This window comes from Anopheles maculipalpis, chromosome X, assembly GCF_943734695.1.
Source record: "Anopheles maculipalpis chromosome X, idAnoMacuDA_375_x, whole genome shotgun sequence".
In the NCBI taxonomy this organism is placed as follows: Eukaryota; Metazoa; Arthropoda; class Insecta; order Diptera; family Culicidae; genus Anopheles; species Anopheles maculipalpis.
This window is the reverse complement of record NC_064870.1, coordinates 1,486,440-2,631,847: the sequence shown is the minus strand read 5'-3', so window position 1 is coordinate 2,631,847 and position 1,145,408 is coordinate 1,486,440. Positions and strand designations below refer to the sequence as shown.

Here is a 1,145,408-nt window from a genome sequence, read left to right as displayed (position 1 = left end):
CGCGTTTCTCAAAAAAAAAAAAAAAAAACCCCTGGCAGCCCTTTGCTGTCGGATGCTGGAAAAAGGGGTTTTTCGCGTGTTTTGACGAGTCGAAAGGGTATGCATATAGGTGTGTGTGTGTGTGTGCGTGTAGGTACCGGTGTACACCGGAGGATGCGTTACTAGTCCACTCCATCACCAGCCGCAACTCCCTCCTTGCCGTGTGGTTCTCGCATGGCAAAAGAAATATTTTACAAACTAATTAACCGAAAAACTACAAACTCTGGGAAGGGTTCACCCTCTGCTGGTTTTGTATCCTTCTCGTTTGTAATATTTCCGCTTTCAGGATTAAAATATGCACGTTAACTAGACTTCAACTAGAAACCGGACAAAAAAACGCCTTGAAGGTATGCAAAACGCGTACCTTTTTGTGCCTTTTAATATGCGCTTTTGCAATTTCTAGAAGCGGAAGCAAGCAATTCCTGGATGTGTGGGTACATCTGCTCGTTCGCTTGTCTGGGCGTTGCTAGGCGAATGTTGCTGTTCTGCCGATGCATAAATTGCACTGCCGATGCAGGCGATGGTGTGCATTGTTTCTGTTTCCCCCTTGGCCCAGGAGCTGGTGGCGAATCGATTACATTGCCGATCTACCGATCCCTGTCGGCGAAAGTTTATAACGAGCGTTTGGAGAAAACGTACCAAGTTGGTGGGACTAATTGGCAATGTTGGAGCTGCACTGTATGGCCCCATCGGCACAAGCACAGGCTTTCCACAGAAATCCTTGCAGGCGTTGAACAAAGTTGCTTAGAGCGGTTAGCAACCTAGTTTTGTACCATTTAGCTTTTATTTATTTTTTGTATACACATATATCAAAAGAGTACATACTCAAAACCGTCGATATAATATCATAATTTAGAGGTAATGCGTATAATCAGATGTAGTGTGTATGTACGGAGTACGTCCCCTGTACCTACACAGTTTAGTAGAGAGTAGAGGTCATCCCCGTGCAATCTGCATCGCAAGGAGATTTTGCAATGCGAGATTCAACTCCTTCCGTGGTTAAGAAATGCTGTGTTGCGACAATTAGCGTGTGCTGGATAGCCAATAAGACATCATTTAGGTCACAAATATACATACACACAAGTACGAGAAAACAATCAAACAAAAATCACGACGACTGATGCGACTCTAAGGGATGGTTGTTGCAGTTGCTGTTGTGTTGTGTGCAAGCATTTCCGGCACGCAATGCTGCATTGCACGCAATGCTATGCACTTGAAAGCTTACGAAGCGTTGCACAGAGCGCAGCGCCATCTGTTGCGTAAGTTACGCCTGTTTTGTGTACGTTCTTTGGATTAATCGGGACGTCGCAGATGTTCCTTCACTCAGTTTTGGACCCGTTAAAGGTGTTTGACGATAAAATTCCTACCGCTAATCGTTTCCTGTTGAAGATTCATGGCATCATTCCTTTCACAATCCGGAGCGCAATCACGGACACGGTTCGGTGGCTGGTGGATTAATGGAGGACGGTTACGGGACGTTAAAACCAATGACGCAAGAACAAAAGTAAACCAACTGCATCATATAGCACATTAGAAGGCGGGATTGGGTTTACGGAGACGGTGTTTTTTGGCATTGTTTCGCGCCTTAGTCGCGCAGCGTAAAGATGGCGTCGAAGAAGAACAGCACACCGTTGGTGACCGCGAGCGAACCTTTCGAGATGGCGATCTTCTTCGTGTCGGTGTTCCAGCTGTTTTCCCACTCCTTCAGTATCAGCACACCGGACGCGATGAACATCGCGCAACCGATCAGGCTGAAGAACAGGTCCAGCTTCTTGTTGATCGGATTGCTCAGCATGTAACCTAGGCACCAACGGGGTGGGGGAAAGAATGGATTAGTGGTGTTGAGGACTAACGTTCGAGGAAGGTGGTGGGGAGGATTGCAAAACTTACCGGCAAACAGTGCGATAAGGATCACACTGTACCCGACGAATGTACCGGCCGCCAGAAGCTTGGTGATGTCATCCCGCTCGCCAAGACTTTTGTAGTGCAGGATCACACAGGTGATGGCGAGTGCCTGGTAGGGTAGCAGTAGGTCGGAAGACAAAGGTTTATTTGTGAGGAAATGCTAGCTTGCGGTGCCCCAGTGGAGATGGGTGACCCTTTAATGGCGTCCTCTAGATAACAACTGCAAGTGCCCTCTCCTTCTTTATCTCCCTTACTGGACGTAGAGTCCTGTTCGGACTTTGGAGAAAGATCTATTTACGTGCTGATGTTCTTTAGGTCGTTGAAATGATGATAGCGCATGATTTGCTTTCATACACAGACACATCTGCGTGCGCGCATACACAAAGACAAACTGTTGCTATTGTAAATTCGCAAACCGAAGCCATAAAAGAAAAAAAAAACGCTCAGCACGCTCTGACCCACACAACGGGCACGGACCGATCCGTCGGCCGACATGAACTGGGTCAAGTTGAACCGGTTGCGCTGTACGTGTGTACGATGTGATGCATGTCAGATGCGCAGGCAAGATTTTGCGGAATGCGTTCACATCGCCCTTTTACAACCACGTGTTTAAAAAACTCGATATCCGCCGTGTGGCGAACCTCCCTTTTCCATCAATGTCCGCGTCAAAGATGGACGGAAACCAGGGGGGGGGGTCGAATGTTTACTTGTGGTGTGGCGTCCGGCACGGCCAGACCTTCAACTGCCCAAAACAGGTCCGCCAACCAGCTCTTTAATCATTGTTTTAGTTTAGCAAACGCACACACAATGGTAGCGCGTGTTTACGCCAGCTCCTAAAATTGAGGCGCGAAATCATCCCAACACCGATACGGTGCGAGTGATGTAGCGGAGCACCTCGCTGCACTACGTCGCCTGCCATCTTTGTGCGGCCATTGTGAGTAAATGGTTCGTAGATTATTTTAAGCACGATCTTGCTGTTTGCGTCCGGTGATGTCATCGATCATTAAATCACCCACCATCACCGGGTGACACACAGAAGGGGGCGGTGACAGAGGGTTTAGAAGCTCTGCTTAAGACCTAATCGCCAGTGAGGTGAGGCCTTGCAGACTTCCTAACTCTATCCTCCTTCCAATACACGTTCCCATGGTTAGTTAAGGGGTTCTCTGGAGCTCTCTAATTACTATTTAATATTCCTCAACCCCTCAACCGAACTGGCCTGCGGTCGGTTTGTCCGACTGTCCGTTACTGTTTTCAAAATGGGCTGCAAAGTTTTAGGCGTAATTTGATTCTCGCTTCCGGTGCTGCGCTATGTTATACGATATCCGGACTTTGGAAATCTCTCCCTCGCGTTCAACCCTTTCAGTCGCTGATGCGGGCAGCGCCAAGACAAATAGTGTGGCCTGAAGTTCGGACGAACCCCGGGAGGACAAATATGTAAACAATGGCGCACAAATAAACTGATCGAAAAACACAACTTTACGATGGGATTGGGGTGAGTTCGGGGGGGGGGGGGGCTAGGGAGGGGTGGTCAGGAAGAGCAGAACAGGGAGAGCACCAGCAAAACACACGCTGCGGAAGTTGAAGCCGATCGGAGATAGTGGTTGATAGTTTTGCATTCACTGAGGCGTAAAACGAAATCTTTACGCCTGGTGCACAGCAGCACAACAAGACGATGTCTGTCACAAAGTCACAATGCAGTCGCCACTGCTACAAAAGAAGCGGGTTTGGCTTTTCTTTTTGCCGGGAAAACTCCGGGTACAAAATTCTTGCTTGCGTGCGTTGTTTGGGTGGGTAAGTGAGGACGTCGAATAAAATATTGCAAACTATCAATTCTTCACCAGCCTGTCACTTTCCTAGCCTGCCAGGACACCCCGGAAACTTACCAACTCCAGGAACTTCACGATGGACAATCGGCTGACGGCCATTTTGTTGGCTTTCTGTTACGCTCTTTGCTACAGGTTCGCTACGGGTTGAAGATGAAGAGTTTCTCGGCACGGTTGAGCTCGGTGCACTAGAATAGAAGCAAATTCCTTCCAGAAACAATGGGGTGGGTTTTTTTTTGCAACCAACAGAACAACAAAAGCGCTAGGCACACGCTGACACTCGCCGAAAAGTCGACCGGCTGCTTGAACGTTTCGAGTACAACTGGGGCCTGCACCGGGGGTCACCCAGACGTTTGGGCCCGCGTTGTGCGCCTGCTGATGCGTGCGATGGTAGTGCGAGAGCACCGCCGATGATGTCATCCGGCGGTATGCATGCGGCGGGACCTGATGTGTTGTTGTGTGTCTGGCCGAGTGCGCGCGTGCTACATTTACTGCTCACGAACCTTGCGTGTTTGTTTTCTGTTTTTTTTTTCCTTCACCAAGACCGTTCGTTCCAAGCGCAGAATGGATGAATGGATGGAGAATCAGCGTTGGAGTGTGTTCTGGTGGGTTTGTGGATGATGGATATATCTCGCGGGGCGCTTGCAGCGTATGGAATAGGAGCAGCAGCCATCTCATCGTTCAAATCCGAGGTCGTTATCGTCGCGTTCTTTGCAGCGTCTGTCATAATTTTTCTGCCTTTAATCGAGAGCGAAAGAGAGAGAGAGAGAGAGGGGTCCTCTAGGGCAGGATGAGTTGTTTGATACGCCTCATCAAACCAGCTGTAGGAATCCAAACCAAACGAAATCCACACAAACGTCTTAAACCTTATAATGCTCCTCGCTAGTCCTCGCTAGTCTTTCAATTCAATTTTGGAAGACAAATTTTGGTCGCATAGCAACGCAGCATCAGATCCACCGTGGTATCTGTAGAATTTTTTGCTGTTGTTGAGCAAATCAATCCCAAATAAAAAAACCAAACAACAAACCGCGAAGAACACACAAAGGCATCATCACTTGCGTTCTCTGCATGTAAAGCAGAGATGAGCTCATCAACACAAGACTGCGGCTGGCTGGAGCAGCGACAGAGCCATGGGCTCAGGTACACAAACGATGACGGCATCTTGGTCCGATTGCTTAAGGGCGGGCGGGCCATTCGCATGATCTATGTTTGTCGTGATCCTCACAACCGAATCAAGGTGATCAAGGCGTCTGGTTAAAAATAGTTCCGCAACTAGTTGCTCTCATTTTCGTGTTCTGTTTTGTAGCGGTTGTGGTGGAGTTTTGGAAATTCGAAGCGATCGATCGCTTCGGGTGGTACCACCATGGAAACTTTTGGAGAGAAGTTTGGTCACAGCATTTTGGTTTGGTGCCGTGACCAGGATACGTAGAAGAGTTGGTATCGTTTGGTCAATTTTATCCATTAAAAAGGAAATATTTATGAAATAACATTACACAATCGAGAAGTAGTGTAATTAATCATAGCACAGACCATGAAACTAACCACACAACGGTGACACGAACGACTGAAGGTGGAATAATAGGGCGGTGATTCAGTGCATAAACATTTCCGCTTGTTTATTATTGTAGTTTTGCGTAGCGCACAGCTTGTTTTGTCGAGAGGATGCGAGTGAGAGTGAGAGAGGATTTAAAATATTGAAATCAATTTAGAACAATGTTTAGTACACTAATATTATTTTTTTCAAACTAAAAATGAGACACTTACATATTTTCGAATTAAATAACAACACGAAACGTGGTAATGGTCCAAGAAATTTTATATATTTACTATAACTTAACGTTGTAGTATATACTGCTCCGGATGTCGCAAACTGTTGCTGTTCTATTTTGAAAGAAAGAAGTTAAATAGTAAACAATCGCTCCGCCACAAAATAGCGCCAAAAATCAAACCAACACTACTCGCGCCATCTATCGACGAATAAAGCTTGCAAGCGCCATTGTTGCGATTTCCACCCCCCAAGCTTTCACGTTGAAAGCTGCGCCATTTTGGTGAGTAAAGACAAAACGCAGGTTATGAAGGGAACTCACGCCATTTTGCATTGGATTACAATGATTTTTTTTTACTTTTAAAATAATGTTAAATATTATTACCTGTTTCACCGTTTCGGGTGTTTGAGATATCTGTAAGAAAAAAAGGGGCTAATTAAATTAGTTACGCCCCAATTGCTAAACTGCCTCATCAACACTGCAGTGAAAGATGTGTCAATATGTACACTGAAACATAATATTGCGAGAACTTCCAGGTACAAAAAAGCAAAAGTAAACAGTGGGACATAAAATAGGTCGATCTGGATATCGATTGGACAGGTGTACCGGGATGCGGTATGCGATCGGACGACGGACGAGCGGGGCGCGTGTGGGTCACTGATTTCAATTGCAATATTGTGCCGTCCGTTCCGCATCCGTCAAGCTAGGATAGATCGGTTTGAAGTACGCCCAAACTCGTGCTGAGGGTTGCGAAATGGGCACAAAAAGAGGTGTGTGTGTGTTGTGGTTGTTTAAATTTCATCAAAAAATGGCTGACGATTCACATCACGGAGAAACGAATCGCATAACTTAAAACTATAAAAAGAGAGAGAGAGGGAGAGAGATCTGGGTAATTTTCGAGTAATTTTTTTCGGAATTTGCACTATTTCGACAGTATGCTCCCGGCGAAAAGTAGTGAAATAAATCATCAAGTTATTTGTAACAGATGTGTAACGGGGTGCGATTCGTGTGCGTGTAGCAAGAATCTGGATCATCACGACAGCACTTGAGATAGTAGCAACATAGCGATCCGTGCGGTTAGGGCACTGATCTTGAAACGTTGCGTTCGTCCAATTGATCCATCCGGCTGGCTGCAGCCATACACCACCAGACACTGTCCAAAATTAAACCAAAACAGTTCGGCAGCACTTCAACACTCACCGCAACGCGGTTGGTGTGGCCACGTGGAAGATATTGGATGGGTTTCTGGCTGTTTGGCGATCAATTAGTACAAAACACACTGCTACGCAACGTCAAAACTCCAGCCGTCCAGGGCAGCGAGCACTTAAATCGTTGGCGCGTTACTCAACAGGCTGTTGAGCTAGATCTGGGATGTCTGCTAAGTCTGCTCGAGCAGGAAGCTCCGTGTGCGTTTTGGGGTTAGTTTTGTGAGCAGCCTAGAAGGCGGCAGTTCCGTTTCTTCCGTTGGGTGTGTCTAGTGAGCAAAATTTGGTGCGTATCTTGCGTGCGTGCTTTTGGAGGTCCCCGGCAAGTGATCCTAGCATGGCGGAAAATGTTGTAGTACCTCCGCCGAGGTTACACCCCAATGTGCTACCACCGCCAGGCTTGCATCCGACCGCACCGAGAGAATATCGACCACCGCTGTCGATCATCAAGTTTCTCGAGCTGGTATACAAACGCACGCGTCAAGCTATCCGCAAGGATCTGCCCACAATCAATACCTCAAAAATTCAACTGCAACTTCCTTTCTTCCTACTTCGTCGTGCTGCATCAATGCGGTGTGATGTAGTCGCTGGCAATTACCTGCACCACCCTGCACTACTACAGCTTCGACGATGGTGATCTGGTGACGGGATTTCTTGCCACCGGGACGTTCTGTGGGTTTATCGTGATTCTTTTCACCGTAATGGCAGGTACGGGGTCGTAGACAGTCATTTGGCTGGACCAGATGGCTCGGCTAATGTGGTTGCGTGTTTTTGCAGGCTACCTGATGAAGGCCCATCTCCATCGCCGGTTAAGCATCTTCTACAGCTTGCTCGGCTGCGCCTGCTTCCTAACGTCCGGCGTGTTCGTCATCGAGGCGTGGGAGCACGCATTCCGCACACGGACGCGTGATCTCGCCATTACCAAGGGTTCGATATCGGTCATCAATGGTGTGATCTTTCTGATGGACACGATCTTTACCTTTCGTGACCGAAAGTGAAACGCGCGCGACGGTGCATTACGACCCGTACACAATGTGTACCGATGTTTAGTGTTTAGTGCTGAAGCTCTAGTGTGTTGTAGCTCTTAACAGAATAAAGCGTCTACTAACAGGTGGGATAGTCGTGTAAAGTAGTTTCTGATGATGTTTAGTTTATTGTGTGTGCTGCTGATTGCATATTGTTAGGCGAAACGGCACTCCGTCTTAAGCTTCTTCCTGAACTATCTTCGCTGGATATTGAAATTGATGCGGCGTGAGACACATGCTAGGCTAACACACACACACACACACACACGGGAAGCGGTAGTCTTCGTCTCATACTTTTACATTAGCTTTACAAACATTTGCCATACTTTTCCCTCAAAGTGCATCGCCAATGCATCCGCAAGAATGCAACGATGGGCACACGATGGCCGTGGAATGACGTGCAGGCAAAAATGCAATCAGTGTCGAAATGCAATGCAACTCCCGGCACCGGATACCGATCGGACCGATCAGAACCAGTAGCACCAGCAGACGAGGAAGCAAAAGTAAACAATGAATAAAACAGTGAAACTATGCATAACCTTGCACCTCTTGCACCGTTTCGCCTCAGCGCTGTAGCGTTCGGTTGGGGCGCGAGGTTTGAAATACTCGCTGGTACACGAAGCACGAAGCATAATCAATGAATGGATCGTTTCAGTGCGCAAGAATGATGCTTCTTGCCGTGGATAGGTTCATCGGGATGATGACATACATAATACTCGCAGACATAAATACACACACGTGCGCACACAAAACCTATAAGCTATCTGCAGCAGCAAGTTCATTTCTGCGTGCTGCATCGTGAGGGTTGAGTAAAGCGGAATGGGTCCTTCACACTCTTTCCCCCACCCGATTCTTGCAATGGCGAAATCCGAACGATGAACAATCTGCAGTGCAATCGTTCGGATCCGAACGATTCGGCCGAAACTCTACCGATGTAATGTGCGCGTTTAGCAGGTGTGTCTGTTTTAGTACAGTCGGATGCGATTGGTACTAAAGTGTTCGGTAGGTTCATCGCAAGCGTTCATTTCCGGATCGTTTCCTGCCCAGGTGACAAACTGAGACACACACACACAAAAAAGCTTGGAGTGTTTGTATTTGACGATGGGAAAACAGTGATGGATAAAAGAATAAGACAGCTTAATTTTAGCAGTATTAGTACTTGAGGAAACGAGGATCCAAGAGAGTAGCTCTAATTCATTTTTCTTACTGTATGAATATTTCCGTACGAACTCGATTACAGGGCTATCGATCGACACTGAAAACGGCTTCCATTTTATTGCGAAAAAGCCTCACAGCAATCTCAACAACAAACTCACAAAGGGCTGACTGTCAACAAGCCAAGAATAAGCCGTTGTATAAGCCTTTGTGCGTATGAGTGGTGTGCGAGGCGTACACCCGACTGAAACGCGGCCAATAGAATTGGATTGAGCATCAATGCGACGAAGACAAAATACCTCCATGGCGGAGGCTCTGACCATGATAGAGCCCGACTCGGAAGCAGAGTATCAGTTGACGGCGACGATCTTGCGATGGTAGAGGAGTTCTGCTACTTTGGTACGATCGTAACTTCAGACAACAACGTAAGCAGCGAAATCCGAAGGCGCATTCTTCATGGGAAAACGTCGCCATTTTCGAGCGGCTGCTAATAAGAAAAATCTTTGGCGGTGTGTGTGTGCGAGCAGGGCAAAGGAGAATGAACCACGATGTAGCTGAACTGCTGTGATGAGGATGCTGGACTCATACCCCACCAGGAAGGTATTTGTCAGCGTTCTGTTCGGTACGAGGCGTAGAGGAGCGCAGGGACGCTCGTTGGCTGGATCAAGTGGAGTCTAACCTGTCTGGAGATCGGATGCAGCCGTGGATGGAGGACTGCAACCCTAGACCGAGACCTGGCCATGTGGCGATGCGACGTGCTCAATCCTGAGCAGGTCCAGAGGAAGAAGCCTTATCTTCGGCTTTCGTGCACAATTTCTATCCATAACATTGCTAAGACGATAAAAGTTGCAACGGAGAAGCAATAGTGTACACTTGATTATGTTCTTTAAAAGAAAGAATAAAGCCTCAAGCATGTCTGCTGGGTTTTGAACCAATTCCAATCGGATGCGTTACTTACCGTTACAGCACGTTACGCGATAATAGAGCGCAAAAAAGATTCCAGTTCGTGCCGATTGACCGACATCGTCGGGCATTGAAATCGCAAACCTTTCCAAATCAACAGCCCCAACCAGTATGTGTCTCAGCAGGCAGACATCTTGAGCCCGATTTTGGAGTTTTTGGCCCTTGCTAGCGGGTGTGTGCGTGTTTGAAAAACAGGATTGTAGTTGTAAAGAATTCCTGCTTTACTTTATCGCACACATAAATTAAACCTGCATTGAACCACTGTTCCCAGGAACAGGTCTGAGATGTGTATTTGGATGCAACTCATCTGAGCAGATTTGGAGCTATTCTTGCATTCTTTAAAGGCACCCTGCTTTGGCCGTGTTTCTTCGCGGTCGGCGCAGCTATTTGTCCGCAAAACGGAGGCTAATGCATTTGCTTAACTACAGCGTCACCCACTGGCACCCTGGCAGCACATCAGTGCAGGCAGACGGGCCCGGCAGAGCACAGAAATGGCCAGCAATTATTCATGAACATTCATTGCATTAATCATATTTGAGCTTCCCGTGCCGAGACGAACGATCTCGCCAGAACCAGAACCCCCTCAAGCGGGGTTCTGGTTCCCGCAAACCACCGAACTGAGACATAAAACCCTTCCCTCAGAAGCATTCCAGCATCCCGGTCGAAAGAAGATCCTCTGAACGATGTCCAAATCGTTCGGTAAATGTTGGAATATCATTTATATTCTAGCCGTACGTGTACACGCGCACACGATGCACCGACACCGAGCCAAGTACGGATGCAAGTGTAGTCTTGGCCAGTGTGTTCGTGTGACCATGTGCGTGAGTATGTCGGTGGTGTGGGTGTGTGTATGTATTTTTTGAAGCAAATATTGCAAGGACATCACTGCATACGGCACTTGTCAGGCTGGCAATTTTAATTAAACAATGCATAATCTAGTGCGCTGCCGGGTTTGATGCTTTATCGAGCAGCTTGGTAAGCGAAAGAGAGACAGAAAGAGAGAGAAAGAGAGAGAGAGAGAGAGAGAGAGCATGGAAACGAAGATGAAAAAGAAAAGCGAAGAATAAAATTCAAAATGGGAACAGAGAGTGGGCAGTTGTGCGTGTATGCCACCGTTGAAGGACGAGCGCCCAAAGTTGATCCTGGAAGATGATACAGCCATCCTTCTTTGGGTTGCTTTTTTCTATCTGATCTTGCAATTTTTTCTAGCTAGGATCACAGACACTTACGGGTGTAAATAATGATTAAAAACGGTTTCGATGAGACCACATGCAAGTAGTGCGCTGTGTGTTAAATATTTTCCATACTAAACCTTAGATGAGAAACAACAAACAAGAAAAATAGCAGGTGCAGGAACTCTTAGAAAGGCCCAAAAGCGCCTAAAATTATGCAATACGCGTATCAAAATATTCTTTACTCATCAATAGCAACTAAGAAACAGTTGACTTAAAGCTGGTTGCTTTGAAGCTGGTTATTTGAGAAAAATCTACGATATCAATTGCTTTTCCAAAATAAAAATATCCAACCTGCCCCATTCTACCACCCCAAAAACCAGATAACTGTGGTGTTCGTTGTGCTTTTTCCCCGTTGGATGTGTGCTTGCCGTGTGCACTTTTCCCGCCCCACGCGATCGTTTTGTGTGCATATGGAAATATCTATACGTGTTGAAGAATTTAATTCGTCCGTACCGCGTAATTAACACGCTCCGGAAGGTCATCAAGGACTAATGTACGGTACGGCTTGTTCCCACTCTTCTCCTGCCTTCTGCCACTTCTCCCGCACCGACACACCCGCACGGTAAGTACGGGAAAATGAGCTGTACCTTTGCCAAAATCTCGTGTGGCATCCCAAAATGGGTGTTTCATCGGTGTTTCGCGCTTCGCTCGGTGTGCCCGCGGAGAGAAAAAGATATGTGAACACACACACACACACACACACACACACACACGTTTTCGATTGGGTGTGAGGGTGGAGGCTTTTCTGTGTGGTTTGTCACGCGGGCACTGATTTTGGCGCGGTGGAACGATGTTTCAACAGTTCGAGCTATGGCAAACGGCCTGCAGACGGCAAGCTGAACGGTGGGGATCGTTTGCTTTGGCAAATGGGTTGAATTATTGTGCAAAAAAGGATTATCTGAATGCGTTACCCCTGCTTTTTCTTCTGTATGAGCATACGAGTGCGGGTGATAATTATGGAAAATTGTAGAAAACACTGGTCTTTTCATGTAACGATTTATTTAAAAATTGGAACTAGAGCTGCCATTTTATGCTTTTGTGATTATGGATAGAATATTTTTCGATCGTCATGCTAATAACCTTTTTGAAACGCCAGTCTCAGAGGACTTTTTGGGATAAAGCCCTTAAGTCATACACAGATAAAAATTTAATTTCAAATTTAAATTGATTCACGGCGTTTTTCCTACCGAGTATGTTATTAAGTATGACACATTTTTCAAATTTCTTTTTATTGATCAGGAGCAGATCTAGCAATGACACGGCCAACGGCCAATAACAGCAGTAATAAAACGGAAACCTTCCGAAAGTAAACGCACCCGAATTTTTACGACTTATTTCAGTGATGTTGAAGCATCTTTCGGTGTAGCCTTTTAAGCACTACCAATCCATTTGTGTACCTCCATTGCATGCATTGCAGTTGTATCGAGCTCATTATAAATAAAAACACAAACAAAAGCATCGGCAGCACGGAGTAAAAGAAATCCCCGAAACAATCCGGGCTTTGTTGCTGGGGGGGAGGGGAGAAAGGGGAAGGGGGGAAGGGGGGAAGGTGCTGAAGTTGCCAACAATCAAATAGGCAAACAGTGTACTTCACATCCCGGGCACCATCGCTCTAGCAGCAGCCAGCACGCCAGCCGGTTATGGATGCAGATAATGCAGCTGCAGATGTTGCCTCTCCTTACCCCGCGGGGAGGTGGAGATGGAGAGGTGCGTTGATCGATAGGGAAAGCCTTGCATGAAGGTTTTTTTTTTTGTTGTTGTTGTTTAGTTGTTTTGGTTGGTAGGAGAGAATCTGGCGACCCCGGGAGTCTGTCTGAAAGATTATCGGAAACAATAGTTTTAGCAATAGCATGCGACTGGTGCATCGAAGCAGGGGCAGGAATAGTGCTACAGCATAGGAACAGGTTGAGGAAAAGGGGAGGGAAGGGAGCTTAAGGGGTACGGGATTGCTGGTACGTGATTTGCCGCTCTGCCGAGCACAAATCCAAGTCCTGGCACGGATCCTGCCATCTACCAGCTGCAATTTCACAAAGGGATAGCGAACATCGGGCGAAAGGATGTGGGAGTAGGTGAAGGGTGATGGGGGGGGGATACGAGGTGTTGAGTTGGTACCGGGGAAGGGTTGAAGAAATATTTGTTTAGCTTATTCTTAATTCCCAATACGCTACCCTTACTGTTGGCACATCCCTGTCTACCCAACTCCCCATACGCTGTTGCCGGGAAAAGGTGGAGTAGATTGACAGGAAGGGAGAGAGGGAGACGGTTTGCAAAGGTGCAAACGGGTGCTACATTTCACAGCAGTTTGCTTAATCAGTGAGCGCAATGTTGGCAGGCAGGCAGGCAGACATCGTCGTCGACCGTCCGCCGCTTGATCTCACTCAAGCGGATAAATGTGATTCGTTAGCGTGTGCATGGGTGGTGTTTGCCTACTACTACCACTACTTCTGTCGAAACTGTTTTGAATAACTGTTCCCACTGCCTAAAAGGCCTGCAGCTGTTTGCCTTGAATCGTCAGCGATTGATGTCAAGTCGGGCGATTTTGTTTTTTTTTTTTGGTACCTCCTTTTTCAATCAAGCAATTTGAGATACAGAAAAAAGATCAACAAAAATCGTAAAATGGTAGGTTTGTTAGCAAGTAAAAACAAGCTGCTAACAAGCTGTATGACAGCGATGCGCAAATTGCATCAATTTTGGTACTTGCCTTCATAGGCATAGAAATACTTCCCCTAAATGGCTGCAATTCGCAGTGATAAAATTACCTTTTTAAAGTGCATTATCACCATTTTTTGTGACCAAAAAAAAAAAAAAAAACTCACACATCCCAACGTGTGAGCGTGAGGCTTAAGATTTGAGCCCACGAACTTAAACATTCATCAAGACAGGCTCGAAATCCGTCCCATGCCGCATTACACACGCAAGATCTCTTGGCTCTGGTGGGTATTGTTGCGATCTAGGCACAAGCAGTGTTTCCTTTGCAGGTGTCCCGAGATGTTGGTTTTGTTCTTCTTTAATTTCCCATTCGCAAACGACAGAAAAAAAAGAAGAGATTTCTCAAACCTCCCACACTCCCAGCGCAGCGTTCTGCAGCGTTTTGGTTTGGACGTAATTGGCGCCGTGCCCAGGATACAACCCGCACACGGTAGAATATCTTCAATTTCTCCCCCTCTCCAACCAAACCTCCAAAAGAAAAAAAGAAAAAAGAAAAAAACACCTTGGGAATCTGTGCATGGCATTTTGCTTTCTGGTTTCTTATGTTCTGTGGAGGTTGTGTGTGTATGTGTGTGTGTATGTTTTTTTACTTGCGCGCTACTTTACCGTTTTCTTACCGTGCCGGGATATCCCTTCTTTTCCTCTATTTGACTCACGTTTGTTGAGGCTTTGTGCCCTTTTGCATTGCGGCAAAAATGGGAAAATATGTTTCCTGTGCATTACGTGAGGCGTTGAGAGTTCGCTATTACCTTATTTTTATTTTACAGTCATTTACCGGGTTTACAGCGCATGAAGTTCTTGCGGGAAAAGGGGATTTTGTGCTGTTTGTGTTTGGTGCTCGTTTTGTGGTGAATGTGTTGCAACTGAAACGACCAGGAGGAAGGAGGGGGTGAAAGAAGGAGGGGGACAAAAGTTTGTGGGAGGGTTAGTTGCACTATTGTTGCATATTTTCTGGGTGCAGCTGTGGGGCTTCAAGCGTACTCGATATTTGATTTTTTCAGCAGCTCGCTACTGAAGCAATATTCGAAGCTTTTCGGGTGTGCTGTTTGCTCAAGCAGCTCAATTGCATCTAGACAGCAGTCGTAACGAATGCTATTGCTTTCAATCGGCACCCATTATACGTTCTCCAAGCGTCTCCGCTCGCATTACAGACTAGTAGTAGTGGCTTAAAACAACGCTCAACTTACGGCCAATAGTTGGAGATGAATTTCAAGTGTCCAGAACGATACAGTTAAAGTAGGAGACAAAGAGAGAGCGAGTGGCAGGAAGAAAGGAAAAACAAATACCTATAAAGAGTGTTTGAAAAGCGAGCAATAAAGCTAAGGAACAAAAAGAAACCTCTAAAAAGAAAGTAAAAATCACCATCATCTTTCCTATGGCCACCATCATCTTTCCACACACAAAAAAAAAAAAAAACGAATCCCATACTTTGGCCACCGTCAGTGTACGCCCGAAGCGTTTACAAACGGTTCGAAAGAGAAAAGCTAGCTCGAAATACTTTCCAAAAAAGGATCCTGCCGCAAAAGAATGTTCCAAAATATGGGGTAGGGAAGTGCTCAAGTGCTCGTGTGTCGAAAGTTTCACCACAACAGTAAGAATGGGGCCTTTTTTCGAAGATCCCTTCCCGCTCGGCTCTGGTTTCACGTTGTTGCCGGATGAAAAAATATTTCAACATTCGAATGCCTTCAATGGGAGTGTGAAAACGGAAGGCGAAGGGGAGAAAGGAAGCACCGACATCGGTCCATGCAGTGGCCAGCAAATGTCAGACATGCCAGTGGATGTGTGGATACGTGCATGCCACACCGATTTGTTTATGCTTCGCACTGTAAACCACCTTCATCGGTGCCTGATCTGTTTTCCGGGAAAAAATCTCTCCGTTTTTTTTTTTTAGCGAATGCTTCAGCTCGAAAAGCTGGCTTGCCACGTAATCGCAAGCAAAAAGGAAAAACAAACCATCTGGCAAACAAACTGTTCAGTGTTTCTGGAGTGTACCTAGCTGATCTAGGGTTTCCGGGTTTTTGTGGTTTTTCTCGGTGTGCTCTTCTTTACCGATCAAACGCAAGACCAGTCAAGTGTGAGCCGTATGCCCTGAAGGCTATACTTTCGGGTAGGTGTTGATTGATGCGGGGCGCGTTCGAGCGATACATTGTGCAACACTAATCCATAGCACCCGGAGGTTCTGCAGTTGCAAAATGTGGCCATTCCACGCTTGGAGGATGCAATTTATTCGTTTCGATGGAGACGCCTGGTGGATGGTGGGGGAGATTCGAATTGCAAAGCGGATATGGAGGCGCCTGGTGTCCGGTGAGCTTTACAACTAATCTTGTAAAAGTTTTTTTGTGTTGTTTTGAAAACATAATTTATTATTGTATTATTTATAAATATATCCCTTTCTATTCAATTTTACGAACAAAGAATCATACTCGTATTCAAGCAAATGAATGAATGAGCTGCAATGACACACAGTATCGTAATCATGGTGCATCCCAGGTGCAATTAGTACTGTACTAAATCAGTCGCACTGCTAAAACCATCGGTGCCTTCAAATGTAAGGCACGTAACGCGACACAGAGTGTTCACGAGGCACGATTTGTAGTTTCGGGTTTGGCGAATGCTTCGGGTGAATTTCGTGCAGATCGGTCACGTTGTTCTGTACGAATCAAAACCGATTCGGTCCTGCGAATGGGTACGGCGAGGGGCGCAGGATAGAGCTGTGCTTTAGGAATATTGTCTCACGTGGTACATTGCGGTTTTTCATTCGGATGCGTCGTTCCGGGATGGTGGAGAACTGTTTGTTTCTAGCCCCATGCACACCCTGTTTCACACCTCCCTGTCGCACTGTATTTACTTCATCCCTCTCGATGGTACTGACCTTTTCTCCGTCATCAATGGTGAAAGAAAATTTCAAACATGATGACAGACCAGAAAGGGAGGAAAGGATAATCAGTGAGAAGGAAGGCCAAGGGGGATTTGTGAACGTTTCATCATGATTATGATGATATTTACCGTCACTATCATCACGATGATTCATTGCTCAAAAGCTTCATCCACACGAGGCAAGCCATATTCCCAACAGTGCATAGTTGGACTGTGCAATGGGGTGAATGCATGACGCTACGCATGCATGCAGCTTCACTCACTAGCTTTGCTTTTTGCGTACGTAGAACTATGGCACTTTCTGCATTACATAATACCGATTGCCCATAGGCCTTTGCGTAGGCACGAGAATAATCGCCCTTCGGGACGAACAGCACAACCCTTTTGTGTCGGTTTCGGTCGATCTCTCTCTTTCTCTCTCTCTCTCTCTCTCGCTCTTTTTCTTACTCTCTCGCTCTGTATCTTGCTTCTATCCCGTGTGACACGTCATCATTTTGCACCATTTGGAACACAGGAAAGGAACGAAACGCAAAGGGAACGAGCGCACAAGCACTCGCCGTTTGGTGAACGGAACCACTTTTGCCGCCATTATTTAGTCTTCGTCCGTGCTGGTGGATGCACCATGACGTAGGCGTTACAACGAAAAAAAAACCTACCCGAGCGTTACGCGAAGCGTTACACGTGCCGTTGCGCAAACGTCAGTTGCTGGTGTTCACTCTGACGCGCTTTCCCGGCTTCGGGTCGGAGTGCTTCGGGTGTGTTCACGCGAACCTCCGACCGTGGTGTCTCGCTTGCACGGCCGGCATTTCTATTGTGCTGCGTGTGTGTGTACGCGCACACTGTTCCTTGCAGTGTGTGGTTTTAGCCCGCTTCCTCCACGGTTCGGTGACCGACATTCCGAAGAAGAAGTTGACTCCTTTTACACTCGGCTGAACGCAGCTTCCACGCGTACTCTTTCTCTCTCTCTCTCCCGTTCTCCCTCACTTTCTCTCTCTCTCTCTTTCTATCACTCACTAACTCTCATCTCTGGCCTCCTTCATCTCGTGAAGCTTTCTCCCTCGTCGTGTACACGCACACGCGGTTTTCTACGAGCTTTGGTGCCGATACACAGGCACCAAACGGTTTCGGTTCGGTACAGCGCGAAACCGTCGCCTGCCTTCAGTTAAACGTAGCGGCTCGATCCTACTGAACGGGTTTTTTATCTGCTGCTGGTCCGGGTGGAAGCCGACGATTGCCCCGGGTACATACACACTATTCACACTTACACTGACACACACACACGCGCGCACAGGCCCACAGGTTCCATCAACAAATAAAACGACTTCCCACGAACACGCACAAGTACATACAACAACAACAACAAAACACCCACAAAACCGGGGGAAAAAAAAACCACGTGCAAACAATTCGCGCAAAGAACAACACAAACGTGCACGTGCATTTTTCATATACAACACGGCTTGGTGGTTGGTGGTGGTTTTCCTCGTCGAAGAACAAAAGAAGACAAAAATCTGGCATCCATTTTCATCCGTGCATCACAATCAACCACAATCCAGTGTGTGTGTGTGTGTCTGTGTGTGTGTTTGGCCTATTAAATAGGCTCTGGATGGTTGAAAATCCGACCAACCAATTCTCCCAACAATTGTGCCCAGTCAGTGTGTGTTTTTACTTTCTGTGTCTAAGTGTGTGTGTGTGTGTTGAGTGATTTTTTTCTTTTTCGCATTTCGTTTCCACAGTTTGTTTTTTTTTCCATTTGGCTGCCAAAGCAAACGCCGTCAATTCTTAATAAAATGCCGGCTATTTAATAAATGCGCGCGCGGAAGTGATTCAAAGCTACTAAACACACGTGCCTGTTTCTAGATGAGCAAGCTTCGTAACACAAACTTCCCCCAATACAAGCACACGCATGTTGAAACAGAACATACAAGAAGATGACAATAAGTGATGCTTACTTTCTTGCTTTACTTCTGGCCAATTTTGCGTCACTCACTCAAACTCACTCAAAAGCGTACGGTCAGAATCTGTCACAATTTTACTTCACGTAAATACTGACTGATGTGTTTAAAGCGGTGTAATTTTTATTATTTGCGCGCGCTTGCAATCTGCCTTTAAATGCACTGCCACAACCACATTTAGCTCACGTTCAATGGACAAGCCGTTTGCCTACATTTAGGGGCAAAAAGGAATTTTAAAAGGATTGCTGCATTTGGTTGCTGTTGTTTATTTGTGAACGCACGTCTTCAGGTGTGCAGGCGTGTATGTGTTCGCACAAAACAAGGCTAAAACTATTTTTTTGGATATTTTATAATATAAATACATTATTTTGGGGTGTTGAAATGTGTGGAACAAAGGGTAGAAGCTTAAATTGAAAAGATTTTTATGGTGTTGGACAAGGTCCCAAATTGTGAGAACTTGAGTTGAAACATATGACAAGAAACACACACGTACACACACATACACACACATATATAACCTCTTTTCCCGTTTCGGAACATCGTGCCCTTGTCAAAGCATCCAAAATGGTGCGGTACGGACCACAAGGCACGCGCGCACTGACCCAGGGGAACACACACACACGTGCGAGATTGCACCCGGCAGGTTGAGTGTGCTTTGCAGCGTTTCTGCGGCACACACTGCACCGAAAGCGTGACCGAGCAACGAGGGCACACCGCCGCAACAATCAGCACACCGGGGCCGACGAATGGCTGTACGCAACTGGCACCCCACAGCCCACATAGAGACACACACACACACACACACAAAAAACGCTACTATCGCACCGCTACTATCAACCAGGTGGAAGAGATCTACTGTGCTGTGTGGGGAAGTTGTGTAAAGTGAGGCTAAGATGGTGGCCGGGGCCACTTGTTTTGGTGTTTGTCATTCGGTTTTGTTTAGTTAAATACGTCGATTTGAAACCCACCCGCGTGCGCGCGTGTGTGTTTGTGTACGTGTGGTGCAATCCCTTGACGCAAACGGATGGACTACCGGGTCATGATCGGCCATCTTGCTAATTCTCAGTGCGCAAATGCATCCTGTTTGATTGCTTTATCGGCACCAGTTCTTTGGAGATCCACGTTTTCCCAGCATCTTGGGAACACTTTTCCCACCTTCCTGCTAATCATTTTCCCCGCTACGGATTCCTCACTCCTTACACGACACCTACATCACCTACAAAGGCTCTTGTCAATAACCACTTGAGAGATCACACAAAATCCAAACACAGGCACACAAAAGAATACACCGCGTGTAACGTTTCGTTTGACTAGTTGTGCCTGAGTTGTGCTTGTTGTTGCTCATTTGTTGACGTGTTTGTTTCGCCCACAGAGAGACGATCGTGACGCGCGGCGCACGCATTAAGTAAGGTAGCATTAACGCGCAGCACCGCGTTAGCCACCTGTGACGTCCGCGTTTGCTTCTTCTCCACCACCACCACCCCCTAAAAAAAAAAAAAACAAAACCTGCAGTGTAATCGGGCAGCACATTTTCTTCGACCATTTTGTTTGGGTGCAATGGTGCAACGGTGCTAGCAAGCCACAACGCGCATGAAAAGTATGTTTGTGAGTGCGGGTGACGGTTGAAGTGTTCGATAAAACGGACCGAGAGCGATAAAAAGCCGTTGAAGTCACATATGTTTGTTGGTTAGAGTCCAGTTAGCGTGTTTTAGGTTGTTGTTTTTTTTTCTTCAGTTGCTCATACCATTGACAGGTGGTGTTAGTGTCGCACAAACAGAGTGACGCACAGTCAAAGTGAGCCAAGTGTAACACGCACCGGTCAGATATATTCTACAGTCTTTGTGTTTTGTTTTCTTCCCGTTGTTCGTGTGTCCGTATAGTCTAAGAGCGATCAAGCGCGCAACGGAAAAAATGGCAGCTGCAGCGCGTGTGCATTCTCGCGTCGGTACTAGTTCGGGTCCCGGTTACATCCCGGTGCGTGCCGGCTGCTGGGCCACCAAGGAAGTAAAGTGAATCCACAAATTCTCAATCAGTCAATAGCTGTTACTAACAACAAACAACAACAAACAACAACAAACAACCAACAAAAAAAAAAGCTCCCCGTTTTTTAAAAAACCCCCACACATTAAAAGCTCTTCACGCTAAATGGGCATTAAATATAATTAAAAATCCAGCAAAAAAAAACAAAATCCAGTAAAATAAACGACAGCTCTTGGAGAGGATAACGTTCATCCAGAGAGAGAAAGAGATAGAGAGAGAGATTCCCGAAAAGAAAACACACACACGTATAGCTCTGTTGTCTGTTAAACAAGCTTCAAACTGCGGGACAGGAACGAAGGAGGATTAAAAGGAAGATATAGAATTTAAGAAGAAAAACGGCAAGAAAATAGCCAGAAGAAACACAACCATAACAAAATCCCCCAAAAAAAAACACGTCAGAGCTAACGAAACACCAGAACAAAACAACAAAACGCAGGCGGAAGATACGAAACATGATAGAACAGCAGCATTGACAACAGTTTCCCTCTACCACCACTACTACTACTACAACTATCACCACTTCCACCACTACCACCTACCCGGAGCAGCACCGAGGCCGGTCGATCACAGAAAGCGCCTCCAAGAACAAGCCAATGCACTAATATACGCCACACATACACCCTCACACCCACGTCAGATCAAACCAAAGTTTGTCCTACGGACGGTGCACCCTCCAGGCACTCCCCGGTCTATTTGTCAGACCCACCACAACCACCACTCTAGTAGGACAGGCTGACCAGTTGCCGTCGGCGATAGGTTGCTGTGTGAAGTGTTCAGGATTCCAAAAACATTCACACAAACACACACATATATACACACGCACGCAAACATACCAAACAGTAGCTACTACAAGAGCGCAAAGCGAGAGTGACAGCGTTTCGAGCTGTCCAGACATGGACCTGTGTCTTAGCCGTAGTAGGCTGCTAATCACGCAATCAGCTTCGATCAGCCAGGCGAAGCGACGAATGGTGCACTGTACGGCCGACCATTGAATGCGTGTCGGCGTATACAGGCGAGTGAAGTTTGGAATGAAATTGGATGTACTGGACGAATTCTAGCTCGCCACACAAACCGTAACGAAGCAGGAAAAAAAACGGTGTATGCGTGTGTGTGTGTCGCTAAAAGTTTGACAAGCAAGGAAGAAGAAAAGGAAGAATAAGAGTATACGGTTTAAGCCGTTTTTTTTCTCGAGCCAGCTGTTAAGAAGGCGCAGCTTGAGAAGCCTAAGAAAAGCTCTACGCCTGACGCGAAGCCTCTGGATAGAAAGAGATCACGCGTTTGTGTGTGTGTGTGTCAGGGAAGATCTGCCCGTGTGCTCAGTATGCATGTGTCGGATGCGGCTCTAGCTCTGGATATTGCTGGATAAGTCTAAAAACAAAACTTCCCCGTTACTAAAATCGCCTAAAACTGAAACTGTAACATCTTCTCCCAAAACAAAACAAAACACCTTAAAGAAACTCTACTAAAAACGGCATAAGAGCTCTCCTAACTCCAACTCAGCTAACACCAACCAAAAACTACATCAAACACACGCGTTAAACAAAGCGCGCCAAAGCGAGCGAATGCGAAAAAGCCTCCTTCCCCTCAAAATACTAAAACCGGAATAATCGGAAGCGAAACCTTAACGCAAGAGTTAACACCCGAGGATCGGATGTGAAGCGCGCAAAGCAACACATTTAAACAAAATCAAGTAATAATCTAGTCTAACTAACTAAATAACGCACGTTCATTTCATCCTTCTTCCCACCCTTTTTTTTGTTTGTTTGCCCCAAAAACTGACCCCAAAAACTAAATCAATACCCGAGACTGAGTTATTGTAGGCGGAATGTTTATGTTTCCAAATCCTCCTTAAGTTGTGTGCAGTAAAAATGATCTACTATTACTACCCCCGCTAACTACTATCAAGACTCGTGACCCTTGGAAACTATCTTCCTGTCCAGATAAAAAGCTCCAACACCGCCTACAAGTGTTCGTTGTTTGTTGCTCACCGTCTCTCTTTCTCTCTATCTTTCTCTATCTCACTGTCTCCATCAACTCGCAAAACATTTCTCCTATATCTACGCTCACCCTTACCAACCACCAACCAACAACTAATTTCGACCTACCTTTTCGCTCACCTTGTATGTGTCTGTGTTATCTCTCAAATCCTTATTTTTGTGTGATTCTTGCAAAAAAAAAAAAAAAAAAAACTACACCAAAAAACCCACTTGCACGAACAATTGTTCTTCTCTTGGCAAACAAAAAACGTTAATAAACTTTAAACAAAACAAAAAAAAAAAACAACCAAAATCCGCGCGCCATTTTAAAAATCCCTAAATCAATTTTAACTACCACCACCAAACAACAAACAAACTGTCAAATCACAAACAACAAACCAAAACAAAAAAAACAACAACAACTATCTCCGCATCTAACTTACCTACTATACGTCAAAAAACCGACTGCCGCTCCCCGCTCCCCTGTCCCTGTCTTTCTACCAATTCCCTCACTGCTGCAGCCGCCCAAAGGCAGAACGAGCCGGCCCAGGCGCAACGGCTCACCACCATCTCCACTATCAGCCCGCCAGCGGTTTGAGGTGTGCGTGCGTGTTACGCCTCTAGCACCGCCGTCCGGCACCTTTACCACCACCAAACACCACCACGACGACTACCAGCAACAACGTCACCATCATCACCACGTTGACCACCGACACGACGAGCACGGGCGTGCAGCATGGATGTGATGTACGTAGTGACGGTGCTGGTACTGTTGCTGCTGGCAATCTCGTTCGCACTGGCAGCGACGGTAACCACACCGGCTGAAAATGCCGCCTCACCCGGCGGCCCTTACCGAACCGTCATCGTTACGCACGATCGTACCGCTGCCGCACCGTGCCGGTCGCCACTGATCGATCGGCTCTGTACGCACGTGACGGCCACCCTCGGTATCGGGCTGGTAGCGCTGCTAGTGGCGCTTCTCAGCACCGGCGGCATTAGTGAGATGCGGGCGAAACTGTCATCGGTCGCGGCAGTTCGTGCGCTAACGGTGGTGCGTCCGGGTGCCACCGCCGGCCGGACCAGCAAAACCATCGTCACCAGCTGCGGTGGAACCAGCACTGCCGCCGCGGTAGTGCTGCTGTCCGTGAGGCAGCTACTACCACTAATACTAGGAATTGCCGCCATGTTGCCTGGTAAGTAAAGCTCTCTAAACTGTACCTGATTTTAGTCTCTGGCTGTGAGTCTTTTGCTGTTAGAGAAGGGTTTTTTTTGGTCTGTTTTGCTCGTAAACATCGCTGCCGGACATTGATTGAACGACGGATTAAGAAAGCTGCAGCTCGTAGTCTCGGGATTGTAAAAATTTCGTTTTTCGTACTCGGCACGGCACTGTTGAGAATAAATCGTGTTCAAAATTTGACGAGATTTTTTTTTTGAAACTACCCCCATTTTTATAACCTTAAGCCACTTAAAAATATTGCATTTTTCATGTTCCGTATGCTGTGGTTGAAGAGACTGATTGGATACAAAATATTACGTTGTTTTAGATGCAGTGTTGTGTGCCATGAGTCGTTTAATTTTGAAAGAGGTGTATTTGATTTTTACTCCGGATATTAAAATTTATATTTACAAGCTCATTTGTGAAGTCTAGAAATGATGTTATCTAATAGTCCTAACAGTGTTTCGTAGGTTAAGTTGTTGTGGTATTTAAGAAATACCTCTTTAGTGGTGGAGGAAGATATTAGTTGGTCCGGAGATAGACCCGGTGACGCCGGCACGAATAAATCTCGTAAGCGATAAGCAGGCCAGAAAATAACCCAGCGCATTGTTGAGCCAAGAAGAAGAAGAAGAAGAAAAATAAAAAAAGAAGAAGAAGAAGAAGACGAAGAAAATCTTGAAGCTAGTCGAAATCAAATCAGATTTACAACCTTCAGTAAAGTACTGGGCGCCTCCATCCATTAATATCACATGCGAAAATTAACCACTACTTGTATGTTACTACAGCTGGTGGCTTTCAGAAGGCGTAAGGGGTTGTATAAATCCGTTTTTTAAGTTGCCTGGCTTTTTGAGCAGCCAAAAACTCATCTCATGCAGGTAAGGCGACAGCGGTGACTTTGACATCTGAAAGAGATGAACATTGATCTGCTTTCAGCAGCATTTTTGTCTCCTGATTGTGTAATTTTCCAATCAGAACACCAATCCCATGCTTTAAAGAGATGATATTGACTAACATCATTGGCTAAAAATATTGTACCCGGTAAAAATATTGTAATTGTAAATTTTAGTGAAACACTGGGCGCCTCCATCAATATTTGATAATTTTCTTTAAATTTTTAAATTGTTAAAAAAAGCTTAACAGTTATTCATGATGCTTAAAAAAATTAAGTACCGTTTAAAAATCGTCCAAGCCCGAAAATTCTAGACGCCGAGTAACCTGCTCTAGTTACGAACACTTAAATTTAATGATATTTTGGTTTTCTTTTTTTCTTTGATAATATGTTCCCCTCCTTCAGAAGGGTAATATTCTCAACCGGATTTTTTTTTGTATCTACATTCGAACAAACCCATCCAATGGTGCGATAGTATCTCCTCGTTAGGTTCTCGGAGCAGGGAGTACAAAATAGGGGCAGGATAAAATGCGATTAATTAGTAGTCGGTCCACTGGTATGACGCTTTGGATAAGCGAGCAGCAACATCGAGCGCAACAACAAGCAGCTCAAAAGCAGTTTTCTACCAGACTGATGAACTGGATTTGGCGGATAATGCTCACCAACAACAATACTTGGGCGAGGCAAGTCGTACAGTATCGCAAGAAGAAGCGACAGGCAGCAGCAATAATAATGCTAGAAACTATAGCGGGAGAAGAGCAAGAAAAAAAAATACACGCGACGGGTGGAAAAATGCGCATCACTGTTGTGATAGCGAAGGGTTGGGAGGCTATCAGGTTTCAGTAGCTTCGGTTACACAGTTTCGGTTACTAGCTGCGGGAGGTAAAGCGAAACACGCGCGCGCACTCTCGCCAAGCCAGACACTGAGGGGATTACGTTCTGATTACATTATGCTGATGATGTGCTTGTTCGGGAACCGGTCCTCTGTGAACCTAAACCCATCCCATCCCATTTCTTTGCACCGCTATTTCGCTCCACCGGACGTCCCGTTGGTACGCAGTTAGTACCCGTGGGTGGGTGGGAGAAGGTCTGATTGTGTTGTGTACTTCATAGCAAAAGAGTTAGTATGGTTGGGCTGAATACGTCACATTGGGTTTTCTTTCTCGTTTGTGTGTGTGTGTGTGTGTGCTTCGTTATTTCCATCTCCGGTTCGTTGCATATCAGCCTAGCCCTGCACAGCCTAGCGGTGCAGTACGCGATTCTTTCCACATTCTCAGGGCCATGCGCTGCACACGAAATGCATTTCGATTGATGGAGAGGCGCACACAGGAACGGAGCACCGTGCCAAAACGGGAGACATTTCCAGCATACACTCGAACCGGTACAGTGCGGCCTACCTTTGCCCTGTCTCCATTCGCCGTCGAGATGTATTACGTGAGCTGTATGTGAGTGGTATGCCTTGTGCAATATATATTTGCGAAGATTACAGCCCGAGCCCAAAAATCTATGGCCTGTGCGCTGAGGAAAGCAGAGGGGGGGGGGGGGGGGGGGATGGAGTTAATTTGTAGCCGAAATTATACCGCATTTCAGTTCCGGGTTCGGTGAAGCGTAAGCCGGCAGAAAAGTTCCTTCAAAAATACGCGAGCGCGCGCGCCCTTCGCGTGCCTGGTTTATTATTCGTTTCTAAGCCAGAATTGCATACTTTACGGCGCTTGTAGCTCGAAAAATTGCTCAAGGTAGTAGATAGACTTGTGTTAGTGCAAAATCTCAGTGCTAAAATTGACAGATGAGAAATTTCTTTCTTTCCTCGTGGAAAGTAGAAATATTCCAGCAGACTCGAGAAGGATATCCGGGTTTTGGGCTCCAGGTTCCACCGGGGGGGTTTCTAAGAGTCCTGTCAATTCCAATAATGTCCATACTGCCAGCCCTTGCAAAACAATACCAGCGAAAGAGGAAGTGAGTACGGGCGAACAAAGGCAGCGAGGCACAGAAAGCAAAAAGGCTAAAATAGGTTACACTAAGGGTCGATTGTCCAGTTGCTCCTTGCGGATGGCCACACTTCGATTGGCTCCAATCTCGACCCCACCCTCCTTCCTTTCCCATAACCTCCGGAAATCGCAGCCGAGTGTAGGGGTGGGTGAAGAAATTAATGACCAACCATATAGCTGCGCGAGCGTTCATGCTGCTTTTCTCTCTCTCTCTCTCTCTCTCTCTCTCTCTCTCTTCTTCTTCTTTTGCCGGGTTTTGTCGGCTAACTTGGTCCGATCCTCGGATTGTCACCCGCATGGGATGGGTGGCGCACTTGCTTTTGATTATTAAACTTTGTCCGCGATAAAACCGACATCGGATCGGCAGATTAAAAGGGGTAGACGCGAAGAGCGGAGGGTTGGTAGGGGAGGGGTTGGTGATAGTGAGTTTATGCTAGAACTTTTTCCTACCCTCCACACTTCTTTCCTCCCCCTTTTTACACCCTTTCCGGTTTCATTTCCTCTCTTGATCCACTGCCGTTCCCAACCCCTGATACTCACCCGCATTTCATTCGCTTCAAACGAAAAGCGGGCAAGCAAGGCAGGGGCGCCCGATGGGGCGCGATGAAATGAGCGATTCAACATTACTTTTGTCCCGTGCGCCCGTGGTTGGCCAACAAAGTCCGGACGAATGACGAATCCGACGAGGTGGCATCACGGAGACTTGCTTTTCGGCGCGGCTTATCATCGTGGGATGCGACCCCTTGATGTTGCTGCCGTCGTTGTGGGGACGGGTCCCGGAACGCACATTCTTTGCTGCTTACTTCGCTGCGGCCTACTTCTGGTTCGTCGTCAATCTTTGCTGTATCTGTAGTTGTTCTTTATCTCCATTAGCAGTGGTAACATTTTGCAACCGGCTTTTTTTCTGTCCACAATGCAGAAAACTATCACCAGCGGATAAGGCCGATGATCAAAGGGCCCTGGGCCGGCTGACAGGCCGCCAACGAAAAACTGGCCGGCGCTTTACTATGGTCGCACGCCTGTTTGGGATTGGCTGTTGGGAGACAAAATCGAAATGAGTAAAAAAAAAAAAGAAAGATACGCTCGGTACGCTTACGATACGGTGCTGTTCTTTTTTGTTCCCTTTCTTTTTGTTTTCCTTGGCCAGTTTCTTGTGCTGGCAGTGTTAGGGAACGGTTCCTGGTTTTTGCCTAGCGGAAGCAGCTGCCGGATGGAAAAGTCCGCATTGTTAGGAAGCGTAATATTCCATACGACTTCGCGTGTACGTTGGTCCATCCCCTTTTTCTACCATTCCAACTCCTACACCAACCTCCTCTTCCTCATCCTCCTCCTCAAAAAACCTTATCCATCAAGATGGGTTTGTGATGAATATTTGTGAATCATTCGGATAGTTTCCCGATTTTCCATCGCTATACCATCTCATTACCGGGGCAGCTTCACCATTCTATGGTGCTTCTATATGTATGTATGCGCGCGCGTGTGTGTGTCGATGTTACAGCACAGACTGTGAAGTCGTCCTGAAGTCCTGAAGACGACGTGAACCGAATGTGCCTTGTCATAGGAGAAATGCTTCGGAAGTTCACAATGCAGCTGGCACCACTATTGTTTGAAATTAAATAGAGAACCTATGGAGATCGCCCAAAGTTGGAATGTTCGTACGTATTTGCTCAGACACACACACACACATCTATACACAATTACTATAACGTCGACAAGTGGTGGTAAGAACAGGCCGTTTCGTTATATTTCATTACGAATTCGAACGTGAGACTCGAGTGCTTGAATATTTCAAACCCCTGTAAACTGTTACGTGGCTCAATTGGGTTGCTATTACCAAAATTGATAGCATTTTAAATGTGTTGCCACGGTGAACAAATATTCATAGCTCAAACGACCATACGAAGGCTGTTATGCATATTTTGTATCATAATTATTTGCTTTGGCACTACGATCGTGAGAGGTCTACATCCGGTTCTGCCTTGTGAAGACCTCAGCTTCTCTGTTATCACTTGGTGATGAACGTCGTCGTCGTGAACAAATTCTTTCGATCGTCCAAGATCGTCCAACCTTCAAGATTCTAGAAGAGAGTCTTCCACTGGAGAAACAGCTGGAGATATCGAAGACCTACCTTGGACAGAGGGACTCTCAACCCCCTTTTATGGGTGAAATATCTTCATTCATATCTCAAACATTACTAGTTTATCTCAGAAACCGTGTATCGTTCAGTAAACCTTAACATATCGAGGGATTCTAAAAAAATATTACAAACTACCGCATACGTCTCGTTGACATTCAAATTCAAAAATGTAAGCATGCATTGAAGCCCTTGAAAAGCTTACCTTCAGTCGCATGCTGCAACATGCACAATCTCAAGCGCTCCCGTTTTACTGCACAAACTTAACCGCATTTATGACGAAAACGGTTCCCGTGTGCCTGTTTGCCATATCCCAAACACCGTGGTAAAAGGTCGGGCCATGATTTTGGGCGTGATTTTATCTTTATTAATCACTACGGACCAATCTGCCCGGTTCAGCACACGTCTCGCGGTGGACCAGGTTTATAGTTTGCGGTGATTCTGCAGCCTGCATCCAACGTCCAGCGCCGTGCGGTTTAGTGTAGTGCGATCCGGCGCCAGCCAGATGTATTTCTAGCACTCCCCGGCCCGTTGCCGGCCGGTGAGGATGTGAAATAGAGCTGTAAAATTGTGCCCGCTAGGTCCCGAATTGGGATCTAGCCTAGTAGTGCCGGCAAGAGAGAACTGGAGCCACCAATCTTCTTGGCAAGCGTTGCTGGGACTTCTACAGCGGTAGGAAAAATGGATGCCAAAGACACAGACACTCACAACGTAGAGTGATTTAGGCTGTTAAGGGTTTTGTGTCGTTACGGGAAAGAAATGGAAGATTTTTTTTTTGTTCTTCTACACTCCCGTAACGTCGTGTGTGCGTGTGTGCACGCTTTCTCCCCTTTTGTGTGAGACGAGATGTTCTCATGGTTGATTATCTCCATTCCAGGTTAGCGGCGGGTGTCGGATTGCGGATCAATGATTGCCTTGTGGAACACGTTCTCCGTAAGCGCCATAAAAGGACAGTAGGAGGGAGGGAGAAAAGCGAGAGGGTAGACGAAGAAAAAAATTATAAAGAGCTACAAAAATCTGCTTCACCAAACCGGCACCCACAGGAAAAGGGTACGGGAAGTAAAATAGTGCCCTGAGCCCTTGATAGGCTGCCAAAAGCAGGACAACACGAGGGAAAAAATGGCACGAGCTTAAACTGCACACATGTATGTGTGCCTGTACATGTGTTTGCGCCTCCCAACGGACTGTATCGCATGTGGTGTGGCTCCGCACAAATCCGATGCGGTTAAATAATTTAAACCAGTGAGGCTGTTAAAAAGCAACAACAACGTCGAAGAAGAAGAAGAAAAAAAGCTCCGACAATATTACTCGGTCGAACGTTATTTTACAATTCCCCAGCCCCAGATTGCACCCAAGAACCGTGTGGGATCAATATTCAGGTCAAAGCGTTTACCGCCTGAATGTAGGCAAACGAACCGTTTGCCGTACGGTTCAGGTGGGCAATCTCCCCAAAACGGACGGTGGCAGAGTGGAACCCGATCCCATTCTGCATCGATTGGTGGGTTAAGAGGAGGTCAGGTGAGGTGGCAAAGGGGGGGGGGGAGGGAGGGGGGAAAGGGGGTAGAATTGTTTTCCCGGAGTGTTTTAATAATGTAATAAGCGCTTTTTTACCAGGGTGTGAGGTTGTGAACTTTATGAACGGTTGCATTTTGTTGTTGTTGTTGTTCAGCTCAATTTTTATTTTCCAAGCTCGTTTCTCACTTCACAGCACATTGCGGGCTTTATTATGGCAAACCCAATTCACCAAGCTGCTCAATTCCAATAACATTCCGACGGGATCATCCCAACGGTTGAAAGATTACGTTTTACCGTACATTAAAGCAGTTGTGTACTAATCGTTCCCAAAGCGTAGTCCCCAATATGAGGAGGAAATAAGTTACTGTCTGTCCACTTCATGACACCCAAGGGATAAATGTCAAATTTTGCCAACGATTCTACCATTACCACTAATTACTAGCGCAAAGTAACGACACACATGTGCGGAAGCTTTGTGTTTGCCGAAGCCATCGACTACGTGAGTGATAAAATTTCTCCCAGGCTAGGGAGCTAAACTCACCTCCCGAAGATGGGTTAATGGAGAATCGACCGGCAATAAAGCTTGCACAGTGTAAGGAAGCAGTACTATCACCCCAATCAAACGTATCTCTTTTGGCCTCGAAGGCAGGCGGGTGGGTTTTCTTCTGAGCGAAACTCTAACAGAATTTTCTCGCCGGTCGCCAATCCTTGTTAGTACCAGTTCCTCCCCCAGCCCCCCTCCCCCCTCCTCCCCCATAGCTAGGTATGGTAGAAAACGTCGATAATGTGATGTAATTTATGAAAATTCAATTGCATTTCATTTGCAAGCGAATTATGCCTGCCTGCCGGGTACCTCCAATGTGTACGGGCTTCCCACGACCCGGACAATAGATTCTGGGGACCATGAATCGATGAGTTGAGTGAATTATATGGACCTATGGGCAATCTGAAATGAGGATCAGATCAGGAAAAAGGGAAATGGATAGCTTTTAAGAAGCATTTTAGCATGCATTGCCCTGTTGGAGGATATACCGTATTTGTGGCATTTTTTTTTGTGACGTAACATGAAGATAAGTTGCTTAAGTTTGGTCGAAAAATCGGTTCGACTCCGTCAGTGAATAATTGAAGACTTTTGGTTGTTAAACTTTGACATTTAATTCTGTCAATTTTGACACTTTTGACAGTTGCAGCAGCACTGTCCAAAAACAAAAGAGGCACCATCTCAGCTTGAAGAATTTAATTACACCACAAAACTGTCCAAATTTCAATTCACATTCCAATCGTTTCGTGTTCAATTCAATTTACTAAAGCAGTTGGGACCATTTAAGTAATTGAAAAACAAAAACGACACGACCACCAACGCTACTGGATAAGTTCAGTGAAGCGAGGGGGGAGGGGGAGGGGGAAGTAGCTGCCCTGATACTCCAGCGCTAATGTCATCTTTCTACACCATTAGCCGAATGAATGGTTTGAAAGTAATAGTCAGTCGACGGTCTATTGAGCATCTAACAAATATTCGCCATGTTTCGGTAATCAGATTTTCGGGCCCCCGCTTCACCCCCGGTGCTGATGACACGAGGAGATTCGGTTGCCGATGGCGAGAAGTTTGCGGAAGCGTGCGCGTTGAAGTGGTGGACCCACTTGGAAAGCCCTACCTTTCCGGCGTTTATTATTCAAAGCGAAATTATGCCCCTCAGATCATGTCGTCCTACCGGGTGCCGAAGGTGACAAACGGTGGTCGGAATCGGGCGCACTCACACACACACACGGAAAGGTGATTCATTTTCCAGATAGAAATGAATTCAAAATTCATACCCCGTCCCGGTTTGTGGTTGATTAATTCGCTCGGGCCAAGAAACAAATAAACGCCCGTTGGTAGGTAGTGGTTCGGGCATGAAATAATTACCCAGGGCACGGATGCTTTCTTGGGTGGCATTCGTTTGCGTACGATTGGAATCGATTCGCCGGAAATGGGCGAACACAATATTCGGCATTCCGTGTCGCCCGGGCCCACGTGCATTCCGGTATGCTCCTTCCGGGATTAAATAATCATAAATTTTTAATCGACTCCCGGTAAAGTTTTGTCGCATCTTTGCCGCGAAACTATGGTGAAACAATTTTAAATTCGGTTCGGAAGCTGACCCGCCCGGGAAGCGTCCGGGCCGGCAGAGGAATCTAATTTATCTCGACACTCTAATTATCGGTGCGCTGTGTGTTGCGAACGATGCTAATCGGATGTCACGTCGATTGCTCGAGTACGCTTTTCACGATAACGTGCGCAGCGAGACATCGCTTCCGCTCTCTGGCCTGGTGACGATAAGACAGGCCAAACTCACGGGGAGGGGGAAAAAAAACGAAGGTACGGACAGAAGGACTTAAAAATCGATGTCTGGCCACGTCCGGCGAATCATGTCTCTTGGGCGGCCAAACTTGTCAGTAAACGAGCGTTTTTTTTTGCTGCTGCAGCTGTCCCCAAAAAAAAAAAAACGAAACTCGACTCGGATTGCAAAAATTCAAATAAATACGGAAATACGGTACGCCTCTTCACTGTTAACGCGAGCAGCTAGTTAGACCGGGTGAAGGATGTTGTTTTTTTTCTCTCTCTCTGAGCTTGCTATTGGGGAAAGGAAATAAAATATACAACCTTTTACCAGGACCAAAAATTAATCTCGCCGCTTTTTAACGGGTAAAGGAACAACCGAGAGAAAGCATTTTTGCAGAAAGAAGAAGACGGGCAAAGAACGCAACAAAAACAAAAAACACCCCAAGTATATCCGTTCGTTTTAATTAGATTTCGTCCTTCTCGTTGTCATTTCACCAACACGCACACACACACACACACATACGCAAGGAACAGAAGACTGAGAGCGATAAAGACGACGCTGTGGAAATGGCAGTTTCGTTGTTAAGCGGAGTTAAACATTATGCTCGCAGAAGAACATGACGACCGGCTGGACTTTTTATTTTACTCCACACTTTTAGTACAGCGTTTTACCGGGATGGAAAATAAACACACACATACACGCACACACACACAACAACAAAAAAAGTCCTTGCTACCAGTAGTATGCTGGTGCTGCTGTGGAAAGCCATAATAGAAACTAAAAAAAGGGGCTCTCAGGATGCTCTGTAGTTAGCCGGCGTCCAGTTCTGTTTTCCTTGCTATTGCAGGGTTTGCGAGGTATAAAAATCATGCTCTCTATTCATCACTCCTTCTCGAGGAGGCATGAACGATTCAGAAAGGAAATTTGACCTGGTCTGAATGTCCAATAGAGTCTCAGCTTCAACCGCCGTGACAGGTGTATTGAACTGAAGAAACTTCCTCGAGCTGCAGTATGATTAGTTGGCAGCTAACGTCCTTGTACGTATTTCAGAGGCTTTTTGGAGTTCTACCTGACACCCTTGCGAATATCTGTGTTTTAGGAGGGCTGCTGGTAGTCTCGCTATCATTTGGACACTCGTATAGCTTCTACTGCTTTCCAGAGTCTTCTAATACTTGAGGTAGGAACTCTGGTCCAGCGCTCTAGGCTCCAAGAGGTAGTATTTGAGACCCCTTACGTGAACAGCGTGTCCCTAGAATGAGGCAAATTGGGGTGTAATTCTTCACTCCTTGATCTGCTTGCCTTGCTTAAGGAGATCCATTTCTAGAAAGCTCATTCCAGAGCTAGGTTCCCACGGCTGCAACCAATCGCCGACAGGTCCTGCTGCTCCTTAATCTCACCAGTTAGTGCCAGTCTTTTTTGTAGTCAATTCTTCAACTACCCGACCCGACTTTACCGACTCACGCGAAGCTCAGCAACGGTGCCCACCGCTGCCACAGCGTCCAGACGCCCGCGACTGGTCGATTACTGCATGCGAACGCTTCCCTTTAAGCAGGATTAAAACTGCAACCTGCCTAATCTAGGGTGTTGAAAACCAGACCCCAATCATTTATGTAAACTCGATCACAATCCCGTACGCCTGAGTGTGCCCTGTGAGTGTGCCCTGGGTTGAAATTGTTGTTTGCGTTATTTAGCTGTTTAAAATACGCCGTGTTGTGCTTTATTTTTATTTTTCCACTTCCCCTTTGCTTCCGGGAAGCAGCGCGTGAAGCCTGCAGCTGATTGCTACATCGGTCGGTGGTCGGTTGAGGGCGGTCTGGCGGACCCTTTCCGTCGGGTTGCGCTACCAAGGCAAGCGCACATTTTACAGGAAATTTAATTAAACATAGTTGTAAGCGTTGCTTCGTCTTCGAGGGGTGAAGTGCGAAGAAATAAAGAAGAGAGGGGGATGGGGGTGGAGAAAAAAATCCCAACAACGGCAGTTAACTGTTGAAGAACCACTTACGCCAGCAGCCCGTGCTGCTTCTGATAATCTGTAAAGACACTGCAGAAACGACGCCTGCTGTCCACACACACGCCCCACAACTGTGTCCATGTGTTCCGTGCGGTACACGGAACGGAACACTAGCAAAGCGAAATATACATCCTGTGGAGAATGTGTGTTAAGGTTTTATGAGTTTTCTGCTATCTGTGCAATAGCTGCACACAGAATATAATCCTCCGAGCGGAGGTGCTGGCAGCGGTGTGGATCGCACCGTGGTAGTAACGTGCACGGGAGGGAGAAGGGGGGGGGGGGTTTGGACAAACGGTTGCTTCGCAAAACACGCACACTATTTCCGACGCTGCAGATGACAGCTAGTGAGTTTGTTTTGTTGCGAGCTGACGGGAGCGTTCCAATTCCGAGCCTGTGCAGCCGAAGGAAGCAACGATAATGTGAGGGAACGGTACTCATTTTGGCTTGCCCACGCATACACGATACGGTACAACACCATCGTCAGCAGCAGCAGTGGTCGTTGGTGTGGCCTGCTTCTTTTAACGTCCAATGGAACCCCGCCTTTCACCAAGGCGTGCGATCAGCAACAATTAGTTACCATTTCGCTATGGGGAAAGCCGGTTAGTTCGGTTAGCGAATGCTGATGTGCAAGCATTTGACAGCTACTGCACTACTAGAGGGATGCTGATGATGATGGTGGTGGTACCGTTGGGTCGGGAGTGAAGAAACGGCTCACGGGATTGCTGTCGGAAATGGGAATGTTAGCAGAATCTTCAGAAACCCGTAAATCTTTGCTCCACAAGAAATAGAGGCGTGTATGTGTGTGTGTGTGTGTGTGAGGAAAGACAGCACACTGGGAAGCCAATTGGAACGACTTGCGGCAACGCTCGATTGGTGATGCAATCGGTGACATTGTCCAGCAGCATTAGCACAAATCCGAGGGCCTGTATGTCCTGCGGAGCGATAGTCAGAGATGTGAGACGATACACCAGCACACGAGCACACTTTCATTTGCCTAAACAACAGCGTGCACTGACAGCAGGATGCTTGTCATCGTCAGGATTATATCGTTCACAGCTCTTAAGCTACCTTTTTGCTCGGGAGTTGTAGTGTGGGGACTTTTGGATTTTTTTGTTTTGCTGTTTGCTGCTGTTGCTCCTCTCCCTCTGCTAGACCCTAACCAAAGTTCCACCGGCTTAACGTTAGAGATCATCCTTTAGAGCAAGCTTGAAACAACATCAGCAAAAAAAAAATCTACCAAGTCCTTACCGAAACTCCCGTGCACCAAAAAAAAAAAGCAGAAGAACAAGTTGATGGTGACTGTGTGTGTTAACCTTTCGCAGCATTTCTGGCAATATATAAGCCAAAAGTGACAGTGCATTTTCTAGCTGTCATTCTGAATGGCAAACGGCATTCGTTACGCCTCGGTCACTGCAGCAACGAGAAACTCAAGTCTCCAGAACTCACAAAAAAAAAAAACGCAGTCAACTTCAAGTGCTTAGTGGTGAAGTGTGCGAACTGCGGACCAACTCAAGCAACAACAACAACAAAAAAGGCCCACAAACACACACAGACACACGAGCAAAAAGAACGAGTGTTTTAAAAGCGTTTTAGCATCTTCAAACTCTTTACCTTTTCGAACAAAGTAGCAAAAAAAAAAGAACAAGAAAAACAGGAATGCATTCCACTTTTCGATGCAGATGCGGTATTATACAAGGGTTGTACAACTCTCGACAACACTGCCACCATTAACCGATATCTGGAGCACAGAAAATCGCACACAGTCCGTTACTTTACAGAATATCTCTCCCCGCATCCTTTCTAAAGCCCTTTCTGTGGGGATGTACTGTGAAAAAGCGGGGGAGAGGGGGGGAGGGGGGGTTGGTGGGGTTTCAAGAATGTTTCCCTTTCGGTGTGGGCGGGTGCGCAGTGTGTTTGGATGGTTTTCAGTTTTTGAATGGAGAGCACACCCGGTCGATATTTCTTCACCGCAAGTGCAAGTCACACAGGCGCACACACACACACACTTCGATTACTGTATGCGCTGCTGAATGCATCATGACACAAGAGTTCATTCATCTTTACCAGCTAACGAGGGAAGTGCGCCCACCTCGTCGAACTCGAGCGCCAGAGCCGTCGACTTACCGACCGCTTTTGCGGTTGCAAATTTTGTCGGTCGGTCCGGTCGGTATGGAACGGGAAGGAGTGTGGGCGATTAAAGTACTCGACAGCATGAAGATGGACATGATGGGGGAAGAGGGAGGGGAGGGGGAGCAAAAGGATCGGTGTGTGCTATTTATTTGGAAGGATTTAACCAGGTAGCGCCGCGCTGGGACGGGGGACGACGTAAGACGATGGTTAGACCTATCATCTCCCGGTGTTGGTGAGGGATCGGCACCAAATTTATGGCATAATGGTCCTGGAATGCATCTCTCCACGCCACTGCACCAGATGGAGCAGCAGATAATCGGTGCGCAAGGACGACAGATTCTTTGATTGCGATTCGTGCACATCGGACACATGCTGGCGCATGGATCGCTTTAAGTCTGCACCACTGGGTCCGGTGATGTCCGGCAGTAGAAGGAAAGTTAAAATCTCTTCAGTCCACTTTATTTGGCCACACAGCAGTATCTGGCAACCAAGAAGTTTGCCGCAATGAATCCATGGAGCGCTTGGAGGAGTTTGTTTCGAAGTAATATTTGCTCACTTGCTTCACAGCCGCCATTGCCATTGAGAAATTAAACAAGCACCACTGCCAACCGCACTCTTACACGCACCATCCATCACGCGCTAGTGGCAGACATTTTATTTAGACAACAGCGCTGCCAACAACACAAAATGGGGAGAGCAAAACAAAAAAGGAAAACAATACCTTCATTGTGGCGCGTCGGCAAGTAAGGATGACAACACTGCTCTCTGCACTGCCATGTCATAACCGCTCCATTGTGTTGCAGGGAGCTGTGGAGCGCTGCAGCGCAGTAGGGTAACGTGTCTTCAACACCGCGAGCTTGTGGGCAACCTACACGGAGGATGTCCTTTTTTGTTGTTGTTGTTTTGGGTTTTGTTTGTTTGCGAGATGATGATGATGCACTCAGCAAACCAAGCAACCTAGCAAGCAAGCAAGCAAGGAGTCCTTTATATATTATGCATTATTTCGCCTGCCCATCCAAAAAAAATCTGGAGTACTCCAGTTGGCAAATCTTTCGCAAATGGAAATAGATACAGACTCAAGCACAAAAACAAAATGGAAGAAAAAGACCCAGCGTTACAACAACCCCCGTTGTGAAGTTGTTGTCTAGCTTTTCCACAAGCCCCAAACTTTCGGATAACGAGGGTACATTGGCGTAAGGTGAATCGTTTCGAATGATTTTTGGGAATGGGAACATCGAGCTGTTACTGGCACGGTACACCAACAGTATCGCTTTCATCCATCGGGAATCATCGCGGCAAATGCTCCGATTACGGGGAGGTCTATCTTGAGATGGGTTTTTTTTAGATTCCGCGAAAGCTAAACCGTACCGAGCAAAAGAAAAGCGTCTGGTACGCTGCTCCAGTTTCTGTCCTTGCTTGGTTGAATTTAGGATTCAAAAGCCCGAAATGGAGAAACCATGCTTGCTGCACGGGATTAAGTATCAGCTTCGATAAAGAGGTGTCTTTATCGTGTACCCTTGGTGCTGAGTGAGTGACAAGATGGGCTGCAGGAATCAAGTTGCTGCGCTACGTCGCACCATCACGCTGGTTTGGTTTGCATCTTCTATTTTGCTTCTACGAGACCATCTCTCGACGTTCGATGCTTGTCGTGTAAGAAGCCAGCCAGCGTATATGTCATTGACTTCCCTTCGACCGCCAACAAATAGTGTCTGACTTGATGGACTACCCTTTGGAGAGATTAGTGCGAACATGATGAATATAGCGTAACCTCCGCAGTGTTGGTGACTACGCGACTCTCGTAATCAGTATTTCTCAACCACACCAGGCCAGGAAACCTTTTTGCAGGAAATGTGTTTGTGACGGTATCTAGCAAAACGCCACCGATCCACGCCTGCCCTGCCTTGATTTCGTCTGCAGAAGGTGCGCCATTGACATCGCATCTTCTTAGTGCTTGTTTGGCAAACATTTCATTTCTTTCCTAGCGGCGCTTAACCGATGCAAGGTGCGGATGCGGTAAAAGGGCTAGGGATTAGCCGAATACGATGTGTGGTAAAGGTGGTACAGGCTTCCATCGACCCTCCCCTTCCACCAACATCCAAAACTGCACATTACTTACTGCTGCTCCAGCAAGCCAAACATAACCTCAAAACGCCTCTCAGTGCAAACATCCAGCCAAACACGGCCGTGTCTGAATGTGGGTTTTTCAAGCTTGACTAGATAGACGACCAACTCCGTGCCATAGCGAACAAGAACAACAACGACGAAAAAGAGGCAAAAATAAAGATGGCGACCAAGTCGTGGATGATGTTGCTGGTGGCGTCGCTACTCACAGATAGGTGTGCGGGATGTTGGGAGTTGTTGCTGCTGTTCCTTGGGGATGTGAGGTACAAGAAGGAATCCACCTGACTGTAATCTCATCTGAACCATCCCTCACATTACCGTCAGATATAGAATTTGTGACTGTGGGTAGGAAGTGGACGAGGAGAGGGCGTGAGGCAGAAGCAGCTTGGCTTGGGAAGCGTTCTCAATTTCCTCGCATTCAATAGACGTTGACAGGTTCTGCGACAGCTTAAAGATACACGTTCGGGCATGAAAGATCAGAGTTTTACTTGAAGGGGCATCGGGGCGTCCGGGCCAACACGAAACAGCATCCGGATTAACGCTATAAAGGGCCCATCAAAGTTGTTCCCAGGGAGCAAAAAAACAAAAAATCGGGGAAGTACCACAGCAAACGGCCAACCGTCCAAATAGAGCGTTTTAGTTTTTTGTTTCGTCTCGTTGCCCCGCTTCCTACCTCTTCCTTGCACTGCCTCTCAAACATTCGGAGCCGCTTTATTGCTTTTAATGGCAGTTCAGTTTAATCGGGGACAAACGATTAGATTAAATCGAATCCCTTTCCGCTTTGTACCGGAGCTGATGCCGAAAGATAGAGAGAGAGAGAAAGAGAGAGAGGGAGAGACTTCTTTATAGCAAAATCGTATCCTTCTTATAGTCGTTTCGGACATTCTTTGAACCTCATGCAGCATCCACCCTAGGTTGTTCGGATGTTCCTGTTTTCTTTTTGTAGCATCAAAAATCCTCCCAATGTCAGCTAGCTCCAGCTAGCACTTTATTTGCCGACTTCCTATTGGGTGGTTTCGGTTCGCCGCTAGAAAATCGTCGCGGTCTACACTACGGAATACCGTGGATGGAGGAAGGCTTTTAAAATGTTCTCCAAAATTAATATCACGCGCCACGCTTCATGCGAAGCCATCGTAGACTTTCACATGCTCATCGGTTTATCAGCGCCCCTCCCTGCTGTAGGAGTTCTACCCAAAAAACCACACAAACAAAAATTGAGAGAAAAAAAAGGCTAGATTAAGCAAATTTGTGCTGCTGATAGTCTGCTCGGATCAGAATTCTGGCAGGAGCAACAGAAGAAATAAAATATAAAAAACAAAACACACACACACCTACAACAACATTCCATGTGTTTGCTGATTATGGATTTGGGCGTAGAGAGCACCGTTCGGCCGGTGGAAGCTAATCCACAAAGGGTTTCGCCTCTCCATCCCATCTTTTCCACCGTGCCGGGTGTGCTTCGTATCAGCACATCCGGTTTTGAGGTGCGTCAAAGCGATAAAGCGAACAGACAACAAACACATCCTGCTACTACTGCTGCTTGGTTCGTGCAGGATGTTATTGTTGCGCGGGGACGCTGGTGCAAGGGCATGCAAGAACAGCATGATTTTCGCCGTCCCCCCTTGCCGTGCCGTTCCGGGAGTTTTAGAGGAGCATTTGCTCAAAAAAGCGTGTGCTTCAAGCAGCTAAACCTTGCGGTTCACACAACACAAAACATAACGACAGAGTTGGCGGTAGCAAGCGGAGATGTGTGTGTGTGTGTGTGTGGTATAGCCCACCAAGATGAGTGTTTATTAAAGGCCCCCGGGACCCAGGGATTTCGGTAAGGGTTTTGGTGGGCGAATATAGGGAAAAGTGTGGGGAGTGTGAGCGTAAATTTGTTTATTCCGTCTTTTATGCTGGATCCTGAAATTCACGCCGTCTGAAGGTAGGTAGAAGGTAGGGAAGGGCGGACCGCTGGTTTCAAGAAAAGCGAGAAGGATGTTCCGGCAGTCAAGGGATCCTTGAGCAGTGTCGGAACCCCGGTATCAGCACTTCCTGCTTAGATTGTTTGCTTTGGCATGAGAGGGTAGATTTTCCGAATCATAGCCACAGTTCGCGCGTCTTCTCTCTCTCTCTCTCTCTCTCTCTCTCTCTCTCTCTCTCCCTTTTTAGCACACACATACACACGCAGAAACTCTTTGTGTGTGGTTATGGGTGATGCTTACCGAACACACTCTAATGTGTGCCGGGGAGCAAGTGTTGTTTGATATTCCTTTCTTCTGCAACTCCTCGCCATCCTCGTCTCTCCTGCCGCATCATGACGGAGACGTTATCGGGCGGAAGTGTTGCCTACCGTCTGTTTGACTTAGGTATGTGTGGGTGGCAGTGTGCCGAAGCCGCTGAATAAAAATGTTTTTATTACAAACGAGGCGGATAATAGCGCAACACGCTACCAAAAACCAACACACCGCGGGACGCCCAAAATCCAACTCCGCCTCAACCTCAACCCCTTCACATCTCTGGGTTGATGTCCGAAAAACTGCTACCACTAGGAATGGGACACGGTAAGCTGTGGCACACCCTTCCCCCAAGCAAACGTCTACCCTTTGTTAGTGCAGGAGAATAAACCAGTGCCGGGCAAGGTTTGGAAATATATTTGAGCTACAGCACAGATTGCTGACGCGGGTCGAGAGGGAATGGCGTGAGTGGGATATTTTCGCGAGCTAGGTCAACACGGCGGACCGTACCACGCGGGTACGCAAACGCCGCGAGGCGTCCCATGACAAGGTAGACCACACGATACACGATTAATTCAATTATCAACTCAGGCACGTAGGGTAGAAGCGTAATCGCTTCACGGATAATTAAACATTTATCGAATCAAGGCCTTCATCAACCGTGGGGGCGCCAGCGCCGAATTGCCGAGAGCTACCGCCCTGGTCCTTGTCTTTGGAGTGGAGTCTATAATGAAATCACCCCGCACGATGGTAATGTCAGGTACAGGCGCGTATAAGAGTTTGTTGCCTAAAATAATCCTGACGTCGGCAAGAAGCAAACAAGTGTCTAGCGTAGTGTTGTATAGCGGGAAATTTGTCACATGTATTAGCGGGATTAATTTGTTCTTACTAAACTGACTCCGGAACAGTATCCGGCATCGTTGTTAAATGTTCCAAATGTTATTTGAAGATCCATTTCAAACCTTGATGCAGAGAGTTAACATACTTAATATATTCGAAAGATTGAAAATTAAGTTTAAATAAGCCTCAAAAGCGATTTAAAAGGAAGACTAATTCAATCCTTCTGATATCAGCAAGACTGATACAGCGAGATTCAAATATCCACAGAGCTGTCAATTGCCAGTCAATTATACTATAGTCCGAGGAAACTACCGCACTTTCAAAACCCTGGATTCAAGCGCTGGACGAAGCAGGATGCTGGACGAAGCAGCACCATGATGAACTGTGTTTGGCGGTCCAGTCTGTAAAGTCTTTTTAGGTCGTTGATAGGGACAGAGGAGCCGTGGTAAGCCTAAACTGAGATGAACTGCTGGCGTTAATATGCCAGATATTCCAGGACTTTGGACCACGTTTGGCTGCGAGATCTTACGCAAAACAAGAATATCATTTAATCAACCTATAAAACGATTCTAAGTCTCTTTTGCACCACGAAAATCAAGTATGAAACAAAGTATAAGATTTTACCTCTTTTTGTGGTGCGTATTGCATACCTTACGGCGAACGTATGATAGAGATTATGCTAACGTCACAATATTAGTACCAGTTTTGTAAAATCAAACACTATTACATCCATTAAATCTTACATCCTCAAAGCATAAAATCCAAAAACCCCATCTTCGAATGATTGGTTGTGAAAATCAAAATTTTATCCAACAGCATCCAGAGCATCCGAACCGGCTATAGTGGCGGCTGCTCAAACACCCTCCCCAACTAGCCAGTTGGCAGATTTCCCATCACGCAGCCACCACCCTTCTCTCCGATGGCTAATTTAGCTGACTCACCTTTGCAAGCAGCAAAGCAAGCCTTTGTCAAAAACCGGACCGGGCCGAGATCGACCGAAGCTGCCTATGTATACACAGACGTACAAGCATACAAGCGATTGCTGCTGTGCCAAGTGGTTTGCACCCCGGGCTTGTTAGAAAAGTTGGAAAATCGATTGGGTTTTCAGCACGGTAACAGCAGCAGGGGAAAACCTTAGAATTGCAGTGTCATTTCACCTCCGATCTCCATCCCGAACGGGACGAATCGTGCCCGAGTCGAACGGTTTTGCCTACATGCAGGCGCAAAGCGGACGCGTCAGAACCAGCAACTTCACCTTCGCTTAGCCAGAGTGTGGGAAAGTTCGGTTCGGTTAATTATTGTCAGCACGGCGAACAAACGCGTGGAAAGCATGATTGACGATTACACTCGGTGCACAGCGCGCACGGTGATGTCCAGGGTTCGGGGGAGGGGTTTGCAAATAATTACATAACGCTTGTAGGCCTGTTTTGTTTCTTCTTGCACAGCACAAAGTGAAAGATTAGAAAAAACAGAACACGCAGATTACAAAATTGGTCCAGTGAGGGCTAGTTTTCTTGGGCCTTCGGTAATGGTTGCCTGCTTTCGATGCTACTTCTTACCGGCTTTGCTACGCCATTTTCCCGATACTATGACGTATGTGCGTATACAGAGCCTTCAGGCCCGCAAACGGGAAACGGAGCCTTGGACTTTGGATAGCCTTTTTTCCAAAAGAAAAACCCCGACTATACATCAAACACCACGGTTTCCCGAATATCCATTTAACGTGGGCTGCATTTCGGTTCCGTACAGACTGGACCTTAGCTGTGAACGTGCTGGAGGTGGAAGTTTTCAGGCGAAAGCACCTATCCTATCCACCGGAAATAGGTGGACAAGAGAAGCAGGGTTGTTGTTAAAATATGAAACTCCATTCTGCTTTGTTGTTCGCTTTCGGTTTGGGCCTCGCGCCGTTTCTTCGAGCGTCGATCGGATCATCAACATCCGACCGAAGAAGGCTGTTTTTGCGACCCGGTTGTGCACAGCGCAATAATCCTCAACTGCTTTGTGCATTTCGCAAGTATCAGCGAGGTGGGCACAGATGGGAGGGGTTCAAAAAAAAGAAATCCACGCAAAGGAGAGCGCAAAAAAAAAAAACAAAACTCGTAACAAACTCGAAAAGGTGCCTCAGACACACCGGTACGCTCCACGAATTTCATTCCAAAATTTCCCTTCAAAACATAGCCCGAACTATTTAGCTGCTGCCGGGGAATGAGGTTAAACAGATGTTGCATCTGTGCGCCTCCTGCCACCTCCTATTCTTCTCGCCTGTCCCTTTTTTTTTTGCTGGCGCCGGTACAGTACAGTGCTTTGGGATTTGGAAAATCGGCTGCAAGCTCGCGTGCGCTTGTGTCCCTGTGGGCAGGATGTGGCTTGTTTCATAATTTGCTTTCCGCGTGCGCATGAATCCTTTTGCCCGGATTCCGGTACCCGGCAATCGACAAATGTCGGCGAAATCTATGGCGCTGGCCGAACGGACGACCACTGTACGAGCTGGACGTACACAAAGCGAGCAAAATTGAAAACACGCATTCACGGAACGGAAACGCAACGCTTTTGTGATGGTGGTGGCGATGAATTTTGGAGTCCTTTCGGCATTAGGGAGACTAACTGGAAAGCGCCGAACAAAATGAGGACTTCCCGCCGATCGATGTGAGAAAGAGAAGGGAAGAGCGAGTGATAGGCAGCGAGTGAGTGAGTGAGAGATAGAGAGAAGCGCGCCATAGAATATTTAACTTCCTTTTTTTCCCATGTCCTCGCAGTTCTTTTTTTTTCTATTGCGAGGATGAAACTTCCCGCGTATTTGGCATGTGTTTTGCTGTTTTTGGTCAAATCATAAACGTCTTGAACAGATACACATACACATACACATGTAAAGATATTCTATTGAAGCGCTCAATTCTACTGATTGAGCTTAGCGAATCGGCAATTTCGTTCTGCCATTTTGGCGTCACTACAGTGTGCTACACGTACGTACGTCAGATTTTCCAAGAATTCTTCAATACTCCCGAACGGTGGGTGCTGGGTAGAGGCTGCTTCTTGTGCTCGAAAGCTTGACGGCTCGGAATCGAGCCTAATTGATTTTACGACCCTCTTGGCCTGGAGGCTGATTGTGAGTCAAGAACTTGGTACCGCGTGCGGCGTCCACTTTACGGCACAGGAGTTCCCTTTAGGGGAGCGAAAAGCTGATCCCGGCTCTTACGTACCATATATCCTAAAGTCTGCCAGTATGCCGCACCGAAAGTGGTTTGATGTTGCAATATTGCTCAACTCGGTTAGATAAAAAGCAACGGGGAAAGGTGGTAGGGTGGAGTAATAAATAAAATTAACGACGTCTAAAGAAAATTGATGGGACATTTTTTTCTTTTTTTGGGAGCGGCAGCGACGAGGAGAGTTATGCCGAACGAGGTGGATAAGGTTAAAAGGGAAGGGAATTGGACATTTATTAATTTTTGGTTGTGTTGTGCCCCTTTTTTTTGTGCGGGAATCGTGCTAATACGATGAAATACTGGCTCCTCGGCGCCGTCCTCGGTTACTATTGCCTTTAAAACTTCGGCTACGTCCGGAGTGAGTGTGTTGGTGTGTATGTTAGCCATACATCAGTGCTGTAGAGACGAAAGCTACCTTTTATCTGGCGCGCCAGCGAGTGTTTGCTACAGTAGGATTCCTTAATTAAACGTTGACAGCTTTAAGCCCTGACGTGTGTACACGTGATCTCAAAGTAGAGAGTAATTGAAAGGACACAAATTAGCAAGATCCTGAACGCCTTGTTAGACGGAGACCTAAGACCATAGAGTCTACATTGGAGTCTTTCTTTTAGGATTCTGTAAGGAATGTTTTGTTAGTTTTAACTAAAATTCTCTTTACGCTTTACCGATTCCTAATTATGGATGCAAGATTCGAACTCACCCAACAACAGAGGCGTATCAAGCTCCTTGAGTGCGAGATGGAAGCTCCTACCGACCGGAGAGGTCTCCACCCAATCTGTCGTGAATCGAGAACCCATTCGGGATATCCCTAAAACTGATCCTACCCTCTGTAGGGGATACAGCAGTAATTGAATAATGCTTAAAAAGTCGTCACATCAGCGTCGATATTGGAACACAGATCTGGGAACTATTTGTCTTTTCAACAATTCCAATTATGTAAAATCTCTATCCAGGATATAGAACGTCCCGAAAATAGTAAACTGTGCTTACTACCCTTTTGCTTCAGGCAAAGTAAGAGACGAGTTTTGTCGGTAAGTCCTCTGCATGGTCATCTCTACTTGCAAAATCTTCTTATCATCCAATTTCTGCGAACGAAAGATGTCCAGAAGCTGCACAATAATAAATCCCTGAACGTGTGTGGACATTCCACCTCCACAAAGCGACTTAAAAGGCATCAAATATAGAAGTTTCTGCTCTGTTTCCCACCAACTACTATAGCTCCATCGCTCGATCCGGTACACCGGTAGCAAAAGCAAACAAAAACCCAATGCCAATAATGCTAAACGTAGCAGTAGGCAAACAGTATCAGCCAGCTAAGGTTCCGGGAGAAGGAATGGCGAACTTGGACGGAATTTTGATCTGGATTGATGACCTACTAATGGATTCCGGATTTTAGCCGGTTTCTTTCCGATTTCGCTCCCGAATCGGGCAAGGCTTTTGCAGCTTGATACTTCCTCCAGTGGTTCCGTCTTTAGCCAATTGTAAGCTATTTTTATGTTAATTCCCTAGACAGCAGACAGACTGCAGCACATGGGCTGAGGGTGTGGTAGATTATGCAAACACACACACACACAAACGCTTGTACAGCAAACGCAGAAGGAAACGGATCTATTGTAACGCTTTCTTTCCCACCTAAGCGCACCACTTCTGTTTGACTTTCTAATCCTCACGCGAGACAAAAAAAAACGCCCTCGACAAGAATAAAACAGCTGAAATGGTTGCCCGCTGACCAAATATTTGCATTCTCTCATGCAGCTATCATGAACGGATGAAGGACACTCGATAGGAAGGAAAGGGGAGCGCGAGAAAGAGAGAGAGAGAGTAGGGTTGAAATTGAATTTCAAATCAAACACCACCGCCACAAAAAAAGAAGCCTCGGCTTGTGGGCCTGATGTCTCCACTCCGGTGCTGTGTCATTATTTCGCAATCTGCATGCATCTTTCCGGGCTGCTGGTTGTAATACGGCGGTCGTGAAATTCCCAAAGAACGCTGATGCTGGACGCTCCATTCTAGAGCTGAGTTCCGTTCAAATTTGTTTTATTTTGGTAGTTCAATTTTCTGTCGAAATCTGAGGGATTTCTGAAACCGTTTCTATAGAGCATGGTGGCTTAGCATCCTATAAGTCGTCAAAGTTGGGAGTTCCTTCAAAAAATCTTCAGATTTCGGTAACTAAACTATCTGAGTGGAATCGATGGGGTGTGAAGGAGGGGGTAGACAGACATCGCAAAACTGACAAACAATATCACTCGGGTAAAGTTGGAGTGCACGCTCCAAAAAAGCCAAATCCTTCATCCTGTTAGGAAACTCGTGCAAAGCACCATATCCGATTGGATAAATCTGGTCGGTTCGCTGAAAATCTCGGCGCACTTGAAGTGCACACTTCAAATGTATGTCTGTTCGTATGCTCCTCCCCCGCTCCCTCTTCCTCTCTTTCAATGCTACAACATCGAAAAAAAAAACTAACAGAGACACACCACGCCACAACGAAACCGGCGTAAAAAAGGGAAATGAAGACCGGAAACCGACAAACCCCCAAAAGCGAAAAGTCCTCGCTTTTCCAATGCCGAAAACCGGGGAAGATGTCACTGGCAGATGTTATTATCATAAAACACACTCCTCCCTAGAACTAGATTATGTCGAAGCAGCTGTGCATGTGGGTGGGCGGGCAGTACCACACTCGAATCGGGTCTGCCCGGTTGGCTCCTGGCGTGCAGCGCAAATATATGTTCTAGTCACCCGAAAACCGAACAGCGGTAGCACCAGCAGCAGTGGTGGTCGGGTTCTGTAACCTGCCTACCTTACCCACCTACCCTTCTGGCGTCGTCTCATTTCCGTTGCATAATTCTTCCCTCACCACCGAAATCCGGCCTCTTCCTTCCTTTCCCGAACGTCTCGACAGTCTTTCTGGCCACAGTTATCGGTGTCGGTGCACCCGGCCATCTTCTTTTTTTTTTGTCTTAATTGGGTGGTTGCTCCTGACTCACCCATTCCAACGTACTGAAGCACGTTTTTCCAATCAAACCATTTGCGTTGAATTTTGCATTGAACGTGACAAATGAATGAGCGTACCGCCATAGAAACAAGTCGGCTCACGCGCACCGGGGAGAAGGATACAAATTAATTGGCAACCTCAGCGCAATGCCAATTTCTCTCTCTCTCTCTCACTCTCTCTCTCTCTCTCTCTGCCTGACACTCTTTTGTAGAGGCTGCGGGACACTGGAAAAAAAATTCCGTAAAATGCTAAATGTGGCATTTTATGGAAGCGTAAACACACACACACCGATGAACGACGAATTACATATGGTGGGAGCAAAAAATCGATGTCAAAACGAAACCGATCAACGTTCGACGCGGATTTGAATTTTCCTTTGCCCGTGTAGAATCGACGAAAAGTCGCACTCACTCCATTTCAAAAAAAAAAACCAAGAGCCCAAACGTCGTGGTAGCATCCGGCATTCCGGTGTCTCGATTTGAAAACGCTTAAAAACTTCCGCTTCCTTCCCTATCCGTGCAAATCGCTCGGGAAGCTCGAAAAAACTTACTCAATTTCGACGTTTCCTCGACTTTTTCGGACTTTTTTTTTGTGTCTGTGTGGCTATTTTGGGGAAGCGTATTTGTTTGATGTCCCACGCTTTGCCTGTTCGTTTATTTTAGTTCGGAGAAGATTATATCCCTCCAGCGCACCTTCCCCCAACGTATGATCCCAATCATCTCGCAACATGTCGCCGTCGCGTACTCAAGTCAAAAGTTACCATTCAATAGTTTGCCGTTTTCTTTGCCTTCGAGCAATCGATTCCATTCGGTCCATAAATTCACACAGCTGAGCGGTGTGAATGTTTTCCGAACTTGTCGCGTATTGCAATCCGAGACCGAGACCTGCTTGCTGCACGATTGCAGCTACTATATTTTATTTAAAAAAAAAAAAACAAAAAAAAGCACACCGCCATTCCCCGCCAAAAGCTTTCGCACTGTCTCGCGATTGGCTCGCATCCAGCGCGCGTCGTTACGACACTTACGGCAATGATTCATCGGGGATTCTTGTTCCTGAGGCAAATTGGTGGGCGCATCTCCGTTCCCGGCGCGAAACAAATGCTAAATCTCGATCGGTTCCGAAACCTGCGAGCGAAAGGAAGTATTTCACAATGCTAATGGGGGGCTTTTTTTTTTTGTACTCCGGCAGTTCAAAGCAATCCTATTATTTGCCGGTCCGCACCGGGAGGCCCACTTAATTTATCGAACCAGGAATAGATTACCATTCCGCTAGTCCTGGGGCCTCGTTTGCCCACCTCATCAGCACCCCCCCTATTTCTAGCTTAAAGCTATACCCATGCCGACCATAACGCTGTTTACGTGTGCGAGTGTGTTGTGCTTTTTTGGCACGAGCAACCGATACGATGATATTAATTTGAAGCCATAAGCGAGATATTGCGAGAAAGCTATAGCGGGTGGTGGTGGCCTGGTGGGGGAAGGGGGGAGTGGAGGGGAGGAAGGGGGGCTTCCGCTTACCCAAAGCTTCGCGCGGCCCGCGATGGAAATGGTTCGAAACGATGCAATTTTCCCTCATCGAGAAGAGTCTCGGATGCGAGAGCCTCACATCAAAACCTCCAATTTCTGGGTGTGTGTGGGTATGACAATTTTATTGGGTTTTCGACCCGTGCGAGATATGTCCGCGTCAATGTCCGTTTCGGTTTTGGTATTGCCGTTTGAAACATTTCGGGAGAAGCGCCTGTGGGCGGGAAGTAAATCATAAAACTAGGTTTATCGGTTGCTCGTTTGACAGCTGTTATGGGGCCGTTTTAACACACATCTCGTACGGTTGGTTCCGTTGCCGTGTTACACGATTGATGAGAAGGCTCCTTTGCCTCGCCGAAAGAGAGAGAGAGAGAGAGAGAGAGAGAAGGACCTTGTCTCTTTGCTGCACTCTCGATCGAGTGTCTACCAATTAACTATTTACAAGCTTGGTAGATCTTTCTGACGTATTCTGCACTGTACTACTTCATACAAATTAGAGTCATCGACGCCTCTGATCTCTGATCTGGAATGTTTCAATAGTTTTAAAGCTAGTGTTTCTTGTAGAGCAGATGCTTCTGTACACTTACGCACTCTCAACAATGATTAAATCGACCAGAAAACTAAAATAAAGCTCATTGTAAAAGCTATCCAAGTTTAATACACTTCCAACAGCGTACTTCAAACAGAAATGACAGCTGTCAAATTAAACGAAAAGACCTCTTGTTTTTTAATTATCACTTTGCGATATGTGTGTGTGTGTGATGCCTCTGCAACAGAGCACTACAAAAAAAGGCAGCTCCAATCAGCGTCGCCTTAAACGTTACTTGTTGTTAGTCATCCTTCGGGTGCACGAGATTGGTGCGCGTTGGCGCTAAATTAGCACTCGGCACACGGTGCACCACCCAGCCTATTCTACCGCAACCAGAAAGCCTTGCCTGGCTGGCGCAAGACCAGCGTAAGGGCAATTGCTTTTTCTTCCACGAGATTAATTCAAGACACGGAACATCAGCCTGCCAGCCAAATAGTGAAGCCGGTAGGCCGGATTTGTCGAGGCGATAAATGGTGTAAATGGGCGATCCGCGGCATCACAAATGATGCAAAATCGGTGTGTTTTCTTTACGCCAAAACGCCTACCTTTCCCACTCTACCGCCTTTTTTTTTTTTTTTTGTGGACCGTGCTGAAGAACACTTGACCGACGGGGTGAACTGGGCGGAAAGGTAGGGCCATAAACGATTTATGCAGCGGCAAAAAGTGTTTGAAACGTCAATTCTAACCATTGTATGTTTCGAAGGGAACAGCGAGTCCTTTTTTTACCATTCATTCTTTGCACTCAGAACGGTTTTCCGTTTGCCAGGTCCTGATCATTGACACTAGCTGGGCAATGCAGGCAAATTTCTCTACACTAATCGCAGGGTTCAGAGCTGCATAGCGTTGCTGAAGCTGATGCTTCGGACACCCCTTGCTTCGTTGTCGATTTTTGTTTTTCGATAAGTGTACACAGCGTAAGACTAAAACAAAGCTTAAAAAGGCCTCCAATTTCAACAGTGTCGCTTCCGATCACCTTTTGCTACTTTTCTCTTTCTCTCTCTCTCTATCTCTATTCTACATGTTTTATTTTCTTTTGTCCGTTTTACAGTGATTGACGCCGGATACCACGAGAAACGGTTGCTGCACCATCTGCTGGACAACTACAACGTGCTCGAGCGGCCCGTCGTCAACGAGTCGGACCCGCTGCAGCTCAGCTTTGGTTTGACTTTGATGCAAATCATTGACGTGGTAAGTAGACACACAACCTGCCCAACTTTGACGAGTGAAACAAAACAAACAAACAAAAAAAGCGAACTTTGGCGCTTCCTGACGCGATCTCTGAGCAACCAACTTCGGCGAAACAAACGACTACTCCAATAATGCAGTCTCGTGGTCTCCGATTAGTCCTCGATACGATACATCATGCTCTGATGCCTACCACATCCGGGAGGTAGGTGAGAAGAGTTCACCATTACTATGCTCCAGCTTCAGTGGAGCATTTTCCCCAAGTCCGTGCATCCCCTCACACCATCCAACAAGGGTGTAACGTTTGGGACATAAGGACCTAACTTTGCACTATCGCCTTGTCATGGTGGTGATCACACCCATACACCCATCCGGCGTCACGGCGTAATGTAATCGGATTCAGCTGGCCAGAACTTTGCCTTTCGCTTCTGTTCGCCAAACTGTTCCAAAACAGAGCGTAATGGCGGCGTTGAGTGACTTGGTCATCTCACACCAGCGTGGCCCGGAGCAGTTCGCCGGACACCGAGAATGGTGCGAAACTCCGAACAAAGTACTTACCGAGTGCTGTCGAACGTTGGCACGATACGTTTGTCAACCTTTTCATACGGAGGTCGGCCGTAGGTTCGATTCTTTAAACGAACGTCATCGAAGCACGCGGGAGGGATGGGGAGGGGGGGGGGGTTTCCTTCTTCGGGGTGAGAATTGCAATTTCCTGTGTCGTGCTGTCGAGTTCGGCGGAAGTCGTGCCGATAATTTTACATTCCCGAATCCCATAATATTGTCTGAAATATGGGACCCTTCCCCTTTCCAAGCAAATATAGAGAGGCTAACAACAGATGCGGGACGCGTACGTTGGCCACACTGCCACAGGCTTGTGGCACTCTTTTCGCTATTCTCCCGGACCAAAAAGAAAAAAAAATTGGAACAGGAAAAACACATGCGGGACGTGATTTCTTCCGCTGGTACAGCAGCAGCTGCATAGCGGATACGGTTGGAAAATAGGGAGATGATGAAACTTTTCGTCACTTTTCGCCCTTTTCGTCACACTCGCCCACTCCCGTCCGAGCGAAAGTCCGCGCCCCCTGTCGAAAGGGAAGTCGCGAAAGACCACGACCCTTCTTGTATGTGTTGCTGCCAGCTACAGCTTTCGCGGGACGAAACGATAAAACCGAGAGAGAGTAAGAGAAGAATCCTGTGTGAAAAACTTTGGCATTCAACGCACTCGGAAAGTTTTTCATTTTAACCATTATCCTACCCCAAACCTCCCCTCACCTCACACCACATTCCTCTTGCTGCCACATGTTACCGCTGAGCGGATCTTGGAGTTGGTCCGGAGAAATTGCACCCATAAACCCGGATACGCACGCCTCGCGGGCGCTGCTGCAGAAGAAGGATTGAGTGAAAGAGCACAAATTTCTTCAAAATTCACATTCCGCGCATTGCACGATTGGGGGAGGGGGTCGAAGTTGGTAGAGCCTTCCGGGGATATGCTTTTTCGCGCTGCGTAGGGCGCATATTTAAGCACCAAGACAGGAAGCAAGGGAGGAGGAGTGGAGAGAGCGGCCACCGGGTGACAACAACTGGCGATGGGCTTTTGTCAAACCCATCGCCCAGAGGAGCGATGAAGCGTCGTAAGCAAAAACAATGCACGGATCCGTACGCGCGTACGCCGACACTTGGGCGGTACGCGGCCACGCGCGAACGCTGGAATGTTCGTGGGAGATGTGATGTGTCGTAAAGACGCCCAAATTACCATCCACGACATGCAACATGGTGGGGGGGGGGGGGGGGGGTTGGTGGGCCAGAAACCCGGAACATTTCGCTCAGTGGTTTGATCTTGATTAAAAAATTGTTGACGAAAGTCACGTTCGCACGTTGCCGAACGAACGAAGTAAGGCGCGGTGAGTTTGTGGAGGGAAGGGAGAGGAGGATAGGGGGGGGGGGGGAGGGGATCGGTGGAGATGGTTGCTCAATGGTAAAGGCGTCAATAACGCATAGGGCGACCGTGTTAGGTGTTTGAAGTCTTGCGTGGCAATTGAAGTTAACGGACGTTACATTAAGTGAGGACTCTGGAAAAAACATGGTTGCAACAACTGCCTTGTAAACGACGTTTAACGCCTTGGTTCTTTAGATAACTGAACGGGAAGTTGTAGTAGCTAGAATTGAAAGTGAAGTTCGGTTGTTTTCAATAACAATATCATCCTCTATTTCTTTCCGCAGGACGAGAAAAATCAGCTCCTCATCACGAATATTTGGCTGAAATTGGTAAGTACTAGCGTTCAGATGTTGTTCATAATATTAGCAGCACAACACTCAGTTACAGGGCTATGCATCATACCTACTAAGTGCTTCATAAGCGCCCGGTTGTATGCAAAAACACTGTCCGATATTGCATACTCAGGAAATCTGCTCCAAGAGCTGTTCTTCCAACGTTATGAATGAAACCATTCCCACAGGACACGGTCGTATTTTAACTAAACTTATAGTTCTCTGAACTTGTATTGCTTTCTAGGGACTTACGCTTGTCTCTGCACACGTGAGGACTAGGCATTCTTCCTAGATCGACTTTAGAATGCTTTAAGTTGTAATGCCCTACTCTTTTTTACATCGTACATACGGCCAGTCCGTATTTCCTAACCTAGAAGCTGATTACTACAAATTTTGTAGCGCAAATTGCATACTGTTAGGCGCTTTACACGCCCTCTAGATTGACGACAAGCAATCACACTACTAAGCGTAGCTTATCCCCTTGTTAGCATCACTTGAGTAGCATTATCAACAACGATACACACTTATCGAACCGTTACATGTTGGACATTGGGTCTAATAAGAAACTAAAACCCGATACCCAGATATATTGATCCTGCTGCTTCATTCTCATTTTGATTTCCATCAGTAATTACACTCCCCCACTACAACACAACCTCCTTCCTGCCTTCCAAATCCAAACCCGGAGGGGTTGTATCATGTTTCGAATTCCATTCCCACTTGGCAACGGGGCACCGAACTTCGCACAGATCGATGTCCGTAACTGACGTTTGCATCAGATCAGCAGCCAGATCCGCTCCGCCGCTGATCACCGAAACGTGCAGCGTGCGTCAATTAAAAGTCGGATTGGTTTTGTCACCCTTCCCTTCCTCTCCCCCACGCTGCCTTCCCTTTTTTGTTACCCAAAAAGAGACAAAAGAAGAGTAAGAAACAACAGCAAAAAAAAAGTCGGTGATGTTTATCAATGTAACGAAAGCGAAAATACAACAAAAAGAAACACACACACTTACGCACAGCGACACGCGTAAGCGGGGCATCGTGCGGAGCGCGCAATCGTCCAGCAATCAAATGGACAAACAATCTCGGGATCGCCCGTTCACTAATGACAGATGCTGTTGCTGACGTGACATGGTGACATTTAATTGCTGCCAATGGTTTCCTGCACAACGCACAACCATCCTATTGACAACTTTTTTTTCTTTTTTTTTTTGGGCGGGGGGGGGGGGGGTGTAGGAAAACAAGAGAGTTGGGATGCTTCATGCTGCCAAACTTTGTGCTCCGAACTTTGCGGGGTTTTGTTGGCTCTCAGTCTCTCTTTCTCTTTCTCGTTATTCGTCCACCTTCCACGTGCCGTAACAGACGTGCGGCTGATAATGTCCAGCCCGGGGGTTGATGAATAGTAGTAATTATCTATCGATGACCCGATGGTCAGCACACGCGGGGTAAGAAATCAATCAACCTGTGCCCTGGGCGCTGGCGGAACCTGGTCGAGATTTGCAGCTGGATTAGAAATCGTAGCAGGGCAAAATGACTCGAGAGAGATAAAATATGATCCTCTCATTGACACGCCATCACTTTAAAGGCTCTTAAATTGCGTTGATCCCTTTGTGCTGCGAGCCATCCCAACTGCGTGGATGGGTTAGCGTACCCATCAGTGCTGATTGTGCCCTAAGGGGGAAACTGGAAACAATGTCCAGTTTATGATGATTACGTTGCTACCGTTAGCCCGTGATCTGGCTCTGTAGCCGTAGCAACGCTAGATGTATAGAGCAATCACACCGCCTACACACGCCATCGTTCGTCCCGTTTTATGTTGCCGTCTCGGTTTTTACGATGCCCCTTTTTCGCTTTGCGACCGGCCATTTCTCTAATGTAACGAGCGTTCGTGTCCACATCATCCGCACGGGTATCCGGTTGCCGCTAGCAGCCGGATTATGAGACACAATAATTTCGATCGTGTTTTCGGACCGATTCCAATCAAACGCAATCATTTTATCCAGCTTTCAAGCTAAAGCTACGCCTGAATGTAGACTAGACATTGTGAGTACTTTCGTTTCGTGGCAAAAGATTTTCACACTGTTTGTTGCAGACACACCCCGAGCGAGCAAAAGAGCGACAGCACGTCTTTCATCTTCATTTGATAAAAAAAAATTACCAATTAAAACTGGTCTCCCGAAGCTCAACATTAACCCTCGTTAGCCACCTATCGCCCCCCTTTTTTGCCGACTTGTTCAAGTCGTTAACGTCGGTTGTAGTGTCTGTCGAGGGGATACGGAACAGGAGAGCTTCACAAAGAATGCAAAATGCAGAATGACGGCCGCTAAAACTTGCAAATAACTTACCGAAGTACTTTCAAGAACTGCTGAAAACCCTGCACAGTGATTTGGTTTCATTTTCTTCTTCATGGACAACAAAAAATGCACGCACACACACACATACACGAGCTGGCAACGAGACGAGCAGCGAAAGTTTTCCCCCCACTTGACGTCCAGAATGAAGTGCACTTTAGCTTGGTCGGTCATTAGTTGGCAACACGGATGTCTTCGGCTTCACATTGACTGACTGGAAAAGATTAGGCGAGGGAGGGGAGGGGGAAGGATTTTTTTGTTCGGGGCTGGCGGTTTGGGCGAATATTCTTGCACGTGAGCCACCGGTACCGGTGCAGGCACACAACCATTCCCCATTCATTGCGAATGGCTTCAGTGTTCAACATCGTTTTCACTTTTGTACGACACCCCGGCCTTCCACTAAGCCACACGGACACCACACAGAGGCAACACCATCCATGATGATGAGTTACCACGATTCTACGAGACCTGTCACTTTAAGTGGACTATAAATCAGCACCATTTCTACCGTCATCCCCGAAAACTCCACCACCGGCGTGTGTTGTCGTTCAGGTTTGGGGTTGATATTTTTCCATGTTCCACCACTCGCCACCGTTAGCAGGGGTCCCGCCAGGCACTGCTACTACTATTCGCGCGTCTGACTTTGTGCGCGCTTGTCAAGCACACGATGGTTCTCGGCGTTTATGCCATCAATCACGGCGGTGGTAGGGATCACCATTGTGCAGGGAATGGGCGCGCCAGAAGCGAGCAGCGAGTGCAAAAAAAAAAGATATTTCGCCTGAATGTATGCAATGGGCCTGACAAGTGCTTCAACGAGAATGCGCGCGGCATGCATGTGAAGCCGTACGTACGGGGGATGCTTTTTTTTATTTTCATTTTATTTTGTTGCTTCTCGGTGAGATTGCGGGCTGTTTGCGATCTGAACCCGCCGATGCACTAGCATTTTGCGCTTTGCTGCCACTCTCGTTAGCTAAATGTCCGTTAGGATTTTTTGGAGTGGACCGGGACTCCTTTTTCGCTCTACTTGAGCGTGTCCAATTGAATAGGAATTACTGCAGAAGGAACCTTTTTAGTGTCGATTGTACCAGCTAAATGAGATCTCATTGAAGTTTTCAGCACTTCTTTCCCGTCCGAGATTCGCTACGCGGGAAGTTTTCAGGTATTTTTCGAAGCAAGAAAAAGAAAAAAACTACTAATGCAGCAGCTAAAGCTCAATCTTCAATCTATGCTCACCACATCCCGCATCTTCAATCGAGTGTGCAGGTTTGATTGCTCTCTTCTATCGTTTTTTTTTTTATGCGGCATTTAAAAGTCACCAGCAAAAGGAACGTTGAATTCCTGATTGACCTTGGCACAACACGCCTTCCTCAGGAGGCCTCACTGATGTCCCACTCGTCCGAAAGTCAGGATTCTTCCCTATCGCGGTGACGACATCTTTACAGTGGTTTTGGAGGAAGCATGGCGAAAAAAAAAAGGCTAATCGTGCCCTTTTACGATTGACCCGTACCGGTGGCTGGAAGAGGAGACTCCAATTGACCTTCGATTGGATTGCCTTCGGGCGCGGTACTGCCTTATCTGTTTGACGTGGTTTTCCTGTTCGTACCGTTCCAATCAAGCGACGCCCACTAAGCGACGCCCACCTTTTATGCCTGCAAGGGACGAACAACCCCCGCCCGGAAAGGGATATACCCTAATGATCGATGATCTTTGTAATAGAATTGATTTCTCGATTGATCTTTTCAGGCTCGTTTTTTTTTTCTCCTCTGCTCCATGTTGAGAGCGAGAGAGGGGAGAGGGTTGGGGAGGGGGAAAAAAAGGGAGTGCCGGCACTTTCTTTCTGTCAGACTTTGTCTGACATCCTCCTGCAGCAGCCGGGCGTAACCGATTGAGAAGAGTCGCTTGATGCTCGCTTTGAAGAAAAAAAATAAAACGTGCCGCTCTCGACCGTTGAATAACGGGCGAGAACCTCACCCAAAAACTCGATGAAAAAATCACTTAAAATATGCGAAAATATTTATACCGTTCCTGGAGAATATCGTGGCATTTGTGTAAAAAAAAAAGGTGCCGCAAAAGAGAGCGGAAAAAAGGCCACCGCCACGCTAAAATAACTCGTCAGTAAAAAAAAGAAGAAGAAGCATCAGGAAACAGACACGGAAAAGGGCACACAACACATACAGGAAAATGATTAGAAACCCTTTTTAACGCCCCTTTTTCAACAGCCTGCCACAACTATGATGACACCCAAATAAACGTCTCAACTTGTGAATGAGAGCTCACGAAAAAAAAATGGACAAGAAAAGGATATAAGAGCAGCAGCTCTTATAAAAAAAACCTATCTAAATCTAAGCATCCAAACAAATTGAACATCTCCCAGTTCAATTTTGTCCCACCCGGATTGACACTGGACACAGTGGGGTCGCTGCCTAGGGATCGGTGTCCGGAGGTAACCGAGCGGGAGAATAATGAAAAAAAAGGCACACAAACCGACACCGTTGTGTCGTCCGGCCGGTCCACATCTTTCGGATCTTTCGGTGAGGGCAATCTTAAATAAAATACCATCTCTTTGGATCCCGGTTTGCCCATCAAACCGCCCCGAGGACAGGACAGGGAGGACAGGGAGAACCAATGAACACTCTATCGGTCAGAGATGGGATGGTGCGAGATAAAGAAAGGCCCTACCATTCTGTACGGTCGATGTAACACGGCATCAAACCGTGCACAGTGGTACGCGAGTGTCAACGGGAAACAGGGTGGTACGGTGTAGAGATTTTGCTTTTCTTATACAAAATAATACAAATAGATTATTTTGCACTCAATGATAAAATGAGGTGGAAAATGGAATAAACCTCTTTTTTTTTTGTTGGTATCAATAATCCTGGCTTCGGATCGGTTTTTTTTTTAAATCACGAAATGCTAAATGTGTACCAAAAATCTTACCGATTGCGTACATTCGGGTATTACTTCGAGTAGGCGCGCCTAAAAGTATGCAATTCACAACAACAGTACACATAATTTTGCCTGCAAATTGTTCGTATTGCAATGCTACCTTTCAGCAGGTGGGTAAGCTAAACTCTTTCTTCACGTTAACACCCACACAAGGACGTTTTATACGTCTTAACATGATTCAATATGGACAACAAAAAAAACAAAAAACAAGAAGCACAGCACTAACTCCAATAATTTTTCATTTTTATTTCAAATATCCGCACACTCGCCCAGCGCACCCAACACGATGAGATCAACAAACAGCAAAACTCAGCAACAGAAAAAAAGAAAAGAAGAAAACCACCTACCTTACTTTTTTCCAACCATAAACCTCTTTCGGGAGGTTGACTGCCGCCGGCCACCACCTCCCAGAGTGGGAGGGTGGCCGGTTCATCTCTTGAATGAACCCCGAGTTTTTGGGGTGGTGAGAGTCCTTAACAGCAAAACACACACACATACACAAAAACGGCAGGTTGATGAAACTTTTCCTCCGATGCTGGTTCGGTGAAGCTGAAAAGATGCATAAATTTTCACTACGAATTAACAGTGGCAATATAACTTTGGCAGGAGAGATAAAAATGTGTTGAAACAGCAAATATAATATAAATATTTAAAAAAAAAACAAAACTCCCCAATCTGGGTCACATGGATCGAGAGCGAAAGAGAGAGAGAGAGAAAACCAGTGGAAAAGTGAACTGTCGATTGTGTAATCTACACTACACCACTTGGTATACTGCTCCGAACCCTAGGCAAAAAGAAAATTCTCCAAACTTGCAACATTGTAACCACATTGCAGCAGCACAGACTCGATTGGACGCTTTAAAGATGGGCATAAGAATAAAAACGACAAAAAATCGCTGACTGCAGGAAATCGTTTCGATGCAGGGTTTTTATCCATATAATTGAGGTGTTCAGTTATTTAGGATAATATTTCAAATATTAAGGCAATGGCAGGGAGACAAGGGGACGGACTCTCCAGTCTACTGTTCAATATAGCCTTGGTCATGCAAAGCCCGGAGACCGAGTGGGAAGCAGCGTGTTAATCGACGGCAACAACCTCGAGGTGGCAGAAGAGTTCTGCTATCTTGGGACTGTCGTGACTTCGGATAACGATGTCAGCAGCGCATTGTGCAGGGGAATCGTGCCTATTACGGCCTTCACCGTCTGCTGAGATCTAGAAGACTTTGAGACCGCACGAAATGTGAGATATATCGCACACTGATTCGCCCGATGGTCCTGTATGGCCACGACTCTTGGACCATCCGAGCGGAGGATGCAAACGCTCTTGGCGTGTTTGAGCGACGCATCCTCCAGACCATCTTTTGAACATGAAGCGGGGTCTCTCGGAGATCGGGCACCTCAATGGATGGTAAGGCTGTAGCCAGGGATCGAGCATCTTGGATATCTATTGTTGACCGGGCCATGTCACGACGATGTGGTCTTTAAAAGAGCAGGCCACCATGGGGGCATGATTTCCAAGCAGTGAATTTTCTGCCAAACCCTTGAAGACAACTGCGATATCCGATTACGGGGCCCTTGTTGGTCCGTTTGAAGACCTTATATACCATTACTTATAATGCACAATGAGTTGGAAAAGTAATTTTAATTCCCTTTCGTGTAAACCTTAGCTTTTCTCATAGTTCCATAGTGATTGTTGCATATGACCCTTCGATGAATATATAATTCTATTGAACAATTTCCAATATTCCACTGTGCAGGTCAAATGTTGTCCTGAAAGATTCAAAAGCCAAAAAACCCTGTAAATCTTTCGTAGCCACCGAATTTGCCGAGAAAAGTACCCACCGCTTCATCTTCGTCGGCAAGCAAGAAAGTCTCAACGCCACACGTCCTGCTCGATTATTGGTGGCGATGTCAGGCGTTAAGTGAAATAGAACACCGCCAGCCCGCAATCGGGTTCCGGTCAAAAAGCATGGGAACAGCAACAAAAAAATGGGAAAATTTACCTCGCTTGCCCATGCTGGGTTCTTCAAACACTCGCTCGAAATAAGCACGTTTTTCCGCTTACACAGTGTTATATGTACGCTTTTTTTTGGATGGTAGTTTCGGTCGGCTTACTCAAACATCCTCCCATTCCGTTCCCTTCCCCGGGGTTCGATCCCTTTGTGCCGGGACCACCCAAAAAAAAAAAAAGAGAATAACCGCAACACTGCATCAAACCGGACGAAAAAGTCATGGTGACCCGGTGTATATACTGGCGATGGTGGCCACATCCATAATTCAAAATTATTACCTGTCGCAAACATTATCGCCCACCGCGTCCTCACCAATCATTCTCGACCTCTCGGTCAGCTGCTGATCCGCGAGTATCCAGGCAATGATCGCGACGAGAGAAACAAAAAAAAACACGTACACACACACACACAGAAGAGTATCCCATAAAGAGGGCAAGATAGCACTTTCGCCTTGATGTATCATCAACGGGGGCCCTCCTATAGTTCCATTAAAGGTTCAACACCCCCGTCACCTCGTAGCCGCCGACGACAATGGATAGCTTTCACGGAGCGTTTCACAAGCGAGGCGAAACAAAGAAAAGCGAGAAGAAGAAGGTAAATCAACAGGAAAGCTGTAAACAAGAGAATTTTGACGTATAAATTGCCTAAATTTAGGCGCCCTTTTTTCCACTATTGCAGGATATGCGTTTTTTTTCTTCTTCTCCTTTGAAGTCTAAAGTTATGCAACTCCTCATATGTCAACTTGGCAGTGTGTGGTAGTGTGTATCTGTGTATCAACAAGCGGCCTCAATAAGCAGGACTTTCACTCACATGCGCACATCCGCCTGTCCCTAAACACCAAATCGAGTTTAAAGCTTCCTCCTTTGTAGCGGAAAGGGAAAACGTGCACAAAGAGAAGGGAAGAAACAAAAAACACAAGCGACGAGGAGAGGAAGAAGAAGGGGGGAAAAAAAGGTCGCTATAAATAATCCGATAAAATACGCATAACCTCAGCGGTTGTATGAGCTACGCGCGTGGTAAAAGCGTGCATTAGACCGTGTGGCCCCCAGGTGTTGAGCGTTACGCCAAACTGTCTCTCGCTCTCTCGCTTCCCGAAATTTTTAATTTACATTAGGCCTAGGGCCGCCGGGTTGCGACGCTTCAATGGGAGCCCGGGTGAGCGATGATGGTCTCGGTCGGTCGGTTTCCGACCGGCTAGAATATCGGTGGTATCGGTAGCGAGGAAAAACCGCCACACAAACGCATCATTACGGTGTCGGTGTATCACAACATCCGGTGACAGCACCAGTACGACAAAGTTTGGCCGTCGCCGCGCGTGCTCCATGCTGTTGTTGTATTTGCCTTGCCATCAGAATCAAATAGCCTTTGCGGTTAATTTGTCACCGAAAACCAAAATTTTCATACCACCTTACTGGGGAGCAGACAAAACAAGAAAGGATAGAAGGGAAGCAAGCGAACGTCAGTGTGGACCCAATGAAGTCGTCTATCACGAAGCCTTAAGCTTCGCGCGCGGCGAAAGTCTGCAGGTTTTCGCTGTGTGACAGCAGCCAGTGCTGTAATGTCGCTTTTCGCCAAATGAAATGTGTTTAAAACGATCGCGAAACGAATCATTCATCGCCGTGCGCACACCCCAAAGCCCTGTGGTTCGATGACCCGACGCAATCGACACTAATGAAGCGGTAGACCGGCGGTCGACATCCACAGCGCAGCCTCCTAGAAGAAGTGTGAAATAAAACTTTTATGCAAATCTGTACGGCCGCTGTGTTAATGACCCCTAGAGTAGAGTAGTAGCCCTCCGTCTGATAGTGTTTTTGGGGAGGAAATTTATCAAAGGACACTTTTATGGAACTGATTCTCATTTCCTTTTCATCTTCATTTGCTACGGGTGGTTTAGTGAGGGTTTCTTGAGCGCGCGCGCCATCTCCCTCGCTGATGTCAAACGAGAAATGAGAAACCATTTTATGCAAATGAGATACGAAGTTGATAGCTTTACGAAAAGTGATTTCGGGACAGTTTTATCGGTGCATTATTTATCTGCATCGTATTACTGTTGTTGATTTAACTATTATTGAAGAAAAGTAGCTGCTCACAGATTTTCAGATTTTTTTATGGTCGGTCGATAAAGTCGATTTAGTCAGCGATGTTCGAGCCCGAAAAGAAACGTGGTTCGAGCAGCTACTAGAATTTGTAGCAGGGTAACCAGTATGAAGTTGTTCTGCCACACAAAAGTACATCTATCAGGATCTGTTCTTGGCTTGATAGGTTGGTTTTCTCCTTCAAAGATTTGTTTACTTCTTTCTAATTAGTTAATTGAAAAAAAAGCTCCTAAAATGGCTTACTAGACTTTCCGATACCAGGAAGTTGAATAGTCAGTCTTCACTACGGAGGAACGAATCATTTCTTGGGATGCCTAATTTATGCTTGAACATTGTATAACTTTAGGCGCACATCAATAAACCCTGCCTGTCCCTGCCAATATGCAAACCGCACTACAAACCCATCTTAAGCAATGCATACCGTCTGACACGCTTATCGTTTTAACAGCTGTGTGTTGACAAATTGCTTCACAACTAACGAAACGTCTTCGGGGGAAAATAAAAGTGATTGGTGAGAGTGATTCGTGCGCACGTAGCGTAAGCGCACGCGACGCACCATCCCCATCCAAATCTCGGCCCCTACCGAAACTAAGCGATAAAATTGTTCGAAAACACGTTCATCTTTTGGCTTCATGTTTCCCGTGGGAAAATCACAAACTTTCTTTGTGGCTTCGCATGTCAAATAGTTTGCCTCGGTGCAGGCGCCGGAACCTACATCTGCCGGCACTAACACACAACGCAATCCAAAAGCAGGTGGGATAATATAATGTGGGAATTTTAATTTGCAGCAATGAACTTTGCAACATCGCCGTGTAGCGCTTGCTTGTGGTCGGGGTATCTCGTGCAGCCATCAACATCACCGCATCATTACTTAATCAATCAGCGGTAATGCGTGACGGTGCCTGCTTGTGAAGGTATCTTATTCGTACGCCTAAATAAATCCTACGGCTCGTGTAAGGATGAAGTCGTTATAGGAGCGAGAGTGTTATGTTATATATAGACAGATAGATAGTTGCTGCTATTGCTTACCGTCAAGACAGCACATTCCGGTATCGTTTTGGGTCGACCGTGACGGGGGCGTTTTATTTCGTTGCTTTGATTTATCAAAGCCAGACGCCTAGGCGCAAGAAATCTGATCCAACACAGTTTTCGCTCCACCTTCTCCCCCCCATACATCACTCGTACTACGGTACGTGTACTCCTGGCAGGAGTAGTGTGAGCTTACGGAGCGAACGCAATTATTATTGCGCTCCGGCACACCGTACCGTTGTGCCCGTAGGATGGTTGGTTGCCCTACGGCACGGTTGCCACCGGACTCGGCAAGCACGTGCACGTCCATTGTATGGCCACGTCGCAGGAACTCGAGCGTGTGCCGGGCTCGTACATTTCTCTCGTACGCCATGAGCGCATCCGAGCGCACCCGAGATCAAGACAACGTGTGGTTTTCTTGCAAGGTTTCGCCACAAACTACGCCAAAAACGGCCCAGACCTGCAGACAGCACATCGTCTCAACTCATGGTCTGAGATGCGGGCCGCCAGATCCGTATCGTGCCTCCGTATCTTCGTGCGAGAAGAAAAGTCCCAAAGTCATGGCCCATTAATAATTGGCCCAAGACAATGAGCGATGGGAGTGGTGCGGATTTTGTCATAAAGCGAAAGCACTACGCTGACAGTTAGCCGGCGAAAAGTGCCTGCTAAAAAGTGAAGCGATCGGTCGGTCGTAAGCCTTCGGCGGGGCGGAGGGTTCTTGTTTTATTGATATTGATTGTCCATAGCTGTTGATTGGAGCTGTCTTTCGGAGCTCGATTCATCACCTCGCACTTGGGGCACACACTTCCAGTCAAGCGTCTTGCGTCTGGGTACGCTGGCGGGCGGAAAACTAATTTATCAAGCAAAATTGACGAACGGATTACTTCGCCGGAAAGGCTCCGAGCAGATAGCCGAGGCTCTCAACAAATAGTGTACACAATGTTGCGGGGCATCGTTCCACCGACGGTTGGTTGTTAGTAATTACGCACGATAAATAACTGTCAGGTGTCGGGTGTGAGCGCGTACTTTCGTTTTTAATTGATGTATGTGAGCGCTCTGGAGCTTTGGAGTTTGATGGAGGGTGCTGAGGTTATCCGCCGAAAATAATGAAGTTCCGTAGTTTGCTGTCTTGCTCCACATACTACTACAACACGACGTGTTTCATCAATAAAAGTCCAACGAATCTGACATTCAGTCGAAGCCCTGCTGCTCAAAAGAATTGCTGCTTCGTGATGGTTCATTCAAGCGAAAACTTTTAACTGCTGCCCACCGCGAATATAGCAAACTGAGTACGGACAACGAAACCAAAAAAAAAAAAAATGAGCCACAATAAATTATAGCTTGGCAGCTTAGTATGGAAGTAACAGAGGCTTACACTCCATCACGAACTATCATGCTGCAGGCTGCAGCTTCCCCAACAGCGAACCGAGCGAGAGATGAAACACCATCATTGCCATCACCCGACCGGGAGGCTCAGCTGAGCAAACAGAAACCGTTCGGTCGGTCATAAATCATCATATCGCCGCAGTCGTTCGGTAGCCGTCGGGTTCCCCATCCCCCCTGCCGGATCCACGATGCGTACCGCCGGCAGTGCTGCCAGCCTGCTGCCGAATGCGTAATTGCCAATCAAGGCGTGGAATGATTGCTTTCGGCAGGCAGCGAATAAAAATGTATCATTCATCTAAATTAGACCTTCCCGCACCAGCTGGCACCGCCCCTCCCCCCCCCCCCCCCTTCGCTCATCGATTGGAAGGAAGCGCACAACACGAGACGAAACGTCCAAAACATTTCGGAAAACGACTCTCGATTCCAGAGAATTGAGCACGATAATCGTTATCCCAAAAAAACGATATCAAAAGTTGGTTGTTCTGTCAGTAAAAGTATTAAAAAACACACAAACACACGCGCACGCACGCAGTCACGAACCCTAGCTCGGTCTGTAATAATGCGTAGTGGAGTGGTTTGAGTGGAGTTTCTTAGAAGTTCCACTTCGTACGTCAGCGTGCCGGTCCGTGGCACGGCACCCCGAAACAAGGCAAGCGAATGCCGGATAAAAGAAGGGTAAAATAAATAATGCAATAAAACGATTAATTAATTTTGCACGACAACGAACATCCGGCTGACTCGACTGCGTCCCTGGATTGGGTTGCGCTACCTACACACCCGGCACTCCATCAAGGAGCGCCCGAAAGAGTGGCGTGCAGCAGTAGCAGAACGCCCGTGCCTGCTTGCGTAGTAATCACGTTCGCGGCGAACCCGACTGAAGGATTTGCTACCTTGACCAAACATCAAAAGAAGTGCTTAGATGCTTAGCATAAAGCCGCGCTAGCCGCAGGATATCCTCCGGGACGCCGGCACGGTGTAAGAGGTCTCGTAGATTTGCTTGTTTACAGAGTGCTTGCAGCACTTGTGCGCGCAAGTGGCGGAATAATTCATCAACCACTTTCCGCCGCCTTTACACAGCGAGGAAAAACAAGGGAATTGTTCGAGGACTCTCGCTGTCAAGGGTAACTCCCGGCAACTAAATAGCGATTCTCGGTAGGTTTCGATGATTCACCACAAACCCTGAACCACGCGTGTACTGAACCTTCACACCACAGGATGATTAAATGTAGCACTTCATCAATAGCCTGCACCACGTTCGGGATCACATAATTAGGGATTTTGGTACGGTGCAGCTTCACTCGACCATTCTCCTTAAGTTTTCAGCGAAAACCGGCACTACCTCAGGTGAAGTTTTCGATTATCGAAGCAAAACCTGCTCTCGGCACAATATATTAGATCGGAATGTTTCGGACACGGTATGTGTGTCTGAATATCGTGGTCCGATGTCTTTGCCCATGCCCATTGCTGATGTGGTACACACCCGGCAGTAATCCTTTAAGCTTTTTGCGAAAGAAGTTCTCCCGGGGCCCGCTTCAACGATCACTCCCGCACCCAGGACCTGCTTGCCTGGTTGCCAATTATTTGTCCGAAAATCGTAAAGAATACCTTTTGTCCGATAATACCTTTTCCGGTACAGAGGGCAGAGAGTACGTACGGATGTCGCCCGCTTCCGCCCAAGCTGGCGTCGTTCCGGGTGTGTGTGTGTGTTTTCCAAATTTTGGCAGCATTCGCCCCAGAAGGGAATATTGGACCGAACAACCGTATCGTTGATTTGTTCGAAAAGGGGTTTTTCTTTCTCTTTTGTTTGTTTGCTTTATCCGGGCCTTCCTGATCCTGATCGAGCTTGGTAGATTTTGCTCTATCGCATACTACGCTACCTGAACAATTGGCAGTCCCAGCAGCTGAGCACTTTCGCTCGGAAAGAATAGTTCCATACCCTGAGATGTCTCGTACCGGTGCCACCCGGCTTCACACGGGCATTTGGCGATGTACCGCAAAAACCGTTACTTCAAAAATTAAAATTGTGCTTCCGCCGGGACCTGCCATGCACGTTCTTCCACCATTGCCGACCCATTCAGCAACTCAAACGGAACGGCGATTTTTGTAAGCCCTCGGCGAAAAATGTCCTCCCGGCGACCGGAAACCGGCAGGTAGGCTGGAAAGTGTACGGGTATTAGTTCCGCTAGATTAACCAAACCGGTGTACTGCACAAGCAAACCCCCCGCGAGGATATCCCTACCCCCCCCCCCCCTCCCTGGCCCGCCACATCGGGTTCGTGACTTCCGCCATCTTTTTTTTTTTTGGACTTCTCTGCGGCTTCCAGTGTTGAGCGTGCCGTTGACAGTTGCCAGTATTTTTGGGTTTCCGTGCCGGTTTTCTTTGTTGTTGTTTAACTCTGTGTATTATGTCCAAGAAGCAGTCCTTGCCACAGATGAGTGCTTCTTATCGGATTGCACGATTTTTTTTTTTGTATTAGTTCCTGAGCAGCAAATGGCCACCACTAGAGCAGTGGAAGTTTGTTTTAACGTAATAAACAAGTTTTAAAGCGGAAAACATTCAACAACTAGCCAGGTGCGGATTGGCTTTGCCGTCCCAACAGCCGTCCGCGATGTATGATGCCAACACTGAGCAGCGATGAAGAAGAAAGCCCACTCTTACGTACCCAAGGTTCGTGCAGCTGCCTGACAGGTTCCATTAATGATTAAAGTTTTGTTTTCCGGGGAGCACATTTTCCATGCTTTGCACCAAGGCTATAAACTTTTGGATCGGCAGCACCGTTTGCCATCTGCCACTTTTGGTTATTATTTTTGTTGCGATGAATTAATAAAACCTTTTTACACTCGCAAAGAAACTACTCAGGTGACAATGTTTTGTTACGTGGGTTGCATACCTTCCAGGGAAGCTAAGGGTGTTATTTGCTGTCGCTCCACTACCGTAAGCGTTATGCAATTTGCACTACAAAACTACCTTGTTAGCACGATATTATCAGCCTTTTTTTGAAAAATACTGTTTGGGCTTTATTTACAGTACAACACATTTGTGACGTGAAACCAGCAGGAGCACGGTAGAAAACAATAGGCAATGTGGTACCTTTCCCTGCTCAAAACACGACCCGGTGGAAAGAAATTCAGCGAGAAAGCAAAGCAAAACGACAAATACTACGAACTGACACGCTCGCGGAACGCTTTATCTTATAGAATGTAAGGCAAGGCGACGCATTTCCTTTCTTGGCGTGTGTCAAGGAATAAAAAAACCCACACACACACTTACAGACAAAGCCGTGCGACGGCAGAGAGTATTCTCCGGTGATTCATAATTCAATTTTTACATTATTTCCCATTCCGCACCGAGTGGCGCTTCTTGGAAAAACACGTCCTTGTCCTATCCACGGTGCGCGAGTTAATATTTTGTGCTGCACGTTTTGTTTGTTTTTTTTTTTTGTTTCGTTTATGTGACTGTCATTCGTTTCGTTTCTCCATAACCACTTTGAACACTTTAGATTTATTTTTCCATCCCTTTTTTTTTTTCTTCGCAGGGTGTGAACAGAAAAGGTCCTTGGGGTTGAAAGATTTTGTTTTGTAAAGCGAAATGGTGACAATGGGAGGGCCGGGATGATGATGGTCGGGGAGAAAAAGGTCAAAACAGAATGAAATTTGTCAAAGATGACATTTGGGTAACGTTTTGGATGCGTGCGTGCTCCAAGGACCCAATCAGCAATTGTAGGATACTACTTTTACTATAACAACAGCTTTTACCAATACAGTCGTTTATTTTGATTAGTGATGAGTTTCATTCCGAGCCTCGTTGGATCGTTTCGTCCTCAATTGAGTGGTTCTATCTTCTTCTACTTCTACTTCTACTTCTACTTCTACTTCTACTTCTACTTCTACTTCTACTTCTACTTCTACTTCTACTTCTACTTCTACTTCTACTTCTACTTCTACTTCTACTTCTACTTCTACTTCTACTTCTACTTCTACTTCTACTTCTACTTCTACTTCTACTTCTACTTCTACTTCTACTTCTACTTCTACTTCTACTTCTACTTCTACTTCTACTTCTACTTTTACTTCTACTTCTTCTACTACACCCATAGCCTCCTTCTAGATTCAGTTTATGCTCTCCTTAAGCCAATTTTCATCACAAATCGCTAGTAATTAGCGTTCGTAAATGAATCGTTCAAGCGTTGCTAACGGCATTAGGACGCTCTCGCCGGTTATCTAATCCGGTTCGAATTAAGAATTAAAGCCCCAAAAATCCTTCCCCCACAAGAAAAAACGCATCACGTCTGTGTACAGCCAGAACATTTTAAAACCGTAGCTATGGTCTCATATTTTTAGTCTTTCGCCTTCTCCTGCCAGTCTGCTTTGCCAAACTCTCCCATGCGCCTCCCCCTCCTCCCCCCTCCCCCGCCCAACGTACCGTGGCAAGACAGAAACTGATGTTCTGGATGATGGTGATGAAGATATACGACCCGCTCATTCACTGGAATGATGTTCCACATTCCACACCGAAAGCAGCAAAACCAGCACACTACCATCCTTCTTGTGTCCTTGGGCGGGACATATTTATTCCGTTAACTCAAAAACGTAATTAACTCCCGCTTAAAGCTTAGTTGCCTTCCGTACACAACGACTAAACAATGGCTAACAATAGCTGTTTCTTCTCGTTACGAGACGTTGTCAAGCGCGAAGCGGAGCAGTTTTTGTTTAATGTGTGTAGATTTTAAGCTCAGCAAGGTACGCTGATGTTTGACCCGGTGCTAGAATCAATGTTTGGTAGGGGGAAAGCCCTACCCCTCTACTCTAGTTGACCTTCCGGTGACATAAAGCATCGCCATTCGGCAAACCCTCAAAGGCGGCTAGATACTGATACGCATTTTCCCATTTGACGTTAACGACCTGTCAAGTGAGAAACAGCCCCAGGAAACCAGTCAAACTCGACTGCCTACTAAAAACAACTGTTAAACCTCTCCCCGGTAAGCGTCTTACGCGTTACTGTGAGCTTACAGAGGAGTAACGCTAAGTACTCTACCCCTATTGAACTTCCTTTATTGGATACCAGAACTCCGGAGAACTTTGCGAGAACTTCTTATTGTGTGAGCAAGCCCGCGTGCCCGTGTACACGGCGCTCCTTGAATTTCGACACGAGCACAAACATGTCCGGACGTTGTAAAAGTCTTCTCCGGCCCAACCCAGTTGATTATGATCTACTACCAAAAAAAAAACCCCTTCACCCCGAGGAAAAGGCCGAAAGGTTTTCCAAAAGGGGAAACGAAGCAACTACAAAAAAAAAAGTTATCCTCACACACAGTGTACCTCAATCTTTAAAGCGCTCCCTTCACCTGCGCCCCTTGGATGCATCAGCATCGCTGAGAAAACTTGCGTCGGTAATACCAAGCGATCCCACCATGCTTTACGGTGACCTCCGCAGCAAAAGATAGGCAAAAAGGTTTTGACCTGTTTTTACTACGTTCCAATGGACCCGGAACGACCATCTCCGAAAAAGGGTGGTATAACCGAATTTCCCCACGGTGCCGCACCAACTATTACTGTTCTGGTGTTCTGGTGCCGGGCACCCGGGGACAGGGCACAGAAACACAATGCGGTGTGCGAGCAGGTTATGCGGCTGCCCAAAAACTTGTACACCGGGACGTGGCTTTCCGTAGCGGTTTGCGCCTGTGGAAACGAAAATTATCCCCCCCCCCCACTGTCCCGTTTTCCGGCACATACCCACCCCCTCCCCCCCTCTCCTCAAAAAAGTGGGAGAAGCAAGGAAAAGTGTGAACCGTTCGTGTCTAGAACGGTCGTTTATTGTTCATTTAATTTATTGAGTTACAAGTACGGTGGAAAACGCAAGTCCGCAAGCATGCACACCAAAGACCATGGCCATGGAAAACATGGTGTACAGCTATACACATGCAAGAGAGAGAGAGAGAGAGAGAGAAAGAGAGATAAAGAGAGAGAGAGAGAGAGAGAGAGAGAGAGAGAGAGAGAGTAAACAGTGACAGAACAGTGCGGAACGATCCGGTGTCGTGGGGCTGACGTGACTTTTCGGTACGGAACAAAAGACTCCGAAACCGCACCAACTCGGAAGCAAATGGAGCGCAAAGCGCTCTCTCGCAATGGTTCGCGTCGTGTGGCGCAATGGCCACTCCAGCAGGCCGGCACGGCAAAAAGAAAGCGAGGCGAGGCAGGTTGGAAGTTGCGTGCGATAGGTGAAGGGAAAATTTTATGCCAAAATATGCATAAATCATACCGTCATATCTTCCCCCATCCCCCCCCCCCCCCCCCCAACAAAAACGCCACCTTTCACGCTACCCACCGTGGTCTGCCGTCAGATTCGTGCACGGATATGCCCTGTCTCGCTTCTTTTTTTTTATCATGCTGATCTTGACTCGCGGAGCAGCACACATCACAGACGAGGTCAGCCAGGCCGGAAGGATGCGGTTGGAACTGTGGAAGGAGACGCTTGGATTTAGCATGACACTTTATACGGTACGGTACGCTATCGGATCGGCTATCAGCATCCCCCGGTGCCGTCTCTTTACACAATCTGGCTTACATATTATGCTGCTGGATGACTCTCGCCGCCCATCCATAACCTGCAAGATTCAATCTTCAATATTTACTCCGCACAGTGGGATGAGAAAGAGAGGAAGATACAGAGCCTGGAATATCCAATGCCTCACCCACAGATACTAACCACAACATACACAACAACAAAGAAATCTGACATTACAGCTAGCCCATACGATTGTGTCCTGTGCAGAAATTCCCAATCCCAATCCTAGGAATTTAGACAAATTAGTACAATAAATGAACATTACTCAATCTCTCTCTCTCTCTTTCTCTCTGACCCCTCTTTCCTTCCCGCTCTTGCTTTCCACATCAATACACTTCCCAAAGAGTGACAGCTAGTGAACAGTGGATCTGTTTTGCTTCATTGCCCATTCCACTACCATCGCCGAAACGTCATTTACCGCGTTTTTTTTTTTGACAACTCCCAGCTGTCAGTTACATGACAAATCAACGGCCTCCTGTTTGATTCTTTTTAACAAAACCAGTTTCAGTACGTACGGTAGTATAAGTGAGTCCACGCTTTGCATTTTGACAGTTTCTTCTGTAGCCATTGTTTTGCTTCATTTTTTCTTGTCAACCAGAAATGATTTTACCACGGTGTGTGATTGGGTGTAAATTAATCAAATCATTTCAATTACACGAACGAGCCATTTTGATGGCTTACTCGAACCATGGAAACAAATAAAAAAATTAAACAAAAGAAATCAAAGAAGCGTACTGTACTCCTTCGCTTTCGACGTAAAGGCGCACCAAAACTGATTCCTTCGCATCACTGTTGACAGTGAGGCTTCGCTGTTTAATACGTTTGTAACAGGATTTTATTACATCATGTTTATTTCATTCCGCTCAGCACTCATACTCATACAAAAAGTAAAAACCAGAAAAAAGCGTTGTCGTCGTCAAGTCATCGGCCCAGCCAAAAGAAACGAAATACTGCAGATTGTTGTGGATATAGTAATCATTACTAGGTTCTTGCCGTTGCTATGTTTCCTCCTTTTTTTTTTTTTTTGGTGTACATCTCAACCAAACAAATTTCACCCAACATTTTGGTGGGATCCCCAAGCGTCCATATTATTGATATCATTGCTATTGTCTGCTCGCAACCGCAACAGCTTTCCAAACGTGAGAGTACAGTGCAGATATACCTGGGGGAAAACCTCCGTAATGTTCATTCCCGTGGCTAGCCCACCAAAAACCATTGACCCGGTCAATTTTATTGAAGATGATTTTGGGGTCGAATCCGACCGCAACTTCCCACTAATGCTCGTCCGCCCGTTACCGAAACGTGTCGGCCAAGCTAGACACCCAGTCCTCGCCGGTGAACCTCATCTAATCTCTCCCCCGCTCTCTCTGTCTCTCTCTCTCCATCGAATCGTACATTGGTCAGGGCTAATTTTGCCCCTTTGTTCTAGCTGTAATAAGAATACATTTCATTTCCAATCCCTTTTTTCGATAATCGAAAACTATGGGAACGTTCGTTTACGGTGAACAAAGTTGTCGACCTGCTCGGGTGACGGTACCGGGGGGAAATAAAAAGCCAAATATAAAAGCACTCCGGAAATACGTCACCTTGCTGGTTGGTTAACTACGCGGAGTGGAGCTCGGGACACTCGGGACCGCAGCACCGCAGCAGAAGGGTTAAAGTGAATACAATTTCATCCATTTATTTGCGATGTTGCTTTGTCTCTTTATATGCTCTCTCACTCCCTCCCTCTCTCTCTCTCTCTGTATCTCGCTATCTCTGTTTGGAGAAAGTGATAGCGATCCCAAAAAACTAAAAGGATTTGTGGCTGGCGAAAGTGGAAAATAATATCAAATCCCATTCTCTCGGACTTGCTCTTTTTTTTTGTTTTGTGTCTCCCCCGGACACAACAAAATGGCGTGCTTGGCTATTGGTCGCGGACCTAGCAAATTGGTAGGCGTCTTGAAGCACAAAGGCAGGTCCCGACCATTCCGATTTGCTTTACCAGACCCTAGTAAACTTCATATGTAACGTCGCTAAGGGTACCACTTTGCAATCGTTTGTGTCTTACGAATGTTACGGAGCTCCGGTACACGGAACATGTTCAACTGTTTAACCACACCAGAAAACCGAAAAGCCATAAGGTTTCTTTCGCTTCCGCCGCTTCTTGATATCGCTCACTATCTAATTCATGTTTATTGTTGCGGCTCGGGTGGGTTTTTGCGGGGCTTCCCCCGCCAGTGAAGGCAGGCAAGCAATGTACATCAAGCCTCTCGCTCATGCTCGAGAGCATCCGGGAGGGAGGGGGGGGGGGGTGTAGGGAGAAGTAACCCCCCCCCCCCCCTCCCCCAATATCAAGACACGCGAGCAGCAACTACTTTTTGCTCGTTGGTTTCTGATTCCCGGGTATCAAATTTTATTGTGAATGGTATGACAGTAAAAGAAAACCAAAACCGCCATTTCAACCGAACGGTACCGTTGGGAGGATTTTTTTTTTTTGCTCTTCTTCCTAGCCGAGTGTCTTTTGCCGCACCCGATGCTGCCAACAGTCGAACTAATGGGCAGCATGATGCTCTTAAAGCTCACTTCAAGCAAAAAGTGAAGCAAACATTTCTTTTAATTGTACCCGGGGTTGGTGTTTATCAACCCCCCCCCCCCCCCCCTCCCTACGAGCTTACACGCAGGAGGGGAAATTGTTTTTTAATTGTTTAATAAACTTAAGGGCCTACTTTGGTGGTGTGTAGAGCGCTGTAGTGAGGATGAATGGGTTCCTGGAAAGCGAATTGATTGCTTCCGTGATTATGCACCCTGGAAGTATGCAATCGCAAAGATAAAAGGAGTTTCTTACTAGCTTACCAATCTGAACCGGCTACAGAAATGGTCCGATAAACTACGGGATGTACACAAACCCTTTAGGTAACTTTGAAGTATGCTGTTCAAAGAAAATTGCTTTAAATGTTACAAACTATATGTAGCATGTAAAGTTTAATATCTGCTGATACATCCTGCACAACTTGTGTTCCCTTGAGTGCTTACTAACGATGGCTTAGTGATTACTTGACGGAGGTACTCAGGCAATACAATTGATGGTGAATGGAGCGACGCATCCTGAAAATGCTTGACATTTGCTTGATGTTACATTAACTATCTAGCAGATCTGAAAAATTGCTTCGAAATATTTAGTCAGGCTCCTGCTTGGCTCAACGACCTACTAGGCCACGCCAGCAATTTAATAGCTTACTAGGCATATCGATATCACGTAATTAGATACTTAGCAAATGGTCTCTGGATGGTGAAGACAAACGCCGCTCTCATTTCTTGGAAGTCTTGGTCTGATATAGCTGGCTTCCTTGAAGGGGCAAGTAAACCCCTTCAAGGCCCCAAGCAGGATGAGACACAGCGTATGTCTGTGACTTCTTCTTCTTCTTGGCATTAGGACCTCTAAGGTCAAGCCGGCCTTCGGAATGGATTATACTAGACTGCCGATATCACGTAGTTGGTTAGTCAGTCCTCACTACGGGGGCACGGTCCGGATGAGATTTGAACCCCGGTCCAGCCGTTTGAAGACCGGCGCCGCTGTCGCCTATACCACCGGGCCGCCCCAAATGCCTGTGACTTAAACGACTTAATAAATTGTCAGCTCGATGCACTGGAGGTTCGATCTATTTGAGGGAAATTGCGTGTTTAATTCTTCTAGTCTGTCTATGCAGAACGTCAGTAGAGGCGACGAAAGATTTGCCAAAAAGTAACTTAAATATGCCCTAACTTTAAAACATTAAGCGATTCATTCCCCGTCGACTAAATTACACGAAGCAGCCACTTGCTTTCATGTTTCGTAGTGCGTGCGTAATCTTTATCGAAGCTGAGGCACTGTTTGGCAGAAGAAACCAATCGCGGCATCGGTATCTTCCGCCCGGCCCCCAACGAAACAAAGATCAACACCACTAACACACTATTTCGTTTACTTTTAATTGCATTTCCCCCAGGAGTGGAACGATATGAACGTCAGATGGAACTCGTCCGAGTATGGTGGGGTGCGTGATTTACGGATACCACCGCATCGTCTCTGGAAGCCGGACGTTCTGATGTACAACAGGTAGGCGAACGATACCGTCATTTCAATCCACCTAATCACCCACCCACCCCCATCCTTTCCCTACCCGGCGAGACGCACGAAATTGGAGAGCGAGAGAAAAAAAAAGGTGTAAGTGGTGAAAGAAAGAACCGATTAAAACCGAAAGCCACCCAGATATTACGCGAAGGGCGTACCAGCAAAGGTAAGCAAAAGCACAGTCAAATGTACAAACGGAAGTCCACCGTCGATGAGTGGGCACCTCGCTGGCTGGTGTTTAATTTCTGCTGGTGCAACCGTTCCGCTTCCACACCGCCGCCCGGCACCGCGCGGGATGCTCTTCTGATTGGATTTGCTGATTATAGCACCTTGTGCGCCATTTTCTTTTCACCATCATTAAACACCCACGACTGAAGGTAAACAAATACGGCAAACCGTACAGCGAAGGGTCGGTAAGGTTGGAATACGCAGGAACGTGTGCGGGACGGTCCACACGGGGGTGTTTGCTAAAGTCATCACCCCGTAACCTTCACCCTCAAACACTCCGCTTCGTGCGCTACAAGAAAACGATACACGAGCGACGAGAAGCAGCAACACGGAAGACGGTGGTGAACGTTAGCTTGTGGCACAGTTCATCTTGTGTTTTGTAATTAAATTTCCTGCGCATTTGTGCCAGGCGGGCGCGCGCGCGCGCCCGCTCTATTTGTGATGGGCACCGTGCAAACATTGGATCGGTGTATGTAACGGCCGGTGGAACATCAAAACCCAGGAAATTGCCGATTTCCGAGCCAACTATCCAATGTCCTCGTTGATTGGATATCTCCGCCACAAGATGCCTTTTTTTTTGGTTGGTCGTTTCATTTTTTTTTAACTTCTCATAACTGCCAGAAGACTGCACCAGGATGGGACGAAATAAACTTACAAGATTTCATAACACTCCACCGTACGCCGGTCTCTGTATGTTGAAGGTAAAACAATTGCTCAAACGACCAACCTCGCACTAGCTAGCCGCTTTTGCCGAAATAATCCCGGATTCAGCATACTTTGTTTCCGCTGGGAGAACCCTACAGCAGGCAACACACGACACATCAGGTTTTGCTGTTGAATTTAATTCAACGAAGTTCAACGCTCATTTCCATAATCTCCTCCAGCATCCAGGAGGACACATGACACTCGCCACGACTAAATTTCGCCCGGTGCAAAGGTATATATTGCTTTTCCGCAACGACACTAGTCATTCACTCAAGTTAACCTCCCCTTTCGTCCCGTCGCCCAGCAGCCGAAGCACATCTTCAAGCTGTACCCAACCCCACCTTATGGTGGTGACCCCGTCCACCCGTCCGTACGTATCTTACGATGTTTTTGTTTTTCCGGTACGCCAGTCAGCCAGCCAGCCAGCCAGGATCTCCAGTAGAGTTGGGCACTGTTACAGAGCTGGTCACAGTTTTTTTGTTTTTTTTTTCGTTTGAAGAATTCCATTACCGGCGAGAGAAGTTTCGCGTCCGCATCACCAACAACAGGCCCGCCGTGACAGGCGAAACAGCCATATCGACAACAAAATATCGCCCGGTCGCAATAAAACGCCATTGAGCGGGATGCCTCGCGTACCCGTGCTCGCTCCCACACGCGCAATGTGAAATGAGTTCGCTCCCTTTTGGTAACACTGCTGGCCGGAAGTCGGCATGATCTGCCGCGCGTAGTAGTATTCGGTAATGGTAATTACGTCTTAAGTGAAGCGTAAGTGAGTTTCATTTACATTTCCAGGGCAAATGGCGAAGAGAAACCGCACACACACACACACACACACAAAGTACGGTGCGTGTGTGTGTGGTGTGCACTAGGAAAACAGAAGGGCAAACATTCGAGAACATCTTAGCCAGAAGCATGAAATTGCTCGTAATTCGACCCACTGGATGTGACTGGCGTAAAGATTTGTGAAGCGTATGATTGCCACCAGTCGTTGTAGTTTTGTGTGTGTGTGTGTGTGCTATCGCTGTTATTGTCGTGGGAAATACGCTTCTTTTAGGACGTCCCGCCCCTCCTTTCCCCCCCCCCCCCACCACCACCCCTTTCCCATCTGAAGAGAAGACAATTCTGCCGCGAAAAGCTCCAAATGTGGTCGATACGAGACTGTACGGAGATGTAAGGGAAAAATAAAAAAAAAACCCGCGCTGGTCGGTTCCGCTGCTACTGGCTGCAGACGTTTTGCACCAGTTGATGAACACACATTCCAAAGCTACCGAGATTAAATCATACTCCCCAACCCGCCGGTACCTTCTTCCGTTCTTCTCTCTTCCACAGTGCGGACGAAGGATTCGATGGGACGTACCCAACCAACGTGGTCGTACGGAACAACGGTTCCTGCCTGTACGTACCGCCGGGAATTTTCAAATCTACCTGCAAAATCGACATCACCTGGTTTCCGTTCGATGATCAGCGCTGCGAGATGAAGTTCGGCTCGTGGACGTACGACGGGTTTCAGGTAGGTACCGGCATTACGCTGACTTGTCACCTGTCAAACGGTGGACTGTGGACTGCGTCTGGCGTAGGGAGTCGTTCTCCTACCTTGCGTACTGTCAGTGCTCTACAGTCATAGTAGACGGGTAGTATGCAGCGCTTTTTGACACATACAAACGAGCGAAAGGGATAGAGTAAGATATAGCGGGAGTCTGTGTTGATTGTATCTGCAATTATCGCACCATGCAGGTTCTCCGTGGTGAACTTCGCAAGGTCGTTCCGGGTTAGGGAATAATGCATGCGGTTATCCTCTCGATTGCCGCTCCAGCGTCCCAAGTGACACATACGCCTGCCGGGGGGAGGCTTCCGTACCGTAGGTGAGCGAACTGTGAAGAACTTGGACCTTCCGGCGTACTAACGTACGTTGACCAGATGGGAACTTGACACCCCATATGGATATCCAATTTCAAACTCACTCACGTACACGGACCTGGCAGCCTACATCTCCGCTTGTCGTTAGTAGCTGATGCCCTTAGGATTCTGGTGCTCCCGGTCTGCCTCACAGCCGGTGTACATCTCTGTGTTTGTGTGTGTGTGTGTGTGTGTGTGTGTGTGTGTGTGTGTGTGTGTGTGTGTGTCTCAAAGACACAGGAAGAGCGGGTTCGTGCGGTTAGGGCAAGATTATAATGTTGTTATTCAATTTAAAGTTCTAATTGATTATTTTTCCACAAAAACCACGCCACACGGCACGTACTGCTCACTTCTCGTTTTCTCGCGCAAACCTCGGATCACATCCCATTTTCATACCGATGTCAACCATTGCTGCAGACATAAAAGGATGCTTCTGGTGGTGAGCTGATGCACATTTCTGGGCGTTGATTTTAGCGTGTTTAATCTGGCAACACACACATACACAATACATTCACACTTCGAAATAGATTGCAGAGCACGCTTAGGACGATGTATGTGTGTGTGTGTGTCTCTGTGTGTATGTACCACGATACGAAATCAACCACCATGCAAGACCCGCAAGAGCCATTGTAGTTTTACCCATTAAAACCCCAGTCGGAAGAGGCAGTGTATGCATATTTTGGCCATCATCACATCTGTAGCGACGAAGCTTTGCATTACGGCGGACATATTGAACCACCAAAAGCGCCAAAGTACATAACGGGTAATGGGAGCCGTACAGTGCGGAAGGGCATTTTATACTACAGCACCGAACGTACGTGTCCGTTTCGAATGCGGAAATGATATTACAATAATTGCAGTGGAAAAGCGGAACCATAATAGAGATTTATGCTCCAAAATGGTGCCCCGCGTGTGGTGGTCGAGCAGCAGCAGCAGCAGCAGCAGCAGATTGCACATACAATTCCACCCTTCCCGCCCGGAATGGGCAATGTGTTGCGCGAACCTTTCAAATGGGATGCAGCGGAAAATTCAATACGTTCATGATGCTAATGATGATGCCGATCACCGGTGACCCCTTTAGCTGCTGGGGTCCGACCCCTACACGGTGCACGGTAAAATGTCAATTTGTTAAGCCTGCACGCGCACACAGGTGCTAGCGGGGCAGCACCGTTGACCAGCGAGCAACAACAATGGAAACGAAAACCGCAAATATACTCAAAGGCTTCCTTTTTTTTTTTTTTTTTTTGTTGCAAAAGCGTATGCTATTGTGGTATGTGTGGATTGCTTTTAACAAAATTAAACAGCAAACAAACCGCACAGTTGATAGGTTGAATCAGCTAGCGCTTTACTTATTTTCGGAGAAGAAATTTTACTTATGTTATTGATGTTTTATTGCGTAAGTTGAACACGTTTGAAACTTATTGCTGGAGTTTACAAATGCTTATTTTTCAACTTGCTTTTGATGCATTTCACTGATGGAGGCGCCTGGTAGTTCATGAAGAAACGTAGTTAACATGATTGTAAAAAAAACGTTTTACTAACGTTACCATTAACGTGGGGTTCCAGAGATGTAGGTGACAGTGGCGCTGGTCTTCACACGGCAGGACCGGGGTTCAATTCCCATCCAGACCGTTCCCCTGAAGTGAAGACTGCCTGTCCAACTACGTAGTATCCAGCTATATATAACATATAGACCATATTTCTTTGATAGGTCGTAGAATAAATAATTCAGGCAGAAATAAACACGAATAAACACAACCAATTTCATTTTCCAGAATGAAATAATATTTTAGTGATTAAAAATATTTTCCACCTAGAATGTTTCTGAACAACCAATGGAGGCGCCTGGTGTTTCACGAAATTGAGCAAATATATTATGACGTCGGTGTACAAGTAATTGAGGTACGAAGAAGCAACAAATCATGCAATAATCACTGCAAGCGAAAAGAAAAAAAACATAAATAATAATATGGTTTCGTTTTCTCTTCACAAACACTCAACATTCAGAAAGATTCTTTTTTTTTATTCAACTTGAGTCCTTTAAAAAAAATGAAAAGAAAGCAGGACGCGCTTCATGCAGCGCCGTTAAACACTCAAAAAGTGCTTTATATTAAAAGAAACCGTTGTCTAACGGCAACCTCCGGGGGCAGTCGAGCTGCTAAACAGAACAGAATGACAAAAATCAGCTTCACTCACCAGTTGACAGTCGTCAGAGTGAAATCTCGTGGTGCGATGGGACGATATTAACGTCACCTTGATGGATAGGCTCAGCCCTCCCTCTACTCGCCGTACCGGTAGTATCCGTGTGGTTAGCATTGTTGGTTGACTGTTTTCGGAAGAACTTCTCGAGACAACCACCCTCCCCTTGTCCACCGCTGAGTGCTTGGAACCAGTACAGTGAAACGATGATTGTGTAAATAATCAATTAAATTAAGTCATGGCAAATTAAATTTCTCGAGCATGTCGTCCCTGCCGTCGGTCGGATGTATTCTAGAGCAGCGGGCACCTATACGCCCAAGCGCAATGTTACATGCGCCGTCCGTTACGAGCGACAGCAACGCAATATCCACAGGGGACGGAGAGTTTGTAATTCATCTTCGCCCGGGGAAACCCGATCCCCAATCGTCAAACATCCTCATAGCAGCACTTAACCATCGTTCGTAGACTGCCAACAGTGTTGCGCAGTGGTGCCGGTGGAAGTGCGATAAGCCCGAGCCGTTAATTAATTGAAATTAACGTATTTAAACCGAACGAGTTGTTGTCATGTGGTATTTTTCTACCGAACGTCTGTCACGTGCCGTCCATTTGTCACGACACATCCGGCTCACCCGGCAATCGATCATAGACGGTGGCAGTAATTTTAGAATTCAATTTCACCAGTCAAGCGCGAAATCGATTCACAACGCTTCCCTTGCCTTCCAACGCCGGTCTTCTGGGCGGGTTTTTCCAAGAGATCAGGTTCGCCGAGCGGGTCAGCGAAAATAAAAATTGACTGAGGTTAGGTTTAGGTGAGTTTTACGAGACACAAATGTCAGATTGCGGTGTTAGTTAGCGTGCACTAGCGTCCGTGAGAAAACAGCTACGGCAGCATAGCATGCTATTTTGACTGCGTACGTACGAAATAGTCGCACGAAGAAAACTAATTAAATTTTCCACCATATCACGAAAGCAAGCGTCTGACTGTTGTCGGTGATTCCTCACATCCACGTACCGCGCAAGGTTCCGCACAATCAAATGAACCGCAATCAAAAGCTGCCTTCCCTCAAACAGCCATGGTACGTTTTATTGTCGAGCCGGTGAGTTTCTCTTTCTTCTTCCTTCTTTTTTTTTTGATCCTGCTTGATGTCCTCCAGACAAGCTGTAGTCAATCGTAGGCGCTCTAGGGAGCGGGAGGAGATAGATTCGTGGCTGACATTGGGGCCTTCAAAACTTGGCACCGTTGTACGGTGGATTGGGAAACAATCAAGTGACGCTTTAATAAGCTTTCCCGTTTATCTATTCGATACACGCACACGTATTGCGTGGTTGGTGGTGGAGGGGGGGGGGGTGAAGACCTAGCGTAAGAGTTATGGGTGGTAGGAAGACTCATTTCGTCAGTTAATGATTTTTTATCTTCACGGGAAGAGATTTATGGATGCGGTTTGTTGGAATTGGCTGTCAACTGTCAGTTGAAGTTGCGCTCCTGTAATGTGATTTTCCCTATCATTTCAGCTTGATCTACAGCTGCAGGATGAGTCCGGAGGAGATATTAGCAGCTTCATCACCAACGGCGAATGGGAGCTACTGGGTAAGTGTGCGCTACGTGCAGACCAAAGATCCCATTAGCGCCACGCAAGTAACCCACTGAAACTGCGGCTCAAATTTTAGGTGTGCCTGGGAAGCGGAATGAAATCTACTACAACTGCTGCCCGGAACCGTACATCGACATCACCTTCGCGATACTGATCCGCCGCAAAACGCTCTACTACTTCTTCAACCTGATCGTACCGTGCGTGCTGATCGCTTCGATGGCACTGCTGGGTTTCACGCTTCCACCCGATTCCGGCGAAAAGCTATCGCTCGGTAAGTAGGCACGGGTTTTGCCGGGTGCTGTCAAGGTTTCTTGCCAGCCTGGGCAGCAAACAATTTCCCTCAAGACTTTCCGCTACTGCCCAGTGCGACATGTCTTTCCATTTAGGTTTTGTCGCGTTGCACTGTAACGCGCCATGGTTCGGGAATGGGTTGGCGAAATGTGAAGACCCGGTAAGATTTTTCGCCTCGTATCGGGGCCGCATTACTCTCTGTTTCGCCCGTTTGGGAATGCATGAGAAATTTGCCGGCTTGCACAAATATTTCAATGAAAAACGAGCTATCTTTGCTATAAATTATAGCAACGCAGTGATGTGCACAACGCTCTGGCACCAATGCATACCAACCATGTCCCGCGAAACCCACCAGCTTTTACTCCTGGCCGCTGGAGAAAGAAGAAAATGAAACACCAAAAACCTGTCCCCGTGTCCCTCGGTCTGGAAATTGCATTTCCATCGATAAAATATATCGCTCCTATGGGGTTCCTGCGGACAAGTGTATGTGTATGCGTACAAGCGAAAACGTAGCCCAACTTTCCGAATTCTGCCTGCCGCTTACGGGCGACCCTGAATGCCTATTCTGCTTTTCCCTGTTGGAGTTGTGAAGCTGCGGGGAGGGAAAGGAGAAATGGAGGATTGTATGGGCATCCCAATGCTGGCAGTGTCAGAGCTCAAGATGGCAATTTGCCAACGATAACCCCAATGTCCAATGCAATTGCATACCATTCCTCTCTCTGTTCCTCCAGCTTCTAGCGGCCAGCCTTTCCGGCCGCAGTATTGGAAAATCAGTCGCATGGCGCTAGACACAACAAAAAAAAACAAACCTCCGTCCCAAAAAACTGACGCCAGCAGGCAAGGGCGAGTGGGAGCGGGTGCTACTGTGGAATGCGAAAGTAGTTGGGCTTTGCTTGCTTGTTTCATCTGCCGCAGCCCCGGGGGCCTGGATCGATGTTTTTGGGGCGCGTTGCAACACATCGCTACCCGATGCCACCGGTCCCTAATCACCCTGGCCCGGAAAACCACTCTATGCATAATGAATGCAACTAGAGTTTCTTAAAATAGGGGGCCGTTTGAAGAAGAATTCTACCATCCTTAATTAGCACTTTTTGGACCGAGAAGCATAAGGGAGATTCCTTTTCAACTAAAAAAACCGAAAATAAAACGTTAATGTACTTGCTGCATTAGCTTTGACCAGCTGAAAGAGCTGACAGTCGATAAATGTATGCAAAATACTACTGATGTTTTGTTTGTCCCATTTCAAGGATCTACGAGCCCTGTTTTAAATGCATTTCTGAGATTAGTTATGGTAAGAGATCTTGCAACAAAGACCTAGATTCTCAGAAAATATTTCGTCAAGAAGAGTAGGGAGAAAGAGGCGCTAGCTGCGCCTCGTCAGGACCCGATTGGATTGCCTAAGGAATCTTGGACCAAAGATCTAGATTCTTAAAAATTATTTCGTCAAGAAGAGTACGGAGGTAGGGGCGCCAGTTGCGCCTCGTCAGGACCCCATTGGATCATATCCCATCCGGATCGTTCCTCCTGAGCGAGGATTACCTAAGAGATCCTTTACCAAAGATCTAGATTCTCAGAAAATATTTCGTCAAGAAGAGTAGGGAGAAAGAGGCGCTAGCTGCGCCTCGTCAGGACCCGATTGGATCATATCCCATCCGGATCGTTCCTCCTGAGCGTGGATTACCTAAGGGATCCTTTACCAAAGATCTAGATTCTCAGAAAATATTTCGTCAAGAAGAGTAGGGAGAAAGAGGTGCTAGCTGTGCCTCGTCAGGACCCGATTGGGTTGCCCAAGGAATCCTGGACCAAAGATCTAGATTCTCAGAAAATATTTCGTCAAGAAGAGTACGGAAGTAGAGGCGCCAGTTGCGCCGCGTCAGGACCCGATTGGATCATATCCCGTCCGGATCGTTCCTCCTGAGTGAGGATTGCCTATCCAACTACGAGGTATCGATAAGTCGAGCAAGCCATCGTATGGACGGCGTGATTCAGTAGGTCGTAAAGCTACAAAGAGCATCTTCAACAAAACATCGATAATCCTAACCAGAATTAAAGATATCAGAGATGCTTGAATATATTAAGGAAATATTAAAAACCTCTTTCTACGCACTACTTTTGCAGGTGTCACGATTCTGCTATCACTCACAGTCTTCCTAAACATGGTCGCCGAGACGATGCCGGCTACATCAGACGCAGTGCCTCTCCTAGGTAAGTCTTGCTCGCCTGTACCCGTACGAACCAAAGACTCTAAAGCCGTTTGCATTCCACCACCATAAAGGAACCTACTTCAATTGCATCATGTTCATGGTTGCCTCATCGGTTGTGTCTACGATCTTGATCCTGAACTATCACCACCGCAACTCCGACACGCACGAAATGTCCGAATGGGTACGTATACAGCATAACACACACGCAGTTTTCTGATAATTGAAATTGCAACTTCTCTCGATCTCTCTCTCTCTCTCTCTCTCTCTGTCTCTCTCTCTCTCTCTCTCTCTCTCTCTCTGTCTAGATTCGCGTTGTGTTCCTGATCTGGTTACCGTTCATCCTGCGCATGAGTCGACCGGGTGAACCCTATCCACATCCATGCCGTCCAACAGTGGACGAAAAGAACAAGCAACTGCAGGAAGTGGAGATGCGTGAACGGTTGGTATCTTTCCCACTCCAATCCCAATTCAACCTGATACTACTGAGCGTTTCTTATACGCGCAGGTCCTCCAAGTCACTGCTGGCCAACGTTCTGGACATCGACGACGACTTCCGGTGCAATCACCGGTGCAACACGCTGCCACACAACCCCACCTACTACCGGACCGTCTACCGCCAGGGTGAGGATGGTAGTGTAGGGCCGATCGGTGCGACCGACACGATCGGCAGGGCCGCCGGCCTCGGTACGATTAGTGCCGGTGGTGGCCGCCTGCACGAAACCGTTTCCTCGCACACCTGTCTCAGCTCGTCCGCCGAGTACGAGCTGGCGCTGATACTGAAGGAACTACGCTACATCACCGATCAGGTGGTTTGTTTGCCTTTACTATATGTCTTTTGTTTGAAGTGTTGGCTGGCTGGTTGGATGGTTTGTTAGTTTGTAGAAACTTTCAGTCATTAACCTTTATGCGTCTCGTGTTTTAAATGTTTTTTTTTTAAGTTTTAAAGTGTTTTATACAGTGACGAACAATAGAGGAAGATTACTCAATTTCGTTAAAAAAAATACAGTGAATTTGTGGTGTTGATATGCCCGCAACAGATTGTCAGGATGAATTGTTGGAAAAAATAAAAATATTATTACAGGGCTTTCAAAGAAAATTTCCTCGCTGTAAAGGACAATTGCGGTGGTCTTACTCTGTTCTTCATCACTGTTAATGAATTACTTCTCTCGGTTGCTCAGTGCTGAGCTTTGCATCTGTTTCATGCGCCTGAAAGTAGACAATTTGACGTAAAGATGAAAACATCCAACCAAACATTAGCCAAGTTCCGATTGTATCATATGATTTATGCCAAAATGACGCAAAAACAAGCCCCATGCATACAAGTAGCATACTCTCAGGCGTTATGAAGCTAACATAAAATTTGAACTGAATTTTGCCATGTAGAGTAAAAGAAAAAAACCTTTGCCATAATGCTACACACTAATTTGCTATTCGAATTGCACAGTTTGAGGCTAAAAGCAGCCCAAATGTTACCGTTTTCCAACACAATACCGATCATTAACCCCTACAGTTATGCAATTCGACTAACAATTGTGGATTATTTTCGCCCCGACAATCGTGCTTGCGATTTTGGCGCAGCATTACTTAATGTCTTTTTTCCCCTTTTTCTTCTACACACGCTTTTTGCAGCTCCGTAAGGAGGACGAGAGTGGCGAAATTACGCGCGAATGGAAGTTCGCCGCCATGGTAGTCGATCGTCTGTGCCTTATCATATTCACCCTGTTCACGATCATCGCCACGCTGGCTGTCCTTTTCTCTGCGCCGCACTTTATCGTTTCATAACAACCATCAGCACGGCGGCACACCGGCACGAACGGTCACCACGAACGCATCACCTCCACTCCTGCTTCCCGCCCCACAACCGACACCGATCCTGGCACGCACCATCGTGAACAACAGGGCGACCAATACGACGATGACACCGGCAACGATAAGCGCGGCTGCACTGATGGTTTCGCGTACGAGCTGCAAAGCTGCTGCTTCCCACTGCTGCTGCTCGTTCTGCTCTGTGGCGCACTGGTCGCGTGCTGGTGGCTGGTACGCAAGCGGCACTCACTCGTCGACGGTCTCGCACAGCTGGTCACCGTTGCCGATTACCGCCTGCGACGGTACGTGTACATTTTCGTGAAAAATTTTAAGCTCATCAACGACACATAAGAAGGGGAAGAAGAAGAACAGCAAACATGGCGGCCGGTACCGACGCAACGCATATAGTCTGGGCACAGACCACAGGCTCGGGAGAATTGACATACGATGTCGGTGATGAAGATGAAAGGAGGACCCACTATACTAAGAGACGAGTGGCTGAGGGTACAGATGGACACGGCTCTTTCTCCGACAGAGGTGGAGTTCGTTTTTTTTTATATCACAGTACTCAAATACCCATAGTTCCGCTATTAAGGAAATGGAACTCCAATCCAAACCCTCCAGGCAGCAACACTACAAACGAGACAGAGAAATGCTGGAGCGGAGAAGCACACCGGGCTGCACACCGCAAACGTGGGACACGTGGGGAGGGGGGTGGGGGGTGAGAATGTAGATACGGGAGGATCAACACTTTCCCAACTCGCAAGTCCCCAAGGCACGGCCCTGTGTTACCAACCGGATAAAGATAACGCCTCAACCGATAGCCTCGACAGCGCATTTACCGAAGCGAAGCGGCGGAGAATGGAAGACTACAACCGAGTACCATAACTACCGTCAAGAAATTCTTCTAGTGCTACTATTACTACTGTTCATACAATTACTATTGCTACTGATACTACTACTACTACCACTACTACTACTACTATTACTACTAACGTCAACTACTAATAACACTATGGGAGAGCGAGAGAGAGAGAGAGAGTGTGAGTGGGAGAGCGAAACAAACACACACGCACACACACACGAGCAGCTACTAATGCTTCTACTAATTGCAACTACTATGATTAACATTTCTACCGATAACAGTGGCGCCACCTATCCTTAGGCTGTGCTAAATGATCCTAGGTGAAGAAAGGCACGCGAACAGGCGAAAAGCCGTAATGCAAACTGAGCAAGGACTGAGCTAGTACGATAATGGGGACTTTCGTGGGGTAGAAAGTGTGTGTGTGTGTGTGCAACAGTCGCATAATGTAGCTAGGGGGGGGGGGGGGGGGGGGAGATATATTTTTAATTTGCAGTGCAGTCCAGCTTCTCAGAGCCCCGAGCACGAGCGATTCCGGTGCTTCATATGGTAGTTTGTGCTGACAGTGAGCCGCTCGCGCTTCGCTCGCTAAGTTAGGCGCTAAGTTTGTTATTTTTAAGGGAAGCCTATTACTTTACCAAGAGCCGTAGAGCCGTTTGTGAGCAGCGTAGCGCTTTCATCAGTTAGCCTTGTTCGCAATTTAGTGTATCCGGTTTGAGTCGCTGTTCGTGGGTATCCGTTCCCGAACGTTGTGCGCACAGTTTACTTCGCGGAATGAGGCAGTACAATCATAACCAAACTTCAAACTGTTTGCCCACTGCACTAATCCTCTTAGCCATCCTTACGTACCGTTTGCAAGCAAAAGCAACGGATCAGTGGCAGTAGCGGCTACTTTCCCTTTGGCAGAATGAATCGAACGAACCCCTACAAAAAAGAAAAACCAGTCCACCAGTGCTGGCTGGCTGGCTAACTGTGATGCTAGCAACAACAACAAAAAACCCACAATAAAGAAAGCCATTACTTGCTGAAATAGCAACAAGGATAACGCACCCTTGTAGACAGAGGAAACACGCACTCAGAGACACACCTAATCGTGCTAAAGAGTCCGATAGCATTAGCAAATCCCGAGCGCCCGTATAGTGTGCGATTCCACCACTAGATTACGTACGTTCAACCGTGTGACAGCCGGTGTTCGGGCTCGTGGAACAGTAGTAGTGGCGAGAAAGCGAGCGCACAAAACGAAAACGATACAAACAAATATCTCAGCAAGTGAGAGAATATCCGAGACAAATCAACTAGAAGGTGAGGACGAGATGCAAATGGTAATTGATTGCTTGATGAGTTGGTGTGATCACTACCGACATTTGGCTTTCTTCGGATGACACGATGCGGATAGAGAGATATAAATACGAAGGCAGAGTGAGCATCAGCACACCGGATCGACCGGGTTTAACAGCGGCCAAATGTGGTGTGAGAATCGCTCGCCGTATTAGCGTGTGCGTGTGGCACTGATGCAGCATTGCACAAGCAGCAAACCATTACAACACACAACAGTATTTGACAGTTTTTAACAGTGCCTAGAACTACGAAATGCTTTCAATTGATACATTCTTCTGCCAAAAAAAAAAAAAAAAAGAAAAACGAAACAAGTTCTTGCATGTCGCGTTTAACTAAATCGGTTCTCTGTGTTTTCTGTTTAGCTGTTTTAAGCGTTAGGCGTTTTAGGAGTAACAACCGTTAGCATCTAGTGAGAGGATAATGGACGCTTGGAGGGTGCGTAATGCTTTTGCCCGCATCGGATGCCCGCAGTGCACGTGCAGTGTAACAGTTAGTAGCTCAATTTGTCGACAAACAAAAATAAAATAAAAAAACCGTAGCGCGATGCCGCGCAAAGTTTTTCGTCAAAATGTCCCACGTTCGCACGTTTTACGTAGTTGTTACTAATGCTAAAAATTTTGTTAATACATCGTCGCTCAGATAATAATAGTCAAGTTTGAATCACTTTTTCGCGCCTGTTGTGTGTGTGTTGCCAGCGACGGCTGTCAAACGAGTAAGTGAACACAGATGTTAGAGAGAGAGAGAGAGAGAGAGAGAGAGAGAGAGAGAGAGAGCTCAGTATAACACAAGGCAAAGGAACGGATGTTAGTATTATGACGTTAACAACAGCTCGCGTGACGTATAAGGCAGGTGCGAAGAATGGGGACATAAAGAAGAAAGAAAAAAAAGGAAAAATGCTGTGATAAACACTAACAAAAAAGAAAATAATAACAAAACAAAATAACAAAACAAAACAAAACCGAAGAAGGGATTCATTGACAGCAGGCCATTCAAGCAGACATTCAACAACAACAACAACAACAAATCTACAATCGAAACCCAACCCCCAAATTCAAAACCAAACAAAAAAATGAAACTAAAACCCGACACACAGTTCACAATAATCGAAAATCAAAATGGCTACTCGGAATAAATTTGCAATAAAACAAAACACGCAAGATGGCTTCACCTTCAAACGCTGAAACAAAGTAGAATGTAAACAGTAAACAGTTTAAAAGAACTCTAACCGCAAGGCAGCACATCGTTACAGGAAGCAAACGCAAACAAACAAAAACTCATTTTCTATTGCAAAAATATATAAAATAAGGCCAATAACTATGCGAGGTGCTGCCACAATTTACATCGTCAAACCACGTTTCAAACCAACAGGAAGCCAATTACATGCGATGGTACTAAGCAATTTACCGTTCTAAAAACACAATATAATCCCTAACCTCACTATCAAACAAACGTATTTGCCGACCAGACGAGGCAATTTTAAATGCTTACTCCGTTCCATCTAAAATGGCACCTCCAAAATGCAAAAATATTTATCCCCTGCGCTCCTGCTTCCGATCCCGCCCCAAATTCACACCCTTTCAGCAACTGTGGCACGGTGAGTCACAGGCAAGCAAAAACCCTCTTATGAATCGTCTGAACCAGGAGTCTGCAAGTTGATTCAATAAGGCCCAAGTTAAATACAAATTGGTGGGATTCATTGGGTCCTGGTCCTGGGCCTGGGCCTGGTCCTTGTCCTGGTTCTGCTTGCTTACTTGGCCTTGGTCATTCTTCCTGTGGATAATGGCTAGCTTTAACATAACAGAAAAACGCACAACACACACACACACACATACACACAGAAAAGTACTAATCCGGCGTAAAACTTTATAAATAGGGCGAAGGGCGGCACAGAAGCAAGGAAAAAAAAGGTACGAAACACTATAACCCTGCAAAGTAAGCATATTTATACAACATGTTAACGTTACACCGTACGTAAAGAAACAAAACAACAAAAAAAAACACTCGCATAATGGAACATGAATTAAGAAAACAAAAACACATATACTTAAACAAAAGCAAACAAAACAAAAAATACTCAGCAAGCAAACAAGAACAACAAACAAATAAAAAATCAACAAAAGAAAACACCGAAAAGAAGGAGTAAGCAATCAAACAAAACCAACCAAAAAAAACGAACATGATTCAACATGAAAACTTGAAATGATTTGTAATACGGATATTTAACGGCAAACTACTAACTACTAACGAAAACTCTTCCGCAATTGTTCCGCACACAACGTTTCTTATTCACCTTAACATTTCCGCCCCCCCCCCCCCCTCCTCTCCGTTCTCCCCACCGTCTTTCTCATTTCTTGCAAATTCTCTGTCGGAGCTTCAAAATCAAAGCAAACAATTATAATAAAACACGCACACCGACATCTAAATCTGGAACAATGAAATAAAATACAAACACACGCGCACACGTAAACATACGGTAATATGAAAATTTAAAAATCCTGGCGGAAACTGTTGTTACATTTTTATACATTTAAACTTACATAAATAAAATTAAAAAAACGGGGGCGTAAGAGTAGGCAACAAGTTAAAGAAAGTAAATAAAACAAAACACTCGTAGCAAAATGAACTCAAGTTATCCTTTAAGGCCGCCAATGTTTCAAAACAGAAACGGTTGAGTGAGTGCCGTTGAGTGAGACCACGAAAATGGTCGCTAAATCATTAATCGTATCGACCGACAAACGCCGTCGAAGATGGCGTCGAGGTGTTTCGAATTCGAACACGTGGCGTCAGTGCAACTCGCAAACCGCCGCAATGAGAAACCATAATAAAGCAGCAACAACAACAACAAAAAAAGGAAGGGACAACACCCACAACTGTTAAATCAAAAGTTTTAGTACGTAAGCGCATAATGTGGTATTACAATTTAATGCAAGACCGTGCAGAACCGGCAGAACTAAACATTAAGCTAAAGCTCACAAGCAAAACTAAAACACAAACACGTAAACAAGCGCATATTTGTAATCAATTCGGGGGAGCGTTTAGCGCATGGTTGAGGTACTAGTAAAATAAATCAGTAAACACTAAAGAAACAACGACCAACGCTCGGGTGAAACTTCACACAAGGACAAAAGAAACCCGAGCTTGTTGATCGTTTTCGTAGGTACTGTGAAGCCGAAGCGAGATAAAAAAGGATGTGTGCGAGACCGAGAGGTGTAGTTTATCCTTACTTACCACAAACACGCGTGGACGACATCACTTTCCAGCACCGAAGCCACCCGAACCAGCATCGAGCAACGTTGAACACTGGTTGATAGTAGATCACTTCACTACTCACACAACACTTGTAAGCATTTGCTCCATCGTTAAACCGGTGGCACGCCGAGTGAGAGAATAGAATAAGCCCGAACGGAGCCATGTTTAAGTCGCGCATCCACACACACACACACACGATCGTGTAACGAAGTAGTGATAGATGAGTACAATACTATAAGTATGCAACGACCTGTCAGTCAGTCGAATGTAAACAATCATGGCGTAACTAAAAAGACTCCGCTCCGCTCACCTTTTCACATGCGACCGTCGGTCAAACGCAACCGAACTTTATCTAACCACTACGCAACACATTCGCAAACAATGCTACAATAAAACACACGTTATACCAACCACAAAAAAAAACAAACATGGCGCATCCATGCTGTAGGTAGATTTAGATATTTCGCGACCGTAACGCCGTACACTACAAGCTACTACACTACTGCACTACACTACACCAACACTTACACTGGCACAAAGGATACAGGTTGCATTCATTTCACACGCACACGAACACACGTTCCACATCACTTCCTTAACACTAGAACGACCAACAACATACCGGCCAATTTGACTTGTTTTGTAATTTTAAAAAGTGAAATAACTTTCACAAAAAGAAATTAAAATATTAATTAAACGCGTTCTCAGGATTGAGAATAAATTATGTGTTTGATACTTCGAGCGGGTCAGGCAAAAGGACTGTGACGTGATAATTGGGCGCAATGTTGCGGTCACTTTGCTATTGAAGATGGGTGACGGTTTGTTTAAATTTACAGAAAGGAAAGGTTTTGTATTTTGTACCATGCTATCAGTCTCAAGCATTTTTAGGTTACTATTTACTATTTTTTTTAATAGGCGAAAGCAGCGCCTGTATTGACACGCTAGGACCGAGAGAAATATCTCGTCCTGACCGCCCGCCCATAAGTAGGACTGACTGGGAGAGAATAAATTAAAAAATGACAGCCAAAGGCGTCTTGCGGTTGCATTTTGACTAGATCCTGTCGAAGAGGCTCATTCGTAATCATTGGTCGTTCCAGTGTAAACCTGCCCCCGATAATCAATACCCCAACTTTCACGTTGTATATCTTTTTTGTGCACAACAGCCACGCACATATAAACTGCACACTCTTCTTACTAAATTATACACCGTATTCGATAAAGATACACTGAGCAAACTCTCGGCCACACAAGCAAGCACACACTTATCGAAAGGGTGAGAGGATGCTATCGATTGAATAAAACCGGTCTTCCAGCGAAAAATAGAAAGTGAGTATGAGAGAAAGAGAGTGCGAGAGAGAGAGAAAGTAAAACAGATAAGCGATATCAAACTATTAAAGCAAAAACAAAAACGTATTAACCACTTAATACACACTCAAAAAAACAGTACAGTACAGAACACCGCGGCAAAAACTAACGAAATTCTGCTGGATAAACCGTACGACCTTTACAAGTAGCTTAAACAAGCGCACCTTAAAACAAAAACTGATAGCCAAGCGCAAAACAAAACAAAAATGTCACCATCATGCCAAAACTAAAACAGAGCCAAGGTTACCCTACAAGGGCGAATGAATAGGAACTAAACAATAAACGATGCGCCAAACTTAAAATAATTGCTCCTTTTTCCACCTCAATCGGTTTAGTCTTTGTGAAAAAAATGGGGTTTAAATGAGAAGATAAGGGACGAACAAAACGCTGTAAGGCACGTTGATAGTTAAAATAATATTAATCTGGCTTGGCAGGAGTACACACTTGTCACTAGTCACAATTTTTTTAATTTCTTTACGATACTTTTTATTTAATTTTGTGCTAATAATTGCAAGATTAAACGAGATTAAACCCGTATGGAATTTGTGCGCGACGGCGTACATTTTTCGTTGTGACACTCGCATTGGTTTTAGCACACAAACTAACTAATCACATACACCTTTCCTCACAAAAAAACACACACACACACTCCCTACCTTTTCACACACACGGCTATTTTAATAAAAAAATTAAAAAAAGTATATATTAAAACAAAGTATATATAAATATAAATAAAAGAAATGATCGAAAAAGTAAAGCATAAATGTCTAAATCCGATAAATTAAAACACATTAACGCGTTCGAATACCCGTTCGGTGACCGTCACCCGTCGGCGTTATACGTTGCAGTGCGCGTGCTCTAGGTGTTAGTGAAGGACGTGGTAAAGTCGTGTCATGGCGATACTAGTTGGTCGTAGTAGATCCCTGGTTAGCAAATAATTCCCCGTTAGTGCAAATTACTTACACTCGTCATTGTTCTTTGTTTTCCTCTCCCGTTCACGTTTTCCCTACACGCTTCAGGTTTTTTTTTTACTCCTTCCTAGTTTCGTGAGGACACACACGCACACGCACTCACACATATCGGACACAGAGTTGAATTTGTTTGGTTTGGTTAGGTCGGGCAATCAACACACGGGAGCACTAAGTTTGTAAACCGATCGTTCATAGTACGCGACGCGCAACAGACTAAGCACGGATTGGGTTCGCACCGTTGGATATATGATAGAATCCATGAGATCGAACGTTAGTAAACGAGAGAGAGAGAGAGTGAGAGTGTGAGCCATCTATATAAGCCTCCGAAATCAGAGTTCTTAACCAAATAGCATTATCGGGCATTATACAACAAAATATAACGAAAAGTATGCAAGGCCGAAAAAAAAACATTTAACAGTACGCACGCTTCGTGTGTTTGCGTTGTAAAACCCTTTCAAACCAGTGTTAGGAGCAATACTTGTTCGCGCCCAAACAATTCTGAAACTGAATTTAATATACTTTACAAAGGAAAAATAAAAACCACAATGGGATAGCCTATATTCTGGAAGTTTTATACTCATATATAGAGAATCGGTTAGAATCGGTCTGGTTTGACAGCCCTGGGAGGGAACTACGAATAGCAGCAGAAACGTTTCTACCGCACTGTTACACACCCATTAGTTGTTAGTCAAATCGATAGTCAATTCATTTCTTTAACTAGTACGAATAAGAAAACAAATGGGTAGTGCAGTGTGCAGAGAGGCAACTAAGGCATACCTATTTGACAGACCTACTAGTCTTTAAGTGGTTGATTTACCCTAATAACACTGTAAGACGCGACGTATACTGGCAAGGAAGCGCGAAAAAAGTATATCTTAACACAAACACACAACACACACAAACTCCAAACATACACAGTAAAAAAGATTAACCAATGTTCTGCGATTTCCATTAACAAACACACGCAATTTAAAGAGTTTCTTAACACAACGCCACACAATGATAACCGATACTTCACAATTCTTTAAGTCTAACAGCAAAGTATAAAAGCTCGGAATTCCCAAGCTTCAAGGATCACGGGTTGCTTTAAGTCGAAAGGGTGTGCAAACGCCCGCACAATATGCAAAACAATTCCTGTTGTGTTTTGGGATCGTCCCAAGGATGTTGACGGATTTCCATACAGTTTTGACTTTGGTCCATGGTTTTTTGGTTATTTTCCAGCAGTTTTCAGCTGTATTTTCAGCTATATATTTTATTCGTCCATAATCCTATGGATACCCTGTATTGTGCATCATCCCTCTTCGAATTGCATACCTTCAGGCTTTTGTTAATAAATAATAATTCTGTAGTGATTGTATTAAATTACATGAAATTAAGGTATTGTTTTATTCTTCGTTAAAAAAAGATAATTTATTTAGAAAAAATTTGGAATAAAAGCACACAAATGAGTGCTTAATTTTTTTATAAATGTGTATTACAATTGCATAAAACGATTGTGTTTAATGTCCTTTGGTAGAAAGAGCAATCAGTTATGCATTAACCACAAACATGCGTAATCCCTAATGGAGGCTTCTTGCTGTACTTAAGCTCTTTTGTTAACTAGTAGTTAGTACAATAATTTTGCTTGTCTAATTTAATATCTTTTCATGTGTAAATTTTCCAAAGTCAGTTAAATTAAATTATATTATACCACTTTAACAACTAGCAAGAGGAAGGAAAAAGAGATGTGGCTTAATTGAGATTTTAAAAACGCTCTTGCCAAACCGCAATCATGCCAAACACCCTCTGGTAAGATGGCAGTCACTACTCTCAAAGAATGACTCTAAAAAAACCGCGTTAAACTTAAACTAAAAATATACACAACACACAGTCACTTAAGCACACACACCCACACACACACAAAATACAGAATCAAACACTACTAAACTCTAACCTAAACCAACCAAGTTGATAAATCAGTTCCAATTATTGTAGTTAAACTTCTGACATCGTTAGCGAATTGTTCGTGCAAAATCCAATCCAAAACTGGAGCAAAAAGTCGAATTCTGCCCCCCCCCTCCCCTCCTCCCTCGCAACTTCTGGCGCAAACACATGCAAACCTGGAATGTTACGAATGTTTGCCTACTAAAACACTTCTTACCTTACAAGGACCCGTCGGCGATACAGTAGGGTGGATCGAAACGTGATTAAACAAAAAATCCATGCAATAGTTACAACCGCATCGGGGCCGCATAATGACGTACGCTGCATATTCTTGTAAAAAAAAAAACCAAACCACCTTCCACCCAGTCCACAGGCACAGCCGTGCCGCACATTTCACTGTGTGTGACACTTCTGGCGGTGTCTGGCGCTTTATTGAACTAGAATCGGGTGCGTCAAATGGCAAACAGGTGTGCAGAACTGTGGCAAACTTATTGCAAATGAAAAGGGGGAGAAAACGCATTTAAGCAAACATTAAACATAATAAAACAACAGCAACAAGAATAAAACAAACTATAATCCGAAGGTAATTAAAAAAAAAGAGACAAGCAAAACAAATACATACACATTTTATAAAAGAGAAATATCGAGATAAAAAAAACAGCAGAAAACAAGTAGCTGTTAAACTAAACGAATACCTTCGACGTAGGGACGGCTCCCGGAGCATTAAATGATAGGGGTGGGAGGTACGAACGTGGTGAGAGATGTGTGTGAAGGCGCAGCCATTGGGCTGTAGTGAGGGGAGGAAAGTGAAACGAATGGGGGGCTGGCTACTGGTGGGCAACTTTTCATAGATTGCATAGTGTGAGAGCATAAATCAATCATTGCATTTTTTGAAAACGTTCAATAATGGTTGTAAGCGAGATTTGTTAGACAAAATGAAAACACGCGTCACACACCCACACAAAAACACGTGCACTCAAAACACACAACCACACTACCAGACACTCGTTGCAAGCGAAGCAAGACGGAAGAATGAAGAGCAAGAAAATCATAAAGAAAATTGGAAAACGGAAGGCAAACTAGTGAAGCTAAACGAAATTCGAAGTGTAAAATTGAAAGATTCCCGCTGTTTGGTTAAAAAAGGGTAAATGAATGAAAAAGCAAGCAAAAGTAAACAACTAACAAACACAGCACAAAAAACACTCACACTGACTCAAACACACACACGCGCCGGATAAAGTAAATTCAAAGTAAATGAATTAAATAATAAACAAAAGAAAACAAAAACAAAAAAAACAACAACAAAACCGAACAGCACAACGGTTGAATTATGTTCGAAATAAATTATTCAAATAATTTCCAAAACTGATGGACTTCTGCTTTGGCGAACACTCTCGCCCGCACATCCGAATAAGATGACTGGAAAGAGCTTTTTACTTGAATTCTACATTAGGCGAACACTTCTGCTTGGTCTAACGACCTTCTGATACGTGACTTACTTGATGGCCGATGGATTTGAAATGACTTACTTGACCTGCTGACACCACGCAGTTGGATAGTCCTCATTATGCGGGATGCGGTCCTGCCGTGTGAAGACTAGCCCTGTTGTCATCACCGGGGCCGGGGCTCTGAGTTTTGTTTTCTAGATAACTTCAGCATTGAGCTCCTTCCCCCCACATTACCAACAAGCTTTAGTGATGGATAACAAAACCGTATAACCGTTTTTGTTTTCTCTTTTGATTTTTAGTTACATTTTTATTGTATCATATATACTTTTCAAATGTATTTAATATTACATTATTCCGTTCCTGCTTACGTTGTGTATGCTGCTTACGTGTTTCGTTTTCTTTTATTTATTTTCCGCTTTTCATGCTTTTTTTCCATAAGTTTTCTTAATGTACCTTATCTTTCCTGTTTTTTTTGTGTGTGTTTACTGTTTGCTGTATTTTCTCTATTCGTTTTCATTTTCTTCGTATGGAAAGAAATTTCTTGTATTGAATATTCGCGTTTCATTTTCACTTCTCCTTACTGTTAAGTGTAAATCGTCCCCGCTGTTCATGTTGTAGAAATGCTTACAATCCATACTATTTCCTATACCACTGCCCAAGCACACTCAACATCACTTTGCATTGAATTTTTCCTTCTTCGCCTTGGGAAAGGGAGAGTTTTCATTTATACTGGGATCATTTTTTTTTTCGTGTCCATTTTATTATTCATTATCATTTTTGCGTGCGCCATCCAAACATGCTTCCGAGGTGTGGCTGTGCCTCGCACGCAAAAGGCGCTAATCTCTTACAGGAATGGGAGAAAACTATAATAGCATAAAACAATATTTGTATGCTTGAGATGGAATGAACATAAAATACTTTCTGAAGATACAAAAAAAACATAAACCACTTCGGTCGCTTTTTGTTGAAACACATTGCAAGGTACAAAACAAGATAAGGTTTACACACACGCACCTATTACATCATAAAACATTTAATAAAAAAATAATAATTATGCTTTGTTGCGTTGAACAAAACTGAACTGAAACGCAGGAAAGGTAAATAGATCTTTCTTGTATGACGTACTTTTTAAGTCCGTCCGCGTCCTCTTTCTAGTGTGAAATCTTTCCTCAGTTGCTGTGGAACGTGTGAAATTGAACATTTAGCTATATAAGCAGAACTATGCGTATCTTCTCCTATCCCAAGATCATCTCCTTCGTTTTTTTCAAACAGGTTTGGTTTAATATTACAGTGAACACAAAATCTAGTACAAAGTTTGGGCGAATAAATATGACAAGCCTGCGTAGCATGCTAAAGCCACCTGGCAAATGAGCTAGGGAGAAACTAAAGAAGAAAAAAAAACGGAACATCACCTCCGACCTATTATCTTATCAAAAACTGATCCCGAATGCGCACGATCCCTATTTTCCCTGTACAGTACATTGTATATAGCTGTTTTTTCTTTATCTTTCTCTCTCTCTCTTTATTGGCCTGATGGGAACATCCCCCCCCCCCCCCTTGAGTGAACCTCGTTTCTATGGAGTTGGTGTATGCTGCGGGAGGAATGTGTGTTGTGTTTATTTAAAAAAAATCGACGGAATAATTGAGTTTTGCATTTGCTTTGCTTTGTTACCATTATCTCCTGTTACTGTTTCTTTTGGGAAGGGGGTCCGTGTTAGCATTATGTGTGTTTTATCCTTCTCTCTCTCTCTCTATCCTTGTTTCGCCAAAATTTCCTTCATTCAAAACGCATTTTATTCTTCTTATTCTTGCATGTGTTTTCTCGCGAAAGGATTTTCCGTGTTTGTATATTTTTCTAACGTTCGTTCACTTCACTTAATATGTGTAATATCCTCTAAAACCTCTACTCTACTATAATATTCCCACCAATCCTGTCCTGCTATCCCCAGGTGTCGACATTACGAGTTACGAGAACCCACTGCTCAATGACGCGCGGGCAAAGTTGATTGCGTTACCATTTTTCTGCTGTCGGCTTCAATCTTTGCGTGTCGGAAGAATTATTGTTGTTTACGTTTTATCGTTTTTTGTTTTGTTTTACATTCTACATAATTTTGTTTGTCTCTTTTTCGATGAAAGGCTTCTTTTTGTTCTACTACCGCTAACGGCTTGGGTTTTTACTCTTTGTTCTATTATCGTTACATCGTGTTTCTTCTTTGCTTCAGCTTTTTCTCATTTTCCCCTTCTTTCTTCTTTTGTAAATCAACGAGATCTTGTAATTTTGAATTGGAGAGGACAACAGTACACAAACACATATACATACATACATACATACATACACAAAACCTGTAGAAGTTGCGAAAATGCTTCTGCTGCTGTTTTGCATAAAACACACACCTGACTGCGTTTACGATTTTGTTTTATCTACCACGTGTTTACAGGAATGGCATATAATATATATATATATATAAAGCAGCATTTCAGCTTGCTGTCCCTGGTTTACTATCATTATTGTTATCCTTTATCGATGAGCAGAAAGGGAAGCGACGAGGAAAGAGAGGAGATGAGGGATGCATGATTACGCTGCAGCTAATTACAAGGGAAAAGTGTTATCTTCAGCATTGTTTTGGCTCACTGTTGAGGCAGAACGTGACACTGTGCGACACGTTCCCAGCTACAACGGGTACACTTTGAATCGTGAAAGCTGAGAGATGTGCGTCAAAAGGCCTCCCGAGATTGTTGTGCGAGAAAGTGAAACGAAAGAGATAACGAAGAAAAAAAAACAGGGTTTTAAAAATTGAACTAAACTAACATTAAAACGGGGGAAAAAACAGTCTACGCGAGGGTGTTATTAACCGAAAAAAAAGGAATCTCTATGAACTTTTTAATTTTTGAACTTATCACTTTAAAATGTGGCATAAAATGTGGCGTCGATCTTCCTACTAAAAAAACGTCAAAGCTCTTTCACAGCACACACGCACAGTCAGGTTGTTGTGGTTTTGTGATGCACTGGAAGTGGGCACATGATGGCCACAGTTTTAGCATACTGTTGGTACTGTAAGAATCCTCTCTTGCCGGCAATCCTTTCCAACCGAAATGAGTTTACTTTTTATCTGTGCTTGTTGCTGCTTTCGATCCTAATAAAAACTACAGTTACTAATATATAAACCTACACCTACTACTTATTTTCCCCTCTGTGCTCAAACGACATAAAGGAATTATTCTAAACCGAACGTAGTTGCATACGGTGCTCGATCCGTGGGCAAGAAGCGAACTATTTCCGGCTTCCGTAGTTGCAACTGGGGGAAAAAATATTAAATGTTTTCTTATATCTCGCGTACATGCTCCTTCTAAAGATGTATGCTTAGGTATTCTATAAAACGAGGAAGTCGTCGGGAACTAACAATTCGAGCTGCCACTTTTAGCTGCTATAAGCTGCTTGCTTGCGTGATAAATCAAGCAAAATGAATCAACCATATTATATTATTTTCCCAATAGTCTCGGTGCAGGGTTTGCGATAGTACGCACGTAAAACTGAGCTTGACAAAATTAAATTACGCGACAGAGATGTAAACATTCCACCATGAACAACACTATAACAACTCTAACCCGGAGAAGGAAAATCACCTTTCTAGACTGGATGCGCACGTGCGCTCACAATTCTTTAAAATAAAATAGTATATAAATGAATGTTTCGATGGTCACCGGGTTTGCGATCTCTTTTCTATCCTTTCCGCCCGACAGATAGATTTTTGATTGGTTTCGATTTTTTTTCTACCACCACTGATTAGTCTCTCTTTCTCTCTGTGTTTGTGTGTGTGTGTGTTGCTTCGTTTGCACGTATTTTTGTCCTAAGTTTTGCTATCAACTTTGTAAGAACAATTGAAATCGAACTTTAATATTGCGACCAGTTTTAACACCTTTAGGTGGAGAAGTTGGAGAGCAGTAAGCCGTATGTGAACGTGTTGTTATCTTATCAATACTGCTGCTACAAATGGAAATGTGTATCAAAAAAAGCCCAGTACTATCTACCACTGATGGGAATGCTGGTTCGGTTTTACTGCCACAGATTGGCAATACTATTACTTTGTCTCTTTGCATGTGTTCCTTTCCCTGTTTCGCTCGATCTAGTTTGCTACTTGTTCTAGACCAAAACACAATGATTTTTACGCACGCAGACACACACATTTTTCTCTTATAAATTGTAGTATTACTCAATTTGAAATCACCCAAAAAAATTATATTAAAAAAACGCAAAGTGTTCGAACGCATCGTGTAGATGCTCATTCTCATCCGCATAATTAAAGTGACATTGATTGAAAATAACGTTAAAATTATGTTTAGAAATTTTTTTTTCACATACACGGAAAATGCGTGCGAAACTAAACCTAAAACCTACATTGCTACCTCATTTCCGGTTATAGTTCATTTTTCGCACAGTTAAATGTGCGCATAAAATAAATCTGGTTTTTCTAGAAAATGCTATTCTTGATCAAATTAAACAGTAAAGTGAAAGGTTTGCGTTATTAAAGGTTACTTTTCTGCTGCCTCTGGTGTCCCATTTTCTATGAAAAAAAAAAACAAGTCAGCTTACATAGAGTGACAGCTAAAAATGGATTGGTGATGGGTGGGGTGGGGGTTGGGAAAGGGAATTACGGAGGGAAGGGAGAAAGGGCACCAAGATTGTAAATCTGTTCTCTCTATCACACGTACCGGACGTTCCTGTCTCCTGCCTTTAACGCATTTATCACACACACACAAGCATCGCTGCTAAGATGAACCATCTAACAGGTGGGTAGATTAGTCGTAGACCTAACCGCGAGAAAAGGATTTTTTTTTCCACTAAATTCAATTTTAAGGGATTTCATGTGTGTATTCAAGGTTTGCCAAAACAGGCAAAAATTTCAATTCATTTTCATTTCTGTTTGTGCCGCAATCTTTAAATCAAGACTACCACCTGTCTACCCACCTGTTAAACTAAACGGACGCATCTTGCCCTCTTACTCATTATCACTGATGCCGGCACACTTTTCCTCTTCCAGCATGGCGTCGAGCTCGTCCGTTAGGTTCGCTAGCATGTTACCGATATCGTTCAGCACGTTGGTGCCGAATATGTCCTGCGAGGCTGCTGCTGCTGCTGCTGCTGGTTCGTCCGCTGTCGGAACGGATGCTGATGGAGCTGCTGCTACTGCTGTTGTCGGTGCAGGTGTCGAAGCAGGGTTGCTAGAACCACCGCCAACGATTGTCTGCACCTGTGGCTGTGTGGTCGACGGTGACAGCTGCTGTAGGCAGCCCGATGTTGCCAGCGTCGTCGTTATCGAACCTGTCAGCGACGAGGAAGAAGAGGACGAGGAGGAGGACAGCGTCGGCAACAGTAGTGGATGTTGTTGTGCGGGTGGACCACCCGGCTGATACTGGGGCTCAATCCGGTTCGACCGCTGCTTGATCGTGCCCGCATTCTCGTTCGCAAACGGTATCTGATCGATCGATTCGAGGCTCGAGTTGGATTTGTTATCATGCTGACCGCCACCGCACACCTTATGCACCTCGACCGTTGTTTGGAGTGTTTGGCCCGCATACACACCACCGTAAGCGTGTGGAAGATGTGATGATGCCGGAGAAGGATGATGCCCTAGAGTTGGGGGCGATGGAGTCGATTGGGTCGAGGATGAGGGCGTATGATGGTGGAGAAGTTGCTGCTGGGAGTGCGACTGTAACAGCATCGACTGGTGTGTGTTGTGATAGATGGGTTGCTGATGTTGCTGTTGTGTCTGCTGTTGGCCAATAGCAGATACGGCAGCATTGGGAACGGCGGTGGTACCCGGCGTACCGGATGACTCCTTCGTCACGAGCGTCAGCGTGTGATGATGCAGGTGATGGTGCTGGACGGCGTAAGGCGAGCTGGTGTAGTTGGAAAAATGCATCGCGTCCAGAGCTGCCGTAGCCATCTCGACGTTTTCTATCTGCCCTAGCAGGGGAGGCATCGGCATCGGCACCGGATAAGTGGTCGGGTCTGAACCGTCTCCCTGTTCCAGTGCACCACCACCACTAGCCACACCACCGTCCACCAGGGTAGGTGCGGGAAGCTTCAAGTTATTGGCGACTATCTTCGCAATTGGGCGAATACCGGTCGATGCCGCTGTCGGTGGACCTCCGAGCAGTGCCAATCGGACGCCATAGCAGTTGCGCTGATGTTGCCGCGGAAGTGTACCACCGCCCTGGAAGTACGGGGCGTGCGGAACTAGCTGTGGATGTTGCTGCTGATGCAGATGCTGCTGCTGTTGGACAAACTGTTGCTGATGCGTTTGTGGCATCATCCAGGCCTGCTGCGTTCCAGCGAACTGATGATGATGGTGATCCTCCGACAGTGCGATCAGCGCGGAAGACTTCTCGTTCGTCGGCGTTATGTCACTGTCATCGTACGAGCTGCGTCGGTAAATCGCTTGCGTACCGTCAAAATGTACGTGAGGGTACGTGATCATCTGGTGGTGCGTGTTGACGTGACCACTACCGGCCGCAGCCATTAGCGCCGATGGTGGTGGTGGAGGCTGAGTTGCAGATTGCTGCCGCAGAAAGGTGCTGTACGAGCCGGCCACCGCAAGATTGTGTTGGTGTTGTTTCGCCGAATCGGTGGACCGCAATCCGATGCTCAGGTCGTCGTAATGCGTCGCTCGCACGTGTCCGGCTGCAGGTGATCTTGGTGCAACCGTTGGTGACAGTCCGTACGGTCCTGTCAGGCCCATCATCTTCCCACTGATGATGTCCTTCACGCGCTTGATGGCGAGAAGAATTTTTTTCTGATGGCCCAACTTCACGATACCGATGTCTTCGAGATCTTCCCAAGTCAGCTGGGTCACGTCGTGCACGGTTTGATAGCCTTGGGCTAGCAGTGGCTGTACGTACTCTTCCAGCCGAAGCAACCGTAACCATTCGTCGATCGAGCCGGGCACGTAACCGGGCAGTGCGTCCGGCAACTTCAACGCATCGATGTGCCGCTTCAGCCGTTCGCGATGGTTCGGCTTGCGGATACCAATCGCCGTCAAATCTTCCGGTGTCATTCGCGCGATCGTTGGCAGATCGTAACCGGCCTCGAGAAATAGGTAAGTGTACTCGTGAAAGTGTATCTCCATCAGCCATTCGGAGATGACGTCGTGATCGGTACGGCTGCCGCTGGATGAGTGGTTGCTAAGCCGATGACTACACCCACCGGCTCCGGTTGGGCCACCACCACTGCCCGATCCGATCGAGCAGGAACTAACGGAGCAGCGTGGCGACGAAAGGACGCCATAACTTCCCACACCGCTCACACTACGATTGGACGAATTGGAAGCGCCAGTTAGATAGGAAGAGGCACGCCCCGAATCCAGACTAGCCGTCGAATGGCGTGACCCGGAACCGGCCGATCCGGACAACGATACCGGACTATCCCGGCCGGGCGATTGGGTCAAGTCGATTCCCTGATCGTCTAAACCGTAATCTACGATACCATCCGGACCGCAACGTAACATCAAGCTGGAAGGTGCTGTTGCTGATGCCCCTGTTCCTACCTGTCCTCCACCACCGCTGCCACCAGCACCACTACCACTCACCCCGACACTCGATCCACCAGTTTGGGATGCAACTGGTCCGGGGACTTCCATCGTCGTTGGATGATGATGTTGGTGATGCTCCAGTATAACCGTCCCAGCTACCACTGCCGTACCACCGTTCCGGCCCGCACCATCACCGGTGTCATAGATCACTGCTGTTGGTGGACCACCACCGCCGCCCCCATTACTCATCCCGATCTTCCCATACATATCGGGGACGGCCGGTGGCATCACCTTCTTTGCCTGCGGCACACTCTTCGATTGTCGTGACATACCTGCGCCCGTACTCAGGCTTAGCTTTCGCATCGTAGCAACCACACTGTACCGACCGACGACGACGACTGCTGCTGCTTCTGCTGCTGTGACTGATGTTGCTGCTGCATGTGCACTGCCGTTTTGATGTGTTCTCTTGGACTTGGACGCTAGCCTCTCTATTTGCCTCACCGCCAATAGCACTGAGATGCTTGCCTAGAGAGCGCTATTCGCGATATAAACCCTTGCACTCTACAGCATCGGAGTTTTATTGCTGATGCATTTACGACTGTGGACCATACACCCTCCCCTCTATCGGCCCACTGCCTGTTCGCTTGTGCGCCCGCGTACGTTTGCGCATTAACCTTTAGGTTGGCACTCTACGCTCGACGTTGCCGCCACCACTGGACCACATGGAGGTGTGTGTGTGTGTATCTGACTGAAATGCCGCTCCGTATAGTAGGCACCTAGCGCTATTCTCCTGTGCCGGCCGCTTTCTGTTGTTGTTTTGTGTATCGCTCTTTTCTACAACAGGTTGATAATGTACTGCGATGGCGTGGTATTCCTAAAACGCATGAACGAAAAAAAAAATTAGTTAGAATTGTTATTACACCACTAGCAAAACACAATAATAGAAATTAATAATGCGGCTGATAAGGAGACCAGAAATAATTAGTCACGCAAAACACAAAATTTTAAATAAACATATAAGCATTAACAACAAACGCATCGTGTTTCGCGTTTCTTGTTTTACCGCGATGGTAGCTAGATCTTCGAGTGATTAGAAAAGCGTCCGGATGTTAATTAGTTTTCGTGCCTGCTTATCTTCGTCATTTGGCTCAGGCCGGCTAGTTACACGAATACGAATGATTGAAAATGCATGACGAAATATACTTTAATAATAATTTAAAGTCCATATCTGCACGATTCGAAGACGATATTAGAAATCGTCACATATATCTCCTGAGAAGTATGTATGTACTCTGTCAAAAACTCTAACTTGAAACCCTTCCAGTAGCTTTCGAAAGGAAGTTTCTCTGAAAAATCTTTCTAATTTTCAGCTGATCGACCTACATTAGGTAGGATTCGAAATCCCATTTCGCTTGTCCCACCACTAGTTAAAATCCCAGCAGGACTGTTCCTTCACGTAGTGAGAACTGTCTCTCCAACTACGCGGTATCAGCAAATCTAGTAAACCATCAGATGACCGGCGTGATCTATAGAGGGTCACTAAGCCAAGAGAAAGAAAAAGTTAAATTTATACCTGAACGAAGACATCCCCGACCGCCGTGTCTACAATCGCTTCGAAATTTACAACATCTTTTCTCTTGACTAGGGCACAGATTCTGGTCACCCATCTTTATTGTGGTGTGGTGACAGCAATAATCGCGGTCGCTATTTTTTGGGAAAGCGTCTTTGGGAAATGCATCTGGCCCTTTCTTTTCCACTCACTAAGAGTTGGAGAAAAGATTCAACCATTCATTTATTTAGACCTGCTGTGTGCCCTCAATTCCCCCTGTTTGGGTGGCAATATTTTTGTTAAATACTTTATCTTTTATTCGTATTTTTAACTTCAAAGATATCCATATTTTGGTTGTCAGTCAAATCCAATCTTTTTCCATGCACTGATGTTGAAACCACGCTAGGTGATCGAGACTTTGCTTGCTAACTTTAAACTGGTATCAAATCTTATCCAAGAACTAACCTTTACTATTTCACTATCCCGCTGCGGGTAAATTAAAATTTAAGGAAGCTATGACTGTCGGACCACAACTATCTCATCTGGTGGATGCCTCTCAATCCAGTGAATTGTGATACGGGAATCCTACCTTTTTGTCCCCCAGAGCACTATGAGAAATTAAATTTTCAATTTAAGAAAAGATCCCATAAAAACTTCCTTTTAAATCCTTTTAAAAGCTTCCATAAAGCGACGACGATAGCGCATCAAATGCACTTAAACATCCAACCAAACCCAGCGCGCCACATTTATTGCGAAACATTCATTCACGAAGGCATGAAATCTAAACTCTCAAATACTAAGACCAGCGAAGTGTACGGGAAGGAAATAAACACTTTTTATAGCATTTTCCGCCAATAACCCGGGCGCATCTCGAGTTCAAAAGCTTTGCAGGCCGAGTAGATGCATCCACGATTGTAACTACGGGAAGCTTAACCTCAACGCGCGCTCGCGCTGCATTATCGCTACTTTCCGGAAGCAGAAATATTATCAGCATAATTTAGCATGACGGGCAACGGCAGAACAAAACGGAAAATCCGCTACTGGCCGCGCCATTGCATCACTTTATAGTCAGCGAGATGCAAATGTCGAACCTAGTCTAACTGACGGCCATTTATTAGGTTCGCAACTGCAGCACAACAAAAGCGGGGTGTTGAAGCGTGAAAGATAAAATTCAATCATCTAAAATACCCGCTGACACGGTGCCAAGAGTTGTTATTGCAATATTTCCTCCTTCAGTTTAATACCTTTCTTTCGTACAATCGGCGAAAGGATACAACAAAATGGAGTGGGAGCGATTTTCGAAAGGGATCGACAGAAAGTGGAGAAATGAATGCATAACGAATGCTGGGCTATTCGAAAGGATGTCTAAATGCATTGCGAATGAAATGCATTAACGTGCCCTCTCAAAACCGATCCAAATCGGATGGTCCGCACGCTTTACGGGGCCCCCGCAGTTACGACCAGTGAACTAGAACCTTTTCTAGCGCCGAGATTTTTCGTTCTGCCCTTTTCACCTCCGGCTAGGCAGATTCTAACGAAGTTACGAGTAATGATGGGCACTCCGCATTGGAATCAACTGGATCCGACGTACCGTGTTCTGGAATCGGTTCGGAATTGTTTCTAGACCCGAGTTTAGACCCTGTAGGAGCACTCCGAAATCGATTCCAACCAAAACAGCCTGTTGCCCATAACTAGTTTCGGCTGCAGCACGTGGCGTGGCACCACAGTCACACCGAGCACACGTGAGCGGCGTTCAAATCGAACGATGCCTCAACGTAACATCGTAAGATGAGCGATGTTCTATATATACGGGAAACGGGGGAACCCTCCTTCTCTCTCTTTCTCTCTCTCTGTTACCGCGTCATCATCGTCGAGCTGATCGGAAAACCATAACTTTAAAAACATGCCCCGGCACGGTACTGCGGTGCCCGGTTGTAAAAATGGGAACAAGAAAATAAAAAAAAAACGATTAAAATAATCTATCGCAGAGGCGAGCCGTTTGTTGCGAAAGCGTGTGTGTGTGTTTTTATGGGTTGCAATGTTCCGGATGATGCAGCTGCTGGGTGCCAGGTTGTAATTCGCTTCGGCGGCAAACAGCCGGCAGCAGCAGCAAGCAGCAGCAGCAGGGCCCGTAACGCGCAACCATCAAAAACCGGGTTTTGCTCTAAATCCATCAACGCTTCTCCACTATCGAAGAAGGGATCAGCCGTAATCGATTGTGTAGAATTAGTAATGGAAGTGGCGATATCGGGCATTCGGTTCTTTTTTTAATTATAGTAAATTGTGCAACTAAATGCATTTCCATTCCATAAAATTCTAAGTGCAGAAGTTGACGAGGGGCCAAGAAAAAAATAAGACGAACGAAGCCTAAAATGACTTCAAGTCGCTCGAAGCTAACCAACTAGCGGTTTGCCGCCCCGTGCAAAAAAAAAAGGTTGGCCAATAAATAAATGCGGGCAAGCTGCAATTGTTTTTGACAGGAAAGAAGCTTTACACGCCGAGCGTTACTTCAGCATGGCTCGCATAACTAATAAAAGTGAGCTCCAGCGAGAACTGGTATGCAGGTTTGGCAATTAAAGCTAATCTCTAAACTTACCCGATTTAGATTTCATCTCAGCTGGGGGATTAAAATTATTAGTTCAATTTCCTTGAACAAGTCTATATGATGGCTTAAGCTAGTTTTTTATGTGTTTTGAGCGACTCAAACGCTGCTTTTCATACATTACTGACCGGCAGTGCCGTCGTCGTAAGCACCAAAAACCTAATCAAAACGCTCAATAATATTTGTGCTTGTTGTGACAAGATTTTGCATAGATTTCAAGAGATTGCGCATAACTTGGCTGCTTGGCTCAACGATGCTGCTAGGTCATACCGGTCATCCAATAGCTTACGAAACATATTGGTAGAGCCATCCAACATATAGGTTCACGTGCATTCAATTTACTACTGAACATTCCGAACAATGCAAATGGTCGATAACTACGTGCGAATAGGTCAACACACAGGGCCAAAGTCATCGAATGATTGTGCAGGCAAGGACGCTAAAAATACTATTATTACCGCAAATTTAGCACCATAAATTTTACTATAACTGTACCGAGTTTATTCATGCGCCTGCTAGCCGGTGGTTTGCGTAACTGAAACGAACCTTCCCTTATTTCATCTTTTAAAGACTTATTTTCCAAGCAGCCCATTTCGATGGACGAATGAATTGCATTCGATTTAGCGTGCACAATCGTAAACGTCGAATTATTTTAATGCCTTTTCTATTGCCTAGTGACATCGTCCGGCGTAGTACCTGTGGTGATTTCAATTGCAGCAAGACGTGGCTATTACGAGTTATATTACACTCGCAGACGCTTTATAACACCTTTGTGGCGTCCGGTACGTTTAGTGGTATTGGCGCCAAAGGTTTCCATATGACCTAGGCTGCTATCGACACCCCGTATGATCCGGGACTGTTTCTGGGAATGATCGCTACGAACGCTGCGGATGAATAACGATCCAGGAAGTTGCAAGAGCAAACCAAGAAGCATTCTACAAGCATTCTAGAGTGGCCTCACATGCCATTTAAGCTCGTACGTTAGCGATGGTGCGATCGTAAAGTAACTGTTCGCATGGTTCTAGCTCTGTTGTAACCTTTACCTGCTGCTCCAGCTTGACCGCTTGAATGATCGGGAAATGTTCTGCGATTAAGGTTTGCCCAACTGAGGGGCAAATGTCGGGCATTTGCCAATCTAATCTGGGATCTTCTACGCCGTCCGGGTGCTGAATGTTCTGATGCGTGGGCACACAAGGTGCAATAAGTCAAGACCTCGCAAGCTTCAGATGCAGAATCTTACATTCGCCGTTATCCAGAGCAAGAAGCACGTTGTAAAGACCGAATCGGCTAGAGCCGGTGTTCAGGAAGCGACTATGGAGAGTTGAGTTGATCTTGGGGATGCAGAATTATCGGAAATAAAAAGCATTTAGATCAAAGTCTGAAGTTTACACACTGTTGTAGATAGCGATCAAATCCCATGCAGATCATTGGCATAGCAGCACCGAAGATCAATTCCCATCCGGACCGTTTCTTCGTAGCGAGGACTGACTATCCAACTACGTGGTATCAAGAAGTCTCGTAAGACCTTCTGAGGATGAGGTGCCAAAGAAGAAGAGAAAGCCAGCATAATCGCAAGGGTACTATTGAGGTTCTTACGCAGCTGATAGTAGATTTGGTTGGTCGGGTTGATTGTTGATGGACCGGTCGGGAGGATTGCAGCTGATTGTAGGTGATCGTGTGGGGTGTGTGGTGGGATGATCCGGTGGCCGAGGAGATATTGGTGAAGGTCTTGCGTGCAAAAACTCGTTATCAAATCCCTGTCCAGTATCTTCCCGTCCGCAGTGACTTTCCAGAAAAGGGTAAAAGTCTAGAAAGTCAGCAATGACAGGTCGAGATCTCTCGAGATTGTAGCGAATTAGTAAAAGTGACTACTTCTTCTTCTTGGCTTAACGACTAACTAGGTCATGACGGCCATCGAATGGCTTACTAGACTGCTTGGGTACCACGTAGTAGGACTCTGAATGTGAGTTCTAGTCCAAGCATTCAAATCTCGGATTTGGACGCATTTGCGAACAGAATTCTACATTACAGATATTGCCAGCAAGCCAGAAATGGAAGGTTCAGCGGCCTAGATCTCTCACAAAGAAGCATTGACTCTCTTCCGGCCACGTGCGCCGTGTGGAAGACAGGCTATCTGGCAAAACGAAGTCGAGGAACCCAGAACTAGCTATCCTAAGCATTAAAGATATCTACTCGATTGTGCTAATGATTACACTTTTCATTTCGTGCAATCTGTAAACTTTCCCTCTTTTTGAGGCGACTATTTTTCCATCATTTTATCAACCGGCGACAAACGCTTCCTCTGTTCTCATGTTTACGTCTGTGAATACGTACAAAAATCGCAACACAGCATTCTCGTATGTTTCATATTTCAGCGAGATTGTGAAGTCGTTCACCACCGTTGTGCAATGACATCGAATACACGACGACGCCACAGATTACTATTCGCGGGGGTCAGCCACTCAGCCTGTACTCCGGGAATAAACCTTTGGGTGGAAATGGGGAGTAGGTTTCGCTATTCTTTTCTATACCCGGCTTCCGTTTCCTGAAGCGCGACCATACTGAAACCTGAACCGTGCTCTCATCCGGTGAACTAGACGCGTTTGGCTGGAGAAGAATACAAAATATTGTAGATACACCCGGCCCGCCGGGTTCGCCGCCACCGTTAGCACAACCATCCGGTGTCGGAATGTTCCATGGGGGCTCTTTCAATGTGCGCATTTTGTTGTTTTTTTTTTTGCATAATTTGCGCCGGTCCATGCCGATCCACAGCCGCAAAACGTCCCATGTACCGAGCGAAACAATCGTTATCAGCGGTGTGTCTCTGACCGGGCGGGCAGTTAAATGGCGATGGATTGTTCTACTGTATTTTGGACAAGTGTCTCAGCGATAACCGCCTGGAACGCGTGCGTCCGCTCCTTACCAAATCACTGCCAAGGAGTGTAATGTAGAAGGATGAGCATGCTTAGACAGTAGGGCACTTACCTTCACAGTGTAGCTCTGCGTGCCGGATATCCTCCTTATGGCCGGTGTGTTTGGTCAAGTCATCGTGTCGTGTCCTGGGGTAGGGGTTTGGGTTCCAAGTCCGGTACTGAAGAGTCTGGTCAGCCACACAATGGCCACCTCCGGCCGGAATCTCAAGTGGGCAACCCGTGTGTTCTCACGAGCTTTCCACACTGCGCAACAAAAACACACGCGCGGACACTAGAGCGCGCACACACACACACACAACAAATCCGAGGAAAAACCGTCGCACTTTCTTTCGCCGCGTCCAGTGGGTAAAGAGATGAGTAACAAACAAACAAAAAAAATCAGGAACACTATTACGAAGCGCACCCCGACGTACGACGTGGAATCTGGAGCTCCGAGTTGAAATTATTGATAAACGTTTGATTGGTGATAATGGTTGTGGCCCCGCAAACTGAGGTCGCGCAACCCTGCTGCACCACACCACACAACACACACGCGCTTTTCTTTTTTCACCCCGTGTTTGCCGTGCACAGATTTCCTTCGCGTACACAAACGCACGGGCGGACGCAATCCGGTGATTGTACGCGTACGCCTGGAACTGCCAACTGCTTCTGCTCGTGTGTCCTCTCCGTGTACGATGTACGCTGATGCGTGTATCTCGGTTGATGGACGGGTGGGGGGAGGGTTGGTGGAGAGTGAGCGAGTGTGCGCTCTCTCTCTCTCTCGTTCAATATGTGTGCGTGCGCGCGCTCTCTCTCTCTCTTTTTACCACTTTCACCGTGTGGTACTGCTATCTCTTTCTCTCCTTTTCGCTGCAAGCTTCACCTGCACTCTAGACGATAGAGAGACAAACTGCAGCGCACACACAACTGAGCCGCACGAACCTACACAACACACTCACACTCTGTGTGCGAGCGAGCGAGAGGGTAATAGGAAGCGAGCAAAAAAAAAGGAGGGCAAGCGAGAGCGAGAAGGTGAGAGGAAGAAACAAAAGAAACATCAGAAAAAAAAACAGTTAGTTTGAACTGCTAAACACAACACACATACGCAGAACTGGTTCCTTTTTTTTTTGTTACAACTACACACCCACACACATACACATAATCGTCTTAAGAGTAATTCATTTGTTTAAAAAAATGCTGCAAGTGCAGGAAAAAAGAAATCATTTGTTCTTTTCTTCTTTCTCTCTCTCTCTGTCTCTCTCTCTTCCTGTTCATTCTCCCGTCTCTTGAACAGAACGCTGCGTCAGCATTGTGTGTAGACGATCATTGATATGAATCTTTCATGCGCGCGTATGTGTGTGTTTGTGTGTGTGTGTGTGCGAGGAAAAGCAAATAGTGCACCCGTCCGCATTCGCAGCTCAGTGAAGTAGGATGAATGGAAAATTAAAACCACACATACACGCACACACATACACACGCTCTACGCACGAATCTATTGTTTAAAATGCACTGTTTTTTGTTTCGTTGTTCTTGCTTTGTGATTCAACCTTTTTTTCTTGTTCAAAAACCAACACTCACAACCACCGATTCAATAGGGGGAGAGAGACGCAACAACAAAAAAAAATCCTTCTCAAGAGAACAGGTCGCTCAACCCGTGATGCGATGCGTGAGCGGTGGTTGTGTTTTCTTTGGCCACCCTTTTTCCCTCACACAAACACGGATGGACACTGGGGTACAGTCGTCTGGTCGCCCACCACCCGAACCGTCCATAAACGCGCAACCATCTGCAGCCAAGATCAGGCCAAAAGTCGTACGAGCCGAACGGTACGGGCCGGGTCTTTGGCACCATGCACTATACTTACGTTGAAATGATGGAACGGTGCACAAATCGAGGACACACGGGCACTGATAACGAGATAAGACGGTCAACTTCTGCCATACGCCTTGCAAGGGGAGTGCGTGTTGCTGCCCGTGGCCCACGGTATCTCACGTAGTACGCCTCATGCCAAGCGGGGCTTGTTTATTGAGTGTTTGTACGCTTCACAACCACCCGTAACCAGCGTTGACGTTTCCGTGCGCCTGTCGGCCGTGTGCGTGAGCGAGATGAAGCACGACGCACGGTGGGACAGCCCACGAACAAACAGGCGGACACTTCGTTTGTCTACGATATTTCTTTGAATTTTTAACGCCGCGGAACAGGGAAGATTTCAAAAGCAAAACTTCAGGTTCTCACGAGAATTTGTGAATCTTTTGAATCGCTCTTTCAGAACCTGGCGCCCGGGGTCTTGAAAGCAGACCACCGTAAGGCCTGTGGCACAGCTCCATCGTTCCGATGTTTTTGCATAGCTATGCAAAATTTTTACAGAACTAGTTTCGTGCAAATTTTGTCTGGAATTTGACAGCTGACAGAGTCCTTCCAATATCGGTTTCCAGATGCGAAAAAATTGGACCGATGGAGCTGTGCCACGGGCAGGGCCGGTTTCACTCGATGGAAACTCGACAAACTATTTTTCTGTTCAAGTTTTAAAATCAGAATATGAAATCTGATTAATGTGTTATCAAACGAGCGAATGGCATTTTTCTGTTAAAAGCTCAGTTCATTGACAGATAAAATCCAAAATCAGCGGATGGAATTTTCTTCCCCCTTAAACGAACCGAAAAATTTTTGTAGTAAAGTTTTCAGCTTTCGAGTTTTTGCTTGGAGTTCTTGGTTTATGTTCCATGGCTTTAACAATTCCATTTTTTTTCAAAAATGTCCGCCACTGTCCCAACGTTTGATATAATGTATTGGACGGTGCTGCCATCTGGTGCGATAATTGAACTGCTGATTAGCAAGGTTGATAGATGTTGCTGCGCTGCGGAAGAAATAAATATTCGTAGATTCTTTCTAAGGCAGTTTAAAGCTACGGAAATTTAGTTTTTTCTTGGGAACTCGAATGATGCATACTTAAGCTCTATTATAACAGAAAATAGGCGGAAATTAACCCTTCCGATTTTCCTATTATTACACCGTTAAAACAGGCATTCACGTCCCCGTGGATGCTCATCTCATTTGTCATCCGTTTGTTGTTGTTTTGAGTTTTGGTGTGCATTTGACAATCGTTGTAAAAGGGAGATCTCCCACTATCATCCGATGGCACCTGTGGCCAGTGAGTAATCGACCAAAGGTAAGAACGGGGAAAAGAAGTAAATAGCGTTTTCTTTTGGCTCGTCACCCCACATCTTGGAGTGTTCAATTTAGCTCCCCTCGACCCCAATGTGACGCATTTCAGTTGGCACACTTTTTTGTCTCGACGCTAACGCCACCCCATCATCACCCAGCACACAACTTCCCCGACAGCCACCGGACACAGGGAAAATGTCCGTGAAGCAGTCGCATCCGGTCGAGATGGGACCGATCGAACCGCACCAGCGGCTCCAGAAGCTCATCGCCGACAGCCAGCGAGTTTCGATCGATCCGACCATGCCCATCAACCGATACTATCGCTCCGGTAATCAGATCGTCGAAACCGCGGACCGTTCCCTGCGCGACGGCAATCTTGAGAAAGCGTTCACCTTCTATCTCCGGTTCGTGACGATTTTTGTCGAGCTGATACTGGACCATCCCGGCTACAAATCGGTACCGCCCGCGGACAAGCAGCAGACGAAGGAAAAGATCAAGAAGATACTGCCGCGGGCGGAAGAGATACGCAAAAAGCTGCTGGAAAGGTACACGGCCGAGTACAAGCTGTACCTGCAGCAGCTGAAACAACAGGCGAAACAGGAGGAGAAGGAGGACGAAGCGCGGAAGCTGGCGGTGGCGGCGGCTACAGCGGCTGCGGCAGCAACTGCAGCCGCATCCAAGGCAGCGGAACAGAAACCGACCACCTCCGGCATTGGGCCGTACGCACCGAGCGCACCGAGCCACGTGGCAGTCATCAGCGACAGTGATGCGAAGCTCATCGACCAGGTGCTCTATCCGAGCGAATTTCTTACGGACCGTAGCCAAGCTACCGGCTTGCCCGGGACGGGTTTGCTGCTGGCCGGTACCGAGAACAGGCGGTTCGATCGTTCGTTAAAGCCGGTACTGCCCCCCGCACCGGTACCGACGGTTGGCTTCCGGTCGATTATCGTACCGACCGATACGATGGCCAAGTTTCTCGAGCTGGCCGCCGCCAACACGGCGGCCAATCTGGAAACGTGCGCAATTCTGGCGGGCAGCCTAGCGCAGACCAGATTCACCATTACACATGTGATATTTCCAAAGCAGTGCGGCACATCGGACAGCTGCAATACGATGAACGAGGAGGAGATTGCGGTCATACAGGACCGGCACAATCTCATCACTCTCGGGTGGATACATGTAAGGATGGGTGGTTTTTCGTTTTTACCGGATTTATTGATGCTATTTTGCTGGATTTTTTTTCCTTTTTCTAGACACACCCCTCCCAGACGGCATTTCTTTCGTCCGTCGATTTACACACACACTGCTCGTATCAGCTAATGCTGGAGGAAGCGATCGCGATCGTCTGCTCGCCAAAGTATCGAGAGTAAGTACAGTTGGGTTCTCCGGTTCCGGCACGTGTGATTCCAGTTCCGAATCCAAGGAAATGTTTCCATCGACTCCCGCCGATTCCGAACGGTTTTGGTGGCACCTACCTACCGAAACTGGTTCCGTTGTTTTGTGGAATCGTTCGGAACCAGTTCCCTTCTATCACTAGTTCAGATGTATGCGATTCTTCCTCGGGTTGGTTGGTAAAAGAAAATTTCTCTTCCACAGAACTGGCTTTTTTAATCTCACACCGTACGGGATGGATTCGATATCTCAATGCCGACAAACGGGTTTTCATCCGCATCCTGCCGGTCAACCCTTATTCACGGTGCGTATCAACCAAGCTTTTTGTTCTTCAGAGCGCTGGGATTAATATATGTATTTGTTGCTATCTTGAAATGCTTTTAGGAAGTGCAACACATCATACTAAGCGATGCAGTTGGAGCTAGGGTGATTGACCTGCGATAAATAAGTGTACTTATTGCTTCACCTATATGCAAGAGGAACCCCCTGAGCAAAGCACAGTATGCACAACAACGGAAGGATGTGTGCCGGGATTGTCGCCCCAAAAGCACCTAGAAATTGCCTGCTACGTGTGTGCGCGCGTGTGTGTGTTGGTTTGCATGAGTGTAATGCTTATCTATTCGTATAACTGTTAATAATCGCGCCTGTTCTACCTGTCTGCACAAACTACAAAAGAAGAAGGGAATGTATGTTAAGGTTTTATGTAAGCTGGAGTCACTGCTTAGTCGTACGAATTATTTTAAATTTGGTATGGGATTTTATAGATGAACAAAATGGTTTCACGACCAAAATCTGTTTAATCTCATGCAATATTGTACGAACATAAATTGTACGACCAAGCAGTGATTGTAGCCGAACAGATTGTCGCACGGTTTGGCCCCAGCCAACTATTGTTTGCTGTCTATCCAGCTGTGAGCACGCGTGATAAATAATCAATGTTATAAATGTAAAATGATGACTGCTTTAGTCGAGGTACTAGGAATGTATTAGGGGCAGCCCGGTGGTGTTGGCACCAGCGGCGCCGATCTTCATACAGCATAACCAGGGTTCCCCCGTAGTTGAGGACTTGACTATCGAACCACGTGGTATATCATCAAGTCTGGTAATTCATTAGATGGCCGGCCTGACACCTAGTAGTAGGGCGTTAAGCCCAGAAGCAGAAGAATAGGAATGAACGCGCTCGCTTCATGTTTTTGAACAATAATCTTCTACCCGTAAGTGCTTGAAGGGAGCAGCTTTTGTGTCTATTGGCTCCATTTACCATGTTTTGTGAGTCATTTTCTACGCGCCGGGAGAGGGAATGAGTATAGCAGCCGAAAAACAAAACCGAGCATCACCATCCCAGCACGTGAGCAAGCGTTTGTTCGCAGTATTTGTCGAAAAATGATAAGACGTAATGTAAAAGCGTGCGCGCGCGTTGGGCTATAGGTAATTCAAGTTAAAAGAAAAATACATATAAATACGTGTATGTAAATGATAGTACTTCTTGCTAGCGCGAAAGAAAAACGCAAAACGAGGGGAAAAAAACAAAAACATTTAAAAGTGTAAACGACTACGGCGTTGCTGCACGCGTCTTTATCAGTTATGACCCTTTTGATAGTGCCTCATCCGCGAGTCGATGACGCCTGCTGCTACTGTCGCTGGATGACGAAACTAGGGATGGGTAAATCCTCATGTTCCCCGGAGACGGATTTATCCCGACGCCGAGATATTCCGGAGAGTGACTCCGGAACTGCTGGAAAAAAGAAAACCCTTTGCTTTGCTGACAAAGTAGGCTGGAAATGTAACCTAACAGCGGCTTGATGAATCCACTCCGGAGTTGTCCCACAAACAACGGGCTTTGTTCCTCAGGTCGCATGGCAAGTCCCGACATTCCCATGCTTCCATACCTAGAATCGGAAACAGAGCTAAAATCAAGAAACCATGCGGGAGGAATAATCTCCCAACAAATCCTTTGGGGCATAAAGAAAAACAGGATTCAGAACCGTTTGACAGTTGTCAGTGGGCGCGCACGTACTCCAGTTGACAGTTACCGCGCTGGAGAGAACAGCCGTTCGCAAATAAAAACAATTGTACGGGCGGAAACAATAGCTGCACAACTAATTCCGGCAATGGGCTGCCTTTCGGGGTTGGTGTAAAGCGACCGGTACATAGATCGGCTTCCCATACCCTGCTTCTACATCACGACTTGTACACTCCTTCACCCCGGGTCATCCCCGAACCTAAGTAAACTAATGAACGGGGTTTTAATCAGTTCGCATTGACTGTTGTTCGGCATTGACACACGGGCGGCGGCATTGCTGGCAGTTGAATTCTAGCGAGCGATTAGCACGGCCACCGGAACTGTGAGGCGTGTTGTCCAGTGCGAATCGTGCAAAATACAAACGCACACACTAATTCCCGATTAGAGGATCCCGCGCGAGAGAAAAAGAGAAGGGGGGGTTAAAAGAGGGAAAACCGGAAGGAAGCAGATCCGTGTGTTTAGGCGATTGTTTTCCCTGTTTTTCACAGCACAACGCGACATTTTCTCTGCGGATCTCAACTATCCGCGACTGTTTGTGTGTGTGTGTGCGTTAGTGATGTATTAAATCATTATTGTTGGTGCATCTGTGTGTGGCGGACGACGCGCGGACAACCGAGCAACGATCAAAAAGAAAAACAACACAACCAAGCCAACAAACACCGTTCCAGCGCCGAGTTCAGCACACCCAACCACCGGCCGCCACCCCCAAAACCCCCCTCCCCGAAGGGATAGTTGCGCGAGTGGTGGTTCACCGTCATCGTCAGATTCGTCGTCGAGGTCGTACTGATTACGGTACACTGCTGGGTTCCTGTAATAGCGGCACGGTGCCCGCGAGATCTAGACGAGTTACAGCAAGCTCTACGTGACCACTGGTGCGGTGTGTGTGCGTGCGTGCGTGTGTGTGTGTATACACAGATCCGACTCGAATCCGCACTACCGGAAAACCGGAGCAGCTGACCATTTTCTTCATCATGAAGCTGGAATCGCGACCAATCACGGAGGTAAATGTACTGGGCGGTAAAGGGAAATTGGGATTTGGAGTTGGGAAACGTTACCGAGCGTGTTACATGTGTTTGTGGTTCGTATATTGATCCTGCCGAGTCACACAAAAAAAAAGGAACAGCAAAACAACCGCTTTGACCTTCCGAGATGGTCATGTGCGTGTGTGTGAGTGTGTGTGTCTGACTGTCTAGCGCAAGGAGTAGAAGCGCCTTGGAGGATGTCTTAGAAGCAACTTAGCGTGCTGGATAGGTAAAGACACCTGTCGAGACTATCAGTAGCATTCGACAGGCAAGAGATCCCGCAATCACCAGCAGGTCCATCAGTAATGGGACAGTTGCTGACAGTCATCAATCGCCTGGGAGCAGACGATGATCGATTGGGAGGTTTTGAAGATGCAGAGTGGGATGCACGGTTCCTCTAACCCCCGGGAGTGCCTGCAGCAGTGGAGCATCGCCCTTAGCGATGCACGTTGTTGTTTTCTTCCGTTTGCCGTTGTACTCCCCTATCTCCGGTGGTGAGCGGTTACTTTAAGGTCAGATATGACGTTAGTGACGGTTGTTATTCACTCATTTTTTAAAGCAGCTGCGAGTTGTGGGGTGTTTTGTTTGTTGTTGTTGCATGCTTGTTGGCCGTTTCCCGCTTGCTTTCCGGTGGAACTCGGGAAGAGTAGGATGGTGCTCTTCCACGCGGCAGGACCGGGGTGCAAATCCCATCCGGATGCTAGGAAATCCAATTTCTAGATCCTTGAGGAAGGGATCGGACTCAAAGCTCATCCGAGGTAACAAAAGCGCAAAACTGTCTCTCTAGCTAAAATCAAGTCAACGAGGGCTGCAATAGCGATCCGGTAAATGAGACTATACTGCTGCCACTCTGCAGGAAGTGAGTGACAAATCTCATCCGTGCTGTACCCTTGTAGAGAAGACTAACTATCCAACTACGTGGTATCAGTAAGCTTGGTAAATCCATGATATGGCCGGCATGACCCAGCAGGTCCCTAAGCAAAGCGTTGTTCTTGACAAGAACCGAGCAATGCCAAAATAAGATAAAGACCAAAATCTCTTAATGTATCAAATATCTCTCTTGCAGGTCTCTGACCTTTACCCTGTATAGTTTATCCTAATCTCCATCCATCAAACACAGTTATTATGTTCTACAAAAGCTTTTCTTCCAGAGCCAGACCTCGATTACCTAACGCATTTCTGCAGCTGTCAGCAAAAGCCCGACCTTATCGTCCAGCGAAGTCTGCTGATATCAGTTTTATCGCCATCCATCCAGCCACGCTACCAAACCGCTAGAGATAGGTCAGGTCACCTTGCGTGCGCACACGGCTTGCGACTCGAACCACCACCACCCCATGCACGATTTGTTTGTGTCACTGTACCTAAAATCCGAACTCACGTTTTTCGCACACGGACGTCTTAGATCAGCCGGCAGATCAGCCGACAGATTCACTCAATTCGCTTACGCAACTGTGACTGTGGCAGGGCGCAGAATTTGCACACATCAGGAGAGTGTCCACCGTCCCAAAGATAGACCAAAAATCAGCGATATAATATCCAGCGTTTGCGACGAGGAGAGGAGGGGAAGGGGTTCACGCATCGCGACCGTGATGTCGTTCGCGCAGGCGCAGGTGCGTTTGGTGTCTGTTGCATTAGGCCGACCGTCCGATTCGCAAGAATTTGTATCTTGAGGAAAACAATTCACCCAACAGTAGGGAGTAGTAGAGAAAAAGCGAAAAATATGGGAAAAATAACAAGTCAGCAAACGCACAAGTGCGCGCGCGTTGGCACACTTGTGTGTGTGTGTGTTGTTGGGAGCGTGATGTCCCATTCCCCAACACTTGTTGTTGCTGTTGCTTTACGATTTTTGCTAAGCAGTGGGCAAAAACACTTGCGCTTTAAAGCGAACCTGGTAGTTTTTCACCAGCAGATCGGCTCAGTATGCGCTTGTTTTCCGCCCAGTATAAACCGCGTGCACACCTCTCGTAGTATCGAGTCGCTCCGTCCGTTTTCGTTCAGTCCGTACGCATCTCGTGCGCTAGTGAAAGTGGGGAAGAACGTTAGCGCTTTTCCGAAGAATAAGAAAAGCGATCAACAAGTTCGTTTGGTTTACTCTAAACGTTTGTTTGCTAATATCGTTTTGTTGGAGTTCTTGAAGAAAGTGTTAATCATTCGATTGTCCGACTATTTGTTTGTTTGTTGTGTGCTCTTGTATGTCTGGATTCGGGCGGTGTGCTGGAAATAGCAGCAAAAGAGTCCGGGAGTAATCGTTAGAGCCATTTGTGTCCTCATCAAACCCGAAACGTCTCAAGGGTCTTAAATAAATTAACTAAATTTTCCACCGTCTTTGTGTGTCTGTGTATCCTGTGTCAAACTCCAACCAACATCATGACTAATACGGCCGCAGCCAAAGAAAAGTCGACCGAGGAAAAGGATGTCAAAGTGTGTAACAACATACCTGAATGTTTGGTGGTGCTGTTGGGATATGACCCTCGGCAACCTTTACTTACATAACCTCACCATACTCTGTGTACATTGCGTAATGCAGCAATGCAAATATAGGAATTAAAAAGCAATAATTTATTGTTGTTTGTTCGTTCTGCACTTTTAATATCGTAAACTGCATCCGCCGCCATACATACGCACCCGGTGCCATGATGGAACGTAGCGTACTGTTGGACAGAGACGGTGTCGAACGAACAAAAACTATAAATTCACACCTAACAACTAACAGCAAGTGTCTAATGAAATGGTTTCTTTTCCCCTTGCTCCTCTTTTTCACACTCCGTTTCCGTTACAGAATCCGATGCATATAAAGCGTGCGTCCACGGAGAAGCTGCGTGAAATCTTCGGCAAATATGCAACCCAACAAATCAACGGTGAACCGTACATGACCAGCGAAGACTTTGTGAAGAATTTCCTTGGACAATCGTACAATGAGGTGACTGGGTTGTATCGTCGTGTCAAACTGCATCTTTTTCCCCACAAAAAAATAACACACTTTGCGCTATCAATCTTCAATCAAAATCGTGCGCACTCTTTCGCGCGGTCGCATCCATGCAATCATCCTCGGAGGGCGAAGATCCGTAAGAAACCCGTTTCGCCAATACATCACTCCAAATCTCTCTTTTTCTCTCTACTTGTAGGAATCGATAAAACTGATCGCCGGCATTGCCGATACCAGCAAGGATGGGCTGATCTCGTTCGCCGAATTTCAAGCGTTCGAGGGTCTGCTCTGCACACCGGACGCCCTGTACAAAACCGCGTTCCAGCTGTTCGACCGTAACGGTAACGGCTCGGTCACGTACAGTGAGTTTGTCGATGTTTTCAAAAAGACAGATCTGCACGCTAAAATCCCGTTCAAACTGGACGGCCCTTTCATACAGCTTTACTTCGGCAAGGACCGGCAGCGTGTGATCAATTACGTCGAGTTTAGCCAGTTTTTGCACGACTTCCACGAGGAGTGTGCGATGGAGGCGTTCCGCTTGAAGGACACCTCCGGTTCCGGGTTTATCTCGGCACTCGACTTTCAGGACATTATGGTGAACGTGAAGAAGCACCTGCTGACGAACGAGGTGCGCGATAATCTGATTGCGGTAAGTATGGAGGCATTCATCCGTTAACTACCTACGGACACAGGCACCGGCTCAATGCAATGCTCATCCTTTGCCAGGTTACCGAAGGTCACCGGGTGAGCTTTCCCTACTTTATGGCATTTAATTCGCTGCTCAACAATATGGAGCTGATCAAGCGCATTTACCTGAACGCGACCAGTGGCAACCGGGCGGAACCGATCACCAAGGACGAGCTGTTGCATTCCGCGCAAACGATGAGCCAGATAACGCCGCTAGAGATTGACATCCTATATCAGCTGACTGGCGTGATTCATCAAAGTGGGTACGTGACGTTCTGGAAATGGGAACTCAAAAAAAAAATCATATCTCACCTTGGATGTAATGTTGAATGCACCCACTTCTAACCATTTCCCCTTTCTCCTATTATCCTCATTTCGCTTAACATGTGTCCGGTTCCTTCAAGTTCTCGTTTGGATTTTCTGTTCTACTCCTCACATTACGATTTTCATCCCGTGAACGTCATCTAATACTGTGCTTATCACTGTCAACTGTGTCGTTTTGTTTTTGGTTATTAATTTTGGTTTACCCGCTGCTTACTGTTTTAATACTCTCTGTTGAGTCTGTGACAGCAGTGGCGGCATATTGGGTCTTAGAGCTTTAACAGACTTTCATGCAAATCAAGTATCGGAAGTGCAATTGTAGCGTTTGAGAAGAATTTTTGAAGAAGATAAGATACGGGAGAACAGAGTTCTTATTTGTTTATTGAATAGTATGATGGCTTGACGCCTTATTGTCCCTATGGTTTAAGAACTAAATAGTTCTACTTAGCTTATGACTGAACAACACCTCTCAAAATTATAGCAGTAAAGAAGAAGAATAAATTAATTCTTTTATATCCTTCTCCCTTCTACTTTAAAGTCAAGAATACTGTAGTTGTGACAGGACTTGTCAAGATTACCGTAAGATTATCCACTAGAATAATCCTCCAAATATCTTATTTCGCTTTATATAGTTGAGACTTGATTCTAGGCTGTATTTGGGATTTCTAATTTTGCCCAACCTTTGGGGCTGTAGTTAAAGTATCTGGCCGTTCTATTTCACCAAAAATGTTTCTTCTTTTCCCACTATTTCTGTTTACCTTCTGTTTTCCCCATCCGTCCATCGCTCTGTCTCTCTTACTATTTATTTCTATATATCTCTTCTCATGATATGTCGTTCACCCCATCGTCGTCTTACGGTCGTCGTCGTCCTCGTCAACGTGCTCGCCGTCGTGCTCTCTGCGTTATGCGTTATCCTTGGTCCATCCATCATTCACTGTTGCACATATGTTTCGCGCAATGTACTTAGACAGTCTGTCTTGCAAAAAAAAAAAAAATGCGAAAAAACCATACTGTTCTGTGTTGCCTGGCGCCTGTTTATGTTGTATGATGTTGCCGAGAAAAGCAGATGCGCATTGCGAGCGTTGGTCGTTTGAGATTTGACAATTTGCGAGGCGTTAAGTAATGCAGACACTCACACTCGTACTCACCGTTCGTACTTTATGGTAACACTGTTAAGATAGCAAAGGTATATAACATCATTTATACACATCATCTCTACTGCTACTACTATTACTACTTACCACTATTACAAACTACTACTACTCTCTGCTCTGCGAATTTAATTGTTGTTTTATGTAAATTTTTTGTTACATTAATGCGTTCTCTGTGTGTTTTTTGTTGTTATTTTTGTTTCTTTACGTATATTTCTTAATTGCCATCGTTATTTTTACACATTAAAACAAATGCAAAAACGAAAAAAAGACAAGACGTGACGACATATGAAAATATTATGAACTTGGACGTAGTGAGAATATATTATATAAAATTTCTCTTATACATATATCAATGTGTGCGTGTGTTTGTTTTGCCAAACGGTGAATGATCATACAATTTTTTCTATTGTTTCTTGTTTCTCTCTTTTTCTCTCTCCCACTCCCCGACTCCTCTCTCGCTCTGTCTCACAAACTGCCTCGAAAATCGAACCATACTCGATCATTCTAAACCATGAACTCCCTACACTGCCCTTCATACACTTACACATCATCACCACCACTACAAACTGCCATGACTGTCAACTAATCAACCGTCTCTAAAATCAACTACTAACCCGATATACTAACGACAACCACATGCAACTGTGTTTGTGTAGTACATCCATTTGGTGGCGGCATAGCAAAACGATAGACAAAAATAGGCAAGTGCAAAATACCCTCTCGAAACCTTTCTTTACCCAAAAAATAAAAAATAAAAAAAAACTCATCTGGAAATTGTTTGTCTATTCCGCATTTACTATAAGTTTTAATATATTTTTGTTCATTATTTAAAAAAAAAAACACCAAACCAAGATTTTGTGCCTTGAAATAGAATGGCTTTCTTTATTGTTTGCGCACTGTTTACAGCAAACAAAAAAGAAAAATGAGCGAGAACTACTGTAAAACAAACGAATTATGATTTCCATTCGGTTTCCTGCTTGTTGTATCGAGCTGCGTGAGGTTTGAAAGGATTTAGTGTGGGCTTGTGTTCTTGTTCTGCATATGTACGTGTGTGTGTGTTTATGTTTTGCATTTGTTTCATGTTTTTTTGTTAAATTTTTCAACTCATTAAAAATGTTCATATAAAGAGATTTATTAAAAAAATTTAATTTGTATCAAAGCTTTAGCTTAATACGTGGCGATTTTATTTAAGTATATTTGTGTAATGTATGAACAAATAATACTTTTAAATGAGTGTATGTAAGTTCTTCGAATATGCCTGAACAATTAAGCTTTATCATTAGCAAACCGCCACGAATTAAATTAAAGCTCTTACACATTTTCTCACAAACATCTCACCATTATTGCACGCTCCATTTCATTTGCGCTTGTTATGGTAGAAGCGCATTTACTTACTATTATAAAAAATGAGAATTTCTCGTTTAGAGTTTAGACTTGATAATTTATCAAAAAAGATTTTTGTTACCGTAGAGTCAACAGCAAGAATACTAATGTTGTCTCTGTTTCTACTTCTCCCTGCAAATGACAGACGAATCGTGTACAATGATCTTAGCAACATTGCGCCGGAACACTACATCAAAAACATTACCCATCGGCTGGCAGAAATCAAAGCGGTAGAATCGCCCGCGGATCGGTCCTTCCTGATCCAGATGCTCGAGAGCACGTACCGGTTTACGCTTGGTTCGGTAGCGGGAGGTATGATCTTACCCAGTCGCTGCACAACTTTCGTCTCGTAGGACGGCCCTAATAAGTGTCCTTTCTTCTTCTGTTTGCACAGCTGTCGGTGCAACGGCGGTTTATCCGATCGATTTGGTAAAGACACGGATGCAAAACCAGCGCACCGGTTCGTTTATCGGTGAGGTCGCCTACCGGAACTCGTGGGACTGCTGCAAAAAGGTAGCTCAAAAAGTAGTGTGTCGGTTTGTGCAATGGTTCCCTATAATCCACGTGTGCTTCCTGTGTTTTTTGTAGGTTATCCGGCACGAGGGCTTTCTGGGGCTGTACCGTGGTTTGGTGCCGCAGCTGATGGGTGTTGCGCCGGAGAAAGCGATCAAGCTGACGGTGAACGATTTCGTGCGGGACAAGCTAACGGACAAGCAGGGCAACATTCCGCGATGGGGCGAGGTGCTTGCTGGTGCTTGTGTGAGTCAATGCTGCTGCCATTTTATGTAACACATGTTCATAACGCTCGGCCTTCTGATTACTTTTCAAACAGGCCGGTGGATCGCAAGTAATTTTCACCAACCCGCTGGAAATAGTGAAAATTCGGCTGCAGGTGGCGGGTGAGATTGCGGGCGGTGCCAAGGTACGGGCGCTCAGCGTAGTGCGCGAGCTCGGCCTGTTCGGGCTGTACAAGGGTGCCCGCGCCTGTCTGCTCCGTGACGTACCGTTCTCGGCCATCTACTTCCCGATGTACGCACATACGAAGGCGGCGTTTGCAGACGACGAGGGTTACAATCATCCGCTGACACTGTTGGCGGCGGGTGCGATTGCCGGTATACCGGCGGCGTCGCTAGTGACGCCGGCGGACGTCATCAAGACGCGGTTACAGGTGGTGGCCCGCACCGGCCAAACGACGTACAGTGGGGTGATGGATGCGGCGCGAAAGATTATGGCCGAGGAGGGTCCGCGTGCCTTTTGGAAGGGAACAGTCGGTAGGTGTATTACCTTGCGAAACGCGTGATGGGGTTTGGATGAGAAATTTCATTCTTTTGAATTCTTTTTTTTTTCGTGTTCTTTTCTCCGTGTCTCCGACAAACTCGCAGCTCGAGTGTTCCGATCGTCGCCACAGTTTGGTGTAACGCTCGTAACGTACGAGCTGCTGCAGCGCATGCTGTACGTAGACTTTGGTGGATCGCGTCCAGCCGGTTCCGATGTGGCGAAGGCGAAGGTTGATCTGACCCGCGTCAATCCGGACCATATCGGTGGCTATCAGGCGGCCCTACCGATGCTGAACGGTATCGAAACAAAGTTTGGGCTGAGCTTGCCACGCTTTGGCAGCCCGGCACTCAAGCGTCAAGCGTCATGATAAGGCCATCGTGCCATCACGGATGGCCGGAACCGGACTGTCAACGATTGTTGGTGTGCCGATATCGAACTTCCTCAAAGTCAAGGGAACGCAGAACAGAAAACCACACAGAGACACCTACGTATACACAAACACAGTCAGAGAACGGCAACACAGATATCTTGTACGGTTATTACCACTACTACTATTACTGCTACCATCACCACAACTAATATTGCTGCTGCTAGAGTATACTATTGCTACGCACTGCTGTGACCACTGCATACCGTTTTTTAGGTGTTAACGATGCAAACGAATTTATCTCACTTCAAGCAAGCATGTGCGCTCACCTTAATCTCACGCATGGAAGCAATTCTGGAATTGAACCGTAGCTAGTATGTCCACGTACATGCGCGTGCTAGTCCCAGCCAGCGGCAACCTGCCAGCCCTTACAAGAAAAGAGGGAGCGGGAAGGGGGGGGGGGGGCGGTTTGTTAAACTATTTTCGAAAAATTGTTTTGTTTATTATGTTTCTAAAATTCGATTTTATGTTGTAAGAGAATGGATAATCGTTTGTTTCGTTGCATGTACAGTTTGACAACGGCAGAGCGTGGATGTGGAAGGTGTAGTAATAAAACTGAACTTTGTCTCCGCATTTTGCCTAATTTTGGGCCCATTTTGGTTTAGCATTTTGCATTTCTAGACACATACAACATACACCCACACGTAGACAGACACTCACGTACGCATGCACAACGGTATCATGTAACAGTTGCTGTTGTGCATGATGCGTGTCAAGTGTACGGAATAGGGCACATCAGGAGAGGGAAGAGAGGATTAGACGGGGAGAGGATGAAAGTGGGATACAAAAAAGCAAACAACAACAAAAACTACAAACGGGAAATGAAACAGAATCACCTCATCGCTAAATAGTCCGATAAGTAGACAAATAAAATTATTATAACTAATAAGAGAAAAGCTTTAATCATTGACTGTTACTTACTACTTCTACTCTGGTTCGTATCGTAGCTTCCGTGGTTTAATTTACGATGTCCATTTGCTTCTTGGGTCACAGATATAGTTGTCAACTATCAGAGAGGATTCTGGCACGGGATGTCAACTACTGACCAGGTCTTCACCATAAGGCAAAACCTGGAGAAGATGCCGTTGACGTTGAGTTCATCGAGACCGAAGTTTTATGAAGAAAATATTTTTGCAAGCTTTTTGCCAGCTTTATGATAGAGCTGTCAGCAAAAATGGGATTCGTTGTTTGGATCTGGTGAGGTGCGTTTACGCCCTTGTCCTCCGTCTGTGAATTATTTGAGACTCATTGCCCACTCCATTTTCCTCAACGCCAACTATAGAGGGCAGTAGAGGGACCACTTAAATAACTCTTAACCGGATCACGCGACCTTTGCAATTCATTGGGGCTTTGTAGTTTGTTGCACTATTTTTGATTGTAGCTCAGTATTTGATTGTGTATTCGTGTATCCTCAAACGCAAGGGAACAGTTTGAGAATTGATGTTGTGTATCAAGCCGTACAGAGAATTGTTTTGACCAGACGCCATCAACAAACAGGTTGATTTATAACTTTTCCCAACGCTTTTTTAGACAAAAACGGTTTCCAATGATTGAGTATAACGGCCATTAGTGATGGAACACAAAATTAAATGTACTTTAACCCTTACTAGAGTACGTTAAGTATTCTGAAGATGTGCACCATGAAAGATATTTCGGTTTTGAGCCAATACTAGGCAACTAAGGGTTAAGTTATGATGTCCAGCAAATCACCCAACGATGTCTACCGATTGCAAACAAGCACCGATTATTTGCTCTGACCACTTCAATGATTTCCGAATGATTCGCCAGCTGTTTGTTCACCCGTACCGCACCGACATGCCAATTAGGGCTGTCGAGAACTTGGTGCCGGTGGGAAGAAACATAAATCCGTCCGACCGGAACTATCGTTCCGGAAACGGTACGCTGCACATCGATCGAGTGCATCTACCATATAAAAAGCGATCGGTTCTAATGGCAAAGGTGGCATTTCACTGACAGACAGAGAGTAGTGGCCATTACTCCGCACATCGTAGTATCGATTACCGATGCCACCATCAACCGTACGGTCGTGTGTGCTTGTGCTGCTCACCGTCAGCCTGCTGACGGTGGTGTGCGTATCCGGTTCGCTAGTGCACGAGCTTACCTTGGAGGCAGGTGATCTGGTTCGAACCTGTCTACGTCGTGCTGCCGTATCCCGGTGGGACTGTGTCAAGAACGAAAGCCTAATCGCGGTACATCAGCTCTCGGATGCACCAAGAATTGTCCTGCTTGATGGTGTCCATCTTGTGCGTAGCACTGGCACAGAGCAAGAGAGCAGCAATAGCGAGTAAAGTTAAAGTTGGAGTAAATGTGGCATGGGGTTTGTGCTCGGGAAGAAATAGGAAACCAACAAAAGCTTTGCTCGATTCGTTCACAGTGCATCAACGTCACCACCTTCAGCGAACGATGTCGACCGGAAGCAAGATGGCGCCGCGGTGAGCACGTGGAGCGACTCCGTACTGGGCGCACTGAAACGGCTGTTAGACACTCACGTACTGGAGATTGATTTATCGCTCCCGAATGCTGGAGGCACGGAAGATGAACAGCGTAACGCCAGAACGGTGTTGGCCGTACGCTTTGGAGAGCAACATCCACCACCATTGACGGTACCGTCCGTGAGCGAAGGTACAACAATGCGGTTAAAGCGATACCGGCTGCTGATCTAATCACTAGGTTTCTTATCTTCAGGACGCCATCGACGCCGCCAGCAGATGATACCGATGATGATATTCGGTGTGACGGTGTTCGGCATGTTTATCATCCCGATCGCCTTCCAGTTCCTAACCGCACTCAGCGGCAAAGCGTTCCTGATGGCAAAGTTGGCCCTGCTGCTCGCCTCCATTAACGGCCTCAAACGGGTAAGCTAGCGCTGTAAGTAGTAGACGGTCGCATCTGCCAGAGCCGGCAGTATACACGGACTTCCTTTCTCTTCATTGCGCCACCCTCTGACTGTGCTCTTAACGAACTTCAAACTACTCAATTCTATCTCCCAACATCTTCGATTGGCACGAAAAAAAAAAAACGAACAAACTGGACTGGTATCAGGTGGCATCTGCTGGAGTGCACTATGGGCTGTACCATACCGTCGATCACTATCCCGTACCGGCGCACCATCCACCGCCACCGTTCCATCAGCATCCGCATGCCGGTCCGCTGCTGTACGATCGGGCAGAACCGCTGTACGCTGATGGGCCACGCCGCAGTGACACTACGTTGGCGCCATTTTTTAGCCGTCTAGCAAGTAGTTTACCCTTCTAACCGGACATCAGTAACGGGCTTGTTAATGCGTTTCCCTTTTTTCTGTTGCCTTTGCATTTAGAGCATAGTGGTGGGCGTGTGTGGGGTGGTTTGCTCCCCGATTGCGCCTCACTGCGCCTCCGCAAGCTGTTATAGTTTTATTTATTGAGTTCCGCTTCCGCTTTTTATAGCTCTCCGCTTGTCATTAGTGTCATTTTGTGTTTTTGTAGTGCCAAAAAAAAAAGTCGCTAATATAGATCCTTTATTGCTCCGGGACAGGGGCATTGTTCATCAGTTTGAGTGTTTATTCTTTTTATTGGTTCCGATCAGTGTTTCTACCCTCCCCTACTTCCGTCTCTCGCCATCCCAGAAACATCCCACTGAGAGGGTAATAAAAACCGAAAATATCCTTTTTCCTGCTTTTCGTCACTGGACATCACATCCCGTCCCTAAGTTCCGAACAATCGATCGTTCGATTTGTGGGAATCACACTTTTCCATCGAGTTTGTGTGTTTATGCTGGTTTCATTCTCTTTTTTTTTTTTTTTTTTGGTGCGTATGTTTGTGTACGGGAAAGTTTTCCCCTTTGACGTGGGCGACGGTCCTAAGGATCAGGGACGAAATGGCCCATTGAAGTAATCATATGCGATGGTGGGACGGTGGAATGAGGGGACAGTTGAGTAGTTGCAATTCGATAACGGGGACAAATTGGCCCAATGTCTTGCCTATCTCCTCTCCTTCTTCTACTCTCCATCCCTAGCTATGAAATCCTCACCGAGGGTCCTTGCATGTCCTTTTATTGCAGGCTCAACAAGTAACAGATCCATTAGAAAGCGCTTGAACCTAGTTCATTCCCTTTCCAAGACGCACACACACGCACACGCACTTACAGCGATATCTCCCGTTGTCTTCTCCTCTTGCCTACCTTATCCACTGTCGACAACAGCGCCATCTTTGCGTTTAATTGCAAATTCCTTCTCAAACATTTATCATTAGATCGGGCAAAGTGTTGTAATATTATCGGTCTTCAACAACCGTACCGCAGTTGCTCACTGTTGTTGTGCACGAACGTTGGCGATCCTTCCTTATCCACGCTCCACCCTTCCTTTCCTCCCCTCATCATCACACATCACATAAAACCCCTGAGGTGTGATGCGTCCATTTTGAGTGAAAGTTTTGCAAAAAGTTTCGCTCTTCTCTATCTCCCTCGCTCAGTAATCATGCTCTCTCTCTCTCTCTTTCTTACTCATTCACACGTAGATAAGAACTAGGCATAGGACATCAGAAGCAAAAAGTGCAATTTGTCCATTCCACTCCGATTTGCTTTCGTTGGAAAAGCCCTCGAAGACGGGGAAACCCTCCCGTACAACGATGCGCTCTTGGGTCGTTCCTTCGTTGATTCAATTCCAATTCGCTTCCGGTAACCGTATGGCAAACGGGATCACGTTTTCACGCTCTGTTGTTGCAAGGTGTGAGGTGACGTAAAAGGAAAGAAGCAAGAAAAAACACGTTTCAACTACACGAACGCGGTGAAGCAAAGGGGAGAGAAAAAAAAATTGTGACCGAAAAGCGAAATTCGGTATGATTTCGGGTTTCGAGCAGGGACGATAAAAAAAACGGAACGAGGCTTCTGCCGCTGGTTTGCGTGGTGCTTCTGAAGAGTTGCTTAACACTTAGATTACCATTCCGGTATTGTTGGTCTATCCACTTGTTGTAGCATTCCCATATGGGTTTGGTTATTGCAGGGGTTGTATCTTGTGGATGTAGGAGACGAGTAGGACCAAATTGATATTAGAAATTAACTGAGGAAATTCAGAATTTCAAGAATTCTTTTTAAATAGTGGAAAATTTCAAATTATAAACCTGATTATCACCGGTTCCTCCGTTTCAACCTCATAAACAGCTCGTTCGTTCAAGGGCACTCAGCTGTGTGGATGCTCATGAGGTCTCGCGTTCTAGACTCCTACTCTTTGTTTTCTAATAGACGATAAGGTCCTAACCCACTCTAAGTCACTAAGCTTTATTGCACATGCCGATGTGCATGAGCTTGTGTTTGGATGGATTTGGTTCGCCTATACGTCAACGATGTATAGAATATTGCCGGGATGGATCCCAGGATATTCCACGTTCGCCGGCTGTGCATAGTGCAACGGTTTAACGAGGCAAACACGCTTGCAATGGCTAAGACGCTTTACAAGGATTTATAATAAATGCAGAGAAAATCATTTTAAACCTCGGTATTAGAATCGAAGAGAATGCAAACCGGTCGATTGCCTATGCTTCTGGTGGTCGCCTTCACACGGTCGCCTTCACCAAATATCATCCAACTAGTGGCAAAATCAATTAAAGGAAGCCAGTTTTTTCAGGCCAAGACTTCTCGAGGTTATCCGAGGGCATCCAGGCTACAGCATTCCATAGGATTTTTACAGGGAACCAATTTTCGATGAATTAAAAAGCCGAGTTGATGGATCCCCAGCTTCTTGCAGTCTTCCTTGGCTTAGGAAACCCTGTAAAAAAGGACGCACATCGTTAGGAATCGTAAAATCACTCAGTGAGCTTTCATACTGCCTGAAAGAGCCTTTGAAAAGAACGAGAGAGATATAGAAAGAGAAAGCGAGAGAAAGACGCAAAGTTAAAGTTCAGGCACGCACATCTGGCATTGTGGCCCTCTAACAGAGAGTGCAAAATAATGCTGGTACGAGCGAGAAGGAAACAAACGACGAACAAACACAGCACAACGCCACCACATGCCGAGAGCTGCTGATGCTGCAACCGATGGAGACGCCTGGTGTTTTGTTGCGCGCGCGAAAGAGACTCACACTAAGGGGAGCCGTTGGGAAGGTGGGAGGCGGAGCAAATCTCGTACGCTTTAAAACGGGACCAACCGCCGCCGTTGGGTCGCATTCGCAGAAACTGTCCGAACCGGATGCTGCCGGAGTGGCAGTGTTACCCTTGCGCACAGTGAAGGCACCAGATAACCGCCAGTTGCGTGCCACCGGCTAGCGAAACACAACGACACACGCCGCAGCCCAGCCAGTCAGCAATCAACTTCGATCAAACTCGAACGTACCAATCTTTCCGTTGCAAAACGAGCATTTGTTTTGCGGTTGAATATTGTGTGTGTGTGTGTGTGGGATTCAATTTCTTCTGTTCCCGGAAACAGAACAGAGTGCAGTGCTTGCGCGTGTTTGTGTCTAAGGACGCACGGTTTTGAGTGTATGTGCTTGTGAAAGCACACGTGCACAGTGATCGTTGTGCAGAGTGATCAATGGATGTGATGATACACGACGGACAACAGTACGAAAGCGGATCACATTGTGGTTAAGAGAGGAGCAGGTGGTTAAGTAAAAAACTGAACAGTAGTTGCACATAAACAAGGAGTAAATTTATTCAACAATCAGTGTAAGTTGGTGGTGTTGTAGTTGAAACAGATAGGCGCAAGATTTTTTCTCGATTAATTTTCATTATATTAACAAGTTTCGTAGCGAAATATTCTAGTTAATTGATTTTATAAAACAAATTGCATAAATTTAGGCGTGCTATAATTAAGCTTGATTACCTATAAACCGATTTATATTGAATTATAGTGCAAAAACACTGAAATCTTTGTAAGATTTTCGCCTAAATTTATGCAACTAGCACAACAAAATCTTGTTTCTTTTTTGTTTAAAATTTAAATTACACAAAACTTTGAAAAACTGTAATAGTGGCCCGAGAAGATTAAATAAAAAACGAACCAGAGTACTACACAACCGTGTTATTGTACCGCACACTGTGATGGTTCAGTTGCAGAAAAAAACGATGCTTTTTATTACTTTTTTTTTGAGCTCGACTTTTTACTCGTTTCCCAACTTCATCTTTTCATCGGTAGCGAACGCGACCACAAACCAACCACCATCGCAGCCAAGTGAAGGCGCGGCTTGAGCGCGGAAAGGAAGGATGGCGATGCGGGGAGTTATGATGTTGTTTTTTCAGGTGCTGATCCTCTGCTTCCAGGCGAAGGTAGGCTAATGTCTTTCGTTTTCGTCTTTGCACGGCTCTGCTTGAAAGCACCCTATTTTACAACACAGTTGCACGCTGCACAATACGCCAATTATTCGCGTTGCATCACCTGTTGCATATAGCGTTTACATACACACACACACACATATCATCGTCATCCCTTAACGTATGTACGTGCATGGGGGGGTGGATAGCTTACATCAGTTGTGTGTTACGGCTCATATCCCTTTCATCCACGCTCCACGCTTCCGAAAAAGGGAACCACTTAACCTTCCAAACTTCTTATTGCATATTTCATGAGCGCATACATATGTGACGAGTGTATCAACATACCTCAGACGAGCGATTGTATAGGTGTATGGGTTTGTGCGTGGGATTTCTGACGTTTTTCTCCCTTTAGCCACTTACCTTTAGGAGTTTAGGGCTTTGCTTGCTTGCTGCATTTGCATCCCCAGTTCGGTCGGCCCACATACAAATGTCGGTGGCGAATGGGTGAAGGGAGACTGGGAAGCGGCAGATCGGCATGGGAAAATGGTACCTCATTTGCATTTTGTTACGGTTACCCGGCACTCGGGCACTTGAGGAAGGACTGCCACGCTCAAGTGGGATTGCTAGGATTGAGCACTTGTACAATGAGTAATTCCTTTTGAAAAATGGTTCCTCTTTACATAATTGAATTTATTTGGGCACCCGCGTAGCATTAGCCAACCGTGCCGGGTCCGATCATGCGTGCAATCTATGGTTTTGATTTATTTATAAGCGCTGTTTTTCAAATTGTGCTTATGCCATTTCCTTTTCTGATGCTGTAAGAAGGAAAAATCGATGCTTATGCTCTTTAAAAAAGGACCAATGATTATTGGTAAGCAGTACGGTAAAGATGAACATATTTATTAGAAGAATACCTTTCAAAAGAACCTCTTTGGCTTCGATTCTGTACTGATAAGTGGTACCCTTGTGAACTCTGCGGTGAGTCTTCCATCTGAGAAGAAACGGTTTCCTTTACCTATAAATTCCATAAAGCTCTATTGATTGCTCCCTTGGGACTGCCACTTTAGCGTCAACTGGAGCCTCGATTCACGATTCGCTTTACGTTTTGAGCTAACTCGGAAAACTTCTAGACTTCTTCAGGTAGGACCTCTAATATACCTTTCGTGCATGCGTTCTTTAGCTCTCGAAGTTCGCGAACGCATCGTACCTTAATGTTCGCTTCAATGTCTTACATATTGTTCCTGTGTTCTGTTGTGCGTCCCACACAAGATTGTAGCTTTAGTTCTTATCAGCTCACCACTACTTCTCCCTTCGCTGATTCCAGGGCATTCCAAGTTCCATCACGGTTGCTTTATCATTTGCTGTTTTCTTCAGGGCGCAGGATTACTTCAGGATTGCTTCCCGCGAAAGCATTACTGGAGTAAATCTCCTGAACGGAACCGTCTTGACAATTCACCAAGAACCCCTTAGGCTCAATAAGCTCTTTGCAGAGTTGATACACAATTCATTACTCTAATGTACATTATTTGCTCCTCATACAACACAGTGGTAATCGTGGATTAATAGTATCAAAGACTGCAACATACTAAACTACAGTGTAGAATATTCCAAAATTTCTGCAATATTCAATGTATCTTCCTAGTAATGGCAGCGTCCAATAGATGGCGCTCAGCTAGTCTCTTAGTAGTACTAACGCTATCTCTCTATCTAGCATTGCTTCACTCTGACTCTAACTTAAGAGTAATTGAATGGTACAACTTGCACAATTTTTCAAGACATCATTCATACCTTCTCCAAAAAAACTTGCACACTGTGCAGAAAATAATACCTTAATCTCTGAAGCGTCGCTTCACAGCTGTAAAATAATAAACCACACCACTGCCGTTAATATCTCCTACCTCGTCAGCCAAACATCCTCTGCTTTAATGTCTTGCAAATTGCAATAAAAGATGACACAGACACACACACACACTAAATTAGCCTCAAGTGCGGCTTAGGATCTTCTCGGCTGCCTGGGAAACCGCAGAAAATAGCTGAGCATTTACCCGCAATAAAGCATTCCCGTCCCGCGGATCTACTACCACCACCACCCCTCCCTCCCTCCCCATCTCCCTCTCCCTTCCTCTTGCATTCATGGGTGTAAAAGCGCCTGGAATGCAAAACCTGGCAAAGGAAATTGAATATTTGTGCACAATTTAATTATGTGTTATATTTGCGTTTCATTTTCGCGGCTTTCACAGTGTCCACCGCCGTTCGGGGCTTCAGGGCATGCGACGCTAGGTGTAACGCTTGCTCGCCCACCCATCGTTCCGTCCCGGCCGAAGCGTGGTGTGCAAGCACCATTAAACACCTTTTCCTTCGTATTTTTTTCTTTTCGGTTCAGTTCGAAAACCACAACCGGTAATGGGAGGGGCAAAGAAAAACAGGGCTGGTGCCCTTTTCGCACCAACCTGGTGCGCTGGTGCTTGCAGTTAATTTTTATCCTTTTCGCTTTTGTGCATTTTGTGAGGAAGAATAAAAATGCGCGAATTAATTACAACATAAAACGGTGCGCTTCCGGGGGTTTGTGCGGTGGTGATGGCTTTGTTTCACATTTTGTTTTCACCCCTTTCTGAAACTCACTTTCCTACCTCCCACCCTCCATTTGGTGTACGGTTCGGGAGGTCTTTCGCTAGCGAGAGCAAACGGTTTTATGACCACCGGCTTCTCGCTTCGGTTCTGGATGGATTGGAGGTCAACTTTTCTCCTGCGAAACAAAATTAGCCACCCGCCAAGGGAGGCAAAAACTCGACGAGAAAAACTAATTTAAAAGTAACAATTTGCTGTGTGCTTTGTTTTTGTTCTTCTCCTTTTTTTTGTGGCTATCAATTTTGACATTTTCGCTTTGTTGGTGACGCCGTTAGGACCATTAGAAGAAGGGGGCGAAAGATGGATATTTTTTTTTTTGTTATTGAAAGGATCATTCTTTCTTTCAACCTCGTGGGAGAGTCTATACCGGGAGCCCATTACAAAGACAAACGTCGGTCCTAAACAAAGCAAAGGGCGCTTAGGAAATAGGACTGCCCTTTACCGATGTAGCAATTTATTGGCATCTCAACGTGGCGGGGGTGTTATTCGCTGGGCTTTTATTTGCTGTTCCGGGTTTTTGCCGACTTGTAATTGAAACCCTTTCTGGTTGTGTGTCCACCACACAACAAGGGCGCTAGGAGAAGACAGCTATTTTAAGCATCTGCCCGCAACATTTGCTGCTTCGTTCCAGGCCTGGCACGCAGTACGGCGATCGTTTGAGCTCGAGCAGACGGCACCGCAGGAAAAGATACATCTCATCACGGGTAAGTAGCGAGGTAGCTTAGCCTGGCAGCTAGAGTTTCGCAGGAGATAATTGTTGCGAAAGCACTTGTCTCGATTGCACTTCAATTCCAAGCAAACCCGGGCGTGGGCGAGCGAGAGTTGGCAGGAGGACGCGTCACATGTCGATCACAGCAGTCGCGTAGTCCCAGCCCGGGTGGTTGGCTGGTGGATAAGATGAAGTTTGAAGTGTGCTCGTAGAACGCGTGTCACGCGTTACGCCTCAAGGGAGCCTCTGGAGGGCGACGTTCGAAGGAGGGCAGCTCTGGAGCATTTGCTTCTGCAGCTGACAGCGTTCCACTTGCTTTTGACTTCTTACATGCTGAATGCTAACGACAATGCCACAATTTTACGCTACAGTTGTTGTCTTTCTCCTAACTTCACCTCCCTCTCTCTCTCTCGCCTCGCCTTGCTCCAGACTGTATGCACGTCACGTCGGAGGAGGGCGAATTTTCGTTCGTCAAGCTACCACCGGTACGATCGACGTCAAAGCATGGCGCCCACTGGATGTCACCGGGTGAACTGTCGCCGGAGCTGACGGCGGACGGTGGCGCTAATCCAGCCAGCCTCGACCCAGACACCGAGCCGGACCCAGCGACCGTGTGCGGTGTGTACTTCGTAGCCGATCCGGACCAAACCATTGAAGTTACAATGAAGCAGGTGAATGTCGAGTGCCGCACCGGTGGGCTGATGGCGTTTGTCGATGGTTGGGAGCTGAACGGGCAGTACTTCCCGGGTGAACACGATCACGACAAACCGCTCGAGCTGCGGGTGCAGGAATTCTGCGCAGAGCAAACCGGTGGACCATGGCCCGCCAAAACTGGATCGGCTGCCTCCAATGCTTGGGTGTTCCGATCGAGCCAGAACGCGGCACTGGTGCAGTACCGTATCCCGGAGCGTGGCTCATTCGTACTGTCGGCCCGATTCCATCACAATCCCAAACGTAAGGGCGCGCACCTGCATATATCTGCAGCTGAACGATAGAAATCCTTGTAATCGGACGTGACTGTCCTTTGCTTTTGTTCCTTGGTTCTCCCGCAGCTTGCAACATCATGGCGGAAGGTCTGGCACCATACTACATGTTGCGTAACTATGGGCAGCGTAGAAATTGTACACTGACTGCACTGTTTCCGGCCGTCGTATCCGTTATCGCTCTGGAAGTAGGAGAAATCAACGAGAGCGTCCGTTACGTAAGTTTGTATGTGGTTATGTGGTGGCTGAAATTTAAGAAAAGCTTTACAGAGCTATCGATCATTCCGTAACCGGTCGTAGTTATTGGCAGCAACATAGGTCATTTGTAATTGTATTTTGATACCAACTTTCTTATTTCCTTGAGGTTTTTCAAGTCAAAAGATTCTACCAATAGTCCAAGATACGTTGATGAATAGTAAAGAATTGCGTCAATTTTTCTTTTCCAAGAATTTTAGTCGCTATTGACACATGATTCATAATTTAGGTTAATGTCATTAGCATCACAAGACTAGCTCTTCGGACGAGTCACCGCATATAGCACATAATGGATCTAAATCCAACATTTTGAAAGACTTCAATGCTGTGATCGTATATCTTTTTGTACGTCAACTTACCTTTGTAGGTGGCTATGCTTATTCTAGGTAGAGATGCTGTACGTCAGGATCAGGATTGACTTCAAAAAGATTCCCCTTTTTAGAATATATAGAATAATAGAAGAGAATTTTGTTTTTGCTTTTGGTGGCTCTCTTTAGCGCCTGCTAGAACAACGGACAGACAAGCCCGTCTTTGTGGTGCAAACTCTTTTTAACGATCTGTTTTTTTTTTTTGTTACACCTTACATATTACACAACATCTTCTGTTTCAGTGTGAACGTGTCCGGGTAGACGATAAGCTCGAAATTGGAGGTTCCGTTGGCCTAGACCCGTCCTATCAGCAAACGCGTGCTAGCACTATCTGTGGACGTAGCCGTGGCCGGATGGACCTGGACCAGACGATCCTGTGTGGTACCACCTCGGTCCGATTGATCTCGAGCGGACGGTACAACAACCAGGCAATGGTGACGATGCGCATGGCCGACGAATCCGACCTCCGGCTAGCGACGGTAATCTGCGAAATGTAATTCCTGGAACCAGCACAACGAACAGCAAACACACCACACGCTCTCACACACAAGCACACTCATACAAACTAAACAAAATCTTTCAAACTGCGACGGAGCTGTATGGCACACGGGTATGGAAATCGTTGGAAATCGCCGCTAACAACCAAAACGAAACAGCACAACCATTTGGAAATTTCTTGTGAAATGCATATAAATACAGAGATGTTGAAAAACCTTCCGATACAAAATAACAAACTACAACAACAAAAAAGGGGAAAAACTCCTAGAAAGAAAATAAAAACAGAAAAAAATGGCGCTTACGTGTGTTCCGGGAGCAAAAATGCCAAACGGAACCGTTAGCACCCTAACAGTTACTTCATTTGTCGTAAGCAAAAATGTTACTCAGCTAGCCGCAGACACACGCACTGATACGCACACTTTACCCCCTGTCACAACTGAAAAAGGATTTAAAAAAAAGGCAACGGAAACTCAACGCTCAAGCTCAACTAAAAAAGGTGCAATTTTCTCATACTCCTTAGAGAGGGTGGTGGGATGGGAGAGGGAAAAGGCGGGAGGGGGGAGAGAGGTGATTGTGTAAAACTATTTTTCCACTGTTAATATTTTCGGTTCGGATAACAATCGTAGTCATATAGTGTCGCAGGCGCATCACACAAACTAACAGACACGCGCCATTTTATCATAAAAGAAGACGGAATAAAATTCCAAAATCATTCAGTGTACTTTATTGATCCAGTGCAGATCTCGGGTCTACTCATTCTTCATACTTTACCTTCCTAAATTGTAGAGAACCGACAAAAAACAAAAAGAAAAACGAAAGGAAAGGAACTAAAACAATATGGTTGGTACAATAATGTGTTTCTGCTTTGTTTTTTTTCCTATTTTGAGGGCGCGTTTTTCCCGCTTAATGCACAAACCTTTTCGTTCCTGTATTATGGTTTTGTGATTTTTTTTCCATACCTTTTTTTTTATTATTTGCTTACAGATCGTTGCATCAAGCAAGATCCTTACTTTCTATAATGCTACACTATATTGACTATACTAGCATATTTATGAGCTGTTGTTGTATGCGTGCGAGTGTCCTTTTCTTGAATGTGTGCTAAGAAATATAAGGAATACGATAAGGAAAAGGTGTATAAAAAAGAATGACAATTAAATGGGCCATTAAAGGGCCATACAAAACGAAGTAAAAGAAGAGAAAAACAAAGACAATACTAGATTAAAAGTGTTGAGAAGATGGATACATTGGTTTGTTTGTTGCTGCTATTTGGTCCCTGCTATCGCGCCTGGTTCACGTTCTTTTCTTTTTCTTTTTACAATTCTTCGCTACGGGTGCAGGTTCAGCAACACACGGCGGTTGCGGAGAATTGTTGTAAATGCCTTTCGATTCCTACTATAATTACGTAAAGATACCAGGATACAATTGTAAAATAACAAAAAAAAGCACGCATTCGTGTGGGAGTGTTTGTGTTGGTGTGTGTGTGTGTGAGTCATTCGACCGAGACGTCGCGATTACGCTGCGCCGCATGTCTAGTCCTCTAGCGTGACGTTCTTGAACAGATACGACATCGATTCCTTGTTGTGTATGCGGCGGATCGCTTCCGCCAGCAGAATACTGATATCGATCGTTTTAATCTTGTGGCACTGCATCTTCTGTATTTCGTGCGGTATCGTGTTCGTCACCACCACCACATCGATCGCCGAATCCTCAATCAACCGGGGCGCATCCTGACTGAGCAAACCGTGCGTGGCCAGCACGTAGATCTTGTACGCGCCCCGATCCTTCAGCACCTCGGCCGCAGCGACAAACGACTGCACATCGTCAATCATATCGTCCACCATGATTGCGATCCGGCCGCCAACATCTCCCACCACATTGATCGGTGGTTTTTCCTTCGCCGGGTGGATCGGCACCCCACCGGACACGTCCATCGTGCGCGATTTCGGCAGCGTCGGGGGCGAATTGCGCCCATCCACCTCGTCCGCTTCTGACTCCTTCTGCTCGCCGTGTATTACGGCGATCCCGAGGCGCAACCGTTCCGCGTACGAGGTGGCCTTTTTCGCCGAGCCCGGATTGCGCGCGACGATCACCGAGTTGCGGTAGTCGGGGATGCTTTCCTGGATGTACTGGAGCAGAAACGGGGAGGCACGCAGATTATCTACCGGACAGTCGAAGAAGCCCTGGATTTCCTTCTGGTGCAGATCCATCGTGATGATGTGCGACAGGCCGGACGTGCACATCATCTTCGCCAGCAGCTTCGACACGATGCAGCCCCGTTTGCGCATTTTGCACTGCTTCGAGTACGGCAGGTACGGGATAACGCCGACGATCGATTTGGCCGACGACGTTTTGCACGCGTACGCCATGATGAGCAGCTCCATGATGTTGTTGTTCACGTCTCTGGTTCGATGGAAGCGGAAAAGCGGATTTTATTAGGTCATGTGACAACAGTATTGGTATAGGAAGAATGCTTCGAATTGTAGAATTGATTTGCTGCTGGATTTAATTGACTTAAGGGCACTTCAAAAAGGTGTTTGCAAAAAGTTCCACGCCATCACTTCATCTCAGTTTGGGCTTACCACAAACTCCACTGTCCATGTGGACCTTGGCCTAGTTTAACTGTAACCAGGGCTGTCTGGGACCCCGAGTCAATCGACACAGGAGGAACTTCCTTTAAGCGATCCTAATAAGAGGCTCGAATATCTAGAGGAATCCTGATCGCTCGTAAGAAAATTTCCACAGTAGGTACATTAAATTGGTTACAAAAAGAGAGAGCTCTCATGTGTCAGGGATTCCCAACTTCCATTTCCAACTTGGGGTCTTTCAAGAGATCCTCCATTGCCCGTAATAGTTCAGCTACACAAATCAATGACTCGATTCCAAGAGCGAAGCATTCACCTACTTCTAGCCCACACGAGAGAAATAAACTCACTTTGTTCCGGTCTGTATAATGTAGATGTCTTTACCACGCACGGAATCTCCAATCTCGACCATCGTTTCGCGATTCGTTTTGTGATAAACCGCACATCCACCATTTGCCACACCGAGCCGGCTAGAAGCAGAGTGGGTGAAGAAACAAACAGAGGTACGTTAATGTTGCTACTACCTTACCCGGTTTGGTTCTCTTTCAAGTAACCGACGACTTCGCGCGAAGGTCAAGCAGAAGGTTCCGTTTGATCGATAATGGATCCGGAGAAAATTTCGCTGGTTTTGGAGGGAAAATTCCTCAACCCCGATGTGGAGGGGCGCACATTCGCCATTCGCGGAGGTCAACAGATCATTTTGCTTTAGTTCTGTTCGGCCGTGATACATACTTTGCAATCAGGTTTGCCAGATCCGGATGAGAGTTCCCATTGATGATGACAATATCGGACGTGGCCGGTGCGTCCATGCTGTCGAGCTTGAGATGCTTCGCTGGACGTATGCTTCCGAGTCTGGGGTGGGATAGGAAGAAAAGAACAACGATTAACATTGTAGTCTAATGGTTTGAATCAAAAGAGAAAAATACAAACTGTTGCATGTTTCTTTTGTTTTTTTTTTTTTTGTGGGATCGAAAGAACGGGGTTTGTATGTATTTATGACAAAAAAAAAATGGGTAAATGTTAGTAATGGAATGGTTAGTCAGTGATATATTTGAAGGGTGGTGATGGGTTCAAATGTTTTTTTTTTTCGAAAAAAAAATGAAAAAATATAACGTTAAGAAGGAATGAAACGACAAGCTAACATTGGCATATATTTCTATGCTCGGGGTGTGATGATGGTTAGTGTTAGAAAGGGGACCACTACTTGTTTGATCGTTAAAGACGAGTTATTGTGATTGTGCTGATGTTATGATTATGGTTATTGGTCGGCAACATCAGGAAGTGCAAGGACGAGGATGTGATAAGGAGTGCATGCATGCAACTGTGTGTTAGTGTGGCACCTCTACAAATTAGATGTGTTAGTTGCTATAGATGGGAACGACCTAGTTACGAATGTGACCTACGTGACGCACAGAGTTAGAAGAAAACAATAATGTAGGGTGTGAAATTAACAAAAAAAAAAGTCGGATGAAGAAAAAAAAAACAGGGAAGAAAGGTATAAGAATTAAGAAATAAAATAAACGAAAAGTAAAATCAACAATTACTTATTTCGGCTGAGAAGCATCTCGCTCAAACTTTTTGTCTATTTGTGATTTTGGTATTGGATTTTTGTTCGGTTTTTTTCTTAACGCCCGTTTACTTCGAGCTTAAAACCACTTGTGTAGCGTACAGCACGTGTGTACCGGCAAACGTTTTACGGCGACTGAAGACGCTTTTTGTCTATAAATTGTTTTCCGTTTTTCTTTTTCGTTTGGTGTAGAAGATTTGTTTCTCTCTTTTTCTACTAGATTTTGCTCAACTAGACGAACAAAACGAAACAATTAGTTGTAGTTTTGTAACAAAAAACACGCACACACACACACAAAACTTTTTTCTTTTTTGATCTTTGGTGTTGGGTGTTGATTTTTGACTCTCACGCTCGCCCGCTATCTTCCAGTGTTCTTTTCATTTAACTGATCTGCAAATGTGATCGTACTTTAAATGAGGAAGGCTAAAATATATGTAAAAAATTCAAATAAAAATTAAAAATTGTTGTGCAAGCTGGCAAATCGGGTTAGGGCAAGCAACTCGAAAGCTCGGCAGAAATAAAAAACAAAAACCCGGAAAGCGGCGCTTGCTTTCCGGGGTTCTAATTAAAACGCTTTTTTTCAGTTTTTGTTTTCTTGCTTCTTCCAGAGATTACGATGGATAGTGTCGTGTAGTGATGGGCACTCGGAATCGGAACTACCTCGGCTCCAAGTCCGTGTTTGGAATCGATTCCAATTCCGTAATTGGATTACGTCCGGAATCGGATCGATTCTGGAAACAATTCTACAATAAGTTCTTCGGAATCAATTCCATTCAACCAATTCTGCAATTTATTCTTAAATTAAATGGACTCCGGAACCAATTCCATTTCGAGGAAACCGGCTCCGGAATCGATTTTGTCGATTCCGAACTTACTCCCGCTTTCTGGAACCAATTCCGAACCAACTATCAGGAATCGATTCCGGAAATGTTGGAAGCGCTCCGGAATCGATTCCATCCAAAGCAACTATTTGCCCATCACTAGTGTGGTGTACGAGTTGAAAAAGGGATTTTTTTCTCGAAATTGGTAAGGAAAATAGGGATTTAAAAAAAATCGAAGTGCTTCTTTTTGCATAACATCCAGCATGCTAGCAGTGGTGCACAGCACACGAACGGTTGGTGTACATGACAGGGATGAATGTAACGTGTGTATGCTCTCGTACTTTTGGAATGCATCGGGGGATGTTTTGCGGGTGTGGATGGGAGGCGCATATAGGAAACACAACGACAAAAACTTAATTCCATTTAATGAACCATGTGACGGCACGTGGAGTGGTTACGGTGTATAAGTTAATACATTCCGTTCGGTTTTTGTAAATGAAAACTAACGCAAAAATGGATGATTTGATTACACTAGCATTGTGCTACACTTAGTCAGCGTTGGGAGGAAGTCTAGCACAAATGATAATTAATAAGAAAAGAAATATGCAAAATGGCTGGATTTACTATCAAACACAGATGGTACAGAAGAAGTACGGAGATTGCAACAGAGTGTTAGAGAGAGAGAGAGCGAGTGGAAAATACAGGAAAGAACAAAAAGAGAGAATGAGACGGTTGAGACGGGGTTGGTTTGGTTTCGGTTGGTTGTTTTCTTGGTTGTTTGTTGAAATGTTTTTTGATGTTGTTTCTTGACTAATTTCTTTTTGATTCGGAGTTTTGATTAAAAAAAGTTAACACGCTCACACACACACACATACACAACACTTGAGCACAACGAACAACACATACAGTGCACACAAGACCCGGCCGTCCGCAGCCCGTACCCAGTCTTTCTTTCACCGGTTGGTGTTAAACACTTGGCAGAAAGAAACCGGAATTGACCTTCCCAACCTTCGGCCGCTGGGCGTGCGAAGAACTTCTGCTGCCCAAGCTTCTAACACCAACCGAAACCGTCCACAGTACACGGAAAAGTTATGCAGGAAAAGAAAGGTTGAACTATTGTAAGGCAAGGCAAGATAACCAAACTATCGACCCGGCAATGGCGGGTTAGGAGAAGGGGGTTGGGATGGGGAGGTGGTTTGGGATGGATCTCGAAAGGGGGTGGTGGTGGAAACGAAATGTGATAAGATCGGAAGGATGGTGCGTGTGCTAATTGAAACAAAAATTGTATGTGAAAACACGGTTTTCTTCTTTTTCTTTCTCCACACACACACACACGCACGCACGCACGCACAATGTGCGTTTTTGGTCTTAAAAACTTGAAGAACGCAAGAAACACACACACAAAAAAAGAAATAGAAGAAGAGGTGGTTGGTGAGAGGTGTGTGGGAGAGTTTGCGGTGGGGTGGATTGACGAAGGAGGAGGGAGAGGGAATGGGGTGGAAGGTGGGAAAACACCGAAAACCTTCACGCTGAGTTAAATCTTGTCGCACTTGTCGCACTAAGAGCACCACGACGGACGCGCCTGTTAGTGGCTGTATTCGCGTAATGAGCAAAATGGAGTAAAAGCGGCCCGTAAAATGCAACCAGCGGCAGCAAATTAATGCACAAACAGCAGCAGCAAAAAAAAAGACGTTGCAGCACACCAGAAAAGTGTGGAGATGGATAACAGATACACACAGACGCACGCGACCAGGCGCTGAAAAACGCCGTACACACGGCCAACAGATACGGTATCGGTACGGGTTGGATTGTTGTGACAGTTGGGGTGCACACGAGCAGCTGTCAAAGCACGGTGTGGTGACAGCTTGGTCCAAAAACGTGTGCAGAACTGGTGGTCTCATCGTAGTGAAAGAAGGTTGGCAGGAAATTTGATTGTATTAGATTCAGAAGAAGAAAAAAAAAACCTTAAAATAATGTTAATAAGTGCTCACATAAGTACACGAGAGAGAATGTAAAGTTTGTTCGACACTATGCAAAACACGCCTAACAATATGTAAAGACGCTACACATGTCGCCAGAGATGCACGATGTGATTTCAGTGTGGTAAAACGTAATTGGATAAATATGAAGAAAATATGGTAAAAAATCGAGTAATAGAACATTGTGGTGGGCGAGGCGCATATTCAAATACTAGTTTTACTTTCGGGTCTTTCAACAAAAACTATTATAAAAAGCTGAAAAGTTTCACCTACGATGTGGTTTAAGATTTTTGAAAAGTTTCACACGCATTTTTGCAATGTTTCCGAAAACATTGTTGAGTGCTTGTTTCCAAAAATCAAACTCGAACTATACTTCCTTACATTTTTAATGGAAGTTGTGGAAACAAAAATAGTAAAAGAACTCAAGTTGCCCGGTATAATGCTTTCCATGAACAGGTCCCTAGCGATAAGGGCAATATATCGGCCGAACGTGATGATACTCGTATCCTACCGTTAACTGTAATGCGCTTGAGGTGGAGAGACGGGATCATAATTCAACTTTTAGTGGCGGCGGCAGTGCATAAATTTAGAGTTTTTTCACATAACGTTTAACAAATTTCGTGCAGGGGTGGGGAGTGCATGTTCTGTGGTCTTACACCCAAATTAGTGATATCAAAAGGAACGAAGAAGCACTGAAGCAAGTAGCAGTACATCAATATTTCTCTGTGCAAGTTTGTTCTCAATCTACTGTACAAGTAAAATGGGTTGACAGCAAGGATATCGGTGAAACGTGTGGTTCAGGATGCAATTCGAGCTGAATTTTTCCAGGACAGCTGCTCGATTTTGGGACATTCCAGCACCTGCGTGTTGTGTCTTGAATTGACAGTTGAACTTGAGCGTTGTTTTCCAACAGATGTTATCGATTAGTTTTCAAGACAGTGAAGTGCTCTTCAGATTTTCGTGGAGGGTGGAAGAATCTGGCATTCAAGCTCGACGGGAAGCATTCGCATGCATCAGTCGGATGTTTTACTTGAGCTTGAAGGAGGACGATTAGTTGAAGTGAAGTATTTAAAATACATTTGTATGCTATGAAGAGTTAATGGTGTTGGTAAATATGTGTTTTATTTTATTGATAATAGGAGCTAATTCCATAGAAAATTAAACAATTTAATCTCGAGAATGTTGGAATCGTTGTAGAATGTCGTGTTGGATGCTAGGTAGTAATTGAAGTTGAATAGTTTTACGATTGAATTTGAAATTTTACTACATCAACATTGCGCTAAGTATATATGTAAGTGTATGGCACATTTATGTTTAGTCTTGATTGTCAGTTTTTCTTCAATATATTTTGTTGCTGCCAGGGTTCAAATCCCATCCGGACCATTCCCTCTTAGTGAGGACTGGGAATATTACACTACATGAAATCAGCAAGTTTTTTTTTGTTTATTTTATTGAGGCTCTGGGGCTTAGAGACTACATTCGCCTCTAAAAAAAATCAACAAGTCTAGTAAGCCATTCACTAGTCGGTGCGACCAAGAAGGTCGTTGAGTCTATTAGAAGATTTTGGTACAGAAAGTTTATTTAAAAAAAGCTCCACAATAAAGACACATTTCTCTTACCGCAGATCATATCATTAGTCAACGACAACGACATCAAACGTGATTTTAACGCCCATTTACCCGCAATCCGGAAAGCATTGCAGGATCAATGTACTTACCCAGTGTACAAAAACATGCCGACACACACACACACATACGCAAGCAGGCGGGAAGATTGAGCAAAAGTATCTAAAACTGTCTACTGGTGAAGCCTAAGGATGACTTTTGTAAGCATCCTTTCTACTGCAAAGGAAACATCAAAGGGATTTCCGCCTGAAAGCAGATCGTACGCGTACCATTATCGCACGTTTTACCAAAATTGGCGCGCAAAAGTCTCGCCTATGCAGACATCTTTTTTCCCCCTCTCTACCACACATTATCAGTGGTTTTCATTTGTACCTTACGTGTAGCTTTGTTCGGTTTCTTCCCGTTTTTTTTGGCTTTGAAGCCTGGACTGTAAGCGTGTAAGTAGCGTGCTTTTTTCTTCAAAATCTAGCTCAACAGACACAGCTTCCCATTTTGGTACCGGAATCCACGGTACTAAAGCCACGTGACCTTTAGAACGAAGACCATAATTCGATATCTAAATTTACGTTTCTCATGCTTGACAGTAGAATGGGTGTAAAACAAAGTCAAAGATACATCGCCAACTCGAAAGATGTGTGTCACGCAAAGAGGATACCGACATATCGTAGGTGTCGGTGAGTGTGTCGCACACAGCATCCTCTTTCTTTTCGTTGCACAAAGAAGTTAAACAAGAGGGAAAAAAAACCGACCAGAAAAAGAGATTGTTTGATATGAATTTCCCAGCGCTCAAACAGATAGTGAACCCTTTTGTTGTGGCTGGTGCTGGCAACAAAGAACGAAAGGCTGATTTTGATATGTTTCGTTTTTCTTTCTGCCCTGTTTGGTTCGCAGCATTGTTTGGTGTCAGTTTAAGATGCGAGCCGGGCAGAGCCTTCAGTTTACCTCCACCACTTCAATTACGCCATTCCATGCATCATTTCAACCCATCAGTCGCTTCATCTAGCAGCCAGCATACTCCATCAACGTAAATTAAACCACTTCTCTTTAGGATACTCAGCTGGGAAAGGGGGTAGAGCAAAAAAAAAGGGGGATAAAGTTTTAAAACCAACTCGCTACTGAACACCTACTTTGTAGACACTTTGGCTTGTCTCCAGAGCTGGCTATTAGTAGGACAAGAAAAAGGCGTTCGGATGACTACTGTTACCTTAGGCACCGACAGCTCCTGGGGAAGAATGCAAGAAGACTGGGAAGGAATGGGATAATGGGAAGGAGCGACCGAAGGTAGGGGAGGGCCTAGTCAAGTTGTGCCCGTGACATGCTAACCACCGTTGATTGATGGAACCGGCTGAAGGATGTGGATGTGCTTAAGAAAATGTCAACGGTAACGCTAATGCAGTGCGTGCGCGAAACCCCCCCTTCGTCAGTGACAGATCCTGAGTGAGTGTGAACCTAACCTTAAAGCTACTACTACCCCGAAAGCACCTCACGCATCCCCACATCCCGAGCCGCTTTCAATTGTGCTGGCAAGCGCAAGAAAAATGGCAAGTTAAATGATTGTACAGAATTGGAAATCAGTTTAATAAAGGTTATTTGTTGGAACATCGATCATTTGCAAAAGCGTAGGGCAAACCGTTTGCGGCCCCGGCACGCGGCGGGAACGTGCGGGTAAATTTCATTGGAAAAGTTCCGTCACGCTGCCTCCTACATGCATTAATCAACCTGGCGCCACGGTAGCTCGGAGTAGTCGCGACCGTAAGGGGTGGCGAGTGTGTCGTCCCGAAGCAGTGAGCAGGTGTTGTGCTCAGCATCGCAGGAGTACCATTTTGAGCGGGGTGGGGAATTCTTCTTCGAATGGAAAAGAGCAACCTTAGCAGATTTCAAATCACCGAATGCAATATATTAGATCTTATTGAGTAAAGGAGTCGTTACAACGGGAGGGCGATGGAGTTGGTGCGATTAGAAATGGTGAAGGTTCGGTAGGACACGGGATATTCAAGATATGCGTTCAAGTGAGCGTGCGATAGTGTGTTGGTTGTACGGATGTTCAATTCCAATGATAGACCAATCAAATTATGCAATGTTCCAATTTATCAAGCACCGTCTAAAGCCACTTCCATAATATCCGCCACAGTGTACGTCATGTACATGGGACACCGTGCCGGATGTTGGAAGTTGCTTGCTTGGATGATGGATTTGTCGATGTCAGCAGAAATGGGGGTTTCCCGTCATAAAAGGAGCAGCACATAGGGTAGGATTTATCCCGGTCCCGGTAGAATGGTGGCGGACGGTCGAGACTGGAAGCATATTGCATCCGCTACACCTGTCCACCTAGCCCAGCCACACACGCGCCTACCCAAACGCCTTCTTGCCCACGTCTGTCTGTCTGTCAAACCTGTCTGTCCCTGCACGCGAGCGTGCGCTGGTTGCCGCTGCAATAAAAGGCGTTAACGAGGTTTTTGCACTTGGTGGAGGAATTTTATGCCAAACGAGCACATCATCATTAGCATTTCAAACTCAAGAAGCGGTGCACATGAGGAGGCAATAAGCGTTTAAATCAACCTTGGCAAATGGGTGTCATACGCGGGCGATTTTCTCCGGGTGAGTAGTGGAGAATTGCTGCTATGGAGATGAGGATTTTGTTCCTCGATTAATTTTTCCCTTGTTGATGGATACACATGTCCCTTATGGTCTTGGTAGATTTAGCAACAGACGGAGACAAATTGCACGTGCTGACGTGGCTGCCTCCCGGTAGACATTTCTTTTTACTTCCTAGCATACAGTCCCGGGTCATTGGGTAGATAAAGCGTCTAAAATAGGAACTCAATACTGTGAATTGATTTCGAAAAAATCCCACTTTTAAACAGACTCGAGCTTTAAAGCTAGCTTTGCAGCGCGGACAACAGTGCAGAAGCAAAAAAGCAAAAAGATGTTACAAATGAAAGCGAATTGGTGATTGAGCAAAAGTTTTCAAAGTGCCTACGGTTGTCCAATTCCCAATGGTGCCGAATTAGTACCGGCATACTGGGCGACAAAAGGTACGGGTAACTCTCAGTCGTCGTCCCCTTCCAGCGCTCTGCATTGCCGGGCAGAACCGGGTGCAAATAAATGGATGGATGGAATTTTGCACAGGTGCTCCATATTGCTAATGCCGAGTGTAAACAGAAATTGAAAATAATCTCACGAAAAATAATCTTTCGCCTCGCTATACACGGACAATGGCCGGGGGTTGGCGCAATGGGGTGGACGATACAGGTAAGAAGTTAGGGGTGACCGGGTGGAAGATAATGGAGCAGGTTTGGCAGCGAATTAAACAGGGGGCCATGAACTTTCGCAGCCCAACGACATCCAGGCCCCGCCATACACCACAAGACTGTGTAGGACTACAAGAGATAGAGCTGCCGGAAAGCAATCGGGGAACGGTTGGAAAAGTCGTAGAGAAGCGAAAAGACAAAGCTGGAACGTTGTTTGGGGGCACAAGTAACCGGAGAATGGGTAAGCAATCGAATTGTTTAAATCCTTCGCTACACCATTATCGGTGTACTGACAGCTGACAGAAATTCTGGTCCGGACAGAAACGCCATTTGTTTCTGTTTCGCTCGTAGCGCTGACAAGCGCGAGATCACACGGTAAGGGACGAGGGTGGAAGAGTTTGAGATTTAACTTTTTTGCCTTTTTGTTGTTGTTGTTGTTGCAAGACGATTAATAAACTAATACTGGCACGCCATTGTACAGCATTCCGTTTAGTGATAGAGCTAGAACGAAATGCTCTGAAAACCTGAACTACCTCCGCCAAAATACATTCCCCAAAAACGGTCAAGTTTGTTTGCGTTGGTGCCTTTTGTTTACTAACCTCGCTTGTAGCTACGTTAGTATGCTCAAAGTTTGGGTTTTTTGCTTACGTCCCCCGAATTGGCGTAAAAAGGACGACACCCCAGCTAATGTCACAGCAGAAATCAATTCATTTAAATAATTTCATTTTGCTTCTCAGTCAACTGTCGTCGGCAGGACAGTTCGGCGTAGCCGATATGGCGTTCCGGTTTGTCATTCATTCTAAAAGTTGGCCTAAAACTTGAGCGAACTTCCGCTGACCTAGTGCACGGCTGACTGCGGCAGTCAGATGTGCCGTGTAGTAAAGCGTGAAACTCGATCAAAAACGTCAAATCGATTACTGTTTCTGGAGGGTTTTTCTTGTTACTCCAGCACACAAGCTGGAGACTGTGAAGAAAGTGAAAGAATACATTAAAAACGGACAAAGAAAGCAGAACAAAAAAAAAAAAAACAACACCAACCGAACGACGACATCGTAGTGAATCGGAAATCGATCCTGTTTCGATTGCCGGTCGAGCGTAAAACCGACCACAGCCGCAGTCGGGATGCTCGTCGGTGTCGTCGCCATTTTTCGTTAAAGTCATTAAAGCTGTAGCCGTGCCGGCTGTTTAGGCCCGGAACATCGTTCACCCACAGGCCGCCTGGACTCGCCGTTCGGCCTTGAAGCGACACCACGACCTGGGGGGCAGGGGAGAAAGCAGCATGACGGCAAACAGGCGAAAAAATCTATATATCTCCCCATGCCTATGGCGATGACTTGGTGGATGTGGGGTTTTTTTTTTTGCTTTCCTCCCGAGATCCGGCGACGCAGGGTGTGAAGCGGGAAAGGTATAACGCAAAATACGCATCAGTAAGGCAAATCTGACAAGATCGGGCAGCTTGGATCTGGGTGCTTGGGCTCCTTTTTTTTTTTTTCTGTTGTTGTTACGTCCTTTTCCCGTCAAACGTCAAACGGCGTCCCAAAGTGCTCCCATGCTACCGAGTTAGTATGCCACGTCATCTGCGATAAGTAGTGGTAGCCGATAATTTATAAACACATTAGCTACCTTCGCAAATGTGCGTTAGCGTGTGGCCGTTTGTGTTGAACCAGGGCCAGCCTTCTCTCTCGCTTTCTCTAGGCAGTGCCGTACGGTGCTGTACTACTACTGGGGGGCGCCATTCTGTCGCGCCCAAAGCACACGTTAGGACGGGGCGGTGGTGGTGGTTGTGGCCTACGGTGAATGGGCGAGTGTGCCGATGTTGGAGAATCGATAAAGGCGGAGGCTGTGTGGCAACGATGAAGGATGCGAAACGGTGTAAATAGCAAACCTTTTGTTGTTTGACTGAAAAAAAAAAAATGGAGAGAAGGAAGAAACCTACTACGAAGATCCTGGCAAACTAGGCAAAACGTCAACGCTAAGCATGGCGAAGAAATGGCCGCCTGTCTAGAGGTATTCCGATGTGGGGGGGGGGCGCCTGAAAGCCGAAAAGTAAAGGCAGAAAAAAGGCATTAAATAAAGATTCACTATTCATCGACTATTAGCGGGAAGCGAGAGCGCTTAGGAAATACGGACAGACCCGTCTGGTGTGGACTTGCGTGACGGGGCGAGAAAATAAATCGAAATTAATGACGGACGTAACGGTATCGATAGCGAGTCGACATACTCCCGTGACGGAGGGTACTTATTACCTTAGCATAACTGTGCACCAACACCGCACCGCACACTGTAGTACACAGGTTACCCCGAAGAAAAGATACCCATCTTTATCAGTGTCATTATCGTGCCAACAGACAACTGTTGTCGGTGATGCCGAGAAACCGAGGGTCTGTTTTAACTGGCGCACCAACACTCGTCAGTGAGTAAGACATCTGGTAAACACACAGGGTGTGGGGGGGGGGGAGGTTGTGTGCACTGCACGATTGAAATTAAGCGATTGGGAATCACTCCACACCGTACCGAAGTTCCGCACGCAATGTACAAGCACTTTCATCCCACGCCATCAACGGAACGCGAGTCCCGCAACGACTCCGACGAGAGGAAGTAATTCAAAAACCTAAAGGGCCCTATCATCATCGCGCTCGTAACGGCATTTTATGTGGTTTTTAAAAAGCCCACCGCCTCGTTTGCTCCTACCTATCTCCGCTAGTCTGGTTGGGCCTCGCCCTATCCCTATGGCAGGATATTATCGGGAGGCATCAGGTATAAGGCACACTGTTATAGTATTGTAATACGCGTGCGAATGGTTTGTGCTTTCGCGTGCGATGCCCAGAGATGTTTGCGGAGGGTAATCGGTTTCACACACACACACACACTGACACACATTAAAACATATAACAGCTAACCGCAAATGTAAAGTGGCGTCCCAACCACACGCCAGGGAACGTTCGGGGTAGCGCCGGCAAGACCTTTTTCCCACCGATTCACGGTCGAGGCGAGGCATGGAATCTAATTAAAATTTTAACCTGTTTTGTGTCACTGAGCACCATATGGCGGGCCCAACGCGGGAGGCCACCAAGTCTTCGGGCAGCACGGTGTACCTGCCTGTCTGCGAGTAGCAAGTACCTAAACATGGAACCCGCCGCTGGAACGTACGTGCAGCGTTAATTACGCCACCATTTACCAGGACGAAACCGGAACGGCGTTTGCAGGCGGAGGCTGGATTAATTCAATTAAGGTACAAACACCGCAGGCAAACTGACGTACCATCGTCGGTTAATCACACTTAACCGAATTAACGAATTAGTTTACTTTCGGGCACGGTGGTCACACGCCGTGGAATGTGATTATGCTAAATTACGGATGGTATTAAAGGGGGGGGAGCGCGTGAGATACTTTCACCGCACCAAAACACCAACACCTTTTGCCCCCTCCAGTTGGAGGGTGGATAAATAAAACAGATGCCATTTTTTTGTTGCTTTCTTTGGGGATACGGAGTCGTAAAAGGCATTCGGAAGGTGTTGCTTTAGAATCTTTAGAAGAATTGAAGAACATGGAAACATCCAACACGCTGTAGGAGAATGGGGAAGACTTCCTATCTCCAAGGTTGGTGAATAGTTGAGTGTCTGTAAATGTCGCACGTACCACGTATCTTCTACGGAAGTGATCAAATTATTTCGTCCTACTGCTCCTACGCGCATTACACATACCCTCTGGTACATCCGAGAATAAAAAAAAAAGTGCCAGCGGATTGGGACGATGCAAAAGAGAACGATTTCTTTCCGAGACGAAAGACTACTGCCTGAAGAACGAGTCTGGAAGGAACTCTGAGGTGAGGTGCAAAACCGGGGCCCCAAAGGGCGCCCGGAAAGTGAAAAAGTTGCTCGCTAAACTTTAAATAAGCCGGAAATTATTCTTCCCTACGCTGTGTGCATGTGTTCTCTGCTCACCGAAAATGTCATCGCTGCCACTGACACATACCTTTGCATACTGCCACCAAGGCGAGATAGAGGGAGCGGTTGAAGTTTCGCTCTGGTGAAGCACTCTACCTTTTGCCGAGAGATCCTTGAGAAATGATGGCCCGTTGATGGTGACAAGTGAAGAGACATCGGTGAAACGAGACAGCACGATGCGGGGATGTGGAAAGAATGAGAAAAAGGGACAGGGAAATCATATTCGGTTAATTTTGTGCGATGTCTTGTAATTACTTACGCAACGTTGTCAGCCTCAGGACATGCCGTCGGGCGTCTTGCTGCCATTGTTCCGTGACGATGTCTCACACCGTCACTCGCCAGCAGATTTTTTCTTCCTTCCGCTATGCTTGATGTCGTGCGGTTTTTTGTGCCTTCCTTTTAGTAACGTCGAGTCTCCACTTTTTTGTATTGGTATTCGCAACCTCTTAGTCGACCGTGACAGCGTGGTGTCGGTCTGCGTTTTCGACGTTTTAAAACACTGTTGTCACCTAGAGCAATTTACGCACCTCTGCCATGGTTTGGTCCTTACAGTTTCGTAGCAGGTTTGTTTATTTCCTGTTTGTGTAGACATTTGATCAATTACACACACACACACACACACACACACACACACACACACACACACAAACTCCGTGTACTGAATGCGAAACACTAGACGGAAAAGAAAGGGACTCACAATGCCCCAGCCGGGACGTCGAACCGAGACAGCTGTCATCAGAACCACCGGTAACTGGTGATGGTTGAGATTTGTTGCTTCACCGCGTACCGCACTCGTCGACGAATGTGTGTACTTTTAATCAATCAAACGTGTAATTTACTCCCGCACGCTGAGAGGTTTTGATCCTGCCATTGTTTTGTACGTCTTTGCGGCGGAAGAGCGGTCTCGGGTGTTTGGGTGCGGATTTACCTTAATTTGACTTCATTCATCCTTGCTTCCGTGACGGTAAGGAAACGTACGGGAAGTAGGAAAAAAAAACAACAAATAATAAACATAAAAACCACAAAACTGGCTAAGGTACGGTTGGTTGTTTTGTCGCTGACAGGTCGTAAAGGACTGACATGGCGGGCGATAAATTTAAGCAAAATATTAAGCTGTTTTGCTGTGAGGGTGCTAGAGAAAATGAGCCTCAATGCTATCGTTCAGATCACCACTTGGTCATAATGGGATGAATGTTAGCAGTATATTATTGATGATATTCTATATAGATATGTGTACATATATATTGCATAAAAATTTGGCTGAAATTTTAATTTTAATTTTATTTTGATAAAGCAGAACGGACGGACGGCGAGTCGCATCTTTCGAAGTTTGTTTGAATTCACTCTTCACGTGCTTCTCGGTTTCTAAGCACGGTGGGTGGAGTGGACGGAAGAGGTCTTGTAAAAGGAGCCTCACATTAGCAGCTTTGCAGTAGTAGCCTCGTAATAAGACCACTGCATGTATAGGGAGCCCTACATACGGGGATAAGGGCCTCGTACCATGGGCATCATCCCAACATCCAAGACTCCTAGGGTCTCCAAAAAACCTTGATGCGTCACTGCTGTAGAATCCTTCTGGGTAGTAAACAATAAGCGAGCATGGTGTGATGGCATTGATGTTCATCAGAAATCTGATAGATACAGAAAAAAATGGAAATCGTGTAACAAATCGCATAACTTTAGGCGGTTTTAAAATTAGTCATGAAGTATGTAAACCACGTTTATAAAATTTATGACGAATTGTCCAAACAAAATCATTGCAATAAAACGAATCAAATGATTCGTTCTGATGCTGGTTGTGATGGCTTGTAAAATAAAAAAAAAAATTGCAAAAAATGTTTGAGAAACTTTTTTTTCTAGCCCATACTAGTTTCCCGCTTAACTGGGCTTAACAAGCCTTTGCACACACACACGCCACTTACCTACTACACTCCCATTAAACCGTAATGATGCAGATGAACGTTGCTGTGAGTGGTGCAGTTGTGTGGATTATCGGTGGATGACACTTAAGTGACATCTAATTTCCACCTTGCGCCAGCTGGCTGGCTGGAATGTTACCGCACATCCGTCACACATTCCGTCCCACCCGGTGGGTGAACATAATCGCCGGAGGGAAATAATTCATCGCCATACCATGATGCGCTGAGCAGGGGATGTGCGCTGGACGTCCGTGAGGGTGGAAATAAAATTCGTGATAAATTATTTCTACCCCATCTCGGCTAGCTTTCTGGGCGGAGAGGATGCAGAATCCAACGAGAGGAGATTATTACGCTACAGTACGGAGACTCAAGGACCATTTGTTGAATTCCGGTGGTGAGGGTTTAATGGTTGCTTCGGGAAGGTGAGAAATCAATCCTGTTTTAATGCCAACGTTGGAAGGTGCGAACAACACATTTTTAACGCAATTTAACATCGAAGTGGCGATGACGAACAGGAGGAAGAATTCTTACTCGCCTCAAAGTATGCAAACAGGAGCACGGTGAGGCTAATAGTCATGCAAAACGCAGCGCAAATTTGTCTTATGTTCGTTGTTTGCGGTGGCATTGAAGTTTCAGTTTGTGCGAAAGTGTTGCCAGCAGTGATGCCTGGTAATAGCTTAAATCCGGCATTGAATTAACAGTAAGCGTAGCCTAAAAGGGTATTGTCTGCTTGATGTAATTGATGCTACTTTTCACTTCTGTCGACCGAACCGATCGAAGCAAAACCGATTGTCGATAGGAATGATACTTAAAATTCAATTTCGAATCATCGAGTTATTCATTGGTCCTTAAATTGCTTTCCCACCATCCTTCACACCGTGGGCACCGTACGGAATTGGAGAATATTGGAAAACTAACGGCTTCCGCCTCGCTCGCAATAGCTAGCTGTGAACGAAAAGCAAGTGTGAAGTGATTTTGGTTCGCCGTCCGTAAGCGTTTCTGTGATCTGGCACAATCGGCAAATCGGTTCTAGGCACTGTTGAAGCGGCAATGCAAGAGGACAATGAATTTTATGATCCTCATCCACCCACCCACACACACACACACACACGTATCCCGTAGGACTTTCCCGTTTCAGGCAGTGCTTTCGCAGTAGTTTGCCGTGGCATTGGGTTTACCTTCAAAGTTTTGCTTGTATTATCCGTTCATCCTGGTCCGCAACTGCAAATAGAGCAACTTCACGCGACTGGATACTGGAGTCTGGGGTTGTAAATGTGTACACATGAGCCAAACCGGGAGGCGCTCACACGCACAGTACAACAAATCTTTCAAATAGAATATGTAAAACTTTAAATTGGTTTTACCGATGAGCACCTGCGCTCGCTTCGCCACTGATTAAATCGACCGTCACTGTTAGGGTTGCGAATGTAGCTGTTTGCATGCGTCCGGTCCGGTTGCTCGGCGTTCGCGTCGATTGCGCCTACAAGGTAGGCAATGCGGCGTACAAGCGGAGATGATGGTTTGGGAATAAATGTGGTCGCACGGGCCGAGACTCAGATGGTCGTGTCAATCTTCGAACCACACCACCTGGTGCACATTTGCTGACACGGGCACACCTCCACAATACTTCCCCTTTACCTTCCGTACCTTTACGAGGAGGCTGAGAAATCACCAACGTGAGTCATATTCTTCCACTAACCGCAAGCCGAAAAATTCCAATTCTATAAACCCTCTCCCGTTCCCTGGGTGCTTTTTACCGTTGCCAAGTGTGTGTGTGTGTATATTAATGTCACATTATCTTCACATCCTTGCCTGCGTTACGGCGATCGGGTTGAGCAATAGGGTGCAATTGTTCGTTCCGTTTCGTCCCATTTTCAACCACTTGTTTCGATGCTCTCTAGACGCGTAAAACCGGGGGTTGAAAATCTAACCGAGGGTTGCCATCTTTACAACAAAAAAACTCACCATTTGTAAGAAAAATGGTTCGCCTATGAAATGTGCCTGTACACAGGATCCCTCCAGACAGGACTATCATAGCTCACCCTTTACGCCTAGGGAACGCTAAAGTTTGTGCCTCGAAGGGTTTACTGCCCAGGCACGTGAGTCAAAGTTTGGCAAACGTTCGAACTGAATCACGGCGTTGATTGAGCTCCGCACCGCGAATGGCACACACGCACACGGTTCGTTAGAAGCGTTTTTATTACCTGCTAGAAGACATGCAAATGATCCTATTTTATTTCTGGTAATTTAATTAACCTTCCACTCGTGGGCTGACGTAACCGACCACCGTTGCCATCGCGGCATCATTTCAGTTGCCGATGACATCTTACATATTCGACAGAGTTTTGATGTTTGAGCATGTGTGATAAAGGTGTTTGCAAGAAGGCCCCATTGAAGTATCTTTATTGTGCTATAAATTGAACAGAAATGATTGAAATGTTTGTTGTAGATCTACCTTCAAGGCTATGTATACTTATCTACACGCTGAAAAGTTTGTCTGTCTTGAAAAAATGGCGGCATATGATTCTATTAGGCAGCTATTAGACAGCTTGAAATCGAAGCATTCGTACATTAAAAAGCCTGAATGCAGCTGACGAGGCCCGATTGAGGGTTTACGATGTCAGAATAAGTAATTACGTTGACCGACAACGATTTTAAACGGCCAGTTTGGATGAGGTAAATGTAAATCATGTTGTCGTATAATAAAAATTATAATTGCATATGTTTAGGCGTTACTGTTGAGTGTATTTAGTAGTACTTAGTTTATAATCAAATTACATCAATACAATCCAGTAAACTCACACAACTAATGCATTTGTATACCTTGTATACCTGTAGGAAAATGAACAACCTTAAGTAAACCTTAAGACCTTCTGTAAAGCGGCATAACTTTTAAGGATAAATTATGTCCTTTTAGACTCAAATTTATAGCATGATGCGGCGGCTTTAAAAAAAAAAGTCCGGAAGAAAGTAAAGTGATTTCTTTCATCATCTGCAGCTCATCTAGTTGTGCCTTCCGTCTTTTGTTTTGGAACCCTTTTCTTGACCTTGATCGCACATATATGCTCACTTTTAATTGAAGCAAATCATTCCCACATTTTCCGTCGTTTTTATGTGCGCCGTCAGCACAGCTTGCTGTGATTAGCTGTACGAAGATATGTCAAGCGTAAAGGGACGTAGTACCACAACTCACACACACGCACGCACAGACACACATACAAAAACCCACGGAGAAAACGGTCGACATAATATATCACATCAAATCCGTTGGGGATTAATTTCAATAAACGCGCGCACAAATTGTGCTCCCCATGCGCGTCTTCCCGGACTCTTATCGAATGTCCTGCGCATACTTCCGCCCATACTGATGTGACTCCACACTGTCTAGTTGTTGTTGTTGTTGTTGTTGCTGAGGCGCTCACCCATTCCTTTCACTACTTTCACATCGTATTGCTTTTTTTCCGGCAACTCGGTCCTCCACCTTCTCAGGGAGGGTTTGCGTGAGCAAGAAAGCCGTTTTACTGATTTGATTTTAGGCTTCAACCTCCCCAAAAACTGACACACCGTTTTGCAGCGCGTAACCTACTGATCTTGGGGCTACTAAAACTCGGCACGCACTCGCGTGAATGTGTGTGTGTGTGTGTGCGTACGTTTTCTGTTCTCTGCCAGTGTTTCGTCGCACTTCCCGAGAAGTAGCATCTTTGGAGAAGGAAATTTGGAGTTAAATTTGTCCGAGATCCGTTCGCCCGACCGACCCATGTTCGTTCCAGAAACAGAGACAAAACAATAAAAAAAACAAGAGTGAAAAAAAAAACGAAAACATCCAACTCGAATCCACATCTTCGCGAACCAAGCGAGAGTTTCAAAGAGTCAGCCGGTGGGATGTATCACACACATTTGTTTCGTTTTTTTTTTTTGTTCGCTTCAATTTCGACAGATTCGTGTCGCTGTCTTCGCCGCTTGCCGTCGTCGTCGTTGTCATCGGATAACGGTGCGGGATTGAAGTTGGTCACCCAACATTCAACTTCTATTTTCCTGCGAAAAGCGTGAGCGGACAGGAGGCGGCGGAGTGCAGCGGGACGGCAAGGGGATAATGGTGTGGCATTGCCTAAAAGGATGACTGAAAATCGTTCGCTGGATTCAGGTCGTTAGACTTGATTTGATGCGAGTTTTATTACCGCAAGTGAAATTGGCAACCCCTTCTCTCGGGTTTGAAGTTGCTTTTCGGGGGGGGATTCGGGGGAATGGGTGCTGGGGAGGGTTAGATGGGAGTTTGGTTTCACTTTCACCCTACCAGCTACCAACTGGTGAGTGCTAGCGAATTGTGCACCCAGCAGACAGTCTTGTCAAGTTGAAACAGATCAAACTGTTAAGAAAATTTCGGCAAGAAAAGGAAAGTATGCACAGCAAAGAAAATTAATGTAAGTAACATATTTATTAACGAAAAGCAATTCCACTCGTCGGGTTAATGATTACCTCAGTCATTTTTTTATGTTTCCAAACCCAAACGCAGCATTTATTTTTCCAAACGCGATGCAAATTTGTGATAGTTTAAGTGATTAATTTATCATATCACTCTGTTAACCTGATTCAGTTCATCTGCTTGTGACTGCTCGACTATTTAACACAAACGGGCTGAAAATTTCATACACCGCATTGTTGTAAGGTATGTAAGGTTGAATGAACTAACAATGCCAAATATACTGAAAGAATAACCAAAACCAAAGGACTTTTTGGACATCTGTTTTGTGCATTTTTAGTTTTGTTCCAATTTAGTAGTATTATTGGTATGGAGAAGCAAGAAGAATTAAAGCCACAAAACGTTAAAGCGCACAAACAAAAAGAACTATCTCATCACGGACCCCAATTTTAGTTTTCTAACTGATGTATTCTTCGATTTCTGCACTCGAAGAGCGCCCAAATTTATGCAAATCATCTGTTTTGCTTACCTTGTTATCAGCTGATTTGTCCCTTTTTAACAAGACAGATCGAAGGGAAAGTTTTTATTCACCCGGTGAGTCTAAACCTTCTTCTCCCCCCTCCCCCCTTCCCCCTCCCCTTCCCTCTTCCAAACATTGGGTGATTGAGGAAAACATTGGTCAAAGCGTGCAACTGTGTCCCTCCCCAGATGGAGACGCCTGGTGGTTTTATCATGAAAATGTTTTCTTTTATTTTTTTACAAATTGAAATTGTTTTCAATTCGCAAACCATCGGTGTTCCGATCGAACCCTCGCCACACCGGTGTAACAGAAATAAAAACGGCAAGGCACGACATAAGGTTCCCGCACCGGGGGATGAATCGGTTTTCGTTTTTGTTTGCGTTTTACGGTTATGTTGTCGACAGTTACACTTATAGCCTTTGACAGGCTATAGCGCTGCTCGGATTATTTGCGAGCTGAGAGGGAAAATAATATTTTCCCCTTTTTTTTTCCAGGTCAAAAATCCGGCAGACTAATTTCTCGCAAGCAAATTTCTGTTCTGGCGAGCGGTAAAAGTTTGGCAATCTGCGTGTTTTTTTTCTCCACTTTGGGTTTCATTTCTACGGCCGCTAATTACGCGACTTGAGGGTGGTTGTTGCATCTTTCACTGGGTTTTTTGGTTGCTTTTGTCAATCGCGACTTCACAGTAACCACTTTTGCAACGACCCAACCCCCCCTTCCCCCCAATAAAAGGGCGACAAATTTAGTCACAACCATACTGTTCTGTTGGGTTTAAAAATTTTGCCCGGTACAAAATCCGACCTCCCGGATCGCTCACCGGAAGTAGCAGAGGATGGGGGCATCAGCACCCACTTGGATCGGTTGATGGGACTATCTCACCCGGTCGCCCAGAGGGGGCAGAGAGAAAAAAAAAATGGGATACCGCCACACGCTCGGCAAGGAAGAAAATCCGTTGCGTTTTTCGGTGATTTTCCGAGAGCGAATGTATGTTTTTATTTAACTTTTTAATTAAATAGCTACGGCGAAAGCAAACGCCAAATGAGTTGAAAGCGCTTGTACTGGGAAGATGGGTGGGGAAAGGGGAGGCGCGCAGGGGGGGGGGGGGGGTTGTTGGTGGGGCGGAAGGGGACCCGTGACTAATGCCTTTTTTCCTGTCGATGAGTGGAGCCGGTAAGCCACGGGTGTGTGCGCGCTTGTGCGTGGGTGGGCTGTGCTGCTGGAAAAAGGTAATTAAAAATTCCTTCCCATCTTTTTGATTTCTGGTACTGTGAAGCATCTCCCTCGCCCGATATCGAGCTACTATCATGCCATTTTCCCGCAAATGAACAAGATGGTGGTGGGGAATGGGTTTTTGGGGAAGGAGGAGGCGATTTCTCTGCCGAGTAAAACGAACGGAGGCAATCGAGCAATCGGCAACGTCACGCAGGCTGCCAAACTTCACAAGGATGCAGGGTTGGGGAGGAGTGGATGGGACGAGGTGGTTTGAGAAAAATAGGTGGGAGGATTTTCCGTCCTTTTAAATATGTACCACAACCCCACTACTACCACCAGCAAACTTTGATGCTCGCCCGGCGGGCAGCACTAGCGGTGATACTTTTTAATTTCCAATGCAAATTGATTAAGACGTTGAGTACACCGTTGCGTAATTTTTCGTGCAAAAGCGCTTTCGCCGCCGGTTGACGAAAAGCCATTACCCGGCAAGCCATCTTGCCGGCCGCGAAAGGAATCGGCACTGGGTGGTGGGCCGTCCACTTCCGTTGCCCCCTTTGTTGCCCAACCCACATAATGATGGAAATTGTCTTTGATTGCAGCTCGACGCGCTCGACTGGTGCTCGTGAGTTGCGCATCATTGCACGTGAGTGATTTCCCTGGCGCTGGCCAGGGTAGCAGGGGAGCAACAACACCCGGGAGGAATGGAATGGTTTTGGGCGAAAGCATCGCTTTACTTTTGCATGGTCGCGATAGCGGGAATAATAATTGGGAATTTGTCTCAACCGGAAAACCCCTCGGTGTCTTTGTGAGTGGTGAAGGTTCCGATTGCTCGAATTGGCTGCCAGTGCCCACAACAAGTAAGCCAATCTCACGGTGTGTTACGCGTGCCTTGTACGCGAAGGAATAGACAATGAATGAAGGATAATTGTTGTTGTTTCAATTTCGTTTTCTCGCGCAGACGAACGAAAGACACTAATCCTTTCTTCAGGAAGTTCTCCCCTAGCTACGCGTTCCGTCACGGCACGGTGTTGTCGGTGGTGGAGTGTTGGAAAGGTCAATTAAAACTACACTGACAAACGGTGTACGGGCACTGTTCGGCACCAGCTGGTACGTGAGCATTTGTGCGAAATTGGACAGTTTGATTGTTTGTATACAGTGCAATGGGAGCGTGCAAACAATTAACAGATAATTACATTTTTACTAAATTTAGTGGAAAGCATCGCTCAATGTGCGAGTTTGTGGATAGTTTGTCGTTCCAAAATTGCATACTTTACGGCGTATATCAGAATATTTTTTGTACTAAAATTCTTTTTGTTTTTGTGAAATTCAATTTTGTCAAAAAAACAAACAAACAGTCTTAATTTTTGTGTGTGAAATGTTTTGAAGTATGAGCTGAGTTTTGAGGGTGGAAAAAAATATTCGAGTAATTTTGAAGAATTTTTATTCTTCAGGAAATTAAAAAAGTAGTTTACGATGTGTAGCTAATAAATATAAAAAAGCAGTAGTATAGATCCCCGTTAGACCAAGTAGGCCAAACTAAAGTTCAACAAGTCATCCTACGTCATTGAAACCATTATCTAAATTCTTGTGAATGGTTGCCTGGAGCATCTTCTCCTTAGCCCGCTCAGGGTTGAGCACCTCCAGATGACATGGCCAAGTCTCCTATCCGTTTCCAGGAAACTCGGTCCAGGGCTGCATTCCTCCAGCCACGGTTGTATCCGATCTCCACTTTGTTCGACCCCGCTAAATCCAACCAGTGAGAGCTCGCTGTGCTTCTCCACGTCTCGCGCTAAACGGATCGCTGTCGAGTACCTGCCTGGCGGGGCATGAGTCCCCATGCCTTTTTTGGACGGTTCGACTTTCTACAGAATTGAGAAAATATCGCTGAAGAAAAGGTCTTCAGATCGTACGGATTGGATTCTGACCTTAATCGATGCCTTAAACTCCATCCAGACCGTCCAACTGCGTAGAATCAAAAAGTCTAGTAAGCAATCACCTGGTCGGCATGTCCTCGCAGGTTATTAAGTCAAGAAGGAAAAGATATAAAGAGATAGATAAAGAGATAGAGAGAGAAAGAAAGATTTACAGAACTACAAGTGGGTATAACCTATGGTCAGGATGTGTCCTGCTATTTCCAACTTCTTAGCTCATGGATAAAACTCATAGTAAAAAGACACTTTCAATTGCGATTCATCTAGTGAAAATGCTTTAATGTTAGTCTATTTTTGTGTACCTGGAATGTTTTAAACATTTGTTTCCTCCTTTGAAGCCCTTCAAGCTGTAGAATAACGCTACCTGAAGGCCTGCTAAAATTACATCAACAAGACCTTGCTAAAAATTTAGCTCATGTAACGCCAAGCAATGTTGTATCGCACAGCTTCGATTGTAACATACGCTTCACAAAATAATTTAAACAAATATGCTTGAGATTCAACTTACAAAGACCAATAACTGCAATATACCCATCGTTCTATAGAACTCAAATGGTTGAAAGGTTTTTTTGAGCTGATCCATCAAACGTGGCCAAAGAAAAGTGAAACTCAGCTTCCACACACACGTTTGTCAAAGGCGGGACGCGTCATCCAACCTCGTCATTCGTTCCGCTATTCATTCGATGAATAAACAAATCAGCATAATTAACCTCCTGCCGCTACTACGGTGTAAGGTACCGGGATTGCCGTCGCTACCCACTATTCCCCTATATCCGACGGAAAGAAAGCGAACAACCCGAAAGCAGGAAAAATGCTGCTATCGATCAAATCAATCCCTCCTTTTTTTTTGGTGAAGTTACTTGTGCCGTTATTAGCTGATGTCTTCATTGCTCATTTAGCTCTCGATTTTTTCTTCTGTCCCCTTTTGCAGCTTCGTACTTTACGGTGCGATGCACTCGCTAGTCGAATGTGATGTTTCAGCCGTGTAAACTTTCAGCCCGATGACGGTGTGCTACGGCAAGTGTCCATCAGCATCGTCCCAGTGTCGGAACTTCCGGATCACTAGGACTCGTCGTGCTAGCATCATCCCTGTCCGCTACGCAAAAACCGACTTTGCGCATTTCCGTTTCTGTCACCACCGGAACGGTCGGTGTGATAGTCAAGAATCAAAAGTGAATATGACATCCCGAAACAAACCGTTTGCAGCTTACTTACGCATTTCATTACATGCAAGCTTGCGAGCGCGTCAACCGCAGTCGCAGCCGAGACAAAACTCTCTGTCCGGAGTGAAAACACGGAGGGCGGAGGCGAAAACTTTCAATCTGCGTGCGTGCGATAGGCGAAACCGAAGTCATAACGTTAAAATCGTGCGACGGTGCGACGGGTGCGACGTATCCTTGACGCCAGAGCACACCCTTTTGCCATGGGTGTCCCTTCCGACAGGATCCCTTCGCTCATCTTAACCGTCCCTGTGGCGTGGTGTAGTCTTTTCGTTGTTGTAGTCGTCGTCGTCGTCGTCGCCACCGACGCCACCATCCGCCTGGCCCAGAGCAAGGCGAGAGCAAATGCGAAAAGCGAAAGGCGCTATGGCATTAGGCCATTCCATCCATCCACATTCTACTCACCACATACACACACACACACATACAAACCGATCGGTTCGCCTTTCCGTTCCCTACCACTGGTCCCAAGAACCCCAACCTCCAGCGCAACCAAAAACTAAAGTAATCTAATGCGTACCAAGTGCCCGCCAGCCTGGAGCCAAACGTCTCATCGGCAGTTTCGACGTCTTTTTTTCTTCTTCGTCATCGTCTTCGCCCCGCTGCTTCACCTCCTCACCTTTTCAGTTCGGCAAAAACCTTCCACTAGCCGAGCTCCTGCCTTCCCCTTCCCCCCCCCCCCCACAGTTCACGTCCGCTTTGTTGCCGTGATGCTGCGCTTCTGCATTAGTTTTCCGTTTTTTTTTCTTCCCCCGAGATCTTTCCCCCTTTTCGGGTTTTGCAAACTAACCGACCGAAGGTTTGGTTCGAAGCCCTCTTCAGGAGGCCATCGCGCGTACACCCCGAAGATGAATGGTGAGGTGAAGTGGTCGCATTTCGGTTGCGCTTTAGTTTTGCAGTAGTTGCTTCGGGTGTTCCGTTTTGGGCCTGGGAACGGGGAATAGGTTTGCTGTTTGGGTGTGTGTTTTCTTTCATTCTGTTTTGTTTGCTGCTGCGATGCTGTAAGATGAAATTCATTCCATGGACTGAATGGGGCCGCAAAAAAAAAGGAGAAGAGGAACCATCGCCAATGCGTTTGCTCGCTGTGCGAATGAGAGGCCGTGCGAGATGCAAAAGCAGCAAAGCGGAGGAAATGGGATTTTCGGGCGGTGGGGCTAAGATTGACTTACTTTCTCGCTTGCCGGGTGCTGGCTGGCCTGCTACGGAATGGAAATGATGTACCGGCTTCAAGAGGCAATCAACGAAAGGAAAAATATGGTTACTACAATGTAATGTAGCGCTTGTTACTTGTTTCTTAGCCAACGTGCGTGCCGTGTACGTGCCCGTGTGACGCTCGGCCGTCAGTATCATTTTGTTTGTGCAAGGCAACATTGAAAGATGATGTTTCGCATTGCTGCAGGTGTTGATGACTTCATCAAGATTCATTTTACACTGTTGTATTGGGTTCGGGAAGGTGTAGAAATATTTTCAATTTCACTCTTACGCAGTTAATAAAGCAAATACAGGTTTTAAAACATAATTTTACATACATTTAGGCGCTTTCACTTTCAATGGGTTTATGCTATGCCTATGTATCTAGCACATATTTTTTGAACTCAAATAGCGACGTAATATTGACTACCGACCTGCGCCGATTATGATAAAATTGAAGGCTCTTGAAAAAGTTCAATTCCTTGCTAAAGAGTCATCATTTAAGCTCTTAAAACAGCGTAGCAAAAAACGTCGTTCCTGCCACGCAGCGTCATTCGTGAAGTACGCCTTAAAGTTATGCAAACCACGTAACAAAATGCTTGCTGATATTGATCTCCATATTCCGCATCAAATACTATCACCTTCAAAGTGCGCAATGCTTCATCCACAAATATCACCTGCGAAACTGTAAGCGCTTTAGTTTGACCCGATGTCCTGCTGTGGTGCTCTAACCTCGCATTAAAGGGCAACCGTCCACAGGCGGTCAGGTCAAGACTGTTCGACGCTACTCTACCTCACCGGGGGTTTGCAAAAAATGTATGAGTTTTCGCCCTAGTCGCTTGAGTCGTCCAGGCTAGCAGGGAAATAGTGCCTCCTTCCAAAACTAATCTTGTCACCCATCAATAAAGACGTCAGCGGGCATGTGTTGACAGAGTGCAGACTCAAGACGGCAACTAAGGTGCGAATGATTATCGTCATAATTGTGACCATTAGCCATTCCGCAGTTGTGGCCGCGAGCACTATAACTTGATGGTCCGCTGCGTATACTAGCTTATGAGCTGTGAGCACCACTCACCAATCACTTCCCGCTGCAGCCGGTGGATAATGTGTGGAAGATTTATTTGCACCCTTCGCCCCGAACGGAGCCTCTGCTTGCGGCGTCATCACACACGTACAGTCGACGAATATTTATTGGATCACGGTTCGTGTCCCGGGGCTTGGTTGGAGCGGTTCGAGGGTGACAGGACACGGTCTTTTTCTTGCTGGAAGTCACACGAAACCCATCACAAAGGGGCAGGTGATGGATACTGTGGACACTGTCCACAGACTGTGCGTGTTGCGCGTCCAGGACGACTGACGCGTATAAAACGCTGGAAGATGGTTTTATGAGGTGGTAAAGAAAGAACAAAAAAAATGGAAGAAGGGATCCAATAAACATTCACGCAATAGAACGTTATCCTTGTCAGCGTGTGTCACGTGTGAGTCCTTTTAAGAGATATCCGTGTGTGTGTGGGTTTGTGTGTGTACATTTAAATAATTCCTCTCGAAGACGTGACGCGTTCGGTTTTGGAGTGTTTTTTTTTATCTGTTGTAGTAGCTTTGCTTCTTCTGAGGCTATCCGTTCAATTATTCTCATTATTTTGGCACCTTTTTTTGTGAGCTATCTCCTACTACTGGGCTCTTAAGGAACCGAACGTTCACGTGAGGATGATGCTTAATTTGATTCCATCTCAAGCTCTCGAGAGTCATCCGGATGCGTACCTTTTCCACTTGATACGTGCAGGATAAGGCGCAGAGAACAAAACAAGAAGACCTTGCAGGCGATGTCCAGCAATGGGAAGAAGGAATACCAAGTGAAGGAGAAAGATAGCAAGAAAAAATAAAGCATCAGAAGAACGCACAGTGGTACAGCACTGCATATTACTACCGCCACTACTGGTCCACACTAGCCAGGGGCACGGGATCGCCTCTCGAAATAATGTTTATTGCATTATCTTGTATTTTATGACAAAAAGCTTTTACTTTTGCCACGACCACTTGGTATGTTGGAATTGGGGGATGCCGGAAGGGGGCTGCTGAGGGAGTAGGGAGCAGTCTTTAATTTGGCTTCGTCGTGGCTACGGAGCGAGGGTAGTAGCGGTGCGAAATACCGTCTTGACCGTGTGGCCTCTCGAGTCTGACCTCGGCAAGGAGTTGGTCACCTTCTGGCCGGCAACTATCTGTGTGTTTTTGCACCAAGTGAAACCTCTCTCCCTGGGGAGAAGCCCAGCACGGTGCAACGTTGCGAGCGAAGAGAAATGATGAGGATGAGATGTTTGTGCTTCTTAAGGTGCTAAAAGCTGGTAAGTGGTCAAAAGGTGCCAACGAACCTTGTGTGGATAGTGTGTGTAAGTGTGGCTGCGGGCAGGCAACAAGAAAAAAAAAACGGAGCTTCCACTAACAATCCCAGCGGACAGTCGTCTCGCTGAAAGCACTATAAGCAAGAAATTTATGGGAAACTCCTCAGTACTTTCCAAACATGGGAGATAGTTTGATGGTTTTTTGTTTTCATATTGCCTAACTTTAGAAAGATTTTTGTTGAATTGCTGAACCGTATGAATTGCATACTTTCAGGCGTCGCATTATCGTAAAAAGGAAATGTGATTTTTGCTGCACAAAACTCAAAAAAAGTGATGCAATTCGCGTAAGCGTATTTCTCATCCGCTCGTTAGCATGTGTGAACCTCCGTACTGGGTAGTGTGACATGTGCCAGTGGTCGATTTGAGTTAACGCTGCGTATAAAAATATTCTTGCTAAGATTTTCCTCACTTTATGGGTTGCCATCGTGCTAAAAATCTACGGACATTATCCTTTTCCCTGCACACAGTCACGCAATGATGAAAGGGCACTTTATTCTTCGGCACGGAACAGATCCATCGATTTCGGAAAACTTTACCCATGATAGTGGTTTCTTGTTTTTCTTTGTTTTTAATGTTTCCGCCATAGCCTCGCCAATCCTCTTTCTCTCTCTTCTGCTCATCCGACTCGGTCCTCACCACAGACTTGAGGGCTCGAAATGGTAAAACTTTTTCTTAATTAAATAAATAATTCACTATTTTCGCTGAAACCTCTTCCCCATTAAAGTGAATTTCATTAATGGGACTGTATAACCGTATTTAGTGGGACACGAGAAAAGCGGTCGTCCATTTCGGTGAATGGAAGGGGAAGAAAGGTGGTGGTTGAGGCATGAGAAGTGGTAGGTGCCAAAACAGTCAACTGTCGATGCTTAAGCTTACGGCGAGGGCGACTGATACCGATGCTCAATAATGCGAGTGATGGAGGTTAAGTGGAGTGGATACCATTTTTGGGACCATTTCTGGGTGAAAGTCATCCACCTTTTGCGAGCGAGGACATCGAGGAGAGTTTGCTACCTAGGCCGAAAGTGTGAAGATGGTACGGTTAAGGGGACAAACAAAAAAACCCGGGGAGTTGCCTGTACCGTATCTCGCCTTCCTGCGAAAAAGGTTAACACCGGATGTAAATATTGCTCCATAAGTGTCGTTGCATATTTTAGTTTGTGCCGGTGTTGTGTGTAGCTCGGCAGCATGAAACCCAGGCCCTGGGAAAGGTGTTGATAGTTTTTACGACCCACTTTCACACTTCCATCCTCTCGAGCACACACACACACATATACCCACTAGAGCACCTCGAAAAATTATTCACTCTTGACCAGAAAAGCCCTCCTCCTTCCGCCCTATCGGACACTACTAGGGTTCAGGAAGGTGGAAGTCCTGTGGTGAATCGTAGTTTTCACACGAGTCCATCGACGACTAAGGGCACGGGCTCGAGCACCCGGGATTAAATGGTCTTTGGCATTAAAAGTGAGCACATACACACACACATACACACACGGTTCGGTGCTAGATACGGTGCTTGTTTTGGAAGGTATCGTTGGTGCCGTGACCAGGATCCGTCTGCAAAAAGTCCCGCCGTAACCCAATTATCTTGCCAGCGTCAGTACCCGGTATGGTTTTTTGTGTTTATTTGCCCTGGTAGTATCCGGTAGTCTCCTACTCCACCCATCCGGATCATACCCTTTTACCACCTTCTTCCCTCCCCCCCCTCGTCTATTGCGTCAGAAACCTCCGGGAATGATGATGTCCTTTTGTGTGGCTAGTCCTAGGGTAGATGAGTGGAAAGTTTGTTCTACCATCAAAAGTGAACAGTCCTCTGAGGGACGTGAGTGAAAGGGGGTTTGTTGAGTGTTCAGTAGAATTTTAATGCCTCCCACGTCACAAAAAAACCGGCGTGATGGACATCCTTGAATACACCTTCGATTAACATCAGCAGAAGTAGGACGAGCAGCAGGAGCACCATCCACAAAACATTCGCTCGGTGTGGGACGGTGTTTGATGAATTTGATTTTATTGGACGTATATGAGGCTGATTTCCTACGTTCCAGAGTTCTTTCTTCATCATTCTATCTCGCTCTCTCACCGCTCTCCCATCGCTCTACCTTGAATCTACCAGCGATAGCAGCGTAAGGGATAAGTCCTTGTAGATGTAGTGTACACTGTTGTTGTTTATGTTCGGATTAACCTAATTAAGTGAGGCTACTACAATATGCTTCCGTGTATACACCTTCCACTGGAACGATGGGGGGGGGGGGGTCCGTTGTTAAGCCGTAGCTAACCATATCTAGGATCTGGGGTGAACCCTTTTTTAAATGCGCTCGCCAACAGACCGATGGCTAGAATAATTCACTCTTAACGTACCGATAATCCTGCCGGAGAAGTTGACACCTTGCTTCAGGATCTCGGGCAGGGCGTGTGGATTGGAGTGCATTTATGGCCACCGTCCGGTGAATAGGGGGTCGATCCATCCCTTTTATTTTTTGCTATCGACCTCCCACCATCCAAAGCGGGGTTTGAGCGAAACGATCTAGCCAGAACTACCGTGCCATCGAACGTTTATGAGTTTGATATGTGTAAAACCGGTACGCAGCAAGTGATGTATGCTGTGCAAACCTAATAAATACTATTCATTCCCATACACATTCGAGGGGATCGTTTGTGAGCGTAAGTCTGCCCGTCATCGGTACCGGTAATGGTGTGACGGAAAAGTTTTAACCCGTGTACCAAAGCGGGCACTCGCCCGTCGGGTCCAGACCGAGAAGTCGAAACAGATTTGCACCCATTCTTCCATGACCGGACATATGCTTCAGCGTTTCGGTACGGTTCGGTGTTTGTATAATGTGATTTCCGCTTCTTTTTTTTTTGACACTCTCTTTTGGGGGAGCAGAAGGATTACACAAACACACCCATATACTGCTAACCGAAAGGGGAAAAGGGTGCCCCTGGCGGGGGGGGGGGGAGGGGAGTATGTTGCAAAATTTAAGCATGAAAGTAAATACCTATAAATATGAGATGAAGCAACGCCATCCGGGGAATACTCGAGCACGTTGGCTCGATGGTGTGCCGGGAAGTTTTCCGTCCGGCGCCGTCGAATGCAGCGGCGATCGGTGCTAAATCGTTTGTCCCGCAGCTGCTCGAACACAAGCTCGAAATTATCAGGCACCGGGCCACCAGGCACACCGGGACTGTTTATCTTTTCGTCGGTGCACTTTTGAACCCACCGTGACCTGAGGTGACATATGAACGGTTTTGGTGCGGAATAAGGTGAGAAAAAGGATCGTGCAGTGAGTGAATTTTGCACGGGCGGCAAGCGAATTAGAAATTGTACAAATTGGTTTGAAAAATATGTTTTAAAAGCTCGAACCATGCATGTAAATTCATAAAAAGGAAGGGAAAGAACCAATATGAAGATGTTTTTGTTCCTTCAAATAAATGTTGTAAAAAAAAAACATTTCATTCGCTGGTGCCATGACCAGGATTTGTAATCAAAATTAATTATCAAAATCAGTAACTATCAGAAATTATAAAAAAATATATTTAAACCATTAAATTTTGACTGAAAAAGAGCAAATTTTAAAGTTAAAATAAAATCTATGTTGTATGTACTATATAAAAAGTATCTTCAAAAATATGTACAATCCAGTTTTGATAAAAATAATGGAATATTGTACGAAACGCTCTCTAAAGTTAGCTTAAAAAATAATTTATCACACTGATTCCGTGACCAGCATTTGTAAAATAAATATTCAATAAAAAGTTCAAAACCCAACCTAATTTGCAAGCAAATATGACCACCGGGTTCGCTCGTAAAATACCACCGTGCTACGCTGCACAGGTAGCAGGTGCACATGGAAAAAAAAGCAAACGAAGAAGCAGGTAATCGTATCGATGTAAGTATATTGCGACACGAGACATAAAGATTAAAGTCAAAAAAGTAAAATGCGCTAGGTGTGTGTGAGATTTTATTGCTCCAGCTGCTGCTCACTTGTCGCCAGCTTTCCCACGGCCAGTACAGTCAGCGCCTCCCTTGGGCCAGCGTAAAGGATACGCCACACGGCAAAACGAGGCGAACAAAAAAAGTAACCAGGGGGGTGGGGGGGAAATACTTTCGAAAATAAATAAAATCAAACCAGTGCCTACATCGCTGGAAGGGCATCGCGACTCGCGCGAAATTCATTTGTTTTGAGAACAATAATAAAACAAAAAGACACAAAACTGAAACAAAGCACACAAACAATAACAAAAACAACGTAAAAGTTGCTCCCATCTCCTCACCATTTTTTTTTTTTTTGGTGAGTGGGAGTGCAAGGAGTAGGGGAGGGTTGGGTGGAGGGAGCGAAAGGGAAGGAGGTGTGGGAGGCTGGAATCGATCAACCCGAACGAAACTGCCCCGTGGACACCGCGTTTCAGTAGTGATTTAGAGAAATCGGTAGATAAAAACCGTCTCCCACACTCCCTATCCAACCGAGCTCCCTCCCAACCCCCCTCCCCCAACCCCTTCCAAACTACCCTAAAAATTTGCCCAATTGTCGGTAGCGTTATCGGTAGCAAAACTGTGAGGTGCATGTGTGCGTGTGTTTGCACACGGGCAAAAGTTATGGGCAATCGCGGACGAAAAACAATTTCAAGCATTCTTCCGTCGCGCCTGAATGTATGCAATTGGGGAAGTTACTTTTATTTTGAACGCTCTCGTTGTCCGTTGTTTGTGGAGATCCGATTTTATTGCTACACGGAAAGTTGTGGTGCGTTGCACGTACCAAACCGGATGCTGATTGTAGTATGTGTGTGTGTACGTGTGTATTTTTCTTGATACTCGCTTTTTTTTCTATGGCCTTCTTGCCCACCACTCTACCGTTTCTCACCAGCAGCAGCAACCGTGTCCCGTGTCGGGCGCAGTGTGTGAAACGGTTTGTAATGCGGTAAAAAGTACATCTATATTTATGGGAATAAAAATCCCAGATGTTACCTCTCTCACTCTCTTTTTGGCAACCAAAAAATTCCCCATAAGGCAAGGAGCGATGGTGGCAGGGCAGGTTTGCCCTTTTTATTTAAAAGTAGCAACTGTGGCAACCTTTCTACCCCGGCAAGCGGCCGCGAATGGTGTACGGCAACACGCCAACACCTCCGCTATTCGCTTTGACGGCTTCTTTATGATGTTTCGGTCAGAGTATTTCACCTTTTTGGGTTTGGGCAAAGCCGGTGAAGGGAAAAAGTTCTTCGTGTGGACGCGTGGGGCGCGCACGAATCCAATCTCGGTTTCGAGTGAAAATTTACACCCAAGCCCCTGTCACCGCCACGCGGAGTTTGGGGACGACCAAGGACCAGGAAACGACGCCACCTGCACACCACTGCCACATATTAAACTTACGGCTAGAGGTTGTTGGAAAAAGTTGGCGTTGAATAATCGCGAGGAAAAAAAAAACCGGGAAGGGGAGGAAATAAAATTTTGGGAAAAAAAAAATGGCGAGCAGTACGTTCCTTTCTCTTGCTCAGCTTCTTGAGCGCGGTAGGGGAAGAGAAATCGCTGCATAGCAGCACCAAATCTACGGTAAATAATCATCTTTATGTTGATTATTAAGAGCACTCCAAGTAAGCAGTATTCATTGCGAAGAGATTAGCAGCAAGTGATGCAGTTTGGTGCGTCGGGACGAATAAACGGCACCGTACTGGTGGGATCGTAAACGACTTGGGTGGGCAGAACTTTGTATTCGGTGGGCACATTCCGGTGCTTAAGTGGTCGTCAAGATTCACGGCAGGCAAGTGCACGCGTTCAAGTGCACTTAGCGAAGGTGTCAGCCTTATGGAAGATTTACGGCGTATCCAGAGCACCATAAAGGGTCTGCGCAGCGTAAAGGTAAAGGTAGAAATATAGTATGGTGCACACACAACAAAAAAAAAAGCTGTGAAAAGAAAACATGGACTCGCCTCCGGAGAGTCGAGTGGCAGGGTCGTAACTCACACCCGGTTGCAAGAAATCCGACAAGCTCGAACGTCCAGAAGCGCTGCAACCCGAACTCGAGCCGGTCGCTTGAAACAATGACAAAATGTGAAGTTTATTCCAGACATCGAAATACACTAGATCTCTGGAGGGAGACTTCACTGCCACCGTCCCAGGGGACCACTACCGCCGACGGGGCGAACGCATTCTGCTTGTCTGATACGAACACCTGCTACTTCCAAGCATATCTTTAACAGTCGATTGTCCTCACATACCACAACCTGCTGGGCTGCGAATGCAAACTACTTCATGCCCTGAAGTGTGCGGATGGATGCGCGTTGGTGGCGCAGGGAAGACCTAACAAAGTCTGTGCGACGAATACGACATGGGAAGATTGTTTGTGCTGGTGCTGTAAATACTTGTTTGCAATCGTGGGGCGGAGGCCGACAATACATCTTGCTTCCTCGGGTGATGATGAGCAATCACCGTACCCTGAATAGGGTACAAACACCGGACGCTCAGCAACTTTGCCCAAGACTGGACCGGCAAAAACAGAGACACTGTCCTGCTTCTCTGTTGCGTGTATGTGTGTGTGTGTTCCGGAAAAGCGTCCAATGTTGGATGGGGAGAAGGATTATCTCGGGTGATTCGTGAACGTTTGTGCCTTGCTTTCTGCCTGAGCGGCAAAGAGACTCCGGTGTGTGGCGGCCGGAGGATAGTGAAAATGAACTATAAACACAACCTTTTTCCAAAGTAGTCAACAACCGGTAGCAGCAGCAGCAGTAGCAGCATCAATTTCTTCAGCGAAACAAGCGAAAGATTAAAAGACGACAAGCGCACCTAAAAGAGTAAATGGCAAGGAGTCTTCGTGTCCTACCGTGCTATTGCGATCCATTTCCCTTAACGCCACACGCATACGTCAGTTAATGGCGAGGTTGTCTCGGGATCTTGCCCCATCCGAGAAACTCTAAACTATTCTCTCGTGCGAGTGGCTGTGCTGTTGTTGTTGTTTGCCGAGCGATGATGAAGGGAAAGACACATCCGTTAAAGAAATCAAGAGTATTAAGGTAATAATGCGTGCTCTCGGGTAATCTGTTTATGTTTCATGGGCGAGATCCCGGGAACCCGGCAGAAAAGGTACACAACTTTTGTCCAGAAGTCAAATTGCTTTTTCGGTTGTCATGAGCCGTTACCCGGGGTATTAGGGGAATCCGGCGGCCGGTGGTTTGGTGCCGGTTCCAAGATGACAGCCCAACAGGCCCCAAAGATTGAGCGAAAGAAGGTAAAGTCAAACAGAAACAGTCACCAGGCGCAGCGTGTGCCAACCTTAAGGATGCTCTGGATGCTATACCTACTACCCCCCCCCCCCCCCCCCAACACCGCAACACCGGTGTCCGTATCAGTTTTTGCAAGATTTCGTTTTGTGTGGCAATTTTTGGGAATAGAAAGGGCACCATAGGATACGGGGCGTGACCTCAAAATCGAGGGGGAACCACTTCTTGGGAGACACTTGATTAAAACTCAAATTTAAGGCGACCTTCATCAGGTTCTTTCACTGTTTCATCCCCACTTCAGGACTCGATTGCGTCGACAAATCCCCTATCAAGGTTGGTAGCGGCCCGTCCCCCGTGGTGCGAAGGTGGTAGGAGTAATCTTTTTCCCCGTGTTGCTCCCACCGCTCGGTCCGGAGATGTGGAAGCTGGAAGGACTGTCCATGGAGAAAATAAGATTACCTTCATTTCATCCTTCATATACTGTGTCCCCGGTGTCTCATTCTTCTTTTTCTGCCCCGGTTCATATGACGCGCACGGTGATCCTCCGAACGTCAGCTCCAGCCGGTTCACACGCTATCTGTAACGTTTCTGTAGTTACCGGCTTCAGTTCTTGGCTTGGCTTAACCACACTCATTCACCCTTCTCGCCCACCCCCCCGCCCCCCCTTCCCCCCCACACACACACACAGATGAATACACGTGCTGGCGAAGGACGTTTGATAAATGGTAACAATTCCCAAAAGCATACGTGGCGTCTTGCGTGCAGAAAGTAGGCAGCCACACTAACCGCACACCGAAGCCAGAGTTCCGAGGGCCTCCGCAGGGTTGACTTCACCTTTTAAAATATCGGATCGTTTTTCTTCGTCGCCTTCAACCGGGTGTGGACGCTTTGACGTGGAAAAAGCCGGGATTTGGTGCGTGGCGGACTTCGTTCCGGATCCGGTAGAAACACCGCACCGGTGATGACTCCTTTTATCATCGGCAAACGCAAACACCGGACCGGGTCACGGTTCGGATGCGCTGTGTGGCTTGAGGCGATTGTCCAGCTTGTGTTTCACTGCGTGTCTAGGCGGACAATCAATTTCCAAAAATCCCCAAAAATTCGTGCACCCATTTCTCCATCGACGTCCGAGATCTGTGTTGTCCAATATCTGGAGGGGTTTGGCCTTGTTAAGGTTTGCACTGTCATTTGATGGTGACGGTAGGGATGGGTTTCAGCAGGCTCCTGCCGTTCGACGAAGGGAGGGAGAAAACAATCAAGCGTCACCTTTGGCAAACGATATATAAGGACACAACAATCATGCTTAAGCGTGATGGTACCCGTCCTATCTTTGCTTTCCAGGAGCATTCCTGAGCAAAGTGGCTTCTTTTTACTTGGTTTCGTCACCCACAAACGAACCCAAGATGCCTTGGTTCTAACACGCGGCACGGGGAAACCGATCTTGGGTAAGGTTGATTGTTGTTATTGTTTCCCATCCCGGGAGTTACAGTGTAGAAGCTAGCGGAAATTGTAGGGTAGAAAACCACGAGAAAGTGCGTCAACTGCCGCAAAAGTGCGAGTGAATGAGTTGGTGTTGTTCCACTGTCTTTCACCCGTAACACATTACTGTTACACACTCGAATGAGCTCTTACACACACGCCAACCGCTTCTTCCCCTTGTCGTGGATTTTAACCGTGTGGTGTGCTGATATGGAGCTAAGGCTATCTTCGCTACTGTAGGCAATTAGCTCAAACCACCGTATTTGTAAACTTCTGTGTGCCGGAGTGGTTATGCTGCTGCTGACTCTGTACGTATAGTAGTATACTCCTTCACCATCGCATGTTTCAACTACATCCGTTTGTGAAAACGACGCCGTCGGTGTCGTTTCTCGTCTCGTTAAAAGCGAACAGGTAATTAGTGAGGTTAAGGTGTAACGAGAGGGTTATGTTTGAGGTTCAAACGATACAACACAACATGTAGCGCAACTATATAGACGGTGAGCGGAAACACAGAGCAACGAGGTTAGGAGGAGGCTACATTATTACAAGTTTTACTGGTTCGTTTGAAGTATGGAGGAGTATCGGGTGCATTCGAGAGGTCTCTCAGCACAACAATAATAGGGCTTGCGAATATAATCACAACAGTCTCTTAGATGTAAGCGCTTGTTGAGCAGTTGGATATCATAATTTAGAAGGAATAACGCGCGATAGGAGGAGTAATTTATTTAGTTTACTGACAAGGTCCAACAGAAAAAATCCCTTGACAATGCAATCCCTATTAGTAGCTGCTGGGTTCGAACTTATGCCCTTCAAATCACCATAGCGAGCGTCATCTTACCCACTCGACCACGAAGCACACTGCATGTTCGTACGCTGTAAGTCGTACCGGTTCTAGAGCAACTTACCGCACAAAAAAAAAAATCCTTACTGGCGTTCTTTATTAGCAGATCATTACATTTTCATCCCTCCTGTACCTAAAATGCCTACCTGTGCAAAAACCCGGAACGATGTAGAAGTGGAAAATTGATCAATTTTATCGTTTTTTTTTTTATTCTTCGTTCTACATCGATTCCACCAACAAGCTCATACCTCGTCAATTGATGAGTAAATTAGAACAATGGATGAAGAGCCACTTTACCGGCGGGCCCGCTCAGCCGCACAGCCCGGGCCGGTAAGTGATATCCCTTTCTGCGTTACTGCGACCTGTCTAACCGCCCGCAGGTGAAGTACCGCAATGAACACAAAAGGGGAAACTACCCTTCTGCTGGGCCAGGCTCGTTGAAAGTGTGCCACATGTCTTAATTGCACGGGAATTTTAATGACATCACCGCAGAATGTCGTGTGACGGGGGGAAGCGTTGTGTGTGTGTGTCTGTGTGTGCGATATGATGGTGATGATAATGTCGCGTAGGGTATAGTAGAGTCCTGCCTGCCTTCCCGAGACGTGGAGACAATTTTGAAAGCTATCGAAAACCATCCACTTGTCGGTTTAAATATAATTACCCTATTAAATGCGGACGACCCCCCGATGAAGACGACCTGCGCTCCGATGTGTGTGTGTGTGTGTGTGTGTGTGTGTGAGACGGTCGCGAACGATAGCGGTACTTCGTACCGACAAGCGAACGTCAACTGCTTTCTGCGTGTTTCCCTACGGAGCAGATGAATCGCTTCATTCCAACCGTAGAACATCCCCGGCGGGTTTGAAAGGCTCTGCGCGTACGAACGGAACACAGCGAGAAAGGGAAACTGGTACAGGGAGAGCTTCAGGTCGGAAGTGTGCCCTCGTTTGCCGCAAAAGAGTACTTCATTTACTTGATCAAAACCTGTGCAGGCTTGACAACGAAACCCTCCCTCCGGTGTGCTTGTGAGGCGACGCACACACACAAACACACACACATAGTCGCAGTCTTATTAGGAGCTCCGATTATTGTAGCTATTTTTACGATTACTTCAATTGCTTCCGCACACACCTCAAGAAGCTGTGCGGGGTTGGTGGAAGTCTTCGGATGCAGTGTCTTGCTGAAAGGACGGCTACTTCCAGCCCGTTGCGTCAAATCGGCACGTTGAAGAGCCTTTGGCAAAGTGGGTGAAAGAAAAAGGGGTTACTGCGTTGATAAAAAAAAAGTTGTCTTCAGGACATCGACCCACACACACACACACACGTGATGCACGACACACTATAGGAGCAGGATTAGTGTTCGCTTCGCTCGTCTATGAGGAGCGCCGAGTAATTTTAAACGGCTTTAAAACCCTCCACAACCCCTTCGCTGGACATCGCTTGGGACAATCGATTTTAGAGCATCGTTTTCACTTTAAACTCCTGCCCGGGGAAGCAGACACTTGTGCCCTGTTCGTGACGACGACAATGATGTATGGCGGTCGGCAATAATGCGTGCCGGGCCTGGTCTGGTGGTCAAGCAGGTTATAACCCACTAGTCGGAACGTCGCCGCCCTGCTCACCAGCAAACTTCCGACAAATAGGTTTCATTCCAACATTCTCTTTCTATATTGTTGACATTTATGAGGTCAGGACCGGTACGCTGGCGAATGGAAATACCTACACGACCTATGCAATATATAAAAATGTTTTTTTGTTTGTGTTTGTTTGATGTTTTTTTTTTCATTCCTTCCTAGCTTGCCTTCTCTTTTATCGTCCTCCGGTAATGCGAGCCCAAAAACCATTCCGAGTTGTTGAACTCGTCGCCGACAACTTCCACCCACGGTGCGGAGCTTGCGGAGGGTTCCAGTGAGCGCGATCGCACGCGCAATAAATTATTTTTCATTTCATTCATTGCAAAAGGCAATAAATTACTCCCCTGGATTGACTGACTGACTGACTGACTGAACTTGTGCGAAAGGATGTGTTGCCCGTGCCGAGTCACAGGAGTCACCACACGCACACACTGCGCCAAGGGGGTTTTCCGGCACAACAGCGGGACGTGGTTTCGATTTTTTGGGGCGGCAACGGACTGACAAACGCCATCGGTGGAGTATTTGCTTGGTTTGATTTTCACCCCCGACGATGCTGATGGTGTGCGCGGCTGTGGTGAGGGTTTTTATTTATACTTTGTTTGTTTCGTGCCCTTTCGCCGGTCCGGACATTACACACAGTTACGTTCGCGGTCGTGGTGTTTTGGGGAACCTTTTTTGACACACTTTATTGGCCCGGTTCACGCGGAACCGGGGACACGTGTTTGTGGAGCGCATCCATATGTATAGGGTGTGCTTTGGGATGTGAGTTCCGGTGTGCTGAGAGCGCGTGGAATGTTTGATATGATCCACAATGTTGGGGAGTGTGAAAAATGTTGGGGAGATACTTGAAATAAAAATTAATAACATTCGGGAAATAGTCTATCGCTATAAAAGTGGTCATGTTTTAATGACCTACGCCAGTCTATCATATGCTTGTAATAATGAGTAACAAGCGTAAGTTGAGGAGATTTAAAGGATTATCTCTTCTGTGTTCAGGGTCTTGAACAGAGGCGGATCTTCCTATGAGCGGACTGAGCGGACGCGTGGAGCCTCCGACTTGAAAGGGGCCAGCTGAAGCGCTGAACGATGGGGCTCCGTTCTGATGGATGGGACCAATGCCAAGAAAAACAGAAGCAACATTTAAAGCCTTGGTGTACAAGTATTATTCGATGCTTTGTAATGTTAAGATATTGCAATAAAAATATTGGATTCAATAGTACATGTTTTGAGAAAGTACGTCGTTTGTTTAGCACTATGCGAACAAATGTCGGCTTACGCCTAAATGTATGCAATGTACAGTACTTTTCGCTAAGGATGCACAGTGTGTGTTTCAATTTAGTGAAAAATTGTTTAATTAATTGTTGGGAAATATGGTAAAAATATAAATTTATATTCTCTTTGGTTGTTAGAAGGTTCTCGGGATTTTAACCGAATAAAAATCTAATTCAAGTTTGAAAGTGATTCAAATTTAGTACCCTTGTTTGGACCTTTCCTTGTTGTTCCTTGGACCTTGTTGGTCTAACTGGACTAAAAATGACTTCCCCATTTTCTGACATTTAAAACATGTCTCCGGAACTGTATGGGACTTTAAGTTGTTGATGCGCGCCATCAAAACGTCAGCGCAAAGGGTCTCGAACGGGTCGTCTATTTTCGGAGTAGCAACAGTCTAGCACACTCTGTGTGTGCGCATTAAAGCTATGCCTGTGTTCGCTCACTGTTTCCGGGCCGTTTTGTTGGTATCGAAAGTCTCGAGCACACTTGCCCACTGATGGTGCTGATCGATCGCCAACGCCGAACTGCATCACTGTCCGCAACAATGTCGGTCGAACTTCGGGTACGTGGCGTTGGTGAAAGCAAACAGCCCAATACGCGTTTAAAGCATCTTCTCGGCAGTGGATATTGTTGGTCTTCTCGCACGCCTTCTCTTGCAGTGTGGTGATAGTTGTACGGAGGATTGAGAATGCAGCAGAGTTTATTCTTTAGCTCTGTTTTTTTTTCTTCCTTGTTGCTGAGAAAATTGTTGGAGCGAAGTATATCAGACATGCATGAGGACTCGTCTTGAGGTTGAAGAGGAATGAAAAGGAGACTATGTTATTGGCAAGGGCAATGTGAGGAAACGTTTTCGTTTTCATCGGCAGGGATCTATTAGCGGTTGGATTCCGTACGCGTGTATGAGTAATCGGATCGGTAAAGCATACTAACAGCACCAACGGGTGCTAATCCACAGTGTCAGCAATAGACGACCTGGGCGCTCGTTCTACGTAGCAGCTACCACAGCATTGCCGAAGGATGCATGTCCTTCAGGAGTTCGCAAAACCACGTGGGCTGGGGCTGGGGCATTGGTCGAATGGGCGCGCAGGCGTACCATCTTCCGAGCAGACACGTGACGCCGATGCCGAGGTCGACTTTCGTTTCCAAAACCGCGAGCCGCGTGAGTGGCCCTGTCGACCTCCTTCGGTGTTCGGGAGTTCACTCGTTGAGGCACTCAGGCACAAGAAAATCCCGACACGAATAAGATCGCGAATGAACCACTACGGCCCGACTCCCCGTAAGGCAAGTAAGGTACTCCACATTCCGCCAGGAGTGGATTCCCGGACACGTTTCGGCGAACCTCATTCCGCAAAAACCTACCAGCCAACCGTCAGGGTGCGTTTATGCGGTCGGAAACCTTACCAGCTCTTTACGCTTGCTCTCATTTATGGGTTTTTTGGTCGTGCTTGGGGCGCGCGTTTTTTTTTTGTTTGTTGTGCGATAACTTTTGGAACCACTAACGTACGAAAGACATCGTTGCGTGTGAGTGAGGATGCGGCACTGGAACGAAACTACTACCGGCAGGAATGTGTGCTGCACATTCAAGCACAACCATCACTCATCGCTCCATGACCCGATCCGCACTGTACCGCAAATTGTAGCGAAAATAAAACCAAGCAAGCTTACGCGCATTACATTAAATGCTTAAAGGCAAATCAACTCGTAAAAGCATGATCGGCTATCGGGGTCCTACTACGGTCGTACAACGAATCGTTGAACTTAAAGATGGTGGTACCACAGATGGTTTTGCTTTAAGTTTGTAGAAGGGCAACGCATGCAGGGCCACCCGTTTTGGATCGTATATAAAGTATTACGAATCGATACTGGTACAATGAAGTAACAAGTAGCAAAACGATGTTATTGCTGCAATTATTTCTTTTTGCCTGACATTGTCGCTTGCTTAGGTTTCGAACTTGACAGCTGTCACACGTTTGAGATGTTTGAGCGGAAACAAAATTTCTGGGCGATTAATTTTTGCATCGCAAGGTTTACGCAAGAAGACGTACTCTTTAAAGTTATGGATGTTATGAAGGAAGGAGCTCTTGAAATTACAGTGCCCCTGGGAAACATATTGTTCAAACTATCCTTTATTTTGAAACGATTTTGCTTTGTTGTAGGTCGGTAAGGTTGGAACAGTACAATGGCGTAGTTGTTAACAACACTGTTAACACGGAGGGTTGTATAACGAAGGTTCAACAAACACGCAAGGAGTTGATTATAAGGAGTTAGTTTCTTTATAAGAAGTGCAGTGAAGATAAGGTGCTCTTCTGAAAAAGTTTGCTCGAATATAACCGGTCATTCCTATTTATTGTAGTCTAATCTATATCTACAGTATCTGACAGTATCCAATAAAAGTACTAAACAAGCACTTAAGATGCTACTATAAGTATGCCGTAGCGTAATTTGGGCTGGGCCGGGTTTCAAATCCCATTCGGACCGTTCCTCCGCACTGAAGACGGACAATCCAATTGTGCGGTATCAAAAAGTCTAGTAAGTCATTCGATAGCGGGCAAGACCAACAAGAAGAAGCGTAGTGTAGCTTTTAAACGATCGTTTAAGAGGTTATAGCATATGCAATTAAACTAACCAGTGTTTTGCATACTGTCAGGCGCTGAATAAGTAACCAACCAGTTTGAATAGCTGTAGCAAATAATCGCCTTATTGAAATGATTTCGTTACATGAAATCTATTCTACACAATAGAATTTTTGATTTTTTAAGCTTGTTTTTAAGATTGTTCTATTTCTTTATTTTTCTTTCTATGTTGTTCTCTGCGCTTTTTTCAAGCGTATTCCTCAAGTTCCTCAAGCTTCATGAGAGTTCAACAGTGTACTCTTTTGCTCTTTGCGGTCCATACTAAGAAACCATCAGCCGAAATGCGTTAAATTTACAACTTATTCGCTTATCTTAGTTAAACCATTTAAAAAAGACACGTAATACACCCCAAAACAAAAGTATCGGAGTATCCTGACTAAGCAGGAAAGTCATCTAAAACGGTACCATTTTACAATGTAAGCGTACGGCAACCATAACGATTGTATAGCACGTTTTATGATGTAAAGTTTAAGATAGTCACCTTTACTGGCGCCTGCTGTACATAGGTACATCCTGAAAAAGGATCCACCCATCCACAGTTTGATGGGGCAAAGCAGCGTGGGGAGACGGAAGACGTTGTTGCGAGCGGTAATGGATTCTTTATGCCCTCCTGTTTCGACCTCTCCGATGAGCGGACCGACGCTCCATGCTTTCGTTTCAATCGCACAAAACACGGTAAGAAAGCAACGGTCCCCCCCCAACAAAAAAAAAGGCAAGGTAACTCTGCTGCCTCTGGCTGGTCCTAGTTTTTCTTTGCTTCACGCTGATGACGTAGCAATAAGGATAACCGCGTGATAGAAGGAGAAAAATAGAGAGTAAGAAAAAGTAAGAAAGAGAGAGAGAGATTGTGAGTGAAAGTGGAGAAAATAAGAAGCAGCTGATAAGAAGAAAGAAAGAGATGTAGAAACTGTACGAGATACAAACGTTACTGTGAGACTACCGGAGGTGAGAAAGAGTGAAGTAAATATTTAAAAAATAAGGAGAAAAAACATTAAAGGGCGAGAGAGAAAGAGAAAGTGCAAGAGTGAGAGAGAGAGAGAGTGAGATTGTGCTAGTGATTCGGGAGCCACCGTGAAAAGAAGGTGCAAGATAAGACAGGATTCGAAGGACATTAAGGTGCAATTGGGGCGGTGGTACGGTGGAGTGGTTTGTAAGGATATAGCGAAGAATAATCAAACGGTGTGCGCTCGACGTCCTGCGCGCTCCCCACGAAAAGGTGGAGTCGAGATCGCGCTAACCAACGACAGCGAATCGGGCAGGTGTACTCTCTTTCTCTCTCTCACACACACACACGCACACACTCAGGTTAGCGCCAGTCCTTGGCGCCACATCGCGTGGAGATCCGTTTTGCCCATCATAAGGATACACACACAGTCTCTCTCACACCGGTCGAAGGTGTTTCGCGGTAGGGTTTTTTTAGATATTTTTTTTGTTCGACGTTCAACCCTGTGTGTCTGTGTGTCTGCTACTGCTGCTCTACACTTTACCACACGGTACGGTCCAATCGCCGTTCGTCCTGTGCGAAAGCTATCGGGCTTTCGGTGGCATTCGGTGGCACTCGGTGGTTCAACCCGGCGGGCTTTCGTTTTCATCCCGCGAGTACGAGTACCGTGTCGTCGTTTCATTGTCCTTATGGTGCCTGTAAGTGTGTGTATGTGTGTGTGTGCTTTTGCTGGTATGGGCACCTGGAGCGAGCGAGAGCCTTCTTCGGAGTTGCGCTTCGGTTCTGTTGGGCGCTGGGTGTGTTCACCTTTCCGATTGCTGAGCACCTTCTCCGGGGGAAAATAAGGCAAGGCAAGCCTCGCACACACACACACACACAAAAAGGGGTCCCGACGCTACCGTTATGCGGAAGGTGTGCCAAAGGGTCCTTGCACCTTGACACAGCAAATCGGATTCGAGGGTCCGCCATTGCTCTCACTCACGCGCGACCTTGCGCCCGTTGTCTCTCTTTCGCCCGCTCACAATCTACTAGCAGAGATCCTCGAGTCCATTGGCTTCTCGCTCACCCGTTTGCTTGACGCTTCGTAGCACGGACACGATTATCCTGTGCCGGGGATGCTACATGGTTGAGATGGATTTACGGGCAGCATTCGGGCACCACCTCGGGTGGTGCTAGCAACAGCAAAGAATGTATATATATATATAGATAGATGAAAAAAAAAACCAGAAGCAAACCTCGAACAGGATAGCGAAACGTGCCGAAAGAAAGGCAATAAGGTGCGCTGAGACTCGGCAAGGCTGCTGAAGTTTTTTTCTTTTCTTCTTCTGTTGCTGGTGCTGTTCAGAAATTCTGACAAGATAGTGAGAGGGTTTTTGTTATTGAGTGCCCACGGTTGATACGGTTGTAGAGCAGCAAAAAAAAAAAAAAAAAACGAGCAACGAATAAATCACAGAGAAATCTCACCGGGCTAGGAATATGATCGCTATGGACTCTGGACTCTCCCCAAAGGGGTCACATTATGCGGTAAAAGGTTATTTGAAGATTTGCAACATAAAACCTTTCGGCAAACACACAAAAGAGGGGAAGGCTGGAAGACGGTAGGGGGGGAGGGGGCGGGGGGAAGGGTAGAATCATTCTTTTTATATACTGTTTTATTAAAAACGTTTTGCAAAAGAATCACAAAACTAAACCGTTTGCCAAAATATGAATATTCAAAAAGGGTGCTTTAAATAAAACATTGGATTGCCTATATTTAGGCGAAAATATGGTCTGATTTGTTAGTATACCGTGATGCAGAGTTTTTAAAGCAGGTTATATTATTCAATAGTGGAACGTTTACTTACTTCTTCCCTATTCATATTCTATTGTACTCCCCTTCTCCCCTCTCTCTCTCCCGTTCCTCCTCTTCCTCGGTTCTCATCACATCCTTCTTTAATTTACAAGTGGTTGTAAATTTGATTCCATTAAGTACGATAAAAATCTACCTTTTACCATCACACATCAGCACCAAGAACTATTCGAGTGTCCACACCAATACGCTTCCCACTTCCCTGCCTCAGCCTTTCTCGGCATTTCCCCGCGCACACAGCAAAAAATCCTCCATTTCTCGATCGAAATAAGTGACGGAACACGGGATTGAAAGATTGTTATGTTTGTTTGCATTTACTTTCCTACCGACAGTCAGTGCAAACATCGCTTACTCATCCCGTTTTCGGCACACCGTAAACTCGGTGTAACCCCGCTCTTGGCAATGAGGCCCGCTGGCCAAACAAATGCCCTCGTTGCGTACACTCTCCCTTTTTCTTGTGCCAGATTTCACGGGGTTGTATTTACCGGAGTTTTTGGGCTGTGGGGTTTTGCAACCATGCAGGGGGCAACTGCACGCGATGTGATGCCTAAAGCGATGCCGCCCGGCATCGCCGAATATCATAATCCGCGTGTTTATGTGAACGTGGGCGAGACTCGGAACGAACACCGGCAGACATGTGTGGGAAAGTAGCTCGTTTTTGGTGGATGTGGGGCGTTTGGTTTGGTGGAAAAGATTGAGACAACCAACCGTTCCACCGTACTAATCCCAATCGATGGTAAAGGTCCGATCGGATTCCCATGGTGTAGGGTGAGGAAGGTAGGGGCTACGTTCTTACCTTCAAAGGGCACGGGAGCGGTGGCGTTCTGTCTGAGTCGCTCCGAGATTTATTGAGTACGGATTTTACCATTATAAGTAAACAGCATTTTCTGATAAAATATCTTATTCCTCTCATCTCATGCATTATCCTTCGGCCGTTAATAGTTCGCGTGAGTGGATGGTTCGTAAGAGGATCGCGCGAAGTAAGATCCGGAAGAGGTGAGGTAAGCAAAGAAGCAGTAAAAGTAGTTGAAGTGAGTGATTCCATATTCTCTACCCGTAGTGCCACAGCACTTCCTCATCTTGAAAGCAAACATACCTTCCTGCCAGTACCTCGCTTTGGGCGGGTATCCTTTTCGGTTCGATCAGCAACTTCTCTCGCCCTTCCGTTGCGTCCTCACCTCATCATCAAATCGGAATGTAAACACATTTGTACTCATTTTCGCCCTTTCTACTGGCGCTTTTCCTAGCCGGCGGGGGGGGGGGGGGGAGGAGGAAAACACAATCGCACCGAACGGAAATGTTCTTTCGCCTGCTGCTTTCCGCCCCACTAGCACCCTCACAAACCATCCGACCGGGTTACCGAAAACCTTTAACAGCGCAAACGAACGCAAAAACAATGGAATCGCCCTATCGTGCCTGCGGTCGGTTTTGTGAGCGGTGAAATTTCTTGTCTAAAACTATGGCAAACGGAATCTATTATTATGTGTTGGCCCGCGGCACTGGGACGATGCATGGCGGCACTGGGACGTACGCCCAGAAGTTACCGGATGGAAAATTAATTTATGAGAGGTTGTGTTACATCACACACAAACACACGTAGCCGTTCGAGAGAGTATCCAGAATAAACGGGAGATATGGTAAATGAAAATATTGACTCCGACACCGACAGGCTGAAGCCGAACCATTAGAGGGTCACCCCTCGTCGGGATGTGTTACCAATGTTCTGCCCATCTTCAATCTCGAGATGCAAAGGTATGCGAAAATTCGCCAACCATAAAACTCGTAGCACCGAAAATTCCAATCTAGGCGGAAGCGATGTTAAAGCTGGTTATTTTTTTTTTGTTTGCTGTTTGTAAACTGTTCGATAGCTTCGACGGGCAGGTGGTGGTGAGATTCCATGCTTAAGGCGACCATAAATTGATCGAAAAGATTTTGATTGATGAGAAAAAAACAGCAAAAGTATGTACACTAAAAAACTAATAAAGATTGTTATATTTTCTAGTCAGAACTTTTTGGAACTAGAAGGATTTATTATTATGTCTAGCATCGATCTTAACGTATACGCCATACGTTTGTGCGCTCACCCTACCTGATGGAGACGCCTAGTACTTTGTTAAATTAATTTTATTCAAGCGAATGTTTTTAACTAAAATTTAACGTAATTCCCTTACTAATACTTCCATCCATTAAAAACTTACTTACTCTTTCTCTTGCTCTTCCTCATCCAGTATCGTTCCCTTTCACAAGCTTGCTACGGCATCCTTTAACGAGATAATCAAAACTATCTCAATTTAATTAACATCCCGACGCACTGGTGCATCGGATATGAACGTCACAAATAATACGCTTCATTGTGTCCAGACTGACACGCTGATACTACTGTATCCCGTATCAGACACACACCCATGTTCGTAAGATTCCTTTACAAACCCTTCGCCACGCCAGTGAAATTGCGTTTTCCATTCATCGTGCGAACCTTCTCATCGATACTTATTTCTTGGGCTTTCCTTTCTTCCTTTTGCCCCTTTTTGCCACACAAAAGGGGATTTGCGAACCGAAACTAGAATAAACTGACGGTGGGATCGGCCACCGGTCCAATCCACTGGTAGCCTTTTGTTATGCAACGCCGGTGGTGATTGTCGCTGGACACACGGCGCCCGTTCCCGTGTTTGATCCGTCAAAATCGATTTGATCGACCCTCTTCGCAAAGGACAAACTGGCTTGAAGAAGCGCAAAAAAAAAAAAAAAAACGGTGGCAAACGAAACTAATGCCCAACATTAAAGTGAAGAAATGAGAGAAGCACCCCCAAAAGAAGAAAAAAAGCATAAAGCATGAAGACAAACAAAAGCTGTACAGATCAGTAGGGAATGCTTCTTATTCAGTGATTTTTTTTTTCGTGCTTCTTCCACTATTGAAACGGTCCAAACGGTGGTCGCCCATAACAATAGTAGCCGATCGTCACCTTACCACTGGCCTTCCAACCATACCCCGGGGCTGGACTTAAAGACGGGTGGAGGGGGCCAATATCTTATTTCGGAATGCTTTTCTTTGCTGACAATCACGCCTGATTTCTGAATCGGGGTAGCTGTTCCTATGGTCAGCCCCGGGCAAAGTGACTGTAATGAACCGAAATCAAAAGGGATTTTCATATTCCGAGCGGCAGGGGCTGTATGGTGTTGGAATGTTGTACGTTGTCGTAATGGAGACGATTCCATCTTGCTGGGAATGCTTGAAAAGTCGAATGTGATTCGAGTAGCGAACAATATGTATGGACGTCAATAGAATCCTTTACTTACACATTAGCTTAACCAAAAATATTCTCTTCCTTTCCAATTTGCTTAGAAGAAATAATTTATTCGATACAAAAAGATTAAAAATAGAAAAAGATCGTCACAAAAATGCATACTTTTAGGCGCTTCATATATTTGAAGATAGCGCCTGTTTTACATGCAATTGAAAAATATTTAATAAGCAAAACTTTAATCAACCCAATCCATCAGTTTTGACCACCATACCTTTGTATATTAATTTGTTGCTAATGTTATCAAGCTCCCAAGGATCAGGGTCTCACTCCTGTTCGTTCATTTTGTGGAAGCCAAATTTTTGATGTCAATTCAGCCCACCCTTTCCAACGTACTGTACCAGAAAAACAAAACGTCCGCATAAGCATAAAGGTACCCCTCTTAATAACCGAAACAAATGAGCCCGGGGTGGGTGGGTTTGATCCACCCCTTCCCCCACCTCCCCTCTGTCGAAAATAAGGTCTGTTTCCCGTGTGCGCCCCTTTCACCGTCTGTTGCCAGGGCCGGGCGTATTTGTCGTGCCTTGGGAAACGAAGGTAAATCCTGACTGACCACTGGAAATCCATTTCCGGATGTAAATTAAATTATCTCCTTTTTCGCACCCTTAAATGCGGGTTCTTCTGCCCATTTTTGCTGGCGGAACACATCGGCCAGTCGGGATGCTTGGTTGACAGCATTCCACCTAAACGCCGGACGATGGGCCGCCCAGGATAAAGAAACCTTTTTGCACCAGAAAGCAGTCGATGGTGGTGGTAACCGCCAGTGGATGCCAGTTACCCCCCGGTGAAGCATTAAGGTGGTGAGTGAAAGAAAAAGTTATTACCGGAAATGAAATTTTTCACTTTTCTCATTTCCTTAATTATCGGCTTCCCGTTTTCCTGGACGCTTGGTGCCTGGGTTGATCTCAGGCATCGTTGTGAGTTGGGTACGGGCTGGTTTATTTACGAGAAGGTAAGAAAGGATGCGTCGGGCGTACGTGTGAGCAGAATTAACTCTCCTGCATAGCTACAGCCACACGCAAAAATACGCATACACTTATCCCAACTCGGTGGGAGGAAAAAAAGACACAAGTGAATGATTACTTGAGGGACGGCCAGTATTCTTTCAACCTTAAAAAAAGGTACATCTCCCTTAAACCGATGTACGTGTAGTACGAGAGCGTGTGTATGTGTGAGAGAGATAGAAGAAGAAAAAATACAGTTAAATGCTTCCTAACCTCAACAATTCGAAACAGAGTGAGTTGGAAGGAAGAAAGAAAAAACTTCATTCATTTGCACTCACACGTGAAGGAAATTCTACAGCAAGGTAGCATCAACAACTAAATAAAAACGTTCCAGAAGACCGGAAAAAACCAAGCATGACAAGGAAAATATCACACACACACACATGTACACACGGTGCAGGAAATAGGAAGCGTCACATTTGACGAGGGAAAGCACAGCCATGGATAATGAAGTTCTTGTGAGGTGTCAGAGTATTTCGACTTCCCCCGAGATGGGCTTTTCACCTCTCGAAAGACGTGCGAAGGTAGAGGAAGGCGATAGACAGCGAGAGAGTTGATCTAGCAAGCGAACGCGTTGGTGGTGGTGGTCCGCCACCATTTACGAACCATTATGATAATTATTTCAACATGAGATAAATTAAATTCCTTTACTTCTTGCCTTCAATGTGAAGTGTGAGTCGATTTGAGAGGTTTTTTTATTGGTTACTATTTTTCTTTCGACCTTCTTATATGATTCTAGTTTTTGTTTTCCCAAATGGTGGCTTTAGTTTTACTGTTAAACAACACCGTCGAATTTTGTAGCGCGAATTGCATACTGTAAGGCACAATTTTTGCAATTGCCGAATAAAGAAGTGCCTAAATGTATGCAATTTATTCGTCAAAAATTTTATGTCGAACCCTGTAATTATTTTTTTTGTCTAAATTAAAATAAAGAGTTAGCTGCGTGCTCTGGCCTCACGATTGCTCCCGATGCTTGCATACATTAATTCAAAAATATTTTCATTTCCCAACCACAACCACGAGGAAAGAAATTAACTTTTCATCTGTTGTCAATCTCACCCCTTCCTTATGTAAAACCTCACTCATCCTTCATTCCCTGCCTGAGAGCTAATTTTTTCCCCATATTCTCTTCGGCGTTCGTGTGTGGCGCGAGTGGAAACCTGCGATGTGCAGAATAAGGTGCTTCATCGTCTAGGGAGAAAGACAAAAAAAATGAATAAACCCCATTCATTGCGTTTGTTTATTTTGTTTTACGATGGAACAAGTCGAAAAGAAATTGAGTTAAGAGTGGCTGTCACTGGTGTATTATACGAAGCAGATGAGATGGAAAGATGTTTCACCGCAAAGCGCGAGGATTCGTGGTTATTGAGTTGTGTTGGTTTTTTCTTCTTCCTGGTCTTACTTTGTCACAAAAATTAAGCCAAAACAAGGCCACCGTCTGCTACACAGCGTTTTGCTTTGTTGCTACCGACTTTCTCGGCAAAGGAAAAGCGTGTACGTAATTTTGCACCCATCTGGAAGCGCTCCGCGCACCGGCATACTGATTGCTCGGTTGCGAAAATCATTTCAATTAGTGCACTAGCAACGCATTAGAGGGATGATTGGAATCGGGCGAGAGTGGGAGGGAAGGGGTTGGCACGAAACGAGTTTTCCGTGTGAGTGTAAAACAGTGTAAGAAAAACAAACCGTCTTTGTGCTCGTGAAGCTAGCAAAAGGATAGAAATAGTGGGGGGTAAAAGATGAAAGTGAACTCTTGCCGCGTTAGGAAGATTGCATAATAAAAGGCGCACCGTTACCATTACCGCGGGCAAACCATCGATCGAGGTTCGTCATAGTCTTTCACTGCGAACTCCCTGACTATCGTTTTGTTTCTTTTTTTTTTTTCAAATCAGACGATAGAAGGAAAAGATACTAGTTGGAACGATTTACGAGATCGTCTCCGAAATTCTCGCCAACCCTGAAGAGCATTACTTATCGTTGGCGAGCCCGGTGTCTGCTAGACGGCAAACATCCGGCTTCTGGACACGAACGGATGGCACGTTCGGTTGGAGGAGAAAAAAAACCTCCGAACCAACCCCCTCACGTGTGTGTGTGTGATGCAGCGAGTGCGTTTTTCCCAGACCGAGGTTTATCACATTCGGGGAAAAGGATGTTTTAGTATGCGCCGCAAAACCTTTAGTTTTTTTTTTTTTGCCCTTCTTTCGCTCCTGCAGCCTCCCCACTAGCGACGCTTTCCGCGGTACGGTTCATTGGTTTGGCTGCCGGTAGAAGGAAAATGACCGGCAACCCTTCTTCTACCTCGGGCAGGACCCGAAGCACACGGAAACGGCATAAAAAGTGTGTCTGCGTCACGGACGCAACGGTGGTTTTTATTTTATTTCATACATTTTATTTCGCTCCAAGCTGGCGCAACTGCATCGCACGGCTAAATTGTGCTGCGCTGCAGGTGCGAGGATGAGGGAAAGGAGTTTGCCCTGGTCAAACCTGCCAACCGGTCCACGGGGTAGTACGGGTTGCAATTTTTATTCACAGCACGAAATTTATTACATATGTGTCGGTGATGTGTGGAAAAATGTAAATCCTGAAGTAACCTGCTGAGTTTGTGGCAAATGGAGCAAAAACATAAAATTTTAGTGTTTCCCTTTAAAAGGGAGATTGTTCACTATTATAAAGCAGCATAATGTAATATCTATTGTTCTGAATGCTAATAGAAAAAAATGCGTGAATTTGTTGTGGAAATTTGTATTCTTTTAACTTTGACAAGAAGAATGATTGGTACAAACACTGGTTTTCAAAATATTTACAGAGAATATCTCCATATATTTGGAAAACTTTAATTTTTCACTACAGAAACACGATTATGAAAAAGAAAACCAACATTTGCCAATAGATTTACCAATTCCCAGTAGTGCAGTGCATAGTTTTCAATGATGACCATTCGAATGCTCGTAACGAGACAATTTGTGGTCAAAGTACGAGCGATCATCGTTTAACATCACTGCTAAAGGTATAATTTTCCATATCTGTAAATGTAAATCGCTTACATTCCTGTACATCACTCAAAACCCGACGTTGAAGCAGATGGATTGCAGGTCGCTCCGAGGAACGAATGTGGAACCGTACACACCGTCGGTTGATATTCACCCTGAGTGGTCATGAATAAATTTATTTGATTGAGCAAATCTTCTGCGCTGGTCCAGCGGCAAGGCAAGCAGCTCTCTCAAGCTTGTGGCAGGTGCAGAATAAAATAAAAACGCCGATTTCGCCGATAAAAAAACCCTCAAACGGATTTGAAAAACACATATGCACTGGCTGGACAATCGTAAATTTTTACCGCACTGTAGGGAAACGGAAACAGCAATAAAATGACCACACCAAAATGTAGGAGAAGGAGGGCAAAACATCTTCCATAGCAAACAAAAAAGAGAACCTTCTGGACTTGTCACAAAAAGGATGAAAAGGTGCATCAATTTTCACTCCGCATCCTAACCTCGATTATCGTACCCGGCTACGAGGAGGTACAACAATTTACCGAAAACAAACTGAAGCACAGAGAAATAGTGCTTCCATAAATCAAGCGACAAGAAAGCGACCGAACGGCAACCCTGTTTCGTAAGGTATGATGCAATGTGACGCTCGGTGTATAAATATTTCTACACCGTACACACCATAAAGGGGAAACGGTAAAGGTGAAACGGTGACACCCATGCGGTGAAGCGAGAAGTCGCCTTAGCAGTAGCAATCACCTTCCAAAATTCTGACGAACGAAACCAAAAAAAAACAAAAAAAAAGGAAGAAAAAGTATCAAACTGTGTCCCCAAAAACCTTAAGGGACCGAGACAGGAAATGGAAAACTCGGCATTGGTCAAACGAAAATGCAACCTAAACCTTGGCAAAATAAAGAAAAATGAATCAAAATGATAAAAAAAAACAGAGCATATACCGAACCCGGTTCGAAGCATAAAGAAGTGTGAAGAAGAAGGAGAAGAAGTGTGTGTGTGTGAGAAAAACTCACAAAAACTGGACAGCAGCAAAGCATAGAGAAGAGTAGCAAAATAAAAATAATATCCCAAAATGTATTTGCATAAAAATGTGTGTACAATATGTTTCTGCCGAAGCTCCGTTTTCCGACCGACCCCACCGGATGGATGGAAGATAAACCCCGAACCCCCCCCCCCCCCCCCCCCTTGGCCGCAAGGAAAGGATGACAGGAGGGTACGGGGTGGGCTCGGAATGGGGGTGCAAGAGTTTTGTCGAGGACATCAATAAAAAGGTATAGTAAATTTATGAACACTTCTCCTGCTTACCATTTTGCGCTCGGAAAGGCTTTCGGACAACAATGCTCGCTTCCCTTGCAAGGCCTCTTACCCTCCTGCCAACCTTCGCCCAACTGGTTTGGTTGTCCATCGCCCAGGTGGTGGTCGTATGCGGCAGATAAGCATACGCTGTACGCCCTGTAAAAGTCACTAGTGTGTATGTGTTGCATAAATGTAGGCGTGACTTTTTTCAAAATCACTCGCTGCAGATTGCATATCTTGCAATGAAATGATTCTGTTAGCGAAACCGCCTGAAGGTATGCAATTGTATGATTATGTTGGAAAACTTTTAATAAGAGATAGAACGTGTTGGTCAGCGCGCACGATTAAAGGACGAACGAAGGAAATTTTCATAACCCCAAAAAAAAAAAAAAAAAAAAAAAAAAAACAAGGAAGAGCAGGAAAATCCTTTGCTTTTGTCTCCATTTTCCATTTCTTACAACGAAATGTATAACGCACATCTTGCACACCACGCGCCGAAAAACAGACGCAAACGAAGCTAAAGAAAACTAAAATTGTCCCGCAGGACAGCAAGAATGGACCACATCCTTGGGCGGTTTAGTAGGACCGGAGTCCCTTTGCTCAGGGGTTTCCGGCGTTCCTCTCTTGCTCTTTCCCGCTGCGTCATGCTCACCTTCCCCACCGCTCTAGAATTTTCCATTTCTTTTTCATAGTGACGAACAAGAAAACGAGAAGACGAGCAAAAGGGTGTATGTGGGACAGTGCTTGAGGATTTTTTTTTGTCTTCTGTACGCAGTGATGCTGTTGACCACCTCTGTACTTTATAGTGTGTGTGAGTGTGAGGGCCGAGCTGCAGGACACACCGTTGAGTGTGCTGAGGACGGGGAAAACAGCGGGAACATTATCATATCGTAGCCCGGAGGAAACCATTCGTATGGAAAAGTTTTTTTTTCTTTCTTGCAAAGGCACCAAAAAACTCCGATTTCCGTCCGCTTTTCTCGATGCTGTGCCGAAACGGATACGGGTCTTTTTGCCGGGTGAGGAATGCTGGAAAGGATCGTGTAGGTTGTACCTACACACACAGATAGGACATCCATGTAAGCGTATGGGGAGACTGAGCACCCCCCCCCCCCCTCTCTCCCACAAAAGCGAGCCACGTGCGTGCATATGAATTGTGCTGCACAGGGTGGTGTAGTAAAAAACAGAAGGGTCAGTGAATTGAATATAATTTTTAAAAGATGTTGAAACCTGCCCGCACCTTTTCCCCCCTCCCAGTACGTGTGATCATGTGCGCACAGTGAGCGAGAAAGGTTGGAGTTTTTGATGTGGAGTGTGGATATGATGGGTAGATTGACCATAGGGGCGTTATTGTGCCTGTCCTTCGTTTCCGCCGTACTGGACTGGAGGAAATCAAATCCGGATCAAACGAAAACCACACCCTAAAAGTGGATGGTACCCAGTGATAGAGGGGCTTGGGAAGGGTCGTGACCTGGGTTGGGGAAATTTTAGTACACACAACTGTCAGAAATCACACACCGGAACACTTGGAATTGGAATCGAAAATCAGACCAAGCACAACCCTTTTTTTTTGGTTTGGGTGAAATCCTCAATCAAACGCCAGATTGTTGATTGCTGGTAAAGGGAAGGGAGGGGAAGGGGAAAGAGAAGGGAGGAGGGCAGGAGTGTGGTGGTTGCCCGCAAGTGGATGGTATCGATAGGTATGGTTTTGGAAAAAGAGGTAAGACAACAAAAAATACACACGCGTACACAGGGGTCTTGAAGATACACGTTGAAGGTTTTGATGATACGGTAGGTCGAGCTCAAAGTACACACATACACTCACACACACATACACATATGGAAACACACTATTCATTTGTGTGCCCTTTTGGGGGCTACGCGTGTGGGCGATGAGACACAGGAAGGCATCATGAAAATGGAATGATTTTATCTTATGATTTGATTACCTTCAGTACCTTCCCATGTGTTCCGTGTGTATGTGCGTGTGTAGTGTGACTGTGTGGATTTTTTACGTCATTTTTTTTACCTTCTCGTTACCCTTTTATCCCTTAACTCCCTCCACCATACTCAACATTCGTTGTATTGGAATCGTGTTGCGCCTGAAGTTATGCATTAGTTTGGATATTTTTTGGTTTTTTTACGATAGGGGTGACTGAAATACATCTAAAAAAAAAACTAAAAAAAAAATGAGGGGTAAAACAGGGTGTCTTTTGCTAGCGAACGAAAATCGGGGTTTCGGAAAGTGGGTTGTGGAAGTGAATGAGTGTTTGTGGTGAAATTATGATGACCACAGCATCCCGATCGAAACAGGGATCGGATCGAAATCGAGACCAAAAAAAAAACGATATTGTCGACAACAGGGGACGCGGGCTTGATAGGTGAAGAAATGCAGTGCTGTGGTGGGAAGGCCGATAAAAGGGAACAAAAATGGTACGAAAGAAAAACCTAATCAATATGGATGTTGGTGGTCAAGATCAAATTACCTTTTTTTTTTGGGGCGGGGAGGGGTAAATGTAAGAAAACTTCTGTCTTCTGGGTGGGAGTGTGCGAGTTTCAAAACAACCGAAAACGGGTTGAATGGGCGATAAAAAATGAAACCAAATTTCCCCAATTTTCCACCTCCAAACCAGATCGATAAATGTTGATCGGCTGTTGTGGCTGTTGTCCTGCCAGCCCGGTGTGCTTTGTTTTACACATTCAATTGCAAACATTTAGGCGCGTGCTGGTACGAAGCGTCGACCTATCCAAGGAAAAACGGTCGGCAGTGTAACAGTAAGCTTTGACGTATTCGGTGAGTCGGAGAGACAAATTTATGACCCGAAATCCGATACCCTGGCAGGATTTTGATACTTGTTAGCCGAATTACTGACTCGTCCTTGCTCGCTGCTGTGAACTGGGAGTTCATTATAAATTTCCCACTTAAAGTACGACGCCCAGTCACAGTAAGCGAGCGAGAACTGGCGAGTATTGCGGGAAGTAGAGAAAGCAAGGATGATCCGGTAGAGTGTAAAGTAAAATAGAACTCCACCAAACCAACAAAAATAAGACGAGGACGAACCTGATACCGAAGCTTTTTATTCGGGATTTTTCCGCCTCGTATCGCAAAGTGTATTGATTGATTCAATAAATTTTCGATTATTCGAGCTCCGCACCATTCTGGTGTAGCTGACTCCCTCCGGGAGTCCAGTTTTCCAAGCCAACAAACTCCTAATCAACTTCGGGGTGGAACACGAGAAGATGTTGTTAAGCGGGCGGCCAATTTTTTGTTTTGTTTTCGTGCTTCTTTTGGTCTCTTCCGGAACCGAAAATGTCGGGTGGGTTGCCTACTTTAAGGCGCGCGAACGTTTAGCATGTTTCGTAAAACTAGTTCCTCGGCTTTTTTACACACAGAAAGCAATACACATACAGCTTTATAAATAGAAGAAAAAAACTGTACAAAAACGAAATTTAAAATAAATTTTCACGAAAATCGCTGAGGCTCTTCTGTTGGGCCGTGTGCAAAGGTGGCGCGAATATTATAATTGAATAAGCATGTTTCTTAACGCTATTACTTGTGTCTTAATCCAGTGCGAAGTGGTCTCTAATTTTTTTCCTACCCCTTCCCTACCCCATATCCCGTCCTTTCGTCGATTAATGTCTTCCTCCCCTGTGTCGTTTGTCTCACCCTATTAGTGCAGTGTAATATTTTCCTTTGGTTTGAAGTTTCACCTTTTTCGCAACTTCGTTCGACAGGATTTTTCGTTCACCCAAAACAACAGGAGTGAAATGTTCTTTTTTCCCGTCTTCTTTTTTTCCATTTTAATCACATTAAGCATAAAAAAGGTTCTCTTGGTGTTTTTTCCCTTTTCTGTTTTCGCCTCACTTGCTTCTTTTTTTTGCTGTTGTTAGTTCATTTCTCTGACCATGCGAGGGTGAGTTCAGGAACTTCCTGATGTCCTTTCCTTTCACCAACAGTGAAGTTCTCATCATTGCCATTATTATCAGCATGCCACTTTGGTGGCATTTAGTGTTAAATACTAGTAGGTGAATGTGTATGTGTGTGCGAGAAGGGATGTAGTAGTATTTCGGAAAGAATTTATTCGATAGGACTGGACCTCCGATAAGGAATCCTTCGGGATAATATTAACAAGCAAAATAAAAAAAAAGTCCAGTCTACATGGAAAAGAAATTAAAAAGTTTTTCCAACCTTTCCCTCGCAAACACAACTTCCGTCCGCTCCACCCTTAGCTTCCCACCCTACCTTATTTATAATCACTTTTTTAACACTTGATGCCTATGGGCGTAAGAGAATCTTAGGTCGGACCGTCGTTCCCTACCTGCCTTCGGGCGCCCCAAACGTTGCCCTTCGGCGCGAAGGTGTAGATGAATTCAACCGAGCCAACCAAGCCAAAGTGCAACGCATACAACATCTCGATCTTACTTAGGTCCGTCCGTTCGGCGTACCTATGTCAAACTTTCTTCGACAGTGCGCTCAAGAAAATAAAAAAAGAAGCCCAAAAATGTTATAAAAATGTTTCCAACTGACGATTTGAAGTTCTCAGGAACTTCAAGACTAAAGCAGTGTCCTCCCTTACCACCCTAACCTTCCTTCATGAGGAATAAAAATGGCCGTCCACTTAATCGCCCGCATGTATCTCGAGCACTGGCCCGTTCCGACATGGGCCGGCGACTGTAACATCCGGGCGGCTGGTGTCAGATTTTGTCACTGTTTCACCCAAAAAAAAAAAAAAGAATGGAAAGCAAAAGCGAGTCCTCCTTAACGTCCGATATCAACTCTCCGCTTCCGCGATTGACCCAGTTCGGTGTGTTTGTGCCCGTGGGAAAAGATCTCTCCTGAGAGTTATGGCTTGACGTATTGTAGAAATTGTGAATAATAACCTGCTCATCATCCGAGTTGGATCCGAGCGCGTAATGATATCAAATGCCTGAGGACAGTTTTGAAAACGAGCAATTATGGAATGCGCGCCTAAAGGTATGCAATACGCAAAGCGGAAATCTTCCCGCTACAACGCGTGATGCCTTTTCTGCTTGATTTCTCTTAAACCCATTCGCGAGAGAGATTTTTACATGAAACAAACAACAAAAACTCATCGAGTCGGTATCAAATTGCCTAGCCACTCGCGGATTGTGGGGTGGAGTTGCAAAATTTCATCGCTTGGCATTTCTGCTAAACTCACGCCAAAAACGTTACAAAAAAAAAAAAAACAGCCTCGATAAATCTTCAGCCTTCATGGTGTGGCCGGTGGTGGCGGTAAAATGCCGGAAAAGTCGGCGGTTAAGGATTTTTCCTGAAAGGTACTTAATTCTGCTCATTTTCAACCGTCTCGCAATTTTATAGAACCCCTGCACAAGAAACAAAAAACAACCTCGAAACGGGCACGCGAAAAGACGCGCGCTAGCGGGGTGGAGCACGCACGGGAGGGTGAGAAAATCCGTTGCTCTCATGGTCTGGGTTCGGGCGTTGAGCAAGTGTTTCAATTTACTTTACCGAGTTAATCATTTGCACACGTTTTTTTTTCTTCTTCCTGCTCCCGCTGCTCTTCCCAGTTTTTGTCTCCGTCGAGCTGCTCCTGTTTCTTAGTGTTTTCTATCTTCTGCAAACGTTTTTCGGGTGGGTTCTGCTTTGTTTTTCGCGTGGCTCGTTTTTATATCTTTCCTTTTCGATCTTTTACCTTCTTGTGGAGGCATTTTGCATTTCTTTCTGCGAGGGAAATTACATTTAGGCATTTTTTTTTACGGGGTTTTATTTCTTTCGTTCCCACTGTTGCCTGTTATTAAGCAAGGCTTTAGCTTTAACTGCCTAAAACTTACCCACCCAGCAGCCAGTCGTTCGAAACGCGACCAAACGCGGGTTGGCTCTGTTTCATTTGCTTTCGGCTGCATTTGGTGGAAGAAAAAAAAAACTTGGGTGGGCATAATGGGTGAAAGCACGACAAAAAAAATGCTTCTCTCACGGCAAACGACACTTCAATTCCTTTTACAAACACCACACACACAAACACCAAGACAAGAAAATAAGTACAGTGGAATGTCTGGCTGAAAAAGACACACACACACGTACACAAACGATTTTTTAAAAAGAACGAAAGAAAGCGTAGCGAAAAGGAAAAAAAAACTGCGTCAAAAAACAAATGGGCACAGTACCAGCAGTAAAGCGGGCGAGTTTGGCTGAGAACGATCGCTTTAAGTACCTCTGTTGATGATAAGAAAACAAATTGAAGCAATTTCGTTTAATTTAATTCAATTATCCGCGTATCGAATGCGGATCGCGTGGCAAATGAAGAAATACTCCAGGAAACAAAAAAAAACCACCCTCACCCACCCACCTTCAGTACAGTCGCATTCACCACCGCTTTCGTGCCCACTACCCTTTGCCCTTGTTGCTCATTCGAAAACCCTGTGTGCTCGTGTGAAGTTTGGCGCTGGCGAAAGAGCGAACTGGGTCCCAGCGTATACGGGGTTCAGCCTGCCTGTTGTCTGGTAGTGTGAGCTCAGGTTGAAGAAAACATGCTCCCCCCCCCCCCCCCCCTTCCTTAACCATATTTCACCAAGCTCACGGATGAATCCTGAAGCCGCCCTACGAGGCAGTAGGTTTCGATAGGTTTTTCGGATCAATTTACGCTACCTTTGCACTTCTTTGACTAAAGTAAAGAAAGTTATTTGGAAAAAAAATGGGTCGAGCATTTTCCACTCGGAAAAGCGCATGATTCGATACGGATGCGGATAAGCTTGGTCATAAGTCAAATGTTTACGCTCGATTGAAGAAAACCGTTTTGGTCGGTTTTGGGGTGGGTGTAAGTGGGTGGCGTTGGCCATGCTGAAAGTGACAAATTAAACGCATTGATTTTTAAAACGAGAAACTTGTTTAAATCGAAAAGTAAAGATTTTTTAATTTGTTTCTTAAGTGTAGATTGTTGGATGATTGTTAAGAAATCGATTCTGATTCACCTTTTGCCATTCTGTTGCATGTATTTTTATAAAATTCCTCATACAGAAGAGAAGAAGAGGAGAGACCAGAGGATCGCAGTAATGGTTTATTCCCTTAAGTACACGGCCAGCCCTGAAAAACCGCCCACAGGTAGGGGTGATCTGTGAAAGAATGTTTGGCATCTTTCCAACGCGTTTTTCAGGGGCTTTCGGCAGGACGGAGTTTCGATTCCTGCTCGGACCACCTCCCCGCACGCAGGATTGACTCTCCAGTAGTAGGTAAAACTAAATCCAGGAGAGTAAATAAAGTACTATAGTGCCAAAGAAGCATAAAACGATGTATATTGCATACTTTTAGGGGTAGATCGATTCTTAAATATTAATAAAATAATTTTTCTACACTTAAACTACCTTACCTTTCGAACAAAATTGAGGTCTTAATAGTTCCTGGCAACCTGGACTGCCCTGAAAACCCGTTATATTATACCATCTGGTCACGTGGAAACGTGAAAGAATTTATGAGATGTCGCGAAACGCTTGAATGCGCGTGATAAAGTTCTTGCTTGAGTTTGTACCAAACGGGACCAAAAAAAAAAAAAAAAGAGAAACAATTTCCCTCGAGATTTCCCTGATTTTACCGTGACGAACCATGCTCACTTGCCGTCCGGAAGGCGCGCTACGCTGATAGTGATTAAAACGAAAAAAAAAAAACAAAACCCCGAGAAAAATGGTAATATGAAGCAAATTTATCGCACACGCTTGGCGCAAGGTGGAAGCGCCTAGAGCCGGTCGAGCATCGGGCAGTTGGTATGAGGCAGCAAGGGTGAGTACGATCACGAAATTATCATGTTTCAATTTCACCACACTTAAGCGTGGTGTAGCGATGTGCATATTTTACCCGGCCACACCCACCCAGTCAGAACGCTGGCATATCCACCGCCTGTTGTCCGCCGGTGATTAACGGGCGTGCGTGGGATTGAATGAAAAATGCACCGCACTTCCCTGTTGCAAGTGTTGAAGAAGGCAACAAAAAAAGGGACAAAAAGGTAACGTAAAGGCAACGAATCGCTGGCGATAAAACCCCGTGTCGACCTGTCCCCGTGAGATGTGCCTGAGATTTTATCTTTCGCGTGCGGGCGCGAATCCAAAGCCAATAAAAAAAATCCCTGCCTTCCCCCCTCCTTCCCCCCCCTCCCTTGAAACGATCCTTAGATGTCGGGTGCACGCTTGGAGGGATTTCTGGGTCCAGGCCGAAACCGGACCGGAGGTGTAATCCGATATGACACCTTTTTTTTGTATTTTCTCGACGATTTTTTTTTTCTCAACTGTCGTTGGTTACTACCGAGTCGGTCGTTACCAAGCACGATGCTGCAACCACTTATGTTTCCAGCTTGCCCTTTTGCCAGACGTGGGTGTGTATGTGTGTGTCCAGATGGTGAGCCGACGACTAGGAGAAATGATATATGTCGCCAAGTGCTATGGTTAAAAATTAGATGGAAAAATGGAGTGCAGCATTAGTGAGGACCTGGGAAGGGCTGGAAAGGAAGGTGAGGGCAACGGGTGACAAAAACAGCACGAGAACAAAGCAGATTAACGGCCAGCCAAAACGAGCATCCATCGGTACAACAAATAAAAAAAAAAACGGTGGCTCAAAAATGTTCCCGAACCGGCCGTCCCTTGGAGCAGCACCGAACGCGCGTGCCATCTGGTTTGCATAACCATCGGGCGCAAAAGAAAATAAAGATAAAATGAAAGAAAACATTGGGATTACATGAAAATTTTGCTACAATTTACCACAATCTTGTCTGTTGGGGTAGCTTCTTTCGACGGTTGGTAGAAATAGAAGCGAGAAAACAGAGGAAAGGGCCCCCATTTGTGTGTCTGTGGGTGTGTGTTAGGTGTAACAGTCTGTGGTAGGTTAACTCACTTTCACCCACTTGTGTGTACTATGTGTGTGTGTGAGAGTTTACCCAAGAGAATACCGGGGTGACATCTTCGTTTGCTTCACCGCTCCCTCCCCCCCCCCCCCCATTCAAACCCAACAACTCACGGCAAGTCCTTCTCTATAGGAGATTTTATTGAAGGTAGTTCACTGAGTCCTGCCGAAAAAATTGGATGCAGACTTCGCGTGCAATCGCCGACTAGCATAGCAGCGAGACGAGGGCTCGAGACGCGAGTTTGGGAGAGTGATACAGCAAGAGAGTATTATCGGTTAATCTTTCACCGCATTGTCGTCGTCGTTTTCGGTGCGGTTCGCTCGCATTCGCCCTCAATCTCGTTATCGTTATCGGCCGGTACTGGAGATCTTTTTGTACGCGGTTTATAGGGGAGGAGGGGGACGCAAGTGCTTCCAAGGGCCATGGTTTTCATGCTCATTTCGAAAGGTATTAACGCTTAAGGGGATCTTTTAATTTATTTTATCTCGAAATATTATTATGCTCACGGTGCGAAGAAAAGTTTGGTTCACATCTTTGGTTCGGACCTGCTCGTCAGGGTGACGAAACGCCGAAGAACCGAACGAAGGGCGCGGAGGGGGGGGGGGAGGGAGGGGAGGGATGGGTATATTCGTTTTTGGTTGGGTTGGGATCACACCCAGCAAGGCAAGCTGAACAGGGATTGGGGAAAAATCGCGCAAAGGACACTTTAGATCCACACAGGATCATTATTATAAACCACTTTATACTCCATCAGCGGAGATTTATACTTTCCCAGATGAACTCATCGAGCTGGAAGTTATCTGTTGGATACTTTCTTCTACTTTCGTTTTTTCCATCCTTTTTTTTTTGTTTTTTGTTTGGTTTTCACGACCGACCTGAAGGGTTTTGTTATTATTATGACTACTTTTTTGCCTGCAAAACACTCCGAAAAGTACTTCGCAGTACGCCCGCTGTGCCGTGCCAGAGCTCTCCAACGGTGCCGTATGAAGCGCAGCTAATTATTGCTTTTATCCGTAGCCTTTCTTGTCCGGATACTTCAGCTACTAGGTATATTGGGTGCCCGGTGACTGCCGGACATTCGCACAGCACGCGGTATGAGTTCACAACAGACAGCTAACGACCCGTTAAGAACTCCGACCTATGTATCTCTTTCCACGGGTCAAATGGACGAGCGAGAGAGAGAGGGAGAGAGAGAGCGACTGACAGGGAAACCAACAGGAGATACTGGCCAAACAGAACTTTGAACGCGTCCGGCGCGACGGTACAACAAAAGAAAAAGTTGACTAATTATCCTGCCCGTATACCAAGGGCAAGGAAAGCGGGTCGCTCGCCGTCCGGCGGATGGTTGGTACGCCTCCGCCTCGAAGTACCTTCCGGAAGGTACAAAACTTCATGCTATGCTGTGCCGGCATGACCGGGAAGAAGCGACCCGAAGATGATTCCGGTCCGGCATCGGGGTGTCGCGACCCAGACACATCGGATGTACCACGACACGCTTCTGAGCTATCGATCTTTTGCTTCTTTAGATCTCCCTTCGCTTTCTCTCTCTCTATCTCTCTCTCTCTCTCTCTCTCTCTCTCTCTCTCTCTCTCTCTTTATGTTGTGCTCACACATAAACAATCTTAAAGCGCATTAATTGTGCACGGGACATCCGCCGCCGGTTTTGGGTGTCATAATTTATGACACCTCCCGGTTGCTAGCGTGCATTGCATAACTCTAGGCGCGCTACTGACCGCAAGTTCTCGTTTGCCGGTTTGCCAGCTCTACACCGGACCGGCGTTCGCGTGTTTTTCGTGTTTGCTAAAGAAAAGGTGTAAAGTGAAAGGTTTATGCTCAAAAAGGCTTGTACACAAAATTATTCGGAGAAAAAAACCCCTCCACGACTTCACCGCTAATGAGAAAAAATGCCTCCAGCACTTTGACACCAGTACGCAGAGTGTGGGTGGGCGTAACCCTTCCTAACTCCGTTTCTCTCCTCAAGATATGCTTTGACGACACGCCCGACACCGTCATCCTTTTCCAGGCGCGTTATATTGCGAAACTTCGTGCCCGAAAGCTGTGCCGCCGGATTTAATACACCCGTTTTTGGCCGGTTTTGATGGTCATCATAACCGGCTGGCCATAAGTAATCGGACGGATGATGATAGGTTATAATCGTTGGCAGTAAGCTGCCTGCTCGCACGGCAAAGATACACACCACGTTAGGGCTGGGGAAGGGGTGATAATTATTCGGTCCTTATTAATTTTTGGCTTGAAGCCGGAGTCCGGTAGTGTCAATTCTTGGAGGCAATTCCGTGACTAGCGATACTGTGTTTTTTTTTTATCGTTCAAGGATGTATTTTCCGAAAGCTCTTAAATTGCGTCACGCGAACGTGTTACATTCATGAGGACTCGGTAATGGTCTATTATTGGTGTGATTGTTTTGTGTGGAGTGGACGTAAGAGGGAGTGAGGTGGTGACTGTGCGGGAGTTGAAAATTAATAACCCAAAGGGCCCCGTAAGCTGTCGCCTAAATTACGCGGGCCCGTTTGAACGCGTAATGCGAAAGATTAGTGTCGTCATTCAGCTTACAGTGAATCAATTTCGTTCGTGGAAGAAACTTAAGTAATTCTTGACTCGATTTGAGATAAAATAAATTACTGAAATAGCTTAGGACTGTTCTATTTTATTCTCTGAAGAACGGCCAAGCTGTATAAATTGAGTTTAAAATTCTTTTTAATCGAAATCATTTTTAAAATGAAACTAAAGACAAACGTATTGCAAATTGCATAGTACCAGGCGTATGAACACTATTACAGATTGCATACATTCGATACTTATCGTACAAACTAGCGTATGAGTATACTCTCCGTATGACACAAAGGTTGTCACGCAACATTTTTTCGAGTTCAAAATACTTTCTTTTCTTCAATGCATTTTACATTTCAATGAACTAACTTTGCCTAACTGCCAGGAGAACAAAATAACAAGAAAGAAAAACTGTTCCGTTTTCATCAAAAGGAGTTTTTCTCTCCCGGAAGCACACATACACACAGCTATATTTCACTTTCGAGCCACACCAAAAAAAACGCTCCAATTCGTTGATTTCTTGATGTATTTTTTCTTCTTCTGTTCGCACATTTCCTCGCTCGGACTCGGACAACAGTGCACATGCCAGGAACAAAAACAGTGAAGCGAACTTGAAAGAACGCCATAATTGGCTTGCCCAAGGGGGTAGATGCAGCACGGCCTGGCCAATGTCCCGGTGAGCCCGCCAAGCATCCAGCATGCTCGGGCGTTTTCTTTTGATTCCTTTTCGCCTTCCATTTCCTGCTTTCATGCTGCCGAACGCTTTTTTTAGCGCACACGCCTCAGTGATCGTAATTTTAATAATCTATTATTGAAATTTTCCTTCCAATAATAGTAAAAATAATAATGAGTACATGCACAAATACACACGCGCGGGCGTATACGTGCGCGGAAGCCATATTAAGACGGTTACGGGCTAACGAGCTAGCCAGAAGCTGCCCGCCGGCTACGGCATTCCTTTTGTCCGTCGTGCTTTCTCTCTCTCTCTCTCTCTCTCTCTCTCTCTCTCTCTCTCTTAGTATCTTCTGCGATCTCTACCTACCCAAGAAGCTAAATATTTGATCTTCGATTTGGTCCGGTCAAACGGGAGGAAACGATCCGGACATTGTGAAGGTAGCGGCACACCAGGGGCGCAAAACCCGACTGCAAAAAAAATCCTAAGTGTATCCTTTACTTAGGATTTTTTTTTTGGTTGTTAGGAGATTTGGTAGTTTAGGATTTGTGTTTAAATATTTTCCCTCCTGAGCGTACTCAGGATACACCGCCCCTTGCGTCTTGCGGAAGGCTTCCGTCTGGTCTTGATGACCGGCCTGATGTTATTATTATTTTCACCGCACAGTTTTCACCGCTTTTCTCTTCGCCCGACCCTTAGATATCTCCCTAACTTCATAGGGCTGTTGACCAATCATAAATGTTATTAAAATTCTTCAATCTTCCATCCAGCTCGGGGCAGGCTTCCACCAGCATCGACTGTGAGGCAAATCTTGGCTGTTTAAAGGAAAGTTTTGCGTGGAGATCACACCAGAAGCGGAGAAGATTTAAATTTTACGTCCACCGTTCCGCCCTGTTCCGTGCAAACCGCCGGTACGTACGGGAGGTTTAAAATTTATTCCCGGAAAACCCGCTCAGCCGTAATGAAAGAGTTTGCTACGAGCGTAATAAAAAGGGAAAGCGATTTTCGGGTTCGATTTTTTTTTTTTGGGCTGAAGCCACAGTGTTGCGACATTCACTCAACTGGTGCCATAAATAATGTACTCCACCAAGCCCGGGGCCGGGTGAGCCGAAACAAATGACACAGCTAATCGAATTTAAATCCTTCGCAACTTCGCCCCCTTCTACTTGCACACAAACTTCAGCAAATCTTTCGTCGAGAAGATAGGAAAGCCATCATTACCGTTACAACCTTACCGCAGCGGTGCACACGCGGGTTTGCACTTTTATGGTGCACCGTTCCGGTCTCGTCGGCACACTTAAGGGCCAGCACTTTCGGTCTGAGTTATGGGCGAGCTCGTCTTTTCTTTCCGTCTGGATCCGTGCCACCTTTCGAGATCCCTTTTTATTTCTTCCCGGTGTCACTTTGGCAAGCAGTTCGGGTGACTTTTGGTTCGGATCCACCTACCGTCCTTTCGTGCAAAGGATTGCGGGCAACAAGTAGAAAAGTTTGCTGCACGCCTGCGATGTTTTTTTTTTCGTCTACTTTGTAGTGGCAAGCCAAATCCAGCATCCATCCACAATCGATTTCCGTTTCATGCATCTCGCACGCATTGTGCGCTCCGGGAATTGTAACGTTGGACCGTTGCTGGGTTGCTTTTTCGTTCGCCGTTGTTTGCCGCAAAACATCTGTTGGTCCGATTTTGCGGACCGTCTCGGTGGGACCGTTTATGCTATTGACTGTTTGTTTTATTGCTAGCGGGTTGGTTGTTAGTTAATGTATCGAATACTTTTCAAATGGACCTGTGTTTCGACTCGTTATTTAAAGGTTGATTTTTCAATGTTTCCGGTTTGCGATGAAATGTATTCTTTTTGTATTAGCGCAATTCCTGCCTGAATGCAACAAGCTTGTTTCAATTCAGGAGTATTTTGGTCGTTTTTTAATCGTTTTAAGCTTCTGCGGACCTGAATGATTGAAATCATCTACGAAAATAATTGTATAGCTTTTGACATTGCATACCTTCAGGCGTAACAGTGCTATAATGAATAAATGATAGCCATTCTGAGCTCAAGAGCACTTTAATGGAATATTATACAAGCCTATTTCGGGAAATAATAAAGAAACTTACATAGAACTGTTCGGTAATCAAACTACATAATTGAAGCAAAATATTAAAAAAAAGACTTTAGTATTGTGTCGTGCGAATTGCATACTACCAGGCAATTTTGAGAGAAAAATCGGATGAAACGAAAAATAAAGGATTTTTTATTCACCAACACAAAGCACAAAGCAATTAGAAATCCAGAAAACAAACCCAGCTCAAAAAATGTGCGAGTTTGAACCATTTTCAATGAACCTTACCTCAGCTGCATACGCACTGTTCGGTTACTCTTTGCCACTTAAAAAAATGGCATTTTGATGGCGTTCCACTAGCGACAACTGCTTCCGTATTGACGTACAGCGCGAGTTAATTGCTTCCCGTATCCATGCATGTGCGGACTAGTTCGGTGTTTTCCACGTCCACGTCTGCCATGTTGCCGAGGTAGAAAGTATTAAACCGATTGTTTGTGGATGGCAAACGCCGTCGATGCAAACTTTCGACCAAAACCTAGAAAAGGCAAAATAAAAAAATGTCTAGAGCGTATCAAGTGGGTCGCGAAATGACAAATGAAAGGTATGAAGTTGCCAGGGAGGAGAAGAATGGCCAGGAGATCTGGTGCAAGTGTGGGCGAGTGACTAGTATATTGCTTTCGTTGTTGTGACGTATTGTTTGTTACACGGGGCAAAACTGGAACCGGTTGCCGGTCACCGTTTTATCCTGGACAATTTCAGACTGTGCAAGCCACTACCAAAAAAGGGTTACGGCCTTACGTCACGGAAAGTTAAATACTTCAAATTCCAAACACTTTTTGTTGTTCAGCTTCCTCTATCCGAGAGAGAGAGAGAAAAAAAAACTCTTATCCTGCCTTCACACGCATTCACACAGCGAGTGACCGTAGCCGAGATAAAAGGGTGGCGGTTCCAGCTCAATAAATCTTCTTCAAAACTCACCTGTCAGTTCCGTTTAATGTGTTGCTCAATTTACTTTACGTCATCCAGCGCACGCAGCCATCTTGTTTTGGTGTGGCTAGATGTACGCGTAGTGGGCAGTAACCGGGACGCAGGACGAAGCTTTTCGAGGATCTGCTTTCAGCTAGAAACTGTATGCAAACGGGATAGCCCTTAAGTGGACCGTTTAGTGGAGAGCAGCAAAACAGAGGTTTGAGTAACGCTCCATTACAGGTTGATTCAGTGTCGGGAAGGATCGATGGAGTTTGAATAGCAGCGCAAAGCGCTGGATAGAATGTATAGAATTTTTAACCCAATGCCACACGCACCAATGCCCTCAACTCTCGGCGATGCATTAAGGTAAACGAATCTGGGTTTTGTTTTGTCTTCTGGCGCGCTGGTTAACGTCGCCATTATTGGCGCTGCCGGCCGAGTTTAATTTGACTAAACCTCGGCATGGTGGAGCGCTCAACTGGGACGTGGTCTCTTTTGAGTTGAGCTATATACCGTATGACAGTGAAATGCCTCACCGAATGACAGTTGTTGCGTGAGCACGGTAAGATAAGCCTCTGGTCTCGTTTGTGGAGCATTTGCTGCAGCAGCAGCAGCACCAGCAGAAGCCGTAGAGAGTTCCCTTGGGTATGACACTTGTACGGAGCACTCTTTGTGTACGTGCGAGGGTTGTGTGAACGTATATTCATTTGCGTCTTTACGAGACAGATAGCGTTTTGTGAAAGCGTCTAACGAACACTAGGTGTGTGTGTGCATCGTATTGCGTTCGCTTAAGAAGATGAAGAGTGCTGGTGCGCAAAAGGTAAGTGATTTGGATTTTAATTGCTCAGGAAGTCCCAGCGTAATTATTTTCGTTTGCATCAAACGCCCGGTCGGCAGAGCAAGCCGGTGCCAGAGGTCGGAGGCTCTCCAGTCTTATCGATGGTCTGTGCATTGGGATTTGCGGGCTTGCGGGATGGAAGCGAATGTGCCCGGGCTACTTTCGAGGCCCGAGTTGAGTTGATTTGATGCTTACCAGTTTCGTTTTTGTTTTTTGTCTGCTTTTTTTCTGATTTCGTCGCTGTTTCGTTGCGTTTCAGGAAAAAAAGGTACAGCGATGTTCTTAATTCCCACACAGTACGGTTAAAATCATTCAACCAAAAGACGTCCTGATGGCTGAAGATGCCTGAAAAGCGGACTGTGATTATACACAAATACACCATGCACAAATGCGCGGGAGATGCGGTACCGTCTTGGAGAAAGTACGTTCTGAAACAAGGTTTTACCTCAGTCCCCCAGCTCAGTTCATTTAGTGGGGCTTTATTCTATTCCAAACATTCGGATGCTGAGTGTACAATTCCCGTGCTTCTCGATTGGATTATTGTTCCTGGCCTAGGATTCGTTCGTTCCTCGGGATAACTTCAACGGAACCAACAACAACACAAAAAACGAGAAACACCTAACCAAAAATAAAGTTATCACTCTTCTACCAAAGCTGGCGGGTCGTTGCCGCAGTGTCTCCCACACTCTTGGTTTGGTCTCTGTTTCGGTCTCATTCTTATTCTCTCGATCCACAGTCATCCACCCTGGTTAGTAGGTAAATCACATTTCTCTGCTTCGGCCACCTCCCTGGGGGAAGAAAACCGGAGGCAACTAACAACTCCTCCAGTTTTTCGGCCAGCTGGTCACCTTCATCGAAGCGAAACCGTACTCCGCCCGGAAATCGTTCCACAACCTGGGAAGAAGGTTCGCCGGTGGACTCCACGTCCGTTTGCATCATCGACACGCCCCGGGAGGAAGGGATGGCTGGAACCGTTTGGACCATTTTTGGCCATTAAAATTCAAAACACAAATATCCCGAAACATGCTGCTATCGTTGGACGGGGCCGTGTTTCGGTGTTTTCGTCGAGAAATAAATAAAGTCACGGCTTCGCTCGCTTACAAGCCGCACAGGATTTATGGTGTACGAGCTAGTTTGGGCTTGGGGATAGATTTTCTGGACAAGACCGGGCGGTGCCCGGTTTTGTTCCTGGTAGCAATCGCCGTAACGCCGTTGCTCGAGATGTTTATTAATTCTAGCTTTCAAGGGTTTCGTTTACTGTGTTATCCCCATTTAACAGCTATCCCCGTCCAACAGCGACTGACAATGGCGGTGTACGAGGTTTATCGGAAAATAGCGTCCCTCTAGAAGGACGTGTTTATTTCTTGTCAAATGGGGTTCGCACACGCAGACAAAGCATTTCATCATTAATTAATTGCACAAATAAAACACTTGCTACCTGACAGTGTGCACGCACGACACTGATAGGATTCCTTAGAGCCCTCGGAAGTCTATACCATGTGGGACACATCCTGGCGTATACCTGGCGGAAATATGAACCCTAAAGAAAGCAAGCAAGAAATCCAGGCTTCAAAAGTCACCCGAAATGCACAAAAAATCACAGATGGTGATGGTGAAAATAATTTTTGAATTCATTATTTATTAACACCGAAAAAGCCCGGGAATCGGCATTCGTTTTATCACACGCTCGACTTCAATCTGCGTCAAATACGTGCCCGGAATGCGTATGCCACACACCGGTACATGTGTGTTCCAACAGGATAGTGGGTTTGTGGCTTTCGTTTCTTTTTGCCCTCCCTCTCTTCACTCATGCTGATACCTTCACAAAAAGAAAAAACAGATACCCCATGCATCATATTCCGTTTACGATTCGGGATGGTAACGTTTTGAGGTTAGGTTGTTGCGGATATCGTTTTCTCGTTTTTCTTTAGCGCTGTTAAAATGACTCCTTTACGGGGTAAAATTTATGGAAGGGTTTCTCCCTTCCCCCCGCATATACCTTCCTGTCTCCTTTTCCTACGTGCTTGCGTGTGTATGTGTTGGAATAGAGAAAGAAGGGAAAATATTGGAAATAATCACAGGGCCGAGAGGTGTCTGCAGTTTTTCCTCATTTTTTTTTTTTTGACAAACTGTAGTCTGCAGCGGAAGATAGAAATGAAACCATTGGGCCCGCCATTCATCGGTTTGACATCAAAACTGATTGTTTATCGTTTCGCCCGAACGATGATGGCGATGATGATGAGGGTGATGATTGGGTCTTGGAAAAGAAAGGAGATACACGAAAGGAATCAGCGAACGTTGGGCGCGAGAGGTTGGTGCGGATAAATAAATTCATCAACACCGGCTGCGGTCACACAAAATGTAAACAACCTGTTAGGCCTAAAAACCGAAGTAAGCAAGCGGATAGGTTGTGCAGAAAACCCCCCGCTCGGGGAACAGGTTTTGCTTTTGTTTTGTTTTCCTGTTCGGTTCGGCATGCTTTTTCGCTTCGATTCGAGCAGTTAGAGATTTTGTCAACCTACAACCTACACCCGTCCCTGTGTTCGGGAGGGCGTCGTATTTCGAGCGTGACCTGTATGGCTGTGTGAGCGCTTAAGAGTGTAAATTCGTGGGTGCGCTCCACTCCATACGTATATCCATTACATCCAATCAAGCTTCGACTCGGTATACGGTGCGCTGTGCGTGCGTTAGTCGGAGCACAATTTACGGTGAGCGATAGACTGCAGCACCACGGTGTTTTGTGTGCGAACACCTACACCAGGGGCAGACGTGATTGGATAAGGTAGTGAAGAGTGTGACAAGCCTGATGCCTTAGCTCGGTGGGCTCAGCATCCCAGCAGACGTCACTTCGAGTGTATGTCTTTTCGAGCTAAACATCGATAGATGCGCAAACACACACACTCACACAGGACACGAACGTGCGAACCATCCCACACACAAGCTTCGAGTCGAGCACTCGAGAGCGCACCGGAACAGACCTGAATTTGATATGATGGATTACAGTATCGATTAGGGTTGATTGCTTTCTAAATAGCAATGTAAACATGATACTCGTAAGCACATACAACACGCCGATACACACACTCCCATACCCGTACGGTTCGGTTGTGCAGACAATTTAGCTTCACTCGTTGACGTTCGGTGTACGTGTGTGGCAGCGTAGCGTGTACTCCTGTCGGAATGGATGGGGCAGAGCGGTGTGCGAGGATGATATTTTCGGTTCGATTCGATTGGCTCGTGGCAAGTGGAGCATTCGATTCAACGGTGCTAAACGATTAGTGTAGTCCCGTGCCGGTGGTGTGGCGAAACGGGGTGGGTGAGTGTGTGTATGTTATGGGCGATGTACAACAGGCATCGTCGACGTTGCAATTATCTCACAAGGAATCGGTCGGTGCAAACAGCTAGACAAAAACCCAGGATGCCGGTCGCGGGTGGTCGAAAAACCCTCAGGAAGAAGTGTGTTTCGCAATTAGCGCTTGTGTACCGTCGCGGTAGTGGTGGAAGTGTGTGTGTGTGTGTGTGTACGTGCGTATATGTGTAGGTGGTGTGACAGGTGAAGAAGGAAGATTTCTTTAGTCCTGCTATCCCTCTGTCTGTTCATCGTCCTGGCTGTGAGTGCTCGAGTGGACCAAACAGACAGCCGCGTTAGTGTGTGTGTGTGAGTGAGTGTTTCGATCGAGATGCGGAACGATTGACGACACACCCGGAACAGCCTATGCCGACAGCTGTACTACACCGACCGGTCGGTCAACTCATAAGCGGTTGATTTGTTTTCGGTTTCGGTACGAAAGTTCAAGTCAAGGCATGTCCCACGGGTGGAAAGAAACTTTTCCCCCTGGGCGATTGGAAGGTACGTAAACAGTGACTTAATCACACAGCCACACAGGCACAGGCTTCGAGCTCACTCGGAAAACAATTAAGATCTAATTATGTTTATCCATCACATTCGCCTTCTGGGTCTTTGGTTATTGGGACGCACGTACAGGTGTCGTTTGGGGTCGTAGGGAGTCGGGTAGGGAGGAGTTGCGTTACGATTAGAAACGTACACCGTTCGGTTGGTAGTAGCGCAGGAAGCAAAATGTGAAAAATTTTACTACAGCAGGCCAAACATATTCTGCTTGTGGAACGTAAATTGCATACATGTAGGCGTAGCGTAAGATTTTGTACAGTTTTGCATTTGGATTTATTGGGGTTTATTGTATAAAGAAATGGTTTCAAACTCATTTTATCTTTGCTTTAGATGGTTGGGACACTATCAAATGGAGTTTTATTGGATTTTATTGGGTAGGTAAAGAAATGCTGGGATGAGAAGGTATCGTCGCCGATCTTCATTCGGCAGGACTGGATATCGTATCCCATCCGGACTATCATGGTAAATCCTGTGTGAATCGTTAATCGGAGAAGCATTGACTTGTGCTACGAAGATTGCATACATGTAAGCGTAACGTATTGAGTCTTGAAAAATGGCCTATTGCCTCAAAAACTGAGTCCCACGTAGCTGTATACCGCTGTTTAGTAAACAAACTTGCTAAACGAACGAACTTAAGACTCTTCCCACTCGGCAGTGGTGCCTGTTTCTATACACGCAATCATCTCTACTCAATCATCCCTTCAAGCAGCACTAATTGCAGGAAGATACTGTATCGTTGCATCTCGCTTTCGTTTTACCATCCAATCCATCCACCGGAAGGTTTTACTCCAACGGCTAAGGTACGCCAATACAGGCCCCCGGCCATACATCCAGCGTACGATTTGTCACTCTGCGCGACGATGACGAATCCCTTCGATTGTTTCCCGTACGTTTGATTGAATGATGACGGTCAGCAAATGGACCGAAACTCGTGGCACGGTCCATGGTGCGCGCGTGCTCCTATCACTCGCAGCCTGAAAACCTGAAGCAGCAAAACGCAGCAACCCTCCCGAACCAGGGTGGAAAGCAAAAGGTAACAAAACGCACATCCTGCCGAAGATCTCTGCAATGGTAGGCAAACAACGGCACCGAGCAGGGAGTTTGTGGAAGGGAAAGCAACCTTTGGGCGGGCGGTAAAATCATCTAACAATTTATCATAACGCATCATCGTCATCTCCGGCTTCCTCTTCCGCGCCGGCACGTGCCGGGCGGCCGAGTGTCACACACGCGCGTGTGTCTGTGCGCCGCTGCCTTTTTGGCCTTTGATTATTCGGCTTTTGATTTTTGCTTTGATTTTTCGCATCCGTTTGCCACAGCCCCCAGCACGGGTTGGATGAGTCATGCCATCAGCGCTTACCTTTGTAACCGTTTGTATTGTCGGTTGTTGTGTGTCACCCTAGCGAATCGTTGTGACTGTCCCTTCTGTGTATGTGTGTGTGTGTGTGTGTGTGTGGAGTTTTTTTTCCTTCATCCTAGTCTTGTGACGTGCACGCAGGAGTTTTTGTTTGCATCGGTGAGTGCTCATTTTCATCAAATCGACCATACACCTAAGCCTAAGGGTGGCCTTCCCGCGTATCGGCGTTGGCGTTTATCCACGCTGTGACGCTGGCGTGCACGTCTACGATGCTCGTATAGTATCTTTCGGCCGGTATTGTTCTTCTGCTCTCATGCGTTTTTGCACGTGCACGCGTATGTGTGTGTGTGTGTGTTTATCTTCCTTTACACCCACCACACGCCGCATCTGGTGCTGAATTTCGCAAGGACACTTACCGTCGCTACGCTTCGCCTTATTTCGCTTTTGGTTATTCAGTAAGGTGGTGAGAGAGACTTCGAATGTATGATTTATGGCTGGCACTTTACCGGCTGGCACGGCCAGCGGAAAGACGAGCAAACACACCGGCCGTACGTGGCTGAGTGAGTCTATTTGCGTTTTCTTCCCGTTGTGATTTAATGCATTCGCTCGTTATAGGTGGAGAATATTGATTAGAATAAAGGGAAAGAGGGAGAAAAAATGGGGGCAAAGATCTAGCGGAATCTGACGGCATTACAGAAAACTAGTTTTGATGAAAATTTGGAGTTCATTTGTACCTAAGAGTGCTTCACCTGAGTTGTTTGTGCAGTGTGTGCTGGACTAATTGCCTAACTTTAGGCGCTCGCAACTAAGAACATTCTACTAAGCTCTTTAGCCAGGGGTCGGGCATTTCATGTAAAGTTGAAACCGCGAGGAAGCGAGGTAGGCGCTTCAAATCGAGATCGAGTTATCCAGCAAAATAAAACACACTTGATTTTAACATTGATTCACAGGGAAATTTTTGTGTCATCTTGGAGGCGATATTTTGTATGCTCTGAGCAAGTCTTGGCTTGCTGGTTGTGCAATAGAACCGTATTTTTACTACCAGAAGTAATACAAAAATCGGATGAAATATTTCAACGAAAAAATCGCATCCAAAGTGTGCTGATTCGTCAAAGGCTCTCGTATGAATGTGTTGCTCAGCTCGTCCAAAAACGCTACCAACAAAACGGTCCTACCTGATCCTCTGAATTTAACCCTTTTTCTTTCTTCCTCTCTCTCTCTCTCTCCCACTCTGAGTGCGTGTGTGTACTTTTCGTCCCTTTCCAACTTTCCATCAAATGCTCAAAGATGAATGTTTGTTTTTCACATGCAAATGTTTTAATTACAGTTTCGCATACTCGCCTATAATATCCGCCCGTGAGGTTGTTCTCTTTATTTGGCCTTCTTTATGGTGCTCCATCATTTTTGCAGCCGAAGCCCCATTCTTTTGTAAGTGCTGGCAGAATCTTTTTTAATATCTTGCTTAGGACTCTAATAGCGGCGAGTTGGTTGAAAAAGAAAAAAAACAAAAAAAAGCTGAGCGCCCGCAAAAGCAAATGAACATCAATGTCCTGAATGCTGGGGATACGGTTGAGCAGGACTAACACGCAACATCAGGAAAGAATGGTACCAACACGACTGACTGTGTGCCATTCTAGTATGTGTTGAGTGTATGTGGGGGAGCGGGGGGAGATTAATCCATTCAAAGCAGTTAAAAAAAAAGCCACATGTGAACCCTTCGGTGCGTCACATTCGTGTACCGGTGCTGACGTGGACCTGTTCGTGGTTGATGATTTGATGCGGTGGTTTTTGATGCTTCCCGAGGACATCAGCAAAAGCAAAAAAGGGGAAAAAAAGAAGCACAAAAAACACACACACACACACGTGAAATAGAAACAAAAATCACACTCCACCTTCTTTGTCACGCGTTGGTTATTTGATCTCGCCCTTGCCTGTTTTCTTTCTCCATCCTCTTTCAGGCCATGTTTTTTTGTTTTGTTTTTTGGTTGCTGTTGGTGGGTACCATCAAAGTAAATAACGGCTGTGGTTGTTTGACCACGAGCTATCCCTCAAAAAACGCCTAAGTGGATGACTGGCCACATGACCGCGATCACCAAACAGTATCACCAAGGGTTGTCCATTAATTGCGCAACGCCAAAAGTAGAAAAGTAGAGATATGTAAGGCGTTTTGCATACATTTAGGTGTTTGAGTTTTTTTTATAGCAACTGCTTCAAAGTAGGAGAGGCTTTGGGGATTGACAAGCACTGATACTTATAATCAATCCTTTCCGAGTGGTCTTTTATAAAGTCGTTATTAAAACTTGACGATTTATTGATCTCGAAACAGAGCCTGAGTTGGCCAAAGACTTATTCAGAGTAATTGTCACAAGGACAGCTCTGTGTTATACATCGAAGGCAGGTTTACAACGTACAGCTAGTCCAGGATAATCTGCTTAGACCTTTACCTCGACGTTTCAGTATGCTCCAAAGCATTTTCAACGGAACTTATGATAAGTTTTGCAATTTCAAACTGGTTGGAGCAATGAGAAAGTCATACCACAAGGTTCTAGGTTCTTCTAGCGTAGGATAATAAATTCAGCATAATGAAATGTACAAACTTTAACACTAATACGTATTTTATGGACGTTTCCCTACGAAGGATGAGTATGCGTTAGTAGATCAGCACAAACAAAAATGGCGGTGAAGAAATCAAACCTTTACCGAGATCACAAATAACATACAAAAAACAACAGACAACGCCATGGCACGGTAAGTCTCTCGGGAGCAAAATTAATGTGGTCAGTCGACACTGGCCCCCGGGCGCCAGCTGCCAATGTAGCAGAGAAATCAAACGGACTCCGAAATCTACAGAAATGGAAACGTTTGCTGCCCACACTCACCTCATATTCTCATGACAAACACAAATCAAAATAAAACAAAACAAAACCAAAAAGTAGAGAAAATCCAACGCATTCGGATGGGGAAAACTATATGACCACCTGGCGCACGGGCGCATTTTCTTGTATTGTTTTTGCTTTTTCCCGCCTGCCACTTCTGCTCAGCTTCCCTCTTTCTTTCTCTTGCCCCATCCATATTTATGTTTATTTTGGGTTTCGTTTTTCGGGAGTTTTTTTTATTCTTGTCCCGTTTCGGCCTTTCCACGCTACGCATCTTGCTTCAACCCCCGTGTTTGTTTGCAGTCGAGTAGCTGCTAGAATTTTCATTTATGACTTTCCGATACAAAACGGGACTAACAAAAAAAAAAAAGCAAAACAAAAATGTTGATGCCCTAAGGGAAGGTAAAGCAATGCACCTGCCCTCAACCGTACTCATTAGATTCACCCTCGTGTAGAATGGTTGGTAGAAAGTGAGGGATGAAATTGCGACGAACCCTCAAAGAAAAGGAATCTTAATTAAACGATTTTTGGCTAACCTTTTAAAACGCATACACACACACACACTTCCAGCAAAGTCGCTGAGGGCGAAGGATTACAAAAACGAACGATAAGTCTGTAAGTATATAATGCGTGCTTTTGGTGCGTGCATGTCAGTATGAGGAAGTGTTCGATGTAATATCCCGAGGACGAATATCGAGAGCCTCCAATATTCCTATAAATGCTGTAAGCGAAGCAGAAGAGGGAGGGAAAAAAAACGTCTCAATTGCACAATAAAAATTCATGTTTTCTCTCCCACCCTCGCTCGCTGGCACCAAAAACAGCCTATCATCGTTCTTTTATGTGACGCAGTAGCCGTGGGGAAAAATGGAGTAAAACATACCTAAACGTACTTCTAATCTTGTAAATCGAACCTCATAAAGCCCCTGAGTTACCTTGATCGAACAGATAAGAGAGCGAGCGATGGGAGAGTGAGAGCTGAACTGAAACGGCAGCAAAATGTGCTTCGTGGCAATGTTCTGTTGGAGCTTAGGTTTCCCTTTCCTCACTTATTACTTAGGCATTTAGCGATGTTTTTCTTAAAGATTGCATAAAACAGTGTTGTCAAACTCATGATTGGCACAAGGCTCTGGAACAGCTTGCTCGATTCTTGAGTAAACCTAAAACGAATGATGTCTGTGTCGTCAGTGTACATCAGAAGGTGGATTATGGATTTGAGGAACTGTCTCCAAAACAATCGCAACAAAGGCAGAAATTAATCGACAATATAAAAAAACTGAGAATTTTTTTCTCCGCGATCCTTGTTGGGCGGCCTGCCAGGCATGTCTGCCTTAAAATATTCTTAATGAAGTAATTGCATACTTTTAGGGGGGGGGGGGGGGGGGTGCCTTTCTCGAGCGTGCGTTGCATACCCAAATCGCCACAATACGAGAGCAAAATTAAAATCAGCTCCTACAGTTATGCAAATTGCATTACAATCTTTCCTTGTTACGATCTTGTCAATCACTTGTTTCTCACCGTTTGCCGAGCAACATGCGATCTGGGATTTTATTCAATGTTTACAACTCATTTTTTCGTGTGTATGTGTGTGTGCGTGCATGTGTGCATTTCGACTCACCCAAGCAGCTCTGTCTTTCGGGGTGGTTCTTTGAACGCATCGTTGGATTTTGATTGCATTGTCGTGCATTGTCGGGTTTGGGGGCGAAAAAGATGACAGCAAAAAGCAAGAGGAAGATGAAAAAACACACACACACATCAGGGGAAGATATAATCGGGCTACGGTTCGACCCTCATTGGAAGATTTTATGAGCGATGCAATCGCAAAAAGGCCCATCGCCACGACGGCGTGGCGGTTGCTGTTGGGCAAGCAAAATGTGCCACGCTCGGGTGGCTGTGCTCTGTTGGTATGGGACGGGATGGCATAAATTGAGCATAAGAAAACCTAGCAGATAGGGTGGGAGGGGTGGGGAGGGGGTGGACGAACGAAGAGTAAGGAAACATTTTGCGCAAACTAAATGGGGAAACAAAAGCGTGCCATGAAACCGGAGCGGAAAAAGCTAAGGTGAAAAGGTAGGCACCTTCCAACATCTTGGTGAGAAGAGTGAGTGGGAATGGAAGGGGAGGAGGGTAAGATGAAAAAGCATCAAGAAAATCGAACTAAATCGGGCCAACCATCGTAAACAGTTATGACACGACACCAGTGTACACGTGTGTGTATTTGTTTTCCACTACGCTTCGTTGGAAAAAGAACCAATTTTTGTTGTTGCTTCTTCTTCCCACACACAAATGTTGACAATGTTCTTCCGATTTTTATGTTGGCGCTTTTCCGCCACCTTTCCGAGCAAACCTATCGGTTATGGTTTGGTTTTTTTTTTTTCGGGCGGTTTTTCTCTTGTTTGTTCGTCCCGTGCCCGTAACTTCCGAAAGCAGGAGATTCTAATGATGCGTTCAGGGATCATTTGCATCCAGCTCCCCTCGAAAAGGCTCGATATCCTGGGCGCCCTATTGCGAATGGTCTGGAACGGCAATCGGTGTACGTCATGACATGAAAATCGATTGCGTGAATCGATGCACCGTGCAGTGAAACATCTATTAGGATGTCTTTTTTCTTGCGTTCTTGCGTTGTTGTCAATGTCGATCTTTATGAGGATCTGAAGGGGAGGACTAAAGGTTGGGAGGGGGTTGGGGGGGGGGGGTGCAGTTACAAGGACGAAAAAAGGAAGAAGACGCAATTCCCTCCTCAGAAAAGGTGTCATAAATACCGCCCAAAAGTGACGATGAAAAGCGAACAGATAGGCGATTATCGATCGGAACATATCGGTAGGAAAAGGGGAGGGGAAGCTGGGCAGCTGCAACGGTTGGTGGGGATGCCCCGAAATGTCAAAATGAAAAATTGAAAATCTAATTATCGGTCCCGTGGCGGGCAACACCTTGCTTTTGCGAGATGCGAAACTTTCTGCAAGCCTGTCGCCGGGCACCAGCACAAGAGCACGTACGACATACACACACACACACACAAAAACCAGCATCCCCTCCCACCCATTTCCCTCAAAGCGATGATGGATGATGCACGTGCTTGGGCGAGCAAATATCGAGAGTCCCTTGGCGGTTTCTTGATTGAACCGAGCGCGCGAGCATCACTTTCAAAAATCCATCATCGTAAAAATCACTCCAGGGATGCTGGTTTTTACCGCTAAAGCAAGCGTAAGAGCAAGGGGGGGGGGAGGGGAGTTTGAGATGGATGGTAGGGAATTAAAAGGAAGAAACACATACACACATACTGCATACGCTAGCAAGCACGCACACCTCTATATTCCCAGGTGGACCATCCATGCTGCAGGGCACTTTTGGCGCCTAAAAGTAGGCACTTCTGCTCGCATCTTGTCCACCTGCATACAATGGACAACGTGCCGGAACTGCTACTGTACAAACGTGCACACCCCAACCCCTTTTGCTCATCCTCTTCTACATCTTCTTCTCTCCCCTCCCCTCCCCTCTTCTCTTACCTTTCACTCCCTCTCCCCTCATACGTATCGATAGGGAAAAGGAAATTCGACAAAACGCTTTAATGGCCGTAAAAAGGGCGATAGTGGCAAGGGCAAAAGACAAAGAGTAGTTTCCCTCCATACTAACAAAAGCAACAGAGTTGCTGTGAGTGGGAGTGTACGGGGAAGCGAGGTAAAAGAAAGCTGGGAAAAAGAAGCAATCGCTTAAAGGAAAACGACGCTCCGAGTGGCATGCACGTACTTTTCTCTCATCACCTTTCCAAGCCATACACAAAAACACACACATACACAGATCTCCCTAGTGTCCAAATACAGTTGAGAGGGGGGAAGAGGGGGGGGGGGGAATAGGTGGTGTTGTCGTCTTTCTGGATCTCTACAAATCCTCGCTTTCGCGAACAACACGTTATGAGTAGCATTTTCCGCTTCCACTTCGTCAAACACGCACACACACACACACACATACAAGGAGGGGAGAAATTTTTCGAAAAAGATGCGGAAAATGTGGCAAGCGCCAGTTTGGTTGCGGCTTGTCAAAAGCACTAAACGTGCATGGACGGTACAGACGGCAGTTTCTTGCTGTTTGCTTATGTATGTATGTGTGTCGAAAGGGGGGGAGGGGGAGGGAAGGGGGGGGGGGTTTGATTTTTTTCTTTTGTCCAGTAACGAGCCCATTATAAGATGAAGTGCAATTGGAAGGTAGAAAATGGGTTGGGTAGAGGCTTAACGTTCCTTTGCTCCGACAAACCGACAACATTATTGAGTCCTTTTCTTAACATCGTCTGCTTCCTATTGTATTGTGTGATGGCCTTTCAATTTCCACCCAATTTTGCTGTCAAAAGGTGCAGCAAAAAATCGTTCCCTGTTTCACATCTCTCCACGCGTTTCCAAGTCACCGTTTGGTGGAGAGAGTTCAAGAATGAGACAACCTTGCGGAGTGGCATAATCACGTGCAGACGGGGTGGGGCGGCAAAGAAGGTTGATTTTACAGGTGCCGTACCGCCGTCTCGCACCGGTAATGCAGCGCTCTCGATAGTTGTTTGCCACCAGTTTTTCCTTCCACCTTAAACTCCCCAAACCGTCGCTCCGCAGATGAGTTAAGTGGTGGATTGGTTGTCATCGGTTGACCAGTTGTGAGGAAGATTTACAACACCATCCTCCTGGGCAACATGCTTCCCCTCCCTTCGCCCAATCACAAATGGTGACCCCAAAATCGTGGAACCGGATGGTCGTGATAGTCGGTGTGCGCTGCTCGGGCAAAACCGCATCGTAAACCATGGTACAATTTATTATAAAATTGTCATCCCGCATTACCCACAAATCCCGACCCGTGATGGAGGTGTAAGGGAAGGGCAGGGTGACGGTTAAGTGACAGGACGAAGTGTGCAGGGCGAGCAGTGAGCGGAGAAGGTGAAAAGCAGCAGTGGTAAAATGATTCAAATAAAAGACAGACGATGAAGGACACACGGACAGTACGGGGATGTTCCTTATTTTATTTTTATCCCATGATGTCCTTTTTTTGAGCACAGCCTCCCCCCGTGCTATGCACGCTGCGCACCGGGGCACCGGGATACACAGCCTGGAACACACTGTCGTTGATCCTTCGTTTTCGGTGAACGATAATGTGATAATCCATTTTAAATTTTATGGTTTTTATTCGCAAAACGTGACATGAATTGATGCATAATTAAGAGTGTTCCTTCATTTGTTTGGTGCCAGCATCACCACTACTGTTACTACTACTGCTGCTGCTGCTGCTGCTGCTGATGATGATGATCATGTTCTGCCCTGTGCTCACATCCCTTCGCTTCATTAAGGGATGAAGAACGGACCGGGTGCATTCTTTCCCTTGCTTGTCTTGCTTTTTTTTTTTTGGTTGGGTTTTTTTTCCTTCACTCATATCCTTCCGTTTGACAAGCGCTTCTTAAGAAGGTGATTAGTTGAAGAAGAGGAGACAACAAAAAAAATACTCGGAGCTGGATAAAAAAAAGGGATTTGGTTGGAAGGGATATCCCGCTGCTACCTTTTCGGCGTTTAACTCAATGAAGCTCTCAAGACATGCTTGATGACAGGTTTCTTACACAGTGAAGGGTACCAATAAGCAGGAAGTTCAGGCTATCAAAATTAATGGAGAGCAAAACGAGAATTTAAGGGAAGTTCCATCACCGATAAAACATGATAATTTTGTTATGCGAATTGCATAATTTTAGGCGCTTCGATTCAAACACGTGCATTTTCGCTTTCGTTGCTGCGGATGCCACACAAGCCGTCGTGCCTTAAGTAATGCATTCTGCATTAATGATATTACCTTTCGCTTAACCTTCCAGCATTAGTTTGCGAGCTGAGGGGCAAAGGAAAGAAACTAGAAAAGTAAGAAGCTTCAACTTCGCACATTGCGACGAAGAACTAACAAGAATGCTGCTGCTGTGTGAGTGGACGTTTCGCTGTGGGTAGATGCGTTTGTATATAATATCGTTGCCAACGGTAATAAATCACCTTAATTGTGCTCGATCGAACTTGATATTTTCCGCAACACACACAAATATAAACACAATAAGACTACTGCTACTAAAAAGGAAGTGCACCACAAAGAACCCACCGACAAGACAATTGAACGATTTCGCCAGGAACCAATAGAAAAGAACTGGGTCTGAGTTTCTCCACCACCTTTTTCCGGCCCTTGCAAAGGGCAGGAGGAACAAAATAGTTTATTTATATCATCCCGCAGTTTTGCTCTTTTTTTGTTTTTGCTTTTGCTTTTGCTTTTCCATTTCTTCTCCGATCCAATCGCTCGTATGCATGCTGTTAAAGGAAGGAATCGTCGGATCCCCTGTATGAAGAAGGTTGCCATTTTTTTTCCTTCTTATCGTACGTAGCCGTGGGAGAAAAGGCCAAGAAGTTGAGTCAATGTTTGAACAAGGTAAATTTATCAAACCCCGGTTCGACCCTCCTCTTCAACCGCTTTCCCATCGCGCCTCCTGTTAAGCAGCTGTTCTATTCCAGCTTGTGTATTTTGCGCTTGTGTGTGTGTGTGTGTGTGTGTGTGTGTGTGTGTGTGTGTGTGTGTGTGTGTGTGTGTGTGTGTGTGTGTGTGTGTGTGTGTGTGTGTGTGTGTGTGTGAGAGAGAGAGAACCTGGAAGGTAGTATTGGAGATTTCCTTAGTACAGTGAGCAATTGTAGGAAGACGAATCTGGCGTTAACTTAAGCTTAAGAAGTTCTAGCATTTTTTAATAAAAAGAAAACTCTACAAAACTGGGTCAATATCGCTGAATATGCTGAATATCTCTTCGTAATGGTCTTAATGGTATACCTCATTTTACAAACGTATTCCTTGTGAAGATTTCTGGCCACATAGTAAGGCAACACCGGGCTCGAATGTTATTTGCGCTACATATTTTAGGCTGTATTTTAATTAACTTTAAATCATAAAATACCAGGCGTCTCCATTATTGACCAAAACAGTTTTTAAATGCATTTAAATTACAAAAATGGCATTTTGCTAGACACTTAGCAAACCATATTCACACCGAAAATCAATTCTTATACAATCTGAAGAATCCTTTAGCCAATTTATATACATTTTGATTGAACTATGGTCCACTGTGCTAATGCTGTGGTCAACAAAGTAGAGGAGATAAAAAATGAACAATGTAAAAACAACGTGAGAGAAAGATGCAGAGAGAGAGAGAGAGAGAGAGAGAGAGAGAGAGAGAGTGGGAGAGCCGACAGAAAAAAAGTGGCAACAAAATAATGTGAGCTAAACGTGATGTGCTGTCCGATGGGTAATGCGTCGAATGCGCACCCGTGTGTGTTTCATAACGTGTGTCCCTTCAGAAGCCTTACTCCCTATCCTTTCCCATTTCCCACCCTCACTTTCCCTTCCCTTCACCTTCAAGCTGCGACAAATGGGTGGAAAATGCGTTCGAAAAGGCGGAAAATAGCCCCCCGGCAACCTGAAACGTTTATCTGGCCAGCACACTTCACAACGCAGTACCACATTTCCGGCACCAACGAAAATTGTCCTTTTGCCCCACAGCACAACCCATCGCCTCACCCGCTCCATCCACCGCCTTCCATCCTGCGCTAAGAAAAACAATCCATCAGTCTCACCTTTCGACGACCCGTGGACGAATCTTTCGCTGCCCGACGAAAAGCGGAGAAGCCGGTCCCGAAATGCGAGAGAAAATGCAAGTCTCCACCCCCCCCCCCCCCCCCTTCCCCCCACATCACCACCACTGATGTATTTCTTGCCGTTCGTCTTGCTGAAGGTGGTCTCTTCCCTCACCCTTCGCTCTTTTATCCCCTTTCCATCTGTGTTACCTCGTTTGTGGCGTGCGTTTCGTACTTTCGACGGCGCCGACGACAACGGAATGAACGTCGGAATGAATCGTTCGGTAAATATAAACATTTATCATTTTCCCCAGCTTTCTTATCGTCCATTCCTTCGAGCATCTTTTTTTTTTAACTCCTCATCCGCTTCCTCTGCTTCTTCTGCTTCTTTTGCTTTCAACCCCTCGAAGGAGAGGGAAAAACGGACTAAACAAGGATGAGTAGTCACCCTGACAGGAAACGAAGTTCATTTTACCAAGCAGTTCGTCTTGCATTTCCTTCGTGCCGTTTGTGGGGTGGAAACTTGGCGCGGTACAAGCCCAAGAGGGAAGCATTCGATGTGGAACAACACACGCCCTAAAAGGGTGCCTGTGGAAATGCTGGCAGGGAGAAACCGTTTTCACGAATGCAATATTTGTGGACTTCATTTATTTTCATCTCACATTTCCAACTGGCCAGCGGTGCCTCCCACCACCGGGCACACCGCTCGCAACAGGACAGTTTCTGTTTCCCTTCCTTTGCTTTTCTCTTCACCAGTGTTGTCTTTTCTTGGCGACTTGGAAAATGTCCTTTCGGCTTTGGGAAAGGAAGATCGACGTCTCATGCTTACCTCTTGGCCAACTGGTTAGGCTTTTTTTGGTTTTCTGCACCACCAGGAAGAACAAAATAAACGCCAGGTAACGCTAGGAAAAGTGAACTTTCCTTTCCCCGTTTTCCTCTTTTCGAATTGGTAATAGAAACAATGCGTGGTGCGGTGCTGGTTTTTCTTTCAACCACCCTCTTCCCACCCTTACTTAGATAGCATTTTCCGGTCGAACTGATTCGTTTCGTTTTTCTTCTGCCTTTTTTTTATTTAGCGGGCCCGGGGGGGGGGGGGGGGGCGGTGGCGAACTCGGGCACCAAAGTTTTTCCCAACCGTTCTTTATTGCTTTACTGATTGGACGTCAAGAGGGTGGGTGGAGGTGGTAGGTAAAGGTTTCAAAGGGGGTAACAAAATGGATAGCATTTTTCCGGTAAATTTCATTCGAGACAACTTACGGCACGCTGGCCCAAGCAGTCCCGTATCACAAAGTTGATTTTCCCAAATCGAACCTGAATTGGTGGAGTAGAAATTACCATGCTCTTGGGTGGAAAATGAGTCTTGTTTGAGGCTTTGGGAAAAAAGTCCGATAGGGGGGTTCATCACCAGTACGTTATGCATGTAACTGTACATGAGTGAAAACTCGCGTGAAATCACTTCAAACGCCGGTGTACGAAGGGAAACCCCACGCACCGTGAACGCACCTGTCACACCTGCATAAGCAGCGGTAATGGGGAGGATGTGGGAGGAGGGGGAGGGGCTTAACGGACGGATATTTGAGACGCCAGAATAGACACGCACAGGCATAGCAAAAAAAAAAAAAATGGAAACAAAACACCAAAAACAAAGTGTAAAGACGGGAAAACTGAAATAGCTATGGGTGGTTTCGCCAGTGGGAAAACAGGGAGCGGGGGGAAGGGGTTCCCGTCGACTAAAATTAAACAAACCTGACACTTTTACCCATCGGAAAACCAGTGTGGGGTGCGTGAGCTACAAAGAAGATGCGAGCGAGAGATCAAGAAAGCTAGTGAGAGAAAGAAGGAGGGCCAATAAGTAGACACCAGGATGGATGGATGGATTGAATTATGTACGGCAGGTGCACGGACGTACCTGGACATACATATTTCGGTACATACGATCGGTGCCATATTCTGCAGCAGAAGAAGGGGAGCAAAGATTGGGGCAGGGAAAAGTGGGGTAAGGCGAGCACCGAATGTCACCGGGTGGCATAACCTGTTCGACTTTCCCAACGCTCGCTTCGGCCTACCACCACCATTTCCAATTATTCAACAAACATGGGGGACTGGGGGAGGGGGTGAAACCCTCCCAACCCCGGGAGTAGAAAAGCGAAGATCGCGTTTCGATCGCGCGACCCAACCGCACAAGGTGTTACCGTCGGCCACCGCCACCACCACCACCACCACCACCAACGGTCCGACATGGTTGAGCGCGATTCCTCGTAGGTAATGGGTGGCGTTGCGTTATTATTGCCGAAGATGTTACTCGCCGCCACACGCAAAGCGCTCGCAAGAGACGCATACAGGAGAAGGGAGATGAAAATGGAGGGATGGAGAGGGGGAGAGGGGGGGGGGGGAGCGAGAGTAAATGCGTTGATGCGTTACCACCAATTGGCAACCTCACCTTACACCTAGCAGATTTGTTGGCGGCTGCCTTAACCTCACATTTCGGTCTCATTTCACACAGCGTGTGTTGAACGTGTGTCTATGGCGCACCACAGTGATGGGCACATAAATGTGCGTTTATTGCTGCAAACAAACGAGTTTAGTAGCGAGTGTTTAGATTTATTTGGTAATTTAAAGACAATTGTGGTCAAAAATAAGAAATTGGACTTGGAATTTGATAGGCTTGAAGATATTTCTGGGACAAAAAAAAAATCAAGATAAAGATCTGTCTTATCGTATCACGGTGAGATTCGAGATCTAATCCTTTACTTTTGCATGGTGTTCCATCGTTCGGTCTGATCTAAGGGTATCGTTGGCCGCCTTGAACAGCCTTCAAGGCTCTAGTCGAGGAATACAGGGGCCAGAGATGCCGGAGACCCTACATCACAGTTAAGTTGTTGGCGGTCGTTGTGCTGCTTGACAAGCCAGGAGGCCTAAACCTAGTCATATTTAGGATTTTCTGTACTTAACATACATTTAGCTCAATGCTGCGCAGCTGGGAGAACTAGAAATCTCCAAAACGAACTGTTGCAATGCGGATTGCCTGCTTGCAGGAGCCTGTTTTGATTGAAACTTTTACTACTAATTGGACAACAATTTTAACCCCTGCTTGCAACATACACTCACCGCACACACTGTACGGCGACCCGCTCCATCCCGCCCGCATGTCATCGGGGTCACGTAGAGGTGTAAATTGTTTCGCTCAGCGTTTTCCGACTGATCTTTTGCATGCCCTACCGTTTAATTGCATCTATTTAGAATCCCGCACTAGGTCCCGAGGTAGGCTGCTGTAGCAATTTGCATAACTGCAGTTGCAAACTGCAGTACGATCACACTGGCAAGGGGAGAGAGAGATAGAGAGAGGATGGGTGCGCAAAAACAAGCAAAAACAAACACCATCGAAATGACATCGCACTCGGCAAACACGCGAATGGAAATATTTGGAAGTAATGGTCGCCCTCGCGCAACTGCTCGGTTGCGTGGTTTCGTGAAAACGGTTAACAATGTTTCCGGAATGGACGGTGACAGTTGATGAGGGGTAGAGGGGGGGGGGGGGGGGGATGGTAGGAGGTAGCGTGGGAAGGAAGTCGTGGATGGGGGAGAAGCGTGGGGTGTGATTCGACAGGACATGACAGGGATGATGGACGTTCGGTGTTTTGTTTTCCTGGGCGCTTGCCGAGGATTTGTGCTTACGCGATGTTCGACGTCTCGTTTTATGGCGCTTCTTTAACATTACCTCAGCCTCCTAATCACCCCATGCCCCCAAGGATGTCCCTTGATGGTGATGGTGGTGGTGCGAACAAATGAGCTACAATTTTTTAAACCCTTTCCTTGAAGACATCAAGCGACGGGAAACGAAGAAGAAAAGAAAAAAAAGACCGAACCGAGGGAGCGAAAAGCGATCATTCTTGTCCACTCCGTGTTCTTGTGACGCTTTCCCTTGCTTCGCTGACGGCCTTTGTGAAGCAGAAGAGGCATTCCGCTTCCGCTTTTCAACACTCATTTTCCCATTTTCTTTACCCACCATCACCACCAACCACTCAACAAATCATCATATTGGTCCAGTTTTCCAACTTTTTTTTTAGTTGTTTCGTTTGCTCGAGAGCCCGCGGAAGCCGCAGAAGACAGAAAAAAAGAAGACATTGAAAATACCGAAACTAATGGGCCAGCGTAACGCGAACGGTTTGGCGGCGGTACCGCGCAAGATGAGAAATAATTGAAAGCCGCACCGCGAGAAGGATGGCGCATTCATAAGTCACAAGTCAATGTTTTGAAGCGCCAAACGGGGTTGTTTTTTTTTCCTGCGCCAGGATAAGAACCGCCAGTGCACCCGCTGTTCGCCACCAAAGACAAATGAGCCGTTTTTTTTTCTGTGAGAAAGAAAGGAAAGGGGAAAAGGAAGAAAACTCTCCCCTACTACACAGTCATAGTCTTTGTGCAAAACCATTTGGCTTACAATATTCTTTCCACTTAATTAGACAAATTCTAACAAATTGCCTTCCTGGGGTATGCCCAGTTTTGTATATTTTTTTGTTGTTCTTGTCTTGCGTTCACTTGCCAGCCGTATGTCACTAGGTTTACTTTGCCGCATTTGGCTTTTTTGCTTCCATTCTCGGTCCATCATCGGTGCTTATTGAAGTGTATGCAGGCGCTCGGATGGGCATTTTCCAGATTTGCCATCATTAGTAGCTGCCTGAAAGCTGTTTTTACTTTAAAAGCTGCTTCAGAGGAAAGAGAGGCTAGAGTGTGGTGAGAGAAAAATTTTCAGAAAGAGTTAAAAAAAAAAACGCAAATACAGTGTAACGTTCTGGTAAATTCATTGAACTGTTTCTTGAGCATCCTTAGTCCTTAGATATTTCTAATGATTCGACTGTGGAACGCTGCTTATGAACGAGTGAATTTTATTCGCCTAAATTTATGCAACTCGATGCAATTTACGAAAAAATCGCCCAAATTTATGCAACACCACATAGCAAATGAACCACATTAACCTGTGTTTAAATTTTTACCATTATTTGAAAACTAAAAAGCACAACGCTTGCCAGACTAAAACGCCTGTCTGGCAAGCAGCAGAAAACCAGAACTCAGCGTGTCCTTCAATAAGAAAACTGTTTGATCGTTTTTGCTGACGTTTGCAAAATATTTATCTTCCTGCTAGAAGGGACCGGGATTGCGGGCGATGGACGGAACGGGGTTTTTCGGAAAATCGGTACATGCTTTCCAGCCTTCCATGTTGTATGCTCTTTCCCTTCCCTCACCTCCCACGCCCTTCTTCCTTTCTCCCTTTGTCCACGCTTCACATCATGGTAAGGCTCAATACTCGATAAATGGACACCTTCCAGCAGGATCCGGGTGAGACAGATCCGTCCGGCCTTGCTTCATAATTGCTGACAATAAGGTGCCACACTCTCTTCATACTTCCCTTCTCCCCCTGCCCCTCCCTATGTACCCTTTCCGTACCATCCCTTTCTTACCCCTTGTTTTGTTAATGCACTGCAGCATCCACCCGTTCTTCGACTGCTCACTCACTCGCTCACTTTTATGAAACCAGGTGTAGCTGTGGGTTGTGGGTTGGGGGTTTCGGAGTTTTGGGTGGGTGGTTTTTGTTTGGCTTGCAGATTTACCATTTTGATGGTGCTGGTTCGGAAGGGGGCGGGGAGGGGGGGGGGGGAATCACTACACACCAAACCGTTGTTAGGTGTTAGTGGTTGAAATTGTTGTCGTTTCGTACCAAAGTGAGCCGCAATGTTCTCAAGCGTGGGGGGGGGGGGGGGCGGGTTTTGAGTGGTCGGGCAATCGGGAGGGGGTGGTGGAGGGGACAAAACAGAGAGAACCGATTCGGATGAGTTGTAGTTGCAACATGCCCCCACGTAGCTGGAAACCCCATTCTTCTACCAGCCACCAGATATCCGAGGACCCTAACCCAACGGTAGGAAGGTAGATACAAATTTGATCTATCGTGTACATCCTATCTAATCAAACTGACAGAAACAGTTGTGCTGACATAAATCAAATTGCAGGATTACCGCTACCTTCCCCCTCCCCCCCCCCTCCCCCCACACCAAACTCCTCCGCTATCCTCCCCTTTTTTTGCGCTTGGAGCTCGGAGGGATCAAGGATCATGGGCATACACGGGCACACGCATACACCAAAGTCACACCGTGTCCGTTTGGTGTTGTTATCCCATTTTGACTTCCCGCTTCCAGAATTGTGACTGTGGAATTTGTTGGATGGGAAATAGACAATGGTTGGTGTGGTTGGGGAGGAAGCTTGGAGGGATGCCGCCTTCCCACAATATGTTTCACGCTTGTCTCGTACCGTTGCCGCCCTCTCACGCACCGCCCGTCGCACAGACGAGAATTCGCGACGACTTTGACAGAACATTCCCGAGGGTGGATTAATACTCTTTGGTCGCGCGTGATCCTTCCCAGTTTCCTCCCGCTAAAGCGAGTGAGTTGAGGCGAGGAAGCAGCGCAGGAGAAGTAAGGGGGAACAGGATTAAAGACGCATCCGTAACGCGGCACACTCAGGGCACCGGATTTGCCCGATTGACTCGCAAGGGCAAGGGGCCAATTATTGCCGTGTTTCCGTGTATGCCGTGCAGTTGGAATGCGTTTTCCCGGCCCGGGCCGTGCTACTGACTGCCGAGCTGAGCGCTCTGCACCCGACAGCATGTCCGGATCATTCATTCCGGATCACGAAACATGGGCAAGGGTGCCGAGAACACATCAGGAAGAACACACAACGAAAGCACTTTTGCAGCACTGGCTTGCTGTTGAAATTCTGCTGCAACTCGGCAAAACCTCTGCCATCAAGGACACACTCCGACTTTCCGGAGGCTTTCGGATCTCTTTCGCACTGGTTTTGCGAGTGACAGTGCATCTCCCCGGTTGGGTATTTTTTATGTTTTGTTTTTGTTTTCACTCTGCCCCCACTGGCAGGCTTGAACGGTAAGCTGCAACTGGCAATGCAATTAATGCAAGCATCAGCAGAAAACAATCCCTTTTGCGGGTACGTATGTCTGAACTCCCTTCCTCTCGGGGAAAGCTCTCTCTCTCTCTCTCTCTCTCTCTCTCTCTCTCTCTCTCTCTCTCTCTCTCGCTCGAGGTGATGTAACTACCTGAAGGCGACGTTTCTGGACACGCAGAAATAAGGCCTTACTGCGACGACCGCTTTTGTTCAACGTTTCGTTCCGTTGGAAGATGCAACATGCCACCCCTCTGTATTCGGGATGTCATCGTACCGACCTTCCGATGCGTACTTGCGTACAATTTTGCTCGATAGCACGATTGATTTATTGCGAAAGTAGCAAGTGCATTCTCCGTTCCGCTCGTCCCGACCACCGGTGGAGGAAAGGATATCTGGACGTAGCTCCATCACAGCGCTGGACGATTGCGACTTTTCAAAAACTCGCATCGCTCGGAAAGTCGTTTTACTCTGACATCGGTACTTTGGGGCTGCTGGGTGGAGGGGCTTTGGAGAGGGGAAAATGCTTCAGTGAAGGTTGTAAATGAAAGCAACGATGCGTGAGGAATATGATTTGAAAATAAGGGGCAAGTTTACGGGCGATTCATTGTCGTAAAGAGTTGTTTCAAAATTGTGTTGGATTTATCGTAGTTTGAGTGTTTTTTTCTTATAATAAAGAAAAAATAAGTTAAAAGGAAAATAAAGAAAAGGAAAAACGGAAGTGTACGCCTAAAACTATGCAATTTATAGATTTTATAATCTTCGAATTTATATTTTATTATCTTTATTAGATTTTATAATCTTCGATCGAATAGGTTACTAAAGCTAGATAGGACCATAGTAAGATAGGCAGTCTTCACTGCGGGTGAACCGCTTTAAAGCCCGGATGGGATTTAAAGCACGATCCTGCCGTGTGAAGGCCGGCGCCGTTGTCACCTACACCACCGGGCGCCTAAATCTATGCAATTGATGTATTTTCATCTTCAGAAGGTGTGCATCTCACTGAGTAGAGGCAATAGAAGGAAAATAACAAAAAAATCATCAAAAACAAAGCGAAAGAAACAAAATACCAAACAACCACTAGTTAAGTGCCTTTTTTCACGGTAAGCGAATGAGCAGGAGCGACGAAGCAGAAGCAAACAAAACAGAAACGCTCGATGCCCAAGCAACCGTAAAAGCCAGAACCACAAAAAGTGTGCATCGATGTGTGTGTGTGTGTGTGTGTGTGCATGTAAGTATGTTCACTGAAGATGCAAGAAGATGCTGTACAGAACAAAGCAAACAAAGCAGTGAAAAGTCGAAAAGCAAAGAGGGAAAAATGCATAAATTCCAACGCAACGCACACAAACACACACTTGTGAAAAGCAAAAAAAGAAGAGAAAGAAATTGTAGGAAAAGAAACACTAAAAGTGTTGGCCAACCGAAGGAAGGTGCAAAGATGCACGATCGATCAACGATGGAGTGCCAGTGTTTCTGTCGGTGTGGGTGTGAGACCGCGCGTTTGTGCATTTGGGTCCGACGATCGTTGGTCCGCAATCCAGATGGAATTGATATTTAGCGGGGTGGCTGGGTGCATTTCCGAAGGGTGAGGGGTTGACGAGGGTGGGATTTTGGAAGATTACAATGATTGTTATTATTATTGTTATTGCCACATCGAATGATGAACGATCGTGAGCGTCTTATGTTTTCGTTTTCGTTCGCTGCTGCTACTGCTCTTCTACTGGGTTTTGTGCGTGTGGTTGTGTGTTATTAATTGCTGCAAAGGAGAAGAAAAAAAAAAGAAGGTGCATGGGAAACGAACCGACAGCAAACGAATGAAGTGGAAGCAAAAGATGATTCAACGCGATATGCGAGGTGCCTGTCGAGTGCAATGGCTTGACTATGTGGCGGCCATTACGGTGGCTCACACACACACATGCACGGCTATGGCGATGGTTTTGCTGGTTTCTGTTCATTCACTTTGTCTGCAAATGTTTGTTTTTTTCTTTTAAGTTCAAATAATTTCAATCTTTTTGTATAAAAATAATTTAAAACTATTCGTCGCTTAAGAAAAATAATTTTATTTCAGTTTTCATGTTGACTTTTTTTCTTCTTTGAAATCTTACATTTCTTTTCCAACCGAGCATGCCCGTGATGAATAAGTTGTTTGATCTGGTCGTCTTCTTTTCACTTCACTTAAGCTATCGCACATTTTTGAGACACAATTTAATTTTTCTTCATCTTCCTCCTACTGGCCTTACGCGCTAGCAGATCACGCTGGAACAGTCCGGATGCGATTTTTATCCCGGTCCTCTCGTGTGACGATCGGACCGTCTATTTCTCGAATCGATTAAATTTAAACACAGCGAAAAAACGCTTCAACATTTTTATCACAAGCCACGTTCTCACTGGCATAAAATAGTCGCTACTAACCTTTTCTACTGCAAAACGATCGAAACTTAAAACAAAGGACCTCAATGCGTATTTTAAAACATTAAAGCATTGTCTTCTTAAATCTCAACCTTTAAAAATAGATCATTAATCGTAATCGCGTCTCTGGTGGCACTGTTTGCTTGATTGTCTTCTGATCGATTATCCTCACAACGCTCATCTCACTGTGCCTGATACGCCCCCCCTCCTCCCCCCCCCCCCCCCCTCACTGTGATTACATAAATCGCTCAAACTGTCACCAATAGCTCGAGTTACGGCTCCGGTACACGCTTGCATGGGGTCGTACAAAACGAGCAAACGAAATTGATTTCTGTTTCTATCGAATGCAGCGAAGCCGTTTGCCTACCGTATCTTAAACAACCGTTGGGCTGGCACACACACACACGCACACACATACACCATACGGTCCAGCAACATTGACGTTAATGAAACATTAATAATAATTTAAATTTGTTAAGATGTTCAGCCTCCGGCAAAGACATTGTTGGTCACCAACGAACGCTGCACACCAAACCAGCTTAGCCAACAGCTAACAACGGGCTTAATTGTTGAGCAGGTTGCAGGCCGGGCTTTAGCATCAGTAGTTCGCCCCTTTCCCCCTCCCCCCCTCCCTCCACCCTTCCACCCACACATCATAAAAAAAAACCCCATGACGCAGCATCCGAACTATTGCCAGGAGTTTTCTTCCGCTTTCTTTACCCCTTCGTCCATCCAGGCCCCCTCCCCCCCCCACGCCATCCCACCGTGCAGCTCGTTATTGATTTTCTCAAGAACGGTCTGCACGAAAAATCTGAATCGAAAAACCACTTAAAATTGTAGCACTTTGTTGCCATTTTTAACCATCAACTGTGAAGCTGAAATGATTAAAATGTAGCTTCGGCGTGCGCGGTCCGCGCGTGTGTGTGTGGGTTGCTGTATGCATTAGCTGGCTGTCGCTGTACGTTGTTGTCACACACTAAAAAGCCATCCCTTCGCGTACCACTTCCCCCAAACTCGCAGTTTGGTTTTTGGAGGAAAATCTTTACAAAAGAAAAAAAAGCAGAAAAAACAAATCACAGTTTAAGGTGGTTTTTTCCCTTTTTTGTGCTCTTGTTTCGCTTCTCAAGCGGCCTACTTACACACACACACACACACACAAACAACACAGGAGTAAAAATGAAAATGGAAAGGGGTAGCTCAAGTGGTCTTCTGTGTAATAGGCACACACGCACACAAACACTCGCGGTTTAGTTTGAATGAGATTCTTTGTGTTTCTTTGAGGTTTGGTGAATCAAGAAACACACAACGAAACAAATTGTTTTCAATAACTATTCCATTACTTCTTCCTTGTACGCCCTTCCTCCTTCACACGCCCTCTCCAATCTCCTTCTCTTTCCAATCTTCTTCTTCATCCTTTTGTCCTGAGGGTGTCCTTCTAATTTCAAAGTTAGAGTTTACGACTATTAATTTGTTTAGCCTTCAGTTGGAAGATTATAATCTAGTAAAAAATAAATATTAATTTATTTTTTTTCTTTTCTTCTTCTTCTTCAAAATACACACACACACACACGCGCGCGCATACACAATCAATTTTTTGTGTATATGGTTTTGAAAATTTGGTTTTTCAATGAAAAACACAAATGTAAGGCGTGTACGAGCCTTACTTTAACTACTTCACCCTCTCTTCCCCTTTCTTCCCCCCCCCCCCCCCACTCGTCTACCTTTTCCCTTCCCTCTCACAACTCTTTCTCCCAAAACCGAGGAAAAATCGGGGTTGAATGATGATTGAAGTTAAATTAACAGAACAAGCGTCAACAAGCGGTACAGCAAGACACTAAGTGCCGTATGTGGATGATACGAAGTGCCTACACACACACACAAACACATGCACGCACACCCCTATACACATGTTCTAATGCCCGTATTCACCTTCCATTTTTTGCTTGTGGAAAAATGATTGATTGATGATGATGGTGGTGGCTCCAGTGCCAGTGCCAGAGCGTTCATGGGGGGGAATTTTCTTTGTCTGCAGGCGTAGAATGGGAAAATTAAAAATCATCTGATCGTCCGCGTTCGGGTGGCGTGTGCTGGCTGGCTGGGGGGAAGTAATAGAAAGGTTTTTAGAAGTTTTGTAAATCGTAAAAAATAATAAATTAATATTTTTATTTGAAAATTTTAATTTTTTGTTTGAAATTTTTATATTTCTTTCGAATATGTTGCGTTTATTAAGCGTCGCTCTATGTGCGTAAGTGTATGTTTGCATATATTTTTTTTATTAAAGATGCAAAGCATCTTACGCTACCACACCACATTAACTTTAAGCGCCACTGTAAACGGGCGATTTGGTTTGCCGTTTGAAGCAAAGTTAAATCCATAGCTGAAGGATTTGCTTGCTATAGATGCGCCTTTGTATCGTAAACCTGCGAAGATATTGCGCACACACACCCACACCCACACACACACACACTACGAGCACGAGACAAGACACAAAAGAGCGGAACAGACTGTGCTGGCCACGCACCCAACAGTGAACGCAACCCATGTATCCCTGCACACAGCGGTCACGATAAATGAGCGTTCGGCACTCGCTCGCCGAACCGGATGAACGCTTTCCAACCGCTCACACACGAGCGCTGCATCCGCTTCGGGAGGGGATGCTCGCTAGCGGGAACTCACGCACTTCTCCGCTCCGTGCATTTTTTTTTGTGTGTGACGGGACTTTAACTGTGGCCGTCGTTCGATTGGGCGGAGCTAGCGAAGCGCGTACGAAGACGATGCCTTTGTTTTGTCGTCCATTCATCCTTCAACCTCATCCAAGCTGATCCACCACCAACCCTCGTTGACCGATGGGAAAAAAAAGGAAAAAAAAATCAACCCCACCTGGATCACGCACGGAGTCGTCAGATGAGTGCATCGGGTGAACCAGTGAGCGAGAAGGGAAAAAATCACTAGTAAAGCGAGAGAGAGAGATAGAGAAAGTGGTGGGTAGAAAAGGGGAAGAAGCGAAGAAGAAAGAAGGGACTGTGTGTGGGGGAGGCGAGCGGAAAAGCGGAAAAGTGGACAATCTGCGTCGCAGCTGTGTGATGCGACGCGTTCGGCACTTGCCTTCTGTCCGGCTTTTTCGTTATCGTTTACCTCACTGTGCATGGGTGTGTGTGTGTATTTGTGTGAATGAGATGCTACTGTTCTTTGTTCTTCACCCTACACTTCTCTCCCCCCCCCCTCCCCCCTTACAACAACATCGCCCACTAACGAAAGGGAGAGAGAGAAAATAAAAAAAGAGTATGTCAAGACGTCCGGACGCAACGTACACAACGGCACTAATACTTTACTGACCACGGGTGTTCTTCTATGATCTCGTTCGTCTCGTTGATTACTTCCATTTCCGGTTGCCACGTGAGTTTCCCTTCCCATATGCACACACACACACACAAACACCTTTTTAAAAGGCCAAGAAATCATGCACTTCTCGTGGTCTCGGCCGAACCAAAACTTTTGGTTCCATTCTTTGCCTTCTTTTTTTATTTTTTTATTTTTGCCTTTTAAGCTTCCGAGAAATCCAAACGATCGTCCATACATTCCACCCACTCCCACACACGGCACGTCCCATCCATGATCTTCGGTTGATCGGGGGTGTATGGGGCGCCGACATCATTCGGCATCGCAGAGCTCGTTCCCATCTGCGGCCCAACACAACCCGGTGTGCACGTGTTTATCTCACTTTGAGGAGCGGTTGAGGGCCTTGGGGAATTTTGTATTGTGTGTGCGAGTTTAATGTGTGTGTGTGTGTGTGTTTGTTATTATTTGCCTTCCTTTCTTGATGTGCGAGCGAATTATGTTTGAGCACATGCATTATTTAATTTTTCATCTTAGGGCAACTAAAAAAATATTTAAAAAAATATTTTTTTACCCTTTCTTACTTAATAATAAATAAATAAAATATCAGCATTGAAAGCAAGCAACTTTAAGAGCCAATTTTGATAATTATACACTGCTGCACAACACAAAAAGCAATTTTTCCATACGATATTGTTAATCTCTGGACCTCAAAACTTACAGTGCTTGACAAAAAAGTAAGGTTGCCTAACTATTCGACGCTGAAACTACTGTTTTCGATACTCATAAATGGTGCACAGATTTCAAAATAAGTGAAACAACATATTCTGCACCCAGCACAATTTTTGTTGGAGTGAGAATTTTCCGAATTATTTCACTATTAAAAATGTACGGACGGCTTTTTACAACAGAACGAATTGCAGGAGTGGCGACGAAAGACATAAACAATGAAGAGAAGTTGCTTAAAATTAAACGAAATAGAATTTATTCCGCTCCCAAGCACTCTTCGTAGTTCAACACCAAATTTACTCCTGATTTACGCAAAAGTTGCCAACGGTTTTGTTTTGCATTTATTACAAAAAGCGAATCGAACCAGCAGTTGCTATTTTACTAACAAATTAGTAATGTCTTCCTGAATCCGTACTAGCTGAAGCCCCAATTTTAAAGTAAGATGCTAAGGAAATTAACCCCAAAAAGAGTAGGAAATTAATGCAACATTAATTGCAACTAAAAATCCAGTGTAGAACCCAAAGCATAGAGAGCAGTAGGAGTAAAAAAAATACGGATATGAATTTAGTCTTATTTTATTGTCCATCACTGTAAATTTAATATTGATTTTATATTCTGTGTAGTGTATAAATAATGAGATAATTTCGTCAGATGTTAACAAGGCTAAAGTAAATAAAAAAACATACAAAACACTAAAGAAATATTAAAAATCTGTAATATCGCAAATAAAACAGTAAAATTACTGTATTTGCTATTTAAAAAATCTATTATTAAACACACACACACACACACACACACACACCAAATGTACCATTTATACATTTTCTCACCACGTACTGACCTTTGTCAATGTGTAAATCTTCTCCCAGGGCCTGCGTTCGTTTTGTAATAGAATTATTATTTTGTCTATACCACCCGCCAGTACCGCAGCAGAAGCAGAATGACACGGGATCCGAGGATTACAACACGTCTCCATTAGCGCGCCGCACGATTACAAATGCCCCGCAAACATTTTGTTTTCTTCGCTTCTTTCTGTGTTTTCCTTACATTTCTTTATGTGTAAATGAGTCCCGTAAGCCCGTAGATGGCCGGTATGATCTTGTAGGTTGTTAGGTCAAGAAACAGGGAAAGGGAGAGGTATGCAGAACAGAAGGATAATGGATAACTCGCGATACAACTCGCGGGCTCTATGAGCAATGCAAAGAATTCATTCATGTGTAGCGAATTCGGTTTCGGTAGGCTAGTCATGTCATGCAAATGGCACCGGACAGCCAAGTCCTTGAATTCTGTTTAGGCCGTCCACGATGAGCAGAAGAATTTTCGTGCATTTGTGCTCTTAAAAAGTGTAGGATTTTGGATTGGCAAACGTTGGTCGGAACCTTTTTTTTTTCAAAATATTAATAATTATTTCTATGGACTTTTCAAAGGATTTGCTTACCACTCTCTTAAACATTTTTTTCTTAAACTTATTTCGCATTTCCCGTTTGTGTGATCTCATCTGCCTTTTCGATACTTTGGCGTCATTTTTCACATTTAATTTTGAAACATGAAAAACAATTGAAGAATCCATTTAAATTGAGTGTTAATTATATATCAAACTCGTTACAAAAGGAAAGCCCGGGAGCACGAACATTAAACTTATTCACTCCACGCAAACTCATTTGCGGCAATAAATAAGATCTAATGCTGCCACTTACCTACTTCATTCGGTGCCGCGTTTCACGCTCCGTTCTTTCCCAGCTTTTCTTGTTTCTTAAACGATTTTCGCCTGATTTTACTTACTCCGGCAGCAAGCAAAAAACCATTCATTTTCCGATTTTCCGATTCGTTACAATTTCACTCGACCTGCTTGCACGGACACACACACACAAAAACCAGATTAATTCGTACGATTCTGCCCAAACCATAACGGGCTAATCGGTTTTGCCGGTGGCCCCCGAGAAAATGAGGAACCGTATCAACCACCACCTGACCCCGGGGGTGGCAAATGCGGGTGTGCCAAAAAGAAAACTCTCTAGAACGAACTTTGCGGAGCCAAGGGAACGAAAGGCTTTCACAATTTTGTTGTTGTTGTTGCGTTGCGTTGCTTTGGGAAAAAAACGGGTGAGCTTTATTGGCCAGCGTTGTTTTGTATTCACCATTTGTATCAAAAAATCCCTCACTCCCCCTGACATACTACATCTCGCCACCTCAAATCAGAGCCCCGTCCGGAGCAGTTAAAGGTTAATGGTAAACGATCGTTCCCTTCCTTTTCAAGCACGGAAAAAGGAAGAAAAATGGGTGGCAAACGCAGCAAACGAAAGGAAAAACCCTGTGCTAAATGTTTTCCCGTCAGCCCCACAAAAAAAAAACACACACACACACAAACCTCCCTAACTGTCGAATCGACCGCCCGGTCGGGAGGGAAGGAACAACCCGTTTAACTTTTCCATTCCACCCGGCGCGAGCATGATTTATGTTCGATTAAGCGGCGGTTAAGGTTAATCCTTGATGAGTGAGCGAACGCGTAAGCAAACCGATTTAAAATGGCGTAAAGGTGGGTGGGAAAAACTTCTTGAAGGTGGTAAAAGTAGCCCGCTTTTTTTTTCGTACGTGCTAACTTGTGTGCGGGAGTGTACAAAATAGCCACAAAACACGACGAAAGGAATCCGCTCAACCCATTTGCTTGCCCTTTTCCGCTGTACCATCCCACCGCACGGTAGCCATTAAAAAGGGGCGACCGATGGGCATTAAAAACGCATGCCATCGGAACGAATTAAAGTAAGGTAGCACGGCTGTGGTTAATTACCAGCGCGCTACACGCGCGCGCGGTATCCACACCACCGCCAGGAGGCGGCGTCCGTCCTCCGGTTGGACTTTGAATGTGCTGAAGAAACCCCGGGGGGAGTTTAACCCATTCGGGATGCCCATGAATCATGTAGCCTTTCGAAGATGTTTGTCCTTTCGGCCTGGGGTTTAAGAAAAAAAAAACACTCCCGAGGGCCGAGATTTTTAACACATTGCTACAACGCCTGCCCTGGTGACGATTAATAACGTAAGGAGAGGGAGGACTTGAGGAGGAGGAGGAGGAGGAGGAGGAGGAGGAGGAGGAGGAGAAGGAGGAAGAGGAGTAGGGCCAAAACGGAGGAAGGTAGCCATCACCGTGGGTCACACAAATGAGCCCCAATGGAATGGAAAATATGCCATTAGGGGAGCGTATTTAGCAGCGGTGACACGAAATACGGCCAAAAGGTCAAAGTTTGGTTCACTTTTTGTCTAGTTTTTTGTGGCCCTTCCTTCAAAGGTACTATACTCCATAACTGGTTAAATAAGATCATCGCACAAGCACAGCCAAAGCGTACACTTTTCGAACAATCCCAACCCATCGCACCGTCGTGAGCCATGAATTATTCGCGTCGCCCGGTGGTAAGACACTTTCAAAAGAAGTGTCCCGACTTTGTCTTGAGTTGCACGTGCTTAAACACACACACATATATCCCTTCTTGGCCATTTTCCGATCGGATTTATGCTACCCATTTAACCTCGCCCAATCCCCAAACTGGAGCGCCGGATGCGAATGCCCGTGAACCCATAACGCCCATAACTCATCATTTATATGACAGTAAGTATTGCGATTTTCGCCGTGCGTTTAGAAACCGTGGTCTACATGGATCACGAGCGAACGGTGTAAGAAAAACCCGAGACACCGTAACCACAATGTCGTACTTTTCCCTTCCAACTGTGTGTGCGCGATGGTGTAAAGGAAAATTGCACCCCCTCCCCCTCCCCCGCGAAACCAGCAAGCTCATACATAAATAAATAAAGATTGGTGAAGTGGTAAGATGGTCCTAGCGAGGGGGAAAGGGATGGGCAGGAAGGTGTCAAAAAGCATCCTTTCGTGACCGTGTTACGGGGCGGGCAGTACCGGAAATTGGAATGTGTCTCTGTGTGGTTTCTCACTAATAATGTCGTTTTTTTTTTCGCTCCACCAAATTGGACACATTTTCGTGTACTTCCTGATTGCCGTAACACCTTGCTTTTGTTGTGCCTGTGTGAAGGTTCGAATGCGTTTTTACTGTTGTTGTTTGCATCAATAGAACAAGAAGAAAAATAGCTGAGAGCAGAAGAAAAAATCCGGCAGCTCGCTCATTCCGGCAAGGAAATAGCGCGTGTATCCTAGTCACGGCACCAAAAAACGTCATCCACCAACACGCGACGAAGTCAGAAACTTCCTTTTTTTTCCCCCACAAGTGCCACTTGGGTGGGTGAAGAAGGATAATGGTTGAAAAAGATCTCTTCAACCTCCCCTTTGTATCCTCCACTCCCCATCCCCCCCCCCCTATTCCTCCCTCACCTTCTTTCTGGTTATTGGAAAAGTTCATTACACAGCGATAATCTTCTTGCGCTTTTGTCGATAATGCTTCAAACATTGAAACCAAATCCAAACAAGAACAAATACAGAAAAACCCCCCCCCTAGCTCCAATGTAGCAGATCGAACTTTTCGTAAAGGAAGGTACGGAAGATGCGTTTGCGTTGGTTAAAATCTAAATGATAAAAGAAAATCGAATCTTCGCCAGGGCGCACCCACCGCAAAGCGCAACTGAAGAGGACCTTCACTTATAAACTGACATCCGTTTCCGGACCACCGGATTCCGGATATATCGGGTTGAGTTTTCGTTTCGATTAAGTGAAAATATGCACTGCATTGCGCTCCCCAGACACACACACATACACACACACACGCATGGAAATTGCAAATTGTACTTAGTTGCTTTTATTGCAGAAGGTACGAAGAGACGCGTCGGCGGAAAGCATCGGTGGAAACATTTCGCCACTCCCAAACCCATGGATTTCACTGTTTTGCCGTTGACACTCTGGTGCGGGAACTCTTTTTGAAATGGATCCAAAAACCACCCAAAAACTCCGAATGTATGTAAGGAATGCTCTTTTTCGGTTGCTTCTAGCGGATGGGGTGTTGTAGGAGAGTCTTCAAAAGCTGTCCAGTTGGTGCTCGGTTACTCGGTTTGCAAATCCGCAAATATTCTTTCCACACACACACACACACACACGGTTTCTTCCGTTTGCACAAAGATGCGAGTCTCTGGAACTTGTGGTGCCACACTCTCAAGGACTAACTTTTCCATTTACTTGCAAAATTATCATTACAAAGCGTGTACGACGCGAAAAGGGAACGGGAAAGCGGGGGGAAGGTTTTCCAAACGGTTGTTTCTTACCGAGCGGACTTGGACGGCGAAGTTACGGCGAGCGTTTACATTCGTCAACGGAACTTGGGAATGTCCGCAGCGTACCGCAACGCCACAGTGGAACTTGATACTTCCCGCTCGAGGTTGAGGTTAGGGTTTGGGATAAAGGTTCACATTTCGGATGCAAAACCACCATTACAGCCCTGCAGGGAGCAAGATGTGCATTCGGTTAAGCAGTTGGACAAAGCAGGTTCTAATGCGAAGCAAAACGGTTTCTTGTGCCAGTCTGATTTTGGAGCGGTTCGTTTCGGCCAGGTTTGGCTGTGACGGATGCGATGCGCTGTGGCCATTACTGGCTCGCATCAGATCTGCCTGACTTCGATCAATTTGAAGCTGGCTGGTCGTAATCAATGCGTGCTTTTAAAACCGAACGTTCGTCGAGCGTATGAACCAATCGTCCCGCAACGTATCTGTATCTGCCGGGACCGTTGTTTCACGCTCGGTTTGCAATCTTCGACTTTTCCGTGCCGGAAACTTTTGCAGGAGGAATTAAAATTTACAACATTTCACCAAGAGTTTCTTGGTGATTTCGATCCCTTTCACCGCTTGGCATCGGGCACGGGACCGTACTAGAGCTCGCACCCGAGGACGTGGCAAAATGAAATGGATTGAGTTGCGTTCAGCAGCGAAACTCCACACCACAGAGAACGCTCCGTTCTACGAGCGTCGGAGGTTTCTTAGCCGTCCGAGGGCTGATGGGAAATGAGAGCAGAAAAGAACATCACTGTGTTGCAAGGAGGGAAAGGAAGAAAAGGTCACCACACGCGTACGCACGTAACGCCGAAAACCTTGTCTTAAACCTAGGGACCAGGGACACAAACACCTCCCTTGAAAACCTCAACATGAACTCCCGATCCAGAACCACTTCACAAAACTGTACTGTCTGTGTGCGTGTGAGCGAATACCTCAGAAAACTTTCTTCAACAGTTTTCACATTCATTGCGGATGTCTTCGCTTAAGATCTTGTCACAAGCGGCGGCAGTAGTGAGTAGGGAATGTATCCTTTTTGCGAAACTGGAGCGCCAGCAGCAAAAAGGACATCCCCGTGGACGGGAGTGGACTGTCTCGGATGGTAGGAGGGATCTTCGACACTCCTGTTTTGGGTGAAATCGATTTTTGTGAGGTTGTGGGCCTAACCCCGTCCAGGCACAGTGGACGTACGGACGTAGAGAGTACTTGGCGAAATGTTTTGAGTTAAAAAAAGCACAATATAAAGCGCTCTCGCGAGAGTATTGATGCTGTGAGGAAAACAGGTGCTAAGGTTCAATAGTGATCCATTGGAGTGAGTTCGAAGGAGTCCTAGAAAAGCGTGTATGGTTATTTATCGAAGTGTTATTCAGAAAAGTGGCCCTGCAGGACTTCACAAACATACTCTTTATTTTGGGACAGGATGCATTCTTCCAGATTCCGAAAGTATAAAGCGTTATAATCATTCAGCATCATTATTGGGAATCGTATCTTCTCGTCTTTCTAATAAGCTAGGAGACCTTGGAATAAATAGTTCCTGACAACAAATCGACTTCTTCAAACTGGTTCATCCTTCAAGATGGCACCACAAAGATCGCGCGAATTTCTCCTAGAAAAATACTGGACCTCTTCTGATGGAGACATAACACATAACCTCATTTCTATGGACTTCTTGCCCTATCACGTATCACACTGCGGAATGAACATTCATTTTGTCCTAGCGTTTGTCCTTAAAATCCCAATGTGTTGTGGATTAACTATCCAACCAGGTTTCGCAACCGTACAGCCTTTTCGATACGGCTAGAGCACCGTAAGTAAGCACGTCCTGACGGTTCATGCTAATGAAAATTAACGATTCGAAAGCTAATGTTGAAATGACTTCGGAGAAGACATCTTTTTTTCTCCCCCTTCTGCTAGATGGGTGGAGTGGAGATTCGTTGGTGTGTGAGAAGCCGTTAGGTACTTCATTCCACTGGAACAGTTTTGGATTTTCTTAACCTACCCACACACACACGCACGCACATCTATTCAAATGAACGTAAACTAGCGATGAGTACTTGCACGTTTCGTTTCGAGGATACAGCTTGTCTGGCTGAAAACGCGCCTCAGTCAACGTGTCATCCCCGATATCGCTTGCTGTGCGAGAGACAGAAGTGTAGGATTGCAAATCAATTAATCATTCCACAGTTCCCTCGATCACCATCACCTCTCCTCTATCCTTCCAGTTGGATTGAAAGCGTATCGAATGCGAAGTTACATCCTATTCCTTATAGGTGCGTCCTGTTGCATCATGTACAAGAAGACGCTCCACTCAAAAAATGGCACCCTTGGTCCCAGACTCCTAAACCGTAGCCACTGCGATCAGGAACATCTTTGTCTACAAATTCTACTTCCGCTTTCGCACACGGATCAGGATGGTTTTCCTGCTGGTGTTACCATAACCCGGGGCCCTGGGTCGTTTACTGAAAATATCTTGATGTGTTTTACCGGGACCTTGCCTGAACCTGGCTGCCTGCGCGAGATCGATGTTTCCCGTAGCCAAAGAGGTAACTAAGCCCAAACCCCGTGCAACCTTTGCATCCCCTGCTTCTTCGCCTACCAATAAACCACTCTCGAAAGGACGCGTGCCGTGTGGAAAGCGAAAAACCACCGATCATTAATCATTCGTCCTTTCGGGCCGGAGGACTTTGCCGTCGGAACACGGCTACCGGGCACTCTAAAACGCTTCCCTCCGAACCGATCTCCAATGCTAATAGAGCTAGATTGATTCGAAATCTGCTTACCTCCGGGTTTCAATTGGCTGGCGTCACCACCAGCTCCCTTCCCTTGCCATCCTCCCCCCACAAACTTGCACCATTCAAAGTGCCTCGCCGTTTTTTCGCCTAAAAGCGTCCTAGCCCAGAGGTGTATCATCGGGTGCTGAGCTGCTGCCCCACTGGCCCGCTTTCTTCCAAAAGGGGTACTCCTTGTCACCCCCCCCCCCTCCTCCACTTACAGCTCTCCCCTCCTCACCAAACTTCCATCAAACTCCGCTGCGTAAAGATAGGGACGTGGGAGGGGGGACCGTAGGACTTAAAGGTTTTAATTCCCGGCAATCAATCAACCGACCAAGCCGACTGTTTTCCCTATTTTTTGGTAAGCTTGTTGTTAGTTTTTTTTTCTCACTCTTCTTATGTGTGTGTGTGTGTTATTTCCTTTTTCTGTTTTAGCTTTTCATCTCGATTCTCGTGTTTCGAGCTACCGTTTTCTGCCCGTTCACTGGACTGCTGATTAAGCAAAGCGTTCCTTTAGCCGTTTCTTCTCTTTCGCACTATGTTTTAAATTGTTTTTTTTTTGTTTTGTTGCTTGGTTTCTTTGCACCAAAAACATGACTCAAGCCAGGCCAGCAGCCGCCATTGCGTCGCCAACAGAAGACTGCGAGCTGACAGGTTTGCTAACAGTATGAAAAGCAAGGTAAAACAAATTAGAAACGGGTTCTTACGATAAAAAAAACTTTCCACATCCAAAACGCCTAAATGTATGCAATTCATCTTAGCAAATTCACTGCATATTTGCCAACATTTGAATTTCCCTGTATTTATTAAAAACAATACACGAAAAATAATAATATCCTTCTACTAATCTAGACGTGTACGTGTGAAACGCACCTAATAAAACCTTCTGGCCCACCTCCCTGGCTCGGATTATTCGGCCTGTGCGTTAGCGACCAACCGTGTCACTAATAATGATCGTCCGCGACATTAAAGCGCCTTTAATAACCGACTATAAACGCATATTTCTCTTCCGTTTTTAACGGCCCCCTCTTTATCGCTCGCTCTTCATTAGACTTTGGTTTTGGGGAGCAGGCTAAAGACTCGTGTTCCAATTTCCTAGGAGCGATCTTCCTCTTCGAATGTCCTGTGCTTAGGTATAGGTTCCGATCCTTGCAGCATTAATTAACATCTCGGTTAGGAGATGCGCAAAGGAAAATCTTATTTAATTTTCCGGGATATCGTATCCGGAGGCATCGGCCTACACTTGGTTTCGGCCAAAATCGTGTCACGATTAACGACTCTCTGCAGTAGTTTATGAGCATCCGAAGGGGTTCGATTTTTCCCGTTTTCCCGCAACTAAAAGGACTAAAAATATATTTCCAACCATTGATTAGTTTCGCGTTTCTGTCACACACACACCACCACCTTTCAACTCCTTATAAAAAAAAACACACATACACACACAGACCTGATGGGTACAGTACTGGACACTGTTAGCTTGAGCCGCTTCACGATGAATCTAATTTTGTTTAATTAATTAATTTACGGAACCTCTCGATGGCTGTCGAGAAGCCATAAATCAATAATAACGTCTTCTCGTATTCTCGTGACTTGCGTTGATTAGACGGAAAAACTTGACGTTCGTTTTCCGGGGAGCGTAGGGGGAGACGAAGGTTGCAGAACGGGTTGACAGAAGGGACGAGCTCAAAACGGATTGAAACAGTATATCCTGCGCGATGTGTCTTTCCATGATTAGAAAGAAGCCCTCTCAACTGCTAATTTCACCCTTCATCGTTACACGTCCTCTTTCGAGCAGTCTCCATCCAACAGCGGGCAGGAAAAAAAAACACACACACAAAGCAAGGAGAATCCCTTATCCTTCCCACAGCCTACTGGAAAACAGAAACAAAACAAGGACTCATCCATAAAACGCATTCCATTTCCCGGGTTTTTCTCCGCCTCGCCGAAAGGACAAAAATAATCAAAAATCAGCAAAAATTTGTTTGGTCGTTGGAAATTGGGATTTGGGAAAAGCGAAGGCTTTTGGGAGTAAAAAAAAAGGGAATGAAGAAATTAACAAACAATCAAATCCACAATCGCTTACCTTTTTTTTTTCTCTCTCTCTCTCTCTCTCTCCTTCCTTTCACATCTGTCTTCGGCCAGAACGCGACAATCCCGCAAGGTTGCGATCGCATCATCACCACCGAACTGTTAACAGTGGAACAGTTAACGGTGGAAAAATTTATTTCCTTTTCCTCACTCCACCGCCTAAAATCCACCTTAACCTAGAACGGAAAAAAACGTAGGCGACACAGTTATAACAGAGCGAGAGAGGGAGAGAAATAGAGCGCGCCCGCGCTCGAAAAAAAGAATGAAAAATGATAATCAAAACGATCCTTTCCCATCACGTGCCTGCCGAACAATTATCGTTTGAAGGGTGAGATTGTTTTAATTTTGTTATTATTTGTGGGTTTTTTCTGTTTCTTTTTTCCGGCTACATCGCTACCACTCATCATCTTCAGCTGGCCCAGTGATTTGATGGCCAGTTTTTAGTGTCGATTTTTTGTTGTTGTCTTTCTTCCCCGTGTTCTTGTCGTGTTTGCTCTCGCGGGAGCAATTATTTTTCGGCGACTAGCTCAGCCCAACTCCACCTAACAGTCATTTGCCGAGGAAGGTATGAATGGGAAAACGGGGAGGGGGTTAGATAGGGCAATAAAGTCATTACACGGTAGGCAAAAAAGGTTTCGAGAGGCTTCACTGCACGGCGAAAGGAAGATCGGTCATTCAGAGGTGGTGACGAAAATAGCTTTTTTTTTGTAATTTTATGTCTTGATTGACTGCCTTGCTTAAGGGTTATAAAAAATTACCAAATAAGCACACACAGCGTTAAACTCACGGCACAAAACGAGGAACGAGGAGCGTATTGGTTGAGTCCTGCGAGCAGTGCCACAAGTTGCTCTGTGTCCAAGAGTCGAGGTCAAGTAGCGTGCACCGTCGGTCATAGTTTGCCTGGACTCCCCAGGGATTTGTGTTCCGGTTCGATCCTAGTGAAATAGTTTTGTTCCGATTCGTTTTTTTCTAAAACATAGTTTCAGTAGGAAATTAGAAAATCCACGGCAACGCTGCTGGCGGAATTTTCCATGAGTTTTTGGGCCCCTTATAGTGTCCACTGTGGAAAACCAGCGATAACTCGCTCAGTTTTGGCCGTTGGGCGCGTCTTTGGGCCACATACCTTTTTGTAGACCACTCCAACCCAATCCCTCCACCAGTTCGTCCAGTTATTGCGGAAAACAGCAGCATTCCCTTGGAAAATCAGCGTTAACTCGCTCAGTTGCGGTCCGATCGGGGCGTGCAGCAGTTGGGCGCGTCTTTGGGCCACGCACCCTTTCGTAGAACGCTGTCGAAGGCGAATTCTATTACTCGTACTCGTACTTATTCGTACTTCCAATCTTAAGCTGCGCCAAACAGCCTCATTCACGTGCTACGTTCCAACTGATTCGAAGTTAACGCACGTAACGCACCCACGATTTGAAGCACCGTCTCTCCAACACTACACAAACTGCAAATCCCACCTCCCAGTTGCTATCCCGAAGCATCAGTGGACTAACGCAGGTTTCCCAAGACGTTCAATTTCGGCCCCTGGAAGTGTATGGATTAATTCCACCGAGATAGATCGTTATCGGATGGGCAAACCAAATTCGAAACTAATTAATTTCAATTCACCTCTAACCGGACCGACATCGCGTGCCCTTACTCGGTAGACGGGAGACGGCAGTGGCAGAGTTTAGGTGACACCAAATAACGGGGACGACCCACCCGCCAGTAAGGAGCCCAAGATGAAGGAGCCAAAGATTTACTTCACAAGCGGGTTTGCGATACGGGTTGGCAGCATATTGGGCGCAACTAAGCTACCCAATTTAATAGTACATTAACCTTCCACCGACGGGAGGTTTTGGTTTTCCAGCCACCAAAAAACGTCTTCAAGTGTGTGTGTGTGTGTGTGTATTTTCTTTTTTTTCTCTCTTCCGCTCATCTGACGCCCACTTAAAACCCGGACAAAACCTGGGGTTTTAAGATCCCGGAGGTTAATCCTTTCTCGATCTTAAGCCCTTTTCCCAGTCTGTCCCGACTACACCTCCAAGAAAAACCTCCATTTTCCTGCCCTCCCCTCTTTCTGTACTCTCTTTTCATCTATTTGCTGGGGGAGCATAGCACTCGACCCATTAATTTACACTTGATCCAGTTTCAAAAAATAAAATCAACCTTCTCATCATCGGTCCGTGTAACTGCTTCGCTTGGTGCGAATATGTGCATTGGGCATTGGGGCTGAAGAAGTGAAAGCAAAACCGACGGGATGCCCAAAGTTCAACCGATTTTCCTCCAACCTCCAACCTTTGCTTTACCGTAAATAATCCCTTTACGGTCCGCTTTGCTGCCGTGCCATGGCAGAAGGCAGGGCCTCGACCTTTCTGTCCGAATCCTCCGGACTCCTTGACCGCACGCACCCGCAAAAACCGGGTACCGCTACTACTACTGTTGCCCCGTCTACTCGTGTCGCCTGTCATCTACGATTAACGTTCAAATTAATTAAAAATGAAGCCAAGCATTTATGGTTACCGTACCCGGGGGTTAGTCTCTTTCGAGCCGACCCCGACCACGAACAGGACATGGAACAGGGCACACACATACACATGTGAAGACCGGCGTCTTAAGTCTGGGATGGTAACGGGCAGATGAGGAGTGCGGCTGCTTGGGGGGGTGGGGAGGGGAAACCCCCCGGACACAGGACAGTTTGCCGTCCAACAGCCGCTACGGAAAATGGACGTCGAAATGCTTCATTTGTACGGGTCATTAAATAATAGGAAAAGACAAATAAAGTTTTCAACCCTCGCTTTCACTGTCGCTTTCACTTGCCGCACGGTACGCGGGTCTCCCTGCCTCTCCCCCCCCGCCGCCGCCGCCGCCGCCCCTCCTTCCCCTCTGGATCTTTGTTTTTCCGAGAGCCGGTCGGATCTCAGATTCAATTTCTGGTTTCATGTTACGATGTTGTGTTTTTTTCCGTCCTTCCTTTTTCGACGTCATTTTCCCATTCTGCGCACTCGGCCACAACATTTCATCTGATTGGCTTGACTTTTGCTCCAATGAAAGTGTACACGCGTGTGTGTGTGTGTGTGGGGGGGGGGGGGAGGGGGGACGCATTAAGGATGTGTAGATTTGATTTGATAAAAATAATTTACGCCGGTTTTTGGGCCTTTTTTTTGTTGCTCTCTCCGATGTTCTGCTGGCTTATCAAGCGATTCGTTGTTGGACGATTTATCTATCGCCGTTTTGGAATTGTGGTTTTGTCGGTTTTTGGTCTCGTTTGCGTATTCATCACACGCATAAATCTACGGGCGCTGGCTGATTGCTCTTTTGAGCTGTGAGTGTGTGGGTTTTATTAGGGTTGCTTCGACTAGATCTTTTACCCAGTAAGAAACTACGTTCAAAACTAGGTAATCTGCTGGTAAAAATGAGAGATAATAACGCATAAAGGTATGCAATTCGCTCAACATTGCTACGCTAGTTTCTAACAGAGCTAGCTTAACAGAAGATTTAGTCTTCAATTTTTTGGGATCTTGTTAGTTGCCAGTCAGATGTCCTATTGCCATGAATGCAGTATTTTGAGGACTGGCACTAGCAAATCAAGCTACAACCACCTAGCGATCTCCTCGTGTGTAAGTCAAGCCTAAGTCCTAAGTAGCAGAGGCTGAGCAAAGCTCATAATCGTACATTTAAGGCCCAAAACATCACCTGCCAGGGGTCAAATGACAGCCCCGGTATCAACATAGAGCTCATACAGCATCCTACAAACACCTGTTGCGATGAAGAGGTCTTGTACTGAACAAAACAGATTTGGAACCTCAAACTAGCCGCCATTTTGAGGAAGGATCGGATCAGACTCAAAGCCTATCCGGACCGGAATGTGTTACCAAGAAGTCTAGTAAGCGAATCAATGGCCGGCGTGACCTAGTTAGTAGGTCGTTGTTGAACTATTGTTAAAATGACACTCCAGTTCTAGTAAAAACACTTTCAAACATATCGTTTCCGGTTATTGGTTGGAAATTATTACGTCTTACGAGAACATTAGATCTCAAATATTATCGTTTAAAGGTTTACAGGTTTCTAACCATCAATTTAACATTCTCTCTCTCACACACACACACACACACACACACACACACACACTCTGTTCCCCTTTCTGTAAACAATGTTACACTAAAACGAGACAAAATACATCAATGTATAGTACTTCACACCATGTCCATTAAATGCCCATTTGCAATAGATTCCTTTATCCACTGCTTTAGTCCTTCTCCGTACACCTTCCATTCTCCTCCACTTTTATTGGTGTACATGATCAAATATTAAAATGTATTAAATCGTAATTCGGACACGCACGCATAACCACCTCAAGAGGGAAACCTAACCTAACCTTCCCATTTTTTTCGTCCGCTTATAGGTGAGCGGCGAATTCACTGCAAATTGAAACGTGACCACGAATTTAAATCCAAAAATTAGCCCACCTCCCCACACACACACACACACACACAAACGCACACTCCCAGTGGTAAAAAGAAAATCGACCACATACGACCGGAGAACGGATCTGACCTTTTTCCCAGCTCTTTTTTTCCCCCATTCCTATGAGCTGGCGCTCTATAAGGGCCCGACTCCTTATGCTCGAATTATGCAGCCAATATCGACGAAGCAGACACACACGCACGCGTGCGGTATTCTTGTTGTACGTATTTTTTCGCAGGAAGATTCGGAACATACCAAAAAACAATCGAGCAAAAGTCCATCGATGGGACGATTGAAAGAAAATTTACCGTAAACAATGTATTATCGCACACACACTCACGCATCTTACCGGGGAAAAAAAAGGGGAGGTCACCCCTTTTTTTAACCATAAACCCCCGCCAACCGGGAACGTGTCGTTTTGCTTTGATTTCCCATTTGCCAACCCTTGAATTTCGTCGCTGTGTTTGCGCAAGAAGAACAAGTGTGTTGACTTTTCCACGATTTTTCACTTTAACGACGCACAGTTTCCGAAGCCTCCACTTCCAAAACACCAACCATGTAAGTAAAATGTCCCAAAGTGGAAGTTTATTACACAATCTTCTGCAGTCCGGGGTGGAAAACAAGTTTGAGCATTGGAGGCTATGATGACTTAAGGCTGGAAGCTTGAAAAATAAAGCTAAGCCAGCTTCTGTGAAATGGTAAGCATATACCGCAAAGAGGCGAATGAGATCTCAAAGACCCAACCCTATCCGCTCCCGCTCCCCTATTTTTTATCTGTAGACCATCGACCAGATCTGAGCAAACCGAGTCTCTGTCGTCAAGGACCTCGGATGGCTGGATGCTGGTCTCACCTTCACCAACCATATCGACTTCCTTGATAGCTGGGAGTCCTGGTGCGTGTTACCTGAGATTTATCTGAGGCTCCTCTGCCTTATGGTATTATTCTACTAGGTTAATGAGGTCACTGTTGGAGTACTGCTCGGCACTCCCTTGTTGCTCGGCATGCAGTCCCTGGAATCACACCGATCCTCCTCCATTGCCTCTCTACTTCTCCAGGAATTTTCTGACATTATGCTCGGTTCTACCTTTTCCTTGCTTTTACTGGCTAGTTTTGACAGTCAGTTTGTACCGAGAGGAAGCATCAGCTGAGCCTCGAAACGTCAAATCACATGTGTATTTTTTCAAAAACTGGCTCAAGTCATCGTCATAGACCCCAATCGGTTGGGAAGAGCGTAAAATCCTAAAGCGTTAGATAAAAATCAACAATCATACTGCCGGTCCTACTTCCGTCCATCCTTCCCACTCTCTACCCGCACCACTCACAATAAAACCACTCACTTACCGCACAGCACACCATCATCCAAAATCATCCTAAATCAACCCTGTGAAACACGAATTCTTGCGAAGCGACCAGTTTTGCTCCGAAAGGGAATTTTAAATGAACGCACCATCGCGCACCATCCGCAAGCCGGTAAAAGCATAAGTTAAAAAAGCGACACAAACGAACTGGCATGCTGGAACTTTTCACTTACTAATCAATTATGAACGCAACCTCTTAATTATCTGGGCCGCGCATCGGTCGGAAGCCGTGTCTTATCGTTCCGCGGCGCTCCGTTCCCACCGAGTGAGAAAGGCAGGAATGGGGATGGTGGGTGGTTTTTGTCTCCATCCATCGCAGGTGGATTGTGGCGTGTGGCTGCGCGAACGCTCGCCCGTGGAAAATGGTAATCAAACAGATTAACATAAATTTTCCAACAGCAAACGCACGCTTTGTCGGGAAACATCCTCACCGCTCCTGATCGCTTCAGTACGGAGACTCCGGTGAAAAAAAAGGGAATTGCTCTAGGATTTGTGTACTTTGTGTGCTCTGTCTGGCACGCGCCTACGCCCTGGAGTCGCTACAAGGTGAACTTGAACGGTGAAGAAAGTTACCCTGATCGGGACATTTCTCTTTCATTTTTACAAACATCTTAACACACAGAAGGTGAATGAGGAGGGAGGCGGGGGGGGGGAGAGGGAAAGGGATGGAAAGTGACGAAAGGAAACAACAACAAAAAAAAGCTTCAACCATTCGTCTTTTTGCGCTTGATCAATTATTCTCTTTTTGCGTTCGTATTTTTTAAATTTTCTTCTGTAATGCCTAAACCACACAGCACGCCCGGGCGACACACCACTCTTCGGAGGTATCAGTTTCCGTTCTCGCTTTGAAGGGCTTTGGTGGAGGGGTTGGGATAAAGAAGGAGGGGGAAAAAAGGGACCGGCAGGGAAGTTGATTTCGTATCTGTAATGAGTTGTTTATTGTCGCTGGCTCGTTTTCGCGCGGTAAAGTTAAAATTAAAAATTTAAATCGCTTGCCTTTGCCGGATTAAAAGGTGGACCAAAAAAAAAAAAGAAAAGTGGGGCGGCATAGGGTAGACGGAGGAACGGGAGAAGGCACTACGTTGAGCAAGATTGAATTGTGGGTGAAATTTTAAGATCAAGTCTAATTTTGTACATCGCGCATTTCGCTTTGATTTAACAATCTTCCGTCAATTACCTTCCGGGGCCGGGCCGGGTGGCACCGTGGTAGTTTGGAAAAGCGAGATTTTTGTGTGTTTAAAAAGGGGATTTGAGGTGGTTCGGTGGTGTGGAAATCAAAGACACGCAAACGGAAACCACTTGAGGTGCGCGGTGAGTTTTCGCCTCTTCACGTAGGGCGCGCCGTGGAAATGATAATTTTTTAAGCAGTCACTTGTGGTGGATGTTCAACCGATGAGCACCGCGGGAATGTGGATGGGAAAAAGGGCGGTAAATAACCGTAGAGCAGTGTAGAAGGGGAGTTTTTGGAAAAAGTTTTTAACAGGATCCACTGGATCAGGATCAAAAGAACCGGGAAGGAAGGAAACGATTGCTTGATGCAGTGTGCTCGCGGTGTAGTTAAGGTGGAAGCCTTCAGCCGCGAAAGAATGTTTTCTTGGTGAGTTTACAACAACAACAAAAAATCAGTCAACCCTCCACCTCACCTCTCCTAGCTGGCAAAATGTAAAACCAGCTACACTCTTCGTGACCCAGCAGTACAAATATTGAATGCTAATGGAACGGATCAACTGAACATGAACTTCAAATGGATGGATTTCGCGTGCGTGTGTGTGTGTGTGTGTGTGTGTTGTTTTTTTTTGTGCTGGCTCGCAAACTTCTTTGCTGGAAAAGTTTAAAATGCTAGCCAATCGGATCTGTCCCATCCTCATCCCTCGTCTAGGCGGCTAATTGGATGAACTAATTTAGAGAGTTAGGTCCCGGGAGCCATCGTACACCAAGGATTACCAGCCCGTTCGATACACCTTCCCGGCCGGTGGTGGTGGTGAAGATATCGTTGGGCTGATAAACTTTTCCCCTCCCGAATGCTTTCGATTAGTTAAGGTGGAAGGTTTCGAAATACCAAAGGAGAAGGAAAAAGACGGAACCAATCTCAATCAACCATTCGCTAATGAAGTTCGACAGTGGGGAAAGGATTTTTGGTAGAGCATTTTTAATGGGGATTTTTTTAGAAACTGAAAGCTTGCAAATTGTTCAGCCGGGATAGGATATAATCAAACGCTAGTTTGCAGTGATTTTGCGTTCAAAAACTGAAGCGACTTTTTTAAAATAATTTTTACAAATACAGAAGCCAGCACGGCGTTTAAAAAATTTAAGCATAATTAATAATTTCAATAAAAAGGAAGCTTCAAAAATATTGGTAAACAGATTAATCAAGAAATTCCACTAAAGAACTCAAATAACAAACTATATAAAACATACGAAAACGTAATTTATTTCGTCCTTCTCTCGCACAAAACTCCTCTCTTATCGTCTATTAAGCACTGACCCCGGTTAGGGTTTCTTTTCCTGGCAATAATATTTGCCTCGTATGCTATATGTTCTTCAGGTTCAGGTCCATTGACTAGCGCTTCTTCTTTTTCTTCTTGGGTTAACGACCTCTCTAAAGTCACGCCCGGCCATTATGGCCAATTATGGCTTACTAGACTTGCCCGATAACAGGTAAGGTAGTGGGGATAGTCAGTCCTCACCCTACTGGGGGGACGGTTTGGATGGGATTTGAACCCCGGTCCTGTCGTGTAAAGACCAGCGCCGCTGTCGCTTACACCACCGGGCCGGCTCCGCTAGCGTTATCTTATACCAGCGTTTTACTGGCATCGTCATCGGTCAGTTCTCTCCTACTGGAAGGGGAAAAAAGTCCCAAAGCTCCCGCCATTTCGGACTCGCTGGCCGCTACCAGCTCGGCTGCAGTGAAACCAGCGGAGCTTTCACTCCTCTTCACTCACTGCCCTCTCTTCGTGCCACGTGGCACCGGTTGTTGCGTGCTGCTTCCGACAATCTGTTCCGACACGGAACAATCTGTGCCCTGACAGTATCTGGCCCAACTGTTTCCAACAATTAAAGCCTCTCTGGCCGAGCAGGCGCGTGGATCCAAAGATGGGAAGCCAAGCTCCATCCCTGTTCCGTGACAAGGTGGCGGATTGGGATGAGTCCAGCGTGCAGGGTGGCCGTCTCGTACCTCACGGTAAGGCCCCCACCACCGCCCGTAGTGATTAATCCGCCACTGTACAAAGGTGCGAAAGCTCCACTCGTCAACAGAAGCATCAACTAAACAAACACGAAAATAAATAACGACACAAATTGAACCATTACCGTCCCACCCCTAGCTCTCACGCAAATGTAACGAATGGTTTCATTAACAAGAGAATTATAAACCATTTAATATGTTGCCTCGATTGCCAGCTCACACACACACACACGCCCGCCAATACCGCTTGCGGGCATGCGAAAGATGGGTGGGTGTGCCAATTGGATTGGATTATTGGCAAGGAAAAATGTAAATCACACCGTTCGAGCTGGGCATAAAATAAGCGATGAGCAAAATCTACAAATCTGTCAATTCAAAATGCAATAACATTCATTCTTTGCAAGCTGAAGCAAAAATAGGAAGAAAAAAAAACTACGCGCAGAACGTACCGTCGTAAGTGTACTTGACTATCCAATGTGTGTGTGTGTGTTTTGGACGAAAGATTCACCCTACGCATTCCAAACTTCTCCTTCTCCCAAGCAAACATCCCCCCCCGGATCGGAAGGCTTCCGTGGGCTTCGTATTTAGAGCAACGGTTTTTGCAGCCTTTTTCCGGCCGGCTTAACCGTTCGTACTCGTTCGACAATGTGCCCCATTGACGTAAGAAGAATGAAGAAGAAGAAGAATAAAAAGAAGAGTGGTTGAGGGAAGGGGGAGGGCTTTGGGTGGGTGAGTTTTGAAAAATTTATTAGACACGCTGGAATTTAATCTATCGATAAAAATAAATTCCAATAAATTAATGTTTATGGTAATCGTTCGCCCGGCCACCAGGGAAGAGATGCACGCCCTAATCGAATCGGGTGACGCCGGGTCTCACGTGGGAACTCCTGCCTTTTCCAGGCCACACACGGTGGCACGCTGCTGAGTATGTGAAAAGCTGTCCAATCAAGCATTTGCGCTGTGTCGCACCAGTTTCTGTGCGAAGGCTAAGGCAAATCCGCTAGAATTGGTGTGAATTTTTAAGCAACCATCGCGTGCAGACGTTTGATTTCGAGGTGTGTTCCTTGCTTTAGAAGCTCGCAATATTTGCTTACACAAAAAGAAAGAGCGGAAGATCATCAGAACCGGTCAATAAAGTTCGCATTGGAATTCGCCGTGTCGTTACAGCATCAACAGTTGATTGAATCCATGATGGACAGACTGTGTTTTGTTTTTATTCCGATAGAAAAGCCTGGCCGTACTGCTAATGGACAGCATATACACGCAGAGAGAAAGAAAATCGAAGTCAATGTTTGCCAAACGGCCAACTTTTCCAACCCACCACCGATTCAAACACCTACCGTGAACATCCGTCGTTGAACGGTTTTCCCTTTGCTTGCTCAAAATCTCAACACCTCCCGGGGCGTCCCCAAAAAGGGTTGTCGGTTGGCGACATGTTACAAAGCAGGAAGCAAACGCAATACACAAAAAAAACATATACGGAAAACACCACCACCTCCGATTTTCCGATGGTCGCACGAGTCGCAATTGCACCGGGAGAGGAGAGGATTGATTTTATTACTGGAAAATTTTATTACATTTTGAAACACATATCGGCACTATTTTCCTAATGCGCTTCGCTTTCTTCACACCTACCGGCATATATCCCTGAACAAAGGAAGCAACAACAGCAACAAAATACACACAGACAGCGGAAAACCAAGGAAAAGCGCCCGATATCCCCCCCCCCCCCTCCCCGAACGCCGAGTGTGAACAAAACCGTTTTCCCTACGTATGGAAACGTTTCCGGCGTTTGCACTTTTTTCACTCTTCGGGTGCGCTGAAGGTCGAAGCAGACGGGAATGGGAAAATCTCGAACGAGAAACCGGTTACACCGTCCACACCGCCCCACCCTTTTGCCGGTTCAGTATATATGGAAAATAAAAATAAATAAATAAACGTGTGTACGCGGCGCGATCGGCCGCGGCGTAGTATGGCGGGCAAATTCACAAGAAAAACTAAAACCCACCCACCCATTCACGCTCAAGTCACGCCAACTGTTGTGTGAGAGATTGTGGGGAATGTGTGTGTGTGAGGGGTCCCCCCCCCCCAAGGCCCCTTGCGTTGCTCAATAAAATGCAAAATAAAAAATACCGAAAAACGACCAGCGCACGACGACGGTTCGACGGTGAAAATCTAAATCTCCGACAAAAAAAATGCAATGAAAAAATCGATTGGGGGAGGGGGGGGGGGGGGGGTGCTTCAGAGGGGAAATTCGAGCGCTATCGAAACGCCTGCCAATAGCTTCGACTTTGCGTGATGTCCGTGTGTGTGTCTTTTTTTTGCGAAAGTTCTATTTCGTTCTTCTCATTCAATCATTCAATTGATAGTAACACCGAAAGGTAATTTTAACCCTTAAGATGCAATGATTTTTACACTCAATAGGCCCCCCCGGGTCACGGTAAATTTTAAACTCGTTGATATCGTTGTGGGACGTTGTGGAACTGTCAAAATTTTCAAGGATTTCTGTCACTTCTCCGTTGCCTCGTAGTTCAGTAATTTGTGCATCACAATTTCTTTTTTCGAAGCAGCCAACCCGTACTAATCATCTAGATGGTTTTAAAAATCTGGAAGAGGTTTCCCATCGCTGTTATTTGGTTCGAAGGACACTCCAAGCTCACTGATCAAATGAGAAGCCTTAAAGTTATGGATGGATATTCTCCAATCACTAACGGTTCGATGAATTCTCTCGTGTTACGATTTTGTTCGTCCCGTCGCGAACCATACATTCCAGCCAAAAATATAAAATTCAAAGGCTACCCTAGCTAGAACACTTTACCAATCGATGGTCACCTAAAGGGTTAATCGATTACCAAACTCTACCCCCGAAACCGTCGCGGTTCACGCCAACCCTAAAACGGCTGTCATGTATCACGAGCGACCGTATACAACCGGAAAGAGTTAAATTTGTCAAACGCGAACCGTTACTGTGCCGCTTATCACTTTACAGTCACACACGAGCGAAGAAGGGAAATCCCTCCTTTCCCGGCACCATCCTCCACATCGCTTCCCATTATCACGTTTTCAAATCGCTTGCTGATCTTTCAAGTACGGAAAAGGATTTCGAACTGTGCAGCGAACAACAATGACAAATAAAAAAGCACGGGAAGGAAGCAACAAAGAAACGACCAAAATAAAACCGAAGCTCCTGGTTAGGAAGCTGGAAGCGTTATAGGTGTGCCCCCTAGCTGAATTCCTATCATTCTTTCTATTTTATTTTTTTTTTTTTTTTGCTGTCCTCCTACAACCGTCAGTTTGATAGTTGATAGCAGGCAGGGCACAAAGAAAAAATCACACTAGAAAGGGGTAGGGGGAAAACAGCTAGCTCAGCGAAAAGTAGTATCAGCACTAGCAAACGGTCACATATATCGGTGTGGATTTGTTGTGGATTTTACACTAGCGCCGGGAGAAAGAGAGAGAACCAAAGAAAAAACGTAACTCGAAAATTCAGCAAACGATTCACAGCAAAAGCGCCCGTAAAAATTGAATATTCCAACTCGAAATGGTAATGTTAGACAGAAAGCATTGGCTGTCACTGCAAAAAGTGTCAGTTTGTTTGTTATTTTTTTTTTTTTTTTAGAAAACTAGACTAAAATAGGAACTGGGAAATGCTTTGGGTGAGCAATGTTAGTGTCGGAATAGTATCACACAGTACGCATTTGCACAATTTGTGCTGACACGAATTGATTGATTGCTTGATCGATTAAAATTTTACATACAACCATCTCAACTTTCTGTCTTATTTTTCTCCATCTCAAGATGGGCTTGCACTATCAAGACTAATTTTCATTAGTTAGTTTCATTAGTTCATAAAATATTTCATTAGTCCTTGGTCCTTAATTACCTTTCATCACCAAGGGTTAAAACGCAAACACGCATACAGTCAGTGACACTTAACCTCAAACAGACGGTGATTATCCTCACAATACGTCAAAACAGTGCTAAGCTCCAATCTGATATCGGTGATCTACTATCGATAATCTGTCGCAATAATTTATTCCTCACGCACGCCTGCAGACGGTTTGCTGCTGGTGTGAAATTTTGCGCCAACCATGCGCGCTCCTGTGGGAGAATAATTATCACACACGCACACACAGCACCAAAACAGGGGTTGAGAGCGTAAATTGAAATTAAATTACATCATAAAAAGCGGGCTAGCTGTCTCGTCGATTTCCCCCAAAAACAGGGGCATGCTGGCCAACTAGTCGGTGTCACTGTTGTCTACCGCAAACACAAAGCCGAATCTCCCCTGAATCTACTGCCCTCTTCCAACTCTGCCCAGGTCCTTATAATCTCAGTGACCCGGTTGACGGAACAGTCTAAAAGGTGGGTGGACGACACATCACCACAAATCGCTATTTTATTCATATGTTTCAGCACCTGTTGACCAGCTTGCTGGGTGAGGAAGGTGAGAGGGACTGCCAGCTCGGATTACGGATTCGATTTTGCGTCGCCTCGAAATCAAAGCCAACGCGGGACGGATGGAGATGAAGGAGAAGGTGTGCCGGTCCCATCAACTACCTCAACTACCTTCACATGCCACGTTCGATCCAATGCTGGACACCCCGGTTTCGGATGTGGTTTTAATTAATGCAATCAGTCGAAGCGGCCGGAAAAGCGCTGGGAAAATGCTTCACCATGTCTCCAATGCCTAGGGTCGCGCACTGTACTGTCGTCATCCTGCTGCTGTTCTAGCAGCAGCACCACCGATCATCATCATCATCATCGCCATCCGGATCCGCATCGTCCGCTCACACGGCTTGCTCAACCCACTCACTCAATTGATTTGAAATCACCCAATCAATTTCCTCGCTTTTTGTGCATGAATTTTTACCACCCCAGGGACGCTAGGGGTAAAGCAGGCGCACACTACTGCGGCTGATCGAAGCTCGGACGATGTAAATTGGTCATCGACAAGCTGCTCTCGAGTACGAGTACGTGCCAACACTAACTATGTTACTATACCTCACATTTGAGGATTTTTTTTTTTTGCTGTTGTTGAGGATCGTTTGTTTTGTCTTTGCTTTTTTAGCTTGTTGCCTATTTGCAGCTCAGTTCAGGAAGCGCCTTTTGTGTGGCATAGCTTCACAAAGTTATACGGATTATAAATGCATCACCTATTACGAACAGTGGGTCACGGTGATGAGATGGTCAGGTTTTTTTTTTGTAAAAAATTGTGCCAAATTTATTTCTAATGAGTGTCATAAAATCTTCACAGTAGTAGTATATTTATACGAGTCCTTTTTTACCACGTCTCTACCAGGTCAACCTCTCTGAGGACATCTTCTCCACTCAAAACACCTGTAACAGCAAATGAGGCTGTGGGGCGTCAAAAAGAAAAAAAAATCGTCCCAGTCCTCATACAGAGGCGCGTGTGGAGGATTTAGCCTGCCGAATGAAATGGAAATTAAGGCCCTCTATCATACTGAATCTAAGTTCGGTAAGTGTTCGATTTTTACTACCCATGCGAAGCCATGTTAATCAGATTTTTAACTAACATTCTCTACGCTTACTAGTTTATTGCTCACCAAACATTGATCGAAATGAGACAAAAACCTGGAGAAAAACTGGGATGAAGGGACCGTGATGCACGCCCCGATTGAACCAAAAATAATGTGAGTAATCGCCGATTTTCCTCTTATTACTTTTAAGCTCAATTTTTAGCTTATAAGCAAACATTTTTGTTAAAAATATTGAATTAAAAAATAATTATTGTGAAAATGAAATGTTTCCATAATGCCTCCAAGTAACGTGAAAAGATTACCCAACATGCAAACCATTGAATTTATTAACTTTTAACCATCAATCTAACCCATATTCGCCCAGTGTGTTTCTGTGCTCATATAGTGTTTGGTTTTAAGGCCCGAAAGCCGGGCAGCGCAGCAAAATCCTTCGACTCGGTGTCGGATTTGCACGCAACACGCTTTTACCGGTCCCCGTGCGCCGGTGGTGATACTCGGACAACCCGTTGTAAGCCACCGGAACGTTTTTGCAAATCGTCCAAATCCGTCGCTAACCGGTTCCGATGACTGACAAATGCCCTTAACGAACGGGAAAAGAGGGTTTGTTTTCTTTCTTTCTTGCCATCGATCGTATCAACCCGATGCAAAATGTACAGGATGTACCGAAAACTCTGCTTTGTTCCACCCGTTTTGTAACGTAAAATAAAACATGGGCGCAAAAAAATTAGCAAACGCACCGAATGTCGATAATTGTTTTAGCATTTTCCGAGACATTTTTCTTTATTTGGCATTGCGTTTGTTTTGGGGTTTTCTTTTTCTCTAACCACCTCCTCCCTCACCCCCCCCCCCTCCCTACTCCACCCTCTTTTTTCATTGAGCTCTTTTGCCTTCTTCGCTTCACCCACCTCCCACGCGTGCCATCCGTTAAGGGGGTTTCGTTTCTGTGGGAAATTGCTGACGCCAGCAAGTAATCACCATTCAACAACGGGCGTACGTAACAAAAAAATGCTTCCCCCGCCTCCCACACACACACACACACACGCGCGCGCTAACACACGAGGGAAGAGCTGACGTCCGATATTTCGGTTGATGGCCGAAAGCGATGCTGCACGTCACGTTACAACCGATGTATGATCGTGTTCCGGCAGATGATTGATTGAAGGGTGGATGGGATGTGTATTGTCGTGTACGCAGATTTGCCAGCAACAGGATCGGCTTGTTGCCCGCTAAGCTCCGGCTGCAACGCTAGTGACAGGTTTATTGGTGATGTCCTTTACTAGCAAGCATACACGCACACGCAGCCGGCCCAGCTAGCTTAATTGGATTGCTTTTTAGAAAATGCACATCGCCGTTAAATTTTGCGATATTGTGACAGTTTTCACCAGGCTTTCTCTCTGGCGGGAACAATCGTTACGTTCAGCTTGATTTTATTAGCATAACAGGAATGTGGATAGCGAAATGAAGCTGCGTAGGCTTAGTGCATTCGTTTAAAGCAAAGGATTTTGCTTTCAGAGATTATTTTTATTTTGAAAAACCTCTGTCGTATGAGTGTTTAGCTCGGAGTCATGATATAAGTGGTGTAGTATTTTATTATTTTTATTCCGTTCCGTAGAACGGATACAGTAATTCAATTGAAAATAAATTTAAAAAAAATGAGAGGAACTAGAACAGAATAGAACGGAGCGGTACACTTACCCATAAAGTTATTATTAAATTTTTAAATGTCTATTTTAGAAGCTTCTTCTTGGCATAACGACCTTCTAAGGTAACACCGGCCATGGAAGGGCTTCCTAGACTTGCCGATATACCACGGTAGTTGGATATTCGAGTCCTCAAACAACGAGGAGGAAGGTCCTGCCGTATAAAGACTGGTGCCGCTGTCGCCTACCCCACCAAGCCGCCCCTGTTTAGAGCCTAAACAATCTATCTTGAAGCAATCGTTTAGGGGAAAAATAAGGACGAGGAAGTGACTACAAGAAACGATAGTCAAACAGATGCTGACGCCTGGTTAATGCTGCTTACACTCTTAGGAAAGAATCGTCGAGCGACTCTATAATTTACTTAATGAGATATCAGGCAAAGAAGGATCTTTGGGGCCATTTTCTAGTGACATTGGTAGTGGTAGATCTTCCGCGTGAGGCCCCCACCTCGGAAGGAGCCACGAGCTGAGGGATGCCTCGCGGATCAGGAGGCCACATCGAGCCAGGAGGGGGGCTCTCGCCGGAGAGAGGAGCTTCAGGGGGTCTCACGGGCTAGGGAGCCTCCTGTGGAAGGGAATCATCCCTCTAAGTGGAGTGAAGCACCTCCTAACACCTTCATCCGCCACTGCTCCCCCTAAGGCCTCAAAACCTTTCCCGTTTAGGGCCTCAGCAGGGCTAAATCCACCTGTGGTAATTGGGCAGCTTGTGAACAAAACAAATCCGGTAGCTTCATCCGAAATAAATTCTAAGTGCTAGCGCAATCGCGGGTCGCAAAATTGCCCAGAATTATGTACCGAAAAACTACAAACAGATAAATGCGGCCATCAAGCTGGAGTTGTGGGAAGAAAAGCTATTTTTTCTATACAGAAATTACAACGAAAAATAAATTTTTAAAGAGAAATTTTCTTTCCAAAAAGAAATTTTAACAAAAACTCCTGAACAAGCAGGCGGTCACAAAAATATCTCAAATATGCGCCAGCACTAAGCAGTAAGTAGGCTAATCACGGCAGCTGGTGAAAATACGTTCATCCACCTATTAATGTCTAATGCCGCCCTTAAAAACCCAACCCAGACACCGGAATCGTTAAAACTCCGATGCATTTTATTGGCCAATTCGGTGCACCAAGACAAACCGCAACCATATTGCCCACTCCAACCGTAACATCCACACCAGATTATGATTGTTTTGATCACTGTGACACTGTGCCAAAAGCGCCAAAAGCGTGTGTGGCGTTGGGGGGGGGGGGGGGGGGGGGGGTTTCTCCCAACAGTCAACTGCACATATCGTAACCTGGAAAATCCCGCATACCAAAAGCACAAGGGGTGCCTCTAGGAAGGAGAGGGGGAGGGGGGGTTCCGACACCACAATGGGGCCGGAATGTCACACTCATGTTTATCCGCTTAATTTATTACACTTCATTTACTACCGTCGCCCGCCGAACAAGGCCAGTTCTGCGGTGTGTGTGTGTGTGCGTGTGGTACGGTTGTTGCTAAAAGTAAACAAATACTCAAATAAACCTATCCCCATCGACCCTAAAGTATCGCACACGCACCCACCAAGACCAACAAAAAAGAACCATCCCCCCCCCCCCCCCCCCCACCTTTCGAAAGGTACTATAAAGTGCGAAATGGGCTTTCGGCTGTACGAGCGTGGCCTGTACGCGGTTTAGGGGTTTTAATCGTTCGCCCCATCGCCGGTCGTCGCCAGCGTCAAATAATTCTTCGCGGTGCCGCATTTCGCATGCATTTCCCTTCAATGCTACTGCCTGTGCAATCAAAGTGCAGCATGCCCGCTCCAAAACTGACCCAGGGGAATGGAGGGCGGGATGGGCAGTCCAAAGCAAAAATGGCGCGCGGCTCACTATCGTAAAATTTTACTTCCCGGGTTTTTCTTCCCGGCGGAATGGGCCAAACAGAATGCAAACAAGTCGGCGAAACGACACGACTGCCGTCGGTAACAAGAAAATGAGGTTAGCGCACACACACACACACACACTCACACACACCCGGTACTTTGAGATTGAAATGCACCACATCTGCCCTTTCTGCAAACCACGGACAAAGCGAGCCGATACTCGATTGTGTTTAAAACATTCCACGCCATTTATGCATCCGCAGAGGAAGTACTCCGCGCTCCCTACAAACACTGGAGCAGAACACGTTAAGGGAACAAAAAGGGAGAACGCGAGCATCATCACACCATGCCTTTTGCTGCAAGCGTTCTATTTTTATGCTAGCCACCGGTTTCCTTTCGGTTTCCTTCGCGCAATCGACCACCACCATTCTCAGCTGCCTCGAAGCGGAAAAACGGGGGGGGGAAAGGTGATGAGCGCGGTGTGTTTCGTAAATTTTTGTGCTCCCGGAATCACGGGGTGTCCCAATTGCCAAAATCGATCGCACAAGCAAGTGCCCGGTCTGAGTGATAAAACTGTCCAAATAAATGTAAAATGATAAATTCTCGCACACGAGCATTTCCACCCACTGCCTTCCAGCCCGCACTAGTATCAGTAGCGAAAGAGACGAAAAATTGAGGAAGATGGTGGAAAACAGGTTGAAAAATTGCTCGCTGTGACTTATCTACTTTTAATTGTAGTGTCGGTGTCGGCCATGTTGCATTTTTTTTCCTCCCTCTGTTTTGTTTTCGTTTGACGTTCACTACCGATTGCGTTATTTTTGTTTTTGTACTATTATTATTTTGACGATCGAATCCAAATTGGATTTCAATAGAGGGACACACACACACACACATACACAAGCAAAATTTATCCTCGACCCACACGGGTGGCGCTTGATTTTATTTTTATTATTTACGCTTTTTTCCTCGCGAAAGGTGAAACGCGATGCACGACGCACGGTTGCCCCACGTTTGACAGCTGCTCATGATTTTTCTTCAATGACCCAAACGATTCTCGCTCCCTTTCTCCGTCACTCTCAAACGCACCCCCCCACACATGAAGCTTACCGCATCAACGCTCGCTAATTGGGGACGGTCAAATGTTATGACGCGCCAAACGTCAACCGGTCTTCGGTTCGCTTCGCTCGTCGTTCCTGTTCCACCGAAAGCACATACACACACACAAAAAAAGGTGTCGCTTTCATCGAGTTTGTAGTTAGTAGTAGACGAGAAAGGGGTGGCAGGAGAGAGAGAGAGGAGGGGGAGGGAGAAGGTGGTATTGAAAAAATGTCAAAAATTCGTCGTGAAACCGAGCCGGCGCCCAGGTAAACCTTACACACACACGGCGAAATACAAATCACCATCCACTACCATCTTCTTCTCGCTCGCGTGTGCACTACTACAGCATCCTACTAGAGTAGCAGTTGTGACAAGCAAATTAACTCGAGAAGTCAACCCAAGTAGCAGTGGCAGTAAAGCCACACCGGCGTCGGTAGCGCGGGTATGTCGGTTTAATTACCTTTATTTTTGGGGCGCTTTGCGGCGAGTGAGTTTTTTTTTGTTTTTTTGTTTTGTTTTATCGTGCTCGTGCGTAAGTATCGCCGGTATTGTGTGCACGGTGCCGCCGCCGATGAGCACCATTACCGGTGTGGTAAGAAGCCGGTGGACGCTAGCGGATAATCAGCACGATCGTGACACGATTAGCTTTGATTTTAAGGGAAGGTTTTTCTAGGGGAAGAGAAAAGAAAAGACGGGTTCGGGGTGGCAGATCTTACCTACCTAATAGCGCACCGTGATCAGCGGTGAAAGAATGAAGAAAATTTAGAGTAAGGTAAAACCGGCCAGGTTGTTTTTCGGCGTGTTTCGTGTGCGGTCAACCGAAAAAATACTTGCAGTCGGCCACAGACACACGTCTGTTTACACGCACGGTTCGAAGGTGAAGGTGTGTGATACGGGCGAGACACAGCTCACAACCTGGGCATGCTTACAGGGCGCCATCATTTGTGTGTGCCTGTGTTTGTGTGTGTTTTTACCTTCTTTTTTTTCCTTCGCTATTTATTTCGCGAGTAATGTGTTTTTCTGGCTCGGCTTTGGCTAATTAATCGGCACCGGCTTGGCGCTCGATCGCGTTGGCGACCCGCGAGTGCGTGACACGAATCGTGAACCTCGAACCTCAGCACGAACGATCGGCGCCACAGCCCAATCCCGACGGTTGTGGATCGGTTGCACATAAGGTGAGGCGATGGTGGTTCGTCGCGCGCACTACTTAGGCGTGAAATTTATTGTGACACGCCGACGAAATCTTGCCGGTTAGTGCGTGCGTCACAACGCCCCTCCCAGGCGTTTCCCGTGCGTCTCGCACCCGGTTCCCACATTTTCTTACGGATGACGAGTGGGATTAAGGGCCTGCCTTCTCGCCCTCCCTGGGCGAGAAGTTTTAGGGCCAAACGCATGACTTATGCATCCGAATGCACCGAGTCGCCAGTCAAATTCGTGATCGCACGGTGTAAGGGAAGTTAGGGGCAAGTCTGCTCGGCTATTCGCATTGACATTGATACGACGAATGCTGATGGTTGTGGGGTAATAAACGCTTCATCTTCTAGCGCTCTTAACGGGGGTTGCTCCGTTTTTTCCCCCTCTGCGCCAGTCAGCAAAAGTCAATATCACTCCGCCGCCTCAGCAACGAGACCTGCTTATCATTTCAGGAAGCACACTAATTGAGGATAAGTCTTCTTTGTCTCGGTAGCGATACAAAGAGAAGAAGGGACGTTCAAATACAGCATGCTCGTGTCTCGCAAGCGAAAATCGATTTATCTTAGCCATTTGAGCGGGAACTGTCCTCGATGGGGAGTAAAGCTACCGAAGCTACACAAGCAAAACACCAAAGTTGATCAATTGAGAAAGATTGGATGACTGTGTGTGCGTGTGTGTTGCAGAATACGTACGAAAAACATCCCGTATGAAGGTAGGTTCCATCGATAATTTTCCATTTTCCTCTTCCCTTTAATCTGCAACAAGAGTCCTGGAAGATGTCAGAGACTTCCCCGAAAAATCAGTGCACAGAAACATGGCTGGACAGCGGCATGGCACGATAAAATTGGTAACACACCGGACAGCAATACGCGCGCGTGTGTGTGTGTGTGTGTGTGTGTGTTTTTCTCCCTACCGTCCTTTCCGGATTCCCTCCCTACCGTGAAAATCGGACACTAGAGAAGAGAGTTTTTGGAGAGGGAAAAAAAAATCAAACAAACCGATCAACGAACGATGTATCGCAACGAAATCGGACGCAGTGCAATAATAAAAATTTCCCCACAAAACACACAACCAACCTACCCTAGCTTTTGGGTGTAAAAGAAACGACGAGTCAAATGCCTGAGCATGAATTATGATTATCCAAAAGGCATCGAGGCGCCCAAAACACACACATGAATGTCCACCGTACGGGACATCGGACTCGATATATTTCCTCTTCCACAGCCTAAATAGCCAAAACAGGGGGGGAAAAAAGAAAACTTCGACAAGGCAATAAAGATAACGATAAGCACATAAATTACCTTGCCGAGGGATCCCGCCAAACCCCAAACATTCGCTCCCTCTCCCTACCTGGTGTGGCAGGATGGGAAGGTAACGTAACGCGACAAAGTCCTCCGAAAACTCCCGATAAGGTAGCATCGCGTCTGTGCATCTTCCTGTGGCTTTCACCCGGTGAAAATAGGCGACGAATCAGTTCGAAACCTTCGGATTGATAACGTTTGTGGCCGTGCGTACCGTGGGACGTCCACGGTCCATCAGTTTGACAGTCGGTTTTGGGGGAAACTATTTTTACCCCAGACGCCCTGCTGTACGCGACTATCGATAGGCACCTTGCGGATGTTCTTGGAGGACGGTGGTTGGTAGTATCAGTGAGCGACAGTAAATCTCTACTCGCGATAAGCTTAGGAAGGAAGGAATTGTGAGTTGTGCGTTTGTTTCGTCAAATTCTATACAGCTTCCACTAGGGACTACTCAAGGTATGAAACCTCTTTATAAAAAGATCGAAATCTAAGCTTGAAAATGCGGCAATTTTCGGGGAAGTATCTGACATCTTCCAGGACTCTTGTTGCAGATTACCTTCATACAAACGGGATGTTTTTTCGGGATATTGAGAAGCAGAAGAAAGAAGTAAACTCAATAGTATATGATTATGATCGTTAGCTTTCCTTAAGGACTATCCATGAACCAAATATTCAGATCTCCCTGACGATGCCCAAAGACGGAAGGATACAACAGGAGGAGTCATCGAAAGGATCTTTAACATGCTGTCTGTCTCCTATTCAATCTTGCACTAGAGAGAGACCATCTGTGAAGCTGATGGTTGACACTTGAGGGACCATATAACCATAAAATGGCGAAATAAGCTTGCAATTCTAATGTGCCGAGTTTACATTAACCGATACAAATATTATCGGCCATTAACAAGCTCAACATCTTCTTCTTCTACCTGGCTTAACGACCTGCTTGGTCACACGCCGGCCATCGAATCGCTTACTAAACTTGACAATACTCTGTTGTTGGAGGAGGGCGGTCCGGATGGGATTTGAACTCCGGTCCTGCCCGTTTGAAGGCCAGCGTCGCTATCGCCTACACCACGGAGCCCACTCTACGCAGCACAGCACAAATTACCCATTTCAACCGTTCAATCAATTAGTATAAAAAAATGCTTCTGTTTGTTGCTACTCCTCTTCAAACAATCGAACCGATCAATCTGATCCTATCACCTTCGACGGTACGGTCGACCCGTGATACGGCTATTAGCGCGGCTGACAACACAAGCGGAAAAGAAAAGCGCCACCCAGCAAAACATCTGGAGGTGACGCGCGAAAACCTTCTTCTCCGGCCGGGCGGATGGTCCAAAAACAACCCCACCGACAACAGCTAGCAAAATAAATACCCACCAAATGGGGGCTGGGTCTCCGGACCGAGTGGGCAAGTAATTAATAAAGCAAAGAAACGGTACGTGATTCCCGTGACAGCCGGAGGACTTAATTGAGCGAGTGTTTGAGCATCCAGACCGTGTAACTAGTGTGTGTGTGTGTGTTGGGGGGGAGGGGGGAAGGGGAGGGGATGATTTTCCTCGGTATAGGATGCCATGAAAACCAATTAAACAGGAATCAAATGAGCATCATCACCCGCCATCATCGTCATCAGCACGGTCCGGGGTTTGGCATTCCGGTAAGTAGCGAAAAGTCGCGCAAAGTCACTGTTTTCTTACGGTCCTGCCAGTGGCTGGTGGAAGTTCGGAGATGGTGTGTGTTATTTTTACGTTTTTGCTTTTGTTTTTTTGCCAGCAAACAGGAGTACACAGACGCTCCAATAGATTCGTGACCTCGACCGGTGGAGCTTATCGGTTGATGGCAGAACCCACCGACAGAGAGGAAAAAAAAAAACACAACCGAGTAAAGAAACCGGGAGGTTGTCCTTGGGGCGGACGTGTCCTTGTGTTCGTTTCTTTTCGGTTCGTCCGGAAGTGGGGTTTTTAATTATACTCCCGCCTGTAAGTAGTCTGCACGGGGGAAACCGAACAAAGAAAATAAATAAAACTAATCGTTCTTGGTGAAAAAGCAAAGACAGGAAAAAATTAGTTAAAACACTGAATAGAAACACAATTTTCATTTCCGCTGTGATTCGATCTGGAATTGGTGTGCGTTACGAGCGTTGAAGAGAGTGAGAAAAGGTTGAAAAATTATTAATTATCACTAAAATTGAACTTGAAGTCAAATATTACGTTGCAGATGTATGGCAAAACAGAAGATACAAGGATGAAGCATAATACTAAAACATAGATAAAATGTAATAAGCCACAACTCTTATGGTCCAGGATATCCTTATGGAAAACTACCTGCCACTATGGTCATTACGAACTTAAAAATAATTTTTCGCTTATCTTCAGTTTGGCGATCCTACTGATCAATACTGATACTTAGGTCCTACGACGATATTTTGCATCATTCTATCAAATATTTTCCATCGAAGATGCGTGGCTCCAAGCCGCATCCAACGTGGTATGCTGCACGCTCCCCGATCGGATCAAAAAAGAGCAAGTTATCACCGATTTTCCACGACACTACTGCTGGCAGAATTTTGTGGGACCACATTAGCCCGTGGAAAATCGGCGATAACTCGCTCAGTATGGATCCGATTGGAGCGTTCCGCGTATCGTTGGATGCGCCTTTGAGTCGCACATCATTTTGTGGGACATTCCACCCCTCTTCATCTACAACCCGCACAGTAATTGCACGAGAAAGGGGGTTTTATGTGGAAAATCCGCAATAACTCGCTCTTTTAAAGTCCGATCGGGGCATGCTGCATACCACGTTGGATGCGGCTTTGGGGACTTTGGGGGAACGGTGTTTGAAATATCTTACCGGAACCCGCAATGGTGCTGGTGGAATTTTCCGGGAAATTTTAGGACCGCCTTGGCCCATGGAAAATCAGCGATAACTCGCTCAGTTTTGGTCTGATCAGAGCGAGCGTTGTTATAGAGCACCGTTGGATGCGTCCTTGGTAGAACAACTTATACCAATACCTTCGTCTGAATTCCACCGCATTTTTTGGCTCATTTAGATCAATGTTTGGCGATCAATAAACAATTAAGTGTAGAGAAAGTTGGTTAAAAATCCGATTAATATAGCCTCACATAGGTAGCAAAAATTGGATTCTTACCGAACTTAGATTCTGTGTGATAGAGGGCCCCAGATAGGCTAAATCAACCACTGAGTGGAACGAGGAAAAAGTGCAGATCCAAACAGCAAATTCCAAGATTGTTTTTATTTATCTCCACGAGGCTATTTACCGTATGATTGAATTTCAAGAATTATCTAATCGAAAATTCTAATCTCTGCGTCGATGGCAATAACCGTGCAAAACGCGGCGCCCGTTATTGGGACAAAACCGGGCAATAAATAAAATAGAAAAACTACCCACTCGTCATCTAGTTTTCTCCCTGCTCCATTAGCAACGCAACCGTTAATGCAATCGAGCCGGCCTGTCAAACGAGCCCGCGCATCACCACCCTAGACACAGCGTTTGACACCATGTTTTGTTGTCCCGGGTGAGGAAGATTACCTGACCTAAAGGTTCAATTGGTTTCTCGCGCAGGAATGCGAACAGTTGGGCCCGGCGGGACACGGGATATATCGCTCGCGTTACAAACGATTAAGCTCGATTGCTTTCCTTCAGAACGATGAGGGGCGAGGTGGAGGAGAGGGGTCGGGATGCAGGCAGAATGAAAAGGGAGAAAAACCCTCCCGCAGCCGGCACATTTTTCGGCTACGATTGCAATCGAACTCGATTGGGAAAAAAAATCCCTTTTGCCAACCCCCGCATCAAACTGCAGGTCATTACGGCCAACTGGCGAGAAGCAAGAAGGTCGCGCACAACAAATCCCGCACCTCATCTAACCTGTCAATTTGCTAATGAATCTATTTCGCCAAATCCATCTTCAAAAAACGAAGCGAAGGGAATAAATGGAAGGCATCCCGAAAATAAACTCCGGGCGAAAGGCTGCCCGGTAGAGCACAGGAAGGAAGAAAATCTCGGCCCAAAATCTTCCCCAGATTTGATGGGAAGAAAACTGGGCACGAAGGCGGGCGGGTTGTGATAAGGGGATGGAAGCGCAAGAAAAAGAAAGCGTGCCGACATAAGCAAACACACACACACACACACACACACACACTCATCCATTCCAAAGCAATTCCTCCCGATATGCTCACGTAGATTGTAAATTTATTACTTTCCATATTTTCTATCCGAACGCTTCTTCCCCTATCCCCCTGTATCCACCCCACCCTAGGCCCTAGAGAGTATTATGTTAACTTACAGGGTGGAGAGAGGGGTGGAGTGTGGGGGAGGGGAAGGATGAGAGGCGTGCAGCACGCGCGAACGCACGCACGATTCGCGTAAATCTTTCTCTCTCGGTCGGCTTCAGATTTTCCACCTACAAACCGCCCTCCTATCCCCACCCAACCCGCGATCGTTCTGTCAACCGTATACACACACACATACCGGGCATCCGTGGCATGCATCATTGCATACGGCGAGCGTGTGATTTTACCTCTCAAGCCTACCACTTTCCCCTCGGCTGTTCCTCGGTAGGTGTTTAGTTTTTCCTTGCCCCTTTTTTTCCCGTCCTTCAAATCGTGCCTCTGGACGATGGGGCAGAGAGCAATCGTCGTGTTTCGGTATCGGAAACCCGTCTCCTATCGAAGACGATACACGCTTTCCCGTGGTGCCAAAAAAAAAAAACTGCGAAACCAAGAAAGGACAACGATGATGCTCTCGAAAGCCGCAGGTTATGATTGTCGCCATCGTTATGATCGTTCATCGTACATGAACGAGTTTGGTTCGTTCGCTTTGACAGGCAGTGGAAGCGAAGCAAGAAGGGGGATGGAGAAAAGCGGCAACCAAAAAAAAAAAACGGCTCAGAAGAAGGATAAAGGGATGGCAATAGCCATTTTTCCAATAGCCAATTTCCGTCGTATTCGAGCCGGATAGTGGGAGGTTGGCGGGAGGAAGCCCGGAACGTTTCGATTAGAAGGAAGGGATGGAAAGGGCAAGCAGGGAGAAGAGTGATTTTGCTGGGTTTGCGAAAAAAAGGGGTTCTCTATCTGTCAACGGCCAGCAGACCCCCCCCCCCCCTCTCCCCTGCCCTCCTCGCAATGCACGGGATTATCGCAGAGTGTGAGGGATTTGGTGAAAGTTTTCGCAAAATGGCAGTGAAAACGGATCAAATTTGGCGAAATGGATTGCTGGCGCAGCGCTCGGTTTGAAACAACGTGTGCCCACGGAAAGCAACCCGATGGGTCGACGGCTTAAATTGAATTAAACGGACGCAAAAAGACGTTCCGGGTGGGTGGTGGCGGGATGCGGAGAGGTGGGCACGAGTTTTGGGAACTGCCGTAAAGTAAGTAAACAGTAGGTATAGGGCAAAACGCTCCCTCTCTCTCTCTCTCATTCGCGCTGGCAGGTTATTCATGAGTGTAACGACGTCATCAGTGTAACCAAAGTAGAAGGCGTAGTAGGACGAGGGAACAGAGAATAAACAAAAGAGGAAAGAGAGACGGAGTGGGACGCTTTATTAAGTGAATTAAATGAAATACCCGCGGGATGCGGTGTGCCTTGCGCGACAAAACATACGACCTTTCCCCGGTCCCTTGATGTGCGGAAGAGTTGATTTGAAGTTTGCGTCTTTGAGGTCGTAATCACCTGCATCAACCCCTGGCCTTGTGCTGCCGGGTGCCGGGTGCCGGGTGTGGCAATGGGAGGCAAACCGAGAATTCATTCGGAGGAGGTAATTTTGGGGATTGTTAATCCATCATCAATCAATCAGTCTAAATCTAAGTCTTGCGACTCCATTTTGTGCGAGTCAAACTTCGGAGAAAAGACGGAGATCAGATAGATGAGTGCCTTCCTTTAGCAATGGAGTCTGGTGTATTCATATTTGTATCCATAATTTTGTTGATAGTTTTTACATGCTTGCGATAGAGTATCGATCGATCAGCTTAGTCCTCGTCGTTGTGTCCTAATGGCTAAAGCTCATCTGAGGTAGGAAATTATTGCATCCTGCACACAAGAAAATTCCCTTCGTAGCACAACACATTTCCCTTCGTAGCACTACACACCGTTGCAACTTAAACGTTTCTACTTCTAGCTTGCTTTTATTACGGTTCCCCAACACCATTAAACCGTTTCCGTACTCAGGTTCCACTCCAAATCTCTCGCTCATTGCATCACGAGCGAACGATAAGTACGTGCTAAAGGGGCGTCCATAAAATACGTAACGCTCGAAGGGGCGGGTGGGGGTCCACTGTGTGTCTCCAATTCGGGACTCCCCAAAGTAAAAATATTGCTTAATTTTAGTAATCCATTTTCTGACCCTTGCTCCACTGGTCATCTTTTTTTCTATCGTATCTCTTGTTTACAGTCAAAAATGTACAACCTCTTGACGTGTAAAGATAGGCGCTGCCGCCGTTGCTTTCGCCACTGAACGGTCAATCTGTTAAAATCGATGCGAAACTGTCAAATAAAATCTCCAAATAGCGGTTTCAGCCTTTACTCCATTCCAGGTTCTTCGAAAAAGTGGTTTGAAAGCGAGAAAATTTCACAAACTCTCATGAGAACTTGAAATTTTAATTTTAAAATCCCTCGTTACTCGTGATTTTGACATTTTATCGCAAACAATTATATTTAAATTATATATTTTTAAAGGGAGGAGTGCGGAAGGGTATTTCGAAGGTACGTTTTGTTACAAAGGGTGAGGGGAGGGGGTAAAAGAATCCCGATCTTAGCGTTACGTAATTTGTGGACCGTCCCTCAAAGAAAAGCACTTTCGAACCGTGCCACAAAACACCGGGCACCTTGAGCTTGGGCACACGCATGATTTAATCATTGCCACCCATTCGGCCCACTCTCCACTCGTCCAATGTGTAGGATCCTTTATGCAAAGAAGGCTATCTTTCGGACACTGTGTGTGTGTGTGTTTTTATCTTTTCTTTTTGCCCCTGGATCGTGGTTTTCCCTTGAGATGCCCTTTTGCCTTCCTTTCGTGCGCGTACGTTGTGCGAACGTAATTAGAGTCGAGCCAGGCCGATGTGCCGATGTGCGTTAAGGAGACTGTTCTGTCTGCCTTGTTTTGCTCTTCTTGCTTTTCCTTGTCTGTTCCTGTCGGCAGCAGCAAGCCTGCCAGTGCTTCACCGTTTCCCTCCAGAAAGTGGAAAGCGGCAGGAAGGAAAATGTAATTACGATACACCTGCTTTTTTTCGTTCTCCCACTTCTCTCCTGCTTGGTGGTTGGAAAAGTGCGCGCATTCTTGGCAAGTGGGTCTGCCTGCCTGCCCGTATTCTTTCCCCCTTCTATTCCGAACCGTCTGGCAGCATTTAGCAGCAGCAAGGCTACTCATCATTCACCTTATTCTTCATTTCATTAGGACCCCTCGACATAAAACGAGAAGAAAATGAAGGACACGACGTGTAAAGCGGACATTGATGTCCTGTGAAATGGTGCCGCGCTAGGGGGAGGATTCCAGTAAGGGGTTTCGTTCTCTCAGCTTTTCATTCCCAAAACTCTCACACACCGCTTTTTTTCCGTTCGTTCGGATGAGTAGTACGGCAGCAAATTAATATTAATAGCCCCGGCACATGTCGGCCACTCCATCCCAGGGCACATGGCGGTGTCAACGGACGCCACCGCTGAGAAGGTGATAATTGAATTAATTTTCAATTTATGCTGCACTTAGTAGCAAATGTGCGAGTACAGCACCCTATCAACACTCGGAACAGAGGAGTTTGGCGATGGTGGTTCATCATGAGTCATTAAATAGCATCGAATCGAGGTAAATATGTATACGAGAACACAGTCATCGGTTTGTTTTAGTGTGCACAACGTGCTATAAAAATGAATATTCAATGGAGGCGGCTGGTCTGTGCTATAATCGATTTATAGAACCTATGGGATGCATTTTATTATGGGCAAACACTCACAGGACATCATGCTGTAGCCAAAAAAACGGATCTTTCCCTGTGGACCAGCTTCAAGAGCGTTAACGGCGAAACAGTTTCTCACCAATTATGTGGCAATAAGCATAAAAATCTCGCCTTCCGCCCCCTGCCAGCTAAACCCAAAAAGCAAAACCGGTTGGCCATCTTTCTGCCTACCGAATAGTACAAAAATTGCAATGCCACTTAATGGAAAAAAAAGATGCCAAGGAAAATGAAGTCCGGGCAAATGATCTCGGCGCTCGATTGGAAAGAGGCAAGCGCATCTGATTTATCATTCCGTACGTAACCTGGCCCAGTAAACCCCTTGCTCATAAATTATTCCCATCGAATATGCTCGTGAAGGTGAAGCGCAACGCAACGATTGAAAAGGGCGGAAAAGAAAGCGCAAGGAGAAGGTTGACTTACAACAGTCGCGGTTACAACGGTACGGCAGTTTATGTTGTTGTCATCTTTACGGTTCGATGGCGAAAACACTGAGGTCCCGTTCGGCCCGGGTTTCGGGTTGGTTGTCATTTTACTTTTTCTATCCCGGCGTTTGACAGGGCTGCAGTTCCGAACTTTCCGTACCGCTCCCAATATGCTTCCAACTCTTTTTCTTTTTTTTTGCGTGGTTGATTGTTACCACCCTCGTTGAGCAGGTGATGGGAAGATGGTTGCTGGAACTTGACAGCAGGAAACTGTCATTAGCTGGAACGTTCGTACCGGGCAATGGGCGGAAAAAATGGAATTTCATAGAAAAACGTTCGACTGTTTTCAGCACGCTCGGAACGCTTTGTATGCAGGATAAATCATTTTCCCTTTTGCAATACGGTCAGGTCGTCCTTCTTGAAATATTGAGGAAAAAATATCATTTCTCTTTAGTTGGAAATGAAGAAAATATGAGTGAAACAAGAAAAATAAATTAACAACCAATCTAGGCCGAAGTAAAAGATATTAATATTAATTCACTGAGGAACAATGCTAAGCTCACTAGGCCCGGGGCCACAGTTTGACAGTATATAACGCCTTGCTTTCGTTGTGGTGCAAAGCAATTATTTTTTGAATATAATTAACCATATTACTGCACATTTTGGTCAAAGTTTCGGTCAAACCCTGCAAGCACAGCAAAACAAAACGAAACAGTCAAAGAAGCGTTACGAAGCGTTACATTTTGATCGTTAAGTTTCGATCTACTTCCTAAGGCCTAAGATTACTTCTTTTTTAAGTACAGAAAAGTGAGGTTATGGTGTCAATAGTCAGTTTTATTTTTGTAAAACTGAATTGACGATTTTGAGAAAACAAGACTATCGTTGCGTCAGTCATCCTTTTGCTATTCTGAAGCAACCACAGCCAGAACTAGCACCGGTGTACCTTAAAGAAGTGTCCCTAGCGCCCTAGTTGTAGCCCAACAAGAAGCCCTAGTCGGTTACTCAGCTACAGCTGAGGTTTTTTTTCGAGGAGAAGATCTTCATAGAGACACCCATGGGACCATCCATTGGGTACTGCCTGATTCTTAGCGACTAAAACCTCCTCAAGCCTTTCGCCACTCATTCCCCGATTACCAACGATGGTATGACATTGAGAAGGAACTATTATAAGCAACTTGTAGATATCCTGATCACCCTTGAATTTCGTTGCTTATCGTAGTTGTCTGGAGACGACGATCGTACCAAGAAAGCACACCTTCTCTTCCGCCTCGAGATCCAGGCTGCATTACGTCAAGCGCCTCCGGCAAGCAGGAACACTGTTTTCGTCGCATTGGCCCTAAATCGAATCCATTCGGGCTCGGGGTTAATGAGTATACTGTTGAGATTCCGAATATCTCAATGTCATCCGCAAGGCCCTGAAGCGTCCGTCGACACTCTCACTTCGCACTCCACCCCGTCCATTGTGTTCAAGGGGAATTTTTACTACTGCAATGACTCATAAGTTCGGTTCAATCTTTGTTATCGTGCAATGACTTCATGAGGCATATTCTTGTTATTATGAATTTGAACAAAAACACCCAGAGGAAACTAATTTCTTCGTTTGAAACTCTCGAAACGTCACCAATAATTCTTCATACCTCTATGCCATTTATTTATATTCCATTTATAATATAATGAACACATAATTTAGTAAGAAATTGGTACAATATGACCTACATAAATGCAAAACCGTGCACAATAAAAACTCTGTCCCTATCAACGGCACCATTGACGAAGGACGACAGAACTTTCTTCACCCTGTGACACACCGTTTCCTGTGGACGTGCCGGCAACCCCGCTCCCCGGAGCATGCAATCGTTATTGATAAGCACACCACTTTATGCGCAATTACTCGGCATGTACACTGCCCGGGCCGGGTTTTGTTGCATCCGTAATCCGCACCCACACGCAAAGCCCACGCAAACGAAAACCGATGCGGTGCACAAGGGATGGGAAGCGCTTATCGGTGCGTGAATATGTTTTGATTGTCGTAACCGAGCACTATTAAACGGTATTCGGCCAATCCGTAAACATGCTGCAAACAGGGACGACGTGTAGTAATTTAATTGATACCCACACTCACACACACACTCGCGCGCGCTCGCATGCATGCTGTTGCCTTTCTCTGCAACACAGTTTCCGGATGTGCCGTGTGTATTGCCCGTCGACAGCATCGCTCGACGGGCGCTTCCTTTCTGTTACGCTTCAATGAAGGGAAATGGGCGATGCGTGCGTTGCATTCGCACAATCGGCATGCATTCGATCCGCCACTCAATCGATGGGCAGATAATGGTGGCCCTTATAAAACCTTGCGGACGGGAAACGTCGGAAGAAATCAAGATGACGAAGCGTTTCCGGGCGAAAGATGTCCGAATGGGACACGTGGCTTACGGGATTGGAGTCTCGTTTGAGAGAGAGACGCTCTCGGAAGCTAGGGAAATATACCGCACTATCAGCGATGGAGGTATTCTCTGTATAACGCGCAAATAGATTTGTCTAGATTTCTTGCGTGTCAGATTTTTGTTGCAGGTCTTCCTTAAATTCTGGATTTTTTGATGGCTTTGCATTAGAACTGCTTCTTCTAGCTCGTGTTGGTGACATTTTCCTGTTCACTGTCTAAAATATTTCGGACCCACTACACTTCCCTGTTCCCAACCTCTGCCTCTGAGCTGAGTGCAGTTTGTCATAACCTCAACAATAATAAACTCGAATAAATCCATGCTTTAAAATATGTCGCTCCCTTCAGATTGACAGCCCTGACATTGTTAAGCCGCTTATGCTTCGCACGTTGGTAATTTCTTAAAGACCACGGATGTGCACTCAAAAACTACATCACTTCATCCCCGTGCGCCGCCCCAGCCTTAGCGGAGCGCTTGGAACTGCACCCGCACCCGGAAGGTTCGGGCTCGATAGTGTAAGTTGACTCACCGCAACTTATCATGCGCTCATGCGCCGTATCTAATGAAGCAAGTACCCGCTGCCGGGAGTTTTACGGCCCTGACTAAGCCTTTCGCTCTGTGTGAATGCAGAGCAATCGCACAAAGAATAATACGTCCGATACAATCAGGCCATGTTGGATGGTGGAGAGTGAATGATGCGAGGTCTTGAGGATCTGGTAAAGTGCTGAAGACGGGCCTGGTTGTGACGGACAAGAAGAACAGTCCCCTGCGCCGGACTAGTGTGTAAATGGACGGATTGTTTGAGCTGGAAAATTGGAAGAAAATGGTATAGCCCTAGAAAAAAAAAACACCGAGGAAACGTAAAAACCAACTAGCAAACACAGAGCTGCCACACAACGGTGGGTATTATATTGCTGGTGAAGTAATTTCACCATAACCATGTGGTGGAAAATCGTCAAATTCGGTACCACTCCAGGAAACTGTTGCGCTCTAAAGCGGTACTAAATGTAAAATTATTATTGCTTAACAGCTCTCCCACTCAACGACGAAAAAAAGCAACAATCGACGCACTTCACCACAATCCGGAAAATGCATAAAAATATGATTGGACATTGGGGGGTACCAACCGATTCTTGGTACTTCCCAACCCATCGATTGTGACAGACTCCAGAACGTGGCGCAGCGACAAATAATTTAAACAATTTTAACGACAATCCCCCTCCCTCACCTTTCCCATCCTTCCTACCAACCCCGCTCCCACCCCCCGATTGGGAAAAGCTGGTCCAACATTTAAAACTCGCTGCTCGAAGCACGGCTGGGACATTAAAATATTCCGGGCGCCAAGCCGCCTGAATAAACCCACCGAAAAAAGCGCACCGAGACGCACCAGGATGGGAACAGTGCGTTGGTCGATTTTCGAACACGCAATCAAGCGCAAGAATCGAACGGGGCAGTGTCTTTGGGAATTAGAACTTTATTACAGTGAAACCACTCACCCGGACTGTGTATGAAAAAGCGAGAGGGCGCGGGAAATGAAGCACGTGGTAGGCGAGCAAATTGAAAACACGGGTTATCACGTACCGTGTATGGCGTACGACAGCAGTGTGTGGAGATTTTTAAATTATTTCGGGCTTCATAAATCAGCGCGACAACGGATCAAACAAACTACCGCATTATGACTTGTCAAAACTTTGACACGAATGCGAAAGGGAGGGAGAGCGAGAAAGAGAGAGAGAGAGGGAGGGAGGGAGGGAAGGAGGGAGAAGTAGCAAGCTACTAAAATCGTCAGCAGGGTACTAAAAACCCACTATTATTTCGAGCACAATTTTGACAGCTGGCAACAGAATGAATGGAATGTAAACAACGTTATTGATTTTCGGTCGCACAAAACGCAGCACAAAGCAGCATGCTTCAAATTCTTGCCCACTGCTACCGGTTTTTGCTACTAATCGTTAAAATGAGCAAGTAAAACAGAAAAATGAAACGAGGAAAGACAACAGAAAAATCCCCAATACGAACAGGGGCGAAAGAAAATGTCCGTACTGTCACTGTTGGTTTGTTTACATCCCACCTACGCTTACAGAGGTTTGGTTGTCTATTGGTATTTGCAGATTAATGTGCGTGTGCTTTATAGTTGACAATTTTTAGCGTTTTTTTTTGAGATTCGTTCAAACAAAAACTCGAACGAATGGGAAGCGGTAGTAGCGGCGACTTAATTCTTTATTTTGACAGTTCATACAGGCGATGCTACTGAGAGTGGTGTTTTTAATAGCGATTTTTAACCTATAAGAAATAGGTTTCTTTTTCTTTTTCATCTTTCACTCATTCCCTCTCTCTCTCTCTCTCTCTCTCTCTCTCTCTCTCAGAAAAAAAACACCAAACACCTAACTTATGAATGATCCACCCGGTGCACGAGGAACCGGCACACCGAAACGTGCAATGAAAGCAAGTTGTAAAACGTGCCTCGCAGTTGATGCAAAAGTTGTACTGTTCTTGGACGGGGCACGGTTCAAAATTAGCTCGAAAAACGCTAAAATGTAAACAGGAAATGCACCTTTTCCCATTGCGCACGGTAAGCCACGAGGGCCTCCACAGATGCATGCAGATGCTGGGTGCGAGCTGCACACCGGGACTAAAACATTGCCTCTTTCTCCTCCTTCCACGGCCTCCTCATCTCAAGGTTCAGCCATTCTGCATGTTCTTTGTAGCAGCCAAGCAATCCGACACCTTCCCCGAGGGGCATGCATCCACGCGAGATGTTCCCTTTAGGTGCAGCCATTTTTTTTTTCTTTCTTTTCAAACCACAACAATAACACCATCTACTTCTTCTCGAAACCCCTACAGATCTCGACTGCCCTGTACTGCTAGTCTGGCGGGCACGAGATTGGCATCTAATGTCAGATTCAGCTCTGCGCTCTTTGTTTGGACATTAGCAGACGTAGACGAGACCTGCCTTCCCAAAAAAAAAAAAAAAGATCGTGGATGACTTCGAGATTGGGCTTCTCGTTGCTGCGAAAAAAAAAAAGAGTGCATCAAACTCACAAATCACAACATACAAACACCGAGTCTGTTACGGTCGATTCTAGGTAGAGCAGCCTGGTGCATCGAATGCGTCATCCGAATGCTCCGTACGCGGAAATCGAACACTCGTACGTGTTCCCTTCGCACCTTTGCAGTTCCACCAACGTCAACCCCAATACCCACCCCCTACCCCGTATGTTCCACCACCAAAGGTTCCACCGTAAAGCCCTTTGCGCACGAGCGCACGTTACGTGTCTTCGGCGTTTTATTGTTTGGAGTTGGCTCCGCTACCGTTCTTAGTAAACCGCTTCACTTCGACGCTCCGCGCTCCAGAAAAAAACCACTAGCACTACAGAAAATAGATCTTTATGTGGAAGCAGAACAAAAACCCCCCATACACCTTTCCTCCCGGGGATTCGCGGTCCCGGGACGGATCGTGTCGATTGATCGTGTGCCTGAAGGGGCGCGGTACACGCGCTTGGGCAGACGTTAGCATACGGCGAGAAATACGGTGTGCAGCTGGCAGTATGCTTTTTATTCCAAGCAAAGGAAGGCAAAAGTCCAAACACTCGGTTTATGATCGCGATTTCTCGCAAAGGTACGTTCAATGCACTCCCGCACACGGGTTCCACCTTCTGGAGCGTTGGTGGATGAGATCAGTCAGATTGATTGATGAGGTAGGTAGAACGCCTGCCTGTAAATAAATGCTGGAGCCTGCCTGCCAGCTTGAGATGCTGTAATATAATGCTCTGTTTATGGGTTCCAGCATTAATAGATTTCTCGGTTGTTTTTGCCAAGGGTACGTTGACACATTGGTAAGGCTTTCGAGTGAATTGCATTAGTCGTTTTTGCAATCTCTTGCTCTCTTTCTCTCTCTCTCTCTTCCAGCTTTTGCACCGGACGGATCCAAACAACAGACCAAACTTGAAGTTACGTTTACAAACAGCTCGCAGAATCAGAAGGCTCGGTTGAAGTTTCTGACCAAAGGACATCGCGCTGGTAAGTCTTTGTGGTACCTTTATGTTACGTTGATGATTTATAAGAGAATCTGTCACAAAATGTAAGGAAGGGGCAACTGTTTCGACAGGTTTTCAAGCATGTCCAAGATTGGTGGGCGAATCTTTGCCAATGCTTGAAGCTCCAGAATATCGCACACGTGTCAGAAGCGTTTACTTTCGTCGTGTTCGATCGTCTTAAGACGATCAAAGTTGATCAGTCGCTCGATTATAAGACGTCCAGGTTTTGGTTCGGCTTCTGCGTGCTCGAAAAAATGTAGGTTAGGTTCGATCCAGATGTTTTGAGTGTTGAGGGGGTTATAGGATTATACGGTTAGTATCTTGAGACTTTCGTTAAGCATCGGGAGGATTTTTCGTCTTCATTTGGATGCTATAATAATGCTCAAATTCATCGAACCATCTGTAGCCATGACGTAATCTCGAGTTCTTTATAGCTCGTTATTATACCGATCTGCTAAGAAGAATTCTCACCAGCCCAAAACGAGTAAAGGTAAGCTACAATGACTGGGCAGACCAGTCTATGCATTAAAAAGATGCTGAAGAATCAGAGCAACATCCATTCAACATTTACGACAACGACAAACAAGGGACTTTTTTGGAGCCTTTTAATAATCACATCATAGGCAAACCTTCAAATTACCGATATCGAGTGGAATGTAGATTAGCCTATTCCCTGTCGCCTTTCCTCTTCCCTTACCACCATACCCATCATTCTATTCGATTAAATTATTCGATAATTTATTCTTACCCTTCTCAAAAGGTAGCTACTTTTGCATCCAACAAACAAAAAAATCCCCCAAACGCACAAAAGAAAAAGAGTCCCGAAAAAAACTCGCTTTTGGAATAGGAAAATTAAACTAAAAACAAAATAGAAAACCAACCGGAATTTGCTCGTGAAAGGTGAAGCGCAAATGATGCAATTATTCTAACAAATTGAAGTATTTGTCACGTCACGGCCCCTTTTCGAAACGGGGTTTTTTGTGAGCCCTTTCCTCGATGGTTTTCTTCTTGTTTTTTTGTGATTGTTTGGCTTTGAGAGCGTCTATAGTTATTTTTCATTTCTACACATTATTTTAAAGGGTTAAAAGAATGATACAAAAGAGACAGAGAAGTAAAAATTATTATCCTCAAGGTTGCTTAACAGGCTTTTTTACGTGCTATGTTTGCTCAACATTCGTCTTAAAAAATTTTCTCATCACTGTATTTAGAGTTTTTTTTTATTTTATTTCAATATTTCTACTCCACACCGTACCGAATTTTTTTAAAAACATTTTAATTGCTACACTTTCAATTACATACTTTCTCTAGTTGATTATATAAGTGCTAAAGCTTAAAAGGATACAAAACCGTCTTGCCTCTCACAAAACAGCTCAACAGCAAAAGCGGAAGCGTAATTTAATTTGCGCATCTTCAACTGCTAATTTTATTTGCTTGTCAGAGGAAAAGGTAAGCGAGAAAATAATATCCAACTTCACTCCTTTCCCTTCGTTCGAACTTTAGGCAAGACTTCGTTAGCAGAAACAAACAAATCAATTGCAAAACACTAATAAAAAAAGTATTTTTTTTTACATCCAGAAAAAAACAACTACACGACAACATGAAAACCCTTTTTCGATTGCGGCAGGGAAAAGTACAGAAAACTAGAAAGTGTCAGCCTTTGTCCGACAGTGCAAAATGAATGATAATACATCCTATTTTTCTGTTCAGCTTTTTTTCTCTCTCTCTCTCTCTCTCTCTCTCTCTCTCTTTCAATTTCTTCTGCACAGTGCCAGATAAAGAAAAAATGCTTAGCAAGGAAGAAACAGTGGGCTAAAACGAGGAATAAAACACCTTAGTAGCACCAAAATGCCCCAACAGAGGTGGAGAACAAAAAAAAAACGAAACTCACAGCACAAAACTGACGGAGCTAATTAAATTTAATGTTGCTCAACCAATTTTATTATTTAATTTTGTATCGTTGTTCCTTTTCTGTCCATTTCCTGTGATTTCTAGTTGTGCCTTTCTTGGATTGTTTCCTTCTACGTTCGACGCCTGAAACTTGCCGGAATCGTTTCCAGAACCCGATTCGTTTGATCTTACTAGCTCGTACTTACCCCCTTTTCTTGTTTGGTTTTCTTTTGGTAGTGTTTTTGTTTTGTTTCGGTGGTCGTTTTTCGCTGAATTATGATAATCATTCCCATAATATTGCCATTTTTCTTTCTGGTGGAAAGTAAAATGTTGTTTTTTTAAGTCTGATTGCAGGTTGCAGCAGCTTTCGCCAAGCTAATGCGGACGAGATCTTTCTGCTCCACCGGAAAAAGTGGGAAACTGGTTGATAAATTACGCACTGAAGAATTAATATTAAAAAAATATCTAAGAAAGCGGCGAAAAATACAAAATGACCAGCGCACAGTGGACCAGATTAGACCAATGGCCGGACATAACATTTTCACTGTAATTTAAAATGTTAATCGCTTTTATGTTTTGCTTATAATTTACTTTGTATTACCAAATATGTTATTGTTACAAAGTTAAATGCATGCAACTCCTTATAGTTGTACTATTGAGCATGAATACTCAAACTATGGTGTAGGGACCTTACCCTGGTAGAGTTAGTAGAGATGACAGTGGCGCCCGTCTTCACATGGCAGGCACCGTGGCTTTCCGAGTGTTCAGCTAGTGTTCAGCGAATCTTTTATACAATAAAAGATTCGCTGAGTCATTAAGTGTCCTTCATCTAGTTTATAGATATTATAGATTGATTTTAGGGATTTTGCCTTAATTATCAAAAATATACGTAGTTTCAAAAATTTTAATTAAAAAATATGGACCTTCTTTCTGTCAATGTGCAGCGTCCAGAATAATTTTTATCCAAAATTCGCTGCACGGAAAATGGATTGATGGCGAGAATAAAACTTAAGAGAGAGGGAGGGAGAGAAAGGGAGATGAAAAGAATTAGGCAAAAAAGCATTTTTTGCTGTATTTTCTTCTTGGAAATGATGTCTGCTGATGATATGATATGAAAGAGTGCAAAGAATTAATTTTATTCTTTTCCTTTCCCAAAAGCACGACATAAAACCACCTCTTTATGACCCCTCCATCTCCCTTCCTTCTACTACTTTCCTTACCAATCTTATCCATCTGTCAAAGGGGTTAGGCGACAAACATCAACACTTTGTGGCGTGGTCCAAAAAATTAAGATAGAAACACGCACACAAACAGAGAAACGTACCAAACGCTCGGCTTGGATTTAATTGTAGGAAATAATTCACCATTGTTTATGCGATTGCTTCACATGCGATTCCTTTCATGTTTTGCCCCCCGTAGTTTGGGCGTCAAGAGCTGTGGGGAAGCAAAGTGGGACCGAACTGTTCTGTGTCCCTTTTTTTCTTTTTGTTGCTTTGGGCTGCATCCCTACTCCGAGGAATGGTCCGAGGAATGCGTATAAGTAAAATCCGTTATCATCCAATCTTCAATTGGAACCCTTTTTCATCCTTGCTTTTTCGTCTTTTTTTTTTACTTTCGTTCGCCTACGAACGGTCACCGGAAAGTAAATTTAATTACTCCTGACCGAAGTGACGATTTTGCTACTTTTGCAGGGTAGGCAGGGGGTTTCAAGATGTATCCTTCCGTTTAGCAATGAAAATTTGTTACCATTATTACATCCCCTGAGCTAGGGTGTGGGTCGTAAGTGGGAGAGAGAGAAAGAGATCGACCGAACGGCAATTGAAATTAGATTCAACTGCTATCCCCACACCCAACACGCACCAGAGTCCAGAGGGTTGAAAGGCGAAAGGACCGGTCAGTTTGCGGTTTTTTTTCGGGGTTTTCCCTAGCCCGGAACACTGGATTCCTAATTTGGGACGGGGCTGAGAAAGGTATCATTTTCTTCGCCGAAAATTTGTGTGGACGAGGGAGGGTTTTGGTGGATTGAATGTCTTAAGAAGTGGTGCGGTGCAGAAATATTTCACTGATTGCGTTCCGGATGCTGGTAGTAATTGAAAGAAAATTAATTTTCACATTGTTTCGACTACGATAAAATTAAAATGGCTTCGGCGGCCGTGTAAAATGTGCAGCTTTTAAAATGTAAAATTTAACGACAACCATTTGCTGCAAATAATTATAAATAATTCCATTTTATGCTGGAAAGGTTCCGTCATCGATTTGCTTCGTTTATTTATAGAGGCTTTGAGTATATGAGACTACGTTCGTCACTTATACACTGCATACAAGAAGTCGTTCCTTAAATCAATCAAAAATTCAATTTTTTTTTTATTTACAGATAATTACAAAATAATGACAGGAAAAAAAGCAGAAAACTGATGAGTGAAGCTCAGAAACTCACACTGGTGTCACTAGCACGCACTAATAGGACAGCGCAGAATAAACGATTTTACCAACCAGCCCCATCATACCGGACATTACCTCACTGTTAAATAGAAAAGAATCAAATTTAGATAAAACAATTTAAATGTCCTAGCGGAAATGGCTTTAAAATTTAAATTTATTCAAATTATTTAGCAAACATAACAAATAAGCAGCACCTTTTTCTTGACTTAAAACGACCTTCTAAGGCCACGCACGCCATGCGATACCACGCAGCTGGATAGTCCTCTTCTACTGAGGGACGGTCCAGGATGGAATTTGAACTCTGGATGGGATTTGAAAGATCGGCACCGCTGTCGCCATACCACCGAGCACGTACCGTGATGCAGCAGCACTTACGTTGTTTTATTATTTTGTTTATTTATTTATATTACAATAATGCGTTGTACCGCCATATTGTCAGTTTATTTATTTCGTGTTTATTAGAAAATTTGGCGCATAGTAGCGCGTTTTTTTAAAAACATGTTAGCTTAATACTTACTTCAACGCATTAAGACAATTTATAACGCTTTCTAAAGGTGGCCTCGGGTTGGTGTTGGTGACAGCATCGCCGGTCTTCAAACGACAGGACCCGGGGTTCAAATCCCATCCAGAACCGATAACCGATTTCGTTGATATTTGGTGTTTTTTTCGACACAAAATCTTCTGTTAAGAGAAACCTAATATGGCCATACATATATACACATTCCAAACAGACTAGCGCCTTTCAAACCGGCCGCACATGTATGGGGGCGCTTTCCAATTGGAAACATTCACCGAAAGCCACCCTTTGCAGAAGGGGTGAGAGAAGGAAGGCAATAAGGAGGTGAGCTGATACATTTACAACAACAAAAAAGAAGAAAGGACAAAGCAGGCGGACCAACAACACACGGTGCAAGAGGGTCACAACTATTTGGAAATTAAAATTGCTCATCATTTGGGGCCCGTACGATAATGATGTCCCTTCTTATGCTGCGCTTGCTCCACAGTAAGACTGTTGGTCAGTTGGTAAGGAGGGGGGGTGGGGGGGGATACCAAAGCTACCCCTTTTCACACAACCACAAACCCCGGCGTTCCTCTTTAGCTTTGCCGGAAAACGAAGATTATAATTGAGAAAATCGGTCAACTTTGCCGGTTTTTGCTGGTCGGTTAAGGGCTTTCGTGTACTTCTGCTAGAAACTCCGAACGTGTCAATACAGTTTATCTTCTACGGGGGAAAAAGGGGGGTGAAATGAGTTGTAATATCCACCATAAAAACGTTTTAGTTTGTATGATTTTTTGTTGTTGGGTGAAGTCTTCATTTTACATCGTACTGTAAAGATTGTGATTAAATTGTTAAGGAATGCGTAATGTGAATGACCATCCCGAGAATGGGTTTAGCGCGTTAGGGGACGAGCGTAAAACGATATTAACAGTGAAATCTCACACACAAGTGCACACACACACACACATACTCGAAATACAATGTAACAGAATCCAGATCCGTGGTGGGCTTGCTGTTCAAGCGCGCCCGCACTCATTACCATGTGTGGACTTAATTATGACTTCTTCTTTGTTTCTTTTTGTTATTTCAGTTTTCCGTTTGGCAGGGCTTCCCCTCTCGTAAGCTGCTACGCACCCCCAACTATTTTCACCGCGTCGTTTACAGCACTGCCTGCGTAATGTTGGGAAGAGTGAATCGTAAATGACGGTTCACGGTGTCGGGTTTTGAGGACGGTCAATTAATAATAGCTATTTGCTGGGTGCGCACACACACACACACGCACATTCCCACGACCAAGCGCATAAAACATATGCCACGCAGCAGCTTCCTTCCTGCCCCTGCACGAGCACATGGCCCAACGCGGCAAGTGTGACAATGCGTGTTACGAATCGTTCGAGTACCTAATTCTCACGTTTCTGTCACTGCACGCCAAGTGCACACCAGCAGCACAGTGAAAAACGGTGAAATTCATTTCACCGAACGGTGCGTGGAACGGGAAGAAAGGCAGAGGAGCGACCTGGCATGGGTGGGAGGACATTTTTTTCCCACCATTGGTGACGCAATTTCCGAATTCCCGTTTCATTCGACGGATGCCATCGCAGGGCCATCGAAAGGGTGGAGAAAACAGAAAGAAAACTCTTTCTTTCCAATTTCCCATACGATCGTTACGCGCGCGCGCACACACACACACACAGAGAGATTTAACGAGCTTCGACGAAAGATTTCGATTTTATTTTTCCATCTGTTTTTTTCCCAGATCGCGGGACCTTACACTTGATTACGGTGACGCAGTTGACGCAGACCCCTGGGCAATACAGATGCCGCTAGAAAATATCGACACTTTACATGATTGCCGAAACGGAAATCGTTGGGGGAGAGCGGAGTGGGGGAGGGGGGTGGGCCAGCATTAAAAAAACTGAGTGCATATGCACTGCACTTGCATGCCCGCACTCACGCACGATCTCACCACGGATGAACAGTGGATGTGAAGATGAAAAAGTGATCGAGTTTGGGGGATTTTTTTAATTGTTGAAGCCGCAGAACAATCTGTGAGAAATGTGTCCCGCACTGCTACCGAACTTATTTTCACGCTGAAGTTGTGCACGGTGGTTTTATCTCGAAAAAAAAACCCCTCGAAACAACACGATCGATTGTAGTGCGGTTCAACTACCGTCACGTATGAATCACTTATCTTTTTTTGTTCACTTAAAAGCAACCAGCTCACTCCGCTCCACGCCCACCTTCTAGGGTTTGTAGATAATAATTCAATACTTTTCAAACAATTTCAAACAATTGTGGTTTTCTTCAGGGCCACGCACGCATTGCAGGGGTTTCCGAGAAGGTAGTTGTAATATTCGTGCCAAACCTAGCGTTAAAATCTTCTACACGTCAGTTCTTCAGTTTACTTCAGTAAACTTTATCTTCGAGCAGAGTCCAGAAAATTGCTTGAAATGGTTTAACATTTTTCGCCATTATGTAAGCAAGGGGTTAATCTGTAATCGTATAACAAGCCTGTTCAAATAATCCTCACAATTATGTACACCTTCGACAAACCCAGATTTCTGTGCTTCTTCTGGCTGGCTTAACGACCCTCTCTAAGGTTACGCCGGCCATCCAATGGCTTAGTTTGGATAGTCAATCCTCAACTACGTGATTTCCCAGCTCTGTGCGCTTTCTTCTTACAAAATTTAATCAATCTACAGGAATGACGTCAAAACGGATCGTCTAGCTCATCGCGCAAACCCTGTATTTACGTACCCGGTCCCGGTCCGAACAGAAACGGTGTCAGTGTTTTGTTTTCCGACTGGCAGTAGCCTGCCACCATCAACCCACAATCAAACCCATTGTGTATGTGTGTGTGTGTTTTTATTTACTTTAAATCGACAGGCGAGCACGCACTGGCACGGTTGCGACGGTATACGAAATACGTCCGTCAATCGATTTCATTTTTGCCGCCTTCTTTTCCTTCCTCTTCTTACTCATCTTTAGGTTCTGGTTATTAACGCAATGCCTCTCATTATGCCTGCCCGGTACATTGTTTTGTTTTATTTCGTTTTTTATTCCCCCGGCTAACCGGCTGACACAAACAAAACAATATGGTTATGAATCGAGCACATTGTAAAACAATGCTTACTTTTTGTTGATGTAGTTTCGATTTTCTTAGTGATATCAAATTCATTAGTTATCATTGTTGTTCCCTTATTACTGAATGTTTAGAATTCCTTGATGATTTCATTATTTTGATTTATTTTTTTTCCAATAGTTTCTACAACCCTGTAATTTTTACGTTCAGGTTAGTGTGATTGAAAATTCTAGCAATTTTATATTGCTAACGCTTTTAAAAGCCTCACTGATTTCATTCCTATTTCTACTGACTCACTTACACTCCCGGCACATCAACCGAATTTGTCTTGACAGCTTTGACCTTCTGCAGAAGTCCTCGAAAACTGGCTAGTGTCTCTGGCTGAAAGCAGGTGATCAAATCCATCACTCTGTGGTCCACTTTTCCACGGATGCCATCCCTGCTTACTGCGGGAAACACCTAATCGTTTCCCGCAACTCCGCACCCAAAGATACTGACTCCAGCCGAGATCTAAAGAGATCTACACCGCTTTCGGATGGGTCATACGAACCTCACATAATGGAGGAACAGAACCCTGTGTATTGATGATTTCTGCAGCCACGCGGATATCCAAGCATCGATGGTGTCTTTTAGCCCAGGATGAGATTTTTTTTTGAGAACAAAAGAGCCAGAATTCTTTGCTGTCTGACATCTGGATTCTGGCTTTACTAGAGTATCGTGAAAACTGATTAGAACCCGGCCAGGATTCCTAAAGTCTTGTTATGCTGTCGTATACAGTTTTAAGTTCAGTGATGATTGGCTTGTGTGTAACTGCTTTTGTTTCAAAACTCTCTCGGATATGTATGCAAACTATCCTTTCTATTACAACAAAATTTGATCTTGTACTATACGGAAAATTTTTTGAAGAAGTTATCCAACACCAAGATGCGCGCAGCAATTCTTAAACAATAAGTGGCTAGTAATAATAAACTTTTTATCGAAATAAAAACCATTCTTCACACTAAAGAAGCGAGCCTTTTTACATGCCCTGAGGACTGCATCATCCACTCATCATCAGCATTTTGTTTCCCAGAAGCATTTCCAACTCCACTCAACAGGGACGATCACCCACAGCTCTTTCGTGTGAGTGTGATGATGATAAGCGAGTAATGGGTGTGACGAGCCAGCTCATTCCGGCCCTTTATGATTCGCTAAGAAACCCAACCGATCTTATCCCGTCCATGTTGCTTTTGCGATGCTTCTTTACGGACCCTTTTTGTCCGTTTTATGCTCCTCACTGGCCTGTGGATGGATGCAATCCCATTCAAACTCACCTTCCTTGGTACAAAAAAAAAGAACCACCGGACAATCTTGGTGGGTGGAGCAAGTGAGTGCGCTCAAGCGAGTGTGAGCGAACGAGAGCCAACCGCACCGGCAAAACAAGGTATATCACGCTCACTCACACACGTGGCTCACCTTGGCAGGTGTAGCTGATTGGCTCGCGCTCCCGCGTGCGGCTTCGGGCGGATTCGCTCGTGAAGCGCTTGGTGAGCGAGAGACAGCGCACACCGTTGTGCACGCGGTTGTGTAAAAGAGTAGACAAAGTCTCGATCGTGCAGGTTTGCAGGGAAGCGTGTGTAACACTCACCCACCCAAGCAGTTCCAGCAGTGGTGGTGTTGTAATAGAGTGCATAAAAACATAAATAAATTATAGAATAAGAAAATTATTTAAATTATGTTTTCCTTTTTGCCTTTTCGTCGCTTTCTCTCTCGCTCGCTTTCACTCTCTCTTTCTCTTTCTCTCGCTGTCAATTAACTCTTTTCAAAACGGCTCCAATAAACTACCGTTCCACGCTACAAATCATTTCAACATTGGCCGCGAGCAGGAGAGGAATAAAACTGGGGGACCGTAAGCGCTGTTACCGGATGCAAGACGCACGCTATACATCATGTAAATTAGCGTCTATAGCACAAAGTAAATCAAATTTCTCAATCATCAGCCCAGACAGGGCCAGACAATATTATCTGCCTCATCCAAACGTCCAAGCGAAAGGCAGTGTGCCGTGTGAATCCTTTTTCTTGCAAACTAGCAAACTGGACAACTGTAAAGGATTTATCCGACTCAGTAAAAAAAAAAAAACAAAACAAAAGGAACAATTTATGTGCATCCTTTCATTTATGCTTTGCTGATTATGTTTCTTCTCCCCACCCGGATGGAAAAGAAAGCCCCGAAATGCGAATTAAAAACCCCTCTCGAGCGGAGACCACCTCTTCCAGCAAACGAAGCAGCCAGAAAAATCACGTCTTATAAATTCGCTCAACTGTGAAGTGTTTATGTCAAAGCCATAAAATGTGTTGTGTTGTGTCCTTGTGTCTTTTGCACAAACAAAACCCAGCCCAGCCCAGCCCAGCCCATCCCACGGTATCTGGCCCCCGTTATCTCGTGCAGTGCGGGACAGAAGGCATGCAAAATTGGACAGCAACGCCACTCCGAAGGGGGCCTAAGATGTACGGAACCTATTACTTCGCGTGACTCATACTTCCGGCCCTGATGATTCGGTTTTGTGGGGAAAGCGAGATGGGATGGGAGAAGAACAGAGGGGTGTAGGCAACTAGGAAGCGACAAAATTCTCCCTCCGCCCCTGATTTGCCGTACACACTTCGATACGGTTAATTTCGATCGTTTGCTGTATGCTGCTACAATGCCCCCGCAACACCCCTTCCCCACTCCTCCCCGCCATCCAGTAGATAGGAAAAGATCAGCCAAGACGATGGTCTACGTTGAGCAAATGAATTTCCCGCAGCGTAGCGTAACCCCGAGCTGAACAGCTTCTTCAGGCCACTCCGACATCGTCCCGTTTCGTATGCAAAAGCTAATTTCGCAATCCACAATGGAGCACACACACATGTGTGTACTGCAAGCTGGACCTTGTAGCATCAATTGTGTCCAAATGTTTTGCAAAAATTACCCGAAACAAGTACATTTTTATGCATGAAAGACATTTTGGAAGCAGCATTTCTTCTTCGGTTGTTTTATCTCTTGCTTTGAGATAATTTGTAGGGACAGTGGGGAAGGGTGGTGGGGAGGTGTGGAAGGAAGAGGCGTTGAAAAATAAGAGGCTGTAAGATTTTTTTTTTTCGCGGATAGAATTCATTTTTTGGCAGGCTAAGCAGCAGTAGCAGCTGGAATGTTCTCCTTTCCTACTTTTATGGAAGGTTTGCAGCCTTTCTTTTTATATTTTTCTATGCTCAAGTTCCTTCCAGTGTGTGTGTGTGTGTCTGTATGTGTGTGTGTGTGTGAAAATAGTGTTTCTTTTCCTTTCTTTTTCTTTCGAGCAGCGCTAGTTAAGTGTTGTTACTGTCGCCGAGCACCACTTTTGCATATGCATGCGTAATGACATTTGTTTTATTTGCTTTCTTACCCTTTACTCCCACCACCCACACACCAACACCGAGAGAGCAAACAGCAAACTATCAACTCTCTTCCCTCCCCTTCCATGACCTCCCACTATTGGGAGAAAAATGGAAGAAGGAAAAATATTGCAAACCTTAGAAAATGACGAGAAAAACTCGCCCCCCCCTCCCTTCACTCAAATCTCCCCCCCCTCCCCCCTCCCTCAACCCCCTCGGGGACACAGTGGTGACATGGGTGTCGAGGGGGGGGGGAGGAGGGTGGGATAGATTGAAGTGATTGGAAATAATTTACATAAACATACCATTTGCCCGGTTTTCCCCCGCTTCATCTGCTCGCTTCATGGCAGCACGTACCAAAATAAAGTACTTTCACTTTTCACCCTCACCCCCCCCCCTCCCCCCTCCAATTCATAACGCTTTCACCCTCCAAAACGAAGCATAGCACGGGGGGGGTTTTTTTGCAAGGGAAAATTTACTTGGGCGATCTCCAGTGAGGTACCAAAAAGTAAGTCTAGTGCTGTAATCAATGGAAGCTTCGTTGCTCCATTTAGCAAATTGAATGCCTTTTACCCCGTTTTCCCACAGCAGACGGGGAAACTGTATGGCCAAAAGAAGTAGCAGGAAAAGCAAAAAACACCACCCTCTTCTTTTGTTTTTTTTTTTTCCTTGGAATTGTTGGGACGTACGGACGAGCTGTGGGATAAATGTCCTTACAGCTTCATATGGGCGCACCAGGCGTGGTGAGGCACAAGCAAAATATGTCGCGGGCATGCCGTAAGGCATAAGACAGTCGGCTAATAAGCTCGTGTAAGCAGCGGGGCCTGTTCAGCGCACTCCGACGAAAGGGACGCGATGCAGGGAGGCCGGGAAGTGAAGAATCCCATTGTAATGAATTGTGGACAACGTTTGCCTTCTTTTACTTTTCGACCGTTTTAATGCGCTTAACTGACAGCATTCCGGATTGGAAAGCGGTGCAAAGGCAAAGGACATATGGCGATGATAAATCCCGTGACTCCAATACTTTTGGACCTGAAATTGAAATGTAGCACACAATTACCAAAGCAATCCGACGCTGTGTGTTATGATCGTAGTATAACTTAGATTCAGATGTCCGAGGGTGCAGTGTCCACATACGACAGAGCCAGAAATCGAATCCTATTCGGACCTAAAGGACTCCCCGTGCGTCAAGTACCTGAGAAAAAGGCAGGCCGAGGCCTCCTGAAGCTGTGGAGCAAAATAGGTTTTTGGAGAAGCTCCAGCAAGTTTTAAGTCAAGATCCAGAAATCTCTTGGATAATATTGGAGCTTAATATCCGACAAAGAATTTTGGTAGAACACGTCCTAGATGTGTATCGCTTCTCGGACTTTTTCGGTGTCCGAAGTCTTCGATTCTTGGCTTAAAGTCTTTCTAAGGTCAATGCCTGCCACGCTCCGGATAGGATTTAAACCCAGGTCCTGTCGTTTGAAGACACACCACCGAGCCATCCCGAAGTTCGAAGTCTATTTACTGCACCAAATACATGCCTTTTAATGTTGCAAATTGTTGCAAAAGCGATTGAACAACATTTAAACATCTAATTGAGCTCTCTGTAGGGTTTTATTAGCTCTCCATTTAAAGCACTCCCTCGCCAAAATTACGTTCGTCTAATCGCACTCGCTCACATAATCTAGCGAACCACCAATCTCATCACCGTCTCACCAGTTCGCGTATTACTTTAAAGACGATTTCAAGAATCTAAATCATCCACTCCCCTTCTACACCTTAACGTCTCATCATTCCCCGTGCCAATATTCCCCGAGCAAGGTTCCCATCATCATCGCTCATAACAGCTCTCGGCGAGTGCGGCGCGTTGCTGGTGGTTTATTTGTTTGGTTTTAATTCCACATCGCTCTCTCTCTCCTCACGGCGTGTCGCAACGTCATCGCCCCGGGAACGTATCGGCATCTCAATCGGATATTGCTACTGGTACCAGGCATTCCTTTCCCGAAACTTCCCACCACCCGCTCGAAGTGCGCTTTTAACACACACCAAACAACAAACGGGAACAGCAATGGCTTAGGGCGCAGCAGAAGACCAACAGAAGTAGCACCAACAGCACACGAAAAAAAACCCACATATCACCCAGCGAAAACCATATCGCGTTCCGTTCCAATCCAATTGAGTCCAATTGAACGTATTTAAGAAACGGTTCCACCCCTCCACCCGGTTCCTCGATACTCCTTGATGATGCCCGTGTGGCAACACATACACAGTCCCAGACACAGGAGAGGAAGCCAACCATCGTCCTGTAAAGTCGGCATTCGCCTCGTGCGTGTCCCAGGTTTCGCTGGTTCCAGCAGCGAACGCGGCCAGTGAAACATGGGAGTCTTTGGCACCCCAGGGCAGCTCGCTTCAATCGGCTTCCCAAGGCAAGAAGAAAAACACGAATCAAATGAAAAAAAAAACGCAGGGAAAAGCAGAAAAAGAAAACAGGGATCTCAATTGAGGTTCATCTCGAGGCTGAAAACTCACGGGCTGATACTGTGCTGGCTGGCTGGCTGCTGGCACTTAATTTGGTTCAATTTAATGTACCTATTGCTTTACCTCCTCCCAACCGTCCCCGTGCTGGGACGAACACACCTTCCACCCCGATTATTGCATTACCTTTCATCGTGGGCACGTTGTTCCCTAGGTTTTTGACAAAGTCACTCACCAACAAAAAAAAAAAGAATCCTCACACCATCATGCAACCCGCATGACCTTTGAAAGCCTTCCAATGGACTCGTTGCTTCACAAGAGCCTCGAGCCCGAGAATCCCGGGACACGATGCAGGGAGATGAATTAAGATCGTACTCACTCAGGTGCGGGTCTCGGTGTGGTCCCTTTTCGCTACTTCGGCTCTGACCAGCACAATTTGCGGACGGCAGCAACTGTTGGACCGTTTGTTTGCCGATGGATATACATTTTTCATCCCACCCACCTTCTGGACGCTCTCTCCCCCAGAGTGCAGAGAGTTTTTTTTGGGATGGGTATGTTATCAGAGAGGGGGGGGAGAGGAAATTTCCACCAACGTCTACCGAGGTCTGACGACAAAACGGACCCTCTCGCCGATGGGAATTCATACCATGAAGACCGGACTATTTAAATCTTCACCCCGACATCAAATATTAAAACGTATTGCAGTTTAGCAGATGAGCACGGTGATGACGATGATGTGGATGATCATTATTCAATTTAGACTCCTATCTGCACCACCACCGGAAAGGATATGAAGGTAGACTAGTGGCAAACGTGCGCAAAGATACGGGTGAGGTTAATGGAGGGATTTATGGGCCTTTTTTTTTTTAATTCTTGACAGACAATATTCTGAAGAAGAGTTAACAAAACTGTACCCAGATATAGCTGGTCAAGGGAAGCAACTTCACCACCGAATTCAAAAAACTAAGAGCAGGCAACAGCTAACATCCAGAGATTCTCTTGCTATTAGCTCAAAAGCTTCATGGCGTATGTGGTGAAGCTTGATGAAAAGTTTGGAAATCTCTGATGGCTTCCATCCTCTTTATCTAGTCAGAAATTCCATTCCATTTAAGCAGAACTCTGTTTTGATACTCTGCTTCCGAGTTGGGGACTATCACGGTCGAAGCCTTCGGCAAGGACTGTACTTTTTCATCCTCTCATTGCTCCTCAATCCAATCCTATCGGCCTCAAATGTCCGTCCAACAATGGCATCGAGTCATCCGCGAAGGAATTGCAAGAGGTCGGGTTGCAAAATCTTCTACCTTTTAGAGCTGGTTTTGTATCAATCTATTGAATTAATTACCGATTCCAATGGGAAAAGTACGGAAGAAGCTCGCAAGGCATAATAAACCACGATTAAGCTCACAGCTCACCGGAGCGGCCCGGTGGTGTAGGCAACAGCGGTGCCGTTCTTCAAACGGCAGAACCGGAGTTCAAATCCTATCCGGACCGCGTCCTCCCGTAGTGTGTGGATTGACTTGACGGACTAATCCAAGCTGCGTCGATGACAGGCGTGCGTGTGACCTTAGGAGAAGCTCACAGCAGCACGCGCGCGTCACCAAGCATCAGAAACCAAAGCAAGCTTCTCTGTATACTGTGATTTGCTGCAATCTTCCCATCGCATATGTCCCAACCAAACGGCTCTCCTCACTGGTGTCCTATCCAAATCCACAAAGCATTGATACGTCGCGGTGTCTCTCTCCCTCAGCGGCCGCTAGAAGTTTGCACACTCTTAAAGCAGTCAAAAAAAAGGATCGGTTTACTATAGAGGAGAGACGGGTTGGAAAAATAAATTAAAATCACATCGTTTCACACTCCTCTCGTGCGCGCCGCGGGTAAGTAAAAAGGTACGCCCAGATGGATATCCCAAAAATCCCCAACTCTCGATAAGAATCTGCTGAGAGGTGGGGGAGAGGAGGGGGGAGGTGGGGTGTGATGGGGCGCGTGTGTGTCGATTAGTCAATCCATTGTTTTCCCATTAATCCACCAAACCCGTGTGTTGGGGCGCGCGCGAGAGTAACACAAATTTGACTCCGCCGAGTATCGTCGGATCGGCAAATCCCGCACAAAATCCACCCTCCAACCGTATAGTATAAACCCGCCATGGGGATATTGGATTTTATTAAATCGCCCTTGTGTGTGGTGTGATGTGCGAGAGAGAGGGAGAGCAAGAGTTAGAGTTTCCCGGGGGGGAGGGGGGGGGGGGTTTGAAATGAAAATCCACCCACAAACGAATATCCTTTTCGCGCTCACGTGTGTGAGAAAAAGTGCTAGTGACAAGTACGCGATCCGCGGCTTGGCGAGAGAGGCAAAAAAAAAAAAGTTGCCATGTTGGGATTTTCCGTTTTCCCCTTTCCTTCTCGTTCAGCACTTCTTTTGTGCCTTTTTTGTTTCTTTTTCTGCTCGCTCGCCACCCCCCCCCAAATTGACGACATCTAATATTCGACGTATTAAAATCCCATTCGCTCGCGTGTTTTGTGGCTCACAGTTTCCAACTCCCCCGTCACACCCTCCCGCGTGCGCTCTTCATTTTCACCTTGACTTCAAGCTACGACCGAGTTTTTCCCGAATTCCGCACTAACCCCTTTATTTACGTGGCCAACTTGGTTGGGTTTTTTTTTTGTTTTTTCCACCCGTTACAATCCGTGCTTGGCTGACGCTGAAGAGTTTTTGCCCGAAATTTTCACGGACACGAGCGGACGGGAACCATCACCCAACGCCACGGGAAAATCACAAACCGAAACGAATCTGCTTACACTCGTCGTCCCCTTTTTTCCAATGTGTGTGTGTGCCGCACTTACTGGCTTCTGTACGTATTGATACTGTATGGCTTTTTTGTTCGCATTTTCCCTGCTCTTTATCTTCTTTTTATCCCCGTGTGTGTGTGTGTGTGAGAACGAGTCCTGTGGTTCTAATTTCGATCGCCCGCTTGCTTACCTTACCTTTTTTTTTTATTTTCGTTACAATCTTCCCATTCAACGTACGAAAAACCGCGTGCCACACAGATAAGCTCCTTTTTTTTTCACCCTCCCCGTACTGTAATTGTTCGCTCATTTCACCTCTCCCCCCCCCTCCTTCCCTTCCTAACGGTTTTTCGTCGCTTTTAAGCGTTGCAAGTATTAGCGCCGGGCTGATGTTTGTTTAATGCATCCCTTCCATCAGATTCTCCCGTGCAGCGTGTATCGGGGGACCACGGACTGCACATCTGTGCAACTTCGCGCGATACCTTTACCGATCCCGGCAGTACCGTCAGGTTCTCGCGCAGCAACAACACCCTTAAGTGCCTTCTACCTGTGCTTTCTAGCGCGCTCGTTCGCCCTCAGTCATCTGGATACGAGCGAATTTTCGAACCCTACCATTTCCATTCCATACGGCCCTTTAATTCTCAGCTCCGGTTGCGTTTTAAAGGGGTCCCTCGGTGCGATGGTGGTCCCTTTAATTTTCCCCCGCCGTGCCAGGCATGCGGGTGCGGATTTTTAACAGCAGGAAGAGAAAAGAAGCAAAAAACGGTCGAGAGAGAGAGAGAGAGAGAGAGAGAGAGGCAGAGGGAGATAGAGTGAGAGAGGAAAAACCGAAGGTGGCTTTTCCAGCATCAGTAGGGCAGGGATACGTCTGCTGCCCGCAGCTAAATAAAACAATGATACAATAAACTTTATCCCGAAGGTACTAGTAGTGGTGCGCTGACGTGAAAAGTATTTGGAATGTTGGAACTTGTAAGCCTTTTAAAGAACAGAAATTCAGTTACTTAAATGAATCAAGAAATAATGATCCACGTCCACGGTGCTTACCTTACAGGGGTTTTCGAGAATATAGCTAACTAGTTCGCCGTGATATTGACTTGTTCCGGTACATTATTGTTTCAATCCGTGAGTGCTCCCAGACAGCCCAAAAACGAGGCTGAAAAATGATGGTGTGAAAAATGACAACCGATTTAGTAGAAACAGTTCTGTGATAGTTTTAAAATTTCATTGAAATCAACAGAACTTTGCATTCTTTTCTATAGAGGCAGTTGAATAAACAGAAGTAAAATGGAAAACAACATTCAATTATTTTAGTGCTAGTAGTAATTTTTTTAGTGCTGCCAATTCCGTTCAAAATCGGTTCGCAAGATCAGCCGCGTTCTCGGGCTGTCTGGGAGCACTCACATGTGAGATTTAGAATTGCAGGACTTGCAGGAAAAATATCGAACAAGTCAATAGCTCGGCGAACTTGTTTGTTACTACATCCTTGAAAACCCTGGAGCTACATTTTATTTTTACTTTGGCTTTTTATCATCGAATATTCTGCTCTGATTTATGTGGCGTCTAATCGTACATCGTACAAACAATTGCAGTAACATTTCGAAAATTTATTGGGCAAAATGTCATGCTTTTTCTTGCTTCTTCAATCATCAAAATGGTAGTAAAAACACAATCATTCTACCACGCACTTATCAACGCACCGCAATCAATCGTGACGTGCCGCGTGGCTCCGGTGGCAACGGTAGATTTAAGGAAACACTTTTCGCCAAAGGTGTGCATCGATTGCCATTGCCGGGCCGCCCCTACCACCCCATACGCCGCTCGACCGCTTCCACGGGCCACCGATTGACGTAGGGCAGAAATAGAAGCGTACGAAACACAAAGCAGAAGGCAGAAGCACAGCAACAACAACGAAAACCTCGAAGGGATTTGTTCAATTATGAACGGCATTGTTGGACGCACGCCATGTGCGCCACGCTCTAACCTGAGCCCGGGTGAGAAAATGCACGATAAACCTGATTTTCAGCCCGCCAGCATTCAGTTCAAACCGTTTTCGATCAAAAACGGCCGGGAACGGACGGTCCCCTCGTTCGATTTTGGGAGGGAATCCGATGAGAAGCAAGTGAACCCGGGTCTGCCAAATAATACGGGATGCACACACACACATACACACGCACACACACGTATAAATAATCACATTTTTAATGTGCTGCACAACCTGAGCGCATTCTCGGCCCTCGTTGTAACCTGAGCGCGCGCGCGTCTAAAGGATAATGGTGCACATGGTGCGTTTGTTGTCTTTTTTTTTGCTTGCTTGCCTGCCTGCCTGTGTTGTTGCTGGCCAGCTTCCAAAGCGAAATAGTGGCTACGGTGAACGCGTGGTTCAACACCTGGGGATCGACGACGGATTTTTCTCCCCTGCCTGTCGCCCGAAGCGCTTTCCGGGCCGAGGTTAAGGTTTCGCGTGCATTAAATCATGTCCTCGGCGTGCGCGCACTCTCGCCTGTATTATGCTGATGAGCAGTGCCGGAAGGTCCAGACGCACCGCACCCTAGCGCACCCGTGCAAAGGTGATTCAACTTTTCCCTCAGACACACGGAAAAAGGGTCGCATGCAGGTTGGTCGCAACAATGCGGAGGAAAAAAAAAATCCCATCCTCCGGCACGGCGAGGGTACTGTTGTCGCCCCCTTAGGCGTCGTTAATGGCATCGTTCGGACAGAGCGCTAGAGCGGGTGAGCGATGTGATTTTTCCGGCTTAACTTCCGCTGCACCTTTTCACGTGCGCGCGTGCACGGTACGCGTCTCATCTTCATTCCAATTCATCCCTCTCCCCTCCCCTCCGCGCGAGCTTCCTCCCTTTTCCTAGTGCCGGTATAGATTCGGTAGATTCCCTTCAGCCTCGGTAGCCACAAAAAGTCTCAAAGTCGTGCCTGGCCACGCCACGACTATTCCCGAAAAAAAAGGAAGGGACGCCTGGCCGGAAAGTCATCGCACTTCCGCTCGAGCGTAAAGCATGGACAAAAGGGAAAGTGTTCCTTTCGCACAATCACACTCACACACACACACACAAATTCATGCAGCGAATTTAAACACCTTCCTGCTAAGTGTGGGACGGTGTACAGTTGGCGAATATGGTGTCGAGATGTAGTTGCAATTCAATAAATTACATCGAATACAAATAATCAAAGCAAGCAAACAGTGAGAGCAAGAGAAAGAGAGAGAGAAAGAGAGAGAAGGGGGGGGGGATGATTTAAATCGCTTGAAATCATTCCGGTTTGCTACTATGTAACAAGGACAAGCAAGGATGCTATCAAATGGTTGTCCAAATAATGCTGCTAGTCTACTGCACTATGCCAATCGGTATTGTAATGCAAAAAGAAAAGAAAGAAGACATGTTCGAAACAATATTTTACAAAAAAATATTATTTATTAGCTAGGACAACTGACTCTTATTCATTTTTATCAGCAGTTTATGTGTTAGCCGAAACAGTAGCAGTAACAAACGCGAGAGCTCGAGCAGCCCGAAGGTCATCGGTTCGATTCTCACCTCTTCTAATTAAGGTGGTCCAATTTTCCTACAGAACAATTCCTTTTTTCTATTAAATTTTCTACTGGATTTCTCTTTCTAGATTGCAGAAATGGCAGCAAATAATCGCAACAAGCAAACAGCAAGATTTTGATCGCAGCTTCCAGCGAGCGAGGGTTTACCAGTCAATAGGACAAGAATACAAATTACATCAGCTTGGCTACACTGTTTCAATCAGTAAAACAATCAATTTATTAGCAATAAATCGGCATCGGCATCGATTAATTTAAAATTACTCAGTATCTGAACGTTGCTCTAAAAGAATCAGAAATTGTGTTATCAAATGAAACATCGTAGCTAAACTGATGTAATGTGTGTTCAAATCGAAAAGGGTTGTGCACTTTGAGTCCTGCATTGTACCGGCTATTCAGAAGCTTTTTATGTGGGCTGCTAAACCCTGTAATGCTAAAGCGAAACGAGATTTACGGCAAAGTAAATGAAAAATATTCAATGGATGCATTTTCCACAAAACGCTGATGAGTCGAAAGATGGACCAAAAATTTGCATTTCTCAAAACACACAAACTAATGACTAATTGAGCGACCGTCTTCCGATGTGTCCACGGTGCTCAACTTTCCAAAAGGGTTACTGTTTTTCATCCCCCTCCCACTACCACGCCACTATCCGCTCTTTATTACCCAAACACACGCAATAAAAAGGCAACAAAAATAGCAGCGAATCGAAAGGATTCGTTTCGACGCTGGATCGCTTCCCTTTTCTCCCTGCGAAGGAAATACATTTGTCAATCTAATTGCATTACGCGACGCCGCGCGAAGTTAGTTAGCAGATGGGGTGCGTGTTGCCTCGGCTCGGGTGTTCAAAAAAAAAAAAAAAAGGAAGTTCATAAACTCTCACGCGCCGTTTGAGTTTATTAAGATGCTGCTTGCGCTTGTTTAAAACAAAAAAAAAGAAGGATTAAAGTGGTGGCAGGTCTCCTCGGTCTGTCTATATACGTGTGTGTGTGTGTGTGTGTGTTTGCATTATTATTTCTGTCTTGAAGATGCTTCCGGTTTTGTCTTTTCCGTTTTTTTTGCTTTCTAACAAGGAGAAAGTAATGGGTAGTTTAGTGGAGGAAGGGTGATGAGGGGGGATGAGAATGGGGGTAGAGATCTCTCCCACCGCAAGACGTTCGCGAAGGAAGTATGGTAGCATCTCCAATAATAATAATCATCATCATCAACGCCATCATCCACTCGCAAGTCGCACCATCCCTAGCGACTTTAAAGACGGGTTCTTGCGGGTAACAGCGAGCGGGCTGTACCGCCTGCCTGCCGTTTGTGTTTGTCTTTACCGCAAAAACTCCAGCTAAGAACCCCTTTCTTTTCTAGCGCACCGAAAAGGTTTCGCTGTATTTTTCTTTCATTTCCAATCTCGCGCACACACACACACACACACTTTAAAAAAGCTGGCTACCTTGGAGTCTTGACTTTTTCGCCCAAAACTTCCGACGCTTCCTGTTTTCGTCCTTGTGCGGGATCGCCGTGAGCGGCCGGGAAGCCGGGCCGGGCACAATCTAATTAGCCAGGGCCAGGGAAGTAAATTAAAGAAAAACAAAACATCTTGCAAACAGATTTATGCACCCCGCTTACTTCAATGAGCCCATTCAGCGGCGCCCGTAAGCGCTACCTGGCGCCGGTGCCTGCAGGCGCTAGCGTTGCCCTTTTGCTTGCTGTTTTAAAAATAACAACACACGCACACACATTCATACAGACCCGGAAGACCGTTTTTTTCTTCTTCTGTTTCTTTCGGTACGCACCACAGCACAGCGTCTTGACCAATTCGTTGCGAGAGGCTTCGTTTTATAGCACTTCAACTTCGATCTGACTCGCCCTGCAACAACATCCGGAGCCAAGCCCCGGATTTGACACCCTCCGGGTGACGGAGACCTTTTTTTTTTTTTTTGAAGATAATAATGACTCTGGCCTTGTCATGCGTTGCACGTGTGGAATAATTATCACACCCTGGGCCCTTTGACTTCAGGTATAACGCACTCTTTATGGTTCTTTACGTGTTTGCCATTTTTGTTTTTGCAAATTTGCAAATCTCTTCCTGGACACATCTGGTTTATTTGGGTCCTTATGTTTTCGGTCAATATCTTTGGCAAGCCCTTTTCTTTTTGGTTCTTTTCTCCTCTTGGGTATAATTTTGTTTGCCACATATGGTCTACACAATGTCTAAGACACAACCTGGTATAGAAGGATCGCTTGCAAAAATGTTCCTTACTTATCTTTGTTTGGACTTCTATCTTAACACCTCCAGTTCTGTTGTCAGTGTACGCAGCAATACCTCACTGATGTGGGTATGAATCCGACTCCTCTTGAAGGATAACATAGGCTGTCCATACTCTACTCCGACTGATTATATCCACGGCGTACCATTCTCCATGTTAGGCTCCATGGCGGCTAGTTGTCCTTCTGTCCTGGCATCCTACGGGACTCCAATCAGCAAGGATGCGTAGGCCCTCCGACGAGACAGGAGGTTGAAGGAGAAGCCTTGCAAGCCATCCTAAATATCATCGCAACGAAAAAACACCGAGACATTTCGAATCGGAGGAGTTGTGCTACCTTGGTACGATCGTAATTTCGGATCTCGAACGTAAGCAGCGAGATTCGACTCCACAAACGGACTAGACAAACTCCTGCGATCCAGAAGACTCCAACAACACACGAAACGCGCGATTTATCGCACACTGATTCGTCCGGTAGTCCTCTACGGCCACGAGTCCTGGATTATGCTGAGCTGTTGGGTTGTTGCTGATATCCTGACGGTAGTCAAAGCCGGTAGGATACGGTGACTGGGGCACGTGATGAGGATGTCGGACTCACCAGAAAGGTGCTCGCCAGCGACTCGTAAAGGAGCACAGCGAGCCAGTCGGCTGGATCAAGTGGATTCAAACCTGTCCGGAGATCGGATGCATCCGTGGACGGAGGACTGCAGCCCTAGACCGAGTTTTCTGGAAACTGATTTGCGACCTGGCGACCTAGAAGGTGTTGACTTCTCGCCCCGCCGATCTATATTTGAGCAAAAAAGTTTTATGAGCTGGAGTGAGCATCTTGTAACCTAGACAATCAATGTCAAACAGCACATCTTGAGACTACTGAAAAAGCAAACCGATAAATTGAGCATTGAGTGTCTTTGGACAGTCCAAAAATCAACACTGATATTTCGGAATCTGTCCAAGATGAGTGGCGCCATCCACAAACACGTAGAACACGCGATCAGAGTCTTCGATGACATTTCACTTTAGATAATGATTCTTTGCTCCATTTAATCAACATGTTATGTTGCATCATAATAACCAATTAGCTGCTAAGAGTCCCGCCACACAAGGTCCTCCGAAAACTTCAACATAATCATAAGAACAAAATGAAGCTCATTATTGCAAACCGACTTCATTATTTGGCGTATAAAAATTATGGATCTCAAATCGTTTGGATGCTGTCCAACACACACACACACTAACACGCATTCGTATGGCCATCCAAAACCCCCACCCCAAGCAGCAGGAAACGGTACCGAGCAGGGCGACCGAAAGCGACGGAGAAGTCAACTCTCGATCACCCTCCACCGTTGGAAAATGGCAAAAGCGCGCCATTGCATGTAAACATATGAAAATAAATCATTATTTTAATAGCCACCCACCCGAGGTGGGTGGGATGGGGAGGCCGGTCCGGAAATGTTGTTACGGCCCGTACGCCCGTCTATACGGCCGCGCAAAACTGGCCAAGATTTGCAACGAGCAAAGGGGTTTTTTTTTTTGTGGGAGACGGTGCAGCGAGAGGGACAGACGGCGTGTGGGGTGGGGGACTGAGAATTAGGGATGATTCTTGAACAGGGAGGTCGAAGAAAAACTATTACTTATAATCAACATCCGAAAAAGCGCGCCTGGGATTATTTTATTATCCGGACGCCGGGTTTGCCGCGCGGCTCCGGGAAAATAAAGCGCAGTTAGAAATAGCTCAGCTGGACGAAGAAGATCAAAAGGGAGTTGGCGGGGGGGAAGGGGGGAGATGGAGAATGCTGGTTCAAGTGGGGTTTGCTCGTTGCTCTGTAATGTTGGCTTGGGGGGGATGGGGGCGGGGGGGGGGGGGGGGGCCATGTGTCAAATGAGAAATAAAACTCGGCTGCCCTCCTTGCGACATTTTCCCGTCAGCGCACTTCGCGGCCTCGACGATAGGGTTGTGTGTGTGTGTTTTTCCTTTGGCCGCGATAAAAATCTGTTTTATGTGAGACGCGCGGTTCCGCCACAAGAAAACTAACGAACGGACTTTTCACCCACCCCACCACCAGGCTTCACAAACTGGCTTCAATCTCTCCTGTCGGATACGGATACGATTGGATAAGCCCGACGCCGAATGACGCGAGTTTTTGGCAATTTTCACTGTGCAACTAATGAAATTTATCGCCACATCAATTGCACCCGGTGGAACGGGTCTGGGGAAAAACGAGATGGGGGAAGGGGGGGAGGGTGGTGGCTGCTGCGGGTAGTGGGTAATGGTGCTCGATTGTTCCCGGGCCTTGAAGGACTCTTCCTGGGCTTTCGCAGTCGCAAGACACAATTTTTGTTCGTCTGCTCATTTATTATTGCTCATTTATCCGTCTTTTAATGTGTGGATGTGTGCCTCTGTGTGTGTGTGTGTGTGTGTGTGTGATCTGAGGGTGAAAACAAATGCAAAAAAGGAGGGGATTGGAGGGCAATAATTTGCTTGTTTTCCCTAGGGAAAAAAAGGGAATGATTTTGTCGACAAACCGCAAGTGTTTATAACACTTTCTTGAAAATTCGAATTTGACACAAAACGATCACATGTCACTGAGTAAATAGTCGTCACGAATAGGAGGAAACGAGCGTGGGGGGAGGGGAGGAGAAGGGAAATAATTGTGGATACCCATTAGTGGGATGGTTATGGGTGGTTTCGGAATGGTGCCGGCCAGAACCACTTCGTTTGTCACCGAAATGCATCTGCTGGCCGCAGCGTTGCTCATAATCGTCAGGAATAATGGTGCAACTGCAACTATTGCCCCAGGAACTAGCAAGATGGTGGTGATGAAGACCGGGTTTTTTTTGGTGGAAGTCGTAACCAATCCAACAGAGAACCATTCCTCCGGGTGAAAGCAATGTGTGCTCTTAATATTGGCTTGTGTGTGTGTGTGCTTTTGAGCCTTTTTATTGCCGGTCAAGGAAAAACTGTTTATCCAATGGATGGGAGATGGGATATGTACTACCCATTACTGGTCTTGCTATTACCAGATACTCCACGGAAACACACACACACACTCACACAGAAACAAAAAGCATAGTAGCGACCGATTGTCTCATGGGCTCATAAATAAAAACGAGAAGAAAATGAAAAACATAATTGCAAAACCCGAGATAAACGCATTTGGCTTCGCTTTATTGACTGCCATGTTGCGATACATTCGCCCGCCTGTTGTCGCTGTTGTCCGTTTCGAAACCGGATGGCTCGTTCCTGACAACATTCCCCCTCGCTCGCTGGCAACCGGAATGACATCAACCGATTGAAGCGATTGCCAAAAGGAACGGAACGCCTGACGACCTGAAAAACGGCATCTCCCGTTCCATTTAATGGCCGCTGGAACAAAGCGGCATAAGAAAAGCGGTTCTTAGCGCCGCAGAAGAAAGCAATCAAAACCGCTCGACAGCATCTTAACCGCATAAGGTGACGCGCTCTAAACTACAGGGCAGAAAATTAATAAAATCGTTTGCGTAAAAACGGTGCAAAAAGACGGTTGTTTCGGTAGTAATACAGAGAACAAAGAATGTGTAACAATGAGATGAAGAGAAGAAGCCTCTCTACCTGGTTAAGGTATAAAACAATACAAGTGTTTAAGATTTATTTTCGTTTAAGAAATTAATACATTAATTTTGTAAATACAACGCATTGTATAAAATATTCCTCCTCGAAAGGGATTCCATCAGCCACTGGAGCCCTCTACTTCGCTTAGGGCCTTCGAGGGGTAAAATACGCCACTAGAAAGAAAAAAGTTAAGGTGATTAGAGATCGGCTCAGCTCAGTACCATCAAGGAATCCTTTTTCGTCTTCTTGCCCTGCTCAGGATTGAGCACGTCACGTAGACATGGCTAGGACTCCCAATCAGTTTCCAGGAAACACGGTCTAGGGCTACAGTCCTTCATCCACGGCTGCATCCGATCTCCGGACAGGTTTGACTACGTCTCGTGCCGTCGCTGACGGGTTCCTTCTTGGCTTATTCTTCCGGCTCAAGGAACATCAAGCATATACATCGCATAAATACCGATAACAGCCATTTTAAAAACAGTGAGATACTCTAATTGTTGTGTCCGCCACTGTAAATCATATTAAATATCTAATTCTTCTACTTTTTCCGCCAGTTTACCCTCCCATACATCCAAATTCCCCTTCCGTTTTTTGCACCCAAGAAGATTGCTCATCGCCCACTGCACCTTGCCGCACGTATCCGATGTAGATGGCACTCCGGAAGCTGGACAATGCAACGGCGCGACCTACAATTTGTCCATAAATATCCAATCCAGTCCCATTTGCGCTAACACACACACACACATGGTCGGGCGTGCATTTTATTGCCAAGCCTGAAAATGCTGCACACCTGCATCCCACCATCCGCTCCGTTATCCGGATGGTGCTGAATGACCGGTACGGTACCGGTGTCCGTCCTCCTAGAGCGCCACGCACCGAACCACTGGCCAAGGTGATGAATGTGTGTCTGCAGATTAGGCGAGCAGGCTTCATTGTAAACTACAGCCACACGGCACCATTACCGAGTAAACAAGGAGCAAATGGAAACGGTGAAAAACTCGTCGGGCGCAACGTGTTTTGCCCGGTGGAAAATTGTATTGTCAAGAGTTTTTGGTTAGGCTGGATGGCTGTTACTGCACGAGGAACCCAAGTAACATTTTGTGTCCATAGGTTTAGCTTTATGAAATGACGTGCGGAGATCTCGTTGATCCTGTCCTTCGATTTCTACTCGCAGGAGAGTCTGTGTTTGCCATCGGAGTCTTCCTGCGACTGATCCAAAATCTTTTTCAGAATATTGTCCGGAAGGACCTGAAGAAGACTATCACCGAGGATTCTAACTATTTATATGTCAACGGTGGTGTAAATAAATATAAAGACCTGCTCTTCACAAAAGAGGTAAGTTTATTAATTTAAACCTTCAAAAAACTAAATAAACAATTATTTTTGTTTTTAACTTTTACGTGTTACCGTCGAAGCTAAGATGCATACAAAAAAAAAACCCCCCCGAATCCCGAAATGATGCTTCAGCTTAGGACACCCGGAAGACAATCCACACACCAATACACGCAACAGCGCATGATAATCGCTAAACGGTTCTGCTGCCCGTCCGCTAGCAACGGTGGTGCATCACACACCGTTTACTGGCGTGTGAAACACGATCGTAACAAGGTAACAAAAGGACATTATGAAAGGAAACAATTGCCAAAGGCAAGCCACGCTTCAACGGCACGAGCCACCATCATCACCAACACCACCACCACCAACACCAATGGGATGAATAGGAGACCCTTGCCCAAGGTAAGCAATACATGCACCGTTCCACTATTTCCCGCTCTACCTTTGTGTGTGTGTGTGTGTGGGTAATCGCGCGGTTGCGTAAAGTGTGCATTCTATGATTTTAACACCCCTCCTCGCGCACACATACGACTTTTACACAGGCCTCAACATCCTACGCGTCCACACAACGCCACGCCAGCCAACGGACGAACCTGATCCGCTGAACCTGAAAATCAACCCTCCTCCCGGCACAGCGACTCGATTCTCGTCATCCCGGGTATGCACATTACCGATTCCCCCTTTGCCACCAACCCATCCCCCTGCGCCCCGCTTGGTATGGCATGGTAAGTTTCGGTTCTTCAACCCCTCAGCTCGGTAAAAGATGAATGCGAGAGTGTGTACGATTTATCGTCAATTGAATGAACGATGCCGAACCGACGACGACCACCGAAACCCTCCAAATCGCAGCATTTGTTACCTTTTTACCTTCACATGCACGAAACAGAGCCATCCCAAATCTCCTACCCCTAACCAACACCACCACCACCACCACGATCCGATTAACCTTTACCTTTGCCGCTCGACCGCCATCCACCTTCCCGCACCATTCGTGATAAACGGAAACGGATGAGATTGAGATTGCGAGGTGAAAGCGTGCTTCTGTCTCTATGTGTGTATGGGTGTATGTGTGTGTGTGGATCTATAATCTTAAACCTCATGCACTTTATATTCCGATAAAAATAGGGAGATTTTGGCTTCACCGCTTATTCCCCGCGTTTGGTCCCTTTACACTGTTGGTTTTTCCTTTCCAAAGGAGAAAAATAAAGCTAGAAAAAAATCGTAGTTTTTCCCAAGTACCAAACACACACACACACGTACAAAATTATGTACGCACGTTTAGCGCGTGTATGTGTGTATGGCACTGGATGCACCCTGTTAACCGGTAACGGTAACAAAACGTGTCCTTTTTGTTAAAATTATTCACAAGGAAAGGGGTACGGGGGAGGAGGAGGAGGGAAGGTGGGCTAGGGAAAACGGCTACGGCACGGTGGGAGAACAATAGCCGTGCACCTCCGGGTGGAAAAGCAGCGCATTTTCCACTCGTGTTTTTTGGGACGGCCACGGGAATATAAATCATCGTCGATTCCCTCGCAGGGACGGACGATTGGCCGGCCTTTTCGGGCCGAGACCACACGCACGCATCTTCTCATACTGATAACCCACCCTCACTGATCTCCCTCTCCCCGCTCTCGTACTCGTACGATCCTTTTAGAGCACGTTAGGGTGCTTTACTTGGTCTGAAGGTTCGCCTTCTGTGCCAACAACGGTGGATCCTGGCAAGGTTTCGGCGCGATAAACTAGCTGCCCGTAAATTCTCGCTTCACGCACCACGAACACTGGCGCATCCCAGGTTGGGGGTGGCAAACCGATTCAGGTGGTTCAGGGACGACGGCGTCGTCTGACCGGAAGTATTTGTTATAGGCACGTTTGGACCAATTTCGACGGGATGTTGCTAGTTGCATTTGCAAACATTTTTAGCCAAACCGGTCCTGTCACACAATTTGTCCATCACGCGCGCTCGTTTGAAGCTCGACGGTTCGGCGATAAAACATTCTACCCAAAACGAAACGTACCACGCACGGTAAGCAGCCGTGCCGTGCACCGCAAAGCAGTCAACATTAACTGGGCAAGCGGAAAGAAAACAAAACCACAAACAAAAACACAAAAAAAAGAAACGTATTGGGTCATTTCGCTTACGACAGCAAGATGTGTGGCGCGAAGGCGCGAGTTCTCTCTCTGAGCGAAAGGACAGATGTTTTTTAAAACGCCTACCCGAAACCTGGGCGTAAAGCTGGTTTTATGGTAAGGTTCTGCTACAACCTCCGGTAGCAACAGCAGAAGCAACCAACGAAACAAACACACACACACACACACAATTCGTTAAAGTTTATTCTTCGATCGGTGTTGCCCACCCAACACTAGGCCGCTGGTCGATAGCTCGCGCCCCAACACAGACCCTCTGCAATGTGAGTGCGCGCACATGAGTTAGTGGTAAGCGTTTGAGTGCTTCATTCAATTTTCGCTTTTTGTGCTCCCAGACCCTTAAATCCTTCCCTAACACCAACCCCCCCCCCCCCCTCCCTTTTGTCCTCGACCACCATAAGCTGTTACTGAGTAACAACACACATGCCTGGCCTGTTTTATATTGCTGAAGAAATTAATGACCCAAAAGCCAGGAGGACCAGGGTTTGCCACCGGACATGCTGGCTGCGGTGGATATCATTTTAACTTTGGTCGCGATGTGTTTGAGGTTTCCGAATTCTTCATTTACAGTAGCTAGGACTAGAACGCGCAAAAGTAAATCGTCGGCCATTTTGTCACATTTCCTGTCGGCCGGATGCGATCGGATTCTGGCCTTTCTGGAGACGGGAAATTTTATCGAGTAGGGGGGGGGGGGGAGGGAGCTTGGGGATCTTGTCATCTGATCATTTAAAGCCCCTAAAGAACATTCAACAGAACTTCCGGCAAATACAAATGAATCCCCGACAAAGTTATGTCCTGAAGGAGTCCTCATCGTAAATATATATCTAGCAGATAGCTTTGACATTAACGATCCTGCACCAGCACGTCTTTAGTGGATACGCTGCTGTTGCTGTTGTCAAGAGCTGTTTCGGACATAGCTCTGACACCTCCGCGAACATTTTACACGGAGAAGTCTTTGTAGTGCATTTCAGAATGTTCAATTATCTCTGCAATACAACAGACGGTGCGTGAAGCAAGTCAAGCACTTGAAAACCCCTGTCTCCCGGTTTTGTCCGGAGACCAGGCCACCATGGGGTTGGGAAGATGTTGACATCATCTACCGTGTGGCGCGCCGCGAAGAAATCAACGGGCATCGCGTGCTTGGCGACGGGCGACGAGATTAACGAAAAAGAAGCCCTTTTTTCGCGGCCCACTATGGGAAATGTTGCTGACCAGCATGAGCCCACCAGGTCCAAGGAGGAGGGTTTCTGCTTCCCCCTTCCCCCCAATCGGAAACCATCCCATCTCCCTCGCTCTGTGCCTGTTTGCCGTGGCTTTACCCGAGACTGACGCAAATTAAATTCAATTAAAACTAATTTAGCGCGTTGCGATGAGATATGATGGTACGGGCGTTGACGGCACACACATCTACACACAACGGCGTCGGTAACGTGGCCAGCATCAACAGTGAGGTCACACCCGACCGTGCATTGATGTATGTGTGTGTGTGTGTGTACGACACGACACATGGCCATCGCCTGATGGTAAGGGGGAAGCATTTCGGATATCTGAGTCTGTTCGTCCACCCTCTCGCTACAGTTGCTGGACAAGGTTTTGCTCTCGGTTTTTAATGCTGCACGGCTGGACATCCTACACGGAGATATTGGCCGATGTCTTGGTTTTGCACCCGTTTACGCGCAGGTAGCGTTACTGGGCGAAGTTGGTCCTACACCCAGCCAGGAGGACTGATTGTCATACGAGCCAAACAAGAATGGTAATAAAATAAATAAAACCCTCCATCTTGCAAGATGGCGATAACAGTTTTGAATCATTGATTGTGCTCGGCAGATCGCGGTGAGTAAGCGTTTACCACCGGTTTCACAGCGTTGATGCTTTATGGGTCTGTGCTATCAGTAACTCGACAGCGAAAAAATGAGGTTTCAGCTTCCACAGCACACACACACATCACACACACACACACAATCTACCCGTAGCATTCCATCAGTTTCCAGTCGCCTTCAAGGAAATAAGAAAACATTCCACATTAAAACACGCATCAGTAACAAAAAGAAGTGCATTGGAGATAGCACAGGCGCGCAATGTTCGGAAGCGTAGAGAGAGAGAGCGAGAGAGAGAGAGAGAGAGAGAGAGAGAGAAGAAGAAAAAAAACGACAGGAGTAACCCGTGCATGGACGTCGGTCGGTCGGACGGCTTATCAGGAAGTCGGTTGGCTATGGTTGTGCGTACCCCGCTTATCACAACACATCCCAAGCCCTGTGCGAGCGATGCCTGACCATCGTCAGCCTTACCAGCGCTTAACAGGAACGGAAATGCGACACCGATAGGAGTGAGACCCTCTGCTGGGAGAAGGGGTCGAACGGCAGGAGCGAAAGAAGGTGAGCGGCGAGTGATGGGAAAAGGAGTAGGTGGAGATTGTTGGAAACAGTCCCAGTCCATTCCAAAAAGCCCGTGTACTACTGCAGGCAAGGCTTACACTTACAGCGCATACATTCGAAGCATCTCTACCTCACTAAACGCAATCAAAAGGGGGTGGGATAGTTGAGTATGAAAACCCCTTGCTACCCTACCACAACAATATAGTTCCTTAATCATTTGTACGGACACTTCTCACCACACACCACGCAGCACAAAATGAAACAAATTAACTTCATTCAAATGGCATGATGGTTGTAACATTTTATTTAAATACTCCACCGTTTGGTGCCATGACCAGGATAGCACGGTACAACAGCTTCACAGTTTTGGTTAGAATTTGCACCGAGCGGCGCCCAATGACCACACACATTGTTCGTACGGAGCTCCAACAAACCCTCCTCTACTACCCTCTGCACTTTCACCTCCCCCTTCTCCTTCTCCCCTCTTCCTCAACCCTTTTCGCACCCTGCTGTTCGCACCATTACGCTTACGGCTAACGAATAACGCGTTTTGCGCGTGTGATCGTGCGATTGCGGTTCAGAGTGCTATCCGCTTGCCTGATCGATGGGCGAATTTTTGTATGCTCAACCAAGCCAAACGCGGTGCAGAATACCAGCGCAAAAGAAAGGGAAACATAACGACCACTATCCTAGTCGGCGATGAGCGATCTCTGTGGCCCTCGGTTGCCGTTTTTTTTTTTTGCGAATCATCCGCACCTTACTGTCTTGCTGATCCTCTACCCCCAATGCAGCCGAAAACCTCCCCCCCCCAACCCGATGGAGGCGAATAAAAGAATTCTTTCCAGTTCCCTCAACCTCCCCCTCCTCCCTTTCCCCCTTCTCCGTGCACCACACACATATGTGTGCGGTGGTTGGGCCACGATACGTTGAACGCACATGAACTCCAGACGAAAGGCGAATTTCTCAAGACGAACAGAGCAACGCAGTAAGCGTTAAAACATGGAATCAAGTGTGTGTGTGTGTGTGTGTATGCAAGTGTATGTGTGGCTGGTAACAGTGGCAGTAAGGCTGCGCACACAGTCACCGACAGCGTCCAAACGGCGGCCTTGATCTGCATCCGGTATCGGTCGCCGTGTTCCACACACATGTATGCACCCAAGAACCCAGCCCCAGCAGGTCCGGATTACGCATCACTGTCGATCCCGTGTCCCGTACGGACGTCGCGACGGTTCACCGTACCGTATGTGCCGATGGTTCGAAACATTTGCTAGCCAAATGTAATGTTCTCGCTGTTCTCGCCCGTCTCTCGTGCCCCTTTTCTGTTCCTTCGAGCACCCGTTCTGTGCGTATTCTTAAGGTTTAGGTGCGAATCGGTACTTCCAATGGGTGTTTTCTTCTGGTGCCTCGTTGGAAGATCGCTTCCGTTATTGGGCTTCAAGCTGTTGGATGGTTTGGTTGCCTTGCACGGCCGTTCTTCCGTTCCCACCCACGGTATCGAGATCGAGGTTTGATGGCAGGGTCCCTCTTTGGGTTCGCGATCCTCAACTCATACGGTGTGTACATCCAGAACTTACAGCACAAAGCGCAAGAGGAAAAGACACAGGGTTTCTGAGCAGACCGAAGCGAAGAAACAGATTCTGCACGGTGATGTATGCACACCAAGAAGAATGGTACAAAAAATGGAAGAGATGTTTATACTAGCGAAGTCCAGCATATGACGTTTCGTAAGGTATATTTGTTTATGTTAACGTTATTATAAAACAACAGTAAATGTTTCGATGGTAGACTTAACGCAATAACATTGTATTGCAATCTTAGCGGTGTATATTGTCTACAAATCGCGCAAGAGAATGTCCATAGGTATTGTAAGGTTTATTTTTGTCCAAGAATTCGCAAATATTCCACGTGGTAGAGAGTCTTCTGGCCAGATTTTTATGTAGGTGCCATTCACGGCCAAATTTAATGAATCCCCAACGATTAAACAACGATTAGAATATGTTTGAGAGCTGCTCGGTGGCGTAGGCGACAGCGGCACCGGTCTTCAAACGGCAGGACCGGGGCTCAAATCGTGGTGAGGACTGACTTACCAACTACGTAGTATCGGCAGTCTAGAAAGCCATTTTCGATAGCCGACATGACCTTAGAGGTCGTTAAGCCAATAAAAAGAAGAAGAAGAACATGTTTGAGGTTAGAAATCCCGCACTGCTGTGCCATGATTCATTTGCACCGGCAAATGGGGTGAAGGGTGAAGGAAGGTAGCACAAGATGGCGATAGCCGTCCATTACAGAAGCGATAAGAAAACCTCAAGATGGAAGGCTGCCTTCGAGCGTGTTCAAAGGTTGCGTGTGGATAAGCGGTTATCGGGACGAAAAGAAAAAAAAAACCGGGTAACATCATCCGCCATCTTCTTGAGGTGAGGCGATAATGTTGCTGTTTCTAGAGAGCTGGAAGAATTTCCTGGGAACTCTTACGTCTCTAGGTGGTAAACCCGATAAGCAAGAGCGATAACAACTGAAATGAACATAACTCATGTCACACTCGTCATGATTCACGTTACGCCATCTTTGAAAGGTGTGTTTGACTACCAAGTGGCCAAGTGTTTGAAGTCCAAGTGCCAAGTGTTTGGTGCATGTTTGGAATATTAGAAACTATAAGTTTGATTTCCTCCTTCATGCTCTCTCTCTCACTCTCTCTCTCTCTCTACTCCTCTAAAGGGCACAGATGTGCAGCCATGATCAAAGCAACAGCAACGATGTAAACATAAGACATGCCAGTACTAAATAGTACATTTTGGGTGATTTATTTTACTAATCACTCTTCACTCTCTCCCTCCCTTCCCAATCAACCAATCTCATACACTTCCGCGAGCAGAAGACACTATTCACGATGCGAAATTTTGCTTCACCATAACGCAAAAATGAATAATAAACAGCAAACAGTATGGTGTCGTTTTCGGCCGCTTTCTCTCACTGCCTTCGAGCCACACTTTCGTACCTCCCATGGCCCCATACGCCGCAAAGCAAACAACGGTTCGGTCAGTTTTTGGTCCGGTTATAATAATAATCAAACTTCCGATACTGCAGGCGCAAAAACACGCACACACTCGCACACAATTAGCGCGCAGCTAACGTAATGTGCGACGGTAATAATATTTTCATTTTACCACTCGCCCAAGTGTGCTGGTGTCGTTTGTCGTGATGCAGCCTGATTTCTTTCCAAAATGACCTCATTCTGTATTCACCCGCGGCTGTTAGATGGGCACAACCGGTCCGATTTTATCCTTCTTTATGGTGGCGTCTAGAAATTCTAGCGCCGAATATGACTCCGAAAGCAAAAATGCATACTAAGTTGCCCCAAAAAACATATATATGAGGAAAAAAAAATGGCGTAAAGAAACAATTTTATCTACTTCGTATGTTTGCCCGCGATGATTCAATCATCCAAAAGAAACTCCCCGAAACCACACGCGTATCACACGCGGAAGAATTAATCGGAGTGTAAGTGTGTTGGTGTTGTGTGAAGCTTAACCGAAAATGAGGGGACAATAAAAACACACACCAGGGAAGAAGTAGCGTTGCTACTTCTTCCCTGGATCGTGGAGTCGTGGATCGCACATCGTCCAGGTTTTCCGAGTGCAACTAGTCAAATCTGTGCCATTTCTAAGCTCTGTTTGACTCAAGTTGTTTAGTTTAAGCTACCAAGCATTCATTCGGCTCTATAAACTTTGGACTCTCTGTCTGGACATCGCTCAACATGATCCACGACTAGAAACTGTACAGAATGTCCAAAACTGCCCATTTTTACCTTTAGCATATCTCACCATCATTGGAAACAGAGGTCAGAAATGAATGAAACATCACTAGATCACCTCGAACATCCTGTATTTCGTTGTAAATAACTCCAGATTTTTGGACCCTACAGAATCAGGGTACAGGGATGGATAGAAATGCACAACCCAGAGCCAGAAACCAGGATTTCGATAGTCTACTTCAATCTGCATTATTTACCCGAGCAGCGTCTGGAATTGAAATCAACAACTGCCTGTTAATTGTGCACCCTGATCTGAAGCAGACGTCTTAAATTACTTTAACATAGCTGATTCAACTCGAATATCCTGTGAGTTTGAAAAATCGAAGGAACCTGTCCAGATATTGCTCACAATTTAACATATACTAGAGCCTAGATAATCCAGATTATAGGAGTTCGAGCGTCCAAATTATCCTGGCGATGGCATAGTCCACCTGATCGGGAGCCGAGTCTAAAGATGGCTGAAACTGCGCTACTTCGTCTTGGCAACCGTGTATGTATCGTGTAGTCGTTTCTGTTTTCTTGTGCACAGTTTTTAATATCGTTCCCATGTTTTTTTCCCCCCGCGCTACATCCCTCAGGATCATTGCAATGGACACATTCGGACCCATCTACCGTTTCACCCACACCACACAAACATACACGCGTGCTCTTTCCCACACAAACACACGCACGTTCGCCTTTTGAACTTAATTTTTTCTTCATCAAGTGAGGATGCGTTCCTGTGTGTGTGTGTGTGTGTGTCCCGAGAAAAAGGAAAAAGGGGTGAGAATGGCGATGCGATGGATTCCATGCATCTTATCTTATCCCGTAGCTTATTATCGGTCACTCACACCGGTGTGCTGGCCGTTTGTAGTGCGACCCCCTCGCGTTTCGACAGGGTTAAAGAAAAGGCAGCCGCAGAAGAAAGATGCGAAAAGTGCTGCGAGATCTCGCTCATCCCGCGACTGTTGCGGATTATCGCGTCGATCGTCCCCGGCACCCCGTATCACGATCTTCCGTCGTTCTACCGCGTCTTCTTTGCACGGGTGAACTCACCCGTGTGGAACTCACGGCGAAATTCATTCGCCGAACCGCACGGAGATTCATCCGATGTTACACAAGCGCAAGGGTTCCACGCTGTCCCGCTCACACGTACAGCTTTTTGGTCTCACTCTTGCGCATCGAACCACTTCCGAAAAGGGGAAAAAACGGCACTCACGACAGGGCAAGAGAATGAGCACACATACACACACGCACGCACACACCGAGCACACCGGGTGTAGCGGGCCCATGGGCGCACCGGAGCGCGTTGCATGCAACTGCTGCTAGTCTTGCTGAAGAGTTCGTAGTGTAAACATGTGCCAGCGGTCGTCGACGCTTACCGACGACGCTTAAAAACGACACGCAAACGAAACGGTGACGACGACGGGCATTCTTTCCTTCCTTTTTGGTTCCCTTTGTGTGTGCCAGACACGGGCGCACACACACGGGCGCGCGCGGCTACAAATACAACACATTCGGTTAGTGTAACGAGAAACGGAAGCAGCGAAAACCGAAAACAAATCATAATTCCCTCGATCAAACGTAGACTCTTGATCTTGATTGTTTGGGTTCGAGGTCTCGTGCAGTGCAGATGTTTGCAGAGCCTGGCTTGGAAAGCTTGCGAACCAACCAGGAACCTTAAGAATACGGGGCCACCGTACACACGTGTGTGTGTGTGTTTTGGTGTGTGATTGGCAGCAGTGTTGCAAACGTGAATCATTCGTGGCTGGATGTCTCGCGCTTCACAACCGAAATCAAACAATCACCATCAACCATTCGGTCTGGGCTGCCGGACATGACGGGCGACTTCATCTGCGGGTGGCGTACGTTTTCGAACCTGATAAAGACTGTGAAAGGGAGCGAGCCTTGCCGCAACCAGTGTTACTAGTGAACCCGGCCAATACTTCAACATTGCTTTCTTGTCTCATTAACACTTTGCCTGCTGCAGGACTAATCCACAATCAAAAGTCACAATTTTGGAGGGCCGATGCCTCAGCGTGCTCTGACAGCAGGTAAACAAGTGTGTCGCTGTTCAAGGTGTGCCTTCTGATACGTACAAGAGGACATGTTGTCGATGAGCTGATTTTTGCTTTTTTAGATACAATTTTAACCTTCTTTAAGTCCTGTTTTTTTTTGTTGTTGTTCGTTCTCACTTCAATTCCTTCTTTCTTCATTGCGTTTTCCAACAGTGATTTTTAGTAGTGCGTAGCAGAATAGTTACAGTGATGGTGATTGCACTAGAAGTGCGCGGTTCGTAATTTAGTGTGGCGAAGCTAAACAAAACTTACAACGAGTGTCCAGAGGTGTGTGATGTCTGGTGACGACATCCGCTCGCACCAATTGTGCCGATTTTCTGCGTTAGCTTCCCGGTGCGACCGTTAAAGAAAAATCGCAAGTGTCAGACGTGTGTGTGTGTGTTTTGTTCTTCTGGCAGGCAGCGGTGACACCACCACCGCGGAATGTGCCGTACCGTGTGCGTGTGGTGCGTGGCACACCCAGCCCACCATTTGCCGCACACCCCGGCCCACCGGTGAATCGTGCGCTTCTTCTATCAAACGGGTCCGATTGGCCGGGTGAATGTAAAAACGGTGCGGGAAGGGAGTATCATCAACACCACCTACCCCCCCCCCCCCACTTCTACCATTCCCACTCCCGTACCCGGCACAACTCCGGTAAAAAGAGGGAAGAAATAGATCGGAAGAAAACCAAACAAAAAAAAGCGCATCACGAGAAACGCACACACAACAAAAAAAAACATCCACCAATCAAACCATTTGTCAGCAGAAGGAGAACCAAAAGAAGAAGGTTCGAGTGAAGTGAAAAAAAAATCGGCGCCAAATTTCGTTATTTCGTAGTGTTTGTTGGAAGTTTTTTGTTGTTTTCGTCTTTGTTCGAAATACGCATCGGTAGAGGACGCATGGTCATGCAAGTGTCATTTTATCGAAAATAATTATTAAAGTCAACAACAACAAAAAGGGTCGCAAGTGATCGAACGCTGTGTATCGTGTGCGTGCCTGCGTGTGTGTGTGTGTGTTTGCACTGTGTGGGTGGGAGTAGCGCTCTTCTATCAGGCTCGACCAGCACGGCATACGGGCGCGATATTTGCGTCACGAACGTGGCCGAAACGACCTGCGACGCCCATTTACTTCAAATCCCAATCAATGGTGTCCTGCAGCGTTGCTGTGTCGACGTACTACAACGCGGAAGGAAGTATCATGCCATCTTCGACCAAGTTTTCCCTGCAATGTAAGTGTGCCCCGGGAAATTCATATGCTTTTCTTTAGGTTTGTAAGTGTGTCTGCGTGTGTGTGTGTGTATCTCAAAAAAAGCGAGACAAAATGGAGAACAAAACACAGGATCCTCTGCTGGAGATGATCGACCCGAACTCCGAAACCACCGAATCCGATGCTTATGTACAGCTAAAGCTATCTACGGCATCACGAATTCGCGTGAAACCCGAGCGACCCGAACGAGTGCCAACACCTTCCCCGTTTTGTATATGTGTGTCTCTGTGTGTGTGTGTGTGTTTTTTTCCTTCTTGGCTCTCTTCCCTTGCTCTTGCTACCTCTTTCCCGCCCGTTGATGCCCATCGCCTTTCGAATGCCCGTATCTGCAACGAAGTCACCTTCAGCGCATCGCAGGATGCACACACCTTGCTGTATCCTTCCACGATAGGACCTTCTCGCTCTTGAGCACCGCTCGGACTCCTCCCATCTTGTATTGCTGCTGAAATGGCTTCTGTGTTACTGTGTGTGCGCACACCTTGGTCCTGTGGCCGGTCGTTTGTTGCTTCCTGCTTTCTCGAGAAGGTATTTTACCATTCCCCGATGTCCTATCGATCGCTAGAGGGACCCCTTGCAGATGGAACGCACATACGCTGCTTGAAGATGTTTTATTGAGAGACTTTTCCGACTTCCGTTGCTAGCTGGGAAAGATAGAAGAGAGTAGCTCTATAGCTTGCAGCAACCCAAGCGCCTAACAGGTAGGCACGTACCCCTGTTTGTTTCATTTCGCGTGATAACTCACCCAACATCTGCGTAATACGTGCGACAAGATTGCACAGGCAACCGGCTGTTGTTACCTATGCAATCTGTTTGTGACTCCTCATCCAGAGATCCTCGAGTGCTCTCGTGAAGTGGGCGATTATACGGAAGAACAGCTTCAAAAGTTAGTTAACCACACATCTCGGCTAACCGCTCACCAGCTACTATTTCGCAATTAATTACCCAAGGAGCCTGAGTCTAGACAAATTCCCCCCCCCCCCTCCCTTCCCAATCATCAGCATGCGGAAACATCAGCTCGGACACAGTACGAACGGCCATTATTTTTGCGACTCCAATGTCCGATGCAAACAATCAACAAAACGTGCTACAGCACCAAAACACCCCCGGGACAGTAAATGGTGGTGCGCTCGGCACGATCAGCCGTACAGCCTCAGCTACCTTTCTCGCTTCCTTTCGGTTGAGCGCGGTGGCGCGCTACTGCTGCTGCTTGCTTCAACGAAGTAACGATCACTAAACCCTCCCACACACACACACACACACGGACCATTACGGGGGTGATCCTGCTGGAAATCCCCAAACGTGGTCCTCCTATCGGTAAAGGTTATGTGCGCGCTCGGAAATTAGACTTCCGCTTGTGTTAAACCGCAATCACCGGATCGGCGGGTACATACGTACATGTGTATGTGTGTGTGTGCGGGATGCCCTGTTATCAAGTTGTGTTCCCACTGGTACGCAAAAGGCGATCGGTAGTCGGCCAAACGGATTATTACTGCAAACAACAACGAAAAAGAAGTCCTACAAACACAGCGTTGTACAGTGCTCTGCAAGATCATCGTACCGGGTCTAGTGCGATAAAGCCACAACAACCGGTACCAGTGTGCCTTACTTACGCCCAGACTCATTGCGTGTGTGTGTGTGTGTGTGGCTGTGAACCGTTCAATTATCAGCTCCCAGGAGGCATTGGTGTATTCCCCCTGGCGAAAGGGTGACCGAAAATGAAGAGGTGCCTTAGGTACGCAAGCGGAAGCACCGGAGTGGCCTTCGCCTGATGCACACACACGCCACGATGTGGAAGACTGTGTGTGTGTGTGTATGGGAGGCGGACCGCGATAATGGTGCTGGTCCCCGCATCCTGCCTCTCCGCATCCGGACCAGCAACCGGACCGGAGTTGAGTGATAATAGTGAAGTGTGGATTGCGTTCTGGCCCGCGATAGTGTGTGACGTGATTAAGAATTTATATTGACGGAAATTCTGGTGAAACCGATGTACGCTAACGCACATACATCTCGGCACGGTAGCGTGCGGACGGGGTTTCGCTGGTCGACCCGGACAGGTTGTTCCGTGTTTGATTGCTAGCCCGAACGAGCGGTGCGTGGTGTGCTTGGTGTTTGCGAGCGTGTTATCTGTTACAGGTTTGCCGAAGCCGGGGAAATGATTATTCACACAACCGGCGGCCCGTTTTCGAGGAGCAAAAAGATGGCACCTTAGGGTTCCTTAGGAACGCTGTTTGACAAGCGAAGTCTTCGCTTTGAAGTTTCGCCAAGCATCTGCACAGATTTGCAGATAAGTTTTGGAAGGCGTTTTAACACGACGCGCTCAGGGAAGCTGTGATCGATAAGCATCTTTCGAGGCAATAATCTCCGGTAGAAGTCAGCCAGTTTTGAAAGAGTGTGTCACTGATACCCTGGAGTTATTTATACTGTACTGTAGTGTTCTGCTGCAGTAATAATTCGCAAGAATTTCCAAGGTTTGAACAACTTTTTTGAACTATAGCAATGAACAGTAGTTCTTTTAACCCGCCACAGTGACTAAGCGTCTTCCGAGATGTTTCAGTTTGAAATTCGTCGCAGCAATCCTTGAGGCATCATCTGGATTTTGCAGGACATCATGTAGATTCCTTAAAGACTGTTCCTTAGAGTTTGTAGTTTGCTGTCTACCTGAAAATTGTTTGGAATATTTACGTCATCACATCGCAGAGCTCTCGAGTCGCAGAGTCGTTGAAAGTGCAACTCAAGTTACTGTCAAGAATCCTTCGAGAATCTTCATTCAGTAAAACTGTTGGAAGCCTGATCTAGCCATCTATCAACCCAATGTCCTTGGAATGTCTCGAGAACAACGATGAATCGAAAATAACATCCTCGTCGAATTCGATCTTCAACATGGCACCCTTTTCAACTCCAACACGTACTCACTGCACGCAACACTGCTGATGATTATGGTTTCCATTCGAGCGTTCACCATTGGTCGGAACGGCTGATACATGCTAAATTCATTCGGGCAGGTGCAAACAAACAACCCCTTATCACCGATCTCCCCACTCCAAATTACACAGCGGAAACATCCCCCCCCCCCCAACCCCTAAGCGACCAAAAAGGGCGGGTTCGGCCAGCAGCGTGTCTATAGCTGTGCGCGTGCCTCACCTTTTTCACGGACGTCCGGTGACGGTCACCGTAGCTGATCTAAATCGCTATATATAGAGTATAGAGGGATAAACGAGCTCGGTTCGGTCCACTGGCGCTTCGCTCCTCCTAGCAAGGTTTTGCTTTATGTTCTACCTTTTGTGTATTTTTGTGTGTGTGTGATGCGTGTGTATGTGTGCGGAGGGTTTATAGAGACAACCTTTTTCCTTCTTCCAACAAAACATCACAATCGTTCGCTAAGGTTTGTTTGTCTCTTGTCTCAATTTTTTTTTTGCAGTTCCTTCCTTGCCATCCGGATTACCGAAGGATAGTGAAAACGATGCACTAGCGGACGGTGATTGCTGCGTTCAGTGCTCCCAGTGCCACCAGACGGTTCAGGGTATCGAGGTAAGTCCAAAGATCAGTGTTTTAGTTCTTCGATCTCTGCGCATCCAGCACAGCAGCGGACCTTCGCAACGAAACAGTCAGACAGATTCGATCTGAATCTACTACTAGGGCAAGAATACATATGTACTCAGGTCTCCGGTCAGTCGCCTGTCCGGACAGTGTTCCATTCCAGTGTTTGTGTCCTTCAGACTAGCTCAGGAAAATAAAAAAACTCGCTGTCCGGCAGAGAAAATGAAATAAATACGTACTCCGGTGGGGTTCCAACGACCCAGAACATCAGCAAACCCCCCCCCCTTCCCCCCTCCCAAAAAAAAAACGCCAACCGCGCCAATGAAGCCGCGGGGTTGATCGATTGGTGCTATTTTTCGATTTTTTCGATGCTACACCCATTTTTAACTACACTCGACCTCGGGCCACTCTTGCGTTACGCACGCTCCACGAAACCGTTTGCGACCCGTTTGTAGTCGTCCAGCTCCGTCCGCCCAGTACTGAGTAGCCGTATACTAGGTGTCTGTGTGTGTGTGGTTGAAAAAATAAATTTAGTCCAGGTTGTTTTTAGTAGTTTTTTTTTTTGTGCTTCCATTTTCTTATCTTTAATGGCAGTTTTTGGGTGCACCGTGCTTCACCGTGCTCTCGGGGAAAAGCCTGGGGAAAATTCACAGATCACCAGGCACCACCACCAGCGCACACGGTACGGTGCTGTACGTCAATCCGCATCTGCCGGACTATTTTTAGCTGGAAATTTTGTATTATTGCGCCACGTATCCAGCAGCCACTGATAAAGCGGATATTTTTTTTTAAAAAACACCCAACACTAGATAAGCAACACGTTTCGAACTGCTTGTTGAGGGCCAATTAAATGGCTGTGGATTAAGGCGTGTTTTGTTGTTGGTTGTTTCTGGTTCAAAAGAACCCCCCCCCCCCCCCTCTTCTAACTAAAACTTCAATAGCAACAGCTTTAATAAGCAAGACAACGCAAGAGAACGTTTGTCTGGTAGGAAGTACAGGAATACTTGCCAGCAGAGATGCCGATATTGAGGATCAATAGTTCTGAGATATTTCCAACAATTGTGGGGCGCCATTTTTTTACATACCTTGGCAAATTGAAATCCAGATGGAACGGGCACTGGTTCAAAAAAGTTGCTCTGCACGCACACACACACACGCACAGTGTGGAAGTAAAATTAGTTCCAAAGCCCAAAGTACAGAAATAAAAACAGAACAACCTCATAACCTCCAAATAGCTAAACTCCATACAATTCCTACCGCAGTGTGTGCGAGTTCCAGTAGGAGTTTTTTTTTTTTTTTGGTTTCTTCCTTCAATTTTGCGTACACGACAGCGGTCGTGTTTATTTTGAGATTTGATTTGCCATAAAAGACCCAAACTGGGGCATCCAGATTCCTTCGAGTGTGTCTTTTTGGCAACAATAAAAAAAAAACCGGGAACTCAGTGAAGAGCGCCGTACGGGGTGGATGAGCAGCGAGCAGTAGAAAAAGAGAATAATAAAATCTAGTCTCAATAAACAATTTAAAATTGTCGTTTCGTCGGTGAACGGACGACAGGAAGGTTGCAGGGAATGGGAGGGCTGGAAGCTGGTAAAATGATTAAATGCGAGCAAGCTCACCAGACACACACTCGCGGGTAAAAGGTAGGCCGTTCGATGATAAGCGCCGAGAAAGCGGAGCATCATCATTCACGGTATCAACAACATGTCGTTTGAATGAAGGCTTGCGAAGGTTTGCCTGCCATTTTAGCGTTGCCTACACAACGGAAAATAGGTGAAGGAGAGCGAAGGTGGCGAGAGGCGGCGCGTGTGTCTGAGTGAGTAAATGATTGAGTCGGCCTAGAAAGCTTGGCAATCGAAGCATGAGCTGTGTGTGTGTGTGTGTGTATGTCTGTTACCCCGAGGCTCGGACGTGCCAGATCATGACAGGTTCGACAAGGCAGATTAAACCTAGGCCCAGGTTGACGTTTAAACCAAGTAGACAAACAAAAAACAATCAGCAATTGATAACATCCTAGCTTCTTTGCACCGCACACACCGTATGCTTATAGCAGTTCCCCGAGAACGAGCAGTTGGGGGAGTGGAGTTTCGGAGAATTGCGGGGGAAGGCCGGGAACGGGTGAAGGATGAACGTCAAGCCTTACGTCAAGGATCACGCATTCGCAAAAGAATCGCCCTAGCTCGGTATGGGCGAATTAAGTAGAGATTTGTGTGCGTGTGTAAGTGTTGTTGTTACTCTCCTCAATTCGCCTCGACCTCCATCCGTGACGTACCGTTGTTTGTCTGTGTGATACGATAGTACGATGCCGTGGTAAGGGTACAAGCGAAACGAGAGCAATTGATTGCAATTGATGACAGCACGGGACATCAACATACGGCTCCCAGTGAGGCCATTGCCGCCAGCAAAGTAAATCGAAACCGCCCGAGTTAGTAAACAGTGCAAACGAAATGAGACTGTTCCCTTGGCGGTGCGTGTGTTTGGTAGCTGCTAAGCTACGCTAAGCTAAACCTGTGCCACCATAACTGGATGACATTTTGACGTTACTGAGTAGACACGTTGGTTGGTTGGCGATCAAAAGCTCTTCTTCTAAGCTGCAAGAAGTTTTATAGCAAGCTGTCATTATGCTATAATGCACCAAATATGGTGTCAAGGTTTTCGTTTAGTTTCGTAAGTTCAAAACTCTCTAAACGTCATCTCTATTTTGACAGATGTTTCTTAGTGTTTATGACGTATTGTTTCATTGTAAAGAACAGCCCTTTCTTTGCATAATTGCTCTTGGAATTGCTGGAATAGGACTCCCTCAATTGCAATTAACTATAAAATGTCCTCAAGAAAGCAACGATAGCGTGGTATTCCTCTGTCTATGCAGTCTTGACAGCTCAAACTTCCAACAAACTCACTCGGACACATTGTTTACTTCTTTTGTAAGCAGATTATGTCACGTCTATCGATCTGTAATTCTGCTCTAACGATTGTATGGTTGCCGCTACATAAAACTGGTAGCTGCATGGGAAGCGTCATCCACGTCCGCGAAGCAGTTCCAGTGTGATTCATGGGCGATCAAATTGAAACCTATCGTGCAGGGCACGATTTTGATACAAAAAGAAACCCATGAGTCATACACAACGTCTCATGACTAATGTACTCTTCACCGACAATAACACTACCGAATCGGTGTCGCGACGAAGTGGATGCGCGAGATCACCTCCATTTTCAACAAGCGCTATTAAACGCACGTTTCCATGTTGCTTCCATGTTCCCAGGCGCTGAAAGAACACATTCAGCTTAATCACAGCAGCAGTCCGGACGGTCCGAGGGCAAAGTTCTCGCGCGATACAACCGAACCGGACGGCGACGACGACGACGACGACGACGAAGAAGCGGACGACGGTGACGACCACGCCGACAACATTATGGCGGAAGAGGACGAACATCACGTCGATCCGGACCCGGCCTCACCGCCACCAGCCACACCACCAGAGCCACCGGTGACCAGTGCGGTCGGTAGCCGTGCCAGTGGCGATCTGATCGGTAGCCGTCTGCAAGCGAAATGCGTCAGCCTGCTCCAGCTGCAGCAGCAAAAGCATCAAGCGTCGGTAAAGGCGCTGAACGATGACGAGCCGGAGGAGGAGGAGGACGACGAGCCGGAGGTACCGTCCGGTGCGATGCCGCGAGATCTACTTATGGCCGGTTTGGCACCGCAAACCGTACCGGCCAACCTGCCGTACGGTCCACGTTCCATGGTGATTAGCCCGGCCCAGGACGGCAGCAGCAATTCCAGCAGCGGTCCCAGCTTACCGACCGGCGGCACAGTAAAGGACACCGAACTAGCGGTGTACGACTGTTCCCAGTGTCCGACCACATTCACCAGCCGGGATCAGCTGGAACGGCACGAGCTGCATCACCCACCATCGGCGGATGCGGTAAGTAGCGTTATATTGATGGGTCTCTAAAATTAAACGAACCTGATAGGGGTGTTGTAGCCGGCCGACCAACCAACCACACACACACCCGTCCATTACTCTACCTGCGCTAGATGTGGATGTGCTTAAGATACGATTCAGATCTACATCTATAGCAGTCACTAGCGGACGCTAGCTATAACTTCTCATAATGCACTGAATTGGGGCAGCTTAATGGCACATATCTTCGCCGTATCGTATCCGAATGATTTTCCTTTTGTCTGTCTTCTTTCCCCTCTGACACCATCACCGTTCCCCGCCTTGTCTTGCCACCTGTGTCCGCGGAGGTGCGGCCGTACTGATGCTGTGTGGCGAGGCCCAATACTAAAAAAAAAACCCCCCTCCTGGCTTAGTAGCTGCTGCTCATCTGCTACACAAAGAATTCTCAGCACACAGGGGCGCACATATAAATTTTTTTTTTAAATTATCACGTTAGGTTTGCTTCCACGAATTCCACGGTGCGGGCAAACGGTGGCGGGGCAACGCTTGAACGCTCGAAGGTTACGGCGATCGAAGTCTCGGTTCCGCGGCAGTCTCAACGAGCACTTCACAACGCTGCCACCATCACCGTCCCACCGAACCACAAACGGGGTTTGATTTTCCACGACACATCACATCAGGTCCACTCGACTCATCGTGAGTTCGTGATTCACCGGGAGCAAACCTTCGCCAGGTCGTCCAAATAGCCCCGCACCACAACAAGCCACCGCACCGTTCCAGCCTGAGCCATTCTTCGTTCGCGCCAGCCGCAAAAACCGTGACTGCGCAACGTTGGGGTTTTCTTTGTCCTGGTCCCATTCTTGGTCCCGTACCGTACCGATACTGGCCCCCGACGCGGGGATCGGTAGTGGAAAAAGAGATGCGTTCTTAAGTATCGATTTTGCCCCAACAAAACGAAAACATCCCTTCTGCTGTGCTCTGCTCTTTCGTTGTTATTTTGCGCCCCTTTGATTTTCTTGCCAGTTGTACAGTACACGCCGGGAAACCGGGCTTGATTATCCATTTGCAGTCTGGAATTGATTGGATATGAATTTTAAAATATGGCAGAAGTGCTCCAACTCCTTCTCACCTGTGGCAAATTTTAATACCAAACAGAACTAGTGCCAGCTAATAAAGAACAAGACAAAGAAACCAGTGTCACAATGACAGATGCAACAAACAATAAACCAGCACGCATCCAAAACACCCCGAAGAAGGAAGAGACACGTCCCGGTAACTCGATCGAATTCCCGTTCCTGCAACGCGCTGACAGGGACCACCGTAAAACTCCCGGTGCAATTATACCTACACACCGGTCCTTGTACATGCGTACCTCCCGAAGCGCGTTCGACAGTGGCTCGGAACGGTTTTTATTTTTAAACCATTTTGGTTTTTTGTCGGTCGGTTGCCCGCTGTAACGGCGTATTCGCTTTACGGTCGCCTGTCGTAGCGCCCTTCAGCCACACCATCACACCGGTTTCCACAACCGTACCGTACGTATGTGTGGCCATGTGTCCTCCAAAAATGGAAAAACGTGAACATCTGCTTTCCCACCCGTCCCCCACTCGTCTGCACACACACACACACACGACCACCGTTCATCCACCGTTCTGCATTCTTATTGTTTTTCCCCCTTTTTTTTCACCCCGATCCGGTACGGTGGTGGTGGTGGTGGTGCGTTTTTCCCCGGGAGGAACCGGTGTTTTTCCTACCTTCAAGACGATCGACGGCATTACCAAGCGCACTACGGTGAGCGTCTTTTCACGACCGTGTGACGAAATTATGCTTCCCAGGCTCACACCGTTTACTAAATTTCAATTAAGCGATTGTGGCCCGTCTCTTACTTGCTCCTCTCTCTCTCTCCTCTTGTTCCTGCCGATAACACGAGCAAGTGCAGAAAGGTACATTTTTGCGATACGTTCATTTTGAAGAAAACAATTAATCTTGTGACGAGTTGGTGTGTTCGTTTTGGTCTTGTCCTTAAGCATTCTCGACTCAACTATTTTAGATTGAAAAGATTACAAAAAAAAAAAGGAAAACATACTCTGATACACTTACTGTTTTGACAGTTTATGTCCAAGCCTCTGGAACTGGCAGCAAAAATTTAGCTGTTTATGTTAAGCGACATCTTGCAATAGAATGTTAATTTAGACTTTAGATGTAGAACTTCCACAACGATAATACTTTAAGACGTCCAATTTTGTCATCATGACACTCAATTTCTCCAACAAGTCTCAAAGGACCTATTAAAACTATATTTAAGTGCTGCTACGATTGTTAACAAACGTATCTGCTTCTAAGTGCTGTATAATGAGTCAATTAATGTATTTACATGTTTCATCACTTGCCAAAAACTCAGTCGTGGCAAGTCATTTTTGCACTACCAAAAGCCTCTCAAGAGGCCTGCTATTTCTGGCATCCTGCAGTTGATTTTACCCGTAGATGGATAGTCAGGCCATCGACCATGGATAGGATCAGGAGTCCAGACGGGATTCGCTACCTTGTCTTGTCTATGGACTGAACCTTGGACATGTAAAATGGCATGAGTCGAAGACATGCTTCTTACTGGTATCAAAAGTTAGTTTTCTGCAGTAACTCCAGTACCAATAATCAATAAAATTTATAATGGCGGGCTAAGAACGCTTGTGGTACTCCAGATAACCTGCTCAGAGAACTACTTTCTCTGATTCCGTTATTGCGTTGTGATAAAGCGAACGAGAACTAGGCCTCACAGCCCTTCCCAGTTCATGCCAATCGAAGTTGGAGTTTTAGTGATACTGGAGCATACCCCCAGAAGCCAGAAACCCAAGAATTCTTAAGGTTATGCAGTCGCAAAAGAAGATGTGCCGATGTGTGTGAAGCATGTGCCAATTTTACTTTAACTGTTGTGTTTTACAATTAAATCAGATAAAAATACATCACTTTTTGACTCTGCAAAAGAAAAACAGAAGAGCATACCGACATTTTGTTCGAAAATGCCCCCGGTAATCACACACAGACACACACACAACCAGAGGTTTCATTTACGACGAACAGGGTCACCCGGTTTATTTATCATTCTCCTGTACCGCCAGAGTTCGGAGTGTGTGATGAAAAATGACACATCCCGTTGCGTGTGACACCGGCATTTAACCCGGCTTTAGCACCGTCCCTCCCTTTCTCCGCTGGCCGGGTCCTCCGTTAGTCGCGTCTGCCGTTAACCCATCCCAAACTAATCCCGAAAACAACACCAACAACGCACACGGAGTCCTCCTAAAAACAAACGAAACGTCAGACGGTGTTGTGCGATTAAAATCGCACCTACCAGTACACCAGTTTTTGGTGCTAGAATGGAAAAATGGAGGGAAAAGATGTTGCACCTTCGCTACACACTGCATTTGCTTTCGTAATGCGATGCACCAACGACGTGTACGACGCTAAAAGGCATGTCACATCAAAAAACAAAAAAAAGAACCCAAACGGAAAAGAAAACGGAGGTGCATTTTCAATTACAAACACACGCCGGAAGCGGTGAGCAAGGTTTTGTTGTTACGCTGCTATGCGCCCAGCCGGCGGATGATATTTTTACCTTGCCGTGTACAGCCTTCACCAAGAAATGGCTACAACGGATAGATTTGACTCACCTCCATTAGGCGTTCGCTTCCAACCAGTAAAACGCTTCCTGCTCTCGACGAGTGGAGACACTAATTTTGGGATCAATTCCGCTGGTTCGCTGTCGTCGATCGTCGTCGTTGTTCTGCTTTTTTTTGCGCGCGCTTGTCTGATTGCCAGCACGTTTGTTTACTGGCGCCTGGTACGACAGCGAGCTGATTTGCGATCGATTTTCGTTGCTTGAATAGACTTAACTCTTGAGCTACTGATCAGCGATTCGGTTCTGATTCCGATTCCGTTTTTGGAAACGTTTATGGTGTCCGGAATCGATTCCGTAAAATTCGGTAAGCTGACAGCAACTTAGGTAACGGGGAAGCGGGAGATGGTTCGATAATCTAGGATGTTCTATTTATGCTCCATTTTGTGTTACATTGTATTTTATCGACTAATCCGTCCGATTGCTGACGTTCATTACTCTACTACTACATTCACTTTGACAGCTAGCTACAACATCTGTCAACAATTCATCATTCGAGATCAATGCAACTGCTTTAAATACCTTTTCCTTTCCCATTTTCCACCCTTTTTTTTCTTCAAGCAGAGTTGCAAGGTGTGCCACAAACCCTTTGCCAACGTTTACCGACTCCAGCGCCACATGATCTCCCACGACGAATCGTTGCAGCGGCGCAAGTTCAAATGCAACGAATGTGATAAAGCGTTCAAATTCAAGCACCATCTGAAGGAGCACAAGCGCATCCATTCGGGCGAGAAACCGTTTGTCTGTCCGAACTGTGGCAAGCGCTTCTCGCACTCCGGCTCCTACTCGAGTCACATGACCTCGAAGAAGTGCATCAACATGGGCATTCGGCTCAACCACAACAACAACAACAATAATAACAGCAGCAGCCACAACAACAATAACAACACCAGCCACAACAATAACAGTTCCAATAATAGTGGCAGTGGCAGTGATAGCAATCACCGGTCACCACAGTATCCTTTCCACGGTGGTAACGGGCTGACGGGGCTCCCGAACGGGCATGCCATAGGCACCGGTGGGCTTGGCCGTTCGCCCATTAGCCTGCGGCCCCAGCACGGTGTCGGTGCGCTGCATCGCGAGCTCGACATTGCTAGCCGGCTCGGGCTGGTCACCTCACCGTCACCAACGTCCTCCTGCTCGTCGGCGACCAAGCACGAGCTGGACGCGATCGGACAGCCGGGTGTGGATGCACTGCTGTTCAGCAAGATACAGCACGCGTCCCTGCTCGCCTACTCGTTCGCCATGCTCGATCCGAACATGTTGCGTCTGTTTGACTTCTCAGCCGCCGCCCAGCACCAGCAGCAACAATCGTCGGCCAGCAGCGAAGCGCACGAACCGATGGACGATGGGCAGCAGCGAAGCGCTTCACCGACAGCGGATGAGGACGTGCAGCGGCAGCGGCCCGAATCGGCGAAACGACCAGCGTCCTCGTCTATCGATGTTGTTACGATGGTACCAGACACGGTCGACCCAACCCTGCAACCTAACCCGTCCGGCACAGAGCGTATGGAAGTTGATGATGAGCAGGATGAGAGCTGCGCCGTGGAGAAGGTAGAGGTAGTGATGGCATCCGATCCTGACAGCGTACAACCTCAACCTACCACCTTCCACGATGAGGGAGACGTGCGGAAAGCTGGTGATCAGATGCAGAAAGCTAGCATCGCTACTAGCAATAACCACACCAGTGAACGGAGCGAAGCATCTCAGCAGCCACCGAAAGCCGATCAACACGTGGACGATGACATCGAAAGCAAGCCATTGCTTCCGAAGCAAGAACCCGTAGAGGAAGTAGTACAGGATTCCATACGTTCCAGCGCAGTGGTAACAACGCACCACGAGTCGCCATCTGATGCCACCGCCGGCAAACCGATCGTGAAAGACGAACCGTCCGAGGAGGAGATCGGTGTCGAGCAGATGGAAATGGCCGAGCTGAAGCTAACCGAACGTGACGAGCGTGTACAGTTTTCTTCGCCCTCCGCCACGTCCTCACACTCACCGTCGGTTTCCGGATCTCCGCTGCACTGTCTCTATTGCAGCGAGGAGTTTGCGACCGAGCCCGAAATGTTGCAGCACGCGCGAATGTTCTGCAAACGCTCGCTGCTGCTCAACCCGTTCGTGCATGCGTCGGGCCCACTGTCACAGGCAACCGCGAACGGTACTACGATCGGCAGTAGCACTAGCGGCAACAGTAGCAGTAGTTGCAGCGAGGACGACACCGACTACGACACGGTCGCACTCAAGGGTGACTGTGGTGTAGGTGCGTACGGACTGCACGGCAGTGTGACCGGTGGAACTCTCGGTTTGGTAGGACCACACGGTGGTGCGGGAGGTGGTGGCAAGGTACGGGTGCGTACCTCCATCTCCGAGGAGCAGCAGAACGAGCTGAAGAAGTACTACGCACGCAACAGTAAACCGAGCCGCGACGAGTTCCAGGCCATCGCCCAACACGTCAAGATGGAGGCGCGCGTCGTACAGGTGTGGTTCCAGAACAATCGTTCGCGAGAGCGCAAGATGGGTGCGGGTGTAGTGCGCCAGTATCCCAGCCAGACGGCCCCGGTCGGTGGTCAAACGGTAGCAACGGTAGGAGCACCCATCTCGCCGCTCCACGCCGATAGTGCACCGTCGGTGGTCGTCACCGGCCAGGACACGGGCGATCAACCGCTCGACCTATCCGTAAAGAAGGGTCTGCTGACGGTAGGTGAGGCCCTGCTCAGTGCGGCCACCAATTCGCAGGCTGCTGCATCGGCACTTGCCGCCGGTACGCTGCCAGCCGTACTGCTCCAAGCAGACACCATGTCCGCCCTGAACGAGGCGATGAACCTCAGCATCAAGACGTCCTGTTCGCCGACCGCCTACTTCTACCATGACATACATCCAATCCACGGCGTGACGGCCGGCACACAGTCCCACGGAACGGGTGGCAATCCGCTGAAGCTCGGTCTGGGCACTGGTGTGCCACGGGACACACCCTCACCGCCGCAGGACGGTCGGGGTCAGCATACGGCACAGTCCGCACCAGGACCGCCTCCACCGCACACGTTCGGCAAATATCCGCCAATGCACGGTCTGCACCATCCGCACCACCACCATCCGGCCAACCTGACCAACATGGATCAGCTGCTCCGCCAGTTCTCACCGAAGCTATCGGCAGCGGCTGCCGCCACCGGCGGCGTTATGGCCGGACGGGGGAGCCTGAGTCCTGGTGCGCGTGACATGCTACCAGATGACAGTGCGTCCAAGTACTATGCCGCCTTCCCGGACAAGAAGCACCTGCTGCAATCGATGCTGAACGTGCCGAAGCGATTGGCCGGAGCTTACGGGCTCGGTGGAGGCAATGGAGGGACCGGAGTTCCGGGTGGTAAGGATGCCGGCGGTTCTCTTGCACATCCGGCCCCGGACGCCGAGGGCCAGTACGTCTGTGATCAGTGTGACAAGACGTTCAGCAAGCACAGCTCCCTGCAACGACACAAATATGAACATTCAGGTTAGTATCTCTGCATCTCAATGTCTCTTCAGAATTCCTTTTTTATCCTGTATTTGCATTGCTTATCCTCGTTCATCCTACCTCTATCTTACCGTACAGGTCAACGTCCTTACAAGTGCATGGAATGTCCGAAAGCGTTCAAGCACAAGCATCACCTAACCGAGCACAAGCGTCTGCACAGTGGTGAGAAACCGTTCCAGTGCTGCAAATGTCTGAAGCGCTTCTCGCATTCCGGCTCGTACAGCCAGCACATGAACCATCGCTACTCCTACTGCAAACCGTACAGGGAGGGCAAATAAGGCAACGGCCTGGGGCGGGATGTTCCGTCCCCCGGTGCTGGCCTTGCCCAACACGCTCCCTACGAACGCGATCCTACCCAGCCCGCTTCCCAGCATCCACGCGGACTCCGCCGGGGTCGGGGCGGTAGGCTTGCCCTCACAACCAACCATGGATACGCACGGTCCCGGCCAGCTGGTGAGCAGAAGCAACCATATCCTGGACCACCGCCCCCTCCACCCCAACCCCAGTCTGGCCCTCCGTTACCGACGGTAGTACAGACGTCACCACAACTAGATGTCGCTGATGAGCGTCACTGCGAGATGACCCAGCAGCCCATATACCACCACCAACATCATCACCAAAACCACCACCACCATCACCACCATCAACACCACCATAGCATACCAGCAGCAGGCCCACCGATATTACAATCAATCAATGCACAAGTAGTAGCACCCGACGCCATACTGCTACCTCCGCACCGGCAACACTCGCTGCTAGCCACGGTTGACAACCCGGCACCGTACCACAGCCGGAACCTGTTTGTCGATCGCTACCTGAACGTCCCGTTTCTAACCGGTGCCGAACACAGACTGACGGCCGGCGGTATTGGTACAACGGTCGGTGGTAGTGTGAGCGGTTTACACTGAGCGGTTCAGGTGTGGTGTTGTTTACTTCTTCTTCTTCTTAACCGGGCAGGGCTTAACGCGATCTCTAAGGTTATGCCGGCCATCGAAATGGCTTACTGGACTGCCGATACCACGTAGTTGGTTAGTCAGTCCACAACTACGGAGGGGATTTGAACCCCGGCCCTGCCGTTTGAAGACCGGCGCCGCTGTCGCGTACACCACCGGTCTGCCCCGTGTTGTTTACTTAAAAGCAAGGTATGTCACACTGTAGGTGTTACAGGCAGGGGTAAGGATCATTCATCAGTGAGAAGCTATGTAAAGGATGTATTGCCACACCAGACAAAGATATGTTTGAAAAAAAAAGAAAAGGAAATGCAGAATAAAACACTGACAAGCGAGAAGGATAGGCACGGTCAGCAACCTCGGATCGTATGCAAAGTTATGCTCCCTCGAAGGGACACAAGTTATTATTTTTTGCTATATTTTAATATTATTTTTTTGTCTTTGATAGATTTTAATGTCGCCAATCTATGGCTCAAAATATTCCTGCTCCCTTAATCTTATCACCCAACCCTGGCCTCCCCCTTTAAACACTACCCATATTCCCATAATTATTACTCACATACGCATACACTGTTATCAGCCCGCACGGTATAGTTATCGCCGATTCGTCGCAAGCCTACGAATGAAAAAACGATAGCAAGCCTCCTCGAATCGATCAAGACGACCGTGTATTTCGTAAGTCTACACCATTTCGCAAAATCCAACCGCCAGACATCCTACCAGGTGTCAGACGAGACGAGATTAGTATTATCATTGTCCCTGAGACACGGTTGGTTCTCGTTTAGGAAGCTTTTTATTTGTGCTGAAGCTTCTGTTTCTGTTTTTTTTTATCTGCACGTTTATTGCTCTCCTTTTTCATTTCTTTTTTTACTGTGCACGTTCCGGTCGGATTTGTTTTTGCATCTTAACACATTTTAGTATTTGTTCTTCCGACACAAAATTCGTAGGATAGGAGAAAAAAAAAAGGATGAGTTACATACACCGTAACCTGTCACTGTGAAGCTAGTACCGAACAGCGGTCAAAAACACGCACGTTATCACTTTTGTTTTTTCTCTATCGCTCTTTCTCTTACGCCCAAAAGTCGTACTTAAAGTAACCACAGAAAGAGAATGCAGGACATGACACGCTACTGATCGAATTAGTGCATATACTATGACGAACAGCACCCAACAAACGGTGACAGGTTGTCGAATGTGACAGGTGTCATCAGGACATGCATTTATTATTACTATTAGGTTTATTGTTACTGGAACGTCTCCAACTTATTGTGTCCATCGGTCGCGATCGTGATGTATGCTACTAATGTATGTTAGGGTTGACAGTTCACTATAACTTCAATTATGCTAAAAGAAATCATCATATTTTATATTATTTTTATTATTATTATTTTTTGAACATGATTGTGAAAGACGATTGGCTTAAGCTGACTATAACGCGCATTAATTAATTTTATCTTCTTTAGCCTCTATCCTACTTCCCCCTCCCTACTACCCCTTCCAATCTCGAACACAAGAATCTGCACTTCCAAAATCTAGCCATTCGTACACGCACACACAAACACTCTTCTCTTGTTACTAGACTGTTTGCTAGTAACTGGATGTCTGAACTGTCAGATCCGTTGACAGTTCTCATGACAGTGCAGTGTTTTATGTGTTGCAAAGTATCATTCACTACACCGATTCACATGCACACATACGCAGAAAGATAAGCATCAGGACACAGGACACCGGCGCCTTTATTCTTAATCCCGAAACATTGTATCTCATTCCTTATTAAGTCTAGTATGTCTAGCGACTAACATCGAAACAAGTTTTGTTTTTTGTTTTTTTTTTTCGTTCGTCTAATCCTGCGCGCTTTTTGCGATCTAATTGCGCGCGAGTGGTAAAGAATGCAAAACGGCCCAGAAGTGAATTCAGTTACTTATTATTCCTTTTTATACTATGTTTATAACCATTACTGCGGCTCGGTAGCCACTAGCCACTATATTATAATATATTACATACAATCGAAAAGAGACATCGATCGATGACACGCGCAAACGCCATTAGGTTTAATACGTAGCTATTAAATTGTACTGATAAGTTCGATGTTTCAATTTATCTTAGTTGCCTTATATGATAATATCGTTTTGGAGCTATGTTTCTTCCATATACTTAGGTACGCCATCAGTGTCCCCCGCGGTGCAAGATGGCGGTACGCATACATGCTAGGACCAAACCAAAATCGTTTCATAGGCGAAATAATTGTTAGCCTTCCCCGTTAAGGAGGTACGCTTGTTGCGAAGGCAAACCTTCTACTATTAATGTTAAGTTCGTCCCTGCCCGGTGGTTGTCAAACCTGCCATCGGGGCAAGATGGCCTCCGTGAGATTGTAGTGCTCAGTGACTCAGTAGTGGCAAAAAAAAAAAGAAAAGGCGTCTCCATCAGATACCACAGATGGCAAAGAGAGAGAGCGAGACACACACACACACACGCACACAACAATGTGGACCAGTGAGTGTTAACTAGACAATACAATGCTCGGTTGGTTGGTGTGCCCGCCAAGCGAAATAAACGCACAGTGGTACAGTTGGAGGACACATTGGAGGATACGATTACGGATAAACAAAAAGAAGGAGTCAAAAAGAAAAAAAAACCCAAACACACACACATACAAGAGAGAAAACTAAACAAACGCAACAAATACGTTTCAAAGCAAAAAGGTAAAAACATGTCTTACACCTAACCTTATCGAGCGTTATTATATCAAATTTTCTGCATTCTTCAACATAAAACACATTACTACTAAAACTGTGTCGTGCCAGTATTGAAGCAAAACGATTTTTCGAGCAAACAGTCAAAGCAGTCATTGTAAAGCAAGAACATATACACACTACATATACATATACACACTTTAAACAAACAAAAACAAAGAAATGACACTCAACATCTTCCATTAGGCAAAATGGGGAAAAGCGGAAGTTGTTACTGATCTAGTGCAGTGATAAAAGGAAAAGAATACACAAAAACAAACAAGCTTCATTGGATATCCCTACTTCACTGTTACACATTTATATAAATCAAATATTATTAAATGACAACAACAAAAAAAAAAAAAAACACACAAAGCTTCCGAGCGCAACGGGAAAATAAGGATTTGACTATTTTCTTAATGCTACAAGATAAACAAACTGAAAGCGATAAACGAAGCAGCGAAGAAGCAAAAGAAAACAAACAAATGGCTTTTTTTGGTTTTGTTTGTTTTTTTTCTTTAGGCTAGTGCAACTACTACTAAAACAGTGGCAAATGACAAGTAAGGGGTCGAAAACAGGAGCTACACACCTACACACTTATAGCAAGGTTTCATGGTGGACTTAAACTTAAAAGGAAATGGAGATAACTACTAAACCAAAAACTCATAATAAAAAAACACAAAACGTAGCGAAGTAAATAAAACGATGGAAGCTGCAAGGTGGAAAATGGATTCCGCTGAATTCGGTGAAGGGGAGAAAGGGAGGCCTGGAGAAGCAAGTAGTGCACACCTTCCTTCTGTGCTCTGATGAGCAGTCGAACAAAACAGGAGAGGGGGGAAGGGGGGGGGGGGAGAAAAAATAGTTAATAATTTGTAAAAATTGATAACGAACGTGTGTATGTGTGCGCATTATGTGTGAAAGGGTTGTATGATTGTAGATCACTAGAGGACACCTGAGCAGGCGTGTATGTTTGTGTGAGATGTAGAGAGAAGCACAAGAGCAACAAGAGCAAAAAACAAACAAGAAAATTAGAAAATAATCTCCCTTCAGCAGGATAACAGAAGTAAATATTGATATTAACAACACAAAATTACATTCGATCAAACGCCATGCTATATAAATGCAAACTTTCCTCCATCGCTTTCCCACGGCCGCTCTATTCCCTCAACCATTTTTTACTTCCCTTGTGAACGGAAAAGGATAAGACGACCCCCGTACTCCTACTATCTTCCCGTTTTTGCTGCTGACATTTGCTGTTTTTTGTGTGATTATTGACGTTAATTTGGCAATCGTTAATCACGGAGATCCAGGTGAATGTTGATAAAAGAAGAAAAAAAAACACATTGTTAGTAATACTTGTACATACCAAATTGATACGAATGTCCCCATGTTTTCCCATTTTCCCCAAATTCCTACCAATTGGATATGCAGAAAGCAAATTTTGAAATTTAAAACACACTACACATCAATCAGTCAATCAGCCATTTTGAAACGTTCTTCAAACAACACACATACATAAGAAAACAAACGCATAAAGTAAAAATGAAACAACAGCTCAACAAAGAACAAAGTAGAAGAAAAAAACGGCATAATGTCCAGAAAAGCGGTGAAAAGAATGAAAATAAGCGAAGCGATTGCCAAAAACAAAAATGCATTCATTACACGATTGTGTTGAACAAAAGATGAAAAAGCCAACAAAAAAAAAACAGCAGAGTAGGAGAATTTTTTTATCTATATACAAACACATACCCACACACTACCGCAACCACCAAACCAGCAAAATACTAACGAGGATACTATTGATGAAATTTATTGACATTCTAGTTTAAAGCAAAGTGGCCAAAGTTATTAAATTATGCATTAAACACATACGAATCGTCGCCACATGCTACACTACTACATAAGCAGCAAAAAGAAAGAGTCACATGCACACATACACACACACACACAGAGGAGAAATAAAAAGGATGAGAAAACCATTCTACTACTTTCCCCTTCACATTACACCAAAAAAAACGGCAAGATATGCGCGAACGAAGACAACAACGAAAGCCAAAAACGAAGCCCTATTAGGGAGGTCTTTGTTGCAAAGAGTAGGAAAAGGATGCAGAGGAGCAAATCGTTTATATATACATATATAAATATATATATATATATACTATACATTAATATTATAATAACAAACGAACAAAAAGTGTCTTTAATTGAATTTACATTAATTGCAAACGCCTATTGATTAGTGATTTATGGAAACCCCGGAATAATTTTAGCTATTGGAATTCTTGCGAGGCAGAACAAATTATTGAAACCGTGCCGTGCAGAGAGAAAAAGAAGGGAAGAGAAAGTAATAGAACATGGCAAGAATGAATGAATGTGCCAAAAAATGATTGATAAGTTGAAGTATAGAAACTGGTGAGGTTAAATTCGTATGGAGAAAGAGAGAGAGAGAGAGAAAGAGAGAGAAAGAGAGTAATTTGTAACAAGCACGAAGACTCCATTTTGTCCATCTGTTGGAATGGGGACAGGAACCCAGTTTAAAGATAAAAAAAAACGATAAAAGAAAGTTAGGAAAATCGAAGAAAAAAAACCGCGAACAGTGCCAACAGAAAAGCAGTGAATGGACTATTGTTAAATATTTCTATTAAAAAAAAATGCAAAACACACAAACACATTCGTACAGTTGGTATCGAAGAAAGGTATCAGACATGATAAGATGGCGAACGGGGGGAAAAATGGAATGCAAAAATGAACAAAAAAAGAAAACAACGAAATATAAATGCTAAATTATCCGCGCGAAGGCGTGATCCTTACTTTCGGAAGCGATCCTTAATCTAAAACGTTAAAACACATACACACACACACATGCAAACAAAAACCAGACACAACAGAACATACATATGGTAAAGGCAAGTGAAAACAAAAAAAGCAAACATACAAGTAATCATTCCAAACAAGACAACATGAGAAAAGGAAGATGGGAAAGAAGGAGAACCGTAGATATAGCTAAAAGAAGAGGGAGAAAAATGGCGGAATACCGGAAAGTATATATACTTACTTATATATATATATATATACACACTAAATATATATACAAAATGGAAGACGAAAACCAGAAAACATACACAGATCGCGTAGATAAAAACACACAAAACCATACATCTACACTCATACACACACACACACACACACACGCAAACCGATTACCACAAATGCAGCCAACTCTCGTGAGCATGTGTTAGTTACTGATTTGACTTGTTACATCCTCAGTGTTTTTTTTTTTTACTATATATAAATACGAGCGGTGAAGCTATTAAGGAAACGGCGTTAGCAGAAAGCAGATGAAGAAATGAGAGAGAAAGAGCGAATCAATACAACGGAACATAACACATGAAACAACAACAAACAAACAAACAAAACGTGGAACCCAAAAACGACCAGAGATTTTTTCTATGCTATTCGTTAGAAAAATACACAGAAGTACCAAGTCAGACAATAAAAATGAAAACAAAACTTACCAATATAAGTTAAAATCTAAAATTAAATAAACCCGCCCATGTGTAAAGCGTTTCCTTTTTTTTTTTATTCTACGATGTTATTCCCTATTTTTTTTTTTTATTCTAGCGATATGTAATATTCTTTAGTATTAGAAATAGCGTATTTTGTGAGATAAAAATTCATCTTCCATTTTAAATTTCCCTATCGCGGAGTTTGCAAAGCTTAAATATGCTGTATTCGAGCAGTACGAAAAGCTTACGCAAACTGCTCGAGTTCGAAAGCGCCAACCATGCTGTTTTGTTCGACTGCTCGAACGAGATGTAAAGCGAGCTTTTGGAAGCTTGTGGAAAATGCGTGCTGCTGCATTTTACTACGTGAAAAAGAGAGGGAGAGAGAGGGAGAGAGAAAGAGAGAGAAAAAGAGGAATTTCCACTGTGGTGGTTGAAATTTCTTGTCCTCTTCTTCGGCTTAATCCCAAAGGGCAATGGGGCCTGCTATAACTAACTGCTTTGATTTAATTCTACTCGTAGCAAGATAGTCCGTCAAGGAAGTTATATGTGGCTGTTCTAGTCAACCAAAAAGTCTGTCTTATATGTTTTAAGTCAATAGTCGCTTGTGGTAACGACAATCTTGTTCCGACTTTGCTGCGCAAGGTCTCGAATGCTGAGGATTGACGGCAACGATGACTACGTTATCCTTTGACTGTCTTAAATATATTTTCCCCAATGCTTTGTTTCTCTTTTTGAACTCTAGAGATTAGTTGGTAACTCTGCCATAACTACAGAATGTTATTACAGGGTATCCAGCGTATTCTACAAGGTCTTCCAGCCCAAAAAAAAATGACACATGAACGGCGTCGTCTCAAACACGCGCAGCATGTTGTTTGTATATCAATTTCCAAGCTTCAATAACGACCAGATTGGCGTCAGGGTCGCCAGCGACAACATTAGATCACTGAACCAATTGAATTAGGTTTGGACGACGTGTAGTTGTGACTGGCGGCTTAACAAAGTATCCGCAACAAAGGGGATTTCCTTGGGAGCCAGTTGTTAGGCTCCTCGGCACGATACTCCAAAGAGGCGCCAACCCTTTAGCAGACATAAAGAGGACATCTTTAGAACCATACCTGGCAGCAACAACGACCACAACCGAGCTCACCCGGGATAAGGTGCACTTGAATTGAGGGAGAAGGAAATGTCTACCCTCAAAATAGGATATAAGTTTAATTAATTGTTGAGCTAGATATTAGATTAGATTTTAAGGAATACGGCTTGGCCGTCATTACGAAATAAAGAAACAAAAATAACGACCAGGTAGAAGGTCGTTACGCCTAAAAGAAAAAGATGGTCAGGTTGATCTTCAGTACTTCGAACCTCTTCACCATTTCTGATCATATGGAAACTCTACAAGGACTCTGCTGAGCTGAGCTGAGCTGAGTGGTCCAGTACCATTCTTACAATATGGTCAGCGATTGCTTAGAGAATCTAATTCGCCAGTTTTGGATAGCGACCATCTCTCACAGGCCTCAGGTTGTGTCCATCGAGAAAAGTGTTTTGAGAAGTTCCTCAAGCTAGAGTACAGCCGGTTGGCAGCCAGCACCCTTGCGCGTATCTCAACATCTGTTGTTGTTATCGGTGCTGTCTTTTAACCCTGGATAGGAGAAAGTTTGGCGCTCACATATCTGTGTACCACCCCTACGTAAATCGTAGTTTGTCAGCAGGGCAACTAGGGCAACTAGAAGATATTGTACTGCGACGAAAACCCTGAATATGACACTTTCTACTGACTATGATATTCCTCTTACAGGCAAATAGGAATCAATAACGAAATAAATAGGGAATTGTTTCAAAAATTAGAAAATCTAGTCTCCTCAACATGCGACTAATCTTGCGGTGTCATAAAAAAAGATGTCTTTAACGCCATCTTTAGTAAAGAGTAAACTCGATTTGAATTGACAGATTAAAGCATATAATAACACTTAAATTTTTACCTTAATTGCAATTTTCCCCCAGTAGAGTAAACAAATAGAGTGACAACGGTAAAATGTAAATTATTAGTGACCTTTTACGATAAGTATTGTCCATGATTCGCTTTCCAAAATTTTTTTTTTATTAAATAGTTTGCACACAGTTTTGTAACAAGTTTACAATTGCACATGTCAGAAACATACAACAATCGTTGGGCTTTCCAAGCGAAGCGCATGCGCTGCATCTAGAAGGATGTAACTTCACCCTCCACGCACTTGCACCGTCCGGAACGTACCTTCCCAGTGTATCGCAGTCGAACTTCAACCCAAAACACAGTGCTTCAATACCGTGTCACACTCGCTACCCTACCGAAGCAGATAATCGTAACAAATTGCGACGTTCGATAGCGCGAAAAGCGAAGGTTCAAATCGATAGTGAACAATCCGTCAACGTTGGCAGCCATACTCGCATTGCCTTGCGCGAATCCACATCACAAACGGTCGGCACTAGGAAAAGAGGGGGGGCGGTGGAAGAGCAGGCGAGGGCACAACATCAACATATTTAACATATGTCAACACGCAGGACGTCCTCCAACGACCAGGAGCATCGCAACGCGGCTACCCATCGTTACGCGTCTCAGTAAAACGGTCCGGCCGTACCATGGCATCCTCCGCATCGTCCAAACCGCCGGAGGATGCGTCCAAGCTCGGCTACTCGTACGTCACGCCCGCCGGGATGTGTCTCCGGTTTCGCCAGAGTCTCGCACAGTTTAGCGATCTGTTTAGCGAGTTTAACAAATACATCGCACCCGCGTACCACCATGACCGGTGCGAACGGTCCGTCCATATGCGGCTGTACTCGATGAACAAGCGCGAGTTTGCCACCGTCTTTCTCGCGTTCTTTGCCTGCTTCGGGCTCGGCATCTTTATCGGGCTCGCCGGTCCACCGATTACGGTGATGAGCAAGGTAAGCGGCAGCACGCTGCAGCCGAACGGAAGCGCACCCGACACCGCCACCACCTATCTGGCACGTGGCCCGTTCGTGATGCGCACACCGCTGCTGACGACCTACTCCCAGCAGCTGTGGATCATCGCCAAGCTGACGACGGACAATACGGACGACGAGATGGTGGACAAGAAGTTTCACATCAGCGTACAGATCGAGGGCCTTACGGCGGAACACAAACCTATGCCGGTGTACGGTGGGGCGCACAATGGCGGGGCGGATGTGAAAAATCGCACGCGCCATCTGTCCTGCAGCTACGAGGAGTGCGACGAGTTTACCGTGCTGCATATCGGCTTTCTCGACTACGCGCACTACATCGTGACGGTGCAGTTTTACGGACTGGAAGCGTTTCACCAGCGGTACAACATACGGAGCGTACAGTTTTACTTCAAATCGTACAATCCCGCCTTCACGCAGATTGAGATCTGGTTCCGGTTCATCTTTGTGCTGTTTACGTTCATCATCACGTGCTGGTTTGCGCACACGTTGCGCAAATATCCGATGAACGATTGGTCGATTGAGCAGAAATGGCTGTCGATACTGTTGCCGCTGCTGCTGCTATTTAACAGTACGTATCTAGGCAGATCCGGGGTTCAAATCCCGTCTCGGATCGTCTTCCTCCCCTCCACCCGTAGTGTGAGGACTTGACTATCCAACTACGTGGTGTATCAGCAAGTCTAGTAAGCCACAAGATGGAGGCCGATGTGACATTAAGAAAGTCGTTAAACCAAAAACAAGACCCGAACGTCTGCCGAGTCATCCAAGCTACTGCATGCAATGTAACTGATACCGAACAACCTCTCTCTTTTTTTTTTCGACAGATCCTATCTTTCCGCTCATCTTTATCGCCAACAACTGGTTCCCCGGTATAATCGATGCACTGCTCCAGACTACCTTCCTGTGCGGTATACTCATGTTCTGGCTCTGCGTGTACCATGGGTTGCGACAGAATGAGCGAAAATTTCTAACCTTCTACCTGCCGAAGCTGATCGTCGTGCTGCCGATCTGGCTGTGTGCGGTCGTGCTGGGCATATGGGAGAAGTGCGACGAGCTCAACGATCCCACCTACAGCCACTTTGAAGATTCCGAAAATTATAACGTGCGTACCAGGCGCAAAGGCAAAGAAGGAAGGATTTCATTCATTTAAAAACAAAAACCACATTCCATTCCATTGCAGGGTTTGAAGGTGTTTGTTTCGATTGCTGGCGCTATGTACCTACTGTATCTGGGGCTGCTGATGCTGAAAGCGTACTCCGAACTGCGTTCGATGCCGTACTTTGGTGAGTATCGACTGGTTTTTTACGGATCAACCCGGCAAGCATATGCGAGTCCTTGTCGACTTCTAGGTGCAAGGGGTTCGAGATGACCGAACCCGCATATGGTTCGCCATCCATAAATTACCATCCCATCCCCCACTAACCATCCCAATCCCCTTTTTCTCCACCTATCCGGCACCGCTTCGTTAGATATGCGTCTGAAGATACTAACACTCCTGATGCTGATCGTACTATCGATTTCGCTCATCGTAACGATGCAACACTTTGGCTTCGATACGCTGGAGGATAATTTTATCGCCCAGCTGTACACCAGCTACAAGAGCTCGGCCCAGTTTATGTGCTTCTACGGGCTGCTAAACTTTTATCTCTACGCAATGGCCTACGTCTACTCACCGAGCGGTCCTGCGGTGCATGGTAAGCCGTGGCGCCACCTAGCGGCGGATTTAGCCCGTGCGGCGGCTTGGGGACTCTCATCACATTGCTGAACCCACCATCCCCTTTGGGCTTTTTCTTTTACAGAACCGATCATAGCGAAGGATAATCCAACGTTTTCGATGATCAACGATTCGGACGAAGAGGTGATGTACGGATCGGACGAGGAAAGCCGCAGACCGCTGAATTCGGCCTGCCGAAAGGGGAACGATTACGATAGCGATTAAATCGGTGCAGTGATTTTTTTTTTTCGGTGGTTTTTATTTGTGTGCACTGTACAGCGCCATTTAGCGAAAACCTTTGTAGCGGAAGATTGTTCAACAATCAACAGACAGCAACCACGCCACGGTGAAGTAGCCGCGTGAGGACTGTGTGGTCGAACAAAAAACCGTAAGCGCAGGGCACACGTTTATTTAGGATGGAAAACGCACGGAAAATACGTTGTGAACAAGTCAATTAGTTTGAAAAAAAAACGTTTTTCTTTCTCACATTACGCGTTTTTTCGTCGTTTTCGGATTGGTTCCGCCTGTGCGTGCTTTGTTTCAATTTTAATGTTAGCACCTCGTTACACGTTTACTTTATCCGGTGCGTTTCTCCAGACTCGTCGTGTGCTAGTCAGTGTCGGAACAAAACCGAAATCGTGCTTGTTGCGGCTCGACAGACAAACTAGAACAATTTATTTGATAAACTATCCCAGTTAGATGTGTGTAAGTGTGTGTATGTATGCGTGTGGGTGTCTGTCGGTTAAGTGAATGCAAATTGTATCGGTCGGCGCCTTCCGTGCTAGTAAGCGTTTGTATGTACGAATACTTATTTATTCTTACTCCCTTTCAATACTAGGCACGAACGCACCGCCACATGATTGCCATCGAATCAAACAGAAACTATAAATATGATAATAATAACGAAGTTGAATGCAGATAGGATAAATTTCTTTGTTTGTGAATATTTGAGGCTCCAAGGGTGGGATATTCAAATCATCCCGCCTCACGGATCGGGATGTAATCATCAATTAGCTAATATATATATATATATAAATGAAATGAGCTATCAGCTGAATGGTCTCTTTGTGTTTTTGCATGTGATGAAAGATACAATAAATCTGTAGAACGGTTCCGAAATTTCCTGACATTAGCCCTTTGTAACATACACATAGGAAACCTTTTTTCCGGGCTTACATGATCGGTTATTAAAATGATTGTCTTTCTTTACTTTTTACATCTTACTTGTACACTGGTAACTAGCGAGTTACCATTTTAACTAATAACGTACCATGTTTTTATCGAATGATTTTTGACAACACCGAAAATAAGCTGTCCAAAAAAAAAAACAGTTCGCCGCACCGCACCGCATTTTGTGCCGCACACAAAATATTCTAGGGAAATGGGGGCTTCTCGAGTCTTTTACCAAAACATTATATGTATTAAATAATAGTAAATATAACGTAGAGAAAAGTATCCGCAATCCCCCACAAGTTGTTTTGAAAAATTCACTTCGACACTCAACTGTCAAACGCCATCAACATGGCGGAACCTAGCAGTATGGTCCAACCTCGGACAAAGCTGGTCCACCACTGCCGACTGTCATCGAGCCGCCTTCGTGGAAATTTTTTCCAATTGGATTCTCACTGGCATTTGCACGGTCATTCGGGCAGAAGACAAGTTCGCGGCTAGCGCGGTGGTGCCTGTAGCGAGAAACTGTTGTCGTGCTGCCAGCCGGAGGCGGTGGTTCCGTTGTTGAAGCATGCACTAAAACAGCTGTGTGCCGTTGATAAGAAAGGTTGCCCAAACGTTGGTACTATTTGTGTGCTGGATACAAGCATTCGGTGTTCCGTTCCGTGACCGGTCGGTACGCGGTCACTGTCCGTGGTGGTTGAGTGTGCACGGAAGAAGGAGGTGGAAACCGAACAAACAACCTCCCCAAACATTTCATTCGTTTCGTAGGGCTTCTCCCGGATTGCTTGGTTTGGGCTGTCCGGCAGTACCTTAAACCCGGTGCGTTAATTGTGTGTGTGTGCGTGGTTCGTTGTGTCTTCGCCGTGCGTCTTTTTTTTTTTTATTCCCGGGTGTGTATGTGTGTGTGCCGTACTGTACGTGTGCTGTCTTGTACGGTGAAACCATATCCACCAATCAACCGCCAACACACAACTCATTGACTCACGCCCCTTGCGTATACATACACATACGCGAGCAGTTGCATTTCCATACGCCTGCATCATCCCGATAAAATTGTGCACGGCGCTTCGTACCTTCCAACCTTCAAAGAACCGACCCATCGAACGAGGTAAGCGCAATTTACAATCAAATTCAAATATTGTAAATATCCAACGTACACAGAATAATCATCAAAATATTGCTCCGTTCGTGTTACGTTGCTGACCGATGATAACACCTTTTTTCTGCTACAGACGACAAAAAATAGAAGCCCATTTTCCCCTTTTGCCCAGGGCTGCTTCAGGGTTTTCATCATTCACCGCCATCAGCAGTGCCGCTGTCTCATTCACCCTATCCGGAGAGGGAAGGGTAGGAGGGGGAGCTCTGGCAAGGTGATCGAGCAAGAGGCAGGAAGAGCGGAGTGGTGTGATGCATTATCCATTTCGTTCCACCCTACTTTCCGGCTGGCGTTTGTTGGTGGAAACCCTTTTCAAACTAAAAACGCTGTGCAACGCTTGTGCGGTCGGGCGCCCTTCTTTTTAGTCCGCCACTTGCGGGTGCAAGCTCGAAAAATGGTCGATTTCCTTCTACCATAACTACGTCTGCATGTTTGTGTGTGTGTGTGTGTGTGCAGAGAATGTGCCGGATTTGGATGGTTCCTGCATCTGAAGTGGACCATACGCCACCCACCCACCACACACAGTGAACGGTCAAGTCAAGTGGTTGGACACAAAGTGGCTTCACGGAATCTTTTTTTTCGTCTTCACCCACCCCCTCCGGTGGAGTGGGTGAGTAAGTGAGTTGGTGACACTTGAGGACCGGCCAACATCATCACCGCCACCGTCATCAGCGACCGAGAGGGCAGTTATAGATTGTTACATACTTTTTTTTTTTAATTTTATGTTCCTCTTTTCCTTATCGCAAAATCGCGAAATACTTCTACGGTGAACAAGGGCGACGGCACACGATAGGAGCCCGAACTCGGGACGGTTCCGTTTGCCCAAGTGCCTACACCTGCCCGCCTTGAAAGATAAGAAATAATGCTAGACAGAGAGAGAGAGAGAGAGAGAGAGAGACCCATCACCCATCCCTTGTGTCAGGTTGTCTTCTTGGGGTGCGCCAGCCCACACCCTTTTGTCTTCGTCATCCCACAAAGTTCCTATTCTTTTTTGCACCCTTTTTACCCCATCGATACATCTCGCCAAGCAAACGATTGGTTCCTATCGCGGCTCCGCGGTATCGACAAGCAACGGCAAAAAAAAAAACAACCGGCAAATGGACGATCGTGTACATGGGAAATGAAAAATCGAACGGCCTGCTCTCGCTTGCTTACTGGTTTTACCTTTCCCGAGAGGAGTTTTGCACCCAAACACATCACACACACACTTACATATAAGCGAACGAAGCAGTTACCGAATTTGTGGCCAGCTAATTGTGTGCCCATTTCCTACCGGGGAAGAGAAGTGAGAAAACGGTAGGGAAAACAGTGGTAGCCTAACAAACCAGGCGCTAGCAAGACGGATGGCCCCAAAACAAGAAAACATAGCGGTAGTTTTGCTTGATCTTCACGATTTTCTTTTCAATGTTTGATTTTCGTTTAGAGAGAGAGAGAAAAGCCCACTTAAGCTTCTACCCGCTGCGGTACGCGACCTGCCATTCCGGGAGTGCTGGAACCTGGTGAAATGGTCCCTATTGATCCGTGCCAAACCTGTACCAATAGTATAGCTGAGCGGTGGGTCATAAATAACAACAAAAAAAGCGCAGGAATAAGAAATGAGGCCAGTGGTGCGGTTAGAGCGCCACTTCCGGTTTCTTTTTTGATAACCGAGAAGATTCTCTGTATGAGCTGTTCGTGATAAGACTCGCAGCCTATGCGTAGACACGGGGAAGAAAAAAAGAAACATGTGATCAAGATTGGTCCGTTCCAGGCACATAGGCCAGTAGCATATCTTTTGTTGTAAATTTTCCTCCCAAAGTGTGCCTGGCCGGCTGTGCGAGGGTAGGTGGAGCGACCATCTTTTTTTTTTTTACAAGGTACAATTTTGTAAAGTAAGATTCCTTCAGCATGATTGTAACCCTCTTTATCTTGCGCCGATCGACGTCAGAGACAGGAAGACAGCGCAGGGCCCGCGCGCAGTGCTCATGGGAAACTCACGTACTACACGTCTTCTCGAACACTTGCAGCCTGCTTACACTAATTGTTCAGCTCATGAGACAGTTAGCTTCTTTTATGTTTTAGCTAGCATGGGCGTAATTTGTTGCTTGTGCTACGTGGGAGAACATTTGCTTGTTTATGCTGTCCCCAGGACAGAAACATGCTAAACAGCGGTATAATACAACAACAAACACGTACCGACCGTACCCCGGTAGTTGGAAAAACAAAAATAAAACAACGGTTGCGGTTTCCTCCCGTGGTAGAGCTTTCTAGTACTATGGTGAGGGTGGTGAGCTCAGCGAAACATTCAACATTGAACTAGAAGCATGAGAGCAACAACAAAGGTGTGTACAAGACAAGTGGTGATGGTGGTGATGGTGGAAAGATGAAGCGCGGGCCCATACAAATGCACATCCAAATCCGGCACGCTGCTCTGCTGCCAATTGTTTATTACCTATATTGCCCTCCAGCAGTGTGTGGCAACTTACACCACACACACTGACATGCACACACCCCTTCAATTTGCTCCACACAGTATTGTGCTTGCCCGCTCCAACAAACCTATCCTACCGTGTCGAGCCCCGTGTTGCGCGGCAGTATAAACGCATACAACAGGGAATGGACGGAAGGCGTCAGGTTTCGACGTCCCTTTGCCAATGATGATGGTGACGACGACGCGGAGGATGTTACGTTACGTTTGGCTGTAGTGTGCCCGATTATACACGAACCGCTGCTCCCATAACCGGCAGTGGCGGCCAAGTTGCAGTGGAAAAGCTGGAAGCTTCGATTCGGACGGCATCCAAATGCAGCAAGCATAATTCTTGATAGCTCAAAGTAATTAGAAAGAATGTTTCCTCATTGATGAAATATTATGGACAATAACTTTAAGAGCATAGAGAGGGATACAGGGCAGCAGACGTGTGGGGCAGCAACTGCTAATCGCGTCATGACATCATGAATAAGACTTTACACTTTACAGGTGTTAAGATCGAATCTAATCTCATCCTTCCTCCTGCTTCCTTATCAGCAGTCTCTACAGAAGACTAGTTAGCAAATATGGCGTCGAACCAGAAGACGATAGGGATGAAGTGTTTTTGAATCATGTACAATGCGTTTAAGTGCCACTTCAATGCACGTTCAGTCGATTACGCATCGCTTTGGTTGGAAACCTTAATAGGACGCATAGTTCTTGGAAAATTTTGTTTTGGAAGCTTCTTGCTAGTGTCTTAAATCAAATTAGTCCTACCTTGCGTCGTGCACAGTCTTGCTTGTGGATCGAAGCAGTATAAAACACATCTAATAAGTAGTTCCAGTAGTTCTTTGAGGAGTTTCATTAAATGTCTGAAAACAGCACTACCTGTCTGTAGATATGTATTGTGGATTAATATGTATCATTCACATTGCACAACTTCTCAAAATGTCCCACAGAGATTGCTGACCACTGCAAAGCAGTAGTTGTTGCTGTGATCGACACTGTGAGCACGTTCGTGCATGGGTAAAAATTGATGATTCACCCAGCACATTTGTTTGATATATACAGCATCATACGATCCACCCAAACTCAACCCACTCTAACTGCGATCTCCGACCTGCATCTCTCCACCCTTCACCCTTCCGTGCGGTCTTTTGCCCAGAACAACTCCGGCTTACTTTTGCATATGGGCAATAGAAATAGGTTAGTTTACGACTTTCAATTTGTAGAATTAAGCCCACAACATATTGCATACACATAAGCACACACACACACACACGCGCGTGCTTTTCTGAAGCTTCCCGCATTATTATGCTGTGTATGTACGTGTGTAGAGTTTGTGCTCCTTGTTGAAAAGGGTTGGCAGGGCAGTTGTTGGCAATTGTGCAGTAAACCGGTAAAAAGAGGCCTTTCGTAGGTATGTTTTGGATGTTGTATTATGCCCTAATCAGGTTAGAGCTAAAACCTCACCACAACCTTCTGAACCTCCTCACCGTTCGCCCTTACGATCGCGAAGGGGTAAAATGCTAGCTAGAGGCATACAGCAACGGCAATTTTCGTGCATTGCAAAGGCACACAACGACCGCGATTCACCTATCTTGATCATCATCATCAAACGTGATGGAGAAAAGTTTCTCCTTCGTTTCTTCATCTCCGGGCTTTCTTTCTCTGCCCTATTGCTGGCGCTGCTGTGCAACGGCGCAACCTCCGCATGCATATATGTGCCCGTCATTGTTGGATGATGTTGCTGCGGCTTGCGATAATGCGGCCGTAGAAGCGAGCCGCGATGGAGAGTGAAGATCCAAGAGCCCCTAACTCCTAACAGTGGGCAAAAAAAAGCAGCGCCTACAGAAAGGTGATTGAAATGCGAGCGAGTGAGCGAGAAACACTTTTCCATTTTCAACATTTCCATCGACATCTGTAACCGCCCGTGTACCGATCGTTGACCGATCGGTGGAGAGGAAAGACGGCTGGGAGCCGTAACGAATATCGGAAAAGCGAACGCTTCCGCGCGTGTGTGTTGTGCGGTCGGTTGCTGTTTTGTTGTGGTTCCAAAAGCCACCGGTTTTGGTAAACGTGTTTTTATTCATTTCACTTCCGCAACCCCGAGCAAAGCAGGCGGAAACCCGGGAGAAGTGAGATGTTGTGCGGAGGTGGTGAAAACTCCACGTTCCAGTTTTCCCCTCTGAAGCTTTTTAATTTCAAATGGTTTGTGATTTCTCTTTTTTTTTTCTTGCCATGCCATGTGCCATGCTCCAATGCACCATTCGACGATGTGGGGTTACCGTGGGGGTCGTTTAATCTCAGCAGCTGCAGCACACTGGTTTCGACACCGATATCGACATATAGCAACATTCCACACTCCCGACCAGAGGCCAACAGCGGCCTGCCAAAACTACCGGTACAAGTAAGTGTGTGACCTTCTTTTAGTTACTTCCCAGCTATAACAGTTAACTAACTTTCTGTTCTTCTTGTTCTATTCTTGTTCTGAACTGCTGACATCATCATCATCATCTGAATAACTGATGCGGGTGATGCACAAACACATACACACAGAAATGCTAGACTCACAGTTGGTGTGGGCACGCGACATACAGGATGGCTACATACAGGGACGCATCATCGAGATCGGTGCGTCCGAATATGAGGTGCAGCCGGTGGATGGAAAGCTGCCGAAGCGTAGCTGCATCCCGGAGGACATCTTTCCTTCGTGCGAGCGGCCCTCGGACAATGATGACAACTGCGAGCTGATGTTTCTGAACGAGGCGACGCTGCTCGATAACATACGGAACAGATACTACAAAGATAAGATTTATGTAAGCAAATGATGCCTTTACAAGGGCAGGAGAGAGTTTTGCTGCAGCTACTATTGAAGTGATCGGTCCTAATGTTGTGCTATGTGATTATTATTATTTTTTTTTTTGCTCGTAAACACAGACCTACGTAGCAAACATCCTGATCGCCGTCAATCCGTACAAGGAAATACCGGACCTTTACTCGAAGACGACGCTGAAGCGGTACAGCGGTAAATCGATCGGTGAACTTCCGCCGCACGTATACGCAATTGGTAAGCTGGACCGCACTACTCATGTAATGTAGCCAATTAATATCTTTGCTCCTACCTACCTCCTCCCTCCCTTTCCAGCCGATAAAGCAATCCGTGATATGCGCGTGCTAAAGATTTCACAGTCGATCATCGTGTCGGGCGAATCCGGTGCCGGCAAGACGGAAAGCACCAAGTATCTGCTTAAGTTCCTGTGCGATTCGGTAGCCGCGGCCGGTCCGATCGAGCAAAAGATACTGGACGCGAACCCGATCCTGGAAGCGTTCGGCAATGCGAAAACGACCCGCAACAACAACAGTTCGCGCTTTGGCAAATTCATCGAGGTGCACTACGACAAACGGTGCCAGGTGGTGGGTGGACACATCTCCCACTATCTGCTGGAAAAGAGCCGCATCTGCACGCAGAGTGCGGACGAACGGAACTACCACGTGTTTTATTTACTGTGCGCGGGTGCACCGCCGGCATTGCGTGAACGGCTTGCCCTTACCAAACCGGACGACTATCGGTATCTGTGTGGGTGCACGCAGTACTTTACGCAGCCGAACACGGAATCGCGCATACCGGCGGGGTATAAATCGCGCGTGCACACCACAAAAGGACCGTTGAAGGATCCGATACTGGATGATTATGAAGATTTCCGCCAGCTGGACGAAGCGCTCGGACGGTTGGGATTGAGCGAGGCGGAACGGACGCAAATCTACTCGCTTGTTGCGGCGGTACTGCATCTTGGCAATATACGGTTCGAGGAAAATCCGGAAGATTCGAACGGTGGGTGCCGGATTACGCAGGATTCGCAAACGTCGCTCAACGTGACGGCACGCTTGATCGGAGTAGATCCGTCCGAGCTGCGTCAAGCGTTGATGTCGCGTGTGATGAAGAGCAAAGGTGGCGGTATCAAGGGTACGGTTATTATGGTGATGCTGAAGGTGTACGAGGCAAACAATGCGCGTGACGCACTGGCCAAAGCCCTCTACTCCAAGCTGTTCGATCACATCGTGGCGCTCATCAATCAGAACATTCCCTTCCAGGCATCTAGCTACTATATTGGTGTGCTCGATATCGCCGGTTTTGGTAAGAGCTTTGCATATCTTGGTTGTGTGTCGAGGTTTCATCTTTTAAATTTCTCTTATTTGTACAGAATACTTCACGGTCAACTCGTTCGAACAGTTCTGCATCAACTACTGCAATGAAAAGCTGCAGAAGTTTTTCGATGACAACATCCTTGCGGCGGAACAGGTACTGTATGCGCGCGAAGGTCTCAATGTGCCGGAGATCAAGTACACCGACAATCAGGACATTATCGGTAAGGAAAACGTGAAGAAAGAGCAATTTATTGTTTTTTTTTTCGATTAATTCCCATTTGCTAACCGATGGTCAAATTTATATCTCCTTTTTCCACAATTCTGCCTATTAGAGCTGATCGAATCTAAATCAAACGGTATCTTCACACTTCTGGATGAAGAATCGAAGCTGCCGAGACCATCGTACGCACACTTTACGAACGAGGTACATTCGGCCTGGAACGGTCACTATCGGCTGTCGTTTCCGCGTGCTTCTCGGCTCAAGGCGCACCGTTCACTGCGCGATGATGAAGGATTTTTGGTTCGCCATTTTGCCGGTGCCGTCTGCTATAATACGGTATGGAAACTTTCATCCGCACACGCTTCCGGCTGCCGCTCAAAGTTTACACACTTTGCCTTTCCTTTACTACCCAGAACCAATTCATCGAGAAGAACAATGACGCGCTACATGCATCGCTGGAAGGGTTGGTGCAGGAGTCGGAAAATGCGCTGCTGAACACACTGTTCAGTGGCGGCGGTAAGCTGATGAACGTGGGCAAACTATCGTTCATTTCGGTCGGTTCGAAGTTCCGGTCGCAGCTGAGCGAGTTGCTGGAGAAACTACGCAGCAACGGCACGAACTTTATACGCTGCATCAAACCGAACAGCCGGATGATTGATCACGAGTTCGAGGGTAGCCTGGCACTGGCACAGCTCAAGTACTCCGGCACAAACTCGGTGCTGGAGCTGATGGAGTACGGTTATCCATCGCGCGTACCGTTCAACGAGCTGTACAACATGTACAAGAGCTATCTGCCTCCGGAGTTGGCCCGGTTGCCGCCGCGTACGTTCTGCGAAGCAATGCTGATGTCGTTGAAGCTCAACTCGAACGAGTTCAAGTTTGGCATAACGAAAGTGTTCTTCCGGCCGGGCAAGTTCGTCGAGTTCGATCGAATCATGCGCTCGGATCCGGAGAATCTGAAGGCGATCGTGGCGAAGGTGAAGAAGTGGTTGATCCGTTCTCGGTGGATCAAGTCGGCGTTCGCAGCGATATGCGTCATCAAACGTAGGCACCAAACTCACATGACATATGATTGGTTGTTTCTTTTTGTGGGGTTTGGGTTTTTTTTTACACTTTTTTTACAGTTTCCAAGCACCATAGCACCATGTTTACACATCCTCTGATCGCTTTTCTTTCCACTTTCCCCTTGCCCCTAATTTCGTAGTGAAAAATCGCATCATCTTCCGAAACAAATCGGTCGTGGTGCTGCAGAAAGCGGTCCGTGGCTATCTGGTGCGTAAGCAACACCAGCCACGCTACCGGGGCATCATGAAGATCAAAGCCGTCGAGCATAATTTGCAAAAGATGCAAGCGATTGCGGAGCAGCTGAAGGCGGACCGCGACAAGATGCAGGCCAACATCCGGGACGTGCAGGCAATGCTGAAGGTTGCGATCGAGAAGATACGCAACAATCCGACGATCGGTGCGGCCGCCATCGATCGCCAGTACGCGGAAATTATGCACAGTATCGATACGAACATGAAGCTGATCAATGCGCGCCTTCAGGAGCAACGCAATGCCGAGGAGCAGGAGCGACTGAATAAGATCAAGCTTGCGCTGGAGGCTGAACGTCGTGCCAAGGAGGAAGAGTTGCGTCGCCTCAAAGAGGAGGAAGAAAATAGGAAAAAGTAAGTTTTATGGGGCTATTACATGCGCCAAATTCGAAAATTATTCCAACCAAAATTATCACGTGTAATAGCTGTTGATCGCCTTTATCAAGCTTAATGCTCCATTTTTTTCTACTCGTGCAGAAAAACGGAAATCGAGGCACGCCGCAAGGAGGAGGAAGCCAAACGCCTCCGGCAGGAGGGCGAAGATCGGAAGGCTGCCCTTGCCCTACAGGTACTGTCATCTGCGCTAGCGTTTAGTACGGCCGCCAAAGAGCTCCGGTCACTGCTCGACCAAGAAGCACGCGACAAACGGCTACCAGCGCCCATTAACGCACCAAACGCTAATCGGTACTCTGTTCTACCACCTACTCAGGCACAGCTGGAAAAGGAAGCACAGGAAGACATACAGTATCGGCAGCAGCTGGAGCAGGAACGGCGCGATCACGAGCTGGCCCTCCGGCTGGCACAGGAATCGAACGGACAGGTCGAGGACAGTCCGCCCGCGTTGAGAAAGTATGCAACAATCGTATGGCATAGGGAGCGTACCTCAAACATTCGCTTCACGCCATGCTAGCTCAGCTTCTCCGTATCTGTGTGTGTCTGTAGTTAAGCACTAACATTCGGGAGTCGTCCATGTGCAACGTTTGAGCTCCTTCCAATCGTACCTCTAGTCTTTCGCTACTAGACGCTTCTAACATCGGTGCTTCTCTGTTTGCTACGGTGTCGGCTTTGTTGTATAAGTCTCTTACTGCTTGTACATTTGAGTAACGTGATGTTGGGTAATTAGTTAAAAAAGGGTGATTTGTCGGGACTAAACATAAGTAGTCTGTGCATATCTGTACTTATCCATAGCATTAACTTTCGTGTCAACCTGCGTACCCTTCAATAGGCTCCCGTACACGATACGATTCTTCGATGACGAATTTCACTCATACCCTTACAACCAGCTCCTATAAAAAAAGTTTGCAGTTTCAAAAGGAACTCGAATGACCTCGAGGATGATTCGTGTCGTGTACATAAGCCTAATATGTATTCTTTCCGCTCTACCTCTGTGTTGCTTCAAATTGGTCATTTACAGTTGAAAAAAGCCCCATGCGTCCCTTAATTCACAACTCTTTTCGAATAACACATCTCAAGGATCGACTTTTCTCCGTTATTTACACTTTGCAGTATTTCCCTTGCGTAAGTCCTCCTTCCTTTGATGCCTTTACAAACGCTTTAACCGTAGTAAAACGAACTGCTTTCCGGTTAATTCTCCTGGATAGATAGATAATCTTCTCACATGTAACTGATTATCGCTTTAAACTTGTATGTTGGATTTTGTCGCTGCGATACAAAAAAAAACCGTCACTAAAATTCTTAATATTGATGAGTCGTCAATACGGACCCGGGCTTTGCAAGGTCTCATCCTGACCTGGACATATGGTTCTGGCCGTTACGGGTTTAGGGACATACTTGATTCCGGCTCGATCCCGGAAAAGTGACCCATCACCAAGTCTTAACCCATAACTCATACCTAATAATATTTATGCTCGGGGTTGTTGTTGTTGTTCGCTGGTCGTATCTTTAGTATCTGATACATGATAAAAAAATCGGCGTCAAACCAAGTCTTTCTTTCACACACACACCAGCCCACTTACCACCTTCCCCCACTGCACTACTACCACACGAATCACGAATTTCTTTTTTTTAACTATGTTTGTTTCAATACATTTTCCAACCCCATTCTCCAGCGGTACGCCAGAGGTCACGCCATTGGGCAACGCAAACCGATTGATAAGGTACATTGTAAAATACTACATTACACCCACACAAACACACACACACACACACACACACACACACACACACACACAAAGAAACCATTCCCTTTTGAACACTAAGAGGAACAAAAAAAGACACGAAACCTTGCCCTTTTTCTTCTCTTATATTTTTTTGTTCGTTTTCCACATTTTCGTAACTGTTTTCATGAAAATATTTCATTTTTGTTTTGTAAGTGTATCGTTTTATTTTATTTTTTTCCTTGTATTTTCATATTTTATCGTCGACGTTTTTGTTATTTTTTACTTTTTTTACTATGTTTTTTTTCGGCTGTAGTAATATACCCATTCGGATTGCAATCAGCAGCATACTGCACGCGTGCGTGTGTGTGTGTGTTGTCGGTTGTGAATTACATTTGGTACGAAATTGCTAAGAGATAAGGAACCATATTTTTTAATTTCCTTCTCGATTGCATATTGTTCCATGTACAAAAGCAATTGTTCCTGTAACTTGTACATACGTAAATCAAAATCGTGTGTATTTTGTGTGACAAGATTTTTGTTTTCTTTTTATAGAGAGCTCCTTCAAAAAAACACTAATTTAAACTCCATCCTGTTGGGCATCATCGCCTTTACCGCTTGTATATCGAAATTCCTTTCTATTTTATAAATCAGCATACACTCACATTCAAAATGGCCGAAGGTGGTGATGCCCAGTCACATTTTTTTAATGCGTTCCATCGTCCTGTTTGCCGTAATTAATTGCGCTTTGATTCACCTTCTTCAAAACGAACAGATCGGAAGCGATCCGTGCACAACAGCAGCTGGTTGAGAAGCAGAAGCACGATCTATCGAAATGGAAGTATTCGGAGCTGCGGGACGCGATCAACACGAGCTGCGACATTGAGCTGCTGGAGGCATGCCGCCACGAGTTCCACCGCCGGCTAAAGGTGTACCATGCCTGGAAGGCAAAGAACCGCAAGCGTACGACGATGGACGAGAATGAGCGGGCACCGCGTAGTGTAATGGAGGCGGGTAAGACGCAGAGAAGAGTCGCTTTGCAAGCAATTCCACTGGCTAATTTTGCATTGTCTCCCCACTAGCGGCACGTTCCGGTCCACCAAGATTGACGCCGAAGCAAGAGATCGTACCGACCGGTAGCGTTCATCGCTACTTCCGCATACCGTTCGTGCGACCGACCAACGGTGGCGGACCGGAAGTAGCCACCGTTGCCGCGAATGCGGACGACAGCAAACGCAGCTGGTGGTACGCCCACTTCGACGGTCAGTACGTTGCACGGCAGATGGAGCTGCACACGGATAAACCGCCGATTCTGCTCGTGGCCGGCAAGGACGATATGCAGATGTGCGAGCTGAGCCTAGAAGAAACGGCACTGACGCGCAAGCGGGGCGCCGAAATACTTGAGCACGAGTTTAACCGCGAATGGGAACAGCACGGTGGCAAACCGTACAACCGATTGAGTCCTAGGAAGTAGTATACTTCACCGGTATATATGGTACGCGCCTGGTGTTTCTTCACAAGAGAACTTGGCCCGCCATTACTGGCCTCCTTTGACTTACGTTTACCCCGTTTAGCTGGATAGTCGGTCCTGCGTGCGGGGTGTCGATCCGGTTCGGTAGGGATTCGATACACGGCCCTGCCGGGTGCCAACCTGGTTTTTAGCTAAATTAATGTCCAACCCTCTGGACGTACAGATACAACCACACAAAACACTGTCGCTCCTACCCGGACAAGTTCGGAATGATTAGAGGGGGCGACCAACATTCACTAACACTAACGTATTCTTAATCAGTATCCTTTTTTCTTTTGATTCCATTCCACCAGTATTAACCTAACTTTTACTACGCGAATGGAGTATTACTAATGTATTATTATTATGATGATTACCTATCAAATGGTAACGGTGCGCATCCGGGTTGAAAAAATACATTCCCCATCCAGAATCATTCTTCCATTCTCTCTCTGTATCCCCTCTCCCTCTGACGAGAGAGTTAAGTGTATGTTTCCAACCGATTATTTAAGCCACGTCTTCGTTAACTTCGTATAGCAACGGATGCGCCAAAACCTTTACCACAGTTGCTAGCATGTTAAGAAATGTTCCAGTCATTCCTACAACTTCCTAACAGCGGTCAAGCTAAAACGGTGCTACCAACAAACAAACAAAAAACCTTGTCCTTCCCGCTTCCCGGGTCCATTTTTTTGCAGCGCCAAACCTTCCCTAAAATGAGGTAATTTACGAACAACTGTTTTTTTTTATCGCCATTATCTTTTCTATTTAATGTACGGTGCGTGTATGGCGGTGTCTTGGTTAGGTGCCTTTTTATCCTTAAACGAAACGATAATTAATATAAATATATAATAGATACGTTACAATTGGTGAATGGTGAATGCAGGCCAAAGGAAGGGTCGAAACCTGTACCAGCCGGAAACACCGTGGTGCGGGAATTGGAATCCGTTGGTACAAGCAGAAGAAAACGAAGAATCGTGAAATGTGTGCGTGTAACCATATGTGTGTTTTGCGTTTTTGTGAGGATAATCAAAACAGAAGAAGAACAAAGGAAGAGTGAACATAACACGAAAAAGTTTAAAGCAAGGGAATTTAAATGAGAAAGGGAGGGGAGAGAAAGAGAAAACAAACAAAAATGAAGCAACTAAATAACGTCTAACGTTTTCCCCCTTCGAGACTGGTTTTTACTGCTATTTGCTGCTGATCAATCTTTATTATATTATTATTAATCTATATCAATTTACTTGGCGGGTTGGAGATGAGATGATACAAAAAAACAAACAGAATTTAATAGGAGAATTTATTTTGAATGCTATATTTAAAAATGCATAAAAAGGATCAACAACCGAAGGCTAATACTATAAATAAATACACATAAATACCGATATGGGTGATTTCAAAACAAAACGGTTAGGTATGAGGTTTAATTTATTTTAATTGGAAACAGAAATTTACTCCGGAGACTAAAGCGATTCGGGTATCGAATCCGAAGTTAAATCCCTAGTAGACTCCGGAGTAATCCGGAGCAACCTTCACTTGATTCCGCTATGCATTTCGGAGTTAATATAGTACATTACTCCGGAGCTGAATCCGGTTTTTATACGTCGGAGTTGGAACGGATTCATCGGACTCCGGGGTTCCCACCACTAACGCGCATACGCCGTTTTGCCCAGGACAGCGTTCCCTGTCGCGGAAGAGCTTTTTGAAGTATTGGATCCGGTGCTGTAAAAAAATTGAAAGCTCCCATTTTTTAAATTTTGCTTTATTGCAATATTATTGCTATTGCGGCGGAACTTATGAATTTGAACGATCTCTGGTGATTATAGAACATAGTTAGTGATTTTTTATTATGCACCCAATCTAAGCATACATAATACAACTATAAATAGAAGCTTTTCTACTTGCTAATGCCAGTTTTATCCAAACATATGGTTACGTGATGGTTGTTGTGCGCTACCCGTACGCCATTAGGCGGCGGTCTACGCATCGAGTATGAAGATAAACCAGTAAGGCTCAGGCCCACGAGAACTGAGAAATCTGTGAGAAAATCTGTCCTCTGTCAAAACAGAGCTTACTACAAAAAAAATGCTCTTAGCCAAGGGAAGGGAAATTTATAACTATTGGAATCGATGTGAAACTCATCAAAAAAAATCTCAAAATTCAACGTTGTTTTACCGAAAATTTCAAAAATTACCACGTGATTGTCACATCACAGGAATTTGACACATGGATTGATTGTCATTTTTCTCGGGTTCAGCTGCTCAGTTGCATTCTGGGGCTGTCGGTGAGCCGTCAATGAGCGCTCTGTTTTTGACCACAGCCCAATGCATCGTTTAACTCATGTTTAGCAAATGACAGCAGCAAGCGCAGCGGCACCCACGCACTCACAGCCGTACCAGCGAACGTTTATCCCTTATTGACGACGGTCCATACAAAAATGAGTTACCCTCTCGGTGCTAACTCCGTGCTGAGATTGTCAATATTCCATACAAAAATGACACAGCGACACACATTTCCTATATTTATAGCTAAAAGTGTAAAATAAAACTCTATAAAATAAATAAACCAAAAAAAAACAAAGCAACCATGTCATTTCAAAAAGAAATATGAACGAAAGAGACGCTATGAAGCGCTGTTATGGTATCTCAAAAGCGGTGGCAACTTGACTGTCTTGGCACGGAGTTAGCACCGAGCTGGTACCGAGAGGGTAACTCATTTTTGTATGGACCATGGTCAATAGGGGAGAGACAGGAGAAAAACCCGCTAGCGAGACGCAAAGCACACACGCACACGCAATTGCCGAGCTTCGCCTTGTGACAGCTAGCGCTAGAAACAGCCCACCAGCAGCAGGGCGCACCAAAGAAAAGACCGAGAGAAAGTTAAGTCGAGACTTACCGTGAAGCGAGGAGTTGCGAGTGCGTTGTCCGGGCACAAAAAAGGTGTGCGTTATAGCCGCGTGCGTGCATGTGTGTGTGTGTGTGTCGTGCGTGCCCCGTGTGACTGAAGGGACGAGTGTTTGGTTTGGATCTGGCTCTTTTGTTTTTCGGGTTTACCCTAACGCGCCTTCTCGCAGCCTAAAACGGCCACATTTTGGGACTGTCCCGTACTCGTGTTGATCGCGGGTGGGAAAAAGAAGAAAGAAAAAACACCAGAGCGGACGGCGTGTTGTGGAAACGTGCAAGAAAAGTGGCCAGGTGCAGTTCAGTGGCCCGCCTGCAAGTGCAAGGAATAAGGAACCAGTGGAGCTGTGGAGAAAGAAGCAGAGGAGAGAAGAACGGCCGCCCACACGCCCCATCAATCAACGGTAAACCGACCAAAAATTTAAAAAAATAAAAGAAGTAAAATACCCGAACGATCAATCGAGCAATCCGCCCGCTGTGGTCTTACATACACACTCACACACACATACGCACGCAGAAGCCAACGGGGTGGCACATCCCAACCGCTAGCCAACTGTCAACGCCAAAGAGGAGTGTGCGACGTGAAATTTGTTGAAAATTATTTGTAGCCAAGCGTGAAGCCAGCCAAAGCAAAGTGAGGTTAGCTTTGTCCTGGGAGTTTTCCGGGCTAGTGGGGGAAGTGAAGGGGGCGGCGTACTTTCTGGGCCGTATTTCGTGAATGGATTTGGTGGTTTGCGTGCGTGCGTGAATCAGCACCGTCCAACAAACGAGGGGTGGAGAGCAGTACGGCTAAGCACGAGCGAGAGCGAGAGCGAAAACGCCTTTCGGAAATTAAATAAAATATAATACGGCCGAACACGGACCCTTCCAGCACGCGGACACACACACTCAAGCACGCGTGCAATATACAAAAAAACAAGGGGGTGTCCGCCGTGTGTGTTAGATCCGGTTCCCCAGCGCCGGATCTGTACAGGGAAGGCAACCCCTAGGTTCCCCCTCGTCGGCCATCATCTCTATCAAACGGTCTTAAAATCAATCATCCTTTTCACATCCACACAATCAGCCGGGTGCGGCAGCTTCGGAGCTGCTGGGAGGGAGTGGCAGCAGCAGCTAACTAACCACAAGTACCGTATGAAAACAACGCACACAACCCAGCCCAGCCGCCATCCATCGTAGGCAGCGAAAACTCGTAACGAAACGCGACGAAAGAAATTGGGAAGAAAGGTCGAAGAAAAATCGCTGCACTTGTGGTGCGTGCGTGTGTGTGTGTGTACTGCTGTCCGGTATCGTGCTCTGTCACCTAGAGTGCGCGGAGTGTGTGTCTCAGTGCCCTTTTCCGTGCCCGTGTGGCTCGCCGTGGAATACCCACACACATACAACACACACACGCGCGCGCTCGCTTGAAAACACGTCAGACGGATTGGTCCGGATGCTCCAAAACGGTGTGCTGTTCAGCTGGTCCGGAAGTCGTCGATACTGGAAGGGAATACAATAAAGAAAAGCGGAAGTTAAAACAACGAACCCGCAACCCAAACCCCACAAAACGCCCCCCCCCCCTCCCTCCCAAAACTATTACCGACACACACCTCCCCACCCCGGGGGAGGAGTGTGAGTGAGGAACGGCGGACAGCTACAGCACAAGGTGTCACCCCGATACGGATGACCGTATCCCTCGGGCGGCCATTATGGCTGAGGAAGTGACGGCCGTGCTGCGGATGAGCAAGGATGGTATCACGTTCGGGTTTCAGGTCCGGCAGATCGACATCGGCGAGCATGTCATATACAAGATCCTGGAAAATACGCCCGCGGACATGTGCGCGAAGGTAAGGAACAAGCCTACGATACCCTGTACCGGATAAACATTCCCCGGCAATACTATCCAGCAACACACAGCACGAAACTAACCGATGGTACTTCATTTTATCCAATACCTCATTCTCATTCTAGGTGGAGATAGGTGATATCGTGTTGAAAATAAACGGAGAAGATGTCACTGGATTAGCTACCAAAGATGGTATTACTTTATCACGCTACTTTTTTACTACCAAATTTATTCTACAGCAAGCGCAACACAATTGCGCTGGTGTAAAAAATGCGGTCGATTTTTGACACATTTCCTTACAAAAATACACCCAAAAATGTGGCAAATTTTGTATGCAAATGTGTGAAAAATCGACAGCATTTTGACGGAAAATCATAGTTGCGCTTCGTGTAGACCACGTTTTGCTTGCTGCATTCCTCTCATTACTATCACCCAAAGCTTTCTCTAACTTCACGACAGTTCACCTTTCCTTCGTCTTTTCATCCGCCCCCTCCCCCCATGGGTGGGGAACATATGTGTTTTTTTGTTTATTTGCTGTTTTTACCTTGTTCGAGTCCGAACAAAACAAAATGTGCTACATGTGTACGAGTGTGTGTGTATGTTTTTTTACACTCTTACGCTCTCTACTTCCAGTGGTAAAACGTGTACGGGTTTCACCGAACCCCATGACGCTGCACCTCCGGAAAGGTATGATGTTCCGTTTACTGTTGCCACCACTTCAACTAGCCAACAAGCTCATAAAAATTTTCTCACCCCTTTATTTTGCCTATTACAGATCCGCAAGTGAAGCGCACCATTTACGAAATGATCAAATCTACTTCACCCGACCGGGTGCTACATCACCAGCAGAAGCTACAACATCAATCACCCCAATCGTCCCAAGGTCCGGAAGAGTATACGGTGGAGCTGAGGCGCAAAAAGGATGACACCCGGCTCGGGTTCGTGGTGCGTGCGACCGATGTGCTCGATCATGTGATCGTCGAGATACGGCAAGATTCGCCGGCCGCGCTGTGTGGAAAGGTGAGCAAATATGTTAGATGCTTCTCCGAAGGATCCACATTTATAATGTTTAGATCGGGGCAAAGGATCTTTCAGATTCATTTATTCGAATACAAAGATGTAGAATGCTACACGAAAAATCTTAAAATTCAATTTGAAGATTAAGAAATTTAATACCCATGAGTCCTTCGAAATCACTTTTGTATACTGCATCTGACCCGCGAATCAAAATGAGTTTGACATCACTGGTTCAGGTGCAGTGTAGGATTAATCGTTTCACTTCAAACTCAGATATAGTGGTGCCTCAGCAAAACGAAAGAATGCATCCAGGCATTCTTCGTTATCTCGCTCTCTGCTGCAGTACTGAGTGTTGGCGTCATAAACAAGAAAAGGCATTGCCAAAGATAATTGTAACTTTATCGTTAAAAATGCTAACCTAACGGGGTGTGTCAGATAGAATTTGTTGTTGCTTACGCACCTGTTTTTTTCTTCTTCTCTTTGTAGGTGGAAGTCGGTGACGTTTTCCTGAAGATAAACGATACGGATGCGCAACAGTATTCTCCGCGCGATGGTACGTTACGCAGCGTGGCTTGGGCAGACGTAGAATCGTAGACGTTCTAACATTGTGCTCTTTCTTTTTCTATTTCCCTGCGGTTTTTTTAGTGCTAAAATGTTTGGGTAGTGCCACCGAACCCATCACGTTGCGACTGAAGCGAGGTATTTTATGTGACCGAGGATTGTGTGATGTTGCAGACCGTTTTACATTTAAGTAGTACATTTAAATAATGACTCCTTTTTTGCGTTCTTTCCTGCCAGATCCTTGGATAAAAAAATATCTACGCGAACAGTATCAGCAGGAACAGTTGGTAATGAGTGATGATTCGATTGAATCACAATCCTGCAAGGTAAGTAGTGACAATACGAACGGTTCACCATCGCTGCCCGTATCACGCCTGGCACAGCCGAAACGCTCCAAGCTGCTGTCGCTCGATTCGGCATTGAACCTCACCCACTCACCCAATAATACACAGGCAGCAGGCGGACGGATACCCGGGAACGGCAATCCGCACGCGGTGCGCGAATGTCTCTCCGAATCTGCCTGTCGTCCGTCCCGCATTCCGCAGGCAGTTACGCAAAGTAACTGGAGTGCTCCACAGTCACCGTCGCGCGGCCGGAAACCGCCACGCCCGTCACAAATACCGACGGCTAGGCCCGATATGCTTGTCACCCGATTTGTTATGACCGGCGAGTCTCAGTTTGAGACGCGCTACTTCGCGGACCAGGTATGTTAATTGCGTGTGCGCGTGTGTGTAGACAGTGAAGTACAGTACAACTATAACTAACTCCGAACTACTACGGAATAAGAAAAACTAAGGCTGTAGTCACTGCTCAGCTGTACGACTGTTGTTTGTACGATTATTTCAAATTATGTATGGGATTTGACAGATGAATATAATGACAGTTTCGGTTGCCCGATCAACGTCTGTCAAATCCCATACAATATTGTATTACCAATGACTCCAGCTAAAATAGTTTCGTTGAAAATTGGCTTCACATTCTCATTGTTGGCGATCACTGTATACAGCAAGTGAAAACAACCGCTCCCTTTTTCAGCCACGCAAACGTATTAAAGCGCCGCTGGTCAACTACGATACGCTCTCCTCATCGACCAGCCGCTCGGAAGACAATAGTAACAGCAGCAGCTGCCTAATGGAAGATAACGCAAACAACGATCCAACGCAACCACCCTCTCCAGCCTCGCCACTCTCGCCGGCAGATGGGCCGCCGGCAAGCGACAATAACCTAATGGGCCATTGTGGCAACGGTGCCGTTGACGGTGGTCCGGTAGTAAGCAAAAAGAAATCACACCCCAGCCACGGCTCGAACGGCAACAACAATCTACCGGCGAGCGTATCGTACGGTTCGATCGATACGAACGGTGAAGGAGCGAGGAGGGAGGAGCAGAGCGGTGAGCGGGCGGGCAGGAGAGTGGATGATGTTACCACAGGTGACGGTGGTAACAGTGGAAACCAAAACGCGTACAGTAATGCAAAGTTGGCGGAAGACGCTAACCGGGGTGAGGTCGGTGGCCGGGGGGAGACGAAAGACTGTGATAGTTCGAATGGTAGTGTCCCTAGTGAAGCAAGCCGACAGCCGCAGCATCAGCAATTGCCGCGCACTAACGTTGGTTCGCGAACGAAGGCCGATCCGAGCGAGATTAGCTACTCGGTTCCAACATCGCCCACCACGTACGGTGTGGGCAGTGGGGGTGGTGGTGGCGGTGTTGGCGTTGGTGACCATTTACTTTCCGCGGGGAACGCTGGGCATGAGCAACAGCTTCGCAACAACAACGAGATGAGCATCAACTCGATGCCGACCAGTCCGGAGTACGCTGGTGCGGGTGGCCATCACCATCACCAAATGTTCCGGTATGGGTCTGGAACTCCAGCCGATGGTAGTGGTGGCGGTGGTGCGGGCGGTGATACGAGTAGCGGGGAGCTAACGGCTAATACAAACATGAGCTCTGGGTCGGGACCGCATAGTGGTGGTGGCGGCGGCATGATACGCAAATGTGATGCCGCCGGCTTCCGTACCAGCCGGTCGGAGGATCATCTGCAGCAGACGCAACGTGACGGTGGTATTGGGGCGGTTGTATCGATCGATATCGACGAGGATGTGAACAGTTCACTGAATACGCTACTCGACACTCGTCACGATTCGCAGGAATATGCGGTAAGTTTCAGAAATCCACCAATAACTTACTACCAATATTGCAGATCTCAAAAACATTAAAAAAACGAAAAGACGTATTCTAATTAATTAATAACGTAAATGTCCATTCGTTCTGTCTACACTTCTCTACCAGATACCGGAACGAGAGCGGTTTCTATGGTCGTATAATGCGCAATCGGCTCCAAAGACAGCCGGCAGTGCCGGTGGCGAGAATGTGCACAATACAACCGAACCCGGTGCCAACGTGGTCTCACCACAATCCTTCTCGAGTTCGGTCAGTTCCTCGCCGCAACGTTCCGCCAGCGATAGTCCCGCCTCACCTACCTCCGTGTCGAGCTCCGTCATGTCTTCCTCTGGCGGATCGCGTGAACATTCACATGCCGGTGGTGGTGGTGGTGGTGGTGGTGGTACCGGCACGGCTAGTTCCTCGATCGCTAACAATCTTCCAGGCGGACATGGTGGCAACCATTTCCAACAGCAGCAGCAACATCAGCAGCAGCAAAACTCGCACCACCACCATCATCAACAGCAACATCACAATCAACATCAACCATTGCAGCAGCAACACTCCTCCGGTGGACAGCATCATCCGCCCAGTCAGCAGTCGGGCTACGGTGGACGTGATCACAGTGTGTCGGAAGCGGTATCGAACATCTCCAGCCCGGACTATCAGGACGAGCACGATCTGCTCAGCACGAAAGACCTGATGGCGATGGCTATTAGCGATCCGAGCGATTCCGACTCCACCATACTGATTTCGGAAAATACGCACCGTTGCGATCTGCCGATGAGCCATTCCGATCGCGATCATAAGCTCGTGATTCAGGTAAAGTCGGGCGAAGGTGGTGGGGCGTCGGAATTGGAAGAAGATTACGATGGTGCGCGTTGTCTTGCATTACTAAAGGAGGCGGAACGGTCGGAGTTGGAAAGTTTCGATTCGCTCGGAGAGGACGGTCTGATGCCGCCAGGCACGGCGAATCTGCTGCCGGGATATGCTGACAGCACGGTGTACGGTGGTAGCGTAACGCGCGAATCATCACCACCGGTTTCAGATGATGGAAGCGATGTGGATTCGTTACATTCGTTCCACTACTCACCGAAGGGTGTCGATCTGCCGTCAGCCGAGCGGCTTGCCAAGCGGTTGTATTATTTGGAAGGCTTCAAGAAGAGCGATGTATCACGGCAGCTGTGCAAAAAGTATGTCCCAATCGTGCGCCGCATGCGCTAATGTGTAAGCACAGCTAAAATTTCCCGCTTTCGTTTCTTTTTGTAGCAACGATTTCAGCCGTGCAGTCGCGGAAGAGTATTTGAAGTTCTTTTTCTTCGAATGTCTCTCGCTGGATAAGGCGCTTCGGATGTTCCTGAAGCAGTTTTCGCTAACCGGCGAAACGCAGGAACGTGAACGTGTACTGGTACATTTCTCCAAACGGTACCTAGACTGCAATCCACGTTCATTCAATTCGCAAGGTATGGAGGTTGGAAAAATGATTGCCCCTACTGTGGCCGGAGCTCAGTTTGTTTTTAATCTCTAATTTATTCTCTTACTAATCGAATGTCTACAGATGCGGTGCATACGCTAACGTGTGCGATTATGCTGCTAAATACGGACCTTCACGGACAAAACATTGGCTCCAAAATGACGTGCGCCGAGTTTATCGACAATCTGAGTGACCTGAACGATGGTGAAAATTTCCCCAAGGGTGTACTGAAGCAATTGTATTATTCTATCAAAGACAAGCAACTAGAATGGGCTCTGTAAGTATTGTATTATTGTTGTACAGCGTTAAACAGATAAAACCTTGTAAATGATTGTTAGTATACCGTTGATATGAATTTTCCTCATTTATTTCACCCTCTCCCCCATTAAAGGGATGATGACGTAGATCCTAAAACGGGTAATCGTAACAACGACGGCAATGGCAACGGTGGCAATGGTAACGGTCTCGGAGGTATCGGTATCGGCGGTGCTAATGGTGGATCGAGTGATGGAGGATCAACCGGTGGCAGCCTACAGGGGCCACCTGTTGGACCGAACCCATTCCTGGAAGCACCACCAATGTTTGCGGCTGTCGAGTATAAAAAGGGCTACGTCATGCGCAAATGCTGTTACGACACCAACTACAAGAAGAGTGAGTTAATAGAGTGATTATGGCACATACATACAAACGCCCGCACACACTCGCACTCGAACGCCCATTATTGATTGATGCAGCTTGCTGCGGCTTTTTTTGCACCATTTCAGCCCCATTCGGACGACGGTCTTGGAAGATGTTCTTTTGCACGTTGCGCGATCTGGTGCTGTACCTGCATAAGGACGAGCACGGCTTCCGGAAGAACCAGATGTCAGACAATGTGCATAATGCGATCCGCATCCATCATGCACTGGCCACGCGTGCGAGCGATTACACGAAGAAGCAGCACGTGTTTCGGCTGCAAACGGCTGACCAGTCGGAGTTTCTGTTTCAAACGAGCGATTCGAAGGAGCTGCAGTCGTGGATCGACACGATCAATTTCGTGTGTGCATCATTTTCGGCCCCACCGCTCGAGGGCGGCGTTGGTAGTCAAAAGAGATTTCAACGGCCACTGCTACCGTGCACGCACAGTCGTCTGCTGATGGTACATTTTGCTGTGGCTACCGTGTGTCGGATTCGTGATTAATAAAGGATATTTTTTGTTTTTCTTTCGTCTGTTCCTCCCCACAGCGCGAACAGATGGCGTCGCACGAGCGACAGGTGAATAAGATAATGCATCTGCTGGAAGAGCACAAGGTATCGACCGCACCGCCGAAAGGTTTAGCATTGCAGAACTACAAGGAAAAGGAAGTATATCTGCAGTACGAGGTACGTATTTAAATCACTCACTACTGTGAACTAAAAATAAAATATTTATTTTTTGCCCATCAAAACAGTTGAAGCGGTACAAAACGTACTATAATCTGCTCAGCTCTCGCCTAACCATGGAGCCACAGGATTTCAACAACCAGCATCAGGTGAGTGCGGCCGCACTGAACGATACCGGCGACCGGCGGGACGATTCCTGCAGCACGACGATGCTGCCGCTCGGCAGCTACGGTGACTACGGTGGCGCCAACAGCCATCCGGCAGCAACGGGCCAGCAGCAACCGCGGCCCCAAACCGCCGGCAGCCTCATGCCCAACTTTATCCAGGCACATCAGGGTGGTAATACGGTGGGTAACGCTAGATCGCCAGGACTTTCACCGCCGGAAAACACCACAGACCAGCAGCAGCCTACCAACACCCTGTAGTGCGGTAGTATCCTGCCTAACATCATCAGCATTCGGTTACCGGCAGGAACGGACCATCCGACACAATTGCTGGGCGTGCGTTGGCCCGCATAGAGACAAAGCACGTTGCAATTATTCATTCCGGGGATTTAAAACGCCCATCCAGAACCGGGGTCTGCAAACACGACATCTATACATGTATTAAGTAGGACTCACACGCGGTCAGACAAATCTGATAGAAAGTATTGTGTGCGCACCGGCAGGTATTTGTGGTCACGCGCGGATGCGGACGTCTTGCATTCCAAAACAGTTATGTGTGTGTGTATGTGTGTGTGCGCGTGTGAGTGTGTGTGTGTGTGTGTAGGAGGGCTTTGCTTGCATACGCTCTTCTGCCTCGCAAAAGTGAACGTATTTATGAATTTATTACTCTTCCCAAAGTTCGCGAGACACTATAATTCCCTGAGATCACTTACGCAATAGTGATCATTGGAGCACTTATAGCTTATATATTTTTGTTTTTGCTTTTCTATACATTTATACCATCAAGTGTTGTCTTGACACAAACACATACACACACTCTCTTTATCTGTGCTAGCCTTTCGGTTTGTTTTTTTTTTTATATGAAAGCCTTTATTTTGACAATTATACATTTTTTCTCTATGTTTCGAGTTTTTTCGCAACACTAATTACATCGATAATTAATTTAAATGATGCCTTTACCGCTCAAAACCATCTACAAAGTATGCCCTACCGATGAAGCCAAAAAATTCAAAGCAAATATTGATTGTATAACCAGCAAAGCTAACCAAAACATGATTGGAGGAGAGGAGAAAAAAAACAACATACACACGACCACATACGACCACACATACGTACGAACTTTTTGCATACGCTTCCCCATACGGTGGAGTGTAGTGTAATGTGGACGTCGAACAAAACGGCGTGCCAAACTTTTACATTTGAACAAATCGTTGAGCGAGCAAAAGTGAGCAGGAAAGCAGCAGCAGCAGCAGCAGAAACAGTAGCTGCAAAGATTGTGTACAGCCAAATTAGGTGATTATAACAAAAAACAAAAAAAAAAGGGAAAGTACTTTTCATACATGGATAGCCGTACACTAAGGAGGGTGTAACATTATGTGTGTGTGGACAGACAAAAGCAAGTGACGAATCCCTTTCATAAGCGATAAACAGTTTACCGTTTGTACCATTTAAGCGTTTAACAACAACAAGAAAAAAGTATATTGCAAAACTATACGGATACATATATACATGTACGCACGATTACGATTACGGAGAATTCTTCATTATTATAGTTTCGTTTTGAAAATGGCGATTTTTTTTTGTCCCTTTGAAAGAGATAATCATGATTGTATGTAGAATTGTTAGCAAATGCGTTGTTCAGTTTTTTGCGCTTTATATTTTTAAATGATTGTAAAGATTTATTTCTTTGCAAAACAAATCCTGGTAGAAAAGTAAAAGAGTAAAAAGAAGCAAGTGAAATGCAAAATCAAATGTTGCTCGGGTATTGGAGTTTAAGGGAGACGCGTTATCTCTTTATAAAGCCTGCATTTAATATTCATCATATAACACAGGACAGTCATAAAGGTAAACGGCACCGGCTTAACAATAACTTTTATTTCGTTACTATCCTGTGCTGTAGCTGGTGTCAGATCAGTCAGATCAAGCAGACAGAGCCAGGCCGGGGCTAAACCCCAGCAACCAGAGGGACAAGAATTTACTGTGGTTGATCCTACTTAGCGATGCGAAAACGAAAACGAAATGATAGAGATGATCTAGTTCGCAATTAGAGTAGAGTGCAAATTGTTTTGCAGTATAGCAGTGTTTCTCTTTTTTTTATTCATTCGTTTCCCTCCCTCTCTCTCTCTCTCTCTCGCTTCTCGTGAGTATTTGCTATATTATTTATATTGGAACCTAGTTCATGCATACATTAACTGATGCGAAAACGAAAGGCTGATTTGTGAACGAGAAGACAGACAGAAAGTAGGAGCTGTAACAGATACACGACCGGCCAGGTTGTGATGTGTGGTACCAGACTCGCCACGGTATTAGTGTGTGAGGGAAGTGTATGGAACCTTTACTCTAGTACTTTTGTATTTTGTTCATCTTTTTTTTTTTTGTTTCACGTGCATACCGTATTATTCTGTGTGCTGCTTTATTTCATCGCTTGTCGTGATTATTGGTCGTCGTGACTATTCCTTTTTAAGGGTTGTGTACAATTTTCTATTTCCTTAGGGTTTCGGAGTAGAAGGGGGTTCGGAGTAAGGAGGAAAGAAGGTAAGGACGGATGGTAGAAGAAAGTATAGAAAAGTAAAAGTCTGGTAGTAAGATGTGCGGATGCGTAGCAATGCGGCAAGAGTGTCGCTATTTATATACATAAATATATATATATAAATATATACAAACACCCATATAGAGCAAACGAATGTGCAACGCGGACACGGTTAATATAATAGCAGGATAGTAGTATCGTGCCTACGTTTTTTTTTGTATTAGTTTCAAACCCGAGACTTTGTCGCCGTCGAGCCAAAGTTCGATTTATTTCGTGTTATATTCCTATAAAAATATTATATATTGTATACACACAAACACACACACACACACACACACACACATCCTCATACATTGTACGTAAGGTGATTTTCCTCAGTGTGCTCAACAAAAAAAACAAAACTCCCCAATCGCCCATAACCAAAACCCGCATCCACCCCCCAACCTGCGCGTTCTTCTTCTCCGAACTTCCTAGCCGCGGTTCGAATGATTTGTAAAATCAGTCGCACACGTTGTCTACAATTATAATCACACTGTTGACAGGTTCATTTCATTAGCCAAGTAAGCGAAGAATATAATTTATATCTTGAAAAAAAACCAGAACAAAACGACGTTGCTCCCTTTATGTGTAGAGTGTTTAGAACTGTGCGGGAATTTTGCCGTGAGGTTGTAGGAATAGAATTTTCTGTTTTTGATGATTTTTTTTTTTTTTGAGAAATCCTTATTCCAAACCTACTAAGACAAAAGCTTGTGCATGTACCATTATTCAACTTTAGCATCGGAATTGAGTTTTCTTTGCGGTTTTTGGTTTATTTTGTTTTCCCCCGCTCATTTGAAGGACATTTTAATTACAAATAGAAAACATCTTTACAACACCCATACACAAAGGAAGAAAGAACAGGTTGATATGTCTGTACGTTTATACTTATTTTATTACTTCAACCGCAAAATAACACTTGAAAGATCGTTCTGCGCAGTACATGTACAAGATGAATGATAACCTCACTGAAAACATTTAGAACGAAAATCTGTTCAACTGTTGAACGCCGAGGATATGTTTGTTATCCTGTTTTCTTCGCATTTTTTTTAAACGTTCATGAGTTTGTTCGTTTTGTCTTACACTTTGCTACAATTGTTTTTATTGTTGCTTACATACTTCGTATCTTCCGCTCTTGAATGTATAAAATTATTTAAGAAACAAGAAAACATGCGATCAAAACAAAATGTGCACAACGATCAATTACTGGTAGGCAATGCGAAAAATCGATAGGCATCCACATATAAAGAAAAGAAGAAGAAAAATGCAAGCTTTACAATAATACAACTAAATTCCCCGTTGGTAAAACATTTTGCATAAACTGTACTGTGGTATATGGATAAGTTTGGTGTTCCGAATTGTGAAGTGGAATGAGAAGCTGGCAAAGCTTCTAGCTTCATCCATTCCGTCACCAACCGCAAAGAAAAATGGCGTGCACTAGTACTGTAGGATCCCGGTTGCCAAATCAATCAGTAGTGAAGAATAGAAGAAAAAAAACGAAACAGACGAAGAATCTAACCTAGTGAAGACAAATCTTGAGCCGCATAAACTAAGTATTGGAAGAATTGATCAATGTGGAGAACATTTTATTATGTTGCGTTAAATGAAACAATCTATAGCTGTGAAACCCTTTCCTTTCGTTCGTTCGGGATCCTAGAAAGAAAATCTCATTTCCTCACTATAGTGAGAAGTGAGAGATTCTGCCTAGGGGAACATGTAACCCATTCGATGACTGTTGTTGCTAAGCCTGAAGATGGACGTATGTGTGTGGAAGGAAACGCGTTCAATTACATTACGCAAACAAAATACGGGAAGGAGTAACCGTGTGGAATAATCATGTTACAAAGAATATTTCAATGGTGTGTATGTACATAGATGTATATCTTAAAGAAAGATCGCAAGAATCTGCTGTTTCGGTACAGCTTTGTGTTAAGTGCGTCGTAGCAAGCAGGCAAACAACCAAACAGGAATCAGAAAAGATAATCAAGTTGATACAAGGATACATAAACAAGCATGGATAGTGGAAGAGGAAGGTGAACACAATTCTATAGTAAACGTAAGAGGTCCGAGCGAAGTAGTAAAGCTGTGAATTGAGCGAACGAAACTTTTCACTCGTACGCTGCCGTATTGTGCATGTGGGTGTGTATCGGAGAGAAGAACATTCCTCGACGTTTGTATGACGCCAAAATGCATGCAACTAACATTATATTAAGTTTTCTTTGGGTGCGAAACGATTAGAAACACATGCACGCGTCAGTGCATCCGTCGAGGGAAGGTACATACACACACGCACGCACATTGTGGGAGAGTTAACTTAATTTCCAAAACAATTACCTGAAGAAATTTAAACTGTTTCTTAACGCATACATTTCAACACGTGAGCAACACGTGACTGGTTGTCACAGACACAGAGAATTGCAAACACTGGTGAGGTGTTTTCCTTTTTGGGCGATTAGTGTATCGTGTAAAGATTGTGTGCGTGTTTTTTTTTTTTTACCAAGTTAGTTGCAAACGCCTGAAGGTATGTAGACAATTTTTTTGTGAAATGAAACAAAAAGATAGTAATTACGTGTGTGGTGTTGAGCCTAACGATCTCGACAGTTTTCCTATACTTGTAGTCGCTTTAAAAAGGCTCCTATAAAAGCTTGATTACATACCTTCAGGGCAATACCTATCCCAAACCCAGTACGCTACCAATGCCTTAATTTTAAGCTCGCTTCGCCGCAACACGTTTGTATACTAGCTGTTTCGCTTCAGGCTAGTTGGTAAATACATACGCGGAAACCAAATTCCCACTTTTCCCCGTCTACAGTGCCCCTCCTCGGTGTGTTTAGGAGGAGTAGTTGAAAGCAAACGGTGTAGGTGTACCGATTTGTATGGTGGTCTAGAAACGCACGTGGTGTATTAGACGCTTCCTACTAGCCCAACCGACAGCCGGAAGTAAACCGCCTTAATTGTAAGTGTGCGTGTAACGCACACCGTCTAACGAAGAATATTCCACACAAAATACAACAAGAAATACACCGAATCATTTCTATGCGGCCTATACAACACTCCCTTTGATTGCTAAGGTGAACGGAACGAAAACGGTGGGCAAGGGACAGACATACCACATACCCAAACACAAGTGTTTGTCGAGTTATCAACGTATTGCACATCTAAGTTATTGTAGCTAAGCAGGAAGGGTATTGATAAAAGTAGGTTAAATGAAGCGGATTGAGAAGACAAAGTTCTTGAAGGTTATTTGAAGGTTATTCATAACACAGATTGAGCCAGCGAGCAGTGGAATGAAACCGTGATTAAGAAGCATTTGTATCTTCCCCAGAGTAAAACAGAGTGATCCTCCAGAGAGATCCAGATATAGAGGGCGCTGCCGGAATTCTCTATCCACTAAGGTTACCAAACAAAACCAAAAACAAATGACGGAGGAACAATGTTGCAATGGACGCTACTTTCGGTGATGGGCAATTAACAAATCTCGCATCAATTGTAACGATGTTTGCCGTTGGTAGAATAATTAATAATAATAGCTCTTGAACACATGTAATGCCGATGCAAGTAGCCATTTATATCCTCCACACACAACACACACACCCACAAGCAGTATCATTGATTGTATTTGAATTGATTAACTGTGATGTTCACTAATCCTCCCCCTGCGGTAGCTGGGTGCTCCCTGACAAAGTCGGGAGTTGGCCGGCCAGCCAGTCAGAGCCTGCTCAATGTACCGAATCTGTTGTATGTGTCCCAGGACGCTAATCCGGTCGTAAACGCTAATCATTAGCGTTGTGGAGAAAGAATCGAAAAGATTGTGGTTTAGCACCGGGAGCACATGAGGACGAACTTATGAAGTAATGTTTGGCAAACCCTACAGTCCCCACGGATTGAAAAGAAAGCTAAGACGTGTATGGACACTGGATACTGGAAACAAAACAATTGCGAAAGAAGCGACATACAATAAATAAAGTTAAATAGTAATGTAACTAAAAGAGTACGCAAGAAACCGAATCGGTCCTCTATTAATTAGCAGCGTTGGTGTTAAAAATCGTCACCACCATACACGCCCATCCCGAGCGCGTAAAGTCGGCGTAATCCTAACGAATTGGTGGTGCTTTCTGTCAAGTGTTGCCTCGTCCAAAATAAAAAAAAAAAATCGCACCATATTGCCGATTATTATGGTTCACCCAACCCAGCGGGAAAAAGTCTGATTTTCTCGGTGGGGAGGGGCAACGAGCACCAAAAAGCAAGGTTAGTAGTTTTAGCGCATAAATTACTGGAACTAGAACAAATAATCCTTGGGAGTGATTATCCATCTCTTTCTCTGTTTCTTATCACCAACGCCAGTGCGTTTAAGAGCCTACGGTCTTCGCTCTTAGAGCGAGTATCATATTGATTAAAGTGCCCGGATCGAAATCGATCCGCGGATTTTTGTTTATCCCCCTTTTGGATTGGTTGCTGACATATTATAATAATCTTCCGGCATTTGGCCCTGGGTGCTGCTCTATTTTCTTCTCGTTTCTCACAAAAGGGACGCACCACGTGGTTTTTACGTACACTGCTGCTGCGGCACGTACTCGTTCGATGACAGCTGCTGCTTGTTGTTGGTGGTGTTGGTGCTCGTCGTACCGGATCCTGCCAACGTAGTCGATGTTGACTCGACGATAACGCTCGTGTAGTGCGGCAAACCGTACGTATCGGCAAAGTGTTGCTGCTGTTGCTGCTGCTGCTGATGCTGCTGGCGGTTCGATTGATTTCGGCTAGCGACGGCAGGCTTCTTGCCCTCCATACCGACCGTCCGGACGTCCGCGTTAGTACCGTATCCTTTCGCGCCGTGCAGATTATTGTTGTTGCTGTTGGTGTTGTTATTGTTGTTATTGTTGTTGCTCATCGTACCATTATGGTCGTTATTATTGCTGGTAAGTAGATGGTTGTTGTTGGTGGTGGTATTGTTATTGCTGTGATTGTGCATATGGTTTAGATTAACGTTGAGCGTAACGACACCGCCACCATTTGTCTCACCATGGTTCCCCTCCGTGCTGCCAGCGGTACTTATAATTATACTGCTGTTAGTAGTTCGGTTACTGCCATTGTTTGTCGCTTGCAGTGGATTGTTGGTGTTGTTGGGTAGATTTCCATTAGTGCTATTATTGTTGCCGTTCGGCAGTGTTGACACCACGGAATGGTTGGGTAGTTTGGAGGATTTTGGGCCCGTGTCGCCAGCCTCCAGCTCGTCCCGCTCGGTAACCGCCGATGGGCGGGCAGGCGATCCTAGCCCGCTGAGTATGCCGGCGGTGCTCACTAGCGGTGAGTCACCGAGCTGCAGGTCACCGCCATGGGGCCGGAAATGGTGCAGGTGGGTAGCCGGTCCGAGATGATGCAGCGTGTGCTGATGGTCGAACGCTGCCTGCTGCTGCGTGATACCATCGAACGGCGATGCAGAGCTGGTGCTCCCGTCCAACGTTGCCGGGGAGGCATCGTACAGAAAGTTGGAGGTCCCATTGCTAGCGACACCGTTCGTGTGTGGATGTTGCTGCTCTAGGTGATGTTGTTGGTGGTGGGGCAGTTGTTGTTGATGCCCGTTCGTCGGTGCAAAGTGGCTTTCTAGGTGCAGGTCACCGTAGCTTTGATCACCACCTGCACCTGCATGCTGCCGAAGTACACCCGATCCTCCACCAGCCATTGATAGGGAGGCAGCCGTCATACTGCCGTAGCTGGGTGGTGGATGCTGCTGCTGAAGATGGTGTTGCTGTTGCGGATGGTGGTGATGCTGCTGGTGATGTTGCTGCTGCTGATGATGATGCTGTTGATGCTGTGCCAGCGTTGCCTCGCCCTCCGAACTGCTGCAGCTGTTGGAACTGGCGGAAAATGGGCGCAGCGAGATTGGGTCCTGCCGGGAATCATATCCACCGTAAAATTGATCGTAGTACGGCTCGAGAAAAGCGTCACTACCGTCCGTCCCACCGTGCGATACTGCATGTCCATCGAGCATTCCGCCAGAAGGAGTTGCGTTCATACAGTACCCACCGCTAGCTGTGTTTGGTTCCTGATGAGTACCGCCAGAGCTGTACTGCATCTGGAGATCATAATCGTCCTGTGCAGATGGCATGGAAGAACCGGGGTGAGTTACCAAACAGGCTGAGGGAGCTCCCGGTACAGGACCCAGGCTGGCATCATCATCTAGGCTAGCCAGTTGAATGAAGGTGCTGTGTTGCTGATGTTGTGGATGTTGTTGGTGTTGTTGCTGCTGCTGCTGCTGCTGTTGGTGGTGGTGTTCCTGGAGATCCTTTCCCAAATGCAACGAGTTGTAGGACAGACTACCCTGATGAGCAGGTTGCAGCGATTGGGAGCTTCCACGCCTTCCGGTGGAATTGCCACCTACCACCGTACCACCGATCGGAGACATATGGGCAGGAACGCCAGAAGTCAACCCAGACACCGGTGTCATGGTGGCCGCTAGTGCTGTCGCCGGCTCACTTACAGTACGCTCTTTACTCGCAATACTAGCGCCTCCAGCAGCTCCAGTTGCGATCGAGTCCGGCTTGACATTGGAGGAAGCTTGATGCTGCGTAGATGGGGTATGCTGTGGCTGCTGCACCTCATTCAGTAGCAGATCTTGCGCTTCCTGCTCGCTGTAAAAAAGCGATAAAGATGGAGTTTAAAAATCATGCTTTTGGTTTTTGTAAAGAAAGATGGATGCTGATATCCATCTTTCCCACCAAACAGTTCTATTTACCTCAAGACGTAGTTAACGCTCACGATACAATGAGGGCGCGATGAGCGTGTATTGTGGACAACGGTAGCATACGATTGTACCCACGCCCAACCGCCGCCTTTCGTTAGAAACCGATAATACTTTGTCGTAACTTGGCCCTTGTACATCACTACAACACGAAAACCACGTGTCAAGAAACACATGAGACAGCGGTTTCGTGTCACCAAAGAAAAAAGAGAAGAATTTGTTGATCTAAATAGCTCAAAACAATGGATGTATCGATTTCACATAGTAGGAGTTCGTATACTTACGGACTTGGTGCGAGTAGCGCATGTGAAGGATGTCCGCTGCGTGGACGTACTGGTAGAGTGTTTTCTCAATTAGATCCTGCGGCTCGTATCCCGTAAGCTGTGCCACTCTGATGGAAATGGTAATAATGCGGAAGCAAAAAAGGAGAAACTTAGGAGAGGATCTTAGGCGCACCCATATCGAGTTTATAAATTGATTGATTTTTTTTTCTGTTGAGGAAAGCCACCATTCTACATCACCGGTCCTGCGAGGACCTTGTGCCAAGGGACGGCGAAAAACAAACAAGCGCCCGTAACGAGCGCTGACGCTAGTAAAAACAAGTATTGCAAGTGTTTCCCACTTTGTTTCCACCCATTGCAAGCCATCGAACGTCACGAAAGTGGTCCAATCAATTGCTAACGTCTGGTGGATGGTGCGAGAAATGACGAGGTACTTGAGTGAAAAACGAGATTTGACACGTCGGAGGGATTTTTAGCTTGGCAAATAAAAACGTAAGTTCCTCCACCCCACCGTGGGTTTTGAAAGCGAACGCACTGCCAGCAAGGGGCGTTAATGCGATGAAAGCCGGGACGAAAAATGCCACAAAAAAAAGCGGACAACCATCAAAACTGGAACACGGATTTGACCAGGGCAGGGTTGGTCCTTTAAGACGGTGTGATGTGAATTTTTCCCCTTGCTTGTTGCGAAACAAAAAAAAAAGCTGTATGTACTTACTTTGCGTCGAGAAAGATCAGCTTCAGGTCCATGCTGGCGCGAAACATAAACATGTTCTGGTAGAGTTTGATTTCCGTAATAGCGGACGGTGGCAGCGAGTGACCGACCGCCACTAGGCCCAAGTTTTGGATGCAGCTGTGCCCGTCCCCATACGTTGCATCGCCCGGATATATACGGGCCTTCAGGTATCCGGAACAGTGTATGACCTGCGCGGAAGGGAATACACTCCGATCACCAGCGATTCTACTTGATGCATTTGATTCCGACACTCACCTTATAGCCACTGGTAGTGAGGCCCGCATTACGCTTCGCCAACACGCACTTCATCCGCAGAAAGAAGGTACGCTCGATCTCAATCGTTTGCGAGAGATGATGCTGACCATAGCTGTGATGGTGATGATGATGATGATGATGGTGGTAATGGCCGTGGTGAGTGTTGTGATGATGCGAGTGGGACTGTTGAGGGTGCTGCATCCCGTACCCAGCCGTACCCGCTCCGTACGTGGGCGGATTGCCGGTTCCGAGCGGCGAATGGCCGCCTGTGCCACCGCCCAAATGCTGCTGATGATGCATTGCGGTTTGCATATCGTTCGGTGAAAGGCCGGGCGGTACGGTTTGGCCCAGGTTACTACCACCGATGGCGGCAATCGAAGCACCGGACGAGGCGAGACTTTGCGGTGGCGAATCGGCACTACCGGGATGCTGCAGCAAACTGGCAAACGGTGATATCGGTGAGTCGGAAGCGGTTGTGCCCGGATCGGCGATGGACGAGTGCGGTGTGGAGGATAGCAGTGGGCCGGGTCCGGTAGTTTCTGTGCCACCGGTAGCCGGTGGTGGTGTGACAAACATGTTCGGCTGCAGTGACAGCACCGAGGTCATCTCGTCCTGATCGTAGTTGTGTATGTACTCGTAGATCGAATTACCGGTCAGCTCTACCTGGCTGAGCCCAAGGTGTACCGAGGCCGTTTCGGAGATGTACATAATCTTCCCGTCCGGCGCAACAACAAAGATGAACCCATCCAGCGTCTGCAGCAGGTGTGAACCGAGCTCCTTAATCGCGAGATCGCGAGGATTGTTTGGGATGTGTTGGGAGCCCCACGCATCTCCCAGCCCTGTGGTTGGAGCAAGTGCACAAATATTCGGTGTGTCTTGTAATGCAACACTCACAACCCCCTTCTGTGTCAACCTACCTTCTGGGAACACGGCACGCATCTTCAGGTAAGACGTGGTAAGCCGTATGATTGAAGCCTTATCGAGCTGTGACGTGATGGCGCTCGGCAACGGTAGCAGCTTAGCCAGCTCGAGAAATTCCGCATTTTCCTTTTCACGTCGGGACCGGGCGGCATTTTTACTCTTCTCCTTCATCGCACACCGTGTGGTCGGACCTGCGCGGTGGAGTAGAGGGGGCCGAGAAGAAACACAGAAGGAAAAAAAAACAAAAATGGCGTAAGTAAGGGCACTCAGTGTTATTCTCAACATTTGCGATGGTTAATCATCACTATTTCAGTTTGTCCGGCGAATTCTATCATCACAAAGAGAAAAGTGCATGGTAAACGGGCAAGTGTGTGGGTCCTATTCGAAACAAAGCGTTCCGGTGAGCTCAACGCTCGTGTATGCTACGTATGCGCACCTCCCACCACCTCCCCTACCCACCCATCGACACTATTCGGAAACACTTATGTTACAACTAGCTAACCACTGCACCTAGACGCTTTAATAGAGCCATAAAATTATCGATGAGTTATAGCCTACTGCTAGGCCTCGGGCAGGAGCCATCTTGCGGTAAAGAAGCAAGTCAATAAGACGTAAAATTAAGTTTTTATGATGTTTTGCCGAACTGCCCATCGTTTATGAGCTGATCGTTTCGCAACTGTACGCCCTGCACATTGAGCTTGTCCAACATTAGTCGCAAAACTTATTTTCTGCTCAGATATTTGCTCTACAGAGATCCTCAAAGAGTTTTCAATCACGTTAAAATCGCGTGTTAACTATTATCTTATATTTTTTGGGCGACTTCACCCTTGTTCTGGTTTATATTTGAGGCCTGGTTGACGTTAGTCAGATTGATTATGGGGTTGACTTCATGCGGTTCTAGAATTCACACGCATCACAAATCTCTCACAGGCATCCGAAGGGAAAGTCTCAAAAATCTCTGTCTATTTTTCGCGCATCAAACGGCACCACAACACCAACACATCACTTCACTCCATTCTCTAGTAAACACTCACTTTTTGGCATGTTTGAAGCTGGGACACCTTCCCGTTAACTACCCTTGTAATCTCTGTAACTGGACGGCAGCTTCCAAAAAAGCTAGAACGCCCTAACTTTCTCCGTTTGTGCCTGTAGTCAAACGGTCAAACAGTTCGCGAAAAATGACACACACTCGCGTATCTGTAGTACACCGTAGAATGGTGTAGCCTGCTCCGTGCGCGTTGCTCGCTGTAACGTTACAGTGTAACGATCCACACGATCGGCTAGCCGCTGCGTACTGACACGAGGATCAGCGCTATGCACCACAAAAAGCCCTAGTGTCACCCTTACTACGATGCGCCACTTGCCACTATTGTTGTTGGGTCTATCGGGTGACGTCGCTCCCGGGTGTGTTAGGCCTTCGGGTGTCGGAGGCATGGTCTGCCGCTTATGTTTACGACGTCACTTTTTGTTTTATTTACTGTAGTTGGTTGCCTGGTTTTTGGAAGGCGTTATCGTGTTACAGATGTTACAGATTAACGAGCAAATCGAGCGTGAAGCATGAGATTTTACGAGGTACGCCTGTTTAGTTGGAGACTCAAGAGAGAATCAATTCATTCATGAGTACTTCGAACTAGAGGTGACAGCGAAGCCGGTGGTCACGCTCGCAGGACCGGAGTTCAAATCGCATCCGGAATTCGGTTCCCACTAGCGAGGGCTGACAAACCAACTACGTGGTATCAGCAAGTTTTTCGATTCGATGAACATTCGACAAGATGCAGCAGAAGATCTTGGAACTTGCGGGAAATCGAATGTGGCTGGAGCTGGAACTGCGCCAATTTCTCATTCCTCTCATCTTTTTGTCTCACCAGAATCTACCGGAGTGTTTGATGTTTACCATAGTTTGCCTTCAGGCGAACCACCGACGTCCAGTGTCATTACCAACTGGCCATGCGAAAGAACTTAGCAGGGGCACAAAAAAAACTGTACTTGCCGCTGTGTGTGTGTGTTTGTGGGGACGGTGCCACCAATGTTTAATAGAGTTGTTTTGGGTTGTTGCCAGCTAAACGGCAACATCGTATCTTTGTTTTTGAAAACCCATACTCCAACCGAGAGACGATAAACAAGCGTCACCGGGGCCACGGGAAACTACCGACCCTTGCCAGAGCACCCTACACCCGCTCGCAAGAGGCATCCGTTGAAGGGCGACTGGAGGTTTTTTTTTGTCGCTGCCGCTGTTGTTGTTCCTCTTCACTGTCGTTACTGTGTTGAGGTGCAGAAATGCGCTAAACTACAAACTTAAGCTTTAACTCCGCCAGACTCCATTAACGTAATGAGAAACGGTAAAAGCAACATCGTCGTCGATAATATATTGGAAATGCCGACTTCCTTTTTTCCTTGCAACCGTCCGCCAATGCGGGCCCGCTGATATCTGATCAGCGCTATTGTTGTGGATCATCTTCGGCAGCACGCGGTTAAAAGGGGTGACATGACTGTCGATCCTTTCATGTATCGATCGCATGCAAATCTCGTTGAGGATGTTCACGGCGATTCAAGACGATTAGGCATAACCCCAAAACAATAGTCCCACTGCTCTTGTCGAGCGGAAAACGGTAGAGAAATGCGGGTTTTCTTGTCCGTGGGCCAGCAGTAATTCGGCACCGTGCTTTAAGACGCACCATTAACCGGAACCCGGGGTTCCGGGCTGTCGGTGTCCGGAGCATATGCACCGTGGGTCTGGGAAAAGACCAACCAACCAACATAGCAGACACCGGTTTTGCTACATATTACCAAACGTGAGCAACCAATCTAGGTTTCCGCAAACAATCTCGCAATAATTTGACATCTTTATCACCGCGAGAGAGGAACAGAAATTGAAAGACGCAGGTCGTGCGAAAATCTCATCCACCAAGACGCATGGGTGCAGTAAAATGCATCGATTAGTGAACGAAGTTCAAGAATTGTCCATCACCGTTTGGAGTTGGAAAGACGTAACTTTGTGGGTTTTGTGAACTTCCGGTAAGTTCAAAATACAGTGCGCGAGTAACTCGAATGCATCCATCGCCCCGGTCCGGCAAATCTCCAACAATTACTCGGTGCCAACAGTGTTGGATAGCACAGCAGCATCTTTATCTTTGAAGCCTACGTACGTCACCGATACAGAAACAAGCACCAAGCCCTGGATGCGCCTTGGAGCGACCTGGAGCTCCCTTGGACGATTGACGTTTACGACCCGATCGTGCTTTTCGTTTCGTTTGCAACCAAAGCAGCCCACCTCTTCCCGTCCCAACCCAGCCTTGTTTGCTCTCCTCGTCATCGTTTTTCCCAATAACTTTCTGTGACTAACAGCAACCGATCGACGGCACTGCTTCCCGGCCCCGGTCCCGCGATCCACCCATGCAAGCAATGAGGCACCGATTTGTACCATGCCCAATCGGCTTTATTGCGGATGGATGGCAGCTGTGGCTGTGCTGGAGCGCGTACACAGTACCCGGGACCGGACACCCGCCGGGACGGATGGCGAGCTTCGAATTACGGCGAGCGTCGTTTGCATTTGTTTATGCAACATTAAACGCAACCGCCGGCTACACACTCGCGGCCAAAGGACATCGACCGGGTTGTTTTTTTCTTTTCCTCGTGTGTTCCTTGGCCACGGCTGGTGCGTTCCGGTTGACCGAGATGCATGTCCGGGTGAGCATTTTTCGGAACATTTCGTATGCTCCAGAGGCGAGGGAAGAATAATTAGTTGTGTGGCAACTGTACACCAATTGTAGCGAATGTTTACGATAAGCGACGATCTAATCGGGCAGTAGCCCGATTGGAATGGAAAGTAAAAACCATTCAAGCACCTCAGCTGGGCCCAGCACACATTTGCCTAGCCTGCGGGCGTGCTGGGCAACAAAAGAAGCAATCTCTCCCATCATGTTGCATCTTGAATGGGGTATTTAAAAAATAATAATAAAAGAAACCGTCTCTCGGCTGCGTATGCATCAATCAGAAAACCTTTTTCGTCACGTACGATATGGCCCTTCACGCGAGAGGAGGTTTTTTTTTGTGTGTGTCACCCACAGCTTACTGAAGTGTTCTACTGCTGAATGAGAACGAGCAGAAGGAAGAAAGAAGACCAATCAATCGGTAGAATAAATCTAACACATTTCACTCCAACACAAATGCGACTGAAAGAGACTTGATGCTTGGCACATGATTGTTATTACTTTGACTACTATCCTCAACATTGCGTAGTGGAGGCTTTGCTTTAAGACTTTAACGACCGGATGAATCCTTCTGACTTGATGCTTCAAGTACTGCTCTAAGTGTAAATCCTTTCAAAGCAAGAAACAAACCATTTCATTGTGCGATTTGAGCTGACACATGGGGGTAGATTTTACGGTACGATTTTTTACGGCAATTCTAACTCAATTTCAGTCAGTCAAAGTAGCTTGAACAACACCTTTGTACGTACGCTATTTTCATGGATCATTCTATTTGGTCGAAATTTCAAGCTAGGTATCGAATCCCGTGCGGATCGACTGACTATTTAGCGGTTCAGGCACCAACAGTCATGTCAAGGAAGCCAAAAATGGCGTGTCGAAAGACCTGTCGATGTTCTAATGCCAATGACAAAGACAATTAGAAGCGTAAGTGATTTAAGGCTTCAACTCCTAATCTAATCAACTCCTTTCAATCGGGTTTAATAGTCTTTACACGGCAGGATCGAGGTTCAAATCCGATCCGTGCATGTCTAGTAAGCCATTCGATTCGCTGGCGTGACCTATAGAAGGTCTTTAAGCCAAAAAATAGTAACGATTCCCAAAAGACTTGTGAAGAGTGACTTAATTTCTTGTAAAAAGTAGTTATTCTCATCTCTACTTCTAATGATCAGTCCTAATATTTGTCGTGAATGTCCTCCACCCATTTAAGGCATAAAGGAGCTCTTTTAACACGCGGCCGGTAGCAGGTTGGGTCAGTTTTCATCAGCACATGTGTATTTATTGGGCAGTATTAAATCACCTAGATGAAACCCGTAAAGGACACCCACATAAAGTCATCACACTAGTGATAGAAAAGTTCCATTTTTTTTTTGGAACGGATCGTAACTAGTTTTTAGAAAGGAAAGGAACGAAACTGGTGGGAATTATAACCTACTCAAACGGATTATAGAAAGTGTTTATCGTGCAGTAGTTTTCATGTCTGGTTTTGTCATCTACACAACAATGCCATGCATCAAGGACAAGTCCAAAAACAAATATAATTAGCACATGCTCCTTTGAGCATTCCTTTCGTTCTAATATAGTCCAGGTTTCGGTACGAAAAATACAAGTTAGATTGCGTGTTTTAACATTCTCGTGCACAGCAAAATGTAGATGCCAAACGATGATTTTGTTTGAACCTAAATTCAAATCTAGGTTAGATTGAAGGAACGGAGCGGAGCTAATCGGTTCGGAACGATATTCTCATCACTAATCTACTAATCATCAGAACATTCCTCAGCATTCTTCCCTCTTCTTCTTGGGTTGACGACAACCTGAAGACCTCACCGCTGCTGCCGGACCGTCCCCGTTTTCACTGGGTCCTTTTTTCACTTTCTCCTCTGGACCGCTATGTTCGTAGCGTGTGATTAAATTCTCTATTACTTGGGATTGTTGCAAAAGTTAAATATATTGGCCCAGTAAAACAGACAACCTCCTACACAAGCAGACACAGAGAGCAAATTTTGAAGAGGATCTAGAGATAAATCAGTTTTGAATTGCGTTGAGCTTCGACCTAGGATGGACAGCAAGAAGATCTTCTCAGCATGAGCTGCTCACATTTATGTATGATTTTTTTTTATTGAAAATTACCAAGTGTTAATTCTATTGCTAATTTTATGGGCCGCTACTGAGACGTTGTTAAAAAAACGATCGTTAAAATCGTATGCAAAGTAAAGTTCTGATCGATCTTTTGACACATGTTTGACACGTACGTTAATGACTAGTCGAATGATGTTTGAGACGTCGTTTATTCTAACAGAAATGAATACTAGATGAATTCGGAAATCACACGGATTCTTCCTGTTTTCCGCTTAACGGTATTCTAGGTCCTGGCCGGCCATCTTTCTAAAAGGCTTACTAGACTTGCTGTTCTACCACGCAGTTGGATAGTCAAGTCCTCACTACGGGTGGGGGGATTGGATCACGGAAGATGGAAAGTTAGGTCAAAATTGAGCTTGAAAAAAAAACTAAAGCTCAACAAAAGGATAACGATGTACCAGTTCATCGTACACATTATTCTTAGAGGTAGCAACTATGTACGGATAACGAATCATATTATTATCGCAAAACTCTCAAATATTTGCTGTAATTTTCGTGTCCTTTTTTCTGGACAACATCTCACGCAGCAAAATATTTTACCTCAAAGATCCCGATGGATTGATAAAGAAGCCAGTTGGTGGTTCGATGTTTGTAGATTGATAGAATCCCTTTCAAGATGGCTGATTGGAGACACGTGCTTACTGCAGCATATTTTGTTTACACCACTTCCGGTAACACTAAAAAACGCATTTGACACGATCATTAGCGATCTAAAGCGACCGCAATTCACTCACACGAACACACTGCATTTCATTGCAAACCACACATTCGAACCGATTTTGTGTCTTGTCACTCGACAAAAATCCTATTTACGCCACCTACGCGATACGCGATACCTAGACCCAGGACGCAACGCAATAACACGCGCCAGGAACGTTTGTGATCGTCTAAAACCGTGTTCCAACTGAACCGTTCTTCCGACCCGTACAGGACGCACGTCTTTAGGCACTTCCTTCCCTTTTCTTTCAGGCTTGCTTTTTCCGTACAAAAACCGTCTCGCGTAGCAGCATAAACGCAACCGTACCATAACACTTTATGCGACAGAGTCTGCATTATTCATCTCGCTTCGTCCCACTTCCCAACCAATGCAAATAGCATACAAAACGCGAACCCAAACTGCCAATGTGCGTACCGGGTTGGTACGATTTAGCGCTTGGCGAAGGGATGGAAAACTGTGCGAGTGAAAGAGGCAGCTCGCGTGAGCCGATAAGCGAATGGGCGTGTGTGACGAATTTTCCAACCCCTCGCATTGGAGTTGGCACTTTTCCGGGGTACGTACGGACAGTTTTGCTATAAGTTTTTATGCACGCAGTTAGGCGGATATGGTTTTTATGGTGGTAAACGATCATGGAATCCCAGTAAAATCCAGTTTGGGGATGCAAATAATAGTTAGCTACTCCAAAGCTGTACCACACCTTATTACTTTAAATAGAAATAGCAAATCTCCCATCCTAAAACTAAATAATTTAAAAATAAATGTTGAATCAACGATATGTTCTTCATGCGCTGTTAGATGATGGCTGAGGTTATTTGAAAATTTATAACTTTATGCTTAGTTTTATAAGAGAACTTGTTAGAGAATTTCTTTCGACTACTTTGCCCCAGCAGAGAAAGAAGCGTTTGTAGCTCTAAAAATCTTTCATCGCAAATAAGGTGTTACAGTGAAGGACAATAAAATAAGACCAACTAATTGTAGGATAAACATAACATTTATGTCATGGAAAAAATGGATCAAAACAAGGTTAGAGTATAAATATTGACCCTCCAAGAAATTTTATTTCTGTCACAAAAATATAATAAAATATGTCAATTCTTTCTTGTCATCGAAACATTTCTAGCTTCAGTGCTTTCAGCACAATTCACGCTAGTGCTATTAGCTCCTCGATCACCGTTTTTTTGACGACTTGTCGGCCGTCTGACTCTAGACGACGAGTATCTCATCAAACATGTGCCTAAAATTCTGTTCAAAAATATAATTTCTTTAAATACATGAACTTACTGCTAGAACTTAGAACTATTGCTAGTTTGCAAACAAATCTGGATACGACAGCGAACTTATTGTTTTGTCAATCACTGTAGGCTGTTTGAAAACGAGGATTGTCGTCAGAATTCATTGTCACTAAATTGTCTTGAGAAAATGAACACGCTATTGTTGCGGTTAAAAGCTATTTTGACGTCTCCACTAGTGCTTTCCATCCGCGGAGTATTGGGCAAACAATTTACAGCAAACAGTAATGAAAATTTTAATAACCTTGCCTCTTGTGCTACGTGCCGAAGCGGAGCTCGATTTGTTCCGCAAATATGGCTGTTCTCGGCTGTGGAGATCAGCCAAAAGCGTAGGCATAAACGCCTTTAGAAATGTTTTTTTTTCCCGAAACAATACCCCCCCCCCCTCCCCTCCCCGTTGAACGAGATGCGAAATTCGACACGCACGGTCCCGCAGGCCAGGGTGTGTTTACGTTTATTGCTGTAACTGTAGTGTTACGGTGGGACGGTAAGCTGGGAAAAGGGTGCAATGGGGATGCTGCGGCTCAGGGCTATCGGAAATGCAACAAATTGGATTCGGCGTAACATTGTAAAACAATGTCTGCGGACCCTTCACACGGTGCCATCAATATGGAGCGCATGGTAAAAGACACATTTAGTTGAAATATTGCATTTTTGTTTTATGGTCAAAAACGAAGAGCTTAGCTTTGGAGCAGTTCTGTGTGCAACAGTGTGTAACGATTGGATTATCAAATCAAATGTGAATCATTGTGCCATTACTGCCGGCCTTTGGATGGGATGGTTAAGCAGTAAAACATGGTACGAATTTAAAGCAGCGTTTCATATCACCAGTAGCTGATCCGCCTAACGACTCTGAAGGGAAGAGCAGCACGAACAGCAACGAAAAGTGGGCAATCATTTTCCAGTTACGCCGTTTCCCGGCCTTTTTCCACTAACGAGTCAAAAAAGGAAAAACGGGAAAAGAGGAACCGTGTTTTGTTTTCCATTTGTTTACAGTTTTCACACCTGCGCAAACACGGCACGCGGTCTGGTGTAGCTCCACCCACAATCTAGCTTTGATGGCTTGCTATAAACTTGCTATAAAGGGCTTCAGTTTTATCCATAAAATCATTCCGCACATTGCATTGCAGCTGCATCCCAACTTTTCCTTTGTGTCTGTCGTTCTGTGTTTCTCTGCTTCTACATTGCTTTGAGCTTCTAAGGAAAATGTATCGTAAATTAAATCAGAACCGTATTAATACAAGGTGATACTTCTTAATTTGGTCTTGGAAATTCCTAAATTTCTGTTCTCTACTCTACTCTACTCTACTCTTTTTCGAAACCCTTCAAGAGGTTTGTAGCAATACACAATACGGCCGTGCTTTATGAATAAAAAAAGATGTTTGGGCCACTTTTACCTTTAAGAATAAATTCGCCTCTTACCTCTTCGAGCTGTAGTGAACGATGTAAAGGTAGTACTCGTTATAAATATTTCAAAAAAATAGGTCAGCCATTTTATTTTATTTATTAACAATTGCTGCCTGTTGTTTAAGGCGTTTAAGCCGGAATATTATAACAAAAGGAAGTGTTAAAGTGATTTAATCAAATGGGCCGCCAAATGCGCGGTGGTAAAGGCGACAACGCCGCCTGTCTTTGCACGGCAGGACATCGGGGTTCCAATCCCATCCAAGACCGTTCCCCCCGTAGTGAGGACCAACTACGTGGGATATCAGCAATTCTAGTAAGCCATTGGATGGCCGGCGTGAGCCTAGTGGTCGGTCGTTAAGCTAAGAAAAAGAGCATACAAGAAGAGGATCATTATGAAAGAGTAAACACTCCGTCGCATTTCCAATGCCAGGAGGATTTCTAGGACGAAACGATCGTGAAGGAATATTCAAACAGGCAGAGGAATGTAGCCACTTAAGCAGGCTTTACCCACATAATGCCGTTGACTTAATGAGTAAAGAACAAACAGAAGTCATCAGAGAGTCATCCTGCCGCAAAGGTCAGTAACTAGTCTGAGTTAAAACGGTGGGCGAAGTAGGCTTACATAAAGCGGCTCGTAACAAGGAGCCTCGTGTTGGGAACCTCTCAGTCCCCGGAGAAGCTTGCCTCCCCTCACCGGAACGCCCTTTATAAGTAACGATCAGGATCTTCTTCTAACGTCTGAGTGTATCACGATCAGCTTAAGCTTAAGCTTAAGAGTTGCTTTGTTCATTCTGGTATATGTCTCGCATTTCGCCACAGATGTCCAACCAACAATGGTATCATGCTCGAAGACAAAATATTGTTTCACTCAACACTTTCCCTGGCAATACTAAACAGCGTTTCTAACATATTGCTCCAGTTTGTCATACGATTTAGTCTTTTCCGACGACATGATCGACAAAACGGAACAGCTTCTTCTCGTTTCGATTTAAGATATTGCAAGAAACGAATTATGTCTAATGACTCAAAGGCTTGTTAAGCTAACCAACGGTCGGTGGAATATTTACACTGGCTTGAAGTCGTATTTCTGTGGGAATAGAAATCATTTTCTATATCGATTTTCATAACACATCCATCACGCTGAAACTGATGCGATAATCGGAAACGGAATATTAAAAATTTGTTCTCGACGCCTCCAAATCGCATCGCATCCTACTGCCAGGGACTCAAAAAGGGAACCGCCAGATTGCTTCTGCGGCGTTACCAACCGAGATAAGACACGGCGGCAAATTGCTAAACAAACAGCCTAACCAGCAGCAACCAAACTAACGAAACCCTCGTTCGTTTCCATTGTTTCCGTCCAAAAACGGTCGTCCTTACCCAGCATGCGTTGGTGAAATTTGAACGCTCTCGGGCGTTGTTTGGGATTTAATCGTGCGGAACAGGGTGAAGCAGCTTGCGTGCGTGAGAAATGTACCACATCCTAACCGGTTGTGTGTGCGTGTGCATTTTCCGCATTTCCATGCAGGGAAAAGGGGAGTACTGTGAAGAGGGTGTATGAAGCAGCGAGTTAAGGAGCTAATCGAACGTGTAATTCAACAAACAATGAATTCAAATTTTATTTCCAAACTCATAATTAATGTTTCCTCAATAATATGAAGTAATTGGATAGCGGTGGTCCGGTAGTATAGGCTCGAGTGTCTTCAGGATGGCAGGACACCAGGGTTCAAATCAAATCCGGAACGTTTTCCTCGTAGTAGAGGATTGAGAGTCCAGAAATTCTCTCTGGAGCGCTGCTTCGTGACTACGTGACTGACAACTACGTGGGTATCTATAAACTTAGTAAACGGACGATCACAACGTCGCAATGAGAAGATCTTGCGTGCGTTGTTAGTCCTGCCAAGATTTTCTCGAACATTACTTACCAACTGCTGGTCTAGCTGCTAGTCGTGATGGTTGCGAAAGGGTAGTCTGACCCAAGGAATCCAGAAAAATGGCGGGCCAGGATCTCTCGGAATTCTGGAGCTAAATAAGAAGCGCATTCGTATTTGTTTGATTTTACTTCGCCGGATTCTCCAACCGACACAAGAATTCCACATGAAAAGCAGCAAACCGTACTAAGCGTTTAAAAAACACTCTCTGCAATAAATAAATAAATAAATTGCACTACAAATCTTGTGCTCAATTTCGTCTTCGAAATTAGGTAGGAATTAGCTGCACAAACATGCTTTACATGCAACCAGTTTCATCGTCGGTCGCGTTTATTATTTTAACAAACAACAACAACGAAAAAAAAATGATGAAAAATCTCCTAAAAACATATGCAACCAGACTTCCGGGATATAAACCTCCCCTCCCCCTTAACCACGGCTGCCGAGAGAGAAGTGTTTGCGTTAAGTAGTTGTCACCGGTGATTATTATTATTATTCTTACTCCCTACGCTCCCACAATCTTCTATGCTTCGAGCAGTTCAAAACCGCCACTTCCGTCGCGTCATTGTTGTACGAGTTTCCGCTGCACCCTCACACCGGAATGTGCGTGCGTGTGTATGAGGAAAATGGCAAACGGGCCGGAAAATCCCCTCACGAACAATAACACCACAGCGACGCGACACGGATGATGACGATGGTGACAGGAACGGTCCTCTGGCCCTCCAGAAGCTTCCAACATCCTTTACCTTGGCCAGCGGGTGTTGAAAAGGGAAGCTTGTTTGTTTTAATTGGAAGCAGGAGATAATTGTACATGAGCCCTTCGCACACGGTTAGGCGATCGTTCCCCTTGTTACGTTCTTGGCACGTTTCCGGTCGAGTGTTGTTATTTCGTGCTTGCTGTGCATAAATTTGCGTTTGCTGCCCCGTTGTCTGCGCGTGTAGGCGTGTGTAGTTGTTTGGAGGAAAGCCCTGTGTGCTGCGATTGCCGACGGCGATTTAAGCTAGTGGATCGATTGAATGTTTCACATTTTTCCTTGCTGTCGAATCAAGAAGTGCTGAGGCACCGAGCCGTAACACTTTAACAAAATAAATTCATTTTTAAGATGTGCTAATCTGACGTCTGTAGACAAAGCTATCCATCCTAGAAATCGATTCTTTGCAAAATTATAATCAATAGCGTATCAAGACTTCAAGAGATGTGTGGATGGTTATTTGCTCACTGTACCTTGCACTGAAGAATCTCCATGCAGTGTTTGGATCTTTTTTCGATTCCTTGGCCGTCAAAGTCCTTGGTACTAATGAGCCCGCCACTAATTTTAGTATAGAAGAAGGTTTAAATGGACTCCAAAAGCACTTCGATGTTTTGAGTGAACTCCAAATTCAAGACTAAATGTTTTCGAGATCAGCTCTCGCCAGGATGTCAAGTTTTAGCTAAAGAATCAGCTTACATTGCGAACCTCACCCGGAAGAGACGAATGTAATCTAACCAACAATACCACAATGAACTAGACCCTTCCTTGCCATGACTTCCATCTCGTCTAGGAGATGGACAAAAAACCCTTTAACCGTTTTGTTTTATTTTCAATCATTTGTTTTCACACTCACATACATTTTATCGCGCGACTCCCAGACTCATTCATACCCAATCATCCCGATCCGTTCCCACAGGTTTTTTTTTTTTTTGCAAATCTGCAAAACAAAACTGCAGCCCCCTACCGTTATCCTTAAATCGTGTCCTCGCTCGGCTAACCCGTGTTCTAGCCGGTTGCGCCGTGCAAGATGATTTGGTCGAACTGCACCAGTCTTGCGGAAAAACGTGCCTACACAGCAGGTTTTTGATGAGCGTTGGAGTGAAGTTCAAAGTCATTAGTGTGACTACCTACCCAAAAAAACACAAACGGCACAATTGGACTAAGGTCACGAAGTCAGCAAAATACGGCACGTGTCAACGTTGTAAAGGTAGTTTTATTATAAAACAACATTTGCTTGCCGTATTGATTATGATGGGACGAGGACTAATATTTTCCAATTCTTTCTTTTCTACAAATGGATAAGGAGTTAAAATATTTTAAAAAAATGTGATTCGAATGAAAGTAATAAGGATGACGTGAAAATGACATGTGTCAACCGCTATTCAGTTTATATTATGCAAAATGGAGTTAGCTCTTGTTAAGTTCCTTCTCCTAATTACCTACCCCACATTAATGCTGCATTGTATTCAAGGATTGACTTCTGCTTACCTTTTACACGCCCGATGCTCCTTAACTGTCTTCTCAGCCGAATGCTCTCATTATGCTGGAATCACAAATCGAGCCGTTCCGGCCTGGTACCTTTTGGACGTGCAGCGAACGAATCACGCACACAAAGAGTTTTCGCTTAATCTGATGTTAAAAAATCTGTCATCCCAAACGTGAGACAGTCGCCTATTCTGCTCACGTGTACGTGCTAAGGACAATAGAATGATCGTGATACGGTGGTAGCATTAAATCTTTATTATTTCTTCTTTCGCGTTTGAAAAAAAACACATACACACACAGGAGATTCAACGGATTGTTGGTGATGTAAATAATTCATCCGCACGTTCTATCAGGATGCTTTTTTTTAACTGGCACTAGACTAGACTAGCGAGATTCCTGTATCATAATCCTTATTCCAAATCTATTCCTAACAATTCATTTTGTAGTTCATCCGATCTCCGCTCCGAATTGGTGAAGCATATGTCTAACCTTCAGGCAAAATTAAATTAGAATAGAATTATTTTATTATGAAATTCAAATTCTAAAACTATTTATTTCCTTCCAATGCACGCTTCAGAATAGATCTTCCTGATCTGCTCCCTCCGATCATCTGCCGTTTACCCTTCCAGCATGACATTGGAATCGTAAATCGCTCAAAACTACATCGCATGTTGTTACACATGCTTTAATAGCCCATTTTCAGTGGCAACCTTTCTTAAAGAAAACGTGACAAAACTTGACTATGCTAAGACAATCAAACGATTATCCTCGAATGTTGCCTTCACATTCGTACGCACAGTGTAGAAACGCTGCGAAGGAAAATGTAAACAATCTAAATTTAGAACACCAATTGCTTGGTAGAGCCGACTCCTAGTGTATCAGTTAAAGTTATGATTGCAACTAAAAAGCAATGTTTCGGGAATGTGATACTGTTTCTCTGTATTGTTGCATTTGGCACCGGCAACCAGCTCATGAGCGTAATAATTGAAGAACTTAAAACGCAGCAGAAAATCTCGTGAAAATCCGAGCAAACGTACGGGAAGTTAATAATGTTTCGCGGAAACGCCCCTTTACAGCATAACAGCATTCTTGCATGTACAAGGGTGAGACTACCCCTCAGTTGTTGAGTTAGGTTGAGTTTTTATAGCAACCAATCGGTGTGCAGCAGTCTGAGAAGGGTTGCGCATTTGTCAACTGTTTGATACGAAGAGCATTTTATCACGGAGATGTTTGAATTACCCTAGAGTTATGCATTTCATGCTTGGTCAATTAATGATATTCGTGTATCAATTTATGCCATAGCTTGTATGGGGGATGTAGCTCATTTACAGAATATTTATTTTCTACTGTACTAGTTAGAAACTCTCAAGTATTTCGATATTTACTGTCTATCAAAAACATTATCAAATGATTGCCACAATCTTGTCTTTAGCTTGTTGTGATTTTAAAAATTTAAAAATTTATATGTTTACTTATAAATTCAATTATTTCATTTGTTAAAATGGGTAGGGCGTTTTATTTTCCAGATTTTAACTTTAATTTAAGGTTATCTTAATGATCCTTAGTTTTTATTTTACTTTGAAGCTTACTGTTATGCTCATCACTGTAGCCTTGTAACGGCTAACATCGCACATATTCAGCCGTCCAATCCGCTTCGCAATAGATGGTCTCTTTTCGTCTAGAAACACATTTAAATTAGTTGACCACGCAATGTGAGACGTTGTACACTGTTATTGATGTTTAATGTAATTAAGTCTGTATTATTTTTTAAACATAACTGCAATTTATTTACATTGTTTACACTAGCCCCACAACGTAATGCCAGCTGTCAAAATGCGGCGACTGTCAGTAGCTATCAAAATCAGCTGGGCTGCTGTATACGCATTTACTTGCAGCATTTTGTAAACAAACTCGCCGTCCTGTGGTAAGCGCTTGTTTTTCCCCCCGGAGTTTTTCCGCTAAAGTAAGCTAGAGTGTAGAGTGTATAAGTTAGTACTAGGGGCAAAGATGCGACGACGTGCCGGTGTTGGTGCGATCCAGAAGCAGCGTCTCGAGGCCGAAAAGTACAAGGACAAGGGTACGGAGCTGCAGGACTCACAGTTCGAACAGATGGTGAAGCAGATGGAAGCGTTAAAGGAAAATTTGGAAGAGTTTGCGTCCAAGCATCGGAACGAGATCAAGAAGAATCCCCAATTCCGGCGCCAGTTCCAGGAAATGTGTGCCGCCATCGGTGTGGATCCGCTCGCATCGGCCAAAGGGTTCTGGAGCGTGCTCGGTATGGGTGATTTCTTCTACGAGCTCAGCGTGCAGGTGGTGGAAGTTTGTCTGGCGCACAATCACATCACAGGTAGGAAGGTAGGAGATTTAACAGGTTCGGTCTCAAATATATTTAAATGGTGTGTTTGTGTTTCCTTCTACAGGTGGCCTAATGGATTTGGACGAGTTGCGAAACCGACTGGTGGCGGCTAGGGGCAAGAGCCAAATCCATCAAGAAATCACCACCGAGGATATACTGATGGCAACAAAAAAGTTGAAAATATTTGGCAACGGTTTCACCGTGTACTCGGTCGGCAAGAATCGCTACATGGTGCAGTCGATCCCAGGCGAGCTGAGCCTGCAGGAAACGACGGTACTAAGCGTAGCCACCAATCAAGGACAAGGTTTCGTCACCGTTGCATCGCTAATGAACGATGTAGGGTACGTACGGCTTTACATCCTTACATGTTATGTAGCGCCTAGCTTCTATAAAATTGCTTCTCTCTGCAGATGGACGCAAGCGAGAGCTGAACAGGCGGTGGAGAAAATGCTCGGCGAAGGTATGGCCTGGCTAGATACTCAAGGCGATGAAAAGTCCTACTGGTTTCCAAGTCTGTTCCCGGGCCGTTTAACGACGAAAATTTGATTTCAATGCCAAAAAGTAACTAGTCAAAGGACGAAATATTTATACGATATTTCATACTCAACTATGAAAGGTCTAACTGTATGTGAGCTAGGGCGGGTGTCACCAACTCGCAAGCAGGTTTAACTAAAGGATTCTTTTTTTACAATTACATCATACGCCTGCTTTATTCAATTGTACCGAAATTATATTTAAATTATAATTTCGTTCCTCGCAATGCTGTCATCGAAGGGGTTCTTTCGAAGAACCGCCAGGGATTGAAAACTGCCGGAAGCAGTAGTGGGAACTCCGCGGAGTGGATTCATTAATCCATTCCGACTCCAACGTATAAAAACCGGATTCTATCAGAAGTTAGAAACAAAAAAAATGTTGAAAATAAGGATTTACTCATCACCATCGGAGTGGCCGAATGATTTAACTAGACTGTATTTTAAGCCTGATTTTTTTATTGCAGCAGCAGAGCTAATTGAATTATGATACACACTTTTAACACAAAAAATATCAAATTTATTGCAAACGGTTTGTGGCCTTTTTATCCGTAGCAGGGCTGTAACAATGATAACCAAAAAGAAAAGTTGCCAACCCCTGTCATAAACAATCGCTGTCATTGTTCTGGCCCCGCTATCCTGTCAATGTTGTAGGTCGCAGCGAATGCATAAACAAACTCTCTGCAGCGCTTGCCGTGATAAGCGTATGATTAGTCATCGGAAAACATACTGAAATCTTGTACCGCCAGCATGGAAAATGCATTTGCACCGATCAGTGAGGCGTGCGTGAAGGCGCTTAGCGATAAAACGTACGATAAGCGAAAAGTGGCCGCACTGGAGATAGAGAAGTAAGTATCGGAGGTGTAATTTATCGGTTGGCAGCCGCTACGACGACCTGAAGCCTGATCGTGTACGTTTTCGATGTCTGTACCTTTGCAGGATGGTGACAGATTTTAAGACGAAAAAGAACATGACCCAAATCAAACGCATTATCGATGTGCTGAGCCGAGATTTTGTGCGCTCGAATGATTCGAACAAAAAGAAGGGCGGCCTGATAGCGCTCGCGGCGACCAGTATCGCGCTCGGGAAGGACACGGAAAAGTTCATCGAGGATATCGTCAACCCGATTATGAACTGTTTGATCGACAACGACAACAGGGTGCGATTTTTCGCCAGCGAATCACTGTACAACGTGGTGAAGGTTGCACGCGGTGCCGTCCTGCCGTTCTTTCCGAGCGTGTTTAACGCGCTCAGCCGGCTCGTGACTGATCCGGATCAGAGCATCAAGAATGGGAGCGAAATTTTGGACCGCCTGCTGAAGGACATTGTGATCGAGTCGCAAACGTTCGATCTGGACGCGTTCATTCCACTGGTGCGGGAGCGCATCATGGTGAAGAGTTCGTTCGCCCGGCAGTTCATCATCTCGTGGATATCGGTGCTGAATGCGGTGCCGGAGATAAACATGGTAATGTTTCTGCCGGAAATATTGCACGGTTTGTTTCAGATTCTGGAGGATCCACTGCCAGAGATTCAGCGCATGTGCGAGTCCCTGCTGGCCCAGTTTCTCAAGATAATCAAGTTGGATCCGAGCGCCGCCGACATACCGAAGATGACGAACGTGCTGATTGTGCAGGCCCAGTCGAGCAATCCGCTGATACAGTTTTATGCCATCTCATGGATCAAGGAGTTTGTGCAGCTGTCCGGTGGCGAGATACTGTCCTTTGCGAGTGGCATATTTACCGCCATCCTGCCCTGTTTAGCGTTTGAAAGTGATGCGAAAAAGCACATTAAGGATTGTGCGAACGCGGTTAATCTGAACCTACTCGAGCTGATATCGAACGGTGAGGAGAAGCAGAAGAATCTCAGCTATCTCGATCTAAACTCGGTGATGGAGGTGTTGCGCCAGTATCTTGTCCACAGTCCCGTGCCGACGAAGATTGCCGTGCTGAAATGGGTGCACCATCTGTTTACCGAGGTGCACGACGAAATGTCGGAGCATGCGAACAAGCTGTTTCCGGTGCTGTTGCGCGACTGTCTGTCGGACAGCTCGGACGAGGTAGTACTGCAGGCGATCGTTGTGCTGGCGGAAATTGTAAACTCGGCCACGGTTAAGGGTAACGATTTCGATCAAACCCAATACCGACAATTTCTAGTGGAGCTGGTAAATCTGTTCAGCGAGAACAACACCTTCCTCGAGAAGCGTGGCACGTTGATTATCAGGCAGCTGTGCCGGTTACTGAACGCCGAATACATCTACCGTACGTTTGCGGAAATTTTGTTAGAGGAACAGATCAATCTTAAAATTGCCTCAACCATGGTACGAACGCTCAACATGATACTGCTCACGACGTCCGATCTTTTCGATCTGCGCAGCATGCTGCACGATATACGAAATGAGGTAAGTTTTTTGTGTGCCTTCGATTGGATTAAGAGATGAAGATCTGCGGCGAGTATTTATGCAACTCTTTTACGTTTCTTTACAGAAATCTGCCTCATTATTTGAGTGCCTTTATCGATGCTGGGCCCACTGTCCTGTTTCGACACTGTCACTCTGTCTACTGGCGCAGTGCTACCAACACGTCTCGGAAATCGTCACGTTATTGTGAGTGTGTTTACTGTAGTTGAACACAACACAAAATGTTTGTTTTTAATTTTACAAAATCTTGCTTTCCTCTTTCAGCGCTGATATTGAAATAACTGTTGATTTTTTGGTGGAAATCGATAAGATGGTTCAGCTTATAGAATCGCCAATATTTGCCTGTAAGCTATACAGGGGTTTGACCCACATAATGGAACTAAGCAATCAGTTAGTTTTTCAAATCAGATTTCAAATGAATATTAGTATACTACAAACAACGTTGTGGGACTTTGCATTCATACTATCATGTATATGATAACATAGTTACACAAGAGTATTGTAAGACGTCTACTGTCCATTTGAAAAATTCCACTGAGTGATTCAAACGTTCCAGAATATGGATCGCAGTTCTGTATCCTTGTCATTTAATTTTGGTTGTTCAATTCATAATGTTTTTTACTCGAATTTCTTTCCAGCTTTACGTCTAGCCCTAATTTCTCATTCGAACGATAATGCTGATGCTCAACATTTGTCACGAGCATTGTACGGCATCCTGATGCTGCTGCCTCAATCAGAAGCGTTCCACTTGCTGAACAATCGCTTAAAGTGTGTGCCTAACTATTGGAGCCAACCGAACAAGATGTAACCATACTTTATCTACCTGTAAAGCTGTAACATATTTTAAACATTATGCTTCATGCTTTGCATTTTCAGCAGCTCGAAATCAACGAACGAAAGCCAGTGCAACATAAAATTTGACGAACTGTTCATCTATTTCAAGCACATACAAGATCTGCATCATCAGAAGCGCGTCGAGAAGCGTAAGAAAAATCAATTCTAAATCGTGCAATCGTCCATGATTAGAATGGTATATTTTCTTGAAGAACTGCAGGCCAAAAAAACAATCGCATCAAACTTTAATTTTTACTGCACCCAATTATGCAATCGCTTGATTGAGCTCAAGAAGCTGTTTTTCAAAGCTTCTGTCGATTCCAAACTATTTTATTTTTAATTATTTCTTAGCATCGAACGAAGATGTTGTTACGAAGGGCAACAATAAATAATCGAATCGTCTCAACTGATTACATTCCCACAACCAGCAAAAGCTTTCATCATGGGGTGAGCAAACAATTATTATATCTCTAACCTGCTTGCTTATGAGCAAAGATACAAAAATACAGTTTCATTTAAAATGTGTAGTTTTAAGCGCTTATGCATGGAGTGTATAGAGTACCTTGGGCGATATCGTTAATCGAACGAGCAGACAGCGGTATCGGAAAACTCGTTTATCTTGCCTTAATTCATCGTTTTACTTGAGAAATAGTGTCAACCTTTAACAATGAACATGTGTAGAATATTCAGGATGGTTAAAAAAAATTATGAAAACCTTAAAAAACTACTTAGCAAACTCTAATCTTTATTTATTGATCAGAAATTTAAAAAAATTGTTATCGAGCAGTTACCGGTTGCCTCGAGCAGATCGATTTGAATTTTTTATTTCGAACTGCTCGAATGCAACATCCAAGATTTATTTTATATTACACAATCATTCAACCGATAATACTCAACGATATCTTGCACATGTTATATTGTAACCAATCTTCATGAAATTAGACAATTTCTTCGATTAAAATGCAATTATATCATCCTCATTTCGCGTTTCCATTCGAGCTATTGTCGCATTTTCGAAAACGACACAATTTTCGATCTGTCAATGTCGGTTTACCTTTCTGCGCCCGTATGGCTACGGCTTCATATTCGTGTGCCATCGCGTTTCTGCTGTGTTTTCTGGCCGATACGTTTTGCTCCGTTCTTTACCTTTAACACGGAAACTGTGCGGTGTCTGTGGTGTGGAAACGGTTCGTTTTCGTGCTGGAAACTACTGGATAAATTCTGCAATCAATTCTGTGCCGCACGTTCGCCGAACATTTGGCCAACCCCGGGGTCCAGCAATCAACAGCGAGCAACAGAGAGAGCCGGATGCAAAGAGGCAGTTGGAAGCCAAACAAGCCGAATCAATCGTCGTTCCGATCCGGTTGCATCGGAAGGAAGTAAACGTTACGGTTGGAGGACAAATAACATCGCGGCGCGGAACACGTAAGATATACTGACGGTACGATTTGTTATCCATTTTTCACCTTATATTTCTCCAAACGTGTAACTTCTTGTATCGATCGTGGAAAGCATTCGTGTTGTTGCAGAGTTTTATCTGCTGTGGTTGCTTGTTGGTGCTTCGGTGCAAGGATGCGCATCGTCCTTGCTAAATGCTTAGAACAACGAAACATCACAAAGAACGTAGGTTCCAACGCCTTCTTTATGTGTGCGTGTGTGCGCTTTTTGTAAAGCCATTGTTGTCCAAGTAAAGCGACAACTAAACTCGTTTCTTTCGTGACTGTGTGTTTGTATGTGCGCGCTTAAAAAGAGCCTTGAGCCATCAAACGTACGTAACATCATCCCCAACTCCAAACCCCACCTCACCCCATGCAATCCCACCCACGGGTCCTACGTTCGCGCAAGTAACAGCCGACATGTACATTCAGCAAACACAAAAACCCTCCCAGCGGGTTAGTGAGCAATACAGTAAATGGGATGGGAGGGGATTGGGTGGGCAATTACGACACAAGGTCGGACACACGCACAGCGCTCGTGCAGAGCGAGATAAAAATAGGTAGAGCAAGGGTGGATAAAAAAGGTAACCCAACACATCAGGCGATATCACTCATCGCGTCTGGGAACACGGGTGGGGATGAATATGTTTTCCATTCCCCCAACCTCCCTCCCCCGACGGAACTCGCTCACAACGGGGACCGGACGGTAAAGCCGATTATGATAAGGAAGTCATCCCAGGCCGCGTGATGCCTTACCTAGCGTTCTGTCCCATGGACAGTCGCGGTTCGAACTAGGATGGTTGAATGGAAGAGCAACAGAGAGAGAGAGAGTGGGAGAGCGAAGCATGAGTCAACGGCTCATGTTCAGGAAGCAAACGTACAAAACAAAACTCTTCTAGGTCACACACAAAGAATCGTATGATCAGCAGCAGCAGCAGCATGCGCCGAACGGAGCGCGCACAACAGCTGGATCCGTCTGTAACCAACGCGCATTAAAGGCTACGATTTCGCGTCGCCGCGAGTAGGGCGGTGGCCCCCAGAAATGCGAAACAACACCAACCAGAACAACACGTTCTGTTTTGAACGTAGCAAATTTGCTTACCTTTGGTGTAAGAAAAAGCTTCCGTAAGCGGTCGCAAACGTGGAGCAAGGCGGGCGTTCGAGCGAAAGTGGGATTTTCATTTTCATCATGGTTCATTCTCTGCGCTTACCGTTGCCTTGACCTACCGCGGGCAAACACCATTTGCGCAAATAATGAAAGCAAAAGTAAAGCGATTTATAGTGGAGAATATATTAAACGAAGCTACGTATGGCAAGTGGAAACGTTACGGCTAATAGTGGAGATTTAAACTATAATTGCTAATGAACCCTGCTGATAATGTAGAAAGATGCAGTTGTTTACTTAGGAACAAAAGGAGGTTGAAACTAACCATAGCACGGAGCAGAGGATGTTTGCAACCACTCGCAGAGCGCCTTTTAGGAACAATTAGAGGAGGACGAGGGCACAGAGAACGAGAAGGGACATTGAAATAGTGTTAAGGTGTCGGAGAGCAGCTGAATCAAGGAGATCGAGAAGGAGAGAAGCGAAGCTGGAGGGTTGGGCTAGGAAACGGCGATCTTGCAGAGTGCGTAAGCCTAGCAATTGACATTTTGATTCGTAAGGAGGTAGAACAGATCCCGATTTATCCAGTAATTTGCGATTAGCAAACCTGGCGAAAGACCTCTGAATTCTCTCAATGCGTTCAATATGAATCCTAGCAGAGTTTTTCCCCTGCCGTGCTACAAACAGACGGGAAAAGGCTAAATCATTGGAAAATATTATATTTAGAAACCCAGCAATACGGCCTGGTCATGCCCCAAAACGACAATATGGTACTTATTGCAATAAGTTTTGCCGTTTTGTGTGCACATTTGTTCCGCCCAATCCGTAGTGCGATTGCGTCCCAATTATCTGTCCGTACGTCACATCGGATGACAATCTTTTGCGCGCCCGTACGCGATACATTGCTATTGTTGCTTCCTGCTTGTACATGTTAAGTGCGATTCACCACTTGTTTCGATTTTTTCTTTCTTTCTCGGTTATTAATCATTCCCACGGTCTTATCACTGTGTATTGGTGTGCACCCTCCCGATATAATACACCATCCCCATACAATCACGCACGAACGACGGTGTAGCACGGAACGATTTCGCGCTTTACCAGCTGAGCTAACAAATGCCCATCGAGTACGGTACGACCGGAGAGCGCACCAGCATCGGAGCTTAGAAGGGTAGAGCAAGTCAGAATGGCACCGGATGCGATCGGGACGGCACTGTACGGCGATAACAACAATCAGCACGAGAAGGTACAACAGCAGCGCCCCGGCCTGATGAACGGGTTGCCGAAAATGGAAAAATCACCCCTGGTTGCAAATGGGAATGTGCCACACACGGTTACGAAATCGCCCCCGGCGGACGAGGATCGATCCGCCCGGCAATCGCTCATCATTCTGGCGGCCATCTTCTTTACCAGCCTGTTTGCGATGCTGTACGTGTACGCAATGTTTCCCGAGCTGGAAGAGTAAGTAGCTAAGTGTTTATCATGATCAGTGATGCTTTTAACATTATCAACAGATAAACCCTGTAATATATGGTTCGGTATCGGTCTTCTCTTTTAGGTCAGAAAAGCAATATCTGAAGGTGCCGTTCGATATAGAGGATGCGAAGCAGCTGGGCCGGGTGCTCGATCGCTACAAAGATCTGTACAATGTGGAGGTGATGTTTGGCATCATATTGGTGTACATATTGTAAGTAGCACACAAGTGTTGCAGCACATTATTCTGCCTTCTATCTGCTTTGCTAGTGGCTCGGTGGTATCGGCTAACCCATCGCTTTACACATAAGCTATATCTCTCTACCTCTCTCTATCTCTCCCTCGCTTTCTCTGTTGGCAGCGTTTTTGTATGTAAATCTAATTTCTTTCCTTATTTTTCTTTTTCTCTTTCTCGCTCAATCTCTTCTCCAACTTTTATCTTGATACGCTGTCTGTCCTTACGCTGCACGCGGTACCACGTGTACAGTCTTCAAACGTTTGCCATTCCCGGTTCGTTGTTCCTATCGATACTGAGCGGCTTCCTGTACAGTTTCCCGGTCGCCCTCACGCTCGTCTGCTTCTGTTCCGCGCTGGGCGCAACACTTTGCTATCTGCTGTCGCAGCTGGTTGGCCGGCGGCTGGTGAAGTACTACTTTCCCGAGCGGGCTCACCACTGGGCGGCCCAGGTCGACCGGCACCGGGACGATCTGCTTAGCTACATGCTGTTCCTGCGCATGACACCGTTCCTGCCGAACTGGTTCATCAACCTAGTCGCGCCGGTAATCGGCGTACCGCTGTACCCGTTCGCGCTCGGCACATTCCTCGGCGTCGCGCCACCCTCGTTCATCGCGATCCAGGCAGGCAAAACGCTGTACAAGATGACCAGCTCGAGCGACGCGTTCAGCTGGGGCTCGATCGCGATGCTGGCCGCGTTCTCGGTCGTGGCGCTCGTGCCGGTTATCTTTAAGCGTTACTTTAAGGCAAAGATTGACTAAAGCGGGAAAATGGGTGATCTATGTATGTATTACTGCATTGCTAAAACTACTACGGGGCTGGGACAAGCTAAATTCTTGCACGACGTGTAAAATGGGGGCCTACGCCGATAGCTTAATAGCTGTAGCCAAAGAAGTAAAAAAAGAAACACACACACACACTTACACACAGATACAGACTAAATTAGGTAAGGTAATTCGGTGGATGCGCGTGTGCGGGTTTTTCGGTTCAACACGAGTTATTCCTATTAATGCTACTGAAGGTGTGTAATGATAATAGCCATCGTTGCATGGAAGTTGAACGATATGGTGAATAGGTAAGGGTACGATAGGAATCGCGTGAACGCAGGTGAACAGACGTGACTAGCTTACAAACTTAGTGTTGGGAATTTTGTCGTAAAGAGTTAATCATTTGGTAGGATCTTGTTCTCTACCATCCTCATCTGGTGGACGGGACCTAGTCAAGCACATGGTCCAACAGTAGAACCCTATGAGCCCAGACCGGAAACATCTCCAACAAACATTAAACTATCAGATCAGACAGGTTAGCCAATGCTAGTAGTGGTTGTGGTGAAACAAAAATTCCTATTATCAAAATTGTCGTTGTTATCGTAAATGGGAGCTGCGTACTAGTGTTGTGCGTACTTAGTGCGTACATATGGCATCGAAGAAACAAGGAAAATAGCTAATAAACAGAAAACAAATGTAAGATAAGTTGAACTGCAACGGCATGTGGAAAACAGAAACACAACCAAGTCATTGAAAATGTCTATCGGCTTTCGGCGGTGGGATAATAGTCACGCGCTTCGAATTACGGATTAGATACTACACTTTCATCTTAGCCTTTCTAGGGTCGAGAAGCGATCGAATTAGGGATTTAGGTAGACGATAACTTATTACATCGTAAAGAATACGCAAAAGAACGGCAACAATTGCAACAACAAAAAATAAACTCTGTGCATGCCAAGGTGCTGCTCTAGAATCTGTCGTAAACAACAAACGACAAGAACAAACGTATGGCGCTCCATGGAGGTGCTCGCAAAAAAACCTGTCAGACGTGGTGAAACATCGGTCGTAGAGCAAATCAGTTTGGTTTTCCATGTGCTAGAAGCATCTTGCATACCATCTGTTTAACATTTTGTCGTTGCAGCCCATTGCAACCCATATTCATCAAGGATAACAAGCAGCTGAACTCCATCAATCTTCCATGGCAAACTATCAAATGTTTACAATTTTTTATCCAGTAAAAAGAAGTATTTAAACTAGATTCTTCCTTCATGGAATGACAAATCCTAGAGCACCCGTTAAACTTATCGTTGGTCGTACACGACAGATTCTAGAGCAGCGCCCAACGGATATGACGGCAGGTACGGCACCTGGGGGGTGGAAAATTTGGAAAAAAGACGCGCGCAAACGGTGACAAACGAAGGTATTCGAGGATAATTTTTCCCATGTCCAGCAGCCACGGTTTGGCGTTTCCAGTTTCCATTTCGTCGTACTATTCGTAATAAATGAACCGAATACGATTTAATCCGGACAAAAAACTAAAAAAAGGCTATCACAAGGCTTTGTGTATCGGTTGTTTTTTTCTTCGTTATTTTGTCGAATAACTGCGGCGCCGGGTGGATGGATCGGGTTGGAGTATTCCACAAAAAGGTGCGTGGCCCAAAGACGGTATGCTGCACGAACGTTGTCGCAAACAACCCAACTTAAGTGTTTGAAAAAAATGCTGTGAAGATGTTTCGAAAAGATATTTAAAGAAAGAACAAAACATGAGTAAAATTACAATAAAATTTAAAAACACTTAATTGGAAGGTAAATAATTATTTTGATTCCTTTCCCCTAGCCTGGTATTCGCATTATGTATTCATCTTTCTAGATTTAGATGTTCTCTTAAAGACAGAAACTGTGATCACCAACAATTAAGTGCTTGGGAGCGTTGCTTTTTGAACTCTGGACAGGTTATGCATGTTAAACGCATAACTCAAACACTGAATAACTTTATTAACAACAAAAGAAACACACGCAGAGACGGCGAAGTCATCGGGAGAACCTATGAATCGTTTGAAGGACGGAAGCAAACGGACAATTAAAAACTCTGCGAGTGGTCCTATTAATTGGTGCAGTTCCTCCGGCTATATCCCAACAAAAACCAAAAAAATAACTCCCGATCAACTTGATTCCAACTAATATGAAAGACATAATAGACAGGGGGCGTTGCCGGATGGTAAACGATCACATTTATCATAACAATCTAGTGATCCGCTAGTTGGGATCCTTTTTTTTTCCTTCAACACTCAGGATCCTTGTTGGGCGATAAATTATGGACGAGAATGATTAATTGATGGCGCTCCATAGGCGGCATGTTTGTGCGATGACCAGGAGTTTCAATTTATTGGGCAGAAAGGTGGAGTAACTTATCACCACGCACGTTTCGTTCCGCGTGGCTTCCGGATGATCCGCAATTTACAGGATGTCGATGTCGTTGGAGCTTACTGGTAGAGCTGGCAGTGTTTAGCATTCTACCACATTTGTTACTGCTGACTTAGGTAAGATCAGTAAGTTTTTTTTTTATAAAACGTTTGAAACCTAACCTCAGCCTCAACAGAATCCTTCAACCGATCACCGGATGTATAACCGAACAGTAAAGCAATTTTCCCTCCTCGTTGGTAATAGCTTTTCGTTGTCGCTGCACCGCACGCCGCATCAACAACAGGCACCCGTAAATTTATGCCTTTTAAAATAATTAATGCGATTAAATGCAGCCTTTCTGCCGGGCGAGTAATGCTGTCCGGTTCGGCTGCGTAAAGGCAGCGCGTGGAACTAACAGATAACCGTCCAGCGGAAACACATCGTACTAGTGATGGGGCACTCGGAATCGGACCTACCCAGTTCCGATTCCCGTGTTGGGAAATGCGGGACCAGTCGAAAAATCCGGCAAATGCTACCTCCAGATTTTCCTGCTCGCCTGTTACTTGAATCCGAAATTTGGTCGGTTTTTGGAAGAAATTTTGCCGCAGGATCGGTCGAAAAATCCGACAAATGCTACCTCCTGATTTTCCTGCTCTCCTGTTACTTGAATAAAAAATGTGGTCGGTTTTTGGAAGAAATTTTGCCGCAGAATCGGTTGAAAAATCCGGCAAATGCTACCTCCTGATTTTCCTGCTCTCCTGTTACTTGAATCCGAAATTTGGTCGGTTTTTGAAAGAAATTTTGCCGCAGGATCGGTCGAAAAATCCGACAAATGCTACCTCCTGATTTTCCTGCTCCCCTGTTACTTGAATTCGAAATTTGGTCAGTTTTTGGAAGAAATTTTGCCGCAGAATCGGTTGAAAAATCCGGCAAATGCTACCTCCTGATTTTCCTGCTCTCCTGTTACTTGAATCCGAAATTTGGTCGGTTTTTGAAAGAAATTTTGCCGCAGGATCGGTCGAAAAATCCGACAAATGCTAACTCCTGATTTTCCTGCTCCCCTGTTACTTGAATCCGAAATTTGGTCAGTTTTTCGAAGAAATTTTGCCGCAGGATCGGTCGAAAAATCCGGCAAATGCTACCTACAGATTTTCCTGCTCTCCTGTTACTTGAATCCGAAATGTGGTCGGTTTTTGGAAGAAATTTTGCCGCAGAATCAGTTGAAAAATCCGGCAAATGCTACCTCCTGATTTTCCTGCTCTCCTGTTACTTGAATCCGAAATTTGGTCAGTTTTTCGAAGAAATTTTGCCGCAGGATCGATCGAAAAATCCGGCAAATGCTACCTCCTGATTTTCCTGCTCTCCTGTTACTTGAATCCCAAATGTGGTCGGTTTTTGGAAGAAATTTTGCCGCAGAATCGGTTGAAAAATCCGGCAAATGCTACCTCCTGATTTTCCTGCTCTCCTGTTACTTGAATCCGAAATTTGGTCAGTTTTTCGAAGAAATTTTGCCGCAGGATCGATCGAAAAATCCGGCAAATGCTACCTCCAGATTTTCCTGCTCCCCTGTTACTTGAATCCGAAATTTGGTCAGTTTTTCGAAGAAATTTTGCCGCAGGACCAGTCGAAAAATCCGGCAAACGCTACCTCCAGATTTTCCTGCTCTCCTGTTACTTGAATCCGAAATGTGGTCGGTTTTTGGAAGAAATTTTGCCGCAGGATCGGTCGATTAATCCGGCAAATGCTACCTCCAGATTTTCCTGCTCCCCTGTTACTTGAATCCGAAATTTGGTCGGTTTTTGAAAGAAATTTTGCCGCAGGATCGGTCGAAAAATCCGGCAAATGCTACCTCCTGATTTTCCTGCTCCCCTGTTACTTGAATCCGAAATTTGGTCGGTTTTTCGAAGAAATTTTGCCGCAGGATCGGTCGAAAAATCTGGCAAATGCTACCTCCAGATTTTCCTGCTCCCCTGTTACTTGAATCCGAAATTTGGTCAGTTTTTCGAAGAAATTTTGCCGCAGGATCGGTCGAAAAATCCGGCAAATGCTACCTCCTGATTTTCCTGCTCCCCTGTTACTTGAATCCGAAATTTGGTCAGTTTTTCGAAGAAATTTTGCCGCAGGATCGATCGAAAAATCCGGCAAATGCTACCTCTTGATTTTCCTGCTCTCCTGTTACTTGAATCCGAAATTTGGTCGGTTTTTGGAAGAAATTTTGCCGCAGGATCGGTCGAAAAATCCGGCAAATGCTACCTCCTGATTTTCCTGCTCCCCTGTTACTTGAATCCGAAATTTGGTCAGTTTTTCGAAGAAATTTTGCCGCAGGATCGATCGAAAAATCCGGCAAATGCTACCTCCTGATTTTCCTGCTCCCCTGTTACTTGAATCCGAAATTTGGTCGGTTTTTGGAAGAAATTTTGCCGCAGGCTCGGTTGAAAAATCCGGCAAATGCTACCTCCAGATTGTCCTGCTCTCCTGTTACTTGAATCCGAAATGTGGTCGGTTTTTGGAAGAAAATTTGCCGCAGGACCAGTCGAAAAATCCGGCAAATGCTACCTCCTGATTTTCCTGCTCTCCTGTTACTTGAATCCGAAATTTGGTCGGTTTTTGGAAGAAATTTTGCCGCAGGATCGGTCGAAAAATCCGGCAAATGCTACCTCCAGATTTTCCTGCTCCCCTGTTACTTGAATCCGAAATTTGGTCGGTTTTTTGAAAGAAATTTTGCCGCAGGATCGGTCGAAAAATCCGGCAAATTCTACCTCCAGATTTTCCTGCTCCCCTGTTACTTGAATCCGAAATTTGGTCGGTTTTTGGAAGAAATTTTGCCGCAGGATCGGTCGAAAAATCCGACAAATACTACCTCCAGATTTTCCTGCTCCCCTGTTACTTGAATCCGAAATTTGGTCGGTTTTTGGAAGAAATTTTGCCTCAGGATCGGTCGAAAAATCCGACAAATGCTACCTCCAGATTTTCCTGCTCTCCTGTTACTTGAATCCGAAATTTGGTCGGTTTTTGGAAGAAATTTAGCCGCAGGATCGGTCGAAAAATCCGACAAATGCTACCTCCAGATTTTCCTGCTCTCCTGTTACTTGAATCCGAAATTTGGTCGGTTTTTGGAAGAAATTTTGCCGCAGGATCGGTCGAAAAATCCGGCAAATGCTACCTTCAGATTTTCCTGCTCCCCTGTTACTTGAATCCGAAATTTGGTCGGTTTTTGGAAGAAATTTTGCCGCAGGATCGGTCGAAAAATCCGGCAAATGCTACCTCTTGATTTTCCTGCTCTCCTGTTACTTGAATCCGAAATTTGGTCGGTTTTTGGAAGAAATTTTGCCTCAGGATCGGTCGAAAAATCCGACAAATGCTACCTCCAGATTTTCCTGCTCTCCTGTTACTTGAATCCGAAATTTGGTCGGTTTTTGGAAGAAATTTAGCCGCAGGATCGGTCGAAAAATCCGACAAATGCTACCTCCAGATTTTCCTGCTCTCCTGTTACTTGAATCCGAAATTTGGTCGGTTTTTGGAAGAAATTTTGCCGCAGGATCGGTCGAAAAATCCGGCAAATGCTACCTTCAGATTTTCCTGCTCCCCTGTTACTTGAATCCGAAATTTGGTGGGTTTTTGGAAGAAATTTTGCCGCAGGATCGGTCGAAAAATCCGGCAAATGCTACCTCTTGATTTTCCTGCGCTCCTGTTACTTGAATCCGAAATTTGGTCGGTTTTTGGAAGAAATTTTGCCGTAAGATCGGTCGAAAAATCCGGCAAATGCTACCTTCAGATTTTCCTGCTCCCCTGTTACTTGAATCCGAAATTTGGTGGGTTTTTGGAAGAAATTTTGCCGCAGGATCGGTCGAAAAATCCGACAAATGCTACCTCCAGATTTTCCTGCTCTCCTGTTACTTGAATCCGAAATTTGGTCGGTTTTTGGAAGAAATTTTGCCGCAGGACCATTTGAAAAATCCGACAAATGCTACCTCTTGATTTTCCTGCTCTCCTGTTACTTGAATCCGAAATTTGGTCGGTTTTTGGAAGAAATTTTGCCGCAGGATCGGTCGAAAAATCCGACAAATGCTACCTCCTGATTGTCCTGCTCTCCTGTTACTTGAATCCGAAATTTGGTCGGTTTTTGGAAGAAATTTTTCCGCAGGATCGGTCGAAAAATCCGACAAATGCTACCTCCAGATTTTCCTGCCCTCCTGTTACTTGAATCCGAAATTTGGTGGGTTTTTGGAAGAAATTTTGCCGCAGGATCGGTCGAAAAATCCGGCAAATGCTACCTCTTGATTTTCCTGCTCTCCTGTTACTTGAATCCCAAATTTGGTCGGTTTTTGGAAGAAATTTTGCCGCAGGATCGGTCGAAAAATCCGGCAAATGCTACCTCCAGATTTTCCTGCTCTCCTGTTACTTGAATCCGAAATTTGGTCGGTTTTTGAAAGAAATTTTGCCGCAGGACCAGTTGAAAAATCCGGCAAATGCTACCTCCTGATTGTCCTGCTCTCCTGTTACTTGAATCCGAAATTTGGTCGGTTTTTGGAAGAAATTTTGCCGTAGGACCAGTTGAAAAACCCGGCAAATGTTACCACCTGATTTTCCTGCTCTCCTGTTACTTGAATCCGAAATTTGGTCGGTTTTTGAAAGAAATTTTGCCGCAGGACCAGTTGAAAAATCCGGCAAATGCTACCTCCTGATTGTCCTGCTCTCCTGTTACTTGAATCCGAAATTTGGTCGGTTTTTGGAAGAAATTTTGCCGTAGGACCAGTTGAAAAATCCGGCAAATGCTACCACTTGATTTTCCTGCTCTCCTGTTACTTGAATCCGAAATTTGGTCGGTTTTTGGAAAAATTTTGCCGTAAGATCGGTCGAAAAATCCGGCCAATGCTACCTCCAGATTTTCCTGCTCCCCTGTTACTTGAATCCGAAATTTGGTCGGTTTTTGGAAGAAATTTTGCCGCAGGATAGGTCGAAAAATCCGGCAAATGCTACCTCCAGATTTTCCTGCTCTCCTGTTACTTGAATCCGAAATTTGGTGGGTTTTTGGAAGAAATTTTGCCTCAGGACCAGTTGAAAAATCCGGCAAATGCTATCTCCTGATTGTCCTGCTCTCCTGTTACTTGAATCCGAAATTTGGTCGGTTTTTGGAAGAAATTTAGCCGCAGGATCGGTCGAAAAATCCGACAAATGCTACCTCCAGATTTTCCTGCTCTCCTGTTACTTGAATCCGAAATTTGGTCGGTTTTTGGAAGAAATTTTGCCGCAGGATCGGTCGAAAAATCCGGCAAATGCTACCTTCAGATTTTCCTGCTCCCCTGTTACTTGAATCCGAAATTTGGTGGGTTTTTGGAAGAAATTTTGCCGCAGGATCGGTCGAAAAATCCGGCAAATGCTACCTCTTGATTTTCCTGCTCTCCTGTTACTTGAATCCGAAATTTGGTCGGTTTTTGGAAGAAATTTTGCCGTAAGATCGGTCGAAAAATCCGGCAAATGCTACCTTCAGATTTTCCTGCTCCCCTGTTACTTGAATCCGAAATTTGGTGGGTTTTTGGAAGAAATTTTGCCGCAGGATCGGTCGAAAAATCCGGCAAATGCTACCTCTTGATTTTCCTGCTCTCCTGTTACTTGAATCCCAAATTTGGTCGGTTTTTGGAAGAAATTTTGCCGCAGGATCATTTGAAAAATCCGAAAAATGCTACCTCTTGATTTTCCTGCTCTCCTGTTACTTGAATCCCAAATTTGGTCGGTTTTTGAAAGAAATTTTGCCGCAGGATCGGTCGAAAAATCCGGCAAATGCTACCTCTTGATTTTCCTGCTCTCCTGTTACTTGAATCCCAAATTTGGTCGGTTTTTGAAAGAAATTTTGCCGCAGGATCGGTCGAAAAATCCGGCAAATGCTACCTCCAGATTTTCCTGCTCTCCTGTTACTTGAATCCGAAATTTGGTCGGTTTTTGGAAGAAATTTTGCCGTAAGATCGGTCGAAAAATCCGACAAATGCTACCTTCAGATTTTCCTGCTCCCCTGTTACTTGAATCCGAAATTTGGTGGGTTTTTGGAAGAAATTTTGCCGCAGGATCGGTCGAAAAATCCGGCAAATGCTACCTCCAGAATTTCCTGCTCTCCTGTTACTTGAATCCGAAATTTGGTCGGTTTTTGGAAGAAATTTTGCCTCAGGATCGGTCGAAAAATCCGACAAATGCTACCTCCAGATTTTCCTGCTCTCCTGTTACTTGAATCCGAAATTTGGTCGGTTTTTGGAAGAAATTTTGCCGTAGGACCAGTTGAAAAATCCGGCAAATACTACCTCCTGATTTTCCTGCTCTCCTGTTACTTGAATCCGAAATTTGGTCGGTTTTTGGAAGAAATTTTGCCGTAAGATCGGTCGAAAAATCCGGCAAATGCTACCTTCAGATTTTCCTGCTCCCCTGTTACTTGAATCCGAAATTTGGTGGGTTTTTGGAAGAAATTTTGCCGCAGGATCGGTCGAAAAATCCGGCAAATACTACCTCCAGATTTTCCTGCTCTCCTGTTACTTGAATCCGAAATTTGGTCGGTTTTTGGAAGAAATTTTGCCTCAGGATCGGTCGAAAAATCCGACAAATGCTACCTCCAGATTTTCCTGCTCTCCTGTTACTTGAATCCGAAATTTGGTCGGTTTTTGGAAGAAATTTTGCCTCAGGACCAGTTGAAAAATCCGGCAAATGCTACCTCCTGATTGTCCTGCTCTCCTGTTACTTGAATCCGAAATTTGGTCGGTTTTTGGAAGAAATTTTGCCTTAGGACCAGTTGAAAAATCCGGCAAATGCTACCTCCTGATTTTCCTGCTCTCCTGTTACTTGAATCCGAAATTTGGTCGGTTTTTGGAAGAAATTTTTCCGCAGGATCGGTCGAAAAATCCGACAAATGCTACCTCCAGATTTTCCTGCCCTCCTGTTACTTGAATCCCAAATATGGTCGGTTTTTGGAAGAAATTTTGCCTCAGGACCAGTTGAAAAATCCGGCAAATGCTACCTCCTGATTGTCCTGCTCTCCTGTTACTTGAATCCGAAATTTGGTCGGTTTTTGGAAGAAATTTTGCCTCAGGATCGGTCGAAAAATCCGACAAATGCTACCTCCAGATTTTCCTGCTCTCCTGTTACTTGAATCCGAAATTTGGTCGGTTTTTGGAAGAAATTTTGCCTCAGGACCAGTTGAAAAATCCGGCAAATGCTACCTCCTGATTGTCCTGCTCTCCTGTTACTTGAATCCGAAATTTGGTGGGTTTTTGGAAGAAATTTTGCGCAGGACCAGTCGAAAAATACGGCAAATGCTACCTCCAGATTTTCCTGCGCTCCTGTTACTTGAATCCGAAATTTGGTCGGTTTTTGGAAGAAATTTTGCCGCAGGACCAGTCGAAAAATCCGACAAATGCTACCTCCAGATTTTCCTCTCCTGTCACTTGAATCCGAAATTTGGTCGGTTTTTGGAAGAAATTTTGCCGCAGGACCAGTTGAAAAATCCGGCAAATGCTACCTCCTGATTTTCCTGCTCTCCTGTTACTTGAATCCGAAATTTGGTCGGTTTTTGGAAGAAATTTTGCCGCAGGATCGGTCGAAAAATCCGGCAAATGCTACCTCCAGATTTTCCTGCTCCCCTGTTACTTGAATCCGAAATTTGGTCGGTTTTTGGAAGAAATTTTGCCTCAGGACCAGTTGAAAAATCCGGCAAATGCTACCTCCTGATTTTCCTGCTCTCCTGTTACTTGAATCCGAAATTTGGTCGGTTTTTGGAAGAAATTTTGCCGTAGGACCAGTTGAAAAATCCGGCAAATACTACCTCCTGATTTTCCTGCTCTCCTGTTACTTGAATCCGAAATTTGGTCGGTTTTTGGAAGAAATTTTGCCGTAGGACCAGTTGAAAAATCCGGCAAATGCTACCTCCAGATTTTCCTGCTCTCCTGTTACTTGAATCCGAAATTTGGTCGGTTTTTGGAAGAAATTTTGCCGCAGGATCGGTCGAAAAATCCGACAAATGCTACCTCCAGATTTTCCTGCTCTCCTGTTACTTGAATCCGAAATTTGGTCGGTTTTTGGAAGAAATTTTGCCGCAGGATCGGTCGAAAAATCCGGCAAATGCTACCTCTTGATTTTCCTGCTCTCCTGTTACTTGAATCCGAAATTTGGTCGGTTTTTGGAAGAAATTTTGCCGCAGGATCGGTCGAAAAATCCGGCAAATGTTACCACCTGATTTTCCTGCTCTCCTGTTACTTGAATCCGAAATTTGGTCGGTTTTTGAAAGAAATTTTGCCGCAGGACCAGTTGAAAAATCCGGCAAATGCTACCTCCTGATTGTCCTGCTCTCCTGTTACTTGAATCCGAAATTTGGTCGGTTTTTGGAAGAAATTTTGCCTCAGGATCGGTCGAAAAATCCGGCAAATGCTACCTCCAGATTTTCCTGCTCTCCTGTTACTTGAATCCGAAATTTGGTCGGTTTTTGGAAGAAATTTTGCCGTAAGATCGGTCGAAAAATCCGGCAAATGCTACCTTCAGATTTTCCTGCTCCCCTGTTACTTGAATCCGAAATTTGGTGGGTTTTTGGAAGAAATTTTGCCGCAGGATCGGTCGAAAAATCCGACAAATGCTACCTCTTGATTTTCCTGCTCTCCTGTTACTTGAATCCCAAATATGGTCGGTATTTGAAAGAAATTTTGCCACAGGATCGGTCGAAAAATCCGACAAATGCTACCTCTTGATTTTCCTGCTCTCCTGTTACTTGAATCCGAAATTTGGTCGGTTTTTGGAAGAAATTTTGCCGTAAGATCGGTCGAAAAATCCGGCAAATGCTACCTTCAGATTTTCCTGCTCCCCTGTTACTTGAATCCGAAATTTGGTGGGTTTTTGGAAGAAATTTTGCCGCAGGATCGGTCGAAAAATCCGACAAATGCTACCTCTTGATTTTCCTGCTCTCCTGTTACTTGAATCCCAAATATGGTCGGTATTTGAAAGAAATTTTGCCACAGGATCGGTCGAAAAATCCGGCAAATGCTACCTCTTGATTTTCCTGCTCTCCTGTTACTTGAATCCGAAATTTGGTCGGTTTTTGGAAGAAATTTTGCCGTAAGATCGGTCGAAAAATCCGGCAAATGCTACCTTCAGATTTTCCTGCTCCCCTGTTACTTGAATCCGAAATTTGGTGGGTTTTTGGAAGAAATTTTGCCGCAGGATCGGTCGAAAAATCCGGCAAATGCTACCTCCAGATTTTCCTGCTCTCCTGTTACTTGAATCCGAAATTTGGTGGGTTTTTGGAAGAAATTTTGCCGCAGGATCGGTCGAAAAATCCGACAAATGCTACCTCTTGATTTTCCTGCTCTCCTGTTACTTGAATCCCAAATATGGTCGGTATTTGAAAGAAATTTTGCCACAGGATCGGTCGAAAAATCCGGCAAATGCTACCTCTTGATTTTCCTGCTCTCCTGTTACTTGAATCCGAAATTTGGTCGGTTTTTGGAAGAAATTTTGCCGTAAGATCGGTCGAAAAATCCGGCAAATGCTACCTTCAGATTTTCCTGCTCCCCTGTTACTTGAATCCGAAATTTGGTGGGTTTTTGGAAGAAATTTTGCCTCAGGATCGGTCGAAAAATCCGACAAATGCTACCTCCAGATTTTCCTGCTCTCCTGTTACTTGAATCCGAAATTTGGTCGGTTTTTGGAAGAAATTTTTCCGCAGGATCGGTCGAAAAATCCGGCAAATGCTACCTCCAGATTTTCCTGCTCTCCTGTTACTTGAATCCGAAATTTGGTCGGTTTTTGGAAGAAATTTTGCCGTAAGATCGGTCGAAAAATCCGGCAAATGCTACCTTCAGATTTTCCTGCTCCCCTGTTACTTGAATCCGAAATTTGGTCGGTTTTTGGAAGAAATTTTGCCGCAGGATCGGTCGAAAAATCCGGCAAATGCTACCTCTTGATTTTCCTGCTCTCCTGTTACTTGAATCCCAAATTTGGTCGGTTTTTGGAAGAAATTTTGCCTCAGGATCGGTCGAAAAATCCGGCAAATACTACATCCTGATTTTTCTGGTTTCGGAACCAATTCCCGATCCGATTCAGGAACCAATTGCTGATCCTTTTTTGATTCCCTTTCCGTTTTGCGTGCCGCTTCCGGAACCGATCCTAGAAACGACTTAGCAATCAATTCCAAAACTGATTGCGATTCCTGACTAAACTCAAACTCAGAATCGATTTTGGAAATATTGACGCGCTCCGGAATCGATTCCGACCTAAAGCAGTATTTTGCCCATCACTACATCGTACCCACCTAAAAGCAACTATCCCGTCATGGACGAAAGCCGCTGCATGATAGATTAGGGGATGCACACCGGCCAAGATTAGCCGAGCACCACCACTCTAGAATGGTGGAACTTGGGCAGCAAAACATACAACAAGCAGAAATAAAAACAGTGTACAATCACATGAATCGTGGTCTCGCCGGGGCGGCATGCCACGGCGGCGAAATTGGTGTCCCAATACTTCCCACCGTAAAGCCCAATGGTGGTGGTGGCACGGAAGATGGATGGGAACGGTACAGCGCGCGCAAGCATACGGGATTCAAATGCATTTTGAATGTTTTCTGCCAAGCTGAGCTGCATTTATTCGACCGATAACGTGTAACGCATTATCAGACGGTTCTTAAAGAGCATATCCAGACCAGAAGGCTAAGCTGCGTTCCCATCTAGAAGCCGCTGCCGTTTTTGCCGGTCTGGTGGATATTAATCAGTCGACGAACTTCGGTGGTTTGGGCCGGTGCGGTTTCGTCGTGTGTTCGTTTTGTGTTTTTTGGCTGGGCATTTTAACGCCAAGTTGCAAAAAAAAATGGACGATGTTCGGTTTCGGTTAGTGCACTGGGTGCGTGAGAATCATTTGACTTTTTGGACGAGTTTACTACTGGAGCAATCGAATCTTATTGAAGCTGAGTCTACATTAGCGTTGTCTACAGGAATAACTTGCGTGGTAACTCATCGCTGTCTGAAATAAACACTAACCTTTATAAAGGTAAGGTAAGTCTTCACACAGAAGAGCTGGGTTTCAAATCCAATCCGTACCATTCCCAAGCCATCTTGACTATCCAACTACATAGTATCAACAAGTCTAGTGAGCAAATTGAAAGCCAGCGTGACCTAGTAGCTCGTTAAGCCAAGAAAAAAGACAAGATATGGACCATGGATTTGGGTTGAATTGCAAAGAAAGACACCATGTTTGGATGTCAGTTTGAGGGATACAGAGATAATCAGAAGATCTTTTTTCATGTTAAGGGTGAGTGATGACATTTGACCCGATATTTAAAAGACATCCCCTAGCGATGACTCTGTAAATAGCAAAGAGAAAGGCAAGAATGCACTCGGTGACAAACAAATGCGCCTCGCCCAACGTCTGAATGTCATCAGGTGTCTCAGTGCCTGCGTGTGTGTGTTTCCTGATCCTTGCTTCAGCGTCAGGTGCTGTTCGTATCCACCCGCGCTATTCCATTCCACTCATTGCGTTATCTCTGATCGCACTGTCGGTTAGCTTTTTTTCGCCCCCTGCTTCGTTATTGTTTGCGAGGTTTATCTTTTACAGCTCCTTTCGAGACTGGTTGGTGCGTTCATGCAGTGTTTCTGTGTTCCTCCTTTATGTTTCCTTCCTTCCAGTTGGTTCCCTGTTCCCTAATTGTGTTTGCTCTAAATGGGACAATTTAAGGCACGGTGTTGACATTTCGTTCGGCTACTTCTCTTGGATGCAATCTACACCTGCACCGGGTCCTGCAGTGCGAAGATTGTAGAAATGTAAGATCTAGGCTCGTGTGCTACCTCGTGATTAAATTGACAGAGTCCTTCGTCTAGGAAAGAAAAACGAAGAGCATGACTAAACTATCGAAACCTTGATTCTAATTATCTGCCTCGAGTGCTCTATTTTTTCGAAGAGATGTTTCGCATTCTTCCCTTCGATCCAGAAATAAGTCTTAAAATGAGCTAATGACATCCTTACTGAGCGTCCTCTAAAGTCTAAAGTCACAACATGTCGCCCCGTGAACGTGAAAGCCATCCTGTAACATACCGCGTGCCGTACCAAAAACCTTATGCTAGCGGTCTCCGTAACGTGGCGACATCTAATTTATTGCCAATTTAATGCGTATTTTATGGACCCATAGAGATAGCGTTAAGTATTCATTTACATTAGCATTATCGCCCAACGTTTTCGGGGGCTTTGCTCGCATCGCGGTATGTTTGTATGCCCTCGGTTCTGTCTACTGGTGCTGCTGCTGCTGCTGCATCATTGATGCATAATGTGGTGTTTGGTCTCTGTCCCAAAAACCATGATCCCAACGAATCAATGACCAGGTCAACAATCGCGAAGATCTTTTACCTTCCTGCTGGGCCTGTTGGAAGTGTCGAAAGAAAAAAAAATCGAAACCCGAAACGTGCAACTTTCAGTGTAATCGTTTGGTGGGAAGAGCACGGTGAAGGTGATCGCTTGTTTTCTTTATCACTTAATTTGCGAATACAAGCATTAAGAGGTGCCGCATACACGCGAGGGGAATCACTCACGACCGTTTGACGGTTAAAGATCTAGTCCGGTTATCATAGCTTTGGTGGACGTCATATGCAGACATCACATCACATCACTTACTACTAATCAAAAGATTTATCAGAGGTGTAATGCTCAAGATAGCTAGGGTATAGTGGAAGATATCGTTTTCTCCAACCGACCATCGAATACGTAGTTGGATAGTCAGTCCTCACTACGAGGGAACGTTCTGGATGGGACTTGAACCCTGGTCCTGTCATGTGAGGACCGGCGTCACCTCATACCACCAGGACGCCCTCGGATACCGGGACGTAGACATTTTAGACTGTTTTAATTACTGACGCCTAATTATTCATGCAGTCGGAACTGGTTCAGATCAAACCCAATTCCCCACCGGGGAAATTAATTGACACATGAATTATGTCCATTATAACGCACAGCAATATTAAATGTCATTTACGATCCTTTCTATTGCTTGAGCTCTAGTTTCATGAGGCTCGTTAAACTCCTCTCACAGGTGTGTAAATTTTGTTTTACAGCTCCAGCGCTGACAGTAGATGGTGTTTGGTCTCCACGCAAAAAAACCCCAACAACCCATCCACCCAGATGCATTTTGCACCTCGTTAATCCAGTGTAAATATTCCATAAACGGTCGGCTAATGGGATTGTGTGTGTGTTTCCACTCATTTATCGTGCCTCACAATCGCCTTGAGGATCGTAAAACTCGACGCAAAGGTACCGCGCCTCGGGGATTATTATTACTATTTTTTTTTTTTTTTGAGCTATAAACCAATGGCCGGGTTTGGTGCCAAGAAAGTGATAAAGCTGGGTGGCAGAGGTACTCTCGGGGTCGATAAAGCTTTTGAAATGTCACCATGGTGATGAGGAGAAGAGTTGGCAGGAATATCGGAGTCGATCACCTTTATGCTGGAATGTGCGATCTTTTGCTGAAACAAATCGCCATGTAGAACAAATCGGTTTCATGGCGTCGTGTGCGTGCAGCCGGTGTCCAGTGTGTCTAACAGGTGAGCCAAAAGCATAGGATACCATGGTAACGACCAGTAGTTTGTAGAGAGCTTTCACTCCCTACTCATGTCTCTCTTTTGAGGTACGAGATGAGGATGCCAGACACGTCAGTCCCCATCAGGAAGGTGCTCGTCAGCGAGATCCGTTAGACACGAGGCCCAGAGCAACACAGCGAGCACGTTGGTGTGTCGGAGATCGACAGTCAAACCTGTCAAAGATCGGATACAGCCGTGGGCAGAGAACTGCAGCCCTGGACCGAGTTTCCTGGAAGTAGATTGGAGAGCTGGCCCTGTCATCGACACGTGCTCAACTCAAGAAATTCACCAGTTTTCTCCAGTAAAATAAAATGTCGTTGTCCAAAAATTGTAGCAAGAGGAGAAAAGGGAAGCAGTTCAAATCGAGCTGCTACTATTACCGCTTGGTGATAGTTAAAAATGGCTGCTGCATCCCTACTTATGCTGAATCCTGTCCTAACTGTCTAGATATTTAATTAATAAACGCAAGCAGTTAACACAGCCCTCCTCAAGAGTAGCGTAAATCCTCTCCAGCTTCATTAACATCCACATTCAAATCACTCCTGAAACGCCATTTGAGTGTCGAGAGTTGTGACAACCTAACCTCATCTGGCGCTGCTTAGCTGCGATAAAATAAGGCGCTTGATGCTGTTGCTGCCTGCAGCGAGTGCTACGATCGTTATACTTATGGCCACTTACCGCGGTACCTCACGACAAACCCGGCAACATATTCCATGTTGCCACGGAAGCATCGAAATGCCGAGAATTTTCAAATCCATTGAGGTGAAGTGGATAAACTCTTGCATCGTATGCACTCGTACACGGGCTACGGCTCTCGGTTGACATTCATCACGGAAATTCCACACGCGTCGACAGCTTCACGCTCGTTCGCCCCGAGCAGCCCGTGTAAGTAACGCGGGGGTCCTAGGGATGGTGCAACCGTGGGTCACATTAGCCTAATGGGACCCTGTCGTCGCGGTTATGTGTGTGTCGCTTCCTCAGGGGTCCCGCTTGTCAGCCGAATTGTCAACTGCACTCAATTACACCCTTTATTTAGAGTGTTTTTAATCTTTTTTTTTTCGTTGGCTTTGTTGCGTTCCCACAATGGCACCGCTCGGCGCACCTCCCCCTTCCCTAGAGAGCCAGCGCAAGCTGTGCGATACTCTTCTGGTGCTCTTTCTCACTCTCAAGGTTCACCTCATGGTGAAGCTAAGTGGAAAAAGATGTCCCACTTGGGTTGGTGCAGTTTTCGTTAACCATTTTATAGACTTCCGATTCGTGTACGGTCGGTCCGGATTTCCGAAAGGTAATCACACACAGGAAGCTGTGCCCGTTTGCCTCGTAACGCCGGAGAGCAACTGCTTACGCATGTCGCACATGTACTTGAATGTTTTTCGTTTTCTTCCGCTGGTTCTGTTTTTCGGTTTCGCTTTGTCCCTTTATTTAAGGACACACTATGCACTCGAAAGAAATTGCCACCATTCCCCATTCCGTCCGCAGGGAACAAACACATCACTTTATGAGTCCTGCGGGAAATCAGGAAACGTATTTTAAAAATTAATTTCAATGACTCCGGCCGCACTCCGCAGCTCATGGGAGATGGCAGAAGCGCGCGGTAGATGAAATCCCAAACACGGCCGGAGGCTGCGTAGCGGCAGCGGGAATGACGCGTAGCGTCACGTGCGCTGCGTGGGATTCGAGATTAGCTTGCTTTTCGTTGGAAGATAAATCGATTGGTTTCGTTACCGTTTTGAAGTGGTTGTTTCGGGTGTGCCTTGAATATTTTTTTAACGGAATTATTGGGAATTGAAAGTATTGCAAGAAACTGCAGTCTTCGATAGAGAACCAATGCCTTCAATGCCACCTTCAGCGCGAATTGGCCAAGCCAGTCTCGGACTACGTTCTTCCCCTACTGTTTACAACTCGAATTATAGTTGTGGTTCAGCCAAAGCTTCAACTTTTGCAAGCATTTGGCTCACTGCAATGATTTCCCATCCCTGATGCCCCAGCACTGTCCACCAGTTGTCGCAATGTGTTACGCTTCGTTGGCGCGGAAAATTGTATTGTACCCGTGTCTTCTTCACTGTGGGGAGGAAGCGAAAAACCTACGCGGTACCCTTGTTATCCTTCGTTGCTGTTTTTTGATGTCTCATTTATATCGAACGCACACTGAGCCGGTAATCCCGGCTTCCAGCTACCAAAATCCACCTGATCCGTCTCGGTTCCCACTCCAGGCGGACGGGTAACAAATGACTTTTTCGTACCGTTGCGCACGGCTCGGCGGGCGAGGAGGGTGCCTGAAGCGGGGAATAATCTAGTAGGGATGAGTTCCTGCAAGGATAAGGTACGCAGCACTACCCTTGGCGCACGAGAGGATAATGGCCCCGTATAAAACGAGAGTGCTTTGAGTGTAAAATATTGCAAACTAAGACTGTGGTCCGCACGTGGCATGAGAGGGTTTTGCGAAAGCAGGAAGATACGCACAAGTGAACCGTTAAAAGTCAAATGAAAATTACATTTCCACTTGCTGGCACGGGGAATGCCCCGTGCGGCTCATGTTTTCGGGCAGGATCCTCCCTTGCAGCCAGCTGAAGTGTTTTTGGTGCACTAATTGGAGCGGGTTAATAGTGTTGAAGCTGCCGAACCGGTGTCTTTAACATAAATCTTTACCGTAAATCGGGGAAAACAAGAGTTATCGTTGTCACAGCGAAGGGGTTAATTGAGAGTCATGAAGTGAATTTCGGGGAGTGTTCGAGAGAAAATAATTACTCCAAAAGGTTAAAAGAGACTGGAGAAACAATAGCTCCGAATGCAGGACAAATGGTAGGATGTATAAGAAGGAAGTAGATGTACTGGATTCGAACCTTGGTCCTGTCGTGTGATTATATGTGAAGATAGGCTGTCCCTAAGGCTGTATGTTGTGATGTTATCTGCTTTGCAGCAAATCAGTTGGCAAGCGAATAATTAACATCAACCTCATCACCTTCGGACCGGTCAGCGTGGATCACGGGCAGGACACACGCGGGGATTGACTTGTTTTGATATTATACCATACCATTCACCAGGCGAACATTCGGCACAGCATTAAACTGGCATTGAATCCCTGGGACTCACGATGCATTGGAAAGTCCATTCGAGGAAGCGACAAACAAATGTAAGACACAAGAGACACCCAGAGAGAGAGCTGACACACCAAAAAAATTGGGTAGGACCGGCTGCAAACGTTTGCCGTGGAGGGTGAGTCCTCACGGTGCAGTAGGAAAACAAGAACGACAAGGAATCGAGCGCTTGAGGTACATACGAATTACAGCTGCTTTGCGGGGCGCGTACATCCACATCCTCCTGTTGAACGCTGAACGAACGAAGGACACGAACATCTTGGTGATATTACGGAAAGCTTCGAGCTGGTCATCTACCAGATCGACCTGAAGTGTGTAACGCCCGTTGCCGATAAGATACCGGACACACGCAGTATCAGCATCAAGTTACGGCACAGCGTCCACATCTCCTCCGCTAGCTGTTAGAGCCCCGAGAGTCTCCCCGAGAACCGTCACCGTCACAAGCGGGCGGCCAGTCGGTGCTGGTGTGGTGCGTGGGCATCGTTTGAACGCGGAATGAATACGATTATAAAAATGCACATCCACCGCACAGTTTGTGGTCCGCGTTAATTAACCAAAACTCACCCGCCACGAAACGATGTTCGACGCGCTCGCTGCAATCCAGTTTGCAATCAGCTATTGCAGCCGTACGCTTCGATACCCTTTGCTACTCCGTTGCTGCACCTTGCTGGGTCCGATGGGTAGCAAGGTACGCTTTAAATTAACTAGACCAGCGTCAAACGCAATCGAACAACAACAAAACAGAATTCACTTCCACTCCCCAGATCACACTATCTGTTCCAAAAACATCAGCAGCAACAAAACCATACGGCGAGCCATATTAGAGAAGCTGATTACAATCAAAAGCGGAATAGTTGTTTACCAACATAAGGAAAAATAAATTATGGCTCGCCGTGAAGCAAATGTACGCTAGTACTGCGATACTAAATGTCAACGAAAAGAGAGCGAGCGCAACTGTCTAACCAACTGTCAAAACGTGCCCAATAAGCTGTCGCAAGTTTGTCGTGGTCTGTTGGGGAAGGCTCATAAAGAAGCAAACAGATATTCTACCTTGAGCGGGGAGGGAAGCAGCAACTTATGAAGCGTTTCATAGCGAGCTTCATGAGAGCATTTTTATTATATTTTCTTCTTCAGGTTATTAAATTTAATTTGCAAGTACAGACAAGCAAATGAAGTTGTGGTGTGGCATCAAGTGAATGCTGGCCCGTAATGGCCTCAAAACAGCGGCAGCAGGATTCCTTCTCTGGTTCTGCAAAGCTTCCTGCCTGTGTCTACTGATTGTTGTCGTCTTTCCAAATTTCCTCGGTGCCTCCTTCTCCATTTGGTGTGATTCAATTGGACTTCGTCCCAGAGGATGTAATGTGTGATTTCCTAGATTCCTTTAAGGAGGATTTATTGAAGATAGTTGCTTATTACATGCGATACGACACACACCTCATCTCGGTGGTCCAGAACACAATCCTCCCTACACCGCATAAACATCCTGTCAGAAGCTGAAGCTAACGCGATCACAGGAAAACACATAATCACTCACAGGAGAAACAGAATCGCACCAAAAAAAAAAAAAAAAAAAAAACAATAATCATCCAGCTGCTGACGAACCACGATAACGAAAAACAGTAAAAATAAAAACAAAGATACACACACAAAAGGTAAATAATAATAAAAATCACCACTCCGCTTTGACTAAAACGCGAAAGACACTCCCGGCTGGGACTGGTGGATTGGGGCGGACCGTGGACCACATAAATCAATATTAACGATACACCTTAACCCGCTCGCCGAGGACCTGTTGGGTCTTGAGGCTGCCTGGTGATGGAAGTGCCGGTGGTGCCGGTGTTGCTTGCAAACGTGAAAATTTATATGAGAACGGGCAGCCTGTCCCTAATTAGTATGTTAATTGTCAATTTATTTCTAACATGAAAATTGATTACCAACCACGAGCCTCCCCCCCCTCCCCCCCCGTCTTGTGAAAATGGCGGCTGCAGAAGCTACGTAAACGCTACGCCCGATTAGGGCCGCCGTTATGCTGTGTATCGGCCGGCTTCATAGCGGTTGGTGCAGTTTCGGTGCAGCTTCGAGGTCGATGAGACCCTGTGACATAGGCTGTAAGTCATGCAAATTCGCAGAGAAGTTTGCCAATGATGCATGGTATCGATGCGCGATGTGATCTTTTGCATATTTTTGACAAAGGTTGCGTTTTGCTGTCATATGTGATGGTGCTTGGTGGTTGCGTCTCGGTATGGGAAAGTTTGCGTAGCTGGTAGAAATGGAGGAATGGAAAGTGTTGATGGATCCTTGCGATCTTCACATGAAGCTCTGTTGGCAGTTTTTCAGAATTCAGGATTCAGATATTGGAATTCAAGAGGCGGCAACTTCGCCGCTTTTCACTCGACAGGACCAGGGTTCTAAATCCCATCCGGATCTTTCCCCGTGTAGTTGAGAATTTGAATATCCAACTAGCTGGTATCAGTAAGTCTAGCAAGTCATTCGGTGATGGCTGGCGTGACCTTATAGGTCACCTAATAGCATGTCAGGAATTGGTTGGTTCTGGAATCAAATGAGAACCTTTCTTTAATCCTACGAAGCTCACGAATTCTACGACAAAATTCAGAATTACCAACAGTCTTCGTACTATGAGTGCTCCGGAACTTAAACTAAATAAAACTAAGTAGAGCGAGTCCTCTTACAGCCTCTTACAGGTTGCCTCACCTACTATGCCGAGATATTTAAATGCTCTTCTGAGCTGAAGTTACTCGTCCATCATTTCGCCGCAAATTATTTATCTACTCCCTTCCTCCCAAACAAACAAGCAAGAAACAAGCCCCAAAAGCAAAAAAAAACAAAAGCAAACCATCCTCGTCCCGCAGCAGCTCCACCGGAACTCTGTTGCTTAAGTACACAAATCGTTCGCGAAAATCAAACATCGTCCTTCACACGCCCGTGGTTGTCGGGAAACGGCGAACGGTGCAGCGAAAAGGGAAGAACCGGATAAAATAATAGCACAGTTACCGTAACAGTAATAGAAACAATAAAGTATTAATGGCAAACCGCGAGCCCGGGCTGCGCATCGCCCGAATCCCCGCGTGTGCAAACAAGAGCAGCAGCAGCAGCATCAGCAAAAGCCGCCTCTGGCTCGGGAGTGTGAGTGTGATGTGCGCAGGTGACTTATGTAAGAGGGGGGGGGGGGGGAGCGGGTTTTGGGGACGATGCGCTGAGACGGTTTCGGGTGAGGGGAACCCTTTGCGCGTCTCGCGCACTTCGAAGGGGGCCGAGCCTACCTGTCCGTGTTCCCGAAGGGCGCGTCTGGGTCTTCACGAAAATGGGAAAAATTGATAGGACCACCCCTTTAATGAAGCCCTAATTATAGTGTGCGTCCGGAGCATGTGGCACCCACGTTGGCACGGCGTTGAAATGCAAACCTGAAAACCGTCCGAGCCTTTGCTTTTTTGTTCCTTTGTTTTTCGCATCCCCGTTTTTTTTTTTATCCAGGCCTTCTGATTTCTCTGGTGTGCTGGAAGCTTGTTAGACGTTTGTTTTCCTACTTCTTCCTGCTACTTTCCATTGAGCCGAGGAAGGGCGTGCCGCCATTCAACACCTTCCACCATGCGCCTTGTTACCACCCAGCGAGAATCTCATGGCCCTCTGGTGAAGAAAGAAGAGTAGAGTCTTGAAGCCCTGTGAGAGATTCCTCTGCACTGCATCACATCCTGATGCGCAGCGGCTTAGCGCGCCGTGCAGGTCATGCGCAGATTTCGGGTCAATCTGCACCAACCCGAACCAGCGAAGGGCAGCGATTAATTACGATACGTTACCTTACAGCGAGAGTTTATCAACCTTGCGAGGGATGCTCTTTGCTTTTTCAATTGGTGCAGGATCTAGTACCATCGGGTCGGTTTTAGGTGGCAATGTGCTCATAAATCTTCCAACACGGCAGCCCTACCGTGGCCGCCGATGGCGCAGATGGTGCGTGATTTGCCACGGAGGTCCTTCCGAAAACGTTCTCTCACAGGCTATAGTTTAGGCGGTGTTGCACCGATGCAAGATTTATTTGGGACCCGGTAAAAATTCGGGTCGTGGATCCTGGTCACGGCACCACCGACGATCGCCATCCCGAGGCTCTTGCCTGTATGTGTTTTAGCGTGTGAGAATGTACGTGGCGTTTACTTTTCTGCATGCAAGTAGGTGAGTCGGAAAGTGCATCTCTCGCAGCTCATGATTATTATCTCCTCTTCTTCCCCACCTTCGTTGCCCATCCCTTCGCGAAAGAAAGAGCGGGGGGGAAAAAAAACCGCCACCGAACGCTGATAATGAGTGAAGGCGCTGAAAAGTAAATCTCTCGCGGCATTTTTCCACCCAAGGTAGGACAAAAAAAAAACATCAAGTTTTTCACCGCTCGTTCGGTAGAGCCGTAGACCTGGCGCACATCCCGCAAAGGACCACCGGCCGTGCCGGGGCCGAAAAGAATTACGAGCTCGTTCGAGCTTCACATCCCATCGATGACAGCGCCTGGTACAAGCCTGGTTGGGGATTTTTTTGTTTTTCCCGGAGAGCAAGGAAGGGTTGAGTGGGCAGGAGCGAAATTTAATTTCGATATTTATTGCCTCATCGGACGTGGAAGGTTCCGATAAGATCGAAGCAGGACCGCCTAGCCAGCGAAAGGCCGTAGGTACGCCGATGTTGCTCTGGTTCGCACATGAATATTTATGCTTCCTTGCCCGTGTGTAGCGTGAACCGTACCTACCAGCAATTGGGGACCTGCTCGGGCATGAAGCGAATTCACGATCCATGATGAATGGCGTTCCATTGGAGCTTTTGGAGGAAAGGAGATTTCCGATCGCCGCCACTTTTTTTCGCAAGCGAGCGTTGGATTATGCAACGTGAAGTGGAAGGTTCTGAGAATTCCTGAAGTACCTCCAAATAGCAGATTACATGGGTTTCTATTCGCGGTTACATTTCAACACTAGATGGCACCACTTGCATAACGCTACCTTGCCCAACGGTGCGTCACCATGCAACCACCTTGTTTGGTCGATATTTTCCGGTGGATGTAAAATCGGCACGGGCCCTTTAACGGGCAGTATTGCTTCAAGCATCGCGCGTGGTGGTAACACAACATCGCAGCGCTTCTTCTCGTCAGCGCTCTGGGATGGGCGGCAAGGGCAAGAAAAAAAAGGGAGCAAAAGATACATCCGGTGGGGGTAGTGCGGGTGGTAGCGGAGGTGCGGCCGGTGGTTCCAGCACACCGGCGAAGGATAAGCCGGAAGCGGAGGAAGGCGATGAAGAGGATGGTGAAGCGAAACCCAAAAAGGGCAAAGGCAAGAAGGGCAAGGGCAAGGGTGGCAAGTCGTCCAAGTTCCAGGGCGACATCTTTAATGAGGCGGCCATGGAGAACGCGTACTACATCTGTCACAACATTCAGGATGTGCTGAAGTCGCGCGGATTCGCCTGGCCAGAGGGTCAGAAGAAGAAGAAGAAGGGCAAAAAGTGAAGCAGCCGGCTTTTTCAGGTGCTGCAAACATTGCGGAGTCGGAGTCGGAGTCCTGTGGCAACAATCTGTGAACTATAGTGCAATTATGTTTACTTCGGTTTCTAGGTAACGAGATGTATGTAGTCGTATTGGTCTTTAAGAGTATCATACATTGACAGACGAATGCGAAGAAACATCGAATAAAACCAACAAATATTTACAAACTTTCCTAAAATTATTGAAGACAGCTTTATTTTTCCTCATTTCTTCTCTCTCTCTCTCTCTTTCTCTCTCTCACACACTCTCTCTTTCTTTGTTGTTTATAGCAAGTGGTGTCTGTCGCTTTGAAGTCGCTTCCAATCCGCGCACCTCATCCATCGTGTCGTATGTCATCAATCAGCTTCTGCAATCCCGCGGAATGTCTTAAACTAAAGCCGCCCGCAGTGCATGCCCGTATCAATCAAATCCATGGAGTGTTCCCCCGGAGTGTTCCCCCGGAGTGTCCGTTTCGATTGTGTGCGACTCCAAATGAACGGGCTCACCATACGGGGAGGGATCCAAACGGACGGCCCTTGTGGTCAAAGTCCACATGATCAGCTGGAAGTCGAGATGAAGAATCGTGCTTCAAGACGTCATCCCAAAAAAAGCTCTCAAATCCCAGATCACCAAGCATTCCTTCAAAAAAAAGGGGGGGTGAGGGGGAAAGCACTGCCAGAAATTTTTGGGATTCAGTAAAAACTCGGAACCAGTAGTACCGCCGCGAGGTCACGAAAATCGAACGAGGTCACGTTCGAGCTGAAGGGTGACCGGCACACAACGGCAGGCTTTTGATTGACTGACTCAGCGCTCCGGATGCGATAAAGGTCTAAAACAAACACAACACCCCAGGATCCACCGGTCGTGAATCGTGGTCTTTATTGGCATGGAGGCGAGACAAGCAGCGTGCAGGACACGGACCTCGACGATGATCGGACGGTTCGGAATGAGCCAAAAATGGGTATTTAAATTCAAAGCCTCCCGATATCTGTCGAGCTCGCTCTTGCTACATTCTTGACGTTCCACTGGTTCTTTCTGGCAGTGAGCCTCACACGCATTAGGACACAGAACAGGGTACGGTATAGCCACCCCCGTTACCGTTGCGCTGCTCAGCATGCAAATTGATGATTAGTAAAATAATATGGGCAGCAAAAAAAAAAAAAATAACAACAACAAACGGGAACGCAAAACGAAAAACAGTAGGTGGTAACTCTAAATGAGAACCTGAGATAATGTGCACGCTGTCCGGCGCATTCACGATCGGCGATCGAATTTCTGTGTTGTGGTTTTAATCTTTCTAGATAATCGCAATACACTCAGTCAGGTTCATCTTCCCTTAAGCAGACGGAATAGTGTCACACTAGGTCCGGCATAGCTGTCAAATGTGAAGTATGCTACCGAACTTTGATACACCCAGGTAATTTGTTTTGTTTTCCGTTTCCTCCCTAGCCACATGTGTTGTCCCCAAGCGCCTCTAAACTCGTGGATTTTGAAGTTGTTTGTGATTGTTTGTTTTTATCCCCGTGCAGGAACAGGCTTCGAGACATCAAATGGTAGTCCGTGATAGATGTTTAATGGACACGCATCCATCCATTCCGGTACTTGTGGATGTAAACTGACTGACTTGATTTCGAAGTGATACGATCATCAATCATTGCCAGCCAGCCAGCCAGCAGCAGCAGCAGAGAACCCCGAATGCTGCTGCGTGCTAGCGGGAGGGGAAAGCGAGGATGTAAGGAGAGCCAGATGAAGAACAGATATCCAAGGAAGAAACATTTAACCCAACGGAAACAGGAATCCCTGCGCGCAAAACTTGACGCAAATCGAGCTGACGTGGGCGTCATATTAGGTCTCTCTTAACCATCCCGGTGTTCCTCAATGACCCGGCGATCCCATCCCAACGAGACAGTTGAAATAGTAAGGGAGGGTCAAATGGTGGTTACCTTTTAACAGATACAGAGAGACAGAAAGACCGAAAGAGAGAGAGAGAACTGAGATGCTACCGTGGAAAAGGGCAGCACAGTACCGGCTAAATACTAGTGGCCAGATTGGAATGTCGACTATCATTAGTTTTGCGACCGGTTGCCGGTTGTGGATAATAAATAGCGATAACTAAGCGTGATGGTGCACCGTGACCAACCGCTGCACGCAGCTTGTCACTAGCGTATCGCTATCGGACCGGACATCAGGTAATGAAATTTAATTAAAAGTGGCGAGAAGGTGCTGCTGTGGGTTTGTTTGTCTTACAGTTTAGACTTCCATTTCTTGTCTTAACCACCTGCCCTAGAGTTCGGGTATTGCAGTGTGAAGAACGACGCCACTGTCGCCTCTACCCTCGGAGTCTGGTGTTCGTGTAACGACATTGATTTCATGATTAAGAACGTCTAATAGTCCAATTTGCAGAAATGCACAGCAGAAAGGTGAAGAGTGCTTAAGAAAGAAGCGTGAATATCTCAACTTATAAAAGCTTCATATCAAGCACCAATTTTTGAAGAACAAGTAAGGAAAGCTGCCACAATCTCCAGTCAGAGTTATTACGCTGACTGTCTGCGCACGTTTACTTCATTTCTCGAGACTTTCCGGACGGCTTACTATTCTCACTTTTGGGAATTCCGAAACGTTAGGCTGTTTTGGAATTCCTAATCCTGTACAGTACAGCATCTCTTATAACTCAACAAACACGCATCTCCACGATCTTTTCAATCGATCCTCACCGATATTGCGTACTCGTTGAAACCTTAAATAGGTGACAACGGTAACCAACCCACCTTCGTGTCGCACTCATGCACTGGCATCACCCGGATGATGAGATGCGCGGCGAGGAAAGCAAACCCGCGCAACCGCTGCGCACCGCAGCGCCTCCATGGACGGGGATGTATAATTACACCCTAATTTTTCAATCATCTCCTCTTCATCGTCCCATAAATTATCCACCCGAAGGTGCTCTCGGGACGTCGCTTCGTCGATCGAGCGTGCCAGCGACTCCTCGGTGCATCGTGGTCGCCACGGATAGGCGATCTCTGTATGAAGTGCTGCCTTTTTTTGTTTTTGTTTTGGATTCATTTTTGCCTGCTGCAAGAATTCTGCACGCTCGGTTTGTATTCAAATTTCTTTCCGGGACATCACGGGCTAGAAGCAACAAACAAAAAAAAAAACACACACACACAACTGGGCCCCAGAGCCAAGGTAAGTTCCGAAATGGGCTGCTCGGCTCCCAAACCGTACCGTGGACTATAACTCCAAAACCATCCCAGCACGGACTGACCTGACGTTCCTGGATGGGAGTCTCGAGGCTCTCGGGCGCAGAGCAAGCGATATTTTTGTTAGTTTTGAGCTTCCCCGTTTCGCTACACCTCGCTTCGGCTGTTGGTGTTGTTTTTTTTTTCGACGTCCAGGGATGCCTTGCATGCACTGGAGACTCCCGAACTTGCGCTGTGTGTGAGGTGTCTTGTACGTTTTGTCTGCCTGCACGGCCCAGAGCTGCTCCGGTCTCACAGCGTTTGTGTCTGTTGGTTTTGTTGACGGTTAGGCCCGCAAGGAATGACGGCAGTTCCGGCGCTGGGCGCTGGCGTCTAGATGCTGCAGTTCATCGCAACTCCTTGGCCCATGGATCGGTGGACCCGCGTTGCCTGTATTTGCAGTGCGCTCTTTAAGCCGTAAGGAAGAATTAACATAAAATCCACCTTTCCTCCAGAGCTCCCGCGCGAACCTCGCTCGCTAACTCGTCCAGATCATCCAACAATCAACACTAATCCACTCGCCACTCGTCTCCTCTGAGGTAAACTCATCCAGCAACGGAGAAGGAAGTTATGTGTGGATTTTTTCGTCCGTTTTTGACTCTCATGTTCATTCTTGGTGCAGTTTTGTGTGTGTGTGCGCGTGTTTTTTTTTCTTTATTGGTGATTATTATGCTATATTGTAATTAAAATTAAAACTGATTTTTAAGGCGGACGAATCTTGTTAAACCTGTCTTTAAGTTCCATACACGCCTCCAGGTTAGTTTTTGTTGTTGCTGCTGTTGGTATCTTCCTCTTCCGGAGCTAACCAGGTATCTTCCCTGGTAGTTCGTACTGGAGCCGCAGCGAAGATGCTTGCCTGCTATTGATATGCTCTCGCCACTTCAACCGATGGTTCACCGGCCGCAGCAGCACGTCACTTCACATGGCAGAAACAAAACGAAATGCAAACATGATGAGGAAAAAAGAAACCTCCCCACCAGCACAGCAGGGGAGGCAAGGCTATCAGATTGAAGATTTCGAGAACCTGAAATACGATACCACCACGCGAGAGATGAGCCTGATTGTCGCCGTCTTCTGCTCTTCCCTCGGTTCCGACACGTACGCCCGGTGTGCTGCGGGGCGGCAAAGGGTGGTCGCGAACTTTTCGTGTGTGCCGGCCGGACGGCCGTGTGAGGATTTTTTGATCGCTCGGATATTCCCCTCGACTTCACGCGTTTCATTTCCTTTCCCTTTGCTGTTTCGTTTGCCTTAACGGAACTCCACGAGCGTTTTTTGACAACATTCCTTCGAAAATACCACGAACCATGACGCAGTGCGCAACCGTTATGTTGTGAGAGCACTCGGAAGCATCCACAGGTACAGATGAGCGAGAAGATGGAAAGCCTTTGCAGGGTAAGTGATCGTGACTATTTGTCGGTGGGAAGCAGCACGTGTTTCTGCGAGACTGTTGCTCATGGACCTCCGTACAGTGATGACAGCTGAGTGTCCTCCAAAGCTCCAAACTGTCAGTCGGCAACGTTGATACGGCTTGGTGACAATGCTCCCAGTCCCAGTCGTGCCTCGGGCCGCCGTATTACTGCTCGCTCAGCGCTAAGTGAACCGCTCCAGACGTGAAGAATTTTCCATTAGCCTTGTCACTGAACCTGCCCCATCGTCGGTGAGACACTTTTCCAATGCCATTGTTCCATGTGCGCCCAGCAACATGTGTCAACAAACGGCTTCTTCACGCAATCGAACACCTCACCGAATGGCGAAGCAGACGAAACGTACCAGCAAGCACGCGGTGCAGTTGTGCAAAGCGCGGTACGCGTCGGTATTCCATTTATTTGCACGGCAGACGAGATTTATGGGTGGCGGCTTTGCAACAAAGCCGACGACGCGCACCCTTTAACATGCGGCTAGAGGTCGCTGCGAGTAAGTGCAGCAGACTGTGCAGGAGGGAGGGGTTAGAGGAGGAAACAAAAAATGGCGTAACACCAAAGCGACCAATGTATCGACTCGATCAAAATCCAAACCGAAACCTTAAATCAATACATAAAACAAACAGGCGTATTTGGTTAAACGAAGACGCGGGAAGGGGACGATGGCAATCGCGGGAACATCTAGAGCCCGTGCCAGTCCCGGTAAGGTTGGCCCTTCGAGCAGTACCAAAAGGGAAAATGATCGAACGGAACGGCACGGTGAAAGGATAACACCGACCGGCGGGTGACTGAGTGCTGCGTACGGTAAGGAATGGCAGCACTGTTGCCTTTGATGTGATGCGATCCTTTTGCGCATGGAAAAACCCCTGGTCGTCTGGCCAACTTTGGACCGAAAGAAGGGCACTCGCAGGAGTGCATTCGTTTTGCATCCATTTAGCATTTTTGCAAATTAAAACACGATTGCAAGAAGTGGAATAAAAGCTTTTAGCCTGAGCAGTGACTCAGAGGACTCGAGTAATATTTGGTCCTTGGTTGTCGCCTTAGAATGATTTTGGAAATGGAATTGGAGTGGAATTGGCTGGTACATCGTTTCTAGGATTGGTCCCGGAATTTGATCAGGAATCGGAATCGAAAACGGACCCTGGATCGGAACTGGAGTCAGAACCGAAATCCCTCTAGTCTTAGAATGATTTTGGAAATGGAATTGGAGAGGAATTGGCTGGTAAATCGTTTCTAGGATTGTTCCCGGAATTCGATCAGGAATCGGAATCGAAAACGGACCCTGGATCGGAACTGGAGTCAGAACCGAAATCCCTTTAGTCTTAGAATGATTTTGGAAAAGGATTTGGAGTGGAATTGGCTGGTACATCGTTTCTAGGATTGGTCCCGGAATTTGATCAGGAATCGGAATCGAAAACGGACCCTGGATCGGAACTGGAGTCAGAACCGAAATTCCTTTAGTCTTAGAATGATTTTCAGAAATGGAATTGGAGTGGAATTGGCTGGTAAATCGTTCCTAGGATTCCACTCACAGCTAGTTATCGCGGAAACCCCCTTTTTCGTTGAATAACTGGCCGAAGGTTTTGTGGAAAGCGCATAACCCTTCACAATTTTTTGAGAGTGAATGTTCACCATATACAGCCTAGATAATTGACTGACCAACTACTGCTCTCGAACCAATCTTCTTCTTCTTCTTGGCAGTCTAGATGGATGACATGCTCTTCAGCCCGTTCCCCGAAAACTCGGTCTCGTTCTTCAACGAACCATGCGATCCTATGCATTCGCTTCAATTTTTATGTTGGGAAAAAAGAACAAAAAAGTAAAAGAAAAAACTGTAAGACAGAAAACAAAACACAAGAAAACAAAAAAAAAAGCTCCGCAACCGGGCATAAAGCAAGCAATAAGTTATCGGTGTACTTAAGTCGCTTTAGATGAAAATGAAATGGAAAAATATTTCTGTTTGCTCGGCTTTGGCAAAACCGTCCACGCGGTGCCAGCGGCATTTTCGTATTCGTTTTCGTTTCGCCTTTTTTTTTTATACGATACGAAATGTTGTATTTCTGCCCTTTTTTGTTCTCTTACGCCAACCGGCCGGGTTTCACACAGGGGCAAGCGGTTGGTTGAAAGAAAATAAAGAAAAGACACCAAACACGACACACAGCTCGGTCGGAAAAGATGATCGAAGAAAATCAAATAATTCCAGCCGGGAGATTTATATTATCGCAATATTTTAATCCTTATTAAGCGATTTAAATACGTAAATATGCGCACGGAATGGTGATGGCGCCCGGCACCCGGCAAAAACCCGGAGCGAGCATGATGGGGGGTGGCCCCGCTAATCGAGACGAAATGAAATGCTGTAGTGCAGGCCGGGGAAAAATTTGAAATTTTTTGTTTTTCTTGCGCTGGTGCTGGAACATTACCGGTGGCGGTGATAGAGGCAAGTGTGGCACCATATAAATGTATGTGCGCGCCCACTGTACTTGCCGCCCAACCGTCACTTCATTGAGCGGAGCGAGAGAGTGTTTGTTTTGTGCCATACTCCATCTCAAGCTGCATCCTTTAGCATAAAATCGGACGGAAGGAGCTGGCTTCGTCCAATCCGGAACGAAACCAGCGCCGGAAAGTGCGAGCGCGCGTGTATGCGTCTGCGCGGTGGAAATATTGATCATAAGCATAAATCATTCACTCAAACGGCGGCAGACGGAATCGGAATCGAAAAATCGATTCTGCAGCCCTTTTTGTCGGCAACCGACTTGTCCCGGCCCGGGTCGGCAGCCGTTGTAAGAGCTCTTTTTGTGGGTTTTTTTTTTGTTTTCGGGGGGGGGGACTTATTTTTACATTATCTGTCTCGATCCAGTGCGCCGCAAGTATCCACACGCTTGGGAACGAAATGGAAAAGTTAAAACAAGCGGCAAGTACAGATGCAACGATTGCTTCGTATCATTCGGACGCGAGAAAAAGTTCTGTTTTCGCTCGCAACATTGTTGCATTTAATGGAGTTTCCTTTAAATTGTGTTCATTTTCAACGTAGCTTTTACTTGTATTTAAAGCATTTTGTTTAACTTTACATAAATAGAATTTCTGGCTAAAATTTTAACCTCAAATTCTTCTTGGCTTGACGGCTGTAAGGTCACGGCGGCCATCAAATGGATTACTAGACTTGCCGATACCACGTAGCTGGCTGGATAGTCAGTCCTCATACTACGTGGGGAAGTCCTTGAGTCCGGTCCGGATGGGATTTGAACCCTGCGCAGTCCTGCCGTTTGAAAGCCGCTATCACCTACACCACCGAGTCGTCCCCTTTGAACCTCAAAATAATGTACAGTAAAAGCTTTTCTTTTAACTTACTTTCATTCCCGCTACACATTCCAAGCTAGCTCCTGTTATTTGCATAATTTAGTTACGGTCCCCAGATTCAGCCGCTCGCTATAAGGAATGGACGATCGAAACGAACCGAAAACGAAATTTATTCTCAGCTAACAAGCGCGCACAGTATCGCACGCGAACACATCAGGTGCAATCACTTTCACTCGTAACGTGTCAGGGCAGGAAGGCACGCCAGGAAGTCGTTAATAAGACGCGTGCAAGGTATGGTGAAAGCTAAACAAACAGTAGAAGTATCACAGTAGGGAAACCGGAGGCGTTCAGGGTCGATGGTAACCTATATCCTGTCGCGCCATTTTACTTCAGTGCAGGACTGCGTAGACACTGCAGTGACGGCCAATTGCTAGAGTGCAGAGCTACAGTGGAGACAATTTGGAGACATACTGCAAGAACGCACAAGACTGCAGTACCAGTGGGACCATCTTTGGGTCCCAGTAATTATCAGTCACTCGAATGAATGAATGATCCAAAATGGCGTTTTGGCATTCGCTTTCGCTTCTTTTTAAGTTCCGAACCAATATTACCGAGGAACTTGTTAGTTAGACAACAAATAGCCTCATCTTTCTTCAAACTTTTTTTATCTTATCCGGGAATATGCAGATTCCTATACCGAATGAATGACCCAGTCCCTCCGGGGGTAGCTAGTGAGAGCAGCAAGGATGCATTTTCGGTCATTGAAACGAAGGTTCTTCTACGGTTTGGCCGGTCATATCATGGCTTGCATGATTTACTGTCCGGATAACGGTTCGAATGGGCTTTGAACCCCGGTCCTGTCGTGTGAATACCCGCGCGGTTATCGCCTTACTATTAATACTGCACTAGCAAGGGCATATATCGGAGGCTTCTCGAGGGCTAACATTGACTATAAGGCTGTAAAACCTGGCCTTTTTTGCCTGGTATTTTTGGCTCCGTTTACTTGATAGCGATAGCGTGTCTAAATCCCTTGAGCAGATAGGAAATCTGCTCAAAATTGGAGGGCTTGGAGAGCTTGGATGGATCGAAATGGAACTTTCCCTTTTTCAATACAGCTGCAAAGCAGCGCTTAAACAGCTCTCCATGCTCAATACGGCAACGACAATACCTCCATTAAGCCATGTTTGTTTACATAAACCCATTAAATATTACACCTCTACTCCAAATAGTGTTTCCCAGGCCCCAAGTTAACCTTAAAAACAAAAACACAAAAAAACTCTCTCGCTCACTGCATGCAATTATTCACGGTACGTACGATGCATGGGCAGCTCATTGGCAAATAGAAAGGGGCAACTTTTGGGCTGGCGTGACATGGACGCGGTATCCTCGGAGTTCCCTGCATGTGCGTGCCACATAAACGCACCCGGCACCCCATGCCCACCGTTCATAACTGTTTGCATGAAATTGAAAATGAAATACGTCCATCGCGTGCTAAATTAAATTCACATTTAGTTATTGTAACGTTTCACCCTTCTATGTTTTACCGATTGTGGCACAGGGCGAGAGGTTCTAAGTTTTTCTTACTGCTGCAGTTGCTCGATACTGGTAATTCTATTACGGTTCACTTACAAATTCGTCTCCCGTACGGATTGGCTGGAAAGTCTAGTTTGAATGATTTGTCTATTGCTCCAAATATCTTTGTGGACGATTTTTCCAGAATTCTGAGAGATCTCTCGTCACCAATGTCGCACTATGGACAATGGGTATCTGACAATATTTGATCGTAGCTCCACTAGTTGTGCCTGCTGCGGCACAGAACACTACAGAACTTTTTTTAAGACATCGAAACCTTCTGCTCCAACTCGCAACGCGTAGTTGCCAATCTGAATCTGGATTCTTTATCTGTTCCCGTTGCTTCACCAAGCACCACCGGACACCGTTGACTTAATTTATTCTCCCATCCCGAGATCCTTTTCCTTCTCCAGGGTGTCCTATGTGTGGCAAAAAAGGTAAACTCTCTCTCTCTCTCACACATACACACACACACACGTTGCAACCGAAGCCGAACGGACCCAAAAAATGCATCCGGTCAAGAATTATGACCATGGCGATAAGATTCATCGCATCCTGCGCGACGCCGTCGAATGACTTCAAACAAACAAAGGCTATCCAGCAGTAGTGGGAACTGGTGGAGCAAACGAGGAATCCGGGACAGGACAGACAAAACCAACAACGCTCTTCGCACACGAAGGTAAAGTTTCGATTTCAAACGACAACAACCTACAGCACCACCGGGTCGGAATTTCTCAAGGGTCGCGCCCCATCCATCCCTGCGAGGTTGTAGTACCGCAGTTTGCAAGCGAATACACCTCAGAGATCCTAGCGCGGACGGCGTACGGCGATGAAGATACCACCACATTTGAGCCTTAACTTTTTGTGGTCCCTGGCGGGCTTTTCATGTTCTTTTCCCTTCTCGCTTCGTACCGTCTCGCTCGCTTCGCATTCTGCTCGCTCGTCCCCGCGGTTTCTGCGTGTGCATGTTATCTAATATTCCATTCCCCCAAACCGTGGCTCCACTCGCGGTGGTGTTGTCTTCCACAACCAACCACACGGCCGGGCAGGACGCACCGGGCAAACCGTTCCTTTCCGCCCGTTTTCGTGAGTGTTGAAGGCAGACCTTTAGCAGCGGTCGGGGCCGAACTGTCGCAATTCTTTTGACAGAGATAAATTATCAATTACGGATGAAAAATGTCCACAGGTGACAGGCAGGCGAACGATCGGGTCGCGGGTTTTTTCGCCGAACCCGAGCGCTGAGGGAGATTTTATGGGAGAGAACGCACGCGGGATCAAATATCAGCGCAGCGGTGCTGTTTGGAGGGCTTGCTGGCGATTTCAATCGACGTCCGGAGGACACGGATGTCAGCCAAAACAATGGCACCCGGCTAGGTAGGCAGTGGTGGGCAAAGACTCACCAGAAATGTTGGGGAATAAGGCAGCAAGTGGGGAACAACATGTTATTCAAAGAGTTTGATGCTGTGTTTCCTTTCCGTTTCTGGGCGAACCTTGAATCCTTGAATCGACCTGGCCCGGTCCGTCCGTCTCGCGGGAAGACATTTTCGAAAAAGCGAGACCAGAGTATGAGAGGGAGAGAGAGCGAGAAAATCTTCTCCACCATTTCGTCTTTCTGTGTATATAAAAAAACAAACACACACATACACAAACATACAACAGTGTATCCTTTTTTGCTTCCTCGTTTCCGGGCATCGCGACGTCCCGCCCGTTACCGTAGGGATTGAGTTACGGTCTAAATGAGAACATAAAGTGCCATAACAAGCGATAACATGCAAACAATAAAACTCTACAAAAGCACCCCGTCGCGTTTGTTGTGTGCGAGACCACGGCCACCTCCCTCTGTCCCGCTCGTCCTCTGATCCCTCCTGGCATACTCAGGAAGCCGCACGCCACATCGAGCATCGGTAAAGGTAAGCAGCTCCGTCCCTGGTCGGCTATTATGCACGGCAACCCGGTAGTTGCAAGCTGCGATGTCTGAACAGCGCCCAAGCCCAAAATGGTACCGTCCCGCTTACTTTATGACCCGTAACGCGACAAGATGCACATTGTCGGTATGAATTTGTTTTGACAGGTTATCCGGGACCAGAGGGCAGTACCGGAGAACAACACAGGCAGGGTGAAGGTGCCGATTGCATCATGTGTTCAGATTTTGCACCCAAAGTGTATATAATGTTGGACGTACGACACTTTACGACTCGAATGTCGCGAGGATCTAATCGAGGCTCCGTTGAAACCAAACTGCACAAGTCCTGAGCAAACTGTCAAAAGCGATTTCGCTCGTGATGATTACCTAATTATGATCCTCCGGGCAGAGATTGGCCGAGGGTGGGAACCCTTCATCAAAATGGTAACTAGATCCTGCCTCCGACACAAGCTCGGTCGCTTGCATTGTTTGTATAATGGTATTGCTCTTTTCGTACTATTTCATCTGCTTCACATTATCGACCAACGCTTTGGTGACAAATTGTACATCGAGTGGGAGGAAACGGAGGCGAAAGATTCGCTTGCCAGTCTCGTTATCTATCAATCTGGGTAAAACCACGTTGACGAGATGCTGTCAAGCAGAGCTCCGATACACCGAGCACACCGCGTAACTAAAAATACTGACAGCAGAACTATGACATTAATGACGCACTGTTGACGTACACGTATCGTTCATCTCGACACACCGTGCGTTAATCCTCCGGATCTCATCCGGATGCACACACCCGCCGTCCGGTGTTTATGGGTTACCGTAGGCGATGCGTGTTGCGAATTCGGTCCCTTCGCGCTTGCCGACGCTAGAAGAAATTAGATCCGGATGATTCGTTTGCCACACTCGGGTGTAGAGTTCACCCTAAACACAACAGCACTTCCGAACGGCGGGAGGTTCCGTTCCCGGTTCTGCTTGATCTAAATTTGATTATGTTGAATTAGATGCCGTTCGGTAGAGTGCATTAAAGAAATGAAAATAATTGTACCGTGTCCTTTCTGCTGCTGGTCGCGTGAGGGGTGCTGAAGTGGATGTAAGTAGAGTAGAGTGTATTGCAAGAAATCGTTCTTGAGTATATAATTCTACAACAAACCTTGGACATCTCAGATCATCTTGGAGATCTCAGACGAAGAATTATGATTCTACAAAATTTTACTCTTCACAAACCTTGATCAAACAAACACATCAGACTCTAAAATTAGTACACCTTATACTACAAATTGTTCAAAATCAATAATAGCAGCACACACTGGGACACGTCCAACAAAAAAAGGTGATCCTCTCATTATTTATCCTTGCCTCATCCAGCTCACCACAATAGATGGAATCTGTTTTCAATACCATCAAAAGGGAAAACATCCATTAGATTGTAAGTACATCCCATCACACCATCCAACCAAACAAAGCAGAAGGGTCACACAAGGTTTTCCCAAACCAACCCACACCGCCCTCTGTTGCCGGTACGCCACGCCGTGAGATGGAAAATTGTTTCACCCCGCCGACACCAGAGAGATTTGGCCTGGGTCGGTCTCGGTTTGTACATCCCGACCGTCCGTCGGGGTGCGTTGCGTGGTGAAGAGTAATTTGGCTATGATTTATGGTCACTTGATGCTTGAAGTGCGCCGAACAGCGCCCCAGCGATTGGGTTCGGGGGTTTTTTTTTTTGGGGGGAGGAAAAATGGCACCGGCAGGTTTTCCGACGGTCGATTTTTCTCACCCCAGCATCGGAACACCGTGCGGAGTGCGTGTCCAATCTGCGTTAGTGAGGGACGATGGGTGAGGATGTTTTTTTTTTGTTTCTTCTCAAGTTTTCTTTCGCTGATGCTAGCCGAATCGTCAAGCTATCGCAGCTGGTACGATTCCCCATCAGGGAAGCGACCATTTGTATGCCGCATTCGGCCGGGCTGGATTGAACTTTCACATCTGCGGAGAAGATAAAACATCCCTCGTGAAGTTGTAGGATCATCAAAATTAATGTACTAATAATGTGGGTGGTTGGAGTGTGCATCAAGAGGTTTTTATTTTGCTACCAGTACACCGTTTGATGCAATTTGAGGACCTGCTTCTCTCCAGCGATCAATATCTGTGTTATCCGACAAAGTGTGCGTATAATTTTGGGAGTTTAAGCTACACCTCTTACCGTTTTGTTGTGGTTCCTGGTTTCAAACAGTAACATCGCAAACTTCTCCATACTGCTCCAAAAACCTCCGGGAATTTCCCAACCAGACTAAACCGTTTCGTTTACTTGCCATCCCGGTTCCACCTTTGCCGTTCGCTTCAATCAATGCGAGAGTCTGGAGGGCCCAACAGTCAAACGCATCGTGCCTTCCCTGCCATCCAGACTGGCTGCAGAAGCCCCAGCAATGCCTGGGGAGTCTTCACTGTAGCCCTCCCGTCCTCACCTCAAACTCTTGCGCGTGGAGTTGTTCTTCCCGCACGACGCTGATCGTTATCGTCACAGTACGGCTCCAGTTTCCCGGCCTCGCAGTAACCCAAGCTCCCCGTTACCATGGGCCTCATTGTTTTACAGCCATTTGCATTAAACGATCGTAAACTACGGTATTTTATTAGATAAGTTTTCGATTTATTTGTTTGCTCATGTTACGGTTGTCGTTCTCTTCTGGAACTCGCTTTCCTTAACCGTGGTCCCCCCCTCCCTCCTCCCTGCATTTTCCTTATGTTCGAATTTGTGCGATGGGGAGGAAGGCCGTGGCATCTGTCCGGACGTTGCATCTGGCTTTTTTCCCAACGGTATCAGCTACGAATGGTTTGTAGTTATACATCTATAGACATTTTATTAATTGATTTTCATTAAGTCGCATCCAGCCGAGCAGGATCACAAATCAAGCGAGAACGCACTGCGTCAGACACCTTCATGTAAGGCGGGCGGCCCTACTCGGCCCGCCATTCTCATCCGTCTACTCGCCGTTAGCCAATGTGTGTCTTTTGTTTTAAAGCACCTTGAAGGAAAGGAAACGGCTTGTGAGGGAGTTTTCGTAAAGGCTGTAGAGTACGAGCGCAGCACGGCAGCAGCAGCAGCGACCGTGTTCGGACCGGTTCCGTCCGAAAAATGTTCCACCCCGTTTCCAGCCAAGGCTCAGGCGGCTGCCCTCCGCCATCGGAATCGAACTAAAATAGCTCCCATAATTAGCTGAGGCGCGCTTGTCACGCCTTAGGGGCCTCCGGGTCTCTATTGCTATGATAGTTTCCAATTAGGCTGCGGATTTCGATGAGATATCTTGAAGATATCATCGCTTGTTCTTTCGTTCTCGGATTCTCTACATCTTCCGCGTAGCATCTCAACTGGAACCCCAAAACGGGGAGCTTTCCCCAGAAGTATCGACGCGATCTGTCAAACCCGATCCCGGCTAACGAATGGTGCGTCGCCGCAAAACCGCCCGTCAACCAAATCACGGGAACCGTACGCTCTCGGTACGGGCAGCCGAGCTGAGAATAAGCTGTTTTGCATGTTCATTTTCGTACTGGGACGTCGCTTTCCGCTACATATCGGAACGGGTCCCTACCCTGGACAGACTAATTGGGTAACTGTCCCTCACCTTTAGCGCCTCCCACTCTTCCCCCATTAGCACTATTATTGATCCGGGTTCCCTGTGTGTGTGTTTGTGTGTGTGTGCTAAACGTTGCCCGTCGTCTTACCAGTTTCGAGATAAACGATCACATCCAACCAGGATCCTGGTGCTATAGGGTGCACATCTTTTCACACAACTATCCCACACGCCGTCGTTCTTAGTGGTCACTGGATTTAATAGCTTAATAAATGTTTTACTTTCTCATTCGAGCCAGAAACCGTTTAATGAGGGTTTTGCCGGGTTTGGGAGAATTTTTATGATGCACTCGATGCCGATACCCGGTCGCGGCCATATTCGTGCCGTCATCTCATCAGTGCAACTTCCTCAAAACTCGAAATACCTGCACGCCTTACAGGCAAATACGCTAATAAAATAAACCACTAAACCACTAATAAAATCAACTGCAAATGTCGCAGCAATCGTTAAAAATCGCTAATACTGGCAGGGTGAATGTCCTTACTGCGACTTCAGCGAGGCAAAACTTACTGATGCCTCCCGGAGTGTGTATCCAAGCACGTCTCACGCTGTATGTGCAGCAGCTAAATCTGACGCACATTCCTGCGTGTGTGGACACGAGGTGTCCAGGTTGGAAGATTAATATGGCAGCAATATGTTAAGAGCGCTGCTGTGCTGTCCATTGTTTTTTTTTGGGGAGGGGGGGGGGGAGGGGGGACTAGTTTTGTTTCTTCTTGTTTTCGCGATAACAATCAAATATACTACAGCGAGTCCTCCTCGAACTATCGTGCCCAAACCCAAATTTTAGGCCGTGCTCAACAAAATACTAAGAATTGAGCGGTAGAAAATGGTGACAATCAAATCGCAAAACCAATAGATATCTCCGGCAGGACCACATCGTAACGAAAATGGGATTTATTGTGTTCCGTAGGCCGAGACCAACGCGACAGCAACAACTAGCCCGTTGGAAGAGTGCGCAAAAAGTGATTAAAATTATTGAAAACGAAATGTTCTATCAGAACGCCAGTAGGAAAGTAAGTTATAGCTGTCAGATGGAAGGAGAGCTGGTCCGCCTGTCGCTGTAACGTTTGTTTTAGGTTCCTCCCCCCCCCCCCCCTCCCTGCTGCCTGCATATATCTCTCACTCCCTTTACATTAAGCATGCATTCTGAGCATTAGAAGTTTCCGTTTTTTCTTTCTTTGCTTTACACCAGACTCTGTTGGAAAAGTAGTTCTTTTTTGTGTTTTATTTGCTACTACTTCGAGTCCCTCTTGCGTTGCCTCTTGACGCTGTCTCCGGCTCCCTCCAACCAAAAACACACCGAAAAACTGTCGTACCCTCGTACGACGCGGGGAACGGAACGGCCGATTGAGGTTTCTGAGATGAAGATAAGGTTCGCTTGTCGTAGATTATTCTTTTCTCCATTTTTCATCTCCCGTAGCCGGCTGCCGTCGTTGCTTCTGATGCTGCTGTCGCTGCTGCTACGCTGCTACGCTGCTGACTGCTGCCCGCTTCCACAGGCTTCCACCGCAGTCGACCGGACCTGACGCGCATCTCGCTGTGGGTTAGAGTTTATCTAACCTAGGTGAGGCTGGGAAGCATGTTTTTGGGCTTCCATGTGTAAGATAACAATAAGATAATGATTGAAATCAATTCCCTTTGGTTCGATATCGAGTTCAGCGGTCCGGACGGTGGTGGACGGTTGGACGTGGAGCCCAACAACAAAAAAACCCCGTAGCCATAGTGTTGATAGGTTCGTTATTGTGTCCCATCGTTTATGGTTGATTTGATTCGTATCCCCAAACCCGCCTCCGTCTTTCTAGCATATCCGCGCGTTGGCCTTTATCCGTGGTGCTTGCCCTGAGGACTGTGACTTCTGGATCGACTCGACTGGGCTTGTTCGTATGTCCCGCGCACAGACCAAATGTCGCAGTCCTCTCTTGCGGTCGTACGCAAGCCATATGGATTTCATAGTCCAATGAGTCACTGGGTTGCTAACGACTGTGCGACGATACGGTGTTGAAAAGCAAGACGTGCGTGAGCCAGCTTCTTGCGACGCTTGGGACACAGGTCTGCCGGGCCCGTGGCGATACAGCGGGCGAATCGCCCGGAACGCAACGAACGCAACGAACAGAGCAAAGCGGAAAATAACGCTACCAACATAAATAAAACAGAAACCATTAGCATAATTCCATAATTTAAACTTTTCGTATTTTGTTTACCTTTTATTGTTAGCTTTGAATTGGTCGTTTAAATTAATTTACTTCCAAAACTCAATCCTTTAATTGGACTCGTTTATATATTTATATACACACATGTGACAGCAAAACAAGCCCTCATTTATAGGAACCCACCCGTTTGCTGCGGATGCGGCGGGACGGCATCACGCGTGTGTGGTGCCCAACCGCTGAGGCGTGCATGTACGGGTAACGGCCGTGGGTTGACAGCTACGAAACGGACAACTGTCACTGGTGAAATAAAATAATCTATAACTTTCGTTAAGTGATCAATTTCCGTGCCGGACGGACAGGTTCCGTCGGAGGTTACGGGAACCGGTGGGAAGGTTCTCGGAATTGGGTTGCCCTGTTTTGCCGGTCCGTCGAGTGTGATTATTCATTATCGTCGCGGACATTCGAGCTTCGATCGAGATCTGGTGATACGGGACGGTATCGAACCCTTTTTTTTTTGTTTTGGGGAGTTAACACAGAACTGGACCGGATCAGTAAAAGTCCCACGGCTTCCAGCGTTAAGGCATAGCTGCATCGCAGACTGACAGATGCTGGGATCGCGCCCAAGTATGTACATCATTTCTAGCTGGACCCGTACACTGCCACTGTTTATCCGATCCGCGAAGTTGTTCTAGCGAGTGCCACACATTGTCGTCATTGTTGTGCACATTTTATTGTGCGCTCTGCTGACATTATTCTTCCCACTGATTCACCCTGCCCAGTAATTTGATCCGTCGGACCGAGATCCGAAATCAATCCGATCGAAAAACCCTCCGAGATGATGGACGATAGCTGACAGCTCTTCAGGTCGCGTAACTTGATGCGATACTAGAGCACACCGAATCAGATCAGCTCGATACGGGTTGGTCCTGAGTCAAGATCCAGACATTCTCAGGATCTTGATCCTGTTGCGGAGATACTGCGCCCTCCGAAAACTGATAGATAGTAGGGATATAGTGAGCGTACGAAACTCATACCTCAAATAGATGCTTACGAACGGGACGTTGGTAAGGTTCCATCACCGCTAACTACCCTCTCTTCCTCACGGCAACTGTACGATGCGTCCGATCAAGCGCATCTCAGTGGCTTGAAAAAAATGCATAAAAATGATTGCATTAATCCCCAATTCTGATGGTGGATAGGTGGTCGTAAAAAAAAAAACACACACACACACAAGCAACAGGAAAGAAGGAAACGTTAAGCCTTAATTTGAAGCGTCGCTCCTCGCGTCCTACCCTCAACCAGTGGCACACAATGCGGTCGATGACGTCTGTCGACACGGCCATTAATCAGTGGCACCGTCAGCTTTCGGGGTCGGCAAATATGCCGTCCGGCTCCCGGAAGCCGGAACGCTACACCGGGAGCCGGTGAGATGATATGGCGGGCAACGGGAAAAATAAAACGTACGTTCCACGGTGCGCAAACGCAAAGAAAAGCGCAAACAGTGCGCCGTCGGCCGTCGACAAACGTACCGAGTCACCGGGACGGTTAATGCGCGGGAGCGCTAAGCCACTTTGACATCTTAATCCTAAGTGGTATTTAAGGTTTCAAATAAAAATCATGATACAAATGTTCTCACATCGTTGCATCGGTCCCCGACGTTCCACGACTCGTGCCCCGGAAGGTACGGTACGGCGCTGAGGTCTGGCTGGCGCACAGTGCTGTGAGGGCGACCTGGTGGTGCTGCCACCTTGTCTGCGGTTCGTGCGAGCCCTGCTGACAGCACGATCGGTTTTTAATGCGACCGCGAACAGTACCGATCGTTGACGGCAATTTATTTCCTATTTATTTATCACCAGAACGGCGGCACACCTAGCACGTTAGTGCTAGGTGTGGGGAAAGTGTTTGGTGGAGGATGTGGGAGATGTGTTACAGAAATTGTAGAGCGCACAGCGATTGATTCTTTGATCGATGCTTTGCCTTGTACAACAAAGTATTGAGTTCCAATCGTTTTAACGATTGAGTAGCATGAAGTTGAGGTCATCTGTGAACCTCCAAGAATTTTTTAAGTTATTCTACACTCTACACATATCAAGCTACAGTTTTTTGAAGTTTCGTAACATTACTACACGACCGCTGACATCGACATATCCACTAGAATACATTTTTGGGATGCCGTGAAAATCTTTTAAGCTTGTTTGCAGAACATCTTACATTCCTGACCTCCTGCTGTTTCGGATGCAAACCCCTGTAAAGTATACTAATGAGAATTTCGAAGACTTTATTCTAAAGAGAGCGATGATTATCTCTGCTCGAAATATCACCATTTTTTTTTTTTTTTGTCACACCAGTTGTTAAGTATATCAACCTCAATGAGAGTATAATTCATCACAATAAGATGAATATCGCGGTTGATCTCGCTGCTGAGATGATTTGTTTCAAACGGAGCTTCCCATGCAACTCCACGTGCCGCCGCCCGGACCTTACACGATCGTAAGCGGCACGCCAGTTTCATAAATCCTTCGAAATAGAGTTTTAATTATTTCACTTAAATCTCTCATCCCGCTCATGACACCCAAAGAAAACCCCCTAAGCAGGGTGGCTTACCGCACGATGACGCCATTTACGTCGCTAGTTGACGTTTTGCGTCCGGTCCGACCGGCGTGAAGGTAAGCACCGAACGTGGCCGTTCTAATTCATTCGATTCCTGTCAAGGGTCCACCCGTGTCTTGGTGCCTTTTCGGGTGTCATTTGTTTCCTTTTGCTTCGTTTTTCTGCGTGACATCCATTACTCTGCGCCTCCTGTGCGCGTCTTGTCGTCGCGGGCGCCGATATCGATCGCCCATCCTATTCCTTTGCGCACACACACACACACACTCTCCCACACAGCGACGGTTTGTGGCTGTTCGCTCGTGATCTCGAGATCACTTTGCTCGTACGCGTCGCACGCCGGACGTGCATCGAGGGTTTGGGTTGGGACCGGCTGCCGGGGTACGAGTGCGTCTTGAGAGAAATAAAAATAATATTTACGATGATTATAAAAAGCATTAGAGACATAAAATATTAACTTGTAGATTTTTGTTACAATTCCTGTCCCCTCACTCGCGTATAGGTCTGTTTCCACACCACCCTTACACCCCTTTGTCATCGCTTGATCGTACAACTTTCCTACGGAACTCCCACTCCCAGCGGTGGCAGTAAACCGAAGCCCATTTGTCGGCCGTGAGATCTATTCTTAGGACCCTTTAGGATGTAAGGGCTCGTTCCCTCGCTCATCTCTCTCTCTCTCTCTCTCTCTCTAGCTCACTCTCCCAGCCAAGTGTTTGCCGCTGGGACCGAAACATCCCGGTTCCCGGAATCGGTTACAAATGGATGGCAGAGCGAAGATTTATGCTTTGTTTGTTGAAATTGATGCAAACATTTGTCGCCTATTTCTCATGCCGAGCGATGGGAGAAATTGAGACAGGCAGACGGCAGACTACCAGTGTGCCGTTCCAGCAAGGCAAAGGTCTTTCCTGCTTCCCATCTTTCCCCAAAAACGTTGGAGCAACTCCATCGTGCTTTGTGCCGGTTGTCACAAGTTGGCCGGAAAATGAGATTCATCTCATGCGGTTAATTACTTCATCTCGTTTTTTTTTTCTCTTTCCCTGCCCCTACGTTCCAGCTCATTTTCCTTGCATGGTTGCATATATACCGAGTGGGAGGGGTGAAGGCAAAAGGGACACGGGAGATGGAGCTCTCCCATTTCAACTTGTTGATTATCGTTATCTTAATCGATCCTTACTGCTACATCTGTCACGCATAACATGTGTCTAAGAATTCGAAAACCCTTCTTCTTGGCTTAACGACCTCTCTAAGGCCAATCGAAATGGCTTACTAGACATGCCGCTTCCACGTAAGTTGGATAGTCAAGTCCTCATTACGGAGGGACGATCCGAATGGGTTCTAGAAACCCGGTCCTGCCGTGTAAAGACCGGGTCCCGATTTTATACCCTTCTCCCTTCTCAACAATTAATAATGAGCCCTAGGATTCATCGGACACAAGAGACTTCAAACTTCCTGCGGTTTTGTACGGGTGAAAGCCCAACGCATAGGACGGAGAAATTTCGCAACTGGTCATCCGCCGCCATGTGTCTTTAGGTGACTGCAGAAAGAACCGAAAAGCAGACAAAAATAAGCAGAACAGAATTCTCTGGCCCGTCTGCAGACCTTTCCAGAGCAATCTCTTTTCAGCTGCAACAGTTGCTGAAATGGGGCTTTCGGTGTCCAGAATGTTTCGACCATCGAGAGAAATGATGCATGCTAGTTGGTGGTGCGGTGGAAACCATTTCCTCGGCACAAAGGAAGACTTGCTACCAGTACTCTGATGCGGAGTGGAGTAAAGGGATTTGAAGTCCAAAATAAACAGCTCCAAGCATTTACGGTGCGCCACCGCATGGATTACGGCGAGGAGCTGTTTGGCAAAACAGATTTTTGAGATGCCAACTGCAAGGGTGCAATAGCGTTCCCCTGGCAGTAATTACCTTTTGCACACCGTGAAACGAGGAACCTGTTGTTATTGTTGTTGCAGTTTGTTTTTTATTTTTCGCTGTTGCATTCCCTTTCTTCGCCTGCATTTACGAGCATAATTACATTATTTGCTTTCAACAGGTCTGCGGAAATTGGGTAATTTTTGAAAAGTGGCATGCACTTAAACACACAACCCGTCGGAGAAGGAGGAGCACACGGGTTCGGAAGGGCTGGCCAACCACCGATGCCAATCAGGCAGTGCAGTACGTGATCAGGTACGTTTGATCAGGCACCGAGAAACGGTTTCGTGTGCAGGGTTTCCATAACAACGGTCCCACAAACGGTGCAGATACTTTTGGGCCACTGCTTGAACCAACGACGAGTATTCGGTGCTACCGAACTGTTGTGGTTATACAGGTTTATGATTTTCAAATCCCGTCCACTCTCACTAACGAGCAGATGATCGATGTCTGGGACCAACGAACGACCAAAAAAATTAGCCAAAAGTAAGGAGATTGAGCTTCAACTATTCAAAAGAAACCAAACAATCCACCTAACATCTGCATACGGTTTTTTGTTGGCCCTCAGCATCCTCAAACGGCTCCGGGACAAACAAGAGAGGGAGAGAGAGAGAGAGAGAGAGCGATTGTTAGTCTGTGACAGCTAATAAGCGCATGCAATGCACTGAACTCGCTTACCCACTGTTTAACCCTGTGCGTTGCACCGTCCGCCCGGAGCAGCTGTTTTGACGAGTTAGCGCCACTATCGAACGAAATTAGTTGCCCGTTTCCCACCAATTCTTCCGTTCTTTAGAATCCTTAATTTTCCTCAAAAGTGCTCACTCTGTGTTTTTTTTTACGTGTGCGCGCTAATATTATAATGATTCTCGTCCCTTCCGTCAGATGGGGGTTTCTTTAAGTTTGTGGTTTTTGAGAGGATGTGTGTATTAACATAAAAGGCGGAAAATTAAGTTGCATTATCAAGTGTGGTAGAGAGAGAGAGAGAGAGAGAGAGAGAGAATGTGTGAGAGAACTGGATCAAAATGCTCAATCCATCGCGGCTATGAGAATGACAGTTGGAGCATTTAAAGTTCACTAGAGCGCTCCTTACTCGCGTCTATACGGCACGATCCAGGAGTTAAGTATCAATTATGATTAATTTAGGTAATCCTGCGCGCTACCAACACATCTATTTATCTCGCACGAATTTGTGTCGGTCGTTTTACCTGTTTTTATTAAACGACTCTTCCAGCGGCAGCAGAAACCGCACACGAAACAAATAACTCATTGGTCCAAATCCGAAACGGGTCGCCCGTCCCCTGTTGGACCGGCCAATCCGTCGGTTGGTGTATGGGGCAGGCGCATTTGTTCGCTTGATTAATGTCCACATTTGATCCATTACTGCAGCATGCTCGGCCTCGGATGGAATGTTTTATTTATCGGTTGCGATGGAAAATAAAGCCAACGCTCCTTCCCTTCGCCAGAACCACCGGGAAGGTGGTTGATGATTCTCTGGCGTACCAATCCATCTCTCCTACCCGATATATCGCGTCCGTGGCAGACGCGGCGCGCTCCTACTCCGGGCGTAATGTGTTTTCGATGTCACGCTTTTTCATCCGGTACTCGGTCACTCGGCGCAGCCAAACTGACGAACGCGATTCCTTCAAAGCATTTCAGGCGTTCAGCGGGAAGAAAAACAAAGCTAACCAGAATTGAAAGAAGCTCAAAACTTTGAAGTGATCGATTTTTTAACATCACGGATAGGCAAACACCTTCACCGCTTGGCGGCAAAACGATTACCACCGGTGAAGTTGGTCGGAAACCTTGCCCTGGGGGCGTGTGTGTGTTTAGTATGTGAGCGCACGGTGCGTTGCGGTCGAAACAAATCATCCGAAAATCCGACGACGATAGTCTTGCAGGGAAACAAACGAGACGCGGGGGGATACGGATCGCCGGCGAAGTCAGAACCGGCTGCGAACGATACGACGGTGGATATGATTAATAAGCGAGTGTCCCATTTATTTATATTTAATAAATTATCTAGCCCTCTGGCACACTGTCCATCTTTGGTGGGTTTTGTGTGCGGTTGACCAGATGACAAGAAGCGGGTTTTTGTGGGAGTGGATGACCACGGAGATGGATTCTGATTCAAGCATAAGGTGCACGTGTGCTCCATTCCCTCCGCCCTGACATTCGCACGCAAATACGCAACGGGCAAGGCTTTGGCAAGTGATCTTCGCAAGTGACATTTGGCTTGCGTGCAACAAACTTGTACGCCATTGTCGCTGTAAATAAATTAACCCATTAATTGACGTTTGAACTAGTGCAATGGAGCGTGTACCGCATATATGCGGCTACGTCATGGCCGGGTAGGTGTCCGGTGGTCCGTCGCGCACCGGTCCCACCACACCAAATGCCACGAGAAAACGTTAGACAGAAAGCCACGGGGTGCAGGCGCCTTGCGTTTGCCGGGGACTGGTGGCACGATCAAGATTGTGGTGGGAGGGGACATTCCGTCGCCGGTGCGTTGGTTGGGATTTGTACGTTGGTTGGCATACCTCTTCCGAGTTGCTTTTTCTTCTCGGTATTCGTCCAGATCTTGGACACGGCGCGGGGGAGTTTACACCGTCACCGTTGGCTACGGTTTGGGACGTCTCTGGACGATGCTGTTTCTCTTTGTTAGAAACAGCATGAGCCCCATCGCTGCTCCATTGCCATGGCACTGAACCACACACACACACACACACACACACACACACATAATGCCCGATACAGAATCATTCTGTCAACGTTTTATTTTTACTGTGGCAACTGTTGCCTTGCCTGCTTTTCCTCATCCCCGTGTGCGTGTTTTTATAAGCCTCTCCCCTTGCCCCCCCCCCCCCCCCCCACCTCCCCCACTCCACATGCTGAAGCTGCTGGTGTCTATTAATTGGATGAAATTTGATACTTTCGCTTCGTTCCTCGGCTACGTGTCCCGCGTGTGTAACCCGTTTTTGTTTGTTGTGGGTTCTCGCCTTCCCCCACGATCCACGAGACAAGCGGAGGCCTGTCCGAAAGATGGAAAGATCATCTCGATCGATTTCTCAGTGAGTAGGATTCAGTTTATTTTGTTTAGCATTATTATTATTGTTATTATTATTTGAGATTGTTTTTGTCTTTGTTTATTCCCTCGTTTTTCTTGTGGTCTTCGCGCGCTGGACGATACGATCACGACACATTGACCATCCCACAGTTCAAGTTCCACCAAATCATGTAAACTGAACCAGCATCGTCAGAAGAGGGTCGTGCTGAGCCACCCGGTACAGCTTCCTTCGAAACTTGGTGAATTTTATAGCATATTTGGTTGACGTGGTTGACATAGAACATGATAGAAGAAATTCTAGATATCAGTGAAAAAATGACCTAGAAATTGAACTTCTTTTTCATGACACTACAAATTCTCGAAACCGCTCCAATCGCTCACTAGGTTTTCTAATGAAAGAAAAAGTTGGATAGTCAGGTCTCCCTAAGAAGGACTTCCGGATGGGATTTGAACCCCGGTCCTGCCTTTTGAGGGTCGGCACCGCTTACTTGATTCACAGTACAGGTCCGATTTGTTACAGATCCTGTCAACTCTACCACAAAACTACCCAGTTTTGCCTATTTTTAATTTGTCTGTATGGCAAACGCGTGGAGCTTTACTGCCATGAGCGTCGTAAATCCTCTACTCCGCTAATCAGCCCGTTCGGGAAAGTGTCTCGCCAGGAAAAAAAAACCCCCCGGGTTCTATTTTCATCGCGATTGTTTTTACCCATTTACGACACACCCATCACCATTATTGCCAGATGCCCAAGATGTGCTGGTTTTTACTGCTTCTCCCCCGATCAAGGTTTTACGAACCAATTCCACGTCCGCGTTTAAGTCATCTTACGGCCGGATCGCCACCTCCAGATAAGTTTGGCCCGCTCGCGAGTGTGTGATGATCTTAATTGAGGGTGGCAATTATGATAGTTTTAATTTAGGTTGCTGCTCCGTTGCCTTTTTTGCCGCCTCACCTCAGATGCGTTTGCACCGTTTGGATTGGTTCATTCGGCGTGTGCTATGTGGGAGGGTTTCTGCCTAGCCCGTCCGCTTTATCGTGTCGCCCTTTCGCTGACCAACGGTCCCAACATGGCAGACATTTTGTGTGTGTGTGTGTATGTATATGGGGAGCGCACGCAACAGCAATAAATCCTTGCTGGTGACGATGGGAAGAAGGGGCATGTTGAGCGAAAATTAAAAATCCGACAAGGAATAAAACACAAAGGCTACAAACACAGTCAGCTATAAATGCTCGCAGGAGGGTTGGGGTTCGGGATTTTCGAAGTAAAATTATTTCTTCGTTTGCTTCCGGAGGTGCAAGCGGAGCAGTAAAATGTAGCCATAATATCCTTCCAAATGTGCCATATAAAGCAGGATTTAGTGTTGCAGGGCAGCGGTTGCCGGAAGACACATCGGATCGGAAGGCGAAGAGGACGACAGAGACGGCGCAGTGCAAACAAGCTAAACAAGCAGTAGCGCGCGCGCGTGCGGTCAGTATCGTTCACTCAAAAACCCCAAACAACCCAAACCAACGGTCGCCCCACTAGGTGACGTCGGTGGCCTGCTGGTGTGTCGATTGGGACGCGAGCGGGTAAGGAAGACCCACACCAAACTATTCGATAATGGTGAAGTAGAGTAAAAAGAATGGAAAGTGAGAGAAGGAAACACACATCGTAAAAGAAAAGCAAAAACCAACCGTACAAAATCGTCATCATCAACACTTTATTCAAGTTTTATCTCGCCCCTCTTTAACATCTCCTTAAAGTTCGCTACCGTTTCCAGTCCCATTTTTCTCCCATACCCTTGCCCGGATGGAGATCTGGAACGCCAGATCTCCATCACGGTAGTCGGCTATCAGGGGATCCGGATTCGATAGTTTCCCCTCTTGGGGAATGAGTTTTTTTTTTTTTGGGGGGGTTTGCTGCTGGAGATTCGCTCCAGTCACTTCCAGCCTCCAGCAGTGAGGGGTGTAAAAGCAAAAAACCCCTCGCGCTATGGACGAGACATGCGGAGTTCATTTTAATCCCGCTCAGGTTATTGGATGAACGGTTACAGTGCGTAACCATTTGTGAGCTTGCTAAGCTGCTTTCTAAGGTGTCTCTATTCCGAGTGAAGCTGCTGCACAGCTCAGAATTCTTGAAGCAACTCACAGTCAAAGTTTGACTCAAAGTCTCCATAAGCAATCAGAACCATTCCGGTGGTACCGAAACCTGTCACTCACTGTACATCCTGCTCGCTGCATGTTCATCTGCAACCTTCGATGCTATCACCCAGCGAGTGGGGTAAGGTTGTTCCCAGTGACGAACAATGTAAACCCGCGAGGGTGTAAGAAATCGCATCCACCCCAAAGTAGGCGTGGTCTATCAAACGGAATGAACACCGAGCCGTATATCCTTGCCATGCTAACCGGCAGGAAAAACGCACCCAAACACACACACACACACACATGCACGCATTGGGGTTGATGCGTTGCTGTTCCACGAATCGTAGACCGCGACCGCGGAACCGTTGAGCGGCGAACCCGGTTTCGCTGCACGCAACCGCAACACGAGCACGGCACCGTCAGTAACGTTCGAGTGGTTGCCGGGTACGCAGGGTCGTCGAAATTCCGTCGGTACTCTGCACCGTGCCGTCGTCGGTTGAGCTCGTGCTCGTGGAAAGCAAACGGTGTGGCGTTTTTGGGCAGAGTGATGAGTGTCGAGCGGTTGCGGACATAGTTTGTGTGCGTTTGGAGTAGGATCGCTGGAATTGTTTTATGTGTTTGAGTTGTTTCGAATCGCCAAAATTACCTGACATCAGTGTTTGGGAAGTGCTTGGGCATTTTGGGAGTGAGTGAGTGCGTGTGTGAAAACCCGTGAGAAATAAAGAGAGTCCTTGTCGGAATGCCCGAGTCCTGACGTGTCAAGACGTGTCAACTGTGTCTACTTTCCTGCTCCAATATCAAGCAACTCCAATCAAGCCTATCAACCAACATTCGCTACAACATTCATGTGTCTGTGCTGTGTCTGCACCGTTCAAGCTCGTCAAAACATTCGACGGGTGTTTTGACTTAGGTTAAGCGTGGTTCCGGATATCGCCGCATCATCCCTAGTTGCTGTGTTATCCTAGTGAAGACACGTTTGTGCCCAAGTGCTAGCTTAGTGTTGTGTCTCCAAACCTGCCCAAAATGCTCGTCCCGCCCGAGATGATAGCGGTCCAGTCGAAGCTTATCTACCAGATGAACAAATACTGTGCCGACCGTGTCCAGGCCCGGAAGGCTCAAATACACAAAACCATCCAGGAGGTGTGCCGGGTGGTGCAGGACGTACTGAAGGAGGTGGAGGTGCAGGAACCGCGCTTCATCTCGTCGCTCAACGATTACAACGGGCGGTACGATGGGCTCGAGGTCGTCTCGCCGACGGAATTCGAAATCATCATCTACCTCAACCAAATGGGCGTGCTGAACTTCGTCGACGACGGCACACTGCCCGGCTGTGCCGTGCTGAAGCTGAGCGACGGCCGCAAACGCTCGATGTCGCTGTGGGTCGAGTTTATCACCGCGTCCGGCTACCTGTCCGCCCGGAAGATCCGGTCCCGCTTCCAGACGCTGGTCGCCCAAGCCTGTGATAAGTGCTCGTACCGCGACTCGGTGAAAATGATTGCCGACACGACCGAGGTGAAGCTGCGGATCCGCGAGCGCATCATCGTGCAGATCACGCCCGCCTTCAAGTGTGCCGGCCTTTGGCCGCGGTCCGCCTCCCACTGGCCCCTGCCACAGATACCGTGGCCCCATCCGAACATCGTGTCCGAGGTGAAGACGGAGGGGTTCGACATGCTGTCGAAGGAGTGCATCGCACTGCAGGGGAAGAATTCGGCGATGGAGGGCGATGCCTGGGTGCTCAGCTTTACCGAAGCCGAAAACAAGCTGTTGCAAGGTAACAAACGACAGATTGCGACAATAATTTCAAGAGGACAGCCTTTACCTTCTTCTGGCCATCGTTGCACATTCCCTTTAGAACAATTTTTGATTCTACTATGCTCCAACAGTTTCTGCTGTCGAAAAATCTACAACAGACCCACATAAAGTCCCAATAAAATACAAACATCTCATAAAACAGATAGGACTAACATCGCCAGACCACCAAAAAAAAAAAAAACCATCGAAAGATTAGCTTCCCCCCTAATGGATGTAAAGCTTTAATTGCAAAAGCAATCAGCTGCTTCTTGATGGCTAGCAAACACCTCACCCCAAAACACGCACCAGAACTAGCTAAACATAATGCGCCTAAATATCGACATAAAAGCGGTCATGGCGGTGCGAACATGCGATCGCTTAGAGCATAGCTCCCGTCGTTACGCGCCGCAACGTTCGCATCCCAACATTAAGATATCCGGAGCGCATTATCGTGGGCTCTGCCTACGCGCAGGGCAAAACCTGTACGCTGATAGTGGTGAATGGATAGTTTCTAGATTATTTTAAAACGGTCCGGTCTACTTGCTGGGAGCGTTGGAAAGATTTATTGCCCCGAAGGAAAGGGGGGCGGCGATCCTGGTGACGTTGGAGTTGTGTTTTGTCTTTCATTGCTATAGTGAGAAATCATTAGGAAGACTGTTCCCTGTTGTAGTTCTTGATGAGAGTCGTTTGATTTGCTAGATTGAGTGAAAATAGTTTGTCCGATAGTTTTATGATTTCTCAAACTGTGCCAATACATCTTTGATTATCTTTTTTATTATCTCTGTGCGCATAACAGTTGATTTGATCACATCTACTGAAGCTTTGAATCTCCCGCTTGTCAACTAAATGTCAAAATCTTATTTTCACCCTAATTTCTAATTGCGCACGACTCACTGTAGCAAAACTAATTCGCTGTGCAAATGAATTTATCGCAGGTGGCTGCCGAAGGCGATGCCTCAGCATCCTGAAGACGTTGCGCGATCGGCACCTCGATCTACCCGGCAACCCGGTCACCTCCTACGTGATGAAGACGCTGCTACTGTACGAGTGCGAGAAGCATCCGCGCGAGATGGAATGGGACGAAAACTGTATGGGCGACCGTATCAACGGGATCTTTCTGCAGCTAATCTCCTGCCTCCAGTGTCGCCGGTGTCCGCACTACTTCCTGCCAAACATGGACCTGTTCAAGGGCAAATCTCCCGGTGCGCTCGAGAACGCGTCCAAGCAGGTCTGGCGGTTGACGCGAATCATGCTCACGAACTCGCGATGCCTCGAGGAGCTGTAGAGCGCTGTGAGGAGCACACACACACACTAGGCTAAGCAATGTGGGGTAGGGTAGAGAGGGACCGGTGCAAAAGCATGGCGTAAGCGCCTCGCCTGTCCAGAGGGCACTAAAGAGGGTGAAGTAGAAAGAGAGGGAGAGAGGGAGAGAAGGAGAGGGAAAGAAACCTTACGTACTACTAACTCTAGCGAGGTACTAAATTATTATGCACGTATACTATAAACACTAAGCTAGCTCGTCGATAACTTATGTCTTAATGGTGTTGTAAATCTACTAAAAAGAAGAATCCTTTTGGGGATCTGTATTGCGACAGGAGGTGTACAACAGTTAGGTCAATTTTGTTTTTCAACCCTTTTCTGTCGGGCAGTGCTTTGTTCATGCTACCCAACTGACGTTTCCAGTTTGACAGAGCAAACCAAACCGAAGCATAGTATACAAACAATAATAAGAGCTAGGAGTTACAAGAGTGGCTCTTCTTAGTAGCGTCAGGAAGTGGTAAATGCAAAGCAAACGGGGTGTGTGTTTTTTTTTTACATGGCTTACGTTCCTTTTCTCCTCCAAACCACCCAGCATCACATTGGGAGGGCATCTGTTGGAAGACTGCAAGTTGCAACACAGCCGCCGCTGTAGTACAACCAAGCAATTCGGGGATCTCTGGGTCGCAATACGCAAAATCAGAATCAAATCTACTAGGATGTAAGAGTGCGCGGTCAGTTGGAGCTTGTTTCATGTCCCATCGGAACCGACGGTACGCGGTGAGCGAGTGGGCACGAATACGTACGCGTTCGAGTAGGATAAAAACAAAAACCCGTTGTGAAATTCACAATTGTGCATCGTGGAAGATATTAAGCTAGACAAAATGGCAAACAAAATACATTTAAAATAAACGATTCAAATACCTTTTTTTTTCAATGGTGCAAAAACGAAAAGGTTCTAGTAGCATGGTGGTGCGCGTTTTCTTGGAGGGAATAAGATCATTTTTGAGAATCAGTGGTGCATCAAAAGTAGAACATTCGGTTTAAAGCATTGCGAATTTGTCTCAAAAAAATGTCCGACTGAGAAAATCCACTTCAGACGCGTCTCGTCTAAGATCTAGTTAAGAAGAACTTCAAGCAGGACACAGATTAAGCTCCTGTCGGCGAACCAACTGTCAAAGTGTGCTAAGGTTTTCCTTCGTACTACGCTGTCACCTGTCGTAACGCCAAATACATCGGGTTGCGAGGTTTGGGGCGCAAGAACTCGCAAGAAATTGTGTCAAAGTGTCAAAACCCTCACACACTAAACAAACACGCTCATCAATATTAGTGCATCAAAAACATAATCCTTACCACCAGTCACGAAGAGAATTATCCATTTTGTCTGCTCGCATTGTGCCTCGTGAAACGTTCCGTTCATGCACACATTTAACCATTCGTTTAAATGTGTGCATTTTGTTTCTTCATTTGTTTTTTTTTAAGTGAATTTTTCTTCTCCGTTTTCTCTTTTTTTGTCGTTCAAATTGCGTTTCATTGCGTTTGGCGTTTGTTTTTCTGTCAACACGCTTATCGGGTGTCCGTTATCGGTCGTGTCGGCAGTGAGCCGAAGCACTGAACACAAACCATTTAATATTTTCCCAAACGTGCGTCCGTCCGTCCGTCGTTCGGTTTGGGTGCAAGTGTGTGCATCACCCGAACAGGTATCGTGTTTTTTTTTTCTTGTTCAAAATGCAATATTATAATCGGACGGGCTAATAACCGTCCTATGCACGGGTTGAAGACGCTCGAGCGCCCGACGTGCGGCAATAAACGCTGACAGCTTCAACGGCCGTACAAACCAATTTACGATTATTGGGCTCATAATTTCTCGTGCCTCAAGCCGGGGCCAACCGTGCGTTAAAGGCGTTAGGCGTTGTGTGCCGTTTGGTTGACGTTTGAACGATAGCAGCAAGCAGCAAGAACAAAAGTGTGTAGCATAAAACGAGCGAGGAAGAGGGAGGGAGGGAGGGAGGGAAAAATGCACAGCAGGTATCGGGATACGCGCGCCTAATCGGGCTGGTTCGATTAAAACTCGATATTCAAATCGGTGAAAGGTGTCCACCGGTTTTGTGTTACTGTTTTCGGTTGAGCGTGAACCCAAGTAAAAAGACAACAAGAAGACAAGAATGTTTTTTTTTTTGGTTTTGTTTTTGGTTATCCAACACTAATAAAATGCTTAATCGGAAAGCGAACAATGTTAACACGCACTTTCGCCATATTTGTCCGCGTGTGGCGCGTTCCACTTCATGTGCGGTTTGCAGTTCTCGTCCGTACGGCGGACACCGGGGTCCTTACGGTCGAAACAAGCAGAAGAGTACGCAAATCGTCACACAGCACCAAACAAACGGTTCGAGCTGGAACGTGTACGTGAAAGCAAATGAGAAGAATCCTTGAGGGAGGAGGGAGGAGGGGTGTGGCCTGCTTGCCGTAAACCATTCCACTATCCGGGCACGTCAAACGTCAACGCGGACCTGCCATTATTCGACGCGCAGTTCATTTTAAATCAGCAAACTGCAATTTGATATGGCAGGTAAAGGGATGTGTGTCGTCTTCTTCGCTTCGCACCGCGCCAGTCGTACATTGGGGTTGGATTCCGAGCATAACAATACAAACACGGCTATCAGAATGTGTGTGTGTGTTTTAGTTTTAGCAGGCGCTAGTGCTTAGATTTAGCTTTTTCGGTATGTATGCATACAGAGAGCGACAAATTTTCCATCCCACATTTATTTCAGAAAAGAGCCTATAAAAGAACGGCGAATAAGCACAAAACAAAGGACCTCTGCAACCGCAGCACAACCAAAAAAAAAAAAAACGCGGACAAACGCTGGTGAAAAACAAACAATAATGGACCGGTAAACAAAAGGGCGGAATCCTTAAATCGGGCCCTGTCGATTCTTTTTAGCTGCTAAATATCATATTTCCTGCTGCAGGCAGGGTTCTTGTTCTTCCTTCCCTGATTAAAAACCTGTAGCTGACAGAGCAGAGACTGCCCGGCGCAGGCTAGCTGTAGTTGCGGTTGAGGAACGTTCCACTAGGACCGAAAGAGAATTCCCCGAGAGAGACCGAGAGAGATATTTTTTTAAAGAATTATTTCTGCTTCACTAACCAAGAGTTCTAGAATTTTGGATAACGCTCGTCTGAGTTTTATTTACAAGTAATTAGTTTGGAATGAAGTTTTGGACGACCTCGATGTGACGATTACCTATCCGTCACTGATGTTGTCACGATTTAATTGTGCATTTTCTTCTCGAACGTTTGGTAATTTTCTGCTGCGTAGAAGGCCCTCATCCCAATGATTTCTATTTAGACTAATGCCAGAATACAATCCATATTCTGGTCATAGTCCCGTTACGGAAGATAGTCCCTGAAGCTTCCACCATGACCCTCTGTCTAGTCCCAGGCCGAAAAAAAAGAGCGGCAAGTCCATCTTCCTGGGCGCAGGCCGTGGGTAGTAGTTAAGGACCCTGAGAGTTTTACATCCGGTGAAGGTGGTGCCATATAATGGTGATCATTGGAGGCAATCAAGTTTAGGTTATTTCTGCAAAAACATCCTGTATCCTAACGAATACAGTGTTTCTCAGGTCACAGAACAAGTGTCTCCATGTTTAAAACAAGCCGCGATTTTGACAGAACGAATCATCCGAAGTATCTACGCCATATTATTGTTCAATCTAAAGTCGCATATTGTTTTAAACATGAAGACACTTGTGCTGTGACCTGAGAAACACTGAAATTTTTACTAAACTACTAAAGTCACTCAAAAGCTTTCTTGTGAGTAGAAAAAATCACCTTCCATGCATTGTTAAATACCTTACTCTATTAAAAAGCTTTGCGGTACCTACTCGACCAACATCTTTCACTAAGCTTCCTTTTATTTCCCACGTTTTGAGCGCTCCTCCAGGAACGATAAACATGAAAAAAAAGATAGCTATTCGGATAAGGAAGACACCCATAAAGCACGCACGCGAATGGTTTGGCGACGGGATCGATTTATGAACCATTAATCAGCCGGTGGGACAAAACATCATGATCATGATCATTCATGATTATGGTCATCTTACTCGTTAAATAAACAGCCAAAAGAATAAGCGAAAAGAAAAGAAAAAGAGAAGTAAAACTACCCACGATGCGGAGAGGAAGACTAAAACAAAAGAGCCACATGGCAACCGTCCGTTCCTCACCTTTCGTTTAGTCATCCCGTACCGGTACGGTACGAGCCTGTAAGGCGATCCAACCGATAAACCAAAAACTCAAATCGACACTAAAAACAATTAAGCAAGGCACGGTGTCACCGCTTGCCACCCACAATCACACAACTCGACACTGTAAACACGCACAGTCCACGATGAATCGTTTTCTCGATTTATGCTTTTGTTTCCCAAGATGTCCTACACATAACTCGCCGATGGAAATGATTTAGATATTATTCTGGTCGGCTGGAGCTTTAGCCTGTGTGTGTGTGTGTGTGTGTGTGTGTGTGTGTGAGCAGCAAAACAAATCAATTCGTGAGAGAAAAGAACCATCAAATACGCTGACCCTCTGCCAATGACAGTAGTGGAATAGTGTGCCTGTCTACTAGCTGTCAAAATCTATTCTTTTAATTGTTTGTGTGCATGCTGGAATGAATTGATACGGACCCAACACTTTACTGGGTACAATTTTGGGTTGGTCTTATCTAACACATCTACTAGCTACGTTGCATTAAACTCTACTTCTGTGCCCGTCATACAGATAGATCCTGACAGTTCGGAGTACCCGCTCTCCCCAGCAGGAGCATCGCCATAGATTCCGCAGACACTCCCCTCACTGTCAGCGAAGCCAGCTCAGATAGATCTTATTGCAACCGCTAGCGCATAAATATACATTAATGATGTGAAACACGAACTGGGCGACCCCGCAGGGAACGCACGCGCACGAACGCCGAACACGATGGGAATGAAAATCAATAATGAAAAACCGCACCCCCCTGCCCAGCGGTGGCCACCGTTTCGTGATACCCGCCGTCATTCCGTCACCCACCTGTGTTCCAGCCCACCCTGCAGCCTCCAGCCTCCAGCGCGTGTATCTAAATTCCCATCATTTGCCGAGTGGCGAGAGTGGACCAAAATTTTGTAAATTTATCGCACCGGGTATTGCTTTTGTTTTCTGCTTCATGCTGCTATCATTTACAACCTTCTCTTTAATACTACTTAGAAGAAAACACACACTATCAATGGCCAATGTGACAGGCAGCTTCATGCTTACTCCCGTTTCATCTAATCTATCACCGAAACCCCCCCTCCCATACCCGGATTTTTGACACTCGAGCGAAAAATAATTTAAAAAAAAAATTAATAAATAAACGAAAACGAGAAGGAAAACACATTTATTTACAATCCACGACAACAACCGCTACAACGACGTCAATATGAAAACATGATAATTTCCTAATTTATTGCCACTATAAATTTAACGCACAAAGTAAATATAGCAGACGGCATTGCGGAGGCTGCGTGAGGTGCGAACGAGGAAGAGGACTGTCTCTTTTATCTGGTCGACGTGAAAGATTCAAATAAACACCTGAAGCATGAATTAATAACATTAAAACTCGCCAAAGCCAAGCGAAGCGGGAGCGGCTGGCAGTGCCGAGCCGTGGAGCCGATAGGAAAGAGCCAACGGCCCAGCAGAACACCGAAAGAAATGTAAATGAATTAATGGTAGAAAGATTTGAAAGATTTGATAGCGTTTTTAGTGGTCTGCTGGTTCCCATCGTTGACCCCGGTGGGAGGCTTCTTTTTTTTTTGTCAACGTGGATGGTTCGATTTTATGTTCTTTCCCACCACCCCGTTCCTGTCTGCCGGGTCGCCGGACCGGAAGAGCTTTTCGCAATGTGGGCCATTTCGGCGAAATAACCGGAACCGGTTCACATTTTTACAGTGCGTTTAGTATTATTGCTTCATTCCGGTTCCTTCAGGAATGAAATGTTTAAACCCGTTTTTATTTTTGCTCCGCTTTATTCCCGTGCTTTGAGCGCTGTCGGATATGATCGGCATCTTTGCTATTAAACAGGGCTTGCTTATTAATATTTAACAACAAGCGCTAATTACGAGCGCATTCGGATGCGTTCCGTTAGCACAGGTCCCGATGTGCGATGTGCGTAACCCTTCGATGCAGTTGAAGAACTGAATCGATTCTTGAATCCTGTTCTCGCTGAGAGAGCTGAGTGAGATGAGCGATAGAGTGAGAAGGAAACGAGCAAATACTATTTATTGGCAGGCATAGTAGCAGATCAAGTCTCCTCTACCAAGAAGAGGTCCTCTACCATCTCCAATATGCTGACGGTGGTATCCCTTCACTGCTCTTTTCGGGAGAGGCCTCAACATTCTCAAAAATCCGCGCTGTCTGGTAGTAAAAGATATAGGTGTTCAGGTCGGTTTACAAGCGGCTCTCAGCTACCTCATCTCTCATAGCTATGGGTAAGCTTGCTCATCACAGAGGTGCGCAATGGATACAGTCTTTTGTATACTGCATCTACCCCTCACAGTCGCAATCCTGAACGACGATCCACCCCCGGGCGGAATCGTCGTAGGATCATCATCCCGACGCATTGCCGTGGAGCAAGTGGTCGCTTCCGTGAAGCTGCGGCTAGGCACCGATGGCGTACTTTCGTCGCGTTCGCGAAGTGACTCTCACGTACCTTGATAGTTCGTCAACGCTACGCGAAAGTCCTCGGAATTTCCCAACTTCATCACCCACAATGGACACTATGACTACATTCCGTCCGCCGTATGTGACATTTTTGACGTCACTGATGAGAAGCAAATACCGGACGTACTGGCGAACATACCGTTGGAAGTCATACGCCCTAGTTTTCTGACGATCACTCAATCATAAGCATCGATTCGTTCTACATGTTTGCTATTAATTTCACACGTTTCAGGTAACTAGTTTGCCTAGTTTTTAATAAGACAAATTAAATAAAAGAGAGGAAAAAAAATAATAATAATAAAAATAAAAGGAAGAAATACCTCGGCTAATCTGACATTTCAATACTGCGCATTGAAGAGTTAATTGAAACAGTCCGAAATTAAACACACGCCCCATCTCACACGTGTGTATAACTTTGACCGGTCTTTCAATCAATTTACACACACAGAGAAACATTCCCTCCTCCCCACCCCCCCTCCCCTCTCCCTTTCAAACACCTCCCCTCACGCTCTTGACCGCCCTACAGATCTCGAAATCAAATAATTAAAACCCTCTCGAAGCGGTCGCACCCGGGCATCCCCCTAATTATGATGTTGAAAGACGACAAAACAGTCATTTCTTCGCGCGTTCCGCCGCGTTCTAATTGCGTGCCTTCACCCCCCCCCCCCCCCCGTCCCCCGCTTGGCACCCCTTTAACCCATCCACCTGTAAGCACTTGTGCGAAAAGGATGCTGCAAGTTCGCAAGGATGCCTACGGGTTCACGTTCATGGCGATGCCATGTTTAACACGTGTTTCATTAGGCGTTTCGGAATACTAACAGCCGAATGTTTGCTCTTTCCCTTTGCCGATCACCGTCTGAGGTGACGATGATCGGGACCCGCCGTCCGCCTGCCGCCGGGCTCCAAATGAGGGAACAAGAAAAAGTGAACCCATGGCGGGGGGAAGACCAAAAAAAAAAAAAGTAGCGCATATCAAGTCATCCACAACTCGTCCGTTTGGCGCGAATTCCCAGCCGCCCACCGCACCGCCATTCCCAGAATCGGGACACAAACTTGCCCAAATTTATGAGCTTGATGATAGCACCGGTGAATGTCTATAAAATTAATAAACATAAGCACCGAGTGTATTTGTGGGTGCGTAAGTGTTGGTTGGGGTTGGTCGAAGAATTCTGATTTTTATCTTTACTAGGTTCTGGCTTTTCAACTCATTCTTGGCGTTCGATTTATTTCGATTGTATTTTTTAGTTTTTGTTAGGATTTTGTTCGCACAAATTTATTGTTTTTACTAAATTATTCTTTTCTCTATTTAAGTTTTCTTCTCTTCATTTATCGTAGTGTCCTCTATTGAAATTCTTGAGTACGAAGCTACTACTTTAATATTCTTTTCTATTTTCTTATACTTTTGCTCTGCTTTTCATCCGATTTTATTGTACTTTCCATGTTCTGTTCAAGTTTCCTTTCTTTTCTAGCTAAATTTTACCACTCTAAACTCTGTTCGCTTGTCGTATAATTTCTTTAATACGTTCCAAACTACTGCTTGCAGTAACAATCTATTCGCGTTTTCAAGCATTCACTTCGGGGGCATTTGCTCGTGGTTGCTCCGTATGCACCACGCGTCACCGGGATATCAATAAAATTATTAAATGTAACCGACTCGCAGCGGTACGCGCACAAACTTACTGATGAGCTTATAATGTTTGTTTTTATTTTCGTTTGCCTTTGGACTTATTTTTGTGGTCACCTGCCGGCCGCTCCCAGTGTGTGTGTTGCGGGTCGATTAAAATGTGATAACTTGCGCCTGTCCGGTCGCATACAAAGTTACGCACGTATGATGAATGTTCGGTGTGGTGGTGCAGAATGCCATACATTCACAGGCACGTTCCAATCGCTGGGGCATTGTTGATGCCTTCGCATTTCGCAACGCGCGTTGTGCCTTATCGAGCTGTGCATCAAAATTTTGTTTAAAATTTTTATATTTTATTGCTTTAAATTGTTTGATTTTTATTTAATATATTTTTGCACTTAGAAAAAGCGTCTCTTTGCTAAAATTAAATAGTTTGACGTCCGAAGTTTGCCCAACACTTTCTCCGAACTTCTCCATTTTTCAGCGCTGTGCAGAAGTGCAAATTCTCCACCACCAGCTGATTCCCGATGCAGCTCACAGCTTCGCTCTAAAGGCAAAAACAAAATGCTGCCCCTTCTTTGCTGGTCATTTTAATAACTCCCGCCCTTCGCTTTCCTTGCTCTGGGTTCCTTTCCCCATCATTGTACCACATCGCGGGTTTTGGTTTTTGACCTTTTTCCCAACTGCTTGCCATCGGTCCGTGTCGCTTTTATAAATATTTAAATATCGTAAACTCCTGAATGTATGCAATTGTAAGCAAATGTGTGGGTTGCAACTGTTAACAATGGTTTGCTCCTCATTCCTCATTTACCAGCTTTAGTTGTGTCTTCTCCCTTTCCCTTCCCTTGCCCCCCTTGCCCTTTGTAAGCTGCAGAGAATACTCAAAACGCATAAAACGCCAACCATCGTTAAATCATAAAACTGTGACCGTCAACAGGCGATCAAATGAAACGGGCAACTAGCCAACATTTACCACTAACTGTGCGAGTTTTGTTTGTGTTTGTGTGGGTAGTTTTTTTGTTTTAATTTTATTTCCCCTCAATCTTCACCCCTAGCTCTGCAACTTGGAAGCAAATCGGGCGCTTGTCTTACAATTTAATTGTTAATAGACTCGCTTTGTGTGGAGTTTCGAAGCAAAGGAAACGCACACACACACAAACACAACCTGGCTCCATGTTTGGCCATGTTTTATTTCGGTGGTCGCTTTCATAAATTAGTGCCATACAGTAGGGTCCTGCTTCCGGCTTTTCCAACCGCGCCAACCTAGAGAATCCAATCGTCTTAAATCACCTTTCATCAGCATTCTGTTCGATTCTCTCCGTATGGCAGCTCACAAGGGGTTTCTCTATCTCTCTCTCTCTCTCTCTCTCTCTCTCTTTCTTATTCAACTTCTGGTTTCTGGTGCGGTCTTGTTTTGTTGTTCTTTCCGTTTTCCATTGTTTTTCCACATGAAATTTTAATCACAATCAAGAGTTCCACATTTCCCTGCATTTTTCTGTCGCTGTTTTCTTACATACTTTCTTACTTACGCGAAAGTCATTCTTTCTTTCGCTGTTGGCCAGTTAAAATTGGAAGCGGCACCGACGTTTTCAGGTGCGGATGCGATCGTTTTAAATGCGAGCTCCGGTTTGATATCATTATTAGTGCGGGAATGTGGCATTAATTAATGCGATTATCTACGCACTTCGGGGCGATATAATTAAATGTTTGCTCATGCTTGTTCGATGCATTATTCTGTTTTGTTGGCGATTTTTTGTTTTTTGTTGCAGCAATTTGTGACTTGTTTGCTGTCGAATCGCAGCATCACGAAGATATGTATGCGACAAATAAGCACGGCTTAGAACGCCGCAATTGAACGGACATTGCTACAGCTGGTATTGGTTTGAAGTTGGTTTTTGAACAGAAAGATAAAATTATATTTCATTAAATTATTAAAAAAATATTTATATGATGCGAAGTCGTACAAGATACATCTGATGCGTCGTGTTTCATTTTCCTAAGCTTCTTCTGCGTTTTTTTCTTGGCTTAACGACCTCTCTAAGGTCACGCCGGCCATCGAATGGCTTACTAAACTTGCCGATATACCATGTAGTTGGATAGTAAAGTCCTCAAACTACGGGGGGACGAGACCGAATGGGATTTGAAGACGGGCGCCATTGTCGCCTACACCATTGGGTCGCCATTTTCCCAAGCATTCTATTACTTAAATAGTAATAGTGCTTGTTTTCCTGCAGAATGTCATCAAGAATTCCCGGTGTAGAAATACATATTTATAATAATTTTAAACATAGTTTTCAATAACATTGCCTTTAGATTGATTGAAAGCTTCGCTTTTGTTAATATTTACAAACAAAAAATCTTATAAAATACCAATCAAACTATTAAACATTCGCACCTATTTAACGTAGCAGGACAGAATCTTTTTTTTTTTTTTTTGTTGTAAACAGTAGAGAGGCGAATTTAGTTTTAAAAACTCTCTATAAAGCCTCTATAAATAAACGGGAAAAAAAGCAGCACAGAATGCGAAGTAAACATAACCTTACAGGCGATGGGGTTTCGCTTCGCATCGCCTAAATTTCGGAAGCAAATGATTGAAAATGGCCGCGGAGACACCTTAAACTTCCTAGCAATTATCACGTGCAATATTTCGGATCGAAAAAAACAGAAACATAATCCTTGTAATGGCGATTTTGGAGTTGGACAAGCGTAAAGCGGCGAAGAAGAGAAAATAACTCAAACTATCTCACCATGAGCAGGTTGCACCTTATTTATACCACTCACCAGAGATTGTGCTAGTGAAGCTTATTGTAACACCCAAACTAAGGCAGACACATCGTATACTACTGTTGAGCATTTGTTTTGTCCCTGTCTGAAATACCGAACCATCTCACCACGCACTCATCAAACGTTCACAACGTTTATAAAGCGTTTTAAAACTAGTTGCTGGTCGTGGTCGTGAACCACTTCGTATACACATCGCACACGGTAAAGTTCTTGCCTGTGTCCTGACACTATGATATGGTCGTCGGAGCTCGGAACTGTCGCGCTGGACCCCACACTACAGCCTGTCGAATGCTTTGCTGCTGGTGAGAATGTCCCGACAGAGGCGCCACACGTGCTTGGACGCGTTGTCCAGTGCCGTCGGCGATTTGCCCTTGAAAAGATCCAGACTGGGCAGAAAGTAGTGCGGACATCGGCGACACTGTAGACAGGAGATTAGCTGCAGAAAGATCCCATTCAACCGGTCCGCTACACAACCCGCATCCCACTCGGTTTCCCGCGGATGTTTCTCGCACTCGTACAGCAGCAGCGTCTTGAGATGGTAGTATCCGATCGGTGCGCCCGGCAGATCCAGATGCCGATCGCACAGTGTTTTGAGGATGCTGAGACAACGCTTCCGATAGCCGCCCTGCAGCAAGCGATTCTCGGCCTCGGTGAAGTGCAGCAGCCAAGCGTCACCCTCCACGTTTGCGTTCTTCCCTTGCAGGATAACGCTTTCCTTCGAGAGTAGATCGAACCCCTCCGTTTTCACCTCGGCGACGAGTGCCGGATGGGGCCAGGGAATGTTCAGGATGGGCCAGTGTGCTGCCGAGCGGGGCCAGATACCGGTGCACTTGAAGGCGGGCGTGATCTGGACGGTGTAGCGCTCGCGGATGCGCAGCTTCACCTCGGTCGTGTCCGGCACCAGCTTCACCATGTCCCGGTACGGACACTTCTCAACCGCCTGGGCAACGAGCGTGTGGAACCGGGAACGGATCTTGCGCGCCGATAGATAGCCGGACGCGGTGATGAACTCGACCCACAGCGACATCGAGCGTTTGCGGCCGTCGCTCAGCTTCAGTACCGCTGCACCGGGGAGTGAGCCATCGTCTACGAAGTTGAAGACACCCATCTGGTTAAGGTACAGCACGACCTCGAATGCCGTCGGCGAAATTACCTCCAGGCCCTCGAACCTGAAACCCAACGCCGTGCCACATCTTTAGCATCTTTAGCACCATCAAGAATCAAAGAACTTCCCGCAATAATTTGGTCCCGAAGTTTTAGCAAACGACTTACCGTCCGTTGCACTCGACCAGGCTGGATATAAACCTCGGTTCCTGGACCTCCACCTCGCGCAACACCTCCTGCACGATCTTGCATATCTCACGCAGCACGATGGCGATGTTGCCCATGCGCACCTGCACCTTCTCTGCGTAGTACTTGTTGATCTGGAAGATCGTTTTCGACTGCACAGTGATCATGTCCGCCGGTACCAACATCTTTGGAAGAACCCTTTTGTTTTGTGTCCTGCTACCTGTCTGTCTGCCACTCCGCTCGTATAAGTAAGCGTGAAGGATCTTTCGCGCTCTGGTCAGTGTGCAGGATCTCTACCACCACCGGACGCCGGGCGCCATCAACGTCACACCACTGTGCACTAGAATTATCCGACTACGTACGTGCACTGACCTGTACCACGGGAAAGCTGTTGTGGGCGGAAGGCTGACTGGCTGTATCACGGTACGTCATGTGGCCCGCCGCAGATCATCGCCAAAATCGTACCCGGCCCGATGCGCACCGGCGTATTCGCGTCCAGGATGCCCGGGTCACCCGCGTTATGATGCCCTCCGGGAAACAAAACCGTTCGAACCGTGCACACGATATATCTCAATCTCGTGGCCGCGCGATACTGGCGGGTATTTACTAGCCGGGCGCTTGCACGGCATCCGCTCAAACACATACGCAGGCGCGCGCGCGCGCTCCCCCGTGCAAAATAAAAAAAAAAAAACCGCTGCGCCCACCTGACCTCTGTCTTCACAACCGAGCAAAAAGGGCACGCTCACGAACGATACTGACGATGCCGACAGCGCTTCGCTAGACATCCTTCCCGCTGGTCTCCGTCCCACCCCCCACTGCGTGCGGGGGTCGGTCGGACCCTGGACGCGTGTGTCCAGCATATCCTGCCGAAACCCCAACAAACCGACCACGGTCTCGAGGTGTGTTTACGAACCTCGACCGATTTTGCCCCACTAAAAGTACGCACACACTACGAACACTCTGCTGTCTCGCTCGCTCGCCGTTTTGCTCCAAACTTCGTGCGGACATATGGCGCCGACCTGATAGCATCTGAGAGACGCTACTGGAATCCTCCCTTCCCTACAATTACACAAGATCTTGCAAGAGCGAATCGTGGGTCGGGAATCGGATATCAGTATCCCCACCATCTTGAAATATTATCACACGCACACACACACATCCCCTAACTGAATGCATCGGAATTAAAAAAAAAAGGATGTCTGAATATCGGATGGGATGGGATTATTTCCCGTTTCGAGTGTTATGAGCAGCACTTCAAGAGATGTTACAAAAGCCTCACTCTAAATCAGTCTTAACTTTACCAAAGCACATACACAAATCTTCTACCATCATTGAGCATAATTTCCCCAAGGATTACCGGAAGTCGGGGTGCAAAAATTCCGACTCCAGATGACTTGCCGCATCTCGTCGTTCATTTCCAAACACACGCAATCGCACGCACGCACACGAATCGATGCAGGTGGAGGAAGAGCGGATAAATGGGCGTGGCTTACACTGCGGCGCTTGCAAAATGAATAGGGGCAGCGTTCATTTCTGCATTCATCCACTGGTGAACAAAACTGCAGCAGTCTGTGATGTTGCCGGATGCGGATAATATTGAATTTAGGGGCAAATAATGTTGTAGTAGCTTTAATATTTTCTTAAATTTGTCTATACATCTCCGATGGCTTTAATAAAAACTTCTTCTTCTCTAGGGGCTTCAAGACCTCCTACTAGGCGTCAACGCCGACCATCTAAATCTAACTGTGGTTTACTAGACCTGCTGATACCGCGTGATTGGATAGTAAGAGTCCTCAACAAAACTTTGGGAGGTCGGATCTGGATGGGATTTGAACCCCGGTGTCCTGCCGTTTGAAGACCGGTGACGCTGTCGCTTACACCACCGGGCCGCCTCCGGTGGGTACTGATCCAACAGTGTGAATATTAGAAGCCTTTTGCAGTCTCTTTTCCCGCTGCGAATATTTTACTTTAATTTCTATCTATTTTATTTTAAATACATCTTAAACATGACGGTTTGCACCGTATTGCCTACAACGCGTGTGATGGCTGTGAATAAAAACTAGATTTCTTCCCTGTTTTTTTTTTTACCTTCTTCCAGGCATACTGCATGGTTGTACGTTTATTTCCATACATTAAAATATTTTTGCTAAACTTTTCCACCACCAAAGACATTATAACATCTTGAAATTCCCCAATTTTTGTAGGTTTTTGATTCTCCTATAGATGTATTCTCTCCGTCAACATTCTTCATCTGAACCTTCCTTGCTTCCGTATCGATTCGCCGGCTTTCCGCATATGGCGTACGCCAATCGAACATTTCGACCGGAAAGCGAGATAACACATGTCACATGGAAAGGCTCGTAAAATTCCACATTGCCTAAATGTGCTGCTTCTCTTCCGTTCGGCCTAAAATGCTCACTGGCACGGCACTATCGAGCGCTTGAGTGCGGCAAAAACCCATTACTAGTACGTTCAAGCTTGGAAGGGCAAAGATAAGATTCTGAAGCTATTGTACCTGCGAGCCATCATAAATAAATTACTGGACTTAAGGAATCCCCCCCGAGGGACTGAAGGCATCGTTTGGCGCATGCTACAAGGTAGTGGTAAAACTAGATTTTAAAGTGTTTGTGGATAGCACTGTCACATGGCAACTGCGCAATTTCTACACTCCACAACTGTGTGAGCAGGGCAGCCATTTTAACATTATTTTCATGAGCCATTCGAGCCTTCTTCGACGCGAAAATTAAGAACAAATGTAACGAAAAAATCTACCTAAACCATTCCCCTTTATGCCTGCTTCCGTTTTGAGTCTATTTAAATAGATAATTTAATCGTTTTGACACACCGTTAGAAGCACACGCTAAGCAGTCCATTAACAATCCCATTCAAAGAAGCTCATCAAATATTATACGAAACTAAACCATGACGATTATCTCTTCCTTCCCTTCTCTCGATCAGGTACCGCGTAATCGGAACCTTGGGTTACCTTCTAGCGGTGGCATCATCAGCTAGAGATCACCCTCGATGGTGTAGTGCCCCGTGGTACACGCCTGCCACCATTCCCATTGATATTCTGGCCCGTGCTGCTGCCAGCAGCAAAGGGACAGACTTGCACTTTTTTGCATCCCGAGCACGCAGCACATTCGCTTGTACATGCATGCCGGGTTACAGATCCGATCCGTTTATCTGACATTGGCGATCTATTTAAAACTGTCAGCCGAACCTGAGTGTCATAAATCCTCGCGGCGTGCACGTAGAAGCAGCCACCGCCAGGCAGGTGAGGGAATTGTCGGCAAAAGTTCCTTGAAATGGGTAGCTGCATCTAGCAAGGGCTGCCATCCCGTGCCTCTACATCTGACACCCGGTGCTTCAAACGCACCAAACTGGTTTCTGGATTCGTAACAATTTGGTTGGTGCTGACTAGCAGACGATTGTGGAAGGACTTTCAGCGCACTAAAACATTACAATTATTAAGCACTGTAATGCTCTCTTCTTTCTCTATCTCTCTCTCTCTCTCTCTCTCTCTCTCTCTCTCTCTCTCTCTCTTTTCTAATAGTATCGGTCAACAAAGGTCTGCTACGCCTCTTCTCTATTCGTATCTCTTTAAGTGGACATATATGGACTTGCCTACGAATTCGTGCTACAAAGTAAGGTCATCAAATGTTCAAAACTCTCCTCTAGATTGGGCATCAAACATTCAAGTTGCAGTGAAGTTGTAGGCAGAAGCGTATTTTGCACTGAGGAGACCCCAAGCGAAATAGAAGTTGGAGTGCTCCAGCGGCTAAGCAAGTCCTTCAAGGCAAGTGTATTGGCGACTGGATCACAGAAGTCGCAGAGGCAGTAGGAAGTGCCAACCCTCACTATTTCTTCAATCACTCGAAAGGATCCTCTGATGCTCTGACTAAGATAATACAGGCCTACCCAGCACATCGAACCATCTTCTTCTACCTTCTCTTTATTTCACGTTCTGTTCCCATTCAATTGATGAAAGAAATAATTTCACAAGTATGCTCCTGATTACTTCCGAGCGTAGTACAAATCGGTTTCACATTCCCAGTCAGTCATGTAGAGTTTCGTCCACCGACCGGCTCCTTCCACACCGCATCCGTTCCTATCACTACGCAGCAACGACACACTTTCAGCGCGAGTTAAAAATTGCATCATGCTCCAAAACGACACCGACAGACACCGACGCCCTCCAAACACTGTGCGGCACTCGTACGGAGACGGTGTCTGACAAGTCTAAAATTGTGATTTCAGTTTAATTATAATTTATTCATTGTGACACACATCGTGCACATCCCCCGAGGAGGGTGTGCCGAGATTTGTGTGATACTTACTTTTCGCTTCTTGACTCATCGGGGTTTTCCACGTGGTGCGCGTGGCTAGTAAATAATAACACAATGAATATCTACACACACACACTCACAAACGCATACACTCCTTCGGAAGGGATTTTATGGGTGTGCGGACAAGGGCAGATGGGCGAGGAGGAGAATGCACTTTCACCACCTTCCTCCTAATTGCATGCAGGCGATGCGCGAGCGCTGCATAATTTATTGCCTGGTGCCGTGACCAGGATCCAAGCAACACCGTGGCGGTTGGCTTAAAATGTGCGCCGCCCGGGGAATGATTTTCCAGCCGAACGGGAAAAACTCGCCGCCGCTGTCAACGTGCGCGTCGCGGTGCGCGTATGCACGGTTGGGCGGTTGTTGCTTAATCATTCCAATATGTTTGTCAGTCATAATCAGTCAGCGAAGGAACGGTGCTCTCGCATGGCGATGCCTTTTCGGCTATTTCCGTTAATTGCCCGGCGGTTGGTTGCACTCAACGATGATGCCGAGGTTGAGCAGTTTGACTTGAAACGATCGGCTAGGCAGCAGCTCCAGTGGCACGATCAGATCGGTCATTGTGCCTGCGTTAGAGCTGTTAGAGCTGTTCTAACGCACTTCTTCTGATGGGGGTCGGTGTGTCGCATGATTTGTGTTGATTTTTACACGAGCATGTACCTCGAACGAATTTAAATGCGACTCTTCCTGCAAAGCTTTTCCACCGGCGGAAGATGTCACCGCTGACAGTTGAATGATTATTTCAAGAAAGCGACCCTAACCTTTATGGCCTCGGGTAAACAAAGACATCGCTTACTCTTACAGTAATTCCTTTCCCAATCCCCATTGTTCGTACATTGTTTCGGCTGCTCGGTGGGATGTTGAACCAGAGACACTTCACGCATCAGCAGGGTTTCACCGATGTTCTTCCAAATATCGTGGAGGGTTATAATGGAATTAGGATTCGTCGTCCAGGAGCCACTCTCGCACAGCAAGTGCATCTAAAATAATTAGAAAGTAATGAAATTAACCGAGTGCACCCTTCAGGCCAGTAGTGCGCCGGCACAATAAATCACAAGCTGGTGTAATTCGATTGGGATGACATAATGAAGAGATATCGTTCCCGACACTTGTTTCCCATTCTGGATGTCAGTCGGGTCGGCGAAGGATGATGATGTGCATTTATTTTATTTTTATTATTTTTTTATGTGCAATATGCACACATAACACCGAAACTAGAATCTGGAGCTAGGAACAATGTCTCATCTCACTTGAGTTTTGGCAACAAACACCACATCCCGGCAGCCAGTTGGTTGAGCTGACAATCGCGAAGCAAAACCTTCCCAAAATCGGACCCTCGTCCGCGTGGTAGGACCGACAGTCGGGATGAAATGTTCGAAAGCAGCCAAGCGAAAAGCCATCTGTAATTCACTTTCGGACCGGCCGTAACATAAAACACTCCTCCCTGCCGGTACTCCCTTTGCAGCACAACCCATGTTAGGCCTAATCGTACATCCCACGGGAACTCTTCCAAGTACCAGGTCACTGGATGGTGGCTGGATTACTGTTTTCCCTTTTGCTTCGATTTCCATTTTCCTTTCCCATTTTTTTTTTATTTTATTTCGGCTGCTCTCTCGAACGCGATGACGTATAATTTGTACCACAAACAATGGAAACATGAAGCCGAAGGATTGCGACTTAATGGGGTTTCGGGTGTGCGGCCGAGTGCGTCCTGTGTGTGTGTGTGCGCGCGATTTTATTCACCCTTGAGGATAGGTTTTTCATTTCCCCCGTGCGATGCTGTGCGCAAATCATCATCACGGCAGCAAGGGCGGATAGAATGTGTTTTGCCTCGTTCGGTAAACATTACACCCCATTAACGGGCGTACTTTCGACGGCTGGAAAGGGACACTCACTCTGGAGGAACACACACACGCCAGCCCTTGATGGTGACGGTGCGTTATGGGGGTTTATCTATGTTTGGCGGATTAATCTCAGCGTGCGACATCCGAGACAGCCGAGGGGTCGAGGGAGGAGTTGAAGTGGGGAATAACCGGAGATGCTAGAACTCTCAGCCGCGTACGAGCCTTATCACTGTGAGCACTGTTACGATCAGTTGTCAAACAAAACCGTTCATCGTGTACATGTTTTGAAAAAGAGCAGCATAATGTAGCATAATGTCCACTGAAGCATAATGTAGAGAGGGAAGGGGGGGGGGGGGAGAGATGGAAGGGGGTGCTTTCCTACAGGTGGACGACCAGATGTGAAGCGTTTATTTTCAGCAGTTGCTAAATTTAGTATCACCACCGTAAAATTTATTTTAAACGATGTAGTGCAGAAAGCATACTATTAGGCGCATAATAAAGCAGGGAAAATTAGGTGAAGGCGGACACTTAAAGAATAATTTAAAATCTCTGTTAATTTATAAATCCGGTCATGAGCGACGCAACAACCTTCTTTTGCATCTATTTTTCATGAAAAAGTTCTTAACCGTTATTTTACTATTGTTATTAAGAATTGAGTCTGATATCCGTTTAGTAAAAACAACCGCATTTAACCTCACACCCTGGGGAGCTGGTACAGTTGTTGAGAGCCACGTTTTCTTCTAGTTTGATTCCAGCGAAGCTGCTCTGGCCGAAGATAACAATCTGCTAAGTCGTCAAGAAATGTACAATTTATTTACACATGGTTTATAATCGAATAAATCAACAAAGCAAACTATCACCACTGCCTTGCATCATACACATATGGTTGAATCCGTCCCGTAAGATCAATTTTATTGAGCATCTCTGTCCATATTATTTAAAACAATATGCTGCCTTTTTTGTTTTGTTTCCTAGTTCGCTTCTTTTTTCTTCACACATACGCACGCATGCGACCACCAATCGGACGCAACAATTGGAACAAACAAAACATATTTAATAGAACATCCTATACGCACTTCCTGCTACAAAGTGTATTCGTTCTCCCCTCACGCGCACATGCTTCAGGCGGTGTATGCAGAAGACGGCGTTCGATTATTTACATTGTTTAAGAATAAATTCTTTTCTTTTCGCTACAAAAAATACAAACACACACACACACACGGAACCGACTGTAAACCTAGCTGAACCGGATGCTAGCTTCGCTATCTTCTCGTCAATTTGCTAATTTGCTAGTTTTGCGTCGTTCATGACGCTACACAGTGCCTATTGCGGTGCGTTGTGGCTCGCTCCTGCCAACCAAAGCATTGGGTAAAAATCGTTTTTAACATAAACAAGCTGAGTAGCTATTTAGCAAGGGATTTCGTTGGATCTATTTGGGGTTACGGGTTACGGGGTACGTATGTTCAGGTGTGGGCTAAGCGGTAGTAACAAATCAATTATACAGTAGTATTGATCCCCTACCCCCGTCTTGCGACAAGGAGAACACTTTGCTTACAAACAACCTGTAGTAACAAAAAAACAGAAAAACGTAACGAAAAAGCGCCTAAAATTTCTTCTTTTACTCAGATTTTCATTACTATCGTAAACCTATTACCTGCCATAAAATGATTGGTTTAAGAATTCTGCTTTTTCTTCGTCTCGGCTTAACACGACCTTCTAAGGTTACGCCGGCCGCCTAATCTAAGTGTCTTACTTAGACTTGCTCATATACTCCACAGTTGGATAATCAGCCCTCATCACTACGGGGGAACGATCCCTGTTGGTGTTTGTAACCCTGGGGATCAGCCGGGTGCAGATCCAACGGGCTGACCCTGGTTTAAGAAAGAGTCATTGCATAGAATTAAAGTGGCTCAGAAAAGAAAGGTTACCGAGGCGTGACGACATGTGTCCTCACTAGCGATGACTGTCAACTCTACCAAGCGAAGAGTCAACTCTACCAATTATAGATGAGTCTCGCTAGACTCATTCTTTCAAAACAACGAATGAATCAAATCTTCATATTTGTCATCCACGGCTCTTCAAAGAGCCGTGATAGCGTTATCAAACAGTCTCTCTTAAAGCCCGTTGTCGCTGGTTCCGAACAAAGGTTTTTTTCTTGAAAGTTCAAAGAGTCGATACATTGGAGAGAAATTATTGTTTTAGAAGAATGACTCACAATATTCCAGAGCCATTCTTCTAAATAAAACGAATATCACATCGCTAGTCCTCACTTTCCATGCTCTTAAAATTAACAAAAAACAAATAAAAAACAAACAAGAGCAAGATCCTTAATTAAGCGCAAACGATCGTTTGTCGCGGTTTTTGCCGCGCGAAATCGTGCGTGCCTTAAAGGCGGCCGCATTAAGGAAGCGCTGTTCGGCTTTTACCGTTTTCCGCAGCCGTTCCGGTTCGTCCATCTTCGGACCGAGCTGGAACACCTCCCGCACAAACACATTCTCCGCCAAGTGCACATTCATGCCAAAGCCGAGCGCATTCCGCAGACACGTGTACTGATGGTGGATGGCCCACGTGTTCAGCACCAGCAGCTCGCGACCAAACTTGATGCCAATCTCGGGCGAAATGTCCTCCTCCAGATAGTGCAGCACGTCCCGGAAGGTGGCCCGCTGCACCTTGCGGTCCCGTTTTGCCCGGTACTTGTGTGCGTCGGTCGCCAGCTTCTGGGCCAACTCGATCAGATCCGGCAGCTCGTCCTCCAGGAACTCGTCGTCGTGCTGGCGGCCGAGCTCGTACATAAGCGCGAGCGTTTCGCCCGCCACCATGCGCACTTCCAGTATCGGGCTCTGCAGCATGCCGACCAGATTGCGCACGGACGGTACGATCCCGGTTCCGGCACCGCCGCCCATCAGCGCTACAAACTCGCCCGGCGGCAGCAGCGTCAGCAGCAGCGCCCAAGCGCTCAGTGCCGCACTGTGCAGCGCACCGGCATCGTTGCTGGCACCGCTCGGGCTATTGTCGCCCTTCAGGAAGCTGCCGGCAAAAATGCTCTGTAGCACCTTCATCAGCGGCAGTATCTCGCCAAGATCGTCCACACCGACGAAGCACAGCAAGCCGAGCGCGGCACAGCACTTTGCCCGCGCATCGTACGCAGCCGACCCGTCCTGTGCCGTACTGAGCAGCGCCGGCTTCAGCACCGTCACCAGCTCACCGATATCCTCCAGCGCTTCAATCTGGATCACCAGCAGCGGGATGATGCGGGCGGCCCACGACTGCTCCACGCCTTTGCCGCGCCGCAGCGACTTCTCCACCGCATCCATCAGCGTCACCTTCCGGTCCTCCAGAAAGTCCGGGATGTAGTGGTGCACCAACACCTCGTTGATGATCTGGAGCGCGTTGATACGCGTCTGTTGCGCCTTGTCCGACGCATTCTCGATCGCCTGCAGAAGCTTCTCCTCGTACTTCTCAAACCCACCGCTGCCCGATTCGCCCGACTCGCCCGACTCGATGCTACCGTTCGGACTATCCGCTAGCTGCGTTTCCGAATGGCACGAGTAGGTGCTCGCATTATCGTTCGACGTTTCGTCGTCCGATTGATCATTATTGTGCTGCCAGCTATCGGCGGCTGTAGATGTGGGAACATAAATTGAAAAGAAAACGGCCCCCCAGGGAAGGGGTATTAGTAATTTCCACTGGCGAAAGGTACTATTTGGATGCGTGTGTGTGTGTGTGTGTGTTTTCTCCCTCTGACCCGTATCTTATCGCAGCACGCGTCAGAAGGTGAGCTTCTGACCCGTGGTCACTTTACTTGGCAAACAGCAACCTCAGTTCCCACCGATGACTCTCCCTTCCTTATGCCTAAGATGCAAGAAAACACGCGCTAATGCAATGATGAATCGAAAATTGGCCGTGCTGTCACACTGCACACTCAATCAGTTTCCTCCCCCACTGCTTCTCTGTGCTTCTCACCGCACACTCCACCAGTGCGCAATCGCGTGCATACCAACACAGAAACAACAGCAACAGCACAGGTGTATGCGGTTTGGGTTACTGTGAGCTAATATTGTTTTATGTTTTTTTTTTTTATTCGATGCTGAGTGGATGTGACTGAACAAAGACCACGAACACAATGCAGCATACATTCGACAGTTTGGCCCAGTTTTTTTTTAAATACCATTGTGTTTTTCCGCACTCAAGCCCCAAAAAAAGGTAATATTTTAGTGGATCGCAAAAAAAGAAGATGCAACAATATTAAATTCCGAAAGTGATTCGTTCTTCACCTAGAATTGGGCTTGCCTGTGGAAGGGGAAGGAAGTTTCTTGAATACATCCAAATTGGGCACATGCACATAGCCCTTGGTCTAACGGCATGACTGATGACATGTTTTTCTTTTTGCACGACATTCAATTTATAGACAAATTTATCTACGTTGTCAGCACGTATTCAACTTAGTCTTAAAAAGACTAAAAATGCTTACAGTACCAAAGAGACCGTTAGCTAGCGGAAGCATGCGTGCACAACCCATGTTCGTGAGTCGTAGAACGAGGTCAAACCATGGAACCGAACATCAACACACAACTATCCCCATCCCTTCCCCAGCCAATGGCTCAAGGACGGCCGCAGCACGCACTGGAAAGCGACACAACATGGTCGTGGCGTGCGGTTACTAGTGATGGGTCAAACGACTCTGTTTTTTGCGGATCGACCCGGGTTCGTTCCAGTAGGAACCGAGCGCGCAACCGTGAATGCAACGAGTGCGAATCGACCTTGAATCGGATTGGATACGATATGATTGGGATTCGATAGGGATTTGATCCAGTTCGGATTTCAAAGGGATTTGATCCTATTCGGGTAAGGTTGAATCTATCGAAACTCGTTTTGATTAGGATTTTATATCCTCTGTAGCGAGAAGTGAGATTTTGTCCGTTTTGTTATTTCTGTGGAAATAGGAAACGATTCCGATTGGGATTCTATAAAGATTCTACAGGGATTCTAAAGTGATTCGACTGGAATATTTGAGGGATTCGATTGGGACGACGATTACGATTACGGATGACCCGCTAGGTTCGGTTCGTTCCCACCCATCACTAGTGGTTAGTGAATTTATATGCGACCGTGTGTATCTGTGCGCGTATTTCTCCCGTGCGGGATGTGAACCAATACACACCTGTGTGCTTTTTACGATTTCGTGGCATGGTTGATGGTGAGCTTCGTTGTTCGCTACGTGTAGGGTTTGTGATAGTATTCCTAGTTCAAGGATGTTTGCCGGAAAACTGGATAGCAGGAAACGCGTTGAAGTAGGTTGAATGAGGAGAAACTCACCAGCAGCTCCCGGTGTGTTTGTGTGTCTGTGAAAGAAACCAAAAAGAAAAAAAACAAAACGAATATGTGAAAATAAAAACAGTAAAAACCGTGGCAACAACCAAAAATTAGAAAAAAATCTTTTTTTTTTGCGCTCGTGTGTGTTGAGATGAAAGTAGGCGAATAATCGAGTCTTTTCAAGAGTCAAGGATGAAGGCGGATGGGTTTGAAGGGAGGGGGGGGGGGGGAAGAGAGGAGAGGAAAGCGGCTCTTACTTTCGCAAGGGAGATGAAGTTGAACAGAGCGGAATGAGAAGGCTAGAGGAATGTTTTACTCGAAGGTTAGAAATATATAGGACCGTTTGCGCGATTCTGCGATATAATTCACACACATGCGCCCTGAAGGCATCTAAAATCGTTTTCCCTTTTCCTATATTATTTGTTTGATGCAGCATTAGAGAAACGTGAACCACTTGCCTCTCTACGTGTGCCCTCCCTTCAAGTCAGCATGGAGACGAGGCAAGCGATCTGGGGGTTTTTTGATCCTGTGCCAACACAAACGGAAAAGAGCTTCTATCAGGTAACGAAGTCAGGTGGAAATTTAAAATAAAAAAGGAGCCAACAAAAACTACCCAAACCATACAGCTGTTCTAACCCACCTACAACGGCTCTCCGATACACTGGTCGCCCCCAACACACAGACACACACACAAACTCACGAAAACGATGCACTCGGAATAGTACTATACGCGACGGTTTCGATGCTGGTTCTCGCCCGCTTTAATCGTTCCTATTAAGCAACTTTAGGGTTAGGTTTTTTCACCTCTTGGCTAGCTTTTCGCGCCCAAAAACACAGCAAGCGAGATGATCCGAATAATTCAAACTAACTATCTTCCGCCTCGTTCATGTAAGCGTATGCGTGTGCCTGAATGCACACGGGAAAGCACAGACGCACGCGCTCGCGTGTCAGCTGCACCAGTGTCTTTTAGATGGCACTAATCAGGAACGCTTCCCTTTTATATGGCAGTAATTAGCACCGATTTCGACACGGTTCGCAACAAACTTCACCGCACTGGCAAGCGCTGCACAGCGAGCTACTTCCGCACCAACACCACCAGCGACGGACGCAAACGGTAACAGCAGTGAGTAATTGTCGTGGCCAATGTTATGAAATAATGAACAGTGCATGATGTAGTCCGACGGGCTGCTTCTCTCCCCCAGCGATGTTTAGATCCACACACACACACACTGAACGCACAGGGTAGGGTGGTGGGTGGGTGAATGATGCAGTCCAACAGAAAAATAAAATCGATTGCTTCTAATTCACTTTGAACTCTATCCTTTTCTATTTTGTTTCCTCCTCTTGCGAAATGATACCGTGATACTGGGACGCTGCGATGAGTAATGGCTGATTGATGGTAAGAGAATTGAAAAATTACGTACACCAAGCGCAACGCGTGCGTGCTCGTTTTGCTCGTCGTGCCAGAAGGAACTGTCAAGTAAGTGACAGTTGGTGCCTTTTTGGCCATTTTGACTTTTTCTGACTCATTGACAGATGCATGCAATACGTGAAACTTGTGACTTTTGGATTGGGCGGTTCAACGATACGTTTTGACAAGCATCCAGCGTTGCGCCATTCTAGGAACAATTTCTGGCGGAGTTGAACGTTAACGCGTCCCGATCGAGTAAAATCGTAGTGTTCAGTGAAAGTATTCAGTATTGGCGTGAAAGAAGGTATCATTTTACACTAAATGAGAGAAAAATATGTTTGATTAGTGTTGTTTCTAGCCGTACTCTTCGCTATCGGTGAGGTGATCAAGATTTTTACACACCCAAATAAAAGCCGGTGTAATTGTAGAATGTAATTAGGATAGGCATGATTCTGAATGTCCGAACCACTAACAAGCAGCGTCCGAAAGTATTTAATTAAGGAAATCCAACTCTCTTTTGGAATTCGTGGTGGAAATCGGCCACGGCAACCAGGCAAGCTTAGAACAGACGGACGAAAAAATAACCTCAAATCAACAGTTCGTAGAAATTCCACATCATAGTCCACATTCTTCCGGATGTATGTATGTATGTAGTATGTATGTAGAATATCACCGATGCGATCATTCGCAGCTTACATCAATTTTTATCGAAACAAAGAATCACACTACGAAAATGAAAGGATGCAATCGAAGCTGAATCGGATACATTGAAACGTCACCGCATACACGTTGAAACATGCAAGCGACGCAGGATATGTGCACATGATCAGATTGTTTGGTCATGTTGTGTGTTGCGCTAATACCGTTTGTTGAATCATTGCTGCTTCATACATCAGAGCCGTCACCCGTTTGATAATATAATACATTTTTTTCAATATCTCTTCCAGGAAACGATTATATCACCGGCAATTAATATACCGTGATTCATATTGATTGCATGTGAAACCGATAGCTAATACTATTTGAACGGAGCCTACAGTTAATCATTATGGACAAAAAAACTGCAAGTAAGGTGCGTCTGTTTCTGCGTTACACATTTATTCTAATTCCTCCTATTTTTTGTTCACTTTTAAGAAATCAAAAAGAAATGCTGTGAATGCCGTCGCAAGAAGAAACATCGCAAGAAGCGAAAAAAAATTAAAACCGAAAACGATATTGCATTCGCGGACGCGGTTGAGGCCCTAGAAAGAATCTCCTTAGGTAAATTCACTTTTTCTTTTTTCAGTTTCACTTATTTCAGTTTCTATTCGATGTATGAACCAAAATGTAAGCTTTCTGGAGGAATGTGGAAACAATGAACATTATAAATAAGGCATTTCCTCCTCACTCTTACAGTATCCCTGGCATACTCGGTTAAAAATGGGTGCATTTACTGAAAGAAAATATGGTTAGCCAAGCTAGAGTTGCGTTCCGAATAAAACGGAACAGTTCCGTCACGAGTGAAAACACTTCCCTAATCAAGCGACATCCAAAGTCCCTGCCTGAGCATGAGATATATTTTTCGAAAAACGTTCACATAAGTCGCCTATTCGAGATACAATTGGCTGTCGACCCTACAGCCTGGTGGACGCCGGCCACGAGAGATTTCACAATCAAAAGTTCAGGTTCACATGAGTTTTTGTTAAATTGTGTGGCTTTGCAATCGCTTTTTGAGATCCTGTTGCTTACAAAAACTATCTGTACGAGGCAACGGAGAAAAAGCTGAAATAGCATTCTTGGGATTCTTTGACAGTTTCACATCGATCGAACTGTTGAAGTTCGAAATTTACCTTGGCCCGCTGCCTTTTGAATTGGTGCAGGTGCATGGCGCAATATCCCCGCCGAAACACACCGAAACTAGTGGTGGGAACTCCGAGATGGATTAATGATTCAACTCCGACTGCGACCTGTAAAAACTGTACTATACTCCGTAAAAGATCCGTAGTAAACTCCTGAGTTTGCTTCAGATTAGTCCGGAGATTATACCGGAGCAATGCATAGTTTACTCCGGAGTTCATAAAGGAGTAATCTCGGATATGAACTCCGGAGTTCATAAAGAAGTAATCTCGGATATGAACTCCGGAGTGCACTGCATTATCAAATGCAGGTTACCCTATCAGCGGTTACCCCGGGGCATCGACCGCTTATTTTATTTCGGAGTCAAGACCAAAATCGCTGTCGATTTTGAAATAATTCTGTATCCTCAGATTAATCAGACTCTGGGAAAAATGACAAATTACCCATCACTAGCCTTAATAAGCTGAAATGAAACATCAAAAAGTGACAGCTAAATAACGCCTCTCTTTATTGATTATCACGCAAAAGAGAATAATATTGCTTATATATATATATTTTTTATCAAAGCTATTTACCCAAATTATTCGTACGTTTCCATTCAACATCCTTTATCCAAAGATCAGTTTATTTCCGACAAAATCCGTGATCACTGAGTGGAACCATCGTTTTGGCTTTGTTTTTTTTCGATGTGTCTCGCCGCCGTGTTGCTAGAACCAAGCTAACAAGCCGATCGCATTTTCGAAGCGTTTCAATACTTCCTATACAGTAAATAAAACACTCAATTCCTCGGTAGTGGATGCTCATTCTAACATTCGTTTCGTTCATACAGAGCCACCGTCCCAGGAGGCGAATCAACAACCCCCGGATCAGGTAGAGGAAGCAGCGATCGAGGGGATCATTTCTGACATGTTGGAGGGTTGGTACTGTCGGACCATGAACGAGGAAGCCCAGCGCAAAACCCCGCTCATGACCATGATAGAGCAAACGCAACCCAACGCGCTCGTATCCTCAATGAACGAGGAAACGCAGCACATGAATCCCATGATTTCGCTCACCAATGAAGAGCCACAGCCGCAGACTTCCTCTATGATGTCGATGGTAAATGCGGCAACACAGCAACGCAACGCCGCCGCAGCGCCTACCGGAAACGAACAGCCAGCGGTCGATGGGAACACCAGCGTAGAAGAAAACACTGATGAGGAGGACTCCGGCACATCCTATACCAATTGGAAGGAACTGTACACCGATTTGAAAAGGAAAATGAAAATTCTTATCCGTGTAAGTAGTTTTCAATTTAAACAGTACAGTAGCATTTTTGTGCACCAAGTTCTAGGCCATTAGACGTACACCACACTTCCTTGTGGACCTCCTGAAAAACCCTACTAATTCAGCGGACAAAGCGCTCTAGCACAGTAATTGCAATTAAACAAAAAAGGGGAGAACCGATTTAATGTTGGATCTTTAACTCCTAGTTTTTATAAGTTTTTCCAATAGTAACTTATGTGGGATGCTATCGAAGGCTGCCCGAAAGTCAACATAGATTATAGAGATTATATTTTTTTTCTCCTTCCAACAAATTGCAGGAAAACATCTATTTTAAACAGACTTTGGCGTTTCACCAGAATCGTTTGCTGACAGTTATACGCGATCGTTCGTTTTTGCTTGATCAGTTGCTAAAATATGAGTATCCGGAGATGACGTCGTCCGACAGTGATGAAACGGTGGAGTCGGATAGTTCAGTAAATGTTGTGGAGCAGCCGGCGAAAAAGCGTAAGACGGAAGCGTCCTCATCACAGAGCGCTGTTTCCGTAATGAAACCACCGGCTGCGCCGAAGCGCACCAAAAAGGTAACCAAAAAGCAGCAACAGCAGCAGCTGCAGCAACAACAACAGCAACAACAGCAGAAGCAACAACAACAGCAGAAGCAACAACAACAGCAGAAGCAACAACCACAGCAGCGGCAACAACAACAGCAGAAGCAACTACAGCAGACGCAACAACAACAGCAGAAACAACAACAACAGCAGAAGCAACAACAACTGCAGAAGCAACAACAACTGCAGAAGCAACAACAACAGCAGAAGCAACAACAGCAGAAGCAACAACAACTGCAGAAGCAACAACTGCAGAAGCAACAACAACAGCAGAAGCAACAACAACAGCAGAAGCAACAACAACAGCAGAAGCGGCAACAACTGCAGAAGCAACAACAACAGCAGCGGCAACAACAGCAACGACAACAGCAGCCGCAACAACAGCAGCCACCACAACAGCAGCCGCAACAACAAGTATCAGAACCGCAGGAACAAATTGCTGGGCAGGTGTTACAGATGCCTTCGCATCTCACTGTGCAACATCAACAACCTGATGCGCAACAGCAGCAACAGATGTTACAGCAAACAGAACAGTTGTCACAGTCTTCGCAAGATATGTTGGACCAACTGCCACCAGAGGATCAACTGCTTCTGCACATGCAGCAGGACAAATTAATGGATTTGATCAAACAAATACCGCAATCGCAGCAACTGCTGCAGGCATCTCAGCAGCAACCCCAGCCACAGCAGCAACAACAACTGATGCAGCCACACGGCTCACAAATATCGCAGGCTCAGCAACAGTTGCAGCAGATGCAACAGCAGCAGCAACAACAACCCCAACAGCAGCAGATCCTGCAAGCGCAACAGCCACCCCAGGTTGTACAGGCGCCGGTGCTGGTGAATCATCCACACATGATGCAGCTACAAGTGATGCAACAAACACCACAATCCCAGCATCAAACCCAGGTGCAGCAATTTCTGAACAATCCGGCGCCACAAGGTTTACCACCGATCAGACAGCAGCAACAGCAACTCCGGCAGCATCATCAGCTCGACCAGATGGAGTTACAGCAGCTGCAGCAGCACATACTGTTCCAGCCTTCCACGTACGTCCAGCAACCGGCAACGAGCAGTGCGTACCAGTTTCCGCTCTCGATGATGTCGCAGGTGCCGGCGGAGCTGCTCGCCACCGCTTCCTACACCGACATAGAGACGTCCATGCCCGGTGACGACGTATCGATGGAGAGTCAAATGACGAAGGAGGAACTCGAGCGGCATCTGCAATCGCGACAAACGATGCCCCAGGTGATACCGGAAGGCGAGCTACCGATCGAAATGTTTAGCAACAATTCATCCACCGAACCGCATGATCAGCTAAACTAAACATTTTGGAGGAGTACAGGGAGGTGGGTTGGAGGTTACAACCCCAATTTTTTTGCTCTTTTTCTTTCTATTAAACGAAATATCTTCAAGGATCTTCAAAGATGGCACGTTTTTTCGAACTAAAAACTAAAAAAACTAAACTAAAGAAAAACTAAAAAAATATTATTTGTTGCCTGGAATAGGGTTAACACTTTGAATGCCACGTTTACTTCCTTCAAGAGACCTCTGGTCACGAATAGTAATCGTGATGTATGGTGCAGTTCACTCGCACAAGAGTGTTTCTTGTAGTAATGGGGCGTAAAGGGCAGTGAAAGTACAAAAAATGTACAATTTTCCAGTCGTAGGACAGGACTGAGCACTCAGACAAGAGTCGAGGGTTTTTTGTTAGGTTGAGTTGAGTTCAGTAATTCTACCGTGGCGTTTACGATCAGTCGCTTCATTGATTAAAGTGGTTAAATGCTGCCCACAATTGATTGTCAATCATTCATGCGATATTTCATCATCATTTGTCGCTATCCGCCGGAATTATGTACGCGTTTCAGTTCTACAAAATAAAAATAAAACAAAACAAACAAGAAAAGGAGCCTTGATTTTCTTATTCGCGAACAAACCCCTGTCGGATTCCACCGAACCGTAAAAAAGCAGTTCATTTTTGCTAATATTTTTGTGCTCTTACGCTTAAAATAATAAAAGAGCTGAGTGTCGTTACCAACAGCTACGAACGCATCCCGTAACCTTCGATTCTTAGTAGCGTAAGAGGTTTTTTATTTTTGGTTTCTTCATCCAACCGTTAAATGCACCTTCTTCATGACGGTGTTTGAAATCTCGTTAGGTAGCCTACGCACTCCACGGGTTTCCTCGGCAGGACCGGATATCGAATCCCAACCGGACCGTTTCAGGCTCCTCCAAAATGGCACAGTAAAACCCTCTCGAAGCAGTGCGTCGATCGAGTTTTCACATACACCAAACCTAAAGTCGATGAAATAAAGTCACTCCATCTCAAATCACTCTCGTTGCCTTTAGATCATTAGTATATGGCTAAGGTATGTGCCTATTTTCAGAAATGATAACAGCCATTTTAAAAAATTATGACCAGAAACAGCAACACCGCTAGCGCAGTACTGATCCATATTAGCAGGCAGGTGCGCTTCTTAAGCGCTTTAATCTTGTACTCGCGAGCCTTCTGCAGCTGGTGCGCACCGTGATCCGTGTTGAGCGTCGCCTGTTGCGCGTGGTACTCGATCACCTGCACCAGGCTGGCCTGCTCCATCACCAGGCTGGATATGCGCACAAACATATCGCGCACTTCCATCAACGATTTTTCCAACGCTTCCAGCTGACTGTGGCGCGTCATGATGTCACGTAGTATTTGCCGCTCTCGTTCCGTTTCCTCTAGTAGCTACGAGAGAGAAATGCGGAAAACTCCATACTAGAAACATTTCAATAAAACTGCTACCCTAGAATGCTGGGTCGCTCACACATGCATACATTGCCTGCGAAAGGTGACCTCTGATTGCCGGTAAGTTGCTCCAGTGCCTCATCGTCCGTGATGTTGTAGTTCACTGGAAGGATTTATTGCTCAGGTGTTATTTATATTCTGCATCGATTCTAGCCAAAAGTATCTAATGACACTGCCATTCTTACTTGCTTTCGCTTCCAACTTCATCATCGACATGATACGATGCTCGTAATATGCCACTAGCTCGTCATGTTCCCGGTACGCAGTCAGGTAGTCGTCCCGGATCACCAAGAACTGTGTGTTTTTAATCCGGAACAACACGCCCGTTCTGTGTACGCTATCGTCGCCGAGTTCCGACTCGAGCTGCTTGATGGAGCTGTAAATGCGCTGGCAGAGCTGATTGTTTTCCTTCATCTTTTCCTCTATCCGGTCGCGTATGGCTGCCGACGTGGGGTTATAAGATTCAACAACAAAAATATCAGCAATGGCGGATTTTAGTCTCTTCCCTCATCGTTGGAAAATAAATTATTACGTTTATCATTGTAGTGAAATTTGGATGTTCCGATCAGTTTTCGCATGTCGGTAATGTTGGTCCGTATCGTTTGTATCCAGCCAGTAAGTTGAGAAAACTGAAACGAGATAGGATCGCAATAAAATTTATTCGTGTCTTGACGTGTTTTTATTCGTCTTGCTTGATTTTATTTTGCTCGATTGTGTAGGTGGTTTGTAAGTTAAATTCTCTGTAGGTTAAATAAGTTCTAGGAGGAAAGATAATTGAGGAATCATCTATGATTGATGAGCTTTACAAATTGTACAAATACAGAACAGGCAGGAAAGTTTAATAGATAACTAGGACACAGTCGTTTAAATTGTTTATTGCAAGCTTCCTGCGGAGAAAGGACCCTCCTTACTATCTTGGACTTGGAACAGGGTATATTATATTCATACTTCACATTTGGTAGTACTTTAAACGACTATCCTTCTGTTATGTGTTAGACGGCTTAGCATCTAAATAATCGAGCTAATTAAACTCAAAATTTAAATTAAATTTACCAACACACATACCTTTTCGAGATTTTGGAAGATTTCTTCTTGTGATCTGGACAACGGCATCTCCCCCTGCCCGACGTCATCCGGATTGTGATTGGCGTACTTACTTCTCTGCGGTCATTGTACGGTTCCAGACATCGTATCGAAAGGGCCCAACAGCAAGTGGAGTATATACGCAAACGATTTGATTACATATTGGTTTGCGAATCGCGTTTTGTTTTATGTACTCATTTTGATCGTCGTCTGGGGATGGTTAGAATAGCAACAAAAAAAAAAAAACGACGCAAGAGCACCGCAACTACCATACCAACGACCCTGGGGGACGTTGCCACTAATTGGCGCTAATTGAAAAACGGTTCAACACGGCGATCGACATCCGGCCGACGGTAACTGGTGCTTGCGAACCGGTTCGATCAGGAGCTAGGAGGGGTTGAGGAAGGGGTGTACGGATCAAATAGCCTTTCACTTACGCTTTTCAGCTCCGCTAGCCGATCCTTCACCATGGTTGGAGATCCGTTTCGTGGTTGATCGATGGAACGAGGCGAGGATGTCGTGTGGTACCGTTGCTTGGTGCATTTGATTTTGATAGCTGTGCAATCTCAGCAGTCGTCGGTGTAGGCGTGTGAGGATTAACCAATCAACGTTGTTACTGGGCAGAGCACACAACAGCTACCGACATTCCCGGCAGAAGAATTTAAATATTTCGGAAGTGTGAGATGCTCTACTTCTATCACATTGACGAGCACAACCGTGTCTCACTACGTGCACGCTTATCAGGCGATGTCAGGTGTGATGACTATGATTCATTAGCAACACGAAACCCCACTGCGGGCCAGCGAATGGTGAAGTTGTCCAGATATTGTGCTGATCGGCCCCAAGGAGACTAGTGCGCTCTGACACACTATCTGACCCGTACGGATACGAACCTCCGTTAGCACTAAGCCGCTAATAGCGACCGAGCTGGAGAGCAGAAGCACGCATACTGCACTGTGTGTGCAAACGTACACCACGCTGCTGCTGATGTGGTCTAAAGCACATAAAGCCTACTTGGAGGGTTGCGCGCGCCCGCACACACACGTGGACTCGCAGAGCATGTTGCCGCGCTCACTTTCTTGCTCTCTCCAGTGAGGGTAAAACCCGTAATAGCCACAGTTTACGCACCCCATCGTTTGCAGTGTATGTACACAACAGCCCCAAGTGTTCCAGTTATTTTACTACCAGCCCCATCTAGTCACGGTGTTAGTTCGATAGCGTTCTGTGGCGCACACATACCGATAACGAGATGTAGGAGATAAGATAATGCATCGTGATGACATGTTTTTTTTTGTCTCTTTTAGCTAGTAAATTTTATCTAACTTTAGTGCGCATTTTGAAAGGGAAATTGAGTTCATTAACAATTTAAGGATGGATCGCCGGTATCGAAAACTAGAAACTAGTTTCTTGCACTGTCTACCGGAACCTACTACAACAGTCACAAAGGTAAGGTTAGAATCTGAAAATAAAGAAGTGCTTGTTTTTTGAGGATGCTTTAATCCGTTCTTCTAGAATTAGCAAGGCCAAAAATCATACTGCACTGTGTGTGCAAACGTACACCACGCTGCTGCTGATGTGGTCTAAAGCACATAAAGCCTACTTGGAGGGTTGCGCGCGCCCGCACACACACGTGGACTCGCAGAGCATGTTGCCGCGCTCACTTTCTTGCTCTCTCCAGTGAGGGTAAAACCCGTAATAGCCACAGTTTACGCACCCCATCGTTTGCAGTGTATGTACACAACAGCCCCAAGTGTTCCAGTTATTTTACTACCAGCCCCATCTAGTCACGGTGTTAGTTCGATAGCGTTCTGTGGCGCACACATACCGATAACGAGATGTAGGAGATAAGATAATGCATCGTGATGACATGTTTTTTTTTGTCTCTTTTAGCTAGTAAATTTTATCTAACTTTAGTGCGCATTTTGAAAGGGAAATTGAGTTCATTAACAATTTAAGGATGGATCGCCGGTATCGAAAACTAGAAACTAGTTTCTTGCACTGTCTACCGGAACCTACTACAACAGTCACAAAGGTAAGGTTAGAATCTGAAAATAAAGAAGTGCTTGTTTTTTGAGGATGCTTTAATCCGTTCTTCTAGAATTAGCAAGGCCAAAAATCAACATGATGGTGGCGCACCAACAACATAGGAATTGCGCAAGGGTGCTCGCTGCATCCAACCGGTCATACTACAGGAAACTTATCTACCTAAAATACCACCATAAAATAGTCGCGACGGACGATGCCTTGGCTGTATTGAGCATGTCCTGTATCAGTGCTCTGGTCTCATCTGAAATTCTTTTCCTTCTTTGTCCCTGAAGAAAAAAGGACGAAAGGACAATGGAGGAGCCGGTACAATGGGTGGTAGTCCAGCTGGTTATGCTGTTAGAATGGCATCAGGAGATTTAATCACTAAAATCATTTTAGACCGTCCTCTTGGGCTCTACACATCCTCTTGAGGGCTTGGTTCCTTGCGCATTTTTTTAGAGAAGTTCACAAGCAAGCGGTTTGATTGATGCCTAGTACAATCATGAGAGTTTCAGACTGTTCACAGATATTTGAAGGCCCCGACCATTATTGAATGCCGAATTTAGATCAACAGAATTTTGTTCCAATGATCCAGGTTTGAAAATGATTTCTCAATGCAAAACTCGTAATTCCTTCGTCAGCTCAAACCCACAGACACACACATCATTTACTATCAAAATGGGGAAAAAGGGAGAGGTTTGCATTTGTATTTCCGTAATAATGTTCTGTACATCGCTTTTTTTTTTTTGTTCGCTCGTGGCATATTTCTTACAATTAGTTTTGCTTTTATTAGAAATATCGTTCCTACTAGCTAGGTTAAACAAATCCTCTGGGAAATACCTGTCAAGTGTAGGGTAAAGAAACGAAGTATAAGGCAGCAAATTTTAAAACAGGTATGTCTGACTTACTTCAGCAGGGGGGGTTTATATCTGATTGTTGATAAAAGCAACAAAAAAAAAAAAAGCTGTAACATAAAAGTGAAGTTACTAAAACTAAAATGTTGGCTTATCGTATCGCTATTCTATTGCTTGTTGTGTCCTTGGCAGGCTACTTTGATGCGTTTTGAGATTCCTTTTAGAAGCTGCCAGAATCGTTGCGTGGGATAATAAGTATACCTGATTTAAATTGTGCGTCCTTATCAACATTTTGCCACACTATTAGCAATACAAACAAATGCGTAACATATGGAAGGCGAATAAGTAACTTTTAAAGTTAAAGTAAAGTGTTGCTTCCTTTGTAAGCTCCAATCGTCTAGTCCTGGTAAAATCGGTAAAATGGTTTTCCTGTGTTCCAACAACAACTTATGTTCATTCGATTTTTGATTTGATTTGTTTGCCCGGAAAGATTGAAACGTGGAACATTTTTCATTCCAGGATTTTTTTTTATGTTCTGTTTGTGCGTTGCTACAAAACAACTAACTTCTAGGGTAAAATTTGACTGAAAACTAGAAACAAGCAAATAGCTAGTTTGATATCGTAAGCGTAATCGCCAGCATAATCTCAAACACGGAAGAAAAAAAAAACTATCCACCTAAATGTTCCAGTCAGGACAAAAAATAAAAGATTAACCATATACACCTAAACTAACTTCAATGGAAGCAAATAGTTTAACTCGTTTGAAAAACATTAATTAAAAAAAACATCTCAGTTTTGCTTACTACGAGCAAATCAACAAAACAAATAATACGTAATACTTTCCATATGCTGAAGTTTCTAACTTCGTGCTAATCAACTGATTTTCATTCTAAATCGATCATATGTCATGGTTTACTGCTTTCTGTTCGCTAGTGCGCATAGTTACGGTTGCATTATCAAACTCAACGTCTGGGATATGGGACCGTGTAACAATCGTATAATTTGTGTCAAGGAAGCATCGATGAGTGTGTCGATTAACAATGTTGATAACGCTTAACAGAATCCCGGCAGCACAGAATGCGATTCAATGATGTAAAGAGAATGCAACAAAATAACAGCAGTTTTCTTCTAATAAATCGATGGCACTGCCACACAACCGAAAGGCCCTGGTTCATATGCCGCCTCCCTGAATACTCAATTTTCTTGAGCTTTTTGTTTGTTTCGTTTCGTTTTAATGGCGCTGCTGAATACCATTTTTACTGGATTTATGTTTCGTGTGTGGTAACTTATAACTTCTACCGATTGCATTATGGGAACACCCCGTCTGGGCTGCTCCTTTAAGGCTTTGGTGTGCGTACCATGCAGGATCAGGGTATGACCATGGCCGTATATATTCACCAAACTCTCTACCACTCTAACCGATACGTATTATTTGGCTCTGCGTCCGATATACAGGTCCCTTGGGTTGCCTTGTACGTAAATATTGATAGCTTTTTATGATTTATATGCATTAGTTAAGGTTTTTTGTTGTTGTTGTTGCTTGTGTTTCATTACCAGCCATTTTTCTCGCATCGCAAAGTAATACTTTTATCTCTCCAGACATCAACTTAGATTTTTTTTTCGCTCTTAATTCCAGAAACCCTGACTAAACTTTATTTGATTACGACGGTCCAGTGCCGTATTGTCAAAACCTGTTGGGGTAGGTGTGTCTTATTATTTTCCCATAGACGGATAACCATACTTTGATTTGGAAAGCACAGATCGGCCCATAATAATGAGCAGCAATTTACAGGGTTTCAATCATAACTCTCAATGTTTGCATAATATCAGCCAGTAGAAAATCATGAAAAAGGCCAAATAGCCATTATAAACACTAGAAAATTCGTTGAAAAGCTCTCTAGCTGTATCTTGTAAATTTAATTATATGATTATTTTAGAAAAAATTAAGAAAATATTTTTTCACTGAACTAACTCGGTGCTCGGTCTAACTAAGCATAATTAATTCAGTTTTTAGTGTCATTTTGAGGATAAAAAGGAGCATAAAAAAGTTCATTATCGAACATAGCTCTAATCAAAACCTATACCCTCCCGGCGGAGGTGAATAATTTGAAAATGAATGAGTTAACAGTTGAAAAAAAAAATCAACTCAACTTCTCTTAACCTTAGAGATCCACCATCTGCATACACAGCAACGGGAAATTACATTGCATGCGCCGTTGGGGAAATAAAACAAAAATACTTTAGTAATCGTTCAATATATCGTTAAAACAAGTTTTACCCAGCAACAGAAAGACAAACAAACGATTAAAAATTATATAAAACGAACTCAATTTCATTACGCCTGGCTCTCCAAAAGCATGAAAACGTCCTCTAATCCACTTTAGAGGAGGAAAAGTTTAAGTTGACTGTTATAACTTCTTACTTGGTGTTGAGCTAGTCGAACGTAATCGACCGTACTGGTTCACCGGCCCAATACTTGTTTACGTAGAAAGCCTGAAGTGTGTATAGTGTTAATGAGGTTGGTAATGTCGTTTTTCGTCTGAAATTTGTCAACACCAAACCACGAGTTGCCTTTTTTGAACCCACCTCCACTGCCTTGCCCCGCCCAATCTATAGTGCGGTAGTTCTGACGTTGAGATTCATTCGCATAACCGTCGCGCAAGCTTGCCAAACGATGCATCCAAACATCGTCGTACTCCGTAGACTAGGGATACTGCCGTGCCCGTAATTCCTCCGCAATGTCCTGAAAGCGTGCAATGTAATCAACGGTGTTTTCGCTCATCACTGACATGTCCACCTGCAACGGGAAAACCAAAAAGGTGTCGTGTCGTTGTTAATGTTCCTAAAATATGCTCGCTGCTGCACTACTTACGTCCGGATCGATCGATTGCCGGATCGGGGATGAGAACGGTTCAAAGCTGTTCAGGATGTTGGATAACGACAGATCGTTCAGGTTCACGTCGCCCATCTTGTCATCGCAGGGTTCCTGTGCTAGCAGGCCCGCTGATGTGCCACTACCGCACGGCACAATATCGGGGAACAGGTTCGCCATCATGGAAGCTGAGGTGGATGGCAGCGAGAGGTCGAAGATGCTGAGGCTCATATCGCTAAGCGACAGTTCGGCGCCAGGGTTCTTCACCGGGCTGAGAACCGGAAACAAATCATGGCCGGTACGTGGACCATTGGAAGACGTTGGATTGGTATTTTCAATATTATTTCTGTTCATAGAGTTGGTGTCGTTTGCTGGGATCGAAGCAATGCTGTTGTTGTTGTTGCTACTGCTGCTGTTACTGGCGGTGCTTTTCAAAGTTAGATTTATGTTTGTACCCACTTCTGCTGCACAATACTGAGGATTGGTGGACTGTTGAGCGACTGTTTGCGCAGGGGTGACGATCACTTTTTCACTTGCGCTCGGGAGCACCGAAACCGTTGGCTTGGACGGTTGAATCATCCGCGAACCGGCAGTATTGCCAGAGGAGGAGGTAGTAACTGTTGCGGATGGTAGCGCCCGTACCATGCTCGGATGCAGTGGATGCATTGTGTGGAGGCGATTGATTCGAGAACGCCACCAGCGAGACTGCTTGTAACGAGGTGGAACGTGCTGGAAAATGCGTTGATCAAGATGTAAGGTTCAGGGTGTCCACTCAGATTAAGATTTCAAATTCCCGATTTTTTCAGTTTTTTCTCAGCTTTTCCCGGTTTTTTTTTCTAGTTTATGCAGGTTCACTACATTTCGATTGCTCAATGTAGATAAACTTATCTGTTATATGTCTATGGTTTCTAGAACTGCATGTAAGTTATGTGTTAAAGACATACTTTAAGGAAATAACTTCAAAATTTTCCAAAACAAAAACTCTTGCAAACTGAACGAAAACAAGGAGAACATATACGGGTTGACATTATAGAGAATCATAAACTGAATTTTTATTGCAACAACACACATTGCTTGAGCGTATATAGAATTAGAAAATGTATATAAAAATGTTGTAGAATAACTTCAATAATGGCATACAAACAAATTAATTTTTAAAATGGCTCAAAATTAGAAATGAATAAAGTTTTTCTTAAAATCATAAAATTTGCTCAATCAACATTGTTCAACAAACGAAGAGAGATGTAGCATACCGTCGATACAAATGATTCATGGTATCAAAATATCAAGCAAACACACCAACAACGCAAATGACCTACATTTCATGAAATTTAAAAACATAAAACCCGTTTTCTTCGGCGAAATTCCCGGTTTTCCCGTTTTTTCCCCGTTAAAATTAAAATCAAGGCTGATTCCCAGCTTTCCCGATTCCCGGTTGAGTGCCCACCCTGGAGGTTGAATAAAGCATTGAACAAATGAAAAAGCTCTCCGAGAACAGCCCAGTACTTACAAGATCTGGCACAAGGTGATTTATGGGGTTGGGCCCAGGCAGCATCGGATGTTTAAACTGCAAACGGTCATCTTGTGCCGATGCAATGCCGCCATCGATTTCGGTTCGCTGCAATATTGGAAGGAATGCATTCGTGTTAAGAAATAATTAGAATTATAGCAAACTTAGACGACCATACGGCAAATAGCTCTCATCATCTTCTTCTTGGCTTGGATGCCGTGTTCAATTCCCATCCCAACTTTTATAGCGTTTAATAGGGTCCGAACAATTCTGAGCAACCCAACTTTTTTGTTTTACAGCATCATACTGACAATGTAGAACAATAGCATGATAATAATATCGTAACGTACCTTTGGTTTACGTTCTGCCGCACTTCCAGGACGCTTTTTCGGATCCTTATTGCCCAAGCTGGCCAAAAACAGTAGGCTCTTTAATCGCCGGCTAATGGAATCGACCGGACACCATTGCTGTTCCTTCACTTCCTCCTTCGCAGTCGCTGCCGCTGCTCCTTCCTCTTTCACACCGGCAGGTTCAGTCGTGGACGGTTCCTGAGCGAGCATTAATTTCATGTTACCGTCATCCGTCAGCTGCTCCGAATGCTCTCCACCTTGATCCTGAAGCGCCGTCTTAGTAGCGGCAGTCGATACACACTCCTTCACCTCTTGTTTCACCGTAGCAGCAGCAGTAGTACGATTCTCCCGCACCCAATCGTACTCTAGCTCGACCTTCATCTCTGTCCCGAACATTATGTACAGATCGCCAACCGTCAGATCGCCTACGCTGTCGAGCGTCCATCCGTCCCGAATCCGTTGCATCTGTTCCTCCGATACGAGCGGTCGGAAGTGATTCATTGATGGATGGCCACCGTTTGGTTTGTTGACATCGCCACCCTTCCGTCGGTGATACTTTTTCTTCTTCTTCTGCACCGTCACGATAGTGGTGGTGGTCGTGGTTTTGGTAGTAACGCTCGTGTTCGTAATCGTGGTCGTCATCGTGCTACTGGACATCCCACCGTTTCTAGCGCCCTTGATCGCTTCCTCACCAGCTGAACTTTCGGCCGTATCCGGTTGATATCGGGCGGCCAGCAGCATATCTTCCTCTGATCCTCTGTATGCCCCTGTGGAAGTTTTTGACATAAAAAATATTATGGTTACCGAAGCTGCTATATTATGTTGTACATTCCCAACCTAGTCCCTGTGTGTATCACCATGTTTCCCTTAATCAATTTTCCCGCTTTTTCCGCTCCCCATTTTTTCCTCTTTCTTGTAGATTAAGATTGGTTGTTAAGTTTAGATTGTAAGAGTTTTGTTAATCCTAGAGATGGAAAACAAGTATACGCATTGAATTGAATCTTACCATCTAGCAACGCAAACCCGTCGCACGAATTGTCACTTTGCCGTGCGACCGGCGTATCAGAATCTGTCGCACGCGACGGAGCATAATGGTGCCGTCCATCGCACGCAAGAAAGTCCTTCAGCTCGGTCGACTCGTTGGAAGCGTTCGGTGATTTGAATTGTTCGGTGAAGGTACCGTTTTGCGCCACCATCTCGCCGGACGGTTTTTCCTCGCTCGGTTCCTTGGCACCAACGTCATCGTACTTTGGCTTTTTGCTTTCGCTGCACGCCTTCTCCGAACCGCTGTCCGTACGCGGGCGTCGACCAGCCGCCGCCGTTACACGCTCCTTGCACGCGTTCGGTTTCTCCGCCCCGCATAGCGTTTCGCCCGGTACCTTCACCCCGATGCGCTGCTCGTACGAATTGAGACAGATGCTGGTGTTGCTCTGGAAGTCGGTCAAGCTGATCATTGGCCGATGGATGATGGCGTTCTGGGCCGGTACGAACCGCAAAACTGGCACACCGATCATCCTGGCGCCGTCCTTTGCTTCCGGTGGCGCGAATAGCTGTATCTCGTGCTGTATGCGCTGGCGCGACAACTTCGACGAAATGGTTGCCGACGTACGCTTCATCCCGTCTAACCGTTCGACGAGCCGTACGTCCTGGGCGCGCCATTTCTGCTGAAACAGTTGCAGCAGCGCGGACAGTCGCTTCTGTATCGTGACGGTGATGCGCACGCGCGGATTCTGCGCCAACGACTGTACCCGGCCCCACGCCTCCACGGTGGACGGTTTCAGCAGCACATCCACCTTCGGCGGCAACTTAATCTCTTCCTGCCATTCTTCCAGCTGGTTCAGCTTCCGCAGTGCCCGACAGGAAGGCGTCTTGATGCGAATGTTTTTGCCCTTCTCACGTACCATCGTAAAACCCTTGTACACCAAATCTTTCAACTTGTGGAAGTACTTCTTGTTCTGGAATGGTACCTTCCGGCGCATCTCACCGTAATTGATCAGTGCGTACAGTTCTTGCGCTTCCCGCTTTACCTCGTCCGAAAAGTGTAGATACTTCATTGCTTTCTGATTGAACTGGTAGTACAAGTTGCGGACATCTTTCGATTTAAAAACCTGCTGCTCGGTACTATCCTTTCGGCGCTTTTTCGTGTTCAAATAGTTAATAATCGCTTCGAAATCCTTCCCGTACTCGTTCAACGCTTCGAAGAAAAGGTTTTTGTCATGATTGCTCCAGACGACGCGCATCTGCTTCGGTTGAATGGGCGCTTTCGTAAGGGTTGAGGTGTGCGGTTTTGCCGCTTCCTTGCGTTCGGCCAGCGGTGGCGTACTGCTCCGTATCGAGTCCATCCGCATCTTGTGCTTTACCCGGGCGCTCGTACGCAAAGTTTGCCCATTCTCCAGATCGCCGGACGGGTAAAAGGTGGTCACCGAGCCAAGCAGCTCCTCGGTCGGGAACGTAACGCTACAGCTGCGCACACTGCTGTCCTTGCGGGCCGCTGGTTTCGCCACCTTTCCGGATGGACCCGGTTCGGGGGCCGGTTGGCTTTTCGAGCTCGGCGCTTCGAAGCCGTGAAGCGGGTGGGGAGACTTTGGCAGCTCGAACGGGACAGTCGCTTCCGGTGCGCCATTGTTGCACTGCTCGGCCGAACCGTCAAGCTGTGTGGAGGTAGTGGACGTAAAATGTAGCTCGACATGCGTTGTTATGGATGACCCAGGGGCGGCGCTGCTGTGAACTGCCTTTTCGAGTTCCTCCGCAAGCGAACCACTTTTGTTCGATGGAGTTATGAACTGCAATTCCTGGAAATTTTTAATTCCCGCAAAACAATTGCTGCTGCTGGATGCGTACATTCTTCTAAGCAGGAAAAACTATGACAAACGTGTGTGTCATTGAAAACAAACAGGTAGACTGTGGCCAACATCCGTCGATGAATCATGCACGCAGGAGAACATTCTCGTCTACTGCTCATAGACCGACCCAACAGTACCTGATCAACAAGCCTGCCTTTGCTGATCCGTTTTCTTCCGTGACGAGGTAGAGGTTCTGTAATAGTAAAAAATAGGCAAGTAAATATTTTCACGCCATTAAGTATATACTAATCCGTTAGCTTTGGGATGGGTAAAACCACAATTTTCCCGGAGTCGGGTTAATCCGACTCCGAGGCATTCCGGAGGTTACTCCAGAGTAATTACTCTGGAGTAATCTCCGATACTAACTCCAGAGTGTACTGCGGAATCAATTGCAGATTACTGCGGATTATATTATGCTATGAGGCTATGAGCAGCCTACAATTGATTCCGCAGTGAACTCCAGATTACTCCGGAGAAAATTCTGCTTCTCTCCGGAGTAATTACGCCGGATTTTTTCCGACCTATACTCCAGCTTTTATACGTCCGGGTCAGAGTGGATTCATTAATCCACTCCAGAGTTCCTACCACTAGTCAGCATACATTAGACTCCCGTTCCTTCTAAGAGCTGTTAATATGTTTTAAAGGCAATGTAAAAGAAAAAGCACACATTTACCTCAAACGTTTTGCAATATTTTTTTTTTTTTCGTTACCAAAGATTAAGGCTCCTTTCGCTAATCTACTTTTATATCCTAAAAAAGCGTTTCGGTATGTGTTTGTGTTGCTACCAGCTACCAACACACAGGACACGCATAAGTGTTACGTGTCTTTTATTTAACAACTCTTTTTTCTATTGATTGATATTGAGCATGAAATGGTTTTGATTGCAGGTGTAAAGTGTTTGATTGCGGAAAAATTGCAAAGAATGCCCGATTCACTAATTTCTAGAAATTCGTTGATAAATGGCATCACGGCGCTATCGCGTCGCTAACGCAAGGCACGCCATTGACATACTTTTATCACTTCGCAACTTTGCACCCTTGCAAAAGGCTGCACGAAACTAACTTCATGCAACGTATCGCTCGATTACGGTGCACTTTTAACCCATTTTCCATCCACCAAGGATCAACAATTTTCCATATTGAACGAGAGGATTTTCAACACCAGAAAAATGGCGGAATCGGTCGCGCGAAAGTTTTCACAGGAAGCGTAAATTATTTTTACCACTCAGGTTTTTTTATGAGTGCGCGTCTCCGTTTCCCGAAACGAATAAACCCAATCGGCTAAGCGAACGGAGGGCACATTAAACACTTCACCACAACAACGGCAAAACTCTTAACGATATTACTGAACAGAACTAGTTAACCAACAGAAAGACGCAGACTACGTTTCCAAAGATGTCGTTCGGCTTTGGGTTGCATTGGCGCTCGGAGGCTGCATAGCTCTTCCAATATAAGCGAACCGTTTTCCTGCTTGGCCGTTCGCTGGTTTGCTTGTCAAAATTGAAACGTCATAATAAACAGCTTTCGGGAGGGAAAAACAAACACAGCCCAAGCAAACATTTTGGAGGATGACTGTACAAGGAAATGCAAATGATAACTTGCGGCGGACCAACTTTGGCGAATATCGCAAGCGCTTATGAAATCCTCGATCACTGATATTAAATACCCGAATACTTTAGCGAATCAGCACAAATAGAAACAAAATCATACCAAATAGATACGAAAGTCGTTGCGATTGATATGGAAAATGTATATTAGCCCGTTGAAGAGTTGAAAATGTAAACAAACTTTTTTACATTATTATTTTATGAAATTACTTAGTTTCTGTGCGCGAAACCAAGTGAAAATTTTTATTTTATAGTGGTTAAACATAAACTGCTTGGTTTTTACCTTAAAATGACAAAAATTAAAAATCGTATCCCAAAAACATGAAAATTTGATTTCAAGATTTGAACCGGTACGTATATACAAATGCGTTCAAACATCGTTCTGTCATGCTAGGTAAAATCCGTTTAGATATAAAATTTTTTTTTTTATGTTAGCAAGCGAAGTATCTACAATTTGTCGACTTGGGGGTATGCTTCTGTCGGTATTTTTTGTTGTTTTGCTGCTTGGCACTGCTTAGCAATACGTATCAACCTGTGGTTGAAAATCCGTTTACATTGCACAGACGGGAAAAGGACATTTATGAGCGTTGATGTAGTATGAGATTGGTTGAGCAGAATATTTTGCAATAATAAGCAGCATAGCTTGCGTGAGGCTTTTCCGATTCGATTTCAGCACAGAGAGAGATGGGAAATGAATGTAACCGTACCGACACCATGTGCGAAGCAAAATATAAAAGAACTTCCAGAAAATTTTCCTTTATTCGATACAGGAACCGCGATAATGTTCCAGACAGCCAAAAAGATATATTGTTCCCGTTTAAGATGGATAAGCAACGTTTCTTATAATGATTTATAAACATGATTAGTAACAGGTTCGTAAAAAGGTTCTCATGAGTGTTTGTGAAATTTTCTCGCTTTTATATTGCTTTTTGAGATCCTGGTGCATACACAATCTAGCTAATCGCCAAATTTTCCTAGAAGCATTCTAGAAATCTGAGTTTTGACATTTTTTGACAGTTTCGCATCGATTTTAGCAGTTTGAAATTTGCCGTGGCCCGGAGCTTTTGTATGAGATTTGACAAATTTTGGTCATGCTACCAAAACTGTTATTTTTTATCTGTCTAATCACATATAAAATGTTGACATTATCATGCGAAAAAATCGAAACGATGGAACTGTACCACATGCCTAGGGGATCGTGAAGACTTGGTGTGGTTGTACGGGATGGCATAAATCAAAAGCTTACCTTAAAAATGGTGAGCCCATAGTTCATGCCACTGTTGTATTTTTAAACTTAATCGCTTATCTCATCATTTGATGTTAATTTATTGGCTCCTTTGCAAGTTTTCAAACAGTTTGATGCTATTACCTAAACCAATTCAAGAATAAGTGTTAACTATAAACCTACAAAACTTTGGTATAGAAATAAAGTCAATGTTTTTAAACTAAAGTTTTAATTTTTTTAACTGATGTTTTGTACTTGTTTATGCACGTTGCATTAATGATTTAATGAATTAATTTAATTAATTAAATTAAATTCATTTAATTCTTCATGAATTTAATGAAGAAGAAAAAGAAATTAAAATTTTGTAATGTACATGAATAAAACAGTTAACCGATCCATATAAACAGACCGAAAGATCGATCGATATTTCGGCCACTCTGGTTATCCGGGTTTGGAAGGAAAAACCACACTCTTTCGGCTATTACCCAGTTGTGGTCCCTGATGTGCCGTTGCTTCAAAGATTTTTACTTGTTCTTTCCGTCTAAAGTTAACCACCAAGAATAGTGCCGATGTTCGGTGATAAAATAAAGCTCAACATTGAAACGGAATATAAACGACATTTCGTTCCAGGCGATAGCACGATGCAAAACGCACAGGTATCAAGTGGGCGAGCTAATTCCGCACCTTTCACAGCTGAACAACCACCTAGTTTTAAAGGAGTGAATTTTAGTGTAGAAGAAAAAAATCAACAAAAAGGGTTACTCTCATTCGTGTGCGTGCGTGTGCGTGACACACGGTCTAGTTATGGCAATGTCCTTTTTTCATGAACGGCATCACCCGTTGCATTATGGGCAGCCGGTAAATGTATCCCTTTCAGTAGTTTGCTTGGTATGATGGTTTGGCAACCTTTTAATTCAATTTTACCTCTTCTGATTATTGCCAAGTTTCCCATGCGCAAACGTTATGTGATATTACACCCAGTATGTAGTGCAAATGCTACCGTATGGAACAAACATGGCTGGCACGGGAGAGGTTTTTTCAGCGTCATATGTTACAAATGCAAAGTTAACGCTTGTAACGTAACAAATTGTTCGGTTTTCGTTTCAATTTGACACTTTAAATCAGTAATACGAATCGCAGGGCATTACGTTTAATGATTTCGCTATTTTTCTCGATCTTCGGTTAGCTTCACTCATAAATTGTGGTTTATGAGCACGTTAAAGTGTGGTAGTTTTGATCGAAATTATTCTGGAATGTTGTAGGCAAAACGATTTGAAGCGCTTTACCATGACAGTGAAAATGAAATCGGCATTTTTAACATTCTGAAAATGAATTATACTATGGATGCATGCTATACTATGGATATAGCATGTACTATGGATATAGCATGGATATAGCTGTAGTATGCATGTAGCATATACTATGGATTAGTGCAATAAAAATGAACTTCCATAGTGAGGACTTACTATTCAATTTTCTGCTATCGGCTAGTCTAGTAAGCTATTATAAGGCCGGCGTCCCCTAGAAGGTCATTAAGGCAAGAAGTAGCGAACTTAAGTACGAATAGTGTGCAGCGGATGTGTATGTACCGTTTCTCATTTTACAAAATATATTATTATTTTAGGATTATGGAGAACTTTACGACAAAAAAAAGAGAAAATCTTGCTCAAATTCTGAACCTGCATCTTCAATCAATGTTAGAGATGTCTTTGACGGGATGTCTTGAAGATTATAGTCTTGAGGCAAAAACACACCAGGCATGGGAGCACCAGGATCCCCGGATGCCCGTTAGTGGGAAGGGGGCGTTATTCAGCCTATGGCCCATTTCGGATGTGACACGGATTAATCCTCTCATGTTATGCTAAATGTATACTATTGTTGCAATAGTAGTGGATTAGGTTAAGAGTTGTAGTTGTGATTGGAAAAATCTAGATGTATATTTACAACTGACAGTTTTTCGGATGTGTGCCAAGTCGTCATGCGTTGAATATATTGCTAGTAGAGTTAAAAAACTGCTGTAAACCCCGTAAGCTGACAGCAAGAAGCATGGGAAAACGATCCATACCTTACAGAAGAGAGACGAGCATGGGAGGATCGAGCTCTAATGATAATGATGTTCCCTCCTATGCACATGATCGTGGAACTGTAGCATCAACAACAGCGCGCCAAGTGGATATGCGGGACTCGACCTGATTGACACTTGCCGGCACGTCCCTGCCGCTGCTGGTTGGATCATCTTCGGAGCTAATGCAACGTTTAGAGGCGCATGTGATCGGTACCCTATCCTTCCTTCCCTTCGCTCGCTCTGATTGGCTCACCTGTCTGGAACGGGGCCAGCGGAGCCGGTAACGTATGTATTGCCGCTTAGAAATAGTATAGTCAACCGAATCCCATCCACCCTTGATAAGTTCCGTTTCGGTACCATTCGATGGGGAAGTATCGTTCTGGACGGGTGATTGTCGGGGAGTGTGTGTGCACGCGTGCGAAGCCAGCGAGATCTGCGTATGTCAGTCGGTCCACATCACACCGGCAGGCAACCACTTATTGGCACGGTGCCGGCAGCAAGAGAGTACGGGATACGCCCCGGGGGACTTAACTGGCGCAACTTCTGGTGCGAATGCCCCCTAGTACTGGTAGTACCAGTATGCTGTGCGCGGTGGGTGAGATATAGGCAGCAGGATGTACAATGCGTATTCAAGACCCTTCGAGCATTCCTGAATAGTTGCATTATGGCCTGTGGCACTGTTCTCCATCAGCTGTGTGTGCTTGATACGCCATAGCACACGTACACGTACATCCATATATACACAACATCGTGCGCGTATTGTGCCAGTAGTTAGCTGTTTCACTGTCCCTCGGTTGTATTCCAACATCGCATGCGCATGCGCTGCCATAACTGGGTGCGTGCGACGTGGAAACCCTGAACAATGGCATCCCAGAACAGGAATCCTTTTCGTTTGCTGTTTTCCAGCGGAATTTTCATTAAAAAAAATTGTACTACAAAAACCCTAGCAAAACCCCGAAACAACATTTAACACACATATATATGTACATAAATATAGAATGACCGGATATAAAGGGGGAAACGCGTCGCGCAATCATGGCGTTAACGATTCATCTATCCATTATCACTGTTTGTTTTTGTTAGCATCCTGGCAATGATCCGGCCGTGGATCCGTCGCTCAACCAGCGTCCCACAAGTATGGATAGCATGACGGAGGGACAGCAGCAAAAGCAACATCAGGAGCAGCAGGCACACGACACGTTCAGTGGTGGCGAGGGTAGCGATACCACGCAGGAAGGCGGCAGCAGTGTCCCGGGTGGGACTAAAGAGTCGCGACATTTCATAAAGAAACCACTGAATGCGTTGGAACGGAAAAGAAGTGGTACGTTTCTAGTTTAGATTTTTTTAATCCTCAATGGGCCCACAAACTTTAAAAATTGCTAGACGCAAGCAACAATGGGAAATGATTACAAACACTGCGCAAATATGAGAGATCAATCAAAGCTAAATTACAAATCTCATACAATGATCGGATTGTCTAAAACGAATGATCCCACCGCCGTAACAATCCTTTCCCTCGCGAAGTATATTTGTTTTTTGGAATGAAGCAAATTGTAATGAAAAATCTGTTACCTCTTCCACCATACAGAAAAGGAACGCAAGGCACGACAGCTGCGCCGGCTCCGCAAATTGTTAATGCCGAAAAATGCGATCGTGGCATTGCATGAGCTGCAGGGTCCAGGCATGGCGGAGTTTACCGTGAACACAAATGGTCAGGAATCAAAGGCGGAAATCATCATCAACAATGTCAAGTACGAGGCAACCGCTCCGAATAAGAACCTAGCGAAAGCGAAAGCATCGGAGAAGGCGTTGCGCGATCTGATCTTTGCGCAGATGTCACGGGTCAAGCAGCAGCGAACAACAACGGCACAGCCAAAGCAGCAGCCCGGCACCACCGCTACCACCGCTGACCAGGTGGACGGAGCACCAGCGATCAAGACCGAACCCGAACCGATGGAATGCGTTGAATCCGAGGACTTGCCGATGGAGCATTTGGCTGCGTTTGCGCTGCACAAACTGTTTACGCAGTGGGAATCGGAAGGGTTCGAGGTGCCGTTTGTCAAAACGTCCCGGGCAAAAGCGGCCACATCGGCACCGGCATCGGCCGAGAACGGTGCCGGTACGTCGATCATGCCAAAGGTGACCAAAACTGTAGCCGATCTGCCGCCAAACGCAAGCACGCGCCATCCGACTGCACTGTTTGCATACGTAAGTTCGAACTTACACCAAATACAGGGAGCACGAGGGATGTAATATAATGATTTTGCTGTATCTTTTTATAGATGCGACCACAAATTTCGTACGAAGATCTCGGCTCGAACAACGATCAGCTGAACCGAGAGTTTATAGCCGGTTTGCGGTCTGACGGTCGCTACTTCATCGGCAAGGGCCGCTCGAAGAAGCTAGCCCGAAAGGCGGCAGCTATCGATGCCTGTAAGGACCTGTTCGGTGTCGTATTTGATGAGAGTGTGCTGAATGGTTAGAGCTCGCACGTTGTCACTATACATTCAAGTGGTGTATATTTAAATTGCATGTAACGTCTTACTGTACCGAACACGATACCAGCCGCCCTACTACAAACAGACAGGTGGGCAAACGAGTATGTCCGTGTTGCACAGAGGAGAGTTCTCTAGCCTGTTTCTTGTCACATCTGGCACTATCTCAGAAGAAAAGAAAAAAACATAATTCGAAAAGTGCAGCGTAGGGTTTGGCGGAAACTCAGATTAAACGAGATTTTGAATATAAAACAAGAGGAAATTGTACTGTGTAACACGAACATTAGGGGGTGTAATAGGTTTTATCGTGACTGTGAACAGACGAACTCCCTCCGCATATTTCATCCCGGAAGACATGAAGATAATATACAATTCCAATTAATAAAATAAAAAAAAAACTGTAAGATAGATAAATACATGGATCGCTACAATATTATAAGAATCGTGATTGTTGATTCCTTTGGGGGCAAATGGGCTAGGAAATCCGTATTTATCTCCCTCACTCTCTTGTTGGCCTGCTCACTATAGTGCACGTCGTTGTGACATGGCCCAGTGAACAATAATTCTCCAGGATAGTCGATTCCTGGCGGCAGTTTCCCATCCATGTAGGTGCCCGATCTCCGACAGGTTCCACTTCACCTGATCCTCGCTGTGCTTCCCGATGCTCCCTGTGGGGGTCGCCGATGAATACCTTCTTGGTGGGGAACTAGGCCGCCGTCCTCATAACATGCCCCAGCCATCGCATCCTGCCGGCCTTCGCCGTACAGCTCAGCAAGCTCGTGGTCCTTAACCGGGCGGATCTCTGGGGTAAGATTTGTTGTATAGAGATTAAAACCCCGGGAACCAACAGTGTTAAAATAAATGGCACACCTAAACAGCTGCATGCCACATTCTCGAATTTTCGAAATGCACTGGTGGTGAGAGAGATATTGTAAAACCGCTTTCAAGAACAGCTGTAAATGATGTAATCTTGCAATCGAATTGCAGCAAAATAAAAAAATAAAAGACTACAGCATAACAAAAGATCCAATACGCCTCTTTCAAGTCGCATAGTGATTTCTGTGATTGACATTTAGGGTCCCCGAGGGCAAGCAATTAAGCGCTGCAAATGTAAAGTGTGCATATCAAAGGGAGCATTCGCAGGCTTGTAGATATCGTATTGGGCCGCTGTCTGGGAAATATTTATAGGTCGTCTATAAACTACACAATATTGGAAACCTCTATGTGGTAATGGGGCACACAGGACGTGGAGGAGGAGGAGAAGGAGAAGGAGAAGCAGGTGAAAAAGGTTACCGATGATAACCGCAAGGAGTGTATAAAGATATTTGAACGCTTCATCACCCCCTAGATAGTCCCCATCCACCAGCCAGATGTAATCGTCCTTTGCGCAAAAGCATTGAAAAAAAAAAGAAGAAAACCCCAAACCAAAAACAATGCCAGCGCTCAGTGAAGAAGGTACATGGGAGGGTGCTGGTGCGCTCTGAATAACCCATTTGATAAGACTCAATTATTGGCTTCGAGTATTGATACGATGGAAATTATCTTCGATAAGGGATGCCCACTACGCTGTTGCGTACGGATGGACCATTCAGCTGGCCGTATCGGTGTTTGACGACGACGACAACGACAGCAGGCAACCGGAAACCACGGGTACCCGACGGCCTCTCAGGGGGTTTGATAATCTTTGCAACAAACCACCAGTAAAACGGACGCGACCGGTGTGGCAGGGTTTCAGTGCCCGGTTGGATGCCTTTCTTCGATCAACTTGTGCCCTTGGTGCGGTAGTACTGTTGTGTTCAAAGTCGATCATCTGGCAGTGGTTCCAGCTACAGTGTGTAAGATCTTTATCGGCGAACACTTACCGTACATACGGTGGTTTGTTTTGTGCGTGGTGCTGTCGGACGTGCTCTGCAATAAACATACGCAAACGGTGCGCTACTAACAGGCCAAAAGGTAATTGATTGATGAGGAGAGATGCATATGGTTGCTTGGGTACGTGAGCATCAAGACTCACGTCTAGAAAAGTCAAATGTAAGATACTAACTCTTACCGAGCAACTTAAAACGATAACGAATCACGGACACAGGTTCACGTAATGTAGTACGCAAGAAGTTTAGGTGTCGCATGAAACTTTAGAATCGAAATGTCAATTAAAATTCCCAAAAAAAAAAAAATTAAACCGTGGTTGACCATTAAAAGGAAGGGGTGAGTTTACAGTATCGGTGCCTCACGTTGAAGTTATCATTACATCCGCCATGACCTTCATTCGACTCTTGATTGCGTTGAAATTATCCTCCGAATAGGATTATCTGGGAAGCTGTTCTGCGAGTTATGGCCACTCTAACCCCAACATACCTGCTGGCCGTTAATGGACTAACACTTTCGGACTAGTGCCGGAATTCACGTGTTCTGCTCGGTAATGATACCATTTATTTATTCCAATTTATTCCACAAAGCTGCTTGCGCCAAAACCCGCGCTTGCTGCGCAATCAGCCGTGCTAGGCACGAGCATGGTATAAGAACGCGTGGATAGACGCAAAGGAAGTGGAAACCCCAGAAAATGGTATTCCGTGGCTTGGGGTGGGTGCCACATTGGAACTGCACTCGGCCCGAACCGGTTGGTTTGGATGCTTTTGTTTTAATTGACGTTGTTCAAGGTCGCACAGAAGAAAAATTCTTCTCCAGCGTGTGTGTGTGTTGGTGGAGTGGAAAAGAAGTTGGGTTTGCAAAAGATTATGCTTCCTTGTCGGGGGAGCGAAATATCTGGAACCAAGGGCGTATCTGGTGCCACTCGCAGTGTAGTTCAACGGCACCGCAGAGGACGCGCCTCCAGTTAGGCAACTTTCATTTGTCCTTCAGATGGGCTGAGTGCCAACCAACCGGGATGAAGTCGCTGTAGTGCAACCCTTAGGCAATTGCGGCAATTATCGATCGTACGATCCGGGAACGCAACGGTGCAGCGCCAATCATGTCATTGAACTACAAAATCATCGCAATCTCTTAGTCGCCCATTTTCAGCAAGCCCGAGCCCTTCGATCATTATATAGGTGGACTGCACATAATTTCTTCAAGTTTGCCATTTTCTCAGTGCACCTTGTTGGTATTTTATTTGTTTGGGGGGTTTATTTTTTGCTTGTTTGTGTGGCTCTTTTAGTGTTGGAAACACCCAAAGGCACAGCACCGGAGTCTGTTTGCATCGCTTCGCTTTTAATGATATGCCTGCTAAAGTCTCCAAGCCGAGGAACGGCTTGGCCGTGTGTGGCAAAGAAAATCACCCAATTCCAGTTTAATGTCTCTGAAATTCCACCTGCCAACGTTCGGATATCATGCGTTGCTCGTAAAGTGTGGGATTCCCGTGTGGTTTGCCATTCAATGCAAGAAGTCATGTCTCGCGAACAAATTAAAATGCAGCGATGTCTGAGATGTTTTGCGACAAAAATTTACCAAGACGAGAGCTTTGGGAAGTACCAAGAATCTATGGGGGCCGTGTAGATTGAAATCCCCAAATCCCAGACTATTCGTTCGTACCTCGATTTGTCTATGTGTATGCTTAGGTGGCATACGAGAGTGAAACTGTTACCGAGCCGAGCTGGACATACAGAGCCGTTGCAACAAATGGCAGATGACCTCGCGAAATTACTGCCGCGCACCGGTACTTGCAAGTGTGCAGCGAGGGTTGGCGCGAAAAAAAAAAACGGGCACGCAAAGCGAGGTACGCGTTCTACCGTTATCGTCGTTGCACCGTTATCGTCAAAACATCATTGAGTTGACCATTTGCGGTCACCAACAACACACTACATCAACGTCAGGTTCCAAATCGGTCCCGTGTACCGGGACACGCTTCTCGCTCCGTGTGTATTTGCTTCTCGCTCCCGACGCTTGTCCATTCTGGTTCCAATGCCTCATTGACAGTCAAATTATCAGTAGTAAAACTCGAACGATTGGAGGTGTAACGTACACCCCCGGACGGTCCAGTTTAAACGTTCGTCTTGGGTAACATCCATCCTGAGAATGTCACCTTCATTCACCACACCGGGATGATGGGCGAGATAACCAGGGTGCGTACGCCTGATGATGTAAGAAAAAGCGCTTCATTCCGCACAACACTTACCCGGCTGAAGGGTTGTACAAACAATGGCCACGTCTATATTACATTATTTATGGCCTCGGGATGTCACCTTCGTCGTCCCGTCTGAAAGCGGATTGATAATTGGGCGCATTGTTAATTGTCAAACTTACTCAATCCCGTATCGGCAAGCGAAGATCGACCACTTATCTCGCGTATGGTGGCAGAAAAAAAAGGACGGAGGTGGGAGTTTATGGGGGTGTCGGAAATGGCGATCATAAGCATTCCAATCCTCTCCTATCAGCAAAGAAACAAAACCAGAAACGCAGCGCTGATTGTTCCGAATCGCTCGTTCTAGAATGCGATAGTGTTAGGTCCGGCCGGCATTAAAATGGAGGCGGTGGTGGTGATAGCGCGCCTGAGAGAAATGGTTGTATATTCCCCCTTCAGGTCTATCTTGCGAAGCTGACCTCACCCTCTCCAGCAAAGAAAGGCTAGATTTTTCGTGCACAACCTTGTTGGAGGTTTGTATAGAGCGATACTTGCACAGCGATAAAAAAGGGCCACCGGTATCTAAATCCTACATCCTTTTTGTAATCTTTACGAGTTGATAATGGAAACGAACTGGAGCGCGGTGACTATCTTAATAACAATGCCGTAATAATGGTACAAAAAAAAAAAGAGACTGACACAATCTGCACCTACCGAGACCAAGAATCGGTACGATGAAAGCGTTGGGGGTGATATCTTAGATTGGTCTTTGCAGGGGGGAAGGGGGGGGGACTCTTTGAGCAGGTCGTAAGTTCTTCTGAAGGATTCAATCGAACTCCGAGCACTCTATCGATGGGCAAGATGGTAAGAACTCTGATACGTTTATAGCATCATTTCGCTTTCCCAAGAACGACACTACTTGTGAGACTAGTGTTCCAACTTAATATGGCGCTCATTACTCATCGCACCACTATTCCAATGATCCCAGGCTGCCATTGATTGGTTTGCCCTTTCTTCCCACCACCAACACCCGGCAATGCCAGCACTGGTTGGAAACTTCAAAAGAATGTTATGAAGCCGGATGCCCGATAGTTTGTCCATTATCGCAAAAAACCCCTATCGAAGCAGGCACACTTGCAGCAGCAGGGCGGAAGAGATTGGAACACAGGGATTAATCGACGGAGATACTGTTTTGATGGGTCGGCAAATGTCAACAGAGATGTATCAGAAGGGTGTGAAAAAAAAGAAGGAAAATATGGTCAATTGTTTGTACCTCCATAACACCGATGGTGTATGAAGAGCATAAAGATTATGGCACGTGTAGTGTCATGATTAATTGATTGCCTTAGTGGTTTGTTTTTTTTTTGCGGATACTACTTATCTATGGGATCGGTCAGGCGAAATGGTGGTGAAATCGAAACATCCACACAATCATGACACTCTGCTGGGGCGCCTGCAATATAGCAATATCGAAGAATCGATGTACCATTATCATTTGGGTGTACTTACAGAGGGACGTGCCAAACTTCAGGCACTGAAGTGGGCATGAAACATTGGCGAATGATTTACTAACGCTTTCAGTGTTTTGGTTTTGAGTATTTTGGTTTTGACCCAGTTTTTTGTTTGGTTACTATGTCCTAGAGTCCAACATGGCCGTCAACATGCTCTGATCTACGGAAGATGCACAGCAAAAATCGTTAGCCGACGTAGTCGCGTAATGCCAATGCATCAATGCGAGAAAAAAGTGTACATTTGCGGTCGATGACTTCGTTTTTAATACGTCCGGTCTGGTTGATACATACTAAGCTGGTTTGCCTCGGACGCAATATAAATATTCTACCATCGTATCAGAGCGTCGTATGCATGATACGTTCGTACATTTTAAAGAGACAAACTAACAACTCTATAGTAACGGTTACTTGCTCGGATAAAGGTTTTCCAGCAGAAATTGCACTCTCGGTGCTAAGCGAAAGAAACCAAGAAAAGCGCACACAGGCGCGCACCGCTCGTCTCTACTACCTCGGACAATCAAGCCGCCGTGACCTTGGCATTGTCCGAAGGCCATAGCCGATGTTTGCAGATCGGATCGGCTTGGTGAGCCAAATTGGAAAGGGAGCTTCGGAAGGAAACGGTTTGACCATAGGCAAAGATGGCGTCCGGTGCAGGGTCGTGTGGTGCGATCGAGCGAATCACTTCCGGTTAAAAAAAATAAGATTATGGTATGGCGAATGTGGTCGATGGTCACTGTAAACCATCTCTCATCTAGGATGGAGCATTATTATAAGTTTTGTTTTGCTTTGTTTTGGTCGGTTGCAGGTGCACGAGACCTAAGCGTGCCGGTTGATAAGTTTTTGGAGGTGATTACAGAGCGGCAATAAGTAGTGGGAGCCGATCGAGTGAATACCTCAGAATGTTGATATATTTGTGCGATTTTCGGAGCTATTTAAACTGTTTGCTCTTACATTACAACTTCGAAAAACACGCAATTTTTCCTTCTATTAAATTTAAACGTATTTGGGAGGATAGTCCGGATACAGGACTAGGTTACGATATCAAATTGACCAACGATTCGCCTAGAGTTATTGGCCCAAGAAACTGTTTCTTGTGTTGACATCTCAAGAGGTCTTAAACTGCCATTTCTGGCTTTCTGGACTTGATACGTTTTTTGCTCGCTAATCAATTCCGCATACAGGATGTCCTAGGTCCAGATGAGACTTAATATCTGGACAGGCTGTGTGAATGGGCCCAGTAGTCCCTTTCTAGTCGATGTACAGGCAATTGTGTTTGTAATAGTATCAATAAAAGTGGTCAAATATGAACATACCAGCAATAGAAAAAAATACTAACTGTTTCCACCGAATCACCCATTATAAACAACCTCAACTCCATTGAACAATTTTCCATTAGTAAACGTTCGATGCTCTTTCAATTTGTATGGGGGCGAAAAGCAAACATCAAAATAGTTGTAAACAAGATGTTGTAGTTTTTATTGTTGTGGTTTTTTTTGTGAAGCTCGCTCCAACAAAAGTCGCCGTAAATTAAATCGACAACCGTTTGATGCACCACGCGGTCTACTCCCACTCCGAAACGTGCCGAGTGTGGAAAAACTGGCCCCGCTCTTTTTCTCTCTCTCTCTCTCTCTCTCTCTCTCTCTCTCTCTCTCTCTACACATACACACATCTGCGCTTTGGAGCACACGCTGGACTTCCACGGGGTTTCACTGATCGTGGGGATCAGGCGGGCGCGCGCGATCGTTTGGTTTTGCACGAACCGAGCTACACTTAGGTTGACAGCGAACGCCGTCTTTTAGTTCCTCGACGGAAGTCCGACAAGCTACACCGACTGCAACCGGCTGCAGTGCTGCGCATATTTGGTTAAAACGCGTTACCTCTTAGACTCGCAATACAGCTGCATCAGGAATAAAGTGGGATCATTTGTGGACATTACTGCAAAAAGTGTTTTTTTGTTTGGCCTGCTTTTTGGCAATTGTGTGGCTGTGTTTGGAACTGTTGTCTCAACTCTCTATCAATCAACACACGTGCAAACGGCAAACCAGCGTACCCTGGGAAGTCAACGATGGTACAGACGATGTTAAAGCGGGTGAGTTAAACTAACTGGTTGTTGCAATCCGGTCCAGGCGGAAGTCAAACAACTGTTTTCCACTGCAAATCCGTTTCTCGTGTTAACTTCCCGACTTACCAATGCACTTCCGTTGCATTCGCCCCGTCGCACCCCCAGCAGTGTGCTTATGTTTGTGTGTGTGTGTGCGTGTTACGGCGTTGCACTATTTACAACGTCTCCATCACATTATATCAGCGGGTTGGCCAAACATTGCTAGAGAGCAACGGCAGCGGCAGCGCACTGCTATCGGAATCTAATATCTGCGAGATTGGTTGGAAAGTGGATGGAATGCACTCGCCTGCTAGCGGCATTGCAGCGATAGAAATAGATGCAGTTTTGCGTGCCTTCAGTGAAAACGCAACCCATATGCGAGGATGAATGTGCAGAAAGCGTGCAGATAGGGCAATGCATTTTCTCCATTGGTTAGGGCTTTAACCGAAGAAAGGGGCTGCAAATTGAACTGGGAGGAGAGGAGTGGAAACCAATATCGAGCAGCTGTGGAAATATCTATCCGCAACAGAGTGTGATTGTTAGATTGGTTGGGCTCTATTGGTATTAAATATTTACCGCGATATGATAATTGAAATTGCATACCCTCGGGCGTTAGCAACAATTGAAGGATTCTTATCGTCTTCGGGCGCTATTCGGTCGCTCGTTTGGTTCGAGCGACATGTATCGAAATCACTCTTCAGCGATGCGATACTCTGTCAAACGTGCAACGTTTCATTGTATCGTTTGTTAACTCGGGGGGCTTTTTTTTGGTGTCGTTTGTTACTCACAATTAAAGCTACACGTGCTAGTATCGGGTGGTGTCGTTGCATTGTCAACCGCTAACTGTTGCTTTTAACCGGGAACGTAGTCAGACGATAAACGTTTAGTAATTGTGTCATAGAAGGCATAGCAAAACATGCTCGTCAAATGTTTCGGCGGGGGGTTTTTAACGTCCTCCATTGTCGGTCTAGCAGGTCCGCATTGGGCTACCAAAATGTCCAATGTTTATTGTTCAATTACATATCGTTTGCAAATGTAGCAAACGATGGCAGGAGTGTGTACAAATGGGTAAATAAAGTGTTTTGCTTAATCGCATGTTTTCCATTGGTGTTGATATCATGCTCAGAGTGGTATGAGGAAAAATAAGCGCAAAATTTGCAGCTGCGCCGTTTCGTTAAACATCCCTGTTGTTGGCATGTGCTTCTGTCACACAGTAAATCATCCCAATTTTCTCTGCACACACACGTACACCGTTGCAGCATAGGATTGTCTGGATTTTTTTGATGAAAGAAAAAAAAAACGATAAAGATGCGTACAATTTGGTCTTTACGTACTGCGCAGTAGGTAATGTGCACGTACTTTAAGCATTATTTTTGTTAAAAAATTTGTTAATTATTTGCTTCGAAAATCATCGTTTTTAATGATACTGTGATCGAGTTGGTAATTAAATATTAATTGCCACAGCAAACAATCGACTTAAGCACACTGCACAATCAAGCATGGCAAATACAAATGTTCTCAAGTGGAGTTGTGTTTTTTTGTTGTTATTTATCTCTATTTTGATCACCAAACATTTGCTTGTTCACAATGCATTGCTGTACACAATAATTACTGCAGCAGCAAACAGTCTGAGGGTGCTTCTAGATGGCTGTTTATCGCGAATTTCCCGCTGTCAAATCAGAACTTTCCCGCTATGTGTATTTTTTTGCTTAAGAAAATCGCGACGAGATTATCGAAAATAGATCAGCCGGCAGCAGTCGTTTGATGTAAATAAAGCAGCATATAGCGGTGAAATATCAATAAATATTCTACCAGTAGTTTAATTGACACTAAAATATACTTCTTCGCGCAGCACATTCTATTAAAAGCTTGATTGCTTTCTCCCCGGTGCTCTAGGGATGCTGGTCAAGTTGTTTTCAGATTTATGTGGAATATTTACATTCAAATTTATTAAAATATTCATTTAAAAACCCCCATATTTCCTACATTGTTTTTTGCGACGCATAATTATTGTAAAGACAGTCAGAATGTAGTCACACGTAACGGCGACATTATAACAGTTTCAAAAATGTTCTGTGCGAACTGTGCTACTTTCGCGGCGGGAAAAACACTAAAGCGCAACTTCCATCGCAATATGCCTTTTTTTTGAAATGCTATCGATTTTTGACACATTTCCATACAAAACTCATAGCTTTCCTTTTTTTTCGTAAAATCAGAGTTGCGCTTCGTATGGAGCGGCTTTAAAATGTAGGTGCTCGCTGACACGAACCACCCTGTGGGAGTGTTATCAGCGACCATTTGTACTAAATTCCAGATGTCAAAGCAAACGTAAACAACAACAAAAACCAATAGCTATTTTGTTGTGATACAGAAACAGTACAGTACTGTGGGTTGTTGGAACCGTTGATACCGTTCCACTGCCAATACAAATAGTGTAAACATCATGTCGGACCGCGAAGAAACGGAACCACTCATAACACCCGCTTTGCCAGCGAATCGGTCCGGCTATGGCACGGAGGAAAATGTAATATACTCGTCGGTATGAAGTGATCTACCGTTGCACATTTACCCATGTATGCCTTCCTTCCTTTCTTTTCTGCAGGCGCGCGACGCAATGTCCAAGTTCGTGGTGAACAATGTGGCTGGCGAATCGGGCCGCAAACTGCCGCAATACATTGCCGGACTGGCAGCATCCGGCGGTGCACTGGCCGCCGGTACGTTTCTCGGCTGGACCGCACCGACCGACAAACCGCTGACGGAGAAGGGCGAATATGGGTTTCCCATCTCGGACGAAGCGTTTTCGTGGATCGGTTCGATCTCGAACCTGGGTGCGGCCGTAATGTGCTTCCCGATCGGGTACATGATGAAGCTGATTGGCCGCAAATGGTCCATGCTGTCGATGGTGTTGCCGCTCGTGCTCGGCTGGTTGCTGATAATCTTCGCCGAGAACGTGGCCATGATGATGGTGGGCCGATTCTTCCTTGGCGTCGGCGGTGGTGCGTTCTGTGTGGCGGCACCGACCTACACGGCGGAAATTGCCCAACCGTCCATCCGCGGCACGCTCGGTACGTTCTTCCAGCTGATGGTAACGGTGGGCATCCTGTTTGTGTACGCGGTTGGTTCTGGGGTGGACGTGCAGGTTCTCAGTATTATCTGTGGCGTAATACCGCTAGCGTTCGGTGTCATCTTTTTCTTCATGCCCGAGAGTCCGTACTATTTCGTAAGTGATACGCACCGCGTGTGTCCGCGCAGGGGAGACATTTAATCACACGTTGTGGGTCCTTTTTTTCTTGCAGGTGGAAAAGGGCCGTTACAGTGAAGCATCGACCTCGCTGAAATGGCTCCGTGGCGCACAGTACGATGAGGCGGCAGAAATAGAAGACTTGAAGCAGGCGGACGAAAAGGTCAAATCGGAAGCGATACCGATGCTGGTTGCGTTCCGGCAGAAGGCAACGATCCGTGCGCTGATCATCTCGCTCGGGCTGATGTTTTTCCAGCAGCTGTCCGGCATTAATGCGGTCATTTTCTACAATTCATCCATTTTTGCCAGTGCCAACGGTGGCAATGAGATGAGCTCGGCCTCGATCATCGTCGGTGGTATACAGGTGGTTGCAACGCTGCTGGCGTCCGCCGTGGTTGACAAGGTTGGCCGGCGTATTTTGCTGCTCGTGTCCGATTTTATGATGGCCGTTTCGACGATTCTGCTGGCAGTTTACTTCCAGCTTAAGCAGGACGATCCCGCCAAAGTGGATGATCTGAGCTGGTTGGCTGTGTTGGCGGTCTGTCTGTTCATTGCGATGTTCTCGATCGGTTACGGGCCCGTCCCGTGGCTGATGGTAGGCGAACTGTTTGCGAACAATGTGAAAGCGTTTGCGAGCCCGGTGGCGGGCGTGTTCAATTGGCTGCTTGCGTTTCTGGTGACGAAAGTTTTTACCAACCTAAAGGATGCGATGGGCGAAGCGGGCGTGTTTTGGTTGTTCTCCGGCATCTCGCTTCTTGGTACGGTGTTCGTGTTTGTGATGGTACCGGAAACGAAGGGCAAATCGTTGAGCGACATCCAGCGAATACTGGCCGGTGAGAAGCTTAACACGGAACAGAACAGCACAGAGGCACGAGAAGACGAGCGGGAACAGCCGATAGCATAAGACTGGGACACACGCTCCCCAACACTATTTTTTTTAATATAATCCGGAAGGGTTTTTAGTTTTGTGTAGATGATACGACAACGACGACGTGCGGTATACTTTCTGTGCAGCTTGCAAACGTCGTGCCCTATCGATGTGATAAAAAAACGGCAGGTTTTTTGGGCTAACGGTTCGAAGCGGAACCGTGCCGAAGAAACGCAATGCCATTGTAAAAGCACGCGACTGCTGGTCGCGATAATCAGCAGTGACTGATTGTACCGTATTGTATTGATTAGCTAAGAGAGTCAACTAGGAAGCAATGTATCAATTATATTGAGCGTATGTTAATAAAGAGAAACGGTGTAATTTAAAGCAACATTCTGCATTAGAAATAAAGGACGTAAATATATGAACTATAACATTTGATCACGAAAAGAGCTTTCGCCGCGTTTTAATGCAGAAATGATCAGTATTTGCTACGGCCTGAGCCGCCTGAGATACAGTGACGCATTTTGGCTATGAAAATTTTACTTCAAATCACAAATGTATTAACGAAATCTATAAGCAGCTCTCAACATTTTACTCGATACGTCGATCACAGGTAAAACAAATAATAAGAGCTACCGTGCGTAAAAATTTGTAAGACAATTTGTGCAGAGTTGAGACAGCAAATTTAAGGGCGGACGATTAATCGATGAGCTGAATTGGTCCACAAAAGAATACTTTTATTGACACTTTATTAGCATATTTTACAAAGAGCAAAAAAAAATTTATCTTGTTTAAAAAAAAATTTATTAAACTTCAAGCTCATTCTTCAACATTTGCTACCTGTACCAGTCAGTGCAGATGAATATACCATTCGTAATATGCAAAGAATTCAAGTTTCGATTGAAAAAAACTAGTTTTGGAATACCAGCCATTCATAGTTCAAGCATCAAACCAAACAAGCTTTCAATAAACGTTAACAACAGAAATGATCAAAGATAGGCAATGACAGCTAGGGGATTTTGTTTACATCTGGGATTTAGGGCTCGGCACAAACTCCATGTATTCCGATCTGATAAAATGCATTCATCTGACAGTTCTCAACAGATTTCAAATACAGTGCACTTTAGTAAGAAAAACCAAACTCTAGGGAGGTATGTTTTTGGTACAGTTTTGTGTGGTGATAAAACACGAGTAGGAAGATTATTTGCAGCTCTTATCATTTGCCATTATGTAAATATTGCATTGTGTCTCAAATCGTGCTCGGCGCCTTGGGTTTCATCAGATTGTACGCACCGGCATTAGGCATCCTCATCTCGAGCGAAAGACACTGATCATTCTCCACAAAGGAAACCACACTTCTAGATCTGTAACCTTCCGCACCGGTTGTGTAATTTACATGTAATTGAGCGCAGGATGGAAGCTTACCGAAGAATGCTGGTGTACGGGACGGTTCTTACTTTGATCATTGTTGCCGGTGCCGATCCTGCCCGGTACGATCAGTTCCGACTGTATCGTGTCCTTATACGGACGCAGGAACAGGTGGAGATGCTGCAGCAGCTAGAGGAGCAAAGCGATAGCTACGCCTTCATGGGTCACGCCAGACAGCCGAACCAAAATCTAACGATTATGGTTGCACCGCATAAAATAGCTGAAATAACGGAGTTGCTCGAGCGATACGATTTGCAAGGCACGATCCTGGTAAGTAGTAGCTCTAGTGGTTTTGTAGATTGTGTAATAAAAATTTTGTAGCCTCTTTTCCGAAATTAAAAATATTCCGCCCTCTGCAGCTTTACAACATGCAGGAGCTTATAGACCGGGAGCAGTCTACGATCAAACCTAAAACCACCCGCCCGGAAGACTTCAGCTGGCACTTCTATCACCATCTGGACACGATCAATGCGTGGCTGCGTTTGCAAGTATCACGCCATCCCGATCTGGAGCTAATCGAGCTGAGCGCAAGCTACGAAAATCAATCCCTGTACGGTGTGAAGTTGGCGAAAAATCCCGCCAACAGTGCAATCTTTGTCGAGTGTGGAATACATGCGCGCGAATGGATCTCACCGGCCAGCTGTACGTTCGTGCTGAACGAGCTACTGAACTCCGACCGGGCGGACGTGCTGCACCTGGCGGAAAGCTTCAACTGGATCATCTTTCCGGTCGTCAATCCGGACGGCTATCGGTACACGTTCGAGGGAGATCGGCTGTGGCGCAAAAATACCAAACCGTACGGTATCTGCCGTGGCGTAGATCTGAACCGTAACTTTGCGAGCGATTGGAACGGTCCGGGTGCAAGTTCCGATCCGTGCCGGTACGATTTTGCCGGCGGTAGCGAAGCAAGCGAACCGGAAACGCGCACGTTGGCCAGTTATCTGGTGGAGAATGTGCCGAAGCTGCGGATTAGGTCGTACTTTTCGATTCACTCCTTCTCCCAGCTGGTGATGTTCCCGTATGGGTATAAAACCGACCGGGTGCCCAATTACGATCACTTGGTGGCGATCGGTCGTAAGGGCGTGGAAGCGATCGAGCAAACGCATGGCATGAAGTACGTTTCCGGTGCGATGATTGAAACGATTTATCCATCGTCCGGCGATAGTGTGGACTGGGTGTACAGTGCACTTGGCGTACCGATAGCGTATACGTTCGAGCTTCGGGGACCGCCGGACAGTACAAACATGTTCGTACTGCCGGCAGAGGAAATTATTCCAACCGCCGAAGAGCTGCTGGCCGCCCTTGTTGCAATGCTGGGCGAAGCTACGCGACTGGGCTATTACGAAGGTGATGGGGATAAGCAAGAACTTTAGGTCGAAACGTTATTTGCAGTGTTTTGAATTCAAATGTATATTTGGCGAAGTTACTTCTTGCTACGGGCAATGCGATAATAGTTTGAGCTGAGTCACCTCTTTCACATCGATTTATGGTACTTTTAAATATTTAATTTGAGGATTTATATCGTTCCTTTTATCTCGATGGTGATAAAGTGGGCAAACAGCACAGTTAAATAGCATGATCAACTGCCGGGACATTTACTGCTCGAACTGCTCGAGTTTTTATTAGCACAATTTTGAGATGCTTGCATTGGGAAAAGATATCGGTAAAAAAAATATTCATCTTGTGAAAAAAGTTAACTTTGGCTTTGCAAATCAGGAGGCGATAAGAAAGGAAACAGGAAAACAGGAAAGACACAATGACACAATATTTTGGTGCGCTGAAAATTCGTATTTGAAGAGCAAACACTGGCGTGCTTCTTTGGTTGTAAAGAAAATCTCTTTTATGATTTTTTGTTAATAGAATAAATTATTTCACTCACCTGCCGAAAATAGTCTCATTACGAAACACTTGTACATGAAGTAAAAGAAATAAAATTTTAGCAGTAAAATATTTTCCTAATCTTTGTCCGCTAGCGTTTGTACGCAAACCCATAGTGGTGAGTTTTTAGTACAGCGCGCTTTAAAGAAAAATAAAAATTAAAAACACCGGACGGTTTATTTATTTACATTTTACCAGCATCCGCGAGATAAAGTGATACAGCGGTTAATTGTGCACGTTTAATCCTAGTCATCGTCTGTATTTTGACATTCAATTGTGAAACGTTTCTTCAACAGGTTGCCAAGATAAGATAGCTCACTAGTGCAGCAAAAAGTGTTGGTAGAAAAATAGTGAAAACAGCAAAGAATGGCCTGATAGCAATATCATTTTAATTTGATTGATTTGGGTATTGCAGGTAGCAACGTACCGGTGGGATTGATCTGCAGTCGCCAGCAAGATGTCTGGTAAAACAGTTTCCATTCTGTTTGTGCTGTTTGCTTTAATTTTTCTTATACCGATTGAAGGTGATGTTGCTGGGGAAAGCGCCGCCCGGTATGACAACTACCGGTTGTATCGCGTAGACCTTGCCACGGAGGAGCATGTGCAGTTGTTCCAGCAGCTGGAAGCCAAGAGTGATAGCTGCACGTTTTATGGCCATGCCCGGCAACCCGGTCAGCAGCTAACGATCATGGTATCGGCCAGCAAGGTGGCCGATTTCGAGGATCTCCTCACACTGCATTCGGTCGGTGGTCGTGTGTTGGAGCGCAATGTGCAGCAGCTGATTGATCGTGAAGCGACCACTGTCAAACCGGTCACCGCAGATCCGGCCGAGCTGGACTGGGAACATTACTATCAGCTGGAAACGATTTACGCCTGGATGGATTCACTTGCCACACGGTATCCCGAGTTTGTGAGCACACTCGAGATGGGAAGCAGCTACGAGGGACGCCCGATTAAGGGAGTTAAACTTTCGCGCCGGCCGGACAATAAAGCGATCGTCGTCGAGGGTGGCATACATGCGCGGGAATGGATTTCGCCCGCAACGGCCACGTTTCTGCTGAACGAACTAATCACGTCCACGGATGCTACCGTCCGGGAGCTTGGTACCGCGTACGATTGGTATTTCTTCCCGATCGTCAATCCGGACGGGTACCGGTTTACCTTCACCGGCGATCGGTTGTGGCGCAAAAATCGTAAACCTTACGGGCTTTGCCGGGGCGTCGATTTGAATCGCAACTTCGCTAGCAACTGGGGCGGCATTGGTTCGAGCGACGATCCGTGTAGTTACGACTTTGCCGGCAGTGGTCCGTTCTCCGAACCGGAATCGGCCGCCATTGCTAACTTTATACGCGAAAACGTTGGCACGGCCCGTATCCGGACGTACATTGCGCTGCACTCGTACTCCCAGCTGCTAATGTTCCCGTACGGTCACACGCCGGAAAAGGTAGCGAACTATGACGATCTGCAAACAATTACGACCAAAGCGATCGAAGCACTCACGGCGGTTAATGGTACGGCGTTTCGGGGCGGCAGCAAGTACGAAACCATCTACCCGTCCAGCGGTGGTTCGATCGATTGGGCGTACCAGCCCGGCGGCGTACCGGTGTCGCTTACGTTCGAGCTGCGCGGACCGCCAGACTCGACCGATATGTTTATCCTGCCAGCGGAACAGATACTGCCGGTCGGGCGCGAAACGCTGGCGGCATTCGTGGCGATCGTGCGTGAAGCGGCACGGCTCGGTTACTACGATCGCTAGGCAAGTGTTCCTTTTTTACCCGGATTTGGCGAGAAAATAAAAATATCTTCGTATCTACCGCGAGCCCGAAGCAGGCTGGCGTGTGCCTTTGCGTGCAACCAGTTTGTTCGATTTGTGGGCACGGCTAAATTTATACACGAATTTTTATTGATTCGTTTGTTGTGTTTGCAAGCGGGCAAGTGTCGTGATAACGGAAAAACGGTGAAGTGAAGAAACTACTGCAATAAAACAGGAATCATACTGCTATGGAGAAACAGCTGTATCGTATTGTAAGTGCGCTGGTTACGTTTCATTTGAAAGATGGGGCACGTAATGTTTAAGCTACGTTTGATCTTGTATGATTATTCGTTCGTAGATCTGCTCGTTTTATTTCATCGCAAGAAATCTTATTATGCACTGATCGATTTAAGAATAGCACCACAGTGTTTTTTGAAACTATTAGAATACCAACAGTTTGTACGTTCGTTGTCTTCCGTGTTCAAATCTTCATCTACTAAAGCATGTTTGTAGAGGTTTATATTCTCATCGGTAACTTTATTTGAAAGATTATTGCGAAATTCGTTGAGTACCAGGTTTACTATTGAAGTTAAAGGATTGTTTCAAGGGTCGGTTCGGTTGTAGGTCGACAACGGCGTCTTCCAGCGACAGAACTGGGGTTCAAATCCTATTCAGGAACACCGTTCCCACGTAGTATGAGCGCCTTACTATCCAACTACGTGGTATATATTAAAAAGTCTAGTAAGTCATTCGATGGCAGGTTGTTAAGTCGTTAAGCGTTGTTAAGTAAATTCTATTTATAAATGCTCGTTCGTGCTGAAAGTGGCGCGTCGTTTCTTGGAGTCAATAGCTTCTTCGTATCGGTATTGCAACGGTCTACACGCGGAATTCATCAAGTTGAAATAACCGAGAATGGGAGACGTACCGGTGACTGAGGCGGAATAACGGTGACGGTCTCCTCTGCCGGTTTAATAAGCCTAGTTTGTAAAGCCCTTAGTCTAAAATTTGCGTTCCTGGCGAAATGCATGAATTTTAATAGTTCGAAAAGCTGTTTGTGAATGGCGATTTTTAAATTTATCGACAGATTTATCCCCGATGTCAGCTTTCATCCATGTTCATGTTAGAACACCGGAGCTGCTGAGCCATATCGTTAGACCAAGCCCTAAGCAGTTAGCAGTTTTTCCTCTTTTTACCATGGTCGATATCTTTGGCGAGATCTTCGATGAAACAGTTACCTCGAAAAACATATAAGCGAGGTTTTATTTTGATAGGACTACATTTATATTCCGCTACATATTCTTAGCAACTTAGAAAGATATACTGCATATATGAATGCTATAACTACATGCTTGCAGTTACAATAAAATGCGTAAAGTTCGCCTATTGGAAAACCCTTTGGAAATTTCCGTTTATATTCCGCTACATATTCTTAGCAACTTAGAAAGATATACTGCATATATGAATGCTATAACTACATGCTTGCAGTTACAATAAAATGCGTAAAGTTCGCCTATTGGAAAACCCTTTCAAACATTCTTTTGCGAACTGGATTCAAAGGACTTCCGGACATCACATCAGTCAGATCAAAAGGAAACGGTGTGAATATTCCCATGTGCTTTTACATCCCCTAAACCCCCCCCCCCCATCCCATCTCCCTCTACGACTCTTTCGCTCTTCCTATCTTTGAATGTAGAAGCTAAAGCGGTGGAATCTCTGCTTAAAAATTAAACAAGCTAGCATTCCAGCGTGATGTGCAGATATAGGTGTATCGCAACGAGGGTTTAACAATTTTTACCACCGCATTATGATTTCAGTCACGTACCGCAACAGTAGAAAAAAAATGGTCAAACATTGTTGGAATACGATTATTGATTGCAGCCCTGGAGCACGAGTTGAGGATATTTTAAGCTCACCGTTCATACTGGACCTCAAACACGAATATACGCGAGCCGTTTGCTAAGCGTTAAGCCATTGTTAAGCAACTAACATTGGCGCATTTGATGCACAAAAATAGATGCCTAGAAACTTGAAGAAACTAGCGAAATTCGCAGGGGGAAAGAGCAGTGAGTCAGAAGCAATTTTAATATACAACAGGACAGGCTTGTCTCCGTGTTAATTGCGGTTGACTTCGGTCGACTAGATCGTGTACCCATTATTTGCTGCAGGCGATGGACAACACTTTGTGGCACGTTTTGAGGCACGTGTTGAAAATAGCATTCATAACGGTCAGATGGTACCGACGCGTTATGGTGGAAGGTTCGTATCGGACCGAGAGGTGGATTAAAAACTTTGCAGTATGTTAATGAGCACCGCAAAATAATGTGTCACCACCGGCTTGTGTGTCGCTTCGGCTTTGGAACGGTTGGGTTACCGCACTAATGCATTACACTGATGTGCGTGTGAGAGTCGAGATAGAAAGAGCGAGTCCGAGAGCGATGAAAAAGTATGAGTTTCTCTAATGATCGGATGGTCGACAAATCTTGTGATCCATCTTTCTTGCTATAAGGTCGCCCCGGTTATATTTATACATACGCTGCATTGCAACAGAATTTTGAAGGGAAGTATCACACCGACCAAACGTATGCCACCCGCATCAATAAAGCGCCGGCGCACTATCCACTATCCGCTTAGGCAAACTTATTTCGCCTATACCCTTGAGGGCAGACAAATGCATTTCTTACAATTCGATAAACTGTTGGAAAATAACATTATATAGCAGATATAGCAGTTCATTTAGCTAATTTCAAGTGAAGTGAGGTCTTCACACAAATACAGACGTATTAAAGCAGGTATACCAACATACAAGAGAAATGGGAAAATAGTATACTAAAAATTGTACTATTTTCCTCGACGAAATATCGCTGCTCTATGTCTTGAGTAAAAAGTGCTTAAAAGTATGCAAAAAGCGCTATTTAGGACTAAATTTATTTCAATTATTTTTTTTTCTTGACACGTGTTTTACGAAATACCAGAAAAATCATTAATTCAGGCACTCACAGCTCACCAACATAACTCCATATAATCATTTATATTTTTAAGCCAAGATTAAATCCGAATTCCCATGACTATACTGCATCAAAATGAATTGGCTCATCAAAATCAGCATCGAAATGATGAACTCCAGGACGCGCGCAATTTTCTTCACCCGCCTAAGAACAGTATCCCCTAGCTTGCAGTTTGACTCTGCTTCGATAGCTGATGGTCAGCGTGATGGGTTTGTCCGTCTGCACGGTCTGGCAGCGGATACGATCTATCGTCGTCGACAGTGCCGTCAGTAGTGAAGCGTGATGACATCTCTCTGCCGCGTCTGTAGTGCTCCAGCGGCGCAACGATGTGCGGGCTGCCAGCAGGTAGCCTACTGCGGCCGTGACCACCAACGGGCCGATTGGAAGGCCCAGCACCGTGACCAGTGCCGCCGGTTCAAAGTGAGTCATCGGAGCGAGTGGGAAGAGCGATAGGATTGGCGCCGGGGGCTTTGCACACTGTGGAGTGACTGACACAATTACGTCAACGTTTTTTTTTCTTTTTTTTTGTGTCGCTCCCCGTTAACACCATTGACAAGTAGGACAAATTAGTAAACGGAAAAGATGGAGAGGAAAGACAAGCAAAAAAAAAAAACCTTCCTGAAGAGTTTGGCAGACCGTGACGAGATACAAATAGTCCGTCATCTTGAGTAACCATCTTGCGATAAAATGCGTATTTGCTGCGGTGTGAGTGTGTCTGATCATTAAGGTTTGCTTGGTGGAAATGTCCCCAGCGCCGGAAGTGTCTACTTGCGGTTTCGGTAGATTGCTTTGCTGACAACCCATTGGATAATGCGTCCTCTAAGACACTAGGTAAAATTTAAACGAAATCAGCAACCAATGAAGCCCATAATTTTTGGTAACGAGATACTATTTTACCTCCAGGCACCGTATGCTATCACCAGCAACAAGAAGAACAGGCGGTGATGCGGTGAAGTATTTCAAAATCACGACCAAACTTTGCACACTACCATTGTGCGTTTTGTACTACTTCATCTTGCTACCCTTGCCTCCTCCAACGATCAACCAACCTGCTTCTATTTCCGCTGGGTGAACAGTGTGACAGACGAAAGTTAATGAATTCGCCGTTGTCTCATTTCCATGCCCGGGGTGTGGCCATGTTTTTCGGTCGTCTTGAGACTGTGGATTAATACTGGCAAGGCTACAACACCCAAACCTCCCATCGCCCACCCCACCAGATCTCTCAGATTTTCCTGATAAAAGTGGGTGTAAGTGTGTGTGTGCGTGTACGCATACCATTCTACACAGTGGTGGTTGACCGTGTGAGTCTATTTTTTGAAACCTAACCCCCGCAACAATGTACCAGGATCGGAAGTTCTTCTATCATGTTCTTTGAATTGCCATCATGCCTGAACGTACCGAGGAAAAGAAAGAAAGAGAAAAAAACTAGCTCATGCTTACACCATGTAGCGTTGCTTCGTCACCCAGAATCATCAGTGGGCCCTGGGGCGAATGTGACAATGTAATGGCAAGCAAAAATCGAAAGGGCGACCATTTACGCCGGGCGTCACGTGGAGGAAGAAGGATTATTTAATCGACTTCGGATCAAGCGTGTGTGCGTGTGTCGTGTGAAGGGGGTAGAGGGGAGGATGAGTCGTAAACACGGGCTGCTGGAGAAGGGGTTGAGGTTTTATCAATCGCTTCACATCAAGCCGAGGGCGATGCCATGAAGTCTAATCAAAAATCGTGGTGAGAATTTCGCTCAAGATCAACCACTTGCCACGCGCACGAGCTTGTCTTCAGCTTGGGCGGTTACGAAATTTAAAGAACAGTTCATTAAAGTATTAAGAGTAGCTTAGGTATGCTGCTACGGTAGAAAAGAGTAACATAATCCCACGAATGTCGTTTACAGTAAGCCAATTGTAAAGGTGAATGATGTAAAGCTATGTGGGTTTTGTTTATTGAAGCGCCTGATGTTATGCAATATAATTTTTTTCTGCGAATTATCTACGAGCTCGTGACATAAATGGTGATTAAGGTTTTTTTTATCAGACAGCCGCTCAAACAAACGTTCTCCACTCATAATTTGAGTACATTGACATTATGGCTTCGTATAAGAGAAAACAAACATTCATCAAGCAAATGTTCGTTTAGCAATCGTAATACAAACTTTAAAGCAAAATCTTTAGTAAATCAGACCTACTTGAAGGGCTCTTACATCAGCTGCACTTACACTCCGCAGGTAGTACGCAATGATCGTCTGGGACGCCATCTGGTGGCAACGCGTTACATCAAGCAGGGTGAGATAATATACCGCGACGAACCGTACGCGGTCGGACCGAAGATAGCAAACGTGCCACTCTGTCTTGGCTGCAACCGTAATTTGATGCCGCTGTGGCAGCAGCAGCAGCAGCAGCCGGGCAGCCGGCCGGACCGCTTTTACGAATGCTCCCGGTGCGGTTGGCCCCTGTGTGGTGTGAGCTGCGAGGAGTCGGCTCAACATCGGCCCGAGTGTAGTGTGCTGGCCGCTAGCGGCTACCGGCCCAACATCCGTCCCCACCCATCCAATCCCGAACATCGCGAATCGGCGTACTGTGTGATCGTACCGTTGCGCGTACTGCTGCTAGAACGCTTTGCGCCCGAACGGTATGCAACGTTGCAGGGGTTCGAGTCACATCTGGCGGAACGGCTGGCGAGCCCGCTGTACGGTGTGCTGCGCTCGAATCTTGTCCCGTTCGTACGGTCCGTGCTTGGTTTGCAGCAGTACAGCGAGCAGAAGGTGCTGGAGTTGAGCGCGATCCTCGACACTAACTGTTACGAGATCCGGTTGCCGGAGCGGCACGTGAAGGTGCGCGGACTGTATCCGCTGGGTGCTATGCTTTCGCACGACTGTCGGCCAAACACGAAACACTACTTCGACGATCGGTTGCATATGGTGCTGGTGGCGACGGTTGACATTCCCGAGGGTGCAGTCATCCATGCGTCCTACACGCAACCACTGCTCGGCACGGTTCAGCGCCGGTTAGCGCTTCGGCAAGCCAAATGCTTCGATTGCGCCTGCGACCGGTGTACGGATCCAACCGAACACGGTACGCATGCGAGTGGATTCCGCTGTCCAAACTGTCGCCGGGCACCGAGCCTCGTACTGGCAGCAGAGCCGACCAACTACAGGACGGTGTGGCGCTGTCAAAATCGACGCTGCTCCTACCAAGAACGGCCCGAGCAGTACGTAACGCGCTGTGAGCGTTTGCAGCAGGAACTGCTTGCCCTAGATAGGACCGATCCGTCTGCGTACGAATCGTTCTTGACCCGTCACGAACCAACGCTCCACCCGTGGAACGCTTACATCCTGCAGGCAAAGTACGCCCTTACGCAGCTGCTAAGCAGCGCTCGGGCGACAAATTGCCCCACCAAAGGTAAATGCCTTGCCCAGTCACGACACCTCACTACATGACATTTCGATTACCGGTGTAACGATTCTGTTTTTTTGTTGCTGTTGTTTGCTTCCTACTGCTGTCCACTTTCAGAAGTCCCCACCCGTCGTACGGTAGAGCTATGCCGGGATCTGCTTGCCGTGGCGGACCGGCTCGAGCCCGGGTACGGAACCTTCCGCACGAAGCTTCTGCTGGAGCTGAGTGCCGCGCTCGACACACTCCAATCGCTCGGTGTCTTATCGGTCGGTACAGCAATGCACTATCCCGCCCCCTGAAGCTCCTGACTTCATAATGATACACATTATTTCATCCCCTTTTCTTTCCCGTTGGGCAGGACCCCGAGCGACAGGAACGGTGCACGGTGCGAACCGAACTCGAGCGCATTGCCAAAACGGACCCATCTGTGGACGTCAGCAGCTTCGGTGGTTAGTGCGGTTAGTGTGAAAAGGGTCGCCTCGTTCATTTGCTCGTAAACCTCCACTCGACCGTGCGAACAACCAACCATCCTCCCGCCCGGAAAGTGCGTCCGCGTAATCGATGTCGACCCCCGGTTCTCTGAACTTCCCAATTTTTTACCCCTCCCATGAGGAGCAAACCCCAGCAATTGGTGGGTTCGGTTTTGTTCACATCCACAATGTGTGCTACTTTAGTGCTTCCGCACTTCCCCCCTTCCCAGTACGTTCTGAACCGGACGGGATTGCGTTGTTCGATGATTGACTGGGTGCTTGAGAATAAATCCCTCGTTTTTTTTTTTTGGAACCGCGTACCTTCTCTGTGTTCCTGTGTCCAGTGGGCAAGTCGTCGAGAAAAGGGGCAGCAATCTTTTCCAGCAGAGTGATTATCGGTGACGATGTGTAGTATTCATCGATGGGGGACTGAGAGGATGAAAGGGAAGGAGAAAGGGAGATAGAGAGTGTTATGTGCGCTAACGTGTGAACATCCACTTCACTAATCCAAGGACATTCAATGACGAAGAACCGTCGAGGGAAGAATAGATCCACGCAATAGTGGACCTACCTAGGGTATTACAGTTGAACGGTGACTATTTCTGCCTTTCTGTCGTTTTGTTCCCTCCGTACCCTCAGGTACTGGTAAGAATCTGCAAATACACACATACAAGCATGAATCAAGGTGTGTGTACGGAGATTTAAGTGGTGCTCACAAACGTTATCCCTTAAAACCATTTAAACTTGACCAACTTCACGTGTAAGCTGAATATCTTTGGCTCCCCCGAATGTGCACTATGGCACGAAACGGGTACAAAATAAATCATAGACTTCTGCAGGTTGTTGTAACATGTCGCCTTACCTTTGACAACTTAGTTTGTGCGATAAAGTAACGCTTAGTATGAAAATGATATCCGAAATGTGTGACTGGAGCGACCAAATCTCATTCGGATCGTTCCTCCGTAGTGCGGTTCGGGTGTTTAAGCTAAACAGAAGAAGAACTTACTTACATTTTCAGAAACAGATCACGAAAAGCAGAGGCTCTAGAAAGGGAAAAGCTGATCAAAAGAGGATGTCAAAAAGGAAATAAGGAAACAGCAAAACATTTGTAAGGATGTAAAGAAAGTTTGAAGGACACTAAACGGAAAACTATTCTAACTAGCTGTTTTTGTTAGCTAAAAGTATCCGAACAGGCATTTTTCAAACCGGATTCGGTTTCGCTATTCCCATAGTGCCTGCGCTTAAAAAACGTTTACGCAGCAAAAGGGTTTCGATATCGCTCGAAATTATAAGCCCGGAAGTGCTATTACCATGGTACACCGGTAACGCGTCGTGTTGTTCTAGCGGATTGAATTTCCCACGCACGACCCTTTTTTTGTGTGCCTCGTCCGAAGTCCGAACGCGTGCGTGAAAATGACAAGTTTCGGCTAAAAATATCCATTTGATCAGATTTGCTTGCTGCGCTAGTGGTGTTTAATTTTTTTTCAAAAATCTCGTTAAACGCCGCAAGGTATGCAATCCGCATACATAGGCAACGTGGTACCTTGCGAATATGTACTAAAACTATACTGAACAAAGGACTATAAACTTACCATTAATGATGGTTGATTCGTGTTTTTTTGTGTGCCCTCTGTACGCAAAGGCGTTTTGGTTATAAATAAGGCTATCACGTGCCACAGAACGATAGCCGTGTGGTCGTGTGAAAAAGAAAATATGTTAAGTAGCTTTTTTTTTGCTTTCTTGGTTCTTGGTAGGTTCCGCGGTTATTGTTAGGCAGGTGGGAACAAAACTAGATAAAGAACAATCTAAGCATTTGCACAGTCATGCTAAGGATGAAGCGCATGCAGGGAAAGTTTATTTGGTGCCATGTTTTGCGTTTAAATTTACACCAAATACTTTAAATCCCTACGGCAGCAAGCATATCAGTAAGTGTGCAGCGATGGAAACAATCTTTTACGCACGCGGAGAGGGGAGGGGGGGGGGTGTAAGCAAACACAAACGTTGGGTACGGAGACAGGTTAGTACTTATTCTAATCCTCATCACGAATTCTCGTGAGTTCGCCCACCGGGAAACGGTAGCACATTCCGTGCCCGAGCGTACAATTAATCAATTTAGCATATCTCGTCTACCATTACACGCTTGAAGACGCGCGCGCGCTACCCGTATGGAAAGCTAAATAAAAAAGAAGAAAAGATTCAAAACAACACAAGCAACAAAAACATGAAAATAAAAACGAAGAAACACCCGAAAAGCTTCTTAGCAGCAGGAACGGTGCGGGAAATGGGGATGGCATAACGCGCAACAATTACCGTAGGCACAATGGCACAGGTACGGCGCACGTTAGCAGCTACTAACAGGGCATTGGGAGACAAGCCTTCGCATAATGTGCCACCGAAAAGCAGATGGGCGCTTGCCTTTCGCGGATGCTGGGAAAGGGAACGGCCCTGGAAGGAGCGCGAGGTGCCAATAGAGTGAGGGATATTGATGTTAATGCAAACACCCTCAACACATTTCACTGCTCCGTAACACTCATATTGACATTGGAAAAAAAAAACTTTGCCTCCCTTGGCGGGGTTGCAGTATGTGTGCAGTCGCGGTATTAAATTCAACCCCGTACGGTGCCTACATTTAGGCGCGTTATTCGTCTGTTGCGTTTCTGCTACACGCGCGCAACCCAAGCTTCCTCACCAGCAAGGTTTGTCGAAAGTCGTTCCGTTTTGCGTATGCATAAAAACCGCGGAAAAGTGTCGAAACTTGGGGCTTCATAAAATTTGCACTCCTCTCCCCTTTGTTCGCTCGCGCTTCGCACCATTCACCGCTTACCTGTACGATTTCACTCAGGAGCTCGCTTTATAAACCTTCCTTAATAGGCACATCATTAAACAGGTCGTTTTGGTCGTTTTCCGTGAGGGTTTTTTGGGCTTTCTTTTTTGTTTAAATATTTTCCCCCCTGCTTGGCTTGGCTTGGCTATTTTTGCTGTTACTGTTGCTATCACACCGGGCCGCTCGTTCAATTTGGTACGTTTTGGTTCACTTTGGCAGCGTTTAAAAGGCGTGTGCGTACGGACCATTTTTCCTGCTCGCCAACGGGAGCGGAAGATAACTCTCGCCTTAAGATAAAATGAAGAAAACTTTGCTGCCACCCCTCCGCCGTAGAAGCAATTCAGTACACTCCAGGGTGCCAGTTAGGCTCTTGAGCGCGCGCCTATTTCGAACAGAAAATGGATGAGCTTTCGAGCTTTAGTGATGGGTATCTCTTCATCGCCCAGCTTTAGTACTACCGAACCTTCCCACCCAGCACCCCGCTGTGAGTTTTTCCCGTTGTTTGTGTTCACGCGGAATGCTTCGGTCCCCATCCGCCTCCGCCAGCCAGAAGGTCACTGATTAGCTGCCCCACTCCATTCTGGGCTGGGCGCGTTCTTTCGACGCAATTTTAAAGCAATAAATTGTGTGTGCGCATTTGTTGAAGTGGGTGCCAACAAGAGGGAACGCAAATCGTTCGATAGTCGGTGCTCGTTTTCAACGGACTATTTGCGGATGCCCGATAGAGTTAGGCTTATCGATAGGAGCGTGTAGGTGATTTAGTGACTTCCGGTGAAACAGTGAACACCGACGGCTGCTACAAAGTGGTCAGATTTGGATTCAGTTGTGATTGGGACAGAAAAAAAAACAACAACAAATCATCAACCATCATCTGTAGGTGGATTTTAAACGGTACTACTCATCGCTGTATCCTGGTCATGGCACCAACACAAAATGAAACGTTTCATGATGGTTTTCGAGCAATCGAGCTCGAAATTCATGTGTGCTTTATTGCAATAAAGAAATGATTGAGAATAAGAATAGCAAATTACGCCCACACAAGAGCAACCAGAGCACCCACTGTACGGGAGCATCCATTACCCGGGGATGGATAAACGGTGCGTGTTTACACGTAACCATAGCGCACGTCTTGTACCGTTGGCTGCTTATCGGCACATCTGGACTATTTTCGCATCCTCTATATTTTTGCTACGCTATATCTTCTGCTCCTCCTTGCCCTGTTTCTTCTTTTCTTATCCTCCCTTTCGTTTGCCATTCCCGCCCTCGTTCCATTTTCTCCGGTTACCAGCTTTCTTTCCGCTTACAAATTTAATCGACATATTTTGGAAGCAGAAATAAAATTTCTAAACGCTTAGCAGCAAGAAAATCGGGCAGATAATAAATAAATTCATGAAACCAGTAGCAGCAGCAGAAGTATTCCCATCACCACCACCACCACCACCATCTTCCCCCAGACTCTGCCAGACGAACACGCGTTAGCAGAAAGCTAGCGTATAGCGGCCGTTCTTCAGGTTTTTTTTTCTTGCCTTGTTTCGTTTGTTTTCCGTAAGATCTTAGTTTCACCACAATTTTCGAATGCCTACCCGTCAAGGGGTGGTGAGATGGGCCGGTGGGAAGGTTGGTGCAAGGTGCAAAGGGTGAATTGTAAGTGAAATTCTCCACCAAAGTGAGTATAAATGGGTAGTCATGGGTACGTGGCCGTGGTTCGATTGGCCGGTTAGAAGCACGCGACCGCGTACAGAACGCTAACGGGCGTGCAGTTATTTGTTTTGCCCTTTCTACCATCCCACCCATTCTACCCTTCCTCTCCATCATCGTGTCCTGTTACACCGGAGCACAGTTTCCACATTAATCGTTAATATTCATCAGCAAATGCCGGGTGGAAAAACATGGAATCTGTGACTTGCGACATTATCGTTTCATTAAGATGTTTTGCCCCACCATAAGCAGGTGGAATGTCGAACATTGCCTCTTACGTTGCGTGTTTCATTGGTTTTGTTTAGTGTTTTTTGGGTTTGGTGGGGGGGGGGGGGGAGAGGGTGGGGGGGTTTCGTTTGTGCAATAGAATTTCGGGCTCGGCAAGTAACTGAATGTCTGGAACTTGGTGATGTGTGTTGCCATTCGCGTTCGGTTATTATACTCTGCTCTGCTATTACGATAATAATTGAAAAGCAGGCTGTTTGTCGCGCGTGTATGTGTGTTGTTTTTAATCTGCACGTTAATGCGCTAATGTTCATCCGATTGTCTGTCGACGGTGGAATTTCGGACGAATGAACCATGCTTGAAAGGCGTCCTTCTTATGTGAGTTTGCGTGTGCGCGTGTACTCAGCAGAACATTTTGGAACTTAAACATTGTAAGGAATTTATGTCTGCCATTTGCTCTCTATTTCAATCTACATTGTGGGCCGTCCATAAATTAGGTATCGCTCGAATTGAGCTTTTTTTTGAACGAGTTTTCCGCTGTTTTGGTTTTAGTTTTGGTTTAGAAGTAATGTAATGGGTCGAAGAGTGTGAGAAGGACACTATCCCATCTACTTGCTGAGAACACCAATGTCTTAGATTATGCCTACAATGGCGAGTCTAATTCGCTACACGATCATAAGATCATAGTAAAGCGCGCAGCTCATTGTTCTAGCGCTTCTTCCATTGTAATATTAACCAAGCAGGTTTATTAGCAGGATTTTTTTCAATTGGGACATAGTCCTTGTCTCAGAGATGTATTTGACATATTCTTCATCCTTACGCATCCTTTTTGGACGTAATTTATGGTCGACAACCGGAACGACAAGTGGCACTGTCAACGCTTGTCTTATTTTGTCACCAGTAGACACAGACACTGCGCACTGTTTACTCTTTGCTCGCTGCTTCACTGACCTGTCTATACGGTTTCCATGAAACGCTCGTGTCCACCGGCCGGGCGCTGTCGCAATTTGTCGAGAACAAACATTCTGGCATCGCTGTCAACTTGGTAATGTCCGACGGCACGCTCGTTACTTTGCTTTGTCATTCTGCTATACTTCATCCCGGGACACGCAACACCGGATAAAGTGAATTACTGTCCCTTACCTGCTGCTGCTCATCCTGTCCGCAAACAGGCTCGGATTTCGGGTTATGCTGTACGCTTTTCGGTTTGGTTTTGTTTTTATGTTTGACATCATAACCGGTTTCGGAATCGCTGACAATTGCTCAAAATCGCTTTTCTGTGTGACATACTGCACACGCGACCTGAAATGTCCTAACGAACGATCGCAGCCACTAGACTACTAGGCAGCCATATTTAAAGAATAAAAGAGAAAGAGACGGAGAGAGAGAGAGAGAGATAGAGAGGACGAGCGAAAATCAAAAAAACTTTTTATTGTCATTGTTTCGGACGATTGTTTTCTTTTTGTGTGTTTTACCTCGAATCCGGTTTACCTTTTCCTCCTCCCACCCTTCCCTTTTTCAGCCTGTTCTTCGAAACGTGTGCTAAACACATTTTCCCAGCCAAACGATCGTGGGCGATTCGGTTTGGTCTTATAGATTTGCGTCTCTAGATTGTGTTTATATTTTAACCCTCATCCTCCCCCCCCCCTCCTCCCCACCCCTCCTTTAACCTTCTCTATCCCGTTGTCGCCCACTCCCACTCCCAGTTACACAACAAACACCGATGATATGCCATTTGTCGCGTTACGTGTCGTTTCCGATGAAATATTCTGCTGAAAATCAAGCATTACCGTTCGTGCCAAAACAATAATCGTAACGAGTGGCAAACGACCCCGCAAGCGTATGAATGTAAGAAGATGTATATTTTTATATGCGCGTGTGTGCGTGTGTGAGTTTCTGTTTATAAGGGTGAGAGTGAGAGAGCGTGCGGATAAATATAGATTTGCACAAAAATTCCTATAAATCTGACACTTAGTACCACAGGGTTTTCCATAGGGGAGGTTTATATTTTTTTCAGATTTTTTGGTTTGTTCTCTCTCTCTCTCTCTCTCTTTCTCTCTCTGTCTCTCTCTTCTATCACCTGTAAAGCTTATACGATGCACAGATTTACGTTACGTTTTTCGCTTTACTTAAAAGTTAATTTTCACTTCATACTAACGCACGATGGGACAGTGATTGGTCATTTCGTACAACGAATGGGAAAAAAATCCGAGAATGGTTCTACAGTTTTAACGCGAAACAATGTTCATGGACGAAATGACGAGGATGAGGATGACAGATTTAGTAGACACAATTTGACCAGCCACAGCACCTTTGAGGTATTTATTTGAGGTAAAAAATAAATCCACACTGGATTCAACTGCCACAATCGATGTTTTAAACGAGTTAGAGTGATGAAAAACTGGGCCACACTAAAGGAACAATCCGAAACCTAGGTTAAGCTTAAAACAACAAACCGAGCTGAAGAGCGATAAAGCATCTTCAAGGATGATAAAACAAAATTTGAGGGCAATGGAGAGGAATGTGTGTTACGTACTGTAAATCTTTTTTAATTTGTTTTTCTTAATTTTTTTTACGGTAACATTTTTCAAGAGAAAAAATCTTGCTTGAATTTGCTACGCCGTCCCAGTGTGCAGTGTGTTTCCACACGTTCCTCTTTCCTCCACTTCCTCATGCAATTGTGTGTGTGTGTGTGCGTGTGGAGGAGTAGCGAATAAATACTTCCGATCTACATTCATCAAGACATGATGCGCACTAATCTAGTTGGGTGGTAATATTACTGCAAACAGCATTTAAGACATTCCAATCGCGAGCGTAGTGTGAGTGACGCAAAGCTCATTTGTAAGCTGGGCCATAAAAATGTTTCACATACATCAGCTGCTGCTTAGTGTTTTTTTTTACCCCGGCAGAGAGTCGTATTTAATTTTTCCACCTGTTGGGCTATGAAATTGCATAAAACTGTTGAAGGAAAAAAACGAACAAGAAGAAAGAGAAGAAGCAAAACTAAATTCAGGTCAAGGGGATGCTGGGTGCGTTCTCTCATCTCGCCAATAAGCAACAGCAAGATTGGCAATAAGTCGTGTAGCGACGAGTTCTAGCAATTCTCAACACACTCGTACACTCGTAACCGTAACCGCTTAACATTCCCGTTCCTGCTGACGTCAAGGAAACGGTGTACCGTGTGACTAATGTCGATCGAATCTGCTTTATTTCACCACCGTTCAAGCAAGCTGGTCAACATCCGAAATGCATTGCTTCGTGTGCGGACGTGGAGAAACGGAGAGGTCAAATTCCAACCCAGTCTGCACGATTTTTGTTCCGATGTGTACTCGGTACGCTCGGTGCGCTCGATTTCCCGGTATTCGTACTGACGCTGCACATGCCGGACGTTCGTGCGAACTTGGTGGAGCAAAGACTGTTGAGCTACCAACGAGCCACGCACGATTTGGCACTCCGTAATCGATACCAGCCAACCGATACGGTCGACCGACCACCGGTGGTTTTCATCGGTATTTCTAGGCCACGCGTTTTACGCGCCCTCAACCAGTCTGCGTGACTTCATTATCTTAGGCGTTCGGAAAATTGGGATTGTCTCTGACTGCTGATCGTGAGGGTTAAACAATGAGAGCTTCGTTCGTCTACCCCATTCCACACAGCCACGTCTTTCGATGGGCCTGCCGTACCTAACGGGAGCCTTGAAGCGCGAAATGAAATTAAGAAATGTACCGCAAAACCTCAAGAAGTGTTACGGTGCGGGCTGGATGGGGTGGAGCGGCGTTAGAAACTTGAGCAGCCGAATTTATCGGATCCCCGTGCCCGTGCCTCTACAACACCCGCCGGGGTCGATCAGCCGAGCCGAGCGTTTTACTGAGGCGATCCATTAAAATTCACACCATCACCACCATGCAACAGCGGCAGCAGCACAGCTGACGATGGCCCCGTGGCTTGGGACGGGAAAACTTTACGGCGCACTAATCTGCCGCGTTTTTGCGTCCCAGGCCGACGGGCGCTGCTTTTGCAAACATTTTCAGGTTCAGGCTTTGATTGGCTAAGGTATGGGAACAGAACAAGAACGCTGCCGAAAGGTAAAAATGGCGAAAGAAAAAATGGCAAATCTTTCCTTTTGCTTGAGCAATCTATGGTGATGACAGAGCAGACAATGCTGTGATCCGGCCGGTTGAGCGAAGGCGAATAGCTGCCAAAAACTACTGCTCATCGCCCCCGGGAGAGGGGGGGGGGGGGAGTGAGGGAGCGGAAGCGGGCGCGGATCGGTGTAAATATACTAACGCAAAGCAAATAAAGGTGCGCTCTGAGCGCTAGAGCCGGCGAAATGACACTAAAGGTAGATGGTCGCCGTGTGCCGGTGTGCGTTTGATGAGTTTCTTAAGTCCCCATCGCCAACGGCGAGTGGACGGGCGTAGACAGTTTGGGGAGAAAGGATGCGAGGGAGGAAGAGGAGAAGGTGGAGAAGGAGAGAAAGAGAGGGAGAGGGTGTTGTATGGGGATGTGGGAGGAAGATACAAAAACCCGTGCTCACGACCAGCGCAAGCGGGTTCGGATTGGATTTTTGGCGGAAAACTCATCTTTTTGGTGCTTTTTTACGATTATTGTGTATAAATAGAACATAATTTTCGCACGCTTCATCCTACCGCCCCGCACTGGTGCCGTCAGCGTGAGCCAGCACACACCAGCACAACCGGTAGCCTCGTCGCGAACGGAGCAAATTATTCGTACCCCTCGGGGGCATCCACTAGAGGACCCTTACGGTGTAGAGCAGACAGTAAAGGAAGTAGTAAACAGGCGTGGGAAAAACGTATATCAGTGACGAGGAGGGTACGCATCAGTGTGAGGGAGGAGTAGAGGGAAGATCCCAAAACAAAAAAAAAAGAACAACAAAACAGAAAAGTAAAACCACCAGCGAAGCCAGCGTTCGTGCGGTTGATGTCGCAGCGCATATTATGCAGGCAGGAGCAGGCCGACGATGATGGTGACGATGATGGCTGATGGCTTATGTGACCGGTCGTGAGCACTCGCTCACATGATGTACCGCCAACGGGATATTGAAGCTGGAAACTGACAACGGATCGCGCGCAGGGCGCATAAAAATAAATGGATAAACACAAAAGAAAACACCAACTGAAGCTGGTTTGGCCGATGGTTAAGAGATGAAAGTGGAGAAATAAAAAGAGCAAAGCACAAAAGAACCATATACCTGGACGAACAATAGGAATAAAAAAAAGCACAAGAACAGGACATGAAAAAAAATGTCGACCTACTCATGTGGCTCTATATAAGCACGTGAGTAAATTGGTAATAAGTGGGGCTTGCTTGCTTGCTTGCGTGTGTGTGTTCTTTTCATAAGCGATAATCAACTTGTGAGGCACTTCAGTGGTTTATGTGACGACTGAGAAAAAAAAAAAACTGAAGGAAGACTATGAAGCGCGTGTCCGTCCGTTACAGATAAAAACAAACCTTAAGCATCAACTGTGCACACACACACACACACACACACACACACACACACACACACACACACACACACACACACACACACACACACACACACACACACACACACACACACACACACACACACACACACACACACAAATGCACAGAGCGTAATACTTAATCGTTGGATTTTTCTTGCTTCATTTTGTGCGAGCAAAACAGCGAAATAAACAACATAAAACTGCACCTGAAAGTATGCACCGAGTAGAACAAAATGGTTCTTTGTATGGCTTTGTAATACAATGTGCTTTTATTTTATGAACATGCCGGCCATTGAATGGGCTTAGTACTCACTACAGGGAGAATGGTCTGGATTGGACTTAAAAAACCAGTCCTGTCGTGTGAAGACCGGCATCATATAAAAGTTCAGCCTCTCAGAACAATTATATTTAAAAAAAACTCTAGAACGCAACACTCACGTAATTTTCGCGCGAGGTAATATAAATTTGAGATCAGTGCATACTATACGATACCGACAGTAAGTGTCGTATGATATCGCTACAATTTTCACTTTTACCGGGGCAAAACAGTGAATTATAGATGTGTAAGTAACAAATGAGAGCCAAAATGCTTCAAGCTGAAGGCTCACCTGTGCAAATAGGGGCGAGGCGTATGGGGTGTCCCTGTGCCCCACAAAGAGATACAAGCGGCGACGATGCTACGATATTCGAGCAATGCGTACATGTTTCATATTCAAAGTATGATAATAGGCGTTCTCATCGAGTACTGGGCGTCTCCATGGGTACCGGGCGTCTCCATTAGTAAGCTTGATGTGTGCTTTCCGTTTTTATTTATGTATGATGCAGCATTTTTGTTGTTGCTATTCTCGTTTTGTTCGCTTGCTCGATGAAAAATACGTGATCTAACCTTCCGAGTAAAATGAATAGTTGAGAATTGGTTAATCTTTATTCTGTCTGTTTGAAGGTGAATAACTGCACCACTATTATCGGGTTTCACTCGGTATACTTAAGACAATGCCTAATTGATATGCATGTTTGACGATATTGAAAAAGAATCGAAAAAAAACATGTTTATGCAGAATATCAAAGATGAAACAATAACACAAGCTGCATACAAAATCCGTGTGTCTCCGATATGCTGGGTAGGAAGTAATCGAGAATCAACAACACCAGCTGGAAGTAGCGACCAATGATCGCAAAGGCGAACTCCTGGACCGTTACCTTGTCGTACAGTAGAGCCAGAAAGGAGCACACTGGTTGCACGACCGTACGAAATGGAAGCAGCGCGTTTTGCGCAAAAATCGTTCGGAAGAATCATGGAAGTTTGGTTGTGGAGAGTATCAACAATCATTCAACGAAGCAGTCGACAATTCAGAGTCGTTTTGCTGTTGCTAGAAGTAGTAGAAAACCATGACTAAAAACGACTTCTTGAGGGATTAAGGGATTCTTGGAAATTCGTTGAAAACATCAGGGAAAAAGAGCTTGTAATAAGAAGCCTTCAAGTTTTTCTTACACCAACAAAAAAAAAAAATGCATGAACAGAGGAAAAAGGTCAGGATGGGGATTTTTTTGTTCCCGAATGGTTTTGTAATTAATACTGGATCAGGATAAAAATGCCAGCATGCTTGGTAAAATGACCACCGAGACATTTCCATTAGACAAACCCGAAATGTTGAAAGGCTCGTCAAAAGCCGATCCGTTTCCGTTCCGTTTGAAGCCTCTCTGCTGAATGTGTCAGTAATCTATATGGTTGTGCCACCGGACATTGCATGTAAACAAATGTCGCAGCATGGCTTAGCATTGCACATTGTCAACTGATAAGAGTAGAAATCATTCCATGTTAGGAAGATTTTACCACCAGAAAAAAGCACGAGTTAGTAGCAACTTTGGTAGAATTTCGTATCCAAAGTTTCCTTCAAAGTGCCCATTGTGCCACTTGGAAGGACAGTAAGGATGTGGAATGTGCATCCGTCCAAATCGCATGGCGACAGGGACGCCAAGGATCCCGCATGCATTCCCTTTGCTGCAGGATTGAATTACGGATTTGTAAACAGTTGCCTGCATATGGGTGCATTAGTTTTGTTTTTCCCGTCGGAAAGATTACACACGAAACTGTTTGTTCGGACTAACGATCCGGACTGGCTGTGTACAAAGCAAAGCGGGGTTTTCGTGCTATTCGCTGCAAATGGTAAAGTAAAACCGAATGCTGCTTGTGCAAAAATTTCAGCTTTCACATTCCTTCTAGCTTATATGCTAGATAAACGGTAGACATTTTCTTTTCCCTCAATTGAAGTGCAACTTATTCTGGGTGAGCTCGGCTGTGGAAGATTTGTGCCACAACACAGCACACTGCTATCGGGAGGCAACTGCATCGATAATGTGCCAAACATCGTTTAATTGCTTCAAACAATATCATAAAAAAATGCTTCAATAAACATGCATAAACATTTACCGACGTGTTTTTGAAGCAGCTGCACCAAAAACCGAAACAAAATGGACTACGATAAAAACTGCGCGAGCCACACTCGATCAAAAAGCGTACGAAAACGGTCAACGGAGTTAAAATGCCCCAGACTCTGCTGCTGTCCTTCATTCGTTCATTTAATTCTGATGAATAAATTGTCGATGAAAGGTAATTCGTTTGTCAAGCAGACCAGAAAATGCGTCTGATGAGGAGGTGCCAGCCATTATTTATCCAGGACATCGAATGAGTAGTAAGTGCCACTTGAACATTATCGAAATGAACAATGAGCCCTAGCGATGCTGAATCAATAAAGTTGCTTTTCGTAAGCAACAGGCCGCATAACTATACATTTGGCAAGCTTTCCATCCACTTCTAAGTTTGAAATCACTTGGAGGAATGATTCGAATAGAGAGTAGAATATTGCAAGCCTGTTGTAGAACTTTCTAACATACTTTTGCATTCATTGAGGGGGGCGTGGACATGGTCAGCCAGGAAACTCGGTCTAGGAAGGTCTAGGACTCCGAACAGGTTTGACTCCACTTGATCCAGCCAACGACCTCGCTGTAGGCGCCTCTACGCCTAGTAGCGAACACCTTCCTGGTGGGACATGAGACCGGGATCCTCATCACGTGGCCCAGCCATCGTATCCTACCGGGTTTTGACTACTGTCAGGATATCAGCAACGGCCAAACAACCTCCGCCAGCATAGCCCAGGACTCGTACCCGTGCATTTCGCGCATTGTTGGAGTCTTCTGGATTGCAGGAGTTTGTGGAGTCAGTAGTAGGTTCGATTCCCCTAAATAATGCTGCTTTGAATTTCGCTGCTTGCGTTGTTGTCCGAAAGTACGATCGTACCAAGGTAATAGAACTCTGCTCCCACCTCAAGACAGTCACATCCAGCTGATACTCTGACAAGGAGGTATATTCTCTTCCCTTAGTTTCCTTTCTTGTTTCTCGTATATTGTTGCTAGCAGAAACTATTAAGTTAAACCTTGAAGATACTTTTATGTTGTGCCTTAAAGGCAGACGTTTGTAGTAATAATAATCCGTAATTTACCAACATCCTGTAGTTAGGTAGTTCGCTCCATAATTTTTTTTGCTTATCCATGTGACTTGCCTTGAGTTATAGATAACCGTAAGCAGTTATATTCTTCAATAGAAGAAAATAAACTGAATAAGAATTTAATAACGCATTGGGTTTTTGGGCGTAGCATCCTAAACCAAACCCCTTCAACTACTCGAGCAGCTTTGTAATTGTACGAGCTAAAGTAGGGTGTATCAAATGAGCAAACACCTCTTCACCTTCGGATTGATCATTTTGTACCCTCGCCTATTTGCCTCCTCTCCTTCTCTCTTCTCCCCCAGCTCGTCTAGTGCATATTTGCCTGTAAGACCTCGGGCGGATTGCTCCCATTGAACCACCATCGAAGAAACAAATCGAGTCAAATCACCGACGCGTTAGAGGAGGAATAGGAAAATTAACATTCTTTAGGGTTGGCTTCGGAAGGCGGTATCCTTTTTTTTTTTTTTTTTCTTATTTTGGTCGTTGTTTGTTGCCCAAGGCAACCCATCCAACAGGTCGTAAGCGATGGAATGGAAACGGGTTGCGAAATAGAAACGGACACCAGCTTCACCCTGTATCACACCTTTCATCACACCGCACCTTAATGCAAACAACATGCAGGGCCAGAAAATCAGATGAAAATCAGACACTCACACACACACGTGTGTGTCACATTTTGCCTGTGTTGCAATGAGGGGGTATGCTTCCTAGCCGAAGTTTTGCCCCGATTGTGCCGAGCGGTTTGTGCCATGCCATGTGTTGCATATTTCATGAGACTGTACCAGGAAGAAGAACGGTGCCGACAAGCAACACGCCGAGGTGACGCATTGAAAGTGATCCTTTTCAAGGGTTTTTCCTCCCGGTATTTTTTTCTTATAGTCGGCTTCTACCCATTTGGGCCACCAGGGAACGTTTGGCTACTTTTAGCCTTTTATTAATACTTTTTTTTCTCTCTCTCTCTTTTGGTTGCGTATTTTATACGTTTTGAACAAGTGGTGAGTAATGTTGAAAAGCCAGGCTTGGCTGCAAACCACCGGTGTCGTGGCCGGCGTTGATATTTTCTTTAGTTTATGAAACAGCAAACGCAGGAAGGAATATTCTAGCAAAAGGTGAAACCCTAACCTAAGGGCACACAAACGCCTATTACACGGAAAAGCACTTCCGTTGATTTTTTTTTCTTCCTTCGCTTCCTTCCCGTGGATCGAAAAGTAACTCATTCTCTGCGCGCCATCGTGGAACGTTCACCCTCCAGCTAATATACTTAGCTCGCGTGGCATCGGGCACAATCACCGATAAGTCGCCCGATGGACACAAATCAACGGGATAAGCAGATAACTGGGCGCTGCGTCAGAATTTATGATCGCGTAGGTTGCAGCTGTGCCGATGGGTGACCGGGCGCCTCCATCGACCTGGGTAGCTTCAACGACCAGGCGCCTCCATCGTCGTTCGTACACTCTCAAGTGCGTTCTTACGCCAAGGTCAAAGCCTACCGGTAACGATGTGTTTCGGGGGAGAAGGACAAAAAAAAAGAAGCTTAACAATCAGCAGTAGAAGTCAATACTAGGCACGGCTTAGGAGGGCAGCAAATCCGTTCGACCAATCGTTGAACATCGTTTGCATTGAGAAGGGTTTAAACGTTCCGGGAATCGAAATTCGAGAAGGATTTTTTTGTGTGTTCATCTCGGAATATTGTGCTTCGTTAATGAGGTTCACGTTTTACGCAGTTTTTTTTTTCTTAGAAACTAATGAATAACGCCACTAAATCTATCACTTTGTCTGTTTTGCATCTGGCCGATTTGAATAATCCATTTTACGCTTTCTTCTGTTTTTTTTTTATTCAAATATTTTATTTGGAGCACCTGGTTTGATTATTGCTTTGCCTGCTTGTTGGTTTTGTTCTGATTGCCTTTAAAGTTTCCATTGTTTGATTTTTTCAGTTCTTTTCTTCTATCTTTTTGATAAAGTTTTAAACCACTTAAAAATGATGAAAGATATCTTTATTAGTACGAATTATTCTGCCTTTTCCTCTCATTTTTCTCTATTTGTGCGATGGCTAGCAATACGGGCAATTAGTAACATCATTCAACCTATATGTATTTAGGTAATGGGGAAAAACGAAGGAAACATTTCACCCTAACAAATCCATTTTTCCACCTATTTTATACCGCATCAATTCTGAGCCCTTTCACAACTCCCTTCCCCCCTCTTCCTGTACCCTTCCCAAACAGGGCATGAGATTTCCATTGTCAATCTGGGCCGTGTGCCTTCCCGGGATTGAATAAATGATCAGCTGACGCGGTTCAGTTCACCTTTCCCGGCCGTTGTGACGCTCAATTATTATCCGCTCAGCGGCTCGTTGACTTTGTTAGCGATTAATTATTTACGCTTCGGCTGACATATGAAGAATGGTACGTATTTGCTTCACCGGTTACCATTCGTTCACCGCTTTTTGGTGGGCTAAAGCCAAAAAGGAAATGTAGGAAAGCAAAAAAAAAAACAAAAAGACCAGAAAAACCATCGCTGCTAGAGTTAAGGGTGCTTATTCAGCGACAAACGAGCTTAACCGGAGGTTCCTTTTGTTACGTTTCTTTTCTTTGGAAACTCATTTAACACTGATTCCGCTCGCTGTTAAACAACTTCTTCCATTTCTTAGGCTCTGTTCTAGCATATCCTGATTGAAGCAATCTTAACTCACACTCAAACGCATCTGGGGTTCCTGCAAACACTCTTCTTCGTATCTCTTCCTTCGAACTTTTTCTATCTTTACGGTGCGCCATACTTTGTGGCCTCCCCGGCGGATGCGGATTCGCGGCCCCCGAATTTTTGTTGATGAAGAAGAATGCTGAGAAAACTTGATTTTCGTGCGAATTCAGCAACGGGTTACGAGTGGAACGGGACCCCGGGTCGGGTGCAAATTAAAATTAATCCTTCCGACAGGTGTCAAACTTTTGAACCGAAACCAAGCCTGAAGTACCTGACAGATACCTTACGCCAGTCAGGTTTTTTTTTCGGGTGAGAGTTAGAGTGAATGCGAGTGGATTAACTGGAAAGGTGTCAGTACCAAGCGAGCGAAAAAAAAATTGAGCATAGAGATCACAAAGCGACAGAAGTGAGCGCTAAAGTTTCGTATGTCCATCGTCACCTTCAGACACGTTTGCGTCGCTTTTGGGGCCGCATGCAAAACCTCTACAGAGATTCAAACACATGCTCATGTGCTCGCTCGCAGCGATTAGCAGGCTGAAAGCGTTCTAACACCACGAACGTGCCACAACGCTTGATAGCAATCCGGAGCTAGCTTGTTGTGAGTTTTTGTCTATCTTTTTATGGGGGCAATTTTGTTCGCCCTAACGAGTGTGTAAAATACTTCTGCACATTGGGCCAAATTCAAAGCCAAACTTGGTTTATAAATACAGGTATGTGATATGTTTCAATGCTTAAGTTGCAGCAAGCTGACCGTGATGAAACTTATTGGAGTATCAGAAGTCAAACTTGAAGTAATGAAAAATCAAATTTTTAAATTAAATTACCTTCAGATCTCTGTTCCACCAGAAGTTCTTAACCGATTTTGAAGCAAAATATAACATATACGACCTCGGTGAAATTTGAACGATTCGGACACTCTAATTTTGCACTGTACCCCGTCATGAGTGTCCCTCAACGGCTGTGCCAGCTTATGATATCTTGGGCCGCCTTGATGCCAATGAATAGGTGGTGCGTTGGGATCTGATGCTCTCGCCATTTCTGGAGGATCGGCCGTAGAGTAAATATTTGGTCGGTGGTCGTTTTAGGACCATCAAAAAATCGTATCGTGTCAAATCCTCAACTACGAGGGAACGTTCCGGATGCGATTTGAACCTCGCTCCTATCAATACTTATTCGTTTTGGTGTGTTGTATTTAACTTAAATGATTTTTTATAGTGCCACGGGTGATCCGATGACGGGGCAGCATCCTTTGAAGGTAGTTTATAAACTGCCCCTAAAAATAGAGGCAGATGTTTTGCACTCCAATCCAGTCCAGCCTTGATACAACGAGTTTGACTGCATTGACGTTGGGTTTGGGGTTGTTTGGTCGATTCAGGCTCGAGAATAGGCAAGTCTCGAGGATCTTGAATTGCCTATTATTACGTTGACCTCAACGAGCTTGGAATATCACTGCTGGAATGCGATGGAGAACACCGTACTTGTTTTAATATACTAAATGTTACTGTTTATTTATATTGTAGATTCGGTTAAGAAATAAAATATTAATATAAAGGATAAATTTTGATGCATCCTTTTCTTACCTTCAAGCGACGTACGTCGCATTTGCACAGCACGTAGGTGAAAAGCAAATTCAAAGCAATGTTTGCAAAATAAAATAAAATTTTGTTGTGTTCCTTCTTTTCTCCATTTTTTGTTTGTTTTGTTAAAAACAAAAACTAGAATGAAATTTTTTAGGCAACAAAAAAAAAAACCAAGACACTGGACGTTCAACACTCGGATGAGCGCGCGCTCGTGTGTCGCGTGGGAGAATTGTTTTTAGTCGGCATTGGCTAAATTTAACCACATGACTCTCAATCATCCAACGCTGCTGCTGCCGCTGTGTGGTTGCGGTGGGTCAGGGTGGTACGTCGGGCCGTATGGAAACTGCTGCGCTCGATTTCGACCGCTTAGGCGGCAACAACCGAACGCATAACCGTCCGCTGACGGCCAAAACGATGGTATTTCATTCACGACGTTCGAAAAATTGTTTATTCGTCAGCGAGAGTGTCGAGGACGGGCGCACGATATAAACACACCAGCGCAGCTCTTCACACTCCGTGCATTTTCTCATCATGAGAAAGGAAGAAGTATTTCTATTTCAAAATAGCAACAACGCCAACGAAACCGCTTTACTTCAAACCGCAACCACTGTCATTCGGACGTTCGGTTTGCTCTTGTGCAAAAGCTTGCACCATTGCACCCTCTCCTCACTTTATTCCTCTTTTCCTTTATCTCTTCCTTCCCTCGCCACATCCGCTCGAATGGCATGTAAACATTGTCACCCTTGGTTCACCTCGTGTCACACACACACCTCCTCATCAACTATTCTATCTCATCCGGAGGAATATCATCGGCAACGCTGAACTGATGGCGTTCACGGTGGTCAGTTTGCCATCTAGCGCATCATTTTTTCCCCCAACCTTATTCACGGGGATCAACTCACCTGCTGGATATAAACCAACGTACACGAAAGCGGGGAAAAATTAACTCTCACTTTCTACGTACAAAAGTCAAAAAAAAATGGGGCTTTTTTGCGCCTTACTTTAATTATCTTGTTTTTTCTTCCTCCTGTGCTTTTGTACTGTCGCTTTCGATCGTAGAAAATAAAAAAAAAGTGGAACGAAAGGGAAGGGCAACGAAGAGACGGGTATGCTGGATACATTTTCTTCCTTTTGCGCCCCGCTAGATACGGGGTAACGTATCTTTACGCTTTTGAGCATGTATTAATGGTCCACCTGCGAGGATGAAGGGAAATTTAGATTTTCAGAATAAATGAAAGAAGAAAAGAAGCAGTGTGTGTGTGTGTGTGTGTGTGTGTGTGTGTGTGTGAAAGAGGGAGGGAGGGAGAGAGAAAAACACATAAGGAAAAAGTTTTCTCTCGATTTAATCGATCTCTTAAATTAAGTGGAAAATGATGGGGAAAAAAGGAAGACCTCAAGAAAAATGGGCAAAGAAAGAGGAATTTTCCTTACCACTACACCCCAAGACGGTGTTACAGTTTGGAATGTGTGTGTGTGTGTTTTTTTTGTTGGTTTGTTATTATATTCTTACCCGGAAAGTAAAATGCGCCCCGGAAATGAATGAGCAAAGACGGCGATGGTAGAGGGTAAACCACGCAAGAAAAGAGGGACAGGAGACGGTATTTTCGGAGGGTGGTAAATTGTGGAGCATTGTAATTGAGTTGCCCGTTCGGGGTCGGGCATGAAATCAGGGTTCCGGTAATGAGAAAAGTCGATGCCAAGAACCATTTGGTGGAAAATATAATGTGGAAAACCGGCACAACCGGGCTGCAGCGGAACGGCGGAGAAAGTAGGGGGCAAAAGAAGATGGAAAAATAAGACGGAAGATCATTAAGCGCATTTGTGTGGAGTGATTTGAATAAAGCTTGTTTCTTTTTGGTGCTTTTAAAAAAATATTAAACGAACAATAAACAGCAACGGTGCCAAACAAATGTATTCGCAGACAATTTATAAGAATTGCGATTGTTCGGTATCATTCGCGTGCACTTTTTCTGCTTCTGTTGAGATGGCGTAACAGCGTGGGACTGGCAATGCATCTATAAATTAAATTAAATTTTCACTCACCGTTCGCACCAGTCCGGTCCAGCCAACGCCACATACTTTGACCAGCACGAACACAAATCACTTCGAACTAATAGCTGCTCGGACCGGTTGGGTTTCACACCAGCAGAGCACAAGGAATGTAATATACCGTCTCGGTAGCGTTCGGTACGACTGCGACTAGCATTTGGGCATACATTTCTAGCTAACTTTGCAGGTGCTCATTTTGTGCAGGCTTCAGGGAAAATGTATCCTCAACCCTCACCGTGCGGGGCGGTTCGAAACATAATACTAGATGTAAATGTGGGTGAATGGGTGGGTTTTGTCTAGCTTCTTGTGGTTCATTCACTCCAACAGCTGCTTGTTTAATGCTAAATTTAAGCATAAACAAATGTTTTTAATGTTCAACATATGATCTGTAATTATTAACTAGAAAATATAAGCACTTTCCAAGAAACATAATCATCAAATCTTCCATCTAAATTCTATCAATCGTTTTCCCTTAAAGAAATAGTTTGCTTTTCTAATTAGTTCGGCAAACAACAACAATAAAAATTTAGATTTCCTCTTGTGTCATTGTCGGGCCTCTTTTGAATTATTTTCTCTTAGGTTGGCTTATTTTTTAGATTTCTTCTTCTGATTCTACTTCAATCTCCTCGTGTAAGTGATCTTAAACAATAATTTATAAACATGGAATTTACGATCATTTAAAAGTATAAGAAAATTCCTCCAATTTTAAGCTTTTACTGACATCTCTTTGCCAAGGTTCTAGATAAGTATGTTTATTGCAAAATTATGACAATTTAAGCATTCTTATTCAAATCAATAAAGGCTCGAATTCACTCACAAAATAATTAGACTTATGGCCAACCCTATCCGACAGCTGTCACCAGTGCACACGTGCACAACAAACAAGAATTTTCTATCTTGCGGGCTGCCCACCAAGGCGGTGAAATTTCCCTTCAATATAGTTTGCTAAAGTTCGTGGCAACATACACTGCCAGAGGATGCCATTGTGCATAACCACCCTCGCTGGGAAAGATAGTTCTAGTTGTTGCTGCCCTTTTAAAACTTTCAAGTGGAGCGTCATCAAATTGGTACCGAAAAACTGCACAAATGCCTGAACATGTTGTTATTGGTAACACAGTTTATACAGCGGGCGTCGGGTATGTGGGTTGCGTCTGGAAAGTAAAACGGGGACTATTTATTCTTTGCCTACATTCCTGCTCACCCTAACCCTTATGCACGTTGTGCAAGTTTTTACAGGAATTTTCCTGATTTAAAATTTAAACGAATCAAATTACGTTTTCCTTACTTTCGGAAAAAAGTTGTTTGTGTGAGCTTATTTTTCTTCTAAGAGCTTGCGCTTTTTAACTCGCTCACATAAAACGTAATATCACCCTGTGGAGATATCAATAGGTGAAGGAAAAACGCACCGTAAAGTAAACCTTTCCTCGAACTTTACCATGAGCGCCATTGCGATTTGCCTGGAAATGAGCACATCCGCTTAATAATGAGCTTTTATAGTTCTTTGTATTTTCATCGCTACCGTATAGTATAGTACTTGTGATTCATTTTGAAATAGCGTTTACTTCAAACTGCAAAGCATCGAACGCGGATTGTTGAATATTCTGAAATAAAATTCCTTCCCAATATTCAAAAGCGATGTGCTTGAATAAGAAACCCCTCATACACAAGTACAAGTACGAGCCACTGTTCCAGCGCCTCTTCGGGTTCCAGTTTCATTCGGCGAACGACCGAAATTCATTTACTGTTCCGCACAAACTTCCGAGCGTGTCATAAAAAGGTCTCATTGGTCGGGGTGTCGATCAATACGGTTGATTGGTAAATCCATTAACAGTAGAATCGATGGGAAAGGACACAGACATCCAGAGCGACACGAATAATCGCTTCTATCCATTTCCTGGTTTAATTGTAGATGGCACGTCAAACAAGAATTCATTTGACAAGAGTGCTTTATTTTCATCTAATCTCTTATCTGTTGCGTCTAGCGTAAAGTTCTTTTAACAACATCTTTTTCAAAGTTAAATGGTAGTTTTATCTGAGCGTTATTTTTTTCTTGCAGCTATCCACGCAGAAGAATCCGATCTTGAAAGGGTGAGCCCTACTTTGTTTCATTTGTTTTTACTTCAGCAATCATGAGTGACAGTTCCAAAAGCAATGTTTACCTTCTGTCAGACATGTTGCTAGTGTTGAACTGTGCCTTGAGCGGTGGGTCGAGAGTTGAGGTTTTAATACTTTTATCCTCATTAGCAGTGTAAATCTAGCTCGCCTTAATCGGACGCTTTAAGTGTCACTTTAAAACCGGAGCCTTCAAAACATATGTGACAGCCGGGGAAGAGACTGCACTCAATCACATTTATTGTCTAAACGAGTGATTTATGTAGCTGCATCTCGAGTGTGGCCTTTTAAGTACAAAAGAAAGCAATCCATACGCTGACACGTAATTAAAACGCCACAGTAAAGCCGTTGCCCGTGCTGTGTGTGACGTCGGCTTAGCAATGGCGGGTGTTTGGCCCGAGCCTGTCATCGACGCGCAACTCGAACCGAACAAAGCAAACAAATGCTCCGGCCCCAAAGCCCGCAAGGATAACAGTACACAGTCAGTAAGCGGAGCAATACAACAATCAAAAACAACCCACGACAGCCAGATGTGAGTGGGTATTTTGTTTATCCGCGCTGTCGTACGAGCAGTGACGTCAGCCTTTGGTGGCGCGAACCAGTGCAAGTGGATTTTCTGGCCGAAACCTTGTAAACCTCGGCTGACGGACGGTTTGTGGCCGGATTTATTGTGGGAATAAATATTTGCCCCTTTGCTGCGCGATGGTACACGATCGAGCAGAGGCAGTGTCGCGGCTTGTTGATGCCGTCGCCGTCATCATCGCGAGCGTGCGCGCGCTTCTACCGCGGTTGAGTTCATTGCTTTATAAATAGACAATTAACGCGCAACTGTAAACGATCGTGGAACTCTCGCGTCACGGTTTCGCTTTCCCGCTTGCTGGCTGGATAATGGATCGTTCCCGGATGGCAGACGGACGGTTTGACGGTCCGAGCGGATGTCCGTTGCGGTGGAAGTGCGTGGGAGGGAGATGGGGAGATTTGAAAAGGAAACGCAAAACACAACTCGCGCACATCGGGTTGTTTGTTGCCCTGTAACCGATGTTGAATTATTTGGAAAACAAAGTATTCGTCATAGGGCAGATTTATGGCGATGCGTACATGGGCGATACTGGTTTTTTCGCATCTCTCTGCTCTGCTTGCAACAACAGTAGGTGTTTGTTTCACGACTGAAAATAGAATGCTTGATATCATCGAACTCTATATTGAACTCTATAGGCTATAAAACAGGTTCGTCAGATGGGTGGCCTGAGTGATGGATGAAGTATCTCGGTCGGCGAATCCCAGACTCCCGCGAAGAAAAGGGGTTTTAAGTGAATCGAGGGGCTTTGGAAAGGAGGTTGCACAAAATGATGCGCGGTCCAAAGACGCATCCAACGGGCTGCTGCACGCCCCGATCGGACCAAAACCGAGTGAGTTATCGCCGATTTTCCACGGTACCATCCAGCGATCACTCACTCAGTTTTGGTCCGATCGAGGCGTGCAGACTCCACTTCCAGATCGAGCTCTTGCGATTGCGAACAATCTCAAAATTTCCCCGTCGCCCAGGAATTGGAGTGATCGGCTTGTGACCTTGGACCTGCTTGGTCTGAATCATTGCATGAAACACAGAGACACACGTGACGGAAAAACAAAATTTTGAACTTTCACCCTCCCCTAGTTGTAAACAGCGCAAGTGAGTCACTACGACGGTACGAAGCGATAGACTGCCATCTTAGAGAGAAACTAAATGGCAAGCATTTATCGAAATGTTTTGGAATTTTGCAGCAAAAAAAAAAATTCCAAACAAACATAAAATTCGTTCTCACCTTCACCGATCATCATCAAGGTCATTCAGCTGGTGACCTTATCAATCCACCTACGCGTTAAGAATCCCAGTCGACGATCGTACAAGGTCAAGCCACGATCTCCACAGCTTCCAAATAGCGTCGTATCGTTGGGAAATATTTTCGTTCTTTTTCTCCCTCTCTCTCTCTTTCTCTCTCTCTCTCTCTCTCTCTGTCAATCGGGCACACACACACGCCTACTCTTTCACCTACCTCACCATATGGTAGGGTGTTTTATCCGCTTCGCACCGGAAAACCTTGAACCGTTAAATTGAGGTGAGCGTAATGCGAGGCAGCATAATTTATTGGGGGCATTTGGATTTTTTGTCTTTTCGTAGTCAACATTTGCTAGCTGTCTGCCTGAAGCGTCTCCTATACGTTACGGCCTGTTTCATTGGATATGTGTGTTTTGTGTGTAAGTGGAGTTTGGCTTTGCGCTGGGGACGGCCAAACGGAGAAGCTATAATAAACAAACAAACCCCTCCGGCGGTACGCCAAACGAGGAGGGGAGGGGTAGCAAAAAAAAAAAAAAAAGGGTAACAACTTTTGAGTTTTTGCTGTTTTGTGCTTTGCACCGTGGGAGCTTGGGAAGTTTTCACTTTTATTTGCAACCGACGCAATTTCTGGAGGAAAATCTTACCACTGATTCCTACGCTGCCAGCCAAAAACCCTCACCGCGGTAGCATAAAAATTCCCTCGAGCGAAGTACTTTGATCCCCTGTGCAACACTCGTAAGGTCGTGCCCCTTTAGCACACACGCACGCACACCCACGGAAGCAAAAAAGGCCCGATTTTTCCTGCATGCTTCGTGCTTGCTTCATACCTTCTTATTGTGTCCAGGGGGGTTTTTTTTTTATGGGTTGTCTTCACTGTTCACTCGTTTCGCTATCCCTCTGTAATATTGTTTTACGCAACTACGAAGACAAAAAACAAAATCAACAATAACAACACCAACAACTTTTGGGAAGGGGAAACGAGGGAAAGGTTTGGGCGGGAAAATTCGTGCGGAAAGAAAGTGTCAGTGAAGCAATGTTAAAGCCATGAAACGGGCTAAGCAATGGTGTAAAAACGGATTTTTCTTCCCCACACTCCCTGTCTCTCCCTCCCTCTCACTCTTTCACTTTCTTTCTCTCTCTTCTCCCCTGCCCTCATACTTCATTCTTTGCTTAAAGTCGGTTAGGGTTGATGCTTACTATGCGGGAGTCGTGAACGCTTGCTGTAACACTTTATTGAAGTGTTGTCCGCTGTTTTTCCTTCAAATCTTTATCTCTCTCTCTCTTTCTCTCTCTTTTTATCGGCAGCACCGTTTGCGCGGTCTGTTACGTTGCGATTGGTTTTGCTTGCCCCATCGCACGAAAGTTTTTGCTTCCTTTGCAATTCGTTCTTCTGCATCGCTTGACGGCAAGCTTGGCAGCGAACAACCATCAAGCCCTTGGTTCAATTACTGTGCTTTTTCTTCGCCCGTTTTCATTGTGCACAGAGCACTAGCAGACGCATCTCGCATCGCGTCTTCCCGGTACGGTTTTTATGTCCCTTTTGGCTTCGTTTTTTTTTCAACCGCCACAAATGAATATCCTCTGATATTATTGCACTTGGAGGATGGCACTAAAAGGTTCGGTAGAACTAGCTAGAAGAAAAAAAAAACCTGGACGAGGGACACGGAGAGCGGGACAAATAATTTTCTTTCCCAGCTCATCTTTCCCCTCTAGCTTTGGTTTGCGTTGCTTGAAATGAACCATTCACGCATAACAAAGTGCATTTCAACGAGCAAACAAACGCGTGGAGAATGTTTGCGCTTCGCGTAATCGTTGGAACACAAATGAAACACTGAACGCTAAATAAACGATACACACTTAATCCTCCTAGCGTTTGGGATCGTTTTGTCTTAGCCGCTGCAGATTTACTATTGTAGCTGTTGGTAGAGTAGAAAATGAGAGTGAAAGAAGGTATCAAAAAGCACGGATTTATATTGAAAAACAAAAACGCCAATCAAAAGGAAAAGTAAATGTTCGGGGAAGGACAAAAGAAACGCCGAAACACCACTTGTGGTCTATGCTAATAAAACGTAATTGATGTCTGGTATGTCCATCAGACAAACACCACTTTTCGTGCAAAATTGAAAATGGAACGAGCGAAAGGATAAGTAGCCGGGCAGAGCAGAAACCTTATTTTTCTACAATATTTGCATACTTTTAGGGGTTTGGGTCGTGCTGCTTAATTACCACACTAATGTGTATTTTCCATCGAACGAATTTTATTCTCCATTTTTGCTGCCTATCATTTGCGATCGAAAGAAAGGGGGGTTTTTTTTTTGATCACTAATAAAATAATTTTATGCTTCCAAGTAGTGGCCGAAAATGAGCGAAAGCTTTAGTGAATTACGAGCGAAAACGATTTTCAAATCAATTTTGGAAATCTTTTTCAAAGAAACACCTTGCATACCGACCTGGACGATGCTGGTTGTGGGAGTTTCTCTCTAACCTGAAACATTTCCCCCATGGTTTACATGTGCGCTACACGCTTTTCAATTAGAGGTTTGTCTTTTCTTTCTTCGCTATGTCTTGGGTGTGGTAGCAATGACATTGGACCAGAGTTTGCCAGAGGTTAAGAACCGGATTGAATTTTTTTTTTATCTTCGAGATTATCGTGATTAAATTGTTGTTCCCTCACATTGTGAAGCATGATTGGTTGGGAAGAAAATTTTTGGCATACGGTGCAGATATTGCAGAACAAATGCCAAGATAAACGGATAATGCGTGTTGGATTATTATTTTTAAAGGATGTGGAAAAATGGAAAAATAGCGAGGTTTATTTTAAAAAAAATCAGGCCTTTTAGCAATAGCTACAGTTCAGCCAAGGAGGCAAACTAAATGGCAAGACGAACCCTCTCGGCGTTCAAAGTTCAAAAGAAGCAGAAGGAGATGAAAGAGAAACATGTTGAAGAGATGCCTAAGAGGCACGAGAAGAAGGAGATAACAATGATAATTTGATTCGCTAGACGACAGCTGACAAAACTTCCTATCAACTATCAAATCCTACCAAATCACGACCGTTAAATGAACTGTTAATGCATTTACCATTCTGTTTTTGATGTTTCGATAGAATATGAGAACTGCAGGCCATCTTGACTATGCAGAATCGAGCACTAACCAGTGTACCCCTTGGGTGGAGTAGATTTCCAGTGTTTGCAGTTAATCTAGAGTCGCTAAGCCGGTTTTTATCCGGACCGTCTCTCCCGTAGTGAGGTACTGGCAAGTCTAGTGAGCCATCTGATGGCCGGCGTGACCTTGGAGGTCGTTCAAGTCAATAAGAAGCTGAAGTTAGGCATGTAAATCGTCTTCCTGTGACACGCTTGCAACAGGCAAATTGGTTCTCCTATCACTCATATCTGGCATCTCTTCCGGCAGTTGGCATTTGTGAAGAAAACAACCTCGAAGAAAGAGTCATAATCTACAGACAAAGAAGGAAACAGAGTCACGTTTGTGCAAGTCACAATCTAGGGGGGAGACATCTGTAATCTTCATTTATCGATAGAGGCTTTAAGCTTCTAAAACTACAATCACCTCTCCGCTGGGGGTGCAATTAAAGATCCCTAATCTACTAACACCCCCAGCATGAAATGCTTCTGTTGCTTTGATCCGATAATGCCTCACAAGATACGTCATCCACATTGTTTGCAATAATAATTCTATGATGGATAGAGAAATACTTGAACGTTAAACGTCAAATCGACCCGTCATCCCTATTATGCGTTCAGCTTATCAGTCAGTATGCTAGATCAGAAGTTTATTTAAAAAACTTCAAAATAAATAAACGTTACTCAAGATATTAAGTAGGGCCAATGAAGAAATATCTTTATTTACTCTCTTCCAAAGAATCTTTGAGGCATGCAGGCAGGAATGATGAATCGTAATCGACTTACGAAAAACGAACACTTTCAATTTGATAGAGCTATAATTACAAACAGAACATTGCTTAATGAGTAAAGTTTTTCAAACTAGCATAAACCAAACAATAATTTTGTAGTAAAGCATTTCGCTACACACCTACCGGAGTAGGTCAGTTAGTCCCGGTGTATTTCCCAGACAGCACACTTTCGCGTAGCGTAAAATGTTGTCTTCCCCCGCCTCACTGCTCATTCCCTGCACCTAATTAATGTCACCTTGCCTCTCTTCCACCCTTCTCCGTGGTTACTTCGTTCTGGTCCTGTATCAAACCCGAAAGTAGTGAAGAAAGTCGCCCTTTCGATGCTGCTCGGTTTCGGTGCGTTTGGCCCTGACCCCATCCCAAAAACAACCGAACGAGTTTTGCTTTCGTGAACGCTGGACCTGGACGGCTTGTGCACCACACTCGGTGCTACACCGCTTGCGGGTGCGATGAGCTAGAGAGTGCTATTTTCAGCGCTCCGGTGAGACCCTCAGACATTACGTAAACAAGCAACCATCGCCATCGGCACCAACCCCGTGTTTGGAGGTCGATTTCAACCCGCGCTAAATATTTCACCTCAAACAAATCCATCTGATGCAACCGGGAGGTTTGAGCTGTGCGTTTTTGTGTTCCATTGTAGGCTGATCTTGTTGTGTTGTTTGCGGTTGCTGTATCGCAACAGAGTCTCACATCATACCGGCTACTTGACGACACGTTTGCGTCACGTACAGTCCAACGGTGCGTTGCAAACTTTCAATCGAGGCTGATTGTTGCAGCGACATTATCGCCATGCCATGCCGTGACGGATATTGCGTTCGGTGCTCTAGTATCTGGCTTTTCCCCCGATTGCTATTGATTTACAATTTTAATCCAATAGTTACCATGACTAGCGCAAACCGCTGCGGGTCAAGGTTATGTCGGAGATGTGGGAAAGCTAAACCACGTTCCCTTTTTCTTTTTATTGGACGATTTATTGAACCACGAAACTGAGCAGCGAGGGTCCCAAACCCTCACAATCTTAGATTAATTGCTGCTAGGGCGAAATAGTACATTCCAGAGAAAATATGCTCCAGCAAAGCGGTGCACGTGAAGAGCGAATGTTGCGTTGTTTCGAATCTGCTTCATATTTATGCTCATCGTTTTCGTCTTCCCTACTCTTCCCTTGGCTTTAGAAGACATAGAAGCCCCAAGAAGCCTTACAGAGAACGGGAGCATCCTTGTGCTCCGTACACTCTCACCAGTTCCGACGATTTTGGACCGTTCCTTCGGTTCCGACGACTCCGACAATTCCGAGCAGTTCCGACGATTCCCATGATTTTGCTGCACCCTGCCAGGTTCAAATGCGTAATTTATGTTATCGATGATCGTTACATTAAACAAAAAAAAAAAACCTTCCAAGATAGATTAGATTATGAACGCATTTTGATGAATCACCCAGTTACGGTGATTGTAGATTATGAGCAAAACACTACTTAATCACACACATTAAACACACTTCATTTTACGGCATGCGCTGTAAAGATACGAAAATATATGATGATACGGTGGTTGTAAACCATCGCATCTTACGAATGTCATTAGCAAAGATTTGTATCTTTATTGCCGCTGATTGTTTTATGGTTGCGCTGTAAAGGTTGCGCGATTATCGATGCAAAGTAACAACTTGATAGGCATTACACGGGTACGATAAGTTAAATCAGCTTGTAGAAAGTTCCGTTTACACTGAACTATAAAAGCATACTCATTACGGTGGACGAATTTCATAGTGTCAGTGCGGTAGTAAACACGTAACGCGTTTCACGAATATTGTTAGATTTGGCAGCAACTCCTTCAAAATGGTGCTTCTTGAAGGGCAATGGAAATCGTTCATCTTCAACCTTCTTCTGTTTGTGGTGGTTATGATTGTGGGCAGCTATGAAACGTCTGCCGCGATTGATGACTGTCCACTGCCCCGGTGCGTTACGTACGCCGAAATCAACACATACTGGGCAGATCCGAATCCGGCATTCTTCCTACAGTGTCGCCCCCAGCCGAACGGTACCTGGGCACCGCAACGGATGGCGTGTGGGCCTGGTACGTTGTTCAGCTTCAAGCATCAGGTGTGCGTGCTGGAAGGCAACTGGAACGCGACATCTAACTGCACCGAGATACCTCCAGCATCCGAGTGTGGTGCGCCAAGCTGTGAGACGTACGATGAGATCAATACGCTGTGGGTGCATCCGCAGCGGGAAAAGTTTTATCAGTGTCGGCCTGCAAAGAGCGGAAAATGGGAACCGCAGGAGATGCTTTGTAGCGTTGGTACAGTGTTCAGCTTTTTCCACCAGGTGTGTGATTACGTATCGAAGTGGAAAGAACCATGCTGGCGTCCGTAGAACAATGGTAGAGGAAGAAGAGAGAGAGAGAGATGGAGGGAGAGAGAGAGAAAGAAAGAGAGAAATCTTTGTATGTTTAAAATATAATTTTTCAAAAAGAAAAAAATGAGATTTTGTAAGGTTTCTTCTCACGATCGAAATCTATGCTATGCACAAAACTCTGCCTTTTTATGACGGAACAAGACGCATCGAAATGACGGAGCTCAGCCCGATGTAAGGTTTCCTTTCACGGTCCGAAGAAGAAAATGTTTTCAAACCAATGTGAATTGTATGTCTTTCCCTGCAACGATCAAGCGCACACCCATTGACCCAGCGCAAGCAACTAATGCACGAGAAATTGGCCTGTCAATTTTTGCGCAACCTCCAGGCAACAAAACGCTTGTCGTGTAGCGCGTGAATGAGCACTATATATTACGGTTAACCCAATGGGTGAGCGGGTTGTGCTTTACTCTATAGCTGCCCGCTAGTGATAAACTACTGGGCGCCTCCATCACTGGGCGCCTCCATCACTGGGCGCCTCCATCACTGGGCGCCTCCATCACTGGGCGTCTCCATCACTGCTGCAGTGTCGTAAAAAACAAAAGATACACCAGAGGTGTTGTTAATGTAAAACGAAAAAAAAAAAAGAAACAGGAAAGCGAATTTGCGAAAAGAAACAAAATCGTAGCGTAACGATACGGGCAGCTGCTATGAATAAAATGTTAGAAGGTATAAATAATATCTTCGTTGAATAGGTTTGAATGCTCCAACGAAAGGTGCAAACGGATGAAGTTACACACGGAATACGACGAACAAGAGAGGAAGGGAGGAATGGGGGTTAGAGACGGTGTGCACGGTACGGAGTGGAAACATTGCTTTGGCCTTGTGAACGCAGTGTTGTCGGTGTGTCGTTTCTCGAGAAAAACGGGACGTCCGTACACGGGTTTTCGAACTGTTGGCGGTTTGCTGTTGCATTGCAAGTATGGATGAGATTTTGCTTCAATTGCACACGGTTTCATTTTAACCATGTCTGTCTGTGTGTGTGTGTGTGTGTGTGTGTGTGAGAGAGAGATAGAGTTAGACGGGGTTGCATACCCTTTCCCCTTTAGTGGTTGGTTACTAGCGCGTGTCCGTGACGCTAAATGGTGCTCTTGTATGGTGCGCTGAATGCAGAGTGAAAGGGCCGTGGTGTGGCCGGGTTGAAAAGAGGTTAGAGAAAAATTAAAACACAAAAAAAAAGTAAACCAGGGCAAGAAAGTGCATCCCACCCGCGGTGCGTTTTGTTTTTCACCGTCTTAGCACGTTTCGGCGAATATCAGCAGCGTAATAAAATATAGCCGAGAGCACCTTGGCTGCAGGGGAGCAAATGATTTCTATTATGAATTTTATTTCTGCCGATTTGGCATCGGTTCAGATGTTTGCGGCTACGAACCGTACTACGCCCCATCCACCGTGCACCTTTCTTTTTCTGCAGGCGGCGCGCGTGGACGGGAAGCAATGTGAGCGTATGTGTCCGCTACAAACCATTCCACCCGTTCGAGACGTTTTTCTTGAAAAATCGCTGGCAAGCTGGGGTTTAAGTTAGCTGGCGCAGTTAGCCCCATCCACCGGTCCATCGTCGTCCAGAAGAAACGCACACACACACACACAAACAAACTCACTCGCGGACAATCACATCGGTGGTGAATGTGGTAGGGAGCGGTAGCGGGATAGCTGGTGTGGTAGCATCAGAACAGCCATGGCTGCCACCTTTCTTCGCTGGGGCGTGATCAAATCACGATCAGTATTACGATAGAATCGTTCCAAGCAGGGTGCAAAATTTTACCCCTCCCTGACAGATCCGTTCGGTTGTTGTGTGGGACTGGTTCCGTTTTTGTTTTGTTTTGTTTTTGCTGATCAGTGTACGAGCATCACCTTTACGATTCCACACCCGCAGTGAGTGGAAAAGCAGCTTATGCTGAGTAGCAGATATTGAAGAGACCTTTACATCAGGTGTGTGATCGCGGTTGACGACGGATCATCTTGCTTTTGCTGAAGTGTGATTGTTACTGTTTAGTGCGTAGCTTTAGCAAAGAGAGAACTCTTTATTCGGTGTGCCGTTTAGGGTTTGCAAGGTTATCTGGTTACGGTAGGTAAAATGTTGGTAAAGCTCCATTGATATCTTGGAGTTGATGAATTCTGGCAGTGGCATACTGTGACAGTCAAGTGTAGTAGTCCAGGTAACTTCCATTTGTCCTTTGGTAAACCTTTAAGACTAATTGGAGGTAAACGTCTGGAGTGTATGTGCAAGCGTAGTGTCTTTAGTCAAGCCGATGCCATACTTCTAGGTCAACTATCAACCCTCATCGGCGAAACTCTCGGTGGACAGCTTCACCTTACGAAGTGCCCTTGCCTAAAAACGTTCACAAATCTTATCAGAAGCAGACGATACGTCTGCTTCTTGGTGACGTGTTTTAAGACATAGACACACGCAAGTCCTACTACCATCAATCTACCGATCCAAACACCCTGCGTGATGCATACTCACGGATTCAATGAAAATCTCGTACCCTATGCACACTTTCCTACACCGAGCGGGTTGGAATGTTGGACGTCCCTGGACAAAGCGTCCAAAAATAGTTGCTCGATGTTTGATTCCGTTTGCGAGGCAAGCACCAAAAACCCCACCCATCCCCCACCCATCATTGCATCGCCTACCCTACATTCGCAACCGAAATCCAACAAAAACTGTGCCCAGCAGTGCCAGCCAACGTTTGATTCGTAGTAACTGGGCGTGCGCAAAATGCTGTAATTTGTGCGCACCGCTAGTCACCTGTGCGGTATTTTGCATCACCGTTTTTCAGCGGCAGCAGCTAGGGCTGGGTTAGTTGGAAGGGTGGAAGAAGGTTAGTTGCCACATTAAAGTGGTTTGCGTTTCCTTTGTGTCTCGCGCGATAAGAGCGTGAGGCAACATTTAATGACACTAATTAGCTTCAAGCCAAGGTAGATTTGCATACAAAGAGGACTGTCAATATGGATGAGCTGGCTTGTTTGCAGTGCTTGCGATTTATTGCCAAGAGAGCACAAGGATGGCTCGAAGTCTCACCGACTTTGCTCAACTGGAAAATCGCGCAGAACGATCGTCGTTTGCTGCAGCGATTCTCAGCTTACATCACACTCACACACGGGGTTATGATTTATTACGCGCACAAACACACACACACACGCAAATAAATTTTTAAATTTGGAACCATGATGTCATCACCCCATCACACCACACTTCTGTCAGCTTTTGCCAACGGGAGGCAAACGAAATACCTTACTCGATCGCCAAGACAATCACGGAGATGGTGCCAACAGGAAGGATTGAAGTAAATCGATGCTCTTGCGTACCAGGCTTGTCTACCTGCCAGACCTCCACCTCCTCCTCCCGCTCCCCCCTCCTTTCATTGGAGAGAACGTTTCCAAATGGGCAGTAGCGCGCTGTCCGTACTGCACAGATATAAATATATCTCCTGCCGGCCGCACACCACACTATTCCACGGCCATTTTTAATGAAGCTGCCGTGGATGAAATGGGGGGGGGGGAGCGAGGGGGGAATGTTCGAGTGTTCCACGCCGTCGGTTAGGGTTTGGAAAGGATCGGATCGCTCGCTGACAGACGCTTATTCCCCTTCCATGTTTACCATAACCTTGGATCGAAACTCGCGCACACACACACACACACAGAGACTTGTGAGAGAATCCTGACCAGAGAAACAAGTTGGAGGGAAAGGCAGTAGAGAGGGCGTGTTTTTTGTAGGGTGCAGTGTTGATTTGGGATTGGAATGTGGGTGGGTGGTAGTTTTTGTGCATGTGTGTGTGCGCGCGCGTGTGTGTTGGGGGTCAGTTTGGTGCCTTGGTCGGATGATGGCGATCGACCGGTGCACTAGTTGGCAGTGAACGCTCCGGCGATAACGATCGTATCCTTCGACAGAACGGCTTAAGCTTTGCTGAAGTAGGTTTACTGAGTGAGTTTTGCGTACACACTCGTGCGCACACACACGCACACTCACTTACACAAGGTATCAATCAATCAATCCATTACGAGCAACATCGAACTTCAAACCTTCGGCACCACGGAACGAGCGCAGTGATTCGTTTTTCGGAGAAGAATTTTTGGCAGCATTTTTGGAGTCAAAAGTTCAACCTAGTGCGCGATTAAGGGCTTTGCTGACGCACAGGTAGCAGGTGTGAAAGGATATTAACAGTGGACTCGTTTGATTCGTTTTTTTTTTTGTGTGGATTGTGGCTGCAAATGCAAGAGCTTTGAGTGAATTCTGGATCTCAACCAGTGAAACCAGTGCGGGTCAACTACAATCATAATGTGTTTTTCTCCCTCGTTCCTGTAGGAAAAACGCGACACAAAAAAAAAAAACCGTAACCTCGGTCGAGTAGCCCAATATGGTCCGAACCGGACCGGACCTTTACATTCCCATTCTTTGGCGCATGTTAACCATGGATCACGATCTCCCTCGTACGTCTCGCTTTTTTTGGATGTGGCGTTTTATTTTTAGCCCGGACACTCTGTGCCCGGAATGCCGGAGTTTTCATTTTGCCCTCTCCTGCTGTGTAGGTGGACCATATCCCCCTCACGCTCACTCTCCTTCTGCAAACCCTGTCCTACACTTGTGCTTTTATCCTCAGACGAGGGACGTTTAGTAGCATTTCAAAACTGAATCTAGCATAGCTAGGCTAGGGGGTGGGCGCTGTTCTGCTCTTTCTCGTTTTTTCTGTGATATTTCATCGCCGGAGTGAGTCTTGTGTGTGTGTGTGTGCGGTACGGGAGAGTAACTTTTCAAATGTAGCTAAACGAATAGTGGTGCGAAATATTCTTTAATCGTAAGCGATTGCTCAGTGCGGGAGCATTACTCATCATAAGCTCATAATTCCACAGCCAAGCCAGCTTGAGGGCCACTTGTTGTTCACCACACACACACACCTACCGGTTGTACTAGATAGACAATAACGAATGGTACCCTTTGCTAGAACAGCCACTCTAAAAGGGCTTTTGTATCCGCCCTCTTTCGGGTTGTAATTGAGGTAGCAAAGGCGGCGGTTAAGCAGCAATGGGTGTTTGATTTTTTTTTGTTTTTCGTTCACACCTCGATTTCCTTTGGATACCTAATTTTGAATCAGTCTCGTGGCGTTGAGGTGTTTTAAAATAATGAACCAACGCCCGTTTATTCTGCATTATGAGGAGCAGCTTTTAGTTTCGCAAGTCCTCCACCCACGGTAGAGAGGCAAAACTCTCTCAACTCGTGGCTGAAGCCATCATGAACGTGTCAATTGCAGTGCTGATGCTTTTTTAAACACCGCACTCGGACCGAACCCTAAGCACGGCGCTCTGTGTGTGAGATTCTGCTCACGTGGTCCGCCACCTTCAGCACCGTACTGCCCCGTCTTTCAAGAACGCACTTGGTCGGTCGGAAGCTGGCAAACTATTGCAACACACGGCAACCATTGTCGTTGCTGCTGATTGCAATGGAAGAAACCCAAGAAAACGCTTTGCACCATCGAGCCAAGAAGCGACTAGCTCTAGCAGTGGTGCTGGCAGCATGCTCTGTCGAGTGGTGGTTGAAAAATAATTTAATGGAGCCCACTTCAATGGGTCGAAGTCACTCATCGCCACCGGAAGACGTAACCGGTGGAAATAAATGCTGTTTGAAGCTCATTTGAACGTGTGACCGTGTAATCAATTACACATCAAAACCATTCTGTGCCAAACGTGATATCTTCGCTTGGGATGGTTTCGCGTGCTTGTGTACGTCCCCAGCAAACACGCTTACTGCGAAGCGTACATCGTACAACATGCGATTGCATAGCTTAAGGCGCTCGAACCAGATTCACCCATGTTCGGTTTGTAACGGCCGATTTTTTCCCGCATTCGGCTATCGATGCGTTTGATGCTCGCACGGAAAAACTGATTGAGTGCATTGGTGCGTATTTTATTTCATGCTGTGGTATTTTTGCATTTGCGTAGAAAAAAAGAACACAAACTTCGATGGAAAGTAGCCAGAAAAAAATGGAACAATATTTGTGCAAGGCTAGCACTAGCGAGCATGCCACCGTGAACCGTTTCCCTGTCCGGGCAGTGATTGATTGATGATGCGTGCCAGACCACAGTGGCACAAAACATTCCTTATTGGTCGCTTTGTGATGCTCCCCCGCTCAACCATTCCACCATTTATTTTTTAAAAGCCACCGTAAAGACATACTTAATAGCGAAAACAGCACAAAAATAGGTTCATTTTGGCTCTCTATTAAGATAAAGAGCACGAGCAGAGGGATGCAGCTTGTGCGTGTGTGTTTATATGTGTATCATTAATCTCTGCCCACTCGCGCTTAGATTGTGAAAACGTGACCGAAAGGCCTGATGACCGGTCAGCAGTCGACGCGCGGGCCAAGTTAATTCGTTAATCAAATACCTGCCAGCTGCCGACGCGAATCATTTCTGTTTTTATTCGTTTGCTTTCGGTAACGAGCGTGCAGCGGGGAGCGATTTGTCACAGCAATTAAACCACTGGCACTGCAGCAACAAGTTGCAATGCGAGGGGCCGGGCTTTGTTTTGCCGTTGAGTGTTTGGAAGCGGAAAATTAATTCGATTCACCCTGCGCATAAAACGTCCCGAACTAGCTTTTGACCTGGGAAATTTTTGTTTAAACATTTAATTGTTTTCACAGAGTGCGGCTGAAGGGTGTGCAAACATTAGGAGAAGGCGATGGAGAAAAAAACTTCCATTTCACAAATACATTTTAAATTAACCTCTTTAATAGACTATTGTCGCCAAGCACCTAGCGCACCTGTTTGTTTTATTTATTGTGATTGGATTTTTAAATTAATTTTCTTCTCTGTTTTTCTCATTCTCCTTTTTTTTTCAGCGAACGAAACACTCGACTAGAACAAATTTTCAAAATGTTCAAGAACCATCTTGCTATGATTGGCATGAATGAGACGCCAAACAAAAAGGCCAAGTTTTGGCAGTCATACATCAGATCCTTGAAGGGTAAGTGAGCAATATATAAACGCTAAACTTTCCTCAGCCAAAAACAAACAAAAAAGTCCTCCCCAAAAATATCTTCTAAAGTATGCAACCCGCATTGCTGCTCGGTCTAAGAAACCTCGTACCCGTGATACATTAACGTGTGGCCGTAACGTCTCGTTAACAGGATCCGATGATATTCGTGCACACGACACACCGGCCTACCGGCGACCGATCCTGCTGTTCGACGAACCGGACACCGCTGTCGGTCGCATCAACTCGCCCGGCTACCACTACTTGCCGGTTCACCGGGAAACCTACGGCTACTCGCCCAGGCCAATCTACGACCATCACTACACGCGTTCGCAGAGAGCACGTAAGTCAAACATATTACCATTTTTTCCCAACCGGGCAGCACACCCGGGGAAGCTTCCGGCCGTGCAGCGGGCTAGAGGAATCATTTTCCGAGTTCCGATTAATATGCAAATCGCTGGACAAGCTACCTGGAGAATGGAGAGGGAGGGTGGCAGGGATAGCGTCGCTAATTACTATTCTACTAAATATTTATATTTGTTCGTTGCAAACGGACCGTTTCCGAACTACGTAAAATTAAGTCATTTTGCGTTCCTTGTTACCGTTTCGGTTAGTGGCTGCAATGAAATTGGTTTTCGAATCGTACACGGCCAAAGATAAAGCAACAAGTGCTGACGGTGCGGGCGTACAACTTGATAGGGTACGGCGCAATCTAAACATCAGCTTTACGACACACCAGTGCGCTCCGGCATGCCTTGATGGCGGTGCGCCTGCTAATATGCAATATTTCGGTGCCTAATAAACAAACAGAATTTTGCTTTCCTTTTGCATAGTTTAGGCAAAACTTTTAAAATTAAATTTTAATAAGTTTTTGAAGCAACATTTTATGACCATGAATAGAAGGCTCTCTCTCTCTCTTCTCGCTCTTCTCTTTCTTTCTCATTCTCTATCTGTGAGTAGTAAACTAAAATTTCGTAAAAATATTCCAGAAAAGCACTTAATACGGGAACCACACATCAATATTTATTTTGGGAAGTAAACTTTACCTAATAGATTCTAATCATGTTGCAGCGAGTTAAAAACCAGGTATAAATCATATCGTTCAAGGACGTTATTATTTTTTTTCTTACTTATAAAATTTCTCTTTTTTGCCACCATTAAAAAATTCTACAAACACAAGTTAAAAATGTTCTTCTCGGATCATACGATTGTTTAAAATTCGTTCAAAAACATAAATATTTAAACAGTCTAAGCTTCTTATCGTTTATCTCCTTAGTTTCTAACAGCTAGACGACGAATCGGCACACTTTTCTCGGAATAACAGTACATAAAACACTGGAGGTACGCCCCAGATGTCCCTAGCCGATGAGTGACTTTCGATGTATCGCTTCATTTTGTGTTCTCTTCTTTGATGCAAACATGTCGATTAAGTTTGTACCATTTCTCGTTGACCTATTCGATTACGCCCCAAATGTAGGAGCAAATTTGTCAGAGCAGTAAAAAAGTTTGTGTAAAAGCGACGTGTTTATTCCTTCCGATTACGGCCAATTAAACAACACATCGAATCGAATCATTTTGAATAATGTGATATTCCCAGAACATTAGAACAGTCGCTAAATACCACGCTCGAGAATGGAGAGGCAAACATGTTGACCTAAATATTAATGATTGCATACCTTCGGGCGTTACTTACGCAATGCGACCCATTGAGTGGGTATTGTACGCGCGCCAGCATAATTCCATTGTTAACAATTTTGCATAATATTTCGCCGTATGCTGATTAGTGAAATTTCGCCCAGATTTATCGGGCTGCAATCGGTGCGGTGATGTAATTACACACCACCGCCAGCACTCGATCGATCAACGCGGCACGCGGCAGGTGCACAATGTGCCAAATAATCGCTCACCCACCCCGCCCCACCTGAAACGGGGTGTTAAAATTTATTGCGACCAATAATAAACGGTCGAAAAATTGTAGCCAGTACCGGTGCGACAGCAAAAACCAACCGAAAAACACAACTAAGCCCGCTAGATTCCGCTCGGCAGTGCATTATAATTTTACTCATTATGATTCAATTTATTTACCTATTTGCAGCAAGCGTAAACAGACTGGCCGATGCCGAGAAAGCCTGGGCTGACCATTTGGAGCGGATGCGGGAAATTGACCGCAGGTAAGCGAATGTTCAATTGCATAAAATGTCGCCTCCCCTCCATCTCTTCCCCCCCCCCCCTCCTAGCGCATGCTACATGATCCGATTTTACGTGTCATCCACGCCGGATATTGAAAATCAGCATGAAAAATGACGACGATTCGTTTACATCGCGAAGCTTTTGCCACGAGTGTAGTCCACAAACGCTAGGAGCTTTTATGAGCTTAATAAATGGCCCGCTCCTAAACGATACTCTTACACCCACTCGATGATTTGCCTTCGATTGTGATAATCGTGCTAGCAAAAATTATCTTCATTAGCTTATTTGTTACATTTACAACAAAGCTATGATTAAGATTGGCACAGCGAGTACGAGACGAGTGCCCCCAAGTGCCCCAAGCACAAAAAGACGGATGTATTTCTCGTCCATGCTCGCATTCGCACGCGCACTTCCTATCGCTCACCATCGTATCTTTTGCAGTACATTGTAGAAGAGAGGAAGCAACACAGCAAACAAACAAAACGAACGAAAGAAAAATGGGGAAAAAAAGACCCTCCCAAGGCAAGGCTCGACGGCGAGTGGGGATAATTTAATTCAATTCAACCCACGCCATAATCCAAACCATCATGATAGCGCATCCACCGCGCCTGGACGTCGAGCAAAGTCGCCAAACAGGCACAGGAAGTGGGAAAAAAGCCACAGCCGTGGCAAAAATTCCAAAACCATCACACGGGTTTTTTGTTGTTGCGGGGGCTTCAACCACTTTGCGAAAAACTCCATCCCTGGCAACTTTCCCCTCGCCGGGGGGGAGGGGGGGGTGAAATAGGAAGCGAACCGAAAGAGGAAAGAAGGCTGAGACAAATCTCGCACTTCTTCTTCAGCCCACGCAGCGTGCCCCGGCCGGCGATAGTTTTTACGCACCGCGCGTGGTGTTCTCGAAACAGACGGATGAAAATGCAAAGTTTGAGACGAAATTGTGCGCGGGGTGGTACAAGAGGAAAAGGAGGAAGGGACGCAAAGCATTATAATACAGTTCAGCTGCCTCTCACCACGCGCTTAAAGTGTAAATTGTGCCGACATGAAGTTGAAAGAGACTTTTCCCGATGGTTTCTAGTTGTTGTACCCGTTAGGGGCGGGGGGCACAAATTTTTGCTCGAAAAAATGACCGTTGAAATATGGAGGAACTGTGTCGGTGTTGCCTCCTGGGAGTGCAATGATACACACTGGAAAAGGTATTGGTATTGGCTGTGAGTTTCACCAAACGATTAGATCACTGTGAGCAGTGCTTGGTGAGAACAGTGGTCATAAAATAGTGAAGGTTCCTTGTTTGCAGCCTTCTGCAGCGTGAACGTTTAATGGGTGATAATGAGCTCACAATTAGAGTTTCGTTTGAATGATGGATTCGGTTCAAATTTGACGACGACTCTCTTAGGTAAGCTCAAGAGAAAGTTGGAAAGAGGAATGTTTTTGACCCCTACAATTACGCTCCATGAGTTGTTCGGTGGTCTTCCCACCGTGCGGCGTATGAAGCTCGCCAGGATCCGGTGAGTTGAGATCATGTCATGAGAATGATTCCAGACGACCCAACAGAGGAGGTGTGGTAGGCCCAAGCTTAGCTGGAGTGAAGGATGAGATTGATGCGTCCGTCAGAAGGGGTCCGAATGTAGGATTTCCATATTAAAAAATTGTCATTTTTGAGCGCTTGACTCAAGCACTCGAGTTTGGCAAGGTAGACATCTTGTCTGCTTGTCAGATTTTCGCTAGACACCTTGGCAGATAACAGTTAAAAATGTCTCTTTTCCTACTGATGTTTTCTTTGTAATTCTCCTTAATTTATGGATTTAATTTTGTCCTTCAAGCAAATTATTTTTTACCTATGATCACTGTGCAAGCGCTATCTGGCAGTGTACTCCCTATGGCATTACCCGCAGGGCTCATTTTACAAAAAAATATCCTCATCCTCACGTCGCGTCTGTGTGAAAGTTTTAGCCGCTTACCGGAAAGAAGAAAATACAAGTTTAAATGAAGCTCCAATGAACAAACCAGTGACGAGCAGCGGCAACTGTTGTCACTTCCTAGTGGCCTTATCCTATTTAGTCGTCAAATGCGAATAGAAGTTACACGCGCGGTAGCTTTGGTAGGCTTTATGGTCCCACCGACCGGGTAAATTAAAAAGCTGAAGCAAAACTTCCTGGACACTCGGCTCGGCTACTGCCGAAGTTGATGCAATTGAACTGGAACGACTAACGCAAAAAAAGTCAACCAATGGTCGTACACGTAAAAAAGAAGACACACACACACACCCACCCACCCAAGCACACCATTTAATAACGAATAGCGCAGCTTAACTATTTTATATCTGTTTTTTATTGCTTTTCTGGCGGCCGATGTTCGGCGTTTACTTTTCCCTGCCTTTTTTTTTATGATGTGCCGTTTTCCTCTTCGCAGATACCCATCGCGCTACGGACTGTACCTCAAGGACAAACCAAGCCAGGTAGTGTTTCCGCAGGAGATGGAGTACGAACCGGAGACCAAGCCGCTCTACTCGACGCTGCACTAAGCGGGAAGCGACACAACACTTAAAAAGCTTACTGAACTCTCCTTCTACTGTTATCATCCGGCCGATTTCCATTTTTCACTCCACTCATAAGACTATCAACAGTCAATCAAATATCAATATTACCGTTCTTCTACCCCGACAAAAAAAAACCCACACAAACACGCGCGCGCACGCAGATACGCGAAAAAAGCCGACCTCAGGACCCACCTGCACGTGTAAGAATATGTATGGCAGGCCTGTGTATGCCGCGAAAGATGTTGAGTACGGTGAATTGGGTGCCTTCCCATGTATCAGCGAGTGGATAGCGCATCAGAGGCGCTGTTGCTAAATTAAACAAACAAGGGTTGAAGTTACTCCTTGCAAAGTAACAGCCATCGCCCTCCTCCTCTTTTCAGAAAAAAAGCAAAGAGTACCCCTACTCAACAACAGGACAGAACCTATTTAAGCCTCAATCATGCGTAATCACTAACAGTAATGCTGATAATGGAAAGAGGAAGGACGCAACGGTATTGTGTATTACTTACACTGTTTTTCTTTCGCATAAAAGGTTTCTGAATTTTTCCCATCTAGAAAAAAAACATGATAAAAAACCCAAAAAAAAGTGTATGAATAAACTAAATGTTAAAGCGTGTAGAAGCATCTTGCCAAACAAAAAAAAAAAACGGTCGTAGAGAAAATACAGAGAAAAAGAACAGTATCAGAATTGAAGGTATTATTATAAACAGGTTGAATTGAGGGAAGCAGATATAACAGGGTAGATCAGACATTTTCACTTACATACACTACACAGACACGTTTATCTACTGACACAAACACACAGACCGTTCAAGATGGGCTCCGAGTGTTGAGGGTTGATCGGGTCGAGTGCTCACCACCACATGCCAGTGCTAACGATACATTACTAATGTCAATTGATCATCCAAATACTTAACACCAACACGCTGCTAAACAGGTAGCAACGAGCGAGAGAGAGAGAGAGAGAGAGAGAGAGAGAGAGAGAGAAAGCGAAAGCGAAAAGCAATGTGAATGTAGTTACTATTTCGAATATTAGCAAATGTTTTCCTAACTCTACCCATTACACCCACATTACGATGTAAACAAATGCAACAAACCGCCCCTCACCCCGGTATCGTCCCGTTTCGTTCCCAGCCGAGATCCGTGAATCTCGCCGCATCCGGACCTAAGCCCGGGAAACTGGTCCGGTGTGACGGCCCACCCTCTCAGAGGTAGAGTAAGAAGGCTCGTGTTGGGATTGTTTTGGAACGATACGAATCTGTATGTATGTTTGTGTGCGTGTGTATGTGGAGTGTGCGTATGTGCACGTGTGTGTGTGTGTATGTGTGTGTAAGGCTTTAGCGCAAATGGAAGAATTATATGATACGCGATTCATCAACCAAGGGAGAAAATAAAGTAAACAAAGTAGAGAAAAATTCGAAAACAAATCAACAGAAGATAAAAAAAAAAACACCCGCAACAATGACACACCAGACGTACTAGGTGATGGGCGGTGGAATATGGGAGTGGAGTAAAGGCGGCTATGTGGTGGTGGGTCTTGGAAGATACCTTGCAATAACAATTGTGAGATAAAATTATATGAAAAAAAAAAACACAAAAACACGGAACGATGGATTTCAAATAAAATGGATCTGAAACTGAACCAAACAAAAAAAAAATAGAAGAAAACAAACTAAACCAGCAAAAAAAACAACAACAAACAACTCAAATTGAAAACTTTATTAGCTCTGTGGATCCGGGATCTGCGGGAAACGATCTTTCTCCCACGAATATTCTTCTTCCAGCCCCTTCTTGCACACAGCTCCACACCATCATCCGCCGTCATTAATTATCCGCTGAAAATTTTCAATCAATTGTTTGCGCACCCGCTGTCAAACTTGCCCTTTTTGTGGCAACCGTAATTGAACCATCCACCGAGCGATGGACTCATTAAAATAGGACAGCGAATGAAACTTCGCCCCTGGAACTACGGACAGAGGCGTGAGCCAGTTGTTTCGGATGCTGCTTTATCCGTTCGGCCGCCAGTGGTCCGATTTGCGGTTGTAACGGATGCGGATAAAAACCTTGCAAACCATGGCGCACTACCAACGCTGCACAGTAGACAGGTTTCGAAGAAATCCTGGCAGAATATTATGTTTCGTTAAGCCATGTGTTTTGAAAACGTTGATATAGATAATTCCTCTAAAACCTTTTTTTATTAATATTGATATAGATGTTTTAAAAAACGCTTCTGAAATTTAATTTCAGCCACGATTTCTTTGAAGTAAAAAGTGGTGTTTTACTTCAAATTGAAATTTAATTAATTGCAGATTTAATTGCAGATTGAATAATAAACATCAATTAAACGCAAACACGAATAAAAAATAATAATAAAAAAACCAAAATAATGGAGGCGCCTAGTACTCATGGAGACGTCTAGTAGCTTATTTGCCTCGCTCAGCAGAACATTGCATGCTTTTAGTATCCTTTAGTGCAGCATTGAATGGGAAAATGCTTGAAGTGTGTGGAATTGTATCCAAAACAAACACCCAACGTGGGATGTGACAGGTTGGGCAGCTTAGTGTTTCAATTTTCGGTTTTCTCTTTCTCCTTCTCATTTTTAACCGTCCAATACGCCACGAATTTGCCATAAAAATTGTGGAAGAAAATTGCGATGCCGGGGGAGCATTTACACCAGTCTTGTAAGGAACGTAGCTTTTTACGGTAAAACGGTGTAACAAAAAGGGACCAACGAGAACAGCTTGAACCCACCCCTGGCCTGCGATTGCAGCAGAAGTGTATGTGTGGTCGATCAAAGTCGTTCGTTCACCACCTGCAAAACCTGTAAATTATTCCAAGCCATCGCACTATATCCGCACGGCCCAACCTCCCGACCGCTACCACCCATTCCAAGACGCCAATCAGATGTGCGTACGGGTGTGAAATTTGAAGTTTTTCGGTACGGCTGCGCTTTTCATCCCGGCATTCTGCTTTATTGAGCAGAACAACCCTCGCATTCTCCAGCATTCGTGATGGGATGAAAGTGGATAGTGTGCTCTTCTTTTTTGATCCTCGTTTGGTTAGTGTTGCCTTTGCACAGCGCGATTATTTAATCACATAATTATTGCGGTACAGCTAACGCCAGCATGCTTTCCGTGGAAAGCTTGCGGTTTTGGAAATTGATTAGATTGCTTCACAAGAAAACCCATTATGACGGTGCAGCTGACGGTGATGGCCGACGTGAAACGATATCCTTTGTCCCGCTCTCATTTGCGACAATCTTGTTTTTCTATTTGATGGGACGCTACGAAAAGTTGAGTGTAAGATGGGTTCGCTTTTGAATGAACTCATTCAACCTCGGTCCCGGGGCTCAGAGTGTACTCGTGTGGAAAGCTGGCTTGACCACAGCAAATGGTGAAAGTTGAAATCAAAAATCATTCCCAGAACGGTGGGCCTGCCGACCGGAGTGCACCACTGGAGTGCCACTTGAAGATTCCGTTTGATTAGGAGCCACAAGATGGAAGGTAAACAGCAGTCAGAAGACAACAAAACAAACAGATCAGTGCTAGCGTACGTCGTCCATCGCTGCTCGTACGTTAAAGCGTGACCGGCAGAACGTCAATCAAACCCGAACGCCGCTCAACCGTTCGCCATCGCACTGTACTCGGATAGTGGTTGGCCAGGCCTTTCGGTCGCCTGTTGTATTACATTATTATCTTTCGTTTTTGGATTTTCTGTTTCGGAAGAAAACAACACCAAAAAACCCAGCTGTTTTTCGCTTGACGTTCGCTCGGTGCCGTGACCAGGATACGCAAGGGCGGTTTTGCGGCGGCGATGAGAAAGATTAGTGCTGTCGGTGTGTACTATATACTGTCCACACAGACACCACTAACACGCTGCTGCTGAACCTTATTCCCCTTCCCCACCCTTCCTTCCTCTTGCAGCAACCGTCGTCACGTTTCTTCTGTTCGTTCGCAGGGCTTACTTCCGTATCTGATGAGTTAAGTGGTTTGGAGCTAAATTTGGGGCTAAACACATTTCGCCTACTATGCCACATCCGTTCGATAAACTTCTTCTCACGGGCGGAAAAATGGGGGAAAATCGTCTCGCTAAAACAACTGCACTAAGTACTGGGTGGTTTCGTCACCATGGACGCCAAATGAAGTCGAATATGGCGGCACAAGTAAGACACCGCTAAGGAAAAAAGAGAGAGCTGAAAGCTAAAAAGAAAAACAACGAAAAATCGGAAGAAATGATATAAATCTGAAACTCTAAATTAGAATTGGAAATCCGTCTCCCCCTTTTTCAGGCAACACCCCCCCCCCCCCCCCCCTCCTCCATCACGCAACCTCCAACAGGGACATTCATCAAGAAAAATGAAAGCAAAGAAATGAAAACGAAGCACAACTGAAAGAATGTTGGCCGTCGGGTGCGTTCTTCCGGTTATCAAGCCTCCAAACCGAATTCAATGCCAGAAGGACCAACAACAAAAAATCTGTAACAATTTCTCTTTTCAATAACATGGGAATGGGGGCGAGGAAAATGGCTTCCGAACAAAAGTAGCAACAGCAACAGAAAAAAACCGCAACCACGGGAGCGTTTAGTGAGCGTGGCGCACCTTGGGGCGGTCGTGGTTTTAAAGGTTTCAATGGTTTCAGCACAAATTTACGATCACGGCGACTGGTGGCGGTGAATTTGGTGGCACCTTTTCACTTTGGAACTTTTATGAGTTTTTTTTTTGTACCCTCCCGTTCCTTCATTCTTCCTTTTTCCTACTTGCCAACAACTCGAACTCCCGCCTTCCCATCCTTTCCATCAACAAAAGGCAAACTTTTAACGAAAGTTTTTGCTTGACAGGCAGATGTGCGGCGGTAGCACGTTGTTGATTGGAATATGCGTGGCAAAAAGGTGTATGTGTGTATGAGTGTGGTTTAGTGTTGGGATCACTTCAACAACACGTCCCACCACCTCTTGTCCCATTTTCCCCTTTTTTTACAAATTGCGGTTGCTGTGTGACACCGACACGTAATCGAGCCCAACAGCCGAGTGTTCGGAAAGGGCACAAACAACACGGAAAACTTTTCGCCCTTCGTGCGAGGCACTGGGCGGTCGTCCACCGTGTGCCGTTCGGGTTGCCTGATTCTGATGGAACCGGCCGGTTTGTATAGGTGCGCTGCGAGTGTGAGGGAGCGAGATGGAACGAGACATTTTCCAATTAGTTGCACGGTGGAATGCCAGTGGGTATCAGCAAAGGAAGAAAACAAAACAAGAGCACAAAATTTGATTGCTTTAAATTATTAGCTTTGCTTCTTATTGTCACCTGCTTATTGTTTCGTTGGTCGACACTCGCACACAAAACCTCATCAGCTGATAATCGATCTAATAATGAGCCGTAGTCATTATAAAAGCGGAGGATTGAGCGAAAGGAATTTGAAAAACAAAGCACCCGAAACAACGCCCAGAAGGTATCGTTTCAATCATCCATGCCACCAACTGTCGTTTGTGTGAAAGCATTCAGCAACAACAACTATAGTACTGGAAAATTCGCTCAACTACAAGCGGACAACCTGTTGGACGTTGGGTAAGTCCTACATGGGTTTTGCGTTTCCTTTTTTATCCGCAAGTTTGGAGCGTTTGGATTGTTCTTGCTACGTTTCGCTTTTGTTTTGTGGCACTCAATTGAAATTACCTCCCTCCTCACCGCCGCAAATGAAGCACACACACAAGCAGCATGGAAGGGGGAAAAAGCATCATCAAAGTAACTCGTAACAGCAGCTATTTTCCCCGGAGCGAGTACGTAAACCTGTTCGTCCGCGGGAGAGGTTTTTTCACTTCTTTTTATTACACGGTATTGAGACAACATCTGTTGCGCGCACACACTCACAGTGCCCGAGCAAAAGGTTCATAATAACGGAAGGCACAAGCACCCGTGCCTAGGTTGCTGGACCAGGCGCCTCCATCGTGTTTAGTTTTATTTTTCTTCATTCAACACAACCAAACAAGCTGAAGACGGAGCTGAAGTTGAGGAAAAACAAAACACACCATACACTCAGCTTGTGTGTGTGTGTGTTTGTGTGTGTGTGAGCTGTGTGAAAGAGAAAGACAAAAAATCAATCATACGCTTTCTTGCTCCAATGGAGAGCATTGCATACATGCCGGGCGCAATCGATCTTCCGACCAAAGTGGGCCATAACTCTCTCCAGTGTTTGTTCCATTCCTCTCCCTCCACCCCCTACCCATTTTTTCTGCCTTCTCCACAAAAGGGGGAAAAGCTTTGCCATCTTTATTCCTGACCGAATGTGATTCTCGTGTGTGCTGCAAAAAGACGACCAACAAATTCGTCGTATTTTCAATGGTACAAGATATAACCATGAATATTAATGAGCAATACCGGGCCGACCGTGTTGACCGGGTGGGCCAGGAATCTCGTAATATGTTCTGTTTTGGTTGTGCTTTTCTTTGTTTTTTTTTTTTTTTTGCACTACACTTCACCGTTGTCTGATGGTTTGCCCAGCTTCTGCGGCGCGTTAGAGATACCGGGTTTGCGCCTCAAGGGTAGGCTCACCGTACAACACCGGCACAAAACTAGCACACTGGGGTAAAATTACTTGTTATGATTATTGCATCCGTAACCTTTTCCGCTCGAAGTTTTTTAAGTGATTTTAACCCGATAGCAGAGTATAAAGTACGCGTCACGGATCGTCCCACGCAACGCCGTGAAGTGACGTTGTTTTGTCGTGCTTTTGATTTTGTTTTGTTTACTCGCTCCTTCTACTTCCACACCGGTAAAAAGGTCTAACAAATCTGGAAAATGGTACACGGAAATGTTTTGCCAATAGAGCTAAAGCTTGTTACAGTGCTCGTTATCTATTGCCGTGTACTGGACCGTGAGTGAACGTTCGTCATCCCAGAGCATCGTTTATCGCACTCGGCGCGTTACAGATAGATGGCTGGAGGTTTGCAAATGAGCAGTCTCACTGGTACACGGGTACATTATCAATCTCGATCTTGATATTTCCTTCCTGCGTGCGATGGATTTTTCGCATGAATACAGTAACTAGGTTATACTACTACTCTTTCTGTTTTACGAGCGTTTTTTTCTTTTTTCGAAGCGTGGTAACTTTCCATCTTTCCGTTGTTCGAGCGTTTGCCAATTAATTTCCATTCGGCTTACCAGGGCCGGTAAGGGAAAAGTTGTTACGTCCCGTACGCTAAATGACCATTTTGTTTTTGCATGAAAGATGTGTCCGCCGATCGTTCAATTGCACACTGGCGCAAACTTTACGACCGAACGGTGGTCCCTTTTTTTATAGTCCCCATCCCGATAACTCGTTCCGGATGGTGTATTCAAACTGAACGTTGCGCTCATTGCATAACTACCGGGCGCTGAAGTTGTAGTAAAAGGAAACGAGTTTTGTGCCCACCCGGAGGGAGGAGGATTACTTTGTAGCGTATCGGATCGGACGAGATGATGAAGCGCAACTTGAAGACAAGGCATAATTATCTGTCATCCAGTCTTCCCGTACAAAAGTCTCTGTCTGTGTGTGCTTATATTTTCCCTTCTTTCCCACTCCATTCTACCCGAGACTTTTCCCTTCTTCTTTCCCACGAAAAAATGCAAATATAAATGCTATCAGAATAATCGGCAGCTAAAGAACAGTCCGATTTCGGTAGAAAAATTTTATTGCCCCAAAAAAAGATCTCTCGCGCGCCCGAAAGTCGGTCGCACACGATCAAATTATCGCAATTACCTTCCCGAGCCAGGCGCATTAGTTGCGCAAATGGGGCGTTTAAGAGGTGTACACCCGAGGGCCCGAGAAGCGGCCTATACGTGCCCGCCGTCGGTGATGAGGTTGCGAACGGGCTCGCTGCCGTTTTTAATAATGGAAAGGAAGGGATGTGCCCATTCCGGCTAAAGAACGGTGGCACATTAAACTCCTCTAGCTGTCGTCCATTTTTCTCGCTATTTTTTGTTTTTTTTTAGCTAACGAATGGATAAGTTTGTCACGTCGTTGTCATAGCCGTCGATTTTACTCCCCCGCGATGGAGCTTATTTCTTCATTCTCCGTTTAGAAAAGTGCGCCCAAATGGTTGGCAACACGGTGCACGTTTTTATTTGAGCTTTTTCTCTTTCCTTCCCGTCGTCTCGAAGCGGTAACCTAAAACAGCAACGATCGTTTGCCTGCCCGAAGGGTCGTAATTTGCATTTACGCTGCCACCGGTGGAAAATTATCCACGATGGCTGATTTTCTTCGGTCCTCAAAGGCTTCCCTGTTTCACCACTGAACACACAGAAAGATACACACGCATTTGTGTTGCGTTATTGGGAGCTAATTTGCTGCTCCTCACGCTCGCCCATGCTATATGCCACTATTTCGTGTTCTTAAAAGAATCGGAAGTAAACAATTCTCTAAAACAAAACAACAAAACAACACTACAGAATCGTTTCTAAACGGTGGCGCTCTGTTGGGAGATAGAAGAGTATATACAGATACACCAAAAACAAAACATGGTGGAAAGCGGAAGAAAAAGGCAGCAAACGTTGCTACTTAGGATGACGATGTCCTAACAACGTACCGCTCGTTGGCGTGGGCCTTTGGGAAAGCGAAGAAAAGAATTGCTAACGAAGTAGTAAATAGAAAGAGGACGAGATTGTGAGACAGCAAGAAAGAGCGAGAGTGAGAGAGAAAGAGAGAGAGAGAAAGAGATAGAGAGGCTAGGAAATCATTAAACTGTTCTCGATGTGGTGAGGCCCGGGAAACACGAATGGTTGGTTTCAGTTTTTGGGCCTAATTTTTGCTGTCTACTCAAGCGCCTTCTCGTCTCCCACTCTCTTCCCCCTCTTACCCCCCCCTCCCCTCTTCCTCCCATAACAATTTTCCTCCCTTTTCCGCCCTTAAGTTCATCTTTTACGACGTCTCAGCGATGGTCCGCCGGACTATCAAACAAAAATTAGCAAATTAACATTTACACTCGACCGGGTCAGCAGTTAGGTTTGTTTCATTGGTGTGTGCGTTGTTTGGTCGAGAGATTTCCATGTACCTTATACAACGCCTCCCCTCGCCAGAAACATGCCTAACAAAAGTACACTCAATAATGGGTACAACATGCCCGCCCAAGACTTAATCCCACACTGCACGCCATCATAAATAGGGCTCATATTTTCGAAGCATTACTTTCTGACCGTCCGCTTCTACCCACGGTGGCAATTGGACGGGAAATGCTTCGCAACGTTCTGGTAAGAAAAAAAAAAAAGAGCTTAACGGTGCCAATTTGAACTTTCATGGCATGGAAGGTTAGTCCGATTGGCTTCTCTGGGTGCACAACATTCGGCAAGCGCAGATGCGATAAAAAGGTGCGAAATATCCAATCCATCCTACTTTTTGGGACACCTACTCAAGCATGCACACACACACACACACACACACACACCCAAAAAATTCCCGCTCAATTGCTGCGTCGTACTTCGTATCAGTTTCTTTGGCCGTTTTGGCTTGATTGCCTGAACACGGTAATGTATAAGAATAGCAAACTTTTAGGCGCGTAGCGCGAAAGAGCTAACGAGCGACCGATGCTGCCGAGTAACCAGTGTCACGTGTTAAATTATCTTAACGACATCACTAGCCCTCCGTTTCCTTTCGACCCCCCGCGCCCTTCTTTATCTTCCTTTCACCTTCATTAGGTTCCTTCTTTGTTTTGAGAATATCTTCAACAAGCGCTTTTTTGGAGTATAAAAGTCTAAGCAGGCTAAAAAAACGAAACAAAAACAATACTTTTGACCCATTCTTTGTCCAATTCTTCATTCTCCGTTTCTCGGTATCTGGGTGTCCAAACCCATAATGCGAGCCCACGGAAGCGACACTAACCGATTATTTGTTTTCCCTCCAGCCGCGAGACAATCCGTTCCGCCATTTTACTCAGCACCTACAGCTGGATTTCGTTTGCTCATGCCTACCCACAAGGTTGCGTTTTGTTGGAAATGGGGCAGGGCATGTGTTTTCCTCTCCATTTACTTTCTACTTCATTTACTCGGCCACGAGCCAACCGCTCCCATTCCTTCCTTTCAACCCCCACCTCCCGCCCCCCCCCCCCCCTTCTCCCAATGCATTAAACCTGTCACTTACCTCCGATAAGTAACTGGACCAGCATTCGGAACCGAGCATTGTGTGTATTTGTGTGTTGATTCCAGGTCCGTGCTGCAGCTGGTTTGCCACTTTCTTTCCGTAACCGGGCAGCTTCAGCTTCCAGCGGAAGTAATTTGGACGGTAATAAAGCATAAATTTCACGCACCACCGAAGCAATATTGGGGTGGTATTGCCGGGCAGCGTGCACGTTGTACTGTCGGCGATTCGCAATCGTTTCTGGACGTGAATAGAAGGCTAGCAATAAATAAAACGAACCACGGCTTTTGCTCTTTTTTTGTTTGTTTGGGATTTTGGGTGTTTTTGTTTTCGTTGGCAACATGTGTCATGAAATATTTAAATATATTTCTGATATCCTTTGCAATTACATTAACAACAAAAGTGTATCCATCTTTTCTTATACTTATACGTTTGAGATGATCTTTTTTGTAAAATTTTCACATTCTTTGATTTCCTTCTTAAATAGCTTTAAATATTTAACTTCGCACCACTGTCAACATTCTGGCCGCCATTATCCATTAAACACTCGCACACGTAAAAGTTCACACTGATGGTAAAGTTTATGTTCGATTCAAGAGAGCACTGCTTTTTATTTTTCTCACAAACAACCACCTATTCTCCATCGCTCATCTCACTCACTCGATAATCTGGGGCACAGTCGAAATTGGCTCAACAGGAACCTAATCAACTAAAACTGCTACGGGCTCGTACGAACCTAGGCCTAGCTCGATGCGATTGTAATCTGACTCCTTCCCGGCTGCTCGAAATCACAAACAAACTGATAAGCGAAAGCGGAGACAATTTTCCGATTTCCCTAACCCTAACAAACTGTTAAATCTAGCCTTTTTAGCAAGAACGAGAAAAAAAAAAGAGAGAGAAAGAAAGAGAGAGAGAGAGAGAGAGAGAGAGAGAGAGAAAAAGAAGTGCATTTGGCAATCGATTCCTTTGGCGGGATTTTCCTTTCCGTTTTTTTTTGTGACAATGGATGTCCCGATGAAGTTGATTCGAGATTTGAAAGAAAGCGCCTAAATGTAGGCACACATTAAATCATTCTCTCACGTAATCTTCCTTGCAGTCCGTGCTGTCACTAGAACACGAGAGACAGCTTAGGAATAGAAATCCGGTTCAGAACTAAACTAGAAGGTCCAGAGTATTTGTGACATGTTCATAGCGCACAACGTTTATGCCCTCCGGTTTGAAAAAACAGCCATGTACAATCGCAAACTTTGTCCGGACAGGATGCGTTGGTTTCCGTTTTGTTCCCCTAGAGCAAAAATTTTCGGTAAAGATGGCACAGTTTGCATACGGACACAATAGTGGGCGAGCTGCTACACTACTGCCAAGGCAACTATCGTTATTACTTCCACGAAACTGGCAGGAAAGAGGTGCCCTCCACACCGGCACACCGGAAAGGCTCCAGCATTCAAAGTTCACATGAGATTATCGGGGATTTTATCGAGTTTTTCCAAGCCAAAGTGTGTGGGATGATGTTTGTGCGTATGTTTGTATATGTGTGGATGATTGCATACGTACCAGGCGTGGAAAGAAAGGGGTAGGGGAAAAAAAAGTTTCCTTCGGTGAATATATTGCAATTACAATACTTGTCGGGCAGCAGGGACTTAGCAAATCTTCCCCTAACATATAACCTCACAAACACAGCTATACAGGGCGCGTAGGGGGCCCGATCCAATCACGATTATTAGATCCAACCGCCCCACCCGCAGCGGTGCGGGTGGTCGGGGCTGACCACGGCCAACGCTACCGGAACCGAAAGGGGATCCAAATCCACAGTCATCTGTAAAAGTATTTATCAATTTTCCGAACTAACCGTACCGTTCTCGAAATGGATTTTCTTGTGTGGAGCAAACAAACAAAGCGCTCACCCCGCTGCGCTACCGGGAATAGGGAAAGCAGGACGATTAATCGCAAGGAATGCACGGTGTTACGCGGCAAAGAGAAGCAAGGGAAAGGTCGAACCGAAAGAAGAGCAATCGTTCTACCTTTTTCCGGGTATTACAGCCGGGTAGAGTTGATCCGTTGTTTTTTTTTGCTTTTCGGCTTCTCGAAAACAAAACAAATAGAAAAAAAAAAACTTCCCGGGTCATTTAATACCTTCAAGCATACACGCTTCCTTTACCTTAACCCGTGATTTGCCCGTTCAAAACCGATAAACTCTAGCTTCGCTTCGGTGCAACGGGTGTGAGGGAACGAGGGTTAGAAAATGGCCAGAATCTAGCGAGCGCGAACCTGGAGCCAAACGTTAGACATTGATTTCACTTCAATCATATTACACATCGAAACGGCTACGTGAGACGGGCTACATTACATTTAGGCGAGGCGAATAGAACACGGCATGGTGAGAGTTTACTTCACAGAAAGAAGGGATCATCCTCCAAAGAAACAAAAAAGGGTCCTCGAAACCCTTAACCCAGCCTCTAAACACGGGCCTTTCAGCTGGTACCGCTGGTACACCTTTTTCGTATTACTGGCTGGCGCGTCTGGCTGGTCTGAGCGCGGATTAGTTAGCCCCGCATTTCGGCCTTCGCCCTGCCGACTTGCGTTTGGTCCTCGCAGCTTTTCGCATGTGTTAAACTTAAAACCGCCCGCCCGGTTGATCGTGATCGGCCGTCTGGTTTGCGCCCTCCTGCGTCCGCAATTAAATAGTTGACTCGTGCGTCTACGAGTAGCGCTCGCTATCACAACCGCCTACAGTCTTTGAGTAGTTAGCCGAGGTGGGCTTTGACCACGTGATACGCAACCGAAACGAATCGTCATCCGGGTCCGTTTCGATGATCTGTGAACGAGACGGGAGGGGGGGGGGGAGTAAAGTTGGGTTAGGGAAACAAAATAATATTAAAGAAAGAAGGAACAGGAAAATAAGCTTTTAGTAAGGCAGATGTGCATTGTGGATTGCATACTTTAAGGGGCGGGTATGCAATGTTCAACAGCTTTTTTTTCGCTTATATATAGAGGCTTTGAGTCTCTGAGACTACGTGTTCAACAGTGATTTTTATTACATTGTTAAAATAGTTGGAAACAACCCCATTTTTTGTGTACGTTAGGCCACAATTTCCCTGTTTTAATTACTTTCGTTAGAGTTTTTGCAGTCGCTCAATGCCTGAACAGCAACCTGAAACTATGCATTCCCTCTTCATAGAATGTATTTTTAATAGAAATGGATTTGCCGGCGATTTTCAGAAATCAGTGCATATCATTGGGAGGTATGCCAATAGATTTCCTGCATGCCTGCACTGGCAGAAAATGGCGGCTGTCGACTCGTAACTGAGGTAAAAATAAAGAACCTATTACTAACACAATAAAGCATTCTAGGAAACGAGTGATTGCATTGTTTGCAAGGGGTATTAAACTACACAAGAGTCCTGAAATTGCGTTGCGTACTTTAGCGGGTGTAGAGTGTATTCGTACTCACCTGAGCGATTCTCGCACTGCTGATCGAGTTTACGATCGAAACGGAGCTGTTCACGTGATCGGAACCGGTGCTAAACCCGATCCTCGGATTCCAGAATCAATATCTCTATATAGTATCGTTCCGCCGGGAGAACCAGTTTGCAGAAAAGAGGTTGGGGAAGAGAAAAAAATTGTGGCAAAGCAGAAGAAAAAAAAACGGAATGAATTGTGGAGCAGCATACCGAGTGGAACAGTGTGCCGTGACGATAATGGCCGCCCGCTCCATTTTATTTTTCTTCTTTATACCCTCCCGGCTGTCTTCTCCCACCTCCACTGTACTCCGACCCCGACTGCCACCGCTCGCACGCGTAGGAAGTGTGGGTGGGCGGAGGGCTAGTGGACACTTACCGGATCGCTGCACGAGTCCGCGGCCGACGTATACCAGCGAATCGTTACCGGACATGTCCGAGTTGTTGCGCTCCGCACCGGACTGGTTGATGGTGTTCTGGCGCAGATAGGCGGCCGCCTTCGACTCGGCCCCGTCCATCGGGCCGCTCTTCGACGTGCAGCAGAAGCAGCAGCAGATTGGCATGCTGGCATTGGCAAACATACACACATACACAGTTCACAGTCAAAACAGACGTGTCAAAAGATCGACAGTCGAGTCGAGGGACAGTAGTAAAGTAGGAATACATGAGACACAGATGGATAGAGAGAAGAAGAGAGAAAGAGAGAGAGAGAGAATATTGATAGAGAGTGCTTGAGAGCGGATGAAAAAACAAGGAAGTTACGCAAACGGATGTAGATACAGAAAACAGATCTCCGGTACCGTTCATAGTTTGCCCATGATAGTGACGATGGGTGGAGTGGGGAATAAGGTAGAGAAGCCATGCCGAGAGTAGTGGCTTGGTATGAGGTGTACGGTGTCTGTGTACGTGTGCGGGTATCAGTATGCAGTGTACAGGAGCCCATACGGTAAGGTGTACTAATCCGTGCTTGGAGGCTGATGACGAGCGAGCGGCACTGTCACCGACATCGTCAACACCTGCTTACTTACCGGCTACGGTAGCAGTTGAAGATGCCGAGGAATGCCTGCCGGAAGCGTCTGTTCATAAAGCAGTACGTGATGGGATTGCAGCAGGAGCTGATGTACGCCATCAGCTGTACCAGGGCGATTCCGCTGCTGTTGACGTACTGGTAGACGAAGGAGGGCGAATAGAGATAGACCTGTGGAAGTGTGCATACGGGTTAGATCGCTCTCAAGGATGCGTACTGTTGTGTGCATGTCTGTACGCTAAGGCTTTCCTCTTCCTCCATGCCAACGGTGGTTACTATGATTGCAGCATTACAACGCCACATTATTTCCAATTCATCTGTCTTCCAAGCAAACCCGTTCCGGAAACCAGAAGATTCTCGGAACTGTATCATGCCCTCCTGTTACGCTCCTCCCGGAAGTTGTACATGTGCACGGGATTTATAGTGCTCCAACCCCACTTCCCGAGCTCACATGCAATGTACAGCCAGAGTGGATGGAGCAAAGAGCCGAACCTTAATTTAAAGGTCCCACATAACTTCCTGTACGCGCATGTTGCGTGCATGCAAACAGTGGAATGTCAATCATGTCTCCCCCGGGAAGGGAATGTTACGGGATGTTCGGATGGTGAAAGGAAACAATAAAAGTATACAATAAATAACAGCAATCCATATTTTCGCTGCTTGCACCCATTATGTCGAGTCCCCTTTAGCCGAGAGTTATTTTTGGGAGTCGGGCCGAAAATATGACCTCCAGAACGGAGCGTAACACTGGTGCCCACACTAGCTGTTCTCGTGGCTGTTGAAACCAGTGTAATGAAGTATTTATGAAATATTGCACTCAACAAGTATTCGATCAATCTTGCCTGCCAGAATTCTAGGCCGGGGCAGGGTATCCGCATCTGATGGTGTCATTTTATAGCATGCTCGTGCTCTTCCGCCCAGCTTTTACGTCCCACTCGCCGTTTCGTTCTTGCAGGGCTTGTTCTCGATCATAAAGATTCATTTCCTGCATCCGGACCCGAACTGTCGTACAGGGTTTTTTGGTTGGTAAGCCTCATAAAATCGATCTTCCTGCACGCTGCTAGAAGTTAAAACCTATGAGACGTGGGACGGTAAAAACATCTTTGAGCTGGTTTTTCGTTCGTCTTCTTTTTTTTTTTTGTCCTACATTTTTCTTTACCAAAAGGATACCCTTGAAAAACAAAAAGGGGCTCTGGTTATTGTGCGAAAATCGGAGAATGTAAAATTCAACAGCAGCTTTTGATTGCTCGTCCACCATCATGCGAACGTAAACGTACACACGCACACCGCTCTCGATCCGTGTGGAACGAGGAACGAAATGAAGTGAGTGATGCATAAAACATTGATCAAATTTATTTACCAGCAAAATGGACCATTTCACCACAACCGTTCGTATACCGGGCCGGCCCGTTCCGGTGTTGGGGTTGTACGGTTGATTGCGTTTCACCGATGCCAACTGTCGTACCGCTCTCAGGCTCAGGTCGCCCGTCCCGCCCCATAATGTCGTTTAACGACGATGCACGGTAGTAATTCAATTTTGGCCACCCAAAGTAACCGGGCGGTAACAATCTCGAGCAAACACCTTTATCAACCGATAACGCTCATTAGCGAACGAGGCGGTAGACTGCTAAACGGCAAAACCCCATACGCTGCCCCGGTGTTGCGTGTGGGTGGGGAAATTAATTCGACCTACCGTATTGAGTATGTGGAGCGGTGCCCAGCAGACAAAGAACTCGACGATTATCACGAACAGCATCCGTATAACCTGCAGGTGTTGCCGCGTGCCATCGTTTGATTTGTAGACCCGGCCAGCCAATGGAATGGAAAGTAACAGGAGAGAAAACGTGTACGCATTGTGAATGATGACATTAGGTGGATGTGTGGAGGGACTATGGCTTTGATGGATTCACAATAAATGAAATAAAGACAACTATTTTTAAGGTTTTGGTAAATGTAAGTCGTATGTGTAAAATTATCGGTTTAAAAAAAAACATGAGTTATCACAAAGGTACCCTTTTTCTAACCATAAGTCCTCACAACATGACCGAAAAATTCAAGCAATATAATTCATACTGGCATCGTCATCTGTACACTGTCTGACTAACCTTGCATGAGTGTACTAAGAGCGAATCTCGGTGAACTAAGTTCTTGTTGACGGCCACTTCAAAAAACGAAACTATATACGACCATTCATTCAATACGTGCGCTGCATTGGTAAATGTAGCAAATGATATTCAACAATGTATGGACAAAAACAAAATTATAGTCTTTGCTGCACCAAAATAAAAGATACTTCCGGCTGAACCCGAAGCTTAGGAAACGCTACAAAACTAGAGCACACATTAATGGTGGAACTACCGCACGGTACAGCCCACACAAAGCTATAAAAATATTATACATTTTTGGCCGCACTTTGCTGCGGGGCAGCCCATAGTGCGCTGCGATCCAGGACGTCGTCCCTATACGTAGTATACTTAGGCAAACCAGTTCTGTTGGGACGCAGCTGCTCGTACATTGGAGCCGTGCGTGAGTGTGTGTATTCCTGTATTTTGAGTTTAGTACATCGGCTCTAGGCATGTTGACAAATGAACCTTTCGGCAATCCCTCTGCCGGCATACAACGCTGAGCGCATTAAAATTCCTATTACGGCTATTACGGGCGCGCTTGGGCTCGTTTATAGTTCTCGCTATTTTCGTTTCGTTCGCTAACCTGTGGGTACGATGCCACGCCACCGGTGTTGAACCACACCATCGGAAGAGTTCAAGAGTCGGTCTGTGCATATTGCACAGACTCGCGCTGATTGTGCCGGCTACTTTAAATACGCCAATCCCCCCCCACAAAAGTGGATCGTTAAACATCGATTGGAAACCAGCGGCGTTCGCTGACGATTGCGTGTGCGTGTGCACGCTTACCTTCTTCTTCGCCTCGATGCTCTTGTCCATGTAGGTGGAGCGAATGGCGTGCCGCGAAAACTGGTAGCTCGCGTCCGTCTTGGCATCGTCACCGGTTGCCGTGGCGGTTGGGTTGCCGGTCGACGGGTTCGGTGCGCCCGCGTTGTTGGTGCCACCGCCCGGTAACAGCCCACCATCGTCGCCGCCGCCTCCACCGCCGCCCGTCTCCAGTGGGCCGGGTTCGCCAGTGCCCAGGACGATCTCGTGCTTTGCGTCCTGCTGCGCACTCTTCACGATGGTGGTCGGCATCCGGTGGTGATGGTGATGATGGTAACCGTGCGCATGGTGGCAGTGATGATGGTAGGGATGCTGCTGCTGGTGTGCCTGATGCGCGGGCGTTTCGTCAAACTTCGTTTCAGCCAGCTCCGGCAGCCCTTCCGGCGAGGTGCTGCTGCTGAGATGGTATCGATGATTCCGGCAGAGTCCACCACGCTGCTGCTGAGGGTGCATGCGAAAGGAAATAGTGTATGCCGTGCGTTAGCCTCACACGTTAGGGTGGTCGAATGTGTGATGTTACTTGCGAAACCAACCCATGTACGACATATAATTACGTTTCTTTACACATCCAACTGTTCGCTTTTTGACAGCTGGAGATTTTCTCATGTATAGAGATTTTTTGTCCCTCTCTCTCTATCTATCTCTCTATCTCACTTTGGAGAGCTACTAGGAACACGTTTGTATGACAAGTGCGACGTATGTACGAGCGCTGCTTACGCGTCATGATTGAAATAAACTTATCCCTAAATGTTCTTCCCATCGAAAGTATTAATATCAGCAGGAAGCTTCAATGGCGGGATGAAGTTTGTCAAGAAGACAAACTTCGTCCCCAGTCTTTGGCCACCCTCTGGGAATGTTCCTCGCTTAATAGTGTTTTAGAACTATTATTTGACTAACAATCTCGTTAAGAGCATCCGTCCCATCCCTTCGAACGAGCAGCTAGTTTAGTCGGCTAGCGAGCAAACGAACAGCTTACCTTGGCGAAGAAGTGGCAAAAGCCTCGCAGGCGACCGGTTCGAGCCTCGCATCCAACACCTCCACAGTAGAGTGTTCTGTCCGCCGTATTGGAGCTGCCATTACCATTACTGCCGGCGTTACTGCCATTACTCACACCACTGCTGCAAGGGTTGCCGCTGGTGCCGGCACCATTGGTAGTGGTGCCACCGCATCCTGAGCCGCCATTACCTCCACTGTTAAAGTTTCCCTTACCGATCGTGTTGTTGTTGCTCGCGAAGTTTACGACGGCTGTTGACGTTTTGAAGGGTCCTTTTTTGAGGCTCGACGTTAACACAAAACCTGCCTCGAACCTCTTGCCCGTGCCCGTACCCTTCAACGGTTTGCTGGCGTCGTGCCCAGCTGTCACCGCTGATCCGCTTCCGGCTGCTGTGGGATGCGAATGTTGCTCGACGCCACCGACCATGGTCCCAGTTTCGCCCGGACCTGGACAAGTGCTGCCGACCGCTGTACCGCCCGCTGCACAAGCACCGGCCGGGCCCGGACCACCCGGGCCCGGTTTGCTTGTTTGCTGGTACAGTGACGAATGTTTAATTTCGTGACGGAGACCTCGCCACAGTTTCGACACTATCATCGAGTAGGCGAAACCCATCGTGAGCAGCGGCAGGAACAGTAGGCCCACGTCGTGAAACAGCACGTACGCTTTCTCCCACACCCGGTCCGGCCACACCTCGCGACACTTCATCTGGCCGGTGGTACGGCCGACCGGTTGCAAACGCTGCACGTAGCACAGCGGTGAGTTGGCCAGAAAGCTTACCGTCCAGACAAGCCCGATCATCTTGTACGCGTGGAACTGGGTCTGCCACCGGCGGGAGGATAACGGGCGACAGATGGCAAAGTAGCGCTCGAGCGAGATGGCTACCAGTGTCCACACGGCCACCGACACGGACACAGCTGCAAAGGAACGAAAGAGAACGATTTTCTTGAACAGTTTGGTGTGCTTATCCTGGGCGGATCCATCGTGTTGCGTGTGGGTTGCATGCTAAGAAGAAACATCAAGAACAAACAGGGTAATAGTCAACTAAAATTGAAGCTAGTTGAACGCTAACCACAAATACGAAGGGTTTGAATTTTCGACTTATGATTGAAGAAGCACAAACAATCGATTCAGTTTTGGTTCTTTGTAGAAATGTTGCATACTTTTAGGCACACAGTAGTAGACCATCAGCGAACCTGTCACACATTTTTCAGTGACAGTTGCTTCGTTAAGCCTGTGCATAAACTCATTTACACTGCGGGTTGCATATTATACGGCGTAAATCATATCATAACGCTTCAGAAAATAATCCAGCCAACATTAACCTGTTTTCCTTCCCAAACCAAACTAGAACAGGGTAAATTACAAAGTTCCGTTAATGAACCGTGCATGGAAGTTAGCTCCAACGTCGGAGGTTTGTTGACGGAGGTTTTCGCAGTGACTTCCTGTGCAAGTGCCAAATCTTTCGCAGAGCGTGGGTGTGGAAACTGTTAAATCGTTCGTGCGTCGGTGCAAAGGTTATAACACCCACCATGGCCGTGTTCGATGTTGCCCAATTGCTCGGGATATGTCCCATGCCGGAAATACGATACTGCTTCCAGCTGTATCGGATCGTAGTTTAGCTAATCCGAAAGCGTTCATCCGGTTTTGGAAGGTTATCCCACCGCACACTGGCATGACATGGCGTGGGACGAGAGTGGTAGAAGAATTTACCCACCTTCCTTTTGCCATTTTTGCAAACCTAACCTCACTTACTACCCACCTACATCTAGCACATCATTGCAAAATCGGTGGCGTTTCACGATTGATTACGGCTATCTTTCGCACGGCTGTAAATCACTTCAATAGTCGAAAATATCCGTCAACGAACGCTTGTGTGTGTGTGTGTGTGTGTGTGTGTGTGTGTGTGTGTGCGTGTGTGTGCACAAACGGGAAAGCAAACGATAAGCCGGCGTCAAAATACCGACAGATGGATCAAGGCACGTCTCCATCCCGATCGCGTGCCGGCTTTTGCCGTGTGGAGGAGGGCTCGTGCCATATCGGGAAGATGAGCATTACCAGCCGTCAGGGTCGGCGTGAATCGGAAACCGGAAACACATTGCGAGCACGCGCTGCAGTTGTAATAACTGTCGAAAAATGGAATCAACCAAAATCCGACACCTTACTGACGATCTGACAAATGTTTTTTTTTCGTTCCGCCATTTTTCTTCGTTTTATTTTGATTTTTCCACTCTACAGCGACGGCACATGCTATCAAAGCATCGGGCTCCAATTTATGGCACACACACACACCAGCCTGAAGGAAAACGGACTATCTCTCTCTCTCTCTTTTTCTTATACTCTTTAAACACTGCCGAAATCGTAAAAGCGTAAAACGGTGAATCACAGCCAAACCGACAGTCAAAGACGCCTTCCAATATTGGAAGTGGGAACGGGGATCGCCTCCCCCTTTTCCTTGAATGAAACGACGACAGCATTTGAGCCTTGGACCAATCTTCCCGAAACACATAGGATACAAATGATTTCTTTCCGTGCGTGTGTGTGTGCGTTGCTTTTTTTCCATTCTTCTCATTATTTTTCTTTTCGGAAAACCGAAGGCGTTAGGATCTGAAAGGGAAATGAAAATGCGAGTGAATGGCGTGCCTGTAGGCAACGTATTGCCGTGCTAGTGTTGCTGAATGGTTTGTGACGAGGGCACTGAAGGAACGCAAAAGTCTTTACAAAGCTCCCTCCGGGCCGGGAACTCCAGTCACAACGGGACCAAGATTTTTGTGCATTCCGCTCCATTCCCTTGGGGCGAGAGTTGAAACAGCGTGCTTGAAGGAAGAAGGCGAGGTAGGGGAATAGGAGAGGGGAATCGGAAAAATCTTCAAGTCAGTCTCTTTTGCTTCATGAACTCTCTACCCACTACCGGGTACGGTTAGGCACCATTGTGACCAGAACGCCAGCTAGCTAGCTTTATGCGGAGCGCGTACTGACTGTAACGATATTTAAAGTTTATTGTTGTCGAAGTAAAGTTCGTCCTATGGTGCCGTATACTGTCAAGCACACGTTTTGCAGGTGTGCAAGACTAGAGCGTGGTGTCGGAAATGTACAAAGGCGACACACTACGGTGCTAAGAAGATTAGAATGGAATGAGCAGTCAAGAGCCAAGTACGGTGTGCCGTATATCGTGAAACCGATGCTCGACAGTTGACAGATTGCCGCAATGTAGGCGAATCGTAGCCGAATGTTTTGGATAAGGGAGAGGAAGAGGGGGAGGGGGGGGGAGGGCAGTCAAGAATTCTAAAGCAAACAACTTATACTTGTGCGGATGTGAGTGAGGGTACTTAGCAACTTCCACCACGGTTTGCACATCAAAGTACGCACAATTTTCAAGGTCACTTTCGAATGTCAACTGTCGCTACTGTCGTCCGCCTGCACGCTTCAGTGTAAGTACAACTATTAACCTAAAAAATAGTGAAAATATTCTTCGGTATGATTTATTTTTATACTTTTCACCACCCCCAGTCCAAGCGAAATCGATCAAAATGGATGATTTTATTATATTTGTACCACCCCCGGGCATGATGATGCGTCACCGCCCGGTTTTACAGCAAATGAATGTCAATCGGCAAACTGTCGGGCAAAGGATGTACATATGTATGTATCCATGGCCAACCTTCAGGTACGCCCATTGTTAAGCCGTAGAATACGGGTAACGGTTAAATCACGTACACAAAAAAACGGCCTACAGCATTCATATAACAGCGTTGTCATACAGTACGTGCCTATCGCACGGATGTTCGTACACCGCCGGCGATAGTTTGGTAAATGAAAACAGCTTTATTTACTCACCAGAACGGATATCGGGATCGGGACATGGAATGGGAATAAAAGAATGATAAAACCTTTGTTTACTTACCAACAGCGGAAAACAGTGCCAGTTGCCGAGTGCGAACCGTCGTCATGCCGGCACTCGGAACGGAGCATCTGTTCAAATCTCCCAAGGATGGGTTGGAAAAGTTGGTGTGTACTACAGTCACCACAGCACTAATAAGTGTATTACCTATTTTATTTTTATTTGCTTCATTCTCCCTGTTCACACGTTTCCCGTGTACGTTGGGTTTTTTTCTGTTGTGTGATTATTGTTTAATAGTCATACTTTGGGCATACGGTGACCCATTATTAGCACGCACGCCACAGAATCCCTTTTTTAACGAGCCCGCAAACATTTACCATATTCAATGGAAGAAGATTTCAAGTACCGGAGCGCAGAGATCAGCTCAGTTTCGACCTACATATTTGCATGGATTTTGTTCTATTTCATCAATTAGCGCCTAAAGTTATGCCAATACGAAAACATGCATATGGATTGCCTAGCTATCAGGCGCACAGCGATACTTTGTACTAGGCCTTTTTTGATCCGTTTTTAAACTAATCAGCAATACATCAACACTATCTACAATGCTATTACATGGAATTGTAGCTTTGGAATAGTAATAGTAGAGAAATAGTAGTTCCTTCAGGACGAGCCACATTTCATCTTATCGCGCCAACGAAAGCAACATCACGGTAAATGCTGAAAGCCAATTTATAAGTCTTTGCCCTCAGCACCACATGCTAATGAGCACGGTATGGCAGCCGGCGACCTAACCCCCCCCCCCCCCCAAAAAAAAAAACCACAGTCAATCTTTTAAGCGCTCAATCTGCGGATTATTCCTTCATCAGTGATTGCATAATAAATTCTTAATGAGCCACTCATGCTCAATCCACAGTGAAGGAATGGAAAATCGGCCATCTCCCACGATAAGCTAAGTGAGTGTGAGCCACGTGGGTTGCTTATTGTGCATCAGACACTGGCAGTCCATCGTTTAGCTTGGCTTCGGGGACACTCCACACGGTAAGGGGAAGCACCAAGCGCACTCACTCACTCAATCAGCTGAATTTATGGAGAGTACCGCCAGCACATGCATACAGTGCTTTCGCGTTCATTTATCTTCATCACCGCAATCCCTTGAAGCGAAGGCGGTAGTTACGGGCGGGGATTCGTTTTTTTTTTTGTTTTTTGGCTCGTTTCGACATTCTGGTTTTTCGGGTTTGCGCCGCCCTACCATCGACTACCGGCTAATCAACAGACGAGCGATGATGGCGGAAGCGAACGCGTGCTCAATGGGGCGACACACGCCTAAATGTAGGCAATTGGGAAGACGCGCTCAAGCACGGCTTGGTTTGGCAGGTTAGAACGCACCGGGGAACTGGTAAAAATGCTTTGATAACATCAGTCCCTTCCCGCGAGAATTGCCCTCACACCGCTCCGCCCCCAACCCCCCCCCCCCCATGCATTTGATTTTCCTCGCCAGCATACGCTTTCATTCTTATGAATAAAAGAAACACTCTAATGGAATCTGGCGCGACACGCCGGTCCTTACCTTGAAAATATGGTATTAATTTGCACATGACACTTCCGAAGACGAACCGCCGCAACACCTGGCCGGCGAGGGTGAACGGCATGCAGAACACGCCCAGCAGTAGGTCGGAAATTGCCTGTGAATTTGTTGAGGTGAAGAAAAAAGAACAACCAACAGAAGAAAGAAAAAAAAACAAACAGCACAAACGGCCATTTTGTCGTGAGTGGGCAGGTGATTCTTGTTGGTACGCAGTATTCGCAACTTACCAAATTCAGCAGGTAGACGTTGGTCACCGTGCGCATACGTTTGTTTTGTGCGAGCGTTAAAATTACCAACAGATTACCGACGACCGACAGCAAGAAGATGATGGCGTACAGCGGGATGATGAGCTGATTCTGAAAGGAACTGTCACCGCCCCGGTGTCCTCCTGCGTGATGCCCGGTGCCCGGCGGCAAACTGATGGCCGTACTGCCAAAGTCACCGGTAAGATTGTGCGCTCCAACAATGGCAGCGGAGATGTTCTCGCGTAGAACGTCACCGAGCGCTAGCGACAGATTCGTACCGTAGTACTGGTCGCCTTCGTCGGCCATACTGTAGCGGTTGTCGTGGTGCTGGTGGTGCAGAAGGCTCCCGGGACCGAAGAGCAGATCGTACTGGCTGATGTCGGTCGGTGCTGTTGGTGGATCCCTTAGCTCAATGCCGTACACGAAAGGGCCTTCGGTCATTCTCACGCGATTCTGCGGCCGCGTGCTGCTGTTGCTGCTCCACTAGAAACCCAACTCTACGACAACGACGACGAGGACCACTACTTACCGCACGCAAAACAATGGAAAACACTGGAACGGAGGGAAAAAAAGAAGAACAAATAAAATTGCGAGATCCATTCAAACGCTACATAAAGCCAAGACGTTGCTTAATCGGCCAGCAGCACCTCAGTGCCTTCCCTGGGCGGTTGCCGTTATCTGGCGCAACCAGTCCTCCACAATTAGCATCTTCGTGTAATCACAAACAACTGTGCGCTACTACTTTGCTGCTATTCTTGCGAATGGATGACATTTTTCCCTACCAATTTTGAGAAGCGTTACGCAAACGTTTCGCGCACAGTAATTGATCACCGGACCGTTGATAAGACGCCACAATTGCAGCCATTGTTTGGTACGGTTTGCATTAGGCAGGAAATTAAATTTATCAACGGCAAGCCTCCGTGGTTGGCAGCATCGGCATTCGATGGCTGTCAGATATCGTTTGCATGCTTGGGGCGCTAGATGACAGATGAAACACTCGGATGAAACAAACCGGATTTTGTCACCGAGTGTCTAATCGCTTCACGTCACTACTGTTGTGTGGGTGGCGTAGTCGTCCGCCCGGATGACTAATCAACTCCGGATGTTGCCTTAAAATATCCCAAAGTGTCCAGTGCACAGCTTAGCAATCTGACACACTGTCAGTAAGCGACCAAAGTTCTGAAAAATCTGATTGCTCGGAAGCAAAATGGGGTAAGAGGATAAAGTTTCAAAGCTAGGTATATTACTTGCTACTTGAACTCGAAACTCGTTCGTTAGGGTTTTCAAGTTTCTGGTACCGAAAAGTGTATGTGTGTGTGTGTGTGTGCGCGCGATTTTAGAATCACGTACCTTTGGTCAGGAATGATGCTCAGGAAAAAAATGTCGAATATTCTTCTTGTGGAGCTCACACCTCCCACAACACCAGACTGTAAGCTTGTGCGAGATAAAGTTGTTCGTTTTAAAACGTGATACGCGTGTACCGAACTTCAACGAGTTCCCGGTGGACGACCACAAACCAAACCATCAACCTGCAAACCGTTCTTCTGGTTGATTTCCAGCAGCGGGAACAGCTGCCGACATTGGAAAGACTGTCGATTTGTCTTGCACACCCATGCTGACACACACACACAAACCGAGCGCAACAAAAAAACGCACATTGTTTGCTGTTGGTGAACAGCAGGAGGATGTTGAACATCAACGCAGCCACTACATTTCGTTGAAAGTAACCGTACAGTAGTTTGCTACCGAACTGAATTGACATTCCAACGTCCGGAGTTTAATAGGTAATTGATTAATGTTCCGCTTAGTGGTTTGTGTGTTGCAAGCTTTGTCGAGAAGTTGCGGTGGGTCCTCTACGTTCTGCGATGTGGTAGTAGCAGCAGTAGTTTGACTGATGTTTGGATGCCGTCACTCTACCAGCATATGCCGTCACCCGTACAATATCTCATTTGTCAGCTCGTCCGATGATGATGCAAGGAAGCCCGTAAGACAACCAACACACACAGCCAGGTTTGTTTTATTTTCACCCAATAATGACGCCTGAGCTCAATACTATGTTATCTAGATTATTGGTCACGTGTATGTGTGTGCGTCTTTGTTGTGAATTTCCAGAACATCCACACACGAACCGCATGAAGTCATCAAAGTTCCTTGCCATGGGCAAGTTCAGCGCCTCATCCTGATGTGCTGGATCCTGCCCGTCCTTACCAAAAACAAAAAATGCAAACAGAAGCTTTGAATGGAAAAGTTTTGCTATCGCTTGAATGTCGGCCATAGTCGGCTAGTGGGATACAACTACCCAGACGTTATCAGCACAGTACAGGGAGAAGGATACTTATCCCAACCGGGCCAGGTTTTGGAAGAAAATAGCTTTGCCCCTTTATTAGAGGGGTTGGTGACGAGGCCTAATGCCACTCATCACTTTGTCTTGCCAGTGTCAGGGCACACCGGGGGTATCCGTTCTGGGTATCGGGTTAATGTCAGAAGGACCTCCATGATCCTTTCTTCTTCGCATCCCCACGGGGCCAGCCAGCAACTCCCGAAGGAACCGCTTGGAATGGCAAGGCTCCCCACCCGCGCAAAATGATGCTAATAAATAAACGAAATGGATTCTGCCCCCGTTACTCGTACCCTTGCCGAGAGGAGAAAGGGGATGCTCGAGCACCCATTAAATGGCGTCCTTTTGTGGCAGCCTTATCCGCCTTTGTCCGTCACGGCCTGACTTGTGCATGACGTATGCTTCACAAGGTGGGTCACACAAGGTCTGGTTTTTGTGCCAAAACCCAGCAAACCAAAGGAAAACCAACCCCAATTGGGTTTCGGAGTAGATAAAAGTTGATGAACAGATCAGGTCAGGTCGCAAAACCGCAAGGATGTCTTAATTTGCTAAAAACTAGATGCTTATCACATTTGTTTGTGTCGTACCGCTTTTTTTTTCTCTCCCTCTCATCTTTTCTGCTCGTATCGTCTTGTTTATGAGAACGAGTGTAAGAAGCGGACGGGAAAAAAAGGGTCGACTGCATGCCCCTGCGTGGATTGGCCTTTCAGGTCCAATTTAATCACGGACCTTCCGGACCTCCAAACCACCGGAGGGTACCGGAGGCTCGGAGCAATATCTTACGATATCTTACCCTTAAAATTCATTGAAGTCGTCCCGCAAGCGCACAAGGGTGTGCATGAGTAGAAAAGTTTTCATTTTTAAACACTTTGCTGGCCGTTTCGTACCTCCAGCTTCGTGTCCGTTGATGTTGCCTGCGACCAAAAAGGGTTGGTCTGGTAGGTCATTCTTCGGGTTCCGGCAAAGGGAACACTCTCGAAGACGGGATGCCCCCAGAAATCTAGCTGGATCGAAAGATCAAATCACCAACGCCGAGGCTCTGGTTTCGGAAATGGCGATAGATAGTCCTCCCTGCGTAGTCCCGTAAATCTAGCTCATTTAAAGCGCACGATCCGAGACTGTGTGGGGTCAGACCGATGACAGCCAAGCTAGCGTAGGGCTTAGCGTCGGATCACGCTCGGCTCAATCGAAAACCGTGTGAGGATTTGCGGGTTATTTATCCGCTGCGTACCAAAGGGTTTTTAAGATAGCTTCAACCCATGGTATACTTGCGTCTTGCGGAGATCTGTTACGCTGTTTAGAAAGTTTTTTATTTTTTTGTAGCGCCATTCACCCTCCGATATTACTTTCCAATTTTTTTATCAACCAGATCGAACTGCATCGTTTCGCTCGGTGGGTTGTATGTGTTAATGTAGAAGATGGCGGAGAGAGTGAATGAGCCCGGGGTGCATTGATTGTAGTTCCAAGGGGGTGAGTAAGATGAGCAGACCAATCAAGCCTTCCCGTACGTGACGCGCTACGTCTCCTATAATCTTCGGCCAAAGTTCCTCGCTGTATCCTGCTAGATAAGCTCGGCCCCAGACAAAGGATGCTTTCTACCGCGTGTGCCACGCATACACATTTAGCCGGGTTCCGCATTTGGCAGTGCGATAGGCTTTTGGAGCAGCCGGCAGTAAAGTATCAGCAAATGGGCATCAGCATACGCGGGGCATATAGTTTCAAGCGCGACTCGTGCGAGCCATGTTTATTTCAATATGGCGCATCCCAAAATTGCGTTCCACGCTTCGGGGATGAAGATTACCGCGAACTCAGCACACACTGGCAGCTAGCTGATTGCACGGCTTTAAAAGACAGCTATGGCGGGGTCCCCTAGCAACTAGACGCTGGTAAAGCTCTGCCAGCTGCCGCTAAGGAAGAGCAGGCCTTTGCGTACAAAGTACATCGAACGGCGGAAAAGAAAAAGCAAATTTCACATACTCTTACCACCCTCTCGTACACACACACACACGCACGCAGGTGAATAATGCTAGATAACAGACCGATAGGGCGTCCCTGTGGTACGATCCATTTTTTCCTCGCCACAACTTTACCCACACACACACACAGAAGACGACACAGTGGGCTCGGCAAAATTTCACCAGTCTGTTCGCTATAATTTACACACCGAAACTTTGCCTCCTCACCTTCCTTCACTGAACTACTCGTGCCCTTTTTCGTAGCCCGTGACACTTTCCGCTTGATCGTCGTCGTAAAGCGGATCCTATCGAAGTGACTGTCTGTCAACGTTTGTGGCTCATAAACACGTGAAAAGGAGAGAAAGAGAGAGAGAGAGACAAAGAGCCCCCGTGTAATCGAATGAGAAAGTAAGCTATAATTAATCTTACGTTGGCTTCTACATCTTTATTTCGATGCGGTGTGCGTTAGCATTTGTTGCTATCCCCTCTTGAGTAGCTTATCTTGCTGGAATGTATGTAAGATTTTTATCATGATTTATCGTAATGTGTTACCAGGATAATAAATGCCACCGGGCGTGGTTGTGCCTGTTGCTACTTTCCATATCCCCAACCCCGTAAGCAACTAGCAAAGCTTTCATTCAAACAGTTTGTTTACACGTGTTAACCTGGCTCAGGTTGGATTATTTTCAGTTTCAAAGATTGCAGCTTAATTGTGTGTATCGCGTATCCCGACAGTAAACCGTGAAATGTCAAACCACATCAACCTTACTGAGTTAACAGCGTTCAGCGTAAGATCACATAAAACTGTGGAAAGTCAGTTTCTGAAGACAAGAGCATTTGATTGCCTATTTTCAGGCGTTAATTTGGATCATTTCTCTAACATATGTTTATTTAAAACTGTTAGATTTTACTGAGCTCGTAGATCGGTGAGTCTTCATAGGACAGGATCGAGGATCTTATCGCACCAGGACCGTTTCCCGATACTTTCGACTGACTATCCAATTATGGGATATCAGCAAACGTACAAACGTTTAGGCGTGACTAAAATTGGTTTTCCAACCCGGTCCAGCTAATCCCTGGCTGAGCACCGTGGTACAAGAGACGGAACGATTGCCAACAACCTTTACGCATCCTTTTTTCACAACAGAACCGAACAATTATATCTCCTGGTTTCTAAGGTTTCGATCCAAAAAGAAAATGACAGCAAACGAACAGTCTCGGTTCGTTTGATGCGACAACCGACATATTGGATTCCAATTATTGCTTCAAATTAGAGCATCAAGCGCACAAGATTGGGATCTTGATGCATATTGGGCCGCTAACGCTATTCGTCATTCGGTGTAAGAGTCTGTGAGGTCTAGGAAATTCTGCTACTTTTGCTTGACTTGACGACCTTCTAAGGACACGCCGTCCATCTATCAATCACGGCTTACTAGACTTGGGATCCCACCCACCCTGCTTTAAAATTATATCCTCGTATTAATTTTTAAAAGCAGGCCAAAGTCAGAAGCATTATCGCAGTCTTTAATTTGTGTGTAATTTGATATGGCATAATTAATGGGTACTGTTTTCGTAATTCTATTCATTTTAGTCATCTTAATCAGCACTACTCTTATGCTATAAAACACTCTAAATAAATAGGGCTTGTGAATCCTTCGTTTCATGTTAAAACTTCTATCCCTCACCGAACCAGCAGGTGATGTAGATGAGCGCGTAAATTAACTAGCTCCAATAGATTGAATTAGCTTCCTCCCATTAAACAAAACGCAGCAAAAAAAAAAAAAAACGAGGTTGCTGACGCATCGCCAGCGGTGGCAAAGCGTACTCTGATTAAATTATCGTATCAACTGTTTATAATTAGCACCCAGATTGTAGTAAATCAAACCCATAATCAATAAAAGCTTCAGCTTCAATCACAGCCCAGGCCCGTGCAATTAGCACCACTGGCATGCTTACCGCTCAGGTTTATCAGGCCAGCAACTCCATCTCTATCAGCAGTGCAATTCCTGCGAGGGCACGCGCCCCCAAAAAAACCAATGATAGGGGGAACGAATATCGACTTTGCTATCAGTGATAGGGAAGCATTATCACCACCTACAATATTCTGTGTGTGTGTGTATGCGTGGCAGTGTGCGAGGGGTGGGCAGTTTAGCAGTTTGGAGGGTGCATAATGAATGGCTTCCTCACTAGAGGGCGCTCTTGTACAGTTCATTATCTACGGCTCGGCGTGATGCGGCTTCCCACTGCAGACAATAAAGCTAGAGAAGCCTAATGGGCGGCAAAGGGTGAAGCTGCCCAGTTCCAAAAGATCTGGGCAGCCCTCCGCTTTCTAATCGGTTTGCTTTGTTTGGTTTGTTTTCTGTTTTATGGTTGGGCCCTGCCGATCCTGGGTCGCAAAGCGCTACAAAAAGCGTAACCAGACAATTAGTTTACAACAGCAGCCATGGCATTCATCTCGAATCACTAGCGCTCTCACTGATGCCGGCGTCTGGTAAGCGTTAAATCAGTCGAGCACCCTTTAATCTACTAATCATATCCATCGCACGAGGATTGTGCGAATCTCACTCCAGTGCGCCCTTCAGGTGAGTCCTGCAATTGACATACACCGCACGATTGCGACACCGACCGACCGACACAGCTAATCGCATCCGCCGACACGGCGCAATTTTCTGTGGTGGAAAGGATTGCGATTTATTCTTTGCTTTTTTTTGTCTACACATCAACACACTTTGCACCCAACACCTTGGGGCACAGCTTCTCTCGTTATGGCGTCGATCCTTGAGGGAACCGACTGAGACGCGCATCTTCCCAATTTGTCTGCCAGTTTCTTTCCACCCCAGCACACACATTTGTTCACTTTCACGCACAACACAGAGAGAGACACATACACATACACATGAATCAACTATGAAGAAATGGAACGGAGAGGTTATCTGCAATAAATCGCCTTCTTGCCATTGATGACCTTCGCTTTCGATGGAATTCAATTTTGTCGCTACGTTCGCGGCGTCGCGTGTGTATGTGAAGTTAACTTTTTGGTTCAGCAAACAAGAAAATAGATATGGGTTTGGGGGGGTGGGGGGGGGGGGGACGGATGTAGCGAGCATCGTGCTATCAGTGATGAACGAAGAACCGAAACCAGCATTCCCCTGGCACAACAGCAAGACGGCGAAAGCGAAAGAAAACTGCCAATGCAGTTTAGCTAGATCAAGATATAGGTTTTTGGAGGTTTTTTGGAGGTCCCCCCAACCCTAGCTTGCTGGTCGACCATTCAGCTACGTTCAGCTTTCATCACTGGTGCTGCTGCCTCACTATCTTTTCAGGGTCGACAATTTAACGCTACAATTGCCACCGAAACGGGCAGGAACTGGTGCTGGAACTGTGTGCAGCATACGGTGCCGCCCAGTGACGAAACGAAGCAGCCGGCCCACTGCTCGCTAATTTGATAATCCGTGCCCGACGTCAATCACGGCTTGGAAGTTTGCAGAGCGCGCTGCTGGAGTAACGCTGGTGGACGTTCTAGCGTACAAAATCCGAACAAAACAACACTAACCGACAGCAACGGAAATCGAATGCTCTTAATTATTGGTTCAACCTGTTTGAAGTATGCTTTGTCCAATAATGGTGTACGAGCATTCGAGTGGCTAATATGGCTTTGGAAGCTTCATTTCATTCGGCAGGCAACGGGCCATCGAGAAGTTTTTCATTAGAAGCAGATACAGATGTACAGACAATACATTCTTGACATTATAGCGCAGTTTGCTTTACACTCCAGAATGGTATGCTGGTGAATTGTTTCCTCGGACAAAAGTCGTGCCCGAAAGTATGCAATAACTATGTACAAAAGCCCGCTTTTATGTGACCTTTCGACGAGACGCTGGTCGTCCAGCGCTTGTCATGTGATTTAACTTTGTGCCCGCCCATTGCATACTGCCAGGCGCGATAGCAAGCAAGGACATCCCGGAGCGGTGTGCAGTCAAGCGGGATAATAAGCACCTTTTCGGCACGAGTCGCTTTCACAATAGTGAAGAAATAAATTAGAAACACTTACTGCAAACTCTTCAGCTGCTGAGCTTTGGTACGAAAGCGTTTTTGCTCAACAGCACTTTGGTTTCTTGTTTCGGCTTTCAGCGCGTTGCGGGTCGCGTCAAGCTAGTGGTGAGAATTTCGTTTCGAACCTTTTAAGGTTCGTTCCGTTTCTGCAGTGGAACAATCGAACGTCAAATAGCATTCACACAGCAAGCAGTTTTTTTTTGTGGAGCTTGCGATCCACTCTAAGGAAGGAAGATCCTTGCTTCAAGATATTGTTGGGAAGACGGGAAGACTAGACTGTGACGTATTTTCAGATTCTTTTCGGTTATAGTAGATTCAAAGAACCTACCAGATTTGTTCCGTTCCGATAAAATGGACCTTCCCCATCACTACACCAATCCCCTTACTCAATTACTGACTCAATCTACTTTGGACACTTGTTCGTTCTGTTGGCTAACGCGAATGCCTGTTGCCGGGCACGTCAATGCATTAAAGTGTGCTCAACATCGTTTTAAATTAGTGTATCCCCCGTCACCGCTCGTAACAGTTTCCAATTTCCAACCCGTTGCCGGCTCACTACCCTTTGTTTTGCTACACCTGGATCAAGTGTTCAAGAATCAATAGAACAGTACCGTGGCAATCTTCCCACGTTCGTGATTCAAGCAGGTGGAAGGATGATCTCAACCGCTCACCAACCGGGTACTGATTGGTGTTGAATGTAAATAAGCTACAGACAACATGAAAATGTGACGTTTTCGTGTTCGAGTGGGTTTTTTTTTTTTGGATGAACGATTTTAACTTAATTACACACCACGGCCACCATGTTACCGGCCGATCCGGTTCCTGCATCGTCTTTACTCCGAGCTTGTGCTAAAACGTTCTCCGTTTCTTCGTTGCGACAGCGCCTAGCATGCACATCTTGCCGCACTGATTTGCATGTAGACGAAACATTCTCCGAATGCATAATGCATGAATTGCTCTCTATTGATTCCGTTTTTATTCGATTTTGCGAAGCAAATTGAATAAATATTCAATTCTTCCCACCGTTACGACAAAGCGGCGATGCGTTGTGTGTGCTATTACATACGTCCGGTCGTAACGGGATAGTGCACTGCATACATTTAGGGGCACACCAGAACACGCCAAACAATTGACGCTTCTGCGGTCACAGGTGATTTTGCGTTCGGTAAAGTGGTTTTACTGAAAGGCAACGATCCGAGGTGCCTCCCCCACTTTTAGACATCATCACTTCCGAAGCTCTTCGACGTCCGTTCGTTTGCGTCGCCAAATTCAGCGCCAATGCTTAACCGACATGGCTTTAAACAAGGGTTTTTAATTAAGTTTTAGATTATGATTTTTCTCGTGTCACCGGTTCCGGTTCTGCAGTTGATTGATGCGGCACGGTTTTGGGCTTTTTGATAGATGACTGGGTTCTTTCGCATCCTTCATTTGACAGACTTACTGCGGTTTTGCAATTATCGCTAGAGGACTTTCACTTGAGGGATGTTTATGATTTTTGTCGTTGAACATCCTTTACATAATCCTTCACCACTGCCCTGTTTCTCTACGTCTTTGACTGTAGAAATTTGAAAAATTTTGGCCTACCATTACTGACCTTCCTTGACGCGTAACTGAATGGTCAGCTATGCGTACGGAGGGACGCTCCGACCCTGTACTGTGCGCTTGCTTTGAAGTAGACACCTAACACGAAACGCGTTTTACATACTTTTAGGCGCACTTAACAAATACTTCAATTCACTTGCTACATATTTTCACGCGTACAGTAAGACGAGTCATTCGAGTTCGAGCGGGCAAAACTTCCAGCAAACGGACAGTAATTTTACACAGAAATCATTAACACTCGGTAACAATTCCACTAGACATTTTCTAGACCGTTTTCGCCCGTTCTAGCACATCTTAGTCTCTAGGCGCAAACGGACAACATTGTGAAGACACGAGGCGTCTAGTTACTGGGATTTTTATGGTCACAGACACACTCACACACACACATACACACATTCACACTCATTAGGCGAGGCGTTGTCATCAAAATGCGCCTACGCTAATGCTTGATTTAATTTTTGTTGAAGATTTTCTAACGAGCATCCGTGTGGTTGACTTCAAAAATGGGTTTGGCAAGGGTGTGCTTGATCTTTCAGAGGGGTTTTTTGTTAACTCTCATAGATATAGACTCGCTTTTTGATTGATCGTTTGCCATTCAATCTTGCTCTCAATCTCAAGTGAAAAAAAAAACTGAAAACGCTCCAAAAGGTCTCGTTATAGTTTTTCTCTTCTTTCTGCTTCTTGAAGTTTAGTTTCGTTATCGAGACGTAGTGCGAAGTGTCGTCTCGCTCATTTTATAAGCCGTTCTGGTAAGCAGGATAACGAGTATCGTAAGCAGCTTACAATAGACATCCACAATTCCCTTTCCAAAATTGCATCGCCACGGTGCAGCCCTCGTTTGCTGCAGCACGGAAAATCACGCATTCTTTCCGTTCACATTTTCGCATCAGGAGCTTCAGGTCCAGAAACGTGCCCTGCCAGCGGGGAAAAAAATGGCCAACGAGCGTTTGATTGATGGACGTACGTGTGCCGGAGGGCGGATCGCTTTTGATAGATAGTCACCGTTTATTTTTTTTTTGCCAAGTTCATTGCTACCGCCAGGTTCGAGAAGGGCAGGCACCGGTTCGACCCCGATTTCGCTAAGGTCGAAAGGGCCATCCTTTACGACCTACTGACACGCACGCGAAGTAACTGGTTCACTGTCACCATCCTACCCAACAGGTCCGTTCAACGCACACACACACAAACACACACACACACACACAAACATACAAATGCATAGATACAGCCACCACAAGTGCACCAACGGAGAAGCAATGGTACCAACAGTCCCAACACTGACTTCCGGACACCGTTCCCGAGGGAAGGAAACATCATTATTCTTCGGTAAGGCGTGCAGCCATGCAGTGCAACAAATTGGGTTCCGCTCGCTTACATCCTCCCCGGGAAACTACGCGTAATAGTCGCCCGAAGAGTTGATCCTCCTTCGGATGTGGACGTATGGACTTGTGGGGAATTTCTTGGCAAATGCACAGCTTCCAACCCCCCCCCCCCTCCACCTCTCCCATCCTGCTTGTTGGGCGGGTTCGTTCCATTTGCGTAATCGAAACCACCCCGAGGTGCGACGGTCATAAAAAAAGGAAACCATTCACTTCTCCCTAAACCCCAGCCACCTTCATCCCAATATTCCACCCGTCGGACTAATAATCTCACCATTACACATACCCTCAGCTGTTTCCAATTGGTGGTGGTGTACCGTAAACCACCGGGATATCCTTAAGGTCGCCCTTGTTTTTATTATTTTGCCCTCCAGCTGCCCTCACCACCACACGGGATCCTGCTTCGATCCCCCTCCCGCTTCTGGCCGTACACACACCAAAACAAAAAAAAAACGATCACTTCCGGAGCGATGAAAAAAAATAAATAAAGCAAACCCCAATCCACTAACAACCGTTCGGTGCGAATGTCCACCAGCAACTGACGCGCCAGCACGGTGACCGTTATTGGTGAACTTTTTTATTTTTTATTGTTGGTCTATCCGCTTCGTCACCGTAGGTGTCCCGTGAAGTAACTCGGTTCCGTGCTGCGTGACACGCGACCTCCTGCGTACAGAATGGTACTGAATCCCCACAGCGTCGACAGCTATGCTGCGTGTGCTAGCATACTCGAGCCCGACTCCTGTCGTGATGCTTCGGGTACGGTTCGGGTATGCTTCGGGCTGGCAAGATGCTTTGGACCAGAGCGCACGCTGCGTGCCCTTACGTTTGGATGGTCTGGATCAGGGGGGGAAGGGGGGGGGGGGGGGGTTTCGCCCCAACCCACACATTCTGGCGCCAAGATCTTACTATCGGGATCAGGGAAGATCAAAACAATAGTCTTCCCCACATTCACACCATGTTCCTGGGTATGATGATGAAGGGAAATATCCTCAAAGTAAAAGCGGAACCGACACACACTGTGTTCCGGAAATGTTTAAAGTTTTGCACTAAAAACGGAAAACACAATCCTACCAAAGGGTGTGTGTGTGTGTCAGGCCACATGTTTCGTAGATATCGCTTTGTTGCTGTTGATAATGATGTTCTTGTTGGTACACAAAATACACGCCAAAGACTCATGCTGGCTCGACTTCCATGCCGCTCAGCGTCACCGCGTTACAGCCATTGCCATCATCATCGTCTCTCACACATCTCACCAATAATCGTCAAATAATTGGCTGCACGAATCTTGCTGCAACAGCTGAGCAGCGGGAAGGAAGCAACACGCGTCAAGCAGGGAAAATCAATCAACCAGCGAAGTATTTAGTGAAGGTGTTAATATGGCGTCGGAACGACATATTTACGGGGCTGGCAAGAATACGGCGAGGAAGGGAAAATGATGCGTGGGACCACTAGCTGCCACGCCACTTTTTTCTAATCACCGCAATTAGTGCAATAAATTTGTAACCGTGCAGACTCCTTCGGCGAAATGGTGCGGGCCTTCGGAAGCTGCCACAAGCATCCGTATAATATAGGAAAATAACACCCACAAAAGCTGCTTACCCAAGCACACTCAGTGGCACGGGCACTCTAGAATGCCAGAACTTCTGGCACGATTACGTTACCATTTATCGTTGGTTTTATTGGTCATTTAAGCAAATGTTTACTGTTATGATAAAGACTAGTGAAAGCGAGTTTCTCCACCGCTTTGAGGATGGTTGTGTGTGCTGTGTGTGCTGTCCTCTAGTCCCCTAGTTCCCTGGTGCTTTTGTCGAGGCTCTATTTTTGCTTCCGGTTGACCACACTAGGTGGCTAATCAACCACCACACGTCAGATGTTCGTAGCCAGGTGGATGATGGCAAAGACAAGCAAAGATATCTGCACATCCGTTGTCGCCTACCTACCTACCATACCCAGTGCACACTTACCGTTGCGTGCTTATTGGCACAACAATTCACAATCATCAAATGAAGATCAATGCGAGATTACCGTGCCTTACTGTTGGACGGATAATTGAAGACTATACATCGCAGCAGGTTGGCATAGGTGAGCTAGCTCAACTCCCGCCCCATCCTTGTGGCTGAGCTGCTTGTCAAGATGTTGCTGTGGTTGCTGGGGATAGGCGACCCGTGTCGTGTGTCTAAAGACCAGTCTTAAACGGTACAAGACAGGTCCTTCACTTAACCCTGTTTGCCATCCTTCCCTTCGCACAGCACCTGCAGTAAGCGGGAGTAAGGATAATTTGCGGTCCGATAATCTTTTGCATCTTTGGATCCCCGGTTAACGGGGCGGCATGAAACGGAATTGCTCGCATTAAGCATGAAATTGAGCCGCCCCGTCCGAAAACCGATCGGTCCCGCCCCGTTGACGCGTCCGTGTGTACGGTTCGCTATTTGGCTTGTTTGTTTAGCGATGCCGGTCCGGGGTTTTCTTATTCTTAGTCGCCCGCGGAATGTCCGTAATAAAATTGATGATTGGGTAGTAAGATTCGCAGTGGCACACTCGCCAACCAAGCCAGAGAGCGGCGACTTCCGGCGAGTGCTGATTTCTCCGAATGTAAACAGAAGAAAGCAAATCGCTTGCGTGGAGAGGTGGAGAGAAGGGAGCGATTGAAGGGGGAAATCAAATCTGGACGGGGAAGGGGAGAAGTGCTTCCATTCCAAGAAATGTAGGATTGCGAGTTTCAGTGAGGCGAACGTTCATAGTTAATCCTCGTCATACCCGGAACAGCGAAGCAATCGTAAAACACGACATCATTTCCTGCGTGACTTCGGGGTTTTCCCTTCGCCATTAAAGGCATTTTCCCATCACGCTTTTTAACACAATTCTGCACCGATTTGGGACAGGAATTAATAGCAAACCGAAGAACACAACGCACAGCAGCAAAAATAATCAAAAACATCAAGGAACACCAGTGTAATGCGATGGGCTCTGCAAATCCCTGCCATTCCGGTGCTGATCGGTTGCACACACCAGCAAGGGTTCAACATTCGGTTCAACTTTAGGGGGTTGGTTGGCCCACATGTAGTTGTTGGTGTTTTATAGCCCTTTGTTTTGGAGGTGGAGAGGAAGTTGGGTCCGACGGAAGTCGTTAAAGCAGTACGAATATGGATATCGTTTGCTACAAAAATTGATTATTTTAATTGGAGATCAATTAAAGTACTGTTTGTTTGTCCCGTGTTCCGGTGCTGAGTTGGTGATTTAACTGTAATGACGTAGATACTGCGAATGCATGAATAATTATTGTTTTAAAACACAAACAATACACCCAGGCATGGTAAACACCAATTACTGGTGTTGCTTTTGAGTACAATTTCGATTACAAACGCTATCGCTTGGAGACAGAATTTGATAGAACATTCTGAATAGCGCAAACAGCAGCCACAAGGACTCTTATTAAATTCTAAGGATTCACCTGGCTCTATGAGCCTCTGAGCCCCTCTCTCTCTCGCCTTGTCGCTTCTATTTGATTCTTTTTTGCTGCTACACTCGTCTGCCAGTTTGTTGATAGTCCAGTGCCCGCCATTGTTCGCAAAGACTTGTTGAGTGTACGCACGCTTAACGCACCACTGATTACACAGTTGTTTTGTAACTGCTTCAGTTCGATAATTTGAAACTAAACTGCATGAAACATCTTCGCCGTAAGAAATTGCGTTGCCGGAAGGTGGCCTATTCATGGCACATTTTCCCGTCCAGAAGTACAAAGCGAACCCACATCCTAGCCGTCGTCAAAGAGGAAAAGTTTTCCTCTCCGAGGAATTCAACAGCTTCCGGAAAATTGGAAAAAGAGTGGTTGGAAATATAAAGGAAGTTACTTTGATTAACTCAAAACGGGTAGTTTTTTTTTTTTGCTTCTTTTGTGCGACCGATGATCGTCCTATGGAAAGTTTAATTAAGTTACAGAAAGCGAACGTCTTACGCTTTTTTCCTCATGCCTAGCTGTCGGCTTAGGGCGAGACGCCCAATCCATTAGATCAGTCTCGAGAACTAATGCGAGCTGAGCTGTATAGTATGATGTATCAAATTTAGTTTTTTAATCTACATACTCTCGCAACTCGATTGAAGATTCGTAAATCATTTAGGAATTTTTAGCAAATTCGAACATCTAAGAATGGTTGTTGTGGTGCCTTTAGCTTTAGGTTAGGTCCTTACGTTAGGACCGAGGTTCAAATCCCATCGCTCTGTAGTGAGGACTGACTATCCAACTACGCAGTATGAGCAAGTCTAGTAAGCAAGATGGCCGGCGTAACCTATTAGGTCGTTAAGTCAGGAAAGAGAAGATAATAAGTCCTCAATGCTCACGGAGCACATTGGATTGGACTGGAACGCCTTTTTAGAATCCATACAGCATGTCGTTGGCCTCATCCATTAAAACGAAACAGTGTCTGATGGATTATCGTCGCCGAACGAACATGTCTATGGGACTTGGTGCCTAAGTAATTATGTTGCATAGAAGCTGCACTAAACCGAGATTCTTTATTATCGACACTCACTGAGCACTCTTCTAAATTTGTTCCATCACTATTTTGCTTTCCACACGATTCTCTAGCCAATATGTAGCTAGTAGCATTTAATGCTGATCTGTCTCTAGAACAGCTTACCTTTCGTCTAAGTCTACGTCTAGACTAGAGAGAATACAGCTAAAGCAACGCAGTGCCGTACTTGCTCCGTGTGTCTGTACATTTTTTAACTGATCCGTTCGTGTTTTGCGGTGCATCGGACATCTGTTTTTATCTGTTTTTTGGTGTTTAAGAACCATAAAATTCATGGAAAATAATAAACTGAGATGAAGAGATTTTTAATCAACTTGAATAACTAGCCAGACACCTAGTCACACGTTAGAAGTAGATATCTTATGTTGTCCAGGACACTCGCGAGACTGGTTTTCCAACTAAGCATTACAACAGCATCAAGAATAAAGGGGAGGAATGAGGGTGAAGGAATAAAGACAAGACACGTTAAATAGTGCTAGACAATAGACTGGAACGGAAAGTCGTGACGGATACATTGACAACATGTTCATTATAGGGTTTCCTAGGTGTTTCAGTTCCTCCTCGAAACTGAGGTTCCTCGGAAAAAGTTCCTCGGAGGTTCCTTACGTTTCTAACGAAGGCAGAGAACTTATGATCAATCAACCTATCTCACAACTCCCATAATCTCCACCTCCCCCCACCCTCCTCCTCCCCCTCCTCAACTTTAAATTCATACAAGATGGATGTCCGATGCATAACCTTAAATAAATAACGAACTAAAATACCTCTCGGCGCGTTGTGTTTGTTTTTGCTCTCAACTACATTGCATACTTCCTCAAACCTTTTCATGGCGTTACATTAGAGCGTGACCCTTTTCTAGTTTACCGTTGTTTTTTTTTATATATTCCCAGCAAATATGCATCACTGCTCCCCGATAGATCAAAAGAGCAATACGCTGGAGTTCCCTTGGAAATGCAAATATTGTACAAAATAAACTACCGCCAACTGTTTGGAACTGGGGGACTAAAGAATCTTCCCGCAAGCACAGACACACTTTCATAAACAAGAAAAAACGCAAAGTTTTATGCATTTGGAAGACGGTCTTCCTGTGCAAACGGTTGCTAGGAACCAGACAAAAAATCTACAGCAGTCGGCACTAAAACAGTGCGTGATACCATTATTTCCATTCAAAAGTGTTTGGACCCGTACTCATAACGAACCAGTTGCTTCAGATACTTTAGGTGTGTTGCATCCCTTGCACCGATAAACTCACCTGTTGGAGGGATCTAGAGGTATCAGGGATTCCGTTTCGACGACTCCGCAGCCGAACCTCGTCAAACCAGTTTTGGGTTTGTCTATCAGACGGGATGGAATTTCGACTGTTAGAACATGGAGCAAGGTCACTGCTTTGGAACACGCTCACATTACCCCCCCTCCCCCCTCTAAAAAAAACAAACACTCAGCGCTTCGATGGAAGTGAGGCATTAATTCTCTGTAAACCGACCACCGACCCTGGCAGACAGGTTATGAAAAATGAGCAGAATTTAAATAGCCAGATTACAGGTGATGAGACCACCATGTGGCAAGCTTTTGGGGCAATGGTGCTAAACCTTTGCCGGTTTGTTTTGCTTGTGTTCGTTCCGGCCCTTTCGATTTAGTTTTGCCCGCCCAGCTGGTGTTACGCTTCCCGGAACTCCGGTTGGTTCGACACAAAAGTTACAGATGTGGTCGTACGGCTATATAAATCACTAGCAAACTTGCAGTTGACATGCAGGTAGGTTTGCTCCGGCGCCTGGATGCTAATGGAAAAGTTTCCTAATCATCTTTGACATTAGTTCGGCGATACACGTACACACACGCATACTGAAAACAAAATCACAAATGAAAAGCAGAGCCAAGATGTATACCCGTCTCGAAACTCTAGATATCCGCACTCCTTCGGCCGGATCTGCCTGCTCCAATGTCCAATATTGCAACCAAACACAGAAGTTACATTTTTCGAAGCGTTTGGATGGATTGAAGGGAACACTCTTCGTACACTCCCAGTAGTAATATCGCTGTGTAAAGCTTTGCTGAGGTACTCCTGCGGCTGCGGGATATCGGGGAATTCGCTCGGAATTGTATCCAATCTTGGCAAGTACTTTATCCGTGTTCGCCTCGTTGCACTAAAACCCGAGCCCATTCTGCTCCACTCACAGTACATGGGTACGCTAGATCAAAGCGTCAAAGCGTTGCTCGCACACCGTACACGATGGACCATCGGTTTGGGGATTGCTTTCGTATGCTTTTTTTGATTATTTGGAAACCGATTCATGCAAGGGAACAACAGCAACAACCAAAACTGCCTCTCGAGAGCATAGCACAATACAATCAATCCTTTCGTTTGTAGTGTTGATGTGTTGGAGAGTGCTGGAGTCTGTGGCACGTTCGATCTCTAATTAACCGAACCGTAGCTAATGGATAAGCAACACACAGAGAGAGTCCTCCCCGTGCACTTTCTAATCGAGAATCGACGAACTGGTGGGTAGAAAGTCAGCCTTAGTCTCCTGGGAAGCCACTAAGATGTTGGCTGTAAAGATAAAGCATGTTTGATTCTTACCCTTGATAAGCCACTCAACCACTGTGCGCCTCAGTATAAGTGAGCGGGAGAGGAAGGGGGGAATGAACGAAAAGCAGGAGGAAAAAGATGAAAATCCAACGCCGAAGTAGCAGCAAATTAGAAAAGTAGCAACAGCGACCGGTTGAAGTTTTTAGGTAGCTTTTAACACCGCCGTTCGGCCAACGCACGCTCAACAGTTTCTTATTTGTCTGCCATTTTTTTTTTTTTGTTTCCTTAGGACTGCCGAGGCTGACGGAGGATTGTTTCCCAAATATCCTTGGGGTAGTTGCACGCGATTGGCCACGTGACGCTGGGTACACGGGTGTGCTGCATCTCATCATTTAGACATCAGTGTGCGACGGTACCTTCTTCCAAAGAACGGTACGATGACATGGCAAAGATTACCATTTTCGAAACAACAGTTTATGCGTTTCATATTGATTAGTTGCTGCAAATTTATCCATCATCACTTTCCAATCATCTCTCACCACTGGAAAAGGAATTGATGGGGGGGGGGGGGTTTCCTTTTTGTCTGCCTGAGTATGTGTGTGTGTGTATGTGTGGGATTTTTTTGCGATCCAACATCCATCACTGGAACTCTCCAGCTTTCGGATGACTCCGGACGGTGAACTTTTAAGTGCGTTTGGTGAGTTGTGCACACACAAACATCCACACACAGATACAGTTATGTGGAGTAGCATATGGGAAGCTGGGAGATGATAGAAGAAGAAAAGAAAAAAAAACGATACGACAGTCAAACCCGCCAAAACACCCGAACGTACCATGGCATGGCAAGACTTGACATGCGGACGAGAAGCATGGCAGAGTCGACTATCATTTGCTGCCGGCTCGTTATCAATTCACACCACGCTTGTCGGCTACCGATACAGGATATATTGTTCCATATTCATCAGTGGGGTTGGCTATGTGGAATGGAATGTCGCTTGGTTTTCGGGTGCGTGGTTGTGTATATCTGTGGCAGTGGCTTGTTTCGTTTCGCGGTACTTGTTCTAGCAGCAAACCCACAAAACGGGGCAAACTGGAAACAAACAGAAGAACAGAAAAAAAAAATACCGGTTAAACGCAGCGAGCTTCCTGGGCCTGGGCCCATGGCATAATTAAAGGCGTTCGCTGTCTGCCCCCACCTCCCCAACACCCCTACTCGGCTCAATCCAGCACGGTATGGCATATGGGCGGATGTGTGTACGTCTGGGTAGAGAGATTCTGAAATCGCAAGATGATGCGATCTCCCAAGAAAGCTCGGTATTTGTCTAAACACAGCTCCGGCATGCCGTATTGGATGTCCCAGTGCCGTTCAACCAACCGTGCACAGTGATTTATGTCCCTCGAAGGGGGTTCCCAAGGACCTGCCGAAGGAAAGTGCCTGCTTTACGTCAATCTAGGCGACCAGTGTTCTGGCGGGGGCAGGAGAATTATTATTTCATTCTCGGTTATTATACCTACGTGAGTTTTGTTTTCTTGCTGAGGAGGGGGGGGGGGGGGCTGTGGGTACAACACGAGCCACCAATGGCGGCGAACTTTTTCGCTGGCAGGAAGCTAACAAATCGAGCATCGTGTGACGCACACAAATAATGTGAACTTTTTGACATATAGCGATTACGGGTACGCGATTCTGATGGCCGGACAACTTTTATTTTACGCATCGCCTGAAACATCGCCAGCAGGCTGGCAAATGGCAATCTGCCGGCAGTACAGTACCCCTCTGTCCTCTGATGCACGGTGAAGACTCGCTGACAGGGCAGGCTAATTAAATCAAAACCATTCCCAGATCGTGTGCCAGCACCCTACTCGGGCTGTTGAGATGGGTAGATGGGCACAGAATCATCGCACTGCTTGTTACAGTTAGCGTTTTTTGCGTTCTTCTTGTGTTGTGCTCTCCCGTACCGTCTAGACTTTGAAGGTGAGCGTACTACTTGGATGAGATAATCTAATAGTGTCGGGAGTTTAGCGAAACCTTAAACACTTTCAAACGGTGAACGTGTAGCATATGGCACATTGTAATACAGCGCAATACATCAATCTGGCAACACCTAAGCAAAAGGGTCGAATCGTAATCTAATAAGTAGTATGTGGTAGGATGGTCCGACCCAGGTGTAGACGGCTGGCAGACGTAAAATGATATAGGGTGAAGATTTAAAGATACCCTAACATCCTAAAATTATTGCCAACTCTGGCTGCAGTCTAAATTTCGTAGAGAGCCTCAGTGATAAGTAACGGGGTGTGCTTTTAGTTGGAAGCATCTGGTTAAGGAATGTTGTATCAAAGAATCTTCTCTACTCGTGGACCTTTAAACAGTCTAGGAGTTTCTCGTGCATATCTACTATGCCTCAATCTTGCTACTACATTAGGACCTGCGACGTCAGTTCTTGGTCCTGATGTTGGTCAAATTGCCTGCTACTAATGGGATCTCAACCGTTAGAGGTCTAGATATTCTACAGTCTGCAAGAGACATGTCACTGTGGTGCAATAATTACTTGGTTTGTGTGTACACGCGCGCTCCTATTTATTATCTTTGGGACAGTATTACGTAGCGTGTGCTTCACCTTTCTTCTCTCATCCTAAGTGGCCCCCTCCAACTTTGCTTATTATACGAATGTATGACTTCAAGCGCCTATTCCCATGCGTTACTTTCCATTTCAGTGATTTAAATTTCCTTACGTGTTGTCTTTCCTCCCCATCAATGTCAAACTGCTCTCAGCTCTTGGGTTTGCTTTAAACATATACATCAAAATCCCCTTAGAATTTAAAATAAAACTTCATTTTTCCCTGCGCTTAATAAACACAAATAAACCAACGATGAAGAAGTGATTTCTTTTTCTTAAATGACTACCAAGTAATAATTATGTAGATTACCTTGGGGGCAATCCGGTGGTGAAGTGACAGCAGCGCCGGTCTTGCAACAGTAGAAACGAAGTTCAAATCCCGCCCGGGACCGACCCACCGTAGCATGAGGACTGACTATCCAACTGCGTGTTAATGACGAGTCTAGTAAGCCATTCGACGGCCGCTGTGTCCTAGTGGGTCGTTAAGACAAGTAGCAAAAGATTACCTTGAAAGCAGTACGCTGTCTAAATATTGTTTTCAAGAGCATTTTTCCCCTTTTTGAGCCACAAAATAAGTTCTGCAAACTCTCTACAATCTCTTCTCGTCAAACATATCAGAAGATGCAGATGCAGTACGTCACAAAACGATTTCTTACCCATATTCTGCATAGCGTAAAACCGTCGGGACAGTCCGGGCTCAAATTTTCATTACACTCGGCATTCGGTCGGCCGTACGTGCTCGTCAAACAATCAATCAGTCAATTGTCAACAGGCAAGATTGCGAACGGCTCGCTGGTAGCGTACGTAGACCGGGTTATCACTTCGCGCTCGTGCGGCAAAAGCCAAAAAGCTAAACAACGCAGTGCGAGCCCATCACCCCATAAAGACAATGAACGATAATAGGGACCGCAACGGGACGACGGAGGCATCACGGTGTCCCGATATCGCGCTGGTCCGCGCCCACCCCGATGTTTAGGTCCGCGTGTTGCCAAGCCCGCTTCAGCACAATCAGCTGCTTACTAAAACGACAACATACCGCCCGTTTCGCGACTTCACCTTCGCTGTGCCGCGCGCTCCGGGACGGCTAAACTACGCATACCGGCCAATCAGGTTCTGGTGGGCCCGTGGGCCCTGCGTATTTGTACATCTCGTTTGCTAACGGCGTAGATAGCGTGCGTCGTAGACGAGACAGACAGAACGGTTCGGTGTACGGTGGCTAGAGCGCGCTGCGCTGCCCACTGGTCAGCTTCAGTCTGTACTCAGTGCTCGTGCTGAGTAGCCGTGTGTCTTTTGTGTAGTGGAATTTAACTCTCTAGGTAAGCATAGACAGAGTTTGGAAGCTGAAAGAACACCGCAGCTGGGCTGTCTGCAACTAGTCTATCACTTGGAAAGTGAAAGTGAGCTTTGAGGAATTCTTCCTACCTGGGAGTGCATCTAAAACTTTTTTTTTCTATTCCTGTTTTCTTACTCCACTATGTTGAAACTGGTACAAAATATCCAGAGGCGCTCAACTCTCCAAGCAACTCGCATCGAACCTCAATCAACAAAAAGTTGTAGATAGCATTCGTGAGAAGGGAAACATCTCAGCATGAGTTGTGCTAGTGTTTTGACCAGCAAAGACCTGCCGGACATTGAGGTGAGTGCATAGTCTTCGTCCATGCTCTCGGCCGCGAGTAATAGCATCAACCAGCGTAATCGCCATTAACCTCATCTTTGCCACCATCATTCCACTAACTTCCACCATCACCACGACCATGCTACTGACCGCATAATTTAGCTGCGCAATTACGTCAACCTTCAACTGGACAGACATTGTGTAATCGTTGGTGCATAAATTGGTATGACAATCGGTGTTGTGGTACGAACCTATCTGCATGATGCTGGTGGTTGGTCTCAATATTATGTACGCTCAATGAACGTCATCACATGCAAAGTTTAGAACAAAAAAGGGCATTATTCGTTCCCTTATCGCTTGTGCGAGGCTGTTGTGCGAGGTACATCAGCACACTGGAAATTCCGATGCCTAATGCTTATCAAATATAAACAATCATCACTTTCACGGGCGTGGTTGTTTGATTCATTAGCAATAAATCTATAATAACTATTAATGCAAAACAGTCAACAAATTTCAAACGCATCTCGCCGACCGCAGTGCATTATGTGGCCCCATTACATCAATCTCGCCCGCCATTCACAATTACAGCACAGTATGGCCGATTGCATTGTACATCATGATTCATAAGATTGATGGTACAGCTATGCATTGCCACTATCCTTAGTTTGCTGCAATATGGGCACGACTTGATCGAGCTGCGCGATCGTTATCCCCGACTGCTAAGTGATGTTTCAATGTTTACTTTCTCACAGAGCCTGCTTGCTCTCAATCCGCGGGTAAAGCAAAGCTGCTCACTGGTACCGACGACCGTGACCAAAAAGGTGAAGAAACACTGGAAGCGCAATGTGGATCGGTCGTGTACCGCCTGCACACCGCTCACCAACGACTTCTCCGACATTAAGCACACGACACTGTCGGAACGTGCCGCGCTGAAGGAAGCGGCTCGCTGTCTCAAATGTGCCGATGCACCCTGCCAAAAGTCCTGCCCGACGCAGCTCGACATCAAGAGCTTTATTACGAGCATTGCCAACCGCAACTACTACGGTGCGGCGAAGGCTATCTTCTCGGACAATCCGCTCGGGCTGACGTGCGGTATGGTGTGCCCGACCAGCGACCTGTGCGTGGGCGGTTGCAATCTGGCCGCGGTCGAGGAGGGCCCCATCAACATTGGCGGACTGCAGCAGTTTGCCACGGAAGTGTTCAAGCGAATGGGCTTGAGACAGATCGTACCACCCGGCGTTGCTCCACTGAGGTACCCGAACAAGCGCATTGCACTGCTGGGCGGTGGGCCGGCCTCACTCTCCTGTGCAACCTTCCTTGGGCGGCTCGGTTATAAGGATGTGATCGTGTATGAGCGACGCTCGTATCTAGGTGGGCTTAGCTCGGCCGAAATCCCTCAGTATCGGCTGCCAGTCGATGTGGTAAACTTTGAGGTGCAGCTGGTAAAGGATCTGGGTGTACAGTTCGTGTTGAATCGATCGCTATCCGCCAATGATTTGACCGTGCGCGGATTGCTAGATAGTGGCACGGATGCGGTATTTCTAGGCATCGGATTACCGCAGCCCAAGGTCGACAAGGTGTTCGAGGGACTGACGGAAGAGCAGGGATTCTTCACCTCCAAGAGCTTCCTGCCGCAGGTCGCGGACGGTAGCAAACCGGGACTGTGCGGCTGTAAGCAGTCCGCCGCTGCCAAGCTGCCCGTCCTGAGCGGTAATGTCATCGTTCTCGGAGCAGGTGATACGGCATTCGATTGTGCGACGTCGGCGCTGCGTTGCGGCGCTCGCAAGGTGTTTGTCGTGTTCCGGAAGGGTAACAACAACATTCGCGCCGTACCGGAGGAGGTGGAACTGGCACGCGAAGAACGCTGCGAGTTTATCCCGTTCATGTCGCCGAAGGAGGTAATAGTGCGGGCGGGCCGGATTGCAGCGATGGAGTTTTATCGCACGGAGCAGGATGAATCTGGCAATTGGGTTGAAGATCAGGATCAGATTACGCGTCTCAAAGCGAGCTACGTTATATCGGCGTTCGGTTCAGGATTGTACGATGCAGACAGTAAGTGCTATGTCCACCAATTTCTGAAAATTTCCTACTTGGTTTCCCTTTAATACTGTAGCAACTGTTGATGTCTTTTTATAGCCGTTGCAGCGCTAGATGGGCTAAAGATGAACCGCTGGGGCCTTCCTGATGTCGATCCGAAAACACAACAAACCTCTATGCCCGCTGTGTTCTGTGGAGGAGATCTGGCAGGTGCCGCGGAAACGACGGTGGAATCGGTGAACGATGGTAAGACGGCTGCCTGGTATATGCACTGCTACCTGCAGGGCATCCCATTCGACACAAAACCGGAGCTGCCTCTTTTCTACACCCAGATTGACCAGGTCGATCTGTCGGTGGAGGTGTGTGGTGTCAAGTTTGAAAATCCCTTCGGACTTGCATCAGCCCCGCCGACCACTAGCACGGCCATGATACGGCGTGCGTTCGAGCAGGGTTGGGGCTTCGCCGTGACGAAAACATTTGCCCTCGACAAGGACATGGTGACGAACGTGAGTCCCCGCATTGTACGCGGTGTAACGGCTGGACAGAACTATGGTCCACAGCAGGGTGCATTCCTCAACATTGAGCTTATCTCTGAGAAGAGTGCACACTACTGGTTGACGGGCATTCAGGAGCTGAAGCGTGACTTCCCCACCAAGGTGCTGATCGCGAGCATTATGTGCACCTATAACCAGCAGGATTGGGTTGAGCTGGCAACGCGTGCAGAAGCAGCCGGTGCAGATATGCTCGAGCTTAACCTGTCCTGCCCGCACGGTATGGGCGAGTCGGGAATGGGTCTCGCTTGTGGCCAGGACCCGGAGCTGGTGTACAACATTTCTCTGTGGGTGCGAGGTGCCGTCCGCATACCGTTCTTCGTGAAGCTCACACCGAACATCACCGATATCGTGTCGATTGCTCAGGCCGCCAAGCGAGGTAACGCAGACGGTGTGTCTGCCATCAACACCGTGCAAGGGTTGATGTCATTGCGTGCGGACGGTACACCGTGGCCAGCCGTCGGTGCCGACAAGCGCACTACGTACGGCGGTGTGTCCGGTAACGCTACACGCCCCCAGGCCATGCGTGCGATTTCGCTCATTGCGAACAAGCTGCCCGGATTCCCGATTTGTGGCATCGGTGGTATCGACTCGGCGGAAGTAGCAATGCAATTCATCCAGTGTGGTGCACCGATACTGCAGATATGTTCATCGGTACAGAACCAGGACTTTACCGTCATTGAGGACTACATTCTGGGGTTGAAGGCGTTGCTGTATCTGCGTGCCAATCCACCACCAGAAGCCCTGCCATGGGACGGTCAATCACCACCATCGGCCAAACTGCAAAAGGGCAAACCGGTAGCACCGCTTCGCACCGACGACGGCAAACCTCTGCTACACTTTGGCGAGTACAGGAAGCAGCGGGAAGAAAAGCTCGCCCAATTACGTCTACAGCACGGACCACTATGGGATCCATGCTCGAACGAAGCCGTCAATGGTACGAATGGACACGCGCCCGTCAAAGTGGAAACGACACCGCCCACGAACAATGTGCCCCGCGTCCAGGACGTACTCGGTGTCGCTTTACCACGCATTGGTGATTACAAAAAGTTGGACAACACCAAGCAGGTGGTTGCGCTCATAGACGATGTAAGTGGAGTAGCACTCTGGTGCTACGATTTCTGACTCGTTTGTAGAAGCAGTACGCTTAGGCTAAAGTTTTTGTTTTTATTCATTCGCAGGACCTTTGCATCAACTGTGGCAAGTGTTACATGACCTGTGCTGACTCCGGCTATCAAGCGATCGAGTTCGATCCGGTAACGCATCTACCTCATGTCAATGACGACTGTACGGGTTGCAACTTGTGCCTCTCGGTCTGTCCGATTATAGATTGTATCAGGTAAGTTAGGTCCGGATAATGAAGCCTTATGACCAGTCCCTAAATGAAGTACGTCTCCTTCCTCAGCATGGTGCCGAAGAAAATCCCGCACGTCATTAAGCGTGGCCATCCCAACACCAACGTCGTGGTGCATGCGCTAAGTCCATCACAGTAGAATGGTAACAGATGAATTCGTTACAATCGTTACGCGACCGCCGACCAAGTTGTTCTTATTGCATAAACAGTACGTTTAGAAGAATGCTCCTTACAAGCATAAGTGTTTTAAGCTGTATATCATATTTTTTCAATAAATTGCTGCTTTGGAAATAGCTTGTTTTTTTTTTAGATTTTAGTTTGAGGACAGCTTGTTGCATCGCTGATAAGGCGAAAATCATCTTTAAATGGTTTCTGTCGTTTTAACGCCTCTTGAATTAAATGATGTATCGCAACGTTCGCAAGATTTTTAGTACAAGCTTAAATGAATTGTAGTTGAATAAGGAAGTTAAAAAAGTTTCATAAATCATTGCTTCTCTACTTATTTGTGATTAAGCATGCAATCTTGCATGGACAAACTATTTTAAAATAATCTCACAAGCTCTGTTTTTAGTACACCAACGACTATTTTAAATTTTAAATCGCATTTTCTAGCAGTCAGCATGACAGCTGCCATATTCTGCGGACACAAATCGAGCAGAATTTTCTGCACTGTAAACGGTTGTAAATTTTAGTTAAAATTGTTTGATGCAGCAAAGTTGCAAAACCGAGCTTTGATTTCATTACACGCTGTTAAGCTTTAAACATGTACCCGTAACCCACCAAGAATTTAATCGATGAAAGATAATTTTAGCATAAAAAACTAACAATAACATTGCTTGGCTGTCTCTTTCCTACCCTAGCGAAACCGGCAGTTTGGTGTACAATACGAACGGTGTACATTTTCCCGCCCACTGGAAACATGTGTCTATTCGTTGCATAGTTTGCACCGTTGGTAGGAAAAACGGTTGCCGGTACCACTCAGAACAGACACATGCTTCGACCGCTGTCACACCACGAGTGACAGCTGTAGGCGCTGCTTGATGTAAGCAGGGTTTTTCTTCACTTTTCGAGCTTAGCGTTTGTTCCATTTGATTCTACACCATTCTTCAACTCGTGCTCGTATGGAATGGACGTGCCGTGCGCATGCTGAAAGTAGTGCACAAGAATCAGAGCCTACTGTGCTGTGCTCACTCCATCTGCTGGTGCAAAATTCAGGCTACCCAAAACCCAAAGTTCCCCGTGCTGTGCGTGTTACTTCGGCGAAGTTTGTTGTGAATCAGTTGTTTGGGCGTTTTTGGGTGCCGGAAGGGGGCGGGGGTCCCCTTTTTCACACTCCCCGCCTAGCATCGCCAGGGTACGTATAATGCGCCAGTGTTCTTGAGTGGTCCAGGCAGAAAACGGCTAGAGGAAGGAGAAGCAGTGATATCCTGCATGTGATACATACGCGCACACACACACACACACGCCTCAACACAAAATGGACCTGGTTTTGTGTTCTACTCTTTTCCTGGCATTTTAGTTAAAATTGTTTGATGCAGCAAAGTTGTAAAACCGAGCTTTGATTTCATTACACGCTGTTAAGCTTCATACATGTCCCCGTAACCCACCAAAAATTTAATGGATGAAGGACAATTTTAGCATAAAAAGCTAACAATAACATTGTTTAACTGTCTCTTCCCTACCCTAGCGAAACCGGCAGTTTGGTGTACAATACGAACGGTGTACATTTTCCCGCCCACTGGAAACATGTGTCTATTCGTTGCATAGTTTTGCACCGTTGGTAGGAAAAACGGTTGCCGGTACCACTCAGAACAGACACATGCTTCGACCGCTGTCACACCACGAGTGACAGCTGTAGGCGCTGCTTGATGTAAGCAGGGTTTTTCTTCACTTTTCGAGCTTAGCGTTTGTTCCATTTGATTCTACACCATTCTTCAACTCGTGCTCGTACGGAATGGACGTGCCGTGCGCATGCTGAAAGTAGTGCACAAGAATCAGTGCCTGCTGTGCTGTGCTCACTCCATCTGCTGGTGCAAAATTCAGGCTTCCCAAAACCCAAAGTTCCCCGTGCTGTGCGTGTTACTTCGGCGAAGTTTGTTGTGAATCAGTTGTTTGGGCGTTTTTGGGTGCCGGAAGGGGGCGGGGGTCCCTTTTTTCACACTCCCCGCCTAGCATCGCCAGGGTACGTATAATGCGCCAGTTTTCTTGAGTGGTCCAGGCAGAAAACGGCTAGAGGAAGGAGAAGCAGTGATATCCTGCATGTGATACATACGCACACACACACATACACACACGCCTCAACACAAAATGGACCTGGTTTTGGTAGCTGGTCGGTGGCAGCGGAACAGAGTGTTTGTGTGTGTGTGTGTGCCGTGCAAAAGGCACATCATTTACAGTGAATTATAGAGTTGGTGGTCTTTTGTGCTTGTTTCTTTCTTTTTCGGTGGCTGCTTTGTACTTGTTTCTTTCTTTTCCGGTGGCTGCTTTGTGCTCTACTCTTCACCTGGCAGAGAGTTTTGGATTCATGGTGGTACGGCTGCGACACTCTGCTGTAACAGACTTCGTTGCGCCTACCTACTGGTGCCGGCCAGTGTCGTCTTCTAGCCCCGTTCGGGAACATGCTAGGTTCGCCGATGGAATTGCGGTACGACGATGGCGATGCGGTAGTACTGATACAAACAGACACAGGAGCAGCAAGGACGGGCGCCGGGAGCGCAATGGGCACAACACCAGGAGTGGCGCACGGCCCAGGGAATGTGGCCGGTATGCCCGAACCAACGCGCAGCATCATCATACGGGATGGGCACGGGACGGAAGGAGGTTCCATTACTATCGTAACACCAACCAATCTTAAAATTAGCATTAACACAAAATCATCACCCGGCAGACGGCCCACCACAGTAACCGTACAGTCTCAAACGGCCGAGCCCGCAAACGATGGCGTAACGGCTCCAGACTGCGGGACGGTACCGTCGGCGGATATTCCAGGTGCGTGCAGCTCAGACGACTTGCAAGAGCCTCTGAGCCTATGCGAGGATGTACTGGTACGGATAACTAACGACAATGAAATGTTCTATCTAGGCACCGTTATTGATTTTGAGCCCAACGATCGCTGTCAGGTGCGGTTCGACGATGCAACCCAGTTCGAGCATCCTAACAGTGCACGGTGCAGCCAATCGCAGGAACTGCGCGCTGCGACCGTTGTTCCGGTGGAATCCCCCGATACCGATCCACAGCCACCGACCATACAGAACACACCCATCTGTATCTCACCGGTCCGCACGATCCGTTTTCCACCGGAGTTTTCATCGCTCGTGTGCACAACACAGCTGCCGTACGACTTGAATTCGCTGCAATGGGACGCCAACCATCAGGTGAACAACACGGGCAACTATTGCTACTGTGGACATGATGGTGACTGGACGAGGGAAATGATCCAGTGTCGCCGGTGTGAGCAATGGTTTCACGGTCGTTGTGTGCGTAGTTTGCAGTTTCCGATTTTCCACGGCGACACATACTATGTGTTCATCTGCTCCATATGTAACCATGGGCATGAGTTTGTGCGCCGGCTCGTACTGAATGCAGCCAACCTGGTACATCTGGTGCTGTACAATCTTATCATGCGGAATGGACTACGGTTTTACGGGCTACGTACGGCAATAATCCCGTACATCGAAGATAATCAACGAACGTTGCAGCTTTCCGAACAGGTAAATTGAATTTTACGAGCGCAAAATGTTATGCCACCATTCGTGACTCTGATCAAGATTTGCTAATTTCGTTTGTTTGCTCTTTTTTTTTTGCAGATCATGAAACTCTCTACCCAGGAAAGGACTGATCTGTTGGTACAAGCGCTCAAAAGCAACAGAGAAAGATTTCTCAACGGCAAAGAGTTTGCCCTTCCTCCACAGCTATGGACGCTGCGTCAACCAGTACCACCACCCAAAGAATCCATCACTATACCCATACCAGCAACGGAAATCGTTACTGAAAGCATACTGCAGCAGATGCTGGATATTACCGAGCAGTTTCGGTTCCTGCCCCGGGTGTAAGTTTGTCTATATTGCGCCAATCAGAGACGATTTTCTTAACCACAGTCCCTGCCTGGCATTTCAGATACCACGAGAGAAATTATTTCATCGATGGTGCAACCCGTGAGCGTATGCTTGGTTTGGGCTACGCTGTCCCTCCCGAATCGGTCGAAGATCCGCGAATAGCATTGGCCTACTGTGCCAGCGCTCCATCAGCTACTGTGGCAAGTATCCAGCAACAATCAACCACCAACTTGCCTGCGATTGACACAGCGCTGCCAGGGACGAGCGGTGGTGATGCGTTGGTTGGGGCACGCCGACGCAAACGTTTCGGCATACGCCCCACACCGATCGCGGAACTGGTAACAGGCGATGGTTTAGATTCGCTCATTCCGCTACCAGCTGATTTCAATGGTCCGAACCATCCGTTCTACGAGGAAGAATCCTCATCGGCCTCATCCGGGAATGGTAAAACGCGCTCCCATTACCCAGAATCCCGGAAGACTGGTTCCACGAAGCGGCGAACGTTTGATATTAAACAGAAGTACCAGCCGAACGCGAAAAGGCGAATGCTGAGACACTCGGATGCAGCGGTATGTATCAATGAGCAATTTTTCATTAGAAAAAAACAAAAATAACAAATCCATAGCTAACACTAGTAGCTTATAAAAAATGGTTTTGGGATAATTTAATCCAAAAGTCTAATAATTCAATTTGTTGTCTGCCATTTCTTGTGGTAGAAATGGCAGACCAGTATTATGTGTGGTAGACGAGAATTGGGATAAATGAATCTTTAGAAGCTTTATTGAAACGATTATTGCAGCGTATGAACATAAGTGGCACTGTAAATAGCTAAAAGTATATTAAATTTGTGCCAATAAGATTGCATAATCTCAGTCATCAATATTTTGTAAGTAAACCTGAATGTTAAATATTCACAGTCGCCAAAGGAAGAAATACGCGGGCTAGTGGTACGCAAGCGGCCCATGTCGACCGTGTTCGAAGAGTCGCCCAACACACTCTCCTGGGATAATGTGCAGCGCCACAACAAGCGGCACAGCATGGATACTGACGTCTTTACCCATCGTGCCTCAGCCACCTGCTCCACTTCCTCGCGTACCGGCGAGCAAGTCGATGCAACACCTGCTCGTAGCACCGTTTCGAATGCGTCAACCGTGGAGGAAAAACCGCTTGCTAGTGGACGCCGATCGTCCGGCCGTTTGATAGCGCTAAAGCCCATAAATTATTCCGAAACGCGGCGCCGCAACAAGCACCGCCATGAGGATACGCCGGTATCCGCGTCGGAAGAGCCACGCCCCAGCACCTCGGGCCTCCGTAGCATTGCGTACGGAGACGACGATGGCGATCCGACCGATCACTTAAACGGTTATCGATTGACCGCGAGCGAATTGGCACTGACAGACTCGGATGCTGACAGCTCGTGCTGTTTGTACAGTGTGTACTGGGATCCGGAGATATTGCCGGATCCCATTACGGAGCTTCAATCAATGCCGGCGGCCGATGATACCAGCCAGCAGCAAAACCGTCCAAACTGTGTCGTGATGGGCAAGCGTACGCTACCCGATGGGCAAAAGGAACTGTTGCTCGAGTTCAATTGAGCCCCCCCTTCCATCCCCCATTACCAGCACGTGAAGAATCAAACAATCACTATTTTTTCCATTTTCAGAATTATAAGATTTTCATTTTTCCTTTTTTTCATAGCTTTGGTTGGTAACGTAATTGTAGACAGCCAGACGAATTCATTTTTCATTATTTACGAAGAAGAGCCTAAAAAGAAAGGAAAAGGAAGGATAGATGGAAGGGAATAGAATTTTTGTTATGTTTTTGTTTTTCAGCTTATCGTATTAGTTTTTTTTTTCATTGTTAGCTTTCCGCGCTACTCCTGGCGAGGTGTTATAGGTATAGGTCAAGAGTACAAAACTATCTCATAGAACATAATAATGAAATTTAATCGGTAGGATAATATATTCAGTTAACGAAAAAAGGCGAACTCCGTGGTTCGTTACAGTTCCTTTACGCGTTTAAAGAAAACCCTCATTCAAAGAAATCGGAACAGCTCATGGAGAATATTAGCATTTTGAAGCATTTAATGTATAGCGTAGGACAAGAATTGTCTAATCTATTAATTTATTTGCATGCGAAAGGGGACTTTTGCAAGAAAGAGACTTTTTTTTTGCTCGCGAAACCCGGCAATAGAATAATTTGATGGCAAGGCAAGAACTTCAATCTGATTCTCAAGAGTACTAGTTCCTCGCAACAACGACCTGATCGTGCTGATATCGTCGAAATGTAGTGATTCGAGACGTATCTCAGGCTCAGAGGAACCAATATTTTGTTATTCTTTCTTATTTCTTCACACAAAACAATTAGCTTTAAAACAAACTTAAAGAAAAACAAGCAAACAAACTAGTTGTGAATTGTAAGCCATTTCTCAATCGAAATGCGATGCGATCTAAGGCGACGATCTTTTCAAGGCTTTTTTCACTTTTGTTGTAGTTTTCATGAAACTACATTTATTCAATTATAAAACTGTCAAGAATTTCGAACTGAACTTTTATCCTTAAGTATGTTAAAACAATGGTCAAAATAAGAATGCATTGTGCTAAACCTAGTCTGTGGGGCAAGCGATAGTCAAGTTACGGGGGGGGGGGGGGGGGGGGGGGGTTTGAAACGGTAAAGCGAGATAGGCTTATGTTAAAGTATTTGGTTTACGTTTTCAAAGAACAAACGCTAACACCTTCATCGCGTATTTTAGTCAGCTACAACAGATACTAAGCAACGCAAAATCTATTTATCATTCGCTCAAAAATCACCGGCGTTTTTTTCCCCCCCGGAGCGGACCTTTGGCCAAAGGCTAATATCCGACGCTCCCCGGGGGAACCGGGCTTCATCTTACTAATGAATAGGAGCGCAACGCTCACGCTTAGCCGTTTAAGGGGTAATCAATGTCTGTTTTGTTAGTCACTGGCCGACTTAGCGGATTTTTTTTTCATAACATTTCATAACATGTCCAATTTATGCGTCGCCGACGACGCGACGAATATAGCCTCCTTAGTGTGTGTGCTCGTTCGCTAGAAATTTGTACAATGATGTAGGTGTATTAAACGTTAGAATAATTTTTTTCCACCGTTTTTGTTTTTTCGCTTTCCGAGGCAAGAAACAGTTGGCTTATGTCAGACAACTTTAACTCACACGCACATTCAATGTTGTGTTTAACATTAACCAAAACTTAACGAAATCAGCCACTAGTGTGTAAGTGAATTAGGTTTAAGGTGGATAGTAGGGAAATGGTGGTGCATTAGGCGCACACGCAATACACGCGGTAAGAAGAAAGGACTGAGCCTAAGCATAGAAATGGAGGCTTGTGTGGTGCGACGTGTGCGTTTACAACGCCCGCAAGCAAACACTCCAATACTTTATTCCCAATAGCCCCACCCAAATAAAATTTAAAAAAACCCACTGCCAATAAGATGTGATATCGTGAGACGACGGAAACTGTCCGTAGTTTGGCCCGAATCCTGCGTAACAAGCCAAAAAAAGCAATTCGTACGTAACAAATGAAAGGTATTTTATCAAGAGGATGAAATTTAGATGCACAATAAACGCTGTGCTTAGCTGCTCGCGTACGTCCCGCATTATTTAGGGATGTTAATTTCAAGCTGTTGCGTTGCTCCATTTGCTTTGTCCTCTCTCGAACCAATTTATGCATGTGCACCACACTCACACACACCCACACACATCCTTGCCAAGGAAGCATTGTAGGACAAATAGGTACGTTTAGGACAAATAGACAAATAATCAAATGCTACTAGGGTTGATGTGATAAAGTGCTACTTGGAAAGAGAGAGAGAGAGAGATTGAGAGAACAAAGTTTAAGGGGAAACAGCAAATCTTGAATGAAAATAACTTACACGCAAATTGGGGGAATCGTGTCCAAGAGCCTACCAAAACTCACACAGGGATTAGTCAACGAGGTTTTTTTTTCTTTTCAAACCTAGAAACTAATGAAACGACTTGCGTTAGACGGAATTTAAAACAAAGGACTGACAATTAGTTGTTACGTGTACCATCCTTGTGCTCTAGGGATAATGTACATATATCTATACAAATAACCAGTGGCTGTCGATGAGCATCCTACAAATTTACATTAACGTATGTATGTGCAAAAGTCCTTCTGTCCTGCTGAACTTTGTTAGAGTTTACGGGACTGGCCTCGACTGTATATAATAATGTAATATAATTAATCGCTTTCATGTGTCACGAACATGATCGTTTATGTCGAAGCTGTCGATTAGAGCAACTAGACAGAAAGGTAAAAACTGTAAATTGTGAAAGGTAATGTAATAGAAACAAAGAATTGCATCGTGTTTTGAGAAGAGAGGAAAAAAAAGATTAAATGACATGAAGAAATATAAACAATCTATTGAAAGTTGTGTCCTATTTTTTTTGTTCTTGACTAGCGTCGTTGATGACTACATAGGAGAGCCTCAAACCAGTGACGTGTACGCCATAAAAGGATAGGTTAGGATAAGGATTCAATCTCAGGAAATATGCGATGGATGTGAAGATTTATTAAGTTCAACTGATTCGTTCGATAGTATCGTAAAAGAATCTAGCTTAGCGCCTTTTCGGCACCGGCATCCGGAAACCTTTGCGCCGTGACTTTGCCTCTATAATCATATTGGCCTGCCGCTTTAGGTAGCTCCGCGACGGCACGTCGCCCTCATCGTCAGACAGTACGACGGTGGTACCTTGACCGGGTGAGGTGGACGAAATCTGTGTGGTGGTTCGGCCAGCGATCAGATTCATATAGACCGGCGGATAGGCGGGAGGCTTTTCCCGATCTTCAGCGGGCGAGGAGGTGGACAGCACGCTACTGCCCGCTGCAGAAGCGGGCCCACCCGGGCTCGGTGAGAGCTGCTGCACGGTAGGCGTCGGTGGGGTGGCGGGCGACGGAATACCGGGTACCGTTGCCTGTCCCGCCTCCCCTTCGTCCTCCGACAGACCACTGTCGACGTCAGCTGCCAGCTGGCCGCTGGCGATGAGCCCGAGCTTGATGCGCTCCTCCAGCAGGTTGCCGAGCTCCTCGACCGCCAACTTGCCGGACGAGATGTCCTTCAGTTCGGCCGGCTTGAGCGGTGTACGGCGACCGTACGGTGAGGCCGTATCGAGACTTTCCTCGATTTCGCGCAACTTAAGCAGCAGCTCGATCAGCGCATCCTTGATCGTGTCGAACACGTTGCGCGTGTACTCGATCGCCTTGTCGCACTCTTCGCGCCGTTGCTTCTGTTCCTCGATGGAATTTTTTATCTTTTCCAGCTCTTCCTGATTGCTGCGGTGGTAAAACGAGAGGGAAAGGTGTTTAGCTAGCAAAAGTCGTCACCAAAGAGAACATCCCAACTTACACATCGCTATCCTTGACGTCGGCGAACTTGAACGCGTCTAGCTGCGCCTTCATCAGTTCGCGCTGCGCCTCCAGCTGCTTCTTCTCGTTCTCGGTTACGGTGCGGAGGTAGGTGAGCCGGGCGGATGCTTCCCGTTGCGCCAGGAAACGGTCGACGACCTCGCTAGCCGCACTGACACCGGTCGCCTGCATCAGCTTCTTAAACTTCTGCTCCATCTCGGACGCACCGTCCTTATCGTGCAGGCTGCTACCATCGTCACCACCTTCCCCGCCGCGACCGTGCTCACCCGACCCGGACAGTATGCTTTCCTGATGGATGAGCGTCTTTCCCGAGGAGAAAATCTTCCGCTCCAATCGCTCCAGCTCGAGCTTCCGTTCCTCGACCTGGCGCCGGAAATCTTGCGCCTGCTTTTCCCGCGCCTTGTTCGAGTAGTGCGTCGTCTGCTCCTGCCGCTGGAGGATCGTCTTCGTACTGTCCCGCATCTGGACCGCCTCCTTGTGCACCTCCTCCAGCTTGTTGATCTCGGCCTGCTGCTCCGTGATTGCCTGCTCCAGCTCCAGCAGCGAGCTTTCGAACTTTTCCGCATCGCGCATCAGCGACGATTTGATGCCCCGATACTTCTTCCGGATGTGCTCCGCCTCCATCCACTGTACCGTCGTGCGGTGGATTTCATTCTCCAGCCGCGTGATCAACTTCCGGTTCGCGTCCTCCTCGATCGTTTCTGGCGGATTCGAACCATCACTTTTCGCGTCCCGGTAGCCCACCAACGCCTGGTACTGTTCGACCAACTGCTTGAAGTGACGCTCGCGCTTTCGCACCCGGTCCTCGGTGACGTCCGTCTGCTTGTTCAGATCGATCACCTTCAGGTCGACGATACGCAGCGCGTGTGCGACCGATTTCGCACCGGGCGGCAACGGGACCCGGCGCTTGATCTCCTGCACATTCTTCTGCGCCTTGGCGCTGGTCGGATTGTGCAGGTAGGACAGCTTGTTCGTTAGGTCACGCACCTCCTTCCGCAGCTCGGCCATCCGATCGTTCTGGGCCTTTTTCTTGTCGTTCCATTCCTCGGTGTACGCTTTCTTTTGGCCCTCGGCCAGCATTACCTTTTTCTTCAGCTCGCCGATACGCTTGTTGGTTAGGGCGAGATTTTCCGCGTTCAGTATCGGTTTCGGTGTCGACATGGTGTGGACCGAGCGTTCTGTACGATTGCCGTACGTTCGTAACACTACCGAGCAGCTCGCCAAACTTTTATCGATCCAACAGTAAGGGAAGTTTGTTTTCTCAACGCATCGGTATCTAGGATACGGTGTGGTACGCTGTTGGGCAGCTCTGTTCTCTTACCAACCCATTCTTAACCACCGAAAAAAAAAATATTTTAAAAAACGTTTCGTATTTAAACAAACTATTCTTTACCTGCATCAACTGTTGGGACAGGTTACCTCAACTCGAGTAGATTTTCCACCTACTGAACGATAATTTTAAACAGCCCTGATGATTCCGTCCGATTCCATCATGCTTCTACGGTTCATTTCTTGCACGTGTCTTCTCTTTTTTTTTGTAACGGATTCATCAGTTCATTCCGTTGCACACGTTGGGTGCGTGTTTGTGTTGAACGAGTATTCATTTTAAGACATCCATTTGAACCGTTTAAACGTTGTCCCCGCAGATGGGATTTCCCCTTCTCTGGAAAAATAGATGTTACGATATTTTGACCCGGTTGGAAAACCTGTTCTCTCTGTCCGAGAACTGGTGGTGGTGGTTTGTGTCTGCACGGCCTGCGGAAGCCTCCGCTAGAACAGTTTTTTTTTTGTCGATCGGGACCCCACTCTAAGGACAGTAGGGCACGCGTACTGCACATAGTTATGCGTGTACGAGCGCGCGAACGCACACTATTGCAAACCGTTCTTGCTCTGTTTGCTATTTTTGGAGGGTTCTATGCCTAGTGTCTTCTAACATGTGGCAGAACTTTGGGAAGGGAATGCCTTCCATCTTGTGTGTGTGTTTTTTTTCCTTCTTCTTCGGAACATTTAAAGCCACTTTTGCTTCTTGCTGACGATAGCCAACTAGATGCTTGATTGCTTTTTTTTTTCGTTCGTTCTTTGTTTGAAGTAATACTTTCTCAGAGCAAACCCCATTTGAGAGCCGACCAGCATAAATACATATTTTGTTGCTGCTACCAGCACACACCGAAGATTCTGCGAACGCGAAGATGTTGTTTGCATTGTGGACAGTCAAAACATTGCAAATAGGAGTAGCATATACTGCCGAGCCCGGTGGTCCCGTACGCGTGTGTTTATCCCCTTGTTTGAATTCCACGTCGCAAAGCTTCAAATGAATCAAGCATCAGATTGAGGAGAAACAAATGGAGAAACAAATCGTCAGCGTGCAGTGTAAACAAGCTGCGCAAGAAGCATCCGTGGAGTGCATGCAGTGAGTGTGCCTGTTTCTACGAGCAGCGCATATTTGCTGACCGAATGATTTTTCGCTGACTGACGGTTTGCCGGATTTTGGTCGGGATGGTTTTCTGCTGCCCAGCATAGAAAATGTTCTCATATTGTGTTGGGCCTGCCCATTACGGGCTTCTTTCATATGATTTTGCCCGCTGTAAGCTGGAAAGTCGGGAGCATCCCGGTGGTAGGGCGACAACGGCGCCGGTCTTCAAATGGCAGGACTGGAGTTCGAATCTCATCCGAACCGTTCCCCTGTCCGTAGTGTAATAGAGGACTTGATGACTACGTGGTTTCTCAGAGCAAATCTCTAGTAACTACGTGGTTTCTCAGAGCAAATCTCTAGTAAGCCATAATTGCGGCTTTGATGGCCGGTGACACCTGCCATGTTAGGGATCAAAGTGCTTTGGGAAATGTTATTACACCTAAAAAAAAAACTGACGGCATTTCTTCGCTCATCATTTAAGTCATCTTGGTATTGGACTGTAGATAAGCCATAAGCTTTTGGACACTAACCAGCACTGATGGGTAGTTGTGTTGATTAAATTATGCCAGCTTCTCTAACGTTTCTGCCCTTACTTTTCTCTAATCAATGCTCTCGTTGGGCGAGTCAAAAATGGATTGCCGTTATGCGTACTCCGCGTCCGGCTCCTTGGCTCTCGGAAAGGATGTCATTCTGATGCTTTCCGGCCAGTGGCGAGCTGTTTCGGGCTGATGGGTTCGGGCACAATTATGCTCTCCTTATTCCTCTATTCTCCAGTATTTCAATCTCATCGGTAACAGAGCACTTAAGGTGGATGCTGGTAAAGAGCCTTCACGCATTACACATGGAACAGGCACGAACGAGCCACGCATAACCTCAACACGTCCGTACCACGCATAACCGTCCGAAGCCATGGACCACAAGAAAGGAAAAGAATAACCAACAACATAAATAAAAGCGAAAAAAGCATAGAAAACGAAACAAGAAAACAGGGCTCAGGAACTATTTCGAGCAGCAGTGGAACCCCTTCGCCCATGGGGTGGAGAACCACCGTTCGAGCAGGGAGCAAGTAAAAAAATAAAGATTGAGAAAGCAAATAGTAGTGCGATCGCGAGACATGTTTGATGCAGCCGGGCGGCGAGCAAACGATTTTCTCGATCCCGATCAAGCGGTGGGCTGAGGGAAAAGGGGTGGGGGGTAGGTTCTTGCCACTCGAAAAAGGGCCTTTTGGACAGGGCCGCTGGCACAGACAATGGGAAATGCGCCTCGGAACGCTGCGGAAACGAGATAGTACATATATGTAACGCATAGAAAGAGAGCGCAAACGCGCGCACACACACATACACGCGAATGATTATTTCCGCAGAAGGAAGCGAAAGAGGTAGCATAAAAGAATGAAAAAACAAACCGGTTACTGCCATCGACCCCTGAAGGCGCACTGGCTTCGTTCGTTCGGTTGCGCGAAAGAGAGGTGAGCGAGCGAGACAAGCGCACACAAGCTACTTCACTGGCTAAGGGTGGTGTTTGTGCGGAGGCTCGCTTTTTTTTTTGTTCGGTCTGGATTTCGGTTAGGCTTTCAGAAATATTGTGAAACTTGAAAGTACTCGAATGTGTTCCCACATTCTGATTAGTTCGAGCAGTTACACTGTATCCGTGTGTGTGTGTCTCACGGATGATTTATTGCTTGCTTTCGCTTTCTCGCTCGCACGGGACGCTTCTCTCTCTTTCTCTCTCATGCTAACGGTACAGATTTGTATCCTGCTAGTAAGCAGCAAAAACGTGGAACTAGCTTAGAAGAAGGGAAAAATCCACGCACATCATAGAGCATTTGTACGCATTGAATTGAAGCTGAGCCGAGCGTGGTATGTTTGGGTTCCTAGCAGAAGCTAACACGCGAATCCTGCGCTCCTACGCACCGTCAAATCACCGTCGCCATCTTGAGCCTGTGCCCCGCGCGCACACTCTACACGCACACGTCACCGCGTGTGCGTAAGCAGCTTGCCGTCGCTCGTGCGCTCTCTCTTTCTCTTTCTCATTCTCTCTTTCGCGCACGCTCATCGCGCAGCATGCATTGTGTGCATCGGTGTGTGTGTGTGTGCACAGTGACGAGTGTTTATCGAGAACAGTGGGATTACGGCGGTACGGCCACTGGCCACAGCCGTACCAATACTCGAGCAAATTTCGAGTACTTCGAGCAGTTTGATTTGAACCGTTGAGGCGTGCGGACGTGCGTGAACGTCGTCTGTGTCCGAAAGCCTTCACCCTCCCTTTTCCTCGCACACACACACACCGCAGTAGCAGCACGGTGTCCTGAGCCGTGGTGCTGTGGGAGCAATTTTGCTGCAGTGTTTTTTTCGATTTGTGTAAGTTTACTGTGTGATTTAAATCGTGTCGCCACTAAAGTCGGGCCAAACGCTCTCCAACGATCACCAAAAACCACCTGGGCTTTTGCTTGTGAACATTATACACAGATCTGTGGTGGGCAGGATAACTAGACCGTGTGAGTGTGTGTGGATATGCGTATGCGTGTGTTGTGTTTATATGCGTATCCTAGAAGTAACACAAAAAGCCGAAGCGTGCGTGTGTGGCCTACAACACAGTGAACGAGGAATTGCTCGCTCTCTAGATCGCAGGATCCGGAAAACCGTCGGTGATGATGATCATATTGTGTGTGTGTGTATGTGTGCCCAAAACCGACAGGAGAAAGAAAAACTCACCCTTCGATCAATCAAGCAGTAGTCCCACCTCCTCCTCCCCCCACCCCGCTTCACCCTCTCCTTGGTGGCTTTTCTTCCTTTGGTAGTGTTTTCCACGGTGCAACATCAAGAAGCGAATGAAAAAGAAAACCCACACACACACACATACAACAAAAAAAAAACATGCAAACATACTGAGCTGATATACCAGTTGAACCCTCAATCAACCCACTCGAACAGAGATCACTTCGAAAATCGACAGTCAACCAAACCGACCGTTAGCTGACCCTTTCGGGGAAAAAAGAGAGAAACATCGTGGAAAAGTGTATGCGATGAGAAATGTGTGATATTTACTAAAAAGAAGTGTTTGTATTTTGTTTTCTTCTTAATTTTCCGTGCGTGTCTGTGTGCAAAGAAAAGCGTGTGAAAATTGTTGTTTAACAATTATTTTTATAAAAGAAATAAAGCATTTTTATTTTAAAAAAAAACCTCTCCTCGCGAGCTTCTTTATGTTGGGTGCCAAAAAAAGGTCCTTTTTTTGGTCGAAAGGGTGCTTTTCCCTGGGAAAATTAAGTGATTGGCGGTTAAGCTCGATTGTGCATACGTTCGATAAAATTTATAGCAATCCAACTCGGGAGTGACGTCTAGCGCAGTGTAACAGTGGAAAGTAAATTTCTATATGTGTGTGTCGGTGTATGTGTGTGTGGGTATTTGTGTTTCGTAAGCAAAAAAAAAGGGAACAAGCCTGGAAAACACACAAAGCAGTCCACCACGAAAAGGATAAGCTATTGCTTGTGCCTGCCACCAGGGGGCGCTACCGACCGTGGTGACTTCATCCGCTTCCTTCGCCGGTTGCTGGGTGTGCAAGCAAGAGGAGCAGGGGGAAATAGAAGAGGAAGATAGCTAGCGAGCAGTGTAGTTTTTTTTATTAATTTTTTTAAATCATATTTTTACAATAATTTTTATCAACAGGAAATAAAATAGCATAGAGTGAAGGAAAACAGATACGCACAATTTTATGTTTAGTTTATAGAGGCTTCGTTTTCTTTGTGTGTGTTTGAGTTTTTGAAGGTGAGAAGTGTGCGTAAAAAAAAAAATTGTTCGTTGCGCGTAATGGGCGCGTGTAGTTGAGCGTTTTCCCCCCGGGGGACCCCGGTGTGCGCCCATCGCATTTGGGCCCGGCGCCATGTTTAGCCGACGCAGAAACGATCACAGGATTAACCCACCAAGGTGTTGCTAAACGTGCGAAAGTAGTGGCCGGGGTAGCAGGGCGAGAAAGTGAAAACAGGCAGGGCGAGAGCCTCCCTGTGCCAGAGGTAAAAGGACTCTCCGTGCGGGGGAGAGCGAAAGAGAGAGAGAGCGGGAGTGTTTGGGTTTGGCAGAGATCCCGCCATCCTTCTCCTAAAGCTTGGTGGCACACCAAAGCTGATGCCCCCGTTGGCGTGCAGCCATTGATCGAGTGTAAGTTGGTGTAGTGTCCCGATCCGTCCCCTCTCGTGCACGCTCATATCCTGAGCGTGCTCCAAGATTAAGAAGAGAAATAGAGGGAGGGGGTACCAACTTCATCCGCAACTTACCTTTGGACTGTTGGAAGTAGCAGCGAACCTCCACGTGTCAACCGTACGCTCGTTCGAAGCGCATCAACACGACGAACACTCCGAAAAAGGATAGAATAGAGTTCCTCCAGAAAAAAAACAACAACTCACGACCTCCGCAAACCATCCCCGAGGTGGTACGAAACCACAATGATGGGGAGCCCGCGAAGGATAACGGGCGCCACCATCCTGTTCGCCATTGTGCTGAGTAGTTTCATCGGTAGCGCTTTCGGTAAGTTTCCTACTATTGCTTTAAGAAGACCTTCATATTCTTTACGCCACATTAAAGGGCAGTTGCAATGCTGCTCAACCCTCAGGAGAGAGAGTGAGAGAGTCGTCCGATTTTTGTTGGAAGTTCTCGTCTTTTCCTGCACGAAGACGGTAAGGATCGCAACTTTGGGCTGACCATCTGGTGTCCTGCCACAGTCTATGCGGGCCCAGGTGTACATTCTTGTCCTTTTTTTTCGATTGTTCACGGTTCCTATTTTCTTCCCTAGCATGCAAGGACCTCTTTCTTGATAGTAATAGTGGAATGTTGTACTGCTATTGTGTGCGCGCGTGTGTGTGTGCGACCACATAAACGGATCGATCCCCTGCAGGTCGCTCGAACAAGGATATATGAGTCCGTCCCTACGCTCGCAAGGGTGCATCCGGGATCGTATATTTCTACACCAAAGCAACGGTCGCAAACATGTATGCTGGTCTAAAGAGAAACAGAAGAAGGATGCGATGGATAGGTTTGCTTGAAGATTTTCAAGGTTTGAAGAACTTGAAACACATATTTTTTCCATAGATTTTGTATTAGTTTTTGATGAAGCTTCCATTTTGAGTCATCCAAGGTTTTCTTCTGTAAGTATAAAGTTTTTCTCAGATTTTGTAGGATGCTTGAAGACTTTTTTCTGGAGTCTCTGAGCTATGTGTCTTCTTTTCAGTTCCTACTCAACATGGGACACAGTCCACATTAGTTCACAATGACTGCTGGTCTCTCAGAATCCGTCTAGTCCCATCTAGACAGGCAAATCAAGTCTAATTATCCAGAAATGCTAGGTTAAGACCTCTCCAAGTTGTACGACATGTACGGCACAACTAGCCAAACCAAATTCAAAAACTGTTTCGATTGTAGTGATGCAGTTTTCAAAATACTTCCGGATTGATTCTTCCATTCTGCTTCGCCATTGCTGGGCTCCGGACCGCAAAGAAAAGTCTCTATGCGTACTATTTCTTCGGAAAGGGAGGAAAACGATCAGAATAAGCTTTATATGATGGAGGAAGCTTTAAGCGGATTCATCAGCGAAGTTGGTATCGTTTCTCACGATACTAGCAGACCAACAGCAAGATCTTACAAACTTACCAGGTGAGGTCTTTCGATAGCGGACAGCTTCCTGCTCGCAAGTAATGCGAACCGCCACCATTTATGATTATCCTCGTCAGAAAGGAGGACAGGGTCTTGTGCATTTGATTTCTTTATTTTGATGAGGAACCCATCCAAATACTCCGTGAATTTGGAGATGTTTCGTTTGCGGGATGTTAGGAGTTGGTTCGCGTAACAAAAGCAAACGAAGCGGCAACAGTGCGGTGTGAACGATTTACAACTTCAGTGAAATATGGTGCCGATCATTGCTCATAAAGCTTTACCCCGAGACCCATCAATATCTTTCTAGAAAAACCCCTAAAAAATGGGAGATCCTTAGTTTTGTTCTTGTCTTTATTCTTTCTTCCACCAGCGGTACGCAAAGGGTTAAACGTTGTTTTCGTATTTGCTATAAAATCTTTCCCCGCCTGTGTTGTATGCGTGATTTATGTGCTACGTTTTACCAATCCTTCGTCGCGCTTCGAACGATTTATGAGCCGGTGCGCTGTGATTGCGAAATTAACACATCCTACCTTGCTCGTCAAAGTTTTATCTTTTTGCAATATTGTTGACTGCATTTGTTGATGCTGCCGATAGAATAGGATGATGGGGTGTGCCCCCAGGGCTCGTGGCTATTTAGCAAATGTATTCCACCGCTGCGGCTCGGCTGCACTGTGTGGTCCTGGTTCGTCGTTTGCGTTCGGGCATCATCCTGGTCACGGCACCGCACTTTATGGTCTGTGGCAGTGTAGTGTAATCCGCTTTTATGGTTCATCGTGCAACGAATGAGCATGCGTGGTTGCTATAAAAAAAAATACAGGCCAGATTGCTGCAGTAGCTCCGGAGGTCAGGATGATGGCGATGATGATGCTATTAGTGCTGAACGATTTGCATTCAGTTGCAAATAATGCACACCATGGGTGAACCGTGTACGACCACGCCACCCAATAAATCGGACGGTGAAGAAGGTTAATCGGTTATCGCGAGTTTATGACTTCATTTTTGCAATAAACAGTTTATGCTTGAGCTGCAGCAGTGGAGCTCTGCATGGCAAGCCACCAGTCGGTCTCGGTGCGTCAATTTGTTTTGTGTTTTATTTTATTTCTTTGCTTAAAAATACGCATAAAACCGCTCTGTCCTGCACGAGTGAAAAGAGCCGATTGGCACTGGCGATAATTGTAGGTTTTGTTCGCTTCATCCCATCGCCGGGATTGCAGGTTTTTGTTTTATATTTTTATTCTCACTGCAAAGGTAAAGTGCAGGCCGACGCCCTGATTAACTCCCAGTGACGGAATTGCTTGGGCTGTATAGCGACGTGTGTGTGTGTGTACGTGTATGTTCACAGCATCTTTACTGGCCCTTACCCCGATGCTCCGTTGAGATCCGTGATGGTTATTTTGCTTAAAACCCCATTTTTTTCTGTTCGCTTGGCTTGTGCGCGCTCATCGTCTGGTGTGCCGCGCCGGTACGACAGTCGGTCGGTGGTGCGCAAACAACGCGCGGCGGCCCTGGCAAGTTGATGTGGCGGTTGGGAGGGGGAGGGGTTTAGGAGGCTTACCTGCAGTGACGGGGACATCGAAAACAGGTTCTCTCTTGGTTGTGTCCACTTTTCACCTCCACACAGCATACATCTCCACCCCAACCACCGTTGAGTCCCACATCCCACAACATCATCACGCTCGTTTTCCTTCTCTTCTTCCTTCGGTTTCTGTCTCTCTTTCTCTCTCTCTCTCTTGGGGTTTTGTCGTTGATCTTCGCATGCTCTAAGCTCGTGGATATTGGAACGGTTTGTGGCGTGTCCTGAACTCGCTGCGGCACACACATACACACACACACACGCAAGCATACTTTTGGCTGGACAGTGAATGGAGGTACCATGCACCCCTTTCCAACATATCTCACCCTGTTCCTTCACGCCGGCGCGCCTGCACAACCAACACGGCTGAATAAACGAATCGCGCGACGTCGGCCGAACGACAATCTCGCGCTTGCGCGCACAGTATGAACGTTGCTGGTTGCTGGTTGTTGCTCCTTCTGTGGTTGTATTGGTTGTTTTTCCAAGTCTTCAAGTACTACGGATTGCATCCAACAACGGTGTTTCTTCTCGCGGTCACAACGAAGCAACGAGCCTGGGGGCCTGGGATCTGTTGTGTTTTTTTTTTTGGGAGGCTGTCTTGCGATGCTAGACAGCGCAAAGGGAAGGGCTCCCATCGAGCTTATTTCAATCGAAGCTGGAAACTCTGTATGTGTGTGTGTGTCAATCAGTTTAATAATTTTAATTGCTAAATGGTATTTCGGCACAACACCCGCAAAGGTAACCTCTCAAAAAATAACTGCTCACCTATCGCAAAAAAAAATCTCTAACAAAAACGCTCCAAAAAAATCAATAGATTTAAATGCTTTCAGTGGAAACGAACCCTCTCGCGTTTGTGACGCTCGCTCGTGGACGCTCTACGGCGCTGGCTGGACCAAGCCTTGCGGATATGCAGAGTTAGTTCTACCGCACTCTTCTCGTCACGAACAACGGCTGGGGAGGGGGGCTCTCCTGTTTTTTTGACGGCTTTTGCCGACGGTGTGGTTTGGTGGTGTGCTCGGGCGTGCGCCCGCTCTCGATCTCGACCCGCGGTAAAAGTCAAATGAGAAATAAAGTAAAATATGTAGGTCGCCCTTTTGGTGCAGGCCACCCTCCTCCCCCTCCCCCCGCCGACGGTCCGCTGTTTGCTTGTCGCGCTTGCCTCTGTGGACCCGGGGGCCAGTTACGTTATGTGTTTGCCTGTTGGTTCTTCGTTGCTTTTCCTTCCTTTCCTGTTACCTTTTTTTGCCATCGCTATCGGCCACCTCTTGGTTCAACTTGGTGTCTATTTTTGTGTGTGTATGCATGTGTGTGTGTGTGTGTGTTATACAAAATAGAAATTCGTTTGCGATCGAGAATTGATAGGAAAAAGCAGTGAAAAAATGTAGCTAGCTAACCGAGCGCAGCTTCATCGATAGAGAGAAAAGGAAAGAGAAAAGCTTTTAGCTTTGGCTTGCGAGAGAGGAAGCACTGTTGGAAAACTTCCTCCGAGGAGGTGTGCAAAACATGGATAAAATGAAAGGTGGTTGACGAAGAAACAATCCAAACCCGCAAGAAGGCACGAAAGCGCAAAGAAAACGAAAGAAGAAAGAAAACAAACGCCTCAAAGTTCAAGCCAAGCCAGGAGATGATCTGGATTATGCTTTTTTTCTGGATGTTGCTTTGCAGTTTCGCCCACCCTTTCGCTTAAGGCTCGACTGTCTCGGCAAGACAGGGTTTCGCCCTCCGGGTCTGGGCTGGAAGTTCTCGGAACGCGCGCGGTAGAACTCTTGGCCATCTCTCTGTTTTCTTATATCGTTCGGAGTTTTGGAGCACCTTTTTTGTTGGTCGTTGCTGCTGCCAAATTCTGCGACAAAACACGCGGTTTCCTCTCTGCGCGAGGGGGGGAAGGAGGGAAAACTGCATCAAGGAGTAGTCTTTCTTCTCTTCTTCCTTCATTCTTACTCCCATAATCGAAAAGTACATGGTTCGAAATTTGAGCTTATGCATACATTAGCATAAATCTGCAATAAAGCAGATTCCCCTTGGCGCGGACGTGATCGCGCAACCATTTCCGAAAAAAAAAGACCCGCGAACGACTAGACCGTTCCCCGTCGTACACCGATGCTCCGGTGTATGATGAATATTGGTTTCCGGGACTGCGGAACCCCCCTTCCATCCCGCGCGCGGTGTGCTGTTTGGCTTTTTGGAGATCACATTTTCGGATCGGGACAGTCTGCCCGACTGCCCACGCACACACTGGCCGTGCCAAAGGCCTTTGAAAGGCTGGAAATGGAAAGGCCCCCCCCCCTCCCCCTTTTTTGTGGTGCCGTTGTCAGCGGGCTCGCTCGGGTGTTATAGTTTTGCTTTAAATTCAGCTCATCCCTTTCCCACACTGCGGTACACGGTGCAAGGGGGAGGGGGAAGGGAGGGAGAAAGGCTTGTTTTACATGGCTTTTTTTTTCGATACGCCTTTATTACACATACACGTTTCACATCACGTGCTTTTTATTTTCGTATCCATAGTCACTAAGGTTCGTCGCTTGTTGTTTGGTCGCGCAAGTCTTTCGTTTTGTTCTAGTCGCTTCCGAGCTAAAATATGGATTCGGTGCGAATGGGTGTGGGTTTGCTTGTGTGTTTCAACACAAAAATAGACGGAAACATGCAAAAAAAAAGACACTATATTTTTCATACTTAAAATAAGTAGAAAATAAAAATAAAAAATATTAAAAATACCTGTCTTTTGGTGCTTTACTTTCGCCAACTCAATGCAGACGATCGGGCATCTTGCAGTTTGCACCTGGCATCCCTTTCTGTGTGTGTATGTGTGTTTCAAAGCAGCTCCGATGGCTGTGTATTGCCGAGCCTAAAAATCCCTATCCCAAGTCCCTGCCATTTTTAGCCGAATTGCGAAATCCGATCCGGGTCACCCAAAAGCTCGATCTCGCCCTCAATTTGCGACGGATGCAACGGGTACGGGTAGTAGTATGGGTGTGCTGCAGTTGCAAAAGGATTGTTTAACCTTGTCGTTGGATGGTTTTGTTCTTTTCTCTACAGTCTGCATCGTTTCTTCGTTGGTAGAAGTCGATTTCTTCTCCGTATCCTTTTGCAGAGTGGAACTTTTTTGTCCTGCAGAGCTGTACGATGTGAGGGAATTAGTTGGGAAACTACAATTTATTACCGTGTGGGCACGAAACGATTGATATGTCTATTACACGCTGCTTGCTTCTTACATTTGAATCACCATCTCCCTCCAAAGCCTTCCACCAAAACAAGGAAGTTTGAAATGGTTTACACCAGTTTCCCTTTTGAATATTTTCGATCCAAAATGCAACAAATGGAACATAAATAGTGAGCCACGAAGATTATTACAGCTAGAGTATTGAGAGTACTGCAAGAGAAGCAAAGAGCGAAAAAGTAAAGCAACAAAAATTGCCCGAGGTGTCCCGATGAGGAGGACACACTCTCAACCAAACACACCCAAGAAAAATACCTTCGACACACACACACACACATACACATATGTACAGCCCATGAAGCTGGAGAAAATCTATCCCTCTGTTTCAGGGATGCAAAGCCCCCTTTTGACGCACCCGTTCCGCCGATAATGGGATTGCTAGGCGCGAGAGATCGTGCGCGATCGGCGGTACCGAAAGGGGAAGATTTCTCTCTACTTCATTGGAGCCATTAGTAAGTCAGGAAAAATGTTTCACCCCCCCCCCCCCCCCCCCCCCAAATTCTTCTGCTGCTTCCCTCCCGGATACGCGCTGTTCGTACAAATACACCAACACACAAGGCTTATTCGCAATACCATAATTGAGGACAGTGTGGAAATAACAAGAATAAAGATATGAATTGAGAGGGAGAGGGAGAGGGAGAGAGAGAGAGAGTGAAGGAGCGGAAAGTATTAAGAGCAATGTAGGAAAAGAAATAATGCCTAGCCTGAAGCAACAGATTTCCAGCAGCATAAAAAAAAAGATGCAAAACACATACACATAGATACGCTGAGGATGGAATTCTTTCGTTCTACGATTTTATGTTGCACTTCTCCATGATGTACATGTCTTGTTTCTCTCCTCTATTTTCTCCTTCGTCGTCCAGTTTGCCTTGTATCCTTCTTCTCGTTAAACCATTTTGGGACTTCTTGCTTTTTTGTGTGTTTGTGTGTGTGTGTTGTTTTTCCTTTTTTCCCCCGCGGGGAGGAGAATGCTAGCTGCTTGTCTTCTTAAGGTCGGTTTCCATGCGACTTCTTCTGGGGTTTTTATTCATTCTTATGCTTCTATTTTGTGTGTGGAACAGCAAGCAATGCCTCATACATGCGTGTGCGTAATTATTTTAACATCTTTCTCTTGTTTTTCTTCCAATTTCTCAATCTCCTGAAGGGGGTTGAATGTGCATCCCATTTTCTAGACTAATAGTTTTTTTGTTGTTGTGTCCAATTGGGCCTTTTTTATCTGATGATGGTACACTGTGTGTCTGTAGTCTTCCTCATGAATGTCTGAGAATCATGGGGATGAAATGTTTCACGCACATTCTTCCGTCCGCTGCCAGATTTCTCCATACTTTGGGGCAGTTAAAGCTATGAAATGGAAACATCAGCACGCAGCGGATCTATCTTCTCCGCTAGTTTTGATCAACCCCCATGGGTACTACTAATAATTCGCGAGCAAACATATTCCGCTCACATACGCTCTCGGTGACGAAGAGTTTTCGCCCGGGTTCGCGCGGAACGATCGCTTGATGGTGATCGCATATTTCATACGTGCGCGATGACGGATCGCCGCGCGCTTGGATGACAATCGCTCGTAGACTCTCGAGAGTTCACGGTCACATGGAACAACAAGCCATCCCGTCGCGTTATGGAGGATCCTTTATTGTTTTGTGCTGCTTGGTGGTGGCCTATCGTTCCTCTCGCTCCGGTTTGCTCCGAGACACGAGAGAGGATGTGTGGTACGTGCTTATAAAAACGGAAGATTCCTGCCCGATCTACTGGTGCGCCACGTTGATGAAGTTTTGCATACAATAATCAGGGATGACGTGTGCACATTTTGCTTCACCGTTCAGCGCTCCTCCCACTGGCTTTGAGAGGAATGTTGGAACCGCCGAGGAATTAATAAAGTCGAGTTCTGAAAGCAAATTTGGTTTTGCTAGATTTTTTTGGCTTTGATAGTTTGACAGTTCTTGATGGGATTCGAACCCCGGTCCTGCCGTTTGAAGACTGGCGACGATGTCGCCTACTCCACCGGGCCGCCTCTAGTTATTAATGCTCTATCTGCCATAAGAGATCAAAGCCTGTCACCAGCTATCTGTTTGAGACAGCAGTAAACATTGCCAAAATAATAAGATCAGTCTTCTTTAGGAATGAACTAACAATCCTAGGCAAGTCTCTCAGCATTTCAGTCACGAAACGTCAAAATATATTAAAACAAAAAAAAAAAAAACAAAAAAACACTGGCTTAGGTCATCATAGAGCAAATGTTTTAACAGCTGTCAAAAATGTCAAATTTTCAGGTGGTTCTTGAGCGCTGACTGCCGCGATTTGCGCACACTTCCCATATTCTCCCAGCTAATTACACAATCCTATGCGTGTGTGTCTGTGTGCGTGCGTTTAAGTGCCACAATTTTCTTCATCCCCTTTGCTTTACTTCGTACGCATTGCGAGCTTCTAGACCACTTCCAGATGTATGCGTACACAAGTTTTTCCTGCCAGCTTCTTCCCCTGAAGTGCGGGATTCCATGTTTGTCTGGTCAACGCTCCTCGTACCTTAAAAAGGAACGAATTTGAAACGAACCAAGCCCGCGAGAGGCTTCTCTTTGTACGCTTCGTTCGGCAGGAAGATGATGATGATTATGATGAAGAGAAATAAAATATATATATTTACAGCAACAAAAAAAAAGCACACACACACACCGATTCATCCGCGATCGAAGTGATGCTGGAAACTGATCGCCAGAAGGCCAGAAGGCTTCGGCCCAGTGTTCCAGCGATCATTACACAGTGACGCAGCGAACTCGCGCCCCGCTGGTAAACCTTTTTCTCTTTCTTGCACAGCCTGGTAAAGCGGGACCAGATCAAACTATCCAGCCGCACCACCCACCCCCAACCCCTATGTTGAGGGGGTTGAATTGGGTGTTTTGGGTTCACTGGCTGGTTCACCAGCGCAACAAATTCACATTTCTTTTAGCCTCATTTCTTGTGCCACAATGTAATTCGTGTGTCGTTTCTCTCTCTCTCTCGCTCTCTCGATATTGTTAGTTTTTTTTTCACGATTTTCTTTCCTTATTTTTGTTTGATTGTTGAGTGGTTTTATTCCCTTTCGCTTTAGCTAGCCTTTTTTTTTTGTTTGTGGACTCGTTTCCATTCGCTTCTTTCGTTGGCGCTGTCTTATTGCACGCATCCTAGCTGCTCTTGTCTCTTTCGTATTCTCTCCATCTCTCTTTGGTGCAGCATAAAGCTATGCGCGCATGGCTCGCTTATGTAGCAGCTATTTGCAGTTGCAGATGCTGTGCAGGCTCTAGCGCGAGAGTTGCTTCAAAATTTCCTTATTTATTTTGCTCTTGCTCCCCAAACTCATCCCCTCCCCCCCCTTCCATTTCATCCCCTTAGAGTGCTCTGGAAACGGATCTGTTCTTTGTTCTGGTGCTTTCCCCTTGGGCTTCTCTCATTCGCTGACATATCTCAAGAGTCGACTCTTCATCGCAACGAATAATGCTTCCCATTCTAGCGGGTTCGTTCGTTCGGTATGCTCCGATTTCCTCTTGTAGCTCTGGCCACAAAGGTCTGCAATTATGATACTTTTGATTGTGTGTGTGTGTTAGTTCTCTTCAGCTGTAGCTACATTTTTAATGTCCCTTTTGCTTGGCGTTTGATCCTCGTTAGGGAAACAGATTTTTAATGTTATGTTGAGAGCGAAGGCGCAGCATGAAGATTGCTGAAGAGAGAGAAAAAAGCTTTCATCAAAACCTGCCTGCTGATTCTTGTTGTGTGCTGCGTGCGTTCATAAATATATTTTTATTACCCATTTGATGGATTTTACGATCATGCGTACGCCAGGCCCAGGCCTGGCCGACTTTTACGATCCTGTTGGCTCATTTTCTGCCGCTTTTTTTGGCTGTAAAGGAATTTGTGTGTCCTTGTTGGGATATTGGCTTGCAAGCAAATCAAAATCAATTAAAAAAGCTTAAAAACAACATTCACAAGGGAAGTGAAAATTTCGCACTCTTCCGCAAGAGAACAGTGTACCCCGCGGTTAATAATCCGCAAATAAATCATTACGATGCGCGCGGAGATGAGATGGCGACAGTGAGGTTAGAGCCAAAACTCCCGTAATACCGGGGGAAGGGGAGGGGGGGTGGAAGGTTGGGGTTGGGAAAATAAAAGGTGGAAGGCATCGAGCTATAGCGCCGGCTACTTCACCCCCCCCCCCCCCCCCTCTCCCACATTCCTGGGGGTGCGAACGAGATGAACCAGATACGATTAGTGAAGAGTGGCAAGGCAACAAAAAACGATTTTTTTTTTCATAAAAAGAGTGGCAAAAATGACCAAGGAGGGGGAGGGGGAGGGTGGGGGGGGGGGGGTTTCTTCCTTTGCCGGCCGGTTTGTCACAACCCAACCAACAGTTTGGCGGAATTCATCTGCTCATCACAGCCAATTTGTTTTTCCCTTGCGCGCCTGCACGCTTGGGAAAAAGCGAATGTTGCGTTTGGATTCGCTGCCGCTGAGTTCTCATCGAATTGTGCGCGAGAAACCAATAGCGCTTTGTGTGTGTGTGTGTGTGTGTGTGTGTGTGTGTGTGTGTGTGTGTGTGTGTGTGTGTGTGTGTGTGTGTGTGTGTGTGTGTGTGTGTGTGTGTGCTGAAGCAAGTTTAAGTAGATTGATAATTAAAGACTTCGCTTCGCGACACTAAGAAATGTCAACCGTTTTTCATCTTGTTTTGAAATGTGAATCCATCTTTTTCAAACAAGATACGGTACTGGCGGTAGGCCAGGGGCACCTGGGTATCGAGAGTACAATCTTCCAATCCACGGGAAAATGAATTGAGCTTCTCAGCAACAACCAAAAAAGCAGCCGGTCCCCCAAATAATGTAATGCGACCAACGTTCGGCGTGTCTCATGCGAGTTCGATCGATTAAAATTCGATCCCACAGCAGTCTTTTTTTTTTTGTTGTTGATTGAAGATTTTGGGAGATTGGTTGTGGTGCTCGAATCACACACACACACACACACACATGAGACAGCAAAACCTCCAAATGTCCAAAGTCATCGCTCAAGTGACGGTTAATGTAGCGTTCAATCCCTTTCTTTCACTTGGGAAGCGCGCGCGCGCGCGAAAACCCGCACCAATCTCCGCGTTCGGCCCCAGCCAACCCTTTTTTTCTATTGGGGCGCTTGTCACATATCCCGCTTGTGGGAATAGTGTGTGTGTGTGTGTGCTTCCCTTTCGCTGAAACGCGCTACAAATTGAGGAGCAGGGAGAATTGACCAATGCCGAAACCGTTTGTCCGAGCAAAACAAGATAGAAAGAAAAAAACCCCCCCACAAAACTACGCGCAAAAGATGACATTTTGATGAATTTTCATAGCCCTCCCCACGGCCCGCTTTACCGGTGCGGGTAGTGGATTTTTGGTGGCTTTTTACTACACCCTTCAAGCGCTCCTAGAATGGGATGCGATTTATCTGGAAAACGAAATACACTCCCTCGGCATGGAGTGGGGCAGGGGGGGAAGGGGGTGAGTTTTAATCAACGTGAAGCATTTTAATTGCTTTCCACGTTTTTTTTTTATTTTGGCGAACTTTGGAAGCAGTGGGTGGGAAAATGGATTGCAACAGCACGCGCTGAAGCTGCTGGGAAAGAGGAATGATGATGATTGTGCAGATTTCCAATCAATCTAAACCGTGTGAGGGTTGTGTTGGAGGGGGGGGGGGGGGGGGGGGGGGGTTGGGTGTTGAAAGTAATGAGATCCCATCGGAATGGGGTTATGGGGCATGGAGTTGATCATATCGGAAGCACAATAATTACTACAATAATTTGGTCGCTTTTGGTGACAGTGCGTTGGTCACTCACGTACACAGGTTGTTCGGTGTCAGTCGCATAACATGCGCTAGATTGCGGGAGAAGAGAGTCCTGAAGCTAAATTTCTGTCTTAAAAGGTTCGGGTAGGATAACAACTAGCCTTAATAATGTCCGTAGATGAATTATGTCTCACAAACCCTGTATGTTGCACACGAGAGTTTCCGTTAGCTGTCACCATGACTTCGTCTGCATCATAGATGAATTTCAACCCCAAACTCATTCCAGGTTATGAAGGGAGAACGGTTCTATCCGTTCACCGCTCCAACTACAATGACTCTCAGGCAAGGCTTCAAAGCTATCTCTTCCTCTCTGTTAAAATTTAAAAAATAAAACCACTATTTGCCTAGTTGTCGCACTGCTCGATGATGGATTTCCTTCGCTTGTAGCGTTCCGTAGTGTTCTCGGAAGAGCAGGAAAAATAAACAAAACTAAGGAAGGGGTGTGACACGATCACACGACGCCATCAATATCCCGCCTTATGGGCGCGATGTGCGCACGCAAATAGCGTAAGGTGATGGATGTACGCTGCACACCGCGCCTTATCACCCCTAGCTATAACACGCAGCCGGTCGTCCGTGCACGTATGTGTGCTTCGTCCGCATTTCTCTCTCTCAAACCGTTAACGTTCGCTCGCTTATGTTGCGGTGACACACGAAGACTCTTCGGCAGAATGTGATAAGAAGGCAGCGAGGTGTCGAGCGCGCGCGCGCGCGCCTCTTTTGTATGGTTTGTGCGATTATTTTTGCAACTGGTATGTTTGCGCTTCCGACGCGAGCGGCTTGTCGTGTGCCGGTTTGCTGGACGTTGTCTTGCATGAGGGGACAAGACATTTTCTCCGTGTTCCGAAAATCCAGATCCAGAGCTCACCGCAGGATGGGAATTTACATACCGTTCCCTGCTGTGCACTGCTCCAGAAAACGGCTATGGTTATAGGAGGAGCGGTTCTGTTCTCAGCATTGTAGGCAAGGTTTTGGGGAGCTGTAGAGTTGCCGATAAGTCGGTGCATGATGCGGGCTCTCCATGAGGGCACCACCAATAAGATAATAGATAAATGTAGCGACTTCTGGCGAGAGTTTTTGGGTCGCATCGCACCAAGAAAACGAAAAGCCTATACTTTCGAAGATACTGCTGAAGAATCGGCAGAGCGTGCGTACTACAAAGTGTTGGGACACGCATCGCCCAGCTTTCGCACACCTACATTGGTAAATATTTGTTTCGGCATTTAACAACGACACGCACACACATGCGTTGCTGTTCCTTCCGTTATGAGCGATATGATTAACCTCGTCAACACCACCAAGGCGGCCTCACAGACGATCTACCCTTCCCCCGAAGATCACTTAATTTGTATTTATTTTTATGCACCGCCAACAACACACATCGTTCGCTCAACACCACTGACGCGTCGGTGTTTTATGCAACAAGTGGGGTGGCGAGTCCCGGCAGCCGGATGTCAACAATCTGTTCTGGACGCAGTAACCCATCCCTCCGGCATTTCTTTTCTTCCCCAGTGACAGAGCGGCGGGAGACAGTGAACTTCGGTTCAAACGAAGGAAGACAACGAAAAAAAAAAAGAAAACGGGACTGACTCGAACATTTGCGGACGATACTGATGGATACGATGCTCTGGTGCGAGATATACATATGTGCTTCCGTTTCGAACGGGCAAGGGAAACGCTTCCATTTTGCGTGGTAGGGCAGATGCACTAGAACGTGGTGCTCGACAATGTGCTATCAATTTGGTTTTTTCGTCGGGATGAGTATGGAAAGAGACATTTTAAGGGTCGTCTAATGTCGCGACATTTAGCGACACGGGATGTAGATGTCTCTCGGTGTTTTTGGTCATCCATTATTTTTCGATGCCCATTTTTTGGACTGCTCACGAGATCTTCGTCTAATCGGCAAATAATTTGTAGCGTACGGATGTTTGGTGGTTCATCAACCCAATTCTTGACATTAGTGCGCACGCACATATGTGTTTGTGTATGCTGTTTGACCACGGCTGGGTACCAAACGGCGATAGGCCAAGAATTTCCGTTCCGGGTCCGCTGAGAAAGTCAAACAGAGTTCGTATACCTTCCTGCCTTGTCGCAGCACTGTGTGTGGCGTCGCTTGCTAATTGAAAGCGAATGAATGAAATTGTTTCATCCCTAAGGTACTGTGTGTGTGTACATGAAAGGCACCATGATGGAGGGATGAGCAAGCAAGGTGCTGTTTGTCGAGAAGAACGCTCAGGCATATAGGCGCGCGCGCGCGCCTGTAGCTCAGCTGTTTATTTACACGTTAATAAAGCTTGTGTTTGACCAGTCGCCGGACACGATGGGGATAGCTTCCCTGGATCGCTGGACAGTTTTTGGGGCGTTCAGGTCGTCGTCAACAGCCGGGACGTGTTAGGTGTGTTAGTAGACACCTTAGAAGACCGAAGAGGAATTGTTTGTGTCGTGCAGCGCAAATGCTACTGCAGTAGCAGTTACACCATTGCAGTAGTAGTAGAAGCCAGGGGGGGGGGGGGGGTCTATTTTTGGGTGTACATTTCCATATCAATAGCCAGTGTCCGGCTCAGCCCTCCCCTTTCGGATGTATGTCGCGCGTGGTTGCTAATAAACAGTTCAAACACACGGCTAGAGACATCGGTTCAGTGCGCTTCACAGTGTGCCGCTCCCTTGGAATGGTTGGTTGGGTGTTCTCATTAGAGCGAGTTGCGGGTGGATGAGGGGAGGAGCTACATTACTTGTCTCGGTTGGGGGTTATTCTCTGCCCTTTTTTTTTTGCCCAGCAGCAGCAGCGTTCCTTTTGGTCTTTTGCCGACTCTAAACGCCGCTAATGAATACTTCATTGCGGAGTGTGTGATGCGCGTTTGGAGACTTGATTCCATAGCGAACCTCCGAGATGACTCATTTGAACACCCGAACTTCTAGGAAGATCGTAAGGCAGGACCTGTTCTCGTATCAGAATTCTTTTTCATTTGGTACCCTGAACATGTCCAGATTATCTACGTAGATGCTGACTTTAGGACATCCTGCTGCTTTGCGAGGATCTCTGGATTACCTAAGCTTCTCCTGAGCAATCAATACACTAAACACAACAGATATTTTCATCCACAGCTCCAGAGAGGTTAAAGAATTGAGTTCAGTGACATAATTTCAGTTCAGCAGATCTGCTCTCTGTAGCAGAATTTTTTTTTCGTTTGGTACCCTGAACTTGTCCAGATTATCTACGCTGACTTTAGGACATCCTGACCAGGATCTCTAGGTTACCAAAACTTCTCCTGAGAAATCAATACACTAAACATAAACCGACAATTTACCATCCAAAGCACCAGTGAGGTTAAGGAGTTCTGTTCAGTGACATAAATTTCAGCAAAACACGGCACACCTTGCATAAGTAGAGTGTTTGGAAAAACGCAACTCCCTTGCCAAACCTCTGAACTCTGGTATTCGGCCTTTCTCCAGTCTTTCTAGCCTGCTTACGTAGCAAAGCAAGACGGAGAGATGTGTTGAGTGGTGGTTTATGATGCCACTTTTGTGATGATTTTAAACCCCAAAACCCCGTGGGTTGTATGAGAAACACCGAATTCAGGTGATCAATGGTCGGTGGTTTTTTGTTGCTGTTGCGCTCTTCGCTCGCATTGGAGTTTTCGGAGGCGAGGCTTGAGAAGCGTGGGGCTGAGGATTTGGGAACGTTTGGGAACTGCAGCAAGTACTAAAAATAACAAAAAAAGCCTACAATCTCCGAACAAAATGAGCCGAACAATTGGGCCCCCAGTGTGTAACGGTGAGTGTCTTGTCTACCCTTTTTTTTTTTGTTTGCTGTTGTTGGTGCTTTATTTTTTTATTATTGCTGCATGGCATATCAGCTGCCCCAGAGGAGGGGGTGCCCATTATTGCTGCCCTTACGCAATCTTTCGTGCGTGCGTGTTTGCACCTGAGTGTGCGAAATTGGGTGGCGTTCGTTACACCTTTCAGCGCACACGAAGGTGGGCGGCAGGGTTGCAGATGAATTAAGCAAGACATTACCATTGTCCGTGAATTGTCGCTGTCTTGTCCTTAAAGAGGACGTGTGTAAGAGTCAATTAACATTAGACAAGATTTGATGCGGTGAAGATGAGGTTGAAGGATGATTAATTGAATTTGTGAGTACACGAAGTACATTAGTACTCTACCTGCAGCCAACACACTCAGATTGGGGTATGCTAGATGGCTGCACAAATAGTAAATTAGATTGTAATTAATTCTCCACCCTTCGGCTCAGACTCAGACTTTCCCCAACTCTCCGGTTGTGACCCTCGGCAGTTGATTGAAGCAGCTCTCAATTAGACGAAAGAGATGTTCCCAAATATGTGACAACACTGTGTGGCACACTGGGCGATACAGCGATGGGAATGTCTGATGTGTAAAGTATTGTAGATTGGAGTTATGTCAGCTTACTTACCGCAACAGGTGCGCCATAAATGGGTGAGAATAGCTAGTAACGCTTAATGTAAACACTATTCTAGCATGGATAAATTCGGCAACGCGTAGATTGTGGTCGAGATCTACGCCACACCAAAAGGCGCAACTGTTAGCGAGGAATCAATTAGTGAATGCAACATGGAATGTACCAAAATAAGCCCAAGACCAAGAGTAGTATAAACACGAGAAGAATGTGTTTTGTTTTGTTTTCGATTGATATGCAAATGCTGTGCCGCCATTAGAGCGAAACCTCGCGCTGGGGGAAAAAAATCCTCCGAGTTATAAAATAAACAAAGATTTTTTGTTTAGAGAGCGACGGGCTTGCGCAGAAGAAAGTCAGCCAATGGAATGAGATGACGTTCGCCGTTTTTTCCTGTGCGTCGCAACAAGCGCGAAGTATAAATGCTCCGATCTAGAGCACAATTTGAATATCAATGAAAGGCCCACCCGGTTTGGTTTTATTTTTTAAAGTTTTTGCATCAAGAGGATGGTAAAGTTTGGGGCAGGGAATTTGAGGTGCAAATATTAAAACCTCACCATCGCTGGCACATATTGGCGGAGGTGTGCGGGGGGTGGTGAGGCGTCGTTGGACGATTGAGCGATAAATTAAATCATTACAATTCTGCTCTACCCGCGAACGTCCGACTTAAACGAGGTACGGCAGAACGGTTTTTTTTTTCGAGACAGAGCCAGTGTCAATTGGTTAGTGTGCAGACTGGCCGCCCAGGAGGGGGAGAGGAGGTGATCTCGCGCGCCATATTAAACACTGACCCGGGGCAATCGAATTTTGCCTGCCGATCATTTGCGGTGCGGTACTGTCAATTGATATGGCGCGGGTCTGGGCTGGGTGAAGTGAAGAATTCAATTTGCTCAATGATTCCCAATGATGTCTTTCCGTCGAGCGCCTTTGGCGGTGAGACGTGCTACGTACAACATGGGGTCCGCCTTGCAGGTCATTCCACATGTCCGGGCGCCTTCGGTCGGTGTCAACCCGCCGCTGAATGTCAATCAATTGCGAGAATCCGAACAACACTGGATGAACAGCTTCTCGGTGAGGATTGCTAGGTCTGCAAACATCTAGACTTCCAATCGCCATCCCAAACGGCCTGTTCGTCCCAGTGGTCAGGGTCATATACGCTTCCATTACCAGCCGATACAGTACCCTCCACTTGCCCTTACCGGGCTGGAATATGGTGTTGGGCTGTTGGGCGTGCGAAAGTGATAAGCAAACGGCCGCACTGCGACCACTTCCCCGGAGACTTATCAACCGTGAATGGTGAGAACGTGGCTGTGCGCTTCGAGGAAGGATTTATCGTGTCGAAGAAGCTGACCACGACTAGTGGGTGCATACGTCAAGAGCAGGGCAAACGATACAGTTCCGGTCGGGGCTGGTGAAATAAGCAAGGCGTTAGAGATTTGATGGCAGAATTTATCGCGTGTGAAAATTGCCTCTCTTCCTCGTTTTTGGTGGGGGAGGCGGGGATGTGGACCAAGGATTGAGGGGCTAACGCTTGATGCTAATCGTGGGTAAGGTACTGCTGCAAGGGGGTGGTCACCAAACTAACCGACATCGTGTGGTTAACCGCATCCGCATTGTGAATCGTTTCTCAGGCTGCAAGCGTAGTGGAGTCGAGCGCCTTGGTGTGATAAGAGCGCCTACCAGTCTAGGGCGTAAGTGGTGTCCAGGCAAAGCGGGAACGAACAGGATTGGACCTGTTTTGGGTTTTTGTGTGGACATGCACTTTGTTGTACAGAGGGCTATTAGCTATGGTTCAAATGCACACTGACATGACGACATCTTGCCCGCTCCGATCTATGTCATTGAGACTTCAAAATGCTTAGTTTTTTTGTGTGCGTAACGTACCTCCAATAGTTCTAAGCTTTGTGGATCGAAAAACTGTTGTCTAGCGAGTGAAAGACCTTTGTCTAGTGCTTTGCAAAGGTAGTGCTGAACATGAGATTTCGGCACACCGCTCTCCAGTGTCTACACTCCTAGGTTTGACTTAATTAATTACCATAATTGGATGAAACGCTCCGATCGCAATACACCCTCCAACCCTCATCACTGGATCGTTACACTTCCACTCACTTTTCTCCGCTTCGGTCATGTGGAGAGCGTGTGGAGCTGTTGGGCACAGTACAGAATTGCCACCAGCTCCAACCACGCTCACTTTGCGCCAGACATTGCCGAGCGCGCACGGCTGGATAGGTTCCCGGTCACGCTCGACCTGCTCACGCGGGAGGAACAGCCAGGCGCGGCGTGGTAGGTTCTCAGCTGGCTGGTCTCGGTCGTACTCAGTTCCCATGACACTCTTCGCCTTCTATGGGCCCGCGGTTTGCGCGGGCAGGTACGACGATGGGGGGAGGGGGGGGGGGTTTGGGTGGGGGCTGGTGGTTCCAGTGTGTACACTCTGCGTGCTTCTCGGTGCGATCGATCGGCCGTCGCCAAGACAGCCGCATCCTACCCTACAAGAGAGATGAGAATTCTCCGCAATTGGCAAAACTCGTTCTCGCGCGGGCGTCCAGCGCACGGGAGGGAGCGACAGATGACGCGGGAAAGTAAATTAAATTACAATTTATTTATACGTAATTAATACCGACCGGGTTCGCGCCGAACCGACGGCAAACCGGGTGGGAAAAAGAAGCGCTGAGGGCGCACGCTGCAGGAAGATGAACGGCAGAGATCTAAAGTACGCGGAGGCTCAGCCTATTTTAAGGGCTCGAGTGCTTAGTGTACACGTCTGGCGGAGGTATTATCATGTTTGACAGTTCGGTCGGTAGATAGGGATTGTTGTGTTGCGGCTGGGATGTTGCTTTTGGGTGGCGAAGGTGGCGTGTGCTGTTTGCCGAGAAGTACTCATTAGGTGTATGAGCTTCTTGCTCTGCAAAACCTCTTCGCCGCAGGCTTTGGGCGACAGCTCGCTCCCAGGCACTATTCTCTCGGTGGGCTCGAGATGCACGGGGGGGTGTGCTACGGACACGACTTTTTAATAAAATGTAAATGAGATTTTAATTTCATGTCAAACGCGAGAATACTTCAGGCGGCCTGGTCGTGTGGCCGCTCTCTATCGCACTATCGGCGTGTTTCTCTGCTCGGTGAGCGAATGGGACAGGGCGTTGTTTAGCCCTTAATCACCAGCCCTAGACGAAGAAAGCACATTTGACACAGCTTTGCTAGCTAGCGCTACACATCAAGTAGCCTTCCCAGCGAATTGCTAAAGTGTTCCGGGCTTTGGATGCTGCTCCCTCACCTGGCGCGCGACTGCTTTTTAGCTCCGTGTCGTGAATTCGATCGACATATTTTAGAAAGCAAATCGTGCATCATTCCCGCCACTTCTACAGCACCACCCTCTCAAACACGGTCCCGTAATGCTACAGTGGAAAACGTTTTGGAGCTCAGTAGGTACTTCCCATGCCGAATGCAGGGAGGGAGGGAGAGAGAGAGAGACCTGCATGCAAATCGAGTGTTAGTTTCGGGCTCACTAACTGGATCAACTGGTGGTGGTGTTGTGGATGGTCGTAGAACTGCTCCAGTGGCGTATGTGTGCAGTGGTTTGCATTCACACCAAGCCCAATTGGGTAATGACAGTGCCCCGAAGATGACTGGCTACTGGTTTCCCGGGATGTACTCCACAAGTGCTGGTGGCATTCGCTAACGGTAAATCACCGTCCCTTAAGGTTCGACCTTTTCCCTATATCTCTCTCTCTCTTTCTCTCTTTCTTTCTCTCTTCCGTTCGCCTTTGCTGCATGATTCTTCCGCTGAGCACTGTGCGCGGACAGAGTGCTTGACAAAGCCACCGGATGCCAGCAGTAGTAGTGCTGAAGGTTCTAAGCGGCGACAACCATATTTTTCCTCATTATTCCGACCATGCCAACTACCACCATCAGTATCACCGTTTGGTTTGAGAAAGTTATTTATGAGGTTATTCACACACGTGTGTGTGTGCCCCGGGGGAAAACAAGAATCCAGCGTGCGAGATACGCAACGCAGGACCAACTTGCTCGGGCTCGCGTTGAATGGGTTTTAAGGTTATGCTTAGCACGCAGTCGTTGCTGTGCAATATCATAAGAAATGTTGAATAATAACACACACACACACACATACACAAAAAAAAGCTTGTAACAGTTACTCCGGAAACTTCTGGTGCGTTTGACGTTCGGCGGTAACAAATGAGGATGCAACATAAGGCGAGAGATAGAGAGAACATACGTCAGAGACACACTGCTCTGCTGGGATATGAGTTTCAGTTTTTTTTTTTTGGGGTAAACATTTATGTCCAGATGTGTACGACCTCACCCATTAAAATCCTCATGATATGATCTCTCGCTCTCTCGTTCTCGTCCTCTCTCGCTTCATCGGTTCGAGACGGATGAGAACTTGATGTTGAGGGGTTTTTTTTTTTCGTTGAAGGTTCACACCAGGATCCTGAGACGATATGTGTGCGAGCTCCGATGTCTCCGATGTTTCCCTTCCCAAAGGTGGCCAAGTCCCCTGTTGCAAGATGGGATGACTGTGCTTCAAACCCCGGTGGCACATTCCTTCTAAATTTTGCCCATCTCAGTGAAGTCTTTCCTCACCACCTCTTCCACCAACATCCGGAGACCCGGGTGAGAGTGTCCTTAACGGATGTTTTCCAATTTCCGACTGTATCTCTTTCACTCTTTTGCACTTTCACCACTCCATCTCGTTCGGTGTACTTCACATTGCCCAATGCGGTTTACGATTGCGTGGCTCTGCCGTCCCCGTGTACGTGTGTGCGTGTGCGTCCGCCCATCAACCCTCCTTTCGGATCATGCGGCAGCCAAAGCGCAGGGCCGCGTATTATTATTTCCTGCATTAGTGTGTGGGTCTCTTGGTTTGCTTCACGTCCTGTACGACCGTGTCTCGGTGTGGTTTGCGTGCCCTACCCATGTTCCCTTGGCCGTTTTTTTTTTTTCATCTTCTCTCCATCCCACCCCATTAGCGGGTTCGATCGTTCATTCTTTAGGCTCGATTACGCCTGCGGGAACACGGCGGCGGGCAATGGGCGATGCCAGCCAGTAGTTTTCCCAATTCTGCTTTGCCACGTTCATACGCTTGTCCCATTCCATCCCCTTTTTCGGTGGACGTTGCATGGGTGTGCGTGCAGTGTCTTCCGGCGCGATCGGTTTTATTTTTACTCACTTTGCGTAAGCTCCGGTTTTGCCCCGCCGTTTGCTGCTCGCTTTTGCTGGTCGGTTAACATTTCTTTTTCGACCGTGTCCGTGTGTCTTTGCCGGAGCCATCCGCATATGTGCGCGCGCGCGCGCGGCGTCCGTTGGAAATTGTCTCTCGACTTTTCCTATCTCTTTCACTCACACCAAACATTCATTCATCCGTTCGCGTGCTTTCTCTCTCTCTCTCTCTCTCTCTCTCTCTCGCCCTTCCCCTCACGCCCTTTCCTCCAACCATCCCCGCGACCGTTAATTTCATCCAGATTGATGCCAACAAGTGGCGGAGAGACATTTTCCCACGAGTTTGTTTTCAGCTGTTCGTTCGCGTCGTGTTTCGGGACCGCCCTTCCCATTCCCCCCCCCCCTCCCTTTCCTCGTAGGTTCTCTCCCTTCCCATCTGTGCCCCATGTGTCTCCGCCGGTCCACGTTGTGTGCTGTGTTGCGTTTCGGTTCCCTTCCGTCCTTTTTTGCGTCAGCGTTCGGTCGCATGAAGTGCAGCTTTTTAAATACAGCAACATAAAGGAAGGAACATACGAAAGAAAGGCAAAAAAGTGAGAAAAGAAGAAGAAGACGAAGAAAACACTGATCGTATGCCCCTGCTGGGTTTTCCCTCTCCTTGTACGTGCCGCCATGAGCAGCATAAATTCATACACACAGCCGCACAGTGTTGCGCCAGGATCGGGAACGTGCGCTTCAATGCTTACGGAGTAGCACCAAAATCGAAAGCAATAGCCACGCACACAGGATTTAGGATGTGCGTGTGTGTGTGTGTTGGTACAGTTGCAAAACAGACACCACAAACACAAGGGTGTATGGTGCGAATTTGCTTTCCCCAACTTTTATTGATAAACAAATGCAGTTTCCAAAGCAGATTCCTCCCTCAAAAGAACACGATAAAATTATTTTGCTTCCACTTATTTATTTATTCACCTCAACAGTAGTGATAAAGGCTGTAAGGATCAAAGGAAAATGAATTCCACGAGAAAATACACCTCAAGGCATCTCTTTTCCAAGCACTTTGTCTATTGGATCCTGGTCACGGCACCAGCAATATTTCTTCACGTTTCAGCTTATCGAGAAGAATAAAGTCTTCGAAATTAAACAAAATGGTGACCCTCATATACATACATTTTATCGCATCTATACTTCTCTAATATTTCACTCATCAGTGCTACCACGGTGCTGTACCGCGCCGATGATGATGATCGAATGACAAACGCCCAACAAACACACATCTGTTTGCAATTGGCGGCTGACAGAGTATGTCCCTCGCTATGCGCTCCTTGCGATGACATTAATGCTCTGTGTAAAAAAAAAAAACCGGGCAACTATGTTGCTACCAGTAGCGCGAGACTACCCATTTACACACCACCTGCGACCGATCAATCGGCCATGGTTTCTGACGGACCGACCCGTGTAGAAAATCTCACACGAAAAGGGGGCCAATAATACCCAACGCGAGCTTGCCACTTGTTAACGAGCGACGTACTCCGGTTACAGTGTACTTGCTGTGGAACTCTGCAACAAACACATGCACATGCACGGTGCCAGAACGGTCTGATTGTTGCTGCTGCTGGGTGGTTGCATATGTGTCGTACGTTTGCTGCCTCTTCCTTCGCTCCCATTTTCCATTCCTCCGGAGCAGTTCATCCCGTTGGATGGTGCGGCGTTATCCAGCCACTTATTGCTGCGCTACACCCCGAACGCGCGATGCAGCGCGAATGCACCGTGTACGGGTGCCCATCGCGGTGCCGCATTCATGCGGATGCGCTCATGAACGGGCTTTACCCGTTCACCTAATGACTCCCTGCCGCTGGCGGTCGGCTTTTTTGGGGCGTTGGTCTATCAAGGCCCTCCAAATAAAACACTGAAACAGTCAAACAAGAACACACACAAAAAAAAAACCCCCCGCGCGGGAAGCATTGGTGGAATGCTGTGGAGGAGAATTTTTCCGACTGTGCGTGTGTGCGTCTTGGGAAAATTGGTCTTTGATCTGTGCGTCGGCAAACACACACTGGAACGGAGGAAAAAAAAACACCATAAAAATCGTTCAATTTTGGGTGTGTATGTGTGTATGTGTAGCTCGTCCGGTTTGGTGCCGTGACCAGGATTTTCCCATGTATGTCTTTTCACGGCTTTGTGCCAACAATTACAGATGCTTTTTTTTTTGCTTTTTTGTGTTCTTAAACAAAAAATAAAACTCCAGGTCTACAACAATTTTGGAAAAGGATTTTTCTGTTTTTCGTGAAAACCAATATTGGCTTGGGACACAAACCGGAGCGGGAAGGGGTGATAACGACCATGAACGAATAATTATCGTTCCTGCTTTCTTTTTTTACGGGCGTGATTTTGACTGGCTGACATCTTGTTCACCACGGAACGGTTTTCCTCTCATATTTCATCCTTCCTTGTCTCCTCTTGCTCAGGGAGAAAAGAAATTGAAGTGAAGCATAATCGAGCGTGAAGCATTAAAAGCTGCCAACGTAGAGCGTGTGTGGGAGACACTTTAAAAAACATAAATTAAACCAACCGGTTAATCGTGTAACTTACCGTGTTGTCACCGCGCAATGATGCGTGGAGGAACATTAACCGGACCTGGAACAAATCTTCCAACTGTTCCGGTTGACGGTGGGGCGTGAAGGGAATGTAATTTTATTTATTATTTTCTTCCATGCTCAAGAAGAATCGCTTCTAATCTAAGACGACTCCCGCAACGATATAGAACAACCGGAGACGTTTAGACGAGACACAATTTGTTATTGGTGGGTCTTTTTTTTGTGTATTTAGAGAGCTCGATAAGACGAGGTTTCAAGAGTGGACTAAGAGCTGTTTCAAGTTGCTCTTTGTCAAATATTGTACGCGTCAAATTGCGATCAAATATATGTGTTTTACCTTACCCCAGTACTACGCGCACCCCCCCCCCCCCCCCCCCCCCCCCTCGGGGCGTTGGAATAAAATCCGCTACGAGCCAATTTGTAATCGACGCCGCTTGGAAACGGAAACCAAGCCCCTTTCGACCACGCCGACTCCTTCGCACATACTGGGCCTGCCTCTAGCCTGCCCCACCGTCATTCCGGCAAATGGGTCGCATAATTCCCGGAGCTCGGCACGCGCTCGCGCGCGCTCTGATCCACCACCGACGGTCGCGCCTGCCTTGCGGTTCGAATGCCGGCCAATTATTCGGAATCGCGCGTCAGCGTACACAGTAAGAATCGTGGTCCAGGTTCGCTTCCATGTGTGCGTCACGTCACGAGAGGGGTTTGTTGGGGTTTGGGGTGCAGAAGAGTTGCGCAGCAGTCAAGTGATATGATACGGTCAGCATATTATGTACCTTCACTCGAACCGCCCTTTCCTATCCATTTCCACAAACGCTCTTCCACTCTTTTAATCTATTTGATTCGCCTGCAAAAATGCTCAATAAACACAGACACACACACACACACAAATGTACACCGATCTATTTCTAACCGATTCGGAAGAGGGTGGAATTGGAAGGGTGGCTTGCACGTTATGGGGACGTTGCGCTGTGTATGAACGCTTGGAACGTGCTGTCAGTGCATGATTGATAATAAATAGCAGTGGAAAAAAAAATGAAATTTTAATGCACACAGATCAGTTTCAAACCCTTATGGAAGAAATCGAATATTTCTTAGGACGCTTGCGGCTCACATTTGGGGAAGGGGTGCCAGTATTGTCAAACTCATTTGACTCGGTCGGTAGGCCGAATTACATGCGGAAAACTGTTGAACATTGTTGATGTCCAATAATTGAATAATGGCGGGCATGTGATGCTCAAAAGCGCCTTGCAAACAAACCATTTTTGTCGACGATCACCAATTATTAGATCTCCATTTAATGTACTAGAGGTTGAAGAGTTGAAGTATTAGTCCAATTTGAAGAGATACACTGTGCATTCTAAAACTGCAAGGTTCAAAAGTTCTCGATCAATAGGCAATAGTGAGGACTCAGTATCCAACTAAGTGGTATCAGCAAGTCTAGTAAGTCCGTGACCGATAAGGTCTCAACCTTAACGTTGTTTTGGCAGTGTTGCCAAATTTACTCTAATTTATTATGCTCAAAAACCCTTACAAAAATGGATATTTAATCGTGATATAAAGCGCATAAAGCTTGAAACGTTACTGCTACGTATGATCTAATCCCAATCCATCATTATTCCACCTCAAAATCTAGAATCCATTGTTTGTAGATAGTCCATATTCTAAAAATGGTCCAAAACCAAAACATCCGTCATGAAATACTGGATCAAGAGACCATTTTGCTGACAGTTTTGTAACTGTCAGTCACTTGCCTTCAATTTCACGCCATTTGCAGAAAAAAAGGCAACAAAATCCACGCCTAGTGTCAAAAAAAACTGCATGCACGTGCTGACACAGAGAGGCAACACTGCCGCGATAGGCCGAGAATCCATTCCTCTACGGGTGCAACTCTCTCTTTGCACTGCCCTCAAAAGCACACATCTTCAATTGACGTAAGCTAATACCTATCATCCGGTTTGTTGGTGGCAGGGGTGGCCGGTTGTAAGGGTTTGGGAGATGTGGATGACTACAAACACAAACACACACACATTCACACACACACACATCCGGAACGGGAAAGCTTAATTTATAGTTTGTTTTGCTTTATTCCTACAATGCGTTCCCTCTCGAAGTTTATATTATTGTTTAAGGAAAAATTGTTTATATTCTAAGTCGTCCCACCTCAAACTGTGTAGCAGAACCTGATGATTCAGAACCGCAATATTTATGCTGTTTTATGCTCTTTTTTTCTTTTCGTTATAGGTTTCCTGTCGTGCTCGCCGTCACCGTGCAAACATGGCGGCACGTGCGTTAGCCGCCCGAACGGTGCATCCTACTGCAAGTAAGTATCTAGAAAATCACCAGTAAACCTTTAGGCTGAAGAACCATAATGCCAGACTCTCATTTATGTCCCTCAATTAAAAACCCCGAAACCGGCGGGAGAGAGGTCATTGAATCTAAAAATTAAAACCTCCCTCGCCCCTCATTAGTCGGAACGGAAAAGGACCTTTTATGGTCCCTTTATAGCTTAATCCTTCGTTTAATGGCGGCTGTAAAAATAAAAACAACGTCAGCGAAAACCAGGCAACACTTGCATTAACCAATCTGCGCGCAAGACTTTAGCACTTGAAGCTGTTGATGCCGAAAAAAACAAAAAATTGCGTTTGTCATGTTGTTTTTGTTTTGTTCATCGTCTATCCTTCAGTTAGTTTCGGGTTCTCCCATGGGTAATTGGCTTTTGGGGCCCAGACCAAAGAGCAACGCCAACTCCAATATAAACATCTTTCCGTATCCATTTTTCCGTTGCTCCTTCGCGGAGTCCAACCCAGCAAAAACCCACCCGCGCGAAAAGTGAATTGTCATCCACTCATTCCCCTCCCCAGCCCGCCGTGTTTCGCGCCGGAGCATGAATTGAGTGTTTCTGCTTTATTTTTCCACCTACTTTTCTCTCCTTCCAACGCCCGAACATTGCCCGAAACCGTGACAAACGTGCCATAAATCGCCAACGCGCGCGTTCCGGGGCCCGCCAAATAATAATGGCGAACAACGGTCATAACCATAACACTTGGACGATAATGGCAATAAATTCTTGCGCCGAGACCCATGCGTCTCGCCACCTAGTAGCAGCGGAGCGTGTGGCTGTCTGTGTATGCTGGCGTTGCAATTCTCATCCCTCCACAAACCTTGCCCCTTTAGCATGCAAGGGTGGAGCCGTGCTACATGGCGATGCATATATGTGTGTTTTTTTCTTGCCGTTGGTTGATTCTCTTCCCGTTCGTTAGCGCTTGTTGCAGTTTATTTTATTTCATATGTGGTTGCTTCACCCCCAGCCTCCCACAACTTTGGGGAACACTTGGAAGGGGGGAGGCGGGGGTGAAGGGAAGAGCAGGACCCCGAAGAAACTAAAGCGAGCAGAAGCGTTATGTTTGAGACAATCAGATATTGTGTCGCGCCTTTTCGCGATCCTCGTACATTAGCTCAACGAGATTCTGTTTGGCGAAAGAGGTGAGTTTGGAGAAGGGAGTGGGTCATGCTGTGGGTGGAGTAGACGAGCAGCTTCGGTCGATCTGTCCTCCGGGGTGCATGTCGTGGAATATTGACACTTGGGGCTCTATACTCTATATTGAAGAGCCGGTTTAGATGCCTGACGAAGTGGATGCAGCGGAGGGGGGACGGAGTTAAAATCCTTTTGGTATCACCAGAGAGATGGGATGAAACGGTTACGAGAGCGCGCGCACTCTTACAAAACAAAAGTAAATTGATAAAAATGACTCGAACTCTCTCACTTAGGGCGGTCGGGCCCGGGGTGGGTTCGTTCACGGGAAAGCGGTAAGCGGTCGCATTCAATTAGGAAGGACGGTAACCGCAACCGAAAAGGGCATAGAGAAGCAAAAAACGGCACAAGCGTAGAGTGTTTCAGCGTAACAAGCGAGCAAAAGTGAGAGAAGTGAACAAGAAAACAGTTCAATAAGATGGACAAACAAGCAATAGAGCGTGTAAGATAAACAATTTAAGTTGTGGAAATAAAATAGGAAGCAAAGCGCCAGCAAAGTAAAGTGTTTCTTAATGCTGCTTGTCTTTTTATTTTTAAATCGAAATACAAAGAAATAAAAAGCTTCGAATAAAACAGCAACAAAACATGTTGAAAATTTGCCCGAGAAGAAAAGAAAAAAAACATCGAAATGCATTATTGGTTTCGTGTTTTATGTGTGTGTTGTATCGGGAACGTAAGTTCTCGCAACCAACCTTCCACCGAACTTCGTCGCGTCCAGAATTATGCAAATGAGTTTACGGGGGTGGATTCATAAAAAAAGCAAGAAGAAAAACGAAACAAAACAACACAGAAAGAAACAAATAAAAACCGAACACACAACCAAAAAACAACGGCAAAGCAAGAAAACCAAAAATCAAGCAACAAAGTAATAATACATGAAAAATGGAAATGAAAACGAAGCGAACGCTTGAACGCAGGCTGACTCAAAAGCTATAAATATAAATGTACAAGAAGAAACATAAACGATTAAGAAGTGTTCGAAGAAGATGTTTTATAAGAAAAGCAAAACGAAAGCAGGCAAAAGAAGGTTTAGAATACTTAAAACGTTTAAGAAAAGAGTATAAGAATGAAAGAAAGCGAGAGAGAGAGAGAGAGAGAGAGAGAGAGAGAGAGAAAAATGAAATAACAAAAAGTGAGGAAAAAAAACAACAATGAATACATATACACCAAGGCATAAAGATAAGTGCACCGTCGTTGTTATGGTTGCTTGTTGCTGTGTGTGCCCGCGCGCGCGAGCCCGGCAGATGAGCTGAAGCGAACGAGTGGACACACTCTCGCCTCCCGATGTCGATAAATTATTCAAATTAGCCCGACATGGCCCGCCGTCGTGAATATAATTATTTATGAACAAGCTTTTAAAAGCCCTGAAAAAAGCAGTTGAAGCACTGGCTCGCTTCATTTCAATGTCTGTTTGGTTTTTTTTTGTTTCTCGCGCTCCTTACCTGGTAGGATACGGACAGTGTTGGTCAATAGAGTAGTACTGCGACATTTTGTCCAATATCGTAAATGAGTATAGTCGAGCTGAAAGGGAAGAGGATTTTTCTTTGTAGAAAATCTAACATATTATAGTGTTTCGCAGGCCATAGAACAAATGTCTCCAGGTTTAAAAAAAATTAGATTGAACAATAATAATACGTTCGGATTGGTTCGTCTGGTTCGTGTTCTGTCAAAATCGCGAATTGTTTTAAACATGGAGACAGTGCTCGATACAAAGTTAATGCTTATATCAGGTGCCTGTCAGTACTCTCTGAGGATTGCTTATTTACTTTTGAAATTTTCAACACGGGTTAGATTAAATATTATAAAACTGTGAATGCTATTAGAAATATCCAAAGCCTAGTGCTAAGAAAATCGAATATTAAGATGTTCATATTGTTCTGACCATCACTGTAAAGAGTGCGTAGCTATGCGGATGGCGGAACAGTATCGGTTTTTTGGCGATTCTTGCCGTACACAAATGCTGCCTTTCTGCTACGACAACCCACACACATCGAGCTCGTAAAAGTAAAGAAAAGCAAAGAACGGTGGAACGATCCGGTAAGGATGTAAATCAAACATTTTTATTTGCTCTCCACCAAGACGCCGTGTTTTTTTGGTCCCCCCCCTCCCCGTCCCAATACTGTGCGGCTGTGCTGCACTGATTGATTGCACTTTTATTGCACCCGGCAAAAACAAGCGTAACCTACCGCCCCCCCCCCCCCGCCTACTCAAGCTTCGGCTTTTTGGCCGGACTCTCCGTGGCCCCATCACCTGTAACGACGCGTGTGTCTTTTTATCACAATGTAGCAAAAATGAGGAAATTTGTTCGTTAATGGCAAGCCCCCATTTGTTTTTTTTAAGTTTTAATTTTGGATTAAAAAATGAAATGAAGATAAACCGGGGTGTGGAATATGGGGATGGGCGTTGGAGAACATTTAGCTCTTCAGGTGAGATAAAAGACACATTTCATCTGGACCCGTCGTGTGTCCCAGCATCCCATCCATAGAGGAGGCTATTATTGAGAATTTATTGTCAAGAATAAGTCGCAGAAGAAGAAACCACACAACAGCAAGAACATCACGCCGAAATTAAGCCTCAAAATGATACCCTCGCGTGTCGTGTTTTTCCATCCCTTGGAAGGGGGTGACAGGGAGCGGGGGAGAAGGGGGGGGGGGGAGGTCTCAGTTTTATAGTGATCTCTGCGGCGTGGGCGTCACTTTAGCATCGATTCGTACACAAACAAAATCCTTTCCCCGCTTTTACAATCCTTCTCGCCAGCCATAAATAAATATTCGTCGTTTATCATAATGTGCCTGTGGTGTGTGCGTGGGGTTGTTGCTTTGAAGTGGTTGTGGCTCGTGGGGGTTTTTTTTTTCGTTCTTCATTTTATTGAACGATTAAAACTCGAGACACTACTTCCAACAGATGAGGCTGGGATGACAATACGTTCGGAAATCTGAAGCCCCCGGCCTACCAGGTCCACTCGGCAGGGGGTTAAGGAGAGATAATCGTACAAGGCTTAGAAGAAAAAAAAGGTGGAGACAACGACACAAATGACATCTTATCGAGAGCGAAGATTATGAGGAGTTGTAGTTTATGATTTGCCAATCGATTCACTCTAACTCTGCGCGAGACACTCAGCTGGTTGAATTGAAACGGTCCGTTATCGTTTGTGTTTGTGGTGCGAAATATTCTTAAGATATATCTTACGAGTTTAATGTACAAAAAATGATTTGGAATGTTGTTGGGAAGGTGACTTTTGGGTTGTACCAGTCACAAGAAGAGCAGTCTTGATTTGCTGCAGAAGTACTCTGGGCCGACTCTGGTCAAGTGATGCCTACCGACGTCTCTTCTGACTGGGAATTGGTGCCTGAACCTATCACTTCTAGAGCAATATTCCTTCTGATAACTTCTTGCTCTGATAATTTCGCTAGTTTTGGACAGAGTCTCCTCAGCTTTATCCGTTTGCGATAGATGTTTTAATTGGAGAGTCCACGACACAGGATGGATTTTCGTTTAAATTTTAGGAGAGATTTCAGAGATTTCGTTACCTCACAAAGAGACTTTCAGCCATGTTGGTGGCTTCACTCGTCTTTTTGCTGTGGCGATTGCGTCATCGCGTGGCTCACTAGGGGTTAGCCACGCGTGCCCCTACAATTGTCCGGATCGCGATGTACTCATTTACCTTTCAACAGGGAGGTTATACATTTATGCTCTTCAGTCAGTACACTGAGCGTTATTGTTGTTTCTACCGTTCAAAAAACAAATCTCGTTGCTCTGGTTGTCTGTAGGGGGAGATATTAAAAGTCCGCTCCGATTAGTAGCAAAAATGGACGCAAAACGCTCACCCCCGGAGGCTATGATGCTGCGACGTGCAACTCCTCTGCCAGACGCAATGTAAAAGGGGAACGTTTCTGCATTTTTGTGTGCTTCTGCCATTAGCGTAACCAGACGAATCGGTCTGGGTAAAAGACGGGAACACATCTCAAGGGAAAAACGCCAGGAAAAATCCTCTGGATCTCCTTCTTCAGGGTTTTATGCTGGAAAGGAATGCTTGGGTTTTGCTTGCCAAGGGTGGCCAAACTGTCCGATTATGGTCAGATCGGAAAAGGGTTCGAGGACTTTGAGATGCGGGCCGACCGCTTCGGGCTGACGCGCCGCCCGTTGTACGATCGGTTTTTTGCATAAATTATTCGCTCGCATCGCTGTGTCCTGTCTCCTGTCTTTCGTTCTCTATTGTTATATTGGTCCGGTTCCTGGTATGTTCGTGCTGCTGGTTTTTTTTTTCTTGAGGAGGATGCTTCTTGTGGCGCGCCATACACCGACCGCGATTCGTTATTCTCGTTAACCCAAAGGAGGGTTTGCTGGTGGGTTTTTGTTGTTGTTATTGCACATTTTATTCAACGATTTTGCCTTGAAGTTCTTTTTCCATAGGTTTTTAATTTTCATGAACATTTTAGAAGCTTTTTTTCGTATCGCTCAGCAAGCGATATTAGAATATTTTTAGAAGTTAGATAGAAGTTGTGCATATAATTTGAACACAAACCATGTTGCAACATATGTGGAGCAGATTTTATAGTTCAACCCCAAACAAACATGGGAAAAAACTGCAGCATCCACGTGCCCCATAAAAAAAAGAAACCAAAATCAAATTCACGGTGTGATACGCGAACGAAATCCAACAGGACAATAGAATTTGAGGTAATAATAAAAGCAAAAAAACCGGTTCGTCGCTTTGCCTGTCATTGTTGTTCTTCGTTTTGTCAAAAAACCGTCTACACCGGCTACACGTTCGGCCGGGATTTATTCCCAGATACGACCACAAGGGCTCACAACGCCCAACATGGTGGTAGCACGCCAAACGATTCACCCCCCCCTTTCCACCAGCACGCCGTCGACGTCCTGGCTGCGGGCTTTTGTGGAGCATCGAAAATGCACCATCTTCCCACTTTCGTGTCCTTTGCGGCATTATTCAGTGGTTGTGTGGCTTCTTTGCTCTAATTGTTTTCCATCCTCTCTATCTCTGGCTCGTTCATGCTCTACATGTCAAAGCTGCGCGCAACGGAATTTGCGCAGAAGAGCATCCAAACGACGAAGGGCCCAGCGGCAAGAAATGAAACATCCTGTGGGCTTTTTCGAAGGCTTTTGCGTGTGTGTGTGTGCGCGAGAGGTTCCAGACGAAAAATGATGAGGTCCTTCCTCTCTGCCTCCTCCCTCCTCTCTTTCTCTCTCTCTCTCTCTCTCTCTCTCTCTCTCTCTCTCTCTCTCTGTGTTCCCACATGAGCTCCTTCATCATTGATGCCAAGCGAATCAAAAGACTTGTTGTGCGGCTCGGTTCTTCCCAAGGGATTTCTTCAAAACGCAGGCGAGTCCCACCCACACGTTCTACCCCCGCGAGCTTCTAAGTGGACATTATGTGCGCAAAAACTGTTCGATACCGCGCACAAGCGCATTCGTTAGAGCGTTGTCAGCGCACAGACGGCATGCTTCCTTATTAGGCAGGGTTCGTCGCTTGCTAGCGACGTCTTTTGCTGCCTGCAGAATCTGAGCGTTTGCAATTCCGTTTTTTTTTTTGTTTGCGTTCCCTTGGGGCATCAGGCAACGTGATAACGGTGTGTTTGTGTGGCCTCTGTTGGTTGATGTCCCATAAAAGGGTCTAAATGTGAGGTAAAGTTCTTGCGAAACAAGTACCGGGCCAAGCAGTTTTTTGTTTCAAGTTGCATTTCTAGTCGTTATCTATACTTTCGAGGATATAAAAATTGCTATTACCAGCAGCTGGACCAAAAAGGTGACATTCAATCTCTCGTGTGAGGTCTCCCTCCCTCGTGATCTCTCCCCTTGGTCGTTTCCGTGTGTGACGTGTGTGAAGAGAGGAAAAATCGTTCGCCTCCGCGCCTTGGCGTGGCAGAATTTAGATGAAAGAAGGTGGAAAAAATGTGAGGTGGGAAAATCAGTATGCTTGAATGCAACACGCACACATAGTCATATAAATTAAATTACTTAATTATGCTATTTTATGCTCCGAATGCTTCTGCCTCCGAGGATCGTATTTCGCTCTTTGTCTCTCGATCTTTCACTCTCTTTGAAACAGTTTCCTGCCAAAGAGTTGATGAAGATGATGATAGATCGGCAACTGTGTTTCTATTTATGTGCCTTTTTCCCCTGCTCTCCCTCCATACGTTTGATCCCCCTTTTTCTCTCCCAGATCCTGTGTGAGAGAGGCTTCAGATTCACATTTTCTTGTGCCCGCCAACGCCAATATTTCGTCTGGATCGGGTTCTATTTTTCCTTTCCTCGTCGAAGCTCACCATCATGCTCGCCTGCCCGCTCAGTAACGTTGGTGGGTTTCGTTTTCTGGTAGCACAAACAAATAGAAACAAAGAAAACGAAAAGGGATTCATCATTTCCCGTTCGTTCGTTCGAAGTTTTAGAGGGGAAGAAACAATTTTCCCTTTTTACCACTGATCGAATTCCAGCCACGCAAATCGTTCGCATATTGATACATATCTTCGTGTGCGTGCGTAGGGTAAGAGGCTTCCTTCGGAGCTTTTCAATTTGTTAATATTGTTTAGCCAAATGTTGCCAATGCGCCAGTAGCTAGTGTGGGTTGAAAATTATGGCAACGGTTTACGTTCGAAATTGTTCTGTTCTTCCGGACCAGTCCACCGGTCTGTCTCTCTCACTCTCTCGCTCTGTCCCACCAACACTTTCTTAACCTTTTTGCCGATAAACGGTGGGCGAACGATGCTAGCGAATTTCAACAAACCTGACGGTTGCCCAGACCGATAGCATCTTAATGGCATAGATTAGCACCTCTTAGCAACGACACTCGGCCACCGGACTGTCGAGGTACGAGGCCGTTGAGGTCGAGGGGTGAGGAATTTAAAAGCAAAGAATGGGGAAGAAAATGTGAGTGAAATATATGGAAAGATGCTTAATGGTAAGATGGGCAGAAAAAGGGGTGGAGGGCAAAGAGTACGGCGCTGCTATCTGAAAAATGTTAAGCAATTTTAAATATTTAGCAGGTTCGGAAATAGTTTTGCGATGTAGTTTTTGTTTTGTTTGCTTGTTTGTTATTTTAATTTGACTCGGAAACATTACTCGCCGTGTGCTAATGTGTTTTAAAGTTCTGTTCTTTCATTGCTTTTTGTTTTCTATTTAGTTCGATCAATTATTGTATTGTTATATTAAAGATTTTTATTTTTTTGTAAATTTTTTTCTATGATCCACCACCATTAATACCAGCGCGAAATGAAAGTCCAAATGTTTTTTTTATAAGCAGCAATAAAAACAAAAACCCAATCTGATAAACCGATCCTGCCCGTTTGCTGGTTGGCTGTGGTGTGTGTCGTAAATGTGTTCTGCGCAGAGCAATCCTAATCGTTGGGACAATGTGTTTTCCTTCGACGGTAATAATTCCACAATCTGTTTTTGGCGGTATGGTTAAGAGGAAGGCGGAAGCGGCAACCTGAAGAAGAATGAACAAGATGAAAATTGCCATAAAGGGAGAATTGAGATTTTTCGAGCAGGTTTAACGCCTTAAATGTTGTTGTTTGTTGCTTCGTTTCGACCGCTAAAAGAGCTGCTGGTAAAGCAATCCTCCCATCGGTGTGGTTTGGGATTTTTTTTTTGGGCCATCGACCTCCGGCCGGGCGGTGCTTGGGGGTTGCACTTAACGGCTTAAGATAGTGTTAAAGACCTTTTTACGCCGGGTGACAATCGTCGTAGAGGTTTGTGTTGCTGAATCGCTCATATAAAAATAACCCCGCGTGATGTACCGCGTGTCGTCGCGGTAACGAAATTTGGCGTTCTGTCGCGGAGGGACTCTTATTGGAGAGCTTTGGCGAAGATCATAAAACCGGACACCGGGAAGCGAGTGAGGAGAAGATATAAATTAATAAAACCACATCATCTTGCCGTTGCAAGTTCAGCTTTGCATGCGTTGATAATGCGTTTCGATCTCGCTCGGCTTGGTTTTGTGTGTCCAGGGCACATTATCCGCCAAGAGCTGGACACATCATTAAATGTTCACCAAGAACATCTTTCAACGAGAAGAAATTCCGTAGAACACACTTTCAAGGTTATTAAGATTGTAAAGCTCTTGTGTGTGTGTGTTTGTGTTGGCAAACTTTTGCCATAAAAAAAGCACCCATAGCCAGCCATCCCGCGGGCAGTAAACACCGATTTGAAGTTTGACTGATTTTAATGTGCGCGCTTTTACGTTTTCATCGCATCAAGGGAGACAAATGCATCGTTACAAGCGTGCATCAAAGCAGCCATTTTCAGGCACCGTTTGTCGCCTATAAAAATCTGCATCCGGCAATATGCAGGTAAGATCCGAAAGAAGGCGGTGTTTGGGGGGTGGGGGGGGGGTGGTAAGGATCGTAAACGGCCAACGAGCTTTTGTCCATCGATTCACAGCAATTAATGCAAGATAAATAAAACGATAAAAAATAGTTAGCGATGTGCAATAAAGTCACCAAATTTCGCGTCGCTAAAAATTAAACGCCGCAGGTCTTTTGGTTTGTCAGGGGTCGCGTATGAAAATATGTGAAGCCTGTTAGGCTGGAGCCAATATTCCGATAGGCAGAGGTTAAAAGATCCAAGCGGATATTGACCCCCACACCCTGTTGCTTCCAGCGTTCTTGCGAAGGGTTTTTACCCTTTTTTTTGTATTTCAGATGACCGTTTATAGCTGTCTTCGCTTGTCGCTGCACTGGATTTTTTGGGATTTTGCTTGGTGAAAGGAAGTCGTCCCCTGCTTCTTCTTTTCGCACGATAGCGAGAGATAGATTGGGTAATTTGATCACTTTTCGGCGACGACAAACCCTGTCAAATCGTTGTGAAGGTTTCGGGGGAGGGTTTCTGCCAAAAAAAAAAAGGGGGATTCCTGTTGAGCCCTGCCGGGTCGACTTTCTGGGGGTCGGATTACATTCGGGAAGAACAAAACTGCAACTTGCGGAGTTGTGGAACTATCCCGTGTCCATGAAATATCGTTTTCTTATAATCATTGTAGTCTCTTAAAATATTAACCCCTTGTTTTTGTCGTTGCTCGATTGCTTTCGAGCAATCTGGAAGAGATCCGGAGATTGTACTAGGAGCGCATAGGCAACTTTAATTGCTATCACATGCCCACCATCGCAAGCGGGCTGCTGTTGGCAGGCCACGGAGGATCATCCAGAAAAGGGGATTTTTAGGCTATGTATCCGGACAAGAAGTGCTGCTTGTTAGTGGACTATGAAAAAAAGAAGCCGTAGAGTGCTCTGGTGAAACCGGTTCTCGCTCGGTCTCACTTGTTAAGACGGCTGCGCTCAGTAACTAGACGTTCAGGAGTTGGAGCGCTCTCTGGTACTTTAATTACCATCGCTTGCGCCCACTCTGTCAGGGGACTGTCAGCAAAGACTGGCAAGAGTGTTAGGGTCCGCCTACGAAGGTTACGGTGGCGTTGATCGGCAGCCACCGGCTGATAGCGAGCGTCTGATAAGTGGTGTTAAGGAGGATGTCCAGATATCTCACCTACACGGCCACGGGCCTCGCTAAGCTACCGAACGAGATCTCACCTCTCTTCGGGGCGTATTATTGTTACCACCAACGCTACCGAATCCGTGCATCGCCCCGGACTCAAGGGCTAGATGAGTAGCCCTTTGCCCCGTCCGGTCAGCCATGCTTCCTTGGATGCTTCCTGTGGGATGTTGACTAAATAGAAATAAAGTTCTTCACCTTTCACCAGACACCAGGTTAAATTCGATAGCTCGTTGGGAAGGTTCAGCATCAAGCGCAAAAATAAAAAAAAAACAAACGGGATATCGTATTACGCCTCTCAAGCCGTTGGAGAAGTGTTCGTTCCAACTCATTTTAGCCGAGTACAGGACCACGGCTCACCACCAACGTTTTCATCCATGTTGGCGCTGTTCGCATTGTTGCTTCGTCACTGACTCTGATTGAAATTGGTTCCGATCGATCCGGCATTTGGCGTTGGTGATGATGCGATGATCGTCGGCAACGCGACAGGCCCAAGTACTCTCGGGGTTTCCTCTAGCCGAGCAGTTTTGGAGATGCGGGCTTAAGAAGAGACGAAAGAGTATAAAGCCGCATAGCAACGCGCGTTAATCATTTCGTTTAATTAATGAAATGCCTTGTGCAAATGTTACAAATGAGTGGAGAGCTCAGAGCCCAAACGTGTGTTTAAGGATCAGGGAAGAAACGACAACAACCGTCCAAAATATACAACAAGCTGCAAGAAAAAAGGTTTCCAAATATCATACTTTCCCATAGTAGGCGCGTGTACGATGGTGGGGTGGCCCTCCCCTTTGCCCAACCACACCAATGGCATCCAACCGGAAAAGCAATAAAATTAGTTTTATGTTCGCGGAAGATCATCTTCCCCGTGGATATGAACGTACCAGCGACGACACATGTTGCTCGAGTACAGTAAGCATTGGCGATGGTTCTTGTTCCCCCCCCCCCCACCAAAAGATTTTGATTAAATCATTCAGTTTTCGGAAAATGTGTCGCACACATGTGCATCATGTCCTCGTGCGTCCAGCCGCGCAAGTTAAAGATGGCGCACGTCTAACTCACTTTGGAAGCCGTCTATTTTTGAAACTCCGCTGAGTTCCTGCTCTCCAAAGTTCTAGATTTCGAAGGCCACAGGTCCAAGAGTTGTTATTTTAGCAAACATGGTCCGGTCCAGCCCTTTTGAAAAATGCTGGACGTCACGGGTCTGCCTATCCCACCGATATTGAATGACAACCGTTTCGAAAAAACAAAAAAACTGGTGAACGACGATCAAGCATATTGGCAGGAAAATGGAAATCGCAAAAAGAAACCGCAACCACAAAGAGGACTATTTCGTTCTGTAGCAGAGGGCAAGCGGATGCAGAGAAACCCTTCGATGCAGGGGTCCGTTGGAACGAGCGCCGCGAAAGAGGAAGCGAGATGACGTGTCGAAGTTGATGCATGCTTTTTTTTTTTTGGTTTGGAGTGTGTTGTAGGCAGGAGTTATAGTACCTGTTGCGCTGCTGTCTTAAGGAATAGGGAGAATCTCCCATCACGCTGCTAGAGGTATTGGCGACATTTCGTTTTTCCTCATCTGATCGCTTCTTTGCTGTTGTTGTGTACTTCCCAATATTGCGGCTTCCTTGGTGGATGTCATCGCCATTCGGGAAGGTACTTATCTACGCGGGCTACTCCTATTGCTATCGACATTCTCACCCATTCCCAGTGTAAAGGTTCCAGAAGTCTAGGGTGTATCGCCACCCGCAGTGGCTAATAGCAGCACAAACATAGTTCGCTCTTGTTTTGCTTTGTTGTTCATTTCTGTACCACCCAACGCGAGCCCCCAGGAATCGGGACCGTATCGAAACCGCGAAGCTGCGCAGGAAGATTTTTATGTTTCTACCTTCCGCGCATCAGAACACCTCACATCCGCGTGGGGAGTTAATTTGAGGAGAGAGGGAGGAAAATAAGAGGAAAATGTAATGAACAGCACGTTCGCTGTTGGTTGGTGGTTTCTGAGGTAGGGTAGATCCGCATGTGCGCTCGCGCGCGCGCGCGCTCTTCACCTTTGTGTGGTGCAATGATGTGTAGAATAGCGACGGACAAAGTCTCTATGGGAAATATAATGCCGAATAGGCATACGGGCACTCGCGTCCCCGTCCCTAGCCGACCGCGGATGGATTGGCTTAGATGATCGCTGTCGTGATCAACAGCTTCGGGAACCCCGGCTACCTGCAGTGCTAATGGGTTCTCGCCATCCCGTAGGTTGCTTTTCGATTAGTCAGCGAATCGAATCGCCCCATTCTGACCTGCTTGGGGTGATGGTTTTGCTCTGTGTGTGATCCTGAGAACATCCCATTCCTCTAGGAGATGAGACAAAAACCAAATCACCTGCACCAGAGCGTGGAGACAAAGTCAGTGAGCGCTGCTGGAGCAATTGGATGCTCTCCGAATGTCTGATGCTGTGGGGCGAGGAGGGCACTAACAATGGACGTTCTTGGTGCAATTCGCCCCGCTCGATTAGAACCGAACCGATCATTCTTCATCCCGGTGTTGGTTTACGTCGCGGAAGCAGAACTTCGATCAGATCGGCGTTCTGCGAGCCATCAACGTACCTGTCAAGCTTTTGTGCAAGCAACAGCATCCTCCACCGAGTCCGGGAGGGATTGTGCAATTTATTCCCGCCCGGTCAGTTCTCACGCGAGTTTTTAGGGGTCTGGGCGCTCGCCAGCAACACTCCCACGGTGTGCGATGGTGAAAGACGATTGCTCGGCCCTCGTGTAATTGGGCACTCTGGGCAAACGGGGTGAGCACAGCACCCGTCACCCTGTTTTTGTTTCTCGCGCGGCACTATTATAGCGCGACTTGTCCGAACGCGATTTGCTAATTTTCGTTTTCCCAAATGCGACATCGGGGGATGTATCTCGGCTGGTGTCTTGGAACCGCTGCGGGAGCAACTTTCACTCTGCACGCGTTGCGTGACGCGACGGCTTAGTGCGTCAGAAATTCGTCCACTTGCTGTACGGTTCAAGTGCCAGCAAAGTACGTTTAATTACGTTCATAACTGCTGGTGTGGCTTGGTAGTTAGAACTAGCACTATTAGATGTTGTCTCTGCTCCTCAAACCGTGGAGCAGAGTTTGGGAACTGTTGCGCAGCATCTATCCTAGCTGTGGTGATGCATCCCGAGCTGGTATGATGTCTATAGTCAATGTGAAAGTACGTGGCGTTGTGAGGAAACCTGGGCAAAAGCATTATGAAGCGCTGGGCGATAAAACCAAGGCCTCAGAATTTCAACCCAACCGTTTCGAAAGCTCCACCGTCATTGGGAGTTAAAGATTCCGAAAAATCGTTTAAACCCTACCGTGATGGCGCTGATACCTTCCCGACGTGTGTGGTCGCGCTGGCCGTCGCCCCGTGGGATATCTTTTTGTTTTCTCCCAGAAGATTTCTTACCCGTGTCGTGGCGCCCTGTGCTGCACGCATAATAATAATTAATCGGCCCGCTTGAAACGAGCGAGTGAGAATGGGCGAAAGTCGTAAAGTTTCGTAGTTTATGTATCTGGCACTTGCAAACTAAATATCCCTCTCTATATCCAACCGCAGACCGAGTAAATGAGTGACTAAATTCGTTCTTTTTCAATTTTTTCCCCTCTCCTGCAGCTGTACGTCACGCTACACTGGAGATTTCTGCGACTTTCCGAATCCGTGCCACACGGCGGCCGGTCCCCGCTGCCAGAATGGTGGCAACTGCGAGACGACCTTCCGCGACGGCATACCATCGTTTTCGTGCCGTTGTCCGATCGGCTACACCGCGAGCCTGTGCGAGATCCCGGTGAAGAATGCGTGCGATTCGTCACCGTGCAACAACGGTGGCAACTGCAAGCTAAAGACGCTGGACGATTACACCTGCATCTGTGCGACTGGCTACTCGGGTAAGGCAACCGTGGCAACACGCGGACTATCTGCGGTGTACTGAGGCCATATTGATTCATTTGTTTTTCTTTCATTTTCCAGGCAAACACTGTGACAAGCAGAATCTGTGCGCTTCTTCACCGTGTCGGAACGGTGGCACCTGTACGCTTTCCCCGAACGGCCACGTGAAATGTATCTGTCCGAAAGGCTTCCGCGGGATGTTCTGTGCGGACGATATCGACGAGTGTCTGAAGAATCCGTGCGAAAATAATGGCAAGTGCGTCAACACGCACGGTTCTTATCAGTAAGTGTCTCTTACGGTTTTGCAAACATTGTGTAGGATCGTTGGTTCAGTCTTGGTTCCTTTGAGTTCCATGGACGATACAGATGAGTCAAGAGAATTCATATCCAATAAGCTTACATCTCCAGCGCAAGCACACCGCAACCTAGAAACATCTCGATGTGGTTCAAGCTCCAAACTCGTCCGATTAAGTTTGGTTCCTCGACTGATACTAATTAGCAAACGCCAAAACGGAATTGAAGAGAGTGAATTCCGTCACTGGTCGGGATGAAATCTCGGCACACCGGTGTGTGCTTTTCCGTTGCTCTTCATTTTCCCTCTCAGACACCAGATGGTTGTCGGAGGGTTTTGGCTTGGCTGCCTCTCTACACCAGCTGCGAGAAGCTATACTCCGCGGGTGCGCTGCTGGCTAATGGAAAAGAATGTTTTCCATGCAACCCCACCAATTGGCTCGTCTCATCCCGGTTCCACAAACCTCAAACCGTGGATCGTTGAACCGAATGGTTCGGCTTTTAATGTGTGCGTACTCTAATTAGTTCACCCTGATGGTTGTGGATGGGGCTGTATATTTTTGCATCGTCTACACCATCGCTTTCGGTTATGATGTTGTTTCCAATGGGAACCAGAAAAGTGAGGCATCATTGCGTTCTCGCTTCCCTTGCGAAACTGTGACGAAGGCTTTGCAGCGATGCAATTATCATCCCCAAAGCCTTGTTGACTTCGCAGCTAACCGGCAGCGAGTGTGCGGAATTAGAACACTTGGCTGCTCTCTGTAATCAATTTCAATCCGGTAGACATTTGCATGCGGGAAAAACCGGTGCAGTAGCAGCACCGCGAGAACGAGAGCAGGTGGACAGCGCCAACAGGTGCCCTGAAGGGCTATTTCGCTAATTTCGTACCAGTCGAGCCGAGTGTGTACTGATGGAGGGCGAGAGCGTGCTGTGATTGTGAAATAATTTTTATCTCACTGGCGTAAAGCAATGGCTGGTGGTGATGGTGCTATTATCCACTGCTACCGGTTCCGAGGAGCCGGTTTCCGCGTGAACCGCTAGGGTGCGCTGCCAGCAGTAGCGCGCCCACCGTCATCCTGCTCCAGCATATTTATTTTTATTGCACGACCGGCGCATTCTTCTGTTTTATTGCGTTTATTTTTATATTATGTTTTATTGGGGAAGGCTCTGACGGTGAGGCTAGTAGATGGTGGAGAACTCGCTCTACTTTCCGCCTCGGCTGGAGTTATATTATCACTTCATAGCGGTGGTGAAGCTCTCTAATGGTAATAAATATTTTAAAAACGACCACCACCACCCATAAAAAAAATCCCAGCTGGCCCGCTGGGAACGTTGTACGTCAATGCAGCAGCAGCAGCAGTAGCAGCAGCAGCAACATCTAGTGCTAATTTGGTTGGTGTGGAAGATTGTTTTTAATAATTTAGTGTAATATGGCGTCCTAGAGCGCGTCACGGTGTTTAGTGGTTATAATTGGATGCCATCTTTTGTCAGTTCAGGTTACAGGTTGTAAACCGCTTGGAACCCATTGTATTCTAGGATGTGTTTTGGCACTGTAAGTCTGTGTAGGTACACTATATACGGTGGTGGGGTTTGCTCCCTCCACCAAGAATTCAGCACTTTCGGTAGAAGTAGATTCATAACTCCATTCTGCAGTTCATTGACCAGCACCCCGGGTTCGGGCGCTGGTTGAAGAGCAGCTGCCGGGCGTCCCAGGCAATTTAAGCGTATACACCCGAATGGAGTGCTCTTAGGCCGGCTACTCGTTCGATCGTTCACTCGATCGCTTCGTGCGTACGGCAGATACCGAACGCGATGCGCCTCGCGCAGCTTCCTCCAACAATTCTTCCCAGCTGCGCGCTGTACCCAGCCTGTATGATGACGTACGTAAGGCGAAGGAAAAGATTGAGATTTGGAAGCAAAAAAAAAAAAAAAACTACAGAAAGATAGATCGAGGAAGCGAGAGCGAGATTGTTCTCTTGTGGCACCACTTCACATTGGTCGGAGGCGTCCGTTGACGTCGAGTCGTCATCGTCTTTGAAGCAACAAAATCACGGTGAAAGGTGATGATGCCGATGCTTCATGATCATGATGATGATGGCATTCTCCACAACATTACCCTTCGTGGAGAGTCTAGCATTTGAAGGGAGGTCGTATGTATATGGGTGCGTGTGTTGCGCTCGTCTAGCTGTGTTGTTAGTAGCCCGTTTATCTGAGCACAACTTTGTACTTTTTTGTTTGGGTTTTTTTTTTTGGGGGGAAGAGCCACACACCGAGCCTAAAACGGGGAGGACTGTACAGTGGTGTTTTATTAGCTTTCTTCCTGCGTTTTCGATCGGAATTGTTCCCAAGCATGTTTGGGAAGTTGTCAATCAAGGCGAAGAGGTACCTTTTCTGTGAGAGAGTTTTCTTCGCTGTAGCCAAACATTCGATGACGCTTTCACGTATCCGGGCAATAGGTGTGTGGATGGTATGGACCAACGGTCTCTTCGCTCTTCCCTCCTTCCTTTTGGAGGATGATACGCATGACCCAGAGCCTCTTTCTGGATGCGGAGGGGTTGACAGACAGGCAGTGTCTCTAATGGTCCCAACTCCACCGACACTGGGAGAAGCTAAACCAAACTCCAGGATCTCTAGATGTAGCGTTTTGCAATTCTCTTGCTCAGAGGTTCGCTTCGGCGCACACAATACACGTTGGTGCCGTGATTGCAGATTCCCGAAACCCTGCAATTTACCTTTCAATCTGCACTCAGGCACCGGTAAGATGCTGACATCCTTCAGCGACCGAATCGGGGAACACATGTCCGGTGTCCGGTGGCGTTGGAAATTATACCGTGCAATTAGTATCGAGACAGAGACGGAGAGACAGATACAGAGAGAGAAAGGGCAGTACCGTCGGGAACTATGGAGGATGTCTTTGCGAGGACGCAAACGTCTCAAATTGACTACCGAGTTCGAGCGCTGGTTTCTTACACGTTGGAGTTAAGTTTTTTCTCCCCAACGATTTGTTATGTTTGTGATTTCTCAGCAGCACAACGTTTGAAGGTGATCCAACGTATAGCTCCATGTGCGCAAACCTGTACGAAGGTTTTTGTTTTTGGCTGTACATATAGCGTGGCACGGTCCACAAGTACACTTCAGCATCTTGAACGCTCTCCCCACCTACCTGGAAACACCAAGACCACACACTCAAGATACAATTACTTCGACTCCCCAAAAATAGACATCCGTCACCACCACTTCTTCTTGGTGCGCGTGAGAAACCCTCCCCACCCAGGTAACTCTCTTTGCCTCCGTCTACTGTCACATAGCGCCCTCCTCCACCTTCCCCCCCCCCCCCTCTTGTAACGAATTAATCAATACGTTACACTAACGTCATACGTTAGGCCGGACAATTCGTGCTCGTATGTCCGACAAGAGCTTCGCTACCGCGTGAAGTTGACGTCGCTACTGCTGCATCGCTGCATTTGGCAGTTCCAACTTCCTAAATCGGGAACGAAATGCACGAAGAAATGTACAAATCGGTGTACAAATTTCCACCCAACATGGCGGCAGGGTCTGGGAAACTCACTTTCGTTACGAGGTTACCATTCCGGAATGGTTGGGTAGGAGTGTGCGCGTGTGTGAGTTTATGATGTGCTGATGTCTTCCGCCCAGACGCTGGCGAACGCTCTTGCACGATATGTTTGATGTTTGAAAAATAATATTGTTTGTCGACGTAACAATACGGTGGAAAAAGTGCTTGCGTGTGTGGTGGGTCTGGGTCTGCGTCTGGAAAAACAATAATACACACTCACAGAGAGAGAGAAGGGTGCGATATAGTGAAGACAGAGAAAGAGACTGTGTAACGTTTCCAATTTTCTCTATCCGTAGCCTCTGTTTCGGCTAAAGCGTGGTACCAATGAAATAATACTACAGTTGACTTTCTTCTGGAGAATTTGGAGGACTGTTGCAATGAGTTCTCCATAGTCCTCCATCTCTATTCTTCGTCCTTTTAGACCTTCGAACTAACCTAATTATAATGCGCGGTGTAGGTCGGAATCATTTTGCCTTTTTGACCGAACCAATGCTGACCTCAACATCCGACCGCTCCAAAATAAAAGCGACAACGTACGCACAAAATCAAGTGCATAGGCTGCGAGGTTACTAAACAAAACCCGCCCGGTAGAAAACCGAAACCGCCTCCGCCTACGATGACTTGGTTTTTTTTTTCGTTAGTTGCTCCAAATATTTACAAAACGCCGTACTGCTTTCGAGTGGGCAAAACTGTTTCCCTTAAATATTATTTTTGCGTTTTTGTAATGCCCAAAAGGTAAACAAAAAATCTCCAACGTTTATGTTTTTCCTTGCTGGTGTCAACAATTTTTTTTTTTATTAGAAGCACAACGTTCCGGCAGTCATAATTTCGGCTGAGCATTGAGTGTGTTTTTATTTTCGTTTTTAAAAATTTTGAATTGAAAAACAGAGCTCTCTCTATTTCGGCCTTTTTTAGTGGTAGAAGTTTTCAATTATGGTAGCATTTTTGTGGAGAGAGAGATACTTAAAAATTCTTGTAAAAACTTTGCGGCTGTCCTTGGTAAATATTTTTGAAAAAGTTTCGAAGAACTTTCCCACCTTGAGAGTTGAAAAACGGGTTACAAAAATAAACATTTTTTTTAAATGGTATGCGTTTAATTCTTTCTAGCACATTTTGCGTAAACTTTAACCTAAAAAAAAAACGCTTCATCCAACGCCGTGCTGATGAAATGCTTTTCTGATGACGGGGTGACTTTTTTTTTGTGTGTGCTGTATTGTTGCACCGTTTTTTTTTCGGTAAATAATCGAATGAAAGGGGTTGAGAAAAAGAAACAAACAATTCCTTGCCCAAATTGTGGCACTGCTTACGAAGAATTTTTCATTCAAAACGTGTTAGAGGATAGCACCAGAAATGTGGGTTATTTAAGTTTTGTTTGCAAACGTTCAAAGAAAGCACTTATATTATTTGCTTTGCTAAACAATCTGCCTTAGAGAAACATAAAGAAACAAAACAAAAATGATTGAAGAAAGACAGCGATTCAGGTCTTCTTTTGTTAAATTGTATTTTATTTCTTTTTTACAAAGTATTTTGTTCAATTCTTATAGTTTAATACTCGAGAATGGAAATTTTTTTGCCTCCTCCTATTCTTTCTCTTGCGAGTTTTCTTTACCCTTATCGTCGCTGTATCACCGCACGCCACTTCACATACGCAGCGTATCGCAAGTTTCCTAATTCAGCTTCAGTTTGCTGATTAATTCTGTTCACTACCTCATCCAGTGCCGGTAAAGCAAACGAGCGTTTCGTATTGCAATGCAGGTTCGTCGCTTAGTCTCCCGTTGCAATCGTTCGTTTCGCGCTCGCGCATCGGGGAATAGGGAAGCATTTTTCTGCACCAAAAATGGGAACAAACGTCTCTAACAGAGTGAAGCATCTATTTGCACAAAAAAAACAAGACGTCGAAAGGAAATATAGAAAAAAAGAAAATGAAATAAATAAAGAAAACACTTCAATGCAACCACACACTCACTGCTGCTGCTGCTCATTTGCGGTTTGCAATGGTCAAGCCGTCCCTTCGGACGGTGCGCGTTTTTGTTGTGATGCTGGTTGACAACATACTGTTGCCAAACCACCTCGCATACCCCCCCCCCCCCCCATCTCTCTCTTTCTTTCTCTTTGCCCCGGCTGAACATACCATTTTTAGCACGCATTTTCCAATCCTTTCATGGAGTGATTTCAGTGCGTCCAAAAAAGGGCAAAAGAAGCGGGTTTCGTCCTTTTCCCTTTAGTCGTGCCGTTCCTGCCACGTTCTTATTTCTTTCCTATCCTTTCGGATTGCACGTTCGCTGACCGGCACACAACAGCACAGCGGAGTGTGTTGTGCATCTTGCCCGAGCAAGTTTCCTTTTAGCGCTTCCGTTTTGCCCACTTTTGGGGCTTGGTTGGATCGAGATCGGTTGTGTGCCCAGAGCTTGGTGCGGCATTTTCTTGCTGTGCGGGACGTGCAATTGCGTGTATGTGTCCGGACGCTGGACGTGATAAAATTTTGTATCGATGTAACGATTGGAATACTTATCCATTAGCTGAGGGGTGGGGTGGGGGGGGGGGGGTGGGAGGTGGGTTTTATGCGGTAAGGAGATGTAAAAAAAAGGCAAATACTTGCTTACTTACTTATCAGGCACTACAACTGCTTAGTGATGCCTGCTGGAAAAGATCTCGTAAAGTTTCTAACAGAGTGAAGCATCTTTTTGCACAAGAAAAAAATGATGGCGAAAGGATATTCATAAAAAAATGAAATAATTAAAACAATAAGCCTTTAAAGAATACCTTAAACTTGAAGGTTGTTGTCTTCTGCTCGATCGTTTATTATGTGTGTTCAGTATGATGTCTGTGGCATCATCATATGCCAGGATCTAGGATTGAATTATAGAAGAGTCAGTTTCAAACTTTGACTTTTGGAAAAAATCTCCCGGGCACTAGGGTCCCAAGACCCTTTTATCATACTGGGCATCCTGTTGGAATGTAGTTGCTGCTGCTATAATCTTCTTCTCATTTTGTTTATCCTGCTGTAGCTAACAAGGCAGCTACTTCCTCTTCTATTGCTTCCAAACTACGCTAACGACATTACAATGTTTTTTCTTTCCCTCAATTTTCCCTTCCAGATGCATGTGCGAACCGGGCTACACTGGGAAGAATTGCGAGTCGGGCTACATCCCATGCTCACCGTCACCCTGCCAGAATGGTGGCACCTGCAAGCAATCGACCAAGTACTCCTACGAATGCAAATGTCCTCCGGGTAAGTAAGGAAATCATATCCAAACTTGTGCGGTGCTGGTAGTGCCAGGAGAAGAAAAACAAATGTCTTCGCCAGCAGATACCGTAGCAATAGCGGGCGGGGAATGAGATAAAAAAAAGCAACCGCGCTTGGAGGAAGGCGGGACACATAACATCAATCATAAATGGCGAATGGATGGTTCATTTGTTGCGATTAAAAGCGTGCTGCTGCTCGGTGTTTTTGCTCCTATTTTGCTTGTGTCTCACCCCCCCCCCCCCCCATTCAATTGCATTCAAATTGCAGTTCCGTGTACTGGGTTTGGGGCCGAGTGTGAATCCATTCTCACACATCACTCGTCACCTGTGCCGCGGATCGTACGCGCGCGCCCTACATTGTTAGCCTGCCAGATCATGCATTATTCTGTGAGTGTGTGCGTGCGCATGCGTGTGTGTGTGGAGCATATAAAAGCGTGGTTGTTGCGGTTCCTTTTGAGAGGAAGCGAAAAATGGACAGCTTTTTTTTTGTTAAAAACCGACCCATTCTCACCTTTTCTGCAGACACACTGTGGAGTCTGCCTGGGAGGAGAAGAGATGTGTTGATTGCTTGATTTTGTAGCTTTTTTTTCGTTATTCCTTCCTTTAAATGAAGTGTCGTTTTGTGTGTGTGTGTGCCACAATCCAATCGAGCAGGTTGAAATGGAAATCGAATTAAAGTGCGCATTTTTCTCCGCTTTCAACACAAAATACGACTCTCTTGCGGCTTTTGTATCGTCCCCGAGGGGAGGGTGGTTTTTGCGGCAATGAGAGAGGAGACATTGTGAACAATGAGAATGCGCCGCGTTGCATTAAATTGTTGCAGATGATGGCTGTGTGGGGTGGCGGCACAATCAACCCCATCAAAATCATCATCCATCATCGCCCCGATCGAAATCGGGGTGAATAGGACGGGGGACGGTTTCGAATCGCTTGTCGTGCAAATAATATTTTGTTCTTTCTTGATGCCGCGATGCTGGCTTACAAAGCCGATACCATTTGGCTGCACCTTGCGTGTTGAGCGCGCGTGCGTCAGTGTGTGTGTGTGTAGTGTACAATGTTTCGGGATGGAAAAGAAACAAAAATGTATCTTCAGCTTTCCAGCATACGTCGTTCGTGTCAACGTGTCAACCGCGGGAAGGCAGCAGCAGCAGCAGCAACAGAAAGCAACAATCAAATCTGACGTTTTCACATCAACAATCAACACCAACAATCAAAAGGCCTGTCCCCATCAACAATCAAATCGGGAAGAGGAAGGTCTTGAAAATACGAAAGCAACCTGCCTTGCAAGAAGTGTCATTGTGAAGAAGATTTAATTTTTCATGGTTATGTGTGTGTGTGAATAGTCTTAATCAAAATTTATTGGATCTAAAAATAAGAGTCCTAAATTTTAATTTGGGATAAATGCACTTTTGAACAGTATGGCCATAGATGCCTGCCTGCACAGCTAAGAGATCGCTCTGGAGATCATGTCTAGAACTCTAGAGGTCGCGTACAACTGCGGCTGATATCCGCTGTATACTCCAGCAAAGCTTGATGGCTTGATGGTGGCTAAAAACATTAGAACTCATCCAAAAAAAAGTGGGAAGTCCAAAAAAAATGTACGAATTGAAGCAGAGAGTTCTGTGGAGAAGTCCTCGCTAACCAAGTACACTCCTTAGACATTCGAGACATTCTCGAATCTACTTCACACTGAGCATTGAAGTCCAGTCCGCGCTTAGTATACTAGACTCTAGACGTACTATAAGAAACTATTTGGAGGATAGTGGGATTCATATCGGAACTTCACGTGTTTTTATAGCCCTCAGTGTTATAGTTTTGGCATTATCTGACCATCAAATATTTCGATGCTCAGTAGAAAGAGTCATCAGTGACATCAGGCCAAGATTATTGACTCAAAATGCGATTGCTTCATAAATAGAAAAGAAAAAGTTGTTGTATCTGATTGCCATTATGACGCCGATTGTGGAATCCTTATCCTAAATCTGGTATCCTTAACTTCAGGGTACATGTAGCATTCAGTCGGTCAGACATTCTGTTGAACTCATGATAAGACCAAAGGTTATTTTACAATAATCCCTTGAAGGTCTAGTAAGATTGCTTCGCCTTTTCGTAAGATTTTCATCATCGAAAATTCTTCACCCCTTTAATAGCGTCTTGATTTGAATGTTTCTCTCCAGAAAATACACACCACCACACTCGCAGCACTTCGTCAGTGTGTGTGTTCGTTTTCCTTACAACATCAATCCCTCGTAATCCGGCGGGACCTCTCCCGTCGTATTTTTACTGTATTTTCATTCCCTCTTTCCTCGTTTAATCATTATGCCTTGATCCGCACCCTCCCATCCGATCCAACCTTCCTCTCTCACCGAGGTGGCGCAAGCAATGAACGATTTTCATCGACGGTTCGGTTCGTTCTTGCCTGGTGCGCTTTGTTTCACGTGCTTCGCCCAGCAAATGTATTGCCGTTCCGTTCGCTTGAGCTCTGTGGTGCTCGTTTGTCCGCGGAGTTCGCAAAAAGATCCGCTCGAAAACTCACCATCGCCCGGGGGTAATCACGAAGACGTTTCGCTCCAACTTCAAGCCATCTTCATCATCGCCCCAGCGTCATCAGCATGATGATCATTTTCGGTCGTTCGATTGGATGTTCGGGGAGGGCCTGAGGACTTGGAGCGTTGAGACTTTCATTCCCAGCTCGCAGACTCCGACGATCTCCATAAACTGACCACCCAACCCATTACCACCCGGTTCAGTTCCACCCCTTGTGGAGGGGGTAGTGGTGGTGGAATGTCTGAGGTAAGGAGGAGAAGGTGGTCTGACTGATTGAGTCGAACATTTTCTTGCGTCCCATAATCGCTCGGTTCCCAGTGTGGTTTCATCCCGGTCTGCATTGCTCACTCACCACTTCAACACATTTACACACACACAGACACACACACCCATACAGCTTTCTTTCTCTTTCCCTTAAAACCCTTTCGCCCAGGCTGTGTTGCCGCTGCTGCTCCTACGTTGAGCGGTAAATCGAAATCTCGGGTTCCTTCGTCTAGTGTCGGACGAGTTTTCTTCGAATGATGTCCCACGATGTGGAGCCACCGTACGTGATGGAACTCTCCGGCGGAGGAGTACACACACTCACACAAAAGTGGTGGCGACATCTATGCTCGGTGGGCTTTGTTTTTTTTTTTTGCGGCTTAACCCTATTAAAAACAACGCAACATTAACTTGTCGGAAAATTTGGTCGCTTTTATGAGTCTTTTCCGGCGGTTGTTTGGAAAATACGATCGGTTAAGCCCCGGTGAGCCCGGATGTTTGTTCCGAGGTGAAGTTGATCGATTGGCACAGCTTCAACGCAATCGAAACGTTCGGCTGTGGCTGCAGCTCTGTTGCATTACGTCCAGGAACATTGGTTCCTTGCTTGGTACTCCAGGTCGGAAGTTTCAAACCGTTTTTGGCTCGCAAGTGCTCGCAGCGTTATCGTGCCTCACGACAGTGAGGTGAGATTATCTTCCCGTTTTATTTCTGTTGCTTCAGTACAAGTCAAGCAGCAACTCCCGCACAGTAGTAGAATCCTCAAATGAGGAAGAAGCGCGTAACTTCCGGGTCCGTTACTGGTTCGCTTTTTTTTTCGTTACGAGGAAAACCCTTTCGGGTGTCACGAGCGGTGCATAAAACCACATAAAACAACGGGTCGGCTAGCAATGGCAGGAGGCGCTGCAAACCACCATTTATCATTTTACACACCACCCGTGTGCCGTCTTGCAGCTCTAGTTTAGTGTGCCCTGCGGAGGAACGTGCGCTCAAGTCATGGTGCAGCCATTAAACAGAAAAGAACGAGCCTGGGTAGCGCGTGAGCACCGCACAACGGCCTAACGATTTTTGTTCGCGAAACGACGCGCCTGAAGGCTTAAAAAAAAAACTGGTGATTTTTCCATTTTAATGTATGTTACTCGCTGTGTACGTGCCTCCTCTCTCTCTCTCTCTTTCTCGCTTTCCACTTCTGATTCCCCAATCACCTTAACTGTATGTGTGTGTCCTATGTGTGTTTGTCGGTATTGTCAGGTTTAAGCGCAGAACCGCAAAATTCAATCTTATTTTATACGGGGCAATACGTAATTGCAATGATTACTCGCCCCTTGGCACCGGTCAACATTTGCAACATCCTGCCTAGTGGTTTTGGGGTATGAAGCAATGCAGCACACCACAGCACACACATACATACACAAAATACCCTCGGGATATGTTTCCTCCCGGTTCCTTTCCAGTTTTGATTTATTGGTGAGTTTTGCCCGTTGTTTAGCAACGAAAGACTTGTGCAAGCGACGAACCCCTCCCTTAACGCCTCTTAAATCACTGAGTTTTTGGGGGTGAATAAGATAAGATAATAGTTAATTCTTACTAATTGTGAACTCGTCGACGAATTGTGAAGCTCCCTTTGATAGGACACTCACACAACCACAAGACAGCTTGTCAAAAAGTGCATACAAAGTACACAAATCCTCCGAATCTCCTGTAAGTTTTGCCCTGTTGTCTCCTGTATGTGTGGGTGCATCTGCATTTTTGGGCTTTTGTTTGCATGTTTGCTTTCCCAAAACTTGCCCTTTTCTGTGTAGATCCTTTTACCTGCTATCGCGCTACAGTTGTGTGAGGTGCAAATGGAAAAAAAAACCAAACTGGAAAAAGGATACGTCACGGTAACGAGAGTGCTGGGTCGGGGTCATATTTCCGCCTAAAACCTAACCCAACGATGGAGAAAAAGGATGTAAAGGAAGGGACGCAATGGACCAAAAGGATCGCCGCGATACATGTGCCTGACCTGTGTGCACTTGTATCTGTGTGAGTGGTGTTGTGTTATATCCTCTTTCAGGGTTGGCTCTTCTCTTTGTTTTGCTCTAAAGATCTGAACGTGCAGCTGCAAGATTCACATTTTCGCCTTTTTTATGTTGCTTTGTTGTTGCACCAACCACACAGGAGCATGATTTGCATTTTAAACACACACACACACACCGCCTCGCGCTGAACGATGGTGACCCACTAAGGGTGCAGTGCAAAAAAACCTCCCGGGAGATAAATGTTAAAAATACCGATTTTGCGTAACACCCGGAGCCCACAACCGCGAACGGATGGGTGGGGAGGGTGCTAAAAAACAGGCTGCATTTTCATATCTTGCTATGTTCGCGCTTGCACTGGATTTGATTGTGGCAAACGTTATAAAATATACAGTTTAACGGCGGGGTCGCCTTTGGCGAGCGATAATTGTACGCAAATTCATACACACACGGCGCAAGAAGGGTGGGGAGGGGGGGGGGAAAGGTTAAGCGAAAAAAAAAACTCTACCAAGAGTGGAAAAGAAACAGCAAAAGTCTCCATTGAGCGGTATCTTTTTTTTCGTTTTGGTTTTGCAATATCCTGTACATAAACCTAAAAATGGAACCTGGCACGCCTGTCATCATTAATTTCCATCTTGTACGCTTCGATTGGGTGCGGATCGTTATCCTCTCGCTGGGAAAGGTTGCGGAGGACGAACGTGCACCGGAGTAGTAGCTGGGAAGCATAGGACGGAGCGTGTAGTACGCCATGGACGACGGTATGCTCTCTTGGCACCGGTAATATGGTTAATCTGGTTTAATTCGGCTTCATATTCCCTTTTTTCCAATCGAAACCACAAACTTGAGCCCAAGAATGAACGCAATGAACTCTCTCGTAATGAACCCCCGTTTCCGTTCATCCGTTAAAATGTGCTCGAAAATTCAGCTTTTGTTGTGAGAGTGCTCGAATTCGTGAACTCTCTCACGTTAGCTCTCTTTCTCTCTCTCTCTCTCTCTCTCTCTCTCTCTCTCTCTCTCTCTCTCTCTCTCTCTCGTTAAAGGGGATGAATTTATGTGAGAAACATATTCAAACGAACGTACCAAAAAAAAGATCACTTCCTTTCGATCATATGCTACTTTATGCTGGAATCCAGTAAAAGAGTGTGTGTGAGTGAGAGAGAGAGAGAGAAAGGGAGAGAAAAATTGAGAGAAACGGTAAAGGAAAATTGAAGCGAAAAAAAAATGGAGCAAGCGAGAGAGTTTATACTAAGATATGTTGCGAGGTAGAACGAGAAGGAAGTAAGATATGAAACCGTGGGAAACTGTTGTTCCCTTGCAAACCACGCAGACAAGCTGTTGTGGTGGCTGTGTCTGTCGCGGCCTGTGATGCTGCTAGTCCTCACCTCCGCCTTTACCTTGCATCTTGACCCTTCTTCTCGTCCCTCTCGTTCTCGTCTAGCTGTTCTACACCGTCCAGTGTGTATCTTGTCGGTTTCTATCTATGTGTGTGTGCACGCGGATTCAGGGTGGAATCGAGGTTTCTGAATGGATGTTGTTGCGGATGGTAGGCCTCCCCCCCACACGCTTCAGGCTGCATATTTTGTATGGGCGCTTTTGTGGATGGATTATTCGTTTCTATTTTCGTTGCTCGGTGGTTGCCGTGGCTCCGGCTTACCATCAGGTCTGCTGCTGCGCACGCATGCCTTCTGCCCGGTGCGTAGAGCAGTAGACAACTGCTCGCTGCTCTCGTGCGGTGTCGTTCGGTTGGAACATTTCTCTTTGTAATATGTTGTTGCTGCCACCTTTCCGTGCTCCGTCCTTTACGGATTGTGTTGTTGCGTTTCGACTTGCCGTACCATTACCGCACGGTTCTTTGCTTCGCTCGTACGGAATCTGGGCAGGTTCCAGCAAGCGTGTGCGCGCGCGTGTTCACAGACACACATACACACACGCACCTCATAATGTTTCGTTTGAATGTGTGTTATGCTTTCGCTATACCTGGTCCCGCAAACGTATGCGTGATCGTAATATTTTAATGCAGCGCACTCTGATGTTTCTTGATGTTAAAACTAAAAGGAAGGAAAAAATTGAGACGATTTTTTCTTCTTCTCTGTTTTGGGTTCTCTTTTTATCGCTTCAATTGCTTGTTCGCAATCAAATCGCGTCCCTGGAGCCAACACCGTGTACAGTAAATGATTCGTGCACGCGATCCCTTCGCCAAACGTGTTCGTGCCACCAAACTGTGGCGAATTATGAACCAACCGGGGGGACGACGATCCCGTACCCCCTGCAACACTACTGCGACGGTGTGAACCGTTGTGTACAATGTCTTTTCAGGACAAAATAAGCCCACTTTACTGGAAAAGCAGGCAAGTACAGGCCTAACGCTCCAGACACTCACACCTTCCGGGCACGCAGTAATGGCTGCACGGCTAAGGTTGGGGTGTTTTGTGTGGATCTTTCCATTTGCTGGTGTTGTTTAATCATCAGCCGAATTAATGACTCCGTTCCGTGCAAGCATGTTTGGTTTGGATCACGTCATGCGGTTGCGGGTTCTATCACCGTTAATGCTTGGAACCAGTGTCTCACGCATACACACAGGTGCGTAAGCATGAACGTGCATTGTGTTAGGAGGCTGTTGATAATGCTGGAAAAAAATTACCCTATTCAAATATCCGAAAAATAAAATAAAATAAAAATTAACTGATTACTCGGGTTCGTCGCTTTATGGCTAGTAGCCGGCGTTGAAGTCGTTCGTTTCTTTTACTCATTTATTGTAGAATTTTTGGCACAAAAGCGATTGATGCTAACAATTGACGAACATATGTGCTTTTTTTACAATAGTTTTCTATACTATACGGTTTTATCATCTAATGTATGGTTCATATTAATTCAATTATCTTAAAACAATGTTTGATTCATTTCCAATTTGCAGGCTTTCAAGGGAAGAACTGTGAGGAGAACACGGACGACTGCCCGGGCAATCTGTGCCAGAACGGAGGCACTTGCGTGGACGGCATCAACGCCTACCACTGCAGCTGCCCGTCCAGCTTTACCGGCGAGTTCTGCGAAAACGACGTGGACGAGTGTGCATTGCGGCCTTCGATCTGTCAGAATGGCGCGACCTGTACGAACACGCACGGCAGCTACAACTGCATCTGCGTGAACGGTTGGAATGGGCCGGACTGCAGCAACAACATTGACGATTGCGTGGATGCGGCCTGCTTCAACGGTGCAACCTGTATCGACGGTGTCGGCAGCTTCTACTGTCGCTGCACGCCGGGCAAGACCGGGCTGCTGTGCCATCTGGATGACGCCTGCACATCAAACCCGTGCCATGCGGACGCGATCTGTGACACCAGCCCGATCAACGGCTCATTCACGTGCTCGTGTGCGGTAGGGTACAAGGGTACCGACTGTTCGGAAGATATTGACGAATGTGATCAGGGTAAGTGTGTTTGTGCGTGTTGATCTTTTCGATTAGCATGACCACTTTATAATGCAAACGTATTCTCTTACTATTGCAGGATCACCCTGTGAGCATAATGGTATCTGCGTCAACACGCCCGGTTCCTTCGCCTGCAACTGCTCGCAAGGATTCACCGGACCACGGTGCGAGACGAACGTCAACGAGTGCGAATCCCACCCGTGCCAGAATCAGGGCAGCTGTCTGGACGACCCTGGTACCTTCCGTTGCGTGTGCATGCCAGGTAAGTGTCCTAGTTTTTACAATCATAGTTCCAAAAATAATTCTGGTAAAGGCACTAGATGGCTGGCGTGCCCTGAAGGGTCTTTAAGCCAAACCAAGAAGTAGAAGATCCAAAATAAATTTGACGAAATTAATTTGTTGTGCAAATCATACTTCTAACCGCCTGAAAGTATCAGTAAAGCACGGTTTTAGCGTTAGCTAGTCGGAACGACAACGGTACCAGCCCTAACGCTCTAGAATCATCCTTAAAAGAAACAAAGACTTCGCAATTAAACCGGTTCCTGGTGGCGTGTACCGGATCTGGGTGGAGCTGCTGGCGTCCGCGTTGCTCTGGTTTGCTTAAAACGCCCACACTTCAAAGGCAGCTCGTGTGCAACAGAGATGCTGAACTGTTCTGGGTTTCAGTTAACACTCACATTCTCTTGGAACTGGTTGACACTAGGGCATGGGCTCTTGTCCGTTCGATCGGTGCGCCCTGCGATGATTAATGATGCACTTACGCGTTTGCTAGATAAGTTTAGCTTTTTATATACATATTTGTTATGTTTTATTTATTCGTAAGGCGGAAGTCCTCAAAGAGCTCAAGATATGATAAATATGTTGATCTACACCGGTGACCTTATTTCGATCATGTCGCCAACCGGACTCCGGGAGATAAATAAGCACGCTGATCTTGATTTACCGGGCTGAGATCATTATTTCTCGTGCAAAAAAAGCGGGGCCGGGGGGGGGGGGGGGAGAAAGAAACCTCATTGAGCTTATTGTCATATCGCGCGATACTCGTTGGAATGGTTTCCAGACCAAGTCCCACGGTTTGTGTCCGCGCGACCCAAAGTCCGGATTTGATTTGACGAATTCTCGGCATTCCCCCCACTTTCTTTGATAGTGCTTATGTGTGTGTGTGTTTATATCCCGGTGCAAGATCCCGGTGGAAAACAGGGTCGTCTTGAGCAACAGTGCCGACGGTGACCACACAGCACCGTTTGCGACGAAGGCAACCACAGCGAACGATGACCAATTTACATACAAATCACGTACGTTGGGGACGGTGTGTGCGCAATCGTCTCGAAGCCGGTCGTACGTTGTCGTTCGTGTAACCGACGGATGACGATTTACCCACGCTTTGTGCATTCGCATTGCACTTCTTCTTGCAATGTGCAGGAACAGCCCCCCGAGAGCCAGTTTTCCCAGGCGGGCACAGTCCGACCACAACAGGAACGGGACTCGAGGTTTTCGTTGGAGCTGTGGGACCCTTGGGCATTCCGCATACTCTCCGAAGCGACGTTTCGCTGCTCTCGATGCACCATTATAGCATAAGCATATCATCGTTTCTCCCTATCCACACCCAAGCTGGTCGAGATATTCCTGTTATGCTCTTCTTGGGCAGTTAATTGCGTGCACTGGTGGGGCTGGTTTGCGGTTTTTGTGCCGGCCGCAGCGGCCAATGTGGAGCGCAATTTTTCACGGTCCTGAGCTCCGAGACATTCTGGACCACTGTTGGTCGCGTCTTGCAAATCTCACGAAATGGAAGCGCTGGATTCGTTTTCTAATGTCCACTCCGGGAAAGACACATCGGGATGGCGAAAAATCGAAACACCACTGGTTGCGCCGCAATCGACCATCATAATGATGATGCTTTTGTCTTCCACCCTTTGCCGTGCATCATATTCTTTGCTGGGCAAGTAGCTCCCGCTCGGAAATAACGCACATACCAACATCGTGTCGGGCTTTGGTGGATGTGTGTGCGCGGGCGCGCGCGCGCTCGATCGCGCACATCCTCTACGTTTCGGGATGCCGTTCGTCTCATGCACCCAACACCATCCCACCGGGAAAGAATGTTTGCATTCCGTCCCGTCTCATACCATAGCATACCATACCTTACCATACCATTCCATTAGTTGGTATGCTTTACTTCTTCTCTAATTCGGGCTAGTTTGCCCGAACTCGTCAGGTCCGCCGAGGAATGACTTCACATGGATGGCAGATATAATTTGTACCTTTTTGAGTGACGCAATGTTGGCATGAAGAACGAAAATGAAAAAAAAAGAAAATAAAAAGGAAATGGATACTTGAGCCACCTTTGTTTGTTCTCATGAAGTGGTCCATGAAATTTGAAAGTAAAGGAAGATACTACTGCGTGTCATCAGTATTTTAGAACCAACTTCAAAGAAAAGTCATACGAAACGGTTCTATTTGCTTTAGGAGAAGAGTGTTTCAGGTGTCTGAGAAATGTAGCTCGTTTTATTGCTTAGAAAAAAAGCATTTTTTAAAATGTACCTTCTTCTGGAAGTTATATTCTCAATGTCCGATGTCTCTTCTTGTTGTAATTAAATTTTTATTTTTTTCTCTTTGTTCCTTATTTTAGGATATACTGGTACGCAGTGCGAGATCGACATCGACGAGTGCGCAACGAACCCGTGCTTGAATGGTGGCATCTGCCGTGATATGGTCAACTCGTTCAAATGTACGTGTGCTATCGGTTTCTCGGGTTTGCGGTGCCAGATCAACATAGACGACTGTATGTCGCAACCGTGCCGGAACGGTGGCATCTGTCACGATTCGATCGCCGGCTACTCGTGCGAATGTCAGCCCGGCTACACGGGACTCTCGTGCGAAACGAACATCAACGACTGCCAGTCGAATCCGTGCCATCGAGGCGCCTGCATTGACGGTGACAACTCGTTCACGTGCCTGTGCAATCCAGGCTATACCGGATATCTGTGCCAGATACAGATCAATGAGTGTGAATCGAACCCGTGCCTGTTCGGCGGTCACTGTGAGGATCTGGTCGGTGGTTATATGTGCCGGTGCCAGCCAGGAACGTCCGGGCCAAACTGCGAGGTAAACGTGAACGAGTGCCACAGCAATCCGTGCCGGAATGGTGCGAAATGTATCGACGGTATCAATCGGTACACGTGCCAGTGCGTGCCGGGATATACCGGGTTTCACTGCGAGACAAACATCAACGAGTGTGCGTCGGATCCGTGCGCTAATGGAGGCGTTTGCATGGATCTGGTAAATGGATTCCGGTGCGAATGTCCGCGCGGGTACTTCGATGCACGGTGTCTGAGCGATGTGGACGAGTGTGCGTCGAATCCGTGCATCAATGGTGGCCGGTGCGAGGATGGCGTCAACCAGTTCATCTGTCACTGTCCGCCGGGATACGGTGGGCGGCGTTGCGAGATCGATATCGACGAGTGTGGTTCGAATCCGTGCCAGCACGGTGGTATCTGTCGTGATGGGTTGAACGCGTACACCTGCCAGTGTATGCCGGGGTACACGGGCCGCAACTGTGAGATCAACATCGATGACTGCGTGAACAATCCGTGCAGGAATGGTGGCTCTTGCATCGATCTCGTAAACGGCTACAAGTGCGTGTGCCGTGGTCCATTTACCGGGCGTGACTGCGAATCGAAGATGGATCCGTGTCAGCCGAACCGATGCCGGAATGGAGCAAAGTGTTCACCGAGCCCGAACTATCTTGATTTTGCTTGCTCGTGCACCCTTGGATATACCGGTCGGTTGTGTGATGAGGACATCAACGAGTGTGCCCTGTCGTCACCTTGCCGGCATGGTGCGACGTGTCGCAATACGAACGGATCGTACCACTGTATCTGCGCGAAGGGATACGAAGGTCGGGACTGTACGATCAACACGGACGACTGTGCGTCGTTCCCGTGCCAGAATGGAGGTACCTGCCTGGATGGGATTGGTGACTACACGTGCCTGTGCGTGGACGGGTTCGAAGGCAAGCACTGCGAGGTCGACATCAACGAGTGTCTGTCGATGCCGTGCCAGAACGGTGCGACCTGCAATCAGTACGTGAACTCGTACACCTGCACCTGTCCGCTCGGTTTTAGCGGGATGAACTGCCAAACGAACGATGAAGACTGCACGGAAAGTTCGTGCATGAACGGTGGTACCTGCATCGACGGTATCAACAGCTACAACTGTTCGTGCGAAACAGGCTACACCGGTTCGAACTGTCAGTATCGCATCAACAAGTGCGACTCACAGCCGTGCCGGAACGGTGCGACTTGCCACGATTACGAGAACGACTACACGTGCCACTGTTCGTACGGATACACGGGCAAGCAGTGCATGGATTACGTCGACTGGTGTACGCAGAATCCGTGTGAAAACGGTGCAACATGTACCCAGCAGGACAACACGTACCATTGTGCGTGTGCTGCTGGTTGGACCGGGAAGTTGTGCGATGTGGAGATGGTGTCGTGTAAGGATGCGGCTGCTAGGAAGGGCGTCGATGCGAAGCATCTCTGTCACAACGGAACGTGTGAAGATTTTGGGAACTCGCATCGGTGTCGGTGTGCACGTGGATATACGGGTTCGTACTGCCATCATGAGATAAACGAGTGTGAATCACAACCGTGCCGTAATGGTGGCACGTGCAAGAATCTGATCGGTTCGTATCGGTGCCAATGTCGGGCTGGATTCCAGGGCCAGAACTGTGAGCTAAACATTGACGAATGTAAGCCGAATCCGTGCCGTAATGGTGGCATCTGTCACGATTTGGTCAATGGGTACAAGTGTTCCTGTCCACCAGGAACGATCGGTGTGCTGTGCGAGATCAACACGGACGACTGTACGCCTGGTGCATGCCATAATAATGGCAGCTGTGTAGATAAGGTGGGTGGCTTTGAGTGTCGCTGTCCGCCAGGATTTGTGGGCGCAAGATGCGAGGGAGACATCAACGAATGTCTGTCGAACCCGTGCTCCAATCCGGGTACGCTGGACTGCGTGCAGCTGGTAAATGATTATCATTGCAACTGTAAGCCAGGTCACATGGGACGACACTGCGAGGTGAAGGTAGATTTCTGTGCCAACAGTCCGTGCTTAAACGGTGGACAGTGTTCGACGCGTCAGTCCGGCCATCATTGTGTGTGCGCGGATGGGTACTACGGCAAGAACTGTGAGTTTAGCGGACACGATTGTGATTCGAACCCGTGCGTTAATGGACTGTGCCAGATTGCGGATGATGGTGGTTATCGGTGCGATTGTCCGCTCGGTACGAGTGGCGTAAATTGCGAGCTGGACATCCTGGACGAGTGTGCTTCGGTACCGTGCGAAAAGGGTGCACCGTGCCAGAACAAGCTCGGTGACTTCGAGTGTCTCTGCCCGCCGAAGTGGAGCGGCAAGACGTGCAACACGTACGATCCACACTATCACGGCTGGTACGATACGACACAGCAGCAGCAGCAGCAACGTCCACACAAGCATGGCGGTGCGGCCTTGCCGAACATTTACGCGATCGATTTGGAGTATCAGAGGGCACAGTGCGTAAAGAAGGGCTGCCGGGAGAAGCAGGGCAACCATCGGTGCGACGAGGAGTGCAACACGTATGCATGCGACTTCGATGGTAATGATTGTTCGCTCGGCATTAACCCGTGGCTCAACTGTACTGCCAGCATCAACTGCTGGGAGGTGTTTATGGACGGGTTCTGCAATGAGGAGTGCAACAATGCGGTCTGTCTGTTTGATGGGCGCGACTGCGAGAAGAAGCTGCAACCGTGCAACCCGATCTATGATGCATACTGTCAGAAGCATTATGCGAACGGGTTCTGCGATTACGGGTGCAACAATGCGGAGTGTAACTGGGACGGGCTGGACTGCGAGAATGAGAAGGAACCGGCCCAGCTGGCGGAAGGTGCCATCTCGATCATACTGCTGATGGATGCGGCCACGTTCCGTGCGAACGCGATTCAGTTTCTGCGCGATCTTGGTCATCAGCTGCGGACGACGGTGCGGATAAAGAAGAATGCGGCCGGGATGGAGATGATCTACCCGTGGAAGGGTGGTACGGCACTGCAGGGCCTGACGGACAGTGAGTTCGGGCGTAAGCATCACGTGGTGTACACGGAGACGCGACAGATCGGTATCCAGGTGTATCTGGAGCTGGACAACAGGAAGTGTATCGGTATGAGTGGTGCGGAATGCTTCGGAACGGCAAATGAGGCGGCTGAGTTTTTGGCGGCCACTGCCTCGAAACACTCGCTATCGAAACAGTTCCCGATCTATCAGGTGAAGGGTGTCAATCCGGACGATGATGGGTTGCCGGGCGCAACGAATGTGAATTACGTGCTGGGTGGATTCTTTGGACTGTTGGCACTGGCGTTCTTCATTGTGCTGGTGGTGAATCGTAAGCGTGCGCACGGCATTACGTGGTTCCCGGAAGGGTTCTTTACTGCGAACACAAACGTACGACGGCCATCTCGTCGTCGGCCCGATGGTCAGGAAATGCGTAACCTGAACAAGAACCCATCCATGGTGGATATGGTGGTGGCGAATGGAGTCGGTGGACACGGGAGCGGTGCTGGAGGAGGACACGGTATGATGGGCCACGGACAGCAGTGGTGCAACAGTGACGACGAGTCGGAGATGCCAACGGCTCGCAAACGTATGCGCGCAATCGATCAGGGCTATTCGAGCGACCACACCGCAATTACGGATTACGAGGAAACGGAACCACGCGTCTGGGCTCAGCAACACTTCGAGGCGGCGGATATCCGTGATCATCCAGCGATGATGACACCGCCAACGCACCACGATGGTGATGTGCGTGACGTGGATGTGCGTGGACCGTGTGGCATGACACCGCTCATGGTCGCCGCCGTACGTGGTGGTGGGCTCGATTCTGGCGAAGATATCGATTCGACGGACGACTCGGCGGCCCAGATCATCTCGGAGCTGGTCGCGCAGGGTGCCGAACTGAATGCCACAATGGACAAGACTGGTGAAACATCGCTCCATCTAGCGGCACGGTATGCGCGGGCCGATGCAGCGAAACGGTTGCTGGATGCGGGCGCAGAAGCAAACAGTCAGGATAATACTGGACGCACACCACTGCACGCGGCAGTTGCGGCTGATGCAATGGGTGTGTTCCAGATACTGTTGCGCAACCGGGCAACAAACCTAAACGCCCGGATGCACGACGGTACGACACCGTTAATCCTGGCCGCACGACTTGCCATCGAGGGCATGGTGGAGGATCTAATACAGGCTGACGCTGACATTAACGCGGCAGATAATAGCGGCAAAACGGCACTGCACTGGGCGTCGGCTGTGAACAATGTGGACGCGGTGAACATTTTACTTTCCCACGGTGCGAACCGTGACGCACAGGACGATAAGGACGAAACACCACTGTTCCTAGCGGCACGGGAAGGTTCGTTCGAGGCGTGCCGTGCGCTGCTCGATAACTTTGCCAACCGTGACATCACCGATCACATGGATCGGCTACCGCGTGACGTTGCCAGCGAACGGCTCCATCACGATATTGTGCGCCTGCTGGACGAACACGTACCACGGTCGCCCCAGATGGTCACAACGATACCGTCCGGCAATGGAGGTAGTGCGGCGAGCGGTCCCGGCAACACCATCATGTCACCGACGCACGCACACATGATCACTCACCCAACGATAATTGCGTCGGCCAAGCAGAGCAAGCAGAAGAAACAGCGCCAGCAGAAGATGAATGTCGGTGGTGTCGCAGGTTCATCGGCGGCGGCGGCTGCAGCAGTCGCTGCTGCACAGGCCGCAGCCGTGGCAGCGAACATGGGTTGTGGTGTTGGTGGATTGACATCCAGCCAAAACCCGACCAGTCCGCAGGACGGTGGAGCCGATCTGGTGGCGGGCAGTATGCGACGAAAAGCCGTAGCCAAGAAGTCGGGTAACAGCGCGGCGAACAAGAAAGCGACAAACTCTACCGGCGGTGGTGGGGGAAGCGGTGCGGGCGGTGGCACGCCTGGTCATGGAGGACTGACCGATCTGGGGCTGGCGGATGATCAGCTCAGTTCGGTAGAGTCACCAATCGCTAACCTCAACAGCCCGTACGACTCGGTGAGTCTTTACTCGAACGCCATGACCGTGCATCAGCTCGACACGATCAGCCCAAACAGTGGTAATTCAGGAGGCGGTAATGGTATCATGCCAAAGAAACCTCCCAGCTATGAAGACTGCATAAAGGTAAGAGTTTTTTTGTTGTTATTGTTGAAATAGTGAATATTGAAACTCACTCACTCTTTCAAATAATTTGACTAAGACTTAACTATCCACCTGTTAGTTCTACATGCATTAGGCAGTGATATATGATTAATTTTAATAATTAATTTAACAATTTATTCTTCTTCTTCACAGAGCGCACAGTCGATGCAATCGCTGCACAACATTCAGCTCGATAACTATGGCTACTCGCTCGGAGGAAATGTCACTGGCGGTGCAAATCAGTTTTCCGATCTGCTGATGAGCCAACAGCGCTCGTTAAACAGTGGAGGCGGCGGTGGAGGTGGCGGTGGGGTTGGGTCCCTCGCATCGAACGGTATGTGTCCGACAGGAAATAACCTAATGCACACAGCCATGCACACGATGGGCGAGAGTGGGCTTAGTCCGCCGTACTCCAACCAATCACCTCCTCACTCGGTACAGAGCAATATGGCGCTCTCGCCTCAAGGCTATATAGGTAAGTTCAGCTAGTTTGCACTTGATATCTCGTACTAATAATCCTCCTCTTCCTGTAAACTGTAAACTTTCACCTCATCATCTGCTTCTGACTATAACAACTATGCAATTTCATAACACAATCTTTCTTTCTCTCTTTCGCATTCTTTCTTTCCCATCTCATCAATTGGCTTATCGTTACGTGTGCTACAGTGTCACCTGATCACAACGCCTTTGCAGGTTCTCCCTCGCCCGCCAAAACACGCCCCAGCCTGCCAACCTCACCGACGCACATCCAGGCGATGAGGCATGCGCAGCAGCAAAAGCACAACATACAGATGATCTCCAGCGGCAATCTGCAACAGCAGCAACAGCAGCAGCAGCAGCAGCAAGGTGCCAACAGCTTAAGCTGCAATGGTGGAGGCCAACAGCAGCAGCAGCTGGGCGGAGGGTTAAGTAGTAGCAATGGTGGCAACGGTGCAAACAACAACTCCACATCCAACAGTGCAATGCTGGCCGGTCTGCAAATGAACTTCGTCAACGGTTCCAGCGGGCTCGAGCTGGCTGGATTCTGCAGTCCAACTGGTAGGCATCTAGCATCTGCAAGATGCAGTGGTTGCATCATGGAAGTACTTCATATTTATAATTTTCTTCTTTTCTCGTTTCAAGGTCAAGGATCTCAAGCATCGACCTCTCAGAACACGACTGGCACGACCAGCACGGCGATGACGGTAGCATCGGCACATCTCTCACCGCTGAGCCAACAACAGCAACAGCAAGTGTTGGCCATGGTTGCTCAGCAGCAGGCCCAACTGAACAGTCAGCAGCAGCAAGCTCATCATCAACTTCAACAACAACAGCTGCAACAGCAGCAACAACAGCAACAGCAACAACAGCAACAGCAGCAGCAACAACAACAGCAACAGCAGCCACAGCAACAACAGCAACAACAATCATCCTTCTACCAATATCTGACACCACCGAGCCAGCACAGTGGCGGTGTGACGCCGCAGCATCTCGTGCAGACGCTCGACAGCTACCCGACACCATCGCCGGAATCGCCCGGCCACTGGTCAAGTTCCTCGCCGCATTCAACGTCCGACTGGTCCGAAGGCGTACAGTCACCGGCCAACAACGTGTACGTCACGAGTGCGGCCGGCCACCAGGCGAACAAGGGTTCGGAAGCGATCTATATCTAAACCGAAGGGACGACAGTACTGCGTCCTTGGGTAATTGAAGGCTTGGGTAATGAAGGCTACCCAAGTTTGTTAATGATGTACTCTCTCTCACTGTGTATTGTGTGTGTGTGTATAGGTGTGGTGTACACGTGAATTCACGCAATTGCGTGTACTCGCTGCACCCACACACACACTGGTTAGATTACGCTATGCTAGTTGTAAGGAACGCAAAAACAGATGCATAATTTTTTTTTATTAAAAAAAAAGACACAAGCGCCTAGGCTATAAGGAAAAGATACAATTATTTTATTTTTTTAAAGCGAACAAAAAAACACACAATCGTAAAGTTTAAGTTTTTTTAATCCGTACAATTGGTGCGTGAATGTGCGTGATGAATGCATGAGAAAAGGGAAAAACGAGAAGAAAAAAAGAAAGAGAGAAAGATAGTGTGCGTGTGTGTGTTTGCGTGTGTATGTGTATAGAGAAAAGCAAGTAGAAGTATGAAAGGACTAAAACTGGCGCTGTAATTGCAAATATCTGTTTTTAGTGCGTAGTGTAGCAAACGTGCTAGCTTGTAAGTATAAGCCGGGCGTAGGAGTCACTTCTTCAATAGAATCCAAGAGTGAGAGAGCGAGAAAACGTATAAAGAGTATAGAAGAGATATAAAGAGAAACAGTGCAGAGGAAGCCTTACATAGCCCCCCCATTTTTTTTTATTTAGAATTATATTTTAATCGTCCATACGTGTTTGAGTTAGCGACAATTTGGTGTGCCGTATATATTTGGCGGGTAGTGCACGTGCATTTCTAAAACAAGACAAAAAAAACCCGCACCGACTGCGGAACACGTGGACCACCACGTGGGCTTGATTAGTGAGGGACACGCATTATGATATCTCTTCTGCTGAGTTCTGCACACCCCGAGGACAGCGGGGTATCAATTGTAAATAGATACTGTTTGTTAATTGTTTTGTATAAGCTCTCGCTCTCATTCTCTCTTTGGCTCTCACTCTTTCACGTACGCTTTCCTTAGGTCACTTGAAGGAAATGTGCACCTTCCGACAAACGGACAAACAGTTGCTGTAAGACCTGCCACATTCACACCGAACTGGCGGACAATAGGATCCGATTCGTTTTCGGTATGCCACCAACAAACACGTGTTTAACGTGTTCGGTGATCCGTGCACATTTTGTGTTTCATGTATTTTTAATACTACCATATTATTCACTCTTCAAGCGATCGCAGGAGCGTTGACATTATTTTCCCCTCCCCCCTTTTTAGTTTGGTGTGTAAATCGCTTTTATTCCGATCAAAACTGCTACTCTAATGTATGATAGCAAACTCTGTTTTGTTTTTGCCTTTCGTCACCCATTCCGAGCTCGGTTGATTCACACCGAAGTCGGCTTTCGTAATTTTTGTTACACCCCATATACACACACCTACATAATTTGTACTTCCTCGAATACACTACGCCTCCGTGCTCCGTTTTATTTAGCATAATAATTATTACAAAATATTGAATTATTTTAAAACAAAACACAAACACTAGCTGTAAGTGTGTAGAATTTTGAATTTGTCGTAATCTCTTAACAAATGCAAAAATCACTGTTAGTTAGTTTCTTTCGTTCGTTTAATTGCGAATTTTTAAAATGCGTCTCGTTTGTTCGGTTACTAGTGGATTTTTTTTGTATCGCTACCGGTGCAGAAGGTAAGGCTTTTGATGTGTTGAAAGCAGTTGCACTCGCACGTGTGACTGCATTTCGACACTGAAACGTACACACAACACACTCGACAGATAGCTTATAAAGGCCTCTCTTTTAACATCCGGACCAACGTAGCGCCGGACTAGATAAATTACAGATTAGTGAATCGAACGCATTAATCACTGTAGACGCCTGTTGCATTTTATTCATATATTTCGCTGCATTATTCCTAGCAGATGAGCTCTCTCTTTGCTCTGTCTGCGTCGTACGGTCGTTATTGTTGTTGCGGTACAAACACGAAGAAACAGGGATCGTAGAAAATTGTGAATGTAGTGGCTATAAATCAATCTTTTACTTATGTTTTTTTACCGAATCAAGTTTGAAAAAACAACCACAAAACGCTACTTAATGTCGGCAAATGATAGTGAAAATTAAAAGAAAACAAAAGAAAGCAACACAAGCATGTTAAACAAATAGAAAACAAAAAAGAGCAACACAAAACAGTACATGATCGCAGTGTTACGCATCCACAACGAACGGGTTTCGTTACAGCGACAGATGTAGTTAGGAGCAGGTAAAATGCGCGAAATAGATGCAAGAATTTTAAATAAAATATCTTTTAAAAAATTATTACCGTTTATCGAGTTGTTGTGTTCACACATTTTCCTGAGAAAAACTGAACGTGCCTTTTACGAGGCAACTAACACGGGGCCCTAGGGGTGGATCATAGACGAGACTCGTATTCGTTTCATAATTGCTTTGGCGGGGTGAAGGGAGGTAGCGAGGGGGGGTCAATTAAATCCAAAGCGCTTCTCTAGTCACCATTTTTAATACTTACTTATGCATTTATTCATAACTGATGTCTTAAATTTGAACCGTAACCGGAAGTTACCTCCATCTATAGGTAAGAACAAGAACTATTAGGGTGTAAATAGCGCCACCTACTGTCACTATTTGTTAAATAATAACAAAGCTTTTGAGGTCATGTTCGATGGTAACGACGTAACGCTTGTAACGATTTAGATTGGAAATTGCGAATTTTCCCAGGCAAGATAACGGTTTCTCGTGATTGCTGTTTAACATCGCTCTAGAAGGGCTTCCTCAGAAAGAAAAGAGACGCTCTCCATTAGGACAACATGGGCCACAGCATCCATGCCGCCTAGAGCCAACAAAGACCTTGTTCTGCCATTGCTTGGTGAGTCAAAGGATGTGCAAGGTGACAATGGCGGATTAAGCTATGGTCGGAGTATACGGACACCATGGGCCTCGCTGGTATGTCGCAGGTGCGCATCGAGTGTCCTGACCATTCCCTCTCATTCTGCCACTGCTGTCATGAGATCACTTTTACGAACGCTTGTCAGAAGACATTTATACTCTTCCGATTTTCGATCGGTAGTTGCCTAAGAAGGGTTTCATTGGCGGGGAAGCTAGCTTTAGCGTATTCCCATACGATAGTTGGGCCACATGAGGGGGACTTCACACTCAGATGTAACATTGAACCTGTCGGAGATGGTATAGCATCTCTGGTGACAAGACCATGCCAGTATCTCGTGCTAAACGCTCAGTAATCCAAGAAAAGGAAGATTACGAATTCTCGCAATAGTCTCTTGTAGTTTCCATGTTGACACAGATGTCAACGACACACACGATAGTTTAGCTAGTGTCCTCCGCATTGGAATAATATCAGCAGGAGGTTTACCCCTTTCCTATCTATCGAAACAACACATTGATGCATTTTTTGACAGTTAATTAACAATTCGATCCTTTTAAACGCTTCCAGCGTATCTTCCCACTCGTCGATGCATAATCGACTACATCATGTGGTGTAGCTGCTGTCAGCCATCTACTCCATCAAGAGCAACGCATACGCGCACCCGGCCGCATCCCTTCCTGCTCCCGAAGATGCTTTTAGTCTAATGAGTGATAATGGATTATATTTTCCACGTACGACGTGTTTCCGGATTTCCCCCAGAGCAACCCTTCAGGGATGGAGGAAGGTACGGGAACGGACATGATAGTTTTTCCCCGCACAATCCAGCAGCAACAACACAGGCAACCCGGTTTTAGTTAAAGTGAGACAATCGGAAAAGATAAATAATCGTTTCACTGTCATACTCTGTCCTTACCTTCTTCGTATAGGGTGTGTGTGTGTGTGTGGGATGTTGGGGGAGAGGGCAGGAGGGCAAAGCTGGAAGCTAAGTGAGTATGATAAATGGTTTTTTTGGTTGTTTTGTATTGGTGTATGCGATCCTCCACAAAGCACAAACTCGGAAAAACTTAAACAATAACCGTGTGCATCGTTCCGTGCTCCGTAAGTTGAAAAGGATACATCATGGTGAGGAGTAGGCCTCAACCGGCGGCGAAAGAGAACCCTCGTTTTCGGGTGTTAGTGAACTTGCAAATGGTTGTAAGGTGATGACGTAGCTCCTTCGCATAAGTCACCTCTAGTTCCGAGCAAAGGGGCAGTAGGAGGAGTGTGTAAAACACTTCGATTGTGTGTTTAATATGCTTAACCAATATCACCAATAGCTCACTACGGAGCGGTATTTGGTTGCGATAATGGGTATCCAAAATAGCAGAAGGTCCTCGGGCTATTATTGGCTCGCAGACTCTGCGGTATTCCATTTCACATGTGCGCTGCTATGTTTGTCAGACTGCTGGCAGGGGAGGGCACGGTTGGCTGGGACTAATTTCGCTAAGTAGTTCGCTCCGTTAGGTTGGCGCGTACGCAGCCATTCCAATGTTCATTAATCTTATGCCCGCACCGAAACGTCACACCCGAATTTCTACGTACGTCTACCGCCTTTTGCTCGTGTAAGTCATTGACAAATGAATTTGACAGTTTAATCAAAGCTAACACTTGACAACGCCACAAAGCGTGAAAAAGACGAACGCGAAGAAGCGAATGTCTGCTGACAGCTTCATCATTCGAGGAAGCCGCAGCTCAATTTCGATTCACCCCTATTTTCACGGTCCGGTCGACTGACCGCTTGACCAGCAATGCCGGCGTCCCGAAGGGTGATTGGCGGTGCATCAAAAATGCATCAGACGAACGGTCAGGGCCTTTTTCCTTTTGCTCGGGAACACACGGGGAGGGACCAGGGGAGAAAAAGGTTTTTGTTTTTCTCGCTCGCCGGAACGATATCGATTATTTGCGATAAATCAATCAGTCGCAGTCGCCGGAACCGGGTGCATGCATGCGTGCGGAACGGAACCTTCACACCGGTAGCGTTTGACCACACACACACACGCACGCACACGCGCTACTGACCGATACGGACACAAAGCTAAGGAAGGGGACGGAAAAGGTAATTAAATTAAAATCATCAACGGTCCGGCAATCACGGTACTCGATACAGCGGATCCCTTGAGAGATGGTGGATTACCCGATACTGGACGACACACAACGCCTCAAGGACACTTTTGGACGCCGTGGATAAATCGCTCGGGCACGCGTGGCAGCGCGCAGCATCGTGGGAGCGGCCACAAGCCCTAACAAGCCCGTAATTATCGCGTGTAATTACAAGCGATTTCGAAGTGTGTTTGAAGGTGTACTTAACGGTGGTCAGCCAAAAGGTTCGTAAAGCCACTTTCACACGCCTAGTGGTAGCAGCTTTGGTTTAGCGATGGGAACCGTAAAGGAACCGCTGTTTAAGATTTATTTCGATTTTATTGGCTGTAAGTTTGTTAAAAGCCCGATACAAGCTGTTGAATTGCAGTGAAACTGTCCTTTTAAAAATCAATATTGCATACTTTAAGGCGCTTTCTATTCAATAATACATTTTCCTTTCATTATTACTACTTTCCACTTTCCGGATTCCATAAATAATGTCATCGAGTTGCGTAGCACTGTGCAGAGTACGATCCAACCTCTACCGGATTGTGGTCGTGCTAACCGGTCGAAATTAGCATTGCAAATCTCGAGATGAACACTTGCAGTAAAATTGCAGCGTTGCTTTGTTCTGGGTCCAGTGTACGAGAAAAAGTACTAGTGGGCTGCAACCGGCACTAAAGAATAGTTCCCAACGGTACAATCGACTTACATGTGTGCCCTTCATCCCACCTGCACGCCCCACACCCTTTTGCGCATCTGCTTGCGGAAGCTAGAAAACAGGAAAATTGCATCGAGAGCAGGGAATGATTTAAATATAAAATAATTTCGAATTTATTTTATGGATTAATACTGAAGGCGGAATGATTTTCCTGTGTGCTATAAATTGTACTACCTCACCACACACACACACACACACACACACACACACACACACACACACACACACACACACACACACACACACACACACACACACACACACACACACACACACACACACACACACACACACACACACACACACACACACACACACACACACACACACATACATACACACACACACACACACACACACACACACACACACACACACACACACACACACACACACACACACACACACACACACACACACACACACACACACACACACACACACACACACACACACACACACACACACACACACACACACACACACACACACACACACAGGCCCGATTGTAATCAGGTGATGACAGGATTCGGTCAGGGAAAACCTCGAACCGGACCGGGAGTCCATCAAATGCAATTGCAATTGCAGCTCGTTGTTTTCGAATCCAACACTCGGAAATGGGTGCGGGAATGGTGGTTTTAGTTTGAATGGGTTGTTCTATGTAAATTATTTGTCCATTCATTTTAATACACACACACAAACGTACCGGCTGCACGGATGCGTTCGCGTATTATTTTGCAATGAGTCACGCACACGGTTCTTCTCGTTTTTACCATCCGTGCACAATCCAGCTTTGGAATTGGACAAAAACGGAGGCAGTGGAAGTGGCCGAGGATAATATGTAAATCGGTTATTTTAACAAAAAGCACTTTTGCGTCCAGTGTTTGTGTGCGATGCGCCTGGAAGGTAGGCAAAGGCCGCCTCCCCACCGAAGCACGTCCTGTTGGCGATTGGTCCCGTGCCGCTTCGGGTTTGGCGACCGATTTACGGATGGATTTACTTTTCTAATCTGTTTTTCCTCCCTGCATCCCCTCCGCATCCGCACCGTCCCTACCCTCGCCGGTTAAATAGTTTTCCAATAGCGCTATTTCCGGGGCTGGCAAAGTGGACGGTGCTGTCATAACAATTATGTTGCCAGCATAATGCACTCAACCACAGCCGAAACGTCTCGCACACTTACTGTAATTTTACCATCCCATCCTTTCCTTCTCTCTCTCTCTCTCTCTCTCTCTCTTGTCACCTAGTAAATGATTGTTACAACACGCTTCCTTTTTTTTTGCACTTGCCATCTGCAAGCGGCAAAATGCGGAAAAGCATCTGCATTTTATGCAGCCCAGTTAAATGGCAGCTCATTAGCCCGTGTGGGTGCTTTATTATGGAATTTGTACCGGGTGTGATTCGCTTTCCCACCTACCGCACCCTCTGACACATGGTGTGTTTAAAAAGCATTTTTATTTGCCTATTGTACAATTCCATCAGCGAGACAAATGTATTGTGCGAGGGACACAGTGTTGATGTTAATAATTAATCGAATTGAATGCATATTGATGTTGAACCCGGAAGCGCGAGAGTGGGAGGGTTTTTCATTAATTTCCATCCCTGCATGTCGAATGTCATGGCAGTAAAGTTGGACAAATGTTATCGCTTTTAAGCTGCTGAATAGTTAAACTGTTCGATTCGGAAGGTAATTCACATTCACAGCACAATATGCATAATCGATCAACGGTAGAAAGGGTGTTGTAAAAATATTTTTACTCCAACCGTGACCACACAACCTACCTCAAAAGGCAAGGTCAACGCTTTGCAGGACAGAAAGCGAGGGGAAAATGCCATCGAATGTGCTTCGCTACGCCAAAGCTCGTAAAACTCATTCGTCCAATTTAACGACCGTCTTCGAACGCTTGTCTGATGATGCAATTTTTCCAGCAGTTCTCATTGCATAGCGTGCGGGCGCACAGCACAAAAATTTGTCTCCGCACGGTGATTTTATGTCTTTTCTGTCGCGCTTCAATTTTGCATACGAACCGCACGAAGTGGGGACAGTTTTCTTTTGCGCTCTAAACCGAAAGACGAAAGCAGCTCGTAAAAAGTGTTTGTGGTGAAAATTTCGACTTCAAGCTTCCGCTTCTGCTTGCTGGTTTTACTAGAGGGGATACTGTTTTGCTTACACATTGCCAAGATTCGGGCGCAGCGGTAAGTTTTTGTTTTTCAAAGATAGTTCGAACGATGAAAAATTTACTCCTCTTTGATGGAGGGGCAAAAGGAAAAAAAAAACAGGAAGCCAAACTACTGAACATGATTGCTTGGGTGTAAAAGTTTGAAGAAAGACACACTAACCATAACCAAGAGATAATGCTGCTGGTGTACTCTCCGTATTTTTTTTTTGCTTCTCAAACGAAAGGCTTCACCGTACCGCGTGTCGCGTTGTTGTTTTAGGTTATTATTTTCCACTCAAGGGACAATTTCCCTCTAAAACGCTTTAGTATGGTACCCACGGTACCTGAAATCGTATGTGGCGGTCGGTGTTGCCGGTACGGCGAACGTCTCAAGTGGCTTTCGCTGTCATAAACTTCCTGCACAGCGTATCGTACCAGATCAATAGGTTTCACCGTCGGTGAGTCTGTCGGTGTGAAAGAAAAACACAAGGGCGAAAGAAAGAGAGAGGAAGAGAGCGATCACAAAAATGGACGATAAACGAGTTAGAAAATATTCAACTGCTTGGAGGATATGTGCATGTCATCGAGCGCCAGTCGTCCCCCGTTGGGTGGTCACATAAAGAAACTTGACTCGTATGAAAACTAGATTTTCATATCCACCCTCTTCCCACATCGTCCTTCCTTCCCTCCAATAATTCTGCTTTCTCTCCCCGGTTGTCTCGAAACGGTCAAGGACTCGGGTGAAGTTTGTCAATATTTTTACTACCCTCAAGGTTTTGGGTGGTAGTAAAATTCATCGTGCAATTCAATATACGCTTCACAAGCGCAAACAGAAGAATTGACGTAAAAAAGCAAGTAAAAACACACATAAGAGCCAGCTAGACAGAGGGTTAAATGTTTGGTGACGGTTCAGCACAAAGGCATAATTCAAATCTCAATGAAAATAGTATTACTGTTTCGCCCTGACGTTTGATCCCATATGCGTCTCCAATCTTGAATATAATCTTACCATCTTTTCATTGAGTGTAAAGCGGTATCTATAACGTATACTGGACACTAAATTCATTTAGGATTTTGAGGAAGCTTTCGAGGCTTTCGAGAATGACGATGTCCAGTGTATAAAGGAGCGGCATACACGACTCAAAGAGGAAAACTTCAGCGACCATCTTCTCTAAGTCAATGCAGATCCTGACATATACTAATAATGAATGAAAGAGCTAAAGAGACCCTTCCATTCTAACTTCCGAGCATTGTAACTCCGGCTGCGATACCGACAAAATCAAAACCACGATTCCGCCTGGAGCCTTTTGGAGCACTTCGGAGCTGCTAGTCTGCAGAGGGAGCAGTCTGGAGCCGTTTGGAGCCGTTGAAGAGAGAGACAAATGTAGGTCATATCATCGTATAATGAACGCATGGACGATTCGAAGCGCTGCGGAATATCAATTCATTTCAGCCCCAGCTAATTCGACGATTTCGGAATTGCTGAACAGCGGCTCCGGACGGCTCTAAACGGCTACGGTTGCTAACTAGTGGCTCCTGATGGCTCCGACGATTCCGGACGGCTCAGAACTCGGTCGAAGTGTAAATAAAAGCGCTCAAACAAGCTTGACCAACGCCAACACGACGGTTTTGCTAGTATGGCAGCTGGTACTCAAAGCACGATTGCTCGCTTTTGCTCGCGAAGGGAAAAATACTCCAAGCTTAAGCATAAACTCCTCTCAATAATACGGATAACTGTTGAAGACAATGAGGGTGGGAGGACGAGAGAGGAAGGAGAGTAAGTTGGATTAAGGGAATGCAACAAAACTTGTCGAAATATGGAGTGAAACGAAGGGAAGTGAGCAAAAAGAAAGGGGAAAATTGAACGGAAAATCGGATTTCGATCGAGAACTTTCTCGCCGACAATGGGCGACAACAATGAAATGAAGTGCACCTACACCATCATGTCTGAGTGGGTGTGTGAATCTGTGTGAACCAAAATCAAAGGTAACAATGTGTAACGTAGCCAAACGGTGGAAAATCAAGCGAAGCGGTGTGGAAGGAATGATGAGAAAAACTGGTAAAAAGAAAAGAGTAAAGTGTCGAAAGCAGCCATATCGTATCGTTTCGATCAATGGAAAGGAAAATGTCGATTCCTTAGAGCTATGTGACGATTTCCGTGTTTATGATCCACGCATTATTCGCTTGAGGAAATCGATGTGAGGTGGTGCTGAAGATGGGAAGAGAGGAGATGTCAAGAGGAACTAGGACAAGAGAAGGAAACATAACATGGAGGATACAATTATTAGTTTCGCTGGATACGTCTTTAGAAAAGGATTTTAAGTCCAGGAATTGGTCAATTATTTTCTCTTCAAACTTTTCAAACAGCAATTCTAACATCTTTTGTACTCGTTTACTCATTTTAGATGTTTGACAGCTCATCCCTACATATGGCCAAGGACCAAGTAATTCTTCTGATGTATTATCAAGTTACGTCACAATCAGCTAGAAAGTTTCCGAGGTTTTCTACGAGACTAACTTTATCTACTTCTGGAGCTTTCTTGTCACAGTCTTTCTCGCTCACATTCTTCGGAGAACGTACGGACCCTCAACAGTTTAACAGTTCTTGACAAGATACTCATGACTTACCACAAAAAAAAAAAAACATTATTTATCGCTCCTGATTGCACGACTCGAGCGACAGCATTACATGGCATCTTGAGTCAATTGTTTCCCTGCCGTTCATCTGACCAAACCCAACTCCCAATCGCTGCCTCTGCTACATCTTCTGCTGGCGTCGGTCGGATGGACGGCACATAAATTAGGTCGCCATTTCCGGGGTGCATCCGGCAAACGGCAGCCCGGCAACCTCGTGTCGGGCGAGCCCACCCTTCGGGATAAATCTTTTCAACAGCTTCTTCTGCTTCGCATTAAGGTCAGCGGAAACCGAATCTCACACAGCCAGTGTGCCACTGCCACTGACCAGTGCAGGCCTCTTTTGTGTGTTCTTTCTTGAGGCCATTTTTGCTGTTTGCTGTTCATCGATGCTGCTTTTGTTCGAGCGCGCGGTGGAGCAATAAATAATTGAATTAAATTCACCTCGGTGACTCAGTGCGAAGCGTTAAACGGCAATCGACGACAGGTCGAATGAATGGGCGGCCACCAAGGCGGTCGGGGATGAGTGTTTACGAGGCGCTGGGCCATTTGGCGGGGGTTTTTTTTTTCGGGTCGACACAAACCGGTCCAGACACAAGCAAACCGACGCGACAGGCAAGCTGGAGCCAAGCCACGGTTTCGGCGTGACCCGAAACGTCCGATTTCCACTAAACCACTTAGAGTTTTCTTCGTTAGCTGTGGTCCTGCCCCACGCGGCAAAGCGACATACACAAAAAGGTTTAGGATTGGTTGCTTTCCTTATATTTCTTTTTGGGGAAACGCAGGCGAAATCAGCTTTTCTTTGTCGCGAAGCGAATCGGTTGCATACGCTGCAGGCGTAACGCTGCACACTGCTGAAGCTGAAACTACTATCCGAGAAAGGGCAGCACAGTTTAATGAGTTGGAATGAGATGCTCAATTTTGAACAGTTCCTTGCACCTCCGATGCCGCTGCATGTGGACGGCGGAAAGTTCAGGGAAGTAATAAAATTCCAAGATCGAATTATAGGATAACAGTCAGCCCGCTGTCGGGCGGTTGAAGCATAGAATTGAATTTTGAAGTCACCGAAACTGCACATTCGTTTCAGCGCAAATTAGAAACCGGACAATCGCAATCGGGTTTGGTGAGAAAGTTTGGGTGTGTGTGTGTGTAACATCACACCAGCACACCAGGCACCAGGCGTCTAGCATCTCGTCAAAAGTGTAGGAAAAGCCAATCGAACCGTGACCGTGAGCGAGCATTGACCGCTGCCAGGTTTTCCTCCCGGTGCAACCAAAACAAAAGCCATCGAGGAAGATTTATCGTGCAGCGTCCGAGGATGAGCAGTTTCGTGTGCTTTTTTTTTTTTGTTTTGTTTTGAATCTTTATGGGTAAAGCATTTTACATTTGCTTTGTTCCCAGGATCCATAAACAAAATTGCACTCCAAAGCTTTTGCCCCACCGGATAGCAAAACAAAACGAGCGTCTAGAAAAAGCGGATTGCAAAGGGGGAGGAAAATATTTAAAGTAAAAAAAGCACCACCAGCAAGTTATTGCAAATAGAATAGTATGGAGAAAGAGTAGAAAGTAGCTATAAAAAAACAGACATGACGATAACGTGGAAAACTAGCCAACTACACTGCAGCCGAGGTTCTTGTGCTGCGATGAGATTTCACTTTTTCCCTCAATTTGTTACACAAACGAACTACATTGGGTGGTTGGAAAAGTTCTATCAAACGTGTGTTGTGAGGTATTTGAACATAGAATAGCATAACTTTAGGCGCATCGTTTTTAAATTTTAGAATAAAAGAGTTTTGTTTCAGATTTTCCATTCCTGTAAGTAAGACTATTTTTAAACATCAGAGAGATCTTCCTCTTTTGAAGACCGGCGCCGTTATCGCCTACACCAGTGGTCCGCCTCTGGAGGAGGGCATCGGAGGAATGTTTTGTGGATTTATTTTGTTGTGAACGCATAGATCTAACAGCTGTGTTTTGGACGGCCCGGATGGATCTGTAAAACCCTACATTACTTGCGAATAGGCCTTAAAAGCCATGCACTACAATACTCTTTGTTTGCGCCTGTGAGTATGCAGGCAGGTGTTCAGGAATTATTGTAAATAAGTTGGTTTAGACCTGGTTTAGGATAGGTATTAGTGTAAGATTGTACAGAATAGGAGTAAAATAAAATTGTAATTAGCCAACCAGGTAATAAGTGGAGGAGCAAATCGAATGTACTGGGCCGTCGAAACACTGTTAATAAAGTAAACGTTGAAAATTGTTATCAAAACCATGCTTTTCATGAAAAATTTGACTTTCTTTCCTTCAGCCAGGAAATTCGTTCAAGAAATCTTTTTTGTTGTTGTTTTACACTATTTTATACAACAAACTTGAAGCAACAACCCAATGCTTTGCACCCCATTTGACGGGTGATGGGCGCCAAAAAAAAAATCTTTAAATTAAGGAATCAAGGATTAAGCAAGCGCACGAATGCGAACGAATGAGGTATGGTTTTTTTTGGTTTTGTTTGTAAAGTTTGCTGTTCTGCCAACGTTGCGTTGTTGGCGGGATATATATTTTCCATGTGTTGCTGCGCTGGCCGATGACGGAGCCATATTTCTGTTATTTATCATGCTCACCATGGAATGCGCTGCGTCGCTTATTTTCCAGAGGAAAAAAGAGTTGCCTTCGTAGGTGTTTTTTTTTTTTTTTTGGTTGGTTTTGTCGTTCGAGAGTGTAATGGAGCTACGTTACTCCTTGCTTTTTCCTCTCATCTGTTGGGGTAATCAAATTATCGTCACGCGTAAGAGAAGAAAGAACGTTGTGTGGGAACATCGAGGGACAAGAAGAAAATAAGCGCTTCCAGCATGACAAACCAGTGAGGACGAATAGTTTCGCTAACGGCGTCAGACAGAAGAAGGAGTATAAGAAAAACGTGTTTGTGTTTTGTTAATTTTCAAAGTTAATCCATTCCATTACGTTCCATTGATTGCTGATCGGTTTGATCGTTCAGTCAAAGTCAAAGGAAGAAACGTTTGCATGACTCGCCTGACACGACCACACTCAGCAAGAGCTTTGCCAGGCACCAGGCTTACTAAGCTAAATCGTCGGAAAAGCGTTTCATTTTCACGCGATGATGGGGTGGAAAATTTTAATCAACATTCGCTTCACATTTGCCCTACCGCCCTTGGCTTGTTGGCCACGAGGCCACGCCGTCCGTTAGATCTCGCGACCTTTATTAATCATGTAGCGGTGGAGATGATTACACGAGTTTTTTATAGCTCTTTTATCGTGCGCAGCCCCGACACACCGGTCAAAATACCAGAAGCGACCAGAAATCGCCCGCGTTTCTAGGCGAAGCTAAGTGGGTTGTTTTTTTTTCTTTTGCATTTCGGAAAGGGTTGTGTTGTTAAAAACGGGTCCCAGCGAACTGCACTCTCCTCCCTAGCGCGTGGCATCTGCGGGAGTGTCACCGACACCAGTGTGCTCGTAAACGAACCACCAGCACTCAAATTTCCACCCATAAGGAGTTACTCATAAAATAATTAAAATTATGAATTTTACAACACTCTCTCACGGCCGGAACCTGGGTTGAATGAAGCAATAGAAACCACTCGTTTCCACGTTTGGCGTTTTTCCCTCCCAAATGCGCACCACGGTTTATAACGAGGCAGTAAAGCAGCAAAGTTGTGGTCCGACGATTCACGAATTGCTCTGCTCTTTGTCGCGTTTGTTGAGTGTGTGTGGGTGCGTGCATTGTAATACATTTATCAGCCCGTGTGCACACACACACATATCAAGCCAACGGGCATAAAAATTTAAATTTAATTAAATTTTATTAAAATGTGTGCAGCTAGTTGTGTGTGTGTGTGTGTGTGTGTATGTGTGTAGGAGGCGCGCGTGAAGTTCCTACACAGAGGATATCCATTACATTCTATAGCTGGGTTTGCTGGCAGTTGACAAAGCAAGGACATACATTGATAGTGACGCCTGGTGAGCGAAAATTAATTTCCTCCATGCGAATGGTATCATGGGGTTTATGTGTGAAGAGAGAAAGAGAGAGAGAGAGAGAGAGAGAGAGAGAGAGAGAGAGAAAGAATGAAATAGAAGAGAAGAACAGAGGTATTAGGTTCGAATGTAAGTTGTCTGAATGCTAGAACTCAACTTGCTCTTCGAATATGTTGGTCAAGTTGGTCTTCCAACATCAGACACATGCTCGCAGGTGTTGGCTGTCAACTGGTCGCACTGTAGCCTGAGAAAACTTATCTTCTCACCTCTGACAGATGGATTCTGTCCTGGAGAGGAGGGTCCGCTATGCGAGAAAGGACTCACCAGGCTCCGTTGCGTCGATCATGTCATGAGAATGACGCCATTCGTTGCGATCCGTAAAGTCTTTTTCGGCTATCCACAAGGATGAAGGAGGCGTGAATGGCTTTGACTGAACATTTGATAACTATATTCTATTGAGGGGACAAAAGTGTTAGAGCACGCCCCAGCAAAGATCTTTCTAAATGGAAGATCAAATCATTTAAGCAAACAAATTTTGTACAAGCTATTTTCGATCAACCTAATGGTGGAACAACACTCACCAGAGAGCTCTTCGCCTCAGTATGCCGTATGTGAGCTGTCTAAATCGTGCAACAGGATGTGTCTCCCTGTTGGCTCGTTAAATAATTATGATGCCAGCAGAAGGCCACCGGGGCAGTCGGTGTCCATAACTAACTAAATTTCTGCTTCTCTTTGACACAGAGAGAGAGAGAGAGAGAGAGAGAACAAAAGCGATCAGGAGAGAAGTCCCAAACGGTACCGAAAATGGCCTGTCGTCAGCCGAACGAGATGTGGTCGCGATTATTACAAATCGCATAACTATAAATTCGTTCGATGTAGTTTGCTCTATCAGCACAGAATCCTTTTACCACAGAAAGCCCGTTGTGATGCGAAATTGTAATCTTCACGCCCGTATCTAGAGATTCACCCTTTCTTTTTTTTTTTTCAAATGCTCCCTATTTCGCTTCTGCCCCAAGTGTGCTGTGGAAATTTTGTGGTGACGATTGTGGGCAGAGAGTGAGGGCGGTAGGGAGATTAGGAATTAACTGTGAAAAATCTGTTCCTATTGCTATGCAGTGGAACGCGGGAGGCGATGAGGATTTTAGTGCCGAAGGGAGCGAGAGAGAGAGAGAGAGAGAGAGAGAAATTTCCAAACATTATCGTAAAAATCGCCAAAATATGGTTGAAGCAGGGATTTCGGTGTGTCCTTTCATGAGATGAGTTTTTAGGTGACTCCGCTTAGGGTGGAGGACGTTGGAGATGGGTAAGCGTGGAGCGGGGTAGAGGGCGGGCAAGAGAGGTAAAATAAAGACTGGTGTGCTAAACTGCACCAGCCACACGGTTGGTGTGCATACATGCAAGACCCTAGCGACAGATACCCCGAATCAGACACACCGATAGACGCAGACGAGCGTTAAAATCTACGATCAATTCACCAGAAATTTGGTGTGAGTAGCAGGCGGGTAAAGGGTAGCAGGAACCGGGGTACGAAATCTACGCAACTCCGTGGAGTGGATCATAAATGTGGAAAATTGAATCCAGAAGCCACGTCAATTTGCAGCCCCGCCGGGATTGGAACGGTCGGTCGTAAAAGTGGATCGTCATCTCCGGAGGTTAGGCTTTTTCGGCAGGACGAATAGACGACCGAACGGGAGGAGCGGGGAAAGCAGCGTACCCCCGAGAGGGTGAGTTTTTCGTTCGGATCGGGCAATGCAGCAACCTTGCCAGAAACACCGATTCCGATTCGGTCTTAATGGTTGTCGCTGCCGGAGACGAATAAAACCCCCGTAATCCACGGGATAGCCTAGACAGATCTGGCAATACTGACAAACATACACACACAGTATTTGACTTCTTCGCGCCACCGTCCAACGTAGTCCTGGGGCGTGCAAAACTACCTGCGTGTCAGACGAAAACCCAGCAACAAAAAAAAGGGTTTCCCAGTGCGAACATTGGGACGTGGAATTTTAGCGAAATTGGATTGTCACTTTGGGAAGCGGTTTGTGCGTGACATTGCATACACCGTAGGCGCATCATTTGCGCTGGGATTAATGAGGCTTTGCGGGACTGTTTTTACGAAGACCGTCCGATTTGTGGTTGACTATTTTTTGGGCTTTCTATCTTCCCAACAAAACAGTACTGGAGAGGAAGAAAACTAATAATTTCACCCACTTAATGGAGGGTAGGGTTGAGCAAATCGTAAACCTGTCCTGATGTGCTATATTTTCTATCTGTGGCGGAAAGGGGATGTGTTGCGGCGAGTACAAAACCTCTTTACTCCATGCTAATCGATGGCGACGTACATCTCAGTATTGAGGATTACTAAGGAGGCAGACAAATCGGCAAGATTTTGTCCAAACGTCAGCTGCCTGCTTCTTCTGTCTCTTGAATTCGCAAATGATTCGGTGGGGTAGGTATAAGAAGCGTCCACCTAGTCAGTCGCGATAAAACCCATTCTTTGTGCAGTGTGATTGAACTTTTCCATGTCCTTCAGCTGCAGCGGAACCAATTGCACAACTGCTCTCGCACACACACACGAACACACCCCAAGGGCTACAAACACAATTGGGTTTTGTCAACCGTCAAGCTCGAATGCACCTGGTGTAGATGTACGCTTAGGAAGAAGTCACTCCTGGCAAGCGACGCGTCTTAAGATTGAAGTTTTTTGCAGTGTTAACGGTTAAAGGCAGATAGGGATGATTTTTTTTCTTGCTGTTTATAGGCAAAAAACCGTCAGCTGCCGATTAAGCAAAAGAGTTTCCTAAGGCAGGTCAGTATGCAAACGAATTGTAAAATGGGGGGTTTTTTGTGTGCCTTGGCTCGTTTTCATTTTTCTATTGTGTGCATTATAGTTCCAGGGCTTTTGCAGTACGAGCTGCACCCTTGTTCCCCCGTCTGAGCTGGGATTGACTTCGATACGGTGGATTCGACACAATGCGGAAGGGCTAGTGTTTGGACAGTCGCACTAAGCCGTGTGAGTGCGCCTGCAAGGTAGACCATACGCTTTGCACACATTCTGTTTCTTTCCCTGGGAGATGCTTCCGGCGGGGAACGGTTGCAAACGGGAAAGTAAATAAATGTCACTTGCAGGAAACCAATATCCGATGTATACACACACACACACACGCACGCATACGCACTTTAGCCGATTTAGCTGGAGGGCGGGGTGTGGTTCGGGTGCGTTCTGTTACAATTATCCCCAACAGCCCACGTCACGTCACTTAATTGCCATCCGCTTGTTGCAAAACCTCCATCGAAAGTAGACGGATTTAGTAGTGATGTAGCAAAATCGAAGCACAGTAGTGGATGAATGAAATGTGTCGACAAAAGTGGAAGAATAATTCGCAATATAGTAATAAATATATGTACTTGCTTTTTGGATCGCTAACGAAACTGCCGAGCACTTCATCTAAGCATCGTTCAACCCAAAACGACACTCCAGTTAACAGATGCCTTTGCAAGTGATAATTTTGCAGTATATTGAGCATAGTTTTGAGATTTGTTTTTGGAACATTTACATTCCTTTGGACATAGGTGAAAGATTAAAAAAATTGCATACCCACAGGCGTTACAAGTTTAGATTTACTTTTTTTTTGGCAAACGTTCCGCTATTCGAACAAAGTTTGATACGCACTGTACGACGGAACAAAGTCTTTGTTTGCTTCGCTGTTAGTCATTGGTTGGCCACAATGCGGTCGTGTTGAAACATCGGTATTGTATCGGATTTTCCGGATGGCAGGGATGGTGGAGCGTTTGACGTTGCGCCTTTACATAACTACCAGACTGATCGGCTAGATAGTGGAGAATTGCATCAGGGACACAAACACACGCACACATACATAGTAGCATCTACTCCTGCTCTCACCGTGTGGCAAATCGAATCCCGATGCTTGTTTCCAATCCCGATAAAGGAAACCATCCTCTACATGTTCGTCTCCTGCTTCCGGGTTCTCCATTGCCGTTAGCTCTGCAAAGTATCACCGGATGCATTACCCTTCAAGACAGTTCCATCTTCCCGTTTGGAGCGGTGGGCATAGGTTGGTAGACAGCGGTAGTACGCACCTCACTGACATCTTGTCCACCAACAATATCTTCGTGTGTTGACAAAGAAACATTCAATTACATCACCGAGCGCTTCAACGATTAACGCAAAACGGTGCACGCACCGTGAGCCCCGAGAAAATAGCGATGGTTTTGCAGCTTCCCTCCCCACAGCACCGCAATGCCCTCCATCCCACCCTTGCTACTTTTCCCTATGTGCGTTCTTTGTTACGTTCACACCTTCCCTTCGCTGGAAGCTATTTTTACTCTCCGGAACCTCTCCGAACGTCTTGATGGGTTGGAAATATTCTTCCCCCAAAAGGGACAATGCGAATGAGGGATTTTTGTAGGGATCGGCAGGCTCGGTGTGCGGTGTACGGTGTGCGGTGTGCAGCAAAGCCTTGTTGCATCTCGTATTCAACAAGGGGTTCAGGTGAATGCCCTCGTAAAAGTGAGCATTTGCATAAAACTGCCACCCCTGAGCGGGGCTTCGTCTTTCGGCTGGTGCGTTTGTCTAAAACGATGCACTTTTCTGCAGCTAGGGGACGACCGAACTAGCTCACCGATTGCTGTGTGTGTTTGTGCGAAGCGCTGTACGAAGCTTCTTTGTTTGGGTAGCCGAACGCAAGTGCCTAAAAGTGCGTTTCCCATTGACCCATCGTTTGCGATTTGCTCGCAAAAGTTGCCAGGTACGCTTTTTGGTCGACTTTACGTCAACGTTCGGGAAACGTGCCTTCTTATTCTTCGTCTTCTGGCAGTGCCACGCATTCCCGAATCCCGGTGCGCGAGGCCACACAGCAATGGTGTGAGGTTGCGTGTCTATAAATGGGTAAATAGGACATTAATTGTTCTGTAACGGATCCGTCATCAACACCTTGCATCTGGGACCGGAAGCGCGAACTAGCACTGTAGTGACAGCATCCTTACAATGGGGGAAATGAACGACTTCACCGCTTCGTACCGCAAACGCGACTTACCGTGCCGTTACAAAGCAAGCGGAATAACAAAAAATCACCCTTTCCTTTCTAGTTTCGCGTGCCAAGCAACCACACCGGCCATACTTCAGGTGATAACTTTTTAATGTACTCTGCTGTGGGGGGGGATGAGGGGGGGGAGAGGGGGTTTGCCTTTTCTTATTCTTTTTAACAACAACAACAATGAATGCGTATCTTCGCGCACAACAATCCCACAGCCCCGGGGACCGATGCGAATGCAAATAACCGAACCGCCTGTAAGGTAGGCTGTACGCATCACAGCCACATAAGGGGTTGTAGTTGCAGCGAACGCAACTGACAATTGCGGACGAAATGGACGTTTCTGCTAGCAAAAGGAGGCGAGCAAATGCACAATGAAGCTAGTTTATATTAAAATTTAGTATATTAAGACAAAGACTTGAGTGTTTATTTTTAAATATAAAACGTAAAAGTAGGCAAACTAATGCACAGCAATATCAGGAATATCAGGAATATAGGAAGTGAAGTGAGCGTAGATAAAGTGAGAAAATGTCCTTAAGAGCAGCTTACATAAATGGTAGAAAAACATAAGTGCCTCTTATACAAGATAAAGGCAATAAAAATAGAAGATTCGCTCGTTGTATTAAAGCTAATCCAACTACTCGGTTACAAAATTAGTAGTTGCGTTTGGCTCATGCTCTTCTCGATGCCGACAGCTATTTAGAGTGCCTTTTTTGTAATAATGTGTGTTGATTGATAGAGTGTTGTGGTGTAACCGCGTTCCGTTGAGCTGTGGTTTGTGGTCCTGCGCTTCCTGACAAGCCCAAGCTAGCTGACTTTAGCTTGGGAATTCCAAACTGCAAACGATAGAAGGACGTTTTGAAGGACAAAAAGTGCAGCAAGCAGTTGATTGAAAATTCTCACACGAAACGCGAGACGTGCCATCCCGGGTTTGGGAATCTGTATCGGTAAATACACAATTAATCTGTGTCAGGCAAGCAATAAATAAAATCTTGCAGGTAGTGGATCAATTTGCCACATGCCACCGTAAACCCCGTTCTCGATAATATGCTTTACTAGCTGTCCGTCAACGGGCGAGGGAAAAGAGAAGCCGAAGACCTGGCACCGGGAGAAATTGCGAACATTTTCTATTTGCACGCCTAAACCTTCGGTTCGGTTGTCCAGTAGGCCGGGCGCCATAATATATGTAGAATAAAATCCAATTTCCCTAATCGACTCAAACCCAATAAATCATCTTTTCATCCACTTGGTGAAGAGCTGGGGGATGGGGGAGATCGGAAGATAGGAAGGAGAGAAGGACGAAGAAGAAAAAAAATTAGCCACCACCGTAGTGTCCGATGGACGGGCTTTTTTCGTGGCTCTTGTTATTGTTGCTGCCATATTGGATCAGATGCGTCTTACAAAATTCGACAACACACACACACACACACACAGAACACAAATCAATTCCCCTATGCTATATGGGTGGTTATGCTATGTATGATGGGTTTAGAAAATCGTATCATTTGTCCCGTGCACTGTAAAACCCTTCCTACCATTGCACATTGACCACAAAAACACCCGCGCTCCTGATGCGCCTTGCAGGGTAGGCACCACGCAGTACAGTGCCAGTTTGAAAAAGAAAGCAACGAAACCGATAAATCACTTTTCGGCGGTGTAAGAATGGCAACCGAAAGCGGAGCGGATAGCTTACATCGAAAATGCGTCGCGTGGACGATTCCACCACACGAGAAAAAAAATCCCATTCAGATGTAAATTTCTTATCGATTATAAATGGATTAAAGATGGACTAATGGACTATGTACGTGGTGGTGGTTATAGTGTCCGGTTTTGTAGCATTTTTGCGTTGACAATCTTTCTCGTATGATTTATCTGTTTCTTCTTCGTGCCTGTGTGTTTGTATGTGTTAGCCATCTTTGAATATTTTCGCCTTTTTTTGTTGGATGATGTGGGCAAGGATTTCTCGAAAAGTATTGCTCACTTTCCTGCCAAGGTTTTCCACCAGTCTGGCCGAAGGAAAATTCACACACGCAAAAACACAAACCGTAACCGGAGTACCGGGACTGGGCATACAATCACACATAGCATAACAAGATACGTCCGGTCCCTGAGGAGTACGGATCATGAATAATCATTCCAACGTGGGGTTGATTGTATGATTTATTGCGCTTCGCATCCGGTGCGCTTTTCCAACCAGGGAGCATCGCGTACACTATCTTAATCGAGTCCGACACCGAGTCCAGCTAGCGCTGTCCCCTCCCCCTCCCCTCCCCCTCCCCTCTCTCTCCCTGAGCGGAAAATTGTGCCACATCATTCCAGGTAGTGTGGCACATGCTTAAAGGCGCACTTTAGGATTAGCTCGAGATCGCTCGTTTTGGTTTAATTCGGTTGCGCGGTTAAGCCCGCAAAGCTCCCACTCACGGTGGTAGTGATGTTGTAGACCGTGTGCGCCCTCCTAATCCGCCACCGGGTGTGATGGTTAGCAGGATGATGATAATGATGCTGCTGTACGTCCAAACTCCCGCTGCGCAGAGCAGAGGGAACGTAGAGAAAATAGAATACTACAACACAAAAAAAAAAAACAACACTGGAAGCATTAATTTGTGTGAAGTTGAGGACATCGCTCCGGCAGTCTCTGGAGGAGTCGCAGCCGTCGCGGAAGTTGCAGCTTGTTCGTATCTTAGCTTCAATTATTTCCGATGACGCTACAGAAAAATCTGGTGCATCCATATCCGGCACCATCACCTCTTCACAGCCCTCTCTGTAATTCCTCTTCTTTTTTTGTTGTTTGCTGCGGTTGTTGTCGACCCCTCGTAGATGTGCTCGGTTGAGAGGCACGGATACGCGCGCACCGAGTCAGCAGATCAACAATAAATACAGCTTCACTTTAGCAAAGCCTGCCAAGCCGGTAAAGGTCTAATGGTTTACGCGAATCAACGCAATTCGTCAGGGATGTCGTAAAGTCGTCAGCGAGTCTGTCAGCGCAGTCACCGGAGGTATAAGTCTTCATACCTCCGAAATTAACATATCACACGCCCCTGCCCCTTGGGACTCTGCCGTAACCGGGGACGCACATCTGGGACGAAATGACACAAACTTTCCAATCATCGGCCCAATCGAACGCAACCATGTTCGATTGAAGTTTCCCCAGTTTCGGGCGATTGCGACCAGATCTGCATATCGGGGCTGTACAATAAATTACAATTTACCGATTCGCCGCGGAAGATAAAACAAAATTTATATTTATTAATCCCGATATCATTATATCGTGGAATGTCCGTGTCCCGTGGCAACATTTCCGGCAGCATTTGCACCATTTACACGCATCGGTGAGGGTCAATTGCCGAGCGTGCGTGCCATGTTTACGGGCTGGTAAATTGAAAAAAAAGAAGGAAGCAATACGCAGTCGAAATAATTTCGGCACCACTGTCCATTTGTACGGTGGTTTGGGTTTTAGTTTCGGGTGTCCGAAAATGGGAAACTTTTGCATGCAGGAGCGCAGGGCTATGCCGACCCTTCGCCGGTGAAGAAAGCGGTACCCGAACGCCCGAGAGTTCAATTGCTTGCGTAAACATTGATTTATCACTGCCGGTGCGTTGGGCAAGCCGGGCGATAGGGGAGGTGGCTGATGTCATCGGGACAGGTTAAACACCAGCCATTAGGAAGGTCACCGGAATAGATGCTTCGCCGAGCGGCACATTCTTTGTGTGTTCGCGGCAGCATCGTATCACAACACCGCATTAACCGAGCGCCTGCGTTTAGGCAAACAATGTAGCACTTACTTGCTGTCAGCGTACGATAGGATGATTAAAAATGCATTACCAGTACAGGGTGTGGGTGATAAAGATATGCTTGCTTGATATCAAGGTGAAAGACCGCGGTGAAAGGTAGACACAAAAACATAATTCCAACACGAAAATTCCTTGAATTGAGAAGCAAAACTGCTTTGGTGCTCAATGTGCGCCGAAAAGTATGCAATTATAATTTTTCTAGAATGAATATTAGTACATTAAAATGATTCGATTTACTGTCCTACTGGTTTCCCGCTTACAACGCTTGAGTGATGAAGATGGGAAGGAGAGGACGTCATCATGACACCTGGTAGCTTGTTTGCCGTTGGGAATGTCCTGTACGATATTCCAGAAACTCTCTTCAAATCCAAAACGGTCAAGAAGATGATGCTTTCCGCTAGTGTCCTAGATCCTAGATCCTTCTAGTGTAAGTAAATTGCCTGACTTTTTAGGCCCATTGTTTGACAAACTCGTGCCTCCAGTGCCACCCAAACGCATCTCGTAATATCGCCTTATTATCGCACTTTTTTTCCAGCAGCACCCACCCAACACTCCAACACAAGCCACCGGTTGCGCAAACAACGCACCACCCGAGCTGTGGTTTTGTTTAATTAAGCCACCGTGTGTGTGTGGGTGGGTTTTTGGGGTACGAACAAAGCCTACCCGTGGCATTGCCGTGTCAAAAACCGCAAAACCACGCCACCGCTACCTTGCAGCACGCACAACTATACAGTAACGTCGTCAATCTCGGCTATGTTTGATGTATGTGTGTGTGTGTGGGTATGTCTTGCATACCGTATGTATAGGTTTGTACAGTGCAATGGCCGTCTGTTTAGTTATGCCAAAGGTAATTGTTGATTAATGAGCCGGAACACGTGCTCATCGGGCACGTCTTCTTCGCCATGTTGGGCGGTTTAGTCTTGCTTTATCAAACGTATTCGTACAACTTATTGTTGGTGCAATATGCGTGCGTGTGTGTGTGTGTGTGTACCATATCTAGTGTAATGATGGCACAATCGAACAATGAGGATTCGGTTCAATACCCTTTCCTTCTCCAGGGGGTTACAAACGCTTTGCAACAATGTCGTCTCCGGCTCCGGAGCGATAGAAGATGTATGTCTTCTTTAATAATCCCCACGTGGAAAGGAGCACTGAAGACGATAAGCCTGTGTTGTGATGGGGAGAGGGGGCGGGAGGGGGCGGGGGGGGGGGGTTGTTTAAGAAGTTTTCTTAACCACAGAGACTTTCAAATAACAAGACAAGATCGATGCTAGTACCATTTTGTATTCATTGGCATGAACACACTAATGAATTATTGATAACCACCTCATCAAGATGCTCGGATCGGACAACGTGCTTCGGGTCAGTATGATTTGTTTTTCCAGCACCAGCCCACCAGTATGGGCATATCAAGATGTGTTTTATATCCTTTTTTTCGTTATTCAATCACCCCACGCCCCATAATGCCTCTGGACTAAGGCCCCTACTAGCTCGGGAGATTGAGCCTCGTGAGCCTACACGGCGGCAAGGTTAAAAGCAGACCAAGTTTGACCACGTTACCCCCAAGAGAATGATTTAAACTCTAATAGATCTTCGTGTGACGTTTCCATTTTTTTTTGGGCCTTTTTTGTTTGTAGAAAAGGGGAATAACGTAACCTCACATAAAAGCAGTAATAATCCTCCCAGCGCTAGGTCAGGCTATCTGCCACATAATGTCTTGGTCAGTATCGGTTTTAACGGCCCTTTTCAGTTGATACCGATACCTTGAGCATATGTCTTTGGCAGGATTGGGATCTTCTGCTGTCCCTACCGCTCTTTGCCCACACTTCCCTCTTTGCCCCGCGACTTCCTACCAAGCAGAAGAGCAAAGGTAAGTCGATCGCTTCAACTTGCACTTGGGATACTGCCGGGGAAAATGCTGACCGAACGATTTATGGACGCGACACGGCCACTGTCGGATACTTTATCCGGATCCACTCCGCCGCGGGTTGGCGATTCGTTCAACACCCATCACTCGACCCCCGGGGGTGGTACGAAGGCTGATAAATTTGACCGCAGGGAATAGACCTAAATCAACCACAATAGCAGGAAAAAGAGGAAATAAACATTGTGATGTTTTATTTATTTATTTACCCTCTACAGCTAGCTCTACTCTCACGATCTGACTGATTATTTGCAGCATAAAGAAAGATCTAAACAAAAGCAACAAACAAAAAAAACACACAAGAATATCGTGACGATGTACTAAACGATTCGCTTTTATTGTCACTTGCCTTAAACGAAGCAGCTAGAAAAGCCCCTTTTCGGGTGGAAAAGCAAGAATCCCGGCAGCTCGTTTCGTGTGTGATCACTATCTTGCAACCAAAGCGAATAAGCTGCCGCTTCCCTGTGCCGCAAGCGGACACAAATCAACGCAACAGTAATGCGTTTTTTTTGTGTGTGGAATGATAATTTAATGCGATTTTGATAAAGTCCAATCGGTTAAATTATGATAGATTTATTACGGCCGATTGTGACTGCTGCTTGGTTGGTGCTGATTTATTGCGCCCGTTTTGCTTGGTGGAGGCGTACGGGCGTGCAAGGGGTTCAATGCACGTTCGCACGCACGGGAGACCAGTAATGATTCGTCTAATAAACGGCCATAACTACCGACGATACCTGATTTTTTGTACCACAAGCGGGAAAACGTACACACCAAAAAGGTTGTAATGCTATCCAATATTCCACTTTTTAACACAAAGGCAGAAAATATGTGCACGCTTTCCAAAGAAATTGGCTGGAAAATCTATCGCGTAAGGACACTCGACGCATCTCAACTACAGATGCGGAAGCGCAATCAGGAGAAAGCCGGCACTGAACCAGCTTGAAGGATGCAAACACTGCATCCTTCGGGGCAAAAATTATCATCCCGCAAGGGGGTGGGGAGGAGGAGAGGGAGCTTTTACCCCTCCCATCCGCTTCTTCCCCTACGCCTGATTAAAATGATCCTTTCCGGCTAGTTAGGGGTTGCACAAGAAGAGAAAAACCCAGTGGAAAATAGAAAAGCCCTTTTACTGGGGTTGTAAATTAATTCTCGCGTTCGCAATTTTCTTCCATCGAATCGAATAAAAATTTGCAGGCAGGAAGGAAGGGAAAAAGGGGTGAAAGCGGGCGTGGGTGTGTAACACATCCTGTTAATCTCTTGCTTTATTTCTCCTGCTCTTCTGCACACAACGACGTTCCACTTCCCACTCTTCGGTAGCATTTTTTTTTTGCTGGCAGTGTAGCTCATGCTCCAAGCGAGAAGCAGCAGCAGCAGTCAGGTTGGAAAGAAAAACTCAGAAGCAGGAAATCTGTTATTGCTGAGGTAGAAAAGGAAACTTCAGCGGTCGGTTAATCGTTCAATGACACAGTCGATAATCGGTTTACGAGCGATATTATGCATGGAAACGAATTGAATCGTTGAATCGTTCCCCAGACAGCTTTCCAAGCACCAAGCAGGGATGGGTGTGGTGTTTAAGAGGAATGGGTTTGATGAACGATCAAGGAAAACAAGTTTTTTACTTCCATTATCCGGTTGTGCACAGTGGAAATTTAGAATTCATGTTGGTTTACAGTTTATTTTTATTTTTATTAAGTGGCTTATATTAGTTGCTTTTCAGACTACAAATTTAACGCACACTTGCAGTGCACAAAAGCTAAATTTTTTCTCAAGCCTTACTACTAGCGGCAAGATTTCTGTTGATGAAATTCTTGGATAAAACGCCACACCGACTCTGTTGAGGAGAAGCCTTCAAGGCAAGCTGACAGGTCCACAGTCAGAAACTGAAGTAGGATGGCTGGAAGACCTACAGACCCACGGATGACAGGGATGCACTGGGGATGCAATCGGTGAAGATCGTTGAGGGTTCCAGGATTTCAGCGATGAGGGCAATAAGGCGGGTTGAATGCATTTGGCAAACCAAGTCGCGCACATATGATGACGATCCTAGAAGCGCAGGTTGAAGCGAGTAGTTCTACGTTGAATCGATTCGATCTGCCCCTTAGAAAATGGCTGCACCTTGCTAGCTGTTTCCTCGAAATCGCTACCACCTTGGCCACCAGTGCATTGATATTGGAGCAGAGCTATCGATGGAGACGCCCAGTACTTAGTAGTCGACGGTTCCAATTATCTTTGAGACCTACACCCAAAAAGCATTATGCAAAAATATTGTCACCTCTTTCCCTTGCCTTCCTTGATGAATGAGAAAGATGACTAAAAAGGAACGTTTACGTTCCGCTTTTACTGATGCTTTGAAGATTAGTTGCATCTCAGCCTTGGCAAAATTGGAGTGCGATAGTGATTGATCAAAAAATTCGCATTAGCAAAGGTAGTAACAACGGTCAACCTCCAACAGAACCTGCACCACCAAAGGTGGATCAGGTGTTCTTGTAGATGGCAGCAAATCGGAAACGTCGACGAGTGACTTAAACTGTGGGGCTGAGAGTTTATAGTTATGTGCTTGGATAGCAAGTCGTCTGCATACACAAGCTTACCGCACCTTCTCTGTGCTGTCATCTGTCAGGTCTTCCTCCAAGTGCTAGTCTTCAGCACGCCTCGCGAATGTGTGGAAATTATAGTTCGCTCACTTGCTCTTTCCCTCTCCCTCCCACACTGCTCCACCTTTCCTCAGAGATCCTTTTAACAATGGGGTGGGGTGGGCAGTACTTCAGGCCCATTGCAGGCCTGACAGCTGAACATCTGTCAAAACAATCGTTTCTCCGATTTTGACGTAATTGGTGCGGTGAAGCGTGAAATCGGGCGGAGGTACCTTCTGCGACCTGTACGGTATGATACGAAGGCAAAGGTGAACCGGTGGTGGAAACAGGCATCATTTTCACCGGCTGACGGGCAGGTCAGCGTTTGGTAAATTGGAAACGTCATGTGAGAGATGGGTACGTAGCCGTATTGGTGTAGAGGTTGTCGCCTTGATCATATTTTTGGTTGCGCTACCGGTTGCTCCGAATGCGACGGCACGGCGTATGCCACTTTTCATCGATGGCTCTATTTTTTGGGGGGTTTTAAAACCTCGGAAACAGATGTACCGCGTGGGTATCTGCCCCTTGCATACGTGAGCGCGTGGTTGAACGCGTGTCGAGCGTGGAAAAGATCTTTTTTTTTGTTTCTCTCCATTTAAACAGAGCCCACAAGCCCAGAAAGGGAGGGTGGAAGTCACAGCTCTACTGACAGCTCACAGATGTTACAACATTGTACACTACTGCACTGAAAGGTGCCGGCACAGACAGACCGGTGGAGAGGGAAGGGAACACGAACGGGAAGCGGTTTAACGGTGCATCGAAACCGCAAAACCCACCTGAGCCTCCGCAAAAGGTCGTGGAAGTGCTGGGCGGTAAATTTATCGTTATTAGCGAGTGCGAGTCATGTTTACACATAAAATTTTATGTGTAATTGTTTTAGCGGCCAACCGACTGATAGGTTAACTATCAAAACCGGCTCGCTAATGATGGCCGGTGATTAGAGAGGGCCATAGCACCCGGAGACATCTTCTTCTCGCTCGGGGGGTTTTCCCCGGGATCGTTACGCTTGACGCTAATATTTACGATAATTAGTGCCACTTGGTTTCGGGAGTCGGTGTGTTTGTAAATTAATTATTATTGCTTTTGCGGAATGTGCCTGAGCTAAACGAAGGGAAAAGTGTAAATAAATAACTAAATGGCAAGGAAGGATGGTGCTGGAAGAGAGGCTAGGACATATATTTTGTTTTTTTGTTGTTGTGAAGATTGGTACATTGTAAGCCATGACCATGGCCATGCCAAACAATTTCTCGCTCTAGAGCGGTCTAGGTCTCCGACAGGTTTAACTTCACTTGATCCAGCTCCTCTACGCTTTATGCCGAACAGCTCCTTCTTCCTGACGAGCTCCTTCTTGATGGGGCATAAGACCAGCATCTTCATCACGTGCTCCAGCCCACGTATCTTACCAGCTCTGACTACCGTCAGGACATTAGCAACGGCCAAACAGCTCGCCCTGCACGCCGCACAAAGATAGTCCTTGGCACCTGTCGTTCGAAAATGACGTCCTCCGTCAGCATAATCCAGGACTCGCACCCGTAGAGGACTACCAGACGTATCAGTGTGCGATATATGCATTTCGTGTGCTGTTGGAGTTTTCTGGATCACAGGAGTTCGTGGAGCCCGTAGTAGACACGATTCCACTGAATAATGCGTCTTCAGATTTCGCTGCTTGCGTTGTTGTCCGAAGTTACGATCGTACCAAGGTAGCAGAACTCCTCTACCTCCTCGAGATCTCTATCACGGTCAGGGAGCATCCGGCAAGGAATCCGTCCGTTGAGTTCGATGTCATCCGCGAAGCCAAGAAATTGGAGCGATCGGGTGAAAATCGATCCCCCAAATATTGAATCATCGATCGAGTATCATCGATTTAAGAAAATTGTTCCAACTTTCGTTGCTTCCTCCACTTTACCATTTTTCACCTTTTTCCCCTTTTTCCCCTATCTGTTGCACGTCCGATGCACTACACTACACACTTTACTGCAAGCGACGCAACATCTAAATGCACGTTGCGCAACACAGCTGTCCTCTCCCAAATCGCGCAACACACCCCCTGTTGCAGCAACAAGTCATTGTGACAGTGCAACACCTGTAGCGTTACTGTCGCAAGGCAAAAATATGTTTGCCAGCATAAATTAATGCTGGCGCCTAACGGTACGGGGCTTTACGAGCGGGTTTGCTTTTTTTTTCTCTTCTTCTCGGAAAAGTGGGAGTGTCTAGCGGAGATGGTTCATTTTTCTCCTGATACCTTCTGATCGTAGCAATGCGTTGGAAAAACTCGATTCCCGTTCCCGTCCATCCCTCGCCGGGATGGAAGAGGGAAGAGAATGGAAGAAAAGGCCGCCTGTGGATTGGTTCGTTGGTGGAAGATTTTTCGGAGGTTTTTCTTTTGTTCGTTTTTTTTTTTCCTCTACATTTCTCTTGCTGGTGAGGTTGTTTAGTGTTGCTGGATTGGACGGTGTACTGTGCGTGGTGGTGGGTTTTGTATTGTGCGTGTACTTGATGCTGGATGAGTCATCGCGTGGATGAGTATTGGCACCGGGGGTTTGCTAGTGGTACGAGTTGGGTTGGCGAAGGGGTTTGATGCTCGATGCTGACTGCTAGTGTAAAAGAAGAACTGTAAGCAAAGCATGTTGTGTCAATTCATCACTATAGATGTATGATTCAGTTTTTGAAAGGTGAATGCCTCAGCTTCAGCTTGGTTGGTATTGTGACGATTCCTCTGCTCGTCTGGTTAGTGTCACGCAGTGCTTCGTCTGCAGATTGGTTGCCGATAAACATTGGAAGGCTTACTAAAAAGGCACACTCAAGTACGACAACGAGTACGCTTCATAAACAAAAGCCTTGTGATCTCATTGCTGCGGACCACTTGAGCTGGAGTGATTTATCTGCTCATGCCGTGCTACCTTATGCCTTAAACTCCGTGTTTTTTCGAGGCAATAAATTTAAAAAAGACAGAACCAATCACTTGAAAAGTCATGCACACTCAAACACTCAGCAAATAGGAAATTTAATCCTTTTCGAAGGCAACATAACGATAATCGTTTGTGGTGACGATTGAGAAGTGAAGAGAACAAAGAGCCCCGATGTTTTCCCCGGAATGCCTAGTCATCACATTGAGACATTTCCAACCCCCCTCCCTCCCCGCACCTTCCGCTAAAGTAAGTCGGATTGAACAATGCTTATTTATGTTGATTGAACCCGTGTGGCATTCGTCACGTGATGTGATAATTGTTTCGCTTGGTCGACGAGAAAGAATCTCCAAAAAGATTTCCGAACAAAACGGGCGACAAACAACGTTAGCGAGATGCCACGTGTGTGCCACGAAACAAATACTTATCCCAGATTGGATTGCAAGGCAAAGCAAAGCAAAAAAAAATATGCAGGACGGAAATTAGTAAAGAAAGCACGGAAGGTCGGTAAAGTCGACCAAACATTTAATCCTCGCTTTGGTGTTTTCATTTCCACCAAGACACACACACAAGCACAAGATTTTGTCACTTTGTGTAACACCTTTTTTTTGTGTTTGCGTTTAGTTTGTTTCGTTTGCTGCTGCTAAGCGGGAAAATAATGTCCCCCATTTAACAATGACGGCCGATTATTTTCTTAACCGACGCGGAAAAATGAGATAGAACAGAGATAAACAAACAGTACACGCACGTTTCTACTACGCTTGAGCGGTGCGGTGGTGGTGAGGCACGTGTGTCCATCGCCCAAAACCAGATTTGATGCCACCGGAGTGCGAGAGATGAAAAACCACCGATCGACACGGCGAGCGATTAATTTCCCATCGAAGACGATCACTGTTTGCGTGCTTAATTCGTAGGCAAAACACGCGCATTATAAGGCGATGCTTGCAAACTGCACAAAAGCGTGCAAGTGTGTGTGGTTGGGACGCTTGAATAGCAACACAGCGAGCGTGTGTTTTCGTTTCGGATTGATTCGTACACAGGGCAGGAAGCTGCGGTCGCAGAAAACAAGAGAGAAAGGAGTCGGAACAATTGGGACAGCCATTAGCTGTGTGGTTGACTAATGTTGTGAAAAGCGGTAATGATTTTTCCATACCGATCCTTCGGGTTTTGGTTTGGTGCACGTGCACGTGGTTCTGTTGTGTGTGAGTGTTTTAAAAATAGAAATAGAAACAACAATCGATTCCCAAAAACCCATTCCCAAACACTGTTGACACATTAGGCCGAGATGAGGTGGAGAGAAAAATTGTCTTCGCTTGTGCATTTAAATTTATGTATTGGATTTACCATTTTGAAGAAATGAGAAAAACTGGTCGGTCCGGATGGGATTCGTACCCCGGATCTGCCGATTGAAAACCGGCACGGCTTTCGCCTTTACCACCGGACCCTGCCGGAGGACCGGGCGAGATGTGTGCTATAAAAGGTTTCTATTTACTGATGCAAGTTAAAAGACAATTAACTACTGCAAGCTGGTTCAAACCGATGCCATTACTATTTCAAATATTATGTCTTACGCACCTAGAAATCGAATAAAATAAAAGTAAAGGTTCAACAGAGATTACATTTAAAACAATCCGATTCATCTGCAATCGGAAAACCAGTGTCTGTGCCGAACGCGGGTACAAACTAGTCAAGATAAATACAATAAAGCGGGACAAATAGGAGGAAGGAATCATCCCTTCAAAGCCGAGCGCCATTCTAGAGCGATTAAAGCGATTAAACATCGCTTCGGGAAGTCACAGGTACAGCACCCAAGATTGTAAATCATCTTTCCGCTCCGGTACTGTTTCTTGTCTATCTAATTTTCCTAATCAAAATCACCGCCGGTGAGGCGGTGCTGTGATTTTTCTTCTCTTCTAATCCTTATTAATTACCTAAGCACTCGCAAACGTGCTCCGGCTCCGCCATACTCGAGGCAAAGTGCAAACATCATGCCAGCATGCACCTTCCACCTTCGACCGGTGCCGTTGCTCAATGGTTTTATGGGGGGGGGGGGGGGGTCTAACGATTTTACGGAAGAAAAAAGGTTCTCTATTTTTAGCCTCACATCACTCAATAAATTAATTAGTGCCGAACAGTAAATTCTACCGGCGCTCCTGTGCTGCTAGCTGCATGCCGTTCGGTGAATCCCCTACGTCTGCTTCCAAATTTTATTACCACAACTACGCAAGAGGGCCAAAAAGCATGCAGCGGTGAAGCCTCCAACCGTGGAACGGGGCAAACGAAGCGGAAGCGGAATGGTAAATGACTTAGTGCGCGACTTATCGCCGGGGCTCAAATTGAAATTAACATGATAATTCATCGTTCGGTTAGCATCCCCATCAACCATGGTCACCCCACCCCGCTCGACGCCCATTAATCACCCGGTCACGCGGGCGACGATTCGTTATCCTGTTGGTGTAATTTTTCTCTCTCTCTTTCTCTCTCCTTCGACATCCGATGGGTTGTTCGGGGTGTCGGGGCAGGTTGGTCGGATCCCGGCACACGTCATTAACCGTGGCAGTGGATTGGAGCAGACAGATCAATGATCACGATCCTGGCAGGAAGGACGCGCTGCTGCTCGTCTCGCTGTTCCGTTTTTGGATTTTTCTCGCCGCTGAAGATCGGGAACAGCAAAGCGGGTACGGTGGTGTACGGAAAGATTTGACGTATGGCTCCTGTCACGGCAAACTTCGTGGGGAAGGTTAATCATTTACAATCGGTATCTGTGTGTAAGTAGATGTTAGAAGTTAATCAAAAAAAAATGGTATTATTGGATGTGTGTGGTTTGAGGGACGTAGGATTCTAGGATTAATGCTACTGAGACTATCTGGGATTCGATCTAACATCCATCAAAAAGTGATGAGTCGGTAACGCTTGCACTGTACGTAACATTTGTTAGCTAATTTATATCTATAGGTACATCCTAAGCATCTAAATACGTGTCAGGGTCGCCATCTATCTCTATCGTAATGTGACTTTAAAAAATATGTTGAGACCACAATGAGCTGATCAACGAAACTGACATTTCCGTAGAGACTTCATCTCCTGGAATAATTTATTTTTATTTTATAACACATTAGCACGGCTTGGCACCGATGCTGACCGATGCTGCTGCCCCTTCGAGGTCTTATGGTAAGGATTCTTCAAACTTTTTTCGTCGTTGGACCTCAAAGGGATAATCTACACCAAGTAACGTCCGCGTGACCAACAGGGAAAACTGATTTATCTAGAGTATGAGTACAGACGCTGGACTCTAGAGGCTGTTCAGCTTGTCCCGCGACAAAAGAAGTTGTTTGCAGCCACACGAAGCAAGTCTAGCGACATCGGACTATACAATGAATGTTTGACAACTTCGAAAATGACATGTAAACAATATCACCATTGTCACCTAACATTAACTACTCTGGCTACATCAACTGACGCATCAAACCCCCTCCCCACGAGCGCTGTAATAGATACGTATGTTGCCTTCGCGATGCGACTGACCGATATCAACAATCAGCAATTGACACGCGCTTACGTTCCCGTTCACGCGATTCCCGCACTTTTTAAACTTTAGAAAACAAGATCCATAATAACACTGGTGGCGGGAAGGATGCCACTTTCAATTGGCACGATCCCGGGATTAAGGCGGGTCCAGTGTGCTGCGGGTGCTCGCCATGCTAATGCGACTAACATCACACAACGCAGGAGCGAAGGAAATCAAATGGAAACACACAGCCCAACATAAGCTAAGCCGCTGGTGCCGCGTGTCAAATAGATGAATTTTAAATGCCCGGCTATGGTTGCTTTAAAGTTTACACTTAAGATTAGCGATGTTTTGGCGGTGTTTTCCGTTCCGGCGGGACGAAACGATGCGCTTCCGGGGTTTTTGATTTTCTGGCCGTGTGCCTTGACGCGATGTGTTGGCACCACACGCTAGAGGGATGAAACGATTGTAAACAAGGAAGTGAATGGGAGGACGTGTTTGGAAGCGAGGAGCGCTGGGAAATTGACCGGTTGATGGTGAAACAATCGCGGCAAAGTACACGCGATTGTCACGTGCTCGCCCGCATTTGTATCCGCCCAGAAAGGGTTTTGCTGTGACGTCCGTGACAGAGTGCGCAGTTCCTTGTTTTTGTAAGGCGACTTTGGCAGCGGAAGTGTATTAGCGAGGCGGCGACAAAGTTTGTTTAGTGTTAGAGCATTCGAGCCAGCTTGCTGGTATCACTTTCAATCTCAGCGCGATTGCTCACTGCTCAGAGAAAAGTGTCTTCAAAAATTCTCGTCCTCTTGGGTAGAGGATCACTTTGAACCTTTCGTCAGCCACCAGGTTTGGAAGTATCGCTCTTATGGCTGATAATTATTGAAGTGAATGTTCCAAAATTTGGCCCACTAATACTAGCCTTACTGCTGCTGATGCTTTAGAGATCGGAGCTTCAAAATTCTACCTCTGGGCCTCACTCGAACGTAACGATCCCGGTCTGATGGTTATTTAATGTTGCTTCACCTTATGCTTCCAGCTACCTGACCCAGACCGTTCGTCTAATCTGATTTAAAATCTCGTACACAAAGAACAACAACCTGGTGCCTGATGTGGAGAAACCGGTAATGCGAATTAGCACGTAATGGAGGCGGAAACAGGTTGTACTCTGCGTCGGTGATATACCCACATTAAAACTAAACCCAAAAGGAAAAGGCCATCAAATTGGCTGCACACTTCATACTTTGACACCGGAAGCAGTGTGATAATAAAGCGGCAAACGCTCCAGAACTCTTGCCGTGGTTTTCCGCTCACGGACACTCTGAAATTATTATCGATTATGGCTCTATCCACACCGGTAAACACGCGAGCCCACCAAATGTCGTCGGTGGTCTTAATCGCTGGATCTCTGGCACTTTGGAGAACCTTTGGAATTGGCCTGTCGATGAGCTTATTGGATATTGGAGAACATTGAGCAATATGGGCGAAGAACTCTCAAACGCGAAGTTCCCACGGGCATTCGCGCATTGTGAACGCACCAGAAGGTGCGTCATCAGGCACCATCTTATTAAATCCTTCAGTGAAAGCTACGCCTTTATAAGTGCATAGGCGGGTGTGCATCGAACTTCAAAACAAAACATGAATACCTGAAGGAGAACCTTTTGATCATGGGCACCTCACTTCAAGTAGGGACACTTTCTCACACACTATGCCTAAATCCGCTACCCCTTTTTTGTTAGGTTCCACTCGCTCCAGTACCAGAAGGCCACGAAAAGGCGATTACAGCCGCTTTACAATAGGGTGTTCTACAGGTGCTACAGGTTCGTTTGCCCTCTTGATAACCTCTCTCGTAACATTAATCCAGTCATTGACCCACAAAACATCGGGATCTACTCCCGCACGGTGCCTTTCGGGGATTGCGCGACAGTGACAGTTTTGTAGGTCACCCTTTTTCGAAAGCTGTGTGAGAGATGTCCGTTTCCCATTAGGCGAGTAGAAGCCATGGGAAAACTTGCTACTTAACCTGCCAACCAGGACAAAAGGATTCCGTTCGAGAATAGTTCACTGAAAGGCTGTACACGAGGAACGTGAAGGAAAAGGAATTAGCGTAGAGTATATTTTATTCTTTGCCTCGCTCATATGTGAACACATCTGTAAGATTTCTACAGGACACTTGCTCGGGAGCTGCATGAGCTCCCACCCACGGATGCGTCCGATCTAGGTTCCACACCAACCGCTGCTCTACGCCTCTTGCTGTAAGGTTCAGTGACCTGAATCCCACGTATTCTCATCAAGTGGCCCAACCACTAGGTCCTTCCATCGCGCTCCACCAGCATAGTTTAGGTCTTGTGCTTATAGATGAGTGGATTTCGCAGCTATAACAACCTATGTTATCAGAATTATTCTGATGCTCCTCAAAGCAGCGTTTTGAGGTGTCCCTCCGAAGATGTCCGAATGCTCCTTCCTGTCACCTAGTCCTCGATTGTTGTCGTCTTGCAAAATTCCTCGATGACTTCTCTGTTTGGGCTTCTTCTCGTTGGCTTTCTAGGTCACGCCGGCCATCAAATGGCTTACTAGACACACTAAAGACGGATGTTCCGGATAGGATTTGAACCCCCCTGTCCTGCCTTTTGAAAGGCGTGGCAGTCACTCAGTCACCCGAATTCCTAAAAATGTTTTGTTCTTAATTTGCTCTCAGAAGAAACGTTTACTTTGGAACCATTTTCCGATTGATCCGAAGTATTGGCGTCACAAACCAAAACGGTGCCCAATTTTCCGCTACTTCTGCATCGTACTGTACGCGGGAGGATAAATTTATTATGCAAACGGCGTATTACGGACGGTTTTGCTGCTACTACTACAGCACAGGCTCGTTGTTTACTCCAGACTGCCGGTGACATCTTCACTCTCGGGATAACTGATAAACCGTTTACAACAGAGGAAAGGGAGAGAAAGGAAGTGTGAGAGTCTTTGATGGCATTCCGTGTCCGGTCACGATTCGCAAGGGCTCAAAACCGAACCACTTTAACTTTGATCAGGGTTTCCTCCCCACACTAAACAACTCCAAATTTGCACATTTGCTTTTCGTAGACAGGTGGTGGTGCCGCGGTAGAAAACCTTTTTTTTTTGGGTTTGCATCCAAGAATCTTTTGGAGAGTTTGTAGTTTTCTTCGTCACAATCGGTACCACTGCTCGCTAGCAGCACTTAATGTCACTGCAATCGTCCTTTTCGGTGCCTTTAGCACGGGTGACTTAAAGGCTATTGAAGCGAGAAAAGCTGCTCGAAAGCAATCGCAATCGGCCCTTCGATTAATAAGCCCTTCGAAATGTATGATGAAGGAAGAAGAAGAAGGAGTTAAAATAATAAGAAGTTTAAGTAGAAGTCGTAAAAATTAGATTGGAAAACGGTGAAAGAGGGTTAATTCTTTAAGGAGGGGAAAAAACCGAAATAATAACACATTACGCTTGAGCAACCGAGAAAAGGGGAAGCATTTTAATGTGTTTTTCTTTCAAAACTGTTTACTTTAGCTGTGGTGTAATGATTGAATTGTTCTGCAAATGTCACCATTACATCTTTACATCCTTTCGTTTACATTTGAAGATGATAATTTGTGCACAAAAATAAACACAAACATTTCAACCGATTTGTGTCTACACACACGCATCCGATGGTCCTTTTTCCCGTCCCAATTTTTTTGTCTACACTTGGAAGAGTTTTACCGCTAACCCGCTACCGATTTTACCGATTGGAACCGTTCCCATCGTGTGGTAAAAATTAACATTCTGCAAAACAACTGAAAAACTGAAGCTGCAATAATAAAGTTGTGCAACACACGCACACACACCGAGTGGCAACGAATCACGCGCCACATTGTTTTGTCTGGCGTCGCAAAATAGCGTGGCATTGCTTTTCCAGCCAGCATATTACAGGCGCACCCGAAGTGTGTTTTTATTTATTCAATTTATTTTGTTGCGCTAATGGTCCGCCGACCCATCAGCAGGAGGCCAACCGGAGGCAGGTCGTCCGGGTGACTGGGAGTGAAAAACTTCAAAGTGCGTTTGCTGTAAGCGACCGGCCCGAAAGACGCGGGACGCCGAGGACATTTGGGAGGATTAAGGATGAAAGACAATTGCCTTAATGCAAAAATATGAAAGGATACAACTAGCGAGGATGGCCGACGGCGAATGAGAAGACGGTTGATAATGTCGATAACGCTGGCAAACAATTTCATCGCGTGCCTGAGGCTGCTGTGCCGTTACCAAGGACACCTGAGCCAGCCTGATAATAGGCACTGATGATGACGCTCTCTGTGTTTCTTAGACGACCTGCGGCGTTACGCTTTCAGTTGGATGTCTTACTTATCTATTGGGTGCCTTGTCTTGCCATTGTTTTAGTGATTTTCATTGAAATTTCTTTGCTGTTAATGGCCCTAAAATTATTGACAGCAATTGTAGTTTTTGACAGATATTACTTCTATCTTTTATTTTTTATTTTTGACAAAACAAAAAAATATTTTTGACACCTAAAGTGGAAGGTTTGATGTTTTGAAAGTGCAAAAACTCTTCTAATTCCATTTGATCCTTACACCCACACCTCCCCGACCTCTCCAGACCCTAAATGTTTGTTCCAAAAAAGACCCACCTGCACGCTTGCACAACATTCAGCCCAAAATGGCAGCACCTTAGCCCGTTTATGGGCCGCAGGCGATGGAAAAGACACTTGCCAATGCCACGGCTCAATAAACATTCTACTTTATTAGCGGCTTAGCGTCTCTCCCCTGCATCCTCTCTCTCTCTCCATCTTCCGGATGGAAACGAGCAAAATCCCTCCAGCCCCGAATTCGCCCAAAATTGTAACAGACAATCCGATTTGAATGCGGCCTAATCGGCCCATAAAATTATGATAATAACCAAAAAATAATACGCCACGGCTTTCCACTGCACCGCGCTGGCCGGCTGATAAATCCCGCCACCTTTTTGTGCGTGTGTGTGTGTGTGCGAGCTGCTGTGCGACACAAACTTCCCTCCTGTTTGTAGCTGTCGGTACCCCTCTCCCTCTCGTTTTGCGATTAAACCTGTCCTTTGCTGTAGGCAAGGGCAGAGAAAGCAAAAGTAAAATCCTTGAATCCTTTTTTTTCTCGTCTTCTTTTTTGTACTGGCTGCGGCGGGACTCTGGGACAAGTGGGTAGCAAACGACAGCAGAGGGAGAAAACAACAAGAAATGAACATGGAATCAAACCCCCAAACGCAAATGGAGCTGCTGGATGGGATTTTCAGCTCTTTTTTTTTTTTCGAGTGTCGAGCACGAGAGCCGAGAAGAAATAAAAGGAATGAAAACATGCAACGTTTGAAGCGAAAGGATTTGAAGGAAGAAGCGAAAAGCAACAGTGAAAATGATGGGGGAAAAAAATCAGGATTCGAAAACAAGAACACGAAAAAAAAAACGGCCCATAATCTAATAATTGTTTAGGGACCGTTTCTACACACATTTGAACTGATCACTGCTCTGGGCTTTTCGTTGGTTTCCTTCGTTCGCTTTGTTCGATTTATTTTTATTTTCACTCAGCGCATTCGGCATCCTACCAGCTCATCGATTGTTGCCATGGTGGTGTGAGAGGAGAGAAAGGAAAGGAAAGAGGAGAGGGAAGAAAAAATGTGCAAGATTTTTTTTTAAATATTGAGTTGAATTGGTTTTTATATATAAATTCGCAATTTAATTATTCCTTTAATTGGTACACAACAAAGCGCCGCGATTTATGCAAACCCGCTAAGCATTGATGGTAAAGAATAGCGTAAAACAATTCTTGCAAACGTTTGTGGCAGTAAGCTGACAACTGCAAGCATACAAAGGCGCATTTTCCCACATGCTTACTGATTTTCATCACCTAACAACTCATTTTCTGTTGAGCGTTTCGTTGGAGGAATTCTCCTACATCGAGTATGCAGCAGCACTGCACTGGATATGTCAAGTGGGCATGCCAGAAAAAAAAAAAAAAAACGAAGACACACACACACAAAACTAGCCGTGACGAAAGACGTGAGGACCTCTGACTGGTTCAATTGGCAGCAGAACCCTACGGGTGCAGAATAACATTGGTTGCGTTGTGCGAACAACGCAACACGTTAAAAAGATGGAGTTATGGTTCGAGCGCTGGTCGTGTTGTAGGGTGACGAAAGGGACACTGCGGTGCCTTCTCCACACAAAAAAAGGGGCTTTTTTCTCCAAACTTTGCCAGAAAGTGTGAAAAGCGCGGCTGCGCTGGTTTGGACCTGTTTTTTTTTCCTTCTTTCAAATATTCATCCCTCTATTCCTCATGACCCTTTTTTGTTGTTGTTGTCGTTTCGGTGTGCCTTGCTGTCTACTTCAACCGTGCCAGAGTTAAAGGAAGGAAGCGGCTCAAGTGGCTCGGTGACACTTGAACGGGTGATAGCATCATCATCCTCTTCACACCAGAACAAGGGAAGGTAGTTTAATGTCCCAAAAAAAAAAAAGGCAGATAAGATCTAAGGCACGATAACCTTCTCATTTGGGTAAGAGAAGGCGAGGGGAGAGAAGAGAAATGTCCAATGCAGCACAACACAGTGAAGGACTTTACGCACAACCTGACACATCTCAAGTCATTAGCGGTGGTGATGGTGCAGGAGAATTTTTGGCTGATATTGTAGAGCACCCCTTTAAACGTAGAGCTATCGGCGAGTAGAACCGTATTCTGGGTAGAACAAGCACCTCTAGTCACACCAAACAAGTGTTCCCAATTTGATTTCACCCACTAACCAGCCAGAAAGACGCACCGAACATTGCCAGGCACATCCCAATGGTCCTTGCCGCCTGTTCCGGTCATCGTAGTGGCGAGCGTAATTGATAATATTTCTCCTCCCTCTGGTTCAAGTGTCGAACACAAACACTGAAAAGTGGCTTTGCGTCTTCGAGCGCGTCCTAAAAAGAGCGCCAACTCGTCAAGCCGAGCCGCGCCAACGAAGCGGAACCGCGTCCACTCGTTGCGGGGTGCTCGTTATACGTTCCTGTTCCCCCTTTCGCATCCAGCTCAAAACGCACGTGTTCACCCCGTAAAAAGGAGAAGAAAAAAAATGGAATCCCAAGGACAGCACCGGAAGTGTCCGAGGTGAGCTATCCTCGCGGAAAGCCGAACCGAACGCCATATGGTCAATTACGGTTGAGTTGGCTTTGATCGGCTTTAAATCGTTTCGAGGGCCGCATCGCCATGGGGGTAGGGTGGGGTAACGCAACTGCAACGTTTGCCCCCTTTCAGTGGACGGGCCGCCTAAACCCCGGCGAACCCTCGCCGTAAATGAACTCATCGCGCAAAACACTGAGCACGCCCGGCCAACGCTGGTAGGGGGAAAACACTGTGGCGAGCGAAAAAGTGGAAGCCAGACACCTGGCCACCTGCATTTATCCTGTATCCTAGCGATACTCATACCCTGGTATATGCCTACCCTGCTCTCATTCGCCTTCCCACTCCCTTTTTCTTCCTGTTGCGGGAAGCGTTCACCCTACCGGTGAGGCAACTATTAAATAAATACTTTAAGTAGTTATTTCATCCTCTCGCGGGTTGTTTTTCGAGGTTCCGGGAGGGAAACCTCTTCTTCACACACTGCTACCGTCGTTGGTTACATCGTTCGACCGATTGTGCATAAATCGGCTTCGACTGCCTAATCGCTACACACTCCGGGCGGATAGAGAAGGAAAAGCAAAACCGTTTGGGGTCGAGCATTTGTCATATTATTATTTTTTTGATTAAGAAAAATTATCGATCTCCTACTTCTGAAGGGTGCTCCGGCTAAGGGCAGGGGAATCGTTAAGAGAAAGAAGAGACAAAGAAAAGGAAGACCAAACACATTATACAGTGTGACTGGAGATTTGAATGGAATATAATTGTTTTTTTTCTCTCTTCCTTGTGAGCATATTTATTCTATTAATGTTTAGTTAAATGACAAACAAAGGATGTGCTTGAATAATTGTTGAAGTTGAGTGAAACACGAATAAAAAGCAGGGGTGCTAGGGGTGGCCCGGTGGCTATCCGATAACTGCGTCGGTCGTCACATGACAGGACTGGGGTTCAAATCCCAAGTCTAGTAAGCCATTAGATGGCCGGCGTTGACCGTAGAAGGGTCGTTAAGCCAAGAAGGGAGGACCTTTCTGACGGAATAAAAAATATCTAAAATAAGTACTATTTGTTATGGGGTTTAAAGGGCACAAGGGTTTCTTCATGTTATACCGTCTTACGTTCTCTCTGTTTCTTGCTTTCGATACGAACATGGTTTACCAGTTTGACAACACATTACATCAGTTTAGCTAGGCTGTTTCAATTGATAAGACAATTTCCTATACATTTACGATGGCTAACAGGTTGGCTGATAAGTCCCCGGTCTAACAAAGAAAAGCACATTTTTTGTCAAAATTCGTTTTTATTATTCAACATAGTTCCCTTCAAGAGCGATACAACGATTATAACGACCTTCCAATTTTTTGATACCATTTTGGTAGTACTCCTTCGGTTTTGCCTCAAAATAGGCCTCAGTTTCGGCGACCACCTCTTCATTGCAGCCAATTTTTTCCCTGCGAGCATCCTTTTAAGGTCTGAGAACAAGAAAAAGTCGCTGGGGGCCAGATCTGGAGAATACGGTGGGTGGGGAAGCAATTCGAAGACCAATTCATGAATTTTTGCCATCGTTCTCAATGACTTGTGGCACGGTGCGTTGTCTTGGTGGAACAACACTTTTTTCTTCTTCGTTCTTTTTTCGTTCGTCAAGCGACCAAAAGTTGCTTGACAAAAGACGCTCTCTCTCACAAACTAATTGACATACAGACGTCAAATTTTGACATGAATCATTTGTAGTTTGGTGCTATATAAAAATAATATGCATTTAATACTAGCGGCGCCATCTATGTGTCAGACCGGGGACTTATCAGCCAACCTGTTAGCTAAAGCTATTCTTACACACGTTCTATGGGCTGGTAAACCCTGTAAAGTTCAGTAACAGTTTATTACACTCCAATTATCTAATTAAGTTACGCCGATTGACTTACAGCGCGCCAGCGACGGGACAGAGCAGTTATCTCGTTTGAAGCTTTTAAAAGATTTGAATAATTTATTTAAAACCGAGGTTTATACGAAACATAAGCACGCGAGTCATATCAACGTAAAATGTCGACCGCTCCACCGTTAAGCACAATTTATTGAATGCAAAATAATTCCAAAACCCATCTTAAAAATAGTTCCGTAAGAAACTGCACAACGTTATCGAGCCGCACTTCTCCTGCCATCCACCATCGTTATCTCCCGTTAGCGTTGGCCGTGGACCGTTTTTCTTGCGCGCGCGAACAGAAATTGCGACTGCGAGCGAACATTAAGAACGGTCGTAAAAACATCACACCCTCCTTCGCTTTACCCGTCCCGCTCGTCGCCGGTGCCGGTATCGGTGATGCAATAGTGGTAGTCATCATAAAAATAATCATAATATCGCGCTCGTAAAAACCCGCCCCGAAATACATCGAGCACGGGTCCAGCGTTCGAGTACGCTTGTTCTGCTTGTTGGCCGATGTTGGATGATGGTTATCGCCCGGTTCGGTGTGCTGTGTTGTGATTGAAAACCGACATTCGCGCGTTCCACTGGGCGGGGAAGGAAGCTAAGGAGGTAAGGTTTTTTTGCTCGGACGAAGGGATGACGGGGGATGAATACGATTCCAAGACGATGTTATACATTTGCAAATTTCGTTCTTTTCTTGTTCAGCTCTTGGGCGGGAGATGCTCCAAGGATCCGGATGGGAAAAGGTATGCAGGCAGATTTATATTTCCCAGTCTCCAACGACACTGGAAGGGACATCTATATGCTTAGCTGATGGGTGGGGTGATACATTCCAGAACGGAAGAGAGAGAGAAAGAGGAAAAGGAAAAAAAACAATTCATTAATCCGTTTAAATGCTATGGAAATGTGGAACGATTTTACGACTGCTCATAACGTTTTCGCGAACGGTTCTTCACGTCGTCCGACATCTTCTTCTCCCCCCCCCCACCCCCATCCCACCCTCCCTACTAGGACAGTGCATAGATGGCAGTATGCACCACCCAGCTGCCGTAAAGTTAATTGCTTAATTTTGCGAAAATACTTGCCGCGAAACTGAACGCTTCCAGAAGGTTAGCACCTTGGACGATCCGGGACGATATTCGACCGTGGCCTAGGGACGGGAACCGCAGGTGGGTGGTGTTGGGCAAAGCAACTTTAGTGCTCGTACGGGAAGGTACCACGATCGAGCAGGAAATGAATGTTTTATTAAATCCCATTTTATAGTGCATAGCCCCCCCCCCCCCCAACCCCACTCGTGGAGTTGCCCGCGATAACTCGAACGAGTGTCAAACGCGATGAGACGATGAGGTTGGCACAGTTGATAGGATCGTAAAAGTAGAGTAGAAGGCAGAAGACACGCAACATCATTGAACGCGAATTGGCCTCACGGTAGAGTTCGGCGGTAACCGGGATGAGGGACCGGACGCATCTTAAGAACTTCAATTCAATTAAAGTGTTTGGAAGGTTAGTTTCCGAGGGCACCATAACGAAGTGCTGTTTTAGAATTAATATTGGAACCGTCAGATGTGAAGAATTCGGTTTGATGTTGCACCAAACTTCTCTTCTTCAAAGTCACATCAGTTTACAGCAAGAAAATGGCGGTTGATTTGCGCGCGCACTCGCTCACTTGCGGCAGGATCTTCCGTCAGGATCACCTGCCAGGTGGACCTGTTCCGTTTGGCAGGCAAGTGACAGTTTAGAACCTGCGGCGTGAGAATCCAAAAAAAAAAACGGCGTGAGAATCTAAAAAACGCTCAAAAGGGAACAGCAAAGACACCGAAGAAATTCATGTAACCGAGCGAATTAATCGGCAACCATTTATCAGTGCTCGGTGCATCTTGCCAGCTCACATTAGCATACGCTTGGTGGTGCGAACCAACCATATTGTCCCTAACCCGGTGTGTGTTTCGATAGTTCCAGTTTCTAAATTATGCCGATCCATCAATCTCGGCTCGGTATCGATTCACCCCGGGGATGGGAACCCTTAGACAGGAATACGTAATGAGACAGACACATCACGCAAGGAAACCTGCTTTCACAAACTGCATCGGAATGATGAACGAATGTGTGCCGTAAAAAGTTTTATCACCCTACAATGTACGAAGCACTGTTATGCACCCTATTTTATTCTCCGGCTTTTTGTTGGATTGGTAGCTGATCTAGCAACCTGTACGAAAACGGATTTGCATACACTCGCTGACAAAAAAAAAAGGGAGTTCAATCACCGAGAGGGTCCTAGCGGTGTGTCGACGAGTTCTCACAGAGATTCTTCACCCCTTTTCGTTTCGGAGAACACATCCAAGAAGGGCAAACACTATTAATCTCGTTGGTTCGTTCGTTCGCTCGCAAGGACCCGTCAGCCATAATTCGATGCTTGTTCCCTTGTTTGATGCCGCTCTCATTCGTCATGGTTGTTTTTGGATGCAAGAGGAGGATGCAACAATAAAAAAGGAACAGGTTCAAAACTAGACAAACAACAGGACGCATACAAGATCCCGCAAACACCTTATCGCCATCCACATCAGCAAGAGCAGCAGTTTTTGGGGATGGACGGAACATCAGCCTCTAAATTATTCATCGATCTCACACGAGGTTTCAGGTGTATCCGATGCTTGTTTTTAGTCGGGCCGGTGGACCAACGTTCCTGCACCTCAAAAACCGGTTACACCCTTTGCGGCGCATGTATTATTATTTTGTGTTTCTTGCTTCTTTTCTTTTGGCGCATGAGTCAACCACGCCAAACAACGATGCAACGAAGCATCGAGCTAAGCACCGTACCCGGTGCGTGAATCATCTTCTGCTGCGAACGATTTGTAGGGCAAATGTCGGATGCCGTAGACGGTGGTCCCTCCGTAACGATCTTTGGGAACCGCCGTTAGAGAGGCGAACCGAAACAGCGACCCTAAAGAACGTGCAACACACCGCGCCGGGTAAAGTGAATCATCGAACGATGAGTCACGTACCGCAACGGCTCTGCCCATTGGGCCCATAGGAGGAGGACCCGTTTTGGAGGCTCGCCATTCGCTTCAGGGCCCTGCACAAGAGCATACACATCTGGGTGGTGTGGTCGTAGCTGGATGAAGACCTGGCGCAGAGGACTCTCTCGCTCTTTCGAACAAACACGCGGTCAAGAATTGTGAGGACCACTCGGACATGCAAGCGCAAATTTCTCATCACCAATGCGGGCGGGCTGGCGGGCTGTGGCGTGCAAGAAGAGCAATAGAGAGACAGGGGCAAAAAGAGGGCCTGGTTTTCTTCTGTTTGTTTTAACACAAGGGTGAGATGTGGTTTGGTGTTCCTATTTCTTCTTCCCATCTTTTTTTTCCCCAGTTTAGCGTTAGCTCAGTGTATATCCGGAAAAGTTGAAACCGTTGTTGTATGACAAAGTTGATTTTTTAGTCAGCAAAGGAATGTCTGAGTATACCTAGAGGGAGTTTGTAGATCTTCTGTATCTCAACAATTTGCCGGATAACTTTCACTGATCTCAAGATCATCCAAGGTACCTTGAAGTACTTCATCAGAATCACATCATAATAGAACGATTTATGGTCGGTGTTACGTGCAACGGAGCGTTTTGCTTCTTCTGGCTGGCCCCAAGTGGACGATCAAGAGCTCTCTCGGAACCTTTAAAAGACCCATAAAATAGATCCAGATTAGATGCCATTTATTACGGATTGTTCTTTTGAATAATAAAAATATACAACATCCAACTCATATCCATCCCGCATCAAGCAGGGCTCATTATTTGTTTTCAATACATCTCCACCAGTCTCGCCATAAACTCAAGGCGGGGTCTTGTCGTTCATCCGAAAACTACCCCCCCCCCCCCCCTTCTTATTCTTCCCACCCCCAAAGAAAAAATCATATAGGACCAACACATAACAAGCAGCAAATAAATCAGCTCCACACACCGATTCCCTATCGAATTGGAATACCGTGCAACAAAAGTTTTACTTCAATGTTTCATTTTCCCACGACCCTTGCGCTTCGTATTTTCTTTCGTTTTCTTCCTTATTTTGTTTCATCTCCCCCCCCCCCCCCCACAAATCGTTACGGGAGCGCATGTCCCGGTCAAAATCGGCGGTTTCATCCATTATTAGACGCTCTATTATGAGATTAACGACAGAAAAAGGCGATCAGAAGACAGAGAGAGAAAAAAAAAACGGAAGACAACCCATTTCTATTCCGAATGGTCTGTAGCGGTTGGTGGTGGAGAAGAGTCCGTAGTTGGTAGTTTGTCGAACAATAAAATCTAATCACCATCGGCACACCGCATATCCGTCATACGGAATCGCTGGGACGCTGAGTCCGGGTTGTTCCAGCCCAAAGGGAGATGGATGGATGCCTTGCGATGCTCCACCATCCCGCGGTTCGGTACGTCACACGAAAGCGGGTCAATTTCTTGACCAGAAGTATTGGAAGCAGTATTCCAAGAACCCTGTACCCTTCGGTGGGAAGTGGACAAAGTAATTAAATCCAGCAATAGCCGGACCGGGAAGGAACAATGGCGCAAGCCGTCGAAGAGGAGCGCGCGGTCCAGAATCGGGGGTTTTGCTCCGTATTTCCTCGACGAGTGATCTACTCTTCTGCCTGTCTCGGCTGTGATTCGATACGGTAAAGTGCCACAAACGGTGGTTGGCATCGGTACAGTGCCGTGGCGTAAAAGAATTAATGAATAAATAGTTTATTTTAATGGTTTCGCCTTCGTCCGAGGGTTTGACGTGGAGCGTTTCTTCGGAATGTGTCGGGTTTGCGAAGAAGTGAAGTTGAATCAATTCTCAATTTATTACACTCACCCCGGTTCTATCCCGATTGACCCCACGCAGAGGAAGAGCAAATGATTCGGGGCGATGAGTGGAAGGTGCACATTAAGCCATCAAAGCTATCCCAACATTCCGCCCTTCTTCGTCACCGATCTGGGGGAACTGTTGCAAGGCAGGGCTGACCGGTGTTGGGCCTACCGCGCACCATCGTTAACCGTGAGCACATAATGTCAGCCTAATATTGGTTTGCGGCTACACAAACACTTAGCCGGCCGAAAGCGAGCGAGGAAGGAAATTAATTACTCCGTAAGGCGAGACTGACGCGAAAGGATGAACAAAAAACATTGCAAGTTGTGTGGCAGACAGTCAGCCTGGAGCTGCGGGGAAGAGAAAGCTTATAAATCTTTTCTATCTGTAATGGCCAGATGGATCAAACAATCCAGAGATTGGGAAGTCTAACTGGGAAGCTTCAAAGGTAGATTATAATCGGTGCAGAGCTCGGCAATGGTCTTAATCGCCAGAAACGGCTTCAACAACAACAGTGAGCCAAAAAGGGCTGCTCGATAAAGATCACAATCGTTGGCATACAACTCTAAGGATGCAGTTTTTGCGGACTAGTTTGGGAACTTCACCCGGTTAAAGTTAACCCGTTCAGTGCGCCTGCATGCAGGCAATCCCCACCAAAAATGGTTCCCATTAACACACGGAAAGCTCTCAATCGTCGTAATGTATTTGCGCCACAGGAAAACACTCCGAAGGGGGGAAAAAATGGATAAGGATAACGTTTACTCCATTGCACTTCAGGTTCCAGACTTCAAGACGTAGTACACGGGAAGTGCGCAATTTGTCTACGGTGGGCACAGTTTCCATGGGGACAATAATCATAAAACAACCCAGCAACAACAGCAAGAAGGAAGGAAGGAAGCAAGAGGTAACCTGGTAACATCACCACTGTTAATACCTCCTACCCGTTGACTGATCCCGTCGTAAACATAACAATAAAAATGAAGTCGCCGAGAACATACCCAGACCCAGGGTGAAAGTGAAATCCGGCGAAGATGGAACTGATTGCATCGATTCGGGAGGGGCAAGCTGGAATTCTGTAACAGTTTCCTACCGCTACTCTCTGCATGCAACGGGGAGTCGCTCGACTTTCATTGCAACAATCAGTTTTAGTGTGATGACACTCACATTCCCGCCCTATTGCATTCGCTTTGTACATAGCGAATTGAACGGAATCGAACTCATGTGAAGCAGTTCATGTGGTTAACGGTGACTGGCCACACAGCCCCGGCAACGGGCTCGCAGGTCAACAAGGCGCTGGGGGAATCACGCAACAACAAGGAGAAGGATGGGAAAAAAAAACGGATGATGTCTTCGACGGATGCTCCGAAAACGCTGAAGAGATCGATGGTGTTATGATGATGATGACGGAGTTTCCGGGACCATATCGAGACCACTCCACGACAATTGCCAACCCGGCAACCGAACGATAAGAAAAGAATTTTCTTCAAATATATTTGCGACCAGTTACCAGCTAGCGGCCGGATGCTGGGTGTGCGGAAGCTGGAACTCGAACGAACCCGGTTATCGAGGAATCGGTTGCGAATCGTTTCCGAAACGGTGGCATAATCGTAAAATTTTACGATCGACATAAGTCTACCATGGCATATGAATCTTCAATTGCACTATCGTGTCTGGTTCTGGCCTCGGTTCGGTTGCTTCCGTTCGGATAGTTTCTTACGCCCTAACACAGCGATCGGTGGCGGGTGGCTTACGGTGCAGGAGACACATCCTTACGGTGAATGGTGAATGACGACTATCATGTGAAGACATGAATAGAGGGAGATTGACAGAGAGCGAGAGAGGAGAACGAGCGTCCTGATGCAAGTACCCGAAACAATAACGATTTCCCGAGTCCTCGAGAGAGTGCTCACCCAGGGGTTGTGTGTGTGTGTTGTGTATTTTGTTTTGTACGAAAAATCAAATGAGATTCCTTGCTCCTATCATGACTCGGTGAGGATGAGGGGGGGGGGGGGGGGGGGGGAGGAAAAAGCAAATAGTATTACACCGGAAACCAGCATCTCGGATTTACTTAAGGTTTTACCGAGCTCCAACGAAAAACTAGCGCGCAAAAAAAAAAACAAGGAATCAGGACACAAGTGGCTCAAAAAGTACAATGCACGAGTAGCAAGAGGGCGAAAAAGCAACAACAAAAAAAGCAGAAACGAAGAAAATAACTATCCAATAACAGTAAACACCATTATCCTTGTGCTGGGAAATAATAGTGTTCCGTCAGCTTAACTCCTGGCAGCTCCTTGACGCCTGGCGCTTATGCAATGTTAAACAGCCCGAACAATTTTATTACATTTGGCAGCCATTTTTTTGCTCTCTTGCGCACTGTTGGATGCTCTTTGTCGCTATTTACGATAATGTTTTCATCAGTGACGACTTGCGAATTCAATCTTCAGCTATCGGCAAGCAATAACAGGAAAAAAAAGGAAAAAGGACAAAGCAAAGTATTCAAAACTAAACAACTAATAATAAATGGCATACGGTGCTGTCCATTATTTGTCAGTATGTCAGCACCCGTCCGGACCGCAAAACTACAGCTGCCCGTCATATAAAAATCACCCAAAAAATGAGTCACAAGTCACACAATAAAAAGCCACCCTGACTGGACAAAACACACATCATGAAATAAATTATTCAAATGGTTTTCGGGCAAAGCTAAATGGCTTCGGGAAGCCTGTTGAAGTGTCATCATCATCAGCAGCAGCCCCGCAACGCTCCGCATCCGGTATACGCATCAAAACTCGTCCGGTCCGGCACGGTGGCCGTGGCCCTCTCACGTGCAGCACGAATGAAATGAAAAATCAATCAAACCAATCAACTGCAGCGTGCAAAATCAACTCCCGCCGGCACGGGGCACGGCTCTGACGCAAGGGCCGAGCGGGTAGTTAGCAAGGACTGTGGGAAACAGCGAGCGGACACCACGGACACCAGGTCCCGGTAATCAAATCGCTGCATATCGGGGAAGGATAAAAAATGGACTTTTTTTCGCTGGTTTTTTTTTGGGAGGGAGAGTTTGAAGGAAAGAAGTAATAAAGCAAATAAAAAAACCAACACACACACACACTTCACTAAACAATGAAGAAAAATGGTTATCACAAAGTGGAGAAAATTAAACGGACCAACAACGCGCTGCCGATCAATATCCGGGTGCGGGACCTTTGTGCGGGATGTTGGTCAAAAAAAAAAAAAAAAGGAACAGAGGACAAATCGTTGTCACCCGAGAAAATAATAGAGCCTGAAGCGCGCGACCTGTCAAACAATGGGAAAATGTACTAAAGTAAATAAAGAAAAAATGGTTATATAGAAAGGGAACCATCAAGCCATTAGTGCCCCAAACATCAGGCCAGCCATATTGGTGGTCAAGAAAATAACTGGAGATAAATTGATATTTATTTACCTTCGATCGTCAAACATGAAGCGAACCAGCTATTATCACATTAGTCCACTAGCGTGACGTGACGGATGGGGGAGATTTTGCAAAGCTGGCACACCGACGCCAACAGGAAGCATCAATATAAATAAACGCCTGTCTGGGTGTATGTGTGAAAAAAAAAACCACTCACACAAAAGCATTAAGCATCACGCCGGAAGTGCACTTTTCACGTTTGGCTTTAGCAACGGATTTTCTCGCGTGTTTTTGTTGTTGTTTTGGTTAGTTCAAAAATCCCGCGATTTCCCAACATCGCAACGCATCAAGCTCAACCCCTAGTGCACGCCACGTGTTGCACACTGGGCAGAGCGTGCTGAACCGGTCCCTTTTTCGGCTGCAGCGCAGCATCTATTTGAATTTGATTTGATTTGATGAACTCTTCAAATCAATAGCCCACACGCACATCTATTTTTGCAACGAGAGTTTATCTTCTTTTTTTTTTTGCAGCGTGGTTTTGTGTCCCGGCGTCTAACCAGTCCAGGCGAGTCCAGGGGTTGATGAGGGGTATACGAAACAATAGCACTGCACCTATCCCCTCGGGCAACCGTTCGATGACAGTGACAGTTGTTAACAAGGAATCACCATTCACTCACGGGCATCGGCATCATGCAAGCAATAAATTACGCCTGACATTAGAATGATGTTGGGATGGAGAGAGAGAGAGAAAAAAAATGTGGCTGGCAGAGGGCCGAACCATGATGGACTTGCGGGATGCGTTATCGTGTTGTGCTCGCCGAAGACAGGGAACAACAAAAGGCAAACACAGTAGATTGCGACGGAGATAGAGCCTTCAAACAAAGCTGCGAATCTAAAATGTTGTACAGTAGAAAGGTCCTGAGGTAATGTTTTTTTGTTGTAGTTCCCTGCACGGGTTTTAAAACAGAATTGTTACCCACTCGATCCTCGATTATGGAAATCACAATCACAGCCAACGTGTAAGGGCGTGTCAACAGTTGACCACAAACCAGGTCTCGGTATGTGGCGTGTCCTCATTCCTGAAACGCACAGTAATCCATGTGAAAAGCTCTTTTTTAATGCGATTTTGTGACATTGGTGGTAATTCTTGCTGTTTTCCTACACGTTGCCAAAAATTTCGTTCATAAACTTCCACCTGGTGGGAAGATGTGCAAATCTTTGAAGGAAAATAGCACGTTTACAATGCTTAGAAATCGCATCGTATGTGGGCAAATCATCCGTTGATGCGCTCGGAACAGCCAAAGTGCTTTGCCGTTGGTGGAGTTTGATGCGAGCGATCGTAAATTACGTCAACCGGCACCCTTCGTCGTGAGCAGCGATTGCAAGCCGTGCAATCTCCATTTCCGCCCTTGCTTCCGTCCCATTTATACGCCGACCGACAATCACCGTACGCGACGTTCGCACCAATAATCGTAACAATAAAATCTATTTCGCAAAATATTTACATCTCCAGGATTTTTAATATTTTGATTGCATGTGCGTCCCGACACCGCCGCTGCTCCAATGCCTCTCCGCACCCAGATGATTCGGTGCAAGTGAACAACGGCGACCAATTCCCGCTGCGGTTTGCAACTGTGCGATGTGCGATATGTGTTGTGTCACCATTTTCTCACTCCAAAATTGCTGGCCTGACAAAACAAAGCAACCAGGAGGAGAGAAAAAAAAAAGGTTGACCCTCAAAAGGATCGCAACCCGAAGTCATCGGAGGCTTCCCTTACCTTTGGCTCGCCCGTTTGCCGTTAGTGAAGCGTGAAAATTTCACACACACACACACGTTCGCCTAGAAGAAGGGAGAAATTAAAAGCGCACACTGTCTGTCAAAAATTAAATATTTATGAGCCATCAAGAGCGTGCGTGCTGCCAATCTATCGGCTTCCCGAAAATCGGCACACAGTCGTCACTATCCGGGCGGGTCGTCAAAAAGTCGTCCTATCGAAATGTGCATTCCCCTCGGCGGCTCGGATGCTCGGCCCCGGAGGTGGGAAATTCCCTCTGCAGGAGGGGATTCGATTCACTTTTAGCACCACGCATCGACACATACAGATGCGTAACGTTACCCTTCGGCGGTCGCGATCGTAAACTACCGAACTTCCGATAGTAAAATCTAACAGCTAACTTCCTGCCCGTCTACTTCTTGACGCGGGCCGTGCGGTTCTCTACCGCCTAGTAGAGGACCGGCTGGAGCTGGTTGAAGATATGCAAATGGCGTTTGAGTACCCCGCCAGCGGAAGAAGACGCTCCAGGATGTCTTCAGAAATTATCCTAGCGGCGCGTGAGATCACACTTGGCATACTGGCGGGCCAATGTTGGGGGGGGTGGAGCGAATGTTTCGGCGACGGGGCGAGATATTATCGCAACAAGCAACGAATCTTCCTAACAAACACCGGATGTATCGTCCCGGTGTGTCGGTGTGTGGAGTGTGGGGGTGCGGGGCGTCCGGACGAGAGCAGCACACGTCCTTTGAGCGGAGTTACTTATTTGCACAAAATGGTTTATTGTGCACATCCGGTTGTTATAGTGAAGCACAGTGAAACAATCGAAACAAACAGACACAAGCTTCTGGACGATATCGAGATGTGTCTCGTTGCGTCTTAAAATGAATGGTTTTTTTCTCCACAAGCACCTCAACAAAATGATCGTGAAAAGCGTAATAAAATTCTTAAGATTGAGTCTCCCATACAAGGCTCCCTATCAATATTGTGTTTGTTTCTAAACTAACTAAGAATCTCCCCAAGCTCTTGCTAAGATTTTCTTCATAGACTCTCGAATGTCCTAAGAAGCCTTAGTGCCAACAAATAATTTTCTTCCCATTAAAAACGATCTGCCAAACAATTATCTACCTGTAAAAATTCCCTCAAGCAACGTGCAATCAGCGCACCCAATTCTCATAGATCCGCAAACGATCCTTCCGTTGGCCAGAATCGGTGTCTTGAAGAAGCAAAAAAAAAACGATTCACATTCTTCTACAACCCTTTTTGGATGCTTTTGTTCTGGGTTCTAGTCGTTCGAGTCGTGTTTAATTTTTCACGTTATTGGAAAAAAATGTTTTCCTGCTCGCAAGATGGAATGTTCACTTGAGCATGTTGGCGTTACTTTCTCAAAACTGTAAATCGCTTTTTACTTTAACAATCTCCACCTGTCTGAGAGTCATTTATCGTGGAGTGCTAAAATTGAAACACACTTCAAGTGTGTCAGGCGATATTTTCACGCGTAATAACCCCGGTATTGATGGCTGATCGATCGTTGGTAGACGAACCCGTGCAGTGTAATCCCGCGTCATTCCCGCCTGCGTGCGTTTGCTTATGTTCCGTACTTAATTTATTAGCTTGTGAACGATATTATGACTTGGGAACGTCATCCTTTCGACTCTGAGAGGACTATTTGTCGCAGACCAAAGCCCTTGCACGGCTCGATGTCATTCGAAACTTGTGTAGCTCAGTTCAAAGGTAGGAAGCAAAAGGGGATAAAAAGAGAAGCAAAAGCGGGGAAAGGATCACCCACGGCTTGCTGCCCTTGTGTGTAAGATTGAAGGATTATTAATATGGGTCACATCTGTTTTTCTGTTATGTTATTGCTGTCTTTTTGAAGTTGTCATCACATAAGACTCACAATGCATACGTTTTGGGACGCAAAGGATACAGGGAACAAAAGAAGAATAAAAATGTTGTTGTAATTACTAACATAAGGAACGATAAGTGAGATCCAGCAGACCTTGCCCGACCTGAAGGCTCATCGGACGGTTCACAGAAAAAGCAAAGCATGGGGAACGTATTTTCTGCTTAGGGCTTTCACTCGTTGGGTTTCAATCTCATATGAAGGATTTGAAAAAAACATCATGTGAAAATTTAAAAATAAACGTTGTTTCAATTCTTATTCGAATTTTTGGATTGGGTTTTTTTATACTACAATACTGATGGGTTTTTGGGGACCGCACCCAGGGCCCCGAACCACTTCCGAGCATCGCCAGGAGCCATTTGGAGCTGTGTGGAGCCGCTTGGAGCCGTCCGGAGCCGTCCGAAGCCGTTGGAGAGAGCACCAATGTAGGTTATATCAACGTGCAACGAACTCCAACGAGCTCCAAGGGTTCCGACCAGCGGCTCCGATGATTCCGGAAGGTTCCGAACAAGAAGTATTGCACCCTACCTTCCGGTGTCGCTCCCAAAAATTGGTAGAGTCATTCGGAAACGATTCCGTTTCTGTCACTAATTAACAATCCAAGCGTTTTGATAAAGAAAATTCGAAACGGAACAGCCGCTCCGTTACGAATCCTAGCCCGAAAACCACGATCAAGGCTGCATTGGTTGCACAAGTGCAAGATCATTCAATCAACACGCAATTTACGAATTTCGGAATTTAGTTTTCTTTCTTTCACAGGCAAAATTCATTTGCACAAACACACACACGCACCGTTTTGGTAATTTTTTTTTGTTTTTAGTTAAATGCTGTGCTTTTTTGTTTCTTTATTGGCTTAGCTGCTCTACTAATGATCACATTGTTTGCTTTCCTTAAACACTAACCGCCTCCATCCAGCCTAACCGTATGTTCAGGGAAAACAAAATTCAACAGATATTGCGGAGCGAAAGTAAATAAAGTTTACGGCGATATGAAGTTAAAATCTACGCTAGCGACAAACTAAAATGTATGTGTGTGTGTGTTTTTTTTTTTGTTCTGTTCGTGTCGTGTTGTTTTTTTTTAAATGACGAAAAAAAGCACAACGAACGTAACACAAAACGTAAGAAAAACACATAAAAAAGGGCTAAATATGGTAACGAAATGGCGAGCGGTGCGACGCGAACCTGGCAAAGAATCACCCAGCCACCCCAGCACACGTTGCACACCTTTCCCGCCATTCGTTTTCTGTCACAGCAATTCGCGAGAGCTTGGGAAAAAAAACCCCCAAATGTATCGGTGTACAGTTGAGGTTTTCCTCTTTGTTTTTTTCCACCTAAGGACGATTGAAAGGAAGGGGGGATGGGGAGGGGGGGAATGGGTGGAGGGGAGAGGGCCTTAGTTTGTGTGTGTCGGTGTGTTTTCTTCCAACACAAAAACTAGAATAGGACAAAACAAACAAAAACTTCACTTATTAAACGTAAAGGTAAAAGCATTCTAATTAACGCGGGAAATATACACTAGCTTGAGAGTTTGTTTAAGAATTTAAGTAGTTTTTTTTTTTTGTGCGATCCCCCTTTTACCCCATGGTGTTGGTTTTGTTGGTATGGTGGTATGGGATATGTATGTGTTTTGCTGAAGACAGCAAAAGTGACAGCATCGGAAACGGTTTCAAATTTACACACCCCACCAAACAACGTCCTGGCCAACCCAACCCGAACAAAGCAACAACACAGAGCACACACGGGGTGGAGCTGGGGGGGGGGCATAGAGCGTACGATTTGAGATCTTAACTCGAAAGCTGACTGGTACACAGGGTGGTTCGAACTTAGTCTACGATTTACGATAAATAAAGTTAAATGTTATGTGTGTCTTGGGTCTTGAATTTTGATTAAGATGGGCGCGAAAATTTGATTATTGCTTTTGTGTGTGCGATAGATGCGAATAAAGGCCCTAACGCGAGACAGTATCCTCGGCACAAACCAAACTCAAACAAAAGGTCTTAGCTAAAAGTTCATAAAATTAGGGGTGGAGTTCGTTTGTATATCGTCCTCGAAGCACAGCTTCACTTACCAGCACAACCACCCACTGCTATACTGCCAATTAGCCGTTCAACTTCCTTAAGTAACACGCTTTACTTGTTTTGTGTGTGTATGCGTGTTTGTTTTATCTATTAAAAAAACTGGATAATTCTTACAGCCACGATAAAATGCCTTACATCTATGTATAAAGTGGTCTTGCCTTTTTTGTTTGTTTGTTTGTTACCTCGATAAGAAATAGTTACAGTCTAATGTGTTTGTGTGCGTAATGTAATGGGTTTGATGTAAATCTATATCTGTCACCGACACTTAAACGCTACTGCTACTCGGTTTGTGTGTATTTTCTTGTGCCATACCGAGGCTGACAGCTGGACGAGATTGAAACCAATGCTTAAGTATGGATGCAAATCTGTGTGTGTGCGTGTGTGTATGTGTTTTGTGGCGTGTGGTCCCAGTGTCCCTCGAATCCTTATCTTGTGTATTATTTGTTTGTAAAAAGAAAACATAAACCACTGAAGGTAAAAAGAGAAAGAGAACGAAAAGAAGAAACTACATGAAACCTAACGTCTACGTTCTCTTCATGGTTAAATTTCCTGACTGTTTTTTTTTTTGTTTTGCTGCATTACTTACACACTCACACACCCATAAACATGGCCTAAAAACAAAATCGATCTACAGAAACCAAAGAACAAAAACAAAAAAGGGCAAGGTATTGTTTTAAAAATTGGTTCGCACACACATTCACACGCCTGAACACAGGGGAGCATAGAAAACAATGTTCTATGTCGTTTGTTTTTCCTTCCCCTTTCTCCTCCTTCTTCTTTGCTATCCTTTTTTTTTTTGTCTGTCACAGCTTTGTGGCATCAGAAAAACAGGCCTCGGCCACGGCCACGCATGTCCTTACACGCTAAACGCATTTTTGTTTCGTCCTGTTTGTATCTTACGAGCGAGAGTGAGAAATGGGAAACTAAAAACAAAACGATTGAAACTAATAATAAGCTAATGGGCTAAATGGTTCGCCCCCTTTTCACTCTGGCCGCCTGCGTCTTGGCACTGGTTTTTCTTTTCATTTTAGTTTGTTGCGCCTGCCTTCTTGCTTTGTAGTTTTGTAAGTTCCTCACCTTTTGTTTTTTTTGCATCACCACACATACACACAAACAAACACACGCAATCGTGCTATGCTTCAAAAATTATGTTTGCGAGTCGCTTTGGTTGAGCGTTCGTGTACCCGGTTGATGATGTTCTAAGGTGTTTTGGAGATCGCGTTGTGGTGCCATCCATGTAATGTTGTTTTTTTTTTTTTGCTAACGACGACGACGAGAGGCAAGCATTGGGAGTTTTATTGCTTTACCGATAAGTTCTACAGCAAATGGGAAAATGGGGGGAGAAAAAAAAACACGAGAGAAGCAAAAGAAAATTGGAAAAGAAAGGAAGAAAGATATGTTATTGCGTTTTGTTGACAAAAAAATCAATTGTTGTGATAGTTTTTGTGGACAGGCTGGCGGCAACACCTGGCAGGGTGGCCCTCTAGACGCGGATGTACTTGGACGAAACATGGTAGCAAAACACAGAAATTAAAAGACAAGAAAACCCTTCATGCATTTAGCTCTACCGAACAGTCTCTCTTCTCAGCGTGTAGTTGTCACGAAAAGGATTTTTTTTTTTTTACAATTTTTAGAGCAGAAATTGAAAATATTAAAAAAACGAACAAAAATTCTATTATTTATAAATTTTTCTGAGGACGGCCGAGGCCGTATTGCTTTGAGAAAAATATAAATCCTGCTTAATTTGGTGCACGTTGCGCGATTTAATCGTACGCCCCTAAAGGTATGCAATTTTGAATTTCATCGCCTATCACACAGCTAGGATGTTTCCACGCACACTCGAATAGGTGTAATAATTTACTGATTACAGGTAAAACATAGTTTTGCAAAATGGAAGCACTTGTGTTGCTTAATAAACGGAATAATTAATTAAGAATTAAATTTGAAGATTTTTTTTTACCAAATACTTCCTTAACCTGCCACCAGCCACCACAATGAAGCTTACACTTCACAAAGAGCAAACCATTCCCGGAGCCTTACTTACCGGTGAAAAAGCCAGTCAGGATACCGTCGGCGCCACGGTGCGTCCTTTGGACGCACCAGCTGAACACCGTCGGCTGCACAGCCCTGGGACCGGCCCCAAGAGTTTTGGTTTTGAAGTTGGATCACAGCCGCTACACACTACAGAAGCCGCCGGATGGTATTGGGTCGTGCCAACGCCAGCCGTTTCGGTGTAGATATATACGCACTCTTGGTACACGCTCGCCCAGTCGCCGTCGCCGTCATCGTCCGTCCGTCGGTGGGGCACACGTTTGGCAGTGATGGCTGCGAATGGTGACTGTTTAGCAAATGTTACGCAACATGCGTAGCAATTTGCTGCAGAACATACACCGGCTGCAGGCTGGATCATCTAAAACGCAGCACGAAACACACCGAGCGCGCGCACACACACACAGTAAAACAAACAACACCCACATAAAGATTAGTTTCGGAGTTTTCGAATGTCGCAATGGTGGCGTTTCGTGACGTTCGCTCGTGGAAGGATACTTACTGTCCAGCAGGTGACGGAACAGGATGTTGTAGAGGATGCTTCGCAACATCCAGAACCGGTGGTGCTGTGCGTTATTCTGCGTAGCTGTCGCAGAATAGTAGGACGAGCTCGCCGCGTTTGGTGCGATGGATGTTGATGGTGGTTGCTGAGGCGTGGTGGATGTTGGTGGTGCGGAAAACGGGGGTGTGAGTGTTGGGTCGGTGGGCACCGCGACCCCGGAAGCTGGCGGCGTTGCGGACAGACCGGCCGACGCCGCAGCTCCCGAGGTGCCGGCCGTGGTGGATATGGCGGCTGATTGTTGCTCGAGGGCGAGCTGCTGCTGCCGCAGCTGGTTCATCTGCGCCTGCAGGTGGTACTGCTGCTGGAGCAGATACTGTCGCTGCAGGACAATCTGTTGCTGCTCGAGCAGCCGCTGGTTTTCTTCCGCATCGTCCAGCGAGGGTATGTAAAATGCAATGGCCATTTTTGCCGCACTGGTTGCCGCACACACAACACACAGAACACAAACACACACTCAAGCACACACTTTAAATTTTCGGACTGTTGTTTAGTTTAGTAGTTTGTTTGTTTTTCTTCTCTCGATGGCAATGCTGGCCTGGCGTTATATTTTTGATGACACACTTTCACCTTTCACACTGTCACCTTTCAGAGGCGGGAAGTACACGCGCGCACACTGCACGCAAACTGCAGCTGGTACGACTGTTTTTTTACTGCATCTGGCGCAATCCGCCAGTCCGGGACCAGTCCCCTTTATTACACGATTGCTGTGCCCTTCAGCGCGCTGTAAGCAGACTCGCCAACGGTCAAGAACTTTGTACGAGACTTGCTACAACCTTCAAAGTGTTTTGGACGACGATTTTCTGTGCACAAAGACACTGAGCAGCACAGCCGAGCGTGGCTCTAGACGCTTCCGCGTGTTTCAAAAGCTGGACGTTAACTAAACGCGGCAGCACAGCGTCACCGTCCAATATAGGCACAGAGAAAGGACTGCACGACGACGGGATGTTCGCATCGCATCGGGTGGTGCGTTCGCATTCACACGATGCGTACCCGAAGCGCAACAGGCCACCCGTTGTGCGTGTGCACGAGCGAGACAAGCGTTCCGTGTGTGAGAGCGTAGTAACGCAACGAAGAGAGCAAACGCTTTACATTCTCGTGCGCGCGCGCGCGCGCTCTCACACTCTCTCTGTCTCTCCCACGCACACACAGGGCCGCATTACGATGCTTTCGGTCGGAGAGCATAAACCATCGTGCACCAAGGGTACATCAACACAACGCAACATAAGTTTTTAAGGCTCTCTCTCGCAATTTCTCTCGCTCTCTTTTTTGGGTCTCTCGCTTTGCGTTAGAGATGCGCACACTGTAGAATGGAGTAGGAAGGCGAGGAAAAGGAACTAGAACAATAAAAAAAGCCATACATTGTACAAAGGGTAAGGCTTCATGTGGGGTGGTTAGGATGCATATGTGTGTTTTGTTGGTGACTGGCGGTTGCCTTTTCCGGAGGAGGAAACACAGAGGAAACCAACCAAAATTGAAACAACAACGAGCACTTCTCGCGCGCTTAAATTGACCGATCGCGTGCGGTAATTCTTCTGAAATGTTATTCTCTTTATTCGCTCTCTCTCTCTCTCTCTCCGTGTTCTATCTCACGCACCGCTTACTCCACAGAATAGTCAACGCTATAGGCTACCAACAAGCATAACAATTCTCTTGCACTCTTTGATAGCATAAATAGTAGACGAAAAACGATTGGAATATGACTAGCCAAACAATCATTCCCTCTCATTTACAAACCCCCCCCCCCCCCCCACCCCTCATTGCACACAACCACACATGCAGGATCATAGGTGGTGGCTTTTCGAGGACCCATAGGTCAGGCCACAAAGCACAACAATGGGTGTTGTGATACTGGTGGATGCGCCCGAATCGCCAGGACTCCTTCTTCTTTACACCATTTTCCATGTTCGATTTAACACGTTCTTTTCTCTACTGTTCTCGGCATTAGCATGGATCTATTACGAGCAGATCACGAGGTGAAGGAAAGTACCTGATCGGTATCGAACCTCACGGCCTTCGATACATGCCTTCGAGTGTATAATCTCCTTGCTAATCCGTAAATTTGTATTCCAAATTGGAGACACAGAAACTGTTCCTTCAAATCCTTAAAACGACACGGAAGTGTTCGTTTCACCCAGCAACGGTGACGTTAGCCCGCTGTCAAATGGGACGCCGTAATCGCATTACTCACACCTGCGCCGCGTTGCACATTGCTTTCTGTGTGTTTGTTTTGGTTTTTGCTAATGGCGCGAACAACAAAAAAAAAAGATGGAGGAAAATGCACCCTCTGATGGGGGGAAAGTCCCATGATGATGCTGCGCACGGTCGATTGGGTGTTTCTTATAATTTATTTTTAGGAAAGAAAGCGTACGCTCACACACACACACAAACCGGCATGTACATAGAGCTCGTGTCGTTTTGCAAACCGTTTGACAAGCCGAACAAGCCGGAAAATGCGGTCGACCATCTTGATGCGGCGTGTACTGTCCGTAAGATCGATCAAACCGGGCATCAACCCTCCCATGGACCCGTGTGCCCTCGGTGACTTCCTATTCAGCCGCTAGGTTTAGCGTTTTCTATCAAACCTCATCAATTCTTCCCCGTCTTTCACACGTGATTAGCAGGAGGACTCTCTGGATTTGATTGCTACCGTGTTGCGCTCCGGACTAGGGCACACACACACACCCGTCAAACCGAAAAAGGTGACTTAATTCTCTGTTCGCCCAACCCGCCTCTCCTTTGCCTATGTTCCCTCTCCCACTAAACCATCCCGGCTGTCGTGAAGTGTCGTGAAATTGAACCCAAAATCGCCATAAGACAGAAAAACTTTCCTTGTGCCCTGCTTTGTTGTGTTCCTTCGCGCGCGCGACCACCGTCCCCCCGTCGCTAGGTGGGAACCATTTGTAATTATTTGTATATTCTCGTTGTCCTATTCGTATTTCTTCTCGCTTTTCTTCCGCCATGCCATCGCTTTTATGATGCTTTCCCGCACCGGGTGCACGTCCCTTGCACTACTCCAACCGTTGACGCTATCTGCGGCCACACTTTGACATCGATTTACGGGTTGTGATTTCCCTGTCCCGCTGAAACCAACAAACATTTCCTAATGCCCACCACAAACACACCGACACACACACAACTTTTTTTTTGAATCATTTTATTCGTTGCAACATGTCATCGTGGCTAATGTTATTGCTGGTGGGGAGGAACAGACGGCTGGATGACTAATTAATTTCGATCGCGACTGTTCAATGGTCCAAGACACAGCACATCGGGTGTGTCAGAGGGCAACAACGTGGGAACTATATTTTCTTTGGCAAAGAACAAGCAAAATACAGAAAGAAATCAAGTGTCTCTAACCGATTTAGTTAGTTGAGGGAAAAGATTCTAAAAAAAAAAAAAAACCCCAGCGTCTCGGTGTGTCTCTCCACTCTTGAAGATGCTACGCACCACGCCACGACGCACATGCGAAGCGAAATGGACACGAGAAACGGTCCCCTCAAACACCCGATTCCCGCGGGCTCGAGAAGGCGGGATGAGCGAAGGCGAAGGTGACTGTAAGATAATGGAAAGATCAGCGTGATATACATACATAAAACGTTGGCTACTGGTTTTCGTTTTTACAATGTCTAAAAGGGAAGCCCGGGATGCAATGGAGGCAGTGTGGAGGCTTTAAATTGGGTTACGGAAGGTGCCGCAGTCACCTGAGGAGAGATCGAACGTAAGATACGGCCAGTGAACCAGTGTGTGTGTGTGTGAGAGAGAGAGAGAGAGAGAGAGAGTGAGAGAGAAAGCGAAGAGAACGAAAGAGGATACAGCAAAGGGTTGTAAAATCGGAGGCAACATCTTAGCAGCGCGTCCTTGCTTTTCTTGATGCTCTTGCGCTGGAAGAAAAAGGGGCATAAACCGGTTTTTTTTGCGCCCAGCACCGGCCCGGGGTGCCGTTGATAATGTTCGTCATATGGTCTCCATAAACGTACACACACACACACTGAGCTATCTGGATATCCCTCTGGAAGGTTTGCATTTCAATGAATCTCGCAAGCAATCCTGGTCACGGCACCAGGCGCAAATTCGTTCCACTCGTCTAAAAACCAGCCCATTTGGGGGTTAGGGGGGTGGAGTTAGGGTTGTGTGGTAAGAAAAACGTAACCAAAAATCGTGCCTACCGTGCCCGAGTGTAGGTTGCCGTTTGTGCGTGCCACACACCCGTCTCTACTTTAAATATGATTCATTGGCGGTTCGGTACGGGAAATCGGGCAAGGGTAAGTGGTCTGGCTTGTTCTCTTGGTGTTGTGTTTTTTTTATTCGCGTCGTATGGGCAGCAAATTGATGTAAAATTGATTTAATCATTTTCAAACCCGAAAAGGATGGGTCCTGCGTGTGAGAAGCAAAGCACAAGGAACAGAATAAAGAATGGAGAGGAAAAACAACCGATTGTCCGAACCCGGTCAGAACATGTTCGAACAGGAATTGATCATACATACTCATATAGAAGGCAAAACATGGGAGAAAAAAAAACGCTCCAAGAAGGACACGACGCAAGAAAAGGCCTGACCCGCACGAAGGAAGAAAATCTTGCTCGGGACCTCGTCTTCTTGAGCATAAAAAAAAGCGCGTTAGAAAATGAGGTGAAGAATATTGGAAAAAGGCCAAAAAACCCCATTCTCACGAAAAAGGGGACTCATTTGGTTTGGTCTCGGTTTTTTTTTTTTGTTGGCCTCGAAGTTGTTTGTTTTTTTTTGGCCGAAATGTTGCAGAACTGATGACTGGCGGAAGGTGAAATCGATATCCTATCAAAGTCATCGACCACCATTCTTTTGCTGTGGGGCAGGCTAGGGCACAACTGGAAGGCGCGTTGGGCCAGAAGTTCACGGACTGTTCCGGATGCAACGTGCCCGTGTTTAGGGCGATGCCTTCGAAACGAGCCCACACCCCAGCAGGGGGGTGGGGCTCGGTTTGGAAACCGGTTTTTCGGTTGTTCCTGTTCTACTGCTGTCCGCTTTCAAGATTGAACACGTGCATCGTCATCGCCACGATCATTAGTATCATCGTCCGTCACTGATCGCGATCGCGAGGTCCAACCCTGTACAACAGGGTTGGAAAGGTGGCGAGTAAGAAGGGGTGGATTGATGTGATGTGAAGAAAACCCCACGAGGAAGAAAATGAACCGCGTTTACGGACGTTGTGTCGCGTGAGTCAGGCAACGGATGGTGCTGTCAGGCAGCACGCATGGGCAAGAAACACTTCGAGAAGAATTACTTACGCTAGCACCGGGTTCGCCGAACAAGAAGGTGTCCAAGGGAAGCAGGCGGGAAGGTTTGGGGGAGGGGGGGGGGGTTTGAGGGTTGATGTGCCTGCGCACGAAAGAGATAGGTACATGGAGCAGTGTTTTCAAAATTTGAATCTGAGCAAGCGAAACGGCACGAAAACAAAGTCATTTTTGTAGGCAGCAGCAGCCGCTGAAGAGCCCTCTCTGCGAGAAGTCTTTATAGACCAGTTTTGCTCCCCACGCACCACCACACAAAACCATTGGAGCCCTGGAGATGTGATGGTGCATGAAGAAGAGAGTGAGAGAAGGAAGTTGTCCGCTGTGGAAGGAAGCGATAATTTGAGGTTGGTTTATATGTGGGGGATGGTTATATAGTGGAGGGGGTAGTTGCCGCAGAGATCGAGCGTTCTGGTACGAACCTGTCGATACCTGTTACAGCAGTGCAAGTCTCTCTTGCCTCTCCCATTCGTCTTTCCTGTGCGTATCCGGGCTTTCTTTGTAGAGTCACGGACACTACGGAGAGACGCAGTCCGGATGGGATTTGAGCCCCGGTCCTGCCTTTTGTAGACCGGCGGCGCTGTCGCCTACACCACCGGGCCGCTTCCTTACGGTCAGCATGCGGGTTAATAAGAGTGAACAAACTTCATGTACGGGAAGTCAACAAGACGCGCGCAAAACTACACACCTCCATTTGCCGGTAAGATTCCGAAGACCCAGGACGGAAAACTCGAAACCCTTTTTGTGTTTGTTATCCTAGTGAGAGCCTCCCATTGTTTCTCTCGCGCGGTAGAAAACGATGTCGAAATAAGGTGCTAATGGAGCAGTGGCAGTATTGATCGTTAGAGCGCATCGCTGAGATTGGACCTCATCTTGGGTGGCAAAAAATTGGCAATCACTTTAGCGGGGTGTGACTCGTCCACGTTACACAAGAGGGGCCAGAATTGATTGTGCAAACAGCCACCAGCCTGGAGGGATAGCATTCAATTGCACAATGGCTTTGAATGTCTTCGGATCAATGGCGCTTTCTTTGCTGTTTGTGCACACACCGTCCACTATTTAGCAAAGGTAAATTCAAAATCAGACGCATAAGATAATGGCGGTGAAGCTGCAAATGGATGAGCCGGCTGCCGGAGCTTGCAAAATGTTTATTACCACTTGCGATTAATGTCTTTATGATCGTTTACGGAACGCGCCTGGCGTGCCCTTCTCTTCCGGGGTTATGTTTTCTTAAGATCATAGCAGTAAAGCATACATGAGGTCGAAAGCTAATGTGAACCAACCCCGGGACGTGTTGTCACACGCTGCACGTTCGCTTAAGTGGGTGCGACTAGCTGTCAAAATCGCTTTTCCCCGTACGGAAACACACGGGTGAGGCACATTTGAATACGCATATTGCCGTAAACGCAGGTGGCCTTTTCTGGTCTCGTTTGGTTGATTGTCGGCTGGCATGTAAAAGGACACTCTCGCAAGATAGAAATGGCTGCATGGCTAGACAGACGGGCCGACAGTCGCGAGCACAGAATTGCATCGAAAAATTGAATTTATTCCTTGTCAGATTCAATACATTCTTGTGCATCAACCGTCGGGATTGCGGGACTAGAATGGGGGATGGTATTGGCTCACCCCAGACTCCCAGAACAAAGGACACACACGGCCACTGCCTGGGGTAAAACAGACGATTTGCATAACAAATCGAAAACAAGTGTGCGTGCGTTCGGGTTGAAGGGTGAAGTGTAAAGGCAATAGGACACGGCACGATTGTGACGATTGACGTTTGGTTGATTGTTTTTCGAAATTGACTAGATTGTATAAATTTCACTTACAGCCTTACACAGTCGCCGCCGTTGAGATTTTCTCGACGGGTAGTGCAGTGTGAGGATGATTGAAAATTCAGAAAAGGAAGAGTTAAAGAAGGGTTTGAGAAATATGAAAAGTTGGAAGTCTCTAGGCTTAAAAGAGATGTCTGCCAGGAATGCTGCGTTGGTATGGAAAATTTTTATCCTTATATATCCTTATCCTTATGTGATCGGTTACATAATCGTAACATATTTACGATACACGGCAGTGTACGATGTCTATTTTATTTTACTTGTGGAAAAATCCATTTTGTAGATGTTGATAAATTTAACGTCATGTTTTGGCTTCAAAGGTTGGTAGTTTATAACAACTGATTAGATGACATTGATCAGGTCCTCTCATCTGTGGAATATTTTCCTCTCAGAATAACTGTTACGAAGGACGAATTCTGAGATTGGTTCTTGGGGCTTAACGGCTTAGATTACGCCGGACATCGAATGACTTACGTCTAGTCTACGTCTAGTATTAAGGAGGACGTGGTCCGGATAGGATTAGAACCCTGATCGGTAGCCTGTTCGGAACCACCCCAAAATTTATTTCATTTGAAGCTTCATTAAACCACAGCTGCTCTTCAAAATTCTACTGAATCCTCACCTCACCACGAAGTACGGTTCCGGATGGGATTTGAACCCCGGTCCTGCCGTTTGAAGACCGGCGCTGTTATCGCCTGCACCACCGGGCTGCCCTGCTATAAAAGCTGTCTGTCTGTCGTCAAAAACGTGCAGAACGATACCGCTTCCTGCCACTGTCGATCTGAAGTGTGTGACTACTTAACTTTTTCGGAAACAAATTAAACAATACTCACAGCGCGATTAGCTTGTGCTAATGGGTAATGTGTATCGATGTGATGCAAAACAAAACAAAGTCAATCAGTGTATGTGTGTAGTTATCCCTCACCGAAACCGAATGTTTGGAGTGGGTTCTGCACCGTTCCCGGAACCGCAGGACACTCCCGGCATGCTGCGTGCGTGCCACGCGGCACCCGCCCGTAATGGTGGTGGTAAATAACCGGAAATTGACTAATCATCGGTCACGATCGTGTTGCGTGTGTTCGTCCTTGTCACCGCACCGTAATCGCGTAACCTAAGATTTTCGGTACTCACGTTCGTGACATGATGCCGCTCAGCGTGCAACGTATGCTCATTTCGAGTAGACGCGGAGCGCGCTGGTATGTGCTGATGGATTCGAATGTCCTGCTGGGTGTTTTCCGGTCCCGGACAAACGTTACTAATAAAAAATGTTGAACCGAGTAAAGCTGGCTATTTTTCGCGCACTGCACCACATCACCTGCGAAGCGTGCTGTACTAAAAGCGGAGGGTGGAGTCGCTTGCGACGTGAAAGAGCACAACTTCCCCGGTGGGGTGAACGCGAAAAGGAATAGAAAAAAAAAAAAACGCGGAGCATGATAAAAAATTAGGTGAACAGTACGTCCGGACGACGCTCACGTCAATCATCACTCCGTCAAAATCATCAAATTCGAGGTTTTCGTGTCCGATTCGCTCGGCACGGTTCCCTTTTTTTCCCCCCGGTTTTCTCCAAACCGAAAAGCAGGACTACAAAAATCGGGAAAATATGATGAAAATCGAAGTGGAAAAAAAATGCCCGCAATCAATGTAAAATGCGAACGAATTAGGGGTTTCAGCTTTCAAGCGCTTGTCTGTTGGGCAGTTGCTGTTTGGAAAATGCGGTGAAATGTCAGCTCAAATGCAACGGAGCAAGGTTGGCAAGGTTGGTGAAAAACGTGTGTAACCCCTCCATCATTAAGCGCTGGGAAAAAAATATCTTCGAGTGTTCGATCCTGTTGTCTCATTGCTCAAAAATTGAGTCCCCTTTGTTACCTTGCCACTGGGCGACGACACTCAACTCCTTACGGATACCGTGCTCTCGACGACGACGACCCTCGGGAGTAATATGATAGGTCATTTCCGGGCGATTTTTTTTTTTTACTGTTGTTGTTGCGTCGGTTGTTTGGCTCTATTTATTTTTATTTCAAAGTCCGCAGTGGTTTCCCCATTCAGTGCGCTTTTGTTTATGGAAAAGTGTGCCTTTGTGGTGCCCGATTTCAAGGCATCTAATTGCACTCCAATCAGTCAGGCTTTATGAGCGGTGGCAGGTTTTTCGCGGCATAGTTTGAGCATACCCGCCGCGTCGTTGCACTGCTGCTTTAGCGGGGGGTGTTTTTTTTTTATTGAACGGTAATAAAACTAATGCCCGGTTGTGTGTCCTGTCTGTGGGGTGGATTTTTTTCTTCTTCCAATCGTTGCTTCTCCCCAGGTCAGGACACGGCCAGTTCACACGATTCTTGACGGACAGGAGTTGGGTTTAATCGCACAACTTACGTTTTGGATAGGATGGTCTTTGAAGCGAAAGTTGTAGCCGAAGACGATTAGGGATGAAGAAAAGAAAAAAAAGGGCACTAAAAACGGAAAGAAAATAGTTTTTGACCATCTGGGTGTGGTGCGGCTGTGGGACTCGTATGATCATTACGAATTGTATGTTTTCCCCTAGTCCAAGGCATTTTTATTACCGTACTGGTTTTCTTGAGCGCGCCATAAAATGTATTTAAGGCTAGAGGTGTCGTTTATGGATTCTGTAAAATCGCCAGGATTTTGTTTAGTTGTTTGTAAGCGAACAGAAGGAAGGGGTTGGAGTCTTTTCTTCGTATCTTCGTGCGGTGTTTAGTTTAGCGACAACGGCGCTGGTTTTCATGCGGCAGGACCGAGGTTCAAAGCCCATCCGAGACCGTCTCTTGTAGTGAGAACTGACTAAACAACTACGTGGTATATCGACAAAGACTCGTAAGCCAATCGATGGCCAGTGTCGTGCTCGGAGTTCGACTACGAATTAAATTGGGGAAAATTAACCTCCTCCTTCGATTTCATTTACACGCCTAAAGGTATGTAATTGCTGTTCATGCCCTATTGTCCTCCTCCATTAGCTCGTCTGCCAGCGATAGCCAGCATTAACTTATATTTCAATAATATTTTAGCCTAAATAAAATTCAAATCTTGCACAAGTCCCACAACACAGACCGTTAAACATTAACCCTACGCTTCCCACTGAAGGCAATCATGCGAGGGTGTTAATTTATTATCCTCGATACCAATTGCGATAGTGACACCGGTCGAGCCTCGGTTAGCTCGCTCACGCTTCGCTACCCTTCGAGCGATACAAGCACAAGGATAACGTAACGATTATCCGTACCCGATTCACAGTCGATTTGTTGCCGTACGCGGTCCCGTTCCCTAATGATACTTGCGAGCGGGGGGAGAGAAAGAAAGAAAATGCTTTTAATTAAGCAGCTTCAACACAGCTTCAGGAATGGTACACCTGGTGCCTGAACGTATCTTCCGTGGGAAACGAGTATAAAGAAGGTAGGAAAAAAAAGGCATGGGGGAGGAAAAACTGGAAGGGCTTCGAGAAAAACTGCTTCCTTTTTTGTGACGCATTAAACTCTGATTAATTCGCTTTCTTTAAACGCATCGACCAACATCCAGACGATCGGTTTTGAGTTGGGAAAGCAACGGTTTTTGCTGTCGTTGCTGCTGCTGTTGGTGATGCAAATGGAAACGTGATGAGTCATATGCGTCCATCGCCCGGAGGCGCAACAATTTGCTGTCCTTGAGTTGTGTAAGAAGAAGTAGTCGAATGCCTCCCCTTCGTCGAGTGCGCGAGATGCACCAGATGGTGCGGCTAGTCCGATGCGGAAACATTTCATTAGCCCGTTGCTACCCTTCCATCCTACTTCCATCGTTACTTTCTTCCACCTTGACGCATAATTGCACCTTGAGCGGGCTCGTTACTGCACGCGCAATTATGTGCGCTCTGCAGTATGGATGACGGTGCCATGACCAGGATCTCGGTGTCCCTATCGGCGACTTCAGTTCAGTTCAGTTGGTTTGGATAGAAAAGGAGTTTTTAGATTATTTTTTTTTAACAGGATTTTTTGTTTTTTCTTCGACAGAATGATATACCACCATGTTGGAAATGTCCTTTTTGCAGTGAAGGATAATTGGCTTGAATCGCAATCCCGAGCGCCACCCGGATGATAGTAGGGTTGTGAAGCACCAATCGGGTCGAGAAATCATCAAAGCGCAGCAACTAAATTACAATGTTATTAATTTTTGCATAATAGCCTCCGTCCGGCCAGAGACAATCGTGGTTCAATCGACAGGGAGTGTAAAAAAGCGTGGAGCGATCCTTTAGATTCCCTGCTAGAATTGGCAAGCAGAATGGTTAAAAAAAAACAGCCAACGAGCGTACAAAAATATAGTTCATTTCGCGTGAACATTAATGAATATTCATGAACATCAGCCCCGTGTGGTGTGTTGGGGCGTCTGCTCCCCCCTTTTATTTTGCCTGACGTTACCTGACTTCGCCGACGGACACGCGCCACGCGTACGCGTTATAGATTCATAATTTTCCGGTCGCGAGTCGCGAGTGAAACACTGAGGGCTAAGAGAGAAGTGGGATGAAGGTGGGGGTTGTTGCAGTGTATCGCACCGCTTGGCTTTTGTTCTGTTCCGTGTTTGGTTCGGCAAGCCTCGGAAACGGGATGCGCGTCTCGAGTTCGGCCATGCACGAGTAACGGCTGTCCGTACCGTTCGCGAAAAGCGTATGGCACGCGCACGCGACAATGGGTTGAGAGGATGTCCTCCGGGGAGGAGGCGGGTGAACGGGGGGGGGGGGGGGGGTATGGAAAATAGACAGGGGAAGCGTAGTAGTCGCGACCACTTCATTCGTGCTCAGTCAATCGTGGTCGAATTGTTCTTTATTAGTGCTTCAAAACCATACGCGCCTGAAGGTTATACTATCACCCGGAGGATAGTATGACATGGGCCACTCTGGACACTATTGTTGTGTGTAATTGAGTAGTCACGGTACACACACACACATACACATCAATGGACGGATATATGGACCCTTTAAAGGTTGGAACCAATTTGGGGAGCGTATACGACCGAAAGGATCAATACAGCTGATGTGCAGGGTGTATCAGGAGGGATTTAGAGATATTACATAGCTGTCCGTACAATATCTATCCATCTAAAACACTTTTCTATCGCTACATTTTTATCGCTTCCGAATGTGCTCCGGATCAGCTCAGTGAATCGGAATCCAGCTTTGCTTGTAAAAATAATCATTACAACGTACAATGGACGGGATTGAGGTTGTGGACTTGACGTTAGTTTTACTCACCACACTCTCGCACCCATCCCTAAGACCACCGTCGCCGAAATGCACTGATACTCTCCCCCCCCCCCCCCCTTCTCCCTTTGTCATAGAAACAAAAAACCTACACATAGCAGTGATCTGTTTATCTAACCTCGTCTAACAAGGGAGCAAACACGACCTTTACCGTGGTGTGAGGGGTTATGGACCCGCTAATCGGTTTCGTACTGTTGACTTCCACTTTGCGTACGTACCCAACGTACGCAAATTGGGAAAATAATCAAATTATAGTGCCACTCCGGCAAAAAGCCACGGATGGGTGCGTGGTCCACCGCTGGCAATGGATGCCGGTGCCGCGATCCTGCCGCTGATGAGGACGCTTGGTGAGGAGATCTGGGGCTCCCACTCATTGACGCCAGCGCGTGCATGTACGCAAGGAGAGCAAATTGAAGCTGAAATTGATATTCAAATTTGGAATTGAAAGTGGGCGCTTGGGATGGGGCGGTTCGGTTACACATTTTGCTGACCGTGGAAGGATACCGTTTGGGGGATTTGAGGACCGCCAACCGATGCTAAAGTGGTGTCGGTGTCGGTGGAGAGCGTTAGAAGATGAGTACCCTCATGAAGTCCTTTCCAGCGTTGCCAAGCTTAGCACACCGTTCGCGCGCGGCCCTTTTCCGGTCAGGCACTGCCAGGGTATGGGAGTGTGTGGGCGGTAATTAGGTGTAAAATATTTTTATTAGCCATCCCGAACAATCGTTTGCATATTCGAGGCTGCGCCGTGAAGCTCGTACGGAAGGAAGAGCCGAGTTATAATGAAAAGCACCCCCTGGAGGCAGGTTACGCGTTTGGACGGGCGTTTTGTGTTTTCTTTGGCGAAATATTGTAGCAATTTCCAGCTCGCTTGCTTTTGGAACGGAGGGAAGGATTAGCTGACGGGGCCGGCGACACGTAAACTAGTGCTGCTGCTGAAGCCTGCTGGAAGTCATGTAGAGGGCGGTAGTGAAATTGGCCTTCCATCACAAAGAAAACTCCAACTACAATGTAAAGCTAAATGGTTCGGTGTTAACCTTTTTCGCCTTTCTTTTTGTTCTGTTTGTTGCTTGGTGCTCATGTGGGAGTAGCCCCCAGGGCATTTCGAACAGAAAATGAAACAATTTATCTGGTTGGTCGGTGGTACACGGCAAACAGTGTGCAGCAAGCAGTACGTACAATGAAGATGGTGCTCGAAAAGTTTCGAAACGATGTCCTACAGATGTTGACCATTATTGTTGGACGATGCTAACGGATGCTCTCCACCAGTATTGATTACCAGTCGTTCTGCGCATCGATTGCAACCTTCAAGACATGCTCTTACTTTTCGAAATCTCCATGTCAAACGGGTTCCAGTCGCCCGACAGGACGAGGCGGGACGTGCGAAGAGCGCAGGTTAGTTTTGTTCCGGTTTTTCGCAAAAATAAAAGCCCTATCAATGTAGATTGGTATGGTTTTGCTTCCTTACCCTTGTGCTGTAGTTGCACTTCACATGCTCGGTGGCTTCCAACTGGCTGGAAGTTTCACCAGGCAAACCGAGAGATCGGTTGGAACCAAGTATCGTGGTTTGGGTGTAGTTTACTTTACATTTTCCAGTCGGGCGAGCCGCGCTGGTAACACAGCAACAAAGCACACTCGGGATGCTGCTCCATCTCACAGTATGCTCACAAAGAGAAGTACCTGAACAGAAGCGAATCGTACCCAGGTCCTGAATGATATCGACGGGGCATGGATTCGATCGTAAGAGATTTCCCTCGGATGCATAAACTCGCTTGGTTTACCCCGCTCGGTTTTTGCCTTTTTTTTGTCGTTGTTGCTGTTGCTCCAAGAATTTTGCTGACTGCTTCCACGCCATCTCGCAAAGTGACGCTAAAGAATGAATTGTAAGTAGATTTTGCACATGAATGCATTTTCCCATTTCGCCCACACACACACACGCTTTTGTCTCCCGATTGACGCTTTCTGTGGAGCGGTCCTGGTTGCAGGTTATATTTACAATCTTTCCCCACCCATCGCAACCCTCACCGAGCGCAATGTTAGCTGGTGGCTTTTTCCTGTGTTGTCCCATGGTCCTAGGATTCCTGCTGCACTGAAAGCAATGCTGCGTGAAGTGTCTCCGAGTGCATGAATGTAAATTTCTTCCGGAGTTGCTAAAGCAGGACTAAAAAAACAAATGCACACGTACATCCGAAAGATGGGACATGGTTTGACGTTTCTTGGAGAGCTCTAGTTCCAGCTTCCTGATGTGAAGTTGCTGCTGCTGCTTGCTCATTGCATTGCGGCAAGACAACGAGACAAACCGGGAGGTACTTATAATTAGCATCTAATCAAGAAGTCACCTAAAAAGGTTGAGCCTACTGTTACGTTGGAGGAGTTCCTGGTACTCACTGAGGACTCCTGGTCCGACAAGCTAGAGGTGAAGCCGCAACACAATATGTTGCTAGGATGTAGGATTGGAATATTTATTCACACAAAGCACATCACCGTACACGTACCCAACTTTCGATACGGCGCTGCAATATTTCCTCCAATCTATCTCCCATATCTCTACCCCTAAACCCTTACCACGAGTGCTCGGGCACATGCAATGGTATCAGGACACCGAGTTGGACGAGCGCTGGAGTAAGGCAAGGGAAAGGAAAATCAGCAATAAGCAGCACTTTTCTTCCGTACTGCATTCATTTTCCGAGTGATTGCAGTTGAGTCTTGCCATCGGTACCGATGATGGATACGCCCGGTGGAGGCCAACCATTTTCTCCTTGTGCATCCCCGATGTGCGGTACCGAAAATTACCTTTTTTCATTTGAATAAATTATGGTAAATATTATTCTTGCTTCCGTAAAAGCCTTCCAGGTACTACTACCTGGAGGTGGTGAGAGATTGGAAGGCGTGGAGCAGTTTCGAACTGGCAGAGAAAGAAATCAGCATCCTTCTTTTGATCCTGTTCGGATTTGACGGATGTTGAATCAACAATTTGCCCTCCTCAGGACCGCTCTTTCCCTCCCCATGTCTACGTATATGTGTATGCGTGTGTGTGAGAGTGTTTCGTCCCATCCCAGACGAATGAAGCGTGACCGGGGAGAGGGGGGGGGGGGGTCTAGCAGGTGGCGCACATGTTGTGCCGTTGTGCTGAGTTGCCAAAGTACTTAGGCACTTTCTTTTCCAAGCTTTCATACGCTTACCTGAGGGCGTTCACGGAGCGGGCGTTGTTTTTTTTTTGCTCTGATGTGGTTCGTCTTTTGACTGGTGGAATAATTCTACCATTTTCATTTCCGTTTGCTGCTCTCTATTCATCATTTATTTTTGCTTTCTTTTTTGTTTTGCTTTTCTGCAGAAACAAAAAAACAACAGGGTAATGGTTATGTTGGCTTCGAAATTGGATAAATGGGATGATTTGCTTTTTGTGACGCTCACTCCTTCTCTCTCTCTCTCTCCCTCTCTGTCTCACTAGCTCTTGCAGTGCCAGCCATGTGTGTGTTTTTAGCGAGCGTGTGTGTATGAGGCAAACACTGTTATTTTTGCATACTGTGTTGTTTCAAATTAGACCCACCGGACGGCTGACGGATGATGGAATGGATGATTTATTTTGCTGACGAGTTGACAACTTCAGACGTTCAAGCCGAGCCGGAACGTGAAGAGATGAGCAATGCGATGCTTTAGCTACTTAATCTACTCGCTTTTATTGCTGAGGGTAGCTTTTGGGTTTTGTTGTTACGGAAGGATATTAAGTTACGGTTAAAAGAACGTATGAATACGTTTATCTGGGTGACTGGTTTGTTTGATACTTGTCATAGAATTGTTTGCACTAAACTCTGGAAGCGCCAGTAGGACACATAGACACAGGCAAAAGGTAAAATACATTCGTTTCTTGAGGACCGGCAGAATCTATTAGAAAATAAAAGAGCACTCGAGAGTTTAGTACATCTAGAATAAGTTGTAATCTTTGGGGATATTTTTTGAAGGGAAGGAAGAGAATTTGTTTTACGTTGATTATTTAAACATCGTTGGTTAAAGAATTACCGCTGATGAAAGATACTTCCTAGAGCATAGAGAATTCTTCGTAATACAAGCATAGTTATGCGTTCGACTGCTGTTAGCACTGACAAAGACAAAGTATTGCAACTCGTCTCAACAACTCGTCAAAAGTCCTCGATAACTTGGGAAATGATTTTGAATGTAGAATTGGTGATTCTAGACATCGAATTATAACACGTTTCAATATCACGTATCAACAACAAAAGCCTTATACATGTTGGAAAACTTGACCAACCACTGAGAGGACTTGGCCTACCTCAAATTTCGATAGGTTATTAACTTCGTTGGGAATTTCGCGGGTACAAAGGCAGGTTCTATTGGGCCAAGGACTCGTCTTGCAAGAAAATAATCCAAACTGTAGTAGATTATTAATTTCCATCAATCACAAAACCGCTTCCACTACATCGCAATGTCAGCTGGCGATTGATGCTGAGCTCCCAATCAACCCTGAGTGTCGTGGAAGCAACAGAAGCGCAACAGCTTTATTACGCCATCATCTTGTAACAAGCAGAGTGCACGGGAAAACGAAAAGAATTAACACACATGCTGAGCCGAGTTGGCGCGCCCCTGAACCTGCTGTACCGTGCGGCCGAGCCGAGGATGTGGTTTCGAGTGAGATAAATCTCGTTTTAATTGTTTGCCCCAAAGGTTCCTGTTGCGACGGACGGTTGTTCGTCGCAGTGGACAGGATTACAGGATCAAAAGCCGGCCCGGCGAGCGATGAAAATGGCGATTGCGATCATTAGGGCCGCATCATCGGACACGGATGCCGTTTCATCACCTTGGCAACGGTGGCGGTGACTTTGCGCTACTAATAAGATTGTATCCGGAAGTTGGGCACTTGATTTTTTTTCGTTCGTTCGTCCCAATACTATGTGGGATGAGTATGTATGTGTGTGTGTGTGTAGGTGGGTGTTGTTTAAAGAAGCAACGCATAATAATAGCATCAAAGTGGACGTGTATCACACACACGGCACTAACTTTGCCCGGTACATTGTGCCCACTTCGATAGGCCTTTGAAGCCTGCAAGGTATGCAATTCGATAGCATCGTTACACAAACACACGTTTCCTTGGTGCCGTTTGATGGACAACGAGCAGCGAAGATGTGGTTCTTGTAAGACGATACTAATTGACGATTGGACAGGATTCCCCAGCCCTCCTGGATGGTGTCCCTGTGCGCTGCGTGTCACTCCGGCCGACAGCTCGATGCACAGGTAATGATGACAGGCTAAAACCTCCGGCCGAAAGCGCCCGCGTCTTCGCACGCACGGATCTGCTGATGCAATCAATCACAATCTGCCAATCGGGGAACGAATGAAGGGCCAGCAAACGGCAACCGTATCGTTGGCAATGCGAAAGGGATTCGGAATCAATCAAATCAAATCTGCTGCGTACCGGCAAATGGTGGGCGAAAAACCGGTGATCCAGTTTTGATTTGAAACCGCGTGTACTGTCAATCTTTTTTTGCCTGGTGCCTGGTTTCTCGTTTGCTTGTTTGTTGACCGTAAACCATCGCTAGAAAGGAGGGGAAAAAAACCCCCCAATCTTCCGGTGAAAAAAAGGATTCTTACCACGGTAACCACAAAGTGTAATTTCTTTAAAAGCCTCTCCTACATTACTTTTTATCCTTCCGGCAATTTGGCCGTAGCATCCTGACCGAATCCTTCCCATTTTTAGCATATATTTACGATCCACCGGACGGCATTTCCATGCTCCTGCTGGACTGGGCAGATGGGTGGATGAGAAGAGAAGATGTTTGATTTACATTTCATCGACGAAAAGCCCAGCCCGGCTACGCTTGTTGTGGTGGCAAGGGACGATAAAAATCCTGCCTTTGAAAAGAGGATAAAAAGGACAATTATTTGCATCGAGCAGCAACACTAAAACAGGGGTCACTCAATTGCACTCAAATTCCGAGGGTAAAAAAAAACCGAAAATCATTCACATATTTGGTTTTGCTTTGCATTTTTTTTTTTCATCCTCTCCTCTTCGTGCCTTTCTTATTACGCCGGACGCTTTCTGCAAACATGTATTTTTTTTTTGTTTTCGCCTAACCGGATCGGCCTTTGATTCCTTTGAAGTCCGAAGCCCCGTTTGCTCGCTGTGGACAGACGGGAAAGGGTTACTGTTTGCGAAGGGCATACGTCAAGCCCTTTTTGCTTTCGTCATAATCAGATAGAGTTGGCGTTTGTTGGGTACGCTTCTTTAAACACTTAATTAATTATTTGGCGCTAAAATCACTTAATGGTATAAGGTCCACAAGGGGCAGAAGGATGTGTTTTTTTTGTTGTTGTTTGTGGATTTGTACTGTTGGCCGGGCACCAGGCAGCTCGTTGTGATGGGTAGAAAAGAGATCGCAATGATCTGCTCTTTTTTAATTGGGTTACACTGTTGTTGCCGCTCACGCGAAGCGAGAGAGCACGACTACTACAATGCTGTGAAAAGAGAGATTAGGCGCGCTTAGTATACTGGCGCCGCGTGGTAGATTACCCAGGGTAAAGGACGTACGCACTTTAAATCTTCAGTTCGATTCCCAGATAAGCCAAAGTATTTTTACCGGTTGGTAACCTTTCAACCCTGGGCGTAAGGCTGGGACAACTAGCTGGAAGGCAAGCCGTGAGGCGCGAATCCCTGTAAAAGGAGATAGCTGCGGAAGAAGGGCGTTTTGTGCTCGACTGTGGTGGAGTCTGACGACGGGAAGAAGTGGGAAAAATTGCTGCACGATAGCCGAAGGCATCGCGAAGGCCGGGCGACAGCTTTACATATCAGATTGACTTTCGAAAAATGGATAGCATTATGACATGTGGTAGACACTGTCCTGTCAGTTGGAAGCGACTCTGTCGTTTAGTCAATTTGGAGCTGAAGAATATCAGCTCCAACAACACTCCAAATCAAACTCTCCAAAACTTTGTTCTGTGAACGAATAGCAGAGATTTACCGCGAAAACAAAACACTTATACCGCGATGTTTAACCTAGTTGTAGCTGCTCGTAAAGTCGATCACAATAACACCCAGTTCGGTTGCACCGTAATTAGCGCACCACATTGTCTAACCCGGTGCTCCATATGTCAGTTCGGTGTTTGATTAGCTTTTTCGGGCAGGCCAGCCAAGTAGCCTATAATTTGTGCAACAAACACCTCCATCCTCCGCCAGACCGGACATCCGAGACATGCAGCTGCGTGCGGTGCAGGGCTCGTGTCATCTGTCACCGTGTCAAACCCCGCGCCGCCATCGCCGGGCACAGCGGGCACACACATCACACGCAAACGAGCACTCATTAGGCGAGGCAACTTGGCTCCCCACTTGGCACAACAAATGAGCTTTTGTTTTTAATCTCGCGGTCGGCCGCCGTGTCGCTTCCGGTCGCGGAATCGGAACAGAAAATTAAACATATGCCGCTGGGTCCACTGGGTCCGGCGGTTGGTTTCGCGGCAGTGAACTTCCTAATGATATGTTAAGTGGGAAAATTCTCACCTCTGCGGTTGTGTACGGTTGGGACTGTTTTTGTTCGGGGTGGACGAGTTCTGGCGATTGACGGATAGGGGTAGGGGCAGGTGTGTGTGTGTTAACACTCGGCACAAATTAACACGTGCACCCGGTGAACGAAACGAATGTACGGGTTTGTTTGATTATCTTGCAGCGAAGACCAGGAACCGTACTGGAAGTGTTGCGTTAGCGCTTAGCCGGTCGTCAACAACAAACGCGTCCGTTGTTGCCTCACCAGAGCTCACCGGGGAAGGGAGTGAACGCCGGTGGGGAATAGTGTTCCACTGACAACCACATAGCTGAGTTGCCGAGGCAGAAATCTTCTCACCGGTGCGCTTGTGTTTGCGTGATAACGGTTCGCTAATCCGGGACATCCTATCACCAGGAGATCCATCCTTTCCGCAGCTGGAACACTGATCCCAAACTTTTCATCTCAATTTAATTAAACAACCAACTGCAACCGTCTCGACTGAGTGAGTGGACCCGCAAAAACAAAAAAGGAACCTGTTGGCCATGTTGTTTTCCCCATCTCCTACATCCAACCAACGCCCTCCCATACAAAAGGGATCCGTTTTGTTACTGATAATGTTTACAGACATTTCCTTTGCAGAGAGGTCGGGAGGCGAAGGTAGGTACACACGGGTTTTGACGGGTCCGTCTTTCTTCGAGCACGGTTTCATCAATCATTAACTCTGCAACCCTGTACCGTTCATGCTCGAACAGTGGTTTGACTGCTGTTTTGACTTTATCCCCTTTCCGGCAGTCAAAAACAAGGGTTGAAAAAAGTGCATCCACAGATAGGACGCTGCTGATAGGCGGGGGTTGACGGGAATGGACAAAGTTTGAGCTGTTTGGAGGTGGAGAGACTACTTCCGGTGCTGTCATGCTGGCAAGGATCGCATTGTTTAGCTTGGTACCGACACTTCGTCCCAGTGCGCCCTACTCAAAACCCGTTCGCTTCAGTCTGTGGCGAGGATGATATTGCTCGGGATGGATGGATAGTGTTTCTGGTCGCCAAATTTTAAGACCGACCGAACTTTTATTGCAATCTCACGCGCTCACGAACGGGAAGCTCATTGCTCATTGCGAGCGGTCCTGTCATAGCTAGTCAACAAGAGTCCTTGGAGATGGGGCTTTGCACGTGAACCGGTCTCGTGTTTTTAATTGATCATTAATTTACCGTTGACACACGTTAGCAGTGGTGTAGTGACGATTTAGCTTCCTACTCTTCCCTACTTTCCCGAACAACCACTTCTGGAACCAAATGAAGCGTATTGGTTGGTCCACCGGCAGGATCTTGGAAGGACTGCCGAAGACTATGTCCTGCCAGTGGCATCCTGCTGCAAGAACTTTATGAAGCGCAACACCAGAAAGGAAATGGGTTCATTGTTTTTCCCCTTCCTTCGTTGGGAGTCGATTCGGGAGGGTGGTGGGCGCGAAGAAACACTGTGCGGTGCATTAATGCGGGCCAGCCAACACATTTAACAACCGGAACAACCGTTTTTTGGAGGGCATGGGTTTGTTCGGGTGCTTGTTTCACCGAGGTTACCACGAGGTAATCATCAGTAGGATCATAAATTATGTTTCTACATTTACTCCTCCAACGAAACACTCTACCCCAGGCTCCCCTTTCCCTTACATTTCGTCTATTCAAAATCCATCGCTCAATAATCTCGGAGACAGAGCGGTGGCGCGGTTTATGGCACGATGCTTGTTAGGAGTCTGGTTTTATCACTCACCCATCCTACCGATGTTTAACTCTTTTCCCACCAAGGATCATTACACCTCTTGCCCTTAGCGCAACCACAAGCGGACTACAGTAGGTACCACAAATACAAATCCATACATTCTGTTAGTCTTGGAGGGTGTTGTACTCCAAGGAAGGAAAATTATTTGCTTCCGATGTCATTGCTGCTTTCTTTGAATTTATATCCTCGTAGTCTTTTAATCTTTTTATGGTTTTGGTTGCCCAAAACTAGATTTTTGTTGTTAAGGACCTGGGTGTCTTGCTTGACTCTGGACTCATTACACCTTTTCACATCATATCGACTCCATAGTCTGTAGGGATCTAGGACGACCCTTGGTTGTGCTTAAGCGTATTGCACACGACTCGATGACTCTTGTTTCAAGGTACTGTTTGTCTTTTTGGTCACCCAATCGGGCCAGATCCACATAGATTGCCTCGAGCGGGTGCAGAGGTCCTTTACTAGGTTTTGCCGAGAGGAAGCCTCTGCCCTGCATATTCCTGCACTGCATAGTACAGCTTTTTTCGTATCCCTCCTGCTAAGATTCTCTGGAGTTTCTTAAGGTAGAGTCCTTAGTCCTCTTCTTTTTACCTTATTTGTAAACGACTGTTCCTCTACCTTCCCCTCTGAGGGATTCCTGCTCTACGCGGATGATCTCAAGATTTGCCTTCATGTGTCTTCGTCCACTGACTGTTGTAATCTGCAAACCTTCCTAGATTCCTTCTCTATTTGTCCCACCCACGTTTGTCCCACTGGGCCTGATTGTAAGACTGTCGTCCGAATTCCGTGATCCCCGCGGTCTGAAGTTCCGTCTACTGTTGTTGGGCTCGAACTTCCCTGGAATACGTAACTGGGGTCTGGTCTCCTCCAGGCTCAATCGCGATAGCCAGACTGGAGAGTGTTCAACGCAAATTTACGCGTGTAGCTGTACGAATTTTGTTGAGCCACTAGGACTGAATTGAAAACATAGTTGTTCCACACCTACTGTAGAGCAAAAGTAAAAGGACATTATTAAAGTTTGTTCACACCCGGGGGATGTTGAGTTTTAAGGCACTCGGTTACGATGATAGGAATTTATGTTAATCAAACATAATTGCCATTAAAAACCATTTTCGTTTAACTCTCAAACGCTTGCTAGGGTGGGTGTGTTGGAAGGTTTCAAACAACATAAATGGGTTCTGTATTGAGGTGTGTTCATCAAATTAGGTGCCGTTCTTTCTCACACGAACGGTCTTTGGATCGGTTTTTGTGTATTTGCTTGCTAACCAGCCAACTAGCAATCCAACTAACGATTGCTGGAATTATTTGGATACACAGTTGTGTGTGTGTGCGTGCCATTAAAACAGGACCTTTATGTCGTCCCTGCCAATCCCGATAGTCACGAGCGAGAGTGGCTCACGACACTCGTAAAATTCCTTTTCAGCAGCTTATTTCAATCGCAATTGCAAAACTGCGTTAACGACACCACGCAGGACCCGTCACCATCATACGCATACGCTTCATTTTAAATCGCAAGTACGTCTTAATTCGTGCGTAGATTGCGAACGGCGCGTTGCCAAGGAGGCAATAAAATTGTGAAGCCCCCCCACCCCCAATCCCTATTTATCCCTTTCTTTCTTGGGCGTATTGCCTCGTATCGAAAGAAATGTCGAGACCCACACCATCTCCAAACAACCCAAGTCAAGTTGTTATCAATCAGCATTATCACACACACACACACATGTTGCGACGGGAGGGGAAAATGTGGCAGGAAGGAAAAAGGAGCACGGGAAGGACACACGCACAATTTTGTTGATCCGATTCTGGTTCGGCTTTTAGCGTTTTATAGGCCCCCAACCCAGGGGTTTATGTTCGCGACGGGATGATTTGAATAAACATGACCTCCTATGCCCCCCCCCCCCCCCAAAACCTTCCCGTCACCACCGCACTTTCAGTAAGCAATGCGAGAACATTGGTCCGCTCTCAATATCAATTTGTACTGTATCCAGGCGTCTCGAGGTAATAAAACTTTGTCCAGGGTTTCGTGAGGCGCATCTCTTAAGAAAAGCCGAGCCCCCCGGAGCCGATTTAAAGGGGCGAGAGACGAACATAGGAAGAACATAAAAGAAGGATTCTTTTTAATAGAAAGCAAATATTTGCCCGCTTCAAAGGTAACGTATGCCAGTCGTCCCTTTCTGTGTGTGTGTGTGTATTTGCATTAAGTGTGCTCGTGCCCGTACAGAGCTTCTAACCAGCGTAGAAGCGTGATGGTCCAGAAACAGATCGCGAAAAAAAAGTGAGGTTATGGTTATGGGTGATCGAATCGTCTACCAGTGGCTGGTGTTTTGTTTTTTTTGCCTTCTTTTCCGGTTTTCCTTCCTTCCCAACCGCCCAATAGGGCCCAATCGAGTGCATGGTAAACATCGTAAAAGTAGGATTTGATCGCCATTTGCCAGTGATGATGATGTTGATGGTGATGAGGCTGACGGCACGATTAGGATTAGTGGTGTAGAGCGATGCGTTTCCGGGATGGGAGATTGTGTGGAGCAGAGCATCGTCTTGTGCTTTTCCTTTCGGGGAGGAAAACAGAAACACAAACGCAAACGCAGGACACATTGCAGGACTCCCGGAAGCACATAAAATCTGGTAGACCAAGGTTCCCGACAAGTATCCGACATTGGCGCGATTCGCGGACGACAAAAAAAAAGACGCCAGAACAACCCAACCAAGTTTCTTCGGCAAGGACTAATGGACGGGGCAAGTCGCAGTCGAATTTTCGTCGGTGTCCTCCGTTACGAAAATGTAATTTATTGCCTTGAACGGGGGGTTTGAGTTTTTTTTTTGTTCGATGGAACATTTTTGAAGGGCCGTTTGCTGGATGCTTTCCACCGTAAAAGGACTCACAAAAGACTTACCGACGTCCAGGGGTGTGCATTCCATTCGGGTTCTCGGTACGAGGAGAAGGGGCTGTAAGCAATGGCAAATTTAATTTCTACCACCCAATCCACAAGCCACATCTTTCCGGCGGGTAGTGAAGCATTCCTTCACGCACTGATGTGATGCTGAGGACTCTGGCTGAACCTTCAGTGGTAGATGGGTGGATAAATGCGAACATGTTGTGCCCAGATTCTTGAACCATCGTTTCAGTTTACGAGCTAATAAAAACATGCGTTTTCTACAGCTTTTGCAGGCACCTCGATGGCAGAGAAGCGAACACAAGAGGCAGTGTGCGCGAAATCGGCATACATTTATTCATTTATTGTTTTCACGCAATTTTAACGGCCAACAATCAATTTCTGCTGACTAGTTTTACTTTCCTTTGCCGTACGCTTTCCACATCCTGTGAGACCGTTGCCGTTGAAAGCATGTTTAAGGTTATGTTTTTGTTTTGTTTTGCGGACTTTCTACAGATTTGTTGTGATTGTTGATGATGCTCTGCGAATTTTTTATTCCGAATTGAACCCCAGTCCTGCCGTTTGAAGACCGGCGCCGATGCAGCAGCCTACAGCACCGGGGCCACCCCTAGTCGCCGCGCGCTAAAACATACATAAGACCTCAGAGTTCAGGTCATTTGTCCATCAACATTCACATAGTACGTCCATCTAAGTCATGTTTTCTTCTCTTGTAGACTTTTAGATTATTTTCTCCAACCACTCTCAAGCACATTCAACAGCCTTCTTACATTAAGTTGAGAAATGTTACCCAATTCACTGCGCTATTACAAAAAGAGCATTAAGGACACCGAGGCTGAAAAATCTTTTACGCTGCCCCATTTCCACGCACAGGAAATCCAATTGTGCAACCAATTTCACGTACCGCTACCGTAATTTCCGGTTCGATCGTCTGCCAAAGTTGTCCTTGCATCCTTGGACGCCACCCCGAACAGGAAATCGAAATAGATGTAACAAGTTAAGACATCACTCACCGTGTAGTAGCAGCTCAAGCAATGGATTGTTTTATTATTGTCGCCTTGATGTGCTTGGGTGTTGCTTGCCTGTTTTTTTTTTTTTTTTTTTTTTTGTTGAATTAGGCAGGACGCCATTTTCACTCGCAAGGGGAGTAAGTGGATTTTGACAGCACCATTTGTATTTGGGCTCTTTTAAATACTTCATTGCGTAATCGTAAAATAGCGCCGTCCGCCGGCGATGTTACACCCTCATCCCATCCCATGGTTTCATTTCAGTGCGTGCCGTTTAATCGAATCATCTTCATTGAACTCATTTTTCTCGCCCGCTATACGCGCTGGTTTCGAGCTTCTGGTCTGGAGCTTGAAGCGTTAGGTTTGCTGCTATCAAACATCGAATCAAAGTGTCGGAAGGACGACGCTGTAGTGAAGGTTGAAATTGTCATTGTTGTTGGGATGGATTAGGACTAAATTGCGGCATCCCTCCGGTAAGATAATTGACATTGATTTAGGCATTAGTGATGCGCGCGCGCTTGTGTAACGGTCGACTGTCTCTTCCTGGCCGAATGTTCCTTAAGCGGCAAAAAGAAAAAAAACTTGAAGGGCCAAAGTATGTGATTTGTTTCGTGTTTTCTTCCGTCTCGGTATTTTCCGGACGAGTTCATCGTCATAAAACACCCCGCAGGATATCGGCTTCCAAAAGGATGTCATTTGCTAGGGCTGCGCTTCCTGATGGGATCTCTTGAGGACCAAACGCAAAAAACGGAAAGAAAACTAAGGTAAACCGGCAAGAACATCTGGGAACTCGTAATCATAAAAGTATATAGCTCTCCAGGAGGACCCAACAAACATGTACCTCCATCCCCCCCCCCCCCCCCCTTCAGTCGGTAGACTTCACGGGAGAACTTCAATCCGGATGCAATTTCTCGTTCTCTATCCAGCAAGCCGGGTCTGATTGACCGATAAGGATCCGAACAGCATTCATCCTCGTGCCGCAGGACTCCAAAAACGGTCGAAAGAAATTGAGTCGGAATTTGAATTTCAGCCGGCCCATGTGTGCGGCCACGAGCCACTAAGATACAAGTCCCCATGGCAGCACTTGCCTCGATGCGGAGCTTATTTTTATGATCGAAAGCAACGGAAAAGGCAGGGCGAAACGAAGCAAAGGATAATGGACAGTGGGTGAAATTGGAAGTGCGATTGCGATCTTACGCATGTGGAGGCGTTTATGATTATTTCGCATTTAAATTTCGATTCCAATTTTCTCGGCAACCCTCGGTGTTGGTGCGTGGTTTCTTTTCCACGCACCTAGCAAAATACAAAAAAAAAGTACATTGTTTGTTGTTTGGTTGATTTAACGATGCACCTCTGTTTGATTTTTATTAAGCCCTGATGATGATTTTACGTGAATGAATCACTTTGCCTGATTAGGAAGGTTTTGAGAAAACATGGCCGCCATTGTCTGAAATTTTAGTCTTCTGTAGTTCTTGGAGGATACATCTGGGAATCCGTGTATTCAAAACAATCAATCTATAGCACGACGATTTTTTTCATGAATCAAAACACAAAATTATCTCATACGAGAAAACATAATTAATATCAGCTGCAAATGAGAAACAAACACATTTGGACGTTTGCTCAAGTGCGAAACCGAAACTGCGCCCAACTTCATCAGCAGTCACCCACGATGGATGAAAGGATTGCGTAGGAAGGATTTTTAATTGAATTTATTTCAAGTTTTTTGTTTTTCGCTCGCCATCGTTATCGTGCTCATCGTCGTCATGCACATCGCCATGCATCGTAGCAATCGAATATAAAAAAATTACACCATTCGTCCAGGGAAAAATCTGGGAGCAACAAAAAGTGGACAAAAAAAGGGGGAAATCCCACTGTGTTTGTAGCGCAGTTTCCTGTCTCCGCTAGCTAATGAGACCGGAGACCACCCTGTTCCCGGCGTCAAAGGATAATGAAAAGGCGCACGGGAAGGGGGTGAAGGAGCAGTAGATAGTGGGAGTGGGTGGGATGTTGCGCGGTTGAAGTGGTTTTGCTAAAACCCACCACATATGACACATGCTGCCACATCATGCATCACGTGGTCAGTTTGCGCAAAACGGGGTTTGGGCTATCAGTGCAATACATCTTGCGGTAACGACTATGGGCCCACTGGGATCATTGCCATCCGGTTTCCATCCCCACCGCGCACGTTTGTGTGTGTGTGTATGTGGGTGTGACTGCATGTGTTTTTAACCATCGTGTTCGTCGCTTGCTGATGCTAATGGTTAACCGAATCCTTTGATCTTTCACCTTCCGCTTTTGGGCATCCGTTCCGGGTGCCGGGCGAGCACGGGCGAACGATTGGTGTGTGGACAGGATATGTGCGAAATGTGTGTTCTTTACGCTTCACTCGCCATGTCCTTGACGATGTTACGACGAAAAGGAATAGCCCCGTAACGTAGGACGTTCGGTTACAAAAATCACTCACCGTCCTGGTTCGCTCGCTTTGACGGGGTAATTGTTCATAAATGGATGTCCACTCGTGTGTTGCTACCTCTTCACCATCCTTGTCCTGCCCATGTGTGCCCCTCCCACCCTGTGATATCCCTTGGAGCGCTTTCAATTGACCATCGAGAGTTGATGTGAGACCGCTTGCGAGAAGAAGGAAAAAAAAGCGGATGCGTACGTGCGGCCTTCATCAAACTACGCCAGAAGCTGTGCCGGATGTTCCGGCACAAAAGATGCAAAGGGGAAATAGGGTGAAGTAGGGGTAAGGGATCTTTGTGGTGGTAACACTGTGGTATACGGTCATTTATGCATCGCTAAACAGCTTAATTAATCTTTCACGGATTCATTTGGTTGCAGAGTGCCGGGGTTCAGAGAGGCCTCAGTTTCGGTTCGCTGGCGTTTCACGGTGAGTTCGGCTGGCTTCGTGCACGTACACGCGCGCCTTACGTTTCGGACGTGCCGAGGGATTTTAGACAGATTTTTAATTTGCTCACTTCAAGCTGTCAGCGGTAGAGATCAACACATGTCTCACACACGGTTAAGTGTGAAGAAGCTGGTGGACCTAAGAATATCCCGAAAGAATGATGTCAGTTTGTGGTGGAGTCTTTGCGGTTAGCATGGATATCTTTAGAGGGGGAATAGCAGGATCGAGATCTCTTAAACTTCTTTAGTTTGGTAGTTCAATAATCGATCCTCACTATGGGAGAAAGATTCGGATAGAATCTTAAGGCTGGCTTAACGATCTTCTAAGATCAAGTCGGCCATCAAAATGGCTTGCTACACTTGTTGGATACCACGTAGTTCGATAGCCAGGCCTCATTACGGGAAGGACGGTTCAGATGGGATTTGAACCTCGGTCCTGCCGTGTGAAGACCAGCGCTACGGTCGCCATCACCACCGCGCTGCTCTAAGAATCTTTAGATATAATCTCCTTTACATCAAAATCAGTTAGAGTTAACAGACAGACAGATTTCTTGGATTCTACAACTATTCACTTGTATTTCTGTACATCGTCCAAAAGATTCAGACTTCCGAAAGCCAAATTAAGTTTCTCTTAAATCAAACTCAATAAAATACGTCTACCAGGTGCTCTATAGCAAATAAGGACTCTCTCTTGCCACATCTAATGTACAAAAGACTCAGCCAACTCACAGCAAACAAATGGTAAAGAAGGGGACAAAAAAAGCACTCAACCCTTGTCAGTTACGTTCGAGCAGTAAAACATCGTTGCAACAGTTCATCTCCTGGCAAGAAAAAACGGCACACCACAGAACCAAACCCCTTTGTGCGTGTGTGTTCAGCAGTGTCACCACCAGTGTTTTCGGAAGATTACTTCTGACCATCGATACGATGTCCGAAACAATCGAACCAGATCCAGTGGTCCGAGTGCGTGTGCGAAGGGTTGAGAGGGTGTGTACCCGCATGGACTTTGGTCACCGGATAACTGCTATCGACAGTTTGTATTTATTGAGATTTATGTCCTTGCTGCCGGAGCAAAAAGTACAGTTATCCAATTTTCAAATTTAATCCCACCGTTCGAAGGCATCTCGCTCTCTCTTGTTTTGGTGGGTGAATATTCGGGTAGCTTCAGTCCGTCAGTATTGCACCGGGCCGGGTTGACTACCTTCCGGGCTGGCATGACTAATGGCGCCAGTGCAGCAGCATGCTGAGATGCTGATGCAGATGGAGCTGGGGGAAGCGCGCTGGAAGGGTTGAAATTAATCTTGCCTGCATCTCTAAAACAACGGCTTTCCCGCGGTAAGTACGCTCGACTTAAGGACCAACAAGAGATGTGTTGGGAAACTGCAGAGAGTTTGATGGGTGTGTGTGTGTGTGTTACAAAGTAGCCAATGGGTGCTAAGATGTCCACCCTAAGTGAGAACACAAAAACCTTCTTCCACTTCCTACCACCCTCCTCGTCCTCATCTCCTTTTAAACGGTCAAACATTCATCATGTTCGTGGAGTCGTCGGTTTTATCGAGCACATCTCCACATGAGCCTTTTAGGGGAAAGATGAGTCGCCAGAACTTCCATGCTCACCTCCTCGACTTGACTGCAGCTTCCCTTCGCAACTAAACTGCCCCTGCAAAAACGGTGCCGCCAGATACAATCTAGTCGCTCCATGGTAAAGGATTCCCCGGCTTACCGGGTCCCATTTGTGTGCGCTGATGGACCGTGCGACATTGTGATTTATTACCGGACAAAATTATAATATTGTCCATTCTGTCCCACTTTCCCTCCCACGACCCAGACCCGGCCTTTTGCTGTCACTCGTCTCCCTCGATTTTCCAACGGCAAGTGCACCTCTTTGATGATGGTACGGCAGGATGAGTAGCGTGTAACGCTTCCTTGACACCATGAGTGTACGTGTATGTGCGGTTTACAGTCCTCGCGCCACACTCCCTGCCCGGCGATCCCAGCATCACAGCGACCGTTTGAAGGATAAACCACTTTGGGCGATATTAGGAAAATGCATTTCCTGCACTCCTGTATTCGCAACCCACCCCGTCTCCTATCAAGGGGGGGGGGGGGTTTCCCTCCAATAGTTTCCTTTCTTCCTGTACCAAAAGCAACAGCTTGCCTTTCCTCTCCTTCCTCCTCCTCGTCTTCCTTCCAGGAGCAGGATCTGCCTGTCTGCATTGAAGATGGTGCATTTCGGGGCAAACATTGCATTTGCATTGCAGCGGTGGTACGCCCTTTGTTTTTCCTCTACGTTACCATGGTCTAAGACTGAGCTGCATTTGACAAGAACGTGAAACGCATCCCAAAAGCCGAATAAAAAGCGAAGCCTCTGGATGAAGCGGAGTTTTTCATGGCGTGTCGATGAACTACCACCGGCTTGCTGAATCAAACGGGGAATGGCGCGTGCGGAAGCGGTGGAAGATGATAGATACGCGTCCGAAACGGATACGGTCCAATACGGGGTGATGCATTTTAATGCGTTTTTAAATGAAATTAAAACACGGGATATTGTGCCTTTTGTTCCCTGCCGGCCTGCAACAAAACTTCAAACGCGCGCGCACCCATTTTGACTGTGGGGAGGCCAGGCGGACAAGAGGAGGGGGGGGGGGGGGGAGGAGAAAAACAGATGTAAATATTGTAAGGCTTCTTTGGGCCGGTGCGACGTGGGCGGCCACAAATTGGGAGAGTGTTTAAATCATTTTTGTGTTATCATTCCATCAGCCGTAATGATGATGGCCCGGGAAATGAATTGGCCATAAAACGCTCTCACACACAGAAAAGGGGATAACTGCTAGGGCTGCACAGGAAATAACCGAACACCTCTGGCTTCCAGCACCAACCCCCCCCCCTCCCCATCCCCCCTGCTCGCCAAATTTTCACCCGGCTCACTTTTGCATAATGGAAGCTGATGATTGATTTCCGCGATTGATGAGTGACTAACGTTGTTAAAAGCGACAAAAACCGGCGTCCAAGGCGTCAAAGTGCGGTGCAGTTTATTGGCGCCATATACACTACGGTGTTTATGTGTGTGAGTGTGAGAGGTGGGGAAAAGTGGGAGGCTGTAAAAGCCGACTGCCTGTAAGCAGTTGATGGACTGCTCGCCCAAACAAAGTGGCAATTTGCCCGTTTGTCTGGCGCAACGCAACCAAATTTAGCAACAATGTGTGCTTACAAACACACCGATGACGGAGAATATTGCGTAGGGGGAACGGGAGAGGAAGTTTGCTAAGGTGTTGAGCGAGTGGAACGGTTTGTGAAAACAGTTTTTCGCCTGGGAAAATTGGTACGGGCGAACATCACACAATCTGTGCACAATGTTTCGAACGGATTGCGATTATGCAAAGCGCAATGTTTTATTTATGCTGACGCTTGGTACATGGTGTGTGAGAGTGGGAGGAGTGTGTGAGGGGTTGGAGATGGGGTAGATTTCCTCGGCGTGCTGTGGTCTCATAACTCACCGTTAATCCTGTTTGGAAGTGATTTTTCCCGGAAATAGGAAAGGGGATTGCGCTATGTCCCTCGAGAGAGGTAGAAGAACGCGATACAGGTGCAATGGTTTCTGATGACATCGTATTTTTTGCTGTTGTTGCAATAGCATGCCCCTTCTTTTGGAGGAGGTTTTTTTTCGCCCAATAAAAAAAAAGATTGGAGTGGTAACTGGTTTTTAAAATAGCTAAAGAAAATAGTTATGCAATTTGCAGCGGAGAGGGTTTATAATAACATTTTGGATGCGATTAATTGTACTTCGTAATTAAAAGGGTTTGCCAGGAAACGCGAGGCAAATAGCATTGAATTGCCGGAGGCTTCCTGACCGTGATAGAGATCCCGAAGAGGTAGAGGAGTTCTGCTACCTTGGTACGATCGTAATTTCGGACAACTACGCAAATGCCTACTCCACAAACTCCTGCGCTCCAGAAAACTCCAACAACACACTACGGGTGCGAGTCCTGGACTATTCTGACAGAGGACGTCAAGGAGCAGTCTGTGTGGAGAAGGAGAATGGATCACGAGCTAGCTAAGCTGTTTGGCCGTTGTTGATATCCTGACGGTAGTCAAAGCCGGAAGGATACGTTGGCTGGGGCACGCGATGAGGATGCCGGACTCATGCCCCCAAGGTACTCGTCAGCACTCCGTTCGGCACGAGACATAGAGGAGTTGAGGATCTAGTGGAGTCAAACCTGTCGAAGACCTAGACTGGGCTAAACCGGCTTTCCTGGAAACGGATTGGCGCCCTGACCATGTCTGATGATCTTACCCTCATCTTATTCTCTGGCACTACAGTTCCTTTCTTTAACGTCATTTAACCAGTAAGGTGGAGTCAGTCCTGTGTGCGTTCCTGGGAGATGTTCCCGACGAGATTCGATATCTTGTACTTCTGTCTAACCTCTTCTGTGACCTCTAACGTCTTGCCCACCGAATCATTCCCGGTGACCGTGACCAACTTACTTCACAAATTGGTATGAAGTTGAGCTTCCAGGAGTAGCTTGAGCATATTGTTTCTAAGTGTAGTCAACATCAACTTGGCTTATCGACTTCTAAAAGTTGGAGTAGGATAGTGGTAGTCTTCTCACTATTAACACTCTAGCTTAGATTTAAAATGTTGGTTGTTTGCTTGGTAATTACTACGTAATTTTGAATGTAAGCCAATTTGGAAGATAGAAAAAAAATTACAAAAGTAATATAAATAATAATTACAGCAAAACAGCAAATATAAAATCAATCAAATTATTCATAACAAATCATACCATTTGAATAATCTATCCAAAAACCTACGTGACGGTGAACGATGCGCAACAGCACACAACCGTGCCGAAAGTGATTTACGCCAACTTGCCGGTCGACTGCAAAACGGTTCCAACGGTCGCAAGCCGAATGGACACTGGAAACTGCAATAATTCATCGCTTGGAAAAAAAAAGAAAGTGCCCTTTTCGCTAAACGATGCAAACAGCAGTACAAAAATGGCAAAAAAAAACCCCAAAAAGCAAAGGGATGAATTGCTTTTTCCACGCTATTGGAGAACAGTAGATGGAAAGAAAAAAAGAGCATTCTTAAACGAATTTAAACTGAAATACGACAGCAGACAGCATACAAAAAAGACTTACTTGCAACATCAACTTATCAACGAGGAAAAAGAAAGGAAAAGCACGCACACACACACACACACACACACACACACACACACACACACACAAATCCATGGGAGGGAATAAAGTAAAAAAGGAATCAGAACCAAATTTCATCACGCTTGACCATCCGAGTTCTGGATGAATTGTGTTCTTCTCGGCTATTCTTCCTCTTCTTTTTGTGTGTGTGTGTGTGTCTATATGTGTTTGCTTTATGTGTCCTTTTGAATGTCCTTTTCTCCCTTTTCCATGTTTCTCACCTCGCCCCCCTCTCCCTTAGCCCTTAGAATGCCTGTTGCTGAGTTGTTGTTTGCTCAGCGTTTCTTGCCCGGGAATGCTCGTGTTTCGCACCCTAATGAAGTGACCAGGCGGACCCGACCCGAGCCGCGGCAGCCGGAAGAACCGGGGTCAAGAGAAGTCGAACACAGATAAAGCACCGGACCGACGATGACATTAATTTCAATTAACTTAAATACCATTTGACTGCAGATGAAAATGAATTACGTCGAGCCGCGAAAAACGGTTGCAGCGTTTGGGTGGTTTTTAGAGTTGGTTTTTGGAGCGTTGGACGAATGTCCTTGTGGACGAAACGCACATGTGTGTCTGATGGAAGGGAGACTGCGTTTGTCTGTTGCACTTTACGCTGCCACCTTCCGCTCGTTTGTTTATTCATCGCGAACTACTCACGTTGGTCCTTTGAATTCTTTTTTTCCCTTTTTGTTGCAAGGTGTATATCTATATATCTCTCTTACCGAGAGGTTGTAATTTCACCAAAACGCTTACATCGGACGCCCACTTCGGCGTCCGTGGTCCTGATCTAAAAGGATGGAGCCTGCCTGGGGACAACTGCCAACCGGAGCATTAACCCGGCACATGACAAGTCTCGTTTTGTGTTCTGCGTTCGTTCAGTCACGCGCAAGGAACGGACAAGTCTATATGTGGTCACCATGACAGGCATCCTTGGGGAATGAGCAGACAGCAACCAAACAAGAGAAAAAAAAAACGGGACATCTAGTCTTTTTGCTGGATTAAAACACAACAATATTTTTTCCCCATTTTCTTTTCCAGCTCAATAAATCCGTTGGAAAACTCCTGAGCTCTTTACTCTTACAAACTTGGTAAACAAACCAAAGTGACTAAAACCCTGACAAAGATGACACCCAAAACCTGAAGCATAGTTGCAGTAATGTCGCGCACCGGACACGTAACATTATCCAATTTCGTTCCAGCTTACAAACGTTAATGTGATCCTATTTTTCTCCACTCATTTGTCTAGCTGCCTGGGATTGGGTGTGTTTGCTTGCGGTGCAGGGGTGTAACGTTACACCGTGAGCAGGACACCACAACAAAAATATCTCGAACGTCCGAGGGTTCCGTCAGGACTTGTGTTTAATATGACAGTGTCAAGTGAACGATTGCTCGTTCGAGCAAATTAATGAGCGCTTAAATGAGATTTATCAGACACTTCGTCACAACTGGAAAGAGTGGTATATTGATGGAATTGGTGTTAGTATTCTGAGTGGTGAGACATTACGGTGATACTTCCTGTAAGAGAGTTTACTACGCAAAGAATCAAGAGGAACGAAGGAGCTTTTTATTACAAGATTCCTTGGATAACGAGGATCGTTGTACTACAAGAATCCTCGGTGATGTCCCTTAGATATCAAAGATCTTTGGGCGAAAAATTATTTGCATTCTAGTTTTCTTGGAATTCTAGTATTGAAGTATAGTCATAGTTCTAGGAATCCTGAGTCTTCCCTGATCTAATTCTTAGTTCAAGTTCGAGTTCTCGTCGTCTCAAAGTCTAGGTCTAACCTGTTACTAATTTAGTAAAAGCTCTGTTACTAATTTAGTAAAAGCTCTATTTGTAAGTATCGCTCAAAAATTCTTGTCTTAATTGAAATAATTTAGAGCATGCTAAGAGGCTAAACTGCCTTAAAATTATTCATATCCAATTCTTCAACTGTCAATAAGAATTAGTTACCTTACCCTGACAACCCCCATGCACTCCTAGGACGAATCGTCCAGAACGCCAGACGCATCTTAAAAATCTCATTTGATCCAGTCAGCCCATAAAGCAGAGGTAATTTTAACTGCTAACGTAAGCTCCCAATAACAATCGATACGATTAGACGACGTCAAGCGATTCGTGTCTCAGGGAAGCGTACAAAAACACCCATTGACCTGACACGTTCGTCAAGTTCTACATCGCAATAATAATCCTCATCGTTCCTTTGCGCGCGGACTCCTAACGAACTCAGGCGAGGAAGGAAAGCAAGAGATCGTCCTACTCCCTTGCGCTAGGGTATCAAGTTTCATGTAAATGTCACCCTGATTTTACACATTGATTTATGAATTGCCAACGCTGAGGCCTGTTGCCGGGGTCGGAAGCTGACATCGCGCGGCGAGAGACGTACCACGTCAAACCGTCGGATCATTACACATGATGCGTTCGTGAGCAATGGTCTGGCCGATGGGGTGCGGTTTCACTGTCAATCAAAAACGCTCTTTCCGGACAGTTTTGGGATGGTTCGATACTTCGGACGAGTTGACCTGGGCGGTATGCAAAGCAAGTATAGGATCGTTCGCTCTTTTATTTTTTTGTCTACTTCTTTCTTGACAAGTGAATCACCCTCCTCGCCATCCCTTCCTTCACACACAATCACGCAGGGGTGGGTTTTGCGTGAAAGAATCATTCAAATCACCTCCAGAATGTGTCCACAGGGGCTGGTAACGCATTACACTATTTAATTTGTTTCCATTCCCCTCGGGGGAGTGGTAAGGGTTTCGTTGTCAGCGATGCTGTCAAGTCTTTCCCTGTTGGTCTCGTTTACTCTCGCCGGTGCTTGTTTCCTGCAGGTGGTTGCGGCAGGATATCCGCACAACCTTCAGCATCTTCGAATTGATGGATTCACCTCTCCGAAGGCAGAGTCTTTCATTTGCATACAGAGTGCACAAATCGCGCGTCTTGGCCGCGATTTTTGGCTTTATCGCTTGCGCGTTGGTTGTATCATCAATCTCCGGGGCGCTATCACCGAGCCCAAGCGAACCGATTACGGGTAAACCACTTTTCTCGGACAATCCATCGCGGCAAAAAAGGTCGGAAAACCATCAATCAAACGGTGGTTTGATCAGCTGATAATTTATGCCACCTTTTGCGGGCGCGTAGCATAGAACATGCAGAAAGTTTAGGGTTTTTGGGTTGACAATTTGAGGGTTTTATTGGTATAGTCTCTTATAACCTAGTAATTTATAATAAGGTACCAAGATAGGACTCCAGTAATTCTTGTACCAGTGCCATAACTTAGCGGAACATGTTTGCCCACGTAATATTGGGAAAGTTTATTGTAAATTTGGAATTTTCAACTTCGTCGGTGGTCACCCTTTTTGCATCACATTGTATCTGTTTGTGCCGTAAGAACACAACCAAAAAACCCACCAGCAACGACAACAAGCACAAACAATCACCGCAACATACGGTACCACATGTACCGGACAAATGGCCGAACAATCAGTAGCCGAAACCCTGGCCTCTTTTTCCCCGGACCCGTACCGATCCCACCCAGTGCGACTGATAAACTGTTCCCGCTGGTTTCGGCCCACTTATCGGACCCACAAAACACGCAGGTAGCCGCACCAGATAACTGACCGTGATGGCCCGTTTGTCGCCACCGCTGAAGGTGGCCAGCACTCCTGCACACCCCTGTAGGTGACCACCCCTGGCTAAGGTTGGGATACAGGAGAAAACATATCTATTTAGCCGAAACATTCAACTACTGGAACTGACTTACAAGGTCTCGGACCGGGTTTAATGGGTGAACCGTGGCTAAATGTGTCTGGTTCGGTGCTAAAGTCACGCCAACCCAAAAAGAAACAAGTTGTCACAACTTCGAACGGGAAGCGAAGAAGCCAACCGAAGCGGTTCGATCCCACACGCCCACCCACGGTTTAGCGACAGCTTTCCGCTTCATGCCGTCGGTCTGTTTGTTGTCGGTCAACTTTGGGCGACATATTTGCCGGCAAATGGGTTTTTGGGTGCAAACGGTAGATAATGTAGACTTATGGAGAAAGACCCGGGAAGTGAAAAAAGGGACCTTGAGCCATACTGGCCGTATACAGTGGGAAGTAGCATAATGCATCTTGGTTGGGATGTCATCATGCACCAATAAAAGCTTGCACACCCGATTGAGCAGCACCCAGTGACGGAAATGGACGTTCTGGGTGTTCTATGGGACTGTGTCCCTGGACTGGAGATAATGACAGCTCAGTAAAGCCATTAAGCTGTAGGGTCCTGTTTTATGGACCTCGAAGGAGAACTATTTGCCAATAAGTGGCAATTTGTGGATGCTTACTGTTCTCCAGCCAAGGCCCTAGTCTGGTTTGACAATAAGCAATACCTCCGGTAGGAATCTGCTAAGATTCTAGCCGCTCATCACCCTCGGTAGGATGTGATAATTGAGCGTGCTGGATAGAACGAAACAACTGACCGGTGGTGTCCTTGGGCCCTCGGTTATTGCGTGCATGTCGCCCGCAATGATACCCTGAAGATGAAGATGCTCTGCTGAAGAAATTCTGCAATGCTTAATGTCCGCTTGTCAGCAGCCGGAACGGAATTGCTTCATTTATGACACTGCTGGAACCGTTGCCAGGCCGAGCATTAAAAAAGCATTAAAATCCATCCTCGCCTTCTTATCGCCAGCGTCACCGACCCTCGGCTGTAAAAAAATTATTAATACCAAGCTAAATCCCACCCATCGCTTATTAAACCCTTTTCTTTAAGGTTCTTGACAGCTTTTCAAAAACGACCAACAAAAAAAAAAGAAGCAAATTTATACATAAACATCCAAAACCTCATCGAACAACGCGTTTGAGCCTCATTTGGTGTCATAATTTCCGGCGCATAACAGAAGGTCCCTCGCCTGCAACCTGGAGCAGGAAATTTAATTAAATTTTATAACGTTTCTTGGGCGCCATTTTTGACGGTTTTTCTTTTTGTCTTTGGAATCGGATTGTTTCTGCAATTCTAGGAACCGGGAACTTCTGCTTGATAGCGTGCCAAAGATGCTGCGTCTTCTTCTTCTTCTGATAAGACCGGACTACGGCGCAGTGAAGCAGGCGGAAAAAAACTGCATCTAATTTTCCCGCAAGAAACATCCGTGCGGCCATGCTTCCAGTGTTGTATTCTCGTAGCCACTCCACGCTCCCTATCCACAACCAAAGCTACTTAGTGCCGGGGCAGGAGAGTAATCCTATTTCATCGCTCAATCCTTTTCTCTTAGAAAGCCATAAAATACGCTAAGACCGATACTTGTCCCCAGGGTCTGCCCGGCGGTACGGAACGGAAGGCAATTTTTAATAACTCTAATATCCGCCAGGCATAAATGTTTTGCCGGGCGCTGTAAAACGATTTTATTTCGGTGTTTGATCACCGTTCGCGCCAGAGGATGCGGGCGGCTCTGGTTACCGGTGTAGGGGATTAGTTTCCCATCATCGTCGTCACCGTCGTGTCAGCGCCGATTTTCCGCAAAAGACGTGAGACGTTCCAAAGCATATGCCCCTACTTTTAAGGATGGGCGGATGGCGCTACTTATCTGAAGATGGCAAGTGCTGCCTGCGGACGGATTGCTCCCGGGGCGTAATCGTGGTATGGCGTTGCTGCGGCGGACAACCGTGCCGATCGTAAAAGCGGGATCCAGGTCCACGCTTCTAGCCTTTACCCCTTTTTATTACGAATCGCTCCCACCTTCCGTAAGACTTCATTTAATCGGCTAACCCCCATCGTTCTGCAGAGCGTGCTGATGCGTGCGTTGGCAAGTGGGCGAGCAGTCTTTCTTTGTAATTAGTTTTTTCGGTGGAGGAGGAAAATATTTTTTCCACACGATGCTCTTTGTATCTTGAGGATTTGTTTCTTTTGACTCATGGGTGTCAAATGCACCGGGATTATTTGCGTTTGTATTTTTACGAAGTCAAATTTTAAGTCTTTTTATCTTTTCAGCTTCTTCATCACTGTTTTCTTTATGTGACTAAGGCTTCTTTACTTGTATTTAGCTCATTGGGCAACCAGTTATACCACGGACAGAGCTATAATGAGAGGCTCCGGGTGAGTTGTTTAAGCGTTGGAATTATATTCTGAAGGCCGTGAAGGCCAGAGCGAGCACGGTCGCACGATAAAGATCTACTAGGAGCGAAAGGGGTCGGAAGGGGTTGAGGAGTTCTACAAAAAGATGCGCGGCCCAAACACGCATCCAAAGGTATACTGAACGCCCAGATCGGAACAAAACTGAGTGAGTTATCGACGATTTTTCACGGGCTACGGAGGCCCCAAACACTCCCGAGAAAATTCTGCCAGCAGCACTCCAGAGGAAACTCAATGATAACTCACTCATTTTTGGTCTGCTCAGGAAGTGCAGCATACTGTGGGATGCGTATTTGCACCGCGGGACCTTACACGGCAGGACCGCTGTTCAAATCCCATCCGGACCGCCCGTTTTTTTGCGAAAAGCAATAATTACTGAAAACGCTTCAAATATTTATTTTGGAATTCGAAGAGATAGATCGTTACCATACTCTCTCACAGCACATTAAAGCACTCGCCACGGTGCTACATACGCTCAACCAATTATTTATCGCACTTACAACTAAAGTCCCTTGCGTGTTTAAAACGTTGAAATCATAAATATTTCTCAAACAAATAATTTGTCATCCGATCGATTTTCAAACAATTTTTCCAACCAGTGGCTGCTTATGCTATTCCCCCTTCTTCTTTCCACACTCTTCTCTTGCTCTTTCCGATCCCTTCACGCATTGTCACGGGACTGTAAAGTGATAAAATAAAATAAGGATTTTCTCGGCCTTTGGAAGTTGAGAAAAAAAAACACACACACACTAAAAAAGGGTTGCTAAGGTTTGGTCTCGGATCACAATAGCGAAGATCAACAGAAAATGAGGGCCAGAGGGGGACTTGAAAAATAGAAAAGGGATAAAAATATAAAAATGACGAGGCTTTGAACATAATGAACCACTATTGCTACTTCGATTGCCGATGGCTGCCACTCTGGAAGCTGCTTTATTGTTGCGATACTTCCCAATCTCGCTCTCTTGCCCTTTACATCCCTTTTGATATGTTCACTTTTTCAACCCCTTATTATTATTTTTTCCTGCTGCTGCTGCTGCTCCTTCCCTCACGAGCTAGTGCTTTCTATGCTTTGCGGTGAACGATTCAGTGTACAGTTTCCAACGTTTTTTGGGTGCGCTTTGTGACAGTTTTGCCGAAATAATCGAAATGATTGATTTGCTGGTTGAAGAAAAAAGATCCACACACACACACACAATCGTTCAGTAGTGGCCGTGTGACAGGGCGGTGATGACGGGATTTTAAAGTGGCAACCATGTCGGTACGGCAACTGTGCCACACAACGTGGCACAGAGAGAAAGAGAGAGGGCGCCCTCTGTTGTCGCGATGCTGGTTAGGCTTAGCGTTTGCGTAAACGAGGGATAAACAGAGCAGGGAGGTAACAATGTATTTGGTGAGTTGATAGCATGAACTCTATTAGTCAAGGGGGAAGAAAAAAGGAGGTTGAGTGTGCATGGTTGTAAGCATGTTTAAGATGCTGCTATTAAAAGTTGCTATTTATTGCGTATTTTTCTGGTAGCAAGCTCGCGTTAATAAACGAGCTAATGGAATTTTGTATGCTTTTTGTTATAGTTCGTGGTGCAGTTTGTAATAAAGCTATGTGGGTATGCACAAACGGAAAGTCTTGTGTAGAAGTATCTTGTTACTTTGGAGCTGTTTCGACTAAACCTTTCTGTATCTGTAGGCAAGAATCTATTGACCGAAGCGAGACCCCCCGGCTGGCGAAACTCTTCTGTCCGGCGCCTGGTCCATTGGCCATTCCGCCACTGGTGCTAAGGAGCTGAGCTGTTTGGCGCTAGCAGAAATATCCTCCGACAGATATCCTGACGGTAGTCAAAGCCGGAAGGATAGAATGGTTGGAGACTGTGAGAAGGATGCCGGACTCATGTCAGGACTGTGCTTGCTAGCGACCTTGTTTGGCACGAGGCACGTAGATGATCAAAACGAGCTCTTTCTAAGTATCAGGTGTAGTCGTACTTGTCGACTGTTGTCTGGCCAGAATCTGGATAGAATTAGATAGATAGATGATGTGGATAGATGTCTGCGACCTCCAGAAGAGTGAATTGGGTATGATCAGGCTCCAGGATGCTCATCAATGTCCCTTCACTTGACTTGAACCGCATTTTATAGTGAAAGTTTTTTACTACTTTCAAGACATCTTAGTGAGCTTCTTGAGACAATAAACTAGAAAATAATTTCGAATTTAGGCCGCAGGTCGCTTTAAGAACCCCGTACATTAGATTTAGTTGTTCAAAGGCCCTCAAGTCCTGTTCCTTGTACCACAAAAACTCCTCTCAAGAACCCGCACACTGTTCGCTTCCTTCGTCAATCGATTATCGTCCGCGCCCGCCATCATTCCACGCACGTTCCTCATCAATTAGTCAAACATACCAAATTAACCAAACATAGTCACCCCCTTTTTGTGGTTGTGGTACAAACAAATCACAAGAGGCACACAGTAGTGGAAAGAAAGCATGTTGCAGCGAAAGAAATCAAACACAAAAGACGTTATTAACTGGGCAGAGAGAGAGAGAGCGAACTGTCAAATTTCGATCGATGCCACTCTGTCACGGACCTCCCGACAGCAGCGCACCTGGTTGCTGTGCAGTGTTTGCCTACTTCGCTCCCAGAAAGTTCTTCGAATCTTCAGCACGACCCCTATGATTAATCGCCCTTAAAGTCAGCCCAAAGTCAGGCCGCAAGAACGACCTAACCTCTCCCTGGTTTATTGACGCATTCCCGCATTTTTTTTTTCTTCCGCGCGCACCTCGACGGATTAGCACACCAAACACAGCTCGATTACGCTCGAAATCGTTAGTTTTGTCGGGTGAAAAGGATTAAAATTTCAATGCTGGCGCTTCCGCGCTTTTTTTGGGCAAAATCAGATAGGGTAAGGCAGAAAAATCATTCCCAAACATTTTTTTAGCGATATTGATTGATTTGATTGATGGTTTGGGATGTGAGTTTTTGTTTCCCCCTTTTGCGCCTAGAAGATGCTTAGAATACCATTTTCTTTTATCGATCGATATCTCTAGGGAGCGATTGTTTGCCCGGCGGAAGCAAAACCCCTTCGAAAAAGGATGCAGTTTTGCTTTTCGGAAGCTGAAGAAAAACTAAGGGAATTTGCTAGGAGGGAACGAAGGTACGGCTTTGACAGCCACAAATGTCAAGAAAAGTGAATTGGCTTTTTTATTATTATTAGTGAGATTGCGTTTGCAATTGGCAAGCAAAGCGGGCTTCACGCAATTAGGCAGCTAATTAACACGACAACAGTAAATAAATCACCGTAAAGTGGCAAATGTGTGCCGACAATGGCGGTCCTTTCAGACGTTGATTTTTCCAAGCTTTCGGTCTTATTTGGTTTTGCGCAAACCTTCTCTCTTTAGGTGCCGTCTTCGTTTAGGGAATCCTTTACAAATGTGTTTAAAAAATTCTCACTAACAACAAACAATAAAATGGTGATGGGAATTATGGTGTAAGGGACACCCGGGAGCAGCAGGCAATCCTGGGAAATCGTTCTAGACTGCTGTCGCGTACACGTTCCCGCTTTCCGTGCGTCCGTGGTGATTGAACTTTTTCTGCACAACAAAAACAAAATAAAAATACCAGTGTAGAAGTGGGCGCTGCTGGGGGGGGGGGGGGGGGGGTAAACAAGCACACACTGAAGGAGACGAAACGTAAATTTAACGGCGCCATTTTTATGCTGCCAATCAGTTTATAGTGATTTTTATGTTCGCCAATGCATGGCACAACATTACAAGCTGGAAGAGATTTTGGCGAAGGTTGAATAGGGGTGAGTGGGAGGATGGAGGAGTAAAACTACCCACCCTACAGATGCACCCACACACAAACAAACAGAAAACATTCCAAATCACGTACACGCACTTAAAATCAGCAGCCAAACGGCAGCCCTTACCGTGGCCACTGTTTTTGGGAGCGGAAAATGAGAAAACTATAAAGTGCCGTGTAGCCCCGTCTGCGAGACTCTGCGAAACTGGTTCACGGTAAATTGGTTCGTATGCGCAAACAGCATCACCCAGTGGAACAAAAAAAAAAAAAAACTCCCACACAATGTGCATGAGTGTGTATGATTGGGTGAGATAAGAAATCCCGGTTCCAATCTCAGCAGAAAGCACAAAGATCCGAATCACATACACACCCAGAACAACCTTTTAACCCTTTCAAAGTACGCAGAGTGCTTTGAAATGGCGGGTTCCGGCAGACTTTTACGATCTCTTGATATTGTGCATGTGTTTGAGTATGTTCGATTTTATTGCCCCCGCTCAGCTCGAACAGCCAGGGGGGGGGGGGGGGGAGAGGCGAGAAAAATGAGATTTATTGTGAACTGATACCGTCCAGTAGTTGAATTAAATTGGAGTCACAGTCAGTGTTGGTTGACGAAATGTCAGAAAGGATTGAAGAACTAGACTTGCTGATACTGCGTAGCTGGTAAGTGAGTCCTTACTACGAGGGGAACGGCCAGTCAGGATGGGATTTGTACCTCGATCCAGCAGTGGGAAGACCGGAAGCGACCGTTGTCGCACCACCATCGGGGCTCACCCTCTTTAATTCACTGTTTTATTAACTTTCTTTTATGTAAGGATTCAGTTTAATATTGATCAAAGTTTTCACCTTCAGATTCAACCGATTTCCTTTAAAATTTTATACGCAAAAATACACGACGAGATAGAGTTCGATTGCTCATATTATTCCCATTACCTTGAAAGCTTGTCTGCCAGGAAACTCCCATACTTTGCACTGGCATGTGTCCTTCGAATCTGAAGTTTGTATTTTTCATGACACCAGATGCTTAATCGCTTGCTTTAATATTTCATTCCTGAGAATTCTTCTAACAAGCAAAACGGCCAGGCCAGTGTTCGATATTAATAGAGAAGGGAGTCTTCTGCACCCCCATGACGGTTTAAAAACTTTGTGAAAGGCATAACGTCTCCTTCTTGTGACGTCTTTTAATATTTAACGGAACCGATGGAACATTCTTCAATTTGTTTTTGATACACCACTATCACACCACAGTAAAATAAATCACTTTATGTACTTTTATTTTCCCACCGGTTAAAGTTTGTAAAACTTTCGCACCTAAGGTGCTTCCCGGGTATTCGGCCGCGACCAAACGATCACCAGTTTAGTTGATTGCTAACACGCGCACGATGCAGTTGAACGGTATGTTGCAGCGTTTTAGGCGCTTGCTCGAGCGGCTGTACACCGAGCGTGACTTCTTTCGCCCGTACGAGATACTGCTCGCCGTGTCCGGATTGCATCTGGTGGAGGAATTTCGGGCCAAAAGTTGGGCCCGTGTGCTGTTCGTCGTGACGCGCATCATACTGCTGGTGCAGTACGCGCTCTGGATGGATCGGTTTTGTTTCGGACTTATCGATACATCGACCCACTTCCGCAAGGCACTGCACTACGGCAATACGTTCGGCGTGCTGACGATGATGCTCTTTCGCATGCTTTTGGTGCGCTGGTATCTACCGAACCTGCAGCTGCTGATGCGATACATCCGGCGACAGCGACGCCACAAGCGGACGATGTCTGCGACGCACCAGCAGGCATCCTATCGGCGGCTCACCAAGATTGCCGTTACGTTCCAGCTGATCGGGTTGGCGGATCGAGCGGTGACCTGCTTCTCCCACACGTACCGCGAAGAGCTGTACTTGCCGCCGGCGAATTTGGTCGAACTTGGCTGGCCAATGGTGCTGGCGTTGCATATGTTTTCGTTCGACTTTGCGTCGCGTTGGGCTGCCGCCTACAATTCATTGCTCACGGGGATGAATTCTATCATGATGGGACTGTACGACGAACTGGTGGAAATTGCGGATGACTACAGCCGTATTTTCGAAGGGAAAAAGGGAACCGATGGGGAGTTCTGGACGGATTTGGAGCGTCGCATTGCCGAAACGGTGAAACGGCACGAAGCCTTTATATGGCAGCTGAATCAGCTGAAACCCTTCCTGCAGATCACCTTTCTGGTGATGTTCTACTCGGCCGCCCTGTTTCTCGCGATCGGTACGTTCATGATAACGGCAAACGGGACAACGACGTACGATGTTATTCTGAGTGGATTTCTTTTCGCACTGTTGCTCGAGTGTTACTGGTGCTGTCGGCTTGTCGATCGTCTGAACGATATGGTAAGCAAAAAACCCTGTAAAAGCAATTAAGCACAGTCAGCTAACAGCGTGCCGTCTTGTAACAGAACACACAAATTAGCATGCATCTGTTCAACCTGGCGTGGCCAACGGAGTTGCAGTACACGGAGGCGAACGCGAGCCGCTACAGAAAGGCACGCAGCTCCCTACTGATCATGATGAGCACGACGCAGAAGACGCTCGGCATCAGCTGTGGTGGAATGTTTGAGATGTCTAGCGAAGCCTTCGCCAGTCTCGTCAAGATGACCTACACAATGCTAATGTTTCTGCGTGACACACAAAACACCTAAATGTAGCTCGCACGCATAAGATTTCTCACAAATCAATAAACTAACACCCGCTTGTTCATCTCGCTTCCTTCCGCACGGTGTTCGGCTGCGTTCACAACGAGCTGGGCAAACACGAAGTAGAGTCAATTATAGCGTCCGATCTCTCGATGGCAAACACACCGGACGAAAACTACTCCACAACAATCGCTCAAGGAGACGCGTGTGCCTCTGTTTGGCAACAGCAGAGCAGCAATTAGAACAGCATGCGGTCCCACTAAAACAAACACGTGTCTCCCATAGTTGAGAGCTTAATGTTACCGGCGGGATATATTCCGAAAAAAAGGAAAGGATTCTAAGGCATAACATCAGCAGGATACGAAGAAAAACAAGCTAGAATTTGTAAGGGTTCCTCAGGATATTGCCAACAACTAGACGCTCCAGTGCGCGTAGCTGTCATTCTGTGGATGACGTTCGATCCTAGCCGTTTCCTCCAGCAAAACTTCATCTTCGTTCCCCATTCCCCACACCTGCCTCCCTCGGTCAGTATATTCGTTCAATCAGGGATATATTAATTCAAATCGCAGCTTTATTACCGTCGGATACTTCAGCTGGTCATTTGGAACGTTTAGATACGAGACGCATGCAATTGGAAACTTTTTTTGTTGTTCGGTGTTGCTGTTGAATCTTGATGTCCTTTTCCTATTGTGGTGCTCGCTTTTAAACAACAACCGTAGGCAATAAAATCGTAAACCGTCCTCTCTGGGAGAAGGAGAGCATCAACGTTGGCGATAAATCCGAAAACTCAGGTGGTCCTGAGCTAGTATCTCAGCCCCCCCCCCCAAGGCAGGAAGGAAAATAGCATCCCGGTAGCCAATCACCTTGGTAATGAAATCATTTTTCATCATCAAAAAAAAAAAGCCCCCCGGACTCGTTTGGCCATCCTCATCTGCGGGCCTTTATGTTGGGTACGGCACTTAATTTTGGACGCCAAGAAGCTGGGCCGCGGTTTTATTTGCCCCTGACCTGTAGCTCAGATTTACGGCTGTTGGTGTTAGGAGTCCGAAAGGAGGGTTTAATCCTTTTTTTTTATTTCATCTTTTACCCTCTCCCCCCACCCTCCCACTCCATTTTGGTCTTGGTCTACCGCTTCCCGCAGGGCATATATAAGTTATACGTTTTGTGCCCAACGGCCCAAAGAAAAAGAAGCGGTTTTTCGAGCAGCTTTGCTCCTGCTCCTTGCCTTTGTTATTGTTTCTGTTGGTATTGCTGAGTATTTTGAGAAAATTCGGATTTATCTAAAATATTCCCCCCCCCCCCCCTACACCCCCGGTATGTCATCAGCATCCCGGGAACGGGGTGCTGATGTTTGCAGGGACCCGCGGGGTAAGTTGATCGTAAAATTTTACTCATTTTTAAGCCCAGGTTTTTGCTCAACTCTCGCAGACGGGCATTGGCAAGACTGCGCCCTTTCTCCCCCCCCCCACCTCAAGAAAGGCAAATGTTTTCAGCAACCACTCTAAGAAAAAGAGCACCTCCCGGACAGGGTCAGGAGAGGCTAGTTATTGTCGACCCAAGAAGTCTGTTTCATCGTTTTTTTTTTTTGCTGTCTTCAGGCAGAAAACTCATCTTTTCAAATATTAAATCATTTGCATAAAGATGGCACAGGGGATTGCGGGTGGCGGAACCACTTGTCGCCCATTGCGATATTGGTGAGGCGACGATTCTTTTACGACCGTGCCTGTGTGCCCGGCGCAACTCGACAACGGGTGAAGCTGATGAGGATTATAAAGGCTGGCGTTCTTGCTCGCCAGCTTTGTTTCTGCTAGCGTTTAGTCGCATAAAACTAGTCCTGCAAGGTTGAGCCATATTTTTAATAGCTGCAAGTACACACGAGGATACTTTATAGCAACAAACCGGGCCCGCTGGCGGATGCGTTTGAACTGGGGTCGATAAAAGTTCTACTGCCGGAGTGGAAAAGCAAACAGGTTCCTTGGCAAAGCGCAATATCCGGACAGTTGTGTGACAGTTTGGGTTGGTCCACCGTAGTTAAAGGAGCCTAGAGAGCTAAAATTACCGTCACCACCTGTGACCAGTTTAATTTCCGTAGCCTGAAAAAAAAACCCCCCGGACGAAGGAATTATTGCTGAGAAAATTATTTTGATCGAGCAGTAAAATGCGACTCCATCGATCGTACTCGGTGGAAAGATGTCGATATCAAGGTAAGTTACTAAAGGTGTTCCAGTTTCTTGCACAAACTGGGCGAGTTCACCGGCGAGTAACTGCAACGCGCAACCAAATGGATGCGTTTATGGATTATGGACTCGTTTACTGTGATGTCCAATTCTATCGGCTCCGCATTACGCTAAGAAGGTAATCAAACGCGGCCGTACCATTTACGCCGCCTCCCCCGGTGGCGCGGGGTAAGGATTTTTATAGCTTCTCCTTTTTTTTTTATCACGCGTCTCCCCAACCTTTCCCGGCCGGAAGGTGCGGTCGATTGGCGTTTTTGTTTCGCTACACAACGCGTTAAAATCTTCACCGGGCAGGGCCGGACCGTCATCATCGCTTTTTACTACCGATAAATGATCCAACAATCGGTCGACCACCGCAGGGACGAAGCGTGCGGCCAAGCCTGCCATGACTGGTTGGTTCGTGGAAGGGTTACCGTTTGGTTCACCGCTTTCAGCCGTGAGGGATTTTTCCCTCTTCAGGTTGGGTTTTTATATTTGTCTTATTGCACGGATTGCCGAGTCTTTGCCCAGTCGGGAGCAGAAGTCCAACTGGTGATGCAGTTTTTATGTGTCTGTCTGTGTGTGTGTGTGTGTGTTGAATTCATTATCAACAGGAGAAAAGCTGTGATCCTTTCACTGACCAATGCGAGAAGTTTATGGTGAGGGTTTAATGGAAAAGAATACGAAGGGCAGAAGAAAAAACGGAAAGCAAAAACAGAAAGAAAAGAAAACGGGATAAAGTAAACAGTGGTGGAAATGTTAAATGAGTAAAATTTTATTACCTTCAAACAGTGCCAAAATGTTAATGCGAAACAAAACAGGAAAACAAAAAAACGCACAGAGCGTAGAAGGGAAGCAGTAAAAACATTAAAAAGAAGAGAAAAAAACGACAAATGCAAATAAAATTGAAAGCAAACAAACGCAACTGGTAAAATATATGAGACGCAGAAGAACGATAGTGCGAGTTAGGTAATAAAAGCAAGGACAAAAAAAAAAGACTGCAGCAAAAGAGTAGAAACGTAAAGTTGGCAATAGAATAAAAAAAGACAATACGGCGACGTGCCGTCATATTTGAGAATAAATAATAAAAAAAAGGAGTTTCTTGGTGCGGGCCACAACGCCGACGACACACCCGAATAGTGGTGAAGGTAGTAGTGGATAATGGTAGCAATAAAAATGCAACACAAAAATGGCACAAAGGCATACAAACGGAAGACGAAAAACACAAGCGAGAGATATAACCAGATGGACAGTAATGAGAGCCGCAGAGCGAAATATCGTTAAACTTGCAGCACTGTCACATCCAGCACCAGGCGCGAATAGCCGTAAAACGATGTTGGTGAGATGATACCGGGGCCATGAGGGGGTTTTTCTTTTTTTTTGGGGGGTGGGAGGAGGTTGTCCGCGCGTGTCAGAATAATGTATTTTATTAGAAATTTCTTCCATTAACCTTACCCCTTTTTTGGTAATGAGAGGGGGGGGGGGGGGGAGAGTGTTGGGGTGATACATTCAAACCCCTTCTAATGATGATTATGCCGGATTAGTTGCTAAACGCTACAGCACGTAAATGACCTCTGCTGCATTGGAGATTGGTCAATATTGCGTCGTTTCCGTCGTACCCATCTTCTATGGATTGCGGATTTTTTACGGATTTTGCTGTGCTGGAGAGGATCAGGTACACAGAAACAAGTCTCATGTATGTAGGAGTATTAGCATCGAAGAACTAGTATTACTTCTTACCAGAACTGCGCTTGTCAGTTGAAGTTGAAGTTGAATGCGAGTCGTGAATGGGAATAGAATAATGAATATCTCATTGAGCTAACCTCAAGCCGTTAATTCATATGGATGAGCGATAGAGACGGCGCGATCCACTTATCATTTGTACATTGAATACCAAATGGCTTGATATACGCTTGATCGAATCGCCCCCAATAGGGACCCTGACGATAACCCAAACCAGCACGGTTTTATTGCCTCAATTCCGTCAATTCCAGAGCTCGCTCCGGAGCTCGTAGGCCTATTAAGCGTCGCTATCTTATGTGTGAGGGTTGCGCCGTAGTTGGGGAGCCGTTGAAGCAAAATAGAACAGATTTTCGGGGTCGATCACGTCGTGTCAGGTGTTTGCACGACGCCGACAAAAACAGGTCAATGTTTATGGCAAGAGCTAATTTAAGATGTTGCTGAAGAAAGCGCTGCGTGTTCCGTAACCTTGATAAATTGGTGCGGTTCAAAGCTGTTGACGTTTCGAAGCGGCTAAACAGAAACCAACCACCCGGCGTACAGAGCGGTGCGTCCATGTTTCCCTCAAGAGAGCTCTTGACAAACAGGGGAATTTCTCTTCTCGTTCCGTGAGCACAGATGACGTACAGCGTGGTAGTGGCGTGCGCTATCTAAGGCGCTATGTGTATGTGAAGTGATTGTGTGGAACGGCGGAATCCCCATGACGGTGTCATCGGGAGGCAAGGGAAATTCCCAAACGATCGCGTCGCGTAGCGCGCCGCCATTCGCGATGTTCTTTCCCGTGTGCGTGTGCGATCATGCTCTCCACATGTTTGGGGCCGGTTTGGGGCCGAGCATGTTTGTGTTTGTCTGTGTGTCAGTGCGCGGCTGAATCGAGTGGAGCATTATTGCGTGAGCAGTTGAGTTGAGATGAGAGCAACAGCGCAAAGAGAGCGGTCTATCAACCGTTTGTACGGAGTCACATGCATCTCCTCGACAGTTCCATTGATACAGTGAAGCGGTTTGGATGTCAGTGACCTTGGAGCGTGGCGCGTGTACCCTAAAACATGGGGAAAAGTAAGTTTCAACTATACCCTTGCCCTTCTCGCACCGGCTACAACGTCTATTGTAAATGGTTCGATTTTTTAAAACCTAGCTGGATCGCACGTATTGATAGAACAGCAGGAGGAGGCCAAAGGTAGATCCAAGTTACGCTATGAACGGAAAACACTTGAGGTAAGTCGAAGATGGTATGCGCCCGACGTGTGAGAGGGTTGGGAAGTGACAGTGAAGATGATTCATCCGGCACAATGCATACATTCAGGCGTATTCATGAGGGAATAAATGTTTCTAATTTACAGACGTCTTTCGAACAAAGGTTCAAGGACACCATCGCCATTCTACCACCAACCAGCGCTAGTTTGGCACAGTTCGACGAGCTGCTGCAAGACGTACAGCTAACGCGGCTCGAGGAGCTGGTGGAACTGATGAAGCTGTGGGATGCTCCAAAAACGATACCGGAACCGAAAAGCTTCCTTCACTATGCACACCTGCAACCGGTGTTGGTGCAGATGCTCGAAGATATCACGCAGTATCGCGAGTACCTGGAGCGATTCATAGTGCGCTTTCAGGCGGAGAACGAGGTATCTCGGTGGGCCAGATTAATGTGCAGCAATCCATCCACTAACCCGTGCCCCGGTTTTTTTTCTTTTAGTGTACCGCACCGAAGCACAATCCACAATCAAAGCCAGACGCATCGAAACCGAGCGCTCCGATACATTATGCCGTGTTGCAGCGGAATGGCGACTTTCTCGAGTGGTTGCTGCAGCGCCCCGGTACGGATGTGAATCTGCGCAACAGCTTCAAGCAAACGGCACTGACGCTGCTGTGCGAAAGCTACGATCAATGCATGCGGAAAGCGATGCGAGCCTGCCCGCCAACGTGGTTGGCGGAGATCCGCACCCTAATCGAGCGGTTGCTAGCGGCGGGCGCCGACTTTAACATCTGCAGCAGCCACATGAAGCTACCGTTCGAGCTGCTGCTGAAGCATTGCGAACACGACGAAACGCGCACGTTCGTCGAACGGTGCGTGCAGCTAGTGCCCGGTGCGCTCGCTATTTGCAGCATTAATGATCAGAACGAGCGCGTGGTTGGGTTCTACAACAACAATACGAATGTGCAGGTGACGGTGGAGCTGCTGGAAATCTTTCTGCGCTACAACGATCGTACCAACTTCCTCAAGTACATGGCGCGGTTCGAGATAAATGGTGCGAATGTGAAGAAAGTGATACGGCTGCTGCTACACACGGCCTGCGATCAGAAGCTGCCCGACTGTGTGCGACTAATAATGGACCGTAGCGAGCAGCAGATGCTGAAGTTGGTCCAGCGCAAACCCACCCCCCGGGTGGGTGGTCTAGTGGGCCGGGAGGTGGCAGCTACCGGTATGAGCAATGTCACCCTGAACCGGGCCTACAGTCGGGAGGAAAGTACGGAGGTGCAGCGAAGCTACGAGCTGGAGCATCGGGTCGAGCTGAAGGGCTTGCTAAAGAAGGTCTGCCTGATGGCGGACTTGCCGATGCTGCAGCGACTGCTGACCAAAATTTCCGACCTCATCGTACTGAACGATGATCCGCTGCTGGTGGTAACGCTGAAGAAGGCGTACGATTATAGGCAGCGGGTCGAGGAACGGAATGCGCTGCTCGCCTGCGCCGAGTACCTTGCTACCCAGGAAACGATCTACATGTCCAGGAAGGATGACTCGGGCAACACGGCACTGCATCTGGCACTTAAGTACGGGTTCGATTCGGTAGCGTTGGCCCTGCTGCGCCAGCGACACACCTATCTGGGGATGTGCAACAATGACAACCTGACGCCACTCGATTACGGTACGTACGGGTTCTGGCGCAGCTATCTCGACCAGTGCATCGAGGTGGACTCGAAACGCTCGATACCGGACCGTAACGAGATTCGGTTCAATTTGAACGGCTTCTACTCACCGCTGCAAGATAAAGCGACTCAGGCGGCGGGTATACCGACCGCTGATGGCACCATTGCGGTGACCAGGTCGCGCAAGAGACATCACAGCTGGAAGATGGTACAGCGGGTGGATAGGGCGTACACTCAACCTCACAAGTTTACGAGCACCATCACGGAAATGACAACCCTGCGGCAGATCGCCCAATCGAAGGAACTCAAGCGTCTGCTCGTACACCCCGTCCTGTACACCTTCATTATGGTCAAGTGGACACGGTTGTGCCACTGGAACTATCTGAACCTGCTGCTAACGGCGCTCACCATCTTTTTCTTCGGCCAATACTCTCTTACGTCCTGTTCGGCCACCGGTCCCAGCACGGTGTATTGGGCGTTAAGCATTTTCGGTGTCGTGTTTGTGGTGATCCGTGAGCTGCTACAGTTGCTGTTTCTTCGCCGATCATATCTATCCTTCGAAAATTTGCTTGACATCGTGAATGCGGTAGCAATGGCTGTGGTGCTCGGGATCGGTTGCAACGGTCTGATGTCGTCGTTCGTCATCATCAGCTTCGCACTGCAGCTCACCTTTCTGCTGGGTTCGCTCCAGTCCAACAGTCTCGCCACGATGATGTACATGTTTAAGACGGTTTCGAAGAACTTCATCAAAAGCTTCCTGCTGTTTATGCCACTGATCGGTGCGTTCATCTACGCGTTCCATCTGACGTACAACCAGACGCCGGAGGAGCAGCTGGCGGCTTGCGACAAGGACGACTGTTCCGAGGACAATTTCAACAATTTCCGCACATTCTGGAACGCTACCGTGAAAACGTTGGTGATGACGACCGGGGAGTTTGAGGCAGCGGCCATTGATTTTGAGGGTGGCAAGATGCTGCTGTTTATTCTCTTCATATTCGTCGCACCGATTGTGATACTTAACTTGATCAACGGTCTCGCGGTGAGCGATATTGCCGCCATCCGGGAGGAGTCCGAGCTGATCAGCATCAGCAAGAAGGTGATGCTGCTCGAGCAGTACGAGCGAGGCGTTGCGAACGTGTACCCGAGCTGGCTGGGGCATTACTTTCCGAATCCATTTTTCTCCGACTACCAGTGTCGGATACACGTGAAGACGAAGGAATACCGGAAGATAGTGGTGCATGCTAAGATCAAGAAGAAACCCCCACCAAAGGTTAGCGCTGGGCATGCTGCGCCGAATAATGTGCAGGCTGCTGGCAAGGGTCGGCTACACGCATCGTCCCAGTGCTCCGTCCAGATTACACCGGCGAGCAATGCGGCCAAGCAGAGAACGGTGGAAAAACCGCTCGCAAAGTTCCCCTGGCTGCCGACCGGTGATTCCTGCAATTACATACTAGACGTGCGCTTCTTCCGGCTAGCGCTGTTTATGCGTCTGGACCAGTCGATTGTGGACGAAGCGTTGGCGATTATTGAGAAGCAGCAAGCGATCGCCTCATTAGTCGCAACCAAGAGTACACCGACCAATGGGTCATCAGCGACGCCGCCAAGCAGCATAGCTGTCGCCACTGTACGGCAGCCGCGCACGATCAGTGCGGGACCACCGAAAAAGAGGCGCTCGGGCAGTGACGCGGCGTCGGAAGATGACGCCAATCGAGATCTCGCGGAAGTGAAGCGCCAGCTGAAAATCGTACTGGAACTGCTGAGGCGTAAAGAGCAGCAGGAAAAGGGCAAAAGCAAACAGCTCGCCCACGATAAGGCGTTCAAGCGCCGGACAAGGAAGCGTACGCGGAAGGGTTTAAAGAAGGCTGTAACCGAGCAGCAGCAGCAGCAGATGGGTGGTGATCAGTAAGATAAGGTTGATACGCGTTTAAGATAGTTTTCGCTAGGTTTAAGATAAGATAAGCGGAAGCAGTGCGGAGAACGGAGAAGCTTCAGGTGCGTTAAACCTGTCCGGCCATATTGCTAGACGCAAATAGGGTAAGATACTGGGTGATTGTTTGGTTGTTTACGTTGCTTGTTACAGCTTCGCATACCCGGGCACACCTCTGCAGTGCAATTTCATTGTAAACTCTCTTGACAACTCTCACGTCGAACATCGCATCGTGTCTGCCGCGCACTCTTATCTCGGTCGCGCTCGGTGTCTAATTTGCGCTCATTTTTATTTGCCAAACCCTAGTGCATCCGCCCGTGTGGTATGCGCCAAGTGTAAGGGATGACCTTTCGTCTTCTACCACTGTTATTATTAAACAACTGTTCACACTGAACCTGGTGCGAAAATATTCTTACATTGAAGTGAGAAGGGCGAACGAAAAAAAAATGAAGGGAAAAAGTCAAAACCCCAATTCGAACGACGTGCTCTGTCAACCTGTTAAATTATGCTCGGCAAGAACTGCTGATGAAAATGTACAATAATATAATGATCTGATTTGGGTTAGCCGTCTCGCTGGTAGGTTTTCTGAAAACGGAAGGGTCCTCCCTAGTAAGGAAGGGGATTTGTTTTCCTTTTTTTCTGTTGTATTCAGATTACCTCCTGCTTTGCTTGCAGGCTTTTGTGCAATTTTCACCAATAGGGGGATTGAGGTTAGGAACGGGAGAGAGAGAGCGTTTAAGAACGGCCAGCAAAGGCTTCCCCCTTTTTTTTGTTGGCAGCACGAGTTTTCGGTGTGTCACTTGGTATCGTTTCACTTGGACAGGTTTTTTTTTAAGCAGGGAGGGTGCAACACTCACAGCGCTCAACTATTAGCATGCAAATCTATGCAAATTATGTTTATAATAGTGTCAATAAATTGTGAAAATTCGTAAATTATAAGTAATAACACGCAGGCAACGTTGGCAACCCGCCACTGTCTGTGTTGAGCGGTAAGAGAGAGAGAAGGAGACCTGACTCAGATTTGCGCCTGAAAGGTAGATTATTCGCAATACAAAGTCATGAAGAAAAGTGCGTTGATTGAGTCTAGCTTCCACTACCTATACTACTGCTTTAGTCGATGCATTTAAGTGCTAGTGCCGTGCGAGTGTCCTTACGTCAAAGTCGTTTAACGTCCGGTTAGCAGTTTCATCTTTCAAACTAGGGGACGGTACGAAAAAAACACCACGCAAACCCAACGATGCCCAGGATCCATATCCCAAACCCGCTTATTTCGCGGGCATCTTGTTTCCCGAATTTCATTTGATATGGTTTTTAACCAATTCCGCTCCCTCGCGCAATCCCTTCTTTTCCCCCCGGTTAAACTTTCACGGAAGCAATGTGCTATTGTGATGCAAATTAGTCCTGCCAATTGTTTGATTTAATTTCACCTCGACGCGTACTCGACCGGTCGGTTTTACCAGAAACACCGCGGGATCCCTTACCCCGAAACGGTTGACAGTTATGACATTCAATAAGCTGAAATAATTTAAATTGTTAATCCCCGCTAATGCCCGGTGCACACCCCGGAACTGGCTAAGCCACTTTCACTGTCTGACCCTAGTCGCCAGGAGCAGCTACATCGACATTGAATGGTTGAAGTTTTGGGAGGAAAGGATTGGGTGTCGTCGTGTCCCTAAGCGTACGCTTTCGCAGGACGAGTGCCGTGATCGAGGCTGGATGATACGGGGTAGTCCGATGCTGATTTGTTTCTATTAATCGAATGTGACCGTGGTACAAATTGGATAAATCAGACAGTAAAAATGGCGGCGTCATGTGCCCAGCGTGCTTCACATTACATCACACTGGTGCGTGTGAGCGCGCTGTAATTCGGTGCGGGTTTTATGACGCCTCACACGCACGTACTCGTGGGTTACATGTGATGATCTGTTTGGAAAAATAAAACTGCGGAAATTGATAAGCATGAGATCGGAAGATTTTACGTCCAACGTCTTACCGAAGTGAAAGCAGCAGCCCGCCATACCCGTTAACGAGCTGATAGCATACACTCGGTCGGTTTGCTAGATTAATTTAATTTAGAATCGTATACACACACATGTACCCCCCCCCCCCTTCCCCCTCCTCCGACAGACACGCGCTATCCTTGTGGAATGTCCCGCGGGACGCAAACTACGTCACCCGGGGAGGCCGGGTTTTTTTACGATTATGACCAAGATTACATGTCATATGTGAAAATCGTAAACTTCGCTCGATTTGTGCCGGCTCGGCATTGCATTTTTGCGCACACACACACAGTTTTACGAGGGCGACGCGTGTCGAACGGTGGTGACGTAACGAGATTGACAGCCGGCGCAGGTAGGTCTGATCGCCCATTTTGACGAGCTCGTGATCGAATCATTTGCACAGCGCCGGGAACTCGAAATTAGATGTTGGCCACACCACGGGATGCCACACCAAAAACGCTTGCGTTCTGATAATGTGTGTTTTTCCCTCACCGCGACCAGACGTCCTGATATGTGTGGCGTAGTAGAAACAACACAAGAGTTCCAGTTAAATTCAAGATTCCATTTTGTGCTCCAGTTGTATCCTAATCCTTTCGATGCGTTGGCGAGCTTGCTTTGTCGGATGTACTTCAGCTTCCATCTGTCGTTTGGCGTACCACGTACCACCAAGCGTCCAATGTTTTGAAAGAAAACCTAGCCAAGCGGTGAAGCATTATTTGAATAATTTTTCCACAAATCACGCCCGACGACAGCTGATGGTTCGAAGCGCTGGCGCTGAATTGTAAAGAAACTTCCTTTCCAAAAGTTTCTGCCCGACAAGTGGAATCCGGTTCGATGCGTTCCACTTCATTTTGTTGCAGTTTGCTCTGGTGCAACTGTGCCCTGGCTGCCTGAATGCAGGGTGTTGTTTACGTGCTGTATTGGAGTTTTGTTTTCGTTTAACGAGGTTGGAAGTTTTGTGTGTGTGTGTGTGTTTTTTTTTTTGTTACTAGTGTGAAGAGGAAAATAACAAGACACTCTCTGCTACGGCAACACGAATCACGGATAGTATCACGTGTTGGTTGGGATTGCTTGGTTGGAAGATAAACGGTACGAAATTGAAACGTTTTAACAAAGCACGTGAAACGTTTTGCCATGCCATTAAAGTGTTTGCGATGGGGGATGAGTTTTGGGGAAAGTGCACTTGAGTGCAAAAGACCACACGAGTGAGTTGAACCGCGGTTAAGCAGAGTTTGTTGGGCAAGATAAAGGAATCCCCTTGCGAATAATGTTCACCTCGAAATAAATGGTTCAGATGGAAAACACTTGCCAAGAGCATCCTCAACAGGCAAAAGCGCATTCAGCAATGCAGATTGGAAGGTTAGGGCCTGTCTGACGCATGTATCTTCATTATGGACAGGTTCGCGTCAATCGCTACGTTGTACCAGCGCTTCATATCAAGTGAAGATGATTTATTTTCCGTAAAACAAAGGACGAATTGAATAGCAACAAAAAGGTACTGGAATCAGCGCTACAAAACAACAGAGATAGCATCTTCTTCTGTAAAGATTGCTAAAGAATTCGGGTCTCTTCATGTTGAGGAGGTGCTCCAAAGCAGGATTCCATGATAGGATTGGCTCTGATAGGGTGAGTAGAGCCGGCGAGTCGATTCGATTGTCCAAAAGGCTCGCTACAATGGCACTCCGGATGTTACAGGCACGCTGCCGCAACGTATCTAGCCCGAGGAGCACACCAGGAATGGTGAGCGAATTTTTTGAGCTTCCGCTTGAAGGATCCCCGATGGACCGAACAGCCGTAGGCTCTAGAACTGATCCGACTGGACCTAGATCTTGTGCCAGACACTTCAGCAGACTAATAAGTTGGTTACCTTCGATGGCTTCTTCTGCTTCTTGGCCTTAACGACTTTCTAGGACACTTTCCATGTCGATGTGACCGTGTGATTAAGTTTTGCTTCCGAATATTTCGTCACAAACATCATTCTTTCGAGTCCATCAGTATCCCACCCAGCTCACTCAAGTACACTAAACACCCTTAATGAAGGTGTCGAGTACTGTAATTACCAGCTTCAAACTAGCAAAATTCGTGAGCCTAGTGCGCAGCTTTTCTCACGCCCGTTTGCTATCGAGTGGCATTATTTTGTAAATACAATTTCACTTGATTAAACTGTTTGCCCACCAAGGTGCGCGCGCGTGACCCAGATGGATCGAGTTGGCATTTATACAGCGTCACAGCTCCGACAAAGGGTTCGAGGGTGCGCCGTGGTGCTGCTGCAAAGCAAAGGGTCCTGATTATCCGGAAGACCTCTTCGACCAACCGAACGAAATATTCGCTGCACTTGATGCGCTCGAGAATCACTCCAGCATTCAACCGCCCGCCATCGAGTAGGTACGCGAATCAAAGGCAGCTCGCGAAGTGTGTAAATCCTTGCGCGGGCAAAAGGGGGACGAAAATGGGCTTTGAATGTTGGGTATGGGAATCGAAAAACAATTTTCTAGGACCACTTGATTGCGATTAAATAAAATGTTTACACCGTTTATTGTGTCCGGTGTGTTCCCACACTTGGTAGTGGCGTAGAAAATGGGTTATTCTTGAGCACTAGGAGCATTCTCCCACCAGTTCGTCGGATTCTCTTGTTTTCGTCCTCGGCACTCCTTCCGCCAAGATGATTTGCGGTGCATAGGAAATCAATTAATTTTGCATGCACGCTTAACTCGCATTTGGAGAGAAGCCCGTGCGGTGGAGGGAATGGAATGATGTGAAGTATTCTCTCTTTTTTGTAATGGGATACAATGCCCGGTCACGTGACGATGACTTGTTGTAATTCGTCGCCGAAAAAAAAAAACAAACGGAGTGGAAAAAGGAAGAAACAAAACATCCAAACGGTTGCAGGCAAGCGAGCGTCTGACGGTGTGCTTGAGCCTGTCAATATTTGCTTTACCATCGTGACCATCAACCATTTCCGGCTTGGTTGTTGAGAATGGATTGATTAAGAACAGTTTGAGAGAGTTGAAGCGAAGGGTTTGATCAAGTCAATTTAAAATAATTTAACAGAAAAGAATTAGAACGGAAATAATAAACAGAATATGTCGTGTAGGAAAGCTAAAAGAGTAATTAAACGTTTCAACATAAAACATTATTTATTTATCGTACATTTGTTTTGTCTTGTCTTTTTTTTTTTTTTGGTTAAAGAAATTTCAATAAAAATAAATTTCTCATTAGCGTACGCAGACTGCCATTGAAACAATCGGTTTAACAATTTTCCCTCTTTGGCCCTTTGCATGTCCTGCAACGTACACACACACGGGTCATGAATGAATAGCTCATAAATGGCATAATGGGTTGGGTTGGCTCGTTTGGTTTACCTTTTGTCTCCACACAAGATCCACGGTAACGTTCGACTGCCAAATTGACTAAATGGAATTTTAATTTGCTAAATTGCTACGACGAAACATAATTAGACAAAAAACAGTTGGAAAACTCCGCGCTTTCGGGGCTTGTGCGTAGATGCATGTATGTGTTTTCGTTTCGGGGCGATTCTTCCTTTTGTCTGCTGCTCTGAGCCGCGGATTTCCCAACACGTTCGATTGGTTTAATTGGAAACGAGCGTAACCCGAATGCGTTTAATGGTTCTCGTGCATTAAACACAAAAACAGAGCCGCCTTTTTTATTAAGAATAAAAAAGCCAAACCCCCCACTCCGATTGCGTGGGCGATTTTGATGCTTTTTTTCGTGGTGAAAAACTGGTTTGAATTGTTGAATGTGACAGTGAGGAAAACAACTTTTTTAAAGCAAGCAGCGTACCATTTTTGAAGCTCAAGTTTATAGCGCCTTCTAGTTATGCAATTCAATGCTTTATGTGACAATATTTATGACGGTACTACTGCAAAGCAACAAAAGTGATTCCTTCTTAGTCGAATAGCTTCCGATAGGGAGCGGACTGACCCATTATCTACTCTTCCGGTTCCGTTTTGTTTTTCATCTCCTTTCTCACTATCTTACCGCCTTTTCGTTTGTATGCAACACAAAAAAAAGTTTGCATGATTGTATTCAAAGCAGTAAAGCGATGCTTTTTTGCAATAATCGTCCCTTTTTCGTTTCTGTTCGCAAGGTATGCGATGTGCTCCATTCACCTGGCACGAAATTAAATTTAACCTGCACAAAAACACACTACTCATGCCGGGCCATGTCAAGTGATGGGGATTTTTTTGTGTGTTGTTGTTGTTACTATTATTTTTTTTTCCCGCTATGCTTTAGTTGCCTTGTAATGATGTAAAGCAAATTGCACGTCACGTTTCCATTTCCGGCAGTGCTGTTTTTTTTTCTTGCCGCCTTGATTCGCGTTGCAAAAAAAAAAAACAACGGAAAATTGAAATAGTACGCCTTGATGTATGCAACGAACGAACAAAACACATCGTTTAGAGAAAGCATATTGCATGCTTTTGAGTCTTATTTTTTGCGTTTCTTTATTGGACATTATCATGTTCATTCATTGTTACGGAAAATGAGAAAAATAGCTTTATTAAATTGGAAAATTTTCTTAACGTACATAATGGAAGCCTTTGTTGGCGGGTTTGAATTTATTATTGCATTTCGGTTTTGGTTTTCATCTTCAGCTATAAATTCGAATCATTTGTAATGAATGAAAGCAGAAAAAAAATATTATAAATTAAGACTTTTGCTCAGGATAATTTTTTAATTTCCAAAAGCAATATTAGCGACCGTTGCATACATTCTACTCAATTGTCAACCGGTGTGCATACCATTCTGGCGCTCCCAACGAGTTCCTCATAGAGTGAAGATGAAATAAAATTAATATAAAAAAAACTCCCGATTCTTTTGCTTAACGGAATGGAAACTATTCCGCTCGTTGTGTATGTGTGTTTTATCTGGTATACCGTGGATCCAACCGATCCAACTTTACGACGCACTCCGACTCGCTGGTGGCATCGGGTCGTAAAAAACAAACCTCCCCCCGCCCAAGGGCGCTTCTATGCACATTCAAATACGGGAGCCGTAAAATCTTTCATTCCGTCCGGCCCCTTTCCCGCGGCATCCGTGAAACGTCACCACGGGAGTGTCCACGAACGAGACCGGGCACTAGAGTCGATTGGAAAATGGATTCATATGGAGAGGATGATCGGTGGTGGTTGTAATAGGACGGACTGGTCTAGTTGATACAAAAGGAGCGGAGGTACATATCCATCACGCATACAAAGCCACACACACACATGCATACTCACAGCCCCGATTAGGGATGACAGGGTACACTGTGGAAGGACATATGCATTGACAAAACTAAGACTTCCTCCAACAAAAACGATGTCCTTTATTTATATTCATGAACACACACACATATACAATCGTACCATGCAGAAAACTTAACGGTTCTCCCCGTTCTTTTCTCCCCTCCCCCCCCCCCCCTCTTCTCTCTCTCTCTCATTCTTTATCTCTCTTTCTCTCTCGGCCGTCCATCTTTCAAACCTCGAACCTTTGGTGAAGAAGCGATTTTTTGAAACATGATAAATATGTCCTCATCAATAAAACTCAATTTCATTGTCCTTTTTTCCATTCACCACCATTTCCCCCCCCCCACACTTTTCCCTCTCTCCACCCACCTCCATCACACGATAACTTGACGTGACCGCGAGGGTTATTACGATTATGCTTTTATTTTGAGTCCGCTTTGCCGTTGTCCGCCCAGCAGCCGGGTTGTTTTGCGTGTTTCTCCCACCTCTCTCTTGCAACCACCCACCCACAGCGGGAAGCATTTTTGCACACACACACACACACACACATAGTCGTTTTCCATTTTCCCCGTTGCTAACCCTGGTCCAGCTGCAGCCCGATGACGGATGGGTTTCAACTTGGGACGGGCTTTTATTTTCATTTTTAAATTGCTTCCGTTTTTGTCCGTTGCGCACCCTCTGTAGCGTTTTCCTCCCACCAAGGTTTTTTTTTTTTGTTGTTTTTCGTCGCATCGCGATATCGCTCTTTGTTACACTTTTGCTGCCACCCTTCCCCCTCCCCACGTGTGTGTAGATCAAAACGGTGTAACCAATATACCAATTAAATGGATGAAACGAAGGCTCATCTAGCACACGTATGCAACATTTCCACCGCGCTGAGCATCTTATGCATTATGCAAGAAACACACACACACATACACAATAAATTACTAATTAAATCACTCACAGGGCCCGGTCGAGATAAGAAGAATGCATTTTAGTTTCGAAACCTTCTGGGGAAGGAGGATTTGCGCCTGCACGGTATGCACAACCGTACAACACAATCTCCCGGTGGGATTCTTGCGATCTTTTACCTTCGAGCGACAGCGTCCTGGGTAGCGGCGTAATAAAACAAATGAAAAACCCAAAGCCAAAATGCATTTCGGTGCATTGTTCGATGCATTGTGGAAGCTAATAATATTAGCCTGGCGGTTTTTTTTTATCTCCTTTTTTTTGTTTTGCTTCGATGGTTATGATTTTATCATTATGCACATTCTGTGCCGTTCTGTTGCACCCTGTGGGTGGATTTATTCCTTCACCACCGCCGCCGGTGCAGGCTGCAGGGACTCTCATCAGCCTCATCGGATGCTGCTGCTTTTAATTACGTTTACAATGCCATTTCGTTGTAATTTGATTATGCTTTCATTAACTCGTCTACCTGCGTGTTTGGGGGGACAGTGTGACAAAGCGCTGCAAAGCGGCCGAGAACTGCATCGGTTGGCAGAAAAGATGCACTTAACAATCCACTCGGATGCATTCTAAAGCAGGAGCAATAATGATAATCCGACAGCGATTTGGTTGGCCGGATTGCAAAAGGGATGCTGTGATGATGCAAAAGAGAGTGTCAAAGAGAGCGAAAGAGACAGAGGGAAAGAGCGAGAGAGAGAGAGAGAGAGAGAGAGATTTCCATTGGTAGGGAGTCAATGTCAGAGCTTAAACAAATCGTTACATGATTTATTGCTCGTCGTGCCACGTCGACGAACGCAAAGCAATTAACATTTGCATATTTCTCGCTTTCAACCTTCCGCAGCCGTTCCCATCCAGGCTGTTCTCGCCTGCTACACGCGATCGTCGCATCGTAAATCTTTCACATTCACCAATGCCCTCTACCCAATGTTTTGTCTCTCTGGCAAGCAATATCCTTTTCTCGCTCGTTTCTAGATTTTACCATTTTTTCCCCGTTCACAAACACCACCTTTCTGGTAAAACATAACAGTTCGAAAAGTGTACTTTTTATTTCGCTTCATTGGCGGTGGTTTTGTGGGTGGAAGCAGATTATTTTAATACAAGAATACGAGAAGCACAACGCTCTGCAGACCACCAGACATGCTTCAAATGGTTTCAAATGATTAGCAGAATAATTCAAGCCCTATTCGGATCGTTCAGTAAATGGTAAATAGCTATGAAGAACGTGGTCGTTGAGATATGAAGAACTTTTATCGAAAGCTATAGCGATCACAATAGCGTCAAAAGAAGTCGCGGAACCCTCAATTAGATAGCGACTCCATCAGAAACGACAGAGGTGATTTAGATCAGGTTGATGGTCGTGATACAAAGCTCCAAACGCCTACTCCGCTGACAGATGCTTCAGCTCGGAGCCCCTGTCAAGCTGGGGTCTCCACTTGGACGCTTAGAATGCTGATATCCAGTGGCAGATCAGCTTAAGGTGGAGTTGGGGACCTCAACAGCCAGGAAAGCTTCGGGATCGGGATGGAGTGTTTCACATTAAATTATGCGATAAAAAGACGCATCCAGCGGTAAGCTGCATGCTTCGATATGACCACAAATGAGCGAGCGATTTATATGTTTCAAATCACATTTCTGTGGATCAAATATTTCAATCAGAAGTCCAGAAGTCTCTGACCAAAACTTACTGGTTATTTCCCCCCCCCCCCCCCCCCCCCTCAACAATCAAATCATGAACCGTTAAGAATACAAACGCACCATTGAGACTGATTTGTTCAAACAGAATCAAATGCACGAATTTGCTCTACTTCAATCCATCAACATTTCCGACCGAAACGCTTCCCTCAGTGCTTCACACACCTACGCAAACGCTTCCTCGCTGGCCAAATGTTACCGAAGGGTGACGAAAACCAGTGTCGGTGAACGGTATCCCTTTGTTACGGTTTTTTGTTTGCCATTGTCAAACTGCACGCGTTGCCCCAACAGGCGGGCGAAGCGAACGGGGAAGGAAATTTGATGCGACACTATTGCGCACATTAATATTAATTAAATTACTATTCTTCACCGTTCCGTCCAAGCAGCGATGGTGCGATGGGATGAAGAGCGGTGGAAAAATATTTTTCCACCCCCCCACCTTCCCCGGCTGCAACCAGTCTGCTCACAGATAACAAATAGTGAGCGCATCCTTGAACCATTTTTCCCCGATTTGAACCGATGATTTATCGACCGGAACCGGACTTGATTGATTCGGTATTTTGTGTTTTCCAGCTTGTGGATTGCTTTTCTTTGCATTTCATTTCGCTTGTACGAATAGGGGTGGAGGTGGATGTAACGGTCGCAGTGTTCGAATTATGTCCTGGTGATTGATCTCGACACTCGATTAACTGGAGCATGTTTGTGCAGCAGAATACGGAATGAATGTTCCGCGTTTAAGGGACGAAGGCAGTCAATTTTTCCCGAGGATCAGAGCACATTCAGCTCTGTCCTAATGCCACTAGCAAGCAATCTGCTCCGTACGATGTGTCCTTATTTTCCTAACAGGGTTGGATTTTACACTGCGCACTTCATATCGATCGTAAACTAGCGTCAGCGAAGAAGTTGATTTGACGCACCAATAAAGAGCTACTAAAAGATGGGAAAAACTCACCCCCGAACGAAAAGAAAATCCACTTTTACATCCATGCGAAGCATCAAGTGTCATAAACATTTCGCAAGGAAGAATCGTCCTCGTCATCCTCGTCAGCTGGCTGAAGGATGCAAATTACGGCCAACTCCTCCTCGGTTCCAGGGTGTGTATGTGTGTACGGCACGGAGAGTAGAAATCTGGGTCGTAAAATGCAGACGCCACCGTCACGTTGATGGGTCAATCAGCGAGACACGCGTTGTTTTTGTCACATTGCGCTCAGCGCACCCAAGCAAACCGTCTCAGGTATGGTGAGAAGAAACTGAAGTAACACAGCCGCTACGACGACGACAACAACGAGCGAACGGCGAAATAAAACACTCCATACTGGATCGCACGCCGACCCAAGACACATTCTAAATCAAGTGGAAGTTATAGTGCGTCCTACCAGGCGCCAGCACGGACGATTATTTGGCCTCGTTCGTTCGAGAGTTATTGGTGCTAAAAAAAAAAACAAACAGTGCGCCGGCACTGTTACTGCAAATTGTCAATTTCGGAGTACAACCACGCCTTATTGAGTTATTTTTCCTGTGACAGTCGACACAAATATGCATACGGTGGTGAAAGTAATCCTTCCCCGTTGCCATCCACTTCCGCCCGCTCTGCCTGTATCGTTTGAGCGATTTATGATTCCACCGTAGCATCGTAACCCGACAAAAATTTGCGCCATATCGCCGTGCATCATTTTTATGCACCGTGCCCCAGTGTGTGAGTGTGTGTGTGTGTGGGATGATTACGAAATAATTTTCTTACCACCAATATCCTTACCAATAACCCTCACACACACACACACACGCACACATGTCTTGTTATGGAATTTTGTGGAAGCTTTTAAATTTCCTACGATAAAGCAGCTCTGATGGCAGACTTGTGCGTTACCGTGGTGCAGCAATGTTAGCCTTGCTGACTTCGGTTCTATCAGCTCGGTAAAGGGGGTTAGCGGTGCGCTATCTCGACAGCCAACCACCAACGGTGGACCGCATGGACAGGTGCGCTGTGATTTATGAGCTACGGAATGGCAGCTGCTGATGCCAGGATCACCGCATCACTCATTAATGCCACGGAGGGTTTCCCTGCACCCATGTGTGCGCCGTGCAGCTGATTTATGAGCTTGAGTGGCGAAAAGGAGGGAGTAAAATGAACCTTACTCGTCAATATGATTTTTGCAGAAAGAAATCTAGAGACCAGAATCGATAAGGTAACGGGAGCAGCAATCCTAACAAAGCAATACAAATAGCGAGTTTTTGAAACTGTCTTTGCTACTGGGCTGATTTATTCTAGAGAAGGCATATGACAGAATTTACTCTGAGCATGGTTTTAAGGGCAATCGTTTGTGGTCCGTGCGTCACAAGAGCTCTTAATCTCGATCTTAGGATAACCAGGATGACAAGATCACTTGGACGAGCTCTCTTCTTTTTTTTTTGGTCGAGGACTTGGTAGACAAAGTTTGAAGTTTCCCCTTTCGATAATGCCTTTAACATGATCCCTTTCGATCATATCTCTTGATAATTGAGGCGTCTTGGAACGAAAAGTCTTTAAGAGACGACGTCTCTTTGAGACCTTTGATGATGTTTGTTTGACAGCTTTTCGGCTACGAAGTATCTAGATCACGAAGGAAACTCCTTCTTCTTGATATAACGATCTGCTGGATCTTCTTCCTGGCTGCTAAGGTTGTTAAGCTACAGGGGAACGGTCCGGATGAGATCTCTACCACCGTCCCAGTCTGCCGTATCCGGCAAGCCATCTAATGATGTACGACACTAACTGAGAGGCACTCAGTAAAAAAAATTTGGTAGATGAGTCCTCAACGATTACGAAGGTATCTTAGAGGCCAATGGGTAGTTTAGATTCCATAAATAAAAAGCTTCCATCAATGGCCTGAACAATTCTTAACTGAGTTGAAGCAAAGAAAATAAACAGTTTGCTGTCCGGTGTCATATTCCTTCAGTACGCTAGCACTCTTGAACATTTATACCATCTGAAAGAAACAGAAAGCGATTTTTGTTTTCATATCATCCGTTTCAAACAAAGCGTTTCATCACCCACAAGCATTCTGCCGGCCATTGTCCGTTGCAGCACAGCAAATAAATGCAGCATAATGCTAAGCAGCAGCGTTATCTCACCTTCAACGTGCCTGCAAAATCTGCTCCGTTCCATCATACTGTCAAGCAGAGCAAAGCTTTCCATTCTCCATTCACAGGTTGTAGTGCAGAGTGTGTGTGTGTGTGTGTGGGTTAAATTAAACTTGTGCTCATATTTTTTTCCCATGCATTTGGAAAAGTTTATTTTCGCCTCTCGCTCTCTCTGCTCTAACCTTCCCGTCATCTCCTCTTAACCACACTCGTTCGGTTGAATAACGAAATTATGGATACGCTAGTCTTTGTCTTCCGTTTGGGTCGCTTTTTTTCCGTGTGTTTGTGTGTGGAAACTCCCTAGTCTTAATGCGTTTCGTGCCAGCATTTTGCGCCAGCTTTCATTATTTGTTTTTTTCTACAAAACGACACAAAGCCCGAAAGAGTGGAGAGGCAGCGTTAGTGGTGCGTGTGTGTGCGTGGTGGGGTTTGCATTTTTTTTTTTCCTTTGGAACATTTTTCTGTATCATCTAAACACCTTCTTCACACCACACTCGCACACAGACATGACAGACTTTTCCCGTTTGGTTTGGTTTTTCCCTGTCGCGCCGGTGGGTACGGTTGGAAGGAATTCCTCGGTTGAAATAGCTTCCCGCCGCCACGCTTGTCCAGTGGTATGCATCATCGCTCGCTCCGAGCGCGTTTGCGTGCCGGGCTGCTTGTTTGACGGAAAAAAGGACGTTCGTCATCGCGTGACTCGTACCACAAAGTCACCAAACTCTGAGGGTGGCATTGGAATGCGAAGGAGGACGGTGAATGAGGTGATAAAATCTAGTACGTTCCTGTATCCTGTAATCAATACACCGGCTGCACGGACGCTTTGTTTCGCCGGAAGCGTTCATTAACTATTAGGGCAATGGAAAATCGATTTAATTGAACGGCTTGAACAGCCGATTGAAAATGTTTTCAATTCAACTGCTAACAAGTATGTTCTTTTTGGCGAATTCCTAACTAGAATTATAATTTGTGTTGGTTATTGCATACTTTTCCGTACCTTCAAATGCATATTCGTGCAGTTAAACCACTCACAAATTTATTCGAAATGATAGAAAATTCGTATTGACATATAAATACATCGAATAGCCTACCGCAATCGAATGACAGTCATCAGCACATATGGTGCACACTAATTTACGATCAATCCTTCCCGTTCGACAGTGCAACCGAATAGGGTGCGCAAAAACAAAACAAAAAAAAAAGCCTTTCGCCTCTCGAGATTGATCTACTACCATCGCGCGCAAATGACAGCCATGGCCCGAAATGACAGCTACAGCGAAATAAAAATAAATGGAAATAAGAGCACGCGATGCAAAACATATGCCGTTAAACAATAATTCCATCCCATCTCCCCTTTTTTGGGGGTTGTTTTTGTTATGTGTGTGTGTCCCCTTTTAAAATGCATCATTAGTTATCGAAGCATTGAATCCTAGTTGACGTCATCGTGTGTGTTTTGTTTTGTTAAATACCTGTGTTGCACCGAACAACGAACCTTGATCGATTTTTTTTTTTTTGCGCGAATGACAGACCATCCACGCGACCATTTATTGACATCTGGGGCATACCCATGTTCAGGATGGCTGGAAGATTTATTCCTTTTTATTTATTTATTTTTACGCCACCGTCCCGCTGCCGAGGACTTACAAATTGATCCTTGTTTTTTTGTTCATCACCGTCCCGTAGGTTAAACAATTTGACCATCTGCGATTCCGGTTCACCTTAACCCCAGCAAACAAGGATGCCTCGGGCGAAAAAAAAACCCCCCCAGAAACGAACCCATCAGGTGATAGGACCGAGGGAGGTAGGGCATTAAAATAACCATAAGTGTTTCCTCGGTCCCCTCTGCTTCTGCTCACCTGCGCGAACCCTGCCGGGGAAATCCATTGGGTAAAGGGTATAATTTAAAGCTAATGCACCCACATCACATCACTCAACGAGTTTCTTTCTTTCTCGACGCAAAATTGGTCGACCATCGACTTAATGGGTTCGATAACTTTCGGCGAACGATTTGGCCGTCCGGGCTGTACGCTAATCGGTACCCTAATCGACCATATCAGGGTGTACGGCAAAAGAAAACTTTGACATGCAAATGGGGATGAAGGAAGGTTGGGTGGTTCTTGTCCGAAAAAGTAAAACAAAGCGAGGAATGCAATTATTCCTCACCCCACCCCGTTAGAGCTCTGTTACAAGGAAACACACGTTGTGGTGGACTAGCTGCGAAGCGAAATAATCAGGAAAGAGTTCGTCGATCGAATTAACTACCACGGGTCGGGGTGACATTTGATGGTCAACTTTGATCAAGGCCTGTAATGAGTGTTTAGCCTTTGTGTTGAGTGCGAAGTACAATGTTCTTGGAATTATTACCTGTAATTTACAATTTTGTACGTCACACAGTCAGGACGCTAATCGGGCACGATTTCAGGCAGTTGTCCGTGCTGCAGATTTAGGAGCATGACTTTTTGACGACCCTGGAGGGGTGGACAGTGACAGATCTAGGCTTGGGAAGGCCTATTACGAGAAGCCCGGTGGCTTCTTGCATAATTAGTTGCAATTTGGAATTTTGCACGCCTGCACAATTTTGACGGGGAATTTTTGGCGAATTTTTTTTTAAGCGTTTGATCGTTTGGTCACCGCACAAAAACGATATTAAATTCTTTTAAACTGGATGTAATTAGATTGTCAGGAGAGAAATAGGGGTGTCAACCTTCTTCGTAGAGTATGGAAGAGAAAGGAAGATAAAGGGAGGGTAGGGTCAACTACACTTCCCAGGGGGTCATCAACACAATTGGCGGACACTGATTGCATGCAAATGATAATACAGAGCGTACGGTGTTACGGTTCACCGGGTTCGAGTTACTGCTCATTTTCAGCGAACTCCTATGCGTCACTCATTCCGTACGCCATCCTGGCCATTTATTAGCAAAACAAGCAAGAACAACAACGAAAAAAAAACCCCCCAAAAACCATATGTTGCGTTACCAAGTGTTGGGAATATGCACAGCGAAAAAAAATCCTTTCCTCTCCTCGCCTTCCATCAACCAAACCAACGACACAAAGAAACATGTGTACTTCCCGCTGTTCCCGGGGCAGAAGGTGAGCGAAATGATCCCGCTAGCAACTAAACTATAGGTTTCGATACTGTGCTGGCGACATATTATTAAAACATTCGACACACCCACCCAAGCTGATACTGATCTGAAGCGTGGGGTAGACAGCAAACGAAATTGGGAATAAAGAAAGAAAAGCAACACCCAATCAACCGGAAACAGCACACAACAAAAAAATGGTAGCAAAACAACAAACAAAAAGAGCGTAAATCAAAAAGTCAAACTACAAAATGAAAACAAGTGGCAGTCAATTTGCCAATTTGTAAAAAAAAGCGAGCGTGCGAGGAGGAGAAAAAAAAACCACCCAAACACGCACACTAACACACGTATGAATGATCCTTTCGTTCAATAATTTGCCATGCCACACAAAAATGGCGAGCAAAAAAAGCCAAACGAAAATCAATGACGACTCTCCTGTTGGTGTGTGGGCTTTAATTAAAAAATTAACCAATCCTACAATTGGCGCGCTCGATGACTTTTTGCTCATTCTGGGATTACTAGCTGGAAAACAGAACAATAAATAAATCACAAAAAAAAAACCAAGGGTGAAAACAGAATGGTGTAATAATTAACAGGTGCTTAACACGCAACGCCGCAACGGGTAACCCTTTAGTTTTGGAAAGTTTTCTACCCTTTTCCCGGACGGACGCGGGTTTTTTTCCATAAAAGAATCAAATGTCATTTCGCAGTGGCGTTTGCAGTTTCGTTAAGCGAATGAGGTACATTTTTGCTCGTTTCGATTCTGAATCATCAACAATCGGAGACCAGAGTACCAGAGCTTGTTGTCTCAGGAACGTGTGTTTTAGTGTTAAATGACACATTTTTCGGACAGCGACACCGGGTTTCAAACGGCTTCACCGAAGTTCAAATCCTATCCGGGACCATCCCACGTCGTTAAGCCAAAAGCTGACGGACGCCGCCGTAATGCACTCGCCTTTTTTTTAATGACGTGGAAAACTGCAGGACTCTGACAAGCTTGGATAGGGTGATTTGGGATCTTCTCCAAGGGTTTCTTGGATCTTGAAAATTAAAAAGAAATAGCAATGTCCACGGCGAATTACTAGACGCAAATCCCAACCAAACACATTATCACTTATCAGTCAAGTTTTCGTGCGATAAATCATTCATTAATGGTTACAATGTTTCATGCTTCCGAGCAAACATGCATAATGTACCTGCTCCAGAAACTGAACCGTCTCCTTGCAGGTGCCTGTTTGCAAACCAACCGTTTACCAGCGACTAGGTTGCTCCATTTGCCCGCGACTTACGACGGCACTCGTTTGTTTATGCCTTTTGATGAATTAATCCTTCCGTTAATCTTGGGGCAGTAAATTATGCAAATTACATTGCATCTTCCGTCCCACCGCACCGGAGGAGTGGTAGAGCATCGAGCCATTAAAACAAAAACATAACCAGAGCCTGAATCAAATAAAGCAAATTCATTTTTCCTTCCACCCTCTGGCCAGGCAAACTGAAATGTAATAAACAAAGAAAACCCACTCCAACAGGTTCATCCGGTCCTTCCGCGGTATAATGGGTAAAGGCAAAATTAAGCTAATGAAAACGCGAGACGGGGAAGGTTTGCCGAACTCACGTGCTCAAGATTGTGCCAGTTTCTTTCGGAACACCTCCCGTCACCGTCTTACCCACTGCACCCACCTGTCATGACCACCGTGATCGATGTCCAATGCCGGATGCATCCAGCAGACGAGCGGCCGATGCACGAAACTGTCCCGAACCCGACACCCCTTCCTCCAAAAAGAATTAGAATTCCCTTACCATGCCGTGCTCGGAAGCTCGGGATTGAATTGCGGCGCCGATAAGTAGATAAGCCATGGGAAAAACCACCTTGGGCGCTGCCCGCAGAAATAGACTCCGAAATGGGTGGAAAAATTGAAAACATTCAACAGCGAGAGTCGAAAACCTCTAAAACCAGAAACAAGGGGTAATTTATTATCACACAAAGAAACTGCTTCCTAACAAGAGAGGTTGCCACTCGCACCCTCTCTTTCCCCTTCCTCCCTGTTTTTGGAAGAAGCACCCGCTTGTCCTTATCCCTGTCCCTGAATTGCTGCAAGCAGCGCAAACAAACGAGCAGTCCAATTTATGGCGCCTTTGCGCCTGTAAAGGACGTAGTGGGACACCCGGTGGCCGTAGACCGTCGCCTGCGCCTGCACACTCGATAAACAATCTCATTTGCATTCAGTACGGTGTTACACGTCGACCGTGCCGGTTGGCTAAGCTCCACAAATTAACTCGATTTCGGTTGTCCAACAATGTGTCTGAGCTTCGAAGACCGGCCGGGGATGGGAAAAGCTCGATTGCGTTTGTTTCGTGTTTATTTATGGCTTATCTTACGCTCACCATACACTCACACATACATATTAAGATCAGTGTGGAGAGGACGAGGAGGAGGAGGATAGGGGGAGGATGCAATTCCGACACGTCGTAGACAGTTCCAGTCACGTCCCGGACCGACTATGACAGAGATTCTTGGGATGTTTGAAATTGCAACCATTACGCTCGTTTGCTGGCGAATGATTAAAATTGAGGAGTTAAGGTAAAGCGCTGGATACAGAGAGAGAGAGAAAGAGAGAGAGAGAGAAGCTGAGAGAGAGAGAAGCTGAGAGTAAGATACTCTTTATGTTTAATACAAACAACACTGTTGCATTCTGATTTTCGCTTACCACGTTGGGAATTTGGGAGGGATAAGTGTCCAAAACTTAATCTTTACTTTTTATTTAGCAACAGAAAATCCATTTGTGATTGATTTAATCTATAGCATCGAACGAAGAGCACATCAAAATTGAGTTCTCTTTCTTAGGCTAGGTAGCAGCGGCAGTATAGAGGCGTCAGTCTTCATAAGACTGGACTCTGTATCGAATCCTGTCTAGACCGTCTTCACGTATGCATCAAGTCATGGGAAGCCTGCAATGGTAGGCCATCACCTTCCAAGCTTGTAGACAAATATTTATTCCTAGATTATTATTTATTAAAACTCTCCACGTTCATGGTATACAAGGTACTAGGCGTCTCCATGGAAACATTACGAATATTTAAGAAAATAAACAAACAAAACGAAATTTAAAAAAAGACGTCAATAATGGCAACTGAATAGTAGTTGAACAGCATATGGGAAGATGATCTGTACACCATGCGATGCCCTTTGAATTGGCGAATGGAAGTTGCCTAGCACATTACGATAAATCTTTTTTCTTTATTTTAGTAGCTCTTTTAAAATAATTTGGAGCCTCAAAAATTAATGAAGACCAATATTTATCCACCAGTGCCCACTGTGCACTCACAATAGTACACTCATCGCAATACGCAAAGCTTCTTTTAGTGCCATTTTTAACCGTTCTTCTGATATACACAAATAAACACTAGCGCATGTCTTACTTAAATGCTTACACCCACCACTACCCTTCTTCTACCTCGATTTTGCGCTGCCCCTTCGGAAAACAACAACTTATAGCAATAGAGAAGAAAGAGCGATTAATGCGTCTCGATTGCGGTGTTACAGGAGCTGCACGTTTCGTTGTAAGCTGGCTCGGTAGCATTTAAAGCGTCAACTTACATTTGCAGGCGACACTGATGCAGGATTTTAGCTGCAATCCTGTGCTCTCCCACTGACGCTCGTGTGTTTTGGAAAGGAAGGGGTACATTTCAGCATCAGCACGGATGGAGTTGTCCGTACGCGCCCAACCGTAGGACTGTAAATGAAAATTTTTAATTTTAAATCCCAAACCCCAAACCGCCGGTTCTGGTGCGAGCCGTAAAGTCGTGACGCTTGCCAACCGATGGCACAAATTGCTCCCACAGCTTCCTGGTGGGTGCAAAAGGGATGTTGGAGGGGAAACGGCGAGGTGGATGTAAACCGTGGCGCCCTTCGAGAGAGTCACTGTCGATTCGATGATGTGTGGATGAAAATTAATTAAACTTCTGCTCGGACAATAGATTCATTACGATCCCAGTGCCCGGAATGGTGCACAGGAGTTGGGATTTGAATGTGTGTCTGGGAAAAGGGTAGAATAGCAAGAGAAAAAAGAGGGAGAAAAATGGGTGAGAATGCTGGACCATTTGCAAAGTTTAAATTTTTTTTTTCACTTCAATATGATTCACTGGACAGCAAAAAAACCCCGAAAAAAAGCAAACAAAGTGTAAACTGCGATAAAAAAAAGTATTACCTACCTTTCAGGCGTTACGACACATCGAGCACAGAAATCCACGTACCCTCAAGCTCAGCCAAAAAATAAAACGCAAAAACTAGTGTTCAACGCAATAAACTCTCACCTTGTCTCAGCGCATTTTGCCGAGCAATCCGCGCTTCCCGAGCAGAGAAAATTTTTGCAAAACCATTTGAATGGTGTAACCGGTACCACGGGGGAAAATTGGTTCGCGCCTGAAGCGTATGCAAACGATGATCATGCACACAGGCACATACACACACACACCGAGTCATGTAGTGAAGAACGTCAAAAAGGGCACGAACCTCCAAGCCTCGCATCCTTTCAAAAAGGGGCACCAAACAGAGATGGACCAGTCAACTACGTGACAAACCAATTTCCATTTCTACCCTTTATGTTTTTGGGGAGGGATGGCGCCTAAAAGTATGCTACAAGCTGCGATAGGGAAGCGACATATCACATTCTATCTCTAAATACCGAGAAGGACCCGATTTGCTAAAGGTCCACACGACGGTCAATATGCATAGGAATCCTTTTTTTTTATTTTACTCAAAAGGATAAATCGATGCCAACTAAACGAAGTTCCTTCTATCTTGTATGCTTTTTTGTTACTGGTGAAATCCCTTCAGGCACACTTCATTTTTTCTGCGCGTAGAATAAATTTAGATAAAGGTAAACTCAACCAAAAAATCTGCACGAAACAAATACTTTGATCTTCGAACATGCGAGCATCTCGATCTGCAGACAACCTTCCAAGACAGCATTCCCCTTTTTGGCAGCGTTCAGCATCCGCACTCCCATCTCTATCTTCCTCTTTCTATGTCACTGGCGCACTGGCACCAAAACGAAGCTTATTCCGGCACGTTCCTACCGTCAATTGCTTTCCCGGTGCCCTTTCCCAACCCTCTACGCCACCATCAAAGGATGACCAACCCAGCGAGCTCGGTGTTTTGAGTACGTCTTGCCGAAAAAAAAAAAACGCGCATTCGGACTAAGAACGTTTTTCATTTATGTGTGGATTTTTTTGCTGCTATTTTAGTTGCTCGTAAAAGTAAAAATGGAAACAAAACAGAAAAACTTCCCCAAACCAACGGTTGCAGCTGTCCATATTCTTATTTGCAGACTTCCGAGTGTTCGCCATCCAACGTTGGATCGCTGCCACAGCTGCCATCGTTCGAGCGCCTGTAAGGTATGCAACGCAAAATTACAAACCCGAATTGAACGAGAGTGTGTGTGTGTGGGAAGGGGGGGATGGGAGCAAAAAAAAAAAGCAGCATAAAACAATGCCATGACGACAATGATGACTTCTGCAGCGGGTAGAATGTAGAAGCTCGCCAAACCCATCATTCGCTCAATCTCACAAAACCATCATCAAAACGAACCGGTAACTATGCGAGACGTGTGCACGTCAGGGATATAAGAACCGGTAAGCTCCCACAATCGGAATCGGTACGGTCGTCATGTTTTGTGCAAATATTTTCCTCATTTTGCCATGTACTAAACCGTCCCGAACCCTGACGTGCAGTCTCTCGGGTGTCCTTTGGCGTGAACCTTTTGCCTTAATGGCTCCCCGGGACCCCGGTGTGGTGTCCCTTAGCCGTAGCGTCCGCTGCCCATACCCCGAACAAAAGATTAATCGGAACATGCTTTGTCTTTTGCTTCACCTATTCACCTAGCTGCCACCGATGGTCCGCAACATCATCATCAACACCGCCGCGTTCGGAGCGCCCGTCAAAACGTTAACCAACGGGCCCCGGTGAAAGAGGAAGATTGGTGGCGCGCGCGCACGCAGGAGGGTGGCAAATAACTGAAGCTATTTTATTAACGTGTGCGTCCCAACCTCACAAAACCTCGCGTTCGGTTCCGGTTCGTCATCAAAGTTTTGCAAGCGACAGCTACCGATAGAGTCGCCGGTGAAGGTGATCCGGGCAACAGTTGTATACGGAGCAAAACAACAACTGCAAAAAAACCACTACTCTGATCCTTTATTCTGAACCAAGCAAAACCAACATGCGAAAAAAAAAACTCATCCCGCAGAACCACGAGTGACAAACTTACTGTCACTGTAGAACCGCGCGGCACAGGGTAGCAACGGCTCCTCCAAACGGCGAAACAATCTTCCAGCGAAAACAAAGGGGAACCACGGGCACGACAGAACGGTAATATGGCTTCGGGGCAAATATTTACAATGTAAAACCATCCCGCCCGGTCCCGGTGGTCGAGCGTGTGGTCACGCTACACCGGAAGTCCGCAGGGTTAGCCACACATACGCAGCACATCGCGCCTGCCAGACAGGACGAGTACGGTACGGAGGGGTTTTTCGGGGACGTGCTGTACAATGCGATGATTTTGCTTTACACTTTTACACCCAACCCACCAACATCTTGTTTTCTGAGGTTTTTTTGTTTCTGCGTTTGTTTTCCATCTAACCCTGGTGCTGGGGACGTGTGATGTAATGGTGCGCAACGAGTCAATTGCTGCTCACCGGGTTGATTGTTTTCCACACCGTGTTGCGCGTGTGGCCTACCTTTCGGGGGCTATCGAGACGTTTTTCAGCGTTTTTAGTCAACTTTTCCGTTAGAGAAAGAGAGCTCGCGCAGTGTTCTGGTAAGCAGACCAAAAGAGTAACAGTTTTAGTTAATAAACTCTTAGATGACATGAAGTGCGAGAATCAAATGAGGACTGCCAAAATGAAGTATTTGAATGGATCGCAAAGCTCAACATTGACACCCACTCAATTGCTTCGTGCTGCAATAACGATAAACTTCCTGCTCCCCATAGTTAGATAAAGCCGCCTGGACTGTCTGAATCTCAGGAAAAGAAATGCATATTGCATACTATCAGGCGTTGATTTTGCGTATAATGTACAGTGCAGGCTGGATCCATTACGCACGCAAATGATATCTTTGCCAACAGCAAACACAATGTTCCCATCCAGGAATAAAGTCACCCCCCCCCCCTCTTCCCCTTCTCTCTCCACCCGAATTTTCCACATCATCATGGCCCACCGAAGGGCGATCTATTTGGGAGATTCAGTTTCAAGTTTCGGTATCACCCGCTCCACACTAAATCCAGTCCAAGCGTGGTCCAGGTGTACTAATGCTGATTGGAGATTGTCAGCAACAGTCAGCAATGGGCTGGAGTGTGCCAATCGGCCCCAGAGCATTCGGTACGCTAGGCCCAAACCAATAAACCGAACCCAGGCCCCAACGAACGTTTTGCCAAGTTTCGGACAATGATTGTGTGCCATTAAAGGTGCGATTGAGACACGGGTAAACAAACAGGGTTGTTCTTCTCGCTCCTTGGAGTACTGTTGAGGATCCTGGTGATGGTGTACAACCATCTCAAGTCATTACCTGGTGTCCAGTGTCAACCAACCAGGAAGGTGGAAGTTCTCGGACTTCGAAAACGTCCATTCCGTAGTGTCAGCAGATAATTAAGCTCGATATTCTGGGCAAATATTTGCCTTCATCTTACAAATGCTGCTCGTTATTTAAACACAATGCAGTTTGTCCCGCTTCCCCGTACATACGCCGGCCATCTCCGGACGCACGGCACGCTGGGTCTGGGGCTGGGTGGCGAATCGGTTTCGGCCGTTCGGTTCCGGTAATTTCGCCTCGGCATGCAAATATAATCTTCTCGGTAAACATTTGCAAAATACTATTGCACACAAAACGCTCGGACGAGATATTGCGAAGACTCGAAGCGTCGAACGACGATGTGACGATGTGTCGAGTCACGCATCGTAAGCATCACCCACCCCCATCTAGGGTGGAGATGGATTCCGGTCCGATCACCCCTTGGGCTGTTTGGCAGTAGCGTCCGGCGTAAAAGGGTGATACCTAGATAAAACCCGGCTCCCTCTCCCCCTGCTCCAGTGTACAAATGCGTTGACAGGCACCTTATCGATGGGTAAAGTGCAGTTTTGTTGGCCGGTGTGACATTTTTGACCAGCGCGTCCACCGGTCATGTGACCTACCCGACTAAATGACAACCGTGGTGCCTTACGGTGACGCTTCGCTTCCTTCCTAGTGGACAGTGTCCGGGACGGTCAACTCCCACGGGAAGGTGACGACGACACATCGCCCACCGGAACCCGGAGCGTGTTTTGGACAGTCGGCGTAGCCGACACCCCATGGGACGGGACCATTAATTCAATTGCCAAGGTGCTGGCCACTAGAACTCGGTCCGGCGAGATGTCTCCCTAGGGAGAGGAAAATGCTCGGCAAATCTCGTTTAGTGTGCATGTGTGTGTGCGTGTGGCCGAACTTGCTTTTAATTAACTTTCGAAGCAAACATTAATCTGGCTTAGTGTTAGAGCGCCACACTGGACATTCTGGTGGACCATTGTCCAGCATGTCTTCGGCCCGTCGCATCGAAACACAATGCGTTCGGGCAAAGATTGTGTCCCGATTGTTCGACAAAGTCCTGCGAAAAGGGAGCTGTACGTGTGCCATTTTAAGAAGATCAATACTCTTCTCCACCCCGCCCACCTACGATCCCACGGAGGTGTGGAGTAGTGTGTGTGTGTGTGTGTTTTTGTTTGTCAATAAATCGGTCCCGGTAATTACCGGGCAGGATGGAGGGACGCACAGCACATCTCCCGCGGGAGATCAGGAAGAAGCAATTACCCCTTTTGTCACGCGGACAACCAAGCGTAAAGTGTGCGGCGCCGTACCATCGTCCAACGCTGCCGAGGCTAGATGAATCGATTTTAAATAGTTGTCCTGATGGATTTTGGATTTCTCGCTCCAAAACTCGGTGTAGCCATGCAGCAATTGTGAGCGCATCAAGTTTTTCCGAATCGGGGATAAGGGGATTAAACGGGGGTTTCTTTGGAAGTGCTAACCGAGCTCTGGGACGAAGATTTGGACTGATCCTTGTCAGACGAAAGCATCCTATTTCTTGGACCTCAAATTGCATTCTATTTGGACGATAATCTGGCTCCCTACCACTTTTTAAAGCGCTGTCCAAGTGTTGGAACACTTGGAAATATCGATTCAATCAGCCAGCGGTTGCACCAACATCAATTCGCAACATAAAACGCGTCTCTTCAGTCACGTTAACAGGCGCATAAAGAATTTGTCGCTTTCCCACTATACTGACCACCATCTTGATTGGACGTTTCGTGAGCGTTTCGCTTGACGATGGGTTGACGATGGGCCAAGGTCCGGTTTTATGTCTCAATCCTGAGTGTGCTACCGAGTGACCGTCGCGATCCGTCGTTGTCGGGCAATCAAAATCTCATCCGATTTTCACGTCCAATTCTTCACGTGGTTATGTATGTGTGTGTGGGAAGGACAAAGCGGCGACAAAAAAATCCCTTTCCGTGTCTCGTCCTTTGTCTGAAGCGAGATTGAGGACAATTTTTATGTGTCCAGCCACTTTATGGAGTAGTTTCACGAGGAGACATCTTGAACACGGGCACAACCCGTGGAGCGTTGGGTCCTTTGCCGCAGGATGGGATTAATTATTCATACGGCTTCAAATTAATTTCACTCAAGTGGGTGGGTTGGATAGGAAAGGATGGTTGGAATTCGTTCTCGAGGTTTTCAGGATCTTGGAAATTAATTCATAAATGATACAACAACCAACCAAGCGGGGCAACAGTCGTTAACATTCTGGTCAGCTTCCGGGCTGCCGAGTGGTCCTAATGCGATTAAAAAATCAACCCAACAAAGCTATCGGTTCTGGGTGAAGACCAAATAGGATCAATCGTCCACTGTTACCCAAATGCATTAAAAAAGGCAGGACATCAGTCTTGTAAATGGAAGCGAAAGAAAATCCTGCGAACGGTTCAACTCCGCGCTGGCGTTCCCATATGGTAAAAGGGTCATACATTTTTGGCAGTGATTCGCGAATAATTTATTATTTACATACGCAACATAAATATTAGACGCTAACGGTTCGAAACCTCTCCATCCGCATCGCTCGCACGCTCGCTCACCGTCGCATCTAAATTTCGCACATGTGAGCGCATCGCGGTGGCGTCGTGACTCGCGTTAGGTTATGCTTTACGACCGACCGGAAATGGATGCCGCGCGAGGGATAACTGCCGCGACTTTTCACCCATCTCGCCACTGTGTGTCATATGTGCACGAAACAAGTGGGACAAAACTGTTAAAATATGCTCGTCTAAGTGCGCTCCACAGACCCACCCCCTCCCGACCCCGCGGGCGAACACAGCGTTTCGTTCGCCTTCCGGCCACATCGCCCATACACCGCTCTTTGTGTTCTCGTGCCGCAACTTTCGTGTCTGTGCTGGAACCCCGATCCATTACCCGCGCCGCATACCGGAAGCGGAAGATGAAGCGTTTTGCAAACGGATTTGCGTATGGAGTGGTTAAATTTATGTCTCGATTTCAGCGATTTTCCATCCCGGGGCACATTAGGTGGCGAGCGGAGTTTGTCGGTGGTCGGACATTCGGTGGTTTTTGTTTGTTTCTCCACTGCTACGGCTCGGCTCATTTCGGTTGGGATATACAAGCTGTAGGAGATGTGTGTGTGTGTGTGTTTCTGTTTTTTTTTTGTAGCTGTCATTTTACAGTTCACCCACGGTTGCACTGTTTGCTCAATATTTTCCTTCCGTTCCAGCGTTTCGGTGACAGGTTGTAAATGTTTTTCAATATTTCCATTTCCATTTTTGCTCCCACACACACACACACACTCACGCGCGCTCCTCTCTCCACCTCCCCCCCCCCCTCGCCCTTATGCACTTTATTCCATTTCATTTAGCGCGCGGTACTGTATTGCGCCACGGCCTATCAGCGCGGTTGCATGTAAAATCCATTAAAAAATGGTAAAATTTATAGACTTTTACCACTGATTGAAAACTGCGAAAACTGCTGGAATAAGTAGGATGGTGGCGAGTTGAGCGGTGGTGGTGGAAGAAGAAGAGGATAAAAGGGGAGAAACAGGCAGGATGAATATTCTTACGCCCGGACGCACGCATGCACGCAACAGGCGACAAATCATGCCACGGCACGGTGACGGGCTATGTCGAATGTGTGAAGCCAAATCGAGAAGCCAGAAATGTGTTTCTGTCTGTGAGGAGGCGCTGGGCGGTGGGTTAACGGTTTTAAAAGCTTTTAATTTCATCCCCGGACTCGCAGCAATGTTCGCGACGCGACGCTAGTAACAAATGTGGCCTGAGTTGGAATTTATCTAGCGTTAAAAGCGATTGCGGATTGCTAAAGCTGTGTACGGTGTCGCGGTAGTGTGGTGATGTAAGAAACGGACCCGTGCAAGTGTTGTTTTACGTTGAAAAGATTTTTCTTCTTACATACACTAATTTTTACATGCGTAGAGCATACTTTTAGGCGCTTTTTTTGTGTGTTTTTTTTCTGAATGATTACAATGACGGGAATAAATACAAACACACTAGATGACTGCTACTTGAAACATATGCAGTACTCTCCCACCAGCATTCCCGGCTTTGCTTTTCCTATGGAAAAATCAAAAACCCTCCACGACATCTGCAACTGCAAACGACTGCTACCTTATTTGATGCTACCGATTTGGATCCACTATCGGTAGTGTGCCTCGAACACCCGTTCTAGCCCCGTTCGGCTCCTCAAGGTGTTCTTTCGATTTTTTGCTTTCGCTTCACCCTTTCTCACAGTTTTAAGAGCAGTTTTCTCGATGCAAGCAAGCAAACAAAATATATGGAAAAATCAAATGTTCTCAATCCTGCTGCCTGTTGCTTCGCCTGAGCCAGAGTCCGGAAAAAAAGTATCTGCGAGTCACTGAACCGGACTGAAGATGAAGTGTAATTATTTTTTCAACGAATCAACACACTCGGTTGAGTTTTACTTCTTGCTTTCGTTACCAATGTTCGCTTGGGCAGAAACTTTTCGCATTAAAAACTACATCTCACCGTTAGCACCACGGCGTAGAGTAGAGCAGTGCGTCGCCTACATGGTTTGCCCTTTTGTACGTCGGTTTGAGTCAGCGATAATAAGGGAAAATGGTCTGTGGATGTGGAAGTAGTTTTTGCGAGCGTAAATAATTGGTAGCTTTCACTTTGGGGCTTGTGATTGAAGGCGAAAGGCGCACGAATGTGCGAACGACCGGATGTAATGATGGAGAGGATACGCTTTCACTGCACCGCACACAGGAGCCTTGGCATCGGCATGCATTCTGGCATCCCTGGGTGGGGAGGGGATGGATGAGGGTGTGTACGGTGAGGAAAATTATGTTTTGCAGCACGGCAGCTCTTTTCCCGCACCACTCGATCGAAAAACTTTTCGAGTGTGTAAGAGCAATGTGTTTTGCGCCTCACGCGGCCCATCTACCGGTCCGGCAGTGTTATTTCATTCGGAATTGGCGCAAACTTACGCCAGTGAATCCCACCCCGGATATGCAAACGATGCTACTGATTTCTGACACTCTGCCAACGCTAAGCACACAACCATACAGCCTCCCGAAACCCAGCGTGTCGCCCGCTGGCTACCAAACGCTTTATGAGGGCGAAACTTTGCTGCCCGAAAGTGTGGAAAAGTAGCTCGAGAGAGAAAAAAAAGAAAGAAAGACATTGTTAATGCTGCCACGCATTTCATATCGTAAATTTTTGGTACCCGGCACATCCGAGGGGACACCCCTTTCACAGTGCGATGAGAAAAGGAGCGGATACGTTACTCCCGTTCGCAGGATGTTTGGCGCGTTGCCTACCGCTCAGGGGCTGGAGATGGAAAGGTTTTGCACGCGTGGAGCGTGCTGACAGTTATTGGGTAATTTTGTTTGAAAAATAGCGGCCATTCATTGGCGCCGTTACCTCCCATTCGGGCTAATGCTGCACGTGTATCAGGATGGTCAAGATTGGATGTTTTCCTTCCTTTTTTTTCTCCTCCAAAGATTTTTTGGTTTGTTGTTGCTCCACCGGGATGGTTTTGGGAAAAGCGCATTCTTGCAATACTGAGGACGGGAGTGGGGTGAAATAGCGCGACAGGAAGGAATGGCTATATCGATGAAATGTTCGCCCCATTATGTGTGAAGTTTTGTGCACTTTCTTCCCCCGGCTTCCTCTACCCCGCTTAGGGTCCGGATGTATTAAAAAAGGAAATGCCTTAAGCTTTCTTTGTAAGGATTGCGTGATTTCTATTGCGGGAGATTCAATACCAAGGTGCCGGGAAAGGGAAAGGGCGGCAATGAAATCATTCAAATTGTGGCTAGACTACTAACTTCCCCTTGTTTAACGATTATCCGTTCTGCCGTGCGATCAATAAACTGCCGCGAATGTGAAGCAAACGAACGGAAAATGATGTATGTGTCCCATTTGGTGCTGTCCAATGTCTTTTTGCTCTCTCTCTCTCTCCCTCCCTTCGTGTACGCACGTTTCGAAGTACATGTCTGCACTTCATTAATGGACGCACTGCCTTATCGAATATGGAGAATGGAGATGGATTGCCCATCGACACCCACCGTAAGAAGAAAGGAGTTTCTATGTCTATTGTTCGCTTCACGTTATCCCTCTTGTTTGCATCCGAGCTAGAGCTGCCTTTTTTACGGTTAGGTTCCGTTTGGTCAGCAAATACTTTACCAAAACCAATGATGAAGGCATGCAGAAAAATTGGCATTCGGTGAAAGGAAACGTCTCGTATATGATGGATTAAAAGCAAGCATCAAAAACGGGGTTTTGGTCATCGAAAAAGCGAACATGGTTGTTTAAGTTTTTTTTACGAGTAAAGGCACGCTCAGTACACTGAGTGTAAGATCAAACGTCCTGAGTTCGTCCCTAACTTAACCCAAGTTATCGTTTCGCCTTTTTCAGACTGTCACTGGAATGCAGTGAGATGGGTGCGGAAGTAAAGAAGTCACTCTGGACGACCAATTTGGAAGGTCGTTCGGGAATGTCTTCGTCTCAAATCCCAACCATCCTTCTTCGGGTCCTTGCGAGAAGCATAGATTCCGTCCCAGTGTCCAGCCGAGCAGTGGCCAAGTGAAACAATCGTTGATAATGATAATTGCCCAGCTTCAATGCTCAAACTGCGGCCAGTCGTGTTGCCCTTGAGAACCCCCCCGCTGGCAATGGGTATGCGTTACCCATCATTATCATTATTTGATCTCCGGTGTCTTTATATTCCACTCGCTTTCCACTCTACTCTGTTAATGCGGACGTCTTTTGTTCTTTGATCCCTTCGGACGGGTGAAAGAAATAAGTACCATATTTCGCATCCTTCCAGACATTACACTCGTTATGACGGAAAAGCACGCCACGTACACGGAGTAATGGATATCAATGCACATCCTTCCCAACGGTTGGGGACGTACAGCACAATTGATACCATCGGTTATGCGTCACGCCTCACGCATTCGGGATATCGAGAGACAAACCGCCGGAAGAAGCCCATCATGCCGGGATGCAGCTGTAGCTGCTTCTAATTGAGCCGAGGCAGCACTAGCAGTGCGTATCAAAGGCGAATCCGCAACACGTTACCCCGGGGACAACGGCCAACCCTTCTCTGCCTTCTCCTCCGGCGATCACCGGTGGCAGAATATCACACGTCTCGTAGATTTCGCGTAAGATGGCGGCTTTCCCCCTCCGGGTCACCTCCCTGGGGAGTGTCAACACCTGGGCCGACACGCTGCAGTTCTGGTTGCAGTTTCGTTTGATGTTTGGTCGTGCGTGTCGCTTTGATTCTTTGTCACATTGTCCCTGGAGGTGATGTCGGCATAAGCGTGACCTGCTCCTTGATGTTCGAACAGACATTGCAGCAAGGTATCCAGCGGTGTTCGGAAAATCCTGTTGGGGTCACATACATAAAAGTCTGCTAGAGCCACAACAAAATCCTGCTGGCAACAGATGTAGACGACTGCGCTCAAATGAACATGTTAAATTCTGCCGCTTTCTCAATTTGAGAATTAAATCACACACTGCTCTCGAGAAGACATTCGGGGTGTTTAATTCTTCAACTGTTATTCCTTTAAAAAACAGCAATACTTCTCCAGGAGATGAGGGATCTTGATATTGATTGCTCTGCAATGCTTTGCTTCGCCGAAAATAGAACTATTGGCCTCTATAAACTGCTCGAAGATTTTCTGACGTGTGCGACACCCCGCCGATGTCTTACGGGGCGTACTTCACGACTCGATACTTCTCTTAGATCCACCGCTCTACCAACACCAACACTACCCGCTTCGATCCGCTTCGTCTCACGCGTTTGGTTCGATTAATGACTCTTTAATTTGAAATAAATTCACCATCCCAAAGGGGTGGACCAAAAAACGACCACCGACCATGATTGTATCGCTGGGACCTGCTCAACACTGCAACTACGCATCGTCCACCCTCGAGGGCAGACGGGCGTGATGGACTGCACGTGCTTGCGTACAAGGGATTTTGGGCGATAGGGAATTGAATTTTAATAACCAGCATAAAACGTACCACCGATCTCGGCCACCGCTGCTGATGGTGCGAGATGGTGCCGATCGCCAAAGTCAAGCGGGGAAGTGCTTCAGTAAATCTTCCCAGGGTTTTGCTGTTTTGTTTAGTGAGCTGGCCAACAATATAACAACAAGCAAATCGATGTCACTGCAAGCTTTAAGAGGCCGCCTTCGGCGGAAGAGGTTGTAGGGATCGAACAAGGGATTGAAGCGATGACAAAAGGGCTTCCCATCATCGTCCTAATCGAGGGGGTCCCACAATAATAATCACCCATCGACCTCGTGCGCTCGTCTTCGTGAACGTGATTTTTCTCGAATCAAAGGATAAAGGATTTGGAATACGTTTCGACAAACAATGGTACAAGCGGTCGATGCTCGATTGAGATCAAACAAACAAAATGAAGGGTTTGATGATGTGAATGGCAAGACACACTCGCTGTAATGGGAGGAAACCCGTTACTGGTTCATTGTTTACTGCACTAGTGCAGTGGTTTGTAGAGTTAGTTTTGTGCACATGAAGAGAGGGAGAGAGCTAGATAGAGAAGCTTCCGCCAGCATCAGATGAGGTGCGTAATTTAATAACAGACAGGGTTCGCAATCGATAAACTTGTCAACTTTTAAATTTGATATTGTAATTATTACATTGCACACGAGTTTTTTTCTTTCCTTCTTCTCTTGCTACTCTTCTGTTTTCCACGAAGAATTTGTTGCTTGAAGTGGAGTGTGTCTGGGTGTGGAGAGGGCATCCGTGTTCACAAGGTCCCGCATTATCGCTTCGTAGTATCGGTCGCGGGCGTACGCCTCAATGTTATGCAAAACGGGGTACATCATGCGCCCGAAAAAAAAACCCCGGCAGGAAGTAGATTATTCACTTTGATTCTTCTTTCCGCGCATTCAGACGCAACTTGATCATCAATCATTGCGGCGAAAGGGGGCTGGGGAGTGTCGCCTATCGACTCTCACACCCTTTTTTGCTGGCAGGCTTGCTGCAAAAGTTCCAGACACATTGAGCATTCGGCGGAATGAAACCAACACAGGTTAAAATTAAAACCTTGTCCAAGATTTAGAAAAAATGGTTAACAACTGTAAGGTAATGCATTATGTAACAAGTTTAAGAATGAAAACTTGGGCTAAATAAAGTTTTTTTTCACTTAAATTGCGATTTTTCCCTTAACTGTGTGGAGCAATTTATTTTTTTTTTAAACAAAATTGCTGTAGTCGACTTAAATGTGATGAATCATTAAAACATCATTCTGTTTCGAAACTAAACACATTCAAACACCATCAAGAATGTTGAGAGACAATAATGCGCCGTTTATACTAACGCTAGAGCTCAAACAACAGCCCACAAAAAACCATCCAGCTAAACATCGCGGAAACCGCCCATAGTGCAAGCGATGGGCCGTGATCTTTTCAAACCGAGTCAATCCTATCTGCCAGTCTGTCAATCGATGCAATTCTATCACCGTAGTGTTGTCGTTTGTCGGTCCAACCGACAACGACATTTATGCCAAACAATCACCCATGCGCCCAACCACTGAGATCCACCACTCGCTTGCCCTTCCCGCCGCTCGAAGGTGTCAACGCTGAGCTTACCGACTTATGTTCGAAATCTCGCCCTCTCTCGCCTCCTTCCCCTCCCTTCTTCCTTCCTTACTTCCAATCCAACACAGTGCAACTGGGTTTTTTCGTTTTGTTATCGCATCCAACGAGCGCGCGCGCAACGGCTTTCAGCAACCGGAAAGGTTTGCACGCGCCTGAAAGATATGCAAATTACTCATCATCCACCTACCACGCCGCTTTGACGGCGAACGGGAGTTTGGATTTGTGTTACCGCCGGCAATGGTGGTGCGACTGCTGAACCATGACACCATCACGATCCTTTTTGCCATCACTCCTCCCCCCCCCCTCCACCTTCTCCACCCAAACAAAACAACGGAAAGGATGACAACATTGTAGTTTGTTGTCAGTCGTGGCCGTGACTATTGTGTACGGACATTTCGCTCCCGCCCGTCAAATGGCTTAAGCACTTTGATGGCTTGTCATCTACCGCGCGCTTCCCCGCTCCATGGCATTCCCACCCGTTTCGCTCGCTGTTCGCCCTCATGGGCGCAATATAATTAATGAGCTCAAGTCACATCGCCCCGCCAGCTCAAGCACCGAATTCATTAACATTTAATGCACACGGCCAAGCTTGGCCTGCTCATTAATAACTTCGGCCGGGTGGTCTCAAACCGTGTCAGCAGCAGCACGTCAGGGGTAAAATCGTCGCCGCGCCAAAACGCACCGGAAATGGGCCAAAAAAATAGAGAGAGACGGAGAGAGAGAGAGAAAGAGATGGGATTGCAAATTAGAGCATGTCGTGGGGGAGGAGGTGAGGAGGGTGTGAAAAGGAAGGGGGTTTATTTATGATGCTCACGGTTCTTAACTCTATTCTTTTTTTCGGGGAAAAAGTCAATCTTTGGTAGCTACTAAAGCCGAACGGGATTAGTGCAGTAATTTAAAAACCAGCACTCGGTGATCTTTGCTCAATTTTTCCTTTAAGTAGACGGATGTGGGAGGTTCTTTTATCTGCGTCGCTGAGAAACTCCCGATAAACCAGATCATTCCGGGACTGGTGCACAGTTGGCGCAAAAGTGGAATAATTATACAGCGAATTTGAAAATTCGGATGCAGTTTAACGACCGGTGGCAGGAGGCGGAATCCAATCATCTGTCACAATCTGCGGCGTCCACCCGTAAACCCCCCGGAGCACTAAACGAAGACGGGTTTAACGAAATCTTTTTTCCCCTTTCTTCTTAACAACCAACACACATACACAATGCAAGAAGTCTTCGAATCTGATTTGAAACCGAGAAAATTTTACAACTTTTTTCGATTGTGGAATGTTAAATAAAACTAGCTATAAAATGCGACCCGGGCGAAAAGAACGGCGCAAATGTATTGTAGCAAACAGAACAAACCAGAAACACATTTTTCGCCACTGGTTGGGTGGGTGGGAGGGTCCTTTAAGGGTGAAGCAATAAAACAGTATTAAGCAAAATGATGGAGGCTGAGCAAGGCAGAATTTTCATGCTGACCATCCAGTACCGTTTGCACTCATAGCAAGAGTGGCTTTTCAATTCAAATGAATGGAAAATCCATTAAATGGCCAATTCCTCTTCCTGCCTTACGCTTTTTTTCTTCCCCTACAAATTTTTTAAGGGTTCGTTTCTTTGTGTTTTTCGTTATGTTTTGTTTTTTTTTCGTGGCTCTGTACGTACGCTAAAGAAACTGGTTCTTGTTCTGAAGCAATCCCAAGTGCACAGAGATTGCTTGTTTTACAATCAATAGTTTACTTCCTTTATCCAAATGTTTAGGGCTGAAATGTCTTATGATTTTTTTTTAAACTGCTCACATTTTTCTCATTCTAAGCGATAAAAATTACGGACAGTAAATAAAATATATATTCGGGAAAAAGATTTTTGAAAGCAACAATACGCCGCAAGCCGTTACACTTAAAATCATTTCGTTGAATTTGCTTAAGGAATGCATCAACAAATCATGATGTACTAGGCGTCTCCATCGGAAACATAAAGAAATGTTTCTACAAATTGTGTTGTAGTAGGCGTCTCCATCGCGAATATTGGGGTCTTTAAGATCATCCGCAAAATGGTACAAACATCGTTTATAAACAGAGCAAACAGCAGATAGAGAGAGAGAGAGAGAGAGAGAGAGAGAGAGAGAGAGTACCCTTAAACTTATCATAATAACTGCGGTTACAAAGAAGAGAACGAAACCAGGAACCCAAGAGCGGTAGAGAGGTGGGGGGGGGGGGGGGGGAAGGTTTGTTGAGAAGGGAATGGAGAATACGATCGAAAGCAGATTTGAAGTCTACAAACTGCATCCACCTTGCTGAGTTGCTGAGGGATGGAGCAAGGATTTGACTATCGCCTCAAACACTTTAGCGCTTGCGAACCCAAGAAGGGATGCCTGTTTTACGTATGGGAACGAGCCAGACATTTGCATCCAAAACGTAGGAAAGGAATAAGCAGTATTCAGGCTTTAAGAAGGCTTTTTCAGCGAGTTGAAGGTTGATCATTTTGAGGTTCTAGATTCTTGTTGCTGGAAATATACTCATCAAAGAAAGAGCAGATTATCGACAGAATATAATCAAATCAATGATCGAAGCTGATCCAAGGCATGACTCCTGCTCCCTTAGCCTGGACTCTGGAGCACAGATTTGCCACTGTGCTCGATACATAGCTATTTCCTGTCGCTCTAAACCAAGCTCTGAAGACTCTGCCTCTGGCGAAAAAACTATAACTTTCAGCACAATGCTCAGCTAAAGAATTCTGAAAAACAAGTCTCAACCATCAACCAGTGATCCCAAAAGCTGGAGCCTTTTTATCGTTCAGAAGAAGCTGCATTTTTATGGAATTTCATACTTTTTTCCCCCCACCCGTGGATGCAAATCGTGCCTGCGAAACGCTGCTAGTTTTATCACTCTAATCTAGTTATCTTCTTCTAACTTTCAAACACTTTCTCAACACTCAGCTGAAAGAGTTGGCTCCGGTTTGAGCTGATTTGACGAAAGTTCAACTTGCAAATTGCATCCGTAGTTTACCTACGAAATAAAAATTCTGATACTTTTATTTGCTTCGAGGGGGTGGCCGTCCTTCGAGCGCACCAGCAAACAGATAGGAACTAGGAAAAACTGGTCATAAATTCGTCAACCCAGCGGAAGAAATTCTCTCGTCTCGCCCGCACGCCCGGATGCAGCGGAGCCCAGATTTTTACGACCCAAAGCGAGAGCAAAATCCGGACGATTCCAGCGTGCGGCACAAACTAGCCAAACACACCCGCCCAAACGAAAGAATAAAGTCGAGCCAAACAGTCGTAAAAATGTTCAATCGTAAAAGATATGATTATTTAAAATGTGTATAATATATTATTCGGTTTTGGGATTTTTATTTTTTTCGGTCGCTGTCTCCATCGCTGCACATGTTCGGCAATGCGCAATTCGTCGGATTACTGCCGCCTCGAGGTTTTCCTCATTCTGTTCCAAATTTTGATTTTGCTTGTTTACCGCCACGTCTAGCGATAGAAGGAAATCTGTCTATTTTTTTTTTTTTTTTGCTGGATGTTTTAGTGGAGTGGGTGGAAAAATGAAACACACACACACAGATTTTGAAGATTGCTTGGTACTATGACGATGATGATGAAGATGACGAAGACGATGATGGAGCCATGAAGGGGAAACCCATTTCGTTTATGGGTTATTGGAAAATCCTTACGCCCCCCTGAAGGCCAAGGATAATGGCCTAATCCCATGGCCATGGTTGACGAACAAAGGGCGACCTCGTCAACTACCCCCATGTGTGTCTGTGTGGGAAGAGTGTTAGCTTTGACTTTTCCAAAGGATTAGAAAGGAAAAAAATTAATGTCCTTTAATGTTGCCTCACTCGACTTTACTTTCCTCGACACAATTCTTGACAGAGTGAGGGAAAGAGAGAAAGAGAGAGGAGAAGGAAAACGCTGGGACAACCAGTCCTGGGGCTTACTTTTTAGGGGTCGATTTGTGATGATTTTGATTGAGTACACTAAAGTGAGATGTGTTTAAAAGCGGAAGGAGCAACATATTCTGTCAATGGTTACTCAACGGTTAGGATTAAGCGGCAAGCGAAAGGATAAAGGATACTCCGTCTGAAAGGACACACACATCCTACTTTCCATTACATACTTTATTACACCGACGGATGGTAACATCGAACCGTCGCAAAAAAGATTGATGGCCGTGAGGAAAACTTTCAAAGTGCCAAGTCCCAAAATCCGACGAAGTCCGCCAGGATAATCCTTCGCCACCTAGCTGAACCACCTTGCCGATTGCGAAAACTTTATCGAAAGCAGACGATGGTTAGCCAATCAGCGGCGATGGCAGTGAAGTGCTGCCAGTATCCAGTATCTTATTACCTGTCCCTTGGGGATTGGGAAGTCTTGCACAAGCACCGGCACTTGCCCATCCATGACCCAGACCCAGGGCACTGAACAAATTAGCCACCGGTGTAGTTAGCCCGTAGATAAGTTTATAGTTTTTTAATGACTTTATTACCCTTTTGAGCAGGCACACTATCAAGCCAAGCCTTTCTTACAGTGTTGCACGAAACAGGTGCAACGGAGTCGGTAAAAGCACTTGGGGGTTTTAACCTTCTTTCTAGGACTAGCTTCTTCTTCTTCTCGGCTGAGCGACTTTTTGGCTGCCGTTTGAAAACCGGCACTGCAGTCGCCTACACCAGCGGAGACGCCCTCTCTCGGACAAGCAATTCAAAGTATTTGACCGTGGATCAAAATTAAGTAAGCGATGATTTTGCCTAATTCTGCTGACGGATTGAGGAGACTCTACTAAGAATTTCTCGACCTATTTCCGTAGGAAAGACAAAGGCGAAACTTTCCCGAAATCGGAAAGAAATTCGGCGAGAAAAGATTAATATTAATACAACCGATTTACACAGTACCGATAGGAGTTTGCTCTTGTTTTGTCCAACACTGTGCGTGTAGCGTCAAGTGCACACGCCGGACTCAAACTTGAAACCGCTATAAACTTAATTACAAGCGAAATTTTGCGATGCTTCCCTGTAACGCTGCTTCCATCTCCCACAACTCCTTTCTTGTGCATTGTAATGAGCGTTATTGTAGTGTGTGTATCAAGACGTAAATAAAGTTAATGCACACTTTTCTCTCACTATCTCTCTCTCTCGCTCTCTCTCTCTTTCCTTCTCGTTAAACGTTATGAGCGCCCCACCAAAGATTACAATCACGGGTTCAAAAAACTCATCCGGTCAAATGGAGGATGTTTTTTTTTTGTTTTCGCTGCTTTAAAGCAACAGCTGGACAAAAGTCAACTTACAGGATAATAAAAAAAGGACGCAACGAATAAAAAACTCTGGCTAAAAATATATATCTCCTTTCCACGGCGAAGCATAGCCAGCCATAAGGTCACCATCATCATCATCATCATCATTCAGTGCGCTTCCTTATCGGAAGCCATCATCAAAACCGGTGCACCATTACACCGGGTTTTGGCTTTATATGAAAGTTGATCGCTTTCCGCTTTCGCCATTCGCTATTTTCTATTGCTTATTCTATAAAAAAAGGAGTAACAGAGAAAGAGCAGGATGAAGGGGGAAGGAGTGAGGAGGAAGGGGGGAGTTATGTTCCCCCCCAAGATCTTCCACGCCGTGTTTTTTTCACCCTCCACAAACAAAGACGTTCCCGATCGGGTGGATTAGCTTTTTTTTCTCACCCTTTGTTTGCCACCCCCCTTAACAACCCCTTGCATTGGATGGGGTGAGGAGAGGGGTGGGGGGGCAAAGGTGGGTCAGATAAAAGCTGGCCATCATTAAATCCAATTCCTGATAGTTGTCCTGTGTCGTAAAGAAAAATGCAACTCCACCCACCAAACGTACCGATCAAGGCTCAGGACATCAGGTCATCAGAAAGCGCAATACCAGATCGGTGTCCGTCCGGTGGCGATGGTGTTGCAATGAACTAGGTAGCATTACACACATACACTCTTACAATAACTGCGCTCGCTCGCTAATGCAAAGAATCCTTGTCGAAGGACGAAGAGTCGCTTGAGGGATCGTCTTTGTTCGGGCGAAGTAAACGAAGCGTGAGCATTTTAGTTTGCTCTCTCTCTCTCTCTCTTTCTCTCTGTATGTGACAATGAAAAGGTGAAGATGGTGATCAAGATGAGGGAAGGCGAGAGAAGGAGGTGGGGGGGAGGGTGTAGGAAAAAAGGGGTAAAAAACAGGATAGCAACAGGACACATCGGTTTATGAAAAATGTCAAGCTTTTAACGCTGACTGATGATGACATTTGCTACACCCGGAAATGCTTATCGTTGCGAAGCTCCACCGCGCCGCATGGCGGAATGTGTTGTACGTTTTTTCCATCATTTCATTATGAAAATGAAATACATACATACACTGCAACTGTGTTTTAGTGTGTTCCTTTCCAGCTTTCCATTGGAGCGAACGTTGGTTGGAATGCTTCCTCTGTTGCACACTCTCTTGTTGACCGCCCCGCACACACAAACATGCATACATCGAGATACCCATACCATATCCTTCAAAAGGGGTAAAAGGATAAAACTGGAGGGAGGGAACGGGGGTTGAGAAATGTTTTGTTTGGGGGTGTCATAAAAAATGGCATATTTTTCTTTGCTTCACCACGCCACGCCATTCGACACTAGAGCGACAATGTACCCACTTTGCTGTTATCCTATCCTGTACGCCCTCCCCTTCCCGTGTCCTTTTTTTCCGAGAGCGTCCACATCTCATGCGTGTGTACACAAAAAAGGACAATCTATCTGACACCAAGAAATATTCTGCAACTATAAACTATAAATATGCTTTTCAACCCTTCTTGTTTCACCCTTAAATCCCGCTGTTCCCTGTTCCGTCGTTTTTGGTGTGCAAATGTGTGTGTTTTAATAATGCAATGTGGTGTAAATAAAAATCACAACATTTTAGTCGGAGATTTATTTCCTGCGCGCTCGGTTCTCGGTCTGTTTCAATGAACCCCAACTACCTGCTAGCGCACCCACTGGAGGGCGAATATTGCAACCCTTTCACACGTTTTCCCACATGCCTTAAGCTACAAAAAAGGGGGTGGAGGAGGGGGGGGGGGTGTCTGTGGGGGAATTGAAACGAGATGGGACAGTTTCGGTGGTTTATGAGTCGTAAAATGACAAACACATCATCAGCGGTGGAATCAAGAAAGAGTGGGGGGAGGGGGGGCAGTTGTGGAGGCGGAACGAGGAGAGAAGTTTGACGCGATCACAAGATGCAAACATATTCACACCCGCTTCATACCTGCCTCATAACGCGCTAACTGCATGGGTGACAAGAAACCCCCATTCGAAAGTCCCTAAATCTCTTTCTCTTTCTGAGAGTGAGAAAAAATGGGACGCAGTATGATATTGGTAATGATATTCTCATACTAGGGACCAGAGACCAGAGATACACCTAATATGCGAACTCCAAAAACCCACCGGAAAAAGGATCCCCTCAAGATATAAGGGAAAGCTTCAAGGGAAGGGAAAATGAGGTCTGAGTGTGGAAGCATTATTTAAATAAAGTTTTCCCGACCCAAAAGCGATGGCATGGTGGCATCGTACCATACACATCATCATTCTTCTGGTGCGCTTGGTTAGCTTCCATATTCATATGCATATATTTTTCATGTTTCCTGCCCACCGTTCCGCTCGCTGTCTCTCTCTATCTGGGCCCTTAAAACACATTACAATCAACTCTTACGGTAGAGCGTTGGCTACTGCTACCCAACCCCTTCGCATCGTTAACCGATCAGTTGTGTGAGGGAAGATGCCTAACATCAGCAATATCTTGAAGTTCCGGACGGTGGTGTGTGTGTGTTGTGGTGACCACCGGAATTTCTTGTGGTCGTAGTAGCGTACGCTGCTTTTTTTAACGATTAAACCAGAATGACTTTAGCTCACGATTATGAGAATTTTGGGCGTGTGGACGATCTAGAAGGTTCTTGAAAGTGAGCTGCTGCAGTGCTAAAGTTTGCAAGAGAAGGTCCTCATTGATTCCTCAGAGTGATGGCTTACATTCACTTTAATTTCGATATGTTTAAGAAGACTAACCAATGACAAAGAGCCGCTTTGTAGTAGGCGATTAAAATTCTGCCCCAGCACAGTGCAGCAAGCGATGAACCTCTCTGCCCGCACTCACGCGTTCCCTTCCAGACCACAAACCGATGGCAAAAACAGACTCATAAAACTGTCTAGTTTTTAGCTAGCGGAAGAAACCGTCCCACAAACGACTTCGAATGGTAATCGTAAGCCCGAAGGTTACACCTCCACCATCACAGCCCAACCCACACAAACACACACACGTACACGGGCGCTATGCCGGAATTCGTATGCATTTACATAAACTACATATTTTAGCATCAGTTTTATTGCTGGAAAATTCAAATTTAATCATGCTTTAATTTGTTCGAGGGTTTTTACCCCGCACCGGTTGGCTCACTTGGGAGCTATTAGCCCTCGGTCTCGGAGCGTGGAGCTTGGATGGGAATAATGGATGATTGTCTGAACCCCCCATGACGTGGAGGGGAGATAGGGGGGAAAGAATAAAGTTTTTTCTTTATATACGATCTCTATTAAAAACACTTAAGTACCTGCCGTTTTGTGTGCCGGTACTTGAGAAATCCCATTTTCCCAAAACTGTCCCAATCCGTCCGAATGCAATCGGGCAAATGGGTTTATTTGCTGTCATCCTTGCATTCCCAGCTGCATGCGTGTGTTCGGAGAACTGCAGCGAGACAGTGACTGGGCGGCAAAAAATGAAATAAAAATAATTATCTTACCTTGGAGATAAGCTTTCTTCTTTTTTGTTGCTATAATGCTATAATGTGAGTAATTGAAACCTCGCCAGCTCCTGATGAAGTGGGAGCATCAACATATCTGTCTAGCATTTGCCCAGTTTGTACTCTTGCTGATTCAACACACACACATACACACAGCATTGCTGCTGCTATAAATCTCTCCGGAAAACGAACGCAACTGTGGCGATTGAGAAAGTCCAGGAGTTATGGCTGGCGCGGTTTCGGTGCTAGAAAATTGAATTCATTAAGAAAATTGCTATCCCATTACGGCTTGGTGGCTTGGTGACTTGATGATAAACGGGTGCTGCTTAAGGACCAGCCGCTTCGTACAGTGCGAGGGACTCGTACTCTTCGCCCAAGTTCCGCCAGCTTTCACGGAGGACTTCGCAACGAGAATAGCGAAAGTGTTCCCCAAGGACGTATTGGGCAACACTTTCTGCTTCTCGAATTCTCGATCCCCTCTACCCACCAGCTCGCTATCTCCCGGTACCTCGGTTCCCTCTAATTTTGACATCTTCGATTATAGCAAGCATACCGAGCGAGTCCCTGTAACGCTCTTACGGGATTTTTATTTTTGTTTCCATCGCAATAATCCTCACACAACCCTTCTTCCGGGCGTAGGGTGAAAAATCTCAGCAACCTTAAACAAAAAGGAAACACCCTTTCAGTTGTCGATTTTCCACAGTACACCGAGGCCCGGACACGGAATCGCCGACACAAAGGCGGCCTAATTAACCATTTCATTATTGCCCATTAGCATGGCTGATGAGCCCGGCGAGCCGAGTGGAGCGGGGGTTTTTCGTGTCTGCAAGGAAGCCGCAGGTGTCGATGCGAAAGGTTCATCATCCCTCGGCCCGCTCCCTTCCAGCTAGACTTCCCTTTTTTTCCCAATCCTTCGCCCTTTATGCTTTAGGATCGCCAGGAAGCCTTTTCTAGCCGATGAGCCGCTATTCTGTGCCTTGCACAATAAAGTGATTTCCCGCGGAACCTACTAATAATACCACTCTTACCACCTGCTTCCCCCCATCAAACGATGCGCTTGGATACGTTTCTTTTCCGCCCCAGCAGCGCAAGGACACGCAGAGAAAATCGGGTTCAATTATCTCCTTTCTTCTCACGTGACTCGGTGGCGAAGAATGGCAACGAATGGCACTGCAGGACTGTCCAAATAGTACCGATAAAGGATGACGAGGAGATCTCCTACCCACTCCACGGCTCATCCCCTTTCACCCCGTACTCTTCCGTTTCATTTTCGACCAGGATTGGGGGGCGAGGACTTCTCGTTGGGAATGAAATGAAGTGAAATCAGGTGCGGAATAGCGTTTGTCGCGGCTGATTGCAACGGGCTGTAAATCAACAACGGTGTGGCTTTGCTCTGTACTCGATTACGAAGCGGACCACAACCGGGAGGGGGGGGGGGGGTGTGAGGCGTATCGGAGGTGAAGCGGGAAAACTCAATCAGTGCAGCTCTTGAAGGGGTTGAAGATTGTAATTGTGTTACACAGTTGCAAGGACTTTGTTTCTATGTGGCTTCCTGCGCGCCCCATTTATGCTCCAACTCTACTTTCCTTCCCCTCCCGATATACCCCTTTATAATCATCATCTCCCTTCAACATATTCCCCTCCTCACCCCCCTCGGTTTTGTCCGCCAAAATGAGGCGAATGAGCGAGATTTATCTGTTCGCGGTTAGATGAATGGTATGTTTGGTATGGTCGCGAAGTCATAATCACGTCACGGTTCGAGTACATAAACGCATATTCCTTGCCCTTCTCTCCCCACCCCACAGCTTCCCTGCCCTCTCCTCGGCCCACTATCTTACTAGTGAAGAGGCAATCAACACCACCCGGGGACACGCGGGTTATAACTCAACCTCAATCGTCCCGTACGCGAACGCTCTGTGTAATTAAACCTCGCAACTGACAGATTTTTGATTTACAACGCCCCTTACAAAACAAACACGACAACAGTTCGGACCATTTGGTCATCAAGCGTGTGCCGCGTCACCAGGCGGAAGATGCGTCCCGCGCCGAGGAGCGGAAAAGAAAACATCTTTCTAGAGAAAAAGCTAGGACACATTTAATTAATCACTTCCGAACGAAAGAAAGCTACCAAAAAAAAAAAAAGGGAGACAAAAACTCGGAAAGCAAATAGGCCCTAATTTTCCGAATCGTTCAACACAACTTTCGCTTTCGGGAGTTTTGTGATAATTTTTGCATTGAGTAATGTATTTTTCTCTCTTTATTTCCCTGTACCAACCAGTCCCAGCGATGTTGGCGGGAAGCAAGCGATACGGTGTAAGCGAAATTGAAACCAAACCGTCTGTTTCGTCGCACAACTTCATCGCTCATCCCATCGCTTTCACATCGTGCTTGCGCTGGTCAGCCATCGGACTTATCTCTTAATCCACAACATAAATTCCACACATCATTAATAAATGTCGTCGTTGTTCCTTATCGTTGCGGACGCGGTTGAGGGCGAAATGATGGAATCCCATCCCTTTTTATGCGTCCATTTTCACTTCCTTCTTTTTCAACCTCTCTCTCCCTCTCATACGCACTCACACATGGATGCGGAAAAGTTGGAAACAAAAAACAAAAGACATCATTCCAAAAATGCGACGAAGATGGATGGTAACCGGAGCCCCGAAACCAAAGGGGCAATTAATTTATGGAAAAATCATTAGAAATAAAAATGTTACACGAGACGACATCACACACACACACACAGGCATCTTTTATGAGACGAGAAAACAATCCCATTTAAGCATTTTGGGTGCTGGTGACTGATCTCGCTTTCGGTCGCTAATGATGCTTCCGCTTTTCCGGGATAAAAGGACAGCGTAGAAGGGAGCAATCCGGATGAGGAGGGGGGAGAGGGGTAGAGAAGATGAGAGTTGGGATGATGATGGGAGGGAAATGGGGTGGGAACCGTGCACAACGATGTGCGGTACTTAGCTCGGAATCAATCACACCGCGCCAAATGGGTTCGTTTAGCGGCGTGTTGCATACCTTCAGGCGTTCATAATCCGCTTTTGAGAGTTATGCGGGCAAAAACGCACACTATCCTTCACCGGTTTTCGGTCAGCGGGCGAGTGACAACTAGCAATTTAAGCTGGACCCAATCGATAACCCTTTCGCTGCTAGCAAAATTCCCACCCCAAAAAGGACGACGAATCAATCAATCGTCACTTCGTAAACGGGTTGCATTTGTTATGTGCAAGGGGAACAAGGGAAGGGAAGGGAAAAACAAAAAAAAAATACAAGGATAACAGCTTTGACATGGCCGGTTCGGGTGGCTAATAGGCGTAAAATTAGATTTGCTACCATCGCCGCAATAAGATCCGATCGATTCGCAGTAACGCTGGGAAAATGGGACAAAAACAAATCATACGCAGGCTAGGGGTGGGGGACTAATGTACGTTTTGATTGTAATATAAATTTACAAACAATTCGGTGGGAAAAAAAACGTCAACGGAATGTGATCGAGCTAGAGCTTGGCATGGAAAATTGATACCAAAAAACCAACGTTCTTGGAATTAAAGTCTATCTACACAACACTCGCTACCAAGCCGGCTTACTGTCACCGGACACCTTAGCGGTGTAAGTTATGCAATGCTATTTACAGCAAGGTTTGGCAGCAGAAAACAAATTTTTAAACTACACGGATAATACGATAAGCGCCATGAAAGAACAAAACAAGACAAGCCCAAAAAAAAGGGAAAAACTTCCAGGAAAAAAAACTGTGCGTAATCCCCGCTTTACAAGGAAGTACAGCAAGGTACAAAGAGGATTTGTAAAAGTATGCGGCATAACAAATAGGCGTTGAGTTTTCTTTTTTTCATCTCAGTTTTGTGTCCGTAGAGTAAGCTGCAAGACGCTCACTTTGCTTCTTGTGAATGTCTAATCACCTTGCAAACTGTTCCGCTTGGGAGAATGGGCTGGTCCCTCAAGATCAAACTGTTAAGTTGGATTATCAGATGCTGTTTGTTGTTGAACGCCTTCTTCCATTTGCTTCCGATTCTTATAACGCTCAACGTGATCCAACTGGGTGTTTATCAAAAGAAGATATTCAAGTGTATAGGCTTTATAAGCTACAAACTATTTCAAAAATTGTAAAATTATCATCTATCCCCTATTACAGCAGTGGAGAGATGCTGATAAGCAGCAGATCGACTTGTCCCATTCGTTGAAGAGATAATTGGAAACTATCAGCGATGTTGCTGGCTATGCGTTACATCTTGCAAGTGATGTCTGAGCAGTAGTCAGCAGAACATATAGCAGGGCAGAGCATTGCAAGGCCTCTTTCATAGCCTCCTGTCACGTTGGAGGGCCTACGCATCCTTGCAGATAAGAGTCCCGTAGGATGCCAGGACAGAAGAGACAACCAGGCGCCCTTAACTTGGAGAACAACCGCTAGTTAAACTCGGAGTTCAGCAAATTCGGGAAACATCTTCTGTTAATCATTTAAAACCCTGATATATGCTGATGTTTGGGAGTTTTGGGACCCTCTAAGCTCTTGAAAAGTCTGCGATAACTCGCTCAGTTTCTGTCCGATCGGGGCCGTTGGAGGCGTTGAATCGCGTCTTTGGGACTAGAAAACTCCTTCTCGATATCGAAAAACCCTCGCCCAGTTATTCCTAAAAAAGGGGGTTTTATCGCACGACTTGCAGGGAACTATTGCCTTCAGTCAGAAAGTCAGAGAACACTACTCGATTGGGACTCCAGCCACTGTTGGCAAGACTGTCAGCAGTTGAGCATCAGATTGTGGTTGGTTTTGTAACCTGTTGCAGCTCTAGCATTTCTCCCAGACTCTGAGTCTTTGAACTCAAGTCTGAATCAGGTTTTAGGTCAACTTCACAATAGTTAGATCCCTTACACGACACTCATACAGCCATCAGCCTACCACTGGTTAACATGCTTCTGCAGATCCTAATATTGCGATTGAAATTAAAGGAAAATTTGAAGTAATCAGTTAAAAAACTTCACAAAAGCCTAATGAAACTGATTTTAAAGCAACAATTTGCCTATTTTTTCCTGTGCATACAAATTAACAACCTTAAAATAGTAGTCATTCATCGTTTATAATGTAACACGACGTGTCGACTAAAAAACGGCCACGCGTTGCTCCCAAACATCATCCCTCGTTAGGAACAAATAATTAACGGGCCACGAACACATATTACAAGTAAGTGAAAAAAAAATAGAAATAAAAAGAACTCATAAAGACGTTGGCTTCTTTTTGAATAGGACCAACAACAAACAAAAAAAGCGCTGTTACTCCCCAGGGACACGTCTGCGTTGTGAAAAGAAAAACGCACAGATCACCCGATTCCGGCAGTAATCCGTAACTGGCAGCGAAGAATTAGCGAACCCGAACAAATCATCCTCCATTTGTCGTACCGTACCGAGGTCTCTCTCTCTCTCTCTCTCTCTCTCGGTTTTATTCTAATTACAATTAATCTCCCAAGAGTCCTACGGTGTTCCTTCGAACTTTGTGCTTGGGTAAAAGAACGTGCTTCAGACCATTTGTCACCCGCAGCATCAGCCCATAAATGAGCTGCTAGTGCTAACGCGCGCGCCAGATCAAAGCAAGTTGACGGACGCGGTGAGGGAATTAAGCTGGAAAATAAGTAAGAAAGGAGCGAAAAAAAAAATCACCTCGAATCAAATAAATGACTCAAAAGTGAGAACACACAAAAAAAACGCACCAAATCCAGTGGCAGAACACTTTTTTCTTCACCCATCTTGGAAGGTAGCCAACCTTCCGGCATCAGGTCCGAGTCACTCGAAATTACTAACCCCTTCATCAAGGACATCATTTCGCCAGCGTAAAGAGGGTGTGAAATACGAAACCTTTCACGCTGGTCAGCAGAAGCAGTTGGGAGGTGATTTTTTTTTCAATCTCCTTCTTTTTCTCCTCCCCTCCCGCGTTCCACACTCCATTTCACGCCACGCCATTTGACTTTTCTTGATGCTTTTTCTCGTGCCCGTCCTTGCTGTTGCTCTTATTGTGCACGCAGTCCACGCAGACGCAGCCCCCCGGGCACGGGAAGGATTAGCCAGCTCGGCGACTAGCAAAATACACAATAATGTGATTAATTACTCCACAAAACTGAAAAGTGATTGCACACGCACGAACATTCGACGGCTCGGTGCGGACCAGGGGAAGGGGAAGATAGAGACGGGTAATTACTTGCAGCTTGTCCAAATCACATCGAGGGGAGCTGGTTGGAAGCGCAACAGAAAAAAAAAGAAAACTCGAACCAGCAATACGAAACGACATTAATTATTAAACACAATTTCGTTTTCCATTCTTCAGCTAAGATCCTTTTTTTTTTCTTAGCACAATTGCAGAATCTTTTTATGCTAACGTCTGTGTTCCTTGTCTACAATTGGCTATGAAATTTTAGATTCTGCCAGCATTAATTCGAAGAGTTCTAAAAGTCGCTAAAGAATAGAGCTCTCTAGATGTATTTGAAAGCCGCCCGGGAACATGGCACCTCCAAAGACTCCCACATTCAGCTCCTAGACTCCATACCCGCGTCCCCGACAATCGTTTTCTGCTGGATTTTGCGTCATTCCGGAAACAACGGAAGCGAGAGAGCTGACTGTCTGGTCAAAAGAGGTCGGCTTCGTCCAACAGAACAACACCACTTCATGGGAAGGTATCGAATCCAATCACCATCAGCGAGTCCTATCCCGCCTTCGGATAGGACATAGACGCCATAGACTCATTCCTACATCCTCAAATGCAGTCCTCCACTCTGCAGCTCTGCAGGATGTGGCTGACATCACTGTCCGCAAGCATCCTCAGCGAATGCCATGGATACACGACAAACCGAGCCACCGATGCCTACTAGACTCTGATGTACAGAGGCGATTGTTTGGCTTAACGACTTGCATAGGTCTACCGGCCATCTAATGACTTATTGAAACCACTTAGTTGAGGAATTAATCCCCACCAATGGCGGATTAACCATTGAGCGGAGTAGGCGGCCGACAAGGGCCTCACCGGCCAGGAGGTCCTGGTCGGCTAGATCGCCTCTTTAGTGTATGAATGATTCATCCTCCTCTCTCCCCACCAGAAAAATTATGAAGTAGGTACGAGCCTCGTCTAAAATCCACCTTGGCCCTCCTTAGTTGCTTCGTATGAGGCTTCGGGTCGCACGATGATGATCTACAGAGATCTACAGATGCTGCACGCCTCGATAGGACCGAAAATGAGTGAGCTATCGCTGATTGTCCACGGGAATCGAACATCAAAAGTTCGCACAACACGAGGACCTCTTAAGGACATTCCCATAGGGCCCACACCACACTCCTACATCCGATTCGTTTCCCCTTTGCTTACTTTCAATCCCTATCACCACCAAACACTTCAACAACGCTGCTGCTACAATCTTCGTACACAGCAATCCAACACAAACACCCAATTCCCAAAGTGGCGAAATCGACCGAAACACCCTCACGTGTCAGCGAGCAACCGAAACAACAAAACCCGACTGGTCGGACATTCTCACGAGGATTGGTTTGCCACCGGTCCAAAACTGGCTCATTTTGTCAGGTAAAACCTTTATCTCACCCCCGCGGAACGTGGCATCCCGGGCGTGAAGAACGTGACAAATTCGGTCTTAATGGTCAGTTTCCGGCTATTTGCCGAACGCCCAAACGGCCCAAAACTGACCGAAAATCTCCCGTTCGTACGCCTGCCGCCTGACCCGTCGATGGTGATAATGGATTGTTTGATTTGTAATTTGTTGCCGGACGAGTCCCGTTCGAGTGTGGGACACAAGAAGGGTCTCGTTTGCTGGGTGTGCGTGCTATTTGTTCGTCAGGAAATCGGATTTGCTCAAAACGGGTTCCAACTTCTCATCAACACCGGTAGGCTGTTTTGTTAACCAGCTTAATGGACTCTGGCCGGACCGGGACAGAGTGGAGTTTTTAAGGACAATATTCTTGGACACGATTTTAAAAACTCTCGTGATTGCTAAGAGAGAGAGAGAGAGTGGAGATCAATAAATAAAATTTCGTAAGGTAATAAAATTCTTCTTCTGCGCGACTGATGTGATGCTGGTATTATTGGACATCTTTTTGGCTTGTTTTATTTACTTTTACGCAGTGCTTTGCGAAAAATCTTCAATTTGCTTCAAATATTCGTCCCAAACTCAAACAAACATACAGCGCAACAAAGAATCCGCCACCCAACCTGCCCAGTTTTCATTTTCCCTCCCACCGACACCGAAACTGAAAACGTAAACCCATTACAAAGCAAAAACAAAATCCAAAAAAATCAGTCCTACACTCTACGACTTTTTTCGCGGATGCTTCTTTTATTTATAATTATTGTTACAAAAGCGTCTTTGATGATGGGTTTTGCGCTTGGAGAAACGCAAAAATCACCGCCCCGCCGGATCCGGAAGAGCCAAAGCGAAACAACGGAAGACGCAAACGACCCAGCCAGTCAATCTGGTAAAAGCATCAAAGCATGGAAAATAAACAATAAAACCTTCCCCCTCCCCCTTCTCCCCGCAAATCGCTTCCCCATTCTCGGTCTCCTGTCACCGTAAAAAAGTGGAAACGGATTTAAAAGCGGATTTTTTTATTCTTGCCATGCCACCTTCCCATACTTCTTCACGAGAGGGTTTCAGTTTTTCCTGCTTCCTTACGTTTACCCATTTCATCCGTCATCCATTAAATGTGAATGCTTCCTGTTGAGCAGTGTTCGATCGGCGTACGCTCAGTGGAACCGGAAAGAACCAGATCAAAGTGACGGCGAGCTGCAGCAGCATTGTAGCCTTGACTTGCACGATTTCATCTCCATCTACGCGATGGTATTGCATCCCGTTGCAGCAAACCTGAAACGCGCCTTATTAGTCCTCGCCTGGCAGTGGTTTTGCTGTGTGAAGTGTGTGTTTGCTCTCCTCACGGGATATTCATCGAATCGAAGGTATTTAGAGGCAGAGATTACCTTACTCTCGTGCTCTTTGACGTTTTCTTCGCCTGGTTACCACATAAGATACGCAATTTCCCTCCCAAAAAAAAAAGCCTTAATCCTAATCAGACAATATTTTCATATATCATGCAGGCTCCAGGGTTCGGTGTAGTGATGGGCATAATAAGGTTTGTGGTCGGAATCAATACCGAACAACTCGTAGGAATTGGTTACAGACTAAGATTCCAACTTGTTTATCACAAAAGCCTTAGATAATGTTTTTTGTTATGAATGTTTAAGTCTTTTATTCGTGTAAGGGTTAAGGCACAGAAAGGGAAAGCAGAGGATAATTTTTAGTATCCAAAAACAGGTGACAGCTACTGGATTAATATTCAAAACCTTATGATAATTTCTGTTCATGAATCGGTGTCGTGATTGGTTCCAGGATCAGTTCCGGAGTAGGTTACGATACCGAATCTGCAATCAGTTCTAGAGTCGGTTCCAGATTTGGAACCGATTCCGAAAAAGGAATCCTAAACAGGTAGTTTTGATTCCACCCACGACTAAAATCGTTAGGTTTTGTGGTTATATAAAAAAAATCGCAACTTCATTTGGCATCACTCACACTCACATTGCTCCGTTAGGGAGGAACATAACATACGCAACGCGGCAAAAGAAAATGAATCCGAAAAAAAGCACATCGGGGAAAGCAGTAAGCAGTTAAAGATCAAAGCGATTCCGATTCATCCAAGCGCGTGAGGTGAAGCAATGGGAAGTAGCAGAGGGCAGACGGGAAAACGGAAAGCAAAACTCGCGGAAAATCTTTTACTCATTGTTGTGCAAAATCCTTACCACCGTTTCCCCCCGTCTTGGAATTTTCTTTTCAGTCGTTTTGTGTAGCGCAAGCTGTTAGGTGCATTTAAAAACATATTTGCGATTTGCGCCTACGGGTAGGCAATGTGCATTACACATAATTAGTATTTCTTCGTAGCTGCTCGAAGTAGCTGCACTACTTTCGGAAACAAACGAACTCAGTGAATTTAAAATTATTAAAAATAAGAACTTAAGTTTGATCAAGAAAACATTTTTCATGTCACCCAACGCAGTACCCGAAGTAATACTGGCTATTCGCGGGGATTCGTAATTAAAAAACTGGTTGACAGGTCGGATCCGCGATTCTCCGCACTGCACATTGGACGCTTTCCCGGGTTTCGCCCATCACACCGTACATGGTTTCCATTGAGCTGTACTTTACTATTTTTCTTTCGTTGTTTCTTCCCACCGATATGATATGCCTGATGGATGGGAGAGAGCGAGGCAATGCAAATCATCACAGAAGGACTTCAATCAAAAACTCATCAACGGTGATGGCAATCGGCAACCAGATCACTCCATTAAGCATGCTTTAATGGGAGCGAGAAAAAGAGCGAGCGAGAGAGCGAAAGACTTCAGCGGAGAAGAACGGTTTGCCCATTGTTTGATAGTGGCGAGCGAGGAAACCGGGGTGGCAGCAGGCGATAAGGGTTGAAGGTTTTTATTTGTTTGCTATTATTTCCAAACCCGGTACCGTCGGTTGGCGGTGCTCAAAACGCTTTTCCGCTCATGCCGAACGGCGCACAATAAACCCACTTTTGCAGCGTGTGCCACCCTGTGCCGCGGTTTGCCAACATTTCCCGGCCAAAACGCACCGACCCACACGTGTCCGAACCGCTGTCGTATTTATTTTAGTAAATTTACGCTAATGAAAACGCCATCGATTTCCCATCGCTTCAGGTGGGTTGCACAGCCTGCCCACATCCTGCCGCTTGATCATTTCCGCCGGTGGACGCGTGGGCGCGCTAGACTCCAAGCGCAATAAACCCATTGTCCAGAGGACGCGCTGCACCATTGCCCACCTCAACGGGAGGAAAATCGTGCCACGTGCCGTAGCCGTACCACAATCACCCATTGTTTCTGGACCGAAATCGGGCCTGACATCGAATCGATCGGCTGAGGGTGTTTTTGTTGTGTGTGTTGTTTGAAGCAGAGAGTCCCTGTCACGCTCGACAACCAAACTCCAAGCTCCAAGTCTGATTGACAGTTCGGCTGTGCAGCACAAAGCACGTGGATTCTCGTGCCCAGACCGTGCGGTTAATAAAGCACCAATTAGAACCGACCCCGTCAATCGGCGAACCTTCAAATGCCATTTCACGCTCGTGATGTCACGATGCGCCACGGCTTTTGTGGCGGATGAAAACAATTCCTTTCCAATCCGGTACTCCAACTAATAGAATTAAGTACAGTTGCTTTACTGCCGCGCGAACGGTGTAATGCACAAAGCCTACCTTACAGGCGACATGCAACGGCGCGCTTGGTTTCTGCCAGGACACGTCGGCCAAACCTCTCGAACGATTACACTGTTTGCTAGAGTCGACCTGAATCCTGACTCGTACAATTTACTGCCAATCACGATAACACGCGCGCGCGTATGTGCTTGACTACTGTGTCGCTGTTTCGTACGCCCGAAAGCTCGTAATTCACGGATTAGGGCCAGAAACAGGCATCTACCGCGTGATCGCTCACCAATCGGCACTATCGCAAACGGACACAAACCTATGGGACGCGTCCCGGACGTCTTAATGCGTCAAACAAATAATTAAGGATTAAATTAATGCATCTTTTACGACCGTTTACGGTCGAGACATAATCAAAATCCAAACATCCATACATCAACACCCCGGCGGGGCCAATCGTTTTTGCTGTATGTTACTGCTTCGCCGTCTTCTTCGTTCTTCGCCACGCCAATGTTGCGTCGTTATAATAACGCATACGACCCATCCGGAATGGTCAAACGAAACGAAGAATGTGAATGCGAGTGGCAAACATTCAGGGGCTAAAGCGCATCGCTTCGGAATAGAAAATAATATTTATTTTTCTTCACACATTATTTTGATTACATTTCCTCCAGCGCTCTGCTCTCTGCTGAAGTAAGGTGAACTGTCCGAATCCCGCAACTCCTCCTCCTTCCCCCGCTTCACACTCAAGACGATCGGTTTTGGGTGTTATAAAACAACAAAAACCAGGAACAGCGAAGGATTATGGTAACATGTTTCGTCCTATTTTGACCCAGAAAAAGGAAAAAAACGAGGGAAAAGAATTGTTTGTGTGTTGAGTTATATTTGCTGACCATCCGGTCACACTTTGAGCGTCAAGGCGCGTAAGAGATCGCGTGTCTGTGGAACAAAAAAACCCCCCTCTGGCACTAATAAACACCCAATCAAGAGCCCCGAAAGCAGGAAGGCTCAGGCCTGCCGGTGTCTATATCTCCAACGGGTGCACTTTTAATCACCACATCCACACCATTTGAACCATATTGATAGGAACCTTTCCCTCTCCTTCGCCCCCTCCACCGAGCCATGATGTCCCTTGGTTTTTATGGCATGTTCGTGAGTTGGTAAAAATATTTCTGACAGCTCCTGGCGCTAAGTAAGACATCATTCGCGTGGGGTGAGCGGCAACAAAAATACAAGCCCGTCAACAGTGGCCGCCTTTCACGCGTTGCCCATCGATTGGAACAAGGACGCGCGCGTTTGTTTTTGTTTATGTATTTTCCTTCTTTTTTTTCTGCAAAAACCGAATGCGTTATTACTTTTCGAAGCACGGAATGTTGGGATCGTAAAAAAAAACGAGAAAAATAGAAAGATGTTTTTCTCGGGCTCGGAACTAGATTGCAAACTGTCCAAGGGATAGGGAAGCAAACAGCCCCTCTCCAGCTCGATGTTATGGGTATAGAGAATGGATATGTCATGAGGACATGCAAGTAGCGAACGCGGTTGTGGACGAAATCAAACCCAACCGGCCCCTCGGGAGTCCGGGAACCGATCGAAACGAGCTTGACGATGATGTATGGTGATAAGGCGTCCGGCGAGCTCGCGGAGGACAGAGTACGAGGGTGTTGACAGGTCGTGGGAGGTGTTATTGCCACTACCTCGTAAAGCACATTCGGTACACGGCGAAACGATTCGTCGATTTTGGGGACTGTTGCGTCAGGTGTGGTGTGGTGTAGTCCTTTTTACGACCCTCACAACCTGCGCCATATTTCACCGCCTCCAGGAACGTTTGGAGAACGGCGTAGGTGATAATAAGTGCACCGAGCAAATAATATTGTGGTGCGTTCGTGCACGAACAATGTGATGTTCCATAAAACTCATCCCTGCCTACCACGGGGTGTAAGTGTTCCTTCATCTCGGCTCGTAAACCACTGTCTACCAAACATCAAACCATCCACAAACCGGGATATCGGAAACATTGAGAGGAGAAGAGACAAAAACGAATTAAATGCAACAATCCCGGAGTCGGCACCCATTTTGCTAATAAAATTAAGATCGAAACCGAGGCTTCGACGCATTAGTTTACCGCTTGGAAAGTATAAATAAAGTCCGGAACAAAACCACATCGAGCATGATTTCCGTTTGGCGACTTCCTCACATGAGATCTGGAACACTTTTTTTTTCTTCTATCCGTTGCTTGCTGAGTGGAGGGAACTAATCATACTAAGCTTGCTGGACTATCAAAGCTGGGTCACTCCAGCCTTTAGCCAGCTTCATTGTTCTGTATTTAAGAATTTCAGAATGAGATAAGAAATTGAATCGTTACTATCGAGGACCCTTACCGGATGCTACTGACGGCTTATGCCTCTTACCTTAAATTTGGACTACGTAAATTATCTCTTAGGGGCGGCCCAGCGGTTTATGCGACAGCGGAGGCGGTTTTTACACGGTAGGACCGGTGTTCTAATCCCATTCGGACCGACCTCCCGAAGGTGAGGACTCGACTATCGAACTATTTGGTATAAACAAGTCTAGTAAGACGTTTAATGGCCGGCGTGACCTTAGAGGACGTTAAGCCACGAAGAAGAAGCAAATTATCTCTAGAACTTATCGATCAATGCATCTGACATTTCTTACACAATTTTTTAGGATATATATTCTCAGCAACAACTCACTCTTACGTCTGATATTCATGGCGTCATGGACTATACACCGCGATCAACTGACAGATACTCGTTTCGTCCCCGTTTTCGCGGTAACTTCGGTTGATGAATTTCAATTCCCTGCTGGTATCACTTCGCCATAATAAAAAGCAAACTTTTACGAGCCAACTCACTCACACACACGCTCAACAGGCAAATTTATTTTGGAATTCATAGCAACTAGCAAAAATTTGGTAGCATCATCAATGGGGCAGTAAAACCGTACCTGTCAAATCTTCTGCATACACCCTTTTGGTTACTGCTTATCGCTTTTAAAACTCTCCATCTGCAGCATGAAGCAATAATAAAAACGTAACAAAAACACCCCGACAGGACGCCATCGAATTTGTAATTTATCAATCGAGTATCGTTACTGGTACGGTGCACCCCATCACACACAGGTGTCGGGGTACGGAATAGTACGTCCGCCTGTACGCCTAAGGCTCGGCATAAAACAGCAGCATCATCTCCATCAGCATCATCATCATCATCAATCCACATGCACCGAACCGGGAAATGGGCCATTGACAAACGAGAGGGCAAACGATAAAAAAAAACCGGGCAATGATACTGCTCGATCTAAGGCCCCGAAACCGTACACTAGTTGCCCGGGTGATATGGAAATTTATTAAATTCAAATAACAATAACCGTCAGGCGGACGAAAATGAAACTCGATACAGCGGGGCAAAGCTGATTCCCGCGAGAGTATGGCGAAATAATAATGATACTACTAAAAAAAAAAAAACCCGTGAGCGAATCCCGGGATATAATAAAACACATCGGCACCAAGCAGCACATATGCGCGCAAAAGAGAGTCATTTATCGATGGTTTTGAAATGGAAAATTCGAACGGTGAGCGCCTGAATGGTATGCAACACTCGAAGCGCTCGTTTCGTTCGGCAATCGAATGAATTTTACTGTCACACTGCGTTACATTGACAGCCACCGGAATCCTCCGCGCCCAAAACGTCACATGATGAATGGTGAGATTTATTACCGACCATCCAAATCCGCCCGGTAAGCAAGGTGAGCGTAAGCTGGCCATGTTTTGTTGCGTGACGACACAGCGGAAACGCTTTACACTTCGTTTGCAAAATTTCCCCGACATTCAACATTCTTCAAGTCATCCAGCCATTGTTCCTTCCCATTGGGCCTGGGGTTCATTCTCTCCGAGGAACAATAGGCAACAGATTGCCGGTAACAGGCGAGCCTTTGAGCCGTCCTAGGCACACACACGCACAGAGAGAGCAAAAAAAAAACCCTCCACGATGCAACAGGATTTGCGCACTGATCTGATTCTGCCTGCCCGTTCTTCGGGACTCTTCGGGACATTCGAGGCGAAATTGGCAAGAGCGCAAGGGGGGACCACAAGAAATTACCATTCCCAGATCTCACGCTCGGTTGAGCGGGGAATTGAATATCCTTCGCCCTTGTGTGACACTCGGCGGGGTCGGCGTCGGTTTTCCGGCCGATTGATCAGCGTATCTTCTATGCGCGCCTAGCGCCATGGGGCAGTATACGCTTACCTACGCTGGCCCATTCCACCGACGGAACGGGGAAGGCTAATTTGCCATTAAATCAAGCGTTAATTTCACTCCGGAACCTAAGCCATGTCAAGCGTGTAGCGCATACAGACTCCCAGCAATTTTGTGGCACTGTACCCATGTGCCGGGAGTCATCGTCATGCTGCGGAGGATAGACGTCGGGCTGTTCCGAAGGCAAATATTATCCTTCCAAACAAACGATGGCAGAGAGCTAGGACAAAGAAAAAACAAAACACAGAGCTAGAAAAAAAAAACCTCCCGATCGAAACCTCATAACAAGCCTTTTTCTCTTGTGTCAACAGGCCGCCGGCAATTATCTGTCATCGCAACACATTACGCCACCATATTTGACGTTTTGCCCTGCAGTAGTCAAGCGGCACGTGAAAGTATCTAGCAGGCGCGCGAGAGTGAGAGAAAGATTTTTTTGTTGTTTACATTAAATTTACTAAAAAAAAGGCAACATCAGTAGCAGCAGTAATGGCTGCACGTTTGATCTCGCACAAGTAACTCTAGCTCTCGTTTGCAATGATTGATTGCGCGTCGCTCTTCACGGGAAGATGCATCCCTCCGTTGCTGTACTGGCGCTGTAACCGACTTCGATTCGCACCACTTGACCCAGCAAAGGCCTTCGGGGCGCCTGGCATAATATGATAATTGATCACAGTCCCTGCAAGGTAGATCTACGCATACGCACATCATACGCCTTCCGGGACTCGGGGACGTGCGCTAAAGATTGTAGCAACTATGCTGATGCACTGTTTAAACATTTGCTATGGAATTATCTGTCTGCCACCTAACCGAACACTGTCGCAGACAATGTCTTCAAGAGCACTGCTTGTGACGTAGGATTGTTTACTGATTTTTAATACATACCCTCAAGCGATCCTCAACTCTGCATTATTGTGCTAGCGGCTAGAGAAGCTTGTACTGTGACTCCAATTGTCATTGGTCCCGTGTGTTTGCATGCTCGAAATGGAGGACAAGAGGATGAGTAAGCAAAATCCAAAAAAGAGAAAAAAAAAAAGGAATATGACTCAATAATTTCCAATGCCCAAAAAATCGTACCATCTGCATACGTGTAGAGTACAATAAATAACAGCCATTAATGACGCAGCACAGTCACAAATTGAAATCGATCGGAAAAGTACACAACAGTTGTCTGCTTGACCGTAAAACTAATTCCTGTCAACCATCCGAACTAAAGCGAGCTGGGAGATGGATAGCAAATAAAATCGGAAGGTCCGAACCAGCACCTAAAAACAAATAAACAACGCACCGCTGGATGCGGCACTGCTTCCAAAAAAAAAAAAAAAGGTCAACCTGTCGCAGGGTGTACAAATTTCTGCCCAATGTCCAAACGGTGCCCGCAATACCCGGGGTGGAAGATTAACCGCAAAATAGCAACACTTACGGTTGCGGAACATCGCACGTGCAAGCGCCGAAACCCATGCCCCGACCTGTATGTATTTATGATCTTGCAATGCTCTCTTTGTTTTCCTGTTGGCTTTTTTTCCCCCCGGTTCAGCTGTTCTGCCTGCTTCCTTACTAACTGGAGCAGGAGAGCTCGAACAATGTTACATTTATGTACTCGAGTGTCGTAAATCATTATTACTGCTGTACTGGACTTGGGAAGTTCACGGCACCGGACCGTGTCCATTCGTCCGGCCGTTCGATCACCATAAAAATTAGATTAATAAACATAATCGTAATGTACTGGCTGGATGTTGACCGCGCATCTGCGCGGTCTACGACTCTTGGTGCAGTGTTTGTGGTTGGACAGGGGTTTTTTTTCTCTCTCTCTCTCTCCCGCCATCTTCCCTCATAGCTCTGCGCGAGATGCGGGTGGTGCGGTCGTAATTCATGTCCCCTCGATGTACTCGGCGGTGTTACTTGTAAGGAGGGTGAATTGTGGACTGTCATCTCGATGGGATGACCAACAGCAAGATTACCATGTGCCCATATGAAAGGCAACCCTGTGCTTGCCGCCGGTGGAGTGGATACTTCCGAAACACTTCGCTATTTGCAACAGGAGTGTTGCATTTGGCTGGGTAGGCTTGATGGACGTTGCCCACTTCTGCTTAAGGATGAGCATCCTCCGAACTGTCAAATCGCTCCCGGCACGAGGAGAGCAACGAAAAAAATCTTGAGTTCTGTCCTGGCCAACAAAACTGGCTGTGCCTTCTGCCCAGTGTATCATCAGCATTGTTTATTATCCACAACACCGCAGGATAGCCACAGGAAGCGCTTTCCCTTTCCAAATACAAAAGCCAAGCCGCCTTGAACACCTGGTCCAAATGGCAGTCGCAGTAGGAGTCATTTAATAGGGTTCATTCATTGTTCCTGCCTATGCCTTTTGATGATCGACTGATCAGGAGCAGCACTCAGAGCAACCACATCCAAGTAGCGGGCAATCACGTTGGGGTCCCAGCCGTCAGCCATATCTAGCTAGTAGCTTCTTTGTGCCTCAATATCCGTAACAGAGTGACAGCATTATCGAATTGCAGTGAAGTTTTGTGTTGATCTTTCCCTCCCTTTGCCCAACAATCTCTTTCTCTATATATCTTACAACATTTGTCTCTGCCAGTAATGGGTGTAATTTTTTGTTTGCTGCCCATCCTCGTTACTGAGATGTCACTTCCTGCTGGGTGACTCTTTTTTGTTCTTCTGTTTGCACTCCCTCAAAAAAAAAAAAGCCGACGCTAACCGATTGGGTGGTACACGCTGCGGGGACACAGGGACACACATTTCGCTTCATTTAAGCGATTTTAGATATTGGGTTTTATTACTTGCTCTGCCCTGCCCTACCTTGCCAGCAAAGCGCACCATTTAACACCCTTCAGTGACACAAGGCTGGGCGAAATGATGATGTAATTAAGATATCTTTTTTTTTTACATTTCCTTTTTTTATTTTCTACCTCATTTGCTGTTTCTAATGAAACGTTTGCCCTCGCACCTAGTGTCCTTGCTGGTGCGAGGTATCATCGTTCTATCGGAACTATTGCACTGTTTCCTTTCACGTGGCGTGTTCTCCAGAGAAAGAAAAATGTCATAAAGCAGCAGACCACTGCACAAAATGCAACCCACAAAAAAGAGGACTTTCTCCTACAAACAAAAAAAACTAACCTACAAAGATATCCACGACCACGGCCAGCCAGCTTCTCGGCGAGGGTCCTTTTTTTTGCGGGCGCTCTATCACACCGGGAACGCGCCACTGTTGCCAAAACAGTCGATCCGAGAGGGTGAAAAGAAGGAGAGCAAAAAATTCGTACACACACAGATACAGCAGAGCGGGGGGAGCCAACAAAAAAATAGTCGGAAACGGCAAAGGATTAATGGATTTTTATTGTGATCAAATGGCACGTTAATTTATCAACGTCCTTATCCGGGGCAACGGGAGCCACCGAGTGCTTTTTTTTTTTGTTCGCTTCGTTATTGTTGATGGTTCACCCAGAACCCAACGCCCGGAATCCTGCTGATTATCCTGCTGATGTGATTATTTCTGGTACAGCGTTCGATGCTGTTTGTGTGTTCTTTGTTCGATTTTCGGTGTGGGTTATGGGTGTGTTGTTGCTGGGGAGATTTTTTATACAAGTTTTATTTTTTGTTTCGTCCACCGCGTGATGGCGTGAGTTTTTCACTCTTCAAGCGACTTTTTTTCTGTTGTTGTTGTATTGTGTCTGTGTGCATATTTTCCAAATAATGGTGCTAGCTTCTCTGTTCGCGCTGCTCGTCCTGCTTCGCTCGAAAGCCAGCCAGCAACGCGGTTTCCGTAGCAGCGTCCCCGTTCGCGAAAACAACCTGTTCCATTGATCAATCTCAGATTAGACAGCTTGCGTGGCCTTTCCAAGCAATCGGAGCCGCGCCCTGCTGTCATTAAAATTCGAATTGACAAATTTAATGTCATTCCGTGCATGCGACAACAGCTGAAACGCTGTTGGAATTTAAATGACAGCCCTCCAGCCAGTGCGACGTCTGGTCGTGTTGGTTGCCTGCCCGCCAAAAATTCTGTCTCTTTCGGTTTCTCGATCTACGAAAATGATTTTACGACTACCACCGAACCCGACCCGATTTCCTCGGTAAACGATGTCAAACCCATCGCTCTTGTGTGCTGCCACGTAAGGGTTAAGTGCAAAATTCCCTCTAAAAGCAAATTCGCTTGTGGTCTAATGAAGTCTGGTTTGCCAAAAAAACATGAGTCAAAACAGGCGAATCCAACCGACCATTCTTGGAGATTCATGTTCAACCGATGGTATCAACAGTAAAAAACCTACTCACACACACACACACACGCACACGGGACCACATCACTCATTTAGGATTTCGAAGAATCGGTAGGATTCTGCTTGAGGGACGGAACCGCTGCTCAGCACCTTCCATAAGCGCAGCAAGAAGGAAGAATGCCGACAACGGACATTAAAAATCCCGGAGTCTGTTGGCATCGTTAAATTTGTAGACACTTTTTACGAACCTTCCACACGCCCTTTGCTTCATCCGGCTCGTCCAAAGCGTCTCTTCTTATGCACGCATTTTGCGGATGTCAAATCTGGCAGGGACGTTCGTCAAAGGTCGTTCCGACAACTGGAGTGCGTTCAATTTAGTATCTCATTTTCTTGCTTAAATCACACATGTTCCACATCAGCACTGGAATTGGACTTGTTTTCTTTTCTTCTCGTTTTTTCTTCTCCTTTTGCTTTCCTGCACTTACCACCGCAATCGACATGCATTTTGCTGCCTATTACAGCCCCGAGCAGGATTTTTTTTGTCTTATTTTACTTCAACCACATGTCCTAAGCAAAGCCGTTGCGTTTTGTTTTTCGTTTTGGGTAGGGTTGGCCGTTCCGGCTCGAACCTAGCAAAATAGTTCTGTTTCTTTTGGGATATTCAACTTGTTTTCAACATGGAGAGCGCTTTTCATAATCCCAGTGTGATCCGAATGTCCGAGGCAAAAATAATGAACCTTACCAGTACATTCTCCCCTCCCTCCCGGCCCCCTCGGTTCGTTGACCGTGGTTTTTTATTTCAAATACGATTCTTTTGCACCCAAGGTTCGCGTTCCGTTCCCTTTGCAATACGAACCAGTTCCATTCCGTTCCTTTTTCTTTTCCAACAAATTTCCCAACACTATTTGCGTGTAGTGTTGCGCTGTGTCAACTGCTTCGCCATCCACAGTACCCGCCGGTCTAGAGAAGAAAACAAAAACTCAAACGTCACTAATTGCATTATGCCTACCGCTTTTTTACACCACGTGTTACTTCTTACTTTGCCTTGGAACTTCCACGCCAGAAACGAACCAGCATATAACAACCTTTAGAAGAAGACACACAAGAAATGTGTTGTTTTTTTATCGATTTTTGCCTACCACATTCTTTTGCGTGAACCGAGAATTGTATCTTTTTGGTCACCTCTTTGGCTACTAAGCAGGGCTTTAATGTTTTTTTCTGGCCAGAAATCAATTTATAGGAGGGGAATTAAGTTTTTCAATGCTCTGCTATCACATTTCACACCTCTTTCCATCACGTGTTATTCCTAACCCTAACCCTAACTGCTTGGCATACATACTGCTTGACTTTGCTTGAGAAAACAGTGAAAAGGCTCTTAACGGCCACGGGAAAACCCCTGTAGAACTGACCTTCACAGTGCCTTCGTAAACTAGAGAGAACACAAGCGACTCAGAGAGGAATGAAATTATGCGTAAGCTCAATCGGCTTAAGTCGTTTGTGCGTTGGGAGAGTGGTTTGTCTCAAACGATGGAAGCAATAAAGCGAGAGATCTTGAATGGGACAACCTTCAAAGCACCAGACGAAAACAATCAATGCACCAAAAACACCAAAGAAATGCAGGGTTGGTACAGTTGATTGAAACTAGAATCTAATCTGCCAAGAATATGTTCCTTCTTTTACAATTATTAGGATAGATAGCTTTACGATGTGTCATGTTATCAGAAAAAAACGTCGGAATTGATTTCGACTATTTATTTTTTTTTTTTTTTTTTTTTTTTATTCATGAGGGACGGCCTGGCCGTATTGCTCATTCGACTATTTATTTAATCGGAAGGAAATGTCTAACAGTACGCACTTCTATCTCCAAGTCTCCAGTTTCAGTCCTTCACACCCATCCGGGGTAATACCGGTGATAACGAGAAAAATGAGTTAAGTCAAGAAGAAAATATTTAATTGAAGCCTTTCTTATTGTTCAACCAGATAATCTCAAGGAGTCTCGGCCTGCCATTCGATAACTGGAATATAAAAATAAATAAAATTCTCTATCACAATTTTTTGTTTTTTAGTAGAATGCAGTTGTGTGTTCGGTTACCGTGGTTCTCCAGGGGACGAGTTGGAGATCGCTAAGCTGAACCAGGAAACCCCTGTAAAACCGGCTGTCAACCACCTTTACTAAGAAATCGACTGCACTTTTCAAGTGCATTGCGGGGGTGCACTCATCCCGTTCGCTGTGCATTTTTGTCTGTGTGTGCGCGAGCAAATGTTTTCGAAAAGAATCTCATCAGCGCAAACACAAAACAGTTAGGCAAAACATGTGGCGAAGGCTTTTTGTGAGGACAGTTGTGAGACAGTTGGATGGCGCGTATGGAAGGGAAAAATTGCGTCCACTGCTCGTGGCCTAAGATGCTCACGCTCATCTCTTGCGAGCGGCCGGCTATGCCGCGGCACCACATGCGATCGTCTTTGCAGCCGGAGAGACAGACAGACCCAAGAGAAAAAGGTTACCGGCCATGCGAGAGAAAGAGAGAAGAAGAGATGACGTACTGCGGGCTCGATCGATGGCACGTGCGCGAAAGGGATGCACGCAACAAATCAAGCGCATCCCACACATGCTCACCGCCCGCTCCGTAAGACGCTTTCGGAGCGTCTTGGCCGCGCTCGAGGGTACCGCAGGGGGCCAGCAACCGCCCGGTGCGGGTGAGATGCCCTTCAATGGGTTCTCGCTCTCGCTCTTCGCACGCACTCACCGTTTGCTGCAAGAAAACCGGTTCGGTCGGTGCGAAAGGAAGGGCGACAAACGCCCGATCAGACCACCAAGACCACCACGGCCACCGCGAGCGCAAGACAGTGACGACGATGGTCGGATCGAAAGAAAAAAACGCACCCGTCATGCAACGACAAGCCGCACAACATATTCGACCGGCGGCGTGTACGGCTCGACGTGAAGACCAGCGCCAAGGTGGCCCCCGATTACCCCAGCGATTGCGCGCGACGTTTGCTAGTGTTTGTGTGCGTGCGTGTGTGTGTGTGTATGCTTTGGGTCTCTCCCTTCATCTCCCTATTCCCGTCGAGATTCCCGGCGAGGTGACACACTAGCCTCGTGACGTCGTTTTTCCCACCCTCCGGTGTGCTCATTAGGAAGTGTGTGCGTTCAAAGGCGGGTGACATAGCATTGCCTTAGCCCCAAACGTCATCCGCGTGTATTCAGTGCGTACAGCCCGTAAAGAGTTTGCTGTGTATTTGTGTGTGTGTTGATGGGCTTCCTGCGTTGCATTGCTGCATCCTTCACGTGTCCATAGACAGCGTGATCTGCCAGGCAGTGACAGTGTCCGCCCGGGACATCGGGACTGCATCAATACGCACCGGGTCCACCCGGTACACGCATCAAACCAAGCCAACCGACCACCAACCAAACGCTTCCAATCAAACAGCGCACAAGCAACCGTTTCCTGCCGGGCCACCCAGCGGACAACCAGTCGAAAATCTCGAAAGAAAACAGCGGAAAAACTCATTCACGCGTACAAGAAAGGTAGGAATGTGTTCGGTCTATGCACCGCCTAAGATACCTCTCCCCTTCCCCCTACCCCTCATACCCTTCTTTCCAAAAAACCCCATCCAAACGCGAGCAAGGGGTATGCGCTTTTTATTAGCACGTATGTGTTCTTTTTCCAACTCTGCCTTATTTCTATCTCACAATCAACAACAGCAGAAAAAACCAGGAAGATGGGAAGCATATGTTTCTATGCCAAAAAGAAGTAAAAAATACACACAGAAACATATCAGAAAAAACATGAAAAAACAGCGAAGAAGAAACTAAGACCCAAGAGAAAGAGCAGGCGCAGACAAGAGGGAATGAACAGAGGAAACAAACACCTCACGAAAATCGTTTGCCAACAAGAACAGGCAGCTTCTACCTGTGCAGCAGCAGTTTTCGATCGGTCAGTTTATGAATGGTTTGCGGGAAGGGGTTAGGGGAAGGTATGGAAAATCCGGGAGTGGAGCAGGAGGGGGATGAGGGCGTGGGGGGGGGGGGTAGTTGGGTAGCAGAAACAGGAAGGTCTGTGCACCGATCTGCGCAAATCTGGCGCGTAATGGCCCACATTCGCTCCACTCTCTCTCTCTCTCTCTCGTTCTCTATATATCGCGCATTACGCGCATGTACATTTAATGGCTCTCTTACATGTCCCACATGTTCGCCTTGGCTAAGGTATATTGATAGGTTATCTTCCCATCCTCGGTTGCGTTTCCGTACGAATGCAGCGAAAAACAATCCTTTGCCGTTGTCGGCTGTCTCCCAAGCAGGCAGAAGCACACCGGCCACTAAGGTAGGCATCAAAACCCGCCTAAAGGTAAACGGGCGCAATTTTGTGCTGCGGTACGCAGTTCACCATCCGGTTCAACACACTTCTTGTGCGGGTATTGGAGGTTAGGAATTCGGAATTCGCATCGGAACACCCTTTTTTTGCGGTCTGGAAGGGAGGGAAGGGAGGTTACCGATCTGCTCGAATTACACGATCGTACGATGTTTCGGTTCGGGCGTTACTTCATCGACAAAAAATGGCGTAGTTGGGACGGGCTGCACCATTTTGAGGTGAGTGTGATTTCCTTAACTTCTTATCGGGACGAAATTTTGCGGACGATGGTGAGACCCCTGAGGGAACTAAACTAAGCTCCACAGTCTACCTTTAACCATAACCTTGAAATGCTAGTATAACCTACCCTCCGCCATTTGCAACACCTTAACGCTTGAGCTTGAGTGCGATAGTTGAAAATTGCCTAATTATCATAATTTTCTAACGCTACTTGCCTTCCGGGTCTACTACATGCCAGCGAAAAATTGTCTGGACTGTGGTGTTCTCTGTGTTACATTTTGGCACGTGATCGTTTATATCCGTGGGTAGGGGTGAGGATAAGGAAAGTGAAGCCGAAAAGAAATAAAATCCCTCATGCAGGCGGGTGCTACACACCGCCAACGATTCGTGTAGTTAAGGCAGCCTAAGCCTGCAAGGTAAGGGACTGAGACTAAACAAAAAACAAAAAAACCCAACACCCCGGGTAATCTTGGAGCCATAATAGCAGGGGAGTTTTGGTTGCGTTTTTGGTTTTTTGGGGACTCACAGAAGAGAGAAAACCTCACCAAATGTATTAGATTGTTGGGTTAGGCACAAAAGAAGAAGGAGGGAGAGAGGGAGTGTGTCCGTGTCCGAGGAAAAAAATAATAATACTCCTTGTACCACCGAATAGCCTTCAGGGTATGGATGCTTCTTGACAGGTTAGCATGAACTTCACGGTAAGAATTTGGAAATTGGTCGAGCTCCAAGCTTTCGCTGCCTAGCACGCAAACTTAAACCGCGTTTTACAAACCTACCAAGAAGCTCCCCAGTGCCCTACGTCCTCGACTGTGTCCTCGCCTGGGAAGGCTCGTCCAGACCACGAAAAAAGTTTCCAACACTCTCAAGCTGGAGTTGGTTTTTCGGCGGCGACGCAACTTTGATCACTGTCACTGATATGCGACCTCCGCCGCAGAATGGCCCGTAAACTGATAATGGATCTTCCTTGATAAGCCGTGTGCAGTAGCTGCGACAATCATGACTAATCGCACTCTTTCGCCCTGCCAAGCTGCACAGGAAACGAGCGGTCCACCTCCAGTTAGATTTCAATTAGCACCGTCCGGTGTGTGTTAGATCCGAACGCTGACCAGTGCAGCCGGTGTCGGATATCGTCAGACACAAGCGGCTCACATGGCTTGACGGGCAGGGCAGCGCATAATATGGCGGACACCGACGGACGGGCCACTCGTTAGTCGGCCGCATGTCGGACGCATTTGAGCATGCGAGTGTGACCCGGGTCGTGCTCCTCATCTTGCCGAGCCACCGTCTATAAAGACGCGCTTAATACAGGAAATCGTACCGTACCCACACCCGGTTATTGTGTCCACTATCCCCAGTGTCCTCCTGCGCTGTCTCGCAAGACCGCCGCATACGACAAGAAACAGTACGCATCGACGCAATGCCGAGCTGACCGGCGCAGAACAGCATGTGCACAGGAAGAGGAAGAAGACACAAAAAAGAGCTGGTACAATAAGCAAGAATGTAACACATATCCATAGAGCAATTTAAGCGTTCTAATAAACAACACAAAAAAATGGCGCAACGGCGTTTTTGCTTGGCGCGTCATGCAGTAAATGGATGCAGGGCGGACGAAGTTGCTGTAGCTCCTGCTACACGGTTGGCTTTCGGGTTGTTGGGAGGCTAGTGCTATTATTGGCTAGCGCCATATGAAAGAGTTAAGAGCCTAAAAGTCCTACAGGCCATTCGACATCAGACGCTGGACATCATAGGCTGACCAAGAATATATCGCTAATCCTGACAAAACGATCCAGATTACAGCGTCGTCTAAACGCATCTTCAGCGTACTTTAGCCACGATGAGATTTTTCGTTCACTGTTTCTTCCCCCGAATCTTCCGCCACCCTAGCTAGCTAGCTCGTAATGTTAAATAACAATTAGCATTAAATTAATCCCACCGTCCCATCGCGCCACGTAGCCAATGCCTCCCGCTGCGGTCTCCACGCTCTAATGCTCTGTCGGTGCACATGTGGCCGAAAGATTACTTCATGCGCGCATTCCAGATTGTGTGCGAGGATTATTTCGGTAACACCTATTTTGCAGTCGCGCACACCATCGCGCGGTGGTGGCCTTCTAGATGTTTTGGGGTCTGTCTCTGTGTGTATGGATGTGTGTTTTTTTTTCTAGTTGCGAGTGAGGTGTCGATCTTGTTGCGCAAATCTTGCCTCACCTCGTACTAGCGCCCACCTTGAACAGCTTGAAACCTTTGCCCATTGCAGATCTCCGACCAGACGGTTCTCAGAGCGGTGAGGAGGGAAAAAAAATCTCTCGTCGGTGGCTACACACAGTTCACCCTGCTGCCGAACATCGGACGCAACATTTGGGACAGCCACAGGGACCAGTCGTGTGATAGCCGTTATCAACGGGTTGCCTATCGCCGATCGGCAGCAGGTCTAGTTTCGGGCCGGCACACAGAGGAAAAGAAATCGATAAGCCATTAGGGGCTGAGCGTGTGCGTGTGCAGCGATATCTTTTTCGGTGTCCGGGTAGGTTCTGCGCGGCTCTGTTATCAAGGTTGCCGATGCTCTGCGAGAACCCTTTCCGTTTTTTTTTTCGGGTATTGGGTACCAGCTCGGTATGACGCACGGGTACCTCGGTAAACTTATCACACTTTCTCTGTGTACGTGCACCTTTCATCTGCCCTACCAAGTCCAGTCCTTATCGCGGGTAAACTGAGCCGCTGGTGGGGACGAGCACGGCAGCCAAGGAAGCTGACGTATCCGTTGACGATTACTAACCAGATGTATACAAATCAGTTGAATAGCGTGAATACAGTTATACAGTGCACACAAAACCTTGCTAAGACATCTTGGACGAGAAGTACAAAACAGTATCCCAGGAAATCGCATCTACGGGACAAGAAATCTTCGCGTAATTATTGTGTACGTGAAGAACGTTCATCTCGCACAGTTGGCGGAGATGTATGTGCGGTCCCTAATCGTACGATCGATAACGTGCTCCTGATTCGACGTCTCCGTTCAGTAATCACGGTGATGGCGCCAACAGCAACAAGCCTCGCCATTATTCCACATGCGCCTCGTATTGCTGGCTGGTCCGAGATAGGGTAAGGTAGCACTAAAGGTCGGAGAACTGGGGAGTTTTCGAGGTACTGAGCAGACGGTAGCTGCTTACTAGAAATTGCTTCCCCTCGCCCTCCATTCCGCTAGAGCTTCCAGCTTCTCGCAACCCGCAAAAGGTTGGTGCGAGATTGTAGTGTTTGCTTCGTCGACTCCCCCTAATGCGAAGTAATTAGCGATGACCTCGGGTTCACAGGCAAGCTCCCATGGCCAGTAATCGACGGCACTTTGACTTGCAAACCATGCTCTGATGATCTTTTTCTCTCACTATCTCATTATCTCCCCCTCTCTCTCTCTCTCTTTCTCTCTCTCTCTCTCCATCTCTAGTTTACTAGCACCAGTGTGGTCTCCATAGACCTTAACCCGGCGTTTTAGATGACGTCGTGCACTAGGTACTGCACGTACCAGGTTCGTCCAGCGCACCGCCCAACCCGGCAACGAAGTTCCGCGACGTGGCGTAGTTAGCCGGTCCGTCCTTACCGGTGGTTGCAAATGGAAGTGCTACTCGGACGAGCCAAGCGGACCACTAGCACGGCGACCACCAGCACTGTTGCCGCCAGCAGCCTCCACGCCTACATCGGTACGCATCGGGTGCGCAAGTGGCGCCACGGGCAACCGCGACGGCAGCGGCGCCGCCGGAGACGTGGACCGGGGTTTCGCGCCGCACCAGCCTGTACCGGAACCGGCGTGCTCCCGGACGCCCATCGCGCGTGAATGATCGTGCAAGAATTCTGGCGTAGGGGGAAGCAAATTCTTGAATGCCATTCGCTCGCGAGAAGAAAATAGTCCCCCCCGACCGCGTGGAAGAGTGGTGCAGAACAAGCTGCCAGCCTCAAAGAGACTCCTTAGACAAACTCGACCGAACGACGACAGACGAAGCAACAGAAGCAGTATTGTTTGAACTACACCCGGTGGTTGTGAAAAGATTCCGTAACGGTGCGTTTAGTGAAAAAAGAAAAGAGCTACGTTTGTAATTAAGTGAAAGTGATTGAAGTGTATGTGTGTGTGTGTTTTATATCCTCAAAAAAAGCCCTACACGAAAAAAAGGGAAACGCTCTCTCCTCCGTCCCAGATTTCTCCCCCACTCCCCCACTCTCTAAACGTTCGTATCGCCCAACTGTACTGAGACCGTTTTTTTGGGAGCGACAGACGGCGATGGGAGTGGTCAGCATGACACAGCGGAAGAAGATTCTGTACGGACTTTTCGGCATCATCGTGGGACTCTGTATCGGTGCCTTGCTACGCAACTATCGCACACTAGAGATTGTCAGCATGTGCAACACCATCAATAGCATCAAGCAAAAATGTAAGTAGTTTGCGTCAGAACAGCATCAGATTACACATTCTGAAGCCCCTGAGAAATGGAGGCTCAGAGGTTAGAGGGCATCGGCAGACTGCAACCAGTAATTAGCTAGAAACTTCAACGGATCTGTGGGGCTCCTGTTAATACATTTTTTGTATCGCAATGAGCAATCAGACTACAAGCTTCCTGGACCTGAACCTGAGATCGGATATACAGAAAGCGTTTGCGTTTACTGATAGGCCTCAATTGAATTGATTGTGTCGCAGACTTTGGTTGCGATAAAAAAAAAAATCAAACTAATCGATCAGCCGCGTTGACCGTCACCCTCGGCAGCTCGATGACCCTCAAATTGCGTCATACATTCTGGTGTTGCTAATTGCTGTGAAATGATGTTCCACCCGATCTTCCCGTCAAGCCGTAATTTGTCCCCGGAGAGAGAGTGAATCGTTGGGGAAGCAAATTCCGCGCTGAATGCAAACAAATAAACAGGAACATTCGACCAGATTCCGTAGCGGGCCGCATATGCGAAAGATTCATTCTGTTTCCTGCTGCCGGGTAGTTGTAAAAAAAAGTATCGTCTTCATCCGATGCGGTGCGTGACCCTCAGCCACCGACCGACGGCAGAGCGAATCGCCAGACGCGGCACATTTTTTCTCCATTTTTTTTCTACGTTGCCATCATTCGGTTTGCTTTAATTTGTTTATGCGTTCCTACTCTTAACCTCAACCATTTTTGTGTACCCCGGACACGGCCGGCATCATGTTTGAGGGGGGGGGGGGGGGTATGTGATGCATTAAGATGTTTGTTGTTGGTGGTGCTTATTTTTGTCTTATGTGTTTTCATATCCCAAAATCTCTGATCTTATATGGTTGGTTCGTTGGCAACGAACATTTCGAGACGAGTTTTTATGACAAACCGGGCACAATGCTATAACCTCACCCGTCAAATGTGAAGTGCATATGGTGCCGCACAGAAGCGAACAGGAGAGTGAGTGGTTTTCCTCTTCGAAAAGCGATAAAAAGCTTTTGGTTCAATATGATGCAATCACGCGAGCGCACAATTATGCGTATATTAAGATATGGAATCAATGCCCGCCATTAGGTTACTGGTTTGAGAACTTCAAGAGCGGGAAAACTCGGGGAAACTCAACCGGCTTTTCTTATGATCTCACTCGCAGCAAAATAAAGACTTCCTTTTGTAACAAAACTTATTGATGCAGATGGCAGAGCTCCATGAACCAAGATGGTGTGGATATCGTGCCGCAGAGACCGCCGGTTCGGGGTACGGAAGGGAAAATAAATTCTCTTGGGAAATGTTTCCCATTTGCATTTGCTAGACGACCTACCGCAACGAGCCGTCTGCGTAGCCGGGCGTGTGTAAGCGGCATGTGTAACTTCCGATCGAACCGCCTCATCACGCGCATTGTACTGTTTTAAGTAGGTGCATCTGCAACGCTGGCGGTCGTTGAGCGATATCGTGGTGGGTGGTAGGAATGTTTCCTTGGAAAATTGCCATCTTCTAGCATGCCTTGCTTGGCCGACATCGAGTTTGGATGATTGATAAACAGCTAGATCAATACAGACATCAAACAGCATTCGTGTATTTGCTTGTTTTGTACAATTCCGGAATTCTGGAACTGTGGTACTCTAAATATTTTGTTTGAGGGATATATTTTAGACCATCATGGTGAGCATTAACTTTCGCGCTGAAGGAATAACAATCCATGCACACACACGCGCGCTAATGCATCAGCGTTCTTGTGCACAAGATCGTTGTAAAACAAGCTGCGCTAGGTTTTCCGTCCTCCGGCTAGGCGAGCTTGGCTTTGATGAGAAAATTGCCCTCAACTCAAGTAGCGTTCCAATTTCTTTTTATCCCACATTTGTACGGCATGCACGAGGGAGAGGGTGAGGGGAGGTAAGCAGTGTGCTGTAGACTTGGGACCAGTAAGCCCGGCTCATGAGCATCAATTGGTACTGATGGGTAAATTGCTCCTCAACGACGAACGATGTTGGTGATAGTGTCTCAGATTTGCGTAGAACTTCTGATAGCCTTCTCCCCTTTTTTTCCGGAGGGATCTTGTTGGATCTGATTTAGTTTTTTTTTTTGTATGTGGTGAACTGTTCAGTGATGGTTAATTTACACTTCACACACACGCACTGACTTGCTTTCTTCATATAACTAGCGGCCTTGGACATCATTGGGTTGCAGCCATCCGAGCTGCCCACCAACTCGCAGAACAACCTCGTATTTGTCGGCGTGATGACGGCGAAGGACTTCCTGCAGGGACGGGCCCGGGCCGTGTACGAAACGTGGGGTAAACGAGTGCCGGGAAAGATTGCGTTCTTCAGCTCGCAGGACTCGGTCGCACCGGACCTTCCACTAGTCGCGCTGAAGGGTGTGGACGACCGGTACCCACCGCAGAAGAAGAGCTTCATGATGCTACACTACATGTACGAGCACTATATCGATCGGTTCGAATGGTTTGCCCGGGCCGACGACGATGTGTACATACGGACGGACCGGTTGGAAAAGTTTCTGCGCTCGATCGACAGCTCGAAGCCCCAGTTTATCGGGCAGGCCGGGCGCGGCAACAGCGAAGACTTTGGCCTGTTGTCGCTCGAGTTCGACGAGAACTTCTGCATGGGTGGACCGGGCGTGATCATGAGCCGCGAAACGTTACGCCGTGTCGCACCGCATATTCCCACCTGTCTGAAGAATCTCTACAGCACGCACGAGGACGTCGAGGTGGGCCGGTGCGTGCAGAAGTTTGCCGGCATTCCGTGCACGTGGAACTATGAGGTAGAATCATCTTACATACTCCTGCTCACCATTGCTAGTCACATAAGTTAGTGTGCCATTGTCTACACCTTCACCTTCTCTATGCAGATGCAGTCCATCCTGCACCACAACTCGAGCGGCAACCGAGCCTTCTCGGGTAATCTGAAGAGCAAGGAAGTGCACAATGCGATCACGCTGCATCCGGTAAAGAAACCGGCCTTCATGTACCGACTGCACGCATACATGCTTGGCCTGCAGGCACAGGAGTTGCGCCAAGAGTCACTGCTGTTACACCGCGACATCGCCCAGATGACGACACTGTTGCAGATACCGCGCATCAACAAAAACCTGGCGCCTGGTGTGCCGATCTTTCCCGAAGACGAAAGCAGCACAGGATATCTCGGCGATCATAATGTGCTCGGTAGGTAGAGGTTGCGTACAGCATTCAGTCCACGCGATGCACAAAACACACAACCAGTCAGTCACAGCAAACCGTGCAACCAGAGGGGCGTTTCTAGCGACATTGACTATTCTACTTCGCAGGTGCAACTCCAGATCTGAACCGGCACCGGCCACGCACACTGGAGGAGGTGATCGAGTGGGATTTTATAGCGAAGAGCCTCTACTCGGGCATGCACCCGAACCCGAAGCGTCGTACGGAGTCGTCGCTCAAGGAGGGCCTAACCGACGTGGTGCGGGAGGTAAGCGCGGTGTTGCAAAATGTTGTAGAATTTGTTGAAAACGCCATTTCCTTTTTTCTCGCTGTACAGATCATGGAGCATATCAACAACTTTTCGCGACAGCGAGGCCGTGTGATCGAGTTCCGGGAACTGCTGTACGGGTACATGCGCGTCAACAGCTTGTACGGGCAGGACCTGATACTGGATCTGCTGCTGGTGTACAAGAAGTATCGGGGCAAGAAGATGACCGTGCCGGTACGGCGCCATCTTTACATACAGCGCTCGTTCACGGAAATACGCGTGCGGGAGATTGTCGACGGTGTGGTGCCTAGTCATGCGGTGACGACCAGTCCACGGGCGTCACCAATCACCGACGCCACGCGACACATGAGCAATGCGACAGGACTCGGTAAGCGATGGTCATTTGTTAATGCGCGAAGCCTCCAACGCTATCAGACCCTTTCTTATCCTTCTCTTCTAGATCGTATCTCACATCGGGTGAAATCACTATTGAACGGGCTTGAGCGGTTAACGGATACGCTCGCAAACAACGGGCTGTCTCCTAGTGCCGGGACACGTCGAGATCGGATAGTGCTTGTGATACCACTGTCCGGACGCTCCGAAACGTTTATGCGCTTTTTGCGCAACTTCGAGGAGGTCGCACTGCGACAAGACGGTGCCACCGATCTGCTGGTATCGATGTACGTGGAACCCGTCGAGACGCCGATGATTGTTGCGCTGCTGGACAACCTGAAAGCACGCTACCCGTACAGCCGCATCAACTACCTGCAGTTGTACGGGAACTTTTCGCGCGGCGTTGCGCTGGATCGGGCCATCAAGTCGCCCTACTGCAACCCGGAAGACATCCTCTTCATGATCGACGTGGACATGGTGTTTACGGTGCAGTCGCTCGATCGCATCCGGCACAATGTGATCCGCCACCGTCAGATCTATCTGCCGATTGTGTTCAGCGAGTACGATCCGCGCGCACCGAGCACAATACTTTCGCCCGGCTGGGCCCCACCCACAACCGAGCGTCCGAAGACGGCCAGCGATTCGGATCGGCCGCGCAACTTCTCCGTCCCGTACCGGATCACGAACGACAATGGGTACTTCCGGCAGTTCGGCTACGGGCTGGTCGGCATCTACAAGGCGGACCTTCTACGACCGGACCTAAAAGGCTTCAGCACCGACATTACCGGCTGGGGTTTGGAGGACGTGAAGTTTCTCGAGAACGTGATTGCGCTCAACCAGCGCGGTAACCAGCGGCTGCAGGCGATCGCCGACGGTCGTTGGGATCCGTTCGTGGCTACGCCGCCCGCCGCACCGCTTCCGCCACCGCCGAGCGAGGAGCTCAGCATCTTCCGGGCGCCCGATCCGTCGCTGGTGCACATCTTCCACCCCATACATTGTGATACGAGCCTGGAGGAGGCCCAGTACAAGATGTGTCTCGGCACCAAAGCCAACACGATCGGCAGCTTTAGCGTGCTGCACGACCGGTTCACCCACAGCCAGGCACTGCTGATGTTTGCCCGCACCCACAGCCAAAACCGTGGCACCGGATAGGCGATACACTCGCCGGAATCTGGACTACTGTCGCGCTAGCAGTATCTTTTTTGTACAGTACATTAAACGATTCACGTGATTTTCTAAACCATTCCCTATGAGTTTCCGTCCGCCTTCCGGTGCTGATTTTTCACCTTTTTTTCCTCATCATCCCGAAAGCTTTGTGTGTGTGTGTATAACAAAATTCTGCTTTGATCCATTCCTGTGCTTGGTTCACATCGCCTTCTCTTCGTCCACGTTCAGCGGAAGCAAATGAGTTTCTTTGTCGTGTGCAGCTTCCTTTACTGTTTGCTTAAACATCAACACGCACACAAATTGGAACGTGTACAGTTGTGCATTTCCCTTCCCTAGTGCGTTCCCTTGTCAATCGAGGGCGCACGGTGATTTTTTTTTTCTTTGCCCGCAGCTCCTGTCACTGAAGTCATTTTGATTTATAACCCTCCTTAAAGCATGCACGATGCACTCTGCACTTAAGCGTCCTGTTTTTCTCTTGTTGTCGTTCCATTATTTCTCCCGATGCAATGCCGCAACCCCAATCAAATGCAACCAAAACGGCAGGAAGTGGATTCGGCTATGCAGTAACCGGATGTATACAGTGTGGGTTATGAAAAAAATTCTTGTAGATATCCTTGCTACCGCTGGTCAATTCGAGCGGTAAAATCTCATGCTTTAGTATCTGATCCGATGCCTGAAGCGTCCTATTAGTACGTCCAAGCCAAGAAGAACCTTATCAAGAACATCAAATGAGCCTGTTGCTATGCTGTCATATGTGGCTTTTAAAATAAATAATTAGGTAAGGTTATTCCTGTAGCATGGCCATCTCATCCAAGATTTGACGCATGAGGAAGATCTCTGTTACTTTCCTGCTTCTTTGCTGGGAACGGGGTGAGTCATGGAGTGTCTGTACTGGAATACGTTGCAAACTTATTCTAACGTCACTCACTGTACCACCTGAGCAGTATCGAATGCGACGCAATTTATAATCGAGGCAGGAACAGCTAACAAAACGACAAAGGAACAGCAATAACCTCGAGCTCGTTAAAGTGCATTCCGTTGCATTTTTTCCCCTCGTTGTTGTGTTCTTCCTCCATATTCTCCCTTATTGCGCCAGCAAACAAAAAATCCTTGCTGTGTTTGTGTACGTGACGTGACACATGACACATCATCTCACCCTTGCGTTGCTGGAAAATTGTTGCCCTATTTACCCAGTAACCTAGCGGTGCTACTGGGGCCAAACCGGGGTGTATGGGGCGGTGGTATACAGCCTCCAGCCTACCACACCGGATGAGTGTTAACAATGGCGCAACCAACAAACCCACCAGCATGACCGTGAGCTTGGTCTCCCCCCCTTTTGGAAGCCAATTCGACTCCATTTCGTACAGTGTAATGTGGGTTTTTAGAGGATACGTGGCGTAAAGCGGCAGTAAGCTATCAGGAGGTAGGGAAGGAGAAGAGGCCAGCAGAGTAAGTAAGCTAGATGAAACGGGGGATTATGCAAAAGGACGATCCTTCAAAGTGCAATGACCTACTGCAAGTAACAGCCGCAAAAAGGGAGGATTTCCTGCAGGAACGTTACGGCGGCCATTGCATTAATTTCTTTGTTCGGCCTGCAGCCGCAAGATTTTATGCAAATATTGCAAAATACATCACCCTTTTCTTATCCTTCCTCCCGCCCCTTGATGCACTTCTACTACCCCCCCCTCCCTCCCCCTCCCCCACCCCCCCATCAACACCATAGAAGAGAGAAAAAATGACTTTAGTTCGGGTGCCGGTTGATGGGTGCGTTTGGAAAGAAAATAATTACTCGTTGCTTGTGAAGGAAACCAAAAGGAAAATCCTCCTTCCCCCGCCGTTTTTCATCCTCTTCATCGCCTCAAAACAAATAATAAAAAAAAAACACACACACTCACATATACATAACGGTGGGTGAGTTTTTCACCCCTGTTTCTAATAGAAGGGGTAGAGAAAAGCGCCTTTGCTTTTGCTTTTCACATCTTAATTTCTTACCCCGTTTTCTTAGCACGCCGGCATTCCGATTTCCCGAACCGATATCTTCACGTTTCGGTGGAGGGAAAAAGATAGCGGAATGCTCACACACAACCTAAACATTTACGGTCACTACCCTGCTCAGGATGCACGGTTGGATATCACATGTTTGGCATGCGTGTTGCATACAATCAGGGGCTACAGTTGGGTTGTGCGTGCTGCAACGCTAAGGAACGGGATTTGCAATCGATGGCTGCAATTCTTCCCCCATTTCTTTAAGATGCATCAACCGGATGGGAGGGTGAACATCTCAAAACCCTTATTTCTCGCCTCCCACAGGCCTACTCCCCATGTCCTTTGTGAGATGTGTATTTTCTTTGTGTGGGGTTCAACTTTTCTCCGTGTAATCGAGGAAATCGGGAAGGTTTGCTTAATGATTCTTCTCTTCCAACACCTCACACACATCTTCTCGATGCATTTGCGTGTGTGTGTGTGATTGTGGATATCTGTTGATGTGTGCAAATATCTTTCATCAATGATTACGGGATGAATTATTGCGGTGGATGAATTTTACAACCAACTGGACTGTAATTACACGCACCAGTTCTAAGGCTCCAGCTCCCGCGGAGGGTAATGCACGAGCGAGGATTAATTTTACAGCCCCAAGGAATCCTGATACACACATTTTTCATTTCAGAAAATAAAACCCTTCTTTGTGTACGCCTTGGAAAGTGCTGACCAGCATTTACACTTGCTGATTTATCTGTTTGATCATCACTTGCTGGCGCATAAGCACATACCAAAACCAGGCATCACAGCGAAGTACCGCCTGGCGTATAATTTTCTTTGTCATTTCGCGAACTTTCGCACAAAACAAGGTAATGTTTGGGGATGGACGAGACGACGACGAGAATTAAAACAGGTCGGAAGAATGAAATCTCTTAGAAATGATTGCCACCTTCATCCCACACCATCAAGTGGCTCAAGATCTCCCTTTTTCCTTGCGTGGAGAGTGTCCAGGCACTAGTAAAAAAAAACAGCTAAGAGCGAGAGTCGCGTCATTCATCCATCCAATCATTTTCTCGCTGTTTTATTTGGTTTTGATGAAGCGCAGGCACTGTGCACGGGGCCAGTTTGAGTGCCCTTTTACCGGGGCAAAGTTGCCGTGCACCTTTCCGTCCATTAACTCGTCCAAATTTCGGCCCATGCTTTGTTCGGCAATGCATTTTGCATAGCGGCAGTTCGCACACAAACCATTCCATCGGCAAACAATTCGGCGAAAACAAAAAAAGAAAGCCCTTTTGCTGTTGCTTTTTTTCTCTCTCTCGGCTGGTTGCTGTCGTTTTAGTCCCTTGTTTGAGTTGTGGACGCGGATGAGTAAGCGCCGGACGCTGTGCATTCCGGGACGACGAAAAATCTTAAGCAAGAAAACGCCATCAGCGCGGATGTCGGTTCAAACCACTTCGCACGCGTAAAGGCACGGCACTCCACAGCGGCCGGTAGAATGAAGCATTCTGACAACAAGTTTGGAATTACTGCATTACCAAAGCAACAACAGGGCGCCAAAAAATACTCCCTCCCTTTTTTGTGTGCGAGCCTTGGTCACGGCGATTAAAGTGGTAGCCGAAAAAAATTGAAATGAAAGGACAAAACCTCTCCAAATTCTTGTGTTCTTCTTCTAGTCCACAAAACACAAAACACCAAAACAAAAAAGAAACCCTCCCCTCTTCCACCCTTCCTGTGCTGCTTGCTTGGGTAGGGTATAGTGTGCAGCAAACTCACCCCCGCCACTATGGGGTGCAAATATTTGTTGATACTTAAGCACGAAATCCGGGACTCGATAATGTAACGCGCCGCCCGCAGGGTGAAGTTGGTCGTTGCAAGAAGTCATTCAAGATGATGGAATAAAAAAAGAACCTCCCCCCCCCCCCTCCCCGCATCAAGGTGAACACTGGTAAGCATTTCTTTTTGTAAGAAGACTGCCATTTTTTTTTTCTTTTGCTTTGTCTATTTTGTTTCGGGAGAAAGAATTCCTGTCCTTATGCGCAATTTCTTGCCAAATGGGCAGGGTGGGTGGATCAGGAAGGAATCATCATAATTACACGTGTTTCAAGTGCACCAGCTTACGGCACTTTGTCCGTAAGCCATCTTGTCAAGCGAAAGGGACGCGCCCTCGAAACCGAAACCGTAAGGCGTCCGGGCGGTCGAGACGAGGTGTCCATTACACCAGCACTCGAACCGCTCTCAGGGTTTGCTCTATTCAAATCAATCCCGGCAGATTATGATGAGGGCAGTCAGTGGGAAAGTATTATTGACGGCAGGCGGGTCGACGGGTATGCTAACGTCTGAAGCAATGACGCGCTTCGTTCGAAACCCCTAAAGGGCAGCTGCTGGACCACCGTTTAAACGTTAATTAATCTTCGACCACGTTCTGCTGACCCGGATGCTGAGCTAAAAGATGCTGGACGGACCGAAGCGGATCCATAAACGACTCATCATCCGGGAGATGCCTTCACTGCGTCATACCTACCGTAGTACATCAGGATTGCACCACTAAGGTTCCAACACTCGTCCATCAGTAGCAGTGCCTAGGGTTGGGGTGTGCTTTTAGTTTTATTGGAGCCAGCCCTCCCTCAAGATACTGCTTGCTGCTCTACGTAATGCGTCGTCTACTCTATGTCCCGAGAAGTCAGACGCTCGTTTCGGACATTTCGTTTCGGTTTGATTGACGAATATGAGGACACCTGCTACGTGCTATGAAACAAATTTGTACTCCGAAAGCAAAAACGAGGCAGAAAACCCTCAACGCACCCTAGGAACTGGAAGTACCGGATGTCTTCGTGAGTAGACTGAAGGGATGAATGTTTTGCAATGATTCCTGGCTTTATGTTGATTTCTGTTCTGTCTTATCGTTCCAAAGATCGGATGCCCGGCCCGGTTCGTTCAGTCGAGGAATTCATCAATGGCGAGAATATAACAAACACCTGCAACCTCCCGGTAACGCCTCACGCATCAGACTCAAACGTCGCAAGAAATCAATCGGACCGGGTTGTCGAGATGTTGATGACTTTTGGCATTTCCAGACGGGCGTCCCTTTTTATTGCTGCTCACCACAGTGAGGGCGTGCATGTGTAAGGGCAGGAATGTGTCATGCTGTGTTGCTTTATTTGCCGCAGTTGTTGCTAGACGAGACAGTGTTGGAGATCAAGAACCGTCCGGACGGTCAATAAAGATCTTGACCATTATGCTTCAGCTGCATCGAGATACTAGTACGGTTTTGGGGAAGCGGGACATTAGAATTGAGTGCCATTTTTCAACCGGCGAAAGGCATGAGTTCTTCCTGTAAATCCTACCACCCATGGATAATTATTCTCCTGCTACCAATGAAGGAGACTTGCGATAGAGGATTAGACGAGATAGTAATCAAGAAGTTCTCGGAGAAGGATTTTACAACCACCATTAGGATTCTGGTGTGTGTGAGAGTCTGGTTTACGAAGTTTAAACGTGAGCTATCGAACGAATAGGGTCCACCTGGCGCAAACCACTGCAAGACTTGTTGTCATTCGATTTCTCAAAATAAACTCACCAGGATTTCTCCTCAGTAGCTCAGGATTCGCATGAAAATTACTGCAGAGAACACGGTCCAAAATGTCCGGTGATTATCCCAACGTGGTGTGTGGAGGCTTTTAAGACGAGCCGAATAGAGTCGCATAACGCACATGGTCAATCACCCGAAAGCCGCCATTCCGACGCCAAAATCAAAGTGTTGCGAGAGAGTGAGGAGTGAAGCGTAACTAGCGTAACACGAAGTTAAATTATCACCATTGCATTATCATAATTGGTCAATGGCTGTTGAGCATCGACCTGCTGGGTACGTCATATCGACGACGCCATTAAAAGTGGACATCTTCTCGGCTCTCGGTGTGCTGCACTTGCCGTCTTGACAGGTGCGAGGTATCGGTGACGGTGGGAGCTTAATTGCGAATGGACGTCTATTATCAGCAGGTGGTTGTGCTGGCAAACGATCGAAAGATAAAGTGCACTTTACAATTTCTCTTCTCCCCGCAGATTCTCTTGTCACACACACGCACATACACGCTGCGAATGTAACAACCTCCGTTCCAATAATGACACCGGTTGCCGGACTGCTGCTGGCAAGCTGGACGGACACGAGCCATTGTGCAATCGTCCAGGGCCAGAGTAATCCAGATTAATATTTGTTTCAAAACTTAATCAAACATTAGATTATATGGGTTGGTGTTCGTTGCTCCTGTCTCCAGATTACGTCCAGATTGAAGTGTTGGGGCTGTTCATTACCATAAAAAAGCTCACCTTCCTGTTTGCTTCACACACTGGCCAGACACTTGGTGGATGATAATCGGAATTTGTCGGAGCTGACAATGTCCTCTACCCATACCCGTAAAGAAGACACCCGACGGTCAATCCGATTCGTCATCTGCGTGTGACAGCAAAATCCTTTTGCTAAGCGAAGATATTTCTGCTTCCTTTCTGTGCCTCATCCCCTTCCAATGAACTCTTCTCGTCGAACCGTAATCGCTGAGAACGCGTGGACAAGGATCGTTGGTCCGTCATACAAAAAATCATCCCAGTAGATAGGTGCCCGGAGCAGGTTCATAATCCATTCCATCCGGCCAAGGAATTAGGAGCTGCATAACTTACGAGCCTAATCCCAGCTGAAAGCGGAGGCTTCATTGCGAAGGATACATTGTTCTACGGCGAGTATCCTCGCAGCGGGACATTAGATTCGTGTGTATGAAAAAGAGACTGACAGATAACCGATTCCCTTCTTGGCAAAGGGTTCGTATTTTGTAGCCGTTGACCGTCCGGAACCCGGAGGCGAAACTATCGCTCACGTGAATGAGCAATGTGTCAGTCAAAATCTCCATCCATTTTGTCGCACCGCAAAACTTAAATAACACACCACTCATTCAGGGCTAACGCCTAGTCATCCGAAGCAGCCACATCCGTTCTAAAGCCAAACGAAAGTAAACATGGAGGTTAGGGAAGATGTAGAAAAATTACAGAATCCCTAGAATAGACGACAACCAGTAAGGTAGCTTTGTCATCGTCCTTTGTGGACGAAGGAGACCAAGAGAGCAAAAAAACTCAACTCCTGATCCTGCCGTGGGCAGCTATTAGAGCTGATTTTGGATACGTCATCGAATTAGTTTCGCCACACTGACACGAGTGTGCTCCAAAGCATCGAGCAAGCATTTTCGAATTCATTAGGTACTCCGATCGGTAGGCTTCGTAGGCGCAAGTGAAGTAGTTTCAATTACAACCATCATCCAAATAATCCTCATCATGGTCCCGTACCAATATCCGGATATCTTCCTTCACACGCACCCAATAATCAATTTCACCCATCTCCTGACAGCACTCACTGGATATACAGCTCAGGACACACATTTGTACCCGACTCTGCAGCGGTTAGAAGACGCCTCCTGCTTTTTTGCGGAGTGCCAAAACCAAAGACGATGGCAACGATATCCATCTACCATTCCACCCATTCTTGGGCGCAGGTTATGTGCGCTAATGAAAACAACTAGCCCGTCCGATGTTCGCCATCTTCGAATAGCTCTAAGCACACGCTGGAAGGTTGTGCGTCCGCACGCAGTATTCACCGCTGCTCCGGTCACGGTTAATGATTCTTCCGCCAATCTTCCTGGTGCAAGTGTTTATTTTTCATGCCCTCGTTTGTTTGGGTTCCGCACCGGTCCGCTACCTACCCCATCCGATTAACGTCCACCAGTGCGGTGCAACATTTAAAAACAATAGCCCATTCAGCTTCTGACCCCTGGCCCCGTCGACTCGCTAGACGGAAGATTTATAGTTTAATAGTGTTGTCGAGGGCCCGGGCGACTTATCTCTTTTTTCCGCTCGATCGTTCGGACGCATCATCTTGCCGGAACACATGGACAAATGTCGCAGGGGCGGAGATTTTTCGCACGGGGCGAAGCAACAACCGGTCTGGACGAGGATATTGTTGGTGGAGGAAAAAAAAACTCGCATCGGGTAAAAGCAAAGGGGGAGGGGAAAGTCAGCAAGTATCTGGAAGACATAAATATGTCCACCGATAAGGAGTACCAACTCTCGCACACACTCTCTCTCACTTCTATCTTCCCCAGCATGTCTAAAACGGCAAATATAGTTCCGGGGTCGAGTGATAAGTTAGCACAGAGCATGGGATGGAGATATTCCGGACGGGGAGAAGTGTTGGAAATTAATTAAATGCCTCTCTATACGAATCCCCGCGTCACTCGGTTGGAAGGAGCCAGCACTCACCCGCCCACACTACCACGACATCTCCGGACATTGGGCATCCGAGGAAAAGATTGTTTGCTCTGTAACGTTGTCCTTTATCTTTACGGTATCGTTTGTTTTCGTTCGTGTATCGCCTGTCGCCGCCACCGTCCCAAGCACGCTTGTTATTCTTTCGCCCCCGGTAGAGCGGAAAGTCGAAAAACTCGACCTTCGGGAACCTCCGGAAATGCCTGACAACCTGACCAGTGTGTTCGCATTCTAGGGCGATTCTTGGAGAGGAATTCTTCACCTACTTCCAGCTCGGTCGGTCGCTGTACTATTTGTGGGACAAATTTCCTTCAACGGGCGGTGGCGTCTACATTCTCCGGTACATAACTTACCAGCTTTTGACTATTCCATTCCCAGCTTCCCCCGCTAAACTGCCCTCAACCACCACCAGGAACTTCCCTTAGCCAGCACAACTGACAGTGTTACTTACGAGCTTGACATTCCGTTTCGGTTCGTGTCCGGAGCGCGTCTTCTTCCGTCCGGTATTGCCAGTTTTGCTTGACAGCATTACGATCTCCGAACACACACACACACACACAAACGCTTTTTGTATGCAACGCAACACACTACGCTGCAAGTGAATCTGCGTGACGAAACTCTGGCAGCGATAGTATCATGCGGGATCTTGCATGACCACCAGATATGGCAGCCTCTTGCGCGAGGAACATAGAAACAAACCCGTTTATCGATAGAGTTTCCACCACCGTTGGCTTAAAAATGGTAATCTTCGCTTGCCAAAAAAGAAACACCCTACAGTCCTCCTCGCATTTGCACTTCTCGCCTTCACTCATTATTTATTATTTGTTCTTGCTTCTTCAGCTTGGGCTTGAGCTTCCTGCTTCCTGGGGGAAAATTTACTGATAAGATCAACACTCAACAGTGCAAAATAGTTTTGCCAGCCGAAACCCTACAGAGCATCTTAATTTATACATCCATAAATATAAATAGAAATGTTCCCGGTTTTCACAGCAGCGTGCCTGCTTTTGAATGGCGTCTTGGCTCTATCTTTTTTTCGTTTTTTCGGTATCTGCAAAACTAGAGTCAACTGGTGTGAGGAAACCAACTCTGCTCTGGAAGATAGAATTGTAAATTCTAGCCCAAGAAAGCTGATATGGTACAGGGTTTTGAGGATATGGGGACCCCGGGGGGACGACATTGCGTATGAATATGCAAAACAAACCTTCCATCACCGTTCCTCGGAATGGCTTAAGCCCTTCAGTTTGTAGATAAGGATACATCCGAACTGTGTCACACACGAGAGGTAGCTGAAAAGAAAGCTGGTCAAAAATTTTCAACCAACCTATACGGTACGGTAACGCAATTATCGGATAAACGGGAACCCGCTAATCCACATGTAATTACTTAGCCGGGCTCTTTTTGCGCCAAAACTTCCGCAAACGAAGGTGTAATTATGCTAATTCTGCTCCTTCCCCAAGCATTAGGATCTGGGCAAGGCCTTTATCCTTTTTGCGCCGCCCGATAACGATCAAAGGACGCGCTGCAAGACGAATTGACGGATTTTTCCGACATTGTTTATACCACGACACACACTACAGCGAGGAAACCCTCCGAAAATAGATGATGATGATGATGATGATGTACGTCTGATGAGTGAGTGCGTGCGTGTATCGTATCGTATGGGTAATTAATTTTATGGTAAAGTTGAAAAGTTTAAAACCCAGCCGCACCGCCCGTCACCTGGTTGCGCCTGCAATGTGGTGTCGATTTCCCCCATCAAATAAAATGGGTGACGAAAAATGGGGAAATTTTCGAGGGAAACACCGTTTTTGTGAACTGCTCTGGAAAGGAAGGCGAGGTTCTTTGAGGAGGTAGGGAGAAGCTGTACGTAGAGAGGGAGGAAGTAGTGATTTCTTAAGGTTGCTCGGTTTCTTCGATCTGCCCGAAGGTGTGGCTTTCGGGAAATTGGAACGGAAGCCACTATTGACACATTAATTATAGATGATTAAAATAGGAGTCTGTGGAAGGTGTAGCGATGAAGCTACTTTTCATGGTTCCGCTTTGCTTCCCCCTTTGCTCATGCGAGTGTCACAGGGTATGTGAAGCTAAACCATTACTACATGCCCTCTAAGGTTAGGTCGTAGTTTTCACAAGCTTTGCGCCCGAAGGGGCTGCAATTGGCAGGTTTTTATGTGGTTAACCCGGAAGGATGAGGAAGGAAGGAGGGAAGAAAGAGGCGTGATGGTACGGGGAGGATTGAGTTGCCAAAGAAAGCATTTAATCAACGCACATCCCCTCCCCCCTCCATACACACACACCACGCCACCCCGCATGCATTAGCGGGAAAAGGTTCTGTTGCTCATCTTCACGCCGGAACGGTAGGCAACCCTGACGACACCGACCCGATTTTTCGCCTTTTCACCGGTCCGTAGCGGTGCCGGCTGTCGGTAGGAAAAACTAGGGCATGAGCGTATGTGCGTTTAAACATGTAACTGGTAGCCGCACAACAATTTTCACCCACGTTCGTTGTTTAAAGTCGAAGGGTTTGAAAAGATGATTAACGGCAATCGCTCAACTATGGTCCCTTCGTGCGCCACGCCGTTCCTGACTCCTTGCGCCTCTGTTCGGTGGGCTTTTGTTTCGGAAATGTAATAGACTCTCGACACCCTCGACACCCGGTTAATGGACCAAATTTTGCGGGCGCACGAGCGTGTGGTGTGAGTGACTTCGATGATTTTTGAGTAATGGGCTTTTCGCCGCGGGTGTCCTTAAAGGTTTGCAGGAGCGGGTATGCTGAGAAGTACATCTAGGAATCACTCACCGTTCGAGTATTGGGAGGTTTCGAAGTGTGTAAATAAATCCGAAAAGCACTCTGAACTCCAAGAACAATGAAAAAACATAGGACACACACATACATACAGCGATGCGTAATGGAAGCAAATCAAACAAAATAGTTTTCGGGGAGAAGAAGATGTTCGTTTGCAGATTTGATACCAGCTTTCGACAGCAGCTTCCAGGTTCAATTATAAATAAACCAGAAAGCATAGCAAATAGCCGCTGACTGTGTCGAGGGAAATACGGCACTGTTTGCCAAGCACGGTTGCCGAGAATTTTCCACTGCTCCGTTGCAAGTAGCGGAAGCGGGCAGCTATCTGTTGAGCACTTTGTAGTCGATTTTCCCGCAAGCAGGAGAGATTCGTTTGGTGCCAACTTTACAGCGAGCGCTCGTCCGCTCGTCTGGCACACGAAACTAGTGACTAGAAAACGCTTCTGTACCTTAATCTTACAACATTGCGAACCACACCAATCTCTTCCAGCGCTGATGCAACGTTAGTGCATGGGTAAAGCGGGTTTTTTGCGAGTGGGTAAATAAAATATTAATTACCTTTCGCCGTGAGGTATGTATGGAACTATCTTTACGGTGCAGATGCGCGACGTTCTATTCCCGCTCGCCAGGGTTTTTTTTTTTTTTTTTTATCCACTTCCGTTCATTTTCGTTACATTCATTTGCCGAAGAGACGAAGCAAACGCTTGCAATTGAAGTTGCAAAAAAAAAGAATATAACTCGGGTGGATGTATCGCGCACTGCCTATCTTTCGGGCGCACGCCATCACCGTATTGCGACTGCATTTCGGATCTTTGTGCTACTTTGTTTGTAGCGTGCCGCGTCGAGGAGCAGTGTCTCCCGAAGGCCCGAAGCCAGTCGCCCGATAAGTCGCCGGCAAACCGTGTGTACACATCGCACATCGAGTACGTTAAACACTCTTCCTTTTTCCCTTTTCCTTCTCGCACTCTCTCTCTCTCTCCCAAGAGCCACACACCTTCCCAGGCGTTAATCTCTCGCCCGCCGCGGATACAAAGTAAACCGGAGCAAGTCGGCAACAAGATTGGACCTCACCAGAAAAAAGAAGCAAAAACACCCCCTTCCCTAGACAGGGAAATATGCTCAATTTCCATACCGGAGGGTACCGCTTATCATTTCCAAGCGGAAATGAAAAGCAAACCAGCAGAAACCAGCGTTGTTTACCCACGACGAAGAGGCGAAAGCGAGCGCCTTTTTTGAGCGGCAGCTCAAAAAGGAAATTGGTGCAGCAATGTCGCTTTGCCTCGGTATTCAAATGGTCAAACTGCTACTTGTGTGCACGGCACGCTTTCACGAAACCGGTTTCAAACAACATGTACAACTGTCGTGTACAGCGATTGCATACTTGCGGGCGTTCCGTTCCTGCGCAGCAATTGATGGAATTCAAAAATTAATTACGAAACCGTGTGTGTGTTCCTTCTACGAATTTCCTTGTTTTTTTTTTGTTTTTGAGCATGATGTGTGAGTGTGTGTGGGTGTTCACTACAGTGTGGATATCCTTCTATTGCCATCTATTGCGTTGTGTGATTATTCTGCGATAGGGAGAGAGAGAAGAAGAAAAAAAACACACACAGGATACAGAACAGGACTTTTGATCGCGTTTGGTCACTTTGTCTGGTGCTGATTGATGGCATGCCATCAGAGCGTTCCGGATGCTACCCGAGGACATGTGTGTGCGTATGTGTGTGTGTGTGTGGGTGTAGTTTTCGTGTGTCTCTTTTCGGTGTGCTATTTGCATAATTTATTCAAAGAACATGCTTCGACGACCGTTGGAATGCCGTCTGTATCAATTTGCCCTCTTCCCGGGATCGAGTGTTACATGACCCAAATACAGTGACAGACAAAAGGGTAAGATGAGCTTATTTCGCACAATAGTGTCTAAGGGGCCGCACCGGTGGTTAGGCAACAGCGGCACCATTCTTCACACACGTGCTCCAAATCCTATCCGAGGAACGTTCCTCCACTATAGAACGATTTCTTCATCGAATAGTTCAATGATTTTAATAATTTTTCCATCACTGTAGCTTAGCAACAAAAAAAAAAAACAAAGAGAAAGGAAAATAAAATTCAAAATATTAAAGATGCTGTAGCTATACCATAAACGAGCAACGATGACTGATGTTTAACATTACGCTGTACGCCGGTCCGAAAAATGTTTTGTTAATATTTATGTAAACTTGGAATCTCCAGGAGTGGGACGCCGCGGGACGAAGGGTACGACTGATGAAAGAGAATAATGTGGTTGAAGGATCATCTAACCCTCCTGCCCTCCTCCCCCACCGTCTCCCCCTACCCTCTCAACCCCTTTCATTGTTTGACTCCACAATTTTTCCCATGGGGTTTTTGGTTTCGATTTCTTTGTTTGTGATATTGGCAAAAATGTGTTGGGTTGGGGGGAAAAGTTTTTCCCCCTCGGCTGTGGTGTGTTGTAAGCCCGCGCAAGGTGTTCGCTTAAGGAGCTGGCTTGATGCTTGCTTCAATTACCAGACGTTAGCCGGGATGAGCAGAAAAAAACATGCTGCAAAACATCGAAACTTTCGACGGGGCAAAAGTCTGTCCGGGCGTTGTTTTTAATTCGACCGTCCAGACCCGGGAGCAACGGTGTATCCTTGTTATGCCCTTCAACACATTGCGTCCTGCATCTTGTGCCACCCATTTTCCCCCCGTAACCCGCTTGAATGGCGCTTGATGAAGGACAGATTGTTCATCGAGCTAAATCCTTAGCTTCTTTGCACCGGAAACGGACGAATCCTCCTTAAGGTGCACTATTTACTTACCATCCCTTCTCTCTTTTCCCCTTTCCCCAGGCGTCTGACGATGCTGAACTTTTCCCGATTTTACGGCAATTTTTCCTTGAACGGTTTCCCGACCAACCCCGGCTGCACTTTGTTCGAACGCTCGGTAAGCGTTCCTTCTTGCCCGTGGCACGCTGCTTTGTGCAACGGTGAGGTTTTGCTTTTGCTGCACTGCACACAGCAACAAAGAAGGTGGACGAATAAAATTTTATTCCTGTTACGAAAATTCCCTCCAATTGAGCTGCAGCAAAAATGAAAAGCTCCAGCGCTGCACCTCGATGAAAAGCTTCGATTTTCATGAGTTTCACTTTTTCGTGCTTGTGCTTGAAGTGAGTTGTGGGAGGTAGGGGTTAGGGGGTTTGGGGATGAGAATCTATTCCAGGACAAAGAAAATTACAACGAGTGAAGAGAATAAACTGTTTATTAGATGCACACAAAATAGATTTTCCTGCATAAATGGTTTTTTTTTCAGCGAAATTGACCCTTTTTCTTTGAGTCAAACGTATCCATCACAGGGTTTGGAAAAAAAAATCGTCCCTTAAATCGATCAATTTTTATAAACTTACGAGAGTCCAGGGTCCATAGCTTCCATCCCTTTCATCCTGTTAGCCCCAGGAAGCTTCTCAACTTAAAAAACACGATCGCATTTGAGGAAGATTCAATTTTCCCGCGTTCCCCCGCAATGCCAGACGGAATATCCAATTACGTGGTATCAGAAACTCTTCGATCCCTGGCGTCAGCTAATAGTACGTGGTTGAGCCAAGTGGAAGCTAAATTGCGGGATTGCAGACCTTCAACGAACCGATAAGATAACCTATTAACAAATCGGCACGCCTAATGTCATGCAATCGGCACAACAAAATCGTAACGGGTTTTTACACCACTGTCCGTTACAACCTCAATCCGAAGCTGCTCAAAAGACTTTGACAGCATTAATGCAGACGACTTAAAAGCGAACCCCGCCCCGAACGTTTCCTCGGGTGAGAATCTGTTCCTTTTCCGGTGCATTATTGATGAAACAAGCAGAATGGTAATTGAAATGCAAAAGGCGGTGCTGCACGCCGGTGGTTGCCGGTTCATAAATAACTAACCTCAATCACAGTCCGGTCGGGATCGGGTGTAGTAGCATCGAAAGTTTTTGTTTCGAGGTCAAAGCAAGGGGCCACGGCCAAACGAACAAGACAGGTGGTAGTCATGGAATGCGCTATCGCCGTAAGTGCCTCCGGCAAGCAACAACATTTTGCAAACGGGTATATAGCTGACCAGCTTGTAATAAAAATCCCGCTCCTTAGCGCTCATCGTTCTTCCTGCGCCTGGGTACTGGCTCTATTGCTCAATTACTTAATTGTACCTACCCGGAAGCAAATTAATCAAATTAAACCATTTTCGTTACCCGCTTCCTGAGCAACAGGACCAATGGAGAGGGTGGATAAGATGAGGGCGCGTATGAGTGTGTGTTCCACAGCTTATTTGCCAGCGGGTTTGTCTGCACGAGCAGAAGGACACGAGTACGAGCAGACACTATTTCGTCTAGTGCTACTACTACTACTAATTCAAGGTATACATTCAGGCGCTGATGTTTTAGAAGCATCCTTCACCTCGACAACGATATGACCGCTCCCCAGCAGCAGCAGCAGCAGCAGCAGTAGCAACACCAGTGGTAACGGATAACCGAGAAACTTATCTCAATTCATCAAATTAACTCCGAAACCTGGGTCACACAGAGTCCAACGATACTGGAGCAAAACCCCAGAACTCCCGGAGGCGGTGAGTAGCAGAATAAATATTTCATCGCCGTCCATCTGTCGCAGCAGAAGCTTCATATGTGGCACAGACATATCGAGTGGACGACTATCTCGAGCTCGTGGTCGGGTTTTGTTAATTTCTGTTCTGTTTTACCGGTCGGAGGCAAAAACCCCCGAGAACGCAGAGGAACGCGAAAGAATAATACCGAGATACACCTGGTGGAGGACTCTGGTCGAGTGCTTCATTTTCAGTGCACCAATCATCAACTTCTAAGCAATCGAGCGTACCTCGGATGTGCTTTGTTTCTCTTTGATTGGTTTGCACGAAACCCGACTGGTGAGGTGAGCGTTATTTTTCCTGTACATCCACACATACCAGACATACTGTAACGCGAAACCCCGTAATTGGAGTGAAGTGACTTTAAGCTTTGAAGCTGGAAAAATTACCTGCAGGTGCTTGAGATGATCCAGCAGATTGCTTGCCTGGTGTGAGTGTATTAAGAAACGTTTCACGTTTCATTGCGCATGGGTTACGTGAAGTACCTTTTGGGAAGGGAAAAAAACAGCACTCCGAAAGCTAATGACGGTCGATTATTAAACACCAGCAACTCTAGGAACCACTTGTAGACATTCGAATGGACCGTACCGCATCGATACTGAATCTGATTCGGAGACAAATGGGTTTCAGCCGTTGCATCGCACTGCTCGAACTGCTGTGCTGTGTCTGGTCTGTGATCAGTGTGCCTGGAAATTGTCAAGCAAATGAGGATTGGGTTTTGATTTTGTCTCTCCATTCTTTCTCAATTTTTAGCCCGAGGTATGTCAATCAGTTGTTCCCTTGAAAACACTCAATACCGTCAGGATTCTTCAAGAGGCTGATACCTAGAACGTCAGTTCTTCATGGGTGATGTTGTATGCTCAAGTCAAGCTTGAGCATGCCTTTATTTTCATCACCAATAGCTTGTCCAAACCAAACGGATGGAATCCTCGCTCCTCCAGCTTCAATTTCTTATCCAGGTAATGCTGGCTTGAAGTTCTGCAAATATTCAATTCATTTTCCCCCGTTTTTCGCTACGATTCGCTATTAATTGAGGCAGATAAATGTCAAACCAGTTCTGAACTTGTGGATCCTATTACCCAAGCAGGTAGCCGATATTTTCCCCGGCCATTTCCTATCCTAACCCCGGGGAAAACTACTTACCACGGGTATAGTTGCGTTTGACAACTCTAATTTGCAAAGCGGCATCGGCAGCCGGACATAGTCGAGTTTTAATTCTTTTTTTTTTATAACCGAAACCTTTTCCTATCTATTCTCCTCCCCCCCTCCCCCGTCTTCCTCTCCCACCTATTTCCACAAAGGTGTCCTGGCAGCATTGGAAAATGTGTCTGTTTTTGCTCACACTCACCGCTTGCCGTCTAATTAAAGAACCGTCATATAAAATTTTATTGCGGACAATTTTTGGCACCACCCAAAGCCAACAATAGCGACCAACGAAACAGGGGCGAAAAAAAAAGGCGCACATCGAAGTTTAATGAAATTTCAAATGAAACGCACGGAAAAATGTGCCACCCGCTTCCCCAGGTCACCTCGCCAGGGTCAGGGTTTTGGGGGGATGCGTTGGCCGTGGACGAAACATTTTATTGGGAATCCGTAAGCGTAATGGCGATTGGGAGGGTTTTTTGTTATTTGGTCGGTAACATTACATTAAGCCAGCCTGGACTAGCTTTGTCAGGAAAATTGAGAAAATCGCACACCACCAGTGGCCGGGTTTTGTAGCGATAAAAACAAATAGAGGCTAAAAAAAAAGGTTAGTTTCAAAATATTTGTATCAAATATCTTCGTTTGCGTTTTCATTTTTGGCTTCTATCGCTCCTTTCACTCCTCCTGACGTTTTCCCTCCTATTAGTGGAGTTTTTTTCCCCGAAGGGATCCTTGTTGTCAACTTGAATATTTAAATTTAGTGACGGTTTCGAAAACTTGTTGCTTCCACCCGTTGTATGAAAATCAAAATTACTTCATTAGGAATTTCTCACCCAACGCACGGAAGGGTTTTTACAGGAATCCTTTAACTCGGTTTCAGCTATCTTCATCCTGTTTTTTTTCTCAGATTTTTTTGCCTTTTTTATTGCTTTAAAATCCCCGAAATATCTTCACTATCTTTGCAGCAAAGAAGATTGGGGAACAAACAAACGAAAAAGCACGACGCGTCAATTTTGGCAAGCAATGACAACAAAATAAGCATTTGCGCGCCGGAAAACTTCCCTTAAGGATGCGCTCACGTACGCGAACGGCGAACGTTTGCGGATGGAATTTAATTAACGTGCGAGCTAACCCACCGCTTGCGTCATTAACCCTCCAGCGCCCCTTCCGGAACGGAATGGAATGGATTTCATTCGTTTCGCCTTCTCTAGCCCCAGTTGGCCGCGTAGATGAGCTGCTGCGTTTGGAGATGTTCTCGTAGGTGTCCTCAAAAAAAAAACGCGTGAGGTGCTGGAATGCTGCCACATCCACGTCTAGGCATGAAGACCACCACCTAACCCTCGTGTACCAATAAACCATTGATTGATCGATACATCCACACACCCGCGCCAAACCAAAAAAGGGCGGGCAGTACGAATTTCAATAATGTATTCATTCAGCATTCGGCTGGAAAGCTGGCCGAACAGCTGAAGGACACTTAGCCAGGGCCCGGCGAAACAATAGCACTACGGTTGACCACGCATTGCACGCCAACCAACCAAACGGGGTCTCACCTTCGGGACGCATTTGCATACCACCCTCGTGGAACAAGGAATTCACTTGTTACAGGCGTGCACCGGCCCTGTGTCCTGAACCACTTGACGTCTCCGCACACACAATTCGGAACGGAACCGATATCCGTCAATTGTGTCCAGTAAAACCGAGGGCCGGGGGGGGGGGTGGGCTGCTGGTCCACACCCAGCAAATGCAAAAACCTGTACCACTACCTCCGGAAGGCTATTGTTTTCGTAAACACTTACGACTCTCTTCACCACCCTTGTAGCGCATGCATTTGTGGACTGCGCATATGGCAGTCAATCAGCCGTGAACAGTTGACGGCTGTCATAATGGGAAATGCATTAGCATATTCATTGTTTTCATCCTCCTACCCCCACCCCCACCCTCCCCTCACGGATGGAACACTCCAAAACGCAGCTGACCGTCTGTTGGGCGTCACTGTAACGATGACGCACCACGTTTTTTTTTTTTGTTTTTAGCGATGGGTTGAGCAAGGACTAGTTTTAGGGCTCTTGACGTTTGGGCAGCGGAAGCATTCGAGCAGTGATCTTGTGAAGTGATTTTCCTGGATGCGTTTTCCCGGGTGCACAATGGAAGGACGCATCAGATCATTCTTCAAGTTCGTACAAATTTTTATTTTATATTTTAGTGTGAGGGCTCTGCGCCATATTGCCCTCAGAATGAGTGAGTAATGCCCGATTTTCTACGGTAAAAAAGCCATTCTTCGCCAAAAACCAAAGGGTAGGCAAAGGGTTGAATGTCCCACAAAAAGATGCGTGGCCTAAAGACGCATCCAACGGTAGACCGCAGGCCCCGATCGGACCAAAACTGAGTGCGTTTTCGCTGATCTTCCTCGGTCCAAGGGGTCCCAAAATTCCCGAGTAATGCTGCCACCAGGATTCCGATTCGATCCACTTTCTCTATATCTTTCTTCGTGATTTGACGACCTATGGGGCCATCGCCGGCCATCGAATAGTTCACGAGACTTTTTGATACATCATAAATGGAGAGTTAGCCCTCGCTACAGAGGAAAGGTCCTTGGGAAGAAGGGAAATTGATTTTAACAACAGATATATGATAGGATTCTAAAATTCAAGCCTCAACTCTCGTAAATTCCTCTCTAAAACTGCAAAAACATCTCTAAAATATGGCATAGTCTCGTCAGCTCCTCACACCAACTCAAACATCCGGATGCTCCACCTGCTGTGTCGAGGCTTATTCAACCATTCAAATAATTGAACGATACCCACCCGTATGCCGCGCACAAGCAATTACAATTACGTTCCAATCAAACCCATAACTTAACATTACACCTCTGACTCCTAGTCCCTCTGGCCAGGCTCTGTACAACATGTGCAAACGTCAATCAGCAAATTATCCCATGCAAATAGGTATCGATTGCTCGATATGTTTATTCAAAAAAAAAGAAAATCCAAACACGAGGGAAAGTAAAAGCCATCGCCCCGCTACAGCGCTACAAGGCATTCACATTTGCGTAGGGCCTGGATTAATGGTAGAAGAAATATATTTTTAATCACTTCTTGACGTTCCAAAGCCTCTGGCTGGCTTTCCTGGTCATCCGGGTTGGATCGAATTTCCACACACGCGCGCGCTCGCACATAGGTTAGTCAGCCAGCTTTTTTTTCCTTCTTGTTTGAAATTTGAACCAGGAGAACACAAATAAAAACGAGACGAGAATTTTTGTAATGAAATTGAAAACTCAAATTGTCCTCTCACGTTTGGGTTCAGCCGTGCTGTTTACGCCCCCTCCTCACAGCACAGTATCTCTGATTTGAATAAAAGGATTATTATTTGCCATGCTGGCGGGTATCGGCGGGCAGGCAGTAGCGCAAAATAATCGCAACAAATATTGCAACACAGTGAGGCGTGTTTAAATTGAAAAGAAGAAAGAAAAAAACACAAAAGGAATAGAATGACGACATCCCACCACTACCGCTACCGAAATTGGCCTACGGGCACCGTTTCTACTTACGGTACGCGCACTACGCGTGGTGAAAGTGGGGTTAGGAGTGAAAAAAAGCAAAACAACACAGCCACCGTGAACCGCGCGCATTCGGCGCGCGGTCACGTGCAGATTCGCGGAAAATTTACATGAAATTCAATATTTCCCATATTTGATGGAATCATCTAGCTGGAAGGATTTTTTTTTTTCACCCCGCAAAGCTGAACCGCCCTCCCGAACGCGTTTGAATGTGGACTGTTTGGTTTTGGTGTATCATCATCATATTTTTTGTTGTTGTTGCTCCCTCAAATTATGTCATTTCGACACTAAAATAAGGGTGCATACGCACACAAGCACACACACACACTCCCGGATTTGCAGACATATTTAGTTCGCCCCGACTCCAAAAAAAAAATAAACAGCAAACCTTTGGTAACGCTGAGATTCAATCTCTTTCACATTTGGATACACTTTACGACGCCTCGCATGGTCCAATTTTCATCCCTTTTGTTGCTTCCCTTCCCCCACCCCCCTCTCTCTTTCTCTCTCTTACTTCTCCTGCCCACCATATTAAGAAGGTAAGCATGCAAATGGTTCCATTTTGCTACTGTTTTGCATACATATTGCCAGAGCAATAGAGAGCGCAACCCCCGCGGGACGCCCCAGAAGCGTGACCTAAGGAAATTTCAATGCTGGCGTGATTTGTGGGACGCTGCTGCTTTTATTTTTTTTATCTCGGAGTGATATGAAAAAGCATGCACTTTTTTAGGGGATAAAAACAAAACGGCCTTACACACACGCGTGATGTGTGACGTAGCTGCGGAAGTTACATCTCTTCAATTATGTAAGAGCAACTAACCACGCACTTTATTCTGCTCGTAGCAGGAAGAGATAAAATGTATCATCCCTCCAACAAACCCATCCCCCCCCCCCTCCCCTCCCCTCCCCCGTTCCCAACACCGGGTCACACGGGATGACTTTCCAGCTTGATCGTTCGATTTAACAACCCGCAAGCAAATGTGACCGAGCTGGTCAAAATCGACTGGAAATCGATTAGCCCGCCACACGGACGCTTCACCTGCACCACCTTATCGGTGCCGATATCGGTACCAGTTGCGGCTTAAGCGGCAACCATCCCGCCATCACTTTGGGGGTTGGATGGGGCCGCCATGGCATGGCGACAACGATTTCAATAATCGTAACCGTAAATTTGCGCCCGTACCACCCCGTACGGAGCTCATTCACACAACACTCTGCGGCCGGGAATGTGTGTTATTAAATTTGAAATTGTAATCCCCTAGCCCCATTTCCCCGGGTGAAGGGAGGGGGGTAGAGGGAGGGGAGGGGGTAGAATATCCTACTTCCTTTTACGCTACCAGCAGCTCATATCCACCCATTGATGCTAAAATGTCATCCCGTTTTAAAAAATGGCTTTGAATAAAAAAAAACCCATCACTCCCTACACACGTACATGCACACTTCGATTCAGTCCAAAAGTGAGCGCGTGTAATTGTATAGTGTGGGTGAGGCGGTTCGGTATGTGGTGGGGTAAGTCATCGGAATTTACGATTACGATAATGCACCTCGTACGTAACGGCCACGCGAGGTTGATTGACATTGAGGCGCACATTCGTCCGTGTGCTGATTTTAGAGGATGGCGAGGAGGAGGTGAGGGGGGGGGGGGGCAATGGATCTCATACTGACTAACCTACCCTATCCGGACCAAAAGCCTGCTCTTCTGCTGCTAGAAATGGATGAAACATTACGACCTGCACTTCCTGAAGGCTTGCATTGCATACATTCAGGGGAGCGAACGCATCAGCACGCGCACAGTCTCATACACAATTGAAATGTGTTAAAATTTCTCGCTCATTAAAATTAATGCTCAGTGCTCAGTGTGTGCATCGACACACACACACACACACACAAATGCCCCCTCCATGGAACACTGCTGTGTGCAAGTGGTCAGTCAGCCGCCATTAAATAGCTCGCATATCGAGGTTTGTTTCGGGGTGAGAATTCTTCCTTGCACGGATCCACACATCACCGTCCACCAGTTCCCCCCCCCTTGCTCCACCGAAAAAATCACCAAACAGGATGGTGTCACAATAGAAATTTGCGGGCTGTCCGTGTACCCGTGTCCGAGACCGAGTCAATAGCTCGGATCGGATGTTTTGAGAACCTGCTGACAGGCTGGCTGCCATCAATTTCAGACGATGCTGCATGCAAACATTGCATTTTTCCCTTCCGCTCACTCTTCCTGCCCTTCGTTCCACCATCGAATGGCAAGTTACAGCCGAGGGGCGTCCCAAAATCCTAATCACGGCCTGCACAAAAATGCGTCCCCTTTTTTGGTAGAAGCCGGGAGGCGGTGATGGCAAGAGGAGGGGCGAGGGTGTTGCATACACGAGACAAAAACCTTTTAATCACCGTCGAATGGAAATTTATTAGACAATTGACACAACCACTCGTCCGTGCAACAGTGCAACAGGAGAGCGCCCAGGGAAAAAAGCAGTCCTCCCAAAAGGAACTCCCCGATGCGTTGCGCGTGGTTTGCGGGCTCGTTTCGGGCGTTTTTTAATTAAATCGTTCATCCGGCGCTACGCCGATGGACGCTTTTAAAATAGCGAGAAGTACAACAACAAAAAACCCCAACCCAACCTCACATCTTTGCACCTTGCCTTGCCGTGCAGTGGATGAAGATTAATGTACCAAACTCGTCCATCAAACAAAACAAACAATCAATCGTGGGTGAGAAGTTCGACTTCACGCCGCATCCTGGTGTGACTTGCATCTTTGCGATGCACATTCGCAGTGTGGTAGGAGGGTAAAGAGCGGTTTGGGTTCTGCGGGGGGCGTGAGCAGAACATTAAAGCTGCACGTGCCGCGATGCAGCCAAGGATTGCAGTAATTACATTACCGCTGCGAGGTGTAATGTGAACACAGACAAGCGAACGCTCTCGTGTGCGTGTGTATTGCAATCCCTTCTGGCATCCGTGATGCACATCCCTCGGTTGATCCCCGGGTACTGAATCGGTTGCAAACCGTCCGTATAAAGGTTAGGTCGAATTAACAGCGTTCCGGCCACAAAGAGGTTGTAACCCGCTGAAGGTGTAGCCTTGGGGAGGAGTACCTAGGCGTGTACGGAGAGAGAGATAGAGTGAGAGGAAATGACTCATGCAGCGAGTACTGCTGCACACAACCTCAATATTACGTAAAAGAAGGTAATATGTAGCACAAATTCGAGACATTGAAGACGATTGGTCCAACATTATAATACTAAATTAAAGCAATCCTGGATTCCTTGAAATTTGGGCATGTTTCGCTCATTTTCGATCCTATCCGAGGTGTGCAGCATACTGACGAATACAGTGTCTTTGGAGGAATCCCAACTGGATAGACTAGACTAGTTAAATCAGACCTCTCTAGCCCTTTCTCGTCCGGATCTGATGTATCGCAAGGAAAGCTTACTTAGTCCAAGTTGTTTGTCTTGCTTATTAATGACGTCTGCTCAATGCTACCTATTCCCAATTGCTTCATTTGCTTGCACCTTCTTCTCCTTGGCTTACGAACTCTAAGGTCATGCCGGCCATCGAAATGCTTACTAGACTTGTTTATACCACGTAGTTGGATAGTCGAATCCTCACACTACGGAGGAACGGTCCGGACGGGATTTAAATCGCGGTCCTGCAATCGTAACCCCCTTAGCCTCTGTCCTGATATACATATGTGAGACAAGGCTTCTATTAGACCACACTGAGCGAGTTCAGAGGATCGTCACCAGGGTTTGCTACCCGTCAATTGTTGGGTGATTTGGTCTCTCCTCTACCCCCTTACCTATATCTGCCTGTACAATCATCCGAGGAAAACGTCGCTCAAAAATATAACATAACTAAACGAAATTCGTTTAGCCACTCTAAAAAGATAACATGAGGTGAAAACAGTTGCATCCAATTATCCTTCCTTCCTTTCCCCTCTCCGCAATTCCCCTCGCTCGCGGGGAACGCACATCCCGAAAGTCCTGAAATCAATCACACTCGCACACAGTTCATTTGCTTTCATGTCCGTTCATCCACTACTAGCGACAAGGGACGCCCAAATGGAAAGACAAATAAATATCAAATAGAATTACCTTCCGGGCATACAGTTCGGGATTTGTTGTGAATCCTTTTTCTCAGCAACTCTCCCTTACCCGTTCCGACCCGATCGCAGATGAAAGTGAAATTGTTGCAAAAGTGGTAGCCGGGCGATTTTCTTTCGGGCGCCAGAAGACCAGTTTTTTTTATCAATTTCCGCCCAGCGCGAACAAGCAAGGTATTAGTTCGGGAAGGGGACGTCCACTAGCGTTTTCTTCAATAGAGTGTCCCGAGGAGAGCAACAGCACAAGAAAGAAGGAAAAACACCCACCAATCGCATTTCAGTTCAGTTCAGTTTTTTGCGAAAAAAAAACTCGTCCTTTCCAGCGTTTCGACCTACGGTCTTCAGGTCCAGCGTTCAATAAAGGAAATCAATTCGCCCGGTAATCTGTTTATGATTGTCATAAATTATGTGTCCAGTCCCTCCTGTTTCTGGCTTGCAGCTTTCTCCTACCCACCTTCTCGCAGCCGGTGGACAGCACCGAGACCGAGGAAAGCCTTGTGCCGCCTTTGATCCAGCCATCTTGTCTTGAGGCATGTAAATATGTAGCTCTTTGCGTTCTCGCTACTGTTTGCTGAGATGATTTCAATCGTTTTTTTTTTTTTTTTTGTTGGCTCTTAACGACATTGGCTGAAAATATTTTCCCCTTTTGCCTGGGCACAACTGTACATCTGCCAACATATTATTTTATTTTAGCAACCCGATTGTCCGTCGACTGGCCACGCCAAACAAAAGAAACACACGAAATCAAGTGATAGAGTTAATGCCCACCCGTTTAGCAGCCCAGGTCCAATGTGACCCGCTCCTGCCCATTACGGTATCGTTCGACCGTGACGCATACTTCCTTTTGGAACATTGCATGCAGATCGAATCACTCACTCGCACTCGCTAAGTACTTCCCCGATGGCCGATAATCGAATTTTCCTCGACTATCCGGACATCCGGACGCCCAGCTTTTTTTTATTTATCCTTTATCCGAATCACAACAATAAAAAAAAATCGGACCTGTTTAGCCCTTTTCTTTCCAGCATATCGGCTGCGCCACCCCAGAGTCAGGGGCGGGGGGCAGGGGTAATAGAAATATCAAAAACAATCCAAATGATCGTGAAGATTGCGAGGAGCAAAAAAACGATAATTTAGACGACAGCAAGCAAGGGGTTACTCTAGCTCACTCTCTCTCTCTCTATCTGTTGCAACACAAAAGACGTGTTGGGCCGTCTGGGTCATCAATTGTTGGCATGGCCAAAGTATGCTACCAATGAAGCAGAGCCGCCGGAACACATTTACGACGCTACGATTTTTTACGGCGGTATAATAAATCTAATTTAGAGAGTGTTCTTACGCTTCAACGGGATGCGCAACTGTTTCGTATGGATGTGTACGTTGGCGTGTGTGTAAGCGAAAGGGATGGACGGGGAGGGAGGAGGAATGGGTTTGGGATTGGTTGTGTAGCGATAGGCGCTACGGAGCACACCCACCGGCTTCGGGGCCGGCTTGGACGAAACTGAACTAAGGAGCCGACTCCGAGCCAACAGTTCCGGAGCCAGTACTACTCAGAGCTCCTGTCCTCCATTCTGCAGCTTCTGTGGCGATGACAGCAACAGCAGAACAAACGTTTTCTTCGCATCCGTGTCCCTTTCATCTCTCTTTAGATTGAAGTTTTTATCTATGAAATAAATTTCGAAACAAAAAATTTCTAAAAAAATCTAAAACTAATTTCTAGAGCTGATCGGAGCCATTTTTCCCATCCCTAGTGTCCTACGCCAATTGGGGGCAGGCCAAAAAGGGGAAGGTGGGACCTTTTGTTGTTCCACTGCAATTGAAGTATATTCCTCTCTGCAGTTTTCGGTCCTGCGGTGACCTTTTGTCCACGGGTGTCCCGATAATCCGCTCAAGAGCCGGAACGGAACGAAACAAGGGAGCGTTGGAAGCAAAAGCAAAAAAAAAAGCAGGAGAATCTCCCAAAAACCCAAACATTGATCACCCGTTAATGAGGGATTATGAGTCGATATTGATGTCATCGGCGAACCGGTTACGGTTTGGCCTTTTTTTTGCCTTGTCTCACTCGGTGTATACATCCGCTTGCCTACCTTTCAGGGGTGTGCTGCGTCAGGATTAGAGAGCGAGAGCTAATCAGCGAGCTGAACCATGCTGCCACGGGACACACAAACAATTCTGCACACAGATTCTCTCAGCCTGCCTTGAGTCCGAAGGGCAGGGGTCGCTAGGATATCGACCCTCGTTGTTTTTGTGTGTCTTTCTTTATTTTAACTTGTTTTTGCTGTTGGAAAATCTGAAACAAACAATGTTTCTACCACCCTAAAAATTCGCTAGCGACTCTCCGATTTTTTGTGATACGCTCGTTTCGATTTTGAAGTATTTTAGCCCAAAAAAAAAGTTTTTTTTTTGGCATTCTATAGAAAAATCCTGGGGGGAAGTAAATCATATTACCCGATAGCTTGTTAGAAATCAGATATCCGACACATCGGCACCCCCGGCCGGGGACAAAAAAATGGGCAAAATAAAGTCCATTTCCAATTACCGTACTTTTTTTATAGCTGGATCGAACCGAAACCGAACTTTATTAAATGGAACCCGACGCACAAAGTATAAATATTGGAAAACCGTATGAATGTAGCCAGTTAATGGGATAATTAAATCGCAATTTTGGCACGGATCGGCGTCTTTTTTTCCTTCCTTCTTTAGGTGCCGGCCCAGCACTGATTAGCGTTTCCCCCGGGGGTAAGGTTTTCTTCCGGACAAATGTATGTCACAGCGGTAACAACCCCTTTTTAACCTTTTTGGGTGATTTTTTGTGTTACTGTCAGTATTTTCCTCCATCGGCAACTCTTTATAACCGCAAATAGAAGCAAATAATACAAAAAAAAAGTTCCGTGAGGTCCAGTAATTATCGTAAATCAGTTGCACCGAGTGCAAAGGCCATTTTTGCGGGATTGAGATCCCGGTTTACCGGATGACAGGATGAGCATAGTTTTGTTGGGAAAAAATAGTACATCTTTCTCTCTCTCTCTCTCTCTCTCCCTTTCACCATATCTGGAAGGACGCGGCTGACCGGTATGCAATCACTAAAAACCCCGTGTCTCCGCGTGTCCGGTCCTCTCGGTGCGGTTGATTTATCGGTGGCCCATTATATGTGATCGCCAAGCGTGCAGTTAAATTGATGTTTGCCCATTTGTTGCCCTGTTACGGTAGCGGCTGGCTGCTGTTCAGGGTGTACAGGGCCAAGCTTTTTTTTTTTTTTTTTTTGCTGTTTGGTCATGTCTCCGGTGGAGTGGAGACACGCTTTTTGTTTTCCTGCTTCCTTTTTTGCTAAAAGGAGATAAAGGATAGCAAAAAAAAAGGGTAGCAGATGAGCCACATGAGCCACGCGTCCATCATCGTGGCGAGCAGAAATTCAATCGGGTGACAAAGCGTTTGAAGGAAACAATGGAAATAAATTCTCGCAATACAGAGGGTGCCCATTGGGGTTGGTGTGAGGATTTTTTCTAGTTCTCTCTCTCTCTCTCTCTCTCTCTCTCTCTCTCACTCTCTGTTCTCCTCGAGATGTATCGACTAGTCGGCTGACGGCACAACGATCTGGTGGAAATTTTAATCAAACACACAATTTATAGCTCAATCCACGACCCACGGTCACACGGGGAATCCGGTCCCGTACCAGAATCGTATCGAAACATCCGAAACGAACCGGTCAGTAAGTGTAAGCGAGCAATCGGACAAAGGCAGCGTCCTGTATCTAAAAACTGATTCAGCTGCCGCTTGTACGGTTCTCCCACAGCCCAAAACACCAAACACTCATTACCTTATGCGCCCGGAAGCTATGCAATGGGGGCAGGTGCATACACGAGCTGCAGCAATGCAAGCGTTGGCGCCTTTGCCGTGCAACACACATTGTATGGGACTCACTCACGGACTACGCCCGATTCGATTACCTCTATGATGAACTACTTGGCAACACAGGTCGCGTAATTCCCTCGCACGCGGTAGAACTCGAGAAGCGAAATCCCCGCCAAACAGGACACGCTTCTCTTGGAGTGCTCTTTTCGGTGTGGTGAAGGTTTCTTCTCAAGCTTAAGATTCGCCGCTGCACCCGGACGAAAACTAATTTAATCAAAGTGTCTTCACAACTCGGGAAAAACGTTGGACCTTGGGATGATCGAGCTATATTCGCCGGAAGGTATGCTTACGTTTGCAGCACGATTTCGTCTTTCACGTGCTGTTATGAGAAGCAGAAGCGAATGGAGGGTGTAGTGCAATGCAGGAATATTACACATTGCTGATGATTTTACAGCGCAAAAACTTTGCACCAGGCTACCTTTTCACGCTACGATTTCATAACCGTGGTACCTCGAATAGTTCCTCACACAGCGAGTTATGGGGGACGTGCCACCATCGCGATAAAGATGTGCCGAAACGGAAGGTTGCAACGAAACAATGACAATCTGCATCAAAACCGTTGCAGCCTGCTTCTTCCTATGCAAAGGCGCGGTACGTGATGTGGGCAAATATTTATGCAATATAATTTTATTTCGACGCTCGTAAAGCTTCTGCTGCTTTGCACCGATGGGTGGCATAAAATCCGCAATGCTACTGCACAGTGACGGACAAAAACTGGAGGAGCACTTTGAATATACTTTTTCGAAAGCTGGTTTTTAATTTACAGTACATGTGCAAGTATGAACGGGTTTTTCTTAACATTGAGCTGTTAAAAAATTATATTATCATATTATTTTGTCCATCACTGTACGTCTGTTTACAAAGATTTCCTCTCGCTTCAACCGAAAACGAACATCATTCCCATTCCCGATTCCTTTCCATCTCACACGGTCACGAAAAAACCACACAAGGAGCCCATTTCTTGTGAAAAGTACATTTTCCCTGCCTTTCAAGCGAGGTTCGTTTGCTGACATTTCGTTTGATTTGTCCCCTTGCTCCGGGGGCATGGAATCGACAAAATCTTCGCGTTTGGCTTGCATGCTGCAATAAAGATTATTGGAAATCGACCATCTATCCCGCTTTGAGCGATGCACTGCTACCTCTAGACATTAAAAGACGACGGTTCCACACATACACGTACACGAACACGTACGGTAAAAGATTTGACAAAGGGTTTTACCGCAGAGAACAAACTTTTGCGACTGACTACTTTATCGTATACACCAGCCGATGCTACTTACTTGTACCGTAGTAGAACGCAAAAGGACACACACACACACACATTGCTGGGAGCAGTTTGCGGTTTGCGGTAGCCATCACCGACTTGCGCCAGATTCGGCAAGATAAATTTAATTAAAGTCCGTACACCGCTGCGCCTGGCATGTATGCAAAGCGTTGGCTTTACTGCCATCGGTCGTCGGGCGGACGACGGAAACTTTTCCTCCCCATCGTTTCCCACTTGAGCGAGGGATGGTTGATTCTTTCCAAGTGGTCATCTTTCTTACGCTCCCTCCCTTCTTCTTCCCTCGACGTAAAAGAATAAGTGAGCGCTAATTAATTTATTGAAAAGTTGATAAAATTTTACGATAATGGCCGCAAAGAGAGACGAACTCAGCTTTAGCCCAGCTCGTCCACCCTACGCGCGGACGTGACGACGCGACGCGTACTGTGATTTGGGGGCAATTTACCTTTAGCGTGTCACCCAATCCGTCCGTAACGTTCAATCTTTCGCACAAGAGACCTATAATTATGGGCATGCAATTTTTTGAAGAACTTGGTTTAGCCGTCTTAAGCAAATCTGCACTTCATCAACAAAGATATCATTATGGTTAAGCTCATCGTCCCTCCTTTTAAGAATGTGTCCACCAACACCCAAGTCGTCAGCTGTCAATTATGAATTCCAACCGCCTATTTTCTTCCTTTATGCCACACAAACCGCCCCGCGAAACTGTCTGTCCTCCTGCCAGCAATGATTATATTATTTGTCCTTTAAAATTTTTCCCTACCGTCCATCACCGACCGAGGAGTTTTGTCATGATTTCTTATTAGTCGCCCCATTATCTGAAACCACTTGCGATGCGTCACTTTGCCTTCATTGCCCGCTTCCGCTAATGACCTGCGCTCCAAGATCAAACGGAACGGTGTGGGAAGGGGGAGGAAATGAAAGACAGCGCAGAAAGAAACGAACGTGGATAGTCACCGTATCAATAGAACAAATTAATAAATATTAATGCTGAAAACACAAAGCGGATGGGTGGGTAAGGTAGATGGTTTTAATGGCGAAAGTACGGAAATGATAAGTTGCTGACTTATCGGTCGGCTTTTGTGCTTACTTGGGCCACATTATCGCTACGGACACAAATAATGAACAGTAGCTGAACAGCGGGAGAAAAAAGAAAAGGACGCTACCGAAAAAAAAAAAAGAAACCGCCTGGCGCCTGAATGTTTGCAAACCGCAGACTGCGTCGAAATGAGGGGTTTTTTATACAAAGTTACTTTTTTTTCCCCCCCGATCCAATCCGTACCGGCTTCGCACATTACAGTGGCATCTTCCTTGGGCACGATAGTGACTGGAAATCGCGCAAAAGTGTCGTTTTATTTTTTCCTCGTTGCCATTAATGTGTCTCTAATGGAACCGATATGGTCCGAGGTTCATTTGAAGAATGGTTTTGTTGTAGGTTGACTTTTTTTCTCTTTTTCTTTTCCATTTATCTCCCGTTTTCACTATGAGAAATATTTGTTCTGCGGTTCTTCGCAATCAAGCAATAGATAAATTAATTTTCACAAAAAAATATTCACACTGAAGTTTAACGAAAGACCGTGGCTGGATGAATGTTTCGTTGCTGAGCTCGAATGCGACAGGGAAGGGATAATTATACTCACAAATAAATGTCTATCCCAATAAGAGCGGGAAAGCTCTCCGTATTTTGGAAATCCGGAAACGTAATCTGGATGCATAGTCACAAAGATCGGAACGATCGGATCATATTTGCGGACGATAGTACACGAGCAAAACGCACAACGAAATAACTCTACCGCAGCTCTTTCCTGTGGTCTTTTTATCCCTTTAACCGAGTAAAGTTGGAGAGAAAACGGAGCATCAATCTGATGGCCACAAATGACCATCTTCCAGAGGGAAGACATTGCGTTCTGCGGCGGACATTAGCTTACGTCTTGTCGGAAACGTTAGAAATTATGGGGATGACACACACACACACATTCATACACACCTTCAAAGAGATGTTAGGCCTGATTCAAACAAGGGTTCAAAAGATCTGCCTGAAACCACTAACAGCCAAAATCCCACCATTTAATCAATTTCCCATTTAACCACAAAACTCGTCGACACGGGACGGTCCCCGATGATCCTTCCCTTTCTCCCGCTCTCCACTGTCCATGTCCCGATGCTAAGCGGGTGTTCCTGTTCAAGGTGCCTTGGTCACAATCCCCCAGAGGGCTCCAAATAAAGACGACTTAATAAAATTATTACCCGTGACCGCAAGTGGATGCTGTTTATTTGTGTGCGGGAAGGAAAAGTTTACGAAACTTTCACCTTACTTTGGTAGCCCCCCCAAAATAAAGGCCGCTCGCTGGTGGGCATTTCGGGGGCCAACATTATCCTTAAGATGTTCGCGCTGTTCACATTCTTCCCGGGTCCCGTCCGTCCGAAAGGGATCGGGTGCGATGATTTGCATTTTGGGTCAGTCCACACTTACCGCTGCCCTTTTTGCGGCGGAGTGAAGAAAGCTGCAGAAGGTAGCGTGAGCGTGTGTTGTTTTAATTAAATTCATCTGCTTATTAGGGACAGCCGGCCGAGCGGTCAAGATCTTTGCCCTGTCATCAAAGGATAATTATTAAAACACCCTCAAGAAAGAAGGGTCTTCTGGCTCGTTCTGCCAACTCGCACTTTTATTGTAATTTAGTAGCTTTCTTCAATGTTGCAGAAGTTTAGTTGCTAAAACAGATAAACGTGTCCACACAAACATCTCCAGTAAGGAACAAGAATCCTTCCTGGAGTGGTACTAAACAGACAGCAAAAGGATACGAAAACGGTACGGTTTGGGAGTTGATCATTTAAATTGGATGTAAAGAGATGTACGTAACTGTTCGCCGGCTGGAAATGACTTTTTAATTTGCTTCAACCCATAGCCTCCCGTACGAGTTACAGGCTCGTGGAGTGATGATTATAGTTGCCTGAGTCCAATAACCAACCAAATCGAGAACGAATTCCTCACGACGTAAGTCGATGTAAGGACGATTTCCATTTCTATTTCCTTCCCTTTCTCTCTCTCTCTCCCTCTCACTCTCTCTCTCTCTCTCTCTCTCTCTCTCTCTCTCTCTCTCGTGAGACAAAAGTAACATTCGTGTATTATTATGTAAAATTCAATTTCCTATTGTAACTCAATTAAACATTACGGGATTATGTCCGGCAGCAGGACAGCCTGCAACTGTGCAACATTGTGTCTCACTGCTAGCACTAATCCTCGCATATCGTACAGACGAGATGCTGATGCACCACGGTTCACTGACGCTCCTGGAACGGGCCCGTACGTTTCGTGATTGATTGCGCGGGGCCAGGGTAATGGCCTTAGCGCGGCCTTATACAATCCAAAATCCAATCGACCATTCTGGCCAATGTCTTGCAGCAGGATCGGCCCCCAGGAACCAGTAAGCCATCATTATCATCGTTTGCGCCCTGATTGACTCATTAGAATCGCTTTCACACGCTTGCCAGCGTTACAGCATAATCCCCTTTTCGGTCGTCGGACGAGAGCGTGAGGCGGTATGCGGGGTGTCTTTGGCAGATTGGATTATAAGTCGCATTTAATGGGACTATGTGTAATGTTGATATGCGTCCGCAAATCGCGTATCGGGCTTCTCAATCCACAGTCGATACAGCCTTCTTCTCGGTGAAGGTATTCTTGATCCGGGGGCTATTGTTTATTTGCGTGATTTAACGAGAAGCTACATTACTGTGAGGCTATACAGCTTTGGATCAACACTTCAAGCTTCCTTATGGATGTCCAATTTTACGTGTAAAATTGCGATCCATCCTGTTGACCTTCACGGCGCGGGTTCGGAGGCGACAGCGGCGCCGGTCTTTGCGCCAGCAACTCGGATCAAAATCATATCCGTATCGTTACTCCAACAAAGAAAGCTCACTATTAGGCTAGCAAAAATGTGCATCAACCACTTTTCCTATCAACTTTTTCAGATAAAAAATTAATCAGAAGTTGCCGCACACGATTCGGATGAAGATTGCTCGCAAACGTGCAGGTATATTGAGGGAAAACAGTGCATTTTGTGAGGGTTATTTAACACACAAACGAACGTCTTTCGCTTTCAGGAATTCATCTACTCCAGCACCCGGAACCCGGGTGCCTCTTGGACAATGCTTGGGAGCCCTCGATGCAGAGTGAGAACACCGGCGGAAACGAACCAGCGAAAACGGCATAGCAGCAAAGGTAGGGGGATATCAGAAACACAAATAAATAGCATTAAACCTCACCGTGCAACACAAAAATATGCCGCAATTGTCGCTACTATTGTGCACAATTTGCTCGTTAAAATGCGGGTGTTGCTTGAATTCGTCATTAGGAGAAGAACTTGAGAAAAAGGTTTTGAAATGCAACAACATGCAACATACGTGTTAAGAGAGAAATTAAAACTTCCCAATAAAACTGCATATTTTTTATTGCATAATGCATTTATGTTTCCATGGAGACGCCCGGTACATGGGGCCTGGTCGATGGAGACGCCTGGTACATGGGAGCATAATAGGCTCCCATGCACCACACGATTTTTTCGTAACGAATCTTACCCATTCCATAACAAACAGCTCCTAGACCTTTGTTTTGCAAGTCTTTTAGTATCTGTTTGACTGGTTTGATGTCTTTGGCTATAAATATTTCAGTCTACAGAGATTAGCATTCGTTACTTTCAGCCTAAATAAAAAGCCAAGGTTTAAGCTACTCGTGTACGTGTACAGGCAGGATTTGCCTCGTGTACATGTTATGACCGGCTTGACCTTAGAAGCTCTTCAAGCTTCTAAGGTTCCAAACAAGAAGATTTTAATTCAAAAAGTCTCTCAGAAAACAGCCAAATATGTCGACTTCGTTGTTTTGTAAAGTATGCATTCAAATCACAATTATTTTAATCACACTAACATTTTTTATGTTTCAGTGCTGATGATCATATAAGCAGTTTCAATAGACTTACCTTACAGAATGGCTTCATAATATGCAATCAGATAGAAAAATACAACAAAAAAAAGTCTATTAGTTTTATCAAATGAACAATTGACATAAATTACAGCCAATGAACCACAGGAAACATCAAAACATTGCGAAAAACATCAACAACAACAACAGAACGCACATGAAAACAGGAGGTTTTAGATGTCAATTTTGTTAGTCATCGATAGTGTAGTTAATGCGATTAGATTCGGATGTTAGTTTTTTTTCGTTTTCATCAACCAAAGACCAACGAACCCTTGTTTTTTTTTTTTTTTTTTTTTTTTTTGGTAACACAGTCGCTCGATTAAGTATTTATTTGCTGGCGTTTGCTTTCAGACATAGACAATGATAGCGGACTGTTATCTCTAGGAGTGGCGCTGTTGGCAAGCGATAAACGAACGACGAAGTGTAAGAAACTACAAACAAAGCCTTGATTGTGTGCCATTTTCCTTCCGCCGTCCTAACAATCACACAACCGAACGATCATCCAGTCGAACGAACCGGCATGAAACCATAATAAGCACACGATCACATCCAGCTACTCTGGCCTTTATATTTAACGATACTATTGATGAGCCTTAACATCTATACCGTTGCTTGTTTGCTTTATTTTCGAAATGTACATGTTGCTCTCGGACGCTCCCCTTCGGCCATTCGACAGAAGGCGGCATTCTGACGAGCGGTGGTGTTTGAAAATAAAGAACCAAGAACCGTTTACCCTGTCACAGACGTGTTGATGAGCTTGGAGGAATTATTTATAGGCGACGCTTCTCGAGGCCATCGAGAGGATCGACAAACGCATTCCGACACCAGGAAAGAGGTTACAAATAATAGAACTGGAACAACACCACCACCAACATGCTATCAGGACCCAGAGGATATTCTGGATACATCGAGCCATACAACATCACTAGAACGAAACGCACAGAAAATTAGTACTTCGCGCCACAGTAAGAGACAATAAAACACATCACATCAACCGGTGTAAGTTCGGCTATCTTAGCTGACTTTGGACACTCACCATCAGCCAGGAAGTACACGATGATCGAACCCATCACGCATCTAGCACGTAGGGTTGCGATCAATCGATGCAGATCGTTCGGATTGAAGGGTTGCTGGTTTGGCGCAGTGCTTCCGTGCGATGGTTCCGGTTGATTGTGGTTGGTTGCGGTTGAAGATGCTTTCGGTTCGGCAGCACCATCCGCCTTCGCATTATATCCCACCGCCATCTTCACGAACTCTAAGCACAATTTCACAACACCGCACAATCACACCAGTTAGTTCGTGTCAAAATTTCTACAATTTGTATCACAATCACGTTTTGTTTTGCTTCCCAACACACAAACGCTCACGTGTTAACTCAGATGCACACTTTCGCCGTAATGGTACGAGGGTATGTGTTTGGTTCGCGATGAAAGCGGATATTGCAGCACTAGCACTGAGGTAGCTTATCCTCCGATGTTTGCCGTACGACGGTTCGAACGGAACTGAAGTTCCACTACTGTTGGCCGTGTCGTTTTGATTCGGAGCGTGCCTGTTGCGATGTTGCAGCTGTTGCAAACGCGTTACTTGTTGCGTTCGGGGACATGCGTCGAAGCAACACGCATCTAGTGCGACGAACGAACGAGCTGGAGCGAACTGGAATTCCCACTACGCGGGACAGGGACGGCATCGGTTGGGATTCGTACTGTTGACGATAGCAGCGTATCGTTACATGGGAGTGGTTACGATGATGTTTCAAGCTTACCCGAAGTAACAAAAATACCAGCGCAATGGAACGATTCCGTGACGTGACTCTTGTTTTACGGGAATTTCTTGTTATCGGGAACCGAACTTTTATCAACGTTATCGCAACAAGTTGGAGCACTGATATGGACCTTTAATCAGATATTAATCTAAATTAAGCACTCGGGGCGAACTACGAATAGAGTGGATTATTAGTAACTGATAGTTAAGCGATCAAAGTCCAACATTTGTGAAATTTATAAACGAGTTTCTTTAACATTTATCTCACGAAAATTATGCAAAAAAGGAATACTGTTGATGTCGCTAGATGAAATCACTCGATTAAACAGATATTTCTCGGCCTGGCCGTCGGAAATCAACACAGTAACCACACCCCTCGTGACAGCGCCCTGCAACATTATGATGTGCTAGCTTTGTTCGCCCGATTGCAGTTTACCTTCGCGCTAGCTCTTTCCAGCAATCGACGATGCAACGATCGGGTATGTTGCGTCGATGCAACAAGTTGATGCATCGGATCGTCGGAAAGCTACAAAAGCGCGGATCGGATTGTAGCGAATCTTCAATTTCTTCGAAATAAGCAGTCAAATAACTTCAACCGAGCAGAGCTCAGTCTCAGTGCTTCTTTGCAAGCTGCTCGGCGTCCGCTTCGCTGCGGGAGGTAGTGTGAAAGTAGTGAATTTTAGTGACATCGGCAACAGAAACAGGTGGCGGCGGCGAATTTTTGTAGTGTCGTGCGTTTAGTGCCTCCTAAAGCTGTTACGATGGCTGTAGGATATCATGAAGAATCGGTTGAACTTACCCTGCTGAACGCACCCTCAACTGGCAACGATCAACTGGAGACCGGTGACCCACCCACGTATCGTTACTATCGATACAGTTCGCCGGATCTGGATGATTTGCACTTACTGATCGCACACTTACTGAGAGTCCTGGTCCGGTTCATTCTCTTCAACTTGGTAATTCGTGGTGAGTGGCAGATACAGTGACGGAGAGTGCAGCTAGAATCGACAAATTAAAAGATAAAAAGTTTAAGTGAGGTTATCTTCCCGATGCTCCGTTCTTATTAGGAGGAGTGAGGATATCATGGCATCAAACGAGTTACTTAACTGTTATCCTAGCTTTTGCCTTTCTGGCGCAGTCATAGCCAAAAATCTCAAGCCAAGTCCTAGTGCTCACATTTGCCCCTTTCGTTTATCTTGTGGCGTGAAGTTCCAATATTCTAAATTCTTCTTACATTCTACGTTTCGTTCTAGTAATGATCCATCGCTCACGACGTTCGGAGCTGCTACCCTTGTACATAGTGATGCTATTTCTGTACCGCTATTACATGTGCCACCAAACAAATAAAGTGTTCCATCGTGACGGATACGTAAATTCAACGAACATCACTCGTAGGTTTTAAGCAATAGGAATATATGTACATATACTTATCCTCGCTCATAAATTACTCCCCTCGTGTTATCTGGCCGGAACTAGCATGATCTGGGTCGGCTATATTATCGCACTTGTCCAATTTGCAACCAACAGCCGTTTCAGCGCAGAATGAGAAAATGAGACGGTTGACCAATCCATCGTTCCTTTCTTTTGAATCTTCCTTTAACTCTTTGCAGAACAACAAACCGAATCACAAAGGTCTTCCTTCATACACTAAATATATCTGATCCACAATATTCTCTAGCTAAATTGATGTTTGTCCAAATATCGACCAGTTCTACTGATATACCCTAACGATCTATTTGATTTGAAGTCTCCAGATGAACATCTAGTCTAGACAAACTACAAAAAAAAACTATGTCGATTGATCGACAAATGTGTTGACAATACGGCGCAAGCCGCCATTGTTAAAATATATAAACATAAATAATATTCAAACATGTTCAACTACAAAAAAAAAACCTATTCAACATTTAAACATTCTCAAGATCTATGAATACTCCCTCAACGTTCAATTTGATCTCTGTGTGTCTTTGCTCTTAAAATAATGTAGGAAAAAATCTTATCTTGCATTGTTATTCTACACAAATGAATGGTTAACCTATAGGTACGCTATTGCAAGAAAACTTGCCTTATATCAATAAATGTTTCTAGTTGTAGTTCAGCACTAAATAACTGCTTTTTCATTCCACTTCTTCCACGGCTATATCACAAAATTGTTAAGGTCAGACGTGTCAGAATTATCGGCGAAAAACAAAGAGTCCCAAGTAAACTATTCCAATGATCTTTGATTTGTTACAGTTCAAAATTCATAGTTCTTCTTCATAGTTCTCCTAAAACCTCTCTCTTCTTAAGTTTGGAGGACCTACCAGGTCATGCAGGCCTTCTAATGGCTTCTATTTGACTAGCTGATACCAAGTAGTTGAATCAGGATCCAACTTCTTGCTCCAAGGATCCACGAGCGATGGTGTTTGAAAATAAAGAACCAAGACACTTTTCCATGAGCTTTCGTAAATTATTTACAAGCGAATGTAGTCGAGATCACGCTTCAACCCCAGCAGTTGATCGTTAGGGGCAAAAGGCGGCAATCGCAGTAGAAGGAAATTGCTTTGATTACTTGTTGCGCCGAGGCAACACGCTCCGGTCGCACCAAACGTGCTTCCCGGTCGGGGAATCATCCGCTGTACTAGTATCGAGTTCGAGGCAAACGAACAGAGACAGCTAATGGTACGAACGGTAATGCTACGCATTGTGCAATGCTTCCGAAGGCGTGGTTTTTCGTGTGCTGTAGTAGCCCTATCGTTGGCAAATTGTATACATTTATGCTTACTTAGGTTAAGCAGAGCTATAGCTATATTGATGAAATTGGTAGATTTTTTTTGAAAATTTCATCACATACAAATGGTTGGGTTTTGCACGATATTGTCTGGGAATGTCAGAAAAGTTCATCAAATTGTTTTGGATAACCATTAGTAGAGAGCGCAGAGACTCTGGCAATATCTAAGGAACTTTTGTCATCGTATGACTCACGACCTGACCGTTCAATGGCTTGAGACAGAAAGATGTTTTCGACTTGAACCCTCCAAGGCCAGAGAATGCCTTCGACTTGCTAGGAAGAATTGAAATATTACCGTGACAGCGACTGATCTTTTGGACGGTCGTCCTTCACGTGGCAGAACTTAGTTTCGAGTCCCTAAAATGGTAGGCCAAGATATCTTGAGAACAAGCTTTGCAGATAAGCTTTCAGTTTGACACATCACAAACGTCAACAATGATTGCAAACAACGTTAGCGTGTGAAATGTCCATGCTCTACAGCATGTATTTGCTGCGATTTTTCCTTCCTGTCTTCATCAAAAGACAGTGTGTGTATGAACACACAGTAGCACGAAAGAAAAGATTCAGAATAATGCAGTTACAAAGGTGTATTTAAAACAAACAAAAAACTTAAGGCCCCCAAAAGCGATCGACTATAACGATTCATCACTCTTTTATTTTTCAGCTTCGATTGAACGATGGGTGGGAAAAATCGACGCATACGTTCCCATCTTAGCGGCGTCCCTTCATCAATGTACAACACAAGAAGCAGCTCAATGTCTTCCAAGACGTGCCCTCTTTTGTTTTCGTGTACGAAAAGCGTGTGGCGGAGCGGGGAGCGGGGGGGAAGCGTAGGTGCGTAATTAAAAGGCAAGCTTCCCGCTTTTGTTCGGTCCCTGTTCGGTGGGTTAGCGTGCGAGCAACAAGTAGGGAAAAGAACGAACCAAACTGATGCAAAAAAAAACCACTCAGTGCTGCCCATCCAAGGAGAACGCGCGATCGAGACTAGGTACAGCGTGTTCAAGCCCAAAAAAAGGAAAAAGCAGTCAAGTGACGACAAGCCTTTTGGGAATATGGTTGCACTGTCCGGCCGATAGATTTTTGGAACTGATTTCCGTCCAGTCTAGCCAAGGAAGGGCGTAGATCATTTGTGTGAGAACGGAGCTGTTGGGATTGTTATTACTATTTCTTTTCCCCTTTGGGTGCGTTTTTTTTGGCATGCGAATAAAAGCTCTTGAACAGGGAAAGCAAGACGCGGGAATCTCCTGACGAAAGATTTCTCGTTTATACTACGTTTCTACTTACGGTTCAATCAACCCTGCCGGCAACTTGTTGTGGGAACTAAAGGGCGCTGAATTGTCTCAGGTTTCTTCTGCTACTTGAGAACACGGTGAGTGATTCCCTCCTGTCGGCGTTCTGCTGGACGCGTTTTAAGCCTCTTTTTTTGCCAAACCAATCGAGCTACGGGTGCAGCAGCAGTGCCTTGTCTGTAGCAGGGTGCGCGTACTTGTGCGCTTAATTACTGCGATCAGCGAAAGCATGGGACCTGAAATGAATCGAAATAAAACACAACACACTATTAACAATGAAAGGAAGGCATCGAATTTATGTTTGTTGATTGTTTTTTGTTCAAATGTACAAGTTTTCCCACCAAAAATCATTGACAGAGTTAGAGTTTTAGTTAGGTGCTGGCAGGCTTTAGGATTGTCCCATTCGTGTCCCATGAACAACCACATATGTCAGGTAGAGGTGGACGGAAAACTATCAAAAATCTTCACAGCTTCGAGTGCCATTACTGGCTATTCTTGACTTTGGTTTTACGCGCAGCTGGATACACCCTATCCTGCTATGTGGAGACCAGTGACTGTTGAGACTGTCATGGCCAACCAACTGTGCCCCGAGTTGCTATCGGCCCTGCTGCTGATGTACAGATCACACCTAGGAATTCGTCAGCAAACTTCACCTATCTGGAGTCAAACGTCAGGACTGTCCGATAGATATGTTGATATGCCCAACAGATTGTTCACTTCTACCTGGAATTGGAGGAAACTTTCCACAAAGTTTCACTGTACAAAGCGGCTCGACATAAAATGATAAAAATATTTAGACACAAAATGCTACAAGTTAGTCAGTAAAAGCATTTTATCAGGGAACATATTCTAATATAACCCCTGAAGAATGGAGAGTGTCCACAACTAAGAGGGAACTATATCTACGAATGGCAACCGGGATGGCACATCGAAACACCAACCCACCCAGCAAAAGACGGGGCAATAAATAGAGTACTTTATTAATGCTCGCACGCAGTGACAGGCCCGCGTCAGAAAAAGGATGCGGGCTTCACGTGCCAGAGGGTTTGCTGCTAAAACCATTTTTTCCCCCATTTGACAGCCGGTTACAATCGGCCGGGAAATCCAAAATCGACCGAACTGGCGGGAATTTAGCCGTCGTGAAAATCAAGAAATCTTTCGAATAGAATCACTGGCTCACATTCTAGATGCGCAGAATCGTCTGGCCGTCGTAAAGCAAGTGTCGCGGCAAGGACACTTTGTAGCGGGATATGCGGGCTACTTCAGCTTGCCCTAAACCGGAAAAACTTCCCTTTCGGAAGAGATGGCGGATGAGTGAGAGAAACAAGTCGATCAAACAAAAAAGGGATACAAAATAGCTAACACAACACTAGAGGCCCGGTTTGGCCGGATTCTTGATTGTTGCCGCGCACGTATCGGAATCTCGGAACCGGTTCAACTCCGAAAGAACCTGTTGGCAACGTGCTGTCATTAGCATGTGAAAATATGGTAATGAAGGCGAGCATCTAGAAGAACAGAGTACAAAAAAACAGACACAACCGAAAAAAGGGACCAAGTGTCGGGGAGTTTTGTTAAAAATTATTATGCACCCGGCAAAAATCCTGCACTGACTGACGTTTAAGCCGCGACAAGGTTTTTTTCTCTCTCTTCTAGTAGATAATAAATCGTTTGTAATAACCTGTGCCGTATGATCTTCACTATCGGGGGCATCATCTATACCCGTTGGGCCGTTTGCTCCGGAGCATCTTCCGGAGGTCATTAAACGGAAATAAAACAATCGGAAAGAAAGGGCGAAAAACACCTATCCTTTCAGGTGGCACAGGTGGGGGAAAACAAGCCGTCAAGGAACAGTCATAAAACCAAACGCGAAGTGATTGCGCACCAGATCCTTGGGAACATACGAGCAACAATACGGACCTGCTGCGGCAGAAAAAGGGTAATGCATAACGTTCGGTAGAGAGTATCACTTGCCAAACAGGTACCAAGGGTTCAGATATCTGATGCAGGTGCGATTCGTTGTTTTTTTTTTCTTTCCCCCTTTTTGGTTGGGAAGATTAGAAACACCGTTAAATGTTTGGTAATTTTTGCAGCTAGATGCAAAGCAACCGTTTCTTGGTGCGTGCAATGAATAAACAGATTTCACTCCTCATGGGAACCGAACATCATCATCTCGCGCACCATGGTGCGCCCGGAAGATGAGCGGGAATGTTAATTTCTTCCCTTTGTAATTTATATTCCCCGTACGGCGAAAAGGTTACACCCGATCCGATGCAAAGCAGACGAGAAGAAGTCCCTTTCTGGTAGGTTCAACACACACACACAAAAAAGTGGATTGATTATTATTTATTACCTCGCCGGTGACAACGGCAACGGTACATTCGTGCAGTGTCATCTGCGATTGATTTTATTCAAATATGATTTGCATCCATCATTAACCTTTACCGGTTTGATGTGGCAGACTCCGTACTTCGTTTCTCACAGGTGAAGCCGCACACCTGAGGGTAGCGTGAGAGCGGTCGGTTTAGAAAATTTGCTTACCGTTAAGTTTTCCCGCCATAGGTGGGAAAATTCGGCTGGCCGTGCTCGTTACACACCTGCCGGAGCAGGCCCGGGAGGAGGGGGGGGGGGTTTGCGGAACTATAAAAAAGAAAAGCAAAACCTTTAAAGTTACTCGTCATCCCAGGATTCTCTTCTGCTCGAACCTACTTATTATTCGGAAATAATCGAGCATAATGCGGACGTCCCGGTGGTTCAGGCGACAGCGGCGCCGATCTTCAAACGGCTGGACCGAGGTTCAAATCCCATCCGGCCGACCGTCCGGACCGGGATTTGAATCCGACCGTCCAACGCGTAGTGTGAGGTGTTTATCTATCGATAGTCTTTGTAAGCAATTCGATGTTCTTCGTGACCTTTTAGAAGTCGTTAAGCCAAGAAGAAGAAGCGACACCCATACAAAGGCTATAAATAATGTACCGGAATGGGTGCTTGGGAATGGACCAGAAACAGAATCGCGTTCTTTTCAAGTGTTAGCTAGCACGGCTCTTTCCATAACGCCAAGTGCGCGTCAACCAAGTACGGTCGGAAGGACTCTGTCCTTTCTCTGTCGATCCCCCTCCGATTCTGTTCACCCTCCTTGCTTCCCAAACCCCCTTGTCGCTGCCCACACACAAAAAAATGCACGTGTTCATCGTCGTCGCGAGGGGGAAGCGAGGGAAAAATGAAACGGAAATGCGAGAAAAGCATGACAAGCCTCATTCAACCTCACACAACCACTCTCGCGTCGCACCCTCAATATATCCAACGCCGCACACTCAATATATCCTTTGCGGGCAAACAATCCGGCGAGGGTTGCGAGTGTGGAGGAGAAATAGTTATTACTACAAATGCATTATCATCATCAACGGCCCAGCACGGTTTGGTGGATGGACAGGGAGAGCAGCAGGAACGCGAACGCGGTTCCGATGGGGGAAAAAGCGGCTAAGCACGCTGGTTATTGAAATTGAATCAGAATTCATCAACACCATATGGTCCAGAAAAAGCGTCACTCTGGTGCTTTCGAGGGGTAAAAACCCTTGGCGCTAAAGTAGTTGTGGAACCGAAACGAAGTGAACGTAAAACGATAAAAAAAGGATAAATGTATGTTATTATTTTTTCAACCATCCCCCTCCCGTTCCCGTTTCTCCGCAACCACCTTGCGCGCCGGCTCACCCTAGCAGGTCCACTTCATTCCGCGGGACTGGTTTTAGTTTTTTCGCGGTCTGGAGCTGGCGGCTAGAGACGGCATTAGTCCAAAATGCCCGATTAGGTTGCTGCACACCAGCCCCCCCTATGCAGCACGGACTATCGTAATCGGTACTGATTGGGTTTGCGTGAGCAGTACACGCTTGGAGGATTTAATTGGTCGGCGTGGGTTGCAGGTGCCCACAAAAAAACCCAGGCAGCGGATGCAGAAATCCGGATCCTTTCCGATAACGTGGCATTTCCGCGCGCTCACCCTCCCATAACATTCGGCTTGGAATGGGCTCTAGCTGAGCTTGACCAGTTTTAGGGGGAGACGGTCTAGAATTATCCAATACGCTAATGAATCATCTTCTGATGCAGTTTCACGAAAGCAACAGCGCGCCCTAGTTATCGAACGTACTTGGACAGCTCTCCGTGAGATTAGCTGCAACGAGGACATCCACATGAACGTGTAATCGATCCCATTGTACAGTATTTAATGTTTCTCAACTGCTCCGTCAGCCATTAGGGAAGTGTTTTGTGGCTCTAACGGGGAATTGTGTCCAGGCCCGCATCAAATATTGGCCAATTTCGCGAGGCTTTTTTTCAAAACGCCCCTTTTTCCCCCGGGAGTTAGCAACGTGGGAACGCGTTCCGGAGAGTTGTTGTAAAGTTTGTTCTCCAGTTCTTGCAGGAGCTCCAATAAAACCCAGACTGATTACTATTATCATCGTTCGACCTGCGGAAAAAAAAGTCAACCAGTTTTTGAAAAATCCCTCGAGGACTTTGCTTCCGTAGCTGTCCTTGCATAGGGACACACCCCTGTTACAACCCTTTTTTCTTCCCCGACCCGGTCAAAAACAAGCTTGTCCTGAGCAAATGAGCATCAAATGAGCACTGTTTTCTTTGGTCGGTTTCATTTCCGTTCCTCGAAACCCGGGCAGCTCTCTCTCTCTCTCTCTCTCTCTCTCTCTCTCTCTCTCGGGTGCTGAGAGTTGAATTACATTAATTAATTCATATGCGCACTTGCACGTGCGCGAAACAAAAAAAAACAAGCGGGGGCCATTGTTTGGTGCGATGGCGTGGTGAGAAAACTCGAGTGCCAACACTAAATAGTTCTTTTTGGCCGACTAGTCTCTTCCTGTGGTAGTTCCCACAGATTTCCGCTAGCCCTTTTTTTATCATTTTTTGGACAGTGTTTTGACGTTTTACGGCTATCGCCTCGTTTGCCTTTTGACGCATAATGCACGGTGCGTGCGTGTGTGCGTATGGTGATCGTCATCGCCCGCATAATTTGAGATGGGTTCGTACTATGGGTGCGTTGTTTTATTACGTGTGCCTCTCTCTCTTTCTCTGCTGCTGCATCTTCTACGGTCGCGAAGGTCGAAAAAGGGTCAGCATGGCTCTGGACCAAACTTCACGCCCAAAAAATCTCGGAACGCCGCCACATTCGCATTGTTTTCTCCCCTTTGCCCAGGACAACCACAAAACAAAAAAGGTTCTCTGTTTTAGAGACGCCCTGCCGAGCAGGCTAACCGGTGCACCGAGACCCGCATACAGACGTACACCAGCAGGAGGACGCTTAACGCCTGACGTTCAAGTGCTTCGCTCAAGTGTGCAGTGGTATTCCACATGGGTGAAGTTTGTAGCACGAAACAACATTTTCCGGTGTCAAATTCTGTTTTGTGTCCCGTGAGTGTGTCTGGTTTTCGGGTGTACGGAGGATGCGTTCCGAGATCTCCAACTTTCAACCTACTGCAGCACAAGAAATCCACACCCGAAAGAAAGAAGCGTTACATCAGCGATTATCGAGCATCGAGGTGATGAAAGGTTAGGCGCGCCGGGTTTGGGCAGGCACGACACGACACAAAGGCATTGTGCCTGTTGGTAACCTGGTGAAGCCTCTTTATCTAACCTCTTTATCTAGCTGGACCCGGGTGTCAATGTCCCCTGGAACGCTGCACATGAGTCAGCATCGGCCAGACTGATATCGTCCGGATCGTTTGCAACCGGATGGTTATCGTGCGATTTAATTCAACGATAGTCAAATGCACAACGCACAACCGGGAGGCAAGGGAAGGGAGGGGGGGGGGCGTAGATCAATGAACGATGTAGTACGACCCACAACAAAGAATACGTTACACAATGGCGACAGTTGATGCTGATAATATACCGTCGCCCGGTACCACTCGCTAGAGATATGCAATCCGCACATCTGCACGGTTTTAATTATATTTCTGCAAATGAGCAGTTAAAAGGCGCACGACTTGAAAGCTCAATCTCTTCCGCAAATGCTGCGGCGTAGAATCTTCCCACTGAATAATAGATATCGGTGCTTTGTCCTCGTTCAGACATCAATCGGGTTAGTTATTTTAGATTGAAGCAGCCTTATCCTCCCGTGCCCCTTTTCAACCTAAAGCGAGCTATGGATGGAGCTAAAATTAATCTAATGAAATCGTTCAATAGCGCAACAACCCCGAAATCGTTCTCTCCCCCCTTCCCCCTCCTCTCTGTTTCCGATGGATGATTATTACTTCTTAGATACTTTACGTTTCATTTCTGAGCAAACACAATGCCTCACTTTGCAACATGCAAGAGCACGCGAAATCCTCGCTAATGACGATAATCAAATGGCGCAATTCTCCCGTCTTGTTTGTCATCCAAAGATCCCAAGTTCGCGACGCGACAGGAACGCTTCGGTAGGCAAAGCAAACCAACTTCCAAAAAAAAAAAAAAACCGTTCGATTGCCCGTATCAAAGGTTTTTTGGGAAATTGAGGGAGGGAAAGCAATGTCGAAACGCGGATTGTGTTGTAACAGCGTTTTATTTGCCGCACTACACAAAGCGCGTTACGCCATCATTGTGCTTCGTTATCCTTCTCCCCCCCCCCCCCCCCCACACACACCCCAAATAATGTGAGGAAGAGGGGGTGGAAATTAATATGTGCTGCAAAGTACAGCCCAAGTAACATCACCGGAAGTGGAAGGAAGAACAGCATCACGAGAGTTTGTTGCTTGTTGTGGGACCCGGAGACTCACTTCCGGGGCTTGGGGCAATGGAGGGAGGGTAGGTTTTGCTACCCTGTTCGCGATCCCTTTTTCAAAAGGAAAAAAAAGAAACATAATTTTACATCAAGGATCACAGAGAGGCAGGCGAAACATCCGAAATTTTTTCGATATTGAAAGTCTTGGATTGAGGATTTTATTTTATTTATCTTTTTTTTTCACCCCCCCCCCCCCCCCCCCCCCCCCCCGTTCATCCGCTCAACCTTCCAACGGTTCAACAAGTTTGCTCGCGTGAAGCTATGTGAAAACCACCTTCTCTTCTCGCCCCCCGTTAGCGACGAGGTGCGCCGTCATCCTTTAGGTTAGGGGCTAACGAGTAGCCAAAAAAAAAACCCAGCCAGCACCAGGCAGCGCGGCGCGGCATGCGAGAAGCACTGCAAATGCCATATTTCATACAATTTGAATACATCTCACAGTCTGATGGAAATTTTGAATGAAAATATGCTTATTAGAGCACATTTCGGTTCACACTTGCCGCGGCGGAAATGATGCCGCGCTCGCACAGCGTTAAGGGAAAAGGCTACTAGCGAGAGAATCGGATTTCGTACTGGGTTTTTCCCCCTTTTTTTTTTGCTTCTTTGTGTGGAAGCTTATCTTTATTGTTGTTCGATTTTTTGAGCATCGCCATGCTGGGAGAAGGTTGAGGTATGAGGAGGTAGATGCATCGTCGTTGGTGCCACAGGATCACAGTAATGTGCAGTGCCGCTAATCGCTCTGGTCAGGTGTACCCATGATGAGTCATCTGTAGCCCTCAAATCATTCCCTCGCAAGGTGAGCTCCAGGAGGTGTCAGGTTTCGAGCCTCACTACTGAAACCGATAACTTTAGCTGTGTAAGACACGCAAGCTGTCAAGCTTGCGAAGTAGATATTTCCCCATGATATAAGAGCGAAAGAGTTCGGGGTGCTTCACTCACTACTGGAAATCTAAGTCTCAGTCTTGGATGTAAAGCAAAACGATATCTAAACCCCAGAAAAAGAGTAGGAGACACCGGGTTAAGGGCTGAGAATGACTGGTAATCTGGCAATGTCAGTACATTCGTTCCAACACAAAACAAAAACAAAGAGACACAAACAGCTGTCAAAAGCAACAGCGAGATAACAACAAGCTAGTTCCATCAGATCTCGAAGCTTTTTCTTGCAAAATAAATGCTCCACTCTCTGTTCCTGATTGGCAAACAATTTTAAGATCGGTTGTTGCAGCAACCCTGTCTTTACGTCTATCGTGGGATGAAGCGATAACTCGTGAGGATTTCGGGAGTGACCCACCAGGACTGTTGTTGGAGAGTGAAAAATGCTATGCAAGGCTGTGTCCCAGCACCATCGAAGCGGTGAGTTTTAAAATCCTCTGATATGAATCATTGCTCTATCCCGTACGTACCTCGCGTGTAGCTTCTCCCCCAACTCTATACTTTCCTCATACCTCCACCACATGAGTGACGCTTCCGATCGTATTCGAATGCCCATAAATTATGTCAAACCGGCCCCGCCGTGCCCGTAGCACATATTGTCATGCAGGAAACCGGCTAGTGGATATTTGCATAAGAGAGGCACCGTACCACTAGCCTCACTCTGAATTTGCGAGGTGGAGTTGGCGGGAGTTTTTTGAAGATTCCAAACGATCCGTACGCGCGCACACGCACCCATCCAGAGCACAGAGGCCTTTCGGCTCCACAGTTCCAAATCCAGTTAACATGGAAGCGTCTGCTACGGGGAGAGGAGCGGGACACGGCTTCCGGCACGCCGGTGCAACGTCGTGCCGGTGGCAATATGTCAAGCGAGATCAACTTACCAAACTCCCGACGCACCCACTCCCGTCCGGAAGGATTCACATAAATAAAATAGCATTTTGCAATTAAAAACTTTGTCCGCAGCCGGCTTCTTCTTGGGTTTTTGACTCGGTGCTGCCCGTGTGGTATGGGTAACCACCACCATTGCCCGGACCACTATTGTAAACCGCAACAGCGTAGAATCGGAGTGTCCAATTGGCACCGAAAAACGGCCACACAATGGGCCAGCTGGACGTGTGGCGTCCGAGCGCCGAATGGGATGGGTAATGAATAGTAGGATTAAAAGGTTACCCGACCCGACTGTCACAGCTTCCCACACAATCCCAACCAGCTTCATCCCATTCGGCAGTCGGCAGTGAAGCGTGCAAAACAGTAGCCCGGTAAGTAGTAATAAAATAAATCAAATCATGATTTTGCACGAAAGGGTTTTGCACCGTTGCCTACCCTGTCGGAGAGATCGGTTCTGTCTATCTGGTGATGAGGAGGACGGACCTGGTGTCCGGGATGGATGGATGGATAAGCGAGGAACTATACAGAGGGTATGGATTATGGAGTTTACGGCTTTCACCGCTGGTTGATCGCACTTCCCCGTAACGAGCAGGAGAAGTCGTTAAATCTACGTTGGTAGACAAACAAATAGCGCAAACTAGCCGAAGTCGTCCTCAGTCCTCGTCGGTGTCGTTTGGCTTATTGTTACCATCACTAAGTGTCACATAGTATTTCGCTCTTGGTGCATTAAAAAACCTATCAACATAAATCCGATACAAAAACACTGCGAATGCAATCAACTGACAGGTTGGTAATGCACTCGGCGCACTCTACAGTTCCAATATTTTTTCTCCAATAAATGTTCCAATATTTGTACCCATCTTGCTTGCTCGAAAGTTTTATCCCGAGACGAAAGCAGTCGCTACGACGCCTCGTTAGCATTCCAATAGCGCTGAGAGTCCTTAGAAGGAAATCGTTTCACCCTCAAGCACTGCACTGCGGAGGATGGGTTGCCCAAAAACTCGGTGGCAACGCAGCGCTACACTTTACCGGAAGTGAAACCGTATCGTAAGGCACAGTTTTCGCTGCACAAAAGTGTGTCCCCCGCCCGGGCGTCCTGTAGCGTTTCGCGATCCAATAATTTCGTAATTTATTGATGGTGTTTTGCATAATTTTTCAATTGCTGTGCTGGTGCAAGGGTCGCCACTTTTCGGGCCGAGAATGTCAGGTTCTTCTCCTTTTTTGCTGCTGCTGAATCGAGCCTAAGGTTTCCGTATAACGAGTGCTTTGCTCAGTGCAGGGGTGGGCTGTTAACTCTTGAATGTACAAGCAGAGAAATCCACCTCAAGCGTCAGAAAGTACGATATTAAACTATAAAATTGAAACGTCCAAAAAACATCAGTAAAAAAGCAAAAAAGTGTAAGAAATTTTGCCCTCGTTTGACACATTTGACATTCGGCTTGAACTTCCAAATATTTCCCGCAGCAAAAGCATGTCTTCATTCTCGACACTCACAAGGGTTTAACGGAAAATATTTGATTAAACCAATGCTATGATGATGCTAAGATGACGCCGAAAAAAACAAATCCCCGCCAAGAAATAATTCTTACCATCTAGACGCACTGCTTCCCACGTTCCCACCTAAAAAAAAAGGGAAAGTATGTCGGTGCCAGGAATAAAAAAGTCACCCAAAATGACATTACACCGGAATGGGAAGCGCCAGATTTTTATCGCAATATTGACACCTCGCGCAAAATCCAAATAGCTCTCGGCGGAATCTCATCTGCACACAGCAAGGTTCGGAACATTACCGAAAACCTAGTCGCCAGCGGGACACACACAAAGGCGAGCACATCGTAATTGGTTTTCCTTCCTCTCGGTTCAGCTTTTTTGGTTTTTGTTTTAATAATATCAAATCTACCAAAGCTTCTTAACGATCTTACCCGAGCGTCGCGATATTCTTATGAGCCCGAAGGTTTAATATAGCATCGAATCGGGCAAACCTTAAGCTTCCAAACGGTTCGTTGGAATTGAAGTTGTGCACATAAACATTCCTGATGTGATGTGTGCAATAATGTCACACTCGGCCCGGTGGAAAATGGAACAAACCGTACAAAGTTCGCGCCATACTACGCGCTTCGCTTCGCATCCTAACAACGGACGAGAGAAGAAAAACGGCCAGCCACAACGTTCGCACGGGCAATCTTCCCCGGGCGCCAGTGGTGGTCGAGAGGCGAAGCTCTCCGGTTGGAAGCTGGGCTATGAAATACCGGCCACAACTCACCAGCCCAAAACCAGGACAGGAACATCTCATTTGCATCGGTTAATTTATTGCCAGGCGCTGGCGAAGAAAATGGACGAGTCACCCAGGACAGGCCACTGGCGGACACACCGGTGCACTAATGAACATGTTAACAGTAGTCGACACAACCCGAAAAGGGGGCAGATAATTGAGTTGCGGCATTCGGGGCTAACCGCTAACCCGTACGGACACGGTCCCGAAGAAAGCGCGACAAAAAGGAGCGGAAGGAATTCTCGTCCGCGGGGAAAATTTATTTCGCCCCAGTCTCCGCAGGATGTGCCCCGGGCGCTCCGCGAGGTTGTAAAATAAAGGAACAAATTATTTTTAATTGCCACGCTGTTAGTTACGTCGTTGGTTTCCCTTCGTCGGCGGCGGCCTCTCCCAGCTGTCCTGGTGTGGTGGCATTAGAGAAAGGAAACGAGGATTTGGAACACAAAAAAAAACACCAACTCCGGTGACAGATCGCTCTATTGCAGACTCGTATTCCCGGAAAAGCGCGGACACTTCCGTTTCGTCACTGTTCGCTTTGCTAGACTGAGTTCGAAAAAAAAGGGGTAACCCAAGAGTGAAGCGTAAAGAGCTGCAAATGAGGCAAATAAATTTCAATAAAAGGACTAGCCAGAAATGAAATGCTGTCATCCTGAGCAGCAGCAGCAGCAGCAGAACAGAAAGGGATCCTTGAAAAGATGGTACCATTAGGAGCGGAAATTATTATCCAGTTCGAATGGTGGTTTTTTTTCATGATACCGGACCGGAGTCTTGGTAGAGTTTTACATGTGTTTTACATTTTTTAAAAGCGACACTCAAACTCCGTAAACTTTTCGATAATCTTATCTGGTCGTCGCGTCGGCGACGCTGTCCCCATAATTGCCTGACCGTGGTCAATCATGTGCAGAAACATAAAACTCACAGCCTGAATTGATTTGTGTAGACCTTTCCGAGCCTGAAGCGGGCAATCAAAACACCACCCGGAATACGATTTGGAGGTTAGAATCGCTCCAAATTCTGGTCCAAAACTTCTCACCAAAACCCTGCGGGTCGGTACCTTTATGGCTCAAAGTTTGCGTGGAAACCATCAAACCACACATGCACACACGTCCATAAAACCAATCATATCTCGGGTGTCGTAAAACTTAACACGATTATTTCGTGCCGAGAGCGCGTTCTTGCTCTATGTGCGGTGGCTAGATGGATTATTGTTTTGATGGGATTTCAGTTTTGGAAGCATCGTCCGGCAAGCACAAAGCGCTAAACTGCATGACTCGGCCCCGGCTAAACTTCTTTTTTAACGGCTTCGATGTGCTTGAATACACACGCAAACGGCAGTAAACTCGGGTTTCCAAACACTTCCCAGACAGGCTATTGATGATTCATATGTGGCAGACTTGCAGACGGATCGTATTTTATCCATGGCTCAGCATAGGATTGATTTCGTTGGTGCTAATGTAAGCCTACCGCACGTAAAACTAGATGCTCATCAGCTCCGAATGCCTGCATCCATCCAATATTTGACCTAGAAAATATTCAAACATGGCCGCCACCAATTTGACATTGTAAAACTTTGCAGACAGAAGCCTGGCTGCACAACAATTACGGGTGAGGGCTACTCTTTCAGAGTACAGAAAATCGATACACAGCTAGCAAATCAAATAAAGCCTACTTTGATCCATCTTCCGTTCTTTTCAGGGTGGCTTTCTATTGCTAAAACCGTCAGCCCTTACTTTATAAGCAAAGCTGTTACAACAACACTAATCTCCCATCTCACACCACATCATCGTCTAGCCGTGTGGCACTGGTGTGCTGCCCCCCCGCACGGTAAATGTATGGAAAATATCAATTAATTTCGATTGATTATTCATCGGCCGTGCCGTGCAGAGATTGCCACACGTTGGCAAAACTGCATGTAAAACCGGCACCGTGTACCCCGCCCGGTAAGCGGCCGCTCCGTATCCTAATGTCTTTGCACATTAATCATACCGATGCCGATGGTGATGACGATGATGATGTGAAATGGTGGAAGAAGCAGCAAAGTTACGTGCCCTCAAGGGTTGACTGCTTCCACTTGCGAGTTACGGTTTGATTGGGATTATCTCGGGGGAAGTGATCAACTATGCTCTCTACTGTTGGAATTCCCCACACGCATAGGCATACCGGCCTGACGTGAAAGTAAATGTAAATAAGTACAGATAGTAATAAGATCCAAGATTATAAGGAACATTGCTTTGTCTGCAGATGTTACATCAAATAACCATAGTACACCATAATGAAATTTGGAAAATTTTCAAGATAGTTTAAGATGTCTGACATTGCTTTAAGACGAGGTAAATAAAATTACCAAGGAACGGGAATGTAGTTACAAATGTTTGCTATCTTATACTGACCACAGCTAGATAGAGTTGTGTTTCTTTGGAACGATCGCTAAGGGCTCCTCACAGACTTCTGCAATTCTGAAGTCACATTGCACCTGAAGTTGGGGATATTGCTACTGCTGCTACTATTGACAAATAACCCCAATGCTCTCCCCATTATCAAGCAAAGGACATTAAAGGTCCGGTGGTCGAGGACCAATCTTCACACGGTAGAGGCACGGATCATACCTCTTCTTCTTGGCCTAACGACTTTCTACTAGGTTACGCCGGCCATCGAATGGCCTACTAGACTGCCGATATTTCCACGTAGTTGGATAAGTCAGTCCTCACTACAGGGGGGCGCGGTCCCGGTTGGATTTGAACCCCTGGTCCTGCCGTTTGCACCTGTAGTAAGTCTGTACACTCATTGCCATTATAACATGCTCTGCGATAAGAAAAATTAAACTACTTTATCGTCCGTTACATAAACTTAACGCTTAGGCCTGCTGTAAAATTTCAATAAAACGCATAATAGCTAGCAAACTCGCTAACCTTTCATTGCACTTCAAACCACACTGCACAACCGGTTCGTACGTCATCCCGTGCCACCCGCTGGCCAATTGATTTGCACCATTATTTTCCCCCAACAACAACAGCAACAAAACACCGTGACACACGCCACCCTGAGCACACACCAGCCAGCTTGGCACTTATTCAAGTTCTTATTTTTTGAAAAATTACGGCCAATTTCGATGATAAAGCGCATTTTCATGTCTCCTGTCCCGCTGATCAAACCAGTCAAGCCCGCCCGACACCAAAACCATCCCCAAAAACCTCCCCCTTCCCCCCGCCTGTACGCTGTGTGGCCGTGATGCGAGATATTTTATGATTATGAATTGTGTTTTATTTCACCATCGTCGTCGCCAAACAAAAAAAAAAAACCTGTTAATATATCTATTCATTTATTATCATTTTTTATATTCCCCGGTGTGCATGGTGAACCGCCAGCCAAGTCACCCACTCGAAGTGGAAGCGGAAGAGCTTTTCCACGCGGGTGAAAATGGTTTTATGTTTCTTTTTTTTTTTACACTCCTTCCTTCCACGAACGTTTTGCGTGCCGATTTTCTTTGTTGACATACAATACGTTTGTAGCGGCCGTATCGCTTTGGGCGAACGGTTATCACCAATATATTACGCTCTTTCATGACTGCTTTTTCGTGATACATTTTTGCTACCGTAGAAATGCCGAAGAAGGTGTGCGTAAACCGATCATCGAGTATGGTAGATAAATAGAAATAAATTATGTTTGCGGTGCAATTTCTCCAATCGCACCGAACCGAACCGAGAGGGTCGTTTTGTTTACAACAACGTGTTTCTTTTCGCTCTGCTATGGTGGGGACGTTCATAGACTACGTAACGCTCGAGTGAGGGTCCGGGAGTTGGGGTGGGGGGAGTAGACTCTAGCTTTACGACTATATGTTATATGTAACAAAATTTTCGGACAAGCTTGCTTTGTTTAAGGCGATTGCTTCAAAATTTTAATATTATTTCATTATAATCAATTTTATAACCTTTTGTACCAATTTCTCGTCGTTTTTTTGTATCACATCTCTTGATGAGAGTATAAAATGTACCCCTACCTGCCGTGTATAGACCGACGTCGCTGTCGCTTCTACCCTCTGGACTAACCGCTTATGTAAAATTGGCGATAAAGTGTTAAATCAACTTGACATTTCATCCAGAATTTTATATATTGTTTTATTTAATGCTACTGTGACGGCTCTTTACCTTATGGTCAACACCGCATGTATAACGAAATCACAAATTTCACAAGGCATTTCCTCCTTGGATTATGCCTTATTCCAGACAAACTATGGTCTCTCCAAAATTGTATATTATTTTATTTTTATTTTTATTATTGTGAAATTTTATTTCATAATATTTAAGTAAATTTTTAAAAGGGAAGAGGGGTAACATTTAATGGGAGGTCCATCCCAGCGCTACATTTTGTTGCGATAGGTGGAGGGAGTTGATAAAAAAAATCCCATTTTTAGCGTGCCGTAATTTATGAGCCGCCCTCCAAAGGAAAAAAAAACCACACGCACAACTGCCAACCCCACGAAGGAGGTTCATTTTTTAACTGGGCCAAGGAAATAAGTCAAACACCGGCGCGTCTGCGATGACGATTTGTCTTGAGTTCGGCTTGATGTTTGGGCAAATTAAATTACATCAAACCGCACATACATTTGCTTCCCCCTTTCGGTCCCTGAAGGGCGAAAAGCGCGAGCGAAGGGGTTTTTTTTTTTTTGTTTGTGCGATCGGTTCTAATCCATCATACCGAAAACACGTTCGCTAAATAGCAAGCTATTGTGCAGAAATAGTAAATCGAATCGAATCGAAAATCAACGGCTACCGGTCACAATATTATATGTAGCGATGGGAAAGAAGGAGTGTGTGTTTTTCATTGTTTTGTTCGTTTCTCTTTTTGTTGTTGATTTCTTGTTCTGCTCGAATGAAAACATTTTTAAATTTCATCCGATCAATCTCGTGTAATTTTTTCTTCTCTGCTGTGGTGTTATGCCTAGACGATAGAAGCCCTTCGGGCAGGCCCTTGAGAGATAGCGAGAAAAGTTTGAGTGAGTTGACTTTTTTTTTTCTTTTACTGTTAACACACAAACACAGCACAGCAAGGGTTAGGATCCTTCCTCTCATCTGTATACTATCCTAACAAAAAAAAATCTCTCGCATATCAAGTTATGTTTCCTTTCCAAAAGCAAAGCATCATCAAATTTCTGCATGCACTTTGTCAATATTGATAGTACACTTTTTGCGGACGAAATGCGAACCTACTGCTACCCCGCAGGCAATAAGCGTAATCGTATGGGCAGAAATAATCCTATCTCCCTTACGGCAAGCTTAGCAAACGGCGCGGAAAGGTTCAATTACAAAGCAAATTAGAAGCACTTATCGGGGATTATATTGTTGTGGATTGCTGTGTGAATGCATCCTTCCGCACCGCATGTAGTGGCGTCTATCGATGCAAGATTAACTTCCAGTGCCTACTGGTGGTCAAGGAGGAAAATTGTTTCCGAGCCGTTTTTTTTTTTATTTTGTTTGTTGCCTTAAAGCGTCATAAGTTGAGACGGACACTGAGGCACGTGCGATGCGAAGGATAGAAAGACAGCAGGTAGCTTCAGAGCATCGATTTGACGAGGAGTTTCTTTGGAAGTTGGAATGGTTGAGCTACAATTTAAAAAAAAAAAGGTTTTGTAAAGATTTGATGTAAATGGACTTACCCGGCACGTGCCACAGGTAAACGAAGTGAAAACGAAACAATGCCGAAAACATCGCAGCTGCCTAAATCACCTACGAGTCTTTCCCAGTTCTACTTGACCATCGTCCACTTCATCCTAGCGTTTGCCTAGTGCTACGTTGACCATTGTCTAGAAACGACGACGGTTGTCTAGCTCTACCTATCTGTTGTTCACCTCATCTTGACAGTTGTCTAGAAATGCCTCGCCCATGTCTAGTTCTTCTCAGAAAACCCTGGCAAAGGAAGCTGCACACCACTACTCAGCAAAAAATCACACCAACTTCCACATGAATGGAGCGAGATTTTGTGTGTTTTTTGTCCTGCGTCACATCGGAAGTTCGCAGTAACGACCTCGATTGACTTCACAGCATCTTGACTGCTAGTGTGATACATATGACAAGGACGATGCTGGGTTTGTAACGCCAAAAGTTTGCCGTCCTGTACCCCCCTTGGATGATTAATTGCCGGTGCGATCCATCATCATCGTTCACGATGACGTTACGAGCAAGAACGTTAGCCATGTCTGTTACGTGCCGAAATGCCTGCCACGCAGGGAAATCCTTACAAACGATTAAAAGATGAATTTTCATCCGGACCGTGCCACGCTGTAGCTGAGCAACCTGTAGTCCATCTATTCAGCTCGCTTTCGTTCTTTGTCAAAGCTCGCCCCGAATGCTACGCATTAGATGGCAAACATTTGAATGCCTCCATTAATTGCACCCGGGAGAATTCGGTGAAACACTGGAAATGCGTTTAAGCTGTCCAGTTATGGAACCGTCGCTCGCTCCTCTCCCTCGGCGGTGTTATATTCCCTCTGCCGATATCGCCATGATGCACCATGATGCACCACCGGGTGCATAAAGATTGATGAAAATTGATAAAAGCTGCCAATGCACAATCGGTCCACTCGGATTCGCATTTCACGTCCCGAAATGGGGAGCCGACCTTTTGCAATCGCTTCACAATCGGTGCAGCACTTTTCAACGACATCCCGTACATCCCCGGACAGGCATCCGAAGAGCTATGACGAAACCCCGTAATGACGATGATGGAGTAAAATTAGATTACGCTCACACACTGTTTTGCTGCTTTGCGGGGCTGGCATTTGATTTGAGGCAAAAACTGCATACACGGGATGGATTACATGTGCCGGACGGCCATCTGGACGAGGAGAGGTGAAGCGGTAAGTATAATTGGTGCAATTTACAGGATCCTATTCGTGATTCGGTGCCTGAATCTTGCGGAAAGCCGGAAACTATAATTTAATTTGAAAATAGGGTTTCGCAAAACCGAATGCACAGCATCCAGCGTGCATGGTAGCTGTAATCTGATCGCCTCGAGGGGAACCGCTGTCTGTGATATGGCTATTTTCGATTTGCAATAAAATCTAGGTACTTGCATTCGGATTGGTCCAAGTGTGCTGTCACAGCTCACTCCTACACACTCAAGACAGACGCACGAAACCGCACCGAAATTTGCCGCAATGTGTTGGAAGTTACTTTAAAATAAGGATCGATAATGTGAAGAAAGGCATTGACAGCTGGCTGGCTGTCATATTATGACAGCAATATTATTTCAATTTTCTCCAATCAATAAACGTCAAATAATATCGTGTTTTGCTGACAGAATTGAAAGCCTAGTATAGTTTAGTATAAAATAAAAATCATCGCCATCAATCTCTCTCTCTCTTTCTCTGTGTGCCCAAATATTTTTGTATTAGTTGCGAGGTTTTTTGAGGAGTTCCCAAATATTTTTGGTCCTGTCCCAAGGGTTTTTCACGCGTTCCCATATGTTTTTGGTTCACATTTTTGGAATTATATACCACGGGACGAGAACAAAAATATATCAGAAGACTTTTGCATCAAACCTAAACGACAAAGCGGCATAAACCCAACAAACTTAAACAGCACCTCATCTCCTTTGTCACCTGACAGCTCTTGCCTGACTGGCTATTTTATATTGTAGAACGTAAAACAAATTGTCCTCACATGAATAGGAATGTAATTTCTGCGAGCACATGATGATTAATATATGCGCTCAAAAGAAAAAAAAGGGACGATTGAAATGCCTCCACCAAAAAAAAAAAAATCTGTTCTTTGAGTCGGCCGTGCTTCAAACACTGTACGGTTGTTGAAAAATTACCAATTGTCAATTGCAGCAGAAATATTCAACCCCGAAAAGGGCAACCAAATGTTGGGGAGAAAGAGTATAACAAAAAAGAAAAGAAAGCGTACTACGCATTGCGACGGCTTTGAAAAGCCGGCCCTTTACCAGCTCTTATTGTTTGCGTGCAGGGATGCTTCAGTTGCAGCGAAATGCTTCATCTACGCCCCGCTTTGCGTGGCTGCAAGTGACGACCGCGCGCATACACCCGAATGAAGTGGGGTACTACCGCACAGACGCTTCAAGAGACCGTACGCAAATATTGCACCACTTAGCCGCTTGTAGCGAGCCACGACGGGCATGCTGCCTCTATAATTGGAACCCGATCGAAAAGGGGTGCGGCGGAACGGTGCCGGATCGCTTTCACGCCCTGTCTTGTCAATTTTTCAGTGTTGGTTTAGCGATCAAATAAATCGACCCGACGACTAATTTAGCGTTTCGCCGCGCCGCGGGTTTGGAAAAAGACACATTTTCTCACACAAACCTGCGCCGGCTTGTTGTTGATGGCACGGCGACGTAAAATCATAATTTAGATCGTTGCTCTTGCAGGAGTGAGGTCCAGACGCACAGTGCCAGGCGCCAGTGTCTTCCCTCGCCCGTTCGACATTTCAGCGCAGGTTGCCTGACAGCGTTTGGTACGGTATTGTTTCAGACGCCACCGGTCTGTCAATCGTATCAATCCCGAACCCAGCGCACCAGATTTGTCAGCTAAGATGTCTACCCGGAGAGTGGAGACCTAATTTTAGCTTCCCAAAGTAGGCACCACTCGGCATGACGGAAAACCTCCCCTGGAGAACTGTGGCAACGTTGCTTCAAATCCAATTCCGTAACCTCAGCGGTCGAGGATGGATCGCGCTCATTTTTAATACCACCACCAATCCAATTAACGGAAAAACTCTTTCGAATGCTAGCTTCCGGGAGGTAGCCATTTGTCTGACATGCCGTCAGACTTGGCACCTGCAGTCTGCTCTCCCAATACGAATGACCCGCGAAAGAGCGCGCGCATTTCACGTTCATTATTTATCGCCCTAATCCTGTTTGTGGCAAAGTTACGCATCAAAAGTACGGTACGGAGCAGGAAAGCAAGGAACATTTTTCACGCTACGATCTGTTTTAAGTGCGCTCTTCTTAACCTCCTTTTTTCCCCGACTTCGTCCCAATTGCCACGATTGCCCGATTTGTCCCGGATCTTCGTCATTAATTGTTTGATGCGTGTTTTAACCCGTTGGTCGCTTGCTGTACCATCAAAAGAAAGGCGAAAAGATAAGTTAATTAGACGAAAACATTTTTTTCATTGGCGTGCCTTGCAAGCGTACCACCGATTAAGGGTTGTGTGCCCGGCCGCTTCCGCGCGCCATTTGGGCAGCTCAGACAGGACAGTAAAGTACTTTTTAACAGGATCATGCAGAGTGGAAAAAAGGATTAAATCTCGATACCTTTTTTTTCCGCCTGCCCCACCCAGTGCTTGCCGTTGGCTCGGCATTCCAGCCACCCAAATCTTCAAAGGGCATTAAGGTTAGATGTTCGGGTTTGCAAGTGTAGCGTAAAGCTTTAATCGAAGCATTGCTTTCCCGCACCATGTTGAATGGCGTCTCGCGTTAAGGGAAGATTCTTGTTCTGCTACTTTGGCGCGTCTGTACCTGACATCCCGCGCCAGAATCGGCTCGAAAAAAGGGATCGCGAGGAAACGCAAAGGGGTTCTACGTTCGGGGGGAAAAAACAAACCCGCCACAAAAACACCAACACCACCCCGCTTTCCGTGCGATAAATTTTCGCCCCGGGTAAAGGGCCAGGTCCATTGCAAACGGTTGCGGTGGGTACGGCTAACAAAAGCAACAGTTCGAGTCCCCGGGACACGGGTCGAACAGGCGGGTGGGAAGCTAATGTGCAGCGGGAGTTCGATTTGCACGCAACATATTTCAGCCTGCCATTTAAAGTGCGCGAAGCAAAACACTTTTGTTTACACTCCTGGACACACTTCCGGGACGGGGGGGGTTACCTTCCGGTGGATTTGGCCGGATGTGGTTTGCTAGCCTCCGTGACCGAAAGGAGGCTGGACTGGACGTGTAGGATTTTTTTTTTTTGCGGGGAAGCAATGTCCACTTCAGCTGCGGGAGACTACCCGGGATAGGGTTAACGAGGGACAGAATGCATCTACGAGGGAGCGATAGTAACGCTCGAGGATCGAATATGCATCGATACCGCTTCTCTCACTTTGTTCCATCGCATTACGCACGGGAATCGATTCAACAAGGTGTATTGAGAGCAGAATCACCTTTCCCACTACCGACGGGCACGGGCTGACTGTTCCGGCGAAAGCCTTGACGAATCGTCAATTTATGGAGTCGACTGTTGTCGACTCCTTTTTCTGCGACACTTTCGCGCGCCGCCGGGGAGTTTCAATTTTCAGCTCGCCCGACCGAGCGAACGCGTAACGAATGCCCTTCGCTGCGAATGGTCCACTTCGCCCGTTTACCCCGAATCCGATCGGTTCCGCCCAATTGATGCCGTGCATCGTAACGGTAGTGCAAAAGCACTTCACTGTGTTTTAAAATTTGCGTGACAGCATTAGCAGTCCGGAAATGTTGACAAGATGCTCAGATTATGTTGTTTCGTTTCCAGACGTGCAGATGGCCGGGACGTATCCCTCTGCTATTGGACGGTGTTCGATTCTTTTTTTTTTTTGAGAGGGGGGGGGGGGGAGGAGAGGCCGCCAGCAGCCGAGCCAAGGAAAAGGAATCCGACATTCGAAGTGCGCTTTAGAGGATGTTCGATTTCGATCAACACTTTCATATCCGGCCGAGCTATTAACGCCGACACCACCACTCGTACGAGGGGTTCGTGAGCACTTAAGCTGACAGTGGGTAGCACCACCGCTAATAAAACCTGAAATTTATGATTATGAAGCGTATTTAGCGAACCGTTCGGCCGTTCGATAAGCATGGGCATGGGATGTGTGCGAAATGGGCAAACAAGAGGCCGAGCTTGTCACACTGGGCGCAATCTAAATAATTACTATGCAGCCCGAACCCAGCGATCGAAGCTCATCAACACCGGCACGTAGTCCAAGTTCACAGTTCATCCGTCAGCCGTCCGCCGTCCGCCGGGGTCGGGCCGGTTAGGCAGCCATAAATTTAATCACCTTACCGCCAAACAGAAGCCACTCAAAGTGGGATGAAATCATAATCGTTTATACGATCGTGGCGGCTGGCTCGGAAATCGAATTCCCATTCTCGTCATCGTTATCTTGGCAGCGGTTAATCGGTGCATCCGGCTGTTGCACGCGTGTGGCCATTAATCGCATCCCCATTTCGCCGTACGCGACGTGAAAATCTGTTCAAATATTCATTTCAGCAAGCCGCGATATCTTGCAGACAGAGGATCAATTAACGTGCGATCTCCTCCCCCCCTTCACCCTCCCCTCCTTTCGGGTTGTTTAACACTAATTTATGTCGGCTGCCCTGTTTTTCCCCCTGTGTGGCAGGCCGAGATTTCGGGGGTTGTGTAAACACAGGATTACATGCCGAATCTTGCGCGGTGACGCGTGCCTCCAAACAAACATCGGGTTAACCGGGCAGGTAGCGGGGACTAATTTTCCGGACGTCCGCACCTAATCCTATCCGGGGGTGTTGCGGGCTTGCAAAATCCCAACCCCCGCACCATTTCAGCGTGTTACGGAGGTGGTAGAAACAGTTTCTTTTCGTGCTTTTCGCACGCACGCATGCACTTGTTTACATTTCACTAAGGAGGTGGTCCACAAATTACGTAACGCTAAATTCTCCTCCATCCCTCCACGATCGTAACAAAACGTAACGCTGAAAGGGACCCTCGACCTCCAGTATTACGTAACGCCAATGCAACCTCCCTCCCCCCTTCCCTCCCCGCCAAAATTTCACCTAGATATTCCTCTAATTCTTTGGGAAAAAAAATGTCAAGTTGATTTAACTCTTTATCACCAATATGACGAAAGCGGTTAGTCCAGAGGATAGAAGCGACAGCGGCATCGGTCTTAAGATGGAAAGAAGTTGTAAAATTTTGACTCTTATAAAGAGATATGATACAAAAAACGGTGAGATATTGGACAAAAGGTTATAAAATTGATTGGAATTTTGAATCGATTGCCAAAAATAAAGCAAACGTGTCCCGAAATTTTGTCACACATAACTTGCTGTAACGTACCACAAAGAGGACCCCTCCCCCCTCTAGTGTAACAAATCGTAACGCTAGAAGGAACCCCCCCCCCCCACCACCACCACCCTCAAAGCGTTACGTAAGTTATGAGCGGACCCTATGCAATAATAAAATTATTATTAAAACTGATTTTTGTTTTATAAAATCAATGTTGAAAGTGATGAATTTCCGTTCAGATAGGTAGTTACAGAAATTTTGCATAGAAATTGTAAACTAATCAGCGTGCGCGATTCCTAATTGCCGTGCGCGACGTCTCCGAAAGTCGTAGATAATCGTACACAACGGTGATTGTCCGGTACATCGCGATTATCGTACCGACCACAATCTCAAGTGTTTCAATTTCGGTGTGACACCAGGCAACAATGCGCCACCAGAAAAGCGGCTTTATTTATTGACCGTCGCACATCCGGGGCCCCAGGGGCCAGGGTTCAAACAAAGGACCTCAACATGCGGGTTGGCCGAACGGTCTGCCAGCCTAGCCGACCGACACAAAGCATTGGGAGGGGAACCTAACTAACTAACTAGCCTTTTTTTATTTTATTTCCATGCAATCGTTAGTTTTTATCAAGCGGCATAAAATCTAATTTCACCCACGTATCTCACGGGGGGTGTTTTCCCGGTGGAAGCAGTTGCAGTTCACTGCTAGGGGGATAATCAGATCGAACGCTTAAAAAGGACGTTCCGTCGGAAGGGTATCGGGAAAAATAAAACAACAAAACCAAAAAGCTACTACACAAAGTAAATCAAAGACCGACCGTATGCGAAGCGAAGGGTACGTAGCTTACGGACAACCCGTACACCCGATAGCCCGACCGATCCGAAAGGATACGAAGATTCCTAGCGTCGTTCGTCGATATGAATGCTCCGACACACACACACACGCACACAAAAAGAGTATACAACAAAACGAAATGAACCAAAGGATAATAATAGAACCAAAGTATTTGCCCATCACCCCGATCTGCTGCTGCTGCTGGCTCGGTATTATGTAAGGTTAGATTTTATAAACTCGTCACATTCTCATAATTTAATCCCTCTTGTTGTCTGTGCCCTTCCGGTCCGGCAGGTCCCTGCCGCGGCTAACCAAGGCACCCTTCAAAAGCCCAACGTACGGCTCATCCCGACAACGGTTTCCCCCCCCCTGTTCGACGTCACGTTTCCACCCGCTTTCCCCCTTTCCCACGGTCGCAAATGCGCAACAAACCCCAATCGGTAAGTATTGCACCCTGCGTTTTGCGTGATGATTTCTGGACATTTGTTTTCCATCCGTCCAGCGGTGACCGGTGGAACGGGTGCACATAGGTGGACTAGTATTTTTTAGTTTTTATTTTCCTCATTTAACTCCACTTCGGTCTTTTAAGGGTTGTCGGGGTCCGGTAGGATGTCCCCGTGTCCCTCGATCTACTATGCGGACCCCTTTTTTTAATGCTGCTTCCTGTTGTTGTTTGGTTTCTATCTCTCGGGTTTTTTTTTTCCTTTTTCTCGCTTTCCTTTTTTATGTTGGTTTTGTTCCGTGATTGATCGAAATACGAGCTGTGTCCGCTCTTCTCGTCGCGCACCGTTTCCAACCCAGTGTACGTTTTGTCTGATAATTGCTCGCACGATGATGATGGTCGGAAAATTGTAATACGATGCCCCGGCCGGCCAATGCGTGATAGCGTGCGTATGTCCTGTGTTTCTATTCTTTTTTCCCTATCTTTTTGCTGATTGACGCTAGGTTGGTTGAATGTTCTGACTTTTTTTTGTGTATCGGTCAGTCGACCTTATGGGACGGATTTTTGTGTAACGAGTTGCGTCCAGCATGTTTATGCGTTTTCATTTGTTTCATCCGCCTTTCTTTTTTGGGCCACTATCTGCTTTTAATGCAGCGTTTGGAATGGTTTTTCTTGTTTCAAATTCAATTTATTAGTGCGTATGTTTACCCCTGCCACTTTCCTTTTCTGTGATTGCATAGCTTTACGTTTCTACCCGTTATCAGATCTAGCATCTCCTGTTTTCCCCAAACATTATTGCCAATAAAGTTTTTCCTTTACTCACTTCCAGCCATTTTACTTAAAACATAATATTTAGAAATGTATAACCATAATTCGGCTCCGTGCACGCTTCAGATCTTATATCGATTGATTGCAAATTTACAACTCCTCCCCCCCCCCCCCCTTTCACCCCTCCCCCGTGCGTCGACGTTCTTATCGTCTGTGATTTTATTTGTTTAGATTCATTCAAGACTCCACCAAAATTCCGTTTCCCTTAAGTAATACGCTCAAACAGATTTGTTTACCGGTTTACCCTTCCCGCACCGCAAATAAAAACCTCTTTTGTTTTGCTCCGGGGTGCGCTTTTTTTCCTCGAAACGATACACGATGCGTCGTAGTTGCGATAAACCTTTTTCTAGGGAAAATAATGTATTTTTAATGAATCGCCGGCACGGGTAAGGCTCGCGCGTGTAGGTCGCACCACCTTCAATCACCGGTTGCGGTGTTCGGGACGGGGGGGGTAGAAACCAGCCGTCGTAAGTCGATATTCAATTTGGGAATTTCTCTATTCAGAGTTAATTTCCCTGCACAGCCGCTCAGGTTGGCGGTTCCTAACCGCAGCGTAGCCAATTTCTTCAGGGTTGACAGTGATTTTCAAGCTTGTTAGCAGCCTGTTGTAAGGGCGTTTTACGTGCGCGCACCGTGAAATTGATGACCTCGAGTGAGTCGAGGCCCAGCCGACAAAAAAAGCTATACGATACAGATTCTTGTGTCCAGTCCGGAAGTTCATCTGGGGATGGAATTTGGAAAAAAAGCCTGCTGATATGCGGACTCTGTTTACAAAAAAAGATTCCGAATATTCACAGCGAATAGGGTCAGCAAGCAAGCATATTATATTATCAGAATCAGAATAATGAAGTGAGAAGGAAGCAATTAATGGTAGCTGAAGACCTCCTGAGGTTAAAGAGTCAAGCAGCGGATCATAGTTAATAGGAAGGAACGATGGTAAATGCGGACGGTCCGGTGGTGAAGGCGACAGCAGCGTCGGTCTTCAAACGGCAGGACCTGGGTTCAAATCCCATCCCCGGACCGCGTTCTTCCGTAGTATGAGGTATCAGAAAGTCGTCTAGTAAGCCATTCGATGGCCGGCGTAACTAACAGAAGGGGACATTAAGCCAAGAAGAAGAATGTGTTAGCGCTACCCGTCTTCACATGGCAAGACCAAGACCGCGTATCAATTCTCATCCGGAAGCTCCCGAGATCTCCCTACAGCGGCTACGTGGTTGTAGCTATTGTAGCTACTAGCCAAGTGTGGTTGATACTCAAAGGAGGATAAGCTGAGCAAGAATTATAAAAAAAAAAAATCACCAAAAAAGAAGCTTCTTCAAATCCTCGACAGCATGAAGCTTAACCAGAATTATTTTTCATCCCCGAGTTTCGTTTTCCATTGCAAGAATCACAACAATCGAGACAAGCTGAAACGTATGTATAGCAGCCGAAATGTACGAAGACAGTACCCGAATCGTTCATCAACTGCAGACACAATAAAGTGACACAAGTACGGCAGCCTTGCGCTCCCGTGTCGACGCGTCGCACGGGCAAGATGGAGGTGATTGATTTGTAAAAACCACACGGCATTGTCAGCGGAAGGGACGCGTACCTCATCCATTAGTCGAGTAGCGTAGTTAAAAATAATGCAAGACTGTGGAACCCGGGTGGGGGAACGTGACCCGAAACAAATCGTTTTCGATAGTCAACAGCGTCCCTGCGCCTAGAGATGTCGCTGTCAACTGTCATCCGGCTGGTGGTGTGGGAGGACGGAACCGTCCTCAGTCCGCCTCGGCTGACTGACAAACCCCTCGTGAGGGTGTCGATGACCGCGACCCGCGCGCGCTACTGCCGAGGACGTACAGTTGCGTACAAAGTTGTATCCGAGGGAATCTTTGTGCTGAACTTTCAAAAGTACAGTCGGCGCGCGTATGTACGCTCGCTAGCACGCAAGTTGCCCGGCGGTGTCGTGCCTTCCTGCTGTGCGCGGCGTTTGAAAAGGGGAACGCGTTCGCGTTCCCCGCTTTGCGTGCCGGGCGCACGATAATAACAATAATAACAGTAATAACTCCCAGGGACGGTAGGGGACGCCGGTGCGGTTGTCCGTCACCCTCGTACGCAGCTGCTGTTTGCTGCGGTTGTTCGGCACTGCATCGGACGCGCCAAAGGGGACGGCGCGTACCTTCTGATGTTTTCGTAGCGTTTCCTAGTGTAGATATCGCATCATCCTCCCTGGCCCTACCGCGCGCGTCCTAGCACGAACAACGTTTATTGCGGAATCGCACTGACAGATATGACAAAATACGACCTAATTCAGACAATCCCTCGATTGTCGAAGTGGCTAAGAGTGCTGATCCTAGGCTAGGATCCGGCGTTCGAGCAGCCCGGGCATTCGACCCGGGAAGACGACAAATCAAACACATCAAATCACCACCGGGGAAATGCTGCGGAAGTTTATGTTTTGCGGCCGGGGATCAGTTGCCAGGGCCGGCGGGGGGTGTAGCGGAGACAATTATCTTGCTGTGGCACGAAGCGAGAGAGCGGGGAGCGTTTAGTTCAGACTTCTTAGCCACCTGAGCGTCCAACAACCGGGAACCGGGTGGAGGAGAGAGAAAAAAAGCGACTAGATAGGCTGGAGATGTCAATCAGGACTTTACTGCAGCAGATTCGTTAGCAACCATCGAGCGCGCTTTGGCATTTTTCGGGGTTTAGCGGGGGATGATGATGCTGTAGGTGGTGCGGTGGTTAATCGATAGCCGTCACGGTACGGCGTAAATAGACACAACTCGGCCAAAACAGATTGCTGCTGCTGCTACCTGTTCCTTTGCCAAAACGATCCACTTGCCCAGCCGAGCCTCGCAAAAGATTAAACGCTCACAAGTCGGCTTCCAGCAAAATCTTTATCTCGTCTGCACAAACAAGGTAAACGATTTCGGGCAGCAACGACGCTTGATTAAAACGCGTCAATAGTGCGGTTCGGTATTGTACCTCTTCACATCACTACGGGGGAAAATCTCGCTTCCATGTCTGCCGAAGCGATAGCGAAGGATCGCCACCGATAGCTGGCAAAATCATTTCAAAAATAACACCCAAACAAAACACGAAGGATATTCTAAGTGAGGGCTTTTTTTTCCTTGCAAAATGAAACCGAAAAAAAAAACAATCGAGAGAACAAAACCCCGAAATGAATATGTTTGCATATTAACAGTCTTGATTTTCATGCAAATCTTTCCCGCAGCCGTTCGCCGGTTGGGTGTAATGTATTTAAATTTCATTTTCTCATTTTCCATTACAGTGTGGTGCAAAACGAGGGGGGGGGGCAGGAGGAGGACAAAGCGGGCAAGGGGAAGCCGGAGCAATTTTCTTCTTAACCCTTTTTTTTTTTTGCGAACGCGAATGGTCGTCGTCCGGTTTCGATCGTGTCTGCTGTTGCTTCCTTCCGATTGCGGCTGCCGACGCTCGCCAGATTCTAGCATGTCGTTTTTCCTTTACCAGTCACTTTACGATGATGGTTCCTTCTACTGGCGCTGTCTTTTTACGTCTTTCATCTTAATTTTTCTAACCCCTTACTCTCATTGTCCCTCTTTTTTTTTTGTTGTTGTTGCCGTTTCTGCTCAACAATCTAACAACAATTCACACGATGATACCGATGTGTTCCTCTCTTTTGCATCTCATGCAAGTGTAAAGTTGGATGCTGGTATGGTGATTTTTCGTTGGTTGCTTAAAATTCATACAATCCAGCACAGGGAACAGGTGCGCGGTGTAACGGGCGCGCGCGAGAAGCAGCAAACGGTTTGTCGACGCTGTTGCGCGCGAATACAAAAAAAAAGGGCATCATTTTTGCCCGCACCGCAATCCACAATGATTGATGATGTGGTATTAAAATCCCATCATCCTTCGAGCCGGTTCCCGGGTTCCGAAGACGCACTTTGCACACGCGGCCAGCACAAAGGGTTAGGGCGAATGCGGTCCGGTGTCGCGTTTTGCATAAGCGCGCGCTTCTTGGCTTCGCTTGACTTGAGCGCTGATGCGTTTCACGCGTTGTTTCGTTAATGATTTGGTCCTTCACATCCGGTAAGGCGCAGGTACCTCGATCGAGAGCCGAGACCCGTATCGATATTGATGTTACGGTCGTTTCCTTCCTTGCTTTCTACCACCTTTTTTTTCAAATGTGTTTTCGGAAATGAATGTTTCGTTTATGCAAATGTTGCTGTCGACCCGACGATTAACCCTGGGCCCTGGACTTTCTGGTGGAAGTTCGAAACAGTTAATGCACCCCTTTTTTCAATCCTAAGCGTTGGACGTCTTCAACGGTAGAGTGGCGTAAGGGTGCGAAGGGGACTGATTTTTGGTTACGGCTTTTTCTTAATTCGATTTTGTTTTCGATTGTCTGTCCAAAATTGTTAAGGCAATTTTTAGAAAGTTTTTTAATGAAACAATTCGCAAAATTTCATTTTGCTTTACTTATTGCATACTGTTAGGCGGAGTGGATAATTCTAGTTGAGATAAATATGTTCTATTTTCTATACTTTCTGCTCTTAACAATAAATAACACTCTCTGTAGTCAGCGAGCGTTTTGTTTGCTACACAGAAGGTGGCAATCCTCTTTTTGCTTCCTCCCCCAAATTTTGAAATGAACCTACTTCCATCGACCAAGCACTTCTAGCGCTGTAAAACTGATACTAAAGATACCGTTTTTCACAAACACAAACCAAGTCATAAAACATGTGATAAAGAATGAGTGGATGTGTGTGTGTAAGTGGTAGAAGATTCCGCTTTTACCACTGTCTCTGTCCTTGAAATGACTTTATCCAAACGGAACTGAAGGTTAACTTAAAAAACCCCGTCGACACGAGTCTTTGTCTGGAGATGGAGCGGACTTCGCGTTGTAAAACTACAACAACAACAAAAATGAAATATTCATGGCGACTCAGAATTTTGTTTTCAAAATAGAATTAAGAAAAAAGTTAGCTTTTATGATTGTGTATTCCTTGGTTTCGGTCTTCGTACGGCAGGACCCGGGCTCTAATCCCACCCGGAACCGTTCCGGGACCGGGTGGAGGTGCCGCTAGGAGTGACTATCCTGCTACTTGGCATCAGCTAGTCTAGCAAACCGTTCGATGGCCTTGGATCGACTTGGTTTCTCGTTTTTCCTTGAAGCTTGAAAAAACCTTCAAGTTCGGTAAGGTTGTGCCTTTATCGGTTTTTCGGAAACGGCAACCGTCGCAAAGCACTATGATTCATCAGGTGGTAGCAAAAACTGTTTGTTTGTTTGTTTTTTCGTAACGAAAAAGGCGCCAAAAATGATGTTTTTCCCTAGTGCGCATGCAATTGCGCGCAGCATCCGTCGCATCCGTCTTCCGTCTTGCAACTTGGTGTGTGTGACGTCACATGATGGTTGCGTGAGGAAGCATATGATACGTCGCACGGTCACGTCACATGCATGCTGCACAGCATATGTTGCATTGCAACGAGGGTGAGCGACAAAACAGTGGTGCCACGACTGGGATACATAAAAAAGGCGGTGAACCGTAAGTCGCCGACTGTTAAAACGTTTAATTTAATTATCCTTTCGTTGTTGAAACAGTTGTAGAAGAGTGTCTCGGCCTTTTTGATTATCTTCTCTTTGAATGTTTGAAATGTAATGTGATTGGATATCTTAGGTTTTACACTGTTATTAACAAAGATTTTGAAGTCGATTAAGTCGATTCATTGGCGTATTTTTAACGATAAAAATTGCACACCTAAAGGTACGAGTTGGTGGACTAGAACCTTCTTGTTTGATGTCTCGATGCAATCTGTATACGTTTTCATTACAGATTTTATGGATTTAAAAACCACCCATCATCAGCATTGTCCTTCTCTCGAACAGGTACCATAGATGCACCACCTAGAATTCACCACAGATTCATTAAATACCGATCCTGACCGAACCTAGCAGCGAACTACGTACACCAAATGGCTAGCGCCGAGAGTTTTGCGTTCCGGATAAAGCAAATGAGATTTGCGAAATGTTTTATGCGTACAAGCTACTTCTTCCTCCCCCTTCCTCCCTCCCCCTCCCCCTCCTCCTCCGTGGACCTGTCAACGTATCCACGAAGAAAGAGGCGCCATAAATTTCAATCCATTCTGACGGCATTTCAGAGTGTTCCACCGAATAGTTTCAGCGGCCGCCAGGAGAGGATTAGATCGTGTGTTTGGCGCGAATTGCTGATGGAGTGGGGTAGTAAAAAGGCGAATCACTCCCGGAAAACTCCCGCAATCCTTGCTCAATCCCACTTAGCATTTACGACCATCGGGACGTAAGCAATGGGGCCCGGTCAGCTCACCGCAAACCGACACAGGTGTTGGAATGTTGCGGTACCCCCGCCCGGTGCCTCGGTGCGCGCTTGGGCTAAATTTATGGTGATTTATACACTCGATGCCGGCCAGCACGATTGTGGCGACGAGTCGGTGAAATCAACTGACCACATACACATACGCTCACCCCACATTTGCTGGACCGGGCAAAGGGGGCTCTAGGCGGGCCCGACCATAAATGGTACGGTGGTGACACATACGCCCGTGCGCGTGTAAAGCCGATGGGGACGATTTTTCGGGCAAAATTACTCTGATTAAACTAATTGGAATCGAATGCACTCGATGGTCGACTTTGGCAAATTTATATGCAAATGTGGTACCGTGCTTTTGCGCTTTGCCGAATGGGCCGAGGATCTGGACGGGCTTTGCTAAATGGGAAAATAATTGGTGGTGATGACAGGCACTCTCGTGCCATTGTGGGCGATTACTGGTGGAAAGGGTGAAGATTTCTGTCAAGGATAAGTTTTTCGAGCGCTGAAAGCGGTCCTTGTGACAGAGACTATGTCAGAGTTTTAGAAAAATGAGGTTAAGTAGGAAGCGTAAAGAGCTTCACTAACGAATGTTCTTGAATTACAGTCTCTTCACCAGTAAAAAAATCGGGAACGGGTTATTCTCAAAGAAGTAGTGAAAATTTCAATTAGAAATAAATATTACACGAACCTGACACCCGACCTCGCGAAAATTCCTGCATGGGGCAGCCTCCAGACACCAGAATTCGATACCTGCTCACCGACCAGTGTGCAGTGAGAAGCGTTTGCATTAGCATAAAATATTTCTTTAAACCCCTTTTGCGCGCCCTCCCCACCACAATCCACGGCAAATCGGCAACCGAAGTGGAACCAAAGTGGTGAGAGGTTAAAAATCGAAAATAGATAAACCCTCCTTCACACCGGAAGCGTAACGTAACCGAGCTCTTGTAGGAAAATTTTCTTTACACCCAGCCGCTTGACGCGATGTTTCGATTGGTTGGCAAACAATGAATATTCTAATTAACACAATTGAATTCCCACCCCCTCAATCCTGCCTCCCTCGTCCTTCGCTGCCCATTTTTTCCCAAAGAAAATGCTAAAAAAAACCGCACCAACCCCCGAGACCGAGGCGAGAAACCAATTTACGACAGTATTTAAATTAAATAAACGTAAATAAATAAGTGATAATGAACGGCCCCGACACAATGGGGTTCGGACGAATATTCCTTGTCCACCTTTTTCACTCGAACTGCGCTGGACAAAGGATTGAAACCAAACCCCTTTTACTTCTCTACGTGCGTTTTTCGTCCCGTCCCGATAATAGTGGTCAGCATCGTACGCGACACATAAATATGCGAGCAAGAAACAACAACCGAAAGCGCGCGCGCGCGCTCGACGACCATGTCTAATCTAATCGGGCCGCACACAATTGACCGAGGGGTTTTTTTTTTTTTTTGGAAGGAACTCATATTTCTTTCGCAAGTGTGCGTTGCGCCCGCTTATATCTTTATTTATTGGAATGCAGTTGGAACTCTGGAGCGCTTTTTTCTTTAAAGTCAACTAAGCAATCAATTTATGGGCGCCACAAGTGCAGCCGGAAGTAATTTACAACGATTTGTCTCGTACTTTTGGGGTTTGCTGATTTGCTGCTGTCAACTCTGCAGGCAGGGCACGATTGATAAGGAGGCATGCTGTACGTTAAAGCTGTAGCTGGAATGGAATTCCCACGACACGATCGGTAACGGTTTTAGTAAGTAAATTGATCGTAAAAAGCCGTTTTATGCCGTTACTGTTTGCTGTTAAAAAAAAATCCTCTGAACTGAGAGTGCAGTTGAGCCATCTCAGTTTTGTTCCAGTCGTAATCCGTAGGGGACTATGCAGCCCGGTGGTGTAGGCGATAGCAGCACCGGTCTTCAAAAGGCAGGATCGGGGTTCAAATCCCATCCGGGACCGTCTCCCGCGTAGTGAGGACTAGACTATCCAACTACGTGGTATCGGCGCCAAGTCTAGTAAGCCATTCGATGGCCAAGAAGCCAAGAAGAAGAAGCAGACGGAAGTGACTACCCCAAGCAGTGGTTTTCTCAGGAGAACTTTTTCTGTTTGGTTACTGGTGACAGTCCGGCCGTTCGATGACGGGTGGCCGCTGTCGCCTACAACACCGGATCCGCCCAATATTGAATACATAAACAATTTATACGATTATCACAAAAACGATACACCCATCCATATATGCAACGGGGAGACAACTCGTTTCGAAATACAATGTTGTTTGAAGCTGCTCGTAAGCTCCTGAAGCGAACCATATTAATCCGCTTGCTGCGCATATCCGTCCACCGGAACGAAAACAGCCACTTTCGCTGCTCGTACCCAGTACATTGTTTCCCGATCCTAATCCACATTTGTGCCACGCCACGGCTTTAGTTTTGCATCATCCCAGCACATTGTGCATATCACCGGCGGGGATTTGTGCTAAAAATTGATTTTGAATTGCTTTCAAGCGCCAACCTGCGCGAAGCTAGTGGCCCTCGAGCCGGAACCAAACATACGGTTTCAGTTTCAGCCTGGTAGCGACCGACCGTGCCATCTAATTCGATACGTCAACCACGTCGTCCGCGTGGTGTGATTATTTGCAGATGTAACCCCTAAACGGATAGAACCGTCGCACGGCTCGCGGGACGGCATTTATGGGCTGCAGCGGTGAGCAGATTAAATTTAGCGGTGTGTTGTGCACCACTAAATGCACCAACCGTGCCAGTTTCACGGACGCACGCCCTGTGTGAAGCGGAATTAGTTTGAGTGGTTTGAGATTTATCCACCCACTGGATGGATGAAGCAAGCAGTGTGTGGGTGTGTGTGTGTGTGGTATTTGCCGCCGGTTCACCTGGCGGGGAACTATTCGCATCCCGCCTTCCTGTTGGACCCTGACACACACACACACAGGGCCAACTAACTGTTTGTGAAAATATTAATTTTCCACATATTTCACCTGTGCCAACGGTGCTGCGTTTGGGCGCTGCTTCCGGTTCTGTGGTTATGGCTCGTAGCGTTGTTGGCGAAGCAGCAATTCCCAGCACTGTGGTTGTGGCAAAATATTTGCAACAATGTTACAAATACGCGAACTACGCGAACGCGTGTGCGAGCATGTGGGACGGGTGCAGAGGGATTTTGGCAACGGAACTCCATTTTATTTACATTCACCCACCAAAAACCCTCCCCGGAACAGCATTCCGATAAACATGGCAGTTCGGAAGCATTTTTGGGAACGTGGGAAAACGTCCCGGAAAGCCACCTGGTAGCTAGTGGTAGCGTAAAAGAAAAAAACATTGCATCAAGCACGTTTCAAACATTCTATCCGCCACCGGGTGTATGCCGACTGGCATACATTCGGGCGCCACTTTTTATTGGAGCAGCTAAGCGGGAAAGAAAAATCGAAAATCCTTTGGTTCAGATCAAAGGGATGCTCAATCGAGGGAGAATTTGCTGCTATCTATCCATTCTCTCTGTTTTTTTTTTTTGTTTTGTTCAATCAAGCGCTTATACAGCATACAACAGTGCAACGACCTTCAAACAATGTATGTCACCGGAAAAAATAAAAACGAACACAATCGGGACCTTTCCCAATGATAATGGGGAAAAATGCTGACCCAACGTCGTTTGCAGACTCACATATTGGGAAGCAAGTTATGCAGTTCGAACACGTCACGTCGCACAATGGGTCTATGGCGCGAATGAAGGATAAAATTTAATATTCGAATTGCTTACACATTTTGATAATTAAATCTTAATTTCAATGAAGCTTTAAAAGCTGCCTGATTATATCCGATTTTTATAAATATTTGAAGTGGTAAAATTGTTTTGCTGAGGCTTACAATTATTTTTGATTCAAATATGTATTAACAAAATTCGCGTTAAAGTATTTCTATTCTGCTTCGAAGTGTTGTCTGTCTGTGAATATTTTCGTCTCCCGCCAGACAAAATGATACAACTGATCCTCCATACAAACTGACTCACAATTTTTGCTAAAGTCATCACAAACATTAAAATTAAAACATGGTATACTAGGCGTCTCCACTGAATTTTTTTTGTAATTTTTTTTTAAGCGAAAGGAATACATTTGTGATAAAAGATTGAACAAGGATTGAAGTCATTTTGGCAAATAAATGTCTAGTGGAGAGGCTCAGCAACACAAGTTATGCTCATGTTTAGATTTTATAAAAACAGATAGAAATAATGTTGTCCCAATATTTCTTCTACCGTGCCCACTGTGTCCCGTATCCGGCTTTACCCCGGCGTTACGTGCCGGAAAGTCCATCTGTATTGTAATTCTCACGGGAGGATCCACTGCGCTGGTATGCAGCATCCCGTAATGGATGAGTAAATTGTTACATTTACTGCACACCCTTTTCTCGTTTCCCTTCCCTCCCTCTCCCAACCCATCATACCCTGCCTTTCAAAGGGGAACACACAAGAAGAGTGCACAAGGTGCATACAATGTACGAGATGCGCTTGCAAATGTCAAATGGGTTCTGTTTTTTTATTAATAAAAAAAGGACTTTTGCCACAGCGGCGATTCTCGCTTTTGTATGTAGTTAGTTTTTTTCTTTATAAAATCCTGCCCCGTCGCTAGTGCCGATTGCCATCCCTTCCTCCCTATCTTTCCGACTCCGGCTCGGGAAAGCATTTCTCTTTGTCATAGTGCATTTGCATTTACACTTGTTCATCATAAATTCAGCCTCAAATTGGATTACATTCGCTTTTTCTGCGCTCCGCTGCTACCCTTGCGGGTACGGCCCAATACCTGTGGGAGCCGTGTGAAGTATGCTTTTTTTATACTTTTTATTATGTTTTAACTCCTGTTTTCTTTTTACCCCGGCACACCACTGCTGGGATGCTTTTCGGTACACATCGCTTTGATTAATTTACAATTTTCACTCCAGCCCAGTTAAGGGAGCTTCGCTCGTGCGGCTATGGGACGTTAGTTTATGGAAATTTATGCTCGAACTCGCTCAACATTGTTGCTGCACATTGCAGATCATAGTACCGAGTGAGGAGCGAGGGTCATCGAACCGTCGCTGGGTTGCGAAATTAGCCACCGCCATGCGCTAAACCGAGGCGAGCGTTTTACAACCTGCCTGAGCCTGAGATTTTGGCAGGGCGTGGAGTTTTATTTCCGGCACATCTGACACACCAAAGCACACACATACACACAGTCATACGCTACAATGTGTACTGTGGCCATAAAGCAAGGCCATCTCGTAGCAACCCCGACCGGGTTACCCAGAGTTACCTTCCCAGGATACATTGTTGCATCCGTCTACATGTAAACGTGCCTGCCGGGCGATGCAGCCGGCTTACCGGCTGGTGCTTGGTCAACGAGGGACACCTCGATCGTAAAACCCCCGTACCCTGGGAAAAGACGGTCGGTAAGGCACCCTAATTACGCTCGCTTTTGTCGTTACGCCGGCCCGAAGGCGCTTAAATATCTACTTCGCCCGTAATGACCCCGAAAACTATACAGCGCGATTGATGGATGATTAAGCGTTTATGGTTTTACAGCCCAGCACTCCACACACAGTGGCAAACCCGTATTTGGCGATTTGGCATTCCAGGGCACCCGGGAGCTCATTACGATTCTGCGGAGCGATTCGAAAATTATATCGAAATCGACTTTACGACGGCACTAGGAGCGGGTAAATACAAATTTGCGATATTACTGCCGTTTTAACAAAGTTTTGCTAGTATTGCTAGGAAGGGGTTTTTGCTTCGGCCGCGGAGAGAAACGGGCAGGATGGGAAGAAGAGGAATTATATCCGAGATTGTTCTAGGGGAAGATTTTGACAGTTATACAGCAGAACTTGACTGATTTTTCGTTATCCTTTTTTGTTGTGAGCAGCATTTAGGCAAATGGATAACTGGCAGCAATAGACTTTGTTGCTCGCAGAGTCCTTAAGAGTGCTGTAGACACCTGGATTTGAGGTACTAGCAGCTGGTGATTTCTTTTGGATGAATTAAAGGACCTCCTAAGATCAGAAACCTAGAACGCTAGAATCGGAACACTAGAGTTTTTGGAAGAAGATCCAAAACTCGTCCCAATATCGTCGCCCAACCTTGTCCGACAATAGTCTTACCCTTCTCGCGAATCGCAACTCCCTTCTCATCCAAGTAACTGAGCTACTTCCGGATATTTATTACGTTTCCGGACGTTATCCGAGCATCGCTGGTACCCGCTCGGCACCGAAACGGTACCTAATCCTATAGGAGCGATAATTTGAGCTCGTCGCTGTTCAATATCAAACCACCTCTGCCCGAGCCGGCCCGACCAGGGGAATTGTGTAATGAATTTGTCACCTTGTCTACGGATTCGGAAAACAATCCCAACGCGGTACGCACCGCACACAACCGTTGTGCCAACAAGCAACACCTCAATGCGTACCGCCTTAAGAAAGGAGACAATAGTGACAACCATCGTCCTAGGGTTGTAGTTGCATTGACTTAAATTACAAAACATTATAGGCAACGATTCGCTGCGAAGGCATGATATTTCACTCAGCCGATAACCCTTTCGGGCAACCAAGTCCAAGACAGTGGAGGGCAAGGAGATGCAGAAGAGGCTTTTGACAATTTATTGGGAAAAACTTTGCCCCAGCCGGATGTCTTTCTTGTGCTGGCTTAATTTATTCCCCTTGTCTCCCTCCCTCCCGTGCATGCACACTCACGCTCGCAAACCGCAGTACCGACCGGTGTGTCAAAGTGGTGAAGCATTCAGCCGAAAACATAAGTCGCTGCCGTCGTCGTCGTCGTCGTCTTGTGGTGAGAATATCCTTTTACGAGTCCCACTTTACCCGCGCATTACATCCCCATTCATTGGCCTGACTTCCTTTGGGTGGGTTACGGCGACGTCTTCGCTGTGTAACCCAAAACCCGCACCGTCACGGTTCGCCGCGATTATCGTACTATCGTGCCGTACGAAAAACCACCTGCCCTGTTGGCGAGGGGCCTGCGATATCGCAGATCGCATTGTTTTCCAAAAATCTAAACGGTGGAGTCTGTGCAGCGATCCAATCCGATGCAGACGTTCCGGATGTCGACTACCAAACACCGTAGACGCCGAAGAACCGAGCCAGACTCTACCCCGCTGAGACCGATAATTAACCGTTTCGAATGATTTGCCTTCGCCTTCGGAAGGCGAATTTACATGCCGACATCTTCCGACAGCTCGGAAGCGGTGAGCGAGTGCGTTGAGGAGGGTCTGAAAAGTTTATTGTTGTTTTAAGGAGAGCAAGACAGAGAGAGAGAGAGAGAGAGAGAGAGAGAGAGAGAGAGAGAGAGAGAGAGAGAGCTACAAAGAGCGAGGTTTTGGGGATTTAAGTTTAGAAACTCATTCAAAGCGATCTGCAAGACTTCCTTTGCGCGGGCCAACCTCTGCGGTTACTGGCGAAGATAAAAGCAACCCATCCAGCAAAGTGTCCCTATTCGCCGTTGGCAGTATGGCAGAAATGTTTGGCAAGTGCGCATTTCTCCTGCCCCCAAAATCGAAAAATCGTCCTCCCGATATGGGGGCGAGCTGACCGAGAAACAATGTAACCATAATTTAATACAATTTCCCATCTTCGGCAAACAATCTCCGTCATCGCGCCATTTCCGATTTGCCAGCTAACCCTTTTTGGAGGGGGGGGGGAGTCCTTCGGACGAACGCTCCTTCCAATTGAATGCCCCAAAGGCAGGCCACCAGAGTTTGCAACTCGGTTAACCGGCACCGGAAGGTACCGGGTACCGGTTGCCCCAAAGCTGTTGGGTGGGGTTAATGAATTGATTGCACTTAGTGGCGCCCGGTCGTAAGAGGTCCGAGACCTCATCAACACCTCGTGCGGTTCTTGGTGGACCGCTAGATGATGCTGGTGGCGTTGGAGTCGAGGACATGCATTTGAGTCAACACTTGCTCTCGATAATAATTATCAATTCAATTAATTTGTCTATACCCGCCGACTAAGGTTGTTCGATGATTTAGTGAGGACTAACAAATAGTGGTCCGGTTCTGTTTGCAGAACCGGAAACGCTTTGGATTGCGTGAGGCGGGGGTAGGGGGGTGCGGGACGCCTAATGGAAAACTTATCCAAACTGTACGAAAATGGTCTTCATTTGCGAATCAATTAGTTTGCATGTGTGCGTATATGCGGTTACCACGTGATTGTGGATTTAGTGGGATGAGTTGGACATCTTTGAAGCGCGCCAACGAATTCTTGAGACACAGTCTGCTACAAGGGAGGGAAGAGTTTTGGGAAACAGGCAGAAAATCCCTGTGCGGTTAGGCATTAGAACCTTTGCGAGAGCTTCACGCAAAGTAATGGGTACGTTTTCTTTACCTATTACTTTGTTAAACTTCAAGATGTAGGATTGCCTGCAAAAAGGTACGCAGCACAATAGCCTGCAAATGGCGTTCCTAAGTGCTGTAGAAGTTAGATCAAAGCAGTATCAAGCAGTCAGGTGCCTACCAGCAAGCCAGTCTATATCCTCTGGATTCATCAACTTACAGGGAGCAACCTAAACTCCACCCGCGACGCTAAAACCTGACTCTGACACTTTGACGACTGCCACCAACTACAACTATTCTCCTTCTGCCATCGGGCTAGCATTCGACAGAATTTCTTGTGCCATCTCATTTGCCTGCTGAGGTGTTGTTTGGTACGATCAATTCTCGCCATGTCTGGTAAAAACGGTCCTCTTTCTCTCATTCCCCCTCTATCCTCGCCCTGCGTCCTCCGAACCTACCCTAATCGTGTGACAAATTAACTTGAGGACATCTTCACCCTAGTGTACAGCCCAATCCCGTCACTCAATCAGGACGGATGGAAAATGCTTGTAACGGGACGTTGGGCGTGCGGTGAACAAGCACAATGTACACCCACGGCGTGTGACACCTCGTTGTCTTCTCCGTTTCAAGGGGCGCTTTGTATCCGTGGATCATCGCCTTCCGGTAGTAATCTTGCACGTGTAGATGAGGATCCCTTCTACGTGGCTGCGAAGGGACAGAAAACACGGTCCAGCACGGTTTCGCTCTGCTAAGTACACCCGAGGTGACTCAGCGAAAGTGAAAAATTGGAAAATTGGTACAGTAACGCATGTATCCGCCACCATCGCGCATATCCTCGTGCCCTCGTGTGCGCTCGGGAAGTTCGGAACAAACGACGTTTAATTATTTTTGCTGTCACACTTGTCAGTTGAGATTTAAAATTCAACGCTATGATTGCGGGCTAGGTACATACTGTTTTCCTCGTCCTCGTCCTTAATGTCTTGCTCTCTGCACACACCTAGCATCGAAAAAAAAAAAGTCTGATGCGAAGAATAATGGGATGTGGAGGTGGTATTAAGAGGCTTCCTTTGTGCAATGATGATTGTTCGGATGGGTTTTTGCTGCTCCAGAGAAGCAGAACGATGAGATTTGCTTTTATTGCACCCATTCGGGGATAATTGTTCGGCAGGACCTTGCCGCATTAACTGGGCGCGCTCCTGAATGATAAGTTTGCCCCATACTATCCTGAACCTGCGCCAGCACGAGCAAGGCGAGATACCTGACTGACGTAAAACGCACTGTTACCCAACCGAGGACAGTAAAACGGGTCGTTTTTATGTACGAAATCACAAGAAGACTCCAGCCCAAATCGGACCAAAATCATATGGACTTCGGAAACGATTGATCGTAAAAAAAACCTAATAACGATTAAAAAATTCACCCCCACCATCGGTTGGCCTCACCATCCGGACCCACCAGCCATTGTCGTTCGGTTCGGCATCTTATCTTGGTCGAGCATCGGACATGAATCGGTCGGCTACCTACGCCTGTGGTAATAGGGATTCAATGCGAAGTTTTATTACCATTTACGGTTCACCGTTAGATAATTACGCGTGTGTTTTGGTGCGTGTGTGCCATCCTTTCGCTACTAGCGGTAGCGAGTGTCCAGTGTCCTGAGCACTTTATGACGAGGCCTTCTTCCAGCCCTGCCTATACCAATTCCGATCCCATAAACTGCAGCGAATTGATTTCACGGTCTCCTACTCCACGAGCAATTGATGGTTTTATATGCCGTTTTTCGCTCTCTCTCTCTCTCTCTCTCTCTCTCTCTCTCTCTCTCTCGCTTTTCTTCTCTCCTCACATCATAGCTTTACAAAATCCCGCTAGACTTCTTCCGTTCGATGTCCATAAGAAAACGATAATGCTTCGCTTCATAAAATTGACCAGCGGCTTAGCCGTAATCAAAAACAAACCCCAAAGAAAAAAATCCATGAGGGATAAAATCTCGTTTTCGCACCGGAACTTGGCATTCTTCCTGTAGCTGTAGCAATGTACAAAATGTTCGCCCACTCCACTCGGACGAGCCCGCGTTTATTGCCCTTCCTACGCACACAGAAGCGGTGTGCATGTACAGCGGGAGAGCCTGCTAAAATTTCTGCCAAAAGCATCCAAACGCCATCATCCAGCGAAGACAGATCAGATGTTTTAATTACGGTCGGCGCGGACGAATATCAATTAATGACATTCGCCCGGAAAAGACGGATCGAACGCGCCGGTTGAATCCGTCGTGGTCGTTAATTTGTAGACGTGCGGAACGCATCCGGGGCTCGCTACGATTCTACTGCAACCAAATGGACAATGTTGGCCGGCTCGGGGTGTGGGGGCAAAATATGACGCACTGTCCCTATACACATCCGACCATTACTTGTTGATGATGACGTGATGTCGCGAAGGACGAAGATGAAGATGTGTCGCGAAAAATATCCCAAGCTTGACGTCCAGCTGCCTGGAGGCTGGCAGGATTTAGAAACCGTACGGTCTACGGAACACACAATTGTGAGGACGCTTTACGACCCATGTACCCAAGGAAGTTGAGCAGGAGCGGGCAAGGAGTTTTGATGGCCACAAAAAGCTTACAGTATGGTCTATTTACTGTTCCGCACGTCCGTTATTGTGCAGGATTTTAGTAGTTAAGGCTGGGGGCTTTACCGGCCCATAGCAATCAGTCCACCAATAATCCGGCCATCATCATCATCAGCTTCGTACACCTACAGGAAATGCGTGCGACAATGAGTAACTGCGATGCACTTGATGGACGTCAATTAAATCATTTCATTACCGATCGGGATTTTATGAGCAAATGAGCTAGCGGTCCCTCCATTTGTCCCCCCCCTACTGTTCATCTCCAGTGTTTCAGCAGCTTTTGTGGATTGAGCGGTTAAATTCTTATTGCTTGCTGACTGGGGCAGTAAGACGTTTATGTGGACATTGTGCTTAGCTAGAGCGTCGCTAGCAAGACACCGTACTTGGACCGTATCGAATACTGGCGTACGTTGTACAGCCTGACGTTCCTAATTCCGAATAACATGGCGTACTAGTACGGATACTTGTAGCACCAACATCATTAGAGCACCCACAGAAGTCCTTAAAACATTGTACATCCATCGGGACATGCAGATCCATTAGATCCTTAGCGTCAGCGCACATGGCTCGGAGTTTCCCCTCATCATAAATTACAACAAGCAAACAAAGCAACAAAAAAACGAGACACACATCGGTATACAGTTCTTCAGCGCTTCTTCAGCAGTGGAATAGCCTTGCTAGTGGTCCGACGGTCAGTAAGCGATGGATATAAATACGCACATTTCATCATCATCCCCCATTCACTTGAATGGTTGGTCGGCTAACGTCTTCCGAAGCTAAAGAACTCAACGGTCCCGCAAAGCACCGGAAGAACCTGCGAAGCTGTACGAATGTCCGGTTGGGTATCGACCGGACAGTATCCAAGCATAAAAGATAACCCAACCCCAAACTGTGAGCGGGCATACGGTTCATTTTTTTCCTCTTTTCTTCTTCCTGACGTGTGTTGTGTTTGTGTGTGCCAAAATCCATCACTATCCTAACGTTGGGAAAAAAATACGCAGAAGAAAAAGTATTATTATCTATTTCCTGCCCATCGCTACTGTGTCTACCACACCGTGGCTGACTTTCTACGTCATTAAATTAAGTGAAAATCATTTGTCTTGCCTTCCGTTCCAGTTTTTTCTCTCCCCCCCCTCTTTCAACTGCCTCCTTTTCCACCCCTTGTGTACTCTTGGGAGGGTGTGTGTGTGTGTGTGTGTGTGATTTTTTTTTGCACTACCAACCAGTTGTGGCATCCCGATCATCATCATCATCGAGCATCATTTTTTTCCACGCGCCACGGCCCATTGCACAGGCTGCACGAAGGGTAGTGATAGTGGTGCGGATCTCCGAACAAGACGCCACACACATGTCACTCATGGGTGCCACGGGATCATTTTTTATCATTCATATAAATATATAAATGTATGTGAATTGATTGAGCGACAAGCTACCCACCCCTTCCGTGCCGCTGTCACGGTACTGGGCGTCCCTATCCTTGTGCTGACGTTCGTTGAGTCATTCGCTTTTTCTCTCCCGCTCCTTGAGAAAGCAGTGTTTGGGATGGGAAGGGGGTGAAATATTTCACTCTAAATCGCTTCACATTACCACGTCGATCCACATGCCCGTTTTGCGCATACTGCGTGTGTGTGTCCGCTTTTCCCCCGTCCAAACCAAACGGCTCCAGAGACAAATTTTCCAACAATGCTCCCTTCCCGGAGCAACAGTATGGGAAGCGCGATTCGGATGGATTTGATTATCTGCCGCCATTGGAACAAGCGATAAGGAACTCCCGCATGACTGTGGGTCTTTGTTTGTTCTTGATGTACTCGCTCGGATACTGATCTTGCTGTACCTCAATTAATGAAATGCACTCAGCTCAAGTCAAAGACGTGCCAAGGGGAATCGAGAGAGAGAGAGAAAGGGCGAGGGAAAGGAAAGAACGAGTGGGCAATGAAAAATACATCAATAATCTTTTTATCCTCAGTATGAGCGCACGCTACCCCTTTGCTTGTACCGTGCGCGCCTGAATGTATGCAAGCAGCGAAACAAACCATACCCAGCACCACGTATGACATGGAAAACCGGTTCGCCCCGTTTGCGTATGAGACTATTAAACGACACGGAATAAATCATCCGATTGTTAGCAAGACTATCACTTCCCCCACCCCCCATGCCCCTTCCTCACCAGGTTCCCTTTTTTCCCGACCCCACAACAACAAAAAAAAAACCCCATCGATATACTCTTTTCAACCGGGACCGGTTATAAATGATGCATCGCTTAATCATGTTCAGCATAATTGATATAATTATGCGGCGCGGCAAAGTGAATCAGATCGTCGCTTTTGATTTTGCCTGCTCGTGTGTGCTTTTGCTGCTCCCCGAGAGGTTGGAAGTTAAAATGGGAAAAGTTCTCCGATATTAACGCTGGGAATGATAACGCTGACCTTCTCGAGAGTAAAGGGCTGGGTATGGGTAGCGTCGTGCTTGGTTGGCAATTGGTCCTATCGCACACATGTAAACGTATACAACAAACACGTACATGTGGAGGGGGGAGAGTGTGTGCGGTTTTGCATGAGCATGGCACAGATGTATCGAGATCATGTCCGCTCGACATCGCCGCCCTATTGTTCCTTTTCAATTTTCTTTATCCTGGCCGGGTTTTTTTATTTCCTTCCGCCAAAAGAAAGGACAACTAAGGGTAGCACAGTATCGAACAAAAGAACGGGTCCCGCATAGAAAATGAGGAATTTCTGCTCTGCAACTCGGGAGAAAGCAAGACGCCAACGGAACTCCATACGCACACCCAAAACAAGGCTAGTGTGAGCTTTCCGGGATTTATAGAACTAGAGACGCCCAAGCGATGCGCAATGGATGGGTCCCACACTCTCAATCATGTGCGGAAAGGAAAGGATTCGGATCCGAAAACGTGCCCCTTTTTCTGGGTGACCATGTACACACCGGTAACACCGCATGGACGTACTGTCACCACATTAAATCACCCCAAAAACTGCGCCACTCCGATGACAACCGGTTAGCCGCACCCCTAAGGCCTGTAAGGGGGGTGAACGGCGGTTATTAGAGTAATTAAAATCGATTCCCAGCGCTGGAGCACAAAGGAGGCGCGAAACGTCGCACTAAATTTACTGCCGAAATGTACTGTCGAGCCTGTCGATAATCTTGCTACCGGCTCGGTATTTTTGCCTGTGGAAAGCATTTTAATGGTAATCTGTGGAAGCGGCAGCAGCAATGCCACTAAAACAGAGCATTAAGCATGGTAGTGCTTGGATGAGGTGATGCACGGTTACGTCGAGGACGATGTTGATGATGATGATCATAAAACAAAAAAGGCCGCAATAAAATTGTATAGTAATTAGTTACGGGCAAAATCCTTACGACTCAGCTTACCAGCAACGAGCGGTGGCGGGAGCTGAGCGTTCAAATTGGGGACATAAAGCTGGGAAGAGGTTTAACATCAATATCAGCGCGACAATGTGTGTACGCCGCTTTTAACGGTGTGTTACTGCCACTAGCATTAAGGTTTGGCTTTAAAACAGGTTTCAACATTAATTACTCATCGTTTAATGTGCGAGCTAAATGGAAGGGAGGCTTGTGGAGGATATGGGAGGGAAGAAAATTACGCACTAGGTTTAAATGCTCGCGTTTGAAACGATCCTTACCGTGCGAATCAGTCGAAATGATTTGGCAAAGTTGTGAGCTCTGTTTGCTGAACGTAAAAGTAGGCATTCGATCAATAATTAAGATGTAGAAATCCTATCCCATAAACCGTATCAGAGTCTTCACACTAAGATGTTGTGAGCCTTAACAAACTGCGGCGCGGTCTGGGCAAGCTGCAGATATCTTCAGTACCGATTATGAGCGAAGATCAAAGATTTATTCTTGCTTGTTAGTTGGCTACTTAAGGCTCCACATACCTCTGGATGAGTTCGTGTTGGTCCGGTGTATCCTCTAGCTCAAATCACCATAGTGAGGACTCACTATCCAACTACATGGACTAAGCCTTAAACGCCATTAGATGGCCTGTTCGAACCTAGAAGATCGTTAAGCCTTATGACAACGAGCCTCGAGAGTATCAAAATATCCACGCTGTAATCTAAAAGTTCCTGTCACAAAATCCCGGATAAAGCGATACACATGACAGATGACAGGTTGAAGTCCAGATAATCATTGCATCTTTACTACACAAAAACCAGCCGGTTAGTGATATTTTTAGACTGACGTTAAAATAAGTCAGCTATAGCAGTCCAAATTCAAAGCTAGCACAACCGGAAATCTTCCCAATTTCTTACAGCTAAGGGTCCTTTCTCGCCAAACTTTTGGATGATGTTGAGTGTAGCAAAAGTATGTTTTATTTTGACGCTTTTCATCTCCTTTGTTGCGAAATTATGGTGAAAAATCCTCCCGTTACCATCACCCCACATACAACCACATCAAACAGGTGGAATATCGTTTCATTACCGTGATGGAAACGAATGCACGCTGTGCGCCATCAATTGGTGAGATTATTTTCTATTCGAATCGTACTTAAGCGTGTCTTTGATTTTGCTTTTTAAAACGTTCTTTTCCTTGCCTTTTTCGGAAACTCTCCTCCTCCCGTCGCACAGCATGCCATCTTCGATGAATTATTATTCTTTACCATCCACAAAAAAAAAAGATTTTAACATCGACAAATCTTATACCTTTCATGTTGGCGTATTTATGAATTTCTCTGCCTCCCAAGCCACAAATCATTTACCGAAGCCAGAAGAAAAAACCGCGGTGATGTAGTTGGCTCTTTCGTAGGTGATGGTACCACATGTTCAAACCAGTGAAGAAACGCCAACGCCGTGCTGTATCACGGAACGATTGAAGGATTTATCTGTTTACTTACTTCCCGCAATTTTGCCCATCCTGGTGCGGCATTCTAAATTCGCAAACTGTCGAACGAAAACGAAAACCCCTATTAAACCATACAGACTGGCAGTGATATTTCATTTTTTGTAGCATTTTGTTTTGGCTCTTGGTAGCCTTTAATGGCTACCGAGAGCTAGAGGATGAGATTAATGTTTCGCGGCTAGGCGAAATATCATCACCGCCGGAAATGTCATAAAAATTCGATTTATTAGAAATTACAACACTTCCAGCGACCCATATCGGTTTTGCCTGGGCTGCCAACCGTCGATCAGCTTTTGATGAGAAGATTTTGAGGTTTTGTTTTTTTTTATTTGCAAACAAAAAAACCTTCTATTCGCTGTGTTGCACTTCGTAGATATGCAGGCGCGACCGTTTGTAATCAAGCAAGTAAATAAAAACCCATGTCGCCGCTCACTTTTCGCACCCTCGATTCTTCGCTCGCGCATCGGTGAATTGGTGGTCGCTTTCCAATTTCCATTTAAATCACTTTTTTTTATGAGCTCACCGAGAAACTGGCCGCCACACGGGTGGGTTGCACGGGGGCAAATTTTATGTCTTCTTTGAAGTGGAGCGCTAAGCCTTCGCGCGCCCGCTTGGGCGGTGGTCTCTAAAGAGAGTGTTGTTTCGAAGTTAATGGTGTTTTTTTTTTTGTTTTTGGACGGCTTTTTGGAATAGAAAATTTTGTGGTCAACCCCCGCACAAACCTGACGAGTCTTATTGGCTGCACCATGATGAAATTACCGATCACCTCTCTGGCACTGATAATTTTCGAAGATAAGAGATCTTCGTAAAACTGTACCATGCCTCCACCAAGTATCTGTTTGGTACTATTTTTGATGTCCGAAGATGGCTTGTTTGAAAATTGGTGAGCGATTCGGATAGCCGCAAAAGATTTCTCTTGAATTCTGAACGAACGTAGATAGCTAATAATAGTTAAGGTTTGTTTTAATAAAAAATCCAGATTTGTAGAGGAGTCGCTGTTATTGTAGTCGAAAATCAAATCGATTATGGCCATTTATCCTGATCATAGAATATTTTTCCAAAACAACAAGGGGCGAATTATCAACATAAAAAATTGTCTATAAATGTTGACAGGCTTTGAAATGTTTTGCAATTAATTTTTATCGAAAGAGTCCTCTGTATTGGTTATGAGACTATCTTTTTAAATATTATTCTGCATTTGTAAGTTTTCAGAAAACACCTTCAATACACCATCGCCCAACAAACTCTATGCTTATCGTCTCGCTAACCAAACAAACTGTAACGTTCGCCAACCAAGCAAGCGAAAAATCTTTGCAAAACAAATCAAAATCATCCTTTTCCCCGTCCCACGGCCCGTGTGCGCCTGTGTCTGGTCGTAAAAGTCAAACCAAAAATTGACTGCAACGAGGCGCGTACGGGTGAAAGGAGGAATAAAAACGAAACTTTGGGCCCATTAAAATCATCCCCAACAGGAATAAAAAAAAAACCACCAACCACCACACTCCAATCACTCAACCATAATTAAAACATTAAATTTCTACACCAATAAAAAAACCCCCCTGCCCAAACTCCTCCACCTCCCAAGCGCTGCAAACTGACACGGTACGGCATTCTGGTGCGGGCCCTTGGCTGAAAGCAATCGGATCAATTTCACATTCGCGCGATGGCAGATGAAAAACCTATAAAATTACGCGGTGCGAAAACCCGTAAGCGGAGACATGAATATAATCTGTTTTAACAACAGCCGGCGAACGAGGAAAAGGAAATGGAAACAGTTTCTTGTTCGCGTAAAAAATATTCCGGGTTAATCGGCTTGAGGCTGCGGTGAGGCAGCTTAGTCCAAAGAGTTGTTCGGTGGTTGTACGACCTTACGTGTTATTATGCGCATTTATATAATAATTTTTTCAGCGCCTGAATGTATACAATCGCAGCGACAAAAATCTCTTTCTACATATTTAATATCGCTTTACATGCTTGTTTAGTAATGTATGGGGACTTTCAATGCTCCAGAGTAGCAAACACACACTCAAAGTAAAATGTTTCTGTTTCGCAAAATTGACCTTTGTGCTCCCGGTTTTGCGTCGCAACGTTATACTACACCCAACTGTGCCAACTGAGTGTAGCAATTACAGCTGCGGCCCGCATCGTTTGCGGAAAATAAATTATTACACCATCCCACATGGCACGGCGCGGAAAATGATATTCATCGGTAAGGCGTGTTTGGTGCAAAAAAAAACCCCTAGTAACACTCCCAGTGGAAGAATTGATCGCTTGATTGAAGCCGCGTGACTATGGTAACGCGCGGTCATAATAACCCGGGCAGATTTACTGCCTTCTGTCTTTTCCCTTACACACAATGTCTCGCAATCATTTTATGTGCTCGATTTTTATGTCCGTTCCGCCGCGGGTCCTGCTCAACCTGTAGCTCTGGTTCCTTTTTTTTCTCTTCCTTCCTTTTGAGCAATTATGAGAAATCGCACCGCACACAAAATGCGAGTAATGCGAGCCACCCTGATAAGGGCGGCTGAAACCAGATCACCTAATCGAATGTGCTGTTTCAAGCTGAAGGAACCGTTTATTCGGTCTAGACATGCGGACTGCAGTGCATCGCAGTGATCGCGCTGGAAAGCTGAATGTGGCGAGGTTCTTCTCACCAAGAATTACCCTCCAACACTTTTAACGAGACACTCAGCTTGAAACACGTGCTTCACGGCGGCACATTCGAGCGATATCTGTCAGGCTGCTGTCCGATCGACTAGTGACAGCAATAATTTACCACAGCAAAGAACGCTTCCCGGTACACTGTAATGACTTATCGCGTGTCTTACCGACAATCGACCATCGCGGAACCAGCTCAAGCGGTGGATAGTCGTTCAGTCCGACGCATTCCGAAACCCTCCGGACGCTCTCGCACACGGATCCATCATCGATCCGGATCGTTCCCCTCCAGACCAAACCGGATGTGGTGGATAGGGCGCGTGTTACCGATCAACTCCGATCGGGCAAGCTATTTTGAACGCCCCACAGTCCTAAAAACCAATTCTCGCTGCCGATTCCGTTGCCGGGATAAATCATATCCCGGACGTCGAACACGTGGTGCGCTACCGATGCCGAGCGGGCGCGTGTGGAAGGTACATAATTACAAAAACATCTTGTATGACATCTTGTCAGCTACATCCAGGGACACAGTGAAACACACGTGTGTGTGTGTTCCTCTTCTTGTCTGCAAAAGGAAAACGGGCGGAAAATTAATAGCAGCAAAGGATGAGGATCTCTTCAGCGTGTGGGGAGAAGAGGCTGCAAAGGTTAAGATCATGTCCGGATCGGGAAGCGAGCCCAACGGTGTCAACGCCGTCCCCGTCCGTGTGGCTGGCAGCAATTTGAATCTTAATTAATTTACTTCCACTTAACCTCAAAACCGTATGCTCTCGCGTGTCCTCGCGTCGAGGGTGTCGGCGCTGTCGGCAGACGGGTGAGTATGGGCAATATAATGGTTGACACCGTATCGCCTATCTCGGACGTAACCCCCGGGTTTTATCTGCATCGAAAGCACAAACACACACAGCTGCCGTGCGCACTTCACGCCACCGTATGATCATAATTGAGATGACTCTATCGCTGTGGGGGAAAGCGCACCGCGATGGGATGGGGGAGATTTATGGAACGCCACGCCATATCAACCGGGATGTCGCCAATCGCTCGCCTATGTCTCGTACCATCCGCGTCGAGATAAGCATCTTCGACAAAGGGTCCACGCCTCCACACGACATTCAAATTTCTGTCCGACGTTAATCGCCAACCGCTTGACCAATTTCGTTTCTAAAGCGTACCCTTGTGTGTGTGTGTGTTTTTTTTTCTCTCTCTTTCATTTTCCCTCCAGTGGACGATTATGATTTTTCAAATATGCGTTTTTAATTGCCATCCTACATGCATGCTTACCTCCCGTTTTATTTCTTTCCCCACACCCACCATTGAGTTTATGAGTTTGCGGCAGGAGATACTGGGACATTGGACGCAAACTTTTGTCACCGCGTGGCGTTCGCTTTGCGGTTTTCACTTCTCGAGGGTACTCGATCAGGCCACCATCAGGCGAGATCCCCGCCTCCCGTGGTGAGAGAAAAATTAAAACATAAAGCAGTTAACGAAAAAACAATACCATACACTACCCTCTATCTATGGCACACACATACATGGCCTAGAGGGTATTATGCGGTGACGTGGTGGTGAAGCTGTTGAATTAATTTGCTCCTCATCTGGTGTCAGTGTCCATTCGTCGGTGACGGGGTGGAGAGAGGGGTGAAGTTTTAAATGCGGTAATGATCGCTAAACACGGGCGCACCTAATCGACCTGGACGTTGTTCGGTACGTTACGGTCCAGCTGTTGATCCGTTCCAAGCTTTCCGGGTGGACAATTCGGTGAGTGGTGGAAGAGAGCTATCGACAATTTTTTTTTTTTTTTTGCTGTTCACTTGCTGTAAGGGTCCCAATTTTAGCGCTACGTAATTTGTGGACCGCCCTCCAAGTGCTTCACGGGGGCATAGAAAAAGATCTATATTCGGTGTCCGACGCATCAGTCACATACTTGGGAGTCACTCAGTCTTATACGCTGGAAGAGTGCGTCCAATGCGGAATGCGTTCCTGAACCTCCTCGGGTGTGCTCCGCAAATTCTGCCACCGAGTCATGCAAAGAGAGACTGTGAGGGACGCATGTGCCCCTAAACGGAGAAAAACTCTTCCCAACTCTTTGTGGTCAATTAGTCTGATGGCTGACCATCTTCATCTTCTTGGCTCATCGACCACCTTCTAAGGACCTACTTGACTAGATTTCCGGCTATATTTGTTACTAATATACTAAGAACAATTTGCATGACCACTCAGAGCACTACTTAAGCGCCATTTCAAGTATCAAGATAGCATACAATTAGGCGCACTGCCAACGGGAATCACGTCTTTTGCACGATTCTTACGGAAGGTGTCTCTTCTTTATCGTCTTCGTAATTTGTTTTCCAACACACAGTCAAAAAAAAAAGCGGTGCGTAAATCATGCTAGAACAAAGTACAATTAGAACCACATGCACACGGGAAAAGGTTCTCTCTTTTAAATTCAGGGGCGCATTTTTCACTTCCCACGTTACGTTACGTCCTCTGTCCTCTTCCATTCGAAAGTGCATCCTGTCCTGTTGCAGTCATTTTCCGTTTGTATGTGTGCGTTTTATTGCCATCATGTTATCGTGTTTGTTATGCATATATTTGTCGACGATTGAGTTTCGATTGCCGGTTGCCAGCTTTGCGGTCGGTTGATTTTTCACTTCCACGCATCGGTTTGTGCATCGGTGTGTGTGTGTGTGTGTTTTTTTTTTTGTTTTGCTTTTTAATTTGTTCTTCCTTAAATTGTTTTTGGGTGGAATTAAAAAGCATTCATTATGTGGCGTTGAATAGTAGCATAAAAAAGAGTAAGTCATCAAATATTTTCTATCGCGGATGCTTCTTACCGCTGGGGTGAAACGCTAACTAACTCCTGCCGCGTTTTGGCCGCACGGTGGGGGTCTAAAGTACGGCTGGATGACGGCTTCACGCGAATGTAAGTTAGTTTTGGATCGTTTGTTTACCATTTCTGTATCATTACGTTTGTTGGCCGTTTTTTTCCGGTGGAAACGTAATCACGTGTGTTGCTTTATGCTACTCCTGGCATAATGTGCCTTTCGCTTAGTGTTTCGTTATTTTTTCTAGTAAGCTTGATCGTTTTTTTGTTTCAAATTATTTGTTTCCTTTTCACTCACGTCCCGTCAAAGCGATGAGGGTGTGTGAAATACTTTCAGCTGACACTTATACCGTTGCCGATGCGGGTAATTTGTTCCTCGATTGGTATTTGTGTTTATGAATGCATTTTTTTTCGGGAGCATCATTTTCATAACCACATTCTTCTCCTGTGACGTTGTTTTATTCTCCTTTAGTTTAGTTTTCCTTTTTTTCACTTCTTTAGTTTACTCTTTATCGCTCTTTTCTATTTTGTTGTCCTTTGCTGTCAATTTATTTTATTTATTGTTTCATTTCAGAAGCATTTGTTTTGGGAGGGTTTTAGTTCGTTTTTTTTTTTTGCAACACGCATCACATTCTTTACATATTGGCCGGTAGAAAAGTGGAATGATTTTTTTTTTCGCTTCTCATTTACTGTCCCGCATTGGGCAGTTGGAAAAGTTAATCGACCAGTGCGTGTGGTTACACTTTTAATGGCATTTTCTCGGTGATGGGTTTTGGGTGAGCATTTTTTCTTCTTTTCAACAATTGTATCGATATTTCTGCTGGCTGGTCTGTAGCTCACTCCGAAGTCCATTTGTTGACGTTCATTAAATGAGGTTGATATTTTATTTTTTTGGAGTATTGTATGTTTAGGTCTGCTAATGATTGCAGGAAACGATGGAGCGTAATTTGTTTGTTCATTATGCACTAATGGGGAAGAGTTTTTTGCTTACGATTACAAACATTTTTGATACGGTTGTACAATCAATTAGGAGGAAATAAACATGGGAGTCAATGAAATTGAATATGCTTTTTATGATAAAAAGTTTGCTTGTGCATCGACGAGGTGGTTTCTTCGTTAGTAAAGGAGTGATGAGAAATCTTACAAACAGCTTAATACATCAAAAAAGATTAAAGATTAAGAGATCGGAATGTTTCATAAACTGTCTTTTATTTTGATTCCTCAACTCACTCTTTTTAGCTCACGGTGATCAAATAAATAAAATCTTCAAAACATTGCCTTTGTTTGACTCAAATACCAGAATATGTTAGACCATTTGGAGGCAGACCGGTGGTGCAGGCGACTTCGGTGCCGGTCTTCAAACGGCAGGACCGGAGTTCAAATCCCATCCGGACCCGCGTCCCCCCGTAGTGTGGGAACTAATCTGCTATTCGCGTTACTGGTTTATAGAAACTTTTAATCATTAGAGTTTATTCGATTCTGACTACATTATCGTGAATTGCTTTGAATTGCGTTGCTTTTTTTTTGAAGCGCAACATTAGGAATCCACCCATCCATTCTTAACTTTCAACTATTTCCTCATACATTGCGAAGATTTTTTTTTCAGGAAAACTTCAAACCATCTCGACGTTCTCTTTCATCTCCAACAAGTAAACCACAACCAATAGCCAAATACTGCACCCCCCCCCCCCCCCCCCATGCTTGTTTTGGAATGTTTCAAAGATTGGGAAAATGTCTTAAGATAACTTTACAGCTTCTCCCTCTGCGGTGTAAAGTTTTGATTGATTTCAACACACAAACGCCAGAACCTCGGTCACCTCCGTTTAATGCTTGACTTCCCGTTTGCTACCCCGTGAATGCTGGCTTCAGTAGTTTCCGGAGTATGTCCTTTTTTCTTTTTGGGGCAGTGTTTTTGCATGCAGGAAAAGAGATGAGGAGCAAGTGAGAGGTTTTTAATTAAACATTGACGCCTGCCATGAACGGTAGACATGGGCATTCGTTTGATGTTTCTTCGTTAAGTCCTTAAGCCGCAACCGTACTGTAACGCGAGGTGATGCGGTCTTGGCAAATCAGTTCTAATGTTTGGTTTTGATTGCTTCGTGCAATGACGAGCGACAGAAAGTGTGTGACTGAACTGTGGTTGAAGAATTTGTCTCAATAGTCATTCTTTTATAGAAATAAATTTGAAAAGAAAATAGTTTTGTAATGCGAATTACTTGCATGATATCAGATTGCATATTTTCAGGCTCATTTATAAACGTCAAGGTACATAAATAATCCAAATTAGCTCTGAAAGAAATAATGGAGGTATAAACACTATACTTCGCTATCGCAAAGTTAATTTTTATAACTAAAAACTACTACACTATCACTAATCAAACGCCTTAACGTATGCATTTCGCATGATGTAATACACTTTTTTCTGAAATTCATGTTTGTGTCAGTTCCTTATCGTCAGTGAAATGACAGCACGTGTGACAGGAACGAATTTAAAGCGGCGGTCGTCTCTTTGTGTACAAGTTCATGTTCCCGACGTAAGCCATCACCAGTCAGTCTGATTATGTTCGCAGGTTCAAAGTAGACGGATACAGCTTAAACATATCGTACTAGTTTGCAAACATTTCCCTTGGGAACAGAATAGATGCTGTGCCGCAATACATATTTGCAGCTACATTGAGAAATTATGACTCTTCATGTGACACCCCTGAGCAAACGGAAAAGTTTTGAAAGTTGTAGTATGAAAACAAAACGAGCAAAAGTAATTAAGCAAAGTAATATACTCTAATAGTTCAACATTTCCTTCTACCTGCAAAGTTACAACCCATCTAGCATCTTTCATCTGCTTAAGAATAACAATCTCCAGCATTTAGAACAAAATCTTGGCAGCTAAACCACTGCACGTATTTCAACCATAATGTCTAAGCATAACACGGTAGCTAAGGAATTAATTCCATCAGCATAAAGGGAACAGGAAATTGAAATACCCTTCGGTTTGTGTTTTGTAAACCTTAAGGAATGCTCATAGAACAACATAGTATTGGAAAACCAATAGCAACCCTCAACAAACAACCCTCGTCCCTTCTGATTTTCGCAAATTCCCAGTCCTGCCACCTATTCTAAGATAAAACGTTCGCTCCGGACATTTCTTATGCAATTTCAATGTTCCCAAATGCGTTGCGGGTTTGGTTTCGAAGTCAAATTCTTCGCCAATTACTTTGCCACTTTGCTCCCCTGTCTTTAGCATCCAGGAAGAAACCCAACAGTCCGCTTTAACCGATACGCTGCTACCCCGTACCCCGATAATCACTCCTTTTTCGACAAGAGATCCGAACGATACCCTCATTGAGGAAATTTGAAATCCATTCCGAATTCAAATATCCAAGCACGTGGTTCCGGTTGTCAGCCGTCAAACTACCGCCAAACAGACGAGCCGGGAGGTTGGAGTCTTTTGTCCACCCCGTTCCCGTAACCAATCGTAGCCCGGGGTCCACAACACAACATCTCCGATCATCGCAAATCAATCATCGGCATCCATAATAACCCTTCGGTGCCGCAGTAGAAGGAAAATAAAAAGCACATGGCTAAATGGATGACTTCCAAGGATCTCTCCGACACACATAAATGGGATTTTAAACAAAGCGTCCCCTACGTCGTCCGTACCCTTGTGCTTGTGTGCTGTGAAGGTTTTTACGGTAATGGCGCAACGAATCGTTAACGCCGGTTGCGTGCGCGCTACGGCAAGCGTACAACCAGCGCAAAAGTGGTCGCCAAAAGTGGAAAACTGTCGCCCGATTTGTGACGGTTGTCCGGGGTGCTGGTGCACAGTACAGTACCGTACAGCAGATTGAGATGGATTATGGTGATGGAAAAATCAAATCTCAGGCTCAGTGTGGGAACGCAATCTTATGTACAATGTAATCTCTAACCAAGTCCGAATCGAATCCTTTATTGTAGTGGGGAAAAAAAAACAAAGTAATATAAACCCCTCGCTATAAGCAAGTGCTCTGAAATAAATGGAAAATGACACATTACCTGGTAGGGGTGACAAATGGGTGACGTTTGAAAAAAGTGACATCAATTTACAAATAAACAGATGTACTACACGAACAGGAGAAGGTTCAAATTGGGTCATATTTATCAAGCGTTTAGTTTGCTTTCAATATAACATCAATAAAAATTAATCAATCGATATTGAAGGGTTAACTGGTTGCTGCATCGCACATGAAGATCTTCTAGACAAACTATTACAAACGGACTTAAATCACTTATCGCTCTCGTAGTGCCAACTTTTCGAAAGAGTGTGCTACATACTCTACCACATTTCGCACCCTCTTCACACGCCCATTTTTCGCGCCACCGCTACACACCCGGCGTAAGTTTTAAATTTCACCACCAACCAACAAACAATCGCACGCCTTCCTAATTAATCTCAGCCATGCTAGCGGCTGCCAGGCCGGAAAGGTTCACCATCCGAAACACGACCACTCATGCTCATCGCCCATACGCCACCCCCCCCCCCCCCCTCCCCCACCGGACAGCGGTGGGGAAAACAAAAGATTCGCACTTTCGCCATCGGACGGGGCGCGACATCATCATCGCGTTCGCTTCCGGTATTCATTAACCAGCGAAAATCTTTGCGTCCGCACGTCCGCCGAGGACACGCTTCCGATCGGGTGTGTCGATCATCAATCACTGCGGGCGGGCATGACGTGTCCGGCATTTTGCCCGGGTAGGACGCTTCATCAATCGCTGGAACACCACCGTGGGACTTGGAAAGGGGACACTGCACTTACCCTCTTACCGGTGACGGCGATTAATTTAGACTAGATGTGTGATTTCTTGAGTTTGTGAAGGTAGAGAGTACAGTCAGAAGGACTTGCGAAATGGGAAACTACGCCTCCCTGTTTGCGAGCAGTCAATCGATTCCTTGGTGGTTATCCGTCTGTCTCTGTCGTTATGAAGTTTGAGACTAAGTTAATTTAACACAATAAGCTCCAACTCTGTACGAATTGGACATGATGATGTACCTTGTAAATGTTGTTATATCCAGAAGATCTATCTACTTGAACTATTAACAACTAATACAGAACTACTGACTACTTCTGCTCCTACTTGAACTCTGAATGCTGTGATGCCTTTTGATTTGGGAGCTTTAAAACATTCTTCGTTGGCTGATAACGTCTTCTTCGGCCTCTCATAGACTAGAATAGAATATCCCTGCTCATTTTCTAGCCTCAAATTTAATTCATTTATGAAACTACCCCCTGAAAACAGAGGCGTCTGCGCCTGGTTTGAAGTGTTACAAAAACAATAAATAAACAACTTCACCATCAAAACAAACGCTTCCATAGATTGAGCGTAGCACGGGAGTTAAACTCCCGAATAGATCCTTAGGCAGCGATAATTTTTTTACCAACTCAGCCCAGCGTGCCAGCGTGCTGATCCGATTCCGTCACGGTCAGTGGTTGAATCCTTGGGAAGAAAAAATGGTATTAAATAATCCATCACTCCCACCCACCCCCCCGGGCAACCACTCGCAGTCAATTATGAATTTTTCAATATTAATTACCAGCATCAATTTGCGCACAGGAATTACGCACAAATTGTTTCCACCATGTGAAAGGATAGCGCAAATGGGGTAATAAAGGGGCGCTTGGCGCGTGCGCACACTCACGCAACAACGCTGTTCTCGCATGCTTACGAAAACAAGCCGCTAATTACCACGTGCCTGTGACGCGTACACGATCCAATTCAAATGCAAATGCAAACCGACAGGAGACGGGGCTGGCGCGAAAAGCGCAAACCATCAAACGGTACGGGGGTTGTCTACGCCTTAACCCAATAAATAAAATATGCATAATTTGTTTTTATATTCCCTTTTTTTTCTCTCTCTCTCTCTCTCTCTCACTCTTCCCTCATATCTCAACTTCACTGGGCCACTGCTAAGTTTTATTTGCATCTTCTCGTGCTGGCATCACCGAAGAAAAGACAGCATATGCTCGGTGGGCATCCATTTTCTAACTCGCTGATTTATTGCCACAATCCGCAATCGAAACCCATCGCGCGCCATTTTTTTGGGTATCGATCCGGCACTAGTGGACCCGTCGGACCCCCCCCCCCCCCCTCCTGCTTTTACACGCCACAGTACGAGCGCTCTCTGTTGACAGATTTATTCGACGGCACGATTGTAATGGAAAGCGCGCCACGTTAAGCGTTCGATTGGCAAATTTTGAAGTGTCGCCCGTATTATTAAATATTATTATTAGCACCGCAATGGCATCGAGTGCCGTAACGGGTGCGGTGTGTTTATGCAAATTTGCAGTACGGTCGTGTAAATTGCTTTCTATCACTTCTACCCGTGCAAATGGGCACTGGTGGCTGGTAGGGAAAGGAGAAAATTGCACGCGGAGTTTGCAAATTATACGCACTGTTTATTTGGAACATGTGGCAACAATTCGTTTTGCAGCCCTAATCCACTTCATTTCGGGGCGGTGAGATTTGATAGTGTTGCCTCTATTATTCTATTTAGAGATTCAGCTGCGATTCGTTACAGATTTATTTTACGTCTCTTTGGCAGATCTGTAGAACTGGATTGAGAAAATTTGCCAGTCTTTATTCAGAAATTAACTAAATTATCTCTTTTTCCTAACTTATTCCAGCTCACGAGCTCTTTCCAATCTACCTCCTACAATCCTAGTGTCCTAATATTATCCAAATTTGCATATCGGCGCATAAAATCGGTTTTATTGTAGTTTAAAAGCTTTAAAGCGAAGCTACTATTGCTGCTGATCGATCCCCTAATTTTAGTCTGATGCTATCTTTGAACTAATATAGTTCTAGTTTATGGAGTCGAGAAATTGGAGAGTTTTGAGTGACAGTTTTACTCCAGATGTCCCCACAGTACCACAGAAACAGTAGCCCAGCTATCCTCAGGATCTTTCAAGAATTCTATAAATAATTCTTTTCTAGGTAATTAATATCCTCGGAATTTCTGAATCGTACCTTTTTTGTAATACAACTAGCTTTATAGCATCCGAATCTCAAGGGTCTCCTTCAATATGCTTTCCAAAGTTCCGGTAACCCTCTCAAGACCTTATAGAGCCACATAACAAACGTTGAAGCAATGATTCTTGATATCTGACGACTGATAATAAGCGCCACCTATCTTTCTATTCCATCTCTTAAGCAGGCTCTCCATCGGAGAAATATTTAAAAAAGCAACAATGTACAACAACGTATCGTTTTCAAAATATTTATTTTACCACTCACAGCATACAAACCCATAAACTAGCAGTCCAATAGAATAATTTCATTTATCCCTTATTATGGTGTCCAAGATTAATCGTGACGTTAAGAACCTCCGCTAACCAACACTTCATCCGTGCGTTCAGAAAACGCTGGACGGCAGCTCTAGGGTCAAGCTAATCCCCAAACCGGCTTTTCCCGCACTCTTCAACATTGCATTTTCTTCTTACCATCAGTTTAACAAATAAAAAGCGTGCAAAACTCCTACCCTTCCATGCAAACAAAGAGTGTATCACCGGTCTACGTATGGGTCCGGGTGTTAAGATGCGGGCACACTCACGTGTGCGTGCGTACTGGAAGCCATGCCCAGCGAGTCCTCGGTGCCTTGCATTGCATCGTAAAAATTGATTGGACTGCACATTAAAACTATTGCATCGCGTGCTGAACGGGAAAGGGGTGGCCCGGGTGTCGCCTTTGGGCGACAGATTTCTCTCAAGCACATCTTTTTGCCGGATGACTCATCCCGCTTCGCGGGTTGAAACGCGCTCGGTGTGTGGAAATATCTGCGAGAGTTTATTTCGATTATTAACAGGAAAAGTTTCACCGTCTCATCGTGTTGGAGTCGAGCGTTGGACGATACCACTTTTGGCTCGCTCCGATGCCGGGTATGGCATCTTCATTGTTCGTCCGTTCGGTCGCTACGTGATGCACCCGGTGTACGTAACAAAGAAGCACACTTCCGGTGGTGATTTATGACCCGATTGCTTCATCAAATGAAGCTCGGGAACTATGCAAATGGTTGCGCTTGTCGAGCTGCCAACAAACTGTTGCCATCGTGCTGGCAAATGCCGAGGATAGGGCAACCGTTCATAACTTCAAACACCACTTCAACTGGGATTGACACTCAAAAACTTTCCCGTGTCTGCTTAAACGACTCTCCCCACGACCTGACCGTCATCCGCCTGAGGCTGGCGGTGGCGGGTTCGTAACAGTGCAAGATCTCATCTGCTACCGGATTCCGGTGGCGTACTGTTCGATTCCGTGACAGGGCGCGAATAGCAGCTTCTGCCATCACATGCAGCACCTTCTTCATCGGGAAACGTTCTTTGTTGTGTTGCAACATTTTACTGGCCCACTAGCCGGGCCAGCTCATCATCACCATCATCACCATCGGCCATAATCACCGATGCTGACACAAAAGTAAAACGTGTCCTCCCACTAGCGGTCCTGGACGGTTGCAAACAGCTTCAATGAGCTGCAGAGGGCATCAATATAAATTATCGTAAAAATTTACAACCAAACTTGAACTAAGTCTTGCCCCAAATCATCCGCAGTTCTCCCCCTCGAACATCCGAAATTGGAACTTATGGCAGTACAGTACCGTGCGTGAGAAGAGTTTTAAAACTCGTAAGGTATACATTGTAGAGGGCAACAAGTTCGTACCGTAAAATGAAGAACCTTTATCCTTTACAAAGGGCATCAACCGTTGTGTTTGGGATGCTGCTTCTTGTAGTAAGTTCACCAGGCATTTCCTAGCCATCTACCTTGCTCTATCTTGTTGGAGAAAAATCCTCCGTTAATTAGCGTTTAGTGGTTTGCTAAAATGAAATAGAAACTGCAAACCCCACCCCACCGCATAGCGAAAACAGGTTACTCAACCAAAACGCGAAACCATCTGTTATGATTTCGCACAACAAATGTCAGCTACGTATCCCCGGTGCTGCAAAGAGTCAACATTTTAGCGTGCAGGATATTAAGGGGCTGTGTGTTCGTGTGATAGAGAACGGATGCGATTCAATTTGAAAAAAAAAACGCCACGCTACGCCTGCTACCCTTGCAACCTGCCGCACCCGTGGCCAGCTATATGGCCCGGGTACCACGGATTATCTTTCGCGCGAGGATGAGCATTTTTAATTAGTTTTTATCCGCGCAAACGGTAACAGCGTACATGGCAGCCGGGAAATTACGCGCAGCGCAACGGTTCGCTTCGAACAATTCGACCGTGAACCGGTGTGTGTTTTGCGTGCGAGAGGGAGTATACCATCTGCGCGCCTGCACGGCCGGCAATACGCACGACAGCACCGCGCGGTGGCGCGCTGTCTTTAGCGTGTAATCCTTTGATAATTAATTTGAATATGAGAAGATTAGCTGCTCGCCGGGGCCTCGTCACTCGTCTTGTTTTGTGGAAGGAACATGCTGGAGGAATCGAACGCTCGCCCATATGCGAACACTTGCCGGAAACGTTCCTTATCTACCACTAATTGACGCGGTAACGATGTCTTTGTGGAGGTTCGATTCGATGGATGATCCTTAGTGTTAATTTCTAGGCAAAAGCTAGCGCCGAACGCCGCGGTGTTATTATGCTGTAATCTCAGCCGCTGAGCCTACACGACAGGGGGTGGCGTCTCCTGTGCATACTATGCACAACTGGAGCCGTGTATTTATGTTCGCTGTTTTCATTGTGTTAGAACAGCCTAGTATATTCCCCCAAAAACGTAATTATAAATGATTTAAAAATCCGGATAGTCTAGTCCGTATAATACTGCCTTATGTCCTGAAGATGATACTTCCATTTGGGAAAAAAACCGTTACTACTACTTAATTTAGACAACAGTGTGTGTTTCCGACAATTCTTGTGGGTACCATACCCGAAATTATTCAATTCTAGCGTAATTTCAACGCTCTAAGTAGAACTAATTGTACACCAAATCACATACTTTCAGGCGCTCGCGAGAACCGAACTAGATATCGTCGCTAAAATTCCCTTTACGCTCTTGCTAGAAAATGTGATACGCGCATAGAAATAAAATCCTCTAATTACTCCCAACAGCCCGCGTGCAAATCCCCGGCCGCCCCAGGCGTGGGGGAGTTGAACGATTTGTCTCTTCTGTCCGCCCGCGCTATCAGATTGATCAAATCGTCTGGGACGAACAATTTTTCTCTGCCCGAGTTGCCCGAGGTTCCCTCCCCCTTGCGTCGTGCAACGGTCATCAACAACACATTTCGAAGCATCACACCGTTGATGGTGGATAAAGCTGTTTGATAGTCTACGGCTAAAGGCACGGGCCAGGCAATAAGTGTAAACTTTGATGGGTCTTCGCTCGACTTAGCTGCGAATTAATCTCGGCTTATCGCCGTGCCGGCCATGATCTGCGTGCGTCCGAAGTGCCCGGCTGTTAACGCACAACCGTTAACCATTAAGCCAGCAAGCTAGCAGCCGATTAAGCGAAGACTGCCGCACCCGAAACTGTCCCGCGGGTGACAGAACCATTTTTGACAGTCCGCTTTATTTATCGTCCGTTCCGGGACAACTTTAACGATCGGCTGGACACGCCGCTACGCCGTCTGTGGTGTCCGGGACACACAAAATTGTGCCAATTTTCCCTGCCTGCCCGATTGATGATGATTTGTTGTCTAAATCCATTAGCCCCGTGTTCGATTAGCCGCGACAAAATAGGCACTCGACGCGAAATAAAAACCCTTTTTTGTCGTCGTGCGAAACAGCTACACTAAATCGTGTAACAATTCCATCTTGAAAGTGGAAATGTTTTTAAAAAAAAAGCAAATCAAAAGAGAAACTCAAAGGGGTAACCGGTAATGCAATAAAAATATCAAACAACCAAATGCACATCGAAAACGCACGCGATTAAGGATCATTGACACTTGGACATAACCAACACACACGCACCCAAAAATAAAAGCGAGAAAGGGATCGAAACGCCATAAAGGAGTGAAAATGGTGTAAATTTTTTCCAAAACTCAAAAAGAAAGTCCCGCTCGCAGCGCATAACGCTTGCAGACAGGGGGCGAAATACGAAAATAAAATTGTCTAATTCGATTGATTTAGAAAGCGAAACACGCACACTCACAACAAAAAAGAGCGCGTGCAGAACAATCACAAATTTGACAGCTTAACCCATTTTTGGGATCCTCCCTATATCACTTTTTTGTTTCCATTTCGCCCGACACAATCCTATTTTTTTCCCCCCGTCCATTATCGGTTTCTCAATAGCGATTGCGTGCATGGCTAAAATGGCACTTTAAACTGTTTAAATTGTTGTCACCTTTGTTAGGGTTTTTTTTTTCCCTTTTTTTATTATTCTCCTAACACCCATTGCCTTGTTGTTGGGTTGGGTAGTTGTGGCACTTTTTTCTTTTCGATGTAACCTGCAACCCTGCCCGAATTTATTTCATGCGGATTTTTCGTTAGTTGTCCCTCGCAGAAATTTTGCAGAAATTCGGAGGTTTTTTTGTTGTTGTTGTCTTCTTTAAAGTTTTCACCCCGTTCAAGAAATCGCTATTAACTGTGACGTGAGTGTGTTTACATGTGCACATTTAAGGGAGGGAAAGTTTGAGAAAAAAAACCCACCTAAAAAGCCAACTGACACTCGTGTTTCGTGAGCTGGTTTTTTTTTTGCTACCACAGCTATTTTTGCGGCCCTTCAATTTCCCGGGAGTTCCGCATGAGCTGTAACCCATTCGGATAGATGTTACCAACATCCATGATCCTGCCTATGTGTGTGTGTGTGCTAGCTACAACAACATAAATTCCAATCGACAACTGTCCTGACAACTATCGAGCTGCATTTAACCTTCCGAAAGCATTAGCATTTCGGGGGGGAAGGGAAACGAACACCATGGATAGTTATAGGGCATGGCGATAATTTCTAAAAAGGGGTTTTTAAAGCACCATTGCCATGAGTTACTCGCGCGGACCCTTCACCCTTAACCCGCGCACGGTAACGGCGCGTCGATAGAGGAAAAACAATAAAAGCTAAGCCTATCGGCACGACAAAGATTTCAATGTAGCATTATTGTTGCAGGTTTGTAGTTTGATTTTAGTTTATTGGTGTTTTATTGAATTTTAGTCTCGGTTCCATATGTCATCGTCAGTATTCCGTTTTGTCGCTTACAGCAACCGTCAGTTCGAATTTCTGACAGTTATCATAATATTGTTGTGCTGATGTGATTGCCTAGCATTTGTTATCGTTTGTTAGTGTTTGACAATTGATTTACATTCGCAAAACATTGCATACCTTCAGGCGCTTTAACAGTTTATGCAATGTGCATCACAAAAAGGGATGAAATGGCATTTTATACATGGCTAGAACGAATCTGTTGGACCGACTCCTCGTAGACAGAACTAAACTATTCAGCTACGGGTAAGCTTAGTCCAGGGTTTCAGTAGTGGCATGTCATTTGAAGTGGTAGAGCATGGAAAAAAGAACTCTCTGCTTCTTCTTCACCTCCAGAGGGTTGAGCACGATATGGGCAGATTGCTAATACTTTTCCAGGAAACTAGGTACAGGCCTGCAAACCACCATTTTCTTTTTTTTTTCTTTGAGGAACGGCCTGACCGTATTGCTTGACTTATTAACACCACGTAGTGAGGGTAGTTAGTCTTCACCTACGATGGGACTTTTCGGGAATTCGTCCTGCCGTTTGAAGATCGGCGACGATACCCCGAAAACCTCCATTTAAAAAGATCATTTTTTTCGCAGGACCTAACTCTCGCAAGACCTCATGACTGTTGATACCAACTTACCATCTACCATCGAATAATCCATAACTATAAAAAACGGTACAGTGTCGGTGATTCTAGCAAACAGTTTCCAAATGTCACAATGAACGTTCTTACACCCTAGAGTCTACTTGCAAATGGCCCACTACTCCATGCTAAAAACACACACACACCCGACGTAAAGAGCATTGTCTCATTAGCAAAATCGAGCCAAAGAGGTACAAAGCACCAATTAAGAAGGAAAAGGTCAGCTCCGGACCGGACTGGCTAACATAATTAGCCCGCCTTTTGAAAATATGCTTTGTCCTTTGAGAAAGATAAAAACAAAACGTATAACAATAACCTGCCCCCGTAAAAAAGCCCGAAACTATCCAGCACCAGTGAAGGTTGGGATGGGCAAGCGAGAAATGAATTGTTACACACCGACAAACTTGGCCCCCGGTAGTGCTCCATCAACTTCAACAAGGTTCGGCTTTGTTTCGACCAGAATTTGCAAGACATCTCTCGTCACTGTGGTAGACGGCATACAGAGGTTTGGTTTCACATTCCACATTTTATTCTCCCCGCTTTACCGCTTTCACGAGTCAGCTTATGATGCCTTCGGTTTTTACGAGCCATTCAAACCAATATTCTCCTCTGCTCTTCGGTGCGCTTTGTGCTGCTTTCCCATCCCCTGCATCCTGGATGTCTCGTGAGACGCCGGCAAAGATTGCCATAAAAAAGTCGGTAGGAAAAGTTAATATTATCATCGATAATTGTTATAGCTTCTGACATTTTTATCGCTCTTTCCTTTCCGGCTTTTTTGTATTCTTAAGCTAAGCGGAAAGCAGCAACTTTCTACAAGTTTTAGTATGTTATTGATCGTTTTTTATACGTGTGTGTGTGTGTGTGTTTTAGTCTTCAGGGTTCCTGCTGAACTTTGCGAATCGATTGCCTGACTAAGACGCTTAAATGTCACCTAGGGTACAGCATACTGGTGCTTTCATTTGGTAGATTTTATAGATACTTCCCAAACCCTTGTTAAATGCTTCATGTATATGAGAAGGTATTCAATGCCTCAGGTAAGGTTTCTAACCAACAGTTGACGTCTTAGACATGAGGTTTGGCTCCATACCGGACATTGACGACATCAAATTCTTGATAGGACTCAGCAAGCTTTTAGAGCTCTCCCTCCTGGAACTCCTGGAACTGTTCCTTCCAGGGTATTTCACTACCGAAGGGTAATTCTGGGACTGCTGCTCGCAAGCGATCAAGAATTTTACGACAATTCTTTTTGCGAACTAAGCTGGGCACCGCCGTACAAGACCATTATGGATAGTTTCAAACTGCCAATCCATCTTTTATGGGTTTCGCCACCTACCCAGCCAGCTGCACCGAGGTCATCTAATGCAGCTTAGACAAAGCTGCCGGTGACAGTACAGAAGCGGGCTAGACGAAATTGAATCACATCGCAAACAAATGCGTGCACTACCATTTGTCTCTCCAGCAGTAGCTCACATCACATATCACGGCAGTAAAGTCTACTCTCGAAACGTCAAGTAGGAAACGTGTCTCGCGGCGTGGAGACCCGATTCCGATTATGGTGTTGTGATTTTTATGGCGCCCCGGATTCTGACTGCCCGGTAGAGAAAAATTCGGCACCGCCGGTCAATAAAACACAACTCGCCGCTCAACGGGGACACTCAACTCAACGAATCGTTCAATCGTGTTTTGCGGTTGTGGCCTCGTCCATTGGCCCAGGACGCCGGGATGCAGTTTCGTACACGATAGATTTTTATAGCTCCGCCGAGTGCCATCCGGGCTCGATGTGCATGTGGTCGGAGGGCAAGCGGTTTGTGCTTGTTTCTCCAAAAACTTTAAACTGCATCAACGCTGTGTGTAGCACATGCACCAGGGCGCCGAAATAAAACACACCCCGGGCATAATAAAATCTGTCCCTGCGTACGATATACGGGGCGATTGTAAAATCAAACGCCAGCGATTCTTGGGACAAGATTTATAATCCTTCTCCAAGGTTTTTTTTTTCCTCTCTCTGCCGTGCGCTTTTCCTTTGCCTTTGTTGCATGTTTACAGCAGTTCCACACGCACGCAGGACGTTCCCAGGAGCGCGCGTTTGATGCGTTATTTTGACAGCTTTTGGTGGTAGAAATGATCTCGCCTTGGTCAATTGAATCAGACGGGACGCAAACTACAATCGATAATAAAAATAAAAACAGACACTCGCTCCTGGTGCTAAATGGGACGGCGTGCCGAGGACCAGAGAGAGAGAGAGAGAGATAGAGATGCGCCCTATTAGCAGGCGGAAATTTGTAATTCATAAACCTAACAAAGATCTTACCCTTGTGATGCCCCTTGCAAGACGAAGAATGAATGAACCCGCATCAAACTCGGGTTAACAAAGGCACCCTAAAAGAGAAAAAAATACTTTGGAGCGACAGCTAAAACATGAAACGGGTGCTCAGTAAAGGACTCGGCACAAACATAATAAAAACAAAACCCCGCAACGTAGCACCAAGAGCACCAAACTACACATGGGAAACGCTTCTTCAAGATGGGTATGAACTGGGGGAAAAGCACAAACACACACGGGCACACAAAAAAGTTAACAATCGCACAATGACACAGCGCTACAGGTCGGCGAGCATTTACCAACAGTCATCATGGTGGATATGTTACACCGTACGTTTGATCCTTCGGAAACCGGACCCGGGGTGTCAGTGACTGGTGCCTTTTCGGTTGGTGTGTTTTGATTTGACACATGATAGTTGCCCGCGTTGTCTAAGTGTGTAGCTCTGGGGATACTTTTACGGATGCCTTCGGTCGTTGCACAGTGAATCATCGTCATGGTTCCAGGTTTGACATCGAAATCGGATGATCCTGTACGGAGATTAGGGACGATTTCCTGCGTATACTTAGCGCCCTTTTTTTTAATTGCTAGCAAATCAAAGCCACCGCTAATGTGTCAAAGGAAGCGTCGAGGTTCACTTTTACGACCGTTCAAGAATCGCATCCTAAGCTTCCAGTTTTATGGCTTTAGGCGTTTCGCAATCTCTAACCAGCGAATGGTTAACATCCATTTGGACAAATTGATAAATCGATCGGCCAGAAATCAATACACAACCGGCAGGCAAAATCAACACCGAAAGGATAATTGCCAGTTTGCTCGCTTCCTGGCGTGACCCACATCAAAACCCATAGCGAGACCTTTAACGGTAATGATTATTCACAGCAACTTCGAAGCCCGGAACCTGGAGACTATCGCTAATAGCAACTGCCGGCAGGTCTGACTGTCTTCTCGTATGCGTGTGTGTGTTTGTGTGCTTGGCAAAAGGCACTTAACGATAATGGTAATCGAATTAGTTTGGGGCCTTGCCTTAACCTCAAACCGTCATCCGGGTGCGCCTGAATGTATGCAATCCACGCAACCGTACAAGACGCGGCATCACAGCCGAGATGCCGTGCGCGTCGCACTAACCCCCGTACGCCACCCATAGCCCTAATGTCTTAAAATATAGCCATAATTTGTCAAGTGCAAATTACTCTTATCATCAAATTAATGTTTACATAATGAATAATATTCTCCACATATATCAGGATCTTCTTCGAGGTTTGCTAGCCTAGGTTTCGCCCGTACTGCAGTTTCACACCTCGCGAGAAGAAGCAGCACTTGCTCGGGCAAGTAATTAACTACTCCTGAAGGCACCGGATGCAGGTTGGCCCCGGTTCGTTTCCGGACAGTGGAATTGCCCTGCGGTAAAGATTGGATTGGAAGATGGCATCGTGTGTTTGGCTTCCACTTGATTCCGCTACATTTCAACCGCCCACACACACACACGCGCGCGCGCTTGTACACGAAAACTCGGTTTGGCCATGTTTATTGAGCACATTATCTGGAGTTTATCGCAAGCAAATCCGGATGATGATTCGAGGCGCATCATTATCGCTGCTTTGGGTTTCGCGGCCATGACACTTGCGGAGCGAGGTGCGAGGAAACGTGCCAAACAGGAAGCAAACGGAATGAAGACAAATGCGTTGAGCTAGGTATGGCGTGCGGAACAAGATAGGCTCTCAAATTCGATTGACGATTTCGATTAATAGCCTGCCATGTTGCTTCTCTGCTGATGCCTTCCGCCGCACCCTACGGAGTCGTAGACCGCTTGGGACAAGTGCTGGAGGGTACACGGAGGCCGGGTGAAACCGGTTGTTGAACTAATTGAACCAAGGGTTGGGGAAGTTGGGCAAAGTAGCAATTTGAAATGAATACACCGCACACACACACATTGAAGTCAAGCAGCCGGGGAAGATTCTATGCGTTGTGGTTGGGGAACAGACGAGATGTAGAATCATTAGAAGTCGTTTGTTAGTGTTCAAGTGAAATTTGTTTGAAACCTGATTACAACCGCCCGAACCGCTTTACAAGCGTCGAGACTTGCAGTCGTCAACAAGAACCAGTGCACTGCCGCACACAGTTTCCGTCCCGTCGCCGTAAGTCCACAGGCTGTGTAGGATATGGTCGATGCCTACCCAAACAGACTCACTTTTTCCCGGCATTACCGGAACCCCCCCCCCCCCCTCTCCACGAACCCAATAAAGGACTGTGTCTTTGATTGGCAAAGCATCCATTTTTGAGCTCTCAAATCGGTTCGGTTCGGATCGGTTTTCGGTTGCATTTGCGCCAGAAGACCCAGCCCAGTAACCATCGGAAAGGCTAATGCATGCACAGCTCCAATGGCTAAATTGCGAACGATAATTGGATGTGGCGTCCTCCTCTGTTGTAACACGGTGCCTTTCGCCACCTGTGCAGACCCCGCGGTGCCTCGAACGAGATGAAATCTCAGCCACCTGAAGGTACTGCACCTGCCTGCCAGTTATCAATAGACAGAGTTCAAATGCTGGACGGGTTACGATACATACGCCATCAAGGAAGCAAACGGGGAAACCATCTTCCCGGCTATCCATTGCGTGGGCCTGATTTGTCGGGCACATGGCATCCATTTAGCAGATATGAATCATAAATCAAAAAGCCACTTTCGTCGACGCCACCGTCCACGAGCGGGAACGATGACAGCTAATTTAAATTAGTACCGTATCCCCCCGAGGGTACCGGTCGGGGTTCGATTTCAAAACGGCTTAATTTGAATGCTTCCACGTCTGTTTGCGCTATCCTTTCTCGCCACCGGTAAGGTTACGCATCGGCGGAAGATACTAGCTGCAGGACCCGTTTGCTCCTTTAAAATCTAGATCGATGGCTTCTCGGCCAGCCATCCAAAACTAGCACACGGGCCGAACTTCCCAAACGCTTCGAGGGTGCGGAGGCGAGTGTGCCTACCTTAGTTGAACATTTATCATCCCAAGCCAGGCGTTGAGTTATCGTGGCTTTAGATGTTGGCAAGATTTACACACGATAGTAGTGCACACAGGCTGGACCGGCACCCGTAATCCAGCCAACCTGCCGACATGATTGAGTGTTCATTACATATTGCACGTTACCATCGGGCTCTGCATTTCGATTTCTGATACCGCTCGCCCCAGAAAGCCTGTAAAGTGCTACACTTTATCTAACCAACAGGCGCATCATTCGGTGCGATACTGTCAAACAGTGGTAAAACTGTGGCCCCGTTTTATTTGGTTAGCGTCTTGGTGCTTTTGACCACTTTTTTTGCATGAAGCCTTCGCAACGCTTGGTTTGGTGTAGAGTTGGTAAAACAAAAAAATTCTTGACAGCTTCAAAGTTTGCAGTGGTAAATATTATCGTTTGCGAGCATGATGTTTTACATCGTCAGCATTACTGAGACGGCCTGAGGGCATAGAGAGAGAGAGAGAGAGAGAGAGAGAGAGAGAGAGAGAGAGAGAGAGAGAGAGAGAGGGAGGGAACAAGAGAAGGAAACAGAGAGCATGCAAAAGCCCACAAAAACTGAAGGTTATGCGGACTCCAACAAATGTGTTTGTTTGTTGCAGAATAACTACATTTTTTGCTGAGACACGATTACGCATTCCCGTGTTACTGATCAAACTGTCTAGTGTAGCTAGTTGCTATAAAAAGTAATAACGCTTTCACAAGGTCACTGGGTCACTAAAACGACCACTACAAATTTTGCTATAAACCGCTAATGACTTATGAAGCAATGTTGAAGGAATGCAAGAGTTATGCAATCTAAAGACCTGTCTAAATTCACTATCAAGCTAAGTAGATGCGTGCTGGGACGAAGTAATAAAGCATGATAGTGACATTTGTCATGCGAATAGCATGGGAGCTAACTTTTAACATAACTCGGTTTTATAGCTATTATCTCGACCGACGTCATCTTACGACTCGCGGCAGAGCTTCAGACAGTTGAAGCCTGCTGAAGTTTGCCCTTATCCCTACCGCGATCGTAACAAATCGCTAAATTTAAGACAATTTGCGGTGCTTGCGATGATGTGCGCCACCGTTCCTCGCTGTGTGTGACCTCGCCCGCAACACGAGCGTACAGAATTTGTACTTGCCGTGCGCAAACAGCTAACCCGGTACCGATTTTCTACCATTACCGTGCACTTCTACGTAAGTGTTTAGCTGTGCTCGAGGGTGCCTCAATGTTTTTTTTTTTTTGTTCCTTACCATGCCCACCAGGCAACGCAAAACGATGACCGATGGTGGGAGATGGAGGGACAGAGAGCGCGCCAAGCGCAACAGAACGAAACGTTAATCCCAAAAGCTCAACGATGACAATTCGCCGTTGCGCACGCGATAGGTTTAGGCAGCTAATTAATGCTAAGGTGTAGCTTGGTTGTAGCTGAATTGGTTCGCGACACTACTTATTGCCTGCTGTAGTTGTTGTGCTGTGTGCGTGTGTGTGGAGAGGGAGCCTACACACGTTTGCACGTGTGCTGTCTGGACGCGGTCATCGCAGACGGTGAAGATCGACACCGTTTTGTCCGTCGTTTGCTGCCAGTGCGCAAAGAGACACCGCACCTAGAGTACGCAAAGCAGCAACCACACTCGACCATCGCTACCAGCATGTCTGCACTGAGTAAGTACTTTGAGCAGGCGATCGCGGACGCTACCTGCCGGGATATACTGCATCCCGGGATCGGTTGTGAGCAGTTCGCGTGGAGCAACCTGCTCGGCACCGTTCGCTCGAACGTACACTTCTTCCTGCCGATCTCGCTGCTCCGGCTGGTGCTGCTCGTCTACAATCGGCGTGCAGTGTCGTCCGAAATTCTGCGCCAAACGTCCCGCGAATTCGGTGCCATGATGGTGAACGCACTCTGCGTGGCCAACTGCTGGACCGGGATGTTTTGCTTGATGATGCGCACCACGGGCCGGATTCACGACAACTTTTCCGTTTCGCTGGCACCGCTGCTCGGTTCGTGCGCCATGTTTCTTATGCCGGCGTACGTACAGACGACCCACGCCAAGGCCATCGTCGTTGCGGTAAGACGTAAACCATTGCTTCTCCCTCCCCGAGTGAGGCTGCTCTTGAACTTCGCCTAATTCGTCAACCTTTCCGCATACCACACAGAACCTCGAGTGTTGGATCAAATCGCGCGAAGGCAAGCTTGTCGAGTGGATGCGCGACTCCCGTACCGTTGGTACGCTCTGCTTCATGCTGATCAGTGCCGGCATTGCAAGGTACGCACGCAAAACTCGCCACCGGACAGAGTTTTGGTTCATACAGCCACTCAAACGGAACTACAATCAGCTGCGCCGGGAGAAGCTCGACAAGGCAGCGTGTGAACATGGATGCTACCATCAGGAGAGTACTTGTGCACGCTACGTACTGAACGGCATGCGGACGTACTTTACCTTTGGTGCGATTCTGGAGCTAGCCCGGCGGCTTATCGTTACCATTGGGCAGCTACATCAGACACCCTCGGAAAGGATACGTTCATTGCTGAACCTTCGCTACCGTTTGATACTCTTCTTGACACTGTACAACGGTACGTTTCGGGTAAGTAGAACAAGTATGCGGCCATAACCCTAGCAGGCCTTGCTCTTTATTTGCCTACCAGGTTCAAGTACAATCACGCGTGACCTAGTGTGGCGCGCAAAATTACCAGACGCATTGTTCCAATTGCGCAAAACGCTCGAATGCATAGGTTTAGCAATCTGATTTGATTATCTTTTTTGTGCGAGTAGCTAGTGACGTGTCTGCTAGGTCAACGTCGTAGGCAGGTGAAGGAGTACGATAACACAATCGCCGGTTTCGCAAGCGGCTTTTGGTATTATGTGTGTCCGAGCTACAACATCTTCAACCTTGCCGTCTGTGCCTTAACGCAGGTACATAGAGACGCTTTCAAAAGCCGAATGCTTGGTGGTATCTTCAAGACTGATACTATTAATTCTTTTTCTCATAGACACACTGGAACTTCTTGATGGAGAAGTATGCAAAGATTGGCCTCGTACAGCGGCTTGATCGTGTATCCTTCTCATCACTCGTGTGGATCATCTCGATGTGCTACGTCACCTATTCCCGTGCCTACTACCCCTGGGCAATGTCTAAGTTTGCCCTCAAGTTTATAGATATCTGTTCAAACTATGCGTGAGTATCCTACTGCAACAGTGCCCAACAGTGCTTAAACTAAGCCCCCATTGCCTACTTTTTCGTCCATCCAGCTCTCGAACTGCGTCAGAGAATTTCGCTGCTCGATACTTTGCCGCTCAATGATAACACGTCTTAGGATGGGATGCTGCCATTTTTGTTCTTAATTACACTAGTTGCTACGCGAGTTGTGTGTTTTTTTTACAATGTTTTAGTTTCAATGCAAATGGTTAAAGCTCTAGATGTGTAACAAAAATTGACGTGATGTTGGTTATTCAGGTTTTGCTTAACGAGTGGCATTTTTATGTTTGTAGTGTTTATTCTGACCAATCGTCTTTACAAAACTGTTTTATCGCTACTTTAGTTAAATTCAATTTTAATCCTACTAACGCCATCTGTGTGTCAAATTTGGAATCATAATCGGAGGTTACCAGCGGCGATGAGCTCAAACCGCACACCCGAATGAATTTCAACCTCCGCGTGGTTCCATGTCATCGACCTTTCGTGCATAATTCCTCGACGCTGTGCCGGTGTACCCAGCGAAACGGTAGCCATTTCGACGAGCTTAGCCGATGCTTTAAGACGCAAAACAGTGAGCGGGAACAGTACGCCAAACCATGTCCGAGCTAAGTAAGTGCTTCTATCAAGTGACGGCGGGCCGTTCCTGTCACGATCTGTGTCATCCCGAGTATGCTACCTGCTGGCAATCGTTCGTGGGCATTACGAAAACTTTACTGCCCGGTAGCTACAAGCTATATCTGACACTGCTGGTGGTAAGCGCTCCTGTACTTCAACCAACCAACCAACAAACCAACCCGAAAGTCTATCAACCATTCTGATTGATCTATTTCCTGTTGCAATTTCATAGATCCCGCCGCTAGTAAAAGGCGGTGGCTACACAGCGGAATATTGGCGCAATCATATCCTCGGCTACGCATCGATTTCGTTTAAAACCTACATTCAAGCTATCAGTGGTCTGACGCTACAATGTTTGCTCTAGTAATGAAACAGGAGCCCATTTTGAATAGCCTCAAGTGATCAATTATCAAACAATTTCGCTCTCTCTCACCTCCGAAACAGCAAACTATTTGGCAAGCTACACTACTACTGTCTGATGGGTGTACCAGGCTTTGTAAGTGCAGCGCTCGTACCAAAGCTACCGAGAGTACATTTACGCCTCCAGGGCATTACCTACTTCAACATGATGCTGGAAGTGATGATCAAAAAGAGTAGGCTCGAGATACTGCAGAAACTGCGCCAATCGAAACTTTGGGCAACCTTCTGCTTCATGGTGTTCAGTGCGAAGATTATGGATGTGTTGCGTCTGGGCACCGTTAACCAATTCTGGCTCATGTATCCAGCATCATCCGACCGGGAGAAGCAGGAAAACACACCTCAGAGAAAGATATCTACACCCTGCCTTCATGATGGTCTGTCCTGTCGATCGTACATTTTTGATGTAGGTGATGTGCCCTGTCTCGTGTCTCACACACAATCTATTAAGAAGCGTTTTGTTGTAGGGTATCTGGAAGTACGCCCTTGCTGGTTTTACCATCGAAGCCGCACGTGGACTAATCTCCAAGGGTTCGCTGATATACGGGACGCCAGCAAGATTTTTCGAGGAACTGCGGAAGACGATCGGTTTAGCGCTACCACTCTTTCTGGCGACCTACGTCGGAAGCTTTCGAGGTGTTAGCTGCTGGTTGGCGAATCATACCGGACGGGAGCGTCCCGGACATGCTCGAATAGCGGGACTGCTCAGTGGTATCAGCTACCTAATCTACCCGAAGTATCAGATATTCACCCTTGGGTTTACCAAATTTCTCGAGGTTAGCGTCTCGCATCCTCTAGCTGAGCGCTCCATAATGATCAACTACTTTCCTTGCAGATGGCTTGGGAGCATCATCTCAACACGGTCAAAGAAAAGACCCGCTGGTTGGAGTTCTTACAGCGCATACCCTATCTTCGACTAGTCCACATGATTTCGATCGGTTACATGTACCACGCGCTCGTTTTCCATTCGCACCTCTCGCCACCATTTAACTCGAAATGCGTTAACTACTGTTCCGACTTCCGTGTGGAGCGTATCAAGCGCCGGCTCGTCTCCTGGACGCTCGAACATTCGTGGGGTGGTGCTCGCTGATGTGCATGGGTTTTGGCTTTGGAAACACACACGACATGTTCTTTGTATTGTGAGACACACGGTGCTAATAAACCTGTTGGCGCCATAGTATTGGTGTGCGTTTCTAATGCCTATGCTGTAGGAAAAAGGCACCCGAAAAAACATTAAGCGCACCAGGTCCACCGGTTCAGTGAGCGGTATGGTGTCGTCAAGTAAGCTGTTCGATCGTGTTGCGGCTGGCCGGACCTGCCGCGACCTTTGGCATCCACGGTTCGCTAGCTGCCTCCGGTACAATGTGCATTTCTGGCGCAGTATACTGCCCGGTAGCTTCAAGCTCTACATTCCTTTGCTGGTGGTACGCCATTAGACATTAGCTGCATGTTGGTGTGCGCTCTGCTTCTTTTACAGTGTCTACTGTGATTGTTCTGATTATTCTTCTCTGTGGATAGCTACCGCCGCTGGTTAAGCTCAACGATGTTACGGTACGATATCTGTTGGAGCACACGCTACAGTACGTGTACATTTCTCTCTGCACCTACGTGCAGGCGGCTCTATCCCTATCGGCCCAATGCGCACTTCAGTGAGTGACAACTGTGTAGCAAACAGGCGCTGGTGTAAGGCCTTAAATTTCTCCATCCATTCCCCCAACAGCAACATATTCGGCCGACTCAACTACTGGTGCGTGATGTTCTGGCCCTGCTTACTGGGAGTTGCGATTGGACCACCTCTTCCAAAGCAACTTCTGCGCCTTCAAGCAATCACCTTCTTCAACATGGTAACATGGAGCCGTCATACGCAACGCGACGCCTTCTCTAACGACCTAATTATTTACAGAGCCTGGAAGCTGCGACGCGCAAAAGTTCCATACCTGCCGTCCAGTATGCACGTCGTTCCAAACTTCTAGCCACACTCACCTTCATGGTGTTCAGCTCCATCATTCTTACCTGTCTGCGTAGTGGTGTCGTGAAACAGTTTTGGTTAGTAAATCCACTCCCCGACATACCTCATCACAAACCGAATGGCGGTGTTTGCAGCCATGCCGGTCAATGCTGGCGGTACCTAGCAAACGGCATGCTAAAGTACGGCATGGTAGGTGTTATCCTCGAGGCAGGCCGTGCCGTACTACGCAAATCCACTCTTCTCGCAAAGAACCCACTGGCCATATTCGGTCAGGAGTTCCGTGCCGCTTGCAATCTTAAGCTGGGATTGTTTCTCGCGTGCTATGTAGCTATCTTTCGGGCCGGTTGTTGTCTGCTGGGACGCTTAACCTCGCGCGAAGAGGTGATCCATGCAGCAGTTGCTGGATTTCTTGCCGGTGCGCCGTACTGTCTCTATCCCACCTACCAGATCTATACCCTTGGCCTGACGAAAGCGATCGAGGCAGGCTGGGAGTACTGGGATAAAAAGACACTGGGCGTCAACAAACCGAATGGGAGCGTTACCACCACACTGCTGAGACAGTTGCACCGTTTGCCAATGTTACGCCTGGTGCAGATGTTTTCGTTTGGTTACTTGGGACACATTTATGCGTTCTATCCGCAGGTGTCACCCGTATTCCACCAGAAAGCGATGGATGTTTGCTCCACCAATTTAACGCTGGATATGAAGCGTCGCATTACCACGTGGTTATCTGAAGTTATGTGATACGGACAGCATTTTTTTGTTGAATCGCTCTGTTTTATTCAACATATGGTGATGGACTATTATCGATTCTGTTTTTCTTTTTTGGTTCTAAAATCTCGAGTGGTGCCATCATGTCTTTTTTTTCTTTGGCATAGGGCTAATAGCCTTCGTTGGTAGCCTCAGCTATCGCAACACTCCAGCTATCTTCCATATATATTCCTATCTTGAACTTTTTTCATGTATTGCTAGAGGCTTTTAGTCTCAAAGACTTCATTCGTCTCTTTACTATCTAAAACAATCTCACATTCCATTCAGAAATACTAACCGCTATTATTTTTAAATTCAAATCCCTACGTAACGCTTCGTAACGATTTGTTGAAAGCCCTTCTGCCCAAAAGCACACACACAGGTATAACTTTATGCGTATGGGCGTATGCTTTCCTATTGACAGTGCCATCTGGCGGGAAACACTCGGAACCATTACACAGCAAACCACTTGACAGTTGTTGTCAAATCTAAATCAAAACAAAAACAACAATCACACCATAAATACACACTCAAACCCTAGTGATTATCGTAAGCAGAAAATGTCGCTTTTTCTACGCTATACGCGTTTTGCCTTTAAAACCGACCCGTTTGCACACATCCGTGCCGGGTTTTGTGCACATCGAACCGTCCCACTGCAGCGCATTTCACAACACAATCAACTGCATACGGCCGGAAAACCAAGCCTGCTGGTGGCAGTGCATCAACAACTATCAGCATTACACAACCATCACCCGGTACGCGGTAAATCGAAGAAATCAGGCAAACAAACGGCCCGAGCAGCGGACGACGATCTGGAGGACGAGCCGGAACAAGGCGACGATGCGGACGAGTACGAGGAGCTGCTCGGTGACAAGCACAACCGTACCGTACGTGTGACGGTGAACTCGATGCGTGCTGATCTGCTACTGAAGGCCGGTTTGGGGATCGCCCGGAACAAAGTGGAAGCACTGTTCTACGACAGCAAGATACGGGTGAACGGGAAACGGTTGCTGAAGAAAAGCGCCCAGCTAGAGGTTGAGGACGAGATCGATGTGGTGCGCGGACCAAGCCCATCCAATCCGGACCATCTGATCGTGTCGCGGGTCGAGATCGTTTCGGTAACGCCCCGCACGGAAAACCTTTCGGTAACGCTGCGCCGGCACAAATCGCTTATTATAGAGAACTACAAGGATCACGGTGCATACAGTGAAGGGCAGGACAAGTAGCTAGGTGTTGGGGATGGCAGCGGTAAAAGGACGAGAAAACTACATCAGGGATGGGCTAGTTTGTTAGAAGACGGAGTACTTGTAAGCATATAACTAACTGAATATATTGATTGATAAGTAGTTATTTATTCATTTATTTATTTTAGTAAATTGTCCACCAAAAATGGCTCAAAAAAAGGTTTTCCCAAATACCTAATAGGAAGAGGAGGTGGGGGATATTGAAAAGATTTTTACGAAAAGAAGGAAGATTCAGGAAAACAAACACAGCAGCGGGATACAGGAACATTGTAGTTAAACAGGTGGTAAGTGTTGTTGAAAGCCGATAGAGCTCTAAGAAAGGGGTAAATCGAACCGTCGCGCAATGGTCCAAAGACCAGACATTGAGTGAAAACAAATTGTTGGCAGAGATTTTTAAACAAAATTAATTGTTTGAAAGCCAAATAGTCTGTCCATCGTGGATGAGCCTGGAGATCGAACCCAACAGCAATACAGGGACTTAAGATAGACGGGATCGGACGGATTTCGGACGATAGTCTAACAATCAGGCCCAGTAGCATATCATGTCGGTGGGTTTTGTTTGATTGGTGTATCCTCTGTACGATGGGGTACGGCGTGAGTGTAGGAGTGTAGGATGTAAAAGCTACGTTGTTAATGCGCTTCATTATTTATTGACCAGCTTCCAAAAGGGGTATCATAAATTGATCGGAGCATCCAGACACACGAAGAACGATAGACCCCTGTGTTTTTATTGGGTAGAATACACATCCACCGGAAATGATTGTCCGCCGGCGCTACATTTCTTCCTGCTATCGTTATTTGATTTCCGTATCTTGTTTTTGGTCGGTTGTCGATTGTACGGTATCTCGATTCTCCTTATCTCGCAGCAAACGGCGCCATTCTTTCCTCTTTCGGCCGGCAGGTCTCGTCGCTCGTCTCTCGTCTCTAGACGGGACAGAAGTTGACCCAATCGGCCAGAAAGACGCACAACTGCAGCTCGAAATGGAAGTACGTACCGGCAGCACACGGTCTCATCATGGCCATCCAGAACCCGTTCGGTTGCGGTACACACTGCCAGAAGAAGGACGGATCGGTGTGGGGATAGAGAATCGGATCCTCCAGCATGCAAACCGGCGGCTGGCACAGTGTCCACTCGGGCACGGCCGTTGTTGATGGGGGCGGCGGTGATTGTGTTGTGGGTGTTGTTGATGATGGCGGTGGCCACGGAATCGTCGTGGTTGGATCGGTATCACCTCCCGTCGGTCCTGGGGTGTTTTCACCGTCAAAGGTACACTCGCGCTGCCACCGGTGCACGGTAATGCAGGCCTGCAGGCGCACACTAAACAGCAACCCGTTCGGACATGCTTGCTCCACCGGTGCAATACCACCGCCCGCCTGTGGAATACACTGCAGAAACAGGGATGGATCTTCCATCGGCCACAAACGGCGCAGATCGGACACCGTATCACACCGCACCTGCGGGCACGGTTCCAACGGTTCGAGAGTGGGCAAATCGGCGCACGGTTCCTCCCAAACATCCGGCACGGTACACATTTGCCGTGCGAAATGGAACAATCGTCGTCCGGTACAAGGATGGCGCACCAACTCCCACGGTGCGCCCGTCGGTTCACAGCGCACGAAAAAATTTGGATCCTCAAACGGCCATATCGTGGCACGGTCCTGTTCGGTGATGCAGCTCGGTATTACACAGTCGACCGGAAAGTGGCGGGTCGCAACACTTTCCGACCGAACCACACTAACACAAAACACGAGCACCACAACTGCAAACAACTTTACCATATTGCGCTTTCCTTTCAGTGGCATCCACACGAATGGGCTGCAGGATTTAAGCGCGCAACGGAAAAATAGCCCGATATATCAATGGCACTATCAGTATAGCCCTAAAGCGGGCGCAGAGAATGGTGGGGGGATAAAAAAAATACAAGAAGAACCGCTGGATGACCATGAAAGAGCACACCGCACGGTAATCTATCTCGGCGATGCGATGCGTCTGATTAGTCACCAATACGCCGGTAACTCTCGTGACTATCTTTATAGGTTTAGGGGCCAGTGTCAGTGATAGCGGCACTGGAGACATTCACCGCGGCCAATAACGACCTTTCTTTCCTACCCAACCTGTCCCAAGCATGACCTAACGGCGACGTACGGCGTAAAATGTGTACAGTGTGTCTTTTTTTATTTGATCCTACAGTATCATCGGCTACATCTATCTTTCCTCTACTATACAAACGTACTTACACACCCAAAACACACATTTACAAACAGTCGTACAGTCCTTACTAGCTAAAACACTTCATTACTATTCTGCTCCGCCATTTGCCTCATTCATTCACTCAATCACAGTAGCTCACAGCAATTGCGCAAGGACGATAAGGTCGTGTTAGAGGGATTAGTATTACATTGAAATCATTCCCGGTCCCAGGAGCCCCGTCCTGGGTCGGTTGGCATCCGGGTAGGATAGATACTTAAGGGTACTGGCCGCTTATCGCATCCGGGGTTGCTGCAAAATAGGGGGGGGGGGGGGGGGCGGTATGATGTTGCGCGTGGCCCCTTCTTGCAATTTGGTATCAAAAGGAACATTTTAAAATAAATTGCTTTGTTGTGCTGGTCTCTCAGAATCAGCACAACAACTAAAGTACCTCCACCTCAGTTAGAAAGGGTGTTAGGTAAGGTAAAGTGTACGTACTTTAGATCAGCATATCATCATCACTGTCCGACATCACGTTCGATGCATTTAGTAGCAGGCTGGAGGATTCGCTGTTATCCACCTAAAAAAAAAAACAAAAAGAAACCGAACGATAACAATCCTCTCCACTGGTGAAATGCTTTTCTGCTACTTACGCGGGAATACAGCGTGCTGGGGAAATCGTTCTTGATGATACCACGGCACAGCAACAGCGAGTGCAGCTGATGGCAACGATCCGGATGTCGTCGAACTAGATACAGCGTACCGACACTGAGCGTAGTGACCACGGTCAAGCATATCATTACGATACCTGCAGAAATCGGATACACAAGACGGTACGACGGATAAATAATGCACAAAACCATACGAAAACTAATTCGCTACACCTACCGAACGCTCCTAAACCGGCACCTTCCGGCTGCACATGTTTGCCAATCGGTTCTGTCGTTAGTATGCTGGGCACAGTGGTTGGGTTGGTTTCCGGATGGTTCGGAACGATGGTTAGGTTCGTCGTCGCGTCATCGGTTGTTGAAGTATTGCGGCCAACCAAGGCACAAACTGAAGGAGACTGTTTGGTGATGATTTCGAAACAGGTGGTCGACTGTTGGGAAAGAAAGAGTAACAAGATAGGATCCGTTATAGGAAGGAAAAATACTTTAAAATTTACATATTTGAGGCTGCATAATGTAACTCAACATCAGACGGAAAGAAGGACAGAAAGAAAGTCATTAGAAGAGCCCTGCCACACTGTTGGGTGGCCGGAATCTGTCCTCTTGTGGTTGTTTTCATCTTTCGCTTGTAGAATGAAAATGCTGTAAAATACCAACGAATTCCACATAGTTTGACACCTCCGCTACTGATCTAGTGGGGAAAAACCCGGCTTTGATAGCGTTATAATGGTCCACAAATATCTTTAGCGAGTACGAATGGAGTCAACCGTTTGTTTTGGAAATTATTTCTCCCCAACCCGAGTGGAATTTTGGCCGGTAAACAGTTTCTCTACTTAACTTAATTGTATCGTCTGTTGTCCTAAGTGCTTTCTCTGTGTATGGTATCGATATCGGGCAGGCGATCGTATCTTTCCAACGCCCATGAAAGATAACAGTGGGTCGTTGGTGTGCGCGGAGAGCATAATGAAGCTTCCCGCGAAGGGTATAAAACACCCCTTCGCATTGATTTGTTTTATGACATTACGTTCTAGTTGCAAGATGAAAGGTAAGTAACCTGCAACGTTGTTGTCAGTGAGAAAGTGAAGTGAGTGTGGCCGATTTCCGTACCAATAATAATGATGTTGCTCTTCGCCCAACAACCAACTCAGTGCTAACGTTGATGCTACTGTGCGTGATGCTGGGTGCCACGATGGCAGCCCGGTGCATACGGGACAACAGCAACGGTGAGCCCGGCTGCAAAACGAAGGAGGAAATCGAGCAAGGAGTCTGGCGCCACAACTATGATCCGACGCGTTACTGGGAGTGTACGAAGCTGAACGAGCGCGCAATTTTGCGCTCCTGCCAGGATCAAGCGTTCCATCCGACGCAACTGGACTGTGTCGACTGGGACGACTGGGAGTGGGAACCGGTGTGTGCTCCCCTTAGCCGTCCGGACCAGTAAAGATGGTCTTCATCAGTTTGTGACCATCGCAAGACAGCAAGCGTATCCACCGTACTTCGAGGTTTACGGGCAATAGCCCAATAACCGACACTGTTCCGGTTTGGAAATAAAGCAAGTTCAAACAACAGCAAACAGTGACACAACTATCAAACAATCTATTCTTCAATCGATGTGCATCTATCACAACTCTGGGGTTTCCACACACACTCACACAAACGCAATTCAACAACACCACGTAGACTTCTGTTTATCAGTACTTTTTTTTTTATTTTACCGCATTTCACTATTAGCAAACACCTACGAGCCTTTTCGCTGTACCGCTAACCTCAGCAGGACGACCAATTTCGCGTGGCCACGCACGCCTGCTTGGAGAACTGGAACAGCGTCCCGGGTGCGCAGGGATTGAGCTCGATCATCCAGTATCCGGTCGGTGCTGGCCGGCAGCGTATGAACTGGGTCGCGTCCGGTGAGGCCCACAGCGTGTTGAGATCCTTCGCCGTGGTGCAGGCCGGCTGTGGACAGTTAACGTTCATCGGTCGTACGGTCCAGCGTGGGTTCGCCGTTCTGTCACCGCCGGACGATGACTCAATCGTGCGACCCTCACCGGCAACTAATACAATCAGCAGAAACAGTACCAGTTTAGCGACCAAGCTGTTCATTGCAAAGTGCGTAGACGTGTTACACCACCAACGATTCCGTTCCTTCCATCGGCAGTGCTGTACGGCGCCCAGTGGTGCCGGTAGGTGCTTTTATAGCTTCCCGGTGTGCCGCTGCTGACCGGCAGACAGTTGTCTTGTTACCGTTGACAGCTTACTAATGCCGTAAACAGCATTACTATCACCAGCTGACAGACATGAACAGAACGGGTGTCGTGTTGAACGTCACTCCGATCGTGATCGTCAGAAACACGTGTCACCCACACAGAAACACACAATTGACAACGACCCGTCGCTGTCTACTAGGCCGGAGGGTGTAATTAATTAGCATATGGAGTAGCACCCACTTAAAGCGCACTAATCATTTACATTTACTACGAACTTACATGTCAACTAAATAAACTACAGTTCCGATTAGTATTATTGAGATTTTTGTCGATAACCTTCAGCTTAATAATTGCATACATCGCGGCGTATACATTATCCGCTACCCCTAAATGTTTGCTAGGATTACAGCTTGTGACACACGTTGTAGGACAATTCAAAAGTGCTGTATCATTCGCGAAACGACTGGAAACACCGGAGGTTCATGTAAGCCCACGTTATCCAAGTACATCTCGGTGCATCCGAAAATAGTAACACGCAGAAGGAAAGCACTTTTATAACGCATGTATCGTGATATTCCGGATACGTATCTTATCGGTTGCATCGGTACAGTGACAGTCTTGTTGGGTGGGTAGTCCCCCACGCCCTTTGAGCGATTCATGAGTTGACCGATAATTGGATTCGTGTGTGATTGCTGCTAATCCAGACAAAAACAAAAAACGATAAAATTTGCAAAATAAAAGTGCAACCAGCTGAGGTCACACACAACCAAAAATTAGTTCGTTTATGGTGATTTGATGTATTGTTTTTTTTTTTTTAAATAATTTCGCTTTTTTATAGTGGTTATGAGGCGACAGTGGAGCTAGTCTTTACGCGTCGAGACCGCGGTTCAAATCCCATCGGAATCTTAGAAGGTCGTTAAGCCAAACAATATTTTACAGGGCTTCGATGCATCTAACGAATTTAATGATGATTTAAGTGATTCAATTCACTTCAGGGGAGAGGGGGAGAGGGGGGGGGGGTTTGGGATGTTGAAATGGTTGACGAAATATTGCTGGTCCTTTCTGGAACTTCGCTATCTTCGCAATCCAATAATCACGAAATTCGATCGATGATAAATGTGAACAAAAAGAATAAAAAAAAATTACCATGCACAAACCAAAACCGTTTCGCATGTATTCGCTGATGCGGGATTGCAGCCTGAGGAGCCTAACACACATCAATGTCAATAAGACGCGCAGTCATCGATAAAGCGCCAACACCGTCCGGACATCACACAACCGATCACGATTGACCTTTAAGTTACGAACCTTCCCTTCAACAAAGTTTTTTTTTCTTTTCCTTTAACAAAACTCACAAAAAAGCAAAAGATTGATTGCTCTTCGTTGACAGACTGACTAATCCAAACCCAAAAAAGGAGGAAAGAAGCACACCAATCGATGATATCAGTTTGATGTCACATTGTATTGTTATTGTCGTTTTCGATTTTATTTCGTTCTTTTTTTCCTATTTTTCGATCTTTATCTGTACGATTGATGACATGACACGCTGTTCCGTTTTGCTTATGATCTTAAAACATTGAATGCAGGGTTTCGTTCTTTTTTTTTGTGTTTGTGTGTGCTTTTACGTTTGGACACCTTGATTAAGCATGCGAAGGAGCATTGGCTGCACACGATGCGACACTTTCTGATGGTGGAGGCGATTAATACGGGTGTTAGTGGTAGCTGGGTTGCGAAAAGCGAATACTACGACGCTACTAAGATTGCTAGGGTGTGCTACTGACGCTACTACTAATCGTTCCGATTAGCCAAAGTTGGGCGGTGTTAGTATGGGTCCAACCATCCCCGGTGTCGTTGCCGCCGCCGTCGTCGTACGCACTCCGGTGGTACCAGTGCCGTTGTAGAACGGGCACACATTTAGACGACATTCGCTCTCCGGCACGCAGTCCTGACGCCACGCGTGGAATGCCTTACCGTCCGCACAGGTGTACATGCGGGCAGAGAAAGTGATCGCAGTACTGCCAGCAACCGGTGCGTCCGGTTCGCACAGGTACAGCAGCTTCCTATCCGCAGCGGGCCAGATAAAGCTACGCTCCTGCTCCGTACCACACCGTGGCTGATCGCACACGATCGGCAACGGTAGGGTGGTCGGATCGGGTAGCGCTTCCATCAGCACCCCACACACGTCCACGGGTTGCAACTCCTCCGTGCAACACTGTAGGAAAAAGTTGAAGCTGGTCGGAAATTCGCACGTTTGCATGATCGGTTCGTACAGTCCGGGCAGCTGCTCGATGCACTGGTAGTACTGATACGGCGTGCTCGATGGCCAAAGGGTACTACGCGCAAGCTCGGTAACGCACCGTGGCACATCACACTCAATCGGTATCAGCTCGCTCGGATCAAATGCATCCGTCAGGCAAACGGGCTGGTCGGGAGATGGCGGTGTGTTCATCGGTGGATAAATCGGGCACACATTGATTGGCGGTGCCAATCCACAACACTGTGCGAAAAAGTCAAAGCTCTGCCCGGGCGGACACTCGTTCAGTACGGGTTCGTACCGGCCGGATGCGGCCTGGAACTCGCAAGAGAAGTATCGCGCAGGATCGTTCAGTGGCCATAATGCGGCCCGCTCTGCATCCGTATCGCAGCGCGCCGCATCGCAAAAGATCGGATAGATTGGGACGGCATCAAACTCCTCCAGGCAGGTGTCTGGGTCGGGTTGGTCGGTCGGTGTCGCACTGGGTGGTGGTGGATACACTGGACACACGGTGTTGTCGTGCTCGCTTGCCGGTACACACTGCTGTTCGAACGTCTGAAAGAGAAGTCCGGCGGGGCACTGTACCAATGTTGCTTGTATCCAACCTTCGCCATTGTCCACGCACCGATAGTACTCGTTCGGGGTTTGTGCGGGCCACAGGAAATTACGCTCCTGATCGGTAACGCATCGTGGTGAGCCACAAATAATTGGCAGCGGTATGTTGTCATCGTCTGGTGCATCCGAAGCCGGTGGACAGGTCGGGCAACAGTCTGGACAGATTGGTGGTGGTAGGGTCGGGAACATTGGGCATATGTCCACCCAGTCTAGAGGATTAACACACTGCTGCTCCAAGAAGTCGAAGAAGTAGAAACCCGAGCACCGTACCGGTACTGGGACGTACTGGAAGAGTCGCTCGATCCATTCGCAACGATAGTACATGTCTGCAACCGTGCTAGGCCACAGGATGCTACGTTCGGACGGTGTGGTACAGCGAGGCGAACCACACACGACCGGTAGGGGTGTTGACGGTGGTTCCTCCGTCGGTGTTGGCGACACCGTCGTAAGCTGTGTGGTCGAGATCGGGTCCGATGGGCACACATCGATCCATTCGGACGGATCTACGCAGCCTTGTACCACGAAGTGGAAGTACTGCCCAGCCGGACAGACGTCCTGGAACGGGACCCATACCGTTTGCAGCAGGAAGATACACCGGTAGAAATATTGCGGCCCATCATACGACGGTAGACGGATCACCTCATCTTGCAACAGCACACAGTTCGGTACGAGACAATCGATAAAGGATGGCGGCTGTCCGGGATCGAGCGTGGTCGTTACAGGAGGTGCTACCGTGGTCGTTATCGGTGGCTCTGCTGTGGGTGTTACCGGAGGCACAACCGTGGTCGTTATTGGTGGCTCCGCCGTTGGCGTAGGTGTGGGTGTTGCAGGGGTACCGGGGGTGGTTAAACCGCAAGGATCAATCCAATCCTGCGGGTGTACGCAAACCTGATGGAAGAAGCTGAACAGCGTACCCGGAGCGCATGGCATCTCCTGCGGTGACCAACCAGACATGAATGGTCGACACTGGTAGAACATGCTAGGCACTGGATGAACCCAGAGTGTGTTGATTTCCTCGTACGTCGTACATCGTGGCCCACTGCAAGGATCCAGCGGAACAACTACATCGTCATCCGTTCCTATATCCGGCGTTGGAACCGTCGTTACCTCCTCGGTAGTCACCTCGACTGTCGTTAGCTCCGGTGTGGTGATTTCCGGCGTTGTAATCTCCGGTGTGGTGATTTCCGGCGTTGTAATCTCCGGTGTGGTGATTTCCGGTGTTGTAATTTCCGGGGTCGTTACCTCTGGTGTGGTGATTTCAGGTGTCGTTATCTCTGGAGTGGTCAATTCTGGTGTGGTGACTTCGGGTGTCGTTATCTCTGGAGTGGTCAATTCTGGTGTGGTGACTTCGGGTGTCGTTATCTCCGGAGTCGTTAGTTCAGGAGTGGTCACCTCTGGCGTTGTTATCACCGGTGTCGTTGTTGGCCCACTACCCTCGGTACCGTCGCACGCTTCCCAAAGCTCCGGGATAACACACACTTGATGCACAAAATGGAACCAAGTACCCGGTGCACATGGCATCAGCTGAAGTCGCCAGGTACCGTCGGGCACTGGACGACACTGTAGGAAATATGCCGGATCCGGATAGCCCCACAGTGTTTCGATGAATATCTGCGTGGCACAGCTTGGTTCCGGGCACAACTCATTACCATCGGCGAACTGTTGCCCACCGGTGTGGTAGCGACTTCCACACGACACAACACCTTCGCTTAATGGTTCGTTACTGCTGGTGGATGCACATTGCTGACTATCCGCATCAAACCACATCCCGTCGAGGGGACAGGTGCGAAGCTGTGCATACCACTCACCGCCGTCGACCAGACATTCCCAGTACTGATTGATGCTAGCGCTTGCTGGCCAACGTGGACGTTCGTCCCGTTCACTGCTCCAGCAGCGTGGTTGACAGAGGTTTGCATTGGCTGGTTGATGTTCGCTGACACAGCACCCAATCACTAACATGAATATTCCGAGTGTGCATAGTATACTCCAACTGCCTCCGCTCGAGGCCATTTCGTTTGTGGCGAATCTACTACACAAGCACACACGCACACACTAACGCACACGATCAATCGAATTGCGACCAAGCAGCAGTATATGTGTTTGCCCACTCTTCAGAAGACGCCTCTTCACCGAACTTTTTCGTTGGTGGGATATGATCACCGACAAAAAAAAAACGCACACACGACACACACGGCAGCTAACACTGTATTTTCCTTTGACTGCGCTTGATGCAGGCAAAACCCTTAACCAACCCAACGATGTGAAGTGTTTGTCAAAGCAACTGGTATGTTACTTTTATAGGCGCTTCTTCGCAATTTCCCGATTAATGACACATCACACCCCGCACCCGTAGAACCATTCACACCTGTCGTTATCTGCGACTGCTCTAAGGATGTCGTGTGTCCGTCGGTAACAATCAACCTGATTCCAATACATCATACTTCAACTGTCAAGCTTGACTGCTACCCATCCCTGCATATCTATATCCCCTTCTCCTATCCCCCGTTTTTTTTTTCCTCCGGTCCTTTTCTATCCTCGGAAGTGGCTTTCAGTTGGGGGCCGATCAACGGTCGTCTTGATGTGATTTTGAACGCCGAATCCAAGGGTCAGGTTGCGATAAGGGGTAGTGGTGTTGTTTTGGTTCTCGTCTCCGCTCACAGCACTCCTATACCTATCTGCCCGGAACACATTCCAGTGCTGTGACGTGTGTTTCGGACAGCAGAAGCGAATCCCCTTTCCCGCGCTACCTAGTAAGCGTAGCACTAAACGCATTAGTGCGCACGTACGAAGGTATGTAGTAGATTACGCTTTGCGAAAAGCAGTTTGCTCGCCGCACGCTATGTAGCAGGAAGTTGGATGTAATGTGCCGGACGACGACTTGCGATCTACATTGATTGATATGATGTTCTCCTCATGAGCAGGCGAATGGTATTAAAACAGGATAAAGCAATGTTTTGCGATAAATGTAGCTGTACCGTTTTATTTAGCTGTTTCACTTCTAGATATTAGCGTCTACGCATTCAGGACCTACGTACAGCTCCTGCAGTACACACACCTGGGCCTGGAAGCTAAACTTCGTGGCAGGTGCACACGGCATTAGGATCGGTGCCCAGATACCATCGATCGGACGACACTGCCAGAAGAAGTCGGGCGAATCATTATACACCCAGAGCGTGTTGATCTGCTCGAATGTTACACAAAGCGGTCCTGGACATATATCACCAGGAGATGGGTATGGAGTCACATCTGTTGGAATAGGCGTTACCTCAGTAGTGCCCGCGCCTGGCGTTGTGGTTGAGAGTGGGTCATCGGTCCCTTGCGTAGTTGTATCTTGCTCTCCTGTCCCTTGCGTAGTTGTATCTTGCTCTCCGGTCCCTTGCGTAGTTGTATCTGGTTCTCCGGTCACTTGTGTTGTTGTAGGCAGCGTTGGTGTTGATTCCGTCGATCCACCACACCCCTCCCAATTCTGCGGCTGAACACACACCTGTTGCCTAAAGCTGAAAAGCGTTTCGGGAGCGCAGGGCATCAGCTGCGGTGACCAACTGCCGAACACATCCGGGCGACATTGGAGGAAGTAGGCCGGATCCGTTATCGCCCACAAGGTATTGATTTCTTCAAATGTAACGCAGCGCGGTTCCGGACACAGCGAATTGTCCGCAAACACCGACCTACCATCGGCCGGTGCTGCGGTGCAACTGCCAACAACCATCAACACCAGCACCATCACAACTGACTTCATCTTCCAACGTTCACCTTTCGGTTCCATTCTCGAAACTTTCACCGATTCTTTGCACTCACTTGTTATTAGCTATTGGCACAAGTCTTTTCTCCTATTACCGTGCTTTGAAGCTACCAAACTACGACACTTAGCGCAATTGGCACTCTCGTCAAAGTGAGTTCCCAAGGCTCAAACACACAATCTTTTATATACGCCATGAGCATTCATCCAAATCCGAAAGAATTTGCTATCATTTTCACCTCTATAATTCGCTTATCGTTCGATAAAGGTTACCTGAAAGTAGTCACCATTTCCTGGACCTATTCTCAACAACAAAATAAATCAATCAGCATTTTATCGTAGCTTTGCGCCTGCTACTTCGCTGGGAACTTTGCTTTCTTAATGAGCAGTGAACGTTTATGCCATTTCATCATTTTCCATGCACCACCGTCTCAAGCACTTACTGCTAGTGTTTGTAGTGACACATTTGCTTTTTTTTTAATCTTTATCTGTTTTTTTGTAATTGTGATAAAAAGTAAGTCTACCAGCACCAGACGTTACCGTCCTCCAATATGTAACGATTAGTCTTGGGCGACTTACTGCAGAAGCTCATGACGTTATGTCTCGTTCTAGGAATTCTCTCTTCCCATAACGTTTCAACGATCAATCGATCAAAGCTGTGCAGAGGAATGCAGTAAAAAAATGCGACACTTTTTCCCGAAAAACTATTTCTCCTCGCCAAGAACAGCTGTGGTATACCTTTCAAAGCCTCCCTTGTCCGATATGACTGGATCAACTGGCAACTGAGCGTGGCAGAGTTAATTATCTCATTTATTGACGATATATTTTTAGCTATACAGCGCCTAGAACTCTTACCTCGTGACAACCCCTCATTTGCTATGGGGGTTTGTGTGACATACAAATGCTTAGACAATCCTCAATTGAAGTGAAATGGTGCGAGTCGTACACAGAGTGTGCGCGCGCTTGGCTGTCTCTCGCTCCAAGTGACATATTTCACACCAGTAGAATCGTGTCGATCGTTTTGGGTATTTTGACGCCGAGTTAAGCAATGATAATATAGGTATAAAATTGTACTAAAATCTTCCTTTTTGCCTATTTGCACAGGATATGTCTAATGAGACGCAGTCAGATAGAACCTGGCAACTTCCTATACCAAATTAAATATTGAGGACCACTTCGGATAAAAGCAGGCTTCAGCGCTCTCAGGACTCATCAGGAAGCTTGGGAGGTATTGGCCTGCCATTTCTGGCTTTCCTTAACCCAGTTTATCCTTAACTGGACATCCCTCTCGTGTGAAGAACGGCTACCCACTCCAGATGATCAGTATTTCGAACTTTCGAATTTATTTTGCCAAATAATAACCAAAATACCGGTTTTTAACGGTGAACAATTCAAGTCGTCTGACAAATTGTTTCTGAGCCAGTTTCAACCGGTTGCAGGATCAGCACGATAAACGCAAGTACAAATCATAATCATTAAATCGCCAAACCACAGAACGCCGGGCAGAAAAAGATCTTCGATAGTACAACCTCTTGATCTGCCATTAATGGATTAATTACACTTGTGCCAGATGAGATTTGGAATGTCGGTCACTTTGCGTTAGCCATTATTTGGTACGATAAGAATCCAACGACTTCCCAGGACATTGCACTTATCGGACTTGTGTTTTTGACGTTTGGAAAAAACAAATATTTTATCGCATATTCCACTTAGCCAGCCTGCCTAGTTCCTATTGCCGATCAGGGCTGTTGAGAAACATAAAAACCCACATGAGTCCGCAGTATTCGGAATAGTAGTAACGCACATTTCTTCGCCCGTGATAAGACATTGCATGGATTGCGAGCGTGATCAGAAAAGAATCTTCCGTCTGGGGAGTTGATGAATCTTGGCGTGATACTGAATATCGTTGTCGAACTTTGCCTCTCACCGGGTAATTACAGTGGAAGCAACCATTAATAATCTCGCCATCGTGTGAGTCCAACGCCATCAGAAGGTGACTGCCGGGGTCCGATCACGATCTAGGTGGTCTTAGATTCTTAATTACGTTTCCCTTTTTCTCGACAGTGAATCTTTCCACCATTCGAGTTTCCTCTCGTGTATTTCTACCTTTCAGCATCAAACCAACCATAACAACTTCCTAAATTAGTCTAAATTAGTTGTGACGGAGAACGGATCTTTGGAAATCTAGAGCCGCACCCGCAAACTGATCTCCCCTCACTGGAAATGAAGTTTAAGTGGGTGTTATAAACATGCAAAACTTTGCTCTCAAAAACAAAAACCCGCTTCCAAGTGGGAAAGTTTACTTTCTGAAGCGATAAAGTAGCCGGTAGTTTTATGTTTCTCCATCCGTTTCCTGGGAAGTATCACCGGTCGGACACCAGACACCACCGTGCCTGGCACGGCGGGAAAAGGAGAAGTGGAGTGAAGTGCCGAATTCAAATCCCAACCGGGCTTCCCGGTGCATACGCATTTTTAACCATTGTTCAAAATTCAAACACAAAATCAAGAACGCATTCCGAGTTTCACGACCGGTGTGCGCTACAGTCGGATTGTTTTACGGTGTAAGACAACCATTTCGATAGGAACAAAAAATGTTAAATTAAAAAAAAAGATCCTACCTTATCCAGATTCCTTCTCCAGGATACGGTGAGACGCTTCACTGTTTTTTGTTGAGCCGTAAGACTTCCGACCCACAATAGAATTCACGGCTGTGTTTTTCGAGGTGAAATAATAGAGCAAATATAAAAAGCCACAACTCGAATGCGTAAAATATCGTATAACCTTAACGCACCGATCAGGAGGACTGTGTTTTTGGACGTCTCCATAGCACACTCCCTAAGTTCGTGAAGTCTTGTCAAAGCACGGATCACAGGGCAAGCCATAACAGCGTTCAACAAAATCCGACCGAAACGATCAAATTACTGTTCCACGATGTATTCTTTCTGTTTCTTCCGAACCAACTACGTCGTCTTGTAACAGAACTATACCGCCACACACACACCGTCAGCGCATAATCGGTGTGAACAGCTGAGATTCTGAACCGCAAGAAGACGATCGCTTAATTCCCGGGGCGCTCATTCCGGGACCGAGATCTCCGGGATCTGTGACATATATTATATCGTCAACTTGACCGTCAACGGAACCTTAACGCCATGAAAGATGCGTTAAATATGATTCAAAGACACGTGTTACACGTGTTGGACTGCAGAGTGACAAATTGCTCAATTCTATGGACTCCCCACCTCTTTCTCTAAAACGGGGAACCGCCCTGGGGGATGAAAAATCGTCAGAACAATTCTGTGTCCTGTTCCGAACCTGTGCGGATGCTTCCTGTGTGCCCATTCTCCACTTTACAGCTGTCATTACCCGCAATACTTCAACCTGGAATGATTCCGGCATGTGTGTAGCTTCTTTTGGGAGTCTTTTTGGGGGTAAATCAATATTCCAATCCATCACAGTTTTATGACCCCGACCACATACACTCACGTAAACAAAGTTTATATGATGTGGAACGCCAGTATTTAGTTTTGAGCACACTCATTAACTGGGTAAACAAAAACAGTCCGCTATGATCAGTGTTGCAGTAGACCAGGGTAGCAGGAGTAATCAAATATTTTCAAGTGTATTGCAGTTTTTATTTGTTTCAATCCCGATCCTCTGTCTTTTTTCCCTTTTTAAAACATACTTCTAAACAAAGCAAGCTGGATTCCCCAACAAATTCGTTTGCCGGTGCCGAACGAAACTCGGAAAAGCAAACAAAAACCCAACGATTCGAACAGTTAAGGGTCGACTAAAGGACAATCCTTTGCGTTTCGTCTAAACAAAACGTATGCAACGTAACACACTGCGTGTTGATTGTTTTTCTTGCTGACGAGATTAAAGATTGTCGTTAGGGCGAGAGAAAAAAAAATACATGAGGCGAAAATAAAAACATAAACAGAAAAACATTTGCCTTCCCGTCACTTGCACCAGCCACGACCGTGGTGTACGTACAGTGGTGGATATTAGAAGATAATTTAAAATTTTTGTTTTTTATTTACTTTTAGTCTTTTGTGCGCCGCTTTTATGTGAGCCTTTGAGTTTTCCATACAAAACAATAGAGCATGAAACCAAATTCTCAAGCTTCTCACTCATGTCTCTCTACACAATTTGATGCTACGCTAATAAAATCGAACAAAAAAAATGGCGAAAATATTTTTAAACTCCATACGAACTGGAATGAAGAATGCAGCGGCGAATAGTTAAAATATACGCTTTTTCCATAAGTGGAATTCGGCAACAGCTGCGATATCCCTCCCGGAGGAATCCAACGCAACAAAAAAAATTAATGAAATGAATAGTTTCAAAGCACGATTTTAAAGTGGTCATATTATTTTGCCCATCACTGTATGTTTGCGTAACTGGGTAAAGAACGCATGTGGAGAAAGTAGGCATTGTGGGCAATCAGGCAAAGAATCATTGCTTCCACCGTACATGCGTACAAGAGTGTGTTTGTGTTGTGGAATTTAGTTATAGGCTTTAAAATGGGAAAGCGATTAGATTTACGCTGAATGAATAAAGATACGCCGAAAGAAGAAAACAATGAGTACACCTCAAAAAGCAAGTAGTACAGTTATTGCGAGAATCTTATCGTCTAATCTAATCCAATGGCGCTTCTAGTCGCTTACTCCTATTTTCTGGCGATAAGCAAACCATAAACGATTGTAAATTAAATACCTTCCACAGTCAATCTTTCTCCCTTCATTTTCTGCTAGATTAACACAACGATAGCGATGTAAAGGCGCATACAAAACCACCCATTGATTTATCAACATAAATCACTGTTTATCAATATCGTAAACCACTGTTTTATTTAGCATAATACTTTGTACCACGGTTGGGTGCTCGTTTAATCGAGTTTTTGATATTGTCAATACGTGTTTTATTGCTTTTTTTCTATTTTCGACAGTCATGTAAAGAAGGCGTTAAATGGGAGCGGATCGGAACGGAATTGGGAGTTTATCCTCTATGCTGCCTTTACCTGCTATAGTGTGCGCTACACGTACGAGAGATGTGTTACACTGTGAGTAAGAGTGAGTGATTTAAATCGTTCTAACGAATGAAATGAGTAAACTCTTAATAAAGAGTTTTAACAACTCTTCTGTGATTCGAATCGCGAAGAGCTTTTACAACTCTTTTGGGAGTCGTTGTTAATTAAACTCACTCCGTAGGAGTTGATAGTAACCGGAGAGATTCGAATCACATAAGGAGGTTTTAAAATTATTTTGAGAGTCGTTCACTCTTTATAATCACTCTGAAGCAGTCGGTAGTCGACAAAGAGAGATTTCAACTCCTCTCTGCGACTCGAACTCTGTGGCATCTATCAACTACTTCAGAGTGAGTTTAATTAACAACGACTCCCAAAAGAGTTGTTACAAGAATTGGCTCTCAATAAGGAAGGAAAGTAAGAGTGAATCAATTCGTTGAAAAGAGTATTCATGCTCTTCTTTACTGTACACTACTTTGTAGGCGCATTTTCATCAGCATTATTGATGCTGATTAGTAAAATTGGTTCTTAAATATTTTCCCCCTCCTATACAATCAACAAACGAGATAGAAAAAACTAATAACTGTCAAAATAAATATAGGAGAAAAAGGGAACATCGGCTTACCGCAAGCGACGGTATAAAAACAACAGAATCCCGGTGGTTTATTAGGGACAAAACTCACCAAACATCAGCTCAAGAAGGGGCACCCAAAAAATGCATCGAACAGCATCAAAACCCTGGTGTGTTAGGGAAGATATAAGAGGGAAGACACACACACACGCACACAAAAACAACAAAACACACGCTACACACTGCAGTGGAACGGGGGGAGGGGGAACCATCCGTGCCACTCTTAATGAGAATGATAATAGGCGACGCGCCACCGCGCGGGTGCGGCCAACTGCGGATCTAATTTTATCTTCGATTTCCTATTTTTTTTTTAAAGTGCATTACAGCGATTTGGATAAGCGAACGACTATCCACAAATCCCAAATCCGGGTTCGGTAGAAAAACTGTCCCTACTCTTTAAGCCCTGAAAATCCCCCAACCATTGGCAGGCGCGGCTGCTGCTTTGGGCGGTTTGGCGGTTGGCTCGTGACCTATTCCCTTTACCCCGCATTTTCTAAACCTCCAGCTACAACGGCACGGTTTGTACAGGCGTTGCCCGATAAACGGATCCACTTAACCATAATGCCCGCAAGGCCGCGAAGGTTTCGACGCTTCCGGGAGTGTGTGAGGGCAAACGGTTCGAATCTTAGCCCAAACAAACGGAAACGAACCAGACGCCGGTGCGGTGATCCAGAGTCACACAGAGTACGGGAAAATGGAGAGATCTAAACGAGCAGTTACGCTTCTTCAACTTATAAAGTACGTTTAATGCCACGTTTTACATCGATAAGGACTTCAAGTTCAGTAAACGTTGGAAAAGAAATATTCTTTCGGACATATGGCTACTAGTTATCGGTCCGAACGAAAGGATTGTATCAACAACGTGGACTAGTATCGGATACAACTGCTCACCAAGAAACCCGAGCGGACATTTTGTTTTCTACGCGATATCAAACAATCAATCAATCATCAGTGTCAATTATCAATTAATGAAGCTTGATTTGGTAGACTTGAGGACCTTTTTTCTTAGTAGTAGTTGAATAAGAAGTCCTCGCCACTGGGGAACGCTCCGGATAAGATTTGAGCCGTGATCTTGTCATGTCATGACTCTGTCGCCTCTACCATCGAACCACCTCGAGACTTGAGAGAAGTTTTTTTATTGATTTCAAGATAGCGCTCCTATCTCGGTACACTTCTGTCATCCGACTTCCTCGAATATTCGGTACCAACTAAAGATGAAGGTTAGATGTTAGTTGCCACCATAAAAAGTGTATGACTATCTCCAGTTTCGACTGCAAAATACCCACAAACAACCCAACTCTTTAGAGTCCTCCGAGTAATGTAGCTATCCTTCATCCCCGAGTGAAAGCTCCAACTGCCACAAACGATGAACCGCCCTTAAAACGGTACCGTTGCTCTAATGCGACAGCATGTCACAAAAATCCTCAACCTTCGTTAGGGCTTGCCGTTTACCACGTAACTATTATTGCACACCGACATGGGACAGAATTCATCCGAGCACTGGTTTAATTGTTTACGAGCACGATCCTCATCCTTCCTTCCCAAATGCCCGGTTTCGCAAACCCGTGAGAACAGTGTTCGAATCCTTGCCAAGGGCATGGCGGACTGTCACGTTTCCGTACACCCCCCGCGTATCTATAACGTGCCGATTAGACGTGATCGTGCCACTGCAACGAACGTGTCAAAACAAACAAGCTACCTTCACCGGTGCATACAGGATTGGCCTACCCGGTAGTGAGCTGTGGACCAACGACGACCTTTAGGATTTATTAGCCGACCCCGAGAAAGGGAATTTCTCACAACATTTTTGCATTGCTTCTACCCGCCGGTGCAATGGTGCAGCACTACAGGCGGTAGGAATGTAACACTAGCATGACGTTTGGATTTGTTTTCTTCCCTTGCAGAAGCCCCGGACGAAAGACACGACTTTTTTTTTCTTCACACAATTGAACTATTGGATAGTTGTTAAAAAAATCAACTCTGTTAAGCAAAGTTAAACGCAGAACTTCAATGCATTTGCTGATTCGAAAAAGAATCTAAATATGTCTTGCATCTATCCAGACATCATGCTACCGACTTCTCAAAAAAAAAAAAACTACGCATCCATTTTTTAGCACCATCCGGTCACTATTTCACCCCGTTTCTACCGGGCACCGGTCATGATAAATCAGCTAAAAAGCGCTGGAAGTGGTCATAAATTCTCCTCCAAACCTTCAGCCCCGCGCGTTCTCTTTGGCGCCGTGCACGGGAGTCCGATCCTTCCCCGGAGCCCGCTGGACGCGACGGACAAGATGAGTCACGTTCATGTGATTCTTCCATGTGCGAAGCAAAACGCAAAGATGGAAAAAAGATATGTTACGTAGGAGTACACAAAAAAAGAGAGACCTGAGATGAGAGAGCGAGAGTTCCGATAATGTATGCAAAGAATGTCAAGATGCACCCGAGAATGCAGGCACTTTTAAGCGAAAGCGGGTGAGGCGTAAAGGACTGGGGGGGTACACATAAAATTCGAGAATCGTGCCGAAACCCAAATGAAGCAGATAACATTGGGATTTTCCCTCCCTCCACGGTTACCGGGTTCGGGAAGAATTTTGTGTGCTCAGGCATTCCGCGCTGCTGCCAACCATTCCGGGTGTGGGTTCTCTTCTTTAATTTTACTTTTCCTTTTGTGTTTCAACACGACCACGCGGACACGTCCGAGGGTGTAGCGTAATGGGGTGGGGGATGCGAATGAAAATTTTTATTTGATTTGTGTTGCCCGTAGAGTACGGGCAGGATATCTCATCCATCTCGGCGATTTTTGTCCGAAAGCGAACACAGAAGCGAAGTCAACAGGAAGCTACACATACTCGTCCCATTTTACGACCGTAAGCTCTGGCGCTGGCGTTCGAATAATAGGAAAGTAATTCACTGTTTTACTACTGGAATCGAAATTGGCTTCGTTACCGATGCAGATGCTCAGCGCTGTGATGCATTGTGGTTTTTAGACGCTTTTCGGTGCATAGCCAGCGCGCAAATTTATGACAGAAGACTCGCACTTGTCGGAGTCATTGCGCGTTCGCGGACGCATATTTCTTCACAGCAGCTCAAAACCCCGGGCACAATCATTTGCTTACATTACCGGATGTCTGTTCTAGAATCGTCGTCGCCGAGAAAGAGAGGAAGACGCATACTACGCTTTAAGAGGCTACACCAAAACTGGAGTCTGAATTTATGACACCAAAGCGCTGGCAAGCACACCCTCAGCCCGTCTTCCAGCAGCAAAGGAAGCATGTATAAAAAAGGAAAGATACAAAACAACGAAAAAAGGGAAAATATGAAAACCCTCAAGAGTATAACTTCCAGCACGAGCACGAAGGGGGTGTAGCGCAATCCATCCGCATCGGAAATCTTCAGGGTTGAAGTTTTCTGTTTTTGGTAAACCGTTGCGCGGCTTTACATATCTTTTGTCCCCTTGCTTCATGTGCCCGTGTCTCTCCTTGAGGGGGCCGTTTTTCAATTAGGAGCCTTTTAGTGAAATTTTCCAGCCACCCTCTCTCATTCGCTTCACACACACACACACGTACGTACGCACCCATTACTCACTTACCCCCGTGAGTCGCTGGATCTAGAACGAGGACAACGCGAGTGTTGTCTGCATGGCTGACGTCCCCTCTCTTCCAGGATGCGAGAACTACTTCAGGAAAAAAACGGGGTGCAACAGACAGCACGAGATGACGGCACGGTTACACGGGTTTGCTTTTCTCCGTTTTTTTTTTATTAATTCTTACAGTAACATCAAAACTAATCAAGATAAAAAAAAACTGTGACAGTGCGCAACGTCATGTTGTCATTGGACAGCTTTTCAAAAGCCCACCGATGACAGGTGTCGAGCAGAAATGACATACGGCTAAAGGCGGCGAAAAATGGGCACAAAACATTATTGTGTTGCGCTGTCACACCTGACAATCGTTACAAGGTAGTAATTGTGGTAGTAGTATCGGGAGCTTGAAGCGATTCCTAGGCACGCAAACGTGTAAACGGTCCTTAACCGAGCGGTAGAGGCGCGCGTGAACCCGATCACAACAGCCTCCCTAATTGGTTTCCTCCCGTAGCTAACCTCCGATAATAATCCCTGCATTAGCTTGCACCATATCTTACAGGCCCCTTCCAGTCCTCCAGCTGGCAAAGAGACGAGAAAAGACTAAGGCTTTTAATGCCAACAAGAGGGGAAAAACGCAGCCGAGAAAACTCGGATGGTCGTGCCGCGTTGGGACGCGTGCACGTGCATCATTTTTTTGCCCCCACTTTGCCGTATTACTTCAGCAGCAACCTCACTCTGCTCAGTTCAGCTCACTCGACTCCTCCACTCCTTAATCTACCCATTACACTTCACCCATCGGAGTCATACAGAAGCGCTAGAACACCCATTCAAACGCAGTAAAACAATGCGAACCAAACAATATCTCCATCCAGTGCACTCCCACCACGGACAACTCTCCCCCCACCCCCTAATATCTTGTGCTTGAGTTGCTTCCATTTTTAATAGTTTTATTTGTGCCCACACACACACACACGTTGCCAGTGGGAAAACTGAAGAAGCGCAACCCTTCGGAAGAGCGTGCCTGGCATTTTTGCACGCTTCTCCACTACTGCGTGCGTTTCGGGAATTCGCTAGACCGGCCGGCGTGTGTTTGGGAGACGGTTGCAATATTCCCCGGAGCATAATTTCGCATAACAAAGTCATGATGGCTGTGTGGTGGTTTTCCTATTTCGTAAAAGAGTGCTTCATTTTCTTGAAAATTTCTTGAAAAAATGGTACTAGAAATCCCACCAGGGATCAGGCAACCTCAACCTGTCAGTAAAAATTGCCTAAAGGCCTCGAATCGGCATTACGCCTGCACATATGCAAGCTTAACAAACCGGTGTGCAAAACACGAGAACAGACACAGCTAGGTGTGTGTGTGTGTGTGTGTGTGTGTGTGTGTGTGTGTGTGTGTGTGTGTGTGTGTGTGTGTGTGTGTGTGTGCTAATCAGGACCATTTTCTTCGTTAATCCTACAAACAAAAACGGGTTCCGGGGGCTTGAGTTGAATGGTGGTATGGAAGAACCGCGCTCCATCATCCGCATCGTTGTCGGCACTCGTGCATCGACCGTACCACCTGACGGATAGATGTGTGCACCGATACGACTCTCTCTCTCTCGTCCATCAAACAATGGCGGCAGACCCAGGAAGGGGATGAAGACATCTAGAGCGGCACCAATTGCAGGACGAAGGGATTCGCCGACAAAGACTCGCTCCGTTCACGTGAAGGCACGTTTGTTACGTGAAGATTGCTGTAAAATGTGAAGATTGAACCATGCGGCACACCCAGCTTCTAATTCCGTTTTCAATGAGTTAATGGAACCACCGGGAACGACTCTAACGTAGTGATTTAGTAATTATAATAAACACTTTTCCGAGATGTTTATGCTTGTTTTGATGTTAGAATAAATAACTGATTTCTATCAAGTTTTCACCCTCGAAATAAAAAAAAAAAAGTCGGCCGTTTTGGATGCGCCAAAAGTTAGGCAAACTGCATGACAAAAGTACTTTTTTATCCGACTTAGAAAAACAAAACCATTAGCATGTAACAGTACAAAAGAATCGCTAGAATTGTGTCTTAATAAGCAGGAACTATTATGCACTGGACTACAAGCCAACTCTGGCTGTTCGCACAACAGCAGGACACCCGTTCCGATTGGTGATGTGTTGTTTTGTTGCTTAAAGGCAGCAAAAGCACCTCCAGCCTGACGCGGAGTAATGCATGCATGATGTGCGGCTTTCAATACGAACCACTCGACGCACTAGCGAGGAAACGTCGGCATCCTTTCACGGAAATGCGCGTGTTCATTGTCGCCATTTTTTGGTGACACGTTTGTCCCCGTGGTTCTTCGTGTCTCGGGAGGGGTTCTCCATTTTGTTGCACATTTGTCCATAATTACTCGCCGGGAAACAAGAGTTCTTGATTCTGTGACTCACTGAATGCAGTGTTTCTTTTTGTAAGGTAGAAACCCTGTTTTCTATAAATTTTTGAAGTCACTAAAATTTAGTCAGTCGTAGCAATCTCAAAACTTCCTCGAATGAAGTGCAAAGAAGTGAGTATTTTTTGAGAGTTTCTGTGTGTGTATTTTTCTACACCACACGAATGCAGGGCTGCTGTATACCTGTTCCATTCAGGACGGTTAGACGCCTAGACGGGAAGGACTAGAAAAGGTCGCCGCGCTTCATTCCACATGACTGAAAGAGCAACACAACTGCAGCGTCTAAACACTCTTACCATTGTTTTCCTATTATTTGTGCCCTTTTTTTTCTTGGTTTAAGGCCCTCATCATAATTTTCCTTTTGCTATCAACATCGAAAATGCACCACTACAGGGTTACTCCCCTGCATTTGCAGTGCTGTAATAAATATCAAAGCATTTGAAATTTTAATCTCAACTTCAAATGCCAAATCGATTCTAAAATATTTTTTTAATATTAAATTATATTTTAACATGCTTAACCAGCAGTTGCGAAACCCCTGCAATGAGTCGCGCTCATACAGTAAGGTATTCCCAATCCCTTTCCAGTCGCATCCTATGGGAATCTCAAGCCTATGATGCAAACCGAAGCCACAGGATACACACAACTTTTTCTTGCTCTATGAAGTTCCAACCCACAAAAAAAGGTTCTCAGCACCGAGCCACACACACACACACACAAACACTGGAGCGAATGATTTTATTATCATTATTATTCTCATGTTTATTTTCATCCTCACCTTTGGATGGTTTTTTTTCCCTTTTCCGAATGTTCCTTCGCCGGGACACCGGGACCTCTAGCAGCAGGCAAAGCCGCCCGAACGAGCAAGCCTGCTGCGGCTGATGATGATGAAGTTGTAAAAAGCGAAACGACACAGGGAAAACCTTCCTTACCAGCAGGACACGCTTGTTAAAGCGCCGCCAAGTACCTAGTCGGGCGAAGAGAGGCACACAGGGGTTTTGGGGTGCCGTAAAGCTTTTGTCCCTTTGGCCGGTAATTACAGCGAATGTGTCTTAATCGTTATTATTGCGCTGCGACGCCGGTATCCATTTTCCCTGCTCGAAACGATGTGGAAGGGATGTTGTCTACAATTTTCTTGTTTCCGAACATCGTTCTACTCTGCCGCATGTTGGATTATGAACGTCTTGGGTGGCATTCATTGGTGTTCACACCTAGAGCAGAAGCGCGTCGCGAAGAAATTCGAAACCACATCCGGTCATAGGCACACCACTTCCGATCGCTGACATATTGTCTAGAATATTGCTGGCGTGTCTAGACGCTACAGCACTCCTGCAATGAGGCTACTTTTGGAATTCTTTCCGCCTATAAGAATTATTAGGACAGCCTGCAGACTTACCTGCGGTAACGAAAAGAAACGCATTATGTGGCAAGTTAAACCAAACACAACTTCCAACACAAACAATCGTTTCCGCTTAGAAAGCTATCTGCCTGGATGGATGCTGGAAGTACTTCAGAACCACTCGACATTTTTTCTCTTTTTTTTACATAATAATGGAGAAGGAAGTAGAAAAGCGAAACATGTGTTCCCAACATCTTGCAAATCATGCCAGATGCAGCGCATAATCGCAGCGCATCACGCAGAAGAGCATCTTCGGCCTACACGCTGAAACAAAGTGAAATAACACGCAGCGAAAAGACTAGCTCTGGGCATGGATTTAAAAATAATTTCTTGATTCCCGCCCTCCGTCGACAAAGCCCTTCGGGACATACACCCTCCCTAAGTAAGGATTACAAATTCTTGTTCATTGCACACTGAAGAGGCTTGCGATGCATCTTGGTTGCATTTGTTCGAAGCACACACACACACACAGAAACGATTCGCTTCGGTACAGTTCTTCACCTTCGCATGCTTTTCACTCTGGCGCGATGAGTGCTTCGTTCCTATATGTCCAACAACTGAAAAAATGTAGGGAAACGAAGGGTTTGCCCTTTGCGTTCGCTTGGAAATTGGTCTCACTTCCAACGCGTCTGGGTCACTCATCCTTTGAGGGGCGAGAGTGTGCCGATCGTTCCAAAAACGCTTCGTGTGTTTGCGAAGCACGGTACGATACTTACTTCGGCAAGCACTATTTTTAGCAGAAAGAAAATTTTGCACGTGTAACAACATCATCATCCTGTGCCTTGCAAAGCTGCATTTTGTTTGGTTTGATGATGTCTAGACGAGCTCTGGAGTAACTTCTACAGCTTTATGAGGTCAATGATTCTGCAGTTAAAAACATCTCTTTGAAATTCATTCCCGTGCGACACATGCTGAGCATCGGGAGGAGACATATAAGCTAGCATTTTAGTAATTTAGCACATCTTGCGTGGCATGTGTAGCGGTGGCGTGCGTAAACTTATGCAGAGTGCAGAGTAAATCAAGCTAATTTTTTTTCTTTTTTGGGAGCTGATAGCTCTGGAAAGTCTTGCCTCGCTGAGAATGATCTCAACGTGCAGGTCAAACCAACCAAAAAACACTATAATTATTTCATTATCGTACTGCACATTTTAAGGGATTTGGTTGAGAAAATATAGACCAACTTTAAACCACCGAGTTCCACTGATAGAGGCGATAGTGGCCACCGATCTTCACACGGCAGGTATCCGGAGTTCAAATACCTTCCGAACCGTTTCCTACACCCTGATTACGTGATATTAAAAGAGTAGTGAGCTATAGGATGGCCGGAATGACCTAGCAAGTCATTAGGTCAAAAATAATAAGAAGAAGAATTATTTTGCGAAAGAAAAAAAATTCTGCTTGTTACTTAACTTTGAACCACAATTTTTCAAAAAAATTGCTCCTGTTTCGGGCACAAATAATTGTGTAAAATAATTTTCGAAAAATAAAATCTACCAGCTCCAAGCCGTCGATAGAAATTAGTCACGTACTGTATAAAACACATGCCAGCTCGATGATCGCTCGAGCCCCCGAAACACTCACGCATTCAAGTGAGTGCCGCTTCCACCACGAAGAACCGGTTGGGTGCCGCCCCGGTTCCAGTGCCGGTTCCTGCATACACTCTCTGCAGACAGACAGACAGTGGCCCGCCTGGGAGGATTCGTCGTGCGCGTCATTCGTTCGGTAAACGCTCACCGTGAAGGATTGTGTGCAGAGAAACCGGTGCCGCGCCGCAGTTGTTTCGTGCTTGTATCTATCTGTTGCGCTTTCGGTGTTGCGGCGTAACGCCACGGTTGGTAAAATTTGGCTTGCTCCGTAAACTTACTGTAGTGTTGTGGAAAAACTTTTCTCCATTAGAAATAGTTGGTCGAACATTGGACGCTTTTTTTCGGAAATTGGTGTACTCCGGAATAGTGTGCGCGTTATGTTTAGTGTGTTTGTGTGCTTTTTCTTGTATTTGGTGCTCGGAAAACATCAGTAAATAGTGATTTAGTGGTGTGTGCATATATGGCTGCTAATTGTTTACATTGGTCACCACCAGTTGTGTATTAAATACCGTGTCCTCGAAGGTGTACATCAGAGGGTGTCCCTTTACCCTCTCTGGAAAGGCGCAAAGGGAAGCAGTGGTTCACAAGCACAGCCCGAAAGAAAAACAAAACCCCATGTTCGTGTCGTCGAATACAAACAAAGATCCTTTTACCTTCGCAACGTGTACACCTGTGTGTTAGAGAGGTTACAGTTTCAGCCTTTTTCCACCCCTCCTCCAATCGAACACCAATCAAACTCCAAAACCTTGGATACACACCACGAGTCAACGCACCTGAACGCACATCCCCTCGCCCATAAAGCACCCGTATCGAGTTGGGTCGATTTTTGTGCAATACTAACTACATCAACGCTCGTCAGCAACTGTGCGCGGGGAAACACGGGCTCCAGCGAAAACCCAAACAAACACACGCACAAAACGATTAAAACGCAAACCAAATAACAACAGCAAAGCGGTCCTTTACCGCGTCCAAACATTTTGCCACAATTGCCCCGCTGTTTGGAGAAAAAAAAAATCCTGAACGCACCTAGAGCACCACATCAGCAAGTTAAATTAAAAGTGACACGCAAAAAAGCAAACCACAAAACGTCAACAAAAACGACATCATTTGGTTTTGGAAAATCAAGCGAAAGTAAGGAAGAAAATACTCACTCAGAGGTGGTGCAGAACATTGGAAACTCTCTGCCTGAAAAGTAGCCCCCCCCAAAACCCACCTCCCAACCAGAAAAAAACAAATTCCAACTTGGTTCTCCCTTCCTTTTTTTTTTATTAGTCCGCTTTGCGGTGGATTTGACAGCTCAATTTCCATCACCTTCGATCGAGCGTACACAGCGCAGTCCTTTCAAAACGGTCGAACCACTAATCGAACTAGTCGAACCGAACACTGCAAAACCTGGTGGCGCAGTGTGCGTACGATCGGACATCAGAAATTGACAAAACGTTAAAGATGCAAAAAGCGTGCTAAGGGGACGACCTCCATTTTCCTTCCAAAACAAAACAAAAAGTGCGTGTGTGATCGAGTGCGCCTCTATAGAAACGCGAAAAAAGTGCATACAGATCAATCACCATTGCGTACGCGTGTGTGTGTGTGTGGGTGACCAAACTCAAGCAAACGGATAGCGCCGGCAAACAAAAAAAAAACAGCGGTTTTTTCTTGTGTGCACGCAATCAACCACCATTTTTGTTGTTGTTCTTTCTCTTATTTTTTCGATTTGTTTTTGTTCGGTTTAGCAAGCTGACGGGGATCTCATCATCATCAAACAGATACAGTTCTTTCGCACGCGAAAATCGATACAACCAATTCGAAAAGGTAAGTTTCGATTATTTTTTTTCAAACGTTTGCTTCCTTTTTTTGCGTTATTTTTTATATTTCAACAATCCCTCTGTTACCTCGGCTGGTTTATCTCCGCAACAAAGCAGCGCAGCTGGTCACCGAAAGCAAACCCATCGGACGTATAATTTCCAAACCCAGGGCCAAGAATTCTTGTTCGATCGCTTGCTGCTTTTCTCACTCGTCCATGTGTGTTTGTGTTTCTCCAATCGCGCAAAGAATTACAACCCCATCAGACAGTCCCCACATCTGCTCCAGAAACAAAACAAAAACATGGATGGCAGATGCGCGTCGGATGCTGTTGTTTGGGGGGTGTTTTTTACCTCTGCGTTTCGCATCAAACCCTCTTAAAAGCTTTTTTCCTGTGTCGCGTGGTACTGTCGAATCGCTGGGGGAGTTGGGGAGGAGGGCTCTCCGCTATACTCCCCCCACCCTCCCTTCCCCCAGCATTAACCTTTAGCGCATGGGTTTGGAGTTCTCGTGCAAGAGCCTATATTGCGTACCGAGCTTATGTGTTTCGTTCGCTTTTACTTGCTTCGTCGAGACTCGCATCGCGAACGGGGTGTGATGAAACGGAAAAGCTTGCCAGTTTGAAGACTACGAGAGCCTTGTATCAAGCCTGAAATGCGAGAGAACGAGACGCACCAGAACACAGATGCCGGTGCTAGAGGCCAGGCTCATCTTTGACATCTGGGTTAGAGAGGTCGATTCGATTCTCTGGTGCTCTCCGTCTGCTCTAGGTGATCACGTTCAACTAGATCTTGATTAAAACACCACCAGAGCCATCCATCAGCGCAAGTCATTAGTGAACGCGCCGGTGCGGTGCATAGACGTCAAGTTATCGGGCTTAAAAAAAGGTATCTTTAACACTTTGAATTAAAAAAAAATACTTTGTGGCCACACAATCATCATTCCCCGAGCGCCATCTTGTGTACCGCCGCCGGGGCAAGATAATTCGCCCGAAACATCCGGACACAAACACACGCCAAGCGGGTCGGAATTCTGCTCTGCAAACTTTTCTTTAATGCGCACACCGAGAGCAAACGGTGTTAGAGGTGTGAGAACAAAGTTTGAAGACAACGAAATACCCCTTCTTGCCACGCACTCCATACCCGCAAAAAAGGGCTTCCTGTTCGTGTTTGGAGCCACTGGGAATGTTGCTTTAGAGGTACTTAACCTTAAAGTCTCTCCCCGGCAGCCCACGTGTGCAGTTGCTGTTTTACGCTTCCCATCTCTTTGCCATCTTTGCTTTGCTTACATCTCATCTTCGCAAACCAGCGCATCTGGCCCGGGTGGCGCAAGTGGCAGCATCGTGATCGTGAAGGAGGAAGGGAAGGGAATGACTGGCTGAAGAAGTTACACACAACTGCCAGAGGCGGCGAGCACTCGCGCGCCTACAGCCGACACACGGGTGACTCATGGCCATAAAACTCCCGTCCCGTCCCGATACACGAATGGTGGCGACCAGAAAGAATGCAGCGCAAAAGTGCAACCACAGCAGGCAAGTCTCTGTCGCGGATGAAGTTTGGAATGCAGAAGGGCGCAAAGTATTAAAGCGTTTTCTTGTGCCAGCGTCTTCTTCTTTGGCGATTGAACTGCGCGCGTGTAGAGATCCTGCCACACGCCACCTCCAAGCCTTGCGATGTACGATAAACTTCCTACAAACGGCGATGCTCCTGCTCGGTTAAACAATGCACAACACAACGCCGCCGCTCGGTTCTACATACCGCCCGGACTACATCGCCCGGTGGGAGCACAAACTTCTGCTCCAAAGTAGACAACTATTTGCATCACCCCGAATCGGTAGAAACTTTGCGCAGCAAATTGTCAACAGGTGCAATACGTGCAGGACTAAAACCAAATTGTTCCTCGACAGCAGCTTTGGTCCTTTACATATTTTGGAGTACGCTCCGCTACCCCCCCCCTCCCCCCCCCTCCCCCCCCCCCCCTCAGAGACCGTCCAGAGCATGGGTATGGTAATGTTCAATGAAGTTGCACGCCCAAAACATGCTCAGCACAGGCGTGAAGGCATCGGTGTAACCACATTAGACGTACCGCAGCTTTTCCGGACAATGATTTACTCTCCACCATGGCCAGACATTGCGACGGTACGTCCGGAAACCTCCGGTTTTGCCGGAACCAATCGAAAGGAGAGCGATTTCCTCCCACCGGTAAAACTATTGTTCGAGCGACGACCGTTTTTGGAACGGAGGTACACCTTTCCTGTTTTTTTTTCGGTACGGACGTACCCAATTCGCCCAATGTCCGGATGTTTGTAAATTGATTCCGGAGTTGCTGTTCGCCCTCTACCGGGGAGGGTGTTGGTGTGCTAGCAAAGGTACTACTACCCCGGTACGGGTTCCGGATGGCTAGAGCGCCCGTCGAAAACGTCGAATCGAAGCGAACGCCTGACTGTTGAAATGTTCGTCCGGGCGGAACGGTTCAACCACCATCTCCGGACAGCTCGGATATACCAGCAACGGGCGGGTGTGGTTTGAAGTTGTTCCGGAAGTTGCTGGTTCGGTTCGGTGGGAAGGGTGGCCGTAGTTTAAGCACTTCTAACTTCAGGCACCTTTGTAAGGTTGAAGTCCATATCTAGAAGCGTTATTTTAAGCACATCAGTTGATTCGATCAAACTAAAGCTGTTTGCTTTTGGCATCACCTTCACCGCAGATTTCGTTGCTGAGTACAGCATTCCAGAACGGTGATTAACTCACATTTACGCGTGTGTGGATTGTGTGTCACACCGGTCGAAAGGGACGTTGTATTTTGTTTCCCTGGTCCAGAAATTACACGTCAAAAACGACAACAAACGGCGGAAAAAGCGTGTCAGATGTGAGGATTAGCATTCGTGGCCGTCTTAGAGGTGAGGGGCTGAACGAAAAATGGACCCGGGAAATAGTCACTTTATCTGTCCCTCTCCCTTGTCCCTCTCGTCTGCTTTTCTACAAGAGAAGGGGTAGTCTAGCGCGCGCAGCAGAACACACACAAAAAAAGGAAAAACACTTCGACAATATGTCTACCTCCTCCCCCGTACAAAATGGCCGTGGGTCGAACGACAGTCGAGATTTTTTAAGCTCACTTAATTCGCTCACCATTAGCGTGCTCCGCTTATGACTTCCTGTTGCACCACGTGCGATACGGAACACTCAAGAAGCATATGTTTGTGCCTGTGTGTGCATGTTGGGAAGGAAAAGTACGGGGAGACGCCTTCCGGAATGTCTACTGGCAGGCAGCATGCTAATGATGCAATCCGAAACCGTCGCACATGGTTAGCAAAGTAATACATTGTTTCCGACACCGGTCCAGGTCCAGCACGGGGAAGGAAGCATTTTTTTTTTTGGTACTGAAACGTCAGCATCAGCTGTGCAGGGTTGTCGAATTCAATATTCTCATGGCGGCCTCTACCATCTGCGTGGTATCAATAAGTCTAGCAAAACCACTAGATGGCCAGCGTGACCTAGTAGGTCCCAAGAAGACTAAGAATTTGTGGAAAGAGCCAATGGATGGACCGCTACAATGATGAGATCCACGAGTTGTGGAGATGATATTACTATAGTACAGCATATTAAGTTCATGTCATGAGAATGACACCAGTCTGTTAAGTCATTTCACAACCGTTCATAAGGACAAAGGAGCCGTGGTAGGTCCAAATTATGATGAAGACCCAAGTCAAGTAAGTAAGTCAAATATCAGACTCAGACTAACACCTTCCGCATAGTTGTACAGTCAAAAAGGATGAAGAATACAAACAAGTTGGCAGACCAAGACCTCTCGAAGCCCTTGGCCAATGCCAAGGAAAGAATAGGACGCTAAAAACACATCTATTTGGTGCCAAGAACCAGCTCTTACGTTATCGAGAAAAAAAAACCGGCTGCAATTTTTCTGCACCATCAAACCGATGTTTTACATCCCTGGCAAAATATCGCCACACAAACGCTTTTCAAAAGTTTCTTCATTCGGTAATCGTGCGCTCACGGGCAACAGGAACATTCGCAAAGCACTTCAAAACCGCCGCACAGGCAAAATTGCCCAAAAAAGAGAAAAAATCTCCCTCCACCAGGCCCCTCCCTACAGGAGCGTCCACCACCTACAGTCGCACTAGGAAAAGCTGGGAAAAATCTGACGTTACAGGCGAGAAAATCGGGACTCATGCACAATAAAGGCGGCAACAGCACACCCAGCAGAAGACCCAAACAGAAAACAAAATAAATGTAAGACAACAGTGCGCGAGAGTCTGGTAAATTTTAATGGGCTCTCACAGTACAGCAGCAGGGCAGCGCATAGCCGCTTCCCTTCGCCTTTTACCCGTTACACCGTTTACAACCCCCTCTCCAGCCAGGGCTCAGGTTCCGCTTTTCCGGCAGCGCCGTCTCGCAACGGGCTTTTGGAGGGCTGCTCGGAGTGTGGGGTAAAAAGGTTATGCCAAAAATTAATTTTAACAAACTAAATGGAATTGAGTGCTTTGGTTGAACCCTTCTATTGTACTCCCATCAACACTTCTTCCGCTCTTTCACTCTCCCTCTCTCTCTCTCGGTGCGCCCTCTTTCCTCTCTTGGTCCTTCATTGTGAGGAAAGTTTGACAAGCTGCCCACTCAAACTCGACACCTTTGCGAGCTGTTGTGAGAGTTACCAATTTTGTTTTGCCCTTTTCTCGATTCTTCAGCCCTCCAGCTTCTCCATGCAGCTTGCGCCGCACTCGCCCCTCCTTCAGATCTCACTAATAATAATGGTGGCTAACCGATAAAGTGTAGCGCCTATTATTGCCACCTAGCGAACCCTGTAATGTAACCGCGGACGGAACCGTTGGGGTGGTGCTGAGTAGCGTTAATTAAATTTGGATCAAGCGCAAACAGCACATAAAATGCAACCAACTGCTTATGATGTAAGGGAGGGCTTAAAAAACACAACTGTCATCCAGCAAGCTGTCATAACTTGCACAAAATGAACAGCGACTTCTGGGCGGACAAGATCGTGATCCGATCCGGCTATGGGCTTTGTTGTTTATGAGAAATTTTTAGCTAGTTTATGGCCCCTTTTTCTGCTACGATTTGGATTAAGATTAATTCACTCGTTCATCATCATTTTTCGTTCGGGTACTAACCACTGGCAGTGGGATTGTTTGCAACGATCGCATGATCCAACATCCCCCAAGCCCAGCCCCATACAGACACACACACACACAGGGCTAAGCCAAGAAGAGTGGTTCGTGCAAGTGCTGCGTTTCCCATGTGTTTACCGGTTTTTCATGTGCGCGCGCAGCTTCTCATGAAAGAAGCAAGCAAGCCAGCCAACATTTTCTCATGGCCTCAGCAAAAGCCTCCACCGCCAACACACAGTAAACATTGGCGGAAGGCAGCAGGGGATGAAACAGAAAATTAAGGATAGCAAAGCAGTGTAGGAGAAGAAAACATATTTAGAAAAAAAAGCAAGCACACAGACAATATACACATACACACACACCCGAAGCGATCTTTTTTTTTCGCTTTTCTTCTGTTCCATTCTTCACCCTTCTTTAGACGCCCTACTCGAGCGCGAATCCATTTTCATTGTTGGCGCAATAGCGCAACACACACACACACACAACCACCTGACACCCCCAACCCTCCGCCCCCATCCTCCCTCCCACGACACGATTATGTTGCCTTCGGTTTGCTTGCTTCGTTTCGTTCTTAAGCATCTTTTCCTCTTGAATAGGAGAGGAAAACAATTTTCTTGCACGCAGAGATTGATCCCCCAAGAAGGGGAATGGGAGGGAAATGTATAACACGCCCGGAATGTTAGACCGTTAGACCAAATCGCCCGGCACGGGTAAACCACGTACAATTTCGCACGTTCGTCGCCTCGGACGAATGCGCCGCTCAAGTCACTCTTCGCTTCGCCGTTACGTACCAGTAGCGAAAGGCAGTGGGATTGGGGGGTAGGGGGGTTGTGGCGGGAGTATTGAATTGGTGGTGGGGGGGGGGGGGGTTCCACCTGACTTTAAATCGGCTCTGCTCTGCATGATTTTGTGTTTTCCTTTTTCGTTTCGCTTCTGATTTGTTTCCTCCCTACGGGGAAGGGAATGATGAAGAAAAATAGAGGCCAAAACCTTTTCCTACGTATTCCACTCACATAACCCTTCCTCTAGTACTTCTCTTCCTTAAGGGAAGGCAAGGTGCGTGTCGAACTGGTGCATTTATTGGCGCCAAATGAATTCTAAAACCACAAAACAGCCGCAATACCCACGTGGGAGGGGGTGAATATCGACCTGCGGCCTGCGGGAGAAATGTAACATAAGCCAAAACAAAACAAGATTTTTTTTTGTATGTTTGCTTTGCAGCCACCTTATGTAGAGACGATGAAGCAAGGCGATTAGCGAATCCTTACAAGTACACTTCGTCCTTCGATTGACAGTCTAGCTTTTGACAGATTTGGAAAAAAACGGTTCAAAAGCAGTAGAGGGGAGAAGCAAACAGTGAAAAGAAATATTTCTTTTCGAACCATAGAGATTGGTGAAAATGCTGTCATTCCAATCGCTCATTACATGACGTTAAACATGAGTCGGGATGAGATTTGAGCTCTGATCCTGCCGTGTGAAGCCTCCCATCTCCCCAATGTGGCCATAATTGAGATTAAACAAATTTGACACTTTTACTGAAAGTATGCCACTGATGAAATAAAACCACCCACCTTTTGTTTGCGTAACACTGTAGTGCCCAAGCACTAGACTACACGCTTGCATAAAACACTACACGCGTTAGTAGACAGTTTACACTTGCAGCTGCAGAGTGGATAAAATTTGAAACAATAAAACGCGCACATTTACACCCAATTTTTTTTTTCTTTTTGCTTTTGCATTTTTCAGACGAAGATTTTCATCACCACGCTTCTTTTCTGCTTTTCATCACTCTTAACTGGTTTCGAGTTTTTTCTGTGCGGGGGGGGGGGGGGGGGGGGGGGGGGGGATAGGAATAATACCACAAAGTGTCCAATGTGCGCGAGTGGGATTTGTTAACGCAAAAAAAATCCCCCCAAAAAATGATACCCAACCACTGATACTGCGTGTGGCCGGCCTGTGAATGGGCTGTATATGAAAAGGGGGGTGGTGGTGGTGTTTGTGTGAGGGTAAGGGATAAAGAAGCATTTTTCGGTGAGGCAACCCTGCATTTTTTTTCTTCATTTTACGATCACTTTGCACGATACGAGGCGCGTGAGGAAAGGCGATGAGGTGGGGAAAGGGGAAGTGAAACCAGGAGAAACCAACTAGACCGTAGCGAATTTTCCACCACACACCAAAGCCCAAACTCGCCAACGGTCTCGTTGTGCTTCTTTCCATCGCTTCAAATCTGCTGCGCGCGGTTGATGATGCAGGGCAGAGAGCACTCCTCCAACAGTCCAAAAAACAAAAGCGTGCGTGCAGCGTGGTCTTGCATTAGAAATAAGTAAATTATGTCATCATCGTTCGCGCTCTGGCCAAGCGGCGATGGGAAGCGCTGATAATTGTTCCGCTTGTGAAGCCTTCACTGCAGGTAGCGAAAGAGTTTCTGTTATAAAACAGAACATAAAACTGGACACAGCCCGCTCTTCAGTTGCTTGTAATTCTTCACAATCACGACACGGGGTTTTGGGCAGGTTTTCCACCGGAAGAAGAGATATAGTCGACCCAAAAAAAATACTTTTCTTTACCAGAAGGTTCACATTTTCTTTTCCGTAAGAAGGACTTTGATGTGTGTGTGTGTGTGTGTGTGTGTGTGTGTGTGTGTGTGTGTGTGTGTGTTTGTGGAAGTTGCATCGCGATCGCTGCCACATATGCTTCACCAATAAAACGCTTGCAAAAAAAAAAAAACATCAAACAGACATGAAGATGTGCACAGCCGGAAAGCATACACGCTTGAATTTTTCCACCCCCAGACGAAATTACGCACAATTTATTCACGTGCAACAACACTGGCTGCAGGCTACTAGGCCCAATCGGATGGGATGCATATGAGATGCATTTGTGGAGGAAGAAATGCTCTAGAGAGCACATGCATATATGTATATTGTGGTGTTTTTGCTTTCCCTTGCAAAGGCAGACGAAACGCAAAACAACAACGCACGGGATGCTATTTTAATGAACATTGTTTTGACCTCAATTTTTGTCCGGTTTCTAGTTTGTTGTAATGGATGAAAGAGAGATGAAGGAAACGTTAGCAATAGTTATTCCATGTGAACTAAACATGCATTTAGTTCACTACCATGAACGCAGACCGGTAGTGTAGGCGACAGCGAAGCCGGTCTTCAAACGACAGGACCATGGTTCAAATCTCATTCCGGATCGCGTCCCCCCGTAGTTTTCAAGGGCTGACTGTTCAACTACGTGCACTGTTGTTTGACTGTACTATACAAAAAATCATGTCAAAGCCGAAAATTGTTTCGAAAATACTGATTTTCGAAGGCTTCAAGAGATATATTAAAACTTGAAAAATTTCATTTTACTTGCCACGTACAAAAAACTACTCGAAATTAATAACCAAACTTACAAAAACTTGCTTGCCAAGCCCCTCTAATAGTGTATACATATTAAGTGGGGCTTAAAAAAGTTTTTGTTTTTAATGTTTATTTCCACGCCACAAGCGAATGTCTCCAATCGAACCGACACATTCCTTTCTCGGGAAGGTAAACAATTGATCCTGAATAAACAACATTCGATCAGGTTTCCCACAAGGCTTTACTGCTGTCCGCTTAAAAAAGAAACTGCACTAATTGCTCACCTTCTAGGAATGTTGTGAAAAGTATTTGCTAACGCTGCATATTTTCAGTCACAGCGTTGACCGAGGAAACGGTTCTCAATCGGTGATGCTCGCGATTCTCGAGAGTCGGCGGTTTCAAACGGGTTGAAAAATTAATCTGCTGAGTATACTTTCAGGCAAAGCGCGTGGCTTTTTTTTGCTACGAAAAAAAATTGACAACGCTAGCTGGCGGACACATATATTAGCACAATTTTTTTTAATTTTTGTACTACAAAACAATACATTTCCCACCTCTAAGAACTATTTTCTAAACAACCATTTTTAGCATGCAGTATATTATAATTATTTTTGACTTTTTCAATAATTCGAAAAGTCCATGGTTTTTGTTCCACTGCCGGCTCACAGTGCTTCCGCGTACTTGCAAAAAAACTGCACACATTTGCGCTTTTGGCACCCCATTCCCGGTAAGTCTTGCAGCAGAAGAGCACTGCAGAAGTAACTAAACCCTCGGAGGTAGAAATTGTACACCGGAACCGGAGCCAGCAGATTATCGCTGGACGACGGCGGCTGTCACTCGCCCCACAAAAAAGGGCACCGTAGGCCTCTCTCCCACCCTCTCCGACTGGACACAAACTCAGTGTGTATCCCCCCCCCCCCCCCCCCCCCCCGTGGTCTTGGACATTTGAAGAGATTTGATTTTGTATGCACGTTTGTCGTCTAAAAGCGGCGTATCATATTTTGCGTACCGTTTTGCTTACCATGTGTGTCCCCAATTCTGGATGACATATTGCGCCAGACTTTTATTCAATTCCTTTGCCAGCCGGACCGACGAGCCCCAAGGGAGGGTCATATGTCACGTGGAGACAACGGCAAGTTTATCCAATTTTTGAGCTCCATACGGTGTTGGGAACATGTCACCACGGACGGAGGGGACGGTAGCTTATCCCAAGCGTCGCGACATGCATAAACAAGCGCTATCATAAGATATAACAATAGCAAATATACTGACCCAAAGTTAAAGGGTGTCTCCAAGGACTTGCCCTAAACTGAAGGGAATTACCCGGAATATCTGACGGTACTTGTGCGCATAATACTGAAACAGAAAGAGGAAGACCAATCAAAATGTTGCTAACGAAAGCATATTTAGCTCGTTTGCACGTACGTGAGATCAGCTGGCTCGGCGTGCTCACCACATCAACCTGAACTGTGCTGAAGTTTTGGGGAGACTCATTAGGCAAATTTGTTCCAGTCTTTAAAACTAGGGTACTAGACTAAACTAGGCTTTGTTTTGGAGGTAATTTTTCTAATTGGTGCCATTTGCAAATGTTCGCAAGTAACGGATTTATAGTAAGACTAGGCAGGTAGACATATTAGGCCTAGACAGAAGCACTCTTCCTATATCTCCTCTTTGATTATAGTCTCAACGTTGCCTAACACTTAGGCAACTTCCCTAACCCTACTATAACAAGGCAAAATTAACTGGTGTAGCTTAAAAATCACAAAAACCCACATCTAATTCCCCGATATCTGGAGCACCTGCTTGGAACACCTCGTTACTTGAAGGAGAAGGAACAGAGGATAACGAATCGTGTTCCATTTCCGTTCGGATAAGATTTGTACCGCAAAACGCGACCACTGTTTTCACTATTTTACACCACAACCGAAATCCACCCCCCCCCCCCCCTACCTTCCCCTGCTTCCCCACCGAGAGAATAAGGACAGCGGAAGCACAGCCGGAGCGCTGGCACCGGTGATTGGAAAGTCCCGCGGACTCCCGGAGAAAAGAAAAAAAAAATCCGGAACAGAACAACACCGTGAACAACGCGGAATTATGCACATTCGTACCCGGTACAATAATACCAACACGCAAAGCGGGAGAAAATCTTCAATTTTCCTTCCCAAAACATAGCGAACAAGGCGAAGAAAAACAGATTGGTATGAGGCGTGTGTGCAATCGGAGGTGGCAAAAGGTATAACCGACCGGGTGGAGGAACGTTTCCGTTGCCGGGAAAATCAATTAGACCACCGCCGGTTTTGCAAATCGATTGACGGGAGGAAATTGAACCTTATCGGTGTGCTTTTCTTTTCAATTTTAGGAGCGGCCGGGATTGGCAGCGTTCAGGGCGAGTGTTCAGGGTTTTGCATGAGGAGTTAATTTCGCACAGCCAAACCCGACAAACGCTTGGTGGGGCACGGGGCACGGGTAATCATTCACCAGCACACCAATAAAAACTACATTGTTCAAAAAAAAAAGTCATCGAAAGCTTAATAATTGAATCGTAGTCGCACGAAAAACCGTACCAACCAACCGGGAAAAAAAACGCTTCCAAATTCATCTATTTTCCACCTTCGCTCATGGGAGCAACAAAAAGCACACGATCAATTGGGCGCTTTGTGCCGCACTCCGGGCGCTTCCGATTTCTTTTCCGGCCTTGCCAGATTTTGATGTTATGCCCATGCGAAATTGATAATTGGAAGGGTTTGTTTTTGCTATCGATGATGGTGGCGGCATAGAAGAGTTTGCTTCTCAGAGAAGCGAAAAGCGCAAACAAAACTAGCTGGAAGCCCCATTTTTCCCATACCATTTGGCTTTAGTGGTGGCGATTGACGTCGAAAGTGATATTTGTACGGGTCACGAACGCGATGAAGGGTTTGTTGATGATCAATGTCACGTCGGCGCGACACTTGAAGGCTGTTCGAAAGCGAAACTTAGCTCACTAAATGTCACTTCACCCGGTGAGCAAAGGGCGCGCTGACGAGTGGCTGGTTTGAAACTAGATATTCAATTTTTCTTTTACTTGCCTCGGTGTAGGACACATTCACCCTGCAAGTATGCAATCAGCAGAGCTTTGAATCTTTGCTACTTAAAATCCCCCGGAGTAATTGAAGATTCCAGCCAGGTCGCCAGCAGTATTTAAAAGAAAATAAAACTACTTTTTTGGAGGCATCTTCCACGCCTCAAAAAAAAAACAAAACCTCGGAGTGAAAAAAAAGAAAAAGTGTAACACTCATTACACCAAAGAAGCATCGTTTCCCACCGTTGTTTGGTGCAACAAGAGTCAGTGGTTTAGCTTCGAAAGAAGTGGCAAAAGAAGAAATTTTCACCCCCCAACCCCCATGCTTTAATAATGGCATTGAATTGAAACATAACCCAACCTCCCGCCCTCTTCCTTCCTCCCTCCCTCCTTCCCTCTGTAGGTGGCCGTGGAAAACAAATGGAACAAAACTATCGACCCCTTGGCTTCATCTCTTTTATTTTCGCCCTGTCTATCAGCAACCTTCCGCTCAACGCGCTTTCCCTTTTGTTTTGTGAAGAGGTCAAGAGAACTGTCAAGGAAAATAGAGTGAGTAATTGGGTAGGGAGGGGCGAGTGTGGGGTAAAAGGTGAATGAAAAACCGTTCCAACTGGCATTTGCCTATCTTGCTACTTTTCCATTCTGTACCGTGTGCGGGTGGTGTCGCGTTGCCTTTTCCTATCGTTTCGGAGACCATTTTCGGATGCTCCACGCCGAAGGCCTGCCCGATTATATCACCTGTAATGGTTGTAATCGGTCGCAAAGTAACGTGCTAACGAGGTAACCGCGGGGGGAAAGGAAAAAGGCTAGCAAAAGATCGACCTCTGAAGGGTCTCGATAATAAATTCCCAAATTAAACATGAACCATCTTCCTCGACGATGCTAACTGAACCTTCCCGGCCACGGTTCGGTTGCTTCTTGCAGAACACGCCCGTAGCTTGGCCGTTATCGGACCTATCACATCTCGCCGCCCATCGGTGTGGGATTCGTTCGGTACTCCCATCTTCATACCTCTGGGTTCCCTTTTTGCCCACCAGGAAGTGGACAATGAGAAAAAGGGAGTTTTCCCACCGAACAGTAACAAGCGAGGTAGGAAGAAAAAAACACGCGGATCGTTTGTTCGTCGTCGCTTTTCGAAGCGATGGAGGAAATTATTGAAACGATTTTCTCGCTCCACATTTTCACTGCCGAGTGAAAGCCCCACACACAATGAGAAAATGTACGAATGATCGCCCATTACAAGATACTGCTAGATGGGGGGGGGGGGGGGGGGGGGGGGGCGTCTATTTTGAGATACCGAGCATCGGAAGTATCTGTGTAGGATGCTACAGTGCTGTTCCAATGTCCGGAAGTCGACACTCATCCCACTAAACTAGCCACGATATTATCCTCCTCGAAGAATTCTACACCACGCATCGTCCAACGCTACTACGCGATCGGCGAAACGGAACCGAACATAGCACACATCAGTAAGAAGCAAAAAAAAACACCAAACTCGCTTGACCGTGCACTTACACCACTGTGTCCTGTGCACAGTGCGCTTCTTGCATGGTGCGATGAAACAAGGGCAAAGCACCTGAACCAAGCGTCGTGCCAAGTTGTAAAAACGAAACGAGAAGTCTCCGTTAGCTGAAGCGCTGCGAATCGAAATGTAACAAAATGGTACCGCCGTCCAGTTGCGCGAAGTAAACGGACCAGAACTGCCCGTAACGCAATAAGTGAACGTACAGCATTGGCTAAATAGGGGTAGAATTAAATTTTGACAGCTACAGTTAGTTGCTCTGCGTCTCTCTCTGTCCGGCTACGCTCTCATGTTCTGGTGAGCTTTTTCATCCAGAAATCCTCCCCAAATTATGTTGCTGCCTCTCTTATATTACACTCTATTTCATGGATTCTTTATCTTCTTTCTTTCAGAAATCGAGGAAATGTATCATCGGATGCTGTCCCCTACCTAGAGCCGTACCCAGCAATAGTCAAACCAAGTGAAAAATTGACCCAAAAATACTGACAATCAAAAACGTCCTAATACGAACGATCGACATGAAAGGTACGATTGGCATGAGGCCTCGCCTGCGGGCTTGGCCTATGCTGATGGCGCTACTGCTCCTACAAACACTACTGCACCCCAGTGAAGGATTTCTCACCAGTTACCGCGGTGGTATCGGGCTCGATGGTTTTGGTATTTGTCCCGCCGACCTACGAAACTGCTCCTGTCGCTCCTATACCGGGGCCGAAACCGAAATCGACTGCCCGGAAGCGGACTCAACCGTCCACCTACGCATAGAACCACACCAGTATGCCGAGATGCGCTGCCAGCGCAACAGGCGCATCGACTTTGACCAGATACCACAGCTCGCGATCGGTGACACGAACCGGCTAACGATCGATGATTGTCCATTCCCACGCCACCAGTCCATCCTGCAGCTCGTATCGTTCCTCGGTACCGCCCAGGTAAAGGTGCTCTGGTTGAAGAACAACGCAAACCACGAGCACAGTGCCTCGCTGGTGCGGCATCATTTTGCCGGTCTGGAGAATCTCGACCGGCTTGCGATCAGCAATGCAAAGCTCAGCGACATCGGACCGGATCTGTTCGAGCAGCTGCCGAACCTAACCTGGCTGGACATGCGAGACAACATCTTCCGTCTGCCGCCGACCATTTTCGATGCACTGCCAAAGCTGCGCATACTCGAACTAAGCTTCAACAGTCTGGAGGAGCTGGATCCACGATTGTTACGCCACCTGCCAAACCTACGCCTTCTAACGCTCTGGCACAACAAGCTGCGAACTGTTAGCCGCCAGGTGTTTAGCGGTATACCGGAGCTGGAACGATTGGATCTGTCCGCGAACCAGCTAGAGACGATCCCGGTCGATCTATTTGCCGATCTACCCCGGCTGACCGAGCTGGCGATGGGGTTCAATAATTTCCACACACTACCAGAGGGATTGTTTCGTGCCAATCGCGAACTTAGAAAGCTGAAGTTAGCGTCCCAGCGTGTCGAGATGGAAACACTACCGCGCGATCTGCTACAACACCTGCCGGCCCTGGAGCAGGTCAATCTGGAGCGTGTGGGACTTGCCAGCTTGCCCGGTACGCTGCTGCACGGATCGCCGAATGTCACCCAGCTGAATCTTGCCTTCAATCAGTTACACCAGTTGCCCGAAGATCTCCTGCGGGATCAGAAAGCACTGTACATTCTACAGTTACAACACAACCAGCTTACTAGTCTACCGAATGGATTGCTCAGGAATACCGTTGAACTGCATACCCTCCGATTGTCGCACAATCAAATCAGCGAACTGTCCACGTAAGTACACTCGATCACACAGTCATTCGATCAGGCTAAACATTAACTGGTCTTATCTTCATTCTCTTCCAGTGACGCACTGAAGGCTTTGGGCAAGCTAGAGGAACTTTATCTCGACCATAACCAGCTACACACGATCGAACTTCACGCGTTCCGATACACAACCGCCTTACATACGCTGCATTTGCAAGCAAATCAGCTAGCGTTCGAAACACTCAACACGCTGCCCGGATCTGTCTGGAACGCGAACGAGGAGGAACCGGGCGAGATCCCCGCACCGGACGAGTTCGGTATGTTCGTACAGGACGGTACACCCTTCCAGCATCTGCACCAATTGCGGGATCTGGATCTGTCCTCCAACTGGTTGACAGCGGTACCGCGAGACCTGCTCCTCAACACACACGAGCTCCAGCGACTCAACCTAACGCGCAACAACATCACCAGCTTAGCGTACGCAAACCTCCAGTTTCTGGCACCAGCCATTACGGTCGATTTGCGCCACAACAGCATCATCGAGATCAATCTCGCCGATATGGAGCGTTTGGTGCTGCTGGAGCGCCGTAACTTCGAAGAGCAAACCGGACGGGCACGCATACTGCTCAACGATAATCCGCTAAACTGCAACTGCATCGTGTACGCATTCGCACAGTACATACAGAACAAGCTGGCCACCGCCGTCTACGATCGGTTGGAGCTAGTGGCCGATGCGCTGCACTGCCAGGGTCCGGAACACCTGCAGGGAATGTTGATCAAGGATGTACCGACGCGCGAGCTGCTCTGCGAGCTAGACACACCGTCCACTCAGATACGCCACTGTCCGCCAGCTTGTCGATGTTTCATACGCCCCGAAGATATGGGTGTAATCGTTGACTGTAGCGGGCAGGGTTTGACCGAGGTGCCAGAACTTCCTCGTCCAACCACGTTCGGCTATCGCTTCATAGAGCTGCACGTCGAGAACAACAACATCAGCTTGCTGCCGGACATGGCAGGGCTTGTACCCGGTGGATGGAGCGAGGTACGTGAACTGTACGCATCGAACAACTCGATCGGAACACTGGAAGCAGATCAGCTGCCGAAGGGTTTGCGGCTACTAGATCTCACCCGCAACAAACTGACGGAGCTGAGCCCGCTTGTTGCGGAGGAGCTGACAGCTAGCACGGCACTAACAACGATGCGACTTGCCCACAACGATTGGACCTGCGAATGCGAGACGGTACAGTTTATGACGTTCGCACACAGCAACCAGCGACGCATAGAGGACTTTGCACGACTTCGGTGCTCCGACGGGCGGCAACTGGAGCAGACGACACTCAGCGATCTGTGCGTGGACCGCACGCACACGATCGTGCTGGTGTGTGTCATCGTATCGATCATCGCCTGTCTTACCGCGCTGCTCTCCTTCGTTTACTACACGTACAAGCTCGAGCTGAAGGTATGGCTCTTTAAACACGGCATCTGTCTCTGGCTGGTGGCGGAAGAAGAACTGGACAAGGATAAGCTGTACGATGCGTTCGTATCCTACTCGCACAAAGACGAATCGTTCATCACCGAGCACCTGGTACCGACGCTCGAGCGTGACCCGATGAACTTTAAGCTCTGCTGGCACGTGCGCGACTGGACACCGGGTGAAATGATTTCCTCGCAGGTGAGTTGCTGCGCGTTCTCTATGATGATTCTTCCAAAAAAACATGTTTTTTTTGCAATTCTAACTACTATCTTACACGTTTGCCTTCCAGATATCAAGCTCAGTGGAGCAATCGCGACGAACCATTATCGTACTGTCGAGCAGCTTCCTGGAGTCGCTCTGGGGTCAGCTAGAATTCCGCACGGCACACCTACAGTCCATGGCCGAACGACGCAACCGTCTAATTATCGTTATTTACGGCGATATCGGCAACATCGATGATCTTGAGCCAGAACTCCGCGCCTACCTGCACACCAACACGTACGTGCGTTGGGGCGATCCGTGGTTCTGGGATAAGGTGCGCTTCGCGATGCCTCACCCGCCTAAAGTACGTGGTGGAAGCGGTGCCGGAACCGCAGTCAAGTCCGGTGTCAGTACCGCCGGCGGCCTATTCATGAAGCAGATACAGGGTGCGACGGGGGACGACAAAATGGAGCTTATCAAACCGCAGACGGCGCCAGCGACACCGCCTATTCTGACCACACCCCCAACCGAACCTACAACAGTACCCGCCGCAACTGGTCCGTTCATCATCAGCGGTAACGGTACGGCAAATGGTGGAGGTATACCTCCGGTATACTATCACCAGCAGATCAATCCGTACCGTGTCAATGGTCACATTAATGGCGCATTTGTCATCAACAGCAATGCGAAACAGAGTGACGTATAGACCGTACTGCCACCCAAAACCGAACGAAATTAGAGACGACAAAAAAAAGAGTAACTGAGAATAGGCATCAACCAAATAGACTGAGCAAATGTAGCAAATTGATTGAGCACAAGACGAACCATTGTGCACGAAGCACTCTCATAAGAGGATGCACCTTTACAATTCCGTTTGCCTTCCAAAAAAAAAAAAGAGGAAACAAAAAATTGCGGCATTAGTACTTCCTATTCGCGTATTTAACAATTGTGAAAGTTTTAATATACGTACACCGAAATATGTGTACACTCCTCGTGAACCTTTCACATCAATTTTCTGACTAGGATTTTATATTACCCTGACTAACTTATCCTTCCCTATTTCTATTTCGCAAAATCCAAAGCGTTCTGTTAGCGTTAGGAAACACCGATCAAAGAAACCGACCACGGTTTAGGAAGTAGTTTTACTTAATTTTTAAAAACGGCATTTTTGACCCATACACCACCTATATACCTCTCCTTTATGGTGGGTCTTCTTACCAAATGCAACTGATTTTGGGTGTGTTACGTTAATTGCCAAAAAAAAATAGCAAACGACAAGTAGGAGATCGCACGGGAATTCCCGAAGGGCGACAGATTTTGTGAGTGTGTGTGTTTATTAGCTTATGTTTAGTCTCTGGTCGGAGGCGTCATGTTACCCTATCAAAGGCACGTCCCTCCCTCGTCTGTCGTGCGTCTTTCTGTGCAACGTAAACCATAGACCGTTCATCTTTGCACCGTTTCATTTTTAATACGTTCTGTGCAACTCTCTCCTATCCGCTTTTATTAACCTTATCCGGCATCTGGCATCGTTTTGCTAGATTAATGCATGTGAATAACAACTAGAATTAATGTGTATGTGTAAGACTATAAGCAAAAGCATTATGCACTTGGTGGCATAAATAAACGACAATGAAATGAATTCTTCGCTTACTTCTTGGTGCTGTGACGCAAGCAGTGTTGAGATTAAAGCAGGATCGATGACGGAGAATCCTATGTTTATTTGTAAACAAAAATACCCACCGTGTTCGGTGGCGGGTGAACTCACAGAAAACCACCCCCAAATGCCATCCCTTTCAAAGCTTCCGAGAGGGTAAGTACGCCACTGGTCAAGTTATGTATCTCTTGAGGCAGTATTTCTCCGAACAAAGATAACCCTTCACCTCCAGAAACCACGTTAAGCATCACTAGGCAGCATCATCCAATGTTCGCCGTAATTTTCTAATTTATGTACTAATGTATCGGGTTATTCCAGAACGCAGGGTAGAGGCAGGTTCCTGCCACACTACATAACCAGGTTTCGGAAGTGCTTGAAACAAAAACATTGATTGAGAAACAGTTCTCGGATGCGAATATCGGGCTCTCGCATCGACACCTTTATATCGCGTTTGCTCGTTGTAAATCTATAGCAAAATACAGTGTCGTCTATTCATTCCCATTAGCATCACGATCAAACAATCTACCAAGAAATCGTTTCACTCCGTAATGTTTTATTACGGGTTAAACCCATCATTTGAAGGAATGCATGTTTGGTTAACGATTCTGTAGCTAGAACGAAACAAATTTTGCTAAAACACTGCGAGAAGTGAGCATGTCTGCTAGGGCTGACTGGATTTAAATAACGCACAGCTGTACAGCTAGGCGCTAGCGACCCAGTCGGAAAAGGATTTGATAAGAGCTCTCTGATCGTGCTAGAAGCAGGTGCCGTTACGGCTAAACCATCACGCGACTACGAGCTGATACTAGGCAGCACAGCTATAATTTATGCCTGCCGACACGAAAATAAAAATCAATACAATCCTTGTTTAAAGCCATCGGTGCACTCGGTTTTCGCATGACTCATCGGAAATGAATGCACTTACACAGCCACTGGCAGGGCTCGCTAAATTGCCACTGCATTGCATTCATCATTGCTGCAGGTATGGTAAAGTAAGGTTTTTGGAGAGTTGTTCGTTCTTAATGCAGTTTTTCAGTTCGGGAGAATGGTTTACATCTCTGTGCTATTCTATATAACTTAGTTCTATTACCATGTCTGGAAGGGATTCGATGCCCGATTCGCCCTGCCGTGTGAAAGCCATCATCGCTACTGTCTTGAAAACAACACAAAATATTACCTAGCCAGATTGTTTAGAGACTAAAAATTCGGTAAAGGAACTCCTGGATTTTCCTGGTCATTATAATGGGAGGAATCTCCAATGTGTCAAAATTCCTATTCGACTGACCGTACCCGTAAAAACCTTTAAAAAAATTAGAGATACTTCTTGTTATTCTTTGTCTTCTTTGCCTGAACCATCTCGAAAGGATTGTACCTGCCGGTTCCGGTATGCTTGACTGCATTATACCTATTAGCTGGATAGTGTGAGCCCTGCGTACGGAGAGACGGCCCAGATGGAACTCGATATCCGTCTCGATCAAATAGATCACACACTAACTTAGGGATACATGCTTTCATAGCGGTTTCCCAGACTTGATATCTGCTTCAAAAATACAGGCCAATTTAACTGAAGTTTTAAGGCAATTTATCGACAGCTGCGACACTTTATCGCCCCAACACACAAGATCATGCATGAGCGTATACACAAAACGGCCAGTGTGTTTGTAAACATGATCATTATGTTCTACGTATCCCACCATTGCTCCGACCGTGCGGCACATTGGCTGTCGGCTGGTAAAACCCTGCTGTTTTGTTGTAACAAGATTCACCGTGAGCGTAAGCTAGCTCGGTTGGCTCTCGACAGTCCATCTACATCTCCAGTATGCTCTCGACAGCTCACCCTGCCAGACGTGTAGCGTTGACTCAGAGTATCAACAGACCCGAACCCCTGAGCCCTTCATGCTACAACAGTGAACAGTGAAAAGTGTGCGCTTGTGTGGGTGCGTCAGTGCGTTCCTCCATCATGCTATACGATGTCAATAGCACCGATGTGCGTCCAAAACAGTTGAAATACCCATGCGTTGCGCTTACGTGCGTACGCAACGAGTGACGGGGAAAAACCCGCGGCCAAAGTGAAAAACCAAAACGTAAACCGCATCTCACGGTTAGCAACGAAACGCGTCAAACCCGAAAGGTAGGTTTTAATGCCATAACAGAAACACTACCATTGCCAACCGTGTCAACCGGACAGAAGGCGGATTCGGATTTGAATACCGTCGTGCCGATCAGCAACGCACGGGGTTGTTGATTTCAGTGGATGCTCCATCAACCCCCAGAACCGGTTTCGGACAGCAACCTCAACAGCAACCCCGAACAACGATGAGTGATAAGCGTGCCAGTGTGTGGAATCGCGAAATTCGTGCACGATCAGCTCCACCATGTCAACATGGGGAGTCAACACACACCCCATCGCGTCTCATCTGTTCAACCGATTCGAGCTCAACCAACCGACCCGTCTAACACCAATACAAACACACGCGATCGTGCGTTTACAGGCTCGATGGAAGTTCCGGAGACTGTGTAGTTTTGCGTCTTATACTTTAGTAAGGTCGAAAGGAACCATCCATTTTATAAAGGATGGTCAGCCATGATTACTGTTCAGCTATGTGTCAGTATTCTATAACAATATCAGTTCGATTCAGCTTTTCCGATGCTGTTCATCTTGCATTGAGTCAGAATGATTTTTAAGAATTAAAAAAAAACTCTTCCTCAATGTCCAATAAGCAAATAAAACAAAGCTACAAGTGCAAATTAGAGAAAGCTGTTTGATCACGTACGATCGCCGTATCGTCACGGTACGAGGAGGTTCCAAACCGGCGAAGGTTTAACTGTTCGTGATTGGATTCAAAACAATTGGTTGAGAATTCTAAACAATTGTTGCTTCATTACTGGCTGCATGAATCACGTCTAATAGCAATACCTGCCTTACTCCGCGGATGGCAATTTCCCAACTTTGTTTAGCATTATCCAACTTCAATTCAAGAGTTTTGTTTGTCAAAATTTCTTTTCCAGATATTACTCTACCCTAACTTTCGCTTCTAAACGAGCCCCTAGACACCGTCTCTACAATGTTCCCTGTTTGGGTACCTAGTCTTTTGGCGGTGCTGGTCGTGCTGCTACCACTCACCAACGGCCAGGACTGCATTACTAAAAGAACCTCTTCTACCGGATGGCGTCTACAGTGCAAGACCTTCAGCGTCATCCTCTCGATGCAAAGCAGACAGCAATTGCGCGTCCAGTGCACAAGCAAGCACGATTTTGAGCTGCTGCGATCCATCACTAATGTGCCCAAGCTAACATTCACAGAGCTCGACTACACCAACTGCTCGCTGCCGGCCGGGAAAAAATCGCTCGTCGATACACTGGCACCATTTCTCGACCGTGAGCAGTTAAGCTCGCTCAAACGACTGTTTTTGGTGGATAATGCCAAGCACAGTGACAACGAACCGCTCGAACCGCAACTATTCGCCGGCCTGAGCGCACTGGAAGTGCTTTCGATGAAAGCATCCGTTGTGATGCCGCTCGACAATCCGTCTCTGTTCGAGCATCTGCAGACACTCCAGTGGCTCGAATTGAGCCAAGGTGACGGTGGGCAACGGGTGGCCGGTTCCATACTGCGACCGCTAGCCAACTTGCGCACGCTGGAACTGATGGAGAACGAATTAACCGAACTGCCCGCAGGGTTAGTGTCGAACTTACCAGCACTCGAAACACTCAGCCTGTTCCTAAACAAACTAGAGCGACTGGAAAAGTTCGTAGGCCTGCCGATGCTAAATAATATCGATCTCTCCTCCAATCAGCTCACCGAGCTACCGGAGGATGTGTTCGATGAGCTACCGAACCTAACGCACCTGACGCTGGGAGCGAATAACTTAACCCGTTTACCGGCGGGTTTGCTGAAGAATAATAGCAGGCTGACTTACTTCCTAGCGCAGGGCCAGCAAAGTTCGGAGCTCGTGCTGGAGAACGGACTGTTTGCAGGGTTGAAGCAGCTGGAGCGCGTTTCGCTCGCCAACTGTAACATTGCGGAACTGCCGGAAGGATTGTTTACCGGTGCAATCGGATTGAAAACGCTCGAGCTGAACCATAACAAGCTCCAAATGCTGCCGGAAAAGCTGCTCCACGGGTTGTTTAACCTGGCGGAGCTAAACTTGCAACATAACGCACTGCTGAATATGTTGCCAAACACGCTGTTCCAGGATACGCAGCCGTTGCGCATCCTAAATCTTTCACACAACAATTTAAAGACGCTGAACGGGTAAGTGAATACGATGCAGTGCAATCAATCAAGAGTTGTTAAAAATTTCGTTTGATTGTCTTTTCCATCCTCTTTTAAAGACAATTGTTACAGCGGACAGACAAGCTGGAAAAGCTGTATCTGGATAACAATCAACTGCGCATTATCGATGTGGACGCGTTTAAGAGTCAGGCAGATGGCTTGACTAAGCTTACACTCAGTCACAACAAGGTGTCGTTTTACGAGAACGGTACGCCTGTATTGTACAAGAACGATCAACCCTGGGAGTTGGATAGAACACCGTTCCGTTTCCTGAAAAACTTACAGGAACTAGACCTGTCCCACAACGAGATCGTTGCCCTATTCAAAGACTTCAAATTTTTCATGCCAAAGCTAACCCATCTCGATCTTTCGCATAACTTGATCACGTACATCGGTGAAACCAATTTCCCATTCCATTCGCCAACCATCAAAACTGTCGCACTGCAGTCGAACAATATCGCACAGCTTAATTTTCGAACGCTGAAAGACGTTACGTTGCCGCAATCAATTCTCCTCGATGGCAATCCACTACATTGCGACTGTTTGGTCTTTCCACTCGCACACTTTATCACTACTAATGCAACGACTGAGGGTACTTTCCCTCTGAAAGGTGCCCAGTGTGCCAGTCCACCTGAGTTGGCCACATACACACTATTCGATGTACCTCTCACAGAGCTGATCTGCGAACTAGCTGCACCGAATGACTTCTGTCCGAGCGAATGCACTTGCTACAGACGTCCGGCGAATAGTGTCGCGATAATGAACTGCACTGGTCAGAATCTGACCGACCTGCCAAACATCGCAAATCCTGCCCTCGTCGATTGTGATTCCATCGAGCTGCACCTTACGAACAATCTGCTAAGCGAGCTGCCGATGTCAATGGGCGAAGGATGGAATGCTGTGCAGTGGCTGTATGTTCCAAACAATAGCCTATCCACACTGCGCTACGACAGTTTGCCCGATCGGCTCAAAACGCTCGACGTTAGGCAGAACCAGTTTGCTTCGCTTGATGCACGGTTCGTCCAGCAATTGGCAAATCGAAGCGAGCTGCAGCACATCAACCTGTCGGCGAATCCTTGGCGGTGCGATTGCAGCGAGCCATTGCTAGAGTTCGTCAGCGAAAACGTGAAACGCATTTCCGACTTTCGCATGCTTCAGTGTGCCGATGGTCAACCGATTAACGCCACCACACAGTCAACGCTGTGCCGCCAGCGGACAATGGTGTACGTGCAGTGGAGTATTGCATTCGTAATCGTCGCCCTGATTGTGTTGCTGGGCGGTTTGTTCTGCTTGCGCTACGAGCATGAGATAAAGGTGTGGCTGTTCAAGCAGGACATGCTGCGGTGGCTAGTCGCCGAGGAGCAAATCGATCAAAGCAAACAGTACGACGCGTTCATTTCGTACTCGCACAAGGATGAAGCGTTCATCGTCGATACACTGATGCCAACGCTCGAGCGTGAACCGATGGGCTTTAAGATTTGCTGGCACGTGCGAGATTTCATGCCGGGCGAGCTGATTTCCACCCAGGTAAGGCACAACACAGAGCCTCGGTTTGGTAGCCAATTCTAAAACGACCTCTTTATTTTTCGTACACTCCACATCGTACAGATCACGAAAGCGGTGGAAGACTCACGGCGCACCATCATCGTCCTGTCGCCCAACTATCTCGAGTCGGTTTGGGGCCAGATGGAGTTTAACACCGCGTACCTGCAGTCGGTAGCGGACAAGCGCAACCGTGTCATACCGATCATCTATGAGGACCTTAGCGATGTCGAAACGCTCGATCCAGAGTTGCGAGCGTATCTGAAAACCAACACGTACGTCCGGTGGGGCGATCCATGGTTCTGGGACAAGTTGCGGTACGCCATGCCCCATACCCGCCGGCCCAAGGGCGTACAGGCGTCCGGCAACATACGGATGGCGTCGATGGACAAGCTTAATCTGCTGCCCACCAGCACCAATCAAACATCGACACCATCGCTTGAAAGCACGCCACCGATCGAGCACCTGCCTTCGGGCAAGAGCATCGCGAATGGTGAACCGCTGGCAAACTTTTGCGAACCCCTCAAGCTCATACCAGCGGCGTATACCATCAGCGACGGGAAGCTGGATTTACCAATTGCGGCCAAATAGTACTGATCTGTAGATCTGTTCATACTGCATGCATACGGCAGATCCCAATCACTAAGTAATCTCCCATTTTTTTCTACGTACATAATATGACAAACGAACGGCCTGGCCGCTGATTGTTAAAATGAATCTCTTGACAAACCATGCTTACACTTGACAGTTTAGGATTATTATAAGCGGACAAAATTATACAATAGGAATATATATATATGTGTGTGGGTGCGTTCGCTCAAAGTCAAGGATAATAAGATGTATGTAAAAATGATATTTCAATTGTTGCATTGCAAACGATACCTCACGCAAATGTTGCGTCGGCAACTAATAATCTCAACAAAAATTTGTTAAATAAAGCAATTCGACTGTGTCAAAACACTTACCGCTGTTCGATCGATTGGACCTTCCGGAGCACATACAACGGTAACGTTATAGCTTTTCACACCTGAAAGTTTTTTTTTTTATAGGAAACGAAAAAAAACATCTCAATCCAACACTGCTAATGTAAGAAGTTAAGAGAAAAAGACATGTTGGGATCAAGATCCGTTTGGAGATTTTAGTTTCGAATACAGATTCCGAAACCAGATCCAGAAGTAAAGGTTAAGTGATCTCTACTGCTTACCGTTCACACTGCTGCAATTTTTCGAATCCTTCTCGGTGTAGTGGATGATAAGCGCTCCGGTGTGATAATCAACGAAGGCATCGGGTTGTTTGTCGCATAGTGACAGCTCAATAAGTACGCTATCAACCGCCAGCCAGCTGGCTGTGGCAGGATTGTGGAAGCTACAGTTGCTCGACTCGAATGGTACGGACCGCTCGGGTGGGCAGATAACTGCGGTAGCCCAATCGAACCGATAGTGACAACCGTGCTCGATCTCAACCAAAACCGGTGCACCCCGACCGGCCGTTGCCAGACAGTGGAATGTCACGGTGGTGGACAGGTTTGTGACCGGATCCTGCGGACACGGGTCACCCCGCAGATACTTCATCAGTACGGTATCACCCGCCACGACCAGTGATACATCCGGAAAGCCGAGTGTCGTTTCGTTGCGTGCCGTTACACCGTCAAAGCTAGCTTCACATGCTGCCGCACCGCCCCGACAGCTTAACCCGTACTGAGGTACTAACGGTCGGCACACGTTAAGAAAATAGCGCCTGTCTTGGTGCGTACCGCTAGTGCGTGCTTCGTAATTCCGCGCCGAGTCCATCAGTGGCGACAGGTCCACGTACTGGTCGATGGTCGATTCGTTGTAAGCTCCGCATGCCATTAGAGACGGTTCGCAGACAAGCACCGTCTCGAAATGTACCACCAGCTGACATTCGCCATTTTCAACTACGATCGGCGGCACAACCGTACCGGTGCGGCCACCTTCCACCGGGTCCGTTTCGCAAATAAACTCCAGCCGCGTTTCCCACCGACGTCCACTAGTCGCGTCACAGACAGCTCCAGAACGGTACAGTAAGTACGGAGCGCCGGTCGTTTCATATTGCAGCTCATCCGATATGACCCCGAGACCGACGGACTGCTTGGCGGACACTTCGCATGCACCCGCATCTAGCGGACAGTGACTAGATGCCGGTATCCGGCACACACCCACTTCATAAGTACGATTGTCACGCGAAGTTAGCGTGTAGGTACGGTTAGCGAGCAGACTCAAATCGTACTGTGTCCCGGTGATCGGATTGCTAACTGTGCAGGGTCGCGTGTCCCGGCAGGCGAGCGACGTGCGCCAAACAAACTCATGCGTACAAGTATCCTGCCGACCACGGTAAATTGGTCCCGTTTCTATACCCTCCTCTTTGCCGCACTCGAACAAAATACGCGAATTTTGACATGATCCCGACTTCGAACGCATCTCCATCACCAGCCGTCCCGATGCGTCGATTTTCGGATCCGGTACAGCTTGACCGTAGTCTTGGTAACTGGTACCATTCACCAAACATACGCCAACCCCTGGAGGACACATCGTCAGATGTCCATAGCGTACCGGCTTGCAGACGGACACCACAAAGCGAGTACCATCCGGCAGCGGCACCTCATGATTGGCGCCACCCAACGGTAACAGATTGTACAGATGCCGATTGGTACCGTCCCGTACCGTGCATCGATTGGCCACGAGTGCGGTCGGCAGCGGTTGACAGGCGAGCGGTGTATCCCAGAAAATGTAGTACCGACACTGGTCCGGCGTGTGCGGAATCACCCGCAAAGCAGCCGGCGTACGTTCGTAACTGCAAAGCAAAATTATATCCAGCGTGTAGTGGCCACCGTTACCGCACGGTTCGCCCAGGAACGAAAACTGCATCCGTCCATTGTCCAGCTGAAGGTGTGCCTCGTACCCAAGCGTTATTTTTTTACCGGCGCGCACCAGATATGCCCGTGGCTCGGTTCGGTTATCCTTCGCCGGCGCATCCTTATCGCAGACGTTGAAGAAGAAACGCTCGCCATACTCTTCGGACGTTACGTGGTGATTCAGGTCCGAGCTGAGAGCATTGAAGTCAAACGTCACGTTGTACAGCGGTTCACGGATGGTACAGTCGGTACCATTCAGCAACTACAAGCAGAAGAACAGCATTTATTCGTATTTAAAGGTAAACTACAAAGCTATTTCATAGTGGCTGTCACATGCAGTCATATTAAGTAATTTTGTCTCAATTGATACTTATAGTATAGTAAGTTTAGTTGGGACTCTATGTTTATGAAAGTTCATCAATTGCTTAATTTATTGTCAGTCTAGGATGGACCGCTACGACAAAAGGCCCTCAGATGGAAAATCTTTAAAATTAGTCTGTGAGTGTGTTTTTTTTTTGTGCATGAACCCACGCCAAACGAGAGGGGATTGACCAACTAACAAAAGCATTGCACATTCAAGAAATGCAGCGCAGCACCATATGACCATGTTAAAACAACAAGTGTTCTTTGTTTGTCCAGCTATATTGCGCGCTTCTACGGTTCGTTAAATACGGTGTGGGACAGGATGATGGACAGAGTGACGGGTAAGCTTATCAGAGATACGATAGCGTACCAATCTACGCCGGGGCGGCTGTGCTGTTGTTAAAGCAATCCAAACCCCGATGACTAAGCGATAATATTCCGAAGGCGAATGAGTCGAAAAGCGTAGGAAATCTTCATCCTCGGTGACCAACTCGCTAACATATAATGTATATGGAAATGTGTGACCATTATGTTTTCTTGTTGAATATCTAGCAATTGTTCTTGAATCTACCTTAACCAAAACGCAAAATTTCCTTCAGCTATCCAAATATAGTTTTTTTTTAACTGGGACATGTTGATTGTATATTGTGGTGAGTCTTTTGAATGGAGCGAGGATACTCGTTGAATCACCTACCAATTTTGATTGTGCGCCCGTTGCCAGCAGCGTGAAGGTAACCACGGCCATACAAATCGATAGCCGGCCGGTGGGGCAGAGGGACGCCATGGTGCGTTTTCCCGACCGGGTATACATACGCCCTGCACGCCAAAGAAAACTCGTCAACTACTACGGATTCCTTCGGTTCGTGTTGTTTTTGTTTTCCGGTTTTCGCCAAAATGCACGCTGACCGTGATGAGCGTGCGCGCGCGGTAACGATGACTCACAACGGCACCACTTATCGCTTGTGGTATAATAATTTCGTTCGTTGCGCGGTGTTTTTACTACTATTTTAGGTCAGGGCAGAGTGAAGAATGCATTTCTTCACTTCTAATTTTGCTGGCTTTTGTGAGACTTCGCGGAACGACGGTACACACGCACGCACACCCAGGTAAATGTTCTATCGGTGGCCGATAGTAATAAGCTCTTATCACGAACCATACACACACAGACGGTACGGAGCGAAAGGTTTAGGCACCTGTTCGAACACGCAATATGTGGGACACAAAGCGTTGGATCGAATTGTTTTGCAAAACGCGCAGTTAGGGGCACAAAATAAACGAACACTTCGAGACGAAAACAGTCTCCGTTGTCCTTGTGTTTTGCTACGGTCCTTGTTTTCCTTGCAGCCGTTACTCACACACGCACGCGGAACTTTCCTTTATTTTCGCTGTCCTTTTCTTCCTTCTAGCACACAGAATCAGCACAGAATGTCCTTTACCCGAACGGGCACTATAACACAAACAATAAAAGCTCGTCCTTTATCCTCCGCAGCATGCAACGGTCGAATTAAGAGTTCAATAGGCTACCTCGCTAGGTGCACCGGCTGTGGGGGGTGGAGGGGGGTGGGGGCGAACAAACACGCATTCACTCGAGTTGCTTTCCACGTCAAGTCAGCTGGGAAAATTTGTCGAAGTAAACAGTTCCGCTCGTCACCCGCGCCGTTCGTTTACCGGATACTCAGGAGGTGAACCCACAGTGGAAAATATGACCGTCCGTCTATATCACGGTCTGCACTAAATTAGCATCATGCGATTTTAAAAACTAAAGAAAACGTTCTAGTGCATGTGTTTTTCAACAAGCTCGATGTTTACGTACTTTCTCTCTCTCTCTCTCTCTCATCTGTTTGTTTCTGGCGAGAGTGAAAGAGCGGGAGCTTTAGCAGCAGCTGTCAAACGGGGAAACGCAATACACTGAGTGACATAAGTATAGTACCACCACGTATTTCGATAAAAAAAATTAAAATTTAATTATTTTTTTATTTATCTTTATGAGAAGTGCCTGTTCTCTATGTGTGAATTAAGATTTTGCTCCTAGGGCAGATTATTAAACCGCCATCCGACTGGGAGTGAGAAAAAACAACCCATGATGACACGTTCCACGGGTGATGAGGAGTAGACCTGAGAGAGAAAGTTTAACAAAATATTTAAAACAGGTCAGAAAAACAGTCTCTTATCTAATAAAACTAAAACTCTAAAAAAGGATCGGTTGATAAATGTTGAAAAAATTGTAAAAAAAAAACATACTTTTGCTATTTTTATTTCGCTCAGTGTATGAGACAACCTTTCGCCTCTATCTGTCATCTGGCTTCTCTTATCAAAACAATCGGCGACGGTTAGAAAAGTGTGTGAAAGAAACAATACACAGTAGCGCTTGAATTATTTTCATCTCCTAAAACTACAGCAAAAGAATTCCGCGCGCAGGAAAGGACAGCGCGTCCAGGATGACGGACGATGTAAAACGGTTCTTCCACAACATCCGGAAACGGTACGGTAGAGTCCTCACAACTAGCCACCTCAATCGAAATGTACCGACGGTGATAACTGTTATTCGAACGTTTTTTGTTTTGTTTTGTTTTTGCTTCTTACACTGCAGTGTGGCCGGCCTGAACTGTATCATCATTACGGATCGGGATGGTGTTCCGCTGATGAAGGTCGGCGACGACAAATCGCTCGGCATGATCATGAAACCCTCCTTCCACACCACGTTCACGATGGCGACGGAACAATCGAACAAGCTAGGGCTCGGCCGAAACCGTAACATCATATCCATCTACACCGGCTACCAGGTGGTGCAGATGAACAAGCTACCACTGCTGGTTACCTTCATCGGTACGGAAAGCTGCAATATTGGACACATTCTGGCACTCGATCAGCAGATCGAGCTGGTGCTGGATGAGGTTAAGGTGGCCGTAACGGAAACGTAAGCTAAAAACAATTCCCCTATTTGGTTTGGGGTTGGCACGATTCCGAGGTGTTTGAATGTTGCAAAAAATTTATTTCTATGCTTTATAAACGTGCAAATCGATGGCGCGTTCTTGTCAATACGGATAGCGTGTGTTAAATGCGATGTAAAAAAAAGAATGAGAATATAATATGTACATGAACAGGAATAAAATGTTTTTTTTTTTTGGCGGCTACACGTGACGAAGCGCCCGTGCTCGTTGCAGCTCCTCTTCGGCGATAATACGATCCAACGCTTTCTCGATCTGTTGTGTAGAGCGGGCAAGCTCGGTATTGTCACTGTACGAATCATCCACTATTTCTCGCACCTTTAGCAGCAGATCCCGAAAGTTTACCATCTGCGTATCCATCTTTAGCCGATCGATACGGGCCGACAGCTCATCCTTTTTGATACTCGCCTTATCTTCCGTGATCTTAGGCTGTTGTAGCTGACTGCCGTTGGGGTCCGTTTCACCCGTTTGCTGCACCCGATCCAAATCGATATGGAACCATGTGCTTATGTCACGCACGGACAGTTCCGTTTTCTCCATTAGCCTCGAGCGTCCTAGAGTTTCTGCAAAGAACAAAAGAAGGGAAGGCGAAACATGGTAATGAGAATAGTATTGTGCGTAGTGAGTAAGAGTGAGTCAGTGATTTAAATATCTCCAATTAAAGATTTAAATTAACTCCTCACAAAGTTAGGAATTTGAGTTAAGGATCGCCTTCTACCTTGTTATAACGACTTCCAAAAGAGTTGTTAAATGAATAAAACTCCAGTAGGGAGTGAGTAAGACTGAATTAATTCTTTGAAAAGATTTGTTATTCTCATCACTGATTGAGAACAAACGTCCAGGAAGTCCAGGGAAAGATCGAACATACCATCTTTCGTAGCATCGCTCGTACAGCCGGATGTAAGTGCTTGCTGGCGATACGGTGTGCTGGAACATTGCGGCAAACCTTGACCCAACTGCGTCCCGATATCTTTTAGCTGGACCAATCCTTCGCCAACCTGGGCCACGAAACGATCGCACACGCTGTGCAAACGGTCGTCCATCTGTCCCGAGCAATATTCGGTCAGACGCTTACGGGTAGCTTCGTGCTGCTCCTCGAGCGTTTCTACTAGCGCTGCCAGCCTGGCGAGTAGATTCTTGTGCTGTGTATTGTTAAACACACCGTACTCGACACTGCTGAATAGGCTCATGTTGCGCTTTAGCGTACCGCTCACCACAGACTCCCGGCGTTGGGAGCTTTTCCGCTCACCTTCCCCACCCTCGACCACACACATCTCTTCACTTTGCAGCAAATCGACTGCTTTTGTGTCGAGCAGCTTCGCATCCAAATTATCGTAGGTGGATGGAGAAGCAGCCAAACCGTCCGTTACACGCGTATCGTTGCTATTTGCCTTGAGCCATCGCCATAACTTCCCTAGCCAGGCGTTACAGAGCGAACCAGCTTCCGTATCGTTGCTGCTACTAATTTCGTACATCTTGTGGGTCATGTTGTGTCGCTTGTTGCTGTACCCGGTCGTAAAGCAGTCGATGCAGAGGGACACGTGTCGGCAGCGCTGACACTTGAAGCGCAAACCACGGATAGTGATTCGGCAGCCGTAGCACACCGTACCGTGGATCACGTGCTCGGTGTCACGGAGCCGTTTACATAGCGTTACCACGTTGGCGTAGTAGGAAAAGAGCGACGACAGCTTCCACAGACAGCTAAACTGATACTCGGTCAGTCCGACCAGCCCGGGATAGTTGGCGAAACATTCGCCCGTGATCTGTTGCACCATCGACGGTTTCAGGTGATCCGGCTCGCCGAGAAAGGTAAGCACCTTGGAAAGCACGGTCAGCATCGCTTCGAAACGGTGCCGCGATACGCACAGATTGTGATCGCTGGTAAGCCGGAAATGTTCCCACACCAGCTGCGCATGGCTTGTGTGATCGCACAGCAACAGAAACGTCTGGCGCAGCTCCAGCACTGAAACCGGCGTTGTACGCTTCGGATCAAATACGGCCCAGAAAAAACCGGCCAGTATCGCACAGATTGCATCGAGATTTGGCCGTATCGGTAGCTCATCGAAGTAGCCCATCCGTGTCGCTGCGAAGTAAATGTCGTGCACGATACTGGTCAGCTGGGACGGTTTTATTGAAGGTGCACTGTCGATCAAGTTAAGCTGGTGACGGTTGAGGATCGAGTGAACCATATCGAACGGAATGTACGATGCTGCGCAGAAGTAACAAAAAAAACCGTATGAAAAAACTCGATATCGGACTGATTCGTGGAAATATTTTCGTCCCAATAGAAAAATAAAGGAAAACTTTAACTTACTGTTGAGCGCTTTCTGGAGAGCGTGAAGCTTACCAGCACAACGGTAGGTGCTATACCGGGAACTGCCATACTTTTCGTTTATTGTTAGCAGGATAAATAGCAGATTAGGGTTGTCGTGTTCTGTCTTGCCACTGTAGCGGTTGCGGTACAGCAAATAGCCTCGTTCATCCAACTGTTGATCGTACATTATCAGGCGTTTCTTTCCTTACAGTGATTTACGGGAGTTTGATGCTCTGCTTTTCTAGCTTGCACAGCACATATAGTGAAAAGTTTAATTTCCCTCGGTTACGATAAAAAGCAAAGCTATCAGAAAACAAAAAACGAATCGTTTGCACACAGACGCGTCGAAAACAGTTGCGCCCCTATGGGCCAGGCTGTCAAAAACAAAATCACTTTTCAGTTGAGCTTTCCGATTTTAAACAAATCTTATGCGTGCTGCCACCTAATGGTCGCTCCTCGAACTATACGTGCCGTGTGTTTTGGTTACATGTAAAATATTTTTAAATAACGTTCGTTATTTTCTTGCCTTGTTTTTGTTCTACAAATAATTGTGCTTTATTTAAATAAATAGGATTATTTTTTGTTGATTGAAGAAAAAGCACTCGCGGCAAAAAGTAGCAACCCGAGTTCGTGCAAGCATAAACCCGAGTAAACATAACATCTTCAGATAACTTTCCATCTTAAAATCCTCATTCGTTGAATACAACCGTACAGTGCTACAGCTGCGACGTGAAATACTTAGTCAATCATTTACACATTGCTATTTCCTCTCACGATTGCAGTACAACCAAAAATATTTTACAAAAATGTCAGTTTACGAGCTCCTGAACTTCCACTTGGACAAACTAATCTCTTATTTCACCGGGGTGCTCGAGAAGGTATTGGAAACATCAATTTTTACACGAACGAGTAGCAATTTGCGTTCTTTGATTGTGTGTTCTTCGCTGTTTGAACATTTTATATTTAAGAAGAACCCGCAATAAAGAGATTAAGTTGTCTATCGATGGGAAAGATTGATCATGTTTTCTAACATAAGTTACCTTTTTATATTCGTTCTTAGAACCACATTGGTATGTGTGAACCGTTGGAAAACGAGGATGGTACTCCGCTTACTAATGTGGACGTTACAGCGGTAAAATTAGCACGAAAGCTGATTCCGTCCATCAAGCAGGACCAAGAGTTGGTAAAAACCCATATCCAGCATAACCAGGACCGTCCTTGGCAGGAAGGAGATCCTTACCTGTTTCTATCGTCCTTCAAACCACCACTTACCAACGAAACTCAGGAGTTTTCTTGTTTGAAACCGGATCCGGTAAGAAAAAAAAAAACCCTTGCTCTAAGTGCCCCTTCATAATGAAGGTTGATATATATTTTGTTCTTTTAGATTTCAAAATACCATTTCATGGAAGGTGATGAAATTATTTATATTGCACCAATATACCCCATTACGCACGTATGGCCGGACGAAACCGGACACATTTTGTACGATATCGTAGAAAATGAAGTTACGTTTGTGTTGCACAAACACAGCACGGGGGAAAATTTTTTATTTGAATTTGTAGCAGATACCATAGATGTTTAGCAGATGGTTGTTGAATTTGTAGCAGATGGCTATAGCTTAATCTAGTATTGATGATTTACTTACCGTAGACAATAATTTTTTTTCTTGTTTTTTTATCGTGTGAAAATAATAATACTTTTTTTGTGAAATTGTGAATTAAATGATCTAGAGTTCATGGTTCATACTTCGTACTTCATTTATAAAAAAATATTTACACTCTCTTAGACAAAAATATTCATATTAAGTTTACGCTGTCTATAAATTGTGCTACTCATCTTTCCTTTTATAACCATTCTTGAACTAGAAAATATCATATAAAGGAAAATTTAGTTAAGATAAATTTAGGCTCGTAACTGCTACTCGCGGGAACAAAAATTTCACAGACTGTGCAATGCACAATATGCATCGTGAAAAGTTAAGCTTTTGTTTTGCAGAAGAATCTCTTAGACCGGTCAAAGCAGGATCGTAAAGATTGTGTACATTGCAACGAAGAGATTTAACGTAACAAGCGCTAAATACTTAATTGGTACTCGCCCGAGTGATAAAAATAAATGTAATGATCTAACGTTGAATTTGTAAACAATCGTTCATCATTAGTCGTTTACATTTGTGGTTGAGTCGAAATCGTGAGGCTCAATGTAAAAAGTTTGGGGAATCGACGTGAGAAATTTAAACAAAAAACACGAGCGGAAAATTCCAGTGCCTTAAGGAAACGAAATGCAGGTGCCGAGTGGTACTTCTTTAAATTGTAAACTAGAATATAAGGTTTTTCCTGTTTTTTTTCTAATAAATGTATTATTAAAAAAAGTGGTACAATTCAAAAATAATTACGAGTTCAGAGGGTAATTTGGCATTTCCATTTAACTTCTATGTTTAAAGGCTGTTTCCAATAAACTTTGGATGCATTAGAAATATTAATGATCGTTTGTATGTGGTCGTAAAATAAAATAAGTCAAAGAGAAACTTATCTGCACTGAGTGGGCAGATGATTGTTAAGAAATACGCCCCTAATTATGGAGTAATAAAAACAAGTGGAGATAATTGTAAGGTACATTTGTATATTATTTGCAATTGCATCAGGCAATAACAATAAAAAAAACTGAAGAACGTAATGATTGTTAAGATAAGAATGATAAGAAACGTATACACGGCATCCTAGATGAAAATAGACAATCCAGACCTTCTTCTTCTTGGCTTTACGACCTTTAAGGTCATGGTTATGCCGGCCATCGAAATGGCTTTCTAGACTGCCGATACCACTTAGCTAGTTAGTCAGTCCTCACTACGGGGGGGCGACGGTCCGGATGGGATTTGAACCCGGTCCTACCGTTTGAAGACCCTATACCATCCCCTGCCTATACCACCGGACCACCCGGCTTTTCTAAAATAGACTTCCGAACACGCCCGATCTCGCTTTCGATTCCGTTTTGAGTGGATTATTCTCGTACAGGCCTAAGGAAGAAAGCAAGCAGGTCTACACCTTCATACTGCTGGCGCTCAATGCAAGGGGGTGAATAAGGTTTATGATAGTGTGCGTAGACTTCGGCACAAAAACCAGGATCATTCGTTTTGGATCCTGGGCTCGGCACTAACGTCGTCTATGCAGACCTATTAAGATAAACGATGTGGCACAAAAATGATCTTATTATTCAATTTTCTATTTTTATTCGTGTTGCTCAAAGGGTACTGCGTTTAGGATGAGTTTGACTCACAATTTGATTTATTGTGTAATTGTTTGCTAGATTAATTTTTCCTAGCACCAATGTGGCAATAAAACTTATTATCTCTTATCGATATATGGATAGCAGTGCATGATAAATTGCTTGCTATATTGAGAAACATCCAACGTATTTGAGCAAAAGCGAAAATAGGCTCACCATTCCCTTACAGAGAATAACGAGATATAACGGCCTCCTAGCATTCAATTCAAATTCGACACGGATAATCGAGACGTGTAATTTGACAACAGTGTTAGATACGTAATTGACCGGCTTCGTTCATCGTCAACGGAACAAAACAAAGGTATAAGCTGTTGATTCTCGGAATACGTTGAGCAATAGTGCGCCACACGTTTCAGAAAGACGCTGTAGCGCGTGTAAATTAAATAAGGAATCCAGTGTTAGTGAATGCAAAATGTCGGATGAAAAGCTACGTTTTCTTATGGATCGCCGAGCAGAGCTGGATGCGATGATCGAACAGCATGGAATGGTGCTGAAATCGGTTGGTAGAACTGTGCGAAAAGTGTTCGCTTAGCTTCCTAATCTTCCTACCATTTGTATGATTGCAGAACAATATCGGCATGCACGACCCGCTAGTCGATAGCCAGGGGTTTCCGCTTCCGAACGTTGATCAGTTTTGCGTTCGCCAAGCTCGCCAGTCAATCATTTGCCTTCAGAATGATCGGAAATGGCTGATGCAAGCGATTGACAACGAAATGGCTGTACTGTTCGAACAGAAACGAAATGATGCGGGATTAATCCCAACGCAGCAGCATCCCCTGGTTGAGCCGATGGAGGTGGACAATCCAATTAATGAGTTGGAACCATTCGCTGTGGTGTTAAACGTAGAGCCAGGCCAGCTTGCAGAACGTGTCGTAAGGGTTTAATTCTTTGCTCTTTTATTCCGCTTTGTGATTGGCGACAGCCGCCAATGACACAGCAATTAGAGGTTAGCAATGGTTCGGAATAGCATAAGTTGTTGTTTTTTTATGATCGAATGAGGCATCCTTCCATGCAAAATCAAACGATTTGGGAAGAATTCAACTTCCCTATTCAATTCATCTCCCTATTTAATGTTTTTGTATGGGATGACACACTCCGATCATAAATCGACGATCCGGTCGTGAGGCCACAGTGGCGCCGACTTTCCCGTCTATCCAACTACGGTTTTTATCGTATGTCATTTGACGGTCGGCGCTACCTCAGTGGTCGTTATGGCAAGAAGAGATATGAGATGATTATTACGATTGAAATCGTAAACTTATGCGGTTCCTTCCATTGGCAGTGAAATTGTTATTTTGTGCTGCAAAACAACTACATTAACTTCCTTAAATAGCTGTATAACCCTAGTTATTCAATCTTCTGTTTTTAGGGCATACAAACTGGCGACATGATTTTACAAATCGGAACACTGACAGCGAAAAATTTCAAGTTCCTGAGTCAAATACAAAACATATTAGAACAAGCCCGGGGCCAAATTATTCGATGTGTGATACGCAAAGAGGCGACGGGTAACGATGTCAATTTGGAGTTAGATTTCAGGACGGGTGAAATCCGGATGGGCATAACGGCAAAAGGAGTATAATAAGCTCATTAATCAGGAAATTCGTTATTACATAGGAACAGATGAGGGACAATATGCGTTAAGCTATTCGTAAAACGAGGAGTTCAATTTCAAGACGCGTGTTGTTAAAAAATTGGTTTAAAGCCAAAAAGTTGAATTAAAAAGAAAAGAAATATCGTGTGGATAAAATAATGCAAAATAAATTGCATTTAACACCTGGCATATACAAAAAGCCACTCACAAACTGAATTCTACTTACTTATCCATTTAAATTCTTCATTACATAGAAACATATGGAGGACAATACGCGTATAATGTTCGTAAAACGAAGAGTTCAATTTCATGACGCGTGTTGTTAAAAAGTTGGATGAAAGTTAAAAAGTTGAATTAAAAAAAAGAAGTATCGTGTGGATAAAATGCAAAATAGATGCGTTTAAACGAATCATGCGAATAAAGGCATGATGCAAAATAAATTACATTTATCTCCAGGCATATATACAAAGCTCACACTCGCAAACTGAATTATATGAACTTATCTATCAGATATTGTTTTATTACATAGGGACAGATGAAGGACATTGCCATTGTGACGTTGAGTTAATCGTAAAACGAGGAGTTCAATTTCATGCCGCATGAGGGTAAAAAGTATGATGAAAGTTGAAAATTTGAATTACAAAAAAATCGTGTTGACCGCTAATTGTGTTTGATGAAAATAAATGGTCCTCCTTTATTAATCTAGGATAGGATTTGGCACAATTTTGACGAAATTGATCAGATAATAAAGAAAAAGAACTTAAACCGAGCAATTAGTTTTGATTTAACACATCGACGGAGCTTAACTTACGATTAAGGCATTGATTCGTAAAATTCTGTAGATACATAATGTATCCTTTTGCACTACTATTTTTAAACATTATTAATTACATTTTAGTATAAGCGTTATAATTACTACTTCTTGATATTCTAGGCCAAAAAGGCCAACTTGTTGATCATTGCCGCCCATTTGAGGTGAATAAACCATGAAGGAGTGAATAAACGAATGGATACCATGTAATTGGACAGGGGAGGGACAGGGGTGCGATCCGTATGGGATTTGATCACCGGTCTTGCTATTTGAATTAATCGTAAAGGAAGATAAGATACTGTTAGTGTCGACGATGGTTCACAGGAGGGAGGAACTTTTATTCAGGTCTGGTGGTCTTTCGGAGTTTTTTTTTCTTCAATATAATCTCGCCAGCCGGATAACATCAGCTAGCAGGTTGGATTTGGCCCTCGGACCAAACCGTGCTGTAGGACACTGATGGCAACCAGTTGATCAACCCCTGACTGGTAAATGTGAATGCAAGTAAGCTTTTGAATACAAACTTAATAATTGAAGGGCCTTTCATGTCCTTCAAGACGAGGCTGATAACAGTACGGTATTGCTGCATACACTGAGCTGAAAACTGAACACTCTGCAAGTCTATATCGTCATATAGTTCTCCTAGCAGATGATAGGCCTTCATGTTCGCTCGCTATTATTACCAGCTGTTGAGAATTCCAGGACCCGGTTTTAAAATATGATAGGTGAAGATTGTAGATTCTTTCTAAATTTGTTCCTATCAGTTCACTGCTAGCAAGTTGCTATCCAATACATACTAATTGTGATATTTAAACGCTTAAAACCTCAAGCACTATCGTACATAAGGATGTATGGACCTGTTGATCGATTGCATCTGGCGTCATCACAGGCGGCTCGCATACCACCGGTACAGTGAGGGCTTCCGTTCAAATCCATTCACATACACCCAAGTGCACAACTCTTCCAAGCCCATAACCATCTCGATCGTATACGCACGGTCATCTCAGATGACCGAACCATCTCGCCAACACAGCCCGTACAACCACGTAACCAACCATGTGCACCTGTGTTGGTAAATCTTACCTTAAGAGTCTTGCACGGGTCCACCCTTCCAATCAAACTACCCTTCCTCCCCCCACCCACACACACACGGCCGCGCCGCAACGATGTGATTCAACAGTGCGTAACACCGCTAGACTGCCGCCAGTAACGCTGCACGGTTCGTACAGTACGGTAAACGGTGGTACAGTGTAGACGTCGTCTGGCGCTTGTGACGCTCGCACACCGCACTGGTTTGTCGATCGTGAGCCGCGGTATTGATACACCGATTATGTTCGAAGTCGTGTGTAGGGAACTATTTTGTTGTTGTTGTGTTCCTTCCGTTTTTGTTTATTAATTTGTTTGCTTGTATCTTCCTGCCACCTGTTGCGGTGCGGTGTGTTTATATAAAACGTTCTGCAAAACTTAACATTTCGGTTCCGGTGTAAAGGTCGAAAGGTGGTTTCCGCGTACCTTTACCGCGGCTGTTGTGTGCAATGTGTCTTTTTGTCGCCGCGGTGTAGTACGCGAGCTCTAGACGTACGTAAGCCCGCATGTAAAGTGAATGGGATCCGCTGCCCTGGTTCGGGGCTAACGCGCCGGCATATTGTGTGCGTAAAGAGTGTGTGTTTGTGTTGTGTGGTGTACCCTTTTCGGAAGATGTAAAGTTATTCTAGCCTTCAGTTGGAGTTTGCATGTTTTTCGATAGGGTCGGCTAGAAATGATGAACGATTCGTAAAAGGACACTTTACACTATGTTCTAGCATCGTGCCTTGTGCTAGACTACGCTGCTATTGACTGCTGTGTCCTTGCTGATCACGTTCGAAGGAATTTGGGTCAAACATCGCTGTTGTCGTCAGACATGTGCTGGTGATTAATTACACACCTTACAACGATCAGGTTATTTTCAAGTTCAGTGTGAGCTCTGGGCTGGCTGGCGGCCGGACGGGTTCCACCAAATCGCGGGCTAGCGTTACTAGCGTAGCTTGACCCAAATCCAGGCGTCAGATTGTACAAGTCACACCAACACCAAAACCGGACGTCTCAAAATCGCCATCAATCGCATCAATCAAAACTGGGCTAACACAACTCTCTTGTGCAGGAAATTATTATATTGAAAAAACCTTGTCATTAGCATACAATCCGTATCTCTTCCTACCCTTTTGCAATGAAATTAGCTGGAGTATTTTGTTGTTGGTGTTATTGCTTAGCATAATATCTACAGCCTTGCCGATTGCCTACTATACTTGCGGAAGCATTCGACTATTCGGCAAAAGCATCATCCCTTCAACGCGCCCAATACCCAATGTGTTTGGGCCCTTAAGTGTGTGTGTGTATACCCGTGACATTGAACGGCATGTCTCTGCACGAATGGTACCGGAGACGGGAGCGGGGGCTACCACCTCGCATTGGCGACACCGACATGATCCACCGTACCCTGTTCCGGTCGCTGCAGCCAAAGGTGCTGCCCGACGAATTTGCACCACCCTACCGGTACGGCCAGGACGTTGGAGCTATCTGCAATCTGGAGTTTTCGCCGGATGGGTAAGTTTGGACATTCAATATGAAGTCGGGGGGTTCAAATTCCAGCCGGATCGTTTCTCCCGTAGGTGAGGACTAGACTATCCTGGTATCAACAAGTCATTCGATGGCTGGCGTTACCTAGAAGGTCGCGAAGCATAGAAGAAGAAGAATTACCCGTTCCAGATATACCATGGTGCCCTCTGACGCAACATGACCGTATGTCACCGAGCGTGGATCGTCATCCAGCCGATTCGGAAGTTGTGACTCAAAATCTTCTAGCCGCGTCGTCCTTCAAACATTTGCTTCTGGTTTCAATTGATCGCATGTTCGCCGCGACTTTATAGATGGCGTCACTTCCCATACAATTTTTGTTGTGTGTGGTGCTTTGGTTTTTCCTACCTGCGAATTTTTACTCTACATTTATTAACGGAAGGGCTCACCTAAGAATGGCGACCCGGTTTTTTTTTTTGGGCATTTTCTTCGTCACCGTACACACTTCCTGCCGTAATTGATTGATCGAGTCCACTTTACTTTGCAATCGAACCCCGCTTGTTACCGTGCCATGGGAAGGGTGGTGGAGGGTGGCTCACATTTGGCGGCACCTTTGCGGGCTTGCTAACTGTGTGACACTGTGGTGGGTGAGCTGAAGTTTATGGCCGTTCATTTTCGGGTTTGCTGTGGTAGCGAGGTTAGTCGACCGTTGTTCCGTTCCGGTGGCAGTTTCAACCGTAATATCCGGCTTCCGCGTTTTCTCCGTCACCGCGTTGATACGCCGGTTTTAGTGGCGTACTGTTTGCGAATTAGTTGCGGAGACAATAATCTCCGTTTCGTATCCGCATACTGCGTTGAAACAAATAGCAAGGAAAAAAAATGGGCAAAACCAAACACCACACAGAACTTTAAATGTGCTTATACGATAGGGAACACATTAGGGGTCTCGTTAATGCTTCTTTTGGTCGTTTTTTTTTTGCGCTTCTCTTCATGCCTTGAGTGTTTTGGAGTTTTAATGATGGCAATCAGTATTGTAAAACCTCCATTGGGTTTTTCTTTTTTTTTTTTTCAAACTTTGTCATGAACAGTTGGAGCAATAATAATAATAAATCTTAAAGGTAGTCCATCTCAGAAGATTTCCCTAGAGGACCACATTTTCCATACAGTCTTCTTAACTTCCGCATAAGTAAATGTACTAGAATCGATCACGAGCAGATGAATCATACAAAGGCAGCCGCATTAGAGTGCCAAATAACGAGTTAAGCTAGTTAATTGTGCCTTCGTGGTGTGTGCAAACCAGTCCGAGCCCGTAGTACCGCGCGAGGGCTCAATTTCAATCTCTCGGTCACTGCAAACGTACTGTTGGCAACGGCAGCACCTGTTTGCTGGCTGTCGTCAGCGTATCTCACAGCAGGTGATTTGATAGTCTGGTCATCTAGTTTGACCTTAAGAGTGTTAAATTTCCTGGGACTTTACTACAGCCGGTATCGCCGACTGGCCTTCGGAACGGGCTGCAAACGAGTTTTACGAAGGCAAACACCAACTGTTTTTCCATCAACACCTTCTCTTATGTTGAAAGATAACATTCAGAACTTTGCCGCCACCGGTTCGTGGCTTTGCACATGGGCCCCGTGCAAGCATGCTCGCAAATTCGTGTAACAATTTAATTGATCCAACGTTGTAACCTCTACCGGTATGCAAGCATCGATGAGCAAGTTCGGCTACCCATCCAACCCCCCCCCCCCCCCCCTGTGTGTGTGTGTGTGTGCTCCCAGACTGTATGGAAATGATAAAAGGAGCCGAGCTCGTACGTCTATCAGCCGTCTGCCCATCATGATACGATCGCGAAACTGACGCTAGAGTGCACCGTTACCCTTTTTCAAGGTGTGCTTCTTCATGCATCACTCATGACCATGACCATAACCCACACGGTGCGCGGAGGGCTACGGACCTCCAGACAGCGTCGCCGAATGATGGCGGCGGTGGCGGCAACAACTCGCTGTTAAAGCGTTACTACCCCAGCATAACCGCTTACCGTGAATTACTTCCGAGTTGTCGATAACTGATCGCACGCTGTGATTGGATTACACCAATGTGTACTGCTCGGTAGAAGAGTTAATTTGGCACGAAATCTTTCACGCAAAAATTGTACGCACTGAATGTTTAAGGCAAAAAATGGTTCTTGTGCTGCGGAAGAAACCTCCAGATATGATCTCAATTTCCTCAACACATTTCTTATGCTTTTAAAAAGAAGGAATGAAGGAAGGAAGGAAACAGTTTACATCAGATGGTGTTCGAATACTTTGCCTAAGAAATGACTTCCTTCCTTGCCCTAATGGTCCTCTTGCTGGGACTGCTGGGACTGCTAACTGTTAGCATTCGCATGGACCATGCTGACAAAGAACGCCAATGCACGGCGCCATTTTCGAACGTCGGATGCTAAGGACTAATCTTTGGCAGTTCGCGCAACCAGGGCGTGTGGGGAAGGAGATTTAATCAGATACCTGGACGGTAGTCAAGGCAGAAAGGATGGCTGGGGCACATAATGCAAATGCTGGACTCATGCTCCCACCAGGAAGCTTCTCGCCAGCGACTTGTTCGGCACGAGGAAAGGATTGGGTATCTGGCCGATGTCTGTAAAGCTTTTTTTTTTTGACTCGCTGATCAGCTAGATTAAGCCGACCATTCAATGGCTTGCTAGACCTACTGATACCATGCAGTTGGATAGGCAGACCTCACTACTATTTGCGGGAAATTCTCACTATTATTTGCGGGTCCTGTTGGAATTCGATCCCCGGTCCTACCATATGAAGATAGCGAAAAGAAAATCTCAACATACTGACGCGTTTTTTCTTCAAAATTTCTTACAGATCCGTTCTGATTGCTGCGTGTGAGCATAAATCAATCGTGCTGTACGATCCACTCACAGAAAAGCAAGTCTGCACTGTCGATAACGCCCACGAAGGGAGTGTAAATTGCATCAGGTAAGTAGTAGGGACAGTTTCCTCCTTCCAAATACGCACCAACCCACTGCGTTTGCAACATTGTAGGTTCGTGGACAATCGTACCTTTGCCAGCTGCTCGGATGATACCACGATTGCACTATGGGATTCGCGTAATCTGTCCACCAAGCTGCGCACGCTAAACGGTCACAGCGGGTGGGTGAAGAATATCGAGTACGCAAAGCATGCGGGCGTACTCATCTCATCCGGGCTGGACGGTGTAGTGTACGGTTGGGAACTGAACAACAGCACCGAGCAGGGGTGCACTTACCAACGGTTGCTGCACGTGCCGGGACTGATGCGTTGCCGGCTAGTGCCAGATGAAACGCGCCTAGTACTGTGCACGACCAGTGGTTACCTGATGCTGGTGCACGACCTAAACCTTGCCAGCATTGCCGGAGATCTCGTCAACTTTCGCGTAAGTTTGGGAAGGGGTTTTTCGTTGTTGTTGCCTACAAGCTAGCTCCAACGTTGTTATCTCACATCTTACCGTTTAACGTGTTCGTTTTTCGGCAGCCAAACATTCACCGACTGAGCTTAATGCGTAAGCAACGGATCACATTCACTGCACGTAAGAGTCCTACAATCGCCCACAGACGAAAGCGAAATCGTGTCGAGTTTGTGAGCGATTTTCCAACCGGCGACGATGCGGAAATGATTAGCGGTTTAACGGTATGTAGGCTGTGGTGCAAATCTACAGCCGAGAAACAGTCATGGAAGGAGGTGTTCCTAGTGAAGGATAGTACCTAACGGGTTTCTTTCAAGTTATGCATATTTGTTTTCGCGTGTTAAAGATATCATTTATAAGGCTGTATATTTCTATATCAGATACTATTCTTATGTTTGTTTTAGATACATCCTCAAGGCTGGTGTGCCCTTAGCAGAAATATTTCCTATGATGAAAGTACTGAGGTAGGTCATGTCAAAACTTGTCTTGACGTTGTTGATAATGAAGCCAAGGCACCCTTTATAATCAATTATAACATTCTATGCTCTGTGTATTGCAGTGGTCTGTAGTACATGATATACAAAGTTGGAGTGAAGAGGATGATGATCCCTGCATGGATCAAGAGAACTTAGATCCAGAAAAGGAAGATGAATCCGAAGCTGAACAAGAACCGCAACCTGAGCGAAGCATTCCTCTCAGGTTAGCAAACGTTTTTTTGGGCGACAGTAAAAGAACAACCAACGGCACCGTTCTCAACGAACCGACCTGGTGCAATAACAACACCACACAACGGAATGTGATCAACAAGTACGTAGTGTAACGTCGTGATATAGGAAGCTGGCAGATCCTAACACTGTCTTACTGTATTCTAGCGTATTTCCTACTCATTCGGGAGCTTCGTGCCCAAGCCTCGCACACACACCACACTTAAGACTGCCGCCCAACAACGGAACCAATATGAAGGAATGCGATGCCGCGATCACCACCACCACCATCCGCAACGACGAGAAGGTTGTATGGCCACGGGACATGTCCGTAGCTAAGAAACGTACAGACAGCAACCTGCCAGCAAATGGTACCCGTCTGCTGTACTACATACAGGAGTCGAAAAAGGTGGAGGGCTATATGCGGGAGGCGTGCTTTTCTCCCGATGGACGGGTCATATGCTCACCGCACGATGATTACGGTGTGCGGTTGCTGGCGTTTAACGAGCATTGCAATGAGATGCATTACGCGAGACAGTACATTAGCAACGGCAACGGACCGGAGATCCTACGAGAGCTACAGTACAAGCCGTGCCATCCGCACGTGGTAATCAGCAGCCAGTTTAGTCCACGGTTTCCATTGCTCGTTACCGGCTGTTTGATGGGGAATGTTGTTTGGAATCTACCGGTGTTAAGTTAGATCGTACAGATGCAAGTATGGCACTTAAGTATACGAGTCTTCGCAGCAAGGGTTAAAAGAGGACAATAAATTGATGTAAACTATATTTGGTTAAGTATTTGTGTTTGTTGTATGAAGATATTGGACTGGAACTTTTGTGGGCATGGTTATCGCCCTGGCCACCACAGCCCACCCCTTACTAATTCCTCTTCCCTTAACGACCGTCTAGGTCACGTCGACCATCTAATGGCACGTCTTGCTGATGCCACGTAGTTGGATAGTCACTCCTTACTACGGTATTTGAACCCTAGTTCTGCCGCATGAAGTCCAGCACCGCTATCGCCTGGGCCATCAGACCGCCCTAACTAATTAAGTATGCCTAATAAATTTCCACACAATTTGTAAAGTTGTGCCTTATAACCATCACTGTCCTCTATACGCTCAGAGCCCCATCGAACAGTTCTTGTCGCCGACCATTCGTTGCAAATGAAGATCACGAACCAAGAATTTCTTCAATTATCTGGGCATATACAGAAAATGGTGGTATTTAGCTTTTACTAACTATTTGCTAATAAATAAATGAAAACCAAGCCATTAAAGCAAACAAAAATGAGAGAGCGTGCGGTAGTGTGCGTGCGCATAGAACATAAAATAATCGCGTGGTTTTTGCTTTGTTGTTTTTTTTCTACTCCGTTTTCCAGAAGTTAACATTGACCTACCTTCCTAGCAAACACGTTGAGGTGTACGGCGAAATTATATACTCCCAACGACAACTTGTCGAACGACAACAATACTCGATTTGACCTAGACTAGTGCCATACCGGTTTTGCGTTATATTTATTCTGCGATTGAATGGTGTTTGTCATTATTTGTTATTGTGTAGGTATTTTGCTCTTGGCTTAACGACCTATTAGGTCACGCTGGCCATCGAATGTCTTTTGCTAGACTCCTTAGTACAACGTAGTTGAATAATCAGTCCTCATTGCAGATGGCCATCAGAATCAATTATACTTTTTATGAGTCCTTCATAAAATTCAGTTTCAATCATAAATATTACAAAAAGGCTTTGAATACCATCACAAACATGCTCACATGCTCGGTGAAAATAAAATTCATTCTCATTCATCGCTGGCTCATTTTTCGATCGATATGCAACCTGAACTTCGAGTGAACCAACTGTCGTTTGGAAACCGCAATCGCGCTACCCGCTTGACAGTTCAGCTCCGACCAAAACAAAAGCCTAGCAAGAAGAGAAGAATTCGCTTGTTCCTATTGTTTCCGTGTCGAATTTCAAAGCGAGCGTCCAATATGGTGTGCTAAGAAGTGTTTCTAGCAAATAAAGTTGTGTTCTATTCGTGACTGCTGAATTTCGAATGTGGTGAATAAGTTAAAACTGTGTGCCAGCTGTGCAAACGTGCAGGACGCTTCCCCCAGCTATCAAACTCTCTATCAACCTGAGCAACTATCAACTCGCATTTTTCTTTTCTTCCACCTTTCGCGATTCAATGCGCCAAAGTTCATAGCCGCTAAACGTTCCCGTCCCGGTTGGCTGTGCCGTTATTCGCGCGGTGCTAGTGAAACGTACAGCAATGAAATTGCAGCTTACCATGGGCCGCAGCCAAAGTCCGGCAATGGACAAGGAGTCGGAAGCGGTAAAGGGCGGTGGGTACGAGGCAGCGTCGGTGAACGCGCCCGACGATGACTTTGAGCTGTGGGATCAAAGCAAAGCGCTGCGCTCGGAGTACCGGGACAATCGCTGGAGCCAAAACGGATGGTCCTCCTGCATACCGATATCGATCATTTTGGTGCTGATTGTGCTGGTGGTGCTGCTACCGTTGATGGATCATAGCGAACGCGTGGGGGACGAACCGAGCCGGGCTGGTGTTGGCCGGTACGGTCAACCGGACTGTCCGGATAAGTGTTCGATCGAGCTGGTGGAAAGCATACCGGAGGGCATGACGTACCCGGACGGTAGTCCAACGTTTCGCACCACCTTCCAGGCCTGGATGGCGTTGCTCGAGCTGGCACAGACGACGGTCGAGATTGGGTCGTTCTACTGGACGCTGAAGGGTGCCGACGTTTACAACCATTCGTCAGCCCGGGAGGGTGAGATGATATTTCGCAAACTGTTCGAAGCGGGTACGGTGCGTAAGCTTCAGGTGAAAATTGCACAAAGTGCACCAACGTCCGCCTCGCCCAATCTGGACACGGATCTGCTGGCCAAGCAGGGTGCTGCTCTGGTACGGTCGGTCGACTTTCCTCGGCTGATCGGGGGCGGTGTACTGCACACGAAGGTCTGGATCATAGACCGGGAACACTTCTATCTTGGCAGTGCGAACATGGACTGGCGGTCGCTAACGCAGGTGAAAGAGTTGGGCGTACTGGGCACCAATTGCTCCTGCCTGGTGTACGATCTAGCGAAGATATTCGACGTGTACTGGGATATGGGCGCACCCGATGCCCGGTTGCCACCGAAATGGCCGAAAGAGTATGCCGCCAACTTCAACTATTCTGCTCCCGCGCACGTAGAATTCAATGGGCAAACGCCAATGGACACGTACTTCTCGGTAAGTATAGATTTTGTCTTCCCTTTTGATTCATTAATGTATATTTTTAGTACATTCGGTTTGTTGTGGTCCATTTTATTGGTGATGGCGCGTTGCACTGGGATGATATACGTTTCCACAGGGTTAAATGTTCAAATATGAAGACTATTCTTATTTCATTTGGCGGAATTTGGTCAATAGTATGTTTTGTTATTGCTATTATATTTCTATTATATTTTATTATTATTTTATTATTGTATATTTGTGTGAATTTCTTTACCATCAAAACAGACCTTTTGCTTTGATATAAGCTTTAAATAACACCAAACCCTAGCTATAATCTACGGAGAGTTTCGTTTCGACGGGAGTTAAGCAAACGTTTCGTAGCTTACCGTCTAACTGAGGCTAGGCTTATTCATTCTATGCTCACATATTCGAAAATGGGGCGAACAATTGACAGTACTTATTGTTTAGTTATGCTTTTTAGTTACTAATAGGCTGCATTCAGTAGTTTCGAAACAGCGTTTTTTGTTGGATATTTCAATACATTTTATTTTATTTAGTGTGGATAGAAATTATCGAAATAATAACGATTACTAAAACCAGAAGCGATCTATATTCTAGAGCTCTCCACCAATGATGTCACCGACAGGGCGAACGGACGATCTCTTTGCAATCATAGACGTTATCAATAAGGCAAACCGTTTCGTACACATATCGGTGATGGATTATTTTCCGCTCACGCTTTACACGCGCATAACGCAGTAAGTATATGGCAAAGCTCCTGGCACTGGCTCTGGCTAAGCGCGGGCTAATCCGGCCCTACTATCCCCCAGCTACTGGCCTTACATTGATGATGCGCTGCGCAAGGCAGCGATCGAGCGCAAGATCTCGTTACGTCTGCTCATCTCGCTGTGGGATCATTCGCGACCCTCGGAAGAATACTTTCTGCACTCGCTCGAAGCCCTGTCGAACGCGCTGAACGGTGTGGACATACAGATACGTCGGTTTATTGTGCCCGCATCCGACGATCAGAAAAAAATACCCTTCGGCCGGGTCAACCACAACAAATACATGGTGACGGACAACACTGCGTACATCGGTACCTCGAACTGGTCCGGCGATTATTTCATTGACACGGCTGGCATCGGTATGGTGATCTCCTCGTTCGACACTAACGGTACCATCATACAAGATTTGCAATCCGTGTTCGAGCGCGACTGGAACAGCAAGTATGCGGTACGCTTAAGCTAGGGTGTAGTTAGACATACAGCCGCTGGTAGTTCAAGAGCTCAATTTTGAAACACACGCTGCATTATCTGCTAAAATTTACTGTACAGCTTAAGGTTGATGATTGCAAGCTATCAGTCGCTCACTGCAGCGGCTGCCTACCTGAGAGCACGTTGTAAATGGATGCCTTAAACACGAGTTTCATGTGCCTTAAATGCGTAATGCGATCGGTCGGTTAGTGAAAATACAAGCTACATTTCGGTGCACCTAATTAAACCAAGCCGTCAAAAGTAGTAGCATCTTTATGATGATAATAGAATTTTCTCAATTTTCAATTATGCTCAATTATTTATGTAAGATTTTTTTTTTTAGTAGAAAATAGCGTACATTTAGGTGCGGCATGGGGGAAAAAAAGTTTTTGAAATCAATGTAGTTTGATGTGTGTATCTCTTCCTTCTAGTCAGTATATTGAACGATATGCGTGACGTGTAGCTAATGCTATTTTGTAATAAATTACATATCATTGCCCGTACAAAAAATAATTAAACTTTATTTAGCATTTCGTTTATCAAACCGATAGTTTATTGTTAGCTTGTTAGCTTGCAGCAAGAGCCTTCTCAACGATGAGACTTGGATGGGAAAGTCATGAAGTAGTTGGAGCCCTTTGAACATCAAGGTAACTTAAGCGAGGCCTCTTCGATTATTAGACCCCTCGGTAGATGAAGCTTGAGCGATGAAGACTGTTCGACTACGAGTTCTCTCTGTAGATGAAGCTTGAACGATGTGGTCTTTTTGTGGATGAAGTATTGAAGAGATGCTCCCTTCGGGTACGAGGTATCTTGATAGTCGAGACCCCTTCAGATGACGAGATCACTTAGACGGCGAGACCTCTTGGGCAATGCGGGATAGGGCGACGGGGCGCGATCCATTCTCATTGTAAAACCCTTCGCTGTGGTTTACAATTTTTGTGAAATTTTCCGAATGCATCAACTTTTTGCAACTACTGATGCTCATTATGCGCACCACTTGTTTCAAGAGAGACTCTTTATAAGGGAATTAACGGTAAAGAATCACTGCAATGATAATTGTCATCTGGTACGGCGATTGGTGCTCCATTTTGGTGGAAATCTTTTCAATGACGTATCTCAAACATCCGAAAACAAATTGTCCTTCGTATTTTGAGCTGAAAACATTATATTTCCTGAATTTACTATACTTCTCCACCATTCTGAGCAACTTTAGTACGAACTAAATTATTTCGCTTGCGGTAACTCACATGAGCTATTGAAAGCAAACATAAATTCTTCTTCAGTTTTCGTTGTATTTTTATTTTATTAATAATAATTACAAAATGAAGTAAATTCACATTACCAGTGTGTGTTTGTATTTTATATCGCTACCTCTTAATGGATTATTTTCTGCAAAATTATTACCCTTTTTTTGGCAATTTTGATGTAATGATGCATGAAATAAGCATACAGCATACCTTCGTGCGTTCATCAGTTCTTGTCGAAGATAAAAAAATATGGAGAAGGGCGATCCATTCCTAATGAATGTATGGTGCGCTTATTCACCGAATAATGTGAGCCTAAAAGGCGCTACAAAAAGTGTGTGAGCCAAGGTGAAAAACAAACAAACAAAAAAAAAAAACACTCAACACAAGAACCATAAACATTGGTTTCTCAAATTTCAAATTCAAACAATTCCATCAACTGTTTTCTTATTGATAGTTGAAAATTGAAATTAGTATTAACACTGGGAAAGGGCAGATAAGAACACATGCGTGTGTTTCATGCTCTTTTGTTTTTTTTTGTGCTGTAGAAGAAATCTGTCAAGATTTTATCACAAAGAAGAAAGACAGTCATATCGTTTTAAGAATAGTCAATAGATGCCCAATGTTTCACACAACAACTAGTGAGTAAGATAAACAAAAAAAAATCTTAACATTAACTGGCTGCAGAAGCTTGCCCGCAGGTCGGAATATTGCTCTAATGCTAAAGTCTGATCGTCCTGCTTTGGCTCAATCGATCGCTAGCCGGGTACGCTGGTGCCCTGCTAGGAAGAATGTAGCTACAACACTGTTAACGATGCTATAAAATGCTAGCCCAAAAGGTAGAGAGCAGACACCAGTCTTAATATTGATTTGCTTCGTTCGACTACAAACACATAGGACGGATTTACACGCTTAAGGTAAGAGACGAGTAAAGTCAAAGTCTCTACAAACTAATTAAACCAACCGACCGCTACACGCCTTAACGTATTGAGTAAGCTGGCCGTCGGCGGTGACGGTCCGGTCTGTGTCACGTTTCACTCGTTGCAACCCAACCCGGCGGACCAGTTACAGATGCCACCGACCGGATCGTAACTGAGACCCTTCGGACAGGTGTACTCCCATCCGATGACGCCTCCGATCTCCATTTTGGCACAAGAGATGAACTTTTTGCATGACAGCGGATGGGGAAAGTTGCCCTGATCGAGACACTCGATAATGCCCGGTCCGTGCATAATCACTTTAACCTGCAAGAAGTGTGCCAAGAGGGAGAAAAATTAAAACCACCTAAAATACAAAGCAAATATGGCGTCACCGGTTGGGATACGTACCTGCGAACTAGATTTCCCAACCTTACGAGTATCTCCATCATCGTAGTAGTCGTAATCGATTGGCGCAGGACGATACGTACGTCCCGTAACGTCATCCTTCTGCTTTCGCCTACCGCCACTAGTTTGCCTTTCGTAGTGCGATGGTTGATGGTTGCGTGGGAAGTGCGATAGTACGGTTGTGTCCTGCCTCGGACTGATGGTAGCTGTTGCGATCGGTGAGGTGTAGATAAGTCCCGGCGTAGTTTGCTGATAGTAGTACTCGGAGTGCGTCGCGATACGGGGCCGCTGGATGGGTGTCTCTGTGTGTGTGTACGGGTGGGAAAGGAATGTTAGTCAGGTTCGGGTGTTGTTAGCCCCGGTTCCGCACTCCCGATACTACTTACGCAATTTGTGCGTTGACGTCGCCTGTACTGGGACGCTGTATCCGGCCGCGTTAGGGTAGTCGTGTGTGACGTTGTACTTGTGCGTAGTCGCCCGTCCATTCACTTCCGCCACAAACTGGGACTGCTTCTGTTGTTGCCTTGCCCACTCCTTGTCCACCACCTCGTCGTACCCGTTGCGAACGGTCGTGGTGCTGACGATCGGTAATGGGGCACGGGACAGTGTTGTGAGCGCATCGAGCAGCTCTTGCTCGATCGGCTCACCATCGTCGTGCTCGCCTATCTGCTGGTAGCGATTCTTCGCATTGTACAGCTTGCTGTTCTGCCGTATGCTGGGCTCAATGTTTTGATCAACACCGGACGCATCTAGTGACTGGGCTGGTACCGCTTGCTGCTGCTCACTGACATTACGTTCGACGGCCGGCCCGGTACCGGGCGTACCAATGCGGTACTTATTTTTCTTAAAGAACTTACTACTAGCCGGCGCTCCGGTCGACGATGGGATCGATTCCGGCGGTGTTGGTGTCGTGGTGCGCGTCAGCGGAGAACCATTGTTTCGCCGTTTAAACAATGAGTTTACCGGTCGAGTGGATACCTCTGCATCGGTGATGCGGTGTTCAACGGCGAGAAATATACGAACACAAACATTCCATATTAGCGCAACACAATCTACCGATTGGCCCAAAAATTGTTTTTGCCGTTGCAAAATGGCTACCCATCGTTCTGGTACGTCAAGATGGGCCAGAAATTAGATTCATCGTTTTAAATTTATATTCTAATTTTTTTTTGTTTGTTTGTCCGTGCTGGACTCACTACAGAATTCACAGAATCGATGAGCTGTGTGGGAGCTATTAAATGAACTTTAACATCCATTTACATATCTGGTTCCTACAACGGGTAAGTCAATTTCATCATTTTATGCAAAATTTATCGACAAACAACGGCGTCTAATTCTCCAGACGCTTATTTGCATACTCTTGCATGTGTGTGTGTTTATGTGATACTTGTAATACTCAGTTCCGTCTTCCCATATAAGTCCCACATTAAAGAAGATACCTTCGAGCGGGAGTTTGATTGCGTTCGATTTGCCAAACCAGGCAAAACAGCAAACTCGCCGCTCCTGCTGAGTGATTTAAAATTCAAATACTATGCAAACATGCAAGGCATGCCTGCAACGTTTGAAAATCCGAAATTGTCGTCTCGATCACCTTGAAAATCACGTTTCAAATCCCAATCTCGAACCAGCCGCTGTTTAAAGTGGGAGTAAATATTTGTCGAAATACCTCGGGCGACAACGACAGTATGTGGGGGGATCTCTTGCTGAAGGTGGAGCTTTGCTATGAAAGCATTACACTAATGTGATGTAGATAGTGCGGAGGATTAATGCGTGATTTGTTCAGCACATGTGTACCACAGGTACGATTGACATGTGTTGGGTGTATTTATAAGCTTCGGAGCTTGTCACGAAAGCAGTGTCTGAAATAATGCAGATCAGATCTTGGAGACCCCTTGTGGATGTTATTGAGTCACTGAAATTTGAGGACATATATGATTGAAAGAAAAAACAACACGCTGTAGCTCGTTGGCGATTATTGGAGAGCATTCATTTCCAGAATGTCTAACAACTCAAAGCATGCGTCACAGCATGATACAATTATTTTTTCTGCAAGATCAAGTGTGGATTATGCTATGAATGGTATCGATTGTATTGCTTTGTTGGGAAGACTTTGGGTGAAATATTTCATCATCATACAATCCAGACGAAGTTGTTCGTTTTGGATAGCTGAAAATGGCTGAACCCGCGTGGAATGTCGCATTCGGAATACTTGCTACATCAGTTAAAACGATCATGTTTCACAACGTATTATAAAACGTACTGAAACGATGTGTCAACGGCTTGTTTGGGGGAACCGAAAGCTAAATGATGATCCCATCGTAAAGCTGCCGTCCGAAAACTCGAGCTGGACGTGCTAAAAGCGCACCAAACTTTCCATCACGACACACGGCAAAGAAAACAAAAAATGCTGCCCGTTCCCCGTAGCGCGTGCTTGCGGTAGAGATTTCCATCTTGCGGATGCCTGCCGAGCGTCATGTCCCCAGGCCGTTTAAAAGCCGTGCGCCGAAACGAATTGGCTGCTAATCATGAGAGCGAGAAAACGCGTACCATCTATCTTGCATGACCGAGAGTGGATGCTGCGGGTTGTGGTGTTGTATAAGCAGATCCATCTACCGGACTCGTTCCATTCGACCTTCGCCCGTGTATGCCCGCTCTCCAATAGGGAGACCCCGCTGTACTAATGCATCCCAGCCTCCCAGATGCTCCACTAGGAAGCGGGACCAGGCGAACTGGGGGAGGCGCACGGTGACACACACTATTTTCGCTTTCATCTGCACACACCGATACACCAACCGGTGGTTCGAAGTTGCTTCATCTCTTACCTGCGCCCTCGCTGCTAGCGTTGGGGATGGTGGCGGCGGTAGTGGTGCTCTCGGTGCCGGGTCCGGTAGCAGTGCTGCTAGTGTAACCGGTTCTATTAGCGGGTCCATATTTGCGCCGTAAGTTGTTGCTGGTGAGGTTCGGACGGCTGCTGAGTCGGCTTTGCGACACCTCCGGCCTGATGGTGGTGGTGGTGGTTTCCTCCGTCGATGACATCACAGTGCCCGGCCGCTGTCGGCTCGCAATTTTGGCCAGATAGCTGGAGGCAGTGGTGGGACGGCGACGGCGCGCTAGCAGTGACGAGGCCGGCGCCGTCGCCGTTGTCGTCGGCTGCTGCTGATCGGAGGTCGCCTGCTCGTTGCTGGCAGCGGGCACTTCAGAGCGTCGCGTGCTCTTAGTGCGTTCGGTCGTGGTGTCTGGCTGCTCTCTGGAGGACGTTTGCTGTGGCCCGCCATTGCTTGGCTTACCGCTACCGGATGGACGTCTCAAGCTCGGACGGTACTGTGGACGCACCTGGGACGCCGGTAAACGAACGTACAGGGCAACGCAGGGGGAAAAAGAGAGAGAGAGAGAGGGAAAGAGGGTTGTTGTGGATTAGAGAGACGCATAAAGAGGCTTTGTAATATTAAAACACGAAGGAGAAGACAAATATGTGTCGCTAGCGCGGTAGTGTCATTATAGTTTGTAGACTGACAGTTAGATCTGTGGTAGAGTATGCTTTGGCGGTAAAATCTGTACGCCGTATACAGTGATGTCTCATCGGTGGCGCAATGTAGCTGTGGCACAACTGCGGATTTACATTGAGCTAGGTTTGTTTTCTTCTCGCGCACTTCGGTTTATTGTAATTGTAAATGTTCCAATTCTATTGTGTGTGCGTGTACGTGAGTGTGTTATACTTTGAGTGTTTAGATTGCGTTGTGCGACAAATCATGCTGTGGCTATTGCTACAAGGTCGCTGTTTCTAGACAGATCTAGGCAACTGGTAGATCATTGTACATGCAAAACCGATAGAAACGAAGTCTTTAGTTCTTGCTAAAACACAGATACAGCAAGGATATAGAGAACAGGAGCCCGTGTGCGTGATAGTAGTTAACATTGTAGAGTAGATACCATCCTGTCCAAACAACATTCCAGCCTGGTCAGTCCAACGCCGCGTTTAATGTGGAACGATTGCGTGCTTGTGGATCTGAAACCGTGTGCTAGATATATCAGAATAGCTAATCATGCAGGCGAAGGTACAGTACCACTCACAATGGGGGCACCGAATGACTAAGTGAACATTGCGTTGGGCGTCTGCAAACGCAACGGGACGGTATTGCGTCGGCAACGGTTTACAATTTGTCACACCCACGTGGATTTTTTGCTGCCACTAATTACTAGAGCTGTGATCTTGCCTCACTCTCTTCTGGTTCGACCAGGGCATGGTAGTGGTTTGCAGCTGGGAATGATACCACGTTGGAGGCAAATATTTCAATGCGATTGATTGTAAGACTGTATGTAGCTAATGGCCTGCTGTTGCCTTTACATCGTAGGTCAGCAAGAGCTGTCTTAGTCCAAGGTTGCGTATACATTTGCTATGATTCACTTCTTGTCTGGGGTCACGTCTTGCATACAGAGGGACGGGTTAATGGCGCTATTCGTATAAGAGAGTCTCATAACCACTCGACAAGAAGAACGTAGATTGATGTTTGGAAATTGAAGGATATCCAACTTCTTCGTAGCAGCAACTCTAGTAAGCCAATCGATGGCCGGCGAGACCTAGTAGGTCGTTAAGCCAACAAAAAAAAGATGACATTCAAGATCTGCTTGCAACAATCACATTGCTAACTCGTACCGACTCCTTCGTGAGGCTTGCTTTTGGAAACTTACGGCATTCTATCAAACATTTTTCCCCTGATTTTACTTTCTTCGCTCCTAATGTAATATAAACAAAGCATTACATAACTTCACACGGGTAACGTTGCGTTGTTGTCGCCGTTGTCGCCGACCGGGATTGATTGATTTTGCATCAAACCGGTTAGCCATTCCTGGCACCATAATCAACCATGGGTGAAAGTTGGTAATGGGGTCCGCTGTTTCCAATTTTACTTTTTGTTCAGCAAAAAGGGCAAGCAGCAGCAGGAATGCACAACCAACGAGAGAAAGTTACGTGTATAAAGTCAATGTGTTCACGTAAATCGTTTTTTTTTTCTTCTCTACGGTGCTCTCTCTCTCTCCCTATTTCATTGCTACCTTCAATCGCTTCGGCGGTCCTCGGAGATCGTTCATTTGAAATTGAAAGTTTTCTCCGGCTTCCCTGCTCAATCATGCCTTTGCCGTTTGTGCTGCAAACGATTAGATCGAACGTCTCCGACGTCGCAAAGCAATAGGGACAACAAGCTGCTGACACAAACGACCCATGCAAAGCACTAAACATTGTCCGCACACACACTCAACAGACTATCCGCTAACGTTCGATTTAAATCTGTTTGTTTTTGAGGGTCTCGAATCTCGCATCTTCTCCTCACGGGGGGGAACAGATATTATTGTCATCGCTTTACGTAACCCAGCACTCTCGCGCAAGATTGGTCAGCGATGGTGAAAGGCCAAACGGTGTGTTGGAAATCCGATTGGTGCTAAATTTATTTTCTTCCTGTTACATGGATGGTTCCCTTTCATTATCATCTTCCGACGCGGTGCCTTTCGAATGTTGCTGGCAGAGTTTTCTCCGCAACAACAGCAAATAAAAAACATACGCAAGGCTTAAAGCCAATTATCTGAGATGCTGCGCGAGGTAATGCCAAAAATGTTACAGAAACAAACGAAGAGGAATGAAAATACAATTTCCTGCCCACATCAAAAACTTTGCGGTGCTAGTTGTTCCATTTTCGGAGCAATAATCCTAGTGAGCGTCGTCAACTGTTCTCTTATGTAATTTTTGTTTTTGCGATGCAACTGAAACCTTGAATCTGGCGGTCTTAAACTATCTGAACTATTTGAATAAATACGTCAAATTATTGTACATAAGTAGGTTTGTAAGAGCACATAAAAGACAGGTAAGCTTGCTAGCAACTCTCATCATTAGCCTTGTACCGTATGAAGTAACAGCTATTATCCTATTAATATCACAAGGACTGTATGTGGCGCCCGTACGTGACTTTCGAGGTACCTTCAGCTGCCTCAATTACAGCTCATATTCGGACAGCCTCCTACTGTTGTGGGTACGTCCATTACAACAAAACTAGTGCCGGGTGATGTAAATGCGCACTGCCCATTTAGCCGTACAAATTCCATTTTGTAAAGGTGTTTTAATGGCGGGCGTCCCTGAATTCATAATTGCATCGAATAGGCATAGCAAGCGTGGATCAGCCAAACAAACATGGCACGCGTAGCTGAGCAGAACTGGCTCGCCTAGACGGACGCCAGCATAGCAAGCGCGCTACCTCAGCCGTTGTCCAAATTGATGGGGTCTGTGGACTGTGTACTCCACAGGTCACCAGCACTTCGACGGTGTTTGACCATGCTTCGCTGAAGATTAATTACCGCGCCGCACTAGAATGATTCTCTCGCAGCATCATTATGGATCCGATGAAGCATCCATGCGGTTTTAGACGCACAAGACTAAGCTCCGGTCTAAGCAAGACGCGAGCGTTACAACACGCGGCCCAAATCAACCCATATATTATGTACATATGCACCAAAACAAAGCGAACCACGTGCACGCAGACAAAAGAGGTCTTTGGGGGTTTTGTATTAAAAAAGTGGGACACGGATGAAAAACGACTGATGTCTAAATAAAGGCCAATCAATAACCATGATGTTCCGTTTGACGTTAGGATGCGGCGCCATCTTAGCAAACGAAGCTGAAGCCCATTCGGAAAACAAACACACGTGCTCGCTTGACGTGTTTTTCTTTATATGAAAGAAAAAAAATGCCTCCTGATCGCTATAATATTGCCAATCGTCGTCTTCTGGTGCGGTAAATCCTTCTCATCTGACCCTACCAAACATGAGCAATATGGTTTCCATCTTATCAGTACTATATTTCGCTAACTTGTGTTCAGTGTACGACGACTTTATGAAAAGGACAACAAATGATTGCTACTAAGTGACGGCACCTTTACCATTACCTAACAGACTATTGTACGTTCACTTTCAAAACCCATTACTGCACAGCACACCATTTTGCATGACGTGGTGTAATATCAAAGTGTGCCTTAAATACGCCACATTCCTTCGGCTGCACATTCTTTTCTACACATCCCCTTTTCCTAACCCCTCTAGCGCCTAGCGTCAATCAAAACGTCTGGTGATACGCGCGTAGAATTCTGATGACAGTGTATGACATACTACTTCAATACCGGTTTTCCTATTTGTTTTGTCTCTGGGATGTGTTGTGTTCGGTTCGTGAGTGAGGTGAGTGGACATTGTAATTACTATCACCTGGCAAGCATCCGGGAGATGCAGATGCTTGTGGTGTGCGTGCTGTGTGGGAAAGGAAAATACAAAATGATGTCCACTTGAGTGCTTAGTGTTTGAAGAGCGTCCATCCTGTTGCGTACGATTTCGAAAGTAAAAGTGCCATTCGATTTGCGGTGAGCTTTCTCGCCGAGAACTTTCAGAAAGGTAATCTGTAGACGTAAGACGACTGGGATCAAATTTAGCTGCACGTTGTTTTTTTAAAACGAATGCTCGGCAAAGCTTCCCTCATCGCATATCCGACTGGCACCGGTAATAATTCAAAAAAAAGCTGTCTCATTGGTATGGGAGTAAATTTTATAACTGTTTTCTTTACAATACGTGTTTTCGGATTGCTGCCCTTGAGAAATCGTTTCGTTAGTATTTTCTAGTTTGGAAGGTGTCTAGCTTTGTGTACTCCGTCCTGGATCGTGTATGGTTTGTAATGAGTAATATATCTAGCTCTCTCCTGACATTCAGCTTAGTTTAAGGTAACGTGGGTGATGTTATATGCACTCAACTTTTTTTTAAAAAAACACTCTGCCACTAGCTGCTCGGCACGATTGTTCCGGTATCGTATGTGCCGTGTTACTTGCAAAAACTTTACCCGGAACCGAAATTCTAAACACGTGTTAAAATAAAACTTGGCCTTACTTCCAAAACTGTCTTCGAGCTCACAAATTGAACATTCCTCTCGCATTTTCTACCGTTCTTTTGTGCTCTTGGGGCTTCTCTTAACTTGTCTTAGAAAGACGTAACATGCAGACGTCTGGGTTAGAGAAAAATCATAATCATGCCATCAGATAGAAAATATAACATAAAATTGCAGGCATGCTTTTAAAACAAACAGTTGTAAAAATAACGCTGACATTTTTTCCTATAATGCAATAAAAATTAAAAACATTCAACTCAGCTTGCTATACCTAGTTTAAAATGTACGGTAAAATAGGTATATACTAAGGGCAGGTATTTTTTTAACTGAGTTACGTAACTCAATTTCACTCGGATTGCAATGTTGTGGTCAGTTAAAAAAAAAAACAAAACACCAACACATACTTATGTGAAGGTGTTACATGCTTTAAGTGTACGGGCATGCGTTACATGTATGCATGCGCATCTTCCATCCGCAACAACATGTTCAGTCCAACTGTCAATATTCGACTGGAATACTATCAAATCGTTTAAGTAAAAAAAAAAGACTAGCGTATGACAGCTGGGACCATATTTGGCTTTGCAGGGAAGATGTCACAGTGAACCCCTTTTCCAACACATTTTCCATTCACGATCCAAAGTAGCAAGGGATAAGTGCGTAACGCATTTTCCCCGCTGACGCATCCGAATGCGGCAAAGTAGTAAGCAAAAGTTTATCAAAAGGGGAGGCTAGAAATAGTTGGGGTGAAGATTTAAAACTGTCTGTCCTAAGCTGACACACAGATATAGGATAATACGGAGCAGATGTACTGGGTGAATGTTCTATACTTCGATGTATTTACTGTACCGCTAAACATTATGAGAAACCATTGTGGAAATGTACACAGTTTTGACTTAAATATCCGTAGTAGCATGGAGGTAAGCTTAAGTATTTGCTGTGACAGGTAGCGGCAGCAGGTGCAACATTCACCTGCTTTGCTACACAACCATTTTGTGGCCATGCCGACCACTTGTCACATACACCAACAATGCCTATTGCATGCGTTGTTGTTACACTTCCAGTTAAAGTGTAAAGTGTGGCAGAAATTTGACATCTGCCCAACCGGTTTCTGACCGCTTACTTTTCCGATTGGTAATAATAGCAAGAAAAAATTAATGCAAGAGTGTCGGTGCCAACGAGCACTGCATCTTAGGTAACCAAAAAAAAAAACATAAAAATAAACAGAAACGTACGGAATGCAATTAAACCAAACCGACTTGAAGTTAGATGTCAATCAGGAAACAGCAAAAAAAAATGTTAGTAAATAGTAAACGAAATACTAATAAAATTAAATGCCATGCAGCATTTGATGGATGACACAGAAGTTGGGTGCGTAACCATTGTGGTACGTTTGCTTGGTAATAGCATGTAATTCACACTGTAACACCGGGAGGATTATGTTTGCTTTGCTGTACAATAATTTCTATCTCATGGCGGTCCTATGGCAACAATAATTAGTCATTTCGCTGCACAACGGTCGGGTGGGGGATATGAGTATGGGTATTAGTGAAACACAGTGATAAAACGAAAAAAAAACAAAAACAAAACAAAAGTAGGTGCAAAATTGATTAGATAGTAAAGGAAGGAATGTATGAAACAGGATAGCGTATAAAAAAAAAAACAGATAACACGCACAATTGCTTAAAATTCCCTAATCCGAAGTTCACGCCATTTTGTTTGTGGTGTGGTGGTTAATGGTATATTGGCTTACCCGCGGGAGTTATTTAAGTGAAAATTTTGTTATTAGATTTTTGCATCCGACACTCAAAAATTTGTCTCACACATACACACGCACACGCTCATACATACACACACACACACGCACGGGCCACATACACATAAAACCTACACAAATGAAACGGTTGTGATACCGTTTCGTGAGTATATCAGATAAAGAATACATTTATATGTAACTGCAAACATTTCGCGCGCGCGCCTTTCGTTACGACCATCTTTGACCATCTTCGAACCACCGAAAAGGTAAATGTTGCGGTGTGTGCGGTTCGCTAACCCGTCCGTCCTCTACCCCGCGTGTCCTTAACTAACCTCGGCCGTACGGCGCAAGAAGTATGCCGCGGACGACGGTATACTGTGGCTGACGAGCTGCTCTGCGGTGCCGAGCGATGCACCACCCTCCGCCGACTGTCTACTGTCACCGTCGCCGAGTATTTCGCGATCGAGATGTTCCGCCTCGAGGGCGACCGGGTCGGCATCGCTGGTTAGCTGGCGCGTCAGCTCATCGTTATCGAGCTCCGGCCGGTAGACGGGCGAAAACTGGCGATCCTGCCGTTCGCCGGATATTTCGCGCGTTATAAAGTCTGGCCTCAGTATCGGCGACAACGGTACGCTGTACTTGTCATTTTTGCTTTCGATCTTGAGCTCGTGCGAGTTGGCGTCTGGCAGGTTTACCGGCAGCACGTACTTGATGTTGAAGTCTATCTTGGTGATCGGTGCGGGCGTGGTCGTCGTCGTTGTCGTCGTCGTCGTTTCGGTAGTGGTAGTAGGTACGCGCTGCGTGGCCGATTTGGAGCTAATTACCTTCGGTAGCGGTACGACGGGTATGTCCTTCGACTTCCTGTACGATGGCCCACCACTGTTCTGTGTTGCTTCCGGCGTGCTAAAGTTAGGACGCAACGAGAGCGACGACACGTATTTGCGATTGTTTGTGTAATGGCGTGTGTTGGTAGCTTTAGTTGTCGTGACGGGGACCGGTTCGGTCATGTACAGTGGTTCGGTAGTGGCTACCACCCGCTCATTGTCAGCTTCGGCGGAACTGTCCCTACTGTACGCAAAGTCGGACACCCGCGAGGCAGTAAGAACCGATTCCGGGCGCTTGGTGTACTTTTTCTTGCTCTCTTTGCTCGGCAACACTAGCGACTGTACGCGATCGACCACCGTACTGCTGCCGGACGGCAGGTCCGCCGGCGTGGTCGTCAGTAACTCCGGAGCTGATGATGAGCTGGTGGTCGTCGCTGGCGTCGTCGTGGTCGTTTTGGTGGTGGTCGTTTCGCTCGAAGGCTCTTGGAAAGAGAACTCGGCCGGCAGTGTGTACTTGTGCACGATCTCGCGCTGTGTCGAGGACGATACCACTACCGGTGTGGTGCGGGTCGTACTCACGGTCACGGTTTTGAAGGTAGTTTCTTCCGGCTCTGCCGCCACCGTTGCCGTGGTGGTCAGCTCTTCGGCCGGGTTAAAGTAGAGGTCAGTGGTCTGTGGTTTGTACCCGTTGCCCTGCTGTCTGTCATCGTTGCTCGACTCCGTATCTGTATCGTCTGTCAAGTCCGGCCGCAAGCTAGTTACCTGCACGTAGCGATCGGTTTCTGCAGCAAGCTGCGTCACTGCCGGCAGCTCGTCGTCCTGTTCCAGCGGGCTGGCACCGGTTGCCGAGCTGAAATCTACACTCGAAATGCGCTCAATCTCTGGATGTGGGGCCACGGTTGGCACGTCGTCCAACTGCTCGGCATCTGCCTGCGGTGGCATATCGGTGGTCGGGAACCCGACACCCTTCTCCGGATCAAACAAACCTTCGAGCGGAATGGTGGACGTCTCCACGGTGAACACACTGTTAGACGACAGGACCACGGTGCGACCGCGACCATTGTCCGTGTCCTCATCGTCGACACGCTCCGTTACCGGGGCACCGCTACCGAGCGTGGTCGTGGTGTAGCTGCTGCTGCTGCTCGTGCCTCCGGTGCGATTGTTGGCCCGGTTCGGTTCTACCAGCCGTATGATAATCTTGCGATTTATCTCACCAAGCTTCTGCATGACGGGCAGCTCGTCCGGATTGCTCGTGTTCTTCGTGTAGATTTCGACCACCCGGTGTATCTTGACCAGCTTGTCGGTCCTGTTGGCCGCCGGCAGCTCGATCTCTTGCTCCTCGGTGCGATAAATCTCGGTGGAGGATGGGACCGATTCGTTCTCCTTATCAATCGAAAACACGTGGTACAGCGTGGTGGGCTTGACGGTGGTCGTCGACGTTCTACTACGGTCCTGCAATACATTGACATCATCAATATCGATATTATCATTAATCGTGTAGATCGTGTCAGCCGTATTCAGTGTTGTGTAGTGAGTCTCATCGGATGCGGTGTAGTATTCGGTGGTTGTTCTGAATGTGTTGACTGTATCCTCGTACGAGGTAGTGTTTTCGGCCCCGTTTACTGTCTCCAGAAGCCAGGGCGATGTGGTGGTGGTTGTTGTTGTTGGTGTTAGCTCATCCGTACCGTTCTGGCTAGCGATAGGCGAAACGACGGTAAAAGCGGTCGTTGAATCGTGAGGCTGTTTTGTATCGTCGGTTGGAAACTCGGCCGCGGTTAGCGTCGTCTCCTTGAGCGTTTGTGATGGTGTCGTCTGTTGTATGCCCTCTGCCGTATCTTGCGTTGTTAGTAAGAATACCGCCGGCAGTGTTACGTTCTGTCCAGCGCGCGTACCATTGTAAAAACTGCCCACACCACTACCCACCGACGTTACCGGTACGCTAACGGAGGTAAAGTTACGTCGGCTGGTTGGTTTGCGTGGCTGGTAGCGTCGCGTCGCGAAACCAGCACCCTGTTCCAAATCGTTGAGCGTCGAGGCGACTACCACACGCTCGCCATCAGTGCCTGCGTCCGATTTGCTCGCCAACGACGCAGTGGTCGAGCGTAGGCGACCGAATGTTGGACGCGTGCGCGTCGTTGGAGTAAACCGTGGTCTCGGTGTAGTTACACTGCCTGCAACTGGTGCCCCAGAGTCACCGCTCAGTACGGTACCGTTTTGTGCTGTCGGTTTGTATCCACCGACATTTCCGAACGGTCGTCTAGTGCGTGTTGTAAAGGTGCGCTGCGTGGTCAAAGATGCTGTACCCTCCGAATTGCCGGTCGCTGCCGGTTGGTTGTTCTTGAAAATGAACCGATTGCTGCCGGAGTTGGGCTGTGCACGGGCCGGCGTTGGGCCGATGCGAGAACCAGGCCGTCGTACACCACCGTACGTAGGTTCGGGGCGTGGCTTTTCTGTGTCGACTTCTTGTGGCACCAAGCTGTTGCTGGCGTCACTACCTAACTGACCGAATAGTCTCTTACCCTGACGTTGGATTTCATTATCTCCCTCGTTTTCCTCACCACTGTAGCGCTGTTCTTCCGAGGAGCTGAACCTATCCTCCAGCGTTGTTCTGTCAGTAGCATCCGCACCGAATGGCGCTACAGTCGTCGTGCTGGTAGTGGTGGTAGTACGCGCAAACAGATTCGGTCTCTTCGGTAGCAGAACCGAGGTGCGATTGATCGACTTTTGCTCGACCGGTTTCGACGTTACCGTCGCTTTGTCGAACGAATTTTCAAACGCTTGCGGTCTTGCGGGACGGTTCAGTGAGTAGGCCGGACGGCGCCGTGTTGGGCGTGCAGACGGTTGCACAGAATCGTCACCGTTCGCACCCTCATTCAGCGGTGCTGCCGTAGTGGATGTGCGGCTACCGAGCAGCAGTGGTTTACGTTTACGTGATGGCACGAACGGAGCCGGGCCAGCCGAAACGGTACCGTCTGCGTCTGCGGTAGTGGCAACGAATGAACTATCCTCGGTAGTGGTCGACAGTCGGCCATTGCGAGCTAGCGAGAACGATGGACGGTTTCGGCGCGTTGGCACAAACTTCTTGATCGGTTCCGTTGGTTCTGGTGCCTCTGTAGTGACAAACTTACCGGTAAACTTGCGCCTGGTCGCACCACTACCGAATACTCGCGTCGAGCTACGGCTTGGGATGGATTCGGACTCAATCTGTTGACTATCGTTAATGCGCGTACCGTCGGAGCTCGTTAGCTTCTGGGGCTTTGGTGGCTGTGTAAGACCGCCCGAAACCAAATTGGCACTCGGGTTCGCTTCCGTAGCTGATACGGCCAGTGTGGACAGCGTTTCGGTAGCATCTTCCTCGTCAATGTCTTCACTGGTGCGAAGATTTGGTAGGTTGAGCAAGTTGTCGCTGTTGAGCAGATCGTAGCCCGATGCGATTTCGTTCGATGTGTCAGTGATCACGGTTGTAAAGTCCGAGTTGGCCACATTACTGTCCGGGTACGTTGGTTCCGCGGTAAACGATTCCGTAGAAGTTGTCGTAGAAGCGGTCTTCAAGAACCGATTGCCGGGTAATCGCTGCCGGCGTTGATCTGTATTGAAAGCGTTACGTCCACGCGTTACGGGACTTTCGTCAGCTGCAGTGGTGGCGGTAGCAGGCGTTGTGGTGGTAGTGGTACGACGACGGTTTACCCGCTGACGCTTGGTTGTCGATATACCCGTCGCTCGTTCTGTCACATCGTTACCAAGCGTTTCTTCCGGCGGTGCGAAGCGTGAGCTGAAAACGTCGCCGTTTGGTTGCTTTCTTGAGGCAAATGGTCTACGTGATGGTGATCTTGTGACCTCCTGCTCGGCAGCAGTTGACCCAGTGCTAGCATCCAATGTCGTACGCAGTCGGGCCGGACGTGTTGGACGTGTGCGTCCCGGAATGAATGTTTTGTTCGTGTTAACCTCGGAAACTACCACGTTTAGCGTGGTGTCGACGGCTTCCGTTGTGCTGCTGGCACTGTACCGATCCCGCAAGCTGGACGAGACGAGCTTTCTCGGCTGGGGAGTAGTCGTATCGACTTCGGCAGCATTCACATTGTACACAGTAGTAAGCTCGTTCAGTAATCGACCGTCAGATGTGACAGGGTCTTCAAAGAATTGTGCATTTGACTCCGTTGACATGTCATTTAAGTTTTCGGCCAATCCATTATTTACCATATTGTCGACATTTTCACGCCCAAACGGACGACCCTTGAAGGTGGAACGTGCCGGTGCGAGTGTGCTTGAAAACTCCTGCACCGGTTGTGTCGGGAATGTAGGGCTTGCTGTACCACTGGTCAGCTCGTTACGGCTACTAAAGCCGTAACGCAAAGCGGTACCAAGCGTCAGCAGAATTCGTTCCTGCGTCATAAACGGATCCTCAGCAATTCGTGTGTATGATTTAATTTCGGCCTGATCAAACGGCGTCACATTGTCGTACGTTTCCGTCTCTATGCGTGGCTCTTCGGTCGACGTGGTGGACACCGTATCGCTTGCGCGACGTCCGCTGTAGAGGCTAAAGTTAACGCGACGCAACGATCCACGGTCGGAAGCGGTTGTCAATGGTTCGACTGTCGGTGTGCTAGCGCTCGAGCTAACCGTTGTAGTGCGGCCTATTGCAAAACGATTGGCGGCCAGTTCTCCGGTAGATGGTCGCGAGCGGCGACGCGTAGTTTGCGTGGTTGTGGTGCTAACAAACTTGTCCGAAGACTTAGTGCTTTGCGAATCGTCGCTAGAGAGTGGTGTGGAGGCGACCGATTTTTCGGCCGCGGTACGGAAACGCACCCGGCCACGGTTACCGCGCACGGTTGCCCGTGTCGCGGGTTGCTCATTAATCTGTCTACCATCTACAAGTTCGCTACTCTCGGGCGTAGCGCTGCCGACCCTACGCTGCCGGCTTGCTGAAAGATCAAATCTCTGGGCATTGGAAAAACTCACCTTTACCGATCGGAGTGTCGTCGACTCTAGCTCTGGTGCGGTGGTGGTAGCTAAGCTGTTCGCAGTTTCTGGCAGGCGCGTCGGACGTGTGCGACGTGCGCCTGCTGCGAATGGGCGTGGGGCTGCCTTTATCGGAGCAACACCACTCCCCGGGGGAACTTTCCGACTAGGGTTAGTGACAGGTTCTAGTGTGGCGGTGGTGGTAGTCGATGGTTTCCTAGTTCTTGTGAATTTGAAAACTGAGTTAGAAGTAGCATCGTTAGTGAGGGAACTAGCCGTCGCAGGGACCGCCGTGGTCGACGGCACGGACGGTGGTGCACCGGTCGTCGTCGTGGTGGTAACGATCGCTTCGTAGTCGGTGAAACCTTTCTCACCACCATCGTACAGTGGCTCGAAGCGCTTATCGTTATTAGCAAATGTATCACTACCCTCCAAACCAGCGTCCAGACTGCTAACACTACTACCAGTAACGCTTTCACCTGTGTTTAGTATGGTGGTTACCTCTAGCATCGCGTCACCGAGCGGTGTTTTGGCACCGTCACCGTTAATACCATCGTCCGTTTTGTGCAAAGTGGGAACAATTGGCACATTGGTGGTGTCAGTCACCTCCGGAGTAGGCTGGTAATCGACATTCGACAGCACCTGGACCTGCTCCGGCTCTTCAGCACTGTCGCTGTTCGGGGCGGTGGTTGCGCTTGAAAATGCTACTAAATTGGATGGTTTGGGGGCAGCAGCATCGCTGCCACTGCTAGTACTACTATCGCTATCGTTACTACTATTACTACTACTACTACTTTCGCTATTGCCGCCTCGGTCGTTGTCGTTGCTAATGGTGTTGCTGTTAACGCGCTCAACACTACTATACTGTCGTGTGCTGTAAGGTATCAAGTTTGGTTCTGAAGATTGTGATGGATCGATCGTGGTGGTGGAAGCTGTAGTGTATATGGTTTGGAAGTCTGTAGATGGTACCAAAAGAGAAGAATCTGTGCCTACATCATCACGTTCGGCATCCTGCAACCTACTGCTGGTGTACGGTACGCTGGTCGTCCGTCTACGATCGATGGTGTTGTAGCTGGCGGATGGATGAAAACGATAAGTAAGAAACAGTCCTAGAACACCCACAGAAGTTGCCGTTGGACCTACCGATTTGGAGACGAACGCTCCGGTTCACTTTCTGCCACGTTTGACGCTTCTGTCGGCCGGCGGTTCCAGTTACGGTTCACCGCACTGTACTGCGCACCGCCTGCAGAAAATTTCTCCCCCTCTCTTTCCTCGTCCTGTGCTGCATCCTCACCATCTACATCACTGTCCTGCTCGGCGATCGTCGTCGGACGCTGACGTCTGATGCTGACGTACTTCGGCACGGAGGTCGGCTTGCTGGTTGTGAACGTAGAGGGTTGGTTCTCTTCCTCATCGATGTCCTCATCGTCATCGTACCGATCCTCGATCGACGTTGCCTTCGTTGGTCGCACACGCTGCAGCGTTACGTACTTGGGCTTCTCACGGAACACACCCTCGAACTCGGGCAGCTGGTCGAGTCCCTCGTTTTGCGGACCAACGCGACTGTTCGTGTACGAGTTGCGCACCACCGATGAGTACTTGTTTTCCGGCAGCGAACCCGTCTTATCCTGCTGGGTGAAGGTAATGGCTGGGCGGAACTTCTGGCCCACGGTTCCAGTGCGGCTCAGCACACGCTCGTACAACGATTTGCTAATGGTCGGTGCTGTGGTCGATATTTGGTCCGAGGCCGCATCCTTCAACAGTATGGAACCATCTTCCTGGGCCTGCAGCTGCTTCTCCAGCTCCTCAATGCCTCCAACCTTTTTGATCAGCGCAATCAGCTCCTTGATCACCTTTGGGTCCTCCTCTGGCTGCGTTTCGGTGTTATCCTCGTCGGAGTAGTCTACTTCCACGGTCGGCTCGGTCGTGGTTGTGGTGGTAAACGTTCCGCGGTTGAAGAAATTATTCCGATTGGTGGGAATTGTAATACGAGGCCTCGGTGTGGTTGATGTTGTGGGCGTCGCTACGGTTGTGGTGGTGCTGGTGGTGCTTGTGGTTGAGGTTGTGGCGACGGTCTTGGAGCAGATCACGTTACGAGCATAATCGCACGAATCCGCCTGCTTGTTGAACACCAGTCCCGATGGACAGGTAAACTGATGCGCTACCAAACCGAGGCTGGGACTATCCAAACACCAGAAGTATTTTTTGCAATCGCGTGGATGCGGGAAGAAACCTTCATCTTCGCATTTAAAGTCTGCATACAAAAAAAAAAATTGCAAAACAAAAGGAAAACATTAGTTTTGTGTTCATCCGCCTCCGTAAGCGTATGGGTGGGAAGCGACGCTTACCTGCGCCTGGATCAGGCGTAGTTGGCGGCTGCGGTGTTGTGGTTCTTCCGCCAATGTACAAAGAATCTTCCGTCGTTGTCGTGGTGGTGGTGCTGGTCGTCGTAACGCGTACCGGGCGAGCTACTTTACGCCCTTGAGATGTTTTGAACGAGGCCTTAATTTCGTTATTGTTGTCAGTATTCACACGGTTGCGCGTTGCAGAACCGGGGCGACTACGCGAACGACTCGGTTTCCGCGGTCTGCTCGATGAAGCAACATCGTTTATGCCCACTCTGTAATGGTTGATGAAACAACACGCAATTAGTAAAGCCGGTTGTGCAACCCAAACGCTCCCGTTCGGGGTGTTCTCGTCTGCTTAGCTGTTGTGATGCTGCTGAGTGGTGGACACTTACTCTGTGCTGGCTAACAGTGCTTCCTTGGCTGCTTCAATGATCGGGTATGGTTTGCCGTGACAGGTTCCCCTAAAGTCATCGTTATCGATGGACCAGAACATGATACCTCCGAGCCCGTTCTCGGCGACGTACTTTGCCTTGCGCCGTGCGATTGCCTCATCGTCATAGCCGACCCATTGGTTACCCTTGTAGGCGTACGGTCCCATTGCCTTTGGATTCGGCTGGACCACCGTCCAATCCGAGCTGTCCTTTAGATTGGAGCAGATTTCGTAGTACGCAAGGTAGCCCTTTTCGCGCGTTGCGTCACCCTGCTCGCCGGGACCATCAGCCGGTGCACCGATGTCTGTAGCGTCCGGGTTGTACAGTGTGTACGATCGACCGTACGTTGGAATACCCAGCACAAGCTTGTCACGATCTGCTCCAGCTTTCAAGTAAAACTTCACACTATAATCCTACAAAGTTATGGTGTTATGGTGCCAATAAAAAAAAACAGATAAACATCAAACAATCCAACAGATCGTACGCCATCAATTACTTACAATGTTGAGCTCCGAGTCGAAGTTGTACTCGGACGCTTCCTCCAGCGAAAACAGTGGTGAGTGATGATTGACTGCCGGCTCGTACGCGCTATGATAATCGTACGACAGCAGATTGAACCAGTCGAGATATTTGTTCAGCTTTGGCACATCGTAACCCTTCTCGACGTACTCGATACCGGCAGGCACCGCCATCGTCAGCAGCAGCCTCGGTCGGCCCGTTTTCGACGACTCGCGCTCAAACTCCTCGCGCAGCTCCTGCACCAGCTGAGCATAGTTTTCGCGATCCTTCGGCTTGGAACCGTCCCGGAACGCCGGATATTCCCAGTCCAAATCGAGTCCATCGAAATGGTTCTGGCGCAAAAATTTTATCGTATTCTTTACGAACTGGTTGCGACGCTCCGCGTCCGCTACCAGCGGCGAGAATCGCGAGGAACCTTCATTCCAGCCACCGATCGCTAGCAGCGTTTTGAGATTTTTGTTGTACGTCTTGAGCCCGGTAAACTTTGCAAATCCACCTGTTTTGTTTATTTTTTTTACGGACCGGAAAGTGAATTCGAAATTGAAATGCAAAAGTGCAGACGTGGGCTAAGCGGGGTGTGCAAAAAATTTCACTTACCTTGCTCGATATCCTGATACTTGTCGTATGGTTTTAACGTGTTTTCCTTCGTAAACCCACCAAACGAGTAGATCAGATGTGTGCAGAGGTACGGGTTTATGTTTTGCGGCGTGAACTTGGCTGTGCCCGGTCGATAGACGGACCAGTTTGTGTAGTAGCAAACGACACGCTGGTTGCTGTCGGCTGCCAGTGATTCATTGCCGCTCCATAATGCTAAAATTGCTATTGCCAAGAATAGCTCCGCTCCTCTGTGAAGCTGTGTAATAGAGTAAGAACACCTCGCATTAGTATCTCCATTTGCTGTGTCCATTCTCCGCTACTAAGTCTATTTTATCGTGTACATCAAAGGCTACAATCTTGTTCCCGCAAAGATTGGTAGCAAAATTCGTTACGGAGGGGTAGCGATTATCTGACATGCATCGAACTTTAAAGACATTTCACAGATCTGAATGAACGCTAACCCCCATTAGCATGTCCAAAAACATAAAGGAGCATAACTCTTTCAGACAGCCGCTTAGAACCAGACAAAAGTGTGATGCTGGAAGACTTCCAAGAATGGACAACCTTCGCAAAAAAAGGTGAATAACTTCCAGTGACTGAAGCTTAGAAGAAACTCTTTACGAACTCGAGATGTCTATCAGCGAATGAGTTGCTTTATCTAAGATGAATAGAACGTTTGAAGTTTGCGTGCTTATCCCAAGACAAGCAAATTTGAGACTCGACGCCATAGTTGTTCTGATTGACAAAATCAAACCACTGGGTGTAGAACATCTCTTAGCTATTGCCAAGAAGCGGAACTGGTGTCAGAAGACTTCAGATTAATGTAAACGATAGCAAAGTTCTTCCTCCCAGCCTTCAAGCAATAGTATCGAAATCGTAATGATTAATATTATAGGAATAAAAGAGAAACCTTCACGCTTTTCATGGCTGTAAAATCTCCACTGTGTTACATGCACAGTCAAAGCTCGCATGGTTAAGCTTGGTCCGACGACCGTTGACTTCTGGCAGGTTCTCTCTTTCGTTGCTAGAAAAGTATCTTTACACCGCGACAGGTATTACGAAACACTACAACGGGCAGAAGCCAGCCGGAGAAAGAAAATACGACACCAAAAAAAAAATGGCTCCCTCCAATATCCTTTCCCGGATCCAAAGTGCTTCGCTCCAACCTCATCAACCCACCGAACGGCCGTATGTGGGAAACTAAACGGCTTATGCCATTGTGTGGTGGTGGTGGTGGTGGTGGTGGTGATGGGCGATGGTGTGTTGTTTTGATTGCCATTACGAAAGCAACAACAACCGCACGGCAGCGCTAAGTGAAAGTTGTAGTCGAATCTTCGTAACGCCAGTAACCCCGCCGTCACCGGGTTGATATGGTGATGGGCGAGAGCGCAATACCCACCCAGAGACCCGGGGGCCCGAATACCATACCGCTGCCCCGGCTGACGGGAACACGGAGGTTTCCGGGGGCATCCATGGCAGCTGGAGAAAGATCGGTGGACAAAAATCGAATCACACACACACACACAATTTGTGTGAGGTGGTGACCGGTGAAACTGATTGGTTCATGAGTATGGTGTCCCACCGGGCGGTTTAAGGTGTGTCATCCGGAAATTCCATCTCACGCGCGGATGGAACGATGCATGCCGCGGTCGTGAGAGCAACAACGGGAGCGGATGGAGCGAAGTGGTTAAATTTATCGCCCCGCTCGTTTGGGCCGCGCACCCAAATGGTTGGCCCGGTTTTTTTTTTTACTTTTCGCCGTTCCTTCTTTCCAGATGATGCTGGGCTGCTGTAAACTTTCCTTTTCATGCGCAACGATCAGGTTGCATTATTATTTTTTTTTTCGAAGGTGAAAACACAAAAATTCTTCTTTGGTGTTTTGGTGGGTTTTTTTTTGGGTGGGGACATAACCACACCTTTTCAAATGCGACATTTGGTCATCCATCTTGGACACGGGATGTCACCAGCGCGCTATCGGGTATGTTGCGTTGTTTGTAAAAAGCAGAACGCTCGATCGATCGAAAAATTGATTATAGAAAGGAGAGCAACATTCACCGTGGAAAAGTAAAGTAAAAGTACTTATAAACCGAGTTGAAGTACAACAAAAAAATGGAATCCAAGATGGCCTTCCCCAATATGGCAACCTGTTCTGTTGCTTCGCGTTGTGTAAAGTTTTTGTTTTGTTTTTTTTTTCGCACAATTCGGAATTTATTTCGAGTTATCAGTTTTTCAACAGTGAGTGTGTATCGGGCTAATCATCAGCCGGTCTTGCAATCAGGTTGCTGAAAGCAACCAGAAACGGCGTGAAACCGGTACCCTGCGAGAGAGCTAAAGGTGATATGATTGCTCAAAACTGTTGCGTAATGCTCCACTGTTTTTGAGTGTTGTGTGTGCTACAGCTACAACAGGGTTGTGCAGAAGAAAGAGGGCCCGAGCGGGATTCGATAAAAGCCAAAGAAAAGAAACATACAAATCAACGAAAGCAAGAAGCACAACCAAACCTGTTCCATCACATATTAGCAGGATGTTTTCGGGTGCGTGCGTTGGCTAATAACGTAATGTTTTCCAAAAAAAAAAAAATGCAGACACCCCAAAAACATAATGCCGGGGAACCCAAACCCACAGCGAAAGAAATCAATCGCAGCGGTATGGGAAGGATGGGTCGATACGCACCAGCAGGCTTACGGTATGCCGATTTTCCTTTCGAGCGAACGATGCGCACCTCTTGATGCGTCCCAGTATCTCTCGAGGCCATTTGTTTTAATCGGTTACGGTATTTGGGACATTCGTCGCCACAGGCTGACCAGTGACGGTGCGTGTTGACTACGGTTTACATATTTTGTCGGCATTGAAATGGTTATGGAATAGTTTGAGAACCACACCTAGATAAGAATTCGCCAATTTCGCCGAGATATTGACTTATTCAGGTATGTTATTGACTCAATGTGCTCGGATGTTGTCGCTGGTTTGTTCCACAGGATTGTAGAATCACACATTTTCCATCCCAGCATCCATAGCTCCGGCAACGGCAGCATCCGGTCAGTTCTACATCTCGCAGAATGAATCAATAATATACCTGAAAAAATCAATATCCTGGCGAACTTGTTCATTACATTCTCGAAAACCCTGTACTTGATACGTTTCCTGGTGATTGTGTAACGGCTATACCGGATTTAGACGCTCCCCTTGTAGAAAACGCAACCGAATATATGTCGCGGGACATCACAACAACAGTTCGACCAATTTCACAAGGTTGCACATACCGCGGTCCAAACGGGGAAGATGTACCTTACCTTAGGTTCCGTCTTCCGTGCCTAAGATTATGAAGGTTATTAAATCATAATCTCGTGCAGCAGGTTTACCAATTAGCGTACATAGCGTCCTCTGTTGACTTATCGTCACTGCTACACAGCGAAAACAGCGAAAGTGACACTTCTTACCGCACTATGCAAATCAACTGTCTACATAGAAAAGTGAAATTGTTTGATTCCACACACAACTCGAAGCGTTTGTTTTTCCTTTTTTATTGGTAGGTACTTACACACGCCATACGGTAGCGGTGGGATTTGTTTGCTCGAATTTCGATAAAACGTACTACAAAGTTTGCAAACACCGCATCGCTACCGTGGATGGGACGCTTTCGCAACATTCTCTTTCCACAGCTCTGTGGCTCTTGCATTTTAATTTGATTTGTCGCCTGTTCGTGCGCGTTGAACCGTTTCGACGGCGTGATAGTTATTACTCACGCAGTAATTCGGCTGTTCGAAAATTCATTACCTTAAGGTCAAACTAATACGATAACCTTCGGTTTAAGAAACCAAAAAAACCACTTCAGCATCCACACGGTGGAAACTGGTTAGAGCCACATCAAGCTTTGCTAGTGAAATATTTGAGCAAGACAAGTAATCCGCTCGCGAAGTGCTGCATCCGTGTAATTATTATATTTGTTATACGGTTAATTCATTTGTGATATATTCGAATCCATAGGATACGGCACCCGAGCTTTAGTACTAGAGCCCCAGAAGGTTGGGGCTTGGTCGGGCATTCAAAGCATTCTTGACTTGGTTTTAATCCGTACCAAGATATTCTACGTTCGGCTCATGTGAGGACACTCTAGACGAGATTCAATGTTGGTCATAACTTTTGGGACCTCATTTAGGTTATCATCAAGCTTCCCTGACGAATTCTTGATACCTTGTTACTAGATGTTTCAGCAACTTCAGGATATCTTCTTCTTGTGTTAATGTTGTTAGAAGTTTCCGGATGTCTTTTTACAAAATTTTCCCTTCATTTTTTTTGAAGCTAACGGGGTTGCTGGCTTCATTTTTGAAATCTTCTACTGATATTGGTACTTACAGGGTTTCTCAGAAGAACTAGAAATGTTTGAAGCGTTTCTAAATCCTGCATAAGATGTAGTGAACATCAGACTGGTAGAATTAGACACATTCGCGTTTTTTCGGCAGCACTCCGAATGTAGCGGACAATCATCTAACCCAAACAAGATTTTTCTACGTCATAATGAGCAATGACCATACGTCTCTGGAACATTGCCAGTTAATCTCAGAAACTCTCTGTATGCCAGCATGCGTAGTAAAACAATGGCACCCATTTATCGGGGTATAATTAAATAACTTCACCTCATTTCTAATCATCTAACAACCATCTTGAATACTAGCAAAAAGACAAACAAACAAATGCGCCAAGATTAACATATCACTCAGTGTGAGCGATAATCGATCAACCTCTGCCAACACTCATGCAATTGTAATAATACGTAATGTTTTTGCTAGGAAGAGGAAACGCATCTTCACCACACGCGAACAACAACAATACCCACAAAAAAAAAATGGCAATCTATATGAGAAACTCTTGACTTGAATGACTGGGTTACGAGGCCACGAGTATCGTTTTTTTTTTGTTGTACACTTTAAAGAGGCTTCATTATCTTCAGCATACGTTCCCTGCCGATCGGTGTAACGCATGGCTGATCATACCGAAGACCAACCATCTCACTGACTTCACACGTCCACAACGGGTCTCTGGGGTGCCGGTGGTTCGATTGTAGTCTAATTACTGCTTGTGAGAAGTTTCGCTTTTCAACTCAGCACTGCCAGCCCGCCGACGGCATAAAAGCTTAATGGGGTTGGATAACATTTGTCCAATGTTGTTTGCTTTTAATCGTAATTCTATTAAATTACGCGATGAGGTACATTTTACACCGACAAACTACCAGCTAGCCCTAGCCTGATGTTGGGGCCTTTTTTTGCTGTTTGTAATTTGTAGTAACGCTTTTTTCTTCTTTTCTTCACTGGTTTCTTCTAACAACCTACCACGGTTGCGGAAATGTGTTGCGTGAATAAATATTTAAACGTGCGGAGTACTGAAGAAATCGGAGAAAAACAAACACCATGCATCATTTACCGAATAAATATTTTTGACATGAACAATCATCAAGGTAAGGCGAAAAGGTTAAAACAGAGAGGAGAAACAGACTAATGTCGAAAGAAAAAATACCGAAAATCCCCAACAGAGTGTTGAAACGTTGCGCGGGTTAGAAATGAACTCACCCGGCTGAAGCACTACAGCGAGGGCAATGGACAACCCAGCGTCAACTGTTGACTGGGGAAAAAGGCCATTACCGTGAGTGGTGTGTATGTGTCCCAGCATGAATTTAAAATCGGCTTTAAAGCCATAAATTCAACGAGCAACCGCAAGCTCTGAATGATGATCACGCACAAAAGCGCGTGACTCACCGGGTAGGAGGTTCTCGGCTATTACAACACACCATTCTATCCCGCTATTAAAACGACGCGGTGGAGAACCCTGCCCCCATTGGGACACCGCCGCTTCACAGCTTGCCCAAAAACGCACAACCATTTAATGAATCACGCTCTGTAAAAATGGCCGCAAGACACAACAATGTCAAAAGCGAACGGCCAGCGGAAAATGCAACCTCATTTAGGATGTACCTGGTCAGAATGCAGAAGACCTCCCCGCCGCATAAAAGCGTGTGCGGTATCGTATATCGCTTTACCATACAGAAGATAACCGGGCATAGGTGGTAACGGTATCGCAGCAGTTGCAGTGACGACCCACCCGTCGAAAACAATGCATATAAGTAGATGGGTGACGGTTGCCGACTTACCGGAAACATGGTTGTGCTCGTTCGCCTCCGATTTTGCTTCTGCAGCTCCTTCCCTGGCGGCCCAGACCAGCCCAGAAACCCTGCCCCCCGAACGACTCCCCCGGGTTGTGTGTGGCTTGCGTTGGCTCCTTCTGCTTGAGGACACGACGTTACACCTCCGTCTACCGTCTGGTTCTTCTTGTAGCGATCTGCCAGCGGCTGTTAGATAGAATTAAGAGAAGAAAAAAACAGACAGGCGCCTTGTTAGTTGGTTCCATTCGACTAAGATGGCCGTTTTCGTTCGTATTGGATGACGTACCGTGTACTACTTGCCTTCCTTATAATAGGCTTTTGGTATGTGTGGAGGAGTTCGTTTTGGTCGTAACTGTTTCGTTCCTACCGATTAGTGCATCACCTCATCCTAAAAGAAAAATCTGTCGAGACATGGAATTAGTTTAGAGAGAGAGAGAGAGAGAGAAAAGTTCGAGAGATCCGGCCATGTTGAAATGCTTCAGTTAATCAGCAGATCAGTGCTGCAATCACGTGGATCTGACGATGCTTCACAAAACGGCTCGCAGCCTAAGAGTATGCTACCAGAAATGTTGTACGAGCAAAAATGTCGCCGACGAAAACTAGTACCTGACCTCCCAGACAGCAACTTTCATGCCTCTTGCGGATCTCGTCTCGTTGCCGCTTGAGACGTGCATTAAGAAAATGTTGACTATTTTATCCAACTATTTACTGCTGCAATATTCTTGCCGAAACCAGATAACAAAACTAGAGCAACAGATGTGTGTACGTGAAAGTAAAGGTCTGAGTCGGTGTACTGTGTCTTAAGACCTTGCAATGTTGTCTGGTATTTGTTGTTGCGTTTCTATCACCAGTACTGCCTGCAGGCATCTCTTACAGGGTGACCCAGTCCGAAAAGAAAACTTTCCTGTCCCTATAACACGCACAAGGCACAGGAGGAAGGAGGTTCCTCTCCGCTCAGCATGTGTTGTGGGGGAGGGGGGCATGTAAAGGCAAACATGTGCTCCACTTTGGTCCACCGGTGATCTACTTATTACGCTCCATAGAACATATAGGGACGGTTTTAGCCAATCGGACAGCCATTTTAGAGATCCGTCCTCATTATCGCGCAAACCTGCTGCTACTACTCCTCGGCGCACAGATTCCGACCCCTTCCGGCGGTGGCAAATCCATCCTAATCAAATCGCTGTGCAAGCGAAACATCAGTCATAGCTTAACACACGCCGCGTCCACAAATCGACGAGCGTGCAGCTAAATACGGGGCTCCCATGCAAAAAAAGGGAAACCGTGGCAAACACGGTGGAAGAAAGCGCGAAATGATGCAATTAACATAGACATTTGAAAATGCACCCAGGCACACGCGATCGTCAGCCAAAGATTTTCCCGAACCAAACGAGGAGGGCCCGCGCCACAGACTAGCCAGCGATAATGTACGATCGGTATCGATATACGCTCAAAGAAAGAGATGTATTACCGCCGGAAGCGGTGTAAAGCAGCTATATTGTGCGTGTACGAGCAGCGCATGCATTTACAAGCTGGAAGCTACATTGCAATTCTACACTCGGCAGGTCTTCAAAAAGGCAAATCTGATGTTGTTTCTTTTTTGTTGGACGAAAGAGAAAAGCAAACGGCCAACTACGCGGCCGTACGCGCGATTGTTTGCGATGGTATATCAGGCCTTTTTTTTTTTTTTTGCTCGTTGTTGCTGCCACTTTTTCCTCATCTACTTTAAACGCCGAACAACTCTCGCGTTGTTTCCTGTTCGCGAATTCAATGAAAGTACCTCTGTAGAAACGTGGGGAAAATATGAGCTTCACTGGTTTGAAATCACCCGGAACCACTAGGTTACAACGCAGAGCTTGGTTAGGCAGGTTCGATTAACACACAAACACACGCCGTGCCTTAAAATAAAGTGGATTAAGAAAACCCTTCGCTTAAAAGGGCTGAGAGACTTAAATAACTATACCGATAGTGGCACGTGAACCGTACGTACCACTACCGGAACAGTTGTGGAAACAATGAACCCTTGCGCACGATCACTTTCCTGGGGTGCATACCGACATTGTGATAGCTAATGGCGGCACTACTCCACATTGCCACGATGTTGTGCGATTCTTTAAGGTTAGGGAAGTTGTGTGTGTGTTCAAGAACTGATCGCAATTGCACAATCAATGCCTGCGAACTGCGAACTGCGTTTGCTTCTTTGGTAGTGCATGCTCAGTACATTTTGACTTCCCCAACTTCAACTTCGCTCCGGGCTGCAAAACAGACCCTCAAACTCAATACACCAGGCACCCGAAACCCCCTAACCACGACCATGTCTACCATCCAGCTTGCAACAGTCTTTGATTCTAGGAGCAAGATGAACTTATCCGAAGCACACTAATGTCAGGGCACGACTCGAAGCGGATCATCACGGGCACCCGACCTATAACATGACAGATTGCCACGATTTATGTGTTTGCTCCTCGCTCAGTGGAAGGTCTGCGCCACGCTTTTGTGTGCAGGTTAGAATACCAGTTGATTTCAAGTACGAAATTTGTTCGTTCCATTTCCTTTTTCCTGCAGCTTGAATTGACTTCAACGCGGGTACTATTGTTAGACTTGATTCACTAATGATTTTCCTTGAATTCGGAATTGTCTCCGGATAGTAGTTCCTGTGTGTGAAGGTCTGGCTAGTGAACGCGGCTCTCACCACCGGACTACAGGCTGTCGGTTCTATTAGTCGCATCTCTATGTCCTCTAGACAATAGACCGTTCAAGGTGTTGGGTTTAAAAGTTCAAAGCTAAGTGTAACTTAAGCACATAATGACAGATATCGAATATCGTTAATAAACGCCAATCAGACATATCCTTACATTCTTCTACCAATTAAACATGGCCGACGTTTCATCTGAAATGCTCAGCCACGCTGCCAAAATCTACCGCTCTGCCACTCGAAACCGATACGGTACCGCAACAAAACTGCGTGTAACAAAAATTGATCTTTCAATATCCAACCGCGCTTGCAGCTTTCATTCCGCAGCCTTTTTGACACTCGCTCCGAACATAATGGACAATGCATGTGTCGTCATTCGATGGTTTTGTTTCGACTGTTGGACTTTTTGCTGCTCCTAGCCACATCATACATTTTAGACGCGCTGGTCTACTAGGCGACCATTGTTGGCGACCACACTCAGATGTAAGAAGTGAGGCGAGAAACGTTCGAAGAGATAAACCTAGCCCGCGCCAAGACAATAGAACTAAAACCTCCTGAATATTGGCTGCTGTGTTGTTTGTTATTTTTTCCCATGAGATGGAGAAATGTGCAAGAGTGCGCAATCGCACCTCTACTTGGTTTGTAATGAAAAAAAAGCAGCAACAACAGCGCAAATCAAATACATTCATATTAGACTAGATTGCTTCATAAACCGTAACCTACTGGTGGTCACCTATTATGCGTCAGAAGTGTTGCTAGCTGACCAGCTGACTTTGCAGGCACGGGTTTGGAACTGGGCAGTATAACTCCAACTTTCCAATCGCCATTAATGTAACGCGCATAGTGTCACACTTAGTCAACATCGAAAGCGGACTCGTGAACTCGTACTATCAATAGAGCCAGTACATCGTCTTCAGTCAGTATTATAATTACATAATATTACGACAAAAAAACGGCTTACATAACCATGCCATACATGACAGATGAGATAATTGGGGAGACGTTCGGTGGAGCAACACATCCAACAAACACGCACAGGAATGTTGTGGTCTGCACCCTCACGGCGATACACGACCCATTTTACACGAACCTTTCCGGTGACTTCTGGTGACATCTTGAAGCGTCCTCAAAGTCACAGTGGGCCGATAGCGGTAGCGATACTTCCGCCTGCAAGTTGAGCCTATACGTAGGATCTTCCATGTCATTGATGATCTTATTACATTACGTATTGTAGACCCACCAGTGAGGTGCGCACATAGCAAGCTGTAGTTGCTGCAGTTGTGCTTGCTGTTGTTTTCGCCTACCTACGCTAGTGGAAATTTTCGACCCTTCGTTTCGACTAACCTAAACCATCGATGTTGGCGATGTGCAATAAACAGTTTAACGGAGCTTAAAAGGAAGCAACAAACTATGGCGAACGTGTGCACCAGTTCAGCAGATTCCTCGCAGCGCTACGTTAACGGATACGCGTTCCTTTCGCTCTCTTTCTAGACTAGTTTTGTTGCTTCTTCTGCTTGCTTCGCCTTCTCTTCCACTTCCACCCCTGCTAGGCGATCGATCGGTCGGTGTTGCAGTGGTATCCCCAGCGCACCCGTTACCGGTTGCCTCTGACACATCGGTTGCACTTAACGCTCTAGCTCAAAAGAAAGGGAAAACTACTTCTTTACCACTACACTTGGAGCGCGCTGGCAGCAACTAAGGCACAGACGACAAAATGTGAAGGACACCGATATATATACATGATACCAAACCGCGAACGGATCGATGATCGTTGGGGTGTGTAACACTCAGGCAGGTAAAGTGAAGGTTACACCACCGAGCGCTATCACTAAGTGCCCACGACTAGACCTGTCTCGAAACCGCCGTACCAGGAAGCGTGATTTGCTGCGGATCAAACACGGCAACTAGAACACTGGATGAAGGAATTCGGACACACTTGAAGGTCTCTTTTTGAGTTGACGCTTCCTTCACGTGGCGTTTCTTGGTTGATTGAAGCATGGTGAAGGCGGGTCCTCTAGGTCCCCTGATGATGTTGATGCCACAATGACAAGCAAAACATACCAACAACGCAACATGGCTGATCCTAAAATGATGGTTTTATCTGCTGTAGATAAAAAATTTCCCAGAGCAGGGTCCGTAACATAAAACGTACTCTAACTCCCGGGACCCGGTAGGCTTACCTTATGTGCTTAGCATAGAATAGAACACCGCTGAGGAATGTTGGAACAAACTATTTGGCTGTTTGTTTGGTTGCTTGTTCGCGTGCACATTTTAGAAGGTAAGACATACGAAGCAAAACAAAAAAAAAATAGAACGATCAATACATTCACTTATCCTTCGCCGAGGGGCGGCTGAGGACACACTCGAGATACGAGATAATGTAATACAGCGAAGGAAGTCAAACACACGCCGCACACGTTTCACACTCGCGGTTTTCTGCTCGCTGACAGCGTGGTTAAGTTTGAGGAATTTGTATTAAAAAAAAAACAAAATGGATTCTTCTACAACTAGGTGTCCTTGCGGTGGTTTTGACGTTAGCAGAAATTTTGACTTATTGTCTATCTAGTCAACTAGTAAGCACGAAGATTAGTACGGAGATGTTCAAAATCGCCGTAGCAAACTCCCCCTGGAGGGCATCTCTCTTTCGTTGTATCTGTTCGCGGTCACACTTTAAACACCGTCCACGTTCCACGCCTATCCAGGCTCACGAGTGTTGTTTTCTGCAAAACGGCATAGGCCTCCCCCCCCCCCCCCCTCTGTAATGTAGGCCAACATTGCAAAGACAATTATACCCGTCTGCAAAACACTCTCAGCCTCCGCCAGCTGCATCTCGGTCTAGTTAGCAGAGCCGTGGGCCCTGTAACTTACGCAGCAAGCTCAACTTCAGCGTGAAGTTCGGTTGGATTTTGTTGTTGATTGTGATGCTGTGTCGTGCGGACGCGGGGTATACGGTCGCTGCTACTCGCATTTGTACGAAATTAATAGTATATAGACGATCACACATACACACAAACACACACACACAAATAGGGAGGGCTGTCGGGTTTTTAGAGGAGACACACTTGAATGAAGGGGGTAGTAGGACACACGGTGGACAACGAGTTTGTCACCGCGCTCGCGCGCGCGCTCAGGTACCAGATCTGGTTTAAAGACTCCCAAACACGGTGGGAGGCAGCTTGCTCAACATATTCGAACCCTTTTTCTATGCACACACGTTTGCAAGACATCGTCTTGCGTTTTCTGGTTTCTAGCCTTTCTGTTTCAAGACAAACAAACAAACAAAAAAAAACACACCACCGGTGCTTACCGTATTGCAGCAGCAGTAGGAGAGCTTTTGGAGTGACTTTATGGCGCGCCGAACCCAGCGTTCGACGAACGTTTTTCCGAAGTAGACAGCAAACTACTCTTGAGCGCAGTCGGCGGCTTACTGAACGTTGCGTCGTCCGCAAGGTAGCGAGCCAACCGTCTCGAGAAAAAAAAACGGCCAAGTAGCGCCCCGCAGATTCCTTCGCACCCGTCCAACACGAAAATGTCTTGGTGGAGGTGGTGAATGCATTCCTAAAACCGGTACCACCAGCAAACCAGACCCCACACAAGAAGGAAATGGTAAGGGAGGTGGGGGGGGGGGGGAGGGTGCAGAGAAGGTGATCACATGAAAAGCAAGGGATGGTTGTTGGGCCGACGGGCCCACAAACGGCGTGCGCGCGAAACCTGGAGAACGTAAATGATATGGACGTAGCGGAGTGGAGACAAACTGAATGTGTATGTGTGTGTGTGTGAGGGGGGGGGGGGGATGTTGTTGGTGAGTAGGTACCATTAGCGTTTCACTTTCAATACTCGTTGGAGCGTCCGGATTCGGCGTGAAGTCGGCAACCCAGGTGAAGTTACCCAAGCTTTTGCCGAGGCTCCATCAGTGCGATCGTCTCGCGCTCATCTCGGGTAGCTGGCATATTGGATGCTTCTTGGTGAAGCGGTCGCCTTTCCACGTCGTCTGTCGCCTATTTCCTACCCGGTGTTTCATGTGTGCATACTTCAACATGTTCGCACATTTTTTTTACTTCATCTTGTGCACCTCCACCACTCTTCTCACCACTCATTTGCTTCTCGGCACTCTGCATTCGGGTTTTCCTTCCCCCACCTTAGGGGGTGGAATTTTTTTTCTTTTCCATTATTTGATCAAGCCTATTCTTTTAGGATCATTGCTGGGGGCGGGGGTACACACTTCATTGATTGTCTTTTCAAAAATAGATATTTTTTGCTGTTATCATTTTCCTTACTCCGCGTACTACAGAGGCCTCATTTTTGAAGCGTGTTAGCATCAAAGATTACCTTCTCCAAACTATAGGAATGATAGGGGAGCGTGTGGGGAGGGGTTCTTTCTCTTTTCATCTCTTTCCGTGATCGTGCATAATATCGTCTGCTGAATGGCTTGTGTGTGTTATGTTTTCCCTCATCGAGGAAGCTTTTGTGGATCAATTTTATTGTTTTTCATCGGATTCCATTCATGGTGCGCGCGCTACCCTTGCCTGAACTCGCGTTCGCTGCATGACGCTGAATATTTTAATCTGCAGCGCGGTCTGGATCGATGTCAATGTTGTTATGTGGCCTAAATGCTATTCATCGATAGACATTTGGTGGCTGGAAATCAGCACCAACAGCAGCAACAACAGCAAACGATGTAACATAATCGACGAAGAGCGAAGAGTAAGCCTTATAAAACTCGCTTGACATAACTTGAGAAACAATACGTTGGAATTGGTAAGCTTGTTCATTGACGAACACCCATCACGACTTAAGGTTTTTGTTGTATTTCTGCCGAGAACCGGTGTTCAAATCCCATTCGGATTGTCCCCCTGTACTGAGGACTAGATTATGCTGCGTGGTATCATCAAGTCTAGTAAGCTAGATGACCGGTGTGACCTTAGATCATTAAATCAAAAAGAAAACAAGCTATAAAATGTTGTTCTTTTACTATAAAAAAAACAGATAGATCCCAGGCTCAATGTGTTAGTGTTTTCTCTTTTGGAATAATAATCCTTCTGATGTAGCTGTTGTTCGTTTTACTGACATCAAGGAACGTCGTTTGATGTATGGACCTTCCCTTCAACTTGCTTGTTTTTGCTACAACATTGCTAATCTCATCTGGAGTAGATCTGTAACTATCGTAGCCATTTACAAAGCTAATCAGTTGCAGTAGGCTTAATGCGCACTCTTGCCGCATACTCCGTAAGTTATGCCTGTTTCAGTGCTTCCTGCTACACGGCAAAACCAACAAAGCTCCTGATGCTTTTTCATTTGCGTGGTGTGTGAATACCGCAACACTTTGTGCTGAGCATCATTTGTATTCCATACACAGCTGTAACAGTTTTCACACACAAACTCTTCCTCATGGGCACTGGGAAACGATCAAGCGTGCGCACAGTGCGCACAGTTCATGTACACCCCACTCTAGCTACGCTGGCTGATCCTCACTACGAGGGAATTATCCGGATGGGATTTAAACCCCCGGATAATTTTGTCGCTGTGTGTTCTAAGTCCTGTGATTTTTGTGCTCTGTGGTAGTAAAGCCAGTTCGAGTCTTTCCCCCTG

The 1,145,408-nt window shown here is 46.2% G+C and overlaps 55 protein-coding genes across 64 annotated transcripts; 37 read left to right on the top strand and 18 right to left on the bottom strand.

Annotated features, from left to right (window-relative positions):
- Positions 1-1,623: 1,623 nt before the first annotated feature.
- On the bottom strand, positions 1,624-3,869 carry LOC126561374 (uncharacterized). Its single transcript, XM_050217487.1, has 3 exons — positions 3,828-3,869; positions 1,930-2,053; positions 1,624-1,839 (listed from the first exon to the last, which is right to left on the bottom strand). The coding sequence occupies exons 1-3, from the start codon at positions 3,867-3,869 to the stop codon at positions 1,625-1,627; spliced, it is 381 nt and encodes a 126-aa protein (XP_050073444.1). The 3' UTR covers position 1,624.
- A 3,206-nt stretch (positions 3,870-7,075) lies between these two features.
- LOC126562423 (uncharacterized) lies at positions 7,076-7,752 on the top strand. The gene is made up of 3 exons (XM_050218938.1): positions 7,076-7,201; positions 7,323-7,446; positions 7,516-7,752. Exons 1-3 carry the CDS (start codon positions 7,076-7,078, stop codon positions 7,734-7,736), a joined length of 471 nt encoding a protein of 156 aa, XP_050074895.1. The 3' UTR covers positions 7,737-7,752.
- Positions 7,753-23,335: 15,583 nt separating this feature from the next.
- Positions 23,336-87,267, top strand: LOC126556282 (neuronal acetylcholine receptor subunit alpha-7-like). Of its 2 annotated transcripts, none has more exons than XM_050211530.1 (12): positions 23,336-23,866; positions 51,413-51,552; positions 53,770-53,814; positions 76,164-76,273; positions 78,551-78,731; positions 82,829-82,904; positions 82,985-83,179; positions 85,318-85,404; positions 85,475-85,584; positions 85,709-85,842; positions 85,909-86,209; positions 87,033-87,267. In XM_050211530.1, the coding sequence occupies exons 1-12, from the start codon at positions 23,410-23,412 to the stop codon at positions 87,183-87,185; spliced, it is 1,989 nt and encodes a 662-aa protein (XP_050067487.1). In that variant the 5' UTR covers positions 23,336-23,409; the 3' UTR covers positions 87,186-87,267. The 2 variants fall into 2 exon arrangements, with proteins under 2 accessions (XP_050067487.1, XP_050067479.1); XM_050211522.1 differs by having other exon boundaries at positions 85,909-86,212.
- A 16,095-nt stretch (positions 87,268-103,362) lies between these two features.
- Positions 103,363-106,366, bottom strand: LOC126567813 (uncharacterized). The gene has a single exon (XM_050224119.1). The coding sequence runs from the start codon at positions 106,255-106,257 to the stop codon at positions 103,363-103,365; it is 2,895 nt and encodes a 964-aa protein (XP_050080076.1). The 5' UTR covers positions 106,258-106,366.
- A 9,949-nt stretch (positions 106,367-116,315) lies between these two features.
- On the top strand, positions 116,316-117,971 carry LOC126558052 (STAM-binding protein-like A). Its single transcript, XM_050213990.1, has 4 exons — positions 116,316-117,299; positions 117,374-117,486; positions 117,717-117,816; positions 117,897-117,971. The coding sequence occupies exons 1-4, from the start codon at positions 116,316-116,318 to the stop codon at positions 117,954-117,956; spliced, it is 1,257 nt and encodes a 418-aa protein (XP_050069947.1). The 3' UTR covers positions 117,957-117,971.
- Positions 117,972-120,503: 2,532 nt separating this feature from the next.
- Positions 120,504-128,732, top strand: LOC126556190 (calcium-binding mitochondrial carrier protein Aralar1). Of its 2 annotated transcripts, none has more exons than XM_050211426.1 (9): positions 120,504-120,536; positions 123,337-123,477; positions 123,683-124,132; positions 124,210-124,433; positions 127,174-127,340; positions 127,423-127,541; positions 127,617-127,787; positions 127,861-128,299; positions 128,411-128,732. In XM_050211426.1, the coding sequence occupies exons 1-9, from the start codon at positions 120,507-120,509 to the stop codon at positions 128,671-128,673; spliced, it is 2,004 nt and encodes a 667-aa protein (XP_050067383.1). In that variant the 5' UTR covers positions 120,504-120,506; the 3' UTR covers positions 128,674-128,732. The 2 variants fall into 2 exon arrangements, with proteins under 2 accessions (XP_050067383.1, XP_050067375.1); XM_050211418.1 differs by lacking the exon at positions 120,504-120,536 and adding an exon at positions 122,893-122,978.
- Positions 128,733-130,615: 1,883 nt separating this feature from the next.
- LOC126559552 (uncharacterized) lies at positions 130,616-132,023 on the top strand. The gene is made up of 4 exons (XM_050215725.1): positions 130,616-131,038; positions 131,129-131,376; positions 131,440-131,609; positions 131,797-132,023. The coding sequence occupies exons 1-4, from the start codon at positions 130,758-130,760 to the stop codon at positions 132,007-132,009; spliced, it is 912 nt and encodes a 303-aa protein (XP_050071682.1). The 5' UTR covers positions 130,616-130,757; the 3' UTR covers positions 132,010-132,023.
- A 3,903-nt stretch (positions 132,024-135,926) lies between these two features.
- Positions 135,927-141,470, top strand: LOC126558829 (corticotropin-releasing factor-binding protein). The gene is made up of 5 exons (XM_050214907.1): positions 135,927-135,989; positions 139,237-139,309; positions 139,744-140,268; positions 140,367-140,515; positions 141,163-141,470. The coding sequence occupies exons 1-5, from the start codon at positions 135,927-135,929 to the stop codon at positions 141,415-141,417; spliced, it is 1,065 nt and encodes a 354-aa protein (XP_050070864.1). The 3' UTR covers positions 141,418-141,470.
- A 1,477-nt stretch (positions 141,471-142,947) lies between these two features.
- LOC126558512 (phosphoribosyl pyrophosphate synthase-associated protein 2) lies at positions 142,948-145,597 on the bottom strand. Its single transcript, XM_050214539.1, has 4 exons — positions 145,545-145,597; positions 144,733-144,852; positions 144,351-144,470; positions 142,948-143,818 (listed from the first exon to the last, which is right to left on the bottom strand). The coding sequence occupies exons 1-4, from the start codon at positions 145,562-145,564 to the stop codon at positions 142,948-142,950; spliced, it is 1,131 nt and encodes a 376-aa protein (XP_050070496.1). The 5' UTR covers positions 145,565-145,597.
- A 129,522-nt stretch (positions 145,598-275,119) lies between these two features.
- On the top strand, positions 275,120-534,316 carry LOC126557510 (facilitated trehalose transporter Tret1). The gene is made up of 3 exons (XM_050213309.1): positions 275,120-275,127; positions 532,772-533,391; positions 533,468-534,316. Exons 2-3 carry the CDS (start codon positions 532,786-532,788, stop codon positions 534,314-534,316), a joined length of 1,455 nt encoding a protein of 484 aa, XP_050069266.1. The 5' UTR covers positions 275,120-275,127; positions 532,772-532,785.
- LOC126567135 (zinc finger protein 1) lies at positions 328,936-344,197 on the top strand. The gene is made up of 5 exons (XM_050223371.1): positions 328,936-329,050; positions 332,507-332,616; positions 335,886-336,545; positions 340,756-343,678; positions 343,778-344,197. The coding sequence occupies exons 1-5, from the start codon at positions 328,966-328,968 to the stop codon at positions 343,975-343,977; spliced, it is 3,978 nt and encodes a 1,325-aa protein (XP_050079328.1). The 5' UTR covers positions 328,936-328,965; the 3' UTR covers positions 343,978-344,197.
- Positions 353,386-355,784, top strand: LOC126556950 (transmembrane protein 181). The gene is made up of 5 exons (XM_050212532.1): positions 353,386-354,416; positions 354,670-354,947; positions 355,026-355,128; positions 355,315-355,539; positions 355,645-355,784. The coding sequence occupies exons 1-5, from the start codon at positions 353,504-353,506 to the stop codon at positions 355,782-355,784; spliced, it is 1,659 nt and encodes a 552-aa protein (XP_050068489.1). The 5' UTR covers positions 353,386-353,503.
- LOC126567270 (myosin heavy chain 95F) lies at positions 362,671-369,607 on the top strand. Its single transcript, XM_050223505.1, has 13 exons — positions 362,671-362,744; positions 362,894-363,153; positions 363,275-363,404; positions 363,483-364,472; positions 364,540-364,704; positions 364,816-365,039; positions 365,117-365,747; positions 365,908-366,370; positions 366,494-366,584; positions 366,726-366,865; positions 368,086-368,133; positions 368,909-369,147; positions 369,216-369,607. Exons 2-13 carry the CDS (start codon positions 362,896-362,898, stop codon positions 369,605-369,607), a joined length of 3,771 nt encoding a protein of 1,256 aa, XP_050079462.1. The 5' UTR covers positions 362,671-362,744; positions 362,894-362,895.
- On the top strand, positions 374,161-381,359 carry LOC126564384 (PH and SEC7 domain-containing protein). Its single transcript, XM_050221452.1, has 15 exons — positions 374,161-374,363; positions 374,488-374,554; positions 374,996-375,049; positions 375,138-375,382; positions 375,866-375,932; positions 376,025-376,078; positions 376,178-376,644; positions 376,976-378,094; positions 378,228-379,291; positions 379,368-379,561; positions 379,657-379,849; positions 379,964-380,223; positions 380,307-380,710; positions 380,797-380,934; positions 381,003-381,359. The coding sequence occupies exons 1-15, from the start codon at positions 374,226-374,228 to the stop codon at positions 381,357-381,359; spliced, it is 4,821 nt and encodes a 1,606-aa protein (XP_050077409.1). The 5' UTR covers positions 374,161-374,225.
- Positions 388,211-392,780, bottom strand: LOC126567414 (protein single-minded-like). Its single transcript, XM_050223641.1, has 6 exons — positions 392,590-392,780; positions 391,673-392,511; positions 391,400-391,605; positions 390,688-390,794; positions 390,398-390,545; positions 388,211-390,293 (listed from the first exon to the last, which is right to left on the bottom strand). Exons 1-6 carry the CDS (start codon positions 392,762-392,764, stop codon positions 388,211-388,213), a joined length of 3,558 nt encoding a protein of 1,185 aa, XP_050079598.1. The 5' UTR covers positions 392,765-392,780.
- LOC126559916 (vacuolar-sorting protein SNF8) lies at positions 408,017-408,991 on the top strand. The gene is made up of 3 exons (XM_050216086.1): positions 408,017-408,368; positions 408,442-408,718; positions 408,788-408,991. Exons 1-3 carry the CDS (start codon positions 408,029-408,031, stop codon positions 408,921-408,923), a joined length of 753 nt encoding a protein of 250 aa, XP_050072043.1. The 5' UTR covers positions 408,017-408,028; the 3' UTR covers positions 408,924-408,991.
- Positions 409,652-412,328, top strand: LOC126556069 (protein VAC14 homolog). Of its 2 annotated transcripts, none has more exons than XM_050211277.1 (6): positions 409,652-409,755; positions 409,847-411,305; positions 411,391-411,509; positions 411,588-411,667; positions 411,962-412,127; positions 412,203-412,328. In XM_050211277.1, exons 1-6 carry the CDS (start codon positions 409,658-409,660, stop codon positions 412,324-412,326), a joined length of 2,046 nt encoding a protein of 681 aa, XP_050067234.1. In that variant the 5' UTR covers positions 409,652-409,657; the 3' UTR covers positions 412,327-412,328. The 2 variants fall into 2 exon arrangements, with proteins under 2 accessions (XP_050067234.1, XP_050067226.1); XM_050211269.1 differs by having other exon boundaries at positions 412,200-412,328.
- Positions 415,874-868,648, top strand: LOC126559422 (transmembrane protein 41 homolog). 5 transcript variants are annotated; one of them, XM_050215587.1, is made up of 4 exons: positions 415,874-416,153; positions 416,251-416,379; positions 416,653-417,293; positions 868,639-868,648. In XM_050215587.1, exons 1-3 carry the CDS (start codon positions 415,879-415,881, stop codon positions 417,158-417,160), a joined length of 912 nt encoding a protein of 303 aa, XP_050071544.1. In that variant the 5' UTR covers positions 415,874-415,878; the 3' UTR covers positions 417,161-417,293; positions 868,639-868,648. The 5 variants fall into 5 exon arrangements, with proteins under 5 accessions (XP_050071544.1, XP_050071553.1, XP_050071561.1 ...); XM_050215596.1 differs by lacking the exon at positions 868,639-868,648 and adding an exon at positions 555,434-555,443; XM_050215604.1 differs by lacking the exon at positions 868,639-868,648 and adding an exon at positions 471,903-471,912.
- LOC126561456 (small lysine-rich protein 1) lies at positions 441,403-441,744 on the top strand. The gene has a single exon (XM_050217613.1). The coding sequence runs from the start codon at positions 441,403-441,405 to the stop codon at positions 441,742-441,744; it is 342 nt and encodes a 113-aa protein (XP_050073570.1).
- On the top strand, positions 469,685-471,804 carry LOC126558696 (protein mab-21). Its single transcript, XM_050214752.1, has 2 exons — positions 469,685-470,461; positions 471,417-471,804. The coding sequence occupies exons 1-2, from the start codon at positions 469,714-469,716 to the stop codon at positions 471,764-471,766; spliced, it is 1,098 nt and encodes a 365-aa protein (XP_050070709.1). The 5' UTR covers positions 469,685-469,713; the 3' UTR covers positions 471,767-471,804.
- Positions 483,147-484,357, bottom strand: LOC126558706 (protein mab-21-like). Its single transcript, XM_050214763.1, has 2 exons — positions 484,145-484,357; positions 483,147-484,041 (listed from the first exon to the last, which is right to left on the bottom strand). The coding sequence occupies exons 1-2, from the start codon at positions 484,345-484,347 to the stop codon at positions 483,147-483,149; spliced, it is 1,098 nt and encodes a 365-aa protein (XP_050070720.1). The 5' UTR covers positions 484,348-484,357.
- Positions 492,651-495,564, bottom strand: LOC126557906 (interferon-related developmental regulator 2). The gene is made up of 2 exons (XM_050213821.1): positions 495,517-495,564; positions 492,651-493,974 (listed from the first exon to the last, which is right to left on the bottom strand). Exons 1-2 carry the CDS (start codon positions 495,542-495,544, stop codon positions 492,683-492,685), a joined length of 1,320 nt encoding a protein of 439 aa, XP_050069778.1. The 5' UTR covers positions 495,545-495,564; the 3' UTR covers positions 492,651-492,682.
- LOC126556648 (putative uncharacterized protein DDB_G0271606) lies at positions 499,802-502,115 on the top strand. Its single transcript, XM_050212039.1, has 3 exons — positions 499,802-500,193; positions 500,499-500,869; positions 501,041-502,115. The coding sequence occupies exons 1-3, from the start codon at positions 499,822-499,824 to the stop codon at positions 502,113-502,115; spliced, it is 1,818 nt and encodes a 605-aa protein (XP_050067996.1). The 5' UTR covers positions 499,802-499,821.
- LOC126559530 (syntaxin-4) lies at positions 503,194-505,156 on the bottom strand. The gene is made up of 6 exons (XM_050215702.1): positions 505,095-505,156; positions 504,640-504,735; positions 504,107-504,203; positions 503,760-504,014; positions 503,604-503,677; positions 503,194-503,514 (listed from the first exon to the last, which is right to left on the bottom strand). Exons 1-6 carry the CDS (start codon positions 505,125-505,127, stop codon positions 503,194-503,196), a joined length of 876 nt encoding a protein of 291 aa, XP_050071659.1. The 5' UTR covers positions 505,128-505,156.
- On the bottom strand, positions 510,176-515,111 carry LOC126567521 (protein cramped). The gene is made up of 5 exons (XM_050223744.1): positions 513,275-515,111; positions 512,269-513,011; positions 511,919-512,026; positions 510,409-511,137; positions 510,176-510,333 (listed from the first exon to the last, which is right to left on the bottom strand). Exons 1-5 carry the CDS (start codon positions 515,109-515,111, stop codon positions 510,241-510,243), a joined length of 3,510 nt encoding a protein of 1,169 aa, XP_050079701.1. The 3' UTR covers positions 510,176-510,240.
- On the top strand, positions 518,512-522,493 carry LOC126556979 (double-stranded RNA-specific editase B2-like). Its single transcript, XM_050212610.1, has 4 exons — positions 518,512-518,598; positions 521,091-521,328; positions 521,596-522,215; positions 522,290-522,493. Exons 1-4 carry the CDS (start codon positions 518,512-518,514, stop codon positions 522,488-522,490), a joined length of 1,146 nt encoding a protein of 381 aa, XP_050068567.1. The 3' UTR covers positions 522,491-522,493.
- LOC126557968 (zinc carboxypeptidase-like) lies at positions 535,697-537,084 on the top strand. The gene is made up of 2 exons (XM_050213899.1): positions 535,697-535,981; positions 536,071-537,084. Exons 1-2 carry the CDS (start codon positions 535,697-535,699, stop codon positions 537,082-537,084), a joined length of 1,299 nt encoding a protein of 432 aa, XP_050069856.1.
- Positions 538,014-539,345, top strand: LOC126556894 (zinc carboxypeptidase-like). Its single transcript, XM_050212481.1, has 2 exons — positions 538,014-538,053; positions 538,114-539,345. The coding sequence occupies exons 1-2, from the start codon at positions 538,047-538,049 to the stop codon at positions 539,343-539,345; spliced, it is 1,239 nt and encodes a 412-aa protein (XP_050068438.1). The 5' UTR covers positions 538,014-538,046.
- LOC126562194 (SET domain-containing protein SmydA-8-like) lies at positions 542,567-546,246 on the top strand. Its single transcript, XM_050218639.1, has 4 exons — positions 542,567-542,767; positions 544,569-545,742; positions 545,854-546,002; positions 546,095-546,246. Exons 1-4 carry the CDS (start codon positions 542,630-542,632, stop codon positions 546,188-546,190), a joined length of 1,557 nt encoding a protein of 518 aa, XP_050074596.1. The 5' UTR covers positions 542,567-542,629; the 3' UTR covers positions 546,191-546,246.
- Positions 575,981-576,517, top strand: LOC126556801 (uncharacterized). Its single transcript, XM_050212358.1, has one exon. It carries the CDS (start codon positions 575,981-575,983, stop codon positions 576,515-576,517), a length of 537 nt encoding a protein of 178 aa, XP_050068315.1.
- On the top strand, positions 583,390-1,089,759 carry LOC126561148 (uncharacterized). 2 transcript variants are annotated; one of them, XM_050217105.1, is made up of 5 exons: positions 583,390-583,520; positions 583,684-583,872; positions 585,625-585,700; positions 588,129-588,243; positions 1,089,750-1,089,759. In XM_050217105.1, the coding sequence occupies exons 1-4, from the start codon at positions 583,430-583,432 to the stop codon at positions 588,238-588,240; spliced, it is 468 nt and encodes a 155-aa protein (XP_050073062.1). In that variant the 5' UTR covers positions 583,390-583,429; the 3' UTR covers positions 588,241-588,243; positions 1,089,750-1,089,759. The 2 variants fall into 2 exon arrangements, with proteins under 2 accessions (XP_050073062.1, XP_050073053.1); XM_050217096.1 differs by lacking the exon at positions 1,089,750-1,089,759 and adding an exon at positions 770,458-770,467.
- LOC126562042 (uncharacterized) lies at positions 601,016-612,897 on the bottom strand. Its single transcript, XM_050218457.1, has 9 exons — positions 612,436-612,897; positions 612,191-612,305; positions 606,765-607,696; positions 605,753-606,229; positions 604,534-604,605; positions 602,842-603,011; positions 602,193-602,377; positions 601,807-601,911; positions 601,016-601,170 (listed from the first exon to the last, which is right to left on the bottom strand). Exons 1-8 carry the CDS (start codon positions 612,892-612,894, stop codon positions 601,877-601,879), a joined length of 2,445 nt encoding a protein of 814 aa, XP_050074414.1. The 5' UTR covers positions 612,895-612,897; the 3' UTR covers positions 601,016-601,170; positions 601,807-601,876.
- Positions 634,973-973,622, top strand: LOC126567677 (dihydropyrimidine dehydrogenase [NADP(+)]). Its single transcript, XM_050223898.1, has 6 exons — positions 634,973-635,087; positions 635,819-637,118; positions 637,203-638,743; positions 638,836-638,993; positions 639,060-639,146; positions 973,611-973,622. Coding segments are annotated over exons 1-6 (3,135 nt in total). The 5' UTR covers positions 634,973-635,039; the 3' UTR covers positions 973,612-973,622.
- LOC126556506 (outer dynein arm-docking complex subunit 3) lies at positions 647,678-649,646 on the bottom strand. Its single transcript, XM_050211772.1, has 2 exons — positions 648,466-649,646; positions 647,678-648,392 (listed from the first exon to the last, which is right to left on the bottom strand). The coding sequence occupies exons 1-2, from the start codon at positions 649,644-649,646 to the stop codon at positions 647,678-647,680; spliced, it is 1,896 nt and encodes a 631-aa protein (XP_050067729.1).
- Positions 655,337-721,601, top strand: LOC126559331 (neurogenic locus Notch protein). 2 transcript variants are annotated; one of them, XM_050215592.1, is made up of 11 exons: positions 655,337-655,418; positions 681,608-681,686; positions 696,037-696,308; positions 696,391-696,592; positions 703,273-703,406; positions 711,158-711,670; positions 711,750-711,932; positions 714,297-719,914; positions 720,086-720,407; positions 720,626-720,970; positions 721,055-721,601. In XM_050215592.1, exons 1-11 carry the CDS (start codon positions 655,337-655,339, stop codon positions 721,582-721,584), a joined length of 8,280 nt encoding a protein of 2,759 aa, XP_050071549.1. In that variant the 3' UTR covers positions 721,585-721,601. The 2 variants fall into 2 exon arrangements, with proteins under 2 accessions (XP_050071549.1, XP_050071472.1); XM_050215515.1 differs by having other exon boundaries at positions 720,599-720,970.
- LOC126560959 (tyrosine-protein phosphatase 99A-like) lies at positions 781,259-781,941 on the bottom strand. Its single transcript, XM_050216912.1, has 2 exons — positions 781,479-781,941; positions 781,259-781,337 (listed from the first exon to the last, which is right to left on the bottom strand). Exons 1-2 carry the CDS (start codon positions 781,939-781,941, stop codon positions 781,270-781,272), a joined length of 531 nt encoding a protein of 176 aa, XP_050072869.1. The 3' UTR covers positions 781,259-781,269.
- Positions 907,038-912,255, top strand: LOC126568188 (chondroitin sulfate synthase 1). Its single transcript, XM_050224632.1, has 6 exons — positions 907,038-907,231; positions 909,414-910,030; positions 910,118-910,430; positions 910,553-910,710; positions 910,780-911,098; positions 911,171-912,255. The coding sequence occupies exons 1-6, from the start codon at positions 907,081-907,083 to the stop codon at positions 912,253-912,255; spliced, it is 2,643 nt and encodes an 880-aa protein (XP_050080589.1). The 5' UTR covers positions 907,038-907,080.
- Positions 1,025,069-1,026,747, top strand: LOC126558184 (uncharacterized). The gene is made up of 5 exons (XM_050214153.1): positions 1,025,069-1,025,485; positions 1,025,574-1,026,002; positions 1,026,191-1,026,331; positions 1,026,409-1,026,593; positions 1,026,668-1,026,747. Exons 1-5 carry the CDS (start codon positions 1,025,069-1,025,071, stop codon positions 1,026,717-1,026,719), a joined length of 1,224 nt encoding a protein of 407 aa, XP_050070110.1. The 3' UTR covers positions 1,026,720-1,026,747.
- On the top strand, positions 1,027,211-1,028,736 carry LOC126558164 (uncharacterized). Its single transcript, XM_050214131.1, has 5 exons — positions 1,027,211-1,027,366; positions 1,027,462-1,027,592; positions 1,027,674-1,028,052; positions 1,028,114-1,028,422; positions 1,028,482-1,028,736. The coding sequence occupies exons 1-5, from the start codon at positions 1,027,211-1,027,213 to the stop codon at positions 1,028,734-1,028,736; spliced, it is 1,230 nt and encodes a 409-aa protein (XP_050070088.1).
- On the top strand, positions 1,028,904-1,030,359 carry LOC126558195 (transmembrane protein 135-like). Its single transcript, XM_050214166.1, has 4 exons — positions 1,028,904-1,029,070; positions 1,029,165-1,029,295; positions 1,029,367-1,029,490; positions 1,029,550-1,030,359. The coding sequence occupies exons 1-4, from the start codon at positions 1,028,915-1,028,917 to the stop codon at positions 1,030,357-1,030,359; spliced, it is 1,221 nt and encodes a 406-aa protein (XP_050070123.1). The 5' UTR covers positions 1,028,904-1,028,914.
- LOC126556728 (mitochondrial transcription rescue factor 1) lies at positions 1,030,926-1,031,591 on the top strand. The gene has a single exon (XM_050212230.1). It carries the CDS (start codon positions 1,030,926-1,030,928, stop codon positions 1,031,589-1,031,591), a length of 666 nt encoding a protein of 221 aa, XP_050068187.1.
- Positions 1,035,429-1,035,906, top strand: LOC126556658 (uncharacterized). Its single transcript, XM_050212102.1, has 2 exons — positions 1,035,429-1,035,510; positions 1,035,614-1,035,906. Exons 1-2 carry the CDS (start codon positions 1,035,429-1,035,431, stop codon positions 1,035,904-1,035,906), a joined length of 375 nt encoding a protein of 124 aa, XP_050068059.1.
- On the bottom strand, positions 1,036,227-1,036,565 carry LOC126561492 (uncharacterized). The gene has a single exon (XM_050217673.1). The coding sequence runs from the start codon at positions 1,036,563-1,036,565 to the stop codon at positions 1,036,233-1,036,235; it is 333 nt and encodes a 110-aa protein (XP_050073630.1). The 3' UTR covers positions 1,036,227-1,036,232.
- LOC126567710 (mucin-2-like) lies at positions 1,038,471-1,041,552 on the bottom strand. The gene has a single exon (XM_050223932.1). It carries the CDS (start codon positions 1,041,546-1,041,548, stop codon positions 1,038,471-1,038,473), a length of 3,078 nt encoding a protein of 1,025 aa, XP_050079889.1. The 5' UTR covers positions 1,041,549-1,041,552.
- LOC126556594 (uncharacterized) lies at positions 1,042,537-1,043,304 on the bottom strand. Its single transcript, XM_050211967.1, has one exon. It carries the CDS (start codon positions 1,043,302-1,043,304, stop codon positions 1,042,537-1,042,539), a length of 768 nt encoding a protein of 255 aa, XP_050067924.1.
- LOC126556528 (uncharacterized) lies at positions 1,073,417-1,084,277 on the top strand. Its single transcript, XM_050211834.1, has 7 exons — positions 1,073,417-1,074,566; positions 1,074,639-1,076,211; positions 1,076,303-1,076,914; positions 1,081,048-1,081,979; positions 1,082,055-1,082,123; positions 1,082,204-1,083,671; positions 1,083,753-1,084,277. Exons 1-7 carry the CDS (start codon positions 1,073,566-1,073,568, stop codon positions 1,084,275-1,084,277), a joined length of 6,180 nt encoding a protein of 2,059 aa, XP_050067791.1. The 5' UTR covers positions 1,073,417-1,073,565.
- LOC126556418 (cation-independent mannose-6-phosphate receptor) lies at positions 1,084,880-1,087,705 on the bottom strand. Its single transcript, XM_050211720.1, has 2 exons — positions 1,087,616-1,087,705; positions 1,084,880-1,086,820 (listed from the first exon to the last, which is right to left on the bottom strand). Exons 1-2 carry the CDS (start codon positions 1,087,703-1,087,705, stop codon positions 1,084,880-1,084,882), a joined length of 2,031 nt encoding a protein of 676 aa, XP_050067677.1.
- On the top strand, positions 1,089,349-1,089,842 carry LOC126561394 (ragulator complex protein LAMTOR3 homolog). Its single transcript, XM_050217511.1, has 2 exons — positions 1,089,349-1,089,403; positions 1,089,512-1,089,842. The coding sequence occupies exons 1-2, from the start codon at positions 1,089,360-1,089,362 to the stop codon at positions 1,089,840-1,089,842; spliced, it is 375 nt and encodes a 124-aa protein (XP_050073468.1). The 5' UTR covers positions 1,089,349-1,089,359.
- Positions 1,089,843-1,090,052: 210 nt separating this feature from the next.
- On the bottom strand, positions 1,090,053-1,092,370 carry LOC126556323 (dystrotelin). The gene is made up of 3 exons (XM_050211609.1): positions 1,092,184-1,092,370; positions 1,090,738-1,092,078; positions 1,090,053-1,090,432 (listed from the first exon to the last, which is right to left on the bottom strand). The coding sequence occupies exons 1-3, from the start codon at positions 1,092,368-1,092,370 to the stop codon at positions 1,090,053-1,090,055; spliced, it is 1,908 nt and encodes a 635-aa protein (XP_050067566.1).
- Positions 1,092,371-1,092,989: 619 nt separating this feature from the next.
- Positions 1,092,990-1,095,258, top strand: LOC126556225 (uncharacterized). Its single transcript, XM_050211490.1, has 4 exons — positions 1,092,990-1,093,061; positions 1,093,244-1,093,495; positions 1,093,568-1,093,692; positions 1,095,195-1,095,258. Exons 1-4 carry the CDS (start codon positions 1,092,990-1,092,992, stop codon positions 1,095,256-1,095,258), a joined length of 513 nt encoding a protein of 170 aa, XP_050067447.1.
- A 619-nt stretch (positions 1,095,259-1,095,877) lies between these two features.
- On the top strand, positions 1,095,878-1,097,047 carry LOC126556121 (26S proteasome non-ATPase regulatory subunit 9). The gene is made up of 3 exons (XM_050211378.1): positions 1,095,878-1,095,964; positions 1,096,032-1,096,337; positions 1,096,835-1,097,047. The coding sequence occupies exons 1-3, from the start codon at positions 1,095,878-1,095,880 to the stop codon at positions 1,097,045-1,097,047; spliced, it is 606 nt and encodes a 201-aa protein (XP_050067335.1).
- A 3,178-nt stretch (positions 1,097,048-1,100,225) lies between these two features.
- On the top strand, positions 1,100,226-1,105,280 carry LOC126562246 (DDB1- and CUL4-associated factor 10 homolog). Its single transcript, XM_050218698.1, has 7 exons — positions 1,100,226-1,100,450; positions 1,103,291-1,103,404; positions 1,103,471-1,103,840; positions 1,103,939-1,104,094; positions 1,104,275-1,104,334; positions 1,104,430-1,104,677; positions 1,104,743-1,105,280. Exons 1-7 carry the CDS (start codon positions 1,100,263-1,100,265, stop codon positions 1,105,272-1,105,274), a joined length of 1,668 nt encoding a protein of 555 aa, XP_050074655.1. The 5' UTR covers positions 1,100,226-1,100,262; the 3' UTR covers positions 1,105,275-1,105,280.
- A 1,524-nt stretch (positions 1,105,281-1,106,804) lies between these two features.
- Positions 1,106,805-1,109,061, top strand: LOC126557298 (5'-3' exonuclease PLD3-like). Its single transcript, XM_050213021.1, has 3 exons — positions 1,106,805-1,107,820; positions 1,108,424-1,108,563; positions 1,108,636-1,109,061. Exons 1-3 carry the CDS (start codon positions 1,106,843-1,106,845, stop codon positions 1,109,051-1,109,053), a joined length of 1,536 nt encoding a protein of 511 aa, XP_050068978.1. The 5' UTR covers positions 1,106,805-1,106,842; the 3' UTR covers positions 1,109,054-1,109,061.
- Positions 1,109,062-1,111,335: 2,274 nt separating this feature from the next.
- On the bottom strand, positions 1,111,336-1,114,866 carry LOC126562281 (uncharacterized). Its single transcript, XM_050218745.1, has 5 exons — positions 1,114,450-1,114,866; positions 1,113,122-1,113,133; positions 1,112,014-1,112,607; positions 1,111,631-1,111,929; positions 1,111,336-1,111,546 (listed from the first exon to the last, which is right to left on the bottom strand). Exons 1-5 carry the CDS (start codon positions 1,114,661-1,114,663, stop codon positions 1,111,337-1,111,339), a joined length of 1,329 nt encoding a protein of 442 aa, XP_050074702.1. The 5' UTR covers positions 1,114,664-1,114,866; the 3' UTR covers position 1,111,336.
- Positions 1,114,867-1,121,612: 6,746 nt separating this feature from the next.
- Positions 1,121,613-1,137,185, bottom strand: LOC126558962 (mucin-5AC-like). Its single transcript, XM_050215092.1, has 7 exons — positions 1,137,113-1,137,185; positions 1,130,968-1,131,223; positions 1,130,352-1,130,866; positions 1,129,813-1,130,264; positions 1,129,421-1,129,692; positions 1,128,216-1,129,326; positions 1,121,613-1,128,144 (listed from the first exon to the last, which is right to left on the bottom strand). Exons 1-7 carry the CDS (start codon positions 1,137,119-1,137,121, stop codon positions 1,121,613-1,121,615), a joined length of 9,147 nt encoding a protein of 3,048 aa, XP_050071049.1. The 5' UTR covers positions 1,137,122-1,137,185.
- Between the last annotated feature and the right edge of the window lie 8,223 nt (positions 1,137,186-1,145,408).

Bases quoted from the DNA above. Each gene is read 5' to 3' on its own strand.
- LOC126561374 (XM_050217487.1), bottom strand. From the start codon at position 3,869: ATGGCCGTCAGCCGATTGTCCATCGTGAAGTTCCTGGAGTTG. The intron at 2,054-3,827 runs GTAAGTTTCCGG...CTACCCTACCAG, and splicing joins TCGTGAAGTTCCTGGAGTTG to GCACTCGCCATCACCTGTGT. The intron at 1,840-1,929 runs GTAAGTTTTGCA...GTTGGTGCCTAG, and splicing joins CCTTATCGCACTGTTTGCCG to GTTACATGCTGAGCAATCCG.
- LOC126562423 (XM_050218938.1), top strand. From the start codon at position 7,076: ATGGCGGAAAATGTTGTAGTACCTCCGCCGAGGTTACACCCCAATGTG. The intron at 7,202-7,322 runs GTATACAAACGC...GGTGTGATGTAG, and splicing joins TCATCAAGTTTCTCGAGCTG to TCGCTGGCAATTACCTGCAC. The intron at 7,447-7,515 runs GTACGGGGTCGT...GTGTTTTTGCAG, and splicing joins TCTTTTCACCGTAATGGCAG to GCTACCTGATGAAGGCCCAT.
- LOC126556282 (XM_050211522.1), top strand. From the start codon at position 23,410: ATGGATGTGATGTACGTAGTGACGGTGCTGGTACTGTTGCTGCTGGCA. The intron at 51,553-53,769 runs GTAAGTAGACAC...TTCTTTCCGCAG, and splicing joins TGATGCAAATCATTGACGTG to GACGAGAAAAATCAGCTCCT. The intron at 82,905-82,984 runs GTAAGTGTGCGC...CTCAAATTTTAG, and splicing joins CGGCGAATGGGAGCTACTGG to GTGTGCCTGGGAAGCGGAAT.
- LOC126567813 (XM_050224119.1), bottom strand. From the start codon at position 106,257: ATGCGAAAGCTAAGCCTGAGTACGGGCGCAGGTATGTCACGACAATCG.
- LOC126558052 (XM_050213990.1), top strand. From the start codon at position 116,316: ATGTCCGTGAAGCAGTCGCATCCGGTCGAGATGGGACCGATCGAACCG. The intron at 117,487-117,716 runs GTAAGTACAGTT...TCTCTTCCACAG, and splicing joins TGCTCGCCAAAGTATCGAGA to AACTGGCTTTTTTAATCTCA. The intron at 117,817-117,896 runs GTGCGTATCAAC...AAATGCTTTTAG, and splicing joins CCGGTCAACCCTTATTCACG to GAAGTGCAACACATCATACT.
- LOC126556190 (XM_050211418.1), top strand. From the start codon at position 122,925: ATGACTAATACGGCCGCAGCCAAAGAAAAGTCGACCGAGGAAAAGGAT. The intron at 124,133-124,209 runs GTAAGTATGGAG...ATCCTTTGCCAG, and splicing joins TGCGCGATAATCTGATTGCG to GTTACCGAAGGTCACCGGGT. The intron at 127,542-127,616 runs GTAGCTCAAAAA...TGTTTTTTGTAG, and splicing joins CGTGGGACTGCTGCAAAAAG to GTTATCCGGCACGAGGGCTT.
- LOC126559552 (XM_050215725.1), top strand. From the start codon at position 130,758: ATGCCACCATCAACCGTACGGTCGTGTGTGCTTGTGCTGCTCACCGTC. The intron at 131,377-131,439 runs GTACAACAATGC...TCTTATCTTCAG, and splicing joins GGTACCGTCCGTGAGCGAAG to GACGCCATCGACGCCGCCAG. The intron at 131,610-131,796 runs GTAAGCTAGCGC...GACTGGTATCAG, and splicing joins CCATTAACGGCCTCAAACGG to GTGGCATCTGCTGGAGTGCA.
- LOC126558829 (XM_050214907.1), top strand. From the start codon at position 135,927: ATGGCGATGCGGGGAGTTATGATGTTGTTTTTTCAGGTGCTGATCCTC. The intron at 135,990-139,236 runs GTAGGCTAATGT...GCTTCGTTCCAG, and splicing joins TCCTCTGCTTCCAGGCGAAG to GCCTGGCACGCAGTACGGCG. The intron at 140,269-140,366 runs GTAAGGGCGCGC...GTTCTCCCGCAG, and splicing joins ATTCCATCACAATCCCAAAC to CTTGCAACATCATGGCGGAA.
- LOC126558512 (XM_050214539.1), bottom strand. From the start codon at position 145,564: ATGCTTCTCAGCCGAAATAA. The intron at 144,471-144,732 runs GTATGTATCACG...CTCTGCTTCTAG, and splicing joins CTGGCAAACCTGATTGCAAA to CCGGCTCGGTGTGGCAAATG. The intron at 143,819-144,350 runs GTGAGTTTATTT...CCATCGAACCAG, and splicing joins ATTATACAGACCGGAACAAA to AGACGTGAACAACAACATCA.
- LOC126567135 (XM_050223371.1), top strand. From the start codon at position 328,966: ATGGTGTCCTGCAGCGTTGCTGTGTCGACGTACTACAACGCGGAAGGA. The intron at 329,051-332,506 runs GTAAGTGTGCCC...TTTTTTTTGCAG, and splicing joins GACCAAGTTTTCCCTGCAAT to TTCCTTCCTTGCCATCCGGA. The intron at 336,546-340,755 runs GTAAGTAGCGTT...TTCTTCAAGCAG, and splicing joins ACCCACCATCGGCGGATGCG to AGTTGCAAGGTGTGCCACAA.
- LOC126556950 (XM_050212532.1), top strand. From the start codon at position 353,504: ATGGCATCCTCCGCATCGTCCAAACCGCCGGAGGATGCGTCCAAGCTC. The intron at 354,948-355,025 runs GTGCGTACCAGG...ATTCCATTGCAG, and splicing joins AAGATTCCGAAAATTATAAC to GGTTTGAAGGTGTTTGTTTC. The intron at 355,540-355,644 runs GTAAGCCGTGGC...TTTCTTTTACAG, and splicing joins GAGCGGTCCTGCGGTGCATG to AACCGATCATAGCGAAGGAT.
- LOC126567270 (XM_050223505.1), top strand. From the start codon at position 362,896: ATGCTAGACTCACAGTTGGTGTGGGCACGCGACATACAGGATGGCTAC. The intron at 366,371-366,493 runs GTAAGTTTTATG...CTACTCGTGCAG, and splicing joins GAGGAAGAAAATAGGAAAAA to AAAAACGGAAATCGAGGCAC. The intron at 366,585-366,725 runs GTACTGTCATCT...CCACCTACTCAG, and splicing joins AGGCTGCCCTTGCCCTACAG to GCACAGCTGGAAAAGGAAGC.
- LOC126564384 (XM_050221452.1), top strand. From the start codon at position 374,226: ATGGCTGAGGAAGTGACGGCCGTGCTGCGGATGAGCAAGGATGGTATC. The intron at 375,383-375,865 runs GTGAGCAAATAT...TTCTCTTTGTAG, and splicing joins CGGCCGCGCTGTGTGGAAAG to GTGGAAGTCGGTGACGTTTT. The intron at 379,562-379,656 runs GTATGGAGGTTG...GAATGTCTACAG, and splicing joins ACGTTCATTCAATTCGCAAG to ATGCGGTGCATACGCTAACG.
- LOC126567414 (XM_050223641.1), bottom strand. From the start codon at position 392,764: ATGAAGGAGAAGAGTAAAAATGCCGCCCGGTCCCGACGTGAAAAGGAA. The intron at 392,512-392,589 runs GTAGGTTGACAC...CTCCAACCACAG, and splicing joins GCGTGCCGTGTTCCCAGAAG to GGCTGGGAGATGCGTGGGGC. The intron at 391,606-391,672 runs GTGAGTGTCGGA...CCTTCCGCGCAG, and splicing joins TCACTACCAGTGGCTATAAG to GTCATACACTGTTCCGGATA.
- LOC126559916 (XM_050216086.1), top strand. From the start codon at position 408,029: ATGCGACGACGTGCCGGTGTTGGTGCGATCCAGAAGCAGCGTCTCGAG. The intron at 408,369-408,441 runs GTAGGAAGGTAG...TTCCTTCTACAG, and splicing joins GGCGCACAATCACATCACAG to GTGGCCTAATGGATTTGGAC. The intron at 408,719-408,787 runs GTACGTACGGCT...TTCTCTCTGCAG, and splicing joins TCGCTAATGAACGATGTAGG to ATGGACGCAAGCGAGAGCTG.
- LOC126556069 (XM_050211269.1), top strand. From the start codon at position 409,658: ATGGAAAATGCATTTGCACCGATCAGTGAGGCGTGCGTGAAGGCGCTT. The intron at 411,306-411,390 runs GTAAGTTTTTTG...GTTTCTTTACAG, and splicing joins TGCACGATATACGAAATGAG to AAATCTGCCTCATTATTTGA. The intron at 411,668-411,961 runs GTAAGCTATACA...ATTTCTTTCCAG, and splicing joins AGAATCGCCAATATTTGCCT to CTTTACGTCTAGCCCTAATT.
- LOC126559422 (XM_050215587.1), top strand. From the start codon at position 415,879: ATGGCACCGGATGCGATCGGGACGGCACTGTACGGCGATAACAACAAT. The intron at 416,154-416,250 runs GTAAGTAGCTAA...CTTCTCTTTTAG, and splicing joins ATGTTTCCCGAGCTGGAAGA to GTCAGAAAAGCAATATCTGA. The intron at 416,380-416,652 runs GTAAGTAGCACA...CCACGTGTACAG, and splicing joins ATCATATTGGTGTACATATT to TCTTCAAACGTTTGCCATTC.
- LOC126561456 (XM_050217613.1), top strand. From the start codon at position 441,403: ATGGGCGGCAAGGGCAAGAAAAAAAAGGGAGCAAAAGATACATCCGGT.
- LOC126558696 (XM_050214752.1), top strand. From the start codon at position 469,714: ATGCTCGTCCCGCCCGAGATGATAGCGGTCCAGTCGAAGCTTATCTAC. The intron at 470,462-471,416 runs GTAACAAACGAC...AATTTATCGCAG, and splicing joins CGAAAACAAGCTGTTGCAAG to GTGGCTGCCGAAGGCGATGC.
- LOC126558706 (XM_050214763.1), bottom strand. From the start codon at position 484,347: ATGTTGGTACCGGCGGACATGATCACTGTGCAGTCGAAAACGATCTTC. The intron at 484,042-484,144 runs GTAAGTCGTTTG...GTTGGGTTTCAG, and splicing joins CTGGTCGAGTGCAACGGACG to GTTCGAGGGCCTGGAGGTAA.
- LOC126557906 (XM_050213821.1), bottom strand. From the start codon at position 495,544: ATGCCACGAAATCGTAAAAAGCACACAG. The intron at 493,975-495,516 runs GTGTGTATTGGT...CCACATCTACAG, and splicing joins AAATCGTAAAAAGCACACAG to CCGCCGATAGCTGGCAGCAC.
- LOC126556648 (XM_050212039.1), top strand. From the start codon at position 499,822: ATGTTGGAGGGTTGGTACTGTCGGACCATGAACGAGGAAGCCCAGCGC. The intron at 500,194-500,498 runs GTAAGTAGTTTT...AACAAATTGCAG, and splicing joins AAATGAAAATTCTTATCCGT to GAAAACATCTATTTTAAACA. The intron at 500,870-501,040 runs GCAGCGGCAACA...GAAGCAACAACT, and splicing joins CAGCAGAAGCAACAACCACA to GCAGAAGCAACAACAACAGC.
- LOC126559530 (XM_050215702.1), bottom strand. From the start codon at position 505,127: ATGGTGAAGGATCGGCTAGCGGAGCTGAAAAGC. The intron at 504,015-504,106 runs GTAATAATTTAT...CCACGTCGGCAG, and splicing joins ATTTCACTACAATGATAAAC to CCATACGCGACCGGATAGAG. The intron at 503,678-503,759 runs GTAAGAATGGCA...AAATCCTTCCAG, and splicing joins GAAGTTGGAAGCGAAAGCAA to TGAACTACAACATCACGGAC.
- LOC126567521 (XM_050223744.1), bottom strand. From the start codon at position 515,111: ATGTACGCATCCAGCAGCAGCAATTGTTTTGCGGGAATTAAAAATTTC. The intron at 513,012-513,274 runs GTAAGATTCAAT...GATCAGAGGAAG, and splicing joins CGGGTTTGCGTTGCTAGATG to ATATGCTGCTGGCCGCCCGA. The intron at 510,334-510,408 runs GTAAGTAGTGCA...TTCCCGTTGCAG, and splicing joins GGCAATCGATCGATCCGGAC to GTGGACATGTCAGTGATGAG.
- LOC126556979 (XM_050212610.1), top strand. From the start codon at position 518,512: ATGTTCGGTGATAAAATAAAGCTCAACATTGAAACGGAATATAAACGA. The intron at 521,329-521,595 runs GTACGTTTCTAG...TCCACCATACAG, and splicing joins GTTGGAACGGAAAAGAAGTG to AAAAGGAACGCAAGGCACGA. The intron at 522,216-522,289 runs GTAAGTTCGAAC...ATCTTTTTATAG, and splicing joins CGACTGCACTGTTTGCATAC to ATGCGACCACAAATTTCGTA.
- LOC126557510 (XM_050213309.1), top strand. From the start codon at position 532,786: ATGTCCAAGTTCGTGGTGAACAATGTGGCTGGCGAATCGGGCCGCAAA. The intron at 533,392-533,467 runs GTAAGTGATACG...TTTTTCTTGCAG, and splicing joins CCGAGAGTCCGTACTATTTC to GTGGAAAAGGGCCGTTACAG.
- LOC126557968 (XM_050213899.1), top strand. From the start codon at position 535,697: ATGGAAGCTTACCGAAGAATGCTGGTGTACGGGACGGTTCTTACTTTG. The intron at 535,982-536,070 runs GTAAGTAGTAGC...CGCCCTCTGCAG, and splicing joins ATTTGCAAGGCACGATCCTG to CTTTACAACATGCAGGAGCT.
- LOC126562194 (XM_050218639.1), top strand. From the start codon at position 542,630: ATGACATCTCTCTGCCGCGTCTGTAGTGCTCCAGCGGCGCAACGATGT. The intron at 542,768-544,568 runs GTGAGTCATCGG...TACACTCCGCAG, and splicing joins ACCAGTGCCGCCGGTTCAAA to GTAGTACGCAATGATCGTCT. The intron at 545,743-545,853 runs GTAAATGCCTTG...GTCCACTTTCAG, and splicing joins GACAAATTGCCCCACCAAAG to AAGTCCCCACCCGTCGTACG.
- LOC126556801 (XM_050212358.1), top strand. From the start codon at position 575,981: ATGGTGCTTCTTGAAGGGCAATGGAAATCGTTCATCTTCAACCTTCTT.
- LOC126561148 (XM_050217105.1), top strand. From the start codon at position 583,430: ATGTTCAAGAACCATCTTGCTATGATTGGCATGAATGAGACGCCAAAC. The intron at 583,873-585,624 runs GTAAGTCAAACA...ACCTATTTGCAG, and splicing joins CACGCGTTCGCAGAGAGCAC to CAAGCGTAAACAGACTGGCC. The intron at 585,701-588,128 runs GTAAGCGAATGT...TCCTCTTCGCAG, and splicing joins ATGCGGGAAATTGACCGCAG to ATACCCATCGCGCTACGGAC.
- LOC126562042 (XM_050218457.1), bottom strand. From the start codon at position 612,894: ATGACCGAAGGCCCTTTCGTGTACGGCATTGAGCTAAGGGATCCACCA. The intron at 612,306-612,435 runs GTAAGTTGCGAA...ACAAATTCACAG, and splicing joins ACGTCTACCTGCTGAATTTG to GCAATTTCCGACCTACTGCT. The intron at 603,012-604,533 runs GTAGGTCGAATT...ACACTTCCACAG, and splicing joins CGCTCCACATACTCAATACG to GTCTATCTCTATTCGCCCTC.
- LOC126567677 (XM_050223898.1), top strand. From the start codon at position 635,040: ATGAGTTGTGCTAGTGTTTTGACCAGCAAAGACCTGCCGGACATTGAG. The intron at 635,088-635,818 runs GTGAGTGCATAG...ACTTTCTCACAG, and splicing joins AAGACCTGCCGGACATTGAG to AGCCTGCTTGCTCTCAATCC. The intron at 638,744-638,835 runs GTAAGTGGAGTA...ATTCATTCGCAG, and splicing joins TGGTTGCGCTCATAGACGAT to GACCTTTGCATCAACTGTGG.
- LOC126556506 (XM_050211772.1), bottom strand. From the start codon at position 649,646: ATGTCGACACCGAAACCGATACTGAACGCGGAAAATCTCGCCCTAACC. The intron at 648,393-648,465 runs GTAAGTTGGGAT...TTACCACCGCAG, and splicing joins GACGTCAAGGATAGCGATGT to CAATCAGGAAGAGCTGGAAA.
- LOC126559331 (XM_050215515.1), top strand. From the start codon at position 655,337: ATGATGGGGAGCCCGCGAAGGATAACGGGCGCCACCATCCTGTTCGCC. The intron at 655,419-681,607 runs GTAAGTTTCCTA...TTTTCGTTATAG, and splicing joins TTTCATCGGTAGCGCTTTCG to GTTTCCTGTCGTGCTCGCCG. The intron at 711,671-711,749 runs GTAAGTGTGTTT...TTACTATTGCAG, and splicing joins TATTGACGAATGTGATCAGG to GATCACCCTGTGAGCATAAT.
- LOC126560959 (XM_050216912.1), bottom strand. From the start codon at position 781,941: ATGGCCATTGCATTTTACATACCCTCGCTGGACGATGCGGAAGAAAAC. The intron at 781,338-781,478 runs GTAAGTATCCTT...GCTGCGTTTTAG, and splicing joins GTTCCGTCACCTGCTGGACA to ATGATCCAGCCTGCAGCCGG.
- LOC126568188 (XM_050224632.1), top strand. From the start codon at position 907,081: ATGGGAGTGGTCAGCATGACACAGCGGAAGAAGATTCTGTACGGACTT. The intron at 910,031-910,117 runs GTAGAATCATCT...TTCTCTATGCAG, and splicing joins CGTGCACGTGGAACTATGAG to ATGCAGTCCATCCTGCACCA. The intron at 910,431-910,552 runs GTAGGTAGAGGT...TCTACTTCGCAG, and splicing joins CGGCGATCATAATGTGCTCG to GTGCAACTCCAGATCTGAAC.
- LOC126558184 (XM_050214153.1), top strand. From the start codon at position 1,025,069: ATGTCTGCACTGAGTAAGTACTTTGAGCAGGCGATCGCGGACGCTACC. The intron at 1,025,486-1,025,573 runs GTAAGACGTAAA...CATACCACACAG, and splicing joins CCAAGGCCATCGTCGTTGCG to AACCTCGAGTGTTGGATCAA. The intron at 1,026,332-1,026,408 runs GTACATAGAGAC...TTTTTCTCATAG, and splicing joins CCGTCTGTGCCTTAACGCAG to ACACACTGGAACTTCTTGAT.
- LOC126558164 (XM_050214131.1), top strand. From the start codon at position 1,027,211: ATGTCCGAGCTAAGTAAGTGCTTCTATCAAGTGACGGCGGGCCGTTCC. The intron at 1,027,367-1,027,461 runs GTAAGCGCTCCT...GCAATTTCATAG, and splicing joins TATATCTGACACTGCTGGTG to ATCCCGCCGCTAGTAAAAGG. The intron at 1,028,053-1,028,113 runs GTAGGTGATGTG...GTTTTGTTGTAG, and splicing joins GTCGATCGTACATTTTTGAT to GGTATCTGGAAGTACGCCCT.
- LOC126558195 (XM_050214166.1), top strand. From the start codon at position 1,028,915: ATGGTGTCGTCAAGTAAGCTGTTCGATCGTGTTGCGGCTGGCCGGACC. The intron at 1,029,071-1,029,164 runs GTACGCCATTAG...CTCTGTGGATAG, and splicing joins TCTACATTCCTTTGCTGGTG to CTACCGCCGCTGGTTAAGCT. The intron at 1,029,296-1,029,366 runs GTGAGTGACAAC...TTCCCCCAACAG, and splicing joins TCGGCCCAATGCGCACTTCA to CAACATATTCGGCCGACTCA.
- LOC126556728 (XM_050212230.1), top strand. From the start codon at position 1,030,926: ATGTCGCTTTTTCTACGCTATACGCGTTTTGCCTTTAAAACCGACCCG.
- LOC126556658 (XM_050212102.1), top strand. From the start codon at position 1,035,429: ATGAAGCTTCCCGCGAAGGGTATAAAACACCCCTTCGCATTGATTTGT. The intron at 1,035,511-1,035,613 runs GTAAGTAACCTG...CAACCAACTCAG, and splicing joins TTCTAGTTGCAAGATGAAAG to TGCTAACGTTGATGCTACTG.
- LOC126561492 (XM_050217673.1), bottom strand. From the start codon at position 1,036,565: ATGAACAGCTTGGTCGCTAAACTGGTACTGTTTCTGCTGATTGTATTA.
- LOC126567710 (XM_050223932.1), bottom strand. From the start codon at position 1,041,548: ATGGCCTCGAGCGGAGGCAGTTGGAGTATACTATGCACACTCGGAATA.
- LOC126556594 (XM_050211967.1), bottom strand. From the start codon at position 1,043,304: ATGGAACCGAAAGGTGAACGTTGGAAGATGAAGTCAGTTGTGATGGTG.
- LOC126556528 (XM_050211834.1), top strand. From the start codon at position 1,073,566: ATGCGCTGCCAGCGCAACAGGCGCATCGACTTTGACCAGATACCACAG. The intron at 1,076,915-1,081,047 runs GTATAGACCGTA...TGGCGTCTACAG, and splicing joins GCAATGCGAAACAGAGTGAC to TGCAAGACCTTCAGCGTCAT. The intron at 1,083,672-1,083,752 runs GTAAGGCACAAC...CACATCGTACAG, and splicing joins GCGAGCTGATTTCCACCCAG to ATCACGAAAGCGGTGGAAGA.
- LOC126556418 (XM_050211720.1), bottom strand. From the start codon at position 1,087,705: ATGGCGTCCCTCTGCCCCACCGGCCGGCTATCGATTTGTATGGCCGTG. The intron at 1,086,821-1,087,615 runs GTAGGTGATTCA...TTCTGCTTGTAG, and splicing joins CGGGCGCACAATCAAAATTG to TTGCTGAATGGTACCGACTG.
- LOC126561394 (XM_050217511.1), top strand. From the start codon at position 1,089,360: ATGACGGACGATGTAAAACGGTTCTTCCACAACATCCGGAAACG. The intron at 1,089,404-1,089,511 runs GTACGGTAGAGT...CTTACACTGCAG, and splicing joins TTCCACAACATCCGGAAACG to TGTGGCCGGCCTGAACTGTA.
- LOC126556323 (XM_050211609.1), bottom strand. From the start codon at position 1,092,370: ATGTACGATCAACAGTTGGATGAACGAGGCTATTTGCTGTACCGCAAC. The intron at 1,092,079-1,092,183 runs GTAAGTTAAAGT...ACTTCTGCGCAG, and splicing joins TCTCCAGAAAGCGCTCAACA to CATCGTACATTCCGTTCGAT. The intron at 1,090,433-1,090,737 runs GTATGTTCGATC...TGTTCTTTGCAG, and splicing joins GAGCGATGCTACGAAAGATG to AAACTCTAGGACGCTCGAGG.
- LOC126556225 (XM_050211490.1), top strand. From the start codon at position 1,092,990: ATGTCAGTTTACGAGCTCCTGAACTTCCACTTGGACAAACTAATCTCT. The intron at 1,093,062-1,093,243 runs GTATTGGAAACA...ATTCGTTCTTAG, and splicing joins TCACCGGGGTGCTCGAGAAG to AACCACATTGGTATGTGTGA. The intron at 1,093,496-1,093,567 runs GTAAGAAAAAAA...TTGTTCTTTTAG, and splicing joins CTTGTTTGAAACCGGATCCG to ATTTCAAAATACCATTTCAT.
- LOC126556121 (XM_050211378.1), top strand. From the start codon at position 1,095,878: ATGTCGGATGAAAAGCTACGTTTTCTTATGGATCGCCGAGCAGAGCTG. The intron at 1,095,965-1,096,031 runs GTTGGTAGAACT...GTATGATTGCAG, and splicing joins ATGGAATGGTGCTGAAATCG to AACAATATCGGCATGCACGA. The intron at 1,096,338-1,096,834 runs GTAAGGGTTTAA...TTCTGTTTTTAG, and splicing joins GCCAGCTTGCAGAACGTGTC to GGCATACAAACTGGCGACAT.
- LOC126562246 (XM_050218698.1), top strand. From the start codon at position 1,100,263: ATGTCTCTGCACGAATGGTACCGGAGACGGGAGCGGGGGCTACCACCT. The intron at 1,104,335-1,104,429 runs GTAGGTCATGTC...TGTGTATTGCAG, and splicing joins CCTATGATGAAAGTACTGAG to TGGTCTGTAGTACATGATAT. The intron at 1,104,678-1,104,742 runs GTACGTAGTGTA...ACTGTATTCTAG, and splicing joins CAACGGAATGTGATCAACAA to CGTATTTCCTACTCATTCGG.
- LOC126557298 (XM_050213021.1), top strand. From the start codon at position 1,106,843: ATGAAATTGCAGCTTACCATGGGCCGCAGCCAAAGTCCGGCAATGGAC. The intron at 1,107,821-1,108,423 runs GTAAGTATAGAT...TCTATATTCTAG, and splicing joins CAATGGACACGTACTTCTCG to AGCTCTCCACCAATGATGTC. The intron at 1,108,564-1,108,635 runs GTAAGTATATGG...ACTATCCCCCAG, and splicing joins CTTTACACGCGCATAACGCA to CTACTGGCCTTACATTGATG.
- LOC126562281 (XM_050218745.1), bottom strand. From the start codon at position 1,114,663: ATGTCATCGACGGAGGAAACCACCACCACCACCATCAGGCCGGAGGTG. The intron at 1,111,930-1,112,013 runs GTAAGTAGTATC...ACACACACACAG, and splicing joins GACGTCAACGCACAAATTGC to AGACACCCATCCAGCGGCCC. The intron at 1,111,547-1,111,630 runs GTACGTATCCCA...CACTTCTTGCAG, and splicing joins TTGGGAAATCTAGTTCGCAG to GTTAAAGTGATTATGCACGG.
- LOC126558962 (XM_050215092.1), bottom strand. The intron at 1,130,867-1,130,967 runs GTAAGTGAAATT...TAAACAAAACAG, and splicing joins GTATCAGGATATCGAGCAAG to GTGGATTTGCAAAGTTTACC. The intron at 1,129,327-1,129,420 runs GTAAGCGTCGCT...TTTTGTATGCAG, and splicing joins TACGCCTGATCCAGGCGCAG to ACTTTAAATGCGAAGATGAA.